This window comes from Mobula hypostoma, chromosome 3, assembly GCF_963921235.1.
Source record: "Mobula hypostoma chromosome 3, sMobHyp1.1, whole genome shotgun sequence".
Taxonomy (NCBI): Eukaryota; Metazoa; Chordata; class Chondrichthyes; order Myliobatiformes; family Myliobatidae; genus Mobula; species Mobula hypostoma.
The window spans coordinates 185,217,909-186,185,697 of record NC_086099.1 but is presented as its reverse complement, the minus strand read 5'-3'; the positions used below and the strand labels follow the sequence as shown (position 1 = coordinate 186,185,697).

General features: G+C 41.8%; 2 protein-coding genes across 14 annotated transcripts; both read right to left on the bottom strand.

Annotated features, from left to right (window-relative positions):
* Positions 1-20,069: 20,069 nt before the first annotated feature.
* Positions 20,070-726,531, bottom strand: LOC134344445 (sickle tail protein-like). 13 transcript variants are annotated; one of them, XM_063044242.1, is made up of 22 exons: positions 389,586-389,844; positions 354,060-354,343; positions 237,619-237,699; positions 232,310-232,505; positions 191,737-191,935; positions 161,405-161,498; positions 117,508-118,325; positions 109,475-109,573; positions 109,134-109,180; positions 106,413-106,570; positions 87,820-87,995; positions 55,020-55,150; positions 53,736-53,883; positions 50,880-51,432; positions 50,570-50,750; positions 49,739-49,896; positions 45,871-46,014; positions 33,961-34,080; positions 26,146-26,220; positions 24,289-26,001; positions 23,673-23,801; positions 20,070-22,977 (listed from the first exon to the last, which is right to left on the bottom strand). In XM_063044242.1, exons 1-22 carry the CDS (start codon positions 389,650-389,652, stop codon positions 22,495-22,497), a joined length of 6,054 nt encoding a protein of 2,017 aa, XP_062900312.1. In that variant the 5' UTR covers positions 389,653-389,844; the 3' UTR covers positions 20,070-22,494. The 13 variants fall into 13 exon arrangements, with proteins under 13 accessions (XP_062900312.1, XP_062900313.1, XP_062900314.1 ...); XM_063044243.1 differs by lacking the exons at positions 237,619-237,699; positions 389,586-389,844 and adding an exon at positions 726,306-726,531 and having other exon boundaries at positions 20,071-22,977; XM_063044244.1 differs by lacking the exons at positions 354,060-354,343; positions 389,586-389,844 and adding an exon at positions 331,351-331,578 and having other exon boundaries at positions 20,071-22,977.
* Positions 726,532-942,718: 216,187 nt separating this feature from the next.
* LOC134343631 (OTU domain-containing protein 1) lies at positions 942,719-946,471 on the bottom strand. The gene has a single exon (XM_063042396.1). The coding sequence runs from the start codon at positions 944,618-944,620 to the stop codon at positions 943,511-943,513; it is 1,110 nt and encodes a 369-aa protein (XP_062898466.1). The 5' UTR covers positions 944,621-946,471; the 3' UTR covers positions 942,719-943,510.
* Positions 946,472-967,789: the final 21,318 nt, after the last annotated feature.

Sequence of the window (967,789 nt, the reverse complement as noted above, 5' to 3'; positions counted from 1 at the left end):
CTTCAATTTTCAGTTCATCATGATAGAACTTTGTTTGTTTCATGATCAGTATATCGTTAAACAGCATATGCTTACTCCAATGAATCCTCTCTTTTCATTATATGTAGTGTTTTTCTATATTTTCATTAACTTCTGATCATAACGTATGTGAATTCACTTTTCAGAACCGTCTGGTTCACAGAGACCTACACATTAGCTGAGAACTTTCCGGGTATCTTGTGGAATTTTACATTAGTGACATCATGTCAACACTCAAAGAATTTCAGATTTCAGAGGTTTTTGGATTTTGTAATTTCAGATAAGGGGTACTTAACCTGTATATACACTACATGATTTTATAAACCTCTGTAAGGTCACCCCTCAGCCTCATAAGGGCCAGGGGGAAAAGTTCTAGCCTACCAACCTCTCTTTAAAACCAACGCCCCCCAAAATGCCAAACACATCTTTGTAAATCTACTTTGAAATCTGTCCAGATTACTGACATCTTTCCAAGAGTAGGTGGCCAGAACTTTAATGCAGTATTCCAAATGCAGCCTTAGCAACATCTTGCACAGATGCTATTCCAAATACTGGAATTCCAAATATGTGTGACCCAGTGTAATTTAACATAGATTCCCAATACATTCAGTGGGGGAATAACCTTGACCTATGACCTAGATATTTTATCTTATTCTATACCATAAATTCTCTAGTCCTTTCAACATTGGATAGGTTTCAATGAGATTCCCCCCTGCCCCCGCATTCTTCTAAATTCCAGTGAGTACAGTCACTTATCACATTTCCTTCTGGGCCAAAATTGAACTTTTGGCCTGCTATTCTTGCAAATCAATACCTCATGCACATTCTCATTCAAAATTCCTGCTAATGTTGCAGAATCAGGTCAACTCCTTCCCCACGCCCTCAATAAGTTCATACTCAACTTACCTACAATTCCAGGTCTGTCGGTCAAAGCATTCAACATCAGAATGTCACAAATAACTTATACTTTCTTGCCCTTGTCAAATTGTCTTCGGTTTTTGTTAATCATACCTGTACTCTCCACATCATAACTTGCTAGAAAGGGCGATATTTTTCCTTAATCCAGTTGTAGTAAGGAATCACCAGTAACACCTGGGTTTTGTTCTAATAGCCTGTATGAGGGAGAAATTTACAAAATCCTGGCATTTCTTGTCCATCCCCACTCTCCAAGGAACTTAAGATCCACTAAAGGATCAGTGACATTGGTGGGTTCAGAGTCACACATGGGCACGCTTTAAAGAACATAAGATAAGTTTTTACAGCCATCCAGTTTACTAGTTACTACCTATTCCTGGTTATTGTTAAATTCTCCAATTGACAGTCTGGTATTCAAACTTATGTCCAGATCAATGGCTCAGAAATATAACCACTAGCCATGATCAAAGATCACTGACCTGGAACGTGAACTGTTCCTCTTCCACAGATGTTTGTTGGTCTGCTGGATTTTTCCAACATGTTTTCTAACCAAAAATTCAGCGATTTTACAGGATGCAGTTGTACTCTATTCCTGTGTTTACAAATTATTTTTTAAGTTTTCCAAATACTATTCACCAGCTTTCTTCTATTTCTCTTCAAATGCTCAAAAGTCAATACCAAAGCCTATTACATTATTTTATATAAATTTTATCTGCCCGATCTGATCCCTTCAATGTCAAATTGTTTGATAACATACATATTTGTTCCTGTACTCACTGGAATTTTTATAGAAACATAGAAAGCATTCTTCTAGGGTGCATCACAACCTGGTATGGAAGTTGTCCTGTCCAAAACCAGAAGAAGCTGCAGAAGATTGTGAACACAGCACAGCACATCACACAAACCAATCTTCTGTCCTTGGACTCACTTTACACCACATGCTGTCAGAGTAGTGCTGCCAGGATAATCAAGGACACGACCCACCCAGCCAGCACACATTTCGTCCCTCTTCCCTGCGGGAGAAGGCTCAGGAGCTTGAAGACTTGTACGGCCAGATTTGGGAACAGCTTCTTTCCAACTGTGATAAGACTGCTGAACGGATCCTGACCCAGATCTGGGCGTACCCTCCAAATATCCGGACCTGCCTCTCGGTTTTTTTGCACTACCTTACTTTCCATTTTTCTGTTTATGGTTTATAATTTAAATTTTTAATATTTACTATTGATTTGTAATCCAGGGAGTGGGAAGTGCAGAATCAAATATTGCTGTGATGATTGTACATTCTAGTATCAATTGTTTGGTGACAATATAGTATAAAGTATTAAAAAAAATTTAGAAGATTGTGGGGGGGAATCTCATCAAAACCTACCAAATATTGAAAGAACTAGAGGATGTTTCCTATGGTGGGTGAATCCAGAACTAAAGGGCACAGCCTGAAGATTGAAGGGTGACCCTTTAGGATAGAATTAAGTAGGAATTTTTTTAGCCAGTGAGTGGTAAATCTGTAGAATACTCTGACACAGACAGCTGTGGAGTCCAACACTGGATATTTTTAAAGCAAAAATTCATAGTTTCCTGGTTGGTCAGGACATCAAAGATTATGGTGAGAAGGCAGGTCTATGGGGTTGAGTGGGATCTGAGATCAGCCATATTGGAATGGCAGAGCAAACTCGATGGGCTGAATGGCCTTATGCTGATTCTATGTTTTAATGGTCTTAATTTTATGAGCATCATATTTTCTAATTAAGATATGGAAGAACTAAAAACATTTGACTTTGATCACCACATCAATTATCATATGGGAAAATTATACGGTTGTCTTCTCAGAAACATAATTGAAAGAGCAGAACTGACAACTTTTCATGTGGTGGGATTTGCAAAATTGGTAATTGAGGATATAAGATCATAAGACAAAGGAGCAGACTTGGGCCATTGAACAACGCTCAAACATGGCTGATCCATCTCTCTCTCAATCTCATTCTCGTGCCACCTCCCCTTAACCTTTGTCACCCTTACTAACCAAGAACCTGTCAACCTCTGCTTTAAGTACATTGAAAGACTTGGCCTCCACAGCCATCTTTGGCAATGAATTCCACAGATTCACCACCCTCTGGCTAAAGAAATTCCTCCTCATCTCTGTTGTAAATGGATGTCCTTCTATCCTGAGGCTGTGCCCTCTGGTCCTAGACTTCTCTTCCCCACCCCCATGAGAAACATCCTCTCCACATCCACTCCATCTAGGTCTTTCAATATTCCATAGGTTTCAATAAGATTTCCTGCCCCCACCCCCAAACCACCATTTCTAAAATCCAGCGAGTACAGGCCCAGAGCCTTCAAACACTCCTCATATTTTAACCCTGTCATTCTCATGAACCTCCCCCACTTCCTGTCCAATGCCAGCACATTAGATTCCTTCCTTAGATTAGGGGCCCAAAAGAAGACTCTTCAAATGAGGCATATGGCTAGAGCTTAAGAACAAAAGAGACATGACGTTGTTGAGTTTACATTACAAACATAACAGGAGACAGGAGAGCAGATAGACAAATCAGAGAGGCAAGAGTAATAGAGTTACAGTAGTAAAAGTTCTTCAGTATTAAAGGGTGACATTTTAAACTGTGCTCAGAAGAGCTTTTTCAGCAACTTCACAGATATTCCTTCTCAAGAAGAAGCAGTACTGGACCTGGTGTTAGGGAATGTTGTTAAACAAGTAGTTAACGTGTTAGAAGGAACACATTTTGAAATGGTGACTAATTACAATTTATTCAAAATCAGTTTACATTTACCATCTACAAGTTTCAATGTAACTTAGGAAAGGGATAAAAACTGGGAATTAAAGTCCAGAATTTAGGGGTGGGAGAATGGGGTTAGACGACTGTTAATATTTTAAGAAATGATCTGACAAAAGTGGCCATTTTTAAGCAATTCTATGTCAATGTTTCACAGTTAATGAATGTATTCCTGTAGAGTGCGAGTTAAAATTAGAAAATCCAAGGAACCATGAATGTCAAAGGATATTGAGGGCTGTGGAAAGAGAAAATGGAAAGCACAGGGAGGTTGTGTGAATTGTAAACAGGTTTCAGGAGTAAACAGGACTTTCAGGAGTATAGAACTTGTAGAGGCGTTCATAAAAATAAATTAGGAAAGCCAAGTGGGGCATGAAATATCATCAGTGACCAAGATTAAGGAACATCCCAAATACACTTTATGAATATATTGAGGGCAGCAGAGTGGGAACTAAAGTAGCAATCTGTGTGGAACCAGATTTCATAGGTGAGGTCTTAAATTAATATTGCCCATCTGTATTCACCAAGGAGAAATGCATTGTAATTGGATAACTTGGGTAGATGCCAGGTGGAATTCTTGAGCATTTTAACATTAAAAAAGAAGTACTGGGTGTCTTGGTTGAATGAAAGACAGGTAAATGCGCACAGCCTTGATCAGATAGTATTCCAGGCTGATATGGAAGACAACTGAGGAAAGTGATGGACAGAGATTTTCAAACTTTTGCTGATTTTAAACCTTGGCGGACAGGATTAAGGAAAATCCCAAGGCATTCTACAAGTATTTGAAGAGCAAGAGGATAAGACATGAGGGAATAGGACCAATCAAGTGTGACAGTGGGAAAGTATGTATGGAACCGGAGGAGGTAGCGAAGGTACTTAATGAATACTTAAGATGGAGTTCAACCCGGATAAGTCTGAAGTGGTTCATATTGGTAGGTCAAATATGATGGCAGAATATAGCACTAATGGTAAGACTCTTGACAGTGTGGAGGATCAGAGGGATCTTGGGGTCTGAGTCCATAGGACATTCAAAGCGTTATATATGGTGCATTGGCCTTCATCAATCGTGGGATTGAGTTTGAAATCTGAGAGGTAATGTTACAGGTAATGACCCTGGTCAGATCCCACTTGGAGTACTGTCGCCTCACTACAGGAAGGACATGGAAACTATAAAAAGGATGCAGAGGAGATTTACAAGAATGTTGCCTGGTTTGGGGAGCATGCCTTATGAGAATAGGTTGAGTGAACTCGGCCTTTTCTGCTTGGAGTGACGGAGGATGAGAGGTGACCTGATAGAGGTGTATAAGATGATGAGAAGCATTGATTGTGTGGATAGTCAGAGGTTTTTCCTCGGGGCTGAAATGGCTAGCATGAGAGGGCATAGTTTTAAGGTGCTTCGAAGTAGGTACAGAGGAGATGTCGGGGTAAGTTTTTTACGCAGAGAGTGGTGAGTGCATGGAATGGGCTGCTGGCAGCGGTGGTGGAGGCGGAAATGATAGGATCTTTTAAGAGACTCCGGGATGGCTACATGGGGCTTAGAAAAAGAGAGGGCTATGTGAAAAGTCTAGGTAGTTCTAAGGTAGGGACATGTTCAGCGCAGCTTTGTGGGCCAAAGGGCCTGTATTGTGCTGTAGGTTTTTTTATGTTTCTATGAGGTGCCAGGTGACTGGCGAACAACGAATGCACTTCGAGATGTAAGTACCCTAAACAGAGCTGGAGGTCACGGAGTGAGTTGGAGACAGTTCCTTGTGGACTTTACATGCCTGTTTTTAAAAACGAGCAGGGCCTATTGGAATGGAGTTTCTAGGATACATTTGGTAGGTGGAGTATAGATATATCCCAAAGAAGTAGTATTCTAAAGGCAGGGTGACACAACTGTGACTAACAAGGGAAGTCAAAACTAACATAAAAGCAAAGGAGCGCATATGATAGAGCCAAAAATAGTGGGAAGTTGGAGGATTGAGAAACTTTTAAAAACCAAAAGAAGACAACAAAAAAAGCCATAAGGAGGAAAAATATGAAATATGGATGTAAGTTAGCTAATAATATCAAAGGGGATACTGAAAGTTTTTCACATATATAGAGTAAAAGGTGAGAGTAGATATTGAACTGCTCGAAAATGATGCTAAAGAGGTGGTAATGGGGTACAAGGAAATCGCAGAGGAAGAATAAGTATTTGGCATCAGTCTTCACTGTGGAAGGCACTAGCAGTATGCCGGAAGTTTGAGAGTATCAGGACAGAAATAAGTGCAGTTGCTATTAGCAGGGAGAAGGTGCTTAGGAAACTGAAAGGTCTGAAACTAGGTAAGTCACCCGAACCAGGTGGATTCCACCTCGGTGTTCTGAAAGAGGTTGCTAAAGAGATTGCGGAGGCATTAACAACTGGTGGATGTTGAGTACTTGTATTTCCAGGAGGCCTTTGACAAGGGGCTGCACATGAGGTTGCTTAACAAGAGCCCATAGTATTACAGCTAAGATACAGGCATGGATAGAGCATTGGCTGATTGGCTGTTGGTGACTAGTGGTGGTCCACAGGGGTCTTTCACATACCTTTATCAAATCTCCCCTCATCTTATACTTTCCAGGCAATAAAGTTCTAAACTATTCACTTAATCTTTCCTTATAATTAAGGTCCACAAATTTGCTGATCCAGTTAACTACATTATCTTCCAGATGGTTGACATAGGTGACAAACAACAATGGATCCAGCACCGATCCCCGTGGCACCCCATTAGTCACAGGCCTCCAGTCAGAGAGGCAACCATCTACTGTCATTCTATAGCTCCTCCTGAAAAGCCAATGTCTAATCCAATTTACTACCTCATCTTGACTGCCAAATGACTGAACCTTCATGACCAACTTCCTATGTGGGGCCTTGTCAGGTACCTTGCTGAAGCCCATGTAGACAACATCCACTGGCTTAGCTTCATCAACTTTCCTGGTAATTTCTCCAAAAACTCTATAATATTGGTTAGGTATGACCCATCATGCTCAAAGCCACACTGACTATCCTTAATCAGTCCCTGTCTATCTACTCATAAATTTGATCCCTTCAAATAACTTCCAATGACTTTCCCACTGACATCATGCTCACCAGTCTATAGTTTCCTGGTTTATTCTTAGAGCCTTTCTTAAACAGAGGCACCTCACCTATTGCTAAGGATGATTTAAATATCTCAGCTAGGGCCCCTGCAGTTTCTGCACTTGCTTCCCACAAGGTCCAAGGGAACACCTTGTCAGACCCTGATGGTTTGTCCACCCTGATTTTCCTCAAGACAGCAAACATCTCCTCCTCTGTAACCTTTATAGGTCCATGACTTCACTGCTGCTTTACCTTACTTCTAGAGACTCTGTGTCCATCTCCCAATTAAACACAGAAGCAAAAATGTCCATTTTCGATCTTCCCCATCTCCTTTGGCTTCATTCATAGATTACCATCCTTATCTTCTAGAGAACCAATTTTGTCCCTTGTAGTTCTTTTGCTCTCAACATACCGTAGAACCCCTCAGGATTGTCCATCCTGTCTGCTATAGCAACCTCATGCCTTTTCTGAGCCCTCCTGGTTTCTTTCTTAGGTGTTCTCTTGCATTTCTTACACTCCTCAAGTACTTCATTTGTTCCTGCCTTGTGAGTATTGTGAGCAGTTTTTGGCCCCTTATTTAATGAAAGGAGGGTTTAGAAGAGGTTCATGAGAACAATTCCAGAAATGAAAGTCTTATCATATGAAGAGCAATTGATACCTCTGGGCCTTTACTCGCTTGAATTTAGAAGGCTGAGGGGGGATCTTATTGAACCCCTACCGTATGTTGAAAGGCCTAGATACAGTGGATGTGGAGAGGATGTTCCCTATGGTGGAAGAATCTAGGACTAGATGGCATAGCCTCAAAATAGAGAGATGTCCATTTGGAACAGAGATGAGGAGGAATTTCTTTAGCTAGAGAGCAGCGAATCTGTGGAATTTAGTGCTACAGGTGGCTGTGGAAGTGGTCATTGGATGTACTTAAGGTGGAGATTGATAGATTTTTGGTTAGTCGGTGAAAAAAGATATCAGAAGGCAGGAGAATGGGGTCGAGATGGAAATGGAACAGCATTGATGAAATGGCAGAGCAGACTCAATAGCTGAATGGCCTAATTCTGCTCCTATGTTTGAAGGTCTATGATCTTGTCTGCAGAGTGGGACATTGTTTGGGTTAATAAACAGGGGCAATAAGCAAGGGTTTGGGCAGAGCAGCCATTGTGTGAGCGGACAGTGTTAAGAGTGGTCAGGCTTTGACTCAACAGTCTTGAGCGAGAAAAGGTGCAGGCTAGAAATTTAAGTTTGAGAATTTAGAAACATAACAAGCGTAGGCAGGATGGAAGTTCAGGCAGTGGAATGCCTCTCCTCTGAGATGTGGCAATTTAAGGTACCTAGAAGTGAACCCAACTTCACCTCTTGGCTGACAAGGTCAAGGAAATGGAGATGGAGCTGGAGCTGGAGCTGAATGCACTCAGGACCATCAGGAGTCTGAAGACCATAGATGAGGTGGCCACACCCAGAGTGCAAGGTTCAGATAGTAGATAGGTGACCACCATGAGAAGTAAGGGGAGTAAGCTGTCAATGCAGCATTCCCCTGTGGCCATTCATCTCAGCGACAAGTATACCCTTTGGATACCGCTGGTGGGAATGGTGGTGGGGCATGATCTACCAGGGCCCAGAGGCACTGTGGTTGGCTCTGAGGTTCAGCAGGGAAGGATAAAGTCAAGCAGAGCGGTAGTGGTAGGAAACTCGATAGTTAGGAGGATGAGCAATATATTCTGTGGCCGTGAAAGAGAAGCCAGGGTGATGTATTGCCTCCCAGATGCTGGGGCCCAGGATGTCTCAGAGTGGCTGCAGAAGATACTCAAGAGGGAGGGTGAGCAAAAAGTGGTCACAGTGCACCTTGGCACCAGTGACATACTATAGGTAGAAAGGAGGAAGAGGTCCTGCGTGGCGAGTATGGGAAGTCATGGAAAAGATAGTAATCTCTGGATTATTCCCAGTGCCATATGCATTGGGAACAGAGTGATGGTACGAATGAGTGGCTGAGGAACTGGTGCAGGAGAAAGGGTTTCAGATTTCTAGATCACTGTGATCCCCTCTAGTAAAGGTATGACCTGTAGAAAAAGGGTGGGTTACACCTGAACACAAGAGGGACCAATGTCCTTGCAGGCAGGTTTGCTGGAGCTGCTGGGGAGAGTTTAAACTAAGTTGGCAGGGGATGAGAACCGGAGTGCTAGGGCTGAGAGTGCAGTAATTGGTATACAGATCAATGCAGTAAGATTGTGAGAATGGACGGGCAGATGATAGTGCAAAATTGCAGGCAGTGGGATGAGCTGAAGTGTAACATGGGGGCAAAAATCAAAAAGGGTGATCAATTCAGGACTGAAGGTGTTATACTTGAATGCACACAGTATGTGGTAAAGGCTGACGATTTGTGCACAGTTAGTGATTGGCAGGTATGACACTATGTATATCACTGAGATTTGGCTGAAAGAAGATCGTAATGAGAGCCTAACATCTAAGGATACATAGTGTATCAAAAGGACAGACAGAGGGGGTGGCTATTTTGGTAAAAAATGAAATGAAGTCCTTAGAAAGAGGTGACATAGGATTTGAATATGTAGAATGTTTGTGGGTAAAGTTATGAAACTGCAAAGGTAAAATGATTCTGACAGGAGTTACATACAGGCCTCTGAATAGTTGCCAGATTGTGGGATATAAATTACAATGGGAGATAGAAAAGGCATGTAATAAAGGCAATGTTACAATAGTCATAGGAGATTTCAATATGCAAGTAGATTGGGAAATTCAGGCTGGTGCTGGATCTCAAGAGAGGGAATTTGTAGAATGGCTATGAGGTGACCTTTTTAAGATCAGCTTGTGGTTGAGCCCACTAGGAAATAAATTCTGGATTGTGTTGTATAATGAACCAGATTTGATTAGGGAGCTTACGCTGAAGGAACTCTTGGGAGACAGTGATCCTAATATGATAAAATTTACTTCAGTCTAAGAGGGAGAAGATAAAGTCGGGTGTGTCAGTATTACAATGGAGTAAAAGGGAATTACAAAGGCATGAGAGAGGAGCTATCCAAGGAAGGGGACACTAGCAGGGATGACAGCAGAACAGTAAAGGCTGCAGTTTCTGGGGGCAATTGGGAATGTGTAAGATAGATATACTCCAAAGATGAAGGGAGGATATAGCTACCATGGCTGACAAGGGGAGTCAAAGACAGCATGAAAGCAAGAGGGGTGTATAGTATAGCAAAAATTAGTGGGAAGTGAGAGGATTTGAAAGTCACTTTTAAAATCCAACAAAAGGCAACTAAGAAAAATAAGGAGGGTAAAAGTAAAATATGTAGGTAAGCAAGCCAAAAACAACAGAGAATACCAAAAGTTATTTTTCAGATATACATGTCAGAGAGAGATAGAGAGAAAAGACAAGGGTGGATATTGGACCACTGGATAATAATGCCACAGATGTAGTAATGGGGGACAAAGAAATGGCAGATGAACCGAATAAGTATTTTAGGTCAGTCTTCGCTGTGGAAGACAACTAGCAATTTGCCAAAAAATTGAGCGCATCAGGGGGCAGAAGTGATGGTGGTTGCCATTATTAAGGAGAAGGTGCTTGGGAAGCTGAAAAGATAGAATACTCACCTGGACCAGATGGGCTACATGCCAGCGTTCTGAAAGAGGTAGCTGAACTGATTGAGGGGCCATTAGTAGTGATCTTTCAACAATTACTAGATTCTGGAATGGTTCTGAATGACCGGAGATTGCAAATTTTACTCCACTTTTTAAGAAGGGAGTGAGGCAGAAGAAAGGAAATTATAGGCCAGTTAGTCTGTCTTCAGTGGTTGGGAAGATAATGGATACACTTTTGAAGATGAGGTTTCAGGGTACTTGGAGGCACATGATAAAACTAGGCCAAGGTCAACATGGTTTCCTTAAGGGGATATCTTGCCTCACAAATCTGTTAGAATTCTTTCAGGAAATAACAGGTAGGATAGACAAAGGAGAGTCAGTGGATGTTGTTTACTTAAATTTTCAGGATACCTTTGACAAGGTGCTGCACACAAGGCTGCTTAATAAGAACCCATGGTATTACAGGAAAGATACTAGCATGGGTAGAAGATTGGCTGACTGGCAGGAGACAAAGAATTGGAATATAAAGGGGGTGTATTCTGTATGGGTCCTCCAAGAAGACCACAACCTTGTTGTAGAGTTGGAGGCTTGTCTACCTCAATGACCCAGAGAGCTATATTAGCTGGAATCAGGGCCTTGTGCTTTAACTCTTGGTAGGATCACTCATGCCAAACACTCAAAGGGTAGAGGCCAAACTAAGAGTGGTCCACCAGTCCTCCAGGTTTGAAGATACAGCTCAAGGCTAACAACCCTGAATGGTCAAAAAACCTGTATGTGTGTGTGATGGTATTCCTGAGGCTCCACCCAGGATTTGCATAACTGACAGTAGTGAAAACCGAGAGGAAGCTACTGACATGATGAAGGAAGCCCTGAGCACCACCAAGATCAAGACCAAAGTTGTTTTTTGGAATGTACAAACCACGTACAACACCAGCAAGATAACACAAATAACTGCAGAAATGTGTCATTATGACCTACATATATTGAGTATCAGTAAAAGCAAGTGGGCAGGGTCTGGCAGACTAAAGGCAGCATGATGGATGGAGTTCTTCAGAGAATTAAAAAATAGACCACTGCCTAATGAAGAACCTGACATACAAGAGGCAGCAGAAGCCCTCGACATCAGTGCATATCCACCCAAGCAAGAAGAAATTGTTGCTGCAATTAAATCATTAAATAGCAAAGCTCCAGGACATGACAATTCAAAAGATGCAGCAGCCATCCTGTAACCACTGTCTACTCTAATCTGGGAATGGAGACAAGTACTGTACCCAAGAACTAGACAAAGGGAGTTATTGTTATGATCCCTAAGAAAGGAGCACTAAGTGATTGCAACAACTGGTTTAGCATCAGTGCCCAACAAGATTCTGGCTAAAGTCATTGTCCAATGGATTATAGATGCCGTTGATATGTGCTTGAGGAACGAGCAAGCTGGCTTCAGGAGAAACAGAGGCTGTGTCGACCAGATCTTCACACTATGTATCATAGAACAGTGCACAGAGTGGCAAAGACAACTGTGTGTGAATTTTGTGGACTTCGAAAAGGCTTTTATTAGCATCTACAGGGAGGGCCTCTGGTGAATTCTCAGATCATACAGAATCCCTTCCAAAATTGTCCAGCTTATACAGAGTATCTATGCTAATTTCACCTGCACAGATGGGTACTGCAATTTGAGCTTTTAAGTCAAGACAGGAGCTAGGCAAGGCTGTGTGATGTTGGCGATGTTATTTAACCAGGTGATTGACTGGGATATGAGGCAACAAAAGATAAGCAGGGCAGCATTAGGTGGACTCTATTCTCTGCTTTAGAAGACCTTGACTGCGCCAATGACCTCGCATTACTGTCACATACTGTATATACCAGCACATGCACAAAAAAACTCAGCACTTGTGGACCTTTGGTGGACAGGCTGGACTCTGAATCAGCCAGAGAAAGATTAAGACCATGACCCTCGATGTAGAGTCTCCGAGAATCAGTTGATGTTGTGTACTTGGATTTTCAAAAGGCCTCACATGAAGCTTCTTAACAAACTATGAGCCTGTGGTATTACAGGAAAGATTCTAGCATGGATAAAGCAGTGGCTGATTGGAAGGAGGCAATAAGTGGGAATAAAAGGAGCCTTTTCTGGTTGGCTGCCAGTTGGTACCAATTCTTTTTACATTATATGTCAATGATTTGGATGATGGAATTGATGGTTTTGTTGCAAAATTTGCAGATGATACGAAGATAGGTGGAGGGGCAGGTAGTTTTGAGGAAGTTGAGAGGCTACAGAAGGACTTCGACAGATTAAGAGAATGGGCAAAGAAATGGTGGATGGAATACAGTGCTGGGAAGTGTATGGTCACGCACTTTGGTAGAAGAAATGAAAACTTGACTGTTTGTTCATTTTCAAAGATGCTGCCTGATCTGATGAGCTCCTCCAGCATTTTGTGTGTGTTAGCCTGAAAAGGAGAAACCTGTGCACATCTATATATACACACATCAGATTTTTTTTAAACAACACACATCAAAGTTGCTGGTGAACGCAGCAGGCCAAGCAGCATCTATAGGAAGAGGTGCAGTCGACGTTTCAGGCCGAGACCCTTCGTCAGGACGAACTGAAGGAAGAGTGAGTAAGGGATTTGAAAGTTGGAGGGGGAGGCGGAGATGCAAAATGATAGGAGAAGACAGGAGGGGGAGGGATAGAGCCGAGAGCTGGACAGGTGATAGGCAAAAGGGGATACGAGAGGATCATGGGACAGGAGGTCCGGGAAGAAAGACGGCGGGGGGGGTGACCCAGAGGATGGGCAAGAGGTATATTCAGAGGGACAGAGGGAGAAAAAGGAGAGTGAGAGAAAGAATGTGTGCATAGAAATGAGTAACAGATGGGGTACGAGAGGGAGGTGGGGCCTTAGCGGAAGTTAGAGAAGTCGATGTTCATGCCATCAGGTTGGAGGCTACCCAGAGGGAATATAAGGTGTTGTTCCTCCAACCTGAGTGTGGCTTCATCTTTACAGTAGAGGAGGCTGTGGATAGACATGTCAGAATGGGAATGGGATGTGGAATTAAAATGTGTGGCCACTGGGAGATCCTGCTTTCTCTGGCGGACAGAGCGTAGATGTTCAGCAAAGCGGTCTCCCAGTCTGCGTCGGGTCTCACCAATATATAAAAGGCCACATCGGGAGCACCGGACGCAGTATATCACCCCAGTCGACTCACAGGTGAAGTGATGCCTCACCTGGAAGGACTGTTTGGGGCCCTGAATGGTGGTAAGGGAGGAAGTGTAAGGGCATGTGTAGCACTTGTTCCGCTTACACGGATAAGTGCCAGGAGGGAGATCAGTGGGGAGGGATGGGGGGGACAAATGGACAAGGGAGTTGTGTAGGGAGCGATCCCTGCGGAATGCAGGGGTGGGGGGGGGGAAAAGATGTGCTTAGTGGTGGGATCCCGTTGGAGGTGGCGGAGAATAATATGTTGGACCCGGAGGCTGGTGGGGTGGTAGGTGAGGACCAGGGGAACCCTATTCCTAGTGGGGTGGTGGGAGGATGGAGTGAGAGCAGATGTACGTGAAATGGGGGAGATGCGTTTAAGAGCAGAGTTTACGTGAAATGGGGGAGATGCATTTTTTTTAAAACTCCCTTTACGTTAAACTAAATTCCTTTTAACTAGCCCAATCTTCTGATATTTGTTAGAGTGAGGTGTAGACAGAGGAAAATTTCTAATACATCAAATAGTGGTCTTAACGACTCGCAGACTTTGCTTCCGTTTACAAAACTTCACTCCTCATTATACTGCAGAAAGCTCAGAAGACCACAAGAGGGTGCATGTGCTTCACAGCTGAAAATTCCACTTCTTTTTGACAGACAACATACCAATTGAGGTAATTGGAGTCAAAACCAGCATAAACCTGCACCTTATATTATATCATTACCTAAAAGGCATTATAGGCCAACTGATCATTTTTCATATGTTCAGTGTATTTACCTGCTCTATCACTCAACAGTTTCACTCATCCATTTTTCTTTCTTCATTCTTCACTAATATTTCCATCAATCATGAACCATTATTGAGCAAAAACTTAAAACAACATATCTTTTTCCTCTACCATCGCACCCCAAAACCCCTTTAAAGTAATAACAAGAGACTGGGATGATTGAATTCTTGAAAGATCAGACGTGGATCACAACATACCATGGCAGTGGCCAAATTCAAAACACCCAGTCCAGCTGCACATCCATTAATCTCCCAGCAGAAAGAAACCAACTCTATGAATGGTTGATAGTTTAACACAACTCCAGAGAAGAGAATCTTTTAAAATAATATGTAGTAAAATTCCCATCAAGCAACTGAAATAACTAGAATCACAATGTGACAAAATCATCTATAGGACAGCATACAAAACTCTTGTACTGTAATTCAGAACATGTGATGATAATAAACCAAAGATAATTTACCAATTAACTATCTAAATAACAGCAATAACATGTATAATTGACTAGTAGGGTGTGTCCATCATCAATACACCCACTCCATTCAATTAATTTGACCATAACGCATTCCAAAGCTTTTCAGATCTCCAAAAAGCTTAGGTGGACAATGTGTCATGGATAACAATCCCACCCAGGAAACAATTTTGATATCCATTCAATCATTCTGCAGAAATCAAAGGGGATTCCATACCACTCTGTTCAGAACGTGGGTCATCCACTGTGGAAAGAGAGTTGGTGGGAAGGGCTATCAGAAAGGGAATAACAATCTCCCACCCTCACAATCACTTTGTGGTCTATCAACTGAAACTCAAACACAAGAAAATCTACAGATGCTGGAAATCCAAGCACCACAAAATGCTGGCAGAACTCAGCAGGCCAGACATCATCTATGGAAAAGAGTAAAGAGTGGATATTTTGGGCTGAGACCTTTCATCAGCAGTGGAGAAAAAAAATGAGAAGTCAGAGCAAGAAGGTGGAGGGGAGATAGGAGGAAGTAGTACGAGGTGGTAGGTGAAACTGGGAGAGAGGGAGGGGTGAAGATAAGAGTTGGAACATTGATTAGGGAAAGAGATGAAGGACTGGAGGAGGAGGAATCTGATAGGAGAGGGCAGAAGACCATGGAAAAAAGGGAAGGGGTGGAGCACAGAAGGGATGTGATGAGTAGGTAAGGAGATCAGGTGAGAGAGGGAAACGGGAATGGTAGAATGATGAAGGCGGGGAGGCAATTACCGGAAGTTTGAGAAATCGATGTTGATGCCATAAGGTTGGAGGCTACCCGGATGGAATATAAGGTGCTGCTCCTCCAACCTGAGTGCGGCCACATTGTGGCAGTAAACGAGGCCTTGGACTGACGTGTCATAATGGGAATGGGAAACAGCACTGAAATGGGTGGCCACGGAGAGATCCCAGTTTTTCCAGCAGATGGAACGCAGGTGCTCAGCGAATCATTCTCCCAATCTACGTCGGGTCTTACCGATATACAGGAGGCTACACTGGGTATAGTAGATGACCCCAACAGACTCACAGATGAAGTGTCGCCTCGCTTCTTTTCCAGCACTGCCACTTTGTTTAGTTTTCATGTTTGGTCATCAGGTACATGGGGTTTCCAGCTTGTCCCCAGGACTGGATATGGTGGAGTCCTGGAATACTTCAACATTTCCCTCCAACCACAGCCATGAAATGGGTCTTGTCAAACTCACCATGACTTTTATGCATCCTTCAGCACAACAAATTAGCCCACCTCATTTTTCTCCACTTGTCTTCATGCGTCCTTTGACATGGTTGATCACAGCATTTTCTTCCTACACCTCCTTCTCCAATGGCCAACAAGATAGGTTGGTCCTCACCCTGCTTCCATGCTGTCTGCATCATCACAGCCACAACCTCTCTTATTACACAATTACCTCTGGAGTCCCAAAGATCCCTCCTACATCTCAGTTAACTAGCATCGATCAATACCTCAAAACCTACCATGCACATTAAGGATTCCTCCATTGCTTCTAACTTCTTACCCTACATGAACAAATGCCGCATCAAGAAAATAGACACCAACTCAGATTAAACATTGGGAAGATTAAAGCCATAACCACCAACCCCACCTCAAACTCCATCCCCAAATGTCAGTTGCCTGACCATTGTATGGACCTGAACCGGGCTGCTCACAACGTTACTGTTATATTTGGTCTGTCGTAAGTTTTTGACTCTGCATCTCCTGGACCAAGATGGTTTGCTTCCACAATAATGCTCCAGCTCTGATTAAAGTTCTGTCAAATTTGAGCAGAGGCAATGTGATTAATGTAGATAGGAACTGTTGAACTTGGAGGTAACAATATTCTTCTGGACAGTTATCCACTACCCTCATATCCATCCAAAGCTGGAGTGCAGACAAAACTACCAGTATTCTAACAATGACCTTTTTATCCGATAACCCTGTGCTTCCTCCCATACTCCCTTAAGATGGAGCTCAGTCCAACAATACCATCATTTCCAAATCCGTCTCATTGTGTTCACATCTGTCCATGACCCCAGCCCTCCTGGTCTCTTTAATCTCTAAAATAGAAACAATCGGATGAAGCCACACTCAGGTTGGAGGAACAACACCTTATATTCCGTCTGGGTAGCCTCCAACCTGATGGCATGAACATCGACTTCTCTAACTTCCACTAAGGCCCCACCTCCCCCTCGTACCCCATCTGTTACTTATTTTTATGCACACGTTCTTTCTCTCACTCTCCTTTTTCTCCCTCTGTCCCTCTGAATATACCTCTTGCCCATCCTCTGGGTCCCCCCTCCCTCCTTGTCTTTCTTCCCGGACCTCCTGTCCCATGATCCTCTCATATCTCCTTTTGCCTATCACCTGTCCAGCTCTTGGCTCCATCCCTCCCCCTCCTGTCTTCTCCTATCATTTTGGATCTCCCCCTCCCACTTTCAAATCCCTTACTCACTCTTCCTTCAGTTAGTCCTGACGAAGGGTCTCGGCCTGAAACATCGACTGCACCTCTTCCTACAGATGCTGCCTGGCCTGCTGCGTTCACCAGCAACTTTGATGTGTGTTGCTTGAATTTCCAGTATCTGCAGAATTCCTGTTGTTTGCCAGGAAAGGTTATTCGCTTTTTCAATTTATGGAGCCATCAAGAGCTTTGCAAGCCCTTCAGCCCATTCCATTCATTCTCAATCCATTTATATTAATCCCAATCTCTTTTTTAAATACTCCCGACATTTCCTCCAACAGCACCCAGTACCTACCTCTCACTGACACACAAGGAATAATTTACCTTTCACGAGGAATGCCTTACCTCCTGTACCACCAGATTTTACTTTTCCCGATGACTTTGTTGCAATCCCTTATCAATGCTTTCAGGGAGCTGAATTGCATAAAGCACCAGTTCCTCTTTATCCACAACCCACATTACTTCAAATAACTCCAATACAATGTTCAAACTTAAGATCCCTTTCACAAAACAATGTTGAACCTCCCTTGAATTTTTTTGGTACCCTGCCATACATCTTTAAACATTTATGTTTTTATTATTGCGAGTACAGTTTCAGATGATTTACCCATGATATACCAAGCTAAATGGCCAAGAGTTTCTTGCATTGTTTTGTTTTCTGCCCTTTTTGAACAAATCAGTTATATTTACTATTTTCCAATCTATCTGAACCTTCCCAAAATCCAGGGAATTTTGCAGTAGTAAAACCTGTAATTAGCCACTTCTTTTAAGGTCCCTGAATGAAGTCCATCAGAACCTGGGCAATTGTCAGCAGTGGGAGCAATGACAACATTTTTAAATCCCTAACTTTGCAATAAGCTTTGCAATAAGATTACTGACTGAAAGAAGCTACTACATTCATTTTCCATAATAATATTCAGGGAATATTTAATTACTCAATAAGTATGTAACCCAGAAGAGCATCTGGTGAGTTGTATGAAACTTTGAATTTGTGAGTGCAGTACCTGATGCTTTCTACAGAGGGGCCAAAATCCACATTAGAGTTGGATGCCATGAATCAGATTGAATAAAATTGTGGTTGACCTTGGTAAAGGGCACTTAGTTCTGCCACACAGACAAGCAGAAATGGACTTTTGCATTTATGGGTAATGCACGATCAAAAGGAAAACCTGGAGTTATGACGTACTGCTGCTGATTTCAGTAAACCAGTTTCCCATGTTTACACTTCAAGGCAGTTGCAAGATGGAAGCTTCTAGATTCACTAAATAAACATGGGAATCTGATTCATCGGTGGGAGGCTCAAGAATACAAACTTAAAATGTACATACCAAAAACTAGCAAACGACCATAACATTTAAGATGAAGGGCCTTTGACTTGAAATATTAATACAGAATCAATGTCAAGACCTCTGTTAATTGATTTACAAATCAAGATGGCGCTGAGATGTCATCTCCATCGAGGTTTAGCTGTGTTTTTTTAGTTGCTTCTTTAGGTTCAAAGGAATGGTTTTGAGACAGAGGGAGGGTTAGGGGCCAGGCTGGAGTCTAAGCCATTCTGCGTTCAAAGGCCACTGACATGGATGTGAGACACCTGTGGTCAGCCATCAGGCCAAGGGCTGGTGTACCTTCTCACACCTCCACCCCCCTGCCCCCCAGGGTCAGTGAGGTTCCGCAGTTGGAGTTCTGTACAAGCAGGAAGGACGAGGTCCATTGATCCCCAGGATATACAAGTTGAGTATCCAGTTCAAGGTCTAATGTTTGGTGATCACTGGGTCTTGGGGTTGATACTGCAGATTGAGGCCTGAAGGTTGAACAGAAGCCCAGAAGTCAAAGCCCGATGGCCAGAGCCCCAAGTCTGTGAATCACCGTGAATCCACTGGGGAAGCTGAAGCCCAATGTCTGTGAGGCCGAGTCTGAGTCCGCTAGAGGCTGAAGACGGCCTGTCCGGGGTTGGAGGACTATGTATGTGCATGGGTGGGTAGGAGGGAGGGGCGGACAAATGGGGGTTGTTTGTTGTGTACTGTGTTGTCGTGCTGAGCTTTGTGGGCATGCTTCGTTGATGTGTGGCAAGACTTACAAGCTGCTTCCAGCACTGCCTAAAGTGTGTTCATTGTTATCACAAACAACACATTTCACTATATGTTTTGGTGTAAATGTCATAAATAAATAAAGATCTTTATGTTGTAAATAGTAAGGAAGGTTGGCAATAGATGCAGCACGATAGTGATCAGATGGAAATGTGTGAGCAGAAAAGTATGTGGTGATGCATTTTGGAAGTTAAATGAAAGAAGAAAGTATACAGTATACAGTCAGAGCCCTGAGGAGCTTTGACATGCTGAGGGATCTTGGGCTGCCAATCCATAGCTCCCTTAAAGTGGTGACACAGGAGGATGGGTTGGTAAAGGAGGAGTACAATGTGCTTGCCTTCATCTGTCGGGACACTGAGCGTAACAGTTGGCAAGTCATGTTACAGTGGAATAAAACTTTAGATAGACACACTTGAAGTACTGCATGCAGTTCTGATCACCACACTATAGGAAGGAAGTGGAAGCTCTGAAGAAGCTCTCCTGGATTGGAGTGTATGAGCTGTAAAGAGAAACTGTACAAACTTGGGAGTGTCGGAGTCCGAGAGGCAACCTCAGATGTATATAGAATTATAAGAGGCTACATAGTCAGGAGTCTTTTTTCCAAAGCTGGAAATATCAAATACTACACAGCACAGGCTGAAGGTGAGAGGAAAATGTTTAATGACAATGCAGTACCTTCAACAAAAAAATGCAGAGAACAGTAAGTGTCTGGAACGTGCTGCCTGGGAAAGTGATAAAAGTAGATCTGTTTAAGCAGCATTTAGACAGATGAGTGAATAGACTGGAACAGAGGCACATGGACCAAATGCAGGCAATGGGCCTATTTTTGTACTGTATTGTACTATGTTCTGCTTTTCTTTCCATTGTGCAGCTTACCATACTGAGTGTTTCCAGTATTTTCTGTTTGCATTAACTATTGTTAATAGCTGAATCTGGTGAAAGGTAATTGTTGTCTCCGTTTATTTCTCTGCAGACGCTACCTGCCCTTCAGAGTATTTCCAACAATTTCTGCTTTATTTCCAATGTCCAATATCCGCAGCAGTTTGACTCATTGCTGCACTTCTTCAGCAGCACTGGGACTCCTAGTCTTCATTTAAAGTGCTCTGGAATATAAACGTGACATGCAACAAATAAAGGCAAAACAGATTCAGCTGTTGTTTGAATTGAAATTTATGATTTGCGACCTCTTTCAAAATGTCAACTTTATTAAATATAGCACAGGATTCTGTTGAAGCTTTTTAAACACTGGAATATGCAGGGTAACAGCTGGTGGCAGGGTGATGTTCCATCCAGGATTGGTTCTCTTCATTTATGATTGGAAATATTGATTTCCCAATGTGCCAAACACAACCTCCCTGAATAGCTGATCCAGCGGGTTATCTGTAGTAAAGTGCAGCCTCCTCAGTCGATTCCCAAAGGAGTACCAACCTTCTGCTGTCATTGATGAAGTATCTTTATATATTGATTATTTTAACAACTGGAAACTAAGTACAGAGACAGGTAGACCCAGAGAGTGTAAGAGAAGGGTGGGAAATGGACTCTTGATATTCCTCAGGTGAATTATACTGATCAACATACCATTACTCAAATGACAAAAGATAGAACTACAAGCATGCGGCCCTTTATTTCCATTGCTTCTTCACAAGGCTAGAGTTTGCAGTTCACCACAATGCCGTATTTTACAATATAATATGTTTTACAAATAACAAAACTATGTACAAAAAAAACCTCTGGATGTGCAAACATGCCCCATCTTATAGATCACATATACCCATCTGTTTCTTAAAATATATCTTATAATAAAAAGACATGCAAATAAACAAACTTTGGTACTAGAGTGAAAACTATAAGCATCCCTGCAGATTCATAAGCAGATATTGTGTATAACTTCATATACACACAAAACATATAGGTTTGCCAGTTTTACAAGTCTCTTAATGTAGGTTAACATTTTTTAGTAGGTAACCGCAACTAGATTTCACTTTCTTGAAACTAGGCTTAAAATTAGTTTTAAAAAAACAATTTTTATAATGATATCTTAAGGACTGTTAAATGGAAGTACAAAGTTTGCAGCAAATAGAAAGAATAATCACCTTTACATTAAAACTGATGCAAAATAGGAAACAGAATTTCATCCATCACGCCAAAAAAACAATACTTATATAGTTTTATTATTGAGAGAATGGCAGTACAGCATAGATAGTATATCTACAACATTACACCAGTCTCGCACTCATCCAAACAATGTATTTGATTGGCATCATCATGTCCCTTTTACATCATCATGTGAAGCACTATTATTGATAAGAACTCTCAATATGGAAACAGAGACGTAATTCGGAGTATTGATTACTTGTTCCTTTAATGAAATATGCAGCTCGTTATGGTCAATAAACACGCAACAGATCATCTCCTTAAGCTACAGGTAGTTGTCCATGACTTAGCATTATTAGCTGCAGGTAAAATCCACTTGCTAGAATTTAGAAACAAGCATTAAATAAAGCACTTGTCATACTCTTACTATAGCAGTCTAATAACAAATATACTGAATAGGTTTAATTCAGTGCAAGCTGTGTGTGTAGTTACCTTGTTACTGTTTTACCTTTGACCTTATGTTCATGACTCTGTTAAAGTTTGCCAGTCCCCCCCCACCCCTTATTGTGATGATTTAGTATAGAATAATTTATGCTTTAGCTTTAAAATCATTATCCCAGTGTCTGTTATTCAAACTTTACAATAGTTAAAGCAATGCTAACTGCACAATGTGAAAATATACTCTGTCTACAAAACAATGTGCTTGAAAAAAAGGTTGTCAGCAGGTGAATGTCTTTGCTACTATGTTCATTATACCTCAACATCTATTCTTTTATTATACCACCTGATTTTGAATCTGCTCAACTCAAATAATTATTTACAGGAGAAACACTACAAGTTACTTCACATTTCCATTGAAACCACAAAAGGATTCAGTGTCCGCAGGTTCACAACAGTCTGTTAATTCTGGCTGCACACAATGTGAGAAACTTTACAAAATCATAATGAAATGAAAAGCATTCTAATGCAATCTTTTTGAAAAGAAATTAAAGATGGAATGGATCCAACATGTCTCTATGCCGTTTCTTTGACAGCAGATTTGCTGGGGTTGATGTTCTGTTGCTTGTAGCTGGCAAAACTAGCAGTATGGATTGTCCGGATGCTCTTCGCCCCTTGAGTCAGTGAGGTTGGAGAAACCGGGGATGAGCAAGAGGATGAGGAAGATGAAGAGGGTCTGCCATTTTGAAAAGAAAGAGGCTGCCCTCTGCCCGTTATGGCGGGGTTATGAGCATGAAGCTTAAGCGAGCCATTAGAGGTAGAAGGAATATGGGACCCAGATGGAACTTGGGCATTGCGCCCTGAAGTTGGAGCAAGGGAATTAGCAGTGGATAAGGGATGTTTGCTGGAAGTACTGGGATGGTTAGTGTTTTCATTGCTAGAACCAGACACAGAGCTACTCTTCCCAGAGCTAGGAGAAAGGGCTGGGATCTTAGAAGCAGGTAAAGTAGGGGAAGTAGCCTTACTCTCCCCACCAGGTTTCTTAGCACTTCCATTAGCCTGCAAACAAAGATGGCAGGATATAAAGTTTGTCAGAGAGCCACCAACATTTTAGCCATGGGACCTGCCAGAACAGTCCCAGGCGGACAAGAGAATTAACAGTGCAGAACCTTATTATCCTGGTGAGCCTTGCAGGAGTTTAACGGACCTGGTAAATCCCACAACATATAAATGTGGAAAGAAAGAAAATAAAAGAAAACAGTATGAATATTGAGATTATTAGAACCATGCATTTCTACTATTAGAATGCAAGCTTGGAAATTAAACTAACTAGTCATTCATATTCCAAACTATTAATTATTATGGTAGTTAGTTAAGATGTATAGGTTAAATCTGGTTATTTTAGCCATTCAAGTCACACACTATAAATTCTGATGGAAAATGGAAAACAAATCAGTAGCAAGTTACTTGTTAATCGGTTACTGCACAAGGTGATACAGATGTTCAACAAGAGGTTACTGATAGAGAAATGGGAAAATACTTGAAGAGGATTACAGCAAAGACAAAAGTTATTTCACAGTTCATCAGCAATTACGAGCCGATACCAGGTCCGATTCAGAAATTAATTGAGTAATTAAAATCAGATACTGCAACATTTACATATAATCCATTTCATTAAGAAAAAAAGACTTTAAAATTCACAAATAATTTAATTTTCTTCTTAATTTTCTGGCCAGAGTCTAGAACAAAACTACCTGTCGGAACTGTCGCTGGGTGTCCTGAAGCTTCTGTTTTGTCACTTTTTCTGTACTGCCTTGTTGCTGCCGTAATTTTGATCCTACAGAGACTGGCATTCTGCTGGTTGGGGACATCACACTTGAACCCTACAAGAAAATCAAATCATTGCACTTAAAACAAAGCACAGAAAATCTTCATTCCTGTGAATAGGTCTAAATCACAATGTGGATTAGCAAATCTCCAAAAGATCAGAAAAGAAACAGCCTCCTTGTGGATCACCATTGCCCTAAACATCACAGAAATCCATTTACCTTCACATGCACAGGGAACAGAAATGTGGTCCCCATTTCAACCAGATTCAAGCTTGATTAGAAGTGCAGAGGTGGAAAATAAAAAAAAAGTTATTTTAGAAGCAGCTTACATTACCTGAAGATCAAACACCCAGTTAGACCAAAGCATCATTACAGTTTCAATCAACAAAGATCAAATTAGCTTTCAGATTAATAAACATTAGCTTTGCCCAACACCAGTGCTCACCAAACCAGTAACCAGTTATGCATCAGGTGTTAGAAACCAGAAAGAAGAATCACTTCACCCACATGTAGCAGATTAAAAAAAAATACAACAGGACACCTGCTGTTCACTTGATTTTGTGGAGATTTTTGGAAGGAGGGGTGGTTTGGTCTTGGTGGTTTGAGTTGCCTTTGTAGTGGAATGCAACAGATAATCAGTAGATTTGCCTTCATCCCATGATACAGGTCCTTGAGTTAATTCACTGATCTTCGAAGGGCACGTTGTGTACTTCTCCTCTCCCACCTTCGGGTTCATTTCACTAATAGTTGATTCTAGCTGTTTGATAGTTTGCTCAAGGCTATTCAAGGTCTGGTAAGTATTTTTTCGAATCAGGTCAGTTCTAGATGGATTAGATGTTGCGTCAGTAAAGTTAAATTGCCTTGGTTCTGGGGCTTCATCTTTGCATTTGGATTGTTCAATTTCAAATCTTTTAGCTTCCTTATGCTGTTTCACTGTTCCATCAAGTTCTTCCTCATCTTCATAAACAACAACCTGCAATGTTTTCTTGCCAGTCTTTGAGCCTGTTTTAATAGCTTGAGTCAGAGCTGCAAATTGTTTCTTGGGAAATTTAAATTTAAACTTTTTCTTGCTGTCTGGCTTGTTGGAAAATGGGCCCCCTTCTACACAATCTGATTTTGAGTCCTCACATTCCGGCTCATCAAATTTACTTTCTGTTGGTGCACTGATTTCAGTGGAACCAAAGTATAACAGGCTACTAGTTTTATCACTGGGTACTGAACCCCTGGGAGGAGAAATGCTTTTCATTTGCACTTCATCACTAATCTTTGTGGGTTTATCTAACGTTTCTACAGGGATGGACCCTTCAGGTTCTTCGTTCTCTTCTTCAATTTTATCTTCAGCCATTATCTTTTCTAATTCTTCATCACATTCTTCAAACACTGTTGACAATCTCTTGTATGCTGATCGGATGTCCATTGGCTCATCGAAGATGATAATGACTGGTTTTCTATCCATGAAGAGCACTGGGTCTTCCTGACCAGCCTCTTGATAACTATCTCGATGTGCCGTCATTTCTTGATTTGCATCTACGTTCACTGTCTGGATGTATTCGCCTTTCTTGTTCACAATTTCACTGACCTCCCCACTGGACAGCGCCTGGACTTCAGTGTTTGTGATCATGAATGCAATGTTATCACTTGTTCGGGACTCTTCATCAGAAGAGCTTGAAGATTCAACATCATCCTGATATTTAATGGTAATGTTTTGGAGGGGTTTCTGTCTCAATACCACCTGCTGGCTATAGTTGTCTTTCTGTCTATGCATCTCAGCTGATGGCATTTCTTGCTCAAGGAGCTCAAACTTGTTAATAAATGAGTCGTGCTGCTCTGGAGCTTTAGTGGACTGTAGCAGGGACATTGCTATACTCGTTTGCTTCGGCTTGGGGTGAAGACTCTGACCAACAACCTCCTCAAATATGGAAATATTTGTACAAACTGACTTGTCTGCTCCACGCAATGAGTCAAAATCCTGCAGGCCATTTTTTGTATCAAGCTTCACATTTAATTCATCAGTTTCTATTGTCAGCATAAACTCTTTCTCTGGAAGGACATCTTTCCTATCTTCAGCTGAATGAATGGCAACATGCGTCTGATTGAGCACAGATATCCGTTCTTCACTCAAGCATTTTGCAGTGTTCTGCGGCAGTGTTGAAGGTAAGGGGTTATCATTCTGTGACTGAAGCTCCACTTGAGTAAGTGCTGGCTGATCATAGAATTCAAACACATTGGAGGCCAGTGTAGTGTCACAAGAAACCTAGGGGAAAAAAAGAGAAATCTACAAATAAAAAAAGTATTCTGCAATACAATTTCTTTGAATCAAAATGACCTTTTAATAATATGGTATTAATAATTTGTAACAGAAAGCAGCTCTCAGATGCTGCCATTTCAGATTACTTACCACTTCAGAGTCCAGCACAGCCTTGGCTTCATTCTCTGTGCATATAACCTGTTCGCCAAAAGTGTCTGGTCTCTGCTAGGATAGTTGATTATGAAAAGTTATTGCACAAGAAATGGTCTGGAAATCAGGAACTACATTTAAGCAGAGCAGCGTAATCCTAAGGTCTGCAAAATACATTGCAGTCACCTTTTTGCAGTGCAGTGTATCACAGGCATAATGCAACCAAAAATATTCGAAGTGAGTCAACAAAAATATTAGCTTGGAGCTTTACAAATCTTAATTACTGCACATTAAACATTCACCAAGTTAAAAACTGACCACACAAAACAGGAGCAAATCCCCACAAATAACTCAAAGATTGAATAGCATAAGTTGCAGATTGGACAAGGTGTTGGTCAGTCACCATACATCAAAATACAAACAGCCTTAGCATCAGATCTCAAAAGAAACACCGGCAGCATCTAGCCTAACCAAAGCTCCAAAATAAAAAAAAGACAACAATAAAGTTTGAGATATTCAACAAGCAAGCCCAAAGAAGATGATACAAATAAAGAAACATTCAAAGCATTAATGCCTTTGAATAAATTTAATTCACACCATACACAGCAAACAAGTATTGATTCAAATTTGAGATTGAAGGACATCTGCGATTTCAGTGTTTATGAAATCTTCAGTCACCCAGTCTGCAAATCTTTTGTTTATTGTTGGAATAGAAGTTTTCTCCCCCAATTCAGATTCCCTGTTACTAAAAATCCAGACACAAATCACCATTAGTAACTGACTGAAAATGCAGCAAATAATTATCCAAATGGTGTTTAAATGGAATGCTCTGCAACAAAAAAATGAATAAAATCTGGCTGATATGCACAGAAGTCTCTTCCATGCAACTTTTAGCGGGAGCTGGTGGTTGCCGCAGCAATGACCGAAGCATCAATTCAGTCTGCACAGAAAAGTATTTTATGACAATAAAAATTAAAATACTGTTTCAGCTTGGGTTCTACTTGAAAGCTGCTAAAAAGTGAAAATAAAGAAGTTTAAAAATAGATTGCAAATAAAATAGAAACTCTGCATTGCAATCAAAGAGCTCATTAGCTTCTATTATATGAATCAATTAGGAAACAAAGTCAGGACTTCCTTTAAAAGTGAAAGAAGTCTTCAGAAAAAGAAAAGAACCTTGAATTTTTAATACTGCCCAATCCAGTAGCACCAAGCAAATTCAGGCAATAGGAGCTGTGCTTTATTAGTGACTGTGGTTTTTGCAATTTGTGAGAAAATCTATAAGCTTTGGGCCGCTCATCTAAGGAAGGATGAGCTGGCATCAGCCAGAGACCAGAGAAAAATCATCCCAGTGCTGAAAGGGTTAACACATGAGGAGTGTTTGAAAGTTCTGGGTCTGTACTCATTGCAGTTGAGAAGAAAGAGGCAATCTCATTGAAACCTATCGAATACTGAAAGGCCTAAATAGAGTGGACATGCAGAGGATGTTTCCTGTTGTGGCTGAGTCCAGGATGAAGGGTACAGCCTCAGAATACAAGGACATCCCATTAGAACGGAGATGTGAAGGAATTTCATCAGCTAGAGACTGGTGAATATGTATAATTCATTGCCACAGACTGCTTTGGAGGTCAAGTCACTGGGTCTATTTAAAGCAGAGTTGATAGGTTCTTGATTAGTAAGGGTGTCAAAAGTTATGGTGAGAAGGCAGGAAAATGGGGTAGAGAGGGATAATAAATCAGCCATGATGAAATGGTGGAGCAAACACAATGGGCCAAATGGCAAATTTTGCTCCTAAAGTTTTATGGTCTTACAGACATTATAGTCTAAAAATTTATATTTTTTAATTATTGTACCATTATAAATAGTATGCACAGATTTCTCACTATAGGTTATTTACTGATTTATTGAACTAATTTGCTATTTTGCATATGAACCTTATGTCAGCCCAATAAGAGGTTTTCCGTCTTTGGTAGTTGTCTGGACTGGATCTACTGGATGAAATGATCAGCATTTCCATTAATGTAGACCCTTCAACTTTGATAATGTTACCCACCACCCAATGATTCGTGGACAGGCATTTAGTATTGCAGAATATACACTAAGCAATTTGAGTAGAAAACCAGTTTTTATGCATTTTTTCGTCAACAATCAAAGTCACATTAAATGCTGCACCAGTCCCCTTAATTTTTATCATCACAAAATACATTTCCTGATAAACATAATCAATACAAAGTTTGGGTTAAACCAGTAAGGAAGCAGAGCAAAGTTAAAGAGGTGAGAGTAAAATGAGACTTTCTGCTGCTAAGAAATGGGCTATGGACATAGATCACTCCATCAACCAGGAAAACAAAGGTTGATTGCAATATATTATCAATATCACTCTGTTTAGATTCAAGCAAAATCACATAGAAGGCTTTAGCAAGTTAACAGCCTGAGGATTTACTTCAAATGCACAGTAGTATTGAGCTAAAATTCTGAGACGTTAGAAAACTGAACCAAGTCTTAGGACCAGCAGTAGCTGGTAGCTCTGAACTCCATGCTTGCAGTCCGGTTGATTCTCAGTAAGTAAACCAAAAGGAAGACTGAGGTTGTTCTCAGCACTGACTACCTTTTGATTTTAGAGAGCTAGAAAGGGGATGTTTTACATGCAAAGCTCCACCAACCAAAGTGTCTTGAACATCCATAACGATTTTATCAACTTTTTTAAAATGGAATTTTGGAAATAGCCATAAATTACACAACCATATAATGTTTGCCACTGATGTGGTTTATAAAGTAGCTATATTGATGGCTAATATACAGTATCTGTGAAGGTTTTTTTTAAGCATGACACCACTTTATACCTAAGCAAACATAGTGTTGTGTGATCAGTTTCAGTTATGGCTTCTTCCGAGTTTAATTTTGGCAGAACCAGGTTATCAATCCTCAAGACAGGAATGGGGATTGAAAATATCCAAATTCTCCAGATGTTACAATTTACTTTGTCTTTTGCTTTTCACTAAACTTATGGGAATTAGAGCAGAGGGCGAGCACAACAGTGCTATGTGATTAAATTTTACAATCTGACAAGAATCAGATGAGTGCAAATAAAATGGATTACCATCTACTGGCAATAACATCTTGCAAACTTAAAAAAAAGTTTTGATCTCTATCAAATCAAATTAGTATAAACTATTATGGGAGACTTGCAAATTGCATAGCACTTTTTAAAGGGGGAAGTTCTGAAATAGATTCTTGTTTGGCATTTTTGTCAGATGGCTTTCTATTAACTTTGAACAAGGCATTTAATTGAATGTGGAAACACTTTGTTTTACCAGTTACTGAAATATAATGTTATTATTTAATCAGATGAGACACACAGAATACATCAAAGCCTTCCAATTTTTAACATGTGTTCTATTTTATGAACATAAATGCATTATTCATGGTTCTGTTTTTTTCTATTCAAAAGTATGGTTCAATGAAGGAACCAAATGCAAGACTGTGTTCAGTAATGCTGGACAGTTAATGGATCTGACAAATACTTGCATGTTCTATTTGCATCAAGTTCCTTTCCTAATGAAAGTGGGAGTCAGAGAGAAAATATAATGGGATAGAAGTAGTGTTACAATCACATCGCAAAGAAAACTAATCGGCGCTAGGTGCCAGTGAGGGTAGGAATAGGATGCTCTGGAGGATGAACAAGTGGCTGAGGAACTGGTGCAGGGGGCAGGGTTTCAGATTTCAGGATCATTGGGACCTCTTCTGGGGCAGGTGGGACCTGTACAAGAGGGACGGGTTACACTTGAACTACAGGGGGACCAATATCCTTTCAGGGAGGTTTGTTAGTGCTATTGGGGAGGCTTTAAACTAGATTTGCAGGGGGATGGGAACCAGAGTGCCAGAGCTGACAGTGTGGCTGGGGTGAAAATAAATGATGTTGAAAGTTTAAGCAAATCCGCTGATAGAAAGGTTGTGAGTGGTGGCAAAAATCTTCTGAGGTGTATATATTTCAATGCTAGGAGTATTGCGGGGAAGGCGGATGAGTTGAGGGCGTGGATTAACACGTGGAATTATGATGTTATAGCAATTAGTGAAACTTGGCTACAGGAGGGGCAGGACTGGCAGCTTAATATTCCGGGGTTCCGATGTTTCAGATATGATCGAGGCAGAGGAATGAAAGGTGGGGGAGTAGCATTGCTTGTTAGGGAAAATATTACAGCAGTGCTCAGGCAGGACAGATTAGAGGGCTTGTCTACTGAGTCCTTATGGGTGGAGCTGAGAAACAGGAAAGGTATGGCCACATTAGTGGGATTGTATTACAGACCACCCAATAGTCAACGAGACTTGGAAGAGCAAATCTGCAGAGAGATAGCAGGCAACTGCAGGAAACATAAAGTTGTGGTGGTAGGGGATTTTAATTTTCCATACATTGATTGGGACTCCCATACTGTTAGGGGTCTAGATGGTTTAGAGTTTGTAAAATGTGTTCAGGAAAGTTTTCTAAATCAATATATAGAGGGACCAACTAGAGGGGATGCAATATTGGATCTTCTGTTAGGAAACAAATTAGGGCAAGCGACAGAAGTCTGTGTAGGGGAGCACTTTGGTTCCAGTGATCATAACACCATTAGTTTCAATTTGATCATGGACAAGGATAGATCTGGTCCTAGTGTTGAGGTTCTGAACTGGAAGAAGGCCAAATTTGAAGAAATGAGAAAGGATCTAAAATGTGTGGATTGGGACAGGTTGTTCTCTGGCAAAGATGTGTTTGGTAGGTGGGAAGCCTTCAAAGGGGAAATTTTGAGAGTGCAGAGTTTTTATGTTGCCGTCAGGATTAAAGGCAAATTGAATAGGAATAAGGAACCTTGGTTCTCAAGGGATATTGCAACTCTGATAAAGAAGAGGGAGTTGTATGAGATGTATAGGAAACAGGGAGTAAATCAGGTGCTTGAGGAGTATAAGAAGTGCAAGAAAATACTTAAGAAAGAAATCAGGAGGGCTAAGAGAAGACATGAGGTTGCCTTGGCAGTCAAAGTGAAGGATAATCCAAAGAGCTTTTACAAGTATATTAAGAGCAAAAGGATTGTAAGGGATAAAATTGGTCCTCTTGAAGATGAGAGTGGTCGGCTATGTGCGGAACCAAAGGAAATGGGGGAGATCTTAAATAGGTTTTTTGCGTCTGTATTTACTAAGGAAACTGGCATGAAGTCTATGGAATTGAGGGAATCAAGTAGTGAGATCATGGAAACTGTACAGATTGAAAAGGAGGAGGTGCTTGCTGTCTTGAGGAAAATTAAAGTGGATAAACCCCTGGGACCTGACAGAGTGTTCCCTCGGACCTTAAAGGAGACTAGTGTTGAAATTGCGGGGGCCCTGGCAGAAATATTTAAAATGTCGCTGTCTACGGGTGAAGTGCCGGAGGATTGGAGAGTGGCTCATGTTGTTCCGTTGTTTAAAAAAGGATCGAAAAGTAATCCGGGAAATTATAGGCCGGTGAGTTTAACGTCAGTAGTAGGTAAGTTATTGGAGGGAGTACTAAGAGACAGAACCTACAAGCATTTGGATAGACAGGGACTTATTAGGGAGAGTCAACGTGGCTTTGTGCGTGGTAGGTCATGTTTGAGCAACCTATTGGAGTTTTTCGAGGAGGTTACCAGGAAAGTGGATGAAGGGAAGGCAGTGGATATTGTCTACATGGACTTCAGTAAGGCCTTTGACAAGGTCCCGCATGGGAGGTTAGTTAGGAAAATTCAGTCGCTAGGTATACATGGAGAGGTGGTAAATTGGATTAGACATTGGCTCGATGGAAGAAGCCAGAGAGTGGTGGTAGAGAATTGCTTCTCTGAGTGGAGACCTGTGACTAGTGGTGTGCCACAGGGATCAGTGCTGGGTCCATTATTATTTGTCATCTATATCAATGATCTGGATGATAATGTGGTAAATTGGATCAGCAAGTTCGCTGATGATACATAGATTGGAGATGTAGTAGACAGTGAGGAAGGTTTTCAGAGCCTGCAGAGGGACTTGGACCAGCTGGAAAAATGGGCTGAAAAATGGCAGATGGAAGTTAATACTGACAAGTGTGAGGTATTGCACGTTGGACGGACAAACCAATGAAGAACATACAGGGTTAATGGTAAGGCACTGAGGAGTGCAGTAGAACAGGGGGATCTGGGAATACAGATACAAAATTCCCTAAAAGTGTCATCACAGGTAGATAGGGTCGTAAAGAGAGCTTTTGGTACATTAGCCTTTATTAATCAAAGTACTGAGTATAAGAGCTGGAATGTTATGATGAGGTTGTATAAGGCATTGGTGAGGCCGAATCTGGAGTATTGTGTTCAGTTTTGGTCACCAAATTACAGGAAGGATATAAATAAGGTTGAAAGAGTGCAGAGAAGGTTTACAAGGATGTTGCCGGGACTTGAGAAACTCAGTTACAGAGAAAGGTTGAATAGGTTAGGACTTTATTCCCTGGAGCGTAGAAGAATGAGGGGAGATCTCATAGAGGTATATAAAATTAGACAGAGTGAATGCAAGCAGGCTTTTTCCACTGAGGCAAGGGGAGAAAAAAACCAGAGGACATGGGTTAAGGGTGAGGGGGGAAAAGTTCACACAGAGAGTGGTGGGAGTATGGAATGAGCTGCCAGAAGAGGTAGTAAATGCGGGTTCTTTTTTAACATTTAAGAATAAATTGGACAGATACATGGAGGGATATGGTTCGTGTGTAGGTCAGTGGGACTAGGCAGAAAATGGTTCGGCATAGCCAAGAAGGACCCAAAGGCCTGTTTCTGTGCTGTAGTTTCTATGGTTCTATGGTTCTATGGTTCTATGAAGTGATGTCGTTGAAAGAAGTGAAGGGAAAATCACTGAATTTTGAGGATGGGGTTTGTTTGGATTCTCCAAGTACTGGGTCAATGAACCAAGTTACCAGCTCACACCCTGTATCACCCTACAGCACTGATATGTTACCACCCAGCCTTCAAAGCCAGTAGACCAGGAGTTCCCAATCTTTTTTTATGTCATGAACCCCGACCATTAACTGAGGGGTCCAATGGCTTGTCATAGGAAGAGCATTTGATGGCTCTGGGTCTGTATTCACTGGAATTCAGAAGAATGAAGGGTGACCTAATTGAAACCGATTGAATGTTGAAAGCCCTTGATAGAGTGGATGTGGAAAGGATGTTTCCTATGGTGGGAGTGAGTGTCTATGACAGAGGACACAACCTCAAAACACAGGTGTGTCCTTTTAGAACAGAGATGAGGGGGAATTTCTTCAGCCAGAGTGGTGAATGTGTGGAATCTGTTGCCACATGAACTATGGAGCCCAAGTCTTCATGCATATTTAAGGCAGAGGTTGAGAGATTCTTGAATAGTTCGGGCATGAATGGATACAGGGGGAGGGGAGATGGAAGCCAGGAGATTGGGGCTGAAAGGGAAAATGGATCAGCTGCGATGAAATGGTGGAGCAGACTCAACGGGCCAAATGGCCTAATTCTGCTCCTATACCTTATGGCGTTATGGGTCCATGGACCCGAGGCTGGGAAACCCTGCTTTAGAGTATAATAATGTAATTCATTTCTAAGTTACAAGAAGGAGTAGGTTATAAGAAGGAACATGTCCCCCTACAAATCAATAGCTTTAGAAGTTAATGCCCGGTAAAAGTTACATGGCAACTGATCATTTGTAGGTGCAAAGTCACTGTAGGAATCTTATAAGACACTTTGGTTGCAGAGCTTTCAGAGTAAAGGCTTCAGCAGGGAAGAGATCTGGTTAGTACTAAAGAAGGAATGAGTAGAGCATAGCAAGCTCATATTCTGATGCCACACATGTTACCTTTTTTTCTTTGGGGGATGATAAAGTTGTGGACCTTACATCTCTGGCTTGTAATTCAACTTTCGGATGTTCAGCAACTGTTTTGGAACCTACATCCATAACTGAACATTTCTGGAAAGCCTGAGAGATTAAAGTACAGGATGTTAGCCAGAGATTTATCACCCACTTACCACCTTACACAGAGTCCAGGAACTCAGTTAAGAGAGCTATCATTGTGCACAACGCAGTCCAGCCCTTGTGGTTAGAGACAATCAAAAGTACTTTGTACTCAACAGTTACATCATTAAATTAAAATGGCAATAAAATATCCTCCTTCAGCAAGCCACTCACTGACGTATGCTTCAAAGAACTTGCATGCAAACTAGACACCAACAAACTCCATTGATATTTCTGTTTATTTGGCCAAGCACAAACCCAACAGCTCTTGGGATGACTTTCATGCCTGTCAATTAAGAAAGCTCTGTGCTGAAGCTTGACTTGAGCATAAAGATCATACTGCCACTCAAGGAAAGCTTTCCTATAGTGTCTGGAGCAGGATGTATTGCTGAACCAGCGATATTAAAAGAGATTACACAATCATTATCAGAAAACTGCACTGTCTGGATTTTCACTTCATTTCCTTTATTATAACATGAAGCACTTCAAAAACTTCACACGGCACTTTGACATGTCCTGAAATCATAAAATTCACTTTGTGAATTGAAGTAATTTTTTAAACCACAGGTCAGCCTTAATTTACAGCAGCTGATGATTTACTAGTCGTAAATATGTTAGCCTTACTGTGATCACACAACTGGGTGTTTTCCGATTCTTGTCGGAGAGGAAGGTCAATTAGATTATAGTTTTTAAAAATATGTAGATAAATTAAATTCTCAAACAAAGTTTATTGAATTTCATGTGTTGATAAGTTCAATTGTTCACCATCCACCCTCACCATCTAGAACATGTCCTCTTCTCATTACTACCGTCAGGGAGGAGTTACAGGTGTCTGAGGACACACACTCAGTGTTTTAGGAACAGGTTCCTTCCAGCCCCCATCAAAGTTCTGAACAAACCAAGAACCCACGAACACTAGCTCACTATTTCACTCTCTTCCTGCACCATTTATTTTACATGTTTCTTAATGTAACTTATGGTAATTTTAATGTAACGCACTGTACAACTGCTGCAAAACAAATTTCTCTATATACGTCTATGATAATAAACCTGATTCTGATCATTCTGAAATGTTAAGCCCATTGAATATTGCATCAAACTATAAGCATGTACAAAATGAAGACCTGTCATCAACTTCACCAAAGTTTTCTTTAAATTTGTGTAACAACATTTTATTCTGGTGGTCTGCAAAATTCAATCTGTATCATTAAATTCAATATCTTATACAATATCAACTTCCCACTTCATAAAAGCACCACAATTAAACCCTACAACACACAGCTAAAATATTTGTTGATTTAAAAAAAGAATATTATTATAAAACAGAATGTCATCTCATTCAGTGACAAACATTTTATTTTAGAGATACATCACAGAAACACACCCTTCCACCGCAACGAGCCCAATTACACCCATGTGACCAATTAATATACTAACCCGCACACCTTTGGAATGTGGGAGAAAGCCAGGGCACCTACATGGTCACAGGGAGAACATACAAACTCCTTGCAGAGAGTGGCAGAACTGAACCTGGGTGCTGCTGTGTAATAGTTTTACACTGACTACTACACTATCATGCCATACTTTTAGAGGAAGTGGCAGACTACATGGTCAAGCAGGGTCAAGTGAACAGCTACATCGAGAGAGTAACTGGGCAAGGGTGGATGTGACCAGTATGTTTGATTAAATCGGAACCTGTCAAGTCTGGCACAAGCTGAGTCACAGATTTTACTTTACTTTGAAAAGAATTTATTGTTAACTGTTAAGACTAGATAACATTTCAGCATTAGTTAAAAAAAAATTGGCTTTAACTGATAACTGTACACCCAACCTCAGCTTGTCAGATTTGCTCACAAAAATTCAGCAAATTTCCCTATGGACCACATACTATAAACACCTCACACTGCAAACGCAGCAGGGGTAGGGCACTGAAGTGCTTTGCTCACATTAATCACTGTCTTGAGGCCTAAAATTTCTTGTGTTTCCTCCTGTGCTTAAGTAAGTGCAGCCTCCTGCAGTGTAGTGGAAAGAAATAGGCTGAAAAGTCTTAGAATTAACTGAACAAAACTGACAAAAAAAACTCACACTTTTTGAAAACAAATGAGAAAACTACTGATGCAGTAAACAGTATTAAAATGGGCTTATCAAAAAAAAAACAGATCCATTTGCTTTGCTTTTGTGGCATGGAGAAAAACGTGAATTAATGTGGACTGCATCCACAGACAGGCTTGAGGGACTGTGGGTTCCAATTCACTGCGTGATATTAGTCAGGTTATGTAAACTTAAATGTTCATGCATTCATTAACCTTTATCAAAACATTCCAGCTAAAACATTACAACAGTATAAAATTATAATTTTGTAAGGTGGTAGATTGTTCTGCAGATATTTTTATTCATGAAAGAATGTTTTCATCCACAGAGATGCAATTATTCACTAGGTTAAAAGGAAAAATATTGTCCCAACATGATGAAATGGGCTGTTCTGTAGAAAATACATATGATGCAACCATGGCAAGATCTTGAATAAAGTGTGTGATCACATATCGAGCAGACAAGGAAAATGGTACATTACTGCAGAGAGGTTCAACCTCAGAGTGCAATGGGTCATATTCAGACCAGCCCACTTCCTGTGCTTAAACCCGCGAACTGCTCATCCCACGCCCAACTTCTCAGCTATTAATGCAGCCACACATTGTACTGGCCTGGAGGTCCAAGGCCTTGCTGCTGTTCCCTCCCTGTGAAGTGCAACAGTCATTAGGCTTCAGGCAAACGATCCTGAAGTCCCATACCTGGAGTAAGCTTTTTACTGTCAAAGACCTCTGAAGTTCAGAGACATTTTAAAACATGCAGTGGAAAAAAAAATCAAATAAATACTATTATATGTAACCAGGTGACCAACGATTCTTATTCATTATCGTTTACAGTGTACTTAGGCACCCATCCGGGTAATGCTAGAATAGCTGTCTGTGCCTTAAGTGGAGACGGTGATGTCATTATGCACGTGCAGGATAGTGGGGAGACCATTTTTGATTTTGGCAGAAGAAGCTGGTAGGACTTTGGGATTAAGTTCCTCCCAGAGATACTGGGCATGGTGAGGAATGGTGAGTATTAATTGACAATATCCATGTGAATTCATTTATGCTTGTTGGCAAATCTAGAATATCGGTAATTTGACATGTTTTACATGTGGATGCTTTAGATTTTCACGAGTGAAGGCATCGGCGCTGGATAGCGTGGCTTGTGCAAAGTTCCTTACCGGCCAAGTAGGTCAGTCTTCCTGTAATTTAACTACCAGGCAATATCTTGTGAAAGTTGTGCCAAAGTGTACTTTTTGTCTAACTTTATTGTATCATGCTGGCATTTATAGCGAGAGGATTCGAGTACGGGAGCAGGGAGGTACTACTGCAGTTGTACAAGGCCTTGGTGAGACCACACCTGAAGTATTGTGTGCAGTTTTGGTCCCCTAATCTGAGGAAAGACATCCTTGCCATAGAAGGAGTACAAAAAAGGTTCACCAGCTTGATTCCTGGGATGGCAGGACTTTCATATGAAGAAAGACTGGATGAACTGGGCTTGTACTCGTTGGAATTTAGAAGATTGAGGGGGGATCTGATTGAAACGTATAAAATCCTAAAGGGATTGGACAGGCTAGATGCAGGAAGATTGTTCCCGATGTTGGGGAAGTCCAGAACAAGGGGTCACAGTTTGAGGATAAAGGGGAAGCCTTTTAGGACCGAGATTAGGAAAAACTTCTTCACACAGAGAGTGGTGAATCTGTGGAATTCTCTGCCACAGGAAACAGTTGAGGCCAGTTCATTGGCTATATTTAAGAGGGAGTTAGATATGGCCCTTGTGGCTATGGGGGTCAGAGAGTATGGAGGGAAGGCTGGGGCGGGGTTCTGAGTTGGATGATCAGCTATGATCATAATAAATGGCGGTGCAGGTTCGAAGGGCCGAATGGCCTACTCCTGCACCTATTTTCTATGTTTTTATGTTTCTATGACTGATTGTGAATGTAACAGTGTAACGTGAATGTTTAGTCTCTGTTTGGAAGTTTAGCACGTGTGTACTAAAAGGGAGTAGACGTCTTAGATGAGATGTATTCACTTACATTTTCGCTGCTATGTATAAGGTACAGGGTTGGTGGGATTCTAATGTTGTTTGTATTGTGTTCCTTCAGAATTGCCACTACCATATTAGTTTTGTGCGGTTTGCTTTATGTATTTTTATACTGCATACGCAATTCTTCGATACACAAGGGTGTGGATCGAAAGTTAAACTGAGATTGTAACAGCAAGAACTGGTTGTAAATTCGTTCGTTTTGTTTTGAGACCATCTTCCGGCACTAAAACATCTAAAACAGATAAAAGAATTAAAACCCGAAAAAGTATTTGTTGTCCTGAGGGTGTACTTTTCCCCAGTAAACAATATATAAATAAATAATGAATGTGCTCAAGACACAAGGGATTTAGATTACTTTAAAATAATTAAAACATAAAACGACCATTACAATCAAGGTTGCCAATCACATTGAGATGAAAGGAGCCATGCTACATATTGAAAGCCTGGTACGTCTGCACTCTGGCCACGGACTCAGTGGCACAGTAGGAGGAAAGAGGTGCGATTTAACTCCTGCTGCTCTCGCCCTTTCAGCCAGCAGTCTCATTGCAGAACTGGAAAAGGCAATGAAGGTTTCATAAACACACAGCCCTGTCTACCTTGACTATCTTCATTGCATTAGCAATGTTCACAAAATTATCGAGGTAAGGGTCCTATTTTCGAGAGGTTTACTTTCAACTGGAACCTTTGCTCCACCTCCAAACTGTTAAGACGTCACTCATGAATGCCATTATTTTCCCCACCATTTTGAATAAAAGCAGCCATTATTACAAATAATAGTTTGCCTTCTTTTTTGAAGTAATTTTTAATATTCCGACATCATTGCGCTGTGATTCTTCTGTTTCTCCAGTTCAGAAAGCACCCCACGAAGCAAAAGCTGAAAAGGCAGCTGAATGGCCAGGCTTTGTGAACTGTCCAGAGCTCATCACAAATTAGTGCTTAGGTTTGGCTCTCCAAGGTAAAATAAATTTTTGTCCACTCATTGCCATCAACCTGAAGAGACTGTGGTAGAAAAACTAACCCTGTCTATCAGCAGGAATTGCATCACTGTACCTGAACTTGAATTTATTTCTTATCATTTGCACCTTCTCCAAAATTTGACTGAAAGAAAAATTCATGTAGATTCCTTCCAGTAAGGTAGGCTTGGGAAAACCATGGGCTCCCCCAAACCATGGACTGTGTCTCTTATAACTTGCCTTGAAGTCTAAATCTTAAAACGATGTCTTGACAGGGTAGGTGAAACAACAGGTGTGAATCAAAGTGCTCCACTTCATTGACTAGCAGCAATATTTTGAACTGCCCTCAGTTGCATGTAGAATTCTATGTCAACCTATTTCCCCATAGTTCTGCGGGCTGCCTCTGATGCATTCACTATGCAATACAACTGACTTCCATGATAATTATGCCATTTTAAAGGGTCAAGTCAGAAACACCTCAAAAAACTAGAATGCATAATTGATTTAATTTTAGTGTTCCTCCGTGTCCAAACCACCAGCAAAATTATACACCTGTAGTTTTTAAGAGAACTTCTTATGAACATAACTTAAAATAGAATAAAGGAGATTTCTCAATGACATATTAAAGAGTGTTTCAGATTCAGAGTGAATATGTTAGTTTGACATCTGAAACTTGCTGGTATCCCCACTGATAAATTAGATGTTTAACTTTTCAAATTAGGGCATAGAAATGGACAGATTGGAGAGAAGATAGAAAATTGACAAAAAAAAAATCAAGCTTCAAATGTAAGACTATTTAATAACAACATTTGCTGATTTAATTATTGCTGGATTGAACAGGGAAAAGAACACTGCAATTAATTGGTGGTTCTTTCTAATCTTCGGGGTGTTTCTCCTTTGACCTTTTAATTGACATAATTATCAGTGACTGCACGAAAGTCAATTTTATTTCACAGCAAATACATCAGACGCAGCCCAAAAGAATTACGGACAAATAAGCTGACAAAGAACTCAATAAAGCCTGCAAAATCACCATCAATTTTTCCCAAATTCTACATGTTCTTTGCTGATCTGTGGACTTCATTATAGATGGTCCAGTTCATTTTTCTTCTCAGCAGCTGATTGTCAGGTTTGGCATTACTGATAATCATACCACTTAAGGAGTCAGGTCAGAATCTCCCTGAATATTAGAAAACATCAATTAATTTCAACACTCTTCTCTCCCAACCTTCCCAGTAATCATTTAATCAGCAAATGCCTCAGAATAAGCAGCCTCACACTTGGAGTCTGTTTTTTTCTTGTCTATTTTTTGGTTTAAGTTTATTTTGTTGGTTTCTAGCTGTAACATGTTACATGTTTGCATTTAAGTGAGGATAACAGTTACATTACAGGCACAAACACTGACAATTGATTTAGAAAATGCTACCACAACTCCGACATAGATCATGTTCTCCAGTCATTCAAGTAATATACTTTTTCTTATGCTGAAATAACAAGGTATACTTCTATGTTTGCTCCATCTGTTGATCTTAATTATATAATCCTCACATTAACTGATATTTATAACATGTGGCTTGTCGTCACTTGATATTTGTGCCATATATGGAAACGAGCCACACTATGCTAATGAATTGTTGCTGGGTCATTTGTGAGATTAACTCAACCATAAGCATTCACCGCAGTTTCTTCATACACATTACAAAACAGACTGTTGAGACTATTCAAACTAAAATTTGGCTTTCTTCACAAAAGTATTATGTACCTAACACACTCAGATCCAAAATACTCATCAGGGAGACAAGCATAATAATTCTGTCATCAAAGTAAAGAAAGGGACACAACACAACAGGTGCTGCAGATCTCTTATTCACATTGGTCAATTCACCATAGCCCACTGCAGGTAAATTGGGTTGACAAGCATTTCACAATACTGCATTCAAATAGAGGTCCCAGCTTTCCTTGTGATGTTAAGCAGCTAATGTCACTTGTCAACGAAATGGCAGCCCATGTGCCAGGAAGAATAACAAAGTGCAAAAAAAAAGGTTCCCTTAAAACATGTATGAATAATTCATGAAGAATTTGCGATAAGTGTGATCAAATAAACCAGCTGACAAGCACGTCGTGATGTGGCCATCCTTTCAATAGCTCGGCCACTGCAATCACCCCACTCCAAAATCAGACTGCACCAAAACCAGCTACTCAATCCATTGTCACTTTTTTCCAAGCACATTACAACAACTCCATTCATTGTTCACTAACCGGTTGGCTTTCTCAATTTATCAACTGAAAGTCTGGTTAACTAAAGCCAGACAGTGAACAATGTTGCTTTACAGAACAGATTCAGCAGGGTGTGTTATTTCTTTCCATGATTTCCCATTGCCAGTATTAGACCAAGTCTCCATTTTTATCCCTAAGCTCTCTCTAATGGAAGTCATCCAGAATATAGACCTACTCCTTTACTGCAAGGTTGCAAACCTAACAAACAGTGACTAATATCGAAGGAAAGCTCAGACAGGCTATGCATGGATCTGCTGGTGACTTGATAGAAGTGTGTAAAATGCAGAGGGTCTTGACAAGGGTGGGTGTGGAGGATGTTTCCTCTAATGGCAAACCTGGAGCGAGGTGTAATTATTTAGAAATAAATGGTCTTCCACTTAACATGGAGATAAGTTGAATTGTTTTCCTTCAAAGGCTGAAGGATTTGGAACGCTCTTCCTCAAAGGACAGTGGAAACAGATTCTTCATCCGAGGTAGATAGATTTTTGACATGAGGTTTGAAAGCTTACTGTGAGTGCAAACCTGTGATCACACTTAAATCAGCCACAATCTCCAGTAAATACTGTAGGTTAAGGACCAAGGAATATTCTTGCTTCTAAAGCATGTGGACATTCACCTTAACTGTGCCTGGATTTAACCAACAAGTTTGTATGTTTCATGCAAAGCTGACATTAACTTCTCAAATGTTCTCCAGACATCATAGAAACCAGAGAAACCATAGAAAAACTACAGCACAGAAACAGGCCTTTTGGCCCTGCTTAGCTGTGCCAAACCATTTTCTGCCTAGTCCCACTGACCTGCACACGGACCATATCCCTCCATACACCTCCCATCCATGTATCTGTCCAATTTATTCTTAAATGTTAAAAAAGAACCTGCATTTACCACCTCCTCTGGCAGCTCATTCCATACTCCCATCACTCTCTGTGTGAAGAAGCACCCCCTAATGTTCCCTTTAAACTTTTCCCCCTTCACCCTTAACCCATGTCCTCTGGTTTTTTTCTCCCCTTGCCTCAGTGGAAAAAGCCTGCTTGCATTCACTCTATCTATACCCATCATAATTTTATATACCCCTATCAAATCTCCCCTCATTCTTCTATGCTCCAGGGAATAAAGTCCTAACCTATTCAACCTTTCTCTGTAACTGAGTTTCTCAAGTCCTGGCAACATCCTTGTAAACCTTCTCTGCACTCTTTCAACCTTATTAATATCCTTCCTGTAATTTGGTGACCCAAACTGAACACAATACTCCAGATCCGGTCTCACCAATGCCTTATACAACCTCATCATAACATTCCAACTCTTATACTCAATACTTCGATTAATAAAGGCCAATGTACCAAAAGCTCTCTTTACGACTCTATCTACCTGCGACGCCACTTTTAGGGAATTTTGTATCTGTATTCCCAGATCCCTCTGTTCTACTGCACTCCTCAGTGCCTTACCATTTACCCTGTATGTTCTACCTTGGTTTGTCCTTCCAACATGCAATACCTCACACTTGTCAGTATTAAACTCCATCTGCCATTTTTCAACCCATTTTTCCAGCTGGTCCAAATCCCTCTGGAAGCTTTGAAAACCTTCCTCACTGTCCACTACACCTCCAATCTTTGTATCATCAGCAAACTTGCTGATCCAATTTACCACATTATCGTCCAGATCATTGATATAGATGACAAATAATAATGGACCCAGCACTGATCCCTGTGGCACACCACTAGTCACAGGCCTCCACTCTGAGAAGCAATCCTCTACTGCCACTCTTTGGCTTCTTCCATTGAGCCAATGTCTAATCCAATTCACCACCTCTCCATGTATACCTAGCGACTGAATTTTCCTAACTAACCTCCCATGCGGGACCTTGTCAAAGGCCTTACTGAAATCCATGTAGACAATATCCATTGCCTTCCCTTCATCCACTTTCCTGGTAACCTCCTCGAAAAACTCCGATAGATTGGTCAAACATGACCTACCACGCACAAAGCCATGTTGACTCTCCCTAATTAGTCCCTGTCTAACCAAACGCTTGTAGATTCTGTCTCTTAGTAGTCCCTCCAATAACCTACCCACTACCAAAGTCAAATTTACCGGCCTATAATTTCCTGGATTACTTTTCGATCCTTTTTTAAACAACGGAACAACATGAGCCATTCTCCAATCCTCCGGCACCTCACATCAGTGACGTGATGGCAAAGGACAGCAATGCAACCAGTCTACAGTCATTCCCACCTGGCACAACCAGCATTGGAGGTGGCTGGTTTAATACCGGTTCAGCTAAGCAGCTAATCATTAGCAGTGCCCGAAGAAGCACACGCTCAAGGAGCTTATTGATGCTTTTCAACAGCCCTGTTTTGGTCCATTTATCACACGGCTTTACTGAAAGGAGTATTAAACTACTGAACATGATTTGCTTCATTATTTTAGTTGTTTCCTATTCTGAACCATGTTTGGAGATCTCAAAATCAATCCTTTGCGATCACTACTAAAATCTGACAAGAATGCACAATAGCACAAGAAGTGACATGAGACGACGAGGTGTTAATGGTAACAAATATCACTTCACCTGGCATCATTCTAATGTGTGTTCACACTGTTTTACTGCTTGCTTTATTATTCCCAGAACAGCCCATATTTGAACTGCAAAGCAGCAAAATAAGTGAGTGTGGTGAAATTGTTCCAAAAGAGCTGTGGACCCAAGTGAAGGCAGTGACATATAATGATCACTGGCTGCAAAGGCAGTCATGTTTACTACCTACCAGTCATTTAAGACCATAAAACGCGTAAGATACAGGAGCAGAGTTAGGCCACCTGCCACATCGAGTCTGCTCTGCTATTCAATCGTGGCTGATCCTTTTTTTAAAATCTCCTTTTCAACCCTAGTTCCTGGCCTTCTCTCTGTAACCTTTGATGCCACATCCATTCAAGAACCTATGAATCTCTGCCTTAAATACACCCAACGACCTGGCCTCCACAGCTGCACGGGGCAACAAATTCCACAAATTCACCACCTTTTGGCTAAAGAAATTTCTCAGCATCTGTTTCAAAAGGGCGCCCCTCTATTCTGAGGCTGTGCCCTCTTGTCCTAGACTCTTCCACCATGGAAAACATCCTTTCCACATCTACTCTGTCTAGGCCTTTCAACATATGAAAGTTTTCAATGAGATCCACCGCCCCCCCACCCCCAATCCTTCTGAATTCCAGTGAGTACAGAACCAGAGCCATCAAATGCTCCTCATATGATAACCCTTTCATTCCTGGAATCATCCTTGTGAACCTCCTCCGGACTCTCTCCAACATCTTCTCTAAGATGAGGGGCCCAAAACTGTTCACAACACTCAAGGTGAAGCCTCACCAGTACTTGATAAAGCCTCAGCATCACATCCTCGCTCTTGTATTCTAGACCTCTTGAAATGAATGCTAACATGGCATTTGCCTTCCTCACCACCCACTCTTCCTGCAAGTTAACCAAACAGGGTGTTCTGCACAAGGACTCCCAAGTCCCTCTGCATCTCAGATTCCTGGATTTTCTTCCCATTTAGAAAATAGTTGAGCACTTGCAGAGCTCAACCTTCCCGTAATGGGCATTAATACAATTTTTTTACCAGGCATCCACTGAGGAATGCCCAAAAGCCCCAAAAATGTTTGCTGCAGTCAATTTCAGAATAAATGAGGATGTGCAACCATATCTTGGTGTAATGGAAGCAGAAACGTTGCTTTCTTTGGCAACCTAATTGCTATGGATTCTTTTGTACATTATAAAAGAGGCTTGTTTTAACGAAAGATGAACCGAGGAAGTCTAGAGCTCCTATAACACATTACAGCCTGTTGGAAAAAGAGTGTTATTTTTAGTCTTCCAAAAACCCAATCTGCATCCCTACACTGCAATGAAAAATCAGCATATTCAGCTTTGTTTGCCAAATGCAACTATAAAAGCTTTCTGCTACTGTTATTTTATGGTTGACTTCCCTTTATTTTTCCTCACTCTGCCTTGTCAAGCCATGGACTAACAGACCGATCACTTCTCAGTCTTCTGTCAACACCATTTTAAATTACCCTGCAAATGTTGTTGGAGCAGAACTTCAAGGCAAGGTTGCCTTATTTTCTTCAGCCACACTCTTCTCATTTCTTATGCTTGATTCAGCCCACAGAGAGCTGACAGTGGGAATTTAGTGGCCCCAGGCTTTCAATCTATACCATAATTAAACAGATTTAGAAACATCCTTTGCAAAGCTGGTCTAATCATCAAAAATTTAAAAAGCTAAAACCTTAGAATTATTTTACTAAATCTTTGATGGAAGAAATGCAGCCACATTAAATTAACTTTATGGATGTGAGAACATGTGCACACTGCTCTACAGTTAACAGTTTGTTTCATTAAATCATTTACTACCATGCCATTTACCTGTAGCTCTGCCATTAGTCGGTTGCCCTCATCTTCATCGTCTTTGACGGCAGTAGCTGCTATTGGTGCAGGGGTCAACGTCAGATCCTTCACTTCCACAGGACTTCGTGGAGATTTGAGTAGCACTGGGCTATTCTCCTCAGACTGTTAAAAATAACAAGTATACTTTTTAAATCTGTAACACAACACCATTTCTTATTCATTAATCTGTGAAGCCAAGGGTGGCCAGTGTGGGGAAGTTATGCTATTTCCTTGGTGCAGTGGAATTGAATCTTCTGGGATTGAATGAGGCACATGACCAGATGGAGAGGTTTATACATCTTAAAATACAGTGGATTCTGGACAATAGGGACACATCGGGACCAATGCATTCTGACCCAATTAAGCACCTGCCCCATGAAGGTTCATGGAAATGGTTAAAAAGGTATGAATGTCAAACTGAGTAACAAATTATGTATTTAACTGAAATACAGAACAAATTAGAACACTACCAAAACCATTTAAAAACTGTTCCCTCTAAGCACGGTGTAGCTTCTAACGGCCACACAAGTGTGCACAACAGATGCCAGTTAGTACCTACTCTGCAACAGTCTCCTGCCCCAATTAAGCAGCATTGTCCCAAATAAACAAAGAAATGTGTGGCAATTTTCTCAATTAGTTTTTTGTTAAGTATTGTTACTCTTTTAAGTAAGTAAACTATGGCCCAATTAACTGGAGTCCGTTGTACATCATTGTAGCTGTTAATAATTAATGTTCCCGTTTGAAATTTGTCTTATTGAGTCTAAAATTCACTCAAGAAATTGTAAACGTATTTTGTTACTGAAAATGTTGATGTATATTTCCACACAATGCCTCAACACTGCCTCATTTACAAATCCTAAACAACACAGACAAAATGCTGGGGGATCTCAGCCGGCCTGGCAGCATATATGGAAAACAGTACAGTCGAAGTTTCGAGCCGAGACCCTTTGGCAAGACTGGAGAAAAAAATGATGAGAAGTTGGAGTTAGGTGGTGGGGTGGGGGGGAGGGAGAAACACAAAATAATAGGTGAAACTGGGAGGTGGGCATTGATCCACAGGCATTGATCATGTAGATAGTCAGAGGCTTTTTCCCAGGGCTGAAATGGTTGCCACAAGAGGGCACAGGTTTAAGGTGCTGGGGAGTAGGTACAGAGGAGATGTCAGGGGTAAGTTTTTTAAGCAGAGAGTGGTGAGTGCGTGGAATGGGCTTCCGGCAACGGTGGTGGAGGTGGATACGATAGGGTCTTGGGGTCTTGGACTCCTGGATAGGTACATGGAGCTTAGAAAAATAGAGGGCTATAGGTAAGCCTAGTAATTTCTAAGGTAGGGACATGTTCGGCACAGCTTTGTGGGCCAAAGGGCCTGTATTGTGCTGTAGGTTTTCTATGTTTCTATGTGGGAGGAGGGGTGAAGTAAAGAGTTTCGAAGTTGATTGATGAAAGGGATACAGGGCTGAAGAAGGGGGAAGCTAATAGGACAGGACAGAAGGCCATGGAATAAAGAAAAAGGGGAAGAGCACCAGAGGGAAGTGATGGGCAGGCAAGGAGATAAGGTGAGAGAGGGAAAAGGGGATGGAGAATGGCAAGGGGGGGGTGGTATTACTGGAAGTTTGAGAATCGACATTCACGCCATCAGGTTGGAGGCTACCCAAATGGTGTTGTGCTTCAAGTTGCTTCACTCAGCTTGGAGGAACACCACCCGTTGGACAAATTTGTCACCACATTACAGGAAAGACATAATTAAACTGGAAAGTTACAGAGAAGATCTAGGAGGATGCTGTTAGTACACAAGGGCCTGAGCTATTGGGAAAGGCTGGACAGGCTAGGACATTATTCCCTGAAGTAGCAGATTGAGGGATGACCTTATACAGGTGTAATATCATGAAGGGTACAGATAGGATGAATGCACATAATCTTTTCCTGACTGAAAGGAAACTAAGAACTCGAGGGCAAGCGTGTCAGGTGAGAGGTAAAAGGAATATGAAGGGTAACCTCTTTACAGACAGGGTAGTTGTATACAGAATGAACTGTCAAGGAGCATGGTTGAGGCAGGCATAATAACAGCAGTGAAGAGGCACTTGGATAAGTACATGGATAAGACAGATATGGGCCTTACCCAGCTAAGTTGATCTAGCTTGATGGACACCTGTCAGCAGAAATGAGATGGGCCAAAGGGCTGTATCGCTCCATGATGTACAAAGTCAGGATAATCCTGGCTTGCTGGAGCTGAGGGGCAGTAGCACTAACTGCTGCACAGAGTTTAGTGTTTGTTGAAACAAGGCAATTAGCCTGATCACAGCGGAAAGACCTAAGACTTCTCTCTGGAGCACACTTTAACAGTCTAACATGCTGATGACAATGTTCTGTTGCATTATTAATTATTTAGTTTTACATAAAAGCACAAGGAGATTATCATGATTTATTTGTTTGGTAATTGGAGATTCAAAGAAAAATTATCCATATTGTCATCATGTGGGCAATGGGAAATACTAGCCATGTTAATGCTCCACATGAGGCTTTAAGAATGTAAGAGTGGCTATTGCTGAACGTAATACTCTCTGTAAAAGTCAATTCAGCACATACACAATCTTGAAAAATCCCCTGGAATAAGCACCCCATTGTCACTTCTTAAAATGATTAGTAAACTCAAAATTAAAATGTTAACTTTATTAACACCACTCTTCATATATTTGACTATCACTGAGAATACACTGTCCTCAATATTTTGCTTGCAAGAATGCAAGTAACAGAACAGAGTGAAATTGCTGAAAGCCATGTTTCTTCTTAAGACAACTGTTTGGGAAACCCAAGGTACCAACAAATTTGTCTGACAGATATATGCACACACTAATAAAGCAGAATATACTGCACAACTACTCCCACATCTATCTGGGAATGGCAGGATGTACTTTTGCACTCATATTATGCCATGAGTTTTAAAGGCCCTTAGATAGAGAATATTCAGGGAACGAAGAAGTATGGGCCACGTACAGGCAGAAGGGATGAAGTGCCATTGGCTTAATTAATTTGGCACAATATCATGAGCCAAAGGGGCTGTTCCTGTGCTTTAATGTTCTGTGTTCCATGAGCTCTCAAGCTCAGCTTAAAAAAATGTTTCCTAAGGCAACAGAAAATCAGGATTGTGTTTTTGCTCTCCCCATTTTAAAGAGGGCCTTAATATTAGCTATGTTTCTCTTTTCACAGGAAATGAATGTGCTCCCCAAGATGGCTGCTCACCTCTTTGTGGACTGTGGGTTTGGGAAGAGGGTGTGCAGGAAGATGCAGGGGCCCTTGTCATAGTTCCTCTCAAGCAGCTGCGTGACTCTGATCTACAGGCAGCTCCCAGGGACACACGGGGGGGAGATGGCAGATCATCGATTCGGTGAAAGACGCCCTTTGCTCTGCCCGAAACTTGTTGGTCTGGCAGCACACTGACTGGACGATTCCAGGCTACAGGGGCACACGCTGAGGGATGCACAGAAGGGCTCTGTAGAGAAGGACCACAGTGTAGAGTGGTCAGGTTGGGTGTGGAAGCCCTCAATTATTGTACTAGTCTCTCTTGGCCACTCAGGAGCAAGCTTAGAGAAGGGTGGGACCTGCAAATACTAAGTGTGGAAGGCAGAATCAAATGCAGAAACAAAACCCCTTAACAAAGTGCCTTGACTGGGCTGAAGAGAGGTAGCTCTGGCTCATTATTGAACTATCTGCAAAATGAATGCTTATCATTTACTGAAATACACTGAACCAATGCAAACACCTGCATGGAACAAGACGACTTGTGCACTTGCTAACACTGTACAATAATTAGCTTCACACAATCAATTGCTATCCCGAAGCAAAGACTTACTGCAACAGGACTGCTCTCTTTCATGGCAGCAAGTATCACTTCCCCAGACCTCGCCGTAGTCAAACCAGAACCGGGTGGATAGGATCTGCGTGGAGGTGGTGGTGGCGGTGGAGATTTCATCGGCTTCTCATTTCCTGCTTCCAACAATGGCACCTCCTCTGCAAGATACCAAGAGGCATGCATCACTCTGCCAAAGTTAAGGCCCATGCTTTTTGATATTGGGAAGGAGGGTGTGATAGGGGAAGTGAAGCGAGAGGTCACAATCTGCAGTTCAAAGAACTGAGTGACAAATATAACCTTCACTTTCAACCTGTTAATTGCTCATACCTCACAGGTCATCGGCAACACTTTGAGTTTACTCAATGTGAGTTGGGCAGCAACAGGGTGTAGCGGATAGCGCTATCGCTTTACAGTACCAATGATCGCCAACTGGGGTTCGATTTGCGTCACTGTCTGTAAGGGGTTCGTATGTTCTCCACAGGACCGAGTGCTCTGGTTTCCTCTCATATTCCAAAGGCACACGTTTACAGTTAGGGGGATTAAGTTGTGGGCACGCTGTGTTGGCACTAGAAGCACGGCAACACCTGCGGACAGCCCCCATCACATTACTCACAGACTTGACTTGACGTAAACAACACATTTTATTAAAAGGTTTGATGTGCATGTGACAAAGCTGATCTTTTTTAAATCAAAACTCAATTCAAATTTATCGAAGCTGGAGTGAAAGGAAAACAAAATGTAATCCACATTGAGTTTGAATGTTGGAAAATCATGTCCTTTTACCCTCTCACACTAACTTTTCTCCTTGCTACAAAAGATTATGTTGCATACCTAATTGTTTGATCCCATCCACGTCCTCTGGCTTTGCAGCTGGTTTCTGTTCAGGTTCCACTTCCAGGCTCGGAATTCCCTTCATCATATTTGCTTGGGCTTCCTCCAGAAGTCGCTCAAACTCCCTCTCATCATACTGATTCATGTTCTGTCTCTTTTCCTCCCATTCCTTCTCCGCTGCCTGGAATCAAAGCAAAACAGATTCTCAGGTTTAAATGCATTTAAGCACAGTTCCCAATGTCCCTGCACACACTTGAAACCGTCAGCAACACCGCCAATCAAATTGACCCCACAAGTGTAAGAGGCATACCTCAATGGTCATTTTTCGGTGAATGCCTTTTTTGGTACTTGTTGCAGCATGGATTTCTTCGAAGAAGAGGTTCTGACCAGGAGGAACCTGCGCGCTCGATGGTGAGATCTGAAACTGATGAACTGCGGCACTTTGGGTCTGAAATACTCCATCTGCCGGCTCCTGAGGTGGTTTGACCACAGCTGCACTGATCTGAGGTGGCGGCTGAACACCGGATAATGCACTGTGTGGCTGTTTGGACATGACCAGGGGACTCTGGGTAGAGTGAGCTAAAGCTGAGGAGTGGTGGGATTGGTGAATTAGGACGGGAGAACTTTGAACATGGTGGACGACCATATGCGACTCTGATTTCACCAGGGAGTTCTGAGCCTCAGTGAGTGTACCCAAACTGCTCAGAGGGTGCGTTGCTTGTGCAGTATGGACAGGCTCCTGAGTTTGCAAAGGAGAATCTTTGGCCACTTCAGTCTCAGCAGTTGTGACAATAGTTTCTGTATTGCTTGTCTGTGATGGACGAGGGGACTCTGCTCCTCTCAAAAGGTCTTCGGTTACATGCCTGAGTAGAAAAAAAAATGAAGCATTTTAAAGATTTTCTGCGGTGAGATTTGAATGAAACACATTTATGGAATACACTTTGTTTAATCAGACTATGTTTCTTTATACAACTTTATCCACAATACTGTGCAAAAGTCTTAGGCATGTAAAAAATTCTGTAAAGATGCCTTAAGAAATAGTCATAGTCATACTTTATTGATCCCGAGGGAAATTGTGTTTCGTTACAGTTGCAACAACCAAGAATAGAGTATAGTTATAGCAATATAAAAAAACATAAATAATTAAATAATAATGTCAATTATGCCAGGAAATAAGTCCTGGACCAGCCTATTGGCTCAGGGTGTCTGACCCTCCAAGGGAGGAGTTGTAAAGTTTGAGGGCCACAGGCAGGAATAAATTCCTATGACGCTCAGTGTTGCATCTCAGTGGAATGAGTCTTGGTGGAATCATGAAATTTCTAAATATATAAAGAAAATTATTATAAAGAGATAAAGAGCAGTAAACAGTAAAAACACTAAACCAAAAGAATATTTGGTCTGACTACCCTTTGCCTTTAAAACTCTTATCAATTCTCTTAGGAACATTGTCATGCAGTTTTATAAGGAAGTTGGCTGGCAGGTTGTTCCAAGCATCTTGGAGAACTTGCCACAGTTCTTCTGCAGACTTGATTCTGTCTGTTTTAGTAATCCCAGTCAGCCTCGATGATGTCAGGGCTCTGTGAAGGCCATCTGAAAACTTATAAAAAATCTGGAGTGCCTAAGAATTTTGCACAGTATTGTACATCAGGCAAATTCCACAGTCTGACAAATTCCACAGGTAGACACACGCCGAGAAGAATTAGCTTGCTAATAACGCAAGGTGAGGTGGCCCACACAGATAATGTTTTCCAAATGCATCTTTGATCTTGCAAAACTAGTATCCTGATAGCAATATTGAGCAAACAAGTCAACAAAGCATTTGAAGATTAAAGAGATAAAGCCACAGAACTTCCAGGCTATTCCTGGCGAATTGTATGCATTCTTCTGCAGACTGGGCAAAAGGAAACTTTGTTTATTCAATACTCACGGCTAATCTATTCCATCAGTCTTATTGACAGTAAGACTAGCAGTTTTTTTACACTGACTGAGGGCAGAAAACCCAAAGTATTGTAACTGGTGTAGTTGTAGAGCAAGCTCACAAGTTTATTTGGTTACATTGTGGTGTACTGTAGATGTTAAGAGCACTCCAGGACATAGGAGCAGAATCATACCTTTCAACCCACATTAATCTGCTCTGCCATTCAATTATGGCTAATTTTTTTTCATTCCATTTTCCACCTTCTCCCTAGAACTCTTGACCCCTTTACCAATCCAGAACCTATCAATCTCTACCTTAAATACACCCGATGACTTGATCTCCACAGACCTCTATGACAATGAATTCCCCAGATTCACCACCCTCTGAAGAAATTCCTCATCATAGTTTTAAAGGAATGCCCCATTATTTGAGGCTGTGCCCTCAAATCCCAGACTCTCATACTAATGGAAAAATCCTCTCCACATTCACTCTAACCAGGCCTTTCAGTAGCCAGTAGATTTCAATAAAATTACACTCCCCCGCCTCCTCCCCAATCCTGTTGAACGCCATCAGCTCCATCAAGCACAGACCCAGGGACATCAAGCCTTTCAGTCCTGGAATCATTCAACATTTGTGTTCAGATGTCCAGCCTGATCTTTTGTCTGAACTCCATACCCTCCCTCTCAGTAGTGGCTCACTATGTCTGATCAGTACATCAGGTTCTTCTCACTGCTACTCCCCAACTGCATTCCAAGTCAGCAGTGGAAACAGGCACCGTGTCAAAGGATTGATAGCCAAGCAAATGTCCGGACGAGCTACCGTGACATTTTACAAATGTTCCACAGTTGAATTTTAAAGTTGCAAAAAGTTCATAATAAAATCACCATTACTGAACTTTTGACCATGAAGAAGATAGGAACTTCTGAATAACTTGACAGTTAATCATAGCTTTCCCAATTATAAACTGTGCTGGGCTGTAGGGAACTCTTAGAACCTGGACCGGAGATGGGTGCGTTAGAATGAAGACAGAAGGGGGTTTTAATATTTTAACCAACTCCAAACCCTATCCAATGGAATAGAAAGACACTCAGTCTTTTAACTTCACCTCTGTTATTTTTGTCTAAGCTTTCACCTGAAAATGATTAAAGCAGTTTTAGTTCAAATAGCATTTCTTACACAAAAACAAAAGCCTGTTGTAAAAAGCAGAGCTAATTCCCTGATAGTGCACATGAACAAATCAGATGTTACCTCCGTAAATTTGTGAGCACTTCCGTCATACTCTTGACTCTCTTTAGTAGACTCTCCAACTTATGGGGCTCCTCCTTGAGGAACTTCACTGCTTCTACCTCCACTCGCAGAACTGCCCGCATTTTATTCTGCAAGGTGGGGAACTCAACTGGAATTGAAACAAAGAGATCAGCATGAAAAGGACTTTAGCACCTCAATATCTATTCTCCTATCTGGACAAAGGATAAAGAATTAATAATTCTTATTTACAGCAGACTTTCAGTTTCCTCCCCTTTAGAGGAATTTATTTTCCCAGTTACCCTACCAAATTAATCTTATGAGTGCTGGAAATATTGGGAAATAAAATTGGACTGCAGTTTTCTGTAATGAACTGTGATGCCATTAGAACAGCAGAAAAGCTGGTCTCCACTTACTTTTGCAAAAATGCTGTTTAACTAACTGCACAGCAGTTAAAAACCGCAGATGTGAAGTTAAAACATTCCCATCATTTTTACCTAACATTTTCCAGCATAAAAATTAGATGGCAACATAAGCAAGAACCTCGTAAATGCACAAGTCAGAAGGAATAGGAAAACCAGGTGACATTGGCCCAGTATTTACAACTCTAGTGTTTTGGGAGCACAGGCATTTCCATCTTGCTTTTATGCATTGCCTCTTCCATACAAAAATGTCACATTCTGTTTCACAAAGATGAACACGGGTAAAACCAATTGGTGAAGTTGTGTTTCAAGGAACATATGAACTCTCCCCCACCCTCATCTTCTTACTCTTGTAAAACTTGCGTATAATTTGTGTTGTTGTGAATGCTGTTTATCCAATGGACACAAGTTTTCCATTGTACCTGTGCACAATTATCGATTTGACAATGACTTTGACTTTGAAGGAGAGCAGAAAGAATGCAAGGGCTGAATCCAAGGAACCTGAAGGCACAAACACCAAGCAGTGATGGGATTGGTGCAGCAATGGGCAGCAAGCTGGAGTCAGAGGACCAGAGGACCCCCGTCTGGCTGTAAGACTACAGGTCACAATGCTTCCCCTCTGCTCAGATTCTAAAAGGTCTATGAACACCACCTCACTACTTTTTATAAATAGCACTGTACTGTTGCCACAAAACAGCAAATTTCATGAAAAGCCAGTGATAATAAACCTGACTCTAACAGGCAAGGCCAGAAGCCAAGTTACGACCACAAAGCTTGCCATAACAGGTGAAGTTCATTTCCTGTGATAGGCCGTTTCTGCTACAACTCAAGAAGTTAAGGAATGTTGAGAATAAATTGCCTTTACCTTTTAGACCTGCCAGTGATTCACCCACATGGCGTAATGCGACTGCACCCTCCTCCACATCCTTCAAGGTGACTACTTGCTGGGCGGAAGAAGCATCCTTGTTCAGACCATCTATGGATTTTTCCAATCCACTGTAGATTAAAAACAAAATCAAATTAGGGCACTGTGCCACTTTAGCTCTTGTTAGCAAGTCTCTCTCATCCACCTTCTTTGCCCAGAGCGCTTCATCACCAGTCACTTGTCTCAAATTGCTGGAGCTCCACATACCGAGCAGAGATCAGAGCAGAGGAATAGGCTCTTTGGTGCACGATATTCATGCTGACCTTAATGTCAGTTTAAACTGGCTAGAGATGATCTACACCCCTGCAGATGTCTGAATGCTCCACTCTAAACGCTGCCATTCTGTGTGCTTCCACCACCTCCACCACAGGTCACTGGGAGAAGGCAGGAGAATGGGTTCGAGAGTGAAATGGATCAGCCATGATGAATTAGTGGGATGAACGGCCTAATTCTGTTTCTATCTCCTATGGTTTCCCCTGGCAGCATGTTCCAAGCATCTACCACTCTTTGTGTAAAAAAACCTACCTCATAAATCTCGTTTACATTCCATCCCCTCACATTAAATTTATGCCCTCTTGTTCTCTCTGAAGATGCAGCTTGACTATCTAGATGTGAATTTTTTTTTAACTTTGGGTTAGATTTTGTCTTCGGCTTGCAGTATGTTACTTCATTGAGTTTATATGTACAACACAAGTATCTCATCTCGGATTTGTGCATGGGCATGGTACAAACAGGACTCTGGTGCCAATTAGAACAAACTAATAAACTCAGTTCATCCTCCTCCCAGCCACTCACCTGGTCTCACCTGTTGAGGCTCTGTAAGGCACTTGTGAGACCACACTTGGAGTATTGTGTGCAGCTTTGGGCTCCTTAGAAAGGATATACTGACATTGGAGAGGGTTCAGAGAAGATTCACGAGAATGATTCCAGGAATGAAAGGGTTACCGTATGAGGAATGTCTGGCAGCTCTTGGGCTGTATTCCCTGCAGTTCAGGAGAATAAGGGAGGATCTCATTGAAACATTCTGAACGTTAAAAGGCCTGAACAGATTAGATATGGCAAAGTTATTTCCCACGGTAGGGGACTCTTAGACAAGAGGGCACAAATTCAGGATTGAAGGACGTCCATTCAGAACTGAGGTGTGGAGACATTGCTTTAGTCAGAGGGTGGTGAATCTGTGGAGGCCAAGTCATTGGGTGTATTTAAGGCAGAGAGAGATAGGTTCTTGATTAGCCGGGGCATCAAAGGGTATGGGGTGAAAGCAGGGGAGTGGGGGTGACTGGAAGAATTGGATCAGCCGATGATCGAATGGAGGAGCAGACTCGATGGGCTGAATGGCCTACTTCTGTTCCTATATCTTATGGTGTTATGACCTGCCAGCTTGCACTCCTTCCCTCCCCAGCACCTTCTTATTCTAGCTTCTGCTCCTTTCCTTTCCACTCTTGAAGAAGGGTCTCGGCCTGAGGCATCCACAGTTCAATTTCTTCCCCCCACCATAGATGCTGCCTGACATGCTGAGTTGCTCCAGCAGTTTGCGTCTGAGAGAAATGAGGAGGTGGAGGAAATATTCCTAACACTAGAGGGCAGCACTTGATCAGAAACCAAACCAAATTCTGATCACATTTTTCAGACCTGGAGCAACACAACCTATTCATAGTTACACATATACAGAATGATTTCTTCAGCCTCAGTACCATTTTTCAATGTATTCACTGACATTTCTCAGCAAGAAACAACTAGTATTTTCATAGTTCAGTGCCCCATAGTATTTCAGAAGAAATTAAGGAACAAGAGTGATATTGAAGCATGTGAGGAGATATTACTATAGATAACTATGAGCTCAGCCAGTTTTTAAGCAGTACCTGAGAGCAGAGAAAGGAGCTAGAAAGTGAGGGGCAGATATTCGTGGTTTGAGTCAGGGCTAAGGCCTGGTGAAGACTACAGGCACGGGAAGGCATCTGAACCAAACAAAAAAAGCAGTAAACTTAGACCTGCCAAAGGTTCCCCCAGTACTTTGTCTGTGTTGCTTAGAAACTGAGGCACAATTTAGCCAGTGAAGGACAGTGATAACACAGGTGACAGATGAGCTTTGCTCTTGGCGTCCACTGTGATTTTCAATCGAGCTCAATTTTGCAGCGTTTACAACTCTTCAGGTTTGGTACACAGTAATGGCAGGTGAGTAAAGAGAAGTGTATTTCTCTCCGGCAGCCATTTCATTTGTCTGCTTTTACAAAGCACCATTCTGCACATTTTCCTGTTACATTTCAACAGCATTGATTTCTTCTGGGAGAGAAATGTTCTCTCTGTAAGCGTAGTTGTCCCTAATGTAAATCTGCCTCCACCTTTCATGTCAGTTGAGCTTAATTAAAACTCTCCTCAGTTAGGAACCGCTTCTAGCAAGGTTACTACCTGCCTTCATGTAAGACACACCTGTTCTTTTAGGGAACTATTATAGGATGTTTGCAATTGACAATTGTTTTTCTCCTCTGCCTACACTTAAATAATTATACCTTTATGCTTTATCATTGCATAAAATCATTTTTAAGGTGAATTATGGAATCCTATCCATTTTTACTGAAAACAAACCTAAGCAGCCTTGACTGGCCAGTGAGCATAACAAGAGAGAAGCAAAAATTAATGCCATATTAATCATGTTTGATCTCCAACCTGTTTCCACCAAATAGGAAGTGAGGTAAAAGATTTTACTTCAGCTGCTCTTCTCCTATCAGAGAGGAGGAGAGAGGAGAGGGGGGAGGGGGGAGAGGGGGGGAGAGAGGGTAGAGGGGGTAAAGGGGGAGAGAGGGGAGAGAGGGGAGAGAGGGGAGAGAGAGGGGGAGGGGGGGAGAGAGGGGGGAGAGAGGGGGGAGAGAGGGGGGAGAGAGGGGGGAGAGGGGTGGGAGGTAGAGGGGGAGAGGAGGGGAGAGAGAGGGGAAGAGCGGGGAGGGAAGAAAGGGGGAGAGCAGGGAGGGGAGAAATGGGGAGAGGGGGAGGGGAGGAGGTGGAGGAGGGTAGAGTGGGGGGAGCGGGGAGGGGGAAGAGAGGGGGAAGAAGGGGAAAGGGAAGGAGGAGAGAAGGGGAAGAGGGGAGGGGAAGAGGGGAAGAGGGGGAAGGGGGAGGGGAAGGGGGGAGGGGGAAGGGGGAGGGGGAAGGGGGAGGGGGAGGGGGGAAGAGAGGGGGAAGGGGAAAGGGGAAGGGGAAGGGGGGAAGGGGAAGGGGGGAAGGGGAAGGGGAGTGGGGGCAGAGGGCAGGGGAGGGAGAGAGGGGAGGGGGGAGAGAGGGGGGAGAGAGAGGGGAGAGAGAGAGGGGAGAGAGGGGAGGGAAGAAAGGGGGAGAGAGGGGAGGGAAGAAAGGGGGAGAGCGGGGAGGGGAGAAAGGGGGAGAGGAGAGAGTGGGGAGAGAGGGGGAGGGGAGGAGGTGGAGGAGGGTAGAGTGGTGGGAGCAGGGAGGGGGAAGAGAGGAGGAAGAGAGGGGGAAGAGGGGGAAGAGGGGGAAGGGGGAGAGGGGGGAGTGGGGAGAGGGGGGAGTGGGAGGAGGGGGAGAGGGGGGAGTGGGGGGAGGGGGAGAGTGGGAGGGGGAGGGGGGAGAGGGGGAGGAGAGGGGGAGGAGAGGGGGAGGAGAGGGGGAGGAGAGGGGGAGGAGAGGGGGAGGAGAGGGGGAGGAGAGGGGGAGGAGAGGGGGAGGAGAGGGGGAGGAGAGGGGGAGGAGAGGGGAGAGAGGAGGAGAAGGGAGAGGGGAGGGGGAGGGGGAGACAGGGGTTGGGGAGGGAGGGAGATGGGGGACAGGGAGAGGGGGAGGATGGGGGGACAGGGAGAGGGGGAGGATGGGGGGACAGGGAGAGGGGGACAGGGAGGGGGGGACAAAGAGAGGGGGGTGGGTCTGGGAGGGGGCGGGGAGGGAGGGACTGGGAGGCGTTAGGGAGGGAGGGGCCTTCAACTGGACAGTCAGTATCATACAGGTCATCAGTATGATACTGACTGTCCAGTTGAAGGTGAATGGTATTTTCTGTTCCCTTTTAAAGAGTCTCACACACTTTGGTACATTTGTGTTCTAGACAGCAGCAGGGTACCCTGATGTCTGGAGAGGAACTGTCTCTTTTAGCCAATTTATTTTGCTATTCATGTGCTGGGCTGGTGCGGACAGAGAACAAGAACTATTCACGCACATTGAGCACCAAATGGTTCGCCCACACAGCAGCTCCAGGTAATTGAAACTAAACACAGAGGCCATTGCAAGGTTGTACTAAAACCTGGCTTCAGATCTGCTTGGAAGCCTGTGTTACTATGGGCAGAGAGGGTGGTACACTGACAGCAGTGTAGCAGATTGTGCATTTTTGTATTTCAGAGATCAAAAGCAAATTTATTATCCAAGTACATTTGTGTTACCAGATACCACCTTGAGATTCATTATTCATCGCAAAGAGTCCTTGCAAGTGAGTTTAAGGTCACAGAATCAGCTCAGAGTGGTTGTGATTGAAGTTATTCACACTGGTTCATATGCCTGATGCTGTGGAGTAATAAGTGTTCCTGAACCTGGTGGTGTGGGACCCAAGGATTGCAGTGGTGAGAGGAGGGCATGGCCTGAGTGGTGGGGGTCTTCAATAACAGAGGCTGCTTTCCTGTGGCAGCTCTTTAAGTAAATGTACTCAATTATTTCATCTGACACAACAAGTAATTGTAAACTGAAAGAATTGTAGCCAAGATATATTAGCTTGTAATAGACTGTTGCGTTAAAAAAAACTGGGGATTCTGAATGCATACTCAAGAATAAAAGATGCTAACGTTTAAAGTTGCAAGGCAAGAAAAAAAAAGAAATACCCACAATATTTTCCCATGGAATCAAATCATTGAGCCAAGCCCAGTGTCCCCAGCCATCACTAATCAGGGTCTTACATTGGCAAACACCACGTGACCTTGATCGGGCAAATTCACTATACAAAATTAAGGCGTTGTTCACTCTTAACAGGGACCCAGAAACTATTTGCTTTGCATCTCCATTTGATTGAAAACATTAAGGGAACAAACTAACGCTCTTGACTTTTGTGGATATTAAATATTGCCAGGGTGATAAATCTTACATTCTACTGCATTGATTTAAATGAGGGAATCAAAGTAACTTGGATTTCTGAAACCAGGATTCAAGGGCTCATTTTTTCCCCCCAAATAAAACCAAAATAAGAAACAAGTTCACACAGATTCATTCCGCAGCCCAAGATCACCTTAAGATCAGCCGAGCACTCTCATCAATGTTCAGGTAACCAGAGCAACCCCAAGACTGGAGTTCACTCCATCTCTTCAACCAAAAAGCCTTACTTGAATTGTGAGTTAAACTTCAAAAGATTGTGGCTGCCTTGAGGACAATGCAGACAAAAATTAAAAGGAGTCGTTACTTGTTACTTGTATTAATAGCAATAATTTGCAAGAGTCAAATGACATAGTCATTCCTGAGAAGAAAATAGCTTAAATTACATAAATATTCTAAATGTTTCTGCCATTAAGATATGTCTGTGGAGCCTTTTACCTTTGTCACTTTTGTAGTTTATTTTCCCGATACAAACCCTTGGCGCACCACAGTTGATCACTTCAATTCAGGGCCGTGGCTGGTTTGATTTGCAGGGTCTTTCACAGGGAACGGTCAGTCTGTGGTCTGGTACTGGGCAGAATGCAAACCCAGGAGTGGCTATAGAGAACTCGAGTGAACAAGTGGGAAGGCAGAGATGCAACAGCCAGCCGAGATGGCCTCTAAAGATCCCTAGAGCAGGCAACTTGGAAGCCTGATACCCCAGGAGCAGGTAACATGGAAGGAGCTGGTCAGATGGTCTGACATATTGTCATAGGGCACATCTATGACATTGTTAGATCCAAGATTTCTGTAGTGACTGAAGTCTGGGAAAACCCTTACTCGTTATCTGTATGAGGTCTCCAGCAAGTAATAGGGCCACTAATTCCTAATTCACATCTATATACACAGGTTTCCTGAGCAGACTACTGTACTGATGCATTCGGAGTTTAGCAATAGTCCCGATGAAGGCCCTTAATCCGAAACTCTGCCTGCCCATTTCCCTCCACGGATGGTGCCTGACCCATTAAGCTCCTCCAGAGCTTCTGTGTATTGCTTGTGCTGAGATGACCCAGCACAGAATGATACAGCAACTAACAGAAACAGTAATTTCATCATTTCCCACCTTAGCAACATTACGGAGCCAGAATGAACAGCACTTGAAACTGCCTGGCAAGTCTTGGCAGCATCCTCTGCCATTAAAACATCCACAGGAACAGCTTTTGCTGCCTGGGCTGAACACAGGGCACAGTCCAATGCCTGCCACACCCATAGTATTATGCTGACAGAAAACATAACTGTTAATCTATAAAAAGCTTTCAAGCTATTAACCAAGCAAGCATGCCAAGATTATACTTAAATCTCAGTTTCTTGACTTGGAAGCAATCCATCTGCTCTATTCAATTTGCTGGAAAAGTATGAATGAAACAGAAGGAAATGTTAAAAATAAGCTGACATGCAGAACCGTGCTTAAAAGATTCTCAGAACAATTCATTTACTTATAAATCATGGCTTGGCTTCGCGAACGAAGATTTAGGAAGGGGGCTGCCCACGTCTGCTGCAGGCTCGCTGGTGGCTGACGAGGCCAATACGGGACAGGCAGGTCCAACCACAGTGGCTGCAAGGGAAATTCTGTTCTGGGTTTGGTGCTGCTGTGTCATGGTTCTTCCTATTTCTCCTTTTGTCCTCAATGCCAGCCCTGCGTGCGTTCTCGAAGGAGGAGACAGACTGGTAAATGGTGTGTCACCAGGTCTCGCGATCGGAGGCTAGATTAGACCACTGGCAATGGTCAACGTGACAAGCACCAAGGGATTTCTTCAGAGAGTCCTTGTACCTCTTCTTCAGTGCCCCTCCGTCACAGTGGCCAGTGGAGAGTTCGCCATACAGCGCAACCTTGGGCAGGCGATGATCCTCCATCCTGGAGACATGCCCTGCCCAGCGCAGCTGCGCCTTCAACAGCATGACCTCGATGCTGGTGACCTCCGTCTGTTCAAGGATTTCGAAGTTAGTGACGAAGTCACTCCAGTGGATGTTGAGGATGGTGCGGAAGCAGCACTGGTGGAAATGCTTAAGGAGTCGTAGGTGGTGATGGTAGGTGACCCAAGACTCGGAGCCGTACAGGAGAGTGGTCAGTACAACGGCTCTGTACAGACTGATCTTTGTGCCTTTTTTCAAGTGCTTATTGTTCCAGACTCTTTTGTACAGCCTGCTGAATGCGCTGTTTGCCTTTGCCAGTCTGTTTGTCAATCTCTTTGTCGATCTTGGCATCTGACGAGATGGTGCACCCCAGGTAGCTGAACTGGTGGACTATTTTCAGCTCTACCTCACCGATGGTGATGCAGGGAGGGTGGTAATCTTCCTGAGACGTGGGCTGATGGAGAACTTCTGTCTTCTTCAAGCTGACTTCCAGTCTGAACAGCTCAGCAGCCTCTGCGAAGCAGGATGTTTTACGCTGCGGGGCTGTCTCTGTGTGGGCAACAAGGGCAGCATTATCTGCGAACAGTAGCTCTCGGATGAGTTGCTCCAATGTCTTGGTGTGGAACTGTAGTCGCCTCAGGTTGAACAGGCTGCCATTGGTGTGGTATCAGATGTAGACACCATCTTCATCATCAAGGTATTCTGTGGCCCTTTCGAGCGTCATGCTGAAGAACGTGGTGAAGAGAGTCGGCCCGAGGACGCAGCCTTGCCTTACTCCGTTGCCTATTGAGAAGGGTTCTGAGAGGTCTTTGTTGTGTCTGACTTGGCCACTCTGATCTTCATGTAGCTGGATGACCATGCTGAGGAACTTTGGGGGAGTATCCCAGTCATTCCATGATTTGCCACAGACCTTCCCTGCTCACAGTGTTGTGAACACTCTGGTAAGGTCGATAAACATCACGTACAATCCCTTGTTTTGTTCCCTACATTTCTCTTGAAGCTGTCTGAGAACAAATACCATGTCGGTGGTGCTCTCTGGGAGGTGTTCTTTTGCAGTGATGGGCACCAATCTGTTCAGCAGTATTCTTGCGAGGATTTTTCCAGCGATAGAGAGCAGAGTTATCCCCCGGTAGTTGGAGCAGTCGGACCTTTCCCCCTTGTTCTTACACAGGGCGATGATGACTGCATCATGGAGGTCCTGTGGTAGTTTACCTTGTTCCCAGCAGCAGACAAAGAACTCATAGAGTTTGGTGTGTAACGCTGGGCTCTCATGCTTCCAAATCTCAGATGGGATTCCATCAACTCCTGCTGCCTTGTCACTTTTCAGCTGCTCTATGGCCTTGACTGTCTCTTCTAGGGTTGGAATCTTGTCCAGTTCTGTTTTCTCCGGTTGTTGTGGGATGCGATGAATTGCTGAGTCTTGGACCTTGCGGTTGGCGCTGAAGAGAGTCTGGAAATATTCCGACCACCGGTTCAGGGTGGACGCCTTGTCTGTGAAGAGCGCCTGACCGTTTGCACTGCGCAAGGGACTCTGGTCCTGGTGCGAAGGGCCGTACACCGCTCTCAGGGCTTCATAAAACCCTCTGTAGTCACCAGTGTCTGCACAAAGCTGAGTTCTCTTTGCGAGGTTGGTCCACCACACATTCTGAGTCTCTCGAAACTTGCGCTGGAGGTTGCTGCATACAAGGTGGAAGGCTGCTTTCTTATCATACAAGACGGCTGAGCAAGGTGCGCCTGGTGGCGGATCTCTTCTTCGCCAGCAATTCTTGGATCTCCTGGTTGTTTTCATCGAACCAGTCCTTGTTCTCCTTTGTGGAAAACCCTAGGACTTCTTCAGAGGTTTGCAGGAAGGTGGTTTTTAGGTGTTCCCAAAGCACTTCTGGAGAGGAGTCTGTAGGGAAACTGGGATCCTGAAGCTTCGACTGAAGATTCGTCTGAAAGTCAGCTTTCACTTCAGCTGACTGGAGGCTGCCAACCTGAAACTTCTTCCTTGGAGCGCCTCCTCTCTCTGGCTTGGGTTTGAAATGGAGACTGAGTTTGCAGTGGACAAGACGATGGTCCATATGACACTCTGCGCTGGGCATCACTCGGGTGAGTAAGGTCTCTCTGGCACACCAAGATGTAGTCTATGAGGTGCCAATGCTTGGACCGAGGATGCATCCAGGTCGTCTTCAGGCTGTCTTTCTGCTGGAAAATGGTGTTAGTGATGGTGAGTTCCTGCTCCATGCAAAACTCTAACAGAAGGCGCCCATTGTCATTGCAGTTTCCAATGCCATGTTTGCCAAATACTCCTTTCCAGGCTTCTGAATCTTGGCCTACTCTGGCATTGAAGTCGCCAAGGATGAAGACCTTGTCAAATGCAGAGGCATTCCATACGAGGTTGCGCAGATCAGTGTAAAACTTGCCTTTTCTGCAGGATCCGCTTGAAGAGTTTGAAGTGGGAGGCACATGGAGATGATGTGGTCAGAGTGACCTGTTGGCAATTTTTCAAGTTTGGAGACAGTGGAGTACCTGACCATAAAGCCAACGCCAGAAAGGCGTCTCTCAGTCTCTGGCTTGCCTGACCAGTAGAGGGTGTAGCGGGCACCATATTCTTGAAGGTTGCCTTCCTCTGGAAAGCGGACTTCACTGAGAGCAGCGAGGTCGACATTCAGTCTTGAAAGTTCTTGCGCAACTAGAGCGGATCGTCGTTCTGGGCGATCACTGTCTGCTGTATTGAGCATGGTTCTGATGCTCCAGCATGGAGCTTTAGTCCTGGCACTCCTTGTGAGACAGGTGTGCACCTTTTCTCTTTTATTGTTGTTTGATTGCATTTGAGGATGCCCGTTGACCGTGGCTAGCCAACTGGGGGAAATGGAAACGAGCTTTGGTTAGGCCACCTTTTCTAGGCCCCTGTCCGTGTGGAGCAAGCAGTGCTGTCCCTGGAGAAGGCTGCTTGGTCGTTCAGGGTGCTGCCGAGTGATATCATTGTCTCCGGGATCAACATCAGACGACCCATACACCTGAACCGCCTGCATGCAGGATTGGAACTGCGGCTTCCAGTATCGTCTTCCACCTGCCGTTTTCGTCCCTTTCCCATCACTGCAGGGCTTGATGAATGGTCGGGGAGGATGGTCGTAGATGTGGGTGTGTCCTTTGGCCTGCGCAATGGTATTTTAGGTGGAGTGCCATGTGCGCTGTACTGGCCCCACCCTTTACACCCGGGGTTCATCTGCCATAGCCTACCAAGCTGGGACGGTGACAGTGAGGTCCTCGGGTTGTAGGAGTTATGTCGGAGTGTCCTCCTCCAAGGTGGATGGCCTGACAAGGCTAACGAGCCCCACCTGCCCAGGTTTGGATTCAGAGCTGTCCATCTCTTAGGCTGGCTGCCAACCAAGCCTACCCATCCAGTTATACCGCCGGACACTCGGTCACGCCATGACACAGCAAACTCGGTGGAAACAGGGGGCACTGGTGAGAAGGTGTTGCTACTGACACAGTAATGTAGGAGAGGCCATTTGCAGTGGCCTCCTGGCTAGCAGACCAGACAGTGACCACGCGGCAATCTGGGCCTGATGTCCCACTCACCCGGGGAAAGCGTACGCGCAATACATCGCCTCTCTTTTCCCAGCGTAGTGATTGCTGTGTGGTCACTAATAAATAACTTTAAAATAAACCAGTGAAGACTGAGGAACAGCAATGGTTCAGTGACGCAGAGAGTAAAGTTGCTGTCTCATGGCTCCGTGGACCCAGATACAATCCTGTTCTCCAGTACTGTCTCCACAGATCCAGATACAATCCTGTTCTCCAGTACCGTCTCCACGGACCCAGATACAATCCTGTTCTCCAGTACTGTCTCCACAGATCCAGATACAATCCTGTTCTCCAGTACTGTCTCCACGGACCCAGATACAATCCTGTTCTCCAGTACTGTCTCCACAGATCCAGATTCAATCCTGTTCTCCAGTACTATCTCCACAGATCCAGATTCAATCCTCTTCTCCGGTACGGTCTCTGTGGACCCAGATTCAATCCTGTTCTCCAGTACTGTCTCCACGAACCCAGATTCAATCCCATTCCGGTACTGACGGTATGGACCCAGATTCCAATCCTGTTCTCCGGTATTGTCCCCATTGAGTTCACATGTTTACTCCATGGCTGTGTGGGTTTCATAGAGCATAGAAAATAGAACATAGAGCAGTATAGTTCAACACAGGCCCTTCAGCCCGCAATGTTATGCTGACCTTTTAATCTACCTCAAGATCAATCTAACTCTTCACTCCAAGATAGAGCTATTTTTTCATCATTGTACTTCTCTAAGTGCCTCCTAAATGTATCTATCTCCACCAACCCAAGCAGTGCTTTTCACACACGTACCACTCTCCGTGTAAAAAGCAACTACCTCTGACAAATCTCCTGTATTTACCTCCAATCACCTTAAAATTATGCCCCTCATATTAGCCATTACAATTCTGGGAAAAAGATGCTGTTTTTCTGCTCTATATATACCGCTTATCATAGAACATAGAATAGTACAGCACAGTACAGGTTCTTCAGCCCACAATGTTGTGCCGACCCTCAAACCCAGCCTCTCATTTAACCCCCCACCTTAAATTCCTCCATATACCTGTCTAGTCGTCTCTTAAACTTCACTAGTGTATCTGCCTCCACCACTGACTCAGGCAGTGCATTCCATGCACCAACCACTCTCTGAGTAAAAAACCTTCCTCTAATATCCCCCCTGAACTTCCCACCCCTTAACTTAAAGCCATGTCCTCTTATATTGAGCAGTGGTGCCCTGGGGAAGAGGCGCTGGCTGTCCACTCTATCTATTCCTCTTATTATCTTGTACACCTCTATCATGTCTCCTCTCATCCTCCTTCTCTCCAAAGAGTAAAGCCCCAGCTCCCTTAATCTCTGATCATAATGCATACTCTCTAAACCATGCAACATCCTGGTAAATTTCCTCTGTACCCTTTCCAAGGCTTCCACATCCTTCCTATAGTGAGGCGACCAGAACTGGACACAATACTCCAAGTGTGGCCTAACCAGAAATTTATAGAGCCGCATTATTACCCCGCGACTCTTAAACTCTATCCCTTGACTTATGAAAGCTAACACTCCATAAGCTTTCTTAACTGCCCTATCTGCAGGTGGAGAAGATGGCGGCACAACGCAGCGCGCGCGGCCTCTCTGGTGATGAATATCTGTTATCTGTCAAGTAGGAGGCCGTGCACAATTCTGATTTGGTGGAGGCAGACACGCGAGCACAGAGGAACATCTGGTGAAACTTCTGAAATGCCTGTTTCACTGCCACTACTACTGTGTGATCCGAAATCTCTGGAGGGGAAGGCCCCGAATCCTTGGCTTTGCCTGTTGCTTGGCGGCCAGAGCCAGGGTTGAAGCACTCGGCAGAGATGGTGCTCGGTGTCGGAGGGCTGGTCAGAGGCTCGAAGTTTTCGGACGGACTCAGAGTCGGACGGTGGTCAGGTGCTTCCAGGATGCTGCATCAGCAAATTTGCAGCGCTGGAAGCTCATGGCAGGGAGAGTTTCTCCCTTCCACCGTCTGCTTGAGATGTTGGGGCTATCAGGACTTTGAGACTTTTTTTTTACCGTACCCATGGTCTGCTCTTATCAAATTACAGTATTGCTTTGCACTGTCGTAACTATATGTTATAATTATGTGGTTTTTGTCAGTTTTAGTCTTGGTCTGTCTTGTGTTTCTGTGATATCATACTGGAGGAACGCTGTATCATTTTTTAATGCATGCATTTCTAAATGACAATAAATGAGGACTGAGTGTCCTCATAATCTAATCTACCTGTGAGGCAACTTTCAGGGATCTGTGGATATGTACCCCCAGATCCCTCTGCTCCTCCACAGTACCAAGTATCCTGCCATTTACTTTGTACTCTGCCTTGGAGTTTGTCCTTCCAAAGTGTACCACCTCACACTTCTCTAGGTTGAACTCCATCTGCCACTTCTCAGCCCACTTCTGCATCCTATCAATGTCTTTCTGCAATCTTCGACAATCCTCTACACTATCTACAACACCATCAACCTTTGTGTTGTCTGCAAACTTGCCAACCCACCCTTCTACCCCACATAGAACCATAGAAACTACAGCACAGAAACAGGCCCTTTGGCCCTTCTTGGCTGTGCTGAACCATTTTCTGCCTAGTCCCACTGACCTGCACACGGACCATATCCCTCCATACACCTCCCATCCATGTATCTGTCCAATTTATTCTTAAATGTTAAAAAAGAACCCGCATTTACCACCTCGTCTGGCAGCTCATTCCATACTCCCACCACTCTCTGTGTGAAGAAGCCCCCCCCTAATGTTCCTTTAAACTTTTCTCCCCTCACCCTTAACCCATGTCCTCTGGTTTTTTTCTCCCCTTGCCTCAGTGGAAAAAGCCTGCTTGCATTCACTCTATCTATACCCATCATAATTTTATATACCTCTATCAAATCTCCCCTCATTCTTCTACGCTCCAGGGAATAAAGTCCTAACCTATTCAACCTTTCTCTGTAACTCAGTTTCTCAAGTCCCGGCAACATCCTTGTAAACCTTCTCTGCACTCTTTCAACCTTACTTATATCCTTCCTGTAATTTGGTGACCCAAACTGAACACCATACTCCAGATTCGGCCTCACCAATGCCTTATACAACCTCATCATAACATTCCAGCTCTTATAATACTTTGATTAATAAAGGCCAATGTACCAAAAGCTCTCTTTACGACCCTATCTACCTGTGACGACACTTTTAGGGAATTCTGTATCTGTATTCCCAGATCCCTCTGTTCCACTGCACTCCTCAGTACCTTACCATTAACCCTGTACGTTCTACGTTGGTTTGTCCTTCCAACGTGCAATACCTCACACTTGTCAGTATTAAACTCCATCTGCCATTTTTCAGCCCATTTTTGCAGCTCGTCCAAGTCCCTCTGCAGGCTCTGAAAACCTTCCTCACTGTCTACTACACCTCCAATCTTTGTATCATCAGCAAACTTGCTGATCCAATTTACCACATTATCATCCAGATCATTGACATAGATGACAAATAACAATGGACCCAGCACTGATCCCTGTGGCACACCACTAGTCACAGGCCTCCACTCAGAGAAGCAATTCTCTACCACCAGTCTCTGGCTTCTTCCATCGAGCCAATGTCTAATCCAATTTACCACCTCTCCATGTATACCTAGCCACTGAATTTTCCTAACTAACTTCCCATGCGGGACCTTGTCAAAGGCCTTACTGAAGTCCATGTAGACAATGTCCACTGCCTTCCCTTCATCCACTTTCCTGGTAACCTCCTCAAAAAACTCCAACAGATTGGTCAAACATGACCTACCACGCACAAAGCCATGTTGACTCTCCCTAATAAGCACCTGTCTATCCAAATGCGTGTAGATTCTGTCTCTTAGTACTCCCTCCAATAACTTACCTACTACCAACGTTAAACTCACCGGCCTATAATTTCCCGGATTACTTTTCGATCCTTTTTTAAACAACGGAACAACATGAGCCACTCTCCAATCCTCCGGCACTTCACCCATAGACAGCGACATTTTAAATATTTCTGCCAGGGCCCCCGCAATTTCAACACTAGTCTCCTTCAAGGTCAGAGGGAACACTCTGTCAAGTCCCGGGAATTTATCCACTTTAATTTTCCTCAAGACAGCAAGCACCTCCTCCTTTTCAATCTGTACAGTTTCCATCATCTCACTACTTGATTCCCTCAATTCCATAGACTTCATGCCAGTTTCCTTAGTAAATACAGACGCAAAAAACCTATTTAAGATCTCCCCCATTTCCTTTGGTTCCGCACAAAGCCGACCACTCTGATCTTCAAGAGGACAAATTTTATCCCTTACAATCCTTTTGCTCTTAAGATACTTGTAGAGACTTCCGGTAGCGCTCATGGAGTGAAGTCGCGTTCTTGACTCGCTCCATTACCTCTGAGTTTTTTTTCTCTATGGTCAGCTATACTTTAATTAACCATTAAGGCATCAATTTTTATAATACTTTGAATTAAACTGAATTCTCTGACAATTGGATGATACTTAGATCTGCTATGTCTAAGAACGGGAAAAACGGCAAGGATGGTAAACCTCCGGTTAAACCGAAAGCTACGGATCTCCCCCCGACTGAATCACCGGTGACTTTGAAAGCGATATCGGAGTTAATTCAGAGGGAAATTTCAACCTCTGTTAGGGAGATGATTTGTACGGAAATTGCAGGCTCTGTTAAAGACCTGATTCATACGGAAATCTCAACTAATTTCCAGAAAATTGCCGATTTAATTGATAAGATGCAAACATTTATTGCGGAACATCAGTCGGCTATATCTGATCTTCAAAAATTCGCGCAACAAAGTGAGCTTAAGATGGGGAAAATCGAAGAAACAATTAATGTAATGAAGAAGAAACTGGACTTTTTGACTTTTAAAAACTCTGACTTGGAATCTAGAATGCGACGGCAGAATTTACGAATGATCGGCGTGAGGGAAGCCGTTGAAGCCAACAACCCCATGAAATATTTCTCTCAACTTTTAAAAGATGCATTCCCTACTGTATTTCCTGACCAACCACCGCTACTGGATCGTGTTCACAGAATCCCATCATACTCGTCTAGGTCAGATAGACCTAGGCATGTTATTTTACGTTTTCATTATTTTCAAGACAAGGAGAGACTGTTTCGATTCGCTCGATCTAAAGGTTTCATTGATTTTTCGGATCTTAAGTTCCGATTCGTGGAAGATTTCAGTAAACCAATCTGGGACCAACGGGTTCGTTACAGATCCGTGATGTCGGAATTCTATAAGATGGATTTAAGACCAGCGCTGCTGTACCCTGCACGTCTAAGGATTCGCATGTTAGATGAAGCCCTTCGTTTTTTTGATTCTCCATCGGATGCCCAGAGTTATCTGGATCAACTTTCATCTTCAACATCTTAATTGCCTTTTTTTAATTATCTCCGTTGATCGGAGGCTGTGAATTGGTTGGTTTTAACTTTCTGTGCCCTATTTGGGCAGAAAAGTTTACTTTTGATTTCTTAATATGGCTGCTAAACTTTCTTTTTAACTGTGTCATTTCTTTCTTTTCCCAGGGGATTCTGGGTGGTTACTTCCCTTTTGTCATCTTACGTATTTCCTGTGCGGCCTTAAATTTTGTAGTTTTTTTAAAAATTTTATTCTGTTTTGCTTTTTATAATCACTTTATGTTAATAATCCTATTTTTTTTGTTGCTGTGTCTATTCATGAGTTTGAGGTTTATTGTGGTTTTTTTTTAATATATATTTTCCGGCTTTTGTTCTGTTCTGTATGTATCTTAATTGAGCTAACTTTTTTTTACTTATTTTTTTACTGTTTTACAATTAGCTGATCTTTTTCATATTTATACCTTTTTTTTAGGGAGCGTATACCGGAAGTCATGGGGGTAGTTTTAGTGCTTGCTTCTTTCTGGCGGGTCTGCTTTAGATTTTGCCTTGGGGTCTTGGGGTGGGGGGTGGTGGGAGGGGCTTCACGTTTTAGTTTGTTTCTCTTTGGGCTATATACATTATTGAAGTACTGGTTGCGTCCTTTTCCCCGGTATCTTTTGTATGTTCTGTTTCCTCTCCGGGTTTGTGGGTCGCGCCTATTGTCAATCCTCCTTGTTGTGGGTTGACTTTAGGATTTATGGAGTCTATTATTAATTTGATAAGTTAGACTTCCCTCAGATTTCACAGGATATGTCTTCTTTATTAGATACTTCCATTACAATGGATGAGATTAAGAATGTTATTTTTTCTGTGAATCTAGGGAAAGCTCCTGGCCCTGATGGGTTTACCGTTGAATTTTATAAATGTTTTGCTTCTTTATTGATTCCTTGGCTCTATAAGGTTTTTGAGGCTTCTTTGAAACTTGGTAAACTTCCGGAATCTTTTAATAGAGCATCAATTTCTTTAATACTAAAGAAGGATAAAGACCCTGCTCAATGTGCATCTTATAGACCAATATCTTTATTAAATGTTGATTCTAAAGTTTTTTCTAAGTTATTAGCAAATAGACTAGAAAAAGTACTTCCTTCTATTATTTCGGAAGACCAAACGGGTTTTATTAAAGGTCGTTACTCTTTTTATAATATTCGTACATTGTTAAATATCGTTTATACTCCCTCACAAAATGTTCCTGAGTGTGTTATTTCTTTAGATGCCGAGAAAGCTTTTGATAGAGTAGAATGGCCTTATTTATTTAAGGTGCTTGAAATGTTTAATTTTAGCTTGAAATTTATATCCTGGATTAAACTGTTATATTACTCCCCTGTAGCCTCGGTTCGTACTAACTCTTTAAACTCACCTTTTTTTCCTCTCTTTCGTGGTACTCGACAAGGCTGTCCTCTTAGTCCCCTATTATTTGATATTGCATTAGAACCTCTTGCAATTGCTATTCGAGAATCTTCAAATATTACTGGGATAACTCGGGGATTAAAGTCCCATAAATTATCACTCTATGCTGATGATTTACTTTTATATATTTCTAATCCTGAGAGATCCATTCCTGCTGTTTTAGAGTTATTAGCACAATTTGGTCTTTTCTCAGGTTATAAATTAAATCTTAGTAAGAGTGAACTTTTTCCGATTAATAAACATCTTCCCTTATATTATAAATTTCCATTTAAATTGATTAATAATTACTTTTCATATCTTGGGATTAAAATTACTTGTAAACATAAAGATTTATTTAAGACTAACTTTTTACCATTAATAGACCATATTACTCAACTTTCATCTAAATGGTTTCCCTTATATTTAACTTTGATTGGTCGTATTAATGCAGTTAAGATGTTTTTTTTGCCAAAATTTTTATATGTGTTTCAGGCATTACCAATTTTCGTTCCTAAATCTTTTTTTGATAAAGTTGACTCTAAAATTTCTTCATTTATTTGGCAGAATAAGAATCCGAGACTGGGTAAAATACATTTACAGAAAGCTAAGAGAGATGGAGGTTTAGCATTACCTAACTTTAGATTTTATTATTGGGCTATTAATATTCGACATATGAAATTTTGGTTACTTGACCGGGACATACTATCTATTCCTAAATGGGTAGCATTGGAATTACAATCTGTTCAGGGTTATACACTTGGTTCTATTTTAGGTTCCTCTCTTCCTTTTGATTCGAAACGCCTTAAGCAGGTCTCTAACCCGATAGTTAAATATGCTTTGCGCATTTGGTTTCAATTCAGAAAATTTTTTGATCTTAATCAATTCGGGTTAGCGATTCCTATTTTAGGTAACATATTTTTTCCTCCCTCTTTTACGGATCGCGCTTTTCAAACTTGGAAGACTAAGGGTATTTTACGGTTTTTGGATTTATTTTTAGATGGTTCCCTTATGTCTTTTGAACAATTATCTAATAAATATAACTTATCAAGAATACATTTTTTTAGATATTTACAAGTTAGAAATTTCCTAAGTACTATACTTTCTTCCTTTCCAATGCTTCCTCCTATATATATTTTAGATTCGATAATTAACCTTAATCCATGTCAGAAAGGTGCATCGGCTATGATTTATAATATTATTATGAAACTTAGGAAAGCTCCATTTGATAAGATTAGGGTAGATTGGGAACAGGAATTGGGGCTTACCATTTCTGTGGATGATTGGGGGCAGATTTTACAATTAGTTAATACTTCCTCTATTTGTGCTAAACATTCCCTAATTCAATTTAAAGTGGTTCATAGTGCACATATGTCCAAAGATAAGTTAGCGCGTTTTTACTCGCATATTAATCCTTTCTGTGATAGATGTTCGGGGCAGATAGCCTCTTTAACTCATATGTTTTGGTCTTGCCCTACTTTGGAAACTTTTTGGAGAGATATTTTCAATATTATTTCTAAGGTATTAAATATAGATATCTCTCCTCACCCTATTACTGCTATCTTTGGACTACCTAAAATTTCTAGTAATCTTTCCCCTTCAGCCCGTAGAATGATTGCATTTCTTACTTTAATGGCGAAAAGATGTATTTTACAACATTGGAAAGAGCTTAATGCTCCAACTACCTTTTTTTGGTTTTCTCAGACGATTTTATGTTTGAATTTGGAGCAAATTAGAAGTAACCTTTATGATTCTTCATTTAAATTTGAACAGATTTGGGGACCTTTTATTCGATATTTTCATTTAATGTAATATTTACCCTTCTTGTTTTTTTTTCACTGTTTTAATGGAGGTCGGGATTGAGGACGTGATTTTAAGTTTAACTCTGTTTGGTTTCAAGTTAGCCCATTGCTTTGCCTTGCTTTTAGTTAGTTGCACGGTGGGTTTTTTTTGGGGGTTTTTTTTTTTCTTTTTTTCTATTGATATATATAAAATTTAGTATACTATTATGTTATCTTGGTTTCTTATGCTTAAATTACATTGTAGTATTTTCTTTTTGGTATTGTTATCTTTTGGAATTTTATTATACTTTAACATTGTATTAATGTTTATATGGCTTACCTTTTTTGTATACTTACTCAATAAAAAGATTTAAAAAGAAAGGATTCAAAACCCCCAAAAAAAAAAGATACTTGTAAAAGCTCTTTGGATTATCCTTCACTTTGACTGCCAAGGCAACCTCATGTCTTCATTTTGCCCTCCTGATTTCTTTCTTAAGTATTTTCTTGCACTTCTTATACTCCTCAAGCACCTGATTTACCCCCTGTTTCATACAACTCCCTCTTCTTCTTTATCAGAGTTGCAATATCCCTTGAGAACCAAGGTTCCTTATTCCTATTCAATTTGCCTTGAATCCTGACAGGAACATACAAACTCTGCACTCTCAATATTTCCCCTTTGAAGGCTTCCCACCTACCAATCACATCTTTGCCAGAGAACAACCTGTCCCAATCCACGCTTTTTAGATCCTTTCTCATTTCTTCAAATTTGGCCTTCTTCCAGTTCAGAACCTCAACCCTAGGACCAGATCTATCCTTGTCCATGATCAAATTGAAACTAATGGTGTTATGATCACTGGAACCAAAGTGCTCCCCTACACAGACTTCCGTCACTTGCCCTAATTTGTTTCCTAACAGGAGATCCAATATTGCATCCCCTTTAGTTGGTCCCTCTATATACTGATTTAGAAAACTTTCCTGAACACATTTTACAAACTCTAAACCATCTAGACCCCTAACAGTATGGGAGTCCCAATCAATGTATGGAAAATTAAAATCCCCTACCACCACAACTTTATGTTTCCTGCAGTTGCCTGCTATCTCTCTGCAGATTTGCTCTTCCAAGTCTCGTTGACTATTGGGTGGTCTGTAATACAATCCCACTAATGTGGCCATACCTTTCCTGTTTCTCAGCTCCACCCATAAGGACTCAGTAGACAAGCCCTCTAATCTGTCCTGCCTGAGCACTGCTGTAATATTTTCCCTAACAAGCAATGCTACTCCCCCACCTTTCATTCCTCTGCCTCGATCACATCTGAAACATCGGAACCCTGGAATATTAAGCTGCCAGTCCTGCCCTCCTGTAGCCAAGTTTCACTAATTGCTACAACATCATAATTCCACATGTCAATCCACGCCCTCAACTCATCCGCCTTCCCCGCAATACACCTAGCATTGAAATATATACACCTCAGAAGATTTTTGCCACCACTCACGACCTTTCTATCAGCGGATTTGCTTAAACTTTCAACATCATTTATTTTCACCCCAGCCACACTGTCAGCTCTGGCACTCTGGTTCCCATCCCCCTGCAAATCTAGTTTAAAGCCTCCCCAATAGCACTAACAAACCTCCCTGAAAGGATATTGGTCCCCCTGTGGTTCAGGTGTAACCTGTCTCTCTTGTACAGGTCCCACCTGCCCCAGAAGAGGTCCCAATGATCCTGAAATCTGAAACCCTGCCCCCTACACCAGTTCCTCAGCCATTTGTTCCTCCTCCAGAGCATCCTATTCCTACCCTCACTGGCACCTAGCACAGGTAGCAATCCTGAGATTACCACCCTTGAGGTCCTGCTTTTCAACTTCCTACCAAGCTCTCTATACTCACTGTCCAGGACCTCTTCACTCTTCCTTGCTATGTCATTGGTACCGATTTGCACCACGACATCTGGCTGGTCACCCTCCCACTTCAGAATGTCATGCAATCGATCACAGACATCCTTGACCCTGGCACCTGGGAGGCAACAAACCATCCTGGATTCTCTGTCACGACCACAGAACCTTCTATCTGCACCTCTAACTATCGAGTCCCCTATCACTACCGCTCTCCTCTTTTTCCACCCTCCCTTCTGCACTGCAGAGCCAGACCCAGTGCCAGAGATCCGGCTACTGCAGCTAGTCCCAGGTAAGTCATCCCCCCCAACAGTATCCAATGCGGTATACTTGTTGTTGAGGGGAATGGCCACAGGGGAACCCTGCTCTGCCTGCCCTTTCCTCTTCCCTCGCCTGACAGTGACCCAATTTCCTGTCCTCTGCTCCTTTAGCGTAACTACCTCCCTGTAGCTACGATCTATAATCTCCTCATTCTCCTGAATGATCCGCAGGTCATCCAGCTCTTGCTCCAGTTCCCTAACGCAGATTGTTAGGAGCTGCAGCTGGATCCAGGTTGTTAATAAAAATCACGAAAAGTAGAGGTCCCAGAACCGATCCTTTGTGGGTCACCACTAGTCACAACCCTCCAATCCGAATGTACTCCCTCCACCACGACCCTCTGCTTTTTGCAGGCAAGCCAATCTGAATCCACCTGGCCAAACTTCCCTGGATCCCATGCCTTCCATCGTCTTATACCATCAAATCTCTTAAAATTTGGATTTTGAGACTTTCTCACCCAATGCAGCAATTTAAACACACAACTCATTTTCTAAAATCCCTGTAGATGAAAGGCAAAAAAAAGCTTATCACCTGTTGCCTTCCTTTGTGTGCTCTTATATTTTGATTTGCTGTACTCAGTCATGACTCATGCATTATTCAGGCTAGACTCTTGTTAGCATCCTCCACTTGAAGGATCTGCTGTTCCAAGTTTCAGTGATATCTAATTCAAATGATCATAAACTCCACTGAACCCTTTGATCTGTAGCCTTGGCTCCTTCCATCCCAGCTGCACTGCTCAAATCAAACAGTCAAAGCAGTTCGACACTTGAGCATGACTTCTCCACATCAGGGCACTTGCTGAGTCAGAACAGTACTCAAGCCATTCATCGAATAAACTTCACAGTTCAAAGCAAATTTATTACCTAAGAACATATACGTCACCAAATACAACCTTGAGATATATTGTCTTGCAGGCATTCGCAACAGTACAAAAATACAATAAAATCAACAGAAGACCATCCCTAACAGGATGGACAAACTATCATTGTGAAAGAACAACAAACTGTGCAAATACCAAACTCAAATAGGAATAATAATAATAAATAAGCAACAAATACCGAAAACATGAGATGAAGAGTCATTGACAGTGAGCCTATAGGCTGTGGGTGAGTGAAGTTATCACCTCTGGTTCAAGGGCCTGATAGTTGACGATGCTGGTCACCTGGTGCTTAATGACCTCGCTCCCAACTAGTTCTGAAACACTCTCAGCCCTGACTCCCGCTGTTTACCCTCCAACCTGCAAGCGACAAACGCACGTCTAACAGGGGCAAGATAAGGGTTCAAAGCAACTGATTTTCTATCTTTGAGTAACCCATCCAAATCTTCCAACAGACATGGCCACTACAAATTTTGCCCCAGACGCTGCCTGCAGTATTTTCATACAATGTATTCCTTGATTGGAAATATTAAAACCAAACACACTTTTTCATTATTGCCATTTTGTCCAATTAAGTCTAAGATAACTCACACAACAATCCTGTTGCGTCAGTAATTTTCCCTGCAACTGATTCCCAACTCTATCCTGATTCTGCCACTGCACTACACAATAAGGGAATTTACAGGGGTCAATTCATCGACCAAACTGTATGCCTTTGGGAGGAAACTGGAGCATTCAGGGGAAACCTATGCACTCACAGGAACTGCACAGAGTCAGGGTTGAACGCAGGTCACTGGAGCTCTATTAGTTCCAATTATCAACTACACAATCTGCACACATTTAGAATGTGTGCTTAAGAAAAATCTTAAGTTTGTGTAAATCAAGATAGCCACTGGATAAATGCCCAGTGTGATCCAGGAGACTAGACTGGTACCCAGGCTGGTTTTGCCTATGGATTAGCCAAATGCATTTCAACGAGTGCTTCTGAGCGTGAGTTATGTTATTCACTGCCATCAGCCGGAATGTGTTCACGTGGTGTTGGTGAGGGGCTTGGAGAGGAATGTTTACAATTACTCTGCCCAGCGTACCGTGGGCTACCAGCATTGAGAGTCTAGGAAAGCCAGTGAGCTGCCAATTCGGGGTGGGGGGTGGGGGGGTGGGAGAGAAATCAGCAAATCCGTGTCCGAAGAAACAGAAAGAAGAAAATTGTGAGGGAAATTCAATGTGTAGAGAAGGATGAAAAATCACAAACTGGAATTGTAACTTTATGGAGAAACTTCTACAAAGAACCATGCCAGAAGTTGTTGAAACTGAAGATTTAATCAGATCAATGAGCCCAAGCTGTTGTGTAATTATAGCTTCTCGGGTGTTCTGAACATCCCAGAGTCAGACAAGCCAGGATATCAGGAGAAAGACTAATGGTGCAAATTTTAATACTCGTAACTCACTTCAAAGACAGATAGAACAAAACCCACTGGCAACACATAAAACAGTCAGGGAGCCCTTTCAAATCTCCCACATATATCCGCTGAAAGAAAAACTGCTCCTCCCTCAGCTCCTCCATGAGAGTCAGCTGTGACTACAACAGCAACAAGAATATTCTAGAAGTTCTGCCAAGATCCTGCCTCGCCCACAACAAGCAATTTTCATTGTTTTTGGAAAAGGATAATAAATAACAAGATTACCATTCGGAAAGAGGACTGCTTATATCTGGGAAAACATATGGAACTTTCTTTAGTTCCAATGGAGTGCAGTGGCTCGTTGCAAGTTGCACTCTGCACATGAACTGATTATATTTTAATGTAACCTTTTTACTCTTTTAAATCTAAATTCTATGACTCTAAGGCTCACTAATAATGTTCTTTCATAATCTACCTCATTATAGCCTTGCAGTGCACTTTCTCTGAAACTGTATCACTTTATTCTGTTATCACTTTCCCTCAATGCACTGTCACGATGAAACAACATGTACCTTGGTACATGTGACAAGAATGAACCAAGTTAACAATTTACCTTCCCCATGGATACGGCCTCACCCGATGGATGTTTTCCATCATTTAGAGTTTTCACTTCAAGTTTCAGCTATCCACAGGATATGTAATGAATGCCTGACATAATAATCCCTTCCTCAGGGGCCAGCGTCCACCTGCACACCAACATTTTCATCAGAATAACCCACAGTTCTTTGCTGAAGCCCTAAAGATCAATACCACTGCGCCCATAAACCAGCAATGGCGCCTTCTGCCGCTGTGGAGCACCAGTGAACTTGCAATGGAATCCAATGGGGCAACTCAAATTGGGAAAGTGAGCCTGTGCCGGAATAAACACTGACCCACTGAAATCAAGGTGAAGAAACTACTGCTGGGAGAACTGTAAGTTACGCCTTAATATTTCAATTAGTTCGATTAGTTTAATTACATATAAATGTTTGGCATTGAGTGCTGTCTAGTGTTTGAATTTTTTCAACACTATTCTTACTTTTAAGTACTTATCTGGCATTCAAGGCCGATCTCAACAGCAGCTGTGCAAACCATTCTCCGAGCAGAGTCAGCTTCTTGCCCTGCAGGAGTCTCTGTTCTGCACCCCACTGCACTGGTTGGACTCGGGACATGGTTTCTCATGAGGATGGCTACTCAAAGGCCATACTGGAAGAAACAGTAGGCAGCAAAACATATGCCTCCTGTGATTTGCCTATTGCTTAATGGATGACCTAGAACAATCTCAGTACCTGATGTGTTTTTTTAATCTCAAACAACAGGAATTCTGCAGATGCTGGAAATTCAAGCAACACACATCAAAGTTACTGGTGAACGCAGCAGGCCAGGCAGCATCTCTAGGAAGAGGTACAGTCGACATTTCAGGCCGAGACCCTTCGTCAGGTCTCGGAGAGTCTCGGCCTGAAACGTTGACTGTACCTCTTCCTAGAGATGCTGCCTGGCCTGCTGCATTCACCAGCAACTTTGATGTGTGTTGCGTGTGTTTTTATCTGTTCATTTTCTTGGGCAGCACTGTGAAGGTCAATATCTACTGCCTATCCTTGAATTGTTCTTGAAAAGATGGCATCAAATTTGTGTTATATTTCATATAGTTTATGATTTTTGTGAATGTTGTGTCTCTGATACAACGCGCCTGTGCATGTGACAATAAACTCGACTTTGACTTTGAAAGTGCTCACACCTTGCCACTGTGATTAAAGCTTGTCAAACGAAAGCAGCAAGAAGGATAGAACAGTTTGTTTCCCGTGCCCACCACCTGCTAAGTGAGAATATTGGCCGTCACTTACAAGCACAAACAAACTGCTGGAGGAGCTCAGCAGATTAGGCAGCATCTATGGAAGGGAATAAATAGTCAACGTTTTGGGCTGAGACCCTTCTTCAGGATTAGCAGGGAATGGGGTAGAAGCCAGAATAATTTTGGGGGGGGGGTAGGGAAAGGAGTGCACAAGTTGGCAGGTGATGTGAGACAAGGTGGGTCGTTAGGGGAGGGGAGATGAAGTGAGAAGCTAGGAGGTGACATGTTGAGGAGGTATATGACTGAAGATGGAGGAATCTAGTATGAGAGGACAGTGGACATGACCATGGAAGAAACGGATGGAGGATGGGACCAGAGGGAGATAATAGACAGGTGAGGAGAACAGAAAGGGTGAGAGGGTAACCAAAATGGCAAATGGAAAGAGAGAGAAGGAGGGAGGGGGGAGAAATTACCAGAAGCTGGTGAAATTGATGTTCATGCCATCAGACTACCCAGATGGAATGTGAGGTGTTGCTCCATCTCTTGTGTTTCTCCCCCTCTCATTTTAAACCAGTTTTAAGACTTTCCTCTACCTTATCGATGCTTATCATGATTTTGTAAGCATCCATGAGGTCAGTTCTCAGAGCTGAATGTGAGCAATGCAACTTCATTATCTTTTATGTCAGAGACAATGAAACTGATAAATAGGATTAGTACAGCTCGATACCTGGTGATCAGCAGAGGCATGGTGGGCCCAACGGCCTTATGACTCTGAGAGTTAATGATTGGCAGGGCAGTGATGGTGGAGTTCACCTGTGCCTGCTACCCTTGATCATCTTCAGGGAAGAGTTACGGGTTAGGCAGGCGGTGCTGGGTCAATCTAGAGGAATTACTACATCCTATTTTATGGATAGTTGGGCCTCGGGAACTGGCCTGAAGAACCTCTGCAGTGAAGCCCTGAGTTGGGTTTATTGATCTCCAATGACTCCAACTACCTTCCTCTGTGCAGGGAACCCCAGCAAGCACTGTAGCATTTCCATGCCTCATCCAGGGACCGTGAACAGCGCACTATTAGTTGATCTGCACCAATTGAGCTTCTCAGTCAATGCAGCATGATGCAAGTGGTCCACTGTTCTGGAAGTTCGACTGCATTTTTTCATAGGATTTCAGTTCAATGCCAGAAGCGAGACCGGTGCATGACCAGGGGAAGCTAGACTGATGCCATCTTGTTCAAACTCGAAGCATCAATACAGATGATTTGAGAATAGCTGAACAGGTGCAGAGGTGCTTTTAAGCATTAAGTCTAACAAATGTGACTGTGTAAGACGTAGCAGGCATGCAGATTACTCACAGGAAATCCTATAGTCAGACAAATAGACAACGAAACGAGAATGTACACAGGAGTAAATAAAATTTGAGATAATAGACTTAAATGCTAAATACTGTTTGCATTGTGACAAGCTACTGCAAAGCTGATTAGGAAAGCAAAACAGCTCGGCTATCCATGATGTGCAATGTCACACATTTCTGATGCCGAGAGTTTATTCTCTCATCCCACTCAAAAATAAACAGCACAGATTGAACTAGTTGCTTGCAAAACATTATGCAATTTTGAGATATCACTGCTATGTCTCATTTAGTAAAATCACAGATATAAACACGGGGATGTTTTTATGTCCACTTTATAAATGCAGTGGTTCAGGTTTCGTAGCTGAACAGTACTAATGTAATTACTATGTACCAAAGGGCACAGCTTTAAGGTGACTGAGTGTGTGTGTGTGGGGGGCGGGGGTGGTGGGAATTAAAGGAAATCTGTGAGGAAATTATCTGTGCTGTTCTATTACGGAAGAGCCATTTAAGTCATCTCACAACCTCATTTGTTTCAGAGAAAACAATCCAAGTTTGTCCAACTTCTCTTTATAGCTGATACACTCCAATCCCAACAACATCCTGCTGAACTTCTGTACTCCCTCCAAAGCCTTCCTACAACATGACACCAGAAGGAGAACAATACAGCTCAGTGAAATACCGTACAGCCCATAATGTCTGTGCCAATCATGATACTAAATTAAACTACCTTCCGCCTGCATGTGATCGCCACCCCTCAATTCCCTGCATGCTTTTGTATCTGTCCACATATCTCCGAAACGGCACAGGTACGCCTGCTTCCATCACCACCCCGGAAGTGCATTCTAAAGGCACCTAGTACTCACGTATTTCCTTTCAACATAAGACACGCCCCTTACCTAAAAACTATGCTTTCTAGCATATCAACAGATGAGGTTGGAGGATCTGAAGATATGTGGATTTGTCTCTATCTGACCATCATCCCTTCCACATCTGGTTCCACTTATTACATTCCAGAGTTTGCTCTCCCTCCCCACCACTCACCCCCTTTCTCATCTTGCTCAACTTTGCCTTCCATTTCTGTTTTCATTTATTGCCCATAAGCCTCTCCCGTTCGTCTCTCAACTTCTCCCTGCCCATTCCTCTCCCGGCTCCATCTGCCTGCCATCCCCCAACAGTCACCTCCCAGCCCATTTCACCTCTTCCCCTTGTGTTGACACTGGCTTTCTTCCCTCCACACTCAGTTCTGGCATGGGGCCATAACCCGAAACATTGACTCTCTCTTTCCCTCCAGAAACACTGCCCGAACTATTCAGCTCCCCCAGCAGTTCATTTTTTAAGCCAATTTTGTATCCACCTTTACCAACTGTGAACCCTGTGGGACTTAATCTTCTGGACCAGTCAACCATAAGAGACCTTGTCAAGTGCATTATTAAAGTACTCAGAAACAACGTCCACAGACTTAACATCAAACTTCTTTTTCACCTCCTCAAAAAACTCAATCAATGTTTAAGAGACGTGCTCTACACAACACCATGCTTTCCCAAATGCATGCAAATCTTGACATTAAGAATCTTCTCCAATAATTTTCCTACCACTAATGTACACTCTTTGGCCAATAATTTTCAGGATTATCCCAATTTCCCATCTTAAATAGAGGAAAAAAACATTAGTTTTCTGGACTCTTGTCTGTAGCTAAAGAGGATGCAGAGATCTAAGCCAACAATCCAGCAGTCTCCTCCCTTTCCTCCCTCAGTATCCTGAAATAGATTCCATCGGTGCCTTGGCCTTATCCACCTTAATAATTTTCCAAGATATCTAACATCACTTCTTTCTTAATAGTGACATGGCCTAGAATATCTACACACTGCTTTCAGATCTCACCATCACACCTACCCTTTTCCTTGGTGAATACTGCTGCAAAATATTCATTTAGGTCCTTGCCCATTCCCTCTGGCTCCAGGCATAAATTCTCTTCTTTGCCCTTGAGTAAGCTGACTCTTTCTTTATATACACTCTTACTTTCAATAACATGGTACTCCAGAAAGCTGACTTCATTCAAGTCCATCATCGAAACAGATGTTTGTTTTAACATGCACTCTTTTATTAAAAGCACAATAGCTTGGCCGCAGGATGGGTAGGACTAACAACTCAATATTCTGGGGTTCCATTGCTTTAGGTGTGATAGAGCTGGAATGTTTAAAGGGGGGAGGGGTGGCACTACGAGTCTGGAGAATGTCACGGCAGCGCACAGTCAGGACATACTGGGAAACTCATCTAGTGAGGCTTTATGGCTGGAACTCAAGAATAAGAAAAGTATGACCACGTTAGTGGGGCTATATTGTAGACCAGCCAACAGTCTACAGGATTTAGAAGAACAAATTTATAGAGATTGCAGACTGTTGCAAGAAACATAAGGTTGTGATAGCAGGTAATGTTAACTTTTCAGATTTTGACTGGGACTTCCATACTATAAAAGGGCTGGATGGGGAAGAGTTTGTCAACTGTGTTCATGAAGTTTCCCTAATGAGTACACAGAAGTCTCAATGATAGAGTGTGAAATACTTGATCTCCTATTAGGGAATGAGACAGGGCAAGTGACATAAATTTGTGTAGGCAAACACTTTGCATTTAGTGATCATAACGCAATTAGTTTCAAGGTAATTATGGATGAGGACAGGTCTAGTCCTTGGGCTGTGTTTCTAAATTGGAAAAAGACCAACTTTGATGGTAGCAGAAAGGATTTTGTGGGTGTGGATGATTTTGTTTTCTGGCAGAGGTATACTTAGTAAGTGGAGGCCTTCAAAAGTGAAACTTTGAGTGTACAAAGCTTGTATGTGCCTGTCAGAAGAAAAGGCGAGGGTAACAGGTTTAGGGAACCCTGGTTTTCGAGAGATATTGGAATATAGGAGGTGCATAGCAGGTATAGGCAGGCAGAAACAAATGAGGTACTTGAGGAGTATAAAAAAATACAAGACAATACCAGAAAGAAATCTGGAGAGCTAAAAGAATTTGCCATAGCAGACAAGGTGAAGGAGAATCCTAAGGGATTCCACGGGTATGTTAAGAGCAAAAAGACTGCAAGGGACAAAATTAGTCCTCTGGAAGTTCAGCATGGTAATCTACGCATGAAGCCAAAAGAGATGGGGGGGGTGTGGATCTTAAATTGATTTTTCACATTTGTATTTACACGGGAGATGGACACAGAGACTATAGAAGCGAGGCAAAGCAGCAATGAGGTCACAGATCTTATATAGATTACAGAGGAAGAGGTCTTTGCTGATCTGAGACAAATCAGGGTGCATAAATCCCCAGGGCCTGACAAGGTGTTCCCTCTAACCCGGCGGGAGGCAAGTGCAGAAATTGCAAGGGTCCTAGCAGAGATATTTAACTCATCCTTACTACCAGGTGAGATTGGAGGATAGCTAATGTTGTTCCACAGTTTAAAAAAGGCTCTAAGAATAACTCAGGAAATTATAGGCAGGTGAGCCCGACGTCAATAGTGGGAAAGTTATTAGAAGGTATTCTAAGGGACTGGATATATGTGTATTTGGATAGAAAAGGACTGACTGGGGACGGTCAGCACAGCTTTGTGCATGTAGATCCAGACCAGCTAGAGAAATGTGCTAGAAAATGGCAGATGGAATTTAATGCAGACAAGTGTTAGGCATTGTACTTTGGGGGAGCCAGCCAAGGTAAGTCTTACACAGTAGGACACTGATGAGAGCGGTAGAATAAAGGGATTTGAGAATGCAGGTCCATAACTCATTGAAAAAAGCGTCACAGGTAGATAGGATTGTAAAGAAAGCTTTTGGCACATTAGCCTTCATAGATCAAAGTATTGAGTACAGAAGTTGGGATGTTATGTTGGAGTCATATAAGACGTTGCTGAGGCCTAATTTGGAGTATTGTGCCCAGTTTGATCACCCACCTACAGGAACAATGCAAGTAAGAGAAAATTTACAAGGATGTTGTCGGGACTGGAGGACCTGAGTTATCAGGGAAGATTGAATAGGTTAGGACTTTATTCCTTGGAACATAAAAGGCTGAGGGGAGATTTGATAGAAGTATACAAAATTATGAGGAGTATAGATAGAGTAAATGTAAGCAGGCTTTCTCCACCGAGGTAAGGTGGGACTACTGGTGGTCAAGGGTTAAGGGTGAAAGGTGGAATATTTGAGGAGAACATGAGGGGAAACATGAGGTGGAGAGCGTGTGAAATGAGCTGGCAGCATAAGTGGTGGATGTGATTTGGACTTCAACATTTAAGAAAAGTCTGGGCAGGTATGTGCATGGATGGAAGGCTTATGAAGGGGTTTGATCCGGGTGCTGGTCGATGAGATGAGGTAGTTTAAATGATGCAGCACAGACTAGATGGGCTGAAGGGCCTGTTTCTATGACTCTAGTACACTAACAGATGAATGAGATTTGACTGTGTACGGTTTATGGAAGACCAATAAAATTGAGAAATAATCATTGGTGTAAAAATCCTTCTACACCTTGACTTCAGTTTGAAAACATAGACTTATATTGAATTAAATTTATTGAGACTGGTACTTTTTATTGCTTTCCCAGAGCACTGAAAAATAAATAGAACAGTGGTTCACATCTGAGGTACATTACTCCCAACTGAACCTTTAATAATATTGCAGCGATATAGTAAGAACATACACAAAATAAATGAAAGGACATAAAAGTATACATGGCATGATCACCGCTCCAACTAAATGGCAGTTAGCAAACCCGGGCACTAAACCCAACTTGATAAAAGGCCACAATGGAGCAAAGCCAGTAAAGCTTATTTTAATGGGCATGAATGAGTTGATTTTCTCACCTGAAGTCTGAGCAAAATGAAGCAAAGTTATGATACTTCTGCACTGACAGCACCTTTGAATGCAGAATGTTTTGAAAACTTAAATGCACACAAAGCTCATCAATAGTCTGTGATGAGTGTGGGGGGAAGATACTTCCCACCAGCAAATTATGATTGGAGGGAAGTGAAACCATGAAAGATTTGAAAAGAATGCTAAATCATGTGTTGCTTATCCAGGTGTCGAGACAGGTCAATAAGATTAGGCATGTTGGGTGAACGAGGTTATGAGTGAGTTGCAGAATGGGCTGCAGTGCCCTGGAACAATCTGAACTTGAAGGGTGGGTATGTATCAGTCACAATTCCAAATTGATCGGCATTTAGCATCTTCATTACGATCAAGCTGTGCCCTACAAATATCAAATTATATTATTTTCAGTCACAATCAAAGACTCCTGATGTTAAGGTGAGATTCCATTTTTAAAAAATCATGGCTTGTTCAGCTTTGAACTATATATTTATTAGTCACGACAAGATCATTAGTACCTGAAGGGAGAATAAATAACTCACACTAAAAAATTTTGCATGGAAAAGTAGCTACAGCATTATTTGAATACAAAGAAGCTTCACTTTCTTTTACCAATTGGTGCCTACTTTGGTCAATTTTTGATTTCTCATAGGAAGAGGTTACTTGCATGCTGGTACTCTACTACCACATTTGGGTACTGAATTATAAAAAGATCAAAAGGTCAAATAACTCTTCTCATCTGATATTCACAGGCATTTTCAGGAGCCAACACTCAAGTAATACCCTTGATGTCCCTCAGTCTAACTGAGACCAACCAAATCCAGAATCACTGTCAACACCAAACTCAGTTTCTCAGTAAAGCTGAAAGGCAAACTGAAATATTGTGAGATCGCAAAATGAGGACCACATGGATCAGGCACAAGAAGTTGTCACAGTACTATGTTTCAGCATGGCATCCTTGTGTTTTAACAAGGATCAATTCAAAACAAATCACTTAAATTTGCCATCTGAAACACTCAACAACATAAAACCCTAAGGGAAGAAATAAAAAACACTGGGTAAAGTAACAGTTAAGATGATGAGGATGCACTCTTCAGAAAACAAAACAATAGAATGATACATAGCTGGACTTACCATAATTGCTGTATTATCTTCTCCTCATCAGCCAAGTACTTCTGTCTCTCTTCTTCCACTAGGATACGTTGTCTCTGCAGAGGGTCCTCTGTTCTTCTCACTGCTTCGATTACCCTGCTATTGATTTCACACTCTGCTTTCTTCAACATTGCTTTGAGCGTCTCTTGGTTTGTGAGCTGATGGAGGAAAACAATTCCGTTTCAGTTTTCTCGACACAGTTAACGTCTTCAAAAACCAAACTGCCCCACTGTCCTCAGAAACCAATCTATCACCCAGCTTACTCTTACTTTGGCTCACTTTTTATTCGCAAAGATGGCATAGACAAAGTCACAAGTCACAAGGCCATTTAACTAAAGTGAACTGACAGAATGATTGCTACGGTTAGATTACTGGCTGCATTCAATTTGACACCTAGAACTCAATCTATGGAGTCCTGTGTCCTGCTGGTTTGTTGATGACAGAAGGCAATTATTCATCCACAGTCACTGAACTCGAAAGGAATGCAAAAATCAAAATAATTTTAACCAACACCTGCACTTTGTTTTCTCGTGGTAAACAAAACATTGCTCACTTCAAAATCAAGAACACCAATTTGTCACTTATTAGTTAATATAGTTTATCCACAGTGAGTTTCCAAGAATAAATTCCAAAATCTCCAAGACTCCCAAAGACAAATTCCACTCACGCTGGTTTTTCTCTCACCATCTCTCACGCTTATTTCCATTTAATTTTTTTAAAAACATCTTAGTGATCAGTTGCAAATCGTTGCCAAGACCAGCATTCACATTGCTGATTGCTCCCATGATTCACATCAGATATAAATTGCTAGCACTTTTGCAGTCTTACAAAAGATTGACTTCTGAATGCCACTGTAAGAGATACATTTCTCTTATCACTATATACACTATAATGGAACATTAGTGTTTAATTAACATCATTCTCATCATTTGGTTTTGATTATCTTCAATAAATTAATTGTTCATTACTCACCTCAAAAAGCAAATGTCTATACATTTTGCCTGTTAATCTGATGGTATCAGATAATTGGAGGCAATGGAATGCCAGAGAATCATTTTCAGTCTAGAAAAGCTACCCATTGATTTAAATGCCAATTTAAATCCCAAGAACCTAATCCAAAATTACCAAAGCAAGGAAAATTATTGCATCACTTGTGACCAACCTGAATTAGCTGATCAGCAAAACTGCTTATGTGGGAGCTTCCTTTTTGAAAAATTAAGAAACTAGGCAGATTGTCTTATACAGAGATATCTTGCCCACATAAAACAAGATTATGGAAGGCTTTCAAAACTATACTTGAATGTGTGGCCTAGAGGCAAGAAGTTTCAGTATATTACTATTTTTAAGGATTAAAAATGGCAGGATTGATTAAAATAATAACCTGTTTAATTAAGCACAAATTAATTACGTACATATTAATTATTTATGGCAAAGTTGATTGGAAGGGGACACTAGCAGGGGTGATGGCAGACCAGCAATGGCTGGACTCCTGGGGGCAATTCAGAAGGCACAGGACAGACACAACACAAAGATGAAGAAGGATTCCAAAGGATGGATGATGCAACTGTAACGTTCCGTTATATTGGCTCATGTATGTCTAGGGGAAATCCCGCCCAGCACCTGCTTCAACAATCCCCTCAGGGTCAGTCGCAGCCGAAATCAATCCCAAACATCAATCATCAGCCAGCACACTCAGTAAATTTTAACAAATACACTTTATAGATATTACTAATTCTATGACATTAATATGAATTTGATACAGGGAGGAAAGTAATGAAAAAAAAAGGCGCCAACACTTATCAAAGTCCAAGTTCTTCGCGCGCTATCGTTGGAGCTCAATCGATTCCTGATGACCACCCAAATCCTGTCGACTCATGGCTCAGGACCACCTGAAGTGATCGACTGGAGCCTCTCCGCACGTCCACTGTCCTCCCCGTCCCTCCACCGTCCTCCCCGTCTCTCCTCCGACCCCCCGTCTCTCCTCCGACTCCCCGTCTCCCCTCCGACTCCCCGTCAAAAACCCCATCCACCGTCCTCCCCGTCTCTCCTCCGACTCCCCGTCTCTCCTCCGACTCCCCGTCTCTCCTCCGACTCCCCGTCTCCCCACCGTCCTCCCCGTCTCCCCTCCGACTCCCCGTCTCTCCTCCGTCCTCCCCGTCTCTCCCCAGACTCCCCGCCAAAACCCCGTCCACCGTCCTTCCCGTCTCTCCTCTGACTCCCCACCAAAAACCCTGTCCACCATCCTCCTCGTCTCTCCTCTGACTCCCCCCCAAAAACCTCATCCACCGTCCTCCTCGTCTCTCCTCCGACTCCGTCTCTCCTCTGACTCCTCGTCTCTCCTCCGACTCCCCGTCTCTCCTCCGACTCCCCGCCAAAACCCCGTCCACCGTCCTCATCTCTCCTCCGACTCCCCGTCTCTCCATCGTCCTCTCCGTCTCTCCTCCGACTCCCCGTCAAAACCCCGTCCACCGTCCTCCTTGTCTCTCCTCCGACTCCCCGTCTCTCCACCGTCCTCCTCGTCTCTCCTCTGACTCCCCGCCAAAACCCCGTCCACCGTCCTCCTCCGACTCCCCGCCAAAACTCCAGCTACAGTCATATCATACAGCATGGTATCCGAAAACAAAACAATACATAACCACCCATTGGCTAATAGAACACTGCTATCTCACTCTAAAGTAAAACAAACTGCTAGCGCAAACTCTCTTAAACGTTTAACACAACAAAGCCGCATTCCCCAGATTAACATAACAAAGGCGCCATTTTAAATCTAACAAAAAGAAAGACCCCGTACACAACCATGACTGACAAGGGAAGTCAAAGACAGGATAAAAGGAAAAAAGAGGGCATATAACATAGCAAAAATTAGTATTTTGGAAAGTTAGAGGATTGGGAAGCCTTTAAAAACCAACAAAAGGCAATTAAAATCCATAAGGACAGAAAGATGAAACATGAAGGTAAGTTAGCCAAAAATAACAAAGTAGATATCAAATGCTTTTTCAGTTATGTATATGAAGATTAAAAGAGATGCAACAGTGAATATTGGACCACTAGATAATGAAGGTAGTAATGAGGGACAAAGAAATGGTGGACAACTTAATTAATTAGTATCTTTCATCAGTTTTCACAGATGGAAGACATGAACAGAAATTTGAGAGTGGACAGGGAGCAGAAGTAAGTGCAGTTGCTTTTACAAAGGAGAAGGTGTTTGGGAAGCTGAAAGGTCTGAAGGTAGATAAGTCACCTGGGGAAGGTGGACTACACCCCAAGGTTCTGAAAAGATTGTGGAGGCAATAGTAATCACTAGATTCTAGAATGACTCCAGTGGAATGAAAAATGCAAGAAGGGAGCAAGGTAGTGTAACACGCTGTAAGGTTTCACTGCTAATGTAATGGCTTCTCCGTAATGTTCCACTGCTTAGGGTAATGGCTTCTCTGTAGCAGCAATGTGTGGGTTACGACAAGAGATAATAAGGCATGCCAGCCAATGAGTGGGATGTTGTTCTTTTTTGTGTGTCTGGGAGCCGGGAATTCGCGGTCTTCTGCCAGGGAGAGATGAGGAGAGAAGGCACGAATGGAGAGTGTTAGTAGACCTCGGACGGAGTGGACTTGGAGTGAGTGAAGGTCAGCGACGATCGGATGAGGTCGATGGTGGATGAACGGCCTTATCAGTGAGCTCCAATGTTGCGCATTAGACTGTTTCATGAGAATGGGCACTTTTTCTTTTTTTGTTTTCTTTACTAATCATATAGTCAAATTAAGAATTATAAAGCTCAATAGTTTAATTGCATATTGTGTTCTGTTTGTTATTTTGTGGTGCTGATTTGTAACATTGCGCAGCATCCACCCAAACGAGATTTTTTTAAGTTTGGCCGGGCCGGGGGACTATTATCTCCTATATTAAGCTGATAGCCAAAGCGAGAGTTACAGCAGAAGAAATGAAATTATAGGCCAGTTAGCCTGACTTCATTGGTTGGAGTCATGGAATCATAGAACACTACAGCACAAAAACAGGCCCGTTGGCCCACCTAGTCCATGCCAAACAATTAATCTGCCTAGTCCCATCAACCTGCACACAGACCATAGCCCTCCATACCCCTCCATTCCATGTAAGTATCCAAATTTCTCTTAAATGTTGAAATTGACTCTACATCCACAATTTGCACTGGCACTCATTCCACACTCTCATCACCCTCTGAATAACGGAATTCCACCTCATGTTCCCCTTAAACATTTCAACTTTCACCCTTAACACATGACCTCTAGTTCTAGACTCACACAACCTCAGTGGAAAAAGTCTGCTTGCATTTACACTATTGATACCTCTCATAAATGTGTATACCTCTATCAAATCTCCCCTCAATCTTCTATTCTCCAGGGAATAAATTCCTAACCTATTCAACTTTTCCTTATAACTCAGGACCTCAAATTCCAGCAACATTTTTTATAAAATTTCTCTGCATTCTTTCAGTCTTATTCACGTCTTTCCTGTAGGTAGGTGACCAAAACTGCACACAGTATTCCAAATTAGGCCTCACCAAAGCCTTATACAATTTCAACATAACATCCCAACTCCTGTACACATACATTGATTTGAGAAGGTCAATTTGGCCAAAGTTTTCTTTACGACCCCATCTACCTGTGACACCACTGTCAATGAATTATTTACCTGTATTCCCACACCCTGTCCTACACACTCCTCAATGCTCTACCACTCACCATGTAAGACCTACCCTTGTTGGTCCTTCCAAAGTGCAACACTTCGCATTTGTCTGCATTAAATTCTGCATTAAATTCTATCTGCCATTTTTCAGACTATTTCACCAGCTGGTCCCCATCGTTGATACTCTTCATCATCGTTGATACTCTTCTTCATTACCCCAATCTTGGTGTAATTTGCAAATCGGCTCATCCAGTTTACCACATTATCATGCAGATTGTTGATTTGGATGACAAACAACAAAGGACACAGCACCGATCCCTGCGACACTCCACCAGTCACAACCTTCCAATCAGAGAGGCAACAACTATGACCACTCTCCGGCTTCTTCTGCAAAGCCAATGTCTAATCCAATTTCCTATCACATCTTGAATGCCAAGTGACTGCACCTTCTTGACTAACCTCCCATGAGGGACCTTATCAAAGGCCTTGCTAAAGTCCTATAATTTTCTGGCTTATTCTTAGAGCCTTTCTTCAACAATGGAACAACATTAGCTACCCTTCAATGAATTACGGGCAATTTCACTGGTTCTTTTTATCTATTTTGTAGATAAATCTTCCATTGAATGAGTTAGGGACCCATCTGATTAAAATAGTTAGTATTTCAATCCCACAGATTAATCATACACAGGTTTGGATTTTACACAGAAATTGAAAATTGAAATTAATTCTTAATATTTGTAGGTTCAGTCTCTGTAGCCATGCAGATTAATGTAAGTTAGTTTCACTAACATCTACTGCTGGAATCAGATAATAATGGTTGTAAAAGTGAACTTGAGGTACAGAGTCTGTGGAGGAGCAGGTGTGGAGTTGCATCATATTCCATTTATCAGTACTGCTTGCACAATTGTTCCTTATGTTTGCCCCGGAGGCCTGGGGACTACAAATGATTAATTTATGGTGTCCACTGTCAATGTATTAACCTCTGAGCCAAAATAATCGAATCTCCACCACCGATTACAACAAAAAGGTGACGACCTTTCAGTACCCATGCTGTCTATCGTCAGATCCGCCTTCATCTATTTCCAGGCGGTATTTTGCTTTGCACCTCACTCCTCTTTCCAGCTCTGCTTTGAAAACAGTAAACTTTCATTTCCAAGGTAGGGTCCCTGACCCAAAGTGTGAATTACTCTCGCTTTCCACAGATGCTGCTTGACTGGCTGACTTCTTCCAGCATTTCTGGTTTTGATTTAGATTCCAGCATCTGCTGTTTTATTTGCTTGCTGAGCTAATAACCGTAAACTGTAGACAAGAATTCAGATACCAAAATCCTTCAGCTGTTTGACGCTATTTTGTTAAATAAGCACGGTGGTTCACAAGAGGTGCTCAAGTGGGTTGGGTCAATGTAAGACATCATAAAGATGAAACACAAGGCAGGAACTTTATTGCTCTCTAGCAGACCAATCACCAGTTGAACGGTTATTAATATTGCATTAAATGCAGGATAGGCTGTTTTATTTCATCTTGATTGTTGAGAGATACATTATCAGAAGAGGTTAGAAAGGTTCAGACCAGGTTCTATTGCAAGGTGTGGAGTCATTTCAGTGCTTTTGTTCTGTTCACACTGTCTGCACTCCACTGAAGGAATGACCAAGTCAATTTGCAAACCCGTAACAAGGACAGAGGCTGCCAATCTCTGTGGTGTATCAACTCACTTTCCAACATGTAGTCCCACTTTAATTATGCTGCTACAACAGCCATACATAACTCAAATAGTTCATAGTCACTAATTAAGAATTACTGGAGTCATTATTTGCCCCATAATACCCACTGCAAGTAATCTTAGCTTTCAATTATTCTGAAGGGCACTCTACACTTATTACACCAGAGACTAAAACTAATTTCTACACTCAGAAGTTCACAGTGCCAGTCAGTTATTGAATGGCGCTGCAATTTATAGCTCAGGATGCTGCACAAGGTGAAAAGTTCTTAATCCCAATTTTCAGAACATGCATATTACCTTCATAATTAAAATACTAACTATGAAATCCATCTTAAGCCTGCTACAGGCCATAGCTAAAACCATAAAGGGAAAGAGCAGGAAAGTCATGTGCCAAGCCTGAGCAAAACGGGAAGAGATGGCTGGGGAAGGGGGAGGGGGAGGTTGTTAGAATTGTTCTTTGTTTCCCCATTAGTGTTATCTTGTCTTTACACACCAAAACTGCTTACAACAGCACAGCTTTCTACTATTCATATAATAAGGAAGTATTCCTGCTACTTTCAGAGGCATCGTGATCTGAACATCTTTGGGTATCAGATTTTGGAACAGACCTGACTCAAAAACATACAGAAGTTAATTCTTCCATTCAAACTCACTCCTCAGTTGCTTCATCATTAAACAGCAGTTTAAGTGTTATAGCCTCCATCAATTCTATTGATTCTCAAGGTCTACATTGTTACACGCATCCGTTCATCTCATGAGCCTATGGACGCAGGCCTGGGCAAGGTTGTATGGAAGACTGGCAGTTGCCCATGCTGCAAGTCTCCCCTCTCCACGCCACCGATGTTGTCCAAGGGAAGGGCACTAGGGCTGATACAGCTTGGCACCGGTGTCGTCGCAGAACAATGTGTGGTTAAGTGTCTTGCTCAAGGACTCAAAACGCTGCCTCAGTTGAAGCTCGAACTAGCGACCTTCAGATCGCTAGACCAACACCTTAACCACTTGGCCACGCGCCAACATATATTGGTAGGAGGAGATTATTTCATGGTGCCTTGAGAGAAACAACATGGAAAAAATCTCTTCAGCCTACCAACCATACATTAATAATCAAACTCTATTTATATTAATCCTATAATCATTCCTTTTAAAATTACCTCCATATTCTTATCAACTCCCCCCAGATTCCCCCATTCAACTACACACTTGAAGCAATTTAAAATGGCCAATTAGCCTACCAAACCCAGCATCTTTGCGATATGGAAGGAAAGTGGAGTAGCCAGAGGAAACTCGCAGGGTAACCGGGACAGTATGCAAACTCCAGGCCTCTGGCACCACGAGATGAGACAATGTTCCCACTAGCACCATGCCACCCTGAAAACAATATTTTCAGGAGAGCTACTGAAGGAAGAGTAATGTGTGAAAAAAAATGCAAGTGACAAAGGAGAAGCAAAATATAAAGAACATGAGGAGGAAAATGAATAAGTGAGGAAAGTGGAGGGTGAGGCCCTGCTTTCTAGTGAGGGATAAGAAGAGGTAGGGTACAACACATTGAAGACTGGGAGGATGGAAGGAGATCAGTAAACAGCTGTGGAACAGGATAACAGAACGAGAACCATTGTCCCTATGTGAACATGTGAAAGAATATTGGTCCATTTTTGTACTCTCCTGCACACATTGGATTCAGGACAAATCAAGCTTCTGTTCAAACACTCATATAATGATGCGTTCTTTTCTACTTTTTCTTTCCATCGCAGTGGATTTTGTTAAATTTACATTGTAGAATTGTCCGTCATTCTGTGAGATTTCTCTTTAAGCATATTTTGTCCAAACTGAAAAGCTTCAGCTGTCCTAATCTTCATTCACTTGTTCATCACTTCTCACTTGAGAACAAATCTTGCAGCTCATTTCTGAGTATTTCCCAATCAGTGGAATGGCTATCTGTGCTCTGTAAACCCAGACTGTATTCTCCCACAATTACAAAGTACTTAAACAGGCTCTCTAATCTATATCTCTGTAGATCTAATTCTCTGTGCTCCACACACTCTTCCTTCTTCGCCCTGGAAATATATTCCTTTCTCCCATAAGTATTTATCTATGTATTTTCTGCTTAAGTGCATCAATACAAGTCACTTTAATGGTAGCAAGTTTCATGTAGCAACAAAGTTCAAGGTAAAATCATTCTTTGCCTTCACTCCTTCCTATTTCCTTCCCCACATCACAATCTTCAACTTTACATTTCTCCAATCCCAGCCTCAAGTTTAATTTGTTGCTTATTAGGGCAAATAAAAATGAACTTAACATTCTTTAAATCCACCATTTCAACAATTCTTTATCATCATTTGAGTTCAAATCTCCTTTTGTACATCATTGTCAAGTATTGTTGGCACATTCTTGTGAAGTACTTTAGCGTTTCTATCTGAATATTTCTACATAAGTACAATTCGTTGCAATTCATTTGCCACAGGTGATAAGCCCAGCAAATAATTCCTTGGTGAGAATTTTAAAAGATGCTGCTGATCTGCAAGTTCTGGTAAAGGGTCTTCAACCTGCCAGATTAATTTGAGTTTCTTTTGTTTTACAGATGCTTCAAGCATTCTGTGTTTTAATATGTACTGTATTAGCAGACTTAAATGCCAATATAAATCCTACATTCTAATCTTTTAAAATGGTTGAATAGCAAAATATTGCAGATATAAAATATCTGAAAATAACTGATACTAAGATACTGTTCCAAGGTTCTGCTTATGTTGCTGACCTATTAAATATCTACAAGTTTTAATTCAAATTGATTCCATAATAACTGCTAAAATTTTCTCAACCAACTGCAGCAATACAGCAAGCCATCAAAAAAAACCAAGCCACAAGATTAATTTAACTCCCTTCACTACATCTGAGTGAATTCCGCAACAAGCATGTCCAGTTAATTAATGCTTTAATCATAATACATCCTGAGACTTCACACTCGATGTACAGTAAATGGCCTTTTAATTTACCTATACTTTAATGCAGTACTGTGTGCTTCAAGTAGTCTACGATATTCCCCAGAGTACTTTTTCTAAAAATGTTGAAAAGCAACTTGGAGATTGGTCCAAGACCAAGCCTTAATCTTTAGCTTCTCAGCAGTCCCTCAGATTTATCTAAACCACATCCTTTTGCTCATAACCTAATGAAATTCCTCATCTTCATCTTTCAGGTTCTCCATCAATTTAGGGTAAAATAAAACTTATTCATGGGAACAAATATGCTAAAATAGGTATAATATCAAAGTTATTCTGTTCTAATCTATAGCCATTCATTTCTTTCCCAATAACTTTTCCAGCACTTTGATTTCAGTACTCAACATTGTACTCCCACTCACAATTATCCAAGAAAAAACACGGACCCACAGGCACACGTGACTACACTTCAGCCAATTTCAGTCAGAAATCCAACAGAAAGCAGTAAATCTGTCACCATTAAAAAAAAACAACCAGTTGATTAGAGATTATGGCAGTAATTGATTTCCAATATTTTAAGGAGCCAAGAATATCCCAACAGGGTAAAGATCAGCAAGTGTAATTGACTGATAAAAAGAGGAGTATAGATGCAGGAAATTAAACAGAAATCACAAGCCAAACAGAACATTAAAGGTTTAACATTTTAGCCACAAACAATCGGCAGAACATAAAAGGCTTCTTAAACATTCTAAGGCTAAAGGATAAGTTGCACCATTTGAAACTTTAATGCATTGTACTATGTTTCAATTACATTTTCCTAATCTGGTCAATACAGCTCATTCCTGATGTTCTTACTCCATGAAATGCATTAGAGAAGAGAAAAAGAATGTGTAATCACCCACCCACCAGTTAGCAGCAAGAGCCTGCAGTTACAAATCAAGTAAGATATGACTTAATGTCTTTGAATATTAAAATTTCACTGGTTAGGAAGCTGTGCACACTAAATGTGGACACAATTCTCAGAAGGCTGAGTGATGCTTAGCCTATACTATGCAGATTCCACTCTACAAATCTATACTTAGTATCTTGGCTGCAGTATGAAAGCAACATGAAAAGGACACAAGTTTCAGCAAAATTCAACAGCATTTCAACCACCAGGTTCAGAAAGAGTTTTTACCCCTCAACCATCAGGCTCTTGAATCAGAGGGGATAACTTCACTCGCTTTAACACTAAACTATTCCCAACATACCTATGGCCTCACCTTCAAGGACATTTTAGCTCATGTTCTCAATATTTGTTGCTTAATGATTTATTTTTCTTTCCCCTTTTTTATATGCACAGTTTTGTTGTCTGTTGCACATCGGTTGTTTGTCCTGTTTTGTGTGGTCTTTCATTGATTTTATTGTGTTTCTTTTATTTATTGTGAATGCCCAAAAGAAAATAAATCTCATATGGTAACATATACATACTTTTCATTAATGCATTTACTTTCAACTTTGAACTTTGGTAATGGAGTAGATTTTGCTACATTGGAATTAGGTATGTATTGAATCTCCAATCGCTGTTAGCACTGACATTTCTCTTCACCAAGAGAATGGGGAATCTTGAGAGAGATGATGCTAGCCTCCTGAAGGAAGTGAAATAAAAGTGGTAAAAAAAATGTGTTAATATATTTATTGCACAGGCAGAGCAGTGAGAACGGATCCCAGGGTAGTGGTGTGCTCTTCTCACATGGTGCAGAAAATCAGGGTGTCCTCCAGCGTCCCTACAGACTCTACAGACTGTTCATCTGGCTGCTGCTCCTTACAAACTGAGCTAGGGAACTGGAGCAGGAGCTGGATGACTTACTGATCACTCAGGAGCCTAAGGGGTTGATAGACAGATAGATATAGGAAGGCAGTTTCAGGAGGCAGGTCGCTGGGTGACTGTCAGGTGAGGGAAAGGAAGTGGCAGACAGTGCAGAGTACATCTGCAGCCATTTTCCTCAATACAAGCACACCACTTTGGATGCTGCTGGGAGAGGTGGGGGAGGAAAATCTACCAAGGAAAGCAGCAGCAATCAGGTCTCTGGCACAGAGTCCGGGTCTGTGGCTAAGAAAGGAAAGGGGGAGATAGGGAATTCAATACTTAAGGGAACAGACAGGGGATTCTGTGGATGTGAAAGAGACTCCAGGATGGTATGCTGCCTCCCAGGAGCCAAAGTAAGGGATGTCTCAGATCGAGCACAGAGCACTCTAAAGGGGGTAGGCAGAGCAGTCAGAAGTTGTGCTACATATTGACATTAGCGACGTTGGTAGGAAAAGGCAAGAGGTCCTGAACAACAAATTTTGGGAGCTAGGAAGGAAGCTAAGATGCAGGAACTTAAAGGTAGTAATGTGTGAATCGCTGCTTGTGCCACATGGCACTGTGGGGAAGAATAGGATGATAGGACAGGTAAATGTGTTGCTGAAGAAAAGGTGCAGGGGACAAAGTTTCAGATTTGTAGATCATTGGAATCTCTTCTGGGGAAGATATGACCTGTGCAAAAGGGACGGGTTACACCTGAACTCGAGACAGACAAATATCGTTGCAGGCTGGTTTGCTACAGCTGTTGGGGAGGGTTTAAACTAGGCTGGCAGGGGAATGGGATGCAAAATAATAGATCAGAGGATGGAGCTGATGGTTTGAAGGTAGACGCAATGTTTAGAGCGACTGTGAGGAAGGATAGGCAGTGGATAGGGCATTGTTGCAGGGAGTTGGGTGGGTTGAAATGTATTTAATTTAATGTGAGAAATACCAGGAACAAGGTTGGTGAACTTAGAACATAGACCAGTACACTTAACTGCAGAACTACATTGTGGTCATTACATAGACTTGGCTGTCACAGTCTGCCGTACGTGCTAAGGTTCGGGTGTTTCAAAAGGGACGGAAGAAGGTAAAAGTGGGGGCATTGCTAATCAGGAACAGTATCACAACAGCAGAGAGCTAGGCCATCATGAAGCGATTGTCTACTGAGTCAGAAGCAGGAAGGGAACAATCATGCTATTTGAAATATTCTACAGAGACAACAATCACAACAGGGATAATGAGAAGCAGGTTGGAATGCAGACTTTGATAAGGTGCAATAATAACAGGGTTGTTCTCATGGGTGAGTTCTACTTCCCTATTCATTGGCTCCTCTTAAGTTCAAGAGGGTAGTTGGTGCAGAAATTATAGGTGTGTCCAAGAAGGAATCCTGACAGAATATTTGGACAAACCAACTAGCAATGAGCCTGGTCAGGTGACAGATCTCTTGATAGGTGAGCATTTCTGAGACAGCAATCACATCTCTCTGACTTTCAGCACAGCCTAGGCCAAGGATAGGAGCAGATAGCATGGAAATGTATTTCATTAAGGGTGGGCTAATTATAATGTGATTAAATAGGAACTAGGAACAGACATTCTCAGGAAAGTGTACAATGGAAATGTGGAGGTTGCTCAAGGAGTACCTGCTTGGGGTTCTGGTAGGTTTGACCCAATGAGGCAGGGTGAAGAAACCATGGTTGACATGAGATGTGCAACATTTAGTCAAGAGGAAGAAGGAAGCATACTTAAGGTTTAGGAAGCAAAGATCAGACAGGATTCTTGAGAATTACAAGGTAGCCAGGAATGAGCTTAAGAATGGAATTAGGAGAGCTAAAAGAGGACACAAGAAGGCCTTGGCAACTGGGAGTAAGGACAACCCCTAATTATTCTACATGTACATGAAGACCAGGTGAATGACTGGAGTGAGAGTAGAATCAATCAGGGATTTAAAAAAAAAAGGAAGAGGAACAAGGGTGGGGAGATCTTAATAAATACTTTGCTTCAATATTCACCAGTAAGAGGGACCTTGATGAATGTAAGGACAGCGTAGAATATGCTGGAACATGTCGAGGTTAGGAAAAAGGATGTGCTGGAACTTTTGAAAAAAAAATCAGGATAGATAACTCCCCATGGCTTACCAGTACCAGAAGACTGGAGGGTGGTAAATATTACAGTTTTGTTTAGGAAGAGTAATCGGGATAATACTAGGAATTTGGGACAAGTGAGTCTTACTTTAATGGTGGGCAAGCTACTGGAGAACATTCTTAGAGAGCGGATTTATGAGTATTTGGAGAAACGTGGTTTGATTCTGGATAGACAGCACGACTTTGTGGGGGCAGGTGTTGTCTCCTGAGCCTGATTGACTTTTACAAGGAAGTGACAAAACAAATTAATGAAGGTAGAGTGGTGGATATGGTGTGTACGGGTTCACACAAGGCGTTCAACCAAATTTCCCATGATAGTCTTATTCAGAAAGTCAGGAGGCATGGAACACAGGGAAACCTGGCTCGGTGGCTAGAGAGTTGGCTTGCCTATAGAAGGAAGAGGGTGGTAGTAGATGGAGTACATTCTGCAGTAACGAATGATGTTCTGTAGAGATCTATTCTAGGCCCCCTGCTCTTAGGGATTTTTATCAATGACTTCGATGACAAAGTAGAAGGGTGGGTAAGTTTGCAGATGACATGAAGGTTGGTGGTGTTGTGGATCTTGTGCAATGTTAGATAGGCATACAGATGAAAGAAAAATGGAGAGCTACGTGGGTGGAAGGTTTGGATTGATCTTAGAGTAGATTAAAAGGTTGGCACAGCATTGTGTTCTACAGTTCTATATTCTATTTTCTTAAGGCAAAGTCATAAGACTAAGACCAAAAGATATAGGAGCAGAAGTAGGCCATTTGACCCACTGAGTCTGCTCCGCCACTCAATTATGGGCTGATCAAATCCTTCCAGTCATCCCCACTCCCCTGCCTTCTCCCCATACCCTTTGATGCCCTGACTAATCAAGAACCTGTCTATCTCTGCCTTAAATGCACCCAATGACTTAGCCTCCACAGTCGCTCGTGGCAACAAATTCCACAGATTTACCACCCTCTGACTAAAATAATTTCTCTGCATCTCTATTCTAAATGGACATCCTTCAAACCTGAAGTCGTGCCTTCTTGTACTAGACTCCCCTACCATGGGAAATAACTTACCCATATCTAATCTGTTCCTGCCTTTTAACATTCGGAATGTTTCTATGAGGTCCCCCCCCTCATTCTCCTGAACTCCAGGGAATATAGCCCAAGAGCTGCCAAACATTCCTCATACAGTAACCCTTTCATTCCTGGAATCATTCTTGTGAATCTTCTCTGAACCCTCTCCAATGTCAGTATATCTTTTCTAAAATAAGGAGCCCAAAACTGCACACAATGCTCCAAGTGTGGTCTCACGAGTGCCTTATAGAGCCTCAACATCACATCCCTGCTCTTATATTCTATATCTCTTGAAAGGAATGCCAACATTGCGCTCACCTTCTTCACCACCAACTCAACCTGGAGGTTAACCTTTAGGATATCCTGCAAAAGGACTCCCAAGTCCCTTTGCATTTCTTCATTTTGAATTCTCTCCCCATTTAAATCAGACATCCCACCCTGCAAAAACTCATTTCAGGGAGGTAGCATCAGCAATTTGTGGGAGTCTTCCGGGAGAGGTGGGATGTCTGTGGTAGAGTAGCTCCTTAGCAGCTAGCCAGCTAGTTTAAATAACATTAGCTATGCTAATGAACGAATGACACCTGTTAAACTCACCTCAACACGTCTTTTACAGTCTTAACCCACCATGGGCAATAGAAAGTCACTGTTGCAAACAGTGCAGCGAGCAACACTGTCATTATTTTTGACCCCTATTAGGCAGGGGTACACTTTAGTGTAGTCTGGGGTGACGTACGTTTTATATTTTCTTTTTTTCTGTAACACTCTGCCATGGCGTGCTCTCTCTCTCTCTCTCGCGCTCTCTCTCTCATGGTCGCTCGCGCGCTTTCTTGCTCTCTCGCTTGCTTGCTCTCTCTCCCTCGCGCGCTCTCGCTTGCTTTCTCTCTCGCGCTCCCTCTTGCTTTCTCCCGCTAGCTCGCTCTCAAAAAAATTGATTTCTGTGATATTGTATATAATTTGCAGGCATCAGGGAGCCACTATTCATATGCGGGAGACTCCCAGAACTTCCGGGAGAGGTGGGATGTCTGCTAAATAATAGTCTACCCAGTTATTTCTTCCACCAAAGTGCATGACCATACACTTTCCAACATTATATTTCATTTGCCACTTTGCCCATTCCCCTAAACTATCTAAGTCTGCCTGTTTCCTCAACACTACCCACTCCTCCACTTATCTTTGTATCATTGGCAAATTTAGCCACAAATCCATTAATCCCATAATCCAAATCATTGACGTACATTGTTAAAAGCCGTGGTTCCAACACTAATCCTTGTGGAACTCCACTGGTAACCGGCAGCTAGACAGATTAGGATGCCTTTATTCCCACTCTCTGCTTTCTGCTGATCAGCCAATGCCAGTAACTTCCCTGTAATTCCATGGGCTTTTATCTTGCTAAGCAGCCTCATGTGCGGCACCTCGTCAAAGGCCTTCTGAAAATCCAAGTACACCACATCTACTGCATCTCCTTTGTCTACCCAGCTTGTAATTTCCTTAAAGAATTGCAGTAGGTTAGTCAATCAGGAGTTTCCTTTCAGGAAACCATTCTGACTTTCGCCTATCTTGCCACGTGCCTCCAGGTATTCTGTAATCTCATCCATAACAATCTATTCCAACAACTTCCTAACCACTGATATCAGGCAAACAGGTCTATAGTTTCCTTTCTGCTACTTCCCACTCTTCTTCAATAGTGCAGAATCACTTGCAATTTTCCAGTCATCCGGTATGAAGCCACAATCTATCGATTCCTGAAAGACCATTGTTAATGCCTCCGCAATATCTCCAGCTATTTCCTTCAGAACCCGAAGGTGCATTCCATCAGATTGAGGAGATTTATCCAACCTCAGACCATTAAGCTTCCTGAGCACCTTCTCAGTCGTAACTTTCACAGCACATACTTCACTTCCCTGACACTCTTAAATGTCCGGAATACTGTAGACCCTTCCACTGTGAAGACTGATGCAAAATACACATTCAGTTTCTCTGCCATCTCTGCATCTCTCATTCCAATAACTCCAGCGTCATTTTCTATTGGTCCTATATCTACCCTCAACTCTCTTTTACCCTTTATATACTTAAAAAAGCTTTTAGTATCTTCTTAGTCGCCAGCTTCCTCTCATAATTCATCTTTTCCTTCCAAATAACCTTCTTAGTTTCCTTCTGCAAATTTTAAAAGCTTCCCCATCCTCTATCTTCCCACTAGCCTTGGCTTCCTTGTATACCCTCTCTTTTGCTTTTAGTTTGCATCTAGCATCACTTGTTAGCCACGGTAGTGTCCTTCTTCCATTCAAAAATTTCTTCTTATTTGGAATATATCTGTCTTGCACTTCCCTCATTTTTTGCAGAAACTCCAGCCATTGCTGGTCTGCTGTCCTTCCTGCTAGTGTCCCTTTCCAGTCAACTTTGGCGAGTTCCCCTCTCATGCCATTGTAATTTCCTTTATTCCACTGAAATACCAACACATTGGATTTTCATTTCTCCTTCTCAAATTTCAAAATGAATTCAATCATATTGTGATCACTGTTCCCCAAGGCTTCTTTAACCTTAAGCTCTCTTATCACCTCTGGATCATTGCACAGCACCCAATCTAACACAGCCGATCCCCTAGTGGGTCAACAACAAACTGTTCTAAAAAGCCATCCCTTAGACATGTTACAAATCCTCTCTCTTGAGATCCAGTACTGACCTGGTTTTCCCAATCCACTTTCACGTTAAAATCCCCAATGATTATCATGACATTGCCCTTCTCTCACACCTTTTCTGTTACCTGCTGTAATTTGTAGCCCACATCCGGGTTGCTGTTAGGGTCCTTTTACCCTTGCCATTTCTTAACTCAACCCATAGAGACTCTACACCTTCCGATCCTATGTCATCCCTTTCTAACGATTTAATATTATTTCTTATGCACAGGGCCACTCCACCCCCTCTGCCTACTAACCTCTCTTTCCAATACACTGTATATCCTTGGATGTTCAGCGCCCAATGGCAGCCATCCTTTAGCCAAGTTTCAGAGATGGACACGACATCATACTTGCCAATCTGTAGCTGAATTTCAAGATCCACCAGTGGCGTGACAAATTATTCTTCTCAAAGCTACCTTAAAGTTGCATTGAGCAATAGAACTTACACTTTGCGAATACGGAGGTACCTTAACATCAGTTACAACATGTCAAAAAAAACAGCAAAAAGAAAAATCCATCAACCTGTGACCTTTTATGCAGTTCCTTTGCAATGGAGAATGTAATGAATATGCTCCAGCATAAAACAATGGCATCACTAATGCATGTTACTGAGCATTTTTAATTCTAAGTCAAAGGAATATAATAGCTACCAATCTTGCCATTCTTCAGTTCACTGACTTTCTCGCTCTCTGGAAGAGCATAATGAGTAAGTAGAGCAAGGGAAAACTGTGCCTATTCTCCTTTCATGATAATATGCCTTCTTATTTTTGCTGCTGATGTGTCTTTCATTGATGGAAGAAATTTAAGAAGATTCAACTTCCCCACAATCTTCTTCGGACTTATTGCAGCAGTTATTTCATGACTGCTGTAGACAGCTCTAACCCTCACTATTGAGATCAGGCCAACGTAACTTCTTCCAGAAATGATAGCCGACCCAAACTAAAAGTTAACTCAGAAAACCTTTATCTTTTGCCCAACTCCTCATGAAAAGCCTTTTGCCTTGAGGAAGCAGAACACTAACAAAAATGATCCAGATGTCCTGCTAACATCCTTGCAGGAGAAAATAAGTTGAAAATAAAACTATAAGAACCTCTCCTTCACCTTCTGTACGAAAAATCACTTAAAGATCTGTTGGCTTCTGCCTTCTTTATGTTCTCAACTTGAGCCAGAAGCCTTACTATGTGCACATGTATCTTCAACTGAGAAGAGGGCTGAAACGTTACTCCCAACGATTCCTCAAGACTTGCCCAACAGATAATGAGAAGCATAGTTATTTTCTATTTGAAACTACACTATTCAACAAGATGTTTCAGAAATAAATATATCATAAAGTTGACCTGCACTACTGCCTGACAAGGACATGGGTAGCTTGCCTCTGTATCACTGTATGGCAGAATTTAACAGTAGTTACAACCTTTGGCATCTGAGTGAAATACGCAGTGCAGAATTTTAACGATTTCTTGTTTGAATATGAATTTTATCACAATTAATTCAACCCTAGCTCTTAGAGGGGAAATATTTGGATTCTGTGGTAAGGTTATAGTCTTCAGCACGAAATGTGAATAGGTACCTGTGATTGTTTCAACTGTTGAAGCTGCAGGCGCAGGTCATGAATATTCCTTCGTAAATCATATACGTTGCTTTGAATTTGCGGCTGGCAGGAGGTGGAGGGCTGAGCATTCACACCTGAAGATTCAAGAGTAATTCTGGAGATTGTACTTGAAGCACCTGCAGGAACGAATTCCTCCATTATTTATAAGAACAAAATAGAAGCCCTTTTCCAATGAGATCAAAATATCATTGCAATCTATGCTAATCATAATACTTGAGGACGACATGGCCCTTGCCAGTATGCAGATGTTACAGATACCCAAAGATTTCTGATTTAACACTGCAAAACACAATTTGTGTGACTAATGCACAAGCATCTATTTTAATCAACAAAGCTAGATTACACAATAAAATATTTTTCAGCCTGAAACGAGAAACTTGAATTTGGAATTTAATAACACACATTATCAGTGGAAAAGATCGATGTGAGTGGAACTCTACTTGACATTCATATGATTAGACAGAAACACTTCACACTAAAATTAATTTAAAAGGTAAACATGCTAAATTTTATTTTATATATTTTGCATGCATCATCAAATACTGGAAATAGTTTATGTAGTTTTCTGAAATGTAGAAGATTTAACTTTACCTCATTTTGAAAGCAACCACAATTATTATTCTGTATTTTTCACATTTGGATTAAGTATGAAGAATCTGCTACAAGAAGTTTGCAAATGTTCTTCAATCTCTTTTACACATTTTATTTGACTAATCAACTCTGGAACTTAAATTTCAAACTAACCCTTCAGATGGCACGAGTCACCTCTCCATAATCACAGCTAAGATCTGTAAACAAAAAATGTGTCGCTAATCTGCTCCTTGCTGAATTTGAGCCAAGGACTGTGGGATAACCATGATACAATATAATAATGAGCAATCTTATTAGAAATCCATAAGAAAGGTCACAGTAGCAACTTAAAATATCACCATGAAACAATAAAAACGGTAAAGAAATTTAACCAATTTATAGGTCTTTCCTACTCACTTAGGGAAGAGGACGCTCTAAAAATGATGGCAGCCTCTAAATGAGGTAAGCACTCAAAATCTAAAATCATTTCACCCCAGAAAATACAGTACCATTTGATTTTCAAATCCCAAAGTTTGAAACCACAATGTAATTTTTTTGTTCAATCTAGGCATGGAATGTGAAACAGGCCACAGGAACTGGTGCTTTTGCCATTCAGAATCCCCATTGACATTTCTCTCCACATGACTCTTCCACTTTAATCTTAATAGGAAATGGCAATGTTGCTGCCATGATTTCCAAATAAGTCACGATGGAATGGCAGAGCAGACTCGATGGGACAATTAGCCTCATTGTACTCTTATGTTTTATGGCCTTTAATAGTTAAGGTCAAGAGCTTTATGGCAACAGTGATTGGCAATAGTTCCTTCAGGGGAACCTGTGGAACACTCCTCACCACGAGTTTCCTGTTTGTGAAGCTTTGTCACCTCACTGTATCATCACACCTGCTACGTCACTCAATTCGGACCACCCATACGCATGATAGTGCAAATCCACAAACACCACACCTACTTCCAACAAATGAATCCAAGATTGGTCAGGCACAACTTATCTAAACAAACAATTGTCACAAAATACTGCACAATCCTATTTCTATAGCTAGGCACTTTAATCAGTCTCCCACAACAACCGACTGATCCCAATAAGTACTGGTTTCTTTATATGCCGTAATGACTAACTACACCAAAACAAGGCTGCCTGCTCAGTCTTGCATTTCTTGATTCTTGCTGGGTTCTGCACAGAAAAACTGGAGAGCATAGGGGAACAAGTAACAATGTTCAGAACTCAGCTCTTCCTGAGTAACACACTCAGCAGCACATAATATTATATCCACAGAGTTCATCTTTTAAACAAATCAAATTAATTTGCCAAGCATACACATACTTCATTCTGGAATAAATGCAACTTAATGCTCTCAAACGAAATCCACAAAAGAGGCAACACAGGTGGTTGTACTTTATTAAAATATTCTGAAGCTTCTGTTTCTCAAGAAAATGTATTGAGCTGCAGTGTCAGGCAACTGAAATAACCCAAACGTTGCCCAGGTCAGACTGAGTACTTCAATAAAACCTGAAATTAAAATAACAAGCAAAGATTCACATAGAGAATGAAAACCATCTCTGTGTGCACGATATCAAGATCACACAAAGCCTTCAGATTCCTCTCCTATTGACCCTGGTGCAGGGGTTATGAGTTGTTTTTAATATTTTTTGATAAGTTCTGAATCTATTTTTTCAAGATATTCTGAAGCTAATGGAAGTAGCTATCCAATCTGCAGGGTTGTGCTTGTGAATTAAGACATATGTACACCCAGACTGTTCAGTTGATACAATGAGAACTTTCAAGTCAGTAAAAAAACAGTTCAACTTCAGGATTTTAGTTTGACATTTCAGTATAGTATCATATTTTAAGAACTGATTCCCTTTAAGTAAAATTCTAAACTAAAACCCATTCTCCTGAGTTAGCATTTGAGAGGATGAGGCTATTGAATGCCCATTTTCCAAAGAACATGATATTTCCTGCATTAACACTAAAGTTGGAGCTGCCAATTTCCTCTTGTAAAAGGTGTGATGCATAGCAGTCGTATTTACTCACAATGAATATTATGCATAGTATAGCAAATGTTTTCAATAGGGATTGATGAATAATCACCTGGTGCCTCAGTGCTGCTGGCTTGAGCTGTAACTTTCAGCTTCTCACTGAGAAAAGAAAAGAAAAATTAATTGTGTCAAATTTTAATTTCCTGTGTAAATATAGAACTGTTTGTTGTGATTCTTGAAATAGGCCATATAGTGTAATGTGCAATCTCTGCTCAACTATTTCTTTCAAAAACAATACCGGAAATGCTAGAAACAGAGAACAGGCCAGGCATTATCTGCAGGGAGAGAAAAAGAGTAAATGTTTCAAGTCAAAGACTGACTTTGCTCTTCCCACAAAAATGGCCTGCAGAGTATTTCAAACATTTTACATTTCCTCGGTTGCTTTTCTCTTACCTGGAATTTTCTTTGGTACCACTGCCCCCCTTGAACAGTGCAGATTGAACAAGGCCTGTCAAACTAGCAATCTGCTTCTCCATTGCTTTCATTCGTTCCCTAAATTTAAAAAAATGGCATTAATTAGTTAAGTGTATCAGAACATGGATAGGCCTCTCAGCCCCAAAAGCCTCCTCAAGCACTTAGTAAAATCGGATTGCAAATCAACTCCACACTCCTGTCAGTTACCATCCCAACCCCCTTTAAATATTCACAGGAACTGCTTCCACTACCATTTGTGGAAGAGTGTTCCAAGAAGTCCAGGCTCCCTGAGGTATAAAGAAGTTTGCTTCATCTCCATCTGAAAGACGCAACCATTTATTTTTAAACTGTGGCCTCAAGTACCAAACAGATATGTAGAAGAAATATCAAATAATGTCAACATATTTAAGACTCCATCTAAAATCATTCTAAGGAAATGAACTGAATTTCATTATGAAACACATTATATTCCAAGGAGGATCAAATTTCTGGGAAACTCTATTCGTCAAGAGATAAATGTCTAAGACGTACTGATTAGTAAGTGTTAATAAGTTATGAGCATGCTACATTGGTGCCAGAAGTGTGGTAACACTTGCAGGCTGCCCAGCACAATCTCACTGATATGATTTGACACAAATGATGCATTTCACCATATGTCTTGATGTTCATGTGACATATAAAGCTCATAGTTAATTTTTACTCTTTGATCATTATTTTCATTTCCATTCTCAAGCTCTGAGCTACATTGAGCAGATCACAGCAACTAACTATCCATTTCCAATAAAGCTGAGCTGGAGTTGGTGAGATTTCTTTCAGTGATGATGGTGCTAGCAAGGCATTTACCATTCAAAGTCAGCACTGTTCTATAAATCTAACTAGGTAATAAAAACACTGTAGCCCCACTCAGTAAAGGAATTCATTCTATTCACAGTCCACCCACAGCAGGCTGCTCATTACATGAAATACTTCAACAGCAAAAAAATGTGAACTACCAAAGAATGTAGGAGGGCACCTACTTAAGGACCATTTGTAAATAGTATTTATATCCAAAAAAATGTATACATTTGAATTTATTTGAGAAAGTTAATTGTAATAAGCATTGAATATCATTATGCTGGCAGTTAATCTTCAGGATTTAGACCACTTATAAGTAAAATCCTATCACGACCTTCAAATAACAAGCCTTTCATACCTCTGGCACAGACCCCATAAATCAACCATATTCCTGGGAATTCCAATCATGTGAAAATAGCCCACCTGTGGTATGCTGGTCTGATGTGTTTAGCTGGTTTTTAAGTCGAATGCTGGGTCCGTCTGCTTCTCATGAATTATTTTAACATTGGGAAGTGGTTTTCATGGCAGGAGATGAAGAAAATAGTTGGTTCAGTGTGCTCAATTAGAGTAATCAAAGCTAGTGACTTTCAGGCATTTACAGTAATAAATGTTGCATAATAGAAAAGTTTGAACACACATTCTCATTTCAGAAAAATGTCTGAGTTCATCACAATAGACAATCAAAGAAAAACACATAAAAATAAGTTGAAAATTACTTCTAGTCACATTTGCCTATTATCTAAGGCTCAATATTTTTTCACATTGCAAATTCAACGGATTTGCAGAACCAACTGATGCAGAGAAAAGAGCACAAAGTGTAACGCTCAGGAGAGCCACTAGGACAGTTGATGACCTTGATATTTACATCAAGTCTAGGCAGCACCTGATGATCATTTATTTGAATCTTGTACTGGTCCAGACTGCTAAAACAAAACTGTAGACTATGGACTTCAGGGATGGTTCCTTGACAAAAGAGGGTGAAGATTACACGGAAAGAGAACATGATAGCAGTGGGAAGGGTTGTTAGTCGTAACAACGGTCAGTCATTGCAAGAAAATATATAGAACAAACTGGGATGACGTGACATCAGAGCTGGAGTGGAGAGGAAAAGACTACAATCAACACCAGGAGATGATAACATTTTTGGAAGGGATCAGGAAGCACCCCAACTCCCCTTAGTTCATGATCAGTGGCAGAACAGGCAGCTCCCACCTGCCTCATACAGCAGTAGTTAGTGGAGTCTCACTGCCCTTGAGCTGCATTTAAGTGTTAATAAAATGTACTCCCTCATGGTGACAAACTCTGACACCACAAACCTTGTCAACATAAAAGCAGAAGTGTGGATGGACGGCTACTTTGCGCATTTGACTCTTCAACCCAACTCTCTCCTGCTGGTCTTGGAGGGAATAGTATTTAATCTGAACTTTAATGCAAGCGACACAACACTGCACACAATCACTGACAGTGCAGCGCAAAAGTAGGGAAAGGTGCTTCCTGAACCCTCCCCATTGTTAATCATTTTAACTGCCTGTGGATGGTTCTGTTCACGTTTCTTCAAACACCGTTGCTTTAAAAAGAAGCACGCAGTGAAAAATAAAATACAACATAAGATGCAAGAGAGATCAATTTTCTTACATGACGTTTCCTTAAAATCAGCAGAAAACTTTTAGTTATATGACTACACATAAGGGTCATTTACAAATGGCAACCATTACAACTTTCCTTCCTGCAACTGTTACTGGATACAAAAGGAGTGACACTTACAATCTGGTTAATTTTCATTCAGGGCTCAGAGAAGTTTAGTGTTTAGTGTAATGCTTTACAGAACCAGCAATTAGATGATAAGAATTCAATTCTCACTGCTGTCTGTAAGCCATTTCTACATTCTCCCCATGGCAATGGGTTCCCTCCCACATTCCAAAAGACGTAGGAGTTAGGACTAGTAAATTGTGGGCATGCCGTTTTGGCACTGGAAGCATGACAACACTTGTGGGCTGCCCCAGCACATCTTCAGACTGCATCAGTCATGATGAATGGTCTCAACCCGAAACATCAGTCTGTTTATTCATTTCCATCGGTGCTGCCTGACCTTCTGAGTTCCTCCAGCACTTTGTGTCTGTTCCTCCGGATTTCTAGCATCTGCAGAATCTCTTGTGTTCGGACTGTGTTGGCCGTTGACGCAAACAAAGCATTTCACTGTACATTTCGATGTTTCGATGTACATGTGACAAATACAGCTGATCTTTTTTTTTATTTAAACACTCTGTGCTGTGTCTAAGAATTTTAGTCCCATTGCATTGCATTGGATATCTTCCTGTTTTCTGCCCGGTGGCATGGCTTTGGTATCAGTGACAGTCTAGGAGGTCATAGTGATGTATGGAATGAGCCACTGGGCAAGGTGCAGATTATTGTCCTCAGGTGAAGTAGGAAAACTCCAGGAATAACTTAAAGAGAATGCCTGACACAGGGAAAAGTGGGTAGAAAAGAGATGGACAGAGGGGCAGGAATTTTAGTTAATTTAGCTAATTTTAACAGATTTTCTCTTCTCCTGAAGGCGTTCACTCTTCCCTGGGCAAAACACCACCTATTCCATGGTACTTGGCTTAGGTGGTTGTGTGTGCATGAACGTGGACAATGAAGAGTCAGACAATTCAACTACAGAGAGCATCATGACTACATCTGTCCATTCACACCTACATCCAGACTCATAGGACAGTTATCAGAAACAGAAGCCCTGGTTGACCTTTCAAATTCTCTAATACAAAGTTTAGTTATAACATTACTTGAACTGGCAGTTACTAAACACTACTATAACTAGGTTGTATCATTACCACAACCCAATAACAGCTCAATGTGCCCAGTCCATGACGGGGTCTACAGGGAAACTTCCTGGTTTGTATAATTCACTGAGCTTGACACCAGAAAACCTTTACAATCTGGTGCAGTAAATCTAATAGCTCAAACAAATCCAGTTACTGCATTGTTTAAGCAACTTCAGAACTGAATACTTGTACACAGTGTTCCATTTGACCACCCACCCAGGTTAAATATAACCAAGAAAACTTGAAGCACTGCCAAACAAAAATCCTAATAAGACAGTCGCTCATTATTCATTGTGTGTGCGTTTAGTCTTTCACTTTTCTGAAGAATAAAGCAGGCTTCCTAGCAATCTTTTAAAAACATGCAAGTATGATTAGTGCACAAAAAATAAAAATCAGCATTAATAGTGTTGGTATCTGAAACATGGTCTTGTTATTAAGTCTTTCAACCTACACCTCCACAATAAAGGAAGCACAAAAATCTGGTATTTTATAAATCTGCACAGGAATATTTAAACACTCAAGCAACAGCTAATGGCACCTTGACTCAATCCAGTGTTCTGTTTTCTGGAGCCATATAAACAATGCAATTGCAGAAGACAGCAAGGAAAAGAAACATAAATCTGATTTTGCAGCTTTTCTTCAGATGTATGTATAGTAGAACACAATTTGTGTGAAGATAATACCTCTTTGCCGTTGGACACATTAACCATCAGAATGCAGTCTTCATAGAGAGATCAGAAGTGGAAATTCAATTTAGTGGGTGTCAATAAATCTGTGGATCTATCCTGGGCCCAACATATCAATGCAGTTACAAAGAAGGCATGACAGTAGCTATATTTCATTCGGAGTTTGAGGAGATTTGGTATGTCACCAAAGACACTCACAAGTTTCTATAGATGTACCACCTACAGATGATTCTAACTGACCGCATCATCATGTGGTATGGGGGGATGGGCACTGCACAGGATCAAAATAAGCTGCAGAGAGTTGTAAACTCAGTCAGCTCCATCATGGGGAACTGAAGGCTACATGGAGAAATATTTTCTGTTTTATACAGTGAGTTTTTGTGATCTAGAATGCACTGCCAGAAAGTCCAATGGAAGCAAACTGAACCATAACCACCGTTCTATTCGCTTTACACTTATGACTATGTGGCTGAGCACAGATCAAATGCCATATTTCTCTTTGCTGATGACACCATTGTCATAGACTGAATCAAAAGTGGTGAGGAATCAGCAAATAAAAGGGAGATTGAAAATCTGGTGAGTGGTGCCACACAACAACTTCCTACTCAATGTCAGCAAGACCAAGGAGCTGATTATTGACTTCAGGAGGAGGAGATTGGAGGTCCAAGAGCCAGTCCTCACCAGGAGATCAGAGGTGGAGAGGGAAAGCAACTTTAAATTCCTCGGTGTTATCATTTTAAGGACCTGTCCTAGGCCCAGCATGTATGTACAATTAGGAAGAAAGCACATCAGCATCTCTACTTCCTTAGAAATTTGTGAAGATTCAGCATGACATCTAAAACTTTGAAAACTTCTATAGATGTGTGGTGGAAAGTATATTGACCTGCTGCATCACAGCTTGGTATGGAAACACCAATGCACTTGAATAGGAAATCCTACAAAAAGTAATGGATATAGTCCAGTTCATCACAGGTAAAACCCTCCCCACCATTGAGCACATCGACACAGAGCATTGTTGCAGCAAAGCAACATCCATCATCTGGGGACTCTACCACCCAGGTCATGCTCTCTCTCCATGGCTGCCATCAGGGAGCGGGTACAGGAGCCCCAGGACTCACAGCACCAGCTTCAGGAACAGCTATTACCCCTCAAACATCGGGCTCTTGAACCAGAGGGGATGACTTCACTCAAATTCACTCGACCCGTCACTGAACTGATTCCACAACCCATGGACTCGCTTTCAAGGACTCTGTGTCTCATGCCCTCAATACTTATTGTTTATTTATTTGTTATTATTATTATTATTATTATTTCTTTGTATTTGCAGTTTGTTGTCTGCCCTGCTGGTGCAGTGCTTTCAATATGCTCGCAAGAAAATGAACCTCAGTGTTGTATATGATAACATATACACTCGTTGGAAAAACAGCACCAAGACAACACTGGAGGACAGTGCCTTCAAGTGCAGTCGCTGCAGCTGAGATTGTCACTCCCATGTGGGACTCTGCACCAACAACAGACGCTGCTCTAACACAGACTGAAGCAAGACTTTCCAGGCGCAAATCCATGGTCTCGCGAGACTAACGGATGCCACCAGAACCATATGTATTTAGATAACACATTTACTTTGAACTGTTAAACTTTGACAAGAGAACTGGCTACATAAGAAAATTATTTGCAGGGATATGTCAGCAGGAGGTTGAGATGACATAGTGGATCTACCCAAAGGCCAGCATGTAAAACGGTATAAATAGGTCCCTCTATTGCTGTATTTTATCATTGTCATTTCCATAAATGTTTCACACAGTAAATTTACTCTGATAAAATAATCTTCCTTTGCATCATTAAAATGGGGTGAGTTTTGAGACATGGAAATAATATGGATTTTTTTAAATCTCAGTTACACTTTGAGTATTTTAAATATTTGGCATCAAAATGAAGAGGGTGAAATTATTTCAATCAGGGTTTAATACTGCCACTCTCATCTGAGCTGGGACGATGCAATGGGAAAGTAAATAAAACAAAACACTGGCCTTTCTATACTGAAGTCAAAATTACATGAGAAGACATAAGAGCAGAATTAAGCCATTTGGCCCATTGACTCTGCTCTGCTTTCGGTCATGACCAATTTATTTTCCTCTACATTCCCATTCTCCTGCCTTCTCCCCATAACCTTACTAATTACACCCTTACTAATCAAGAACCTATCAACCTCAGCTTTAAATATACTCAAAGGCTTGCTTTCTGAGGCTGCATCTTCTGGTCCTAGAATTTCCCATTATTGGAAACATCTTCTCCACATCTACTAAACCTTAGAAGCCCCCCCCCCAAATTCTTGTAAACTCCAGTGGGTACAGGCTCAGAGCTATCAAACACTCCTCGGACGTTAACCCGTTCATTCCCAGGATTCTTCTCATAAACCTCCACTGCACCCTTTCCAATGGCAGCACACCCTTTCTTAGAAACTGGGCCCAAAACTGCTCACAATACTCCAAGTGCAGCCTGACTCATGTCCTATAAGGTCTAAACATTACATCCTTGATTTTATATTCCAGACCACTGAAAATTAATTCTAACATTTCAAACACCTTAGGCAAATTAGGAAGTATCATGAGAATCTACAAACCTGTTTCTGACAATTAACAAACAAGCATGATCACAAAAGTTTAAGTTGGATCAAAAATATGAGGAACTTCTTTAGAAACGAAATCAGGCTCCAGTTAGCGTTCTTCAGAGTAAAAGCGTGGTGATTCAGTGTATGGTCACTTGCCTGGTTGTAGTCTAACCAATCTGGAACCTACAGTGGCAGACCTGATCAGGATGTATTCAATCATGGAACGTTGAGTGTCACCTCAATGACACATTCCATTGGCTTTTCAATAGATTGGGGCAGAATGTAGCAAGGTTTGTTGTTATACTTATCAACACATTTGTGGTGCTGATGGACCTACAGGGTAATAAAGAGTCACATTGTTCTGTTTTAACAGATGGTTCAAATGACTGCCAGGATCACTACTACCAGAGGTCAGTGAACAGAACATTTTCCTTCTCTGACTCATCTCAAGTTAGGAGTCTAGAGAGACATCAGAGTGAAGAGCACCAGAAGTAAATAATATTTTACAAGCAAATTACAAAATTTAAATATTTTGTTTTGCTCTCAAAGTGATTAAAAGGGCGGCATGAAACAGCCACCGATCTAAAGCAAGAGTTTTACTTTTAAAATAATGTTACTCAGACAACTCTCAGCTTTACTGAGTGTTGTGCTTTGGGTAAAGTTCCTTGGCACTAATTCACATGTTCTGGGTGTTGCTTTGTTATACTCTGGTAAAGATTAATTTAAAATTGAGGATTCAAAGTGCATTCTAGCCTAAGCACAAGGTGATATATATTATGTTTATCCCTTTTGCTGTGAGAATGAGGGCAGTAGGTGTGGAGGAATATCACCATCTCTAAGTGACACTGAGGCATACATTATTACTTCTTCACAATCACTGGCTCCAGATCCTGGAATCTTCGGTAAATATTCACCAAGTGCTACCCACTTACCAGCCCTTTGTTGCACTCAAGCACAATCAACTTAGTCTATTTAACAATTCATATAAAACCTGTTCTGCTTAGTTTTCATTCTTCAACTCCCCATCTCCATTTCCAATCACTTCTCAATCAGGCTTACCTGGTTTCCGGATCGCTCGGTGTCCCCGTGGCCCCACCGTAGCCTGGCATTTGTTTATCAACTGGAAATGGCACAATGTCAGAAACGGGAGGTGAGGAAGCAGCACTGCGTGACTTGGTTACCGCGGTGTCTATAACCAGCTGTGGCCCTGAGTCTTTCCTGAGGGTGTTCCGCATAGAAGCCGATCTGTCGAGCTGCGCAGGGTGAGCCATGTGAGTGCTCTGCCCATGCATGTCTATCATGCGCATTTCACTTATCTTCTGGGGAGAGGGTGGTGGTGTTTTGGAGCTGACCACTGGTCCATAGCCATCTGAGAACTTCCTGGGCTTCGCTCTGTACATTGACTGTTCCATCATATCCACTTGTCCACCCGTGTTTGGGTATAGGTTGCCGGACCTCAGTGTAGACCGGTGGTACAGCATGTGATCGGGTACATCGCTAGCAATTCCAGCGCTGGACGAAGCAATGCTCATTCGTCCGTCGTGATACATGTAAGGATCGGCGTACAAGCCTTCATTCCTGAAGAGGGGCATATTTTTGCCACCCAGATCTTCATCGGGCTTCACATCTCTCCTCTCCAAGATGGCACTCGGGCTGGGGGATATAGACCTTGATGGCTGCACACTGGACAACCTGTCTCGAGGGACAGTAGCACTGCCTGGCATAGGAATGGTCCTTCCTCCATTGTACGGGATCCTGGATGGTGAGGGCGGCATTGACTGAACTATCGGTGGTGAGTTTGGTGGTCCATGAGGAAGAGGACCATGGTGGCGGAAGGAAGGAGGGGCTTCTTTTGTATACACCATCTCCCTCTGCATCTGGAAAAGAGAAGGAAGATTATTTTAGGAGAATGCTTCTGCTTAAGTTATCATGGTCTTGGTCACAGTGTGAGATAAATGGGCTTTCATATAAACCTATGCATTGTACATGTTATGATCATGGCAAACACTTTACTTCACTTCTACACATGCTGCTATATAGTTTTTATTCCCTGGACCACAATCATGATGATAAGCTGAATGACATGATGTGGCACCATATCAAGTGCCTATTGCAAAGCCATATACAGCAGTAGTAGGAATAGTGCGGTCACTTGAGTCACGTACGATATTCTCCCAAGCGGTTGTTCACTTTATGGAGAATGCCTGTGCCAACCTTGTTTAATGTGGGAAGGCTAATGCATGCCAACCACCAGATGGTCCTGTGACAGATTGAGGGGCTGCATCCAGTAGCACGGCATGCTAGATGACTGTAGACCAACCCTTCAGTGCTGTTGTGATGTGTCATTATCTTCTGCCAGCTCCACTGCTGAGAGGCTGGTTGGAGAGAGCTTTGACCTTCCTGCCATGGGTGACCCTACCAGTAGCTAAACTCCAGATGCATTGTTCTCAGGAACTCACAAACCTCTCCAACATGACAAGTTGCAGCAGCAGTACTCTCAATGGATACGATTAAATATTCCCCTTTCAGCCTGATACAGCTAAAAAGCACAACTGCTTCCAAGATCAGTATAGTCAGTAAAGATGTCTTAATGTGTTTAAACAAACTATCACTGCTTAAAACAGATGGAAACAACACCAAGTGCGGTCAGAAGCGCCCATGTAGGACACCTTGGAGGAAACGCGTTCAGAGTGGAGTTACAAGTGAGTTTAAGGAAACGGGGTTTTAAACTCCCTATACTGACCATCTTGATGGCAAACGTGCAGTCTCTGGTGAATAAAATCGATTATCTTAGAGTCAGGGTGCTGAATCAGAGAGACATAGGACCACGTGTGTCCTTTGTTTCATGGAATCCTGGTTAACCCCTTCCGTACCAGATGCAGCGATTCAGATTGACGGGTTTACTATACACCGCCAGGATAGATCTATAGAGTCTCTCAAAAGCAGAGGTGGAGGAGTATGCCTCATGATCAACTCTTTTTGGTGTACAAATATATCAGTGCTGTCCCAATTCTGCTCACCAGACCTGGAATATCTAGCAGTTAAGTGTCGTCCTTTTTACCTACCATGGGAGTTCTCTGAGGTCATTTTGGTAGCAGTTTACATTTTACCTCAGGCCAATGTCAAATAATCTGAGTAATGGGATCAACATGCATGAAACAGCACACCCTAACACCTTCACCATCGTTTTGGGAGATTTTACCCAGGCCAGTCTGAAAAAGCAACTACCACCAACAGATCACTTGCAATACTAGAGGAAACAACACACTGGACCATTGCTACACCACTATCAAGAATGCCTACTGTGCTATTCCACGCCCTCACTTCGGGAAGTCTGATCACCTAGCTGTACTTCTACCCTGAGTATAGGCAGAGACTAAAGACTGCAGGACCAGCAGTGAGGATCAAGAAGGGTTGGACAAGGAAAGCACAGGAGTGCATACAGGACTGCTTTGAATCGATGGACTGGACTGTATTCAGGGATACATCTTCGAACCTGGATGAGTATGCTGCAGTTGTTAGCGACTTCATTCAAATCTATGTGAATGAGCGTGTGCCCACAAAGACTTACTGTACATTCCCAACCCAAAAGCTGTGGATGAACCAGGAGGTACGTCATCTGCTGAAGGCTAGGTCTGTGGCATTCAAGTCTGGTGACCCAGGCCTGTACCAAAAAACCAGGTATGATTTGCAGAGGGCTATTTCAAGGGCGATGAGACAATTTCGAACGAGGTTGGGGGTGACATCAGATGCACGGCAACTCTGGCAGGGTCTGCAAGACATTACTTCCTACAAAGTGAAGCCCAATAGCATGAATGGCAGTGATGCTTCACTATCAGATGAACTCAACACCTTCTATTCATGCTTTGAAAGGGAGAACATAACTACAGCTGTGAAGATCCCTGCTGCACCCGGTGACCCTGTGACCTCCAACTCAGAGGCCGATGTAGGCTGTCTTTAAAAAGAGTGAACCCTCGCATGGTGGAAGGTCCCGATGGAATACCTGGTAAGGCTCTGAAAACCTGTGCCAACCAACTACCGGGAGTATTCAAGGACATTTTCAACCTCTCACTGCTATGGGCAGAAGTTCCCACTTGCTTCAAAAAGGCAACAATTATACCAGTGCTGAAGAAGAATAATGTGGGCTGCCTTAATGACTATCATCTGGTAGCACTCACATCGACATGCTTTGAGGGGTTGGTCATGACTACACTGAACTCCTGCCTCAGCAACGACCTGGACCCATTACAATTTGCCTATCACCACAATAGGTCAATGACAGATGCAATCTCAATGGTTCTCCACACGGCTTTAGACCACCTGGACAACACAAACACCTACGTCAGGATGCTGTTCATCGACTATAGCTCAGCATTCAATACCATCATTCCCACAATCCTGACTGAGAAGTTGCAGAACCTGGGCCTCTGTACCTCCCTCTGCAATTGGATCCTCGACTTCCTAACCAGAAGACCACAATCTGTGCAGATTGGTGATAACATATCCTCCTCGTTGACGATCAACACTGTTGCACCTCAGGGTTGTGTACTTAGCCCACTGCTCTACTCTCTGTATACACATGACTGTGTGGCTAGGCATAGCTCAAATAGCATCTATAAATTTGCTGACAATACAACCTCAGATGGTGATGAGAAGGCGTACAGGAGTGAGATATGCCAACTAGTGGAGTGGTGTCGCAGCAACAACCTGGCACTCAACATCAGTAAGACGAAAGAGCTGATTGTGGACCTCAGGAAGGGTGAGATGAAGGAACACATACCAATCCTCATAGAGGGATCAGAAGTGCAGAGAGTGAGCAGCTTCAAGTTCCTGGGTGTCAAGATCTCTGAGGATCTAACCTGGTCCCAACATATTGATATAGTTATAAAGAAGGCAAGACAGTGGCTATTATTAAGGACCTCCAGCACCCAGGGCATGCCTTTTTCTCACTGTTACCATCAGGTAGAAGGTACAGAAGCTTGAAGGCACACACTCAATGATTCAGGAACAGCTTCTTCCCCTCTGCCATTTGATTCCTAAGTGAACATTGAACCCTTGAACACTACCTCACTTTTTTTTAAAGATACAATATTTCTGTTTTTGCACATTTTTGTAATCTATTCAATATACATAATTGGTTTACTTGTTTATTTATTATTGTTATTATTTTTATTTTATTTATTTTTTTCTCCGCTATATTATGTATTGCATTGAACTGCTGCTGCTAAGTTAACAAATTTCACATCACATGCGGGTGAAAATAAACCTGATTCTAATTCTGGTTCCTTGGAGAAGATATACAGTGTGTGATATTAACTCGTGTCTGTCAGTGAAGGTGTTTCAGGGAGCACCAAAAAGTGCTCCATCAAATAACCTAGATATTGTCGCAAGGATATGGGAAGTGGCAACAACTTTATTATGAACAAGCTTAAACTCTGAGTAAGATCACAAGAAAGCCACAAGTAATGCTTCATAATGCTTTGTGCCGCGTACATGTTGGCATCACAGTTGTATTCTACAGATCTGAACACCACACTAAAAGGCCTTTGGCTTCTCATCAAATATTCCAACTCAATTCAGATTTCTTTCATAGTTAATAGACGGGCAAATTTAATGTTTCATTCTTATCCAACTGCAATAAGTCAGGAGAACCAATGAGATGAAATGAGGAAATGAAAACAGCTTTTCAAAATTTACTTCACCTTCAGAATAAACAAGTCTATTTGACCTAAAAAGTTCACTTCCCACAATGCATATTAGAAATGCATATTAGAAAAATGCATATAAGAAATGCATATTAGAAAACAATAATTACTTTTCACACAATATAACAATTGAATTGTCATGCAAATCGAAGTTAATTTATTTGCATTATTACCAAGTCCAAGAAGCTCTCAACTTCTCATATTGTTTTGCTTACAATTAATGTTTCAGCACAACCATTTTAAAAAATTATCCTTATTCTTGGGAGGATGTCTATGAGTACATCTATTATTAACTGCCAATCCCCTGTCATGGCAATGATGAATTTTGTCTTTAAACTATTTCTTCTGGAATTAAATGACTTAGGGATTTTCAAAGAAGAGTGGTTTGGGGGCTGGGTAATGGAAGGCAACACTAATGGTTACTATAAACAGACTTTACATTTATACAGAAAAATTACAAATTATTATTGACTGAAAAATGCACATTTTTCCACAGTTTAGATTCTGAAGTGTATTCTTATTTAAGTACTGTCCATCTTAAATAAAATCATGTAACTTACAATGTCGCTGTGCATTTGATCACAAGATAAGCACTAGACAACATAATGGTCCAAGAGTCAGAGTTGAGGAGACATACAGTACTGAAAGATGTCCTTCAGTCCCCTGTGTCCATGCCAAACATCAAGTGCCCATTCGTAGTCATCCCATTTCCAGTGGTGTTCTATATTTGTCAATTCAAATACTCAGCTAAGTACTTCACCAATATGTAAATGAGAGTACCTGTCTTCACCACCCATTAGGCAATGCATTCCACATTACAACAAACCCCTGCAGGTAAAATTTCTTCCTCAGGATTTTCCTCTAAAGTTATTTTAAACAATTAGTTCTAGATACTTCTGATTTTGCTTCCTAATCTATTTTTCACCCTCATAATTTTGTAATGAAGCTTAATTCAGGTCTTCCTTCAACCTCCTTAGCTCCACGTAAAACAAACCCAGCCTATCCACTTTCTTATAAACAGCAAAATGCAGCACCCCAGTTCATATTCTGAGGAAATATCTTCTGCACCCTCTCCAGTGCAATCATAGTCATAGTCATACTTCATCGATCCCGGAGGAAATTGGTTTTCGTTACAGTTGCACCATAAATAATAAATAGTAATAGTAATAAAACAATAAATAGTTAAATAGTAATATGTAAATTATGCCAGGAAATAAGCCCAGGACCAGGGTGTCCAACCGTCCAAGGGAGGAGTTGTAAAGTTTGATGGCCACAGGCAGGAATGACTTCCTATGACGCTCTGTGCTGCATCTCACTGGAATGAGTCTCTGGCTGAATGTACTCCTGTGCACCTAGTACGTTATGTAGTGGATGGGAGACATTGTCCAAGATGGCTTGCAAATTGGACAGCATCCTCTTTTCAGACACCACCGTCAGAGAGTCCAGTTCCATCTCCACGACATCACTGGCCTTATGAATGAGTTTGTTGATTCTGTTGGTGTCTGCTACCCTCAGCCTGCTGCCCCAGCACACAACAGCAAACATGATAGCATTGGCCACCACAGGCTCGTAGAACATCCTCAGCATCGTCCGGCAGATGTTAAAGGACCTCAGTCTTCTCAGGAATCATGTCCTTCTTCCAATGTGCCAATGAGCACAGTGGGCAGCACCCACATACGAATTAGTGGGAGTTTTGTTGAGTTGTTTTATAACACTCTTTTTGTATTCTCTGCCCAACTAATGAAGGCAAGAATTCTGTATGTCTTTCTCACCACTTATCTACTTGCAATGTCACCTTCACAGATCATTGGACATGTAACAAGACCTTTCTGTTCCTTAGTACTCCCAGGGGTTCTACAGTTCACTGTGCATGTCCTACCCTTCATTAGTCCTTCCAAAGTGCATCACCTCACAGTCGGGATTCAATTTGATCTGCCATTGCTCTGCTTATCTTACAACTGATCAATACCATTCTACAGCCTCCTCATTATCAACAACAATATTTGTAATATCTCCAATCTTATAACCATACCTGCTATATTCACATTCAAAGCATTAATGCATAAGTATTAGTGAGGGTCATAGCATTCATTCATATGGTTCACCATATAGGATTCCAATCACTAGAGCCATTAAATTAGTTTTGCAGAAAATCTACTAGGTAATTCTTGATCTTCTTGACACTAAACGTTTGGACCAGTTTCTCACGTGGGGCATGATCAAAGTTCTTATGGAAGTCCAAGCAGACTGCATTAATTGCTCTGCTCTTGTCAATATGCTATGTTCATATTCAGACAAGTTCTTCCTGTCACCTTCCATTCGCCAGCAAAGATTTAAAATGCTTTTTTAAGAGTCTTGGCATTGTCCTCCTTTGTGATCCATAGAAGCCTCAGCTATCTCTCATCATATCCAGGAATAATCCAACTTCAGATCCACTAGGGTATCTAATACATTACCTTTTTAATAGTTACATGCACAAGAATTTCACTGTCTCCTTCCTGCATTCTCCAACTATGTTGCCCTTCTTCAAAGTGAATATAGATGAGAAGTAAGACCTCACCTATATGCTGTGATCCATTCACAGATCAACTCTATGTCCCTTAATGCACCCCTTCCTCTTTTTCTTGTTACCTCTTGCCCTCGATACATAGATAAAATGCTTTGGCGTTTTTCTTAATTTTGCACGGAAATGATATTTTGAGCTCCCTCTTTGTCCTCTTAATTTCTTCAGCCCTGCCATCACTAAGAGTAGTTATTTTCACCTTCACAACCAGATGAATCCATCCCAGCCTCATTTGCTGATTTACATCTCTGTAACCCCTGGGCTTGACTTCTCCAACACACTCTCCTGCAGCCTTCTGAACACTACCCTTCATAAATCTGACGTAAACCAATTTTACTGCCCACATTCCAAATCTCACCAAGTCACGTTCACCCATCCTGACTGCAACGAGTGACCTACACGAACTCCTAGTTAAGCAATGACTTCATTTTAAACATATTAATTTTGTTCCCATATCTTGTTCCTCTCCATTTCTGCGATTTCTCTTTATCTAAATTTCATTACCTTATCTGTTTCTTCCTCTCTCCTCTCCTGAGTTGCTGCACCCACAGTCACTCTTTCTTCAGCTATACAGTCCCTGGCACTGAAAACCCCCCTCCTTAACTTTCCTTAATATCTGTCTATCCCTAGCTCCTCCCTTAAGGTGCTCTTTCAAAATAACTTCTCATCAGATTATTGTCCAACATTCTGTGACGCACAGTGGTCACATATTTTGGCAGACTCCGGTACAATACTGAGAGATCTGTCTCGTTAAACCTGTTGATGTCTGTCTTTGATTAGACAAAACAACTTCAAAATAAGCCAAAGCAGCCTTTGAATAGAAGTTCCATACCAACATGACGCCCAACATCTTTTTTTTTTAATTGTCAGTGTTTAATGCGAATGCAAAAGCAAATGATTGAAGCCTACACATTTCTAGTTCTTTATATTCAAAATTCCAAAACAATATATTACTCAAAGGTGTAATTAAGCAGCAGCAAACCACAATGTCTTCTAAGAACAGAAGTCAAAAGGAAAATATATTATTATATCAGGACTCAAAATACAGAATTGTTTTCAATCTTTAATGTCAAAAATTATCATAACCACAAATATTTTAATAAGTTTGAGAGGAAAGCAACAATTGATCATTTGTTACCATCTTAGCATAAGGACTGTGTTAATTAACATTAGCTCTTTCATCCAACTTCACCAAGTAGAAGAAAACCTACAGTGTCCAGGCTCCCTACTGGACGCACATCTCGTTACTCAACATACATTTGCAAAACATGTTAAATAATGATTGATGAAGCTTACTGTTCACACAATCATGTAATTGGTATCGACAGCCTAGGAAACTCTCTTACCTGCTCCATTAATCACTCTCAATAAAATGACATGTTCATTTACACAGAAACAAAAACAATCCAAAGGCATGGCAGAGCTTGCCCTGCTGCCTTTCACCACACTCAAACCTGCCTTTATACTGAGCTGCTTGTGCCTGCCAACGATTGGGTGCGAGGGCCAGCACCAAACTGAAATGAAGTACCTCCCACAAAAAAATATAATTTGAAATTTGAGTACATCACTGGGTCAAAGTTACCATGGAGCAATCTGTCACATCTTTCAGCTGGTGTTTACAGAGTCTCATTGGTTGCCCCAACCTTTGAGTCAGAGCTAAATAAATAAAATCTGCAGTTAACAGCTGTGTAGGGCTAATCGCTCATAATCATTACAATAGGTTCATGGACAAGGCTGATGCCCATGGATGTTGGTAAATATAGTGGTGGATGGCCACACATCACAGAAGAGAGATCAATGATTGGGCAGGCAGTTAAGCCCTGAAGAAACATTCCTGCCCTTCCTGTGCTACACCAGGTACTTCCCTCAAAGATTTGGCCCATCTTATCTTCTTTCATCTTCCAAATTCCTCCATGACCTGTCATTATAAAGAGGGCAACTACTCAAAGGTAGGCAGAAAGTCAACAACCTGAGAGTCATAGAGCCATACAGCAGAGAAACAGACCCTTACACCAAACTGGTCCATGTCAACCATCAAAGCGAATCCCATTTACCCGTTTGGTCGATATCTCTCTTGACCTTTCCTAGCCATGTTGTCTAAGTGTCTTTTAAATGTTGCTATTGAACCTGCCTCAACTACTTCTTCTGGCAGCTTGCCTCATATATATGTAGCCCTCTGTGTGAAGAAGTTGTCTCTCATGTCCCTTTTAAATTTTTTCCTTCTCGACTTAATCCTAGTTCTTGATTCCAGAGCCATGGGAAGAAAGCTGATTGCATTCACCCTGCCTATGACCCTCATGATTTTATACACCTCTATAAAATCATCTCTCTGTCTCTGCACTCCAAGGAATAAAATCCTGGCCTGCCCAACGTCTCCCCAAATCCCAGTCCCTTGAAACCTGGAACGTCCCTATAATTTTTTTCTGCACTCTTTCCAGTTTATTGTCATTTTTTTTACACCAGGGTGACCAACACTGAACACAAAAAATTATAGTTTTGCCAACATTTTATACAACTGTTCAGTGAATTTATTATCAAAGTACACATGTCACCATATACAATCCTGAGATTCATTTTCTTGTGAGCACACTCAATAAATCTAACAACCATAATAGAAACAATAAAAGAGCACACCGACTGGGTGATCACTGTAATCGATACAGAGCATCCTGATGTATGCATCTGTTCTGTCCAGGTATTCCAAGGTTGACTGAAGAGCTAATGAGACCTGTTGTGCTGGTAGTCAAAGTGAAGCGAATCCAAGTCGTTTTCTCAGGCCGGAGTTAATACGTTTTATCACCAACCTCTCAAGCCACTCCATCACTGTCTATATAAGCACTACTGGATGATAGTCATTGAGGCAGGATACCATGTTCTTAGGTATCAACGTAATTGAAGCCTGTTTGAAGCAAGTGAGTACCTCAGACTGCCAAAGCAAGAGGTTAAGGATCTCAATGAACAGTCCAGCCAATTGAACGGCACAGGTTTTTAATACTTAGTCAGGTTCCCCATCTGGGCCGGATGCTTTCCATGGGTTCACCCTCCTGAAGGTTGCTCGCACATCAGCCTCAGCGACTAAAATCACAGGATCATTGCGGGCTCTGGGAGTTCACGATGGTTCCTCCACGTTTTGACAGTCAAAGCGAGTATTGAAGGCATTGCGTTTATCTGGAAGCCAAGCCTTGTTGTCGCTTATGTCCTTTGATTTTACTTTATACGAGGTGATAGTACACATTTTCTGACACAACTATCAAGCATCCTTCATTGATTCAAGTTTAGTCGGAATTGCCACCTCACCCATGAGATGGCTTTCAGGAGATCATCCCTGTACTTCTTGTAACTTTCTTGGTCACCAGACTTGAATGCCTCTGATGTAGCCCTCAGCAGATTGTGGATCTCATGGTTCACCAAGGGCTTCTAGTTGGGGAAGACTGAATGATTTTGTGGGGACACACTTGTCTACAACTGTTTTTATGAAGTCCGTGACAACTATGTTGTATTCAATCGGATCCACAGATGAGTCCTTGAACACGGCCCAGTCCACCAACTCGAAGCAATCCTGCAGCTGCTCCTCTGCTTCCCACAGTCATCTCTTTGTTGTCCTAATCCCTGGATGTTGTCCTTGCTCTTTAATCTCTGCCGCTAAGAGGACAGCCAAGTGATCACATTCACAAAATGTAGTCTGGGCATGGAACAGTAGGTATTCCTTATTTTAGTATAGCAGTGGTCTAATGTGTTGGGACTTCTGGTGCTACAGCTTATATACTGATGGTAAATGGGCAGGGGTTTCTTCAAACAAGTCTGATTGAAATCCTCAACTATGATATGAAATGGATCGGGATGGATTGTTTCTAGTTTGGTGCAGTATCTCAAGCACTTGATTATGGGCGGCCGCTGGTGGTATGTAAAGTGCGGTCAGAATCATGGACGAGAACTGCCTTGGAAAATAAAATGGATGGAATTTGACTGTTAGGTGTTCAAGGCCAGGGGGAGCACAAGTTCGTCAAAACCGCCACATCGGAGCACCACAGAGAGTTTATCATGAAATGCCCAACCACCATTGCCCTTTTCCAAATCCAGCAGTTTGGTTCATCCTGTGCACTGAGAAGTCAACGGGTCTGATTATCATATCTGGCATGCTGGGAGAAGCTATGTCTCAGTAAATCACTGAATACTACAATCTCTCATTTCCCTTTGATACATCGATCTTCCCTTCAGGCCCTCAATTTTACTCTCCAGTGACTGCATATTTGCTAACAAGATGGTGGGTAGAGGGGAGTCTTATTCCTTTTGTTTCAGCCTGTCCTGGAGCTCCCCCACCACTCCTCCTGTCTTGCTTCCAGTTATGGCAATGAATCTTTATCTGCTTAAAGGTGCTTGTTTGAGAGTTAAGTCTGATGAGTCCTTCAGAAGGTCATGAAATCTGTAGATCATTAAATCAATTTAAAAGTATATTGCTTAAAGGGAAATTACATGCTGCAGATTGCAGAGGGAGTAATTCAAAAGAGGTATATTTAGAAGTATTGTATGTAGGCTGTAGAACATCCCCATGGTTCACCAGTGCCATCTTGTAGAACTGCAGCATAACATCCCAACTCAGGGCCCTGATTGAAGGCTAGTATGCCAAGAGCATTCTGCCCCAACTTGCCAACAGTTTCTTGACTAATCGTTCATTGTTTAATCAAAAGTCTTTAAGATCAGAAGTGGATGGGTTTGAGATTGGTTTACTTTGAGATTTTCTTTTTGCATTTCACCTCTGCTGGAATTACACTTTTTTTGGGAAGAAAGATTCAGCCGTTTGAAGCTGCAGTAGGTCCAGTCTTGTGATCAAGCATCCTGTTGATTCCTAGTATGCAGAACTAAATGGTTTTGCAATGCACTCATTTCCGAGGATATAAAGGTTTCCTTAGACCTAGGGGCAAGACCAATTTTATACATAGATGAACTAACCAGATTGCTTTAATCAAAAATTGAGCAGAATTATATGCCAGCATTCTATTCTCAGTGGGGAAAATAAAACTAACAATGCTGTGACTGATCACCAACAAGAAATATGTGCAAGGATAACGTGCAGGGCTTCTTTCTGCGTCAGATAAGCAAAGAAAGCTTGCTTTGACCAAGTTACCAACAGGAAGTGGACTTGTTTTGAACAAGTTGCAAAGACAGTGGACTCGCTCTGACTAAGCTGCCACAGCAGCAAATCGGATCTGATCAGCAGGGCCCACAATGTTTACCTCACTATTCATTTTTAAAACTGAGATTATCACAAGAAAACATATACAAAAGCTCAAAGTAAAGTAAATAAATACACTTATTGAAGGATAATGTTTTATTATTCTAGGGCAAGGGTTCCCACCCAGGGGTTAATGGTAAGGCTCTATGGCATAAAAAAGATTGGGAACCCCTGGTCTGCGGTAACAGTGAAAGCATAATGTTAAAATGATTGATGAGGTAAATAAAAGAAATAATTGTGAAATGACATGAGGAAATTGGTGAAGGCACTTTCCTCCTTCAGGAATATTTGAGTGGACTGAAAACATCTGTAGTTGGGGCTGTGTTTGAGAAATGGCTTCCAATAATAGACAGTGACAAGAGCCTCGTATCTTCTTTGGGATCTAGCATGTGGGGCAAGAAGTGAAGAAGATAACGTAGTTCAAAGAGAAAGTACAGATTTACACTTTCTCATAATGCCACCATACCCACTTCCCAGCCACACATGCCTGAGCTTCCAGTTATGATTGGTGGGTCAGACTGGTGAAGGGAGACTCTAGGAAAATGCAGACATATACAGTACAGCAATCTCAGTACAGTACCTACTATAAACATGCAGACATATACAGCGATCTCAGTATAGTACCTACTATAAACATCCAGCTCCAGTTATGAATCCTCAGGAAGACCTGGAATTTGATGGGATGCAACAGGACGTGAAGATCTCTTTTCTTTTTTCCCTGCCCCATGCCTGGGTAAAATGAAATTGCAAAGCACAGAGGAAAGCCTGCCCCTAAAACATACAATTTCTTTCTGATACAGAAATGCTTAATGGTAGAATTATTGAATGGCTACAGCAAAGAAGAAAACCACTTGTCCATGCCAGCTCTCTATCAGTGCAAATTATCAACTACCTCCCCCCCACTCCCAGCTGCTTGACTGCTATCTTGCAAATTCTCACCAAATATTTATCCAATGGCCTACAGAAGGCTGCAATAGAACCTGTGCTTTGACATCTGCAGGCAGCATATTCCAGATTCCAATAATAAAACATTGCTCTATTTTTCACTGTGACCTCCAGTCCTCAGATCATCCGTCAACGAGAATGGCACTAACCATCCAATCTGGCCAGGCTCCACATCAATTTATATTCTTCTGTTAGGCCCCCCTCAGCCTTCTCTTCTTGAAAGTAAACAGTTCCAGCCTCTCTATCTCTGTAATGAAAGTTCCCAATCCCAGTAGCCAGTCCTGTAAATCTGTTCTCGATTCTCCTTAATACCTGTAGAACTTATACAAGATCATATGGAGAATTGAACATAATATTCCAGTTGCAGCCTGAGCAGAATTTTATAAAAGTTCATCATTACTTTGATTTTTTTTTATGCCATTAGTGATAAAGTTCAAAGCTGTGAGTGAAGAAATCAAGGATCCAATTGATCAAGGAGGTATTGAGGACCAGGTTTGAAGGTTATTGATTAGCTTTTAAAGAGATAGTATTGAATGCCAAGCTGCAGTTGATAAACAGCATCCTGATGCATGCACCTCCGCTGTACAAATGTTCCAGAGATGAGTGAAGCACTAATGAGATGGCATCTACTGTGGATCTACTGTGCCGATGGGCAAATTGGAGCAAATCCAATTTGCCTCTCACGTAGGAGTTGATAATTTGCATCTCCAACCTTTCAAAACAATTCATCTCAGTGGATGTAAGTGCTACTGGATGATAATCATTGAGGCAGGCTATCACATTTTTTTTTTAGCCACCTGTATAATTGAAGCCTGCTTGAACCACGTTGCTACCTTATACTGCTGAAGCAAGAGGTTAAAGACTTCAGTGAACACTCCACACAGCTGATCAGCAAAGGTCTTTAGTACTCGGCCAGGACCCCATCGGGGCCAGGTGGTTTCCATGGGTTCACCTTCCTGAAAGACGCTCTCAGTTTGGCCTTAGTGACTGAAATCACAGGAATGTGGAACTATGTGAAGATTCCTCCATGTTTTGATGGTCAGAGTGAGCATTGAAGGCATTGAGCTCATCTGGAAGCCCTTTTGTCCTGATGTCCCTTGATTTCACTTTGGAAGAGGTTATGACATTCAAGCCCTGTCACAGCAGTCAAGCATTCTTTGATGATTCAAGTTTAGTCTGGAATTGCCACTTCACCTGCGAGATTGCTTTCCAGAGAGCAAAGCTGGACTTCTTGTAACTTCCTTGCTTGCCAGACTTGAACACCTCTGATCTGGCCTTCAGCAGATTGCAGATGTCATGGTTCAGCCAGGGCTTAGTAAATATTATTTTATTTAATATTATTACCTTATTCAATATGGAAATTAGGAACTAGATAAATTGCCTTTCTGCTATTCCTCACCTCATACACACAGATTTTTAACATCTAAAAGTTAACCATAAATATAACAAGCATAAAATTACAAAAAGAAACATCAGAAAATATAATTTTCTCAGTAGTGAAAACTGTTTTAAATTACATGCACACACCACTAAAAGTAATATTGCATCTTTTAAAGTTTACAGGTGATCACATATTTACAGTTGTTTCATAAAGACGACAAAAAAAGCAGCTCGTTTTTCTTGGAATCATTCCAAAATTTCTCTGTCTAATTCAATTTGAACATTGAGATACTCATCCTTACAGCTACTAGGGAACAATTCACCTAATATATTACAGAAGACCCATTATGTTAGAAGATGAAACTGTCACTTAAAGTAATGATGATTTAGTGAGATAATATAATATCTTTGCACCTGGGAATTTATGCTCTCATTTATATGTTAATGTACACCAGTGAAAGGTCTCGAGACTCATCGTGGACAGCTGACGCTTTCCAAAAGGAAAATAACCTATATTTCATTTTGTATGGCCTAAACACAACAATGGATTTGTTGGTTGGACCCACACCAGCACATCATAATACTAAGCAGATTTTTATCACCTCAGTTTTATTTATGACCTCTCTACTATCTCTAAATTGTCAAACTGCTTGTTTGATATCCAAAATGATCAGGCAGAAATCTCCTCTGATAAAGTATTAGCAAAATCGAGGGCATTTCCATCAATCACTGCCACAAACTCCATTTTTCTATGCTGACTCTTTTCTACATCATTCTCCCTGGCAATTGACTGAGGATGAACCAAACTGTTCACAATTTTGGTGTAATACTAAATACTAAGATAAGCTACAAACCAGAAATTCACCTTATCACCTAGATAACATCATACCTTCTCCATTAAACTGAATGATTCTACAACTGTCTCCATTAATCTGTTATTGAAATTCTCAATGTCTGTCTGACTAATGGACTAGAACACTTCAACCTCCATCATTTCATGCTTAGTCATCCAACACCAGAATTTGTGGAGAGAATGGAAAGCAATTTCAGCTTTGCTGCCCAAAGTTCTTATACTGGTTTACAAATCTCTCTTTGGTGTCACCCCCTCCCTCTGTTGTCTCTTCCAGCCTCACAACTGACAGAAAGAAGAAAATGACATCAAAGGGGAGTTTAAATAAATGCAAGGTGCAATCTAGGCTGCCCAGAATAAAGGTGCTGCTTTGCCTAGAAACTAATTGAAAAGAAGGGTTTCTGGTCCAAGTGGAATTTTCACTTCCTGAAATATTCGCATGTTGCACGTCAAAAAGTAAAAATCAGATTTTTGAGATGTTTGATTACAGATTGAAGCAATTCTGTGCAAACATGAATCAATTGGAATTGAATTGTTGCAGATACTAGTTGAACAGCAGAGAAACGAGTCCTTCAGCCCACAATGTCCGCGCTGATCTTTCTGCCTTTCCACGCAAATCCTATTTTCTAGTATTAGGTCCATATCGTTTTGCACAACTGCGCTTATCCCATTTTCCTTTTAGGCCTGTAGCGACTGTCATAATGTCTCCCATATGCTGTGATTGGATGAACGTTTGATGGATCTGGGCCTGCACTTGCTGGAGTTTAGGAGAAGGGGGGGGGGGGAAATCTCATTCAAACCTATCGAATATTGAAAGGCCTAGATAGAGTGAATGTACAGAGGATGCTTCCAATAGTGTAGGAGTCTAGAACCTAGAGGGTACAGCCTTAGAATATAAGGATGTCACCTTAGAAGACAGATGAGGAGGAATTTATTTAGCCAGAGAGTGGTGCATCTGTGGAATTCATTGCCACAGACAACTATGAAGGCCAAGTCATTGGGTATGTTTAAAATTAAGGTTGACAGGTTCTTGATTCGTAAGGGTGTCAAAGGTTATGGAGCGAAGGTGGAAGAATGGGGTTGAGAGGGATAACTAATCAGCCATGATTGAATAGTGGTGCAGATTCAATGGGTCGAATGGTATAATTCTGTACTTTGTCGTATGGTCTTATGGTATCCAATTACCACCATCTCAGGCAGCAAGTTCCAGATATCAAACACTGTCTGTGTAAAATGTTTTCCATTCATATCCCCTTCAAAACTCCTTTCTCACGTCTTAAACCTATGCCCACTTGATTTATTAGTTGGCAAGAGTATTTTTTCAAGGAGCTGAAGAATTAAGAGAAGGCCTAAGAGAACTCTATAGTCAATTCGATGCAATAATCTGGGCAGAAATTCATATTTTCCAAATACTTCCAGCAATGCTAGGTGTTAATTTATGTTTTATAGCTAGACTACAAGTTGCCAAGAATCTACAATAAGCTCTGAAATCCAATGCTATCCACATCAATTGCAGTTTTCAATTAAAGCTTTTAATTTAGAAGCATACTTCCCTCACTAATCGCAGTCTAAACCCAGCATCCGTGCTCTGTGCTCTTCCTCTCATTGTGTGACCTTCAGTGTAATAATCTGCACTGCAGAGTACAACATAATGAAGTGACTAAATCACACATTTAACACTAAAAAATGGGGATGGCATGATCCATTTCGAGGCATTCTCCAAAGAATAATAGTATAAAAATTAATTCTAAAAAATAATCTTTATCCCAGAATCTAACGTTAAGTATTATTTCTACATTCAAGGCTTATTATTTCACAGTTCCAAATCTATCCCATTCTTAGTAGAATAAAGAATATACTCAGTGAAAAATCAGTTCTTGATTTTTCTCTAGTTAGAGCTACGTATTATGCTTTGTAGACACATACAGTAGCTTGAACAAAAGAAAGTGAATTACCCAAAAAAAATGTTAAGGATTTTGACACGGATTTTAACACTAGTGATGGTGGAACTTGTTGAGAAGCAGTGCAGTTCCATAATGAACCAGAAACATTCCTTCTAAGTCCCAAAATTGTTGGCCGATCATTACTGCCGTTAACTCAAGGCAGACTCCTCATAGAAAATCTGCTCGCTGAGCTATACCACACAATCTTTTCCACTGGAGAGGAAAAGATACTTGGGAGATGAGTGCTAATACTTTTCAAAGTACTCAGGTGCCATGGTAACGTAGTGGTTAGTGCGATGCCATTACAGTTTGGGGCGTTGGAGATCAGAGCTCAATTCTAGTGTCCTCTGTAAGGAGTTTGTACACCCTTCCCATGGAATGCAATGCATGGGTTTTCCCACAGTCCAAAGACATCCCAGTTAGTAGATTAGTTACTCATTATAAATTGTCCTATGATTAGGCGAGGGTTGAATCGGGGGAAGCTGGGCAGTGCAGCTCAAAGGCCAGAAGGGCTATTCTGCCCTGTATCGCTAAAGAAATAAAGTTTATTTAAAGTTTTTTTTTTCAGTGATTTAAAATGTTGTAATTTAATACTCTTTCTTTTTAACTGTCAAATTAATTTTCATAGTTTTGTAATTTAATCAGACTGATTGATGATGAATCCCCCAAGATCTGATTCTCTGTATCTCAAAGGTGACAATGGAGTTTGGAAGGTAACAAATATACCCCGACTACTTAAGGAAGGATTGAGAAAGAAAATATTAAACTACAGATCTGCAATTGGACAATTGCTAGAATCTATGATTAATGAAATTAATAATAGGATTGGGGAGAGTCTACATCAAAAGACAAATCTGTTCAGAGTTTTGTGAAATTGTAACTACCAGAATAAGGGGGAAAACAATTACATTTTTGGAACGTAAACACGAGGAATTCTGCAGATGCTGGAAATTCAAGCAACACACATCAAAGTTACTGGTGAACGCAGCAGGCCAGGCAGCATCTCTTTTTGGAAGATGTTTGTAGGACAGTACTAAACAAAGTTAAATTGGATGAGATTGAGTATTTTCTGGACCTTTACATATCAGTGTGGTTTGGGGATTGGCAGAATAAAGAGATCGTCTTTGGGGTGAAAGCCAGTGAGTAGTGAAATGCCACTCAGCTCAGTGTCAGGACACCAGCTATCCACAATATGTAAATGTAATCCATGTTTGCTGATGATTTTGAGTGCCAGGGAGGTTTGCAATGAGGAAGCAAAAGGGGGCATAATGAGGCTAAGTAAATGGGTGAGGACATGACAGAGGAATGTGGGAATATGTGAAGTCACCCTCTTTGGTAGAAAAATGAAAAGTTTATTTTGAAGTAATGCCCATTCATACTGAAGTGCGTCCCTGCACACAGATAGCCAAACTTTTAGGAAGGGAAAAGTATTTTCATTCCAAGCGCTCTAAGTAAAATTGTCTAGTGTGATCAGAAGACAGCAACAGGAATATGGTGAATATCTAGTGTCATTACCTAAGGAAGGATGTTAATGCAATAGGTGTGTCATAAAGATTCACCAGACTGATTTCTGGATTTATCCTATGAAGAGAAATTACATGGATTGGGCCTGAACTTTTGAGAATTTAGAAGAGACAAGATGACCTCAAAGGAACATGTCAAATTCTTACAATACTTGGCAGGTTAAAAGCAGTGCTCTCACTGCCTGGAGTGCACAGAACAAGGAGTCATAGTTACCAGCAGTCAGGAATTAGATGAGAGGAAATTTCTTAATCCATGAATTTTCAAATTCCGTACCTGAGACATGGATAGAATTTTAAATATTAGGGGATATTTTGTTCCTCTCTGCACCTTGTGATACATCAGGCAGTAACCTTGCTGTTTATTTAGCATCTATCTTATTCTTCCCCGAGGCCAAGTTTTTCCCAATCCAGCATGAATTAAAAGTGTACAAGGAGATGGACGGATTCGAACCCGGGACCACTCGCTGCAAAGTCCTGTGTTGATATCACTGGTTGACTGATATTAGGGGAAATTGAGGGAATCTTCATGAAGGGAAAAGATTAGCTGTAACCTTCTTCATTAGCGGAACAGGCATGAGGAGCCAAACAGCCAAGCTCATTTCTATTTCTTATTAGCTTCTTAATGTTTCAGAAATCTGGAAAGATTCTAAGCCCCTTGGTAGGTTTGATAGTTGGCAGAGACTGGATTGCCAAGTTGTCAAACTTTTGTCTGCAGTTTTGTGGGGTGGAGACTCCTGTCTCATAGTGTGTCACCACAAAGAACCTCAGCATTACAATTTGGATCAATTACTAACGGATAAGTAGAAGATAAGCTTGCACTTACCTCAAAGTCACACTTGGGTGACTCACAGATGGCAGTAAATGCAAACCTTTTGCTTGCGTCCAACCTTCTCATAAGGCAATGTTGCCTTAAATGTTATTTTCACTTTCCAGTACACACCGTCCTTTTGATTTCAAAACAAGTTTGATGACTAAATGGAGCATCAGAAATGTTTCTTCACTGGTGCGCTCTCAAGGAAGCCAGGGAATCCAAGAAGGCCAAACTAAGGCTAATGCTGAGATGGTGAAGGTTTGGAAGCCCAGTGTGGGAGTTAGACATTTCAGAAGAAATTTCAAACAAGAGATGTGGATTTTGGCAATGATTTTGTTTCTCCAAAAGGAGAAATCTTGGCAACAGTTGACAGAGGGAGACAGTAAGATGACAGGAACCCATCCAAGGTGTGGTGGTAAAACAGTCATCTGCGCACTATAGAATCTGTGGCAGCCCAGAGTCCTGAACTGGGGAATTTAAAGAGCACCTTGACCATCTGAGCTATGAGCTAAACATTTAACTGTGAGGAAGAAATCTCAATAGGGCTTAACAGAACTTCTGCACTTACTCTCAACGTTAAATGATTAATGTTGCTTATGTTGGATGAAAATACAACTCATCATCTGATTGCAAACATATGAACTATCCATTTGTAATGGATTTCCATTCTCAGCATCAAGAAAGTTTCACAGCAGTAAAAATATACGGAATGGAAGCGATCACAAGGCTCAGTAAATCTGAACATTCAGCATTTCAAAACATCCATCAGAATTTTAAGTGAAGTTTCTCGATAATGTTGCCCTTGATGTGAGTGAAACCTGTAAAAATGAAAATAAGAGAGAAAGGAAACTGACTGAATACATAAAGGGAAAGTGTACATGACAGCGATGGAGAGTGAGGGAGAGACAGCAGAATGAGGGTGAGAGGGAAGAGGGAGTGTAAGGATATGATCAGGGTGACAGTGAGAGTGAGAGAGGCTCAGGAAAAAGGCGAGAGTATGCACAGAGAGACCAGAGGGAGATTACAGGGTGACATTGAGGGAGAATGCAGAGGGAGTCTGTGAGTGTAACAACAGAGAAAATTGTTCAGAAAGAGCAGAAATGTTTAAGAAAGAAGGCAGAGAAAGGGGTGGAAGGGTAGAGGGAATGTGGGTGGGGGGGGGCAAGGAGACATGATGCTCTGTATTTATGGTTATTTCCAATGCCCTCGCTGCAGGACGACAGACTTCACCAGCTGGCAGAAGACACAACAGGCATACTGCGAGGTTTTGAAAATCCTGTCTAGGTTGGTCACCAGCACCATGCAGCTACACTAACACAAACTAATATCTTTTGGTGCTACTGATCTAATTGGCCATTTTTCTTAAAGGGAGCTGGGTCCAATCAATGCAACCATACAGCATTAGAACCCCCTTACTCCACTTTAACAGACTTTCTTATCCCCAACAGTGTCAACAATCTTTTACACTGGGTGTAAAAAAAAGCAAACATTATCATTGACCTTAATTTACTCCATTTTCCATCATAAATATCATCAGAAATATGGCTGTCAGAATCCTCAGACTGTGATGTGGTGCATTCAAGGTCCAATTGCTGTTATTGGACCAACAAAACCACCACGTAGATCCTGGGCCACTGGAAAGGAGGCAGGTGGAATCCACAAGAAACATTTCTGCAAAATGGTAAAACATATTCAAGTCTCGGAAAGGATTATTTTGAACAAGGAAGCATTCAGAGAGCTGGCAGTATTACCCCGGGAAAAAATGGCCAATGGTGGAGGAAGGGCTTTCACATTTCCAACATTTTCATCTTTGTTTCAAATACAGATAGAAATTCTAATCTGGCATCTTGGGGACCTGAATGGCAACACCCTAGAAATTGCCCCCCATCACCTTACTCTGGCCGGGAACACTTTTCTTTTTAAGTATAGGTACTGCCCGGTCAACTTGGGTTTCTGACAACTGTCGGTTGAGATCACAAATATAAACTAGTAGATTAATAGCAGGTGAGTACAGATCTCAGACCTTAATTAGAATGAATTGATTAATATAGATCAGTACGACAGATTCAAAACAATACTGGACCATGGGAGATGTCCACAGAATGCCACCCTAGAAAGTTTCAAGCTGCACTAACTACATCATATTTTAATCATACCATAACTTTTCATACTGTTGGATCCAGCCAGCAAACATAGTGCAAATCTTTTTCTGAGATTACTTGACCTAACCTGAGCTGGGAAAAACATATTAAGAACTCTCAAGGTTCATCTCAGGAACGTTCAATGAAATTTAACTAAAAGCACTTTAAGGGCACAGTATGGGCCAAGAAGAAAGACCTTACGAAGGGATTTAGAAGAAGCAAGTAAAATGTGTAGGGAAAAATATTCCAGAGCTTAGGACCTTAGCAGCTGGAGGTACACCACCTACACTGGAGCAATTCAAAAGGTAATTATAAAAGGCTACTCTGTAATGAAGCAAGAGAAAAAACTACATCTATTAAAAGGGAAACATTATTTCAATTATGATGTTATAAAAATAAGAGTGCATAGGTTTGTGAGAGGAAGGAGTTGTCTGAAGCCCAAGTTTATTTTAAAACTGGAATGCGCTGTCAAAGGTGGTGGGGGAATCAGATACAATTACAAGCTTTAAGAGGCATCTGGACAGGCACTTATTTAGGCAAGGCATGGAATGATGTGGTTGTAATGTGGAACGTGGGATGGGCGCAGCTGGTGAAAAAGGCTCAGCATGGATATAGAGTTATGGAGCACTACAGCACAGAAACAGGTCCTTCAATCCAACTGGTTCATAGTGAATTGTTATTATGCCTTGTCCCATTGACCTGCACCGAGACCATAGCCCTCCACACCCTACCCATCATGTGCTTATTCAAGCCTCTGTTGCAATGTTATATGTTGCAATCCAACCTGCTGGTAGCTCATTTCAGTACATTCACACCACCCTCTGCGTGAAGATCATCCCCTTTAGGTTCCCCTTCAATGTTTCACCTTTCACCATTAACCTATGACCTCTAGTTCTAGTCTCTCCCAACCTCAGGAAAAAGCCTGCTTGCATTTACCCTCCTTAGAGCCCACATTATTTTGTATGCCTCTATCAAATCTCCCCTCATTGTCCTCGTTGAACCAGAAGGCCTGTTTCTGTGCTGTATCACACCAGTCTTTAAAAAATTATCATCAAATTGAAATGCGGGTTCTGAATAGTTCTCTGGAATGCCAAGAAAACACCTAATAGCTTTTGCTGTTTATAAAAAGAGAGGTAATTCCTAATATTCACCTACCAGCCCAGTCTTACCCCCCGCCCCCATCTCACTTCCATATACCGGTTATTTTCCCTCCACACTCTTGGATGCAGGGTTACTGCCCAAAACACTGACTGGCCTTTTGTCTCCACACGTTATCCTGAATTATGGAATTTTTACAGTATCTACTCTCTGTTCCAGTTTCTTGCTGCAGATCCCAGCATCTGCAATCTCTAAGTGTCTCCATAATTACTGAGCAGCTTGTAATTTACACCACATTGCTACTTTGCATTCTAGCACTTGTTCAGCAATGGAGCTATGGAGAACCAGCAGTTAAGACTCAAGTGGATACAGGCTCTGTCTCATAATTTAATGTTCTACTACTTTACAATACTCTCCTTTGCTAATATTTTGGAAGCACTCATGGAAAGGTGTTATTGGACTAAATATGTCAATGCAGTGCACTAAATGTGAGCGTGTCAAACTTCCCAGTGGTGAAATGTGTTTATCAGCTACTGCCTTTATTTGAACCTTAGAGTATTGGATTTGCAAGTCCGCAACATTTCTTTTAATACAGTTTTTTAAATATATAAATACCAAATGGTGGCCAAAAGTGGTCTGATACTCTGAGATCATATACTTTCTGTATTCTGGAATGTGCTTATTCAGATTTGTTGATTTCTTATTTCTGAAAATTTCTAAAGAAACATTTGGAAAATATTTAACTATGTAAATGTAATTTTGGATCAAAATGTTATGATTAATTGCTCCAACAATGCTTTCCCATTTTCCTCTACTGAATTTCAAAGGTACTTGCCAGTAAAATGTTAACAACGGTTTGATCTAAGTACACCTGAAGTATGGACTCTGATGTCCTGCTTCCTCATCACCACCCAGAAACAATACTGGTAAGTATAGCAAGTATAAATGATATTTTCCACCTAAAATCAGGGCTATGAAGGTCAAATGGAGTGTCTTGTTTGCAGTTAGTTAAGCAAGTGTAACCCTCAGGCTCGCCCAGCTCACGTTCATCTAGGGAATCAGCCTTTGGCCCCGCCAAACTGGGTAATCACATTTGTGTAGATGCTGTGTAATGTACTCCCAGTTACAAACCCACAACACAGTACACCATATGCAATTAAATGATAGAACTTTATGAATCTTAATCTGACTATAGGGTTAGTAATGAAAATAAACAAAACAAAAAAAAGGGCATAGGTCAAAGTCAAAGTTCCAGTTCGAGCTCACTCAGTAGTCATTCTTCCACCACCGATCTCCTCCGAACGTCCCCGACCTTCGGACCCTCAGATCCCAGTCCACTCCATCCAGTGGTCTACCAGCTTTCCCAACTCGCATCTTCCCTCTTCATCTCTCCTCGACAAAACCCGGCTCCCAGACACACAAGAAAGAACAGCATGTCCTGATTGGCTAACCCCATGCATACCAAACTCCATTATCTCCTAGCCATAACCCAAACGTTGCAGCTGCAGAGAAACCATTACATTAGCATTAGCAGTGAAACATTAATGCAAACTTAGCAGAGACCAAAATTCAGTTTTAACATTTTCTGAGTTAAAACGATTTTGCAATGCATCACCCATCAGCCACATTCAAAACTACAATAATAGTTCTTGGAAAAACTCTTCAAGTAAACTCTTTACTAAGGCACTCATCATAAAACTGCAAACACAAGGAATTCTGCAGATGCTGGATATTCAAGCAACACACATAAAAACTGCTGGTGGAATGCAGCAGGCCAGGCAGCATGTATAGGAAGAGGTACAGTCGACGTTTCGGGCTGAGACCCTTCGTCAGGACTAACTGAAAGAAGAGATAGTAAGAGACTATCTCTTCCTATAGATGCTGCTTGACCTGCTGCGTTCCACCAGCATTTTTTATGTGTGTTGCAACATAAAACTGTATTGTTTAAATTAAATTTTCCACTGGTGTATTTGGAACTCTGGCGTATGGGTTGCTAAGCAGGTTCAGTTCGGTTTAGTATTCGAGCACTCAGGAAAAACTGTTTTTCATTAATGCATTCATTTTGAGATGAGAGCAATTTTAAGAACTTGCGCTTCTGGTGTGACTTTCTGCATGTCAGGAATGAATGTTGGAAACTTAAGGGCGTGCTCCACTGATTTTCTATCTGTTAAAAATAATGGCAAATCCCTGCTGCAGGAGCACTAATTTGTAAACATAACCTCTAAAGTTTTCTGTAAAATAGGAACACACCCATGTTCAGTAAAATTTATGATAGCTTTGAACAAATGTTGAGGGAGAGAAAAACCACTCCAGAACCTTGTGTTGCCATGAAACAAATATACCTGCAAAATAATTGGAACAATTGGCAATCGCTTTAACGGGCTCATCAGCTGCACTATTCAAAAGTTCTTTAGCATAAGAGGCAGTGCCACACAAAGTCCAATGAACAGAAATTCATTACACCAGAAAACGTTCAGCATGGCTAACCCTTCCTTATAATAAACACAGCATAATGATTTGAAATGAATTGATTTGGCATTTTGAAGTTACATAACGAGCAGATTTCAAGTGTCAAAGTCAAAGTGAATTTATTGTCAAAGGACGTACATCCCTAGCAAGGATATGAAAGCATCAGGGTAACCCATTTCTTGTTTTTTTCAAATCATGGCACTCAATACATCCGACCACAAAACCTTCTGCATCTTTACAGTATCTTTTAAGTGATGCTTTACAAAGTTTTTATGGGCAAGGATATGCCTTTTTTTTAAAGCAAGGGCTTCTTCCTTGCCACTCTTCCATAAATACCCTTTTTGTGCAAGACCTTAGAAATTGTGGAGCCATGAACTTCATCTCCAGTTGCAGGCCCTGACTTCTGCAGCTCACTCCGTTACTGTTGGCATCACAGGAGCCTGTCTTACAAATACCATTCTTCTCTGGCGAACAAGTTTAGAGGGGTGACCTGACCTAGACAGTGGTTATATAATTTTTTCCAGATTTTCACGATGGACTGCACTGAGCTCCAACGCATGATCAGTGCCTCTGAGGTGGTCTTTGTATCCTTCCCCAGATTTGTGCTTCTCTATTATCATTTCACTGACTTCTCTTAAACGCTCTTTTATCTTCACTTTGGTTTGGTCTGATGAAAATCTTCAATACTGTTGGACATTACAGAGAGAGGGGGTATTTATTCTTTTGAATTAATTGAAAACATGTGATCCTCCAATGTTCTACATCAACAAATTGGGCGAGTTGGTAAGGTAACATATTACTCCTGGGGTAAGTTAACACAGAAATTAAAAAAGGGGTGAATACTTTTTCAGCCTCTCATTTTTGGTTTCGAGTAATTATTGACAGGTTTTCAAATTTTTCTTTTGACGTGATGTCCAATGTTTTGTAGATTAGCTCAACAATTCTACATCAAGATATTTTAAATTTAGAAAACGAGACAGTAAAATGTGAATATAGTTGTGGGAGCTGAGTACATTTTCAAGGCACTGTATATAAATGCATAGAACAACACCCAACCGTGGGCTCCATGTACCCTTCTCATTTTTCAGTTTTATCTCTGTATCCTTGGCCATTTGACGTGATCAGTGCAGCTCCCTTTACTCCAGTGAATTCACCATTTTTTAAATAACATGTATCATCCTTTCTCTTCCCTCATGCCATTGAAATCCATTAATTCTGCACCGAAGACAGAAGTGCTGGAAAAACATATGCAGCTGCCAGGCAATCAGCATCTGCAGTTCCATTTCCTTTCCAATCATAATTAGCAAATTTATTTGTATCTTGTAATTTGTTTCAGTTGGCAGCTTCAAGTTTCAGTTGCCTTGCACGAAGTGGAGTGAACGGCAAATGAGGCTCCAAGGTTGAGGGTTCTCTTGTTCCCATCCATACTCCCCTGGATTGATCTTCCTTTGTGCATTCTAACCGGCTGCATCACTACCTGGTATGAAGGCACCGACGCACAGGATGAGAAAAGCAGCAGAGGGTTGTAAACTCAGCCAGCTCCATCATGGGCTCTGGCATTAAGAACACCTTCAAAAGGTGATGCCTACCCCAACAGTGTCAACAATCTTTTACACTGGGTGTAAAAAAAAGCAAACATTATCATTGACCTTAATTTACCCCACTACTTTGCTCGCTTTTTGCACTACAGTACTTATTTATTTATTTTTTTACATATTTCTTATCGTAACTTCTGGGATTTACTTAATGTATTACACTGTGCTGCTGTGGCAGCCAACAAATTTCATGAAAAATGTCAGTGATGATTCTACATTGTCAAGCTACTCAAAGATAACAGTAGGAGCAACTGAGACTCATATAATTCTTTGTCCATTTGGAATCTTCCATTTCAGCCATGGGATGTTACCATAAACCTTCAAGAGTAGTAATCTCAGCTGACTTCTCTTTTCCCTCTCTCCCCTAATACATATATCTGCATCTTAACTTGTTCTTCTGTTTGAAATATGATTTGGACCATGGAAGATCCCTTTCAAATCAACCTACAAAGAAAGGTGAGTTGTAGAAATGCAGAAAATAGATCTGACAAAACTAAACCAAAACACACACTCTAATTAAAACAACACACATCAAAGTTTGCTGGTGAACGCAGCAGGCCTTGATGTGTGTTGCTTGAATTTCCAGCATCTGCAGAATTCCTCGTGTCTGCGTCTCTAATTAAAACGATGGGATTCAGGTCCAACAATCAAAAGTGAGTTTAGGGAATTCTGTTTGGTTCAGGTGGATTTTTAGGACATGGCCGAGCTTCTTTCGGCATACTTGACAAAACTTTGACCCAGACATGCCATTGATTTGATAGTTGTCATTGGCTAGGCTTGCTCTTTGGATCAGTAAGTCCAACCTCCCGCATCCTGAGAAGGCAAGTTGTAGAGGAATGTGGGTGCAAGGTTGCGTCTGTAAAATTCAGTCTGGTTACTACTGATGTGGAAGTACTGCTTGGATAGGTTAAGGAAGCAGATTCATTAAAAAGTTTCAAAAGAAAGTTAGTCAAATATCTGAAGAGGTAAAGATGATCGACCATGAGAAAAGAGCTGAGTTATGAAATTGAATGTTTTAGCTCTTCAATGGGAATAATGCACTCCCGCTCCGCCGTGTCCATTTGCTTCACTGTTAAGATGTTCTCCGCACAGCACCAGATTCAACTCTGAAATGTTGCCAAAGTTAAGAAGTCAGCAGTCACACCCATAGTAAGAAAGGTCAAACTGAATTAGAGAGAAATCATACACTGTGTGATTAATGAGTGGAACTTTTCTGTCTGGCTCACATCTGCTCTCAATGTCCTTACCTGAACCTCCGTGCAGCACCAGTTAGGTCTATGGACCCAGTTATAATCAGCTCAATGAAATGCAGAGCAGCGCAATCCCTCTGCACGTGGCAAGCACTGCTTCCAGAATTACCTGAAGCTTCACTGTCTCACTTGTACAGCTGCTCCTCCCTGCCGAAGCAAATGGAGAGGTAACTTCTGGGTAACTGAAAGAAGGTGGAACTCTGCCCCTGGACACTATGAGAAGTCAGATGCCTATGGCAGTCAGAACAGCAACAATAGGACACCTTTAACTGTGTGCGTGGCCCCCAAAAATAATTCACATTTTTCACCAAGTCCTCTCACAAAAAAGCTGGACACCACTGAATTTATGTGACATATATGTTTGTGTTAGCCAATTGAGTTGTGAATGCCCAACTCTCTTGACATGGGATGCCCAAACCATTTTCCGTCAGTATAATTTGCATTTGAAACCAGGACCTACAGGCCCTTGTTTCAAATACCTAAGACTACTTTTGCACAGTGCAGTACTTGTGACAAGTAAATGAATCTGAATTGGATAGTCAACATGGCTATATTCATGGGAAACTATCAATTTGATTGAGAAAAGCTTTTGACAAGATTTTGCACAGTTGGCTGCTCTGGCAGATTAGATCACATGGAATCAAGAGTGAGCTAGCCAACTGAATACAAATTTGGCTTGGTGGTAAAAATCACAGGATGATAATGGTGAGGGGGGGGGGGTTCAAATGGAGGCATGTAAACTGTAGTGTGTTTTAGAGATCAGTACTTAGTCCACTGTTGTTTGCCTTCTATGTTAAGAATTTGGATAAGAATGTAGGAGAGTGGACCATAGAAGACAGGGAAGGAGGAAGGGAACCAGAGGGAGGTGACTTGCAGGTGAGAGGAAGAAGTTTTTTTGGTACTTACAGGGCATGTGTGTGGTACATGGGCCAAGAGAAGTGGCTGAATCAGATATCATAGCAACATTTAGACAAACACGTGAACGAACTGGGAAAGGAAGAATATATATCTTGAGCAGGCAGAAAGAATTAGTGTAAATGGGCATCATAGTTGGCAAGATATTATCAGCTGGAGGGCCTTTTCCTGTGCTGTACTATTTTATTTTCTATGTTCAGTTTTGACCTCGATATACAATAGTGCCTACACTTCAATTATCACTAATTGCTTCTAAGGAGCTCTGAAACTCCCTGGAGAAAAGCTAAATAATCATATAAATGCAAATTCTTTCCTTTCCAAGCAATGCACACAGGCCAGGCGGCATCTATGGAAAAAAAGTAAACAGTCAACATTTTGAGGCGAGACCCGTCTTCAGGACTGGGGAGAAAATATAAGAAGTTAGAGCAAGAAGCTGGGGGAGGGGAGGAAGAAGCACAAGGTGGTAGGTGATAGATGAAACTGGGAGAGCGGGAGGGTGAAGTGAAGAGCTGGTAATCTGATAGGAGAGAATAGAAGACCACGGAAGAAAGAACGGGGGAGGAGCACCAGAGGGAGGTGATGAACAGATAAGGTGATGAGGTGAAAGAGGAAGACAGGTATGGAAATGGTGAAGGGGTTGGGGGGGGGGGGGGGGAGTTACCGAAAGTTCAAGAAATTGACGTTCGTGCCATTAGGTCGGAGGCTACCCAGCCAGAATACAAGGTGTTGCTTCAATACAAGTTGTGGCCTCATCACAACAGTAGAGGAGCCACCAACTGACATGTCAGAATGGGAATGGACAGTAGAATTGAAGTGGGTGGCCACCAGAATCCCACCACCAAGCACATCTCTCCCCCCCACCCCACATTCCGCTTTCCATAGGGATCACTTCCTATGTGACCTCCTTGTCCATTCGTCCCTCCCCACTGATCTCCCTCCTGGTACTTATCCTTGCAAGCGGAACAAGTGCCATACCTGCCCCTACACCTTCTCCCTCACTACCATCCAGGGCCCAACAGTCCTTCCAGGTCCTGTGAGTCTTTTGGGGTCATCTTCTGTGTGCAGTGGTCCTGGTGTGGTCTCTTGTGTATCAATGAGAACTGATGTAGATGGGGAGACTGCTTCGCCAAGCACCTACTGCCAGAGAAAGCGGGATCTCCCGGTGGCCACCCACTTCAATTCTACTTCCCATTGCGACATGCCAATCCACGGCTTCCTCTACTGCCATGATGAGGCCACACAGGCTGGAGAAGCAACACCTTATATTCCATCTAGGTAGCCTCCAACTTGATGGCATGAACAATGATTTCTCAAAATTCCAGTAATTTCCCCCCTCTTCACCATTCTCTCACTTTACCTCCTCGCCTGCCCATCGCCTCTGTCTGGTGCTCCACTCCACTTTTCTTTCTTCCATAGCCTTCTATGATCCCCTATCAGATTTCCCCCTTCTCCAGTGCTTTTCTCTTCCTCTTTCCCAGCTCTTTACTTCACTCCTCCCCCTCCCGATTTCATCTATCACCTTGTGGTAAACCATATATATGTTGTAACTGGGTTACCTGTCTGGACATGCCCCTCTGCTGACTGCCCCTGTGGCTCCTCCCACTGAGCCCTGAATAAAGGTGATTTTGCCTTGCCCCTCCCCCTCAGTCCGGGGGCAGACACTCACCATGGAGGTCGTATTGTACAGCGAATAAAATCCAGCAGGATCACGACAACAACCTCCAAAAATTTCTCCAAGCGGCCAAAGCTTTCAATCTCACCTATGACAAGGACAAGTGTGTATTCGGGACCACCCAACGTGCTATCCTTGGGTGTGTCATGGAGAATGGAGTCATTGGCCCTGACCCCGACCGTATGCGCCCCCTGTTGGAACTCCCTCTTCCCAACACCCTCAGAGCCCTCAAAAGGTGCCTGGGCTTCTTTTCATATTACACCCAATGGGTCTCTAACTACGCAGACAAGGCCCGCCCCCGGTCAAGTCCACCACATTCCCCCTCTCAGCCGAGGCCCGTGCGGCCTTCAGCCGCATAAAAGGGGACATTGCCAAAGCAGCAATGCATGCGGTGGATGAGGCCATTCCCTTCCAAGTTGAGAGTGACGCCTCCGACTTTGCGCTGGCTGCTACCCTCAACCAGGCGAGAGGACCAGTGGCGTTCTTCTCCTGTACCCTTCAAGGCCCTGAAATTCGGCACTCCGCGGTGGAGAAAGAGGGCCAGGCCATTGTGGAAGCTATTAGGCACTGGAGGCACTATCTCGCCAGCAAAAGGTTCACTCTGCTAACTGACCAGCGCTCAGTCGCATTCATGTTTAATAACCAACAGCGGGGCAAAATCAAAAATGATAAAATTCTGAGGTGGAGAATCGAACTCTCCACCTACAACTATGACATCATGTACAGGCCTGGGAAGCTCAATGAGCCTCCGATGCCCTATCCCGGGGAACATGCACCAGCGCGCAGATCGACCGGCTATACGCCCTACATGTAGATCTTTGCCACCCAGGGGTCACCCGGCTTTTCCACTTCGTGAAAGCCCGGAACCTGCCTTACTCCCTTGAGGAGATCAGAACGATGACCAGGGACTGCCAAGTCTGCGCAGAGTGCAAACCGCACTTCTACCGACCCGAAAAGGCACGACTAATCAAGGCCACCCGCCCCTTTGAGTGACTGAGTGCTGACTTTAAGGGCCCCCTTCCCTCCACCGACCGCAATGTGTACTTTCTTAACGTTATCGACGAGTATTCGCGGTTCCCCTTCGCCATCCTCTGCCCCGACACCACCACCACGTCAGTTATAAAAGCCCTGCGCAAGCTCTTCACTCTGTTCGGATACCCATGCTATATCCACAGTGACAAAGCGTCCTCGTTTATGAGTGACGAGCTGCGCCAATACCTACTGGCTAGGGGAATTGCAACCAGTAGGACCACGAGCTATAATCCCCGGGGGAATGGACAGGTGGAGAAGGAGAATGCCATGGTGTGGAAAGCCACACTCTTAGCCCTCAGGTCAAAGGGACTGCCGGTCTCCCACTGGCAGGAGGTCCTTCCCGAGGCACTCCACTCCAACCGTTCCCTGTTATGCACAGCCACTAATGCCACCCCTCATGAGTGGCTCTTTTCTTTACCCAGAGAGTCGACCACTGGGACCACCTTGCCAACTTGGCTGACGTCCCCAGGGCCAGTACTGCTCCGGAAACATGCGAGGAGCAATAAATACTCCCTGATGGTCGAGAGGGTTCACTTACTTCATGCGAACCCCCAGTATGCGTATGTGGTTTTACCTGATGGGCGGGAGGACACGGTCTCCATCCGTGACCTGGCGCCCGCAGGAGAACCGGGCCCCTACCCTGAACACTCCGTGGTGACTATTGACCTCATACCCACCGATATATGTACCCACGAGACACCGCGTACTCTATGCCATACACACAGACACCACACGACACTCCCATACCAGGCGTGACGCACACGCACGAGGGATTACCAATGCCTAACGTGCTGGCACCTCAAGTCAGGCCAGAGCTAGCACAACCGCCATCGCCGGTGCAATCTACGTAGATCACAGCGACGGACTCGACCACCTGATAGACTTGACCTGTAAATATACCTGTTTAAATATTCAGTCACTTCACTCCGCGGGACTCTTTTTTTAAAAAAGGAGGGGTGAATGTGGTAAACCATATATGTGTTGTAACTGGGTTAACCGTCTGGACATGCCTCTCTACTGACTACCCCTGTGGCTGCTCCCATAGATTCCTGAATAAAGGTGATTTTGCCTTGCCCTTCCCCCTCAGTCCAGGGGCAGACACTCAGCATGGACGTCGTATTGTACAGCGAATAAAAGCCTTTCAGTATTTTACCCGACTTCAGTCTTTTGCAGTAATTGAAGATGCTTCACACCTACCACCTTGTAATTCATTCTCCCCTCCCCCACCTTCTTGCTCTAACATTTCATCTTCCTTTCCAGTCCTGATGAAGTATCTCACCCGACGCATCGATAGTTTACTCTTTTCCACAGATGCTGCCTGGCCTGCTGAGTTCCTCCAGCATTTTGCGTGTATTGCTTGGATTTCCAGCATCTGCAGATTTTCTTGTTTTTCTTTTCCATGCTATTTTGTGCAAGTCCAGAATGCCAAATTTATTAAAATTAGATCATATAGTCCACTTGTTGTTATAAAAGCCCTTCAAAAGCAATTTTCTTTTGGGATAAAGTATTCCACCAGTTGCAATGAGTTTCTTACAAACTAATCTCTTGCTTGGATGTGAATGGCTGCATTGTGATTGCCCTAGTAAGTGAAAAGTCATATTCCAAAGATTTGTGCTTTTTCATAGACCATAAAACCATATGACATAGGAGCAGAATTAGGCCATTCAGCCCATTGATTCTGCTCCACTATTCCATTCTGGCAAATTTATTATCCTTCCCAACCCCATTCTCCTGCCTTCTTCCTGTAACCTTTGATGCCCTGACTAATCAAGAACCTATCAACTCGTGCTTTAAATATTCCCAGTGACATGGCCTTCACAGTTGTCAGTGTCAATGAATTTCACAGATTCATTACCCTCTGGCTAAAGAAATTCCTGCTTATCACTGTTCTAAATAAACGTCTCAGTTTTCTGAGGGTGTGGCTTCTGGCCCTAGACTCACCCACTATAGGAAACTTCCTCTCCAAAGCCACTCTATCTAGGCCTTTCAACATACGATAGATTTCAAAGAGAATCCCCCTCATTTTTCTAAACTTGAGCGAGTACAAGCCCGCAGCATCAAACTCTCCCCATGTGTTAACCTTTTCATTTCCAGAATCACTCACATGAACCTCCTCTGTTCCTTCTCCTATGTCAGCACATCTTTTCTTCCATAAATGGCCCAAACTGCTCACAATACTCCAAACGCAGTCTGACCAATGACTTATAAAGCCTTAGAACTACATCCTTGTTCTTATATTCTAGTCCTCTTGAAATGAATGTTAACATTGTATTTGCCTTCCTTACCAACTGACTCAATAACCAAGTTAACCTCTAGGGAATCCTGCACGAGGACTCCCAAGTCCCTTTGCACCTCTGATTTTTGTATTTCCTCCCCATTTAGACAATAGTCTACACCTTTAGTCCTACCAAAGTACATGACCATACACTTAGTTACACGATATTCCATCTGCCACTTGTTTGTCCATTCTCTCAATCTGTCCAAGTCCTTCTGCATAGTTCCTGCTTCCTCAACACTACCTGCCCCATCCACCAATCTTTGTATAATAAAAACATAAGAACATAAGAAGTAGGAGCAGGAGTAGGCCATCTGGCCTGTCAAAACTTCTCCACCATTCAATAAGATCGTGGCTGATTTGGTAATGGACCCTTCTCCACCCACCTGCCATTTCCCCATAACCCTTAATTCCCCTACTATGCAAAAATCTTCCAACCTTGTCTTAAATATATTTACTGAGGTAGCCTCCATTGCTTCATTGGGCAAAGAATTCCACGGATTCACCACTCTCTGGGAAAAGCAGTTCCTCCTCCTCTCCGTCCTAAATCTATTCCCTCGAATCTTGAGGCTATGCCCCCTAGTTCTAGGGCAAACTGCAAACATGGTCACAAAGCCATCAATTCTGTCATTCAAATCATTGACATATAACATGAAAGCAAGTGGTCCTAAAACCAACCCCTGCAGAACACCACTAGTCACTGGCAGCCAGCCAGAAAATGCCCTCTTTAGTCCCACTGTTTGCCGTTTGCTAATCACCCAATTTTCTACCTTAGGCTATTACTTTGCTAAGCAGCTTCATGTGCGGCACCTTGTCAAAGGCCTTCTGAAAATCCAAGTAAACAACAACCACTATACCTCCTTTGTCTCTGCTGCTTGTCATTTCCTAAGAGTTCCAACAGATATGTCTTTAAGAAAACTATATCAACTACTTTATCACATGCTTCCAAGTACTCCAAAACCTCATCCTTATTAATGGATTCCAACATTTTCGCAACCACTGAAGTCAGGCCACTGGCAATTAAATTCTGTCTCCCCCCTTTTAAAGAGTGGAGTAACACTTGCAATTTTCCAGCCCTATTGAACCGTTCCAGAATCCAGAACCTAGTGATTCTTGAAAGATCATTACGAATGTTTCCATAATCTCTTCAGCTTCTTCTTTCAGAACCCTTGGGTGTAGTCCATCTCGTCCAAGTGACTTACCAATTGCCTACCTTCAGACCCCTTACCTTTCCAAGCACCTTCTCCTTAGTAATTGCAACTAACTCACTTCTGCCCCCAGCACTGTCAACTTTTCTGGCACACTGATAGTGCTTTCCACAGTGAAGATTGATACCAAATACTCACTAAGTTTGACCACCATATCTTTGTCCCCCATAACAACCTTTCCAATGTCAGTTGCTAGCAGTCCGATATACACTCTCGCCCCTCTTTTAGTCTTTATATATCTTAAAATCTTTATGTATCCTCTTTAATTAATGGTTAGATTACCTTCATATTTCATCTTTTCTCTTTTTATGGTTTTTTAGTTGTCTTCTGTTGGTTTTTAAAAGCATCCCAATCCTCCAACTTACCAGTAATTTTTGTGATATTATATGCCCTCTCTTTTCCTTTCATGCTGTCTTTGATTCCCCTGTCAGCCATGGTTGCCACATCCTCCCTTTAGAATACTTCTTCATCTTTAGGATATATCTGCCTGTCCTTTCAATACAATGTGCATCCTTGAATGTTAAGCTCTGAACTATGATCTTCTTTCAGTCATGAATCAGTGATGCACACGTCATACCTGCCAATCTCTAATTGTGTTACAAGATCAACTACCTTATTCCATATATTGTGTGCATTCAAATACTGTATAACACCTTCAGTCCTGTATCATCACCCTTTTCAATTCCGCTACTATGCTACACTTCAAGTCATCCCACTGACTGCAATTTTGCCCTATTATCTGCCCGTCCACCCTCACAGTCTCACTACTTATCTACTTGAATACTAACTGCTCCATCCTCAGCTCAATCATTCCAGCTCCCAACCCCCTGCCAATTTATTTCAAACCCTCACCAACAACTGTAGCAAACCTGCTGCAAGGATATTGATCCCTCCCAAGTTCAAGTGTCACCCACCATTTTTGTACGTGTCATGCCTTCCCCAGAACTCTGTCATTGATGGTCCCAAGCCCAACCGTGAAAGGAGGAGGGTCGGGTATGGGTTTAGCAACCACATCCCATAAAAATCCAGTACTGTAGAAAGACTTGAAAGACTGGTCCACGGCAGAGGTCTCCAGTGAGCTGTTCTTGGTGGCTTACACCCCACTACCTGTAATGGGCTTAAGGAAAGTAAGTAACATTTTCTCTAGAAGAGTTCCCAATGATCTAGAAATCTGAAACCCTTCCCGCTGCACAAGCAGCTCAGCTACACAATCATCTACTAGATCATCCTATTCTTACCCTCACTGGCACGTGACACAGGTAGCAATCCAGAGATTACTGCCCTGCAGGTCCTGCTCTTCAGGTTTCTACCTAACTCCCTAAGCTTTTTTCTTCAGGACCTCCTTCCTTTTCTCATCTATATCATTGGTACCAATATGTACGACAACTTCTGGCTGCTCATCTTCCCCCATTCGAATGCTGTGGCCCCCATCAGAGACATTCCTGACCCTGGCACCTGGAAGGCAACATACTATCTGGATGTCTCTTTCATGCCCACAGAATCTGCAGTTTGCTTCCCTAACTATAGAATCCCCTATCTTACTGCATTCCTCTGCTACCCAACCCCCAGAGACCTGATGTGCTTTTCTCTGCTCTGTCACCCCCAACAGTAACCAACGCAGTATACCTGTTGTTGTGGGCAATAGCCTCAGGTATTCTGCACTGGCTGCCTTTCCTCCTCCTGATGGTCACATAATTCTACACCTTGGGTGTAACTACCTCCCTGTATATCTTGTCTATCAACTCAGCAGCCTCCCGAATGATCTGGAGTTCATCCACCTCCAGTTCCAACTCCTTAACACGGTCTGTTAGAAGCTGCAGCTGGATGCAGGTGTAGTCGTCAGGGACGATGGAGGTCAGAACAGAGAACAACTTCGAGATGCTCACCTGCCGACTATGCTGTTAGAATCTGGGATTGTTACAGTACAGGATGCAGCCAATCCCCTGTACGTTTCCATAAATAAAATGAAGTGAGGCAATTTATGCTTAAGGAAAACCCCAACGGATTTTATTAAACTCCAAAACCTGAACACAAAAGCATGCTAAAAAATCATTTACGTCATTACATCAGAACAGGCTCTTAAAGTGAAGTGCCATCTCAGTGTCAGTGGTTGTGAATTATATATGTTTCCACCAATTACGTTACCCTTCAAACCCATAAGTTCTTTGTGTTACATGAATCTAGCTTGTCTTATGCTTTGGCTTTTTCCCCCATGACTCTTTATTTTGCTTTCTGCATGAACTGAATTTATTGCAAATTTTCAGTATCTGCTGCTTCTCTAACGTAGGTAAAAATGCATTTGGGTAGTATAACATACTGGGCAATTATGTAAAGTAATATTCATTGTTTCCTTGGCCAAAAGTTTTATTGAGTTATAGTAACATCCACCAAGACTATACTCCTATAACGAAAGTAAATATAGTCTGACTGAAAGGCAGTTGCAGACATTGTTAAGAGACTCAGACTCAGACAGAATTCCAGTATAATCTAAGGCCACAGGTATGTGACCTTCAGAAAAAACTACATCATTACACTTTGCAAATACATGGACCTTTTTCCCTCAACGTGGCTGTGGATTTGTCTGGGAAGAACTAGTGATGCCCTGCTGCGTCAAGTTTGTAGCCAATTAGAGCCAAAAAAAAATTAAGCTTCCATATTTATTGCCCAGAACTTGTGAATATTTCTGATCAAATCAGTGCACTGCGATCAAAGGTGGCTCTGTTAGAGCAAAAACTTGCTCTGGTTTACTAAATTCCAAAGCAGTTGAACATTAACACAGAAGCCTGAATACCAGAGTGATTGCAAGAGGTAGATTCCAGGCATTTACTGTGGCATTTCTGAAACTGCACACTGCTCCCTCAATCTTTCTTCCAAATGAAAGTTAGAGATATCTTTTTAACCTAAAACTGGTCAAAGTGATCAAATAGATTATGCAATCATCTTGAAGACCATTTCAAGATCAAGATTCAGTGTATACTTCAGGATTGAAATTAGCTAATGAAAAAAATAACTCCTTTTAGGGAAAAAAGTTTCAAATTACGAGGGTAGGTATAGGTGGGAGAAAGTGAAGAAGGATGAGAGGGAAAGAGGGAACATTAACATGGGCCACAAATATGTACACTATTTTTGTCATGATAACATGATACTCATGCAGAGTGGTGATTGCTTAATTTCCATATATATCTCATCTTCACCAGCATTTAATAAAATTGATTGCCAAGCACATTCATGGAAAAAGTCTTTGAAAGACGTTAACACAAGGGCAGCCTAGAATAATCAGTGATGCCCGACCAGTCTTTGGTTCAGCATGTGTCTTCCTAACACTGTTTGCTTAAATGCCCTCTTTGTTCTCAAAGCTTTAAGGAAATGTGGCTCAACGACAAAAACTACATAACCCAACACTTCCATTAAATGTTCACATAACAACAGATATTCACTGGAGCAAATGAAATACTGCCCCACATGGAATAATTTTAAGCACAAAGCATGGCCAATACAGTTCTACAAATTTCACCTTCACAAATGGAATTTGCTTAACTTGCAGAGTCACTCTGCAATAGAGGGCAGAGCATTAAAAGCAGCTGGGCTTTGGAGCTTTGGTGAGAAGTGGGGTGAAATGTGACAGCAACATAATGCATACCATAAACGATGAAAAAAAACCTTTCTTTGGTTGGGGGGTGCTGAGTCAGCACAAGCACTGGTCTCATACTCCCACATCCATTTCCAGTGAAGTGAATTGAAACATATTGTTTTAGGATGAATTTGGTTGGGAGAAGTGGGGGGGGGGGCGGCAGTGGGGGAAGGAGAGTAAAGTAACAAACAAATTGGAGAGTATATTGGTTAGCTGCATCACAGCCTAGTATGGAAATACCAATGCCCTTGAATGGAAAATCCTACAAAGCGTGGTGGATATGGTACAGTCCATCACAGGTAAAGCCCTCCTCACCATTCAGCACACTTACACAAAGCATTGTCGCAGGAAAGCAGTATCCATTATCAGGGACACCCAGCACCCAGGACATGCACTCATCTTGCTGCTGCCGTCAGGAAGAAGGCACGGGAGCTTTAGGACTCCCACCACCCAGGTTCGGAAACTGTTCTTACCCCTCAACCATTATGCTCTTGGACCAAAGGGGATAACATCACTCCACTTCACTTGCCCCATTCATTGAAATGTTCCCACAACCTATGGACTCGGCTTCAAGGACACTTCATCCATATTCTCGATACAGTATTTATTGCTTATTTGTTTATTATTATTTCTTTCATTTTGTATTTGCACAGATTGCACACCGGCTGAACACCCAAGATGGAATGATCTTTCATTTATTCTATGACGACTATTATTATATTATTGAGTATGCCTGCAAAAAAAAGAATTTCCGGTTGGTATATGGAGACATATATGTACTTTGATAATAAATTTACTTTGAACGTTGGAATCAGAATGAAAGCTATCTCCCAATAACTGTCCAAAATAAACTGCTGTAAACTAGAAGATAGAAATCTGCAGCACATTACAGGCCCTTCAGCCCACAATGTTGTGCCGACCATGCGACCTACTCTAGAAGCTGCCTAGCATTTACCTAGCTCATAGCCCTCTATTTCTTTAAGTTCCATGTACCTATCTAAGAGTGTCTTAAAAGACTCTAATGTATCCACTTCCACCACTGTCACCGGCAGCCCATTCCACGCACCCACCACTCTCTGTGTGAAAAACGTACCCCTGACATCCCCTCGGTACCTACTTCCAAGCACATTAAAACTGTGCCCCCTCATTTCAGCCCTGGGTAAAAGCTTCTGGCTATCCACACAATCAATGTTCCTCATCATCTTATACACCTCTATCAGGTCACCTCTCATCCTCCGTTACTCCAAGGACAAAAGGCCAAGCTCACTCAACCTATTCTCATAAGGTACACCCTCCAATCCAGGCAACATCCTTGTAAATCTCCTCTGCACTCTCTCTATAGTATCCACATCCTTCCTGTAGTGAGGTGATCAGAACTGAACAGAGTACTCCAAGTGGGGTCTGACCAAGATCTTATATAGCTGTAACATTAACTAGCGGTTCTTGAACTCAATCAGCACACTATCTGTGTCCTCTGGTCCTAGACTCCCCCCTGTAGGAAACATCCTCTCCACATTAACTCTATGTATCCTCTGTTCCTAATGTACTAGAGATGCACTGGAGGTACCTAATAAAATGGCCATTGAAGGCATGTTCATGATCTTTAGCTGCTGTCGCCCAACCACTTCAAGGTTCAGAGATGCACTTTTGCACACCACTGTTGTTATGCGTAGATCTTTGAGTTACTGCTGCCTTCCTGTCAGCTTGAACGAGTCTGGCCATTTTCCTCTGACCTCTCATTCACAGAACTGCCACTCACTGGATGTGCTTTGTTCTTTTTCACACCATTTTCTGTAAATTTTAGTGGCTGTTTCGTGTGTAAATCCCAGGAGATCAGCAGTTTCTGAGATACTCAAACCACCCCATTTGGCACCAATAATCATACCACCATCAAAGTCCTTAGATCACATTTCTTCCCTCTGTGATGTTTGGTCTGAACGACAACTGAACCTCTTGGCCATGTCAGTATGTTTTTATGCATTGAGTAGCTGCCACGTGATTGGCTGTTCAAATATTTGCATTAACCAAGTGTACCTAACAAATGGCCATTGCGTGTATATACAGAGCTATAGAACAGGGACTGGGAGATAGGAACCATCCCTAGTCTGTGATGGCATAGCTTGAATCTGATTTTTGTCTTAAAAATAGAAGCACAGTGACAGGTTTGAAAATAACCCTGGCCAGGCAGGATAACATTTTTTGACCTTCAACAATGACTCAGCAAATCTATCAAATGTACAGGAGACCCACAGAGACAAGGAAGGCTTTAGCTTTGATCTGAGCTGAGCCAGTGGAACCTCTCCACTGCAGTTCAGCTCAGTACCACCTCATAGTATTACAGTTTATTTAATTATGTTCATAAGATCCATATTTCATTGTGTTATTCTGTTTTGGACATCAATAAATATGAGTAATCAGGAACACATTTTGCAATGCGGGGGGGGGGGGAGAAAAGACTATATGACAACACTGCTGATAAACCTGTGGTGATTGTTCAAGGGAGTAATTGTGTTTAATGGTGATCTCCAGTGGTTGAACAGCTGGTTAAGTTTCAATGGCAAAACCCAGGCTTAAATGACGCCACGCCAGGGAAATCAATACTGAGATTCAGAACAAATGATAGTCACATTAGAAAAGCACCTGAGTAAAACCTTTGCCTCTCCACTAAAGTGTTTGTGACAGCAGAAATTTGAAAGTCGTCCAGCAGGGGACTGGGGGAAGCAAGTTTAGAAGACAAAGAGAGGGAGAGACATTAATCTCATCATTTTAACACTTAGGTTTACCAACGCAGAATTCCTGTCAACACCACAAAATTTTAGATAAATTGGGTCCTCACTCAATGCTCGGCAGAGAGCAGCGACATCACAGCAACCCAGAATGCTTTCACTTTCTCATTCAGTGTGTTGTGAATGAAAGTTCATCCATCAATTCAGCATATAATCCTTTAATTCTATATTCTTTCTGCCATTTGTTCAAATGTCACTGCTCACCAACAATTGTTCACTATTTCTCACAGAGCTACAGATCGACAGCAAAACAATCTTTTCTGTTTATGTCTGAGTTATTGGTTCATATCTTGTTGCTAGAAAACTGCATACCTCCTTGGAACACCAGATGACAGAATTGATTATTGGAGAGGCAATTTAGAAGAAATTACATTAAACCAGATCAGAGATCTTCATGCTAACTATAATTTATTTTCAGGTCACAGTGATTTCCCATGCAGCTTCTGAGAAAATCTGCCCTACCACTGTGCCTGTCTGAACACAGAATGCAATTTAACTACACTTATTTAACTTCCCCACCCCTTGGGCACAACACTTTACAGCCCTCTTGTTAGCAACAACTCGGTGTAAGTTTATAACCACACGTACCTTCACCAACCGACATCTGACTAAATCTTCATTTTAAATAGACTGCAGATGTTTGTTTTAAAGCATTTGTTCTCTCAGAGCAGGGCGGCGTATGAGTAGGTTCCAAAAATACATTCTGGAATGTTCCTTCAGAAAAACACTGATCTAGGCTGAGGAGAGTATGCAGAAAACTCACCTCTGAGGCTGGAAGATGGAAGCACTTCACTGCTGCTTATCGCAAAAGCAAACAAGCACAGAGGAGGGAGGAATGATGTGATTACAGCCTGGAAAGAGCTGCAAGACCACACCTAAAAATCCATTGCTGAACTCATTTAAAAACACAGCCAACCAGCTCAGACTGCTCCACATGTTTCTATCTGGCAAGAAGTACCAATGCAAGCAGTATCTGAGAACACAAGAGCATTTGTGAACTCAATACATATTGATGTAATCACTTTGGATTTTAATGGAAAGAAAACCTGTGTGGACTACTGCTGGGTGTACTAAAGGAACCTCCAATCCAGTACAATCACCAAGAACAGTGTAGTGACTCATCCTCAACTGAGTTTTAGTAGGCATTTCTTTTTGAAATAGTGAAACTGCTAACTGTACATTTTAACACAGTTATGACATTGCTGCATTTAGCTGAGTTCCCACATAGCTTAGATTAAATACAACAAATTAAAAGAATTCAGCAAGGCTAAATAATGCACTCCAGCAGCTATTACACTGCTTTGTATCTTGGGTGGCATTGCAACCCATAAACAACTTACTGCAAATGCATCTACTGAAATTTCACCAACTTGACAGGTATAGTTAGTAAAAATTCTACTTGAGATTACTATTACATTTTTGGTGGCTAATCTCATAATTGCTGCAGTTACAGCAGAACTAGATACACGGCTAACAATGTTTTTTAAATGAGAGAATTAGAACCAATTTTAAATAATTAGTATCAAAAACAAAAAATAATAATCCCATGAAATCAGTATTCACTTAGAAAAGGCAAAAGCAAGTTTCAAAACTGTACTACCTCTGCGCAATAGCTTCCTAGTTTTTTTTTAAAGTTATACAACCCAGTGAGTTACTCACAAAAGACCTGCTATCATTATCACAAAAGTGGAACCATGTGCTGAGGGGCTGATTTACACACTATCTGCAGGATGGAGAAAGATCAAAGACTCAAGGTACATTTTTACATTGTTCAGTCAGCCATTTACACTTAAATTCATTTTTGTGGAAGTCCACAGCCAATTAAAAGATCACACTACCATCATTTGATCAGTTAATGTTGAACTAAGGATAACAAATACTTCAAATACACACACATACATATAAAATCTTATATGTACATTTGTACTTACTCTTACATCGCCATTTAAAGTCCTTGAATGGCTTAACGAGATATGAGCAGGATCCTTGTGGTAAACCTTCAATAGTGCACGGTCTTGAATGTTCCTAGAATCAAAGACATCACTTATTACAGAAGAAGACAACAGCACAATTTCTACTTTTTTCTCTGATGACATACCAGATCAGCATCTCAAAGGTGATACAACCTTTCTGTCACAAAGATAACTTGCCACCAGAAAAGGTTTTATTAGATATCAATAATTCTGTGGCTGTGAAAACTCAATTCAAAATAATTTTTCACCCAATCAATTGTGTAATCTAATTAGATCTACCTGATGTCAATGCCTACAATAAGCAGACTGCAATTATTGGCAGGCAGTTAATAAACAACACAAATAAAACACTTAGCAGTAATTGGGAGGCATAAACTACTGCTTACATCAACACAAACCTGTGAAACTTCTGAGACCTCCACAACCTAATGATGTGAAGAAGCACCAGAATACATATTGTTAAAATTCCAGCAGGAGGAAGCACATGAAGCTCCTAAATTTCGATTGCAGAAGGACAGCTAATCTGACACAGTGCCAGAGTGACCCATTGTATTTTGATCGTATTGAGTAAATCTGCCAATTAAGGAAATTGGAAGAAAACATATGAAATGTATATTTTTAATATTGTAAGAAGCACCCTGTGTAAAAGAATTGAAATTTAAGAGAGAATGATGGCTGGAAGTGCAAATTTGAGTGGCCCCCCAACATCGCACAATGCCACATTGTCTTTAGTTTCTTCACTGCTGTGCTCAAGCAAGCATCAATTTCTGAGGCTGCTACACACATAATCCTACTAAAAGTCACACCACACAGATTCAAGGTCCCATATTCACACATTAACAATGTTGCCATTGCACTAAGAATTACTACAAAATTAATTATTTGAGAGACAAGGAACTATTATCAAATACACAATAGTTACAAAAAAAGTCACATTTTGTTTAAAAATACTAATTTTCCTCACAGACAATGATGTTCACATTCTGTACCACGAAAAGAACATTATAAGTAACAATGTTTCATTCTAGCCATAAAGTTGGAAAATGCCTCGTTTGGTATTTTGGTATAAAGTATTCACCAGATCTTGAAACTTATCCACTGTTTGGAAACAGCCTCGTTATTCTATACGTAGTTACTAATTACATACGAGTGCTTCTATTTTAAACAGCAACCCAAGAGCATTTTAGTTGCATTTAAATTCACCAGATTTGCCACAGCCAACACTAGCAATCATCTGGGAACTCCTTTAAGAATCTGTCTTGAAGACAAACGTATTTCCATCTACTTTAACCACAGTGCCTGATTTAAACTTATAAGCAAGTGAATCCCTGATAAAAAAAAAGTGGGTTAAAATGTCCACAATGATCACTTAGTAAGTAAATTAACTGTAAAATTATAGGTTTAGCCTGCACATTCCTCCTTGAGCATACATGTTGAATTAGAGGATTGCAGTCAATTATCTCCCAGTCAGTACAAGCAGTTACCTACGCTAAAGCTCTAGTGAAAAACCCAATTCTACAAAATACATCAAACACACAAACACAACCACATCCTGGTACTGAATCAAAGGCAGATGCCCCTTTTGAAAAATTGTTATGGAATAGACAAAATAATTCCATAAAACTCCGAACAAAAGATGTGGTAAATGGAAACCATTAAGCATTAAGGGCTGAATAAAAGTCTTCTTCAAACCTTGCAGGCAGAAATGCAACTTCACTGTATTTTTGAATTCAGCTACATGGCATGAGCTATCTGCTATTGACCGCCCCCATGCCCAAACATCAGGACGTGGTTGCCCCATTTCAAAGCATATAGAGTATGTCATGTGATGGATATTCATGAAAGTGGGTAGGCGCAGCTGATATCCCTTATTTATAGGATAATCAATGAATCAAGTAAGTCTTTATATCTGGTAGTTTCATGCTCATTATTATTGAGGCTAGTTTAGAATTATAAATCAGGCTGTGGCTGTGAAATACTGAATAAGTCTAACACAATTTGTACAACAATAAAGCTACTTAAGTCCGCAGTAAAAAAAAGCTTCTAATTCAGCTACCTTTAGAAGCTTTTCAATTTATACCTATTACCAAGTCTAGCCCAGTAACTCGCCAGGTTGTTACCCATCTTCTCTACTACTTACTTTAACTCTGCGAGATCTGAACTTTTATCCAAGTAGAATCAGAATCACCATTACTGACATGTCGTTTTGCAGCAACAGTGCAAAGATATAAATTACTATAAAGAAATAAATATTGAAAAAACAATAATGAGGTAGTGTTCATAGACCATTCAGTTACATGATGGTGGAGGGGAAGAAGTTATTTCTGAATTGTTTATTGTGGGTCTTCAGGCTGCTGTACCTTTTCCCCGATGGTAGTAATGAAAAGAGGTTGTGTCCCAATGGTGAAGATCTTTAGTGATGAATGTCACTTAGTGATCCAAGTAATTGCTACTGCCCGGGTTCAACGATCCTTATGTTTTCCTGCTGAGCCTCTCATTTTTCATGCTCCACAAAATTACCATAGCAACTTTGCTGCCCATACCCAAATCGACACTAAATCCTGTTCACCAACTACACTCATACTTGCTGACCTGAATTGTCCTAGGCTCCTGAATGACTGCTAAATTGTCATCAACAAATTCAGCTCCAGCTTTACCCTCCATGAACTTTCTAGATATTTGCCCTTCCAACTCTAAAATCACACTTTCATTATTGTCTCAGTCAAATACCTTACTGCTGTTACTGACAGCAGTACCTGCAAATTTGTAATGCTCTCTGCTTTTACTTCTGGTAAGGTGGTTGTGCACTCAGATGCAGCAACTTCTATGGGGCCCTAAAAAAGTTATTGTCTTTTTTAAACATATTTTTTAAGATTGCAAGCCTCTGCAGGATAGTAAGAACTTAGGACATTAAGGACATTAAGTACTGCAGGTCGACCCCGTCAGCGAGTTGCCCATTAGAGGAGAAACTGAAGGAGCTGTACTTGATGTGGACTATGCTGCTGCCCGCCTCACAGAGGTGTCGGTGCGTGAAGGCAGTGTGCAGGCTAACAGTAAGTGATTGTCTTAGTTGTTTTTCTTGCGATCACAAGACCCTATGGGACACTGGTAGTGTGAAATGTTGCAAGTCACTAGTTTATTGGTGAGACAGACTGCAGAGAAGTCGCGTGGCCTCAGTTGTGGTGAGGACTGGGCCTTAAGGCGCCGTGTCATATGGTTGCAGCCATCCAGGGGAGTCTGTGCTGGAGCATCATGGCTGGCAGTGATGTTGTTCTCCAGTGTTCACTCAGTGGAAGACAAGCTGTATTGTGTTCAAATGTAGACTGCTGCAACATTCATAAACTCAGGGACGTGGACGTTGTATTTTTTTTGCTGACTGTATGTTCACTGCTTATGTGTGCTGTATGTGCCTTGTGCTGTGTATGACTGTTGGTAATGTATTTTGCACCTTGGCCCCAGAGTAAGGCTGTTTCACTTGGCTATATTCATGGGTATTCATGTATGGTTGAATGACTTGAACTTCAACTTGGAATATCTCCTGAATTCCTTTGCCTGTTTCCCCTTATTTAATAATGACCTCACAACCTAATCTCAGGACAAAGCTTTTGAGGACAATCCCAATGCCACCTTCTTTACCCCTTATCTAACTACATCCTTGGAAGAGATCTCAAATGTTTTTCCATCTTAAGAACTGCTAACCAAATCTAAGTCACTGTATGTCTTTGTATCTAGTTACAGCATTAGAAGTGTGTTGGGATGTTTTCTTATGCTAAAAGGTGTTAATAAATCCAAAAGGATATCTGACAACCCACGGCCAACCATTGCAATCAGAGATGAAGTTGTTAAGTATACAGGAAATACATTGTGTAACTGGTGAAGTACCTTTCACTCAGGTTTTGCTTTTTCATCTCTTATGAAATTTTGCTGGTAATCTGAATAAAGAAAAACAAATTTCTTGTTCCCTGTATGTTATTCTGGGGCTTGCAGTTTCTTTAGGAGTTCAATTCTCCAAACCATTCTTGCACAGCAAGTTTTAGACAAAGTTACGGTTATCAGTCTGGGAATGGCAGTGGATAAAGACAGGAAACAAGCTGCCACAGCAAGAGATTTGAAACATGCAACTAAGAGAATCAGCCTGCTGCGGATTTAGATTGGAAGTAGGCCAGACAGCAAGTAGTAGTGAGTGAATTATACTGTTCCAAGAGGGTAGAACAGTTCCAAGGAGAGTAGAGAGGCACCAAGATGCAAATAGGAAGGCAAGTGTTTATATCTTGATTAATACGATTGGCAAGTAGTTTGTTAGCCCAAAGCTGAGTGGCGGTGAGAGAGGAGGTACAGGGCCAGGTGTAGCACTTGTCCCACTTGCAAGGATTGGTGCCAGGAGGGAGATCAGTGGGGACAACAGAGTGGACAGGGGAGTCACACAGAGACCAATCACTATGGAAGGTAGAGAGTGGGGTGCGGGGGGTGAGGAGAGGACAGAGAGGGTGAGAACAATGTGCTCAGTTATAGAATCCTGTTGTAGATGGGGGAAGTTACAGAGAATGGTGTGTTGGATACGGAAGATCATGGGGTGGTAGGTAAGGACAAGGGAAACCCTATTCCCATTATCCTGGCAGGAGAATGGGGTGAGGGCAGATGTGCGGAAAATAGAAGAGATGCTGATGAAGGCAGTATCAGTGGTGGTGGAATGGAAACCCTGCTCTTTGATCAAAGAGGACATCTGGAAGAAAATGATGCCAACGAACAACGCACCCAGGAGTGACATCCTCCAAACAGTTCATGAAACTAGCTCTTTCACATCATCTTTTTCTTCCAAATGTGGTTCTGCTACTGCTGGAGCCTGTGATCTACATTTTACTGGTGTGTTTTCAGGCTGATTGAGCAGTCTGGCACTTTGCCACCACCACGATGTTCAGTGAGGTCTCGAGTGAAGTGTGCGTCCTTGAGGTCAAGAAGCGAGCCCATGATCAACTCCATTTCTCGCCGATTAAAGCATCAAGGAGATTGAAATTGAGGCAAGAGCGGAAGGCGAGCTGGTGTTCAGCGCCGTATACCAGCGTCTTGCTCGCTGCTGCCGGCAGAAGGTGTCTGCGTGTAACGGTTTCTCTCTCCCTCCCACTTCTCTCCCAGAGGAAGGTCCCTGCATTCAAATGATCTCTCTCTCTCTCTCCTTCTTGCTCTATGTTTTTGGAGTATGGTGCTGGAGTTCTGGGTCCTGGGCAGGATTTAATCAATGCAGTTTGTGGATTGGATGCTGTAGTTCACCTATGATGTGTTTCTGGTTTCTGGTCGCTCCTTTTTTTTGTTGTTATTTTGGGCGATTTTGATTGGGACTGCCTGTAGGTAACGAACGACACAGCACTAGATCGAACTGAACTAAGCTGAACTGAATATGCCTGGACTCTTTCAATTTTGTGTTTTATATTCTGTGTTTTTCACTTTTTTGCGGTTTGTGCAACTTTTTTATTGTGAGTGTTGGGGGGGCGGGGGGAGAGGAGGCCTAATGTTCTTTTTCTCTGATTTTCTTTGTTTCTTGGCCGTCTGTGGGAAGAAACATCTCAGGTTGTATACTGCATACAGACTTGGACAGTAAATGGACTTGGAAGCTTCGCATCTCAGATGTTCTAGAATCCTAAGAACAAATGCAGCACAGACACTGGAGCCGAGAAAAGGGAATAGTGGGAAGAGCTCTAATCAAGTTAACTACAAGATGTCAATGAATAGTCAGTCTCCAGAGATGAAATCCATCGTCATCTTTTACAAACCTATTGACATTCACAGTTACCTTGACTATACCTCCTCCTACCCTGTCATTTGTAATGGATCTCACCACCATTTCAGGCACCAAACAGTCCTTCCAGGTGAGGCAGCGTATCACCTGTGAATTTGTTAGGGTTATCTACTCTACATGGTCTTCTACATCGGTGACACTTGACGTAGATGGGGGACTGCTTTGCCAAGCACCTTTGGGCTCTGTCCACCAGAAGAAAGCAGGATCTCCAAATGGCTACCTATTTTAATTTGACTTCCCGTTCTGACATGTCTATCCATGGCCTCCTCTACTGCCATGATAAAACCACACTCAGGTGAAGGAGCAACACCTCATTCCATCCTGGTAGCCTCCAACCTGATTTCTCTAACTTCCAGTAATTTCTCCAAACAACCCTGACAATGCCCAGCTAACTTTTTTTCTGTTCCCCATTCTGGTTATTTTCTTACCATTTCTCTTCTTCTCACCTCCCTCTGGTGCCTTTCCAGCTTCCTTTTCTTTCATGGTCCACTGTTCTCTCCTATCAGATTCCTTCACTTTCAGCCTCTTCCACCTATCACCTCCAAGTTTCTTACTTCATTCTCTTCCCCCCCACCCAGCCACCTTCTACCTCACCTGGTTTCCCTATCACCTACAAGTTTGTACTCCTTTCCTTCCCCTCCCCCCATCCCCACCTTCTTTCTTGTTTCTGCCCCATCCTCTCCAGTCATGAAGTCTAAAATAGAGACCGCTCATTCCCCTCCAGATATACTTTCTAACTTACTGAGCTACTCCAGCATTTTCTATGTGTTGATCAAGATTTTCGGCATTTGCAAAATCTCATGTTTGTTGACACTTAAAGGTTTTAAAGCTTAACCGAATAAACATTATTTATAATATGTTCAATGCTAACAGAAAATTGAAGGTGTAATGTGAGAAAATTTCTGAACAAACGTAAAATTTTGAGTTGAGTTAAGAAATGCAAAGTACGAAATGTTAGATGCAAATTCCAAAAGAAAACTTTTCCACAGAGAGTCAGGCTAAAGCATGAGAGGTAGCTGTTTCACACTGCTAGATGATACTATTTTTATTCAGTTACTTTGGCTACAAAGTATTTCTTGCAAGTGTAAATAGAGTATTGTAGGAGTTAAATACTAGATCAATATCAAAGGAAAGTCATAGTGCCAAATAAAAAAATCAATTGTTATTCTATTATTTCTAATCTTTTGAAGGTCAAACATGTGTTTCTCATTTATAAAATAATGCAATTGAATTATGGAAAAGCTTTCATATGTAAACATGTAACTAAAATAAATTGAAATCAGGAATGGGATTTCACTGAAATAAAATTAAATTCTTTGAACGTTAGGCAACAGAACAAGCAACTAACACTCAACAATGTCATTGAGTGAATGATTTATTTCAGTGAAAGTTAAAATTAAAATGGAAAATATTGCACATTACGTCAAACTAACACAAACTGACTGCGGCTCAACACTTGGATTTAGGGATTCTAATAACAATTTTGTCAAAAATTAAAAAGTAAACTTTACAAATCTGAGACTGCAAGAATTCACAATGCAGCATATGAATTAGAATCAGATTATTTATCACTGACATATGTCGTGAAATTTGTTTTGCACCAGCAGTTATTTCAGTACATTAAAAAAATTACTATGTTACAATAAGAAATCAATCAACATAATTGGATTAATCAGTGCAGCCGTTTCTTTGTGACAGCGTTTAAAGAACAAAAATTAATCAAGAAAATAGTTGGAATTCCCTTTATTTGTTTGGCCACCATGGTTGCATAGCGATAAGCACGATACTATTACAGCTTGAGGCACGAGAGTCCAGAGTTCACTTCTGGTGTCCTCTGGAAGGAGTTTGTCCCCATGGAATGTGTGGGATTTTACTGGGTGCTCTCGTTTCCTCCTACAGTCCAAAGACATACCGGGTAGGTTAACTGGTCATTATAGATTGTCCCGTGATTAGGCTGTGGTTAGGTCGGGGTTGTCAGGAGTTGTTGGGGTGGTGTGGCTCAAAGGGCTGGAAGGGCCTACACAGCTGCATTGCTAAAATAAAATAATATTGGGACACTTTTCCACTTAGCTGGGACACGAGGCTGCTGCCAAATAGTTTCCTACTAGCATCAGTCACGTGCACATCTGTGGCCATTAGACACACTCAGAGTGAACAGTTTTTAAATAGTGACAACTGCGTGTGCTTGTGTTATGTTATCCATTTGGGCTGACGGACGCCAATGACAAACACTTGATAGCTCTGGTTCTGTACTTGCTGGAATTTAGGAGGATAAGGAGGGGTCTCATTGAAACCTTTCGAAGGTTGAAACGCCTAGACAGAGGAGATGTGGAAAGGATGCTTCACATGGTGGGGGAGTCAAGGACAAGAGGGCATTGCCTCAGGATAGAGGAGCATCTATTTAAAACAGAGATGCTGAGAAATTTCTTTAGCCGGAGGGTGGTGAATCTGTGGAATTTATTACCACAGGCAGCTGTGGAGACCAGGTCATTGGGTGTATTTAAGGCACAGCTTGATAGGTTCTTGATTGGATAGGACATCAAAGGTTACGGGGAGAATGCCAGGGAGTGGGGGTGAGGAGGGGAAAAAAGGATCAGCCATGATTGACTGGCTGAGCAGACTCGATGGGCCAAATGGCCTAATTCTGCTTTATCTTATGGTCTTGTGGTCTAACTCAAAAAGTACTGATTTTAGATCATTTTGTTTTTATTTTGACTTTTAAAAAGTTCAAAACCTTGTCAAGATTCAGGAAGGCAATGAAGGCAGTCCATTAGTAGCATACACCAGATGAATTCCTCCGTCAGTAACTATTAGGAAGCAACACACAGTTTTATAGTACTTTAGTAGCATTGGTAGTGTTCTACTTTATTCTGTATTTTATTTAAATACATAATTTATTACTCAGTGAAGTGGAAGTTTGTTTTTTATATATATAACCTCAGTTAATTGGGACAGCAACTTAACTGGGTCAAAATACACTGGTCTGCATGTGTCCCAATTTTTATAGTATAGTCATACTTTATTGATCCCGGGGTAAACTGGTTTTTGTTACAGTTGCACCATAAACAATAAATAGTAATAGAACTATAAATAGTTAAATAGTAATGTGTAAATTATGCCAGTAAATTATGAAATAAGTCCAGGACCAGCCTATTGGCTCAGGGCGTCTGACCCTCCAAGGGAGGAGTTGTAAAGTTTGATGGCTACAGGCAGGAATGACTTCCTATGACGCTCTGTGCTGCATCTCGGAGGAATGAGTCTCTGGATGAATGTACTCCTGTGCCCAACCAGTCCATTATGTAGTGGATGGGAGACATTGACCAAGATGGCATGCAACTTGGACAGCATCCTCTTTTCAGACACCACCCTGAGAGAGTCCAGTTCCATCCCCACAACATCACTGGCCTTACGAATGAGTTTGTTGATTCTGTTGGTGTCTGCTACCCTCAGCCTGCTGCCCCAGCACACAACAGCAAATATGATAGCACTGGCCACCACAGACTCATAGAACATCCTCAGCATCGTCTGGCAGATGTTAAAGGACCTCAGTCTCCTCAGGAAATAGAGACGGCTCTGACACTTCTTGTAGACAGCCTCGGTGTTCTTTGACCAGTCCAGTTTATTGTCAATTCGTATCCCCAGGTATTTGTAATCCTCCACCATGTCCACACTGACCCCCTGGAGGGAAACAGGGGTCACCGGTACCTTAGCTCTCCTCAGGTCTACCACCAGTTCCTTAGTCTTTTTCACATTAAGCTGCAGATAATTCTGCTCACACCATGTGACAAAGTTTCCTACCGTAGCCCTGTACTCAGCCTCTTCTCCCTTGCTGATGCATCCAACTATGGCAGAGACATCTGAAAACTTCTGAAGATGACAAGACTCTGTGCAGTAGTTGAAGTCCGAGGTGTAAATGGTGAAGAGAAAGGGAGACAAGACAGTCCCCTGTGGAGCCCCAGTGCTGCTGATCACTCTGTCGGACACACAGTGTTGCAAGCACACGTACTGTGGTCTGCCAGTCAGGTAATCAAGAATCCATGATACCAGGGAAGCATCCACCTGCATCGCTGTCAGCTTCTCCCCCAGCAGAGCAGGGCGGATGGTGTTGAACGCACTGGAGAAGTCAAAAAACATGACCCTCACAGTGCTCACTGGCTTGTCCAGGTGGGCGTAGACACTGTTCAGCAGGTAGACGATGGCATTCTCAACTCCTAGTCGAGGCTGGTAGGCGAACTGGAGGGGATCTAAGTGTGGCCTGACCATAGGCTGGAGCAGCTCCAGACCAAGTCTCTCCAGGGTCTTCATGATGTGGGAGGTCAATGCCACCGGTCTGTAGTCATTGAGGTCGCTGGGGCGCGGCGTCTTTGACACAGGGACGAGGCAGGACGTCTTCCACAGCACAGGAACCCTCCGGAGCCTCAGGCTCAGGTTGAAGACATGGCGAAGTACTCCAGATAGCCGAGGTGCACAGGCTTTGAGCACTCTGCTACTGACACCATCTGGTCCTGCAGCCTTGCTTGGGTTGAGACGTTTCAGCTGTCTTCTCACCTGTTCAGCTGTGAAGCCCACCGTGGTGGTTTCATGTGGGGAAGGGGTATAGTCATGAGAGCAGGGTGGGGGCCTGTGAGGAAGGGTAGGAGGGGAGAGTGGAATATGTGTTGGTTGGGGGCCGACAACAGATGGCTCATGTGGGGGATGGGCAGGGGCCACAATGTCAAATCTGTTAAAGAACAGGTTAAGTTCGTTGGCCCTGTCCACACTACCTTCCGCTCCTCTGTTGCAAGTTTGCCAGAACCCAGTGATGGTCCTCATCCCCCTCCAGACCTCTCTCATGTTGTTCTGCTGGAGTTTCCCTCAAGCTTCCTCCTGTACTTTTAGGATTTCAGAATCCACTGTCTGTATGAGTAAGTCCATAAATAAATTAAGTACAAAAGTAAGTAAAAATAGTGAGGTAGTGCTCATTGTCTGTTCGAGAATCTGATTGTGGAGTGAAAGGAGCTGTCCCTAAACATGAGTGTCTATTTTCAGGTAATATGAATTGGACGATGAGACAGAATTCTATAACAAAGCTTGTTAAAGCAGTAATGATGGCCAACACTGCATATAGACTCACTAATCTTGACTGAGTAACTAAGCAAAATGATTGCAAATGGAATTCAATGCAGAGAAATGAGCAGCACAGAGTGTCCAAAACTCTGATGTTACTGGTGATAGCCTTGGAGGACTAAACTTAATATGCATTTTGATCTGTCTGCTGTTCTGTACAACAAAATGCACGTGGGCCATTATAAATGAGGGAGCATAAAACTATTGGCAAAAAAAAATCAAAAGGAAAATGAGAGGAACTTTAAAAAAAGAAATAAGCCATCATGATGTTGAAACTGTAGTGCGGAAGATTAAATTGCATGGGCACCATGCAATTGGCTAAATGGCCTCTTCTTGCGTTGCAAATTTTCCACAATCTTCTGATTGTCATGTGCTTAAGAGAATTGCATTTTTTTTGGAATGGGAAGTCTGCAGAGTGGGTGGCATTGCTTTCATAGGGCTGCTACAGTTGGTCATACAGACTCCTTCTGTACTTTTGATAGTCATAGTCATACTTTATTGATCCCGGAGGAAATTGGTTTTCGTTACAGTTGCACCATAAATAATTAAATAGTAATAAAACCATAAATAGTTAAATAGTAATATGTAGATTATGCCAGGAAATAAGTCCAGGGCCAGCCTATCGGCTCAGGGTGTCTGACCCTCCAAGGGAGGAGTTGTAAAGTTTGATGGCCACAGGCAGGAATGGCTTCCTATGATGCTCTGTATTGCATCTCGGTGGAATGAGTCTCTGGCTGAATGTACTCCTGTGCCCAACCAGTACATTATGTAGTGGATGGGAGACATTGTCCAAGATAGCATGCAACTTGGACAGCATCCTCTTTTCAGACACCACCATCAGAGAGGTGACAGCATTCTTTGAAGGGGTGTGTCAACTAAAGATAACATTTAGTAAACAGGAAGATTAATATTTTAATTACAGTACAAAAGGATGACTAAATGTCAGAGCTGATCAGAACTCTACATTATATTTTCTCAGCTACTATATTTGTCTGCTTACTGAAATTCAGAGACAGAGACACAGCCCAGAAACAGGACCTTTAGCCCACTGGGTCCATGCCATCTATCAATATTCCCATTTACCCCTATCTGACATTACTTCCATAACTTTCCCCTCTGCCCACCCCTATCTTTATTTCTCATTGTTGTAGCACTTCAGCTTTGACATTTTATCTCCTGGGGCCCATTCCACCACTTTGACATATCCAATATAATTTGGCCCTTGTAACTTGCCAATTAAATCCTTAGCATGCAGTGAGCCCAATCTTCTCACTTTGATTTACAGCCAATTATGTTCAAACAATACAATCAAAGGTACAGGAATGTGGAATTTACTAAGTAAAATAATAGAGGAAATTAAGATTAATCTGTTCAGAACCTTGGTTAGGCTGTTCCTTGAATACAATTTCCTGCTCTTGTTCCTGAGACACAAGGAAAGCATTCAAGTAAGGAAGGCAGTGTTGCAAAGAATCACAGTGTTGGAGGATAGTATCAGAGACTGGTGAATGAAAACTAGATTGGTAAAACATGGGTTTCTGGGCCTGTTTAAGAGATGAAAGCGAGACAAGGAAATTGAAGGGTAAAGAGTTTTAATTTTCTTGGTGTAGGGCAGAGACTGGATAATCAAACCAGTGATGGGAAAATTTAACACTGATTTCAGACAAATCAGCAGATACAACAAACATCCATGTAAATTAGAAAACCTTGAGGATTGACTGGATTCTATATCAGCAATGAATGAAAAGTATTTACAGATTAATGGATTTAGATGAAACAACTAGTAGTTCCCTGATATGGGCATCATGCAAAGAAAACAATTATACACAAATAAAGATTAAAGATTAGCTTTATTTGTCATGTGTACATCAAAACATACAATGAAATGCATCATTTGCATCATTGCGTGAGATGTTTCTGGGGACAGCTTGCAAGTGTCACCATTCTTCCAGTATCAACATAGCATGTCCACATACTCACTAACTCTAACCGCATGACTTTGGAATGTGGGAGGAAACCCACGTGGTCACATGGAGAATGTACAAACTCCTGATTAGAGAGCAGTAGGAATCAAACTCCAAACAATGATTGCTGCTGTTGTAAAGTGATTGCACTAACTACTATGCATTAAATAATTCAATACAATATTTTCTTCAATGTTCAAGATCAGAGAGCATTCAAAGTGAAATACCAATAAATTCTTCGAGAAAATTGATGGACAAAAGAGACTGCGTATGCTGGAATTTGGAACAAAAAACAAAACACTCGAAGAACTCTGTTGTCAAGCAAATTCCGTGGAGACAAGTCGATGTCCTGGGTCAAGATCCAACAGCTATGAGAAGCCTATGGTTAAAGCTGGTATATTCTGAGCATCGGAAATTCAGTATGATACAATTCAGGACGTAGATGATACAGATTCATGTTCAGATGAGATCATAGAGCAAGGAATAGATCAGTTTTCCTGCAGTGCGACTGGAGATCATAAGCACGCTCTACTCCTCATAACTAAATGTATTTATGGACCTGCCTCGAGCAGGATGAAGAGATTCTATGGTAAACATTTGAAAAGAAAAGTTCAAACACTTTTTTTTAGCAAGTGTAGAATTAACAAGTCATGTTTAGCTGGGACTGCTTAAGTTGAGAGTTCTCTGAATGTACGAAAGAACAGCAGAATAGAATGATAGCGAACAATCTGATGTCAGTGAAGTGGCATTTGACCATCTTAATAGTTGAAGAGTTCATTGAGATGCTGCTGAAGATTAGAATCAGATTTATTTTCACTAACATGTGAGTGAAATTTGTTGCTTTGCAGTGCTATAAGTTACAATAAGAAATATTAAAAATCAATAAGCAATAAAATTTTGATATGCTGGCATCAGTGGGGTAGGCGGAGAGGAATAGGTAGAAAGCAAGGGTGAAAAAAAGAGTAAAAGTTGAATGAATATTTCATATTTTCTCTCAATTCCAACAATAGTTGATTTTCTTGCTTACATTAAAAACAGTTTGTCAAGCAGCAGCGTACCTCTGGCAACCATTAGAACTTTTCTATTTCCTTCAATGGATACTTCTACCTGACTTTCAACAAAGTGCATAAAAAGAACTTAGGAATACAACTCTTTAAGAAGAGGGAATGAGAACACAGAACAGTACAGCACAGGAATAGGCCCTTCGGCCTACAACATTGTGCCTAACCAAATAAATTAGAAATCAATTGGCTAGCTAAAATAATCCTCTCCGCTTACACAATCCATATCCTCACATTTTCCACACATCCATGTACCTACCTAAACATCTCTTACAAATCTCTAATGTACATATCTGCCTCTACCACACCCCAAACAGCACATCCTAGGCACCCACCACTCTCCTTTGAAATTACCCCCTCTCACCTTGAATGCATGCCCTCTGGTATTAGACATTTCAACCCTGGGGAAAAAGACACTGTTCTATCTAATCTACCTATGCCTCTCATAGTCTTATAAACCTTGATCAGATCTCCCCTTAGCCTTTGCAGCTCCAGAGAAAACAACCCAAAATTTCTCCAACCTCTCATGACAGCACATGCCTTCTTACCCAGGCAGCATCCTCGTAAGCCTCTTCTGCACCGTCTCCAAAGCCTTGACATACTTCCTATAATGGCGTGACCAGAACAGCATGCAATACTTCAGGTGCAGCCTAACTAGATTTTAATAGGGTTGCAACATAACTTCCTGACTATTGAAATCAATGCCTCAACTAATAAAGGCAAGCATGCTTAGACACCCTATCAACCTGTGTAGCCACTTCCAGGGTGATATGAACTTGAACCTCAACGTTCACCAGCAACTTTGATGTGTGTTGTTTGAATTTCCAGCATCTGCAGAATTCCTCATGTTGAACCTCAAGATCCTGCTGATCATCAACACTTAAGGATCTTGCCTCTAACATGTGACTAGCATGGCTAAACTCCATCTTCAATTTCTCCGCCCATATATGCAACTGATCTATATCCCACTGTATTATTTGCCAGTTTTCTATGGTATCGACAACACCACCAACCTTTATATCATCTGCAAACTTACTAACCTACCCATCTACATTTTCATCCATGTCATCTGGGATTTTCATCTGGGAGTAGAAGATGGCGACGCGACGCAGCTTGCAGCAGCCACGCCAGTGAATGATATCTGTTACTTGTCAAGTAGGATGCCGTGCACAATCCTGATTTGATGGAGGCAGATGTGAGAGCACGGAGGAACATCTGGAGAAACTTCTGAAATGCCTGCTGCTACTGTGTGATCCAGAATCTCTGGAAGGGAAGGCCCCAAGTCCTCAGTTTTGTTTGTTGTGCTCAGCAGAGATGGTGCTTGGTGCTCAGTGTCGGAGGGCTGGTCGGAAGCTCAAAGTTTTTGGACGGATTCAGAGTTGGCTGCGGTAGGGTGCTCCAATGCATTGTTTGATTCTAGCTTCCTAGGCTTTACATATTTTCCTTTTCCTTCATGACTAAATTTCTCACATCTCTTAATATCCAACGTTCTCTTACCTTGCTATCCTTGTCCTTCCTTCTTACTGGAATGTACCTGCCCTGTACTCTGAGCAATTGATCTTTAAACACCCTCCACGTGTCAGATGTGGACTTACCTAAAAACAGGTGTTCCTAATTAACTTTCTCTAGCTCCTGCATAAAGCTCTTGCAATTTGTCCTGCACCAATTTAATACATTCCCACAAGGTCCATACTTATCCTTATCATTTGCCACCTTAAGTGTTAAAGAGTTGTGATCACTGTTCCCTAACTGGTCATCCACTGTAAGCTTGGTCACCTGGCCAGGCTCATTAGCCAACATCAAGTCCAGTACAGCCCCTCCCCTTGTTAAACTATCTACATATTGATTTAAAAACCCGCCTAGATGCACCTAACAAATTCTGCCCCATCTAAGTAAGTCCCAATTTATATTAGGAACGTTGAATTCCCCATGACAACAACCCTATTAACTTTTTAAATCTACTCATCACCTTTTTATTCCTCCAGTCCTGTTGAAGGGTCTTGGCCCGAAACATCAACTGTACTTTTTTCCACAGATGCTGCCTGGCCTTCTGAGTTCTTCCAGCATTTTGTGCATGATGCTTGGATTTCCAGCAACTGCAGATTTTCTCTTGTTTGTGATTTAAATCCTGTTGTTTTTACAGCTTTCCTTAATCTGGCTGCACACCTGTTCCTCAATGTCCTAGAAGCTATTGGGAAGTCCGTAGTACATAGGAAGAAGCTACTGTGCAGGCAGAAATACAAAAGAAGAGTTTAGGAGCACATGCTGGGTTTCTCTGATATGAAGAATTCTACATCATGAGCACTGAGTACAATGTGTTAACTTGGAAGAGGAAATTAATTGCTGCTTCATGTGGAAAGTGCAGGGGAATCCTTTGTAGGTGGGAAGGGAAGGCTCTTTGTTTCTTGTGTTCATATGGAATGTGCAGTGGGAAAGAATGCACGTACTAATGGAGATGGAGGAAGACAGGGAAAGATCAAGTCATAAAACATGCAATCATTCCAGTCCAGGCTGATCATCAAGTGCACGTGCCTGACGGTGCATCATAGTTTGTAATGAATGACATGGTAGCGTGATGATACACCCCCCCCCCACACACACACACACACACACACACACACACACACAACACAATACCATATAATACAACTACTATATGGACACCTACAGAATAGTAAATTTTAAATTACCCACTCAGGTCTAAAGATGTAATCGTTGTGGAAGATTTCTTACTCTTGCAGGATAATGCCTTTTCTGATAGGTGGGGGAGTCACTCTCAGCAGGTGAGACTTGTGGCTGTGAAACAATGTCAGGATGTGGGGCCTCCCCCGTAGTGTTTGTCAGAGTTGACTCTGAGACTGCAGGAAGAGGTTCTGATGGCTCTGGACACCTTTCTTCTCCTTCTCTTGGCTTTTCTCTCAGGATCTACTTTGATCCTTGTTTCTCGCCTAGTCCCGACTTATTTCTCTCTCTTTATCCTGCTCTTGCTCCCTTTCCTTATCCTTAGTTCTCTCATGATCCCAATCATGGTCTTGCTCACGATCTTGATTCCACTCATGTGCTTCTTCTCTATCTCTTCTCTCCTTTTCAACTTCGTCTTTCTTTTTCTCACCTTCTTGTTCTTCTAGTTTCTTGCGAGTAACTCTAAATTTACTGATTTTTTGAGACATTATGCCTCTTTTATCTTCGCATTTCCAGAGCACTTATGGAAATAACACTTATACCTCCTCTTCCTTTTTGTCTTGGTAAGGTGCATTTAGATCACTGGAGAATTATTCATCCTTCTAATGATCCCTTTGGGTTCAGTCATTCCTTGCCCTCGGACTTGGGCCCTGCTACTTCAGTGTTCTCTAGGGCCCAGGTCCTGTCGCTTCGATATGCTCTCAGGCCTGAGCCCTGCGGGCTCAATTTGGCCTGCACCTGACATTTCCAATCTGGCCCGGTGCTTAAGTTGATCCAACATCGGCTTTTCTCCTTGTTCTAAGGCCCAGGCTCCGCCATATCAACTCTGCCTAGCCTCAGTTCTGCTCCTTCAAATCACCACCCAATCCAAACCAGACATTGGCTCATTCCCCCACTCTCGGACTCAGACCCCAGATCCTCAATTCGGCTGGCACTCGATGTGCCACAATCATCCTGCACCTTTGAGACTTTAGTTCACACTGTAACAATGCCAGGTCGTACAGGCAATTCAAAGGCTCAGCTCTGAAAGGGAAGTTACAAGCTATTGATTTCAGTGATCGCTGTAGAGAAAAAGTGTGATTAATAGTTAGTGATTGTTTGCTGCCAGCAAGTCATTGCTGTGCTCCCCCAGCACCATCTTGAACCAGTTGTATTTTACCATTACAAATGTCATTCCCACAGGAGTTATCTTTTCTCTAGTACAAGTTCTTACTTGGACATCTGCAGGCTTCAGTTTAGTATCCCTGAAATGCTATTCAAACTCATTCTGTGGAATGACTGAAACAGAAGAGCCAGTGTCCAATTCAATATTAATTAATTTGCCATTCACTTCTGGTGTAAGCCATATTGCTTGTCTATTGTTAGTTTTCACACTGTATATCTCAAGACTTCTCGGTCTTTTCACTCACATCATCATCAGAGTTTTTGTCAACAGCATTGGAAAGGGTACAGAGGAGATTTACCAGGATGCTGCCTGGTTTAGAGAGTATGGATTATAATCAGAGATTAAGGGAGCTAGGGCTTTACACTTTGGAGAGAAGGAGAATGAGAGGAGACATGATAGAGGTACACAAGATATTAAGAGGAATAGATAGAGTGGATAGCCAGCGTCTCTTCCCCAGGGCACCACTGCTCAATACAAGAGGGCATGGACAAGGGGTGGGAAGTTCAAGGGGGATATTAGAGGAAGGATTTTTACTCGGAGAGTGGTTGGTGCATGGAATGCACTGCCTGAGTCAGTGGTGGAGGCAGATACACTAGTGAAATTTAAGAGACTACTAGATTAGATTATGAGGACATTCAGTCCTCATTTATTGTCATTTAGAAATGCATGCATGCATTAAGAAATGATACAATGTTCCTCCAGAGTGATATCACAAAAAAAACAAGACAAACCAAAGACTAACACTGACAAGGCCACATAATTATAACATATAGTTATAGCAGTGCAAAGCAATACCATAATTTGATAAAGAGCAGGCCAGGGAACAGTAAAAAAAGTCTCAAAGTTCCGATCGACTCCCGATAGTCCCCGATAGCAGGCGGCAGAAGGGGAGAAACTCTCTCTGCCATAAATCTCCACACACCGACATCTGTCGATGCATTGGAAGCACCCGACCACAGCTGACTCTGAGTCCGTCCGAAAACTTCAAGCCTCCGACCAGCCCTTCGACACCGAGCACCGTCTCTGCCGAGTGCTTCGACTCCATTCCGGCCGCTGAGCAACAAGCAAGGCCAAGGATTTGGGGCCTTCCCCTCTGGAGATTCTGGATCACACAGTAACAGCGGCAGTGAAAAAGGCATTTCAGAAGTTTATCCAGATGTTCCTTCATTCTCTCACATCTGTCTCCATCAAATCAGGATTGTGCACAGCACCCTACTTGACAGATTACAGATATCATTCACCGGAGTGGCCGCACACTAGACAGGTATATGGAGGAATTTAAGGTGGGGGGTTATATGGGAGGCAGGGTTTGAGGGTAGGCTCAACGTTGTGGGCCGAAGGGCCTGTACTGTGCTGTACTATTCTATGTTTTATGTTCTAAGCATGCAGATTAGTGCTCTTTTTGAAACTGCAACTTGACTTATCTTTTTCTCTTCACTGTGCAGTCCATTTATTTTTGCCTGCATGACATGCTGTTCCTATATGCCCTACTTTGTTGCATTTCCTGCAAGTTTTGACTTTAAATCTGCATTGGTCTGGTGTATGTGAGCCTCTGCCACAAAGGTAACACGATTTGTTCAGCAAGGCAGGTTTCTCCTTAGACGTTGCGATTTTGTTTGTGCTCAGTTTCTTTACCGACTGCAACTCAATAATGTCTCTGTCTGCTGTTTCTGTTGACACAGCTACTTCTACTGCTAATTTAAATCTAAGATGTGCCTTAGTTAGGAGCTGCTTTTGAATGTTTTCTTTTAAGATTCCACAAACTAACCAATCTCTCAGTGCGCCATTATGCCCATCATTGATCTGACAATGCTCAGACAATCTCTTTAATTCAGTCATGTAAGCTGAAGCGGACTTGCCTTCCTTTTGATTGTGGTTATGAAATATACAGTGTTCTGTGTTGGTTCTAAATGTTCATGCATTACTTCCATGATGTCAGCAAAGCTCATTTCAGCTGGTTTGAATGGAGCAGTCTATTCCAAAGTAAACTATATGCTTTTTCACCCAATGCACTTAACAAAATTGTTACTTGTTTATCATTGGTTATTTCATTTGCTTTAATATACTGCTCAATCCACTCCATATATAATATCCAGTTACCTGTTGTGTAATCAAATGTGTCGATCTTTCTGATGCAGCCAGCCATTTCTGCTCTTTTCATTAAATAATGAATATCACCCAGTACTCGCTGTGTATGAACCTGTAAGTTTGTCCATTTTCTGCCATTTTTTTAAAAAAACACGAGCATATTCTTCCTTTATGGAGAAGCATGTGCTGTGTTGCGTTTTGTTTTACTTGACTGTTACTCGCTGTGCTTTTTTAAAAACTTAAATGTTTCAGCTGCACTTCAACAGATAGGTAACCATCTCGAGTTTGATTAAAGCTTCCTTATTGCTACTATTATGCCTTTTAACTCCAAAACATCAAGCTAATTGAAAGGGAAAGACTGGAGCTCAGCAGAGAATGGGTCTTGGTTTGTTCTTTACATCAGCAAGATGCATAGTTTGATATGGTAGCATGATGATATATGCCATTCACGTACTTTGTATGTTATATAAACAAACAAAAATGCTTAATCAAACAACATATTTACAACATTACTCAAATATTACTGAAATATTAAATACACAGCAGCAGATAATGTCTCCAAGAGGTATTAGTCACTCTGGTCAATATTAGACAGTGGGTTCCTTAGATAAGAAGCCATCACCTTACAAATAACACTAGACAGCAAATTGTTTCGAAAGTGTCTGAATTTTTTGTGGTTATAGTAGACCACTTGAAGCTGGACACAAATGTAATTTTAGACTACTTATCACATGGGAATCTGGAGAGAAGAAGTAATGAACTTCTATTGAATATAGTGCATTAAACTGCATAACGGTGCTGATGCTTTGCAATAGTTAAACTAAGCTAAAAATGTTTTTGTTAATGATTTTCATTTGTACTTGGTGTCTGAGGCTTCTCGCTTAAGTGTCCAACAATAATTAGCCAACATTGATAGATTCCAGTTGCCCTGCTACCATTTCTCCATGACCACAATGTCCTGGTGAAATCTTTCACCAACTTGTCAATGACAACACCAAGGTTTGCAAGGAAATAATCTAAATGGGAATGTAGAAAATGAATCTTTGGTGACAGGTTAAGATTCATTGTTTTCTATGCTTGAAGCATATTGTCAACCAGCTGCACCTAGTCTGGTGCTTTGTAGTTGCCGAGAAAATTTTCAACAACATCCTTGAATGCCTTCCATGTGATTTTCTCTAGTCCCACTTGAAGTTCTTCAAATTGCCTGTCATTGATGACCTGTTTGATTTGTGGACCAACAAAAATGCCTTCCTTAATCTTGGTAGCAGTTATTTTGGGAAGCATTTGTCTCAAATGTCAAATCCTTCACAGAAGTCTTTGTGCTTAGTGACAGCAGATTCTATCATTGCAGTCTTGAACTCAGTAATTCTGTTTTTGCATTTGGCAAACCAAAGTCTCTGACCAGGTCATTTAACTCTGATTGAGTTATCAGATGAGGCTGACTTAACCTAAAGGGTTCAAAATGTGTATCAGTATCATTGTTATTTTCCGCTCCTGGCTCAGGCATCATAGCCTGTTCTTCCGCTTTCTCTAGACTCCATGTCTCTGGTGGTTTAGGTCATGTGGCACAGGTCTCATGGCTGAAGGGAGATTGGGGTTTTCAACAGATTTCTTGTTTCAGTGGGGAAACCAGGCACACTGATCATACAGAAATAGCAGTCTTTCTGCTTTTGCTACATCTTCTGGACAGTGAACGGCATTGACATCAGAGTACCTCTGAGCCAAGCTCTAAGATCGACAGTGCATGTTGCGCAACAAATGTCAGGAGGCCAGGCTTTGTCTTGGTCTCCAATTTTACACCCAAAGTAGAGCTTATCAGCTTTCTTAATAAAAAGAGCCATGCTCAGTCTTTGAGATTTAAGCGTATATTTGCCACAAATATAATAATATCACAGCTGTTGCAACATTGGTGAGACACTTTCCTATCACAACTACTCCTGAAAATACAATTGCTTTATTATAATGAGTACACACAATATACTATGCATGTAGAGCATGATCGCAAATGGATATACATGTAAACGCAATGCATGGAACAGTGTGTGTATGATTCTTTTAAAGCCTTTAAAAACTCTCCTGCCATGCAGCATCCACCCTGCCAAAGTATGCCCAGGTCTGCCTGGGCAACATAGAAAACCTTACAGTTTACATTGTGGGCAACACTTTAATTGACTTAAATTATGAATTGAAATTACAAATATAGAAGATTTTTTTTTTTAAAAAGTGTGTGAGATAGGAAAAGTTCATGGTGATTTTCATGATCAGCAGCCCAAAATCCATAAGATAAACCCCAAAACATTCAGGAAGCAAGATCTTTGTTGTCCAGTGTAATCAATCCTGGAATCTTTCCCTGAAGCTCACAAGCAATTTAATGTGTTTTTTACTCTGTGTGCTGATGTAGCTGAAATAGTAATACTCAGAGAATGATAAACAAAACACACCCATTGCTTTTTGCAAACTAATAATTTGTAGAACTGTCAAAGTTCATTTAAATCTACAGCTCAAACTCTCCTTACAGTACCATGTTGAATGAACTATGCATAACACATTCTTCTAAATCATAAATTTAACTCGTGCCTCTTAATCAGTGCTTTTGCTGCCAGCAAAATAAAAGCCAACTGCTAGAGGAACTCAGCATCTCAACCCTAAATGTCAACAGTCCATTTCCCTCCTCAGATGCTGCCTGACCCACTGAGTTCCTCGAGCTTCGTTTGTGTTACACCAGATTCCAGCATCTGCGCTCTCTTGTGCCCCCATTTTGCAAGAGAAACTCATTGGTCAGGCACTACCAGCGGAGGCAAAGAAATGATTCCAATTTCAGGTTGAGACCTCCTATCAGGACTTGAATTGAAATGTCATTCATTTCTTTGCCTCTGTCATTTTCTGACCTGCTGAGTTTTGCTAGCAGTTTGCCTTTTTGCTCCAGATCCCAACAACTGCAGTCACTTGCATCTTCACCTTCACTGTCATCCTAGCTGTGGTAAGCAAATAAAAACAATGGGCTGCAAGTGCAACAGTACTCGCCTGTGTAATTCTATATTTCATTCAGTATATTTACTTGGACAGCAATCAGGGAACAGAAAAATCTAAACCTAAGCATTCATGTATTTGGTTCCATGATGCAACTTTTTAATAGGAGACAATAGGTGGCAGTACTGTCTTGGTCAGCTATATTTCTGAAGAAGCACTTGGAAATAACTGAAGTGGGTGGTTCTGCTTTGTATACTCACACCTGCGTCTAAGCAAGTTCCAGTAAAAGTTGTCAACCATTTTCACACATGGAAGACACCTCGAAGTTGCCAATAAAGCATGTTGTATTTTGCCATCTTTGAATACTCTGTCAAAGAAGAGCAAGTAAATATTCACAAAATAGCTTCCTGCAAAAGAAGAAATATTTATAACCTACTTTGAGAGGAACAGCAACATCAGTATGAGTGGCTTGTTATTGAAAGTACAAACCACATTCACAACTGCTCAAAAACAGGGGCTGCGCTGCACTGAAGACCTAATATCACAGCTGGAATTCCTGTTGTTTGCCCAAATTCCAGGGCCATCTGGAAGTGATGTTTGAAAAGGTTTCTACTTAAAACAAACTGTTGAATCAGATGAATACAAAAAGGCTGAGAGTGCAAAGTATGTGGACTCTAGGGTGAATCGCGAGTTTCTGATTTCCATTTGTTTACATGAGGCTTTATTCTGGAGTTCACGATAGTGCAAGTGAATTCATCAACAGAAAGCCCCATTTACACAGGGCTTTGGTCTTAAACAACTCTAGCTGAAAACATTTAGTGGAACAGAGAGAAGGCCAAAGAAAATTATAAGGCACTTCTACTGCAACTATTTGCATTTACATTCTGCTTTTCTTATTAAAAAGATGTCCCTAATTTTTTAATTAAGTTCACAAAGAAATCAATGTGAAAAATTGTATTAAGGGTGAAGTGAAAATGTATATTTTGTAAAACATTTGGAAAGAAAGTATAGTGAATGAGCAAAAATTTGATTGGAAACCTAGGGATGATCTTTGCGCTCGATGAGGAAATGGAAATAATAGAGAAGAAGTGTCAAATCTTAACTTTGAAGGGAAAGGCATGCTGGCTGCTTGCTGTGCAGAACATTCTCTCTCCTTGGCAGTACGGGGGCAGCTAAGAAAAGAACCACACCAGGACTGTCACAGAGACTGCTGAGTGAGCCTCCAGATGGCTATGGATCAAGAGGTGCGACCCTAATGCTCCTGGACACAAGCCAGGGTCTGATCAACACTGGCTGGGTCGCTTGGGCTTAGAGTGTCTGATGTTGAAAGGCCTGAAATACCCGATGATCCCAGGATACATCACTAATGATATGTCACAGCGCATCCTAGGATGTATCTCTGCATCGATGACCTGATAATGGCTGACCAGGTAGTGCAAAAGCAGTACTTTGACAGATTAAAAATATACTGTACATACAAGTATTTTAATCTATTACTGGGAGGATCTCTGGGAAACCACTGCCCAAGTCAAACCTTTAGCTAATGGATTCTGTTATATTATTATTCGATGGAATAATTGAGTTTGCACACAAGAAAATTAATCTCAGTGTTGTATATGATGAGATATATGTACTTTGATAATAAATTTACTTTGAACATACATTAGAATCTTGAGGAGAATGGCCCATTGCAAACCGCAAAACATGACAGTCTGGGTATGCAACACACATGAGAAGCAAAGAATTGTTCATAATCCAATAAAATGTCTCAGTTTCACCCCACCAAGCACAGGGTAACTTGTGTAACCAAACAAAGAAACAGTGAGGAGTTGGCAGAGGTTCAGTTTCAATGAATTGCAAAGATTTACTTGCTAAGAGTAATGCAACATCCATACAAATAAAACAAAGTTTATTTTTTGAATTCACAGTGCTCTATTTCCACAGAACTATAAATATACAGCATTGGAAAGAGCAATTTATGCGATTGCTTAATGAAGAATGTTGACAAGTACATAGAAACACACATATTTTTGTGTTCTCAATTCATACTTTTTCCAACAGATGAGTTACTATTATAAAGCCTTTACCAACCTCTCTCAGTCAACACCAATCCGTCATCGATTTTCTCTTGGCTAGTACCCTATTACAGACATTACCTTTGTTGTCCCCACCCATCTACCCCTCTCTGCAATGGAAAAAGAAACCATTTTTTTTCCTAAATTTCCTCAGCTCTAATCAAGGATTGTCAGGACGAACGCAGCTTCTCCCTCTACAGATGTTCCCTGACCTGCAGAACATCTCCAACATCACATTTTCATTTCAGGTGCACAAAGGGTATTGAGCACAAAAAACCAAAGCTGATGTCTCAGCTAATGGAGAACAGAAGAACCGATGAATTTAGAGCTACCACCCTTATAGTAATGCTGAAAACTGAAAATAAGTACTCAACCACCAAAGCTCCTTTGCCACTGCAGCACAGACACCAAAGCTCTTTCATCACTGCAGCAACAAGCAATGAGCACTGGTGGAAGAAAAAAAAATCGTTCATATTTCGGGTCAAAACAGTGACAATTTCTTCCTTCCCACAGATGCTAGTGGACCTGCTGAGTCCTTCCATCACATCGTTTGTTGCTCCAGATTCCAACTTCTGCAGTCACCTCAGCCACTGGGCTGGATCAGGTGAGATCCAGAAGTGACAGAACATGGCTGTTATGTGTATCATTCCATTTATCACTGGGGCTGCTGACTTCATAAGTAAATTCACCGCGCTGTGCCTTTGGAACACGTTTCGTTGCTTGGTGGTCGTCAATTTGCTGAAGGTCACAAGACTGGCCTCCATGTTGCTGGTCTATAATACTTCATACTTCTGGGTGACCGACATGGAAAACCTAAGTAACAATTTTCAGGTGAGTCCTTTCTTGAGGATTCACCTGACAATTGCTCACCAGCTCCTCCTCATCCTAAGTGCTGAATCCAATGTTTTCCATGTTATTACCTAAGAGGGAGGGGATATTTAAAAACAAGTATAAACACCATACAGCGTACTTTATCCTTTCACCCAATATCCCTCTATCTTTGAGAGTCACAGTTATACAGCATAGAAACAGGCCCAGTGCATCTTTGCTAACCGTAAGAGATTTGCAGAAGCTAGAAATCTTCAGCAACTCACACAAAATGTTGGAGGAACTCAGTAAGTCAGGCAGCGGTTATAGTGGCGAATAAATAATCAACATTTTGGGCCGAAACCCTTCATCCGTACTAAGATGTCTATCCCAGCTATTCGTATTTGGAGGAATACAATGCCATGAGTTAAAAACGGCTGAAAAATTCCTGAGAGGGAGGGCTGGGGTGGTCTGGGATGGAGATTGTCTTGGAGGGTGTTGTCTGGGAAAGGGAGTGGAGCTGTTTCAGGAGAGAGTAATGTTTTGAATTTCAGAAACAAAGTCAGAATACGGTACCCCATCCGTTAATCATTTATATACCCATATTCTTTTTTTCTCTCTCTCCTTTTTCTCCCCCTGTCCCTCTCACTATACCCCTTGCCCATCCTCCGGGTCCCCTCCCCCACTTTTCTTTCTCCCCGGGCCTCCTGTCCCATGATCCTCTCATATCCCTTTTGCCAATCACCTGTCCAGCTCTTGGCTCCATCCCTCCCCCTCCTGTCTTCTCCTATCATTTTGGATCTCCCCCTCTCCCTCCCACTTCCACTTCCAAATCTCTTACTAGCTCTTCTTTCAGTTAGTCCTGACGAAGGGCCTCGGCCCGAAACTTCGACTGTACCTCTTCCTAGAGATGCTGCCTGGCCTGCTGCGTTCACCAGCAACTTTGATGTGTGTTGTCAGAATACGGTTTATTATTATTGGCATGTGTGAAAGAAGCTCCAGAAAGCTGAAAAATTACTCAGCTCCATTTTGGGTACTAGCCTCTGTAGTATCCAAGACATCTTCAAGAAGCAGTGTCTCAGAAAGGTGACATCCATTATGAAGGACACCCATTGCCCAGGCATGCCCTCTTCTCACTGTTACCATCAGGAAGGAGGTACATAAGCCTAAAGGCACACACTCAATGATTCAGGAACAGCTTCTTCCCCTCTGCACTACGATTCCTAAATAGACATTGAACCTACAAACACTACCTCACTTTTTAAAAAAAATATATATTATTTCTGTTTTTGCACGTCTTTAAATCAATTTAATATACATACATACTTACTGTAATTGATTTACTTTTTTCTTTCTGTATTATCCTGTATTACATTGTACTGCTGTTGCCAAGTTACCAAATTTCACAACACATGCCAGTCATAATAAACCTGATTCTGAAATTCAGAACATTACTCTCTCCAATCAACTCCACTCCCATTCCCAGACAACACCCTCCGAGATAATCTCCATCCCAGACCACCCCAGCTTTCCCAGTCTGGAATTTCTGCACTCATCCTCTGCTCTCAAACAAATCTCAGAATGAACCAGTGATGCTGCTGTTTTCAGGTTCTCATTCATTTAAAGCCACCGTGTGACTAAATCACCCAGGTGTGCTGAAAACTCTCAGCTGACACTGGATTGGGAAAAGGGGAATTCACCCGTTGATGCACAAACCCTGGGGTTGATCTCCCAGCAGCATGCAGTTGAAGCGTCGAAGCACCCAACTCATTAGCATGAGGGAGCTTGGGAGGTGAGACGGTCAGGAATCACTAAAGAACCTCAATAGCCCAGCAAGCTAATTGCAGGCAGTTAGACCATAAGATATAGGAGCAGAATTAGGCCATTTGGCCCATTGAATCTGGTGCGCCATCTCATCATGACTGATCCATTTTTCCTCTCAGCTCAAATCTTCTGCCTTGTCTCCATATCCCTTTATACCCTGATGAACCACGAATGTATCAGCCTCTGCTTAAGTATACATGAATACTTGGCCTCCACAGCTGTCTGTGGCAAAGGATTCCACAGATTCGCCACTAAAGGACACCTCTCTATTCTGAGGCTGTGTCCTCTGGTCTTAGGCCCTCCCACCATAGGAAACATCACATCCACTCTATCAAAGCGTTCCACCATTCGATAGGTTTCATTGAGGTCTCCCTCATTCTTCTGAATTCCAGTGAATACAGGCCCAGAGCCAGAAAATGCTCTTCATATGACAAGCCATTCAACCCTGGAATCATTTTCCCGAGCCTCGTTTTTGAACCCTCTCCAGTTTCAGCACATCCTTTCTAAGATAAGCAGCTAAACATGCTCACAATACTCCAAGTGAGACCTCACCAGTGCTATGGAAAGTTTCAACATTACATCCTTGCTTTTATATTCTAGTCCTCTTGAAATGAATGCAAACATTGCATTCACCTTTCTCACCTTCAAATTAACCTTTAGGGAATCCAGCACAAAGATTCACACGTCCCTTTGCCCTATTTTTTGTACTCTGTCTCCATTTAGAAAGTAGTCAACCCTTTTATTTCTTCTACCAAAGTGCATGATCGTACACTACCCAATGATGTATTCCATCTGCTATTTCATTGCCCTTTCTCCTAATCTGACTGAGTCCTTCTGAAGCCTCTCTCCTTCCTCAAAACTACAGGCCCCTTCACCTGTCATCACATCATCCGCAAACTTTGCAACATAGTCATCAATACCATCATCCATATCATTGATATATAATGTAAAACTAATCGGTCCCAACACAAACCCTTGTGGAACACCACTGGTCACCGGGAGCCAGCTAGAAAAAGCTCCTTTTATTCCCACTTGTTGCCTCCTGCCAACCAGCATTGCTTTATCCATGCTAGAATCTTTCCTGTAATGCCACAGGCTCACAGCTTGTTAAGCAGCTTCATGTGTGGCACCATGTCAAAGGCCTTCTGAAAATCCAAGTACACAACATCAACCAATTCTCCTTTGCTTATTCTGCTTGTTATTTCTTCAAAGACCTCCAACAGATTTGTCAGGCAAGACTTTCCCTTGAGGAAATCATGATGACTACGGTCTATTTTATCATGTGCCTCCAAGTACCGAGACCTCATCCTTAATAATTGATTCCAACATATCCCCAACTACTGCAGTCAGATTAACTGGCCTACCGTTTCCTCTCTTCTGCCTCTCTCCCTTCTTGAAGAATGCAGTGACATTTGCAATTTTCCAGTCTTCTGGAACTATTTCAGAATCTAGTGATTCTTGAAAGATCATTACTATTGCCTCCACAATCTCTTCAGCCACCTCTCTCAGAAACCTAGGGTGTACACCATTTGGTCCAATTGACTTATCTACCTTCAGACCTTTCAGTTTCCCAAGAACCTTCTTTTTAGTTATGGTAACTTCACACACTTCATGCCCCCTGACGCTTCGAACTTCCATCATATTGCTATTGTCTTCCACAGAAAAGAATGATGCAAAATACTTATTCAGTTTGTCTGGCCTCCATTACTCCCTTTCCAGTGGTCCGATATCCACTCTTGCCTCTCTTTTACATTTTATGTATCTGAAGAAATTTTTGGGATCCTCTTATTATTGGCTAGCCTACTTTTGCATTCCATCTGTACCCTCATAATGACATTTTTAGTTGCCTTCTGTTGGCTTTTAAAAACTTCCCATTCCTCTAACTTGCTACTAATGTTTGCTCTATTATATGCCCTCTCTTAGGCTTTTATGTTGGCTTTGACTTCTCTTGTTAGCCACAGTTGTGTCATTCTTCCTTTAAAATACGTCTTCCTCTTTGGGTTGTATGTATCCTGTGCCTTCTGAACTGCTTCTGGAAATTCTAGCCATTACTGCTCTGCCATCATCTCTGCCAATGTTCTTCTCCAATCAGTTCTGGACAACTCCTTTATCATGCCTCTGTAATATCGATACATCTGACTTTAGCTTCTCCTCAAATTTCAGGGTGAATTTGATCATATTATGATCATCTTCCCCAAAGGGTTCTTTTACCTTAAGCTTTCCAATCAATTCTGGTTCATTGCACAATGAACCTGTAACACAGTGCTCCTGTAACAGCTGGTGTCAGACACAACCTGGAGTTTTGTGAAACAGTTTTCAGATCTGACCCAGAACATAACATTTTACATATTTGTCTCCCTATCAGATTTTGCCAACTTCTGCTGGTTGTATTAGTATTAGTTGAGAGAGCGGAAACAACAGGTTATCATATAAAAATGTTTTAACACAAAGCAAAGGCATATAATGGTTTAGCACAGCAGGAGTATATTGCCACAATTAAAAATGGATAAATTTCCATTTTACTTGCTCAGCTATATTAGTTCAACTCAAGTGAAGTTTTTAACCAGTTTGAGAGTATATTTAAATTTATCCATTGAAACGTATTTACAAAAGCAAATCTTAACTTTTGCAATGCCTGGCAAATTCATTCAAATCTAATGACATTGGACAATTTTTTTTGAAAGAAATGAAGTCTTTAGAAACAAAGTCATCCTGTATCCAGTTATGTATGATTTGACAATGAGAACATCAGCCTACCTCAAGTCATTTAGCTCGTAGAATACATTCCTGGCTTCATCCTTAATGTATACAGCTACATTTTGAGACTCCAGCATCTTCATTGTGAGCTGTTTGGGGAAGGCACGTACAAAGAGTGCATGAACTGTATCCATTGATGTGATTTCATTTGGCATTGCAAATTGTGTCATTTCATCTCCATACTGAAGATACAGTACACCTAGAAACAAAAATATAGAATTAAAGATACACAGAGAAAACTAAATTAACTTTAACCATGCAACTCCAGTAGTATAAACATTATAAGCACATAAGAAATAACAGCAGAAGTGGAGAATTCAGCCCGTTAACCTTCTCCTGCAACATATTAAAAACTAAAAAATATACTGCGCTACCTATTATTCAACAGACAGGAAATATTGAACTATTTCACCCAAAAAGAGGTCAAAATTCTATACCTGATTTTACTTCTCTCATCAGGAATATATTTCCTTAATGCCCTCATGTCAAGAAAGTAGTAAGATAAAATTTGCCTAACTTGTGAGAGCTGCCCAAATAGTTTGAGGATGTGAGGCAACAACAAATTAATGCCATATGAACATTTCTAGGGCCTCAGACAGCAGCAGGTTGTCACGATTTTCAAAAAAGATGACATTTATAACTGTGCTTGAGATGCATTCTGCAAACACTGAGTTCTCAAGAACTTAAAGAAAGGAAATAAATCCTGAAATAATTTCTGGAACCAAGTTTGTTGTTTAAGAGGGCAAAATGTCGAAAGGGCAATGTTATGATAGTCATGGGGGATTTAAATATGCAGGCTGATTGGGAAAATCTGCTTGGTACTGGATCCCAAGAAAGAGAATTTATAGAATGCCTACAAGATAGCTTTTTCGAGTAGCTTGTGGTCAAGCCCACTGGGAGAAAGACTATTCTTGAATGGGTGATGTGTAATGAACTAGATTTTTATTAGGGAGCTTAAGTTAAAGGAACCCAACCTAATATGATGGACTTCATCTTGCAAATTGCGAGAGGGGAGCTGAAGTCAGATATATCAGTATTCCAGTGGAGTAAAGGGAATTATAGTGGCATCAGAGAGGAGCTGACCAAAGTTGATGGAAGTGGGCGCTAGCAGGGACGATGGCTGAAGCTTCTGGAAACAATTCGAAGGTGCAGCACAGATACATCCCTAAGAGGCAGTGGTATTCTGATGTAACTGTAGCTGACAAGGGAAGTCATAAATAGCATTGAAGCCAAAGAGAGGACATGTAATAAAGCAAAAATTATTGGGAAGATAAAGGATCAGGAAGGTTTTAAAAACCAACAGATGGCAACTAAAAAAAGCCATAACGGGAGAAAGAGATTTAATATGAAAGTAAGCTAGCCAATAATATCAAAGAGGACATCAATTTTTTTCATATATACAAAGAGTAGAAGAGAAGCGAGATTAGATATCAGACCACCGGAAAATGATGCTGGAGAGGTAGTAACGGGGGACAAGGACATGGCAGATGATCTGATGAAGTATTTTGCATCATCTTCACCATGGAAGACACTAACAATATGCCCTAAATTCAAGAGTGTTAGGGGGTAGAAGTGAGTGGAATTGCTATTACTAGGAAGAAGGTGCTTGGGAAGCTGATTGTGGAGGCATTGGTAATGATCATTCAAGAATCCACTAGATTCATTCATGTCCCAGAGGACTGGAAAATTTCAAATGTAATTCCACTGTTCAAGAAGGGACGGAGACAGAAGAAAGGAACTTATAGGCCAATTAGCCTGACCTCAGTGGTTGGGAAGATATTGGAGTCAATTATTAAGGATATGGTCTCAGGGAACTTGGAGGCACATGATAAAATAGGCCAAAGTTAGCTTGGTTTCCTTAAGGGAAAATCTTGCTTCACAAATCTGTTGGAATTCTTTGAGGAAGTAACACGCAGGATAGACAAAGGAGATATTGTAGATGTTATGTACTTGGATTTTCAGAAGGCCTTTGACAAGGTGCTGCACATGAGGCTACTGAACAAGGTAAGAGCCAATAGAGGATTAGCTGAATGGCAGGAGGCAAATAGTGGGAATAAAGAGAGACGTTTCTGCTTGGCTGCTGGGTGAGTCGTGGTATTCCACAGGGGTCAGTGTTGGGTCCCCTTCTTCATATATTATAAGTCAATCATTTGGATGACCGAATATACGACTATACAAAGATAGGTAGAGGGGAACGAAGTGTTGAGGAAGCAGGGAGGCTGCAGAAAGGCTTAGACAGATTACGAAGAAATGGAAAATGGAATACAGTGTCAGGAAGTGTACGGCCATGCACTTTGGTAGAAAGAACAAAAGTGTAGACTATTGTTTAAACAGGCAGAAAATTCAAAAGTCGGAGGTGCAATAGGACTTGGGGGTCCTCTTGCAGGACTCCCTAAAGATTAACTTGCAGGTTGAGTTGTGGTGAGGAAGGCAAATTTGATAGGACTAGAACATAAAAGCAAGAATACAATGCTGAGGCTTTATAAGGCACTGGTCAGGCCACACTTGGAATATTGTGAACAGCTCTTATCTAAGGAATGTTGTGCTGACATTAGAGAGGGCTCAGAGAAGGTTCACAAGAACGATTCTGGAAATGAACTGGTTATCATGAGGAGCGTTTGACAACTCTGTGTCCATACTTGTAGGAATTTAGAAGAATGAGTGGGGTAGCTCATTGAAAACAATTGAATGTTGGAAGACCCAGAGAGAGTGGATGTGGAGAGGATGTTTCCTATAGTTTCCAACACAGCCCTTGTGGAGTATAGGACCAGAAGTCACAGCCTCAGTATAGAGATAACCATTTAGAAAAGAGATGAGAAGGAATTTCTTTGGCCAAGAGGATAGTGAATCTGTGGAATTCATTGCCACAGGTGGCTGTGAGGCCAGGACATTGGGTGTCTTTAAGGTTCTTGATTACTCATGGTGTGAAAGGTTACAGGGAGAAGGCCTGAGTATGTGGATGAGAGGGAAAATGGATCAACCACGATGAAATGTTAGAGCAAACTGTAAGGGCTGAATGTTCTAATTCTACTACTAATTCTTATGCTCTATGCTCTTAACTCAGCTACAATGTCAACTGTTTTTTTCTGGTCTTGTGGCATCGCATAATTTTCTCGGAAAATGGACATTATCCTTTATGATTAGTGTATCCACCTTGTATTTTATGATTCTGAAGCCTGGAAGAAGATAGCACTAGCAAAGAATGCAACCACGGGTGACATTCTCCAGATAGATTACAAAACAACTACTTCCACTTCTATTACATCCTCTTTTTCTTTCAAATGTGGCTCTGCTGCTGTTGGAGTCTGTGATCTACATTTTGGTGGTGTGTTTTTGGGTGAATTGAATGACCTTGCGCTTTGCTGCCTCAGAGGGTGTATGGTGACAATTTGAGCAAAGCATGCAGCTTCGAGACCGGGCGAGTCGATGATTGAACTCATTTCTAGCCGATCTTGCCAATTAAAGCACCAAGAAAGATTGAAATCAGTGAGAGAGGTGCGGAGAGTGAGCAGGTGTTCAGCACTGTCTACCAGCCTCTCACTCGCTGCAGCCAGAGGAAGGTGCCAGCAGTTGGTAGTCTCTCTCCTCCTCTTACTCAATGCTGTCAGAGGATTGTGCTGGAGTCCTGGGGCTTGGGCAAGGGTCAATCGATGCAGTTTGTCGATTGGACTCTGTAGCTCATCTTATGATGCCTAGACACTCTCGACTTTGTGTTTTTATATTCTGTGTTTTGTTGGTCATTTTTGTCGTTTGTGAGATTTGTTTTTTTTTGCAAGTTGGGGGGACAGGGTTGTTGTTTTTTCTTTGAATGGGTTTCCATGGTTTTCTTTCTATCATGGCTGACTGTGGGAAGATGAATCTCAGAGTTGTATACTGTACACATTCTTTGATATTGAATGTACTTTGAAACCTTGTGAAGGTGCAAATGAAGGCACAGGATTCAATTCCTCCATAATGGCAACATTTTTAGTCTTATAAGCAACATAATGCATTCCATGTTTAGAGGCAGTATGCAGCTGCCTTTCATCCGTCATGACACTGTGATTTCGCTGTATCAGTCAGTGTAACAGACTTCTGTGCACTCATATTCCCAGGTCCCTCTGTTCCACAACCAGTGTCAGTACCCTGCCCTGGTCTGATTGTTCAAAATGCATCACCTCATTATTACCCAAGCTAAAATCCATTTGCCATTCCTCACCTCAACTCCCTACCTGATCAAAATCCCTTTGCAATTCATGGTACCCTGCTTCACTATCAACAAGACCTTCTTCATTCCTGAAGAGGCTGAGTTTATCATCGAAACGTTAACTATAATCGATACCTGTACCCAGCTGGAAGCCCAAGAAGAGATTATTCATTCAAGACCTCTAAATTTATTCTTATCAGCAAACTTGACAATCATTCCATATGCACTGAGATCTAAATTATTCACTTAAATAATGAATAACAGAGTATCCAGCACTAGCCCATGAGATACGCTACAAGTCACAGGCCGCCATTCAGAGAATCAACACTCAACCATCACACTTTGCTTTCTGACAACAAGCTAATCCTGAATCCACCTCACAGGTCAGTCTGCATGGAGGAACTTGTCAAGACCTTACTAAAGTGTGGGTGGGAATAGAGGATTTGTGGAACAAGATCAGGATTTTTGTTGAGTAGCTTGTTGTGTATTTAATATTTCAGTAGGTTTTGAGTAATGTTGTAAATATATCGCTTGATTAAGCATTCTTGTTCATTTAAATAATTCATTATGGGTTATATGGAAAATTAAGTGAATTAAGGAGGTTATGATACTACCACATCATATGTACATGCCTCACTTAAAGTTAAAAATGAAACACATACATTTGTTCCTGGCTCTGTGTTTTCTTTAAATTAGTTTTTATGTTTGGGAGTCACACAACATTACAGTGACAATAAGCAAGTTCTAAACAAACCCAAGATAATTACCTACAAGTTGCAGCACAGCAAGGCTTTTGAGTTTTTAAAAAAAGTGCGGCAAGAAACAATCAAGTAAAAAAAAGATGCAGCACATGCTTCTTCAGAAAAGATGACGTTCAAGTTTTTTTTAAAAAAAGGGGGAAAAACAGACTGGGTGATAAAATAATAAATAAAAAAGCAAGCATAAATGGCTAGCTACGTTGCAAAGAGACAGGTTTGAATGTACAATGGTTAACTGGATTTGTGTCCTGAGTGAATTGAGCAGTATTTTAAAGCAAATGAAATAGCCAATGAAAGAATTCCAATTTTGCTGAGTGCAATTGGATTTAAAGGCATACAGTTTGCTTAGAAGTTTGACTGCTCCAACCAAACCAGTTAAAATGAGTTTTGCTGTAATCATGAAAGTAACAGAGGAACATTTAGAACCAAAACCATGGTTGACTGCAGAACCTTTAAGTTTCATAAGTGGAATCAAAATGAAGGGGGTCCATTTCTGCACATATAGCTCAATCGTAGAAGTTGTCTGAACCATTGTCAGTTCAGTAATAGGCTTAGTGGCGCACTAAGAGATCATTTAATTTGTGAAATCTTACAAGAAAGCATTCAAAATGACCCCTAGCTGAAGAACAACTATATTTAAAAGAGCAGTTGAAATTGCTGTATCAATGGAAAATGCAGACAAAGGCGGAAGGGAGTCAGGAATGAACGTGAGTGTGAACAAAGTTGCAACGTTTAAGCAGAAACCGGCCTGGCCGAACAAATTGTATTACCATTGTGGCAGGGGGTCAGATACACCAGACCAATTCAGATTTAAAGACTTGCAGGAAATGCAAAAAAATAGGACACATACAAAGAGCATGTCCAGCAGACAAAAATAAATGGACTGCACAGGGAAGAGTGAAAGATAAAAAGTCAAGTTTCAGTCTCAAAAAGAGCCCTAATCTGCATGCTGCTGATCAAAAATCTGATAATGGTGAGAGTGAAACTGGACCAGGTAGCCTTGAGATTTATTGTGTGAAAATTAACAACAGACAAGCAATATAGTTTACATCAGAAATTAACAGCATTTTAACTAAAAAGGAACTGGACACTGGCTCGGCTGTTTCAGTAATTCCACAAAATGTGTTTGAACAGCATACACTAGAGAAAAGATAACTCCCGTGGGAATGACATTCGTAACAATGAAATACAACAACCAACAAGCCACATGGTACTTGTTTGTGGTAAAAACAGGGGACTTGAGTGGCTGAGACAACTACAACTTGATTGGAGATTCATCCACCATCCGTATGCCATTATCACAGCAATAGAGTCAACTGCAAGCAAATTAAGAAAGGTACTAGATGATTCCACAGCATTGTTCAGGGGTGGCATTGGAAAACTCAAACAGATCAAGGGCAGAGTAGTATTAAATGAAAATGCCATACCCATATTTTACAAAGCCCGTCCAGTTCCTTATACCATCCATGATAAAGTAGCCAGTGAGCTAGATCACGCAGAAGCTAAAGAAATTCTTTCTCAGGTTGAGTGAAGCCAATGGGCAATACCAGTAGTCCCAGTAGCAAAGAAGAATGGGTCTGTCAGGACCTGTGGTGATTTTAAGGTCACCAACTCAGCACTGAAGGTAGACTGATACCCTCTGCCCAGGATAACAAACCTTTCTGGAAGGAAGCACTTCAGCAAGGTGGACTTAGCTGAGGCCTTCCTAGAGATGGAGATGGAAGAAGAGTCCAAAGTATTTTCCACCATAAACTCACACAACGGGCTTTATCACTATAATAGGTTTATTTTTGGACGAGCATCTGCACCTGCACTTTGGCAGAATGCCATGGACCAGGTGCTGCATGGCTGCCCGGGCACTCAGTGTTACCTAGGAAACACTGAATGCAATCCTATAAATCGGGAAGAAATGGCAGCAAAGCTGCGTGAGGTGACTTTCCAAAATGTAAAGGAAATGGCAATGTCAGACACTGTACTCACACATTATGATCAAAATTATCCAGTGAACCTTGCCATGCACTGTTCGAGTTACCAACACCTCCAGAAGAAAGGTATCTAGAGGTGTCAGAACCACTTCCTGCAATCTCAGAATGTAGTCCAACAACCACCGCAGAGGAGGCCCCAGAACCTGAGATTGTTTCACAGCCCCAAGTGTCACCTGCCAAGCAGAGTGACCACACCCCCGCCCCACTGCTCAGGAAAGACATTATCCCACAAGAGTAAGAAATCCTCCACCGCAATTAAATCTTTAGGCCAGAATGAGACAATTTAAAATTTACTATGCTTTGGATGTCTGTTTAGCAGTTGTATTATATAGTATACAGTGTATATAGTTGAGATGCATTCCACAGAGTTGGAGTTTATAGCTAAGCACGGAGGAGTGTTGTGTGTTTAATATTTCAGCAGAACTTGAGTAATATTGTCAACATATTATTTGATTAAGAATTCTTGTTGGTTTAAATAATTAATGACAGGTTATATATAAATATAAGTGACTTGTATATGTTATGACACTACCACATCATACGTACGTTCCTCGCTTGAAGTAAAATATGAAACGTATACATTTATTCCCAGTTCTGTGTTTCCTTTCAATTAGTTTTTATGTTTTGGAGTTACAAAACATAACAGGGCTACAGCAAGCTCAAGAAGTCAGATACTTTGCAACAGATTCTAACAAGGGAATGATAACAAGGGTTATTCGGTTAGTTTTCTGTGATCTGAACCATGAATCTGCAGAGACAATTGAAATTCTACCTGAGCAGCAGAGAAATAAAAACTCCTATGATTAGACAAATCTAAGCAAAAAGCAAGCATCAGCAATAGCAAACATGAAAAGACTGTTGAAAACATCTATCAAATCCACTTAAGATGATCGGAGAAGGAAACCTGCCACCTTTACCAGGCCTAATTGTGACTCCAGGCTCAGCAACATAATTGACTACTAATTGCCTCCCTGGTTCAGGGTCAGTTAAAAATGAACTGTAAGTGTTGGCATTGCCAGTGACATGACCAGCAATATAAATAAAAAAGTGCACTCAGTTCCTCGTTCCCTGATTGCTCAGAGAGCTGTCACCTTGGATTTGGATGAACCACTACTGACAGAGCCTTGCAGGTCTTGTGCAGCCTGTTCCTGGACCAAAGGTCTATAGGCTCATTCAAGAGAAATCTCCTGGCTGTTTAGGAGTCTCTTCATTTCATGCCTTCCAATACAGCCCTTGTGTAAGCCACAGAGCCAGAATGTGGCAACATCATGTACAGTCTACAGTATAATTGTTAAGGGTCATGTGATTTTGATAGCCAAAAGACCAGAGCATTCAAGAAGTTCAAGTCGCCATAGCTGGAGGTAATGGAGCTCAGCAACTACACCTCATACTTGCTCTGTCAAAAGACTGACGGAGATAGGAGCAGAATTAGGCCATACAGCCCATCGAGTCTGCTCTGCCATTTTATCATGGCTAATCCCACTCAACCCCATACACCTGCCTTCTTGCCATATCCTTTGATGCCCTGACCAATCAGGAAACATCAACTTCCGCCCTAGATATATCCACACTTGGCCTCCACTGCAGTCTGTGGCAGAGCATTCCACAGATTCACTACTCTTTCCTAACCTTTGTTCTAAAAGGTCACCCCTCAATTCTGAGGCTGTGCCCTTGAGCTCTGGATACCCCTAGCACAGGACACATCCTCTCCACATCCACCTTATCTAGTCCTTTCAACATTCGATAGGTTTCAATTAAAGCCCCCGCATTTTTCTAAATTCCAGCAAGTACAGGCCCAAAGCTGCCCAACGCTGCTCATATGTTAACCCCTTCATTCCCAGAATAGTTCCTCGGTTATGTTAATCCACCTAAATACCCGTATCTGATCTGAACTCCTTTTCACTCCCCTTTGTCCATTTTGTTGCAGCTGCCCCTGTTTTCTGCTGTCTGCTTTGCTGCTCTTCTTCCTCCACTGAGCCTGAAGACAGCTTCACAGGACCACCCACAAATGCAGTCGGCCATCACCATGACAATAGCAAATGCCAACTCAGTGAACACAGAAATGAACCTACCCTCAGTATACAACGCTCAGCTGAGAAACACCCAAACTTAAGTGGCAGTCTGAAATTACAAACCAGTAATTAAGCTGCTTATGTCACAGAATCAATTTAAATAGCTCTGCTCACCACTTAGTTCTTTCAGATACACACTCCTCATTATTGGGGAAGTTCAGGATGTGGTGAGATAGGCAGTAGCTGAAGATTGGGAGGGGAAGGTACATCAAAAACACACAGGTCCTTTGCATGGAACACTGGAAATAGTAAATGTTTTGAATATTTGCTATGCACTAGTGAAGAAAGGGGAAAGGTTTGAAGGGAAAGATTTAAAAAGGATATGAAGGGCCGGTTTCCTACACAGAAGGTGGTGGGTATATGGAAAGAGCGGGCTAAGGAAGAGATAGAGGCATGATCAATTATAGCAAGTAAAGGCATTTGGACAAATAAATCCATAGGAAAGATTCAGAGGGACATGGCCAACTGCAAGCAAATGGGACCAACTCAGTTGGACACTTTGGTCAGCATGGATGAGCTGAGCTGAGCTGAGCTGAGGGGCCAGTTCCCAAGCAGGTATGATTTAATAAATCATTGAATCATCTTACTCATAATCACATGCAACAAGTCGACCTTGACGCAAGTGCAAGATTCTTCTTCACTAGAGTGCTCTTCTGAGCACTTAAAACAAAATGGTGACCTATTATATGTGTAGGTCATTATATCTCTTTTCTGGGCAGCAACAATATTAGGCTCTTAAGATTTGTTGTTAAATGTTTATCTTTGGCATACAGAGGAATCCACTGATGAGAATCCCTCATCAAATGAATCAAGTACAGCTGCCATTCTGTTAGAAGATGTTAGGGGGTGGGGTGAATCTTAAAGCAGGATGCAGAAATTTAACTTATAATTATAAGTTAAACGATAACTATTATAATGGCTTTCACCCATAGCCTACCCCCAGCCAGATTTGCTCTTGAATATAAACATATATAATTTTAACAAAAAATGTCAAACAATTCCTCCCTCTCTCTCAATATGACAAACTTACTTTGTGAACAAGTGTACATCAGCTGTGTGGTCTTAAAAGCAGTTAGTTTGTTTAATAATATGAGCCTCACAACATTGAAGGTAAATATTAAACATGAGGAATAACCTTCGGTATTTGTTTACTTATGCAGAAAGTAAGTTTGCATCACATTTTATAAATATACCCAGTTTCCTCTTCATTTCCATATTTAAAATCTAATTCCAAATGCCGATCATACACTGCATAAAAAATTAATACCAGCCCAAGCTTAACCTTCCAGTAACCTGAATCACTTATTTTCTTACATATTTATTAGAATCACAGAGTGAGAGAACTCTACAGCACAGAAACAGGCCCTTTGGCCCATCTAGTCCTTACCAAACCATTAATCTGTCTAGTGCCACCAACCTGCACCCAGACCATGGCCTTCTCCACCCCTCTCATCCATATACCCATTCAAATTTCTCTTAAATATTCAAATTGGCCCTACACTCACCAGTTGCACTGGCAACTCATTTGACACTCACATTATCCTCTGAGTAAAGAAGTTCCTTCTCTTGCTCCCCTCCAACTTTTCACCTTTCACACTTAACTCATGACCTCTAGCTGTAGTCTCACTCAACCTCAGTGGAAAAAGTCTACTTACGTTTACCCTATCTATACCCCTGAAAACTTTCTATACTTCTACCATGTCTCTGCTCAGTCTTTTACACTCCAGGGAATAAAGTCTTCATCTATTCAACTTTTCCCTATAACTCAGGTCCTCAAATTTCAGCAGCATCTTTGTCAATTTTCTCTGCACTTTTTCAACCTTAATTAAGTTTTTTCTGTGGGTAGGTGACAAAACTGCACACAATACTCCAAATTCAGCCTCACCAACAAGTTACACAACATCAAAATAACATCTCATCTCCTGTACTCTGTACTTTGATTCAAGAAGGCCAATGTGCCAAATGCTTTCCTTACGTTCCTATCTACTATTATTTAAGAAGGGGGCAAGGAAGCAAAAAGGAAATTATAGACATCGGTGGTTGGGAAGTTGTTGGAGTCGATTGTCAAGGATGAGGTTACAGAGTACCTGGAGGCATATGACAAGATAGACAGAACTCAGCATGGATTCCTTAAAGGAAAATCCTGCCTGACAAACCTATTACAATTTTTTGAGGACATTACCTGTAGGCTGGACAAGGGAGATGCAGTGGATGTTGTATATTTGGATTTTCAGAAGGCCTTTGACAAGGTACCACACATGAGGCTACTTAACAAGCTAAGAGCCCATAGAATTATGGGGATGTTACATATGTGGATAGAGCGTTGGCTGATTGGCATGATACAGAGAGTGGGAATAAAGGGATCCTATTCTGGTTGGCTGCTGGTTACCAGTGGTGTTCCACAGGGGTCTGTGTTGGGGCCGCTTCTTTTTACATTGTACATCAACGATTTGGATTATGGAATAGATGGCTTTGTGGCTAAGTTTGCTGACGATATGAAGATAGGTGGAGGGGCCAGTAGTGCTAAGGAAACGGAGAGTCTGCAGAGAGACTTGGATAGATTGGAAGAATGGGCAAAGAAGTGGCAAATGAAATATAATGTTGGAAAGTGTATGGTTATGCACTTTGGCAGAAGAAATAAATGGGCAGACTATTATTTAAATGGAGAAAGAATTCAAAGTTCTGTGATGCAACGGGACTTGGGAGACCTCATACAGGATACCCCTAAGGTTAACCTCCAGGTTGAGTCAGTAGTGAAGAAGGCGAATACAATGTTGGCATTCATTTCTAGAGGAATAGAGTATAGGAACAGGGATGTGATGTTGAGGCTCTATAAGGCGCTGGTGAGACCTCACTTGGAGTACTGTGGGCAGTTTCTGTCTCCTTATTTAAGAAAGGATGTGCTGACATTGGAGAGGGTACAGAGAAGATTCACTAGAATGTTTCCCGGAATAAGAGGGTTAACATATGAGGAACGTTTGTTTGCTCTTGGACTGTATTCCTTGGAGTTTAGAAGAATGAGGGGAGACCTCATAGAAACATTTGGAATGTTGAAAGGTATGGACAGAGTGGATGTGGCAAAGTTGTTTCCCATGGGGGAGTCTAGTACAAGAGGGCACGACTTAAGGATTGAAGGGCGCCCATTCAGAACAGAAATGTGAAGACATTTTTTTAGTCAGAGGGTGGTGAATCTATGGAATTTGTTGCCACGGGCAGCAGTGGAGGCCAAGTCATTGGGTGTATTTAAGGCAGAGATTGATAGGTATCTGAGTAGCCAGGGCATCAAAGGTTATGGTGAGAAGGCAGGGGAGTGGGACTAAATGGGAGAATGGATCAGCTGATGATAAAATGGCGGAGCAGACTCGATGGGCCGAATGACCGACTTCTGCTCCTTTCTCTTATGGTCTACCTGTGATGCCACTTTAAAGAAATTATGGAAACACATTCCCAAATCCCTCTGCGCTATTACACGCCTCAGTGTCCTGCTGCTCACCGTGTGAGAGTTATCCTGGTTGGTCCTCCCAAAGTGCAACGCCTCACAATTGTTTGCATTAAATTCCAAATGCCATTTTTCAGCCCTTTTTTCCAGTTGGTCAAGATACCACTGGAAGCTTTGATAGTCTTTCTCACTGTCTACTACACCCCCAATCTTGGTGTCATCTGCAAATTTGCTGATCCACTTTACCACATTATTATCTACATCGTTGATACTGATGACAAGCGACAACAGACCCAGCATCAATCCCTGCTGCATACCACCAGTCACAGGTGTCCAGTCAGAAATGAGCTCTCCAGCCTACCCTAACTGAGCACTGCCATGACATTTTCCCTGTCCAGTAATGCCACTCTTCCCCCTTTAATCTGTCCCACCCTATCACGTCTAAAGCAACAGAACCCCAGATCACTGAGCTGCCAGTCCTGCCATCAAATCTCACTAATGGTTATAATGTCATGACACCAGGTGCAGATACATGCCCTGAGTTCATTCGCCTTGCCTGCAATACTCCTTGCATTGAAATATATGCAGCTGAGAACGTTAGTCCCAGCATGCTGAACCTTTTGATTCCTGATCTTGGGATGTAGGCTTAGCAATGCCTTTCTCCACAACCACTGCACTATCTGTTCTGGTACACTGACTGCCATCTAGTTTAATCCCCCACCATGCAGAATTAACAAACCCTTCTGCCAGGATGTTAGACTCTCCGTTCAAGCGCAAACTGTCCCTTCTGTACAGGCCCTTCCTTCGCTGGAAGACAGCCCCAAGATCCAAAAATTTAAAGCCCTCACTCCTGCACCAGCTCCTTGGCCATGTCTTTAAATGTATGATCTTCCTATATCTGGCCTCACTCGCACATGGCATGTGTAGCAATCCCAAGATCAGAACACTGGAGCTCCTGTCATTTTATTTAGCAGCTAACTCCCTGAACTCACTTTGCAGGACCTCACCACCATGGCATTTCCACAACCTCTGGCTGCTCACCTTCCCGCTTAGGAATGCTGTGGACTCGATCTGAGATGTCCTTGGCCCTGGCAACAAACCATCCGAGAAATTCGTTCTCATCCACAGAACGTCTTTTCTGTTCCCCTACCAACAAATCACCACAGCTCGCCACTTCTCCACCCTTCCTTTCTGAGCCACAGAGCCAGACTCAGTGCCAGAGACTCAACTGTGGCTTTCCTCTGCTAGGCCATTTTCCCCAGATAGTATCCAATGCATTAAAATTGTTGTTAAGGGGAATGACCAGAGGGCTACTCTGCACCAGTTGTTTATCCACTTTCCCCGTCCCCCTTCCTGATGGTCAACCAATTACCTGTGTCCTGTATGTTGGTTGTAACTACCTCCCTGTATGTTATGTCTATCACCCCTAAGCCTCCTGAATGACCCAGAGTTCATCCAGTTCCAGCTCCAACTCCTTATCATGGCCAGTGAGAAGCTGCAGTTGGATGTCTTTCTTGCAGATGTAGTAGTCAGGGACACTGAAGGTCTCCCTGCCTTCACACATGCTGCAAGAGGAACATTCCAGTATACTGTTGGGCAGCTCTAAATGTCCAATAAGAAAGAAAGATTAAATAATGAAAAAAAGTCTACTTACAGCCAAGCCTCTCCTCATTGATGGCCTGAAGCCTAAACTCTTCACTCCAGCACTGGCCTACTCACACAATGGCCGCTCCACTTTAACCTAACATTTTTTTGGTCCTTGTCAAGTACCAACTGCCCCCGCTCACTTCTTTTAAAATCTCTCTCCCTCTACACAATACAATGACTACTCGATACTCTGGTGCACAAAATGCTCTGCAGTAAATTCTTGATTTACATTTTCTTATTTATAATCATGTATTGCACTCCTCAGACAATTTTCCAGATTAAAATGCCAGCTTCTGAAGCATGTCATTTATGTGCAAGCCCAAACTAGCGATTAGCTTTACCTCAGCCCTGAGTTGCCTTCAGTACATTCTTGTCTCCCTTATGATTTGGAAATCACAACTGGAAGCAGCACTAGAGATATGGCCCAACCAGAACACTGAGCATTTGTTTCAAAACTCCTCTGACCTGCATTCAACTGTTCTATCTCTGTGGTTTAGAATTCCATCAGATGAGTTAACTGCTGCTACTAAAGCTTTGCTCAACATTTTCCATGGCACACCATCCTGAGATTGTGAAAGGTTCTAAACAGATAGAAATAAATATATATTATTTACACCAGAAGCTATTTTCATCTACCCATATTAAATCTTGCTTGCCGTTTATCAACTAACATACTTAAGCAGTAGAAATCCAGAGCATTCTTACTTGTCTAGTTCTACTGAACCAACAGGTTTAATATCAGCAAACCTGATCACCTTATAGCATTCAAGTCATTTAGGTAAATCAGAAGTAGTAGTAGCTAATATGTGAAGTAAAAGACATCTAAGTCAAGTCTTGCCTCATTCTAAATCAATGGCTAGGATTTTATAGTGTTAATGATGGCGAACAACAGCAGTCTCCATCAATACACCTTAAAGATTCAAAGTACATTTATTATCAAAGTATGTATGCAGTGTAAAGCCCTGAGATTTGCCTTCCTGACAGACAGCCATAAAAAAAAGAAAACCATGGAACCCATTAAAGAAAAACATCACAACGGCAACAAAAAAAAAGTGAAAAACACAGAATAAAAAACACAAGATCAAAAGTCCCCAGACATATTCAGTTCAGCCCAGTGATCATTGTCTGCAGACTGCCCCAATCAAAATTACAACAAAAAAAGGAGCAAACAGAAACACATCATAGGTGAACTCCAGAGTCCAATCCACAAACTGCATCGATTAAATCCTGCCCAAGACCCAGAACAGACAGAGAGAGACAGAGAGAGAGAGAGAGAGCAACAGAGCGAGACAGAGACAGAGCGACAGAGACAGAGACAGAGGTGGGGGGGGGAGAGAGAGAGAGAGAGAGAGAGAGAGAGACACAGACAGCGACAGAGAGAGAGACATGCAGACACCTTCCTCTGGCAACAGTGATTGAGAGGCTGGTAGATGGTGCTGAACACCTATTCGCCCTCTGCGCTCGCCTCAATGATTTCAATCTTCCTCGACACTTTAATTGGCAAGATCAGTGAGAATAGAGTTGATCATGGACTCCTGCCCCATCTCCAGGCTTCTTGGCTTCAAGGCTGCATGCTTCACTTGGTCTCACAGAACTCTCTCAGAGATAGCAAAGCACCAGGTTACTCAATCAGCCCGAAAACACACGACCAAAATGTAGATCACAGGCTCCAACAGTAGCAGAACCACATTTGAAAGAAAAAGGCAGCATGAAAGAAGTGAAAGAAATAGTTTTGTGATCCATCTTCTCGGTGCAATTTTGAGAGTTCTGTGAATGCATAGCATAATACAGCAAATCCTGAAGCTTCATAAACCTTGAAGTTTTCTGGTTGAATACAGTATTACAAATTAAAATATTAAAATAAAAGTTTTATTTCCATACAGACATTCTGTTTGAAAGATCATTAGAAAATAATTCCAGTGTGGATGATTGCAATCTAGAATTCACTGCCCGAGTGGGAGGTGGAGGCAGGTACTCTCAGAACATTCGAGAAGTTTATGGACGAGCATTTGAAACATCAAGGCATAGATAGCTACATAGAAATGCTGGTAAATGGGAATACGAGATTCTGCAGATGCTGGAAATCGAGAGCAACACACACAAAATGCTGGAGAAGCTAAGCGGGTCAGGCTGCATGAATATACTGTTGACGTTTCAGACGAGATCCTGAAGACTGTCCTGATGAAGGGTCTCAGCTTGAAACATCAACTTGGTAAATGGGGCTATTGTGGATGCGTACTTGATCTTTGGCAGAGTCACAATTGTCCAAATGGACTACTTTTGTGCTTATGATTCCACGACATATTTATCAAATTTCTTTCAAGTGAGTCCCTATTCAAACAGTTTCATGTTAAAACTGTCATTAAGAGTTATAAATCTGCTGAAGTTATACAAAACTGTAGCAGGGACCACAAACAAGAAGTTTTACTAGAGAGAGTACTACACCTACCTCTCATCATCCTCCCTTCCCAATTAACAAGAAGCACCCTTGATTCATCATTGACCATAAAGTCTGTGCCAACAATAACTTCTCCAATATGTACTTTTCATGAGAAAAAATGATCTAAAAATAAACCACAAAATTATAGGCTGGTGAGCCTGACATCAGTAGTGGGAAAGTTATTGAAAGGTACTTCGAGGGACTGGATATATAAGTATTTGGACAGAAAGGGCCTGATTAGGAATAGTCCACATGGTTTTGTGTGTAGCATGCCATGTCCAACCAATCTTATAAAGTTTTTCAAGGAAGCCACTCGGATAGTTGATGAAGGCAAGGCAGTGAATGTTACCTGCATGGATTTAAATAAGGCATTTAACAAGGTCCCGGAAGGGAGGTTGTTCAAAAAGATTCAGTCGCTCGGCATTCATATCAGGTAGTAAATTGGATTAGACATTAGTTTCGTGGGAGAAGCTAGGGAGTGGCAGTAGATGGTTAGAGGAACTCAGCAGGTCGGGCAGCATCCGTGGAAACGTTGACTGATCATTTCCATGGATGCTGCCCGACCTGCTGAGTTCCTCCAGCGTGTTGTGAGTGTTGCTTTGACCCCAGCATCTGCAGAGTATTTTGTGGTAGTAAATGGTTGCCTCCCTGACTGGAGGCCTGCCACTGGTGGAGTACTACAGGGATCGGAGCTGAGTCCATTGTTGTTTGGCATCTATATCAATGATCTGTATGATAACATGGTCAACTGGACCAGCAAATCTGCGGATGATGCTAAGATTGGGGGCGTAGGGGACAGCGAGGAAGGCTATGACTTGCAGCAGGATCTGGATCAGCTGTAAAAACAGGCTGAAAAATGGCAGATGGAATTTAATGCAGACAAGTGCAATGTGTTCCACTTGGGCAGGACCAACCAAGGTAAGTATTACACAGTGAATGGTAGGGCACTGAGGAGTGAGGTAGAACAGAGGGACCTGGGAGTACAGATTCATAATTAATTGAAAGTGGCATCGCGGGTAGATAGAATCGTAAAGAAAACATTTGACACATTGGCCTTCATTAATCAATGTATTGAGTACCAGAGATAGGATGGTAAGTTGAAGTTGTATAAGATCATGGTAAGGCCTAATTTGAAGTGTTGTTTACAGTTTTGTTACCTACCTACAGGAAAGATATAAATAAGTTTGAAAGAGTACAAAGAAAATTTACAAGGATGTTGTCAGGTCTGGAGGACCTAAGTTATAAGGAAAGATTGAGTAGATTAGGACTTCATTCATTGGAATGTAGAAGACTGAGAGGAGATTTGATAGAGGTATACAAAATTATGAGGGGTATAGATATGGTAAATGCAAGCAGGCTCTTTCCAGTGGGGATGGTGGGACTTCACAGAGGACATGGGTTAAGGGTGAAAGTTGAAAGGTTTAAGGGGAACATGAGGGGAAACTTCTTCACTCAGAGGGTCATGAGAGTGTGGAATGAGCTGCCAGCACAAGTGGTGCATGCGAGTTTGATTTCAACGTTTAAGGTAAGTTTAGATAGGTACATGGATGGTAGGGGTATGGAAGGTTATGGCACCGGTGCAGCTCGATGGGAAGACAGCTTTAAATGGACAAAGTGAGCCAAAAGACCTGTTTATGTGGAATACCTTTTTTATGATTTTATGACTCTAAAAAGTGAAAATCTTTATTTTATTTCATTCATATAGTATATTTAAGCTGAAAGTCTGGGTTTGCCATGAATAACCGGTCATGCGGCACTTTTAGAGAGTGCATAACACATTCAGGCTAATTCCTTTGATGAAATTATTTGGTGCGATCAGAGTGACTGACAGCCAGCCTAAAGCCCCCTTCAGAGAGCACATGAATGATACGTTTCAGCTCGTTACGTGATATAACTCCAAACTCTTCCTGCTCCTAATTCCTGCCACAGAAACACAAGAATGAAACCATTCTGATAATGAAATTGAAATTTATCAACTCCATTCAAGGGAATAACACATGTAATGTTAATAAGTTTATTCATATAATTACCATATCACTTCGAAGAAGTTTGAGACATTTTGACTTAATACAGTATGCACTGAGATGACTTACAAGATGATTCTTACTTTCTTTATTTATTCAGAGACGGAGCATGGAACAGGCCTTTCAAACCAAACAGGTCGCAACACGCAGCAGCCCACCTATTTAACACTAGCCTAATCACAGGGCAGGGACATGCTTGTCCTAACATGTGAAGGCAGCTCTAGCAGACCTGGTGGATTAGATCAACAGTAACATACAGCTGCCGGGAGGGTGGTACTGCAAAGCTTTGAGGACAGCAAACACCATGACAGGACACAGAAGTAGTCTCAGTCATCTACTGCAACCATGGAAGACCCAGTTTCTGATGAATACTCATACCATTGGACCCGGACTTCTGAGGTCAAGAGAGCGAAAATGCCCCAGTACAATGGGTTTTCCACATTAAAACACTCCCACACAGGGCTCCTGTCATTGTTGGATATGACGGAAAATCAACCGATCATAGGACAATTTAAAATGAGCAATTAACCTACTACCGGGTACCTCTTTGGACTGTGGGAGGAAACTAGAAGACTCATGCAGTCATGGAGAGAACGTACAAGTTCCTTACAGGTGGTGCTGGAATTGAACTCCAAACACTGACTGTCCTGAGTTGTAAAAGCGTCATGCTAACTGTTATGCTACCATGGTGTCCCTGACAGAGTGTGAGTGTGTGTCTGCATCAAAGTGATATTTGCCACTTTCACAGAACATCACAACACAGGGACAGGCTCTTTGTGGTGAACCAATTAAATTAGTAATCAAATGTCTAACTAATCCCTTCTGCCTACACAATGTCCATATCCTTCCACTTTCCTCATATCTATGTGCTTATCTAAACATCTCTTAAATGTCTCTCATATTTCTGCCTCTACCACCATCCCAGTCGGCGCATTCCAGATACCCATTGATCTCTATTAAAAAATAACTTGCCCGTCACATCTCCTTTGAAATTAGCCCCCCTCACCTTAAAATGCATGCCTTTTGGTATTAGGCATTTCAATCATGGGAAAAAGATATTGTCTGTCCACTCTATGCCTCTCATAAACCTCGATCTGATCTCCCCTCAGCCTCCGCCGCTCCAGAGAAAACAAGTTTATCCAACCTCTCATTACCACACATGCCTTCTAATCCAGGTAACGTTCTTCTGCACCCTCGGCATCCTTCCTATAATGGGGCAACCAGAATTAAATGCAATACTCCAGATGCAGCCTGAAGGCTTATAAAGCTGCAACATATCTTCTTGACTTTTGAGCTCAGTGCATTGCCTAATAAAGGAAAGCATGTCATATGCCTTCTCAACACTTTATCAACCTGTGCTGACACATTCAGGGAGCTATAAATTTGCACCCAAAGATCCCTGTTCTCATCAACACTGTTAAGGAACTTGCCCTTTGCATTTGACCTACCAAGGTGCAATATTTCACGTTTGGCCAGGTGAGACTCCATCAACCATTTCTCCACCCACATTGGCAACTGATCTATATCCTATTGTATTCGTTTGCAGTCTTCTACACTATCCAAAACACACCAATCTTCATATTTTCTGTAAATGTATTAATCAACCCATCTACTTTTTCAGCTGGGTCATTTATGTACATCACAAACAAACACCACTAATCATAGACCCCTTCAGCTAGAACAAGTCCCTTAAACCACAACACTCTGTCTTCAATGGGCAAACCAATTCTGAATCCAAAGGGCCAATTCACCATAGATCCCATGCATCTTCATCTTCTGATGACTCCTCCATGAGGCACTTGTCAAATGTCTTACTAAAATCCACGTGGACAACATCCACAGAATCAGAATCAGGTTTATTATCACTGGCATGTGATGTGAAATTTGTTAACTTAGCAGCAGCAGTTCAATGCAATACATAATAAAGAAGAGAAAAAAATAATAAAAATAATAATAATGTAAATCAATTACAGTATAAGTATATTGAATAGATTTTAAAATGTGCAAAAATCAGTGATACTGTATATAAAAAAAAGTTGAGGTAGTGTCCAAGGGTTCAATGTCCATTTAGGAATCAGATGGCAGAGGGGAAGAAGCTGTTTCTAAATCACTGAGTGTGTGCTTTCAGGTTTCTGTACCTCCTACCTGATGGTAACAGTGAGAAAAGGGCATGCCCTGGGTGCTGGAGGTCCTTAATAATGGACGCTGCCTTTCTGAGACACCGCTCGCTAAAGATGTCCTGGGTACTTTGTAGGCTAGTACCCACGATGGAGCTGACTAGATTTACAACCTTCTGCAGCTTCTTTCGGTCCTGTGCAGTAGCTCCTCTATACCAGACAGTGACGCAGCCTGTCAGAATGCTCTCCACGGTACAACTATAAAAGTTTTTGAGTGTATTTGTTGACATGCCAAATCTCTTCAAACTCCTAATGAAGTATAGCTGCTGTCTTGCTTTCTTTATAACTACATTGATTGGACCATGTTAGGTCCTCAGAGATCTTGACACCCAGGAACTTGAAACTGCTCACTCTCTCCACTTCTGATCCCTCTGTGAGGATTGGTACGTGTTCCTTCGTCTTACCCTTCCTGAAGTCCACAATCAGCTCTTTCGTCTGACTGACGTTGAGTGCCATGTTGTTGCTGCGGCACCACTCCACTGGTTGGCATATCTCACTTCTGTACACCCTCTCGTCACCACCTGAGATTCTACCAACAATGGTTGTATTGTCATCAAATTTATAGATGGTATTTGAGCTGCGCCTAGCCACACAGTCATGTGTATACAGAGAGAGTAGAGCAGTGGGCTAAGCACACACTCCTGAGGTGCGCCAGTTTTGATCGTCAGCGAGGAGGATATATTATCACCAATCCACACAGACTGTGGTGTTCTAGTTAGGAAGTTGAGGATCCAATTGCAGAGGGAGGTACAGAGGCCTGGGTTCTGCAACTTCTCAATCAGGATTGTGGGAATGTTGGTATTAAATGCTGAGCTACAGTCGATGAACAGCATTCTGACGTAGGTGTTTATGTTGTCCAGGTGGTCTAGAGCCATGTGAGATTGCGTCTGCCCTTGACCTATTGTGGCGATAGGCAAATTGCAATGGGTCCAGGTCCTTGCTGAGGCAGGAGTTCAGTCTAATCATGAACAACCTCTCAAAGCATTTCATCACTGTCGATGTGAGTGCTACCAGCCGATAGTCATTTAGGCAGCTCACATTATTCTTCTTCATCACTGGAATAACTATTGCCTTTTTGAAGCAAGTGGGAACTTCTGCCCGTAGCAGTGAGAGGTTGAAAATGTCCTTGAATACTCCCGCTAGTTGGTTGGCACAGGTTTTCAGAGCCTTACCAGGTATTACACAGCTCCATCTTCATCAGTCACTCTTGTCATAGAACAGAGAACATAGAAATCTACAGTACATTACAGGCCCTTCAGCCCACAATGTTGTGCGACCATGTAACCTACTCCAGAAACTGCTTAGAATAGCCCTCTATTTTTCTAAGCTTGATGTACTTATCTAACAGTCTCTTAAAAGACCCAGTTGTATTCACCTCTACTACCATCGCTGGCAATGCATTCCACACAGCAATCAAATTAGTAAGATATGACTTGCCCCGCACAAAGCCAAGCAGGCTGTCCCTAATTTGGCTGTGTTTTTCAAAATGTTCATAAATCCTATCCCTAAGAATTATTTCCAGTAACGTCCCTACCTGGCACAAGACTCACCAGTCTATAGTTCCCAGGATCACCCTAGTTCCCTTCTTGAATAATTGAACTACATTAACTACCACCAGTCCTCCAAGATACCACCTATGGCTAGAGAGGACATGAAGACATTGGTCAAGGCCCCAGTAATCTCTTCTCCTGCTTCTCTCATTATCCCAACAGGCCCTGGGGACTTGTCCACATTAATGCTCTTTAAGAGACCCTGCTCTGTCTCATCCTTTACCTCAAAATGTCCTACCACACCAATATGCTTGGCATGAATCTCACTATTTTCCACGACCTTTTCCTTGGTAACTTCTCATTACGGATCTCATCCACATAATCCACATCCAAGCTATTGTTCCTGCCTTTATCCTTGAGTGGTCCTACCCTCCCCCTCCTTCCTGCTCTTGATTATAGAATGCCTTGGGATTTTCTTTAATCCTACTTGCCAAGGACTTTTCGTGGCCCCTCTCGGCATTCCTATTTCCCTTCTTGAGTTTTTTTCTGGCTTCTTTATAATCTTCAAGGCTCTGTTTGTTCTAGCTGCTGAAGCTTTACTTGTTTTTCCTTTTTCTCCTTGACTAAGTTCATCACCTCCCTCGACATCCAACGTTCTCTCACCTTGCAATCCTCGCCCTTCCTTCTTATTAGAATATACCTGTCCTGTACTCTGTGCAGTTGTTCTTTAAACACCCTCCACAGGTCAGATGTAGACTTGCCCAAAAATAGCTATTCCCAATTAGCTCCCCCTAATTCCAGCCTAATATGCTCATCCGTTGTCCTGCGCCAATTTAATACTTTCCTGCGAGATCTATGTTTATCCTTATCTATATCTACCTTAAAAAGTAAGGAGTTGTGGTCACTGTCCCCTGTCTGTTCATCCACTGAAATGTTGATCACCTGGTTGGGCTAATTACCCAACATCAGCTCCAGTCCTTTTGTTAGACTATTGATATATTGATTAAAGAAACCCACCTGGATGCACCTGAAAAATTCTGTCGCATCTAAACCTCTTGCACTAAGAAGGGCCCAGTTTATATTTGGGAAGTTTAAGTCCCTTATGACAACAATCCTATTGTTTTACATTTTTCCTTAATCTGATTGCATATCTGTTCCTCAGTGTCCTGGTGGCTACTGGGGGTCTGTAGTACAATCCCAGAGTGTACTACAGACCTTCCTATTTTTGAGTTCCACTCATATAGGCTCAGTGGACGAGCTCTCCATTATATCCCCTCCGAGTGTAACTATGATATTGTCCTAGATTAGGACTGCAACTCTCCTACCTCTCTTACCTCATTCTGTATCTTTTCTAAAACATCGAACCCTTGGGATATTAAGTACCATTGCTGTCCCTCTCTCAACCAAGTCTCTGTAATGTACTAATCCATGCTCTAGGTTCATCACCTTTACCCATAATACTCCTGGCATTAAAGTGAACGCACTTCACACTATCTGTTCCATTATATCTATTACTTTGCTCCTGCTTATTTTTCCTGGCCATGATATCTACCTTCATCTCCATCCTCCACTTTCTGACCTGGTGCTCTCATTCCTACCCCTCTGTCAAACTAGTTTACTCCCTCCTAAGTAACACGAGCAAACCTTCTGGCAAGGATATTGGTTCCCCTCCAGTTTAGGTGCAATCTGCCCCCCTTGTACAGATCACCCCCTGCCCCAGAAAAGGTTCCAATGATCCGAGGACCAGAACCCTGCCCCCCTGCACTAGTTCCTCAGCTAGTCAGACATTTGTACTATCATCCCGTTCCTGCCCTGCCCAGCACGTGGCACTGCATGGATTACACCCAGTCTAATCCAGAGGTTACTAGCTTGGAGGTCTCAGTTTTCAGCCCCTTTCCTAACTCCTTATATTCACTGCTCAGGACCTCTTCCCCATTTCTACCGATGTATTTGGTACCAATATACACCATGATCTTTGGCTGCTCTCCCCTTCTCTTGAGAATATTTAGCAGCTGCTTTGGACCCTAGCACCTGGGAGGCAACACACCATCCTGACATCTGTTTTGCAACCACAGAGTCTCCTATCTGTCCCCCTAACTATAACGTCTCGTATCATGATCGCTCTGCCTGATTCTATCCTTCCCTACTGAGCCTCAGAGCCAGCCACTGTGCCATGAGCCTGGCTGCTACTGCTGTGGCCCGATGGGCCATTCCCAACCCCCTACCCAGCAGTATCCAAAGGGGTGTACTTGTTGCTGAAGGGAATGGCCACAGAGAAACCCTGCACTGACTACTGACTCCCCTAACTTCTTGTGATGGTCACCCATCCACTATCTGAAGATTGCATTCTTGGTATGACCTCCTAAGTAAAAGCTTTATCTGTGAGAGTTTCAGCCTCCTGGATGGTCCTGACTGCATCTAGTTCCAGCTATGGTTCCTTGGCCTTGTCAATGAGGAGAGTAATTGGGTGCACTTCCTGCTGATGCTGTCATCAGGGAGACTGTTAGGTAACCTGTAATCCCACATTTTACAAGAGGAGCGTTCCACTGCCTTAACCACCATCCTGCCTGTGCTATTATCCATTTGGCTCCAACTTCTTAAGCATAAGTTCTACAACCAAATAAATTACTCCAAAGGACTCAGCACCTGTTCTTGCCGAAGCCTGTTGAGCCAAAGCCTCACACTCTATCTCTTACCCACTACAACAATGGCCATTCCCTTACACCTCATTTCTTTTTATTGGCCCTTGATAAATTACTAATAACCTAAGCAATCTCTTGCTTCACAGACAAGTCCCTATCTGGTGGAGCCATTAATAAATGGATTTACTAAGCACTCCTGCAGACTCCTACCAGAAATTAGTTGACTTCTTAAATTCCGCCACATATTTGTCAACAATCTGAAAACACATCAAGACCAGAGAAACTCTTGTATCAAAGACCTCTGGTATAAGAATCAATGCAGAGTGCCATGGGGGTTAGCTATCTGTCCTCTTTTGGACTTCAGAAATCAAACTGCAGATGCTGGAAATTCTCAGCCTGACTGGCAGTATCTGTGGAGAGAGAATCAGTGAATCCTTCAGGTTAAATACCTTTACTCCCTTTGACAAATGCTGTTCAGCCTGTACCCATACAAAGCTCGGAAACTGCGTGACTTTCCTAACCTCCTCCATCCACCCTGCTCTCATGTTCACATAATCCACTTCTGACAGCTTCCTTTCCTGATCGCTCAGTCTCCATCTCAGGAATACAAGCATCCTTTACAAGTCTCCAGACTCCCACCGTTACCCTAAAGATTATTTCTCCTACCGTACCTGCTGTAAGGTCTCCAGTCCATTCTCTTTGTTGCTTGTATTTGTTCTAATGATGAGATTCTTCACTTAAGTGCTCTGAAAAGTTGTCCTTTTTTCTTAATCAGGCCTTCCCTATTACATTAACAGATAGAGCCTAAGACCACATCCAAGCTATCCAATCTATTTCTTGCTCTTGTGCTCTCAAACACTCTGCTCCTAGTCAAAGCAAGGTTAGAAATCCTCTAGTCCACCCCTCCAATTTCAGCAATCAATGGTTAATTTCATAATTTCCACAGCTCTGACAAGATTCTACTGTGAGACAAAACTTCCCGCCTCACACTTCCATGAGCAAATCCTGACCTATTATCCTTCTCTCTTTGAACTATCACCTCTAACTGCCCTATTAACATATTTGACTGGAGAATCACTGCAATTTGTCCCCGTGGCAACACCATCCTCTTAACCAAAGATATCCTCTTAACCAACCCCTCCTGCCCCCCCCACCCAACTTCGTGGAAAATTAAAACTAAACTGCTTTCTCTTTCTTTGATGAAGGAAGTCCAAACTGAAGCGTTAACTCTGTTTCACTTTCCCACAGGTATTGCCTAATTTGTTGAGTGTCTCTAGCACTTTCTGTTTTCCATATTATACATGAAACATTTACTGAATCAGAAATCATTGACACGGTTTTAGCATCATATACCTGCATGGACCAATAATTTATAACCTGATTTCATTCCCTCATATTTACACTGGATGAGGAACTGAAGCATTTTGCTGACTTAGACAGGGTCCAGTGTCGACATATTTGAATATTTTGCAGAAATAAATCAATATTCTCCATTTCATAGTTGGAACAAAACCAATAGATACAAGCTCCGTAAAGGCCACATGGCCTTGCTTCAGAGAACTCAGGTCTGTCCAGAAACAGGGCAGAATTTTGCAAAAGCGTTAACATAGACCTGTGCAACAAGATGATTTATTCTTCATTGAATCAGGCTAATTGTACTGCCCATCTCCTCATGCATGACAATCAGCTGTGGCAGCACCAATCAGTTACTTCAGTGAGCAAAGTCAGCTACACAGTGCCTTATCACTGAGCAGTTCACAATAGTAAAATGTACCAAGACCAAGCTGGGCAATGAAACAGACCCAAGTGTTGTCACAAGCAAGATAATGAACACCAATTACCACACAGGCTAGCTGACAATAACTGAGTACTGAGAGTAGAACAGAAAGCGAGTCAAACATGATGGCATATATAAATAAAGCACAAGAAAGGAAATTGAAGCTGAAAAAAAAATCAAAGGTTATAGAATTGGTTTTGCGCTCTGATTGTTATCATGGCACACAGAGAAAAAAAAACAGGAATGTGAGCACTTCATTCTGTTCAATGCAAGTTATTTGTTGATTCTAGAAGTTGCGATAATAGAAAGCAGAAACAGCTGAAATCATAAAGATAAATAGACACCTTGCCTGTAAGCCATTAAAATCAGCGTGACACTCGATCAGGCCCACTTTAAACAACCTTTCTAGCCTTGTAACAAGCTTTCTTTCACCAGAGAACATGGACTATTGCATTGTTGTTTGTTTAACCCATGCTTCCACTGAAGCTTTGATGTTGTATAATGAAGCCAGACAGGAAATCAATGCCATGGTCATTTGTTCTGGTACAGATTTGGGTTTATTCAAGCTTCTAACACAAAAGAAAAAAGCTATGAGCTCATTTTGCTAGCCGCAAGACTATTTTAGAGCTCTATTCTTCTTTGAAATTACTGAGTGATTATATTTTCCTTCCTCTGCATTAACGGTGTGGACTTTCAACTAAAAACTTAGAAATGGTTAAAAATCAACTTCACGATCATTGACTGAGCATTGCAAATATTCACATTGCCCACAATTCAAAGGCAATTTTCTTATTAGCCAGTACAGAGTCATTACTCTATTATCCATGGTATGGAGGGTTCACCTCTATGGCTAAATGAACCTAATCCCAAGGCAACTTTCTACCTATGATGACTATAGGAGTCACATGGGTGTTGCATCCACTGTAGTACGTCCTAAGCAGCCAGAGTAAAATTTTCGTCTCTATAAAAAGAATGCAGATAGCTTTAAATCACGCTCCTGCTTTATTCACTTCTTAAATTTTATGGAAGGCATCCAAATGGCTTTCACCATGTCTCTCTTGTATACTTTTACACGGCTGTAGCATTCTCTTACAAATTTCTTCAGTTGTACAATGCAGAGTGTTCTAACCGGTTGTATCACAGTGTGGTGCGGAGACTCCAGGTCACAGCTTTAAAAGTGTCTGCAGAGGGCTGTAGACTGAGCTAGCTCGATCACGTGCACTACCCTTCCCACCATCGAGGACATCTTCCAGCGGCAGCACCTCAAGGTGGCAGCATCCATCATTCCGTATGTCAACATCCAGGACATGCCCCTTTCCATCACTACTGGCAGGGAGGTGGTACAGACCCACAAACAAAATTCAGGAACACCTACTTCCCTTCTGTCATCATGTTTCTAAATTTCCCATGAACCCTTGACCATTGCCCAGTGGCATTTACATCCATAGTGATGAAATGTTCTGAGAGGCTGATGTTGAAGTATATCAGCCCCTGTCTGAATGGCAACTTGGATCCACTCCAATTCGCCTACCGAAGCAACGGGTCTACAGCAGATGCTACCTCGTTGGCTCTTCACATAACTCTGAAACATCTGGATGGCAAAGGTGCATACATCAGGATGCTCTTCATTGATTACAGCTTGGCATTTAACACCATCATCTGCTCAAAACTAATCAGTAAACTCTAAGTCTTGGGCTTCAATACCCCCTTGTGTAATTGGATGCTGGATTTTCTCACTTGTAGGCCCCAGTCAGCTTGGATTGGCAAAAACATCTCTTCCACAATCTCCATCAGCACAGCAGCACCACAGGGCTGTGTTCTTAGCTCCCTGCTCTACTCGCTTTGCACCTATGACTGTGTGACTAAATACAGCTCCAACACCATATACAAGTTTGCTGATGACACCACTGTTGTGGACTGTATCAAAGGTGGTGATGAATCAGCATACAGAAGGGAGGTTGAAAACTTGGCTGAGTGGTGTAATAACAACAATCTCTCACTCAATGTCAATAAGACTAAGGAACTGATTGTAGACTTCAGGAGAGGGAAACCAGAGATCCATGAGCCAGTAATCATCAGAGGATCAGAGGTGGAGAGGGTCAGTAACTTCAAATTCCTGGGTGTCATTATCTCAGAGGACCTGTCCTGGACCCATCATATAAATATAGTTGTGTAGAAGACATGACAGTGTCTCTACTTCCTCAGGAGTCTGCGGAGGTCGGCATGTCATCAAAAACCTTGGCAAACTTCTACAGATGTGTGGTGGAAAGTGTGCTGACTGGCTGCATTACGGCCTGATATGGGAACACCAATACCTTTGAGGGAAAATCCTACAAAAGGTAATGGATTCGGCCCAGTATATCACAGGTAAAATCCTCCCAACTATTGAGCACATCTATGTGAAACGTTACCATAGAAAAGCAGCATTCTTCATTCAAGGCCTTTACTACACAAGCCAAGCTCTTTTCTCACTGCTGCCATCAGGTAGAAGGTACAGGTGCCTCACGACTCGCACCTCAACGTTCAAGAACAGTTACTACCCCATAACCATCAGGCTCTTGAACAAAAGGGGATAGCTGCACTCATTAAGTACTCTATTATCTTGCTATTTCATGCTCATTAATTATTGCTATTTATTTCTGCATTGCACTGTTTGCAGTTTATAGCTCCTGATGTTTATAGCTTACGATCACGTTTCTGTAGATTTGCTAAGTTTGCCTGTGGAAAAGAATCTCAGGGGTGTATGTGGACTATGTAGTCTGATAATAAATTTTACTTTGAACTTTGAATTTTTACTCATTATTCTGTTTATTTTGCACAATTTATTTATTTTGTAATTTTTATTACTTTCATGTCTTTGCACTAAACAGCTGCCACAAAACAATAAATTTCATGTGACATAAGACAATGATAATAAATCTGATTCTGAATCTGTGGTACTGTGCTTTAAGGCAGAGTTGAAGATCCCCAATCAACAACCAGTCCCACCCAATACAGAATCACGGGCCCTGCTGTGAGTGCGAGTGTCAAGGGCTCTAAGAGAAGGATATGTCCTTGGGGTTTCACAAAAACATTAGCATGAGAGAAGGGGGATCCTGCTTTGAGGGAACCAAGAACAAGAATAGTAATGGTTCTGCTAGAGGATCATTCAAGTAAAGAGAAAAAGTACCAAAGTGAGGATCTCTGGATTATTATGTGAACCACATACACATTGGCAATGGGTCGATAACGACAGACAGTTGAACACTTGTCACAAAGATTGGTGTGGGAGAAATGGGTTTCAATTCAGTGGGAATGAAAAAATTATTCCATTGCAAACAGCTCCCCTTAAATGAAGTTGTGACAGATTTCTTAGTGAATCAAATAACCATGGCTGTAAATAAGAGTTTGAACCATCACAGGGGATGGATGAGGATTCTGGTAAGGGACAATGTAAAGTGATATAATGGACAAAGATATAGTGCACAGTTGCAAATAGCTAACGATAGTTAAGACAAACAAGAGAAAATCTGCAGATGCTGAAAACTCAAGCAACACACACAAAATGTTGGAAGAACTCAGCAGGCCGGGCAGCGTCTGTGGAAAAGAGTCCGATCGACATTTCGGGCAAAGACCCTTCATCAGGACTTGGGTCTCAGCCCGAAAAGTCAACGGTTTGCTCTTTTCCATAGATGCTGCCTGGCCCGCTGAGATTCTCCAGAATTTTGTGTAAAATGATAGTTAAGAGTCTGTTGGAAGGAACAGAATATGCAAACATCAACAGTATTTAGAGTCAGAGAAGCAAAAAAAAAGGATCTTTAATGAAGTGAACATCTGTAATAAGATAGATAAATTAAAGACACAAACTGAAATAGAACTCTCCAGAAATATCCATTATAGAGGAAGAATTGCAAAGCGACCAAGTTCTAAAATTAAATATTCCAAGATAACTAACTGTTAGAAATGAGAAAAGGTTTGCCTGGATACAGGTATAGTCAGTCTGGGTGGAGTAAGGAAACAGCAGTGACTGGGATTGGAAACTGGAACATCCGTTGAAGACCTCAGTGGTCATAGGGAGGACAGATAAACTCCAAGCAGTCAGTACCCAAACAGTCAGTACATGGCCTCGTCTACTGCCACAATGAGGCCACACTCAGGTTGGAGGAGCAACACCTTATATTCCACCCAAGTAACCTCCAACATGATGGCATGAACATCTATTTCTCAAAATTCCAGTAATTGTCCCCCCTACCCCTTCACAATTCCCATTCCTGTCTACCTCTCTCACCTTATCTCCTTACCTGCCCATCACCTCCCTCTGGTGCTGCTCCCCCTTCCCTTTCTTCCATGGTCTTCTGTCCTCTCCTATCAGATCCCCCCCCCCACCACTTCTCCAACCCTTTATCTCTTTCACCAATCAACTTCCCAGCTTTTTACTTCACCTCTTCCCCCTCTCCCAGTTGCACCCATCACCTGCCAGCCTTGTACCTCTTCCTGCCCTCTCCCCACCTTCATAGTATGACTCGTTCTCTCTTCCTTTCCAGTCTTGATGAAGGGTCTCGGTCCAAAATGTCGACTGTTTACTCTCTTTTTTTTTATGGATGCTGCCTGGCCTGCAGAGTTCCTCCAGCATTTTGTGTGTGTTGCTTTTGATCTCCAGCATCTGCAGATTTTCGCGTTTGAGAGTACCAAAGATCAGTCTCGTTCATGAGTTACTGGACATGTGAGACAAATGTACTACCTTGAAGAGATATTGAAGATGATTTACCTACAGTGCTCCTGTGCTACCTGTTTCCATGCCCGGACACTTTTTCCACTTAGTTTTGTACTTTAGAGTGACACTGTAAAGTACACGGGTGTTTTTTTTTTAGATATTTTAACTAATGTATGTTTCATACCTTCATACTTTATCTTTGTCTAGATTTAAGTTACTGATTTCACCTTGAATTTGGTCATGTTCAATCCTGATTGATCGCAAGAACACACATTATCGAGGGGTCAGCAGTGGAAGGAGTGAGCAGCTTCAAGTTTCTGAATGTGAACATCTCAATTGCCACTATCCTGGGTCCAACTTATTGATGCAATCACAAAGGCGGCATATACGGCCGTATATAAAGTGGCTATATTTCATTCAAAGTTTGAAGACATTTGATACATCAGCAAAAACTACAGCAAATTTCTGCAGATGTACCGTGGAGAGTGTTCAGACTGGTTGTATCACTGCCTGGAATGAAGTTACAATGCAGAGTCGAGAAAAGTTGCAGAAGGTAGTAGACTCAGCTTGTTCCACCATGGGCACAAGCCTCCCACCATCGTGGACACCTTCAGAAGGTGAGCATCCATCATTAAGGACCTTCACAATCTTGCACATGCCTTCCTCTCATTAGTACCATTCGGTGGGTGGCACATAGCCTGGAAACGTACACTCAGCATTTGAGGGACAGCGTCTTTCCCTCCACCACTTGTTTTCTGATTGTTCCATGAACGCTACCTTACTTTTTCACTCTCATTTTGCACTTATAAAAATATTTCTGATTGTAACTTAACAGTAATTTTTTTATGAATTGCATCTGCAAAACAACAAATTTCAAAACATTTGTCAGTGATAATAAACTTGATCCTATTATAAAATTCTCATGCATCGATCACCTCCCTCAGGGCGAGCTATCCTTTGCTCAGATAGTTACACAAAAATGGTGTGTTACTTGTAGATTTTTCAACATGCTGATCTAGTAATCCACTTCTTCATGCAATTATTTTATCCTCTGGACTTTTATTGCTAATTTGTTTTGTCCAGTATATACATAGACTAAAGTCAAATGTGATTCCTGCTTTACCCTTTTAACATGCACTTCTAATTTCCAGATTTGTATCATATCTTACATTACGGTGACTCATGTGCAGGGGAGGGCCTATAAACAACTCCCAACCACTGGTTAATTGCCACTGAGAATTACTCCTTGTTGAAGTAGTTCAGACAGAATCAGAGCGTTGTTAATGTCTATGAGAGATAGAACATGTAACAGAAAAAGAAGTGGAATTACTGGATGGCTCTGAGAGCCAGCCAAGACTCAATGAGCCAGATGGTCTCCTTTATCACAATGATGAGGGAAAACCAATACCAGAATGCAGAATAAAGTAATAGGAAGAAATACCAATATATCCCCAGGACTAAATGCTCTGCATTCCAAGGTTTTGGATATGGAGATTATGAATCCACTGATTATTATCTTCTAAAATTCCATGGATTCGGGAATGATTATCCCAGTCTGTAAGATAGCAAATATAACCCACATTTTAAGGTAGGGAGAGAGTAAACTAGGAACTGCCAGTTCATTCGTCTGACATTAGCAGCAGCAAAAATATTGAAATCCATTATTAACTTTGTAGCACCAGGGCACTTAGGAAAGAAATAGAAGGGCTGGGCAGAGCCAACAGGAATTTATTTTGGAAAATTATATTTTACTATTCTTTTTTTAGATTTGAGGGTAGTTGATATGACAACAAGCAAGCTGCTTTCGCCCGGATTATGTCAAGTTTTGTGAGAATTATTACAGCTACATTCATGCGGGCAAGTGGAGAGTTTACCATCACATTCTTGATTTATGCCTTGGAAAGGACTTGAATTATTGAGAGGAGCAAAATAACCATTAATATTTGATTGCAGAAGAAACTTCTTCATCCAGAGAGTGAAGAAGATTTGGAATTTAGTGCTCAAGAGGCCTGCAATTGCTGTGTAAGTTTAATGGAACAGTACAGCACAGGACAGGCTCCTCAGCCCACAACATTGTGCAACCTAAACCAATTCCACCATCAACTTAATCCTTCCCTCCAAGACAAACCATCCCCTCAATTTTTTCTTGCATCCATGTGCTTATCCAAGAGTATTTTAAAAGTCTTATTGTATCAGCCTCTATCACCACCCCCGGGTGGTGCGTTTCAGACACCCACAACTCTCTGTGTACAATACCTACCTCTGAACTTTCCCCAACTCATTTTAAATGCATGCCTTTGGCATTGACCATTACTGCCTGGGAAAAAAAGGTGCTGGCTCTCCGTTCTATCTATATCTGTCATAATCTTATACACCTCAGTCAAGTCACCTCTCATCCTCCGTTGCTCCAAAACCAAAAGTCCCATCTCCCTCAACTTTTGCACAGAAGAAATGTTCTCCAATCCGGACAGCATCCCAGTAAATCACCTCTGAACCATTTCTAAAGCTTCCATATCCGTCTTATAATGAAGCAATCAAAACTAAGCACAATACTCCATGTATGGTCTAACCAGAGTTTTACAGAGCTGCACATGACCACACAATTTTGGAACTCAATTCCCACACCAATGAAGGCCAAAACTCGATACACCCTATCAACTTGCATGACAACTTTGCAGAATCAATGGATGTGAACCAATGATCTCTATTTTCCTTCAAACTGCTAAGAATCCTGCCATTAACCGTATTGATCACCTTGGGTTTTCCTTAATCTGACTTGCCAAGGCATTCTCATGTCCCATTCTAGTTCTTCTAAGTCCTTTCTTAAATGCTCTTCTGGATACCCAATTATTCACAATGGCCCTGTCTGATTTTTGCTTCTTAAAACTTTAAGAATGCTTAATCTTGACAAAATGGTCCATCCCTCTTTTCAACCCTCTTCTCTACCATCCTTTCTCAGTCTTAATGGGACAAACCTATCCAGAATCCTATGCATGTGGTCCCTAAGCAACCTCCACATTTCTGCCCATCATTTCATTGTGAAGATCTGTTCTCAATTTACACACACAGGTTTCTGCCTAATAACAACGTAATTAGCCCTTTCACCAATTATATACTTTCCCATGTCGTCTGCTCTTGCCCTGGTCCACGGCGATGTTCAAGGAGCTGTGGTTGCTATCTCCAAATGCTCATCCACCGAGAGGTCTGTTGCCTGACCGGATTTATTGCCTAGCACAAGATCCACCAGGGCCCTCCTCGAGTTGATACGCCCACATACTGTGTTAGCAACCCTTCCTCAATGCACCTAACAAATTCTGCCCCATCTAAAGCTCTTGCACGAAGGAGGTGTCAATCAATATTAGAAAACGTGAAGTTTCCCAGGAGAAAAACCCTGTTGCTTTTGCACCTTTCCAAATCCTGCCTTCCGATCTGCTTCTCAGTGTCCTAACGGTTACTGGGGTGGGGACAGGGGACTACATAATACTCCCAATAGGGTAACTGCTCCCCATCCTGTTTCTGACCTCCCCCAATGACTCAGTAGATATTCCCTCCATGATATCCTCCCTTTCTGCAGCTGTAATATTATCCCTCATGAGCAATGCAACTTCCCATCTCCCCCACCTTTCCCCTTTACCTCCCTCCCTTATCCTTTTGGAAACATATACACCCCAGAACATCAAGCAAGCAATCCTGACCTTGCAATAGCCCAGTTTCTCTAATGGCCACAGCATCATAATTCCATGCACAGATCCATGCTCCAAGTTCATCCCTCTTATTGTTAATACTTTTTACATTTCAATCCATCCAATTGACTTAATTGAAGGATCCTGATGAAGGGTCTCGGCCCAAAATATTGACTGTACACTTTTCCATAGATGTTGCCCGGCCTGCTGAGTTCCTTCAGCTCTCTGTGTGTGTTGCTTGGATTTCCAGCATATGCAGATTTTCTCTTGTTTGCAGGAAGTTGTTTATGTCCTACCCACTGCATATCCTTCCTCACAATCTCTCTGCACATTGCATCTACTTTTATGACAAATGCTCCATCCTTTGTCCTAACAATCTCGTTCCCATCCCCCGCCACCTAGTTTGAAACCTCTCCCACAGCTCTAGCAAATATGCCCACAAAGACATTGACCCCACTCGACAGAAGTCAACAGATTTTTAATATTCAGAGCAGCAAGAGATAAGAGGATACTGCAGGAATAGGATATAGAGGGAAAAGATGCCACAATGTTATTGAAAGGCAAAGCAGGCACGAGAGGCCTACACCTGTTTATTGCATTCAAAATGTATCTAAATCCCGTAATTTTGCTTGGAAGCCTGTGATGCTTAAAGTTTGCAAAAACCCTCTTTCATTTCTTATCATTTGGAAATTGGCAAGCCAGACCAATATCCAACTGCAAATACCTGTCAAGCTAATGAACAACAAGTCATCTTTGCTATAGAAATTGGTTTCAATAAATGTACACGTCCTTGGTCTTCAAAGAACTGGGCTGATAAGGAGTTAATGTGATGAGGCCAGATGTGAATCATAATGCAGGTTCAATTACAGTCAAGAATTGAAAGTCAAGAGTAATAGCTGTTCAGAGTCTTCCCTTCTCAAAGAAATCATCAAGATATCGCTTCAGCACAAAGTCACATTTTTTTTGAATAATCGTATTATTGAATTGAGGCAAGTCCAGCTTACCAACTGGCTCAGAACCTGAGGGAAACTGAATACCTAGCCCAGCCAACAAATCTGAAACTCATACAAATCTCTACCCACAACTACTAACCACCATCATTTCCAAGAGGCACAGAATCATCTCAGTGTAAACAGTCTCTTCCAAGAACAGCAACAATGCTGACAGCATTCAAAATATTTTCCACACTATGTCAAAAAATTAGGCAACAGATGGACTTTATAAACTCGAAAAAGCTTGTTGAGTTAAAAATATCTTCTTAATACCCGTCAATCCAAGAACTTCTGTGCAGGGGTGCGGTGGTAGCCAGAGCGCACCCAGCACATCTTTAAGAAGAAAGCCAAAATAAACAAGCTAATTAATTAGGTGCCACCTGGCACGTAAATGTCGGCCCAGATCAGAGGCGATTGCCGATTTCACTTGCCCTACGCGATGTTCACTCCTCTTTCCAGGGCGCTGGAGCCTTTAGCTGTTCCATTGTTTGGTCAATTTAAACGCCAGCCCAGACAGTCTGAAAAGACAGGGCTGTCAGGATCGAGGTGACATGTTGAATCTGCACAAACTTCTAATAAAGTATAGGCGCTGCCGTGCTTTCTTTGTAATGACAATTACGTGCTGGTCCCAGGACAGATCCTCTGACACTTTTCAGAGAGAGAAATGTCGATCCTTAGTGCTGAAGAATTTAAAGTTATTGACCCTCTCCACCTCAGTTCCTCTAATGAAGACTGGCTTCTGGGCGGCACCTAATTAACTAGCTTGTTTATTTTGGCTTTTTTCTTTAAGATGTGCTGGGTGCACTCTGGCTACCGCTGCACCCCTGCTTGTGTGGAAAATGTTGAAACATAGAAATAACCTACATACACAAAACGCTGGAGGAACTGAGCAGGTCAGGCAGCACCAATAGAGAGAAACAAATTGTCAATATTTCAGCCTGAGACCCATCATCACAAATTCTTCATCCTGATGAAATGGTCTCAACCCAAAACATCGACTGTTTATTCCTCTCCATGTATGCTCTTGACCTGCTGAGTTCCTCCGCATTTGGTGTGTGTTGCTCTGGATTTCCAGAATCTGTGGAATCTCTTCTGTTTATAGAAGTTATCGCTTAAGCAGATCATATGGGCCCATGAGCCTGTTGTTTTTTAATAAGATCATGGCTGCTCTAAGTTTGAAATTGACTCTACTTTCCCTCCTATTCTTGTGACTTTCAAGTTCCTAATGAATCGTAAGGTCCATTCATATGGCTCTAAGTATATTCAATAAACACAGAAATATATAAATCTACAGCACATTACAAGCCCTTTGGCCCACAATGTGCCGACCTTGTAACCTACTCTAGAAACTGCCTAGAATTTCCCTACCACATAGCCCTCTAGTTTTCTAAGCTCTCTGTACTTATTTAAGAGTCTCTTAAAAGACTCTATTGTACCTGTCTCCACCACTGTCACCAGCAGTGCATTCCACGCACCCACCACTCTCTGTGTGAAAAACTTACCTCTGACATTCCCTTTGTACCTACTTCCAAGCACCTTAAAACTATGCCCCCTCATGTTAGCCATTTCGGCCCTGGGAAAAAGCCTCTGACTATCCACATGATCAATGCCTTTCATCTTATACACCTCTATCAGGTCACCTCTCATCCTCTATTACTCCAAGGAGAAAAGGCCAAATTCACTCAACCTGTTCTCATAAGTCATACTCTCCAATCCAGGCAACATCTTTTCAAATCTCTTACTAGCTCTTCTTAGTCCTGATGAAGGGTCTCGGCCCGAAACCTCGACTGTACCTCTTCCTAGAGATGCTGCCTGGCCTGCTGCGTTCACCAGCAACTTTGATGTGTGTTGCTTGAGCATCTGCATCTCCAGCATCTGCAGATTTCCTCGTGTTAACATCCTTGTAAATCTCTTCTGCACTGTCTCTATAGTATCCACATTCTTCCTGTAATAAGGTGACCAGAACGGAACACAGTATTCCAAATGGGGTCTAACTAAGGTGTAGCGTTACCGCACGGCTCTTGAACTCAAGGCCAACACACTATGCACCTTCATAACAACAATGTCGACCTGAGCAGCAACTTTGAGTGTCCTATGGACATGGACTCCAAGGTCTCACTGATCCTCCACACCGCCATAGAGTCTTACCATTAATATTATATTCTGTCTTTAAATTTGACCTACCGAAATGAAACACTTCACACTTATCTGGATTGAACTCCATCTGCCACTTCTCAGACCAGTTCTGCGTCCTATCGATGTCGCGCTGTAACCTCTGACAACTTTCCAGACTATCCACAACACCCCCAACTTTTGTGTCATCAGCAAATTTACTAACCTACATTTTTACTTCCACATTCTGGTCGTTTATAAAAAATCACAGAGGAAGGTTCCCAAATCAGATCCCTGTGGAACACCACTGATCATTGTCCTCCATGCAGAATGCCAACAATCCTCAACCGTCCTTTGCCTTCTGTGGGAAAGCCAATTCTGGATCCACAAAGCAAGATCTCCTGTCATCCCATACCTTCTTACTTTCTGAATGAGCCTCACATGGGGAACCTCATCAAATGCCTTACTGAAATCCATATACACTACATCCACTGCTCTGCCTTCATCAATGAGTTTTATTATATCTGCAGAGTACTCTAGAACTATGAACCTCTAAGAGTTAAAATTCTTAGGGAATAAATTCTTCCTGCTATCTCCCTTAACAGAGTGACCCATTTTATGAAACTAGGATTTAGCTTCTATACTACCCTGCCTTCTCGCCATACCTATGATGCCCTGACTGATCAGGAAAATATCAACTTCCGCCTTGAATGTACGCATGGACTTGGTCTCCACCGCAGTCTGTGGCAGAGCAATAGAGGACTCAGCACCGATCCCTGCAGCACCCCACTAGTCACTGGCCTCCTGTCAGAGAGGCAACCGTCTACTACAACTTTCTGGCTTCTCACGCAAAGCCGAGGTCAAATCCAATTTACTTCCTTATCTTGAATGCCGAGTGACTGAACCTCCTTGCAGAACCTTGTCAAAGGCCTTGCTAATGCCCATTCTGACAACATCCACTGCCTTGCTTTTTGACTTTCCTGGTATCTTCCTCAAAAATATCTATAAGATTGGTTAGACACAACCTACCAAGCACAAAGCAATGTTGACTATTGCTAATGAGTCTCTGTCTATCCATGTACTCATATATCCCGTCCCTTAGAGTACCTTCCACTGACTTCCCCACAACTGATGTCAGCCTCGCTGAAGCATCAAAACTTCAACTCACCACTTTAACACTGGCCCACTCACACAATGGCCACTCCTCTTAAACCTAAATTCTTTTCATTGGATCTTGCCAAGTGATTATGTGCAATCCAATGTCTCCTCAGGAACTGTGGCATTTCTTCTTAATTTTGCGATTCACACTCTAAAACACCAAAATACCTCTGTATTTCAGTCATTTCATTTTGATTATAATCTACCTTTTGAATATTATACCTTATATACTCATCCTTTCCCACATTAAACTTCATTTACCAACCTTACAACCCTTCCTCAATGTGTCAATATCCTACCGCAGAGTCACAAAAACCCTTCCATCATTGTCCTTCCATCTACACTTGTGTCACCAGCAGACGTGGAACCCTTATATTCTGCACTCTCCTCCAGTCCAGAGAAAACTGCGATTGTTTCCTTCAGAGGAAAGGAGATTGAGGAGAGAATTAATTAAGATGCTTTGCTGTGAAAAGTCTAAACTAAGTCAATAGAAAGGCCCATTTGGTTTGGCTGAGAAGCTGACATCTGGTATCCATGGACTTGTTAGTTCACAGGAGGACTGGATGGGAAGAAAACTAAAATGTAGTTTGCTCAAGGAGTTGTGGGGATCTGGCCTTGTCTGAAAGAGAGAGGGAGACATTTAGAGATACACAGGTGAACAAATGAAAAACCAAAAACTACAAGGTTAATTACAGGGAAGGAATTACAGAGTGTAAACAGTTTAATTTTGCTGGCCTGGATATGATGGGACAAATGGCCTCCTACTGTGCTGTAAATTTCATTGAGCTTGTGAACTGCTTGTACACCTGCCAGTAAGGATATTCTCAAATGATTCATATCTATATAAAACCAAATAAAATGTTATGAACTGCTGCAATCACAGCTCTTCGAAACACAATTGCAAGTAGAATTCACTTTCAGCAACCTTGTTAACTTTCAAAGTGCACAAAAAATGAAATTCTTTGGCATTTCTATTTACAATCTATTATAAAGCAGAATTGCAGACTTTACAGAATTTCTCAGTTGGTGGTGAAGCAACAATGTTGTTCTGGCACTCGCTCTGTAGAGAAATTGGAATCTGAATTACATAAGGGGATAAAAGAACATTTTCTTCAGTTTATTTAGCATTAGCCTAGGATGTATGTAACAGAGAGAATGAAATATTCAAAACAAGATTCTCAGCTGCCAAGACCAACTCAGGGATCTGGCTGACTCTTCTGTAGTGGATAATTCATCATGGGTGAAAAGGTAAATGAAAATGAGAGTGCAATACAGTGGAAGTGCAAGGTCTATCTTACCCAATGATCGGTCCTTTGTCTGATTGGTTGATCGAACAACTGGGAGGCTGGCACGCAAGCGGGTTCCTCGGTTAAAAAGATGCGATGCTTCCGGCTCTGCCATTGCGTCAAAGGAATCCGCAGATGCAACTGAGAGGTGCTCAGCCTGCTCCCCGACACCAGGCTGGGAAGTTCTTAAATGCTTTGGGCTTCTGCTCTGCAAGAAGGAATACAGGATTCTTCTTTAAAATTAGGACAAGTTAGTTCATTAAAGATACTTCTGTAACCATAAGACAAACTTGGAAGCTAAGCAAGCACAATCTGTTTACACCATGCATTCTCAGAAGGTGCAGCACATTGCGTTAATTTACTTGCAGCAAAACTCATTCCAGTGGAGGTTAACCTCTGGCTTTGCACAATAATAATCTGCATGATAAACTGCAGAAGTACTACAGCCACCTGATGAGCAAAGGTACATATTGTGTCTGTAAAAAGATCTTTAGGCTTTAATCACATAATCAATTAGTCACTGATGTTGAATTTTTCACTGTTTTGGATGAATTGTATTAGCCATAAAAGAATCTCAAATTCATGCAAAGAACAGGACAAAATGATGTACAATATCCCTAAGCAACTCTGGGCTATTCTTTCACGCAGAATGATCAGCTACATTACATTCAGGCATCTCATAAGAAAACCTGGTAAAAAGGAGGCTTGCAAGTTGTACAACAGACTGTAATTATTTCTTACTTTTCCATCACCTTTCGGCTTCTCATCTGCCTCAGGTAAGTTAGGCAACATGGAAAAGATTACAACAGGAATATTTTCCAACTATAGCGAAGAACATGGAAATGAAGGGATGTGGGAGCAGGATCAGTACATGTTCCTAAATTCCTCTGTCTCCATTTGAAATGGAAAGAGACATCCAGATGGTATGTTGTGGACATCACTGAGTCATGGCTGAAAGGAGATCATAGTTGGAGCTTAACATCCAAGGATACATATTGTAGCAAAAGGACAGGCAGGTAGGCAGAGGGGGAAGGGTGGCTCTGTTGGTAAAAATGAAAAAAAAAACTTAAAGAAATGACAGAATTGGAAGATGTAGAACCCTTGTAGGTAGTGTTAAGAAACTACAAGGGTAAAATACCTTGATAGGAGTTATATACAGGCTTCTGAACAGTAGCCTGGATGTAGGCTACAAATTAAAATGGGAGATAGAAAAAACATATCAAAATGACAATATTAAAATGATAATGGGAGATTTCAATATGCAGGTTGATTGGGAAAATTAGGTTGGTGCTGGATTCCAAGAGAGAATTTGTAGAATGCCTACAAGATGGCTTTTTTCAGAGCAGCTTGTGGTTGAGCCCACTAAGGAAAAGGCTATACTGAAATGGGTGTGGTATAATGAACCATATTTTATTAGGGAGCTTAAGGTAAAGGAAACCTTAGGAGACAGTGATCATAATATGAGGGACTTCACCCTGCAATTTGAGAGGGAGAAGCTAAAGTCAGATGTATCCGTATTACAATGGACAAAAGAGAATTATGGAGGCATGAGAGAGGAGCTGGCCAAAGTTGATGAGGAAAAGACACTAGCAAGAATGATAGCAAAACAGCAATGGCTGGAATTTCTGGGAAAAATTCAGAAGAAACAGGATAGATACATCGCAAGGAAGAATTCGTAATGCAACAGTAGCTGACAAGGGAAGTCAAAAACAGCATAAAAGTAGAAGAGTATCATAGAGCAAAAAATAGTGGGAAGTTAGAGCATTGAGAAACTATAAAAGCCATAAGGGGTGAAAAGATTAAATATGAATGTAAGCTAGCCAATAATATCAAAGAAGACTCCAAAAGTTTTTTCAGATATATAAAGATTTAAATAGAGGCATGAGTGGATATCAGACTGCTGGAAAATGATGCTGGAGAGGTACTAATGGGGGACAAGGAAATGGGGGATAAACTAAATGAGTATTTTTCATCCTCTTTGACTGTGGAAGACACGAGCAGTATGCTAGAAGTTTGAGTGTGTCAGAGGGCAGAAGTGAGTGCATTTGCTATTACCAGGGAGAAGGTACTTGGCAAGCTGATAGGTCTGAAGGTAGGGAAGTTACTTGCACCAGATGGACTACACCCCATGGTTCTGAAAAAGGTAGCTGAAGAGACTGTAGAGACATTGGTAATAATCTTAGAAGAATCACTAGATTCTGGGATGGTTCCAGAGGACTGGAAAACTGCAAATGCCACTCTACTTTTCAAGAAGGCAGAGAGGCAGAAGAAAGAAAATTTTAGGCTAGTTAGCCTGACCTCAGTGGTTGGGAAGATGTTGGAATCGATTGATAAGGATGAGATATCAGGGTACTAGGAGGTACATGATAAAATAGGCCAAAGTCCACATAGTTTCTTTAAAGGAAAATGTAGCCTTATAAATCTGTTGGAATTCTTGAGGAAATAACAAGCAGAATAGACAAAGTAGAGTCAGTAGTCGTTGTTTACTTGGATTTTCAGAAGGCCTTTAACAAGATCCCGCACATGAGGCTGCAAACAAGATAAGAGACCATGGTATTACAGGAAAGATACTAGCATCGACAGAACACTGGCTGATTGACAGGAGGCCAAGAGTAGGAATAAAGCAAGATTTTTCGCCAGTCCTGACGAAGGGTCTCGGCCTGAAACATCGACTGCGCCTCTTCCTATAGATGCTGCCTGGCCTGCTGCGTTCACCAGCAACTTTGATGTATGTTGCTTGAATTTCCAGCATCTGCAGAATTCCTGTTGTTCAAGATTTTTCTTGTTGGTTGCCAGTGACTAGCGGATGCTCCATACGAGCCGATATTGAGACTGCTTGTTTTTAAGTTATATGTCAGTGACTTGGACGATGATTTCGTAACTTTGTGACCAAGTATGCGGATGATATGAAGATAGGTGGAGGGGGAGGTAGTGTTGAGGAAGCAAGGAGGCTGCAGAAGTATGGAGACAGATTAGGAGATTGGGCAAAGTGTTGGGAAGTGTATGAGCATGCACATTGGTAGAAGGAACAAAAGCTGTCAGAACAGTCAAAAAATTCAAACTCAGAGGTGCAAAGGGACTTGCGAGTCCTCGTGCAGGAGTCCCTAAAGGTTAACCTGGAGGTTGAGTCGGTGGTGAGGAAGGCAAATGCACTAGTAGCATTCATTTCGAGGGGCCTAGAATATAAAAGCAAGGACGTAATCTTGAGTCTTTGTAAGGCACTGGTGATTCCGCACTTGGGAGTATTGTGAGTAGTTTTGGGCCCCTTTCCCAAGAAAGGATGTGCTGACATTGGAGATAGTTCAGACTAGGTTCACAAAAATGATTCTGGGAATGAAACTGTGATCATTTGAGGATCATTTCAAGTGCCTGTACTCGCTGGAATTTAGAAGAATGGAGAAGATCTCATTGAAATCTATTGAATGTTTGAAAGCTCTACAGTCAATGTGGAAAGGGTGTTTGCTCAAGTGGGGGGGGGTGTCTAGGACCAGATGGCACAGCCTCAGAATAGATGGAAATCGACTTAGAATGTAGTTAAGGAGGAATTTCTTTAGCCAGAGGGTGGTGAACATGTGGAATTCTTTGCCACTGGTGGCTGTGGAGACCAGGTCATTGGGTATATTTAAAGCAGAGGTTGATAGGTTCTTGATTAGTCAAGGCATGAAAGGTTATGGGTAGAAGGCAGGAAAATGAGGTTAAGATGGAAAATGGATCAACCAGAATGACATGTTGGAACAGTCTCAATGGGCCAATTGTCCTAAATCTGCTACTATATCTTATGGTCCTATGGGTTTTTGGAATATATACGGTAGGACTTACTAGTCAAGAGCCCTGCTTCTACAAACCTCCGGTTGAGGAGTACCAATATATCTACAACATACTGTATATGTTTCACATTTTATATTTCCTTTATACTATAAATAACTATTACCATATGTGGGCAGGTGATCTTGGAAAGCAATATTTTATTAGATTACTGTGCAGATACCCTGCTCATTTTTACCTGGACCTTTAATTGTCTAATGACATTTTAATTAATCAACTGAATTGTATTAATCAACTTCTTGTTATTGTTGCACAGACCAGCATTTCGGACTCAAACCTGTTTTTCAGATTTATCATACAGAAACTGATTTTTATCTATCTCTTGCAATAACTTCATTCAAAACTACGCAGAAATGGCACGAACAGTGTTAATGACGTTTCATCAGGGTTTCAAAACAATATCAAGAGAACTCCCATGGAAATTCCAGGCAAGACCATTTATCTCACTGTGGATAAGATTCCTAATTTTCATTCAGGTCAGAAGCTAGATTTATTTATTACACCTAATTTAAGCCAAAGATTAGTGGCGTATTTTATAACTGACGCGTCATTGCTGTAAACATCAGGAACTCATGAATCCAATTATAAATTTCTTTTCTAACACTTGACAAAATGTTAATCAATCAAATTTTTTCTGCGGTCATCTGAGTCCAAGAGGTTAAATCAAAATGTCTATGAAATAAAATGCAGTAGTTCAAAATCAGAATTGCAGATTGCAAATATGGGTTTCAATTGCAATAAGGATTTGAAGGTGGCTGTGTGATAATTAAATTGACTTTTTGAATAGTTACTTTTTAAATACTATGAGGGACAAATAACCGAAGAACATTGAGATATTTTAAAATCATTGCAAAAATACTGCTGCTAAGAGAAGCGAATATCCTCAAAGAGCTCACATGCTCCTCAACAGTTTGAGAATTGTTACAAAAAGAGCCTTTTGGAATACTTGAGCCACACTTGTCATTGAGTCACACCATTCCAGTTAGTAAATGAATAAATGCCAAAACAGAGAGCAGAATAATCTTCACAAGCATTCAATCATAAACTGAACTATCTCAAATCCATTTTATGATAGATAAGGGTATACTGACAAGATATTGTACAGGTGTGGTGAAGATCACCTGTATCTTTGGTACTAGTACCTAATTAACAGGAATCATCCTGGAAAATTTCTACGTTGACAAATGCTCAGACCCCATTTGGAACAGTTGTTCAAGACATCACAGATACAAACCAAAATTTTCAAACCAGTGCAGGTTAGGGTAACAATACATGCCATGCCATTGTTTTAAAATCAGTTTTAAAAATCAAGGGTTCCAATTTATTTCAACAATTAGCAGTTATCAACAGATCCACTCAGGCAAGTAGAGCCAGTTCCAGTGCAAAATGTGCCAGTCAAACTTGCATTAGTTGAGAAGCTGCACAAAGCTCTGGCCTATCAATCAAGAAGAATAAGCACAGTTCACTGTGGAAAAGAAAGAGATCAAGGTACTAACTCTCTGAGACAATTCAATTTTCATCAAGAACCTTTGCATGTCAAGCTCAGACTGAAGGGACTCCAACATGCATTGCAAAGTCTGTGATTGGCAGAAAAAAAAAGAAAGTGAAGATAATTCAGAAAAATATGTTCCACCTGAACTAGGAAATCTGTAATAGATGAAAAACAAATGTGAAATCATCAATGCAAACAACTGTTCTACAATGGCTTTGAGATTATACATATCAGTTATCCACTATCTAAGTTATTCTAAATATTTGCATTTGCGCAATGGCTCAATATGTTAAATTCTCCGCATACCATGGGTACATTGTTCATTAATTCAGCAAAGATACCAATAAAATCACAAGCATTCATAAAAGTATAAAATCGAACAAAGTAATGCAAATGCAAATGGTTCTCAAATGGTAATGCTACAGGCTGTGAGCAGATCATTCCCTGAGGTACATTCATACACACTATAAGAAATAGTTCAAAGCAAATGAGAATCAATAAATGCAAACACGAGGAATTCTGCAGATGCTGGAAATTCAATCAACACACATCAAAGTTGCTGGTGAATGCAGCAGGCCAGGCAGCATCTCTAGGAAGAGGTACAGTCGACGTTTCAGGCTGAGACCCTTCGTTAGGACTAACTGAAAGAAGAGCTAGTAAGAGATTTGAAGGTGGGAGGGGGAGGGGGAGATCCAAAATGATAGGAGAAGACGGGGGGGGGTGGAGGGGGATGGAGCCGACAGCTGGACAGAGTTGATTGGCAAAAGGGATATGAGAGGATCATGGGACAGGAGGCCCAGGGAGAAGGAAAAGGGGGAGGGGGGAACCCAGAGCATGCGCAAGGGGTGTAGTCAGAGGGAGAAAAAGGAGTGAGGGAGAAAGAAAGTGTGTATATAAATAAATAATGGATGGGGTGCGAGGGGGAGATGGGGCATTAGCAGAAGTTAGAGAAGTCAATGTTCATGCCATCAGGTTGGAGGCTACCCAGACGGAATACAAGGTGTTGTTCCTCCAACCTGAGTGTGGCTTCATCTTTGCAGTAGAGGAGGCCGTGGATAGACATATCAGAATGAGAAAGGGATGTGACCACACGTTTTAATTCCACATCCCATTCCCATTCTGATATGTCTCTCCACGGTCTCCTCTACTGTAAAGATGAAGCCACACTCGGGTTGGAGGAACAACACCTTATATTCCATCTGGGTAGCCTCCAACTTGATGGCATGAACATCGACTTCTCTAACTTCCGCTAATGCCCCACCTCCCCCTCGTACCCCATCTGTTACTTATTTTTATACACACATTCTTTCTCTCATTCTCCTTTTTCTCCCTCTGTCCCTCTGACTATACACCTTGCCCATCCGCTGGGTTCCCCCCCCCTCCCTTTTCCTTCTCCCTGGACCTCTCATATCCCTTTTGCCAATCACCTGTCCAGCTCTTGTCTCCATCCCTCCCCCTCCCATCTTCTCCTATCATTTTGGATCTCCCCCTCCCCCTTTCAAATCTCTTACTAGCTCTTCCTTCAGTCAGTCCTGACGAAGGGTCTCGGCCCGAAACGTCGACTGCACCTCTCCTAGAGATGCTGCCTGGCCTGCTGCGTCCACCAGCAACTTTGATGTGTGTTGCGAGAATCAATAAAACCAGATTCATCATTTAACCAAGTAATGATATCATCAGGCAGAAAGGGCAAAGAGATACACAGACCTTTGCACTATACTTAAGAGGCCCTCCATTGGTCGAGGCCAACCATGGATGTTGCATTCTAGCCGTACACGTGACACACAAGTCAGGGCACTACAATATAGAGAGCAAGCTACTGCCCCTCTCAGCACAGCTGATGAATCCAAAGGAACGGCAGAGACCAATAGAGTTTGGCAGCAGCAACGGCACAAGAGCTGCCAGTCAGCATTGAACTCAACATAGGACTGCCTTAGGGGCTCTAGCTCTGGATTTTTCCTCTGGGTCTACTCCTGAAGCTTTCCCCAAGGCAGTGGAGGTTTTGATATCGGAGTTTTCCTTCTCTTGGATGAGCTAACCACGGCTGACGAGCCCCATTTTCCTGAAGCAACTAGTTTTAAGGTGCAAGGAACATGGATTGCCCCTTCTCCTGTCAGTAGAATCGGCTTCGCCTGGCTTAGGAGCCAAGTCACATGTGAAGGCCAGGAGCTGGACTTGGTTGTCACGGGCTATTTAAGTCTCACACCATTGGGAGCATTTAATAGGTAGTGTGAGTTTATCCCCACTACGCCCCCCTCACCCAGCTCTGACATCCTTAAGGTTCCTGTACAGTACTGTTAAGGGAAATTTAATAAAGCTGAATAAGAAATTTTAGACAGATGTGCCTCTGCCTTCAGGAAGACTTTGCCGCACTACGGTAATAATGTTCTTCATAAAAACAAAAGACCATTCGCTTTCAAAAAAATAAATTTTACTTCATCATAGATTAATTAAAATTAAGATTTTGAAAGCACAAATAGAGTTTGTGTTAAAGTTTGCATGGAACTCCACAAAAGTCTATAATCTATCACATTGCAACATCACCCTTTGCAACGAGGGAAAGGCATCCAGTTCTGAATAACAGTGGTTATAACAAATAATTTACTCAACAGTAATTTACCTAAACCACACTGACGAGCTTTCATTGCTTAAGCCATGGTTTTATTGCTGATCCTCATGCCCTGAGTGAATAACGTTAGTTTATTGAAGAATAAAGAGTTAACTACATTAGTGTGAGAATGATGTCACAATTAAACCTATTTAAGAGGTGTTCACTCCTTAATGCCTTTACCTGCTAACTGCACTTAAGCATTTAAACTATTCCAAAAACAAATACCGGAAACACTCAAATTAGACAACACCTATAGAGACAGAAAAAGTGTTAACTATTCCTGATTAGTTGATCTCAGGACCAGGAAAAGTTAGCAATAAAGCAACTGTTAAGATGCATTGAAGACTGACGGTGGTTGGAGGAGAGGGGGGAGACAAAAGGAAAAAGTCAAGGGTATATGATAGGGCAGAAGGCAGGAGAGATTAAAATGACCAAAGGGGTGATGATATCGAATGCACAGTATAAAGGATTAATTATTTGCAACAAGGTAAGTATGGTGAAGTATTCGTTAATATAAACACTGAATGCTCAAAATAGGGCAGTTGGCATTGAGCATGCTTACATCTTTACTGTAAAAATTGACAACTTGGATAATGAAGAAATTGGGTCAATTACTTTATCTGCTGATCAGATGGTGCTGGCAAGGTATGGTGACACTTTGCAGACCAAACAAAGCTACCAACAATTCTACCAATTCCACTTTTTCTAGAATATGATCACTGCAATCCGTAGCCTGTAATTTGTTTTTGGGGGTTGTGCTTTTGAAGCGTCTGTACGACCTGGAGGATTTGCCGAACTGGACTTTCAAGATTGCAGGTACAGCTGCGGCAGCCATTGCTGAACTGGATGTTGGGCTGGATTGAAGCAGTGGGGCCCAGGCCCAAGGGCAAAAACTGAACTGATATTTAGCCAATTTAAGCACTGAGCCAGATTTAAAACATCAAGCATCAAGCTCAAGGGCGAAGGACGAACCAGTGTTCAGCTCACTGCTCGGTGAGCTAGGGCTTTACTCTTTGGAAAGGAGGAGGATGAGAAGAGACATGATAGAGGTGTACAAGATAATAAGAGGAATAGATAGAGTGGATAGCCAGCACCTCTTCCCCAGGGCACCACTGCTCAATACAAGAGGACATGGCTTTAAGGTAAGGGGTGGCAAGTTCAAGGGAGATATTAGAGGAAGGTTTTTTACTCAGAGAGTGGTTGGTGCATGGAATGCACTGCCTGAGTCAGTGGTGGAGGCAGATACACTAGTGAAGTTTAAGAGACTACTAGACCGGTATATGGAGGAATTTAAGGTGGGAGGGTTATATGGGAGGCAGGGTTTGAGGGTCGGCACAACACTGTGGGCCAAAGGGCCTGCAACGTGCTGTACTGTTCTATGTTCCATGAGGCTTTACTCACCTTAGCGCTGAACTGGCTTTGTGGCTGTCACCTGAAACCATTAGCACTTGCCTTAGTGCTGAACTGACACTGCAGTTGTGGCCTGCAACCATTGGCACTTGTCAGCGCTGAACTGGCTCTGTGGCTGTGGCCTGCACCTATTCGCACATTGGATCAGCTGCAGCGCTGAACTAGCTCCCTGTTTGTAGACTCACTTTCAGAGATTCTTCGGTTCATGTTCTGTGTGCTTTTTTGGTTCGCTTTTTCTCAATTGCTTACACAATTTGTTCTTTGTATTGCACAGTCGATGTTTAACAGAATTTGTTGTGTGGGTTCTATGGTGTTTCTTTGTTTTGTGGCTGTCTGCAAGAAGATGAATCTCGAGGTTGCATATTGTATGCATACTTTGATAATAAATGTACTTTGAACTTCGAACAATCCTTCAGATGCTGCAGCAATTAATCTGTCTTCCAGGCATGTTCTTACATCAAGAGATCACAACTTATTGAAGTGCGTAAAGTGTAACGGTGGGTCTGCACCATGAAAGACTGATCAAACAAAATCAATAATAGGGGCTACAGACTGTTAAGAAGTTCCTGTACCGAACAAATGCCTGATGTCTGGACCAAGACCGGAATAATTGGAAAGACTGAAAACTACTGTGAAAGCACTCAAATGATGTAGAATGTGCATTATTACAATATCAGTGACCAATAAAATATTCTATCAGAAAACTAAAGCATTAATTTTTCCCTATTCTTTTTATTCAAATCATTAAGGTATAAATAATACATACATTTGGAAAAAAAAGAAAAATGATCATTTCTAAAACTGTTGAGTTTGCACTACAACAGATGTGCATTTATTAACGTCAAATTGATATTGATGAATAAACAAACAACTTCACACTGAGATTGCAAATTCATTATTTCAAACTGGCAAGCTGCCAACTCAGAGAAGCCTTCGCAGTCAATGGGAATGCTAACGAATACAAATGCAGTAACTACAGAAGCGAAATCAGAACACAGCCTGGAGATTTACAATAGGTTCTCCGCAGTCTGGAAGGCATAAAAATGGATTGAGTAAGCGCTGAGAGGTTTGAGTAGCGGTGGGGGGGGGGCTGCAGGGGGAACTGGAGCATTTTCAGCTTCTGCCTAAGAAGGGCATAAAGGCAGCACCAGGAAGCATGAATTATTTTCAGGTTCTGGTAACCAGCTAACGTGAACGGTAATGAGCTCATAAGAGGCAGCTCATCATAATCATGGGCTAGAAATGTCAGGCCAGTAAGTTACAATTACGAGGATGGATTAGGGAAAATGCTGAAGTTGTTGCTTCTGGCTTCTAAAATTTCACCATCATAGCATCATCTCTCCAAAACAATAAATAAATCTATGTTTTGTTTTATTTGTAGCATTCTTTGGTGGTGCTTTTAGAACGATTTATTATTTAATGCAGATAGGCAGATTATGCAAGGTGGAATCTACCCCAATGGCCTTGAAAATTAAAAATCATTCCAAAAACATACAACACTCCAATCTGAATACACAAGCTTGCCATTTTTGTACACAAGTACATACATGTGATGTAATGAGACCATGGTGCATGTGAAATGTTTGTTACTCTTTTTATATTTTCTCCTTCTGGTAAACAAATTTCTCTGCCCTCCCCTTCCTCTATTCCCCATTCTGACCTTTTACTTCTTCTTACCTGCCTATTACTTTCCCCCAGGTCCCCTCCTCCCTCCCTTTCTCCTGTGGTCCACCCTCCTCTCCTATCAGATTCTTTCATGACCTTTCCCCTCCCACTCAGCTTCACCTATCACCTTCCAGGTAGCCGTTCCCCTCCCCCCACCATTTTATTCTGGCATCTTCCCCCTTCCTTCTCGGTCCTGAAGAAGGGTCTCGGCCCAAAACATCAACTGTTCATTCTTTTCCATAGATACTGTCTGACCTGCTGAGTTCCTCCAGCATTTTGTGTGTGTGTGTTGCATCTGCAGACTTTCTTGTGTTAGTCTTTTAGAGTATTTCCCATGTTTTTAAATTCCATGTCAGCTCAGATTTATCTACTGCAGTACTCACCGGGTCAACAATAATTATATACGCACTATTTCACAATACATTACTATTGGCCACGAGGTTAGTAAAGAACAGGAGAAAATGAACAAATAAAATGTAGCAACGCCTGAAGAAAAAGAAAACGCATGATTTAGAAGTGACCGGGACTACAAAATTCCAAAGACGATGTCAAGTTATATTGCTGGAAAATCAGAACTCTACATTCAGAGAAGATAAAATGCACCCACATGATGGTGATTCAGAAGCCCTGTGTCTAAACACTTTGCAACAGCAACATAAAAGGCAAATGCAGATGGAGGTAGTGCGAAAACCAGATGTTTATAACTGGAGAAAGCACAGGAGAGTTTGATGCAGCAGAGCCATAGTGCAGAAGCAAATCATAAAACACAAGAGATTCTGCAGAGGCGGGAAATCCAGAGCAACACGCACAAAATGTGTCTATGGAGAGGAATAAACCATTGACATTCCAGGCCGAGACCCTTCATCAGGACTGGAATAAAGTGGGGGGAAGGGAAGGCATACAAGATGGCAGGTGATAGATGAAACCAGGTGGATGGGGCGGTGGGTGGGTGGGAGAGGGAATGAAGTAAGAAACTGGGAGGTGATAGGAAGAAGAAGTAAAGGGCTGAAGAAGGAGGAATCTGATAGGAGAGGAGTGTAGATCGTGCGAGAAAGGGAGGAAAGAGCTGCACGAGAGGGAGGTGAATAGGCAGGTGTGGAAAAGCGAAGGGGTAAAAGGAGAGCCAAATGCTCTGGTTTGCCTTCTGCAACACCAAGATGTGAGGGTTCATCAGTTAATGGGCCATGGTAAATTGCCTCTATTCGGAGTAGGTGAGTGGTAGATTGTGGCTATAGAGTAGATAGGGTGTTGATGGGAATGTGGAGAGAATAAAATGGGAACAACAGGAATTCTGCAGATGCTGGAAATTCAAGCAACATACATCAAAGTTACTGGTGAACGCAGCAGGCCAAGCAGCATCTATAGGAAGAGGTGCAGTCGACGTTTCAGGCCGAGACCCTTCCTCAGGACTAACTGAAGGAAGAGTGAGTAAGGGATTTGAAAGCTGGAGGGGGAGGGGGAGATGCAAAATGATAGGAGAAGACAGGAGGGGGAGGGATAGAGCCGAGAGCTGGACAGGTGATAGGCAAAAGGGGATACGAGAGGATCATGGGACAGGAGGTCCGGGAAGAAAGACAGGGGGGGGTGACCCAGAGGATGGGCAAGAGGTATATTCAGAGGGACAGAGGGAGAAAAAGGAGAGTGAGAGAAAGAATGTGTGCATAAAAATGAGTAACAGATGGGGTACGAGGGGGAGGTGGGGCCTTAGCGGAAGTTACAGAAGTCGATGTTCATGCCATCAGGTTGGAGGCTACCCAGACGGAATATAAGGTGTTGTTCCTCCAACCTGAGTGTGGCTTCATCTTTACAGTAGAGGAGGCCATGGATAGACATGTCAGAATGGGAATGGGATGTGGAATTAAAATGTGTGGCCACTGGGAGATCCTGCTTTCTCTGGCGGACAGAGCGTAGATGTTCAGCAAAGCGGTCTCCCAGTCTGCGTCGGGTCTCACCAATATATAAAAGGCCACATCGGGAGCACCGGACGCAGTATATCACCCCATTCGACTCACAGGTGAAGTGATGCCTCACCTGGAAGGACTGTTTGGGGCCCTGAATTGTGGTAAGGGAGGAAGTGTAAGGGCATGTGTAGCACTTGTTTCGCTTACACGGATAAGTGCCAGGAGGGAGATCAGTGGGGAGGGATGGGGGGGACGAATGGACAAGGGAGTTGTGTAGGGAGCGATCCCTGCGGAATGCAGAGAGAGGAGGGGAGGGAAAGATGTGCTTAGTGGTGGGATCCCGTTGGAGGTGGCGGAAGTTACGGAGAATAATATGTTGGACCCGGAGGCTGGTGGGGTGGTAGGTGAGGACCAGGGGAACCCTATTCCTAGTGGGGTGGTGGGAGGATGGAGTGAGAGCAGATGTACGTGAAATGGGGGAGATGCGTTTAAGAGCAGAGTTGATAGTGGAGGAAGGGAAGCCCCTTTCTTTAAAAAATGAAGACATCTCCCTCGTCCTAGAATGAAAAGCCTCATCCTGAGAGCAGATGCGGCGGAGACGGAGGAATTGCGAGAAGTGGATGGCATTTTTGCAAGAGACAGGGTGAGAAGAGGAATAGTCCAGATAGCTGTGAGAGTCAGTAGGCTTATAGTAGACATCAGTGGATAAGCTGTCTCCAGAGACAGAGACAGAAAGATCTAGAAAGGGGAGGGAGGTGTCGGAAATGGACCAGGTAAACTTGAGGGCAGGGTGAAAGTTGGAGGCAAAGTTAATAAAGTCAATGAGTTCTGCATGCGTGCAGGAAGCAGCGCCAATGCAGTCGTCGATGTAGCGAAGGAAAAGTGGGGGACAGATACCAGAATAGGCACGGAACATGGATTGTTCCACAAACCCAACAAAAAGGCAGGCATAGCTAGGACCCATACGGGTGCCCATAGCTACAGCTTTAGTTTGGAGGAAATGGGAGGAGCAAAAGGAGAAATTATTAAGAGTAAGGACTAATTCCGCTAGACGGAGCAGAGTGGTGGTAGAGGGGAACTGATTAGGTCTGGAATCCAAAAAGAAGCGTAGAGCTTTGAGACCTTCCTGATGGGGGATGGAAGTATATAAGGACTGGACATCCATGGTGAAAATAAAGCGGTGGGGGCCAGGGAACTTAAAATCATCAAAAAGTTTAAGAGCGTGAGAAGTGTCACGAACATAGGTCGGAAGGGATTGAACAAGGGGTGATAAAACAGTGTCGAGGTATGCAGAAACGAGTTTGGTGGGGCAGGAGCAAGCTGAGACAATAGGTCGGCCAGGACAGGCAGGTTTGTGGATCTTGGATAGGAGGTAGAAACGGGAAGTGCGGGGTGTGGGAACTATAAGGTTGGTAGCAGTGGATGGGAGATCCCCTGAGCGGATAAAGTCGGTGATAGTGTGGGAGACAATGGCCTGGTGCTCCTTAGTGGGGTCACGATCGAGGGGTAAATAAGAGGAGGCATCCGCGAGTTGTCGCTGTGCCTCAGCAAGGTAGAGGTCAGTACGCCAGACTACAACAGCACCCCCCTTATCAACGGGTTTAATAATAAGGTTAGGATTAGTGCGGAGGGAGTGGAGAGCAGAGCGTTCCGAAGGAGTGAGGTTGGAATGGGGACAAGGTGCGGTGAAGTCGAGACGGTTGATGTCCCGTCGGCAGTTGGCAATAAAGAGATCCAGAGCAGGCAGAAGACCAGAGCGGGGTGTCCATGAAGAAGAGGATAAAATGGGACTAGTTTAAGGCTGGTAAAAATGGGTATTGATGGTTGACACAGACTCAGTGGTCTGAAGTGACTTTTTCTGTTCTGTATGACCCTGAGAATCCAATGGAAGTTCAGTTATTGAGTGTATTTAAAACAGAGATCATCATGAATCAAGCAATGAGTAAGGTAGGGAAATGGTAGTGAGGATAAGATCAGCCATGATCTAGTTGAATTGTAAAATAGGCTCAAAGGCCTTTTTGATGTCCCTTTTGATGAAGTTTTTAAAATTCAGTATTAAAGGACAACTCCAACTGTTGTAGTACCCAAGGCTGACCAGAGAGGTAAGTTTTGTAAAGACTTTCAAGTGAGCTACAAACAGGTAGCCAATTACAAACAGTACCCATTAGTGACATTGCAAGATATTTATGCAGAATTGGTGACAGCCAAGGTTTTACAATTGTAATGTGACGATACTCTATAAAACATTACTTCTTCATAAAAATATGACCTCGTTTATTGTTGTATCACCTACAGAGTTAATATGTCAGGAAAAAAATGTTATTCTCAATAATGGACAAGATCCTGAGAAAAAGAGATCCCTTGTCTATGTAACTAGGATGATACTCATATTGCCACTTTCACTGAGGAAAGAACTCTTACATCTTAAAGCAGAAAACAGAATGCTGGAAGAACTCGTTGGGTCAAGCAGCACTTGCTTGACCCCTCGAGTTCTTCCAGCATTGTCTTTGCTTCAAATTTAACCATCTGAAATCGCTCTTGCTTCAGTCTGCTTCCAACCAAGGTCTTAAATGATGACATCACTATACTGCAAAACCCAACGAGAAATTCTCTGCCTGGGACTAAAAATATACACCAACGCTTAACAAATTGTCAGGGTCATGGTAAAAGCTGCTGCAAAAGTAAAGTGACCAAAGTATCCTTCTGGGGTGAGGAAACACCCTGCAACTCAGGTCACATCTGTGCAAGGAAAAACAGAACTACGTTTCAGACTCAATTCCCTTCAGCAGAACCAAGAGAGAACAGAAGCTCAATAAATTGTAGGGAGGGTAAGGGAGTGGTTTGTCTCAAATGGCATTGAGTTGAGTTGACCTCAGCAACCCAGAAGATAAAGGAGATTGTAGATGCTGGAACCTGGAACGAAACACAGAATGCTGGGAAAACTCAAGAGTGTCGGTCAGTATCTGAGGAGGAAACATTGAAGCCAGGTCTCACCTTTTGGGTTACTTTGTAAGTCACTTGAAATTGAGGAAAAACAAATAAGCTGAGTAACCATTATATATGGACAACTGATAGGGGCAGAAATTGAATTACCTGAAGTTGCAGAGTTCAGATGGCTAGAATGTGTCCAGGTAGAAGGTGAGAGGCTGTCCCTCAAGCTTGCGTTTGGCCTCATTGCAACAATGCAGGTCACAAATAGAAAGGTCAGAACGGGTGTGGGATGGGGAGTTAAGCTGGTAGGTCACAGGAAGCACAGCATCTCCCTTGAGGACGTAGTACTAGTGAAGCCTAAACTGGTTGCTCAATCTGCAGTTGGTTTACCCAGCGTAAAACAAACTACATTACGAGCATGGAGTGCAGTGCAGCGGAATGGATGATGTACAAGTGAATTGCTGCTTCACCTACAAAGACTGTTTGTGCCCTTGGATGGAGGAAAGAAGTGAAAGGTTTAAGTGTCACATCACCCAATGGAAAGCCGCAAGGGAAAGTGGTTCTTGGAACTGGAAGGGAATGAATGGCAGGGATGGGTGGTCGGCTCTGAGGAAGGACGTGTCAAGCAGAGTGATAGTGATAGCGGACCCGATAGGAAGACGGAGAGCGGATCCTCTGGCTGCGAAAGAGAAGCCAGGTTGCCTCCCAGGTGCTAAGGTCCAGGATGTCTCAGAGTGGCTGCAAGAGACTCTCAAGAGGGAGGGGGAAGCAGCCAGTGGTCATGGTGCACATTGGCACCAATGACAAATATGTAGAAAGGGGGAAGAGGTCCTGGGCACTGAGTATAGGGAATTAGGGTATAGAGATAACGTAGTAATCTCTGGATTAATCCCAGTACAACAACCTCGTCAAAGCAGGAATAGGATGATAGTACAGATGAATGAGTGGCTGACGAAGTGGTGCAGTGGGCAGCGTTTCTGATTTCTGGGTCATTGGGATCTCTCCTGGGAAATGTACAACCTGTACAAAAAGGACAGGGACCACTGTCCTTGCGGGTAGGTTTGCTGGAACAATTGTGGAGGGTTTAAACTCATTCTCTTTTCTCCCCCTCTGAAAGTGGAGGAAAAGCCCAGCCTGCTCTGTTGGGAATATTCTGCATTTTACAATTCCTACATTGTTTTGTCTATGTTCTCAATTCCTACTGCTTCCATTCATTTTTTTAACCAAATACCTTCTTTACAGCTAATCCCCATCAGTGACATTCCTCCTCTCACTCTCCACGCATCTTAATCATTTCTTTTGTATCTTTCCATTTCTGATGATTGCATCTGCATCCTGTAACGTTACTTCTATTCCTCATCCCACACATATGGTGGACTTGAAGACTATTTCTGGTATTTTCTATGTTTAACTTGGATTTCCAGCATTTGATTTTCTTTTTAAGTTATGATAGAGTCTAATGCCACATTTTTTTTACCAGATTTAGCAATGCAGTGAACCTTATTGTTCCAGCTGCCCGATAATAATGTAAAATAGAGCTGGAACAAGATCCAACAGAACACATATGATTTGTGTAAACTTAACAAAAGCAGGAACTATTATTAGCATATTACGACACAAGAATATTGAAGCTCATATATTGATGCCTTTTAGTATGGTTATCAGCCACACCTTAGGTCATGGCCAGGAGAAATTTGCATCCTGCATTCAAACAAAAGGGAATGAAATTATACACAGGCAGAAGTAGAACAATCAATTACTTTTCAGGTAAAGACATTTCATCATTCTATATGAGGAAGATCATTTAGTCTAGTTACAGAACACAAACTCCTCATAGAGGCTGTATGTTTGAAATAGACAAAGATCTGGTATCAGATAAGAGGCTTTCATTCTGTTCATACCTATTGGAATGCACTTTGAGAAGTAACAGTATCAATCACTCATTCATTCCTCATACCATCTGGCCTCTAATGGCACATATGAGATAGCCACATGGGCTCTCATGGAATCTTTGATGAAACAAGTTTTGCAAGGTTGTTAAAATTTAACTATGAATCATTGTTCAGTTCATTATTTAATTAAGTATCATACAATGTCATATTCCAACAAAGTTCACCCTGGCAGAGCAGTTGATGTGCGCAGAACTGTAATAGACATGAACTCACTACAAAGCCCAGCCTGGTGGGCAAGAAAGGAGAGAGAGTAACCAAGGAAAAAGCAAAATCGTAATTTATTATGCTAACAATTCCCTCGAAAGAGGCAAAGTGAGGTTGATCAAACAGCACGAGGGAGTCAAAGTACTAAGGCTGATGAGGTACAACAATATTAAGTACCTTACGCAAATCAGAGGAGAAATGAGAAGTTTCAGCATTTATCGTCAGAAATATGGAGAACAATGTGAAAAGAAATTTACTTCAGAACTGAACACAGAACCAATCATTGAAGGCACAAATTATCCAGTAATTGAGTTAGGATGTCACAATGTCACATGTTCCTCAGATCATAAAAATTTTAGGGAGGGAATGGGACAGGAGATTAATGAATCCACTGCTATACTAATAGGGGAGAGTTAACGCACTTTCTCAGAACAACCACTAAGAAGTACACTAAGTACCATCAGGTTTCTCGTGTTGCAATCAATTAAATATGGAAATCCACTGCTGCTAAAATTTGAATGACATTGATTTACAATCTGAAATCTGAAAACAGTCCGTAACGATTGTGCAAACACAAGGTTAGTCCTGACGAAGGGTCTCGGCCCAAAACGTCGACTGCACCTCTTCCTAGAGATGCTGCCTGGCCTGCTGCGTTCACCAGCAACTTTTATGTGTGTTGCTTAACAATAGTGCAGTGGGATTAATTATGAAAGTTGCATTGTACAGCCCATAAGCAAGCTAACATGGAAAAACTATGTGATTGAACACCAGACAGGTTTCACTTCTGCCTTATTTCTGAACTGAAATATTGAAAGCTGAACAACCATACAATATCAAATTATACTTAAAGTACCAGCCTTTGTAAATACCTGAAATGTTAACTGCCTCCCTTTTCACAGTAGTTCTTTGCTGGTTCAGTGTCTTCAGTATATTCTATTTACATTTCAAATTTCTAGCATTTGCAGTTTTTTCGAGGTTCAATTTATACTAAATGGTTTTGCACTAAAAATGGCAGGAATCACAGAATTAAACACTAAGAAATATAACATAGTAATTTAATTGTGGCAAATAATGAAATGTACTTTGGACAAGAAACATTGCTGCTTTTATGGAAGATGTTTAAGTGTCTTCAATGCTTTACTTACTAACAAAGCCAACTTTTACAGATGCAATACAAATAGTTCCGCAATCTGTCATTTAAGGTCCATTTGGGGGTGCGGTTTTAAGAGCAATTAGGAGGATCCGAGCAGACAGCTACAGCTACATGAGATGGGCTCTGTGGGGTGGAGTTGGCAAGAGCCTGTGGGTGTACTCATGTCACGAACTGTGATAACAAGCCGTCATTGCCCAGTGAAAACTCATAAGATAATCTGCTCTTTTAAAAAATCAAATGCTGGTCCAGGAGGATGCTTCAAAGTTGGTTTAAAAAACTGGAAAACTGTTATTGGATATGCAATAATTTAACAATGCTTCAATCATCTCTTCGCTTTTGCAAGTGCTAGCTTGCAAACAGACAATGTTTAAAATCACTTGTTAACTAGACTGGAGCACACAAATTAAACCATTAAGTATTATTTTACCAAAATATGTCAGTACATTTAAATTAAACCATCAAAATACATTGTAGAAATGACATTTTTAGATATCCACTGCCCTACCTTACTTTATGCATAAGTACTTGAAAAATGCCCAAGGTCTAATAAAGCACTATACAGTTCCATTGTAGACAGGTACTCCTTCAGTAAGAACATTCCTTTACTTAAAAAATCAAGTTTATAACTGCTAAAAGTTAGAATCTCTCATGTAAAAGGAAGTGTCAATGCACAAGAAAAACACTCATGATACACTGAAACGTAATTGGAGACGTAATGACAGTCATGAAAAGTAATGCTTAGTCAAAATTTAGGGAGCAGAAGTATAGATTCGAAAATCCAAGAAGGTCTCTCTGAAAACAAAATCTCCTTTTATGGTTTGATACCCAGTCAGCTTAGTGATCGAATCACCAACAAGAACAATTCATGAGCAAAGCTGTCTGAAGTCATGTGGCAAGTCTGAACACTACTGGGGAAGACAGTGGATTGCCGTATGCAAATTTTGTGTTGGACTGTCAGACATCAGGAGTGCTGCTTGTTTGTTGACGGCATTTGCATTTAGGGGTTTAAAATTACAGTGAAACATGAAACAAAAACATCTATTCTTTTGACAGAAGTTTTTTTTTCAGGACTCATAATTGTTCCAAGAAAGATCATTGCTTGAAACCAAGCTTCTTCCAGAGTTATTATGCTTTGGTACCGGTATTGTGAAGCCTTTCTTTCTTAATTATTTTAATCTCTATCTCCACATGCTCACCTTTGTTTCTGATTTCACCATCCTGCAAAACAGTTAAATTCTTTTCCCCAAATGAGTTACACATATTTCCCATTCACCTCGTCTCCTTCATTTCCCGCACATCAACCCTTGTCCTTTTCCTCACCCCCCACCTTGACATAACAGGGATAGGATTCAACTTGCGCTCACCCCACAACCCTCTATATCCAGCACATCATTCTCCACAAATTCTTCCATCTCCAATGGGATCCTACCACCAGGCAGATCTTCCCCTCTCCCCATTACCACCTTCTGCACTTTTCTATAGGACTTCCTTGTGATCTTGCCCCTCCATGCAGATCTCCCTCCAGCACTTATCCCTGCAACTGTGGTAAGTGGGACATCCCCCCCCCCCTCACCATCATTCATTCCCCTAAACAATCCTTCCAGGGGAGGCAATGCTTCTCCTACAAGTCTGCTGGGGTTGCTCCTACCGTATCTGGTGCTCCCTCTGTGGCCACTTCTACATCAGTGAGATCTGACACAGATTGGGTGACTGCTTCATCGAGTAGCTTTGCTCTGTCCTCTGCAACAGCCAGGATCTCCTGATGGCTACGAATTTCAATTTGACTTCCTGTTCCTATACCTGCCCACCACCTTGCTTCAGTTCTGCACTCTCCTCTCCTATCAGATTCCCTCTTTATCAGCCCTTTACCTCTTCTATCTATCCCAACCTCAGAAAGTTATGACTGGAGTTACACCTTGTATAAAGGAAGCATCATTGTGTTGCTGAATAACAATCATCCCTGTTCCAAGACATTAGCCTGTGTGTTCCTCAGGGCAGTATCAAACCCAACCATCTTCCTTCCATTATAAGGTTAGAAGTGAGAAATTCACTGATGGTTAAAATTAAAAATTGGTTTATTACTGTCACATGCACCATAGTACAGTGAAAATCTTAGTTTTGAATGTCATCTATACAGATCATTTCATTAGAACAGTGCATTGAGGTAGTACAAGGGGAAACAGCAACAGAATAATGTGTTACAGTCACAGAGGAAGTGTAATGCAGACAGACAATAAGGTTCAAGGCCATAACAAGGTCAGTTGTCAGGTTGAGTCTATAATATCGTACCAGGAAATTGTTCAGTCACCTTATTACAATAGAAGCTGACCTTGACCCTTTGGTAGGTGCTTTTAGATTTTTATATCTGCCACCTGATGGGCAGGGTGAAACCGAGAGTGTCCAAGGTAGTTGGGGTCTTTGACTTTGCTAGCTATTTTACCAAGGCAGTGAGAAGTATGATTCTGATAATCTACTATCCAGCTGTTCGGAAATCCCAATGGTTTAGCTTCTGGCTCAGCCGGGGTTGATTCCATAGCCCCTTTCAGTTGCCAGGACTCCAATTCCTGTGCTCCTCTTAACTCACCTGCTTCTGCATCCTGTACATCCTTGGAAACCACCAGGTGCCAATTTCCACTCTCCATTGAAAATTGCCACATTTTACTGATCACCCTTGAAACTTCCTGGGCTCACTGGAAAATGTAATGTAGTGCAATCACTCGAGTCGAGGAGGATGTTGTCCTTGGGGGCTTTCTGTCGGTAGGTCATCGTCTGGCTGTAGAGGCTGATCTGGTATCCACATGACAAGGATGCTAGGGTGGATTCCCTTAACAGAGGATGCTTGTGCGTGACTTAGTTTAACGTGGGGAGGCTGGTGCATGGGCAGCCACCACATGGTCCTTGAAAGATGGGTGTCATGGTCCAGTGGTACGGAGTGCAAGACGACGGGGAAACCTTCCCCACTGCAGCCTCTCTCCACCTTTACTGCCATTGTGACGCATCTTCCTCTTCCACCAACTCCACCATACAGTGGGTTGGATTGCTGTTTGTGTGGAAACCTCTCCCTTGACCTTACCCCCACTAATGACCCTACAAGTAGCTAAGCACCAGATGGCTAAACTCCATCACAATTGGGATCTCAGGAACTCTCAAGCCTCTCCATCACAACAAGGTGATGATTCCTCGGAGAATGAAAAATGTATAATGCTACTGTGTAACAGCTAAAAAGTGAATTAAAGGTATGTTGGAGTAGTAATACAGATAACATCTGATTGTCTGGAAGATCTGCTCATTTGGCACAAAAGTCCCAAATCTGCTGGATTAATGGAGGTTGATTGCACAATGTTCAACTCCATTTGCAAGTGCTTAGTGACTGAAAGAATCCAAACTTGCATACAGCATGACAACATGTAAGCATATACAACGACAGGGAGTCTAATCGCTTAACTTTGATATTCAATAGCATTACTGTTGGCAAGTTCTCCACTGTCAGTATACTACTGATCAGTATTGACCAGACAGTCAGCTGAATCCGCCACATAACTACTGTGGCTGCTTAAGTATTGTGTCGGAAAAAGCAAGTGAAAAGTTGGGTAGCCTGTGAGATGCCAATGTTTTTCCTCTGGAATCAAGGTGGAAGTCAGAGGTGTGATGGAATACTCACAGTCCGACGACACTCAGTGGGAATTCACTATTCGGGAGCACGCAACACCTTTTGACTGGATATTCCCTCCACCACTAGTGCTCTTTGACTATCCTATACAATCTATAAAAAGTTACTCACCTTGGCTATTCCACAACCAGTAATAATGAAGTTGACAAGGACCTCACATGCATGAGAACATCACTATCCACAGGTTCTACTCCAACTCTACCCCAACTTGCAAAATGTTATCATTCGATTGTTGCTAGTTGCAAGTCCTGAATCACCCTACCACCTGCATTGTGGGTGTAGCTGCATGAGGATATTGCTGTTCCCCACCTTCTAAAGATTTATTAGGGTTGGTCAATAAATGCTGGGCTTGCCAGTGTCATCCACATCCCAAAAGGTGATTTTTAAAATATTCTTTTGTCAAATCTTCAAACTCTCTCCACATAAACTCTGCACAGTCACAGATCACCACATCCCCAAACTGGTCTTCTTGAAAAGAGTAACATTTAATCACTCCCTTTGCAATATTACCATCACCACCAGACTCATTTTCTCCTCAGCCCCAAAGTTAAATTGCTTATAACAGATATTTGAAACCTCCATGAGGTCCGATTGTTAATTCACCACTTGGCCCAGTACTTCCTCATTGTCAATCAGCTCTTGCACTTGCCTCTGAAGCCCTTGTCTTCAAGAAAATTCTTGCCCTTTCCTACGCCATCTACTTTCAACATCGTCAAAAATCCAAATAATACAGACCTGAGTATGATCAGTAGAATTAAATACGACCCCATTTATTTGGCCCACATCAGGCTCCATTGAACCTTGCTGCCTTCTACAAGCTCACATGCACAGTCAAAAACATTTGGATTCATTGATTCAATGCTGAACTTTACTTGGCTCCCATAATCACCTACAAAAGTACCAGAACCTTAGAGGATTCATTGCCATCAAGAACAAAATCATCCATTTAGTTTCCTCAAATCTGCTACAATATTTTTATAATAATTTCCATTGCGTGTCCCTTTTTCTTCATTTGCTTTTGGAGTCAAAGAATCATAACCATATAACAATTACAGCACGGAAACAGGCCATCTTGGCCTTCTAGTCCATGCCGAATAGTCATACAGCTAAGGAAAGGTCCTTTGGACCGTCACACCAATTCTGGCCACAAAGTGCATAATCTACCAAGCTCTGGCAATTCAAGTGCCTATCTATATATACTTAAATGCCTCTATCATCTTCTTGGCCAGTGCGTTTCAGATCACAACTATCCTTTGTGTGAAGAAAACTCTTCCTCAAGTGCCCTCTAAAGCTCTTCTTTCCTCACTATAGACCTGTGCCCTCTGGCCTTAGAAACCTCTGCAATGGGATGAGTTTCTTACTATCTTATCTGTGCCCCCTCATAGTTTTGTATTCCTCCATCAGGTTGTCTCTCAGTCTCCTTTGCTCCAGAAAAACTAGCCCAAGCTATCCACACAGTCTTCATATGTTTCAATCCAAGCAAATCCACTCTGCTTGAGAAGTTTGTCCATACTAAAAAGTGCATCTAAGTCCATGTTTTTTTCAGAATTCAGAAATGTTCCTCATTCACTACCTTATCAGTAAGTTATATCATGGGAAGGTTATAATCTCATTTGTATCTTAAAGCCAATCAACTAGTTTTAATGCTGGTCTAAAATTGTATCAGGAGCTATGCATTTTTTAACAAATAAGGTGACTTTTAAAAGAAATGAGACAATCACTCCATTAATGCACATAAATAAATGTCACACACATTTATTTTTGTGACAACTGGATAGCTTGTCTGTGGAAAGCAATAAAACTGTTTGGCACACATTAAGTCATCAGAGCAAAATGTTAGGGCCCATTCCTTGTTTTACACTTCAACCTATTATGCAAATCCATTACTTAAATCTCAAATTTCTACTCTGAGAGAACAAATTCGATTATGGAGAACATCAAAAGTAATTCCATTACTTAAAGAGAGAGAGCAAGAGGGGGCGAGAACCACCACCCAAAGCAGGAAATTATAGACATGTAGATCTAACATCTGTTATGAAGATATTGTAATCTATAATTAGGAAGGAATAAACGTGCACCTAGAAATTTGAACAGCAAGGAGAGACTTGGATTTATAAAGGATAGGTCATAGCTACATGCCTAAATGGATTTTTGTGGTAGTAATTGAAAGAGATAGAAAAAGTCATTGGAAGTAGTTAATTTGGGCTTCATGATGACATTTAGTAAACCTCCAGCATAGAACTGAGTATTAGCTAAAATTAGAACTCTCAAAATTTAAGTCAAATTATTAAAAGCATAGTCAGGAGATAACATTGTTAGAATACTGGCTAAGTAATAGAAAGTAATGGGTATTTACTCAAATTGGAGAGTTGTGACTTGTGGTGTCCCTCAAATACATACATTGGGACCTTAGCTAATCAATATATTTAGTAACTTGAATAAGACAATTCATGTTTTTATAGCAAAGTCTGCTGATGACACAATGTTTACTGGTTGCAACAAGTGATGTCAAAGTTACAGAGATACTGAAATATTACTTTCCTGGCTAATTTTTGGCAGATGAACTGACTCTAATAAGTGAGAGGTCACCCATTTTGGATGAAGTATTGATCCAATTGCTAATTAAATGGTAATACACTTTCAATACTGCAGGTCTAAAGATCCCTTTTCTACTGACAAATAAAACCTAATTTGTCAGATACTAAAAGAATAATCAAAAAAGTCAATGGATCACATGACTTTACAAGAAAGAAAGGAAGTTTTTCAGTTGCCATACAAAATCTACCATTTCTATTCCGATGTGCTGTACTGTGCATTCTTCAGTCTCAATGACTGACATCATTCAATCATCACAATGTTGTTTCCTATGCTTACATGTAGTGTGTTATGTTGGATTAGAGATGGACACAAAACAGGATACCAAATATAAACATGACAATATCTGCAGATGCTGGAGATTCAAAGCAACACACACAAAATGTTGGAGGAACTCAGCAGGCCAGGCAGCATCAATGGAAAAGAGTAAACGTTTGATGTTTCCGGTGGAGACCCTTCTTCAGAACTGGAAAGGAAGAGGAGAAGTCAGAGTAAGAAGGTGGGGAGGGTTGATGGAGGTAGTACAAGGTGGCAGGTGGCAGGTAATAGGTGAAACCAGGAGAGGGGGAGGGTGTGAAATAAAGAGCTGGGAAGTTGACTGATGAAAGAGATAAAGGCCTGGAGAAGGGGGAATCTGATAGGTGAGGACAGAAGGCCATGGAAGAAAGGAAAGGGGGAGGAGCACTAGAGAAAGGTTATGGGCAGGTAAGGAGATAAGGTAAGAGGGGGAAACAGGAATGGGGAATGGTGCAGGTGGGGTGTGGGGGTAATTACCAGAAATTCGAGAAATCAATGTTCATGCAATCAGGTTGGAGGCAACCCAGACAGAATGTAAGCTAAACAAAACTTTTTCATCATGTTCAGAGTTACAAAACTGCTCAACTTATCATTATGCAACCAGAACATTTGGAAATTAAAATGGTACATCTTTCTTAATTCTGAATCCTACTTAGTTGTTTTTATGGATGGGAATGCATATAGTTTAGTTTGCAGGTCTTAATTCAAATCAAATGAAAGCTGATCTCAGTATCATAAAATCCTATTTCTTCATGACAAGATTACATTCATTAGCCACCTCTAAAGACGTGGGCAGCCCAGTTACTTTCACTCTCAGTAACTTCTGTCTTTTTGCTTCATTATTTGAGACTAACCTCATTTTATCTGGCACATATTCTAATAAGATTACAAAATTACTTGCATCAAAACATACAAGTTGAAACAAAATCAGACTTCAAATGCACAAAGGATTGTTTACATTGATTTTCAATGTAAAATTATCCAAAGTTCATGTTAACCAATAGATACTGGAAGAAAATACGACAATTCATTTTGCTTCACTTCAACTTTAATCAGACAGAACACAGCTGATACAACACAACTGAAGGTTCAATATAAAGTGAAAAATGTTTTGTGGTATGAGCAAATGATCAAAACCTTATTTTATTGGGAGAGTGATATACTTAATAGAAATCTGGAATTAATATAATGCATCTTCAAAGTAGAAGAGTCAAATTAAAATTCACTTCAGCAGAGAGAATTTTTCAGTTTAGCCATAGTTTCATAATAAGATTATGAAAAACTACTGAAAGTCTCTTAAGTATGGCTAAATTTGGGCATTTCAAGGTGCTGGGCTCCATTATTGCTTTGCTAGACTATACAGTCCTTATACAATGCAGATGATGTATGAACGCAGACAGCTAAACCAAACACAAGGCGGGCAAGTTCAGTTTCCAGTTCAAAGCATTTAGGATGCACACAAGTTTCACATTAGCAAGGGTCATGCTTTCAAAGGCATTGAATGCCACATTTTTTAAACCTGCACCCAGAAAGAAATGGTACTACCTGCAGTTTATTATTCATTTGGTGCATAGTTCAGTCAAACGAGGCAGTTCAGTAAATGAAGCACAAGTAAATAAATAATATCAATCCTTTTTGATGAGAAATCAGATACTGCAAAGGGAAAAATGGTAAAACTTGTACTACAGGGAATGAGAGAGTTTAACAATCTAATCCTATAATAATACTAATTCTGTCCACTTTTTAAATGAAGCTCAAAATGATTTTTAGTTTGGTGTACACTCCTGAAGCCTTGTAACAGACTAAAGGAAAACCATAGTTCAAATAATTGCAAGTGCTGTTATTGTGCACGCACATGTTTCAAGAAACCTGGAGACATGTACAAGAACAAAAGTATCACAGCTGTCAGCTAAATCACACATCAGCTTAAGGCTCCACCCAGGAAATACCAGACTCAACTTTTTACCAGAATCTGAGGTCACTATGAGCAAATGAACAAATAACATTCAGGAATTGGAAGTTGCAAAGGTTTCTCCTAAAACACACAGAATGAACATAATACACAGTAGCCATTTATTTAATAGACTTATTACAAGATTTGTAACTTCAAAGGACTCGGCCAGTCAATGCAGAATAACCACCAAATTTTAGAAGAACCACCCTTACTTACTTACACCATGATTCTGGAAATATTTCTTTAACAAGTGCTGTAAATATCTGGCTAATTATAGTGATTAGGATGACACAGTATCAAAACTTAACAGTAGATGCCTGCATACAGAAGGTTGCAAGCTCAGAGCGTTTTAAAAAGATGGCGCTCAAACATTTAAACTGGCTCAACAGAGCAGTACCATGGGAGTGCAATACTGTCAGATATGTTGGTTTTTCAATAAGCATTTAAATCTTTCTTTTCCCTGTCATCTTAAATTGATGTCCTCTAGTTGCTAACACTTCCAACAGTAGAAACAATTTCTCTTTAGTTACCAAACTCCTTTGGTAGGACATAGTGATGGAAAATAACAGTAATATAGATAAGCACTTGATCATAAGACATAGGAACAGAATTAGGCCATTTGGCCCATCAAGTAAACTCTGTCATTCCATCATGGCTGATCTCTTTTCCTTCTCAACCCCATTCTTATGCCTTCTCCTCATAGCCTTTGACGTCCTTACTAATAAAGAAGCAATCACCCTGCTTTAAATATAGCCAATGACTTGGCCTCCACGGCCATCTGTGGCAACGAATTCCACAGATTCACCACCCACGAGTTAAAAAACTTACTCCTCATTGCTGTTCTAAAGGGACGTCCTACTTTGAGGCTATGCCCTCTACGCCCTAGACTCACGCACTATTGGCAACATCTTCTCCAAGTCCTCTCTATCTTGCTGTTATCCTCCTTGTTCAATCCCAACCTTGTGGGATTTGTACCTTCTTCCTATGACCAAATTGTTTATTTAAATGGACTAATGGAGCATTAGAGTAAATGGGTGTTTGATGAACAGTATATACTTAATGGGCCAAAGGGTCTGTATCTCTAGTATAAAATGACTCTTAAGAGTATTCATACTGGCTGAGATACTGAGGAGCCATTTCCTATGTGCATGACAGTGAATTTCTTCATCTTTGTGTGAGAAGAGGAATCTAATTTTTCTGGTTTCCACATGACTTAAGTCCCACATTCTTGGCACCACCATGGTAAATCACTGCATGCTCCACACGGCCTTAAATCCTTCCTAAAGTGTGGTGTCTACATAACTTCCTTTCTTTCAGACTCCATGCCTCTGACTCTAAAGCTATTGACCCCATACGGTCTTTTAATAGCTCTTATGCTGCTAATTTCAGGAGGTATTAATTTTCAGCACCCTTTAACAACTTTAAAATTAAATGACATATTGTCTTCCCATGTGTTTACAAAACTGCAGTAATTCACAGTGAGAATCAGAGAGTCATAGAACATGACAGCACAGAAACAAGCCCTTCAGCCCATCTAATCCATACTGTACTATTAATCTGCCTAGTCCCATCGACCTGTACCTGAACCATAGCTGTCTACACCTCTCCCATTTGTGTACTTACCAACTTTCTCTTAAATGTTGAAATCAATCCAGCATCCCCCACTTCCACTGGCAGTTCGTCCGCACCCTCGTCACCATCTGAGTGAATAAGTTCCCCTCATGTTCCCCTTAAACATTTTACCTTTCATCCCTAGTTCTTGTCTCACCCAACCCCAGTGGAAAAAGCATGCTTATATTCACTCTATCTACAGTATACCCCTCATAATTGTGTAAGCCTCCCTTATCCTCCTAATAAAGTTATGACTTCTTTAACCTTTCCATATCACCTAGGGTCTTCAAGTCCTGGCAGTATCCTTGAAAATTTTCTCTGCACTCTTCCAATCTTTTTGATAATTTTAATGTTGGTAGGTGACCAGAACTGCCCATGTAGGCTAACATAATTGGTGGAAATGTACATAATTCACATTCAGTTAGGGTTTCATTTTAAGCGGCTGGTCTAACATGATGACATAATTACATTAAATGTTTTTTGCATGCATTGTGTTGAGAATTTTTGGTGTTCAATAAATTAGTTGCTAGGCTTTCTGGAACTTAGGGCACCATTGCCATTTTATTTGTAAAAACTTACACTGGTGACACCGATGCTCTAGGACAATTGAAGAGTTATTAAACATGTCGGCCAACACAGCTGCTTTGAAACTGCCAGAGTTTTGGGAGCAGAATGTCACGCTTTGGTTTGTACAAGCTGAGGACTAGTTTGCTCTGTGAGAAATTGCCACCAACGACACCGGATTCTACCGCGTGGTAGTGTCGCTCAGCACTTCCAACAGCTGCAAGAGTGGTGAGTCTGCTTGAACACCTGCCTGAACACAATAAATACCGAACTTAAACCTTTTGCAAACCTATGGACTATTGTAGTCTGAGCACGCCAAACAGTTGCTCTCCTTACCCAGTGTCGACAATGCTAGGCCTTTGGAGCTAATGAACGACATGCTGTCCCTCCTGGGAAATCACCATCCTTGTTTAACTTTTAAAGGACTCCTCATGCAGCCAATGCCTGATCAAGTTCGCACAGACCTCGCTAATGCACCATGAAGGACTATAGGGAGTTTGCTAAAATGGCTGATAATCTACACTCATTTAGTCAGTGGTACCTCATTCCTCCACTTTTCTCTACCTCAATAAGCCCAGTCAGCAAGGCTCCCAACATAAGGACGCCCGCGCCTGAGAAACAGATGATGCCAGGGCTGTGTTTTTACCACGCTTGTTTTAGTAAGAACACTAGGAAGTGCCAACCGCCTTGCAGCTTCAACAGGGCCAGCACATCAGGACATCAGAGGTCTGTGAGTACCATGGGTTCCAGCTGCCATGTGTTGTGTTCTTTATATTCATACGTACCATGGGTTACTAATAAAGAACCATCTTCTGGAAGAAATAGAACTTTTATTTAACAACAATCACAACGTTTTTACAATACCATGTTTCTATATCTTTCTATCATTCCTGCACATGCTCAGAACTCTCTCCAATCACGTTCTTACAGGTCATATCACCACATCTTCCTTTCCTTAAAAAGAAAAACAATTAGCAACATTGACCAGAGCAAATACATAATTTAACATGTCTCTATCATCTCTCTGAGGGTTTATGAACACGAGTAGACTTTCTAAGTGGTTCACACAGTTCTTGTGTTTCGTTGTTATTTCCATGTTTTGTCTGTCTGCGTTAGTTAACTGAAACTCTGAAGTTGGCTCTTTCTTGAGGTCTTTGTGATTTCTTCTTAACATTGCTCCTTCTGTTTGGACCATGTACGATCTGGCTTGTACTTCTTCAAGTACTGTAGCTTTCTGCGTCCATGTGTTCATTTTGTCTTGTATCCTCATTTCATCTCCTTGGTGCAGTTCAGGTAATGGACGAGAACATCTGTCAAAGTATGTTTTCTGCTTTGCTTTGTGTTCATCTTTCCATCTTTTCACTCGTTCACCTCCCTCTGTTCTCAGAAGGCTCTCATCTATTGGCAGATTGGATCTCAAATGGCATCCCATCAAGAGCTGAGCAGGTGAAAATCCACATTCAAGTGGAGTATGATGATAGGCTAACAAAGTTTTATAAAAATCAGCTCCACTATCTTTTGCTTTGTGCATCAGTTTCTTGATAATTCCTACCGACTTCTCAACTAATCCATTGGACTGAGGGAAAAATGGACTAGATGTTGTATGAACAAAGCCCCATTCATGAGCAATATGTCTCATACATTCACCATTGAATTGTGTACCATTGTCTGTGAAAACTTCATCAGGTACACCATGTCTGGAAAAAAACTGATTTCATGCATGTAATTACATTCTCTGCTGTTGTTCTGCTCAGACCACACACTTCAGGATACAATGAGTAGTAATCTGTTATTAATAGATAATCTTTGTTGTCAGTTACAAAGAGATCAACGCCTACCTTCTGATAAGGTCTCTGAGGACTAGGATGTGGATGCAATGGCTCCTTAGGGTTGCTAGGTTGGTATTTAAGTCATATTTGACAAGAAGACACAAATTCTGCAATTTCTTGGTTCGTCCTGGACCAAAACATCACTTCCCGTGCCCTTCTCTTATGTTTTTCAATACCTAGGTGGCCTTCTTGAATTTTCCCAAGCATTTCCTTTTGGAGACTTTTAGGAATCACAATTCTGCTACCTTTGTACAATATCCCATCCACAACAGAAAGTTCTGATCTGTGGTTTCAATATTCTTGTACTTCTGAGGTACAATCATGCCTATTATCTGGCCATCCATCCATCACCACTTGTATTACCTGACTGAGAATTTTGTCCTTCTCTGTCTCATGACGCAGCAGTTCCAACTTCTCGGGAGCAACAGGTACAGTCTGTATGATCATATCAACAAATGCCTGAACATCAACAGCGTCCCTGTGACTGTCTTTTGTTGTTGGATCCACAGCTCTGGAAAGTGTGTCAGCTGTGTACATGAATTTTTCAGGTGTGTATGACACATTCAACGCATATCTTTGCAACTTGATCATCATTCGCTGAATTCCCAAAGGACAATCACTTAAAGGTTTGTGAAACAATGCAATCAGAGGCTTATAATCAGTTTCAACATCAATAGATTGCCCTGACACAAACTGATGAAATCTCTCGCAAGCAAATATAATGCTGAGCAATTCTTCTTCAATTTGGGCATTCCTTGTTTCTGCATCGGATAATGCACGAGATGCATATGCGACTGGTAGCCATTCCTGATCATGTTTCTGGAGTAATACTGCCCCTAAGCCTGCTTGAGATGAATCACATGAGATTTTGATGGGTCTCTCAGCATCATAGAATTTCAACACAGGTTTTTTGGTGAGCACTTTCTTGAGATTTTGCCATGCCTTCTTCTGTTCATGACTCCAGCTCCATTCATTTTACTTTTCTGTTAACTGCCTCAATGGAGCAAGCTGTTCCAAAAGATTGGGTATGAATCTTCCCACGTAGTTGACCGTTCCCATGATCCTTTGAACATCCTTTTTACATTGCAGTCTTGGCATGTTCTCAATTGCAGAAACCTTCAATGGATCAGGACGCACACCCTCATTGCTGATGATATCACCCACAAATGTAAGTTCAGTCAATCCTAGCTGACATTTGTCTTTATTCAACCTCATCTGCCTTGTGTGTTGCCTCAAAGACTTGTCCGAGTCTGGTGTTATGCTCTTGTTTAGATGATCCCCAAACAATAATATCGTCCGTGGAAGTATCTACGCCCTCAATGTGCTCATATAGCATGTGAATGGTTTTATGGTACACTTCAGGAGCTGATGAAATTCCAAACAGAAGCTGAAGAAAACAACATCTGGCAAAAGGAGTGTTAAAGGTACACAACTTTGAACACAGTTCATCAAGTTTAAGTTGCCAGAATCCAGAGGATGCATCTAACTTACCAAAGTACTTTGCATTAGCAAACTGTGACATAATTTCTTCACGAGTAGGCAATTTGAAATGCTCTCTTTTACTGGTTCAGGTCTCTCGGATCTAAGCAAATCCTCAGATTTCCATTTTTCCTATCAACAATGACGAGCGAATTGACCCATTCAGTCTGTTCATCAATTTTTTTTTATGACTCCTCGCCGTTCTATTCTGTCAAGTTCTGTTTTCAGTTGATGACGTAATGCAAAAGGCACTTTTCTACATGGATGTACTACGGGTGGCACTGTGTTGTTAATTTTAATCGTGTGCTCTCCTGGAAGACAACCGAGCCCTTTGAACAAGTCCTCATACTCTTTCATCAAGTCACTGTATTCTGACTCTGCGTCACTCTCCAGGACTAAGACTCTTTTCACCAAATTCAATCTCTCACAAGCAGATAAACCCAGTATCGACTGTAGATTCCTTGGAACCACCACAAATGAAAGTGTGTGCACAATATTTTTGTGTGACACTTTTGCCACACATGTTCCTTTAACTGGAATGTCTGTACCTGAATACCCAATCACTTTTATATTTGTCTTATGTAACTTTGGTCTTGGCTTTAATGCATTAAACTTAGATTCTGCAAGAACGTTTACTTGTGCTCCAGTATCAAGTTTAAACAGAATATTGTTTTGGTTCACTTGCAATGGAATAGTCCAGTCATTCTTACTTTGTTTGTTTTCGCAAAGAACATCTATATAAAACTCAAGTTCATTTTCAAGCACTGCATTTACATGTTTTATTTTCTTTCTACTTCTGCAACAGCGTGAAAAATGATTACTCTTACCGCAGTCGTTGCACATTTTCCCCTACGCTGGACACTGTTTTGGCCGATGCTGCCGACCACAGTGATCACACAGCTTTTTTCTCTCAGATGACATCTTGCTCTCAGTCAGTTTTGTTGTCATTGTATTATCTTTTCTAATGTGTTCACGCTTCCTCACAGCATCTACGTTGCAGCTCTCAATGAAAAGCTCTTTAGCCTCTGACGTCACGGTTTCTGAAGCTTTGCAGAGCATCAAAGCTTTTTCCAAGTCTAAGTCTTGTTCTCTCTGCAGTTTTTCTCTCAGACCATTATCTAGAATGCCACAAACAATTCTGTCTTTAATGAAAGAGTCTATCAATTCTCCAAACTCGCATGTTTTACTCCGGTGTCTCAACTCAGTAACATATTTATCAATAGTTTCACCAGCTCTCTGCTTACATGTAAAAAATCTGTGCCGCTTGTAGGTCACATTACGCTTCGGTATACAAAGTGCTTCAAATTTGTCCATTATCGATTTTAACTTTAAATTATCTCCATTTTCAAGAATAAAATGATTATAAACCTCAATTGGGTTGTCACCTATTACGTGGAGTAGAAGCACAGCTTTCGTTTTTTCCAGTTTTCGATCCAAATCCATCGCTGATAAATACAGTTCAAAACGTTGCTTAAATTTTCTCCAGTTCTCAGCTACATTCCCAGACAATTGAAGTGTCGATGGAGGCTGCAAACCTTCCATTTGTAAAACTGTTTGCAACACCAAAACAGTTCGAACTCATTTTTCAGAAAATTATCTTCGATTCTCCTGTGTTAGGAAATGTATTATTCTTCCAGACCGACTTCTGACACCATGTTGTGTTCTTTATATTCATATGTACTGTGGGTTATTAATAAAGAACCATCTTCTGGAAGAAATAGAACTTTTATTTAACAACCACAACATTTTTACAATACCATGTTTCTCAATCTTTCTATCATTCCTGTGCATGCTCAGAACTCTCTCCAATCACGTTCTTACATGTCATATCACCACACCAGGGACATCGGCTGTTCATTGTGGACATCCTTTCAGGGCGACACTTCTTGTGTAACATGAGTGCTCATGTGAGTGTGGCATCATCTACTGATGAGAAGGCAAGAGCGATGAAATCTCATTGGAGATCGCCAAAGGCAGAATAATCCAGATTTATGGGAGAAGACGGGTGATGCTCTGCTTCACTGGGTGACATTACACATGGGACTTCATCCTGGCTGAAGTGGCTATTCCTCTGCTCACTGCAGATTTCCTGTGCGCCCAAGGACTGTTAGTCAATCTTAAGAACTGCTGACTTGAGAATATCAATGACTTCGGGTTGTTACCCTGCTCCCCTCGTAAATTCCCTCGACTACGTCAAACGCATGCACCACTGCACGAGTTGACTGCTGGGCGAATTCCCAAACCTCTCTAAGCTCAATTTCTCCACTACAGTCGCAAAACAAGGGGTCGAGCATCATATTCCTACAACTGGCCTGCCAATCCATGCCTGCGCATAGACTGGACCCAGTAAAGCTGACAACCGCGAAGGCTGAGTTTGTCAACATGGAAAGACTTGGCACTGAATGCTGATCAAATAGCCGCTGGACTTTGCTCCTCCATATGGTCCCCAAGTCCTGCAATGGCTGTTGGCCATATGGTGATTACCGACGCTGTAACGAGACACTACCCCCCAATCATTACCCAGTCCCACACAACCAAGATTTTTTGGCATGTTTAGATAGTAAATTAATTTTTTCTCAAAGTCGATCTAGTTACGAGCTACCATCTGGTGCCTGCGTGCCCGAAGGACACTCTCAAAACAGCTGTGATAACTGTATTTGGCCTTTTTGAGTTTCTGCGTGTGCTGTTTGGACTGAAAAATGCACCACAGGCTGACGGACTCTGTATTAAAAGACTTTGATTTTCTTGTTGTCTACCCAGATGGCACTTGCAGCTTAGTGTGTCAGAATCTGAACATTATCTCACATCCATACACTTTTTTGAGCGCTTAAACCTACACAGGTTGATTACAAACCCTCTTAAATACCAATTTGGGTAGTCAACCATAGACTTTCTCTGCCATCACATCTCTGCAGAAGGTGTGAAACCCCTACCATCAAAAGTAGCCACTATTATGGATATCCCACCACCCTGCATTACTAAAAAAGTTCAGGAGTTTTTAGATATGGTAAATGTGTATCACCGCTTCATTCTGCAAGCTGATGAACTTGTGCTCCCCCTATATAGTGCGCTTAAAGGCAATACCCTTAATCAAATGCATGACTAGTCAGTGGATGTGACCAGGACATTTGATCATACCAAATGAGCTCTTTCAAACACAACCCAACTGGCACACCTGCACCCCAACCATGACTACTAACGCTTCAGACTATGCACGAACAATTGTTCGGAGGTGGGCGATAGTCGCTTCAGCTGGCAGCTCTGTCCCCCGGAAAGGAAGTACCGCAAGTTTGACAATGAGTTTCTCCATCTGTATCTGGCTGATGGTCATTTTTGTTTTCATCTCAAGGGTTGCCATTACACACTGTTCGGTGACCACAAACCAGTCTTGCATGTGATGGCCAAAATATCAGACCCTTGGTCTGCATGGCAGCAATGCCACCTGGCCTACACATCAGAGTTCACAACTGATATACAACATATCAAGAGGAAAAACAATGCCGTGACCGATAGCCTCTCACAGCCAGCCGTACACATAGGAGTTGACTATCCCAGCATGGCAGCCAACTAAGTTACTGACCCAGTGGTCCAGGCTTAGCAAACATCAGGAACAGGCCTGGTTGGCTGACATTAAGTTCAAGGAAGCTGTGGTTTCTCTCCTGTGAGATGTCTCAAGACGTCACCCTCACCCCATCGTGCCTGCAAACTGGAAAGGTAATGTTTTCGACTCCAAACATGACCTCTGGCATCTGGACCGGAAGGCCTCACAGAAATTGGTTGCAGTAAAGCTTGTCTGGCACGGCCTCAGAAAGAACATGCACGATTGGACTACAGCCTGTATGGAGGGCCAGCGAGTAAAAATTAACTGTCATGTTCAAGCGCCATTGGCAAATTTTGAAGTCCCTGAGTGATGGTTTGACCATGTCAATGTGGACCTTGTTGGTCCTCTTTCTCCTCCCCATGCAGTTTCACACATCTTCTTATCAAGGTGAACCACACCACAAGGTGGTCAGAGGTTGTCCCTCTATCATCAACAACGTATGTAGGCAATCATCAGCACCTGGACTGCTTGGGCTGGCACCCCATCTGATACTTCCTCTGATCACGGTCACCAATTAACTTCTGACCTCTCTGATGTGATTGCCCAGAACCTCAGTATTAGGCTACATCACTCAGTATCCAATGCCCCGAGTGAATGGTTTCACTGCTCCTTAAAGGCTGCTCCAAGGGCTTCCTTGATCAATGAATGCCAGCATGATCATCTCCCATGGGACCTGCTGTGGCTCAGAACAGCTCCAAAAGAGGACCTGCAGTCGTCCGCGGCTGAGTTAGTATACGGGCAGCCATAATGAACGCCAGGTAATTTCATTCCTGATGCCACAACCTCCTGGTTGGCCTCGCAACAGTGTTCCACTCTCCTCAGTAAATTCAATTCCTATCTCCCATCATGGCGTACAACACTCATGGGTTCCTGTTGACTTACATTCTGCCTCATTAGTTTTCATCCACCATGATACACACCAGCATTCCCTTGGGCCTCCTTATGGTGACATTTTGGAATCGGGGGAAAAGACTTTTATCATAGATAAATCTGAACGTATTCCAGTAGATCACGTTAAACCAGCCCACCCAGACATGGAGGATTCCTCTACCATGCCCCTGCCATCACAACATAAACCATGAGCGTGTCAACACCCCTCTGGATGAGGCAGAGGCATCTGGTTTTCACCCATCCTTGGAACATAGGACCCAAGCGCTGGGCAGCTCTTCTGAGCAGCAGACAGGCTCACAATGCCAGTTTCAGTGGATTCATGGGGGAGGTGGGGGGGGTGCCTGGGTAGGGTAACGTAACTGATGAAAACGTACATGATGCACAGCCACCGACATTGAGTTGGCACTTTCACGACAAGAGGCTGGTCAGACGTGATGACATAATTATGTAAAGTGTTTTTAGCACGCTTTGTGTTGAGTTTTTTTGGTGTACAATAAAAGAGTTGCTACAGATTTTCTGGAACATAAAATGCCTTCATCATTTTATTTGTGAAAACCTACACCCACAATACTCCAAACTAGGCCTCACAAACATCTTATGTAAAACTTCATCATAACATCCCACCTTCTGTACTCAATACATTGATTCATGAAGGCCATAGTGCCAAGAGTTCTCTTTATGACCCTATCTACCTGTGACACCATTTTTGGATCTGTATTCCTAGATCCCTCTGTTCTACTGCTCACCGAATAAGTCCTACCCTGGTTTGTCCTCCCAAAGTGCAACACCTCACACTTGACTGCATTGAATTCTGTTGTAATGTGAGTATTATTAAAAGTAAGTTAATACTTTTTAGGATAATTGGGGGTTTTACTGCCGTTCTTTTTTACTTCTGGTGTGCTTTGTATATAGTGTTCCTGCTATGCCGTACGGGTTGTGAAAGCCTCCGTATATACATAACGGTTTTGACGTTTGAGATAAAGTTGTTTCTTTGGGCATGAAGTTGTCGAGTGTGCCTTTTTCAAAGTAGAAGTTACCACAAATTCCACCTGCCATTTTTTTAGCCCAATTTTACTGCTGGTCCAGATTCCTCTGCAAGCCATAATAGCCTTCCTTGCTGTCCACTGCACTGTCAATCTTGGTGTCATCTGCAAACCTGCTTATCCAGTTTACTACATTATCATCCAGATTGTTGAAACAGATGGCAAACAACAATAGACCCAGCACTGATCCCTGTGGCACACCACTAGTCACAGGCCTCCAGTCAGAGAGGCAAATATCTACTGCCACTGTCCATCCTTTCCCATGAAGCTAAGGTCTAGTCCAATTTACTACCTCATTCTGACTTCCAAAACATCTTGCCTAACTTCACATGTGGGACCTTGTCAAAGGCCTTGCTGAAGTCCATGCAGACAACATCCATTACCTGGCCTTCATCAATTTTCCTTGTAACTCCCTCAAAAAAACTATAAGATTGGTTAGACATGACCTACTACATGAACAAAGCCACACTCATGGACTATCCTTAATCAGTCTCTGTCTATCCAAATACTTATATATCCAATCCCTTAGAATTGCTTCCAATAACTTTCCCACTACTGATGTCCGGCTCACCAGCCTATAATTTCCTGTTTTATTCTTAGATCCTTTCTCAAACAATGGAACAACATTAGCTATCCCCCAATCCTCCAACTCCTCACCGGTTGCTAAGCACGTTTGAAATATCTCAGCTAGGGACCCTGCAATCTCTGCAACAGCAAGGTTTGAGGGAATACCTTGTCAGGCCCTGGAGATTTATTCACTCTTGATGTTTGCCTCAGGACAGAAAACACCTCCTCCTCTTCAATCCATATATGGGTCCGTGACCTCACTGCCGTTTTGCCTCACTTCTATAGACTCTACGTCTGTCTCCCAAATAAAAAAAAATGCAAAAAGCCCATTTAAGATCTCCCCCATCTTCGACATCAAATTTCTACTTTACTTCTCGACATGAAATTTTTCCTGTCATTGTCTACTCATTTCTCCAACGTATATAATGCTGAAATCTGCAGCTATCATCAATCTGTCATCAGCATACTCTGAAATTGTGCCAGGAACCATTTCCAAAGCATTAACATATAGGTATGAAATAGAGCAGTGATCCTGCACCACCCCCCTGCTGAACACCAACACATAGCTTACATAGCTCCATTTGATTTGGGAAAAAATACTACTCTCTGCTTTCTCTCATTGTTGTCAGTGCTCTTTTAATCTATTAAATTTAATTTTTCAAACCAGCCAATTGTGTACCTGTAAAGCCTTTTGGTTATTTGGTCTGTACAACAAACTTGCGCATTATTTCAAAACCTTTTGAAGCACCTTCAATAACTCCAAAAGACTGAGGTTTGGTAAAATACTGAAAGGCTTTTATTCGCTGTACAATACGATCTCTTCGGTGAGTGTCTGCCCCTGGACTGAGAGGGAGGGGCAAGGCGAAATCACCTTTATTCAGGAATCTGTGGGAGCAGCCACAGGGACAGTCAGCAGAGAGGCGTGTCCAGACAGTTAACTCAGTTACAGCATATATATGGTTTACCACACCTTCATTCGAGTCATTTAGGTCTGGACTTTGACACTGGTATGTTCTGTGTCAACCTTCCAAGCAACAGTTAAATCAGTTTGGATGTTTCTTTGTGAAAGACTCAAATAAAAATTATTCTTTGTTTGGTGATACAATTAACACCTTGTCTGAAAGTGATGGGGAAACAATATTTTAAACAATACCTCAGGCTATCTGCAACACAGTGTTTACAGCAGGTTGAAATGTATGGTCTATAATCAACATATCATACACAAAAGGATTCCGGTTGGTAATTGAACATATGGATGGTAACTTTGACAAACAAGGGGTTAACTGGAGCCACCAACAGGTGATGTGAACACGGGGTGGAAATTACCACTGCCAATTCGGGTGGGGAAACACTTTACAAGAATATGCCTTGGAAGTACAGAGAGCATGGATGTGTAGTTCCACATGCTCTGTTTCAGTAGATGGGTGGGGATATCAGAGGCAGCATGACTGATTTCCCAAGTTACAATAAGCTGTCAGCTTGATAATGCGACAGCTTACACTATGCAAGCACCAGTTGGTGGAAACAACCTATCATACAAAGATCATTGAACAGTTATTTCAGTTGAATGCAGACTTTATAACATTATGGTTTAAAATAATGTGCTTGAAATGATACAGTAAGAGCCACAGTTTCTTTAACTGAAAATGACCGGATACAACTTCACTGCAAATCAGTAGCACCATAGTTGCTTCAACAAATGGCAGTCTGTCTACAGAATTCACACACACACAAACTCAGCAGTCAGGCATCATCCATGGAAGGAAAAGGAAATTTAGTCGACGTTTCGAGCTAAAAATTTGACTGTTCATTTCCAAAATATCAAAACTCATTCTACTGACTTCACATAAAGAAATCTTCTGCTGGAATGATTTTTAGCACTGCCCCTACTTTAAGGTAAACATCATCTTATGAATGACATCTTGTCTGACTGCTTCTCTGAGGCTATCATTCAATCACTCTTTGGAGCTGTGACTGTTTTTTCACATAATTTGGAAGCGTGCAAGACACGGTGAACTTGGCAAATTGACAACTGTTGGCAGGTCCCAATCACCGAAAGGGTTTCATGTTTCATCTGGGTAATTACAATAAGTTTTGTGACGTACTTTTGCTGCTGGTGCAGAAATTACCAGCTTGATTTGAACTTCCAAAAGCTTTAGCAACTGAACCATGATACCCTATCCACGGTGGGAAGATGCAAGTGCGAGCACACTTTCAATGCAGTTCTGACCTCAGCTACGTCACTGAAATGAAATCCCCATAACAAGGCAGGTAGAAAGGAAAGCAAAATTCACTCTACCATAAGTGACACTCAGTCTTCACATTGATTGCAACAATAGAACAGGTCATGCTCTTTAAATCTCAACAGCAGCTATTTTGGAAAGACAGAGAGGGGAAAGAAGAGGTATAAAGTACAGGTTGAGCACCCCTTATCTGAAATTCCAAAATCTGAAAACCCCTGAAATCCAAATTTATTTTAGCACTTACAAGAAGCCACAAATGGAAAATTACACAGGACGCTGGGAAGCTTTCCAGGCTACATGCAAATCTTTGCACGCTACAGACAGTTCTGAGTAGTGGCCTCACAAATGTAATGAACAGAAGTTAATGAAAAATAGAAAAACACTGCATAAAGCAAAAAAAAATCCCAATCATATATTGAAAGAGTGGATTTGTCAGCAGAGTGAACATATGCTGCGTAACTGTATTCTGATCATAAAACAAGCAAAGACATATAACGACAAACTGAAAATTGACAGTAATTGTGAATATTCAGCAAGCTGGTTGCAGAAATTTAAAAGACATGGCATTAAATTTGTAAAGATTTGTGGTGATAAAGCATCTGCTGATCACCAAACAGAAGTTTTCTGATGAGGTTGCCAAGATTGTTGTTGATGATAATCTAACATGCTGAGCGGCTGCAACAGTACAGGTACGTGCTGAACAAGTGTAAGACAAAGATTGCTTACTGGTAGCACCTAAGTTCAGAGTCCAGGATGATGTTGATGCCTAACAGCCACTGACTGTCCATCTGGGCAGCTGAGGTAGTGGTAGCTTACCTTTCTAATAGTTCAATGTACACAGCATTGGTTCATGTACAAAATTATTAAAAATATTATATAAAACTTCCTTCAGGGTGTGTGTGTATGTATGTGTATATAAGCTGTATAGGCAAGGTAAATTGATTTTGTGCTTAGACTTGGGTCCTATCCCCTAGCTATCTCATGATATAGATGCAAATATTCCAAAATCCAAATAAATTCAAAATCCAAAACACTTCTGTCCCCAGGCATTCCAGATAAGGGGTGCCCAATGTGTACTAACATTTTAAAGTAGCAGTTAAGTATCCCTGTCTAAAGTAAAACAGCATTACAGAACTATAAAAGGCACAGTGAAAGAAAAGCTATAAACATTCAACAAGATGTTCCCTTTTAATTTACACATGACATTAACGAATGCTTTATGTTTTGATACAGATTTTATTTTACTCAAAGAACTTTAAATAAAGATTATGAAACTAAATAAATGCAACCATTTTTCAATTTCTACAGGGCAGGATCACGTGACCAGAACTTACCTGCAGAGGATTTGACTCATTTCTCCCGGAAACTTTCACTTCAGGATGGAAAAGACCTTACTACTCTTGCATTTTCAAAGTGAAAGTTTAAACCATTGATAAATCAGTTCTGGGAAAGAAATAAAGTAGGAAACCTTTACACCTATTTTCTTCCGTGCTATTTTTTTTCAACGAAACTACCTTCTAAACTAGTTCCTGAAGCAGCTGGAAAGCTTCACATCATCGGAACAAAGAGATCTATTGTAACAAGTTTTTTTTTCCTTCTGGGGAACAGACAGAGCACATCAGGTGACAATGAATAAATTATTATGTATGAGCATGTTTGATCCAGTCAGGAGACTCCAATTATCAGCATAGTTGGCTGCTCATCAAATGAATCCAGTCACAGCTAAGTCATTAATACTAGTTATTACTCTGCACTATAACAAGGGGAGCAAAGGGGCTCATTTGAAGCTACCGGAAGGTCATTTTCCCATATTAAAATACTGATGAATCAGCTTCCTCTCACATAAGTGTACAAGATGATGAGAGGCATTGATCATGTGGATAGTCAGAGGCTTTTCCCAGGGCTGAAATGGTTGCCACAAGACACAGGTTTAGGGTGCTTGGAAGTAGGTACAGAGTAGATGTCAGGGGTAAGTTTTTTTACGCAGAGTGGTGAGTGTGTGGAATGGGCTGCCGGCAATGGTGGTAGAGGCAGATATGATAGGGTCTTTTAAGAGACTTTTGGATAGGTGCATGGAGCTTAGAAAAATAGAGGGCTATAGGTAAGCCTAGTAATTTCTAAGGTAGGGACATGTTCGGCACAACTTTGTGGGCCGAAGGGCCTGTATTGTGCTGTAGGTTTTCTTTGTTTCTAAGTGAACAATTCAATCCTGATTGTTGTGACATTCAACAATGTAGTAAACAATATCAACCTATTTGTGGAAATCAAGTGTTACTTTGTATTCCTCAGTATCTGAACTGGAATATTCAATATTATTATTACACTAATATATACCTAAATTCTTTAATGATGCATCAACAATACAGAAAGTTTAAATAAACACAGGCAACTAAAATTAATAAACTTAGGAAAACTTCCACTGACAAATACCAATTGCGGGTAAAATATTTTCTGTACCTCTCAGTGCCAGATGGAAGATGGTGTCGGGGAGTGCATAGTCAGAAATGCACTTAAAGCCTGTTGTGAACATCTGACCCATGACTGCTCAAAGTGGAGAAGCCTTCAGGATGGACTTGATAACAGAACATTGAGCCAGTGTACCCAGAGCACACAGAGGTATTGTACGGTACAGATGGCAGCAGGCGCACTCACTACTCACCCAGTCGCCACGTGGGGCAGCACTGCCCCTTCCTTGGTCCCATTTACCACCTCAGAACCCACAGAACTTAAGCATAAACAAGTCATGCTTGATCCTGAGGGGCTGCCAAAGGAATATTGAGAAAGATGGCAAGTTGAGGAACAAGACCACTTAAATGGAAATCTTGAGAATCTTTGAGCAAAGGATTGCACTGATTATGGTAATAAGTCAAACATATCAGTTCAGAAGATGTCCACTATCTTACAGACCGCATGAGATTTTAGTTTTTGTTGGTGCCTGCCATATGGAGACAAAACAGCATAAAACAACCTGCAATCATTTAATATAATGAAAAGCTTTGAAGTATTTCACTGTAGTAAAACCAGACACCTGAGATCTGATGGCTTGTAGGATTGCAGGTAATCATGGAATGAAAGTAAAGTAATGGTGTATAGAGGCAACGTTCTGGATGCCTTGAGCTACATCTCAAATATGATTGAGCTCCAGCTCAGGACTGAAGACCACATTCGGCTTCTCCAAACCAAATAAAATGAATTCACATGAGATGCTTCAATTTGCCTTTTGTGGCAACAATGCACTTTTATAAAAACTCAATCCATTTCATCTAAGCTGATAACAATTTTGGATATACTCTTAGTGGCCACTTTATTATGTACAGAAGTGGAACACTGTGTGACTTCGACTGCTGTAGCCCATTCACTTCAGGGTTCAATGTTTTGTGCATTTTGCTCCTCTGCATACCACTATTGTAACCTATGATCGTTTGAGTTACTGTCACCTTCCTGTCGGCTTGAATCAGTCTGGCTATTCTTCCCTGATTGCTCTCATTAACAAGTTGTTTTTGCTCACAGAACTGCCTCTCACTGGATGTTACTTTGTTCTGTGCACCATTCTCCTGAATCTCTCAACTGCTGCGCATGACAATTCCAGGAGATCCGCAGCTTATGAGATACTCAAACCACCCCATCTGGCACCAAGAATCACTTCAACGTCAAAATCACATAGCACACATTTATTCCCCACTCGAATTTTAATCTGATCCACAACTGAGCCGCTTGGCCCTGTCTGTATGCATTTGAGTTGCTGCCACATGATTGGCTAAGTGTTTACATTAACAGGCAGGTGTACCTAATAAAGTGAAAAGATCCAAAACTGCAGGCTCTCAAGTAAGCTTAAGAATACAGCAGACAAATTTGCCCCATGGGTTTCACTGTTTTGGAACAGTTGTTGGATAAATATCAGGTACTAAATTGTGCATAACAATGAAACCAAAGTTAACAATACAATTGTTAGAGAGCAGCTTCCATTTGAGAGTTCCCTTCCCCCCACCCCCCTCCCAACGGTAGGTACAAAATTTGTCAGCTTGCTCTCTATCGAAGTACTTAAGTATGAAACAGTTAAAATCAAAGTAAGTTTTTAATAGAGTTGTCTGCACTCAAAGGCTTTTTTCTTTGCACAGTCTAGACAACCTATAAATTGTGGTGGGACAAATATACTTCTGCACTGGTGCTTAACAACCAGCTGTGTACAAAGCTACAGACATTAAACAATACATGCAATATGGCCGTATTGTATAAATTCTTTTCTCGAAACTTAAAAGTCAAAGATATCAGCAAATGCATGAATGTTTTTCACAACTATTATTCCCAAGGGACCATGAAATACCATTTCTAACAGCTCGCTCTACATATCTGTTTCAGAAAAACTTTTTGTTTGGTCAACAAATTCTTTTTGACAACGTGAAGGCAGCAACTCTCTGGAGCAGCAGCTGGATCACCTTCAGCTTGTACGGGAGAGTGAGGAGATCATACATCGGAGTTACAGGGAAGTAGTCACCACTAAGTTGCAAGAGGTGGGTAACTGGGTGACTGCCAGGGGCAGAAATGGCAAGGTGAGTAGGCAGTTAGCACAGAGCACCCCTGTGGCAATTCCCCTCATTAATGAGTATACTGTTTTGGATACAGTTGTGGAGGATGAGCTCCCAGGGGAATGCCACAGAGACCAGGTTACAGGCACTGAGCACAGGTCCTTGGTGCAGACGGGAAAGAGGGAGAAGAGGGGAGCAAAAGTGATAGGGGACTCAAGAGTCAGAGGAATAGACAGGAGACTCTGTGGATGTGAACGGGACACCCAGATGGTATGTTGCCTCCCAGATGCCAGAGTCAGGGACGTCTCAGATCGCAACCACAGCATTTTGGAGAGGGAGGGAGAGCGGCCAGATGTCTTGGTACATATTGGTACCAATGACATAGGAAGGAAAAGCAAAGAGGTCCCGGAGAGAGGATTAAGAGAACTAGGAAGAAAGCTGAGAAGCAGGACCTCCCACGTGGTAATTTCTGGGTTGTTACCTGTACCACACGCCAGTGAGGGTAGAAACAAATTAATGCCTTGCTGAGAAGCTGTTGCAGGAGGCAGGGCTTCAGCTTCTTGGATCACTGGGGGCGATATGACCTATACAAAAGGAACAGGTTGCACCTGAACCGAGGGGGGACCAAAACTTCTTGCAGGCAGGTTTGTTAGAGCTGTTCGGGAGGGTTTAAACTAATTGGGCAGGGGAATGGGAACCGAAGTGAAGGGACTCAGGATAGGACAGATGGTTAAAAAAAAACGAAGATAGGGTGTAGTCAGACTGTCAGGAAGAGCAAGTAGAGGATAGGACAAAATTGCAGCCAGCAGGGTGAGTATCAGTGCATTAGGGATGCAGAATCATAAAAGGTAGCAAATACAGTACCCAAAGTGTTATATTATTGCACAGAATGTAAGAAATAATATTACAATGCAATATTGCAATATTACAGATTGCCAGGTATAATGTTGCGGCCATTGCTGAATCGTGGCTAAAGGATGGTTTAGTTGGGAGCTAAATGTCCAAGGTTACACATTGTATCGGAAAGATAGGAAGGCAGGCAGAGGGGGTGGAATGGCTCTGCTGGTAAAGAATGGCATCAAATCATTAGAAAGAAATGACATAGGATTGGAAGATGTTGAATCCTTGTAGGTTGAGTTAATAAATTGCAAGGGTAAAAGGACACTGAAGGCAGTTATATACAGGCCTCCAAACAGTAGCTGGGATGTGGACTACAAGTTACAAAGGGAAAGAAAAGGCATGTCAGAAGGGCAATGTTATGATCATCATGGGAGATTGTAACATAGATTGGGAAAATCAGATTGGTAATGGATCCCAAGGGAGTGAATTGTTAAATACCTACGAGAAGGCTTTTTAGAGCAGTTTGTCATTGATGCCTGGGCAGAATAGATGTGGAAATGATGGTGGGGGAGTCTAGGATAAGAGGGCACAGCCTCAAGATAGATTGACATCCATTTATAACAGAAATGCGGAGAAATTTCTTTCACCAGAGGCTAGTGAATTTGTGGAATTTATTACTGCAGGCAGCTGTAGAGGCCAGGTTGTTCAGTGTTTAAGGCAGAGATTGAAATAGCCAGGGCATCAAAGATTACGGGGAGAAGGCCAGGAAGTGAGGCTGAGGAGGGAAAAAAAGAAAATGAACAGCTATGATTGAATGACAGAGCAGAGTCAATGCACCAAATGGCCTAGTTCTACTCCTACCTCTTATGGTCTTATGACTGACAACCAGGAGATGCCAGAGAGCTGCCCAGTATATTGCCAGTCATTTTTCCTCTCTTGAGAGGAAAGCACTTGGACAGTAGAGTAAAAACTAGCATCTAATTCAGAATCAAAATCAAGTTTATTATCACTGGTATATGTCATGAAGTACACTGCAATACACAAAAAAACTAAATTACAATGAGATATATATATAAATAAAAGTAAATAGGTATTGCAAATGAAAGCAAAAAACAAGAAAAAAACAGTGAAGCAGTGTGCATGGAATCATTGTCCATCAGAAATCTGATGTTGGTGAGGAAGAAGCTGTTCTTAAAACATTGAGTGTACATCTTCAGGCTGCTGTACCCCCTCCTTTATGGCAGCAAGGAGAAGAGGGCATGTGCTGGGTGATGGGGATCCTTAATGATGGATGAAGCCTTTTTGAGGCATCACCTACTGAAGATATCTTCGATAATGGGAAGGCTGGTGCCCATGATCAAGTTGGCTTAGCTTGCAATTTTCTGATCCTGTGCGTGCATAGGCCCTCCATACCATACGGTGATGCAACCAGTCAGAATGCTCTCTGCAGTACATCTGTAGAAACTTGCGTGAGTCTTTGGTAACGTATCAAGTCTCCTCATACTCCTACTGTCGTGCCATCTTTGTAATTGCATCAATATGTTGGGCCTACATGGATCTTCAATTCCCAGCATTGACACCCCAAAACTTGAAACTGTACTGCTGAAATCTCGATGAGGACTGATTTGTGTTGCCTCGATTTCCTCTTCCTAAAGTCCACAATCAATTTCTTGGTCTTACTGATGTTGAGAACAAGGGTATTGTTGCACCACCACTCAACCAGCTGATCTGCCAACAACAGTCACATCATCAGCAAATTTATAGATCGTTTATGAGCTGTGCCTAGCCACCGAGTCGTTGGTGTAGAGAGTAGAGTGGTGGGCTAAGCACACAACCTTGAGATGCACCAGTGTTGACTGTCAGTGAGGAAGTCAAGGATCCATTTGCAGAGGGAGGTACAGAGGCCCAGGTTTTGGAGCTTGTTGATTACTACAGAGTGTATGATGATGCTGAATGCTGAGCTGTAGTCAATAAACAGCAGCCAGATATCAGTATTGCTGTTGTCCAGGCTATCCAAGGCCAAACGGAGAGCCAGTGAGATTGCATTCATTGTAGAGGTACTTTGGCGATAGGCAAATTGCATCAGGTCCTAGGGCAGGAGTTGATTCTGGCCGTGACCAGCCTTTCACAGCACTTTACTGAGGCAGTTACCTTGCTCTTCTTGGGCATTGGCATGACTGTCGCCCTACTGAAGCAGGTGGGAACCTCCGACTGCACCGACAGAGATCGAAGATGGCCTTGAAGACTCCCATCCATTAGTTGGCACAGGTTTTCAGTGCCACGCCATCACAGCCTGATGCCTTATAAGGGCTCACCATCATGAAAGATGTTCTGGGACTGAGATTACAAGGTCACCGGAAGCTGCAGGGACTCACACTGATGCGCTTTTATTCTCCATTTCAAAGTGTGCATAAAAGGCATTTTGCTCATCTGGGAGTGAAGCATCACAGCTGTCATACAGAGGAAATAATTCTGCAAATCCACAGCTGAACACCACATTGCACTCTACTTCAGAAGTGTGTTGTGGTACTTTGTGCAAGCGTTTGTGAGAACTGAAAACAGCCACACCAACTAATTGCTGGTTTTGACTGATTATGTATTCTGCCTGTCAGAAATTCTGCATTCAAAAGGTAAGCTATAAATGGGTGCGTAAGAAATTTCAGTTTCTTTCTGATAAGGTCGCATTGCTAACATTACTGTTTGAATCAATCTGTACTGATTTTGTCACCACTTTCTTAACAGTATACGTCACCAACATACCTTCATCTCTGGGCACAAGTACTGAGCTTATAGCTTTGAAAGCTGAGATGTGTGTACAGTTAGGAGTCCAGAAGTGCTTTACAGCTTCAGTCTCCTTAAATCTATTGCATTGGCCAGATTTACAATACATAATTACAATTATGCAAATTTTACCTCATTCCATTTCAAGCCCAATGTCTCACCCACTGTTGGATATTGATAATGTACATAGTATACTGCAAGTCTGGTTCTCTGGCTCATTGTTGTGACCGACAGCAGGAGAGCTGTGTTGCCTCAGTTGTGGAGAGGCCTAGGCTGCGGAGTTGCCTGAGACGCAGCAGCCCATTGCAATTGCCTGGAGAGGAGAACCGAGATGGTGCAGAAGAGAGCAGGGGCCTCCACTGGGCGCGCTGGAATCTGGACCTGGGTTGAGAGTTGGCCCCTCTTGTTAGTGCTGCCCTCTGGTGTTCACTGGGTAGAAGAACAAGTTGGACAAGGACAATGTGTAGTCATGCCACTCAGTGACTTGGGCTAAATTATTTTTTTCTTTGTTTTCCTGAATTTATAACCATTTTAGCTAATTGTGCTATGTGCACCTCAGCCTCAGAGGAATGCTGTTTCATTTGACTCTATTCATGTACAGTTGAATTAGAAGTAAACTTAAACTTATGTTACCATACACTACCTTGAAATTCATTTTCCTGCAGGCACTTCTATAGGAAAAATAGTGTTTATAAAAAAAACTATACATAGACAAAGACTGACAAAATACCAATGTACAAAAGAAGACAAGCTGTGCAAATAAAAAATATAATACTGATAACATGAATTGAAAGGAGTCTTTGAAAGTGAGTCTGTAGGTCATAGAGTCAGTTCAGGGTAGTGGCGATTGAAGTTATTCTGCCAACTCAGGAGCCTTAGGGTAATAACTGTTCATGAATCTGGTGGCATGGGAACTAAAACTTCTGTACCTCGTACCCGATGGTAATAATGAGAAAAGAGCGTGGCTGGGATGGTGGTGTCTTTGACAATGAACACTGCTTTCTTGTGGCAGCACTCCATGCAAATATATTCAATGGTGGGAAGGACTTTGTCTGTGATGGTGTCCAACCAGTTTCTGTTGCCTTTTTTCATTCCTGGGCATTAAATTTTCTATACAAGCCGTAATACAACCAGTTCGGATATACTTCACTGTGCATCAATCAAGTTTGTCAAAGCTTCTGGTGACATGTTGAATCAACAACAAACTTCTAAAAGACAGACAAGCCTAATTAGGAAGAATGGAAGGAGACAAATCAAGTTTCTATGCTTAATAGTATAATTCTATTGGATGACACCCCAACCCAGAGTCATAACTTGCAAAATGTCTCATAATATTCCCATATTCCTCCTGCACAGAAAAACATTCAGTATAGAATTTCATGCTCATTCAAAACAGTAGTAATTTTGGCATTGAGAAGTGCACAAAGACAGATTACCAAAGGAGAAATTGTTTCAAACACATTACTTCCAGTGAACAGTAATATCTAAGATGTTAATCCACCTTTTCAAGCAAATTGGCTCTCTACTTCTGCAGATTCTATTTTTGTCAGGATATCCTTGAACTACAAACAACTGCACTGCATCAAAAATAACCCACCAACATCATTTTTTGGATGGGCGTAAAATTACTCGTGCTCAGAAAAGTAATTTTTCATCACGCTTCCCTTCTTTCTCTGGGTTTAACTACCTTGATCAAAAATGTAAGAAGTTCATTTCTGTCCTTCACTGGCAGAAATGAACGCTGTAGTGGTGAGCTCAAATTCACTGAAGTTTTTTTTAAATTGCTGTGTCATCTCCATCATCCTCATGCTGAAGGAACAGAAATATACTTAATATCACTTGTCAGTTACACATCAAGATGCCTTGGTCCCTCTCACCAACCATGTTGAAAGGAACAGAAATATACTTGTCAGTCACACATCAACATATCTTGGTCTGGTGCAGCATGGCTGTGGAATGAATAAATAATTTATGAACTAAACTGCAGATAGTTAGGCGATTATGAATCTACAACAACTATATTAGAGCTTTCACTTTTCCTGATACCAGAATTAACAGAAAATGAAAATCCCTTATTAAACTACACTTTGCTTTTTATGCGCTGGTTCAATTAAAACATCAGTCATTCTAAACAGAGCTGTGCCCATGTTACTGTAACACATGAAGATGGAAGTGACAGATATCTGCAGAACAGATGACTCTCTTCTACCCAAAGTGCAAAGAGTTCTGTTAATCCCAAGCACCAGAATTTCGAATTATACACAGCCTTGATTTTTGCTACAGAAAACTGGCTGGAAGTTCCCTTACTGTATTCCATTCCAATTGAACTTTTCAATTATCAGCTCTCTATGGGGAAAAAAATGAGTTTTGTTCCTTCAACTTCTCAATTCACACCTCTGACACAAAGGACTAAGCTGCCGGATGTGGAATTTCTCTGCTGTGGCCTCATACTCAGTAAATTCCCACTGAAGCTGTGACTCTTTCTACAACTCCACGAACATGAACCACTCTACATGCAGGGATTACTTCTGCCGACAGAGGGACTGAACCTGCCTGCTCCACTGCAGTTCTTGCTGATGCTCAGTGACGCTGCTAAGGGTAGCACACATCTCCGCAGAGGAGAAGGATGATTATCTTTTCGAACTGAGGAGCTGAAATACAATGGGCAGAGCTCAGCTATATCGAAAGCTGGTGCTGGCTTTAGTCTCACCCATGTAACTGCCTCACAGTAGATGGGAAAACCTATTGACCTGCAGGGCCCGGGAGCAAGAGTTGAATTTCAGTGGGCTTTAGTTAACTCAAATATACATACTTTTTCATCAGAATGCTTCCTTACCAAATGCCCCACCATCCAGCCATTCATTGGTTCCATCTGGAAATTGGCTCAGGACACTGTAGACACAAACCTCACAGTCAACAACAGCTTTCTCCCCCTCCGCCGTGAGGTTCTTCAACAGACCTAAAAAAAACTCCACTTCTATCGAAGTTTATATTTCCCTCATCATGTACTAATAAGGCCGTATGACATAAGAGTAGAATTAGGCCAAATTAAATTCAGCAATTTACATTTTTATACCATAAAAGAAACATTGAGCACATGGAAATGAAGTCAATTGAGTAAAGGACAACAGAGTGCCCTGGCTCTTCAGACAGGAAGAACAGCATTTCCTAGGGATTAAATTTTTTAGACCATAACACAAAACAGTAGAGCTAGGCCATTCAGCCCCTTGAGTCTGCTGTACCACATGGCTTATATACAGTATATCCTTCTCAACATTTTCTATTGCCTTCTCCCCGTAATCTTTGATGCTCATACTAATCAAGAATCTATCAACGTCAGCTTTAATATACTCAATGACTTGGCTTCCACAGCTGTCTGTGGCATGAATTCCACAGAGTCACCACCCTCTGGCGAAATAAATTCCTCTTCATCTCTATTCTACAGCAATATCCTTCTGAGTCCATGCTCTCTGGTCCTAGACACTTATTATTGGAAAAATCCTCTCTACATCCCTCCATCAACAGCTAACTTCCACCTGGGAAAGACAACATTAACGTAACTGTATGGGTTTCCTCCAACATTCCGAAGACATACGGTTAGGGTTAGGGCTAGTTACTTGTGGGCACTTGAAGACTGTTGACACTTGCGGACTGCCTCCAGCACAATCCCAGACTGTGCTGGTCATTTTTGTGAAAGGGCACATTTCACTGCATGCTTCAATCCTTCAATGCACAGATGACAAAAGAAGCTAATTTTATTTTATAATTTGTTCAGCCTTTCCTGATAAGGAATTTCATCCATTCCAGACACAAGTCCCAGTAAACCATTCAACTATTTCCAAACTATTAATATCCTTCCTGAAATAAGAGGATGAAAATTGTTGCCAATACTCCAATGCCACAGAGTCCTCCCTTTTGTATTCAATTTATCTAACAATGAGCAAGAGCATCATTAGCTTTCCTAATACTCACTTCCGCTGCATCTTCTGAATTATGCATTAGAATAAACTAATCTCGCTGCAATCTCTCACCCTTTAGGTAACATGCCTTTTTTTTATTTTTGCTGTCAAAATGGACAAATTTGCTTTTTCTCATATTATACTTCAGTTGGCAGTTGTTTTCCCACTGAATTAACCATATAACAATTACAGCCATGGAAACAGGCCATCTCGGCCCCCCTAGTCCCTACCAAGCTCTTACTCTCACCTCGTCCCACTGACCTGCACTCAGCCCATAACCCTCCATTCCTTTCCTGTCCATCTAGCTGTCCAATTTAACTTTAAACGACAACATCGAACCTGCCTCTACCACTTCTGCTGGAAGCTCGTTCCACACAGCTACCACTCTCTGAGTAAAGTTGTTCCTACCTACCTATATCTTATAAAACCATACAACCATAAGATACAGGAGCAGGATTAGGCCATTTGGTCCATCGAGTCTGCTCTGCCATTTCATCATTTTCTTCTCAGCCCCAGTCTGCTGTTTTCTGCATGTACTCTTCATACCCTGACCAAACAAGAATCTATCAGCCTCTGCCTTAAATATACCCAATGACTTGGCCTCCCCAGCCACCTCAGGCAACGCATTCCACTGATTCACCACTGTCTGGCTAAAGAAATTCCTCCTCATCTCTGTTTCAAAAAGATGTCCTCTATTCTGAGGCTGGTTTACTTCTCCCCCCACCCCCCCGCCATAGAAAACACCCTCTCCACATCCACTTTATTAAGGCCTTTCAACATTCGAGAGGTTTCAATGAGGTCACCCCTCATTCTTCTGAATTTCAGTGAGTACGGTCCCAGAACTCATCATGTGATAAGCCTTTCAATCCCAGCCTCCTTCATGAACTTCCTTTAAACCCTCACTGACAGCATATCCTTTCTTAGATAAGGGGCCCTAAACTGCTCACAGTGAGGCCGTGAGGCCTCACCAGTCCTTTATGCAGCCTCAACATCATATCCTTGCTTTTACATTCTAGTCCTCACAAAATGAATGCTAACATTGCATTTGCCTTCCTCACCACCAACTCAACCTACAAATTAACCTTTAGGGAATTCTGCATAAGGACTCCCAAATTCCTTTGTCCCTCAGATTTCTGAACTTTTTCTCCATTAAGAAAATAATCTATGCTTTTATTTCTTCTACCAAAGTCCATGACCATACTTGTCCTGACATTATATTCCATCTGCCACTTCTTTGCCCATTCTCCTGTTCGAAGTCCTTCTGTAGCCCCTGCCCACAACACTACCTGCCCCTCCACCTGTATTCATATTGTCCCCAAACATGGCCACAAAGCCAACAATTCCATCGTCAAAATCATTGATATATAACATAAACAGAGGCGATTCCAACACAGCTGCCTGTGGATCATCACAGGCCATCATCCTTTGGCAGGATTGGAAGCATCCTTTGCTGCTGTCTCCATTGGCATTGCAATGGTCAATGCCCATTCTAAGGTTAGGTCTCTTTCTGACAGTAGTCTCTTTTGAATGCTTTGACTATGCATGCCACATACAAACCTATCTTTTAATGCATCAGAAAACCCATCTCCAAAGTCACAGTATTGGGAAAGTTTGCGGAGTTTTGCAATGTATCCAGAAATACTTTCATCCTTTGGTTCAATTTGTGAAATTTAAATCACTCAGCTAATACTATTGGTTTTGGGCTCAAGCGATTTTATAAAATTATAACACTTTTGTTGAACATTTTGCTTACTGGCTTTTCAAGAGTTACTAAGTTGCATAAGAAACTGTACATCTTAGCACCCATTAAGAAAGTGGAGACTTTCTTTCCCTCATCCATACTGTTAGCAATACAACACAGTTCAACCTTCTCAATATACAATTCTCAGTACTCATTAGCACGATCAAATTTATTAACTTTCCCAGCTAAGGCAATCATCATGTTATTTTCACTTTGGTTTTGCTGGTTGTGCATCTCTCACTGAGTACCATGCACTGTCACTCACACATCCCTGTGCTAGCAAGCATGACTGCCTTCTCTGCACTAGTTCATTCCTTCCTCTTGCTGCCTCTCTCCTTACCTCTGAGTTCTGTCATGTCGTAACTGTCTGTGAGGTTGCTGATACTCATTGATATTCAGACTTGTACTCTTGGCCAATTTGTTGTGTCTGTACAATGGCATGTCAAGTAAATAAAGACATACACTCGGAGGTGAAGTTAACTTGTACAGTTACTTTGCAGAGAAAGCAACAAATCAATGCACATGCATAAGTAATAAGTCAATAATTAATGCTAAGGGGAGTCATTGCACTAAAAAAAATCCGTTATGCTCCCTGCTATAATCATCTTCCAGCCACCATTCACTGAGCCCACAATGTCATACATGTAATTCTATAATACATGTGATTCTGTAACTGTGCTACAAGTTCATCTAACTTATTCTGTGTGCTTTCAAATACAACACCTTCAGTATTCATCACCCATTTCAATTTTGTCCCCCTTTGACATTGCAACATACTGTTGACTGCAATTTTGCCCCATCATCAGCCTCTCCTTGCTAGCAGTCTGAATATAAACTGCCAAAACTACCCCATCCCTCAGCCCTATCACTCTGGTTCCCATCCAATCCCTGCCAAGTTAGTTTAAACCCTCCCAAACAGCTCGAGCAAACCTGCCCACAAGGATATTGGTACCCCTTGGGTTCAGATGTAACCCATCCCTTTTGTCTAGGTCTTACCTTCCCCAGAAGAGATCACAATGATCCAGAAATCTGAACCCCTGCCCCTGCACCACTTCCTCAGCCACAAACCATCCTATTCCTACCCTCACTGGCATGCGAAACAGGCAGCAATCCAGACATTACTGCCCTGTAGGTCCTGCTTTTCAACTTTCTACCGAGCATCCCAAAATCTCTCTTCAGGAACACCTCATCTTTCCTGCCTATGTCATTGGTGTCAAGACTTCTGGCTGCTCACCTTCCCCCTTTAGAATGTGATGGACCCAATCCGAGACATCCCTGACCCTGGTAGCTGGACAGCAACATACCATTCAGGTGTCTATATCGCATTCACAGAATCTCATCTCTATTGCTCTGTCTATGGAATCTCATATCACTACTGCAGTCCTCTTCACCTCCCTTCTTTTCTGAGTCACAGTGCCAGACTCAGCATCTTCATAGCTTGATTTCCCACCTATCTTTGTACTTATTGTTTCCTTCATGTTGTCATGGCCAGGGTGGTAATGGGGATAAGCTCCCACTACCTACTAAATGCTCTCAATAGCATGCATCTCAAATAACCTCTGACAACCAAGCCCAGCTCCTGGTCTTCCCAGGTGACTTAGCTAGCAAGCCCAGTGGAACTGTTTCACATGATAGACTAATCTTCTGCAGGAGAAGGGGCAAAGGCAGGTTACTGGTGCCTTAAAACCACAGTCACTTCAAGCAGACGGGGCTTGTCAGCCGTGGTTGACAGCTCACCGAGGAGAAGGAAAACTCTGATCTTAAACTTCCACTGCCTTGTGGCTATACCCATTTATGGGGAAGGTTTTGGGAGTAAGCCCCAAGGAAAAAAAATCTGGAGCTGGAGTCTCTAACGCAGTTCTACATTCAGTTCAACGCTGACTGACAACCCCTGCAATGCTGCTGGTGCCAAACACTATAGTCTCTGTTGTTCCTTTGGAATCATCAGTTCTGTGGAAAGTGGGAAGTTTGCTACATGGGCAACAGCTTACTCTCCATATTGTACTGTCCTGGCTTGCATATCTAGACAGTCAGGATATAATATCGATGGATGACCCTGACCAACTGAGGCCTGTGTTCATCTTTGTATCATCAGACTAATTCCTTGTATGTTTACATATAAATTGCTTTTCAGGTCACAGGTGTTGCTGCCAACTAGGGATACATAGAGGTTAGTTACAAATTAACCATATAGAGTACAGTATAACTGAAATCAGATCAGAGACACAAGTGAGATGTCAGATCAGCTTCTTCAAAGTTGTTTCTGAACCATATGAAGTTCAAGTCTTTGACTACACAAATCTTTTTTTTGCAACTAATTAAGTTTGCCAGCAACTTTGATGTAAATTGCCACTTCCATATTTCACATGATAGATTAATTTTATTTTTTGTGCAGATCCTGCTTGAAGATACTAATGATTTGCCACTTATCTACACAGAGTTTACTTCCTCTGTACTTATCCCTGTTGTGAGTCTGTGATTCTCTACAGCAGTAAAGAGAAATCTTCTTCAATGATACTAATAGTAGGCTACCTCAGTTACTTCTGAACAATCTGAAGTACAAACGTATAAAACAAAGGACGAGCACCCCCTCCCCCTTCTTTCCATTCCCCATTCTGGCTCCTCTCTTACCCCTTCTCTTCTTCTCACCTGCACATCACCTTCATCTGTTGCCCTTTCTCCTTCCCTTTTTTCCATTATCCACTGTCCTCTCCTACCTGATTCCTCGATTTTCAGCCCTTTACTTCTTCAGCCTATCACCTCCCAGCTTCTTACTTCATCCTGCTTCCTCACCAACGTTTCCTCTTCACCTGGTCTCAACCATCACTTGGCATTTTGTACTCCTTCCCCTCCACCACCTTCTTATTCTGGCTTCTTCCCCCTTCCCCTCCAGCCCTGATTAATAGTCTTGCCCCATGACATCAACTGTTTATTCTTCTCCAAAGATGCTGCCTGACCTGTTATAAAGTTGCTCTCTATTTCCAGCATCTGTACATTTCTCCTGTGCTTAAGAGGCACTCTTAAATAAGCAACTTTCTTTTTCTACAATTTTACAATTTAGCAAAAATTAATGCTTCTTGTTGATAAATTAACATGAGAGCATTGTACTCTTTTATGAGTAACAGATGGGGCTCCAGTGCTAACAGCTGGCATTATGTTAAAAAATACATTTTCCAAATGGTTACACCTTGAATCAAGAATGATTGAAATAGTCTGGAAACATCATTTGGCCCTTGCATTGTAAATAAATAATACACACAGGCTTGCAAATGAAAACCTGTATTTCTCATCATTAATCACAGTAAAGTAATTTTATCGAGTATGCTGTTGCACTGTATTTCTGAATGATATGTTATCAGGAAGGCAAGAACCAGCAACACAGAGGTAAACTTTATTTGTAAACAAGTTGCATTGTAGAAGGCCTTCCACAATTAAACATCAAAGGAAGGCAGCTGGCATTATTCTGGATAAATGGGGTAATTTTAAAGCCCAACTAAGAACAACAATTCTTGGGCATTTGATCTTCAGGAAGTTTTATAGGTCAGTGGAAAACAGACACCCTTTAACACTCTGTGTCAGTTATAATTATTTCTACATTCCAACCATAACTTATTTGGCAGCATTCTTAGTGCTGGCAGATCCACGTTCAAATCCTACTCAAATAATTTGTGCGAAACAAACTACATTTGTAGATTGGAAAACCACTGACGTACAGAGATAGATTAAAATGGAGATTCCAATTTTAATTTTTTTGATTGGCAATAAATACTCAATGGTAAACAAGAGGAATTCTGCTGATGCTGGAAATTCAAGCAACACACATCAAAGTTGCTGGTGAACGCAGCAGGCCAGGCAGCATCTCTAGGAAGAGGTACAGTCGACGTTTCAGGCCAAGACCCTTCGTCAGGACTAACTGAAGGAAGAGCTAGTAAGAGATTTGAAAGTGGGAGGGGGAGGGGGAGATCCAAAATGATAGGAGAAGACAGAAGGGGGAGGGATGGAGCCAAGAGCTGGACAGGTGATTGGCAAAAGGGATATGAGAGGATCATGGGACAGGAGGTCCAGGGAGAAGGAAAGGGGGGAGGGGGAAAAAACCCAGAGGATGGGCAAGGGGTATAGTCAGAGGGCCAGTGGGAGAAAAAGGAGAGAGAGAGAGAAAGAATATGTGTATATAAATAAATAACGGATGGGTTACGAGGGGGAGGTGGGGCATTAGCGGAAGTTAGAGAAGTCAATGTTCATGCCATCAGGTTGGAGGCTACACAGAAGGAATATAAGGTGTTGTTCCTCCAACCTGAGTGTGGCTTCATCTTTACAGTAGAGGAGGCCGTGGATAGACATATCAGAATGGGAATGGGATGTGGAATTAAAATGTGTGGCCACTGGGAGATCCTGCTTTCTCTCAATGGTATTATTTTTTCAAGAGGAGGAAAATTTTTTCTGGTTGTCAGTCTAATACTCATCCCTCACTCTGTTATTAAAACTGATAACTGTTTATTTTGTACTGTTGTTTGCGTTTGTTGTGCAGAATTTGGTACATGCTTCCTACATTACAACAATCTATATTGTTGAAAAGTATTCAACAACATTCTGAATTGGATGTGGAAGAAACTACACATGCTTTAGAGGAAATCAAGACATGGCCTCCATGAAGCTATAAGGGAGGCTACGGGACATCAATCAAAGTCAAGTCCCAGACCAGCCATCAGTTGTTGCAGGGCTACAAAGTCGGAAAGAATTGCCACAATGATGCATCTCTTCACGATGAGCTTAACACATTCTGTCCACATTTTGAACAGAAGGGCATTGAACAGCCTGTAATGAAGCCAAAACCACGGCCACTGTTGCGGAATAACATCAGTATTCCCGAGAGTGACTCCACAGAAAGTATCTATTCTGGACAGTGTCCAAAGCTGTGTCCTTAAATCCTGTACAGATCAGCTGGTGGGGGTATTTGCAAATGTATTTAAACTCTTCTGCTTCAGCCTGAGATTCCCACTTGCTTTCAGAAGACTACTATCATCTTGGCACCTAGGAAAAAAAATACATAATGTTCGGCAATGACTACCATCTGTTGGCTCTGACATCTGCCAACTTGAAGTTCTTTGAGAGGCTGGTCAATGCACACATTAACTTTGATATCCCAGGCAGTCTCAACCCATTGCATTTCACCTACCACTGATGCAGGTCTACAGCAGATGTCACAACCCTCATTTCTGGAGCATCTGGACAGTGAAGTCATCCAGATTAGACTATTCCTTATTGACTACAGCTCTGCCAGTACTATAATTCCAAGCAAACTCATCTCCAAATTCCTCAACCTGCCACTCAACATCTCCCTTTGCTGCTGGATCCTTGACTTCCTGGCCAACAGTCCACATTCCATAATAACAGACAGCAACACAGACATCCCACCTCTCCCGGAAGTTCCAGGAATCTCCCGCATATTAATAGTGGCTCCCTGATGCCCGCAAATTATATACAATGTCCCGGAAATTGATTTTTTTTGAGAGCAAGCGTGAGAGAAAGCGCGAGAAAGAGCGAGAGAGCGAGCGCAAGAGCGAGAAAGCGCGAGTGAGCGACCACGAGAGAGAGAGAGAGCGCAAGAGCGAGAGTGTTCCAAAAAAAGAAAATATGAAACGTACGTCACCCCAGACTACACTAAAGTGTACCCCTGCCTAATAGGGGTCAAAAATAATGACAGTGTTGCTCGCTGCACTGTTTGCAACAGTGAATTTTCTATTGCCCATGGTGGGTTAAGACTGTAAAAGACATGTTGAGGTGAGTTTAACAGGTGTCATTCGTTCATTAGCATAGCTAACGTTATTTAAACTGGCTGGCTAGCTGCTAAGGAGCTACTCTATTGCAGACATCCCACCTCTCCCGGAAGTCTCCCGCAAATTGATGGTGCTACCTCCCTGAAATGAGTTTTTGCAGGGTGGGATGTCTGGCAACACCTCCACCATGATTATCAACACTAGTGTCCCACAAGGCTGCATCCTACTCTACTTCCTGAACATTCATGATGGTGTGGCCAGATTCTGCTGCAACTTCACCTACAAGTTGCAAATGACACCTCCACAGTGAGCCCAGTCTCAACTAATGAAGAGTTGGAGAGGAGAAAGGTGATAGAGAGCCAAATAACAAAGTGCTCTGATAACAACCTTTTCCTCAACCTCAACAAAGCAAAAGAGCTAGTCACTGAGTTCAGAAAGGGGGACATGTTCCTGCTCACATCAATGGTGCTGGTCAAGAGGGGTGAGAGCTTTAAGTTCATAGGAGTGAACATCACCAGCAGCATTTCCTCATCCGACAACATTGATGTCACAGCCAAGAAATCTCTACTTCCTCACGAGGCTTAGGGAAATTGGAAAGTCCCCTTTGACTTCTATACAGATGTGCCACAGAAAGCGTGCTATCCAGATGCATAATTACTGCCTTGCCTGTGACTACAAGAAAGTGCAGATAATTGTGGACATAGCCTCCTCTCCATGGACTCTATCCACACTGCTTGCTGCCTCAGTAAAGAAGCCAACATAATCAAAACCCCCACCAACCTGCTCATTCTCTCTTCTACTCCTGCCCCTCACCATCAGGCTCAAAAATGGCTTCCATCCTGCTGTTTTAAGACAACTGAACAGTTCCCTAATACAATAAGGTGAACTCTTACTATGACCTTTCATCTTATTGTCTACTGTACCTGCACCATTTTATTCTACTCTGTTATCATTTTCACTTGTATTACCTCAATGCACTGTTGTAATGAATTGAATGCCATGTAAAACAAGTTTCTCCCTCTACCTCAGTAGATGCAATCTTAGTTGTAATTGAACACAGCACAGAAACAGGTTCTTCAACACTGTACTCAACTAAACTAGTAAATCCTAATTAAATTAAACTGTTCTGTGTGCATATAATCCTTATCTCTCTGTATTCATGTCTTTCTAAGAGCCCTTTAAATACCTTTACTGCCCCTGCAGTGAGTTAGACATTTTCTCAAAAATCAACTGAGACAGAAGCTTTATTCAGGGTTGTTAATGAGATCTGACTTGTAAAAAGTTACTGCTCTTTCAAGGGCAAACAAAGAGAGGATAGAGATGGATGTCTTCCCACTGTGTACTTCAAACTTGAATCCCAATTAATCCGCACAGGAGATGGTGTCAAAAAGCAGCTTATGTACAGGGGTTATGTCCATACAAAACAAACTTAACCTCTAGAGGCCAGAACAACACCTCTATCCTATCTCCCTCCACCACCATCCATGGCAGCTCAATTCCAGATGCCCACCACTTCAGTGTGTAAACATTTTGTCCCACAAATCTTCTTTGAATCTAGCCTCTCTTGCCTTAAATTCATGCCCTGCATAATTAGGCATGTTGACTCTAGGGGAAAGGTACTGTCAATCTCCGCCTTTCATGATTTTTTAAACTTCTATCAGGTCTCCCCTCAGCCTCCGCTGCTTGAGAGAAAACAGACCTAGTTTGTCCAATCTCTCTTTACAAGCACATGCTCAATAATCCAAGCAGCCTGCTCTAAAGTCTTCACATCCTTGTCATAATGCGTTGACCGGAACTGAGTGAAATACTCTAAATATAGACTTACCCAGGTTTTATAAAACTACAACATAACTTGCTGACTCTTCAAGTGCAATGTCTTGACTTATAAAGGCAAGTATGCCATATCCTTCTTTAACATCCTATCAACTTGTGTGACCACTTTTAGTAAGCTAAGACTCCAAGATCCTTTTGCATATTAATGCTGTTAAGGGTCCTGCCACGAACTGTATATTGCCCCTTCACATTTGATTACTAAAAGTGCAACAAATCCCACTTGGTTGAATTAAATTCCATCCGCCATTTCTCCACACTTACTGCATCTGATCTATATCTTGCTGTATCCTTTGGCTATTTTCTACACTATCCACAACACCACTAAACTATGTGTCATCTGCAAACATACTAACCCAATCATCCACATTTTCATCCAAGTCATTTATATTACATGCATCACAGATAGCAGAGGTACCGGTAGGATCCCAGGGAACAAGAGTAAGAATAAGGTCCATTGACCACTACCCTCTGTCTTCTATATATAAACCAAGTAAGAATCCAAAAGTCCAAGTCACCATGAATCTCAAGCTTCTTAGCTGGATATGCAAGGTTAAGGTTTAACATCAACCTGTTTTAGCACATGCAATTTATAATATTCTGAAATTAATCTTCTACCAAAAAGTCTGCCATTGGAAAGGTCTTTTTTCCCCCATGTTTATTTCTCATAACAAGGTTGCATTAGTTATATTACGTTCACATTCCAGTGAAATTTCATCAGCAACAAAATGAAGCTCAGAACCTTTCCTATTACTTATCTGATTCACAGAGTGCTGCTTGCACAGCTTTTAACTTGAGGAATGAAACAGAGCCTGGGCACATAATGTGTGTTTACTGAAACAGGGAAAGAATAATCTTTGAAGGCTAATGATGGGTACAGCTGACAAACTATTTTTTTTCAAACCATGTATATCAATACAAGCAAGGACACTCCATGCAGTTTATCACAAAACATTTAGTCAAAATAGGAACATTTAGTCAAATTCGGAGTCATATAGAAGAGAAACACGTCCTTCGCCCCACCATGTCCATGCCAACCATCAAGAACCCATCTACACCAATCCCATTTATTAGACACTGAACTGTGCCATAAGTGCCAAAGTGATTCAGATGCTCCTCAAGCATACTTCTTCATTGTTGTCGAAGTTTCTGTCTCCAGCACCTCTTAAAGCAGTAAATTCCAGACTGCGACCAGCCACTGGTCCTGGCATTTTGACAAAATCTGACCACATCTTTCCTGATGCCTCCTCTTTGCTTTATATCCAATTCGCTATTCATTAAGAACAGTTAATGCAGCTTGCTTTAAGTTTGCACAGATACCATTGGAATAAAGGCAAAATCCCAGTTTTTACATGAAGCACAGTAGTATTAACAATGTGAATATGAATGATAATGGCAACTTTACATGCTTCCCAAATATTAACCTTATCTGCCCAAAATACCAATAAACTAGGTAAACTGGCATGTAGCTGGGTTGATGAATAACAACAGCTTGTGGCAGTTGGCAGTACAAACTGGAACCCAACACCAATGCCAAGGGATTAAGTAGCCAAGGAATCATACACTAAAGATGGGTGTGATGGAACAGCTGACTTATCAGCTGAAACTGCACAAAGTAACTGGACATTAAACACGCATTTACAGTTCCTTTAAAAAGTATTCACCCTCCTTGGAAGTTTTCATGTTTTATTGTTTTACAACATTGAATCCCAGTGGTTTTAATCTGGCTTCTTTGACACCGATCAACAGAAAAAGACTCTTTTGTGCCAAAGTGAAAATAGATCTCGACAAAGTGATCTAAATTAATTACAAATATAAAACACAAAATAATTGATTATGTAAGTATTCACCCCCTTTAATATGACACACCAAATCATCACTGGTTTTAGAAGTCACAAAATTAGTTAAACGGAGATCTGTGTGCAGTCAAGGTGTTCCAATTGTTTGTAGTAAAAATACATCTGTACCTGGAAGGTCCAACTGCTGGTTAGTCAATAGTCTGGCAAAAACTACACTATGAAGACAAAAGAACACTCCAAGCAGCTCTGCAAAAAGGTTATTGAAAAGCATGGCAAGAGATAGATACAAGAAAAATTCCAACTCACTGAATATCCCTTGGAGTACAGTTAAGCCAATCATCGAGAAATGGAAAGAATATGGCACAGCTGTAAATCTGCCTAGAGCAGGCCATCCTCAAAAACAGAGTGACCATGCAAGAAGTGAACTAGTGAGGGAGGCCACCAAGAGACCTATGACAACTCCGGAGGAGTTACAAGCTTCAGTGGCTGAGATGGGAGAGACTGCATACAACAACTGTTGTCTGGGTGCTTCACCACTCATAGTTTTATGGGAGAGTGGCAAAGAGAAAGCCAGTGTTGAAAAAAAAACTCACATAAAATCTTGGCTAGAGTTTGCTAGAAGGCATGTGGGAGACTCTGAAATCAGCTGAGAGAAGCTTCTATGGTCCAATGAAACCAAAATTAAGCTTTTTCGCCATCAGACTAAATGCTAGGTTTGGCATAAGCCAAACACCCCACATCATCAAAAACATGCCATCCCTACCATGAAGCATGGTGGCGGCTGCATCATGCTGTGGGGATGTTTCACTATAACAGGCCCTGGAAGGCTTGTGAAGGCAGAAGGTTAAATGAATGCAGCAAAATGTATGGAAATCCTAGAGGAAAACCTGGTGCAATCTGCAAGAGAATTGCAACTTAGGAGATTTGTTTTCCCCCAAGACAATGACCCCAAGCATAAGCCAAAGCTATACAGAAATGACATAAAAACAACAAAGTTAATGTTCTGGAGTGGCCGATCAAAGTCCAGACCTCAATCCAATTGAGAATTTGTGGCTGGACTTGAAAAGGGCTGTTCATTCACGATCCTCCTGGAATCTGACAGAGCTTGAGCATTTTTAGTAAAGAAGAACGGGGAAAGATTGCAATAACCAGATGTGCAAACTGATAGAGACTGATCCACACAGACTCAAGGCTGTAATTACTGCCAAAGGTGCATCTACTAAATACTGACTTGTAGGGGGCGAATACTTATGCAATCAATTATTTTGTGTTTTATATTTGTAATTAATTTAGATCACTTTGACACGAAAGAGTCTTTCTGTTGAACAGTGTAGAAAAAAAGCCAATTGAAATCTTAAATCCAATGTGATTCAATGTCGTAAAACAATAAAAGATGAAAACTTCCAAGGGGGGGGGGGTGAATACTTTTTATAGGCACTGTATCATGTCTTTATCATGGATACAGAGAAAAATGACAATCTTCCTGGCATAATTACTAAGAAGCACCATTACCAATGGTGGTAAGAATTTACTGACTTGAGACATGTCAGAGAACCACCTGCTCCTTTTATTTTTAGGGCCCTATTTTTAATATTCACATCCCATCGTGAAGTGTGAACACTAACCTAAAGCTGGAATAGAAGCAGTAATTTATCCTTCCCTCCCCTCCTTTACACTTATGACTGTGTGGCTAAGCACGGCTCCTCCAGTGCCACTTTCAAGTTTGCTGATGAAACAATTCTTATTCTGTTTGCTGTACACCGAATCAAAGGTGGTGATGAATCAGCATAGAGGAGGGAGACTGACAATCTGACTGAGTGGTGCCACAACAACAACCTCTCACTCAGTGTCAGCAAGACCAAGGAGCTGATTATTGACTTGGAAACCAGAGGTCCATGAGCCAGTCCTCATCAGAAGATGAGAGGTGGAGCAGGTCAACAACTTTAATTTCCTCAGTGTTATTTCAGAGGATCTGCCCTGGGCCCAGCATGCAAGTGCAAATATGAAGAAAGCACAGCTTCGCCTCTGCTTCTTTAGGAGTTTACCGAGATTCAGCAAGACATCTAAAATTTTGATAAACTTCTTATAGATGTGAGGTGGAGAGTATATTGACTAGCTGAATCACAGCCTTATATGGAAACACTGACATCCTTGAATGGAAAATTCTACAAAAAGTACTGGATACTGCCAAGTCCACCATGGTAAAGCCCTCACAACCATTGAACACATCTACACAAAACGATGTCATGGGAAAGCAGAATCCGTCATCAGGTACCCCAACTAACCAGGTCTCTTCTCACCACTGCCATCAGGAAGGTGGTACAAGATCCTTAAGTCCCACACCAGCAAACTCAGGAACTGTTACTACCCCTCAAACATGAGGCTCTTAAACCAGAGTGGATAACTTCAATCACCCCAACAATGAACTAATTCCAGAAACTATAGACACACTTTCAAGAACTCTACAATTCATGTTCACAATATTTATTACTTACTTATTTGTGTAATTTGTTGTCTTTTGCACATTGGCCATCTTTGTTGTGTGCAGTTTCAACTGATTCTGTTGTGTTTCTTTGTATTTACTATGAACATGTGCAAGAAAATGAGTCCCAGTTTATTATATAGTTACATTAATGTATTTTCACAATAAATTTACTTTGAGCTTTTCCACGGACTGCAATAGTTGGATTCTAACCAAAAGAACATCATTGGGCATTGAAGATTGCTCTCAGAACAACATTCCTTGAGCTTGTACAATAAACATTTTGGAAGAACTTGTCAAACTTGTTGCTACAATAAATCCCAATATTGTCCTGGATAATGAGCATTCAGTGGTTTCAAAATAGATGGAATAATCAAAGTCAGCAACAAAAATGCACATGTGTCTTTTTTCAATCACGGCATGCATCAATGACCCTGACTTTGAGATCTGGGATAAATGTTCTTCCCTATTGTTTCCAAGTAATCCTTTTCTGATCCCAAATTTACATTGCTTCCTTGTTGCAATGCAATGGAGTGTCACCCTTCCAACATTGCGAACAAAAGAGCTCAGCACAGGGACAGGCCCTTCAGCTATAATCTTGTGCCAAACTAACTGGTAATTAAATGCCTAAACTAACCCCTTTTGTCTACACAATATTAATATCCCTCCATTCCCTGCATATTCATATGCCTATGTAAGGAGCATCTTAAATGCTTCTTTTGTATTTGTCTCCACCATTTCAGACACCACCAGATATGGCAAACTAAATCTGCAAGATTCATGTGGCATCCACTGAATGAATATTATTTTTAACCCATCACTTGTTTAATCTCAACGGACCAGTCCCGATGAATGCTCTCAAATATCAACTGCCCATTTTCCTCTGCGGAGGCTGTCTGACCCACTGAGTTCCTCTACCAGCTTATTGTTTCCACTCATTTAATGCATTAGGAACTGCTGCAAAGCGTCTGCAGTAAATGAAGCTGTAACCATGATAATTATCGAAACACCTTTTTCAGATAACTAAATGGGTGACTTTGATCAAATGTTTGCTATTCCATCTGAATGTTCTGTAGCAAAGTGTCAGGGTTTACCCAATAACTTCCAGTAAAAAAGATTTTTGGAAATAGCAACAATTATACCAGTGCCCAAGAAGAATAATGTGAACTGCCTTAACGATTATCACATAGCACTCACATCGACAGTGATGAAATGATTTGAGAGGTTGGTCATGGCTAGACTGAACCTTTGCCTCAGCATGGACCTGGACCCATAGCAATCTGCCTTTCGCCACAATAGGTCAATGGCAGACGCAGTCTCAGTGGCTCTCTACATGGCTTTAGACCACCTGGACAACACAAACACCTATGTCAGGATGCTGTTCATCCACTATAGCTCAGCATTTAATACCATCATTCCCACAATCCTGATTGAGAAGTTGCAAAACCTGGGCCTCTGTACCTCCATCTGCAACTGGATCCTTGACTTCCTAACCGGAAGACCACAATCTGTGCGGATTGGTGATAATATCTCCTTGCTGACGATCAGCACTGGTGCACCTCAGGGGTGTGAGCTTAGCCCACTGCTCTACTGTCTGTATACCCATGGCTGTGTGGCAAGGCATAGCTCAAATACCATCTATAAATTTACTGACGATTATTGGTAGAATCTCAGGTGGTGATGAGAAGGCATACAGAGTGAGATATACCAACTAGAGTGGTGCTGCAGCAACAACCTGGCACTCAACATCAGTAAGATGAAAGAGCTGATATTGAACTTCAGGAAGGGCAAGACGAAGGAACACATACCAATCCTCATAGAGGGATCAGAAGTGGAGAGAGTGAACAGTTTCAGGTTCCTGGGTGTCAAGATCTCTGAGGATCTAACCTGGTCCCAACATATCAATGTAGTTATAAAGAAAGCAAGGCAGCAGTTATACTTCATCAGGAGTTTGAAGAGATTTGGCATGTCAACAAATACACTCAAAAACTTCTATAGTTGTACCATGGAGAGCATTCTGACAGGCTGCATCACTGTCTGGTATGGAGGGGCTACTGCACTGGGCCAAAAGAAGCTGCAGAAGGTTGTAAATCTAGTCAGCTCCATCTTGGGTACTAGCCTACAAAGTACCCAGGATATCTTTAGCGAGCGGTGTCTCAGAAAGGCAGCGTCCATTATTAAGGACCTCCAGCAGCCAGGGCATACCCCTTTCCCACTGATACCATCAAGTAGGAGGTACAGAAGCCTGAAGGCACACACTCAGCAATTCAGGAACAGCTTCTTCCCCTCTGCCATCCGATTCCTAAATGGACATTGAACCCTTGGACACCACCTCACTTTTTTTTAAAATATACAGTGTTTCCGATTTTTGCCTGTTTTTAACCTATTCAATATACGTATATGGTAATTGATTTACTTACTTTTTTTATTTTATTTGTTATTTTTTTTCTCTTCTATATTATGTCTTGCATTGAACTGCTGGTGCTAAGTTAACAAATTTCACATCATATGCCAGTGATAATAAACCTGATTCTGATTTCGGTAAGCATAAAAACAAAAAGGTTCTAGCAAGAACACAAATCTCAGGGCAGATGGGATGGCTGTGCAGAAATTCACCACTGAACTCATAAGAGGACATTGACTTTGCCTTGCTGACTGGCTGAAGAAAATAAAACTTCCATCTCAAAACTGATTAAATACATCATTGGATCAGAATTGATACTTTCTAAAAGACAGGAATGGGGCAGGGCAAAGTACAATTTCCAAATCTACGCTCACCAAAACAGTTTGAAGAATGTTTAGTTTTGGTGTGGGTACAACTCCCAATGGACTCCAATGGGAACCTAACCTACAGATCTGGCTCAGGCCCCACTCAACAGAGTTCAATGCATTCCAACAATAGTACGTACATTAAAGGAGTTTCATATCTTGAATAAAGCACACAAAGTGCTGGAGGGACTCGGCAAATCATGCAGCATCTATGGAGGGGAGTAAACAGTTGACTTTTTGGTCTGAGATCTTTCATCAGGATGAGAAAAGAAGGGGCAGAAGTCAGAAAAAGTAGTAAAAGCTGGCAGGTGATGAGACCCAGTGAGGAGGAAGGTGGGCCTGTGGTGGAGGAAGGATGAAGTAAGAAGCTGGGATGGGGTAGGTGGAAGAGGTAAAGGAGGACTCTAATAGGAGAGGATAGTGGTACATAGAAAAATGGGAGGGAGGACAGGAACCATAGGGAGGTGACGGGCAGGGGAGAAGAGAAGGAGAAACCAAACCCAGATATGTTGAACAATTGGCCGAAATGAATTCTGAAGTTTTCAGGAGAATGGAGTCTTCAATAATTTAAGTTGTGAGATGTCCCTGAATTTAAAAAAAAACAATTTCTTCAAAAGCATAATTTATGGGGTAATTCACATACCCCCTTCACAGTTAGATTCTATAATGTTACAAACACACCCACAATGACTAGAATTTGTTATTGGCAATTGATGGTACACACCTGCACAGTCATGCTTGCTTCCAGGAGCAACAATCTTACACCACTGCTTCGTTATCCCTTCACCATTTCCGACGGACATGCACAAACAGTTACAAGTTTCATGACTAACTACAGTCATGGTTAACTGGAAATTTGAGTAAATAAATGTGGTTGAGAGTTAAACTTTTTGAATTTAGAGAAAAATAGAAGGACATGCACTAATACACCTTTTTTTTGAAAGAAAGAGCTGGTGTACATCATTTACAGAGTCAGCACTTAATGCATGAAAAATTTTGTCTTCTCCTTCAGGCAATGAACTGACCTGCACCAATGGTATGCAACAGAAATGTTCACTATATCTTGTTATATTGACAATAATAAACCAATCGACCAAGTTATTATCAGTTTCTGTTTCCTATCGAGTAAGTTATACACAGAATAGCTGCAAGCTTCTGTTTGCTCAGTAGGCAGTGAAATAAGGTTCCATCTGCAGCAAATGAGGCATAGTAAATCTCTAATAATCCAGTCCCTTTTCAACCTCTGTTTCACTAGCGGTTTTCCTGGACAACTGGACGTTACTCCTATTAATACCTAGAGCACATTTTTATTTCACTGTTTTTATCTGATATTCAATGTCACAATATTTTTTCTGTAAACTCTGTGCGTTTAAAATGGACCAGGAAATAAGTGAACACCCTGGTGATGAGGAGAGGTGCAAGGGTCAGATCAATCAGCTGGTTAAGTGGCGTCATGAAAACAACCTCTCACTCATCGTCAGTAAGACAAGGAGGTGATTGTGGAGTTCAGGAAGAGGAAGTCAGGAGAATAAACACTTGTCCTCATTAGGGGGTCAGCAATGGAAAAGGTGAGCCCTTCAAATTCTTGGGCATCAACATCTCCGAGGATCTATCCCTGGCTCATCATATTGATGCAACCATGAAGGTGGTAAAGTCATCACCCTCTTATGAACTCAGTAGTGAAGTTCTGCACAACCATTCCCATCTGTCTTAAGATTTGTGCTGTTGCTATGACTATTTAGTTTTAGTGCTTACCGAAAGGAGATTCAGTAGGAGTTTCAAGACATTTAGGATGCCACCAAAGATTAAAGCAAATTTCTACAGATCTGCGCTGGAGAGCATTCTGACTAGATTTATCAAGGACTTTCTGGAAGCTTCCTACGCAGGACCAGAAGAGATTGCATCGGGTTGTAGACTCAGCCAGTTCCATGATGGACACAGCCCTCCTTGCCATGGAGGAAGCAGTGCCTCAGAAACGTGGCCTCCATCACCATCCAGATACATCCTCTTCTCATCTCTACCATCAGCAAGGTGGTCTGGGAGCCTGAAGACTCACACTCAATGTTTTAAGAACAGCTTCTTAGATTCCTGAATGGTCCATGAACCCATGAACAGCACCTCACTATTTATTTACTTTCTGTAACCTTTAAGAAGTTTTATGTCTTGCACTGCACTGCTGCTGTAAGAATATTAAAAATTACAACATATTTTAGTAATAACAAACTGATTCTGATTCTGAACCCCAGCCAGCCACAAAGTTATCCATCAAAGTTATCCAACTTATGAAAGTTATTTCATACACCTGGGTGTTCTGGACTTAACTCCAGCTCTCATTCCAGTTCTGTGAGTGAACCAGATGCCAGACCATCAGAATTTCCAAAGAATCAGATGCTGGGTTCTCTGTGCTTTATAGTAACCCTTTGTGCTCCATTTAGTCCATGGCAATTCTTCATCAGAGCTGCATCTGCATTGTAACTACCACTGAAGAGTCAACCTCGAAAGAAATTATGGGCCAGAATAAACGGAAACCGAACTCTGCCAGTAGTCGTGTCTCTCCACCCTTCTTATCCTTTGTCACACCTCAATCCTTTGCCCAAGCTAACTTTATACAAAGAACTTCTTCCCTGGGTTTTTAAGGTGTCTTCCAATCAAGACTTCCTGCTGACTACATCACCACTTCTGCTGGATTGCAGTGGGAGGATGCCCAAAGTTACTTAACTTTGGGCCAGGAATAAAAACAGTTTGGTTTTCATGTTGAGCTCCCTCAGGGCCTTCCTTCCCACCCGTCAAAACTGGCCCCCAGTAAAAAGAACCTATTGTTTATATTTTGTGTGATTAATCATTTTTCTCATAAATGAGCATTCCTAAATAAAAATGAAACTAGTTCCTACCCTGTAATTACATTGCTCAGCAGGACAGGAGAGAGGGAGAAAGATGTTGCTTAAACTGTCTGAAAAATTAATATCCGGAACAAAAATACTTTTGTTCACACAAACACCACTGAAGGCTATTAATTACAAATTAAGCATGTTTTCTTGGCAAATAATAGTTAAGTCTACCCCAAAATTGCAGAAGTATCTCAGTGGAAAAAGACCAAAATTTCAAATTGACATTACTGTATAGCAAACCATGCCACTCAAGTAGATGTGGAGTAGTTATGTTTAAATGGATTATACTAGACATGACATGATACTTGAAGAACTATCAGCTAGACTGATCAGGAATCATGAACAATAGGCAGTGACAATCAGAGTATTTCAACAGGATTTCACTGCACGTGCCCCATTTTGCCATTATGTAAGGGATACCAGGAGAGAGAGTGCTATGTGATTGCAGTCACGCAGTATGTCCTTTGTGGTCAGTGATCCAGAAAAGGCAAAAGCCTGATTGGAGAGGTATAAATTTGGAGCACTGATTGATGCAGATTGGGAAGCCGCAGCACATTTGGGGGCTTTGGAGATAAAGGGCAAACTTGCCAGGAGAGAGAGATCAACAGTGTTTTGTTTTAGAAATGACAACCTGGTTTTAAAAGAATAGTTTAGAAGCAAAATCCACTCATTTTCAGTTAGTAGGGAGAGCAGGAATGGAACTTGGTTGATCAGCATTCTTGTTGGTAATGGAAACATTTCATATTATTAATAATGTATAGAATTAGATTTAATATTAAATCCAATTTAATGCAAAAGCATTTGATCCCAAGCTACAGTCAAAATGAAGGTTATATCACAAATCTTATAAAAATTCATACAAGTTATCACTTCATGCAGACAGACTTTGATAAAAAAAAGAACATTTAAAACACACTTGGGTATCTACAGTACATGAATAAGAAAGGTTTAAAGGGATATGGGCCAAATGGCAGTAGATTCGGTGGGCACCTTGATCAGCTGAAGGGGCTGTATCCACATTGTGTTACTCTATGACCTTAGTAGCTCAGTCCTTGGGTCAGTAATTGGTGATAACAAAGTTCACTAGTAGAGATAAGGATCCTCTTCCCTTGCCCAGCTCCTATTGTTGCTGGAGTTACTCAGGGGCCTTTAAGTAGGAAATCTTGCAAGAACACCAACCTGTTTTATGCATCAGAGTGAATCAATTCCTGCTAAGTGGAAGCTGTATTGGAATAAACAAGAAAGGGAAACGAATGTTAATGAAGGGCAGAAAAACAGAAGAGAAGCAGAGAATTATGCTTTGTGTAGGAAACAGGAAAGTATCTGGAAATGCTAATCTACTGCAATATTACCTAGCAGTTAGTAGAAAAGGACTGCTTGTTTGAATGGAAGTGTGGATAAAGAGATTGAAAAGAGGTTGGAAGATGAGAGCCAGACAAATCTGCTTGAGGAACAAAGAGAGCCAAGTTAAGCAGAAGGGAAGTGGGAGAAGAGTATGAAGAGGAAGATCAGTGGAGCAGGGGTGCCCATGTTTCAATGGGATACACTGCTGGGTAGTTCAGTGCGGAGAAAGCTGAGCTGACATAGTGGGAGGCTTGCTTTAGTTTGAAATGGACATAGATTTTGGAAATGTACAACTGGCTATTCTGTTGCAAATCCAAATTTCACTTCACTATTGTCTCTGTTATCTTCAAGCACTCGAAATCTACCAAGCATGAAGGAGCCTAAAATTATTCAGAGCATACCCTGGAACTCCAGAAATAAACCACAACTTTTATTTTGTGCTTCAACATTTGGATTTGCTGCTCCACCCCACCCTTGTTTCTCATCTCTTTGCCCACCATTTTCCGGGAGAACCAGGTTGGGTATACACAGAGGTTTACTTCTAATTTAACTAGTTATAAGCCACATTCATAAAAATGTGAAGTCATTTACGTCCATATAAGTGCTGTAAAAAGCCATAGAAAACAAGGAATTCAATAAAATCGGACAATCAATTGTTCATTACATTGATAACATTTACAATATAAAGAGTTACATATCATGGAAACTCTTCAGCATGACTGATCTATGCTGACCAAGATGTCTGCCTCAGCTAGTCCCATTTGTCTCCACTTGGCCTATATCCTTAAACCTTTTCTATCCAAGTGCCTGTCAAAATGTTTTTTTTAAACATAACAGTTGTACCCACCTCTATGCCTTCTTTTGTCATCTTGTTCCCTGTTCCACCCTCTCTGCGGAAAAGTTACCCTATGGTCCTTTTTAAAATATTTCCCCTCTCACCTTAAATCTATTTCCTTTAGTGTTAGTCTCTCCAACTTGTGCCCATCCACCTTATCGCCTCGTAATTGTACATACCTTCATAAGGTCAGCCCTCTGCCTCCCATGGTCCAGGGAAAGAAAGTGCCAACCTACCCATCCTCATAACTCAAGCCCTGCTGGTGACATTATTATGAATCCTTTCTGTACCCTTTCCAGTTTAATGACATTCTTTCTTTAGCTGGGCGAGCAGATCTACACACTGTGCTGCAAGGGTGATCTCACTTATTACTTGTACAGATGCAACATAATGTCTCAAATCTGCCCACTTTTGATGCTCGATGTTAGTTTACTCTCATTGCCTAGCATTGGTCAGTGACAAGAGGAACGTATGCAGAAGTCAGATGATCCAAAGAGACTACTGAAAAAGTAGAATGGAAGATAAATACCATTGTGCAGCTCAAACCCAAGCACTTTGCCTCTGAATCTACAAGTTTTGGGCTCACATACATTGGAGGTTTAAGTACAATATTCAAGAAGGACGTTCTGGTGTAGTACTGAGGGTGACAAATTCTGTAGGGGATGTCATCGTTTGAATAAGACATTAAATCAAAAACTTAGTGACAAAAGAGACTGCAGATGATGCAATGTGGAGCAAAAGTACAAACTGCTGGAAGAACTAAGATGGTCGAGTAATACCTGTGGAGGCAGAGGGATGATTGATGTTTTGGGTTGATCATCTTTCTACCTGATTAAAATTCCTGGTGCAGTGTCTCAACCCAAAACTTTAACCATCCCTCTCCCTTCACAGATGCTGTTCAAGTGACTCAGTTCCTCCAACAGTTTTTTTTGCTTCAACTCAAGAACCCATCTGCTCTGTGAAGTGAACATGAAAACAGACCCTAGCACTGTTTTGAATGATGTACCGATATATGAAATGATCTGTCCGGATTACATGCAAACAAAAGCTTTTCACTGTATCTCAATTCTTGTGGAAATAATGAATTGATTTCAAAACTACTCACAAGGGAGTTTTATTACTGATGTTCTGCCCAATAATCATTCTTAAATTTACATTTCCATACAGATTGCAAGTTCATTATCAGGAATCTTTCTGCGGCATAAATTTTCAACATCACAATGTGAATGCACTTCAAAAATACTTGCTTGGCTGAAAAGTACTTTGAGAATTTCTGAAAGAGATGTCAAAGGAGCTATCTCATTGTTTGCAATCCTTTATTCTTTTTTTTTGCTTCTTTTTGAATGAAAATGAAAATTTCAAGGTTGCTAATTATCCTGCAGACAGCATATGCAAAGAAAAACTTCAAAAAATTAACACAACAAATCCATATTCCAGAAAATAATCCACCTCAGAGAGGAAGAGAGGACTAAGGCAAGAGTTGGTAAAAGCAGATGCAGAGGCATGTACTCTGAGAATCAATAAGCTATGAAAAGGTAACTTAAATCGGTCTTTTTAAAAACATACAAGTTTAAACAAACCTGCCAATCTATAGAAATACTTAACCACTATGCAGTAACAAAAAATAATTACAGAGCTATGAAAAATTACAGAATATTTGTGTCCAATGCTATCCCAAGACAAGAGCAAACTTGAAGAAACATTTTTGCCACACAGTTAAACAAAAAGTAACTCACAGGACAACTCTGCCTATGTCTCCTCATTAATCTTGATACAGACACACCCAGAAGCGAGTGCTTCCTAAGTGAACTATGAGCATGCACTGGACTACGCAAACTAATTAGGAAAGCTGTGGCTCATTGCTGACTAAACAGAACGCCACCTTGATAGAGGGTTCAATGAAATTCTGCCTACAGCCAAAGCAACTTGCGGCAAAAGTGAAGTGATTTTATTTTTCAACAGCACTTGGCGGGCAGCTTAATATGTAAAGCAGCCAACTGCCCAGCAGGCACAAACACAGAAAATTATTCAATATTCAGTAAATCACAGTGATTTGTTTTCATTACTTCTCGGAGTAAACAGAAGGCAAGCAAAGGAAACCAATCCTTGTAAACACATTCTTTCTGGCAAGTGTGTGTGCTTTTGCAAGTCCCAATTTCCTGTCACTGAACTCGTTTCACAATTAAGGTCACACCATCCAGATAGATGCAAGACCAGTGGGAATTCAAATGAATCTGGTAAACCCTTGCAGCACCAAAGGGCTATAGTGTGCTTGGTTTAATCAAACCTGTCATGTGTTGCTTTCTTTCAGGGGGGAAAAAAGCAGATTAAAATGAATAGTGCTCTATTAGGACTTCTTTGTGAAAATAAGAATCATTGCTGATGTTACAAAAGAATTTAAAGTTATATTTGTTTGTACTAAATTTCAAGCAGATGGTAATTTCCTACCATCCTCTGGAGCATCAGTGCAACAGATTAATTAGTGTAACCACTTAGTTGGGTACTATGTTGACCCTAGCTTTGGAGATTTCTCAAGCCCCACTATGAAATGTTAATCTGCCATTCACTGCCAAGGGGTCATTCATTATCAAGGGGTCCAGTAAGGAAGTACAATAGTTAGTTAATTGTAGGGCAGATATTGATGTCCAATGTATGTACAAAAACAATGACTGTGGTATATCTCAGTTCTGTGACACATTGGCGATTTATACTCAGGATACATTTTTGATCCAGGCTGTTTATATATTTTTAAAAAATCTGCCATAAACATTTAAAGTCAGGATAGAATTAAATGGACTGAAATTATAGATTAATTGCTACCATGAAGTAGTACTGGAGCATTGGAGGGTGGCAAATGTTACTCTTTCATTCAAGGAAGGTAATAGGGGACACTTAAGTGGCTCGTAATATAGGCAAACAACACACACACACACAAAATGCTGGAGGAACTCAGCAGCTCAGGCAGCATCTATGGAAAAGAGTACAGTCAATGTTTCAGGCCGAGACCCTTCAGCAGGACTGGAGAGGAAAAAAAGATGAGGAGTCAGAGTTAGGTAGCGGGGGGGGCGTGGGAGAGGAAGAAACACAAAGTGTAAGTGAAGCTGGGTGGGAGGGGAAGGGGTGAAGTAAAGAGCTGGGAAGTTGATTGGTGAAAGAGGCACAGGGCTGGAGAACAGGGAATCTGAAAGGAGAGGACAGAAGGAAATGGAAGAAAGAAAAGGGGGAGGAACACCAGAGGGAGGTGATGGGCAATTGAGGAGATATGGTGAGAGAGGGAAATGGGAATGGGGAATGGTGAAGGAGAGAGAGGGGGACGTAATCAGAAGTTCGAGAAATCGATGTGCATGTCCTCAGCTTGGCGGCAGCTCAGACCAAATACAAGGTGTTGCTCCTCCAACCTGAGTGTGACATCATTGCGACAGTGGAGGCCACGGACTGACATATTGGAATGGGAATGCGAAGTGGAATTGAAAAGGATGGCCACTGAGAGATCCTGCTTTTTCTAGCAGTTGGAGCATAGGTGCTCGGTGAAGTGGTCTCCCGATCTACATTGGGTCTCACCGACATACAAGTGGCCAGACCAGGAACACCAGATAGAATATATGACTCACAGGTGAAGAGTCGCCTCACCTGGAAGGACTGTTTAGGGCCCTGAATGGTAGTGATGGTGGAGGTGTAGCACTTGTTCCACTTGCAAGGATAAGTACCAGGGGAGAGATCAGTGGGGAGGGACAAATGGACAAGGGAGTTGCACAGGAAGCGATCCCTGTGGAAAGCAGAAAAAGGGGGAGGGTGGAAAGATGTGCTTGGTGGTGGGATCCTATTGGAGATGGCAGAAATTGTGGCGAATTTTGTGCTGGACGTGGAGGTAGGTGGGATCGAAGGTGAGGACAAGATGAACCCTATCGCTGTTGGGGTCACATAAGGATGGGGTGAGGGCAGATGCACAAGATGGAACGGTAGCGTTGATGGTGGAGGAAGGAGGACATCTTCTTCATTCTGGAATGAAAAGCCTCATCCTGAGAGCAGATGCAGTAGAGATGGAGGAATTGAGAAAAGAGTATGGCATTTTTACAAGTAACCGGGTGGGAAGAGGTATAGCCCAGGTAGCTGTGAGAGTCAGTGGGTTTATAATAGACATCAATAGATAAGCTTTCTCCAGAGACAGAGACAGAGAGATCGAGAAAGGGGAGGGAGGTATCAGAAATGGACCAAGTAATTTTGAGGGCAGAATGGAAGTTGGAGGCAAAGCTGATGAGGTTGACAAGCTCAGCATGGGTGCAGGAGGCAGCACCAATGCAGTGGTCGATGTAGTGTAGGAAAAATTGGGGACTGATACCTGTGTAAGCTCAGAACATAGACTGTTCCAGATAGCCAACAAAAAGGCAGGTAAAGCTGGAATTAATGCAAGTGCCCACGGCTACACCTTTTGTTTGAAGGAAGTGGGAGGATCACAAGGAGAAATTATTGAGAGTGAATGGATGATAGGCAAATGGATGACAGAAAAATGGAGGGCAATACAGGCAGGAAGCATTAGATTGACCTTAGAGCAAGTTGAAAGGTCGGCACAACATTGTGAGTCGAAGATCTTTAAGTGTGCTGTACTTATTTAATGATGCTAAATACTTTTATTAAAATTTAATTTCAGTAGATTTCTGCTTTTGCCACTGTACTCCTTGCACAATTACTAATTGAATAATTGACTAGCTGCACTCTGTAAGCCACTAAGACTTTCTGGTTTCAAGTGTCTATTTTCAGATCAGAAATCTCAGATTGCTGAGAAGATGACTGAGGAATGTTTTTGCTCTGTCTATGAATTTAAATAGGCAAATGTGCCAGGATTACCAGTTCTGAAGGCCCCTTTTGACTGTAAGAACTGGAATGCCACATTCTTAAGATATTCCATTGATTAATTTAAAATATCATCAGCATAAATCTGCTAATGTGATGAACAAGCATCTGTCTGGGAAACCCATTATCAAGTATTAAAAATAGAGCAAAAGAAAACAAAGTCAAGGCTGGTCTTTACTTCCAGTCTTTGTAATTAGGAAATAGGAGGAGATGATAAAGATCATTGCGCCTACTTCACCATTCAATAATTTCATGGCCAATCTGATCATCCAACTGCACTTTCCTGTCTGAGCTGATAGCCTTGAAGTCCTTTGTATTTTAAAAGTCCTTCGACCTCAGCCCTAAATATATGGAGCAACTCCGCAACCTTAATTCTCAGGGTTAGCAAAACCTAATTATTCATAAACTTTAAGGAAGAAATTCTTTCCTTTTTGCAGCCTCAAATGAGTATCCCTTTACTGGTTGATTTATGAAAAATAGCTATCACACATATTGTTCAGCAAATAGCTCATCATCTTGCAGAAGGAACCCAATAGGTCAAGCAGGAACTGATGTAGCGTTTCCACCAGAAATACTAACCACCTCCTTGCCTCTGCCTGCCAAGTTACTTCACCAGTTTGCTTTTTAGCTCTGGCTTTCAGCATCTGCAATCTCTTTGTAGCCCAACATCTTTCCTTCCTTCCTCTTTCCAATTTTACCATTCAGGCATTGAACTCCATAATCTTTTTGTGTGCTGGCAGTTATGGAATTGAATCGATGTGTTCTTCACTAAGTCCTATGAATCAAATCAATCTAACGATTGCCCTGGGAACTGCGCTATATGAAGGTATGAAGATGGTATGTGAATACATGTAAAATACACATAGGTAATTGAAGCCAGGAATACAATATCAGAGGGAACAAAGACGTACTCCAGAAAGTTAACACTTTTATTCAGACAGAATGGATAAAATAAAATAAAATAATACCACTTAGATAAAGTAGTAGAGAACATAAGGTTTCTAATTTAGCAAACAGAAGAAAATTGGCTAGGAGTATTGCGGGGAAGGCAGATGAGTTGAGGGCGTGGATTGACATGTGGAATTATGATGTTGTAGCAATTAGTGAAACTTGGCTACAGGAGGGGCAGGACTGGCAGCTTAATATTCCAGGATTCCGATGTTTCAGATGTGATCGAGGCAGAGGAATGAAAGGTGGGGGAGTGGCATTGCTTGTTAGGGAAAATATTACAGCAGTGCTCAGGCAGGACAGATTAGAGGGCTTGTCTACTGAGTCCTTATGGGTGGAGCTGAGAAACAGGAAAGGTATGGCCACATTAGTGGGATTGTATTACAGACCACCCAATAGTCAACGAGACTTGGAAGAGCAAATCTGCAGAGAGATAGCAGACAACTGCAGGAAACATAAAGTTGTGGTGGTAGGGGATTTTAATTTTCCATACATTGATTGGGACTCTCATACTGTTAGGGGTCTAGATGGTTTAGAGTTTGTAAAATGTGTTCAGGAAAGTTTTCTAAATCAGTATATAGAGGGACCAACTAGAGGGGATGCAATATTGGATCTCCTGTTAGGAAACGAATTAGGGCAAGTGACGGAAGTCTGTGTAGGGGAGCACTTTGGTTCCAGTGATCATAACGCCATTAGTTTCAATTTGATCATGGACAAGGATAGATCTGGTCCTAGGGTTGAGGTTCTGAACTGGAAGAAGGCCAAATTTGAAGAAATGAGGAAGGATCTAAAAAGCGTGGATTGGGACAGGTTGTTCTCTGGCAAAGATGTGATTGGTAGGTGGGAAGCCTTCAAAGGGGAAATTTTGAGAGTGCAGAGTTTGTATGTTCCTGTCAGGATTCAAGGCAAATTGAATAGGAATAAGGAACCTTGGTTCTCAAGGGATATTGCAACTCTGATAAAGAAGAAGAGGGAGTTGTATGAAACAGGGGGTAAATCAGGTGCTTGAGGAGTATAAGAAGTGCAAGAAAATACTTAAGAAAGAAATCAGGAGGGCAAAAAGAAGACATGAGGTTGCCTTGGCAGTCAAAGTGAAGGATAATCCAAAGAGCTTTTACAAGTATAATTAAGAGCAAAAGGATTGTAAGGGATAAAATTGGTCCTCTTGAAGATCAGAGTGGTAGGCTTTGTGCAGAACCAAAGGAAATGGGGGAGATCTTAAATAGGTTTTTTGCATCTGTATTTACTAAGGAAGCTGGCATGAAATCTATGGAATTGAGGGAATCAAGTAGTGAGACCATGGCAACTGTACAGATTGAAAAGGAGGAGGTGCTTGCTGTCTTGAGGAAAATTAAAGTGGATAAATCACTGGGACCTGACAGGGTGTTCCCTTGGACCTTGAAGGAGACTAGTGTTGAAATTGCGGGGGCCCTGGCAGAAATATTTAAAATGTCGCTGTCTACGGGTGAAGTGCCGGAGGATTGGAGAGTGGCTCATGTTGTTCCGTTGTTTAAAAAAGGATCGAAAAGTAATCCGGGAAATTACAGGCCGGTGAGTTTAACGTCAGTAGTAGGTAAGTTATTGGAGGGAGTACTAAGAGACAGAATCTACAAGCATTTGGATAGACAGGGGCTTATTAGGGAGAGTCAACATGGCTTTGTGCGTGGTAGGTCATGTTTGACCAATCTGTTGGAGTTTTTTGAGGAGGTTACCAGGAAAGTGGATGAAGGGAAGGCAGTGGATATTGTCTACATGGACTTCAGTAAGGCCTTTGACAAGGTCCCGCATGGGAGGTTAGTTAGGAAAATTCAGTCGCTAGGTATACATGGAGAGGTGGTAAATTGGATTGGACATTGGCTCGATGGAAGAAGCCAGAGAGTGGTGGTAGAAAATTGCTTCTCTGAGTGGAGGCCTGTGACTAGTGGTGTGCCACAGGGATCAGTGCTGGGTCCATTGTTATTTGTCATCTATATCAATGATCTGGATGATAATGTGGTAAATTGGATCAGCAAGTTTGCTGATGATACAAAGATTGGAGGTGTAGTAGACAGTGAAGAAGGTTTTCAGAGCCTGCAGAGGGACTTGGACCAGCTGGACAAAATGGGCTGAAAAATGGCAGATGGAGTTTAATACTGACAAGTGTGAGGTATTGCACGTTGGAAGGACAAGCCAACGTAGAACATACAGGGTAAATGGTAAGGCACTGAGGAGTGCAGTGGAACAGAGGGATCTGGGAATACAGATACAAAATTCCCTAAAAGTGTCGTCACAGGTAGATAGGGTCGTAAAGAGAGCTTTTGGTACATTGGCCTTTATTAATCAAAGTATTGAGTATAAGAGCTGGAATGTTATGATGAGGTTGTATAAGGCATTGGTGAGGCCGAATCTGGAGTACTGTGTTCAGTTTTGGTCACCAAATTACAGGAAGGATATAAATAAGGTTGAAAGAGTGCAGAGGTGGTTTACAAGGATGCTGCCGGGACTTGAGAAACTCAGTTACAGAGAAAGGTTGAATAGGTTAGGACTTTATTCCCTGGAGCATAGAAGAATGAGGGGAGATTTGATAGAGGTATATAAAATTATGATGGGTATAGATAGAGTGAATGCAAGCAGGCTTTTTCCACTGAGGCAAGGGGAGAAAAAAACCAGAGGACATGGGTTAAGGGTGAGGGGGGAAAAGTTTAAAGGGAACATTAGGGGGGACTTCTTCACACAGAGAATGGTGGGAGTATGGAATGAGCTGCCAGACGAGGTGGTAAATGCAGGTTCTTTTTTAAAATTTAAGACTAAATTGGACAGATATATGGATGGGAGGTGTATGGAGGGAAATGGTCCGTGTGCAGGTCAGTGGGACTAGGCAGAAAATGGTTCGGCACAGCCAAGAAGGGCCAAAGGGCCTGTTTCTGTGCTGTAGTTTCTATGGTTCTATGGTTCTTGAAGCTAAAGAATCATTTAATAGCATGACCTGCCTGTCACATTCAAAACTAGTTGCACCTGTTTGATCTGTTTACCTTTGATGTAAACAGATATATTTGATAACAAAATACAAAAAAGGGAGAAGAATATAAATGTCTCCTATACACCATTGGTATAAAACATTTCATACTCGACAAGGTGTCTTTGGCTCAATTTTTAGATACACTACTTTAAGAGATGCTGTAGATTATTGGGCTATAATACCATAAAAGATGCATCTGGATATAGAAAGACTTTTTTTTAATTAATTAAATTGCTTAGGGATTACGAACAAAAGCAGGCATATAACACTGCTGTCATGATGTCATCCAGACAGGTTTTAATGCAATAAAAGATTTCCAAAAGATTTCTGGCAGACATATTGTTTTTACGTGATCAGAAAATTTAAAGTCAAATACATATGGCTAGATTTCTATCTTCGGTTTTATAGACAGCTGCCAGGTGGATCAACTATGTAGTGCACAAACCCACAACCACTCTCTTGCTTCAAATACTGTATTTCAATTTTGCTTTGCTGGACGAAAGACCCTGATTTGGAAAGCAGGAGGCAAAGCACTGGAAATCCTGGAAACCTAAAATAACAACAAACACTGGAAATACTCAATGGATTAGACAGCATCTAAAATATTTGTGCTCTATAGATGCTGCCTGACCTGGTAGGTATTTCTACCGCTTTCTGTTTTTATTGGCCTGCTGCAGAAAACAAAGAGGCATTCCGTTTGATTAACAGAATAAGATCCCCATACCCCCTTCCTGCATCTCTGGATGTGCACATTCTGTTTGGAGAACATTCACACTACAGAGATGCACAAAAGGAGGCAGGAAAAACAGGGGCACAGAATGGGCACTCATGTCAAATTAAACCAAGTTTGGAGTTTATTCTGCCACATTAATTTTAGCACAAGATTGGCTGGAAACTAATTGGATTATTATTGTCAGTGATACAGTGAGAAGCTTGTCTTGGATACCGTTTGTACAGATAAAATCATGACACAATCCATTTCACTAGAATAAGGTAAAACAATAACAATGCAGAATAAAGAGTAAAAGCTACTGTAAAAGGCAGTGCAGGTAGCCGAAGTACAACATCATAACAAGATAAATGTGAGGCCAGGCATTTATCTTATCATATAAAAGACTCTGGTAATAGTAGAGTAAAAGCTGTCCTCGAGCCTGGTGGTACGTGCTTTCTGGTGTTTGTACCTTCTGCCCAATGGGAGAGGTAAGGGTGGGTGAGATTTTCGATTATGTTGACTGCTTAACTGGGACAAAGATATGTGTAGATAGGCCATAGTGCGGAGGTGGGTTCCTGTCATGTGCCGAGCTCAGTCCACACGCAACTGCTCAGTTCCTCGTGGTTACAAACAGAACAGTTGCCATGCCGGGCCTTTAGGAATCCAGACAAAATGCTTAATGCCCACTTAAGGAATGGGAGTACTTGTATTCCTTTAGCACATCTCATGTTCCAGGGAATCACAATCACAATCAACAAAATATTTCTGTAATGTAGGCAGAGTAGTAACAAAACCTGCTTTAAGAACAGTAAGGGCCTAAAAACAGTCATGACATAAAGACCAGATGATCTGTTTTGCATGGATACGTGAGGAATAAACTTTGGCTCACAGAGCAGAATAGCCAAGAAGTATCACATGGGGTCCTCTATAATTACCCACGGCAACTGATTCTCCATTCACTGCACCACATCCCTGATAGTGCAATACGCCCCAGCTGTAGTGTCAGCTCATATTATCTCTGGAGTAGAAATTAAACCCATAGCTTCTGATTTACAAGAACATGTGCTACTGTGACGCATGGTTGAAAGGAAAAGGTGACCATAAAATTGATCAGTGCTGTGCTCCAGGAGAAGGCTCAGGCGATGTTGATGAGAACTGGCCCCCAATTTTTTGCAGGTGGTGGGTGGAATGGCTACTGTTTCTAACCACATTATAAAATGAAATTACTTCCTCCCAAAAAGTCATTTCACTTGATAAATGTCTGGACAAATGTTATGAACAACAAATAGATCACAGCATCATAAGTCAAATGATGTTTGCTTGATGCAAAAACAAATGATATGAAGGGTATGCATGATTCATCCCAGCAGTACTGAGGGATTATTCATAATGTTCTGAGGTTTAGCTATGTCTCAAACTTCTTCTAATCTCAAAATAACAATTTTACATTTCAGATTTAGCAGAAAGAGAAATAAACTTTTCATCTTTATGAATGTGCTTTTGTTTTATTTTGACATATATGTCAACCAATAAAACCATCAGAGAAACTACTAGATTCACAGTGTTCTAGAATTCTAGGTTCTTCGAAACTATGGATTTGTTCTGTTTTGTTAGCCTTTTCTAAGTCTAAGCAATATGAAAAGAGCCCTATGCCAGGAGAAAAGGTTCACAGTAAAGGTATGGCCATCTTCCTGTTTTTTTTAAATGTACAATTCAAAAATGAGTCAAGGAATGTGCTTTGTGTCATGAACGAAGATTTCCAGGGGATAGAAATACATTCTCACTCATGGACATACCAGAAATATACCACAAACAAAAGAAAATCTGCAGATGCTGGAAATCCGAGCAACACACACAAGTCCTGCCGAAGGGTTTCGGCCTGAAACATTGACTGTACTTTTTTTCCATAGATGCTGCCTGGCCCGCTGAGTTCCTCCAGTATTTTATTTGTGTGTTGCCAGCAATATAGCAGCAGCTATGTGTGGTACACAGCATTTGAATTTCAGTTCTCAATGGACACCTCAGAAGCTGAGCTTAACATGAAAGCACAACTGTATCATGTACACAGCAGAACTAATTGGTGACAAATTCTAACCCTCAACCCCAAGTGTTAACAAACAGTTAATTTTCAAATTTCACTTTAATGTCTGTGCCAAAGCAAAGTGCAACTGATACTGGAAATGAAGTAAAAACAAACATTCAAGAAAAACTCAAGTGACCAAGCAACTGCTATGGAGGCAGGGCACATCTTCCCTGTATAAGGTGTATAAGATGATGAGAGGCATTGATCGTGTGGATAGTCAGAGGCTTATTCCCAGGGCTGAAATGGCTGGCATGGGAGGGCACAGTTTTAAGGTGCTTGGAAGCAGGTACAGAGGAGATATCAGGGCCAAGTTTTTTTATGCAGAGAGCGGTGAGTGCGTGGAATGGGCTGCCGGTGATGGTGGTGGAGGCAGATACGATAGGGTCTTTTAAGAGACTCCTGGACAGGTATATGGAGCTCAGAAAAATAGAGGGCTATGGGTAACCCTAGGTATTTTATCAGGTAAGGACATGTCCAGCACAGCTTTGTGAGCCAAAGGGCCTGTATTGTGCTGTAGCTTTTCTACGTTGCTATGTTTCTATGAAAGGTATCTCACCTTGTAAAATACATGCAGTGGCCACTTTATCAGGAAACTCCTATAAAGTTCATGGTCTTATACTGTCGTAGCTCATCCACTTCAGGTTCCACATGCTGTGTATTCAGAGATGCTCTTCTGCACATTATCATTTTGTTTTTTCCATCATCCTCTGTAAACGCTAAAGACTGTTGTGTACAAAAATCCCAGGAGATCAGCAATTTTGGAGATATTCAGACCACCCATCCGGCACCAATGATCATTCCACGGTCAAAGTAATTTAGAACACATTTGTTCCCCACTCTGATGTTTGGTCTGAACAACAACTGAACCTCTTGACCATGCTTTAATGCATTCAGTTGCTGCCACATGATAGGCTGATTAGGTATATGCATTAATGAGCAGGTGTACAAGCGTACTTAATAAAGTGACCACTGAGTTTAAATCCCTATGGGTTCCAATTCATCGAGGAATAACTTGCAGCAACTGCAAAGTAATTGATGAGAAACATGAAGAGTTCCATGAGGCATGTCTGGTTTAGTAGATGCTTCTGCCAGGCTACTCACACATAACAAATCCATCTAGAAGACACTGCCTGAAAGGCCAGTGGAGGCAGAGCCAAGTGCTGTAAATTGGGATTAGTGAGGGTGAGCACTTGATGGGTGCCACATACACAGTAATATAGCACCAGTATTTTATTTTTGAAGTTTATATGATTTTTTTCCATTTATGTTACTGTTCTGGATTTACCAATGTTGATTCTATACCCTTGACCTTACTGATAGAGCATTCTTCACTGAGTTCAGTGAAAATATCTCTTCTTGTCTCCCATGTCAACTCTCTTCCAATAGTCACAGGACTGATTTCAGGACTATAGTCAAACTCATAACCTTTCTCACTATTTCCCCGAGTATCTTCTTGTTTCAGATATCACAGCTTCTCATCTCCAATCTGCTTTTTGATGTCAGTACAGAGTCTATCATGCAACCTGAACCGTACCCCTTCAATGCATCTTTTCCGAGGATAGTCACTTTGTCCTCATGGAGAAGCGAACTGAGTTCTTGAGATCCTGACAGTGATGCTGTCTGCTGCTTAGCATGGCAGGAAGGTTAAGAGGGAGGAGCGAGACAAAGAGCGATCCAACCAAGACCTGAGTGGCAGAGCTGGCAGAAGATGATGACACATCGCAGTGGCAGTGAAGGTGGTGGGAGGCTGCAGCTGTGAAGCATTCACTGCCACTGCACCCTGACCCCGATCTGTCAAGGACCCCACATGCAGCACTCTCCATTAAGAGAACAACCCTTTAGGAGAGCACCGTACTCAATTCGATTGATAGCACTGCTACTTCCCTTTAAAGCATGCATCATGGCACTTACTTTGTTTTTCCTGGTTTTCTTCCACCTTCCCATTCTGACTCTGTGTATCAGTATCTCGACAGGACCCAAGAAGCTTATGAAGGAATGGAGGCCACCTGCTGCTCAGTTGAATCTTCGTTGTGAGACCTGAGCTGTCGTACATATATTGCTTGTGTAATACATACACAGTACACCTTCAACACTTGAAGCTCCATGATACAGAAGATGTGAAGCAATGTTTGAAATGGCTTCTTCCGCTCTACCATCTGATGGTCCATGAACACCATCTCAGTATTCCTCTTCTGCACTTTTTTTTTGTAACTTACAGTAATTTGTTAAGCCCGCACTGTACTGCTGCCACAAAAAAACAAATTTCATGACTAATGTCAGTAACAATAATCTTGATACTGATTCTGCCACAGTTGATTTCACAACCTGTTCAAATGAATGGAATGAGGTTCCAAACAAAGGTTTGAAGGGTTTTACCTGTGATGGACTGGGTCACATCCACATTTTGTACGAGTTTTCATTCAAGGGCATTGCTGTTTCCATACCAGGCTGTGATGCAGCCAGTCAATATGTTCTCCACCGCACATCTATAGAAGCTAGTCAAAGTCCTAGATGTCATGCTGAATCTTCATAAACACCTGAGAAGTAGAGGTGCTGCTGTACTTTCTTAGTATTTGCACTTCAGGCTGGGCCCAGGACAGGTCCCCCGAAATGATAACACTGATGCATTTAAAGTTGCAGATCCTCTCTACCTCTGATCCTCTGATGAAAACTGGCTCATGGACCGCTGATTTCCTCCGCCTGAAATCAATAATCAGCTCTTTGCTCTTGCTGACAATGAGTAAAAGGTTATTGTCGTGACAGCAATCAGCCAGATTTTCAGTCTTCTCCCGTATGCTGATTCATCACCACCTGCATATCATTTTAGTTTTTACTTGCTAAAACGATATGCCCTCTCATGTTAAAGTACTTCACAGCTCTAACAGACAGGTCTGCAAGGTGGTCAAAGCTAAGAAATAAATATTTAAGGACTTTTGACATTTCAGAAAGACAGGAAGAAAGCAAAAGGAGATGAAGGAGCTTTCTTACAAAATGGTGAGATCCCAGTAGTAAATGACGTTGGCTCAGAAGTTCAAAACATAGAAGAAATAGTATGGTCAGGAACTCATTGGTGGGAGGAACATACAATCCCTCCAGCAGTACCTATACCATATGGCAGAGTATAAATTAAGAAATATTGCAAGCTTTAAGGAAGATATCATGGAGACACAAGAGATTGCAGATGGTGGACATTTTCACCCAGAGGCTGCATGACACATTAATGTCCTCCAGCAAATTCTTTGTTGCTTAAGAAAGTTGTAATCGGCCATAATTTTACTTGATTTTAATTGCCACATAATTTGAACAAATCAAATTGTCAAGGGCAGTCTTGAGGTTAAATGTTAAACCCGCAAAAGTGTTGAATTAAGTCCCACTATATAATTCTGGTTTTAATCTGTTAATTCATAGAATATGAGTGTTATTGGCTATGTTACTATCTGTTTGCCATTCCTGATTGTTTTTGAAGACGGAACTGCAATCGGGCTCGATGGATCACTCCAGAGGTTGACAGCAGAAAGCCTAGAGTTAAACACAGGGCATACTTTCATGCTTTCTCCCTGAAGAATGCTAGTGAACCACATGTAACTGTTTCAACTACCTTGCACTGTCACTGAAACGATGCATTTTTTTTAACATCCAGGATTATTTAAATTAACAAGTTAAAATAGGATTTGAACTCCAGAACTTCCATCATCAGAGTAGACCTCCAGATATTAGTCTGACAAGTGAACCACTCTGCTACTGTAAAACTAAATCTAGGCTCTGTCCGTCCACTTAGGACACTGAAGGTCTCACAGAATTATTTTGGAAAAGGTAGGCAAGATCTCTTTGTAATATGACAAATATTTAGCATTCAACTAATTCTACTTTCACAGATTATCTAGTCATTATCACATTGATATCTGTGGGAGTGTGAAGACTTGCTGTCACATTTCTTACATTACAAGACTACACTTCTGAAAATATTCCAAAGTACTACAGGAAATTTTCTGAGGTCATGAAAGGCTTTTTTTCCTTTCCCAATGTACTAGCCAGCAATTCTATTTTTGGCAATTTATGTAATTTTTTTTCAAGATTCAAGATTGTTTCATGTCTTTTCCAGTATACAAGTGTAAAGGAGAACAAAATAATCGTTACTCCAGATCTGATGTAGCACAAAAAAACATGAAGATAAAGAGCACAATAACAAGCAAACCACATAAACAAACACACAAGTTAGCTTATATACATCGAATGATTGTATGTCCATGAAGTGATGCTAGGCACAGTAGTGTCTGTACATAAGGTGACTCTGACAGGAAATGATAAAGATGTGGTGGTTGAGGGGGTGGAGTGGTGGGTTAGTGGGTGGAGGTGTTGATCAGCCTTACTGCTTGGGGAAAGAAAATGTTTTGAGTCTTGTGGTCCCGGCATGTATGCTACGTAGCCTCCTCCCTGATGGGAGTTGGACGAACAGTCTATGAGCAGTGTAGGTGGGGTCCTGCATGATGTTACTGGCCCTTTTTCGGCACTTTTCTATAAATATGTCCTTGATGGCATGTAGGCTGGTGCTGGTTATGCAATGGGCAGCTTTGACTATTGCTGGAGAGCCTTCCTGTCCACCGCATGCTTTTTCCATACCATGCAGTGGTGCTCTCTCCTCCACATCTGCACAATGATGTGACTGTATGTGTGCATAGCTCAGCTCCCTTCCGCCTCCTCAGAAAGCAGAGGCGGTGGTGAGTTTTACTGATAGTGTAGGATGTGTTCTTGGACCATGAGAAGTTGTGCCAGATGTGCACTCCCAAGGGTTTGCCAGATGGTATGAGTTACTATTTCTATCTTTTAAAAATGATGCTTGCAGCAACTGGATTAAAATTTGTGAATATGTACTGTGGGTAGAATGAACTGCTTGCAGAAACCAGGGATGATAAAAATACAATTTTCATGCTGTCAATGCACAAGAAAAATTACATTGAGATGCAGAATGGATTAAAGCTTCAGCCCCGTGCACTTTCGGACATTTGCAGCCAAAGTCCTCTGATCAGAACAGAGCTCCAGTTTGCAATTTGATTTACTAGCATAATCATACAACCCACAATTGGGAAAGATATTCTTGAATCATACAACTCTATAGAATGGAAGGAGGCCAATTATTCAACATGTCAATATTAGCCAAAAAATTGCTAAACTTTTTTTTAATTTCCTTTGTCTACAAAAGTTCAAGTGCTTATCCTTGTAGCTTTCAAAAATTTGCAAACTTTATCATCCTTTTGGTGAAGATATTATTCCACAAATTTTTCTACCATTATCCCACATTTCATCTCTAGTTATCTATCCCTTTGCTGGTGTAAAGACGTCATAGTTATCCAAATCATTTTAGTTCCTTTAACTCTCTTTTAATTAATAAAACTATTTCCCAGCTTAGAATATAGCATTTTTAATAAACATGTTCAGTTCCTACCTGCAAGTTGCCAATATTTACAAACACAGAAGATTGCCATTAAGTGACCCACAAAGTGCTGGTGGTACTCAGGCAGCATCTATAGAGGGAAATAAACAACTGACATTTTGGGTCAAGACAGTCCTGACGAAGGATATCAGTCCAAAACATTGACTGCTTATTCCCCTCCCTCCATAGATGTTGCCTGACTTGCTGAGTCCCTCCAGTATTTTGTGTGTGTTGCAGAAGATTTCCAGAACCTGAAGAACCTTTTGTGCTTACCATTAAATGTCACTTTGAATTGCTCAGAATTGGATTAATATCAAACAAATTAACTTGCCAAGAATATTTGATAATGTGGAAATTGTGCAAATTTTGGAAAAACAAGCAAAGAAATAACTACTAGAAGAACTGATCAGGTCAGGTAGTATCTGTGGAGGTAAGGGTTGTCCAATATCTTGGGTCAAGAACCTGCATCAGGACTGAGAGAAAGATTTGAGAGAAAATAGCCAATATATAGAAGGGAGTGGTTGGGGTGAGATGGAGTCTGGTAGATGAGAGGTAGGGTAGATGGGCAGATGAGGGAAGGAAGGATGGAGATTGTGATAGAGGCTGGGAAGAGATACATAGAGACAACAGAAATTAAAATACTAATTATGGATTCTGATAAGAAAGGCAGTGGATGAAGGGGAGGAGATTGAACATTAGAGCAACCAAATAGATTACAGAAAATTACATTGAACCAGTTTTGGAAGTCAAAGCTCCCTAATGTCTTAGATGGTCTGCCAAATGTCTCTAATCCAACAGGTGTAAATAGGAGGAAGCTCTTCTACGCAGAGCTGGTAGCATTTACATAGGTATATTCAATCTGAGCTGCTCTGTAGCTCAACATGTCTCTATTTCCCCACACGTCTATAATTGTGACGTGGTCCAAGGTCCAATAGCTGAAAGTCAATAGCCAAGCAAACAAAGAAAAAACATGTGGATTGCAGATCTAGTTTGAGTTGTAGGAATCCTGGGGTATTTCCAGTACTTTGTTAAGTTAACATTTCAGAATGAATGACCATTTAGCAGAACTTCGACAGATTATCAGCCTGAAATGTTAACTCTAATTCTGCCAACACTCTGCGTATTTCCATTATCTACAGTCCGAACTTGTAGACTTTGAAAGATACTCAGCAACTCCCCAATTTTCTTTTGCTGACCATTTCCTTGAAGCTGTATCACAGAGTTCACACAAATGTTGAGAGTTTTTTGCCCCTGGTCTTTTACTTATTAAAAAAATCAATATTTATCAGATGGTAAAGTCACTATTAACATTAATGGTCCTTAATGTAAATTTACATTAGTCAAACTGCAAGCTCTTTTTCCAGCCTGCTAGTTACAAAATAGAAGACTTAAATAATTCTTGTTGAAAGAAATTAAATTTGTAAGAAAAATCAAATATCTAATTTAAATCACAATTAAGTGCTGTATTTGCATGACTTGATGGAAAATTGATGCGTCTAGTTATCTTAAAATGGGAGTTTCTGATTTCTCAATTTGTTACATGAAATCACAAGAAATGCTAAATAAGGAGTTACCTTCCCGCTAACTGAAGCAGAGGAATGATTACATCCTCAATTACCTGCTTCAAATACAGAAAAAAAGATGCCACTTTATTCACCCTTTTAAATTCAAGGATCATTTCTTTCCTGGGTCACAGACAAGTATGGTTGAGATTATAGGAAAGCACCTTGCTCCTAATCTGAGCAGACCCATTGCCAACTGACTTCTGGGACCCAAACAAGCTTACAGTGTTCCAAATGAAAAGAACAGGGGAAGACAAATTCATTGTTCATACATATAATGTTTATATTTCACGTGCTTTATCACTACTTAATTGGTTAATGATATGAGAATTTAGACCATAGATGTGCTTTCTGAACAGATAAAAACTCAATTGCTCAATTATAGAACCTCTTATTTTGAAATCACCATCTCAAGTCATCACACCACTTCAACATAATTGCTTTGCATGTCAATATTATGGTGCCTGATGTGTACCTCATCGTTGCACTACCGCAACAATTTCCACATCAAAATGCTTCATCAACCAGGAATCGGTTGGTTTACAGGCTTAAGTTGAGACTTACTTTATTGCTTCTGTGACCAAAAACCCACAAAACTGATCCATCCATAGGCTAAGAGAACAACCAATTGCTTTCAGGCACAGCCTTACAAAGGCACCTACTTCATTTCAGGGATATCTCCAGCTATGAGATACAGCAAGTTTTATTAATTCACTGTAGCATTACACCAGCTAACTTAAATCCAGACACTAGCAAATATGTGAGTTTAAGATGGCACTACTGAAGGCGTGCAGCAGCTTACTGGTAGTTCAAAAGGCAAGAAACTTGACTAAAAACATTATTAATAACTCCTTTACTGAAATAAATTGTGCTAAGCTATCACCACAAACAATGAAGAGGCGAGCGAAGGCAAAGCAAATTCAAGGGATGAACTGTGCTGCTGTGTTGCAAGATTGACACAGATGGAGTTGGAGTGAGTGATTCGGAGAGGGGTCGTCGAGGCAGAGGAGTTTCCATACCCATCTAACTAACCAGGGCACGAGGTTGGATCTCTCTAAGTGCCGTCGAGTTGGAGAGGTCGAGGACGGCTTCGGGCTGGGCAGAGTGTTCTAGGCCCCAGCAATAGGGCCTGGGGCCTAATGCAGGACGTGTTACACTGTTTGGACAATTTCAACACTGGCCTAGATAGACCGGAAAGGCAGAGTGTCAGGACTGGAGGTGAGAGCCGTGCCAGTTTCACTCTGAAGCTGTGGGACTCTCCCCAGCTGCTGTGTTTTGTGTCTGCGAGCTTCGCAGCAAGCCGCCCCACTAATGTGATGAACTGAGACTGAGGCTGCCCTGTGGATTCAGATCTAAGCACTCAATCCGGTTCAGAATGCTGTTGCTTGCATGATTTGTGTGCTTTTTCTCCTCTTTCTCTGCATTTTGGGTGTTGGTCTTCAGCCTTTCTATGAAGTTCTTTTGGGTTTCTTGCTTTGTGGCTGTCTATAAGCAGGCAAATCTCAAGGTTGTATAATTTTTACATTCTTTGATATTAACTGTACTTCGAACTTCTGAATCTTGAATCTATTTTAGAAAAATGAAAACACTGAAGTCACATACCTACTGAGTAGAAAATTGAAAGTCACACAGCTCGTTAGGAGCTTCCCCAACCAGCAGCCCTGGATGAACCATGAGATCTGCAATCTGCATTCTGGTTAGGCAACAAAGAATGATACAAGATGTCCAGGTATGGTCACAGGAAAGCCATCTCACATGCAAAGAAGCAATTCCAGATCAAACTTAAGTCACTGACGAATGTTCACCAGCTGTGGCAGGGCTTGAATGCTGTTACCCATTACAAAGTGAAATGAAGGGAAATTGCTCACAAGGCTTCGCTCCCAGATGAGCTCAACGCCTTCTCGGCCTGCTTTGACCATCAAAGCACAGGCGAACCTTCACAAACTCCCATAACCTGTGATTTCGTCTCTGAGGCTGATGTGAGAGCATCCTTCAGGTGGGTGAACTCACCGAAAGCATCCGACCTAGATGGGGTACCTGGTTAAGTATTAAAAACCTGTGCTCTTCAATTGGCTGGACTGTTCACTGAGGTCCTTAACCTCTCATTTCAGCAGTCCTAGGTACCCACCTTCTTCAAGCAGGCTTCAATTATACTGGTGCCTAAGAAGAGCATGGTAATCCACCGTGATAAAATTTATTGAGAGGTTTGTGATGAAACATCTCAATTCCTGCCTGAGAAATGACTTGGATTCACTCCAATTTGCCTACTGGAGCAACAGGTCGACAGCAGACACCATTTCATTAACCCTCCACTCAACCCTGGAACACCTGGACAGCAAAGATGTCAGGATGCATCAGGATGCTCTTCATCACTCGGATTTAACACTATCATGCCTTCAATACTAATCAATAAACTTCAAGACCTTGGCCTCAATACCCCTTTATGCAATTGGATCCTTGATTTCCCCATCTGCAGACCCCAGTCAGTTCGGAAGGGCAATCAAATCTCTTCCACAATCTCCATCAGCAGAGGTGCACCACTGCACAATGTACTTAGTCCCCAGCTCCAGTCGCTTTATACACATGACTAGCACTATTCTAAAACTATATTTAAGTTTGCTGATGACACCACTGTTAGTGGCTGAATCAAATATGTTGACAAATCAGCATATAGGAGGGAGATTGAAAATCTGGCTGACTGGTGCCATAACAACAACCTCTAACTCGATATCAGCAAGACCAAGGTGCTGATTATCGACTTCAGGAGAAGGAAACTGGAGGTCCATGAGCCAGCCCTCATTGGGGAACCAGAGGTAGAGAGGGTCAGCAACTTTAAATTGCTCAGTGTTATCATTTCAGAGGATCCGTCCTGGGTTGAGCATGCAAGTTCAATTACGAAGAAAGCACAGCAGCATCTCTACTGCCTTAGGAGTTTGCGAAGATTTGGCATGGCATCTAAACTTTGACAAACTTCTATAGATGTGAAATGGAGAGTGTATTGACTGGCTGCATCGCAGCCTGGTATGAAAACATCAATGCCCTTGAATGGAAAATTCCACAAAACGTAGTGGATACAGCCTAGTCCATCACAGGCAAAGCCCTCCTCACCATTGAGACATCTGCACAAAAATGTGTCACAGGAAAGCAGCATCCATCAACAAGGACCCCTACCACCCATGTCATGCTCTCTTCTCATTGCTGCCCAGGAAGGTGGTACAGAAGCCGCAGGACCCACACCACCAGGATCAGGAACAGTTATTACCCCTCAACCATTAGGCTCTTAATCCAAAGGGGATGATTTCACTCACCCCATCACTGAACTGTTCCCACAACCTATCGACCCACTTTCAAGGATTCGTCATCTCATGTTCTTGATATTTATTACTTGTATATTATTATTTCTTTCTTTGTATTTTGTATTTTCAGTTTGCTGTTCTTTGTACATTGGTTGTTTGTCCATCCGGTCGGATGCAGTCTTTCATTGATTCTATTGTGTTTCTTGGATTTACTGTGTATGTCCACAAGAAAATGAATCTCAGGGTTGTATATGGTGACATATGTACTTTGATAATAAATTTACTCAGTACTCAAAACATCTGGCAGTGATCTCCCATTGCATTAGAAACTATTTACTTATTTTCATGATATTTATCACATATTTAATCACAGGAACACATGAAAAGAAAGAGCAGGGAATCCAGAATGTTCTCTTTGCCAACTAACTCATGAAGATCATATTTTACCTCTATCTACCAGAGAAACAAATCTGCCCCCCAATCTAATCATTAACAACCAAACGATTATATGTCTAGCAACACACATCAAAGTTGCTGGTGAACGCAGCAGGCCAGGCAGCATCTGTAGGAAGAGGTGCAGTCGACGTTTCAGGCCGAGACCCTTCGTCAGGACTAACTGAAGGAAGAGTGAGTAAGGGATTTGAAAGTTGGAGGGGGAGAGGGAGGGGGAGATCCAAAATGATAGGAGAAGACAGGAGGGGGAGGGTAGACTCCCCCTCCTGTCTTCTCCTATCATTTTGGATCTCCCCCTCCCCCTCCAACTTTCAAATCCCTTACTCACTCTTCCTTCAGTTAGTCCTGACGAAGGGTCTCGGCCTGAAACGTCGACTGCACCTCTTCCTACAGATGCTGCCTGGCCTGCTGCGTTCACCAGCAACTTTGATGTGTGTTGCTTGAATTTCCAGCATCTGCAGAATTCCTGTTGTTTGATTATATGTCTACTTTCTTTGAATTAATAAATTCAATGATAAAATATGCATGTATGAGGGAGAAAAGATAATTGCACTCATCCCGTGCAAAATGAAAATAATTAGATATTATAGATTAAAATTAGGCACTAACATTTTGATATCATTAATATTGCAAGTTTGAGGAATATTTCAACAACTTCAATTATAAGAAATGAGTACAAATCAACGTGAATTCTGTAAAAAAAACTATTATCTGAACTAAATCTGTAAATTAGCAAGAGCTCACAGACTATACACTGTAGGGAATAATTTAGCAGTTCAATATGAAGTATATTAGAAACCTGGCTGATTTGAAATACAAGCAGAACTGCAGCTGTTGAGCCTGTCAGTCACTGCACACACCCGTTCCGTGATCAAACCCTATAAATTACAAGGAAACCTGTGTTTACTCATATAATCACAAAAGATGGCACCACTCTCGATCTTTTTACCAGAGCCAAACTTCAAAACAAAGTCAAAGACAGCTGCCACTGTGAACTTTAACACCACAAAAATGTTACTTCTGACCATTACTATCACTATCGGCTATTCATCAAAAGGCACTTCAACCAAATCTAAATGAAGTTAAAATGTCTAAAAAAAATGTGGCTTCATTCCAGGCACTTTGCTCAGGGAGTATGCCTATAGTTGATCAAATTTCCGCTCAATATTTGCACTCCACAGGTGTCTGTAAACTGACTTGCTTAGTCCAGATCCTTGGTCATCTCTTGTTCCATCCTAATTACTTAAACTCCTCAGATTGAGCCTTGAGCAAACAGTTTAACTGACTGGAAGAGCAACCCTGGGTGCAGAACAGGGCTGCACCACTTGAGTGAGGTTGATTGCTTGTTGCGAAAGTTGAGAGGCAGATAAAAAGCACAAAAAGGCGGCAGCTTCACTTCACTGGCTCTTACTTCACTGCAAAAGGCTGCTTTTCCTGCCTGTTGTGTCACTTCAGTATCAAATGCTTTTCGTAACCATAAATTGACTCATATGTCTGTGATAATAAACATGATTCAGATTCTAACTTAGAAAAAAAAGATGTGGAATGCCTGATCCTATCAATTTGACTCGACTATGAAGTCAGCTAACACATTGAAAATCAAGGCACCTCTGAAAAAGTGACCAGAACACTTAAAACAAGAAATAAAATTATGCTACAATACCTCACTGTACCTATAGTTCCTCTATGTCATTGGTGTAATTATTTCATCCGTCTTCAAACTCTTCAGAATGCTTCCACTTCTACTTCAGGGTAATCCTAATATGGGCAGAAGTTTCACCTCCTTTGTGCATCGAGTGAATTAGCTTCTTTGGCAACATGATAACCAACTATTCGTGTGAGCCTCCCTCCCAGCCTGGAGGCCTTTCTCACAGCCACATGTGAAGTGAGCTGCAACAACATGCACTTTCAACCATGACATCAGCAGAAACCATGGTTACCAGCACTCCTCCGAAATACCTGTGTGCATGCCAAAACCTTACCTGTCAGACCTGCCTCACCACTTGGAATGGAAAATCAAACTGTGTTTCTTTTAAAGTTGTTATTCCTTTCCTCTGCTGTCCCCTTGAAGTTGAAGTGAGATCAAAGAGCAGCACCTCATCTTAAAATAAAACTGTTCAAATTCAGCAGAGTTCAACAATTTCAGACCATAATTGCACTTCCCTGACAGCAAACATTGATTCTGCTCTCCTCTCACCATATGTTGCTGTGTTATTCTTTTACCAACTCCTTCTGCATTTCACCCTCATGCGATCTCACTTTAACATAAACCTTTCTTGTTATTCTCCTCCTTTCTTTCTCCACTTGCTTAATTCCAGCTGAATACTACTCCAATTCTCTGACGGGATACATTAACTTAAACTCTCTACACAGATACTGCCTGACCTGTTGAGTATTTTTGGTAATTTTGGTTTTATTTTGGATTCCCAGCATCGTTAACAAATTTCCTTCTGTACTTACTATTAAAAATATCTATTAAAAGATGGCCTCTCTCTTTTGAACACAGAACAGTGCAGTACAAGCCCTTCAGCTCACAATGTTGTGCCGACCTTTTAACCTTCTCTAAGATCTATCTAACCCTTCCCTCTCACCTTATCATCAGAAATTCCAATCAAACACAAAGGTCCTGCAGAGTATGTGCAAGCAGACTCGCAGTATCACTATGCAAAGCCCTTGAGCTGGCTGTGGTGTGAGCAAGACCCATCATCTGTCAGTTTCTGGAACGTGCATTTCCCAAGAGATTGAGAAAGCGATGTGGTCTTTGTCCAGGTTCAGCTTGAAAGTTTGAGTAACGAAGATGTCTGCTTACAATTGGCAGCGACACACCAATATAATCATAATTGGTGTTGGACAATTCTCCTCCTGCTCTTTTTCCATTAGGGGGCAGTGGTTGGGCACTCTTCTGATCATGACAAACTTTGTAGCACACAGCAGGAAGATCTGCATCCCCGAGGCCGTCTTCTCCAAAGTGGCAAAGAATTTGTGAAGTTATGACTTAAGTTCTTCACCAAATACACTTTGCACCCAAGATATTTATTATTTTTGAGTTGGTGTCTGACCCTCCCACTTCTTTTCTGATCAGGAGTGGTGGCTAGGTTAAGCCAAACAAGCTTTTGGACAATGGAGTCAAGGCTGCTCATGTTAAGGATAGAGTCACAGAAGCAGTGGCCTATCAACTGTACTTTAGATGACACGAGACCGCTAGACAAACACAATTAATTGGTCAGGCACAACACTTAGAGGCAGAGAGATGATCAACATTCTAAGTACAGGAGAAATAGAAGTTACGTATTCCACTGTATGAACATTGAATTTCCTAATTTCAGGTAACGAACACCCCCTCCCCCCACCCGTGTCCCTTTCTATCTACTTCCGATTGACCTATATTTTCTCATCTCCCCCTCCCAGCCTTCTTTCCTACCCCTCCCCCCACACAGCACCCTGCTACTAAGTTTCTTACCATTACCTCTCCTAGTTCCAGTTACTTATCTCTGTTACTCCTCATACTTTATGCACTGAGTCTCCTACCCACCTGAGTATCCAGTTCCACTTATCACCCTCCTTACTGAGGCTCCAAAAGGTGAAACCCTTTGTTTCCTTCGCATCATTTTCTAGCATCTGTCTATACCTCCATCCTCCTATCTCCGGACCCTACTCCATCTACCCATCATTTCCCATATCGCCTGCTCCATCTATCGCTCCCCACACCTCTTTACATATTGCCCATCTTTCTTCTGCACCCTCAGATACAGGGTTCTGACCAGGAATGTAGACCATCCCTTTCCTCCACATGACCTGCTGAGTTACTGCAGCAGTTCGTTTATTGTATTCTTCAGGAAAGACATTCTTGCCATTGAGGGGGTACAAAGAAGGTTCACCAGATTGATTCCTAGGATGGTAGGACTTTCATATGATGAAAGACTGGATCGGCTAGGCTTATACTCATTGGAATTTAGAAGATTGAGGGGGCATCTTATTGAAACGTATAAAGTCCTAAAGGGATTGGACAGGCTAGCCGCAGGAAGATTGCTCCCGATGTTGGGGAAGTCCAGAACGAGGGGTCACAGTTTGAGGATAAAGGGGAAGCCTTTTAAGACCGAGATTAGGAAAAACTTCTTCACACAGAGAGTGGTGAATCTGTGGAATTCTCTGCCACAGGAAACAGTTGAGGCCAGTTCATTGGCTATACTTAAGAGGGAGTCAGATATGGCCCTTGTGGCTAAAGGGATCGGGGGTATGGAGGGAAAGCTGGTACAGGGTTCTGAGTTGGATGATCAGCCATGATCATACTGAATGGCGGTGTAGGCTCGAAGGGCCGAATGGCCTACTCCTGCACCTATTTTATATGTTTCTATTGCTCCAGATTCCAGCATCTGCAGTCTCTCAGTCTGCACATGTTGGATCCGTGGCTTCAGGAGGATGTAGGGCTGTTTCATTTCCCTTTAAGGATGGTGGAATGTCTAACTAATTCCACAAAAGATGCCCAAATCTCGCTGATCTTTCAGTATAAAGAGCTGCCTGTGAGCAAAAGTTCTTCACAGGTGCATTCCACTGTCCCGGTCCAGTGCTTCAGGATACACAGTAATTTAGTGTGGTAGCCGCAAGGTCTCCATGGAGAAAGCAACAGTCTAAGGATCAGCCACCATCATACATAAAGGGCTGTAAACCCACGTTCAGAAGAAATATTTCAAATTCACGTACAGGAAAACTGATGTCATGCTGACATAGTGTAAATGGCACGATTCAGCGTGTGCTGACAATATAAACGCTTTGTATTACAAATTAGCAGATTTTACAAGAACATTTGTTTTTAAATTAACATTGGCAGTGACCTGTCCTGACACAGAATTTTGACCTGATGACTTCCGCCATCACTCTGCCTCCACAGATGTTGCTTGAACTGCTGAAACGCTCCAGCAGCTTGTTTTGCAAACAGCGATGAAAGTTGCAAAACAAAAAGAAATAAACAATTCAGTCTTTAATAAGTCAAAAAATACACATTCTTTTGTTCATTTTCCAGGTCTTAATTATCATCCATCTAGGCAACAGCCAATAAAGTTTTAGATTCCTGTATTTTTTAAGTAATGAAAATCATAAAATCCGCATACGGCAATTCCATATTTTCTTCAACCCATTATTATTCTGTTGCTGAGCAACTGGTGTTGCATTAATTATTTCTCACATTAGGCTTTGAATGCTCCGGCATTATTAGTCTAAACAGAACCTGGCCTAAAACTCCACCAGGAATTAATTCTTGGATCTGGAATTGGAAACTGCATGGAAGGATTACTTCCACAAATCTGCTTCTTTGTTTAAAAGTTCCACTCATTCTAAATGTTTTTGATTTTATCACTAACAAAGATGGTTGCCAAAAAATAGAACTTTCTAAACTGGTAAATCTATATACTCATCAGAACAATAAAAAAAACTTCAAAGTTAGATCATTGCACAATTCAGATCCATGACTTACTTTATAAATGAATTCCTCATTATAATAGAGCAGTTCTCCGAGTACATCATGACATTTATTGGCGGCATGATTCACTGAGCTTTGTCTCAGAATAATGCTTGCAGCTAGACAGGAAGACAAATATTTTAAGTATTGCCCAATGTATGACACTTGAATGAAGATTGACTTTCTCTATTCTCCTATCTGTATTAGGGACTTGTATAAGCTTACATGTTATGACATTGAGAATACTGTTCAGTCAATTTCAAGATTGGCAAAATGGGTCCTAAAATGTGCAATTATAAATAATCATACTTACATGATATTAATACTGTGAGAAGTCTCTGACCTTCATCAACAAAATGAGATTGATTATATTGTTCCCCACAATATTTTCCTACCTTACATTTTCAAAGTTTGGCTGCAGCAATCTATTTCTCTGGGATGGCAAAATGGGGCTTTGGTTAAAACTTGTCAGAAATTCTTATCTTAAATGGAAACTCCCTGCAAGTCTGAATTAATGAACACCTTGAGTTCTGTTTTTTTTTTTAAATGACTGTGCTAGACTGATCACGCTCCAATAACCCTAGCAGCAGCAGTCGTGGTGCCTATTGTAAGGTTTTTTGCTTTGTTTTCTCTCTCTTAATGCAGCTATATAAATATATACACACACACACAAACGCACGCACACACACACAAACACACACACGCACGCACATCTGCACTAACTGCAGTCCATTTCTTCAGTGGTATGCAGAGAACTACTGACTTAAATGCATTGTTTTTCTCTCCAAAGACCCTGTGTGGTCTGTTGAAGAGTTTCATCATTTGATGTTTTGATTTTCAGCATTAACAAGACTTCGTTTTACGTTGTTAACCAATTTGAGTCGCTATCTGCTACAGAGTTGGTGCTCTATTTCTTGAGCGTAGGAAACTCAGTGACCCCACATAGCTGCATTCAAAATCTTCACAAAACACATCATCCCAAATGGAATATTACAAGTTATTAATTCTTTACTTCCTTTTCAAAGAATGAAAAGAAGTTCAAACCAAAGTACAGACTAGATGAGGACAACGCTCAGTGCTTTAACTTCCCTAATATTGATTGGCACCTGATTAGTTCCAATGGTTTAGATGGGGCAGAGTTTGTTAAGTGTGTCCAGGACGGATTCCTGTCACAGCATGTGGACAGGCCAACTAGGGGGAATGCCATACTAGATCTAGTACTAGGTAATGAACCGGATCAAGTCACAGATCTCTCAGTGGGTGAGCATCTGAGGGACAGCGACCACCGCTCCCTGGCCTTTAACATTATCATGGAAAAGGACAGAATCAGAGAGGACAGGAAAATATTTAACTGGGGAGGGGCAAATTATGAGGCTATAGGGCTGGAACTTGCGGGTGTGAATTGGGATGATGTTTTTGCAGGAAAATGTACTATGGACATGTGGTCAATGTTTAGAGATCTCTTGCAGGATGTTAGGGATAAATTTGTCCCGGTGAGGAAAATAAAGAATGGTAGGGTGAAGGAACCATGGGTGACAAGTGAGATGGAAAATCTAGTCAGGTGGAAGAAGGCAGGATACATGAGGTTTAGGAAGCAAGGATCAGGTGGGTCTATTGAGGAATATAGGGAAGCAAGAAAGGAGCTTAAGAAGGGGCTAAGAAGAGCAAGACGGGGGCATGAGAAGGCCTTGGAGAGTAGGGTAAAGGAAAACCCCAAGGCATTCTTCAATTATTTGAAGAAAAAAAGGATGACAGGAGTGAAAGTAGGACCGATTAGAGATAAAGGTGGGAAGATGTGCCTGGAGGCTGTGGAAGTGAGCGAGGTCCTCAATGAATACTTCTCTTCAGTATTCACCAATGAGAGGGAACTTGATGATGGTGAGGACAATATGAGTGAGGTTGCTGTTCTGGAGCATATTGATATTAAGGGAGAGGAGGTGTAGGAGTTATTACAATATATTAGGACAGATAAGTCCCCGAGGCCTGACGGAATATTCCCCAGGCTGCTCCACGAGGTGAGAGAAGAGATTGCTGAGCATCTGGCTAGGATCTTTATGTCTTCGTTGTCCACGGGAATGGTACCAGAGGACCGGAGGGAGGTGAATGTTGTCCCCTTGTTCAAAAAGGTAGTAGGGATAGTCCAGGTAATTACAGACCAGTGAGCCTTACGTCTGTGGCGGGAAAGCTGTTGGAAAAGATTCTTAGAGATAGGATCTATGGGCATTTAGAGAATCATGGTCTGATCAGGGACAGTCAGCATGGCTTTGTGAAAGGCAGATCGTGTCTAACAAGCCTGATAGAGTTCTTTGAGGAGGTGAACAGGCATATAGATGAGGGTAGTGCAATGGATGTGATCGATATGGATTTTAGTAAGGCATTTGACAAGGTTCCACACGGTAGGCTTATTCAGAAAGTCAGAAGGCATGGGATCCAGGGAAGTTTGGCCAGGTGGATTCAGAATTGACTTGCCTGCAGAAGGCAGAGGGTGGTGGTGGAGGGAGTACATTCAGATTGGGTGATTGTGACTAGTGATGTCCCACAAGGATCTGTTCTGGGACCTCTACTTTTTGTGATTTTTATTAATGACCTGGATGTGGGGGTAGAAGGGTGGGTTGGCAAGTTTGTAGACAACACAAAGGTTGGTGGTGTTGTAGATAGTGTAGAGGATTGTCGAAGATTGCAGAGAGACATTGACAGGATGCAGAAGTGGGCTGAGAAGTGGCAGATAGAGTTCAACCCGGAGAAGTGTGAAGTGGTTTACTTTGGAAGGACAAACTCCAAGGCAGAGTACAAAGTAAATGGTAGGATACTTGGTAGTGTGGAGGAGCAGAGGGATCTGGGGTTACATGTCCATAGATCCCTGAAAGTTGCCTCACAGGTGGATAGGGTAGTTAAGAAAGCTTATGGGCTGTTAGCTTTCATAAGTCAAGCGATAGAATTTAAGAGTCGCGATATAATGATGCAGCTCTGTAAAACTCTGGTTAGGCCACACTTGGAGTACAGTGTCCAGTTCTGGTCGCCTTACTATAGGAAGTATGTGGAAGCATTGGAAAGGGTACGGAGGAGATTTACCAAGATGCTGCCTGGTTTAGAGAGCATGCATTATGATCAGAGTTTAAGGGAGCTAGGGCTTTACTCTTTGGAGAGGAGGAGGATGAGAGGAGACATGATAGTGGTGTACAAGATAATAAGAGGAATAGATAGGGTGGACAGCCAGCACCTCTTCCCCAGGGCACCACTGCTCAATACAAGCCGACATGGCTTTAAGGTAAGGGGTGGGAAGTTCAAGGGGGATATTAGAGGAAGGTTTTTTACTCAGAGAGTGGTTGGTGTGTGGAATGCACTGCCTGAGTCAGTGGTGGAGGCAGATACACTGGTGAAGTTTAAGAGACTACTAGACAGGTATATGGAGGAATTAAGGTGGAGGGTTATATGGGAGGCAGGGCTTGAGGGTCGGCACAACATTGTGGGCCGAAGAGCCTGTACTGTGCTGTACTATTCTATGTTTAGTTGAGGCACGTAACCCAGACGTCTAGGGTCAGATGGGACACAACCTAAGCTTTTGAAGGACACAGGGGAGGACGGTTGCCAAGTTGTTGTCTGGGGGCCAGTGAGTGAGAAATGAGGAGTACGGATTATCATACAAAACACAGTCCAAATGCTTTACTCTCCAATGGAACAACATTGATTCAGGACAAATGTAAAACGCACCTGGAAGAAAATAGATTACTTAAGGCAAATCAAAATGCATCTGTATAAAGTAATGTGTGTTTAATCAATTTGGTAGAATTTTTGGAAGAGTTACTGATCATAGTTATGCAGGTGATGTTATTCCAGAAGGCTTTTGATGAGTTTCACACACAGGTTTATCCACAAAGTTGAAGAAGATAGCATGAAAGAATTTCAGTTCAACTCCGTTCACTTTCTCCATATAAAAATTCCAGGCCCTGCCAACCCGATCTTCTTGTGGAATATATGATACAGTTTCATGACTTCCTTCCTCAACACTTTTTGTCCCATATATTGAGAAATGTGTTGGTGTTACTTCTTGCACTCATACAGAACTCAAAATCTTCATTACTTTGTTTCTCACCTGAACAAGGCCTTTCTCTGATTTTTTTTTTCTTTTCCCTTTTAGTATTTCTCTGTCTTGATCCCAGGTGATAGATTTGCCACAAACAACTGTAACATATCTCTGGACACCCACAAATATCGCAGGTATACTTCTGTCTAACCTTTCTGGATTTCATTCTCTAAGATTCTCTCTCCATTGTTTCTGCACCTGTCTGAGACCTCTCAACTTTCCCTCTACCAAAGCGGGTGGAGCCACATCTCAATAATTTCCTTCACTTCTGTTCTCATTTCCTTTTGTTCTGGAGAAAGCAAGAACAGAGTCCTCATGTTCCTCGCTCTCTACCCCATCAGTGCCCACTTTCAAGAGTTTATCCTTTGCATCTTCCTACAGCTTTAAGGAGATTCCACAGTGGGCACACTGTTTTACCTCCACTTCCAGCATTTTGAAGAGACTGTCTCTCCAGTCCACTCTTCAGTCTCCTCTTCTTTCGGAATTTGCAACACTTTCCTGTACATCTTCCTGCTCTCCAAGAATCCAGATAATCCTCCCAGGAGAACTAGTGCTGGCACCTCTTCAAATATAGTGCTCTGTGTTCAATGCTCACAACATGGGCTCTTCTATACAGATTGAGCATCTGCTTTGTGAAGCACTTTGGTTCAATCCCCAGAGGTGACACTGAACTTCCTGTTATTCCCACTTTAATTCTCAGTCACACTCTCACTTTGACACATCAGTCCTGCACTATTACCATGAGGCCAAATGCAAGCTAGGGGAACAACACTTCATCTACAACCTGGACACAATAAAACCTATAGGACTCAGTACTGAATTCCACATCTTCAGGTAACTTGTTTTCTCTGTATCAGAACTAACCATTCCAACAATACTGGCTCAGATTATTCTTTTTTCTCTCTCTTCCTCTATGTCCCATCCAGAACATGCCCTCTTTCTCATTTCTGCCATCAGTGAGGAGGTACACGAGTTCTCCACCATAATCGTTTGCAGTTTACATATTGCCAAAAGCAGATGTCAAGCAAGCACTCGATGCATCAAGTGTCACAATAAACAAAAATGAAATGGCCTACCCTTATACCTTTCACATCCTTGTCAGGGACTTTAATCAGACCAGTTTGAGGAAACTACTGTTACACTACAATAGAATCTGTTGTTCCATCCCTCAACCACACTTTGGGGAAGATTAATATCTGGCTATTTTCCTCCTACCTGGAGATTAGCAATATCAAAATAAACCAAAAATTTGTCTTAATGATATTTGGCTTTTACCAAAACATAACATTGTGACATGGTTCAAGTAAGTAAAGACCTTAACTTTAAAATTTACATGTATACATCATTTTCACTTTTGTCATAGTAAGAAAATGGGCATCCCAATGTGATATGGAACTACAAAGATCATGAAGTGTCAAGTGCAATTCACAGACTAATCACAACTCAGACCATACCGCTGCTACAAACTCAAGCCACACACAGAAGTACAACTACGTTAAAAGTTGGCACAGGTCCATGGCAGGGAAGATGACAAATGCAACAAATTTCAGCAAAAAAGATCAAAGCAGGACAACAAATTTCTCAAAGGAGCTCTTTCCAGAGCACAGAAACTAGCCTGCTAAATACCCAGCCTTTGACATATTCCCATGTCACAGAAGGCGCTGAGAGACAGGGAGCCAATGTATGTCGCAGAAGGTGGTTTGGGATGACAGAAGGCAGAAGAATATAAGGTTAGTTCTGAGTCATGCAGGATTCTAAGATGTCCTTCTGAGAACTACAATGGCCTCATGTAGGTGGGAGAAGTGCGGGTTTTGACAGCAAATGAGCTGAGCCAGAGATGGGTAAAATTTCTAAAGCAGAATGGAGAGGGTATGTGGAAGAAATGAATGAGAATAAAGTTTGGTTCAATCCAATAGGCATACAGCTGAAATTCAGAAGTAAAATGAGATTAAATTAATGCAATGTTTAACCACGCTTGCCACTGAGAAACATCAATATAATAGTTCAAAGTCTCTTCACAAGTTTGCTGGAGGTCAATTTTTGTAATATAGGTGTTGGAGTTCTCCTGGCACTGTCTTGGGGACCTGAACGTCTACTTGTGTTTTATCAATGATGTTCTATCTATGATTTGGTCAGAAATGGGAATGCTCTCTTCTGGTGATAGGGATCATTTCTGTTGATAACTCTTCCAGTAAAAGCCTTGGCTTCCTGCTTAAAATCTGGAAGTTCACTGTTCTAGGAGTACCATCAAGCATGTGGACTGCAGGGCTCACCTTTTCAACTATCATAGGGGCAGTTAGGTACAGTCAATATATTCCAGATAATAAATGGTACAAACCATGCCATATAGCAGCTGTAGCTTTTCTAAACAACTCCTTAATTAAACAATGTAAGTTAATGGACCAGACAGCACTGGGCTTTGCTGACATATCTGATCAGAGCTGCCAGTTTTCAGCCGCATGTGCTGTGAAATGTGGAAGTAGGGACCTATTAATGGATTTAAACTGCTGAATCTGGCACTACAAGCAGGCTTTAATTATCCTTGCCTTTGATGAGATATCCCTTCTACCACGGGACCTGAGCTTGCATGGTCGAGTTGTACTCTCTTCAATGATGTACCACCGGACCCTCGTGGTTTAAAAGAAACAGGACTGCCCATCAGATATGCAATTTTTTTGCCATCTGACTTTCCACAGTACATGTTTCTTCAACACACTTGTTCTATGGAGTGACAGCCACTGTTTCCCACTCCATGCTGCGAGTCTGGATGAAGACGTTGCTGAGGGGGGCCAAATATTTCAGCCACCCACAGAGAGGAATGGAAAACGGCACTGCAAATCTTACCCTTGGCTGCACCAGAGGTGCTTTTCATATTGGACCATTTAATTAGATTACCTAAGTTTTGCATTTGGGAGACAGCTCCAGCATTAATGCTGCAATCTCGTTACTCACTCTAGATTCCAAGGTTGTTAATTGCTTCAAGGCTTCCCTCATGCTTGGAAACAGATCATAGATTGTTTAGTCCTCTTCATCTATTTCAGCCCGCACCAAAGAAGCAGGATGTGAAATACATTGCACCCTGCCACTTCCTGTGACCCACCTATGCCACATGTACTGAGGGCCTCTTGCTGGGTTTCTTTGTTCTCGACCACAGTGGCAAAGTCTACATGATGGATAATTCCAAGCCAGCACAATGAGGTGGACCAGAGGCACAAGAGCCTGCAGATGCCAGAATCTGGAGCAAAAGCCAAACTGCTGGAAGAACTTGAGCAGCAGCTGTGGAGGTAAAGGGATGGTTTTGGAACAGCTTCTCATATTCTGCTTGGATAGCCTACAACTTAATAACATGATCACTGAATTCTCCAGTTTTTAAGTAACCCACATCTTGTGTCTGTTTCCCACTCTTAATAGCCCACCTAGATTCAATATCTCTCGGTTCACCTTTTCCAACCCTCAGCCATCCTCCCCCACAATCCCTCCTGACCTGGCTCGATCTGCCCATCGCTAATAAACATATTTACCTGAGATTCTTCCCCCTTAGCCTATCTTTATTCTCTTCCCCCATCTGGTTTCATCTGTCCACCATCTCTCCCTAATCTCATTCCATATATCACCATTAACACAACAGATTCTACAGGTAGTGGAAGTCCAGAGTGACAGACACTAAATGCTAGAAAGACTCAGCAGGTCAGGCAGCATCTACGGAGAGGACTATAGAACTGACGCTTTGGTCCGAGACCCTTCATGAGGACCACGTAACATCATCCAACCTCTGTCTTTACCTTGCACCTTCCCTGCCTCCAACTGGCTCCACCTATCTGATCTTTTCTCTTTAAACTTTTTCTATCACCAGATTTTTATTTTCCTCAATTTTCCTTTCTTCCCCCTCTTGGCTCCATGTCCCTCTTCCTATCACTATCCCTTAGCTCACCTTGTTCTACCTACAGTATTACCTACTTTCTTTCCCCTCCTTATCATTTTTCTTTTACACTGGCTCTCCTCTCTCTTCACTCTTAGTCCTGGTGCAGGGTCTCATCCTGAAATGTCAACTATCCCTTTGACCCAACAAATGCTATGTTTGTTCCTTGACCAGAAGAGGTCTAGAAATAAGTCTTCCTGCAGTTCAAATCTTCTTAAGAACTCCTGCTCCTTTCACATAATATGCAAAATTTGGGTTAAAATCTCACAGATGCAGATAAAATTCAACTGGTTTTGTTTTAGTCAGTTAGCAGAGACACAAAAGCCTGCAACCAGCATATTAAAAAGCGTTTTCATAGACTTCACTCCCCGTTGAGTAATCAACAGCTGCCATTTATGCCTTTTGGTTTTTGAAGTTTGTTTGATCAGTGGATTAACAAGCATTACATGTCCAGGGGGTGGAAGAGAAATTCTGTCAAAATCTAGAGTTTCTGAGCAGAAGGTCAGAAGATGGGAGAAAAGGTCTAGAGTTAGTCAAATAGGAAATGCAGAAAGCAGGGACGGCCAGTCATACGCCTGTTAGTAATAACCATGTTTGTGATATGCTGGCTTCAGATTTGGTTTTTGGAAGCCATCCTGATGACCTGAATATTGCTGTAAGAATAATGTTAATGTTATCAGGATTACAGGGTTCATCTTACTGCATAGCTATACTCACATAATTATACTTGGAAATCCCCAATTTGATGCAGTGATATACTGCTTATCCATACGTGATGTGGGATAGTACTCACTAACAAAATGAGTTTAGGATACATAAAAGGGTGGATCAACATCATAAAACGGCTTAAAGCAAAACTAAGGATGGCACATTCAGCTGCACTTATTGAAGTGCCTGCAAAGTATTAAATATTCTGAATAACTTCTCAGATGCTTAAAAATGACTCCATATATGTAAAATCTTATCCTCTAAGAAAAAAAATCAAGATCCAAGTAACTTGTTTAAAACTTCCCCCCCCCCATCCCAAAACTTCACATATCTTCTCCTCATCACCCAGGGCATGTCCTCTTCTCATTGTTACCATCAAGAAGGCGGCACACACTCAGTGATTCAGGAGCAACTGCTTCCCCTCTGCCGCACGATTCCTAAATGGATATTGAACCCATGAACACAACTTCACCTTTTTTAAAAAAAAATTCTGTTTTTGCACTTTCTTAATCTAGTCAATGTATTTACCAATATTTATTTCTATATTATCCTGTACTACATTGAACTGCTGCTGCTACGTTAACAAATTTCACGACGCAGGCCGGTGATAATAAAACTGATTCTGATCTCCATTTCTACTCCTCAACTTTTGTTTTCTATGCATCATGAAACTTCTCATTTTGGTTTGGACTCCATGCAGCTCAGTAATGCTTCTTCAGTCCCACCCTGCTCTCACCCATCTCAGATCATAGGCAAAGTCCACCACACTCAAGAAGATACATGATTTAGAATATTTCCACTGGGACATTTGGAGCACAAAGCAAAACCATGGGGAAAATGTGCACACTTTATATTACAGACTACACCCAAGGTCAAGGTCAAGTCAAATCAGGACTGCTGGAGTTGCAAATCTCTACTTCCGTGCAAAAACCTCAAATCTTGGTTCTTGTGGTTAATTGACCAGAAATTATTCTTGTTCAGGAATCTATCTAACTTTTCTAAGTATTGCTAATACTAAAGCTAAGACAGACAATTTTTGTTTTGGCTAACATATTCTGTTCTGGCCTCCATTTTGCATGCAATTCATATGAACATCACTTCCTGTATGTAAGCTGTTTTTCATACCATTTCCTACACGACTTAATTTGGATTGAACTTGAAACACAGAGGAAAGATATCTGTTGTGTATTTAACATTTCAGTAATATTTGAGCAATATTGTAAACACAGGACTGGCGAAGGGTCTCGGCCCAAAACATCGACTGTACTCTTTTCTATAGATGCGAACTGACCTGTTGAGTTCCTCTAGAATTTTGTGTGTGTTGCTTGGATTTCCAGCATCTGTAGATTTTCTCTTGACAGGGTGATGAGGATGTTTTAAACGAACTTGAGTCAAGATGCTTGAGTTTAAAAATTGGCAGAAAACTGATGAGTGCACAGGTTCATAAACAGTAAGTATCATATGATAATCATAAATTTTAAAAAAGAGCAGAAATAGCTGGCTACAGAAAGATAGACATGTTTGATTTCTGAAGAGATAACTGGATGTTGTTTTCTGAGCGAAATGAGCAGTATTTTTAAGCAAATGGATTTGTATGTAGTAAAAACAGGAGGGAACGTGAGTGGCTGAGACAACTACAACTTGATTGGAGATCCATACACTACTTGCATGCCACATGCCCTGCATTAGAGTTAACTGTAACTGAATTAAGAAAGGTACTGGATCTTGCAGTGTTCAAGGATAGCATTGGGAAAACTCAAACATACTGTATCAATGGTAAACTAATATTAAATGAAATTGCCACTCCCAAGTTTTACAAAGCCTGTCCAGTTCCTTATACCATGGGTGATAAAGTAGCCAGTGAGCTCGATCGCTTGGAGACTGAAGGAGTTTTTTCCAAGGTTAAGTTGAGCCCATGGACAATGCCAGTGGTCCCGGTAGCCAAGAAGAATGGGTCTGTTACAATCTGTGGTGATTTTAAGGTCACCATCAATCAAGAACTGAAAATAGATCAACATTCTCCGTCCAGGATAGAGGATATCTTTGCAAACCTTTCTGGATGAAAACACTTCAGAAAAGTGGCCTACCAACAGTTGGATATGGAAGAAGAGTCCAAAATGTTTCTCACCATAAACACTCACAAAGGGCTTTACATACAATAAGCATATTTTTAGAGAAGCACCTGCGCCAGCAGAGAGCTATGGACCAGGTACTGCAAGGCTACCCAGGCACACAGTGTTATCTGGATGACATCTTTGTTTCCAGTCAGGATTACGAGGAACAGCTCCAAAATCTCAAGGCTGTGTTAAAAAGATTAAAAGATTATGAACTTAGAGCATGATGCAACACACATAAATTCTTTAAACCAAGCATCATTTACTGTGGTCATACCATTGACACACAAGAATTTCACAAGTGTGCTGAGAAAATTCAAGCAGTGGTGGATGCCCCAAGGCCAAAGGGTCTGTCACAGTTGCTGTCTTTTTCTCTATTATAATAACAGTTTCCTGCCACACCAGGGTGCTGTGCTCCAAACCTTGAACTCATTAATGCAGATTGAGAAGAAATGGCGACGGACAAAGCAGTGTGAGGTGGCTTTGCAAAAAGTAAAGGAAAAGGTAACATCAGACATTGTACTCGCACATTATGATCCACATCATCCAGTGAAGCTTGCCTATGATGCCTCACCTGATGGCATATGTGTAGTCACATCACATGTTAGAACTTTCATTTCTATCACGTTCCCTTACAGACAACTTGCAGAAAACTTACACACAGATTGACAGAGAGGCCTTGAGTCTGGTTTGGGGTGTAAAACATTTCAACCAGTAACTATGGAAGAGGGTTTACCCTCATTACTCACCATCGACCACTACAGCCCATTTCCATTCAACAGAAGGGTGTTCCACTAACCAGCAGCGGCAGAAATGCAGAGATGGGCTGTTTCATCTGGGCACAACTACATGATCAAATTCAAGAAGGCAACTAATCATGGAAATGCTGTTTGATTGCCCAATTTATCCTTGGAGAAAGATTTACAAAAGAGGACACTCCTCCTGACATATTCTACCTAATACAAATTGAAAGTCTCCCTATTATGGCAGAGATGATGAAAGGAAAAACCAGAAAAGACCCCACACTGTCTCAGATCTACATGGTAGCCCAAAATGGCTGGAATGTGCAGCAGAGACTCCAGTTTCCTCATTCCAATCAGCATTGTGTTGAACTTGCCCTTGACAGGGTTGCCTTTGGTGGGGATTGAGCATTGCTATATCATCCAAGCTGAGAGCCAAAGTGTTGGAGGAGCTACTGTACGTGCCGGTCATTTAGGTATGGTCAAAATAAAAGCTTTGCATCCCAGGCCACCAGACACCAACTGATCAAGTAGGTTGCCATGCACTGTTCGGAATGCCAGAACTTCCAGAAGATAAGAGCAGAGCCTCTCTTTCCCTGGGAACGGTCTGCATTATCCTGACAGAATTCACATGGATTTTGCTGGACCCTTCATGGGCACAGATTTCCTGGTAGTAACCAATGCCGCTATAAAGAGACCAGAAATGTTCCCAATAGCCTCCACAACTGCCTCACACACTGCTGATCTGTTGAGAAGCCTTTTCTCAAGGACTGGTGTTCAAGAACAATTAGTCAGTGACAATGGACCACAGTTTGTTGTGAAAAATTGTCGATCATTCCTGAAAATGAATGGAATAAGACATATTAAATCAGCACCCACCAGCTGGCTGCAAATGGTTTGACAGAAAGGCGTGTCCAGAATCTAAAGAATGCACTGTGAGCAATGTCAGCGGACACACTGCCATAACACTGAATTAGAAGCTCACCAATTTCCTTCTTGCGTATCACAATGCACTACACTCCACAACCAACAACTCACCAGCTCTGCAGGGTCGTCCATTGCGCTCACGCTTGGGTCTGCTCAAACTCATCCCCAGAAGGAGTCTGCACGACAAACAGCTGAGACAAATTGAGGGCTCCTCAGACAAGGAGGTTCGACACTTCACTCCAGGACAAGCAGTCCAGGTAAGGGACTACAGAGGTGATCAAAAGTAGGTAGTTGGCAAGATTAAGGACAGAACTGGATCACTCTCCTCCTGAGTGGAGATTGCATCTGATGTCACGGGGAGATGACACATCGTTCAGTTGAAGAGCAGAGTCAATTGTTGGAGGAGGACGGTGTCCAGAGCTGTCAGAACCACTTACTGCAGCCCCAGAGTCAGCTCCTGCAACCAACACGGAGGAGGTCCCAGAACCTGAGATTGTCTCCCAGCCACAAATCTCACGTGCCATACAGAGTAACTTCCCTGGTCAGGAAGAACATTATCCCGCAAGCATAAGAAACCCGCCATAGTGATTAAATGTTTAGGCCTGAATGGGCCATTTGGAAATTGACTATGCTGTGGGCGTCTATGTGTGTGTGTGTGTGTGTGTGTGTGTGTGTGTGTGTGTGTGTATGTATGTGTATATATATATATATATATATATATATATATATACATACATACATACATACACACAGATACATATGCACACATACAGTAAGTTGAGATACATTCTGTATTGAGATAGAGTTTATTACTAAGCAGGGGAAAGTGTGTATTTTATATTTCAGTAATATTTGAATAATATGGCATATATATTTGTCAGAGTAAACATTCTTTGTTGTTTACATAATTCATTAGAGTGAAAGTACATGAATGGCATACATCATTGTGCTATCGCATTTAAAGTAAGATGAAAGTAAGCACAAGCATCTCCTGGCTCCATGTTTTCCTCCAATTAGTTTTATGTTTTGGAGTTACAAAACATAACAATATCCATTTCTATCCACTCTTAATTTGCCCTTAAGACAGCAATATACGTGAGTCATAAGTTTTGTTATATCATTAAACATTTCGGAGATATACTTTGAAGTATTATGTTTATCAGTTATTTTTATGCCACAATTTTACTCTTACTAATATGGCATAGTTATGCAGTGTGGCATGTATGTATTACCTTGCTTAACACTGATTGTGAGAATAATCGACAATAGTATATTCAGACATGTGACGATTGTGCATCGAAGTTAGTACATATTGAACTTATCTTTCTGCAGTTTCACAAGCATTATAAACTTTGAAGGAAGCTTCTTTCCCAGGTGATTTTTGAGAAGGTGTTTAACTCACTGCATAGCTTTGTACTGTATATGCACACTGCAAGAGCAGTAGATATTCAGTGAAGGGAAAAGAAAATTAAACCTCAATATTTGTACTCAAACCACCTAAACTAAAAAATTATTCTATTTTATATTCACACCATTTTAAACTTGGCTTGGATTTGAGCACTTTTGCAAATGTTGATTTTGGAATGGAAAACAGGGAAGTAAATAGCATTTCTAAAGGGCAAGAAGTGTAGCCTTTATGCTGTAGAATTCACACAGAAGAATCATTGCTGGGTCAGGATTCATCAGAGATGAAGAAACAATTCAAGCCAACATGCTTGAACTAGCTAATGTCCGGGAATTCAGAACAAATGCAGTTCTGAATCCATGGTCTTATCCTTCCCCCACTGCAAATATTTATGTAGTGATTCCTAAAGTATCCAGCTCAAATAACAAAACCTTCTCCACATCAAAGTATGGACAGATTTACAGTGGCATGCAAAAGTTTGGGCACCCCTGGTCAAAATTTCTGTTTCTGTTAAGTGAGTAGAAGATGAACTGATCTCTAAAAGTCATAAAGTTAAAGATGAAACATTCTTTTCAACATTTTAAGCAAGATTAGTGTATTATTTTTGCTTTGTACAATTTTAGAGTGAAAAAAAGGAAAGGAGCACCATGCAAAAGTTTGGACACCCCAAGAGATTTGAGCTCTCAGATAACTTAACTCTTAGACCTTAATTAGCTTGTTAGGGCTATGGCTTCTTCACAATCATCGTTAGGAAAGGACAGGTGATGCAAATTTCAAAGCTTTATAAATACCCTGACTCCTCAAACCTTGTACCAACAACCAGCAGTCATGGGCTCCTCTAAGCAGCTGCTTAGCACTTGAAAATTAAAATAAATGATCCCCTCAAAGCAGGAGAAGACTATAAGAAGATAGCAAAGTGTTTTCAGGTAGCTGTTTCCTCAGTTTGTAATGTAATTAAGAAATAGCAGTTAACAGGAACAGTGGAGGTCAAGTTGAGGTCTGGAAGACCAAGAAAACTTTCCAAGAGAACTGCTCATAGGATTGCTAGAAAGGCAAATCAAAACCCCCGTTTGACTGCAAAAGACCTTCTGGAAGATTTGGCAGACTCTGGAGTGGTGGTGCACTGTTCTACTGTATAGCGACACCTGCACAAATATGACCTTCATGGAAGAGTCATCAGAAGAAAATGTTTCTTGTGTCCTCACCACAAAATTCAGCATCAGAAGTTTGCAAAGGAACATCTAAACAAGCCTGATGCATTTTGGAAACAAGTCCTGTGGACTGATGAAGTTAAAATAGAACTTTTTGGCCGCAATGAGTAACGGTATGTTTGGAGACAAAGGGGTGCAGAATTTCATGAAAAGAACTCCTCTCCAACTGTTAAGTACGGGGGTGGATTGATCATGCTTTGGGCTTGTGTTGCAGCCAGTGGCACAGGTAGAGGGAAGAATGAATTCAATTAAATACCAGCAAATTCTGGAAACAAACATCATACCGTCTGTAAAAAAGCTGAAGGTGAAAACAGGATGGCTTCTACAACAGGAACACACCTCAAAATCCATAATGGACTACCTCAAGAGGCGCGAGCTGAAGGTTTTGCCATGGCCCTCATAGTCCCCCAACCTAAACATCATCGAAACTCCGTGGATAGACCTCAAAAGAGCAGTACATGCAAGATGGCCCAAGAATCTCACAAAACTAGAAGCCTTTTGCAAGGAAGAATGGGCAAAAATCCCCCAAACAATTGAAAGACTCTTAGCTGGCTACAGAAAGCATTTACAAGCTGTGATACTTGCCAAAGGGGGTGTTACTAAGTACTGACCATGAAGGGTGCCCAAACTTTTGCTTTGGGCCCTTTTCCTTTTTAGTTATTTTGAAACCGTAAAAGATGGAAATAAAAAAAGTAATCTTGCTTAAAATATTAAAGAAATGTGTCATCTTTAACTTTATGCCTTTTGGAAATCAGTTCATCTTTTACTCACTTGGCTATTCACAGTAACAGAAATTTTGACCAGGGGTGCCCAAACTTTGCATGCCACCGTATCTACACTACAATAGTACAGTCATGAAATACCAATAGTTTCAAAGCAGAATGAGCAGCCTCTGAAAAGACATTTTGTTAACAAGGATATAATTATAGGAGAACCATTATCACTTATTAAAGCTTCTCATCTGTTCTGTCTTGGATACGAGTTTACCCTCCATACTTCAGAACTTACTGCATCCTTTTCTCCCTATCAGAAGGCAAAGGAACATATGTAGAGAAGAAAGCTGTTTGCCCAACAAGACATTCCACCCTTCCCTATATTTCTTAATATAACAGGAATACTGCACGGAAACAAGCTGAAAGTCAGACCATATGGAATCCATGCTGATCCAACAGCTGGACATGAAATTGGCTTGGTGGTGGGAGACAGAGTGTGGCAGTGGTAGGTTATTTTTTTTTTAAGATTTGAGGCCTGTAGCTAAGATGTGCTGTCGGGATCGGTACTGGGTCCTCTGTTACTTGTGATTATTAATCAATATTTTGGATGAGAATGTGACTAGTAAAGTATCCAGATAACACCAAAGTTGGTGATAAAATGGACAATGTAGAAGGTTTCAAGATTACAACTAGGAAAGTAATAAGGGAATGGCAGGTAGAATCTAATAAATATAACTGTGAGATTATGCATTTTGGGAAGTTAAACCAAGGCAGGATACACAATGTGAATGAGAGGCCCTGCGGAAGTGCTGTTGACAGTCAACCCACAGGATACAAGTATATAGTTCCCTGAAAATGAGAATATAGACAGATGTAAATGAAACATTGGTTGGCCTGCACTTGGAATATTGTGTGCATATCTGATCAACCACACTTTAGGAAAGAAGTGGGTGCCATAAAGATTCACAAGGCGTTGCTGGGACTGGAGGCCTTTAGTCATCAGGAGAGAATGGATTGTTTTCCCTGGGGTGAAGGAAGCTGAGAGGTGAGATGATAAAGGCATATAAAATTATGAGAGACACAGGTGGGTAGATAGCCAGTGCTTGTTTCTCATGGTAGAGGTGTCTAAAACTACAGGGCACAGACTTAAGATGAGAGGGAGGAGGTTTAAAGAAGGTCTGAGGGGTAAATAGTAGTTTGTACATGAACTGAGCTACTAAAGGAAATAGTAGGGGCTGAAACAGTATCGACATTTAAGAGATTTCTTGATAGATACTTGAACACGCAAAGCTGAGACGTGGGATATGGAATTAATGCAGGTACGTAGATCAGTATAGAGAAGTGTCATGGTCAGCAGAGACATGACATTTCTAAGGGCCTGTTTCTACGCTGTACCACACTGTGACTCCATTTTGCAACCCTCACTGGCCTGCAGAGGGTGGTAGCAAGACATCTTCGAGAACTGCTGCTCTTCTTCTGATGAATGTTGCTTAAACTGAAGGTCCAGAAGTTAGGCCTTGAGCAAAACAAAGTAAGGTGATATAATTGGAGGTCAGGAAAGTGTGCAACTTGAAGCAGGACCACAGAGGGTAGTATTGAAATGCACATATTGTTCTTGTTCTTCCTGAGGAGTTGTGTGTGAGGATCTGTCTAAGCAACTTGTAGATGGCACACACTGCAGTACAGGGTAGCAGTGAAGGAGGTTATTAATATCTCAGTTAGTGTACAGAGTGCCAAAAGGATAAGCTGCTTTGTTCCAGATGGGTTGAGCTTATTTAGTGTTTTTGGATTTGCACTAATCGAGGCAACTCAAGGATTTCCATCATGCTCTTAACATGTACCTTGTGGAAAGGTTTTGGGGTTTGGGAAGCGAGTCGCTCACAGATCGGTACTCTGCCTCTGACTTTCTGTTGTCACCATGGTATTAACATGGCTGGCCTTCTTTTATTTCCTGGTAATGGTAACCCAAGGATACTGAAAATTATGGGCTTGATCATCATAATGCCATCAGCTATCAGGGTGCAGGGTGAACTGGAGAAGGACATCTTAACACAATTGGTTCCCTTGTTACTAGAGGCAGAGCTGAGAAGAACTGGTCCTTGTCTTTCCAGGAAGCAGCTAGAAAATCAATCAAAAATGATATGAGCTATGGGAAGGAAATTTTCAGTGATCACCCAGTTTGCTCAATGGCATTAGCCCCACAATCTGTTGGTGAGTGCAAACTAAAATATTGTGTGGAGCAGCAAAGGCTGAGAGGTGAAGTAATACAAGATTAAGAGAGAGTCGATGATAAAAGTTCCCTTTTCCCATAATAAGGGTGCCTTCAACCAGAATATTGGTTTAAGATGAGAGAGAGGAAGTTTGGAGGGAATAGGAGGAAATTTTATTCTCACAGCCGGAGAATAATTCAAGCTGGAATGCTCTGATGAAGGGTCTTCAATCTGAAACATTTACTGGTTTCTCTGTCCACACAAGCAGCTTGACTGGCTGTCTTCTTTCAGCCTTTCAATGAAAACCTAAGGAAGTGGTGGGGGTAGGCACTCTCAACATTTAGAGTCACAGAATTTTACAGTACTGAAATGGGCTCTTTGGCTCATCACACCCATGTTGACCCTTTTTCCTATCTACACTCATCCCACTTGCCTAATCTAGGTCAATATACTTCTATGCCTTGCCTATTTAAATGTCTGTCTAAATGCCTTTAAACATGGCATCTATCTGAATCCATCAACCCCTCTGATAGCAGGTATCAAACACCTTCTATGCAGAAAAATGAAATTCCTCTCAAGTCTCCATCATTGTGTGTTATTTACCTCTCAGCTTTAAGTTGAACTGGCCACCATGTAGTGGGTTATCTGATTTTAAATACTGTGAACACCCACATTATTTGGATATTGGACTGTGACTTTGGGGCTTTCTGCTGAAAAATTTACTTGGTAAGCAGGCAGCTGTCATTCTCTCCCCCGCCCCCACGTGACAGAAAGACCATAACTGTTGAGAGAAATAGCATCATACACCAGCAGGCAATGCCTTCTGGAAGAGAGCTGAAGAAAGTCAATTCAGTAAGTGACAAGGCTTGGGTCAAGGCTCTCATACCTGATCTTTGAGTCGTTCCTGTTGCCCCATAATGGCAGTTGCATGATGGGGATATTTCTGCTTCAGGTGTTCCAAGAAAGCCTCTCTTTTCCTGTCCATTTCCGATGGCTGCATTCCCAATATTTCTTTAGAGCTACGAGCTCCACCTACGGTGTGCCGTCGTGGGATGTTCCGAGCAACTTTAGTATTTGAGGCCCGATTATTTCCATTGGGAAGCGTTTCCTTTGGTTTAATGCGCTCAGCATCATCTGATGAGGTTACACGCAAGTTTGATTTCCCATGATCTAAAAAAAGTAAACAGAATACAAACATAAAAGAATATTCCGGGCTTTCTCTCCAAACCTGCCTGAATATAATTGCTATTTATTTCTTTTGCATTTGGGCATCATATGTATTTCTTTCACAAGTTTCCATTCTAGGTCCCATTCTTTTCTCTATATACATGCTTCCCCTCAGCCAAATCATTCAAAACCATGACATTTCCTTCTATTGTTATGCTGATAACACACAGCTTTATCCCCCCTTGAAACCAAACAACCAGTCAAATATAGTCAGCCTCATGAACTGCCTTGAGGACATAAAGTGTTGGATGGCACAAAACTGCCTACTGCCGAATGAAGGCAAGTCTGAAGTTGTCCTATTTGGCCCCCCTGACTCCATCAAAGTGATTACCAACAGTCTTGGTAACCTGTCCACCTTTGTCAAACCCCATGTCAAAAACCTTGGTGTCATATTTGATTCCACCTTTAAGTTTGTCAAGCAAGTTAATGCAGTAGTAAATAGCAAGTTTTTTCCAGCTTCGTACTATTACCAAAATCAAGTTGTTTCTCTCTTTCAAAGATTTTGAGAAAGTCATCCACGCCCTTATATCCTCCCGCTTGGATTACTCCAACTCCCTGTAGACTAGGATTAGTCAGTCGTCCCTGTCCCGCCTGCAACTGGTCCAGAACGCTGCAGCCAGGCTCCTGACAGGTGCCTGGAAGAGGGGCCATATTACTTCTATCCTGGCCTCTCTCCACTGGCTACCAGTACAGTTTAGAATTGATTTTAAGGTTCTCCTGTTTGTTTATAAATCCCTAATTGGGCTGGCCCCCTCCTATATCGCAGACCTTCTAACCCCTTATTCTACTTCCAGGTCCCTCAGGTCGGCTGACTTGGGGCTCTGGGCTGTCCCGCAATCTAAATTTAAGTTCAGGGGTGACCGTGTCTTTGCTGTTGCAGCCCCTAGACCGTGGAACAGCATTCCCCTCCCTATCAGATCTGAACCCTCCATTGACTCTTTTAAGTCCAGGCTCAAAACTTACCTTTATTCACTAGCGTTTGAATCTTCCTGATGTGGCTGATTTTTGGCTTGTCCCTAGGCTCATGTGTTGTTTATTTTGTGCCTACAAGCTGTGTGCCTTGTTGTTTATCCTGGCTTTATAAGCCTCTGGCTAGGATCTTTATGTCCTCGTTGTCCACAGGATTGGTACCAGAGGATTGGACAGAGGCCAATGTTGTCCCCTTGTTCAAAAAAGGTAGTAGGGGTAGTCCGGGTAATTATAGACCAGTGAGCCTTACGTCTGTGGTGGGAAAACTGTTGGAAAAGATTCTTAGAGATAGGATCTCTGGGCATTTAGAGAATCATGGTCTGAACAGGGACAGTCAACATGGCTTTGTGAAGGGCAGATCGTGTCTAACAAGCCTGATAGAGTTCTTTGAGGAGGTGACCAGGCATATAGATGAGGGTAGCGCAGTTGATGTGATCTACATCGATTTTAGTAAGGCATTTGACAAGGTTCCACATGGTAGGTTTATTCAGAAAGTCAGAATGCATGGGATCCAGGGAAGTTTGGCCAGGTGGATTCAGAATTGGTTTGCCTGCAGAAGGCAGAGGGTGGTGGAGGGAGTACATTTGGATTGGAGGGTTGTGACTAGTGGTGTCCCACAAGGATTGGTTCTGGGACCTCTACTTTTCGTGATTTTTATTAATGACCTGGATGTGAGGGTAGAAGAGTGGGTTGGTAAGTTTTCAGACAACACAAAGGTTGGTGGTGTTATGGATAGTGTAGAGGATTGTCGAAGATTGTAGAGAGACATTGATAAGATGCAGAAGTGGACTGAGAAGTGACAGATGGAGTTCAACCCGGAGAAGTGTGAGGTGGTACACTTTGGAAGGACAAACTCCAAGGCAGAGCACAAAGTAAATGGCAGGATACTTGGAAGTGTGGAGGAGCAGAGGGATCTGGGGGTACATGAAAGTTGCCTCACAGCTTTCCCACCACAGGGTAGTTAAGAAAGTTTATGGAGTGTTAGCTTTCATAAGTCGAGGGATAGAGTTTAAGAGTCGCGGGGTAATGATGCAGCTCTATAAAACTCTGGTTAGGCCACACTTGCAGTACTGTGTCCAGTTCTGGTCACCTCACTATAGGATGTGGAAGCATTGGAAAGGGTACAGAGGAGATTTACCAGGATGCTGACTGGTTTAGAGAGTATGCATTATAATCAGAGATTGAGGGAGCTAGGGCTTTACTCTCTGGAGAGGAGGAGGATGAGAGGAGACATGATAGAGGTATACAAGATATTAAGAGGAATAGATAGAGAGGACAGCCAGCGCCTCTTCCCCAGGGCACCACTGCTCAATACAAGGGGACATGGCTTTAAGGTAAGGGGTGGGAAGTTCAAGGGGATATTAGAGGAAAGTTTTTTACTCAGAGAGTAGTTGGTGCGTGGAATGCACTGCCTGATTCAGTGGTGGAGGCAGATACACTAGTGAAATTTAAGAGACTACTAGACAGGTATATGGAGGAATTTAAGGTGGGGGATTATATGGGAGGCAAGGTTTAAGGGTCGGCACAACATTGTGGGCCGAAGAGCCTGTATGGTGCTGTACTGTTCTATGTTCTATGCTTATATCTGTGTTTCTTGTATTTGTGATTTTGGCTACCTGTTATGGTTTGTACAGCACTTTGGTCAACATGGGTTGTTATTAAATGTGTTTTATAAATAAATTTGACTTGACTTGATCAATTTTTTGTCAAACTATGCTCAGCCCCTTCCTGTGGAACTGTAATAATACACACCTACCCTAGACCACCTCCTTCCCCTCCATTCCCAGTGCTCCAACACAACTTCACAGATGACTTCCTTAAGCTTTTTTTTGCCAATTTGAAGGTGTTATGCCTTTGTTGCCAGTGATGTAGTCCCCTCCATTGAAATACAAACTTGGTAATCATCCTCCTAAATACATCCCAATCTTCAGGTCCCATGCTGAACTTGCAGCCAACCAAACGTTTCAAATTCTCTGTCCCACTTCCACCATGGAGTCTTAGACCTCTGCTTCATATACTCAAAGCAAACTGGATACATTTCTGTGTTTGTAGAAAAGCATTTTACAGTCTTCCATGATCATTATGTCATGCAACAATTTCAGTTTTTAACCCCTACTCCCATCTCTATTCAGAAAGAAAATGTTCTTAGAACTTTAAGAGGCCATTTCTGCCTTCTGTCCTAACGTAAAAGTTCCCTAACTCCATTTTTGGTCCCTATAACTTGTTTGAGGTTATTAATGTGCGACGTTTTCCTTTCCTGGGGAAAAGCCATGGATAGACATAAGTTGCTCTTGTGAAGAACTCTCTTCTAATGTTGGAATGAGGGTCATTATTCTAGCAGAATACAAGTAATCTAACTTAACCAGCAGCGTTTGTGCCTTGCACTTGGAAGATCAAGTAGATATATTCCCACTTGAAATGTCCATTACAACCCACATCATCTGTATCGCAAGTGTTTGCATTCCAAGTCAGGAATTACAGGGTCAAAATCCACTTCAAAGTTTCAACAAGTACTCCAGAATGTCAGATCCGGACCCCTCTGAGAAAGTACTGCACCATTTCCGATCCTGCCTTTCAACTGAAATATGAACCAGAAACTTGTTAAGATATGTAAAATCCTGTGGGGCTATCTGAAATTATTCACCTATAAGCCAATACAAAAAAGCGATAAAACCATTAAAAAAACAGGTCATCCAGCCGCTAAAGCTGTTCCACTATTCAAAAAGGTCATAGCTGATCCAATTTTCCTTGAATCCACATTCCTACTCTTGTCCCACAATTATTCATTTACCGATGAAAGATCTATCAATTTCAGCTTTGAGTATGTTCAAGGACTCAGCCTCCATTGTTCCAAACTGGACAAACTCCACTCATTAGAGATCTACAGTTCATTGCTACTTCTAGTATTCAGGAAAACAAAGGAACATAAACAACAGAAGAAGCAGCAGAGAATGAAACCCCTCTTGCCTGCTCTACCACTTAATAAGATCATTCATGGGTGGTCTTTTAGATCAACAGCACTTTCCTGCAATAACCCTATAAGCTTCCATTCCCTTGCTATCTTAATATCAAGCCTCCTTTCAATCAGATCATTAAATTAGATTTCATTCTCTTTAAACTCAACAGAGTACAGATCCAACCTGCTTATCTCTCCCAATACAACGCCACCATCCTGGCAATCAGTCTGGCAAAACTTTGCTGCACTCCCTCTGTTGCCACCATGTGCTTCCTGGATAGGCTCTGGACCATTTGTTTCCTCTCACTTAAATCAGAGCTATGGATTGTGAAGAGTTCTGCTGGATTATTCTCAGAGTTACAGCCTCCCATTCTGAAAATGATCCATTTCTTCTTTCTTTCAGTTGTGAACAAAACCTCAATTCATCGTGACGAATTATGCTGAATATCATGTGCTACTATTTTGTGTAGCATCTAATAAAGTCCACATACGTAACATCAGCTGGTTTACCCACATCATTTCTGCTAACTACAAGCGGAAAAATTCCCAGTGATTTAACCAAACATGATATTCCTTTTGTAAATTCATACTGATTCAACCAACTCTACTATTCTTTTTTCAGTGTTCTTTTACTTAATAATAGATTCCAGCACCTTCTCTACTGTTGAAATCGGGTGAGCTGGTCTATTGTTCCCTCTTTTATTTAAATCTCCCCTTCTTAAACTAGAAATACGGGATAAATGGACAAGAAGAAAAATAAGCACAATTTCCTTCCACTCTTAGTTCTCAAAATCACACTTGACTATGTCAGTCTCCACCTGAAAAAGCTCATTATAATTTAGAATAGAGACATCCCACACTGTCAGATCTATAAAACTGAGAAAGCAAGCTAACCATTCCGAAAAATTGCTTGTCCAGCAGGTTCTGTAATGGACACTTATTCAGACTTGCACTGTAACGTGATTTGGTAATTCAACAGTCTCATCACAAAATAGTTACATCTTCTGATTGGCAGCCCCCTACTGCCAGATTATGATTCTGAGTGTGTTAGTTTGAGAGATCAAGGTATAAGGGCAAGAATCAAAACACAAAGCAGCTTTGCATTTGATAAAACCAAATAAAAGAATAGATCAGGAAGCAATAACAAAAGGATAAGTTTGTGTTTTAAAATTCTGTAGGTTATTATAAGCAAACAAGAACTGAGGAATATGAAATAATAAATCTTGATTTCAGCTCAGTGAGGGAATAAGGGTTAGAAAAGAATACAAAGAAAACATTAAAAAATCATGAGAGAAATTCAGAGAAGTCCTGACCTTGAATTAATGAGATAAAAGATAAAAGAAAAATGTAAAATGCAGTTTGCAAGAGGAGTTCGTCAGTTTCATTCTGCTACTTAGGGGTTTAAAGGAACTTTTGGAAGAGTTGGTCTTTTAGAACCTGACTCTTGGTTCTCTGTGTTTGCCTCAACCATTGCCTGTCAATCTGCACTAGTCACATCAGTCTATACCGAGTGCATATTCCTCTATTCCCTGCCTGCTCATATGTCTTTTTAAATGTTGCTATTGCATCTGCTTCAACAAACTCCACTAGCAGCACATTCCAGGTACCTACCATTATGTTTAAAAATAAATTGCTCTGTAAATCTTCTTTAAACTCTTCCACCCTCACCTTAAACCTCTGCCCTCCACTATTTCATATTTCCACCTTAGGAAAAAGACTATCTACCCCATCTATGTGTCTTATAATTTTATACACTTCAACAAATATCATGACATTTGTTAGTGATAATAAACCTGATTCTGGTTCTGGACCATAGACCACTGTCAAGTTAAAACCAACGAACGAACGTTAGTCCTGACGAAGGGTCTCGGCCTGAAACGTCGACTGCACCTCTTCCTATAGATGCTGCTTGGCCTGCTGCGTTCACCAGCAACTTTGATGTATGTTGCTTGAATTTCCAGCATCTGCAGAATTCCTGTTGGTTGTGAACGGGTATTGGCTTCAGCAGCAAGAGAAAAACAGCAGTTCGAAAAAGCTCTTCAAAGCACCTGTGAGTTGCTGATTGATGGCACTGACCATAGGAGCTGAAGACTTCACAGACTCTAACTCCAGGACACCATCTACAAACAGAAGACTTCACTGTCAGTGAAAGTAATTGACATCAGGTATCAAGAGACTTTCTGGCTATACATCAAGTAGACAAGTCTGAGCAGATCGCGACAAGTGATGGAAAAGAAGAAAATGGCAGCCCTAAACACGGAACACAGGAACATTAAAGAGGGTCAGATGAGGGAGCTGAGGGTAGAGAAACTCTCAAAGTACAGCATCACCATTTTAGCAAGAAATGGGATAAAACTGCTCTTCAACTACTAACAGGGTAAACAGAGAATCATGGTGCATATATCTGAGCACAATAATCTTTCACATGAAAGCTCAAAGTAAATTTATTACAAAATTACATATATGTCACCATATACAACCCCGAGATTCATTTTCTTGCTGGCATACTCAGTGAATCCAATAACCATTTTGAATCAATGAAAGACCGGACCAACAGGGTAGCCAACCAATGTGTAAAAGACAATAAACTGTGCAAATATAATTAAAAAAAGAAAATAATTATAATAAATTAGAAATAAATATCTAGAACAATGAAGATTCCTTGAAAATGAGTTGATAAGTTGTAGGAACAGTTCAGTGATGGGGCAAGTGAAGTTGAGTGAAGATTTTCCCCTCTGGATCAGCAGCCTGCTGGTTGAGGGTTAATAACTGTTCCTGAACCTGGTAGTGAGAGTCCTGAGGCCCCTGTATCTTCTTCCTGATGGCAGCAGTGTAAAGAGAGCATGACCTGGGTGGTGGGGGACCCAGATGATGAATGCTGCTTTTCTGTAACAACGCTCCATGCAGATACGCTCAGTAATGGGGAGGGCTTTACCCATTGATAGACTTGGACATATCCACTACTAATATAGTTTTCTCCTGCACTTACAAGCAGCGATGTAGTTACCACGGCACAATTACAACTTTTGACGTTCAACCTCGGCGTCCGCTCCAAGGAGTCTCTGGACATCCTCCCCATGGAATGTGTGGGACTTTTCCAGGTCCTCAAAAGTTTCTACCCACGGTCCAAATACATACCAGGCAGGTTAATTGGTCATTATAAATTGTCCCGAGATTAGGTTAGGTTAAATCAGGGTTCTCGGGGATTGCTGGGCAGTGCAGCTCAGAGGGCCAGAAAGACCTATTCTGCACTTTATCTTCAATTGAAGGACATTTTTAAGAAGAATAGAAATACTCTTTGCAGCTAAAGAAACTGCCAATGAGGAGGATAATGTCGAACATTCAGAAGCACCAAATAGTAGAGAACAACAGTACTACTAACAGAGAAAAGCTCTGAAGTCGTGCATACTTACTGATCTAGAGCTCCGTAGAAAACCAGAAGATATTCATGGAAGTAGCATAGAAATTGGAAAATTATTTCCATTTGAGATAGCACAGAGTTATAAATTCATCAAAATATCAATGCACTCCAATAATTGAGATTTGGACCTGTATAGAATCACACTGGTGGGGGATGTGGCAGGAAGCAGCAAAAAGTCAAGATAACACCACATAAGTGTATCATCAGAGCACTAGATTACTTCAGCATTAGAAGAGATATCTACTATATTATGTGCTTTAGAGCTCTCTGTGCCTTCTGGAGATTGAATTACTATAGATAGTATTTTCCAGCACACAGACCACTTACAGATAAACTACAGTGATAACAATACCTATATACAAAGAGAGGAGAGAGGAAAACAATGGTCCAGAAACCATCCCAGGACACTTGATCAGCGCCCCAACTTCAAAGAGAATTTATTATCAAAGTACATATAAAAGATACTACCTTCAGTTTCATTTTCTTGCAGACATTTACTGGAAAATAAAGAAATACAATAGAATTTATGAAAATCTATAAATAACAAAGGCTGACCAATGTGCAAAAGAAGATAAATTGTGCAAATAATAAAAAAGTCTTTAAAATATTACTGAGAACAGGAGCTGCAGAGCCCCTGCAAGTGAGTCTATTGGTTGTGGAGTCTGTTCAGCACTGTGATGAGTGAAGTTATCCTTGCTGGTTCAGGAGCCTAATGGTTGTAGGGACTCAAGGTTAAAGCAAATTTCAATTCATTAAGATTTAGATATTCAGACAACTTCCAAGCATAACAGTTTTTGGGGGCATATTTGTACGTGAAATTTGTCTGTCTGGCTCTAAGACCAAACAATTACAGTTTTAGTCTCCTTACTCAATAAAGGATGTATTTATTGCAGAGGGAATGCAATAAAGATACATCACATTGATTCCAGAGGCAGTAGGCCTGAGGGGTGAGGAGGGATCGAGTGGTCTATGCCTGTGTTCTCAAGAGTTTAGAAAATGAAGGGTGACCATGTTAAGACATAAAAACTATCAAAAATTCTGACAGAGTCTTTGACCTCTGAAGTGTTTCTTTTCCTAAAGGTGCAGTCTCATCTGCTAAGTTTTCACTGCATTTTGTTTTTATATTTTACATTTTGCACAGTTTTTTTTATATTTTCATAGATATTTCCTCATGGACTAGCCGGAGTAAATGCCCAGGTAGTCTAGAACTAGGATATTCAAACTGAGAATAGAGGAAGACCATTTAGGATTGAATGAGGAGAAATTATTTCATTCAAAGTGTGATGAACCTCGGAATTCTCTACACTGATAGAATACTTGTTTACTGCGTACAAACTAGAGGTTAATTTATTGTGGTATATGAAAGGAATCTAATGATAGGCAGGAAAAAAAAATGTTGGGGAAGATCAGCCATGGATCTACTTGACTGGCAGAGCTAGCTTCAGGAGCTGAATGTCCTAATCCTATTTCTTGTGTTATTATTTTTGTGCTTTGTTAAACATTTAATGGATAAATTGCATTGAGTTACAGACAGAGGTTCCAAAGACAAGCTTCAGTAATCAGTTCAGCAATCCATGAAGACCTCACGACTCTGCTCTCTGTTTTTGCACTTCATTTTTATATATTTTTATATTTCATCCTTAACAAGTATTTATACAGACATATTAACAAGTTAAAGAAGGACAGAATCCTAATATAAGCAAATAAAATTAGTCTAGGTGGCAGGGGGATCTCATTGAAACCTACTGAATGTTGAAAGGACTAGATAAGGTGGATGTGGAGAGGATGTTTCCTCTGGTGGAGGTATCTAGAACTAGAGGAAACAGCCTCAAAACTGAGGGGTGACTTTTTAGAATAGAAGTAAAGGTGGCTTTTTTGTTAAGTCAAAGAATAGTGGATCTGTGGAATGCTCTGCCACAGACTGCAGTGGTGGCCAAGTCCGTGGGTATATTTAAGACGGAAGTTGGTAGTTTCCTGATCAGTCAGGGTATCAAAGAATATGGCAAAAAGTCAGATGTATGGGGTTGAGTGGGATCTGGGATCAGCCGTGATGAAATGGTAGAGCAGACTCGATGGGCTGAATGGCCTAATTCTGCTCCTATGTCTTATGGTCTTTAAACCTGACTACAGTAGCTTATTCATTGTCTGCTTGCTGAACGCAAGATGAAAGGTAAATGTGCATCCACACCATGTCAGTAATGTACAGCAAACTGAGATGAATTCTCACCACTTCCCCCAAAATCGCGGATTAGATACATACCAAAAGTAAATATGCGTAAAGGCATACAACATCACTGAAGAGATAAGGTGGGTATGATAAACTGCATGATTTTACTGTTTCCATGCTATAGTATGCAAATTCAGGAATCACTGAACTGGAATTTTGTTCAATTCATCTTGAAGCATGCAATGAAGAAATCGAGCATTTCCTCAGGACACAGCTGCTTTGAGGTACAGGCCAAGTACCACATGCAATCTGCAAAACAGCAGGTCTTCTATCATTGAAAATCAAAAAGAAACTGTAAGAAATCTTTTATCAGAGATAATATTTTGTCCCATCTATCTCCCTCTGCAACCTAAAGTAAACATGTTTACTCTCGGACCCAGTTCTGAAGCCGAGTCTTTGACTTGAAATAACTGTGTTCTTCCTCTCAAAGTCTTTGATGAAAATGGAATGGATTTCAAAGGCAGAATAAGACACAGCAAATTAAGTCTGGGGCTCCCCAGTGGAAGTTACTTCCTAGGAATATATTCCTGCAGCAAAGATTCACAAGACACATTTCTAAGGTGAGGAGAAAGCCTTATGGGAAGATGTTGCATCGTTTCAGCCCAGTAACGGATTTAGAACTAGGAATCAGACTCAAATTTAAGATTTATTTATTTTTCACACATACATTGAAATGCGTCCTTTGCATCAATAACCAACACAACCTGAAGATGTGCTGGGGGAAACCCACAAGTGTCACCACACATTCCAAATCAGAATCAGGTTTATTCTTACCGGCATGTGTCATGAAATTTGCTAACTTAGCAGCAGCAATTTAACGCAATACATAATATAGAAGAAAAAGAACAAAACAAAATAATAATAATAAGTAAATTATTTATAAATTAATAATAAGTAATAAAGTGGTAAAGTAATTACAGTATACATATATTGAATAGGTTAAAAATTGTGCAAAGAGCAGAAATGATATATTAAGAAAGTGAGGTAGTGTCCAAGGGTTCAATGTCCATTTAGGAATCGGATAGCAGAGGGGAAGAAGCTGTTCCGGAATCACTGAGTGTGTGCCTTCAGGCCTCTGGACCTCCTACCTGATGGTAACAGTGAGAAAAAGGCATGCCCTGGGTGCTGGAGGGCCTTAATAATGGACGCTGCCTTTCTCGGATGCTGGCTTTCTCAGACACCGCTCCCTAAAGATGTCTTAGGTACTTTGTAGGCTAGTACCCAAGATGGAGCCGACTAAATTTACAACCCTCTGCAGCTTCTTTCGATCCTGTGCAGTAGCCCCCTCCCAATACCAGACAGTGATGCAGCCTGTCAGAATGCTCTCCATGGTACATCTATAGAGGTTTTTGAGTGCACTTGTTGACATACCAAATCTCTTCAAACTCCTAATGAAGTATAGTCGCCGTCTTGCCTTCCTTATAACTGCATCGATATGTTTGGACCAGGTTAGGTCCTCAGAGATCTTGACACCCAGGAACCTGAAACTGCTCACTCTCTCTGCTTTGGATCCCTCTAAGAGGATTGTTATGTGTTCCTTCGTCTTACCCTTCCTGAAGTCCACAATCAGCTCTTTCGTCGTACTGATGTTGAGTGCCAGGTTGTTCCAGTGCCGACACAACTTGCCCACAATGCTCATCAGAACAACAAGCAGGAAAAACAGCAGCAAAGCAAGCCTATTTTTCCTCTTTCCTACACCCACACACTCAGACAGTCCTTCAACCTCAGGATAGGGTTTTAGGCTTTGTCTCCAGTTTCTAGCCATCAGTCTTCACCTTCTGGACTTCCCAATAATCCTTTGGGATTTGACCACCAGATTAGCCGATGACAGAACCCCAAATTCCAGGCTCACTGCCTCACCTGCCCTTGAGTCACTTGGTCACAAGGACATCCAATCTTTGGACCCAGCAAAATGAGACTTCATGACATCCACAGATGTCCTTCATCACCCATCTACGTTTGACAGCCTTTGAGCATGGAGCAGAGGTCTAGATTCTGGATCTTCTTCATCACCTACCTACGTCAATGGCCTTGGCCTTTGAACAGAGACTTGACCTCCAGATGTCCTTCGCCCCATGTCCACATAAGTGACCTTTAAATGCAGAGCACAGGCCTAGGCTCTGGATGTCCTTTGTCCCATGTCCACATCACTGGCCTTCCAGGGTGGAGCGGAGGCCAAGGCTCTAGATATCCTTGGTTGCCCCTCTACGTCGCTGACCTTTGAGTATGGAGCAGAGGCCTAGACTCTGGTCTGACATTTAACATGCCACATTCCTGTCCAGAAACACCAACATGACCCCTAACCCACCTCTCTCCCGCCAAAAAAATCATCCCTATGAACTTAAAAAACAACTAAGTGTGGGCCACTAACTCAACCCCTTTTTTTTTATATATATTTCCTGTAAAAGCTAAATATAATACAGTGGATTCTGGTTAATTGGGACATATTGGGTTCAGTACATTTAGGCCCAATGAAGTGGCTGCCCCAGTTAGTCAAAGTTTAAAAGGCATTAAAAAAGACAAACTACCATTTAACTGAATAACAAATTATGAATTTAAACGAAATACAGAACAAACTAGAATACTACCAGAGTACTATAAAACTATGCATTAGTTCCTAATAGTCATCGATGGAGGAATTCATCCAATGTACATGGCTGTGTTCTTTTGACCGTAAATAAACAAAATCAGCAGAGACACCTAGTTCAGATAATGGACTGCCTTCATACAATGCTTTTGATGATCACATCCTCCAAATCTTCATTTTCATTTAACATTCAAGATGATTGTTGATACATTCAAGTTCTTTATAGTCCCTAACCTGCTGAAGTAGTGAAATCATTTCATTTTTACCGCTAGCCATTTACACAACAGACAATAGGTGCAGGAGTAGGCCATTCAGCCCTTCGAGCCAGCACCACCATTCACTGTGATCATGGCTGATCATCTACAATCAATATCCAGTTCCTGCCTTCTCCCCATATCCCTTCACTCCGCTATCTTTAAGAGTTCTATCTATATATAAGAGCTCTATTTCTGTCATCTCTAATCCTGAATGCTAGAAATCGAAGTGAGCAAAGCAGATCTGAATTGTCTTATTTATTTCTCGCTAACTATCGGTGACAAAAATCACTGCTTTTTGAACATGTGCACTCGCAACTGACACTATTTAAAAAGTGCTTGCTCCAACAACAGTGCAGTGTCTATGGTTACACAAGTGCGTGAGACTTAGAAATTTTTCTGCAACAGGCTCCTGTCCCAATTAAGCGACAAAGTGCCCCAAATAAACAAAGGGATTCTTGGCTATTTTCTCAATTAGTTTTTGTTATTTAGAGTTGTCCCAAATAAATCGGGCTACCCCAATTAACCAGAATCCACTGCATTAAAAACATCTGAATGATGGAATAGTCTAGTGTTGTCCATAGAAGCTTGCACAGCGGTATTTCATCTCAAATTTCCAGTCTGTGAAACAGAAGTATCATGGAATCCCCAAAGATATTCAGCAATGGGATAAAAACATTTTAAAAAGCCCTTGATAATGGATGGTTCTGACACCTGTATGCAGCTGTGCACCTAGACAAAGGGGAAGGAAAATAATATAGAAACAAATATTACTGTGTGGATGAAAAGAATCGGCTAAGGGGGCAAAGAATGTTCAGCAGCAAGCTATGGAATCCTTTAAAGATATTATTATATTATTTACAGATACAGCACAGAACAGGCCCTTCTGGCCCCAGTGAGCTGCACTGCCCAACGGCCCAACCATTTAAAACTTGCCTAATCATGGGAAAATTTACAATGGCCAATTATCCTACTAACTGGCATATCTTTGGACTGTGTGCGGAAACCCACACGGCTCACGAGGAGAATGTACGAACTCTTGACAGACGGCACTGGAATTCAACTCCAAACTCCTGAACACTCCAAGCTGACTAACTGCTACATTGTGCATCCGATCACTGAGCAAATGTAACGAACTTCACAAAACTGGATTTGCAACATTGCAAGATAAAATCTATTGGTATTACTTGGCCAAATAAGTTAAAAGTATCAACAATTTTTTCAGTGCTTTTAAATATAAATACAGAGTGGCTTCAATATCATGCTAATTGCACTAGGTGAGTAAAATCCAATGCAACGTCCAACGCAAGGAGGAGGAGAAGATGGTGGCGCGACGGCAGCGCGCGTGGCCACTTCTGTAGTGATGTCTGTTATCTGTCAAGTAGGGGACCGTACGCAATTCTGATTTGATGGAGATGGACGTAAGAGTACAGAGGAACATCTAGAAAACTTCTGAAATGCCCGCTTCGCTGCCGCTGCTACTGTGTGGTAACCGGAATCTACGGAGCAGAAGGCCCCAAAATTCTCGGCTTTGCGTGTTTCAGCGGCCGGGGTGAGGTGGAAGGCGCTCAGCAGAGGATGACGCTCGGGAGGCTGTATCGGAGAGGCTGGTCGGAAGCTTGAAGTTTTCAGACGGATGGACTCAGTGTCGGCTGCGGTCGGCTGCTTCCAAGGCATCGGCAAGTTGACGGTGCCTGGAGGTTTATGGCAGGGAGTTTCTCCCTTTTGCCACCTGCTATCAGGTACTTGGGAGTCAATCAACTCGGGGACTTTTGAGACTTTATTTACTGTGTCCATGGTTTGTTCTTCAGCAAATTAAGGTATTGCTTTGCACTGCTGTAACTATATGTTATGATTATGCGGTTCTGTCAGTGTTAGTCATTGGTTTGTCCTGTTTTCTGTGATATCACTCTGGAGAAACATTGCATCATTTCTTAATGCATGTATGCACTTCTAAATGACAGTAAAAAGAGGACTGACTATTCTCATTATCTAAATCTAAAATATTCCCTGAAGTAATATTTATATACGGTATCTTCAGTAATCATTAACTTCCAGATACAACTCCACGCACACGGAACTGCTAACTCAAAAAGCAGGAATAGACTTTTTGCATACAGGTCCTTGTGTACCAAGTAAATCATGTGTTTGTCATGTGCTGTGTTGTATGGCATAAGAAAGTATGATCTTTCCATGACTGGTCTTGGCAAATTTTTCTACAGGGTGATTTACCATTGCCTTCTTCTGGGCACAAATATCATGCCTTAAAAAAACCAAGAAACTTCGACACACATCTGCAAATATAAGTTACACCTTTGAATTTCCTTATTTCTTTACAATAATAGAAACATAGAAAACCTACAGCACAATACAGGCCCTTCAGCCCTCAAAGCTGTGCCGAACATGTCCCTACCTTAGAAATCACCAGGGTTACCCATTGCCATCTATTTTTCAAAGCTCCCATGTACCTATCCAAAAGTCTGTTAAAAGACCCTATTGTATCCGCCTCCACCACTGTTGCCGGCAGCCCATTCCACGCACTCACCACTTTCTGTGTAAAAACTTACCCGACATCTCCTCTGTACCCATTCTCGAGCACCTTAAAGCTGTGTCCTCTTGTGGCAACCATTTCAGCCCTGGGGAAAAGGCCTCTGACTATCCTCATGATCAATGCCCCTCATCATCTTATACACCTCTATCAGATCACCTCTCATACTCCTTCGCTCCGAGGAGAAAAGGTCGAGCTCACTCAACCTGTCTTCATAAGGCATTCTCCCCAATCCAGACAACATCCTTGTAAATCTCCTCTGCACCCTTTCTATGGTTTATATCGAAATATATCAAAATTGTGTGCCATTAAATTTCAATACAATGTAATAGCTACAGCCCACATGCTAAAGTGTTAAGCACCCAAAGTTTTTGTAATTGTATTGGTTTAAGTATAGTTTTACATACAAAGTTTCAAATACAATATTAAATAATTTTTCCAGACTTCATTATTTTTACCTAATTTTAATTTAACCTTAATTACACCAAACTGTATTTCCCAAGTATTCAAATGTTAGTTTTAGGGCATCAATATATAGAGCCCGAGTCATTCGGTGACTTGTCTTGTTTTGTAACCTGATGGTACATGGGTGTTATCAGCAAAAACATGTAGTTCTCAGCAGTTCATCGACGAATTTATCACACTCAATCAGGTTTGTCTTCCATCAAGCGAACACTGGAGGCAGCACCAATGGGAGGGACCAAACCCCACTCCAGCACGAACGCTGGGCCACAATGCTTCCAGCGTCTCCCTTCTTGGACTGCTGTAACAGGCCAGCCCGTGGCATGACGTCTAGTCTTCACTACAACTGAGGCTACGCAGCTCCCTCACCGTCAGTGTGGCCAATAAACCAGTGAACCAGACTTGCAATATGCTGCATTACCAACGTGCAACATGGTCATGCAATTGTAACAACAACATCCAAGACAATCACTCGCTTTTAGACTGCACAACACCTTTGCTCACTGACTCGGATGTCTTTCTGTAGCAGGCAGCAACATAGCCTGCATCATGTCCAGCTCCTCTGCCAATGTGCAACTCATCTTGCAATCATAAAAGAGACATTTTAAAAAAAAACAAAAACATCTTTGGTTGGCCTCAGAGAAGCTGCTGCATCAGAGGACACTGCTAACTTACTGAGGAGGGCTGGAAAAGTGGTGGATATAGCCCAGTCCATCACAAAGGCCTCCCCACTACTTAACACATCTACAAGGAGCCGTGCCACAAGAAAGAAGCATCCATCAAGGATCCACACCATGCAGGCCATGCTCTCTGCTTGCACCTGCCATCTGGAAGGACTTGGGTTCTACACGACATGTTCAGGAACAGTTATTACCCTTCAACCAGCAGGCTCCTGAACCTGCATGGATAATTGTCATAGTCATACTTTATTGATCCTGGGGGAAATTGGTTTTTGTTAAAGTTGCACCATAAATAATTAAATAGTAATATGTAAATTATGCCAGGAAATAAGTCCAGGACCAGGCTATTGGTTCAGAGTCTCTGACCCTCCAAGGAAGGAGTTGTAAAGTTTGATGGCCACAGGCAGGAATGACTTCCTATGACGCTCTGTGCTGCATCTCGGTGGAATGAGTCTCTGGCTGAATGTATTCCTGTGCCCAACCAGTACATTATGTAGTGGATGGGAGACATTGTCCAAGATGGCATGCAACTTAGACAGCATCTTCTTTCAGACACCACCGTGAGAGAGTCCAGTTCCATCCCCACAACATCACTGGCCTTACGAATGAGTTTGTTAACTTCACTCACATCAACACTGAGCTGATTCCACGACCTATGAACTCGCTTTCAAAGACTCTACAACTCATGTTCTCCACATAATTCAATTATATATACATTTGAGCTCTTTATTTATTTGTTTATATATTTACTTCCATTTTATTTATTAATTCCATACATTTTATTCATATTTGTATTTGCACTGTTCGTCTTCTTTTGCACATTGGTCATTTGTCAGCCTGTTTTGTGTAGTTTTTCACTGATTTTATTGTATTTCTTCATGGTAACGTGAATGCCCGCAGGAAAATGAATTGTAAAGTAGTACATGGTGATATATACTTACATCGATAATAAACTTACTTTGAACTTTGAGATGTGTGTTTGATGGTTTTCCCAAATCCAATAGTTCATACCGATTACACCAATACTTTTGCATTGACACACCATAAGACATAGGAGCAGAATTAGGCCATTTGGCCCATCGAGTCTGCTCCACCATTTAATCATGGCTGACCCTTTTCTTTTCTCCTCCTCAACCCCAGTTCCTGGCCTTCTCCCCGTAACCTTTGATACCGTGTCCAATCAAGAACCTATCTATCTCTGCCTTAAATACACCAAACAACCTGGCCTCAACAGCTGCACGTGGCAACAAATTCCACAAATTTACCACCCTTTGGCTAAAGAAATTTCTCCACATCTCTGTTATCCATGAATGCTCTCCTATCCTTTGTCCCTCTTGTCCTAGACTCTCCCACCGTAGGAAATATCCTTTCTACATCTAGTCTGTCTAGTCATTTCAACTTCCAAAAAGTTTCAATGAGATTACCCTCCCGCCCCCCATCCTTCTAAATTCCATCAAGCACAAACCCAGAGCCATCAAACCTTCCTCGTATGATAACCCTTTCATTCCTGGAATCATCCTTGTGAACCTCCTCTGGACCCTCTTCAATGCCAGCACATCTCTTGTAATACGAAGAGCCCAAAACTGTACACAGTACTCAAGGTGAGGCCTCACCAGTGCCACAGCATCACATCCCTGCTTTCATATACGAGACATCTTGAAATGAATGTTAACATGGTGTTTGCCTTCCTCAACACTGACTCAAACTGCAAGTTAACCTTTAAGGTGTTCTACACGAGGGCTCCAAAGTCCCTTTACATCTCAGATTTTTGGATTTTCTCCCTGTTTAGAAAATAGTTTGCACATTTATTTCTACTACCAAAGTGCATGACCAAGCATTTTCCAGCATTGTATTTCATTTGCCAGGCTGGCTGGTGGCGCAGTGAGATCAGCTCCGGACCCCGGAGTGAAGGTTCCCGAGTTCGAATCCAGGTCGGGCCACCCCGAGCACGCTTTCCATCCGTGCCGGGTTGAGCGTCGAGCTAGCCACTCGGCCTCGTAAGAAATACAAGGGTCGAGTCAGAAACGTTCATAACCTGACCCAGTTAATCCTGACACCACGTGCCAGACAAGAATGGCCGAATGTCTGGTATGACATGCTGGGGAAAAAAAAATTTCATTTGCCACTTTCTTTCCCATTCTCCTAATCTGTCGAAGTCCTTCTGTATTCCAGTTTCATCCAACAAACATACTGGCTAGTAGATTTATTTGCTATTGTACATTAACCCTGGAAGCAGGAGAATAAGGGAGGAGTTGATGCAAGAGAAAGTAGGTTTCAGTAAGGTAAATAGGGAATGAGACTGACAGAATTGCTCTTAGAATGAGCAGTTTCAATTGTCCAAATGATATTCTTCTGTGCTATAAGAAAATATGAATAAGCCTTCCTGTATCCTTCTCAAAGCCCATTGTCTTGTATTACCAGCAAATAATATGCTTCATTTCCTTATCTGAATCATTGATATACTATAGACAGTGAACTTGTTGACTTCTACAACTACACTCCTCCCAAATGAGACAATGACTTGACTTTTCTTTCAGAAATCAAAGCTGACTCTGCCCAATCCTGTGTTAATTTTCCAAGCCCATATGACCTCTTATTCTTCAATAATACTGTATATCCCAGCATGCAGAAAAAGGGGAGAAGGTGAGATAGAGACAGAAGTGTGATCCCAGCAACTCATCCAGATTTTTTCCAATCTTGTACACTACATTCAGTGCTCCCAGTGCATTCTCCTACACACTGATTAAACCAAGCACAGACTTAGTGACTGCTTTACAGAGCATTTCTTCTGGTCTTCAAGATTAACTCTGAGCTGCTGGTTGTTCATCATTTTGATTCTCCATTCCATTCCAACTCTAACTTCTCTGCCTCTGGCCTCTAACATTTGTCCAAATGAACCCCAATATTAGTTCAAAGTTCAGATCTCGTATTCTGAGCAGGCATGTAACAACCCTCAAGATTCAACACTCAATTCAACAGCTTTAGGTACCCAAACTTTCCAGCTTGTGTGCTGGTCAGTTCTGATCAAGGGTCAAGTTGTCATATTAGTTCATTTATTATAGCTTTTCACACGTTGTCTGGCTCGCTGAGAATTTCCAGCATTGTCTTTTCTTTCAGATTCCCAACAAAAATTGTGTTTTCCAATGCTTTATCTTTCCTTTTATCTCCTCCAAATAAAAGCTAAATTTAATAGGCCTTAAGACTGTTTCTCAACCAGCTCCAACACTGTTTGCTGTCATTCACACTCTCTTGATCTCCACCATTCCCAGACATTTCCACTGTTCTCTCCATCCTTCTCCCTTCTCTGCAATTTAAAACATGTTTGACTCCTGGCTCTGACATATCAGGCCTTCATTGTGTAACGTTAACTGTTTCACTCTGCACAGGTGCTTCTTGACCTGCTGAATATTTTCAGCATTTTTTTATGTTTAATTCACGTTTGTGGCTTTTCAAAATACACGTGGTAATGTGAATTTAGAATTGACTTTGAATTCCTGCCGGACCCTTGTTCACTCGCCTCTCTGGGATCCAACTGCTAGCCAAATATATTGCGCAAATGACCTCTAGCTTCTTCCAAAATAAAACCTGAACTTGCAGTTCCTGGCTTCACTTGATGAATTCTTCAGGCTGTTGAAGAACTTTCTTCTTTGCCCAGCTAATTGAAAACAAATGCACCAGAGCCATGCTTACACTGACTTGCAACATGAAAGCTTTCATTAGAGGAGAACAGGCTTCCCTTGACTGGATACAACATTTAAATGGCAGAAGGACACAATTAGGAGTTTGTTAATTGTAGCTTATGGGTATAATTTTATTCCTCTAGCCCTGGAAACTGCAGGTAAAAGGACACTCATGTAATTTGCATCCCCTCTGGCAACTACTCATTCTCTTTACAATTTAAAACTAATTTGTGTGTGTGTTTTTTTTTACAAATTCTGTTAAAGCATTTTTAATCTGAAACACTGAGTCGGTTTCTCTTCATAAACGCTGCCCGACTTGCTGCAAATTTCAGCAATTTCTGATTTTATTTCAGATTTTCAGCATCTGCATTTTATTTTGATTTTTATTTAATTGCAAGTGCATGTAATGAAATGAACTAAACTTAGACATCATAAAACTTGCATATCAGGAACATTTTCAGACCAAGTAATTACTCAATAAACTGATTAGAAAGGCTGGCACTGTTATAGGAGTCAAACTGGACACACTGGAGGCTCTGGTATAACAAAGGACCCGACGGAAAACCCTGGCCATTCTGTACAATGTTTCTCACCCTCCGTATGCCACCTTGGCTGAACAGAGGAACATTTCTTTGTAATTGACTAAGACAACAGCACTGCTCTAAAGAGCGCCATATGAGGTCATTCTTACCCTCGGCCAGTGGGCTCTATAGTGAGTCATGCTGTAACCAGGGAAGTGATAACCCCCTCCCATTAGACTGTTTGAGGTAACATTTTTTATTCTTTCTTACTTCTCTTCTAATATTTGTACATTTGTATATCTGTGCACATATAATGTTACTCTGACACTGTAAATTTGTACTTCAGAATTCCCAAAGTATAGAAGTGTTTCTGCGAAATCACACATTTTGGATTTAACTGCTCTGAAAAAACAAATGATTGAATACGAGTAAGAACATCAATTACACTTTCTCCACACCCATTCTATTAATGTGTAGATTAAAACTCAGTGAAAGATGATACATTTACACAGTTCACTTCATTTAAACAGCAACTAAGGCTTCAGGCAATCTGAAATGTCTATTTTTGGTACCAAGTTTGAACATCAAGATCCCATTTCAGTACAGAATGATCAGACAAAATGAACCTATTAAATGTGGAGTGGTGCTCCACCTACTGGATTGCTGCAATGCTTGCTTCCAAGACAGAACAATATTTAAAAGTAACATAGAACGTGTTGGATCTCTATCTTTTGTTTGAGATATCACAGTAGAAAATGATTGTACATTTACAGTGCTTCAGGAAAAGGCAGAGGAAAGACTAACTGGATTGCTTTTGCATAAGAGCCTCTCCTCTCCCCACAATGTAACCAACGTTGTCTGTGGCCCAAAGTCCAAAGTTGAAAGTCACCATATACTACATTGAGTTTCATTTTCTTGCGGACATTCACAGTAGAATGGAGAAATGCAATAGAATGAATGAAAAATTACACCCAAAGACTGACAAACAAAATCAGTTCAGAGTTAAGGTGAGTAAAGTTATCCACACTGGATCAGGAGCCTAATGGCTGAAGAGTAATAATTATTCCTGAACCCGGTGGTGTGGGACCCAAGAGCTCCTGTACCTCCTTCCCAATGGTAGCAGAGAAAAGAAAGCATGACCTCAAACATCCTGGGCACAAATTAGCTTCTGGCCTGATGAAGCTCTCAGCTCCACTTTCAAGAATCATAGATTTGAACGGACATTGTGGACAATTGGTTTAGCAAAATCAGGCAGACCTGGCTGGATCACACTGTGCACTGTTGTGCAGCTCCTGACTTCAAAAACTGTTCACCTAAAACCCAGCTTTTTTCTCGACATGACCACCTTAAACTTTGCACTGAACTCATCTAGCCCCTATAACAAATGGAAGGAGCTAGTGTACATATTTGTCATTCGGATTGAGATCATTTTACTAGCTACCTCCTTCCAAGCCCATCAGGCCAAAGTTCCTTGAAAATTCCACTGCTCAAACGTCTTTCTCTAATCTCTCCCCTCATACCATCTTTATGCCCAGCCTGTCCATGAAGCACATCAAGTGCTGCCACAGGTTTGTTCTCATTACACTCTGATCTTCCAGCACCTCATCCTGGAGCGTCTGTGGCTGATGCTTCTCACTCCTTTGCTGCCTTTCCAGCTCTTTTTAAATCTATCTTCAACACTTACCCCACACCACCAATCACCTACTGTCCTTTCTTAAAAAAATAAATTGCCAAATCTCAGATATCTTTTTCCTTCCTCTTCTTGAACACACTGCCCCATCTCTTGCTTATCTTCCTCAAAACAACAAGTTTGAAGTTCTTCAATCAGATTTCTAACTTAACAATTGTACATTTGTACCAGTGACAAAGATAAGTGTCCCTCATTCTCCTGCTCATCCCGTCCTGAACTTTGTACACAATCAACCACACCATCCTACAAGGTCAGAGGGTCCCATTCTTATCAAGCAAGAGGCATATGAAGCAGGTCAGTATAGCTGATGACAAGACAAGACAGTTGCTGAGCAGAGGAATCTTGCAGTCCAAGTTCAGAGCTCCCTGAAAGTGGCAACAGAAGCTGACAGGGCATACGATATACTTGCTTTTATTAGTCGAGCAATTGAGTTCAGAAGTCAGGAAGTTACATTGCAGCTTTCCGTCGTCATGGCTATCCCTCGAGGTCGTGGATGATGGTCTTCATTCTGTTGATCTGCTTATGGGCTCTCAAGTGGTTTATGAGTCCAATCTTGGCTTTGAAAGTTCTTCCGCATTCAGGACAGGTAGTTCCAGATGGCAGATCGGGCTTTAGTTGTTGCTGCCTCTCTTTCCATTTTCTTCTCTTTTCTTCTAATTCTGCACATCTGTTGGCTTTGAAAGTTGCTGTTCCTTCTCGGATGATGGTTTGCCAGATTTTCCTGTCCTTGGCATTGGTTTCCGAATTGTTGATGTCGAGGTTACATTTCTTCATGTTGGCTTTTAAAACGTCTTTGAATCTCTTCTGTTATCTGCCTCTTTTACGTTTGCCTTCTTTAAGCTGGGAGTAGAAAATTTGTTTCAGCAGACGTTCGTCTTTCATCCGAACAACATGACCGCTCCATCTTAGTTGGTTCTTGATGACGTAGGCTTCAATGATTGTTGTTTTTGCTTCATTTAGCACACTGACGTTGGTTCTTCTATCTTCCCAGCTGATATTTAAGATGTTTCGAAGACAGCGTTGATGGAACTTTTCAGATGTCGTCGGTATGTTGTCCAGGTTTCTGATGCATACAGGAGCATTGGGATTACCACCGCTTTGTACACTAACATTTTAGTGTCTGTTTGGATGTCACGATCATGAAAGACTCTTGTTCCGGAACATCCAAAAGCTGTTCCAGCTCATCTAAGACAATGTTGGATCTCGTCATTAAGGTCGACATTGGAGGAGAGGTGACTTCCAAGATACAGAAAGTGGTCCACGTTTTCCAGGGTTGTTTCACCAAGTTGAAATGATAGTTCTATCCGATTTGTCTCAATTGGTGACGGTTGATAGATGATCTGAGTCTTCTTGGAATTGATGGTAATTCCAAGTTTCGTGTATGCACGGTTGAAGGCAGTCAGAATCTGTTGTCGGTGGTTTTCTGAAAGAGCTGCAACACTGTTGTCATCTGCGTATTGGAACTCGATGGGGGAATTTGTGGATGTCTTCGTTTTGGATTTGAGACGGGCAAGATTGAAAAGTCTGCTTGTTAGGTTGCCTCTGTAGTATTGTATGCAGTCTTGATTGCCCCATTATAAGAAGAATGTTAAGGTTTTAGAAAGGGTGCAGAAGAGGATTACCAAAATGCTGTCTGGATTAAAGTGCACGTGTTATAACGAGAGGTTGGACAAAGTTGGTTGTTTACATAGAACATAGAAATTTACAGCCCACAATATTATACCGACCATGTAACCAACTCTAGGGACTGCCAAGAATTTCCCTAGCGTATAACCCTCTATTTTTCTAAGCTCCATGTACCTATCTAACAGTCTCTTAAAAGTCCCTATTGTATCCTCCTCCACCACCGCTGCCGGCAGCCCATTCCACACACTCACCACTGTGTGTGTGAAGAATTTACCCCTGACATTCCCTCAGTACTTATTTCCAAGCACCTTAAAACTATGCCCCCTCATGTTAGCCATTTCAGTCCCGGGGAAAAAGCCTCTGGCTATCCACATGATCAATGCCTCTCATTATCTGATACACCTCCATCAGGTCACCCCTCATCCTCCATCACTCCAAGGAGAACAGGCCAAGTTCACTCAACCTCAACCTATTCTCATAAGGTATGCCCTCCAATCCAAGCAACATCCTTGTAAATCTCCTCTGCACTCTTTCTATAGCATCTACATCCTTCCTGTAGTGAGGTGACCAGAAATGAACACAGTACTCCAAGTGAGGTCTGATCAAGGTCTTGTGTAGCTGGAACATTACCTCACAGCTCTTGAGCTCAATCCCTCGGCTGATGAATGTCAACACACCATACGCTTTCATAACAACACTGCCAACCTTCGCAGCAGCTTCGAGTGTCCTATCGACATGGACCCCAAGATCTCTCAGATTCTCCACACTGCCAAGAGTCTTACCATTTATATTATATTCTGTCTTCAAATTGGACCTACCAAAATGAACCATTTCACAATTATCTGGGTTGAAGTCCATCTGCCGCTTCTCTGCCGAGTTCTGCATCCCATCAATTTTCCACCGTAACCTCTAACAACCTTTCAGACTATGCACAACACCCCCAACCAGTGTATCATCAGCAAACTTACTGGCCCACCCTCTTACTTCCTCATTCAGGTCATTTATAAAAATCACAAACAGGAGGGGTCCCAGAACAGATAACTGCGGAAAGCCACTAGTCACTGACCTCCATGCAGAATACGAACCATCCACAACCACCCTTTCCCTTCTGTGGGAAAGCTAATTCTGGATCCACAAAGCAAGGTCTCCTTGGATCCCATGCCTCATTACTTTCTGAAGGAGCCTTGCATGGGGAACTTTACTTTGGAGTGACGGAGGCTAAGGGCAGATCAAAGGTGGTGATGAATCAGCATATAGGAGGAAGACTGAAAATCTGGCTGAGTGGTGCCACAACAACCACCTCTTACTCAGTGTCAGCAAGAACAAGGAGCTGATCATTGACTTCAGGAGGAGGAAACTGGAGATCCATGCATGAGGCAATCCTCAGTGGAGGATCAGAGGTGGAGGTGGGCAGCAACTTTAAATTCCTCAGTGTTGTTATTTCAGAGGATCAGTCTTGGGCCCAGCACATAAATGCAATTATGAAGAGAGCACAGCCGCACCTCTACTTCCTTAGGAGCTTGTGAAGATCCAGCATGCCACCTATGACGTTGACTAACTTCTATAGGTGTGTGGTGGAGAGTATATTGACTGACTGCATCACAGCCTGGTATGGAAACACCAATGCTCCCAAATGGAAAACCTACAAAAAGTAGTGGATATGGCCCAGTGCATCACAGGGAAAGCCCTCCCCACCATTGAGCAAAATCTACATAGATGCTGGCACAAGTAAGTAGCATGCATCATCAGGACAAGCTCTCTTCTCACTGCTGCCATCAGGAAGGTGGTACAGGAGCCTCAGGACTCACACCACCAGGTTCAGGAATGATTATTACCCCTCAGTCATCAGGCCCCTGAACCAGAGGGGATAACTTCATTCCCCATCACTGAACCTATGTACCTACAACCTATGGACTCACATTCGTAGACTCTTCATCTCATATCTTGATATTTACTGCTTATTTATTTGTTAGCATTTATTTTTTTCTCTTTCTTTTTGTATTTGCACAGTTTGTTGTCTTTTGCACACTGGTTTTATGTCCTATTGGTTAGTTTTTCATTGATTCTGTTAAGGCTATTGGATTTACTGAGTATGCTTGCAAGAACGTGGATCTCAGGTTTGTATATGGTGACATATACATTGATATTAAATTTACTTTGAACTTTGAACTGAGAATGCTTGACCCTGACCTTTCTCATTGTTGCCAAACCCCTTGCCTATCGTTACCTCTGGGTTTAACTACTGCAACATATTCCTTGTCAACTACCCTTATTCTATCCTCTTTTAAAAAAACATATTATCCAGATGTTGGCTGACAAGGTACACGTCACGTCCCCTTCATCCATCACCAGCCTGCTCAGTGATTTACAAAGTCTATGGGTCAAACATTATTTCAGATTTAAAATTTGCATTCTCATGCCCTCATCCTTGCCCTACCTTAAAAAAAATCTCTCACCCACCCCCTTTTCTTTCTTCCATGGCCTTCTGTCCCTTTCACCAATCAGCTTCCCAGTTCTTTGCTTCTTCCCTCCCCCTCCAAATTTCACCTATCATTGGCATTTTTCTCTCCCCTCCCCCACCTTTCAAATCTACTCCTCAGCTATTTTTCTCCAGTTCTGCCAAAGGGTTTCAGCTCAAAACGACAACTGTACTTTTTTCCATAGATGCTGCCTAGCCTGCTGAGTTCCTCCAGCATTTTGTGTGTTGCTTGGATTTCTAGCATCTGCAGATTCTCTCTTGTTTAAAAAAAAACTTCCTCATCTCCATAAAGCACTGAAATATTTGTGCTCCCTTAATTAAGGGCTCTTGAGCATCCCAAAATTAAACCACTCCATCATCAGCAAAGCCCTCAGTTGCCTGCACATCGAGCTTTGGAATTCTATTGCTAAACTGTTGCGTCTCTCTTTAAACTGATTTTAACAAGCTTTGATCAAATATCCCAATAATGTCTGGAGGGTCAGCAACAGATTTGTATGAATGTGTTCTATTAAAGGCACTTTTGTTGCTGTTATATTTTCTTCATCACAAAGCACATGTATAAAACAATAATACCTCATGTGAGATGAAACATTTTTGCTAAGCTTTGAAGTGGGGTGAATCAATCCTAAGTGTTTTTTTTTAGTTTCAGAAGCTGTAAAGCCTCCAATGCTGAATAATACAGACAAAAATGAATACTGTCAGTTCTTCATTAAGTAAAACATTTTGCATAATGTAAATGATAAATCCTTTCACTCACTTGTGGAAAATTGCTCATTTGCAAAGCTTGCCTGAAGGGGATGTCCTTCCTTTGCCTTTTTTGACTGTCACATAAATATATGGTTAATCACCAACCGTCTAATAGTGTACCACTTAACCAGATTGCAACAAGCACACTATAGTCCGACAAGCAAATTCATGTTTGGCAACATAAAATGGAGAGAAATGTGTTCATTAAAATAAGCAAAATATTACTTAAATTGTTGAAAACACACGAAGTCAAACATTTGGTCCCTTGAGGATAAGAGTACTAATCTAAGTTTTCAAGGGATTGGAGATTTTAGCTTCACGTGGAGTGCAGGTCTTGGTCTTTTCAGCACAGTCTGGTTTCAATTAAAATGAACTTTGCTTGGAGGTCATCATTTGACCCAACGATGACTAGAGGAATGTTCTGGTGTTTGGTAAATTTACGTTATGTTAACAATACCCTCTGGCAGAGAAACATAAAATCACTCACAGCAGGATACCAGCGACATAGTGAAGATTACCAGTGAGTGAGAAAAATATGCAAAGCTGGAGGTAGAAGAGTATGCAATATAATTTCATGAAGTAGTACAAAATAGTCAGAAAGATAGCAACCAGATATCAGATTGCTGGAAAATAAGGACCGATTACAGCATCTTCAGCAAACTGGAATGCAATGCCTGAGGGGAGGGGGGTGAAGGAACAGACGCTCACAACATTTAAGTATTCTAGTAGTTGGATTGCTAAAGTGTAGAAGGCCATGGACTGAGTACTGGTGAATGGGGTTACTATAAAATGAGTACTTAATAGTTGACGTGGATATATATAGTGGATCACTCTACGACAACATGATTGCATAAAATTGAGGTGAATGTCTTTCGGCAGCCAAATTTGAAAAGAATGCTTCACTGTCAACTAATGGATCCCAGGCTTAGAGTGTTTTAAAAATAGTCATGTGCAGCTTGTCTTGACATGAATTACTTGAAGGAGTTACTACCATGGTTCTCTCTGCAAAATCCTCCAAATCCAGGGGAAGGACAAATGAACCAACATCAATATCCTCTGCAAAGCTAATCTCTCCAGCATCAAAGGCCTTATTACACACAGTCAGCTCCACTGAGAAGGCCACATTTCTGACATGCCCAATATCTGATTCCTGAAACAGACACTTGATTCTGAACTCCATTACAGCAAGAAACTACCAGGTGGACAGAGAAACAATTCTAAGATGCTCACAAAGTCTTCTCAATAAGTGCAAAGTCCCAGATTCCCTGGATTATGACCAATTAAAATGGATGATGATGAATAATTGGGATGGAATTGAAAACCTGGAGTCCCTTCACCAGCAGTACATGGAAATGCTGTGTAATTAGCAGAAGGAACATTTTTGTCACCCGAACTAGCCATCTACTCATCTATGGTATCAAGCACTTCCAACCCCACTTGCAGCAGTACCTGCAAGTCCCATTTTGGCTTTATCAGCCAATTAGAAATTCACTGAGCTGGGCTAAAAGTAAATCATCCTCAACCCCAAGGGATTGCCCAAGAATTAAAATGAATATGGTTTCTCAAAATTGAGTGTCTTTAAAGTACAGCTGTTTTGCATTAATCTACTTTCTTTGCAAATTGGTAACATCTAAATTGATATCACCATATTTTTAATCATACTTCGTTGGCATTTAAAATGTACCAGTCTATCAACATCTGCAGTGAGCCTACCCCAATCGGTCTCAGAGATACTATATGATTGAATCCTGAAGCAAGTATCATAAGATGTGATTATAAATACCAACTCACCTTATTTAGTGTTTAATAAATTTGGGAAATTGATTGTCAACATTTAGGACTTTTCAGATTCACATCTGCTAACCAAAGAACTCTGAATATTTCAGGAATGTTTTCCTAGCTTGGATGGCCACTAAAAGTCTTAAACTACTGAAAGAAAAAACTGAAATGAAAATGAAACAAAGTGTTTTTGCTGCACACAGAGCTTATAGTTTCTCCAAGTTGTCACAGCCATTGAGTGAACTGCAGTGCAAGTTCTCATTAGCAGGCTTTTCCCAAAACTGAACCGATACAACTCAAGTCAGTGAGCACAGATAGATTACTTACAACACACATAAAAGTTGCTGGTGAATGCAGCAGGCCAGACAGCCAGAGACGCTGCCCGGCCTGCTGCGTTCACCAGCAACTTTTATGTGTGTTGCTTGAAATTCCAGTATCTGCAGATTTCCTCGTGTTTGCGTTGATAGATTACTTATCCATGTTAATAACATTTTATTTCTTCTGCCTCTTTTTTTAAACGAATAATTCATTTCTGACCATTTCCTTCGCCCAGAAGCCAGAAAGATTAAACAACAATCAAATAGCTCAATTTGAATTTTTCAGATTTCTCCAGTTTATTGGGCAAATTCTACTTACTGTGAAAATGATATCTTCTACATTGCTTCTATTGTGTGTTTTCAAGTCTTTATAAAGACAGCACTTAAAGCTGTAAGTGCACACTTGAATACAAATTTAAATCAATCCAAAGTAAGTTTTACTGCTTCAATATGATCTTGCCATCTTTTATTGAAATTTACTTTTCAAAAACACACAGGGTAGCCACTGTAATCCTAGAACAAATAAGATTCATGCTCAGGTACCCAGCAAAGCTGAGCCTGGAGGTCACTCTGAGCTGGAATACTTAGCTGGAAACAGACACAGTGAATGTAATCTGGGGTATTTGAATGACAAAGGAGCATGCAACATTAAAAATTCACCATCTCAGTCAAAAGCATGCACAATTTCAGATAATAGGGCACTGAGGTATAACATTCAAAGATGTCACTTGGAAAAACAACATCTTCCTTTAAAATCTAAATAAAGGAGCATTCATGGTCAAAGTCAAATTCAAGGAGGAGCTATCATTATCTAAGGTCTGAGATACAGATGTTTATGGATGCTGATTAAGAGATGGATGCACTTTGCTGTGTTCATTTTATTTTAAATTTTCAGATTTTGATTTGTACAATGAAGTTTTATGTGTACATATACTGAATACTACGCAATGTGGTCATTCTGGGTAATTCTATGATGGCCTCAGAAAGTTATAGAGTAGATTCAAAGTCAAAACACGTCTTGAATATGGTCCAAATGGTGGCTATGGGAGCAAGGGTGCAGCTGGAGGGAGAGAGAACATGAAAGGATAAATGAATGACCTTTGATAGAGTCCTGGTGAAGTAAATGGGAGAAATATAATGGAGTATCAAGAATGTCATTAAAATTGGAGAGACAACATTCAAGGAGAGAAGCATGCCAAGCACAGTGCTAACAGTAATTGGGACGACCATTAGGCATGTGAGAGTCAAAATGAGGGCTAAAGATGGAAGACAGAAAAGCACAAAATGAAATTAAAGGCTGCAGGTGGATATGAAGACATGTTCAAGGGCACCGAGCTGGTACTGTATGTCAAGTGGCAATATTAGAACAAGGTAGGGTTATGAAAGACAAAGACAAGGAAGTCAGAGAGAACATTCGTGTAAGCATCGCCTGAAGATGTAAAGAGCTGATAAAGTGTTTAGAGGCAAGGGCTGAGGCAGACCGTGTTGATAACATGCATGGAATATTGGAGGTTGAAGTTCAGGTGTGTATTCAATCATGAGATTTTAATCAGGCACAGTTCAGGTAGCCAAGAGTTTGAAATCAAGCATAGTGGTAACTAAAACTGATAGTTTCTGTATTCTTAGCATCATGCTGGAGGAAATGGCAAGCAAATAATCCAATAAAAGAAATGGTTATGGATAAAAAGAGAAGCAGAGTGCTAAAGATGGGTGATATCCAGATATTCAAGTAGAAGCTAATACTGTTCCTGCAAATGATAGCAACGAACTGTAACAAGAAACCAGAAGGAGACAGTTACCAATAATAGATCCTGGGAGAGCTCCATGGGTAACTTTCTAAGTGTGGGTGAAGTACAGAGATTGTTACTGGACCAGAAGGCCAAAGCTATCCCACAAAATTGGAAAACAGCAGGGAAAAACAAAGATGCAGATGTAGACTGTGTTAAACTTACAAGAGATTGAAAAGAGGAGCAATAAGGTCTCTGAATGATCCTCAGCGATGGTAGTTAAAATGTGGCTGGAGCAAAAAAAGCTCAGATACTGTTCTTTGTACAGACCTCAAAACTTTCATGACCTTTGTCGCCAATATCCACACTGCTTTTACTTCTACACAGCCGATATTTGATTCTTGCCTTTTTTGATATTTTTAGCACCAGAATAGGTTAGGTTTCAATATTCTTTAAAAACCCAATAATCCCCAAGCTATCTTAGCTACAACTCCATCCATCTGTTCCTTTCATCCTGTCCCTCTATATTCTTTGGATCAGCCATAATTCAAAGTTTTTCCACACCAATGTATCTGTTAGCTGGTTTCTATTTTGCTTAACAATGGCTTCCATTATACTCTAGTTGACAATTTCATCTCCTCTTCTCCCAGTCTTGCCTTCCCCTTGTGACTTATTAATCTCCACATTCAATAAGCTATCCCTCATAATTTCTGACATCTTTAACAGAATCCACCACTAGATGTATATTTTCTCCTGTCCTCTCTTTTCAGCATTCAAAAAGATCACTCCCCTGTGATTTCCTGGCTCACTCTTCTGTTCACACCAACCATTCCCCTTCTAGCAGCACTTTCTCTTGTGCTGCACTCATGGCCATGGCGTGGTGAATTTTGCAATGGAGAAGCTGGATGATTATTTTGCAGAGCATCACTTTTCAGTCCTCAGTGATGACCCCAAGTTTCCAGTGATTATAACCAAACAAAGCAGTGTTCCTCCAGGCCAAGGTGCAAATGACACCAATGTGGTGGAATGATCCGTCTGGATGCATGCAAAACAAGGTTTTTCACTGCAAGTTGGTATATGTGACAATATGAAATCAATTTACCAATTATTGTAACCTCACCTTCCATCTAGAGCCATTGCAGCCTCAGTTGTAACAAGTTAACAATTTGCTTAACACCAGTTTATCAACTTGAGTTAAACATTCAATTTAACAAAATCACATAACCACTCTCTTTATTCATCTCTCCCCATAGTTGTCGGTGAACTTTTTAATTTCAATTAGTTTGTTTTTTCTCTCATGTCTCCAATTGCCAGCTTTTAGAGTAATTGTTTCCTCAAAACATAGGCCTGAACCCCCTCTTTGATATTCTTTTCTGTTTTCCTCGCTTTCCCTTCTTCCAAAACAAAAAAAAATACAATTGTCTTCTTACTTTAGCAATACTAACAAAGGGAACTTGGCATGAAATTTCACTATCTGTTTCTTGCCCTGTGGCTAGAACTTGGCAAGCTGGAAGCTTCCACATATGTGGCCAAGATGTCTTCCATGCTGTGAGCGAGTGCTGCATTGAAATTACTCAGGCAGTCACTGGGAAGAGATTGAGGTTGGGTGGCATTATGGAAGTCTGTGAGGAAAAGGAGATCGAAAATGGAGCAGTAGTTAGTGACAATAGATGGTAAATCTTTTGAGGCCGAAGCAATACAGTCAATTCAGAGCAGTTTTGTTACAGATGTCCAGAACACAGTCAAATGCACAGGACATTTTACCAGGAGAGTGTCAAACTCCCTCTGAACTCCTTCCTATGTTTTGTGAGCAATTTTGAGCTCCATATCTAAGGAAAGATGATCCTGGTGGGTGTTCGGGGGATGTTTACAAGAATGATCCTGGGATTGAAAGGCAAGCGTTTGATGGCTCTGGCCGAGTTCCCGAGTTCAGAAGGGCGGCGGCGGCGGGGGTGGGGGGGCGGTGGTGATCTAATTAAAATCTACTCAGTACTGATAGCAACACACACAAAATGCTGGTGGAACGCAGCAGGCCAGACAGCATCTATAGGAAGAGGTACAGGCGACATTTCAGGCCGAGACCCTAATGTTAACACTCTGTTGGAAGGCCCTGTGCATGTCTCATTGACTCAATATAGTAGCACTGCAGCTGTCTAGAAGAAAAATTGGAACTTCATGGAGTTCACTATTTTCATTTCTATATGATTTTTCTTTGGAAATTAATTATGTTGCACCCAAAAACCTGATGTGACAAAACTTTAAAGGGAAGTGTCCAGAAATTAAGAAGTTTCCAGAACTTATCATTTGTATGTAAAATGTGGAAGGGAACAAGTGAGGGATCAGAATATCATAACATATATTTGCAGAATTAGTCCATTTGGTCCATGGAGTCTGTTTCACTATTCAATCATGGCTGACTAGTCCTGATGAAGGGTCTTGGCCCCAAACGTCGCCTGTACCTCTTCCTATAGATGCTGCCCGGCCTGCTGCGTTCCACCAGCATTTTGTGTGTATTGCTTGAATTCCCAGCATCTGCAGATTTCCTCCTGTTTCAGTATTAATAGAGTTGAGGAACAGCCTAAGATCTGAAAGCACAGCCTCAGAGTAAAGGAGACATCCCTTTAGAACTGAAATGAGGAGGACTTTCTTAGCCAGAGGGTGGTGACCGTGTGTGGTTTATTGCCAGAGGACGTGGAGGCCAAATCTTTTGATATTTAAGACAGAAATTGATAGGTTTTTGATTGGTAAGTGGGTTACGGGTTATGGGAAGGAGGTGAGAGAATGGGTTTGAGAAAACATTTAAAAATCAGCCATGATTGAATAGTGAAACAGACTCCATGGACCAAATGGCCTAATTCTGCAAATATATCTTATGATATTCTGATCCTTCGCTTGTTCCCTTCCATACTTCACATACAAATGATAAGATCTGGAAACTTCTTTGACGAAGGGTCTCAGCCTGAAACGTCGACTGCGCCTCTTCCTATAGATGCTGCTTGGCCTGCTGCGTTCACCAGCAACTTTGATGTGTGTTTCTTTATTTCTGGACACTTCCCTTTAAAGTTTTGTCACATCAAGTTTTTGGGTGCAACATAATCCATTTCCAAAGAAAAATCATACAGAAAGGAAAACAGTGAACTCCATGAAGTTCCAATTTTCCTTCTGGACAGCTGCAGCGCTACTATATTGAGTCAGTGAGACATGCACAGGGCCTTCCAACAGAGTGTTAACATCAGAAAATATTTTTCTCCTTGAAGCATCAGTGCAAAAGTAGCTTCTTGCATTTTTCTAATAGGCGTAAGTGCATTACTTTCCCACTATGTAAGCAAATTACTATCCTACTTATGCTTAGTGTAATGTTATAAGTAGATGTGAAACCACATTCTCTAAGCACAAGATTGATAAAATGTGAACTGATACTGCCCATAATGATACATTCTGATTCCATACCTCTGTTGCATTATTTGTAATCAACTATAGACATACTGCGGATAAAGTGGGACAAGTGTCTTGAGCTAATGTGGATTGGAAGTAGGGAGGAGAGGGGTAGAGGGACGAGTGGGAGAGGAAGGGGTGGATGGGAAGGGAAGGGTCGGGTATAGGTTTGGGAGGGACAGGGAATGGAAAACAGAAATTGGACAGGCTTCTCTAACTACTGCTGGCATTTACGGGGACCACCGGAACTGGCTGTGATTCTCTCAATGACCCCCATGACAAACTATCTGAATAAGTTTTTAGTTGAAGGATGATCCAAAAAGAGGATTTAGTGATGGGTAACCAAGCCCAACCGGGATGCCTTGTGTAACTACGTTAAATAAAGGTGGTTACGTTGATCACTTGATTCAAGAGTCAAAGAATGTTACTACACACAAAGCTCATTCAAAATAGAAAATGATAACCAAAATATATTGGAAACATTTGCTAAGAAAAGTAAACGTTTCCTCAGAATGAAAGTGAAAAAAAAGATTTAATCAAATTCATCATTATGTTATGATTCCAAAACCAGATTAGTGGAGAACGTCTCAGCTGTTTCACCTTAAAAATATACCAGCAAATTCTGGGCACTTATCCAAATACACCTCAGTCTTTTCCACTTGAGCTGAAACTCGTCCTTCATGATTTTGTAAGCCTTTAAGTGCATTGGAGTACTGGCTACTGCACACTGTAACCTCACTTCATCTTTACAAAACGTGCATGATGCTGTGAAACAATTAACAGACTTCAACCATTCACTTTTCCTTGTTTAGAGAGTAGAAACTCTGCTCAACGCCTTGGTTACTGACAGCCATTTCTCGATTTATACTCTGACATCAGCATGAGAAAGCCGTACACTAGTCAGGCTATTTTGAGACAGCTTCCTGCAAAACAAACAAACAGGGGCTCAGAACCAGAGCCCGTAATCAGCAAACTACTAGTACTTTTCACGGCCATTTCTTATTTATGCAATGGAGTTCTGATGCTTAGAAGAGCTCATATATGTAAGGTAATCCATCTATTCAATGATTGGTGACTTACCCACAACAGGCCTGCTGTCAGCCTCTTTCAGACACTTCTCAACCTCATGGTTTGAATTCGCTTCCATTTTTTCAGACTGGGACAAATGTTTTATAGTTACCTACACTTCAGAAATACAGCTTACTTTTCTCAAGCACTTTATAAACACAGTACTTCTGCAAACAATGCATGTAGGTTATAACATAAGGAGACTTTCAGCAGCAATAGGTTTCCTTTTTTTTTACACTAATGGCCCTCAGTGGAATAGTGAGCAGCAGTATTCGTGAAAGAAGCTACTGGTCGATTAATCCCTGCGTCGCTCTCTGTTAGGGGCCCAACAGGTGTCTCTATTTTTCAACACGCATGACTTCCCAAGTTTTCCCATAACAGTATTGCTTAATCCAACAATTATGCCTTACAATTTGAAGAGCAAAATTAAAGTTTTCATTTAAAATGTTTTATTAAACAAAGCTCATTCAATTCAAGGTAGAAAAAAAGACAAACGAAGCAATTTAAGATGAGCTTGGCACGTTTTGAATAAAAAGCATACTGCATACTTAAGTGAAAGAAAAACATCTCTAAGTGATATTGACACACATTTCTTGCACAACAATGCTTTGTGTGAACTGTAGACATTAAATAATTAACTATTAATCATTTGTAAAACTAATTACACTCATATTTTGAAGTATTCATATTTTTTTTTTTACAAAGTCTGAGGATTTATTTGAGCAATGATGAAATATGCAAAATAGTTCTGGATCCCATTTTACACATTTGACATGAGAATACTTAAATAAAACTAAAACATAATTCCATAAAGACTTGATGATAAGGATCATTTGCATGACTAAGTTCAATGCAAATTGTTTCAAGGAATGTGCATCACCTTGTATGAACAAATGACTTTGACTGCCTACTTTTGACCATTTGGAACTAATACTACTGGCATAAGTGCACATCACAGAATATTTCTGTGTGCATTATGTGCAGCTAAGCTGCAAATAGCTTTAAAGTTGTAAGCTCGTTGCACACCATTTCCCCCACTGTTCAGACACTTCTTAAATAAAGGCCTTACTGATACATCAGTGGGATCAAAAGCAGAAAATACAATTCCTATTCATTTTCTAACGGAGCTAAATACTAGCAATTGAATTTTACACAAATTTAAGTCCCTACTCAAAGCCAAATCACTTTGGTCAGCAATAAAAGTTTCCTTAAACTTAAGTTTGGATTTTTCTTTTCCTCTAGCATAGTGGTTTCCTCACAGAAAATGTAAACAATATCTGGTTTTATAATTAAAGCCCACTTTTGACTTTACTGCGCACTGCAAACTACCTATTTGGTTTGTCTTTAGTCCCAAAGCAGTAATTAAACTTTAATGGATCAAGTAGCATTCACGTTGTATACTAGTTTATTGTCCGCTAAGTTTGTAAGATACCCAGTACATGCACAATTCCATCAGTTGCTTTCCATCATACATTCTGAATAGCTTCCCTACTCTTCAACTGGGAGACAACAATACTCTCTATCATAACCAGAGGCAACAGAAAATGTCATAAACATCCCATCTGATGATCTTGAAAAACCCGGATTTTCCCAAACAGGTTCAGTTACACATCTAATTCAGCAATCACAAGGCATTCCACACCACACAAGAGGGGCTCATTAGTTCTGCCTGAAGCAAACATCATCTACAATCCACTGGATTCATTCAATCAGGGTGTACACATGTTAAGAAAGCTGCTTTCCTAGGTTCAGGAATAGGATTAATACTCAATGGTCATGATGTGCAATATATAAAAGAATTTATTAAAGCTTTGCAAAGACAACAGAATTGATAGAGTGAATATTATGTTTGCAATATATCACTATTTTTAAATCAAGATCAGACAATTTTGGATGCTTCTCTCCCCAAAAATTAGCTACTCAGTAGCAACAGAGCGGGATGATGTAGAACACCTATGCTTTATGCCAACTGTTGGAACGCATCATGTGTCACCATTTTCCTACACAACAGCAAACTGAGAATGCACACATGCAAGGCTGGGATTCAAGAGGTGCAAGATGGAATTGAGAAATGTTACAATTACATCAATCATGTCAATGAACTGTAAAGACGATAGTAAAGAGCCACATAGTACTATGATTTATTTGATGCTTGAATTGATAAGTTGTCATTTGCTGTCTCTCTACATAGCCTACAAAAACTGCAGTCTGGGCTAAATACAAACCTCTGTTAAGTTTTAGAGAAACACAATGCAAGAGGCAACTGACTCCAGCGATTTTCAATGGGTAATCAATTTTTTGACATAGGCAATGAATTGGTGTCTCTCCTCACTTTCCCTGCCCCCATTCCCATCAAATTTGATGTAAGTGCATTCACTGGGAACTCAATCTATAACACGTGTTTTCAGAGAAGTCCAGCTTCAAGGCTCACTGACCTTCATGAAATATTGGCCCAGAAAATTTGCTGGGTTAGCATCTTGGGAAATCCCCATTAATTAAATTTTTTAAATCGCATCCTGCAATTCAAAAATATTTTTCACTATGAATTGCCAGAAAAGCAAAAAGGGACACACGCATGTCAACTCTAAAGACCTTATCTCCTTAACCAATTAAATTAAAGACTCAAGAAACAGAAAACTGACAGGACTTAGCATAATTAAAGCCTACAAAAAGAGAAACTAAGACAAAAACATTAAAATTTTAAAATGTCACTGATGACAGAATATTTTCAATTCAATGGTTCCCTTTCTAAGCTGAGGAACAGCATGCTCATTACAGAAGCATGTGTTCCATTAATGCAAAAGCAATTACATTGTTAAATGCCAATCCTACCTTTCTGTGTTGAGCTAAAGGAGAAGTTCATACAGAGTAGAACCTTGAATGCCTTACAGACTAGCACATGAACAGTGTATTGACACAAATCACTGATATTGAGAGAAACTAAAAGCTTCACCTTTTCCCTCCAACAGAACCACTTTAGGTCTGTTTCCTTATAAACTTAGGTTTAGAGAACGATCTTGTACACCAAATTTGCTATTATTTTGCCCACAAATTCTGGCCTAATAAAAGTATGTATTAGATAATTAAACCTAAACATTTCTATTGTCATCCTCTGGTTTTTTTTTTGGAATTTAGCCTTGTAAAAAGTGAAGTAATCCATTTTGGGAGGTGAAATAAGGATAGGATATACACAGTGGATGGCAGGGTCCTAAGGACTACTGAGCAATTGAGAGACTTTTGTATACGAGTCCAAATATTGTGAAAGCACCACAAGCAATAGGATGGTTAAAAAAAAACACAAGGGATGACAGCTTTTGTTAGCCAGAGCACAGAACACAAGTCCAGGAAAGTTGTGGTACAGCTTTATAAAATACTGGCAAATCCACATCTTGACTACACAGTACAGTTTTGATTACAACTGTATAGAAAGGATATGATTGCTTTATGTGTGATGTATAGGAGATTCATCAGGATGTTGCTTGCAGTTATGAGAACCTGAATAGGCTTGTTTTATTTTGTTCAGGTCAGATGTGGCTGACCAAGGACCTGATATAGATGTATAGTTATGAGGACACAGATACTGTAGACTGTCATAAACTTTTCCCCACAGCAGACATGAACATTTTTAAGGGGTGGGTTTCAGGCAGTGAGTAAGAGGTTCAGATCAGATACAAACATGAGACTATATCGCCCAGAAGTGACTGGTGTTTGGAATACACTCTGCGAGGTCCGTAGAGGCAAGCACTTTCACAACCTTAAAAAAGTACACTTGCCGTTGAGTGACTAAGGCAAAGAAGACTGCAGACCAAGTGGCAGCAATCGGATTAGTACAGATCAATATTAAATGGTTGACATGGCGTAGGAGAGCCAAGGGGCCTGTTTCAGTATTGGAGACTCTATTACAATTTTTAAACCTGTGAGCAAAAGATAAAGATTTGCTCATTGTCTGTAATCTCCATTATCGACTATCTTCTTGATTGGCATGAACATCAATTTTCTAACTCCTGATAATTTTGCGCCCCCCCCCCCCGCCACTTCCCCTTCTCACTTTTACCATTCCAGGTCCCTGTTATCCCTTCTCTGCGGCCCATCACCTCCCTCTAGTGCCCTTCCTCTTACCATTTTTCCTGTGGTCCACTCTTCTCCTATCAGATTCCTTCTTCTTCAGCCCTTTACCTCTTCTATGTATTACCTCCCAGCTTCTCCCTTCATCCCCTCTCTTCACCCACCTACCTTCCCACTCACTCGATTTCTCCTGCCACTCGCCAGCTTGACTTCCCTTCTCTCACTGCCCCCCCCCACCCCCACACCTTTTACTCTGGCTTCTTCTTTCCAGTCCTGATGAAGGGCCTCAGCTCAAAATATTGAATGTTTATTATCGTCCGTAGATGCTGTCTGATCCAAATTCTTCCAGTATATTGTGTTTGTTATGTCCTCTTTCTCCTGCTCTTAAATGCCCTAAAAGATCAACTCGCTTCCTCTCCAGCTCGCTGTATGCTGATTTGGCAGATAAGGCTATAAACCTATAAACTCTGCCACACTGGGGAACAAATGGGGCTCATGGAGCAGCAGACAGGCTGTTTGGAATTCTGCATCTCGCCACCTTTTGCATTTGCCAAGGACACAGAAGCAGAACAGAAACTGCCCTGAAGCTTCCTCCTCATTTTTGTCATGAAGGGCCAGCAATTCACATGAATCAGATAGCGTGTTACATTCCCATCCCCAGATTTCTTATTTTAATAGCTGTAGCTAAATAATCAGCAAATTTTATGGAAGCATATAATCTTCCCTTCGAGCTGACTTTTATTTTTAATTCCTTTACAGGACATAGCAATGCATTTCACTGCATGTTTTGATGTCATGTGATAAATAAATGAATCTGACATGAATATTAAACTAAATCTGGAAGTTGTTGACAATATCAGCATTTATTACTCATTTCTAATTGCTCCTGAATTGAGGATTAAGATTGGAGTTGACCACACTAGGTTTTTCAGACTAAACATGAACCAGATGGTTGTTATAACAATCCAGTGGATCATTGTTGCCATCACTAAAATTGCAATTATTTTTAATTTCCAGATTTATACAATTACTTGAATTTAAATTCCCCAATTGCCATAGTGAAATTTTATCTCATGAGTGGATCAACAACACATAATTTATCTGGGAGTCAGTTATTTAACTACAATGCTTCCATGCCCACTAAAATGTTGTACCCTCTAAACAGATTACAGGAATCTTTCATACTAATATGAGAATGTGATCCACCCTCATCCCACTTCTATTGGGTAATATCCAAAATCGCCCCTTCCCAATATCTTGTCCAGACAAATTTACTTGAATTCCTTATCCCTCTTTCCCTCACTTCCCCCCAACCACCTTCCTCTTTAAGGAGGTTAACTGTTGCAAGCCCTACCCTTGGCTTAATTCACCAACTGGAATTCAACAATTTGTAAGGAAACAGACTTGAAATGCTTCAGTTGAAACAGTTGAAACCCTCCATTACCAAGGAGGAATGGAAAACTGTAGTCAAAACCTTCAGAACATTCATCATTTCTCTCAGCAACCTGCATATATCCAATCACAAAGCCTTTCTGTTTTACTATGAGCTAGACCAATCTTTTATATATAGGTCTTCATCCTGAAATGTTAGCTGTTTCTCTTCCCACATATGTGACCTAACATTCTGAGAATTTCCATTATCTTCTGCCCCTAGTTTAGATTATTAGCATTTGCATTTGTTTTCATTTTATCTTGCTAAAAATTCACCCAGTTTTCCATTAAATCATATGCAATTTCACTACAATCTGATGAAGGGCATCTGACTCGAAACACTAAATTAGTTTCTCTTTAGACAGTTGATAACTGATCCACCAAACATTTCCAGCTTCTTCTTCTTCTCTGCAACTTCCTCATTTTAGTATCCAAAAAAAAGGAACAGAACTAGTATAAAATCCTATAGATCATTAAACTTTAATGCTCATCTACAGAGAGGATCAATTGGGATTTCCCTACGCAGAAAGATTATGACATAATTCACACTTTATGATCTGGAATAATACCATTACAGCAATAAAGCTGCTCAAATTCAAGGACAAAGTAATTATACTATTATTAGATGTACAATTTAATGACAACTGCTCACAGATTCTTGCTTCTGTTATTGTTCTTAACTATTTTAATTATTTAAAATTAAGAGATTGCCACTTCAAGAAAGAGATGAGGCAGTTGATTTTCTTTGAAGATCACTACACTTTGAATTCTTCTCCTCACAGAGCAATAGAAACAAAACAATTTTAGCTTTGAATTGAAGGCTTGCGACCAATGGTGTGTCACAGGGAGCAGTGTTTTTTTTGCCCCCCGTTTCCCTTGTATATTGATGACTTGGATGAGAATGGAGTTTGCATGAAGGCAAAATTCAGGGATGACACCAAAATTGGTGGTTGAGTGGATAACGAAGAAGCTTATCTTAGGTTACAAGGATAAAATAGGAAAGTGGGCAAAGGAATGGTAAATGGGACAAGAGTGAAGTAATGCATTTTGGGAAGTTAAAGCAAGCCAGGACATACACAGTCGATGGTAGAGCCCCGAGGAGTGCTGAAGTTCAGTGAGACCTCGGGGCACAGGTACATACAGTGGCTCCCATCTAGATATGGTGGTGAAAAAGGCTATGATATGCTAATCTTTGTCAGCCAGGACACTGAGTGCAAGATCGTGGCATACTCTACTTGAAGTACTGTATGCAGTTCTGATCACCGTACTACAGGAAGAATGTGATGAAGCTAGAAACAATGCAGAAAATATTCTCAAGGACACAGATGAGCTGGGAAAATGATGACCCTCTCCTGTTAGACTCTTTGAGGCAACTTGTTTTTTTAATTCTTTGTTACTTCTTTTCTAATATTTATATATTTGCATATCTGTGCACTTATGCTACTGTGACTCTGTAATTTCCTTTGAGATCAATAAAGTGCCTAAGACTGGAGGGCTTGAATAACAAGGGGAGACTGGACAGGCTTGGACCATTTTCCCTGAAGCAAAGGAGGCTCGGGGGTGTTTTTAAAGAGGCTTATACAATCATAAAGATAAGGTCACAGTCTTTTCCCTTGGGTAGGAGAGTCTGAAGCTAGAGAGCAGAGATTGAAGATGAGAAGAGAAAGGGGAACTGAGAGGCAAGTTCCCCTCCATAGAGGGTGGTGAGAATATGGAACGAGCTGCCAGGTGAAGTGGTAGAGGCAGACTTAACTGCAACTTTTAAAAGACATTTGAAAAGGTTTGGAGGAACATGGGCCAAGTACATGTAAATGGCACGAGCTCAGGCAGGCACCTTGATCAGCATGAATGAGTTAGCTGTAAGAGATTGGTTTCATGCTGTGTAACTCCATGGTTTCGTGTTTAAAGCAATTGACATATACATGATAAGCAAGTGGGTGAAAGATTATTGTGATTAACAGGAGTATGGACTTGAGGTCACAGACCAGAATTTAAAATTCTAAGAGGCAAAGACATAGATAATCAGAATCTTTTTTTTCCATGACAACAGCATCAAAAACAAGAAAGCATATGCTTCAGATGTGAGAATGAGTTTTAAAGACTGAAGGGGCAAGTTGTTTCTTTAACAGCAAGTATTTGGTATATAGAACTTTCTTCCCAAGGAGATGGTGGAGTCAAACACAATCAATACTTTGAAGAGACATTTAGACAGGCACGCGGATAGACACGACATAGGACATGGGCCAATTCTGGCAAATGTGATTAGTAGTCCAAATAAGCAAAAGGTTAGTTTGGCCATGATGGGCCAAAGGGCCTTTTCCTGTGCTGTACAACCCGACAACTGTTAATAACAAATTCATTCATGACAATTTGGGCATGTGGGACCAAATGATCTATACTTTCTCCTAATTCAAATATTTCTGTCTTTAATTATACTTCTTTCACTAATTCCTTCATCCCAAATCTAATCCTCCATGCTTTTCAATTTATATTTAAACCAATTATGCTTATTCATTCTGCTTCTTCTATTTCTGCACATTTTACTAAATTATGTAGATAGATACTTTAGTGATCCCAAAGGGAATTACAGTGTCACAGTGCCACTACAAGTACACAGATATAAATATTAGAAGGGAAATAGGAAGAATAAAAATAAGTTACCACAAACCGTCTAACAGGAAGGGGTCATCACTTCCCCGGCTGTAGGTTGACTCATTATAGAGCCAAATGGTGGAGCGTAAGAACAACCTCATATAGCACTCTCTGGAGCAGTGCAGCTGTCTAAGTCTATTACCGTACTAAAAGTACTCCTCTGTTCAACCAAGGTGGCATGCAGAGGGTGAGAAACATTGTCCAGAATTGCCAGGATTTTCCATACGGTCCTTTCTTCTACCACAGTCTCCGGTGTGCCCTGTTTGACTCCTATAACAGAGCTAACCTTTTGAATCAGTTTATTGAGCCCATTGGCATCACCTCCATTGATGCCATTGTCCCAGCACACCACACATAGAGGATTGTACTGGTGACAACAGGCTGGTAGAACATGTGAAGGAGAGGCCTGCATACTCCAAAGGACATCAGTCTCCTCAGGAAGTAGAGGTGACTCTGGCCCTTCTTGTACACAGATCGTGTTGGTCCTCCACTCAATACTGTCATCCAGGTGCACTCCCAGGAACTTGTAGGTCCTCACCACATCCATACTCAGCATCAATAGCAATAGAGAGCAAAGCAGGCTTCATCTTCCTGAGGTCCATTACCATCTCCTTTTCCTTACTAATGTTGAGCTTTAGATGATTCAGATTGCACCATTTGACAAAGTCAGCCACCAGGGCCCTGTATTCATCCTCCTGTCCTCCTTTTATACACTCAACTATTGACAGAAGTACTCAGCAGGTTAGGAAACACTGGCAAAGAAAGAAATGGTGTTTACATGTTACATACATCAAAGTTGCTGGTGAACGCAGCAGGCCAAGCAGCATCTATAGGAAGAGGCACAGTCGACGTTTCAGGCCGAGACCCTTCGTCAGGACTAACTGAAGGAAGAGTGAGTAAGGGATTTGAAAGCTGGAGGGGGAGGGGGAGATGCAAAATGATAGGAGAAGACAGGAGGGGGAGGGATAGAGCCGAGAGCTGGACAGGTGATAGGCAAAAGGGGATACGAGAGGATCATGGGACAGGAGGTCCGGGAAGAAAGACAAGGGGGGGGGGGGTGACCCAGAGGATGGGCAAGAGGTATATTCAGAGGGACAGAGGGAGAAAAAGGAGAGTGAGAGAAAGAATGTGTGCATAAAAATGAGTAACAGTTGGGGTACGAGGGGGAGGTGGGGCCTTAGCGGAAGTTAGAGAAGTCGATGTTCATGCCATCAGGTTGGAGGCTACCCAGACGGAATATAAGGTGTTGTTCCTCCAACCTGAGTGTGGCTTCATCTTTACAGTAGAGGAGGCCGTGGATAGACATGTCAGAATGGGAATGGGATGTGGAATTAAAATGTGTGGCCACTGCGAGATCCTGCTTTCTCTGGTGGACAGAGCGTACATGTTCAGCACAGCGGTCTCCCAGTCTGCGTCGGGTCTCACCAATAAAATTTCCAGCATCTGCAGAATTCCTGTTGTTTGTGTTTACATGTTGTTCAAATAACATCCATCAGACATTACTGCATATTGGATCATTTGGATTGTGTCATCAATGGTTTGGATTTATCCATCTGCAACCTGTCAATTTAACCCATGGTTTATCACATTCCTCAATAGAAACCAATAGCATCATTGAAAAAAGCATACTTATTAATCTGGGAGAAAATTCACAGGCATCAAATGCTCCATTTTTTCCCTGATTGTGTGATGACATTACAGTAGACATTTACAAATTGTGATAGAGAAAATTTTAATTTTATCACATCCATTTCTCACACAGTCACCAAGCTAGTCTTGAACGGAACAGATACATCAGATTTAAATCAACGAATTAAGTATCTCAAAGAAGTGCTACAGATATTGCTATCAACAAAACAAATCCCACTTTGCACAATCTTTTCTGTATGGAGGCAAATCGACTGAGGTAAAGCTTGCAATTTGAACACAATCAATAATCCAGGCACATGAAATGCTTGTAATTGCACCAATTTTCTAAAGTGAAGTTATAAATTAAATTTCTGTTTCACCATAATGAAATGATGTTTTCCATGATCTAGGACAAGAGGGCAGCATTTTAAAACTTAATAGCTTACAACTCCCATCAATTCCATTTCAATGAAAAATGCATTTGAATGTGGTATCCTGCTGCATTCTTTTTAACACATGCTCTTAAAGAAAATAACCCACATGCTTCAAAATGCGAAAGGTAGTTTCATAGTTCATAACGTCTACACTCATTAATGGTCCTTCACTGTACTATATTCAAATATAAATACATAAAATTATTTCATATTAAATTAAAATTGAGTTTATTCACTAAAAAATGCAAATGCCTTATTATCTGATTTTAAATCTTTTAGACTGAATTAAATACCAGAATCATTGCTGGTTAAATGGTGCTTCGATGAGGAGTTCATAAATTAAGGGCTTAGCGGACAGGATTAAGGAAATCCCCAAGGCATTCTACAAGTATGTGAAGAGCAAGAGGGTAAGACGTGAGAGAATAGGACCAATCAAGTGTGACAATGGAAAAGTGTGTATGGAACCAGAGGAAATAGCAGAGGTACTTAATGAATACTATGCTTCAGTATTCACTACGGACAAGGATTTTGGCGATTGTAGGGATGACTTGTAGTGGACTGAAAAGCTTGAGAATGTAGATATTAAGAAAGGGAATGTGCTGAAGCTTTTGGAAAGCATCAAATTGGATAAGTCACGAGGACTGGATAGGATATACCCCAGGCTACTGTGGGAAGCAAGGCAGGAGATTGCTAAGCCTCTGGCAATGACCTTTGTATCATTAATGAGGACGGGAGATGTTCTGGAGGATTGGAGGGTTGTGGATGTTGTTCCGTTATTCAAAAAAGGGAGTAGAGATATCCCAGGAAATTATAGGCCAGTGAGTCTTACTTCAGTGGTTGGTAAGTTGATGGAGAGTATTCTGAGAAGCAGGATTTATGAACATTTGGAGAGGCATAATACGATTAGGAATAGTTGGTATGGCTTTGTCAAAGGCAACTCGTGCCTTACGAGCCTGATTGAATTTTTTGAGGATGTGACTAAGCACATTGATGAAGGTAGAGCCATAGATGTAGTGTATATGGATTTTAGCAAGGCATTTGACAAGGTACCCCATGCATTGACAAATTAAGGAGGCATGGGATCCAAGAGGACTTTGTTTTGTGGAGCCAGAGCTGGCTTGCTCACAGAAGGCAAAGTGTGGTTGTAGACAGGTCATATTCTGTATGGAGGCCAGTGACCAGTGGTGTGCCTCAGGGATCTGTTCTAGGACCCCTACTCTTTGTGATTTTTATAAATGACCTGGATGAGGAAGTGGAGGGATGGGTTAGTAAATTTGCTGATGACACAAAGGTTGGGGGTGTTGTGGATAGTGTGGAGGGCTGTCAGAGGTTACAACGGGACATTGATAGGATGCAAAACTGGGCTGAGAAGTGGCAGATGGAGTTCAACCCAGATAAGTGTGGGGTGGTTTATTTTGGCAGGTCAAATATTTTGGCAGAATATAGTATTAATGTTAAGACTCTTGGCAGTGTGGAGGATCAAAGCGATCTTGGGGTCCGAGTCCATAGGACACTCAAAACTGCTGAGCAGGTTGACTCTGTGGTTAAGAAGGCATACGGTGCATTGGCCTTCATCAATTTAAGAGCCGAGAGGTAATATTGCAGCTACATAGGACCCTGGTCAGACCCCACTTGGAGTACTGTGCTCATTTCTGGTTGCCTCACTATAGGAAGGACGTGGAAACCACAGAAAGGATGCAGAGGAGATTTACAAGGATGTTGCCTGGATTGGGGAGCATGCCTTATCAGAATAGGTTGAGTGAACTCGGCCTTTTTCCTTGGAGCGACAGAGGATAAGAGGTGACTTGATAGAGGTGTACAAGATACTGAGAGGCATTGATCGTGTGGATAGTCGGAGGCTTTTCCCCATAGCTGAATTGGCTAGCACGAGGGGACATAATTTTAAGATGCTTGGAAGTAGGTACAGAGGGGATGTCAGGAGATGTTTTTTAAGCAAAGAGTGGTGAGTGCGTGGAATGGGCTGCGGGCAGCGGTGGTGGAGGCGGAAACGATAGGGTCTTTTAAGAGACTTCTGGATGGCTACATGGAGCTTAGAAAAATAGAGGGCTATGGTTAAAGCGCAGGTAGTTCTAAGGTAGGGACATGTTTGGCACAGCTTTGTGGGACGAAGGGCCTGTATTGTGCTATAGGTTTTCTATGTTTCAGTTTATTAAAATAGCACATTCCACAACTATTATGGAACAGTCCATATTAGACCTAATATTACGCAATGAAACAGGATTAATTAATGACCATCATGAAGGTGCTGCAGGAGGGAGCGACTGAAACAAGATCAAATTTTACATTCAGTCTGATGGAGAGAAGAATGAGACCAAAGCCAGTATTTCAGTCTTAAATGAGGGCAGAGCTAGCTAAAGTTAACTGGCATATTAAGTTAAGGGATCATTAAAGCAGTAGACATCTAAAGAGATCTTTAAGAATACACAGAATAAATACATTTAAATGAGGGAAAAAAATCCAAGTGAAGTAACCTTAAACTACGTTCAACCTCAAAGCTTAAAGAGGGCATCAAACTCGTAGACATAGAAGTGCATAAAGATCTAGGTGACATGTCAGAAAACTGGTCAAAACATTAAAAACAATAGATAATGGTGGAAAGAACTATAAGGAAATTGGAGTATGAGATAAATCTGTCCAGAAAGATGTATTTTTTTAAAAATGGTATCTCAGTTGATATTTTCAGAAATGATAAAAATCTGAGCATTAGTCCTACAGAAAGGGCAACTTGCACGTTAATAATAGAAAACCAGTGAATGACAGATGACGTAACCAGGTATTTTGCATCAGTATTTCTAAATAGCATAGCAGGCTAAAAGTGGCCAATTTCTGCTCCTAATTTACATGTTATTTTTGTAAATAACTTCACATCATTTTATGAAAATAACAGAACAAATTACTAACTTTATTAGTGCAGTGTTCAGTTTTTATTAGATACATTCAAAACTTTTAAAACACACCCAGAGGCAACCCCAGCTTTTGTATGGGCTCCATTTCTGAGAAATGTCCATAAGGTGATTTCTCCACAAATCAGAAACGTAGTTTCGCTTTGCTATAATGTTTCAATTGCATAATCACTGAAACATCACCCATAATTAAAGTTCTGTATTCCATTAATAAAAACATAAAAATTGTAACCCTCAGGCTCGCTCAGCTCCTGTTCGTCTAGGGGTGCTGTGTAATGTACCCCCAGTTACAAACCCACAATGCAAAATATCAGACAGTACACCATATGCAATTAAATGATTGAACTTTATGAATCTTAATCTTAATATAGGGTTAGTAATGAAAATACACAAAAAAAGGGCCCAAAGTCAAGTCAAAGTCACGTTGGAGCTCACTCGGTAGTCATTCTTCCACCATCGGGCTCCTCTGAACGTCGCCAACCTTCGGACCCTCCACTCCATCCGGTGGTCTACCAGCTCTCTCCACACGTGTCTTCCCTTTTCCTCTCTCCTCGACAAAAGACCGCTAAGAAACATCTTTCCAGACTCACAAGACACAGCAATAATCTCTTATCAGCTAACATGCATCCTGTTATCTCTCGCCATAACCCAAACATTGCTGCTACAGAGAAACTGTTACCTCAGCAGTCAACATTACAAAGAAGCCACTACATTAGAAGTGAAACCTTACAGCATGTTACACTTTTCCCCCCACCAAATTTAGTCATGTCCTCATGACATTGAGATAATTCACCATCCCTTCCTGCAAAACACAAAGCCCAATCCAGGTGCAAAAGGCAGTGACATAGTTCCCTAAAACAGTAGAGATCACGCCCAGTTTCCCAAGTGCTACATAGGCCAACCTATTTAGTGGTCTCCTAATTCTCTGAGACCTCCGTACCTCCTCACCTAACTCTTCAGGCTCAGACGCTACTGAGGATACTTCAGTCTACTTGGCGAGTGCTTCCTCGATCTATCACTCATGCCCTCCTGCAACTTGGAGCCCTCTGTCCCGTGTCCAGGCCCCACTTCCTCTCTTTCAGGGTCCTGCTGTAACCCAGGCTGCCCACAGACTTCAACCTCCGACTTCATTCAGGGCCAGTAAAACCGGTCTCTGAGCAATCCATAGGTCTTTTCCACCCCCAAATGTCCAGAATCATCATGAAGTGACTTCAACGCAATCCTCCGATACTTCTCTGGCAGAACCATCTGGCAACACCGAGGTTGGTCTGGGGGTGATGTGACCCAGTATAAGATCTGGTTCTTCAACTTCAACCGAGGCCATTCTTTCAGAAATGGAGGCACCGAAGCATGTTTCGTCTTCTCCGCCTGAGCCATGTCTCCCTTTACAGCCATGGAACAAATAGTGCCAATGCCCAGATCATCGCGCTGAGCAGCTGCCACTTTCCCAGAACTCAATTCCGGTGGTCAGGTTACAGTAAACTTGGGTATGACATCATCAGAAGCCCTCAATTGATCCACTGCGCGATCCTGCCTCTGCTTTTCCTCTGCCTTCACGGTGATGGCAAACTGACCCCAGGGTCAAGAACGCTCTCCCACTTCTCGTCCATGTCCAGTCCCTCATGCACCCACCGGGACAAAGCATCTGCATCAATGTTCCAGCTCCCAAGCCGGTACTTCAGGCCAAAATCATAGGCAGACAATGCTGCCAAGCACCGACGCCCTGTGGTATCCAGTTTTGCTGAGGTCAGGATATATGTTGTCCGTCCTCACCTCAAACTTGGCCCTATAGTCACTCAGTTTAACCACCACCGCCCATTTCAACGCCAGGAATTCCAACTTGTGCGTGGGATAGTTTCTCTTGGAGGGCGACAAACTCTGGCTGACAAACACCACGGGCCTCAACCCAGTGCCCTGATCCTGATACAGGACCCTCTCGGCTGGCATCTGTGTGCAGTACATATGGCAATTGTGGGTCCACAAAAGCCAGCATCGGAGGAGACTCCATTTTGTAGCGAATGTAGTGAGACACGTTTTTCACCGCGGCTCTACGTTTTATACCTTACATTCCACTGATAGATCCATTTTAAGTTTGAAGATTCACTATTTTGTTGAAGGATTTATGACTTAACTACGAATGCAGGAAGTCGATCCGGTATTGAACTGAAAGACCGCAAGACTCTTCCCGAAACGGAACAAAAAATCGGAGGAACTTTCTACTTTAGAAAGAATACTCTCTTCAATACAAGATATGAAACTTGAATTCGGTTTGCTTAACACTAAGATTGATAAACTAACGGATGGTAACGGAAAGCTTGAAAAATCCATCTCTACTGTTCAAGAATCTTTGAAGAATTTGGAATTTCAATTTCAGATGCTCAAACAGACTACTCATCGAATTGAGAGGGAACAGGAGTTATTGAGGCAAACTATTAATGAGCAAGAATTGAAGATGTGATCAATGGAAAAGAAAATTAATGAAGTTACTTTGGAACTATCAAGAACAAAGAAAAAAACGATTGATTTAGATAGCAGAATTCACAGGCAGAATCTATGCATATTGGGTTTGCCTGAAAATATTGAAACCGGTGACCTGTTAAAGTTCTTTTCAGATATGCTATATTCACTTTTTGCGAGATTCTTGAAGTGAACCCTGTACTCAATAGAGCTCATCGAATCCCACGTTCTAAGTCCTCACCTAAATTACGTCCATGACCACTGATATTATGCCAGCACTATTTTACAACCAAAGTTAGCTATACTCCGAGAGGCAAGCAAAAGGGGTAAGCTAATCTCCAATGCAACAGAAATTCGTAGAGTGGAAGATTTTGCTCCGGAGATTTTTGCCGAATGAAGGAAATACCAGGAAGTGATGGTTGAATTATGTAAAATAAAATGTCACTCGTCACTCCGTTATCCGGCACATTTGATCATTTTTCCGCCAGACTCTCAGCCACAAAAGATTAACTCTCGAGATGAAGGTTGGGAATTTTTTTTAAGGGGTTTAAGTCTATGCTGAAAGCAACTTGAATGGGAAATCCTGAGCTGAGAGATGTTTATAGATGCCTTGAGGAAAGTCTGTTCTACGTTTTACGGATGTCCGTACAGGACCTGGTTGATTTATTTGTTTTTTATTTGTTAATAGTTAATATATATCTAAAGTTGCTTTGAAGAAAGTCTGTTCCACATTTTATGGACTTGATTGATTTAATTCTTTTCTTGCTTGCCTTAATATTAACATAATTCTGGGTTTGATACGTATTTACTTATTTTTCTATGATTTGTTAGTTTTATTATTTCAGTTGTAATAATATTTGGTTGGATTTATCCTTTTTTGAATACATGATTAATGTACTTTAGATGAATCTAAGATGGCTGTCGTCAACTACATTTTAACTATCGTTAGACATAACATGACAATATTTGAAATTTGCTCATCTCTTTTATTATGTCTACGATCACTGGTGTAAATACATATCTTTGTTAATATAGCTGGCAAAGTGGAAATTGGGGTTAGGGTCATAGGTTAGCATGCTATCCATCTATTGGATGGATTCTAGGTCTTTGGGGGACAGGGGTGGGGCTATTAGAGCAATTTTTTCTCCACTGGGCAGTTCTGAGAGGTTATACCCAGTATCAATCATATCGTCCCTTCTGGTCAAGTCAGTGCTGTTTTTTCCCTTTGGATCTAGTTTGCACTTGCGCAATATCTTTATAAAATTTAAAATTAAACATTAAACATGGATGCTAATAAAATTAATATAATTTCTTGGAAGTTGAACGGCATGAATCATCCCATTAAGCGTAAAAAGATTTTTAAGAAATTAAAAACATTTCATGTGGATATTATTTTTGCGCAAGAAACTCATGTACGGAGACAGGATGAAAATCGCATTTTTAAATTCTGGAAGGGACCTTTATATCATTCTTTATCAATAAATAAAATTAGAGGGGTATCTATTTTTGTTAACTCTAAAGTCCCTTCTATACATTTTAATACTGTTACTGATTTGATTGGAAGATACTTAATTGTCATTGGTTTGTTATCTGGTCAAAAGGTGGCTTTGGTTTGTCTATGCACCTAATCTAGACAGTCCTGAATTTTTTAAGCAGCTATTTTCCACGCTCCCGAATCTAAATGAATATAAGTTGATTATGGACGGTGATTTTAACTGTTGTCTTAACCCATCAATTGACAGGTCGCCAACCAATGCGTTGCTTCCGAATAAAGTGGCGAACTGTATTAATTCTTTTCTAATAGAATATGGTTTGGTTGACATTTGGAGATATAAGCACCCTAATGATAAAGACTTTTCTTTTTTTCCAAATGTACATCATAAATATTCAAGAATTGATTTTTTTTTCTCAATATACGATTGCTGACTTCCGTTGCCGATTGCACGTATGACGTTATTGCGTTGTCAGATCATGCACCTATGAAATTAACTTTGAGGCTTCTGATACTATTTTGAAAATGTCACAGTGGAGACTGAATCCCATATTGTTACAAGATCCAACTTTTGTTAGTTTTATTAAGGAGCAAGTTTCTTTATTTTTTGAATTTAATACAACGGAAGGTATATCAAATTTGATTATATGGGATACGATGAAATCCTTTCTTAGGGGACAGATAATTTCATATTCAGCAGGCTTAAGAAGGAAAACCAAAGCGGAGCTTTTAGTGCATTTGGTGTCTCTGGCTGTACTTGCTGGAGTTTAGAATCCTTACTCATTCGTAAGGCCAGTGCTGTTGTGGCGATGGAACTGGACTCTCTGATGGTGGTGTCTGAAAAGAGGATGCTGTCTAAGTTGCATGCCATCTTGGACAATGTCTCCCATCCACTACATAATGTACTGGTTGGGCACAGGAGTACATTCAGCCAGAGACTCATTCCACCGAGACGCAACACAGAGCGTCATAGGAAGTCATTCCTGCCTGTGGCCATCAAACTTTACAACTCCTCCCTTGGAGAGTCAGACACCCTGAGCCAATAGGCTGGTCCTGGGCTTATTTCCTGGCATAATTTACATATTACTATTTAACTATTTATGGTTTTATTACTGTTTATTTATTTATGGTGCAACTGTAACAAAAACCAATTTCCCCCGGGATCAATAAAGTATGACTATGACTGAAAAAAGAGGAGAGATCTCATTGAGACCTATTAAATATTAAACGGCCTACGACTGCAGTGAATTTGTGGAACTTATTGCGACAGATGGCTGTGAAGGCCAAGTCATTGGGGAAGTTTAAAGTGGAGGTTGAAGGAATCTTGATAGGTCAAGGCGTCTAACGTTATGGGGTGAAGGGAGGAGATTGGGGTTAAGAGGATTAATAAATCAGCTATGATGGACTGGTGGAGCAGAATCGATAGACTGAATTGCGTAAATCCAATCGTATGTATTATAGTCTTACTTGTATCCAATTACTGAATTATAGAAATAATTCCTATTTAAATGATAATTCATGCAGCTTCACCATACGTTTTAAGCATGAGCTTTGATACTATATGAACAGAACATGGGACTTCTCTCAGTGTTTACCAGCTTAGCGTTTGCATTAAGGTTGTTATAGCTGGGGATGGTACAGGTTCTAAGCTCCCACTACCTATTAAATGCTCCCAATGGTGTGTGCCTCAAATAGCCTCTGACAACCAAGTCGAGCTCCTGGCCTTTACGTGTGGCACAGTTACTAAGTTCAGGAGAAGAAGCAAAGGCAGGTTTCTGGTAACTTTGGGCAGATAGGGCTCGTCAGCTGTGGTTGGTAGTTCATCAGGAGAAGGAAAGCTCTAATCTCAGACCTCCACTGCCTTATGGCAATACCCACTCATTGGGAAGGCTTCAGGAGTAAACCCCCGAGGGGAAAATTCGCGGCCGGAGTCCCTAAGGCAGTCCTGTTGTGAAGTGAACAAAGTCACTGGAGAGACTCTGAAGCTGGTGAATATAGAAGCTTATTCAGCACAAGGAGCAGCTATTCGAGACACTCATGGAAGGAGAGGTTACAGAATTTCTTAAAATACACAAACACACTCGCAAATGTGTCTGCAACTATACAGTTCCCTGAACGAGTATACACGCACCCTACCAGGGTCCCAAATGGTCAGTAACCACACTTCGCAACTGGTAACCCTGTCTCACTAAATTAACACAAAAATGTCTAGTTTCCTACATAAATACACACATTAATTTTTTATCTACAAGTTCAGCTCTCCGCAATGTTCAAAATACTTTGTGATCCCATAATCACTGACCTAAGTGTGAGTACTAATGCTTAACAAATAAGACAAGACAAGACAAGACCATAAGACGAAGGAGCAGAGGTCGGCCATTCAGCCCATTGAGTCTGCTCCACCATTTTATCATGAGCTGATCCATTCTCCCGCTTGGTCCCACTCCCCCGCCTTCTCACCATGACCTTTGATGATCTGGCTACTCAGATACCTATCAATCTCTGCCTTAAATACACCCAATGAATTGGCCTCCGCTGCCGCCCATGGCAACAAATTCCATAGATTCACCATCCTCTGGCTAAAAAAATATACTCACTGACTCAGACTGCTGAGATCACTGGCGAGACGTTGGGATAAGAATGCATCCTGTGCGAGCCCCCAAATGTTGCGACGTAAACAAAGTCACCGGTGAAGCACTGTGCGAGTGGATACAGAAGTTTATTCTGCACAATTCGCCTCAGGAGATTAGTGTGCAAACCTAAAGCACATGGTACTGGGGGTAAGGTATTGATGTGGATAGAGAATTGGTGGCAGACAGGAAGCAAAAAGTGGGAATAAACGGGACCTTTTCAGAATGGCAGGCAGTGACTAGTGGGGTACTGCAAGGCTCAGTGCTGGGACCCCAGTTGTTTACAATATATATTAATGACTTAGACGAGGGAATTAAATGCAGCATCTCCAAGTTTGCGGATGACACGAAGCTGGGCGGCAGTGTTAGCTGTGAGGAGGATGCTAAGAGGATGCAGGGTGACTTGTATAGGTTAGGTGAGTGGGCAAATTCATGGCAGATGCAATTTAATGTGGATAAATGTGAGGTTATCCACTTTGGAGGCAAAAACAGGAAAACAGATTATTATCAGAATGGTGGACGATTAGGAAAAGGGGAGGAGCAATGAGACCTGTGTGTCATTGTACACCAGCCATTGAAAGTGGGCATGCAGGTACAGTAGACAGTGAAAAAGGCAAATGATATGCTGGCATTCATAGCAAGAGGATTTGAGTATAGGAGCAGGGAGGTTCTACTGCAGTTGTACAAGGCCTTGGTGAGACCACACCGAGAGTATTGTGTGCAGTTTTGGTCCCCTAATCTGAGGAAAGACATTCTTGCCATAGAGGGAGTACAAAGAAGGTTCGCCAGATTGATTCCTGGGATGGTAGGACTTTCATATGAAGAAAGTCTGCATTGGCTAGGCTTATACTCGCTGGAATTTAGAAGATTGAGGGGGGATCTTATTGAAACGTATAAAATTCTAACTGGATTGGACAGGCTAGATGCAGGAAGATTGTTCCCAATGTTGGGGAAGTCCAGAATGAAGGGTCACAGTTTAAGGATAAAGGGGAAGCCTTTTAGGACCAAGATGAGGAAAAACTTCTTCACGCAGAGAGTGGTGAATCTCTGGAATTCTCTGCCACAGGAAACAGTTGAGGCCAGTTCATTGGCTATATTTAAGAGGGAGTTAGATATGGTCCTTGTGTCTAAAGGGATCAGGGGGTATGGAGAGAAGGTAGGTACAGGTTTCTGAGTTGGATGATCAGCCATGATCATACTGAATGGCGGTGCAGGCTCGAAGGGCCGAATGGCCTACTCCTGAACCTATTTTCTATGTTTCTATGATTACTAATAAAATTAAAGAGATAGATAAAGCGTATTCAGTAAGACCTAGTGAAGATCTATGTAAGGAAAGGGTTGAACTCCAAACACAGCATGACCTTCCCCATTGAGCAGCAACTTTTTAAAACCAAAAGTCAATTTTATATACATGGTAATAAATCAGGTAAATTGCTGGCTGGTCAGTTGAAGGCAAATATGGTCAGAAGACAGATTTTGAAAATACGTAGACCAGATAGAACTGAAACATTAGATTCTCATGAAATTAGTAAGACATGTATGGAGTTCTATTCTAATCTTTATAAATCTGAATTCTCTGATAATACTATCTTTATAAATAGATTTTTGCAAAAATTAAATCTACCTAAAATTTCTATTCAAGATATTAACACATTAGATGTGCCTATTAAACAAGAGGAAATAGCTAGGGGCTATATCCTCTACACAACTAGGGATAGCTACTGGACCAGATGGATATACAGTGGAATTTTATAAGACTTTTACTGAAACACTTATATCACATCTATGTCAAACTTTCACTGATTCTATATCCTCTGGGAATCTCCCAAAAACTTTTTACGAGGCAATCTCATTGATTCCTAAAAAAAGGACAAGATCTATCAGAGTGTGCCTCCTATAGACCAATTTCCTTATTGAATGTGGACTTTAAAATTCTCTCTAAGATTTTGGCTAAAAGGCTTAAGAATATTTTGCCTACTGTTATTTCAAATGATCAAACTGGATTTATTAAAAATAGATATCCACATTTTAATATTTGAAGATAGTTAAACATTATTTATTCTCCCTCATTTAAAGAATCTGAATGTATTGTCTCTCTTGATGCAGAGAAAGCCTTTGATAGGGTGGAATGGCCTTATTTATTTCAGGTTTTGGAGAGATTTAATTTTGGTCCGGGATTTATTTCCTGGATCAAACTGATCCGTCAAGCCCCGATGGCTGCGGTTATAACTAACAATCAAAAATCTCCTTATTTTGGACTATATAGAGGAACCCCGTCAGGGTTGTCCTCTTAGTCCTTTATTATTTAATTTGGCTTTAGAACCACTTGCTATCAGCTCTTAGAGATTCCAACTCTGTTCAGAGTATTAAGAGAGGGGATAAAGTACATGAAGTTTCGTTGTATGCAGATGACTTATTAGTTTACATTTCAGACGCTAGGAAATCTATTCCTTCTATGTTATCCATATTTACTGAATTCAGCACTTTCTCTGGATATGAGTTAAACTTACATAAAAGTCAATCATTTCCTATTAATAATTATTCAGATCAATATGATCAAATACCTTTTAATATTGCTAAAAATTATTTTACCTATCTTGATATTAAAATCACTAAAAATTTTAAAGACATATAATTTTCTTACTTTAATTGAATACACACAACAAACACTTTCCAAATGGTCGCCTATAACGATGTTGTTATTTGGTCAAATAAATGCTATAAAAATGAGAATTTTACCAAAATTTTTATACACATTTCAAGCCGTTCCATCCTTTGTCCCGAAAACATTTCTTGATAGAATAGATTCTATAATCTGAACATATATCTGGAATAATAAAAGCTCTAGATTGAGTAAACCTCTACTGCAAAAATTAAAAAAAGATGATTGCTTGGCTTTACCAAACTTTAGGTTCTATTACTGGGCAATTAATATTCATTATATTACTTTTTGGATTCACTGTATAGATATACAGGACTGTCTTTCATGGTTGGACTTGGAGGAGAACTTGGTAAAGGGGTTCTCTTTGGCTTCTTTACTGGGAGCCCCTCTTCCCTTTGTTTTCTAAGACTGGTAGACAAGATCTTAGTCCCATGTTAGACATACATTAAAAATTTGGTTTCAGATTCGCAGATCTTTTGACTTAAATAATTTTGTTCTTTCTAGTAATATCCATTTTAATTATTTTTTTAAACCATCAATTTTAGATAAGGCCTTTTTAACATGGAAAACTAAGGGAATAATAACTTCTCTAGATTTGTTTTTAGAGGATTGTTTAATGTCTTTTTCACAGTTAGTGGACAAATATGATTTATCTAATGCACAATTTTTTTAGATATTTACAAGTTAGGAATTTTTTATGCGGTTTGTTAGCGAATTACCCATTTTCTCATTTACGAAATATGATAGATGTTATCTGGTTTTATAATTTAATAATAGAAAACCAGTGAATGACAGATGACGTAACCAGGTATTTTGCATCAGTATTTCTAAATAGCATAGCAGGCTAAAAGTGGCCAATTTCTGCTCCTAATTTACATGTTATTTTTGTAAATAACTTCACATCATTTTATGAAAATAACAGAACAAATTACTAACTTTATTAGTGCAGTGTTCAGTTTTTATTAGATACATTCAAAACTTTTAAAACACACCCAGAGGCAACCCCAGCTTTTGTATGGGCTCCATTTCTGAGAAATGTCCATAAGGTGATTTCTCCACAAATCAGAAACGTAGTTTCGCTTTGCTATAATGTTTCAATTGCATAATCACTGAAACATCACCCATAATTAAAGTTCTGTATTCCATTAATAAAAACATAAAAATTGTAACCCTCAGGCTCGCTCAGCTCCTGTTCGTCTAGGGGTGCTGTGTAATGTACCCCCAGTTACAAACCCACAATGCAAAATATCAGACAGTACACCATATGCAATTAAATGATTGAACTTTATGAATCTTAATCTTAATATAGGGTTAGTAATGAAAATACACAAAAAAAGGGCCCAAAGTCAAGTCAAAGTCACGTTGGAGCTCACTCGGTAGTCATTCTTCCACCATCGGGCTCCTCTGAACGTCGCCAACCTTCGGACCCTCCACTCCATCCGGTGGTCTACCAGCTCTCTCCACACGTGTCTTCCCTTTTCCTCTCTCCTCGACAAAAGACCGCAAAGAAACATCTTTCCAGACTCACAAGACACAGCAATAATCTCTTATTGGCTAACTTGCATCCTGTTATCTCCAGCCATAACCCAAACATTGCTGCTGCAGAGAAACCGTTACCTCAGCAGTGAACATTACGGAGAAGCCATTACATTAACAGTGAAACCTTACTGCACATTATAATTATCATATTGAAAAATATTTTTAAATATATTAGAGAATTTGTATAAATTCAAATTTTCGTAAATTGGGTCACTTATAATCTGGAGACCCCCTCTTTATGCTAAAATACTACAGATTTTAAAATCCCCTATGGCAGATGTAAATGATGAAAAGGTGTTATATTGAATCAGATTTATTATCCCCAGCATGTGACGTGCAATTCGTTAACTGAGCAGTAGCAGTTCAATGCAATACATAATCTCACAGAGAAAAGATAATAATAATAAAATTAAAATAATAGTAATAATAAATAAACAAGTAAATCAATTACGTACATTGAATAGATTTTTTAAAAACGTACAAAAACAGAAATACTGTGTATTAAAAAGTGAGGCAGTGTCCAAAGATTCAAAGTCCATTTAGGAATCCGATGGCAGAGGGGAAGAAGCTGTTCCTGAATCGCTGAGTGTGTGCCTTCAGGCTTCTGTACCTTCTACCTGATAGTAACAGTGAGAAAAGGGCATGCCCTGGGTGTTGGAGGTCCTTAATAACTGACGATGCCTTTCTGAAACACCACTCCCTAAAGATGTCCTGGATACTTTGTAGACTAGTGCCCAAGATGGGGCTGACTAGATTTACAACCTTCTGCAGCTTCTTTCGGTCTTGTGCAGTCATCCCTCCATACCAGACAGTGATGCAGCCTGTCAGAATGCTCTCCACGGTACAACTATAGAAGTTTTTGAGCGTATTTGCTGACATGCCAAATCTTTTCAAACTCCTAATAAAGTATAGCTGCTGTCTTGCCTTCTTTATAACTATATCGATATATTGGGATCATATAAACATCAAGATTAGGGCTGTACTGGACATCCAAGAAGACTATCAAAGCTTGCAGCAGGATCTAGAACAGCAATAAAACTAGGCTGAGAAATGGCAGATGGAACTTAATGCAGAATAGTGTGAGGTGTTGCACTTTGGGAGGACCAACCAGGGTAGGTCTTACAAAGGGAGCAGTAGGGCACTGCGGAGTGTGGTAGAACCAAGGGATCTGGGAATGCAGGTCCATAATTCATGAACATGGTGCCAAAGGTAGATAAGGTCATTAAGAAAAGCTTTAGGCACACTGGTCGTAATAGATCAAAGTACTGAATACAGGAGTTGGGATGTTACGTTTAAGTTTTATAAGACATTGGTGAGGCCCAATTTGGAGTATTGTGTGCAGCTTTGGATACCAACCTATAGGAAAGATTTAACTAAGATTGAAAGTGTACAAAAAAAATTACAAAAATGTTGCTGGGACTGGAGGACCTGAATAATAAGGAAAAATTGAGTAGGTTAGAAATTCATTCCCTAGAGTGCAGAAGAATGTGAGGAGATTTGATGGAGGTGTACAAAATTATGAAGAGTATAGACAGGATAAATGCAAACAGGCTTTTTCCACTGAAGTTGGGTGAGAATACAATCAGAGGTCATGGGTTAAGGATGAAAGGTGAAATGTATAAGGGGAACATAAGGTGAAACTCCTTCACTCAGAGGGTGGTGATAGTGTGGAACAATCTGCCAGTGCAAGTAGTGATGCGATTTCCAGTTGAGCATTTAAGGGAGGTTTAGATTGGTACTTGGGTAGGAGGGGTACGGGCCAGGTACAGGTCGATGGGATGAGGCAGTTTAAATGTTTAGGTATGTACTCAATGGGCCTAAGGGCCTGTTTCTGTGCTGTCATTTTCTATGACCATCATTAATTCAATTTTTCAGGTGGTGTTAGTTTTGTGCATGGGAACTGTTTCCACAAGGATGGGGGTTTTCAGACCTGCATCAAAGGCTTCAATACTCAACTTTTTGAAGTAGGAACATGAACTTTGAAGCTTGACCACACTTAACACTGATTTCACCATTTTCCACTGAATTGTGTTGTAGTTTCACTCTAACAGATGCTTCCTATCAATACATACCTGTGTCTCTGAAGCAGATTACTCGCAGGAAATGCATGAAATGTTAAAAAGCAGGTATTGTTATGATTTGTATTCCAAAATATGAAACTAATCAAAAGAAAAATATGGGAGTCTGGAATCAGTGTCTCAGCTTTGTCTTTACTATAAGTGAGGCACGCATGCATGATGTGGTAGCGTGATGACGTATACCATTCACATACTTTTACATATAACCCATAATGAATTATTTAAATGAACAAGACTGCTAATCAAACAATATATTTACAATATTACTGAGACATTAAATACACAACAGATATCACTTCAGAATTTCCTCAGGGTGCAAATCATGTCACAAGTGTACGGCAATTGCTTAAATAACACAGATGCACCCATATCACAGCACTCCCATTTTGGAAACACATTTCCATACACAATTATTTCAGATGTGTTCCTTCTTCACCACAAAATCCAGTTTAAAAAAAAACACACATGATGGATACTTGCTGAATTTGCTCATCTATTCCTCTTACTGCCAATGCAGGTTTCTCAATTAACTTCCCCATTGTATTGAACAGTATGCATATAATAGAGGTATTGTAAATTCACTATGATAGATTGTCACTTCTGCTGCATGTGCAGCTTTTGATGAATTTCTACTGTTATGCTGACCCTCTCTGTTCAATTATGCTAAACCATGAAGCTGACCTCAGCATTTGGCTTCTCCTTTGTTGCTCCAAAGCCACATTCCTTTTCCATTAGTAAGCTGACTGAATTTCAAGAACATTCAGATTTTTTTTTTAATTGTGTGAAGCCCAATAGCATTCAGCGTTATCCATCATTGCACATGACAGCAACTTCCAGATTTTGTGTTTCCATATAGTTTAATCCTGAAATTGGTCACAAGACCCTGTTGGACATTGGTAATGTAGAATACTGCAAGCCTGGTTCACTGGCTCATTGGCGAGACTGATAGAGGGGGAGCCGTGAGGGCTCAGCTGTTGCAAGGATAAAGTCCTCAAGCCGCAGGGTTGCCTGCTGCAGCCGCCTAGGGAGGAAACACCGGAGGCAGTGTAGCGTGGCAGGCATCCATGCTGGGTTGGGTGGTGGCCTTCAGCATTTGTTCGGAAGTAAACAAGCTAGATTGCCTTTTATTTGCAGCTGCATTAACTCATGATAAGGACTGCTTTGGACTTGTTCTTGTAGAAACACGAGTCCAGGACAACATCTCCATGCACCATCAATCTACAGGCCGTGACACTCAAGAACCTAGGCTTTATGTGAGACTGCATGTTTAACAGTTATTGTAATTACATATGCTGTATGTGCTTTGTGCTGTGTGTGATTGTTGGTATTGTGTTTTGGACCTTGGCCCTGGAGGAATACTGCTTTGTTTGGCTGTATTCATGTGTATGGTTGAACTTGATAGTGATACGCCTTAATGGCTTTCTCACCTGCAAATAAACCAACATGAACTCTGGGTACTCAAAGTAGCCCCACATTAAAATAAAACGTCCTGCTGAAGGATCTCAGCCTGAAATGTCGACTGTACTCTTTTCCACAGATGCTGCCTGGCCTGCTGAGTTCCTCCAGTATTTTGTGTGTATTGCCCATGTTAGAATATTTCAGTTATGTGCATTTTTAATAGTTTGCTATTGTTAGTATCAAATACTAAAAATTATAGTGTGTTATTGAGCAATAAGAACCAATTTGTGCTATGCAATTTTCTGGTATGACTTTTTCCCCCATGTACATCCTCTGGGGTTTATCAACCATCTGAGCAAGTTCATAGTCTGCTTGACTGAAATGTGTGCAACAATCAGTCAGCTGAACAAAGGAGAGGGGAAAGGGGATTTTAGTTGGACAAGGCTGTGAAGCCATCTAAGGTGACAATAATAACCTTCAGTAATTCTCATCAGCTTATTATTTCCTCCTGCACACGTCAGATTGCACCACAACCTTTATTCGGTTGTGTAAGTGTTGTGCTTATTGTTGTAATGCCAACAATCCACAGCAATTTCCCAAAACATGTAAATATATATGGTAAATAAAGTTGATCCTTATAAGTGTACGTATTAAGACCACAGGATATAGGAGCAGAATTAGGCCATTTGGCCCATCGAGTCTGCTTCACCATTTCATCATGGCTGATCCAATTTTTCCTCTCAGCCACAGTCTCCTGCCTTCTCCCCATATCATGCCCTAACCAATCAAGAATCTATCAGCCTCTGCCTCAAATATACAGAAAGACTTGGCCTCCACAGCTGCCTGTGGCAATAAATTCCACAGATTCACCATTCCCCGGCTAAAGAAACTCCTCATCTCCATTCTAAAAGGATGACCCTCTATTTTAAGTCTGTGACCTCTGGTCTTAGACTCTCCCACCATAAGAAACATCCTCTCCACATCCACTCTATCAAGGCCTTTCACCATTCAATAGGTTTTAATGAGGTTACCCTTCATCCTTCTGAATCCCAGTGAATACAGGCCCATGATGTCCTGTTTACTCCGTGGAATTTCAACCCACTAATCTGAGTCTGTATATGTACAGATATCATGAACCATTCTAGATCAATGCTGTTAAATAAGAGGTTGCAGGTAGTGACCGTGATGACACAGATGGAGAATACAAAGGTTTGGTATCCTTGAGGTCAGAATATGCCATCAGCTGCTACATTTGACCAATCTCATCTTGTGGACACAAGGAATGTGAAGGACAATGTGCTTGGTGCAGTCAATCTGGCAAGACTCACTCCAGTTGTCATCGACTAATATAAGAGATGGAAGAGACAGCCAGACAAGATGACATGATATAGCCCACAGTAAGTGTATTAGTCAGGATAGAAAAAGACATTGTGACATTGAACATTTTCTCAGACCATTTCTCTTTGTAACAGACAACTAGGCACTCAAGTAACCTCATGCACAGATGTGCAGGAAGAATCATTCACTATCTATGAGAGAACATGATAAAGTTCTGCATATCCAGTGAGTGAATGATCATTTTCACTGAGTGAAAGTCATCAGCAGCCAGAAATGAATGGAGAAATTGGAGATTTGCAAAAATGCAGGACCTTTTGACTTCTAGAAAGAAACAAGCAAGGAACTGCTTTATCCTAATCAAGAATCCCTGAACAACAGGCCAGTCAGATCTAATTCACCAAAATAACAAAGTGTATCAGCAGAGAGCTTTACAGATTTCTGTGGGAAAGACTTATAAATCACCTGCCAGCTTGAAGGATGGTTTGCCAGATATGGCAGCCATGAAGCAGAGATTACAGATAATAAGCCATTGATCATAGAGGTAACTTGTGAGGTTGTCTACTGATTAACAGTTTGATCATCGGACAACATCACCTCCCTCTCTACAACGATGGAAATTTAGAAAACACTGAAGGTGGTCAAGGATCTGTTGAAGGTATTAAATCCTTGTAGTTAGACCCCTACTGGAGCATCCAAGCCTTTTCCATTCCCCAACCCAAGAAGCAATGAGATACCCTGCCAGAGATGTGTAGACATCCTACTAGGGAAAGGCTGCTAGAAATAAAAGAGCAAAAGGTATAGGAGGACAACAGAAGATGGCCAGCCAGAAGTCAGGTTCATGGCTGCCACTGAGGTGACACATACACCAGGTATGCAGAAAGCAGGGGAGATCAAACACCTCAGATCATACAAGTTTCAAAAGAGAAGGATGTCCCACTCCAGCTAAACTGTCACCATATCAAGACCACCACAAAAAGAAGCTTCTATGAGAGAAACAGTTACAGAGGGTGCATAAGTAACACACTGGAGTCCAGTAACAAGCTCTGGGATAACTGCATCTACTTTGGAGGACAGGGAAGGCTGTATGTTGGTCCAACATTTCAAGGGCTAATTGTCAAAGGATAAAGTGACCAGACAATTATTTTGATGTACTGTTGCTTTTCTGTTTTTAAAAAAAGGATGTAACATGATTATCATTAATAAGCTTGGTACATGGGCAATAATTGCTCCTTGAATGCTATCACACCTTTAATTATTGATCCACCACCAGCTGTATGGTGCAACAAGACTTGGGGGAAAAGAAGCCAGCTGTGAGTATGCTGCCAAGTCCATGAGGTTCCTGGCGAAGAAGCACTCTGCTGCTGGGTATTCTGTCTTACACTTACAGTATTAAACAAGGCATCCGCTTCACTTCAATGCCAAGATGTAGAGAAGTTATTGCAGGTTTTCTGGCCAATACCTATCAATATTACTAAGAACAGATTATCACATTCCTGTTTGTGGAATCTTGCCACTACTCTTATAGCAATAAATGCATTTCAAAATTACTTTGTTGTATTTAAAGTGTTTAAGGAACGACCAAGGTTGTTAAAAGTGCCACAGAGAAGTGCAAGAAGAAAGTATTTTGGGTCATCCTTCATTGCTGTGAAATTCACTTGCCAGAGTTGCATTCATTCAAGTATTTAGTGCATCCCTTCTATTTAATGCTTCCATCCACACTGTTTCCAATAGCACCCAGCTTTGCAGCTTTGGTAAACTTGCTTTTGCTTTCTGGATAATTGGGACCTTTTCTGGGGCAGGTGCAAGCTGCACAAAAGGGGCTGGTTGTACTTCAATCCAAGGGGAACCAATAGTCTTGTGGGCAGGTGTACTGGTGCTGTTGGGAGCAGTCTAAACTAATATTGTCAGAGTGATGGGAACCAGCATAATAGAGCTGAGGATGAGCCAGTAGGTTTACAAGTAGGATGTAACATGAATGTAAGGAAGGACAACCCAATGATTGGGTATAAATGCAGATAGCGCAAGGAGTTAAATTGTTCCACGGAAGCAGAATGCAAAAGGATGAAGAATGCAGGACTGAAGGTGTTGTATTTAAATGTGTGTAGCATTCGGAATAAGGTAGATAAATTCGTGGTGCAGTTGGAGATTGGTCGGTATGACATTGTGGGATCACAGAGTCGTGGCTGAAAGAAGGCCATAGTTTGGAGCTTAGCGTCAAAGTTATATTTTGTATTGAAAGGACAGGCAGGAAGGCAAAGGCAGTGGCGTGGCTCTGTTGGTAAAACACACCATTACATCTTCAGAAAGAGGTGACATAGGGTCAGAGAATGCCACATCTTTGTGGGTGGAGTTAAGAAACTGCAAGGGTGGAAAAAAAAACACATTATGGAAATCATATACAGGCCTCCAAACAGTAGCCAAGATGTGGGGTTGAGATTGAAAAGGGAGCCAGAAAAGGCATGTAGTAAGAGTAATGTCACAATTCTAATAGGAGAGGGAATATGCAAGGGAATTGGGTAAATCAGGTTAGTGTCAGATTACAAGAGAGGGAATTTGTTGAAACCCTACAAGAGGGCTTTTTGGAGCAGATTGTGCTTGAGCCTACTCAAGGAAAGGCTATCAAGATTAGGTGCTGTGTAATAACCCAGATTTTATTAGGGAGCTTAATGTATAGGAACCCTTACAGCCAGTGATCACAATATGATTGAATTCATACTGCAATTTGAGAGGGAGAAGCATAACTCACATCTATCAGTATCACAATGGAATAAAGGGAATTACAGAGCCATTAAAGAGGAGCTGCCCAGCTGAATTGGAGGAAGATACTGGTGGGGTTAACAGCAGAGCAGAGGTGGCTGAAGTTTCTGGGAATCGTTCACAAGGCGCAGGATAGGTATGTCCCACAGAAGTTGTTCTCCTCAAATGGCAGGGCTGGGCAACTGTGCCTGACAAGGGAACTTAAGGACTGTATAAAAGCCAAAGAAAGGACATGTAAGGTAGGAAAAGTGAGCGGGAAGATGGACGATTGGGAAGCGTTTAAAATCCAACAAAAGATAACTAAGCAAGTTATAAGAAGAAAAAAGATGAAATATGAGGGCAGACCAGCCAATACTATAAAGCAGGATACTTAAAGATTTTTCAGTTACATAAAGAGTAAAAGGGAGGTGAGAATTGATATGGGACCACTGGAAAATGATGTTGGTGAGGTAGTAATGGGGGACAAAGAAATAGCAGATGAACTTAATAGGTATTTTGCATCAATCATCACTGTGGAAGACACTACCAGTGTGCCAGAAGTTTGGGAGTCAGTGAGCAGGAGTGAGTGCCATTGCTTTTACAAAGGAAAAAGTGCTTGGCAAACTGAAAGGTCTTGAGGTGGATAAGTCACCCAGACCAGATAGACTACATCCCAGAGTCCTGAAAGAGGTTGCTGAAGAGATAACAGATGCATTGGTCATAATCTTTCAAGAATCACTTACTTCTGGCATGGTTCCAGGGAAATGGAAGACTGCAAATGTCACTCCACTCTTTTAAGAAGTGAGGAAGACAAAAGGAAGGAAATTATAGGCCAGTTACCCTAACCTCAGTGGTTGGGAAAGTATTGGAGTCTATTACTAAGGATGAGTAATGATAAAATAAGTCAAAGCCAGCATGGTTTCTGTCATGGAAAACCTTACCTGACAAATCTGTTAGAGTTCTTTGAGGAAGTAACAAGCAGGGTGAACAAAGGAGAGGCAGTGGATGTCATTTACTTGGTTTTTAGAAGACATTTGATAAAGTGCCACACATGAGGCTCGTTAACAAGGTAAAATCCTGTAGCATTCCAGGAAAGATACAGGCATGGATAGAGGAATGGTTGACATGCAGGAGGCAGGGAGTGTGAATAAAGGAGGTCTTTTCTGGTCGACTGCTAGTGACTAGTGATGTTCCTCGGAGGTCAGTATTGGGACCGCTACTTTTCATATTGTTTGTCAATGATTTGGGTAATGGAATTGATGGCTTTGTGGCAAAGTTTGCAGATGATACAAAGATAGGTAGAGGGGCAAGTAGCACTGAGGAAGAAATGTGATTGCACAGCAGGACAGACAAATTAGAAGAATGGGCAAAAAATTGGCAGACAGAATACAGTGTTGGAAAATGTATGATCATGCATTTTGGTAAAAGGAACAATAGTGCAGACTATTATCTAAGTGGGGAGAAGGTTCAAACATCAGGGGTGTAGAGGGACTTAGGAGTCCTTGTGCAAGACTCCCAGAAGTTTAATTTACTGGTTGAGTATGTGGTGAAGAAGGCAAATGCAATGTTGGCATTTATTTCAAGGGGAATAGAATACAAAAGCAAGGAGATAATGCTGAGCCTTTATCTCCTAGACATTAGTCAGGTCACACTTGCAGTATTGTCAACAGTTTTGGGTCCCACATCTCAGAAAGTACGTGTTGTCGTTGGAGAGAGTTTAGAAAAGAACAATTCCACATTGAAGGGGGTTAACATGTGAGGAGCATTTGATAGCTTTAGGCCTGTACTCACCAGAATGTAGGAGAATGCAGGGAATCTCATTGAAACCTACCAAATGTTGAAAGGACTAGATGGGCTGGATGTGGAGAGGATGTTTCCTATGGTATGGGTATCCAGAACTATAGGGCACAGCCTCAATGTTGATGGGTGACCTTTTAGAACAGAGGTAAGGAAGAATTTTTTTAGCCACAGTGTAGTGAATCTGTGGCATGCTCTGCCAAGTCTGTGGGTGTACTTAAGGTGGAAGTTGACATTTTCCTGATCAGTCAGGGGATCAAAGGATGTGGCAAGCAGGCAGATGCATAGGGTTGAGTGGGATCCAGAATCAGCCATGATAGAATGGCAGAGCAGACTTGATGGGCTGAATGGCCTAATTTTACTCTGCTGTCTTTTGGTCTATTCCATCAGCTCAGTTATTTAAAGTATGGTCCCTGGCATAGATTTTGCCTTTTATCCCCATTCTTAATTTCCTGCCATTGCATCCTATTTCCTCACAAAGGCAATAAATTCCCTCAAATTCCACAATTTCATCCTTATTAACTATCTCACATGAAAGGATTTTATTATGCCTCTGGGACTCCATGTAACTAACACTGTGAGGTGTTATCCTCTTTAAAAGTTCCATCAGTTTCATTTGACATGACCTAACAAATTAGATTTCTCATTCTCCCAAGTGCTGAATGGTTAATTGCAATAATTAGATAAAACAAATGGTGATTGTTAATTTGCTGAATGATTTACTTCCACTTCTGCACCTTTTACAGCTGTTTGATAAAATGTGGGTATATCAGTCTTTTTCTGCAGGCATACTTAGCAAACCTATAGAAGAGTAACTGTAAACTAACCATCAGGAACTGTAAACAAACTGTCACATGTTAGTGTCATCTTTAATGCATTAAACTATTGGTATGTCTGGATAAAGAAAAATTATAAATTAGCGAAAAAGTAGGATATGTTTCTCATTAATATTTTCAGATGATTAAATGAAGAAGGGTTTAAATGGTTTAAACTTTATGATCTGAAAATACTTCAAGAAGCAGGGACTGTTCAAATGTGGAGGGTTAAAATATCAATGGTGGAGAGATATTAATTGTTTTTCTTCCAACCTCACCATTACTTTCAACTCATTAAAGTGATGCAGGCTTCACAGGTTGAGCCAGAATGTAATTACTCAACCCATGTTGCTTTTGAGAAAGTGGCAATGGGCTGACTTCCTCAACTACTGCAGTCTTTCAAGTGTTGTTGCACCACAATCCTGTTACAGAGACTGTTTCAGATTTTGACCCAATCATGGTGAAGGAACAGTGATACAGGTGTCCCCTGCTTTTCGAAAGTTCGCTTTACGAAACCTCACTGTTACGAAAGACCTACATTAGTTACCTGTTTCTGCTAACAGAAGGTGTTTTCACTGTTACGAAAAAAAGGCAACGCATGCCCCAAGCAGCCAAGCTCCTCCCCCGGATTCGGAACTGCATTCTAGCCGGCACTGCTTAAACACGTGCCTGTGAGCAGCCGTTAGCAAGATGAGTTCTAAGGTATCAGAAAAGCCTCAAAGAGCTCATCAGGGTGCTACATTTGGTGTAAAGCTAGACATAATTAAGTGTTTCGATCATGGTGAACGAAGTAAGGACAAAGTGAGTTTGGCTTGTGGAAGTTGACAAAGATGATGTTGAAGAGGTTTTGGCATCCCATGACCAAGAACTCATAGATGAAGAGCTGATGCAATTGGAAGAGGAAAGGATAACAATCGAAACCGAATGCAGCAGCGAATGGACCGAAAGTGAGATCGCCCAGGAACTGAACGTGAAGCAACTGCATGAGATTTTCGCTGAAATGATTGCAGAAAAGTACGACTTTAATCTTGAAAGGGTACATAGCTTTTGGGCATATTTGCAGGACGGTTTGAGTGCTTACAAAGAACTGTATGATAGAAAAATGCACGAGGCTGAGCAGTCAAGCATACTGTCATTTTTCAAGCCTTCCACAGCAGACGACAAACCTCGACCTTCGACATCGAGGCAGGCAGACATAGAAGAAGATGACCTGCCTGCCCTGATGGAAACAGATGACGATAAGATGACACCCCAGTGTCCCACCACCCCAAACCCCTGGCCGCATTGCCGCGGAGAATGCAGCAGTAGCCGGGATGCACCCAACACATCTTTAACAAAAAAGCTGAAATAAACAAGCTAATTAATTAGGTGCCACCTGGCACGTAAATGTCGGCCCAGATCAGAGGCGTTTGCCGATTGCGTTGCTTCTGTTTTTTGGGTCTGCGAACGCTCACAAATTTTTCCCATATAAATAAATGGTAATTGCTTTATCACCTTACGACATTCCGGCTTACAAACTGTTTCACAGGTACACTCTACCTTCGGATGGCGGGGGAAAACTGTACACTTCAAAGTCGGAATGGTGTGTGGCTTGGAGGGCAGCATTCAGGTTTTATGTGTACGTACATCAACTTATCAATAAATTCTACCATACAATTGCTAAAGGAGGAACAATGAAAATAGTTCAAATAATGTATTCACTGGGCTTATAGCATCAGCCAAGTTAAACAAAACCAGAAAATTTGAAAATTTAACCCACTGTTAAATGTTCAAAGGTTCAGCTCTGAGATTCATCTTCTTCAGATAGCCACAAATCAAAAACCATGAGAGTGCACAGAAAAACATCCACCCCACCCCCACAAAAAAGCAGTTACAAATCACCCCAAATTACATCCCCCACCCCACGCAGAAAAACAAATTGGGTGAACTACGAGGATATCAAACCACCCCATTCCCCTCACTCGGCACAAAAATAAATTTACAGATCACACCAAACTAAATTGCTCAGAAAACAAGAGCATCAACCCATTCCCCACATCCCCCCATGCAGTAATACAAATCGGGCGAACTGCTAGTTTATCAGCCCCCCACCTCTTTCCAAAAAGAACTTGCAGTTCAAACCAAAATGGATTTGCTCAGAAGACAACAAGAATGGGTGAAATCACAGAACATAACAGACATAAAACCGAAGAGAGTCCAGTCCAATCTATAAATTACAGAACTACGGTAACATGCATACCCTCTGACAGCTCCTCGAACGTAGAGGCAGAGCAGTGAGGGAGATAGGACCTCACACAGAGACACGTTATCTGATAGCAATGAGCGATCATCAATGCAATGACAATGAAATTTATCCAGTGAACCCCACAATATTATTCATCGAAGAATAATCTGATTCTATACAATGTGGAAACATGAACAATCTTCTACCCATACTGAAGAATACCTCTAGGTGGTGTTCCAGAGCAGCAACACTTCCCAGGAAACAAACCCAGTTCTGCCCTTGTTCAAAAGATAACATATCAACTTATTTTACTCCCCACATTGCAAGTTGCATCAGACAATCATATTCAGCAGATAGAAATAGGCCCAGTTGGTGTTATCAATGGATAGCATTTCTAGTTAGTGGCCAATAAACCTCAGTGTTGTTTGACTATAAAACCAGGACATCAAAAACTCCAGCTCTGACCTTGGAAATCCAAAGTCATTAGCCAATTGTAAGGAATGTGTCAGCAATAGAATTTTACATCCTGAAGCTCTGAAACCTTTTAAAGTTTCCCCATTTAAGTTAAATAATGAGCAGTAGGAGTAAACTGTAACACATCTCTGACATCGGAGGGATAAAAGAGGTGGAGACAGAGATAGTCGATTTTAATCTTGCATGATCACTTAAATTTCAGAATGCGCTCAACAAATTGAAAGGGGGCAAATCTAAGGCTATGAATGGAGGCGGAGAACACCGACTAAATACAGTGGATTCCAGTTAATTGGGACAGCTTGGGACCAGTATATTTTGGCCCAATTAAGTAGCTGCCCCTATTAGCTGAAGTTTCATGGAAATAGTCAAAAGGTATTAAAAAGATGAACTGAGTGATAATTTAAGTATTTAAATGAAATATGGAACAAAATAGAATACTACCAACACCTCTACAGTACTATAAAACTCTTTTTTATCTTCTAATAGCTATCGATGGAGGAAGTCATCTGCCACATTGTTTTTTGCAAATACAAGGAAATCTGCAGATGCTGGAATTCCAAGCAACACACAAAGTTGCTGGTGAACGCAGCAGGCCAGGCAGCATCTCTAGGAAGAGGTACAGTCGACGTTTCAGGCCGAGACCCTTTGTCAGGACTAACTGAAGGAAGAGTTAGTAAGAGATTTGAAAGTGGGAGGGGGAGAGGGGGAGATCCAAAATGATAGGAGAAGACAGGAGGGGGAAGAATGGAGCCAAGAGCTGGACGGGTGACTGGCAAAGGGGATATGAGAGGATCACCTGTCCAGCTCTTGGCTCCATCCCTCCCCCTCCTGTCTTCTCCCATCATTTTGGATCTCCCCCTCCCCCTCCCCCTCTCAAATCTCTTACTCGCTCTTCCTTCAGTTAGTCCTGACGAGGGGTCTTGGCCTGAAACATCGACTGTACCTCTTCCTAGAGATGCTGCCTGGCCTGCTGCGTTCACCAGCAACTTTGATGTGTGTTGCCATATTGTTTTGATTGACTATCGATGAACAAAATAAGCACAGACACCTAGTGGAAATAATCAACTGCATTCATCAACTGCTTTAGGCAGTTGCATTCTTCTAACCTTCATTTTCATTGTAGCATTCAAAATGATTGTTGACACCTTCATAATTCCTAACTTGTTGAAGCAGTAAAATCATTTCATTTTTACTCGTTGCCATTTCTGGCATTTTTAAGCCTGAATGCTTGAAACCACAGTGAGTATAACGGTTCTAATTTGTCTCACTGTTTATTTCTCAGCAACCACCCATGACAAAACTGAGCAGTCTACACATGGTGTATTGTCTAATGGCCCTGCAAGTGCAAATGACTGACATGAGTTAGAGACTGTTTAGCAACAGTCTCCTAGCCCAATTAAACAGCACAGTGTCCCAAATAAACAAAGGGAATCCCGGCTATTTTCTTGATTCAGATTTTGTTGAATTGTCCCAAACAAACAGCTGTCCCAATTTAACCAACGGCCCAATTAACTTGACTAGCTGATATATGAAGTATGAAGCAGGAAATTGTGAAGTCATGTTCAGGCTTTAGGGTAAGGGCCTAATAACAGCTACTAAAAATTAAGATGTGATTGGGCAGCATAATTCATTTAAAGGAAATTTACATTTCAAAATTCTTCGACCATTGGAGTTGAATTTGCAGGTGAAAGGGAAAAACCAATGAATGACCTTCATACAGCCTTATTTTAATGCTATGCAAGATATTATATGAAAGCAAGGGTTAATGTATTTGCGTGATTGGGAGCTAGTTCACAGATCTGAAATAGGGAGGGTCACTTGTGATGGATGGGCTTCAGTATTTGCCAATTTATTCTCTGACAAAAACACCAGCATCAAAAGCATTTTGCTCTTGAAGTCTATTTGCTGATTCAGATAACAAGAATGCATGTAGCATATCAAAGTTTGGGACTAATGCAAAACTACAGGAATATAGCAGTGACGAGGAACCAAGGTGGTTAACAAAGGGCAAGGTAAAGTGATCAGACAAAAATGTAACTGCTGCAACATGTGGAAAAGTGTGAAATTTTCTAGTTGGTTTGAAAAGGTAGAATGCATTTTTTTAAATTTGCAAATGCAGAAACCTGCAAAATGTTCATAAGACATAGGAGCAGAATTAGGCCATTCAGCCCATCGAGACTGCTCCGCCATTCCAAAGTGGCTGATCCTGGATTCCACTCAACCCCATACACCTGCCTTCTTGCTATATCCTTTGATGCCCTGACCAATCAGGAAACTATCAACTTCCAGTTTAAATATACCCACCACAGTTTATGGCAGAGCATTCCACAGAAACACTACTCTGTGGTTAAAAAAAAATTCCTCCTTACCTCTTTTCTAAAAGGTCACCCCTCAACTTCTGAGGCTGAATCCTCTAGTTCTAGATACCCCCACAAAGGAAACATTCTCTCCACATCCACCCTATCTAGTGCTTTCAACATTCGGTAGGTTTCAATAAAATTCCCTGCATTCTTCTAAATTCCAGGTGAGTACAGGCCCAAAGCTGCCAAATGCTTCTCATATGTTAAGCCCTTCCCTCTTGGAATCATCCTCATGAACCTCCTCTGGAATCTCTCCAATGACACATCCTTGCTGAGGAATGGGGCCCAAAACTGTTGACAATAATCCAAGTGCCGCCTGACTAGTGTCTTATAAAGCCTTGGCATCATCTCCTTGCTTTTATATTCTATTCCCTTTGAAATAAATTCCAAAATTGCAGTTGCCTTCTTTACCACAGACTCAACCTGTGAATTAAACTTCTGGGAGTCTTACATGAGGACTCCTAAGTCCCTCTGCACCTCTGACGTTTGAACCTTCCCCACATTTGGATAATAGTCTGCACCATTGTTCCTTTTACCAAAAGGTATTATCATACATTTTCTATCACTGTATTCTATTTGGCACTTTTTTGGCCATTCTTCCAATTTATCTGAGTCCTGCTGTAATCGCATTGCTTCCTCAGCACTAACTACCCCTCCACCTATCTTCATATCATCTGCAAACTTTGCCACAAAGCCATCAATTCCACTATCCAATTCATTGACAACAATGTGAAAAGTAGCAGTCCCAATACTGACCCCCGAAGACACCACTAGTCACTGTCAGCCAACCAGAAAAGGCCCCTTATTCCCACTCGCTGCTTTCTGCCTGTTCACCATTCCTCTATCCAAGCCAATATCTTTCCTGGAATGCTACAGGATCTTGCCTTGTTAACGAGCCTCATATGTGGCACCTTATCAAATGCCTTCTAAAAATCCAAGTAAATGACATCCACTGCCTCTCCTTTGTCCACCCTGCTTGTTACTTCCTCAAAGAACACTAACAGATTTGTCAGGCAAGATTTCCCTTTATAGAAACCATGCTGCATTTGACTTATTTTATCATTAGTCTCCAAGTACCTTGAAATCTCATCCTTAATAATACACTCCAACACTTTCCCAACCACTGAGGTTAGGCTGACTGGTCTATAATTTCCTTCCTTTTGCCTTCCTCCCTTCTTAAAGAGTGGAGTGACATTTGCAATCTTCCAATCCCCTGGAACCATGCCAGAATCAAATGATTTTTGAAAGATTATGACCATTGCATCCGTTATCTCTTCAGCAACCTCTCTCAGGACTCTGGGATGTAGTCCATCTGAACCAGGTGACTTATTCACCTTAAGAACTTTGAGTTTGCCTCGCACTTTTTCCTCTGTAATAGCATCGGCATTCATTCCTGCTCCAACACTCAAGGGCCTCTGGCGCACTGAAGTGTCTTCCGCAGTGAGGACTAATGCAAAATACTCATTAAGTTCATCTGCGATTTCTTTTCCCCCATTACTACCTCACCAGCATCATTTTCCAGTGGTCCAATATCAACTCTCACCTCCCTTTTATTCTTTATATAATTGAAAAATCTTTTGGTATCCTACTTTATATCATTGGCTAGTTTGCCCTCATATTTCATCTTTTCTCTTCTCATATCTTTTTTATTTGCCTTTTGATGGATTTTAAAAGCTTCCTAATCATCCAACTTCCCACATACTTCTGCTACCTTGTATGTCCTTTCCTTGGTATTTATGCAGTCCTGAACTTCCTTTGCCAGCCACGGTTGCCAGGCCCTGACATTTGAGAAGCATTTCTTCTGGGGGACATATCTATCCCACACCTTGTGAAGTATTCCCAGACCCCTCAGCCACCTCTGCTCTGCCGTCATCCCCACCAGTATCCTTCTCCAATCCACCTGGGCAAGCCCCTCTCATGCTTCTGTAATTCCCTTAATCCATTGTGATAGTAATACATGTCACTTATGCTTCTCCCTGTCAAATTGCAATATGAATCCAATCACATTATGATCACTGCTTTCTTAGGGTCCCTTTACATTAAGCGATCTAATAAGATCTTGGTTATTACACAACACCCAATCTAAGATAACCCTTCCCCGAGGAGGGTCAAGCACAAGCTGCTCTAAAAAGCCATCTCATACGCATTCAACAAATACCCACTCTTGCATTCTGACACCAACCTGATTTTCTCTATCTCCTTGCATACTACAATAGTGACATTACCCTTGTTGCATGACCTTTGCAGTTCCCTGTGCAATCTCAACTCCACATCTTGGCTACTACTTGGAGGCCTTTATATGATTCCCATAATGATTTTTTAACCCTTGCAGTTTCTTAACTCCACCCACAAAGATTCAACATTCTCTGACCCTATGACACATCTTTATAAAGATGTAATTCCATCTCTTATCAACAGATCCACACCACCGCCTATACCTTCCTGCCTACCCTTTCAATACAAAGTCTATCCTTTGACATTAAGCTCCCAACTATGGCCTTCTTTCAGTCATGACTCAGGATGCTCACTATGTCATACCAACCAATCTCAAATTGTGTCACGAGTTCAACAGGAACATTTGAAAAGTCAATCCCAGCCAACAACCTGTAATGCACTATATTAGTGGTTTAGGACAGGACCCAAATGCTACACTAGAAGTTCAGCACTCCCAAGAGAGAGTGAAATTCTAGGCAAAAATTCTCATTTCGAAGGAAGTGCAACAAAGTCCCTTGGGATGAGTCACATTCTGTGCGGGAAGCGATTAAATATTTTAGGTCTATATTCTCTTGAGCTTAGATGGTAAATGAATTACGGAGCAACACACAAAATGAAAGACTGTCCATATTTTAATACATATTTTTTAAATTTTAAAAATAAGATATATAGTGGAGGAAGCTTCCATCACTTGGGACTAGGAACGAGATTCTTGAATCCTGGAATAGCAATGTAGAAACCTTTCTTCACTTAAACCGGTTGCAAGTATGTTTAATTTGAATCATAAGCAGCTATACTCAGATAACAAGCACATTCAAAACAGAGACTCATGAATTTTTAGATATGAAAGGAATCAGGAATATATGAGCTGTGAAGAAACAAGTTAAGGTAGAGGAATCTATTGTATGTGTAATATTTCAGTCATATTCATAAATAAAATAATGCTGGCTACATCAGAATGGACATGTTCGATTGCACACCAGATACCCATTTATGGTATGAGTGAAAAGAGCTGTATTCTGAATAGACTAGCCAATGAGAAATAAGTATCAGTTTTGCTGAGTGCATTGGGGTTAAAGGCATTCATTTTGCTTCTTTAAGTTTAACTACTCCAACCAACCCAACCACCTACACACCAAGCAGCACACATAAAAGTTGCTGGTGAACGCAGCAGGCCAGGCAAAAGAAGAGCTAGTAAGAGATTTGAAAATTGGAGGGGGAGGGGGAGGGGGAGATCCTCATTTTGGATCTCCCCCTCTCCCTCCCACTTTTAAATCTCTTACTAGCTCTTCTTTTAGTTAGTTCTGACGAAGGGTCTCAGCCCGAAATGTCGACTGTACCTCTTCCTAGAGATGCTGCCTGGCCTGCTGCGTTCACCAGTGAAGCACCTTCAATTACTCCAAAAGACTGAGGTTTGGTAAAATACTGAAAGGCTTTTATTCGCTGTACAATACGACCTCCACAGTGAGTGTCTGCCCCCGGACTGAGGGGGAGGGGCAAGGCGAACACCTTTATACAGGATTCTGTGGGAGGAGCCACAGGGGCAGTCAGCAGAGGGCCGTGTCCAGACAGGTAATCGAGTTACAACATATATACATGGTTTACCACATTCACCCCTCTTTTTTTTAAAAAGAGTCCCGCGGGGTGAAGTGACTGACAATATTTACAACAAGTATATTTACAGGTTAAGTCTATCAGGCGGTTGAGTCCGTCGCTGTGATCTACGTAGCACCGGCGGTGATTGCACCGGCGATGGCGGTTGTGCTGGCTCCGGCCTGACTTCAGGTGCCAGCACGTTAGGCGTCGGTAATCCCTCGGGCGTGTGCGTCGCGCCCGGTATCGGAGTGTCGTGTGGTGTCTGCATAGGGTTTGGGGTGCACGGTGTCTCGTAGGTACATACATTGGTGGGTACGGGGTCAATAGTCACCACGGAGTGTTCAGGGTAGGGGCCTGGAGCGCCTGCGGGCGCCAGGTCGCGGATGGAGACCGTGTCCTCCTGCCCATCAGGTAAAACCACGTAGGCATACTGGGGGTTCGCATGAAGTAAGTGAAACCTCTCGACTACCGGGGAGTATTTATTGCTCCTCGCATGTTTCCAGAGCAGCACTGGCCCCGGGGACGTCAGCCAAGATGATAGGGTGGTTCCAGTGGTCGATTTTCTGGGAAAAGAAAAGAGCCGCTCATGAGGGGTGGCATTGGTGGCTGTGCATAACAGGGAGCTGATGGAGTGGAGTGCCTCGGGAAGGACCTCCTGCCAGCGGGAGACCGGCAGTCCCTTTGACCTGAGGGCTAAGAGTGTGGCTTTCCACACCGTGGCATTCTCCTTCTCCACCTGTCCATTCCCCCGGGGATTATAGCTCGTGGTCCTACTGGTTACAATTCCCCTAGCCAGTGGCGCAGCTCATCACTCATAAACGAGGACCCTCTGTCACTGTGGATATAGCATGGGTATCCGAACAGAGTGAAGAGCTTGCGCAGGGCTTTTATAACTGACGTGGTAGTGGTGTCGGGGGCAGGGGATGGCGAAGGGGAACCGCGAGTACTCGTCAATTACGTTAAGAAAGTACACATTGCGGTCGGTGGAGGGAAGGGGGCCCTTAAAGTCAACACTCAGTCGCTCAAAGGGACGGGTGGCCTTGATGAGTGGTGCCCTTTCGGGTCGGTAGAAGTGCGGTTTGCCATCTGCGCAGACTTGGCAGTCCCTGGTCATCATCCTGATCTCCTCAAGGGAGTAAGGCAGGTTCCGGGCTTTCACGAAGTGGAAAAGCCGGGTGACTCCCGGGTGGCAAAGGTCTACATGTAGGGCGTATAGCCGGTCGATCTGCGTGCTGGCGCATGTTCCCCGGGATAGGGCATTGGAGGGCTTGTTGAGCTTCCCAGGCCTGTACATGATGTCATAGTTGTAGGTGGAGAGTTCGATTCTCCACCTCAGAATTTTATCATTTTTGATTTTGCCCCGCTGTTGGTTATTAAACATGAATGCGACTGAGCACTGGTCAGTTAGCAGAGTGAACCTTTTGCTGGCGAGATAGTGCCTCCAGTGCCTAATAGCTTCCACTATGGCCTGGGCCTCTTTCTCTACCGCAGAGTGCCGAATTTCAGGGCCTTGAAGGGTACAGGAGAAGAACGCCACTGGTCCTCTCGCCTGGTTGAGGGTAGCAGCCAGCGCAAAGTCGGAGGCGTCACTCTCTACTTGGAAGGGAATGGCCTCATCCACTGCATGCATTGCTGCTTTGGCAATGTCCCCTTTTATGCGGTTGAAGGCCGCACGGGCCTCGGCTGAGAGGGGAAATGTGGTGGACTTGACCGGGGGTGGGCCTTGTCTGCATAGTTAGAGACCCATTGGGCGTAATATGAAAAGAAGCCCAGGCACCTTTTGAGGGCTTTGAGGGTATTGGGAAGAGGGAGTTCCAACAGGGGCACATACGGTCGGGGTCAGGGCCAATGACTCCATTCTCCACAACACACCCAAGGATAGCAAGTCGGGTGGTCTCAAATACACACTTGTCCTTGTTATAGGTGAGGTTGAAAGATTTGGCCGCTTGGAGAAATTTTTGGAGGTTGTTGTCGTGATCCTGCTGGTCGTGACCACAGATGGTGATGTTATCCAGATACGGGAACGTGGCCTTCAGTTGGCACTGATCCACCATCCGGTCCATTTCCCTCTGGAAGACAGATACACCATTCGTGACACCAAAGGGGACGCGCAGGAAGTGATAAAGCCTGCCATCCGCCTCGAAGGCAGTGTAAGGGCGGTCCTCCCGGCGGATGGGGAGCTGATGGTAAGCGGATTTTAGGTGCATGGTCGAGTACACCTTGTACCGTGCTATCTGATTGACCATATCCGCAATGTGGGGTAGAGGGTACGCGTCGAGCTGTGTGAACCTATTGATGGTCTGGCTATAGTCCACGACCATCCTATTCTTCTCCCCGTTCCGAACAACGACCACCTGCGCCCTCCAAGGACTTGTGCTTGCCTCAATGACCCCCTCCCTGAGCAGCCGCTGCACCTCCGACTTAATGATGGCTCTGTCCCCCGTGCTGTACCTCCTGCTTTTAGTTGCCACAGGTTTACAGTCGGGGGTCAGGTTGGTGAACAGCGGTGGGGGAGGGATCCTGAGGGTGGAGAGGCCGCAAGTGGCGTTGGTAGTGTGGCAGTTGGCATGGTGTTGGGTGGGATGTGTGGGTCGGTGTGTGTGGTCAGTAGCGGGGTATGTGACATATCTCTACAAAACAGGGGATTTATGACAGTAATTGGCAGGAGGGGCCCATCACACTTCATTGTCACGCTTTTCAGGTGGCTCTGGAAGTTCAACCCCAACAGCACAGGGGCACACAGTTGAGGCAAGACCAGTAACATAAAGTCCCGATATTCTGTGTCCTGCACCACTAGTGTCGCTACACAACCCCCCCGGATGTCTGTTGTATGAGACCTGGAGGCCATGGTGACCCTCCGACTTACTGGCCGTATCATGAGTCCACAATGCTGCACCGTGGCTGGGTGGATAAAACTCTCCATGCTGCCTGTGTCAAACAGGCAGCTTGTCCTGTGCCCCTCCACCAGGATGTCCATCATTGACCTTGTGAGCTGGTGGGGAGCACTTTGGTCGAGGGTCACAGAAGCCAGGGTGGGGTCACTGTCTTGGTCCGGCATGGTGGGGTGCCCCGTGAGCACCCGTTGGTCGTAGGCGGTGGGAGGTGGCGCCCACCAAGATGGCCGCTCCCCCATGTCTCGCACGTGGTGGTGGCATGCAGGGAAGATGGCAGCCCCCATGTCTCGCACGTGGTGGCATTGTGCAGGGAAGATGGCAACCCCCACGTCTCGCATGCAGCGCTGCTCGATCCCGCTCGCGGTTTTGACTTACAGACCTTGGCAAAGTGGCCCTTCTTTCCGCAGCTGGAGCAGGTAGCTTGTCGGGCCGGGCAGCATTTCTGGGGGTGCTTCTCCAGTCCGCAGAAGTAGCACTTCATGGACTCACGACTGGCGGCAGCCAGGGTCGATTCGCGGGCAGGTTGCGGGGTCTGCGGCACCCACGAGGCCATCGGGGGATTGCGTGCCTGGAGAGCCTCGGAATTATGCAGAGCGGCCTCCAACGTATCAGCCAGCTCCATCGCTGAATTTAGGGTAAGATCGGCTTTTTCCAGCAGCCGCTGGCGCACGTACACTGACCTGGTCCCCGTGACGAGGGTGTCTCTCACTAGGAGTTCTGCATGCTGCACCGCCGTCATCTCCTGGCAATTGCAGGCTCGCAAGAGTGTCCGTAGGGCCCGGACAAACTCAGCACTCGATTCCCCAGGGCGTTGTTGCCGTGTCGCTAAACGGTGCCGAGCATAGACGCTGTTTATCCGCCGCAGGTATTGTCTTTTGAGTGCATTCATTGCGCTGTCGTAGTTCGGCTGGTCTCTGATCAGCGAATAGACCCATGGACTGACCCTGGAGAGTAGAAATCTGCGCTTCGCTACGGGGTCGGTCGCTTTAATCTCCTCTAGATACGCTTTGAAGCAGGCCAGCTAGAGTTCGAAAGCATTTCCAGCTTCAGGTGTTTGCGGATTGAGGTCTAATTTTTCTGGTCTCAGAGCCTGTTCCATGTTTTAAAACGTACAGCGAATAAAATTGAAGCACCTTCAATTACTCCAAAAGACTGAGGTTTGGTAAAATACTGAAAGGCTTTTATTCGCTGTACAATACGACCTCCACAGTGAGTGTCTGCCCCCGGACTGAGGGGGAGGGGCAAGGCGAACACCTTTATACAGGACTCTGTGGGAGGGGCCACAGGAGCAGTCAGCAGAGGGGTGTGTCCAGACAGGTAACCGAGTTACAACATATATACATGGTTTACCACAACCGCTGTGTGTGTTGCTTGAAATTCCAGCATCTGCAGATTTCCTCGTGTTTGTGTTTTTAAATTACCTACACTCCAAAATAGCTTCGCTGATATTGTGAAAGTAATGCAGGAACATATAGAACGAAATCCATTGTTGATTGCAGAACACTTTAGGTTTCATAAGCAGAATCAAAAGAAAGAAGAGTCCATTTCAGCTTACGTGACTGAATTGAAGAAACTGCCCAACCATTACCAGCTCAGTGATGGGCTTAATGATGTACTGGGAGTTTGTTTAGATTGTGGAATCTTTTAGGAAAACATTCAAAAACAGCTCCTAACTGAAGCACAACTTACATTTAAAAGACCAGTTGAAATTGCTGTATCTATGGAAACAGCAGACAGAGACAGAATTGAGTTGTCGTTACGAATGAAAGTTAGATTGAATAAAATGGCAGTGTCTAGACCACGAGTTCCCAACTGTTTTTGTGCCATGGAACAATACCATTAAACAAGGGTCCATGGACCTCAGGCTGGAGGACCCTGCTCTAGACAAAGGCCTACCTGGCTGAACAAATTGTGTTACCGTTGTGGCAGGGGCTCACATTATCCAAACAAATGCACGGTTATAGGCAAAACTTGCAGAAAATGTAACAAAGTAATACACTTACAAAGACTGTGCCAAGCAGGTAAAATGTCAAGATGCAGCTTCTAAAAGAGCACTAAACTACACACTGTTGATGAAAAATCTGATAATGATGAGAGGTGACATGGGACTGAGTAACCTTGAGATTGAGCAGGTGAAAACTAACAACAGATGGAAAATATGGCTCACACCAGGAGTGAACAGCAAATTAATTTAAAACTGAATTGGACACTGGCTCAACTGTTTCAGTCCTTCCACAAAAATAAACTGAAGATACTGAACTGAAACCTAAGAACTTGTACTGGAAAAAGGTAAGTCCTGTGAGGAATGACATTCATATCAGTGAAATACAACAACCAACAAGCCATATTAGGTTTGGATATGGCTAAAAAGGGAGGGCCAGCATTGTGTCAATGTGAGTGGCTGAGACAACTGCAACTTGATTGAGATCCATCCACCAACTTGATTGGATATGCCACATCCCTTCAATAGAGTCAACTGAAAATGAATTTATTTAAGTACTAGATAATGCCACAGCAATGCTCAAGGATGGTACTTCAAAATAAAACATATCAAGGGTAAAATAGTGTTAAATGAGAAAGCTAAATCCAACTTTTACAAAACCCGCCTGGATCCTTATACCATTCGCGATAAAGTAGCCAGTGTGCTAGATGGCATGGAATCCTTTCCAAGAATGAGTGAAGCCCGTGGCAACGCCTCCAGTAGCCAAGAAGAATGGATTTTGTCAGAATCTGTGGTGATTTTAAGGTGCCATCAACTCAATACTGAAAGTAGATCCATACCCTCTGCCCAGGATAGAGGATATCTCTGCAAACCTTTCTGGAGGAAAACACTTCAGCAAAGTGGCCATACCTACAAATGGAAGTAAAAGAAGAGTCCAAAGGGTTTCTTCACCATGAACACTCACAAAGGACTTTATCACTATAATACACTTATTTTTGGAGTAGCATCTGCACCTGCACTCTGGCAAAAAGCCATGGACCATGTTCTGCAAGGCTGCCCGGACACTCAGTGTTACCGGTTAGGATTACAAGGAAGAAAATCTCAAAACAGTGTGAAAAGACTTTTGGTTTCAAAATGGCTGGAATATGCAATAGAAATTCCAGTTCCCACATTTTTACCTGTGCCAGGATGAACTTGTCCTTGGCAGAGGCTGACCTATGTGGAGATTGAGGGTTGTTGTAACATCCAGGCTGAGAGCTAGAGTGCTGGAAGAGCAACATGCTAATCATCTAGGCTCAAAGCTGTGTCTTGTGGCCTAGGATAGCTCAGCAGATCAAACAGCTTGCCATGCACTGTTCAGGATGCCAGGTGTCCAGAGCTGTTAGAACCACTACCTACAGTACCAGTCAACTCCTACAATCACCACGGAGGAGGCCCCAGAACCTGAGATCGTTTCACAGCCATAGGTCTCACCTACCAAGCAGAGTGACACCCTCCCCACACCCCAGTCAAGAAAAATGTTATCCCACAAGAATAAGAAATCCACAGTGTAATTAAACCTTTAGGCCTGAATAGGTAAATTAAAAATTTGCTATGCTGTGGATATATATATAATGGTTGCATTATACACATGGGGGAGGGGGAGAGGTTTTGTTTGAGTTGCATTCTATATTGAGTTGGAGTTTATAGCATTTAATATTTCAGTAATATTTGAGTAATATTGTAAAATATTGTTTGATTAAACATTTTTTGGTGAAATAATTCATTGAGGGTTATATGTAAAAGTACGTCATTGTGCCACGATATCGTATGCTTGCAAGCCTTGCTGAAATAAAAAGGAAACTAAGACAGGCATCTCCCAGCTCTGTGTTTTGGAGTTACAAAACACAACAGAGTTGCTATGGTCTTATGAATGAAACACTATGGTCCCACAGGAAAATGGCCCATTCCCACTCTTTTCTAATGTTATATTACTAAAGATAAATCTTCAGGGAATTAAGGACACTACTAATTACAAATAAATTACCCCGATTTTCAAACTTAAGTAATTCCCTTGATACTTCCCCATTTCATCTGGCCATGAAACTGCTTATACTTTAATGAACTGAGTTTTCATGAAAGGTCACTGACTTGAAACTTGAACTGTTGCTCCCTTCATAGATGCCACTATTTTGCTGAGCATTTTCAGCTATTTCCAAAAACCTGCATCTGCAGGTTCCTGTTTTGAATGACTCATACCATCTGTTTCTGTTTTAATTTTCGATTAATTCATTCCACATCGAAAGCCCTTGCATAATGTAGTATTCTTAAATATCATCTTATTTCTGGGATTTAAACCTTTCACCAAAACAAGCCATTTCACAATTACCAGTTTCTCTCTTCATCGTTTTGAAAACAGATAAAAAGCTTCCAAAAACATCTTTTTTTTTCCCTGCAATGTCCTGACACAAAGAACTGACCTATCTCTCGTCCATTGCAAGGACAATCTCATGAGTTCCTACCAATGACCAAAACTGAATAATTCCTCAGGTTTTCAATGCTGCTGAGGGGTAGTGAAGCTACGGTCATGTGACTACTGGTCACAATCCTAAAGCTCAAAGAAAGCATAGAATGTAACGTAAAATGGACGCACGACTTGTCCTCATTTCCTTTGCATCTCCTTGTTCAGAGAATAAAACACTTTAGCAGGGAACTTTAGATCTTGAACCACTAATATTTTCTTTAATACATATGTGTGTTTTTGCTTTAAATGGCATGACTAGGATTGACAATTACCTTACATTGTGATATGTCCAGCTGGAAATCATTTGAGGTATTAAGTATATCCCCCTTATTCTTTTTCAATAAGCCAAATGCTGCACCATTAGATTAAAGCATCAAGGTTAAAATAGCTTCATTTACAAACTGAACACACATGCATATACATTTCTTTTTAAATATTACATATATTAACCACTGAACATGAAAAGCAATGGACTTTTCAGGATGGAACACTTTTTGTAGATTTGAACCCCACAAAACTAAGTGAATAATTCACATTTCACATGGAGTCAAAATCTCAAGACAGAACTTAAACCAAGCAGCTAGAGCAATGATTTATTGCAATTGAAACCCTTTCAAATTAAAACCCTGCTAAAGACGGCCTTAGAGCAAACCAGTATTCACAGAATCAAAATGATGCACACAGACAGAAGCCATTCACCCCACCATGCCTGGGGAAGCTCAGGAACAAAGCTTTTCATTTGATTCCCCGTAACAGTGTAGCATTTTCTCTTCAAATTTATTTTCAGCTCGCAGATCACTAAATCCTTTCCCAAAACATTACTGACTACTGGCCACTCTCTCAGAATGCCTACACTCCGACCAAGCTGCTTGCTACCTGTCCATGACTCAATGACAAACTTTACTTGAACGCTGATTGTTCATATCTAATTTTTTTTTAAAGTTACTATTGAATCAGTTTCCCATCCCAGTTTTTTTAACCTGTCAGTGGGTGCATTCTCTATGTTTCTAAGCTATTCTAGTTGAAATAGCATATTAGAAATGTAAACAAAATATATCCTTAGGAAGTAAGATCATATATTTTGGGTATATACCTGTGTTGGTGTGTGGCCAAGTGGTTAAGGCGTTCGTCTAGTGATTCAAAGGTCGCGAGTGCAAGCCTTGGCTGAGGCAGCGTGTGTGTCCTTGAGCAAGGCACTTTACCACACATTGCTCTGTGACGACACCAGTGCCAAGCCATATGGGTCATAATGCCCTTCCCTTGGACAACATCGGTGGTGTGGAGAGGGGAGACTTGCAGCATGGGCAACTGCTGGTCTTCCATACAACTTTGCCCAGGCCTGTGCCCTGGAAACCTTCCAAGGCGCAAATCCATGGTCTCATGAGACTAACGGATGCCTATAGAATTCCTCAAGAATGGTTGAAAAGAGATAAATATTTAATGAATATTTATTATTGGCAAGCTGGTGGCTGGTAAAAAGACCCTTACCAGGAAATGGTTATCACAGGAGAGCCCAACTTTAAATGTATGGATAGAAATTACAATGGACATTTACAAAATGGAGAAGGTAACAGCTTCTGTTAATCGTAAGTTGGAACAATTTGATTCATACTGGGAAAAATGGTTTAACTACATAACACCCCATAGGCCTGATTTTATTCTCACAAGTCAATGTTGTTAAAAAATAATCGCTCCCTACTTTGTACATAGTTTTCTTCTTTTGATTATTCTTTCTTTCCTATCCTTTCTATAACTGTATACCTCAGATAAGTATGTGGAAATTTGTGACAAATATGACTATATGATATATATGTACAGTATCTGAAATACATCCCGTGGAAAGTTTTGTTTGATGATGAACTCCAATAAAAAAAATCAACTACAAAAAAAAGGAAATGTATACAAAACTATGAACTTGATCTTTGCACAACTCAAAACTCAACAACTATCAACATTGTTCTGCATGGAAAGAGCTATGTAGCCACCCCAAAACTCACAAAGAGTCAACTTATTGCTTTGCTCAAAAAGAATATTAAGCAGTCTTTTATTGCACGAAGAAATCCTGACATAATTTTTAAAAACAAAGTTGGTGAAACAAAGGTCTTGCCAATGATCCCCACTGGTACTTAAATTCTGTTGGAGATTCTTGCAAGAGAATGTTGCATTTTGGCTTGCACGTCCTTTGTGAGGGAAGATGAGAAAATCTGCAGAGGCTGGAAATCCAAGCAACACACACAAAATGCTGGAGGAACCCAGCTGGGCAGGCAGCCTCTATGGAAAAGAGTACAGTCAATAGTTCAGGCTGAGAACCTTCAACCTTGACCCAGGACTGGAAAAAAGATAAGTTAGAGCAAGAAGGTGTTAGGGAGGGGAGGAAGAAATACAAGGTGGTAGGTGATAGGTGAAACCAGGAGAGGGAGGGGTGAAGTAAAGAGCTGGAACGTAGACAGGTGAAAGATGAAGGAGAGACAAGGAGCTGGATAAAGGGGAATCTGATAGGAGGGTAAAAGACCATGAAAGAAAGGGAGGGAAAGGAGCACCGGGGGGTGGGGGGAAGATGGGTTGGTAATGAGATAAGGTGAGAGAGGTAAACAGTAATGGAAGTGGTGAAAGGTGGGAAAATTACTGAAAGTTGCAGAAATCAATGTTCATGCCATCAGATTGGAGACTACCCAGATGGAATACAAGATGTTCTCCTCCGAGTGCAGCTTCATCGCAGCAGTAGAGCTGGCCATGGACTGACACGTCAGATTGGGAATAGGAAGTGGATTTGAAATGGGTGACCACCAGGAAATCCAGCTTTTTCTGGTGGATGGAGCATAGGTGCTCGGCAAAGCAATCTCCCAATCTACTTTGCATCTTATTGATATACAGAAGGCCACACCGGGAGCACCGGACACAGTATATGACCTCAACAGACTCACAGGTGAAGTGTCACCTCATCTGGAAGGACTGTTGAGCCCTGAGTGGTAGTGAGGGAGGAGGTGTAGGGACAGGTATGGCACTTGTTCTGATTGCAAGGATAAGTACCTGTAGAGAGATCAGTGGGGACCAGTGGGGAGGGGCGAATAGGCAAGTGAGTCATGTAGGGAGTGATCCCTGTGGAAAGTGGTTGGGGGGAGTGAGGGGAGGGAAAGGTGTGCTTGGTGGTGGCATCCCATTGGAGATGATGGAAGTTACAAAGAATGACGTGCTGGATGTGGAGGCTGGTGGGGTGGCAGGTGAGGACAAGAGGAACCCCATCCCTGGCGGGGTGGTGGTAGGACGTGGTGAGGATAGGCGTGCATGAAATGAAAGAGATACGGTGAGGGCAGCTTTGACGGTGGGAGAAGGAAAACCCCTTTCTTTGAACGAGGACATCTCATTAGTTCTGGAATGGAAAACCTCATCTGAGAGCAGATGCGGCAGAGACAGAGGAACTGAGAGAAGGGGATGGCATTTTAACAAGTGAGAGGCTGGAAAGAGGTATAGACCAGGTAGCTGGGTTTATAAAAAAAAAATCAGGATATAGACTGTCTCTAGAGATGGAGACAGATCAAGAAAAGGGAGGAAGGTGGTGAAAATGGATCGGGTAAATTTGAGGGCAGGGTGGAAGTTGGAGGCAAAGTTGATGAAGTTGATGAGCCCAGTACGAGCGCAGAAATCAGCACCAATGCAATCGTCGATGTAGCGAAGGAAAAGTTGGAAAGTTTATGAGGGAAACCAGCTTGTATCTGCATACTGCTACAAAGGAGCACAAGAATAGTATTAGCATTCAATTTATCGATCCTCCCTCAGGAATACGTATATCAACTGCTTAAGAGCTAGGATGTTTATCTAACTACATATAATCACTGTTTATTTAAGAGTTTAATTTCCTATATAGACTGATGCTGTAAATTAATTGAATATTTTTCACTTGTCAAATCCCGGCTCTGTGCTGCATTTAACCCTCTCTGGACCACATGAGAGCCCAGGAGAATCACAGCCAGTAAAGGCAACCATCTGGCCCATCAAGGCAATCATTGATCCCTATGCTCTGTTGAAACAGAACATACAGACATGATGGCACGATGGTGCAGCTGATGGAGGAACTATGTGGCAACACCCAAGACCAGGGTTCAATCCTGACCCCAGGCGCATTTATGTAGAGTTTCTATCTGTGTGGCCTGGTTTCTTCCCACTTGCTAAGAACAAGCAGGTTGGCAGGCTAACTGTACTCTGAGCATGTGTCCATGAGTGGCAGAGCCCAGGCAAGTTGACCAGAACATTGGGAGAATAAAATAGCAATAAGTAGGATACTGGATGGTTGATGGTCAGTGCAGACTGGGTGGACCAGCAAGCTCATTTCCAAGCTGGACCTCTCCAATGACATCACTGTGTGGACCAGATGGCCTGACCACTGTTATCAGACCGCTGACCGACAACGTGGTGCAAAAGAATCTGACACAGGACATTCTTGAGTGTTATGTTATTCAACATCTACAGATTTATAATTGTATACATAATCAGAAAAAATTAATCCCTTTTACAGCATAGATTGAAACAGTGGTCCCTGCAGGTCAAAGGTAATGAACCCAAAATAAGTGTTTCTTCTAATCGCAAACCTCTGATGGGAACATTTATATTTACGCCTGTTCAATGGACTATATCAGTTGTTCTATCACGAGGTGTGTGACTCATCACGCTACATTACAGTTTACAACATATACACAGGGCTTTAATAGAATTGAAGTAATTAAGTTAGGAAGTTCACAAACATGGTAAAAGTAAATTGTGTGATGGATATTCACTATCAAGTATCTGGAAGATTTTTTTAAAAAAACGAAACTCAGCTTTTTAGCGTAGCAGAAGAAACTGTCGAAGGTCGAGATGTTAACTCTTTTGAAAAACTTATTCTCTTGAGAAAGAGGTTCAGGTAGGCTATTGTTGACTTAACTAAGACTGCAAGCTAATTAGAAGAAACAACATTGTCAACATTGGCTCCTGCCATCTGACCTGATCACATTGCAGATGAGGCTGGCACAAGATGTCTGGCAAAATAAAGACAAATATTAGAAGGCAGTATGAGTTGGGAGGAGTTACAAAGATGAAGACAGAGCTCTTCCCTCAGCCTCAACTGAGAAGCATCCCTTCCCAGAGCTTCTTTTCTATGACAGATAATCTGTTTGTCTGCAACTCACTGGTAAGTGTTTCTAATTCGTAAGAATTGCACAAGCTTGGAAACCCTTTGTAGAATTGTATTCTCTTAAAATTGCACTTCAAAATAAATGTGCTCCAGATCAATTGAAATAATTGTGTTTAATGTGTTTCATTAGTTGGAACTCCTCTTAGGTTTGGAGGGGAGATTCACCACTCAAAATAGTGATTGATTATTGATTGATAGTGTTTAATATCCTGTGTTATTTTCTCACTTTTTGCTGTTTGTGTGCTTTGTTCTTTTCTCACATATTAGATGTTTGATGTTATCTTTAAATGGGTTCCATGGTGTTTCTTTGTTTCCTGGCTGTCTGCAGGAGGCCGAATATCAGGGTTGTATACTGTACAAATGCACTTTGAAACACTGAAATTTTATTGAGAGCTAAACCCCTTCAGACAACGGAAGAACATAGTTAAAAAGTCTTTGCATTATAGGTTGCTACAGTATAATGTGCCAGAAGTGAGGGAGTCTTGGCTTAAGTTTAAGACATTTAAACATGTACACTCAATATCAGAGTGGAAATAAACCTTGCTCCTTCACTGTCCTGGCCTCAAAAGTTGTTGGCAATCCTCAGCTCCACAAAAAAGCAGATTATGTTATAGGATGTTAATGGTGGGGAAAAGCCATATATTTTACCAAGTGCAAACAAGTGCAGCTTTCATTCTCGAAGGTTGGGAAACACTGGACCATAGAATTGAAATTGCAGTCATGAAATGTCTTCCATAACATGCTGTGGAAAAAAAAAGTGCTTTGAGCTGATCAGTGTTTACGGATACTCCACAATGTTTCTATAGCTTCCACAGCTTCTCCCTCAGACGAAGTTTGTATCAGCTCATTGACAATAAAAACAGAAGCCTAATTGTTTATTAAATTCAAGGAATTCAACCTAATAAGACATCGGAGCAGAACTACACCACTCAACTCCGAGTCTGTTCCGCCATTCCATCATAGCTGAATTATTATCCCTCTCCACCCCATTCTACTGCCTTCTACCTGTAACCTTCGACACCCTTACTACTCAAGAATCTACCGACCTCCACTTTAAATATACCCAATGACTTGGCCTCCACAACCATCTGTGGCAATAAATTCCACGGACTTACTATCATGTCTAAAGAAATTCTTCCTCATCTTTATTCTAAATGGATGCCCCTCTAGTCTGAAACTGTACCCTCTGGTCCTCGACTACCCCACAATCAGAAACATCTTCTTTACATCCACTCTGTCAAGGCCTTTCATTATTTAATAGGTTTCAATGAGATCCCTCTCCAACCTTCAAAACTCCAGTGAGTACAGGCTGCTCCTCAAACATTAATCTTTCATTCCTGGGATCATTCTTGTAAACTTCCTCTGGTCCTGGCATTGGAGATGATCATCATTTCTTAGACAAGGGGCCCAAAACTGCTCACAATACTCCAAGTGCAGCTTGACCAGTGCCTTATAAAGCCTCAGCATCACATCCTTCCTTTTATATTCTAGGCCTCACAAAATGAATACTTACAATGTATTTGCCCTCATTATCACTGATTCAACCTACAAGTTAACTTTTAGGGAACCCTGCATGACGACTCTCAAGTCACTATGCACCTTCGGTTCTTGACCTGTCCCTGTATTGAAAATAGTCTACAACTTTATTACTTCTACCAATTTGTACGATATTCCATCTCCCACTTCTTTGCCCATTCTCCTAATCTGTACAAGTCCTTCTGCAGACTTCCTGCTTCCTCAGCACTACCTGCTCCTCCACCTATCTTTGTATCGTTGGCAAACTTGGTCACAAAGCCATCGATTCTGTCATCCAAATCACTGGCAGAAACATGAAAAGAAATTGTTCCCAACACCGACCCTGTGGAACACCACTAGTCACTGACAGCCAATCGGAAAGGCTCGCCTTATTCCCACTCTTTGCCTCAGCCAATCTTCTATCTATGCTAGGACCTTTCCTGTAATACCATGAACTCTTAACTTGTGAGGCAGCCTCATTTGTGGTACCTTGTCAAAGGCCTTCTGAAAATCCAAATAAACAACATCCACTGACTCGCTTTTGTCTATCCTGCCCGTTATTTCCTCAAAGAATTCTAACAGATTTGTCAGGCAAAACTTCCTCTGAAGAAAACTATGCTGACTTTGACCTATTTTTTCATGTGCCTCCAAGTAAAACAAAACCTCATCCTTAATAATGGACTCCAACAATTTCCCAACCCCTGAAGTCAGGCTAACTAGCATATAATTTCCTTTCTTCTGCTTGCCTCCCTTCATATAGAGTGGAGTGACATTTGCAGTGTTCCAGTCCACCAGAAGCAATTGCAGAATCCAGTGATTCTTGAAAGATAATGACTAATGCCTCAACAATCTCTTCAGCTACCTCTTTCAGACCCCTGGGATGTAGTCCATCTGGGTGCAGGTGATTTATCTACCTTCAGATATTTCAGCACCCTCAGTAACAGCAACTACACTCACTTCTGCCCCCCCACCCCACTGATATTCTCGAATTTCTGGCATATTGCCGTATGAAGACTGACGCAACATCTGCCACTTCTTTATCCCTCATTACCATCTCTCTAGCATCATTTTCTACTCTTACATCTCTTTTACACACACACGTATATGAAAGAAAACTTTTTGTATCCTCTGGCAGACCACTGTTTGTGTAACTTCAGAGCTGTGTGTCTGACACTGCAATAAGCAGCACTGGGGCCCCACAGGGGACTGTATTGGCTCCCTTCCTGTTTACCCTGTATACCTCTGACTTTAGATACAACACTGAGTCATGTCATCTGCAGAAATTGTTCCAATTGTTGGGTGTAGAAAGGGAGGGCAGGAGGCCGGGGACACTTGCAGAAATGTTGACACAGCTGCAATGGCTGCAGTTTCTGGAAGCAATTTGAAAGGTGCAGGATAGATACATCGCAAAGTCGTAGTAGTATCATAGAGGTCGGATGGTGCAACCACAGCAGACAAGGGAAGTTAAAGACAACATAAAAGCAAAACTGAAGGCATATACAGTAATATAGCAAAAAATTAGTGAGAAGTTTGGGAAGATTGAGAAGTTAGGGGATTAAAAAGTCAAAAGAGAAAAAATTAAATATGAAAGTAAGCTTACCAATAATATAAAAGATAGATACTTTATTAATCCCAAAGGAAATTAGTGTCACAGTAACATTACAAGCGCACAGATATAAGTACTGTATTAGAAGAGAAGTAGAGAGAATAAAAAATAAGTTACCACAAACAGTCTAACAGGAGGGGATCATCACTTCCCCTGCTATAGGTTGACTCATTATAGAGCCTAATGGCCAAGGGTAGGAATTACTTCATATCGCGCTCTTTGGAGCAGCACAGTTGTCTTAGTCTATTATTAAAAGTACTCCTCTGTTCAATGTGGCATGCAGAGGGTGAGAAATATTGTCCAGAATTGCCAGTATTTTCTGTAGGGTCCTTTGTTCTACCACAGCCTCCAGTGTGTCCAGTTTGACTCCTATAACAGAGCCAGCTTTTCTAATCAGTTTATTGAGCCTGTTGGCATCACCTGGGTTTATCCATTGCCCCAGCACACCACTGCATAGAAGATCGTACTGGTGACAACAGACTGGTAAAATATGTGAAGAAGAGGCCTGCATACTCCAAAGGACCTCACTCTCCTCAAGAAATAGAGGTGACTTAGGCCCTTCTTGTACTCAGCCTCTGTGTTGGTGCTCCACTCAAGCCTGTCATCCAGGTGCACAGCCAGGTACTTGTAGGTCCTCACCATCAATAGTAATAGAGAGCAGTGCAGGTTTAATCTTCCTAAAGTCCATCACCATCTCCTTTGTCTTACTAATGCTGAGCTTCTGATGATTCAGCTTGCACCATTTGACAAAGTCCTCCAAGGTGCTGTAAGCCAAGTAGTACTACTCCTTTGGGATGTATCTATCCTGCACCTTTCAAATTGCTGCCAGAAACTACAGCCATTGCAGCTCTGTCAACATCCCTATGTGTCCCCTTCCCATCAACATTGGCCAGTTCATCTCTCATGCTTCTGTAATTCCCTTTACTTGACTGTGATACTGATACATTTGACTTTAGCCTCCCCCTCCCAAACTGCGGTGAATTTCATCATGATTAGTGCCTCTGAAGGGTGCCTTTATCTTTAGCTTCCTAATCAGATCTGGTTCATTACACAACACCCAGTCCAGACAACACACATCAAAGTTGCTGGTGAACGCAGCAGGCCAGGCAGCATCTCTAGGAAGCGGTACAGTCGACGTTTCGGGCCGAGACCCTTCCCCAGTCCAGAATTGCCTTTCCTCTAGTAGGCTCAACCACAAGCCGTTCTAAAAAGCCATCTCATAGATAATCTACAAATTCCCTCGCTTGGGATCCAGCCCCAACCCAATTTTCCCAATCTACCTGCATATTGAAATCCCCCATGACTACTCCAACACTGTCCTTTTTATATGACTTTTCTAGCTCCTGTTGTAATTTGTAGCCTGTGACTTGGCTACTGTTCAGAGGTCAGGAAACAGCTCCCATCAGGGTGTTTTTAGCCTTGCAGTTTCTTAACTCTACCCACAAGGATTCTGTAATCTGCTCCTATGTCACCTCTTCATAAGGGTTTAATTTCAGTTTTTTTTAAACCAACAGAGCTAGCCCAACCCCTCTGTCTACCTGCCCTGTCGATACAATGTATATCCTCAGGTGTTAAGCTCCCAACTATCATCTTCTTTCAGCCATCTCTCAGTGATACCCACAATGTCATACCTGCCAATCTCTAACTGTGATACAAGTTCATCCAACTTATTCTGTATACTTCATGCATTCAAGTATATCACCCTTTTCGATTTTGGCCCCCCGTTACACTGCAACTCGTCCCACTGACTAATTTTGCCCTATCACCCGCCCATCCTTATGGTCTTACCACACTCTGTATCTACCAGCTCTCCCCCAACCCCCAGCTGTAAAACTCCATCCCCATCACTTTGCCAAATTAGCTTAAACCCTTCCCAACAGCTTGAGCATACCTGCCCACAAGGATATTGGTCCACCGAATTCCAGTGTAACCCATCTTTGTGTAAAGGTCATACCTTCCCCGAAAGAGAGCACAATGATCCAGAAATCTGAAACCCTGACCCACCCCTCGCACCACTTCCTCAGCCACAAATTCATCTGCCCAATCATCCTATTCATGCTTTCACTGGTGCGTGGCACAGGCAGCAATCCAGAGATTACTACTCAGAAGGTCCTGCTTTTCACCTTTCTTCCTAACTTCCTATATATTCACTCTTCAGTACCTCCTCCCTCTTCCTACCCATGTCACTGGCATATATATCACAACTACCAGCTGTTCAACCTCCCCTGCTAGAAGGCTTTGTGCAATGGCAAAATCATTTATCAGCAATGGCTAATTGGTGTCCATGGGAAGAGCCAATTCATATGCAACCAAACCTAAACCCAGAGAGAGTCAACCCCTATGAGAGGCCAAAGAAATTTTACTTGAGAGTGGAGTGTGGACATGTGCAAGAGAGAAGAGATTTACACTTCCTTCTGCCACAGCTTCTCCCTCAGACGAAGTTTGTATCAGCTCATTGAGAATAAAAACAGAACCCTAATTGTTTAATAAATTCAAGGGATTCAACCTAATAAGACATCGGAGCAGAACTGCACCACTCAGCTCATCAAGTCTGTTCCGCCATTCTCAAAATTACCCATCATAGCTTCAGGGCAGTTAATAATGCGCATGGGGAGAACCAATCATGAATTAGAAATGAAATTACAAAATCTGTTGTCAGTGGTATAAAGCTTTTTGCACTTGCACTCTGCTGGTCTCCTGAGACACACACACACAAAAGGGATGGCTCAATGCTCGGCTTTGTTTTGTGACAGGACTGCCCTCTGAAAGTTAGAGGCAAAGTGCTAGGGCATGGAAACAGACCAAGGTGCCTAGATAAGCGAGACCTGTCTGTCAGCATTTGGCCCATACTCCTCCAAACATTTCCTAAACATGTAACTGTCAAGAACCCCACAACCTGCAGATTCTCCTCCACATCTCATATTGACTTGGAAATATATTGGCAGTGCTTCATATCGCTGGATCTAAACTCCAGAACCACCTGCCTAACAGCACTATGAAATTGACTTCCCAGTAGGACTACAGCAGTTCGCGATGGCTCAACACCACCAACTAACATCATCACAAATAAAAGTTTTTTGGGCCTTCATGTCTGTACCTTACTAAAGTCATGACTGATCTATCACCTCAGTGCCACTTTCCTGAATAGATGGCATATCAATTCTACCCCCAAAACCACAAATTCTACCAATCTCTGTTCTGGAAAGACTGAGTAACTGAGCCCTTAAAGCCTTCGGATAAAAAGTTTTCATGATTCACTATTTTCTCAAAGATAAATGGTAAACCGCTTATTTTTGAGACAATGAAAGCCAATTCTCAAAGACAATTAATGATAGTCAATAGCTGCTGTCCTCTCTATTGAAGCACAATTCCATTCTGCATGTGGAAGATAACACCAATAAAGTTCTGTCATTTCTATCATATAGTACTACTCAGACAGAAGATAAAACATGTAGAAACATTCATAATCTGTATTTAATATACAAAATATCAATCAGATCTGGAGATGTGATACGATCAAAATGTACAAAGAATAGCCATATCAATTGAAACAAATGCTTGATAAATGTTTCAGAGACTATTTGTGAAGAACTCAGACCACTTGTTAACCACCTTTTGTGGACACCCCCACAGAGATTTGGTCTTTGGTCACCTGAAATAGATTGACTACAGGAAATCTGACAGAATCATACATCAGCTGATCAATATCATACATCAGGCTGATAAGTCACCTTGATATATTCTGACACTCATGTACAAAAAATGACCTCAACAGGTTAATTAGTCAAACTGCCCACTGTATTTTAAAAAAAAGTTACAATGAAATGCAAATTCTGCTGCAACACCTCCTAAAGATACAACCGGTTCGAGTCGCTGCCCTTGGAGGGGGCCACAGGGTTTGAGTCGCTGTCAGAGGGGCTGTTGGGTTCGAGATGCTGCCCTCGAAGGGGCTGCTTGGTTCGAGTTGCTGCCCCTCGGAGGGGCTGCTGGGTTCGAGTTGAGGCCCTCAGAGGGGCTGCTGGGTTCGAGTTGAGGCCCTCAGAGGGGCTGCTGGGTTCGTGTTGCTGCCCTGAGAGGGGCTGCTGAGTTTGAGTTGCTGCCCTCAGAGGGGCTGCTGGGTTCGTGTTGCTGCCCTGAGAGGGGCTGCTGGGATCGTGTTGCTGCCCTGAGAGGGGCTGCTGGGTTCGATGCTCTCGGAGATGTTATTGTAATTCTGAGATTTATGGATTGGACTGTAGTTCATATTGGCCTCATTCAGTTCTATTTTTTTTTCATGTTCTCACCCCTTTTTTCTTGTTCTAGGTTGACAGGCTGGGGGTTTGGGCGATCTGTTAGTTTTTGTGCGAGAGAGGGTTTGGGGGTCTTTGGGGTTTGAGAGTTTTTATTTTTCATTCCATGCGGGGGGAGCGATGGGGGAATCGACGTCTTTCTTTCAACTACTTGTATGTTTTTCTGTATTCTATGGCTATCTGGAGAAGAGACAAATCTCAGAGTTGCAGGTACGTACTTTGATAAAATGAACCTTCGAACTTCCTGCAAGTTCAGCTCCTTTCAGAAAGATACCAAGAATATCTCCTCTTTACTCTCATATATTTCTAAATCCATTTGAAAATAATTTGACCAGAAAAATCATGCATTCATAAATATATTTATGCATCGGTGAAAAGGATTTTATAATCACAATGAATATGCGGTGCAGAGAAGCAAAAAAGTCTTTTTCTTTGGAGAAAAATGTCTTCAGTTAATTTCACAAATTAATAATCACGTTCTCAAGGGCAGATGCAGTTTAAAAAAAAACAATTTTCTGCCTTCATCTCTCCTTCTCTGCTGATTCCATCTAATTTCATTCTGAATTGAGTGCTTTATACTCCTAATGGTCTTTGCACCCCTTGGTGAGTAGTCTTCAGTTCAATTAGTTAGAGGCTCACTGTTGCTTTTAATATTCACAGATTACACCAACTCTCTCATGTTATGATGTCGAAGCAAGACAGTAGGAGACATCAATCGCATGACCCAAAATATCAATGGACTGCTGTACACAAGATAAAGAGCAAAGGCAGCTTCTTTACCACCAAGTTGAAATTCTGATCCCTTATTACACCCATTGTTTGCCAAACATATCACAATGGTTTCATGGCTGTCATTTGGGTCCATGCAATGCACCCATGCTGAATTGTCATGAAGCTATGGATTATATTACAAGAAATACTCTCCTCCAGTTAGCATCAGTCACAGGAGAGGGTCATTTTGACGATGGAGGGCATAGTCGAAATATTAATTAGCAGTGAGAAATATTACTTGAGATGTGATATAAAAAAGCCAAGTTACAATTTTATATGAAATTTTAAAATTGTATGAATATATGGAAATATGTAGAAGCCTTTGACATTCAAAAATATCACAAGCTTTTACACTTAGATGCAAGACAAATTAATTGTCTTCACTTCAGCTATAACTACCAGGCAAAGTTGATGTCTCAGCAGGGAACCTCTTGACCTCTTGTAGAAACCTCACAGAACCAAAGATCAGGTTAATAGTTCCACATGACCTCTTCACAAAAGGTTGTGACCTTGCACTCTACTCAGCTCTCAACTTCATGCAATGCAAAAGTCTGAAAATTTCTGTTACTGCGTTGATTGGGTTGAAATAAGTTATCTTTTGAAATCTATGGTAAGGAATTCAACAATTTTATATGCTAAACCAATCCAATATTTTAAACACAAGACTATTTCTTTCCTGTTTAAGTTGAATATTTATTCAGTTCAACTTTGAATTCCTGCAGAAACCCTGAATGCCTTTTTGAAATTCTAAACAGTCGTGTCTCATTTTTAAAAAATCTCTGAAATCACACAAGCCCTACCTCCCATATACGTGTTCTTAAAAACAAGCCCAGAACTTGTACAACGTCTGTTGAGGCAATGTAAGAAAGCAGTTGGCAGAGAAACATGTAAGGGTTTCTTCTTTCATGTTACTTGCTAAGGCTAATAATGAAATGGCTTCTCTGTAATGTTAACTGATGAGGTAATGTTCCCTGTAGCCGCATGTTTGGGTTATAATTAGTGATAACGGGACTTGTATTCATTTGCTAACCAATTGGGATAGATGTTATTCTTTCTGTCTGTGTGAAAGCTGTCAGTTTGTGCAGGCTTGGGGAAGAAGGCGCGAAGAGGATGAAGAGAGAAGACATGGCTTGAGGAGATAGTTGCCGGACCCGCTGGGCCTGGGCTCGGGGCAGGAGCCCAGGGGTCGACGACGAGCGAAGGAGGATTGGCGAAAGGAAATCTGTGAGCTCCAACGTTTGTGCACTGGACATGTTTATGAGATTATTAGCACCTTTTATTTGTTTTCCTTTTCTTTTGTTTCTCTACTAACCCCATATTTAAATATAAAATCTTAATCGTTTAACCGCACATTGTGGACTGAATGTTATTTCGGGGTACTGACGTTACACAGGGGACACAACACGCAGCATCCACCCAAACAAGAGTGCTAAAGTTTGGTCGGGGAGGGGGCACCACCGAGATCCTGCCACTAGATGCAATAAGTGTTACAAACAATTGGCAAGCTTTTGAGGGCCCAGTACCACAAAATTCTGTTATGCAACACTGTCTACCCCAGAAAAGGCCTTCCATTCTCAAAGGCCTTTCCTGCACACGTTGCACAATGGCACAACAATCGTTTTAGTGGCTTGATGCAGTGTGGGCTTTATAATGCATCATGACAGTTCTCAGGTTACGACAGGGCTCTGTTCCCAAGAGCTACTCGTAACCTGAACAGTTCACAAGCTGGAAATGAACAAAAAATAACTCTACGTGGTGGAGAATTTCAGAAGCAGCTGTGACGAGAGAGTGAGCAGGTGGGCTAAGGATACCCACCACCCCACCCCCCCCCCCCGCCCCCGGCCGGCCTCACTTTCCCAAGTGAGCGAGTGAACCTGCTGAGCTCTCGTCAACTCCACCCAGCCCTGGACTGTAGCAGCTCAGGGCAGAAGTGGGGCAGGGAGGAGCAGGCGAAGGAAAGCCTAGTTCTGACCCAGAAGAGGACAGCTGCAGCAGCCATCAAATCCATGCTTATTCTTCCCGCTAGTCTCCCAAATGCATGTGTGTGTGTACAAGGTGACTATAAATCAAGCATTTATAAGCTGCAGAGGACCTACTACATCATTATAACAAACGGTCTGAGTTTATTCTCACATTCTGAAGTAGTCAAAAGATGTAGTTAGATTATTATTTATACAACAAAAGGCAATGAATAGCATGGCTGCACAAAGTAATAAGCACCAATAATGCTTTGCATCTTGAGCAACACACACACAATGAAAGAACTCAGCAAGCCAGACAGCATCTATGGAGGGGAAAAAACAGCCCATGTTTCGGGCCAGGAGTCAAGAGTGTTTAATGTCATTTAATTGATTGTCATTTCGGATCCAATGCAGCAGGAATGAAAACATACAATTAGATAAAGAGCACAATAACACAAAAACAATAAATATAAATACACAAGATATTGATTGTCTGTCCATAAAGCGACACTAGGCACAGGAGTATTTGGACGACTGACAGAATATGATAAAGTAGTGGTGGTTGGGGGTATGGAGGGTTGAGCTCGTGGGTGAATTTGATCAGCTTTACTGCTTGGGGAAGGTAACTGTTTTTGAGTCTGGTGATCCTGGAAAAGTGTGAGTGCTGTGAGTAGCAAGTTGGCAGATGAATGAAGAAGCCAGGTGAGTAGGGAAGGTAGGTGGGTGAGGGGAGGTGAGAATGAAGTGAGAAGTTAGGAGGTGATAGGTTGAAGAGGTGAAGGGCTGAAGATGGATTCTGTTAGAAGATGACCACGGAAAGAAGGGAAAGAGGAGGGGTACCAAAGGGAGGTGATAGGCAAGTGAAGAGAAGGGGTGAGAGGGGATTGAGAATGGAGAAAATAGGAAATAAGAGAAGGGGGAAGATTGAGAAAGAGATGTTCATGGCATCAGGCTGGAGCTACCCAGACTGAATATGAAGTGTTGTTCCTCCTAACAGAGTGTGGCCTCATCGTGGCAGTGGAGTAAACCATGCACCAACAAGTCAGAAAGGTAATAGGAAGTTGGACCGAAATGGGTGGACACCAGAAAATCATGCTTTTTGTGGTGGTTAGAAAAGGTGCTCGAAGAAAGCAGCCCCGCCCCCATCTACCCTTTCCATATATTACCTTGCAGCTTCATACTGCATCCCCTCTTCCCCTTCACCTGGTACTCTTTTCACTCCCCCCACACTTCCTTTTCTAGCTTCTGCTCACTTCCTTTCCAGTCCTGAGGAAGGAGCTTGACCCAAAATATTGACTGTTTATTCCCCTCCATAGATGCTGCCCGACCTGCTGAGATCATACAGCATTTTGTGTTTTGCTCAAGACTTCCAACACCTGCAGAATCTCCAGAATCTCCTGTGTTTATACTTTGTATCTTATTCTGTGCAAATAGCTAATTTCTTACTTTTTAACAAACCATCTTCTCATTTTGAATCCATTTGGCATTAGTTGCACCTTCCAGGGTTCACTCAGTGGTAATCGAAGGCAATGAAAACCCCAATACTGGAGATGACTTCCGGGTCATCAAGGGAATGGCGGCGTAAGGAAAAGGTCTCTCGACAAAAAAGAAGGTAAACTGCCCCAAAATTGAATTTAGACAAATACTTAATATTGCATAACTATATTAATAAAAGGGGCAAGGATGATGTCTAAGAACAAGAATAAAAAGTCCGCTCCGAAGGCTGATAAACATAAAGAGATGCAGCAAGGCGAAGGGCCGAGCTCTCCCACGGCAAGCCAGGACGGAGATAATGAGGGGGAATCGGTGACTTTGTCTTTGATTCTCGGAGAGATTCGCGAGTTCCGACAAGATAACAGCAAACAGCTGGAAGATATTAAAGGAGAAATAGTAAAAACTAACTCGCGGATAGATGAAGCCGAAGCGAGGATTGTTGGAATTGAAGAGAAGCTACAAAATGCAGAGGAAGTGATAGCAGAAATGCTGAAGCTACAAGACCAACTCCAGTGGAAACTAATAGATCAAGAAGGCCGCTCGAGAAGGGAAAATGTGAGGATCTACGGAGTTCCCGAAGGAACCGAAGGTAAACCCGGATTGATGATTCCCTTCGTGGAGAAGCTGCTTAGAGAGAACCTTGATATACCAACCGCAAAAGACCTACAGATAGAAAGGGCTCACCGCGCGTTGGCACCACAGCCTCCGGCAGGCGCCCAGCCCAGATCGATTCTGATCAGATTTCTCAGTTACAGAACGAAGGAAGGGGTGCTTAAAAGAGCAAGGCAAAATAAAGGTTTCATGTGGAACAACTGTAAAATCAGTTTAGACCACGACTACGCACCGGGGATTCTTGCCAGACGGAAGGAATATACGGAAACACGGAGAGTCCTGAAGGAAAACAACATCAGATTCCAGACCCTGTATCCAGCTCGGCTGAGAGTCTTTTACGACGAAGGGACAAAAACTTACGCTACGGTGGAGGAGGCAACGTCGGACCTGGCGGACCGGGGACTACCTATTAAAGTTATCACCCAACCGGAGTCGCTACTGGAGAGGATTCGGCAGAAGTCGTGGCAGTTAGTGGGGCGAGGACGCTCCACTCGAACCAGAGTGTCAAACTACAAGGAAAAGCTGCAAATATTCAGACACGAATGTACAGAGAATACAGATTAATTAAGAGAAATGACTGAAAAGAGTAAATCGGACTTAAAAGTAAAATGAAAACTGGTAACTGAAAATAATCTAGGCGGAATAACTTGAATGATAGCAATATGGTCGAGACATAAATAGGAGAAAATTCTCTATGATTATTCAAATTGCTGAGGGCCCTCTAACACAGGGTGAAGATAGAGGTTATCCCTCTGAACTGAGGCGGGTCGGTGCTCAGGCCTCACTGTGGGAAGTCGGGGAAAATTTTCAAATGTTATACGTTCAGAAATGTCTAGGGTGTGGTTATATGTCTTGGTTTACTGTTGAGAAGGGATTGCTTACTGTTTGGTTAGAAAAGGAGAGTGCTTTTTCTCTACTAGAGAAAAATGCAAACTGAATTGGTAAAAATAATTTCCTATAATGTTAATGGGGTTTTGAATCCAATTAAAAGAAATAAGATTATGTCTAAATTGAAAAAAGAGAGGGCACAAATAGCTTTCCTCCAGGAAACACATATGAGCCAATCTGAACATGGAAAATTAAAAAGAATGGGCTTTAAGCATGTATTTTATTCATCATATAAATTGAGTCACAAAAGAGGGGTAGCTACTTTAATATCAAGTACTCTTAATTATGAACATATTTCAGAGACTAGAGACAAAGAAGGACGGTTTGTAAAAATCACAGGAAGAATAGAAGGTACAGAAATAACATTGCTGAATGTTTATGCTCCTCCAGGTAGTGAATGGTCATTTTATAGACACATTTTTGACCTAATGGTCAGTTCTCGAGGGGTAGCAATTTGTGGAGGGGATTTTAATATTAGATTAAATCCTATATTAGATTCTTCAAGAATAGTTACTCAGAATAAACCTCTGACTCGGAAAGTGAATTCATTGATGGAGGAGTTGGGAATTATAGATGTCTGGAGGGAATTACACCCTACTAGTAAAGATTATACATATTACTCTTTCCCTCATTCAGCCTATTCAAGGATAGACTATTTCTTTATCTTTAATACAGATAGACTCAGGATAAAAAACTGTAATATTGCAACAATTGATCTGTCGGATCATAGCCCAGTCTCTATGTCTCTAATCCTGGAAAGGAAAATGAGGAAAACACTATGGAGGCTAAACTCACATATACTTAATAACCCAAAAGTAATGGAGAGATTAAGGGCAGAAATCAAAGAATATCTAGACCTTAATGACACGGGAGAAACATCACCAGTGATTTTATGGGATACATTGAAAGCTGTACTGAGAGGGAAAATTATTTCCATTACTACTCACATGAAAAAAATCAATGCACAAAAATTAGCAGACCTTCAAGGAAAATTAAAACAACTTCAAGTTGGAGATAGCAACAAAAGTAATTCAAATCGAAAACAGGAAATTAGGAAATTGCAAAGTGAAATTGATGATATTTATATGTTGGAAACTCAAAGAAATTTTCTTTACCTGAGACAAAAGAATTATGAAGTAGGAGGTAAATCAGCTAGATTATTAGCATATAAATTACGAAAACAACAAGCAGACAATACAATTCATAAAATAAAGAATCCAAAGACAAAGCTTGTGGAGAGTACAATAGGGAAAATTCAAGAGAGTTTTGAAACGTATTATCGAGAGCTGTACTCCCAACCCCGGGCCCCCAATGAGCCCTATATAGACAGTGTATTGAATTTTTTAGATCTACCTAAACTTACAGATTTACAAAATGAAAGTTTATTAGAACCAGTAACTGTCAAAGAACTGAACGTGGCCATCTCTAGGTTAAAGGCTGGAAAGTCCCCGGGTTCTGATGGGTTTACCTCAGAGTGGTACAAGTCCCTGAAGACACAGTTAGCCCCATTACTACTTAACACCTTTAATTGGATCTTGCAGAGAAGAGAAACTCCACCTTCCTGGAGAGAAGCGATTATTTCAGTTATTCCTAAAGAGGGTAAAGATAAACTAGAATGTGGCAATTATCGGCCAATTAGTGTTCTTCATTTAGATTACAAACTATTTACATCTATATTAGCGCGCAGATTGGAAAAGCTTTTACCTGGCCTAATCCATTTAGACCAGACTGGATTTATTCAACAAAGACAAACACAGGACAACATAAGGAGAACTCTGCACATATTAGAACAGGTTAATAAGAACGAGACAGAGACAATGGTAGTAGGATTGGACGCTGAGAAAGCTTTTGATTCGGTTAGTTGGGCATTCCTATACAGAGTGTTAGGAAGATTCGGCTTTCAAGAAAGGTTTATTAAAGTAATTCAGACTCTGTATGACAGCCCAACAGCCCGAATTAAGATAAATGGGGACCTCTCTGACTCCTTCATTTTAGAGAGAGGCACTAGACAGGGATGCCCAATTTCTCCTCTCCTTTTTGCGCTATATATTGAACCACTTGCCCAACTAATAAGACAGAGCGAAATCGTAAAAGGTATCAAGGTGGCAGGGATTGAACAGAAAGTGGCGTTATTCGCAGATGATGTTTTGGTCTATCTGAGTGAACCAGAAAAATCATTTATAGGATTGTTTACACTGTTGGATGACTTTGGGAAAATATCAGGTTATAAAATAAATGTAAAGAAAACGCAGGTTATGTCCCTAAATTATACACCATCCAAAAAATTGCAGGATACATACGATCTTAAGTGGGAAGCTAAATCATTAAAATATTTAGGAATAACCCTGCCGAAGGATCTTTCAACACTGTCACAGGTAAATTATGGGCCATTAATCTCAGAGATAAAAGCAGATATGCATAGATGGAATCTTATCCCCTTTTTAAGTTTAAATTCAAGGATAAATACTATAAAAATGAATATTCTTCCTCGGTTATTATATCTTTTCCGTACTTTACCAGTGGAGGTGGATGATAATCAATTCAGGGAATGGGACAAATGGATTTCCCGCTTCATTTGGCAAGGAAGGAAACCTAGAATTCGATATAACACCTTACAGTTAGGGAAGGAAAGAGGAGGTATGGTTCTTCCTTGCCTGAGAAATTATTTTTATGCCTCAGAGATAACCCCTCTGTTATATTGGTGTAATAGGGAATATAAGGCTAGATGGAAGGAAATAGAATTTGGATTAGTTGACAGTTTTCCTCTTCAGGCCTCAATAGCTGACAAAGGATTGATGGCCCAGTTGGAAAAATTTAATAATGTTGGATAAATCTTACATTAAAAGTATGGCAGAAGGTGGTTAATTCATGTGGAATTAATAACATGCTAAAACTCTTTAGATGGTGTGCATATGATACCGAATTCCTTCCCAACAGAGGAGATAAAAGATTTGAGCTATGGATAAAGAAAGGTCTTACAACCTACCTCTCATTTATAGATAAAAGAGTATTACAAAGTTTCCAAATCCTGCAGGACAAACATGGCCTAGAACATAATGACTTTTTTAGGTACCTTCAAATACGAAACTATGTTAACCAGAGTTGTAGATATACAGACGTATCAACAGTAGAATTAGAATTTTTCAAGATTCTGAATTCGGCTTGCAGTTCAATACCTAGTAAATCAGTTTCTCACCTATATAATGCACTCTCCCATGCTAAAAATGTAAATACACTGTATATTAAAGAGAAGTGGGAGAAAGAAGCGGGGTTGGTACTTTCAGAGGAGGCTTGGGGGAAAATCTGCAGCTTTCAATGGTCCTCGACTAATTCTTTGACTTGGAGAGAACATTGTTGGAAAAACATTATAAGATACTTCAAGACCCCATATCAGGAAAAATATAAAGATACAAATGTGATGTGTTGGAGAAGGTGCGGCTCCAAGGAGGCAAATCATTTTCATATTTTCTGGGATTGCCCTAAATTAAGTCTATTTTGGGAAGGTATTCATAGAACATTAGTTAAGGTACTTAGGTCCCAGATACCTCTGAACTTTGAGACGCTCTATTTGGGGCATGTATTGTTCCTTGAACAGAAGGAAGATATAAAGTTGCTGCAGGCCCTCTTAGCGGCAAGTAAGAAATCAATCACTAGAAAATGGTTAAATCCAATACCACCTACATTAGAAGATTGGTACGAAATTATCTTGGAAATATTTAAAATGGAAAAGTTGACCTACTCCCTGAGAACTCAAAAAGAAACATTTTATCAAATCTGGAATAAATGGATTGAATATATAACCCCAATGCGAGCAGACTTTAGATGACTCTCCTAATGATTTATATTGCTCTTCTCTTCAACACAGTAATATTGCTAACGTAAGCACCCCTAGTCTAAATGTTTGTTGTTTTTTTTTGGAAAATAGAGAATTAACACAAGTAAAGGGAAAGATTTGGGAAAGGGATAAAAAAAATGAAAAAATTAAGTAAATAAGTACATAGGGATTGGATAATTATGTCTGCGGGCAGGAACAAGCACGAACAAATTGGGATATAAACACCTACAATGGTTGGTATATAGGCTTGTATACAACATTTTGGACCAGTGGAAATGGTCCAGAAGGGTTGTATGGAAACTATTATTACCATTTTTCTTAACAACTAATTTCATTACTTAGCCTAATAGGTTAGATTTACCACAGTACATAACTATCTATTTAAATGTTTATTTTGCTTTTATATCATCTCAATGTGTACTTAAGAATGTATAAATAATTGTAGTTTTATACATATAAAAAAATGGAAAAGGTTATATGTGTGAAAAAAGTACATGATAATTGTGAACTCCTTATCCAAATAAAAATAAAATGAAAAAGAAAGAAAACCCCAATACTGTCCTGTTTACAGGGGTTGCCATCCTATCCAAAATTCAGTTCTTTCATCTCATTCTGTCCCTGCCTTTCATTTCCTCCTCCTCATTAAACTGAGCCCCAATCTGACATGCCAATTAACATTTGGATCAGCTGAGTTTTCCTGCTCTCTGAACAGCACTTATCTATTAATCAGTACCACAAAAGGTTACCTTGTTTATCTTGCTTCTGTTTGTAAACTGTGGCCAAGTGTTGCATTTTCATATGGAGTAGTGAAGATAATTCATTTCAAAAATTAATAAAAAAGGTTTGGAGAATTCTCAGAACATGAAAGACTTTCCAGGAAAGCACAATTCTTTTCACTGAGATGCTACAAAGCGGTGTGAGGTGATATAATGAAATGTTGCATTAATTAAGAAAAGCTATTCTGTTGGGAAAGTACTAGAAGTCATTTTTCAGTAATTAACTCTTATTATCCTTGCAGGTGCTTCTTTCCAAATAATTCCAGCAGTAAAATAAATCATTAGACACAAGCTACAAGGGTGCCGTTATTCAGCTTTTTATCTTGCACATTACATTGGCCTTAAATCGAAAACATTAAACTTAAAATCAAGATGTTCTATTGCCCTCAGAAGAAAATTAACATATTGTTGCATCCAAGTTTTCTCAGCTAATAACTACTTCTGTATCTGGGACATTTCCTCAGGTAGTGGAGACCTTGTTCTGCTCCAGTTCCGTGGTTTCTGAGGTGGCTGATGGGGAGATAGGCAGCTTGGGAGGACACGAGTGACCTCTGCCAGCTGCAGTGTACTTGTGCTGACACCTGACCAATGGACAGAGGTTCTGCACTTGCTGGAAATCCAGAACAACACACATAAAATTCTAGGGGAGCTCAGCAGGTCAGGCAGCCTCTCTGGAGGGAAATGAGCAGTTGATGTTTTGGGCCAAGACCCTTCATTGGGACTGAACCATTTTCCATTCACCCTGTAGTTTAGCTCACACCCAATAGGAAACTCATTGGAGACCATGTGCAGTTCTGCAGCAAAGAAAATATGGAGAAATATCTATACCGAGACTGAGTCTGTTGCAGACCCATTAATTATAGTTGGGCTTTTCAGCTGAACATTTGCCTTCAGATGTAAAAAAAATTAATTTTACTTGAATTGTGGTGAACCTTCTAATCTTAGCACCCCTTGCTTATCTTTTGTATCCTATTTCCTTATGACTTTGGAGACATTCAGCCTATTGAAGCCAGCTTTCAGGTAATTCCCATCAATTCCATTCAGCCACTTATGGGCCTAGAATCTACTGTCCCTCACCCACCTTGAATCTCCTACCAGCCAGCTGCACCAAGGGTAATCAAAAGTAGCCAACTATTCTATCAGCAGCTCTTTGTAATGCAAGGAGAAACACGTGCATTCACAGGGTGAACATGCAAATCTACTTGTATAACACTGGAAAATTAGAAACAAGCCCAGATAGACCCAATGGTGTTACAGGGACTCTACCTCCTGTACCACTTGCTGCCCTGAAAATGATTTTTAAAACATACATTTGCAGTTGTATATATTGCTAACATTCATAGAATGCTGCTGCAATCAAGTTGCTGTAGAACCAACAAGTGATCACTCAAAGCTTCTTAGTCACAACGATTCCAATGGCAAGGCTGAGATCAAGAACTAGGTTGGTAGCGGCACAGTTTCAACAGTTGCCTTAGCTGTTGTCTAAGGGGAGTTTACGTTTTCTCTCTGTAGCTTTCTCACAGGACCTATGATTTCCTTCAACATAACAAAGATATACAGGTTGGTAGATAAAATAGCTATGGTAGACTGCCCTGAATGTGTGGGTGGTAGGATAATATAAGATTGGGTGGGGGGGGGTGGAAGTGGAGGGCAAGATTTGGTTGGAATATCAGAGTAAACTGGGATTGGTGTGAGTGGTTAGTGTGGACCCATGGCCTGCTTTCCATGCTATCTCTCTGACTGCAAGAACACACTCTACGGAACAGCAGAACATGCTCTTTTAAATGAGAGATTCGCTTTATTTATCACATGTACATCGAAACATTGAACTAACAGGGAAATGCGCTATTTCCAGCAAATCACATCAGTGAGGATCATGCTTGGCAGCCCAGAGGCACTGCTATGCTTCCAGTGACAATACAGCATGCTCACAACTCACTGACCCCTCCTCCCCTCCCCATTGTGCATCTCTGGAATATGGGAGGAAACCAGAGAACCCAAAGCAATTCCATGCGGTCATGGGGGGAACATAACAAACTCGTTGCAGGCAGCAGCAGACACTGAACCCCAATCAGTGATCAATGCGCTGACTACTGGGTTTCCATGTTCAACTGGGCAGTGCTGGAAGTTGTTGAGTTTGCCATTAGTACTGCAGATATTTCATCCAATATCTAACTCACAATAGAAATTAGGCGTACGTCTAACAACAATTATTTCATGAGTTTAGGATGTAATTAATTTTTGCAAAATCTTCCTCCCAGAAACACAAATCTCATTAGGGAATAGAGTTATACCAACAATTTGCATGAGCGTCTGTGGTTCCTGCTGACCTTCTCTTTTAGCTTTGGCAGCTGACAAGAAAATGTCAAAAAAAAATTGTCAGCATGAAACTCGGTAAAAATGCAATGCTGTCATGCCAAACTGATTTTCTCCATGGACCTAAACATTGTTTATGAACTCCCCTGCCATGCGAGATGAATGAATTACTGTTTTTCTCTTTGAAAATCAATAGTCATACGCAATCAACCAAATATCTTGCTATCTCAATCTGAAAGTATTAAAATATATTACTAAGCAAGCTATAAAACAAATTGCTGGAGGAATCAGTGGGTTGGTCAATGTTTGTGGAGGTAAGGAGATTGCCAGTGTTTCAGATCCGACAGTGTAGAGGGGAAATGGCCAGTGGAAAGAGCTGACGGGGAGGTAAGAGGCAGGGGCTAGCAGGGGAGGAGTGATTGATGGACAGAAAGAACCAGGGGAGGAAGTAGGAAGGGTGGGGTTGGAAGATGGAGACCAGTGGGTTACAAGTGAAAACAAAGATAGAGAAGTCCTTCAGTTTTTAGTGGAGAGAGTGGAGGTGGAATCAAAGACTGGTAAGTGAAAACACAAGAGGCAGCAGATTTTCGATGTCACCGAGGAATTTAATTAGCCAAAGATTGGCGAATCTGGGGAATTTGTTACCATGGATGGCCGTGAGAGTCAAATTACTGGATATATTTAAGGTGGAGGCTGATAGGTTCTTGATTAGTAAGAATGTGAAAGATTACAGGAAGAAAGCAGGAAAATGGGTAGAGAAGGGAAAATAAATCAGCTATCATCAAATGGCAGGGCAGACACAAAGAGGAGACTGACCTCATTCTGCTCCAGTGGTCTCATGGAATCTGATAAGCAAGGACGTAAGTAGAATCCGTTGTTTAAGAGAGATCTTGAAAAGGAAGAGAGGTGCCGGAAATGGTCCACGTGAATTTGAAAATGCAAATTCATAGTGAGGGTACTAAAATTGGTGTGTCTTGCATGAATGCAGGAAGACAGTTGGGGAAACAGCAGAGAAAGACTGGAGTTGTGCTCAGATTGAGGTTTAGAACACAGATAACAAAAAGACAAGCATTGCTGGGACCGATGCAGGTGATCGTGGTTACACCTCTAATTGTGGAACTTGAGAGGAATCAAAAGACAGGCTGTTTAGGCAAACAATAAATTGTGCCTGGTGGACAAGAGTGTTTCGGGGAGGAGGAGGCAGTAGCTGGATGGATCTTAGTTCCAGAAGGAAACAGCAGGTCTTGAGATCCTCCTGATGGGGGACAGAGGTGTATAAGGACTGGACATCCATGGAGAAGTTGGGACGGTGGCAGTGGGCTGGGGAAGTGGAAGATATCGAAGCGCAAGATGTCCTGGATGTAGGTGGGAAGGCACTGGACAAAAGTGGAGACATGATGAAGGTATGAAGAGAAGTTCAGTGGACCAAGACAAGGCAGAAGCAATAATAGGGCAATTCTGTTTGTGGTTCTTGCATTAGAGAAAGAAGCAAGCAGTGTTGGGTTGGACCATTATCAGGAGAGAGACTTTGGACAGCAGATCTCAAGTGATGAGACTTGATGGTCTGGGAAACAGTGGCTCAGCGTTGACTGGTGTGAGTCATGGTCCAAGGCCAGAGTTTACTCCTCTGGTAGTAACTATAATGAATGTGGTATCAAGGTATCGTTCAGATTTACAGCTGTATAATTGTAAAACATTTTACCTAAATTCTATGAATCTTTCAATTTCATTTGATTTTCATTTAAGAGAAATTCACACAGCACACACTGAGTGACATTTGTTAAGAAGAGTGACTGAACTCTTCGACATGTTGTTAAAAATGAAAATTGAATTACACATACCAATATTCAGCTTTCCTACTCAACAAAAACTATAAATTACTCAGACAATCACCCAATGAACTTAGCAGAATTATAACTGGAGTTCATACCCAGTGTATTCACATACACAATAGGATAATTTTGGACAATATGTAAGAGACTCAAAATATACATCAGATCACCTGTCTTTTCCTCTTCTCCAAAACAATAGCAAACACAATAAATTCATAAAGTATTCTCTCAAGTATTGGTCTTTATGGCCAGTTTCTGGATCAGGTCGAAAGCCAATGAATTCCTACTTCTAAATACAAACTCAGTAGCAAGAAGTTAAACAACTGAACTAAATGTACATGTCTCATGAATGTGTAATACTTTAGACCCAAAGATGGATCAAGTTAACACTGGATAAAATATTTTCCTCATTTCTTTTTTTATCTTGCTCAATACTAGAAATGCTGAAGGATTGTCAAAACTGGGATAATTGCCATATCAGTCATAAAAAAATTATTGTGTATGTTGATATTTAATACATATTTCCCTGTTCTCTCATTCAAGAACTGGCAAGATAAATGGAGGCATGTGAGATCAAGGTTTCATTACGTTTTTGCAGATTTCACCTTAAAGGTGCAACAAGGTCAATTTTTCCACTTGGACAATGTTCTGTGAAGTCTTCCAAATCAAACCCAACTGTATTAAAAAGTTCATGTAAAAAGTTTAAGTATTTGAACTGTCAGTGGCAATTCATCCACATTCAGATCTCATTAGAGAAAGGGCAAGTTACACCGGAAACTCAGCTCCCAGGGTTTGTAAATTTATAAGATGAACGGAAGAACTAGGTTGTGCAAAAAGAAAAAGCACAAGGGAAATGGCATCCAAGAATTTGCCAAGCCAGTCTACTTTGAATAAATTGGTTGAAATGTCAATCAAAATCTTGGTGCGTTCAGATCCAAAACACAGCTTGTTATATTGTCTGGCAAATTAGCAGAAATGAAAACACTAATTACAATCATCTAAGGCTTCTGTTAGCACATTGTCAAGCATCATAAGATGTTAAAGAAATTATTCCACAGCAAAAAGCAATGTCAAATACTAGGTTTAAAATGCTTTTAAAAAGAAAGATAGTTCAGCTCAGTGTTACATTTGCTAACATATTCCAAAACAAATCTCATTGCTAACTCTAGTTGGCTTAACAAGTTAGCATCAATCTGGACATTGATCAAATGCTCTAAATTCCCATTGGTGCAGGAATTACATCACAAACACAGAGTGGCACCACAATGGTGTTCACACTAGACAGCAACCCAGAGGTCACACTTGGAATATTGTGCTCAGTTCTGGTCATCTCATTACAAGGAGGATGTGGAAGCTTCAGAGGGTGCAGAGTAGATTTATGGAGGTGCAGTAAGGAGGAACAGAGGAATCTTCCACAGATCCCTCAAAGTTTGCCATGCGAGTTGATATGGTGGTTAAGAAGACATATACTACATTGGCCTTCATTAGATGGGGGAGCTCAAGAGCCACAAGGTAATGTTGCAGCTCTATAAAACATTGGTCAGACCACACTTGGAATATTGCGTTCATTTCCGGTCGTCTCATTATAGGAAGGATGAGGAAGCTTTAGAGAAGGTACAGAGATTTACCAGAATGCTGCCTGGATTGTGGACTATGCCTTATGACCATAGGTTGAGCAAGTAAGGACTTTTCTCTTTGGAGTGAAGGAGGATGAGCGACTTGGAAGTGTACAAAGTGATAAGAGGCAAAGATCAAGTGAAGAGAGACATTTTCTCGGGGCGGAAATGGCTAATACAAGAAGGCATAATTTTAAGGTGATTGGAGGGAAGTACGGGCGGGGGTTGTCAGGGACACACTGCCAGGAGTAATGTAGAGGCAGGCAAGTTAGAAATATTTTAAATAATCATAATGGATGAAAGAAAAATGGAGGGCTATGTAGGAGGGAAGAGTTAGGTTGATCTTTGAGTTGGTTAAAAGGTCGGTACAATATCGTGGGCTGAAGGGCCTGTATTGCTCTATGTTCTATGTTAATCAAACATGCCCATGAGCATCACCAGACTCATAAAATCAGACTTTTAATTGCCCTCTGAAATGGCATAGCAAAAACACTCAGTGCAATGCAAAGATGGACTGAAAATAAAGCAAGCCTTATCAGGACATCCAGGTCACAAAAATACCTACAGATATAAACAAATGCAGTATCATCTCACGAGTTTCTGGTTTATTTCGGACGCCAGTGGAAGGAAGTACTGAGGCACTCATGGAATGTTGGGTAATGACCATTTCTATCAGCCTGCTCTACCAGATATTTAATTTGTTTTACAATCGCTTTTTGAGGCAAGGCAGGCACATCAAAGCAATCAGAGGGAGCTGTTTTTAGACAACTTAACCTATATTTTTTAAATATATCATTGATAGGAATATGTAGCTGATCTGTAACATCTCAAACAATTTTTCCATTCTCACCTTACATTTGAACCTCGCTTTAAACTTCCTCTGGAGGAAATTACTCTTTTTAGTAGGCCATCCATCAAACCCACGCGCCCTTAAACACAGATGGAATATACCACATAACCAGCTGTCAAGTACTGCAAAACCCGGGAGAAGGGGGAGAAAAAAAACTATCATCACAAAATTCCTCTGTACTGATCAACTGACCCATAACGTTCACAGTAGAGATCAACATTTCCTCTTCCCACAGGTCATCCAGTTCTCTTGTGAAGGAGTGCATTAAACAGGCTCATTACATGCTTCAATAATCTACTGAAAATTAAACCAAATATTTGCCGAAGGATCTTATATCCTAGTCCAACCACCTTTTACATGTTTAGTCACCAACTGAGACTATATTTAATTCCTTAATTTTTAGCAGTTCCATCATACAGTCTTCTAGTGTGCCCTTTTCCAACTGAATTAACTTCCATACTTTAAACTGCTCCTTAGCCTCACTACAGGGACTAACTTGACTGACCTGATCCTTGGCATTCCAGGCCTAAGAGACCAATATCAAATCCAGCACACAAAGTATCACTACCAATGCCTGAATATAGAACCGTACAGTACAATGAACGGAACCATGTTGTGTCAATCACTCTAAACCTACTCCACATCTAACCTTCCCTCCTATAGATGCTGCTAAACCCAAGTTGCTCCATTCCCATCATCTGTACAGGTCCTTGTGTGCATTTTCTCTCCACTGATGCAGACTTTCCTGCTAAGGTTTCTCAATTTTTTTTTTTCATTTTAATTTCTAATTTTATATTGTTTAGCTCTTGCAACACGTCCTAGAATCCTTTTGCCAACTGAAAGCTCTTGCCATGAAAACCAAGAACAAAAAAAATTCACAACAAATGAGTGTATTACCGGCTTGCTTTCCTTTCTTCAGTCTGCAGCTACAGAGCAACAGAGACTGGGGCAGATGGCGAACTGCTGGCTAGCACGAGCTAATCTTACTGTCGCCTGCCAGAAACAACTGTGTCCTTTACTCATCCCTTCTCGGTGAAGCCACAGTCCTTTCCTGCAAAACCCAATTTGTCACTTCCAAGGACTTCCAATGTGAATAAGTCATAGTGAGACTTAAGCGAAATATTAAAGAATAATGCAAGAACTTGACCAAATTCCGATTCCAATGCAAGGGCATTTCAGTGTGTGCATGCACTACAAACACTCACATTTACTATTTATACTCAGAGGCTAAAATTTGTCTTTTTGTACATTCTCAGGATGTCATTGAGTTTTCAAGAACAGGTTGCCAATGGTCCTTCCCCTTGTAGGTGACCTGGCAGCATGGGTGGTATGATAGTATAATTGTTAACGTATTGCTTTACTGTGATCACAGATCGGGTTTTACTTCCTGACACTGCCTGTAAGGAGTTTGTAGGCCCTCCACGGAACCGCTCCAGTTTCCTCCGGGTGCTCCAGTTTATTCCAAAGACAAACAGTTAGGATTAATGAGTTATGGGCACATTAGGTTGAATTTAGGAAGTATTCAAAGAAGGGAAATATACAGGCGGAGACCCTTCATGATGACTGAAAGGAAGGGGACAGATTCTGCTGCCAGGCCTGCTGAGTACCTCCAGCACTTTGTGTGTGTTTTCACTGAGAAGATTTTAGCGGAGCAGTTCAAATCTCTTTCCCTGAATGCACTCCTAGCCTCACAATTGATCAAGATCTGTTCTAATTCCAAGAGGAGCTTTTAAGTATGTTCACACACACTAGGTCTCGCTCAAAAGGCACAAGCTCAGCGTCACCAGGCAGACAATGTAAAAGGTACACATTGTCGCTGGAATTTAGAAGATTGAGGGGGGATCTTATTGAAATGTATAAAATTCTAAAGGGATTGGACGGGAAGATTGTTCCCGATATTGGGGAAGTCCAGAACAAAGAACAGAATGTTGGGTCACAGTTTGCGGAAAAAGGGGAAGCCTTTTAGGACCGAGATGAGGGAAAAGCTTCTTCACACAGAGAGTGGTGAATCTATGGAATTCTCTGCCACAGGAAACAGTTGAGGCCAGTACATTGGCTATATTTAAGACGGAGTTAGATATGGCCCTTGTGGCTAAAGGGATCAGGGGGTATGGAGAGAAGGCAGGTACAGGGTTCTGAGTTGGAAGATCAGCCATGATCATACTGAATGGCGGTGCAGGCTCGAAGGGCTGAATGGCCTACTCCTGCACCTATTTTCTATGTTTCTATGTTCACGCTCATTGGGGACACAAGGGAACATTCCCACAAACTCTCTGGAATCCCTGGCCCAGGACCACTCAATGTTCTTTTGAAGCATGGTAACCTAGTGCACCATTGACCCAGGTTCAATTCTGCCACTGTCAATAAGGAGATTATACATTTCCCCCGTGACCACGTGGGTTTCCTCCAGGTACTCTGGTTTCCTCCCGCATTCCAAAGGTGAGTCTGTAATTAGGCTATTTGGTAACATTGGTGTAATTGGGTGATGTGTGTTCATTGGGCCAGAAGGGCCTGTTACCTGTTGTGTATTCAAATAAAATTAAACGTAGACAAAAAGCATTTGAACTAGTATTAGGAATCTCAGGTCCACACGTTAGGCGCAGACAGAAGTCCCAGAAGTCAACAGAACAAAGATATGATTAACTCTATGCTGTCTGATGGCTGGGCGTGGTCACCTCTTGGGAATAGGTGAGATTCTGCAGTTTCCGCAAATCAGGTGTGGTGATTGTATGCATTTGCTCAATTTGGTCTTCCGCCTTTCCCCAGTCATTACCAGGGCAACGCCCTTGCCAGAGGAAGCACAAGGGGATGAAGAAGAGGGTACCCCTGAGAGGCTGAGCGCAGACTGCCAGCACACAGCATTCTCAATTGATTCTCGGGAGCAAAGGACCAAAGGGAGGGGACAACCACTCACTTGGAGGATTCTTGGCTTCCTATAAGCTTCCTTTTCCTTCTTGGCATTAATTGTCTCAATCAAGAAAGCCTCACATCTTCCAGAAAACCTTGCTGCAGATTGCACAATGTCTCCGGCTTCTGAGTTTCATATCATTGCAGCAATTTATTTGCTAATGTTGCTGCAGTCTCTTCAAGAGCTAAACCCATGCCCCTCATCCATTCCAGTTGCAGCTGGTGGGGCCGTGTTGGAACCGTGGAGCTGTTTCTTCGTGTAACTCAGCACATAGAGCAGCATTTGACAACGCAAATGCAACTGCATGATTTGTTAATAATGGCAATTCAATGTCACAAAGGAAGCAAGACTTCCATATCAACATTAAACACACTTGGATGTTTCAATATTGTTTTTCAGTTTCATGCAATATCCAAGTCAAAAGATTTACTTTAAAACACATCCAATATAGGGAAAGTGGTGAATACAGATATGACAGAGGCATTTAGACAGACATATACACATGAAGGGAATGGAAAGATATGGACCATGCAGATAGGATTAGCAGACATCCCACCCTGCAAAAACTCATTTCAGGGAGGTAGCATCATCAATTTGCGGGAGACTCCTGGAACTTCTGGGAGAGGTGGGATGTCTGGATTAGTTTGATTGGGTATCATAGCTGGAGCAGACATTGTGGGCCAAGGGGCCCATTCCTGTCCTGTACTGTTGTAAGTATATTACCTGATGTGCAGAAATAGTGCAAGGTCAATTCTTGTTGCTCATATTTAGATTTCATTTCCAATCTGTGGACAGCTTTGTATTAATTATATAGAAATGAAGTCATTACAGAGCAGAGGTGTCAAATGCACATTGCAGGATTATTTGGGAACAGAAATATGCAGCATAGAGATTTGAATGCAACAGAGAAATACTGTAGCTTTAGTTCACTTGACAAACCTATACGTGTCCTACCTTTACGGTATTTGCTTCCAGTAACCACCAATATGAAAAATATGTTTGAGAAATGATGGGTCAATAGCACCGAAAATTGGCCTGCACATTTAAAACGGAAATAAGTCAGATTGTACAAATGAACAACTCACTTCCTGGTAACAAGCTGCATCCAGCTGGGTGAAGTATCATGTAAACAGAAAGTAGGATATCCTTGAACTCAACGTATTTTTTTAAATGACATTTTGGACATCAATGCCAAATTGGACAATTACAGCACACAATCAACTATTGCAGTAATGCTCAGTTTCTAAAGTTTTTTTCTTAAAGATGGAATACCTTAACATATTAACATAGAGCTGCTTAAGGTATTGCATAAAAATATTTTGGTAGGCTTTTACGAAATGTATATTTTTCCATATAATTCTTCTCCCAATTATATCATTAGAGTACGGCTTTATATCCAGCACGGAGTAAAAACTGATGCAATGTCGACTGTGCAGTTAACCAAGTAAAACAAGAACAAAGGAATGGCAATGCTTACCCAACACTGGAAAACCAAATCTAGACAACGTCTCCTAATAAAGAATTTCCAATTCCAGCTTGAGCTTTTCTGAAACCACCAGACATCATCTGTGAAATATTAAAATCTAAGAGTTCCTGATTTTATACAATATTTTTTTCTTAACTGAACTGGAGATAGCACAGTGTGAAGTTACATGAGCTTTGCTTGCACAGTTCCAAAACACATTATGTGGAGCTATCAAATTTTTTTTAAATTGATGCTTCAGTATCACTATCTCTGGCAAGGGATGTACAGGTGTCCCCCGCTTTTCGAATGTTCGCTTTACGAAACCTCACTGTTACGAAAGACCGACATTAGTACTCTGTTTTCGCTTTCAGAAGGTGTTTTCACTGTTACGAAAAAAATTCAGCGCGCAATAAAAAGCAGCGGGCGCCCTGAGCAGCCGCTCTTCCCGGATTCGGAACTGCATTCTCGCCAGCATTGCTTTAACACGAGCCTGTGAGCAGCCATTTGCAAGGTGAGTTCTATGGTGTCAGAAAAGCCTGAAAGAGCTCGTAAGGGTGTTACACTTAGCGTAAAACTAGACATAATTAAGCGGTTCAATCGTGGTGAACGAAGCAAGGACAAAATGAGTTTGGCTTGTGGAAGCTGACGAAGATGATGTTGAAGAGGTTTTGGCATCCCATGACCAAGAACTGATAGATGAAGAGCTGATGCAATTGGAAAAGGAAAGGATAACAATCGAAACTGAATGACTAATGATAAAGTACGACTTTATTTTTGAAAGAGTACATAGGTTTAGTGGATATTTGCAAGATTCTTTGAGTCTTTACAAAGAACTGTGTGATAGAAAAATGCAGGAGGCTCAGCAGTCAAGCAAGCCTTCCACATCAGCCACAGCAGACAACGAACCTCAACTTTCGACATCGAGGCGGGCAGTCATAGGAGAAGATGAGCTGCCTGCTCTAATGGAAATAGACGACGAGATGACACCACCATGTCCCACTACCCCAACACCTGGGCCCCGAACAGATACTGTACCGATTTGTGGAGAATGCAGCAGTAGCCGGGAGGCACACAGCACATCTTTAAGAAAAAAGCTGAAATAAACATGCTAATTAATTAGGTGCCGCCCCACACATAATTAATTAGCATGTTTATTTCAGCTTTTTTCTTAAAGATGTGCTGGGTGCGTCCCAGCTACCGCTGGACCCCTGCGTTCTTCGCGACAATGTATCGGTTGGTGGCCCAGAGGGTGGGGGCCACTGCACCACCCAAACTCCGACTCAGCCTAACACACCATCATCAGTGTGCTCGGCACTGAACCAATTCCGGTAAGTGATACTACACTGTACATACATTATTTCTACTTTATCAGCTGTGTATTTTTACTTGTTATTTGGTGTGATTTGGCAGCTTCAACGTTTAAACATTACTGGAGAGCGCTTGCGCCGTGTTTTTGCCAACAGCGCTTGTGTGAGATTTTCTGCCGACGGCACTTGTGGGAAATTTTCGCTATGGAGATCTGTGCCAGCAATGATTGCGGAAAAGTATTTCTACTTTATATAGGCTGTGTATTTATCATATCATTCCTGCTTTTACTATATGTTACTGTTATTTTAGGTTTTATGTGTTGTTTGGTATGATTTGGTAGGTATTTTTGGGTCTGCGAACGCTCACAAAATTTTCCCATATAAATAAATGGTAATTGCTTCTTCGCTTTATGACATTTCGGCTTACGTACCATTTCATAGGAAAGCTCTACCTTCGGATGGCAGGGGAAACCTGTATTGAGTACACTTAACTATTTCATCTTTTGAGAACAGTGACTAGGCTACCAGTAAAGGCAGAGCCATTACCTACCCTTGCTTCACATTCAGGACATTATCATTACAGAAATCCCACCATCTACACCAGTGAACGACCATTTATCAGAAACTCAACTAAACCAGCCTTGTAAATACTGTTGAGACAAAAGTCTGAAGATTTTGGGTTCTAAAGCAAAAAGTAAATAAAATGCTAGAGAAATTCATGTCAGATAGCTTATGTGGAAATAAAGAGATATTCAATGTCTTAGGTGGAGACCATGCATCTGGACTGAGTGTAGAGGAGAGTCAGCTGGTGGAAAAGTGTGAGGAGAGGAGGATGCACAAGCTATAGGTGGGCAAGGGAGGAAGGATTGATGAGACATGTGAAGTCAGCTGGGGGTAGGAGGGGTGGAGACAGCGACAGAGGCTAAGACATGCCTCATAGTGACAAAGATAGGCTACAGGTGATGCAGTCTGATGCAGATGATTAAGGATGGCTGCTGAGCAGATGGGAACAGTAGGGGAGAGGAGGGAATAGGGGACCAAGTGGGTTGAGTGTATAGGTATTGGACTTATGCAACAAGGTGGGGGATGAGAGATAAATTGAGTAAGGGGGTGGGGTGCGGGAGGTGCTTTGGAAAGAAGAGGGAGTATGGAGAGGACCTGGATGGACCAGAAGGAAAGAGCAAGGCAATGTAGCTTATTAAAAGCATGGATATTCTATCATGAGTGACTGATACTCTGAAGCCTTTCCACCATTGATCGGGCTCAAGTCAGAAGGATGATGGAAGCCCATATAACGTGATGAATTCAGCTCCAGCAACACTCATGAAACTCAACAGAACTGTATACAAAAGTTTGCTTGACTGGCACCATATCCACCACAGTCATTCCCCTCAACGGTATCATCAGCAAAATGCACAGTGGGTTTAGGAGGTGCTGTTGGAACAGCCTCAGCAAAGGCAGCAGGTGCATTGGAATACCACCTCTGACCTGTTTCCCATCCAAGTTGCTCACCATCCTCACCAGAAAATACACTTTGTTGATTGCTGGTCATTAAGCATCACAGGGCCAATAACAATGCAGTTCTCCCCCCACAACCCCCTCCCCACACTCCCTGCCAACAGTAACAAGGAAAAAACTCCACCAGAACTACTGCAGCAACTCTGCACCACTTTCACAAAGGCAATTGAGGATGGGCAATAAACTCTGGCCTGGACATAAAACTGACATGAATAACCATTCGGCACATTATTTAAGAAATCGTTCAACATGGTTAGTTTCTGAACCAAGCAGTAATTTCTAAATTTTACCTTACTTGGTAACAGTTTGAACAACATGCAGCATAATAATCTTCCAGGCAGCAGAATATACTCAGAAACACAAGTGTTTCCGTAGTTCTCCAGAGGTACACATGCAAAAATGCTGGAGGAAGGTCAAGCAGCATCTATGGAAAGGAATAAACTGTTGACCTTGTGGGCAGACAGCCTTCATCAGCATGGGAAAGGAAGTGGAAAGCAGCCAGAATCAGAAGGGAGGAGGGGGGAGAGGGGGGGAGAGGGGGGGAGAGGGGGGGAGTGCGGGGGGAGAGGGGGGGAGAGGGGGGGGGGGGGGGGGGGGAGGGGGGGGGGGGGGGGGGGGGGGGGGGGAGGGGGAGGGGGAGGGGGATGGGGAGGGGGAGAGAGGGGAGGGGGAGAGAGGGGAGGGGGGGAGAGGGGAGGGGGGAGAGGGGAGGGGGGAGAGGGGAAGGGGGGAGAGGGGAAGGGGGGGAGAGGGGAAGGGGGGAGAGGGGAAGGGGGGGAGAGGGGGGAGGGGAAGGGGGGAGAGGGGGGAGGGGAAGGGGGAGAGGGGGGAGGGGAAGGGGAGAGGGGGAGGGGAAGGGGGAGAGGGGGGAGGGGGAGGGGAGGGGGAGGAGGAGGACGACGACAACAAGCTGGAAGTGAAAGGTGAAGCCAGGGGAGGGGGAATGCCGGAGGGTGGGATGGAAGGATGAAGCGAGAAGCTTGGAGGTGCTGGCTGGAAAAGATAAAGGGGAAAAGAGAAAATGAGAGAAGCCCAAAGGGAAATTGTTAAGTACGAGGACCATTTTCCCAGATGGAGCAGAGTGGTGGTGGCAGAGAACTGGTTAGGTCTTTTGTCGGGAAGCAAGTGGAGAGCTTGAAGGCATACTCAGCCACACTGAGAATATACACAGTCCAGCTTCCTTTAGTGTGCGAATGGTTGGATACATTCTTCTGAAAAAGACCTTTGACTTACTAATGTTATCTTTTTTCACTGCTAGCAATAAGCCCTACTAGACTATATATTTGCCTCTTAAATTAATGGCTGCAAACAAATTCAGTTGTATGACCTTCGATTCACTCCCTAGCTAACAGTCCAATATGGTACAGAAGATTAAAGTGACTACTGCCCTCCTGGGAATGGATTTCTTCTCCCATTCAACTTGCTTGCAAAAGTGCTATTTGAAATATCCCTTAGCATTTCACACGCACAACCTCCTAACCCCTTTCTTCTTCTGAAGTGATCACAATGTGTTATTGATTTGTCAAAAGGCCACGTGGGTAACAGTTGTGATAGCTCACCCACATCACTCCATAGTGTCTAGAGATTGGCTGCTGGCTAGTTCCCTATTGTCCTCATGATTCCTGGATTTAATTCTGTCTTTTAAAAAAAATACGGGTTCTTTTTGAATTCCACTTAGAAATCTTCAATGTTATCCAAGCACATATTTGAAAAAAGAATCCACATTAAAAAAGCAATAAGTGTCAAGAGTGATAAGTAGCATACATTTACCCTAAATCCAGAATAAAATGCAGCTTTCAATGATTCTCCATTAATTACCACAACAACTGATTGCTATCAACTGCAATTATCATGTCAAGGACTCTGTGGTACATAACACAGAAATATTTAGGGGTTTTTTTTGCATCAATGTTCAGCAAAATCATTGCTTCATGTGGAAATAATTGGCTGGAGAAAGTTAAGAATCTGTATAAATTTAATCAAGCAAGACAACCATGCAAGGGGATTACTGGAACAAACTATCAGCTGTCAAACCTTACAAATTCCTTCTACCATGTCCTAACCATCTGGAAGACACTGCTTGTTAGTGGATTTACAGAAGACTAATTTTAACAAATACTGTTTTATGCATCAAGCATAATGGTAATGCAAAATCCTGAGGAAATTCTATTTTTCAAAGACATATATAACAATTATTTCAAAAGGATCAAAAGGCAGAGTTCCTGGCAAAATATAACAACTAAACCTACTTTTAAGTATATAGCACATCAAGCCATCAGAAATTGCCATTCACAGATTACAAATTGCTACATGTTGCTGATGCAACAGCAGAGTTTAATTTGAAACCTCAGAGCACAATTTCCTACAGCAGAATGGACTTGAGGCTTCTAATGCTAATATGATTAGAAACAAACAGTAGCAAAGTTGTAAATATGTAGCTAAAGGTTGACCAAAATATGTATCAAAATCTGTAACAAATCCATTCTTCATTTGAGCGCAAGGTCAGGCATCAGTTGATTACTTGGGTCCCACAGCAGACGCAATCATGAAGAAACAAAACGTAAGCGAAAGTTACATCTCATCTACCTCCTTCAGATTCCTTTAGGTAATAGTATTTCAATGATCTGACTGCATGTAACACCACTGCAGTCATTTTGTGCATCTTGTCAGGAGGTTTTCTACTTATAGAGGAGATTCTTCTGCATAAGTAGGTACATTCCTTTAATGTAATCTAAGGCACTCTAATAAATTCTAGTGAGTCTTCAAAAGGGGGAAATAAATCAACATTATCAGACTTCTAAACTGATCAGTGAATGCAACACATTCATAGAGTAATAGAAGATGGAACAAGCTTTTGTATTCGAGTTTCCTGACAGAATAGGAAGGCATGTATTTGCTGAGAGGTGAAAATTAAATTGTGATGTATAATGTCAGTATGCAGCAATTACCAGCACTCCTCCCAATCTCATTAAAAGTGGACAATTTTGTATTACAATACTTAAAATACATATGAACATCTACTCAGCTAAAGCCAGAAACCAGTCAGAAACATATTGTCAATCCTAATAAGTAGGATACACACGTCATTGGTGTACAGGCCCACTAACTATGTCAAGTAGAATGTAATGAGGAATAACTCTTGACAATGCTTGAGATTGCTACTACTATGACTTCTGACATGGGTAAAGAAAATCAGAGTATTCATGGAAAAAAAAAATCCCCGTTTGAGCTTTTACAGATCTATGTTGCTCTTTGGACATTGTCAAAGAAATTTATGCTGTTGCACTGGAAGCAAAGGCATTGGAATCTTTTTTTAACCCCACCCCTCAGTACCAAAATATTCACCAGCATTAAAGTTGTGCATCTGATCTAGTCTCTGCAGTACATACTGATGCTGCTGATTTTACTTCGTACTGCTTCCTTATGAACATGGTTTTATATACAATAAGTTAGTAGAGTCACATAATAAATGCATACACAGAATTAAAACAGACAAAATAATATAATCAAGAGAAAATCTGCAGATACTGGAAATCCGAGCAACACACACACAAAATGCTGCAGGAGCTCAGCAGGTCAGGCAGCATCTATGGCAAAAAATACAGTTGACATTTCGGTCCGAAACGTTGACTACTTTTTTCCATAGATGCTGCCTGACCTGCTGAATTCCTCCAGCACTTTGTGTGTGTTGCTAAGATAAGACAATCACTCTGAAAACATCATCGAGTTTGAAATCCTCGTAAGCCTGAGCCTGCAAGAGCAGTTGTCTGAATTCTCAAAAAGTATACAATCACTCTTAAAGAAAATTAACTGACAGTGGCAAACAAGTTCCATTTTGAAAAGGTGATTAAATGCTGAATTCTAGCAGCGTATGATATTAAATCATACACAAGAGATTCTGCAGATCCAGAGCAACACACACACACACAAGATGCTGGAGGAACTCAGCAGGTCAGGTAATATCTATGAAAATGAAAAAAACAGTAGTCGTTTCCAGCTGAGAACCTTCATCAGCACGGAAAGGAAGGGGGAAGGACACCTGAATAAAAATGTGGGGGGAGGGAAGAAGGACAAGCAAGCTGGGGATAGATAAAGCTAGGTGAGTAGATAAAGAACTGCAGAAGAAAGAGTCTGATAGGAGATAAAACAGGAGGGGCATGTGAGAAGTGAGAAGTAGTAAGGGGTGGGCGGGGGGTGACAGCTGGAGATGAGGAAAAGAATATAAAGAGCAAGAAAAAAATTACCAGGAGAAATTGATGTTCTTGCCATTAGGTTGGAAGCTACCTAGATAAAACACGAGGTGTTGCTTCTCCACCAAAAGTAGCCTCATTGTGGCAGAAGAGGTGGATATGGAACAAAATGCCAAAATGGTAATGGGGATACATTGACCATTGGAAAATACTCTATATGTAGCCAAAACAAACTTTTATAAAGCTGCAACATTACTTCACGGCATGACATATGCCCATTTTATCACCCTACTATTTTGTGCAACCACTTTCAGGGAACTATGGACTTGGGCCTCAAGATCTTTCTGTACATCCTATTATTATCTGTACACTGTCCTCTTACACTTGATCTCCCACTGTGCAATGGTTCATACTTGGCCTGATTTATTCCATCCAGCATTTCTGCACTCTTCTGTGCAACTGGGAAGGAGGCAGAAATAAGGGAAATTTTAGGCTGGTTAGCCTGACTTTAGTGGGTGGGATGATGTTGAAATCTAGTATTAAGGATGAATTTTTGGGGTATTTAGAGGCTCTTGATAAAATAGGCCAAAGTCAATTTGGTTTCCTTAAGGGGAAATCTTGCCTGCCAAATCTGTTGGAATTCTTTCAGGAAATAACAAGCAGGACAGACAAAGAGTCAGTGGATGTTGTTTGCTTGTTTTTTTCAGAAGGTCTTTGACAAGGTGCTGCACATTAGGCTGCTTAACAGGATAAGAGCCCAGGGAATTATAGGAAAGATACTAGCATAGAAAGAAGATTGGCTGATTAGCAGAAGGCCAAGAATGGAAATAAAAGGGGCCTTTTCTGATTGGCTTCCAGTGACAGGCGGTGTTCCACAGGATTTGGTGCTGGGACTACTTTTCCCACATTATATGTTAATTTGAATGATGAATTTGATGGCTTTGTGGCCATTTTGCAGATGATAAGAAGTAAGGTGGAGGGGCAGGTAGTCTGGAGAAGGGCTTAATCAGGTTAGGAAAATGGGCAAAGAAGTGCCAGAGGAAATATAGTGTAGGGAAGCGTAAGGTCATGCAATTTGGTCGAAGGAATAAAGGCACAGACCATTTACTAACCTGGGAGAAAATTTAAAAATCAGAGGTGCTGAGTCCTTGTGTAGGAATCCCTAACGGTTAACTTCCAAGTTGAGTCAGTGGTAAGAAAGGCAAATGCACTGTTAGCATTCATTTCAAGAGGACTAGAATGTGAGAGCAAGAATGTGATTCTGAGGCTTTATAAGGCATTGATCAGACCCCACTTAGAGTTTTATGAGCAGCTTTGGGCACTTCATCATTCTTTTTCTTTTGCAATCTTTTTATTAGTTTCATAAAATATAAACATGACATAATAGTAGTACAAAGTTATTGGGAATACATTGTTATAATTAACATGAATAATTATAAAGCCAAATAATACTTAATTGACAAAACTCTCAATCAAATAGGATACCAATGAATAATATAGAAGAAAAATATCTAGACAAAAATCATGAAAAAGCAAAAAAAATACATAATAATTCCCCCCTCCCGCAAAAAAAAACTAAACAGAGCACTTTATCTAACATGTGCTGGCTCTGAAGGAGGTCCGGAGGAGCTTCATGAGAATGATTCAGGGAATGAAAGGGTTAACGTATGAGGAGCATTTGATGGCTTTGGGCCGATACTCATTGGAGTTTAGAATAGGTGGGGGAAATCTTACTGAAATCTATCAAATATTGAAATACCTAGATGGAGTGGATGTGGAGAGAATGCTTCCTTTGGTGGTAGAGTCTAGGAGCACGGGGCACAGCCTCAGAATAGAACATTTTTTTCATGCTATGGAGCTCTGGTTAAGAAACCCTGGAATAGAGTTATGCTCATTTAGAACAGATGTGGTGGGATTTCTCCAGCCAGAGGGTGGTGATTCTGGGCAATTCATTGCCACAGATGGCTGTGGAGACCAAATCTTTAAGTATATTTAAAGCAGACGTTGATAAGCTCCTGATTAGTCAGTGTCAAACATTATGAGAAGGCGGCAGGAGAATGGGGTTGAGAAGGATAATAAATCAGATGTCGTGGCATGGTGGAGCAGACTCAATGGCCTAATTTTGCTCCTGCACCTCATGATCTATTTGACATGCTCAACGGAATAACTGCTCATTCTCCTGAACTCCAGAGGAACATGGTGCAGCTAAACATGATACAGATGGAAAAGCCACTGCTTCATATATCCAGCAACCCTGGTTCAATCTCGACTCTGGTACTCTGTGTGGAGATTGTATATTTTCTGTGGCTGCCTAGGTTTCTCTGAGTGCTCTGCTTTCCTCCCACATTCCAAAGTTATGGGAGTTAGGAGGTCACTTGTTTACCATACATTACCTTTGAGGTGTTGGTGAGTTTCAGAATCTCGGGCTGCCTGTTCCTGTATTGTATGATTCAAAGAGGCCTAATTTACCAGTGCTTAGTCCTATAGCTAACTCATCACTCCAGAAAAATAGTCCGGTAAACCTTCACTGCACTCCCTCTACAGCAAGTACATCCTTTAACTGAGGAGACCAAACCTGCACATAATGCTCGAGATGCAGCCTTATCCATGTTCAAATCGTTTGAAACATCATTTGCATTTGTAATTGCCAGCTGCACTTGTATGCTGGCTTTCAAAGACTCCAAGTTCTCTTCAAACATCGACTTTTCTTACTGTTCACAATTTCAAAAAATACTTAGCACTTGTTTTTGTTGTATTGAAGTGGACTTTCTCACAATTTTCCACACTGTAGTCCATTTGTCATGTTGTTGCTCAGTTACTGATTGAAATAAGTGTTGAATTTTCTTCACCACTCCATTCATTTAGTTTTATCTCATCAGCAAACTTGGAAGTAACTTTGGTCCCTTCAGCTAAATTATCAGTGGAGATAATGACCACTGGAATCCCAAGCTCTGGTTTCTACATTACCCCACTCATCACATCTCAGGATATACTTATTCCGACTCTCTGTCCGTACCAAGGCATTAATCCAGTTCCTTGTCACCTAGCCTTCCCAATTTCACACCTGGAATTATTCACAGCTTCCGAAAATCCAAATACACCACATCTGGGAGATTAATCATGTTGTGTTTTCTTCTGTGAGAACAGAAAAAAGTGTTTATTTTCTCAATACCCATTACAGGTTCTCCCATCTCTACTTGTAAGGGACTCCTATTGCCCTCAGTAAAACACACACAAAATACTGGGGGAAAATCAGCAGGTCAGTCAGCATCTATGGGAAAGAGTAAACAGTTGATGTATTAGGCTGAGACTCTTCATCAGGACTCTGGTATCCCAGGTACCTCCTACTGGACCTCTCAAGCTTTTCCTTTTAACTGCCATGATGAGGCTAAACTCAGGTTGGAGAAGCAACACCTGATATACCGTCTAGGTAGTCTCCAGCCCCTTAATATGAACATTGAATTCTCCAACTTCCAGTAATTCCCTCCCCCTCCCTTCCCCATCCCAGTTTCACTCTGCCCCCTCCCCCAGCTGCCTACTACCTCCCTCATGGTTCCGCCTCCTTCTACTACCCATTGTGCTTTCCCCTATTCCTTCTTCACCTTTCCTACCTATCCCCTCCCTGCTTCCCCTCCCCCATCCCTTTGTCTTTCCCCTTACTGGATTTTCACCTGGAACCTACCAGCCTTCTCCTTCCCACCCTCCCCCGCACCTTCTTTATAGGGGCTCTACCCCTTCCCTCTTCAGTCCTGACGAAGGGTTCCGGCCCGAAACGTTGACTGATTGTTTCCACGGATGCTGCCCGACCTGCTGAGTTCCTCCAGCGTGTTGTGAGTGTTGCTTTTCCTTTTAACATACTGATAGAAGATATTACAGCTGATTTGTTTCAGTTTCTTACTAGTTTACTCTCATATCCCATTTTCCCTTTCGTAGCAATTCCTTGGTCTTTAACTTGTGAAGCATAATTGCTGGCACACACCAGATAGGCCAAATAGCTATTTCTCTGGTGAATTTCAGTGCAATTTTTTTGCAAATCCCATCTGTAACAATTGATAAAAGTGGTATTGTCTGGAACAAAAACAACATCCCCCCCACTCAGAGTCAACAAACATGTCATGCTAATTAGTGAAGAGCCTGAAGCCAAACTCTGTTCCTGCAGGCCTGTTAACATTTCGTCAATTAACTAGAAGCCTCACATGTTGGCTGGAAAACGGTTTTATCTACCTGTGGCCTATAATATCGAATGTTACACATGTTGCAAAATGTCATATTGGCTATGATATTAATGCTATATTTTACAGCCAATATTTTCAATTCTCTTGCCCCTGTACAGCAATAAAATCTTGTTAAATAGACAATAATTTGGAAACAACTCAAGTAAAATAAAATCTCAAAATATTACTACTCGGTGAAGATTAAACATACTTTTAAAATGTCATTGAAAATAGATGAGAAAAGATGAAAAATAAATTAAACTGAGATTTTGTAATTGATGCTTAATAGACAGAACATGAATTTTGCTTAATATTATACATTACAATATGCGAGCAGCATGACTGGTTTCCATTATTAAATCAACAAATCAGTGTTGTGAAGTCAGAGGAGTTAGAAGATGGAAAACAGGTAAAGGAGTAACTTTATATTCTGAAACGTCTACTTTTCAAACGCCATACTTAGCCCAATCGCCAGACTTCATTTTCTCAAAAACACTTGTTATAAACCGGATCTAAAATACGCGTTTATTCAGTAAGACGATGTTGCAGGGAAATCTAGAGTTCCACTCAGCAAGTGGAAATACAAGCAATTTATGCAATATTTATTTTCCCACTCCAACTAATAATCAAGCATAATACAAGATAACTGAACTATGCTATGCTACAAATAATATGGCTTTACTGAAACAAACTGACATTTGTTTGGAACACAAGGAGGTGAACACAGCAGAAACAAGTACAAAAAAATTTGGCCTGGATTGATTAACCAAAATATCTGTGGCTCATTCTAACAAGACAATTTACTACCCTTGTTCAACATAACTAGAAGCAACTCTATTTATGCAATCTTACCAAAATAAAAGTACTGCCGGTAAACCAGATTCCAAACTCATTCCACAACTTTCAATGCAAACACAGAACAGGATGAGAGAACAGCTTGACAGTTACCAGAGGAAACAGCACTCAAAATGACAATACTATTATTATACAGGCAGCCAGTGTATTCTGGTATTCCTTTTCCCCCCAAAAGGGTGGATATTGCATACACTGTCTGGTTGACAGACGTGTCCCAAACACAGGAAATTTCCTTCCTCTTAAAATTTGGCTGGCAAAGAATTTTTGTGTTCTCTAATAAATCCTGTGTACATGAGGTCACCAAGACCCCATTGCTGTATTAGTGAGATGGAAAATGACTCAAAGGACATCAATTAGATACGATTTCCTTCTACAACATTCATGAGCCTTTTCTAAAATAATGTTACTACACAGTATACAATGCTCAAATACTCAAGCATTCCTGTTCATGAAACCATTTCTATCAACATAGGGTTTTTTAAAAATCTGTGTGATGTATTAAAATGATGGACTGGTTACTACTTCATGCTTTTATGTAGTTGCTTTTTTAAGCAGCCCTTTGGGATTGGGGGTGATTTGCTCCAACTCCAGTTCTGTGATTGCTAACGTAATTCAAATGGGGCCCACACATTTTGCCACTGGCAGGTTTGGTAAGTGCTTAATAAGTTGATTTAGGAAGTGATAGGCCTTTTTCCTGTTGGCTCTGTGGAGAAGGGACTTCCTGAACGTTCCTTCCTTACTTTGGGTGCTCATGGGAAAGGGGTTCCCACGACTTGGTGTGAATTCTGTCCATCTGGTGTCCTTGACAGAGCCTCAGAATGCCCGTCTTAGAAATACAACAGACGATGGAAGCTGTTACCTGCTCTGGAAGTCTGGTGCCAGACATGTGAATGAAGTGGCCTACCAAAAGCCAAAATACGAAGTTGAATTCAGGCCACAGTGCTGGGGATGTTAACATTAAAGAGGACATGAATGCTGGTGCGCATCTGCAAATAAATTTGGAGCACTGTGCTGAGATAGCATCGATAGTATCCCTTTACAGTAGACAGTACAAATCAACCGTCTTCGTGGAAATTAAATCACATACAAGTCAGGATAAGGCTTGCAGATGTTTTCCCTCCTTCACAAAAGGACACCAGACATCAGACAGAATTTATTTTACGATACCCGGTAGATTCAAGAGCAGGGAGGTCAAGCTGCACCTGTACAGGGAACAGGTGAGGCCACACCTGGAGTACTGCATGCAGTTCTGGTCTCCATACTTGAGGAAGGATATACTGGCTTTGGAAGCAGTGCAGAGGAGGTTCACCAGGTTGATTCCAGGGATAAAGGGGTTAACCTATGAGGAGAGATTGAATCGCCTGGGACTATAGTCTCTGGAGTTCAGAAGAATGAGAGGGAATCTTGTAGAAACATACAAAGTTTTGAAAGGGATAGATAAGATAGAAGTAGCAAAGTTGTTTCCATTGGTAGGTGAGACTAGAACTAGGGGACATTGCCTCAAGATTCAGGGGAGAAGATTAAGGACAGAGATGAGGAGAAACTGTTTTCCCAGAGAGTGGTGAATCTATGGAATTCTCTGCCCAGGGAAGCAGCTGAGACTTCTTCACTAAGTATATTTAAGATACAGTCAGAAAGATGTTTACATAGTAGGGGAATTAAGGGTTATGGGGAAAAGGAGCTGAGTTTACAGGCATAAACAGGAATTCTGCAGATGCTGGAAATTCAAGCAACACATATCAAAGTTGCTGGTAAATGCAGCAGGCCAGGCTGCATCTCTAGGAAGAGGTACAGTCGACGTTTCAGGCTGAGACCCTTCGTCAGGACTAACTGAAGGAAGAGCTAGTAAGAGATTTGAAAGTCATTTGATGTGTGTTGCTTGAGTTTACGGACAGATCAACCATGATCTTATTGAATGGCAGGGCAGGCTCGATGGGCCGGATGGCCTACTCCTGCTCCTATTTCTTATGTTATTATGACTATACAAGTGATACAACAATGTGTAGTTATGTAATATTGGGCAAGCTCCCCTTTAAGAGTGTGGCCCACGACCAATGGCTCTCTTCCGTTAAACCAGTTAGAACTGGTTTTCCTATTTGGAACTAGGCCACAGAATGGATGCAGTCCCCAAATTGGAGTTTTGTCTAAAGACCATAAGACACTGGAGCAGAATTAGGTCATTCAGCCCATCAAACTTGCTCTGCCATTCCAGCATGGCTGATTTATTATCCCTCAATCCCATTGTCCCGCTTTCTCCCCGTAGCTTTTGATGCCGTTATTGATCAAGAACTTTGTAAACTCTGCTTTATATATACCCAATGACTTGGTCTGTGGCAATGAAGTCCACAGATTCACCATTTCTGGCTAAAGAAATTTCTGCTCATCTCTGTTCTGAAGGAACATCCTCGTATCCTGAAACTGAGCCCTCTCCATCCTAGATTCCCCCACTACATGTAGGAAACATCCTCTCCACGTCCATTCTATCTAAACCTTGCTATATTGAGTAGGGTTTCAATGAGATTTCCCATCTGACTTTTTCTCAACTCCAGCAAGTACAGGCCCAGAGCCATCAAGCGGTCCTTCATTTGTGAACACGCACAAGATGCTGGAGGAACTCAGCAGGCCAGCCAGCACCTATGGAAAAGAGTTCAGTTGACATTTCAGGTAGAGACCCTTCATCAATCCTGTTGCCTGGCCTGCTGAGTTCCTCCTGTTTGTTACGTGTTAACCCTTTCATTCTTGAGATCATTCAAATGAAATAACCCTTATGTTAATTTGAGTCAGACTATTTGCAAATATCTCAGGGACAGATAGAGTCGCAAGTACTAGTTGATTCAATGATGAGATTTAGACCCAATAGCTCAATTGGGATACCAAAAGTTAGGTAAGGTAACAGACAATCTATTAAAACTCAGTATGTTGAGAAATTCAACTGCAGTAGTACATTATAGAGTAAACAAGTTTGCACACATTACATGATTTACAGGTAAATTATGTATCTAAAGATACCAGAGAGAAAGCTTTACATTACATATCGATTTGGCTGTGGCAGTTAAACCAAACCAAAGGACAATTAAGCATCTTATTGGCCGCAAGGGGAGAAAATTATATGATGTTATAGAGCCTCAAACTGGCTCGAGAGAATGGATTTGATTCATTGCAAGCACATTGAAGATATACAAATGAAACCATTACCAGACTTTTTACTCACAGCTAGCAGCAGGAAGAATCCTTTGGCATTTTCTTAATGGAGCCAAAACCGTTAGCTTATTTGAATGACTCATCCATCAGAGGTTGGATTGTTTACTGAACCTAGACATTCTGTAAATATTGTATGACTTCAAGTTAACTTGAGAATAATGCATATGGATATGTAAAGCTTTTAAGAGTTGGCAAGACCAGATCATAAATGTTGGATGGCTACCATTGGAAGTAGTGCATTCAGCAACACACCTGTTTGAAGAAATGCCTGCCCTAATACAGGGGAAATGAGTGGGCAAAATGGACTGGAAATGAAATCATGTTGACAAGCTATATACAAACTAGACAAAATTGCAAGCCATAGAGTAAGCGCTCCTGATGAAGGGTCTTGGCCCGAAATGTCAACTGTACCTCTTCCTAGAGATGTTGCCTGGCCTGCTGCGTTCACCAGCAACTTTGATGTATGCTGCTTGAATTTCCAGCATCCGCGGAATTCCTCGTGTTTACATTATCCAAAAACCGGGACAGAGCTAGATTCAGAATACTAGTTAAAACCAATCTATCCAGCAGCAGAGGAACTCGGTTCAGTGGAAGGAGCACCATTAGGTGTGCCTATGCCAAGATGCTGATGCAAGGACAATTTGTTTCAGCAGCAATGTGCAACATTCTCCTGATGCAAGTCTTCAGCATGAAAGCGAAGATAAACCCATAATACTAGACTGAAACCGGCTAACAGATGCTTGTTGAAGGTGCCAAAACCAATGAATCAAGAGAAATGTGGATTCCCTTGTAGTAGACTTGAAGGATTTCACCCCTATAAACAGGAGGTAGTGCAGCTTAACATACAGGAACAGCAGCTCACCACAATAGGACTGTAAAGATAGCAGCAATGCAAATAATCACTTCAATTGCACATTCACACATGAACACAATCCTTCTTCAGTTATCTGAGAAAGAGATTAGCTGTGTTTTTTTTTAAATTACAGTCTTATTTAATTCTTTGAAATTAAATGCTCCATCTGCTAGGCAGGTTTCAATAATATTTCTTAATTAACAGTCCAGAATTTTGGATGCTGGTATCAGCTCTCAATAGCTATACCCAATCAATTAATCTTTCAAACCTTTCAAAGAAAGAACAAGTAAGGACATTAAACAGGCAAATTGAGATGATGTTGGCAAAATCTTTGCTTATTGGCTACAAGTCACAAATTACATTTAACCAGGCAAGCACGTGCAGGAGGAACTGCAATCGAGCTGTAAAATTTAAGTCCTTTTCAAATCTTTTTATCTTTTCCGTCTATTAATCTACAAGCTAGGCATCAACAAGCCAATCATTTTTACCCAGCCAAAAAGGTGGAGAGGTGTTCCACCTACGCACTTTTATCCTCTTGTTGATGTGCGAGTCATGCATATCGCACCTCACCACAGTTTTCCTTACCTCCATGTAAATTTGGAGTTTCCTTACCCCTCTTGCTCGAGATGTAACAAAACTACTTCATAAAGTGTTTGACTTCTGTGCACAAAGTGCTTGGCAGAAATTTTCTCCAGTAACCTGTATTATCCCAAGCCTAAACTTGTACCTTTACAAAAGAAAGGAATGTCTAAATTTAAACCACTCAAAAACCAACAATAAATATATCAATGTCCTTCTACTCAGAACAATCCCACATTCCCTCCAATCAGTACATTCTCAGCCACTACAACACCTGGTGGACAGAGGGAAAAGGTTCACGGATGCCTTCAAGACTCCTTGAAAAATTGTTATGATCCAACTGCCTCCTCGAAATCCCTGGCCCAAATATGCTCAGTTTGGAGAAAGAACACTTAAAATGGAATCCCTTAACAGGAAGCCTGGGACAAATGGTGGAAGGAACACACCATTATCAAACTGTCACTGCACCTCCTCCAAGCATCTCCTATGCAATGTTCCTCTATTTTGTAATGACCAGTGGACTCAGTAATCTTGTGCAATTTTTTGCCCAGTGACACAGAAATTTTTAAGAGGATGTAAAACTGAAGCTGTTTAAGGGATAATAAGCTATCAAGTCCAGTTTGTGGTTCATTGTTAAAAAAAATAAAATAATATACATCAATGAGCCTTATTTTTCATGTACAGGTTTCCTCCGCCATCCAAAGGTAGAACGTTCCTATGGAACGGTTCGTAAGCCGGAATGTCGTAAAGCGAAGAAGCAATTACCGTTTATTTATATCGGAAAATTTTGTGAGCATTCGCAGACCCAAAAATAACCTACTAAATCATGCCAAATAACACACAAAACCTAAAATAACAGTAACATATAGTAAAAGCAGGAATGATATGATAAATACAGAGCCTATATAAAGTAGAAATACTTTTCCACAATCATTGTCGGCACTGTTCTCCGTAGCGAAAATCTCACGCAAGCGCCATTGGCAGAAACACTCTCTCCAGTAAACGTTAAGCTATGAAGCTGCCAAATCATACCAAATAACATGTAAAAATACACAGCCGATATAAAGTAGAAATAATGTATGTACAGTGTAGTATCACTTACCGGAATTGGGAAAGCGCGGAGCACACTGATGGTGGTGTGTTAGACTGAGTCGTCGGAGTCTGGGTGGTGCAGTGGACCCCACCCTCCAGGCCGCGAACCAATACCAATCCGCGAAGAATGCAGGGGTACAGTGGTAGCCGGGAGGCTCACAGCACATCTTCAAGAGCCGAAATAAACAAACAAGCTAATTAATTAGGTGCTGCCCGGCACGTAAATGTTGGCCCAGATCAGAGGCGACGCAATCGGCAATCGCCTCTGATCTGGGCCGACAATTACGTGCCAGGCGGCACCTAATTAATTAGCATATTTATTTCAGCTTTTTTCTTAAAGATGTGCTGTGAGCCTCCCGGCTACCGCTGCATTCTCCGCGGATAAGTATCTGTCCGCGGCCTGGGGTTTGGGGTGGTGGGACACTGAGGTTTCAATTGTTATCCTTTCCTCTTCCAATTGCATCAGCTCTTCATCTATCAGTTCTTGGTCATGGGATGCCAAAACCTCTTCAACATTATTTTCGTCAACTTCCACAGGCCAAATTCACTTTGTCCTTACTTTGTTCACCACGATCGAAACGCTTAATTATGTCTAGTTTTACACTAAGTGCAACACCCTTACGAGCTCTTTTAGGCTTTTCCAATACCTTAGAACTCATCTTGCTAACGGCTGCTCACAGCCACGTGTTTGAAGCAATGCCGGCTAGATGCCGTTTCGAACCCAGGGGAGTGTGGCTGCTCGGGGCACGCGCTGCCTTTTATTGGGCGCTGATTTTTTATCGCGTGCTGCTTTTTTTTCGCACGCTGCCTTTCTTCGAAGCAGTGAAAACACCTTCTGTTAGCGAAAACAGGTAACTAATGTAGGTCTTTTGTAACAGTGAGGTTTTGTAAAGCGAATGTTCGAAAAGCGGGGGACACCTGTACTATACAACAGAATGTAATAGTATCAATCTTTTCACATGCCAACAAAGTAGAGGGTGACAACCTTTTGTGTGCAGTTTATGTGTGCTAGTAGCAAAAGATTGGAAATACAAACATCAAAGTCAACAGATTCAAATATCTTGGCAGCCTAACAAGTAATGGCATGTGCGACACAGATATCAAATACAGAATAGCAATGGTGAAAGAAGCTTTCCAAAAAATTAAGACCATATTAACAGACAGAAACATGAGCACATACACTAAAACCAGAATACTGCAGTGCTACATTTATTCTATCCTGACTTATGGAAGTGAATGCTGGACCATTTCTCCAGCAATGGAAAAGAGACTGGAAGCAGCTGAATTATGGTTCTACAGGAGAATGTTGAAAATATCATGGACCACACACACATCAAATGAAGAAGTTCTCAGAAGAGCCCAAGCAGTTCGGTCACTCATACCAACAATAAGAGAAAGACAACTCAGATTCCTAGGACACATCATGCGGACAGATGAACTAGAAAAACTCATACTCTCTGGAAAGATTGAGGGGAGTAAACCTAGAGGAAGACCTTGGGTTATGTACATCAAAAGCATAGCCAGGTGGCTACACATCAAGGAAATGGAAGTCACCCAAAAAACGAAGGATAGATCTATTTGCAATGGATATAGTACCTAGACAGACAGACAGACAGACAGTAACAAAAGATGTGTGAGCACGTACACCTCAGAGGGAACATTGCTCCTACGCCTCCTATGGCAGAGTCGACAGGTCCCATATTGGCTTCATTGGCCTTGGAATAGAAGTGTCAGCTTTGAGGTATTGCCAGCAATGAACTGTGTCAACATGTTAACACTGGTTTAACACAAGTAGGTTCTCAGTGGTGGGGGAAATAAAAGAAATCAGCAGTTGAATCTATTATGTTTTTCCTTTAAAGGAAATATTCTCAACTGCCACAGTTTGCCAACTGCAAATGGAGTAGAAAGAATCTTATCAACAAGGCACAAATTTTCAAAATTATTTTCGCAAAATAAGGAGGTTCACAACAATAAAGTGCAATTTATTCCACAAACCCCACTTCAGGGCTTGTGTTTAGTTAACCTATGTATATTCCACCCACATCACGTTACACCTTACCTTCACAGAAGAAAGATTATAAAATATCAAGCTGTGTTATTCTAAAACCCTCAATTTTCACCTTTCCAAACATATACTTGCAGCTTACTTTTACTTAATCATAATTGTTACCTTTTCATTAGTTTGTTACATACTTCACTAACTAAAAGTGAAAGAACAATATCAATGCTTTCTATTCCATCCAAGAACTTGATTCTGGAAAGCAAATATATTTTCATTCTCCTTATCCAAGCCTTTTATCATCTTAAACACTTGTAGGAGTTTTTGCCCTTCCTTTGTTCCTTGAAATAAATTGAATACGGAAGATAATCTTTATTAACCAGATATACTTCTTTTCACTTCATATGATAGATGCTGTAATCAAGGGCTCTGATTTGGGGGTTGAGTGGGAGAGGTGCAAAGAGGGGTGTTGGAGACTCATTGGTGAAAATAAAATGGATTTCAGAGTAGTTTTGTCAAAGTTCCCTTCTGCAGGTCAAATGAAAGGCTACTATTGGTTCAGAATAAAAATGAGTATTTGCCCTATGCTCCATAATCACTCTCCTGGCATTGGTAATGCACGGCATTAGTACTTGAACTAAAACAAACATCTGATCCTTCACCTTCCCAGGGCCTTCTGAGCATTAGGTAATCATAGGCAATTTAGGAATAAAGAAGTGAATTGTTAATTGGTTTCTTTTTAATGATACTACTGAGGACCAAATGTTGGCACAGACACCAAAACGACATTTTACTCTTCTTAAAATGGCACATTGAGAACCTCAGTGTCCTGTCGAGTCAGTTAATAAGTTAAACCATGTTTTGCAGTAGTAATGACACCAGGTGCTGTTAGTGTTGGCCATTATCACACTGTAAAATTTGATATGAATCTCCAGATTTGCACGCGATTAGTTTAACAAGGAAATCCCAAACTTCTGCCAGTGATTCAACTCTCCATTACAAGTGGCGCTTTTTGCAGCCTTCAACATTAAAGCAGCTCACTCGCATCGATAACAGCTTAGAACTATTCCCCATTTAGTTTCACTCTGGGTATTCTGAAAATCTTTACAATATCAAGATTGAGTGAAATTGCAGATTACGTTTTTAAAAATTACTAATGAACAAGTACTTTGACTCTGGAAGACCAATTTTTTATAAACTCAGGGATATACAGGCTTCACAGCCCAACTCATCCATGCAAACCCAGGTACCTTCCTGAGCTAGTCCTATTTGCCTCCATTTGGTCATAAAACCCGAAACTTTGCCTATCCGTGAATCTGTCCAATCGCCTTTTATACTCTGTAATTATACCTTTCTCTACCACTACCTCTGGTTGTTTGTTCCATATATCCACATCCCTTCTAAATGAAAAAAATTGCTTCCCTCTCTTCTAAATATAAAAATTTGCTTTTCGGGTCCCCTATAAACCCTTCCCTTCTTACCTTAAACTTATGCCCTCTGGCTTCAGACTATTCTACCCGGGGGAGATAAAAAGACCGACCTTATCACGACCCCTCTTGACATAGAACAATACAGCGAAGGAAAAGGCCTTCCAGTCTACAATGTCTGTGCCAAACAAGATGCTAAATTAAACTACATATAAAATGCTGGAAGAATTGAGGTCAGGCAGCATCTAAGGGAGGAAATAAACGGTTAATCTTTTGGGCAGAGATCCTTCAAAAGGACCAGAAATGAAGGGGGGAGAAGCCAGAATAAAGTGGTGGTGGGAGAGGGAGGAGTACAAGCAGGTAGGTGATTGCCAAAACCAGGTGGGGGGGGGAGGTGTGTGGGTGAGGGATTGGAGGGGGAGAGGGGAGATGGTACAAGGGGTGAAGGAGGTAAAGGGGTGCAGGGGGAGGAATCTAGTGTAAGAGGACAGTAGACCATGGAAGAAAAAGAAAGAGTGAAACAAAGGGAGGGAAAGGCGGGCTCTCTGGGGACCACCTATTACAATTCAATTTCCCATTCCCATTGATACATGTCTGTCTTTGATGAGGCCAAATTCAGGTTGCAGGAGCAACACTTCATATTCTCCCCTAGGTGGCCTCTAACCTGATAGCAAGAACATTAATTTCTCCAACTTCCAGTAATTTCTACACCCCCCCCCATCCCTCCTCCTCTTTTTCCATTCCCCATTGCGGTTACCCGCTCACCCCCTTGTCTTCTCCTCTCCTGCCCTCCCAGTCATTCCCCTCCTCCATCCCTTTCTTCCATGGCCTATTCTCAAGTAACAAACAGAGGTTTCAGCGCGGATCCCTGCAGAACACCGCTGGTCACAGATCTTCAGCCAGTATATCACCCTTCCACCACTATCCTGGTTTCTATAGTCAAGCTAATTCTTGATCCAAATGACCAAATCACGATGGATGGATGGATATATATCATGCACTGTGATCATTTGGATCATAACCTTCCGGTTAATTTTCTAAATATTGTACATCTATATGGTTACTCCTCAACCTCCTTCGCTCCAGGGAAAACAGTCCCTGTCTGTCCAGTCTCTTCCCCTAACTCACCTTTGACTTTTTTTCTGCACCCTCCTTAGCTTATCATGTTCTTCCTACAGTATGCCAATCAGAACAATACTCCAGATGGGGTTTCACCAATGTCCTGCACCCTTAACCAGTCCTTTACGCATATTTATGATAATTTCCTCATACATATGTATGAGGTTTTAAAGTACTTAGGGAAGTTTATTCAAGTTCTCTCATCTACATTACTTTCATGACCATTTTTCTGATCTTCATTTTGTGTGCATTAAAGTACTTGAAAAGCTGATTAAAAATGTACCTCATCCTCCACGGTTTGCTGTTTGTGTCATTTTTATTTAATCCACTTGGCTTGTTCACCACTTTGACACCACAGCTGAGATTTGACTGCAATGAACATTCACCGAGAAGAAATCACATCACAGAGATCAAAGGACTTTTCTGCTGAGCTTTATTCAACAAACATGCTTTGCTCACTGCAAATTCCAGACATCTCACCTGAAGAACAGATTAATATTGTATTGTTAGAGATGTTATCAGTCTGTATTGTGTCTATGTTTAAAAAAGGGGGAATTTAGTAAAGGATGACACTTATGAGTCTATTAGTATGTATTGATAAATACCAGGTTAACAACAAGCAAAAGGAAGGGTTGAATTCATAGGGCTTGTGTAAAACCATCTTATTCTGCACTTGAATTTCTAAGGCTCTGTTTACTGACTCTGAGCTCATATAGCAGGATGGATTGTAATTCTAAAAGCAAACACAGGAATCATTCTACATTAGAATACCAAGCAAATCAGGTTTGAATGCATTGTCAATTATTTTTAAAAATGTAAACCATATTAATTTAAAAATCCTTAAATGGAGAATCAGAGGTCCTTCCCCCACCGCCCCCGCCACCTTTTCCTCCTTGTTCACAGTGAAATTCTCCAAAATCCAAGTCAGTCAACGTAGACTTGCAGTTCTGATCTTAGCCAACTTTCGCATCGTAGCTGATGCACCAAGGATCAGGAGAACACTCCAAGCAGTGTTAACTTTCAACAGTTCATATAAGGTTAATTTCCAATCAGAGAGCTGGGAATCGTTAAATCAGACTAATCCAGTAAAGTATAGACTTTCCTCCTCAGAATCAGCCCACAAATTCGAACTAATCAACAAAAAGAGCAGGTCAGAACTTGCCGAGCCACACTACCACCTGTGCGAACTGCTTTCCGGGATGGAGCTGTGATGAGTGCAGTCAATCTTGATATCTCTACACAGTCTCGAGCCGGGTGGAAAAGTACGAAGGAAGGATGACAAAGCCATGACTAGTGTCGTATGGAACTATCCTCAGAATACTCCTGACAGCAAAAAGCTTGAGGCTGAGAGCTGCTTTCCGTCAGGACCACCAGGGTGTTTTCTTTTTAGCAATAACATTTTAAAAATTGAATACTTACAAAATATGAAAATAAGTGTTAATTAAAAAATAGATAAGAACAAGGAAATAAATCAATATTAAACGAAAGTACTTTTTAAAATATCACAAACTTCATTTTTACTTTGACCTACAGATTGGGAACTCAGTTCAAAAATTAGCGGGTCTTAGACTCTGCATCAGATCCAACTTGCTGAGAGGCAATTTCCCAGTGGGAAATTCCAGGAAGATTGGAGTTCAGCGAAAGACTGCAGCAACAGAGTCATACTGCCTCCTCTAAACCCATTCTGCCAGTTAGCCCCAGTCCACAGCAGATACGGACACAAAACATTGACTCACCCATTAGCTCCACAGATAGTGCTTGACCCACTAAGTTCCTCCAGCAGTTTGCTTTTTATCTGAGATGCAAGTCTGAATGGCTGAACACTTGTTTTCCCCTTAGAACCACCAGTCACCGGCAGCATGATTTGACCTATTAATTTTCTCTGCTTGCAACATTACTGACACTATGTACTTACAATATAACATGCAAAAGGGATCATACATCGGCAATGAATCCCAGAATGTGAAATGTGCTGACGGCTACATTTTGCTCAGTTCTACCGCTACTCATTGTAGATCAACCTCGTTTCCTAACAGTGCAGCACAGTCATCGGTCAGCTAAAAAGGTAAAGTAAATGGGGCAGTACAGTAGCATAGCAGTTTGTGTAATGCTATTAAGGCACCAATAACTCGGGTTCATTTCCCACCATGGTTTGTAAGGGGTTTGTATGTTTTCCCTGTAACCACGTGGGTTTCCCCTGGTGCTCCAGTTTCCTTCCACATTCCAACGATGGATGGGTCAGTAGGTTAATTGGTACATGGGTGCAATTGAGCGGTGTGGGCTCATGGGCCAGAAGGGCCCAAGACCATGTCGTTTCTCTAAATTTTAAAAAAACTGAGTTCCAAGTACAGTGGAGGACAAGATAGTTTAAGACTGAGGGTCATATCTCTCCACTTGCTGCCTGCCAGGTTTTCTCTGGTGATCCAATCATTCTGCTCACTCTCCCATGAGTCATCACCCACCTTCTCAGGGAATGTGCCAGTATACCTCATTTCTAAATCCCATGCTACACTGGTGTATTTCAGTGGCTGGCTCTTCTGTGCACTGAAAATGTATTTTTCAAGTGTCACCTTTCAAGTCACAAAAATTGACTCATGTAAACCAGTTTTCAAAATTTCATTTTAATTTAAGGTGTAATCCACACAGGAGCCTCATAATACATCAACTAGAGGAACTAACAGGTCACTTTGTAGATGAATAAATAATATTTTACACACTCAGCAGCTGTTACATTCTAGCTCTGTGATGCTTGTAATTATATAGCTGTTAAATTGGGAATGCACTGTCCATGTCATCACTGAGACTACACGTAACCTTAGAATGATTTATCAGCAGGTCATCATATTACTACTCCCAAAAAAAAGTGTGCATCAAGAAGAAATAATGACATAAGGCTGACAACCAACATTATTAATATTTGCTGAACTAATACCTGAAATGGGTGGCATTTTTCATGGGGAGAGATTGCATGGGCTAGGCTTGCTTCTGTTAGACTTTTAAGAGTGAAAAAGTTCTTCATTTCGATATAAAGTAGTAATCCAGATCCAATGGGCCAAATGGTTTCTTCCAGTGTCATAAGATAATTTGTAGTGACTGGTTATCTACTAATGCATTGGTAAATTATACTAAACCACCTGGTACATTGCAAGTTCAGTTGTTAAGCGCATGTTAATGTCTTGTCACAGTTTAATTGCTTGAATGGTCATTTGGCTTGAGGTGGAAGAGGTTTTGCTGTATAATTATTTCCATTCAATATTTGGCTCCATTCTAAGCATCTGCATACTTTTGCTGTAGCTCAAATGCACATCCATCTAATTGTTTCCTGTCAAATGCCAATTCACTTCCCCTAGCCTACCCTCCACATTCATCATGTCCCAAACTGAGCCAAAGAAGTCAGACCTTCCTAGACTCTAAGACAGGTGATGACCACCCTCCATTCAACAGACCAAGATGTTGAACAATTTTGCCACTCTCTATAGCATAGACCATCTGCTGACCCTGAATCTGCCAGACTCCAAGCTCTACTGTGGCTCAGCAATATGGCAAAGGACCGGTTTCAAGAATGCACTGGGCAGTCTGAAAGTTCAAGGCTCAGTGACTGGAGTGTCAGATAATGTAATTGGTGGGAGTAAACATAAATCAAAACGACCGACATCGAGTTGGGTTTTCACCTGAACAGGCTGGTCTAACGCAATGAAGTAATTACATAAAGAGCTTTTAAAGCACACTTCGGTGTTCATGTTTTGGAGTTCAATAAAATGTGTTATGGTTTTTCTTGAATATAAAATGCCTCACTTTGTTTTATCTGCAAAAACCTACAGAGGCACCTCCTCACCCAAAGATTAAGCAACATCTGGGGGACAAGTAAGCCACCTTCTTACGAGAGAAGCTGCCATGTAGGGTCAGAAGATGTGCAAAAGGAAAGAGAATAGAAAAATAATGGACAACAAAGTTCAGGAGGAAGGAAAAGGAAGCTGAATGGTCAAATGATAGCATTTTCCAACATCTTTGCATTCTATTCCACTCCTAAAAGAAATGGTTCATTTAAAGGGACAGGGCCACATATGCCTTGTGGGTTCCAGGTCCTCTTAGGAATATCTCGTGGTAGTCAGGAACTGCAAATAGTTTGAGATATTTCTGAGGGTAATTTGGTGGAAAAAAAATATAGAAACATCACAAAAATTTGCTTGTGTTTCTCTCTTACCACTCTTCACTATTTTTACAATTCAAACTTATCTAAGATGAGGAAAGGTCTGTTGGAAAAGGTAAATCATATGATGAAGACCCTCCAGATATATCCAGTCAGTCAGTGTCTGCGAGCTGTGGTCAGAGCTCAGACAGCAAGCTTCAGTCAGCTACAAGGGAACAAGAAATACATCACACCTTATCATGTGCAAAGGTAATTTCCGACACGGGTCACAGATCTGATGGATGACACTGGCCTCAACTCCAATGTATTGTACGCGACTATTGTGCAGAATCTATTAGCCTGACGACCATCAACAGCTCAACTATAACAACCTAGCAAAGCAACGCAACTTGGTATCCATCAGTCAGCACCACAATACAAGGCATATTTATCCAATAGGCCACTGAAACCACGTTGGAAACCAAGTTGATAGATTTTGGATCCTTTACAGGTTATATGGCAGTCAAGAGGAGAACCTAAACAAAGCCAATCAATTGAGGTTTTCCTTCTTCATTTTCAAGGGTCAGCTTTCTTCACTATATACATTCACATGTATTAGGAAATTACTGTGGTGTGTTGGTGCTGCATGCAATAAGCAGCAGCAAATTTCAACAATTGTACAGAATAACAAATAAGATAAAAATAAAGTTAGCAGAGCAGATATGGAATACAATTTGAATAAATACATAAATATGAGCATGTATTTACAATGTAAACAGTATTATGAAAAGTGGTTTAAAATGTTTACAGTGCAGTGCTGTGATGGGGTGGGGGTGAGGGGCTAACTTCCTTCTCTTCTCCTTGACATCACTGTAGTACATTTTCGCACAGCACCCTAGCAAACTCAGCTAACCTGAAGCAGCAAATCAATTTGACAAGGCCATCAAAATTCAAATTGAGGAAATTAACCACATTGAGGAAACAGATACTTCACCACCAGACCACAATGCCACCCAAGAAATTCTACCAATACTGCTCCGTTCCTTTTGAGGCACAGTCCCAATAGATACTCTGTACGCAGAATTTCAATGTTCCCAAGTTTACCCTCTGCCCACCCCCCAATAAGTAATGTCATTTACAGCACTATCAATTTACTAGCAAATAAGACACAGGAGCCCATCGACTCTGCTCCGAATTTAGTGCTTTCCCAAAGTATACTTAGTTACACTATCAAACCACAGAAAAATAAGGATATAAAACTTTTAAAAATGTACAATGAGGTTACTGTTATGTTTGTGCTTGATATAAAACAACCTTGCATGGGTAAAACTAACACATTTATTTACAGTAAATAGCTTCAGCTCAATGTCAGCACATGCACTCAGCTTCCCCATGTCACTTCCAGTTCCGGGTGAACCACCCGCATTGCGCACTAAGAACTGCAGTTCTTTATTATGTACACACATAGCAACATATCCTTTCTATTTAAAGACAAAACAAACTCAATGTTATGTCCTTATAAACTGGCAAGAAATAATGTTTTCCAAAGATATTTACATTAACTTCAATTGTAATGAGTAAATCTAGTCCTTTATTCACTCATCAACTCTCCATAAGTCTCTGAAGTGGTTTGATGCTTTTTGATCTGCTATTTATCTCCACAGATGTATTACTTTCACTTGCTGCATTAATATTAGTGCCTTTGAGAACTCTGATCAAGTTTATTTTATTTTTTAAAAAACATATCATTCTGCCAAGATCCTGACTGTTCATCTCTCTTCTTGTTCTTGCTGTGTGACCATAATTCACTCCACGTGCTTCATAATGGAGCCCTAGACTACACCCATGTGATCAGCGAGTCTTTGTACACGTTCCAATTGATTCAGTCTCAATTCATGGAGCTCCTTCAGTTGGCTGTGTGTCATAGGGAGAAACTCCTCATTTTGGTTTATGTTGAACTGTTGCTGTTGTTCTAACCCTCAGGTCTGTGTGGTCTCTCCATCTTCATTTTTATTTTTCATCTTCAACTTCGGAGAGGATCATGGGGATATTTTTGAGTTCTAGTCTTTAACTGGAAGTCGATGACAGATTTTGAACCAAAGCTGCATGATTTGGAAACAAGACTGGCGACTTCTTCATCATGATCACTCTGTTCAGCACCGGTATCCTGACGGTCATGCTGGTGTAGATTGTACAGATGGCCCTGGAAGGTGGAGTTCTTGTGCTTCTCTTTCATAACCTCTCTGGATCTCTCATGGATGCTGTTACGAGTTTCTTAAGTTACAACAGGTACGCATCTGAGCCCCTCAAAGACATCTGTGTACTCTTTCATGTGTGAAATGTGGTCATCTTTGGTCTGTGAAGCCACTACAAAAACTCTTTCCACCAGGTTGAGCCTTTCATATGCAGTCAGACGTAATACTGACTCTATTTGCTTTTCAACAATCAGTAGCTGTTCCTTTAGATGCTGCCTCTTGTGCTTGAAAGTCACCATACAGCTTCCTTTTAGTGGAACATTCTCTCCAGTATAGCCTGTCACTTTTAACTTAACTGGGTAAATCTTGCTCTTTACATTGAGTCTTGTAATCATCAATGGATAACAGATTTGCCTGAGCTCTGATGTCAAACTTGAATGAAATCACTGTCTCATTCACAGTCACTAAAACAATCCATTCTGTCTTACCAGTACCGGCATTCTGCAGTGAATCTGCAAAGACTTCCTCCATTTCCTCAGTAACTGTGTATACCTTTCTCTCAGTGCCCGGATGAAGGGTTTCTGCCCAAATTGTCAACTGTTTACTTTTTTTTCCATAGATGCTGCCAAGCCTGCTGAGTTCTGGTAGGGGGTGGGGTGTGTGTGTGTGTGTGTGTGTGTGTGTGTGTGTGAGACCTTTCTCTCAGTAGCCCCAGCTTTACAGCACTTTGCAAAATGATTCCTCTTCCCACAATTATTGCAGGACTTTTCATAAGCAAGACACATCTTTGGGATGTCTCTACCTCCACATTTGTTGTTTGAGCGTACCTCTTTGTTATGCTATTGCTTTGGGAAAGACCTTGTACTCTGCCCATCTGTTTTCACAACATGCACTATTGTTTTTGCACTGCGCAGCTCCTTAGCATGAGATCATGTGGTCTCTGTAGCCCTACACATATTTATAGCCTTTTCCAGCATTATATGTTTTTCATGGAGTAATCTTTTTCTGAGAACATCATCAGGGATTCCGCAAAGTATTTTGTCTCCAACTAATGAGTCTCTCAAATTCCAAACTCACAGAACTTACTCAGTGCGTGAAGCTCAGCTAAGTATTGGTCAAAGCTAAACACCTTGTTTCCAGTCTCAGGAAAGGAACTTGTATATGATGTTTTTGCTTGGTACAAAATACTCCTCGGATGTTGTCAGTGTCCAATGCCAATCAATTTGAAAGCTGTTATAGATCTCCAAAGCATCTTCATCAATTACATGTAAAAAGAGAGATGGCAACCATTTTTCCTCCACCCTTCTGCCTCTGCTCACCGCTAAATATATATTGAATTGCTATTTGAAGCGTTTTCAGTTGTCAGATTGCCGGTAAACTGCGTAGGTGCGGGAGGACTTAGACTATCCATTACAGGGATTTTTGGCATTTCTCACCTTAATATTCCTTTGTGAATTTGATGAACAGTAGCAGCTTCAGGATGCAACATGCTCTCTGGCCAGCAACTACTCCCCATTGGAACCTAGCATCTCTCTCAGTAGCACACATTATATTACAAAATTAACTGTATGTTTCTCAGCTTCATTGGTCCTCACACTGATTTTTAAGACCATGTTATGTTCTTGATAAAAGACAAACTTGCGTGGAAAAAATTATCATTTATTTCCTGTAAATGGCTTCGGCTCCATCTTATCGCATGCACCCATCTCCTCTACATCTCTTTCCAGAGATGCTGCCTGGCCTGCTGCGTTCACCAGCAACTTTGATGTGTGTTGCTTGAATTTCCAGCATCTGCAGAATTCCTGTTGTTTGCCTCTACATCACGTCCAGTTCCAGGTGAACCACCCACATTACACACGAGGAAGTGGAGTTCTTTATTATTTACACACATAATAACAATTACTTATTACTTTGGATACCACACTGGCCAAAATACAAGAAAATTAGAATTCTGGGACTTGAGAATGAATGGGCAGCACTAAGAAACGTCGACTGTACCTCTTTCCAGAGATGCTGCCTGGCCTGCTGCGTTCACCAGCAACTTTGATGTGTGTTGCTTGAATTTCCAGCATCTGCAGAATTCCTGTTGTTAGCACGAAGACCAGGTGATAACCTATCACAAGGAATCCGGTCAATGTTTCCATCGGCTTATACCATGATGGAAGCTTAGTCAACACATAACTTGTAACAATTACCAATAAAGGCCAACAGATTTCTCTCATAAAAATTACAAATACAGAAATTTAATTTGAAGTTTCAAAATCTCAATTGCTTTTCAGATTAATTACCTTTTCAGATCTAAACTTAAATCAAATGACCTGCACTGCTTAATTATTGTTTTAATAAGAATATGGCAGTTTTACTTGAGCTACACTATAATTATTCAGAAGGAATACAGTTCTATTTGCACTTATATCTGCTCAAGTTTAATAATTAGTTGGGCAATGACTAAAATATTGAGGAAATATTGGGAACAATTTTAGAAATTCAAGCATTATTTAAATTCAGTACTTCAGCAATATTAACTCTATTTTTCTAATTAAAGCACATTTTTTTTGCTGAAATACATTTCAGTACTTAATTAACTTTCAAGGGAGGCAGCATTGCTGATTCCGTTGAAGGTCTCATCTTTCTCACTTTGGCAACAAATAACCGCAAAACATACAGTAAGCTGCTTCAAAATTACAATTACCAATGGCACTGGCATTGGGTCCACAGTGGATCCCATCAGAGCAAACTCATTCCCCATCCCTTCCCTGCAGCCTACTCTCACACATCTGCCCATCAATTCCCCACACATTGGACATACGTCAAAACAGGAGCTGCTTAACTGCATTTTCTAGGTGTAGAACGAGGCAACCTTCTACCTCATTTCTATGTCATTAATAATAAATACACGCTTTCTTACAGGATCTGCAAGGAAGAAGCAGTTAAAATGGCATTTTATGAAAGAGCAGAAACTAGCCTGTGTGGGTACATCAGAAGTAACCAAAAACTTAAATCTTTAATATTTGAGTAATATTGTAAATATATTACTTGGTTAAGTATTCTTTGATGTTTACATAATTCATTAAGAGTTCAATGTAAAAGTAAATGAATAGCATAAATCACTATGCCACCATGTCATATGTGTGCATCATTATACCGCATCATAAGTGCGTGCTCACTAAAAGTAAAAATAAAGAGTACATGTTTATCCTGGTCTACCTGTGCTTTCCTTTCGTTAAAACATAACAGTGGTGACAAGCAGGATTTAAAATGAACCCAAGATGACTATCTACCTGTTGAAGCACAGCATGCCTTTCCTTTGCAAAGCAAAATGCAACGGTCAAATTTTAAAGAGTCCTGCGAGATGCAAGAGTTTTTAAAAAAAGTGCACCACATCGTTTCTAAGGAAAAGATGATGATTAAGTTTAAAAAGGCAGTAAACAGACAAAATTCACAGGATTATAAACAGTGAATACCGGGTGAAAATAATTATAAATTTAAAAAAAAGAAAATGCTGGCTACATTGGAAAGATAGATGCATTCGATTGCACAACAGATAACTGGATATTGGATACTGAGTGAATTGAGCAGTATTTTGAAGCAAATTAAATAGTCAATACAAAGTGAGGGTCAATTTTACTGAGTGTAATAAGAGGACAAGCATACAGTTCACTTGGAAGTTTCACTACCCCATCCAAACCTGCAGAAATGAGCTTTGCTGATATTGTGAAAGTAATGTAGGCACATTTAGAAGCCAAACCATTGTTGATTGCGTAACACTTAGGTTTCAGAAGTGGAATCAAAAGGAAAGGGAATCTATTTCAGCATATGTGGCTGAACTGAAGAGGTTCTATGAACACATCAGTTCAGTGATAGGCTTAACGATACACTGAGGGATCAGTTAGTTTGTGAAATCTTACAAGACAGCGCTCAAAAATGGCTCTTAACAGAGGCACAACTCACATTTAAAAGAACAGATGAAATTACTGTCTCAATGGAAACAACAGCCAGAGATGCAACTGGGTTGCAGTCAGAAATTAAAGTGAATGTGAACAAAACTGTACTGTCTAGACAGAAACCTGCCTGGCCAAACAATTGTGTTACTTTGCCCTGAACAACAATGCAGGTTTAAAGATGAAACTTGCAGAAAATCCAAAATAGGACACATACAAAGAACATGCTGGGCGGACAAAAATAAATACACATGCATACAGAAGCACCAACATACTAGAATACTGTATAATATATATACATACATTCATTCATACATATACACATACACATATATATACACACACATACACATACATACATATACATACACATATATATATATATATATATAACTGAGATGCATACTATATTGAATTGGAGCATTGTGTATTTCATATTTGAGTAATATTGTAAATATATTGTTTGATTAAGCATTCTTTGTTGTTGTTTACGCTACCATGTCATAAGTGTGCACCTCGCTAAAAGTAAAAATGAAGAATACACTTTTATCCTGTTTCTTTCGATTAATTTATAGAGTTACAAAATTTAACACCAACCAGGGATGAGATTCTAGGGCTAAAAATTGAGCAAGTAGAGATGAGAAGTACCTTTAGAGGTGACTTCTGAAGAAAATCTGAAAGTGTTATTTGTAAATAAGATTTAACACTTAGCCATTGGTACAGAAACTGTGAACCAATTGATTCAGCCCAAGCAAACAGTAAGGTTGGGAGTGTAATCTTATGCAGGATGCAGTTACCAGCTGGGGCCAAAAGAAATGCTATACAGTACTAGCATTCTTGTTAACCACAGAGATGGGAGATTTCAGGATACAATACGTAGAGTCATACAGCACAGGAGCAAGTCTATACTGACCTTTTTGCTGCTCCACATTTACCCAAATTAGGACGACATCCTTCCACCCACTACATGTTTAAGCATGTCTAAATGCTCTAAAGTTAATTGTATTGATTCCACCATCTCATCTGCAGAGAATTTCAGATATGAGTAACTTTATACTTTATAGTCGCCAAACAATTGATACCAGAATGTATGATCATCACAGCGATATTTGATTCTGCGCTTCCCGCTCCCTGGATTACAAATCGATAGTAAATAATAAAAATTTAAATTATAAATCATAAATAGAAAATAGAAAAATGAAAAGTAAGGTAGTGCAAAAGAACTGAGAGGCAGGTCCAGATACTTGGAGGGTACGGCCCAGATCCGGGTCAGGATCCGTTCAGCAGTCTTATCACAGTTGGAAGAAGCTGTTCCCAAACCTGGTTGTATGAGTCTTCAAGCCCCTGAGTCTCCTCCCGGAGGGAAGAGGGACAAAAAGTGTGTTGGCTGGGTGGGTCGTGTCTTAACTCTGCCTAAAAAGAAAATTTACTCCTTTAAAGTTGCTTCTTCTTGCCTTAATCCGTCCCTCTTGTTTTTGATATCACACCATGGAGGTAAAGGTTTTAACCACTTACCCGATTTATGCATTTATCTTTTGATCAGTACACCCTCAGCCTCTTTTCTCCAAGGAAAACAAACCACCAGCAACTTTGATGTGTGTTGCCCTATTAATCTAATCTTTCTGTGACATTAGTCCTCTAATTCAGGTACATCCTGTTGACTCTCCTTTACACTCTCTTCATTGTAATTGCATCCTTCCTATTGTGGACCAGAACTGCATACAATACTTTTAACACATGGTTGAAGTAGTGTTTAGATATCCCCAACTTTTTGTATTCGGTACCCTGGCCTCTGAAGGCATGCATGCCAAATTCCTTCTTTATGACCCTATTAACCCATGTTTCATTTTCATGGAGCTGTGGCCATGACCTCCTCTGTTCATTAACATTCCTTAGTGCCCTATCACTAACGAAAGATGTCCTGACCCTATTTAACTTATTAAGGTGCATCACCTCACCCTTGTCAGGATTATGGACAGCCTTAGCAAGCAGTGGATCCAAAGAAACACTCTTATTACCATATTACTGCCTGCATCTCTCCCAGCTCTGGCTTTCCTTCTCATTTGTCTTTTCTAGCTGGAAAAGCTTCTGCACTCTGGCCAGTCATATCGTTAGAAAATGTTAGAGACTGATGGCATTATCGACGACATATTTAAGCTTGTCTGATTTTGGTGTATATCCTTACCTCTCACTTACAGCAACAGATTAAAATAGAGGAGGAATGTTCTGGGGAATCAATGGCAAGTACACCCCAGCATTTAATTGCATGCTTTGTTTTATCTGGACAGTGTGATTAAAATCATGATTATAACCAGAACCTGAACAGGGAATGGGGAGGATCTGTAAGATAAGAGACAAGTAATAGGGGTCCCAGTCGAGTGCAACATCAATAACATCTAGTTGTACTCGAACAAATGAACAGGCTCCCTTGGGACAAGACTGATGAATTACTCTAAATGTGCATTGCACACTAATTGATACGCCCTCTTGTCAGCCACACAAGCACAACTCATGCCAGGAAAAACCCAGAAAATTTTCCTGAATGATGGGGTATTTTGTGTATCTCACTCCAGGGAAATTCCATTTACAAGTGCCTAGCTCTGAAATAAACAACAACACCCTATCAGATCCTTAATTCAGACTCTTCAGAACTACTGTTATTCATCTTGGGATCCTTAAAGCAAAAATACCAACAAAATTTAAGGCTTGTCCTTTGGTATTTGTCAGCTTTCAGCAAGTTCATCATCATATTTGCATTTACTAAAACCCATGACTGTTCTTTTCAATGACTGTTAAAGAACTCCAATTCGAAACTTACTACTTCCGTTAAGTGTCTGGGAACTGGAAACAGAGACTATACCACAAGCAATAAATGGGAGGAGCAGGCATCTGTTGCAACTGAAGAACTTCAGCATCGTATTTTTATATTGGAATTTTGAAAGGAGCCATATAGATTATCAGCTAACAAATGCAGATAATGTTAAATTAAATGCAGCTGTCACACTGGGAGGCAAACATTCCCAGAGCTCCCTTCCCTATAATCCCTCTGTAAACCACTTGAAAAAATGAATTCCATTGATTTGTATGACTGGTAATCCTAGCTGATGGTTGTTAACACTTCATGACACGTCTTTGTACACCGTGGGGAAATATGGACCATATTTCCATCATGTAGCAATGCAATTCAGACAAGTGATTTTGCTGGCAAACATTTAACTCTTTGTTTAAAGATTTTTATATAATTTCTTTTGTTCTATGACTATTGCCCAAATGCCTGATAAGAAACACCTTTCTCAACCATGGTATTCTACCTGACTCAGCACTGACATTCCAAATATGTCAAGGTGAAGTGAAGTTTATTGTCATATGTACAAATGCAATAAAATCAAACTTACAGCAGCATAAGCACATGGGATCATATAAGCAGCATTGACTGGAAAAAGATAAATGAAGCATAATTAGTTGCCAAGGTAGCATATCCATTAGCTCAACACTAGCTATAAGATCAAAGTTCCTGCTGCTGTCTGTAATGAGTTTGCACGTTCTTCCCCCATGACTGCATAGAGTGCAGAGTTTGTATGTTCCTGTCAGGATTAAAGGCAAATTGAACAGGAATAAGGAACCTTGGTTCTCAAGGGATATTGCAACTCTGATAAAGAAGAAGGAGTTGTTTGAAATGTATAGGAAACAGGGAGTAAATCAGGTGCTTGAGGAGTATAAGAAGTGCAAAAAAAATACTTAAGAAAGAAATCAGGAGGGCTAAAAGAGGACAGGAGGTTGTCTTGGCAGTCAAAGTGAAGGATAATCCAAAGAGCTTTTACAGGTATATTAAGAGCAAAAGGATTGTAAGGGATAAAATTGGTCCTCTTGAAGATCAGAGTGGTCGGCTATGTGTGGAACCAAAGGAAATGGGGGAGATCTTAAATAGGTTTTTTGCGTCTGTATTTACTAAGGAAACTGGTATGAAGTCTATGGAATTGAGGGAATCAAGTAGTGAGACCATGGCAACTGTACAGATTGAAAAGGAGGAGGTGCTTGCTGTCTTGAGGAAAATTAAAGTGGATAAATCCCCGGGACCTGACAGAGTGTTCCCTCGGACCCTGAAGGAGACTAGTGTTGAAATTGCGGGGGCCCTGGCAGAAATATTTAAAATGTCGCTGTCTACGGGCAAGGTGCCGGAGGATTGGAGAGTGGCTCATGTTCTTCCGTTGTTTAAAAAAGGATTGAAAAGTAATCCGGGAAGTTATAGGCCGGTAGTTTAACGTCGGTAGTAGGTAAGTTATAGAAGGGAGTACTAAGAGACAGAATCTACAAGCATTTGGATAGACAGGGACTTATTAGGGAGAGTCAACATGGCTTTGTGCGTGGTAGGTCATGTTTGACCAATCTATTGGGAGTTTTTCGAGGAGGTTACCAGGAAAGTGGATGAAGGGAAGGCAGTGGATATTGTCTACATGGATTTCAGTAAGGCCTTTGACAAGGTCCCGCATGGGAGGTTAGTTAGGAAAATTCAGTCGCTAGGTATACATGGAGAGGTGGTAGTGCTGGGTCCATTGTTATTTGTTATCTATATCAATGATCTGGATGATAATGTGTTAAATTGGATCAGCAAATTTGCTGATGATACAAAGATTGGAGGTGTAGTAGACAGCGAGGAAGGTTTTCAGAGCCTGCAGAGGGACTTGGACCAGCTGGAAAAATGGGCGGAAAAATGGCAGATGGAGTTTAATACAGGCAAGTGTGAGGTATTGCACATTGGAAGGACAAACCAAGGTAGAACATACAGGGTTATTGGTAAGGCACTGGGGAGTGCAGTGGAACAGAGGGATCTGGGAATACAGATACAAAATTCCCTAAAAGTGGTGGCACAAGTAGGTAGGGTCGTAAAGAGAGCTTTTGGTACATTGGCATTTATTAATCAAAGTATTGAGTATAAAAGCTGGAATGTTATGATGAGGTTGTATAAGGCATTGGTGAGGCCGAATCTGGAGTATTGTGTTCAGTTTTGGTCACCAAATTACAGGAAGGATAAAAATAAGGTTGAAAGAGTGCAGAGAAGGTTTACAAGGATGTTGCCAGGACTTGAGAAACTCAGTTACAGAGAAAGGTTGAATAGGTTAGGACTTTATTCCCTGGAGCGTAGAAGAATGAGGGGAGATTTGATAGAGGTATATAAAATTATGATGGGTATAGATAGAGTGAATGCAAGCAGGCTTTTTCCACTGAGGCAAGGGGAGAAAAAAACCAGAGGACATGGGTTAAGGGTGAGGGGAGAAAAGTTTAAAAGGAACATTAGAGGGGGCTTCTTCACACAGAGAGTGGTGGGAGCATGGAATGAGCCGCCAGACAAGGTGGTCAGTGCGGGTTCTTTATTAACATTTAAGAATAAATTGGACAGATACATAGATGGGAGGTGTATGGAGGGATATGGTCCGTGTGCAGGTCAGCGGGACTAGGCAGAAAATGGTTTGGCACAGCCAAGAAGAGCCAAAAGGCCTGTTTCTGTGCTGTAGTTTCTATGGTTCTATGGTTACCTCCGGACACACCGGTTCCCTCTCACATTCATGCTACGTTGGTGCCAGAAGCACAGTGATGTCCAGCACCTTCTCAACTCCAACACCTTTCACTGTATGTTTTGATTGCACGTAATAAGTAAAGCTCATCTTTAAATTATACCTAATTTTTTAAGGAAAGAACACAATTACATCAGAAAAGACATTCTGGTGCAAAATCAAATGGTTATAGTGTTGCTGAACTGTGTTTGTTTAAACATGCCAACTTCCAATTCTGCAAGATGTTCTTGTTTATCTGGTGCAAACTCACTTAGCTGTGTCAATGTTAGAGTGGTACCCTTTCATTCGAATATTCCTTTGATGAACATCTCAATTTCAAATTCCATAAACCCAAGGTCACCCAAAACACTCCTACTCTCCAACAAAGACTGAATCCTATGTCGATGCCATTGCTGAATCACCCATTACTGGAGATCACCATTGCCCAAAAGTTTAACTACATCTGCTATAAAAAGAGAGTGACTACAGACTATGTTAGGGCTAGCTTTTAGCATTATAGTTCAACAATATCCAGAACAAAGCAAACCACCTGAAGGGCAAACAGTTCACCTGATTAAATATTCATTCTATGTGATGGAGTATACTATACCATGTGCAATATTTACTTCTGCAACTCATTCTTGCTTCTTCCACAGCAGCTTCCAATAATGTGACATTATCTCTCTGAAGCACAAATTCAAGGTGTATAGGTGCAATATCAGTTGCAAGTTCCAGCAAGTTTTCCATTGCCTGGACTTCTGAAATGCATGATCTCCCGTCTAAACAATTTAACGAGGTCACCACAAGGATGGCACCAGTTTATGCCTACCTTGTCAAATATTGCGCAATAATCACAACTGTGCATTTTTTTTTGCCACAATTCACATTGCAATGTGTATTAAGTAAATGCAGTTACTTTGTTTTCATCACTGCACTTCACCTTGTTCAATAGCCCAGCGCTTCCTCCTGGCTGGTTCCCGGTTTGCAATAATCCTGCAGCAAACCACTCTCAAACTGTGGTGTCAACTTCTCAACTAAATTGATAACTCCCCAGTTCATTGTTACCATCATTCTCCCCCATAATCCTATTTCCCATTTCTGACAGGAGCCAAATAAATTGGTACTAGTATGTTATTCAGAGATGCTGCCTCTGTTTACCGCATCCATTATTTTCTGAAGAAAAACATAGGGTTGTAAGCACACCAGTGCACCAATATGTACAAAATATCAGGAAGGTCCTTTAAACTTAAAATTCCAACAAAGCCTTCTCTGTTTCGAATGATGTGAATGATTGCAGATAATAATTGTGAAACTTAAAGAACCCTGTTGAAGGTAACTTAAAAAACAGAATTAATTCAAGACCTTCTTAAGCAAGCACATTGTGCATTGTCCAGAATTAAGCTGCTCATATATTCAGTAAATCCTACATCTTGTGAGTTTTTCAGCATGGCTGTGACCTGCAGGAGAGAACAACACTCGGAGGTTTGGTGCAAATGCCGCCACCTATTCTGGTCTCATTTCAACTAAAATATAATGCTATTAGTGCAAACCACGTTGATGTACTGGAAAACAAGGCAAGTATAAAATAACACACACAAAATGCCAAAGGAACTAATCAGCTCAGGCATCATCTATGGAGAGGAATAAACATTTTGGGCTGAGACCCTTCATCAGAACTGGAAAGGAAGGGGAAAAATGCTAGAATAAGGTGGGGAAGGGGAAGGAGTACAAGCTAGAAGCTGAAAGGTGAAATCAGATGGGTGGGGAGCAGGGTGAAGTAAAAACCTGGGAGGAGATTGATGGAAAGGGTAAAGGGCTAGAGAAGAAGAAATTGTAGAGGAGAGGAGACTATGGGAGAGAGAGGAGGGGCACCAGGGGACACTGATATGTAGGTGAGAATAAAAGGTAATGGGAGGCCAGAGTGGGAAATTGAAGAGGAGGGAATGGGAGGGGGAGAAAATTACTGGAAGTTGGAGAAATCAATGTTATTGCAATCAGGTTGGAGATTATTTAGATGGAACATAGGGAGCTGCCCCTCCAACCCAAGAGTGGCATCATTGTGGCAGAAGAGGATAGACCGACATGTTGGAATGGGAATGGGAAATGGAATTAAAACGGGGGCCACCAGGAAATCCTGTTTTTTGCAAGTGGAACGAAGGAGCTTGACAAAGCAGTCTCCCAATGAATTGGGTCTCATCAGTGTAGAGGAGGCCACATGGAATACAGTTGGCCACATGGTCAAGTGTTGCTTCACCTGGAAGGACTGTTTGAGGCCCTGAATAGAGGCAAGGGAGGAGGTGATTGGGCAGGTGTGAATCTATCCATTTGCAGGGATAAGTACAAGGGGGGAGAATAGCAGAGAGGGACAAATGGAAAAGGGAATCACGGAGGGAGTGATCCCTGCGGAAAGCAGAGAATGGTGGTAAGGTCCTGTCGAAGATGGCTGATGTCATGGAAAATGATATGCTGGATCCCACTACCTCTTCCCACCCCGTCTCCTGTAAAAAAGATCCTATTCCCTTCTCTCAATTCCTTTGTCTTTGCCACATCTGTTCCCTGAATGAGACTTTCCTTTCCAGGACACTGGTCCTCTTGCTGCTGCCCTCACCCACATCTCCATTCCCTGAACACCCATGCTCACCCCATCTTCCTGCCACCTCAACAGGGGATAGTTCCTCTTGTCCTCAACAACCACCCCATGAGCCTCCACATCCAACACATCATTCTCCACAACTTCTGCCATCTTCAATGGGATCCTCATAAACAAACACATCTTCACCTCTCCACTCTCTAAATCCACAGAGATCGTTCTTTCCATTATTCACTTATCCTTTCATTCCTCCCCACTAATCTCCCTCCTGGCAAGCAGAAGTACTATGCCTGCCCATTCATCTCCTCCCTCACCTCAATTCAGTACTCCAAACAGTCTTTCCAGGTGAGGCAACACTTCACCTGCAAATTTGTTGGGGTCATCTTCTACTGTATACAGTGGTCCTGATGCAGCCTCTTCTACCACTGGCAAGACACAACATAGATTGGAGGGGACCTCTTTGTCAAGCACCTTCATTCCATCTGCAAAAAGCAGAATATCCAAGTGGCCAATCATTCTGACATGTTAGATTAGATTAGATTAGATTACCAGGAAATGTAGTCCACTTTTATTGTCATTTAGTAATGCATGCATTAAGAAATGATACAATGTTCCTCCAGAAAGATATCACAGAAACACAAGACAAACCAAGACTAAAAAACTGACAAAAACCACATAATTATAACATATAGTTACAACACTGCAAAGCAATACCGTAATTTGATAAAGAACAGACCATGGGCACGGTAAAAAGTCTCAAAGTCTCTCGGAAGTCCCATCATCTCACGCAAATGGTAGAAGGAAGAGAAACTCTCTTCCTGCCATGAACCTCCAGCACTACAAACTTGCCGATGCAGCACCCGACCACAGCCGACTCTTGAGTCTGTCTGAAAACTTCGAGCCTCCGACACTGAGCACCATCTCTGCCGAGCGTTTCAACACCGGCCCCGGCAACAGGCAGTAGGCAAAGCCGAGGACATGGGGCCTTCCCCTCCGGAGATTCTCGATCGCATAGTAGCAACGGCAGCAAAGCAGGCATTTCAGAAGTTTCTCCAGATGTTCCTTCATGCTTCTCACGTCTGTCTCCATCAAATCAGGATTGTCCCCTACTTAACAAATACGATACAATTTCGGCGCGGCTGCGCGCACTGCGTCGTGCCGCCATCTTCTCCTCCCCTCCTCCCATGTTGGTTCAGGTCCTCTTTTGCCACGATGAGGCCACTCACAGGTTGGAGGAGCAACACCTTGTATTTCATCTAGGTATCCTTCATCCTGATGGCATGAATATTGATATCTCCAACTTCTAGTAAATTTTCTCCTCTCTTCCTTCTTCAATTCTCCACTCTGGACCCCTCTTACTTCTTCTCGTTACCCGTCTATCATCTCCCCGCTGGTGCTCCACTCTTTCCATTTCTCCCATAGTCTATTCTCCTCTATCAAATCCCTTCTTCTCCAGCCCTTTACCTTTTCCACCAATCACCTCCCAGCTTCCTCCTCCCCACCCACCTGGTTTCTAGCTTGTATTCTTTCTCTCACCCCTTCTTATTCTGTCATTGCCCCCCCCCCACCTTCATTTCCAATCCTGATGAAGGATCTCAGGCCAAAACACTGACTGTTTCTCCAATTCCTCTCCATAGATGCTGATTGACCTGCTGAGTTCCTTCAGCATTTTGTGTATACTGCTCTGGATTTCCAGCATCTGCAGAATCTCTGGTGTTCAAGCATAAATAAGTATGGTTCTGGTATAGAACAACAGCAATATCACATTTATATGTCATCAGACACCAAATTTAGAAATTGTGCAACTTTAGGAGCTCCAGTGATTTAACCACACAAAGGAAGCTTAAATGCCATTAATCTACCACTACAATCAAATATTACAAATGTGCAATCTGTACTGGAGAAGCAGAGGTGTTAGCACAGTCAAAAAGTCATCTGAACAATTCTAAACTCCGCATACAAATTCAAGCCAGTGAACTGCCATGATTCTAAAATGGGTTTAAGATAGCAGAATAGTTTCAGTCTTCTCAAAGGCTCATGAGAGTTGCTGACTCAGATCAGTTTGAGACTCTCTGGTTTACTGAGTGCTTATCAACAGGAAGCAACAAGATGCTTCCCTCCTATAATGGAGGGAAGAAAGAAAATGAATGCCCACAGCCAATTTCAAAACTTCCTTTAAAGCCTGATGAATACTTTTACAAAACCATCGCAAATGTTAGTTCAGCCCCTGAACTTCCTCCCTCACCACCATTCAGGAACGTAACCAGCCCTTGCAGGCGAGGTGCTCATCACACATGAACCTATCAGGGTTATTTATTGCATCCAGTGAAGGTCAAAGTTCAAAGTACATTTATTATCAAACTACGTGCATCACCTACAACTTTGAGATTCACTTTCTTGCAGACAGCCACAAAGGAAACACAATAGAACCTATTAGACCACAGTACGTGTGCTTGCAACACTGTGTGTCCGACAGAGTGATCAGCAGCACTGGGACTCCACGGGGATTGTCTCGTCTCCCTTTCTCTTCACCATTTACACCTCGGACTTCAACTACCGCAAAGAGTCTTGTCATCTTCAGAAGTTTTCGGATATCTCTGCCGTAGTTGGATGCATCAGCAAGGGAGAAGAGGCTGAGTACAGGGCTATGGTAGGAAACTTTGTCACATGGTGTGAGCAGAATTATCTGCAGCTTAATGTGAAAAAGACTAAGGAGCTGGTGGTAGCCCTGAGGAGAGCTAAGGTACCGGTGACCCCTGTTTCCATCCAGGGGGTCAGGGTGGACATGGTGGAGGATTACAAATACCTGGGGATACGAATTGACAATAAACTGGACTGGTCAAAGAACACTGAGGCTGTCTCCATGAAGGGTCAGAGCTGTCTCTATTTCCTGAGGAGACTGTGGTCCTTTAACATCTGTCGGACGATACTGAAGATGTTCTACGAGTCTGTGGTGGCCAGTGCTATCATGTTTGCTGTTGTGTGCTGGGGCAGCAGGCTGAGGGTAGCAGACACCAACAGAATCAACAAACTCATTCGTAAGGCCAGTGATGTTGTGGGGATGGAACTGGACTCTCTGATGGTGGTGTCTGAAAAGAGGATGCTGTCCAAGTTGCATGCCATCTTGGACAATGTCTCCCATCCACTACATAATGTACTGGTTGGGCACAGGAGTAAATTCAGCCAGAGACTCATTTCACCGAGATGCAACACAAAGCATCACAGGAAGTCATTCCTGCCTGTGGCCATCAAACTTTACAACTCCTCCCTTGGAGGGTCAGACACCCTGAGCCAATAGGCTGGTCCTGGACTTATTTCCTGGCATAATTTACATATTACTATTTAACTATTTATGGTGCAACTGTAACAAAAACCAATTTCCCTCGGGATCAATAAAGTATGACTATGACTAAAAACAACCCATACAACAGAGACTGTCAAACACCAAGGAGTGGCGGGGGGGGGAGGGCGGGAGAACAAATGTGCAAAAAGTGAACAAATAACACAGAAAACATGAACTGCAAACACACCAAAATGAGTCCACAGGTACAAAGCCAGTTCAGCACTGTAGCCAGTCCAGGAGCTCGATGGACTCCTCTAAATTGGTGAGACTTGACACAGATCGGGAAATTGCTTTGTTGTGTCCCATTGTTCCGTCCACTGTACAACCATCATCTTGCCAGTGGCTAGCCATTTTAAAATCACCTTTCAGACTGTTGAAGCTAGATGCAGAATAGAGGAACAACATCTCATATTCTGTTTTGGCAGTCTCCAACCAGACAGCATCAATACTGATTCTTCAAAGAATATTACTCCTGGTAACACCTTCCTTCTGCATTCATGCCCTCCCCCCAACCTCTAAGCCTTTGTTTTACTTTTTCCACTGGTCCCATTAACCCCTTTCTCTTTCCCCTCCCCAACCCTCATGACCTGCACATCACCCACACCTCCCCACCTCCTTGCCTTTCTTCCTTGATCCACTGTCCTATCAGATTGTGTTTCAGTCTGTGCCTCTTCCATATGCATCACCTCTCAGTTTTCACATCGTTCCAATTTCTCCCTTCCCCCACCTACCCATGTCCCCAGCTTACCCATCACTCACCAGCTCACGTTCCTGGCCTCACCCAGTTGTTCTAGCTTCTGCCCTCTTTCCGACTCCTGGTATCAGGTCTCTTCCTGAAACGCTGATTGTTCATTTCCTTCCACAGATGCAGCCCGACCTGCTGAGCTCCTCCAGCATTACTTTGGCATCAACCAAAATGAGGTTCGCTTTCCACAGATGCTGTCCACCCTTCAGAGTATCCCTGACTAGTTACTAGCTGTCTTGCTGTATCTGGCAAACAACCCCTCTTCCTCAACAAAAAGATGCAATCTTTTATGACACTGCAAGTGAAAATATAGAAATAACAGGTTATTTCTATATTTTCATTTATGGTGTCATAAATATAACACTTGTATTTATTGTAGAGAGAATAATACCTTAATTAGCTACATACTAGTACTATCAGAAAGCATTTTGTAAAGACCTTCATTGTTGCTATTGAGTACCGTAGAGCCCTCATTACCTCATGGCGACCCTATAGATAGTGTAGTTGTCCATAGGGTTTTTGTGGCAAGATACAGAAGTAGATCGCCAGGCCTTTCTCCCAACACAGATACTGCTGCTGCCCAAGTTGGGACCGGGCCAGATTCGAACTCAGGATCGTCTGCCTCGAAGTCCAGTCCTGATGCCACTACACCACCGGCTGACCCAAAAGACCTTCATAAAGGGCTATTAACTAAAGTGCATTAATGACTTAGACAATGGCTCAGAAAGTATATTGCATCAAGATAACCTTTGTTGGAGCATTGTATCCAATGAATGAACGTATTGGTCTTGGAATGAGCGAAAGCCAGATTTTCTGAAATGATATGTGCAAGTCATATGAGAGGTCATGTTAAAGATTTCCTGGAAATTAGATTAGAACAATTTGATTAAAGCAAACAAAATGCTGGGCGGGGTGGAATTTATGTGCATTTGTTAGAAAACTTAGGACGAGCTCAATCATGAATGTTGGATCTGAGATGACTATATTTGTACTAAGTACAAGTTAGAAGTGACATTGGAAAACCAGGAATCTGGAGTTTGGAATTTGATTTTAAAGCTGCCAAGATCTCAAAAAAGTTGCAGAGCAGGCTTGTTTTTCTGGGGGAGGGGAGATGAATGGTTTATTTGTTCTGGTGTTCCAAAGATTATCAACAAATTAAACTCCTTGCACTGTGCTAAATGGATTAAATTAAAACCTTTATAAAATAACATGAAGCAGTGGAGATTTATCTAGCCAACAGAACTGAATATATCATTGAACCTTACAGCACTAAAAGAGAACATTCAGCCACTTATCACTGCGTCACCAACTTTTCCTCATGACCACAGTAAATATCATTTAATGAGATTAAATTTATTAAAATGGTGGACTCCCACAAAGATCCAAATCTCAGCCAAATGTGATAATCCAGATGTAAAGGCGATAATCCAGATGCACATTCTCTATACTTCCATTATTCATCAATTTGCCCACTGAATTCTATGCAAACTGCAAATTGAGAGATAAATCAGTTCAATTCAACATGGCATAAGACCACTGACTTCACATACAATCCGGAAAGCTCACCAACACCTGTATTTTCTGAGGAGGCTGGAGCGAGCTGGACTATGCACATCAATACTCACAACTTCTACAGATGTGCAGTAGAGAGCATCCCAACATGGTGCATCATAACATGGTACAGAAACAGCACTGTGGACAGGAAGGCTCTACAACAGGTAGTCAAAACTCTCAATGCATTATAGGCACCATCCCGTCCACCCTCAAGACATGTACACTGATAGGTATATATACCAGTTGCTAGACAAATGCCAGAAATATCATGAACAATCCAACCCACCCTGCTCATAGACCGTTTGTCATAGAAAGGTCATAAAAAGGTCATAAAAACAGCAAAAGGACATTTGGCTCATTTAGTCCACGCTGAACCATTTAAGCCACATAGTCCCATCGACCTACACCTGGACCATGGCCCTCCATACACTTGCCAACCATTTACCTATCCAAACTTCTCAAACTTTGACAATTGAGCTTGCACTAACAACTCATTCCCCACTGAGAGTAGTTTCCCTTCCTGTTCCCCAAAAAACTTTTCATCTTTCACCCTGAACCCATGAGCTCTAGTTGTAGTCTGACCCAGTGGAAAAAGCCTGCATTTACCCCATCTATACCCTTCATAATTTGGCTTTCCTCTATCGAATCTCCATTCAATCATCTACGTTCGAAGCAATAAAGTCTTAACCTATTCAATCTTTCCTTATAACACAGGTCTTCCAGTCACGGCAACATCCTTGTATATTTTCTCTGTACACTTTCAATCTTGTTTACACCTTTTCTGTAGGTAGGTGACCTAAGCTGCACACAATACTCCAAATTGAGTCTCACCAACATCTTACACAAGTTCAACATAACATCTCATTTCCTGCATTCAATAATACAAAATACTGGCGGAACTCAGCAGGCCAGGCAGCTTCGATGGAAAAGAGTACCATCAACATTTCAGCTGAGACCCTTCGGCAGGACCGGAGAAAAAAGCTGAGGAGTAGATTTACTCAGTACATTGATTTATGAAGACCAACGTGCCAAAAGCTTTCTTTACAAACCCATCTACCTGCACCAACAATTTCAATGAATTATGGACCTATATTCCCAGATCCCTTTGTTCGGCTATACTCCTCAGTGTCCTCCAGTTAACGATGTGAGACCTACCCAAATTAGTCCTACCAAAGTGCACACCTGACACTTGTCTGCATTAACTTCCATCTGCTATTTCTCAGCCCATTTTTCCAGCTGGTCTAGGTTCTGCAGCAAGCTCTAATAGTCTTGCTCACTGTCCACAACACCCACAATCATGGCGTCATCTGCAAATTTGCTGATCCAGTTACCCACATTGCCATCCAGATGATTGATATACAGATGTCAGACAGCTACAGACCCAGCACCAACCCTGGTGGCACACCACAGTCACAGGCCTTCAGTCAGAGAGGCAACTATCTATGACCATTCTCCAGCTTCTCACACAAAACCTATGTCTAATCCAATTTACAACCCTATTTTGAATGCTGAGTGACCAACTTCCCATGCATGGCCTTCTCAAATGCCTTGCTGAAATCCATGAAGACAACACCCACTGCCTTGACTTCATCAATTTTCCTGGTAACTTCCTTGAAAAACTCAAGATTGATTAGACACAGGCTACCACGAACAGAGCTATGTTGACTATCCATAAACAGTCTCTATCTAAATATTCAAATCCTGTCTATTAGAATACCTTCCAATATCTTTCCCACTACTGATGTCAGGCTCACCAGCCTATAATGTTCTGGTTTATTCTTTTAGTCTGTCTCAAAAAGTGGAACAACATCAACTATCCTCCAAATCTCTGGTACCTTACCTGTCACGAAGGATGATTTAAATATCTCTGCAAGGACCCCTGCAATTTCTGCACTTGCTTCCCACAGGGTAAAAGGGAATACCTCGTCAGTCCCTGGGGATTCATCTACCCTAATTTGCCTCAATACATCAAACACCTCCACCTCTATAATCTGTATAGGGTTCATGACCTCGCTGCTGCTTTGCCTCACATCGATAGACTCTTCTGTCCATTCCCCCAGTAAACACAGATGCCAAAATAAAAACCCACTTCAGATCTCCCCCATTGCTTTTACCTTCACGGATAGATTGCCATCCTGATTTTTCAAAGGACCAATTTTGTCCCTTGCAATCCTTTCACTCTTTACATACCTGTAGAATCCTTTAGGATTCTCCTTCATCTTGTCTGCTAGGGCAATGTCATGCCTTTTCTTGTGCTCCTGATTTATTTCTTAAGTGTACTCTTGCATTTCTTATATTCCTCATTTGTTCCTACTTATCTATACAGGCTATGCATCTCCTTTTCTTAACCAAGGCCTCAAAATCTCTTGAAAACCAAGGTTCACTAAACCTGTTATCTTTACCTTTTACTCTGACAGGTATATACAAGCTTCGTACTCTCAAAATTTCACTTTTGACGGCCTCCCACTTACCAAGTACACCTTTACCAGAAAACAGCTTGTCCCAATCCACACTTACCAGAGGATCCTTTGAGATCCAATTCAGAATCTCAACCCGTGCAACAGATCTATCCTTCCCCACATCTACGTTGAAACTGATGGCATCGCTGGATGCAAAGTGTTCCCCTACACATACTTGTGTCATCTGCCCTGTATCTGCCATTCGGCCCTTCAAGCCAGCACTACCATTCACTGTGATCATGGCTGATCATCCACAATCAGTATCCAGTTCCTGCCTTATCCCCATAACCTTTGATTCCGCTATCTTTAAGAGCTCTATCCATCTCTTTCTTGAAAACATCCAGAAGCTTGGCCTCCACTGCCTTCTGGGGCAGAGCATTCCACATATCCACCACTCTCTGGGTGAAAAAGTTTTTCCTTAACTCCATTCAAAACGGCCTACCCCTTATTCTTAAACTGTGGCCTTTGGTTCTGGACTCACCCATCAGCGGGAACATGCTTCCTGCCTCCAGCGTGTCCAATCCCTTAAAAGTCTTTTATGTTTCAATCAGATCCCCTCTCATCCTTCTAAATTCCAGTGTATACAAGCCCAGTCACTCCAATCTTTCAACACATGACAGTCCCGCCATCCTGGGAATTAACCTTGTGAACTTACGCAGCACTCCCTCAATAGCAAGAATGTCCTTCCTCAAATTTGGAGACCAAAACTGCACACAATACTCCAGGTGTGGTCTCACCAGGGCCCTGTACAGCTGCAGAAGGACCTCTTTGCTCCTGTACTCAATTCCCCTTGTTATGAAGGCCAGCATGCCATTAGCTTTCTTCACTGCCTGCTGTACCTGCATGCTTGCTTTGAGTGACTGATGTACAAGAACACCTAGATCTCGTTGTACTGCCCCTTTTCCTAACTTGACTCCATTTAGATAATAATCTGCCTTCCTGTTCTTACCACCAAATTGGATAACCTCACATTTATCCACATTAAACTGCATCTGCCGTGCATCCGCCCACTCACCCAGCCTGTCCAAGTCACCCTGCGTTCTCATAACATCCTCCTCACATTTCACACTGCCACCCAGCTTTGTGTCATCTGCAAATTTGCTAATGTTACTTTTAATCCCTTCATCTAAATCATGTATATTGTAAACAGCTGCTGTCCCAGCACTGAACCCCGCAGTACCCCACTGGTCACCGCCTGCCATTCCGAAAGGGACCCGTTAATCGCTACTCTTTGTTTCCTGTCAGCCAGCCAATTTTCAAGCCAAGTCAGTACTCTGCCCCCATGTGCCCTAATTTTGCCCACTAATCTCCTTTGTGGGACTTTATCAAAGGCTTTCTGTAAGTCCAGGTACACTATACCCACTGGCTCTCCCTTGTCTATTTTCATAGTTACATCCTCAAAAAATTCCAGAAGATTAGTCAAGCACGATTTCCCCTTCATAAATCCATGCTGACTCGGACCTGTCCTGTTACTGCCATCCAAATGTGTCGTAATTTCATCTTTTATAATTGACTCCAGCATCTTTCCCACCATTGACATCAGGCTAACCAGTCTATAATTCCCTGTTTTCTCTCTCCCTCCATTCTTGAAGAGAGGGACAACATTAGCCACTCTCCAATCCACAGGAACTGATCCTGAATCTATAGAACATTGGAAAATGATTACCAATGCATCCACGATTTCTAAAGCCGCCTCCTTAAGTACCCTGGGATGCAAACCATCAGGTCCCGGGGACTTATCAGCCTTCAGACCCAACAGCCTATCCAACACCATTTCCTGCCTAATATAAATTTTCTTCAGTTCATCCATTACCCTAGGACCTTTGGCCACTATTATATCTGGGAGATTGTTTGTGTCTTCCCTAGTGAAGACAGATCCAAAGTACCTGTTCAACTCATCTGCCATTTCCTTGCTCCCCATAATAAATTCACCCCTTTCTGTCTTCAAGGGCCCAGTTTTGGTCTTAACTTTTTTTTCCCCTTATCACATACCTAAAGAAGCTTTTACTATCCTCTTTTATATTCTTGGCTAGATTACCTTCGTACCTCATTTTTTCTCCGCGTATTACCTTTTTAGTTATCTTCTGTTACTCTTTAAATTTTTCCAATCCTCCGGCTTCCCACTCATCTACGTTATGTTATACTTCTTCTCATTTATTTTTATACTGTCCATTACTTCCCTTGTCAGCCACGGCCTCCCCTTACTCCCCTTAGAATCTTCCTTCCTCTTTGGAATGAGCTGACCCTGCATCTTCCGCATTATTCCCAGAAACACTTGCCATTGCTGTTCCACTGTCATCCCTGCTAGGGTATTGTTCCATTGAACTTTGGCCAGCTCCTCCCTCACAGCACCATAGATCCCTTTGTTCGGCTGTAATACTGACACTTCTGAGTTTCCCTTCTCCCTCTCAATTTGTAGATTAAAACTTATCATATTATGGTCACTACTTCCTAATGGCTCCTTTACCTCAAGGTCCCTGATCAAATCCGGTTCATTGCACAACACAATCTAGAATTGCCTTCTCCCTGGTAGGCTCCAGTACAAGCTGTTCTAAGAATCCATCTCAGAGGCACTCCACAAACTCCCTTCCTTGGGGTCCAGTACCAGCCTGATTCTTCCAGTCTACCTGCATGTTGAAATCCTCCATAACAACTGTAGCATTACCTTTGCTACATGCCAATTTTACCTCTTGATTCAACTTACACTCTACATCCAGACCTACTGTTTGGAGTCCTGTATATAACTCCCATTAGGGTCTTTCTACCCTTAGAATTTCTCAGTTCTACCCATACTGACTCTACGTCTCCTGATTCTATGTCCCCCCTCGCAAGGGACTGAATATCATTCCTTACCAACAGAGCCACCCCACCCCCTCTGCCCATCAGTCTGTCCTTTCGATGGAGGAATATTCATTTCCTAGGCCCTGTGCACTTGAAGCCATGTCTCTGTTATTCCCACAATATCATACTTGCCAATTTCCAACTGTGCCTCAAGCTTATCTACTTTATTTCTTATACTTTGTGCATTCATGTATAATACTTTTAATTCATTACTCCCTTCAGCTTTCATATCAATTCCCATTTCACTTGGCCATAATGTACGATCCCTTCTTGAGCTTTCTACTCTGTTGATTCTGTTGTCTTTCTTAACTTGTGCTTCTTGCAATAGTATGCAATCTCTCTACAAATTTGTTCCTCTAAATCCCACAGACTGTTGGATGGTGTATAGCATAGCCACATTAATGTGGCCATACCTTTCTTATTCCTTAGTTCCACCCACAAAGCCTCACTAGACTGTTCTGTCTGAGCACTGACATGACATTTCTCTGGCTAGTAACGCCACTCCTGCCCTTTTAATCCCTCCTACTCTGTCATGTCTGAAACAACAGAACCTTGGAATATTGAACTGCCAGTCCCGATCCTCCTGCGACCAAGCTTACTAATAGCTACAATATCATAATTCCATGATAACGCCCCAAGCTCACCTGCCATTCCTAAAATACTTCCTGCATTGAAATATACGAGGCTCAGGACACTCGTCATACCATGCTCAACATTCCTGGCTTTGACTGAGGCCTTAACAACATGTCTCCACAACTTCTGCAGTACTGTCCTGGCACTCTGGTTCCCATCCCCTACAACTCTAATTTAAACTCCCTCGTGTAGCATCAGCAAACCTTCCAGCCAGGATATTAGCTCCCCTCCAGTTCAGGTGCAAACTTTCTCTTCCTCACAGGACTCACCTTCCCTGGAAGGGAGCCCAATGATCTAAAAATTTGACACCCTCTCTCCTACACCAACTCTTTAGACATGTGTTAAACTGCATGATCTTTGCATTTCTGGCCTCACTAGCACGTGGCATGAGTAGCAATCCTAAGCTCACAACCCTGGAAGCCCTAACTTTAACTTTGTACCTAACTCCTTGAACTCACTTTGCAGAACATTATCACTTTTCTGACCCATGTCATTGTTCCCCACATGGACCATGACTTCTGGCTGCTCACCCTCCCACTTAAGAATGAGGAGGACTCGATCTAACATGTTCCAGACCCTGACACCCAGGAAAAAAACATAACATTCAGGAATCTCTCATCTACAGAACATTTCTGTTCCCCTAATTAACAAATCCTCTATTACCACAGCTCACCTTTTCTCTCTCTGCTCCCCCCACCCCTTTCGGAGTCATGGAGTCAGACTCAGTGCTAGAGACCTGATAATGGTGACTTTCCTCTGTTCTGCCAACCCCCCCCCCCCCACAAACAGTATCCAAAGTGGGAAACCTATTGTTGAGGGGGGATGGCCAATTGGGTGCTCCACAATGACGGTTCAGCCCCCTTCCCCTTCCTGCCTGCTATCCAGTTTCCTGTCTCCTGCACCTTGGGTGTAACTACCTCTCTAAATATCCTATTTGTCACCCCTTTGGCCTCTCAAATGATCCAGACTTCTTCCTGCTCCAACTTCATAACACGGAGTGTTAGAAGCTTCAGCTGGACGCATGTCTTGCAGGTAAAGTCATCAGGGACACTGGCGGTCTCCCTGCCTTCCCACATCTCCTGGAGCATTCCACTGTCCTACCTGGCAGCCCAACTGCTCTAACTGTGCAAATATAATGAAGAAAACAATAAATAAACTGGTGAAGGAAATAAATAAACTGGTGAAGAGAACAATAAATAAATCGGTGAAGAAACACTACATACTGAGTTTTTTGTCTTCTCTCACTCAAACCTCTTCCTCATTGAAACCTCAAAGAGTTAAAGCCTCAGATATCTACTCTAGCACTGTCCACTACAACAAAGGCCACTCCACTTGCCTCTGCCCTATTTATATTTATTCTTGCCAATCGCTTCCAATCGCCGATTGGCCGCTGCTCAAAACACCAAACTAACGTTAATCAATGCCTTAAGTGCTCAGTCAGCAAACCCGTGTGAGCTATGTCTTCTCACGCTTCCAATCACTGATTGGCTGCTGCTCAAAAAATTGTCCTACTCCCATCAGGGAAGAGGCTACATAGCATCCATGCCAGACAACCAGACTCAAAAACAGTTATTTCCCCCAAGCAGTAAGGCTAATCAACAGCTCCAGCCATTAATCTAGCCTTCCACACCTGCAACCACCACTACTTGATCATTTCCTGTCAGTCTTCTTATGTACAGAAACTCCTGTGCGTTGTGTCACTTTTGGACAGACAATCCATGCATGTATGCTATCTTAATGTATGGATTTACACTTATTGTGGTTTTATTACTGTGTTGTTATCAATCAGTTTTTTGTGCTGCATCGGGTCCAGGCTAACTATTTTGTTCTCCTTTACATTTGTTTACTGGAAATGACATTAAACAATCTTGAATTAATTAATAAATAACAATATAAAGCTTAATAAATGGTAACTAGCTAATTTATAACAAATTTGTAATAAATATGAGAATAATGGAATAACCACCTTTGGTAAATGATGCTTATGACTTAGCGGGAGACATTTACAAGGATGTTGCTGGGACTTGAAGAACTGAGTTATAGGGAAAGTTGGACAGGTTACAACTTTATTCCCTGGATTGCAAGAGAATGAGGGGAGATTTGATAGAGGTATACAAAATCATTTGGAATATAGATAAATGCAAACAATCTTTTTCCAGAGTCTGGGTGAGTCAAGAACAAGAGGTCATTGGTTAAGGGTGAAAGATGAAATGCTGGAGGAATATGAGGGGAAACTTCTTCACACAGTGGGTGGTGAGTAAGAGGAATGAAGTGGTGAATGTGGGTCCAATTTCAACATTTAAGAGAAATTTGGTTAGGAATGGAAATTTGGTTCCATTCCTAACCAAATTTCTCTTGGTTCCATTCCTTGGATGGAAGGGGTATGGAAGGTGCAGGTCGATGGGACTAGGCAGAAAAATAGCTTAGCACAGACTAAATGGGCCAATGGGCCTGTTTCTGTTCTGTAGTGCTCTGTAGGAAAATCTTGTAGCACAGTTGATATTCTACATTTAATTCAGATCTTAACTTCAACATAATCTTCAATGAAGAGTCATTCAAGACAACCACAATTCACAAAATCTTCCCGTCAAAACAATTTTAAACTAGATTGGTATCCAAACCAACACCCTTAAGATATTTCCTTTTTCATATCAAGCAATATTTCATACGACTTAAATGCAGACAAGAATATATCCAACATGTTTTAAAACATTAAATATATTGTCAAAATTTTAGTACAAAAGGGGTGCATGATTCTTCTGAGTGCAATAACTAATTCAGATGCACAGTCAAATTAAGTTGTTAGTTAATTAGATTAAAGCTGCCACAAAGAAATGATCCTATGTTGCAGGAAATTACTGCTTAAATCAAAGAGGCCATCTGCAATTTAAATCAACAAACCAATCTGTTGTGACATCAAAAATAATCTTTGAAGTTAAATTCCAGTTAAAGACAAACTATTCAGAATCAAACAGCAAGCTGTCAACATTTCTGTACATCAGTGAAGTTCATGTAATCAACTAAAAACCATTATCGGCAAATGCTTGTTCTCTCTCTCTCCATTAGTTATTCTAGCCTTTTTCTGTGCATTTCATGCCATGGAAAAAAGATAGCAAAATATTTTCTACATTACTTGGCCTCTTTTTTTCTTGAACTACAGCCTTACTATATTTAACACAGCCCTTAGAGTGCTTCTCAATTGTTACCGATATCTCTGCTCTCACCCTGTCCCCTCCCAGATCAGCAATGATACAACTCTTCTGGGTTACAGTACAGCACAGCAACAGGGCCTTCAGCCCTTAATGCACATGTTGATCATGATGCCAGAACAAATTAAACCAATCTGCCTGTACATGATCTGTATCCCTCCATTCCCTGTCTGTTCTTATCCGTCTGAATTCCTGCGAAATGTTGCTCTCATTTCTGCTTGAACCACCATCCCTCACAGCACATTCCAGTCATCTAGTATTCTCTTCCTAAAAATTATTTGGTTCATAAATCTCCTTTAAACTTTTCTCCTCTCACCTTAAAACCATAATCTAATATTTAACATTACCCCTGAGGGGGAAAAGAAAACTATGAATACTTACTCTATATGCCCCATAATTTTATATACTTGTCAGCCTCTGACACTTAAGAAAACAATCGGGGATTGTCCAACCTCTCCTTATAGCTAATTCTCTTTAACCCAGGTAACATCCTCATGAACCTCTTTTGCCACCTCTCCAAAGCCTCCAAATGCTTCCTGTAATATGGTGACAAGAATACTCTAGAGATGAAGGGTCTTGGCCCAAAACATCAACTGTTTTTTCCTCTCCATAGATACTGTCTGGCCTTCTGAGTTCAGCTTGCACTTTGTGTGTGCTGGCCAAACCAAAATTTTAACCAGCTGCAGCAAGATTTCCCTACATGAGCTGTGTGTGTTTCCACCGTTTTGTACATTAATCTTCTACGTCGCTTTAGCTTTCTGTGTACAATGCTTTAAGATATTACAAATCAGGATTATAATCCAACAGCTCTTTTTCCCCCGATCTATTCTACTCCACTAGATAGAATAATCCTCCAGGAGGACCACAACCTTGTTGCAGGGTTTGTAGGCTTACACTCCTCAATGACCCAGAGAGCGACGTTGGCTGAGGTCAGGGCCTTGTGCTTTAATTCTTGGTGGAGTCACCCATGCCAAACAGGTCAAAGGGCAGAGGCCAGACTAAGAGCGGGCCACTGGTTCTCCAGGATCAGGGGTCAGCTCAGGACTAACAAACCTGACTGGTCAAAAAAAATTGTTACGGCAACAGCAATGAAGATGGAGGACCTTCAATATTGCCCTAACAGGCAGTAAGAAAGAAAGATAGAATAATGCAGTTATAAATAATGGGTCACTGGCTGATTTGGCACTCTTAATTTTAAAGAAAATTCTGCAAGTGCAATAAATCACATCCAATTTCGAGTAATAAAATTAAGCTGAGTATGGGATAAGTTGGATACAAAATAGGAAACTGCATGCATCATAAATCATCTTTTTGTAGACCCTGTCAAGAGCACAAACGTATTTCCATTGCCACCTCCTCCTTAAACAGCCCATGGGATTGAGGATGACTTGCTTCCACTCTGGCTCTTTGGTTTCCGGGATGATAGTTGAGGCCAATGCCGACTGGTGGCTGGACTCCCGTCAACTGACTCTGCAGTGGCTCAACTTTCTCAAAACCATTGTGAGGGCTCCTTCTCCTTTGAATGAGTCATAGGCCAGAGCTTTTCAGCTGTCAGTGCCAGGTTGTTCACTTTTTCAATTCTTTTCTTTTAACTGTCTAGTAATCTCCCCATTATCAAATGTGTGCTGAATATTGCTGAAGATGCACTTAAAAGCCTCTTCTGGAGTTTCATCTGTGCTGAACATCTGACAGAGCTCCAACTAGAGTGACTGTTTTATGAGTGTGAAATTGGAGAAGCAAATGATGTTGCCAGCTCAACGTAGCAATGGGAACAGAATTCGAAACAAATCTGTGGAGCATCTCCCCAATGCCTGGGACACTGCCCTGGGAGCAAGCACTTAGTTCACTTATTTATCCCCCCATTGAATGCATGGAGATGTTGGTGGTATTCTCAAAGAGCTTTGCACTGTTAGCTGCAGGTATCCAAGTCTCAGTGAAATATAGGAGGGCAGAGATCTGCTATCCAGTGGACCATGAGTTTTGTGCCAGGTCTGAAGTCTTGGTTTACCAATATCCTTTTTCATAATTGGCCAGAGGCTCTGCTGGCACTTTACCATGCAATTCAGCATCACAGGTCTGCATTGCTGAAAGGTGTATCCCGAGTTTTGTTACAAATTTTTATTGCAGGAGAAGAGTGTGCTGCAAATTGGTAGAAATTACCTGACCTTTTGCGTGCTAGAGTCAATGAGTCAGTCAAATACAGTATAGCTTGTCACTCATCCACAGATGTATGCAAATATATCAATTTCTGCATACAACAGCTTGACAACTGAGCTTCAAGTGATCTTGGTTGTGGAATGTATTCACCATAATACATAAGTACTCAAAAGGAAAATTTGCTTTGGTGTACAATAGATCGAAACACATTCTTTTGTTTAATTTCAACATTCCTTTACTGAATTAGCTGCTAGATTTTTTAAAAATACAATTTACCTTCAGACTAAAATTCCTGAGTAACACACACAAAAAAATGCTGGAGGAACTGACCAGGTCAGGCAGCATCCATGGAAAGCAATAAAAAGTCAACTTTTCAAGCTGAGACTCTTGTGCTTATAAAATTCTACCTTTTTAGATAATCCCTTCAGATTAAAAGAGACTTTTTCCACTCCATTTCTGTGCATTCCGGGGTCTATTAATAAGCCCAGTGGGAGATCTGCAGACTGCTGCACATAGGGAAGTGAAGTGTTTTCCATAAGGCAGGCTGGTGTGTTTGTTTGTGGATCAGAGAATATCTATACATTAATAGGCCAATATGCATTAATTATTGTGAGCATTCTGACCGGTTACATCACCATCTGGTACGGAGACACCAGTGCACAGGATCAAAATAAACTGCAGACAGTTGAAGCCAAGCCAACCCCATTGTGGGCACTAGCTCCCCCACCTTCGACGCCATCTTCAAAATGCAATGCCTCAAGTTGGTGGCATCCATCATTAAAGATCATCACCATCCAGGACATGTTCTTGTCATTAACATCAGGGAGGAGGTACAGGAGCCCATATATATACACCATCAGTTTTCTGAATAGCCAATGAACCCATAAACACTGCCTCACTATTTGGCTCTTTTTTGTACTATTATATTTTCTTATTGTGATTTATCATTTTTAGAGTGAATTACGCAAGCCGCTAGCTCGTAGGGTGGCACCTAGCGCAACAATTTACAGCACCTGCAACCAGGGTTCAATTGCTGCCTTTGCCTACAAGTTCTCCCCATGACTGCTCAAGTTTTCTCCCAGTGCTCCAGTTTCTTCCCAAGATGTGCGGGTTAGTAAATTGTGGGCATGCTCTGTTGATGCAGATGGTATAGAGATGGGTGAAGGTGCAGGTAGTGTTGGGGAAGCAGGTAGAGTGCATGCAGTAGGACTTAGATTGGAAGAATGAGCAAAGTGGAGATGGAAAACAGTGTAGAAAAGTGTATGGTCATGCACTTTACTAGAAGGAATAAAGGCGTAGGCTGTTTTCTAAATGGGGAGCAAATTCATAAATCAGAGGCCAAAAGAACTTGGGAGTCCTTGTGCAAGATTCTCTAAAGTTAACTTGCATACTGAATCGGTAGTATGGAATACAAATGCAATATTGGCATTCATTTCAAAGGGACAATATAAAAGAAAAGAGGCTTTATAAGGTATTGGTCAGACTGAATCTGGAGTATTGTAAGCGGCTTTGAGCCCCTTATCTAAGAAAGAATATGCTGGCATTAGAGAGGGCCCCGAGGTGGCTTTGGAGAATGATTCCAGGAGTGAAAGGGTTAATGTATGATGGCCCTGGCCTTTACTTACTGGAGTTTAAAAAAAAATGAAAGGGAATCTAATTGAAACCTACTAAATATTGAAAGGCATAGATAGAGCGGCTGTGGAGAGAATGTTTCCAATAGTGGGGAGGCTGGGACCAGAGGGCACAGCCTCAAAACAGAAGGAAATCCATTTAGAACAGAGATGAGGAGGAACTTCTTTAGCCAGGGGGTAGTGAGTCTGTGTAATTTATTACAACAGGATGCCTGTGGAAGCTAAGTCAGAGAGTATATTCAAAACGGAGGATTGTACTTAATTATAGGGGCATCAAAGAATTTGGGAAAACGCCTGAATTTGGGGTTGAGAGGGGAAATAAATCAGCCATGATCAAATGTGAGAGCAGATCTGATGGGAGGAATGGCCTAATTTTGCTCCTGTCTTTGATCTTATTATAAGACAAGGCACTCTTATTAGGGGAAGAGTATTCCACGGAAGGATCCAAATTATTTTCTCATATTTACTGTGTTCATTTACATTTAACATCTACGCTCACAAATCTACACATTTTCTTAAGGGAGAAGTCATCCCACTTCCTGCAGCTGAAGTGAATGATTATTAACATCTACTGTATATTATTTGAATTTAATTCTTTTTCAACATTTTGTTTCTTGAGGGGGGAAAATTTAAGTATTCTGAAGCAGAAACAGTGTTTTGCTTTTTTTCTACATCATCTGCAATTTTTTAAAAAGCATAACTGCTTTAATCAATATGTCCTATTGTACTAGCATTTGCCATAGCATTTATATTGTTTCTGGCTTTTAAAGAATGTTGATCAATTCACACCAAAGAAAACCACATATTGCAGAACAATTGAGTTTTGGATGACATTAGTTCTGAAGCCAATACCTTCACAATCTTGACATCATAGTGCTGCAGTTCACATGTCATACAACATAGAGAAAAGGCTCTTCAGACCAACTGGTCCACACTGACCAAGATGCCCCATTCAAGTTAGTCCCTTTTGACAGTGTTTGGCCCAAAAATATCTCAATCTCTTTTATCTACAAGACTTGGGAGCAGAATTAGGCCATTCAGCCCATCGAGTCTGCTTCACCATTCCATCATGGTTGGTCTCAGATCCAACTTAATCCCATATACCTTCCTCCTCACCATAGCCTTTGATGACCTGCCTGATAAGGAAACTATGATTTTTCGCTTTAATAGTCTTGGCCTCTACCGCAGTCTGTGGAAGAGCATTCCATAGACTCCCTGCTCTCTGGCTAAAATCAAATATTCCTCCTTACCTCTGTGCTAAAAGGGTCACCCCTCCAATCTGAGGCTGTGCCCTCTCGTTCTGGACAACACCACCAAAGGAAACATCCTCTCCACATCCACCTTATCTAGACCTTTCAACATTCAGTAGGTTTCAGTGAGATTCTCCCCACCCCCACCAAATTCTTCTAATTTCCAGTGAGTACAGGCCCAAAGCTACCAAATGCTCCTCATATGTTAACTCCTTCATTGCTGGAATCAACATTGTGAAACCCCTCTGGACTCTCCAATGACAACGCATCCTTTCTAAGATACGGGCCCAAAAGTGTTGATAATACTCCAAGTACAGCCTGACTAGTGTCTTATAGAGCTTCAGCATTATCTCCTTGTTTTTATATTCTATTGTCCTTGAAATGAATGCCAACATTGCATTGCCTTCTTCACCACAGACTCAACCTGTAAACTAACCTTCTGGGAGTCTTACACAAGGACTCCCAAGTCCCTCTGCACCTCTGTCATTTGAATTTTCTTTCCATTTAGGTAATGGTCTGCACATCTTTTCCTTTTACCAAAATGCATTATCATACATTTCCCCACACTGTATTCCATCTGCCACTTTTTTGCCCAGTCATCCAATTTGTCTAAGTCCTGTTGCAATCACATTGCTTCCTCAGCGCGACCTATCCCTCCACCTATCTTCGCATCATCCGCAAACTTTGCCACAAAGCCACCAATTCCATCATCTAAATCACTGATGAACAATGTGAAAAGTAGCCATCCCAAACCCAACCCCTGAGGAACACCACTAGTCACTGGTAGCCAGCCAGAAATGGCCCCCTTTATTCCCACTCACTGCCTCTTGTCTGTCAGCTATTGCTCTATCCGTGATAGTATCTTTCCAGTAAAGCCATAGGATTTTATTTTGTTAAGCAGCCTCATGTAAGGCACTTTATCAAATGCCCTCTGAAAATCCAAGTAAATGACATCCACTGCCTCTCCTTGGTCCACCTGCTTGTTACTTCCTCAAAGAACTAACAGACTTATTAGACAAGATTTCTCTTTACAGAAACCATGTGGACTTTGACTCATTTTATCATTAGTCTCCAAGTACCCCAAAATAATAGACTCTAACACTTTCCGAACCAGAGGGTAGACTAACTGGCCTATAATTTCCTCTTTTGCCTTCCTCCCTTCTTAAGGAGTGGAGTGACATTTGCAATTTTCCAGTCCTCCAGGACCATACCAGAATCAAGCAATCCTTCAAAAATCATATCCAATGCATCCATTATCTCCTCGGCAACCCCTTTCAGAACTCCGGGATGTAGTCCATCTGGTCCAAGGGACTTGTCCACCTTAAGACCTTTTGAGTTTGCTTAGCACTTTTTCCTTTGTAATAGCAATGGCACTCCTGCTCCTTGAGACCTCTGGCACAACTCTAGTGTCTTCCACAGTCAAAACTGATGCAAAGTTCTTATTCAGTTCACCCACCACTTCTTTGTCCCCCATTACTACCTCAACAGCATCATTTTCCAGTGGTCCAATATCAACTCTCACCTCCCTTTTACTCTTATTATAGCTGCAAACACTTTTAGCATCCTGCTTTATCTTATTGGCTAGTTTGCTCCCATATTTCATCTTTTCCCTTCTTATGGCTTTTTAAAAAATTTTGCCTTTTGTTGAATTTTAAGTTTCTCAATAATCCAACTTCCCACGCACTTTTGCTACCTTATATGCATTTTCCTTGGCTTTCATGCAGCCCTTAACTTCCTGTGTCAGCCACGGTTGCCTAGCCCTGCCTTTTGAGAACTTCTACTTCTGTGGGATACACCTATCCTGCGCCTTCTGAACTATTCCCAGAAACTTCAACCATCTCTGCTCTGCTGCCACCCCCTTCCAATCCACCTGGGCAAGCTCCTTTCTCATGCTTAAGAACATAAGCCATTGTGTGTGATTGTGTGTGAATTCATACTGCAACTTGTGCTTCTCCCTCACAAATTGTGGTATGAATTCAATTACATGATGATCACTGCCTCCTAAGTGTTCCTTTACATTAAGCTCCTTAATAAATTCTGGATTATTACACAACAGTCAATGTAAGATAGCCTTTCCCCGAGTAGGCTCAAGCACAAGCTGCTCTAAAAGGCCATCTTGTAGGCATTCAACAAGTTCCCTTCCTTGCAATCTACACCAAACTGATTTTCCCAAACCCCTGGCATATTGAAGTCCCTCATTACAATCGTGACATTACCCTTATTACATGCCCTTTCCAGCTCCCTTTGCAATCTCATCCTCACATCTTGGCAACTATTTGGAAGCCCATATGATTCCAATAGTTTTTTTTATCTTTACAGTTTCTTAACTCCACCCACAAAGATTTGACATACTGACCCCTATGTCACCAGCCGCCAATGCCTTTCTGTCTGTCCTTTAGATTTAAAGGTATACCCTTTGATGTTTAGCTCCCAACTATGGCTTTCTTTCAGCCATGACGCAGTGATGCCACAAGGTCATACTGAACAATCTCTAATTGCACGAGTTCATCCACCTTATTCCGAATACTACGTGAATTTACTAAGTGTACAGTACATGGCCAACTGTCTTTTAAAAGTGGTTGTTGTGCTTGCTTCAACCACTTCCTCTGGCACCTTATTCCACATAATAACCATGCTTTGTGTAAAGTAGTCCCTCCTAAAGTTCCTATTTAATAATTACCCTCTCATCTTAAACTAATGCCTTCAAGTTCCCAATTCTCCAACTTTAGTAAAAAAAAATGAGTGCAGTCATCCTATCTATGCCCTTCATTATTTTTACACTTCTGTAAGATCACCTTTCACTCTTCTATGCTTTAAGGAATCAAGTCCAAGCCTGTCCAACCTATCCCTCAAAGTCAGTCTCTTAAGTTCTGGCAACATCCTTACGAACCTTTTCTGTATTCTTTTTAGTGTTACCTTTCCTAAAGGAGGTCGACCAAAACTGAACACAAGACTCCAAACACAGCATCTTGTACAATCATACAATGCCCTTCCAACTCCTGACTCAATGCCCTAACTAATGAAGACCAAAATGCCAAAGCCACCTTCATCACCCTACCTGCGATTCCACTTTCAGAAAACCATGTACTTGCACTCCAATGTCTCCCCATTCTGTATCACTCTGGAAGACCCCGCCTTTTACCTGAAAGCCCTACCGAGATTTAACATTCAAATTTGCAGCATCTCCAAATAGCCAATTCCCCCAAAATAACCATTTCATGAAACACTTATACCACTGCAATCATTTAAAGTAACATTTGCTATTAACAATACAGCTCCTGATGCCTAGTTCAGACAATTTTTCAATTGCAGAGATATCCAGAATAGTAACAACTGGAGTTGGAGTCATACAGGGCCTTCAATCCACATCTTGACCAACCCTTTTGTCTAACTATTCCATTTGCCCATTCCTCCCGAGACTCCAGCACAACTGGAGCCCTGGAAAATGATTTTAAGGACATCTTCTCTAAAGAAATTCAGCACACATTTGTCAATTAGGCTATAAACCTATTAAGGTTTTATTGTCCACTAGCCAAAGACACAACATCAAAGTACTTCACAAAAATTTAAAACTCCAGTAAGAGCTGAAGTTGAAACATTATTCCATTCATGAATAAAACAACAGCCATCATTACATTTACAATGGGGACTGATGTCATTTTAATTGATTTTACCCAAGGGCTTTCTGACCTATACTGGCTCTCCAATAAACAATAGCTCACTTTAAAAATTCACATTTGTTTTCGAACATCTTCATAGTTTCCCTCATCCTATTTCCTGTCAGCTCTGCCAAATGTTATAATCTTCTGATATTTGTGTTCTTCCAACTGAGGTCTCTTTCACATGCCTGAATTTAAAAGTTTCACCTCAGTCGATGAATTCCCTCCAGCAAGCTCCTTGTTTTACTTCAGGACCTTCACTGAAGCATCAACTAACTACGCTTTCAGTCCAGATGAATGTTCTTGACCCAAACATTGAGTGTCCATTTCCGTCTACTGGCAATTCCTAACCCAGCAAGTTCCTCCAGCTTTTTTCCCTCCAGATTTTAGCTTTTGCAGATCTGTGTCTTGAAGGGTCAATATTTCTTCAGTAACACCCATACATGGTACTCTTGGATGGCATACAAATGGAAATAGTTATACACCCTTAAGGGAACTAACTGCAAATCTTTGAGGGAAAAAATTCTCATTTATACTTACTTTATCTTCAAGCTACAAACTTTTCCTCCAAATTCCACATCGTTTTCAGGCCAATTTACAACTTAACCAAGTCTATTGTTTGTTTCTACTTAGAGGCAGGCAAAGCCATTCATTGAGAAACTACAAAGTTGAAACCAGCATGATCTTTTGCCCAGAGGCTCACTGACTGGGTAGTGCATCAGCTTTGAGATGCATCTTCATTCAAAAGAGAACAATGGTATCAAGAAGTGACCTTTCCATTCCTTGCAAAGTCAGACTCTGAACACAGACACACACACCAAAAAGAGATGTAGGCACTACAAACTGAAAGGATTTTTTGACCTTAGAATTATAGAAGAGTACGGTACAGAAACACATCCTTACAGAACATCTTGTCTTTGCATATTTACACTAATGTAATTTGCTCGTATTAAGTCTACTTCCTTCTGATCCAGCTACTCATCCAAATAACTTTTAAACATTGTAATAGTATCTGCCTCCACTACCTCTTCTGGCAGCTTGTTTCAAATATTCAACACCTTTTATGTAAAAAACATATGGTACCCTTTAAACCTCATCCTCCCTACCACCACCACCACCACCCCCCCCCGCACTTTCGGCCTGGAAAATGATTCCGATTATCTAACTTATCTATGCCCCTTATTGCATTATAATGCTGTTAATGTTACAAAAGTACTTAAATATTAATACAGATGATTTGCAAGAGTTGAAAGTTAGGAAGTTTAATGCGTGTACAGATCAAAATATTTCTTAACTAGCTAACAAGTCAATGGCAACTTTTCACATACATTTAAGTTTACTCGAATATGCTTTCAGCTTCTAATGCCCAAATCTGAGCTAATGCTTTAGAAGTTAATTGTAAATTCCACACATGTAATAAATATGCTGAGAATTTGTCCTTACTGTGATTAACGCCTTCCTCTTCTGCTATGACATGCTCCGAGTTCCTCCCCCACCCCCCGAACACACATACATGCACACCCGCACAGAGCAGTCTTTACGTCCTCACAGACAGAAATTCTACTCCATTACCTCAGGAGACTTAACACTCATTAAGCTTAGCATTCCAAGGATTTCCGTTGTCAGCAAATGAAAATGGAATGTGTTAAAACTTTAGGTATTTCCAGAGGGAAAAAAAACCCAGTCGGTAATTTTAGAACTACTTTGCATCTCTATTCCTCACAGTAACCAGTTACAATACAGAAGACTGCAGAATAATAAGATTTCCTATTGTGCATGAGAACTAAATTTAATGTGTTACATCCTTTATCATCACTGAAAATAGAAGGACGCAGTGCGAATTTCACGTTCCATGTTCTAAATAATGCTTTGTCAAATTAGTAGATCTGTCAGTATTACACTTTCCACCCTGAAACAATACGCTTTTAGATTTCTCAGTTTTACCAGCTAGATGAAGTACCAATCTTTTTGACTTTGTACTGGTAGTGAAAGATTACTTACTCATTATATCTGCAGAATGTGCTTTATGCTCCAGTTTGCAGTCCAGCTCCAGTCACTGTGGATTTACAAGCTGTACTTACGCTATTGCTGAGGAAGTCAGATGAAATTGCCAGAAAAAGCAAGTTTCAAGGAGGTGAATTCCTATCTTACACAACACTGGTGTTCTGTCTTTAACTGGCAAAGGAGTATTCACTATTTCAAAAACATGACTAAAACTTTTAACCCACATGAATTTAATCTCACCACTGAGTTGAGCTACACTTATGTTTGAGTTTACACCAGAGGTGCCATTAACTTGGTTTGCCAAATGACTTACTGACATTAATAACATTTACCAAATTCTTATGGACAAGATATTCCTAACTAGAGGTGGCTTGTATGTTAATGAAACAAATCTAAGTAAAATGGTAGACCTAGCTTTTCACAGACAGCTTTAGGTTCCATTTCCCTTAAAAAGGCCAGCCCTCCCAGAAATGTTTCTCCCAAAAGTAATGCCAGTCAGTTCTGTTTAAAAGCTTGGACAATTGAGACAGGAAGTAAGACTTTCTTTTGGTTAACTTGCATTTCTGGTATTGCAGAGTCCCGTCTCATTTAAAAATCTGAGTAAATCCAGATGATGTATACAATTGTGAGCCACTTCCTTTGTGAAGCATCACCAGAAAAAATTCAGCCTCTTTGATTATTGTTTCAGTTCAAAAGTACAACTTTACACATCTCTTTAAGATTAAAACTGTGAAGCAAACTAATTACATACCCTCATGGAAATTTAACAATACTGGCTTCAAGTGCACATTCAGCTGACTGGGTTTTTAAATCCAAATCGCTCCCTACACTTAATACTTCTGGTCTGAAGCAGCATTCATTTAGTGTGAAGCAGTCTGCTGAAACAAACTTTTCATTGAATATGTCACCAAGCCTTCTTGAAAAACTTCTTTTCGCAATGTGTTGTATCATCGTCCAGATGATGTTATTTCATGGCCCCGGAGAGGGAACAAAAAAATGTCCTTACAAACTCAGGTTAGCAGGAAAGCATTTGGTGGATTCCCTGCAGTGTTCTCCCATGGAGCACAAATTGGAAGGGGTGGAACATGTGTGCAAAGTTCCTGTATCTATTGGTTGTAAACAGCTCAGAATAGGACCAGCTTTAGCTGAATGGGCTGATTACTGCTGGTCAGACTGCTAGCCTCATCTACCATGAAATAATTGCTGATCAAAGATGGACTCTTGAAACTACAAATCTGACAGGAAGCAGGATGACAGCACCTATTGTTACCATGGCTTTGAGGTTGAAGCTTGAAACTCTATTTAAATCAGAATCCAGTCAGTCAGCAATTAAAGAGGCACCACCCAAGTCACAGAAGAGCAGTTCAGAAAGTCAGTCACATATTTTTGTCATGGTATTTCAGATATAGCACTATTTTTCCCAATTGATTGTTGCCGAGCTTACACTTGTACAGAAAACAATGGTTCGCTTAATTAGAACAAAAAAAGTTACTACATTTTATTTTAGGCAGAAGCCAAGGTCAATGAAGAAACATTTCTTTTCATTCATTATAAAAGTGACAAGCAATTTAACAAAATGGTTCACACAGATCAGTTTTACACTCCATAACTGATGCAAATACAATCAAGTGATCCAACTCAGTAGAAAGTTGGCAAATAAACACAAGCTACCTTATCAACAAATTGTCAGAAATATCAACAACAGTAAATAACTTCATAAGCTTTCAATAATTTTTCCAAACAGAGAGTCTTCAAGAATCAGATGGCTCATAATTTTAGTGTTCAACTTCCCAAGATATACTTACATCTTCACTGCGGATGGCTTCTCTACCCCTCGGGGCAGCACGGTAGTGTAGTGGTGAGCACAATGTTTTACAGTATCAGTGACCTAGGTTCAATTTCCGCTGCTGCCTGGAAGGAGTACATACGTCTTCCCCATGACAGCGTGGGTTTCTTCCTGGTGCTCTGGTTTCCTCCCAGAGTCCAAAGACAGACTGGTTGGTTGGTTAATTGATCATTGTAAATTGTCCCATGATTACACTCCGGTTAAATTCGGGGATGCTGGGCAGCACGAAGGGCCTACATGCACTGTATCTCAATAAATAAGAGAATCAGATTTATAATCACTGATACATGACATGAAAATTGTTGTTTTGCAGTAACAGTACAATGCAAAGGAACAAATCTATGAATTACACAAATAAGTTGTGCAAGAGGAAAACAAAGTTTACGTTCATAGATTCGCGGACCATTTAGAAACTGATGGCGGAGGGGAAGAAGCTGTTCCTGAATCACTGAGTGTGTCTCTTCAGGTTCCTGTATCTCCTCTCCAATGGCAGTAACGAGAAGCAGGCAGGTCCCAGATGCTGTGCTCTCAGATACAGCCTGATGTCCTCAGCAGTGGGAAGGGTTGTGCCGGTGATAGAGCTGGCTAAGTTTATAATCTCTTGCAGCCTCTTGCAATTCTCTGCAATGAAGGTTCTCTACCAGGCTGTGTTGGATCTAGTCAGAATGCCCTCTGTCATACATCTGAAGAGATTTTGGAAATATATCAAATAGCCTCAGGCTCCTAATGAGGCAGAGCAGCTGGGAAGCCTTCTGCGTGATTGCATCAACGTATTGGGCTCTGTGAGATGGCGATGCCCAGGAACTGCTCATCCTTTCCTCTGCTGAAATCCGTTCCATCTTCCCTTTCCTGAAGTCCACAACCAGTTCCTTGATCCTACTGACACTGCATGAGGTTGTTGCTGCGACACCACTCAACCAGTCCATTTATCTCATTCCTGTAAACCCCATCTATGCCATCCAAGATTCCACCAGTGGTCTCAATGGCACTTGATCTGGGCTTGGCCACACATTCATGAGTGTAGAGAGTGTAGAGAAATGGGTGAAGCACACATTCTGAGGTGCACCTGTGTTGAGTCAACAAGGGGGAGATTTTATTACCATTCATCACAGCCTATAAACTCCCAATAAAGAAATTGAGGATCCAATTGCAGAGGGAGGTACAGGGGCCTAGGTTTTGAAGCTTGCTTATTGGTATTGAGGGAACAATGGGGTTGAACTCCAAAATATAATTGATTATCAGTAGCCTGATATGTCTTGTGGTTGCTTAGGTGCTCCAAAGCAGAGTGGAGAGCAAGTGAGATTACATCTGCTGTAGATGTGTTCTGGTAGAAGGCAAATTACAGCGGATCCTGGTCCTTGATCAGGCAGGAATTAATTCTAACCATCAGTGACATTTCAAAGTACTTCATTATCATTGCAGTGAGTACTGCAGTCATTGAGGTAGTTCACCTTGCTCTTTTTGAGCACTGGAGTAATTGCTGCCCTTATGAAGGTGGTGGGAACCTCAGACCACAGCAGTGAAGGTTTAAGATGTGCTTGAACACTCCAGCCAGTTGGTCATCACAAGCTTTCAGTACACTATTGGAGTTTGCTGCCTTGCGAGGTTTGTTACCAGAGTCTCACCCTTCCTTAGTTTATCTGCTGATTACAGCCCAATCTGTTTCTTTTCACATGTAGTCTTTACAATTCCAGAATACTCCTCACTGGCCTTACAAGGTTGAAGTCAATTTAATTGCCATATGTCAAAGCACATCTAGATAAAGGTACAATGCAGCAGAATCACATGTATCATATAAGCAGCATTCACAAGAAAAACAAACCTAAATATAAATTACACACAATTTTTATAAGAATCTACTTTCCACTTTATATTCTCTTCAACTCAAAGTCATTGAAAACCTTTCCACCTGTATCCTGACTCCCAGCATCCCATTCATCCATCACATGTGCAATAAGCCACACCCTCCCCTGGTTAAGCAATACTTCAATCTTCAAATCCTCATCCTTGCGTAGATCTCTACGTCATTGATCCTCAATGTCTCTAATATCTTCCAGTGGTACAAATCTCCATAATCTCTGCATTACTCAGTCCTGAGTGTGCAGCCAAATGAATTACATCTAGTCACTGGGCTGCATCAACATTTACCGAAATAAAACAATATGAAAAAAAACAAATGCAAGTAGATGGGATATGATGTTTGCCCCTGCAGAAGAGGCAGGTATATAGAAATGGGCATCCTAAAAGGGAGAAAGTTGTGATGGTCAGAGATTCTGTCATGGGGGGGGGGGGAAGAGAGAAAAGAACAAGCACTAGAATGACAATCATTCCTTCAAGACTTCAGAACTTGGATCTCCCACCAGTTGTGTCATGTCCCAAAAGTTTTATCCAGATGTGAAATCTAAATACCAATTATTTTTATCATGCCCAGAGAAGAGAAGATCCCAATGTCAATTTGTTGGAATGAGTGACATATGGTAATAGTGATCATCAGTTCATACTTAAACTATTTAAAATAATTGGCTATTTAAATAATTAGCATTTCATCAAAATATCATACCTGGGGTACTACCTCCTCCTTCCTCTATGACCCAGTTCCATTACATTTTACACTTGTTCTCATTCTGCTCGACACCCTCTCACTGCTGCCAGACTTTCCCATTCGTGCTAATCCCCCAAAAGAATGAGTGGCCTTTGGCAGAGACCCAACTACTGCGCACCCTCGTTTTCAAATCCATTCACAGAATGATGTTCGATCCTTTTGGTCTATCCCAACACTTCCTTGAGAATCGACTTCCTGGTTTTCCCACATTCAGGAATTTCTAAATGATCAAAATTGTACAGTGTATATACAATTTATGACAAACTATGTTTGATAAAGACTGATCCAAAGTGCAAAAGATGACAAATCATGCAAATATTAATTAATTTAAAAAGTAAATAAATAATACTGAGTTACTGAGTCCTTGAAAGTGAGTCTACAAGTGGTGGAGTCATTCAGCATTGGAGTGAGTGAAACAATCCATGCTGCTTCAGGAGTCTGATGACTGTAGGGTAATAGTTGTTCCTGAAGCGAGAAGAAAGCACAGCCTTGACGATGGGGGTCCTTGATGATAGATGCTGCTTTCTTGTGGCATTACTGTTTGTAAATGAGCTCATGGTGGGGAGGGTTTTGCCTTTGATGGACTGGGCTCTAACACCACTTTCCATACTGTGCATTGGTGTTTTCCTACCAGGCTGTAATGCAACCAGATTTATATCACCCCTCCCACCAGCTGCAGTATACCCACCTTCCAGTTATTCGTGGCACCACCTCAGAATACATGTTTCAGCTCCCCCAAGCCTTTTGACTACTTCTACCAATCCAGGCTCACAATCATTCCCTCATCTTCAATGGTATAAACATTGAATTCTCCAACTTCCGGTAATTCCCACCCCTTCCTTCCCCCATCCCAGTTTCACTCTGCCCTCTCCCCCAACTGCCTATTACCTCCCTCATGGTTCCGCCTCCTTCTACTACCCATTGTGCTTTCCTCTATTCCTTCTTCACCTTTCCTGCCTATCACCTCCCCCACCCCTTTATCTTTCCCCTTACTAGTTTTTCACCTGGAACCTACCAGCCTTCTCCTTCCCACTCACACCCCACCTTCTTTATAGGGCCTCTGCCCCTTCCCTCTTCAGTCCTGATGAAGGGTTCCAGCCCGAAACGTTGACTGATTGTTTCCACAGACGCTGCCTGACCTGCTGAGCTCCTCCAGTGTGTTGCGAGTGTTCCCATTCCCTCATCTTGCCTCCAAATGATCCAAAATTCCTTCCGCTCCCAAATCACAGAGACCATGTTCCAATGTAGTAATAAACATAGACTTCCATTACAAAATGATTGAACAACCTTTACATTACTGAAAACATGCAACAGCTTCCTCAGCCATTTTCTACCACAACTGACTTTTAAAAAGAAAGTGAAAAACAAAACTAAGCACATTGACCGAGGTACCAAGTAGCAAAGTCATGGACATGATTTTCAGCCATGATTAATATATCAAGCCCTATATATCACCATCATCTCCACTGCATTGCTGCTATGGTAAATGTACAAGAACTCTGTACAATCATTTTCTGCTTTGGCAGTGTGTGGGATTGTGGATCATTGACAAACATGCCTCCACTCTTGTCTTAGAGGATCAGAAGTGGCTGATGAAGCCAGTGTGGGAACTACAGACTCTTCCACAGATGGAAATGGAGGTGACTGATGAGGTGGTCCATGTACTCTTATCATCATTTATACAAGGATTCTGTGCACTTCCTGGCACATGGAGCTATCATCCTGCAGGCTTCGTCCCCACGTTGAGCGGTCGGTGGGGATGCTTCACTTCTTTAAGGATGTTTTGAGCACATTATTGCAACATTTATTGCTTCATTCTGCCCATCAATGTCCTTCCATGACAAACTTTGGAATAATTTCACCTGTTTTGGGAGTCTGGTGTCAAGCCTGCCCAATGTAGCCAACTGCACAAACCCCTCAGAGCTGAGAATGTTGAGCTGGGAAATTTTGGCTCGCTTATCCTGAGAGTGAACATGGAGGATTTCCCAGAAACTGTTTAGGTGCGTTTTTTGTAGTGCATTGAGAAGTCTGCAGCAGCTAGACCAGGGCACAGACAGGTAGACCTGATAGCATACTGCACATTGTAGTACAAAACAACAATGACACAGGGAGATGGATGTGGTATTGAAAGGAAAACCAATTATATTGGAAACTAGAATGTGCAATTTTCTGTCACTCTTGCTGTATTAAAATGATGGGCATTGCAGAACTAAACTGAAAAAAAAACAAAGAAAATTACAATTCAGTTGAATGCACCAAGTGAAGCTGCATGATTCATTGTGAGGGCTTTTGGATGAGACATTAAAATGAAGTGCTGTCTGGTCTTACAGTTAGGCACAAAGCACCTCAAGGTATCATTTCAAAGAGAAGAGAAATTACCCATTGTCCTAGTCAGTATTTATCCTTCATAAAGGTTTTCTAAAACTGAGTAACAGTAGTATCACATGTTTGAGAGTTTCCTGCATAACTTCAGTTATTTCATTTCCCACATAACCTTAAACAATATCTACACACCAAAGAATTCAATAACTGTAAAGCACAGAGATTTTCTGAAGCAGTGTGAAAGATACTATGTAAATGCAAGTTTTGCTCATAACAATTATAAAATTCGTTAGCTAAACAGGCAATTTAATTACAGCTGCCTCTGGATTTGTTCACTTCAAAATAGATCTTTAAACTTTAAAATGGCAGAGAGTATTTTACCCACAGCTCCTTTATAAGGGCATCAACCTTTTGCCTTATGTACTGTAATGCTTCTGTCACAAAATAACTCAGTTAGATTTACTGTACTGTGCAGTGCCACAAAACACATTGACTACACTACATAAATTATGATGCGCACATCATAACTCAGCCGTCGTATACTCTCACTTGGAAATTTATGCTTCTTGCATGAAAATAGATATGGAAAGATAGAGGAAAAGGTTACTAGCTGCAATGTAGCAGCAGTATAGTGCAATACTAAAATATCATCCCCTCAGGAAATATGTCATCAACTTCAGAAATATCAAAGAGAACTATATTCTAAAAAGTCTGATCTAAGAGAAACAGCTTTTAACCAATGGAAGCTAGGTAAAAACATTTTTCATTAAGGTGACACACTAAATTACAGAATACTGCTTGCATATTATGCAGTATAATGGTCCTTTTGTTATGAAAGCTGCCATGATGAAATGCAGTAAGTGGATTTACTACACACTAATTTAAGATTAATGAGGAAGTATAACAACAGCTTTTCACTTCCAAAAGAACTGGTACCAGCTACCTGTGGTTCATTTTACCAATATTAACTTGATCCAGAGAACTGCATTTAATCAATATACCTATGTGAGAGAAGGAACTCAATAGATGTTAAGTACAAGATCAGAAGCCAACACAAACAACCAACACCTGAGAATTTTTAAATGTAGGTTTTATAGGGCAAGGAGCCAAACTAAATTGATGAGCTCAGATTTTGAGGCCAGACAAAAATTTATTGGTGACCACCCCTTTGCAGCCTCCAACCTAATTGCTCCCAACCTCACACTACCATTTTACTATCTCCCACCCAAGATTCACAAACCAAACTGCCCCAGTAAGCCCATTGTTCCTGCCTGCTCCTGCCCAACTGTACTCTTATTGAGTATCTAGACTTCATCTTCCAATCTCCATCTGTGACACCTCACATGCTCTCCACCACTTCAACAACTTCCCTGGCCCTGACTGCTTCATTTCCACCATGGATGCCAAATCCTTGTACACTTCTCTTCCCCCAACAGGAAGGCCTTAGAACTCTGTTCTATTCTGGATAGCAAACCCAACCAGTTCCCTCCACCACCACGCTTGATCTGGCAGAACTGGTGATAATCCTCAACAATTTTTCCTTCAGCTCCTCCCACTTACTTCAGACCAGGGGTGTCAACATGAGCACTCGTGTGGACCCTTTCCGCAGCTTTCTCGAGCAATCCTTGTCCCAAACCTCCACCAGAAGAGCCATCTCTTTATCCACTACAATGACTACATTTATGCCGTTTCCTACAGCCATGCCGAGCTTGTCAATTTTATCAACTTTTTCATTGACTTCCATCCCACCCTGAGATTCACTTGATCCATCTTCTGACACAATTTTCCCCTTTCTGGATCTCTGTTTCCATCTACATTAACAGATTATCCACCAACATCATCTACAAATCCACTGACTCCCATGATTACATTGACTACACCTCATTCTATCAAATTACTTGCAAGGATGTGATTCTCTTCTCAGTACCTCCATCTCTGCTGCATCTGTTCTTTGATAGCCTTTCCACTTGAGGACATCAGATGTCCTCCTTTTCAGAAAATGGAAAATCTGTCCCTTTTACGCTGTCGATGGAACCCACACCTACATCACTTATTTCTCCGTGCATATATCCTCACTCCAACTTGTCTTCCCAAAATCACAGGATAGAGCTCTGAATCCACAGCTCCATCCCAGTGAGCCTAGATGTCCAATATATCATTCTCCATAGCTTCCACTGTCTCTAACAGGATCCTACCACCAGGCACATCGTCCCCTCCCCTCTCAGCTGGGATTGCTCTCTCCGGGACTCACTGTTTTGTTCTGCCCTTCCCACAAACCCTTTCAGGCCCTCATACATGCAGCCATGCTAATTGTTGCACTTGAACCTGCCCCTATACCACCATTCAGGGCCTTAAACTGTCCTTCCAGATGAGGTAGCACTTCACACCTGAAACCATCTGTGTCACTTACTGCATCTGGTGTGGTCTCCTCCACATCGGTAAGACCCTACACAGGTTGTGGTAAAGCACTTCACCCAGTACCTTTGCTCCATCCGCTATACCAGCTGGAAGCACCTGATGGCTGCCATATTAATTCCACTTCCCATTTGTACACTGATATGCCTGTCCCCAGCCTCCTCTCCTGCCAAGTTGAGGCTAGACACAGACTAGAACAGCACCTCATATTCCACCTTGGCTTCTCTAACTTCTGGCACCACTCATGTGTCCCTTCCATTTCTCTTCCCTTATCCCACAGGTCCCAGCAGCCCAACTACTTCCATTCCCCCACTCTTCTTTCTGCGAATTATCCCACATTCCTCCCACTGGTTCCCCTTCCCACTTCCTTCCCTTTATTCCATGGTGCACCGGTCTCCTCCATTAGATTCCATCTTCTGTCACCTTCACCTATCACCTCCAGGCTTCAGGTGTCATTCCCACTCTTCCCCTCACTGATTCACCTACTATTTCTCCCGCTTCCTGGATCCACCCATCACCTACCAGCTCCTGCTCCACCCTTTCCTCCACCTTTTATACTAACTATCTCTTCTCTTCATTTCCTATCTTGTTGAAGGATTTTGACCCAAAGCGTCAGCTGTCCACTGCCCTCTATAGTAACACATACAAATTGCTGGAGGAACTCAGCAGGTCAGACAGCATTCCTGGGAAGGAATACAGTGAACATTTCCTGTTGAGACCTTCATCTGGACTATTCATCACTTCCCTCCATAGCAGTTACCTTGCCTACTGAGTTCCTCTGGCTTTCTCTGTTCCTCCAGATTTCCAGCACCTGCAGTCTCGTCTCCAGAAGAATAACAGGCCTTCATGGCTAGAAGTAATAAAGGTCCGGCTGAAAATTTTGTTCAATGAAATAGAACATCTTTGCTGCATGAAGGCCTGAACAATATGATGTAAATGGGAAATAGTGCGATGGCCAATCTCCCCAAAATACACCAACTGCTGATGTGAAGCATCAACTCCTGAAACAATTGACACATTTTGCCTGCAGGAGACCAATGCCAAATAAAGGTCCATAGCTGATTTATTTTACATTTTTTTTTAAACCTGAAAAGGCTCTAATAGCACAAATCTCAAATGATTGAAATTTAAAATGATTTGCTTTTCTGTCTTTGTGGCCAAGCCTCTCAATCCTCTGTCAATGCCATTGCACATTGTTTCCCTACAGCACAAGACTTCTCTTAGATTCAAGACTTGTATTTAAGATAATTTCTCATATAAGCATCCAAAAGGATACAGATTTTTGATTACAACAGGAATTCTGCAGATGCTGGAAATTCAAGCAACACACATCAAAGTTGCTGGTGAACGCAGCAGGCCAGGCAGCATCTCTAGGAAGAGGTACAGTCGACGTTTCAGGCCAAGACCCTTCGTCAGGACTAACTGAAGGAAGAGTGAGTAAGGGATTTGAAAGTTGGAGGGGGAGGGGGAGATCCAAAATGATAGGAGAAGATAGGAGGGGGAGGGATGGAGCCAAGAGCTGGACAGGTGATTGGCAAAGGGGATACAAGAGGATCATGGGTGATTGACAAAGGGGATACAGAGCATTGTCCGCCGGAGAAAGCAGGATCTCCCAGTGGCCACACATTTTAATTCCACATCCCATTCCCACTCCGACATGTCTATCCACGGACTCCTCTACTGTAAAGATGAAGCCACACTCAGGTTGGAGGAACAACACCTTATATTCCGTCTGGGTAACCTCCAACCTGATGGCATGAACATCGACTTCTCTAACTTCCGCTAATGCCCCACCTCCCCATCATACCTCATCTGTTATTTATTTTTATACACACATTCCTTCTCTCACTCTCCGTTTTCTCCCTCTGTCCCTCTGACCACACCCCTTGCCCATCCTCTGGTTCCCCCCCCTTCTCTTTCTTCCCGGACCTCCTGTCCCATGATCCTCTCGTATCCCCTTTGCCAATCACCTGTCCAGCTCTTGGCTCCATCCCTCCCCCTCCTGTCTTCTCCTATCATTTTGGATCTCCCCCTCCCCCTCTCAAATCTCTTACTAACTCTTCCTTCAGTTAGTCCTGACAAAGGGTCTTGGCCTGAAACGTCGACTGCACCTTTTCCTAGAGATGCTGCCTGGCCTGCTGAGTTCACCAGCAACTTTGACGGATTTTTGATTACTTTAGTTCAAAGCTCAGTAAATTTATTATCAAGGTCATATATGCCACATTATTCAACCCTGAGATTCACTTTCTTGCGGGCATACACAGCACATCCAAGAAACATAATAGAATTAATGGAATACCGTACCCAAAAGGACAATCAGAAAGACGACAAATTGTGCAAATACAAAAAATATGAATAATAAATAAGCAATAAATATCAAGAACATGAGATGAAGAGGCCTTGAAAGTGAGTTCATGGGTTGTGGGAACAGTTCAGTAATGAGCTGAATGAAGTTATCCCCTCTGGTCTAAGAGCTTGACGATTGAGGAGTAATAACTGTTCCTGAAGAGGTGGTATGATTCCTGAGCTCCTGTATCTTCTTCCTGATGGCAGCACTGAGAAGACAGTATGCCCTGGATAGTGGGGGTCCTTGATGACGGATGTTTCTTTCCTGCAACAGCGTTCTGTGTCGATGTGCTCAATGGAGAGGGATTTACCTGTGATGGACTAGGCTGTATCCACTATTTTTTGTAGGATTTGTCATTCAATGGCAGCGGTGTTTCCATACCAGGCTATGATGCAACCAGTCAATATACTTTCCACCACATATCCACAGAGGTTTCTCAAGGTTTTGCATGTCATGCCGAATCGTCACAAACTTCTAGGGAAGTAAAGGTGCTGCTATGCCTTCTTCATAATTGCACTTGTGTGCTGGACCCACGGCAAGTCCTCTGAAATGATAACTGAGAAATTTAAAGTTGCTAAACCTCTCCAACTCAATTTCTAACTCAACGTCATTGCAATTTAGCCCTAGATTTTGTGGTGAATTGTAATGAACTCACGACAATCTCTGGGCAAAATTATGCACACAGATGATATTGTTGCCATTTATTGACAGTAGTTACATCCAAATTTTCAGACAAGTTTCTAAAGAAACAATACGATCACAATCCAAATTATCACTGTGAATTGCTCCTCTAGAAAATCATGTAAATCACAAGGATCATTACAAACAATTATAGAACAACCAACATAATTGGAACGTCCTAGCTGTTCTTTTTGTCTGCACAGTTCCATTTTCATTAGGTTTCCATGGAGATGTCATTAAATGCACCATCAGAAGGATGCTGTACTGAATCAAACAGCAAGTGAAAATAGACTGAAGTCTGCAGTAATTACCTCTAATATGAAGAACTGGAAACAAATTGGCATCTTACATGGGGGCATTAGAACTACTGTTCAATGTTAAGCAGCACAAAGCACATTGTTCAAACAAAACATGCGTAACGTGACATACTGTAACTCAAAGCAAACTAATCTTAATACAAAAGATGGAGATAAGGGAGCCATTATCAATGAATGTGGCAAAAAGAACATGATGGGAAGTGGCACTAGCACCCATAAATAGATTGTTCTACAGGCATGCTTCTCATTTCTTTGGCCAAGCTCCATCTTGATTTTGAAGCTTTATGTAGCTCAGTACAAACCACAGATAACCAGTTCCTTCCCAGAGGGTGCACATCCTTCATCGTCCTTGCATCTTTCCATTGCATGATAGGATACAAAGGACATGGTAAATTGCATTCTGCCAGATATTGTTCAGGCGCTGAAATTTTTCAGCCATCTCCTAAATCAAGAAGGGCAGTATGGGGTACAAGTGCCTTCAAATTCCTTGCAATTCAGGGCACTATCCTCCTATTTGAGAAATCTTGCACTGTTTGAAAAATCTTCCATTTTTTCCTCTGCTTCTTTTGCCCTTCACGAAGGAAATTTCCCACCTACATCACCAGATACATGCTGACATCCTGTCTCCTCTATCCAGTGCATGCTCCTTTCTCCACTAATACCAATTTACTCTTCTATCCATACCTTCCTGCTAAGTGTCCATTTTCATTTCCATGTCTAAAGATTAAAGATTTGCTTTATTTGTTACATGTACGCACAAAATACGCAGGAAATATTTCATTTGAGTCAGATCAGTGAGGGTTTGGCCAAGCAGCCCAAGTGTCTGCACACTTCCGGCACAAACACAGCATAACCACAACTAACTAACTAACCCTTATCGTAAGCCTTCGGAGTGTGGGAGGAAACAAGAGCACCAAGGTGACATGGGGGAATGTACAAACTCCTCATTGACAGTGGCAGGAATCGAACTCTCATCTCTTTCTCATCACCAAGCAACACTTGCCTTCTTTTACCACTTCCTTTCGTTACATATTACTTCATTGGCATTTGTTTACCCTCATCACATCCACTCCCACCCCCCATGTCAGCCACACCCACTGTTTAGCGTCATTAAGCAATTTCCCTCTTGCCCGGCTGCTTGCCAAGAAACAGTTGATGTACCAGATTTTCCTGTCTTCATATCACTACTCCCAGCAGTCTGAGGGAACATTCAGTGGTCACAATGTGACCAACAGTAAATGAAATTGAGTGAATGGAGGGACTGTGATCCAACGCACACATGATCGAGGAAGGTCAGCTTCGCAAAGGCTGCCCACTGCTCTGTTCTAACAGTCATTAACTTCACTTCCAAATATCAACATGCTACTGGTTGACAGACACCTGTTGCACCAACATTATACAAACTATTTCTGCTGTTGGAATAATGCTCTGTGTTTTGGTGCCAACTTCTGCATTGCTCACGTTGCTACTGAAAACCTTTGAAATGCATTTACACTCATGATAACAACCATCCACTGGAGCAGGGGTCGCACAGACCCCTCGCTTCAATATATTGGTCCAAGGTTTGGAACCCCTGCACTGGAATATCACACATTAAATGTCAATGTCACAAGATATACTCAGACCCCACTGTCACACTGATACAGCCAAGACTGATGGCTGTTGTCAAGTAAATCTTGGATAGCATGCCTATTAATATCTAAAAGGAGGAAGACAGGTTAATCCACCACATGTGGACCTTCATTATATAATATAAATGAACTGCTTTTCTTTAGTGTTTACTAATTTCAGATTTACAATTCACTAGAAATTATCTAAACATTCTAATACTGTATTGTTAGAGTTACAAAATACACATGGACTAAGATGTTAACGGTCCTGTGCTATCACCAGTGGGATCATCAGTTGATCTGCCACCTGTCTTCAGGAGTTTTGGCCCGCTTATGATCAAGACTCCCTCGAGGTGGTGGGCCAGCAGTGCTAAAGCACTACCTCCCACTGGTGAGCTTAAAAACTTGGCATCTGCCTCTATCTGAGATGTTGGTCACTTCCAACCAACAGATAGTCTGCTCTTCAGGTGTCTATGCAACTACTGAATGGTTTGCAAGATATGTATACATTGTCTGACTATCTGCCCCTCTGGACATACTTGGTCCACACCCATGCTGATCCTTTCTCTGCTGCCTCAGCTACAGCGCTGCTAGTTGACTTGATCTCTCTTCTAGTGAAGCCAAGGTCATGCAGCCACTGCTGGAGAGTGAATGCAATAAACCCATGGCAGCCTACTTCGAATGGATAGCATGAGACCTTCCACCCTCTGTCTCTGCACTCTGATCTTCGTTCTGCATACTTGATTAACTTGCACTCATAGGTTTCATTGATGTTGTCTTCCCAGGGGACTGTGAGTTCACCAATAACTACTTCTCTACTGGTGTCAGACCATACGATTATATCTGGACACAATGTGGTGAAAGCTATTTGCTCTGGTAAACTGCCTTTCCCGTCCAGGTCAGCCTTGACACACCAACCATTGGCTGAAGAAACTATGCCTGCACTGTACACCCTCGACTTGGAGCCTTCTTTCACAAATGATCTGTGATGTTCTGTGCAGCATGGGGCACGAGATAAGTTGTGCTGCAGGACTCTCTGCTCAGCTGCTTCTGTTACAACTTTGAGAACGTTGTTATGTCTCCAAGTGTACATGCCGCTGGAAAGATTGACTCTGCATGCACTCAAAATATGTTGAAGTGTTCCCTTCTCGCCACAAGCAGCACACCTGTCTGTCTTATCTTCATACCAGGTGCTGAGGTTGGCAGGTGTTGGGAGCAGATCGTATGCTGCTCTGCATAGAAAAGAAATGCGGAGCGGCTCCATCTGCCACAGAACATTCCAAGATAGATGTCGTTGTTCAACACCTTCCCACCGGGTCCAAGCCCCTTGTTTGGCCAGGCCAGCTGTTTTAGCTAACCTCTTCTCCTGCACATAAAACTATTTGCTTCATAGATGTTTCAAACAGACTTTAAGGATGTCATATTGTGATGTATTTATTTGTGTTGTCATAGAGTATTATTGGTTTTGTCAAGTATCGACTAAGATCTCTCCCTATTGACGAACAGCACAATAGCAGTTCCGCTCTGGTTCAGACTTCCATCATCAAGTGGTTAGAGTACAAGAACAGACATTGTTAACTTCCAATCCACAAAAGGCCTATTAAAATATAATATGAAAGGAGCAGAAAGGTACAAAGTTGAAAGTTAGCCGATTATCATAGTACATACAGTATGCCCCCATATACTACCTGGAAATACATTTTCTTGCAGGCATTCACAGTAGATACAAAGAAACGTAATGGAATCCATGTAAAACTACAACCAATTTGCATAAGATGAACTGTGCAATTACAAATAAAACAAATAACAAATAAATACTACAAGAACCTAAGTAGTAGAGTCCTTGAAAGTAAGTCCATAGGCTGCTGAATAGTTGAGTATTGAGGTGATTTTCGTTATCCATGCTGGTTTGGAGTCTGATGGTTGAAGGATAATAACTGATCCTGAACCTGCAGGTGTGAGACCCAAGGCTCCTGTGCCTCTTTCCTGGTGGCAGAAGTGAGAAGAGATCATGGCCTTGATGGTGGGGTGTCCTGGATGATGGATGCTGCTTTCTTGTGGCAGCACTCCTTGTAGATGTACTCAATGCCGGGAAGGGCTTTTCCTGTGACGGACTGAACCAAATTCACTTTTTGTAGGCTTTTCCATTCGCGGGCACTGGTGTTTTCATACTACGTAATGGTGCAAGCAGTCAGGATATTCTCCACCAGAGCTAAAGCTGAAAAGTTACTTGGTCCATTTATTGAAACAGGTCAAATGAAAGGATTTAGAACAATGCATATAAATAAATAAATAACAACAACATTCTAACAAAATAGGACAAATGTTGAGAAGCAAAGTAACGCATTAGGGAAACTTTTTCTAATTCTGTCTATTGCTGTAATATATTACTTCACATTTATGATCAGCAAAGCAAACTCTGATTCTGCAGAACCACATCCCATTTAGAATTTCACAAAACTGGCTTTTCTTTCATATCACAAATTCTATACATACTAAATCATAACTGTAACAATCTTACCCAAATATACTGCTTGACTGCCACAGTGAAAGGTATATAGAACTTTTACATTTTAATCCTCTTAGACAGGGGTCCCCAACCTTTCTCGCACTGCGGACTGGTTTCATATTGACAGTATTCTTGCCGACCGGCCGACTGGAGGGGGGGGGTGGAGTGGGTAGGGTTGTCAATGGACAAGAGTAGCAGTCAAATACGCTGGGTTTTCCCCCGAGAAAGACTACAATGACCATGAAGCCTTCCGCGGGCACCAGTGCACATGCGCGTACGATTTCTTTCTACAAATCATTTTTGGCGATTCTGTTCGTGGGGGCGGTGGTGTTAATCACGACCGGAATATAGATACACTCAATTTCATTTCTAAAAGGGTTTATCTAACGAATTTAATAGTAAACACACAGCGCATATTTTCCTCGCATGAATATAGTGATAAGTCAATTATCAGGGGAGGACAGGGGAGCTTGAAGTAAGTATTGAACGAACTTCCAGTAGAAATGGTAGAGGCAGGTTCGATATTATCATTTAAAGAAAAATTGGATAGGTATATGGACAGAAAAGGAATGGAGGGTTATGGGCTGAGTGCAGGTTGGTGGGATTTGGTGAGAGTAGCGTTCGGCATGGACTAGAAGGGCAGAGATGGCCTGTTTCCGTGCTGTAATTGTTATGTGTCAATAGCATCATAACATTTTAAGTATCGTTTGGATATTAAACACGCAGCACATATTTTCCCTGTATGAACATATAAGATCATTGCAACACACCAATATCGCTGAATCAGTGGGAGCCCTGGGCTTGTCTTCCTGCAACTAGACGGTCTTATCGAGGGGTGACGAGAGACATCGATACTCGAAGGGGGTTCCTAATGTCCAGTCTATTCCGCAATTTAGTTTTCGTTGCATTCATTGCAGAGATACGTTGGAAATGGACGCAACGTTTTCAGTGCTTTCGTGGCTATCTCAGGATATTTAGCCTTGACTTTGATCCATAATACTGGCAGAGATGTTATGTCAAACATACTTAGCAGCCCGCCGTCATTTGCAAGCTCGAGTTGATCTTCTTCCCGCGCTGACATGGATGACGCGCGGGTAATGACTGCGCATGTGTAATGGGTCAACAGTGGGCGTGACAGGGAATGAGGAAAGGTGCAGTTGACTCCTATTGCCAAATCATATCGTTTCCTCACGGCCCGATAGAGCATGCTCTGCGGCCCAGTGGTTGGGGACCGCTGCTCTTAGACACTCCACCAGTTACTCACCCACTAGTACGTCCCTAGTTTCATTCAGAGAATTGTGGTTTCATCAGTACCAGCAATTGTTCCATTAATACTAAACCTGACTGGCAATCATTGAATTACACTCAAGCTCATCTCTAGACCACTCCACTGGTGGGAGAAAAGTTGCGGAGCCAGTCTTTGAAGAGGAAAATTAATTTCTTAAGTTATATCAAGAAATTTTAAAAATAGGTTTGAATCAGAGTTGTACAACATCGAAATTAGCCCCTAAACTTATTACATCTATGCTGACCTTTTTGCCACCCATCTATAAAATCTCATTTACCAATGGTAGTATTGTCTCCTCCCTTACCTATCTGTTAAAATAACTACCTGCTGTTATAAAAGTAATGAATGCTTCCCTAGTACAATAAGATGGACTCTCTACTCCAATATAGCCCTTGCATTACACCTTGTTTACCTGCACTGTACTTTCTCCTGTAGCTGTTACACTTTACTCTGTGTGCTGTTATTGTTTTACCTTGCAGTGGTGTGATCTGTGTGACCAGTACGGAAGACAAGCATTTTACTATATCTCAGTACTTGTGACAACAATAAACAATTTAAATGTTTGGCTAAATGCAGCAAGTGTATCCAACTCCACCATCACATTGGCAGCACATTCTGTTCTCTCAAGGGAAAAAAATCTCTCGAATCCCCTCTGAAAGTCTTTCCCCTCAGCTTAACGTATGCCCCCACGAGGTATCAAATGCAGGTTAGGTAAAAATCATCTCCCAATATAGGTGAAAAAATTTAATCACCTTTTTATCAGCACTCCGGCCTTTAAAGCAGGGGTCCCCAACCATTTTTGCAACGCGGACTTTGGGGGGGGGTGGGGGTGGGTGTAGGGTTGCCAACGGACAAGAGTAGCAGTCAAATACGTTGGGTACACTGGGTTTACCCCGAGAAAGACTACAATGATCATGAAGCCTTGCATGGGCACCAGTGCGCATGCGTGTACATACTGATTTTTTTTCTACAAATTGTTTTTGGCGATTCTGTTGGTGGGGGTGGGGGGAGTGTTAATCATGACCGGAATATAGGTGATAAGTGGTTAATACGCTCAATTTTCTAAAAGGGTTTATCTAACGAATTTAATATTAAACACACAGCGCATATTTTCCTCACAAGAATATAGCGATAAGTTAATTATCAGGGGAGGACAGGGGAGCTTAAAGTAAGTGTTGAACGAACTTCCAGTAGAAGTGGTAGAGGCAGGTTCGATATTATCATTTAAAGAAAAATTGGATAGCTATGTGGACAGGAAAGGAATGAAGGGTTATGGGCTGAGTGCAGGTCAGTGGGACTAGGTGAGAGTAGCGTTCGGCACGGACTAGAAGGGCAGAGATGGCCTGTTTCCGTGCTGTAATTGTTATATGGTTATATAAGTCAACAGCATCATAACATTTTAAGTAACGTTTGCATATTAAACACACAGCACATATTTTCCCCATATGGACATATAAAATCATTGCAACACACTAATTCGCTGAATCAGTGGGGCCCTGGGCTTGTTTCCCTGCAACAAGACGGTGCCATCGAGGGGTGATGGGAGACAGTGATACTCAAACGGGGTTCCTTATGTCCAATCTATTCCGCAATTTAATTTTCGTTGCATTCATTGCAGAGATATGTTGGAAATGGAAGCAACATTTTCAGTGCTTTCATGGCTATCTCAGGATATTTAGCCTTGACTTTGATTCAGAATGCCGGCAGAGATGTTATGTCAAACATACTTTTCAGCCCACCGTCATTTGCAAGCTCGAGGAGTTGATCTCCTTCCCGCGCTGACATGGATGACGCGTGTAATGACCTCGCGTGCGTTCGAGCTCAACAGTGGGCGTGACAGGGAATGAGAAAAGGTGCAGCTGACTCATATCGCCAAATCATATCGTTTCCTTGCTGCCCGGTAGCGCATGCTTTGCGGCCCGGCACCGGTCCGCGGCCTGGTGGTTGGGGACCGCTGCTTTAGAGCACATGCCTCATCCCCTCTCCCACACCCACCTTTCAATACCTTGGCAGCTAACATTACTGAGAAACTACTTATAAAATTTAGATTAAAGCCATGAAATAGAACTGCCATTTCAAAATCCCAATAGTCTAGATTCAGTCCTAATCTCTTGTGCCATCTACGTGGAGTTTTCCCACATCCCAAAATTGTGCAGGAAGTTGTGTGTAATTTCCTGTGTAATTTTCCCCTAAGGTCTAGCAGGGTCGGAGAGGGTGAGTTGATAAGTCTCTAGAGAAAAGAATAGAATCATACAATAGAGAAATGGGCCCTTTTAGCCCACATCATACATGCCAACTGTAATACGACCCTCTCCCCCACGTCTTTCCCGAGTACCTGCCCAAATATCTAATTGAAAATTACACCTTCACACCTTCAACCCATGCCTTTGAGTTCCTGAATCCCCTGACCTGGAGAAAAAATGACTATGCTCTCTATCCTCCTTAATTTTACAAACCTTTTACATTCCAGTGAGAATTAATCCAGGCTATCCAACTGCAGCTTAGAACGACTGCTAAACACTGGCTGTGAAACACTTCTGCATACATTCTATTGATAGAGCATCTTTCCAGTACTACAGCGACCAGCACCTTACCCAAAACTCCAAATGCAATCTAGCCAATGTTTTGTGCAGATGCAACAACTCCTTTCCCAGTGCCTCTGCCTTTGAAAACGAGCATACCAAATGCCTTCTTCACTACTCTACCTGAGCCTCAGTACTCAGTGTCTCCATTCCAAATGGACTGAATTTGCACCTGAATGTCTGTGTTACTCAATATGGATTCCAGAATCTTCCCTGTGACAAAGATATTGGTAATTTATTTTTAAAGAGTCTAGTCAATGCTGTACTATGTTTTTTAAAAAATTGATCATAAACAGTTCTTTTGGATCCCCTGCATGTTCTTTTTTAGAAAGGATGAATATGCAGGGGATCTCCTCGAAGAACGTGCCCAGCTTCTTGAATCTATTCACAGCAAGTCATGCATAACTGGAATCATTTTAGTAATTGTTTCTATACTGTAGGGCATTTAGATTGTTTTCCTTAATAGTGGTATGTTGGAAACTGGAATTGGTTGATCAGTAACCAGTGGGATGTTACAGGGATCAGTACTAGAACTTTAATTATTTATAATCTATATTTGGATGAGAGTATCAAAAGGCATGCAGTCAAATTTGCTAAAGACACAAAAGGTACATGACATGGGTGTCATGAGGAGTAGATTAAAGTGTCTGCAAAAGGTTTACAGATACAGAGAATAAGAAAATGGTATATATTATCGGAAAATATGAAGTTATCTGCTTTACTATTTTTAAAAATTCCTTTTCTCCTTCCATATTTAAATATGATGAGATCTGGAGTCCTAGTACATGAAACATTTAAGAGTTGGCATGTAGTTGGAATTTGGAAGGATGAGGAGTGCTCTTATTGAAACATACAAAATGTTGAAGGGAATTCTATGGAGAATGCTGAGAGGATGTTTGGTTGTAACCCAAGGCATGGGTTCAGGATAAGGAGTCAGCTGTTTCAGATCAAGAAGAGGAGCAAGTTCTTCTTCCAGAGAATCAGAACTCACCGGAATTATCCCCTCCCCCGGATTTGTGAAGGCAGAGTTAGAGATCTGAAGTTTAAATTATACAGGAGACAGAGTATTGGAAGTGATGGGAATGGTAATGTGGTGTTCAGCCAAGATGGGATCATCCATCAATGGTGGAATAAGTTTGAGGAGCTGATTAGCTGGCCCTGCGCCTGTTTCTTATATTCCAATAATCTGGATTGAATGAAACTTTTTCTATTTGAAAATGACAGTACCAACATAAATGACAAAGGAATAAAGTACTTTGCAGAACAAGTTACAAAGCTCAGGAATGCACTGTCACTAGTACAGGCAGGTTTAAACTATGGTGTTCCAGAGGGAACTGACGAGCCATCTGAAGGGTCAATACTCATGGGGCTACATAGACAGGATCAGCAAGGGTGCGGGAAGAGCGGACAAGATGGCCAGCTTTTACACACAGCAAGGTGGACTCAGCAGACTGCCTAGTCTCCATCAATGCTGCAAATTAATAAACCTTCAAACAATCATGCAGATGTTCTCCTAATTGTTCTACCTGTTTTCTCCATGTAAACTACACCTTTCCCACCAAAACAGCATATTCTGCTTCATTATTAATCTGAACCTTGTGATACTCTGATCACTGTTCCCTAAGAATTCTACGATTGCCCCCCTGACCCACTTATATCCAGGAATGGCTCCTTTCTCACTGGGTTATTGTTTTCTTTATCTCAGCTGCTACTTATCAATAAAGGCAGACGTGTGTGGGGCGGGGGGGGGGGGAGAATGAAATTCTCCACAGCTTCTACTGCATCAGCACAGCCTTTAGCTACTTTATGGAACAGTGTGCTTGAAAACCAAAACCAGCTCAACGCTTGGTCTGAGAGAAGCCATGACCCCACGGACCCCGAGATATGGGCTACCTGCAAACTATCTGATAGCACTGAAAAAAGTAAAGCCAACCATTTTAATTCCTCTCACCATTCCCATTTTGACACGTCAGTCCACGATAAGGCCACTCTCAGGATGGAGGAGTAGCACATCATATTCCATCTCACTCGCCTCCAGCCTGATGGCATGAACATTGATTCCCCTTTCCAGTAATTTTTTTCCCCTTTTCTTTTCTCCCCCACTTCTTCTTTTCCACACTCTAGCCTCTTACCTCTTCTGCTCACCTGCCCATCACCTCCCCCTCGTGCCCTTCCTCCTCCCCTTTCGCCTATGGTCCACTTTAATCTCGTATCAGATTCCTCCTTCTCTAGTCCTTTACCTTTCCCACCCACCTAGCTTCACCTATCTCCTACTAGCTTGTCCATCTACCCTTCTTATTGTGGGGTCTTCTCCCTTTCTTTACAGCCCTGATGAAGGGTCTCAGCCTGAAGTGTCAATTGTTTATTCATTTTCACAGATGCTGCCTGAGCTCATCTCCTTCAGCATTTTGCATGTGTTACAACACGCTCTCTACAATCCCCTACAGGTTCCCTGGCGCAAGTGAAACATCATCGTCTGGCACCAAGACGCTCATGACAGTTGGCCAGCTCCAATGAGTGGGCCAAGTTTTTCATCTGTTTGGCAGCAGACTCCTGATATCAAGCCCTGTCACTGCAAGCAATTAGCAAATGAATAGAGGAAATGGTTCAAGGACATTCTCAAAGTTTTCCTTGAAGAAGTGCAATATCTGCATTGCCTTGTGGGAATTCCTAGCAGATGACTGCTCAAAATGAAGTAACAGTCAGGAAAACATTGCAGACGTCGAGCCTGTTTGCTGGAAGCAGATAGAAGCCCAGTAAGTGTTCACCACTTCTTCAACTTTCTCCAGCCCCACCCTCTGCAGCGTCTGTGGGCCCCATATTAGCCTCATCAGCCATCTCAGAGACCAGAAAACAGGAATGGAAGTTATTCTTAGTCCAAGGGCCTGCCTAAGAAAACAGTCTACCGGGCCCACCTCCATCTCCTGTATGAGACCAGTCCACGTCGAATTAAGTTCATTGATCAGGCATTTATTCTGAACTCAATTCAGGTGACTGAAGGCTTGCCAAGGTTGACTCTTCTTAGCAGTACCCCTCATGCACTGCTACTGCAAGACAGAAACAAAGAAATCAATATACTAGGAGGGAGGTGTTCCTCCACAGACCACTGTTGGGAACTGCAGTAGAATGAATGCTGAAATCAGTGGTTTCCTCAAAGCCTGCCGTGGCACTGTAACAGAACTGTTGGCGTGATGCTTTACAGCACTAGTTGCAAGATTGGGGTTCAGTTCCTGTCATTGTCTGCAAGGGGTTTGTACGTTCTCCTTCTGATCGCATGGGTTTCCTCCCACATTCCAAAGACGTGGGTTGGGTTTAGTAAGATGCGGGCATGCTACGTCAGCACTGGAAGTATGGTCCCACATTGCGCACCACCTCCAGCACACCTCTGATGGTGCAAGCACCAACTTTCAATGTTTCAATGTCTCTCTCAATCTACATTTGACAACTCAAGGTATTCTTACCTTATCACGATAGATAAGTGCACCAAAATAACTTAAAACCAGTGATCAATATTTTATGCTGTAGCTATTTGTGCAGATTTGGTTTCATAGTGAGTGATCACCTCTACGATAAGAAAATACAACATTTGCATATTATTTTTGGAACTCACAGATGATAGTTGCTCAAGGATAAATTTATTCTGACGGGGGGTGTGCAGTCTCAGGGCTTGTCTCTATTATTCCCCAGTTCTGATGCACTCACTGCCTTTGTCTGGTAACTGGGGAGCCCAGCCCTCCCCAGCTCCCCAGTGTCTGCTAAAGACACTGATTACATTCCAAGGGGCAGTCAGTGACAATCTTAATCACAGTGGAGCAGACCATAACTGAAAGTTGGCGGTCAGAAAATCCAGAATCAAAATAATTTGCAGGAGAAAAATTAACAGCCGCTACCAGAGTCGGCAGGGAGCAGGTCTTTTTCAGGAAGCTGCAGCTGTTTGTAACCATCTGACAACAGCCCAGATTTCATCAAAACGGCTGCTTAGAGACATCAAGCAAACCTGACCACTTTCACTGCAATAAGAGCCTGTGCTGTCCAGCTGCAGATCTTGCATAACAGCTGTAGCAGTGATGATTTAACTAATGCAGAGACTTGTCCCGATCACGCCCAGACGAATGCAAGTCAGAAAATTTCCAGAATATGTAAAGTGAGTTCTCAAAGTGAATACAGATTTACCCACTATTTGCCAAGTACATACACCTACTCAGCGGAATATGGATCAACATTTCAGTGCTTTAATCATCTCTCCCAACTATGTCACTTGCAATGGCACATTTCAGAGGAAGACTGTGGAACCTGTGGACAAGTGGGTTGTAATCTCACTCCAATTTAGGGATTGCTAATATTCAATGTGCCAGCCCGTGCCTTGTCCACAACCAACCAAAGCCCCGCAGCTGGCAGGATGGAGCCAACAGTCACATTCTCGGCTCCCCCACCCTATCCCAAGTTAACATCTCACCACATCCAAGCTAACACACCTCGAACAGTAGAACTCCTCCTACGACCTGTGCACCAACTTCATCAGCTGCACCCTGCCCACACAGAGACTTCATTCACTCCTTTTTAGGCTTGATATGGAAAGTTAACAGCCCACATATTGAATTAGGATAAGCAAGTGAATAAATTAAGTTTTGACATTACATCTTGACGGAATCATATCAAAAAAATTTGAATACTTTCATCACATGGTTGACATTTGAAATCAAAGAAAGTTGTGCTCAAAATGCTCAGTGCTCCAGTCAGATCATATCTGGAGTCATCTGGAGACATTCAACTTGTGAAAACTCAAGTCCAGTTTAACTTCCAACAGGAAGAGGAGAACAGAATAGACCATTTATTCCCACCGTCTGCACTGCCAATGAAGCCATAGCTGATCAATAACTCAACAACACGTTCCTGCCTTAGCCGCATATACTGAAATAGCTACTGTTGAAAAGCTTACAGTAAAAAGCCAGCAATTACCATTTGTGGAGGAGTTGGATCTATTACCACCCAAATGGTATTTATTCATTTCTGAACCACTTCTGAAAAGCCAAGCTGAAATTTCAGGACAATGGATCCAAGACCTACACACCCCAACTTGTCAAAAGTCCTTTGATCCAAACCATTCCCACGAATACTTTGAAATTTCCTGGGCACTCGTCCTGAAGTTAAAGATAAATTTAGAACTGATGTTAGGAATTGTTTAAACAAAAATGATGAACACCTTAGAAAGGAGACAACACATGATTTTAACCTCACGATAGTCCTTGTACCTTATTGTCTACCTAAACTGCACTTTCTCTATAAGACTATATTCTACATTTTGTCATTGCTCTCCCCTTGTATGACCTCAATATACTTAACATTTTCAAATTATCTGTATAGACAGTTTGCACAACTAAGTTTTTGTTGTATCTCTGTACATGTGACAATAAACCATTCCAATGATTTTTAAAAAAAAGCTGCTTGGAAGGAAGAACATCATGATCTTTCTGCATTTGACAACCGTAAGCCTACAAAGACCCACATAATCGCTCCTAGATTTACACAATCAGAAATTAGCTTTTAAAGACATTATAAACAAACACCAAGTATAAAGGTTTTGCCAAAGTTGCACATTTAATTGTTGCTATTAATTGTTCCTTAAGAATTTCAGTTTAACTGATGTACACTGTCTGAATGTTACAAGAATTTTCAGGATCAGAAATGGTATCACTATAATCTACACTGTTATGACTTGTGAAGTGATTCAAGTACAAGTATACTCAACAAGTTATGGTGCAGAGCATTCCATCATAAATACTTGGTTTATTGGAAACATCTGCTGCGCATTTTGGCAGAATTTCACAGCCCTGTTCTAACAATAGAACGTTTCGGAAAAGTGTTCAAAGCTGAAGCTGTTGGGTCTATTTTTAATCCAAAACGTAGTGCCTCACTGTTGGTTCTATTACCTGTGGGACCCGAGTTGAGTGAGTCAGCCTCAGCCCCAAGTGCAGTTCTATCAGGATATCAAAACAGACTGGTGTCAGCAAGCAGAAGTCTCGTAAGTATTGCAAGATGTCGCTCCAGTAACCAGCCGTGATCTGCTGTGTTAAGGATTGCTGTAGTTCGTGCTTTTTGATATTCCTGCTACCAAAAGTTTAATTCAATATGGAATTATGGATGTAATTAAAGGCACACTCTGGGGATCAGCTTTGTTAGATAATTAGTCTGGTAACATCCCAGTGATCTAGTTACCAAGAAGCTGGATTAACAAGCTTCACGTGCGGCTTGAAGTTCAGGTGAAGTTCAAGTCACTGGGTGCATTTAAGGCAGAGGGAGATAGGTTCTATCAAAGGGTATGTGGAGAAGGCAGGAAGAGTGGGGATAACTGGAAGAATTGAATCAGCCATGATTGAATGGCGGAGCAGACTCGATGGGGCGAATGGTCTATTTCTGCTCCCGTATCTTATGGTCTTATTATTCACCAGGGAAAAGGACCTTTGCAATTGTGGGATGACTTGCAGCTGGCTGAAATGCTCGAGCATGTAGACATTAAGAAAGAGGATGTGCTGGAGCTTTTGAAAAGCATCAAGTTAGTTAAGTCACCAGGTCTTTAAAAGCACACTCAAACACCATTCTGGGGATTATTAGGCACACAAACCATCAAAACATATTGCCAGCATTTCACAACAGAACAGTGAAGTGTTTGTCATTTCTGAAAGCTTTCACAAAGTGACTGAAAATAAGCCAAGTTCTTATTTTCTTTAGCAGTGAATTCTCCTCAAATGTTCAAGGAACCTGGACGGTTTCATTGCCTCATTTGAGAAAACTCCCCCCCACAAACAGACACATTGTCTGCTCTTGGTTACTTGGTGCTGGTACAAGTCCATATTTCAGATGAGCCACACTACACTGTCTACACTTCTTTCTCATTTGGTCTGCTTCTGCCTTTTTCGTTATGGATTAACGACCATGGTGAATCACCGATTAAGTCCAACTTCAAGCACTTCAATCAATAAAGGGGAAAGACTATGATGTTATCATAGCTGAGGCAAAACATAATTATGTCTGGATAAACAAAGTGGGGCAGCAATATCTCAGTTGGGCCATGGACTAGAGAAATGTGGTCAAGAGCATTCAAAAGGGCAGATTCCAAACTTCACTCCATTGACTGTCGTACCCTAATTCACAGGAATAGAATCACTGTGTGATTAGCGTATACTACCATAGTGAACAGCAATAATACGCAGGCCAGGCCAAGAAAAAACACTTTCTTCTGTCCAGATTTCTCATGAAATGCCAAATACAGAAGAGACACGTTGCTTTTCAACAACTTTAAGCAAATGCGAAGAGAACAGTGGGTTAACAGAAGAGACGATTACATGATTACTGTAAGCAATTATTAGTCACTGAGGCTCAAATGCTTATAATAAGTAATCCATTCTTTAAATTAAACCCATGATCCTTCAGCCATCCCCCTTGCTACCAAGGAGCCCCTCACCTCAACATTCCCTTTATCTTTATCACCCACTTAGAAACTCTCACAGCCCCCATGGGGCCAATATCGCCTTCTCTCAGAACCACTGGTCGAGAGTCATATATACGCGAAACCAGCTAAAGTACGATGGTTCTCCTTCCCCCAAAGGCATTAATGAACCAGCTTTTTCTTTTTAAAGTGGTTATTTGAGACCATCCTAAACTTATTTACTTACTTGAAATAAACTCCTCAGCTGCCACGGTGAGACTTCAACTCACCCTCTGTATCAGTGATCCTGCGGCTCCAGTAACGGTACTGACAGACGCCATACTATATAATAGCTGTACTTCACATTTCCCAACGATAGGTAGAAATGCATGTATGGAGCAGGGGGAAGTATTCCAAAGCACACTGTACACTTGATTATATTTTACTTTGACACCTTCGGTCACCTACCTATATTATAAACTGGAAACAATGATACTGACAGGTCAACCAGAGCATGTAATTACAATCCAAGAAACCATCATTGCAGGAATGATAAATCTGAACATCTACAGCAAAAGCAGAAAATAAAATGAGATTGACTTATACATTCAATTACAGTCAATGCCTGTTTTTGTTAATTCATCAGGAATAGTAAAATATTTTCCATTTCTGGATATTCCCAAGAATTCCATTTTTCCACTATAAGGTTTGCAGCTGGTGCAAAACTATTTTAACATTTGAAAAGAAGGTGAAATAATGAGCTTCTGTTGCCCATTTCAAAAGAAGATTTTCCCTTTTGTCTTTTTCCTTCCCTTTCAGAATGAAATGTACAGGCATTGAAATAGGTTGACTAAAGTTAAAACAGTAAGTAGATGAACTAGAAATATGTGCAAAGGAATGACAGATGGAATTTACCTCAAAAGTGCAAAGAGGATTTTGGGAAGATAAACCAAGAGTTTGGTCTGGCTAATGTTGTAGAACTGTCACTTAAGAATGAGAAAACAAATTTCTCAACAATGATAACACAGGTGGACAAGGTGGCAATGGAAGTTACACTGATTACATGACATGACAAATTGTTTCAACTGTATGTTTTACTTGTACGTGATGTTGGCGAGACTGCACTTAAGACTACTATATGCACTCTTGAAAAGATGCAATTGAGCCGGAAAGGGTACAGAAATGCTTCACAAGGATGTTGTCAGGACTGGACAGGAGATACGAGATAGGTTTGGACCATTTTCCTTGGAGTGAATGAGGTTCCGGGATAACTTACGACAGGCTTATCACCATATGTGGGGGCATAGATAAGATCAATCTTTACACCAGGGCAGAGGCGTCGGCACTGGGGAAAAAAAAAGAGTATACAGAGGCGAGCAGGGATACAAGATGAGCTTCCAAAGGAAGTGATGCAGGTAGGTACAATTACAGCATCTTAAAGGTTTTTAGACAGGGTCATGGATAGGAAATGCTTAGAGTGACACTGACCAACTACAGGTAAATGGGTCTAGTTTAAGAAGACATCTGGGTTAGCATCGATGAGCTGGGCTGAAGGGCCTGCTCCTGTGCAATAGAACTCCAGAACTCTAGACTAATTTAATAAATATGAAAAGATTTACTTGAATTTCGTACAAGGTTTGGAAGAGATTTTAGCAAACTTGGTTCCTTTCCAACTCTCAAAGTACTTTACTTTTATTTTCTATCCAAAAACACAATATTATAGTGCACGAATGCCTCATGATAGATTTAGGATCAAAAGCTGATCATAAAATCATCCTTAAAATAAACTAAGAAAACCTATGACTACATTGCAAAACCATTCAAAGACGAGAAGATCAAAGCTGACTCAAGCAGAGAAGCCTTTTATAACTGAAGCTAAATATCAGATGAATCAGTATTACAGTAGAGAAAAGGGAATTACAGAGGTATCAGAGAGGAGATTGACAGAGTTAATTAGAAAAGAACACTGGCAGGGATGATGGCAGAGCAGCAATTGCTGGAGTTTCTGTAAGTAATTTGGAAGGGACAGGATACATACATCCCAAAGGGGAAGAAGTATTCTAAAGGAAAGATAACACAACCGTGGCTAAAAAGAGAAGTCAAAGCCAACATAAAAGCCAAAGAGAGGGCATATAACAGAGCAAAAATTAGTAGGAAGTTAGAGGATTGGGAAGGTTCCAAAAAACAACAGAAGGCAATTCTAAAGAGTCATTAAGGCAAGGATGGTTTACAAAAGTAAGCTAGCCAATAATATTAAAAAGGATACCAAAAGCTTATTCAAATACATGAAGTGTGAAAGAAAGGAGAGAATAGATATCGGATCGCTGTAAAATGATGCTGGAGAAGTGGTAATGGGGGACAATGAAATGGCAGATAAATTGAGTAAGTATTTTGCATCATCCTACACTGTGGAAGACACTAGCAGGATGGTCGAAGTTCCAGGTGTCAAGGGGCATGAAGTGTGTGAAGTTACCATAACTAGAGAAAAGGGGATTCTTGGGAACCTGAAAGGCCTGAAGGTAGATAAATCACCTGGGCCAGATGGCACACACCACAGAGTTCTGAAAGAGGTGGCTGAAGAGATCATAGAAGCAGTCGTAATGATATTTCGAGAATCACAAGATTCTGGATGTCTCTGGAAGACTGGAAAATTTCAAATGTCACTCTACTTTTCAAGAAGGGAGAAAGGCAGAAGAAATGAAACTACAGGCCAGTTAGTCTGACCTCAATGGTTGGGAAGATGTTGCAGTCGATCATTAAGGATGAGGTCTCAGGGTATTTGCAGGCACTTGATAAAACAGGCTGTAGTCAGCATAGTTTCCTCAAGAACAAATCTTACCTGGTAAATCGGTGGAATTATTTGAAGAAATCGCAAGCAGGATCTACAAAAGAAGAATTAGCTGATATTGTGTACTTGGATTTTCAGAAGACCTTTGACAAGCTGCAACACACGAGCTGCTTACGAGTCCATGGTATCACAGAAAAGATTCCATCCTGGATAAAACAGTGGTTGATTGGCAAGAGGCAAAGAGTGGGAATAAAGTAAGAGTTTTCTGGTTGGCTGCAGGTGACTCATGGTGTTCTACAGGGTCTGTGTTGGGACAGATTCTTTTTATGTTATATGACAACGATCTGTACGATGGATTTGATGGCTTTGCTGCAAACTTTGCAGGCGATATGAAGATGGGTGGAGGGGCAGGTAGTTTTGAGGAAGTAGAGACTACAGAAGAAGTTAGATTAGGAGAATGGGCGAAGAAACGGTAGATGGAATACAGTGCGGGAAGTGTATGTTTAGGCACTTTGGTATAAGAAATGGAAAGGCTGACTAATTTCTAAATGGAGAAAAAATACTAAAAACTGAGTTGCAAAAGGGACTTGGGAGTCCTTGCGGAGAATTCACTAAAGGTTGGACTGAAATACTATGCAGATGCAGCAGAAGTTTTCCCACTTGTCGGAAGAGTCTTAAAAACCCAGTCTCCATAAAAGACTCCATCTAGCAGAGCAGTCATCCAGGAAGCGGTCGTCAGAGTGGTCTGAGTCTGAGTGGTGAGGCTTTGGCTGAATGGGGCTTCAGTGAGAACTGGAGGACGCAAGGTAAAGTAGGTAAGTTCATTCCTCATTTTTTTTTCTTATTTAACTCTTGAGAGTATAGGGGGTATGTCTACAGAGCCAATGTTCTGTTCAGGATGTGAGATGTGGGATTTCCAGGAGATTACCAGTCTCCCTGATGGCCACATCTGTATCAAGTACATCAAGGTGCAGCTCCTTGTAGACCCTGGTAGGGAACTGGAGCTGCAGCTCGATGACCTTCAGCTTGTTAGGGAAAGTGAGGAGGTAATAGACAGAAGCTACAGGGAGGTAGTCACCCTAAGGCTACAGGAGACAGATAAATGGGTGACTGTCAGGAGAAGGAAGGTAGAACATGAGATAGTGGAGAGCACCCATGTGGGCGTCCCCTCAACAATAAGTATTCCTGTTTGAGTACTGTTGGGGGAGACGACCTACCTGGGGGAAACAACAGTGGCCATGCCTCCAGCACTGAGTCTGGCCCTGTGGCTCAGAAGGGTAGGGAAAGGAAGATGGTAGCAGTAATAGAGGAGTCTATAGTTATGGAGACAGACAGGCGATTCTGTGGACGAGAAAAAGAAACACAAATGGTAGCTTGCCTCCCAGGTGCCAAGGTCTGTGATGTTTCTGAACAATATCCTGAAAAGGGAGCATGAGCAGCCAGAAGTTGTGGTACACATTGGCACCAACAACATAATTTACAAAAAAAGGTAGAGAACATGAAAACAGAATAAAGGGAGACTTGGAGAAAGCTGAGAAGCAGGGCCTCAAGGGTAGTCTTTGAGATTGCTGCCTGTGCCATGCGATATTGAGGACAGGAATAGAATGAGGTGGCAGATAAATGCTTGGTTGAAGAGTAGCAGCAGAGGGCAGGGATTCAGATTTCTGGACAATTGGGACCTCTTCTGGGGCAGGTGGGACCTGAACAAAATGGACGGATTACCCTTGTATCCAAGGAGGACCAATATTCTAATGGCAGATTTACTAGAGTTGTTAGGAGTGGTTTAAACAAAATTGGCAGGGAAATGGGAAGCAGCATGATAGAGCTGAGGATGACCCAGCAGGTTTACAAGTAGATGATGGGTGTAACATGAATGTAAGGAAGGACAAGTCAATGACTGGGTACAAATGCAGACAGAGCAAAGAGTTAAATTGTACCACAGAAGCAAAATTCAAAAGGGTAATCCTATAAAGGCCTCCAAATAGTAGCCAAGATGTGGAGTTGAGATTGCAAAGTGAGTTGGAAAGGGGTATGTAATAAGTGTAATCTCAGAATTGTAATGGGGGACTTCAATCGGGGAAATCAAGCTGATGTCGAATTGCAAGAGAGAGAATTTTTTGAATGCCTACAAGATGGTTTTTTAGAGCAGTTTGTGCTTGAGCATAGTAGGGGAAAGGCCATCTTACACTGGGTGTTGTGTAATAACCCAAATTCTTGATAGAGAGCTTAATGTAAAGGGACTCTTAGGAGATAGTGATCATGATATGATTGAATTCATACTGCAATTTGTGAGAGAGAAGCACAAGATACATGTATCAGTATCACAATGCTTATGTTCTTAAACAGGCATGAGAAAGGAGCTTGCCCAGGTGGAGGGGGTGACAGCAGAGCAGAGATGGCTGAAGTTTCTGGGAATAGTTCACAAGGCGCAGGATAGATATGTCCCATAGAGGAAGTTGTTCTCAAATGGCAGGGCTCGGCAACCGTGGCTGACAAAGGATGTTAAGAACTGTATAAATGCCAAGGAAAGAGCATACAAGGAAGCAAAAGTAAGTGGAAAGATGGATGATTGGGAACATTTTAAAATCCAACAAAAGGCAACTAAAAAAGCTATTAGGGAAAAAATTAAATATGAGCGCAAACTAGCCAATAACAAAGCAGAATGTGAAAAGTTTTTTTTTCAGATGCATAAAGGGTAAAAGGATGGTGGGAGTTGATACTGGACCTCCGGAAAATTATGCTGGTAAAGTAGTAACGGGAGACAAAGAAATGGCAGATGAACTTAATGGGTACTTTGCATCAGTCTTCACTGTGGAAGACACTAGAGTTGTGCCAGAGGTCTGTGAGTGTCAGGGAGCTGGAATGAATCCCAATGCTATTACAAAGGAAAAAGTGCTAGGCAAACTCAGAAGATCTTAAGGTGGACAAGTCCCTTGGACCAGATGGACTACACCTCAGAGTTCTGAAAGAGGTTGCCGAGGAGATAATGGATGCATTGGATATGATCTTTGAAGAATTGCTTGATTCTGGCATGGTCCCAGAGGACTGGAAAATTGCAAATGTCACTCCACTCCTTAAGAAGGGAGGAAGGCAAAAGAGAGGAAATTATAAGCCAGTAGCCTACCCTTAGTGGTTGGGAAAGTGTTAGAGTCTATTATGTTGGGGTACTTAGAGACTAATGATAAAATGAGTCAAAGTCAGCATGGTTTCTGTAAAGAGAAATCTTGCCTGACAAATCTGTTGGTGTTCGTTGAGGAAGTAACACACAGGGTGGATAAAGGAGAGGCAGTGGATGTCATTTACTTGGATTTTCAGAGGGCATTTGATAAAGTGCCTCACACGAGGCTGCTTAACAAAATAAAATCATACAGTGTTACAGGAAAGATACTGCCATGGATAGCAGAATGGCTGACAGGCAGGAGGCAGCAAGTGGGAAAAAAAGGGGCCTTTTCTGGTTGGCTGCCAGTGTCTAGTTGTGTTCCTCAGGGGTCAGTATTGGGACGGCTGCTTTTCACACTATTTGTCAATGATTTAGATAATGGAATTGATGGCTTTGTGGCAAAGTTTGAAGATGATACAAAGATAGGTGGAGTGGTAGATAGTGCTGAGGAAGCAATGCAATTGCAGCAAGACTTAGACAAGTTGGATGAATGGGCAAAAAAGTGGCAGATGGCATGCAGTGTTGTGAAATGTATGATAATGCATTTTGGTAAAAGGAAAAATAGTGCAGTCTACTATCTAACTGGGGAGAAGGTTCAAACATCAGAGGTGCAGAGGGGCCTAGGAGTCCTCGTGCAAGACTCCCAGAAGGTTAATTTACAGGTTGAGTCTGTGGTACAGAAGGCAAAAGCAATGTTGACATTTATTTCAAGGGGAATGTAATAAAAAAGCAAGGAGATAATGCTGAGGCTTTGTAAGACACTAGTCAGGCCTCACTTAGTGTATTGTCAACAGTTTTGGGCCCCATATCTCAGAAAGGATGTGCTGTCATTAGAGAGATCCAGAGGAGGTTCACAAGGATAATTCTGCAAATGAAGGGGTTAACATAAGAGGAGCATTTGGCAGATTTGGGCCTGTACTCACTGGATTTCAGAAGACTGCATGGGAATCTCATTAAAACTTACCAAATGTTGAAAGGACTAGATAAGGTGGATATGAAGACAATGTTTCCTATGATGGGGGTATCCAGAACTAGAGGGCACAGCCTCAAAATTAAGGGGCAACCCTTTAGAACAGAGGTAAGGAGTAATTTTTTTTTAAATCCAGAGAGTAGTGAATCTGTGCAAAGCTCTGCCACAGACTCTTGTGGAGGCCAAGTCTGTGGGTGTATTTAAAGCTAAAGTTGGTAGCTTCCTGATTGGTCAGGACATCAAAGGATATGGCTAGAAGGTAGGTGTGTGGGATCTAGAATCAGCCATGATGGAATGGCAGAGCAGACTCGTTGGCTGAATGGCCTAATTCTGCTCCTATGATTTATGGTCTCTTAAGCTGCAGGTTAAATCTGTGGCAAGGAAGGCAAATGCAACGTTAGCATTTATTTCAAGAGGACTAGAATATAAAAGGAAGGATGTAATGTTGAGACTTTATAAAGCACTGGTGAGGCCTCACTTGGAGCATTGTGAGCAATTCTGGGCCCTTATGTTAGAAAGGATGTGCTGAAACTGGAGAGGGTTCAAAGGAGGTTCATGAAAATGATTCCAGGATTGAATGGCTTGTCACATAAAGAGCATTTGATGGCTCTGGTACTGTATTCACTTGAATTCAGGAGAATGAGGGGTGACCTCATTGAAACCTATCAAATACTGAAAGGCCTTGATCGAGTGGATGTGGAGAAGATGTTTCCTCTGATGGGAGAGTCTTGGACCAGAGGACACAGCCTTAGAGTCAAGGGGTGTCCTTTTGGAACAGAGATGAGGAGGAATTTCTTTAGCCAGAGAGTGGTGAAGTTATGGAATTCTTTGTCACAGGCAGCTTGTGAGGCCAAATCTTTAAGTATATTTAAGGCAGAGGTTAATAGATTCTGGATTGGTCAGGGCATAAAGGGATATGGGAAGAAGGCAGGAAAATTGGATCAGACATGATGAAATGGTGGGTCAGACCCAATGGGCCAAATGGCCTAATCTGCTCCTATATCTTGTGGTCTCATTATAGTGAGCATGGTACTGAAAACCAACAACATTTCTGTTAAGATGTGACCAAAAGCTCATCTCAATGATGCCGTACCAAATCACCATACAGTAGGCTGGCAGATGAGTGGACGCTGATCCATAGACAACCCCGTATTATATCTGTTAAATTACTAAATGCAAACAGATATCTCTCGTTGGAATTATTTCAACAAGATGCAGAACCAGTAATGACTGCTGTTTCTTTGCCCTAGCAGTGCACAGACGTTGCAGTTCTCCCAGTACTGCTCAAATGACGTGGAACATCTAGTGGTCAGCTGTCGCCCACATCATCTGCCGAGGGAGTTATCCCACTCTCGTCCAGGTAATGATGTACATTCCAACTCAGGGCAATGTTTGACAGCTCTGGAGGAGCTGAGCACTGCGATCAGCAGTCATGAGACAGCGCACTGGGATGCCTTCCCTATCACTGCGGGGAATTTCAACCAGACCGGCCGGAAGTAGTCTGAACAACTGCTGTCATCTGTGGAACCAGAGGAGCCACACTTGACCACTGCTATGCAACCCTCAAGGCAGCTTACTGTGCCATCCCTTGCCCACACTTTGGAAAGTCCAATCACCTGGCTATCCTTCTACTCCCAGTATATAGGAAAAGTTTTGAGACCCCAGCACCAGTGGTGAAGACCAAAAAAGTATGGTCAAGGTAGGAAGAGGAGCACTCAGAATTGCTTTGAGTCAGTGGACGAGACCATATTCAGGGATTCATTTTCAGATCTGGATGAATATGCCACAGACACCACTAACTTCATTACGACCTGTGGGGGATGAGTGTGTGCTTTCAAAAACATACCGGGCAGACCCAAATCAAAAGCCATGGATGAACCATGAAATTTGTAGTCTGCTGGGGGCCAGATCAGTGGAATTCTAGACCAGCGATCCAGAATTGTACAGGTAGTCCAGGTATGACCTGCGGAAGGCTATTTTAAAGGTGAATAAACAATTTGGTTTGAAGTTAGAGATGGAGTCTGATGCATGTCAACTCTGGTAAGGTTTGCACAACTTCCTACAAGGGGAAACCTCACATGCTTCACTCCCAGGATGAACTCAGAGTCTTTTACGCACACTTTGAAAGTGAGAATAAAGCCACACCTGTATGAATCTCTGCAGCATCTGGTGACCCTGTGATTTCTGTCTCAGAGGCTGACGTCAGAACATCTCTCATGAGGGTGAACTCTTGCAATGCATCAGGCCCCGACAGTGTAATTCGTAAGGCATTGAAAATCTGTGCTGACCAACTGGCCGGGGTGTTCAAGGACATCTTCAATCTCTTACTGCTACAGTCAGAGATTCACCTGCTTCAAAGGGGTGACAATCATACCAGGACCAAGAAAAGTAGAATGAGCTGCCTCAACAACTATCATCCAATGGTACTAACATGTACTGTGATGAAGTGCTTTGAGAGATTGGTCATGGCCAAAATCAACCTGCCTAAGGACCTGGGCCCTCTGCAACCTACCCATCACTACAATAGGTCTACAAAAGACATACTCTCACTGGCTCTCCACTTGGCCTTGGTTTTGCTGAACAATGGTAATACAGTCATCCCTTGGTATCCATGGGGGATTGGTTCCAGGACCCCATGCGGATGGGTATAAATCGCCTTAATTCACTTGATGATGCCTTGATCAAGTGGCTGCAGCAGTGACGTAGTGTTAGAAGGCAGGATCATCACTTCCACGTTATCGTCGGCGAGGCAGAGAGATCAGGGATAGCCGGGAGCATTGTCAATTATGAAGAGGACCTTCTCTTCGAGGTATTTCTTCACTTCAGGAATGAAGCACTGGTGGAACCATTCCAAGAACAAGATGGCCATTACCCAAGCCTTCTTGTTGTGTTGCCAAAACACAGGCAGGCAATTTTTGTTTGTGTTCTTTAGGGCCCAGGGATTGTTTGCTCGGTAGACGAAGCCTGGCTTGATCATGTGACCTGCTGCGTTGCCACACAGCACAGGAGTAAGGCAACCTTTCCAGGCCTTGAACCCCGGGGCCTGCTTGGCACTCTTATGGATGTAGGTACAATTGGGCACCTTCTTCCAGAACAAGCCTGTTTCATCACAATTGAAGACTTGCTCTGGAAGGTAACTTTTCTCTTCTGAGTTTCTTGAGCTCCTCTGGGAACACTGATGCTGCCTCGGCATCAGCTGATGCCAATTCCCCCGTGATCTTTAAGTTCTTGAAGCTGTAGCATTTTACATAGCTAGCCAGCCATCCCTTACTAGCCTTAAACTCCTTCCTCTCGCTCTCCTCAACCCCCTCACAATAGTGCTCAGAGAGGCCAAGTGCTCTTTCACACATAATTTTGCCATCAACAGGGATATGCTTCTGTGACATGTCTTTTAGCCACACACTTAATGCTTTCTCAGTCTTTGCAAGCACTTTATCACGAACCAGAGAGACTACTTTTGCTGTTATAGTGGCAGCGCTAACATTTCCATGAATTTCAGTTTCTTTCTGCTTTATTGTGCGAATGCTCGATTCATTCTTACCGATCTTACGGGTCACTTCCGCAAGCCACATGCCACTTTTCAAAAGATCTAAGATTTTTATTTTCTCAGCAAGAGATAGCACTTTACGCTCTCTCTCAGCCTTTGAGGAATTGCTTTGACCACTTAATTGCTTTTTAGGAGCCATTTTTTCACAGAAACAAAGGTGCCCACAACACAAGTAGCGACCGAATGAGACGCGAGGTGAACAGTGCTCAAACAACGTGTGCTGGAGAGAGACTGAGGATCTGTAAAATGGCGGGAGGCTACAGCAGGATATGCCTGCACATCACTTCGTTTGCGTGAATTCAGCGTAGTGCTCGGCGCGCAGCAAATTCAAGTTTTGCTTTTTGGAACTTGCTGGAATTTTTTCCGAATATTTTCGATCCACAGCTGGTTGAATCCGTGGATACGGAGGGCTGACCGTACCTACATCAGGCTATTTATTAATTACAGCCCAGCATACAACACAATCATATCCTCATTTCTAATCAACAGGCTCCAAAACTTGGGCTTCTGAACCTCCCTCTGCAACTGGATCGTTGACTTCCTCATCAGGAGATCTGAGTCAGTGCAGATCAGAAATAACATGTACTCCTCAGTGAGAATCAATACTGGCGCACCTCAAGGATGCACTGCTCTGCTCTCTCTACAATCATGATTGTGTGGCTCGGCACAGCTCAAATGCCATCAATAAATTTGTTGATAACGACTATTGTCAGCAGAATTTCACATGGTGATGGGGAGGCATACAGGACCAAGATAGATAGCTGGTTGAGTGGTGTCACCTCAGTAATCTTGTACTCAATGTCAGTAAGACCGAGGAATTGATCGAGGACTTCAGGAAGACAAAATCAAATCCTCAGCGAGGGATCAGCAGTTGAAAGGGGGAGCAGTTTCAAGTTCCTCAGTGTCAACATCTCTAAAGATTTATCCTGCATCCAACATATTGATGCAATTACACAGAAGACACAACAGTAGCTATACTTCAATTAGGAGTTTAAGGAGATTTGGTATGTCTTCAAAGATTCTCACAAATTGACATGTAATGTAGAGAGCATTCCAACTGGTTGCATCCTTGTCTGGTACGCAGGGACCACTGCACAAGATCAAAAAAAGCTCCAATAAGTTGTAAACACAGCCAGCTCCAGCATAGGCACTGACCTCCTCAGCATCCAGGATACATTAAAAAATATGAAATAAAAATATATAAATAAATGCCTCAAGAAAGGACCCTGATCAGACCCCACTTGGAGTACTGTGCTCAGTTCTGGTTGCCTCACTACAGGAAGGATGTGGAAGCCATAGAAAGGGTGCAGAGGAGATTTACAAGGATGTTGCCTGAAGTGGGGAGCATGCCTTATGAGAATAGGTTGAGTGAACTCGGCCTTTTCTCCTTGGAGTGACGGAGGATGAGAGGTGACCTGATAGAGGTGTACAAGATGATGAGAGGCATTGATCGTGTGGATAGTCTGAGGCTTTTTCCCCTGGGCTGAAATGGTTGCCACAGGAGGACACAGGTTTAAGATGCTGGGCAGTAGGTACAGAGGAGATGTCAGGGGCAAGTTTTTTTACTCAGAGAGTGGTGAGTGCGTGGAATGGGCTGCCGGCAATGGTGGTTGAGGCGGATACGATAGGGTCTTTTAAGAGACTTTTCGATAGGTACGTGGAACTTAGTAAAATAGAGGGCTATAGGTAAGCCTAGTAGTTTCTAAGGTAGGGACATGTTCAGCACAACTCTGTGGGCCAAAGGGTCTGTATTGTGCTGTAGGTTTTCTACGTTTCTAAAGCAGCATCCTTCATTCAGGAACCCCATCACCCAGGACATGCTCTCTTCTTGTCATTTATAGATTTTTTTTAAAATTATATATTCCAATGTATTGCTGCCACAAAACAACAAATTTCATGACATATACTAGTGATCTAAATTGTGAATCAAGACTGGCTGTCTAAATCTAATTAGCAACTCCTCAGGTTTAGGTCAATTGGAGCTTTGATCCTCAAAAATAAAAGACTATTAAATCAGCTTAAAATTTCTTTATTTTTGAGCAATAACAAAACAGGGCCCAAATTCTGTTCTCCTCTTGATAACTTAGCATTTTGTGCATTGATACTATACCTTATTGTCACCAAACAATTGATACAGAACGTACAATCGTCACAGCGATATTCGATTCTGCGCTTCCCGCTCCCTGGATTACAAATCGATAGTAAATATTAAAAATTTAAATTATAAATCATAAATAGAAAATAGAAAAATGGAATGTAAGGTAGTGCAAAAAACCAAGAGGCAGGTCCGGATATTTGGAGAGTACGGCCCAGATCCGGGTCAGGATCCGTTCAGCAGTCTTATCACAGTTGGAAAAAAGCTGTTCCCAATTCTGGCCATACGAGTGTTCAAGCTCCTGAGCCTTCTCCCAGAGGGAAGAGGGAGGAAAAGTGTCTTGGCCGGGTGGGTCGTGTCCTTGATTATCCTGGCAGCACTGCTCTGACAGCGTGCGGTGTAAAGTGAGTCCAAGGACGGAAGATTGGTTTGTGTGATGTGCTGCGCCATGTTCACGATCTCCTGCAGCTTCTTTCGGTCTTGGACAGGACAACTTCCATACCAAGTTGTGATGCACCCCAGAAGAATGCTTTCTATGGTGCATCTATAAAAATTAGTGAGGGTTTTAGGGGACAGGCCAAATTTCTTTAGTTTTCTCAGGAAGTAAGCCTTCTTGGCAGTGAACTCTGTTTGGTTGGACTAAGTCAGGTCATTTGTGATATTGACCCCGAGGAACTTAAAGCTTTTGACCTGTTCCACTTGCGCACCACCGATGTAAATTGGGTCGTGCGGTCCGCTACTCCTAAATAGATTTATTGTCATTCAACAGGATGGACTATGTTATAGGACGTCCTTTCCTTCAGGTTATTCGAAGCATCCCATAGGAAAATGCAGCAACTCTCACATCCATATTCAAGGTATTAAATGTAACCATGTTAAGATTGCAAAGTGAAATTACAGTGGGATGCATTTTAACCATTGTGCGCAATTAAGCAATTACCTAACACAATGAGTGCTGCAATCTTAACAATTTAATTACTTATTGCTGCAGCCAACATCAGCCGGATTAAATAAATCAGGTTGATGAGGTGGGTTATGTCATTAATAAGAGGTTAATACCTATTTTTAACCATATTTTGGCACAGACATGGTGTCAGGATTTAATTACCATCCAGTTTAATATTCTTCCACCATATGGAGAGCATCAACATAACAGAGTCACAACAGGTAGCCATTAATATAACTGTCAGGGTATTCTCCACATGACGTGTTGCAATGGTGGTTCTTCCATTTAGATCTGACTGAAAAGGTCTGTCAAAAGCACCAGAGCGAGGCAACTATCAGTAGGGTATCAAAAATAGCGTTTCAGGAAACCATCTTTTTGATGAAATGTAAAATCAAGGGTCTCTTTGCCCTCTCAGTTCACATAGAAAGGTCCCAAGGCACTTTAAATAATCACAGAGAAGTGCTCAAGCCCCAACGTTTATCCTTCAGATGGCATCAAATCCACATGATCTGGTTGTGCTGCATTAGTGTTCGCAGAAGCTTGCTGTGTGAAAATTGGCTACTACTGAGATTCACTAAAATAGTAAACATTGCTATGGAGTAACTCAGAGAGCAGAGAACCCAGCTTGTCCTGGGGCTGCAAATGTTCTTTTTAAATGAAACTCACTGAGGAATAATGCACAACTACAACTCCGCAAGTCATGGAATCCATTTAAAAGGTGCTACATTTCTCCAACTAATAACATCAAAAATCTTTCTGTGAGAAATACAGAAATCACCCTTTGAGACATAATACTCATGAACAGATATAAAAAAAATTCAAATTAAATCACTTGAAAATCTGTTTTTAGAGATAAACTTTAATAAAGTAATAAAACAGAATTTCTGGAAGTAATCCACAAAACAAGCAGCGTCTGACGGAAGAACTTAATGTTTCGGGCAGAAGACTGCTCATCAGAACCCTTATTTCAGATTTCTAGCATATGCAGTTTTCGTCTAAATCTCCAGCATAAAAGGACCTGGATTTGTACAATAAATGAATAAAATATTACATGAAAGATCAAAAATGAAGGATTTGAGAGCATTTCCTTTTTTTTGGGAGGTGAGGAGAGGGAGGGATATGTCTTCAATTGAGTTTACAGTAACTGTTAACAAGTGTAGATAGTTCCAAGTGTCTTTTTGGCCAAGAATGTGTGATCAGCAGCCAGTCATCCTTGCTGGCTGTTGGCCTGCAAGAAGAGATCACATTTAAGAGATTCACATGAGGCTTTTGTTTTGAGTTAAGCAGCAAGTCCCTCTGCACCTTCTGCTCCTGACCTGCCCACATGAGAGGATTGGGGTGGGGTGTGTGGCATGGGGAGGGGAAGAGGAGAGGACGAAGGAGAGAAGAAGTGTATACCCACTTAACAGCTGAGAACACAGAGGGCTAATAAACATACCCTGGCTTAACTATTGTTAAAGCAATGAATTATTTTGAACACTACTGCCATTTATAACTTTTAAAGTCTATTATAAATGAACCAAGCTAATAAAAATTGGAAGTTTGGAGAATTTTCTGATTTTTATTTTGACAATTATCTCTTGTGAAATTAAAAATCTAAAAGATTACATCTCAAAATATCTTCACTTCTGGCAACTACATTCACTACGCTCCTTCACTAAGCTAACCTGACGCAGGTTGTTTAAGATTCCCTACTAAACTATGGAGAATTGCTGGCCAACAGACAATCAAGAGGACTGCTCGAGTACAGCAGTGTTCCAAGTGTCCCAGAATTGCAAACTTTCAGTGATCAACTGCCAGAAAGTGTGGGACTTTGCATTATCACACGGGTTATCAGAAATTCTAAATTTACTCAGAAGAGGAATTGCCAGAAACCACAGCTGTTTTACAACAAAAAATACTTGTAACATATATAAAAATAAATTTCAGTGTACTTTGATGTACATGACAGTAAATTGATCTTAGAAGATATTAAAAAATTGTAAATTGTCAGTGAAGTGATAAATTAACTTTAACTTCTAGATGCAAGATTGAACAGTGACATAAACAGCAGCATCAATTAAACCTTAGAATAGCAGAAATAAATGAGATGAAAGTAAAAGATTTTGGTGGTCTAATCTTCAGAGCAATATTACAGAACAAATCAAATATTAAACTTTTGTCTGCAAATATATAATTCAAACCAATTAAACAGCATTAAATGTACTCAACCCTGCCAAGACCACATTCAGAAATATCATGCAGAGTTCTGAACAATGTACCAAAATGGTCTCAGAAACACTGCAGAATAAAGTGCAAAAACGTCACACGGATGGTACCTGAAGTGACAGAAACTGAACTGGTTGGAGTTTCTTTTTATGAAATTAATACTAGGAGGCAGTAGGTCTTTAAAGTGTTTGTTAGACAATTAAACTAAAGCCCAGAACATCCATGTATCATTAGTGTCATGGAGTCCAGTACAGCCGAGTTTCATTACCATTTACAATGGTGAATTAGCTTCGAGATTTGTAATGTCATTTATTTCATTGGCAAGGGTGCTGATCAAAGGCGAAAAGGGAGGTGTATTTTATCTTTCTAAAATCATCCTTGTTTGGTTTTCGTATTTTTCATATACATTGAAGACTTTTTCCTCATTTTTAAAAAACATTATTATTCCCTCAATTTTAATAATTTCATTAAGTCATAAGTTCAGCAGAGTGGGAACTAGGGGCTTTGCCAGTTCTCAAAACTTTCAGGGTATTCTAGGGACCAGGCTTCTTCTGCGTCACGAGAAACTGAGCAACATTCAGTCTGTAACACTGGAGTGCTCAGGTCAGCAAGTTAGATTACCCCTCTCCTGACCGCCACAACAAAACCAATACCCAGAGCAGGCATTACAGCTATCAGGAGCCTACGTGTAGTAACTCCAGGTAGGTGGCGTGGCACCATGTGTTGGTTAACTGCTTATTCGTGGAGAAAATTTTATGACTTGCAAAATTCAAAATGAAAGGGCAACAAATACCAGATTATTACTAATAAACCTGACAGTGAAATAAGGAGAAATTTTGTTAACTAGTCAATAGTTAGAATATGGAGCTCACTGCCAAAGGAAGGAGTGGAAACCTGTGAATTTATCTTCAAAAGAAAACCTGAGAAAAGTGTACGGGTAGATGTAATGCAAGACAAACATACAGTGGAAAGAATGGATGGAGTGTCATTGGATTACAAACATTAGCAAAGACCAGCATAGCAAAATGACTTCCATATTCTCATATCACTGGTGATAGCTAACATAGACAGAATTAAGACAAAAGTGTATTTGGATAATGGTGATCACAGGAATGAAATGAGGAGCAAATGCTCAGAGATGATAAATGGACTTCCCATTCCCACAAAAACACATCTATTCATCTACTACTGATAAATACAAAATAGTTTAATTGGGATACTGTCATAAAATTGTTGAAAATCGAAGGTAATGATTGGCGCTTCCATTTCTTCCTATTCAAAGTTATGCCATCTTAAGCAGAGGGCAAGAAACTTTACTGCATAACTTGCAGACATATTTAGAGAAGCATTTTTCAATGATTTCAGTACATGGAGAATGCGAGTGGAAGAAAATTCTGTGCAGATGAAACCTGAGCCTGAACGTCACATTAGATTAGCAGCGATGACTGGTAAGCTTTTTTGAAGTCTCACAATATTACAAACGTATATTTGACATGCAGTAAAGCATGGCTTTTACAGTATATATTGATTGGCACCTGATTAGTTCCAAGGGCTTGGACAGGGCAGAGTTTGTTAAGTGTGTCCAGGATGAATTCCTGTTACGGTATGTTGACAGGCCGACTAGGGGGAATGCCATACTAGATCTAGTACTAGGTAATGAACCGGGTCAGGTCACAGATCTCTCAGTGGGTGAGCATCTGGGGGATAGTGACAACTGCTCCCTGGCCTTCAGCATTATCATGGAAAAGGATAGAATCAAAGAGGACAGGAAAATTTTTAATTGAGGAAGGGCAAATTATGAGGCTATAAGGCTAGAACTTGCAGGTATGAATTGGGATGATGTTTTTGCAGGAAAATGCACTATGGACATGTGGTCGATGTTTAGGGATCTCTTGCAGGATGTTAGGGATAAACTTGTCCTGGTGAGGAAGATAAAGAATGGTAGGGTAAAGGAACCATGGGTGACAAGTGAGGTGGAAAATCTAGTCAGGTGGAAGAAGGCAGCATACATGAGGTTTAGGAAGCAAGGATCAGATGGGTCTATTGAGGAATATAGGGAAGCAAGAAAGGAGCTTAAGAAGGGGCTGAGGAGAGCAAGAAGGCGGCATGAGAAGGCCTTGGCGAGTAGGGTAAAGGAAAACCCCAAGGCATTCTTCAATTATGTGAAGAAAAAAAGGATGACAGGAGTGAAGGTAGGACCGATTAGAGATAAAGGTGGGAAGATGTGCTTGGAGGCTATGGAAGTGAGTGAGGTCCTCAATGAATACTTCTCTTCAGTATTCACCAATGAGAGGGAACTTGATGACGGTGAGGACAATATGAATAAGGTTGATGTTCTGGAGCATGTTGATATTAAGGGAGAGAAGGTGTTGGAGTTGTTAAAATACATTAGGACGGATAGGTCCCCGGGGCCTGATGGAATATTCCACAGGCTGCTCCACGAGGTGAGGGAAGAGATTGCTGAGCCTCTGGCTAGGATCTGTATGTCCTCGTTGTCTACGGAAATGGTACCGGAGGATTGGAGGGAGGCGAATGTTGTCCCCTTGTTCAAAAAAGGTAGTAGGGATAGTCCAGGTAATTATAGACCAGTGAGCCTTACGTCTGTGGTGGGAAAGCTGTTGGAAAAGATTCTTAGAGATAGGATCTATGGGCATTTAGAGAATCATGGTCTGATCAGGGACAGTCAGCATGGCTTTGTGAAGTTCAGATCATGTCTAACAAGCCTGATAGAGTTCTTTGAGGAAGTGACCAGGCATATAGATGAGGGTAGTGCAGTGGATGTGACCTACATGGATTTTAGTAAGGCATTTGACAAGGTCCCACACAGTAGGCTTATTCAGAAAGTCAGAAGGCATGGGATCCAGGGAAGTTTGGCCAGGTGGATTCAGAATTGGCTTGCCTGCAGAAAGCAGAGGGTCATGGTGGAGGGAGTACATTCAGAGTGGAGGGTTGTGACTAGTGGTGTCCCACAAGGATTGGTTCTGGGACCTCTACTTTTCATGATTTTTATTAACAACCTCGATGTTGGGGTAGAAGGGTTGGTTGGCAAGTTTGCAGACGACACAAAGGTTGGCGGTGTTGTAGATAGTGTAGAGGATTGTCAAAGGTTGCAGACAGACATTGATAGGATGCAGAAGTGGGCTGAGAAGTGGCAGATGGAGTTCAACCTGGAGAAGTGTGAGGTGGTACACTTTGGAAGGACAAACTCCAAGGCAGAGTACAAAGTAAATGGCAGGATACTTGGTAGTGTGGAGGAGCAGAGGGATCTGGGGGTACATGTCCACTGATCCCTGAAAGTTGCCTCACAGGTAGATAGGGTAGTTAAGAAAGCTTATGGGGTGTTAGCTTTCATAAATTGAGGGACAGAGTTTAAGAGTCGCGAGGTAATGATGCAGCTCTATAAAACTCTGGTTAGGCCACTCTTGGAGTACTGTGTCCAGTTCTGGTCGCCTCACTATAGGAAGGATGTGGAAGCATTGAAAAGGGTACAGAGGAGATTTACCAGGATGCTGCCCGGTTTAGAGAGTATGGATTATGATCAGAGATTAACGGAGCTAGGGCTTTACTCTTTGGAGAGGAGGAGGAGGAGAGGAGACATGATGGAGGTGTACAACATATTAAGAGGAATAGATAGAGTGGATAGCCAGCGCCTCTTCCCCAGGGCACCACTGCCCAATACAAGAGGACATGGCTTTAAGGTAAGGGGTGGGAAGTTCAAGGGGGACATTAGAGGAAGGTTTTTTATTCAGAGAGTGTTTGGTGCGTGGAACACACTGCCTGAGTCAGTGGTGGAGGCAGATACACTAGTGAAATTTAAGAGATTACTAGACAGGTATATGAAGGAATTTAAGGTGGGGAGTTATATGGGAGGCAGGGTTTGAGGGTCAGCACAACATTGTGGGCCGAAGGGCCTGTACTGTGATGTACTATTCTATATTCTATGTATTCTCATTGGCAAAGCAATAAAAAGGTAATATACAAAAAACAATAAAAAGTAAAGCATATGCTTAGGTGACCAATGACAACCTTGAAAAATTAGAAAACAACAGGAATTCTGCAGATGCTGGAAATTCAAGCAACACACATCAAAGTTGCTGGTGAACACAGCAGGCCAGGCAGCATCTCTAGGAAGAGGTACAGTCGACATTTCAGGCCGAGACCCTTCGTCAGGGTGTTTATCAAACAGATTGTATTCCCCACTTCATTTGGACAATAAGAACAGAAGTCTACATAATTTAATTCATTTGTACATTTTTATAGGCATCAAAAGAATGGCCATATTCTAATTAGCATCGGAACACCAGCAGTTAGCTATGTCAATAAGGTACTTTGACTTCAAGCATTCTTTTTCAAATACCTCTCTCGATATTGTATCGTTTACAGTTTCAAAACTATTAAACACTCCAATATTGACAGGTTGGCCCAATTTTAAAATTGCTTCTCATCAAATTGTTACCCAGAGGTACACACATGTAGTTCTGGGAAATTTTCTCTTTACACAACTTGACCTGAAGTTCAAATTTCAGCAACAAAAGTATTCTGCATAAGGCAAATTTCCATAGGATTTAGCCATTAAATGTTAGACTTTACAAATTAGTGAATCCCTATAACACAGGTTTGCCAGTAAAATGTATGAATAAATAAGGGATACAAGTTAGTCCACACATCAATAAAAGAGGCACGATTACATTTAAGTACACTTTTTGCTTGAAACATTTTTAGTGCACAACTGATATCTTGTAGTCACAGCTATAAGAATGCATGATGTACCGATTCACACACTATATCCTGCAGAGAAATAAAGCCCAGTCACTTAAAGAAACATCAATAAAAGATGAATTTCTGAAACTCTCGTTTTGAACCATGACCGTGCCTAGCCTCCAAATGAAATGCAATTTTCCTGATAAAAATGGATTTCTTGTCCTGATACAATGCAAAATGCATCAGTGGAGCTTGAAAATTAAACACACAATGGATGTATTTAGAATAAAAGATTTCATTGTGCGAACTCAAGAGTGAGATAGAAAGCAATTTGATCGAGACAATATTGATTTTATACAAGCATTCACATAAATTTGAAATATATGTTACAAGAATTGCATACAAATTCCCAACAATGCAGGAGGGAATCTAGAATAAGATTTAAAGACAATAATGACCATGCATGCTTTCAGATATAAAGAAAGAAGCTTTGAAAGTTGATGGGAAAAAACTTCATTCATCCATGGAGTTCATCCCATCCCTAAATTTTCTGTACTGCATGTGACATTTACCCAGTTCTTATCCTAGAAGCATTATTGCCAGGAACAAAATGAAAGAAACATTGAGCGGATATAACATGTCCCCTTCCACCAATTATCACAACATGTACTCATTTGCTGCACATCACACATCGATGTGCACTGTGTTACCTTCTCCTTTTTAAAAGGGAAATGATTAATGTGCTTTTTGTTTACATATTTAAGTTATTCTGACAATTTTGAAAGTGTTTGTCATTGACTTTGTATCCATCTATTTACTGACAATGTTACTGACTCAGACTATAACTCAATTCTTTAATAGTACATTGCTGTTCCTGTCCGTGCCTTGGGCAGCAACCTTGGCCGTTTCCTTAGCAGTTGTCCGCTTTTAGCTGGTTGCCAGTTGCTAGCTCAATGCTCAACCCAGCACGATGGAACATGTGCAAGGAGACAGCCAGATTCGAACCTGCAACCACTCGCCTCGAAGTCTGGTGTGGATGCCACTGCACCACCAGCCAGCTTCTCAATAGTACATGGTTATACTTTAATCCATGTGAAGCAACTACGAGTACCAAGTTATCAGCTCTTTCTCTCAGTAAACAATGCATATTCATTGGAAAGGTCTCATTTTCTACTTCCAACTGTGTAAATATACCTTTATTGACATAGCTCTGCAATCTTGACAGATAACACTAGGAAAGCAAAACTGGTCAATGTTCTGGTCAACACGCACAAAATGCTGGAGGAACTCGGCAGGCCAAACATCGTCTATTGAAAAAGTGTTTTCCAGAACCCAATGTTCTGGATCTTTGACTTCAAGTCAGAACTGGAAAAGAGAGAGTTACAAGTTTATTTTTACAGGAGAGGGGAGAATATGTGAAAAGACATGTGGAACAAAGGGAATGTTTGTGATAAAGCAAGTTAGAATGGCTCAGTGGGGTCAGATACCAACACATTAAGCTTCTTTGTCATTAATGACACATTACACCAAGATGGCCAAGTGGAACTGGCCCAATGGACAAGACTTTCATATGAAAGTTAAGAAAAACCGAGCCAACATGATATGAAAACAATAAACATAGGAAATATTCATCAGGTGATACTGCATCTATAGAAACAGTTACAACAGAAGTTGATAAATTCTTGGATATCAGGGGAAATTATGCTGAATAAATGACAGATCATGAGATTATTGATCAACAGAGAGCACACAAAGCAAAATAATGTAATCTGGCTTCTGTTTCTTATGTATAATAGATATTATCCACTTACTCATGCTTCTCTTTTCTAGAATTATATTTTCAAATTTAGCTTCTCAATGTACTGTATATTAGACACCACAAGGCTAATGATAACATAGTTTTATACCTGGTTTGCTACATATGACCACTATAACCAATGTCGGCATTTTGGATTATTTCTCCATACTTTCCCAATAATAGGCCTATACGATCTTAAAGCATCTCTGCTGAATACCTCTTCTCAGTTCTGCCTTAATTCTCTTGCCCAATCAATTCCCATCAACGTTAGTCGATTTATGAAAGCAGCTGATCACTGAGACACAAACACTCCAACCTGCCTCAGGGTCACCAATTTTACAGGCTCAAGAACAACTACTTCCCTTCATTTGGTTCTTTTTTCCCCAACTGGGAAAAAAGCTCATCACACTACAGTTTAGCACCACTATGACTTCTTCAATCTCTCTGCACTGAAATAGCTTTGTGTTTCCTTGTAAAAATTGTGATTTATGATATATAATTTATGAATCTTGATGAAGGGTGTCATCCCGAAACGCCGACTGTTTATTCCCTTCCAAAGATGCTAACCTGACTTGCTGAATTCCTCCAACATTTTGCGTGCATCGCTCAAGGCTCCCAGCACCTTGTATGTGTAATTTGTTTTTCTTATGAATACTACTCAAATGTTGGTACATGCCTAGAATGCTGCTGCAAGTGAGATTTTCATTGCATCTGTGTATACAGATAATGCACTTGTGTACATGACAAACTCAGCCTTGACTTTGACCTTAATATATTTTCACATTTGCCATACTTTTCACCAGGGTACCCAGTTCCATGATGTGCATCAGTTGCTATTAAAACAATATACGATGACTATTTAACCATGCTTTTGCCATGAAGGCATTCTCCTTTCCAATAGTAGAACACTTGGTTTAAATGCTGTGTCAGCCCAACCTTCCTTTTTTCTCTCACTGTAGAGATCGTTCACTCTAGATGTTTGTTAAAACTTCCCATCTGTGAACAAATCAGATTGCTCAATATTTTTGACAAACTGTCTTTACTGTAGACACGCCAATACAGATATCCCACCTCTCCCGGAAGTTCCGGGAGTCTCCTGCATATGAATAGTGGCTCCCTGATGCCCGCAAATTATATACAATATCACGGAAATCAATTATTTTGAGAGTGAGCGAGCGAGAGAAAGCAAGCGAGAGCACGATCGAGAAAGCGAGAGCGAGAAAGCGAAACCGCAAGAGAGAAAGCAAGTGAGAGCGCAAGAGAGAAAGCAAGCGAGAGAGAGAGAGAGCACGAGCAAGAGCACGTCATGGCAGAGTGTTCCAAAAAAAATATAAAACGTACTTCACCCCAGACTACACTAAAGTGTACCCCTGCCTAACAGGGGTCAAAAATAATGACAGTGTTGCTCGCTGCACTGTTTGCAACAGTGACTTTTCTACTGCCCATGATGTTAAGACTGTAAAAGACATGTTGAGGTGAGTTTAACAGGTGTCATTTGTTCTTTAGCATAGCTAACGTTATTTAAACGAGCTGGCCAGCTGCTAAGGAGCTACTCTATTGCAGACATCCCACCTCTCCCGGAAGTCTCTCACAAATTGATGGTGCTCCCTCCCTGAAATCAGTTTTTGTAGGATGGCATGTCTGTCAATGCAATAATGTTTGCGTATTTTTCTGAAAGTCAAAATACTCTGCAACTTTGAATTGGCAAGTATTGAGTAGATTTCTTCCAATACATCTTTAATAGTGATACGTTAATCTCAACAAGGAATCCAGATGTCTGTTTCCAAAACGAGCCCCTATTATCACACAAAGACCGCCATCAACAATTGTATTCATAACATGCTTTGGACCAATTTCTTCAATATTCCTCATTGCCTCTCATACATCACAGTTTTACATGCAGGATCAAAACTGGAGATTTCATGGGTTTAAGGCACATGACAAATTTGCTTGTTCATTAAACCACAAATTTGTCAGGCAGTGAGAAGTATGACAAAGTGCCAAAACTGCAAATTTAGGATTGGCCCATCAGACATAATCACTCAAATCTCACCAGATTTTCAATTCTTGGTTCCAAATTTGTGGCTCTCCACAATTTGACAAATTTGAGTTAAAGCCATTACACAATGTTTACACTACTTCATTAAGGTTGTCTGCTCATCATACTACTTGTCAACTATATTTTTAACTGCAGTTTGTCTGAAGGCACACACTCAACAATACATGAACAGCGACTTCCCCTCTATCATCGGATTTCTGAATGAACGTTGAACCATGAACACTATCTCTCTACTTTTTTTGTACTTAATGTAACAATTTCAGATGTTTATATTCACTGTAATTCAGTTTTTATATGCACTGAAATGCACTGCTGCAGCAAAAACAAATTTCATGACATAAGTCGGCAATATTAAACCTGATTCTCATTCTTTTGCACATTGGTTGTTTGTCATTTTAAGTATGGTTTTTAAAAATTATACTATATTTATTTTTCCCCCAGTAAATACCCACAGGAAAATGAATTCCAAGAAAGTATTTTGATAACATATGTAATTTGATAATCAACCTGCCTTGAGCTTTGAATCTACCCAACATTTCAGAACCCATTTAAGATATTAGCCTCCTTGCTCTTCTGCATAGCAGGTAGATTTTCCCTTTAGTGTTAACTTGCACAATGTTATTTGTTCTAAAAATAAACTTTCACAGTGAACCAACTGTGAATATGTAATAACTGAATGTTTCACATGCCTGTCCCTATTCACTGCTCATATTACCAGCTGTCTGTGCAGCCATTTTGTCCTCATCTCTTTCTAATGACTTACTGCCAAGGTGGAAGACATGAAATTCTTTGCAAATTAAGACTTTTTTCATTTTAATTTCCTCAGAACTGATGCCCCACAAGGTTACATCATCAGTCTGTTACTGCTGATAAAATCATGACTAAGTGGCAAGACTCTGCTCAACTCCATCTACAAGCTTGCAGATGGCACCAGCAACGTATGCCAGATCTCAAATAACAAAACAATGGAGTGCAGAAAGGAAGTAGAAAGTCTACTTGTATGGTATCGAGTCAACAACGTCAGCAAAACAAAAGAGCTTGTCACTGACTTCAGCTTGCAAGTATAAGTGGTGCTGAGGAGATGGTTGAGAACTTCAAGTTCTTAAGTTTAAATATCACCAACAGCTTGTTCTCAATGAACCACATTGATACTCTGGCCTAGAAAGCCTCTAATTCCTCAAAAGACTAAGGAACATTTTCCCATTGACCCTTGCCAATCTTCATCAATGCTCCCTAAAAAGATCCTGTTTGGATGCATCACAGCTTGGTATGGCAACTGCTCTGCCCATGACTGCAAGAAAAAGAGGAGAATTGTGGACACAGCTCAACCACGCAAAAACCATCCTCCTGCCTCCATTTCCCACACTGACCCTGTCCACACCTCCCACTGCCTCTAGTTAGCAGCCAACATAATCAAAGTTTAAGGTTCATCAGATACAAATCCGATTTCTTGCTGAATGTACACAAGTTTACAATATCATTGAAAATGGAATCTTGATTCCTTCAGCATGGTTTTCAAGGCACAGCATTCAGAGAGCAGCTCCTCATTATAAGTGTCGATGAGTTGCAGCAAGATAAAGAAATAGTGAAGAAACACATTAATTGATGTCCCAATTTGTCTTTCTGTACTTGTGATACTTGTACTTGAAAATACATGTGCAGTTGTCCTGTAATGGTAAAATGCCATAGAGCAAATGCTGGCCCGACTCCCCAGAGGCCCACTTGGCTTTGAAATTACTATGTTACTCACACTATTAAAATCAAAGCAATTTTCCAATTACTTGGACAGCACAGTTGTGCAATTAGTAAAACTACCGCCTCGTAGTTCCCGCAACCCAGGTTTGATCCTGACCTCCAACCACAACCTAAGTGGAGCTTACATATTCTCCCTGTAACTGTGGGGTTCCTCTAGATACCCTGGTTTCTCCCATATCCCAGAGACATGCATGTTTATTAGTTCCATTGGTTGCTATTTACTGACCCTTGATGTATAGGTTAGTGGGAGGATTTGCTATGTGGGGGACAGGGGAGATGATGGTATTATGGCGGGAATAAAATCATGAGCAGGTTTTTCCCCCACTGAGGTTGGGTTAAGGGTGAAAGGGGAACACAAAGGGGGAAACTTCTTCACTCAGAGGGTTCAGAGAGAGTGGGACAAACTGCTGGCACACGTGGTGCATGTGAGCCAGATTTCAATGTTTAAGAGAAGTTTGGATAGATACATGGATGACAGGGGTATGGAGCGCTATGGTCTGGGTGCAGGTTGATGGAAGTAGGCAATTTAAATGGCTCAGCATAGACTAGATATGCCAAAGGGTCTGTTCCTGTGCTGTACTTTTCTATGACTCTACACTTCTATGAGACCAGCCTTTATTGGAATAATGTGATGGATATTCACTTTCCAGGGCCTGAGAGTCTTGCTGCTAACCTCAGCTTTCTGTTTGTGATAAAGATAAACTTTTAACAAATCTACTTTGCTCAGCTTCTTGATGTAAACAAGAACCAGTCTCCAGTTCTTAATGTAAATTGCAAGCACCAATCAGTTTGAAGTTAGAAGCCACAGGCTGATAGCCTACAAGAAACCTCTTGTCTGCATTAACTAAATGCAAGATCATGGGGATATGTCACTTAGCACATACGAGGGGTGATTGATAAGTTCGTGGCCCAAGACAGAAGGAGTCAATTTTAGAAAACCTAGTACCTTTATTTTTCAACATGGTCCCCTCCTACATTTACATACTTAGTCCAGCTGTCGTGGAGCATACGGATCTTGGACCTCCAGAAAATGTCCACAGCAGGGGTGATTGATAAGTTCGTGGCCTAAGGTAGAAGGAAATGAGTTATACAGCTCTCATTATATGCACGTGCAGTTCAACTCTTTGAATGATTATGCAGAAAGTTTGAAGTTAATAATGCATCTCCTTCTACCTCAGGCCACGAACTTATCAATCGCCCCTGATGAGTTATTAGAAGGGGACTATGTTGAAAAATAAATGTGCTAGGTTTTCTAAAATTGACCCCTTCTACCTTAGGCCATGAACTTATCAATCACCCCTCATAAAATGTGGTTACAAGTTGGGATGTTTGTGTACTCAGAGGGTCAGTTCTCACAGAATTAATTGTGGATGTTTGGGATCTCTATCTGCAGAATCTTTTCAGACCATCTGTATGAATTACTTTGTCCCAGCAAAGATATCTGGAAAACATCAAATGCAGATAATGAGGTCATCTAGTAAAAAAAATAGTATAAGTATCAGAAGTATTGTGGATTATTAGGAATAACAAGAAGAATGGCAGAAAGAAGAAGTAGAATTTATTCCTGAACCTTTGATTTCTGCAACAGACGACTCATTCATCTGCAATTCCACGGTACATTCTTTTGGCTTGTAAAAATTGCACCTGTGTTTGGAAATACTTTCTAGTTTTTAATATTTTAAAACAGAAATCTTTTACAAATCAGAACTCCTCTGAGTGTTAAATGTGTGTCAAGAATTATTTGTCTAATTTTAAAGCTCTACCGTTAAAACTAAAATCAACAGCATTTAAACTATATTGTTAGTTGGAAGTATCTCCTCGTTGGTAGAGAGCAGGAACCCCCAATCAAGCAGAGGGTATGGGTAGTTAAACTTTGTCACAGAGACTGGATGGGGAAGTAAGCTAATTCTTGAAGAGTAGGTGGATACAGCATAACATCCCTATTATAAGAGTACCTGTAGATATCTATATCTGCTGTAATAGGGCTTAAAATTTCCTTTTGAATTCAGGGCTTTGCATACAGGGAACTCAATATCATCACAGTACACACAGTCTGTTTCAACAGTCCTCATATGACAATCCCACTATCAAAGGAATCAATCTGATGAACTTCCACTGCACCCACTCTATTTTGAGGATACTAAGACCAGATCTGTACACAGTAATTCTCTGCTCTTGCACCCCAAGCCAATTGCAAAGGACCAACTAGTATTTGCCCTTTTGATTGTTGTCGCTTATGGTTACTCCTTTGTAATACAACATTTTCCACTTCAGCATTATCTGAATATTCTGCAACTGCCTGAATTTAATCACTTTAATCCCATTTCTTACACATCAATGACACTCTTGTCAAATCTCTAATTCTAATTAATGCCTGAAACCATGGCAACAAAACACTGCAGCGAGATGCAAGATAGGATGTAAAAGTAATCCTTTATTTGTGACTTTTTGCCTGGTTAGGCAAAAGCTGGTTGACTGAAGACAATTTAATTGGAACTATATCAAAATAATTTTAATTATTCCTGGAAGTTCCATCATTACACAGCTCTATCTATTCTCATATATCAAGGATATTTTTCCAAAATATAAATTTGGTTAACTGTTTCTGATATGTGAAGAAAAGGAAGAATCAAGTACCTTTGCTCAAGAATTATGATAGTGGCTTTCTATTAAAATAAGCTTCAGCCAAATACTAACTAATCCAGTCTTTGTATGAACTTGTTTGGGCCAACACAATTCACCATTGCCAGAAAACTTTTCATTGCAATTAATCTTCCAGAATTTAATTACTAAAAAAGGTCTTAATCATTTTCCTCCATTTAATTGTGTTTACAAAAGAGTGCAAGTGGAGATTTTTAAACATTAGATTCTGCAGATTCTGGATATCCAAAGTGATCAACATCCATTTCTCCAACTTCCAGAAATTTCTCCCCCTCCCGTTCGCCCTTTTTCCTTTCACCATTATAGATCACTCTCTCTTTCTCTTCTCCGCACCTGCTTATCACCTCCATCTGCTGTCCCTTCTCCCACCGTCCCCTCTACTATCCTATCAGATTCCTTCCTTTTTAGCCCTTTATCTCTTCCACCTATCACCTCCCAGCTCTCACTTCATCATCCCATCAGGTACCTACCCCCTCACCGGCCTTCATCTATCATCTACCAGCTGTGACAAAGGTAAGAGCCAAATCAAAACTGGAGAGTTGGGAAGAGGGGCAGCTGACATCCAATGACTTGGTGAACCAGAAATTTTTCCCTCTTTCTCTGCATAGCAAATGCATAAAAGACCAATTATGTGTATTGGAATGTGGAAACAGAATTCAGATCTTTCGTTCTGAATTTGCAGAAGAGACACAGTTAGAAATTAATTAAAACTGGTCTGGAGTGGGGCAACTTCACAGGATCGAAGCAAACTGCAGAGGGTTGTAAACATATCTATCATGAGCAGTAGCCTCTGATGTACAAGATCATGAGACATTGGAGCAGAATTAGGCCATTTGGCCCACTGAGTCTGCTCTGCCATTTCATCATGACTGATCCATTTTTCCTCTCAGCTCAAGTCTTCTGCCTTCTCCCCTATCCCTTCATGCCCTGACCAATCATGAATCTATTAACCTCTGCCTTAAATATACATAAAGATGTGGTCTCTGCAGCTCTGTGGCAATGAATTCTACAGATTCACCACTCTCTGGCTAAAAATTTCCTCTTCATCTCTGTTCTAAAAGGACACCCCTATAGTCTGAGGCCGTGTCCTCTGGTCCTAGTTTCTCCCACCATAGGAAAGGTATCCAGGACATCTTCAAGAAGCAGTGCCTCAAAAAGGCAGCGTCCATCATCAAGGACCCCCATTGCCCAGGTCATGCTTTGTTCTCATTGCTGCCATCAGGAAGGAGGTACAGAAACATGAAGGCACAAACTCAATGATTCAGGGACAGCTTCTTCCCCCTGCCATCCAATTTCTGAAAGGACATTGAACCCATGAACACCATCTCACTTTTTAACAAATTTCTATCTTTGCACTATTTAAATATATATATAGACACACACACACACACACACACACACACACACACACACACACGTAAGGGGGTTTCGTCTTTTATGTTACTGTGTAGGCTAATTAAAATGGCTTCTTTGTTATGTTAAACGCTGAGAAAGTCCTTCCCGCTAGTAGTTTGTTTTGTATTATCTATTGATATGAGGACGAATGAACCAATTGGGATAGTTGTTATGTTTTGGTGTATTTGAAGAAACTGTATGCGCGGGGTTTTGGGGCAGAAGGCGGGAGAGAGAGACAGAGAATGGACCAGGTGCTGTGAGTCCGCTAACGGGGTCGGATCCCAAGCGGGGCATTCGGCGATGAGGGGAGACGGGAACGGACTCGTGTGGAGCATCTGGTTGACCACCGTTGTTGGTCCCAGGCGGTCCGAGGGGTCGCAGAGTGAAGAAGGGTCCTGAGCTCCAACTTTTTTTGTGCACGAAGAGATTGAACTTTGATAAGTGTGGCGCCTTTTATTTTCCTTTCATATTTTATTCTCTATTAATTATATAGTTCCAGTAATATCTATAAACTGCAAATCATTTAATTGTATCTGGTGTATTGTCTGTTATTTGGGTGGGGTCGGGTACATCAGACAGCATCCACACAAACTAATTACCCAGTTTGGCGGGGCCGAGGGCTGTTTCCCTAGATGACAGCGAGCTGAGCGACCCTGAGGCTGGCCAGGGGGGCCCCCACACACACACTTACTGTAATTCACAGTTTTTCTTTTTCTCTCTTTTATCACGTATTGCATTGTACTGCTGCTGCAAAGTTAGCAAATTTCACAACATATGCCAGTCATATTAACCTGATTCTGATCTGTCTTGTGTGGAGGAGTAACCTGTTGTGCCTGTGTATTGTATTCTGCTTTCAGAAACCCATTTCCACTGCAGTGTCAGATGCAGAGTGCAGCGTGCAGCATGCATTTTGGGCAATGGACAGAGAATAAATCTGTACTCCAATGAATTAAGGGCATTTGAATCGAGGTTTTAAAGTAGAAGATGATGGAACACAACTGGATAGGTGATGACATGGAGTGATCGAAGGATCAAACATCTCCTGATACAATTAGTTGCAAGGCAAGTGTATATAGAGTTGATGTCCTATTTTTATCCTTAAGATGCAAATACAAATGCCAGAGGACAGCACACACTCCGAAAATAGTCTCAACCCCCACCTCTGATTGCAAGGCTATTAACACACACTCAGCCATTTGTTAGTGGGAGCACTTCAAAAGCATAGTTGGCAGCAGACTGAATAATTGCCATCTAGGCCGGCAAGAATATTTAACTATTGCTGACCTAAATGGACCAGTTCCAAACACTAGAAGAGGTTATGGCATCAGTGAAACAATTGTTCATAACTACTTTGAGACAACTCTGCCTGTACACGCTTATACATGTTGAATGTTAAAAGTCAGGCTAGGTGCTGTAAAAAGCACCCTATTATAGATAAGCAGAAGAGATTCTGCAGATGCTGGGAATCCAGAACAACAAACAAAATGCTGGAGGAACTCAGCAGGTCAGGCACCATCTATGGAAATGAATAAGTAGTCGACACTTTGGCCTGACCTGCTGAGTTTTTTAAATTTTTATTTAACAATACAGCGGAGTAGGCCCTTCTCACCACACCACCCCAGTAACTCCACAATGCTGATTAACCCTAACCTAATCACGGGACGATTTACAATCACCAATTAACCTACCTGGTATGTCTTTGGACTGTGGGAGGAAACCGGAGGACCCAGAGGATTCCACAGGGAGGATTCCTCACAGAATGGCACTGGATTTGAACACTAGACTCCAGAATGCCCGAGCTGTAATAGCATTACGATAACCACGACACTACCATGGTTTTTCTAGTTCAATAGGTACTGCAAGTGGCTGTCCAGAACAAAAGCATTAAGTGGCTGAAGCTTTCTTCAGTTCTTTACTATAACCCTGATGATGGGTCCCAGACCGAAACATCGACTGTTTATTCCTTGCTGCCTGATCTGCTGATTTCCTCTAGAATTTTGTGTGTGTTATTCTGGAATTCCAGCATCTGCAGTGTCTTGTTTTTATAGTTGTCAATTTTTCTTGTCTGCTATTTCAAACAATAAAAACGCTGGGCATTTTTCTTTTCTAGAAAAACAACAGAACTCGGTCACTTTCTTGCTATAGTTGACGTACTCCACCATGGATGGTCCCAATCCCAGCAGCAAAAGGAGGAAGGCTGGGCATGGGGTCAGCAACCACATCCTGTAAAAACCCAGAGCTACAGAAATGCTAACTGAAGCTCCAAGGACCTCATCCCTAGGAAAGGAAGGATACCAAGATGATGGGTTACACGAGGGAACAATTTGAAAACCTGGTGCAGGATAGAGGACAATGGCAAACTGCTGTTACCAGAGTCACCAGTAAGGGTTGATGAGCTTAAATAATAGTTCATGTCATTTTCATAGTATTCAGAATCGGTCACTGAACCAAAGGAACCTTATCAGTTCACTTGCATTGCAAAGCAATAGAAAGGTTCTGACAGTTTTGCAACTGGAAGCATACCAGAACAAGTGTTCTCTTCAGCCCAGTTGATCCAAAATGAAGCATTGCATCATAGCAAACCATGAGCAATACTATTTTCTAGAATTAAATTTGTCAGAATGGAATGTTCAACATCCATTGGAGATTATCCATTATGTTTTTATTTCACATTTCACAAAAGGCTCACATTATACTCATTTATATCCAAATGTGGTTTGGTAATTAAAAGGGATTATTTGCCATTAAACTAAATAGCTTAATTCTTTAGTTTTGAAATGCACCAATTAGATTTGGCTAATTAACAAAAACACCCAAATTTAAAAAAAACAATAAAATGTGAAACAAAGCCATTCTCTGAGAATTGTAAAAGGGTTTTCAGTTGATTGAAACCAACTCTTTAGCCCAGTTACTCTAAACGGAGGCATTGCGTCAGAGCAAACTATGAACAATAAACAAACTTTCACAAACTTTCTGAAGTTTAACCTATTATATCCGAATGTACACTTACTATCCGAATGTACACTTTTTGCTGTCAATGGAACTGACTCAGGCAACTCGAACAGCTTATTCCTTTTGCTCCAGATTCTAGTGTCTTCAGTCACTGTAGAATTGACTGCTAGGCTGAGTATTATCTATTTTAAGTCTGTTGTGCTCCAGCTGGTTCCTCAACCAGAATTCATAATACTAAAGTTTCTGGTCTAGACTTCAATATTCCACCACTATTTTGTCAAAAAAATGTTAAGGTTACCTCCTCTGGAATGCTCCCCACCCCACCCCAACACAAGGTCAATTATTGCCATTTCCCTCATTATCCATCTACATACTGTGCTTGAAACTCTGTTGGCAAGTTTGTAATACACCTCCAAAGTGATAACACTGTTGACCTCTTAATCTCTACCCACATGGGCCCACTGAAGGAGCTGCTGAGGATATCTTCCCTCAGTATTGCCCTCCCTGACTAACCAAGCAATGCCACCTCCTCTGTCTTGACTAAAAATTCTGTACCCCATTGCAAGACTTGCCCAACCTTCAGGCATATCTCACTGATACACATGTTAACTAAAGTTCTGAATCCATCTACCTTACTAGTTAAGCTCCTTGCATTAAAACAAGTCCGAGTTAGATTTGTATTCCACTCTTCAGCCTATTGCACTCACTAACTTTTACCCCTACGAGTGGTGATACCCCCTCCCCTCCATCAGAACATTTACTCTGAGTTCTTTCTCCTGTCAACTTACTTTAAACCTCAATAGCACTAGTAAGTTTCCACCTTCCCCGAAAATAGTCTCAATGACCCACTTCCTTTATTAATTAGGGCACAGGTTATGGGGAGAAGCAGGACAATGAAGTTGTGAGGTATCATAAATCAGCTATGATGGAATGACAAAGCAGACTCAATGGGCTGAATGGCCTAATTCTGCTCCTGTGTCTTAGGGAAGGTTTAAGACCATACAACCTATTCCCTAAGAAATAGAGACCCAAGATTAATTTGCCAGTATTACTTGTCAGAAACTCAAGCATACAATTTGCATTTCCATGCCCATTACTTTTTAAATAATTTCATAATTTGGGGCAGCTTGTTCATAATGTTTTACGTCCCGGCACTGAAAACCAATACCTTCAATTAAAAGCCTGTCAAGTAAGTAAAGGAGAAATTAAGGCAGTGATGTCATGTTAACCAAAATTTAAAAGCACATTCCAATCCACTAAAGTCCTCATGAACTGAGATTGACCTCAAGCTTGCATTCCCTTTCTCCTTACAGTAATTAGACACAGTGGCACAAAAGGGCCAGGCAAAGGTAATCAAATTTCTACCTTGTAATAGTATTACGAGTAGGTAAACCACATTTCATTTAACACTCCGTGAGCAAAGCCAAAAATGATGAACAGGAATGCAACAAAATTGAAAAAATACTTTGAAGATCAAACAAAAAGATAACAAATATTACAAAGTACATAAATGGTTCTCAAACTGATTTGGACATGATGTGGCTTATCTTACAGAAAAGGATAATAAAGGCATCCGATCTTAAGGAAGCATATGTGTTCAAAGCAGCCATAGCAGCCTATTACTCCAAGGAATCTGTTTGCTTGCACTTTATATGAGATTACATTTGTACTAAAAGAATTACAACTTATCACAATCCATATTTTTTAAGTTCTTTAATAGTTGGTATTGGTGACAAGGGTATTATTTAAGCTGCTTTTCTTGAAACTGAACAGTCAAAGTGGTCAAGGTTGCTGGTACATGCTTATAATTGTTTCCAACAGTCTCATGCCAGTAAATGACAGAACAATGACATTATAAAATGTGCGTTATCACCTAGGCCACACACAGATGGACTGCACGATTTCTCCCCGAAGTACATTAGTGAGAACACTTATATTATAATAACCGCATGGTCTCCAAAAACCTGAAAATGGGACTTAAGTACAAAAACTTTGTATGGGGCTTAAACAACTATTCACTGCCTCTAGATAAGCAGTCGCACTACTGAACCCTGATTGATTCTTCTCCATAATTGCTTGAACTTCCAAATTAAATCCTCTTATTAATTCCCATCCGTCCTCATTATCTGAAAGGAACTTGGGAGGTCAGGGAAATAATTAGAGGACCTGAAAAAAAGATTAGTGGAAAGTTGGAGGTGGAGGGCGGGGTCAGTGGATGAGACGGAAGCAGGACTGGAGTTCAGAGCAATTTTTCCATGGAGGATAGTGGAGAGGAGGGTAGGGGAATCTGTTCAAGGGCTATCCAAGTTACTTTGCAATTTAATTTCTAAACTGGAGTACTGCATTCAAATTTTAGCCTCTGCACCGAGAGATGAAACCAAGGTAGACATCCCACCTCTCCTGGAACTTCTGGGAGTCTCCCGCATATTAATAGTGGCTCCCTGATGCCCGCAAATTACATACAATATCACGGAAATCAATTTTTTTGAGAGCAAGCAGGAGAAAAGCAAGAGAGAGCGCGAGCGAGGGCGAGAGAGCTTGAGAGTACGCGAGCGACCACGAGAGAGAGAGAACGCGCGTGAGAGTGCGCCATGGCAGAGTGTTCCAATAAAAATAAAACATACGTCACCCCAGACTACACTAAAGTGTACCCCTGCCTAATAGGGGTCAAAATAATGACAGTGTTTCTATCGCCCATGGTGGGTTAAGACTGTAAAAGACGTGTTGAGGTCAGTTTAACAGGTGTCATTTGTTCATTAGCATAGCTAACGTTATTTAAACTAGCTGGCCAGCTGCAAAGGAGCTACTCTATTGCAGACATCCCACCTCTCCCGGGAGTCTCCGGCAAATTGATGGTGCTACCTCCCTGAAATCAGTTTTTGCAGGGTGGGATGTCTGCCAAGGGCTTGCGAGAGGTTGCAGAAAGCTATTCATGATAGGTCCCAGAGTGGAAACTCCAGTTCCATGTGTAAGTAAGTGACAGTTGTACTGCAGATGATTAGAAGATGCCTTCGAAATCAGAGAGTTAGAACAGAGTGAAGAGAGGAAATTATTCCCATCGGTAGAATGCTTCTGAACCAAAGACCATCGATATAATGTGATTGGCAAAGGAGCCAGAGGTAACTCAAAGAAAAGTTTTTATCTGTATATTGAGTGACTCAGTCAAAACTCACCATCATAAAGTGATGGTGCGCATACAGAAACTGATGTTTCCAAAGGAGAGATTCAGGTACTCACTCCATATACACACACGATCAGGGTAACATTTCTGTGCTACATTTAGGAACTTCTGGGCCAGAATATGTTCAAAAGCCTCCAAGGTATAACACCCCTATTGTATATGGTTTCTGTTACTTTTCCTTTCATTTTCGCTCCATCATCCAATGAAAGTAATTCCTGCAAATAATTCACAAACCGATAACTCTGAACAGTTCACTGGACTTGCATTCAAACCATGCAAAAATAAAGGCTTTTCAATTAATTACAAAATAAAGACTACAACTATGATTCCATCTTGGTAGAGACACAGCATTGTAGAACGGAATTATAGTGTAACCATATACCAGGCTATCTCTGCCTTGATGCAAAATCCAATGGTTAAAATATTAATGCTGTTTGATCAGTTATCCTGCAACACATTCAACCCATTTCAACAAAATTCTTCTAAGGTTATTAATACTCAAATTCATATGGCTATATTTAAAATGTAATGCTGGGTACAGGATCACAAGCAACCCTTGTCATTTAAAGATCATACCTTTTGAAGTGCAACTTTTCTTCTGTGCAGTGAGTGGTACTACTTGCACTGGCTGTATTTTACTCAAGGTCCCTTCACTTCCAGTCCTCTTTAGCTTTTGACCCAAGCCAATAGTCTTGGATTTGTGGCTGGAATCTTCCTTCCTTTCTGTACAGAGCTTCGAGGCAGCACTGACTGACGAGGGTCTGGCCAGTCGCGAGGGCTTGGACATTTTTCTGCACTTTTCCTTCTTGCTACAATATTCTCCGTTCACAGGCTCCACAACCAAAACAAAAAGTCCTGCAGGCATATTCTAGATACAAATGATCAGAGGGGAGTGCATGGTTCAACTGAACTGAAATTCAGTGAAACAGTAGAAGATCACTGATAGAAACAAAAAGGCACTGTGTGATTTCACAGACAGTTTATCAGACCTGTGGAATGTAGATGTGTTGGGATGAATTCTATGACTAGTCTGCTACTGGTGGGTCTCACAGTGTACTGGGAACAGATGCTCTGTCAGATATTATTAAACCCCAAAACAAGCAGAGACTAGACACAGATCAGCACCAAAGCATACCAGGAATTTCACCTTCACTGGCCTCCTCAGGTATGACAGGAAAAAATAAACCAGATGTAAAGTTAGAAAGCAATGAATCATCATTTATTGCACCAGTCCAGCTGCCACAAATCAACTACAAAGTTGTTCTTTCAACATCTTCTGTTACTGCACTCAACAAAATTCAGATTTACTCTGTAATTATCAAATGCTTGCTTCTGCCAACATTAAGCTGTGCACAGCTACGGTCATAAAACCATGCAACTGGATACAATCACGCTGGAAATTTCAGATTTACAGAAAGGCTATGTTTGAAAAACAGTGTCTATATGGATTTTAATCTTTTAAAAAAATCCAGATTGGTCCATTGATCGTGCTGATATTCCTTAACATTTTGTCACATAATTAAACAGCTCACTGAAAGCCAAGAAAAACTAACATCCAGGATTTTGCTACAAGAAGCATCAAACCTTAAGTTAATGATTTTTAGAAATTAAAATTACTCAAAATACAAAGGCGTTCTCAATGAGATTCATTGCCTCTTTGTAATGAAAGTGAATTGCTGTAAATATTTGACAAGTTAAATATTTAGTGGCAACATTGACATTTCATATGTTCACTCTGAAAAGATATAGTTAACAGTAAATTCAATCGGCTTTTAACTTTATCCTTGATTTCTTTTGAAAAAGCAGAGTACTTCCTTGTTAGTGGGAAGGTTTGTTTTTAAACCAATAATTAAGGTTTCAGATTTGCCCATTAATGTCACTAGAAAAGCTCATTTGTTCCTCAGACACCTTTTGAAATCATACCAACCTTACGGCAATGATTGCGGTAGTTTTTTCATTAACTTTTTAAGGTCTGATGCTCCTCGTATCAAAACCCTGGATATTAGTGGCTTATTTTGTATTCAGAGAACAGTTTAATCTTTAGAACATGTTGCAATTAAGGAAATATCGGCATGATCAATTAACCCATTTGTATTTTTCTTGCCATCAAAAGCTGCATTATTTTTTTAAAAAAAATCCTTTCTGTAAATCTAAAATTACCAGCATGTCGTCACCCGTAACAAATTTGAAATACACACTTGGGGTGACAGGGTATCAAAGTCCAATAGCAAGGGAGAAAAACTAATGCACAGCATGCTTTTGAAATGCATGGGACCAGAGTCAGATGAAATCAAAGGGTCAGCATAGCAAGGAAAGTGTACCAGTGACCAGAAAGAAAACTAATTTAGTGAGCAATCTGACAAGGTAGACTAAAAAGCCTTTTTTGTGAAAATTATATTATCGTGACGGGTTTGGGGTCGAAAGAGGAAGGCAAGAATAAATTCTACCTCTGTGCTCATTACAAATAATTCAAAGTGGCACATACCAATCCTCAGAGGGATCAGAAGTGGAGAGAGAGTGAGCAGTTTCAAGTTCCTGGGTGTCAAGATCTCTGAGGATCTAACCTGGTCCCAACATATTGATTTAGTTACAGTATAAAGAAGGCAAGACAGCAGGTATATGTTATTAGAAGTTTGAAGAGATTTGGCATGTGAACAAATACACTCAAAAATTTCTATATTTGTACCGTGGAGAGCATTCTGACAGGGTGCATCACTGTCTGGTATGGAGGAGCTACTGAACAGGACCGAAAGAAGCTGCAGAAGGTTGTAAATCTAGTCAGCTCCATCTTGGGTACTAACCTACAAAGTACCCAGGACATCTTTAGGGAGCGGTGTCTCAGAAAGGCAGCATCCATTATTAAAGACGTCCAGCACCCAGGGCATGCCCTTTTCTCACTGTTACCATCAGGTAGGAGATACAGAAGCCTGAAGGCACACACTCAGTGATTCAGGAACAGCTTCTTCCCCTCTGCCACCCGATTCCTGAATGGACTTTGAAGCTTTGGACACTACCTCACTTTTAAAAAAAATGTACAGTATTTCTTTTTGCACATTTTTAAATAATCTATTCAATATGTGTAATTTACTTGTTTATTATGTTTTATTTTATTTATTATTACCTTTTTTCCCCGTCTCTGCTAGATTATGTATTGCATTGAATTGCTGCAGCTGCTAAGTTAACAAATTTTACATCACATGCCGATGATAATAAACCTGATTCTGAAATATGACTTTATTGAGCACATTTAACTGAATTACCAGGATGGCTTGCAGAGCCAGACCATGTCCTGCCTGAGGTAGAAGACCATAAGATATAGGAGCAGAATTAGGCCATTTGGCCCATCGAGTCGACTCCCATTCAATCATGGCTGATCCTTTTTTTTCCCTCCTCTCCTCAACCCCAGTTCCTGCCCTTCTCCCCATAACCTTTAATGCCATGTCCAATCAAGAACCTATCAATCTCTGCCTTAAATACACCCAACGACCTGGCCTCCACAGCTGCATGTGGCAAACATATTCCATAAATTCACCACCCTTTGGCTAAAGAAATTTCTCTGCATCTCTGTTTCGAAAGGGGGCTCCTCTGATGCAAGGCTGTGCCCTCTTGTCCTAGATTCTCCCACCATGGGAAACGTCCTTTCCACATCTACAGTCTAGACCTTTCAACAATAGAAAGGTTTTGATGAGATACCCCTCATCCTTCTGAATTCCAGAAAATAGACACAGAGCCATCAAATATTCCTCATATGATAACCCTTTCATTCCCCAAATCATCCTCCTCTGAACCCTCTCCAATGCCAGCACATCTTTTCTAATAAACTGTTCACAATCTTAAGGTGAGGCCTCACCAGCACCTTATAAAGCTTCAGCATCACATCGTTGCTCTTGTATTCTAGACCTCTTGAAATTAATACTAACATAGCATTTGCCATCCTCACTACTGAATCTACCTGCAAGTTAATCTTCAGGGTGTTCTGCACAAGGACTTCCAAGTCCCTCTGCATCTCAGATTCCTGGGATTTTCTCCCAGTTTAGAAAATAGTCCACACATTTACTTCTACTACCAAAGTGCATGACCATGCATTTTCTAACATTGTATTTCATTAGCCACTTTCTTGCCCATTGTCCTAATCAGTCCAAGTCCTTCTGCATCCTACTCATTTCCTCAACACTACCTGCCCCTCCATCAATATTCATATCATCTACAAACTTGGCAACAAAGCCATCTATTCCAACATCTAAGTCATTTATATGGAGCTTAAAAAGAAGTGGTCCCAACAACGACCCCTGCAAAACACACTAGTCACTGGCAGCCAACCAGAAAAGGATCGTTTCATAAACATTTCCAAAAATTTTCTAGATATCAGGTGAATAGTTTACGGGAACTGATCCTTTTCCAGCAAAAGGTCCGGGAAATAAACGTTGCCAAACAGAAAATAACCAATTAATACTTTTAAGAACAAGGATGTAGAAAATCATTTGGTATAGAGTGGAACAGAGTTAAAGCTTAGCCTGACTGTTTAGCACATTCTTAAAAAGCCTAATTATGGGCCGGCTAGTGGCACAATGACATCAGCGCCGGACTCTGGAATGGAGGTTCCCGGGTTTGAACCCAGCTGGGTCCACTTCCAAGTACGCTTTCCATCCGTGCTGGGTTGAGTGCCGAGGTCACGACTCGACCTCATAAAATAAAGGGAAAAATACTGCGAAATGTCTATGTGAGGAGTGACGCACCACACAGTCTCTCTCTCTCTCTCGCTCTGCGCCTTGTAAAGGCATGAAAAAGACATCGTCCCTCCAACATCGCACACGCACAGACGCATGCACGCAGACGCACACACGCGCCAAAAAAAAGCCTAATTTTTTTTTTATTATGATTCTGATCAATGAGGCAGCACTGATGCAGCAGGTAGTGCTGGAGCCAGACAACTTCAGTCACCTGGGTTTGATCCTAACTGCAGGAGTTGCTCATGGGGGTTTATGGCTAAACCCTTGTGTCTGCATAGGTTGTCTCCTGTCTGCACTTCTTTGTGTGTTTCAATTCCTTTTCAGTTACCAAATATGTGCTGCCTATCACTGCGAATTGCCCCTTGTGACTAGGTGGGTGACTAGCAAAATGGAGGAGTTGATGAACAAATGAAAGAGAATAGGTTATTTGGAGAAAAGTGGGGAAATGGGACTGATGGGAGTGCTCTGAGAGCCAACACAACCCAATGGGCCAAATAGCCTCATACATTGTTAAAAAAAAGTTTAAAGTGTATTTATTATCAAAGTATGTCTACTATATACAACCTTGAGATTTGTCTTGCAGGCAAATAAAACAAAGAACCCCAATAGAATCCATTAAAGACAGTCAAACTTCCAACGTGCAGAAAAAAAATCGTGCAAACAAGTAACATTCAGAAATAAAGTTCACAAAAGTGAGTCCTCAGCCAGGAAGTCAGTCATCACTGCAGCCAATTCAGGAGCCCATTAGTTGCAGGCCATAGGCTCAGTTCAGCGCAGAGATGAGTAAAACTTGCAGAACAGCGAGCTGAATATCGGCCCATACCTTGCCTCCAGCACTGACACCGTGACCTTTTCAATCTGGCTTGGCACTCAAATTGGCCAAAACTGGAGTCATTCCTCAATCTCAGGTCTGGGTCTAACCACTTCAATACACTCTTGAGCCTGGGCCCTGCCATCTTGATTCAGCCTGTACCAAATTTTCCAATTCAGTCCAGCGCTTAAACTGGTCGAACCTTGGTTCTCTCCTCAGTCTCGGGCCCAGGCCATGTCCCCTCTGTTCTACCACTCTGAATTGCCTCCAGTCCTGGTCCAACAATGGCCAAACACTGGCTCAATCAGCTCTCTCAGGCCCGAGGCCTCGTTGCCTCAATTCAGCCCATGCATACCACGCCACAATCATCCTGCACCTTCTAGACTTAAGTATGCCAAGTATGAAAAACATTACATTTATTAGCAAGTACAAAATATTCTTAGAGAGATTTTGTTTGTAAATTAAAGAACTTTTTTTAACTACAATAACTTGTTTTAATCAACAGTCTTAAGGACTGTCAGGACTTTATATAACCATGGATGAACCAATAATCTGTACTGTTGTGTATCAAGTACACAAGAGAAATCTGGATGAAGATCCGTTATTTCTTTGATTTTAATCAAGAATCAGAAGAGAACAGGAGTCAACAATGTGATTACAGGTGACAAACCTTTGTTTTGCTCCATCTGAAAGACAGATAGTTCATTCATCCCAAATGAAAATTACAACATCACAGTAGCATTACAACTGCACAGATATACAAGAGAAAAAAGAATTAAAAAAAATAAGCTGCCTTAAACAGTCTAACAGGAGGGGTCGTCACTTCCTCGGCTAAAGGTTGACTTATTATAGAGCCTAATGGCTGAGGGGAAGAATGACCTCATATAGCGCTCTTTGGAGCGGCGCAGTTGGAGTACAGTGTCTCCAAATTAAATTGTGGGTTAAAAAGAACCATCCCAAATAAGGCCTTTTAGATTAAGGAATGATGTCATCTCGCCCACTTCAAAGGAGTGTTAGTTAATGGATGATGCGCAGCCAGGGGAAAATCCATCTATTCAATAGAAGCCAAGTATTCAACATCTACTCAATTACTGCAATTAGCTCAAACTAGGTTTTAAAACCTTAACTGAAAGCTTAGTCGAAGTTCAAGTAAACACCAAAATATTTTTAAAGTACAACGATAACTTAAAACCCACATTCATTACAAAATTACCAACTTGAACCATTTGAACACCAAGCAGCAATTCTCAGTGATATGCAAATCATTCATTACCAAGGTTATAGAATTCTGTAGCAGGATCCAGACCTGAAACAGCAACATCTTTTTCCCCTCCACAGATGCTGCCTGACCGACTCAGTTCCTCCAGCAGTTTGCTCTTGTAGCATTGGATGGGAAAATCTAATGCTGACTTAGTTCCAAAGCTGATTTACTTCCATTTAAAAGGTTGTTCCCAGAAATGTCATATCACAGCAAAGTTAAAAAAGCAAAAGAATCTATCTTATTTTTTAATGAGTACTATTATTATTGTGTTTGTGCACAGGCTTAACCTGGTTTGTTAAAAATACACCTTTTGGCTACGGTGCTACTAGATGAAGAACAAAACTATAATTAAAATAACGGAACACAACTTGGTCATATAAGGAACACAGTGTGTCAAGACTGTGGCTGGTATGAAATGAAAAAGTAATGATGTTCTACTCATAACCTTCCTACAGGCTACATATAGATCCCCACGGGTTATGTTTCTCCTAATAGCCCTGCAGACAGATTAATGCAAGGGAAATCTTTCTTCGCCCTCAGTTAGCCTCGCAGAAGTAATTGCACACACCAAGACTAAATAACAAGTTTAGAATCATTTTGCTTTGGTAGAACCTGACAAAACACAAAGCTACTCTGAGTAAATATACCCACGCAGCAGGATTTTAAAAAAATTCCAAACCAGCAGATATTATTTTAGATGAATAAACCTTATTGGATGGACTAGATGAGAAACAAAATGCCCATTTTCCAGCGACATTGAACACAAATTCAGAAAAATGCACCCAACTTCACTCAGCAAATTTTATATTTAACAATCTTCCAACCCTACCTAATCAGACCCATGAAGAGAGCCCGCATCTCATTCATAAAATGAAAGTCAACATGAGCCTCCACTGCTAATTTCTAAATCTCAAACAATGCTGTTGCTGAATAAGAGTTCAGAATAAAAATCTTAATTAAAATCACAATGCTGCCTTGCTCTGCATGCATCAATAGCTTGTCAGTGCAATGTTATTATCTTTATCATGCATTGCATCAGAATTTACTGCTTCAAATGTCACATTGTCCAGATGCACAGCAAACTCTCTGAGAAGTTAATAGTCTAGATTTTTTCTTCAAGTTGAGGCAAGGCACCCATGTTACTTGACACCATTCAAGGTCAAGCAAAAATGAAAAAATTCACAATGTTTTCGAAGAGAGGAATTAACAGAAAAATAACTGAAAGACAAATCAGCAGACTTTCGGAGAATGTATAAATTCTATAGCAATTCTTTAAAAAAGGCTGCAAGCAGGTACAGCCCATTGCACAGACAATATACACAGCAGCCATCTGTCAGCAATTGCTCTCAAGGTTCATTCATGAAGAAAAGCTATTTGGATGAGGAAATACAGCATCCAACCAAATCCACTTCTGTTTACCGGATACAGCGTATACGCTGAAAATCACCAAAGGGAAACTGAGGACCAACATGTTCATCCTTCACAAAAATCAAAAGGTAACCAAACAATTAGAGCCTTACAATGACCCCACCATACACAATTTTCCAATTCTAATTAACTGTCTATTTTATAGGTTAAAATGAAGTCCTTTTTTTTTTAATAAGTCACTGTCAAGTTTTCTCAGGTCAAGTACAGCATGACTGTTTAAAATACAGCCTGTTAATCTGTTATTCAAGTTGCAAACCTGCTGTATTTATGCTCCAGTTATAAGTCTAGCTTCAAGTCAACTCTATTTGAAGAGCTGGGTATACAAGTTTTTGTGCAGTTACTCTCAGTAAGCTTGTCAGACAGGCCTACAAGAATGAATTGTTGCATTAATTACCTGGCTTTCAGGGTTTTGAAACTTATCCATTATGTTCAGCACAACTTCTTAAAAAATGTCTACACATTTCTATTGCTTTGTCTTTAACAGTAAAAGATCAGTTTGTTAAATGTATGACAAACCATTTTTAAATTGCATTATGAATGAATGGATACCGATTCTAGAATAAATGTTTTTCAATCCTGTGGTGAAGTTTGTATATTCTCTACCCGCTTGGTTGAGCTTGAACCCATCAGATCCTCAAGCGCACCGCCACCTCCTAGTCAGCACTTTAGTGTCATTCCCTATCATTGCCATCCTTCGATCATCTGCACAACGGGATCCCTGTTCCACCCCAAAAGTCTCCTGCCTTTAAAAAATTCTCTTCCAGCCAATTACAGTTACTGTCAGCAAAACTCTCAAATCCAATGCAGGCACCCTGCACCACTTATTGAGTTTGTTCACTTTGCAATTTCGAGCCAATAAATTTCATCAATTAGATTTAAACATCCATCGTCAAAACTACATTCCGGTTGTGATCTTCAATTATCTCGCAAACTAAGTCAATTTCAAATCAATTGATAGCTTAAAACACGAACACACCTCTTGACATATGCAAACAGACCCAATAGAGGCTGTACCCAGTTGTAAAACAGCTTTCTTTTACCCCCTTAAAATAAATGGTAAATATTGTTTGTAACCACATCTCAATGGAATCTGGAATCATCTTGAACTTAGAAGCCACAAGCACATGTCAATTGCAATATTATAACTGTCATTTACTAATAAAGCAATCCTGCAAGGACACTGTCTTTTCCTCACTCAACATCCCCAAAAAGATTACCAAGTTTCGTTGTATTCATGGGCATTCATGTAGGGTTGAGTGACAATTAAACTTGAATTGAAGTTATTGGTTTGCACTGTTGGCAGGTCTCTTTCCTTATACTGAACAACACTGAACTTCAGATGTTGCGTATCACAGGCAAGTGTTTTTTGGCCAAAGAGGTATATCTGAAGGTAAGAAAGATTCAACATAAATAATGTTCTTTTTACCATCACACTGATTCACAGCAGTGAAGCTCATTGTGAATGAACAGGGGTAGGGAGCAGATGAAAAGGGCAAGCATTAGAACACAAATTCAAATGATTAGAGATGGCACATCAATTCCCCACACTACAATTTTATTACAGACACATGGAAAGTTTCCACCAGGCTACTTTTGCGCAGGTTTTGTGATTGCACAGGGGAGGTCAACAGCTCAGACTTAGTGACATGTGGGCTCTGCAAAGGCAGCGAGAATGAAATGAGATAAGTCCTGCCAGGCATTGGCATTTCCAGGAATACGATGGATCACTAACTGATGGAGTAAGAACGGCCCAAAAATCAATGGAACTGAATGTTTCTACGTACTCCACGTGGTAACTTTCCTTCCTTGTGAACAATTCTTGATGCTAACAATCAAAATCTACAAGTTTGAAAAACAAAATGATGAAAGTCTCCAACCCTAAGCAGGCAGAGAACTACTTGTCTATAAAGGGTCACATTTAAAATATAACATTTTAAATGACTTTCACCAAAATTCCTACAGCAATGTAAAAAAAATCTTCTAAACACCAAATGTAGTCTAAATTTAACAATTTGCATGAAGCGGTGTTAACAAGTGATTAGATAACCATCTGTGCCCATCAGTAGATCAATAAAACTTCATACAAGATCTCTCTGGAAGATTCAAGTGCAATAAATTTTAGAAGTTGCTATTTTTAAAACTAAATTACTACAAAAGAAAGAAAATGTTCCGGCACTTTCAAATAATATTCCAGGCAAGCTCAAAGAAAGTGAACCTTTAAACAATTATGGTAGTTTTTTGCAACCCTACTCCGACATCTTCCAAGGTTAATGGTGTATAATGCCACAATAAATCCACCAGGGGATGTATTGTACAATTCCAAGGAACAGGGCAAATATAGCCGACACCTTTGAAATTTGCAAGGCTAAATTTCTATGATTTCACATTTTAACAATCCTTGAATTTAGAACACTGCAGTAAAGTGGATACAATAGGATTACATAGTGGTCAGATTACCTGCCCAAATCCAGAAGCATGAGTTTAAGTTCTGCAATATCAGTCTGGATATTTAAAAAGGCGTAATTCATTGAAAAATTAGGTCCTTTTGTGTAAAAGAACTCTGCCATCCTTGCATGGCTTGGCCTAGAGGTGATTCCAAACTGACTAAGATAGTTAAATATTAACTACCTCAATTTAAAAGCATTAGAACATAACAAATAGGAGCAGGAGTAAGCCATCTGGCTCAGCGAACCTGCTCAGCCATTCAATAAGATAATGGACTCATTTTCATCTACCTGCCTTTTCCCCACAGACTTGAATTCCACTATGTAAAGATCTATTTAAAGTGCCGATAAAAAGGATTCATGTTTTATTGTTTTACAACATTGAGTCACAGTGGATTTAATTTGGCTTTTTTGACAATGATCAACAAAAGACTCTTTCATGTCAAAGTGAAAATTTTTCTACAAATGAGTCTAAATTTATTAAAGCTTAGAAATAAAATAAATGATTGCATAATTACTCACCCTCTTCAAGTTGGTATTCAGTAGATGCACCTTTGGCAGCAATTACAGCCTTGAGTCTGTGTATATAGGTCTCTGTCAGCTTTGCACATCAGGGCACTGCAATTATTCCCCATTCTTCTTTACAAAACTGCTCAAGCTCTGTCAGATGGCATGGGGATTGTGAGTGAACACCCCCTTTTAAGTCCAGCCACAAATTCTCAATTGGATTGAGGTCTGGACTCTGACTTGGCCACTCTAGGACATTAACTTTGTTGTTTTTCAAACCATTCCTATGTAGATTTGATTATATGCTTGGGGCCATTGTCTTGCTGGGGGGAAAATAAATTTCTCCCAAGGCACAGCTCTCATGCAGACTCCAAGATTTCCCTGTATGTTGCTGCATTTATTTTACCCTCTACCTTCACAAGTATCCCCACAGCATGATGCAGCTACCACCATGCTTCACGGTAGAGATGGTGCGTTTTTGATGATGTGCATAGCGGTTAGTCTGATGGCCAAAATGCTCAATTCTGACCATAGAACCTTCTTCCAGCTGACTTCAGAGTCTCCCATATGCCTTCTGGAAAACTAGCTGAGATTTCATGTGAGTTTTCTTCAATGGTGGCATTCCCTTTGCCACTCTCCCATAAAGCTACAACTGGTAAAGCACCTGGGCAACAGCTGTCTACACAGTTTCTCCAATCTCAGTCACTGAAGCTTCCAACTCCTCCGGAGTGGTCATAGATCTAGTGGCCTCCCTCACTGGCCCCCTTCTTGCACGGTCACTCAGTTTTTGAGGATGGCCTGCTCTAGGCCAGATTTACAGCTGTGCCATATTCTTTCCATTTCTTGATGACTGACTGAAATGTACTCCAAGGGATATTCAGTCACTTGGAAATTTTTTTTGTATCCATCTCCTGACTTATGCTTTTCAATAACCGTTTTGCGGTGTTACTTTAGAGTGTTGTCTTCATGATGTAGTTTTTGCCAGGATACTGGCTCACCAGTAGTTGGACCTTCCAGATACAGGTGTATTTTTACCACAATCAATCGAAACATCTTGACTGCACACAGGTGATAACCATTTAATTAATTTTATGACTTCTAAAAACAATTGGCTGCACCAGTGATGACTTTGTGTGTCATTTTAAAAGGGGTGAACGCTTCTGCAAAAATTTTGTCTTTTATAATTGTAATTAAGTTAGATCATTTTGTAGAGATCTGGTTTCATAAGAGTCTTTTTCTGTTGATTAGTGTTAAAAAAAAGCCAAATTAAATACTCAGTGATCCAACGTTGTAAAACAATAAATCATGAAAACTTCCAAGGGGGTGGACAGTTTTTATAGGCACTGTAACTGTGTCCGAAATATATTAAGGAGGTTGCCTCCATTGCATCCCTAGGCGAAGAATTCCATAGATTTACTACTTTCTGGGAAAGGCAGTTTCTCCTCATCTCCACCTTGAATCCATTCACCCAACTGTGTCACCTGTTCTAGCTCACTTACCAGTGGAAACCACTTTACTGCCTCTATCTTATCTACCCCATTCATAATTTTATGTTTCTACATTGTATCGTCCTTGGCGACTCATTCTCTCCTCACTCTAAATCCCGCATCACCAAAATCAACCTGATGAACCACATCTCTATTGCCTCCAAAACAGGGGTATCTTTTTGCAAGTAAGAACACCAGAAAGGCATGCAGTACTCCATGTGTGGCCGCACCAGTACCCCTGTACATTTGCAGCATAATCTCAGTCTTAAATTCAATTTCTCTGGCAATAAAGGCCAACAGTCAATTTGCCTTCTTGATAATCTGATAGTGCTGGCAACATACAGTAATATTTTGCGGGCAGCTCACAAAACTGCTAGATACACTTCTGAATTACGACCACTGAGATCCACACCCTGTAATTTCCCTTTAAGAAATGTATGTACCTTTGAACTGCCTAAAGTTTAGGCCCTAAATGAAGTAGATATTTTCTGATCTCGAGGGACTCGACAAACTTGATTCTCAAGAATGCAGGTACAGCTATCGCTGGGGCAGCCATTGCTGGAGGCAGACACTTCACTGTGTCCGGGGAATAGAAAGTGAACCCATGCTCAGCTCCATGACTCCAAACCGATTAGAACATCAAGTCAGTTTAAAATCATTGAGGGCAAGAGCGAAAGACAAACAGTTATTCAGCACCGTCTGCCTGTGTTTGACCTGTCTCCCTCTCTTTCTGCTGCTACCATCGGGCGGGAAATGCAGGAGTCTTGGGTCCCACGCCACCAGGTTCAGGAGCAGCTGTTGCCCTGCAGCCGTACAGCTCCTGAACCGGCTTCACACTCCTCAGCATGAACTTTCTGTCTGGTTTTCAGGGACTCTGCAGCACTTGTGCTACTTGCTATGTTTCTTTTAAACTTAGTGTTTACTACTTGCGTGATTTGTTCTCTGCATTTTGGATGCTTGGTACTGTAGTCTTTGTGGGTATTTTTTTGTGGATTCTATTGTGCTTCTTTGTTTTGTGGATGCTTGCAAGATGAGTCTCAAGGCTGTAATATACTAAACATACTTTGATAATAAACTTGAACTTTGACCTTATTTATACTTGCAAAGCAACCTTTTGCAATTCATGCACAAGCAAGTCCCCTGCAGAAAAGCATATTCCAATCTTCCAAGCTGATAGGATGGATAATAAGTTCTAGCATGACAAGGATCAGCAGCTGCAACAAATAATAAAATGGATTTTGCAGATAAATGCCAAGAAACAGTCAGCATATCTGGCCACATCATGGACCTTCAAATGCAGAAGCCCAATGTTGAACAAGCTGAACACTCCCAGCCAGGTTCCCTTCTGCCACCTGTGCCCAACGTTGGAACGGAGATTAAATTGCAGCAAATCCATTCAAATTCCATTCCATTCACATAACCTGTGTCATGTTTAAGAGCAGATGCTTGCAAGGGTCGAAGTATTAGTTAGTTTTCATTGACTGAAGTAACTGTGCTTAATTAATTGATTTTAAAGTGTTCCATGCTTTATGACAAAACTTATTTTAAAATAATGGATTTTGTATTTGATAGTGTTTAATTGTCTTTGAAGCCCAAAGATTTTCATAGGCATTGACAGCCAGTTACACGAGGGGACAGCCTGGCTGGCCACGCAATCTGTTGAATGGTTTTGTCAGCAGGACTTACTCCAGTACTTCCATCGACTGCATTTATGTGTCCAATACGTTATTACGCCGCAAAGTCTTTGAGAACTAGGCCAGTATTTTACAGAAAGTTAATATTAGCAACCCTAAAAAGCAAGTTTGAACTTACCACAACAAATTGATACAAGTCTGACCATTCATATTGTCAGAAAAGAAACTTTTGGTGTATTGAGCAAAGTTGGCTGTTGATAGAAAATGATTGAAATAAACCGATATTTACATTTATTTATCATAGATCCAGTGTTTCAATTAATACTTCTAAATTCACTACAGTAAAATGATAATAACTTGGATGCAAACTTCTTTGCAAGCATCTGGGTATTGGGTCACGGAGGGAGAGGCAGTAGGAAATCTAATCCTTAATCTCCATAAACTCGATGGATGTTGCTAGTTCATTTTATATTTCTTGTTCTACATTTCTGATAGTCTGTTCACTGAAGGAATTGTAATGGCCCAACTGATCTCAGCTTTAAGGACTATACTGAATTTGCATTCACTGAAGCAACTGTACTCTAATCTTCTGTTCTCTCATCTACATTGCTTTTTTAAGAAGATCCATATTATGTATTAGGAAAGACAAAATAGTGGCTATATACAGCAAAGACATTGGGCACAAGTCATAAAATGTTTTATTGCCACCTCCAAAGATAATGTTTTTATATTCCTGCAGTAAATTAACAAGGCTTCCATTTTCATTCTTGGAATGAATTACTTTGCTTTTCTATTTTAGTCATACAAAATAACCAGTCAGGGTATAAAACCAGGAATTACCTTCCATTTTCTTTTGGTTTCCAGAGAGATTAACATCAGTTCTATAAGAATAAAATTCTTGCAATTGGGGTTAAAAAATCAAGAGTAGAAGTAGCCCTTTAGTTCACACTGACCAACGTATGTGAATCCCATTTTTTTAGGATTGAGTCCATAGCCTTCAATGCCTTGCGGACGATTCAAGTATTCGCCTAAATACTTAAATCCTTGAGATTCACTTACTCCATCAGGAGATCCATTTCAGATTCCAGCCACCCTTTCGTTGAAAAAAATCTTCTTCAGATCCTTTTCACACCTCCAATAGTTATATCTAATCCTTTGGCTAGATACACATCTGCTCCAGGGTGTGTCCTCAGCCTCCATGCAAAGTATTTTCCATTTGGTTTCTAAAAGCATCCGTACTTTCCATAGCTACACTCTTGCCATCAGGATACTTATAAAATTGCTTTGGATTTTCCCATTTTCTTCTCTGCCACTGATATTGCACCTGGTTTGCCATCCTAATTACTTTTCTCTTTTAGCATTTCCTGGCACTTTTTAATGTTATCAAGTCATCCACATTTCCACTTCTCTATGGCTGCTAAATGCTTCCCCTTTCATCCATTTTTTTTATTTAGCCTTCAATACCCCTTGACATTCAGGGTTCCTCAGAATTCTTGGCCTTTCCTTTCACCCTTACAGGAACATGCTGGCCCTGAACTCTCACTATTTCATTTATCAGCTACTCCCACTTGTCAGACGCAGAGTTCCCTGCATTTTAATGCTCCTGGACTACTCTGCTAGATCTTGTCCATGATATTGAAAATATTTAAAGATGTAATGTCCACCATCTTCAAGATGTTCTTACACTAACAGTCTTTCCACTTGCCCAGCAGTATTCCCACGTTAGGTCTGCGATTGTTATTTCTCTGCCAGGATTGACACAAGAAGTTCTCCTGCATGCACTTAAAAATACATCCCTTCTCAATCTTTCACTCTGAAGTGACCCCAATTAATATTGGGGATGTTGAAAACATTTATTGTATCCTTACTTCATGCTTAAATTGTACATAAAAGCCTTTTCTGCTGTTTGTCTGATCTGCAGAAGTGCTTCCCATTGGGAAAGTGAACCAGGAACACTAGTTCCACCCAATACAAGTGCTATTTCCTTGTTGTACAACTGGCACTTTGTTCTCCAACCGTAACAAAAAAAAAGTAGATCAGAGAGAAAACAAAATGAGGAATACAACATGAACTTAAGGATGCTGTGTGGCTGCCAATGAGCTGTGAATTAATACCATCTGGGAATGAACAAGTTGAGTTGGAGAAAACTATGACTAATTTCTTAGAGAAAGGATGTTCCTCTTTTAGCATAGGACATATATATAGTGAAATCCAATTTGTAGGCTTATAGGTTTATGTACACTTAGATTACATTACTGGTTTAAGCAATGAACATTCTGCAAATGATTAAAACAGGTTTTCTTCAATGAAACGCAAACACTGCAAAAAAAAAAAAAAAATTTCACCAAATCTTCCAAGCACAGTTCTGTGGCAATTTTATAAATATACCAGATTTTGTAAAGATTTCTATTATTAAATACTAGCTCAATATTGGAAAATAAGTTGGATATCACATGGCAGTTTTCCTACTACAGACTAAAATTTACCTCTGTCAGTTCAGAATTGGTATGGCCCAGCTTTCACTCAAGATGGTGCCAGTGACCAACATAACTAATGGTAACATCCTACAGACGTTTCACAAAACGACATCTTCACTTCTTTTAAATTTACTTCTACCACTAATCTGTGTGCAATTGGAGAATGTAATTTACATTTTGATAAGGTGCTTTTGGGCTGACTGAGCAATCTGGCACTTTTGCCGTCCGAAGGAATTCATCATGATTGACAACGTGAGAACAGTGTGTGTGGCCTAATGGTGGAATGCAAACCCACGATCAGCTCCAATTCTGGACCAACTCACCGTCTGAAGCGTCAAGCAAGATTGAAATAGACAAGAACGAGAGTGGAGGGTAAGCAGGTGCTCTGCACCATCTGCCTGTGTTTGACCTGTCTCCCTCTCCCTCTCTGCTGCCAAAGGAAGGTGCAGGAGTCTTGAGTCTTAGGCCAGGCTTGAATGACATGGTTTGTGGACTGGACACATTTTTAGAGGACTCCGCAGTTCATGTTATGTGTTTCCGGTTACTCCTTTTATTTTATTGCTGTTTTGCGTGATTTTGATCAAGGCAGACTAGTTTTGTAACCTGCAGTCCAGAAATGACAGTGCTAAATTGAACTGAACATTTCTAGACTCTTTTAAGTAGTCTAAGGTTTGATGTTTAATATTCTGCATGTTATTCGCTCATTTGTTGCCATTTCTGCAATTTGCTCTTTTGTTGCGCGTTACGTGTTTGATATTTTCTTTGAACAATCTCCATGATGTTTCGTGGCTTGCTGTAGGAAGATGATTCTCTGGGTTCTATAATCGCTACATACTTTGATAATAAATGCACTTTGAATCTTTGAATCACTTTCAACAGTTCAAGGACTACATAGTACAGATCTGCTGTTTTACAGACCTTATGAATTATCCATTGTTAGAAAAATGAAAAAGGGAATATCCTTCCCCCATGTAATTAGTAGAAATATTCCTCCCAACTATCCACCAAAAGAGATATCTTCATCCTTCAGGAAATCCCTTGAGATAAACGAAAGATCCCTGATCTTTGCTGAAGACATCCTCTCAGAACTTTTATTGCAAAGGACCCATATCATATTTACATTGTTCTTCCTCAAGGAATCTCAATGGAATCCTCAACTCCTAGTTATTTCTTTTAAACATCCTACAGAGTCAGACAGGATTTTTTCCTTTCTGGATGGAGTTAGTTACAGTCATTGAAGCACAGGGCTATTAATGTATATAACCATATAACAATTACAGCACGGAAACAGGCCATCTCGGCCCTTCTAGTCCGTGCCGAACTCTTACTCTCACCTAGTCCCCCGACCTGCACTCAGCCCATAACCCTCCATTCCTTTCCTGTCCATATAGCTATCCAGTTTAACATTAAATGACAACATCGAACCTGCCTCAACCACTTCTGTTGGAAGCTCATTCCACACAGCTACCACTCTCCGAGTAAAGAAGTTGCCCCTCATGTTACCCCTAAACTTTTGCCCTTTAACTCTCAACTCATGTCCTCTTGTTTAAATCTCCCCCACTCTCAATGGAAAAAGCCTATCCACATCAACTCCACCTATCCCCCTCATAATTTTAAATACCTCTATCAAGTCCCCCATCAACCTTCTATGCTCCAAAGAATAAAGACCCAACTTGTTCAACCTTTGTCTGTAACTTAGGAAATGAAACCCAGGTAACATTCTAGTAAATCTTCTCTTTACTCTCTCTATTTTGTTGACATCTTTCCTATATTTTGGTGACCAGACTGTACACAATACTCCAAATTTGGCCTTACCAATGCCTTGTACAATTTCAACATTACATCCCAACTCCTATACTCAATGCTCTGAGTTATAAAGGCCAGCATACCAAAAGCTTTCTTCACCACCCTATCCACATGAGATTCCACCTTCAGGGAACTATGCACCATTATTCCTAGATCCCTCTGTTCTACTGCATTCTTCAATGCCCAACCATTTACCATTTTGATTAGTCCTACCAAAATGTAGCACCTCACATTTATCAGCATTAAACTCCATTTGCCATCTTTCAGCCCTCTCTTCTAACTGGGCTAAATCTCTCTGCAAGCTTTGAAAACCTACTTCATTATCCACAACTCCACCTATCTTAGTATCATCTGCATACTTACTAATCCAATTTACCACCCCATCATAGTTTCCATAACTACCCTACTTGTTTCCCCTACCTTATACAATGCAATATCCTTCTCCTTAGTGAATACCGAAGAAAAGAAATTGTTCAATATCTCCCCCATCTCTTTTGGCTCCACACATAGCCATCCACTCTGATTCGCTAAGGGACCAATTTTATCCCTCACTATCCTTTTGCTATTAATATAACTGTAGAAACCCTTTGGATTTATTTTCACCCTACTTGCCAAAGCAACCTCATATCTTATTTTAGCTTTTCTAATTTCTTTCTTAAGACTCTTTTTACATTCTTTATATTCCTCGAGCACCTCATTTACTCCAAGCTGCCTATATTTACTTACAATAATAAATTATTGTAACCAGCAATAATTTGTGCTGTATTCTAAGACAAACAAATTACTTCAGAATAATGGAGAGAATGGAAGATAATGAGCATCCAATTCATCTGGTGAAATGTTGCCACAAAAACAACCACCCTCACAATGTCAGCAAAACAAAAGAACTGTTGTTTGAATCCAGGAGGAAACAGGGGGAGTCCATGAGCCAGTCCTCATCAGGGGATCAGAGGTGGAGAGAGAAGGTAACTACATTTGTTGTTGTTACCTTAGCGGATCAGTCCTGGGCCAAGCACAAAAATACCATTTCAAAAAAAACCACACACAGCAGCACTTCTACTTTCTGAGAAGTTTGCGTAGATCAGCGTGTCATCTAAAACTTTGCATGACACACCTCTGGACGTTTGTCAGAGTATCTTGACTGGTTGCTGCACAGCATAGTATGGAATTGCCAATGCCCTTCAATGGAAAGCCTACAAAAAGTAGTGGACACAACCCAGTCCATCACAGGAAAAGCCCTTCCCACCATTCAGCACATCTACAAGGAGTGCTGCCACAAGAAAGCAGCATCCATAAAGCACCAGTTTCAGGAACAGTTAGTACCCAAATATCAGGCTCCTGAACCTTCACGGATAATTTCACTCAGCTCAACCCTAAACTGATTCCCCACCCTATCAACTCGCTTTCAAGGACTCTACATCTCATGTTCTCAATATCATTTTTTAAATTATTTTATTTTATTCATTTTCACAGTTTGACTTCTTTTGCACGTTGGTTGTTTATCCGTCTCTGTGTGTAGTTTTTCCACAGCTTCTATTGTATCTACTGAGAATGCCTGCAAAATATGAATTTCAGACTAGTATATGGTGACATATGTACATTGATAATAAATATATTTAATTTACATTAAACTTAGCCGCAAAGACCCATGTCAACAATAATATCTCTAAGAACGATTGCTACAATCAAAGAAATCCACATTCTGACAAAAATATTTATAGAAAAAATTAAAAAATAATCAGCAGGCATCAAAAAGTTTCCTCCATAAAAGGATATCACAGTTACCAAGGCTAATTGAAACTACAACTATGAACTGAAGTTTAATAACTACATTGAGCCAAGGGAATTTGATATACTACTCTCATATCAGTAGAAAGACGAGTGTTTGATATAGAGGCTGACATCAAAATGCAAATACAGCGTTGCCCAAATTCATGAGTTTATTATTTTTAATATTAAACCAAGTCATTCAGCAGAATTGCTATGTACATTCATAAATTATGGCTGTTATTGTCAGACACTGTCTGAGGAGTGGATGGGAGCTTTCATTCTTGTAGTTATTTATTAGAAGTAACAATTCTGTTCAAACCTCAAGGTAATGCCTTCAAAAAAAATGGAAAGATAAATTTCATCTTTCTTACCAATCAAGAATGACCAAGAATTAGTTTATCCTTAAAGTGTTTGCATGCAGTCCTTCTTATTCTTCAGCAAAGCAGCAACTGTTAGCAGATCACTATCGGTTCACTCTTAAGGAACACTACTACTCCTGATTAACTGGCAGTAACTTGGTGCTTTAAAAATGCAGAGTGAGATCATGGATTGCAAGAATCTTGTCTCCAAGAGTTCCCATTGTGCATGCACACCATCCTACAGCTGTAATTCTCTTTCCAGGTCACATCTAACTGCAATCATTATCTCTTTAAGTGATTAGTGGAAATCTGATGCCACATTTCGTAAGGGGCAGCACATTTAAGGCCAAGTTTTGAACAGGGATGAAATTCTTCAGTTATAAATCATGCTTGCAAACCACTGCATCTCAGATTTCCACACAGGCATGCATCAGCCTTAGCTAGTGCAGAAGAAAACCTTCCCAGATGATCAGACCAACTTTATACCGGAAAAGTGGAAAGCAAACCAAATCAGAAGACTTCAAGGTGCGATGCAGAATCTCGGTCTATTGCATTGTGTACAGTGATAGAGACCAATGCAATTTTGAAGAGTCAGCCACAAAAGTGCTCGACTTACAATCCCTGGAATCAACATGTGAGACTGCTATGCATTTGTGGCACAAATTGCCAGTATTGTACTCTTTTCAGCAGGAGTTGGAGTAACACTGACAGGTTTGTTACATTTTTTAGATGAGTTTGAGTGACCTTGGAATTCTTTCTCCTCATTCACCATATCTCATGCTTTGAAAACTTAAAATCATCCATAAATATTTTCAATAATTTTTGTTTTATAATACAGGCTACGAGTAACAAGCAGGTTCTATTTTTATAAAAGTCCACAAGTTTATTTTGTCCAAAGAATGAACATTAATATGTTGGACATTTCAACGTATAATATTATGGGCGAATGTTCATAGTAATCTAGCGTACTGACCTCTACCTTGCCGAGGCCCTGTGCTAACTCTCAGATGACACCGCTTGCTTGCCCCTTGAACAAGACACCAGGCCATTGTCTTTCACACCATCACCAACCTTATTGACTCTGGGGATCTCCCATCCACTACCACCAACCTCACAGTTCTTGCACCCCGCACTTCCCGTTTCTACCTCCTACCCAAGATTCATAAACCCGCTTGTCCAAGTAGACCCATTGTTTCAGCTTGTTCCTGCCCACTGAACTCATACCTGCATACCTCGACTCTGTTTTATTACCAAGTTCAGTCCGTTCCTACACAAGACACATCCATGTCACATCACACATTCTTGAGCTTTTCAAGAATTTCACTTCCCTGGCCCTCATCATCTTATTTTTACTAAGAATATTCAGTCTCTATACACCTCCATCACCCACCAGGAAGGCCTCAAAGCTCTGTTTTATTCTGGACACCAGACCTAACCATTTCCCCTCCACCACCATTCTCCTCCGCCTAGCGGAACTTGTCCTCACTCTCAATAATTTCTCTTTTGGCTACTCCCACTTCCTTCAAACATGGGTCCCAGCTATGCCTGCCTTTTTGTCGGTTACATGGAACAATCTATGTTCCAAGCCCACACTGATGTCCGTCCCCCACTTTTCCTACGCTACATCCACAAATTCATCAGTGCTGCTTCCTGCACCCATGCAGAACCCTTTGACTTCATCCACTTTGCCCGCAACTTCCACCCTGCCCTCAAATTCACCTGGTCCATTTCCAATACCTCCTTCCCTTTCTCGATCTCACTGTCCATCTCTGGAAACAGCCAATCCAGTGTTTATTACAAACCTACAGACTTTCACAGCTACCTGGACTATACTTCGACCCACCCTACTACTTGTAAAAATGCCATCCCCTTTTCCCAATTCCTCCACCTCAGCAGCATCTGCTCTCAGGATGAGGCTTTTCATTCTAGAACAAAGGAGATGTCCTCCTTTTTCAAAGAAAGGGGCTTCTCTTCTTCTACCATCAATGCTGCCCTCAACCGCATCTCTTGCATTTCATGCATGTCTGCTCTTATCCCATCCTCCCGCCACCCTACCAGGGATAGGGTTCCTCTTGTCTCACCTACAACCCCAGCAGCCTCCATGTCCAGCATATAACTCTCTGAAACTTCTGCCAGCTCCAACAGGGTCCCACCACCAAACACATCTTTCCCTCCCCCCACCACCACCCCCACTTTCTGCTTTCCACAGGGATGGCTCCCTATGCGACCCCCTTGTCCATACGATCCTCCCCACCGATATCCCTCCTGGCACTTATCCATGCAAGCGGAACAAGTGCTACACCTACCCCTACACCTCCTCCCTCCCTACCATTCAGGGCCCCAAACAATCCTTCCAGGTGAGGTGACACTTCAACTGAGAGTCTGTGGAGTCTGTGTCCGGTGCGGCCTCCTGTATGAGACCCGACAAAAATTGGGAGACCGCTTCGCCAAGCATCCACTCTCCATCCGCCAGAACAAGCTGGATCTCCCAGTGGCCACCTATTTTAATTACACTTCCCATTCTGATATGTCTATCCATGGCTTCCTCCACTGTTGTGATGAGGCCATATTTAGGTTGGAGGAACAACACCTTATATTCCCGTTTGGGTAGCTTCCAACCTGATGGCATGAACATAGATTTCTCAAACATCCGGTAATGTCTCTCAACACTCGCACCCCCCCCCACTTCTCCATTTCCCATCCCCTTTTCCCTCTCTGACCTCATCTCCTTGCCCACCCATCGACCCCCTCTAGTGCTTCTCCCCCCCTTTTTCCTTCTTCCATGGCCTTCTTTACCAACCAATTTCCCAGCTCTTTAATTCATCCCTCTCCCTCCAGGTTTCACCTACCTATCACCTGGTATTTCACTTTTCCCTCCCCCCACCTTTTTAATCTACTCCTCTGCTTTTTCTCCCCCCCTCCAGTCCTGCCAAAGGATTTCCACCCAAATCATCAACTGTACATTTTTTTCCCATGGATGCTGTTTGACCTGAATTCCTCCAGCGTTCTGTGTGTGTTGCTCGAATTTCCAGCAACTGCAGATTTTCTCTTGTTTGTGATTGTTCGTATGCATTGGTCTGCACAAGTCAGATATTCACTACTCAGGGATGGCCTGCATTCAGTTTTCAGGAACCGAGCATCATTGTATGTGGAACCAAGCCACCACCCCACTTGCTGCAATCCTTCAAATCAGGGTACTCTAACAACGCCGTTGGGGATAGAACTAGAAGTTAGACCCAATAAAGACAGGTTTCATACAGGCTGGTGTGTCAATTGGAGGACAGTCTGCAGATGCTGGTGTTTCCAAACACCCGAAAACCCTAGTCCTCTGCTCTTGTAGAGTTGTGGGCTTGGATATGGAAGGTGCTGTTGCAATAGGTGGCCCACTGTAATTTAAAGATCGTGTCTCATGCAGACAGTACAGAGTAGTAGAACATATAGTGTTATGGGTGGGGTAGTAACCAAGGCGGCAGTTTTGTCATAGATTTATCAAGTTTCTCAGGCACTGGAGACTAACTCAGCCAGATAGTTACACAGTATCCAGCTACATTCCTGATTTGAATTTTGCAGACAGTGGAAATGTTTAGACCCGTCAGTAAGTAGCTCACCAAAGATCCCCTTCTTCCTGCATTATGTAGGTGACCATTGTATCTCCGTGGCTGGTTCATGTGAATTTTTTTAATCAACTGTACTTCTCTCTTGCCCTCATCACCCTCTGATGACGTGGGGAACTTAATGACAGTAATACCATTAAATGCCAAGGGCAGCTGGTTCAACTTTCTCAGTAAAGAGCAGGAATAAGCAAAGATAAGAAAATCTGCAGATTCTAGATATCCAAGTGCAGCCCCCGATAAGCCTCAGACTCGCTCAACTCGCTTTGGTCTAGGGGGAGCAGCCTTCGGCCCCACCAAACTGGGTAATTCAGTTTGTGTGGATGCTGTGTGATGTACCCCACCCACGACAGACAATACACCATATACGATTAAATGATTACAATTTATAGATATTACTGGAACTATAATTACTATTAATTAGAGATAAAATATAAAAGTAAAATGCGCCAAATTTATCAAAGTTCAACCTCTTCGTGCACAAACAGTTGGAGCTCTAGTAACGATCCTCTTTTCACCATTCGATCCTTCTGACCACCTCGACCCCGCCGCCTGGGACCAACCACGGTGGTCAACCAGACGCTCTACATGAGTCTGTCTTCGTCTCCTCTCCTCGCCAAGGACCCTGGATCTCGAACTCCAGCTTGGGGTCCGTCCCGTCGGCCACTCTCTCTCTCCATCGTGCCTTCTGCCCCAAAACCCGCGCATCACAATAGCTTACAGACACACAGGAAAGAATAACATCTATCCCAATTGGTTAGCAACTGAATACAACTCCCTCTATAACCCAAATGAGCTGCTAGCAAGAGAACTTTCTCAGCAGTTAACATAACAAAGAAGCCATTTTGATTAGCCTACACAGTAACATAGAACATAGAACAGTATAGCACAGTACAGGCCCATAACATAAAAGAAGAAACCCCTTACACAAGCAACGCACACAAAATACTGAAGGAACTCATCAGGCCAGGCAGCATCTATGGAAAGGAGTACAGTAGAGATGTTTCGGGCAGAAACCCTTCATCAGGACTCAGCCCGAATAAACAACTCTTTTTCTGAGTGGCAGGCAATGAAATACCAGAGATCATACCCTAGGGTCCTAAAACTTCTCAATACATATTAATGATTTGTAATTAACTGTTATCTTCCAAATTGGCAGAGAACTGAAACTGAAGGGGAAGGCGAGCCTTGCAGAGGAAGTAGAGAAGCTCCAGTTTATTTTTGAAGTTGCAAATGAAATTGTACATTGTGTCTTGATCCACAAACACCTGCACTTCTGACCTAATGATGCAAACAGAATCTGTGACAAAGGAACTGAAGCAGGTTATGCCTGAAGCATGGCCGTAAAGAACTCCGACAACAATGTCAAGACATGATTTCCCACGAACAACCTTAATCATCTTCCTTTGTGCAACGCATGACCCCAACCATTGGAATGTTTTCTCCTTGATACACATGAACTTCACCTTCATCACCTCTCGATGAAATCATACTTGATCAAATGTTGACTGAATTTAAGGGCACTCACTTGCACTTTGCTTCTGGAATTCAATTCTGTAGTTCATCTTTCGAGCAAGATTGTAAAAGAAAAAGCCCGAGGCAAATGGTACATTATACGAGTGTAATTCTTGCACAGTTGTTTGCTCTGTATTTTTGCTCAGACTTTAATTTATAAAACACTCATGGTCCTGAAGTTTATTCCTCTGCTTAAAGGGATTAAAAGCCTCCTCCTTTCATCAATTGCTTTCTTCAAACACTTCAGATCAACCTTCCTTTTAAGCATTTTTTGTGGAATACATACAGGGCAAGAATTTTGGTTCTACAATTGTCTTTTCACCATCTACCTATCTCATCTCACCATTCACCACTATGAAAGTTCACTGCCTTAATTGCCAAAGGATAATTATCTATGGCAAGTTTATTCATTGTCACATGTACCGAGACACAGAAGAAAGATATTTTGCATGCCATCCATACAGGTCACTTCAGTGCATTGAGGTAGTAACAAGGGAAAAAGAGTAGCAGAATACAGAATAAAGTATGAGAGTTAAAAAGAAAGTGCAGTGCAGGTAGACATTTAGGTGCAAAGCCAGAATAAGGTAGTTTGTAAGGTCAAGAGTCCATCTGATCATACTAGGGTACTGTTCAATAGCCTGTAACAGCAGAATAGAAGCCGTCCTTGAGCCTGCTGATTTGTGCTTTGAGCCTTTTGAACCTGATGGGAGGGGGGAGAAGAGGGAACATCCTGGGTGTGTAAAATCTTTGATCATGTCATCTCCTTAACGAAGGCAGTGAGAAATGCAGAGTCCACAGAGTGGAGACTGATGTCTGTGATATGCTAAATTGTGATCAGGACAATTTTCTTTGTGGTGTCATTCAGATTAGTTGTTATACAAACTGTGATGTGACTGAATAGAATTTTTTTCAATAGTACATCAATAAAAATTGGCCAAGATCAAAGGGGTCATGCCAGATTTTCCTGTCCATTGCATCTACATAATTGGACCAGGGACAGACTATTGGTGATGTTCACTCCCAGGAACGTGAAGCTTTCAACCCTCCTGCCATCAGCACAACTGATGAAAACAGGAGCATGTGCATTATTCTCGCCCACTTCCTGTCATAAATGATCAGCTCTTTTGTTTTGCTGACATTCGGGAAAGGTCACATTTATGACACCATGTCACTAGGTTCTGTCTCCTTCCTTTACTCCAACACTTCATTGTGATTCGGACTGCCGCACAGTGATGTGATCTGCAAATGCATAGACTGAGTTACAGCAGACGCTGGCCATGCAGTCATGAGTGTATAGGGAGATGAGAAAAGGCAGAGGAGAGTATTGTGGGGCACCAGTGTTAAGGATAATCATGGCACAGGTATTACTGCCTATTTTTCTGACCGCACTCTGTCGGAACTGACCAACACACCATCAAGGATCATATTAACACAAGACCATAAGGCATATGCAAAGAATTAGGCCATTTGGCCCTCATGGCTGATTCAATTTTCCTTAGCCCCAATTTCCTGCCTTCTCCCACCCCCCGCCCCACATATCCCTTCATGCCCTGACCAATCAAGAATCCATCAGCCTCTGCCTTAAATAGACATATGAACCTCTGCCTTAAATAGACATACGATTTGGTCACCACAGCTGCCTGTGGAAAGAGTCCCACAGATTCACCACTCTCTGGCTAAAGAAATTCCCCATCTCCATTCTTTAAGGATGCCCCTCTATTCTGAGGCTGTGTCTTCTGGTCCTAGACTCTCCCATTATAGGAAACATTCTCTCCACATTGCTCAAGATTGTATTGAAGCATGTAGTGTATTATTAGGGAAGACTGCTAGGAAACTCTGTCTAATGGACACCAAAAGTGAAGATGGATTTAGAATACATTGAGAACATGAAGGTGTTGGATTTATAACAATAGCTCAAGCAGGAGAGAATGATACATCTGTTCCACTGGACCACTTTTGCCATGAGTGGAAAAGTTAATAGAAACCATAAAATTATTGTCGGAACAAAGGCCAAAATGGAAAAAAAATGATCCTCAATCTTAAGGCAAACAAATTTAAAGGGTAAAGAAAAAAAATGTGGGTTGCTCACAGAATACTGAGGTTTTCAAGTTCTGATTGAAGGAAGGTCCTCAATTGAAGACAACAATTAATCCAGTAGATCTTTATTAATCTTTCACCTCTGAAAACACAGGTAAATTTAAATGATACAGTCTTATACACTACATATTGCATGTCACACAAATAATTTAATAGGAGCACATTATATACTAGTTCTATCTTCAACATCTAGGAAGGCTACGGATGATGAAGATACTGCAGTTTGACAGGGAGAAGCACAAGTCACAATGGAATAAAGTGAATCACAGAGGCATTGGACAGTAGCTTGCCCAGGTGGATTGGAGGAGACTGACAGCAGAGCAGAGGTGGCCAAGGTTTCTGGAGTAGTTCACAAGACACAGAATAGATATGTCCTACAGTGGAAGAAGTTCTCAAATGGCAAGGGTAGGCAACCGCGACTGATAAAGGACTGAATTAAAGTCAAGGAAAGGGCATACAAGGTAGCAAAAGTGAGTGGGAGGTTGGATGATTGGGAAGCATAAAATCCAACAACAGGCAACTAAAGAGGCTATAAAGGAAAAGATTAAATATGAGGACATTCTAGCCAATAACATAAAGCAGGATATCAAAGGTTTATTTCAGTCGTATAACGAGTAAAGGGAGCAGAATGAGTGCCACTGCTATCACAAAGGAAAAAGTGCGAGGCAAACTCAAAGGTCTAAAGATCGATAAGTCACCTGGGCCAGATGGACTATGTCCCAGAGTCCTGAGAGAGTTTGCTGAAGAGATAGTAGATGCATTGGTCACGATCTTTCAAGAATCACTTGATTCTGGCATGGTCCTGGAGGATTGAAAGAGTACAAATGTCACTTCACTCTTTAAGAAGGGAGGAAGGCAAAAGAAAGGAAATTATAGGCCAGTTAGTCCAACCTCAGCGGTTGGGAGATTGTTGGAGTCCATTACTAAGGATGAGGTTGTGGGGTACTTGGAGACTAATGACAAGTCAAAGTCCACATGGTTTCTGTAAAGAGAAATCTTGCCTGAGAAAGCTGTTAGTTCTCTGAGGAAGTAACAAGCAGGGTGGACAAAGGAGAGGCAGTGGATGTCATTTACTTGGATTTTCAGAAGGCTTTTGATAAGGTGACACGAGAGACTGCTTAAGATAAAATTTTATGGTGTTACAGGAAAGATACTGACATGGATAGCAGAATGGCTGACAGGTAGGAGGCAGCAAGTGGGATTAAAAGGGGTCTTTCAGGTTGGCTACTGGTGACGAGTGGTGTTCCTCAGGGGTCAGTGTTGGAACTGCTGCTTTTCACATTGTTTGTCAATGATTAAGATCAGGGGTCGGCAACCTTTTTGTCTCTGTGGGCCAGATCGTGTATTAATAAGTGGACGGTGGGCCAGATAAATGCCATAAAAACTTAAAATACGGGAATTATCCATTTGAATACATCTAGTTGTGTTTTGTCTCAAATTAATGAATAACGCATGCTAGAAAATCATTTGTGCTTAAGGTTGCCTACTCCTGATTTGGATAATGGAATTGATGAATTTATGGCAAAGTTTGAAGATGATATGAAGATAGGTGGAGGGGTAGGCAAGACTGTGGAAGCAATTGCAGTAGGGCGTAGACAAATTGGAAGAATGGGCAAAAAAGTGGCAGACGAAATACAGTGCTAGGAAATATATGATATGCATTTTGGTAAAAGGAACAATAGTGGGGACTATTAACTAAATGGGGAGAAGGTTCAACATCAGAGGTGCAGAGGGACTTGGGAGTCCTTGTGCAAGTCTCCCAGAAGGCTAGTTTACAGGTTGAGTCTGTGATAAAGGCAGCAAATGCAATATTGCATTTATTTCAAGGGGAATAGAATATAAAAGGAAGGGGGTAACACTAAGCCTTTATAAGACACTAGTCAGGGCAAACTTGAAGTATTGTCAACAATTTTGGGCCCCATATCTTAGAAAGGAGGTGACGTCATTGAAGGGAGTCCAGGAGGTTCACAAGGATTATTCCAGGAATGAAGGGGTTAACATTTGTGTAGCGTTTGGCAGCTTTGGGCCTGTACTCACTGGAATTTAGAAGAATGCATGGGGACCTCATTGAAACCTACTGAATGTTGAAAGGACAAGATAGGGTGGATGTAGACAGGATGTTTCCTATGGTGGGAGTATCCAGAACTAGAGGGCACAGCTTCAAAACTGAGGGGCGACCCTTTAGAACAGAGGTAAGGAGGAATTTTTTTTTTTAAGCCAGAGAGTAGTGAATCGGTAGAATGCATTGCCCTAGATTGCAGTGGAGGTCAAGTCTGTGACTATATCTAAGGTGGAAGTTAGTAGTTCTCTGATCGGTCAGGGCAAAGGATATAGCGAAAAGGCAGGTGTATGGGGTTGAGTGGGATCCCGGATCAGCCATGATGAAATGGCAGAGCAGACTCAATGGGCTGAATGGCCTAATTCTGCTCCTATGTCTTATGGTCTTACTTACAAAGTTTAATGACCTTCTGGTTGAAAAAAATCCTTTTTATCCCATTGCTGAGTAGCTGACCTGTTCTGTAAAACTGTGACCTTGGCTGTTCACAGTGCTGTCAATGTCAAAGCATGGCTTGCTTGCATCAGTAGTATCATACACAAGCAAATTGATTTACAGGCAGAACGTAGTCACATGATGACCTAATTATATATGCACAAATTAAGTGTCCTGTCACAACCCGCTGATTTTAGTCTCTCTCCAACCAAATATATTTGCTATAGTTAAGAAAAAAAAAAATCAGTCTTCCTGCCGTAAATTAATTTCCCATTTCCCAAGACTTAATGAACACTGACTGCCAAGACAGTTCTTCCTCTTGACTGGCCAGTTGGACACAATAACTGAGGATCAGTACTGTGGTCATTATCTGGCTTCTAGTTTAACTTTCATTTTAAATTGTTGCCCACAGCCAGCACAACACCAAAATTCATAAAGCATTAATCTTTTCAGGAAACAGTTCATATGATCCATTTAATACATCGATTAATTCAGTCAAACTTGTTTGGGTGTATTTCTGAAAGAAAAAAAAATTTGAAATCTCAAAGTTAAACACTTAGTTATTTTAGTTATTTCCTGCATCCATCCATCATACTTTATAGCAGCCCCCCCGCCCCCAGTTAGATTTGGTTAATCTTGTATTTAATTTTAACATTGATTGCTTCACATTATTGATAGAATTAATCAAAAGGTCAATCTTGTCAGTTATTTCAAAGCTCAGTCTTTGATCAGACAGAATTTACACAAATATAGCACTTTTCTTTAGCATCACAATGATTACAGTTTTTGATCCACTTTAAAGTTGAAATTGTTTGATGAACATTGAAAAAAATTACTGAACAATGAATGACCTCAAAGTACCACGGGTTCGTTTTCTTCTCAGGCTGCTCCTTGGGATCAAGAATGATTAACTTGCTCTGACTGAGAATTCCGAGGTGGCTGAGGAGTCCAGTATGGAAACAGTAGATTCTTCACAGAGGGAGCAGGGTCAGCTAGTAATGAGTAGGTTGAGAGACATTTTGCAAAGTGTGCTACCTGCCCCTGCTGACACAAGCATTTCAGTGTTTCTGATGTACGGTCTTGGGGTTCTCATTAGCATCCCGATTGTTCAAAGCTGGAAAGGAGCAATCAAGAGCTCCCAAACTTTTTTTTATGCTGCAGAGCCCTACCATTAACCAAGAGGTCCGTGGACCCCAAATTGGGAGTCCCTGGGTGAGAGACACCTTAGTGTTGGTGGGGACATTGCACTTCCTGGAAGCTTTGAGCACATCCTTCAATATTGTCCTGTCCATCAGATGTTATTGCTTGGATTCATACACAAACACAGCAAGGAAATAGGTCCTTCCAGCCCACCAAGTCCAAACAGACCATCAAGCACCCAATTACACTCATTCTATATTGATCTTAACATAGAACATAGAAATTTACAGCACATTACAGGCCTTTTGGCCCATAATGTTGTGCCGAACATGTAACCACTATCGCTGGCAGTGCATTCCACTGTGTGAAAAACTTACCCCTGACATCTCCTCTGTACCGACTTCCAAGCACCTTAAAACTATGCCCCCTCATGTTAGCCATTTCAGCCCTGGGAAAAAGCCTCTGGCTATCCACACAATCAATGCCATCATGATCTTATACACCTATCAGGTCAGCTCTCATCTTCTGTCACTACAAGGAGAAAAGACCAAGTTCACTCAACCTATTCTCATAAGGTACGCCCTCCAATCCAGGCAACATCCTTGTAAATCTCCTCTGCACTCTCTCTATAGTATCCATATCTTTCCTGCAGTGAGGTGATTAGAATTGAATAGTACTCCAAGTGGGGTCTGACCAAGGTCTTATATAGCAGTAACATTACCTCACGACTCTTGAACTTAGTCCCATGGTTGATGAATGCCAACACACCATATGCCTTCTTAACACTCAACTTGCGCAGCCGCTTTTAGTGTCCTATTGACACGGGCCCCAAGATCTCTCAGATCCTCCACATTGCCAAGAGTCTTACCATTTATATTATGTTCTGTCTTCAAATTGGACCCATCAAAATGAACCACTTCACACTTATCTGGATTGAAGTCCATCTGTCACTTCTCAGTCCAGTTCTGCATCCTATCGATGTCACGCCGTAACCTCTGATAACCCTCCAGACTACCCGTAACACCCCCCAACTTTTGTGTCATCAGCAAACGTACTAACCTTCCCTCTTACCTTTTCACCCAAGTCATTTATATTAATAATAAAAAAAATCACAAAGAGGGGTCCCAGAACAGATCCCTGCGGAACACCACTGGTCACCAACCTCCATGCAGAATATAAACCACCTAAAACTACCCTTTGCCTTCTATGGGCAAGCAAATTCTGGATCCACAAAGCAAGGTCTCCTTGGATCCCATGCCTCCTTACTTTCTGAAGGAGCCTTGTATGGGGAACCTTAACAAATATCTTACTGAAATCCATATACACTACATCCACTGCTCTACCTTCAGTGTGTTTTGTTACATCCTCAAAGAATTCAATCAAGCTTGTAAGGCACGACTTGCCCTTGACAAAGTCATGCTAACTATCCCTAAGCAGATTATGTCTCTCCAAATGCTCATACATCCTGTTTCTCAGGATTTTCTCCAACAACTTGTCGACCACTGAAGTCAGACTCACTGGTCTATAATTTCCTGAGTTATTTCTACTCCCTTTCTTGAACAAGGAACAACATTTGCAACCCTCCAATCCTCCAGTACTTCTCCCGTCCCTATTGATGATGCAAAGGTCTTCGCAAGAGGCTCAACAAACTCCGCCCTTGCTTCCCACAGTAGCATGGGGTATATCTCATCCAGTCCCGGTGATTTATCTAACTTAATGCTTTTCAAAAGCTCTAGCATGTCCTCTTTCTTAATGTCTATATGCCCAAGCATTTTTTTAATGTCTATATGCCCAAGTGTTTTAGTCCGCTGTTAGTCATCCCCACAATCGTCAAGGTCTTTCTCCCTGGTGACTATGAAGCAAAGTATTCATTAAGTACCTCCGCTACCTCCTCCAACTCCACGCACACATTTCCACTATTGCACCTGATTGGTCCTATTCTCACATGGCTCATCCTCTTACTCTTCACATACTTGTAGAATGCCTTGGGGTTTTCTGTAATCCTGATCACCAAGGTCTTCTCATGGCCCCTTCTGGCTCTCCTAATTTCATTCTTAAGCTCCTTCCTAGCAACTTTGTAATTTTCCAGAGCTCTAACAGGACCTAGTTTCTTGAACCTTTCGTAAGCTTTTCTTTTCTCAACTAGATTTTTGACATACTTTGTACACCATGGTTCTTTAACTCTACCATCCTTTCCCTGCTTCAATGGAACATACCTATGCAGAACTCCATGCAAATGTTCCCTGAACATTTGCCACATTTCTGCTATGCATTTCCCTGAGAACATCTGCTCCCAATTTATGATCTGATTTTTATTCTCCCCATCAACTCTCCCCAACTTCTACCACTCACCTACAAAAGGGGTAGGTAACAGCAGTCAACAAATCTACCAAACCATACATCTTCAGAATATGAGAGGAATCTGGAGCACCTCGAAGGAATCCACAGGTCACTTGGGACATTGTGCCAACTCTACAAAGGAAGGGATCAGCATTAAACCCAGGTCACTGGACCTGAGGGGCAGCAGCTTTGATGGCTGCACCATTCTGATATCCTGTGACAGGGTTTGAAATAGATTGTCAGCTTAGAGTTTGCAGTCAGACTTGCAAGCAATGTAGCCAGGCCATTGCAACCGAGTAACCAGAGCCCAACACTACAGGTGTTGATCTGGCAGTGGGCACTGGTTCACTTGCCTTTCCAGTGAAGTATTAGTTCAAAGCTTATCGACCTACATGAGAATTGTTGCTCAGACCATTTTATGAAGTACAGTTGAGCAGAAAAAGTGCAGCAATGTCAATTTATGCACAACCACTGACAACGGTCACTAATTTTGGGAAATAAAATGATGCAAAGACACCATTAATTTTTCCTCACTTCTACAGTGTCCATTGTGTTTATATTATGACTGATTAGCACCTAGTTTGGCAGCAGGATGGGAACCAGAGCATCAGGTCAGAAAGTGGAAGGATGGACAGGAAAGATGACGTGAGGGCTAGTAAAAACAGGAGCAAAGTATTAGATACGATGGGATGTGTAGTTTGAAGTGCGTGCATTTTAATACTAGGGTTATTATGGGCAAAGGTGGAGAACTTAGTTCTATGCTCCATGATGTAGTGGCCATCATACAGAGTTGGTTGAGAGGGGGGACAGGAATGGGTGCTTAATGTCCCAATGTTTTGACGTTTTAGAAAAGATAGAGGGAGGCAAGGAAGTTGCCCTACTAATCAGGGACAATATCACAGCTACACTCAGTGGGGACACAATGGAAGGTTTGTCCACTGTGTCTGCAGGGGCAGAACTGAAATACAGGAAGGGTGCATCACTCTGATGGTATTATACTACAGACTTCACAATGGCCAATGGGATATTGAGGAACAGGTATGCAGGCAGATTAAAGAAAAATTTAAAAATAGGATTTTGTTATTGGGGAAACTTCAACTTCCCCAATATAAACCGGGACCTTCTGAGTGCAAGCGGTTTAGATGGTACAGAGTGTGTCAGGTACATCCAGGAGGGCTTCTTAAATCAATATGTAGATTGTCCAAAAAGAGGTGTAGATATCCAGGATGCCAAAGACTTTTACACTGTCACAGTACTGCATTTGTCAACTTGGGGAGGAGAGCAAGTTTGTAAATCTTGTGGGAGCAAAGAATGTTGGGTGGAGCTCCGCAGGTGGGTTGTGGGGCAGATGGCAGAGGAGTGGACGGGGGTGGCAGAGGGGGTGGCATGGGTGCAGATACACTCAGCACTGAGACACCAGGTGAAGTCATTTGATTCCAAACTATTGATAATGAATTATTATATAATAAATTATATAATAAGTATAATTTATCTATATACTACTAAAACTCTCATGCTCTGTTTGTGACCTCCAATTAGCGCAAACGGTGCATTACAGCAGCACTTTTTTTGGCTGAATTGAATTAAAATGCACTAATTTACAGAATGCAGGCAAAGTTCAGGGTTATATATTCATATAAAATTGCTCATTTGCCAAAAATCAGCAGACTGGCTTTCACCGAGACCTGATCGGCCATCATGGAAATTTGGACGTGACAGCCCAATGCATGCGCACGGCCAGCCTCAGCAGCAACACTTACCAGAGCAAAAGGGCAGGGCAGCTCAGTTGGAAATTGGCAAGTATGATGTTGTAGGAATAACAGAGACATGGCTGCAAGAGGACCAGGGCTGGGAAATTAATATTCAGGGATATAAATCCTATCGAAAGGACAGACAGGTTGGCAGAGTGGGTGGGGTGGCTCTGTTGGTGAGGAATGAAATTCAGTCCCTTGCGAGTGGGGACATAGAATCAGGAGATGTAGAGTCAGTATGGATAGAACTGAGAAACTGTAAGGGCAAAAAGACCCTAATGGGAGTTATCTACAGGCCCCCCAAACAGAAGCCTGGATATAGGGTGCAAGTTAAATCAAGAGTTAAAATTGGCATGTCGCAAAGGTAATACTACGCTTGTTATGGGGGATTTCAACATGCTGGTAGACTGGGAAAATCAGGTTGGTACTGGACCCCAAGAAAGGGAGTTTGTGGAATGCCTCTGAGATGGATTCTTAGAGCAGCTTGTACTAGAGCCTATCAGTGAGAAGGCAATTCTGGATTTAGTGTTGTGCAATGAACCGGATTTGATCAGGGACCTCAAGGTAAAGGAGCCATTAGGAGGTAGCGACCATAATATGATAAATTTTAATCTACAATTTGAGAGGGAGAAGGGAAAATCAGAAGTGTCAGTATTACAGTTAAACAAAGGGGACTATGGACCCATGAGGGAGGAGCTGGCCAAAGTTGACTGGAAAGATACCCTAGCAGGGATGACAGTGGAACAACAATGGCAGGTATTTCTGGGAATAAGACTGAAAGTGCAGGATCAGTTCATTCCAAAGAGGAAGAAAGATTCTAAGGGGAGTAAGGGGTGACCATGGATGACAAGGGAAGTCAAGGACAGCATAAAAATAAAAGAAAGGAAGTATAACATAGCAAGGATGAATGGGAAGCCAGAGGATTGGGAGACTTTTAAGGAGCAAAAGAAGATAACTAAAAAGGCAATACAGGGGGAAAAGATAAGGTACGAAGGTAAGCTAGCCAAGAATATAAAGGAGGATAGTAAAAGCTTCTTTAGGTATGTGAAGAGGAAAAAAAATTAGTTAAGACCAAAGCTGGGCCATTGAAGACAGAAACGGGTGAAATTATTATGGGGAACAAGGAAATGGCAGATGAATTGAACAGGTACTTTGGATCTGGCTTCACTAGGGAAGACACAAACAATCTCCCAGATGTAATAGTGGCCAGAGGACCTAGGGTAACGGAGGAACTGAAGGAAATTCGCATTAGGCAGAAAATGGTGTTGGGTAAACTGATGGGACTGAAGGGTGATAAAACCCCAGGGCCTGATGGTCTGCACCCCAGGGTACTTAAGGAGGTGGCTCTAGAAATCGTGGACGCATTGTTAATCATTTTCCAATGTTCTATAGATTCAGGATCAGTTCCTGCGGATTGGAGGGTAGCTAATGTTATCCTACTTTTTAAGAAAGGAGGGACAGAGAAAACAGGCAATTATAGACCAGTAAGTCTGACATCAGTGGTGGGAAAGATGCTGGAGTCAATTATAAAGGATGAAATAGTGGCATATTTGGATAGCATAGCAGGATCAGTCCGAGTCATCATGGATTTACGAAGGGGAAATCATGCTCGACTAATCTTCTGGAATTTTTTGAGGATGTAACTATGGAAATGGACATGGGAAAGCCAGTGGATGTAGTGTACCTGGACTTTCAGAAAGCCTTTGATAAGGTCCCACATAGGAGGTTAGTGGGCAAAATTAGAGCACATGGTATTGGGGGTAGGGTACCGACATGGATAGAAAATTGGTTGGCAGACAGGAAACAAAGAGTAGGGATTAATGGGTCCTTTTCAGAATGGCAGGCAGTGACTAGTAGGGTATCGCAGGGTTCAGTGCTGGGACCACAGCTGTTTACAATATACATTAATGATTTAGATGAAGGGATTAAAAGTAACAATAGCAAATTTGCAGATGACACAAAACTAGGTGGCAGTGTGAAATGTGAGGAGGATGTTATGAGAATACAGGGTGACTTGGACAGGTTGGGTGAGTGGGCAGATGCAGTTTAATGTGGATAAATGTGAGGTTATCCACTTTGGTGGTAAGAACAGGAAGGCAGATTACTATCTGAATGGTGTCAAGTTAGGAAAAGGGGAAGTACAATGAGATCTGGGTGTCCTTGTTCATCAGTCACTGAAAGTAAGCATACAAGTACAGCAGGCAGTGAAGAAAGCTAATGGCATGTTGGCCTTCATAACAAGGGGAGTTGAGTATAGGAGCAAAGAGGTCTTTCTGCAGTTGTACAAGGCCCTGGTGAGACCCCACCTGGAGCATTGTGTGCAATTTTGGTCTCCAAATTTGAGAAAGGACATTCCTGCTATGGAGGGAGTGCAGCGAAGGTTCATTGGGTTAATTCCAGGGATGGCGGGAATGCCATATGTTGAAATATTGAAGCGACTGTGCTTGTATACACTGGAATTTAGAAGGATGAGAGGGGATCTGATTGAAACATATAAGATTATTAAGGGATTGGACGATTGAAACATGTTCCCAATGTTGGGGCAGTCCAGAACCACAGACCACGGTTTAAGAATAAGGGGTAGACCATTTAGAACGGAGTTGAGGAAAAACTTTTTCACACAGAGGGTTGTGGATCTGTGGAATGCTCTGTCTCAGAAGGCAGTGAAGGCCAATTCTCTGGATTCTTTCACAAAGATTTAGATAGAGCTCTGGAGAAGATGGTTTCGCGACGCAGCGTGCAGCAGCCACTCTGGTGAATGATATCCGTTATCTGTCAAGTAGGGTGCCGTGCACAATCCTGATTTGACGGAGACAGACATGAGAGCACGGAGGAACATCTGGTGAAACTTCTGAAATGCCTTCTTCGTTGCCGCTGCTACTGTGTGATCCAGAGTCTCCGGAGAAGGCCCCGAGTCCTTGGCTTTGCTTGTCGCCAGGTGGGGTCGAAGCGCTCAGCAGAGATGGTGCTCGGTGTTGGAGGGCTGGTCAGAGGCTCGAAGTTTTCGGACGGACTCAGAGTCAGCTGTAGTTGGGTGCTTCCAATGCATTGGCAGTTGTCGGCGCCTGGAGGTTTATGGCAGGGAGAGTTTCTCCCTTTTGCCGCCTGCTATCGGGACTATCTGGAGTCGATCGGAACTTTGAGACTTTTTTTTAAACCGTGCCCATGGTCTGCTCTTTATCAAATTATGGTATTGCTTTGCACTGCTGTAACTATATGTTATAATTATGTGGTCTTGTCAGTGTTAGTCTTTGGTCTGTCCTTTTTTTTTGTGATATCACTCTGGAGGAACATTGTATCATTTCTTAATGCATGCATTTCTAAATGACAATAAACGAGGACTGAATGTCCTCAATCTAATAACCTAATCTAAAGATAGCGGAGTCAAGGGATATGGGGAGAAGGCAGGAACAGGGTACTAATTGTGGATGATCAGCCATGATCTTAGTGAATGGCAGCGCAGGCTCGAAGGGCCGAATGGCCTACTCCTGCACCTATTGTCCATTGAGCATTAGATAATGTCTCTCTGGTGCTTCCTGCTCCCTCCACCTTCCTTCCTCCCCCACCCCCCGCCACCATGATTTGCCTCTACCTGTCCCCTTCCCACTCCCCGTTTATAAGAGACCCATATCAGAATCAGGTTTATCATCACAAGTGTCAAAGTGTGTTTATTTTGTGGCAGCACAGCAGTGCAGTGCAATATGCCAAATCAGTACTGTACTATGCAAGTCTTAGGCACCCTAGCTATATAAATGTTTCTAATACTTTTGCACAGTAGTGTATGCCAGTGATATTAAACCCGATTCTGATACAAAGGTCGGGGGTGTGGATAGTGTACAAGACTGACAAAGAGTACAATGAATTATAGATCAATTGCAGATACAGGCGTAGAAGAGGCAGAAGGAGTTTAACCCGGCCAAAATTGAGGTGTTGCACCTTGATAGGTCAAATGTGAAGAGACAGTACACTGTTATGGGCAATTCTCTTAACTGCTGATAAGCAGAAGGACATTGATGTTCAAGGTCATAGGTCCCTGAAAGTGCCTACACAGGTTGACAGAGTAGTTAAGGCAGCATATGGCGTGCTTGCCTTTATTAGTTGAAGTACTGAGTTCACAAGTCAGGAAGTTACGTTGCAGCTTTATAAAACTCTAGTTGGGCCGCATATGGAGTATTGCAAATTCTGGTTGCCCAATTATAGGGAGAATGTGGGGGACCTGGAGACAGCTGGATTTGGATGCTGCCCAGAGTAGAGGGCAGGTGGTATAATAACTTGAACAACTTTGGGCTGTTTTCTCTGGGGCAGCAGAGGCCAAGGGGAATCTTAGAGGTTTAAGATTACGGGGTGGGGGGGGCATAGATTGAGTAGACAACATATTTTTCCAAAGGTTGAAATATCTAATAAGGGCATGCATTTAAGATGAGAGGGGAAAGATTTCAACAGAGATGGGAGGGGCAATTTAAAATCAATAGAAAAATACACACACACACACACAGTGATAGGTGCCTGGGGTGGTGGTAGAGGGAGAAACATTAGAGACTTGAGACATTTAGATTGACACAAGAATGTGAGTGTAGAATAAATTGGATAGTGTAGGCAGAATAGATTAGTTAGCCATTTGATTACTAATTTTATTGGCTCGGCATAATACTGTGGGCTAAAGGACCTGCTCCTATGCCGTACTGTTCTATGGACCTCAGCTGCAGATCAGGTGTTGAGCTGAAACTGGAGGAAAGTGTACCACCTAAAAATGGATTTAGACAACAGGTCACAAAGTGCCTGTTGAATGATATTGAAGTAGGAAAATTAGCATTGCTATTGTGCATTGTCTGTGAATATCAAATACGAAAGGATATACCTTGAGAAAATTTAGGATAAAGGTAAATTGATTTAATTTTGTCACATGCTCTGTAATACAGTGAAAAGATCATCTTGTATATGGTACCATTCACACATTGATTCATTACAGCAGTGCATTGAGGGAATAGAAGGTAAAACAATAAGAATGCAGAGTAAAGTGTTATAGTAATAGAGAAAATACAATCCAGGTAGACACAAGGTGGTCATTGACTTCATGAAAAGGGCTTCATAAAAGGTCATAACAATCAAAAAGCTTCAAGACCTTGACCTCAATATCCCCTTGTGTAATTGGATCCTCAGTTTCATTACTTGCAGACCCAGTCAGTTCGGACTAGCAAAAGCATCTCCTCAATCTTCATCAGCATAGGTGCACAAGGCTGTGCGCTTTTACCCCTGCTCTACTTGCTTTACGCTTATGACTGCGAGGCTAAGCACAACTCCAATACCATGTTCAAGTTGGCTGACAACATACCACTGTCATTGGCCAAATCAAAAGGTGGTGACGAATCAGTATTATAGGAGGGATATTGAAAATCTGGCTGAGTGGTGCTACGGCAACAACCTTTTACTCAATGTCAGCAGGATCAAGGTGATGATTATTGGCTTCAGGAGGAAACCAAAGGTCCAAGAGCCAGTCTTTAGAGGATCAGAGGTGGAGGGGTCAGCAACTTTAAATTCCTCTGTTACCATTTCAGATCATTTATCCTGGGTCCAGCACGTAAGTGTCATTATGAAGAAAACACGATAGCACCTCTACTTTCTTAGAAGTTTGCGAAGATTTGGCATGACATCCAGAACTTTGACAAACATCTATAGATGTGTGGTGGGGAGTACATTGACAAACTGCATCACAGTCTGGTTTGGAAACACCGATGCCCTTGAACGGAAAATCCTATTAAAAGTAGTGATATGTCCCAGTCCAACATGGGTACATAGAAACATAGAAAATAGGTGGAGTAGGCCATTCGGCCCTTCGAGCCTGCACCGCCATTCAGTATGATCATGGCTGATCATCCAACTCAGAACCCTGCACCAGCCTTCCCTCCATACCCCCTGATCCCTTTAGCCACAAGGGCCATATCTAACTCTCTCTTAAATATAGCCAATGAACTGGCCTCAACTGTTTCCTGTGGCAGAGAATTCCACAGATTCACCACTCTCTGTGTGAAGAGGTTTTTCCTAATCTCGGTCCTAAAAGGCTTCCCCTTTATCCTCAAACTGTGACCCCTCGTTCTGGACTTCCCCAACATCGGGAACAATCTTCCTGCATCCAGCCTGTCCAATCCCTTCAGGATTTTATACGTTTCAATCAGATCCCCTCTCAATCTTCTAAATTCCAACGAGTATAAGCCTAGTTCATCCAGTCTTTCATCATATGAAAGTCCTGCCATCCCAGGAATCAATCTGGTGAACCTTCTTTATACTCCCTCTATGGCAAGGATGTCTTTCCTCAGATTGGGGGACCAAAACTGCACACAATACTCCAGGTGTGGTCTCACCAAGGCCTTGTACAACTTCAGTAGTACCTCCCTGCTCCTGTACTCGAATCCTCTTGCTATAAATGCCAGCATACCATTCGCCTTTTTCACCGCCTGCTGTACCTGCACGCCCACTTTCAATGACTGGTGTATAATGACACCCAGGTCTCATTGCACCTCCCCTTCTCCTAATCAGCCACCATTCAGATAATAATCTGTTTTCCTGTTTTTGCCACCAAAGTGGATAACTTCACATTTATCCACATTAAATTGCATCTGCCATGAATTTGCCCACTCACCTAACCGATCCAAGTCACCCTGCATCCTCTTAGCATCCTCCTCACAGCTAACACTGCCGCCCAGCTTCGTGTCATCCACAAACTTGGAGATGCTGCATTTAATTCCCTCATCCAAGTCATTAATATATATTGTAAACAACTGGCGTCCCAGCACTGAGCCTTGCAGTACCCCACTAGTCACTGCCTGCCATTCTGAAAAGGTCCCGTTTATTCCCACTCTTTGCTTCCTGTCTGCTAACCAATTCTCTATCCACATCAATACCTCACCCCCAATACCGTGTGCTTTAAGTTTGCACACTAATCTCCTGTGTGGGACCTTGTCAAAAGCCTTTTGAAAATCCAAATATACCACATCCACTGGTTCCCCACTATCCACTCTACTAGTTACATCCTCAAAAAATTCTATGAGATTCGTCAGACATGATTTTCCTTTCACAAATCCATGCTGACTTTGTCCGATGATTTCACCGCTTTCCAAATGTGCTGTTATCACATCTTTGATAACTGACTCTAGCAGTTTCCCCACCACCGATGTTAGGCTAACCGGTCTATAATTCCCTGGTTTCTCTCTCCCTCCTTTTTTAAAAAGTGGGGTTACATTAGCCACCCTCCAATCCTCAGGAACTAGTCCAGAATCTAAAGAGTTTTGAAAAATTATCACTAATACGTCCATTATTTCTTGGGCTACTTCCTTAAGTACTCTGGGATGCAGACCATCTGGCCCTGGGGATTTATCTGCCTTTAATCCCTTCAATTTACCTAACACCACTTCCCTACTAACATGTATTTCCCTCAGTTCCTCCATCTCACTGGACCCTCTGTCCCCTACTATTTCTGGAAGATTATTTATGTCCTCCTTAGTGAAGACAGAACCAAAGTAATTATTCAATTGGTCTGCCATGTCCTTGCTCCCCATAATCACCTGTTTCTGTCTGTAGGGGACCTACATTTGTCTTAACCAATCTTTTTCTTTTCACACATCTATAAAAACTTTTACAGTCAGTTTTTATGTTCCCTGCCAGTTTTCTCTCATAATCTTTTTTCCCCTTCCTAATTAAGCCCTTTGTCCTCCTCTGCTGAACTCTGAATTTCTCCCAGTCCTCAGCTGAGCCACTTTTTCTGGCTAATTTGTATGCTTCTTCTTTGGAATTGATACTATCCCTAATTTCCCTTGTCAGCCACGGGTGCACTACCTTCCTTGATTTATTCTTTTGCCAAACTGGGATGAACAATTGTTGTAGTTCATCCATGCGATCTTTAAATGCTTGCCATTGCATATCCACCCTCAACCCTGTAAGTGTCATTTGCCAGTCTATCTTAGCTAATTCACATCTCATACCTTCAAAGTTACCCTTCTTTAAGTTCAGAACCGTTGTTTCTGAATTAACTATGTCACTCTCCATCTTAATGAAGAATTCCACTATATTATGGTCACTTTTACCCAAGGGGCCTCTCACGACAAGATTGCTAATTAACCCTTCCTCATTGCTCAAAACCCAGTCCAGAATAGCCTGCTCTCTAGCTGGTTCCTCGACATGTTGGTTCAAAAAACCATCCCGCATACATTCCAAGAAATCCTCTTCCTCAGCACCCTTACCAACTTGGTTCACCCAATCTACATGCAGATTGAAGTCACCCATTATAACTGCTGTTCCTTTATTGCACACATTTCTAATTTCCTGTTTAATACCATCCCCAACCCCACTACTATGTTAGGTGGCCTGTACACAACTCCCACCAGCGTTTTCTGCCCCTTAGTGTCATGCAGCTCTACCCATATCGATTCCACATCCTCCTGGCTAATGTCCTTCCTTTCTATTGTGTTAATCTCCTCTCTAACCAGCAACGCCACCCCACCTCCTTTTCTTTCATGTCTATCCCTCCTGAATATTGAATATCCCTGAATGCTGAGCTCCCATCCTTGGTCACCCTGGAGCCATGTCTCTGTGATCCCAACTATATCATATTCATTAATAACAATCTGCACTTTCAATTCATCCACCTTGTTAGGAATGCTCCTTGCATTGACACACAAAGCCTTCAGGCGCGCTTTTACAACACTCTTAGCCCTTATACAATTATGTTGAAAAGTGGCCCTTTTTGATGCTTGCCCTGGATTTGTCGGCCTGCCACTTTTACTTTTCACCTTACTACTTTTTGCTTCTACCCTCATTTTACACCCCTCTGTCTCTCTGCACTGGTTCCCATCGCCCTGTTGTGAACTAACCTCCTCTTGCCTAGCCTCTTTAATTTGATTCCCACCCCCCCAACCATTCTAGTTTAAAGTCACCTCAGTAGCCCTCGCTAATCTCCCTGCCAGGATATTGGTCCCCCTAGGATTCAAGTGTAACCCGTCCTTTTTGTACAGGTCACACCTGCGCCAAAAGAGGTCCCAATGATCCAAAAACTTGAATCCCTGCCCCTTGCTCCAATCCCTCAGCCACACATTTATCCTCCACCTCATTGCATTCCTACTCTCACTGTCGCGTGGCACAGGCAGTAATCCCGAGATTATTACCTTTGCGGTCCTTTTTCTCAACTCCCTTCCTAACTCCCTATATTCTCCTTTCAGGACCTCTTCCTTTTTCCTACCTATGTCATTGGTACCTATATATGTACCACGACCTCTGGCTCCTCACTCTCCCCTCCTCACCCTCCCACTTCAGGATATCTTGGACACGATCAGAACCCTGGCACCAGGGAGGCAAACTACCATCCGGGTCTCTGGACTGCATCCACAGAATCACCTATCTGACCCCCTTACTATCGAGTCCCCTATTACAACTGCCCTCCTCTTCCTTTCCCTACCCTTCTGAGCTACAGGGCCGGACTCTGTGCCGGAGGCATGTCCACTGTTGCTTCCCCCAGGTAAGATGTCCCCCCCCCAACAGTACTCAAACAGGAGTACCTATTGTCAAGGGGCACAGCCACCGGGGTACTCTCTATTACCTGACTCTTCCCCTTCCCCCTCCTAACCGTGACCCACTGGTCTGCCTCCCGTGGCCCCGGTGTGACCACCTGCCTGTAACTCCTCTCTATCAACTCCTCACTCTCCCTGACCAGACGAAGGACATCGAGCTGCAGCTCCAGTTCCCTAACGCGGTCCCTTAGGAGCTGCATCTCGGCGCACCTGGCGCAGATGTGGACGTCCAGGAGGCTCGGAGACTCCAGGGCCTCCCACATCCGGCACCGAGAACAACAAGCTGCCCTCACACTCATACTGCCCCTCTCCTCAAATAACAACAAAAAATGAATACCAAACCTTCCTCGCCTCGCCCGTTTCCGCCTAAGCCCGGTGAGCCGAAGCTCTTAAGCCTTCACTCTGCTCCCGGCTCACTCCGCAGCCCGCAAACTACGCTGCCCGCTGTATGAGGCTCTGTTCCTTTTAAATCTTCTGCACTTCACTGCCCGACGTCACACGCCTGCGCAGTCCCGCCTCTCTGAATGCCGATGGAAAAAAAACCGAAAAATTCAAAAATGTCTTCCTCCGCACTCCCGCTCTGACTCTCAGACTTCCTTCTTTGAATCAAATCCGAAGCAGGATTTCTGCCCTTTTAAATCTTCCGCGCTTCACAGTAAAGCTTGGGTAAACAGTAAAGATGGGTAAAGCTTTTCCCATCACTGAGCACATCTACAGAGTGCTGTCACAAGAAGGCAGCATCCGTCAAGGACCCCCACTATCTAGGCCATACTGTCTTTTCTCTGTTGCCATCAGGAAGGTGGTAGGACTCTCACTACCAAGATCAGGAATAGTTATTACCCCTCAACCGTCACGCTCCTGAACCGTCATTGAAAAATTCCCACAACCTAAGGATTCACTTTCAAGTTTTCTTCATCTCACATTCTCAATATTCATTATTATATTTTTCTTCTGTATTTGCAGCATTTGTTGTATTTTGCATATTGGTTGTTTGTCCATCCTGTTGGGTGTGGTCCTTCAGCGATCCTATTGTGTTTCTTGGATCTACTGTGTGTACTCTCGAGAAAACAAATCTCAGGGTTGTAATGGTGACATACATGTACTTTGATAATAAATTTACTTTGAAATTTGACTTTAACGAGGTAGATTTACAGGCCAAGAATTCTACTACAGAACCATTCAAAAATCATACAAGAGCAGGATGGAAGTGTCTGAGCCTGGTAATAAACGCTTTCAGGCTTTTCTACCTTCTGCTTGATTGGGGGAAGGAAGGAGAAGGAAGATAGAACATTCAGGAGGGGAATGAGGATAGTCGTCTTTGATTACGCTGGCTGTTTTACAGAGGAAACAATTGTCAGGAGTCCATGGAAGAGAGGGGCGGTTGGTTTCCACGATGAGCTGTGCCCACAACCCTCCCCGGTTGCTTGCAGAGCTGTTGTCATGTCAAAATGTGATGCATCCTGATAGGATGCTTTCAGTAATGCATAGAAAAACAAATTGGTAAGGGTCAACAGGGCAAGAAACACTTCATTAGCCTCCTGGGGAAGTAGAACATGCTGCTGAGTATTCTTGGCCACAGTCCATCATCTACAGGATAGACTATTGGTGATATTCACTCCGAGGAACTTGAAGTTCTCAACCTTCTCCACTTCAGCACTGTTGATGTAAACAGGATCACGTGCACTGCCTCTTCCTAAAGGGAATGAACAATCTTGTTTTGCTGACATTGATGTAAATGTTATTGTCACAACACCATGTTAATGAGCTCTCCACTCTCCATCTCCTTCCTGTACTCAAATCATCGGTATTTAAGAACAGTACGACCTTCTACAGCGATGTCATCTACAAGCATACAGAACGTTAGAGCAGAATTGGCTCACATATTCGTGTGAACAGGAATTAGAGTAGGTGGTTAAGGATGCACCCTTGTGGTATACCTGTGGTGAGGGTGATCGTGCTGGAGGTGTTACTGCCTATACTTACAGATTGCGGTATGTTGATTAGGAAGTCAAGAATCCAATGCAAAGCTTTACTGGTGGGGGGGGGGGCGCGGAGGCGGAACAAACAGGAGGTCAAGAACAGGTTGCAAGAGTCTCTAGAAAAATCGATCAGACAAAATCATTGCAGGATATTTGCCTGTTAATACTGGAGTGGTGACAGTACAACTCAGTGAGAGCAGTCACACTTGAAAGGACATCATGCAAAGATTTCCAAAGGAATTCAGAATACCTACTATCCTCTTAACCCATATGTTTGACTTAAGATGCACTTCAGAAAATGACAATAAATCCTGGTAGTCCTGCTAACATACCAGCAGACAGCAGTGTACTTGATAGACACTCCCAACCATTCGCTACCACAGGTACACAATGGCAGAAGTTTGTACCGGGATACATGACAACAACTCACCACAACATTTTCCAAATCCATGACAACTATCAGCTAGATTCAAGGACAAGAGGAGAAAAAGCATTGGGACTCTGCTGTCTGGAAGTTGCCCAACCCATGCGCCATTCTGATTTGGAAATATATACTGATGGGATGGTGGACCATAGGTGGATCAATATCCCAGAATTCCCTCCAACAGCTTTGTAGATATGGCCACACCCCAGGGACTGCAGTCGTTCAAGACTGCTCACCACTACTTTCAAGGGCAATTTGGATGGGTCATTAAATGCTGGCTCAAGGTACAAGCTAATATCCCTTGAATGAATACAAAAAGCTAACGGTCAAAACCCAGACATTGCATGAAGTTTAATAATAAATTTATCTGGACAAAATTTTTGGGAAAATGCACATTGTTCCTAACAAAAGCACTAATCATTTGGTAATACAGTACTACTAAATACCAACATACAATATTAAATATCAGATCACATGCCAACAATTATATTCCAAATATTCTTTGATTCAGGACATTGGTATCAGCAATAAAAATAGGAAATGCTGGAAATACTCAGCAGGCGGGGCTGCATTGTTCAAAGGTAAAAAGACCTAATATTTCAAAGGGTCTTCAAGCTGAAAGGCTAGGTCTGTTTACCTTCCTAAAATGCAGTCTGACCTGCTGACCATTTCGAGCATTTGGTTTTTATTTCAGATTTCCAACACCTGCAGTTTTTCCCCCTTTGGACTTTCATCTAATTCAGTCATCTTGATCAGCTCCTGGGCAAGCCCTTGGTTCTGACAAGCTCAAATAGTGTACATAGATGCCAAACAGTAAACCCTCACGCCCACCTTCTGGTTTTGAGTTTCTACAACATCAAAAGATTGCTAAACAAACATCTGTGCAGCATATGGTTTAGTGTATGACACTAGAAAATTTGATAACCAGTAAATATACAATATGCAGAGGCAATGACACACATGGTTTTGTGTAGCTAAAGGCAACTATATCTTCCTGGGAAAGTATGTGAAAGATAAGCTTTCAAGGTACAACACTATTTAGGTTCTTAAAACCAGAAACTTGACACAAATAAAACCATGGTCAGAAAGTAAAACCCAAAATTATTATTCACCTCAGACTTCATACTTTTGTCAAAAGCAGATCTTCCTTCAGTAGGATCTGGAAAATTCTGATTCAGGCACCCATGAACGAGAATTTTTTTTTCCCAATTTTAAGTCCCTGAACAGAAAATACATCCATGCCTTTCTGCAAAGCAAATTATATTTAGGTTTGGGTTTTTACAACTAATGCAGCACATTTCATGTGGTCCTGTGCATTCCAATTTAAAACAGTGAAAATATTGTTATAATCCTTTTCAATACTTGAAATGAAAGATTTTGCAATGCGGTTTAAATTGGCTTTTACTGGTCCACGTACATCATTACTCTTCTGCTCCATGATCAGTTCATGGGCTTAAATGAACTAAATTCTTCCCTGTTCAAACAGTTTTGTTTTAAATGTATGCTTGTTGACTTATTTACACATTATTGTTCAAAAGGACAAATTCTACTGAACCAATTCGTATTGGTTTTCTCTGCAGACGACATAATGATCAGGGTGACCTCACTAATCAGAGGTAGCAAAACACTGCTGAAACCAACAAATAAAACTGGCTTTCAAGAAAAGCATGAATTTATAGTGACTCTTACTTGTTTGTGCAGAGCATGATAAATCTACTTGTTGACAATGATCTCGCACTCTGTACTTTCAGTATAAACTTGGAAGAAACTCGGATCAAAAGAATTTTTACCTGCAGAAGCTCTAGTTCTGTACTGGAAATGCAGCTCCATCTAGTGTAGTAAGAAAGCCCATCTTCCTTACTAGAAATTATTGCATGAACAATTTCCAAGTTACTCCAGACAATTTGATTTCCTATAAAGTTCCAAGCTACATTTTAAACAAGCCCAATAAAGGGAACTCAGGGAATCTCAATTCTGTATAGCCAGACTTTAAAATCAAAATTTCCTCATGAAAATAATATTCTAAATAATAGCTGATGCATTGAGACCATCGCACAAAGAATTCTGTTCAAGATCAAGTTAAATTGTAGTTTATGCCAGTGGTTCTTCGCCCTTTCTTGCTTGTGGCCCACTTGTGACTTTCATTTACCTCTGTGGCCCCCACCCTCTCCAATAGTTGCTAAGGTTTTTTGGCAACTCCAGATTATTCTAATACACAGTCAATATTTGTTTTAACAGGTAATACATGTTAAGTATGTTACAGGTGTTTTCATATTACTTCAAAGCTCTGAATAGGATACTTTATTTATAATGTATATAATATTCTTCCAGCCAGCAATGGAAAAAAAAAGCTTAATATTATCACTTCAGGTATTTAGTGAGATCCTTGCAACTAATGAAACTAGCAAGCTTTTGAACATCTGATTGCACCTTGGTTAAAGATAATCGAAGATTACCTCTTTTCACAACATCGAGCTTTTAATAGAAGGTGAACATCTTAACTAAAACCACAATCAACGAGGTAAGAGGTGGGAAATCAAATTTTAAAACACCTTTGTTTTCTCCCAGAGCTGCAGAAACTTATTTTGAATATCACTCGTTGTCCAGAAATTTTGCTTGCTGAATTTGAATTTTCCTTAAGCTGTTACGTCACTCTGCAGCTCAGTAAGACATTGTTGTAATGTGATGTTAACATCATTTATATTCACCCCAAATGGATCCCCCAGCCAATCTGGAACATGCATCTCCAGCCAGTCTCTGAAATGAAATTCCATATCAGTAGGGCAGGCTAGGCACACACAGGCTCGTTTGCATCCAGCATATTTTCCAGTCCATTTCATTCAGGATTCCAAATAAATTACATTCTGTTTTTTCATTTCTTTAAAACAGTAAACTTATCATAGCCAATTTAGAAACTTGTGGCCCCAGTTTTTTTGTGTTTTTTTAAAAAAACTTGCGGCCTCTACAAAATCCGGCATGACCACCTCGGGCGGGGTGGGGGGGGGGCGGATATGGTGCATGTTGAGATGCACAGCTTTATGCCATTGAAACAAATAATTACATTTAAATGCAAGATCTAAAGCCGATTTAAAATGAATGTTTACAAAATGGTTTCAAGAACTGGCAATTAAAATTTGCACGAAATGATGAACTAATTCTGACCACAGAATTAGATCACAAACCTCTTGTTTTCAATAGCACAAACTTCCTTCTCTTCCCCAAACTCGGTCATTCTGCAACTGAGACTTAACCATTTACCTGCCTGCACAACAAACTGGTGAGCTCTCAAAAGTTCTGCCTTCTTGGTCAAATATGCATATCAAATTCAAACAAACTATTCCTGGCACTGAAGCATCCAGGGCAGTATCAGGCATGTTCTGTGGAGGGGAATAATAACCAGATGAAACTTCACTCAAAAAACATTAACTGTTCTTTTGTTCAAAGATGCTCTCTGCCTGTTGAGTTCTTCTAGCATTTTCAGTTTCTCCAAATCATACGAGATGCCCAAGCATCAATATCACTGTGTGACATGCTATAGCTTGGCTTGAAATGGCTATCAAAATGAAACCTAATTTTGCACACATATAGTTGATCAGTTATCATTGGAGCTCAAAGTTAAATGATCATATACCAGGAGGAGATGATTATGTTTCCAATTTGAAGATTTCTAAACCACGGTAAATCTGGAAACTTGCAGCTGTATCACATTTTTTGGAGAAGAAAATTTCAGCCTTCCATTTAAAAGCAATGCAATTTGATTGTGGAAACAAAAACAAATAACAAGGAAAATACCAAGTTCAAAGATGTGCTGGAACTCTGACAGCCATTACATTGCCTTAGAAGTTGAACTGAAGAACTGTCAAATTGCTAAAGTTGGAAACCAATGCTGATTTTTGCTTTGTACTTAACTCACTGCTTCATAAACACAAGGGCTTGCTGATTACTGGTATAATTTGGATGAGGAAGTATAGTTCTTTTTGGGGAGGTTGCATCAGCCAGAGGTCACTCCCCATGGGAGGCTGTGTCAGGCCGGATGAAGGCCCCATGGAAGGATAGAGTTCAAGCTGTTCCTCTCCTTGATGCTGATGGGGATGTTTTCGGAATTCCGAGACACGTGATCATTGGTGTGGACTGTAGTTTATATTGGTTTCCTTCAGTTTTTTTTTCCCCTGTGTTTTCTTTCTTGCTGCCAGTTGGGGGCAGAGCAATATGTTACTTTTTTGGGTGAGGGAGGGGTTGGGTGTTTGATGTTATTGCCACTGTTTTTTGTGTGGGAGGAGCTTGGGGTTTGATGTTTTAGCTGTCGTGTCTGGGTGGATGACCTATTAGTTTTTGTGTAAGTGAGAGGTTGGGGGGAGGGGATTGGGAGCTTTGATTCTTTTTCTTTTCTTGCGGGAGGGGGGCCCCAATGACCTCCAAGATTTTCCTGTATTTTATGGCTATCTGGAGAAGACAAATCTCAGTTGTATTTTGCAAACTTACTTTGATAATAAAATGAACCTTTGAACTTTTTGAATAAAACTGGGAGGAAATAGAACATAGAATAGTCCAGGCCCTTCAGCCCATAATGTTTTCAATCAAGTCCTAAATCAATGTAACCCTTGCCTCTCACATTGCCCCATTTTTCTTCCATTCACATGCCTATACAAGAGTCTCCTAGAAATCCCTAATGTCTCTACAGCCACCCCATCAGTGCATTCTATGTCTTCCTCTCTTCACAAAAAAACTGACATCCTCCCTATACTTTCATCCAATCACTTTAAAAGTATGTCCTCTCATTTTAATGATTGACACCTTGGAAAATGGTGCTGGCTGTCTACTCTCATCTTATACACCTCTATCACGTCTCATCCTCATTCACTCCAAAGAGAAAAGCTCTAGCTCATTCAACCTTCCCTCAAAACGCACCTGCTACTGCAGGGAGCATCCTAGTAACTCCCTCTGCATACACTCAAAAGTTTCCACTGCCCCCTATGTATAAGCTAACGTTGATGGTTAGAGGAGGCTTGAGAATGATTCCATAAAACAAAGGAATAATGCATGATGGCATGACCACATACTGTGTCAATATTCCTCCCTGCAACACCCAACACATTTTGCCAAATCTAAACCTTTGGCATGAAGGAGGTGTCAATCAATTTTAGGGAAGTTGAAGAACACATGATAGTCACCTGGTTAGATTTGCACCTTTTGCAAAATCTGCCTACTGTTTTGCTCCTCAGTGTCCCTGCACTATTGAGGCCCTATAGAATACATCCAATAGAGTGATGGCTCCTTTCCTGTTACTGACTTCCACCCACAGTGATTCCTCTACAATGACTTCCTTCTCTGTACTATCCTGATTAGCAATATCACTCTCCCACCTCTTGCATCCCTCCCTGTCCCTTTTAAACACCCTACAACATCCAGCACCATTCATGCCCTTATGACAATCAAATCTCCATTATGCTCACAACATTGTAGATCCATACTCTAAGTTCATCACCTTTGTTCCTAACAATTCTTGCATTAAAGTAGACCATTTTAACCCATCCAAGTGGACTGCATTGATGCTTTATCCACTGCCCATCTCTCTACGCAATACATCTACCTTTACATCAACTGCTCCATCATCTGACCTATCACTTCAATTCTCATTCTCTTTTCAACCAAGTTAAAACCCTCCTGAACAGCTTTAGCAACCGTGCCCACAGGAGATTGGACTTAAGCAAAGGAAAGCAGTTGACAAAAATTGCAGTATAGCTAGACAAGTTCTAGCTCACCCAAATATCAAAAAACCCCAAAAGATACCAATGAAACATTCCCATTGCAGAGAACATCTCTGGCCTTAGCCCCAGTTCTTATTTTAAATCTATGGTGTGGCTTACCATCTGATACATGATAAATTTGGATTTAAATAGCAAATTGATCTCTTTTCTTAGTAGACGAAACATGATAAGGTTCTTTCTCTTCTGGTATCCATTAACTACTTCATTGATGTGGAAAGCAATACATTATGAAGGTTAACATCCATGAAGATTAATGTTTAATTTGTGTAATAATTGTTCCAGACCAGTGGCATTACCAAACTCTAAATTCAATTAGTAATTTAGTTCCATTTTCTGTACCAGAAATTCCCTTTGAGCAATCAATTAGCTTCTAGTTATATTACATATCCCTTGTATCTTTGAGATAATCTGCAACTAAATAGAAAACCTGGGATTCAAATAAAATAAAAATGTATTCTGCCAGTCAGTGAGAGGAAAAACAATAGCCAAAAGTTTATTAAGGTTTCTTTACTATCTCCAAAATGAATTGGTACAGAGATATTGGTGATAACACCGAAACAACATTTAGTTGGATTCTGCCACTTGAGATTCAGGTGTTTCCCTTCCCTATCTCAAAAAATCTATTTAAAAACAAAGAATTTATTTTCAGGGAGGCATAACACATCAGAAGATAGTTCCAAATTACTGTCACAAGTTCAAATATAAAAAGACGCAACTATAAAATTAAATATGTTCCTGTTGCTTATTCCTCCTCCCATTTCTTTCATTTTCTTGGGCATTAACGCAAAAGGGAAATAATATCAAAATTAGAGAGAATATTAAATTTAGAAGCATAGCAGGTACTTCAGGTTGATAGATCCTGGGATGCAGATGAAGTTCCATGCAAAGGGATGTAATGGTGTAATCAGAGTAATTTCAAGTGCAGGTATTTAAGTAAATAATACTTCAAAGTTTTGAATAGCTGCAACTCACAATGAAGATTTTCATCAAGAACTTGTTTTATCAGCAATATTATAATTGTGATGCAATACCTTTACCTGTATAGCATGTCCTTCAATTGTACAGACAAGGGCAAAACCTTCGATAAGCATTAAACTGTTGCATTAGATCTTAAAACTACTTCACTCCTTCCAATTCTCTTTCTATCACGGGAAAAGAATTTTCCACCCAGATGGACCTGGTGCTCCAATCTCTGCCTGTGGAGACCTGTCCTGCCTTAAGATCAAGCAAGGTCAGTTATAACCAGAAGGTTTTGTTTATGAAATCTGGTCATAGTATACCATAGCATAATAACTTGATGTTCCACTGTAGTTTTGCTAACTTTTGCCTACTTTATAATAAACTTTTATACAGCAAACATTCAGCACAACCAGTTCAAGCTGTTGATCTACTCAAGCCATTATCAAAAGCTGTCAGTATGACCCTCTGTTCCTTTCTCTTTTATGTTTGACTAGCTTCCTCTTAAATGATGCAGTACTATTTACATACTTCACCCACTGCCCAGAGAAGTTCCACATCCACACAACACCTTTAGATAAAGGCATTTCTTCCAATTTCCCAACTGGATTTCTGAGCACCTTTCTAGCTTTTGTCCTTCTTACAAGCAGGAACTTTCTCTGTACCCAAATTTAAGATCAAACAAATCTAGTCTGCTCATCTGTTCATGCAGCATACTTAAAAAAAATTACACAGAAATTCTTAGAAAATTAGATTTAGAATTCTAACAAGATCCACACAGGAATCTGGAGCACTATCTATAGCACACCATCTTGCTGAACCAGATTTTCTAATGAGAAATCGAATCCTGAAATTTGCAGCTTTATAATATTTTGAAAGTACTCACTTTTATGTCCAAGGAATTCCCACAAGTGATGCTGGCCATGAACTAGACTTCCATAGCTTAGGAACAAGCAGGGAATTTTTTTTTCTTCACTTCCTTTACTGTTAAGAATTAGCCAAGTGAAATTGTATTCGAGTCAAATAATTAATAACTGGCAATTCAAGGTTAAAAAAATGATCTGGAGAAGCAAGAAAAATCTGAAGTTGATACCATGTCCATGTATCAGTACCACCGAGCCAAAGTAATGCAATCTAATCCCGATATACTTTTATAATCTTCCCATGGAAGCACATGAGCAATTGCCTGCTCCAACTCCACTGTAGACTTCACCCCAGTAAATTACCTTCAGTAGAGAATTTTACCCTTTTGTAACCCACAATCAAAATAAAGCCATTAATACCTTTTCATTATTCTGACATGCAAAGCCTTAGCAGGTGCACATTTGTTACTCATCCAGCCAGTGGAAGATATTCATTTTAATTGCAAGTGAATCTAATAGAGATCCTGCAATCATTCCCCCAGCCTACAAATCACAATTAATACCAAGATCCAGTCTCCATCCTTACCCACTCTTATTGCCATTTACCATCTCTGCTTCTTTCTACTGGTCTGAAGTTTAAGGCATACCAAGGGAAATATGACTGGATTGAACCTCAGGGAAAACAAAGCCCAGGTAAGGCTTTATGTTCAGATACGATTTGCAATATATTTATCTTGAACAAATTGGTGGGTTAATAATTATGGCATGAAATGCATTAATTAATAACTTCATTTACTAGTGTGGCGACCATCTTTCAAAATGATTTAACACTCAGTACTACAAGCCTGTTGATTTCTGGCATTGGCAAGAAAGTTTATACATTTGCCTTTAAAAGGGTAAGTGCATTATTTTGCAGGGTGTTCTTGAAAATAACAGCCATTGCAGTTGAAGGATGAAATTTCTTTGTTTGGTTAGCATTTGTTGTCATCGCTGTCTATTCAACTCATAACCAAAAGGAACAAAATTATGTGTTTTGCTTCATAAAGTCACGGAGCAATAAAGCATGGATACAGGCCCAACAAGTCCATGTCAATCACAGTGCCCACCCAGCTAATCCTAATTTCCTGTGCTCAACCCACATCCTGCTAAGCTTTGTCCTTCCATGTACCCAAGTGTTTACGTGATACTATTACACCTGCTTCAACCACTTCCTCCATATAATCACCACACTCTGCATCAAAAAACTGCACCTCAGCTCCCTTTTAAACTATCCTCCTCTCATCTGAAACCTCTGCCCCCTAGTTTTGGACACCACTATTCTAGGGAAGAAAGATTATTACCATCCATCTCCTCTATGCACCTCAAAATTAAACACCAAGATCACCCCTCATTTTCCTGTGCTCCAAGGAACAAAGACATAGCCTAACCAACCTCTCCCTATAACCGAGGCTCTCAAATCTTGGCAACATCTCTATAAATCTTTTCTGCACTTTCCAGTTTAACCACATCTTTCCTAAAACAGTGACCAAAACTGGACAGAATTCTCCAAATGCAGCCTCAATGACTTGAACAATAGCTACTTAGGGTTCCAAATTCTGAACTGAGTACCCTGACTGATCAAGCCTAGTGCACTAAACACTTTTTCCACTATCCTGTCCACCTGTGAAGCCACTTTCAGCAAACTATGCACTTGAAATCCTAGTTCCCCATTTCATTACACCCCCCTCATACCCAATCATTAAGAGCACAAGTCCCATTTTGGTTTGCCTTTACAAAGTGCATCACAATACCCATAGCTGTATTGAAATCCATCTGCCACTCATTGCCCTCTTCAGATCAAGATCTCCCTGTAATCTCTGACAATCCTCCATCAACAACAACTCAATTTCATGTCATTCACAAACTTATAGATAAAACCTTGTGTATTCACATCCAAATCTTTTATACAGGTGCACATTCCTTTATCCGAAATTCTGAAATCCAAGAAGCTCCGAAAACCGAAGTTTTTTCGCCAGCAGCTGACGTCACGCAGGTGTGACATGGCAGCACTAGCAGAGATCACCAGACATCAGTTGTGGCTCAGCGCTCGTATTGGGTACACGTGCGTTTGCTGTTCGCTGATGTTTTGTGTTTACTGTTGTCTTTGTGTTCAATTTCACTGTGAAAATGTCAAAAAGAGCTGCAGATACCCCTATAGGTAACAATGAGAAAAAGAGAAGGAAGCATCTATCATTATCAATAACGCAGAAAGTGGAGTTACTGCAGAACCTTGATCGTGGTGTGTCTGTGCGGCGTCTTACTGAAGGAACTACCACTGTATATGATTTAAATAAACAGAAAGACAACAGACTATAAAGACGGAAGTTTTATAGTGACAGTGACGTTCTACATTTATTCTAATAAGTCGTTTACCACGTGTTTGTGAACGCAGCAGGCCAGGCAGCATCTCTAGGAAGAGGTATAGTTGACGTTTTGGGCCGAGACCCTTCATCAGGACTGACTGAAGGAAGAGTTAGTAAGAGGTTTGAAAGTGGGAAGGGGAGGGGGAGATCCAAAATGATAGGAGAAGACAGGAGGGGGAGGGATGGAGCCAAGAGCTGGACAGGTGATTGGCAAAGGGGATATGAGAGGATCATGGGACAGGAGGCAAAATGTGGTTGAAAAGTTGAAGAGCCGAAGAAATTACAGATGGGGAGCGGTGAGAGATGGTTTCACTGAACTCTCGTCGAAGAGAGGATCTAAACTTCTTCAGTGTAGGCATCACTGGAAGAGGCTTCACAGTAGTGAATTTTAAAAACGCAAACAGGAATTCTGCAGATGCTGAAAATTCAAGCAACACACATCAAAGTTGCTGGTGAACGCAGCAGGCCAGGCAGCATCTCTCGCCTGGTCTGCTGCATTCACCAGCAACTTTGATGTGTGTTGCTTGAATTTCCAGCATCTGCAGAATTCCTGTTGTTTACCATGTGTTTGATTTGGTTTGTTTGAAGCTGTATATTTTTATGTTTTATTGAATGTTTTTGTTGGAAATAATTTTTTTTCTTGTCATTATTCCCTAAACAATACAGTATAACAAGTATTTACATAGCGTTTACATTGTATTAGGTATTATAAGTAATCTAGAGATGATTTAAAGTATACGGGAGGATGTACGTAGGTTTGGTGCACCGCCAGGTCCTAAAGTCCACCACACTGAGTCAGATTAACTAAGGGGCTTGAGCTTTGTGTTTTGGTATTTGGGGGGGCGGGGGTCTGAAATCCAAAAAATTCTGAATTCCAAAATGCAACTGGCCCCAAGGATTTCGGATAAGGGATTGTGGACCTGTATAAATAAAGGTCCCACACCAACCCATGGCAAAGCAGTATTCACCACCATCCATTCTGAGAAACTAGCTTCAAACACCATGCTCTGCTTCCTGCCACTGAGCCCATCTAACTAGCTCTCTGGGTTTCAAAGGACCCAACATTCCAAACCAGCCTACAATGCAGGACTTAAATCCTTTTAAAATCCAAAAGGCAATACATGCTGCCCTACCCTCACCTAACCTATCAGTTACCTCCTTAAAAGACCAAGATTTGCCAAGAAAAACTTCCCATTCACAAGACATGCTGACTCCCCCTAATCGGACTTTGTCTATCCAAACCTGGCAGATCCAAGTACTCTAGTGGGGAAAGAGGACGGTATGATCTTCAGACTTTCACAGACATTGTGAGCTTCTAAGAAACTGAGGTCATTGGACTCAAAATAAAAAGCATTATTTTTTGCCACTGACCAACTGAAGATTCTGTGGGAACTTCCAGTGAAAGGTTTTCACCTATTCGGCCCCAAAGTGCTTGGTGTCCTTTCGGCCTTCTGCTGATATCATTTTTATGGCAGGAAACTTGTCCATGCATTGATTGCATTCCTTCTGTTCGTGAATAATTTCACTGCATAATAAGGTTTCCAACAGCTTTAAGGTGAAATTAAATCAAAGACTCAAAAGGAGAAATGAAGGATGAAAGTTGACTACCTTTTTGCCTGCAATATTTACCCTTTTACAAGGTCAGTTTAAATCTCAACCTCTTCTGTTCAGATTTTCAACTCTGAACATTTGAAAACATGGACATTTTTGTGCAGGACGCTTAATTTCAAAGATCCATTTTGATGTCCATCACAACAGAAGCCATTTGGAAAAGAACCGCAATTCTCCCCATTTTAAATGATAAAATGGTAGGTTCATGGTGAGAATTCAGGGGGAAAAAACTAGAATATATAGAACAGAGCAGAAAACCTCAGCATATAAGGGGGAGACCACAGCTTTATTGATACTATTTGTTATGCAAACTACATGCAGTTTCTATAACTGCAGGTACAAAGTGTAGATTATACTATGATTTATTCTTATTGTGGTTTCTTTTTCAACAAAAAAAATGCTTACAAGAATCATAAAGCAGCAGTTTATGTCCCAGAAGGGTAGTAAAAATGTAAATTACTTCAGTGTGAATAAGCCATTGCTATGCAGTAATTATTTGTATGCATTACTCAACGAATGGAACATTTGCATCACTTAATATCTGAAACAGCTTTAAATAAATTGCAGCATTCTGATATTAATTTCTAGTCACAGTTGAAGCTTTGAAGTGTTTTTTAAAAAATTACCATTATGGGTTGTTAGGATTCAATTCATGATTTGCAAAGTACAGAAATCAAGTCCTCCTGGGCCTCAAACAGAGGGCATGACAAACAACAGGTCCCACTGTACACCTTACAGTTACTAGCAGAGAAACTTAATAATTCCTGATCCCACTTACAGGGAAATGTGGAGAGAATCAAAAGTAATTAAGGGAATTCTCATCTTAAGTGTTGGCCATTTTTGATAAATGAATAAAACTGTAGCTTGCTCTCTAGGAGTTTGAGTGGCATTAATGCAGTTTTGGAATGCAGGTTTAATACAACCGGTACTCTAAAATTAATGTTGCAGTTAACATTGCACATGGGAAAGAGGCTGATATGATTAACTGAAATTAAGTGTTCCTAAAGAAACATAATTAAAAGCAATTCAGTCCTCAATTCAATCAACCATACTTCACTTAGAACAACTAATATTCCCAGACAAGAAACAAAGAGGCAATAAATTCACATGGCCCATTAAAAGCAGGCCAATACCTGTGCCCTAACCCTAGAAAACTCGAGCATGGCATTGTACCCCAGTGTGGTGTTCTTTACTGATCCACCTTCTGAAATGGCCTGACAAGCCACTCAATTTGTGAGCATTAAAGTGACATTCAGTCTTTACAATTGAGACAATTCAAGGTTTATCCCATTAGTTCATACAAAGGACAAGGAGCTTGGGGCAAATTTGTTTTTCTTTGAGACACTGGTAGTTGCCTGGCATGTGCTACCTTGTGTGGTAGTGGAGGTAAACACAAGTTGTCAAGAGGCTCATGGATTGGCACATGGAGAGGATATGGACAGTCTATAAGCAGAAGGGACTAGCTTGGTACACCGCGATAGCACAAAGTTCCTAAGGCAGCACCTTCCAGAACCACGACCACTACCATCTAGAAGGATGTGAACAGCAGATACCTGGGAACACCACCACTTGGAAATCCCCCTCCAAGTCACTCACCATCCTGACTTGGAAACATTTTGCCATTCCTTCATTGTCACTGGGTCAAAAATCATGGAATTCCCTTCCGAACAGCACTGTGGGTGTACCTACACCTCAGGGACCGCAGCGGTTCAAGGCGGCAGCTCATCACCACCTTCTCAAGGGCAACTAGGGATGGGCAATAAATGCTGGCTTAGCTGGTGACACCCACATCCCGTAAATGAATAAAGAAAAAAAAACAACTTACTTTAGCATTTAATTATTAGTTTGGCACAATACCATGGGCAGCAGATCACAGACAACAGCAGCATTCACAAGAAAAAAAAACTTAAAAATTACACACAACTTTTAAGAACAAACATGATTGGAACAAAAAAAATCCACCAAGATCACCATCATCCTGGTATCCAAGAAAAGCAAAGCTAACACGCCATAATGACAGCCAACCAGAGGCTCTGTGACCTACTATCATTGAGTACTTCTATAGGCTATCTTGGCTCACCAACTCCAGCCTTCCAGACAACCTCAGACCACTGCAACCTGTCAGAACAGGTCTATGCGAATGCCATCTCCCTGGCCCTACATTAATCTCTGGAGCATCTGGACAGGAAAGGCACCTAGGAGGTAAGTGATTATGGAACCTATTATTGATACACAGATTAGGTAATAAAATGGATGGTGTTAGGGACCTGGGAGCCTTTCCTCATTTCATTGGCATGTCTTTGACTAGGCTAACAAAGTCATGGATATCCAGGACTCCATGGGGATTTGGTTTTTTGGACATTGGTGAGACACAAGCATTTGTCACTGATGCCCAAGTGACAGAATGGCAAGGGGTTCGCTTCCTAACCACAATAGTGCAGAACTGCAAGTGAGAGAACTCTAGCACTTCAACGGTGGAGGTAGATGGACACATTTTGTGCAAGTAATTTCTAATACACTTCTAAGCACCCCGGAATCCACATCGGCACATGGCAAAGTAGCCCTCATCATTCATTGTGGTGCAGGTCAACACCTCTTCTTGTTGTGTGAGGAAGTTCTCAGAATCAATCAAGACCATTTGCATCTTGCCAGTCTTAACTCAATGCTGGACTGCAGTAAAAACTCTGGTAAGTTCATGGGAGTGTGCTGGTTTGCACTGAATTAATATCATTTCCATGTCTGGAGCTCCATAGTATCTCATCCAATCCCAAGTTTCACAAGAGAATAAATGGGGTATTCTTCATTCTGACAAATACAGTCTTTGATATGGTTCATCAGCTTCAGTATTCAGGCTCACTGCAATGGTCATACACAGGAAATTGAGGGTGGGTTTGAATGGTTATCAGCAACATGTTGAATGTGGACGCGAATTGGAGGATGATGTTGACGAAGTTTACCATGCAGTCACATGAGCCACTGGCAACACCACATTTTAATGCAAGTCAAAATGGTGGCAAAGCCTTACTAAGGTCAGGCAAGGATTCTTTCTCTGCACCAAGCTGGTGGCATGGATTCCTCATGCAGATTTTAGAGGGTTGCCTATTCTCTACCACCCTTTCTCTAGTTGACCTCTCCAAAGTCTCTGCAGGGACTCCAAGTTGTATGCAGAAGAATTAAATATCTAGGACTGTATGGATACTCTTACAAGTTTTTAATAGCCTGTTACAATTTTAATCAGGCTTTCCAGAATAGCCATGGGGCTGAAGTTAAAGCGAGACATGACAACTTTATTCTAGTTCAGAATAAAGTCATCATAGAAGTTTCCTGAGATGTTTGATCTTGTTCAGAAGGATCGTTACCTAACGATCATACACTCTCTGGGTGATCAGACAGTGAAACTCCATATTCATGGAAGTCCAGATTGATTTGCAGAGGCATAAGTACCTCTGAGTGGTCCTGGGTTCAAATCTGCTGGCTTCTTGCGTGATTTCCATCCGTGCTGGGATGAGTGTCAAGCTAGCACTTGGCCTCAAAAAAGCAGACAGAAATGCTAAAGAAATGGCAAGGTTGCCATCCAAGGCGCCACAAGGCACAGAAAGGAACAGCAAGAGATTGTGTCAATTGGTGTATCTTAAATAAATTAGTGTAGAATACTCCAACCATGGGAATAGGATAATTACAGCAATTAAATGGATCTACATGTAGCTCATGAAAGCAATGACTTGTGTGCCCTTGTTTACCACCCACTTCTAAAGCGGTTGTAAACATCAAATTTAAGTGTAACAATAGGGATGCAATTACAATAGATTCAAAGAAGGAACAGTTAATTGAAAGCCAAAATGAATAACACATTTTGAAATTCTCTACAACTGTTATAATGTCTCTCTTCTCTACATTTATAAAGTAGCATAACGACCAAAGCATTGTGACTATGTGTGTGAAAGTCTTGGGAATAGCTGTGACATTAGACTCTCCTGGAACAACTTACCTTAGTTTAATGTTCTATAAATCATGATTACATTCTCTTACCCACACTGTTCTTCGCTTCTCATTCATACATCTTGAGAACCGATCCCCAGTTTTCCCTGAATTACACGTTATTCAATGTACTTTTGCCATGACCTGCTTTATCAGTTCAAAGAGACAGCATTTCAATTTCAATCCATATGCAAAAACCACTATTTCCGAGAATGCATATAACCAGCTTTCAGTTTTTCATAGGCCATTAAAACTTTAAGCAATTTTCAATGATTTTTTTTTGGCATGAACTCTCCAGAATTGATTAAAAATGAAGCTCTAAATCATAGTGCTGAACTGCTGTCATGAATTTAAATGTCTGGATCTGGAAATTTTCAAAAGTGAACTTCATAAAATTAAAGGACAGAATCATAAAGGGTTCACAGAGAAAATTTCCTCTATTCAACTCAATCAGAATCCAACTCTCAGGTTTGAAAACAAACATGACATTTATGTGACCCTATTTGGAAAATGGTACAATAATTGTCTATTCAAAACTATCACATGATCATTAACAATACAAAATTTACAGCACTAAACCTTATTTCTGTACAGTAACTGGGCAGTGAAGCATTACCACAAGTTGGAGGATGGTAGGAAAACCAAATTAAAAGTGAACAAATGCACACCAGGTAGTGCAGATGGCTCACAGCTCTGGTGAGCCAAGTTCAATTCTGACTTCTAGTACAGTTAATGTCAATTCTCCCTACGATTGTGTACGTTTTCCCTAAGTATTGTACTTTCCTCCCAGAAACAATTTGAATTGCCTTTCACCTGTAACTAAACAGTGCACACTTCCAGTTCTGTAAATGCCCAAAACACACAAAATGCTGGAGGAACTCAGCACTTCTGGAAAAGAGTACAGTCGATGTTTCAGGTCGAAACACTTCAGTGCGCCCAACTTCCATGATGCCACTGGTTTTTGTTAGAGTCATGGCTCCAAAAAGTGCATTCTTGGGGAACTGAGCCCTTGGATCACTGACACCCATTTCAAAAGTTAGAAACAGAAAACCTACAAAGATGTGCCAAACATGTCCTTATCTTAGAAATTACCCAGGGTTACCCACAGCCCTCTATTTTCCTAAGCACAATGTACCTATCCAGCAGTCTCTTAAAAGACCCCATCATATCTGCCTCCACCACCGTCGCCGGCAGCCCATTCTATGCACTCACCACTCTCTATCAGGTCACCTGTCACCCACTGTCACTCCAAGGAGAAAAGGGCAAGTTCACTCAACCTATTTTCATAAGGCATGCTCCCCAATCCAGGCAACATCCTTGTAAATCTCCTCTGCACCCTTTCTACAGTTTCCACATTCTTCCTATAGTAAGGCAACCAGAACTGAGCACAGTACTCGCAAGTGGGGTCTGATCAGGGTCCTACATTTCTGCAACATTACCTCTCGGCTCTTGAACTCTTTCTTTCCTTTCTTTTTAAATCTTTTTATTGAATACAAAAAGGTAAGCCATATAGGCACTAATACACTGTTAGAATATAATAAAATCACAGGAGATATTAATACAGAAAAAAAAGTGATACAAACAATGTAATTTAAACATAACATACTAAGGTAACATAATAGTATACTAATTTTTATATATATCAATAGAGAAAAGGAAAAAAAAAAACCACCGTGCAACTAAACGAAAAGCAAAGCAATGGGCTAACTTGGAACCAAGTAGAGTTAAAGAACTTAAAATCACGTCCTCAAACCCGACCTCCATTAAAAACAGTAAAAAAAAACAAGAAGGGTATATAAATATGGAGCAAAAAGAGAAGAAAAAAAATTACATTAAACGAAAATATTGAATAAAAGATCTCCAGGTCTGTTCAAATTTAAGTGAGGAATCATAAAGATTGCTTCTAATTTTCTCCAAATTCAAGCATAATATCGTCTGAGAAAACCAAAAAAAGGTGGTTGGAGCATTAAGCTCTTTCCAATGTTGTAAGATGCATCTTTTCCCCATTAAAGTAAGAAATGCAATCATTCTACGGGCTGAAGGAGGAAGATTACTGGAAATTTTAGGTAGTCCAAAGATAGCAGTAATAGGGTGAGGAGAGATATCTATATTCAATACCTTTGAGATAATATTAAAAATGTCTCTCCAAAACGTTTCCAGAGTAGGACAAGACCAAAATATATGAGTTAAAGAGGCTATCTGCCCCAGACATCTATCACAAAAAGGATTAATATGAGAATAAAAGCGAGCTAATTTATCTTTGGACATATGTGCTCTATGAACAACTTTAAATTGAATTAGGGAATGTTTAGCACAGATAGAGGAAGTATTGACTAATTGTAAAATCTGCCCCCAGTCATCCACGGAAATGATAGACCCCAATTCCTATTCCCAATCTACCCTAATCTTATCAAATGGAGCTTTTCTAAGTTGCATAATAATATTATAAATCATAGCCGATGCACCTTCCTGACATGGATTAAGGTTGATTATAGTATCTAAAATGTATGTAGGAGGAAGCATTGGAAAGGAAGAAAGTATAGTACTTGGGAAATTTCTAACTTGTAGATATCTAAAAAAATGTATTCTTGATAAATTAAATTTATTAGATAATTGTTCAAAAGACATAAGGGAACCATCTAAAAATAAATCCAAAAAGGCTCTTGAACTTAATCCCACAATTGATGAAGGCCAATGCACCGTATGCCACAGAATCAACTTGCGTAGAAGCTTTGAGTGTCCTATGGATTCGGATCCCTCTGATTCTCCACACTGCCAAGAGTCTTACTATATTCTACCATCATATTTGACCTACCAAAATGAACTGCCTCCCAAATTATCTGAGTTGAACTTAATCTGCCACTTCTCAACCCAGTTTTACATCCTATCAATGTCCCACTGTAAGCTCTGACAGTCCTACACACTATCCACAACACCTCCAACCCTTGTGTCATCAGCAAACTTACTAACCCATCCCTCCACTTCCTCATCCAGGTCATTTATAAAAATCACAAAGAGTAAGGGTGCCAGAACAGATCTCTGAGGCACACCACTGGTCACCGACCTCCATGCAGAATTTGACCTGTCTACAACCACTCTTTGCCTTCTGTGGGCAAGCCAGTTTTGGATCCACAAAGCAATGTCCCCTTGGATCCCATGCCTCTTTACTTTCTAAATAAGCCTTGCATGGGGTACCTTGTCAAATCCCTTGCTGAAATCCATATACACAATTTCTACTGCTCTACCTTCAATGTGTTTAGTCACATCCTCAAATAAATTCAATCAAGCTCATAAGGCATGACCTACCCTTGACAAAGCCATGCTGACTATCCCTAATTATATTATGCCTCTCCAAATGTTCATAAATCCTGCCTCTCGGGATCTTCTCCATCAACTTACCAACCACTGAAGTAAGACTCACTGGGCTATAATTTCCTGGACTATCCCTACTTCCCTTCTTGAATAAGGGAACAACATCTGAAACCCTCCAATCCTCCAGAACCTCTCCCGTCCCCACTGATGATGCAAAGATCATCACCAGAGTTCTCAGCAATCTCCTCCCTCGCCTCCCACAGTAGACTGGGGTACATCTTGACCTGTCCCAGTGACTTATCCAACTTGATGCTTTCCAAAAGCTCCAGCACATCCTCTTACTCAATATCTACATGCTCAAGCTTTTCAGTCCACTGTAAGTCATCCCTACAATCACCAAGGTCCTTTTCCATATGAATATTGAAGCAAAGTACTCATTTAGTACTCCTGCTATCTCCTCCAGTTCCATACACACTTTTCCACTGTCACACTTGATTGGTCCTATTCTCTCACGTCTTACCCTCTTGCTCTTCACATCCCTGTAGAATGCCTTGGGGTTTTCCTTAATCCTGTCTACCAAGGCCTTCTCATGGCCCCTTCTGGTTCTCCTAATTTCATTCTTAAGCTCCTTCTGCTCGCCTTATAATCTTCTAGATCTCTATCATTACCACGTTTTTTTTTTAACCTTTCACAAGCTCTTCTTTTCTTCTCAACTGGAAGAAAACAGCCTGTGTACACCAGGGTTCCTGTCCCTTACCATCCTTTCCCTGTCTCATTGGAACGTACCTAAACAGAACTCCACGCAAATATCCCCTGAAGATTTGTCACATTTCTTCCATACATTTCCCCGAGAACATCTGTTTCCAATTTATGCTTCCAAGTTCCTGCCTGATAGCGTCATAGTTCCCCTTACTCCAATTAAACACTTTCCAAACTTGTCTGATCCTATCTCTCTCCATGCTATGGCAAAGGAGATTGAATTGTGATCATTATCTCCAAAATGCTCTCCCAGTGAGAGATCTGACACCTGACCAGGTTCATTTCCCAATACCAGATCAAGTACAGCCTCTCCTCTTGTAGGCTTATCTACGTATTGTGTCAAGAAAGCTTCCTGAACACACCTAACAAACTCTACCCTATCTAAACCCTTCACTCTAGGGCAATGCCATTCGATATTTGGGATAATAAAATCTCCCACCACAACAGCCCTGTTATTATTACACCTTTTCAGAATCTGTCTCCCTATCTGCTCCTCAATGTCCCTGTTACTATTGGGTGGTCTATAAAAAACACCAAGTAGAGTTACTGACCCCGTCCTTTTCTTAACTTCCACCCACAGAGACTCCGTAGACAATTCCTCCATGTCTTCTTCCTTTTCTGCAGCCTTGACACTATCTCTGATCAACAGTGCCACGCCCTCACCTCTTTTGCCTCCCTCCCGGTCCTTTCTGAAACATCTGAAGCCTGGCACTTGAAGTAACCATTCCTGCCTCTGAACCATCCAAGTCTCTGTAATGGCCACAATATCATAGCTCCAAGTACTGATCCACACTCTAAGCTCATCCTCTTTGTTCATAATACCCCTTGCATTAAAGTAAACACATCTCAAGCCATCAGTCTGAGCGCGTCCCTTCTCTATCATCTGCCTATCCTCCCTCTCGCACTGTCTCCAATCTTTCTCTATTTGTGAGCCAACCTGCTCTTCCTCCGTCACTTCAGTTCAGTTTCCACCCTCTGGCTGTTCTAGTTTAAACTCTCCCCAATAGCCTTTGCAAACCTCCCCATCAGATACTGGTCCCCCTGGGATTCAAGTGCAACCTGTCCTTTGTGTGCAGGTCACGTCTGCCCCAAAAGAGGTCCCAATGATCCAGAAATCTGAATCCCTGCTCCCGCTCCAATCCCTCAGCTACGTATTTATCCTCCATCTCATTCTATTCCTATTCCAAGTTTTTCCAACTTGGGTCTGAAATTGAGTGGGATGCAGGAGAAGGGGCTTAAAGTGACTGACTCATGAGAAGAGGATTCAAGATGGGAAGAAAAGGAGATTAAATGGACCTAAAGATGAATGCTTATTGAGAGGCATGGAAATTTGCAGCTGTGGGACTCAACTGATGTTGGGAGAGGAGGGAGGAGGTCAAGGATCCACTTGTAGACCATTTAAATACCGTGTGTGTGCAAGTTTGTGTTATAAAAAAGTTATTTTTGTCACTGAAAATAAGCAATAAGACAATGTTGAACTGTTTTGCACACTGTGGTTTCAAGTATTCAGGCTTGGAGATGTTAGAAATGGCCAGGAGTGAAAATGAAACGATTTCCCTACTTCAAGTTAGGCACTACAAAGAACTTGAAGGTATTGACAATCATTTTGAATGTTACAATGAAAATGAAGATTTGGAGGATACAATTGTCAAAACAATTCCAGAAAAGCAGTCTGTTGTCTGCACTAGGTGTGTGTGCTGATTTTATTTATTTACAATCAAAAGAACGTAGCAGTGTACACTGGATGAATTCTTCCATCAACAACTATTACAAAGTCATACACAATTTTATAGTTTAAGTAAAAATCTGACTGTCCTAGCATGTGAAGTCACCTCTGGTAGATGTGATCAATATTGAGAACCAACAGCCAGGAGGGCTGTTCTGCAACACTTTGTGGAGAGCGGAGTGCATGACAAGGCATAGAAGGAGACGTGGTCATCTACTACAACCAAGACAGACCCCAATTGAGAGAGAAATCGTACCACTGAACCTGTACTTTTGAGGTTGAGAGAAAGAAACTGCCCAGTGGAATGGCTTTTCCACTTTAAAAACTCCCCCCCCCCACAGGTTTCCTGTCATTGTTGGATATGATGGACTACCAACAGTATTGGTAGCATTTTAATGTGCTGTGTATTCCATTTAAATACATAATTTGTGACTCAGTTAAATGGTTGCTTGTAATTTTTATATTTTCTTTTTATTAACTATTTCCATGAAACTTCAGTTGTTCAATTGGGCCCAAGTGCAGTGATTCCAATGTGCCCCAGTTAACCAGAACCCACGGTATTTAGCAGGGCTGCAGATGTCAAAAAAAAACCAACTGCGAAACTGAGTTTATTTTCACCCAAGGTGAAAAGCTGAGGCCTTAACACCTACCATAGGGATGATCATTTATCAGTATGAGAGATTCTCTGAATAATCATCTTTTCAGCCAAACATCCTATATTCTATATTAAAATTTTCTTAGCTATTTGAAGAAACTGCTACTAATTCCAGTGACCACAATTAGGTTAAGCAGAAACATATCAAATGCCTTCTTGAAGTTCAAAAATAGCTCACCCAATTACCCTCTGTCCATCATCTTAACATTTGTCAAACTCCCCAAAGCATTTTCTTGTAAAAATACACAAACCATTGATGAGATGACTCTGCCTGAACAGTTTATACTTTCCAAACAGATGAAGGATGAGATTTTAAATAGTTCTGATACAGACAAAAAAAAGATTTGAGTGTTGCCTGGGATCGATTTAGTCTTCTTATAAATATGACAAGAGGAAATGCTAGACACAGGAAGATCAGTTCTCTAATATCTACCTTCTGTCTTCCTAGAAGATATGAAATACTGTATAGGAACTGGGCTTGAATCCATTCAAATGTTCAATTACACTTTAACTCAGTTGCACCTCATCTTTGCTCAAGTTGTGACAATAGGTTGAGTGAACTTGGCCTTTTCTCCTTGGAGTGATGGAGGATGAGAGGTGACCTGATAGAGATGTATAAGATGAGAGGCATTGATCGTGTGGAGAGCGAGAGGCTTCTTCCCAGGGCTGAATGGCTAACACAAGGGGGCATAGTTTTAAGGTGTTTGGAAGTAGGTACAGAGGAGACGTCAGGGGTAAGTTTTTTTTATGCAGAGAGTGGTGAGTGCGTGGAATGGGCTGCCAGCAATGGTGGTGGAGGTGGATACTTTTAAGAGGCTCCTGGATAGGTATATGGAGCTGAGAAAAATAGAGAGCTACGGGTAACCCCAGGTGATTTCTAAAGTAAGCATATGTTTGGCACAGCATTGTGGGCTAAAGGGCCTGTATTGTGCTGCAGGTTTTTTTATGTTTCTAATCCCAACTGATCCATCAATCAATGGAGCAGCAAGAATTGGATTTCCACTTCTTGGGGTGAGGGGGTGGGGGGTTGGCAGTGCTTTCCTGTTTCACTTCTAAAATAGTCCACATCCAAAATTGATTGATCAGCAGAAGAAAAAAAAAGATCTTTTTCCCTATCTCAACACATCAGACATGGCCCTAGGGAACCTTGGAAATCATTAACATCCATCTGCCGAGGACAGAAATTTGAGAGCTGAGGATAGCGGAAAAGGGAAGATTAAGTAGAATTAAGGGGAAGGATCCAAGGGAGGGACAGAATTTAAATGCCTCAACTATAGGTGCTCCCAATTAATGCAAACCTCCTACAATATGCATACTTCAAGTGGCTACATCGTTGGTGCATATGCTTTGTTTGAATGTAGGTCAGGAAATGTACAACAGCCAATACTTCACACAAGGTCCATACGAGTGAAACATGTTCCTTTTGTGAATTCCAAATTGATGAGATCAAGAACACTAATGAGCTATTTGATTACTATTTATATGCATCGTTTTAACAAACTGTGCTCATGGATACTCAAACCCTAATGCTCCTTTGCTGTTGATCACATACCATGGGGAATACATACAAATTCATCCTTCTCAGTTCCAAAATCTGAGTTCACACTAAGCTTGATCTGCCAGTTTTACTCTTTCACATTGTCTTTTCTTGTTTCTTTGTCATTACTGCTGTCATTATTAACTTGATGTGATCTTAGTGTCATCTGTCAACTTTGATATACAAATCTCCGTTCATGAATGCAAGTTATAAGCCATTCCTGGTGAACACAAGACGACTGAGTATACAGCCCTGGAGAATCACTCTTTAGTTAATGAATGGACCGTTTAGTCTCATGTTCAGTCTCCCAAGCTAGTTACGGCAAAAGTAATCCCCAATTCTCAATTTGGCTACTAAAAGGTCTTTACACAAGCTAAACAAATTCCATCTAGATGTTTTCACTCAAATGGGAATCATGAATTAATTACCATTCAGGGCCCCAAACAGTCCTTCCAGGTGAGGCATCACTTCACATGTGAGTCGACTGGGGTGATATACTGCATCCGGTGCTCCCGATGTGGCCTTTTATATATTGGTGAGACCCGACGCAGACTGGGAGACCGCTTTGCTGAACATCTACGCTCTGTCCGCCAGAGAAAGCAGGATCTCCCAGTGGCCACACATTTTAATTCCACATCCCATTCCCATTCTGACATGTCTATCCACGGCCTCCTCTACTGTAAAGATGAAGCCACACTCAGGTTGGAGGAACAACACCTTATATTCCGTATGGGTAGCCTCCAACCTGATGGCATGAACATTGACTTCTCTAACTTCCGCTAGGCCCCACCTCCCCCTCGTACCCCATCTGTTACTCTTTTTTATGCACACATTCTTTCTCTCACTCTCCTTTTTCTCCCTCTGTCCCTCTGAATATACCTCTTGCCCATCCTCTGGGTCACCCCCCCCCTTGTCTTTCTTCCCGGACCTCCTGTCCCATGATCCTCTCGTATCCCCTTCTGCCTATCACCTGTCCAGCTCTCGGGCTCTATCCCTCCCCCTCCTGTCTTCTCCTATCATTTTGCATCTCCCCCTCCCCCTCCAGCTTTCAAATCCCTTACTCACTCTTCCTTCAGTTAGTCCTGACGAAGGGTCTCGGCCTGAAACGTCGACTGCGCCTCTTCCTATAGATGCTGCCTGGCCTGCTGCGTTCACCAGCAACTTTGATGTGTGTTGCTTGAATTTCCAGCATCTGCAGAATTCCTGTTGTTTGCGTTAAAATGACACATCTATTAATTTGTTTACAATTGGTATTGAAATTATGGCTACTCGGTTTCAAGTCTACCTTTCTTAAGTAATAGTGACCCCTGCAACAAATAGCTTGGAAAATGATCATCATACCTTCAATATCCTGAAGGTAGAAATAATCGGATCTTGGAAACTTCTCTCAAATCCATTTGTTTTATTAATATCTTTGTAGAAATAGTTGGAGCCACAGAGAAAGTTCCAAAAACAAACACTCCACCGAAAGCCATAACATTCTACAAAAATGAAGCATTCCTCTTCAAGTTCCAAGGTTAATCTTTTGCTTCTTTCAGGTTAGCTTTGGATCTTCTGGAACTTTACACTTCAGGACCATATTCTTTGCTGAATTCCCTGATGTCACAATTTGTCCCTCTCCCTCAATGACCATCTGCGCTGCACAGGCTCCTGCTCTTTCAGATGGCCCTTCTAACAGTATTTGTCTGTCTACTGTATTGTACACTAATGCCATCACTCCAGCTGTCTACATAGTGGAATGGGAAGTAAATCAGCTGCTTTATTTGTGACCCAATTTGCTGTTGTCCCTTACACAGTTGTCAAGAACAGATTCTTAGTCTGCTCCAGAAACCAGGCCACCAAACCTGAGCACTCCCAGACCACTTTCTCTCCATTTCAAAACGGGAAATAATAATGGAACACTAAAACAATCATGGGCCTTCCATAAACTGCCATGCAGAGAGACCTTCAAAATAAACTATCTTCAGCCAATCAATAACAATCTTTCTGACAATTTCTGCTGTGACGCAAATACAATCATTCATATCAAACAAGACTTAGATTTATTTTTTTTAAAAAAAGCAAATTAAAGTTAACTGCTGGAAGTTGAAACTAAAATAACGTCAAAAAATCATTTGTCAAAATCTTCAAATGCCAAGGCAGGGCTTTGCATGTTATCCATCACTTAACCTATCAAGATGCCTGCTTCATGCATAATAATCACAACTGCAACCTGCCCCACCCCAAGTGTCACTGACTGAACTGCTTCCTAATCAGGCACAGTGGTGCTGCCTCAGAGCGCTGGAGACCCCGGTTCAATCCTGCATTCTCTAATGATCCATGTGTGGAGTATACACATTCCCCTCTGACGATGGTCCAACTGCATGCTGGTTTGCTTAATGCCATTACAGCGTCTGCGATCACCAATTGGGGTTCAATTCTCACCACTGTCGGTAAAGAGTTTGTACGTCCTCCCTGTGACCGTGTTAGCTTTTTGCGTGTACTCTAGTTTCCTACCACATTCCAAAGAGATGTGGTTAGCGTTAGAAGCATGGCAACACATGCAGAACACCCAGCACAATCCACTGATTTGACATATTTCGCTGTATTCTTCAGTGTACGTGACAAAAGCTAAACTCTCTCTAATCTCTCTTTAAACAGAGCCATTCCATCCATATGATTTCACACTTTCCCATACCAGTCTTGGATTATGCAGTTGTAATGAGGGTAAAACTACAGTGTAACAACGGAAAGCTCTGTTAATTAATTAAAATTGCAAAAACTGCTCATTTCAAAAATTCCCCAGTGTTGAGTGATTTGCTGGCCCACCACAGGCGGTGTTGTTTAGCCTTCTCCACCGCAGCTAAATGGAATTGCTAAAATTCCAGGTATTTACAAGCTAGTCTCATTATTAGCTACAATTGAAATCCTTTATTGCATGAGGTCATGATGGATCATAATTATTGCTGAACAGACTGCCTCTAAAAACTTCTGTATACTAATTGAAATATTCATGAACTGGAATTGTAAAACAGGACTGTGAATATTTTTACGTTTGTTCATGCTACAACAGCTTTTATTTTATTACTTGGAAGTTCCAGTCTCTATTTAGTACACTTTCAGCGAAAGATTCTTCTTGGTTTGCATTATGGGAGAATTATTTCAATTTAATTTTCTGCTTAGCCATCTCAATGAATCACCATTGCTGAAAATTTGGGATTCCCAAAGCACAACTTTCCACATTCAAGGCAAAAGTCAAGAATGCAATAGGATATATTCCACTTGCCCAGACAAGTGCAACTTCAGCAAATCATATGCTGCTCAAAAACCATCCAGGACAAAAGATGCTGCTTAGCTGACATCCCCATCCACTGCCCTGAAGCACTCATTCTATCTACCACAGGTGTGTAGTGGCTGATGTAGGTACCATCCACAAAATACCTTGCAGCTTCTTACCCAGATTACCTGAGCCACACTTCCCTACCTTGCAACCTCTGCCACCAGCAGCAGCAACACCACGAACTTCACGTTCTCCTTCAAGTTGCAAAAATACTCTGACTGGGAACATCTTGGTCCTTGGAACTCCCTGCCTCATTGGAATGTGGAAGACTGCTGTTCAAGTTTGCCACCAATTCTCAGAAGCAATTATGCCTGGGTAATAAGTACCAGCCTTGCAGAAGATTGCTGGCCACCTGGAAGAGCGATGAAATCAAAATAGAACCAAGATTGGGAAAGGGCACAGAGAACAGATGCTCTTTCCATTGACGATGTCCAACCTCCTGATTGTTTCCAGAATTGATTTTATTTCAGTATTTTAGTAGTTGCAGCTATCTTTTGATCCCCCCCCCCCCCGCAATAAAAGCACTTCTCATTCTCCTTGTTTTTACCCAGGGTGTGGGAGCCAAGGACCAAACACAAACAAGTGGGACTAGCTTTAATGAAAACCTTGGTAGGCATGGATACGTTGGACTGAAGGGCTATTTCCATGCGAACAACTTCATAACCTAACCTCCAGATGTTGAGAACCAATCACTTACAACTAATAGAAACCAGAATGTCTGAAGTTAGGGAGTTGAGAAAAAGGACCGCAAAGGTAGTAATCTCGGGATTACTACCTGTGCCATGTGACAGTGACAGTAGGAATGCAATGAGGTGGAGGATAAATGTGTGGCTGAAGGATTGGAGCAGGGGGCAGGGATTCAAGTTTTTGGATCACTGGGACCTCTTTTGGCGCAGGTGTGACCTGTACAAAAAGGACGGGTTACACTTGAATCCTAGGGGGACCAATATCCTGGCAGGGAGATTAGCAAGGGCTACTGAGGTGACTTTAAACTAGAATGGTTGGGGGGTGGGAATCAAATTAAAGAGCCTAGGCGAGAGGAGGTTAGTTCACAACAGGGGGATAGGAACCAGTGCAGAGAGACAGAGGGGTGTAAAATGAGGGTAGAAGCAAAAAGTAGTAAGGTGAAAAGTAAAAGTGGCAGACCGGCAAATCCAGGGCAAAAATCAAAAAGGGCCACTTTTCAACATAATTTCATAAGGGCTAAGAGTGTTGTAAAAGCGCGCCTGAAGGCTTTGTGTGTCAATGCAAGGAGCATTCCTAACAAGGTGGATGAATTAAAAGTGCAGATTGTTATTAATGAATATGATATAGTTGGGATTACAGAGACATGGCTCCAGGAAGACCAAGGATGGGAGCTCACCATTCAGGGATATTCAATATTCAGGAGGGATAGACATGAAAGAAAAGGAGGTGGGGTGGCGTTGCTGGTTAGAGAGGAGATTAATGCAATAGAAAGGAAGGACATTAGCCAGGAGGATGTGGAATCGATATGGGTAGAGCTCCATAACACTATGGGGCAGAAAACGCTGGTGGGAGTTGTGTACAGGCCGCCTAACAGTAGTAGTGAGGTTGGGGATGGTATTAAACAGGAAATTAGAAATGTGTGCAATAAAGGAACAGCAGTTATAATGGGTGACTTCAATCTACATGTAGATTGGGTGAACCAAATTGGTAAGGGTGCTGAGGAAGAGGATTTCTTGGAATGTATGTGGGATGGTTTTTTGAACCAACATGTCAAGGAACCAACTAGAGAGCAGGCTATTCTGGACTGGGTATTGAGCAATAAGGAAGGGTTAATTAGCAATCTTGTCGTGAGAGGCCCCTTGGGTAAGAGTGACCATAATATGGTAGAATTCTTCATTAAGATGGAGAGTGACATAGTTAATTCAGAAACAAAGGTTCTGAACTTAAAGAAGGGTAACTTTGAAGGTATGAGACGTGAATTAGCTAAGATAGACTGGCAAATGACACTTAAAGGGTTGACGGTGGATATGCAATGGCAAGCATTTAAAGATCGCATGGATGAACTACAACAATTGTTCATCCCAGTTTGGCAAAAGAATAAATCAAGGAAGGTAGTGCACCCGTGGCTGACAAGGGAAATTAGGGATAGTATCAATTCCAAAGAAGAAGCATACAAATTAGCCAGAAAAAGTGGCTCACCTGAGGACTGGGAGAAATTCAGAGTTCAGCAGAGGAGGACAAAGGGCTCAATTAGGAAGGGGAAAAAAGATTATGAGAGAAAACTGGTAGGGAACATAAAAACTGACTGTAAAAGCTTTTATAGATGTGTGAAAAGAAAAAGATTGGTTAAGACAAATGTAGGTCCCCTACAGACAGAAACAGGTGATTATGGGGAGCAAGGACATGGCAGACCAATTGAATAATTACTTTGGTTCTGTCTTCACTAAGGAGGACATAAATAATCTTCCGGAAATAGTAGGGGACAGAGGGTCCAGTGAGATGGAGGAACTGAGGGAAATACATGTTAGTAGGGAAGTGGTGTTAGGTAAATTGAAGGGATTAAAGGCAGATAAATCCCCAGGGCCAGATGGTCTGCATCCCAGAGTGCTTAAGGAGGTAGCCCAAGAAATAGTGGATGCATTAGTGATAATTTTTCAAAACTCTTTAGATTCTGGACTATTTCCTGAGGATTGGAGGGTGGCTAATGTAACCCCACTTTTTAAAAAAGGAGGGAGAGAGAAACCAGGGAATTATAGACCGGTTAGCCTAACATCGGTGGTGGGGAAACTGCTAGAGTCAGTTATCAAAGATGTGATAACAGCACATTTGGAAAGCGGTGAAATCATCGGACAAAGTCAGCATGGATTTGTGAAAGGAAAATCATGTCTGACGAATCTCATAAAATTTTTTGAGGATGTAACTAGTAGAGTGGATAGGGGAGAACCAGTGGATATGGTATATTTGGATTTTCAAAAGGCTTTTGACAAGGTCCCACACAGGAGATTAGTGTGCAAACTTAAAGCACACGGTATTGGGGGTAAGGTATTGATGTGGATAGAGAGTTGGTTGGCAGACAGCAAAGAGTGGGAATAAACGGGACCTTTTCAGAATGGCAGGCAGTGACTAGTGGGGTACCGCAAGGCTCAGTGCTGGGACCCCAGTTGTTTACAATATATGTTAATGACTTGGATGAGGGAATTAAATGCAGCATCTCAAAGTTTGCGGATGACACGAAGCTGGGCGGCAGTGTTAGCTGTGAGGAGGATGCTAAGAGGATGCAGGGTGACTTGGATAGTTTAGGTGAGTGGGCAAATTCATGGCAGATGCAATTTAATGTGGATAAATGTGAAGTTATCCACTTTGGTGACAAAAACAGGAAAACAGATTATCTAAACGGAGGCCGATTAGGAAAAGGGGAGGTGCAACGAGACCTGGGTGTCATTATACACCAGTCATTGAAAGTGGGCATGCAGGTACAGCAGGCGGTGAAAAAGGCGAATGGTATGCTGGCATTTATAGCAAGAGGATTCGAGTACAGGAACAGGGAGGTACTACTGCAGTTGTACAAGGCCTTGGTGAGACCACACCTGGAGTACTGTGTGCAATTTTGGTCCCCTAATCTGAGGAAAGACATTCTTGCCATAGAGAGAGTACAAAGAAGGTTCACCAGATTGATTCCTGGGATGGTAGGACTTTCATATGATGAAAGACTGGATGAATTGGGCTTATACTCGTTGGAATTTAGAAGATTGATGGGGGATCTGATTGAAACGTATAAAATCCTAAAGGGATTGGACAGGCTAGATGCAGGAAGATTGTTCCCAATGTTGGGGAAGTCCAGAACGAGGGGTCACAGTTTGAGGATAAAGGGGAAGCCTTTTAGGACCGAGATTAGGAAAAACTTCTTCACACAGAGAGTGGTGAATCTGTGGAATTCTCTGCCACAGGAAACAGTTGAGGCCAGTTCATTGGCTATATTTAAGAGGGAGTTAGATATGGCCCTTGTGGCTAAAGGGATAAGGGGGTATGGAGGGAAGGCTGGTGCAGGGTTCTGAGTTGGATGATCAGCCATGATCATACTGAATGGCGGTGCAGACTCGAAGGGCCGAATGGCCGATTCCTGCACCTATTTTCTATGTTTCTATGTTTCTACACCAGTACCTTACTACCTAAAGAATGCTATGTGTGAATTCTGAAATAATTTAGTGCAGGTATGAAACGTACAATATAGGAGGAAAATTTGGCTCCTTGCCCCAGAGTCTGGTCCGCTATTCAATCATGGCAGATTTATTGTTCCCTTTCACCCCATTCTCATGCCTTCACACCCTAACCTTTGACACAATTGAAGACAGAGAGGAGAGTTGGCAAGACCAAAGATCATGGCATAGAGTTTGGGGTCCTGTTGTTAGAATCCTGGAATTAATAGCAAAGATCAAAGTTTGATGGCCAAGGCCAGACATCTGCGAGTCCTGGGGTGGGTGGATGTGTGCGTGTGCGCGTGCTGTGCTGTGCGTGCACGCGTTTTGTGTGCGTGTGTATGTACGTGTACGTACACAGATAGGTGGAAGGGAGGAAAGTGGCTTGTTTTGCAGTTATTGTCTGTTGCTGCTTTCCTTGTGTGGTGGCTGTTGCTTGTGCTCTTCGGCCAAGCATCGTGGGCACGCTATACTTGGCACCAGAACGCAACAGCACTCGCAGACTGCCCCTAGCGCAGCCTCGGGTTGTGTTGATTGTTAACACAGGTGACACATTTCATTATGTTTCCATGTACATGTGATAAATAAATGAATCTGAAATTATTAATATCTGGTTTAAGTATACCCAATCATTTGGCCTCCACAGGCATCTGTAGCAATGAATTCCACAGATTTACCATCCTCTGGCTAAAGATATTCCTCATCTCTTTTCTAAAGGGACATCCTTTTATTCTGAGGCTGTGCCCACTGGCCATAGACTCTCCTGCTACTAAAAACATCCTCTGCATCCACTCCATCCAGGTCATTCAATATTCAGGAGGTTTCAATTAGATTCCCAGTCATCCTTACACATTTTAGCAAGTACAGGATGAGAGCCGAACACTCTCCATACAATAACCCTTTCATTTCCAGTATCATTCTCTAAAACCTCCACAGGCCCCTCACCAATACCACCACATTCTTCCCTTGATATGGGGCCTAGAATTGCTTACAATACTCTAAATGTGCTCTGACCAATGCTTCATAAAGTCTCAGCATTACATCTTTGCTTTTATACCCTGGTCCTCTCAAAACAAAAGCAAGTATTACATTTGCCTTCCTTACTACAAACTCAACCTGCAAGTTCACCTGCACTCAAACGCCCAAGGCACTCTGCGCCTCAATTTGCAAATTTTCTTCTCAGAAAGGAAGCCTTTGTTTCTTCTACTAACCAAAGTGCATGACCATACATTTTCATTGCCTCTCTGCCTGTTCTCCCAACCTACACAAATCTTTCTGCAGAATTTCCCGCTTCCTCCTTGTTGCCTGCCCATCCACCCATCTTTCTATCATGTGCAAACTTGGCCACAAAGCCATCAATTCCATCATCCAGATGAAAAGTAGCAGACCCAGCACTAACCCCTGCAAAACAGCACTCATCACTGGCAAGCCAAACATAAAAGGCCCCTTTTATTCCTACTCCTTGCCTTCTGCTAGTCAGCCAAAGTATTCCATGCCATGGGATCCAATCTGGTTTACCAGCCTCAGGTGTGGCAGCTTGTCACAAGCCTGATGAAAATCAAGCATACAATATCCACTGAATTTGTCTACCATGCTTGTTGCTTCCTCAAAATAATCCAGGATTTGTCAAGCAAGATTTCTCCTTAAGGAAACCACACTGACTTCAGCCTATTTTATTGTGTTTTCAAGTACTCAGTGAAGACTGGCATAAAATACTCAGCTTGTCCACTATTTCTTCATTCCACATTACTTCTGCAGCATCAACTTCCAATATCCACTCTTGCCTCTTTTGCATCAAAAGAAGCATTTCGAATACTCATGACTGGCTAGCTTACCTTCATATTTCATCTGCCTCCTAAGGAATCCTTTACATTAAGCTCCCTAATCAAATCTGTTTCATTGCACAACACCAAGTCCGGAAGTGTTTTTCCCCCTAGTGGGTTCGACCACAAACTGCTCTAAACGTCGATCTCGTAGGCATTTTACAAACTCCTTTTCTTGGGATCCAGTGCCAACCTGACTCTACCTGCACATTGAAGTGTTCCCTGAACATCATAACATTGTTTTTTTTCTTTTAAATATTGAACATGCCTTTTCTACCTCATGTAATCTGTACCCCGCACCTGGCAGCCATTTGGAGACCTGTACACAACTCCCATCAGTATCTAGTTTTCCGTGCAGTTTCTTAACTCTACCCACAAGTGTTCTACATCTTCGTATCCTATCAACTTCTTGCTTAGGATCTGATTTTGTCTTTTTTTTTTAAACTGCAGAGCTACCCCACCCCTCTACCCACCTGTCTGGATGTTTAGCACCCAGCGATGATATTTTCAGCCATGACTGATGCCAACAATGTTGTACCTGCCGATTTCTAACTGCACTATAAACTTGTCTTGTTTCACATTGTGTACATTCAAATGCAGTACCTTCATCCTGTATTCACCATCCCATATTTGTTTCCATGTTACCTGAAGTTAAATTCTTATCGCTTTCTAAACTTTGTCCTATTCTTTATTCTGGAGGTTTCTGTAACCTATTCTGCTCTTTCCTTCCCTTATACTTTATCGATACCTTTCCAATCTATCAAATCCACCGTCCTATTTTTTGCTAAAAGCCCAATCCACACCCCTAGTTATGCAAACAGCTGAGACCCTGGATGGTTTAGGCAGAGTAATCTCCTTCCAAGATACTTGTCTCACAAATTCAAACCCACTTCTCCCACACCAATCATTGAGCCACACATTTCTCTCTCTAATCTTATTGATCCTGTGCCAATGTGTGTGAGGCTCATGTAGCAAACCAGAGATTACCATTTAAAAAAAAATTCATCTGCTCATCTGCCCTCAGCAAAACCCCTCTCCTTGTTCTACCTGCATCATTGGTACCCACATGAAACATGGAAAACTGGATCTTTCCCCTCACACTCCCAGTTCCTCTGAAGGTCAGATATCCTGAACCCACATGGGTGACAAACATTTTAAATCAATGTCTGCATGCTTTTATGCTTTAAGTTTCTACACATAATTCACTGCTCATGCGCATATTTGCATTAATGAGCTGATGTGCGGGTGTACCTATTCAAGTACCTACTGTATGTATATTCTTGCATGGAACAGATGTCCATAAATGCCTGTAAGTGTTTTAATAGTTGAGTAAGTTTTGTTGCAATTATAGATCAAAGCAACATGTTGAACTCTAAGAATGAGTGACTGGTATGCTGTAACTGAACTACACAAATAGTGATAGGCAGAATGAAGTTACATAGTACAGTACTTAAGATAGCCTTTCAGCAACACTGCTGATGAGAATAGAAGATGCCAGACCAGAAATATCAGTAAACTTATTGCACTGTTTTCTGTAATGCCATTTTTCACAGCTTCAACATTGTGTTGTTTATTTTTACCTGGTATTGCCTTACAATTTCTATCTGACTTCTTGCTCTTTAAGCCACATCATTTACAACCAATACAACTCAAACTAAATTTATCATCATTTCCCATTCCTTCACCTGCTTCTCACTAATATCAGCAGCACACCCACTTTTCAAGAAAGCCATCATCAGCAGCTTCCTCAAAAACTGCAACCTTATTTTATGTCAGCCTTTCCAATGGAGTCTACATTGGCTCCAACAACTACAATTTATATAGTTCTTTTCAGTGAGGTTGAATAGTATAAGTAGAAAAAGCACAAGAGATGGCTTTAGTTTTTTGGCTCACACCACACAGCCCAAACTACTTAACTCAGCCAGATACCTAGTAACCTCAACTGTTCAGTGACAAATCCAGGATAACTGGCATAACAAACATTACTGGAAAAGCTCAGCAGGTCAGGCAGCGTTCGCCTTGTGCACAAGTAAATAAAGTGTGGTTAAGGAGCTAGTGCAAGTTTTCAGAGACCAGTTAATTGGCGATGACAGCAGCATTCTGGAAAAGAGTTTACATTTCAGGTCAAAGACCTTTCATCTGTCATTCCAAGCACAAGTGTAGCTTCAATCACAAAGCTCCAAACTCAAATTTCATCCCTCAAATTAGACAACTCACTTTTGACCATAACTTTGATCACCTTGAAGCGTTTCACAGTGGACAAGCCAGAATCAAAGAGGGTAGGAGTGCGAAAAAGATATACAATGATAGCGAAATGATTTTTTTCAAAATGGTTTATACCCTTTCTCTCTTATAACACAAAACAGCAGAGTGAGGGCAATTAGTAAAATAACAGATGCGTGCAAATGATAGAATGCAAATGTGGTAATATATTTGAGCATTTTTTTTAAAAAATCCTACTATGAAATACCTTTGGGCTTTTTCTTTTTTTTAAAAAAGGTGCTCAGACAAACTGTTGTGCACACCTGTGGACTTCATCCTTAATCAGTATTATATCACTGACCTTTGATGTGAAAAGTTGTCTTGTGGTAGCAGTACGGTGTAAAGACAGTAGTGCAAAGGAATAGCAAAACAGTGTTCATGGACTTACCTGAAATCTGATGGAGCAGAAGAAATTGAATCTAAATCATGTGAGTGTTGGTTTTCAGGCTTCTGTACCTCCAGCCAATGGTAGTAATGAAGGCATGTTCTGGAGGGTGAGGGTCCTTAATGATGGATGCTGCCTTCCATTATTAAGATGTCCCCAGTGGTGGAGAGAGTTGGGCCCCATGATGGAGCTCACTGAATCTGCAACCTTCTGCAGCCCCTTGCAATCCTGTGTAATGGAGCCCCCATATCAGGCTGTGATGCAACCAGTCAGAATGCTCCACACCATATGTCTATACAAATTTGCAAGAGTTTTCAGCACTAAATCTTCTCAAACTAATGAAGCAGAGATTGCACCCAGATCAAATCAAAGAAAGGGCATACAACAAAGCAAAAATTAGTGGGAAGATAGAGGATTGGAAAGTTTTTAAGAATCTACAAAGAGCAACTAAAAAAATACTTTTTCGAGTATGTTAAAAATAAAAAGAAATGAGAGTGCGCATCAGACTGCTAGAAAACAAGAAATAATAATAATGGGGGACAAGGAGATGACTGATAAACTAAATGAGTATTATGCATCAGTCTTCACTATGGAAGACACGGGCAATATACCTGATGTAGTAGTGTGTGAAGGGAGAGAAGTGGGTGTTACAAGAGAGAAGGTGCTCAAAAAGCTGAAAGACCTAAAAGTGCATAAGTCATCCAGACCAGATGAACTGCACCCTAGGGTTCTGAAAAAGGTGGCGTTAAAGATTGTGGCCGCTTTAGAAATGATCTTCCAAAAATCATTGGAGTCTGGCATGCTGCCAGAAGACTAAAGAAACTGCAAATGTCACTCCACTCTTTAAGAATGGAGGAAGGCAGAAGAAAGGAAATTAAAGACCAGTTAGTCTGACCTCAGTGAATGGGAAGTTGTTGCAGGCAATTGTTAAGGATGAAGTGATGGGGTACTTGGTGACACAGGACAAGATAGTACAAAGTCAGCATGGTTTCCTTCAGGGATAATCCTGCCCGACGAACCTGTTGGAATTATTTGAGGAGACTACAAGAAGGATAGACAAAGGGGACACAATGGGTGTTGTATATTTGGACTTTCAGAAGGCATTTGACAAGGTGCCACACACAAGGCTGCTCACCAAGTTAAGAGCCCATGGTATTACAAGAAAGTTACTGACATGGTTAGAGCATTGGTTGATTGGTAAGCGGCAACAAGTGGTAATAAATGGATCCTTTTCTGGTTGGCTGCCAGTGACTAGTGGTGTTCCGCAGGGGTCGGTGTTGGGACCACTTCTTTTTATGCTTTATGCAAATCATTTAGATGAAGGAATAGATGGCTTTGTTGACAAGTTTGCAGATGATACAAAGATTGGCAGAGGGGCAGGTAGTGTTGAGGAAATGGGTAGGATACAAAGGGACTTAGCCAGTCTAGGAGAATGGGCAAGAAAGTGGCAAATGAAATACAATGGTGGAATATGCATGGTTATGCACTTTGGTAGTAGCAGTCAATGTGTGGACTATTTTCTGAATGCGGAGAAAATCCAAAAATCTGAGATGCAGAGGAACTTAGGAGTCCTTGTGCAGAAGACTCTGAAGGTTAACCTGCAGTTTGAGTCAGTGGTGAGGAAGGCAAATGCCATGTTAGCATTCATTTCAAGAGGTCTAGAATACAAGAGCAAGGATGTGATGCTGAGGACTTAAGGCACTGTTGAGGCCTCATGTTGAGTATTGTGAACAGTTTTGAGCCCCTCATCTTAGAAAGGATGTGCTGGCATTGAAGAGGGTCCAGAGGAGGTTCACAGGGATAATTTCAGGAATGAAAGGTTTGTCATACAAGAACATTTGATGGCTCTGGGTCCATACTCAGTGGAATTTAGAAGGATGAGGGCGGATTCAAAAAACTAGGTAATGATAGGAATCTAAAAGATTACAAGACTAGCAGGAAGGAGCTTAAGAATGATATTAGGAGAGCCAGAAGGGGCCATGAGAAGACCTTGGCAGACAGGATTAAGGAAAACCCCAAGGCATTCTACAAGTATGTGAAGAGCAAGAGGATAAGATGTGAGAGAATAGGACCAATCAAGTGTGACAGTGGGAAAGTGCATATGGAACTGGAGGAAATAACAGAGGTACTTAATGAATACTTTGCTTCAGTATTCACTATGGAAAAGGATCTCGGCGATTGTAGGGATGACTTGCAGCGGACTGAAAAGCTTGAGAATGTAGATATTAAAGAAGAGGATGTGCTGGAGCTTTTGGAAAGCATCAAGTTGGAAAGTCACTGGGACCAGACGTGATGTACTCCAGGCTACTGTGGGAGGCGAGGGAGGAGATTGTTGAAGCTCTGGTGATGATCTTTGCATCATCAATTAGGATGGGAGATGTTCCGGAGGATTGGAGGGTTGTGGATTTTGTTCCCTTATTCAAGAAGGGGAGTAGGGATAGCCTAGGAAATTATAGACCAGTGAGTCTTACTTCAGTGGCTGGTAAGTTGATGGAGAAGATCCTGGGAGGCAGGATTTATGAACATTTGGAAAGGCATAATATGATTAGGGATACTCAGCATGGCTTTGTCAAAGGCTGGATCTGCCTTACGAGCCTGATTGAATTTTTTTGAGGACGTGACTAAACATATTGATGAAGGTAGAGCCGTAGATATACTGTATATGGATTTTAGCAAGGCAGTTGATAAGGTACCCCATGCAAAGCTTATTGAGAAAGTAAAGAGGCATGGGATCCAAGGAGACATTGCTTTGTGGATCCAGAACTGGCTTGCCCACAGAAGGCAAAGAGTGGTTGTAGATGGGTCATATTCTGCATGGAGCCCGGTGACCAGTGGTGTACCTCAGGGATCTGTTCTGGGATCCCTACTGTTTGTGATTTTTATAAATGACCTGGATGAGGAAGTGGAGGGATGGGTTAGTAAATTTGCTGATGACACAAAGGTTGGGGGTGTTGTGGAGAGTGTAGAGGGCTGTCAGAGGTTACAACGGGACATTGATAAGATGTAAAACTGGGCTGAGAAGTGGCAGATGGAGCTCAACCCAGATAAGTGTGAGGTGGTTCATTTTGGTAGGTCAAATATGATGGCAGAATATAGTATTAATGGTAAGACTCTTGGCAGTGTGGAGAATCAGAGGGATCTTGGGGTCCGAGTCCATAGGACACTCAAAGCTACTACGCAGGTTGACTCTGTGGTTAAGAAGGCATACGGTGCATTGGCCTTCATCAACCGTGGGATTGAGTTTAAGAGCCAAGAGGTAACGTTGCAGCTATATAGGACCCTGGTCAGACTCCACTTGGAGTACTGTGCTCAATTCTGGTTGCCTCACTATAGGAAGGATGTGGAAACCATAGGAAGGGTGCAGAGGAGATTTACAAGGAGGTTGCCTGGAATGGGGAGCATGCCTTATGAGAATAGGTTGAGTGAACTCGGCCTTGGAGTGACAGAGGATGAGAGGTGACCTGATAGAGGTGTACAAGGTATTGACAGGCATTGATGGTGTGGATAGTCAGAGGCTTTTCCCCAGGGCTGAAATGACTAGCATGAGAAGGCATAGTTTTAAGGTGCTCGGAAGTAGGTACAGAGGAGATGCCAGGGGTAAGTTGTTGTTGTTGTTGTTTTTAAAAAAAAAACGCAGAGAGTGGCGAGTACATGGAATGGGCTGCCGACGGCGTGTGGTGGAGGCAGAAACGATTACATCTGTTAAGAGGCTCCTGGATGGCTACATGGAGTTTAGAAAAATAGAGGGCTGTGGGTAAAGCCTAGGTAGGTCTAAGGTAGGGACATGTTCAGCACAGCTTTGTGGGCTGAAGGGCTTGTATTGCGCTGTAAGTTTCTATCTCATTGAGACCTTTCAAATGTTGAAAGGTCTAGACAGAATAGATGTGGAAAGGACGTTTCCCATGGTGGGGGAGTTTGGGACAAAAGGGAACAGCCTCAGGATAGAGGGGCGCCCTTTCAAAATAGAGGATTTTTTCTTTAGCTAAAGGGTGGTAAATTTGTGGAATTTGTTGCCACGTGCAGCTGTGGAGGCCAGGTCGTTGGGTGTATTTAAGGCAGAGATTGATGGGTTCTTGATTGGGCATGGCATCAAAGGTTATGGGGAGAAGTCCGGGAATTGGGATTGAGGAGGAGAGAAGGAAAAGGGATCAGCCATGATTGAATAGCAGAGCAAACTTAATGGGCCAGAAGGCCTAATTCTGCTCCTACATCTTATGGTCTAAATTCAAAAACACTGAAAAGAAAGTTCTCAGTAGAACAATTAGCTTCACTGTATCTCAAACCATCTCATTTTGTCCTGTTCAAATAAAGTAATACATGCTTCAATAAAAACATCACTGTTCTCCTGAGTATTCCACAGCCTTCTGGCCTTATTAACTTCAAACCCTAGCTATAGCAACATTCACCTGACACTGCCGATGCATATGATTTATGGAAGGCCTACGGCTGGGAACGGAGGTTGATACTTTGGCTCACTCCTTTCTGTTAAAGCACATTACTGGCTGCTTTCCAAATCCAGGGTAAAATGATCATTTCCTTTGTGTGACAGCCAAATCAAGGATATTTCTGCTGGCATTTTCTATCAAGTTCATCAATGCTTCAGATATTTACACTTCTATGCTGGCTTTGACTGTCAAAATGTGGAGGAACCATCACAAACTCCCACAGCTCCTGATGATCCTGTGATTTCAGTCTCCGAGGTTGATGTACAAGCAGCCTTCAAGAGGGTTAACCAACAAAAGCATTTGGCCCTGACGAGGTATCTGGCCCAAAACTAAATACCTGTGCTGATCAACAGGCTGGAGTGCTCACTGATATCTAACCTCTTGCGTTGGCAGTCTGAGGTACCCACCAGCTTCAATTATTCCGGTGCCCAAAAAGAGCACAGTGAGCTGCCTCAATGACCATCATCCAGTAGCACTTACAGCCATAGTGATGAAGTGTTTTGAGAGGTTAGTCATGAAGCACATTAACTCCTGCCTCAGAAGTGACTTAGATCCACTCCAAATTGCCTAAAGGAGCGACAGGTCCACAGCAGACACCATCTCATTGGCTCTCCACTCAACCCTGGAACATCTGGACAGTAAAAGCTGCATACATTAGGTAGCTTTTTATCAACTACAGCTCAGTATTCAATACCATCATCCCTTCAAAACTTACCAACAAGCTCCAAAACCTTGCCCTCAGTACCTCCTTGTGCAATTGGATCCTGCATTTCCTCACGTGCAGAACCCAATCAGTTCAGATTGGCAACATCGCCACAATCACCATCAGCACAAGTGCACCACAACGCTGTGTGCTTAGTCCCCTGCTCCACTGGCTTTACACTTACGACTGTGTGGCTAAGCACAGCTCCGATGTCATATTCAAGTTCTCTGACAACACTGTCATAGGCCAATTCATAGTTGGAAAAAAAAAATCAGCATTTCGCAGGGAGATTGAAAATCTGGCTGAGTGGTACCACAACAACAACCTCTTACTCAATGTCAGCAAGAGCAAGGAGCTGGTTATTGACTTCAGGAGAAGTATACCAGAGGTCCAAGAGCCTGTCCTCAGAGGATCAGAAAAGGAGAGGGTCAGCAACTTTAAACTCCTCAGTGTTATTTTTTTCCATAGGACCTGTTCTGGGCCTAGCACAAAGGGCAATCACAAAGAAAACACAACAGCGCCTCTGCTTCCTTAGGAGTATTAGATACGGCCCAGTCCGTCATGGGTAAAGCCATCCCCACCATCGAGCACGTCTACATGAAGCACAGTCGCAGGAAGACAGCATCTATCATCAAGGACCCCCACCATCCAGCACCAGCTCTCTTCTCACTGCTGCCATCAGGAAGGTACAGGAGCCTCAAGAGTTTCAACATCAAGTTCAGGAACAGTTACTCCTCCTCAATAAGCAGGCTTTTGAACCAAAGGGATAGATTCACTCAATTTACTTTGCCCCATCACTGAAATGCTCCCACAACCAATGGACACACTTTCAAGGACTCTTCATCTCATGTTCTTAATGCTTATTGCTCAGTTATTTATTATTACGTGCTTTTTGTATTTTCACAGTTTGTTGTCATCTGTGCTCTGGTTGCACACCCAAGTGGGACTGTCTTTCATTCTGTTATGGTTGTTATTCTATAGGTTTATTTCCAACCCAAGACACGCGACATGAAGACAGAATGGCTGACCCTATAATGGAGGCAACTGGTGCAACTCTCATCTGTAGTACCCCACAACCCAAAGGCGGATTGCGGTATCCAAACTGAACTCAAAGTTTAGAGTATGCCCGCAAGACAATGAATCTCAGGGTTAATAATAAATTTACTTTATTTCCCATGTCCTTACATATATGAAGTTTGCCTGTGCATCTTGAACCATCTCTCAACATTCACAATCTTGTCCTTCGCATCCATTATTTTACTATTTATTCTTGCCTTCTGCCATTTGGCATTATTGGTGAGAAAAGGCTCCAAACCATCTTACATCAACAAGTTCAGTGTTGCTGGTACTTCCCTGCTCACTTCACCCCTCTTTCCTATTGCTAATTCCGATCAACCTACGATACAGGCCCTTAATTTTTACCTAATGTAATGGTGACCCAAGAGGGGAAAATAAAACACAACAATAATGCCTCACAGTGTGACATCTTGGGAGTGATAAGCGAGAAAGTAATAGGTTAATTCATTTATATCTGAAGTGTAGGTAGATTTCAAAGGGGGAATCCATGGATTCGCAGGAATAAAAAAGGAAATAACTAATTACTGAGTTAAAATTTCATAGTGATTCAAACAAAAGGTTTGAATGTTATTACGATGGCTGCCAATCAAGAAGAATAATACTTTGTGTTGAAAAATATATTAGTTTATTGGTACCTACCACCCCCCCCCAAAAAAAAGTGTAATACTTAAAACTATGCTATCTAGAACTTCAGTCCATCATGCTTAAATCTGTCATTCATTATGGTTCCTGATGTTTCTTGGGAAGTTCCCTTTTACAATAAGAATCTCAATTTTCAAAGCTTGATCTGAAGCATGGTCCGCCACATTTTATGCTTCAAAAACCCCAATTTCCACTAGGTTCTATTCTATGCAGCAAGGATGCTACTCAGGGGAATAACCATGATTTAAGTGAATGGATAAAGTCAGGGCAGATGGAATTATATTGTGGAAAAGTATTAGAAAACCATATGGCCTGTATTGTAAAAAGTACATAATAGTCAAGATACCTTAAGAAAACTATGTGTCTTGGCCAATTTCACTGTATATTATGCACAGATCCACTCTCCTTACCCAATGAAGTTAAAAGAAATACTACACCGTGCACCATGACTGAATATTATGTTAAAGCAGTCTTGGTCAACTGGTCCAGGCATTCACAAGTACGAAGGCTCTTGCACTTTAAGAGAGACATGCATTCAGCCTCTGCACTGCTGTGTTAAGAGTCTAGGTGCTAGAAACCTGCCGGCACTCCCCCAGCAGTGCACACTGGCACTGGATGGGTGGAGTCACACCACACTCAGGGCTGCACACTGGCTGACACACGAAGTGATGTCCAATGCTGTGGACTAGCAGCACCTGTTCCATGTGTCTACAGACCACTCGAATCTGAAGGTTTCTAGAAATACTACCTCTTGGACATCAACAAGGCAGAATGAGAGCGCAAGTGTTAGACTGACAAGAATTGAGCCTACTTCAATAAAATACATTTGGGGAGATGATGGTGAGGGGATGTAATGAAAGGAACAATCAACCAACAATTCTTCACAACTCTAGCCTGTGGGTGTGCAATTTTCATGGAATTTAGTTCAGATGTTTCAGTAATATAAAAACCACAAAATCCATATACAAATTAATTGTTTAACAAGAAACTGTATAGATTTCACAAGTTATTGACAATGGTTGTATTTATATAGTTCTAACCAAGTTGCCTATAGGTCCCATTAGAACAGAATATCCATATTGACTTAATACAGTAAAAACACTAACCATTTCCAGATAAACATGAATTTTCATCAATACTAATTGTTCAATGCCTGCAATTGATAAATTCAAAACAGAAATTTCCTTTGATCCCACACACATAACTACAAAGCAAAAGGAATGCTCAGAATAAACCCCATGTGCAGTGGAGACCGGAAATTTGAAATTAAGCTGGAAGGACTAAGGAGGTGAGACAGCATCCGTGGAGGAAAAACAACACTAATATTTCAAGGTTATTGATCTTTGTCAGAACTGAGATATACCAGTTTTAGAAATAAAATATGAGCAAAACTGAGCAGGTGGGGGAGAAATGAGAGAGACTATAAGGGAACAGATTGCAAAATTAAGGAAAAAAATTAGAAAATAGATTAGGGAGAGAATAATGACAGAAGTGCGTGATGGCACATGGCAAAAAAATGGATAGTAATAGGACAGAGAAAAAAAACTGGTGATGTAAAAGGAAACAGCAGAATTATAAGCAAAACTGTGTCTGGAAAATAGCAGGACCACATTAACTCAATCTGGAGTCTGCGTTTATACAATATAGTCATTTACATTGAAGATAAAGCACTCATCTTGTCCCACAATAGTTTACCAGTTCAAATAATTGTCAAAACTGTGGCAATGTCTATAACTAAGCATTGTTCCCTGAAATGTTTCTGTGGCCACAAATTTAAACAGACTAACTGAATATGTAATAAGCTTACTCTATTAAAATTTGCTTCAGATTTACATTCAGACCCATGATTGGCATCCCTTCAAGGCAGTCGCTAGAAAATGTGGATCAATCCACAAATTAATGATACAAAGCAAAGAGAAAAGTCAGCGTGTTTTAAAACAGCGCTCGCTTTTAAAAAATAATTTCTGTGAACATTCAATTATTCAAAAATAATCAGAAATTAGAAATTAAAATGTACAACATTTGCTATTGGCACTTCAATACAATAGTTGTCCCTGTGCCAAACTTCAGCTGGAGAAATTTCCCCCATCTCCCCAGATAGTTCAGTCTGTTTATCTCATGAACAGTTAAGCCTTAGAGACAAGATGGTCCCTGGTTCAATTCAAGCTCTGTTTGCTGATCTCATTTCAGCTGGTAAGTCATAGGGATATTAAAGTCAGCAGTAGCTCCCTTAGCTTAAGGAGGAAGAAAACAAAAATCAGTACTCATACTCCTGATATTTTTCCAGTGTGCTTTCAGAGAGGCATGTCTGTGTGGCTGCTGGGCAGGGAAAAGACTGCACTGGATTCTCTCATCATCAACTGTGCTGCCAAGCATCCACAAATAGCCAATTCTGCAAGGTAACATTTACCATAATCAGTTGACTTCCTACCCAATTCAGAGTCAATATTTTAAAGACTGTGAAAGCTGAAAATAGAAAGAAAATAGCCGAGAGCCATACTCCAAAATCTGTCAATGTTCTAAATGATAATATCTGTGTATTCTACAAATGTGCAACTTTGAGCAACATCTTAGATATCCCAATCACCATTCCATAGCGACACAGCAGAAAATGTTAGTAAAGTTAGAAATTGCAGTTAGTTCTGCATTGTTCTGCGTAGTGTTCCATTGTTTCTACATTGTTAAATCCTCTGTGTAAATGGAAAAACCACATTGCTTTCTTCGAAAATGTAACCAAACAAATGATTCACAGCCTTGTAGTTTTTCTTCAGTTTCAAGCTCTCCAGGGATGAATTAGAAAGCAGCTGCTTAACATTAGAGGCTCCCAAAGAAGAAAACAGTTTCTGAATTGGCATCAGCAAGCCAAATTTATAAATAGTTGGCGAGTATTCCAAATAGTGAGAAAATAGACAAACTACAATTCATCAGCAAAATACCTTAAGGATATCTGATCTTAGTACTTGGGAGATACCAGACCACAGAACGTTAACAGTCCAAGCCTTCCAAAACCACTATCAGGAAATTAATAAATTTGTACATATCCAAATTGGGATACTTCTGGATGTTAAGGTCATTACCTCTTCAGATGGGAGTAGGAGGCTAATACAATGCATCGTTCTGATTACTAGACCAGAGATGGAGGCATTGGATGAGTTGTGAATAAGCTGACCATTTTGCCTGGATAATGTAAAGTGTGAGCTGCCAAGCATTCTAATCACACATCTGACAGGACAGTCATTTGCCACGGACTCCTCAACCTCCAACCTAGTCAGGCAATGCAAAGGATTCCTTTGGCTATTTAAACTGACAATATTGATGGTGGGAGCTCTCTATTGTTCCAAGTGGTGATTTGCTGATACTTTAACAAACTTGAACTATCAGAGGGAAGCACACTCATTTGTATATTCTTTCTTGCATAGTTTCTTTTTATGGATATTGTGTATCTGATGTTGTGCCTGCAATACTTTCGTAATATTTTCCATGGCACCTGTGATCCTTGTCCTTCTGCACAGACAATGAATTTGACCCAAGAGATCCAACAGAGAAATGGGCTCTTCAGCCCATCAAGACTGAGCTGACCATCAGCCCCCCCCCACCCCCAATTTACACTAATCCCATTTTATTGTCCCCACATCCCCATCAGCTCCTCATTTTCTATCCTCACTTACACACTGGGGATAATTTACCAACATCTTTGTGGTGTGGGAGGAACCTGGGGTAAACTCACACAAGAGAACATGTGAGGGAGAACGTGCAAACTCCACACAGACAGTGCCCAAGGTCAGGATCACTGCCAGGTCCATGGCACCGAGTTCTTGGCTTTACCTGCTGCGCCATGGTGGCATCCAAAGTAGATCCCATTTTGTATGACTCCTTTGCCTTGTATCACCACAGCATAAAGATGGTCAATTCCCACGTCGCCTACACAGTCTGTATGACTTAGCTTCCTCTGTCCTCGCACTGTGGGAGTCCTAATTATATACACCACACACATTGACTATTATATACAGTCAATTTTACTCCTTCACCCTTTTCAAACTCACGAACCTTTTATAATGTAGTGCAATCAATGAGCATTTTCATTGTGTGGGGAACTAGATCAATTTGCATACAGGACAAGCTCCCCGAGTAGTCACAATTCACTGACAGTAGAAATGTGACCATGGCCATCACCCACCTCAAATAAAAAAGGGATCCAGAAAAAAAACCCAGCAAGCACTGCAACAAAGTTCCTATTCCCACCCCACCCCCCAGCCATTGTGTCGAGGGCAGGGGTTCCCCATCAAGTCTGGAGTCAGGCAGGGCAGCCCTCGCTCGTCTTGTTTGTATGCTGCATAGAGCCCTTTGCCAAAGCCATCAGGAAGGATGAGGGCATAAGAGGGGTGATGCTGCCAGGCAGCAGAGGGTCCCAAGTGTAAACCTCTCTGTACATGGAGGACATCACCATCTTCTGCTCAGATCCGAGGTCAGTTCGCAGGCTGATTAGCATCTGTGACCAGTTTGAGCTGGCGTCAGGGGCCAGGGTCAACTGCACGAAGAGCAAGGTCACCTTCACCAGCAGGTCGGATTACATGAAGGTGTCGGGGATCTGGTTCGGAGGAGCCGAGGCGAGCAATAAGAATTGGCTGGAGCAGACTGCCAAGGTGAAACAGAAACTGGAACTGTGGGGAGGGCGCTCCCTGTCGATAACGGGGAAGAACCTGGTCATCAGGTGTGAGTTGCTCTCAGGGCTGCTGTATTTAGTGCAGGTGTGGCCCATCCTCCGCTCCCGCAGCTCAGAAATCACCCGAGCTGTATTCAGGTTCATACGGGGATCAAACATAAAGTGGGGCAGGCGGGGCACCACGCACAAGTCCTTGGACAAGTCCCTGGACAATGGGGGCAAAAACATCCCCAGTGTCGCCCTCACCCTGATGGCCAGCTTCGTGTGTGGCTGCATCAGGTTGTGTGTGGAACCCAAATCTGTGGCACCAAGTACCACTACGTGCCCAGGTTCTACCTGTCGCCCTGGTTACGAAGGATGGGTCTGGCCCCACTCCCGCGCAACGCCCCAGTCAGCTGGTCATTGCCACCATACCTGTCCTTTGTGGAGAAGTTCTTCCAGGTCAACGTCTTTGACCACAGGGCCATCAGGCAGTGGTCGGCACGTAATGTCCTGCAGACACTACAGGAGAAGGGCGTGATGGACACGGCGGGGTGGTTCCCTGAGCAGACCGTCCAGTTCAACTGGCAAAATGCCTCATCGCCAGACCTCACCAACAGGCACCAAGACCTTGCCTGGCTGGCGGTGAGAGGGGCCGTCCCAGTCAGAGCCCTCCTGTACGCCCGGAACGTCGTCTCCGCACCCCACTGCCCACGGGAGGACTGCAGTGAGGCGGAGTCAGTGACCCGCCTCTTTGGACACTGTGGGTTTGCGGAGAAGGATGGACGGGCTGGTGCCACGCTTCATCCCCATCAGCTGCGTAACAGAGGACTTTCTGATCTACGGGCTGTTCCCGGGGACGCACACGGAGACCAACATCCGGTGCTGCTGGCAGATCATCAACTCGGTGAAAGACGCTCTTTGGTCGGCTCGAAACTTGATGGTCTACTAGCACATGGAGATGTCCGTGGGAGAATGCTGCCGACTGGCACATTCTCAGCTGCAGGAGTACGTGCTGAAGGACCCACTGAAACTCGGTGCAGCCACCACAAGGGCCCGATGGGGAAGGACCACTGTTTAGCGTTCTTCTCCCACGGGAGTGGGAGGGGTTGGGAGGCGGGGTGTATACCCCCCAAATGGTTGTACAACATGAACCAGCAGAGTGCCACGTGTGTGGCTGAAATTGTTAAACTGTACAGAATGTAATGGTAATGTCTGTAAAGTATTCAGTTATTGAATGGTTTATTGTAAATAATATTATTGTGGATAAAGTATATTTTATTAATAAAAGGAAAGGTACGTCGCATCCGGAGTTTCTCTGGTTAGCGGGCAATTTTCCTCCACGCCTCTCTGACGTAGTGGGGAACCACGTATGAGGCAAGTTACAGCAGTGGTTTGCCATTGGCTTCTGCTGGGCGAGTTTCCAAAGAGATCACCAGTTCGTAACCCAGCACAGATGGAAAGCATGCAGGGGAGCTGGCTGGATTCGAACTCGGAACGTTTCGTACCAAAGTCTGGCACTGTTGCCACTACGCCACCAGCATAAAAAATTTTAAAAAGACCCCTTGCTTAATGATATTGGTCCATGACATATATTTAAATAATGTGTGGAATGCCTGGTCTGGGGCAACCCCAATGTCTTGCAACTGTGATTTCAGTAAGGTGGCCAGCCAATTACACTGAAGAATTTCCTCAGGCAACAAATAGTAGCAAAAAGTACAACTTTTTAAAAGACATTTTTTTGAGGATGAAAGAGATTAGAGCAAGTGTACAAGGCAAGCCAGAAGTGATAGTATTTTCAAGGCATTTTGCTAATTTTTAAATTCCAGTCAGTTTTTTTGAAATTAAATAAATTACAATATACACACACACACAGAATTACCGAGATATAGAATTTGCATTAGGGAATGAAACTGCTATTCTGCAAAAATAGCATACAAATTTTACAATGAAAGCAAAAATTCTTCTCTGCCCCTTGCTAATCAGATGTCAGCCTACAGTAAAAATAATGTGCATGCATCTTAAATTCTCACCCAATCAATAATCCATAAAGATTGGAAAACAATTTAAAATAGTGTCCTTGTAGAGCAACTGGGAAACCTCTGGTTTCCTGCATATCACTGCACATCTGGAAACTTTTGACGATGCTGTCAGTTTCATTGTGCAATGCCAGGGAATGACACCGATTTCAAATCTGCCATTACAAATCCAAACACTTAGTCAGTACAGGTAAACTGCAAACCACCATCCCCCCACAGATAGAGGGATTATAACCATTCAAATCATTATTTTCCATAATGTGAACCCCTCATTCCCCAATGAATCCCATGTTATGAGCAAAGATGCTTTCCTACAGGATGTTCTTCCTTTCGCTTTAAGCCATTTTACCTATGAGAAAGTGACTCTCTGCTGTTATTTAAGCATCAGGGTCAATATGGCACTCAGGATGGTGGGGTAGGGGTGGACGAAGCCCATGCAATAACTAATTTTGGCAATTTTTAAAGAATTATTTAAGTCATGCAGTATTGTGGGGTAATAACCAAGTCAGCCTTCACTGCACCCGCTCCAATCCAAGGACACGTGAAGAGATATCCCAAGTGCAGTGATGCCATTTTCTTCATCATCAAGCTATTTTTGCTGGCTTGCTGCATCGTGAGAAGCCACTGTAGCCACGGCTAGTTCCTTAAAATAATCACACAGCCTTTAATCCACTCCCAGTAGGTCAGCGTGCTTCAGTCTTCCAAACTCTTACACAATGTCGGGGGAACTCAGCAAGGCAGGCAGCATCTATGTTTCAGGCCAAGACCCTTCATCAGGTTCTTCCAGAATTTTATGTGCATTGCCCAAGATATCCAGCATTTGATAAATTCATTTCCATCAAAATCACCTTTACAATCAAAATCCCTTCCCTTTCCCTGATATCCCACCTCCTAAATCCTTTCACAATGCACAGATCTTGTGCCAGAAAAAAAAAGCTTCACAGATGAGGAGTGCAGCAGTACAGTACAGTTCACATGTCCTCAGAGGGTGTGGCAAAGGAGCGGTTCAGATGCAACTGCCAACCCAATCGACGAGGTGATGTCAAAACCAAATCTTATTTCTCCATGCACTGAATGAAATAAACTTTGTTTCCTTCACATTACACCACTTACATCCCCTATGAGTGAAGTTTATGCCATATCAAATTTTGGGTAGTGATGTCTGAGTTCCACAAGGGCAAATTTCCACAACAAATAGCTGTAAAGTTGGGGGGGGCGGGGTGGTTGTCAGGGAGGGAAGGGATCACCCTGTAATGGAACAAGTGATTTATAGTTTAGACAAAAAGAAAACAAATTTGGAACTACTCAGCAGGTCAAATTTTAGCTGTGGGAAAAGAAACAGGTCAGAAATCCTTTGTTAACAGCAGGTCACCGACCCAAAGCTTTGACTGATGCTTCTTCCACGGATATAACCTGACCTGCTGACAATTTCCAACATTTTCAGTTTCAATTTTCCAGCATCCACTGGTTTTTCTGATTTTCAATCATCTATATTGGTTAAAGGGCAAGGGGGTAAGAGTTGGCCAGGAGAGTAGAAAAACACCCTGCTTTCTGTAGAACCAGAAGACTTTTGTATCCTCTCAGCAAGGCAGACGAAGTCTTTGATCCAGCTCCATGTTCAGAAGATGAGGGTGGGGTGGGGGGGGGGGAAGAGAACGTCATACAACAATTTCACATTACACAGAAATATTAGCCAAGATGGCCTGTATTCAGCCTTGGATATCCACAATCATCTGATTTGGCAGCAAGAGCTACCACTTGGCCAACTTATAAGGGTAACACACACAAAACTCAAGGATTAAACTACTTCTAATTCATTAACTAAGAGTTATTTCATGACTTCTGAAATATACTTCAGTCACTTAATTAAAAAAAAACAAATAGGTTGCTGTTTCAGTAGCAGGCAAATTCTGATGTTCAATTTGAGTTGTCGTTCAACCATAAACATGTATACAGCTAAATGAACAGCATGCCTCTGGGGCCAAGGTGCAAAACACAGTACAGTACATACAATCACACACTGCACATACAGTTATGATAGCACATAGTCACAACAAATGACATTAGCACAAGTCCCCACGTGGCATGGCCTGAAGACTGATGGTGTATGGGATTAAAAATTTCTAGACAGAAGATTTTATAGCCAAATGCTTCAATGGCACATACAGCTGACAAATACATCAATGAGTTCAATATCACTCCCCAGCAGGGGAAGACAAAAATATTGGCAAATTTACAAAAGCAAAGTAGTTAGTGATAGTCCACCCACAATGATATGACAGGAATCCACAGCTATTGAGTCCAAGACATCCTCGTTCTGTGCATTTGGCTTTGCAGTTGGTATTTCTTGAAAAAAAAAATCCAATAAAATACATTTTAAAAACCCACATCAACAAAATAATATGCATCTTAAATACAAGACTCAGCCAGTATTAGATTAACAAAACACTTGCAATGGATATATTTCAGATCCATTAATAATTTTATTTTCTACCATCTCTGCTTACATTTCTAAATGATACAAACCATTGCAACCTACAATTTTCTTGAAGTTAACGTTGATGTAGCCCCATTTGAAAAACATTTGCACCTGCAGGTGGAGTTATTTGCATGGATTTATGGGATGGCTTATTTGAATCCCTTTGCTACAGTCATCTGCTTTAAACTCGCGTTAAACTGGTACTAGTATGCCGAGATAAATGGAAATTCCAGTGCAATCAAAATAATTCACCCTGCTCATCGATTGCAGACGGCAAATAGATTTAAGAATATATGAGAAAAAACTGGAGTAACTCAGTAGGTCAAGCAAAATCTATGGAGGCAAAGTGAAGGTCAATGTTTCAGGTCAAAACCCTGCATCAGTTCTGAGTACTGAGGGAGGTCAGCTGGCATACAGAAGTGAGAGGGGTGGATAAGTCAGAGGCAGGCGAGGGAGGGAGGAGCAGATGGAATCAGGTTGGAGAGGGGAGAGAAAGAGAACCACCAGAGACATATAGGTTCATGGTGACGGGCAGATAGAACCGGGTGGTGTGGGGAGGATGGGGAAGAAAAGGCTGTAAAAGGCGAACATAGGTAGAGAGACCCTGGGTGGACTGGTGGAAGTGGGAAAAGAGCACAGGGAGAGTGGAACACACTAAATGCTGGAGGAACTCAGCAAGTCAGTCAATATCTATGGAGAGGAATAAATAGTCAAGGTTTCAGACCAAGACATCATCAGGACTGGAAAGGAGGAAGCAACAAAAAAAAAACAAAAAATGGGGGGGGGGGTAGGGGGAAGGAATGCAAACTGGCAAGTGACATCAGCTACTGAGAGCAATGTGAGGCACTCACAGGACTTTACAACTCATGTTCTCAGTATTTTTTTTTAAATTTGCCCAAGCTGACTTTTGCACATTGGTTGTTTGTTAGTATTTGTGTGTATTTTATATAAATTCTATTGTATTTCTTTACTTTCCTGTAAATACCTGCAGGAAAATGAAATTCAAGGCAGTATATTACATATACTTTCATAATAAATTTATTTTGACTCACTTGACTACTTGCAAATTGACTCATTGAATTCCCAGTAGTCTATTTCAGCAAGAGGCAAGTGGCCACCATCACTTAATTGTGGTACCATCTTTGCCACTGCAGTTGTACTTAATCACAGTATTTCAAGCCTGATCAATCTTGCATAATTGGACAACATCCAGTAAATTGCACAAAATATTAAAATATTTGCACAGATGAAACATCTGACCACAAGTCTATCAGATGATGCTGAACATGGACCACTTGTAAGTCCAATGGGAGAAGGGCATCATGGATCCAAGCAGACTGTCAAAATCATTTGGGCCGAAGCCTGCACAAGCAGAATTCACAAGCAAGCACCAAAGACTTCCTTGGGAGGCAGGCCATCTGATCCATCCTGCACCAGAGGACTCTCAAAGAACCAGCACACAGCCTTCAAGATGGTTGTGTGCACGAGATGACCTTTCATCTCTTCATGGACAAGATTTGGAGAACATCTTTGTCAGGGTTCACCCGAAACAGTTGCACAACATGAGTCCGACTACCCACATTACAGTCTAGGGATCTTCCACCACAGGCATGGCCTTGTATAGCAAGATCGAACACTTCATGAGGTAAGACTGCTTAAAGAGCAACATTCCCAGAAGCACAGCATCGTGATACCAGAGACGCAAGTTCAATCCTGATTACAGTGCTGTCTGTGTGGAGTTTTCATGCTCTGTGAACCTGCTCCAGTTTCCTCCCACATTCCCAAAGACATATGGGTTGGTTGGTTTAATTGTCTATTGCAAATTGCTCTGGCTGAATGTTAAAGACGTAGGAGATGAGACTGCAGAGAAAAAAAAGAAGTGGAATTAATACAAGGTTAGTGTAAAAGAGTGTGGACACAGTGAGCCAAAGGACCTGTTTGTGCTAATTAGAATTCTATAAATAGCACCAGGCATTGTAATAGAATAATGGTGCAATTAAAGGAGAGTAAGACTTAATTAATCAGAAAGTATATAGGAGATGGTATATTTGAGATAGTCTTATTTTTAAAACCACAGTATAGGAGTCTAAAACTAGAGGGCACAGATATAAAGAGAAAAGGGCAAGATTTAAATGGAGGCCTGAGAGAGGCTGGTATGCGGAATGAGCTGGCAGAGATACACATACAATTCCAACGTTTAAGCAGGTACATGAATAGGAAAAATTTAAAGGGTGATACAGGTTAAAAGTAACTAGCTCAAGTAGGCAAAATGGTCAGCAGGAGCCAACTGGGCTGAAAGGCCCATTTCTGTGTTGTACAACACTATGACTATAAAGTTCTCAAAAATGGCTATTTATTTAAATTTCACATTTCCTTGCTGACATCAAATATTCATTAATAGCAGCTAATAAACTTTAAATTATTTTTCACTTTTTCAAAGAAAATTTGAGACAAGGTTCATTTATCCAGAAATGGATATTCTTTAACATAACAAGAGGCACATATGATTTGACTGAAGGGCCAAGCACCTTCTAGAGTATTCTACTGAAAGCGTGATCTTGGACTTCCTGTAAATTGTTGCTACAACTGGAAAATATCCATTTTTTAAAATAGGATGTAGCATTCATACAAATGGTAAAAGGTAGAGACAATAGAAGAAATAGGCAATATTCTTATTAATGTTGTATCAATGCCAGTAGTGGGGAATCATTCCAACATGTCATTGTATTGGAACATAATGACACGTCTCATAGTGGGAAGCCATCTGTTCTGAGCCCTGTGTATGTTGTCCCTGCTCCTCTTTAACTGAAAATGATACCACAGATAAAACATAGCAAGCTATTTTGATCATCAGGTCTGTCATGCCAGTCATGATGCAATTTTAATCCACTTGCATTCAACTCCAGTGATGTTTCTAGTACTGTATCGAAAATATCTACTGCTCCCTTAAATACACTTAACAGCCTTATCCTCTGGGCTGGAGAATTGTAAAGACATGCAACTGAGTAAGTATTGAGCAAAGAGATTCCACATCTCTGTCCTAAATACAAACATCATGCAGAGAAAGTTCCTGCCACTTCAAGACCCTTCAGCCCCAACAAAAATTCTTTAGATCAAACCTTGAGATCATTTCTCATTCTAGGTTCTACCACAGTGGATTCTGCTCAATTGGGTCACCTTGGAACCAGACCATTTTGGCCCAATTAACCAGCTGCCTCAATTAGTTAAAGTTACATGGAAACAGTTAAAAAGATATTAAGAAAATTAAACAGTAGTTAGCCTGAGTACCAAATTATGTATTTAAATGAAATGTGGAATAAATTAGAACATTATCAATACTACAGTACTATAAAACTGTATTAGTTCCTAACAGTTATCAGAGGAATTCATCCAGAGTACACCGCCACATTCTTTAGATTGACTGCAAATAAACAAAATTAGCGCACGTACCTACAGCAGATAATGGGCTGCCTTCATACAAAGCTCTCGATGATTGCATCTTCCAAATCTTCATGTTCACAACATTCAAGATAATTGTCAATACCTTCAAATTCTTCGTAGTTCCTAACGAAGTAGTGATATCATTTTATTTTCACTCCTGACCATTTTTGGCATCTCCAAGCCTGAATGAGCACTTGAAACCTGTGAGCAAAACAGTTCTGAATTGTTTTGCGGCTTATTTCCCGCCAACTATCAGTGAGAAAAATCACTGCTTTTTGAACACAAACACAAGCAACTGATACTATTTAAAAGCTGTTCACTCCAAGGACGATGAAGTGCCTAACGTTCAAGCAACTGATGCTAGTTAGAAACTATTTGGCAATGGTTCCAATCTCAATTTAGCAGCAGTTTCTCAAATAAACAAAGGAATACGGGGGCAATTTTCTCCATTAGTTTTTGTTCTTTGTGATTTTGACCCAAATACGTTGCTGTCCCAATTAATGGTTGGCCCTAACGGATGGACCAATTAATGGGAATCTACTGCATTGGCATAATCTACTCAATTTCAGTGATTTATTCCCATTTCTGGATCCCAGAATTCAGTCAATTGCACTCTAAGGAAAGAGAATTCTTCCCTTGGCAAGAAGATCAAACCTGTGTCTATGTACAATCACCAGGTCCCACTGAATCCCAACTCTTCACCAGTGATTCATTTATGAATTTTTAAATCAAAGGTAAGGCAGGACCGTATTCATCTTCCCAAACTCATAGGCATCACTTAACCCCTCAATACTCTTTACGGATTCTCATTATTTCTGGCTTTCCTATATGGTTTGTGAATCTAGGTACACTGTATTCAATCTCCTCATCCAAGACACTGACAGGGGGAATACAAGTAGCCGAGGGCAAACAACTGATACCTACAATACCCCAGTTACTACAGTGTGACAACCCAAAAACAACTGGCTTATTCCTGCACCATTCCTAACGTGTAACGTACGGGAGGTGATTGATAAGTTTGTGGCCCAGGGTAGAAGGAGTCAATTTTAGAAAACCTAGCACATTTATTTTTCAACATAGTCCCCTCCTACATTTACACACTTAGTTCAGCAGTCATGGAGCATATGGATCCCTTCTTTGTAGAAGTCAGCATCTTGGACCTCCAGAAAGTGGTCCACAGCAGGGGTGATTGATAAGTTCACAGCCTAAGGTAGAGGGAGATGAGTTATACAGCTCTCGTTACATACACGTGCAGTTCAACTCTGAGTGATTATGCAGAAAGTTTAAAGTTAATAACTCATCTCCTTCTACCTTAAGGCCATGAACAGACCAATCACCCTGCTGTGGACCACTTTCTGGAGGTCCAAGACGCCGACTTCTACAAAGAAGGGATCCGTATGCTCCAAGACTGCTGGACTAAGTGTGTAAATGTAGAAGGGGACTATGTTGAAAAATAAATGTGCTAGCTTTTCTAAAATTGACTCCTTCTACCTTAGGCCACAAACCTATCAATCAACCCTCATACATCTAGTGGCCACTTTATTAGGTACACCTATACATTAATGCCAAGATTTAATCAGCCAATCATGTGGCAGTGACTCAATGCATAAAATCATGCAGACATGGTCAAAAAATTCAGCTGTTGTTCAGACCAAACACCAGAATGGGGAAGAAGTGTGATCTAAGTGGAATGATTGTTGTACCAGACAGGGTGGTTTCAGCATCTCAGAAACTGTTGATCTTCTGTGCATGGAAATCCCAGTCTCCAGAGTTTAGAGAGAATGATCCAAGAACAAAACAAAAAACATCCAGTCAGTGGCAGTCTGTGGGCAAAAATGCCTTGTTAATGAAGGAGTTCAGAGGAAAATGGCCAGACTGGTTCAAGATGACAGGAAGATGACAGCAACTCAAATGACTATGTGTTACAACAGTGGCAGGCAGTAAAGCACATCTGAATGTACATGTCCAACCTTGAAGTGGATGGGCTACAGCAGCAGAAAACCACACTAAGTTCCACATCTGTACCTAATAAAAACTGCCTATTGATCGTATATTCACACACAAGAGAAAATCTACAGAGGAAATTTTTTTAGCCAGAGGGTCGTGGATTTGCGGAATTCGTTGCCACATACAGCTGTGGAGGCCCGATCATTGAGGGTGTTTAAGGAGGAGATTGACAGGTATCTAATTAGTCAGGGTATCAAGGGATATGGGGAAAAAGCCAGAAATTGGAACTAGATGGGTGAATAGTTTAGCTCATGGGGGAGCTGTGGAGCAGACTCAATGGGCCGAATGGCCTACTTCTGCTCCTTCGTCTTGTGATCTTGTGAGATGCTGGAAGCCTCAGCAAAAGGAACTCAGCAGGCCAGGCAGCATTCATGGGAGTGGGGTGGGGGGGAGAAGTACGGTCAACATTTCAGGCCGAAACCCTTCGGCAGGACTGAAGAAAAAAAACTGAGGAGTAGATTTAAAAGGTGGGGGGAGGGGATAATATATTGATTGTATATTACCCGTATCAATGAGTCTAAAATTTAAAATGCAAGGCATATTGTTGAATGCTTCTTCAAAAGCCAAATGCAGTTCCACAGGACTCCTGATGAATGGCCTCAGCCCAAAATATCAAATGTTCTTTAGTTTCCATTGATGCTGCTTGACCTGCTGAATTCCTCCAGCATTTTATGCGTGTTACTCTGGATTTACAACCTCTGCAGAATCTTGAAAGTCTGATCCACTGATTCCTCACATTTATTCTGCAAGGATCAGCTTAGTAAAGTACTTGAGGAATTAGTGATAGATCACAGAAACAGGCTTTTCATCCACCAAGTGTGCAGCAACTACACTGGACAAGACAAATCTTTTCAAAAGTGTGGCTTCCTCAAAAAATTTATGATAGACTGTCTCAAGCTGAACACAAATATAATTTCAGACTACTTTATTACATAGGAATTTGGAAAAACAAATCAACTTTTATTGAATATAATGCATTTAATTGCATAATGGTGCTGACACTTTGTTGACGAGTTTCATTTGTAATCAGTATCTGAAGCTTCTTGCTTAAGTGTCCAACAATAATTAGCCAACACTGATGGCTTCCAGTTGCCCTGGTACCATTTCTCCATGATCACAACGTCCTGGTGAAACCTTTCACCATGCTAGACACTGACTGTGCCAAGATTTGCAGGGAAGTCAAAATGGGAATGCAGAAAATGAATCTTTAGTGGCATGTTGCACTTCATGGTTTTTGTAGTAACTTCTACTTTGAAAAAGGCACACTCAACAACTTCATGCCCAAGAACAACTTTATCTCGAACTTCAAAACCGTTATATACAGAGGCTTTCACAACCCGTACGGCATGGCAGGCACACTATATACCAAGCACACCAGAAGTTAAAAAAAAAGTTAAACCCCCCCACTTCCTAATTAGTATTAACTTACTTTTAATAATGCTCACATTACAACAGTTTTGTATGCTTGAAACATGTTATCAACCAGCTGAATGCAGTTTGGTGTCCTGTAGTTCAAGAAATTTTCAACATCCTTGAATGACTTCTATGTGATTTTCTCCGGTTCCACTGCAAGTTCTTTGAATTGCCCATCACTGATGGCCTGTTTGATTTGTAGACCAACAAAAATACCTTCCTTAATCTTGCCATCAATTATTCTGACTTGAATTATGAATTGAAAGAACAAATACAGGCGATTTTTAAAAAATGGTACATGATAGGGAAATTTCATGGCTATTTTCATGATCAGCAACCCAAAATCCACAAGACACAACCAAAAGTATTCAGTAAGCAAAAATCTTACTGATTTTGCTTAGTCAAATCTAGTATAGTATTCAGTAAGCAAAGTCCAGAGCTATCGGCACTCACCTCACCCACACAAGGCCAAGAGTTCCTTCTAATCAGCAAGTTCCATCCTCTGTAGAGTGCACAAAGCTCAAAATGAATGAACCGATATTTGAAGGATTTTCCATTAGGATAAAATCCCCACATTCAAGCTAATTACTCGCACTAGGTTTGTCATTCTCAATAGATTACGTTGTCCCTTTGGCGGACAAAGGGCTTTGACATGAAGGCACCTACAGAAAATTGTTTAATGTCTCTACCATTTGAGTCCCATTAATCTTTGGTGAGTTATTGGAGTTGTAATTTTTTTTTTAAATTCCTCTTACTGGTTTGCTCTCATGTCCATTTTCTCCCTTCTCATTAATTTCAGTCATCATTTGCAGGATTCTGAAATCCTCAGGTCATCGCTTTCTTCAACTTGCTTTAAGCCAACAGTATCTTTACTTCTCATTAGCTTACATTGGAATAGTCACTCCCACTGCTTAAGGTTTTCCAAGACGGTGTCAGAGCGTGGCTTCTCCATGTGAGCTGGCTTCAGCAGATCCTTTTGTTACATTACGATTTGTGAATAGAACAATATAATTATAAAGGTGAACTACCACTTCCTTTGTAAATGCAACACCATATTCTGCATTCTGTAGACTACCATGATGCAATTATGTACAGCATGATGTTTGAATGGCATGCAAATAAAAAGCTCATCATTGTATAGCAGTAGATGTGACAATAAACCAATACCAATTATGTACTGTTTCGTTAAATAGTTGGAATAGCTGATCTGCTGTTTGCTCATCAATTTCAGCCAAGTCAGACCTGACAGTTACATTGTTTCACAGAACTTGTTTTGTTCTGATTTAAGACTACTACCAAACTTAATAACATCCCTCTCAAATTTAATATAAAATTCTGTTTTACCATCATATGCACTCCTTTGCCAAGATTATTAATTAAACCCCATTTTAGTACAGAATATTACATTTAAAATTACCCATCTTTTGGTTCCTATTTTAATTCAACATGAAATTGAACTGCATGTACCAATGGAAATATGGTTTGTTCATATACAGAGATGCATTGCACAAATTAATCCCTTTAGATCCCTGTTTGAACTGCCAGATGACAGTTCTACCATTCTCTTTTACTTCAGCAACTGTGTTCTCCATCTCAGTTTCAGAATATTATCTTTCATTGCTGCCATTAATCATCTGCTACTGTTTAAACACTCCTCCAGACAGATTATGCACTAAATTCAATTGTGTAACCCAAACAATACCGGCCTTCATCCTATCACAGATTCCTTGGTTCATCCCACACCTCACTTTACAAATTTAGGTTTTCTAACTTTGCAGTTCTGATTAAGGGCCATCTCATAGATATTAATTCCGTGCCCACCTCCAAAGATGCTTCCCAAATGATCACTCCAGTCCTGCAGGAAATGAACAGGATTTATCTAATCCTAACACACTGTAGCATGGAAGGATAAATTTACTGATGTCGCAAACCACATTTTTAGCATATACTGTACACAATAATGCATCATATCAGTGGTGCATATTTTGCTTTGTGCCTTTTGCTCCCTTCAGAAATATTCTCAGATAATCAACATATTTCACGTTCAGCATTTTGACCCTTTGTTTGGAAGCACCTTTTGATTCAACACCTTAATGTTTACAGGCAAAGTTGCTTTCTCCTGACCATCCCTGTGCCATCCATCTACTCTAATTTGTCCCCTTCTTCTAAATGCCAAGAATCCTAGAATGCAATTTCCAACAATCTTACATTCATGCCTTAGTGTTAGATAAAATTAAATATCAAATCAAAACTATCAATAATGGTTTTCTTACTCAAAACTGGGATGTCTTCAGTTTAGCTTTTCGATATTTCCTTTACATAGAAGCAATTAACAGAAGGATGATCAGTCCAGCAAATCTGTGCCACCATTTAATAAGATCTGATTATTATTTCAACTTCACATCTACAAGCACCTTTCAAATTACCTTTCTCATTCAAAGACTTCTTAAAACAAGGTGGAACATTCCTCGTCTCCAGTAACATACCATAAATGTTAGATATTGAACCGTTATAAAAAGATGTCAAATTAAAAATTATGTCTAGTAAGTTCTTATTTAAGCTTATAGGCAATGTGCATAATTGAGATCTTAGAAAGTCTGATTTGTAGGTATCTAAAAAAGTGAGTTTTGGGTAAGCTATACAGTATTTAGCTGACAATTGCTCAAATGAAAAAAGAATTCCTCCAACAAACAAATCCCAAAAACATTTAATACCCAACCTGACCCATTCTTTAAAAACTAAATCAGTCATGGAGGGTTTAAAAATTCTAAATTTTTTTAAAATGGGACTAGAAAGGGAAAATCTCAATAAATGAAAATGTTTTCTAAATTGTATCCAGATCCTCAGAGTATGTTCAACTATTAAATTACCAGTTAGTTTACTTACAAATAAAGTGAGGATCCAAGAAGAGAAATAATAGAAAATTTATTAACAGAGTTAGCTTCTAAAGAAACCCATACCGACAGTCCACATGATTAATATAATATAGCCAAAACATAAGGTATCGTATATTAACTGCCCAGTAATAAAACCTAAAATTAGGTAAGGCAGTTTTGTCAGATTTTCAGTCTTGGTCTGTCCTGTGTTTCTGTGATATCACACGGGAGGAATATTGTATCATTTCTTAATGCATGCATTACTAAATGACAATTAAAAAGGACTGTGTGTCCTCATAATCTAATCTAATCTAAACCTCCAGACTTCTTAGATTTTTGAACATGAACTTTATTTAAACGAGGACGTTTATTTTTCTATAAATAGGAGGATAAAATAGATACAAGAGAATCAAAAAAGGATTTAGGAATAAAAACGGGCAAAGCCTGAAAAAGATATATAAATTTAGGTAGAATAATCATTTTAATAGAATTAATTCATCCAATCAACGATATCGAAAAAAGGTGACCAATTTAATAATATCCTTTTTACATGGTTCAATAAAGTAAATAAGTTTTCTTTAAACAGGTGTTTATAATTCTTAGCGACTGTTACACCCAAATAAGTAAATTGATTCCTTACAGTTTTAAAAGGTAGATTAGGATTAATTAATACCAAATTATTTAATAATTCACCCTTATGTAGGTTCAATTTATATCCTGAAAGCTGGCTGAAATGGGAGAGTAAAGAAAGTACACAAGGTAATGAGGTCTCAACATTAATTTTGTTCCTTTAGACAAAATTAAGAATCTTCTGGGAACAAGATTTACAGACATCAATATCTGAGGAAACTTGGAATGAAATGTCTAAACGGGTTATCACTTCATCGCTATGTGCTCGCCATACCCTCATACAATATAAGGTGGTACATTGAGTGCATTTGACTAAAGATAAGCTTTCTCGTTTTTATTTGGATATATCTCCCTACTGTGACAGATGTAATAATAGAGAAGCTTCATTAATTTATGTCTTTTGGACTTATGTCTTGAAAAATATTGGAAGTTTTTCAAACTTTCTCTCTACTTTTCAAAGTCAATTTTAAGCCTAATCCTCTGACGGCCCCATTCGGTATTGTTGCAGGACAAGATATCAAGCTGAAGACATCAGATTTACATATTTTGGTCTTTAGCTCTCTTACAGCTAGGAGGGAGCTTTTGTTTAAATGGAAAGATATTTTTTCCTCCTACTCATGCTCAATGGTTATGCAACATTATGTCATGCTTAGATTTAGAGAAGATGCGTTGTTCAATTTCTGAATCTCATCAAGACTTTCAAACATCATGGGGACCTTTTCTGAATTATTTTCAAAACTTCCAAAACCTTCAATTCGTTGTTTAAATTCAGATGTTGGCTATTATTAATTTTTATTATATGAGAAGGCATTTTACCTTTTTTTCTCCTTAATAAACAGCTTCGGTCTTGGTAGGGGTTAGACCCTTTTTTGTAATAAGTATATTTCAGTATAACTTACATGAATACAGGGTAATGAGATTGTTATTACGAATAGATATAATGTAATTGGTCATTTTTAAAATCTTCTTTGACCTTTTATATATACTTTCTTGTACTCTGTATTCTTCTATGTAGAAACTAATAAAAATATTGGAAAGAAAAAACAAACTGGAAATATTCACAACCTTTGGGGGGGGGAAGAGGGAGGGAAGGGAAATTACCTTATGTGAAATAGATCACGTTAACTTTTTAAAACCTAACCTGTAGCTCTAGCTTCTCCACAAAAGGAAACATTCTCCCCATATGCTCTGTAAAACAGTTAGACTATTTTGAACACCCGAACTCCAGCTAATCAAGCCCATCTGACCTTTGGTTTCATTTTCACATATTGTATCTGCCCAAATAGCTTGAATTTTTAAGTGCCCTGTTATAATATATTTAATAATGGCTTCTAAAACTTCTATGACAGTTATAAACTGGCTTGTAGCTTCCTGATTTATAAGAACATAAGATATAGGAGCAGCATTAGACCACTGGGCCCATCGAGTCTGCTCTGCCATTTCATCATGGCTGATCTCATTTTCCTCTCAGCCCCAGTCTCCTGCCTTCGCCCCATAACCCTTCATGCCCTGACCAGTCAAGAATTCATCAACCTCTGCCTTAAATATACTGTACATAAAGACTTGGCCTCCACATCTGCCCGTGGCCAAGAATACCACAGATGCACTATTCTCTAAAGAAAGAAATTCCTCCTCGAATCGCTTCTAAAAGGATGCCTCTCTATCTTGAGGCTGTGTCTACTGGTCTTAGACACTCCCACCATTGGAAACATCCTCTGCACATCCACTATACCAAGGCCTTTCACCATCCAATAGCGTTCAATTAGATCACTCATCATTCTTCTAAATTCCAGTGAATGCAGGCCAAGGGCCATCAAATGCTCTTCATATGGCAAGCCCTTCAATCCTGGAATCATCCCTGCTTTTATATTCTAATTCTCTTGAATTCAATGCTAACATCACATTTGCCTTCTTCTCCACAGAGTCGACCTACACGTTAACCTTAAGGAAGGACTCAAGTCCCTTTACACCTCAGATTTTTATATTTTCTCTCCATTTAGAAAATAATCAACCCTTTCACTTCTTCTACCAAAGTGCATGATCATACATATCCCAACACTGTATTCCATCTGCCATTTCTTTACCTGTTCTCCTAATCTGTCCAAGTCCTTCTGTAGACTTTCCACTTCCTCAAAACTACCTGCCCCTCCACCCATCTTCATATCGTCTGCAAACTTTGCAACAACAGCATCAATTCCATCATCCAAATCATTGATATTAATGTAAAAAGTTTTCCCAACACAGACCCACTAGTCATGAGCAGCCAACCAGAAAAGGTTCCCTTTATTCCCACTCTTTGCCTCCTACCATCAGCCAATGCTGTATCTATACTATAATCTTTCCTGTAGCTTGTTAAGCAGCCTCATGTGTGACACCTTGTCAAAGGCCTTCTGAAAAACCATCCACACATCAAGCAATTCTCCTTTTTCTATCCTACTTATTACTTCTTCAAAGATTTCCAACTGATCTGTCAGGCAAGATTTTCCCTTGAGGAAACCATGCTGACTATGGCCTATTTTATCGTGTGCCTCCGAGGACCCCGAGACCTCATTCTTAATATTTAACTCCAACATTTTCCCAACCACTGAGGTCAGATTAACTGGCCTATAATATCCTTTCTTCTGCCTCTCTTCCTTCTTGAGGAGTCGAGTGACATTTGCAATTTTCCTGTCTTCCGGAACATTTCAGAAACTAGTGATTTTTGAAAGATCATTACAAATGCCTCCACAATCTCTCCAACCATCTCTGTCAGAACTCTGGGGTGTACACCATCTGGTCCTGGCAACTTATCTCCCTTCAGACCTTTCAGTTTCCTAAGAAACTTCTCTCTAATTATGGTAACTTCACACACTGCATGACCCCTGACACCTGGAACTTCCACCATGCTGCTGGTGTTTTCCACAGTGCAGACTGATTCAAAATACTTCAGTTTGTTCGCTACAGATGTCCCCCGCTTTTCAAACATTTGCTTTACGAAACCTCACTGTTACGAAAGACCTATACTAGTACCTTGTTTTCGCTTTCAGAAGGTGTTTTAGGAAAAAAAGCAGCGCGCGATAAAAGGCAGCGTGTGCCCTGAGCAGCCACTCTCCCCTGGATTCGGAATGGCATTGCTTAAACACATGCCTGTGAGCAGCCATTTGCAAGATGAGTTCTATGGTGTCGGAAAAGCCTTAAAGAGCTCATAAGGGTGTTACACTTAGCGTAAAACTAGACATAATTAAGCATTTCAATCATGGTGAACGAAGTAAGAACTAAGTGCGTTTGGCTTGTGGAAACTAGTGAAGATGATGTTGAAGAGGTTTTGGCATCCCATGACCAAGAACTGATAGCTGAAGAGCTGATGCAATTGGAAGAGGAAAGGATAACAATCGAAACCGAATGCAGTAGCGAAAGTCAAGCAACTACGTGAGATTTTCGCTGTAATGATAAAGCACGACTTTAATTTTGAAAAGGTACGTAGGTTTAGGGGATATTTGCAGGATGGTTTGACTGCTTACAAAGAACTGTGTGATAGAAAAATGTGTGAGGCTCAGCAATCAAGCAAGCCTTCCACATCAGCCACAGCAGACGACGAACCTTGACTTTCAACATCGAGGCAGGCAGTCATAGGAGAAGATGAGCTGCCTGCTCTAATATAAACAGACGATGAGATGACACCCCAGTGTCCCACCACCCCAACACCCAGGCCGCGGACAGATACTGTACCGATTCGCGGAGAATGCAGCAGTAGCCGGGAGGCACACAGCACATCTTTAAGAAAAAAGCTGAAATAAACATGCTAATTAATTAGCTGCCATCCAACACGTAAACGTCGGCCCAGATCAGAGGTGATGCAATCAGCAATCGGCACTGATCTGAGCCGACAATTACATGCCCGGCAGCACCTAATTAATTAGCATGTTTATTTCTGCTTTTTTCTTAAAGATGTGCTGGATGCCTCCCGGCTACCGCTGTACCCCTGCGTGCTTCGCGGCAATGTATCAGTCAGCAGCCTGGAGGGTGGGGGCCACTGCACCACCCCAACCTGTGACGATTCAGTCTAACACACCATCATCAGTGTGCTCAGCGCTGTCTTCCCAATTCCGGTAAGTGATACTACACTGTACATACATAATTTCTACTTTATATAGGCTGTGTATTTTTACGTGTTATTTGGTATGATTTGGCAGGTTACTGGAGAGCGCTTGCGCCATGTTTTTGCCAACAGCGCTTACGTGAGATTTTCTGCCGACGGCGCTCGCGTGAGATTTCTGCTATGGAGAACAGTTCAGTAATGATTGTGGAAAAGTATTTCTACTTTATATAGGCTGTGTATTTATCACATCATTCCTGCTTTTACTATGTGTTACTGTTATTTTCGGTTTTGTGTGTTATTTGGCATGATTTGGTAGGTTATTTTTGGGTCTGCGAATGCTCACAAATTTTTCCCATATAAATAAATGGTAATTGCTTCTTCGCTTTACGACATTTCGGCTTACGAACTGTTTCATAGGAATGCTCTACCTTCGGATGGCGGGGGAAATCTGTATTTATTTCTCCCCCATTACCACCTCTCCAGAATCACCTTTCAGCAGTTTGATATCTACTTTCACCTCTCTTTTACACTTTATGTATCTGAAATTAGCCAAGCAAAGGAAGATGTGAAAAATAGAAAAAAACTGATTTTATTTTCTAATAAGTGTCATAGCACAATGATAACTTTGCAAAGAGTAAGGCACCTTAATGACCAAAGGCAATTCTTGGTTGAGGCACAGGACATGTGCAAGTTCTTAATGGCTATTTTACACTGTCATCATTGAAGAAGGGGAAGCCATCAATGTTATAGTTAAGGAAGACCAATATGACATAACAAACAAGATGAGTAAAGCAAGCAGCATTTGGAGGCTTGACATTTATGAAAATGTTTAAATTGCTGAGGTCACATAAAATATATCCCAGGTGACTGAAAGTAGCAAGAGCAGTGACTATGGTATTTGACTGCAATTTTCCATTCCTTCCAGACTAAAGGAATAGAGCTGAAGATTGCTACTATTTTTGATATGCAAAATAAATACATAAATTATAACCCACCCATCTTAACTTTAAATTATTAGAATTAACCTAAGGGGAAACATATACTTTATTTAGAAAGGTACAGATTACTCAGACTGAGCAGGTTTATTAAGACCATATACAGCTGTGGATGGTATTTATTTGAGAAATTAATAAGAAACACTCAATGAGGGCATTTCAGTTAACGGCAGGCTGGTTGAAAAAGTAAAATACCAAAGGTTTCAAGGGCAAGTGGATCTGACATTGGCACAGGAGTGGAAGTAAAAGGTACTTCTGTTACCAGTGGGGGTCTACAAGGATCATCAATTGATATTTTGTTGTTTGGAATACATATTCATAATTTAGACCAATGTAGTAATGAGAAAGTCATTTGCAACTGTTTAAAAGAAATGGTTTTTTGGTGGCATGATAGAGGAAATCTCTGGACTGCATGCAAATAGAGATAATTACAATGTTTAAAATACATTTAGACAGGTACATGGATAGCAAAAGCTTGATGAAATTTGAACCAAATAAAGAAATAGGACTAGTTCAAATAAACAATTTGGTCAGTACAAAAGTCCCATTTCCATGCTATACAACTCCAAATGCAATGCAATCCATTTGGGGGAAAACAAGAAAATATACAGAAGGGACCTTGAGTATTTCCACAAATGCTAAAAGTAGAAATCAGTAAAATGTTGAACAAGGATTACAGAATGCTGTCCTTTACCATCTGATGCACAAAGTGAGAGTAGGGAGGTTAACACATACAGTTCTGGTTCTCACATAACAGAACAGTGTGATACACTGAAGATTTTGAGATATTGCAAAGACTGCAAAATTGCAGATAAAAAAGGGAAAAGATAGTTATTTTATTTGGAACAGAATACCCTGGGGCACATTCAATTGAGATGTATAGTTTTATAAGGATGATGAATCAAATAAATAGAAATTGTCTCATCACCTTCAGCAGGAATATCAAAAGCAAATGGACAAAGACTAGCAAAATGTTTGAGGATAAAAGGGCAGGAAGTTGAGAACTTGATGCTCCCCCCTCAAAAGGTAGAGGCAGAAGCCCTCACCACAGTTACAAAGTTCTTTGGTATGCAGTTTATGAACAGTGATCTGCTGAGACACAGTCCTAATGTCAGACGTTGAAATTAGGCAAAGGAATGACTGGCATGGACAACAGACAAATGGCTCTTTCTGTGTCACATACTTCCCTATGCTTCTGCAGCAACATTTTTGATTTCAGTGGGATTCTGCATTCCAATTTAAACACTAGCTCTTCAAACTTGCTGATTTCCAACTTGTTCTATGCTGCAGGTTCTACATGAGCCACAGCAATCTGCTTCTCCCCTTTCCCATTCCAAATTCTTTGCCCAACCTGGGTGGGTAGTCAACAAACAATCTTCCCAAGTCTCATCCTCTGCACCCATGGCTATCACCCGATTACTCTGGCTGCACCATCTCCTAGCAGTACCACATGACTTCACTGTGAACTAAATGGTTACTTACTTCTTGGCAATCCACCTTTCAAAGTCTGTACAATCATGAAAGAAGATACCCATTTTGAATGGTAGCAGACATTTAGAGTAGGTGAAGTGCAAGAGGAGAATTAGATTAAATGTGTCATGCCTCACAACACATCGATTTTTCATTCCATTTCAAAAAGCCACAAAAACAAAAGCTGCCTACAGACGGACACAAGTTGATAAAGTTTTCTGAAGAAATAAATAATCAAGGAATCTGATTTGGTCCAAAATTTAATCAAGCTATTTCTTCACTTGCTGTAAAGTGGAATTCACACAAGTTTTTACAAATACATTTTCAGATAATATCAGATTATTCATTAATAGCTTTCCAACTTGAAAAGGGTCAGGTTTTACAACCAGCTGCCAATTCAAAAGTAAAAAATTGTCTACTGATTTACCTCCACATCTTTAAGAATTAAAAAACGCACAAATGTTAATTAAATGCTATGTACAATCAACTCTAATGGATATGGATGCTTAGACAAAAACTCAATGCACTAATTGAATGTAGCAAAATAAAATGTTGCCTATTTTCTTGGCTGAGCTATTGGACATCCACCAGTATATCTGTATTAAAAGCCCATCAATAGTGCAAAATACACAAGTTCACAAAAATGTTGTGAATATCCCCAATTCCCCAGTAATATTTGCTACACACCTACACCTTCCAATATTGCTATAAATTGCCCAAATATAGGCAATGCTGATTAAAGCTAAGCTTTGAGACCCATTTTCAGATTATTATAGGAAGGATGTCAAAGCTTTGGAGAGGGTGCAAAAAAGGTTTACCAGGATGCTGCCTAGACTGGAGGGCATATGCTAAAACAAGAGTTTGAACAAACTTGGGCTGTTTTCTCTGGAGCAGCAGAGACTGAGGGATGATCTGATAGATGTTTATAAGATTATGAGAGGCATAGACAGACTGGACAGTATCTTTCTCACCTCCCCGCCGCCAATTTGAAATGTCTAGTATCAGAGTGCATGCATTTAAGCAGAGATGGGATGATTTCAAAGGAGATGCGAGGAGTGCTTGCTGGCGTGATATAGAACATGACTTTTAAGAGATATTTAGATAGGCACACCTATGTGAGGAAAGTGGAAGGATATGGATATTATGTAGCAGAAGGGGATTAGTTTAGTTATTTGGCCATTTGATTACTAATTTATTTGGTTCTGCACAACATTGTGGGCCGAAAGACGCACAGTTAAGGTTAGGGTCAGTCAGTTGTGGGCATGCTATGTTTGCATAGGAAACATGGTGACACTTACAGGCAGCCCCCAGCACAATCTTCACCTCATTTGATTTCATGCAAATTATGCCTTTCATTGTGTTTCAATATTTCAATGTACATGTGACAAATAAAGCTATTTTTTATCTTCCTAATGATCTGAAGTAGCTATTAGAATTTTGACTGAATGACAAATAAAGTGATATTGTTTGGGAGTCATATCTTGCAGAAGTATACTGATGAACCAATCTTTTACAATTCTTTACTACCAGACTACACAATTGATAAGCTGATTGTCAATTTCCCAGCCTGTATTAAAGTCTTGCATTGCAAAACTCTGAGGAAAATATAAATACAATTAACACTTTACAACCTACAAAACTGAGAACAGACATCCCACCCTGCAAAATTCATTTCAGGGAGGTAGCACCATCAATTTGCGGGAGACTTCCAGGAGAGGTGGGATGTCCGCAATAGAGTAGCTCCTTAGCAGCTAGCCAGCTAGTTTGAATAACGTTAGCTATGCTAATGAACGAATGACACCTGTTAAACTCACCTCAACATGTCTTTTACAGTCTTAACCCATCATGGGCAATAGAAAAGTCACTGTTGCAAACAGTGCAGCGAGCAACACTGTCATTATTTTGACCCTTATTAGGCAGAGGTACACTTTAGTGTAGTCTGGGGGTGACATACGTTTTATATATTTTTTTGGAACACTCTGCCATGGCACGCTTTCGCTCTCTCTCCCTCTCGTGGTCGCTCACGCGCTCTCAAGGGCTCTCGCTTGCTTTCTCTCTTGCTCTCTCTCGTGCTCTCGCCTGCTTTCGCTCCTGCTTGCTTTCTCTCTCGCTCATGCGCTCTCGCTCGCTTGCTCTCACTCTCTCGCGCGCACTCTCTCTCTCATGGTCACCCTCGCGCTCTCTTGCTTTTCTCTCGCTCTCAAAAAAATTGATTTCCATGATATTGTATATAATTTGCAGGCATCAGGGAGCCACTATTAATATGCAGGAGACTCCAGGAACTTCCAGGAGAAGTGGGATGTGAGCTACAAAGACTTATGGATTGATTATTCAGCAAATTGTCCAAATCCAAGATTCAGTCTTATTTGGTTTTGCTGTACCAACATTTTGAAAAATAAGTAAATACGGTCAGGAATTTCCTGAAAACCTATACTTTAGTAAAGGCACATTACGCTGCTGTCAGACCATATGGTGTGTGCATATGACGGTGCAAGTAACTCAGGTCATTGGTTATGCAATGCCAAAATTTTGTACAGCCTGTGATCCTTGATGGTACAGTGACAAAAGCTAATATTATATCTCTGCTTTGCTCTGCAAAGCTACAGAGCAGTGATCCAGTGTAAAATTGCCCTCTTGTGTCTGAGCTAGAACATTGTGGATTTATTTAACTGCAGCTAAATGTTCATTAAACAAATAGTACCCAAATATTAACATTTAAAAGTTACTATTAATAAAACATAAAATGCTGGAGGAATTAGCAGTTAGGCAACATCTATTAAGGGGAATAAGCAGTGAACATTTCAGGCCAAGACCCTTCAGCAGGACAACTGACAGCTGTCACTTCTGCTGAAGGGTCTCAGCCCCGAATGTCGACGTTTATTCCTCTCCATTAATGCAGCCTGACCTGCTGAGTTCCTTCAGCATTTTGTGTGTTTGTTACTCTGGATTTCTAGTACCTGCAGAATCTTACAAAGGTAGTTGGGCAGGTTCATGACGAGGAATGTTTTGGAGGGATAGAGCCCAAATGCAGACAAACAAGAGTTGTTCAGATGGAAATTTTGGTTGGCATGGACTAGTTCGGCTGAAGCAGTTTTCTGTGCTCTTGGACTATTGCACTGTTTTATGTACTTTCTTTTGAATGAATTATGAAACCAAGATAAAGACGAAATGTAAACCAAGATCGCAAGTAAACATGAAAAGGACTAAAATATTATTTTGAAGAACTGGGGACTTCTTCCTCAACCAATATCTATCCCTCAGTCAACACCGAAACAGAAGTATAGGAATACCTGGTCATTGTTGTACTCTCATTTGTGGCAGTTTGCTGTGTGTTATTTCAGTTATCAGACTTCACCAAGTACTCATGTGACATCGTATCATAGCACCTTTCATGACCCAGAAATCCAACAAAAGAGCAAGGTTCTTTTAAATCTCAAAATATGCAACCGAGTTGCCACTTGTTAGGCATCAACTGCATGGTCCAAGGTAGGTCATCGAAGAACCTCAACAAATCTGAGAGGCTGAAATAAAACCAGAAACTGCGAGAAACACTTAGCAAAGCAGATAGTATCCTTGGAAATTTTGAAAAGACATTGGCTTTACTAAGTGTATATTCACTCTGTCATGAAAGATTGCAAGGCAAACAGAAAATGATGCAAGAATGTGCTCAAGGCTTCCTTGAAGAAATGCAACATTCCCATTAGTTATGGATAATTGCTGGTTTTAGACTACTCAAAATGGAGAAGTAACATTTGAGATGATATTGAGAACCAAGATCATGAACAAGGAGCACACAGAAGCCCTGAATATATTGAGCGTAGCATCTCAAACTGCTCTGCCTGCCCAATCAGCCACCTCCTGCCCCACCTGGGCAACATCTATTATCTCCACAGTTGGACATTATCTATTCCAGAACCCACAAAACCAGAGTGGAACCAAGTTATGCTCAATCTTGGTGAGCTGCCAAAGATGATAAATACATTTCATTTTAATTGAGCAGATGACTGAGGCAAGGCACACCATTCAGTTAACACCAAATCCAAATGGCTGACCTAAAGAAAACGTTACTTTAGCAACACAATGACTTCAAGGCTTTTGACATTGTAGCAATTTTAGTTCAACAGTTAATTCACCTCATCTTGTGACACAAGGTTGACATGAGGTCAGCTATGATTGAATAACAGAGCAGACTTGATGGATCGAATGTCCTAATTCTGTTCCTATGTCTTATGGTCCACATATCTGCTACCTCCTGTATAATTCATCATTTTCCTTTTCTTTTGGAGTCTACAGTGAACAATTATTCACCATGAAACAAGAGGGCAATTATTTCAGCTGAATGTTATATACTTTATTCATACATATGACTCATCATATTTTCTTTATAATTCACTCAATATAGCATGGATTTACTTCAAGGCAGTGACACCTTTTTGGGACATTAGTGTTACTGAACCAAATCACTAACATTGCCATTTCCAAATCTATCAAATGGTCTACTGGAGGACCAAAATAGTCCACTTAAATTATAACACTTCATAATAAACTACATTATTGCACATCCCATACATTGAATGTACAGAGAATAGAAATTTACAACCAAACCAAATTTTTGGTCATCTAATCAAATTGGATGCAATGAAGAGCTTAGGCATTCTGGTCGATGTCAGCAAAACAACCCAAGTAGTCATTTGTGCGAAACTGCAATGTGAAAATTTACTGCTCTATTGAATTACATGTCAAAAGAGACAACACTTCAAAGCAATCAATAGTTTTAAAAACCTTGGAATATCCCAATAACATGAAAAATGTGATATTATCTGCAATTGGATTATATTACTTTATCTAATAAAGGAAGCCACTTGCATGTGCAATTGATCCCACTGCGTCTTTTCTCCGAATTCCATTCATTAAAAACAGCTGGCATTCCAATCACAGGTAACATTTATTCTCTTCAGCTGGGCAGAAGAAATTACAACAGTCTTTTGAATGTTTGATGCATAATTAGAAGTACTCTAGCTATACATTTGTTCAGTGACTACTTTCACCTTCACATTCTGGAGACATTATAAAAAGGAAGAGGTGCATCTAGTTTTAAAGGCATAGGACAATATAAAGTCAAGACTGAAGATCCCTGCTGATTGAGGACATTAAAGAGGACTCACATTTCTGAACAACCTCAGTGCTGTCTTATCCAAATATTATACCACACTTAGAATGAGTATATGCAAATGACTTACATACCTGCTGGAAATGAACCACATAACTACAAGGGACATGAATTCTTACAGTACCTTAAACGTGGCAGTCAAACACTGGCTAAAACAAGTTTACCTAAACGATTATGAAAATAAACAGGATCTAACTACACCTGCAAGACCAATTTAATTTTGTATTTGAGCAAAACTGCTTTGCTGTAAACCGAGCAAAAATTAATCTGCAAATGAAATAGACCAATCTCACAAACAGTGATAAACTCCACACAAAATCAGTTCAAACATACAAAATTCTCTTCCTGGACTTCAGCATACAGATACGATTAGTAAAAGTGAAATGTCACATTAAAGCACAATTAGTAAACGAGAACAATGGCTGTCAACGGTCAGATATGCTTGTTAAAAATATTTTCTATTACCCATTTCACGTATCACTTGGACCATCCACAAAAAAAAGGATAAAAGCCCTGGACATCTATTAAATATGAAAAATATGCTCACATTTCCATGAATGTGAAACGGTAATGTATGATTTGCTTAATACATCACAGGTTAATCTAGGTGTTAAATACAGTGATATTCAACATATTTTTTTTAAAACAACCGGAATGTTACTAGCTTCAATCCATTCGCTGTCAAGGAACGAAAGTTAAGTTGGAAGGAGCAAGCTGTCGATTTCGTGTGTACAAATCCACGTAAAACTCAGCACGCTGAGTACCATGACTACTTCGCCGTACACTCTAACGCGAATGACAGGTCACAGACACAATTAACGTATTTACTTTCTTCCAACAGCACGCGACTAAGCTAAGAATAAGTGAAAACTTTCCTTAAAAATAAACACCTACGTCCTACTTTGTGGCGTTCCTTCACATCTCCCGGGGGCGGTAGTCCTGCGAATTGCACCCGGTTTCCAGACATTTACTGTCGTTTTATTTTCTCTCTCTCTCTTCCTTCTGGAGAAGATTATAGTTGTTCTTTGCTGCCCGAATAACTGGCGAGGTGAGGGTTCCCGTGGAGCGCCAGCAGGGACCGAGTTGATCGTCAATGCAGAGCTGTGTGGAACCGCAGCTCAGATACGCTGTGCTCCCGGCTCATCCACTCTGCCTACTGTCAGAGTGCAGCGCTCTCCAAGCCAGCACTGCGGTAGCGGGTCCGCCCCTTGCGCTCGCCGCTCGCCGCTGGCCGGAAGCTGCCTGCATCCACCTGGCCAGCTGCTCGGGGGGCGAGTGAGGCGAAGCAGTGGGCGAAGGGGACCGAGTCGAAACGCCATTCACGGCTGAATCCTGTCGACAATTACATATAACCATGATTGCAGCTTGACTGCGTCATCTTTAAGTCAGTTGCTGCAAGGTTGATATACGTAAAAAGAAAAATATATATATAGCTAACTGTGTATTTAAATTGTGAATACAGGGCGTGGATCTTTTATTAAATTGGACAAATGTACCACAGGTATATTAAATGTGTGTTTTCTCAGTTTCCAGCAAGGCAAGATACTTGTTTATTTTTTAACTGAAAATAAATTACTGTTTTATTCACTTTGAATTGGAAGGTTTGTTTTGGATTTCAAAGTGTCTGGGCTAAGGTGCAACGGTCTGATTCAGAATTCAGTGGTTTTAGAAACATTGTGCAAATATATATATACTACGTAAATCAACCAATTTGAAATAAACTGATTACCTTATTAAAATCCCCAGCGTATTTTAAAGCGCGCCTCTCTTGCCCCTGCTGGCTGAGTTTACCGAACTTTATTTCGGAAAAGATTTTAAATGTCATCTCGGTGAACCCATTGTTCAACATGAAAAGAAGAGCAATAGAATAGTAATAGAACATCAATACTTTATAAAATGGAATGAAACTGTTGGAGGAAAGTAAGCAAAATAAACTGAGTAAAATAAATTATAACTGTCCTTTAAATAAACCTACTGCTTAATTTTCTGTTGTGCAATTTAACTAACTTTTGTTTCCATCTCAATAGCATTAGTTAATATTTATCATAAGCTAGATCGATCATCGAGATAGTGTTAAAATTATTTTAACATCGGTAGAAGCCAACACTAACTGAATTTGGTGAAGAACATTATTGAAGTTGAGATTTATATTTACTTTTTTATATTTATTTATTATATTTGCACATTTCTCTTATGCTTTCATCATTCAAAGATTAATTTTATAATTTTCTCTTGAAAGCAATTAAAATAACTATCTTATAAAAGTTGTGTTTGCTGAACAATTTATTTTTACTGTGGTGCAGTCTTTATTAATGTTTCACCAAAATTCCTTTAGGCAATCATCAACCATTGGTTGATTCAATCATTATAACATAAACATTGCATTTCAACTTTCTGTTATGGCTCATTGTTGAGTTGCGTTTGTGTGATTTTTGTACCAGGATATAAGGTACCAACTCTCAAATACCCTTAGAATCAAAAAGTGTAAGTGATTCAAGGACTTCTTTGTCAGGCTAGTTTTCTTGACATGCTTCGTTGGAATTTTGAGTCAGCACTATAACAGTGCAGGTGATTTTGGAACCACCAAAATGTTGGAGTAAGTGATCTGTATCGTGGAATAGGCCCAGTGGTGCAACTAGTAGAGCCATCGCTGTACGATCGATTGATAAAAGTATCTTGTGACTAAACCTATTTGACCTTATATTACCAATCTACCTACAACAATCCTGATGTCCGTGCTGTCTGGGTGGAGATTTAATATTCGCCCTTTCATTGCATGGGTTTTATCCAAGTGTTCTGGTATCTCCCTGCATCCCAAAGACAATGCCGGTTGATAGGTTAATTGGTCACTGTAAATTCACCTTAGTTTGTTGGTGAGTGGTAGGATCTGAAGGAACTGATGGAAACTGGACAAATGAAATGGGACCCTTGTAGAACCAGTGTGATTTGGTGTTGGTGGTTTAGGATGAAGTGTCTTATTTCCATATTGTGTTTCTCTATAACTCCACAAACAATTGAGAACAGAGGATATAGCAAAGACCTGAGCTTCTAGACTTAGCCGCACCATTAGCCAGGCTGTTCCAGTGCAGTTAAAACTTTGACACCTTTTCACAATGTAGCTAGATTACCCTGGTAAATCCTGTTACGAAAAAACTGGACAAGTCCAATCCCACTGATTACCACCACGTCAGTCTACCCTCAATCATCAACAAAGTGAAGGAGGGTGACAGTGACAATGCTGTCAATGCTGCCACTCGCTCACCAATGCCAGATTCGAGCTTTGTTTGGACAACTTGTCTCCAGGTCTCATCACAACCTTAGGCGAAACCTAGAATGAGATTCAGAATCAGAATCAGGTTTAATATCACTGGCATATGTTGTGAAACTTGTTAACTTAGCAGCAGCAGTACAATGCAATAATGATGATATAGAAAAAAAAGTAAATCGATTACAGTAAGTATATATATTAAATAGTTAAATTAAAAATAGTGCAAAAACAGAAATAATAAAAGTGAAGTAGTGTTCATGGGTTCAATGTCCATTTAGGAACCTAAATCAAAAGGGGTGATACCCAGATGTGAGTTGCAAGTGATTGCACTTGAAATCAGGCAGGATTAATTAATTTCCTTTCCTCCACTACTGATACTGTCCTCAGCTGCATCTCCTCTACTTCCTGAACATTCACACTCACCCCATCTTCCCACCACCCTAACAATGATAGAGCTCCCCTTGTCCTTACTTGGACCTCCAGATCCAACATGTCATCCTCCACAACTTCTGTCATCTCCAAAGGGATCCTACCACCAAGCATAACTTTACCTCTTTCACCACCCTCCCCCTGCTTTCTGCAGGGATTGCTCCCTGGGTGATTCCCCTGTCCATTCACTCCTCCCCACTAATCTCCCTCCAGGCATTTATCGCTGCAAGCAGCTAAAGTGTTACGCCTGCCCATTCACCTCCTCTCTCACCTCCACTCAGATCCCCAAACAGTCCTTCCTGGTGAGGCAATACTTTACCTGTGAATCTGCTGGGATCGCCTATTGTGTCGGCTGCTCCTGATGCAGCCTCCTCCACATTGGTGAGACCTGTCGTAAATTGGAGGACCACTTCATCGAGCACCTCTGCTCCATCCACCAAAAGCGGGACCTCCTGGTGGCCAAACATTTTAATTGCGACTCCTATTCATGTTCTGACATGTTGATCCATGGCCTCCTCTTGTACCACGATGAGGCCACCCTCAGGGCAGAAGAGCCATACCTTATATTCCTTCAGGGTTTCCTCCAACCTGATGGCATGAATATTGATTATTCAGTCTTCCTTTTTCCTATTTTCCCCACTCTGGCCTCTTACCTCTTCCCTCCTAGGTCACCTCTTGCTTCCCTTTCTCCTATGGTCCAATTTCCAGTCCTATCAGATTCCTTCCTCTCCAACCCTTTATCTTCCCAAACTACTTGACTTCACCTATCACCTTCTAGCTATTCTCATTCTAGGTTTTGCCTAAGGTTGTGATGAGATCTGGAGCAAAATTGGAGATTGGGAAAATCAGATTGGTGCCAGATTACAATAGAGGGAATTTGTTGAACACCTATATGATGGCTTTTTAGAGCAGCTTGTGCTCGAGCCCATGAAGAGAAAGGCTATCTTAGATTAGGTTAGCCAGCTTAATGTAAGGGAACCCTTAGGAGGCAGTGATCATAATATGATTGAATTCGTACTGTAATTTGAGAGGGAGAAGCATAAGTCACATGTATCAGTATTGCAATGGAATAAAGGGAATTATAAAGGCATGAGAAAGGAGCTTGCCCAGGTGGATTGGAGAGGGGTATACTGGTGGGGATGAAGTTTCTGGGAATAGTTCACAAGGCACAGGATAAACAGCTCCCACAGAAGAAGTTCTCTGATGGCAGATGCAGGCAATTGTGACTGTCAAGGCAAGTTAAGGACAGCAGAAAAGCCCAGGAAAGGGCATAGAAGGTAGCAAACGTGAGTGTAAAGTTGGATGATTGTGAACCTTTTAAAATCCAACAAAAGGCAACGAAAAAAGCTATAAGGAGGGTAAAGAAGAATTATGAGGGCAAACGAGCTGATAATATAAAGCAGGATACCAAAATAATTTTCAGAATAATTTAAAGAATAAAAGATAAACTTCAAAAGTGCTTTGCTTCAGTCTTTACTGTGGAAGACACCAGTTGTATGCCAGAGGTCTATGAGTGTCAGGGAGCAGGAGTGAGTGCCATTGCTATTACAAAGGAAAAAGTGCTAGGCAAACTCAAAGGTCTTGAGATGGATAAGTCACCTGGACCAGATGGACTACATCCCAGAGCCCAGAGAGAGGTTGCTGAAGAGATAATGGATGCATTGGTCATGATCTTTCAAGAAACACTTGATTCTGGCATGGTCCCGGAGGACTGGAAAATTGCAAACGTCACTCCACTCTTTAAGATGGAGGAAGGCAAAAGAAAGGAAATTATCAGCCAGTTAGCCTAATCTCAGTGGTTGGGAAAATATTGGATTCTATTATTAAGGATGAGCTTTCAGGGTACTTGGAGACTAATGATAAAGTAAGTCAAAGTCAGCATGGTCCCTGTAAAGGAAAATCTTGCCTGACAAATCTGTTAGAGTTCTTCGAGGAAGTAACAAGCAGGATGGACAAAGGAGAAGCAATGGATGTCATATACTTAGATTTTCAGAAGGCATTTGATAAGGTGCATTACATGAGGCTGCTTAACAAGACAAAAACTGATAGTGTTACAGGAAAGATACTGGCATGGATAGAGAAATAGCTGACAGGCAGAAGGCAGCGAGTGGGAATAAAGAGGACCTTTTCTTGTTGGTTGCCAGTGACTAGTGGTGTTCCTCAGGGGTCAGTATTGGGACCGCTACTTTTCACATTGTTTGTCAATGATTTAGATAGTGGAATTGATGGCCTTGTAGCAAAGTTTGCAGATGCGAAGATAGGTGAAGGGGTAGGTAATGCTGAGGAAGCAATGTGATTGCAGCAGGACTAGACAAATTGGAAGAATGGGCAAAAAAGCGGCAGATGGAATACAGTGTTGGGAAATGTATGATAATGCATTTTGGTAAAAGAATCAATAAAAATTCAAATATCAGAGATGCAAAAGGACTTAGGAGTCATCGTGCAAGACTCTCAGAAGGTTAATTCACAGGTTGAGTCTGTGGTAAAGAAGGCAAATGTAATGTTGGCATTTATTTTGAGGGAAATAGAATATAAAATCAAGGAGATAATGATGAAGCTTTAGACACTAGTCAGGCTGCACTTGGAGTATTGTCAACAGTTTTGGGCCCCTTATCTCAGAAAGGATGTATTGATATTGGAGAGAGTCCAGAGGAGGTTCATGAGGATGATTCCAGGAATGGAGGGGTTAACATATGAGGAGCATTTGGCAACTTTGGGCCTGGACTCACTGGAATTTAGAAGAATGTGGGGGTGGGGGCGGATCTCATTGAAACCTACCGACTGTTGAAAGGACTAGATAAGGTGGATGTGGGGTGGATGTTTCCTTTGGTGGTGGTATCCAGAACTAGAGGGCACAGTCTCAAAATTATGGGGTGACCTTTTAGAACAGAGGTAAGGGGGATTATTTTTAGCCAAAGAGTGGTGAATCTGTGGAATGCTCCGCCAAGGTGGAGGTCAAATCCATGGGTATAATTTAAGCGGAAGTTGATAGATTTCTGATTGGTCAGGGCATCAAGGGATATGGTGAGAGGGCAGGTGTATGGGGTTGAATGGGATCCGGGATCAGCCATGACGAAATGGTGGAGCAGACTCAATGGACTGAATGGCCTAATTCTCCTCCTATATCTTATGGTCTTCCTTTCCAGTCCTGAAATGGGCCCCGGGCTGAAATGTTAACTGTTTATTCATTTCCAAAGATGCTGCCTGACCTCCTAAGTTCCTCCAGCATTGTTTGTGAGTAGCATTAATAGAAGATCACATCAAAGGCCCTGACAGAACTGAGGTCAGTGGCCATCAGGGATAAAACACTCCTGTGATGCACTTCAGTAATGTCTCAGACAAAGGCTGTGGTTGTTGAAGGGTAAATCATCTCAACCTAAAGGTAAAACTGAAATCAAGGAGAATGCACTCAGTCACACGTCACAAAAAAGATGGTAAAGGTTTCTGGAGATCAATCAGCCTAGCCCCAGGATATCATTGCGGGTCAGTATCATAAGCCCAGGTGCCTTCTCAGCCCAGCCAGACCTGCAGAGACCGACGTGCTGAGGCCAGTCAGAGCAAGGTAGTCACAGAGTTATAATTTTCATCCGAAGTTGTAGAGTTCTGCATTGTTTTTCCTGGGTATGGACACACCAAACCCATCTAGCATGTTAACACCATGTTATACTGGTGAAAATGAGAGGTCACGGAAGAATGGATACCGGGCAGGGGATAAAGACGTGTAGAGCCTTTAGGCTGAAAGTGGCTTGGTTACACCAGTGACAGAGAGGTAGCCAAGATCTGAATGAAATGGTTGCCAGATTGACAGTGTAATCATGAAGAAATCACGGTAGTCACTGTCCTACATAGCCAATTCTCATCAAACCATTTTCCTCTGATGCAACATATAATGGTACTATAGCTAAGAGTAACCACTGCACTATGCTAATTGAAATTCTATCCGGTTTTCAAACAAGACATCTGCTTCGGCATGTGATGTCGCACAATTATCATGAGAAATGATAAACTCTGAACAGATTCAGCTGGTCAAAACAAGATAACTATTGTCAAGAGTCATCAGCAGCAGACAAATCTTCGATGCATTTTGTAAAGTCAAGCTAGCCTAGGACCTGTACTATTAATGGTAGGGCACTCGGAGTATGTGGAAGAGAGGGACCTTGTTGAACACAGCATCACTGGAGAAAGGGTCGTGAAAAATGTGTTTAGCACTCTAGTCTTCACCAGTCAAGGCACGGAGTGTAGGAGTTGGGACATTATTTTGCAGTTGTATAAAACGGTGGTGACATCATACTTGGAGTACTGTGTACAGCTTTGGTTATGCTATTGTGGAAAAGACGTAGTTAAACTGGAAAGAATGCAGAGGAGATTTATGAGAATGTAGCCAAGACTAGAAGACCTGATTACAGGGAGAGGTTGGCCAGGCTCGGTCTTTATTTCATAAGCCATAGGAGCAGACTTAGGCTATTCCCCAGGGTAAGGGAGTCCACAACTAGGTGGCATAGGTTCCGGTTGAGAGGGGAAAGATTTAAAAAGGGATCTGAGGAGCAATATTTTCATAGAGAGTGGTGGGTACATGGAATGAATCACCAAAGGAAGTGGTTGAGGCAGGTACAATTGAATAATTTAAGAAACACTTTGGATGGTATGTGATGGGTTGGGGTTTGGAGGGATATGGGCTGAACACAGGAAATTGGGACCAGGTGGGTAAACATTGGTCAGCAGGGACTCCTAGAGACAAAGGACCTGTGTCCATTCTGTATTGCCCTGTGCCTCAATCACCAAAGTCCAAAGTAAACTTATTAAGTAAGTACAAATATGTCACCATATACTACCCTGAGATTCATTTTCTTGTGGGCATTCACAGTAACTACACACAACAAAGACAAATAAACAACCAATGTGCAAAAGACAGCAAACTGAAAGAGAAAAAACAAAATAATAATAAATAAGCTATAAATATCGAGAACATGAGTTGTAGACTTCTTGAAACTGAGTCCTTAAGTTGTGGAACCAGTTCAGTATTTGGATGAGTGAAGTGGAACGAAGTTATCCTCTCTGGTTCACGAGATTGATGGCTGATAGGTAATAACTGTTCCAGAACCTGGTAATGTGGAACCTAAGGCTCCTCCACCTACTTCCTGATGGCAGCAGCGAGAAGAGAGCATGACCTAGATGGTGGGGGTCCTTGCTGGTAGATGGTGCTTTCCTGCGACAGCACTCCTTATAGATGTGCTCAATGGTGGGGAGGGCATGACCCATGATGGACTGGGCTGTATCCACTACTTATCCGTTCAAGGGTATTGGTGTTGAGTCAGTACCCCGGTTGTGAGTCAGTATACTCTCCACCACGCATCTATAGAAGTTTGTCAAACATTAAGATGACATGTCAAATATTCACAAACTTTTAAGAGAGTAGAAGCACTGCCCTGCCATCTTTGTAAAAGCAGTTATGTGCAATTTACCGAACTGGTAAATTGGTGCATTGTTGTCACATGTAACGTACACACAGATGATTTCATCACATTGAGCCAGTGCAGAAGAAAACAATAACAGAATGCAGATGTAATGTTACAGTTATTGAGTAAGTGCAGTGTAGAGAGACATTGAAGTACAAAGATATAAGATTGTAAAGGCCCATCAAACCTATTGTAAAAGAGATCTGTTATATCATCTCATAACAGATTTATTGAGATTTATTTTTGAGATACAACACTGAATAGGCCCTTCCAGCCCTTGGAGCCACGCTGCCCAGCTATCCCCCAATTTAACCCAAGCCTAATCACAGGACAATTTACATGACCAATTAACCTTCCAACAGGTATTGCTTGGGACTGAGTGAGGAAACCGGAGCACCCGGAGGAAACCCACTTGGTCACGGAGAGAACGTACAAACTCCTTACAGTCAGTGGTGGGAATTGAGCCCAGATCACCTGTACTGTAAAACGTTATGCTAACCATTACGCTACTGTGCGGCCAGGATACAAGCTGTCCTTGAGCCTGGTGGGAGGGGGAAAAATAGACAGGGTGCAGGGTGGGAGGGATCTTTGATTATGTTTGTCTGCTTTATGGATCATGCTGTAACTTCACATATTCAGTACTCTTGCCTTACCCTGAGCAGTAGTAGAATTGCCTTAATGAACTCATGAAATCACAATCTACCTTACACCTTATTGGCTATCTACAATGCACTTTCTCTGTGGCTGCTCCACTTTATTTTACTCATTGTTATTGTTTCGCATTAGTCTATCTCAATGTGAGGAGTAGAGGTGGGAGCCGAGAATGTGATCTTGTGAAGAGCCAGTGTTTAAAATAAACATGGTGAAAGTGTTGCTGCCTATCCTCACTGACTGTGGTCTGTTGGTCAAAAAGTCAAGGATCCAATTGCAGAGAGAGGCATTAACTCTTAGAGTCCGGAGTTTGGTGATGAGTTTTCTTGGAATAATAGTATTTGAAGGCAGATCTGTAGTTAGTAAACAATAGTCTGGTATCTCTAATCAGAGAAGGTATCTTTACTTCCAGATGTTCCAGGGATGAGTGTAGGTCCAGGAGTTGGTGTCCATAATGCAGCGGTTTCAACGGTAGGCAAGTTGCATTTTATTAAATGTAATTGAAGGAAATATACAGAATTCACAACCACTGATATCGAGTTGGGGTTTCATTTTAATAGGCAAGTCTGACGTGATGATGTTATTCTGTATTTAGCGCACTTTGATGTTCAGGTTATGGAGCAATAAAACTTGTTACAGGTTTCATTAAATATAAAACACCTCAGTTTGTTTTATTTGTGAAATCCTACATCGGTGACCGTAATGCTCTAGGACAATTCCAGAGTTATTGAACGTGTCGGCCAATGCAGTTGCTTTGAAACTGGCAGAGTCTTGGGAGCAAAATGCCATCACTTGATTCGTACAAGCTGAGGCCCAGTTCGCTCTGCGAGAAATCACAGCTGATAAACACAGAATTCGACTGTGTTGTAGCATCACACAGCAAATCCACGGCTGCAAGTGTGGAGAGTCTGCTCGAACACCCACCTGTATATAATAAATACCGATTGCTGAAAGCTTACCTTTTACAGACTTTTGGACGATTGTTGTCCAAGTGTGCCAAACAGTCCTTCTCCTTACCCAGTCTTGGCGACGCTAAGCTGTTGGAGCCAATGTACCAATGCTGTCTCTCATGGGAAATCAGGAGCCTAGTTTTATCTTTAAAGTACTCTTCATGCAGCAACTGCTTGAGCAAGTTCACATAGACCTTGCTAATGCACCTGCAAAGGACTATAGGGAGCTTGCTAAAATGGTTAATAGTCTACACCCAGTGAGGCTACAGGGCATTATTCCTCCTCCTTCCCCCACCTCAATAAGCCCGATAGCTAGATCCCCAACATAAGGATCTACAAAACAGATGATGCCGGGTCTGTGTTTTCACAATACTCTCTTTGGGAGGAACCCGAGGAAGTGCTGACCACCTTGCAGCTTCAACAGGACCAGCACATCAGGACATCAGATGTCTGTGAACACTGTGGGTTCCAGCTGCCAGGGACGTTGACTGTTCAATATGGACACCCTTTCAGGGCAACACTTCCTGCGTGACACAGGTGCTCAGGTGAGGGTGATGCCAGCATCGCCTACTGATGAGAAGGCAAAGAGTGACAAATCCTCACTGGAGGCCACCAACAGCAGCAAGATTCAGACTTTGGGGACACAACGGGTGATGCTCTGTTTCAGTGGGCAACATTACACATGGGACTTTGTCCTGGCTAAAGTGGCTAGGCCTCTGCTCAGTGCCGATTTCCTGTGCGCCCAAGGACTGTTAGCCGATCTTAAGAACCGTCAGCTTGTGAATGTCAAAAACCTTGGGTCGTTACCCTGCTCCTCCAGAAGGTTCTGTACAACCACTCTGTCAAGTACATGCACCACCAGCTTATTCGACTGCTGGGCAAATTCCCAGACATCACCAAGCCCACATTCTCCACTACAGTCACAAAACATGGGGTTGAGCACCACATTCCCACAACTGACCAGTCATCATGTTCAGACGCCATTGGCACCTCTTGAGATCCCTGAATGATGGTTTGACCATGTCAACGTGGACCCTGTTCGTCCTGTTCTCCCCTCCTGTGGTTTCACGCGCCTCCTTACCATGGTGGGCCATGCTTTTAGGTGGCCAGAGGTCGTCCCACTAATATCGACGACGGCCACAAATGTGGCCATGGCGTTCATCAGCACCTGGGTCACTGGCTTTGGCTCTCCATCTGATATTTCCTCTGATCATGGTCCCCAATTCATTTCAGACCTCTGGGCTGCGATAGCCCAGAACCTCAGCATCAGGCTACATCACATCATGGCATATCACCCACAGTCCAATGACCTACGCAAGCTGTTTCACCGCTTCCTGAAAGCTACTCTGAGGGCTTCCTGACCAATGAGTGTTGGCATGGCATCTCCCATGGGTCCTGCTGGGGCTCAGAACAGCTCCAAAGGAGGACCTGCAGTCGTCCGTGGCAGAGCTGGTATACGGGCAGCCGTTACGAGTGCCAGGTGATTTCATTCCTGATGCTGCGACCACCTGGTCTACCTCACAACAGTGTTCCTCCCTCCTCTGTGAATTCAACTCCCTTTCACCTGTTCCAACCTCCCATCATGGCGTACAGCACTCTTGGATTCCTGTTGACCTACATTTCACCTTGTTTGTTTTTGTCTGTCATGATGTACACCAACAACCCCTCAGGCCCCTTCTGATGGCCCGCTCTGTGTTTTGGAATGGGGAGATAAGAGGGGTAAACCTGAACATATTTTGGTAGATTGCCTTAAACCGGCCTACCAAGATTTGGCCTCTGGTGTCACAACATGACCACAAGCATGTCAGCACACCTCTGGATGAGTCAGAAGCGCCTGCTGTTTCTCCACCGATGGAACACAGGACCCAAGCCGGGCAGCTCATCAGAGCTCCAGAATGCTGGTTTTAGTGAATTCTGGGGAGGCCTGTACAGGGTAATGTAACTGGGGGAAATGTACATAATTCACAACCACCAGCATTAAGGTTGGGTTTCACTTTCACAATATAATAACGTTATTACATAAAGATTTTTAGTGCACTTTGCTGTTTTGGTCTTGAGTTCAATAAAATATGTTACCAGTTTCATTAAACATAAAACATCTCACTTTGTTTTATTTGCCGAAATCCTACAGTAATTATCATTACTAAGGCCAGTTTTAATCGAACTCTGTTCACTCCAGGTATTAGGAAGAAATGTCTAAGTTGTGGCTACAACAAAGGCAACAGTTCCAACAACTTCTCAGCAACAGTGCTAAAGACTCTCTTCATCATCTTTCAATCAAACTCCGAAAAATTCCTCCCAAAGAGCACTTTGCCACATTGCCTGCTGGCTTTTCAGGAAGATTGCCACTAGCTTTTCAAACAAATTGAGTTGGACGACAAGTGCTGCCCTTCTCATGAAGGAAAGAAATGTCATGGGAACATTGTCGAAAGTTAATAAAAGTTAGGAGGTGCTTGGGGAGAAGAGGACAAAGAGAAATATGATGAAAGTGATGGCAACAGTGCTAATTCAGTTGGACAAACCTGGACGCATTGCAAAAGCTTATACTGTTCAGTTTGTTCAGTGCTGAGGGTCACGTCACATTAACATGGAAAGTTAGGGCTGCAGGTGGAAAATAAACATTTGTGTGAAGTATTCTAGATCTGGACAAAGCACACTGATATCAATGGTACACTGAGATTGTGGACTTCAGGAAAGGGAAGTCGAGGGAATAATGCCAGTTCTCATCAAGGGATCAGCAATGGAAAGGGTGAGCAGTTTCAAGTTTCTGGGTGTCAACATCTCTGAAGATCTATCCTGTGCCCAACATATTTAGGCAGTTTCAAAGAAGGCACACCAGCAGCAATATTTCATTCGGAGTTTGAGGAGACTCTAGCTAATTTCTACAGTTGTACCAGGCAGAGCATTTTAACTGTTGGATCACATTCCGGCACGGAGGGACCACTGCGCAGGATCGGAAGAAGCTGTAAAGGGTTATAAACTTATCCAGCTCCATCATGGGCACTAGCCTCTCCAGCACAGAAACATAGAAAATAGGTGCAGGAGTAGGCCATTCAGCCCTTCGAGTCTGCACTGCCATTCAGTATGATCATGGCTGGTCATCCAACTCAGAACCCTGTACCAGCCTTCCCTCCATACCCCCTGACCCCTTTAGCCACAAAGGTCATATCTAACTCCCTCTTAAATATAGCCAATGAACTGGCCTCAACCGTTTCCTGTGGCGGAGAATTCCACAGATTCACTACACTCTGTGTGAAGAAGTTTTTCCTCATCTCGGTCCTAAAAGGCTTCCCCTTTATCCTCAAACTGTGACCCCTCATTCTGGACTTCCCCAACATCGGGAACAATCTTCCTGCATCTAGCCTGTCCAATCCCTTTAGGATTTTATACATTTCAGTAAGATCCCCCCTCAATCTTCTAAGTTCCAACGAGTATAAGCCTAGTCAATCCAGTCTTTCATCATATGAAAGTCCTGCCATCCCAGGAATCAATCTGGTGAGCCTTCTTTGCACTCCCTCTATGGCAAGAATCTCTTTCCTCAGATTAGGGGACAAAAACTGCACACAATACTCCAGGTGTGGTCTCACCAAGCCCTTGTACAACTGCAGTAGTACCTCCCTGCTCCTGTACTCGAATCCTCTTGCTATGAATGCCAGCATACCATTCGCCTTTTTCACTGCCTGCTGTACCTGCATGCCCACTTTCAATGACTGGTGTATAATGACACACAGGTCTCGTTGCACCTCCCCTTTTCCTAGTCGGCCACCATTCAAATAATAATCTGTTTTCCTGTTTTTGCCACCAAAGTGGATAACCTCACATTTATCCACATTAAATTGCATCTGCCATGAATTTGCCCACTCACCTAACCTATCCAAGTCACCCTGCATCCTCTTAGCATCCTCCTCACAGCTAACACTGCAGCCCAGCTTTGTGTCATCCGCAAACTTGGAGATGCTGCATTTAATTCCCTCATCTAAGTCATTAATATATATCGTAAACAACTGGGGTCCCAGCACTGAGCCTTGCGGTACCCCACTAGTCACTGCCTGCCATTCTGTAAAGGTCCTGTTTATTCCCACTCTTTGCTTCCTGCCTGCCAACCAATTCTCCACCCACACCAATACCTTACCCCCAATACTGTGTGCTTTAAGTTTGCACACTAATCTCCTGTGTGGGACCTTGTCAAAAGCCTTTTGAAAATCCAAATATACTACATCCACTGGTTCTCCCCTATCCACTCTACTAGTTACATCCTCAAAAAATTCTATGAGATTTGTCAGACATGATTTTCCTTTCACAAATCCATGCTGACTTTGTCCGATGATTTCACCGCTTTCCAAATGTGCTGTTATCACATCTTTGACAACTGACTCTAGCATTTTCCCCACCACCGATGTTAGGCTAACCGGTCTATAATTCCCCGGTTTCTCTCTCCCTCCCTTTTTAAAAAGCGGGGTTACATTAGCCACCCTCCAATCCTCAGGAACTAGTCCAGAATCTAACGAGTTTTGAAAAATTATCACTAATGCATCCACTATTTCTTGCATCAAGGACATATTCAAAAAGCAATGCCTCAAAATAGTGACATCCATCATTAAAGACCCCAATCACACAGAACACACCTTCTTCTCATTATTACCATCAAGGGGGAGGCACAGGAGCCTGAAGACAGACACTCAACATTTTAGAAACAGCTTCTTCTTCTTGTCATCAGATTTCTGAACAGACAATGAACCAACCCATGAACACCACCTCACTAATTTTGCTCTCTAATTGCACTACCTATTTAATTTACTTTTATATATTATTATATTATATTTATATCGAGTATGGTGGAAAAGTCTGAGAGATATATATAGCTAGGGTACCCAAGACCTTTGCACTGTACTGTATTTGTCAATGTGGAGCAAAGATCAAGTTTGTAAATCTGGCAAGAGCAAAGGATGTTGAGAATGGCGGGGTTGTAGTACCGCGGGAGGACGTTGAGAATGGCGGGGTTGTAGTGCCGCGGGAGGAAGTTGAGAATGGCGGGGTTGTAGTGCCGCGGGAGGACGTTGAGAATGGCGGGGTTGTAGTGCCGCGGGAGGACGTTGAGAATGGCGGGGTTGTAGTGCCGCGGGAGGACGTTGAGAATGGCGAGTTTGGAGTGCCGCGGGAGGAAGTTGAGAATGGCGGGGTTGTAGTGCCGTGGGAGGACGTTGAGAATGGCGGGGTTGTAGTGCCGTGGGAGGACGTTGAGAATGGCGGGGTTGTAGTGCCGCGGGAGGAAGTTGAGAATGGCGGGGTTGTAGTGCCGCGGGAGGAAGTTGAGAATGGCGGGGGTTGTAGTGCCGTGGGAGGACGTTGAGAATGGCGGGGTTGTAGTGCCGCGGGAGGACGTTGAGAATGGCGGGGTTGTAGTGCCGCGGGAGGAAGTTGAGAATGGCGGGGTTGTAGTGTCGCGGGAGGAAGTTGAGAATGGCGGGGTTGTAGTGCCGCGGGAGGAAGTTGAGAATGGCGGGGTTGTAGTGCCGCGGGAGGACGTTGAGAATGGCGAGTTTGGAGTGCCGCGGGAGGACGTTGAGAATGGCAGGGTTGTAGTGCCGCGGGAGGACGTTGAGAATGGCGGGGTTGTAGTGCCGCGGGAGGAAGTTGAGAATGGCGGGGTTGTAGTGCCGCGGGAGGAAGTTGAGAATGGCGGGGTTGTAGTGCCGCGGGAGGACGTTGAGAATGGCGAGTTTGGAGTGCCGCGGGAGAACGTTGAGAATGGCGGGGTTGTAGTGCCGCGGGAGGACGTTGAGAATGGCGGGGCTGTAGTGCCGCGGGAGGACGTTAAGAATGGCGGGGTTGTAGTGCCGCGGGAGGACGTTGAGACTGGCGGGGTTGGAGTGCCGCGGGAGGACGTTGAGAATGGCGGGGTTGTAGTGCCGCGGGAGGACGTTGAGAATGGCGAGTTTGTAGTGCCGCGGGAGGATGTTGAGAATGGCGGGGTTGTAGTGCCGCGGGAGGACGTTGAGAATGGCGGGGTTGGAGTGCCGCGGGAGGACGTTGAGAATGGCGGGGTTGTAGTGCCGCGGGAGGACATTGAAAATGGCGGGGTTGTAGTGCCGCGGGAGGACGTTGAGAATGGCGGGGTTGTAGTGCCGCGGGAGGACGTTGAGAATGGCGGGGTTGTGCCGCGGGAGGACGTTGAGAATGGCGGGGTTGTAGTGCCGCGGGAGGACGTTAAGAATGGCGGGGTTGTAGTTCCGCGGGAGGGCGTTGAGAATGGTGGGGTTGTAGTGCCGCGGGAGGACGTTAAGAATGGTGGGGTCGCGGGAGGACGTTGAGAATGGTGGGGTTGTAGTGCCGCGGGAGGACGTTAAGAATGGTGGGGTTGTAGTGCCACGGGAGGACGTTAAGAATGGTGGGGTTGTAGTGCCACGGGAGGACGTTAAGAATGGTGGGGTGGCGGGAGGAAGTTAAGAATGGCGGGGTTGCAGTGCCGCTGGAGGACGTTGAGAATGGCGGGGTTGTAGTGCCGCGGGAGGACGTTGAGAATGGCGGGGTTGTAGTGCCACGGGAGGACGTTAAGAATGGTGGGGTTGTAGTGCCGCGGGAGGACGTTGAGAATGGCGGGGTTGGAGTGCCGCGGGAGGACGTTGAGAATGGCGGGGTTGTAGTGCCGCGGGAGGACGTTGAGAATGGCGGGGTTGTAGTGCCGCGGGAGGACGTTGAGAATGGCGGGGTTGTAGTGCCACGGGAGGAAGTTAAGAATGGCGGGGTTGTAGTGCCGCGGGAGGACGTTGAGAATGGCAGGGTTGTAGTGCCGCGGGAGGAAGTTGAGAATGGCGGGGTTGTATAGCCGCGGGAGGACGTTGAAAATGGCGGGGTTGTAGTGCCGCGGGAGGACGTTGAGAATGGCAGGGTTGTAGTGCCGCGGGAGGACGTTGAGAATGGCTAGTTTGGAGTGCCGCGGGAGGACGTTGAGAATGGCGGGGTTGTAGTGCCGCGGGAGGACGTTGAGAATGGCGGGGTTGTAGTGCCGCGGGAGGACGTTAAGAATGGCGGGGTTGTAGTGCCGCGGGAGGACGTTGAAAATGGCGGGGTTGTAGTGCCGCGGGAGGACGTTGAAAATGGCGGGGTTGTTGTGCCGCGGGAGGACGTTGAAAATGGCGGGGTTGTAGTGCCGCGGGAGGACGTTAAGAATGGCGGGGTTGTAGTGCCGTGGGAGGAAGTTGAGAATGGCGGGGTTGTAGTGCCGTGGGAGGATGTTAAGAATGGCGGGGTTGTAGTGCCGCGGGAGGAAGTTGAGAATGGCGGGGTTGTAGTGCCGCGGGAGGAAGTTGAGAATGGCGGGGTTGTAGTGCCGTGGGAGGACGTTAAGAATGGCGGAGTTGGAGTGCCGCGGGAGGACGTTAAGAATGGAGGGGGTTGTAGTGCCGCGGGAGGACGTTGAGAATGGCGGGGTTGTAGTGTCGCGGGAGGACGTTGAGAATGGCGGGGTTGTAGTGCCGCGGGAGGAAGTTGAGAATCGCGGGGTTGTAGTGTCGCGGGAGGAAGTTGAGAATGGCGGGGTTGTAGTGCCGCGGGAGGACGTTGAGAATGGCGAGTTTGGAGTGCCGCGGGAGGACGTTGAGAATGGCTGGGTTGTAGTGTCGCGGGAGGAAGTTGAGAATGGCGGGGTTGTAGTGCCGCGGGAGGAAGTTGAGAATGGCGGGGTTGTGGTGTCGCGGGAGGAAGTTGAGAATGGCGGGGTTGTAGTGCCGCGGGAGGACGTTGAGAATGGCGAGTTTGGAGTGCCGCGGGAGAACGTTGAGAATGGCGGGGTTGTAGTGTCGCGGGAGGATGTTGAGAATGGCGGGGTTGTAGTGCCGCGGGAGGACGTTGAGAATGGCGGGGTTGGAGTGCCGCGGGAGGACGTTGAGAATGGCGGGGTTGTAGTGCCGCGGGAGGACATTGAAAATGGCGGGGTTGTAGTGCCGCGGGAGGACGTTGAGAATGGCGGGGTTGTAGTGCCGCGGGAGGACGTTGAGAATGGCGGGGTTGTGCCGCGGGAGGACGTTGAGAATGGCGGGGTTGTAGTGCCGCGGGAGGACGTTAAGAATGGCGGGGTTGTAGTTCCGCGGGAGGGCGTTGAGAATGGTGGGGTTGTAGTGCCGCGGGAGGACGTTAAGAATGGTGGGGTCGCGGGAGGATGTTGAGAATGGTGGGGTTGTAGTGCCGCGGGAGGACGTTAAGAATGGTGGGGTTGTAGTGCCACGGGAGGACGTTAAGAATGGTGGGGTTGTAGTGCCACGGGAGGACGTTAAGAATGGTGGGGTGGCGGGAGGAAGTTAAGAATGGCGGGGTTGCAGTGCCGCTGGAGGACGTTGAGAATGGCGGGGTTGTAGTGCCGCGGGAGGACGTTGAGAATGGCGGGGTTGTAGTGCCACGGGAGGACGTTAAGAATGGTGGGGTTGTAGTGCCGCGGGAGGACGTTGAGAATGGCGGGGTTGGAGTGCCGCGGGAGGACGTTGAGAATGGCGGGGTTGTAGTGCCGCGGGAGGACGTTAAGAATGGCGGGGTTGTAGTGCCGCGGGAGGACGTTGAGAATGGCGGGGTTGTAGTGCCACGGGAGGAAGTTAAGAATGGCGGGGTTGTAGTGCCGCGGGAGGACGTTGAGAATGGCAGGGTTGTAGTGCCGCGGGAGGAAGTTGAGAATGGCGGGGTTGTATAGCCGCGGGAGGACGTTGAAAATGGCGGGGTTGTAGTGCCGCGGGAGGACGTTGAGAATGGCAGGGTTGTAGTGCCGCGGGAGGACGTTGAGAATGGCAAGTTTGGAGTGCCGCGGGAGGACGTTGAGAATGGCGGGGTTGTAGTGCCGCGGGAGGACGTTGAGAATGGCGGGGTTGTAGTGCCGCGGGAGGACGTTAAGAATGGCGGGGTTGTAGTGCCGCGGGAGGACGTTGAAAATGGCGGGGTTGTAGTGCCGCGGGAGGACGTTGAAAATGGCGGGGTTGTTGTGCCGCGGGAGGACGTTGAAAATGGCGGGGTTGTAGTGCCGCGGGAGGACGTTAAGAATGGCGGGGTTGTAGTGCCGTGGGAGGAAGTTGAGAATGGCGGGGTTGTAGTGCCGTGGGAGGACGTTAAGAATGGCGGGGTTGTAGTGCCGCGGGAGGAAGTTGAGAATGGCGGGGTTGTAGTGCCGCGGGAGGACGTTAAGAATGGCGGGGTTGTAGTGCCACGGGAGGACGTTGAAAATGGCGGGGTTGTAGTGCCGCGGGAGGACGTTGAGAATGGCGGGGTTGTAGTGCCGCGGGAGGACGTTGAGAATGGCGGGGTTGTAGTGCCGCGGGAGGACGTTGAGAATGGCGGGGTTGTAGTGCCGCGGGAGGACGTTGAGAATGGCGGGGTTGTAGTGCCGCGGGAGGACGTTGCGAATGGCGGGGTTGTAGTGCCGCGGGAGGACGTTAAGAATGGCGGGGTTGTAGTTCCGCGGGAGGGCGTTGAGAATGGTGGGGTTGTAGTGCCGCGGGAGGACGTTGAGAATGGCGGGGTTGTAGTGCCGCGGGAGGAAGTTGAGAATGGCAGAGTTGTAGTGCCGCGGTAGGAAGTTGAGAATGGCGGGGTTGTAGTGCCTCGGGAGGACGTTGAAAATGGCGGGGTTGTAGTGCCGCGGGAGGACGTTAAGAATGGCGGGGTTATAGTGCCGCGGGAGGACGTTGAGAATGGCGGGGTTGTAGTGCCGCGGGAGGAAGTTGAGAATGGCGGGGTTGTAGTGCCGCGGGAGGACGTTGAGAATGGCGGGGTTGTAGTGCCGCGGGAGGACGTTGAGAATGGCGGGGTTGGAGTGCCGCGGGAGGACGTTGAGAATGGCGGGGTTGTAGTGCCGCGGGAGGACGTTGAGAATGGCGGGGTTGGAGTGCCACGGGAGGACGTTGAGAATGGCGGGGTTGTAGTGCCGCGGGAGGACGTTGAGAATGGCGGGGTTGTAGTGCCGCGGGAGGACGTTGAGAATGGCGGGGTTGTAGTGCCGCGGGAGGACGTTGAAAATGGCGGGGTTGTAGTGCCGCGGGAGGAAGTTAAGAATGGCGGGGTTGTAGTGCCGCGGGAGGACGCTGAGAATGGCAGGGTTAGAGTGCCGCGGGAGGAAGTTGAGAATGGCGGGGTTGTAGTGCCGCGGGAGGAAGTTGAGAATGGCAGGGTTGTAGTGCCGCGGGAGGACGTTGAAAATGGCGGGGTTGTAGTGCCGCGGGAGGAAGTTGAGAATGGCGGGGTTGTAGTGCCGCGGGAGGAAGTTGAGAATGGCGGGGTTGTAGTGCCGCGGGAGGACGTTGAGAATGGCGGGGTTGTAGTGCCGCGGGAGGACGCTGAGAATGGCGGGGTTGGAGTGCCGCGGGAGGACGTTGAGAATGGCGGGGTTGTAGTGCCGCGGGAGGACGTTGAGAATGGCAAGTTTGGAGTGCCGCGGGAGGACGTTGAAAATGGCGGGGTTGTAGTGCCGCGGGAGGACGTTGAAAATGGCGGGGCTGTAGTGCCGCGGGAGGACGTTGAAAATGGCGGGGTTGTAGTGCCGCGGGAGGACGTTAAGAATGGTGGGGTTGTAGTGCCGCGGGAGGACGTTGAGAATGGTGGGGTTGTAGTACCGCGGGAGGACGTTGAGAATGGCGGGGTTGTTGTACCGCGGGAGGACGTTGAGAATGGCGGGGTTGTAGTGCCGCGGGAGGACGTTGAGAATGGCGGGGTTGTAGTGCCGCGGGAGGACGTTGAGAATGGCGGGGCTGTAGTGCCGCGGGAGGACGTTGAGAATGGTGGGGTTGTAGTGCCGCGGGAGGACGTTGAGAATGGCGGGGTTGTAGTGCCGCGGGAGGACGTTAAGAATGGCGGGGTTGTAGTGCCGCGGGAGGACGTTAAGAATGGCGGGGTTGTAGTGCCGCGGGAGGACGTTGAGAATGGCGAGTTTGGAGTGCCGCGGGAGGACGTTAAGAATGGCGGGGTTGTAGTGCCGCGGGAGGAAGTTGAGAATAGCGGGGTTGTAGTGCCGCGGGAGGACGTTGAGAATGGCGGGGTTGTAGTGCCGCGGGAGGAGGTTGAGAATGGCGGGGTTGTAGTGCCGCGGGAGGACGTTAAGAATGGCTGGGTTGTAGTGCCGCGGGAGGACGTTGAGAATGGTGGGGTTGTAGTGCCGCGGGAGGACGTTAAGAATGGCGGGGTTGTAGTGCCGCGGGAGGACGTTAAGAATGGCGGGGTTGTAGTGCCGTGGGAGGAAGTTGACAATGGCAGGGTTGTAGTGCCACGGGAGGACGTTGAAAATGGCGGGGTTGTAGTGCCGCGGGAGGACGTTAAGAATGGCGGGGTTGTAGTGCTGTGGGAGGACGTTAAGAATGGCGGGGTTGTAGTGCCGCGGGAGGAAGTTGAGAATGGCGGGGTTGTAGTGCCGCGGGAGGACGTTGAGAATGGCGGGGTTGTAGTGCCGAGGGAGGACGTTAAGAATGGCGGGGTTGTAGTGCCGCGGGAGGAAGTTGAGAATGGCGGGGTTGTAGTGCCGCGGGAGGACGTTGAGAATGGGGGGGTTGTAGTGCCGCGGGAGGACGTTGAGAATGGCGGGGTTGTAGTGCCACGGGAGGACGTTGAGAATGGCGGGGTTGTAGTGCCGCGGGAGGACGTTGAGAATGGCGGGTTTGTAGTGCCGCGGGAGGGAAGTTGAGAATGGCGGGGTTGTAGTGCCGCGGGAGGACGTTGAGAATGGCGGGGTTGTAGTGCCGCGGGAGGACGTTGAGAATGGTGGGGTTGTAGTGCCGCGGGAGGAAGTTGAGAATGGCAGGGTTGTAGTGCCGTGGGAGGACGTTGATAATGGCGGGGTTGTAGTGCCGTGGGAGGACGTTGAGAATGGCGGGGTTGTAGTGCCGCGGGAGCCAGTTGAGAATGGCGGGGTTGTAGTGCCGCGGTAGGACGTTGAGAATGGCGGGGTTGTAGTGCCGCGGGAGGACGTTGAGAATGGCGCGGTTGTAGTGCCGCGGGAGGAAGTTAAGAATGGTGGGGTTGTAGTGCCGCGGGAGGACGTTGAGAATGGCGGGGTTGTAGTGCCGCGGGAGGAAGTTGAGAATGGCGGGGTTGTAGTGCCGCGGGAGGACGTTGAGAATGGCGGGGTTGTAGTGCCGCGGGAGGACGTTGAGAATGGCGGGGTTGGAGTGCCGCGGGAGGACGTTGAGAATGGCGGGGTTGTAGTGCCGCGGGAGGACGTTGAGAATGGCGGGGTTGGAGTGCCACGGGAGGACGTTGAGAATGGCGGGGTTGTAGTGCCGCGGGAGGAAGTTGAGAATGGCGGGGTTGTAGTGCCGCGGGAGGACGTTGAGAATGGCGGGGTTGTAGTGCCGCGGGAGGACGTTGAGAATGGCGGGGTTGTAGTGCCGCGGGAGGAAGTTAAGAATGGCGGGGTTGTAGTGCCGCGGGAGGACGCTGAGAATGGCAGGGTTAGAGTGCCGCGGGAGGAAGTTGAGAATGGCGGGGTTGTAGTGCCGCGGGAGGAAGTTGAGAATGGCAGGGTTGTAGTGCCGCGGGAGGACGTTGAAAATGGCGGGGTTGTAGTGCCGCGGGAGGAAGTTGAGAATGGCGGGGTTGTAGTGCCGCGGGAGGAAGTTGAGAATGGCGGGGTTGTAGTGCCGCGGGAGGACGTTGAGAATGGCGGGGTTGTAGTGCCGCGGGAGGACGCTGAGAATGGCGGGGTTGGAGTGCCGAGGGAGGACGTTGAGAATGGCGGGGTTGTAGTGCCGCGGGAGGACGTTGAGAATGGCAAGTTTGGAGTGCCGCGGGAGGACGTTGAAAATGGCGGGGTTGTAGTGCCGCGGGAGGACGTTGATAATGGCGGGGCTGTAGTGCCGCGGGAGGACGTTGAAAATGGCGGGGTTGTAGTGCCGCGGGAGGACGTTAAGAATGGTGGGGTTGTAGTGCCGCGGGAGGACGTTGAGAATGGCGGGGTTGTAGTACCGCGGGAGGACGTTGAGAATGGCGGGGTTGTAGTGCCGCGGGAGGACGTTGAGAATGGCGGGGTTGTAGTGCCGCGGGAGGACGTTGAGAATGGCGGGGTTGTAGTGCCGCGGGAGGACGTTGAGAATGGCGGGGCTGTAGTGCCGCGGGAGGACGTTGAGAATGGTGGGGCTGTAGTGCCGCGGGAGGACGTTGAGAATGGCGGGGTTGTAGTGCCGCGGGAGGACGTTGAGAATGGCGGGGTTGTAGTGCCGCGGGAGGACGTTAAGAATGGCGGGGTTGTAGTGCCGCGGGAGGACGTTAAGAATGGCGGGGTTGTAGTGCCGCGGGAGGACGTTGAGAATGGCGAGTTTGGAGTGCCGCGGGAGGACGTTAAGAATGGCGGGGTTGTAGTGCCGCGGGAGGACGTTGAGAATAGCGGGGTTGTAGTGCCGCGGGAGGACGTTGAGAATGGCGGGGTTGTAGTGCCGCGGGAGGAGGTTGAGAATGGCGGGGTTGTAGTGCCGCGGGAGGACGTTAAGAATGGCTGGGTTGTAGTGCCGCGGGAGGACGTTGAGAATGGCGGGGTTGTAGTGCCGCGGGAGGACGTTAAGAATGGCGGGGTTGTAGTGCCGCGGGAGGACGTTAAGAATGGCGGGGTTGTAGTGCCGTGGGAGGAAGTTGACAATGGCAGGGTTGTAGTGCCACGGGAGGACGTTGAAAATGGCGGGGTTGTAGTGCCGCGGGAGGACGTTAAGAATGGCGGGGTTGTAGTGCCGTGGGAGGACGTTAAGAATGGCGGGGTTGTAGTGCCGCGGGAGGAAGTTGAGAATGGCGGGGTTGTAGTGCCGCGGGAGGACGTTGAGAATGGCGGGGTTGTAGTGCCGAGGGAGGACGTTAAGAATGGCGGGGTTGTAGTGCCGCGGGAGGAAGTTGAGAATGGCGGGGTTGTAGTGCCGCGGGAGGACGTTGAGAATGGTGGGGTTGTAGTGCCGCGGGAGGACGTTGAGAATGGCGGGGTTGTAGTGCCACGGGAGGACGTTGAGAATGGCGGGGTTGTAGTGCCGCGGGAGGACGTTGAGAATGGCGGGTTTGTAGTGCCGCGGGAGGGAAGTTGAGAATGGCGGGGTTGTAGTGCCGCGGGAGGACGTTGAGAATGGCGGGGTTGTAGTGCCGCGGGAGGACGTTGAGAATGGTGGGGTTGTAGTGCCGCGGGAGGAAGTTGAGAATGGCAGGGTTGTAGTGCCGTGGGAGGACGTTGATAATGGCGGGGTTGTAGTGCCGTGGGAGGACGTTGAGAATGGCGGGGTTGTAGTGCCGCGGGAGCCAGTTGAGAATGGCGGGGTTGTAGTGCCGCGGTAGGACGTTGAGAATGGCGGGGTTGTAGTGCCGCGGGAGGACGTTGAGAATGGCGCGGTTGTAGTGCCGCGGGAGGAAGTTAAGAATGGTGGGGTTGTAGTGCCGCGGGAGGACGTTGAGAATGGCGGGGTTGTAGTGCCGCGGGAGGAAGTTAAGAATGGCGGGGTTGTATGCCGCGGGAGGACGTTGAGAATGGCGGGGTTGTAGTGCCGCGGGAGGACGTTAAGAATGGCGGGGTTGTAGTGCCGCGGGAGGACGTTGAGAATGGCGGGGTTGTAGTGCCGCGGGAGGACGTTGAGAATGGCGGGGTTGTAGTGCCGCGGGAGGACGTTGAGAATGGCGGGGTTGTAGTGCCGCGGGAGGACGTTGAGAATGGCGGGGTTGTAGTGCCGCGGGAGGACGTTGAGAATGGCGGGGTTGTAGTGCCGCGGGAGGACGTTAAGAATGGCGTGTTTGGAGTGCCGTGGGAGGACGTTAAGAATGGCGGGGTTGTAGTGCCGCGGGAGGACGTTGAGAATGGCGGGGTTGTAGTGCCGCGGGAGGACGTTGAGAATGGCCCGGTTGTAGTGCCGCGGGAGGAAGTTGAGAATGGCGGGGTTGTAGTGCCGCGGGAGGAAGTTGAGAATGGCAGGGTTGTAGTGCCACGGGAGGACGTTGAAAATGGCGGGGTTGTAGTGCCGCGGGAGGACGTTGAGAATGGCGGGGTTGTAGTGCCGTGGGAGGACGTTAACAATGGCGGGGTTGGAGTGCCGCGGGAGGACGTTGAGAATGGCGGGGTTGTAGTGCCGCGGGAGGACGTTGAGAATGGCGGGGTTGTAGTGCCGCGGGAGGACGTTGAGAATGGTGGGGTTGTAGTGCCGCGGGAGGACGTTGAGAATGGCGGGGTTGTAGTGCCGCGGGAGGACGTTGAGAATGGTGGGGTTGTCGTGCCGTGGGAGAACGTTAATAATGGCGGGGTTGTAGTGCCGCGGGAGGACGTTGAGAATGGCGAGTTTGGAGTGCCGTGGGAGGACGTTAAGAATGGCGGGGTTGTAGTGCCGCGGGAGGAAGTTGAGAATGGCGGGGTTGTAGTGCCGCGGGAGGAAGTTGAGAATAGCGGGGTTGTAGTGCCGCGGGAGGACGTTGAGAATGGCGGGGTTGTAGTGCCGCGGGAGGAGGTTGAGAATGGCGGGGTTGTAGTGCCGCGGGAGGACGTTAAGAATGGCGGGGTTGTAGTGCCGCGGGAGGACGTTGAGAATGGTGGGGCTGTAGTGCCGCGGGAGGACGTTAAGAATGGCGGGGTTGTAGTGCCGCGGGAGGACGTTAAGAATGGCGGGGTTGTAGTGCCGTGGGAGGAAGTTGACAATGGCAGGGTTGTAGTGCCACGGGAGGACGTTGAAAATGGCGGGGTTGTAGTGCCGCGGGAGGACGTTAAGAATGGCGGGGTTGTAGTGCCGCGGGAGGAAGTTGAGAATGGCGGGGTTGTAGTGCCGCGGGAGGAAGTTGAGAATGGCGGGGTTGTAGTGCCGCGGGAGGACGTTGAGAATGGCGGGGTTGTAGTACCGAGGGAGGACGATGAGAATGGCGGGGTTGTAGTGCCGCGGGAGGAAGTTGAGAATGGCGGGGTTGTAGTGCCGCGGGAGGACGTTGAGAATGGTGGGGTTGTAGTGCCGCGGGAGGAAGTTGAGAATGGCGGGGTTGTAGTGCCACGGGAGGACGTTGAGAATGGCGGGGTTGTAGTGCCGCGGGAGGACGTTGAGAATGGCGGGGTTGTATGCCGCGGGAGGAAGTTGAGAATGGCGGGGTTGTAGTGCCGTGGGAGGACGTTGAGAATGGCGGGGTTGTAGTGCCGCGGGAGGACGTTGAGAATGGTGGGGTTGTAGTGCCGCGGGAGGACGTTGAGAATGGCGGGGTTGTAGTGCCGAGGGAGGACGTTCAGAATGGCGGGGTTGTAGTGCCGCGGGAGGACGTTGAGAATGGCGGGGTTGTAGTGCCGCGGGAGGACGTTGAGAATGGCGGGGTTGTAGTGCCGCGGGAGGACGTTAAGAATGGCGGGGTTGTAGTGCCGCGGGAGGACGTTGAGAATGGCGGGGTTGTAGTGCCGCGGGAGGACGTTGAGAATGGCGAGTTTGGAGTGCCGTGGGAGGACGTTAAGAATGGCGGGGTTGTAGTGCCGCGGGAGGACGTTGAGAATGGCGAGTTTGGAGTGCCGTGGGAGGACGTTAAGAATGGCGGGGTTGTAATGCCGTGGGAGGACGTTGAGAATGGCGGGGTTGTAGTGCCGCGGGAGGACGTTAAGAATGGCGAGTTTGGAGTGCCGTGGGAGGACGTTAAGAATGGCGGGGTTGTAGTGCCGCGGGAGGACGTTGAGAATGGCGGGGTTGTAGTGCCGCGGGAGGACGTTGAGAATGGCGGGGTTGTAGTGCCGCGGGAGGAAGTTGAGAATGGCGGGGTTGTAGTGCCGCGGGAGGAAGTTGAGAATGGCGGGGTTGTAGTGCCGCGGGAGGAAGTTGAGAATGGCAGGGTTGTAGTGCCGCGGGAGGACGTTAAGAATGGCGGGGTTGTAGTGCCGCGGGAGGACGTTGAGAATGGCGGGGTTGTAGTGCCGCGGGAGGACGTTAAGAATGGCGGGGTTGTAGTGCCGCGGGAGGACGTTGAGAATGGTGGGGTTGTAGTGCCGCGGGAGGACGTTAAGAATGGCGGGGTTGTAGTGCCGCGGGAGGACGTTAAGAATGGCGGGGTTGTAGTGCCGTGGGAGGAAGTTGAGAATGGCAGGGTTGTAGTGCCACGGGAGGACGTTGAAAATGGCGGGGTTGTAGTGCCGCGGGAGGACGTTAAGAATGGCGGGGTTGTAGTGCCGTGGGAGGATGTTAAGAATGGCGGGGTTGTAGTGCCGCGGGAGGAAGTTGGGAATGGCGGGGTTGTAGTGCCGCGGGAGGACGTTGAGAATGGCGGGGTTGTAGTGCCGTCTGAGGACGTTAAGAATGGCGGGGTTGTAGTGCCGCGGGAGGAAGTTGAGAATGGCGGGGCTGTAGTGCCGCGGGAGGACGTTGAGAATGGTGGGGTTGTAGTGCCGCGGGAGGAAGTTGAGAATGGCGGGGTTGTAGTGCCGCGGGAGGACGTTGAGAATGGCGGGGTTGTAGTGCCGCGGGAGGACGTTGAGAATGGCGGGGTTGTAGTGCCGCGGGAGGAAGTTGAGAATGGCGGGGTTGTAGTGCCGCGGGAGGACGTTGAGAATGGCGGGGTTGTAGTGCCGCGGGAGGACGTTGAGAATGGTGGGGTTGTAGTGCCGCGGGAGGAAGTTGAGAATGGCGGGGTTGTAGTGCCGTGGGAGGACGTTGAGAATGGCGGGGTTGTAGTGCCGTGGGAGGACGTTGAGAATGGCGGGGTTGTAGTGCCGCGGGAGGCAGTTGAGAATGGCGGGGTTGTAGTGCCGCGGTAGGACGTTGAGAATGGCGGGGTTGTAGTGCCGCGGGAGGACTTTGAGAATGGCGGGGTTGTAGTGCCGCGGGAGGAAGTTAAGAATGGTGGGGTTGTAGTGCCGCGGGAGGACGTTGAGAATGGCGGGGTTGTAGTGCCGCGGGAGGAAGTTAAGAATGGTGGGGTTGTAGTGCCGCGGGAGGACGTTAAGAATGGCGGGGTTGTAGTGCCGCGGGAGGACGTTAAGAATGGCGGGGTTGTAGTGCCGCGGGAGGAGGTTGAGAATGGCGGGGTTGTAGTGCCGCGGGAGGACGTTAAGAATGGCGGGGTTGTAGTGCCGCGGGAGGACGTTGAGAATGGTGGGGTTGTAGTGCCGCGGGAGGACGTTAAGAATGGCGGGGTTGTAGTGCCGCGGGAGGACGTTAAGAATGGCGGGGTTGTAGTGCCGTGGGAGGAAGTTGAGAATGGCAGGGTTGTAGTGCCGCGGGAGGACGTTGAGAATGGCGGGGTTGTAGTGCCGCGGGAGGACGTTAAGAATGGCGGGGTTGTAGTGCCGTGGGAGGACGTTAAGAATGGCGGGGTTGTAGTGCCGCGGGAGGAAGTTGGGAATGGCGGGGTTGTAGTGCCGCGGGAGGACGTTGAGAATGGCGGGGTTGTAGTGCCGTCTGAGGACGTTAAGAATGGCGGGGTTGTAGTGCCGCGGGAGGAAGTTGAGAATGGCGGGGCTGTAGTGACGCGGGAGGACGTTGAGAATGGTGGGGTTGTAGTGCCGCGGGAGGAAGTTCAGAATGGCGGGGTTGTAGTGCCGCGGGAGGACGTTGAGAATGGCGGGGTTGTAGTGCCGCGGGAGGACGTTGAGAATGGCGGGGTTGTAGTGCCGCGGGAGGACGTTGAGAATGGTGGGGTTGTAGTGCCGCAGGAGGAAGTTGAGAATGGCGGGGTTGTAGTGCCGTGGGAGGACGTTGAGAATGGCGGGGTTGTAGTGCCGTGGGAGGACGTTGAGAATGGCGGGGTTGTAGTGCCGCGGGAGGCAGTTGAGAATGGCGGGGTTGTAGTGCCGCGGTAGGACGTTGAGAATGGCGGGGTTGTAGTGCCGCGGGAGGACGTTGAGAATGGCGGGGTTGTAGTGCCGCGGGAGGACGTTGAGAATGGCGGGGTTGTAGTGCCGCGGGAGGAAGTTAAGAATGGTGGGGTTGTAGTGCCGCGGGAGGACGTTGAGAATGGCGGGGTTGTAGTGCTGCGGGAGGAAGTTAAGAATGGTGGGGTTGTAGTGCCGCGGGAGGACGTTGAGATTGGCGGGGTTGTAGTGCCGCGGGAGGAAGTTAAGAATGGCGAGTTTGGAGTGCCGCGGGAGGACGTTGAAAATGGCGGGGTTGTAGTGCCGCGGGAGGACGTTGAGAATGGCGGGGTTGTAGTGCCGCGGGAGGACGTTGAGAATGGCGGGGTTGTAGTGCCGCGGGAGGACGTTGAGAATGGCGGGGTTGTAGTGCCGCGGGAGGACGTTAAGAATGGCGGGGTTGTAGTGCCGCGGGAGGACGTTGAGAATGGCGGGGTTGTAGTGCCGCGGGAGGACGTTGAGAATGGCGGGGTTGTAGTGCCGCGGGAGGACGTTGAGAATGGCGGGGTTGTAGTGCCGCGGGAGGACGTTAAGAATGGCGGGGTTGTAGTGCCGCGGGAGGACGTTGAGAATGGCAGGGTTGTAGTGCCGCGGGAGGAAGTTGAGAATGGCGGGGTTGTAGTGCCGCGGGAGGACGTTGAGAATGGCGGGGTTGTAGTGCCGCGGGAGGACGTTGAGAATGGCGGGGTTGTAGTGCCGCGGGAGGACGTTGAGAATGGCGGGGTTGTAGTGCCGCGGGAGGACGTTGAGAATGGCGGGGTTGTAGTGCCGCGGGAGGACGTTGAGAATGGCGGGGTTGCAGTGCCGCGGGAGGACGTTGAGAATGGCGGGGTTGCAGTGCCGCGGGAGGACGTTGAGAATGGCGGGGTTGCAGTGCTGCTGGAGGACGTTGAGAATGGTGGGGTTGTCGTGCCGTGGGAGAACGTTAATAATGGCGGGGTTGTAGTGCCGCGGGAGGACGTTGAGAATGGCGAGTTTGGAGTGCCGTGGGAGGACGTTAAGAATGGCGTGGTTGTAATGCCGCGGGAGGACGTTGAGAATGGCGGGGTTGTAGTGCCGCGGGAGGACGTTAAGAATGGCGAGTTTGGAGTGCCGTGGGAGGACGTTAAGAATGGCGGGGTTGTAGTGCCGCGGGAGGACGTTGAGAATGGCGGGGTTGTAGTGCCGCGGGAGGACGTTAAGAATGGCGGGGTTGTAGTGCCGCGGGAGGACGTTGAGAATAGCGGGGTTGTAGTGCCGCGGGAGGACGTTGAGAATGGCGGGGTTGTAGTGCCGCGGGAGGACGTTGAGAATGGCGGGGTTGTATGCCGCGGGAGGAAGTTGAGAATGGCGGGGTTGTAGTGCCGCGGGAGGACGTTGAGAATGGCGGGGTTGTAGTGCCGCGGGAGGACGTTGAGAATGGTGGGGTTGTAGTGCCGCGGGAGGACGTTGAGAATGGCGGGGTTGTAGTGCCGTGGGAGGACGTTCAGAATGGCGGGGTTGTAGTGCCGCGGGAGGACGTTGAGAATGGCGGGGTTGTAGTGCCGCGGGAGGACGTTGAGAATGGCGGGGTTGTAGTGCCGCGGGAGGACGTTGAGAATGGCGGGGTTGTAGTGCCGCGGGAGGACGTTGAGAATGGCGAGTTTGGAGTGCCGTGGGAGGACGTTCAGAATGGCGGGGTTGTAGTGCCGCGGGAGGACGTTGAGAATGGCGAGTTTGGAGTGCCGTGGGAGGACGTTAAGAATGGCGGGGTTGTAATGCCGCGGGAGGACGTTAAGAATGGCGGGGTTGTAGTGCCGCGGGAGGACGTTGAGAATGGTGGGGTTGTAGTGCCGCGGGAGGACGTTAAGAATGGCGGGGTTGTAGTGCCGCGGGAGGACGTTAAGAATGGTGGGGTTGTAGTGCCGTGGGAGGAAGTTGACAATGGCAGGGTTGTAGTGCCACGGGAGGACGTTGAAAATGGCGGGGTTGTAGTGCCGCGGGAGGACGTTAAGAATGGCGGGGTTGTAGTGCCGCGGGAGGAAGTTGAAAATGGCGGGGTTGTAGTGCCGCGGGAGGAAGTTGAGAATGGCGGGGTTGTAGTGCCGCGGGAGGACGTTGAGAATGGCGGGGTTGTAGTGCCGAGGGAGGACGTTGAGAATGGCGGGGTTGTAGTACCGCGGGAGGAAGTTGAGAATGGCGGGGTTGTAGTGCCGCGGGAGGACGTTGAGAATGGTGGGGTTGTAGTGCCGCGGGAGGAAGTTGAGAATGGCGGGGTTGTAGTGCCACGGGATGACGTTGAGAATGGCGGGGTTGTAGTGCCGCGGGAGGACGTTGAGAATGGCGGGGTTGTATGCCGCGGGAGGAAGTTGAGAATGGCGGGGTTGTAGTGCCGCGGGAGGACGTTGAGAATGGCGGGGTTGTAGTGCCGCGGGAGGACGTTGAGAATGGTGGGGTTGTAGTGCCGCGGGAGGACGTTGAGAATGGCGGGGTTGTAGTGCCGTGGGAGGACGTTCAGAATGGCGGGGTTGTAGTGCCGCGGGAGGACGTTGAGAATGGCGGGGTTGTAGTGCCGCGGGAGGACGTTGAGAATGGCGGGGTTGTAGTGCCGCGGGAGGAAGTTGAGAATGGCGGGGTTGTAGTGCCGCGGGAGGAAGTTGAGAATGGCGGGGTTGTAGTGCCGCGGGAGGACGTTAAGAATGGCGGGGTTGTAGTGCCGCGGGAGGACGTTGAGAATGGCGGGGTTGTAGTGCCGCGGGAGGACGTTGAGAATGGCGGGGTTGTAGTGCCGCGGGAGGACGTTGAGAATGGCGGGGTTGTAGTGCCGCGGGAGGACGTTGAGAATGGCGGGGTTGTAGTGCCGCGGGAGGACGTTGAGAATGGCGGGGTTGTAGTGCCGCGGGAGGACGTTAAGAATGGCGGGGTTGTAGTGCCGCGGGAGGACGTTGAGAATGGCGGGGTTGTAGTGCCGCGGGAGGAAGTTGGGAATGGCGGGGTTGTAGTGCCGCGGGAGGACGTTGAGAATGGCGGGGTTGTAGTGCCGTCTGAGGACGTTAAGAATGGCGGGGTTGTAGTGCCGCGGGAGGAAGTTGAGAATGGCGGGGTTGTAGTGCCGCGGGAGGACGTTGAGAATGGCGGGGTTGTAGTGCCGCGGGAGGAAGTTGAGAATGGCGGGGTTGTAGTGCCGCGGGAGGACGTTGAGAATGGCGGGGTTGTAGTGCCGCGGGAGGACGTTGAGAATGGCGGGGTTGTAGTGCCGCGGGAGGAAGTTGAGAATGGCGGGGTTGTAGTGCCGCGGGAGGACGTTGAGAATGGCGGGGTTGTAGTGCCGCGGGAGGACGTTGAGAATGGTGGGGTTGTAGTGCCGCGGGAGGAAGTTGGGAATGGCGGGGTTGTAGTGCCGCGGGAGGAAGTTGGGAATGGCGGGGTTGTAGTGCCGCGGGAGGACGTTGAGAATGGCGGGGTTGTAGTGCCGTCTGAGGACGTTGAGAATGGCGGGGTTGTAGTGCCGCGGGAGGAAGTTGAGAATGGCGGGGCTGTAGTGCCGCGGGAGGACGTTGAGAATGGTGGGGTTGTAGTGCCGCGGGAGGAAGTTGAGAATGGCGGGGTTGTAGTGCCGCGGGAGGACGTTGAGAATGGCGGGGTTGTAGTGCCGCGGGAGGACGTTGAGAATGGCGGGGTTGTAGTGCCGCGGGAGGAAGTTGAGAATGGCGGGGTTGTAGTGCCGCGGGAGGACGTTGAGAATGGCGGGGTTGTAGTGCCGCGGGAGGACGTTGAGAATGGTGGGGTTGTAGTGCCGCGGGAGGAAGTTGAGAATGGCGGGGTTGTAGTGCCGTGGGAGGACGTTGAGAATGGCGGGGTTGTAGTGCCGTGGGAGGACGTTGAGAATGGCGGGGTTGTAGTGCCGCGGGAGGCAGTTGAGAATGGCGGGGTTGTAGTGCCGCGGGAGGACGTTGAGAATGGCGGGGTTGTAGTGCCGCGGGAGGACGTTGAGAATGGCGGGGTTGTAGTGCCGCGGGAGGAAGTTAAGAATGGTGGGGTTGTAGTGCCGCGGGAGGACGTTAAGAATGGCGGGGTTGTAGTGCCGCGGGAGGACGTTGAGAATGGCGGGGTTGTAGTGCCGCGGGAGGAGGTTGAGAATGGCGGGGTTGTAGTGCCGCGGGAGGACGTTGAGAATGGCGGGGTTGTAGTGCCGCGGGAGGACGTTGAGAATGGTGGGGTTGTAGTGCCGCGGGAGGACGGACGTTGAGAATGGCGGGGTTGTAGTGCCGCGGGAGGACGTTCAGAATGGCGGGGTTGTAGTGCCGTGGGAGGAAGTTGAGAATGGCAGGGTTGTAGTGCCGCGGGAGGACGTTGAGAATGGCGGGGTTGTAGTGCCGCGGGAGGACGTTAAGAATGGCGGGGTTGTACTGCCGTGGGAGGACGTTAAGAATGGCGGGGTTGTAGTGCCGCGGGAGGAAGTTGGGAATGGCGGGGTTGTAGTGCCGCGGGAGGACGTTGAGAATGGCGGGGTTGTAGTGCCGTCTGAGGACGTTAAGAATGGCGGGGTTGTAGTGCCGCGGGAGGAAGTTGAGAATGGCGGGGTTGTAGTGCCGCGGGAGGACGTTGAGAATGGTGGGGTTGTAGTGCCGCGGGAGGAAGTTGAGAATGGCGGGGTTGTAGTGCCGCGGGAGGACGTTGAGAATGGCGGGGTTGTAGTGCCGCGGGAGGACGTTGAGAATGGCGGGGTTGTAGTGCCGCGGGAGGACGTTAAGAATGGCGGGGTTGTAGTGCCGCGGGAGGACGTTAAGAATGGCGGGGTTGTAGTGCCGCGGGAGGACGTTAAGAATGGCGGGGTTGTAGTGCCGCGGGAGGACGTTGAGAATGGCGGGGTTGTAGTGCCGGGAGGACGTTGAGAATGGCGGGGTTGTAGTGCCGTCTGAGGACGTTAAGAATGGCGGGGTTGTAGTGCCGCGGGAGGAAGTTGAGAATGGCGGGGCTGTAGTGACGCGGGAGGACGTTGAGAATGGTGGGGTTGTAGTGCCGCGGGAGGAAGTTGAGAATGGCGGGGTTGTAGTGCCGCGGGAGGACGTTGAGAATGGCGGGGTTGTAGTGCCGCGGGAGGACGTTGAGAATGGCGGGGTTGTAGTGCCGCGGGAGGACGTTGAGAATGGCGGGGTTGTAGTGCCGCGGGAGGAAGTTGAGAATGGCGGGGTTGTAGTGCCGTGGGAGGACGTTGAGAATGGCGGGGTTGTAGTGCCGTGGGAGGACGTTGAGAATGGCGGGGTTGTAGTGCCGCGGGAGGCAGTTGAGAATGGCGGGGTTGTAGTGCCGCGGTAGGACGTTGAGAATGGCGGGGTTGTAGTGCCGCGGGAGGACGTTGAGAATGGCGGGGTTGTAGTGCCGCGGGAGGAAGTTAAGAATGGTGGGGTTGTAGTGCCGCGGGAGGACGTTGAGAATGGCGGGGTTGTAGTGCCGCGGGAGGAAGTTAAGAATGGCGGGGTTGTAGTGCCGCGGGAGGACGTTGAGATTGGCGGGGTTGTAGTGCCGCGGGAGGAAGTTAAGAATGGCGAGTTTGGAGTGCCGCGGGAGGACGTTGAAAATGGCGGGGTTGTAGTGCCGCGGGAGGACGTTGAGAATGGCGGGGTTGTAGTGCCGCGGGAGGACGTTAAGAATGGCGGGGTTGTAGTGCCGCGGGAGGACGTTGAGAATGGCGGGGTTGTAGTGCCGCGGGAGGACGTTGAGAATGGCGGGGTTGTAGTGCCGCGGGAGGACGTTAAGAATGGCGGGGTTGTAGTGCCGCGGGAGGACGTTGAGAATGGCGGGGTTGTAGTGCCGCGGGAGGACGTTGAGAATGGCGGGGTTGTAGTGCCGCGGGAGGAAGTTAAGAATGGCGGGGTTGTAGTGCCGCGGGAGGACGTTGAGAATGGCGGGGTTGTAGTGCCGCGGGAGGACGTTAAGAATGGCGGGGTTGTAGTGCCGCGGGAGGACGTTGAGAATGGCAGGGTTGTAGTGCCGCGGGAGGAAGTTGAGAATGGCGGGGTTGTAGTGCCGCGGGAGGACGTTGAGAATGGCGGGGTTGTAGTGCCTCGGGAGGACGTTGAGAATGGCGGGGTTGTAGTGCCGCGGGAGGACGTTGAGAATGGCGGGGTTGTAGTGCCGCGGGAGGACGTTGAGAATGGCGGGGTTGTAGTGCCGCGGGAGGACGTTGAGAATGGCGGGGTTGCAGTGCCGCGGGAGGACGTTGAGAATGGCGGGGTTGCAGTGCCGCGGGAGGACGTTGAGAATGGCGGGGTTGCAGTGCCGCTGGAGGACGTTGAGAATGGCGGGGTTGTAGTGCCGCGGGAGGACGTTGAGAATGGCGGGGTTGTAGTGCCGCGGGAGGACGTTGAGAATGGCGGGGTTGTAGTGCCGCGGGAGGAAGTTAAGAATGGTGGGGTTGTAGTGCCGCGGGAGGACGTTGAGAATGGTGGGGTTGTAGTGCCGCGGGAGGAAGTTAAGAATGGTGGGGTTGTAGTGCCGCGGGAGGAAGTTGAGAATCGCGGGGTTGTAGTGCCGCGGGAGGACGTTGAGAATGGCAGGGTTGTAGTGCCGCGGGAGGAAGTTAAGAATGGTGGGGTTGTAGTGCCGCGGGAGTACGTTGAGAATGGCGGGGTTGTAGTGCCGCGGGAGGAAGTTAAGAATGGTGGGGTTGTAGTGCCGCGGGAGGACGTTGAGAATGGTGGGGTTGTAGTGCCGCGGGAGGAAGTTGAGAATGGCGGGGTTGTATGCCGCGGGAGGACGTTGAGAATGGCGGGGTTGTAGTGCCGCGGGAGGACGTTAAGAATGGCGGGGTTGTAGTGCCGCGGGAGGACGTTGAGAATGGCGGGGTTGTAGTGCCGCGGGAGGACGTTGAGAATGGCGGGGTTGTAGTGCCGCGGGAGGAAGATGAGAATGGCGGGGTTGTAGTGCCGCGGGAGGACGTTGAGAATGGCGGGGTTGTAGTGCCGCGGGAGGACGTTGAGAATGGCGGGGTTGTAGTGTCGCGGGAGGAAGTTAAGAATGGTGGGGTTGTAGTGTCGCGGGAGGAAGTTAAGAATGGCGGGGTTGTAGTGCCGCGGGAGGACGTTCAGAATGGCGGGGTTGTAGTGCCGCGGGAGGACGTTGAGAATGGCGGGGTTGTAGTGCCGCGGGAGGACGTTAAGAATGGTGGGGTTGTAGTGTCGCGGGAGGAAGTTAAGAATGGTGGGGTTGTAGTGCCGCGGGAGGACGTTGAGAATGGCGGGGTTGTAGTGCCGCGGGAGGACGTTAAGAATGGCGGGGTTGTAGTGCCGCGGGAGGACGTTGAGAATGGCGGGGTTGTAGTGCCGCGGGAGGACGTTAAGAATGGTGGGGTTGTAGTGTCGCGGGAGGACGTTGAGAATGGCGGGGTTGTAGTGCCGCGGGAGGACGTTGAGAATGGCGGGGCTGTAGTGCCGCGGGAGGACATTGAGAATGGCGGGGTTGTAGTGCCGCGGGAGGAAGTTGAGAATGGCGGGGTTGTAGTGCCGCGGGAGGACGTTGAGAATGGCGGGGTTGTAGTGCCGCGGGAGGACGTTGAGAATGGCGGGGTTGTAGTGCCGCGGGAGGACGTTGAGAATGGCGGGGTTGTAGTGCCGCGGGAGGACGTTGAGAATGGCGGGGTTGTAGTGCCGCGGGAGGACGTTGAGAATGGCGGGGTTGTAGTGCCGCGGGAGGACGTTGAGAATGGCGGGGCTGTAGTGCCGCGGGAGGACGTTGAGAATGGCGGGGTTGTAGTGCCGCGGGAGGACGTTGAGAATGGCGGGGTTGTAGTGCCGCGGGAGGACGTTGAGAATGGCGGGGTTGTAGTGCCGCGGGAGGACGTTGAGAATGGCGGGGTTGTAGTGCCGCGGGAGGACGTTGAGAATGGCGGGGTTGTAGTGCCGCGGGAGGACGTTGAGAATTGCGGGGCTGTAGTGCCGCGGGAGGACGTTGAGAATGGCGAGTTTGGAGTGCCGCGGGAGGACGTTGAGAATGGCGGGGTTGTAGTGCCGCGGGAGGACGTTGAGAATGGCGGGGTTGTAGTGCCGCGGGAGGACGTTGAGAATGGCGGGGTTGTAGTGCCGCGGGAGGACGTTGAGAATGGCGAGTTTGGAGTGCCGCGGGAGGAAGTTAAGAATGGTGGGGTTGTAGTGCCGCGGGAGGAAGTTGAGAATGGCGGGGTTGTAGTGCCGCGGGAGGACGTTGAGAATGGCGGGGTTGTAGTGCCGCGGGAGGACGTTAAGAATGGTGGGGTTGTAGTGTCGCGGGAGGACGTTGAGAATGGCGGGGTTGTAGTGCTGCGGGAGGACGTTGAGAATGGCGGGGCTGTAGTGCCGCGGGAGGACATTGAGAATGGCGGGGTTGTAGTGCCGCGGGAGGAAGTTGAGAATGGCGGGGTTGTAGTGCCGCGGGAGGACGTTGAGAATGGCGGGGTTGTAGTGCCGCGGGAGGACGTTGAGAATGGCGGGGTTGTAGTGCCGCGGGAGGACGTTGAGAATGGCGGGGTTGTAGTGCCGCGGGAGGACGTTGAGAATGGCGGGGTTGTAGTGCCGCGGGAGGACGTTGAGAATGGCGGGGTTGTAGTGTCGCGGGAGGAAGTTGAGAATGGCGGGGTTGTAGTGCCGCGGGAGGACGTTGAGAATGGCGGGGCTGTAGTGCCGCGGGAGGACGTTGAGAATGGCGGGGTTGTAGTGCCGCTGGAGGACGTTGAGAATGGCGGGGTTGTAGTGCCGCGGGAGGACGTTGAGAATGGCGGGGTTGTAGTGCCGCGGGAGGACGTTGAGAATGGCGGGGTTGTAGTGCCGCGGGAGGACGTTGAGAATTGCGGGGCTGTAGTGCCGCGGGAGGACGTTGAGAATGGCGAGTTTGGAGTGCCGCGGGAGGACGTTGAGAATGGCGGGGTTGTAGTGCCGCGGGAGGACGTTGAGAATGGCGGGGTTGTAGTGCCGCGGGAGGACGTTGAGAATGGCGGGGTTGTAGTGCCGCGGGAGGACGTTGAGAATGGCGAGTTTGGAGTGCCGCGGGAGGAAGTTAAGAATGGTGGGGTTGTAGTGCCGCGGGAGGAAGTTGAGAATGGCGGGGTTGTAGTGCCGCGGGAGGACGTTGAGAATGGCGGGGTTGTAGTGCCGCGGGAGGACGTTGAGAATGGCGAGTTTGGAGTTCCGCGGGAGGACGTTGAGAATGGCGGGGTTGTAGTGCCGCGGGAGGAGGTTGGAGCAGTGTTCCGTCCTTGCTTCACAGGATTCCAACATTTGCATATTTACCAGAAGGCTTCGATACTTGGTTATGAAAAGCACAACTTCTGGCATTAATTTGCAGAATTTTGCTTTTGGTGAACTGACATTCGAAATGAAAATCTGCCTGGGCCAATTAATTCAGCACAAACCATGGTACTTTGGGACTAATGTGATCTCAATGGCTGAATACCATGCAGGAAGGGTATATTTATCAACTGAGCCACTGGATGAGTAACCAGACGAGAGCCTTGAATTGCACTATTCATTCTGCTTAAGTTTCAGGAGAAATATTCCAAATGCAAATTAGAAAATATTTGGTTTCAGGTTAGGCACCATGCCTGAATGATTAGTGAAATATAATTTTGTTTTAATAGATTTTAAACCCTGTTTTATGTCTCACTTTCCACTAATCTTATCCTAAATGCATTGTCTTGGCATGAATTTCCACAAGCAAGAATGATTCTTCAGCACTCTCTCAGGTGGCCATTTGTCAGATGACTACATGGACAAGAAGTGCTGGTACACTTAAAGGATCTTTTGACATGAAAAGTATGACAGGAATATTAAATGGAGATCACAATGACTTGTCACTGTGACTGAGCATCTAGTTGGTTTATTTATCTCATGAAGCTATTGCCAGATTTAGCTCCTATTCCCAATATTATGTAAGCTGTCACAAGAAAAATATCTGATACTTAATATTTCTTTCAGGATCTTGGCTTGTCGACTGCCCACCTCCCTTGAATTGAAAGGTTTGCTCTGTCATTTCAGACAACCACAGTAGTTGCTCAGGAGTCGCATAGAGAACAGACTGAGCAGTATGATTAAGTGCAGAAAGACTGAAGACCATAAGACACAGGAGCATAATTAGGCCATTCAGCCCACAAATTCTTCTCCACCATTCCATCATGGATGATTTATTCTCCCTCTCAAACCCATTCTCCCACCTTCTCCCCGCAACCTTTGACATCCTTACAAATCAAGAACTTGTCAACCTCTGCTTTGAATATACCCAATGACTTGGCCTCCACAGCTGCCTGTTTCAATGAACTCCACAGATTCACCATCCTCTGGCAAAATAAATTCCTCCTCATATGTGTTCTAAAGGGACATCCTTCATTTCCTAGGCTGTACCATCTAATCCAGGATTCCCCCACTAGAGGAAACATCTTCTCCATATCCACTCTATCTAGCCCTTTCAATATTCAATAGGTTTCAATGAGATCCAACCTCATTCTTTTGAACTCTAGAGAGTACAGGCCCAGAGCCATCAATTGCACCTCATATGATAACCCTTGCATACCCAGAATCATTTTTATAAACCTCCTCTGGACCCTCTCCATTGCCAGCACATCCTGTCTTAGATACTTCCTGAGGAGACTGAGGTCCTTTGGAATATGCAGGCCTCTCCTTCACATGTTCTACCAGCCTATTATTGCCAGTACAATCTTCTCTGCAGTGGTGTGCTGGGACAATGGCATCAACATGGGTGATACCAACAGGCTCAGTAAACTGATTAGAAAGTCTAGTTCTGTTATAGAAGTCAAACTGGACACAATGGAGGCTGTTGAAGAACAAAGGACCCTTTGGAAGATCCTGGCAATTCTGGGCAATGTTTCTCACCCTCTGCATGCCACCTTGACGGAACTGAGGAGTACTTTTAGTAACAGACTAAGACAACTGTTCTGCTCCAAAGAGTGCTATACAATGCCATTCTTACCCTTGGCAAGTAGGCTCTATAATGAGTCAACTTATAGCTGGGGCAGTGATGATCCCCTTGTGTTAGACTCTTTGAGGTAACTTATTCTTTTAATTCTTTCTTACTGCTCTTCCAATAATTGTATATTTGTGCACATGTCATGCTACTGCGACACTGTAATTTCCTTTGAGATCAATAAAGTATTTATCTTTCTATATATAAAGGGCCTAAAATGGGTCACAATGCTTCAAGTTCGGTCTGACCAGTGCCTTATAAAGCCACAGCATTTATCCTTGCTTTTATGTTCTAGTCCTCTCAAAATGAAAGCTAACATTGCACTTGCCTTCCTTACCATCGACTCAGCTTGCAAGTTAACCTTCAAGGAATCCCAAATACCTTTACACCACTGATTTCTGAATTTGCTTCCTGTTTAGAAAATGATCTATGCCTTTAATCTTTCCACCAGAGTACACGATCTACACTATATTCCATCTGCCACTTCTTTGCCTATTCTCATAATCTGTCTGTCTTTCTGCAGACTCCCTGATTCCTCAACACTATCTGCCCTTCCATCTATTTTCGTATCATCTGCAAACCTGGCCACAAAGCCATTAATTTTGTCATCCAAATCATTGACATATAACATGCAAAGAAGCAATCCCAACAGTGACCCCTGTGGAACACCGCCAGCCACCGGCAAAAATGCAGAAAGGGCCCCCTTTATTCCCACAATTTGCCTCCTGCCAGCCAGTCAAAGTTATCTGAAAAAAACTTTTGGTATCCTCATTTATATTATGGCTATACCTTCATATTTCATCTTTTCACTCCTTATTGCTGTTTCTGATGCCTTCCATGGGTTTTTAAAGGCTTCCCAATTCTTTAGCTTCCCACTAAATTTGCTGTACTATACGCTCCCTCTTTTGCTTTTATGCTGTCTTTGACTTAGACCACCAGAGCATAAGGCATAGGAGCAGAAGTAGGCAATTCAGCCCATTGAGTCTGCTCCGCCATTCCATCATGGCTGACCTCCCTTGTTCCCACATCCTCCCTTTAGCATACTTCTTCTTTGGGATATAATTGTATTGCACCTTCTGAATTGCTCCCAGAAAGCCCAGTCCTTGCTGTTCTGCCTTTATCCCTGCTAGAGTCCCCTTCCAATTAGCTTTGGCCAGCTCCTTTCTCATGCCTCTGAAATTCCCTTTTCTCCACCGTAATACTGATACACCTGAGTTTAGCTCCTCCTTCTCAAAATGCAGGGTGAATTCTATCAAGAGTAAACTAATTTCATTTTGCAGCGGAGCAACTGCCTGATCTGGCAATAGTTTCACCAGAGCCCAGCCGTCTCACAGCTCCAATGTCCAGGTTCGATTCTGAACTCTGGGCTATCACCATGGACTTTGCATATTCATGGGTATGTGTGACAGAATATTATAGAGGAAAAGAAGTTGGGACGTATGGGTTTGATGGGAATGCATGATAGCCCACATTGACTTGAAAGACTTGATTTATTTTTAATTTGTATTATTTTTATATATGTTTTCTTATCTCAAAAAGCATAGGAGGCTTATTTCTGCATTACATCGATCAATGACTCTTGTCAATCAACTTACTGTTCTATTGAGCAATAATTTGACTTTTAATAATGCAGAAATTAAATTTATGTGAGCATTATAGTAAAAATATAAAATTGGTATAAGTATTTATAGAAATAAACTGAGTAGCAGGTAGAAATGGTATTGTTAAAAATTATTATTCCAAATAATAACTTATCACATTCAACAAGATCTTCTGGTCCATCTGCTCTTTTTCCTGCATTCTTTATTGATTGCAAAATGTTGCCATATAAATGATATCCAATATTTCTGCTGTAGAACCATCATTTTGTTTGGGCTTTTTTAGTAAACAGGAAACTGTCATATTCATTAACGGAGTGTGACATCCTAGGCAGCAAAGGGGATGCCAGTCCTCAATGGGAACATTCAGAAAGGTGAATGTGATGGAGATGTGCAATGTTTTGCAAGTTGAACTTAAGAAGAATGAAGCAATAATGCACCAGATCTTCTGCAGATGACTCACAGCCTAGAGTCACCACCCCACAACCCATCGACTGTGCTCAACTTGGCTTTGCAGCCAGCAGCCAGGCAGCTGTCTCAGCAATGACGAGGTCTCAAGTAACATATGACAGAGGCGCCAAGAGGGACATGACAATCTTTGTGAAGTAGTGTTAACAGATACTAAATATCTTGAGACCAACATATCCTCTAAGGTTTGCTATCAATAGATGAATGCAGAATTTAACGGAATAAAGCAACGTGGGCTATTAACTTGAATGTTTAGCTGAACCAAGGACAGAAATGAAATGTGTGCACTACCCCGAATGAAAACAGAAAACCGTAAGAACTTGGTGTTTGTGGAGGCAAAAGGTGTAAGTTGACATTCTGGGCTGAGACCATGCATCAGAATAAAAAAGAAAGTGGACATTTTGCCAGGATATAGCAGTATTTGGTTTAAACTGAAAGAACAAAATCTTATGTTCTGTTTGGAAAGCTTATAACCCAAGGGCATGAACACTGACTTTTACAATTTCAGGTAACCCACACTACTGGTGTTTTCCTCTCACATAAGCACTCAACTGTCCTCTTATTTTCTTCTCCATTTGTTCTCCTCCCCCACCTGATTCCATCTGCCTATCACCCCCTCCTCAGCTGGCTCCACCCTTCCTCAAACAACCTTTGTCCTATCCCTTCCTCAAACTGATATGTTCTGACAATCTTCCCTCTTGCCTCTCTGCCCTAGTGGAGGGTCTTGAACTGAACTATCACAAGGCACCACTTGTCGCCACGTATGCTGCTTGATCCACTGAGTTCTTCCAGCTTTCTTTTATTTGTTCCAGATTCCAGCATCAATGATCTAATTTTTCTACATAACCTACTGTTGATACAACTGTAGGAAATGGACTTTTCCACTGCAGTAACCCAGAGTTCAATCTGGAGTCCCGGGAATCTCTGGAATTTTCATAACCTCAATAATGACTTTGAAAAATTGCCAATGATTGCTGGCTCAAGTTCAGCTCGTCTGCAGCTCATCTGATCATTTCCACTTTCCAATCAGATCTTCAAAATCATTCATTCCCCACTGTGTAAAATTCTACTTCTGGATATATTCAGTTATGCAACACTCACTTTCCTCTGGGTCACTGAATTTCAGAAATTCACAATGCTCTCACAGAAGGAATTCTTCCTCCCCTCCCATAAGTGAGAGTGCATAGGTCATGAAACAGAACTCCTGGTAGCAGAAGAGCTCAGAAATTCTGATGGAAAGAAGGAGTCACTGTTGAATACAGCAGTAAGAGCAGTGGGATTTGTGGTGAGAGTGAGAATGCTCTCAGGAATTCTCCAGCAACAGGCAATGTGCCATTGCTATGGTGCGAATCTTTCTCGTTGCATGAAAGCGGAAGTGATATCACCCCTCAGCTGAGAAATGTTATAGTTCGGAGGATAAAATGATCTCTGGACTAAACATTAGGGAAAAAAGTATACTGTTATCTTGGAGACTGAAAACAATATAAGAAATTCCTGGGGAAGGAATGTACAAGGATTTTTATAGTTTAGTAATCTTTTGCAGGTATTATGTTGAAAAGTAAACCTGGAACCCTTTAGTTCCTTTTTTATTTTTTGTGCAGATTTCAAGGACTCCTTACCACTCATGTTCTCAGTATTATTTCTATTTGCACATTTGTTTGTCAGTCTTTGTCTGTTTATGTTTTTTTTTGGTAAAATTCTATTGTATTTCTTTTCCCCTGTATATGCCAGCAATAAAATGAATCTCCTATAGTAACATATACCATACGTACTTCAGTAACAAATTTACTTTGAAGCCACCTCCCATAAACTTGTGTAGCACTACAGTTGTGCTGCATGGGATAGACCCCAAATAGATCTCGTAATTTAAACCACACATCCATGAGGGGCTGAGGACCATTATCAGTACCAGAAATTTCCACCATCATAACCTGTAAACTCATGGCATTAATACCCTTAATTCTGCCATTTCTATTAAGCCAGAGAATGAACCTTGGTTCAATCAGTAGAAGGACATACCCGGATCAACTTATAAATGAGGTGCCAACAGAACCTGTGGTCTCACAACCAAAGGATCAAATTACATCTCTGTGGTTTGTGATGTATATGTGACCTAGTGGATGAAAATGTTGATGGGTGGGTTAGTAAGGATGATACGAAGATTGGTGGTGCTGTAGATTGCATAGAAGATTGGCAAAAATACAGCAGGATATAAATCAGTTGCAGATATCAGCAGAGAAATGGCAGATGGCATTTAACTCAGCCAAATGTGAAGTGTTGCACCTTGGTAGGTCAAAATGTAACTCTGACGGTGGTGTCAAATGTAAAGAGACAGACGAGTGGAGCAACTTTGGGGTCTAAGTTCATGCTCCTTGAAAGTGTCTACACAAGTTGATGAGGTGGTTAAGAAGGCTTATGGCATGCTTGCCTTTATTAGTTGAGGCATTGAATTCAAAAGTCAGGAGGTTATGTTGCAGCTTTACAAAACTCTAGTTCTGCTGCATCTGGAATATTGCATACATATCTGGTGACCCTACTATAGGAAGGGTGTCAAGGCTTTGGAAGGGTTGCAGAAGAGGCTTACCAGGATGCTTCTTGGATTAGAGGGCAAATTTGGTTTGATTTCTCTGTGCGATGGAGACTGAGAGGAAATCTTAGAGAAATACTGGACTCTCTGACGGTAGTGTCTGAAAAGAGGATGCTGTCCAAGTTGCATGCCATCTTGGACAATGTCTCCCATCCACTACATAATGTACTGGGTGGGCACAGGAGTACATTCAGCCAGAGACTCATTCCACCGAGATGCAACACTGAGCGTCATAGGAAGTCATTCCTGCCTGTGACCATCAAACTTTACAACTCCTCCCTTGGAGGGTCAGACATCCTGAGCCAATAGGCTGGTCCTGGATTTATTTCCTGGCATAATTTACATATTACTATTTAATTATTTATGGTTTTATTACTATTAATTATTTATGGTGCAACTGTAATGAAAACCAATTTCCTTCGGGATCAATAAAGTATGACTATGACTATAATATAAAAGATTATGGGTGACATAGATGGAGTAGACAGTCAGCACCTTTTCTCCAGGGTGGAAATATCTAATACCAGAGGGCATGCATTTAAGGCGAGAGGGAGTAATTTTAGAGGAGAAGTGAGGGGCAACTTTTTTTACAAAGAGAGTGGTGGGTGCCAGGAATGCACTGCCTGGGGTTGTGGTGGAGGCAGATACAGTAGGGACTTTTAAGAAACGTTCAGTTAGACACATAAATAAGGAATCAAGAAGGATATGGACATTGTGTAGGCATAAGAGATTAGTTTAGTTGGCCATTTGACAACCAATTTATTTGGTTAGGCACAACATTGTGAGCCGAAGGGCCTGTTCCTCTGCTGAACTGTTTCACGTTCCAGTCCTGCCACATCTAATCATGAAGGGAGAAGGACAATTCAACAACTAATGCAAGATGAGCCTCTGAGAATTTCCACAGCCTTCACGTTGGTGGCTCAGGTTTGTGACAGTTAATAAGGCTGCCAAGCACATATAACTATGTTCAGCCAGATGTGGAAAAAGTTGAGAATGGCATCCCACCTCCTATCAGAACCACCATCTTAGAAGCCTGAATTCTGCCTGCTTTATAATAAACTCATCATGGTGCTTGTATATGATAACTTTGTCCCATTCCTGCTCGCCTGAAACATCTGGCATCTAAATAGTGACTGTTATATATACTGAAGTTCTCCACCGTCATCCTGACTGCAGTCTACATTTCACCTCAGGCACACCTCAAGCTAGAAATTGAGAAACTTAGCAACATGATCAAGAAGCAGGAAAACCATATGACCATAATACATAGGAGCAGAATTAGGCCATCTGCTCCCCTACTCAATCATGGCTGATCCTTTTTTTTTCTCTCCTCAACCCCAATTCCCGGCCTTCTCCCCATAACCTTTGATGCCATGTCCAAATCAAGAACCTATCGATTTCTGCCTTAAATACACCCAACGACCTGGACTCCACAGCTGAATGTGGCAACAAATTCCACAAATTCACAACCCTTTGGCTAAAAAATTTTCTCCACATCTCTGTTTTGAACAGGCACCCCTCTATCCTGAGGCTGTGCACTCTTGTCCTAGACTCTCCCACCATGGAGAACATTCTTTCCACATCTACTTTGCCTAGGCCTTTCAACATTCAAAAGTTTTCAAAGAGATCCCCCCTCATCCTTTTGAATTCCAGTGAGTACAGACTCAGAGCCATCAAACATTCCTCATATGATAACACTTTCATTCTTGGAATCATCCTTGTGAACCTCCTCTGGACCCTCACCAATGCCATCACATCTCTTCTAAGATGAGGGGCCCAAAACTGTCCACAATACTCAAGATGAGGCTTCACCAGTGCCTTAGAAAGCCCCAGCATCACATAGTTGCTCTTGTATTCTAGACCTCTTGAAATGAATGCTAACATGGTATTTGCATTCCTCACCACCAACTCAACCTGCAAGTTAACCTTCAGGATGTTCTACACAAGGACTCCCAAGTCCCTCTGCATCTCAGATTCCTGGATTTTCTCCCTGTTAAGAAAATAGTCCACACATTTATTTCTACTACCCAAGTGTATGACCATGCATTTTCCAACATTGTATTTCATTTGCCGCTTTCTTACCCATTCTCCTAATCTGTCTAAGTCCTTCTGCATCCTACCTGTTTCCTCAACACTACTTGTCCATCCACCAATATTCATATCATCTGCAAACTTGGCAATGAAGCCATCTATTTCATCATCTAAATCATTTATATACGGCTTAAAAAGAAGTGGTCTCAACACTGATCCCTGCGGAACACCACTAGTCACTGGCAGCCAACCAGAAAAAGATCTTTTTGTTCCCACTCACTGCCTCCTACCAATCAGCCAAAGCTCTAACCATGTTAGTAACTTTCCTGTAATACCATGGGCTCTTAGCTTGGTCAGCAGCCTCATGTGTGGCACCTTGTCAAAGGCCTTCTGAAAGTCCAAATATACAACATCCACTGCATCCCCTTTATCTATCCTTCTTGTAATCCCCTCAAAGAATTCCAACAGGTTTGTCAGGTAGGATTTTCCCTGAAATGGGGACCTTGATGCTTTCCATTTTAATGGGGTTCAACCAAACAAGCTTGAAGAAGTCTCTGCTTAACCACACTAACGTATCACCTTCAGCACCAGAGGATCAAGCAAACACAATCACTACTCTGCCACCATCGGGAATGCCTACTGCTCCATCCCTCACTACACTTTAACAACTCTGACCACCCAGCTGTGCTGCTTCTTTCCGCATACAAGCAGGGACGGAAGGGCATGGCTTTCATGGAGAGGACTTTGAAGATTTGGTCATGGAAGGCAGAAGAGTGAAGGCTTTTAGGATGGCATCTGGAGTCCAAGTATGACTTCCAGAAGGCCGTCATGAGGACAAAGAGACAGTCGCAGACCAAGTTGGAGTCACAGACGGGCACTTGGAAGTTGTTTCACCAGGGTCATTGGGTCAAAACATAGGCAAAGAGCTGAATTCTGAATCAAGGATGAGAGCCAGTGTCCTGGAGATCAAAACAGCATTAACTGAGGATGATACCAAGGAACCCCGGCAGAACTGAAGTCAGAGGCTATCAGGAAGAAAATACTCTTGTGTTTGAAGTTATATCTTGAACAAAGGAAAATGGTTGTGGTCGTTGAAGGGTATTCCTCTCAGCCTGGGAAATCCCTGCAGGAGTTCTTTGGGTTAATGTCCTGGGCCAACTATTTTTACTAGCTTTGTTAACAAACTTTCATTTTAAGAATATGTGGGAAATTCACTGAAGACTGCATCATGGTCAATTCCATTCAAAGCTCCTCAGCAAGTGAAGCAGACAGAGCTGACATGCAGGAAGACCTAGAAAACATTCAGCCAGTGCAAACTTACCAAACCAAGTGTATCTAACTATCCACATATTAAATGATTGATATTACATAGCATTACCATCAAAACATCCTTCAGCATCAAGGGCGTCACTGCTGACTAGAAACAGGATCAACCTCAGGAATACTGTGGCTACAAGAACAAGTCTAAGGTTAGTTATGCTGTGTAAATATATCATCTGATGTTTCAGATTCAGAATCAGAATCAGGTTCATTTACATGGATGTACACGGTGAAATTTGTTACAGTGCATACATACAAAATTGCTAAGAGTTACAATGTATTTAAAAAAATGATGTAATACAAAATAATGAGGTAGTGTCCCAGGGTCCAAGGACTGTTTAGAAATCTGATGCCAGAGGGGAATGCCAGCCAAGGGGTCTCGGCCCGAAATGTCGACTGTTCTCTTTCTACAAATGCTGCCTGGCCTGCTGAGCTCCCCCAGCATTTTTTGTATGTTGCTTGTATTTCCAGCATCTGCAGATTTTCTCTTGTTTGCCAGAGGAGAAGAAACTGTTCCTAAAATATATGTCTTCAGGCCCCTGCACCCCTTCCCTGATGGTAGTAATGAGAAGAGGGCATGTCCTGTCTAGCGAGGGTCCTTAATGCTGGAAGCCACTTACTTGAGGCATCGCCTTTTGACCATGTTCTCGATGGTGGGAAGGCTTCAAAGATTTCTAAGTTTTTTCCACCATCTACATGGCTCAGGTGTAAAATACGATGGTACACTCTGCTCTGGTAGCTCCAACAACACGTAGGGAAAGTGTCATTGTCCAGAGCAAAGCATCCCATCCACCTTCCTAATCATTATGTTAACAGTGAACAGCAGCTGCATTTTGTACATCTAGAAAATGTATTTGTAAACACTTTATTTACCTGCAAAAGCCACTCCATCAGCAGCTCATCCACCATCAATTGCAAATTCGCCTCCAAGTCGCACACACCTGACTTGGAAATATAGCATTGTTCCTCTAGTCATTGGGCCAAAACCCTGGAGCTCCCTGGCCAAAAACACAGTGGGAGTACCTTGACCAGAATGCCTGCACTGGTTCAAGAAGGCAGCTCTCCACCACCTTCTCAAAGGCTGTTCAATATATGCTTGCCTTGCCAGCAAAGCCCAGATCCTAAAAATGAATTTTAAAAATGAATATTATGCAATAAAATCAAATCCCTTTTAGTTATTCCTAGCTTTGTTCATTTGCGTTCATTCCAAACATTGATGGGAATTGTTTCTTCCAGCTGTCACAAATGCAACTGATGTTCAAATACTCCTGTCAAAATTTTGTTGCCGTTCCTCAAAACATTTAAATCAGCATCTGCTGTTTGGCAACCTATCAAACTTGTCTAGAGATTTCTCTCTGGCTTTATCTACTGCAGAGTGTGCACATGAGAACAGGTGGCTTTCACGCCTTTATTGGAAATCTGGCAGTTGCCCATGGAAAGGAAAGCAGAAAAATCCTAAATGTTAGAAATCAGAAGCAAGAACAGAAAAATGCCAGATAAGAAAGGTCATCGACCTGAAACCTTAACTCAATTTTCCTTTCTCCTCACATGTTGCCTGGCCTGTTGAGTGCTTCTGGTATTTTATGTTTTCACTTCACATGGATAGATTTCTGCTAGTACGTGTGTCTTTAATTTTTCAATATACTATATGGGAGAGCCAAACAGAGAGGGCAAAAATCTATTGCATGAAATGTAAGCACAACAATTTACTGTACAGTGCTACTGTGCACTGCCTTAAGGCTCCTTGAAAGCATTGAGCTTGAAAAGAGTATTTTACTTGGAGATTTAATTTCTATTTTTAAATGAAAAAATATTTTAAAATATGGCTCTGCTGTAGTACACTGAAAACCCATCCAATTTTGGCACTGGTCTTTTTCCAGTTCCAGTCCAAAGAATCGTGAGGAAATTCATTTGAGGAAGTGCAATAAGGCAAAGGAATAAGTTGAAAGATGAGACTAAAATTGAATATCAAAGTTTATTGTTGTATGCAAAAGTACCGTAGACACAACAAAGAAAAACTTACTTGCAGTATCTTCACAAGCACACAGCATCATATACTGCAAACAGCATTTTCAAAAAAAAACATAAATTATGCACAATTTTTTTAAGAAGAAAACACAATTAGAACAAAAAAGTCCATTTTTAATACAAAATGGTCAAAGAGATCATTGTGTTACTAAACTGTAGTGATTAGTGTTTTGCTGAATGGTTGAAGGGAGGTAGCTGTTTTTGAACCTGGAGGTGTGGGACTTCATGATTCTGTACCTTTGACCAATAATAGCTGCAAATGATGTCATGGCTCAAAGGTGGGGATCTTTGATGATAGATGTTTCCTTCTTGAGGCAACACCCCCTGTTGATGTTACCAATGGTGAGGTGGGATGTGCCTGTGATGTATTGGGTAGAATCCACTACAATCTGCAGCTTCTAACATTCCTGCACATTGGATTACTCTACCAGAGCGTGACGCAATCAGTCAGAATACTTTCAACAGTACATCTGTAGCAGTTTACTCGAACATGCAGTGACTAGTTGAACTCCCAAACTTCAACTAGAAAATAAAAGCAATGGTTCACTCCCCTTATGATTGTATCTATGTTATGGGTCCCAGACAAGTCATTCGATATGTTAACACCCAGGAATTTAAAGATGCTGATTCCTGCAACGGCCCATTACTCAATGTAGACTTGCGCATGTTCTCCCCCCTTCCCCTGCCTGAAGTCAATAATCAGCTCTTTACTTTTGCTGATGTTGAGCGAGAGATTACTTTTGAGTTGGGAACACAACTCAACCAAATGATATAACTTGCTCTGGTAAGCTGACTAATCACCACCTGTGAATCATCCAGCAAAATCAGTGTCATCAGCGAATTTGAAGTTGGTGTTGGAGCTGTGCTTAGCCACACAGTCATTTGTGTATAGAGTAGAGCAAGGAGCTAAGAGTGCAGTCTTGAGGCATACCTGTGTTGATGGCCTATGGCAAGGAGAAGTTGTTATCAATCCTTCCTGTTTGAAGTCTGTCAATAAAGAACTTCAGTATCCAGTTACAGAGGGAGATACAAAGGCCCAGATCTTGAAGCTTGTTGATTGGTTTGGATGGGACGATTGTGTGGAACACTGAGGTGTAGTCGATGAACAGCAGTCTGATGTACAAGTTCCTGTTGTCCATATGGTTTATAGCAGAGTGAAAAGTCAGAGATATCTCAACTGCTGTCAACCTGTTGTGGTGGTAAGCAAATTGGAGTGGATCCAGGTCATCTCTGAGGCAGGAGTTGACTTGGCCCATAATCAACCTCTCAAAGCATTTAATTATAGTTGAATGAAGCACGATCAGATATTAGGCATTGAAATAAGCACTACCAGAGGCAGGTCACCACACTTTTCTTGGGCACCAGAACAACAGGTGCCTTTTTGAAGCAAGTGAGAACATCAAATTGCAGAAGTGAGAGGTTGAATATATCTGTAAATACTGCAGCCAGTTGGTTCACAGGTCAGTCTCAGAGACTGAAATGACAGGTTCATCTGGACATGCAGGGGCTCGTATTGGTGTGTCATAGTTTTTCCTATCAAAATAGACATAAAAGGTATTGAAATCATCAGGAGTGATGGGCTGTTGCCATTTATGCCAACTGATCTCATTTTGGTGGTAGTTACATTATAAAAGCCAGACCATAGCTGTTGAGTGTCCATCTGGGGTTGGATTCCAGTTTAGTCCAAAATTGCCTCTTTGTGCTTGCAATGGCCTTCCAGAGGTCATACATGGACTTCCTACATCACTTTGGATCTCCAGTTGCTGATCTACCCTTGAGCAGATTATATCTCTCCTGGTTCTAGAAGAATGGCAACGTTTTTGTGAGTACACAGTTGTCCACACATGAATATTAACGTTCTTTCAATATGGAGGAACTAAGGGACCTTGGACCGTTTGTCCACAGATCCTTAAAACAGCAGCACAGACCAATAATGTGATAAAAAAAAACGTGGTATGCTTTTGTTTTTTAGACCAAATGTAGAAAAAAAAGAATAGAAAATTATCCCTGCGCTCTATACGCCACCAGTTAGGCTGCAGCCTGCATACCAGGTACAGTTCTAGTCATCACATTAAGGGAAAGATGTCATAGGACTAGAATGGTTGTAATTGAGATTTATGATGTCATCAGATCGGGAAAACTGTGACTGTGAAGGTATGGATCAGCTATGGTTGATTTCTTTGGAACAGAGGAAACTGAGGAGAGACTTAATTGACGTATATCGCATTATGAGGATCCTAGATAAAACTAATAGAAAGGACCCATTTCTCTTTTATACCCAGAAACTGAGGTCTGGAACTCACTAGGCAAAACACTTTTAATTAATTGGACCAGGTACAAGAAAGTAGAATTAGGCAGAGGATTTTATTTGTGTGTGATGTACAGTAGACAGGCCCACTGCCCCATCCCCTTCTATCTCACGTATTCCTATGGTTCTATGGTCTGATCAAGATTGATCGTTTTCCCTCTATTTCTAATCTCCAAACCTCTGACACAAATAGACATGTGAATGGGATTATATTCAAATCTCATCTTTGACGAGACCACTGCTGGCAGCCGATGGGGTAACATTTTTTTGAACTGGCTCCTACCTTACCTACAACGCACATAAAAGTTGCTGGTGAACGCAGCAGGCCAGGCAGCATCTCTAGGAAGAGGTGCAGTCGACGTTTCAGGCCGAGACCCTTCGTCAGGACTAACTGAAGGAAGAGTGAGTAAGGGATTTGAAATTGAGAGCCAAAATGATAGGAGAAGACAGGAGGGGGAGGGATGGAGCCAAGAGCTGGACAGGTGATAGGCAAAAGGGATACAAGAGGATCATGGGACAGGAGGTCCGGGAAGAAAGACAAGGAGGCGGGGGGGAACCCAGAGGATGGGCAAGGGGTATATTCAGAGGGACAGAGGGAGAAAAAGGAGAGTGAGAGAAAGAATGTGTGTATAAAAATAAGTAACAGATGGGGTACGAGGGGGAGGTGGGGCATTAGCGGAAGTTAGAGAAGTCGATGTTCATGCCATCAGGTTGGAGGCTACCCAGACGGAGTTGGAGGCTACCCAGACGGAATATAAGATGTTGTTCCTCCAACCTGAGTGTGGCTTCATCTTTACAGTAGAGGAGGCCGTGGATAGACATGTCAGAATGGGAATGGGATGTGGAATTAAAATGTGTGGCCACTGGGAGATCCTGCTTTCTCTGGCGGACAGAGCGTAGATGTTCAGCAAAGCGGTCTCCCAGTCTGCGTCGGGTCTCACCAATATATAAAAGGCCACATCGGGAGCACCGGACGCAGTATATCACCCCAGTCGACTCACAGGTGAAGTGTTGCCTCACCTGGAAGGACTGTTTGGGGCCCTGAATGGTGGTAAGGGAGGAAGTGTAAGGGCATGTGTAGCACTTGTTCCGCTTACATGGATAAGTGCCAGGAGGGAGATCAGTGGGGAGGGATGGGGGGGACGAATGGACAAGGGAGTCGCGTAGGGAGCGATCCCTGCGGAATGCAGAGAGAGGAGGGGAGGGAAAGATGTGCTTAGTGGTGGGATCCTGTTGGAGGTGGCGGAAGTTACGGAGAATAATATGTTGGACCCGGAGGCTGGTGGGGTGGTTGGTGAGGACCAGGGGAACCCTATTCCTAGTGGGGTGGCAGGAGGATAGAGTGAGAGCAGATGTACGTGAAATGAGGGAGATGCGTTTAAGTGCAGAGCTGATAGTGGAGGAAGGGAAGCCCCTTTCTTTAAAAAAGGAAGACATCTCCCTCGTCCTAGAATGAAAAGCCTCATCCTGAGAGCAGATGCGGCGGAGACGGAGGAATTGCGAGAAGGGGATGGCGTTTTTGCAAGAGACAGGGTGAGAAGAGGAATAGTCCAGATAGCTGTGAGAGTCAGTAGGCTTCTAGTAGACATCAGTGGATAAGCTGTCTCCAGAGACAGAGACAGAAAGATCTAGAAAGGGGAGGGAGGTGTCGGAAATGGACCAGGTAAACTTGAGGGCAGGGTGAAAGTTGGAGGCAAAGTTAATAAAGTCAATGAGTTCTGCATGCATGCAGGAAGCAGCGCCAATGCAGTCGTCGATGTAGCGAAGGAAAAGTGGGGGACAGATACCAGAATAGGCACGGAACATAGATTGTTCCACAAAGCCAACAAAAAGGCAGGCATACGGGTGCCCATAGCTACACCTTTACTGTAATTCCTACCTTACCTATCTTCTTGTTTCCTACCAGTTTTTTGAAACCTTATTATAAATCTCAATATTGCCCTATTATGTCTTTGAGAAAGACTAAATCCTCTGCAAAAGAAAAAGAATATGATTCTCCAACCACTTTGGAATCAAATGGAGATTTTCTTAAAAAGCAAAGAACAGAACTTTCTGACAAATTTCAACAGCTTAACGTCAAGTTAGAAGGCATGGGATCAAGGGAAGTTTGGCCAGGTGGATTCAGAATTGGCTTGCCTGCAGAAAGCAGAGGCTTATGGTGGAGGGAGTATACTTGGATTGGAGGGTTGTGACTAGTGGTGTCCGACAAGGATTGGTTCTAGGACCTCTACTTTTCGTGATTTTTATTAACAACCTGGATGTGGGGATAGAAGGGTGGGTTGGCAAGTTTGCAGACGAAACAAAGGTTGGGGGTGTTGTGGATAGTGTAGAGGATTGTCAAAGATTGCAGAGAGACATTGAGAGGATGCAGAAGTGGGCTGAGAAGCGTCAGATGGAGTTCAACCTGGAGAAGTGTGAGGAGGTACACTTTGGAAGGATAAACTCCAAGGCAGAGTACAAAGTAAATGGCAGGATACTTGGTAGTATGGAGGAGCAGAGGGATCTGGGGATACATGTCCACAGATCCCTGAAAGTTGCCTCACAGGTAGATAGGGTAGTTAAGAAAGCTTATGGGGTGTTAGCTTTCATAAGTCGAGGGACAGAGTTTAAGAGTTGTGAGGTAATGATGCAGCTCTGTAAAACACTGGTTAGGCCACACTTAGGGTACTGTGTCCAGTTCTGGTCGCCTCACTATAGGAAGGATGTGGAAGCATTGGAAAGGGTACAGAGGAGATTTACCAGGATGCTGCCTGGTTTAGAGAGTATGCATTATGATCAGAGATTAAGGGAGCTAGGACTTTACTCTTTGGAGAGAAGGAGGATGAGAGGAGACATGATAGAGGTATACAAGATATTAACAGGAATAGATAGAGTGGACAGCCAGTGCCTCTTCCCCAGGGCACCACTGCTCAGTACAAGAGGACATGGCTTTAAGGTAAGGGGTGGGAAGTTCAAGGGGGATATTAGAGGACGGTTTTTTACTCAGAGTGGTTGGTGTGTGGAATGCAATGCCTGAGTCAGATACACTTGCGAAATTTAAGAGACTACTAGACAGTTATATGGAGGAATTTAAGGTGGGGGGTTATATGGGAGGCAGGGTTTAAGGGTTGGCGCATTGTGGGCCGAAGGGCCTGTACTGTGCTATATTCTATTCTATGGACACTATTCAACAAACTCTAATCGAATTAAGGAGAATAAAGAAACTGTCAATACTGGAAGCGGACTTAGAAGACATGAGGAAGCTCTGCAAAAAATTATCATTATCTAATGAAAAATTAATGAAGAAGATTGCCAACCTGGAAAGCAGAGGCAGAAGGAACAATCTACGTATTCTGGGTCTTGAAGAATCAATTAAAGGTGCCCAGCCCACGGAGTTCTTTGCAAGCTTTCTGAAGCAGCTATTCCCTGATTTATTGCCGCCTGTGCCTAAGTTGGACCGCGCCCACCGGTCAATGGCCCCAAAGCCAAAGTCGGGGGAGCGATCTAGGTCAGTTATTCTGTGTTTTCATGAATTTCATACTAAGGAGCTTTTAATCGTCACGCCCGTCGAATAGGAATGATCGATTACAATGAGAAAATTATCAAATTTGTGGAAGATTATACATCGGAGGTTATGGTTGAACGTGTCAAATATAAAGAGGTTATGTCACTGCTTTATAACAAAGGGTTTAAAGCCCTCCCTTTGCTTCCCCGCACATCTTAGAATCGTTCAGAAAATTGCTGTGCGGAACTGGCTGGGATCGGTTGAAGATGCACAGAAGTTTTTGAAAGCAGAAGATTAATAGTGTTATATCTCTTACAAGAGCAATTACCTTTTTAATTTTGGACAGAATAAGGTTTTAATAAACTTATGTTTTGACCCTTTATAGATCTTGCTTTTTGATATTTTCTTTGATATTTTTTATTGCTTTACTCTTTTTTCTTAAGTTTTTCTATATATATATATATTTTGAAATTGTTAAAATGAATCCTCTTAAGTTTTGGATTTCTGATCTAAGTTTATTTTGTCTTCTTTCTCTTGGTAGGAACATAATATCCTTCAATGATTGGAGTTTTGCCAGCAGGGTTTCTTTGGGAGGGCTGTCTTTAGGGTTTAGCATGCCGTCTGTTCTGTGGCCGGCTTTTTTTTTTGGCTTTGGGAGGTGGGATGGGGTTTCTTTTTTCTCTGGAAGCTGGGTTGGGCTATTATCCAAATTTTCTGTTTGAGTACCTTATTTTATGCTTCGTTCTCTGGTTCTAATAATTCCTGGTCAGATCTTTTAACTCTTCTGTTAATTAGTATTTAAAATGGATCGAAATATTAATTTACTTAGTTTTAATGTGAAAGGGTTAAATCATCCTGTAAAACGGAATAAGGTTTTTGCTTATATTAAAAAGTTAACGGCCCCCATTATTTTTCTACAAGAAATGCATGTACATAGTTGTCACAACGCACGCCTTTTTAATCAGTGGAGGGGTTTACAATTTCATTCTTCATTTAGAGCAAAATCTCGAGGAGTCTCGATTTTTATAGACAATACAATTTCTTTTGTTCAACGTTAAGTTGTCTCTGTCCCTAATGGGCGATTTGTCATAGTGTCAGGGAAACTAGATAATAAATTAATTGTATTTGCTAATGTGTACACCCCCAATATGGATGACCCAGGATTTTTTGAGCGTTTCTTTTCATTCCTCCCAGATTTGAGTCTTTATTCTTTCGTGATGGGAGGAGATTTTAATTGTTGTCTAGACCAGTATTAGATCATTCTTCTCCTAAATCAGCCACACCTAATAAATCAGCTTTATTTATTCAATCCTTTCTAATGAAATGTGATATTGTTGATGTCTGGCATTTCTTTCACCCAGCAGAACGGGAGTATTCATTCTTCTCTCATGTCCATCATTCCTATACCAGGATTGATTTTTTTTTTATTGATAGTCAAATGATTCCATTAGTTTGATCTATTGAATATAAAGAAATAGCTGTATCCGACCATTCTCCTGTATTTCTATCTTTAAATCTTCCTGGTTTCACTCATATGAACAGATCCTGGCGTTTTAATTTAACTTTGTTATCTGATTAGGACTTTCTAAAATTACTGGAGAATCAATTTACTCTTTTTTTTTGAAGAAAATACATTGGAAGAGACTTCTAGTCTTATCATTTGGGATGCTTTTAAGGCATATGTTTGAGAACAAATTATCTCCTACACTGCATATATTAAGAAAAAAGCTAATAAAGAGAGAACTGACAGTTAATCTATTAAAACAATTAGACCAGAAATATGCTTTGGCACCAGACCCTGAAATGTACAAAAGACGTTTTGAAATTAAAACTAAATATGAACTTCTTGTAACATATCCAATTGGAAGCCAACTTTTAAAAGATAGAAGCCAATTCTATATACATGGAGAAAAAACCGGTAAACTATTGGTTAATCAATTGAAGACCTTTATAGCTAAACAGCAAATTAAAACCAATGGTGATTTGACAACTGATTTTGAAATAAATGACACTTTTAGAGAATTTTATTCTAAACTGTATAGTTCTGATTTTGTTAAAGATAATACTGTGATGAACAATTTTTTAGACCAATTAAATATTCCTGGACTTTTGGTTGATAATCGAAAGCAGTTGGATCAACCTATTTCTCAGGAGGAAATCACTGAGGCTATATGTTCATTGCATTCTGGGAAATCTCCAGGACCTGACAGATTCTCTGGAGAATTTTATAAGGCTTTTTCTTCATTGCTTATACCCCATTTATGTTCTACCCGTACTGATTCTTTCAAGGTGGGTAGGTTGCCACAGTATGTTACGAAGCTTCCATTTCACTTATTCTTAAAAAGAATAAGAATCCCACTGAATGTTCTTCATATAGACCAATTTCTTTACTTAGTGTTGATGCTAAGATCCTATCTAAAGTTTTGACCCGTAGACTCGAGAATATTATACCTTCTATAATAATTGATGATCAGACAGGATTTATTAAAAATTGATATTCCCATTTTAATATATGGCAATTGTTAAATGTTATGCATTCTCCATCTAAGGAAATATTGGAATGTGTGATTTCACTGGATGTGGAGAAGGCTTTTGACCAAGTTGAATGGAATTACCTATTTAAAACCTTAGTAAAAATTAATTTTGGGCCCAATTTTATTTTTGGATTAAATTACTTTACTTATCTCCCTCCGCTTGGGTCCTTACTAACTTTCAGAATTCTAAACCAATTAAACTCCAACGTGAGTCCCGACGAAGGGTTCTGGCCCAAAACGTTGACTGTTCTTTTCCACGGATGCTGCTCAACCTGTTGAGTTCCTCCAGTGTGTTGTGAGTGTTGCTTTGACTCCAGCATCTGCAGATTATTTTGTATTTACGAAACTCCAACGTGGAAGTGGACAAGGATGTCCATTGAGCCCTTTGCTTTTTGATTTGGTATTAGAAACTTTAGCAATTGCCTTTTGAGAGTCTAAAGATATCACTAGTGTCTTAAGGAAAGGTACTAGTCATAAAGTTTCACTTTATGCTGATGACTTATTGCTTTTTATATCTAATGTTACAACTTCTTTACCCTCTATGTTTCTTCTACTGACTAATTTTAGTCAGTTTTCAGGATATAAATTGAATTTACATAAGAGTGAATTGTTTCCTTCAAACAATTTGATACTATCCGATATTAACCTTCCTTTTAAAATTGTAAGAAAACAATTTACATATTTGGGTGTAACAATCACTAAGAATTATAAAGATCTATTCAAAGAAAATTTTCGAACCTTAATGAATTATGTGAAAAAGACACTTTCTAATTGATCGCCTCTCTCTTTATCATTGATTGGTCGAATTAATTCTATTAAAATGAATATTTTACCTAAATTTATATACCTTCTTCAAGCCGTACCTGTTTTTATTCTTAAGTCTTTTTTGGATTCTTTAGATTTGATTCTTTCTTCCTATATATGGAAGAACAGAAAACCCCAATTAAATAAAGCCCACCTTCAAAAAATTAAAAAGAATGGAGGCCTTGCTCTACACAATTTTAGATTATATTATTGAGCAATTAACATACGAAATCTCATGTTCTGTTTATATTATATTAATCGTGAGGATTGTCCAATATGGGTTTTTTTGGAAGCCAACTCTGTTACGAAATTTTCTATTATTTCTCTTCTCGGATCCTCTCTTCCTTTATCTTTAAATAAATTAACTGACAGTTTGGTGGTTAAACACACTTTGAGGAACTGGCTACACTTTAGAAAGCATTTTGGTTTATTGAGATTTTCTCTTTCTAGTCCTATTTTTAAAATTTTTTTTTTAAACCAACTACGCCTGATCTGTTTTTTAGAAAATGGGATAGATTAGGCATTAAACGATTTCAGGATCTGTTTGTTGGAGGGATTCTTTCTTCTGTTGAGCAGCTCTCAGTGAAATATAATTTATCAAATACCCACTTTTTTGATATCTACAGATTAGAGATTTTTTAAGATCTAAACTGCATATATTTCCTACCAGCCTGTTAAAGAGCATAATAGATGTAATTTTTAATTTGAAATCTTTTGATAATGGTTTAATATCTTATATTTATGGTCTGTTGTTGGGACTGAGAATGTCTCATTTAGATAAAATTAAAAAAGATTGGGAAAAGGATTTACAGACTTCATTATCTGAGTGAGACCTGGAGGGCTATTTTCAAAATGGTTAATTCTTCATCATTATGAGCTCGTCTTTCCCTCCTACAATTTAAAGTGGTACAGAGGGCTCATATGTCTAAAGACAAGCTCTCTCTTTTTTTTGCAGATATATCTCCTTATTGTGACAGATGTAATAATGGAGAGGCTTCATTAATTCATATGTTTTGGTCATGTTCGAGCCTTGAAAAATATTGGAAAGATGTATTCCAAACTTTTTCTAGACTATTTAAAGTTAATTTTAAGCCCAATCCTTTGACTGCCTTATTTGGTATTGTTGAGGAAAGAGCTATAATTTTGGAGCCTTCTCATTTGCGGGTACTGGCTTTTATTTCTCTTATGGCTAGGAGGGCAACCTTGCTTAAATGGAAGGAGGTTGACCTCCCTACACATGCTTAATGGTTATGCGATGTTATGTCATGTTTAAATTTAGAGAAGATTCGTTGTTCGATTTCTGATTCCAATCAAGGTTTTCAAACATTATGGGGACCCTTTCTGAACTATTTTGAAAATCTTTGATTTGTTATTGTTGTTAAAATATAGATCTGGGCTATTATTATACAACACTATATGGTAAAGTACTCTTTTTTTGTATTTTTTTACCATCCAGCTTTGTCTTGATAGTGGGTGTAGATTTTTTTTTACAATATAGTCAACCATATTATTGTATTTCATAATTCAATTTATTTTATTTGATTGATCATGAATATGGGATACCATGATTGTATCAGTGTGATTTATATATAGCGCATTATGTGCTACCTTATTTTGATTTATAGTAAGTATCCTTATGAATTCTGTATTTATGTATATGAAATGTAATAAATTTAATAAAAATATTGGAAAAAAAAAGAAAGAACCTTTCACCATCATTGAGTTAAACATTGATTAATCATCGATCACACTATGTTGATATTTTTATTCTAAACTTTAATTTCTGGGACACTTGATTGTCAAATTTAGCTCCAGCAATGGAGATCACAGACCAAATAACATTATGGATGGTGGTAGAAGAGAGCTCAGACCTGGAGTCCAAGTGGATTCCTCAAGTTAGGGGCTGTTTATTTTGCGAAGTTGGAGGAAAGAAGCCCAAATTACCCTTAACTTAATTTGGGTTATGTTCAACTTCATCAGTCTACATCTTTATAGCTCATTTGCACTTTCAGGCAAATCACCAACGCTTTCCCTGCCCATTATGTGCCTCGGATGCAAAAGAGGCTGGAATCTGGAGCAACAAACAATCCGTTGGAAGAACTCAATGGGTCAAGCAGTCCTGGTGCATGGTTTCAAACTGAAACATTGATAACTCTCTTCTTCCACAGTTCCCAGATGCTGCTCAATCTGATGAGTTCCTCCAGTAGAAAGTTTGATGATCATCACTACCCTTGGATTCACTTCTATCACTGCTTAAAACACCCAGCCGAAAGGCTGACATAATGAATATCGATTTCAACAAGCACAGCGACTTCCCAAAATTAATTTTGTCATTGCAGCTAATATGCACAAAATATCTTTCGTCCTCAAGCAGTTCCTGCCTCAGAAGGGGAAAATGTGTAAAAACTATGAACTGGTACCAAAATGGAATAAGTGATAGGACAAGCAGGGACTGCAGAAAATCAGGAAGATTCATTTACTCAGATTCATATACCAGCCATGTTTAAATCATAGGAAAGAAGAAAAATGTAAATATTATGACCCAGTAAGAAAACTGATATATCCTTTGATTTTCCACTTTCTTTAAATATCCCATCAGTTGATGCCCATAAAATGAAAACCAGTGGCATTCAGCCATTTGAACATCAGTAAGTCCTGGACTGCCACATAGGTGCTGTGAACTGTAGAAGTTCTAGATTCACTGTCAATTTTGGAAAGCCAAACATATTATTTTGTTTCACCCACCAGAATGAGAACCTGGGTTCAATGGAATAGTTTATTATATTAAGGAATCACTTTTCATTTCTTGCGTTGGCTTATTCCTGGCACAATATCGAAGACCACACTGATTTCATGAAGAATAGGTTTGGAAAGGATTCAGGGGAAAAAGGTGGCAAGTTAACCTTTATTCATTATTTCATTTTATTGTAATATCTCCACTGATTTATATCTTTTAAACATTTAAAGTTTCCTAAGTTTTAAATTAAGTCAATTTTGATAGTTTTGTCATGAATATGAGATATTTTAAAGTACTGTCAAAAACCAGTTCCAGCTTTGGCACTCGCTGTAGCTCTGCTCCCAAGCTTTGCTAACTGGTTGTCTGTTGGGGACATATCTGGCGTACGGCCTCTACGGGCATTGCTGGAAATATTATAGCCTGCTCATGTTTGAAAATACGGTTAAAATCCCAATTGTACAGGCCTAGATTTTCATGATGGCTTGAAATCAAAGTAAAAGAAAAATGAAAGCAATTTAAATCTAATTTCTCTGACACAAAGTATTTAACTTCTTATTTAAAATTTCATATTGAACTTCAGATGTTGCACTTGCTGTAAAATGGCTGCCATAATTATTTTCAAAAATATTATAATTCAGTAGAACAACAAAAGGTAGTCATAAAGATTTTAAGAATGGTGCTCAAGACTTTGAACCTGGTTAGATTGCTAAATGTGTTAAGTAGTTGCAATGGTTTGTTATGCTCTGCCTTTGAAATTCAGTTCCAAGGACTTCAGTAAAATTTTAAATTTGGAGGCAGAGTTCAACACCCTGCTGCAACAATATAGCTTTTTGTGTTATGCTGCTTGGAAATGAAATTCTATGGAACACTTCCACTAAAATTGGTACATTGGTTTATTATTTGTACTGAGGTACAGTGAAAATCTTTGCTTTGCATGCCATCCATACAGAAGGGAAAAGCAAATACAGAATGCAGAATATAATGTTACCGTTACAGGGAATGTGCATGCAGGCAGATAATAAGGTAGAAGCCCATAACAACATAAGTTGTCTGATCAAGAGTCCAGCTTATTGTATAAGAGGCCTCATTATACAAAAGATGGTATGAAGGGAAGTTGAGCAATTAAATGATGTGATTGGTATAAATTTGTTGATCTTGGACAGATAGATTCTTGAAGCCTGTATTCTAAAGATCACACTAGTCATTAAAATTTAAAACAAGGAACTAAGGAATCTTCAACAGGACATATTTTCTAGCAAGGTTGCACTTTCCCTCATTATACTCCATCTGCCAAAATCATCTTATCCACCACTCAACCCATCTCCGACCCCCGGAGGATCTTTGCATCCTTCTCACAACTCACCTGCTGCCTCATACCTTCAATGACCTGACGTCTAGTAATCAATATTTATGTGTGTGTGTGTGTGTGTGTGTGTGTCTCTGTCTGTCTGTCTGTCTGTAAACACAAAATACTCTGCAGATGCTGGGGTCAAAGCAACACTCACAACACACTGGAGGAACTCAGCAGGTCGGGCAGCATCCATGGAAAAGATCGGTTGACGTTTCGGGCCGCAACACTTCGTCAGGACTGTAGAGAGAAGGGGCAGAGGCCCTATAAAGAAGGTGGGGGGAGGGTGGGAAGGAGAAGGCTGGTAGGTTCCGGGTGAAAAACCAGTAAACGGAAAGATAAAGGGATGGGGGAAGGGAGGCGGGGAGGTGATAGGCAGGAAAGGTGAAGAAGAAATAGGGGAAAACACAATGGGTAGTAGAAGGAGGCGGAACCATGAGGGAGGTGATAGGCAACTGGGGGAGGGGGCACAGTGACATAGGGATAGAGGAAGGGAGGGGGAGGGAACTACCAGAAGTTGGAGAATTCTACGTTCATACCAAGGGGCTGGAGACTACCTAGACGGTATATGCTGACGGTAGAAAAGAAATGTGGGCATAGGGCTGAGAAGGAGTCGAAAGAAAGAGAGAAAGAGTGAAGACTGCAGACCTCGAGCTATCCGGGAACAGCTCACGAATGAGAGGGGTAAAGTCTAATGCTTACCCATACCGAAAGGATTGGGTTAATCAGCGGCACATTGTGTATTGTGGAGATATGCCTGTCCTTTATATGATCCACGGCTGTGGATTTTGTGACAGTCACGTTGTGAAATCGCTCTTCATGGACTTCGGAACAGTATTCCTCAGCTGGGATCTTCGGTAACTCTTTCTTCGTTCGCTAGCTGTGGAATCTTTGGAATTCGTCGTGATTGCCTCGTCGCTGCACTGTGAATCCACAAGTCTCTCCTCTCACCTATTTCGTGAATTACTGGGACTCTCTGAACTGCCACCTAAAGACTGTGCTTGAGTAAGATTTGTTAAGAACGGGTTCTAAGGTTGACTAAGGGAGCTATAGACGCATAACACTGTTTACTTCTGTTTAAGAAAGCAGTTTATTTAATTTTCTATATTTTTGAGTAGATGTAAATAAATATAGTGGTTTTAATATTAAAACCCGACTCAATTTGTCATCTCTTGCTGCTGGTACGTTACGAAATCATAACAGTAGTGTAAGAGGTTACATGTGCCACAAAGGGTAATAGTGGAGGTGGAGCCACAGATTTTTACAGTTTATATTATTGTCTTTAATAAAGGAACAAAAGATACAATTGCTAGGTTTACTGATGACACAGAAGTATGTAGGAAAGTAGGAAATAAAGAGGTTACAAAGTGAAATAGAACGAATACGTGAGTGGGCAAAGTGCTGTCAAATTTTATTCAAGTAATGAGAGATTGTGGAGGTCTAAGAAGTATCTGAGCCCCAAATCATGATTCACAAAAGACTGGTAAGCATCAGATCAAGTAACGCTAAAGGAACAAAATGTTAAAATTTATTGCTCGAGGAATTGACTACAAAGTGGGGAGATAATAGGACTTTGGTGACATCACTCTGGAGCACTTGTGGACAATATTGAGGAAGGATGCTAATGTTTGGAAGCAGTTGAGTAATGGTTACTTGATCATTGCCTGGAGTGATATGATTTCTCTACCTATGAGGAAAGATTAGACAGACTAGGCTTATATCTCCTGGAGTTTACAAGAATGAAAGGCAATCTGACTGACTCAATGGAATTCTCTTGCTCGAGGAACAATCGAAGTTAATCTCTGCATAATTGTAATGAAGGGATCAATAGATTCTTCGTCATCACGGTATATGTGAATGCACTGTTGAGTTTTTGACCTTATTAAGTGGAGAAGTCCGTCTGAAGATCTGCATGACCTGTTCCTCTGCCTAATTCAAGATTCCAGATTGTTTATTGTCATTCTTCAGTACATGAGAGTTAATGGGAACAAAATGATTGTTACTCTGGATCCAATGCAACATAAAAGAAACACAAAAAGCATAAAGAACACAATAAATATAAACACACAAGTTTAGTTTATATACATAGACTAATTGCATATACTGTAGATAAAGTCACAGTAGGTATAGGAGTATCTGTACATAAGGCAACTGACCTTGTGTGTGTGTGTATGTGTGTGTGTGTGTGTGTGTGTGTGTGTGTGTGTGTGTATAATATCAGTTCAGCTACATTGAAGTAGAGAATAATAATCAAAGGCTAACACTGAATGCTGAACATTCTGTCCATTGATGTCAAATAAAGCAAAATCTATGTGCAATGGTGCAAAGTTGAACGGTCTTAAAGCAACAAATCTGCATTTCTCAGGCAAGTCCAAATACAAGAGAAACATTTATAAATATCCTTAGGCATGAGTTGATAGATGGCAATTAACATGTGCACCTTAAGAGGTCCAAGCAGTAGTCTTCTTCGTCAAACAGAATTCTAAACACCTACCTAAGGACATTCAATGGCCTTATCAAACCTGAATCTTTCTCCATTAACATCATTAATTAATTAGAAACTCAACTGTGCCAACCAAAAAAAAAATACAGTGGCTACAAAGCAGGTCAGAAAGTGGGAATCATGTGGAGGAGAGAGTGATTTAGTTTTTAACACCTGAAAGTCTTTCCATAATTTACAAGCAAGATGTCAGGGACATGATGGAGCACTCTCCATCTAATTGGATGAGTGTACCTTGAACAACAGTCAGGAATCTCAGGCCCAGGCAGGACGAGGCAGCCCATCTGACAGGTACCACCTTAAACATTCCTTCAGTAGCATTGCACAGTACTCCAAATTCATTTCCTAAACTCATCATCTTTATCACCAAAATTGACAAGGGCAGAAGGTTTATGGCAACAATATTACTTGTATTCTCCCATCTGATTCACATGCCAGGCTGATTCCATCAATCCTAATGAACAGCATTATGAGAGTACCTTCCGCTGAAGAACTGCAATGATTCAAGGTGGCTCACCACACTCTTCTTAAGGGAAATTAGGGATGAATACACAATGCACGCCTTGCTAACATGACATTCTGAAAAAGGAATTAAACAATTGTAATGTTACTGTCTAGAAATATCCAATTTCATCAATGCTGTCAAGTACCAAAGAAAGTCAAGCTACCAGCTTCCCTTTGTCCATGTGTTGCCTCAGCTACTGTTACTGATTGGTGAGAGATTCTGGCCAATTTTACATTTCAATCTGCATCAATAAAAAAAAATCTACCTATTGAAACCTAGGTGTGTGAAAGTAGTTCTCTGCAAAATTTCCTACATTGTAACAGGAACTACATCTGAAAAGCATCCCACTGATTGAAGAATTTGATAAATCTCAATGAGACTATCCGAGGTGTTAAAGGTGAATTGAATATTGTCTGTCTTGTACAATAGCATGAGATTCTGTTGGCTATCTCTGGACAACTGCTAGTACCAGTTCCTGCCCAAAATATCTGACAGACTTGAAAGTCATTGGCAGCAATTTTGCATTTAACTATAATGGAAAATGCTTAATAGTATTAGACAATTGCCATTTCAAACCATGGGAGAATTAGAGGGAGGGATTGTACAGAAGTGTTTCACTTTTAAATGTACAGTGTCATTATTTGTTCTCTCTTGTTTTCTGTATCAGAAGAATCTGTGTTGTGTATGTGGCCTGGTTAAACAACAATGCTATTAATAAAAATGCTGGAGACGGGAGCTAAGGTTCATGGTTCTTTACTGGCAGAAACCGAACTCAGCACACACATACAGATCAATACGTGCCTAGTAGCGCAAGCTCAATATGCGCCTAATAGCGCATTCAACGTCTTTTACACTAATCGTGCATTGCTCTGAATTCTCCCCAGTTTCTACCATCCACCTGCATGAGGGAAATTTTATTGTGGCCAATTAACCTACTAGACTGTATGGTTTTGGAATGTGGGAGGAAATTGGACACACTTAGGGAAATCCAAGTGATCAGAAGGAGAACATGTAAACTACTCACACACGCAGACACACACACACACACACACACACACAAATATAAGTTACTAGACTTCGGGTTTCAACCTGGGTCATTGAAGGTATGAGTTGTGAGAAGGATGCAAAGACCTTCCGGGGGACAGAGATGGGTTGAGTGGTGGGTAAGATTTTGGCAGATGGACTATAATGAGGGAAAATGCAACCTTGCTAGAAAATATGTCCTGTTGAAGATTCCTTAGTTCCTTGTTTTAAATTTTAATGACTAGTGTGATCTTTAGAATACAGGCTTCAAGAATCTGTCTGTCCAAGATCAACAAATTCATACCAATCACATCATTTAATTGCTCAACTTCCCTTCATACCATCTTTTGTATAATGAGGCTTCTTATACAATAAGCTGGACTCTTGATCAGACAACTTATGTTGTTATGGGCTTCTACCTTATTATCTGCCTGCATGCACATTCCCTGTAACGGTAACGTTATATTCTGCATTCTGTATTTGCTTTTCCCTTCTATATGGATGGCATGCAAAGCAAAGATTTTCACTGTACCTCAGTACAAATAATAAACCAATGTCCCTTATTATACTGTAGGCCATATGGTACACTCCTCCCCTTTTATTTTAATAGTGTATCAACTGTTTTTTTTACTGGGGCACTATGCTAAACAAATATGTTTACTTTTAACAAATAAAAGCCTACCATTTGTTTACTTAGTAACTTCATAATATCAAATTATAACAAAGTAACATAATAATATCAAATTATAACAAGCCTTTTTTTTTACTTTTGGTCTAAGGCCCATTTTCTGGTCTTCAAGACTCAAGTCTCTGCTGGGGGGGGGTCTTCTCTGCCTCTCCAGGTAATGTCTGTCAATAAACTTGTTTGTTTTAATACAGATTTCCATATAAGAGTCATGAACAGTTGACCTCTGAGCATAGGGAGTTGAGAAGATGTGCGCCTCCAACTTGCTAAGAGTTCTGGGCAGCAGATCGCCTTCGTATAATGAAGACTCCTCTGTGTAGCTGTCCTAGATATATACACATCTTTGTGTTATCACTTGTCTTCCTTACCCATATCTCATTTGTTCCAACTGAGTTAATTACACAGCCAATCTGTATTCTCCTGAGATTCCAAATAGATAGCCTGACATTTATGATACCATCTCTTATTGTTATATAACTTTCCGTCTTCTATTCGTGCTTCATATCTTTGTGCTGGTGATTCAGCAGGAGTGCTGGGAAGATGCTCAGGAGAAGATGGAGATGCTGGTCTTATTGGAGATTTAAGCTTATTGAGAGCTCGCAGATCTTCCATTATCTGTTCATCTGTCAACAAGTAATTTAACTGTGCAGATGCAGGTTTTCCTCCTTTGTCTATAATTGGAACAGGGTCATTAGGTCTCCTCCTTAGTTTCCTAGTCATTATTGGCTTTACCTCCATAGAATCTCCTGTGAGTTCCATTGTTAGCCTCTATTTCTCAATCATCTTTTTCTTTTCTTCTAACTCAATCTTTTTATCTTCAAATTCCTTCACTGCTGCTTTCTTCTCTTTAATCTAATTCCTTTCCATTTGTTCTACCTCCAGTTGCAGAAAAAGCTCTGCATTTCGTATTCTTTCCCTGTATTGTTGATCTAGTTTCTTCATCCTTATCTGATACTCCTGCAAAGTGCCTTCCTGTAACTGCTGTAGCTGTCTTTTGAGAGATGTCAATTTCTCCTGGTACATCTGCTCTTTTACTTCCAGGTAGTCTTCATCATCCTGCTTATTGGCAATATCTGTCTCCCTTGCATCCTCTGTATCTTCATCCAAATCGCGGCCACGGAGACTGCATTTGTCCCCATCGTTGACGCTGTCTAGCTCCTCTTCATCATTGTAATAGTCAACAATGGGTGAGAGGAGGGCTGCCGACATCTTCCCCGCCGAGCTGTCCTCCTTTGTTGACACATCTAGTGCCTTGATGGTGTACCAATCCAACTGGATTTTCCTGAGCCATTCACATCCCAGCAATGGTGGTCCTCCATTTTTCAGTACATAGAGGTTCAGCTGCTGTGTTTTGTCTCCGTAGGTCACTGTCACTTTAATTTTACCTTTGGGACACACTTTCTGTCCTGTGTAAGTCTTTAGCAGTAGTTTAGTTCGTTTCAGAGGTATATGAGGAAACAGTCATTTGTAGTCATGTACAGAGATCATTGTTAAAGCTGAGCCTGTGTCCAACTCCACTTTCAGTCTCACACCTGCCACTTGTGGAGTGATCCATATTACTCTTCGATCGTCTCTCTCTTTCATGCTGTGAAGTTGCAGACAAGACAATTCACTTTCATCTGAGTCATTTTCATCAGAACTGCTTTCTTCCATTTTGTGTACATTGTTGTGTTTTCCTTTCTGGAGTTTCTTCTTTCTCTGTATTTTGTCCTTCTTCTGCTGTTTACTAGCTTTGCATACACTGCCAATGTGGCCCTGTTTGCCACAGTTTCTGCATTCTTTGTCTTTAAACCAACAGTCATCAGGGTCATGTGACATGTTCCCACAATGGTAACATTTCTTTCCTTCATTTCTGCTCAGTGACATTTTATTCGTAGCATATTCCAGAGTTTGTTGTATCTCTGAAGCACCCCGTGCTGCTGTTTCTAATGATATTGCAATGTTTAGCGCTTTCTCTAATGTAAGGTCTCTTTCACCCAGGAGCTTCTTCTGTGTGGTTTCACAATGCGTACCACACACTAACCTGTCCCTCAATGCGTCCGATAGTCCAGCTCCAAATTGACAATGTTCTGATAATTTGCACAATTCAGCACAATATTCAGAGATGCTTTCATTTTTTCTCTGATTCCGTTAGTGAAATTTAAATCTTTCAGCAATGACCAGTGGTTTGGGATTCAAATGCTGTTGGAGAGTGTCTACTATTTGCTTGAACGTTTTGTCAGCTGGCTTTTCAGGGGTTAACGAGCTCCGCAGCAGCCCGTATTTTTTTGTTTCCATAATACGGAGTAAGATGCTGGCTTTCTTTTCACCCTTAACACCGCTAGCCTCACGATATAACTCCACTCTTTCAATGTGAGTTGCCCAGTCTTCAATGCCACTATCAAATGCTGTAATGGTTCCAATCATCACCATCTTTGTTATGTTAATTAAGCCCTGTTTTCCCCTTGTTTTCTTTTTGCCTCGCATGTCCTTTCTGCTAGCACCATGAGTGCACTCCGTCTAGATGTGTGTGTGTCACTCCTTTTTATCCCCCTTCTGGGGCAGGCAGACCCTCAGTCCCCTGGGGGTCAGCACTGGCTGTGGTCTTGGCTAGACATGCTGCGGCTCCGACTGTGTCTCTTTGTCTCCCATTGTTCCCAACCCTGGCTGTGCTCTGGCTTCCTTTCAGACTCGCGGCCTTGCTCTGCCTCCTTCTCCCATTCCTTGGCTCGTTCCTTGCGCTCTTCTTCCAAGTGTCATCAATTAAAACACGGCATTCCACTATCATTATCATTATCATTATTCATATGGCCTGGTTACACAACAATGCTATTAATAAAAACGCTGGAGATGGGAGCTAAGGTTCATGGTTCTTTTCTGGCAGAAACTGAACTCGGCACACACGTACAGATCAATACGCGTCTAATAGTGCATGCTCAATATGTGCCTAATAGCACATTCAACGACGTGTTACTAAAACATAAAGTAGTCCCTTATTATACAGTCGGCTATACGGTACAATCTGAATTAGGTTTATTATCACAGTTATAAAATGGGTTATGACTGAAGAAAAAAAACTGACTGGGGTCCCTTAGGGCATTAGTGCAAGGGTGTTTATTTGGTGCGTCAAAAATCAAACTTACAAAAATTAGTGAAAATAGTGAAAAGAAAAATGCCAATATTTACAAAAAGGTATCTACAAGTAAACATAATAACAACTCCGTACTTATTCTTGTCCAGTGTGAACTCCCAGCAACTCCTATCTCTTTCAAATACCGAGAGCGATGAGCTCCTTTTTATTTGAACTAGGATATACAATACCATCTTTAATTACACACAAAGTTAACTTAAGCGTACACATTAATTAGAATATGATGCACCCCACAATATAGTTCCAATCATTTTACAAAATAAACTTTAAATACGGTATACAAAAACATATGCACATTTACATTATCCCTGTTAATAATTAAATAGAATATTTCACTGTGTATGGCAGGAAAGGTATCATAAATGCAAACCCAGGTACATCAGCTGGACTTAGGACCCAGTGGACAGCACAGGACTGCCAGGAGACGACAGCATGAAACAGCAGAACACTCAACACAATTGCACACTACAGTTAAAGAATAAACTTAAGCTAAACATTGGTGTCTGACTATGAATCTGTGCAGCAATGCAGAGGGAAACCAGTAGGTCAAATATGAGAATAAACTGGGATGACATTGAAGTGTGTGCACTCATAGGAAGCGCAGCAGAATGACAAGACAATATTTGTGTATGTGAATGTGTGTGTGTAAGGAGTGTGTTTACCAAGTGCTCTCTGTCACGTATATATGTCATGAAATTTGTTGTTTTGAGGCAACAGTACAATGTAAGACAACAAAAATTATTATGTTACAGTGCAAAAGAGGAATAATGAGGTAGTGCTCACAGGTTCATGGATCAAGCAGAAATCTGAGGGCAGAGGGGAGGGAAGAAGCTGTTCCTAAAACACGAAGTGTGGGTTTTTAAGCTCTTGTACCTCCTCGCCAATGATAGCAATGAGAAGAGGGTATGTCCCAGATGGTAAGGGTCCTTAATAATGGATGCCACCTTCATGAGACATGGGGCCCGCCTTCAGGATTTTGAAGATGTCCTCAACGGCAGGGAGACTTGTGCCTGTGGATGGAGCTGGCTGAATCTACAATCCTCTTCAGCCTCTTTTGATTCTGCACATTGGAGCTTCCATATCAGGCAGAGATGCAAGCAGTCAGAACACACCCCATACATCTGTAGAAATTTGCTTGAGTCTTTGGTGACATTGCTAATGTCATTAAATTGCAAATAAAGTATACCCACTTCTTCATTATTGCATCAATATGTTGGGCCCTGGAAAGATCCTTTGAGATGCTGAAATCCAGGAACTTGAAGTTGCTCACCTTTTCCACTGCTGACTCCACAGTAAGACTTGTGTGTTATCCCGACTTCCCCTTCCTGAAGTTCATGATTAAATCCTTGGTCTTCTTGATGTCAAACACAAGGCTATTTATGTGATGCCACTTAACAAGCTGAGCGATCTTGCTGGTGTACGCTTCCTCATTGCCATCTGAGAATCTACTAATAACAGCAGTCCCATTAGCAAATTTATAGATGGTTGTGTTGCCCTTGAGACATTTGTTTAGCTTTGCAATTTTTCCGCTTTAAATAATTTATTTGTAACTATTTTCTAGTTAAAGTTAAAGATATAATTTATTGTCTATGGTATATCGCGGCATGTGATGACGTCACCTCCGGTTTCGCCGCGTCTTGCGGGTAACTTCTGGTTCGGAGAAAGGGAAAAGGTGGGGTCCCGCGCGTGCAGCATGAACGTGAAAAGTTCTGTTTCTACCCACAAAGAAACATCATAGAAGCAATGCATATGACAGTAGACATGTTAAAGAAAAAATATTAATCTGGATTCTTTTAAAGGAAGCGGCGGTTGGAGCGGCTTTTCAATTTCAAACAAGGGGTCGGTGGCCGTTTGACGCGACCACCCCTCCCTATTCTGGGTGGTTGTAGACACTTGCTAAAAGAAAAGAGCACGGGTGGTCTCAAGAATGAAACAGACGCTGTATATGTTTGAATTTTTTTTTATCAACAGTTTTCACCATACGATGTTAATGTGGAAGAGTGAACAGTAAATGGTTAACCTTACTGTGACTCTGTCTTCATTGGCTCCGGTTTAACTTGGTGTTTAGTCAGAGTTTCAACACACTGCACGAGAACACTACAATGGTACTTGAGCTGTTCAAAGCCACAGTCAAGTGCATAGAGAAAGCAGAGCAGTGGGCTAAGCATGCAACCTTGAGGTGTATTTGTGTTGATAGTTAGCAACAAGGTGATCTGTGGTCTCCTGAGAAGGAAATCAAGAAAACATTTGCAGAAAAAGATACAGATTCCCACGAAATGCTGGAGGAACTCAGTAGGCCAAGCAACATCTATGGTAAAAAATATGATTGACGTTTTTAGACTGAAACCCTTCGGCCGTCAACTGTGCTCTTTTCCACAGATGGTGCCTGGCCTGCTGTTGTCTGGTTACTCCAAAGCTGAGTAGAAAAATGGTGAGATTGTATCAGCTGTAGACCTGTTGTGGTGGTAGGCAAGTTACAGTGGGTCTAGATCCTCGCTCAGACAGGAAGTAATCTAGCCATAACCAATCTTTCAGGGCCCTTTCTCATGTGCTTGTGATCAAATTATCCTTATTAAAAGAACTTATACTTGAGTGGAAGATGCGTGATAAGGGGTTCCCTTGCTAAAATGTCCTGAACATAGGTAAAACTTTATTCTGTATCTATTTCCTAGCAAAGTTTACAATGAAGACAATGCATACACCTCATGTCCAAGGAATGAAGGAAATTTGCATTACTGAGAACAAATTTATAAACAACAGATGAAGAGTGTTACTGGGAAATTGTACTGTCTGGACTGCAAGCCTCCTGCAATTTTAGTTTATTGAAAGACCTATTGAAAGGCCTGTTAAGAGATAGAAATTGGTACTCCATCGCATGTTAAATCAAATGTAAAATATTACTGTTTTATTTTCTACAGTAAAAATGTTTCCAATTATTTTTCAATCTAAATTTTGCTCTACATTGAATTACATTGCTTTTGAAGAACGGCATAATGTTGCTTTGGGTGATGTGTATAATTAACATGGATGAGAAGAAGTTGGTCTCCGTAGGGTTTTTATTCATCTAGGACTTTTAACAATTAATCCACTTGCTCCTCAGTAACTAAAACCTTTGTGGATCATATTTTAAGTTTTTTGTATTCCCATTCTCCACCTTCCGAAGCATTTGATATTTCTATCATATTGGTTTACATACATACCCCACCAAAGACTATGTCAATGTTAGAAAATTCAAATTACCTATTTGCCTCAGCTTTTAAAAATCAAAAAGCAAATCTTATTTTCCAAAGAATTTCAGAGTCTCCTGAAGCACCTAATTCTTGATTGTCTGGTCTGTCAACTCTTTATCTCCTCAGATCTGATTATTTTGTTACTAGGATTTTCTCTTTCTGCTGCCATTTCAGTTTTGGTGTGTCACAATCTATTTAAAAAGCATGGGGATAAGAAATCTACTGTGAGATATGGTCCCGCTCTTTTCCTGCCTCCCTTTTCTATCACACTGAGTTTAACAATCATAGATTGTATATGATTTATCTGATCCCATCTAACCCTTAATGTTATCACAGTAATGCATAGCTTACCATTTTGTTACTGCAAATATGCGCTTGTGAATTAATAAATCTGCTCTCTGCTTCAGTACAGGAACAAATCTAAGGAAAACTCAGAAAAATACTTACCAAAGTGCTGTATGACTCTAGGAATCTAAATCCAACTGCCTTCGAATGTGAGCACAAAACAATTGCTGGTGCTACTTGAAGAACGGTTACTGACAACATTTTTCCCTCTTGGGGTGGCACAGTACTTAGTGGTCAGCACATGGGTTTACAGCGCCAGCTGTAAGATCAGGGTTCAATTCCTGCCACTGCCTGTAAGAAGTGTGTATGTTCTCCCTATGACCACATAGGCTTCCTTCCAATATTCCCAAGATATACATTTAGGGTTAATGAATTGTGCGTGTGCTGTCATGGTGCCAGAAGCATGGTGACACTTGCAGGCTGCCCAGCCCAATCCTCACTGATTTGATTTAATGCAAATGACTCATTTCACTCTATGTTTCGATGCGCATGTGACAAATAAATCTTTCATTTTTTTTTTGCATTATGACTTAGAAAAATCTGGTAATTATCACTAACGTTTAGGAATGTTAGCTCCGCTGAAGTGTAATGAAATGGGAGACAGTGATACAAGATTAAATATTCATGATGTAGAAAACAAGGAAGGACAAACAGGGAAGGTTGTGTAAATTCAATTCCAAGATTAAATGAGACAAAAAAATAACATGTCTTCATTCAAATTAACATTGGAATATGTCACTGAAGGGAGAGGTATGAAGTTAGCAGGGTAGGTAAGTGAGATGAGTTAGGTCACTTGCATGGAAGATAAACACCAACGTGACCCACGGCCGTGCTATCTTCTGTATATACATCTATCTGTAACAGAAAAATTCAATGGAGGATATTTTTATGATAGGGAAAAATGAGTTAAAAGGTAACAGCTAAAAGTAATAAAATATATCATGGAGTCACACAGCACTACAGCAAAGAAACTGGCCCATCAGTCCCTCTAATCCATGCCGAAACATTAATCTGCTTAGTACCATTGATCTGTACCCTGGATCATAGCCATCCATACCCCTCCAATTCATGTAACTATACAAATTTCTCTGAAATGTTGAAATCAACCTCACATCCACCACTTGCACTGACACATTCTCACCCGCTCTGAGTGAAGAAGTTCCCTCTTAAGTTTGCCTTAAACATTTCACCTTTCACCCTTAATCTATGACCTCTAGTTCCAGTCTCATTCAACCTCAGTTGAAGCCTGCTTGCATTTATCCTGTTTATACCCCTCATAATTTTGTATACCCCTATCAACCTCCCCTCAATCTTCTTCGTTCTATGGAATAAAGTCTGAACCTATTCAACGTTTCCCTATAACTCAGGTCCTCAAGTCCCTGAAACATTCTTCTAAATTCTCTCTGTACTATTTAAATCTTATTTACATTTTTCCCGTAGGTAGATGACCAAAACTGGACACAATACTCCAAATTAGGCCTCACCAACATCTTGTATGACTTCAACATAACATCCCAACTCCTGTACTCAGTACATTGAATTATGAAGGCCAATGTGCCAAAAGCTTTCTTTACTTATCTACCTGTGAAGTCAGTTACAAGGAATTATGGAACTGTATTCCCAGACCTCTCTGTCCTACCACACTCCTCAGTGCCCTTCCTCCTACTGTGTTGGTCCTCCTACAGTGCAACACCTCACACTTGTCTGCATTAAGTTCATCTGCCAGTTTTCAGCCCGTTTCACCAGCTGGTCCAGATCCCGCTGCAAGCTTTGATAGTCTTCCTCACTGTCTGCTACACCTCCAATCTTGATTTTATCCACAAATTTGCTGATAGAGTTTACCACATTATCATCTAGATCATTGATATAGATGGCAAACAACAGTGGATCTCTGTGGCATACCACTAGTCACAGGCTTCCAGTCAGAGAGGCAAATAGCTACAACTGCCCTCTGGCTTCTTCCATGAAGCCAATGTCCAAACAAATTAACTATCTTATCTTGAATGCCAAGCAACTGAACTCTCTTGACTAATATCCCACGTGGGACCTTGTCAAAGGCCTCGTTAAAGGCCATGTAGACAACTTCCACTGCCTTGCCTTCAACAACTTTCCTCAAAAAAACCCTATACCTGCTATACACCTCTTTTTTTCTCAACCAAGGCCTCAATATCTTTCAAAAACCAAGGTTCCCTAAACCTGTTATACTGGACTTCTATTCTCAAAGGAACATGGAAACTCTGTACTCTCAAAATTTTACTTTTGAAGGCCTCCTGCTTAACAAGTACACGTTTGCCAGAAAACAGCCTGTCCTAATTCACACTTGGCAGATCGTTTCTGATAGAATCAGAATTGGTCTTTCTCCAATTTAGAATCTCTGCCTGAAGACCAGACCTGTCCTTTTCCATTAATTACCTTGAAACTAATGGCATTATGATCATTAGATGCAAAGTATTCTCCTACTCAAACTTCTATCACCTGTCCTGTCTCATTCTGTAATAGGAGATTAGCATCTCACTCTCTCTAGTTGGGATTTCTATGTACAAATTAAGGAAATGTTCGTGAACAAATCTGACAAACTCTTTCCCATTCAGCCCCTTTACAGCATGGGAGTCCCAGTCAATATGTGGAAAATTGAAGCCAACTACCATCATAACCTTATATTTTTTGCAACACCCTGCGATCTCTCTGCAAATTTGCTCCTCTAAAGTGCTATACATCTTTCTCCTTCTATTAGTGACCAAGAATAAAGGACTTTTTTTTAACACTTATCAAAATACTCTGGAGTATTTTGCCTAGTTTTTCATCATAATTCTGGAACTGTAAATGGAGACACTGGAAACAATTCAATGAAATGAGTAAAGGACTCATTATTGTTTGTTGCACTGAAGAGATTAGTTATGAATCACGGTGACCTCTGGGATAATCCTGGAGAGTTGACAACCCAACTCTTGGATCTGTTATTTTAACATATTCTTATTCATTCATGGGATGTGGTCATCAGAAGCAAGACCAAATTGCCCAAGAACTGAGTGGCTTGAACGGCCATTTCACAGAGCAGCTAAAGGTCAACCACATTACCTAGTCTGGACCCACATAGAGACTGGAATGGACAAGGATGAAAGAATGCCTCCTACGGTTCCTTTAGAGAAATTGTTTCAACTGCATTATCCAGCCGACAATGTGAGGGTGGAGAGGGAATGGTTGGGGTTTGAAAGTAAGAGAAGTTGGAAATGAAAAGAAATTCTTTGAGCAGAATCTCTCCATTTCATTACCCTCCCACTCAGTTAGCACGCTGAATAGCCCTTAAGGTTTCCAAAACAGCATTATATTGTAGTTTATTAAACTCATTTGAGTTAAATTTTACTTAGATCACCATGGCAGCAACATACTTCTCCATGTCGCATGTTATTACATTGAAAAGAATGAAGGAGTTACTGGCCTGCAATGCTGCTGTGCCTCAAACTTTATTGAATGTACATTTTTATATGCTTCTGGGTTTTTAGCTTACACACTGAATATCTTTGCCAGCCTACAATGTCGATATTTAAAACCAGCAACAAAATGGATACAATCTACATTCACAAACAAAGTAGTGTTTACTGGAATTGCAGCTGTACTTGACACTAGCACTTAGATAAATGGTGCCTCATTCAAAGTTGTGGTTTAAAAGACAACGACTTTGTTCTTTTTTTAAAGGAGCCAATGTTCCTCGGCATTAATCTCATTCGCAGATGATGCAGTGATGTTTCTTTCACAAGTCTTGCTCAGTGAAAGACTAACAAACAATTATCATGCTATTACTCAAAGCATCAGTCATTTTGGAGCAGATATCTTTCTTTAGGTGTTTACTATGTTACAGTAGAGATAAAGTTACTTCTAATTTGTGATTAAACGGAGCCTAAAGGATATATGAGTAGCTGATAAACACAGCTTTTAATATCTCAGAAATATAAGAAGATTGTAATGTTGGTAATCCAACATTAGAAAAATATTGGAAACCCTCAGGCTAAGCAATTTAGAATATTCTGACATGAGGCATTCTCTGAAGTTTTTTAATCCTGTTTTCTATTTTGTTTCCTCAGTATTTTTGGTATCTTGTGTTACTATACCTCCCTGTATCAATTCCATCTGAATATTGCAATTCTTTTAAGTGAATAAACTAATGGTAATGAAATTGCTGTTTATAATGAACAGTGAATACAAAATGAAGGGCTATGTGGGAGGGAAGGTTAGATTGACTTTAGGAAGGGAAAGGTACGTCGCATCCAGAGTTTCTCCAGTTAGCGGATGATTTCCCTCCATGCCTCTGATTTCGCTTTGCTTACGAGGCAAATTACAGCAGTGGTTTGCCATTGCCTTCTGCCGGGTGAGCTTCCAAAGAGATCACCAGTTCGTAACCCAGCACGGGTGGAAAGCGTACAGGGGAGCCAGCTGGCTGGATTCGAATCTGGGACCTTTCGTCCCGAAGTCCGATGCTGATGCCACTACGCCACCAGCCGGGTCAGATTGATTTTAAAGTAGGTTAAAAGGTTGGCTTGAAATCATGGCCCAAAGGGCTTGTACTGTGCTGTAGTGTTCTATGCTCTAAGTTCTGGATGTGATGTTTGAATATATTAGTCGGGTTTGGGAACCTTCCTAGGGATCTTATTCTTTCATCAAATATTACTGGCATTTACTTCACATCACAAGTGCTTTTGAGAAAATGGCGGTGAGCTCCCAGCTTTTCACATTGCAATTTGTTTTCCTCTATCACCGTTCAAAAAGGAGTACAGAATTATAAACCAGTAGCAATGAAGAATTGTCATGTTTTAGCAAACCAAGTTGATGTGTGACTCAGAGGAGAGCTTTCAGGAAGCATTATTCTAATGTACCCGTTGCCTTGTCATTTTCATTGATTGAGGGTGCAGGAGTTACTGTCAGAGAACTCATGTGAGAATTACAGCATTCAAATGTCTGGGGTCTCCTTGAAAAGAGAAAGAATACTTGCTTCTGCATGGAGAAAAGCACGTGCACACTCAGTTAGTTCCACGTTTCAAAACTTTGTTTTTGCTTAGTTTCAGTGCCTAGAAAATTCTTAACAAGTAGGTAATGGATCTGTATGATATAGAACCAGAACAGGTGTGAGAGTAGCGTAGTGGTTAGCGAGGCACTGTTAGAGTTTGGGGCGTCAGAGTTTAGAGTTTAATTCCAACATTGGTTTCCTCCAGATGCTCCGGTTTCCTCCCACATTCCAAAGATATATTGTTTAGTAAGTGAATTGGTCATTGTATATTGTCCTGTGGTTCGACTGGGGTTTATTAAGTTTAGTAAGTGATTTGGTCATTGTATACTGCCCTGTGATTCGACTGGGGTTTAATAAGTTTAGTAAGTGATTTGGTCATTGTATACTGCCCTGTGATTCGACTGGGGTTTAATAAGTTTAGTAAGTGATTTGGTCATTGTATACTGTCCTGTGATTCGACTGGGGTTTAATAAGGTTCAGTAGGTGGGTTGCCAGGTGGTGCAGCTCGTTGGACCAGAAGGACCAGTTCTGCACTGTATCTCTAAATAAAGTAAAATAAACAGTGGTTTTGTACTGGTTCTTTCATTAGATTGTGAGTGTAATAAGAACTAATTTGTGCAGGTGAACTGTCAATTGATGTTTAAGATGGTGTAGTAGAAAGCAGCAAATAATGAGAAGGAAATTACATTTTCATGGGTTAATGACAAGCAGGTTTGTATGTTTATTACTTGTTTACTGGCAGTATCAAAATTAGTGTGAACAAGAACACTAATACTGGTGTTGATATTGTCAGCTAAACAACAAGGAATACAAACTATGCAGCTGACTCGATCATTGATGGAATTTAAGGTGCATTAATGGTACATGATAACGACATTTGGTGCAAGAAATGTTGATTGTGTCCTCAAGCCCTTTGTTAACTGTGAGCGGCTGATGTAAATGGAGTGCATCCTGTGAGCACATGGTACTATCATAGTGCAATTTAAACTGAGCAATGCTTTCTCCTTTGATAATCTTCAAAATATTACTATGCATTCCTCCCCACTATCTCAAACAGTACAGTTATCAACAACTGTACTTGTCCACTCTGCTCTCCCATTCACACCTCTGACTCGTCCTTTCCCTTATTGTATCTCCCTGTCTCTATCTCAGGGACATCTTAGCCACAGGCATTCACCACTAACTCACACATACACAATTTACTTCCTCCCTCCCCCACTACCCCCACCACCACCTCCTGTAAGCACATCATTCTAGCCTCTTCATTCCCCTGTCCCCATCACATTTTCTCTGAAGACGAGACATTCCACACAGCTACCTCTGAAGTATCTTCCTTCTTCCTGAACCATGGCTCACGTGACCAATTGAGCCCTGAATGGTTTTGTGGAAAGCCAACGTTCAATCCGTAGAAGCAGCCCTGAAGGGTCTGCCTGCTGACATTTTAAATCACCATCATATCCCCATTCTGATATTTCTCAATAAGAGCCAATACAAGCTTCAGTATCATCTTTTATCTGGGCACATTGCAGCCTTTTGGACTCAGTATTGATATTTTCATCTTTATTTAACTCACTCTTTCGTTAGGTTAGAATGGACATTTCTGCCTGTCCATTCTGAATGATTCTGGCTCTTTCATCATCTGTTACTCTAGTCTGGCTTCTACATATGCCTCACAACTCTGCCATTAGGAAATTATAATTCAAAGAATCATAATCTGATTCTCATTGTTTCTCTGACTGCTACGTTAACTCATTTAATCTCACCCAATTAGAAATGTTGCTTTGCTCTACTCAACACCATCTCTGCTACTGACAATTGATTTGCCCCTTCTCTCTTTTTCGATTCTCCATTCTGGCTCCCCTCTTACCCATACTCTTCACCTCACCAGCCCATCACCTCCCTCTGGTGCCCCTCCACTTTCCCTTTCTCCCATGGTACTCTCCTATCCGGTTTCTTCTTTAACAGCCATTTATCTTTTCCACCAATCACCTGTCAGCTTCTCACCTCAATACCTCTCCTCCACTCAACTTCCCCTCACCTAGTTTCACCAATTACCTGCCAGTTTGACCTCCTTCCTCTTCCCCCATCTGCTTATTCTGGCTTCTTTCCCCATGCATTCTGGTCCCGATGAAGAGTCTCAGCTCAAGATGTCACAAGCAATTCACAAAGTGTTTATTCCTGCAGATGCTGGAAATCCATGCAACACACATACATACTGTAATATGCTGGAGGCACCTAGCAGGCCAGGCAGAACTATGGAAAAAGACTATAGTCGGCGTTTCAGGCTGAGACCCTTCATCAAGACTGGAGAGAAAAAGATGAGAAGTCAGAGTAAGAAAGTGGGGTGAAGTGTGGGGGGGGGTGAACGCAAAGTGTTAGGTGAAACAGGGAGGAGAAGGGGTGAAGTAAAGAGCTGGAAAGTTGATTGGAGAAAGATATAAGGGTCTGGAGAAGGGGGAAGGCCATGGATGAAAGAAAAGTGCGCAGAAGCACCAGAGGGAGGCGAAGAGCAGGCGAGGAAATAGGGTGAGAGAGGGAAAAGGGGATGGGGACTGGTGAGGGGTGGGGAGGGGGGAACATTACCAGAACTTCGAGAAATCGATGTTCATGCCATCAGGTTGGAGGCTACTCAGGCGAAATATAAGGTATTGTTCCTCCAACCTGAGTGTGGCCTCATCACAATACCAGAGGCGGCCATGGCTAGACATCGGAATGGGAATGGGAAGTGGAATTAAAATGGGTGGCCACTGGGAGATCCTGCTTTTTCTGGCGAGTAGAGCACAGATGCTCGGCAAAGCAGTCTCCAAATCTGCGTCGGGTCTTACCGATATACAGGAGGCCACACTGGGGAGCACCAGACAGAGTACATGACCCCAACAGGCTCACAGGTGAAGTGTCGCCTCACCTGGAAGGACTGTTTGCGCCTTGAATGGTAGTGAGGGAGGAGGTGTAGGGGCAAGTGTAGCATTTGTTCTGCTTGCAAGGATGTGCCAGGAAAGAGATCAGTGGGGAGGGATGAATGGACAAGGAAGTCATGTAGGGAGTGATCCCTGCAGAAAACAGAAAGTGGAAAACAGGGAAAGATGCACTTGGTGGTGGGATCCCGTTGGAGATGGTAGAAGTTCCGGAGAATTATGTACTGGATGCAGAAGCTGGTGGGGTGGTAGGTGAGGACAAGAGGAACCCTATCCCTGGTAGCATGGTGGGAGGATGGGGAAGAGCAGACATGCATGAAATGGAAGAGATGTGGTTGAGGACAGCATTGATGGTGGAGGAAGGGACGGCCCTTTCTTTGAAGAAGGAGGACATCTCCTTTATTTTGGTATGAAAAGCCTCATCCTGAAAGCAGATGTGGTAGAGATGGAGGAATTGAGAGAAGGGGATGGTGTTTTTGCAAGTAACAGGGTGGGAAGAGGTATAGTCCAAGTAACTATCAGACTCGGTGGGTTTATGACAGACATTAGTAGATCAGTGTCTATCAGTAGCTGTCTCCAGAGATAGAGAAAGAGAGATCAAGAAAGGGGAGAGGAGCATCAGAAATAGACCACGTAAATTTGAGGGCAGAGTGGAAGTTGGAGGTAAAGTGCTCCAAGCAGAACAAGTGCTACACCTCCTCCCTCACTACCATTCAAACAGCCCCTACACCTCCTCCCTCACTACCATTCAAACAGCATCTACACCTACTCCCTCACTACCATTCAAACAGCATCTACACCTCCTCCCTCACTACCATTCAAACAGCATCTACACCTTCTCCCTCATTACCAAACAGCCTCTACACCTCCTCCCTCACTAACATTCAAACAGCCCCTACACCTCCTCCCTCACTAACATTCAAACAGCCCTTACACCTCCTCCCTCACTACCACTCAAACAGCATCTACACCTCCTCCCTCACTACCATTCAAACAGCATCTACACCTCCTCCCTCACTACCATTCAAACAGCATCTACACCTCCTCCCTCACTACCATTCAAACAGCATCTACACCTTCTCCCTCACTAACATTCAAACAGCCCCTACACCTCCTCCCTCACTACCACTCAAAGCCACAAACAGTCCTTCCAGGTGAGGTGACACTTCACCTGTTGGAGTCATTTCCTGCGTTCGGTGCTCCCAGTGCAGCCTCCTGTATATCGGCGAGACCCGATGTAGACTGCGAGACCGCTTCACCGAGCACCTGCACTCCACCTGGAGGAAGAAGCAGGATCTCCCAGTGGTGACCCATTTCAATTCCACTTCCCATTCTGATTAAGTCTATCCATGGCCTCCTCTACTGTCGTGATGAGGCCACACACAAGTTGGAGGAACAACACCTTATATTCCGTCTGGGTAGCCTCCAACTTGATGGCATGAACATCGATTTCTCGAACTACCAGTAATGCCCCCTCCCCCGCTTCACCATTCCCATCCCCTTTTCCCTCTCTCACCTTATCTCCTTGCCTGCCCATCACTTCCCTCTGGTGCTCTTGCCCCTTTTCTTCCTTTTGTCCTCTCCTATTAGGTTTTCCCTTCTTCAGCCCTGTATCTCTTTCACCAATCTACTTCCCAGCTCTTCACTTCACCCCTCCCCCTTCCTGGTTTCACCTATCACCTTGTGTTTCTCTCCCCACCCCACCCCCACTTTCTCACTCAGACTTCTCATCTTTTTTTCCTCCAGTCCTAAGAAGGATCTCAGCCCGAAATGTTGACTGTACTCTTTCCCATGGACGCCGTCTGACCTGCTGAGTTCCTACAGCATTTTGTGTGTGTTACTCTGGATTTCCAGCATCTGCAGAACTTCTTAAGCTTCTGTTTTGACCCCCCCACCCCCAGTTCTAACAAAGGGCTTGAAATGTTAACTGGCCTTGGTGTGGACCTGCAGGATCTAAAGGATAACATTACAAGCTACTTTGTTTTTCTCCCCTTTCTTTTCTGCCTATCTGACATATTTGAGTTCTCACCACACCATTTGTTCTTAGCTGCCTAATATACTTGAGTGAAATAATTCTGCTTTTCTGATATTGTTGTGTTTATCTTCCTCAGTTATCAGTGATATGCTTTCAAATATTTTCCAAGACACCCTGTGCTCTACATTTCATTTGGAGTATTGTTGCTCACAAAATAAACATATGCATCTTTTTTAAGGAGCATCATTATTCCAATATGCTGAAGCAGTTGCATTAAATTTGACACAAGTGTCAAAATAATGCTTTCCACCACCAGCTTTTGAATTTAAAACAAATGCCTTCGCTCCATTTGTATGCAATTGTCATTTACAGCCAGTGTTGAAATGTCAGAATAGCAGTTCAGAAAAAAGAAATCGAAAGACCTTCGCCATTTCCAGTCTGGAAGTAAAATGCCTGAAATTCAGAGAAGAAAGAATGGTCATGTTTTCCTTTATAGATTTTTCATTGTCTTTAGAGGCATCCTGTTCCGAGTGTTTAATCCTTTGTATTCTAGGAGCTGTGGCAAATTTTCAAGTGCTTGTAATTTATTTATTTGGTGATCCATCATGGAGTAAGCCCTTCCAGCCCTTTGAGCCATACCACCCAACAAGCCTGATTAACCCGAGCCTAATCACGGAGCAATTTACAACCACCAATTCACCTAGCCAGTACGTCTTTAGACTGTGGGAGGAAACCAGAGCACCCATGGAAAACCCATTCACTCCACAGAGAGGATGTACAGACTCCTTACAAATGATGTCAGAATTGAACTCCGAGCTCCAAGTCCCTGAGCTGTAATAGTGTTGCACTAACCGCCGCGAGACCATGGTACCCAAATATGAATGTGGATAGACGCAGATATCTGATCCATTGTCAGTTCTTACCCATATTCCGCTTGTTTCCAAGGTTTTCATTTTTGAACTGTAGTTGTGGGGGATCTTCATTGATAAGACCAAATTAATCAGAGCACTGATTGCCCTTGCAAATATCATTAATTTGCTGTGATTACTTTGCTGTTAATGAACAACCAAGATCATTTAAATTACAGATTGGATATAAATAGTCATGATGTCTTTCTGGTTGCTACAACTAAAACGCTGACTAGACCCAATGAATTATATGCTACCTACTGTATAATTTGTTTTGATATGACCTGAGGACACGGTTGTATGCATTTTCCTCAGAGCAACAAACAGACAAACAGTCCCTGGTGTATGCAAGATTGCATCTTCCACTGGCATTAGTACACTGATTTTTTGACTGCCAACCATTGAAAATACTTTACCCCCTCTATCGGTCAAAGGGACTTACACGGCTGCATTCCAATGTGAACAAGGAGAACAGCTCTTAATCAGTGCTATAGAAAATAGTTAATTAGGAAGATAATTTAGAAAGTGAAAGTGCCAGACTGGTGAATTAGATGAAAGCAAATACCAGGAAAGAAAGATTGAATTAAGAGAAACGTAAGAAAGGGGGGAAACGCAATACACACAACACACAGGATGCTGAAGGAACTCAGCAAGTCAGGCAGCATCTATGGAAAAGAGTACAGTCGACGTTTCGGGCCGAGACCCTTCGGCAGTAGTTCACCCCTCCCCTCCTCTCGGTTTCACCTATCACTTTGTGCTTTTCTCTCCTCTCCCGCACTTTAAATCTACTCCTCTTCTTTTTTTTCTCCAGTCCTGCTGAAGGGTTTCAGCCCGAAACATCTACTGTACTCTTTCCCATAGATGCTTGGATCTTCAGCATCAGCAGGTTTTCTCTTGTTTGTGAAGGAGAGGAGGGGGGGGATAAAGGGCAGTTTCTAGAGACAAATCGTTTGAAACTTTCCTCCTGAAGGAGTTCATGCCACATGCTGGATTGCCTGTTCGACAGTAATTTAAGTGTGCCATGCTGTTAAAAGGTTACAAGAGTGGATTAACTTTAAACTTTTGTTTTGAGACTTAGGTCTGTAACTGTGTGATAAATGTGGGATATCTATGCTTCTGAAATGCATTTAGATAGTGAGGCAGGTGGCAAGATACAATGTTGTCAGAGCTTTTGGGGGAACAATAAATCCACAATAACACCTGCATTTTTGTGTTTAACTGCAGATGTGTGTCTAGAAGTTTGATTCCACTCATACAGATGTAACAATGATTGCAGGCTCCATTCATATTACAGCATGTCCTGACATCACCTTCACAACAGGGCAGGGGTTCCCAACCTGGGGTCTGAAAACCCCTCAGTTAATGGTAGGGAGTCTATATCTTTTGGTCTTATGGTCCAAACATAGACAGATAGATTACAAACTAAAGAATAGGTTACCCCTGCATTCATTAAAGTGAGTCAAGTCTTAAATTAATATCCTTGTAACATCAGTTCGGCTGTAGTTCAATTCAGTCATCTGGCATTTTCGAAAGTAGCTGAAATCACAATTGACTTATTATACCACGCACCATAAGGAAACACAAAGACTGTAGGATTCAATTGGCAACAAGAGCTAAAACAAAGACTGGGAACTGCTGTACCAGAGAAAGCTGGACTATGACTGGCAAGTCCATTTATTTGAATGAGGCTGCCAACCCTGTGAATTATCGTGCTTTACTTTAAGTACTGATCAGCATGTTAAGGTTTGTATCACATTTATTTTATTGTCTTTTAATTATTTAATATATGAATATCTGATAATTCCTCTATTGGAGAAGTTATGAAAACTTCCAGGAGCCTTTGACAGCAGCAGGGTGCTCTGGAGACAGGGCCTCACTTGTTTCCCACCACAGGCGTGACTGTCACTCATCAGACACCTCTTTGGTGTGAAGGGTCAGGTGATACGATCCTCTGCATCTAGAGAAGTCAAGTCCAGATAGGTGGGCAGAGCAGCAGGTGATCTGGGGGAGCAGGCTGCATCCTGCACAGTCTGGCTAAGAATGTTTGTGACTACAGTTCAACACATTCAAGCACTGTCAACGTATGAATATTTTACTTTCCATCATCTTCTCCGTAGGTTCATACTACGTGCTTTTTCTGCACATTAAATACCTTAGAAAAATGAAAGGGTTGACTATTTTCTAAATAGAGAGACAATACAAAAAAACTGAGGATCGAAGGAACTTGAGAGTCCTTGTGTAGGATTCCCGAAAGATTAACTTGCAGGTTGAGTCTGTGGTGAGAAAGGCAAATGCAATCCCAGCATTCATTTCAAGAGGACTAGAATATAAAAGCAAGGATGTAATGTTGAGACTTTGTAAACCATTGCTGAGGCCTCACTTGGAATATTGTGAAAAGTTTTGGGCCCCTTATCTTAGAAAGGATTTGCTGAAACTGGAGAGGGTTCAAAGGAGGTTCACGAAAATGATTCCAGGATTGAATACTTGTCATATGAAGAGTGTTTGATGGCTCTGGGCATCTATTCACTGGAATTCAGAAGAATGAAGGGTGACCTCATTGAAACCTATCAAAAGGTGAAAGGCCATGATAGAGTGGATATGGAGAGGGTGTTTCCTATGGTGGGAGAGTCTAAGACCAGAAGACACAGCCTCAGAATAGAGGGCCGTCCTTTTAGAATGGAGATGAGGAGGAATTTCTTCAGCCAGAGAGTGGTGAATCTGTGGAATTCTTTGCCACAGGCAGCTGTGGAAGTCATCTTTATGTATATTTAAGGCAGAGGTTGAAAGATTCTTGATTGGTCAGGGCATGAAAGGATATGGGGAGAAGGCAGGAGATTGAGGCCGAGAGGAAAATTGGATCAGCCATGATGAAATGGCGGAGCAGACTCGATGGGCCAAATGGCCTAATTCTGGCCTAATTCTGATCTTATACCTTCTGGTCTTATCAGGAGGGACTGACTACAGATTGACAATATGAGGAATTCTGATTGTGTAAAGATGAGACTTTCTCTGGAACAGATTGGTATTCCTTTAAATTATACTAAGAAACAATCTGTGACACACTAACCATTAAACTTCTAAATTAAGGTCACACAGAAATCTCTTCATTTCAAACCTCAGTCATTTAGGTTATCTTTCCTGCAACTTCCACATTTGCTAGACTTGTTATTTTGTATGTATCTTCAACAGTTGGTTATGTGTGCTCTTGTTGCCAATTGAATCCTACAGTCTTTTTGTTTTCTTATGGTGTGTGGTATAATAAGTCAACTGTGATATCAGCTACTTTCGAAAATGCCAGATGACTGAATTGAACTGCAGCTGAACTGATGTTACAAAGATACTAATTTAAGACTTGACTCACTTTAATGAATGCAGGAGTAACCTATTCTTTAGTTTGTAATCTATCTGTCTGAGGCATTTCTATGTTTGGATCATAAGACCAAAGGATATAGGGTATTCAGCCCATCAAGTCTGTTCTACCATTTTATCATGGCTGATCACAGATCCATTTCAACCCCATACACCTGCCCTCTCACTGTATCCCTTAATGGCCCAACCAACCAGGAATCCATCAGCTTATACTTTGAATATACCTATGGACTTGGCCTCCAATCCAGTCTGTGGCAGAGCATTCTACAGATTCACCACTCTTTGGCTAAAAAAAATTCCTCCTTACTTCTGTACTAAAAGGTCGCCCCTTAATTTTGAGGCTGTGCCCTCTAGTTCTAGATACCCCCAGCAGAGGAAACATCTTCTCCACATCCAAGTTCTCTAGTCCGTTTAACAGTCAGTAGGTTTCAATGAAATTCCACCCACATTCTTCTAAATTTCAGTGAGTCCAGGCCCAAAGTTGCCAAATGCTCCTCATATGTTAACCCCTTCATTCCTGGAATAATCCTGTGAACCTCCTCTGGACTCTCTCCAAAGACAATACACCCTTTCTGAGATAAGGGGCCCAAAACTGTTCACAATACTCCAAGTGCGGTCTGACTAGTGTCTTATAAAGCTTCAGCATTATCTCACTATCTCCTTGTTTTTATATTCTATACCACTTGAAATAAATGTCAACATTGCATTTGCTTTCTTCACCATAGATACAACCTGCAAATTACCCTTCTGGGAGTTTTGCACAAGGACTCCTAAGTCCCTTTGCACCTCTGATGTTTGAACTTTCTCCCCATTTAGATAATAGTCTGCACTATTGTTCCTTTTACCAAAGTGCATTATCATACATTTCCTATAATTTCCTTTCTTTTGCCTTCCTTCCTTCTTAACGAGTGAAGTGACATTTGCAGTTTTCCAGTCTTCTAGCAGCATGCCAGAATCAAGTGATTCTTGACAGATCATGATCAATGCATCCATTATCTGTTTAGCAATCTCTGTCAGGACTCTGGGATGTAGTCCATCTGGTCCAGGTGACTTATCCACCTTTCAGTGACCTTTCAGTTTGCCAAGCACTTTTTCCTTTGTAATATCAATGGCACTCACTCCTGCTCCCTGACACTCATGGACTTCTGGCATACATCTCGTGTCTTCCACAGTAAAGACTGAAGCAAAGTACTTATTAAGTTCATCTGCTAATTCTTTGTCCCCATTACTACCTCACCAGCATCATTTTCCAGTGGTCCAATATCAATTCTCACCTCCCTTTTACTCTTTATATAACCAAAAAAACATTTGGTATCCTGCTTTATATTATTGGTAAGTCTGTCCTCATGTTTTATCTTTTCTCTTCTTATAGCTTTTTTTGGTCGTCCTTTGTTGGATTTTAAAAGCTCCCCAATCATCCAATTTCCCACTGATTATTGCTACCATATATGCCCTTTCCTTGGCTCTTATGCAGTCCTTGTCAGCCTTGGGTGCTAAGTCCTGCCAGTTGAGAACAACTTCTTCTGTGGGACATATCTATTCTGCACTTTGTGAACTATTCCCAGAAGCTTCAGCCACCTCTGTTCTGCCATCATTCCCACCAGTATCCTCCTCCAATCCACTTGGGTAAGCTCCTCTCTCATGCCTCTGTAATTCCATTTATTCCATTGCGATACTGATACATGTGATTTATGCTTCTCCCTCTCAAATTGGAGTATGAATTCAATCATATTATGATCACTGCCTCCTAAGGATTCCTTTACGTTAAGCCGACTAATAAAAATCTAGATTATTTCACAACACCCAATCTAAGATAGCCCTTCCCCTCGTAGGCCTGAGCACAAGCTGCTCTAAAAATCCATCTTGTAGGCATTCAACAAATTCCCTCTCTTGCAGTCCAGTACCAACCAGGATTTTCCTAATCCCCTTGCATATTGAAGACCCCATTACATTTGTGGCATTAGCCTTATTACGTGCCCTTTCCAGTTCCCTTTGCAATCTCAACTCCATATATTGGCTACTATTTGGAGGCCTATATATGATTCCCATAATGGATTTTTTACCCTTGCAATTTCTTAACTCCACCGACAAAGATTCGAAATATTCTCTGACGCTGTGTTACCTCTTTCTTAAGATGTAATTCCATCTCTTACCAACCAAGCCACACCACCGTCTGTGCCTTCCTGCCTGTCCTTTCGATACAAAGTATATCCTCTGATGTTCAGCTCCCAACTATGGCCTTCTTTCAGCCATGACTCAGTGATGCCCACAACGTTATAGCAACCAATCTCTAATTGCGCCGCGAGTTCATCCACCTTTTTCCGAATGCTACATGCATTTAAATGCAGCACTTTCAGTCCTATGTTCTTCACCCTTTTGAATTTTGCCTCTGTGGTACAACTTAACTCTTTGCCCTGTCTGCATCTGTACCCAATCATTGGCTTGTCGTTCCTTACATTCATGTTACACCCATCATCTACTTGTAACACTACTGGCTCATCCTCAGCTTTATCAGACTGGTTCCCAACCCCCTGCCATAATAGCATAAACCTCTGTCAACAGCTCTGGCAAACTGCCTGCAAGCATATTGGTCCCCCTCGGATTCAAGTTCAACCCGTCCCTGTTGTACAGGTCACACCTGCCCCACAACAGGTCCCAATGATCCAGAAATCTAAATCCCTGCCCCCTGCTCGAATTCTTCAGCCATCTCATTCTATTCCTATCCTCACTGTCACGTGGCACAGGCAGCAATCGTGAGATTACTACCCTCGAGGTCCTGCTTCTTAGCTTCCTTCCTAACTTCTGTTTTCAAGACCTCCTCCCTTTTTCTACTCATGTTCTTGGTACCAATATGTACCATGACTTCTGGCTGCTCACCCTCCCTTTTCAGGATATTGTGGACGTGTTCGAACACTGGAACCTGAGAGGCAAACTACCATCCGTTTTTCCTTTTGCATCCACAGAATAAGTCTGTGCACTTGTTTAATAAGTCTGTTTATTGCTGCTCACAGACCCTCCTACCTTACCAGCGTAACTCGCTAATGTTCTTTACTGCGCTGGCACAGATGCAATCACAATTAGCTTCGTAACATGTCTGCTGTTTTTTTATTTCCCTTGAAGGCTAAATATTCTAACAGACTTGCTCAGAATGGGCTAACATTAATCTAAGGAATTTTAACATACCACAAGTATATTTTTTAAATATAGTTCTCCAGCAGGACTATAAAATAATCCAGTGTTCTATAACTTCAGAATGGCAACTGAATGCATCCAGGATAATATACAATATATTCTCGTTCTCTTCTTTCAGCTCAAGCTACACACCAGGGGACAAATGGGTCACTGCAAGAGGAAAGAAGTCAAGTAATTACCTACATTGTATAAGTTTGAAAATCAAGTACCCTGTTAAAACTATGATTTTCTTTAAAGAATATACTTGACAGCAGTTTTTAAAAGCCAAGAACAGTACCACTTTAGGCATAATAAATGGTCCCCTTCTGTTATCTGTTTCCAGGCTACAATTTGCAATTTGTTGTAAATGAAAACAAACATTAATGGTGTTAAGACTTTGACTTACTCTTTTAAACAATATTACCTTCTGCTCTTCAGAGGAATTTCTGATGATAAAATCAGTTATTCTAAAGTTGTTGCCAGAAAGATAATATTAGAAACAGAAAAATAAGGGCAGGGGTCGACTACTTGGCTTTTCTAGCTTGTCCCACTCTTCCTTACAATCTGATTGTCTGTCTCAATAATATATCCCGCTCTCTCCCTATACATCTTGATGCTATTTGTACTTAAAAAGATGTACAGCCCTCTTGTAAGTATTTCAGCAAAATGACTTCCAGTGCCTTCTGTAGTAAAGAATTCCATAGGTTCACTATCGTCTGAATGAAGAAATTTCTCCCTACTGTACCTCCATACTTTACATCCTACGCAGTCTCCTAAAACTCTGGTTTCTGGTTTGGGACTTTCCCCAACCAGAGAAAGCATTTTCCCAACATCTGGCATGTCAAGACCTGTCAGAACTTTGTATGTTTTAATTAAATCACCTATGAATCTTCTAAATTCAAGTGAATTGGGATCCGGTTAACCTAATTTCTCTTTATGTACTGTACCTATCCCACCATCCCACAAATCAGCTTAGTAAATCTTCATTGAGAGTCCTTCCACATCCCTTATTAGAGAAGGCGGCAAAAATTGCACATAATGCCCTGTACTCTGACTAATTCCCTGTATAATTGCAGTAAGGTATCAATACTCCTCAACTTAAGATCTCTTGAATTGTATATTGGCTTTCATTGCATCTACTTGCTGCTTATGGTATGTGAGTGTGTTTTCAGTGACTGTTGTATATGAATACTTTGGTTCTTTTGCTCATCCACATTTCCCAATCTATCACTATTTTAAAAAAAAATTTGATTTTTTTTCTTAATGAACATTTATCCACATTTTACTGTACCTGCCCACTCACTCAACTTGTCTAAATCCTGAACTCATTGCGTCCAACTCAATTCACAATCCCACCTCATTTCATTGTGCAGCTGATGCTATGTTGTAAAGTCTCTGAAGAATATGTGAGCATTTTCACATAAGGGCCAAATGGCCTAATCCTGCTCGTATACCTTATGATCTTATGGTCTTATAAGTATTGGTCTTTTTGCAGGAAGAGGATAGTCAGTAGATAGATAGATAGTTTATTGTCCCAAAGGAAATTACAGTGTCACAGAGTGACTTCAGCGATTAAGAGTCAGATTTTCTAACTCTGAATATAATTTTCAGAGGACTCTAAATTAATAGTTAAAGTTGGTTACCCGAATAAACTGGCAAATATTTTTATATCATATCATTTTATGTCAGTACCTCCAGTTGAATGTTGTCTTTTTGTGTGTTTTCCCCCTAGCCGTCATTCTGTGGTTTTGTACTGTCTTGTGCTCTTGTTTGTTTTCGTGCCCCATGTGCTCCTATCCCCACTCCTGCTCTACTCCAGCCCCTGTATTGCTGAATACTCCGCCTCTCACCTGTTTCTCATTATTACTTGTTTTGCTCCCCCTTTTGTCTCATTGTCCTCCTCCTATCATCTGCCTCTCTGTTTATTGCTCAGTGTATTTCAGTCCTATGTTTTCACTTGTTCGTTGCTAGATTGTGCCAGTGAATTTTCCTGAGTCTTTCCAGCATTTGTATCTGTACTCTGCCTGTCTGAATATTGACTCTGCCTGATTCTGGTTTTTGGATTTCTCTGGATGTTTTGATCTCTGCTTGAACTTTGATTGCACCTTGGGATTTGTTACTTAGTTAATATCACTGCGTGCACAGTAGTGTGTCTGCCATTGGATCCCTGCTCCAGCATCCTGACAATTTTATGACATGAAATGAGGTCACTTGGCTCATTGACTCTAGGCCAAATCTCAGAAAATTCCCATCCCCTACTTAATCCTCTGTAGCCTTTTCACTTATGTGCCTACCAACTCTCTCTGATCCCACATCTTGTTGGGATAATTTACAGTTGCCAAATAACTTGGCACATATATTTGGGATGTGGGGTGAGGAGAAACTGAAGCACCTGGTAGAAAACCCACAGTCACAGCCAGAGCCAGAACATTCAAACTCCACTCAAACAGTTTTAAGGTCAAGATCAACAAGGCCATTGGTGTTGTGCAGCAGCAGCACCAGGTGCTGCTCTGTGGTTGTGTATTTCTTTCCTCTATTTTGCAAATTACATTTCTTAAATAAGGTGATCCAAAGAGAAAAGAAAAGTGTCAACTCACAAGTGTTTAAACTCAAGTCCTAGAGAATAATACAAGTATCAAGCAAAGATGTACAAGCCTAGGGCAGAATTCTGATAAAGACCTCTGCAAATGGGAGCAGACACTATTTAGCCACCTTATTAGGTACACCTGTACATCTGCTTGTTAATTTAATTGTCTAATCAGCCAGTCAGGTGGTTAAAATGCATAAAAGCATACAAACATGGTCAAGCCTGTGCCCCTCAGCTATGTGGAGTACTTTGCCATGTATTCAACATGAGCCTGAGGCTCCGGAGGGTTCCTGTGCTGTGGAAGACGTCCTGCCTCGTCCCTGTGCCGAAGATGCTGCGCCCCAGTGGCCTCAATGACTGCAGGACGGTGGCATTGACCTCCCACATCATGAAAACCCTGGAGAGACTTGTTCTAGAGCTGCTCCGGCCTATGGTCAGGCCACACTTAGATCCCCTCCAGTTTGCCTACCAGCCCCGACTAAGAGTTGAGGATGCCATCGTCTACCTGCTGAACCGTGTCTATGCCCACCTGGACAAGCCAGCGAGCACTGTGAGGGTCATGTTTTTTGACTTCTCCAGTGTGTTCAACACCATCCACCCTGCTCTGCTGGGGGAGAAGCTGGCAGCGATGCAGGTGGATGCTTCCCTGGTATCATGGATTCTTGATTACCTGACTGGCAGACCACAGTACGTGTGCTTGCAACACTGTGTGTCCGACAGAGTGATCAGCAACACTGGGGCTCCACAGGGGACTGTCTTGTCTCCCTTTCTCTTCACTATATACACCTCGGACTTCAACTACTGCACAGAGTCTTGCCATCTTCAGAAGTTTTCAGATGACTCTGCCATAGTTGGATGCATCAGCAAGGGAGATGAGGTTGAATACAGGGCTACGGTAGGAAACTTTGTCACATGGTGTGAGCAGAATTATCTGCAGCTTAATGTGAAAAAGACTTAGGAGCTGGTGGTAGACTTGAGGAGAGCTAAGGTACCGGTGACCCCTGTTTCCATCCAGGGGGTCAGTGTGGACATGGTGGAGGATTACAAATACCTGGGGATACGAATTGACAATAAACTGGACTGGTCTAAGAACACTGAGGCTGTCTACAAGAAGGGTCAGACCCATCTCTATTTCCTGAGGAGACTGAGGTCCTTTAACATCTGCCAGACGATGCTGAGGATGTTCTATGAGTCTGTGGTGGCCAGTGCTATCATGTTTGCTGTTGTGTGCTGGGGCAACAGGCTGAAGGTAGCAGACACCAACAGAATCAACAAACTCATTCATAAGGCCAGTGATGTTGTGGGGATGGAACTGGACACTCTGATGGTGGTGTCTGAAAAGAGGATGCTGTCTAAGTTGCATGTCATCTTGGTCAATGTCTCCCATCCACTACATAATGTACTGGGTGGGCACAGGAGTACATTCAGCCAGAGACTCATTCCACCGAGATGCAGCACAGAGCGTCATAGGAAGTCATTCCTGCCTGTGGCCATCAAACTTTACAACTCCTCCCTTGGAGGGTCAGACACCCTGAGCCGATAGGCTGGTCCTGGATTTATTTCGTAATTTACTGGCATAATTTACATATTACTATTTAACTGTTTAATACTATTTTTCTATTACTATTCATTATTTTTATGACTATTACTATTTCTATTACTATTTATTATTTATGGTGCAACTGTAAAGAAAACCAGTTTCCCCCGGAATCAATAAAGTATGACTATGACTAAGAGGTGCAGTTGGTGGGAATGAAAAAGGAGCAGAGATTGTAGGCGGAGGCTCTGAGTACTTAAAGCACCAAAGCAAAGGCTGTGCTGAGGGTGAATTGTGGAGTACCGAGCCTGCATGCTGCGGGTAGCGAGGAACGGAGGGCGACAATGTCGCTTGTTTTCATCACTGATTCGAGCCAGACTGCAGTGCCGATCATGGCCGGAACTGCTGAAAAGGAGGCGAGTAGGGAGGCTACAACTGCTGAGTTGATAAAAAGAACATCCCGCAGGATGAACTGCTGGTCGATGGATAGTGGAAGTGAGTTAGAGATGGACGTTGGCAAGAAAGAGGAATGGAGGGGAAAGAGTAAGAAAAGAAAACAGAGCTATGAGATGTCAAACTCTGAGGAGTCAGGGGACAAACAAAATAGGATAGCAAAACAACGGAAAGAAGATGAGATTAAAGCAATTATAAAACTGAGCAAAGATGGAGTGTCTTTTGGTGATTGGAACCCGATTCATTTGACGAAGATAATCAACAAACTTATAGGTGAAGTCAAAAGAGCAAAGATTTTACGAAATGGATTGCTATTAGTGATTTGTCAGGATAGTGCTCAACAAGGCAAAGTGATCAGATTAAATAAAATAAATGGCAGAAAATACAATGCTCAGTACCCAACAATAGAAAGTGGACTAGAGGTGTTATTTCGGGGATACCAACAGAAGTTACTATGGATGAGATTAAACAGAACATAAAAGGAGCAAAAATTATTGAGGCCAAATGTTTGAAAGCTACAAGAAATGGGGGAAAAAGTGTGATAGTTTATCGGTTATGATTAACTTTGATGGAGAGATTGCCGACTAAAGTTTATTTAGGGTATATGTGTTATGAGATCAGAATATATATACCACCATCTTTAAGATGCTTTAAATGTCAGAAATTCGGGCATATTGCGACGGTCTGCAGAGGGAAACAAAGATGTGGAAGATGCACTGGAGTACACGAATACGGGAAATGTGAGGACGGAGCTCGGCTGAAATGCTACAATTGTGGCAAGGAACACAATGCAGCTTATCAAGGGTGCATTATTAGCAAGAAAGAAGCTGAGATACAATATGTAAAAGTAACTCAAGGGATCAGTTACGTAGAGGTAGTGAAATCATTTGCTGGAAAAGAGAAGGCTATCAAGCAAACAAATACAGGGAATAATAAACCGGTGAATTGTGAGGGCTGTAATATGATAAATAAAGATACACTAATTATGAGTAAGAAAGATTTCATACTGTTTATGGTAGATGCAATTAACTGTTCAGCGCAAACAGTCAAAAGAACTGAAAAAATTAAAATTATAGTCAAGTTTGCAGAAAAGTATCTTGGTAATACCGGGCTTAGGTGGGAAGCAAAGATACGCTGAATGGAGGATCAAACAGTTCCCTGGCAGGAAAGGTGGGAAATTAATGGCTGTACATATATATAGCACAAAGGAATGCAAGGAGTCTTATCGCAAATGATCAAGAATTTATGAAGTATGTATCAGAATTTAAGGAAAAATCCTCAGATTTTATGTTTACAAGAAACATGATTGAAACCCAGGGTAAATGTGCAGAACTCCATCAACAAATAGAAGTACTCAATAAGAACAACGGTGAGTTGGAAAGAGATTGGACGAAACAGTACTGCATTTAAAGGAGGCGGTTTCTGAAAAAGATGCTTGTTGTCAAAAACTCAGTGACATGGAAACAGATTAAAAATGGAGGAACTTATTCCAAAGTTACAAAAAGAAAAGGGAATTTGTTGCAAAGTGAATTATCTACATTCGGATTATAAAATGGAAACATGGAAATGACTGAGGAAGAACTTCAAGATCTCAATAAACAACTACAGGCTTTGATTCAAGAAAAGGAAAACTTGGAAATAGCAGATAGATGTGGAAAGCAGCAATTTTAAATGTTAAGCATGCGATAATGAATATTCTCAAACAAGAAGCTTCTAGTTTTACAAATGATTCAAATGGACAATGCAATTATTTGGAAAGCACATGACAGTTTATACGTGAGACTAGGTTATATTCGAGAATTTGAGTTCCTTGAAATTCTATAATTAATTATACATCCTGCGGAGGGCAGTAATACGCCTAGATGCGTCTAAACTGCCAGAAATAGAAGAAAAAGAAGAAGAGGTTCATTGTTCAGACTGAGCATCAGAAAGGGGAAGATCTAACTGACTTTGACTGTGGAATTATTGTTGGTGCTAGATGGTATAGTTTGAGTATCTCTGAAACTGATGATCTCCTGGGATTTTCACACATCAGTCTTTAGAATTTACAGAGAATGGTGCAAAACGCTAAAAACATACAGTGAGTGGCAGTTCTTTTGTCAAAAATCCCTTGTTAATGTGAGAGGTTAGATGGGAATAGCTAGACTGGTTCAACCTGACAGGAAGGTGACAGTAACTTGTAGTAACCACATGTTCCAACAGTGATGTTCAGAAGAGCATCTCTGAATGAACAATATGTTGAACTTTAAAGTGAATGGACGAGAGCAGCAGAAGACCTAATACAGAGGTACCTAATAAAGTGGCCACTGACCATATAGAACCTTTCTTTTAATCTTTTCAACATGGTCTTGGGAAGTCTAAAGAATCTGAGCTCTTGATTTCAAAAGATAAATGTGGAGTTAGGAGTTAAATACTAGTAAATCTTTGTACTTAGCTATGATCCCTATGGAGGACAGGAAGCCTAGTCCCATCATTCTTGTACTTAATAGACATTATTACACTTAATAGCCTTTGGCATTGAATGGGCATCCTTATTCACAAATTAATCTGCAAGAGCTTCAAGTGTTCCAAACACTGGATTAGATGTTGGTTTTCTCTGCTGCTTTCTTGATAATCTTTCTTACTAGTTTGCCCAAATTATACCCCAGAATTGATCTATCTTAGCCACATCATTGCTAATTATATCTTGAATAGGAGCAACGTTGACTAGTTACTGTTAATGCAAAAAATTGATTCCAGCAGTCTATCATAGCCTTATGTTGCATCTTATCTTATAAAAAATGAAAATTCAGCTGTGAGAATAAATTCTTTAGCAGCTGTTGATGTAAAAGAACCACTGAGAGCAGAGTGAGTAATAGAAATGAGAATATTACACCAGAACATGTTCCATTTCTTTTCCAATCTATGCTTTTTTTTTTCTCCTGAGAACAAAGTAACCCTTCCATGTCCTAATCGGTAGCCATTCCTTTTTTTTCAAAAATATCTGGCTTTACAAAACCATGTGGGATTGTGAATACAGAGGAGGATGTAAAGGGGCTTCAAAGAGACATAGGCAAACTGAATGAGTGGTCGAGTACATGGTAGATAGAATAAAACGTAGGATAATGTGAGACATTTTGGTACATATAAGTGAAACAAAAATGTATTAAATGGTGATAGATTCAACAGGTCAATGTTCAAAGGGATCTAGATGTACTTGTAAACATGCATATCAAAGCAATTAAGAGGGCAGATGATATGTTAGCCTTCATCGATTCCTGGGATGGCAGGACTTTCATATGATGAAAGACTGGATGAACTAGGCTTATACTCGTTGGAATTTAGAAGATTGAGGGGGGATCTGATTGAAACGTATAAAATCCTAAAGGGATTGGACAGGCTAGATGCAGGAAGATTGTTCCCAATGTTGGGGAAGTCCAGAACGAGGGGTCACAGTTTGAGGATAAAGGGGAAGCCTTTTAGGACCGAGATTAGGAAAAACTTCTTCACACAGAGAGTGGTGAATCTGTGGAATTCTCTGCCACAGCAAACTGTTGAGGCCAGTTCATTGGCTATATTTAAGAGGGAGTTAGATATGGCCCTTGTGGCTAAAGGGATAAGGGGGTATGCAGGGAAGGCTGGTGCAGGGTTCTGAGTTGGATGATCAGCCGTGATCATACTGAATGGCGGTGCAGGCTCGAAGGGCCGAATGGCCTACTCCTGCACCTATTTTCTATGTTTCTATCATGAGCGAATTTAAATACAGGACCAAGGAAATCTCATTGCAATTGTATAGGGTTTTGATGAGGCTATACATGAAGTATTTTATGAAAATTTGGTCTGCTCACCTAAGAAATAATGTACTTTCCATTGAGGGAGTGCAATAATGACTCACTAAACTGGTTCCAAGGGACCAGCTTTGATATGTGAGGAGAGATCGAGTAGACTGGCAATTTAGAAGAATGAGAAGAAATATCATTGAAACATCAAACATTTCTTAAATGGCTTGGAATGCCAGATGCAGTGAAGAAGATTCTCTTGGTGAAGAGTTGAGCTTCAGGGGGCACAGGTTGAGGAAATAAGAGGTCGGCTGTTAAAGCTTGATTGTGCGCAGAGAGTGATGAACCTTTGAAATTCTTAACTCCAGAGGGTTGTGGAAGCTCAGCTGTGTTTATTCAAAGCTGAGAATAATAAATTGGTGAATATTAAGTCAACTGAAGGATTTGGGGAACAGTGAAAAGATGCTAATGAATGACCAGCCATGATCTTAATGATGTTACTGGTTTGAAGCACTGACCTTCCTGCTATATCTTACTTTTCTGTAGCAGTTGTTATTAGGAGGCCACTTTAGGAGCTTTCTGGCTACATTGTCAATAATTACTACACTTCAAAAGCAGTTTAAACATTCCCCAAGTTAATAAATGGTACTACACTGAGGGTGCAAATAGAATACAGAACATAGAAAGGTACAGCACATTATGGACCCTTCAGCCAACAATGTTGAGCCAACTTGATAAACCTACTCTAAATCAATCTAACTCTTCCCTCTGAAAAAGCCCATAACCCTCCAATTTTCTTACACCCATGTGCTGCTCTAAGAGTCAACTAAATGCTTCTATAGTAACAGCTATCCCAAGCAATGCATTCCAGGCACCCAACATGCTTTGTGTGTGTTTAGATATGAAAAAAAACTACCCCTCAATTTTGCTCCATTCACATTAAACAGATGTCCTCAGGCATTTGCCATTGCTGCCCTGGGGAGAAAGGTGCTGGCTGTTTTCTCTAATACCTCTCAGAATTTATACACCACTATCAAGAGAAAAGCCCTAGCTTGCTCAGCCTTTCCTTACAAGATGTCTTCTCTAATCCAGGCAGCATCCTAGTAAATTTCCTCTGCACCCTCATTAAAACTGCCACATCCTCCCTATAATGAGACGACCAGAACTGAACACAATATTTCAAGTGTGGCCTAACCAGGGTTTTCTAAGGCTGCAATCTAACCTCCCAGCTCTTGCACTCAGTCCTCCAACTAATGAAAGCCAATGCACCATTTTTAAAAACAGTATCAACTTGCGTGGCAGCTTTGATGAATATATAGATATGGATCCCAAGATCCAACCATTTCTCGCACTGCTAGGAATTGGCCATTAACCATATACTTTGCCTTCATGTTCAATCTTTCAGAGTATCACATCACACTTTTCCAGATTAAACTCCATCTTCCATTTCTCTGCCCTGCTCTGCATCTTATCTATATCCCTTTGTAACCTATGACACCTTCCACACCATCCATAACACCAGCAACCTACATGTTATCTGCAAACTTACTAAACTACCCTTCCACTTCCTCATCCAAATCATTTATCACAAAGAGTAGGGATCCCAATAGTGATCCCTGTAGAACACCACTGGTCACCAACTTCCAGGGAGAATACAGTCCACCTACTACCACCATCTGCTTTCAGTGGGCAAGCTAATTACAAATCTACACAGTCAACATTCCCTGGATCCCATGCCTCATGATGAGCCTACCATGAGGAAACTTGACAAATTCTTTACGAAAATCCATATACACCACATCCACCACTCTACCTTCATTAATTTGCTTTACTGCCATGAAAAAATTAATCAAGCTCATGTGACACAACATGTCCCTCACAAAACCATACTAACCATCCCTCATCAGACTATGCTTCTCCAAATGCTTATAAATCCTATCCCTAAGAATCCTCTCCATTGGTTTGCCCATCACTGACTTAAGAATCACTGATTTAGATGGCTGAAAATATTGTGGAGAAATTACTAATGATCTTTCAAGAATCACTAGATTCTGGCAAGGTTCCATAAGAATGGAAAATTGCCAATATCACTCCATTCTTCAAGAAGGGGGAGAGGCAGAAGAAAGGAAATTATAGGCCAGTTAGTCAGACCTCAGTGGTTGGAGTCAATTGTTAAGGATGTGGTTTCGGGGTACTTGATAGCACATGATAAAATAGGCTGTGATCAGCATGGTTTCTTTAAGGGAAAATCGTGCCTGACAGATCTATTGGAATTCTTTGAAAAAATAACAAGCAGGATAGACAAAGGAGAATTGGTTGACGTAGTGCCTTTGATTTTCAGAAGGTCTTTACAAGGTGCCACACATGAGGCTGCATAACAAGGTACGAGCCCAAGGTATTACAGGAAAGATTCTGGCATGGATAAAGCAGTGGCTGATTGGTAGGTGGCAAAGAGTAGGAATGAAGGGAGCCTTTTCTGGTTGGCTGCTGGTAACTAGTGGCGTTCCACAGGAGTCTGTGTTGGGACTGATTCTTTTTATGTTATATGTCAATGATTTGAATGATGGAATTGATGGCATTGTTGCAAAGTTTGCAGATGATATGAAGATAGGTGGAGGGGCAGGTAGTTGTGAGGAAATAGGGACGCTACAAAAGGACATTGATTAGGGCAGAGAAGTGACAGATGGAATACAATATCAGGAAGTATATGCACTTTGGTAGAAAAAAATGAAAGGGTTGACTGTGTTCTAAATGAAAAGAAAATACAAAAATCTGAGGTGTAAAAGGATTTGGCAGTCCTTGTGAAGGATTCTCTAAAGGTTAATTTGCAGGTTGAGTCTGTGATGAGGAAGGCAAATGCAATATTAGCATTCATTTCAAGCGGATGAGAATATAAAGGCAAGGATGGAATGTTAAGATTTTATAAAGCATGAGTGAGGCCTCACTTGGAGTGTCGTGAGCAGTTTTGGGCCCTTTCTTTTAGAAAGGATGTGTTAAAACTGGAGAAGGTTCAAAGGAGGTTGATGGAAATAATTCCAGGATTAAATGGCTTTTCATATGAAAAGTGTTGATGGCTCTGGGCCTGTATTCACTGGAATTTAGTAGAATGAGGGGTGACCTAATTGAAAACTATTGAATGGTGAAGGGCCTTGATAGAGTAAATGTAGAAAGGATGTTTCCAATGGTGGGTGTGTCTAAGACCAGGAGACACAGTCTCAAAATTGAGAGGCATCCTTTTAGAATGGAGATGAGGAGGAATTTCTTTAGTTGGAGAGTGGCGAATCTGGAATTCTTTGTCACAGGCAGCTGTGCAGGCCAAGTCATTATATACTGTATATCTGAGGCAGAAGTTGATAGATTCTTGATTGGTCAGGGCATGAAAGGATACGTGGGGGGGGGGGTGGAGGGAGATGGTAGGGCAGGCGGATGGGGCTGAGAGGGAAAAATGGATCAGTCTTGGTGAAATGGTAGAGCAGTCTTGATGGGCCAAATGGCCTGATTCTGCTGCTATATTTTATGATCTTATGACCTATAATTCCCAGGATTATCCCTTTCACCTCTCTTGAACAACAGAACAATACATGCCATCCTCTAATCCCTTGGTACTACTCCTGAAGCCAAATGCACAACAATCTCTTCCCTTGCTTCCAGTTGTAACCTGGGGTATATCCTGTCCACTTCCAGTGACTGATCTTTCCTTTCACTTTCAAAAGTTCCCATGCTGCCTCTTTCTCTTAGTCTTTTCTACGCTGACCTCACAACCATCAAAGTCTCCCTCCCTGGTGAACACTGAAGCAAAGGATACACGGAGGACCTCCCCTGCCTCTTCTACCTCCAGGGACATCTTTGCCTCTTTAACCCTGAGAGGTCCATTCCTCACTCTTGTCATCCTCCCGTTCCTTGCAGATGTGTAGAATGCCTTCAAAGTACAAAGTAAATTTATTATCAGAGTACATACTGTACATGTCACCATATACAACTGCGACATTCATTTTCTTGTGGGCATTCACAGTAAATACATGAAACACAATAGAATCAATGAAAGACTGCACCCAGCAGGACAAACAACCAATGTGCAAAAGACAACAAACTCTACAAACACACAAGTAAATAGTAATAATAAATAACTCAATAAGCAATAAATATCAAGACCATTTAATGAAGGCTCTTTAAAAGTGTGTCCATAGGTTGTGGAAACAGTTCAGTGATGGGGCAATTGAAGTTATCCCCTCTGGTTAGAGAGGCTGATGGTTGAGGGATAATAACTGTTCCTCAGCCTGGGGGTGTAGGGGTCTGAGACTCCTGATGGCAGTAATGAGAAGACAGATTGGCTGGGATGGTTTGGGTCCTTAATGGTGGATGCTGCTTTCCTGCAACCTCATTCTACGGAGATGTGCTTAACGGTGGAAAAGCTTTACATGCAGTGGGTCCAGGTCCTTGCTGGGGCAGCAGTTCATTCTAGCTGTGACCAACCTATCAAAGCATTTCATCACGATAGATGTGAGTGCCACTGGATGATTGTCATTAAGGCAGCTCATGCTACTCTTGGGTACTGGTATGATTGTTGCTCTTTTGAAGCAGGTAGGAACTTCTAACTGTAGCAATAAGAGACTGAAAATATCTTTGAGCACACCCACCAGTTGGTTGGCACCGGTTTTCAGAGCCCTACCAGGTACTCCATTGGGGCCTGTTGCCTCGCAAGGGTTCACCCTCTTGAAAGACAATCTGATGTTGGCCTCCGAGACAGAGATCACTGGATCACTGGAAGCTGCAGGGATTGTCATAGCTGTAGTTTTATTCTCCCTTTCAAAGCAAGCATAAAAGGTGTTGAGCTCCTATGGGAGTTGTTACAACCTTGGCTCTCAGGAATCAAGCCACCACAGGATTTACAAACAAAAGATATTAAATGAAAGTTAAGATAAAGGGGAGAAAGGTGATGTGGGGTGTGCTAGTGCTGGCTGCCAAATGGGGGGGGGGAGAGGTAGGGGTGGGGGGGGGAGAGAGAGAGAGAGAGAAAGAAAGAAAATGAATGGGAATGGCCTTGTTTTTACTTGGCAATGGAAAGGTAATGGCCAGTGTCCCGGGGAAATGCTACACAGGTTAAAGGGAAATGTAGAGGATAACACCCCACCCTTAAAAAGATTGCTCTGGGGCAACCTAAAGCCACCCCAATAATGCATACAGTATGTTCAATAAAAGATATAGGGCATAAGCAGAAGCCAGATACACTTACGACCTTGAAAGGGCACCTGCTAGCACGATGTCCCTTCCACAGATATGGCAAAGCTTCAGGTCATACCCCTGCAGGAATAAAATCCACTGCATTAAATGCTGGTTAGAATTTCTCATGCTTGCGAAAGTCTGTGCAAAACCCTACTAAAGCTCTGGTTTAGCAACAAAAGATAAAGGGCTTGAGCTGGGTTCGGCTCTGCCATGTTCCAACGTGTAGTTTAATTCCTTATGCAGAAGCTGACACTTAACAGGGTTTACTCTGTACGGATGTTGTTTGATAGGGGCAGCATTACCTACATCAATGTCGTGCTTCAGTACATTCGTACAGGATGGAACACGAGAGAAGAGGGCCAAATTCTGATCGATTACCTGAATGTCAGAGCACTCAGGAGAGTTTAGGTGAGACAGATGAGTGTTCAAATCAGCCAGGATTTTGGAATTTGGCAACCCTGAGGAATCATTGCAGATGGAGGCTTCAACACAGTCACAGGCTTAACCTGTGCAGACGGTGTGTTTCCGGCCATTGTAAGGTTTCAAAATTTTAATGTGGCACAGGCACATCTTGCGTTTATGATCTGAAGTCGTTACCAATTAGTCACACTGATCCACTCTGTGATCAATCACTGTACTGAGCCTGCCATGCGGAGCTAGGCAGTGGAAACAGGACAAGCACTTAATCCCCTGGAGAAAACCCTCCTATCATACTGGGTGGCAGTGTTAGCAGTGAGGAGGATGCTAAGAGGATGCAGGGTGACTTGGATAGGTTGGGTGAGTGGGCAAACTCATGGCAGATGCAATTTAATGTGGATAAATGTGAAGTTATCCACTTTGGTGGCAAAAATAGGAAAACAGATTATTATCTGAATGGTGGCCGATTAGGAAAAGGGGAGGTGCAACGAGACCTGGGTGTCATTATACACCAGTCATTGAAAGTGGGCATGCAGGTACAGCAGGCGGTGAAAAAGGCGAACGGTATGCTGGCATTTATAGCGAGAGGACTCGAGTACAGGAGCAGGGAGGTACTACTGCAGTTGTACAAGGCCTTGGTGAGACCACACCTGGAGTATTGTGTGCAGTTTTGGTCCCCTAATCTGAGGAAAGACATCTTTGCCATAGAGGGAGTACAAAGAAGGTTCACCAGATTGATTCCTGGGATGGCAGGTCTTTCATATGAAGAAAGACTGGATGAACTGGGCTTGTACTCGTTGGAATTTAGAAGATTGAGGGGGGATCTGATTGAAACGTATAAGATCCTAAAGGGATTGGACAGGCTAGATGCGGGAAGATTGTTCCCGATGTTGGGGAGGTCTAGAACGAGGGGTCACAGTTTGAGGATAGAGGGGAAGCCTTTTAGGACCGAGGTTAGGAAAAACTTCTTCACACAGAGAGTGGTGAATCTGTGGAATTCTCTGCCACAGCAAACTGTTGAGGCCAGTTCATTAGCTATGTTTAAAAGGAAGTTAGATATGGCCCTTGTGGCTACAGGGGTCAGGGGGTATGGAGGGAAGGCTGGGTTCTGAGTTGGATGATCAGCCATGATCATAATAAATGGCGGTGCAGGCTCGAAGGGCCGAATGGCCTACTCCTGCACCTATTTTCTATGTTTCTATGTTTCTATGTATGATCTATTTTTGATTATCATGGGTGAGAAGCACTAGGATGGCCTTATTTCAGAGCATTGTGTAAGAAGACCATGAAACATTTCTTCACAAAGAAGAAGGAAATTGGAGCTGAAGGACAGAAGAGACAAAAGTTGGAGACGGAGGAAGCCAAGAGGTCGAGCAAGTTCTTCATGCCCTTCCTTGAAAAGCCCAGAACAAGTAGTTCGACACGTTCCATGGAGTCACCAGCACCTGCTACAAGTTTGTTCAAATCTGAAGGTGGATCAAGTACAAATGTGTCACAAACTGAGGAGGAAGTCAAGTCAGATAAATCCGAGTATGACGGGATTAAGAGTGAGGCTGCTGCAGAGAACGTGGACATGACAGGAGGGGCAGACGATGGTGGCGGTGGTGATGTTGAGTTTATTGACAAGATTTTACCTGACGACCCTGAACCTAGTGAACTGGGCGGTGTGAAAGAGCCTCGAACTGTCATACCAGAAGTGATTGAACAGCATGACATTGGACTTCTGAAGTTCCACAAGGATACTGGAAAAGCAATTCTGCCTGACACGTTGAGAACAGAAATAATAAAGCTGGGTTCGAAGTATTTCCAGAACAGTGAGGGGCCTTTCCTACCAACAAATAACTGCTCAATGATAAAAACTTGGTTCAAGAGGAAATGGTCGTGGTGCGGAAGTGACTCGCTCATGGCTGGTCTATTCCACTTCTAAAAAGTCTACATTTTGTATCTGTTGTCTTCTCTATTCCCGGTCGGACCATCAATCCTCATTGGAGCAGGAAAGCGGATTCAACCAGTGGAAAGCACCTGAAAGGATTAGTGTTCATGAAAATGCTAAGAATCATTGGGAATGCTTCACACAATGGAAAGAAATGGAAAGAAATTTAGCTGGAAACAGAGGAGTTATTGATGCAGTATTTCAGTCACAGATTGAGAAGGAAAAGCAGAAGTGGTGTGATATCTTGACGAGAATCCTTTACTGCATAAAATTCCTTGCGACTCAGAACCTAGCTTTGCAAGGACACAGGGAGTCACTTCAGCTAGACGATGACTCCAATGTGGGAAATTTCCTTGGCTTACTGAAACTACTAGCCATATTTGACCCTGTCATAAAAGAACACCTCACTCATTTGGAAAGTCATCCTGGATCCACGTCTTATCTTTCACCGGGTGTCTAGAATGAATTCATCCACGTGATGGCATCCACTGTTCGTCAGAGTTTACTGAGAAGCATTCGTAAAGCCAAGTCTCATGTTTGACTCGACTCCTGATCAGGCACACCGTGAGCAGATGTCAGAAGTAGTGAGGTACGTGGAAGTTGATTTTGGGAGGAAAACAGTCCGTGTTAGAGAGTCCTTCCTTGGTTTTATCCAGATAATCCAGAAGGATGCTGAGAGTTTGGTTGAAGACATCTTGAAACAGCTAGAGAAGGACGAAATGGAGCTACAAGATTGTTGATCACAGTGCTATGACGATGCTGCTGTGATAGTTGGACAAAGAAGTGGTGTTCATCAAAGAATAAGTGAGAAAAATGACCTGGCAGTGTTTATGAATTGCGACAATCACTCACTCAACTTGGTGGGTGTACATGCAGCCAAGTAGGATACAATGATGGTCATGTTTTTTGGAAGCATTGAAGCTCTCTTCGTGTTTTTCTCTCGTTCAGCACAGCACTGGGAAAAACTCAAAAACACCATGCCTGTGGTTGTTAAGTCAGAGTCCGAAACCAGGTGGAGTGCAAGGACAGAAGCAGTGAAGTCCGTCAACAAATACCTTGAGGAGATACTTCAAGTTCTCCAGGACATGATAGACAATGAAAACAAGACCAGTGAAACAAGAAGTGATGCATGGCAGCTGTACAACTGCATGCTGAGTTACGATTTTCTGATCTTGCTAGGATTTTGGAACAAAGTACTCATTCATATTGACCGTATTCAAAGGAGGCTGCAGGATCCTAGCATGAACTTTCACGATGCTGCCCTGGATTTGAAAGCCCTCCGAGATCATTTTTATGATGAAAGAGAAGTGTTGGTCAGTGAGTCACTCGAAGAAGGAGTCGGTCTCTGTCAAGAATGGAATATTGAAGTTGAAAGATGTCAGAGATGAAAGAAACGAATGGCTAATGAGAACTCGAGAGACGCTGGGTTAACAGCTAAGGAGGAAATGCAAAGAGTCATGAAGGGAACACTCAACCGTCTTCACAGGGAAATGGACGAAGGGTTCGCTTGTTTGCACGACACTGACACCAAGTTTGGGTTCCTTCTCGATGTTGAGGACAGTGTCACAGCGCCCACAGTAATGACCTAAAGAAGTGCGAAAATTTGGGCGAATTGTACGCTCTGATGTTGACGGACAGCAGCTATATGAAGGAATTTTGGATTGCAGAATGTTGCCATCAGGCAGGTCAACATGAAAATATCAAGACCTGAAGAGCTTCTTGAATTTATTGTTCAGTATGGAGATGAGAGCATCTTCCCCATTGCTATTCAGATAATGCTGACCATTGTAGTTTCCATCGCCAGCGGTGAGAGATCATTCAGCAAGTTAAAACTAATACTTTCATATTTTAGAGCCTCCATAGGTCAAGGCAGACTCTGTGATATTGCTCTGCTGAGTGTAGAAAGAGAAGAAACTGAAAAAACTGACTTTGATCACATCATTGACCAATTTGCATCAGTGAAACAAGGAAGGTGCAGTTGTAATTTTCATGTAGTGCCATAATTTGTTAATTAAAAGATTAATGATCTTGACTTGTATTTTTGAGCTGATATTATGGTAAAGTTATCTAAAAGATGGCTGTCAGATGTTTGGATGGGGGGGGTGCGCAATTTCAGTGCTTGCCATAGGCGCTATTTTCCGTAGATACGCCCTAATCTGAGCTCTTTTCAATGCTTAGAGCAGAGTAGGCTTCCTAAGCCTTACCTTTCAATACACTCTGTAAAAGCAGAGTCCAAATATGTTTAGGCCAATTTGAAGTGGTAGCCACCCGTTCAAAATCAGAGAAGTATTTCTTGACGTCCTTCTCTGCAAAAGGTAGAACTAACTTAATATGGCCACCTACATCAAATACAGAAGGATCACAATTGTGAGCCTCCTTAAACTCTAATTCCTTTAGCAAACGTTCATGTTCTAAATGCAGTTGGTGTTCCCTAAACAATCATTCCTTGTGCCTGTCCTCTAACTGCTCCTCTTGCAGCCCTATCTCCTTTAGCCTCAACTCAAGGCCAGTAGGTTAGGGCACAGGGGAGTGAGCTAACATCAAACCCAGTGGCAATCAACACTTCCCAGATGACCATTTTTACATTCCCTTTTTACAGTTTTTCAGTGCCGGTGAGCTCAATTTTGTAATGAGAAGCCAGCTGAAAAAATTGATCTTTTGCAAACAGCCCGAGGAGCTCCTCAGAAAGTTCTTTAATTAACTCTTCAAGAGATACCATATTTAAAAAGCTTCCCTGCACTAAAGTACTGACAAATACAGAGGTCAGCACAAACACACGAATGGGATGTTTAATACCAAGCAACACTAACCGAGTGTGTACACAACACACAAGAAGGCCCAGCACAGCACACAGCTACATAAGCACAGGATGTGGCAAATTTTGCTCCCTCTACAAAATAGCCACTAAAGCCAAAATTATAAAAATAGAACTGGATGTTACCCCTCAGCTACCAAAGTAGCACAGAATGGATTACCCACCCCAAACAAGCACCACAATTCTCTAATGGAGCTTGCCAGTCATCGTAAACATCAAAACTCGGGATACAGATAAGTTCAAAGCTATAACTTCACACAGAAGCTGATCATGAACCCACCACAAAAGTGCCTAACATTTAGTCACTTTAACTCACCTACCTTAACTAATTCACCAATTCTGTAACTCTCATCACCTCCCCCCCACCCCCACTGCAAAGTGAGTATGGCCACTGAGTGTTAATCTAAGCAATTCACAATAAGTGCAGATCTAAACAGACACACACCCCTGCCCCACCCCCGGATAGCTGCCTAGACTTTGCTCTATCCTACCCATCTTCTGAGGTGTACCGGGCAGGAGGCGACTTTAAAAAGCAGAACTTCAGGAAGCATAGGCCATCAGGCTAATGGTTATGCAGTACTGAAATGCTTACCCCCACCAGAGAACAAGTCTCCACCCAGGATAACCTTGAAAACAATAACAGAAAAATAATTAAGGAAGGAAGAACTGATTACTCAGTCAAGCTGGAGCACTCCCCTTTCTAACAGGGGTTCTCATGAACTAGCTAACTCAACAACACTCAAACCCAGCAGCAGTTGTACCAAAAGGGAGATAAATGGCAAAGCAGCAACACACCACAAGGCAAAGAACAAACACACAAAAGGCCTGGACACTACAAAATCTAGGGGCAAACACAACTTAGGCACATGCTTTCAAAATAAGAAAAATTGGACGAGTCCCCATTATGTTCCAATCCTGGCTCTCAGGAAGTAACATAAAGGAGCCAGGCCACCACAGGAACTACAAACAAAAGATTTAGATTATGAGGACACTCCGTCCTCATTTATTGTCATTTAGAAATGCATGCATGAAAAAATGATACAACATTCCTCCAGAATGATATCACAAGAAAACACAGGACAAACCAAGATTAAAACTGACAAAACCACATAATTATAAAATATAGTTACAACAGTGGCCGCCGAGCAACAAGCAAAGCCGAGGACCTGGGACCTTCCCCTCCGGAGATTCTGGACCACACAGTAGCAGCAGCAGCGAAGCAGGCATTTCAGAAGTTTCACCAGATTTTCCTCCGTGCTCTCATGTCAGTCTCCATCAAATCAGGATTGTGCACAGCACCCTACTTGACAAATAACAGACATCACCACCAGAGTAGCCGCTGCAAGCTGCGTCGCGTCACCATCTTTTCCTCCTGCCTTAAAAGATATTTATTAAATTAAAGTTACAGTAAAGGGGAAAGGGTAATGCGGGATGTAGTAGTGCTGGCTGCAGAATGGGAGAGAGATTGGGAGTGGGAGCGGTCTTGCTTTTAAGCAGTCCCCAGCAAGTGCTGGAAATGGAAGAACAATTGCTAGTGTCCCTGGGAACTGCAACACTGGTTAAAGGGAAGCCACAGGCCAGGAAATGTACACAACATAACAGGGTCCTTGCATAATACCCTTGTAAGTAGCCCTCTTCCAATTAGATACTTCTTCTATATTGCTCATGGCTATGCTAAAGATCAGTGAGTCATGGCCATTGTCTCCTGACCAGGTGGACAGGCAACCATAGTCAGCCTGTCTACATACTGTGTCAGGAATTGTGTCGGCATGCCAAACAAATGCTGGCCCTTCTAAACCTTTTGCACTAAGATGTCAAGCAATATAAGGGAAGTTGAAGTCAGTCATGATGACAACCCTGTTTTTTTTTGCATCTTTCCAAAACCTGTTCTTCTTTACTTAGAAAGACATCCCTTCTACTGGTTCTATTATACTTTGCTTGTGTGAGTTCTAGCAAGCAAACATTCCCTGCTTTATGAAACTTCCCAGCGCCATATTCCCCCTCAAGCAATATTTAGCTCGACTTTTCTCTTTCTGACCCTTTTATTGTGGGTAGTCTCAGGTACGCTTGAATGACATTGCTGACTGCCCTTGCCTTGGAAAATAAATTACCTCTTATTGATCCTGGCTATTCTGGCGAGATCTGTCGAGCAAGAAATTGATAATAACTGTTCTTCACTTTCACTGACAGCCTCTAGAGTTTGTAACAAGAACACATGACTTCCAATGTTAGAACCTGGAGGGATCTGTAAAATGGATACTAGAAGATATAACATTGTGGTATTTATGTCAGATTTATACAAGTCTTCTTTGTTGAGTATCAATTTGGAGACATACATGACAACTAATAAGAAAATGCACACATCAAATTATTAAAAACACAAGAAATTCTGCAGTTGCTGGAAATCCAAAGTGATACAGAATTCAGCAGGTCTATGGAAATAAACAGTTGCCATTTCGGGCTACACTCACAACACACTGGAGGAACTCAGCAGGTTGGGCAGCATCCGTGCAAACGATCAGTCAGCATTTCGGGCCGGAACCCTATAAAGAAGGTGGGGGGGTGGGAAGGAGAAGACTGGTAGGATCTGAGACCCTTCTTCAGGGTAGAAAGCATTGAAAGTATTCAAAGTATCAAATCCAACTAATGTTTAGGCCATCAAGAACAAAGTTGATGAACTAAGAGTGAGACAAAGGGAACTGAAGGACTCTGTGTACAATGCCTAACCACGTGGCTTATATCTGCTTTGCCTGACTGTGCCATGCAGCCTGATGGCTTCTCAATTCACTGGTTGGACTGTATAACATCCTTGGGCAAGGGTAGAGGCAGACGGGTCTGCTTCCTAATGAATACCTCATGGTGCTTCAGTGTGATCATCCCGGCTAATCCCTGCCCACACAGCTGTGACTATCTAACAGTGGCTTATCACCCATATTACCCTGCCACAGGTGTTCACTTCAACTATCCTGGCGTGGTTCACACCCCATCCCAGGTGGATGTGAAGACTGCACACAATGAACTACACACTGTGGTCAACAGCCTTTAAAAGGAATACCCTGAGACCCTCTGCATCATTGTAGGTGACTTCAACCACGCTAACTCAAAGAGTGAGTTACCAAAATACTACTAGCAGGGCCCAAACACCCTTGACCATTGCTACACAGCCATCAAAGATGCCTACCAAGCCATCCCACATCCACACATTGGTAAATCAGACCACCAGGCCCTGCTCCTTCTCCGTGCAGATAAAGAGAAGCTAAAACTGGAGGAGGCAGTGCAGAAGGTTGCACAGTGCAGGTCTAAGGAAATAGGAGAGCTTCTCCACAACTATCTTAAATCATTAGAGTGGTCTGTGCTCAAAGATGAGTACATCATCACTATCATGGACTTTCTCAGCAAATGTGTTGAGGACTGTCTGTCGAAGAGGATAGTCCAGATGTTTTCTAAATAGAAACCATGAATGAACCAAGAGATCCACTCACAACTGAACTCTAGGATGATGGTGTTCAAGTCAGAAGACCCTAACCTTTAAAGAAATTGAGATCCAATATAAGACCTCTGTCAGAGATGCTAAGAGACAATATTAAACCAAAATAGAGTCACAGGCCAGCCAATAGTTTTGGCAGGGTTTGCATGATATAAAGAACAATGAAACAAAGTGAAGCAGCATCGCTGACATTTGCTCATTCCTTTCCAATGAGCTAACTCACTCTAAGCATGCTCTGCGCAGTTTATACATGGGTGGCATGGTAGCTTAACAGTTAGCGTGATTGCTTTACAGTGCCAGGGATCACTGACTGGGGTTCAATTCCCAATCCTGTCTGTTAGCAGTTCATATGTACGCCCCATGATCACGTGGTTTTCCTCTTAATACTTCAGTTTCCTCCCACACTAGTCAGGGAAAATGTCATAGCAGTGCTCAGTCAAGACAGACTGGAGAACTCATCTAGTGAGGCTTTATGGGTGGAACTAAGGAATAAAAAAGTTATGATCACGTTAATGGGGCTATATTATAGATCATCCAAGACTCTGTGGGATTTAGAGGAACAATTTTGTAGAGAGATTGAAAACTTTGCAAGAAACATACGATTGTATTAGTAGGTGATTTTAACTCTTCACATACTGACTGGGACTCCGATACTATAAAAGGACAAGATGGGATAGAGTTTATCAAATGTATTCATAAAAGTTTCCTTAGTCAGTACATAGAAGTCCCAAATACTGGATCTCCTATTCAGGAATGAAACAGGCCAGGTGACAGAAGTTTGCACAGAGGCACACTTAGCATCTTCTGATCCTAATGCCATTAATTTCAAGGTAATTATGAAAAAGGGTAAGTCTTGGGCTGAGAGTCTAAAATGGAGAAAGACCAATTTTGATGGTATCAGAAAGGATCTGCCAAGGGTGGATTGGGACAGGCTGTCTCCTGACAAAGGAGTACTTGGTAAGTGGGAAGCCTTCTAAAGTGACATTTTGAGAGTACAAGGCTGTCAGAATAAAAGGCAAAGATAATAGGTTCAGGGAACCTTGGTTTTTGAGAGATATTGAGACTATGGTTAAGAAAAAAAGAAGGTACATAGCAGGTATACACAGGTAGAAAAAAATGAAATACTTATGAAGGATAAGAAATGCAAGAGAACACTTGAAAAAGAAGTCGGGAGGACTAAAAGAAGGCAGGAGGTTGCTCCAGCAGACAAGCTGACGGAGAATCCTGAGGGATTCTACAGATATATTGAGCAAAAGTATAGCAAGGGACAAAACTGGTCCTCCAGAAGACCAGAATGGTAATCCATGCTCGGAGTCAAAAGGGATGGGGGAATTGTAAATGTTTCTTTTGCATCTGTATTTACTCGGGAGACAGACACTGGGTCTATAGAAGTGAGGCAAAGCAGCAGTGAGGTCATGGACTCTATACAGATTACAGAGGAGAAAATGTTTACTGTCTTGGGGCAAGTTAGGGTGGACAAATCCCCAGGGCCTGACAAGGTGTTCCCTTAGACCCTGTGGGAGGTAAGTGCAGAAATTGCACGGCCCTAGCAGAGATACAAGATAATTAAGGGATTGGACACGCTGGAGGCAGGAAGCATGTTCCCGCTGATGGGTCAGTCCAGAACCAGAGGCCACAGTTTAAGAATAAGGGGTAGGCCATTTAGAACGGAGTTGAGGAAAAACCTTTTCACCCAGAGAGTGGTGGATATGTGGAATGCTCTGCCACAGAAGGCAGTGGAGGCCAAGTCTCTGGATATTTTCAAGAAAGAGATAGATAGAGCTCTTAAAGATAGCAGAATCAAAGGTTATGGGGATAAGGCAGGAACTGGATACTGATTGTGGATGATCAGCCATGATCACAGTGAATGGTAGTGCTGGCTCGAAGGGCCAAATGGCCTACTCCTGCACCTATTGTCTATTATCTATTTAAATCATACTTAGGGACTGGTGATGTATCAGAGGGTTGGAGGATAGCTAATGTTGTTCTGCTGTTTACAAAGGCTCTAAGAATAAACCAGGAAACTATAGGTTGGTGAGTCTGACATCAAGCATGGGAAAGTTACTGGAAGGTATTCTAAAAGACCGGATACAAGTAATTGAGAAGGAGACTGATTAGGTATTGTCAGCATGGCTTCATGTGTGGTAGGTTGTGCTTAATCAATCTTAAAGAGTTTTTTGAGGAATTTACCAGAAAGTTGATGAAGACAAGGAGTGGATGTTGTCTTCATGGACTTTAGCAAGGCATTTGACAAGGTCTCACATGAGAGGTAGGTCAAGAAGGTTCAGATGCTTGGCATTGAAGTGAGGTAGTAAATTGGATTAGACATTGGCTTTGCAGGGGAAGCCAGAGAGTTCAAGTAGATGATTGCCACTCTGACTGGAGGCCTGTTACTGGTGGAGTGCCACAGAGACCGGTGCTAGGTCTGTTGTTGTTTGTTTAGGATCTGACTGATAATAGTTAACTGCATCAGCAAATTTGTGAATGACACCAAGACAGGGGATATAATGGACAGCGAGGAAGATTATCAAAACTTGTAGCGGGAGCTGGACCAGCTGGAAAAATGAGCTGAAAAATGACAGATGGAATTTAATGTAGACAAGTGTGAGATATAGAAACATAGAAACATTGAAAACCTACAGCACAATACAGGCCCTTCGGCCCACAATGCTGTGCCAAACACGTACTTACTTTAGAAATTACCTAGGGTTACCCATAGCCCTCTATTTTTCTAAGCTCCATGAACCTATCCAGGAGTCTCTTAAAATACCCTATCATATCTGCCTCCAACACTGTCGCCAGCAACCCATTCCACGCACTTTGGGAGGGCCAGGCAGGGTAGGTCTTACACAGTGAGCAGTAGGGCACTGAGGAATGTGGGAGAAGAAAGGGATCTGGGAATACTGGTTCATAATTCATTGGAAGTCATGTCACAGGTAGATAGGATTGTAAAGAGAGCTTTTGGCACATTGGCCTTCGTAAATCAATGTATTGAGTACTGGACTCCAATCACAAACAAGAGAAAATCTGCAGATGCTGGAAATCTAAGCAACAAACATAAAATGCTGGAGGAACTCAGCAGGCCAGGCAGCATCTACGGTAAAGAGTACAGTCAACATTTCGGGCAGAGACCCTTCATCTAGACTAAAAAGAAAGAGAAGTCAGAGTAAGAAAGTGGGGGGAGAAAGAAGTGCAAGGTAGTAGGTGATAGGTGAAACCAGGAGAGGGGGCAGTGAAAGAGATAAGGGGCTGTAGAAGTGGAATCTGATAGGAGAAGCCAGAAGACCGTGGAAGAAAGAGGGAAGAGCACCAGAGGGAGGTGATGGGCAGGCAAGGAGCTAAGGGTAGGAGGTACAACATAAACATCAATTTCTCAAGCTTCCAGTAATTGCCCCCCCACCCCCACACCCCATTCATCACCATTCCCCACTCCTGCTTCCCTCTCTCACCTTATCTCGCCAGCTGATTTACTCTTCTCCACCACACTGCCTGGCCAGTTCCGAGTTCCTCCAGCACCCTGCATGCGCCGCTTTGCATTGTCAGCATCTGCAGGTCCTCCCTTAGCACTGCATCGATGTGTCAGAACAGATTAGGTGCTCAAGTCACAGAGCAGGATGAGACTCAGCAAAAAGACTGCAACCAGCTGAAATAAATTAACATTTACAAGGCATATTAACAATCTCCTGGGAGTGATGGCTGGGGTCATAAATTTGCTCAAAATTTACAGCAGGTAACCTTGTCAGATGCTAGCTTTTTCATTACTGCCAGGTATTGGTTAGGGCGTTGGGAGGGGAGTCAGTAATTGGTGGGACAATCAAGATGGAGCTGCCCATCGCCTCCCTCTGATGCTCCTTCCTCTTCCCTTTCTTCCATGGTCTTCTGGCCTCTCTTATCAGATTCCCCCTTCTCCAGCCCTTTATCTCTTTCACCAATCAAATTCCCAGCTCTTTACTTCACCCCCTCTCCCTTTCCCAGTTTCACTTATCACCTAGCACCTTGCACTTCTTCCTTCACTCCCCCCACCTTCTTACTCTGACCTCTTCTCTTTCTTTTCAGTCTTGATGAAGGGTCTTGGCCCAAAACGTTGACTTTACTCTTTTCCATAGATTCTGCCTAGCCCGCTGAGTTTCTCCACCATTTTGTGTGTGTTTATCGAGTGCAGGAGATGGGATGTTATGTTGACGTTGTATAAGATGTTGGCGAGACCTAATTTGGAGTATTGTGTGCAGCTTTGGTCATGTACCCACGGGAAAGATTGTCAATAAGATTGAAAGAGTGCAGGAAATTTGCAAGGATGTTGCCAGGACTGGAGAACAAGGCTTATAATGAAATATTGGATAGATTAGAATTTATTCCCTAGAATTTAGAAGATTGAAGGAAGATTTGATAGAGGTATACAAAATTATGAGGGGTATAGATAGGGTAAATGCAAGCAGGTTGAATAAGGCTACAACTAGAGGTCATTGGTTAAGGGTGAAAGGTGAAATGATTAAGGGGAAAATGACAGGTGGTGAGAGTGCGGAACAAGCTGTCAGCACAAGTGGTGGATGCGAGGTTGACTTCAATATTTAGGAGAAGTTTGGATTGATACATGGATGGAAAGGGTATGGAGGGGCTATGGTCTAGGTGCAAGCTGAAGGAACTCAATAGGTACATTTAATGTCAAAGAAATGCATAAAATCATCCTGAAATTCTTCTTCTTTGCAAACATCCACGAAAGCAGAGGAGTGCCCCAAAGAATGAATGACAGTTAAATGTTAGAACCCCAAAGCAGCCCTCCAGCTCCCCCCTCCCACACATAAGCAGCAGCAAAGCAACAAACCCCCCCACCAGAAAAAAGCATCGGCGCCCCCCACTGAGCACTCAAGCATGCAGCAAAGCATCAATAAAGACTTGCAGTACCGCAAAGACTACTCGTTCACCTGGTAATTCAACATACCACAGGCTCTCTCTCTCTCTCTCCCCCTATTAAAGGAAAAAGAGGTATCCCCACTTCACAGCGAGAGGGGAGAAATAACAAAACAACTCGCTAATTTATGGTGTTTAGAAGTCTGTTGTGTCGCTTATTCTGAGCTCTGTGTCCAAAGAACTCAAGTCTCTGGGCACACAGCCAGCAGCCAGTTCACTGCTTACGATTTTCCATCTCCCATGACACATCAAGCAATGGTGGCACTGGACTTGAATCCGCCCACATCCAGAGCCATGAAGATCTGGCACCCTGAATGCGTGCTAGTCATCCTGGCCACACCCTTGACATATCGAAAAGTGGCCGGTCACGAGGCCCTGAGACCGGGTCCCATTTCCACAAAGAACCGAAGTCAGTGTGTAACTCCAGGTCAGGGTCTTCAAAAGAACCCTGAAAAGGAAAAAAAGAGATATCAGAGAAAGAGGTAGACCTGCTTCCGAAGATGCAAGCAAAGGATTTGCTGTTAGCTGCCATCGTCCTCCAAAGCTCCGCCTATAAAACTTGGCAGTTTAAATGTTAAGGACTAGATGAGCCAAAGGGCCTGTTTCTGTGCTGTAGTTTTCTATGACTCTATGACTCTATGACACTATGACCCTATGACTCTATGACGCTATGACTATGATGCTATGACACTATGACCCTATGACCCTATAACACTATGACGCTATGACTCTATGACTCTATGACGCTATGACTCTATGACCCTATGACCCTATGACGCTATGACTCTATGACTCTATGACACTATGACTCTATATGACGCTATGACTCTATGACTCTATGACTCTATGACACTATGACTCTATGACACTATGACTCTATATGACGCTATGACTCTATGACTCTATGACTCTATGACTCTATGACCCTATGACCCTATGACGCTATGACTCTATGACTCTATGACACTATGACTCTATATGACGCTATGACTCTATGACTCTATGACACTATGACTCTATGACGCTATGACTCTATGACCCTATGACCCTATGACGCTATGACTCTATGACTCTATGACACTATGACTCTATATGACGCTATGACTCTATGACCCTATGACTCTATGACGCTATGACTCTATGACCCTATGACGCTATGACTCTATGACGTTATGACTGGGGTATTGTTGGGCATTGGGCATTGACGCAGAACAATTAATTTCACTGCATGTTTCCATGTATATGTGACAAATAAAGCTAATCTTTGAACAGAAGGGGATTAGAATTTCACAACCTCCTCAACAACTCACAGTCAATATTGCAAATATAAGATCAGTGTTCCAGAGAGAACTCATGGAAAGCAATTCACTCAGATGGTGCCTCGGCTCTATCTTTAGATCCTGTGCAGATCAGCTGGTGGGGTATTAGCAAACACTTTTAGCCTCTCTCTGTTTCATCCTGAGGTTCTCACCTGACTTAAGAAGATCACTATCATCATGGTACCTAATGGCTTCCAGCTACAGGCGCTGACACCCACACCATTAAGTGTTTTGGGAGGCTAGTCATGGCACGTACTAACTCCAGCCTCCTAGAAAACCTCGACTCATTGCAATTTACCTACTACCGAAACAAGTCAATGGCTGATGCCATATCCCTGGCTCTAAACTCATCTCCGGTGCATCTGGACATAAAGAACTTTAGACTATTTGCTGACAGAACTCCACCTTCGCTGATACAACTCCTAACAACTGGATCCTTGACTTTCGGACCAACACACCAAAATCAGTAAGGGTAGGCATAAACAACTCCCCCACAATTATTCTCAACAATGGTGCCCCACCAGGCTGCATCCTCTGTCCCCTGCTCAACTCATGACTGCAAGGCCAGATTCCACTCTAACTCTATCTATGTGTTTGGAGATGATGCCACCATAATATCCTGATGAGTTGGAGTACAAAAAGGAAACATGGAGCCCTGTGACATTGTGTCATGACAACAATTTTTTCCGGCACCAGGGGTGGGTGGCAGCATGTGTGCTCCTGTTTGCATCAAACGTCAAGAGGGCTGAGAATTCCAAGTTTATAGGAGTGAACATAACCAAGAACCTGTCCTGATCCAACCACAAGGACATCATGGCCAAGAAAGCTCACCAGCCCGTTTTACTTTATCAGGAGTTTAAAGAAATTTGACATGTCCCCTTCGATCCTTACCGATTTTTACTGATGCACCATCGAAAGCATCCTATCCTATCTGGAAGCATCACAGCTTGGTATATCAATTGCTCTGCTCATGACCATAAGAAACCGCAGGGAGTTTTAGACACGGCTCAGCACACTACAGAAACCATTGTCAATGAATTTCAAAAAATTTGCTTTTTTACATCAAAGGGTAAACCACTTTTTAGGAATGAGGGAACATCAAATTGTACCGCACATTGAGTATGCGGTGCTATAAACTTCAGCATAACTAATCTATTCAGTAATATTTAAAGGTGGAAAAACAGGCTACACAATGAAGCCTAGATGAAAGATATTTATTGGTGGTTCAGAATGGCATGGAAAAAGCTTGTGCACACAATGAGGAGTCCGTAAGCTAATGTGGAAAAAAGGTTTAGTCTGGTGACACTTAATCTTTCCGGTATTACACTTATTAAAATATAATGTTAAGGCCAGAATCTGCTCAATTAATGAACTGCATGTCCCATTTTGGAAACAGCAATAGGAAATTTGGATTTTGACCAGAAATATATCAACAATTGCATATGCCTGTCATGATAATTAAGTATGGTCTACTCCATTGCCACATCCCTGATACACACACACACACACACACGCACACACACACACAAATGCTTACACATATAGATAGACAATATTAATTGAAATTTACTCAACAAAACACTCTCTAAGCTTATAATATTTTTTCCTAAATTCTAAAAAGAGTTCTCACCCGATTACTATTTATAGTTCTGATATCCTTCACTACCAACAACTCTACAATCAAAAATAATTTGGATTGTATGAAGATTATAATTTGTCATTGAGTATTTGGGAAGTGTACTGTGTTTCAAAGTTAACTTCCTTGAATCATAGAAAACACAAAAATGTAACAGACCATCATCTTCCATCTTCCTTCATCTGCAGGAATAATTTTGGTGAACTGTAAAACAGCTAATGTCACACAGCTTGTTTAAAAAGGGGGAAAAGAAATTGCAGAATAGGTATAGGTCAGTGGGTGAATTTTTGATGTGGGCAAATAATTGGAAAACGTTCTAAAGGACAACTTTGTCATTTACAAAGACAGATACCTGAGTACCTTCAGATTTCATTTCAGATGTCCAGCATTCTGCAGTGTTTTGCTTTTGTATAAATCATTAGCTACATGATAATTAGAGTGCTACACACAGTTCCGATCACCAGCTTTCTGGAAAATTTTGATGACAGAAGGGAGGGTACAAAAGAGATTTTCAGGGTGCCATAGATGAAGAAATTGGTATTGGTATTTTGATATTGGCTTATTATTGTCACATGTACCAAGATACGGTAAAAAGCTCGTCTTGCATCCTGTTCATACAGATCAAATCATTACACAGTGCATTGATGTAGAACAAGATAAAACAATAACAATGCAAAATAAAATCAAACAGCTACAGAGAAAGTGCGGTGCAGGTAAACAATAAACTGCAAGGTTGCTTTGCACTTAGTTGCACATTTTTTGATTACGGGATTTAAACTGGTTTATTATTGTCATGTACTGAGGTACAGTAGAAAACTTGTTTTGCATACTGTCTATACAGATCAATTCATTACAACAATGTGTTGAGGTAGTACACAATGAAGGAGTGCAGAATAAAGCTTCTCAGTACAGAAAAAGTGCAGCTCAGGTAGATGGTAAGGTGCAAGATCACAATGAGGTTGATTCTGAAGTCAAGAGTCCACCTTATAGTCCAAGCGCTCCATTCAAGGGTCTGATCACAACAGGATAGAAGCTTTCCTTGAGCTTGGTGGTACATGCTGTCAGGCGCTTTGTATTTTCTTCCCAAAGGGAGAAAGCAGAAGAGAGAATGCCCAGGGTGGGCAATGAGAAATATAGATAAAGTTGATTTCTTGCAGTCACATGCAGAGTTGCCATACAAGATGTACTGCATCTAAATGGGAGGCTTTCTATAGTGTGTTGATAAAAATAGGTAAGAGTCAATGATAACATGCCAAATTTATTTAGCCTTATAAGAAATTAAAGGCACGAGTGAACTTTCCTGGCTGTGACGTCAAGGTGGTTGAACCAGGATAGGCCATTGGTGATGTTCACTCTTAGGAAATTGAAACCTTCAACCTTCTCGACCACAACACCATTTAAGTAGACAGAAGCATGCGCACTGCTCCCTTTCCTGAAATCAAAGGGAGTTTTGGGTATACTGAAGTTGTCTTCTTTACTCTAGAGAAGGGTCAGATGAAATGTATATATTGTGTGGGACCTTAACAGTGGTTCATAGAGTTAATGGAAAGCAAAACACACAAAATGCCAGAGGAACCCAGCAGGTTAGGCAGCATCTATGGAAATAAATAGATGGTTGATGTTTCAGACCAAGACAAGAGCTATGGATGTTAAATCACCAGGCATTAAACACCACTGTGATCCATAGGTGTTGGTCATTAAGTGATTCGGAGACATGAAGATTGGGCATTCAAATGCGCAAGGCACACGATCGGCCTTGATTCAAATAAATCACAGGGACAGCTCAAATGGCCATATTGCCGAGTTCTATTTCTTGCATTCCAGCTCTTCGGACTCAATTATTTAATTCAATGATTTCAGTTAAGTGGTCTTTTCTCCTTGTGCCAGAAATAACCAATTTGTAAAGTTATCCACCTGTGACATCTTCAATCTTCTCTCAAATGGATCAGGCTCATCATTTTCTCCATGTCCAACCTGCTGAGTGCTTCTAGAATTCTTTATTATTTAAAAATTCCAGCAACTATTGTGTTCTGAAAGTCATGGTTCAGAATTGTTTGTTTTGTTTTATATTAATAATCAATAAATTCAAAACTGTATCAAAAAACTGTTGTAATATTTCTTGCATTCTTACCACAAAGAGATTTTTTTAAAAACTAGAACAACTGAGGCAAGGAAAATTTATTTTTCATCCAAAGGCTGTGAGGTTTCAAAAAGATAACGTGCCTAAAAGGAAAGTGGAGACAGAAAGTAACAATGGATTTGAAATTACTTAGATGAGCTTGAAAATGTCATATCATACAAGGTCACAGACCACGAGCTGAAAAAGTGATCGGACTGAATAGTGCTTTTTTTTGGCCAAGAGTGGATAAAATGGACAAAAATGACCTTCAGCATCTCTCTCTCTCTCTCTCTCTCTCTCTCGCTATCCATCCCATAGGATGATGATGGTTCCTTTCAGTCAGTTAGTGGGGTTTGAAGGATACTCCACTCCTCAGAAAGGAACAGCGTGTGCGTGAATGTATTTTAGGTGAGTAGGGGGTTGCACAGGTCCAGACCCACCATCTTGACATCCCCTCCCAGATGCAGCGGCATGGTGGGGTCCAAGACAGCCGGGGGAAGTTCTGTTGCAGTGAATGGCCAGACCAAGCTTCGATGCAAGGGATGCCCTTTCCGCACTTCAATGCACGTGTCTGCTAGATGGCCATTGAACCTACGAGCGGGTTCATCCACCCTTTGACAGGTTTTGTTTGTCATCCTGCAGGGTGTCTAGCCACCCTCATCACCAGGCGAGCCTAGTGGAGGAGCCGATTTAGTTGCCGACCACCCGACCATGCGACAGGTAGTACTGGGTTACATGGTACCAGTAGCACTCAGACGAGTGAACTGACAGTATACAGCACTATAGATTATATAATTCAATCTGGTTACTTTTTATTTCAATTCCTCTGCAATGTCACCCCTTGCATTACTATTTTTCCATTATAAGTACTTTTCCAATTTCTTTGACATGACGGTATAGCCAGCGTTGTGTAAGTATGTGTTCTAATAATCAATGGTGATTTGTTTTCTTCTGTTTCAATGCTAATTTGCCACCTAGTGGAAAGAATCCTCTGCTATTAACCACTGAGATCCATTTATAACTTAGATGAAATCTCTTACCATTCTTGGGTTCCTGGAAAGTTACTGAACTCCTGATAGCCCAAGGCCCTTTATACCTGTGAGGCACAAATCAGGTGTGTGCTTGAATACTCTATAATCTGTCCAGATGTGTGCACTGCCAAAGTAGCCCATATGACAAATCACTCCATCAGCCATTCTAAATATTTATTCCCTCCACCTTCAGCATAGCATTGCTGCACAGTGTACCATATACAAAATGGGCTACAATTTCTCACCCAGGATACTCTAACAGCTTCTTAGAAATACCTGGAAAGAACAAAGGCAGCAGATGCCCAAAAACTACACCTTTCGGATTGAGAAACATATCACCATCTCCTCATTAATTTTAAATTCTGGAACTTCTACTGACAGCACTGTTGGAATAACTTTGCATAATGGACCGCAATAGTTCAAGCAATTGTTTTATCACCTTAATCTCAAAAGCAATTAAAAAATCCAGTAAATACTGGATTTTCCACAGATATCCAATCCCAAAAATTAATTCTAAAAGAAGGATTGATTGATCATCTCAAATGAATTATGTCCAACAGATTGATTCATGACACTCTTTAATATTCTTTAGCTGCCAACATTTCCATTATATTAGCAACACACATCAAAGTTGCTGGTGAACGCAGCAGGCCAGGCAGCATCTCTAGGAAGAGGTACAGTCGACGTTTCAGGCCTGAAACGTCGACTGTACCTCTTCCTAGAGATGCTGCCTGGCCTGCTGCGTTCACCAGCAACTTTGATGTGTGTTGCTTGAATTTCCAGCATCTGCAGAATTCCTGTTGTTTGCATTTCCATTATATTGTTTGGATTTATCTATTTGTAGGAAAAATTCCTCATGATTGCATCATTTTCTTCTAAGAAAAACTTCCTAGTTCTCACTCTAATATCTGGGTTGATACACAACAATTTTCTGCTCCTCAGACACTTAACGTCTTTTCATTTTAGAGAAGTCCAATTTGTTTAAATGTAACACAGAGACTCCAATACCATACTTTCCTTCAAGTACATCATGGAAGATAGAATATTTGTGACAGTGCTTAACTCTGAATATTGATTGTTCCATCATCTGGAGAATAAAGTACACAAGCCATTAATATGATGTGGTAGCTTTTCATCCCAAGAGATCAACAAAGGGCTTAACTCTAATGTTGGACTTTGTCATCTCTTGCACTGTAGTTTTGACTGTACATACAGCAGATGCAGCCAGCACACAGACATTGTGCTGAGTTTATTGGCTTCCATTTTTTTTCTCAGCCCTCTTCTCCACTTCCTGGTTCTCCTCCCCTCTTCAGATACTCTGCTGAACATTCAGAGTTCCTGATCCCCATTCGTTATCACCCAGTTAGCTTTGTAAATGCCTGCTATCTTTGTGCATTGCTTTCCGTTAGGTAGTGATACAAAGACCAGTTCACCATACAGAAAGTGGAAAACCTGTAGATCTTGGAGAACTGAAATGCCAATGAAACATATGGCAAATATCCAGCAGGTTAGCCAGCAGCTATGGAGAGAAAAGAGTTATTATTTCAGGTCAATAAACTTTCATCTGAACTGCCTTAAGTTTATATTGGGCTTCATTGAAAAGGTCTAAGACATAAGTTAAAGTGGAAGTTAGTAAAGAATTAAAATGACAGGAAAAGGGAAGCGGAAGATTAAAAATCCTTAAGTGGATCAGATCATGCTTGATCCAATTCAATTCCTTCCTTGCATTAGTTGCAAGGAGTGCTTGGATCCTTGGGTTACAGACAGGGAAGAGATTTAAAAAGTGGTAAATATAATTGCAGAAGAAGGTACTATGAGTGTTAATAGAGATAGCAGATAAACCAGAACATTGTGAAGGAAACGGTCCTCGTAAAATGCTAAAAGGGAGAGAGAGGGAAGATATCAGGCCATGTTATTGTTTCTCTATTGTCACTGGGACTAAGTTCTGAAACTCACTCCTCCATTGTATCTTTACATGACAGATTGCTGTAGTCCAAGTTGTTCTCAAGGCCAGGTGTGGGTTATAAATGCCGGCTATGCCTGCAATAAGCTGATCCAGAGATATGAATAAATATGAAGATAGCTTATTCTGATTAGAAATAGAATGCTGAAAGGGAAGTTCAAAGTTCAAATTTGTTATGGAAGTATGTATAATATATGCAACCTTGAAATACACCTTCATACAGGCACCCGTAGAACAAAGATACACAATAGAATCCACGAAAAACCACGCACAACAAAAATCAACAAACATCCAATGTGCAAAAGAGGACAAATCGTGCAAATAGTAAAAAAATGTCAGCAAATAATACATTAAACATGAGCTGCAGAGTCCCTGGAAGTGAGTCCACAGCTGTGGAGTCAGTTCAGTGCTGAGGCGAGTGAAGCCCGTCTGGGAGATCAGTGGCTGAGGAATTGGAATTAAAATGTTATTTCTTATCACTGACATACCGTATATGTGAAATTTGTTGCTTTGCAGCAGTGTGGTGCAAAGGCATAAGACAAAGAGTTAATATAAATTACAGAAATAAATAAATAAATAAATGGTACTAAAGTGGAATAACAACAGTTCATGGACTGTTCATAAATCTGACGGCAGAGGGGAAGAAGCTGTTTCAGAATCATTGAGCATGGATCTTCAATTTCCTGTATGTCTTTCCTTGACGATAGTAATGAGAAGAGAGCAGGTCCTGGGTGGCGGGCCTCTTTAGGGATGGAAGAGACACTGACTCGTGTAGATGTCCTCGATGGTGGTTGGGGGGGGGGTGTACAATTGGCTAAGTATACAACTCTCTGCAGTCTTTGCTCTTGATCAGAATGCTCTCTGATTTGCACTGACTGTAATCTCCTGATAAGGAAGTCAAAGATCCAGTTGCAGGGTTAATGATCACCAGAACACAAAAAAAGAGCAAGAGGATAAGACGTGAAAAAATAGGACCTATCAAGTGTGACAGTGGGAAAGTGTGTATGGAACCGGAGGAAATAGCAGAGGTACTTAATGAATACTTTATTTCAGTATTCACTGTGGAAAAGGATCTTGGTGATTGTAGTGCTGACTTCCAGCAGACTGAAAAGCTTGAGCATGTAGATATTAAGAAAGAGGATGTGCTGGAGCTTTTGGAAAGCATCAAGTTGGATAAGTCGCCGGGACCAGATGAGATGTACCCCATGATACTGTGGGAGGCGAGGGAGGAGATTGCTGAGCCTCTGGCGATGATCTTTCAGTCATCAACGGGGACGGGAGAGGTTCCGGAGGATTGGAGGGTTGCAGATGTTCTTCCCTTATTCAAGAAAGGGAGTAGAGATAGCCCAGGAAATTATAGACCAGTGAGTCTTACTTCAGTGGTTGGTAAGTTGATGGAGAAGATCCTGAGAGGCAGGATTTATGAACATTTGGAGAGGTATAATATGATTAGGAATAGTCAGCATGGCTTTGTCAAGGGCATGTCATGCCTCACGAGCCTGATTGAATTCTTTGAGGATGTGACTAAACACATTGATGAAGGAAGAGCAGTAGATGTAGTGTATATGGATTTCAGCAAGGCATTTGATAAGGTACCCCATGCAAGGCTTATTGAGAAAGTAAGGAAGCATGGGATCCAAGGGGACATTGCTTTGTGGATCCAGACCTGGCTTGCCCACAGAAGGCAAAGAGTGGTTGTAGATGGGTCATATTCCACATGGAGGTTGGTCACCAGTGGAGTGCCTCAGGGATCTGTTCTGGGACCCTTACTCTTCGTAATTTTTATAAATGACCTGGATGAGGAAGTTCAGGGATGGGTTAGTAAGTTTGCGGATGTCACAAAGGTTGGAGGTGTTGTGGATAGTGTGGAGGGCTGTCAGAGGTTACAGCGGGACATTGATAGGATGCAAAACCGGGCTGAGAAGTGGCAGATGGAGTTCAACCTAGATAAGTGTGAAGTTGTTCATTTTGATAGGTCAAATATGATGGCAGAATATAGTATTAATGGTAAGACTCTTGGCAGTGTGGAGAATCAGAGGGATCTTGGGGTTCGAGTCCATAGGACACTCAAAGCAGCTGTACAGGTTGACTCTGTGGTTAAGAAGGCATACAGTGTATTAGCCTTCATCAATTGTGGGATTGAGTTTAGGAGCCAAGAGGTAATGTTGCAGCTATATAGGACCCTGGTCAGACTCCACTTGGAGTACTGTGCTCAGTTCTGGTCGCCTCACTACAGGAAGGATGTGGAAGCCATAGAAAGGGTGCAGAGGAGATTTACAAGGATGTTGTCTGGATTGGAGAGCATGCCTTATGATATGAACGCAGGTTGAGTGAACTCAGCCTTTTCTCCTTGGAGCAACCGAGGATGAGAGGTGACCTGATAGAGGTGTATAAGATGATGAGAGGCATTGGTCATGTGGATAGTCAGAGGCTTTTTCCCAGGGCTGAAATGGTTGCCACAAGAGCACACAGGTTTAAGGTTCTGGGGAATAGGTACAGAGGAGGTGTCAGGGGTAAGCTTTTTACTCAGAGGGTGGTAAATGTGTGGAATGGGCTGCCGGCAACGGTGGTGGAGATGGATATGATAGGGTCTTTTAAGAGGCTTTTGGATAGGTACATGGAGCTTAGAAAAATAGAGGGCTATGGGTAAGCCTAGTAATTTCTAAGGTAGGGACATGTTCGGCACAATTGAGGGCTGAAGGGCCTGTATTGTGCTGTAGGTTTTCTATGTTTCTATGTTATGTTTCTAAAATAAGGAAGAGGAGCAGGAATAAACATACAGCTTGCTCTGCCATCAGTAAGATTACAGCTGATCCGAAAATCTTGCCTCTGTTTCTCTCTCCACTGACCCAAGTTGACCTGTTGAGTATTTCTAACATTTTATGCTTTGATCAGACTTGAGTATCTACAATGTTTTACTCTTTGAAGATTATTTCAGTTAGGCTCCCCTTACATCCTGTCTTCCCTCTTGCACTCTCTTTCTACCTTATGTGAAGCAAATCAAAAATCAAGCCCATGCAGTGTTGTAATACCTTTAGTGGTACACTTGGTTTCCATTTATTCAAATTAATGTGTTGTAAACAAAATTAGACTATTTATTGGATGTGTATAGTAACTTTTCTGGAATGTATGTGTAAACTGGAGTACCTACAGGAAATCCACACTGTCAAAGGTCGAACATTGAAATTCCACACAGAGAACAACTGAAGTTGGGATTGACCCTGAGTCACCAATTTGTGAGGCAACAGTTCTACCAGCTCTGCCATGGTTGAGTCTTGGTGAGGTACTATTGTGTACAAAGTGTATTTCTCTTCATCTGAATTTTGTAGCTCAGAAGAGTCTGTGGGTTGTTTTGTGAACTGGGATGTGAGAGGGATTGGCTATCCACAACCTCTGCACCACCGCTGGTAATGGACCCTCTGGTGGCTCCAACAGAAATATCCGTCCTCTCTCCTCTAGGTCACTGAGATTACAGATGCAATATTGTCTGCTGTCAAATGCTACTGGTGGTGATAGTGCTTCATGTTACCCTGTAAGAAACTGGGCTAAGTATTGCCCTGTGTTTCTGTGTGCTGTAGTTCAACTGGATGAATGCGTTTAATATGTGAGGTGAGAGTTTAACCGTTGTAGGGGAGCTATGTATTAGAATGTGCCTGGACATGTGATTGACTCATGGGAACGGCTATTTAACTCAATTGGCCATTTGAAGCTAATGTTGAGGCAGTGAAATGCTGGAAAAAGCACTGTATTGCAAATGGCAGATGAAAAGATGCTGCAGGATACTACTCAACTACTGCCATCTTTCCTGTGCAACATCTGCCTTTATGTTCATACCTTTATGCTTTACTTTCTGTAGAGAGGGAGGCCATTTCTCTGCTGTCAAGGCTTTGAGCCATCCTGTCAATCCCAGTGCTCAACTAAATTCCCTGCAGCCCATTGTCTACATATACCCGTTAACTCCTGGACGATTCTCCTGTCTCCAACCTACAGGAGAAATCATATTCACTTGCCTGTTAACCTGCCAGCACATCCTTGGGATGTGTGAAGAAACTGGAGCACTATGAAGAAACTCATGTGGTCTGAGAAGATTGTACAGAATCAAACAGACAGCTCCCAACATCAGAATTGAACTCAGGTGATGACTGGTGGATGATATGCTGGAATATTAGAAGAGCCTAGAAGCAAAATCCTGTCAGATCTGTAGGTAGGAACCCTGAAACAACAAGTGCTATTCAGTCAGGGAAAGTCAGAAAGTATGTGAATTTGCTCTATCCATCCTGTGCAACTAGAAAAACAATTCCATTCACTGTATTACAGCAAAAGATGTTGAAACAACAACAAAGGGATAAAGGCAAATCTTCTGTGTCTCACTGCCGTTTAGTCTCCAACACTATGGTTTGCTGATTCTTGGCTCTTTTCCCAAAGTGCCTTTGTTCTTTCATTTACCACGAGAAGAGCAAAATCATAAGTGACCTTTAATGTCTGACAGAGCAGTATAGCAATCCAGTGCCCTTAGGTGTTTTTGAAAAGCTACTGAAATGTAACTAATATTGTGGAGTTTTATTGAACTAGATAAATATGAAGGATCAGAAGCACCTCTATTTGAACAAATTGATTCATCATGCATTGAACTGAGAAACGAATTCTTAAAGTGTGCTGAGATAAAAAAAGGTCATTATTATATAAATTTCTGTGTCTAGCTGATTTATATCAAGCACTTTGATTCAATGTACAATGCAAAATAATGATTACGCCTTTGCCTTTAGTTCCTCCTTCAACAAAACCATTGCATCATTACAAACTACTCAACACAGAGTGAGATTGAGGATGGATGACAAACGTGAGCCTTGCCATTGACATTCACATCCCAGGAACAAATTCATAAAAATAGCTACACCTGCCACCAGCAAAGAGCAGTGTATGTACACCCCCAAGAAGTTCCCCAAGTAGTTCTGCCTTTCTATCTCCTAAACACTGTACCTTACAATTCACTTTGAATTTACTTATTCTTCCAACCAAGATATATCATTCCACGCCAATTTTCATCTGCCATATACTTGCCTTTTTCTTCACTGATCTTGTCATTATTTTTCTCATTATTCTTCAATACATACCCAAGTCATGTATCTTTAGCAAACATTAAAATTAAGCCCTATAACTAGCAAAAGTGGTGTTGCCACGATAACAAATTTAAACTTACCCTCTCTTACATCTTTTTCTAATACATTAGTTACATTGTCAAACCACTTCCTGCTTAAATTCTTGCCAGAATATTCCACGTACTTGACTTCTGATTTCTACTCCATCACTGACCCAGGATACTGAAAACCTGTGTCAACTAACTGGCTGGAGTGTTCAAAGCCATCTTCAGTTAGAAATTTCCACCTACTTTAAAAGGACATCAATCTTACAAGTGCCCAAGAAGAACAGGGTGAGCTGCCTCAAAGACTACCACCCTATAGCATTCACATCTACTGTGATAAAGTGGTTTGAGAGGTTGGTCAAGGCCTGAATTAACTTCTGCCTGATCAAGAACCTGGAACCACTGCAATTTGCCTGCCACCTCAGCAGGTCTAGACAGCAAATTTCTCAGAATTCGATTCAGACTTAGTTTTGTGAATTGACTGGAGAAGCTACTGTAGGATTTTTCAACAAGGAGTAGAGAAAGATGAGAGGAAATTTGGTAGAGGAGATCAAGATCTTAAATGTTGGAAAGAAAGTATATCTAACAGCAGAAGTGTCACGGACCTGAGTTAAGTGATTAGAAAGAAACAGGGGTAATGCAAAGTATATCTTTCCTACTTGAAGAGTTGCCCAAGTTTGTGGTGCACTGTCTCTCTCTCTCTCTCACACACACACACACACACACACACACACACGCACACTTATGGAATATTTAGCCTGGGCTCTTATTTTTTGTCTAAGTCCCAACCATCATTCATTGCACTTGGGCTGGCCACAAGCTGTCAAAGACCAGAATTCTCTGTACTTCATGAAGGTTGATCTGCTGCCTCTCATGGTGCCATGCTGAGTTCACTCCCAAGGTTGGAAGCCTCAAAGTCAGCCTGCACTGGATGAGGTCTTTGCTGACTGCCCCTAAAGTTTTTCGCACTTGACCACAAAAGATTTGTTGTTGCTCTGGCTTGCTGGTAGTGGTTAATTATACCCCGGCTGTAACGTTACAGAAACATTTCTTTTCTTGATGAACTAAATGGTAAACTGGAAAGGCCACTACTAGTCACTTCAAAGGATAAGAGGTTTCAAATGGAATCCTCCAAATGAGGAGGTGGTGGAAAACTGGCTGTATTTGATCTACCTCTGTATTGTTTCTCTTTTCTGGACTGATATTTAAGTTAAATATTCAATCAATAATTCATGGACTTGCATTTCCATCACTAACATCTATTGTGGCAATGGTATCACTGCTGAATTTCTGGCCCTGAAAGTTTTTCGTGTACTTGGAAATTACATCCCTCCCCACTATAGCAGATACTGTCTCAAGAAGGTGGAATCTATCATCAAAGAGCCACACCATCTAGGCCATGCCATCTTTTTGCAGCTGCCACTGGGCAGAGGACACAGAAGCCTAAAGTCCATACGACCAGGTTCGAGAACAGAAACTATCTTTCTGTCACTTGGTTCTGAAAAAACTGACAAAATCCTAATCACTACAGCCTAGCAACACTATGACCAACCTGCACTAAAATGGACTTGGACTTTTTTCTACCTGCGTTTTCTTGGAAAAATGTGCATAATTTATGATTAATTTATGCTTTTTTCTTGTGAATGATGCTCATATGATACGATGTACCTGTGATGCTGCTCCAAGTAGGTGTTTCATTGCACATGACCTTTTTCGTAAGACAATAGTTTGCCTTAATCGTTCCAGCTGTGATTGGTCATTGTAATTTTTGCTTTCCATTTGGGAAATGCAATGATTTTCTGTTTTTTGCAGGCTCAGAGATGGAAAATATGAAAAGTTTGAAAATAGTAACTATGGTATGAAAGAATACTGAAAATTGTTCATTTGACTTGTTTCAGTTTCGTTAATTATTTTGAAGCGATTCAGTGAAAATATTATTATTTTATTCTTAATCAATTCTTTTAGTTTTAGTATTGTTGAATTGTTTAGGCATGTTTTTGAATATAGACCATAAGACATAAGAGCAGAATTAAGCCATTCAGCCCATTGGGTCTGCTCTGCCATTCCACAATAGCTGATTTATTATCCCTATCAACTCTATTCTCCTGCCTTCTTACCATACCTTTGGCTCCCTGATTAATCAAGAACATATCAACCTGCATCTTAAACATACCCAATGACTTGGCCTACACAGCCATCTGTGGCAATGATTCTACAGATTTATTGCACTCTGTCCAAAGCAGTGTTTCAAAATTCTGTTCAAAGTCGTCATCCCTCAGTTCTGAGGCTGTGTTCTTTGGTCCCAGACTCCCCACTACAGGAAGCATCCTCTCCGTATCCATTTTACCCAGACCTTTCAATATTCCATAGGTTGCAGTGAGATTTCCCTTCATTCCTCGAAACTCCAGCAAGTACAGGCCCAGAGCTATCAAATGCTCTTCATATGTTAACCTTTGCATTCCCAGAATCATTCTCATGAACCCTTTCCAATGCCAGCACATCTTTCATAGAAAAGGGGCACAAACCTGCTCTTCAACAAAGTGTGCTCTGACCAATACCTTATAAAGCCTGAGCATTACCACTTTGCATTTGTATTCTAGTCCTCTCAAAACAAAATGCTAATATTGTATTTGCCTTCCTTACCACCAACTCAAACTGCAAGGTAAAATTTAAAGAAACCTGCATGAGGACTCGTAAGTCCCTCTGCACCTCTGATTTTTGAATTTTTTCCCCAATTTGAAAATAGTCCAGCCTTTATTCCTTCTGCCAAAGTACATACCCATGCATTTCACTACATTATATTCCATTTGGCACTTTTTTGCCCATTCCCCCAATCTGTCTAAGTCCTTCTGCAGATGCCCTGCTTCCTCAATAGTACCTGCCACTACATCGTTCTTTGTATTGTCCACAAAGCTTTCAATTCCTTCATCCAAATCATTGACATACACCATGAAAAAAAGCGTTCCCAACACCAAGCCCTACAGCTCACCACTAGTCACCAGCAGCCAACCAGAAAAGGCCCACTTTATTCCTACTCTTTGCCTCCTGCTAGTCAACTAGTCTTCTATCTTATAATATCTCTTCTATAACACCATAATTATGCAGTCTCATATGCAGCACCTTGTCAAAGGCATTTTGATAATCTAAATAAATAACATCCACTAACACTGCTTTCTCTATCCTGTCTGTTATTTCCGCAAAGAATTTCAACAAATTTGTCAGGCAAGATTTCCCCTTTAAAAAACCATGCTGACTTGGGCCTATTTTATCATATGCCTCCGTTACCCTGAAAACTTATCCTTAACAATAGACTCCAGCACCTTTGCAACCTCTGAAGACAGGCTAACGGGCCAATAATTTCCTTTCTCTGCCTCCCTCCGTTCTTAAAGAGTGGAGTGGCTTTTGCAATTTTCAGGAGTCATTTCAGAGTCCTTAGTGATTCTTTAAACATCATTACTCCAGGCACTCCAACAGTTCTATGACAATCCGAACAGCATAACCAAACAATCAATTTATGATGGAGATGGAGAAGAATGGTTGCCTCCCATTCCTGCATATTCTAATACAACGAAAACCGAACGGTAGCCTCAGACATGGCATCTAACAGAAGCTCATTCACAAGGATTATACCTCAACAGTAACAGCCACCATCATGCCTCCCAATGTAGAAAGGTTCTTTCTACTTTGATTAACCATGTGACAACTATTTCAGACCCAGAGAGTCTCCACAAGGAAGTAAGACATTTAGTCACAATCTTCCTACTGAATGGCTACAAAGTGAAGGAAGTCAATCGAATCCTTAAAAGGGCCGATGGAAAAACTAGGAAACCTAACAACAATGAGGAACCCATCGCTAAAGCTTTTCTTTCCTATATTTCCATGGTTTCTGGAAGGATTGCCAGGATCTTGAAGAAATACTGGGTTAATACCATCTACAAACCCCTAAGGAAGCTCAAATCACAGCTTATCTGGGTCAAAGATGACCTGAGATTCAGGACAGCTGGTGTTTACAGGATTCCCTGTGAATGCAGAGCAGCATATATTGGCCAGACAGGAAGCACGGTGGAAACCTGCATCAAGGAGCTCAAGAGGTTTATCCATTTAGGTTACCTAGAGAAATCGGTGGTAGCAGAACATTACACTCACAATGGCCGTAGGACTGACTTTGATGGCACAAAACTTCTGTGCCATGCCAATGGCTTCTGGACTGCCTGGTGAAGGAAGCCATTGAAAAAAAACTAGAGGAAAAGAATTTTAACAAAGTTGAAGATCTCACTCTAGGTAAGAACTGGACTTCCATTGTAAACAATGTGAGGCAGTAGAAACCTGATTGGATGAGGACTAACCAAACAGAAGGGAGGAACAACCAGGTATAAATGCCACCAGACTAGATACCCAGACATCATCCCTGATAAAGATGGAAGAGTTTGTCATCAATACATCAGTTAAAATTGATACCTGTATCTGGCTGGAAGCCCAAGAAGAGTTTATTCATCATATATGCTGAGAAAGCACAAGATCTTTTTTTAAGTCCTGTGAATTTAGAGATTTGAGAGACTCACTAGTTAGAGACAAAACAGTTTGCTGAATTTCAAATAATGGATTTAGCGAAAGGTTACTCTGTGAAAAAGATTTAACACTAGAAAAGGCTGTGAATATGTATGGGACAGCAGACACCACATGATCACAAGCTAAAGAGCTGCACAGGGCAGAAGCTACTGTGCATGCTGTGAAAACAGATGGGCGGAGCACAAGCCGTTTCTCAAACCAACAGCATAGCAAAGAGGTAGGCTCAAACTGCAAATGCAGCAAATGTGGAGGTAGGCACATCCCAAGACGTGTCCTGCTTATGGAAAATCTTGCAATAATTGTTGAAAGCCAAGAATCATTTTACAAAGTGCTGCAGAGCTGGTGCTACCAAGAGACAGGTGCACATGGTTGCTGAGGAAATGGAGGAAGTCTTTGCAGATTCTCTGCAGACTGCTGGTGCTGGTAAGACAGAATGGATTGATCCAGTGACTATGGATGAGACAGTAATTCCATTCAAGCTTGACACATGAGCCCAGGTAAATCTGTTATCCATGGATGATTACGAGACTCTAAAAGTAAAGAGCATTTTTTACCCAGTGAAGTTAAAAGTGACAGGCTATGCTGGGGAGAACTTTCCATTAAAAGGGGGCTGTATAGTGTCCTTCAAGCACAAGGGGCAGCACCTAAAGGCACAACTACTGATTGTTGAAAAGGGAGTACATGTGGTCTGAGTGCATGTGAAAAGCTCAACCTGGTGCAAAGATTTATCGTAGTGGCTTCACAGACCAAAGATGATCAACTGGAAAATTACACAGATTATTTTTGAGGAGCTTGGATGTTTACCTGGTGTACACAAAACTCATGTAGATGAGACAGCAGCTCCCTTTATCTATGCTTTCAGGAAAGTTCCATTTGCAGTTAGAGACAAACCCAAACAAGAAATAGCATTCATGGAACAGATATATTTCATACAGAAAAATGAAGAACCAACAGATTGAGTGAGCTCTCTGGTCAAGAACAGTGTTTCCAGAAGCTGAAAATAATCCTAACTGAAGATTCAGTGCTGAAGTTTTATGATCCAGAATGGTGTACTAGAATCTCAGCTGATGTGTCCCAGTATGATGTTGGAACAGTACTACTGCAGCAGCATGATGACACATGACAACCCGTGGCCTTTGCATCAAGGGCTTTAACAAGTGCGGACCCCAATGATGCACAGACAGAGAAAGAGCTTCTCACCAGAACATATGCATGCAAAAGGTTCTTTTAGTGTATCTATGGACAAAATTTCAAAGTGGAGATGGCCCATAAACCACTGGTCTTGATTATGCCCAAACCACTCAATGACTGTCCTACAAGGATACAGTGCATGTTCATAGGGCTGCAGAAATATGTGAAGATGATCTACACACAGGGAAAATACGTGTCTGCTACTGATGAACCGTCTCGAGCAGTCAACAAGAAAGAAGAGTGACCAAAAGATTAACACTGGTATACAGGCCTCTGCAGACTTGATTGCCACCTCCATTCCAGTATCTCCCGATAGAACAGAGAGGATAGCAGCAGGGACAGATAAAACAATGAAAGATCTCAAAGAGACAATACAGAAAGGATGGCCAGCAACCAAGGATGACTGTGCAATGTGGATTTAGGATTACTGGGCCTGTAGACCTGAACTGTCAGAAGTGAAAGATATGGTCTTCTATGGGAATAGATTTGTGATTCCAGTGTTGCTATGCAAGGAAACGCTCCAGAAGGTACATGAAGGGCATCTTGATGAGGAAAAATGTAAACAAAGAGCTCATGAAATGATGTACAGGCCAGGAATGAACCAGGACATCAGCAAGACTATTGTTTCATGTGAAATATGCCTTACCTATTGACCAAAGCAGCAAGCATAACCGCTTACACCACATCCTGTACCAGACAGGCCATACTTCAAAGTTGGAGTGGATTTGTTTGGCTGTAACAGAAAGAGTCATATTGTTGTAACAGACTACTTTTCAAATTACCCAGAGGTTGCAACACTGCAATCAACATCCAGCAAAGCGCTCATCACCTTCCTGAAAACTGTGTTTGTGAGGCATGGAGTTCCATGTGAGGTGGTATCAGAAAACAGTCCACAATTTCTGAGCTGTGAATTTGAGTCCTTTGCTAATGATTGGGGATTTCAAAATATAGCTTCAAGCCCACCTCAGACAGAAAATGTAATGGCCTAGCAGAGAGTTCAGGCAAGGTAGTGAAGGGCCTCCTGAAGAAGGCACAGGAATGACAAGAGGACTTCCACAGATGTCTAATGATCTGCAGAAGTACCCACTGCAGAATGGCCTCTCACCAGCCCACGTGTTGATGCATACACACTAACCTTCCGGTGTATGAAAACCTTCCGACACCTAAAGGAACACACTAGGTCAAATTGGCTAAAGAGAAAGGGAAAGAAAAACAGAAACAGTATCATGACAAGACTGTGAAAAGCCTACCAGACCTGAAACCTGGAGATCAAGTGCGAATCTAGGCTCACAATTCTGGCACACGGCCCCTGCAAGGCTATGTGCACAAAGAAGTTGTTCCACATTCTTACCAGATCCAGATGGAGTGAGGAACCCTCTGAAAAGGAACCATGAGGATCTATGACTATAAGTTCCAACCCATAGCTATGGCACGTCACCTGTCAGTACAACAAAGGGTCCAGCAGATGAGAAAAATAAATTTGTTGTTCAGAGTTCTCAAAAAGACTGTGGAGACAAATAGCAGACCAAAATGTATCATCAAACCACCTCAGAGACTGACTCCGCATTAATGAGTGAATGAGGGACTGGATTTGCTCATTACAATTGAAGTTAATGTAAATATCTTTGTTGGAAAACTCTTGCATGTTTGTAAGGACATGGTATTGTGTACGTTTTTTTTTCTTTAAAGGGGGAAGATGTGTGTGCACAATAAAAAACTTCAGTTCCCAGTGTGCAATGCAGGCGGTTCACCTGGAACTCGGAAGTGATGTTGGTGAACGGGATACACACACTCCTGGTGGGCAGGAGTGTCAAACTGAAACCATTCTGTAAATAAACAATATGTTAGCTTTTTACTCATGCAAGTTTGTCTTTATTAAGAACAAACACAACAAGGAACAATATGCGCCACTAATTTTGAAAATGTTTGAATTGGGCAATGCATGTCTACTTCTTTTTACTTCTGTGTGGCACACACATACAGTATGAGATACGCCATTCATGAACTTCTTACATATTATCCATAATGCATTATGTAAATAAACAAAGAATACTTAAACAATACGTATATTTACAATATTACTCAAATACTTCTGAGGTATTAAATACACCACAACTACCTCCCTGTAGCTCCCGTCTATCAAATCCTAATTTTCCCATATGGCCCGAAGGTCATTCGGCTTAATGTGATCTCAAAGGAGCTGCAGCTTGATGCACTTCGTGCAGATGTAATTGTTAGGGAGACTGGAGGTCTCCCAAATTTCCCACATCTCACACAAGGAATGGACCTCCAGATCCATTCTCAGTGTATTAGCTATGTACTAACAGAAAAAAAAATTGCTAGAAACTTACTCTCTTACTTGCTTGCAAGCTCTGCCTGTGATTGCCCAAGCCTGTTCAGCCAAAGCCAGACCACTCTAACATTGGCCCACTCCAACAACGGCTGCTCTGTTTACATCTGCTTTCTTTTCATTGACCCCATGCTGATTTTAGGCCTCCAAAAGAAAGCTATAAGCTCCTGAGCTCTTTTTAAACTTTGCACTGTGTCACCATCGAACGACCTCTCATTCTGATTTCAGCCCGACAAAAAATGTAACCATTCAAACTACGTAACAGAACTCATGGGACAAAGCACACGGCATGGCTTTGCTACCTATCAAGTGTGCTTAAAGTTTTACAGTATTTGTATTCAATTTTCCTCTGAGCTTCATTTGAAAAGGAAGGAGATCTAATTATACACTGTTCTGGTATCATCCTTATTAAATCAGCTATGGTTCCTCTTGTTAGAGAAGCCAGGAGCATCTCTCAGGTGCCAATTAAAGTCCTGTTCAGGGTAGCCAATATACTATGGGCACTCTGAGTCTCCAGCTGATTCTGAAGACATTGACTATATATCACTGAAGAATGACAATTCTTTGCTTTTCACATACAATGTCCACAGGAAGCAAAAAATGAAGCCATCTAAAAATTTGTATACAAACAGATTTCTCTGACAAGTCTCTTAAAATATTTTATTATAATTTCTGGTACAAATACTCTTCTAGAATAATTTTATTTGTGCAGCACTAACTTTCTGTTATTTAGTATTATGCAGTGTTTCTTATAACGTTATACTTTATTATCTCGTAAAGTTTTGTTTTCTGATCCTTTCCTTGAAGTTCTTGCAACTCAAATGTCAGGGTCAAGTGTGGAATCTCCTTTCACTGTCATAAATATTATGCCATGCAAAATCATAAAAAAAAATTTGAAGGTGTGTAGGTAATGACCAGGATGTGTGCCGAATGGCTTTATGACGATAAGATTCCTTGACCTCCTGAGATTAGTTAAGGTGTATCAGGGTCTTGTATTTGATTACCATTGACACAGCTACTGGAAATGAAGTTGTGTATAGTGTTTTTGGCTGACCTCTCTGCCACCTCACACAGGCAGTAATTGTAATGCAGTTGTTATCAAATTAATTATTCATTTTTCATCTGGATACAGAGACCATTCAATATAAAGCTGCATCTCAGCACACGTTACAATGTAATTTTGTAAAATGGTTCACTTAAGGTTGTTAACAGTGATCCCATTCAGGTTTCAAATGCAATCATCAGTGTATTTTTAAAAGGTCAAGTTACGGTGAAGAACATTTGTGTTTCGATAACACTTCATTTTTCTTTTAGACATTGCATGGATGAAATGACAGATCATTGATCAAACCAACATGAAAAAAAAATTTAAGAAAGGCTATTGTTCAATAAACTTGTTTAAATTCTATAGGCAAATTTGTGCAGATTTGCAGGTTATTGGAAGAGTGGTTGAGGTATAGTCCTCTGAAGAGCAATGGGTTAATGTGGTGGAGTGGAAACATCACAATGTTTCTGTGATTTGTAATGGGTAGAGGTGTGAATGTAACCCATGTCCAGATAACTAATGGGATGTTTTGATCTCATGTTTGTCCTCCCCCTCCTCCGGGTGCATTCCCAACCCTCAACAGACACAGACACACACACACACACACACACACACACACACACACAGAGACAAAGTACACTTGAAAGGCTGTAGTGATACCCTGCTCACCAGAGATTGCATAGTTAAGGATTAATCCCTTCTACATCATACTCTATTTTAAAATTACAACTCTATTGCCCAGAAAAGATTACTTTGCAGTAGTCTCGGCCTGAAACATCAACTCTTTATTCATTTCCATAGATGCTGCCTGGCCTGCTGAGTTCCTCCAGTATTTTGTGTGTATTGCTTTGGATATCCAGCATCTGCAGCTTTTCTCATGTTTGTGACAATAACATGGTGGCCATTTGGCACCAGCAACCAGGGATTATTTTTTTCCAAGTACATTTTATTTGGATAACTCCTTCCCATAATGCTACTGGCAAAATAATTCCATGCTGAAATAAAAAACTAAAACAAAAACAAAAATGTGCATTAATATTTTATGAATCTAAACCCCCGAGAGATCAAAGGCTTTTTGGCAACAGCCTGTAACCAACAAAAGGAACAATGCACTGGAAAACTATTTCAATTTTAATTTCTGCTAATGTGCCAGAGAGTATTAAAAGTCTGTAATAATTCAAAATATGTTTCATAGTTATTCTATTTCAGTACTTTGACTGAAGAGGCAAGGTAATTTTACAAAGGAATAATATAAAAGTTCTCGGAGTAAATAGATATTGATGCAGCAGTTGGTTCATTGACCACAGAAAATTATTGTAACATCCTGACATTTGATTAGATTCAAAATCGCTCATGACAGCTCAATAGTCACTGTGAACAGCATTAACAGCATTGTGCATCTTGTAGTGATACTGCAGTTAATTTTCAGTCCTGCCAGAAAAGTGATGGCAAAGCCATTAAAACAGAGAGTATTGGCTTAGAGTGTAATTTCCATTGTTGCTATAACAGCAGAACTGTTATCGTGAGCCTTCCACTGGGCGATCAAAGTGCTGGACAAAGTGCTGTTATCATGGCGTTCCACTGGACAACCAGATATACCTGGTGGTATGGCATATTTAAAATACAGATTCAAGTACATGATATGGTCCCTTCATTTACCCTTGTTGGAGTGAACTGGCAGGACAGGAGCATCCCAGGAGAGTTTCTCTATTTGCTTACAACTGGGAGCAGCAGAATTGCAACCCAAGTATCACAAGACTGGGATCGGTTTTTCAACCCTTTGGACAGAAGTTTGACTTCCATCTTAGAAAGCAATAGGCTAGCCGATCGTCAGGCATTTTGGAGAACTAATGGGTATACTTCTCAGCTGAAGAGCGTTTGGCAGATGCCCCACCACTTTCATGCTGATTAGTTGTTGGGATCTCCAGTCTCAGAAGGATGCAGTGCGTAGCAAAAGGTTCAATCTGCAGCTGTGGGTTTCCCTCTCTCCTCTTCCAGGCCACCCAGGCTAATTAGGCACAATATAATCCCCCGTGAATTAACCAATGGGCTTTTGCCTTTTTAAATCAAACAGATTGCAGTGGGGTGGGGAAGGAGGCTGGTGGTGCCTAAAATAATTAACGACAAGAGTAATCTGATAGTAATAGCTAAAGAATCATTTCCAGGCAGCTAATATGAGTCTGCACAGGATTTATATATTGCCCTCGTTGGTCTGTAAAATATCATTGCCAGATCACCTTCACTATATCTTTACTGAGCTGATATGCTGCAGATGGTGCACTAAACCCAGCAATCTGTTGACTGGGATTATAGTATATGTTATTCAATAACAGAAAAGGAATTCTACAATACACTTCATCTTATTCTAATTTGAACTCAATGTCACTGTGTGAACAGATTCTGGTAAGAGGGCATTAGATATAATTCACAAGAATTAAAATGGGTGGCCACTGGGAGATCCCACTTTTTCTGGCGGACGGAGCATAGGTGCTCAGCGAAGCGGTCTCCCAGTCTGCTTTAGATATACAGAAGGCCACACCAGGAGCACCGGATACAGTAGGTGACACCAACAGACTCACATGTGAAGTGTCGCCTCACCTAGGAGGACTGTTTGGGGCCCTGAATGGTAGTGAAGGAGAAAGTGTAGGAGCAGCTGTAGCACTTGAAAAAGCGGGATCTCCCAATGGCCACCCATTTTAATTCCACTTCCCATTTCTGTTCCGATATGTCAGTCCATGGCCTCCTCTTCCATCGCAAAGAGGCCACACTCAGGTTGGAGGAACAATACCTTGTATTCCATCTGGGTAGCCTCCAACCTGATGGCATGAACATTGATTTTTCAAGCTTCCGGTAATGCCCCCCCCCCCTCCACTATTTCTTATTCCCATTTTCCTTTCTCACTTTATCTCCTCAATTGCCTGTCACCTCACTCTGGTGCTCCTACCCCTTTTCTTTGTTCCATGGCCTTCAATCCTCTTCTATCAGATTTCCCCTTCTTCAGTCCTGTGTCTCTTTCACCAGTCAACTTCCCAGCTCTTTACTTCACCTCTCCCCACAAACCCACTGTCACCTGTCACCTTGCGGTTCCTCCCCTCTCCTCCCCTCTCCCCGGTTTCGGCCTGGAACGTCGATTGTACTTTTCCCATAGATGTTGCCTGGCCTCCTGAGTTCCTCTTGCATTTTCTGTGTGTTGCTTGGATTTCCAGCATCTGCAGATTTTCTCTTGTTTGTCATTCTATGTCTTTGCACGATACTGCTGCTGCAAAACAACACATTTCATGTCGTATAACTGAGTGAAAATAAACCTGACTCTCATTGTGATCTGATTCCGAACATCACCCACAGCACCACTACAGTTTGATTTAACATACTGAGAAAAGGAAGAGCCAAATAATATGTCCTCTTACGATTACTAACCAGTGTCCTCCTACCAAAAACTCTCCATGTAGAGAAATAGAGCTCAAATTAAAACAAGATAAAATTCAGTTTGAATTAACATAGTTTGCATACAAAAAGATTACTTGAGATCTAATAAAGTGGCCACTGGATGTACGTTTGTGGTATTCTAGTGTAGTCCATCCATTTCAAGGTTTGGTGTGTTGTGTGTTCAGAGATGTTCTTCAGCACAACACTGTTGTAATATGAGGCTATTTGAGTTACTGTCGTCTGCTTGTCAGCTTGAAATAATGTGGCCATTCTCCTCTGACCTCTCTCATTAACATGGCCTGCAGAACTGCTGCTCAATGGATGTTTTTTTTTGACTATTCTCTGTAAACTCTGGAGAACGTGGACTGTGAAAATGCCAGGAGATCAACAGTTTCTGTGATAAGCTCCATCTTTGGCATCAATAGTCACTCCGCAGTCAAAGTCACTTACTGTAGATCCAATGTCTTCCCTCCTTTGATGTGTGTTCTGAACAACTGATGCTTTTGATTATGTCTGCATGCTTATATGCAAAGAGTTCTTGCCACATAATTAGCTGATTAGATGTTTGCATTAGGAAACAGGTAGGTGTACAGGTGTACCTAATAAAATGGCCACTGAGTGCATATATTCTTCAACTTATTCTTGTCAGAAAGCTTTTGAGTAGTGAAGGAAAGTGAAAAGGCTTCTTAATATTATGGTTATAATAAGAAGCAATGAAACTTCCTAGATACCATGAAATGAAATTGTTAAGCTAAAAGCTCTAGGGCACCTCAGAAATAATCACAATACAAAATAACAGGGAAAAAATTGATTGGATTTTTAACAACATGCCTGTATGTTGATATTTTTTCAAGGCAAGAGTCTCAATTCATTGTTCAACCTGTATAATTACTCTTTCAAGCCATTTGATTTATAAACTGTACAATCAAAATTAGAACATACAAACCAATAAGGATAAGATTGCATATGTGAGATCAGTAATATTTGCAAACAACAGTTGCATGAAAAATTGATTGTTTTGTTGCTGAGAATAGGAAATGTTCTTCAGGAAGGTCATAAGTTTGACACCAAGACATCAGCATACAGGAATGAGATAGCTCATCTGGTTGAGCGGCATTACAACAACAACTTTGCACTCAATGTCAGCAAAACCAAGGAATTGATTGTGGACTTCAGGAAGGAAAGTCAAGGGATCACACACCAGTTCTCATTGAGGGATCATCAGTGGAAATGAAGGTCAGTTTAAGAACCTAGGTGTCATCTTAGTTGAAGACCTATCCTGTGCCCAACATATTAATGCTATTATGAAGAGGGCACACCAGTGGGTATAGTTCATTAGGAGTTTCAGGAGATTTGGTATATCCCCAAAGACTCTAGTAAATTTCTGAAGATGCACTGTGGAGAGCATTCTAACAGGTTGTATCACCGTCTGGTATAGATGGACCATTGCACAGGATCAGAAAAAGCTGCAGAGGGTTGTAAACTCAGCCAGCTCCATCATGGGCTCCAGCCTTCACATATCAAGGGCATTTTCAAAAAATGACTCTTCAAAAAGTGACTCCTCAAAAACACAGCATCCATCATTAAGGACCCCCACCACCCAGGACATGTCCTCTTCTCTTTACTATCATCAGAGAGGAAGTACAGGAGCCTGAAGACACACACTCAATATTTTAGGAACAGCATCTTCCCCTTGCCATCAGAACACCAATGTCTTTGAGTGGAAGATCCTACAAAAGTTAGTGGATTTGGCCCAATATGTTAAGGATAAAATCCTCCCAACTATTGAACACATCTGCATGAAACATTGCTGCAGAAAAGCAGTATCTATCATCAAAGATCCTCACCACCCAGGCCATGCTCTTTTCTCACTGCTGCCATCAGCTAGAAGGTACAAGTGCCTCAGGACTCACAGCACCAGGTTCAAAGTGCAGTTACCACCCCTCAACAATCAGGCTCTTGAACAAAAGGAGATAACTGCACTCATTCTACTTCTGGTGTTTCCACAACCGAGGGTCTCACTTTAAGGACTCTTTATCTTGTTATTTCACACTCAAGTTATTTATCGCTACTTATTTATATCTGTATTTGCACAGTTTGCTGTCTACTGATCCTGTTTACAGTTACAGTCCTATAGATTTGCTAAGTATGCCTGCAGGAAAAGAATCTCAGGTTTGTATATGGGTATATGGTGACCTGCATGTACTCTAACAATAACTTTTACTTTGAACTTTGAACTCCTGAACACTACTTCACTATTTTGCTCTCTTTTTGCACTACTTACTTGTCATACATATATTTTATATATTTCTTATTATAATTTGTAGTATATTTTATGTATTGCAGTGTATTGCTGCCTGAAAACTGCAAATTTCACAACCTAAGTTAGTGATAATAAACCTGATTTTGATTCCGATTCAGCATTGTTGTTATTTTTGTATTTCCTCTGAGCCTTTCTTGACTGTCAAATGCTTGGCATAACTTCTGTTTATATCCTAAACAGGGTTTCACTCACATTCAGCAAAGTTAGGCAAGCAGTTAGAGAGGAGTTGTGGTAAAATACAGGAGCAAACTAAAAGAGAGTTAATTCAGAGAAGAACAGAAACCTTTTTAGTTGTCTTTGTAAATAGCAGGGTTGCAGGTAGGGAAACTATCTCGACATTTGAAATTAGTATGGTGGATGAAGGTAAAGATCATCAAAGAATATAAATGTTAATAAGAAGACTATTTACACCATTGTAGTGTGCCAGAACTGAAAGCCCTGCTTCTGAATTGTAACCTTAGTGTCACCTGCATTCGGAGTAGGTTTATTCATGTGGTCTGGCTGATGGACAGAATAGCCAGTGACACCAATCTTAAGATAAAATGGAGAGCTAAGTACTCTGAGTGTAAAATATCCTTGAAGCTAAATCTCAGATTTCAAATTCTCCACTATTAGCCCTGTTAAGAAGATTGATGTGGTGGGTCAAATGACTTAATTCCATGCATGAAATAGCCCGATTTTGTGCCTCTTCTACCAACTATCTACGCTTCACTTTGTTGTTCTCCCATACCCCACTTTTACCTACATTTTATTTCTTCTTGACCCCCCCAGCCCATTCTATCTCCCTTCCACCTTCTTCTTGCCTAAATGTCTTTTCCCATTTCTGCACCTTGCCTCCTTATCTCCTTCTACACTTGCTCCCATTTGTCCATTTATCACCTTCACCACACCATCTGACCCCACAACCCAATCATCTTCTAATGCTGTTCTTACCAGAAAAGCACCCTCAATGTTAGTTCCTCATGTGTAGTAACATGAAATAAACTATAAATCTAAATAGACTTAGAAGTTGAAAAGAAGGTAACTTAGAAGCAAATAGTGAGACCTTGGTGCCAGTTCAAACCTCCTTAACTATGGAGACCCAGGTGAATAGGTTAGTGAAGAAGACACTAGATTGCTTGCCTTCAGTGGCGGGGTAATGAGTATAAGAAATGAGATATCACGTTGCTCATGGAGACTTCAGCAAGGAGAGACAAAGACTGTAGGTAGATTTTTCTTTCCCTTTAACTTTTCTTTCTTTCTTTCTTTCTTATTGCACAGTTAGACCAGCGGGGATGCCAGGCAGGATCGAGGAATGCTTCTCTTGCGGGATGTGGGAGACCTCCAGTGTCCCTGATGACTTCAGCTGCAAGAAGTGCATCCAACTGCAGACTCTTTCGGATTGTGTTAAGGAATTGGAGCGAGAACTGGATGAACTCCAGATCATTCTGGAGGTTGAGAGGTTCATTGACGGAACATACAGGGAGGTATTACGCCCAAGGTGCAGGACACAGGTTAACTGGGTGATTGTAAGGAGAGGGATGAGGGATAGGCAGCCAGAGCAGAGCATTCCTGTGGCCATTCCCCTCAACAACAGGTAAATCGCTTCGGACATCACGGATTGAATTCACAGCATTCTTAAGTGGGAGGGTGAGCAGCCAGAGGTCATGGTCTTTATTGGTAGAAAGGATGATGAGGTCCTGCAAGGTGAGTTCAAGGAGTTAGTTGCTAAGTTAAAGGAAAGTACCTCCAGGGTTGTGATCTCAGGATTGCTACCCGTGCCACATGCTAATGAGGACAGAAATAGGAAGACCATGCAGTTTAACAAGTAGGTAAGGAGATGGTACAGGAGGGAGGGCTTTAGATATCTTTATCATTGGACTCTCTTGCAGGGAAGGTGGGACTTGTACAGAAGGGACAGTTTGCACCTGAACTAGAGGGGGACTAATAACTTTGTGGGAAGATTTGCTAGTGCTGCATGGTGGGGTTTAAACTAGAACTGCAGGGGAATGGAAACAAGAGCACCAGAACAGATAGTGCAGGGAAACATGTTGTTAAGCCTACGTATAAAATCAGAAATTAAAAGGTTAAACATAGTGAGCATAACGTTCTGAGCAATGTACATTTCAATGCAACGAGTATTGTAGGAAAGGCAGATGAGCTTAAGGCATGTATCAGCATGTAGAATTATGACATTACCGTCATTAGTGAGACTTGGTTGCAAGAGGGACAGAACTGGCAGCTCAGTGTTCCAGGATTCCATTGTTTTAGACATGATAGCGTGGGAGGGATTAAAGAGGGAGGAGTGTCATTACTAGTCAGGGAAAATGTCACAGCAGTGCTGAGTCAGGACAGACTGGGGAGCTCATCTACTGAGGCTATATGGGTGGAACTGGGGAATCAAAAAGGGATGACCAAGTTAACGGGATTATATGATAGATCACCCAGCAGTGTATGGGATTTAAGGAATAAATTTGTAAAGAGATTGCAGACTTTTGCATGAAACATATGTTTGTGATAGTAGGTGATTTAAAATTTCTATATATTAACTGGCACTACCGTACTATAAAAGAGCTGGATGGGATAGTTTGTCAAATGTGTTCAGGAAAGTGTCCTTAATCAATACATAGAAGTCCTAACTAGAGAGAGCACAATACTAGATATCTCATCAGGGAATGAGACAGGGTAGGTGAAAGAAGTTTGTGCTAAGGAACACTTTGCATCTAGTGATCATCATACCATTAGTTTCAAGGTAATTATGGAAAAGGACAGGTGTGATCCTTGGGTTGAGATTCTAAATTGCAGAAAGGCCATTTTTGATGGTATTAGCAAGCATCTGGCAAGTGTAGATTGAGACAAGCTGCTTTTTAGCAAAGGTGTATTTGGTATGTGGGAGGCCTTCAAAACCAAAATCTTGAGAATACAAAGCTTGTATGTTCATGTCACAATAAAAGGCAAGGATAACATGAAAAAGGATCTAGTGCTTTCCCAGCATATATGGCGAGTAAACATGTCCTGGGCTTCCAGCCGGGTACAGGTTGTCCAAGAAGAGTTGATTCATCATATATGCCGGGAAAGCAATAGACCCCTCTTCATTTATGTCTACGGGGAGGAAGTTCACTACAATATTCGTTGCAACCTTTACCCAGCTGTAAGCCTGAGAAGAGTTTATTCATAAGCTGGGAAAGCTTTAGATTCTTTTTCTCTCACGTCTTTGGGGAGGAAGTTCACCGCAATATTCGTTGCAACCTGTACCCAGCTGGAAGCCTAAGAAGAATTTATTTAGCAAGGATAATATGCTTAGGGAACTTTGATTTTTGAGAGATAGTGAGGCCCTGGTTAACAAAAAGAAGGATCTGCAGAGCAGGTAAAAGTAGGAAGGAGCAGATGAGGTACTTGAGGAGTATAACAAAGGCAAGAGAGCACTTAAGAAAATCAGTAGGGTGAAGAGAAGGCATAAGGTTGCTTTAGCAGTCAAGGTGAAGGAGAATCCCAAGACTTCTACACATATATTAAGTGAAAAAGGAAAGCAAGGGACAAAATTGGTCTTCTGCAGGCGTGCAGTGCCAATTTTTTAGGTGCCGGAGCTGTACGAGGGGTAATTGATAAGTTCGTGGCCCAAGGTTATACAGCTCTCGTTACATGCACGTGCAGTTCAACTCTTTGAGTGATTATGCAGAAAGTTTGAAGTTAATAACTTTTATGGTATTTCTGTTTCAGATAATTGAAAATTGCTAGGTTTTCTAAAATTGACATGGGTGCACTCACTAATTATCATAAAATATAATTATCAAGCAAGTAAAGAAAAAGATGTTAATCATGTATTTTACCAATTTAAAAGTAATTACCTACTTACGAAATGCCACCAATGAGAAGTTTCACAATAATTTCCACCAAGGGTCAAGCATAATGTGTGTTCAGGAGTCTGAAGCAACTCTTGTCCTGGTGTCATCTGCTGATCTGCAGTACCGCAGCCATGATGTGACATACGGCTCAGGATTCCACTGAACTAGAGGAGGTCCGCGTAGTTTAACAAACGTAAGTGCTGATACATGATCAATGAGAATCCTTGAGCTTGTTGTTGCTATTATCAAGTTCATGTGACTGAATCTTCTCTCACACTCAGCAGTTCTAATAGGAATATCTTGTGAACAGCTCAGTAAATGAGTGCAACAGTCAATTTTTATTCATTTATTTTTTGTGTTGAAATAAAATTAAATAATGAAACATAGAATTGGGCGTAAATCTTGGGGGATGTGGCATCCACGATCCTCCACATAATCTCTGAAGGCATTTATTACAGAGGAAGAAGAAAGCTTAAACCTCTTACAGAGAGATGATATTGCAGCTTCTCCATAATTAGGTGGTATTTCAGCAGGCCAGTTATCTTTATCGAGGACACACATTTCATTTAGCAGGGATTTATACATACTTTGAGGTTTAGAAGTTTGAGAACCTTTCCAGGATGTTGCCGTGAACATACAGTGCTGCAAATTGTTTATAAGACTAGTAAGAAACTGTAGATAACTAATGGAGACAATTTTGTTGTTGTTTGTTAAGGTAATTTCTCCAAATTTCCCCTTTTTAACTGCCTCTTGAGCTTCTTGAGTTTTTGTAACAGGTTGCTCTTTCAGTCCATGCAGTGATCTTATGCTCCATTGGATCAGTTTGTCTGCATAAACAATCGTAGAACTGTGTTTCTGTAAACACTCTGACAGTAAACCAAGTTCATGCAACGTGCCATACATTAGAGTAGTGGTTGTCAACCGGTTGATCTTTGAGACTTTCCCAGAAGATTCCGAAAAAAATGAAAAATAAATAGACAAATACTGTTGTAATGTGAACATTATAAAAATAAGTAATACTAATTAGGATAATGGTAATATAGCAATACTTCCGCTACTGAAAGCTGTTTGTAAAGAGAGATTGTTTCCGGGTTGTGGGGTTTTAGTTCCATTCTTTCTGCCCAGTGTGCTTGTGTGTAGCTCCCTCGCCATGCACCACGGTAGAAAAGACCGGAAGTAAAACCCCGCAACCCGGAAATACTATCATAATTAGTTTTACTTATTTTTATAATGCTCACATTACAACACCTTTAATTCTATGTTTCATTATTTAATTTTATTTCAACACAAAAAATAAATGAATAAAAATTGACTGTTGCACTCAGTGTGATGACAGGGGCTCATTACTTTCTGCTAGTACCCTGACTCATAACTACAGGCAGCCAGTTTGAGACAGTCTGTGAGGTGTCTGCAGTAAGTAGGGTTGCCAACTGTCCCGTATTAGCCGGGACATCCTGTATATTGGGCTAAATTGGTTTGTCCCTTACAGAACCACCCTTGTCCCATATTTCCCCCTCTAAGGTAGAGCGTTCCGATGAAACCATTTGTAAGCGGAAATGGCATAAAGCAAAGAAGCAATTACCATTAATTTACATGGGAAAAATTTTTGAGCATTCCCAGACCCAAAAAATAACCTACCAAATCATACCAAATAACACATAAAACCTAAAATAACACTAACATATAGTAAAAGCAGGAATGATATGATAAATACACAGCCTATATAAAGTAGAAATAATGTACGTACAGTGTAGTTTCACTTAACAGAATCGGGAAGATTAAGCCAAAACCGATTTGTGGAAAAAAATTGGCACGTACACGCATGTGCACACAGGTGCCCGCACAAGGCTTATGGTCATGGTAGTATTTCTTGTGGTAAACACAAGGGTCCCGTATTTGACTGCTACCTTTGTCCCTTATTTGGGAGTGTGAAAGTTGGCAACCCTACCAGTAAGACAGCTCCTGTACTTAGATTTCACAATTTTCATCTGTTGCAGCACAACGTCCTCGCAAAACTCCTGACAAACTATTTCAATGGACAGTTTCCTTTGTTAGACTGAATGTTGAATCTGCCATGTTTTTCAGGTGATTTGCATTGGTAAACTGTTACTGAGACACTTAGTATAAGTTTCAGAGGTATGCAAGATAATAACACCACTGTTTTTTGTTTCACAGTTCTTTTACACTTGGGAATGTTGGAAATCAAACGGGGAGAAGTGTTGTAATGTGAGCATTATAAAGATAAGTTCATACCAATTAGGATAATGGTAATATAGCAATACTCCCACTATGGAAAGCTGTTTGTAAAAAGAGGTTATTTCTGGGGTTGCGGGGTTTTATTTCCAGTCTGTGTGTATAAGCCCCTCCGCCGCATTGGTTTTGCTGTCCTAGATAAAGTTGTTCCTTTGGACATGAAGTTGTCGAGTGGTCCTTTTTCAAAGTAGAAGTTACTACTTAGAGATATGAAGTATTGTAATATTCTTAAAGAAAGGCAGCTATGGCCTGTTTGATATGCTAGTTACAGTGTTTTCTTCGTTGAATTAATTCGAAAGTTTGACAAAAGCATTTTATGTATTTCAAATACAATTAGCCCAAATAAAAGGCCTCAAGTTGGAAGTACAATCTGAGTTGTTTTTTCTCTAAATGATTTAGTGGGTAGATCTTGCCGTTCACTAAGGCTGAGGTAGGGGATATTGGGCTAAGAAAGGTTGGCAAACACTACATTAGAGCTAAGTCCAATAGAAACTGTTCTGAAGAGAGTCTTTTCAACAGACCTTCATAGGTTTTTCTGTCACTCCCAGATCTTGTTTCATCCTTCATTGCTTTTTCAAAATGAAAACACAGTGTTTCATAATTTTGCCACACTGCTGAAACTGTTCAAAATGAGCTAGCTACCCACCTGGTGCCCAGAACACAGCCTAGTTTGCAAATTTGTTGCTCTAGTTGAGAGGCACCTTCAGACAGTTCCTTTTGATTTAGAGGGGATCTACTGTAAACCGAGTACGATTTGTCCATAAATGATTGAAAATGATTTATTCCATGAACTTCTCTCACCGAATCACCTACTGTAAGTTTTAATCTGTGAGTAAGGCAGTGTCAAATTATCACATCAGGGTAATGTTCCTTGAGAATTGTAGCAACACCAGATTTGACACCAAGCATTACACTCGCCCCATCACTAGCAAGTGCTACAAGGTTCTGTTTCAAATAAGAGTAATCAAACACATGGTTATTGAGACAGTTCAACAGATGCTTAGCAATAGCTGCAGCTTTCTGATCAGGCAGTTCAATTAGAACTAAAAACATAAAAAGGGGATCATCTTCCTTATCACTTTCACATTTCAAATAAACTATTAGGGCAGTCTTAATGCTCAGGCTCGTTGATTCATCAATGAGAATAGAAAATTTGCCATTTATCTGCTTGATATGCTGGCAATTTTTCTTTTTCATAATAATGGCTATGTGATTAATTATCTCTGTAGCACTTAGTGTGGGAACGCAGTCTAATTCCAATGTCAATTCCATTAATTTTTTGAAGTTCCAATAAGCCGAAGTGAACAGAGTATAGTCTGTCATTCTCAGCTAAATAATATGCAGAATGAAAAATTGAACAAGTTGCCCTTAGATGCAAAGCATTCATGGTGTCACATAATTTTCCATGAGCATCTTCACTAGCTATATTTTCAACACTTAGAGCAGCAGTGTGAGCTTTTAATAGTTTGTGATCAACAATTTTTTTTCTGAGAGACTTCAAGTGTGTACTTCGATTGGCTCCATAATAGGATACGTGGTGCATCTGCCATTCATTTGACAGCTTGAAACCCTTAGAAGTGAAAAGTGTCAGATTGCTTTTGTTTGCAATTGCACATACTTTACACCCAAGTTTATCATCCTTGAAGTCTAACCAGGGATAAGTTTCCTTCTTTTCCTTCCATATTTCTTCAGTCCAAACATCTGAACAGGGCTACAAGCCTGACTTTGAAGGGCCATTACTTTCAGAACTGCATTTGGACCCGGTTAGAGAATTTGAACTAGAAGTAGGCGAAACACAGCTTTTGTCACTTTTACTGTTATCAGTCTCTCACACGTTATTCTTGTTACACTCCTCCGCTTGTCCACCAAAGGAAGAAGTTAATATTGTTTGCTTAGAAGCCATAGGGTTGTTAGTGAGAAAAATTTACTTTTGTATTAGCGAGTAATCCATGGACCACCACAGATGTAGCCTTACTAATACGACTGAGTCAGAGCAGACAGCAGGGCCCGCAGCACTTAGCAGTGTTCCTAAGCAGGTATAAAAATAACATAAATAAAGCAAATAAGCTTCTTACACTTTTAGCCACCTAAATTGGAACCAAGTATCAAGTATGAAAAAAGAACGTCTAATCAACTATTGCTAAACCCACGAAAATTGCTGAATATTATTAAAAGCAGTAGGTTGGCAACTCTGCCTTGTACTGTTTCTCTCGCAGAAGTGGTTGGACAGGAAGTGTACCTGTGAGTGTCGATACTCACAATATCCTCACACGTCGGGTATTACATAGTTAGACCAATACACATCCTGCTTAGTCTTTAAATATATAAAAAGTTAAAGAAGCTCAAATCTTTACATAAATTATTATCGTATCTATATGAATAAAAAATATCGTATTTTGGAAGTGACAAATGTTAACGGGGAGGAAAGCAACCATTTGGGAGGTTTAGAAATGCATTTCGTCTCATTCATTGCCTCACTAAATTACTCTTTTTCCTAAAAACACAAGGAGAAAAGGAGCCTCTTTCCAATCAACTATAGTTGGTGGAGCTAGGCCAAAGGGCTGATCAGCTATTAATAATAGTTGAAATTATGCAAAACTAGCTTATAGCCTAGAATTTTTTTTTTCCCTGGCTTGTAAAAAAAAAACTAAATTCACTTTATCCAGGTGTAGAAGAGGATTTTGGATGATTACCTTGAATACTTCATCAAAATCAGGCTGAAGATAAGCGAGCAGTGAATTTTTCTTTCATTATTTTCAACTTTTAACCTTAGGTTTCGATGTTCATTCCTTGCTTAATATAGCTCCTACCTGGAATCCAATGGTACCATTTGGAGAGAGCGGAAAAACGCTCACACTTGTGTACAGTCGTCCCTCGGCTGGAGAGAGACTGAGGATCTGTGAAATGGCGGGAGGCTACAGCAGGGTATGCTGGGAAAACAACGGGTCGAGAGAGGACGAATTTCACAAATACTTAAATAAAAAATAGTAACAGCTCCAGGATTTCACCAAAAGTGATTAAGTATCCTATCCTAATGTTATTAGTGGTATTTTCCCCACCAGCCACCAGTCACCAGCCCCTCTCCCCAACCCCCGCTTCCATAAAATTTGCTCTATTTAACATGCGGCCGCTGTTAAATTCCCCGCTTGTTTACTTTGACTTTTTTTTTACAGAGGTGCCGGAGCAGTGCTCCGGTGAGCTCCGGCAGCACTGCACCCCTGGTCCTCTGGAAGATCAGAGTGGCCATCTATTCATGGAACTGAAAGAGATGGGGGAGAATTTAAATGCATTTTTTGAATCTGTATTTACTCAGGATATGGACACAGGATCTATAGAAGTGAGACAAAGCAGCAGTGAGGTCAAGGATCATATGCAGGTTAGGGTAAATAAATCCCTGGGGTCCAACAATGTGTTTTCTTGGACCCTTTGGGAGGCTAGAACAGACATTGTCAGGGCCCGACCAGAGATATATAAAATGTCCTTAGCTACAAGCAAGGTGCCAGAGGAAGTGTTCTGTTGTTTAAGAAAGGATCTAAGAATAAGCCAGAAAATTATAGCCCGGTGAGCTTGACGTTAGTGGGTATTCTAAGGGGCTGGATACATAAGTATTTGGATAGACATAGATTGATTAGGGATAGACAACATGGCTTTGTGCATGGTAAGTAGTATCTAACCAATCTATTAAAGTTTTTCAAGGAATTTACCAGGAAAATTGATGAAGGCAAGGCAGTAGATGTTGTCTGCAAGAATTTTAGTAAGGCTTTAGACAAGGTCCTGAATGGGAGGATGGTCAGGAAGGTTCAGTCACTTGGCATTCAAGATGAAGTATTAAATTAGATTAGGCTTTGGCCTTGCAGAAGAAACTAGTAAATGGTAGTAGATGATTGCTTCTCTGACTGGAGGCCCATGTCTAATGGTGTGCTGCTGGAGTCGGTGCTGGGTGCCAAACCACTTAAACTGCCTAGTCCCATCAACCTGCACCAGGACTGTAGCCTTCCTTGCCCATATCATCCATATACCTACTCAAACTTCTCTTAAATGTTGAAATCAACCTCAGATGCACCACTTGAGCTGGCAACTTGTTCCACACTCTCATGGCCCTCTGAATGAAGCTCTCATGTCCCCCTTAAACTTTTCACCTTTCACCCTTAATCTATGACCTCTAGTTGTAGTCCAATCCAACCTCAGTGGAAAAATCCTGCTTGCATTTACCCTATCTATACCCTTCATAATTATGTATACCTCTATCAAATCTCCCCTCAATCTTCTATGTTCAAAGGAATAAAGTCCTAACATATTCAATCTTTCCTTAAAACTCTGGTCCTCCAGGCCTGGCAACATCCTTGTGATTTTTCTCTGTATTCTTTAAAACCTTCTTTATAGCTTTCCTATACATGGGTGACCAAAACTGCACACAATACTCCAAATTAGGCCTCAACAATGCCTTATACAACTTCAACATAACATCCCATCTCCTGTACTCAGTACATTGATTTATGAAGGCCAACGTGCCAAAAGCTTTCTTTACAACCCTATCTACCCTCTGCCACCACTTTCAATTGATTATGGTCCTGTATTCCCAGATCCCTCTGTTCTACCGCAATTCTCAGTGCCATTCTGTTCACTGAGTAAGATCTACCCTCAATCTTGGTGTCATCTGCCAATTTGCTGATTCAAATCACCACATTATCATGCAGATCATTGATATAGATAACAAGGAACAACAGACCCAGCACTCCACTAGTCACAGGCCTCAAGTCAGAGCAACAACCATCTACCATTCACTGGGTTCTCCCACAAAGCCAACATCTAAACTAATTTACAACCGCATTTTGCACGCCAAGCCACTGAACCTTCTTAACCAACCTCCCATGTGGGTCCTTATCAAATGCCTTGCTAAAGTCCATGTAGACAACATCCACTGTTTTGCCTTCATCAACTTTGCTGGTAACTTCCAAGCAAAATTCTATAAGGTTGGTTAGACATGACCTACCACACACAAAGCCATGCTGACTATCCCTAATCAGTCCATGTCTAACCAAACATCCATATATCCAGACTCTTAAAATACCTTCCAATAACTTTCCCAGTACTGATGGCGGGCTCACCAGCCTATAATTTCTTGGTTTATTTTTAGATCCTTTCTTAAACAGTGGAACAATACTAGCTATCCTACAATCCTCCAATACCTCTCCTGTCGCTAAGGATGATTTAAATATCTCTGCCCCTGAAAAGGTCCAACTTAACACCTTGTGAGGCCTCAAAACAGCAAACAATTCCTCCTCTGTAATCTGTATAGGGTCCATGACCTCGCTGCTGCTTTGACTCAGTTCTATAGATTCTGTGTCCATCTCCCAAACAAATAGAGATGCAAAAAATCCATTTAATATCTCCCCTATTTCTTTTGGCTCCACGCATAGATTACCATTCTGATGTTCCAGAGGACCAATTTTGGTCCTTGCAATCCTTTTGCTCTTAACATATCTGTAGAATCCCTTAGGATTCTCCTTCACCCTATCTGCTATGGCAACCTCATGCTTTCTTTTAGTCCTCCTGATTTCTTTGTTAAGTGTTCTCTTGCATTTCTTATCCTCCATATTTGTTCCTACCTGCCTGTACATGCCATGCACCTCCTTTTTCAATCTTAACCTAGGCCTCAGAATTTCTTGAAAACCAAGGTTCCCTAAACCTGTTATCTTTAGTTTTTATTCTGACAGACATATACAAAACTTTGTAGTCTCAGAATTTCACTTTTCAAGCCCTCCTACTTACCAACCACACCTTTGTCAGTAAATAGTTTGTCCAAATACACACTTGCCAGATCCTTTTTGATACCATCAAAATTGGCCTTTCTCCAATTTAGAATCTCAACCCATGGACCAGACCTATCTCTTTCCATATTTACTTTGAAAGTAATGGCATTATGATCACTTGATGCAGTGTTCCCGCACACAAACTTTTGTCACCTGCCTTGTCTCATTCCCTAATAGGAGATCAGGTAAATTGGTGATAAACTGCAAAACTGCTAAACTGGATCAACAGATTTGCAAATGACACCATGACCGGGGGTTTAGTGGACGGCGAGGATGACTATCAAAGCTTGCAGCTGAATCTGGACCAGCTGGAAAAATGGGCTGAAAGATATGAAGTTGCGCTTTGGGAGGACAAACCAGGGTAGGACCCTGGGGAGTGCAGTAGATCAGAGGAATCTGTGAATACAGATCTATAATTCCTTGAAATTTGCATCACAGGTAGGTGGGGTTGTAAGGAAACATTCTGGTGCATTGGTTTTCATAAATCAATAAGGCAGGAACTGGATACTGATAGTGGATGATCAGCCATGATAACAGTGAATGGCAGTGCTGGCTCGAAGGGCCGAATGGCCTACTCCTGCACCTATTGTCTATTATCTATGTATTGAGTATAGGAGTTGGAATGTTCTATTGAAGTTATATAATACATTGGTGAGACCTAATTTGCAGTATTGTGTGCAGTTTTGGTCACATATCTGCAGGCAAAAAATGTCAACATGATTGAAAGAGTGCAGAGAAAATTTACAAGGAAGTTGCCACGACTGAAGGACCTGAGTTATAGGGAAAGATGGAATATGGTAGGACTTCACTCCCTACAATGTAGAAGATTTGATGCAAGTAAGTGCAAGCAGGCTTTTTTCACTGAGGTTAGGTGAGACTAGAACTCAAGCTCATGGGTTAAGGGTGAAAGCTAAAAATGTTTAAAGGGAACATGAGAGGGCTTTTTTTCATTTAGAGGGTGGTGAGAGTGTGGAATGAGCTTCCTGTGCAAGTGGTGGATGTAGAGTGAATTTCAACGTTTAAGAGAAATTTGGGTTGATACATGGATGGTAGGTTTATTGAGGGCTATGGTCTGGGTGCAGGTCTATAGTACGAGGCAGAGAAATAGTTTGGAATGCACTAGATTGGGCCAGTTTCTGTGCTGTGGTGTTCTATGACTTTACGTTGCAGGTGTAGAAGTAATTCGTAGGCCATGCCTAGAATATTGTGTACATTTATAGTCATTACGCTATAAAAAAAGATGCTGTTGTGATAGAAAGAGTGCAGAAGAGATTGGCCAGGACATGGCAGGGAATGGAGGCGTTTATTTCCATGGAGGGATTGAATTGGCTGGGATTATTCTCACTAGAATGCAGCAGGCTGAGGGGTGACTTCTTACAAGTTTATAAAATCATGAGGGGCATTGACATGGCAGGTAATCAAAGTCTTTATCCAAGCACAAGGGAGTCTAAAAATAAAAGGCACAGGTTTAAGAATAGAGGGGAAATATTTGAAGAATATCTGAAGGGTAAGCTTTACACTCAGATGGTGGTGGGTATGTGGAACCAGCTGACAAATCATAGGACAGGCAGAGACAATCAGATTATCTAAGAAATATTTGGACAGATACATGAATAGAAGATGAATAGAGGGACATGGCCAAATGCAAGAAAATAGAATTAGCCAAGAAAGACAGCTCAGTTAGCAAGACAAGTTGAACTAAAGAGCCTCTTTCTGTGCTGTATAATTCTCAGAGTCTGCAACTCTATGACCTTTTGAAATAATTATTAAAACAATGTCAAGCTGAAATCTGTCCAGTGTATATTTAATTTTAAAAATCTTTCAAACTTTTCAAAATGTCAAACAAGTTAAGTCGCTACAAAATAGTTTGTTCTTATTTCCAGGGTATAATTGAAATACATTATATCATAAGGCAATAAAGCTGTCAGAAACAATTGCAGTAGTTATTTTGACATTGTGATTCCAAATCAAAATAAGATTTTCATGATCCAGTTGTCAGCTTTCTCTTGGCACATTGATGTCAGAATCAGGTTTATTATCACTGCCATGTGACGTGAAATTTGTTAACTTAGCAGCAGCAGTTCAATACAATACATAATCTAGCAGAGAGGGAAATATAATAATAATAAATAAAATAAAGCATAATAATAAACAAGTAAATTAATTATGTATATTGAATAGACTTTTTTAATGTGCAAAAAACAGAAATACTGTATATTAAAAAAAGTGAGGTAGTGTCCAAAGCTTCAATGTCCATTTAGGAATCGGATGGCATGAGGGGAAGAAGCTGTAAATTCAAAGTTCAAAGTAAATTTTATTATCAAAAGACATATGCGCCACTATGAGATTAATCTTTCTTGTAGGCATTCACAGTAAATATGAAGAAACACAATTGCATCAAAGAAAAACTACAAAGACAAACAACTAAAGTGAAAAATGCAACAAATAATGAAAATAAAAGAAAACAAATTAATGATAAGAAATAAATAGATATTGAGAACATGAGGTGTGAGAGTTCCTGGTGGTGGCTGATGGAGTAACAGCAATCTGCTGTTGCTCCAATTTTAATTATCTTACTTTTTCCAACCTGTCTTGAAACTTCTTTTTTAAGTGTGATATTCTTTCATTATGGCTGGAAGGAGTGTCACAGGTACTAAATCCGATGATTTTCCTGCCTCTTTTGATTCTATTATGGAATTGCTACAAAGTCATACACGAGAAGCCTCTGAGAAGTTTCAACAATTCAGCACTGAATTTAAACAAATTGATGGTAAATTTGACTCTATTCAACAAACTCTTAATGAACACGATAAATGTATCAAGAACAATGAGGAAAATTTGTTGGCTCTGGAAATGGAAGCAGATGAATTGCAGAAGCTTTGTGAAAAGCAATCGAAGTCCAACGAAAAGTTAAGACAGAAGATTGTTGACATAGAAGATAGAAGTAGAAGGAACAATTTATGGGTTCTGGGCCTCGAAGAATTAATCAAAGGTAACCATCCTATGGATTTTTTTGCAAATTTTTTGCAATAATTGTTTCTGGAGATTTTGACATCTGTGCCTATGATCGAATGAGTCCTCTGTTTAGGTCTCCTAACGCTTGGAAACCAAGATCAGTGATAATCTGCTTTCATGAATTTAAAACAAAGGAACTCCTTAATTCACGAATCTTGTCAAAGAGGCATTGACTATAATGGTTGCAAGATTAGAATTGTCGAAGATTATTCGCCTGAGGTTATGCAGGAACGTGTTAAATTCAAAGAAGTTATGTCCGAGTTTCTTTAATATGGGTTTCAAGCCTTCCCTTCGTTACCCAGCCCGACTCAGAATTACACTTAAAAACGGTTCTTTCGAAAGGTTCTGCTCGGCTATTGAAGCACAAAAGTTTTTAAAATCTGAAGGTTAAATCCCAAGGATAACTGTTTCATTTCTCCTTACATGAAGACATAAGATTAAATGAGAAATTTTTAATTCGCAAATCCTGTCGAAGGGGCATGTTTGGTTATAGGATGGAATATTAAGATTCTCGAAGGTTATTCGCTTGAGGTTATGCAGGAGTGTGTTAAGTTTAAACAAGCTCTGTTGGAATTTTTTTTTAACAAGGGTTTTAACCCGTTCCTTGGCTACTCAGTTTGACTGAGAAGTTAATTAAAGATGGATCCTTCGAATGGCTTCGTTTCAATGTTGAAGCACAAAGACTTTTTTAAATTTGAAAGCTAATTGCTCAGTCTGTTTTTTTCTATGAAGACATAAGATTAATGTTCAATGTCTACCTGTATGAATAATTGTATCTTTTACTTTTGGTAAACCTTTGTAACTAATTTCCTTTCGTATTTTTAATACTGTATTTTTGATATACGAGAGCTGAATCTCTTGTTTAGGTTTTGTTTAGTCTAGGTTGGAATATAAATATCCTTGAACTAATTGGAGCAATCGCCAGGTTTTTAGGGGGGCTGTCAGTAGTTTGTATATGCTGACTTTCTATTGGTCGGTTTTCTTTCTTTGGGAGATGGGCGTGGTTATTTTTTTTCCCTAGAAGCTGTTTTCGAATTTTTAGCCAACTTGTTGCTTGGTTACCATTTCTCAAGGCTTATGGCTTGTTTTTTTAACTTACATTTTAACCCTTCCTTTAAATAATATTAAAAATGGAACTATTAATTTACTCAGTTTTAACGTGAAAGGGTTAAATCACCCTGTTAAACATAATAAGCTTTTTGCTTATATTAAGAAATCTAAGGTGCCTATTATTTTTTTACAAGAAACTCACATATGCAAATGTGATAATCTACGGTTTATTATCCATTGGAATGGACTTTGTTTTCACTCTTCTTTTCAGCCCAAATCTAGAGGAATTTCGATTCTTATAGATAATGCACTTTCCTTTGTCCAACATAAAGTAGTGTGATACTAATGGACATTTTGTTATAGAATCAGGAAAACTAGATAATAAGTTAATAGTATTTGTCAATGTGTATGCCCGAAATGTAGTTCACCCAGGATTCTTTGAACTTTTTTTTCCTTTTTTACCAGAACTGAATCTTTATTCTTTGGTGATGGGAGGAGATTTTAACTGTTGGCTAGACCCAGTCTTAGACCGATCATCTTCTAAACCAGCACCCCTTAATAAATCAGCTTTGTTTATTCAATCCTTCTTATTGAAGTGTGGCATTTCCTACATCCCTTAGATAGGGAATATTCATTTCTTTCCCATGTTCATCACACATATTCCAGGACTGATTTTTTTTTATCAATAGTCAAATGATCTCATCACTTAGTTCCTGTGGATATAAAGAGTTTGCTGTTTCAGACCATGTTCCTACATTTTTATCTTTAAAACTCCCTGGTCTTCTTCAAACTAACAGATTCTGGCATTTTAATACAACTTTGTTATTAGATAATAAATTTTAAAAATTTCTAGAGAAGCATATTATTTTGTTGGGAAGACACTTCTAATCTTATTGTATGGGATACTTTCAAGGCCTATATTAGAGGACAAATTATTTCTTATACTGTGAGTGTTAAGAATAAAGCTAACAAAGAAAGAATTGAATTAGCCAATCAATTAAAACAATTAGATCAAAAATATGCTATAGCTCCAGATCCTGTTTTATATAAAAGACGTGTTGAAGTTAAAACTAAATATGATCTTCTGTTAACATATTCAATTGAAACTCAACTTCTTAAAGATAAAACTCAATTTTACATTCACAGAGATAAATCAGGCCAAGTATTGGCCAACCAATTAAAAACATCTGTAGTAAAACAACAAATTAAAGAAATTTGCAAAACTCATGGTGATAGGACAAATGATTACACTGAAATAAATGATACCTTTAGAGAATTCTATACTAAACTTTATAGTTCTGACTCCCCTAAAGATAATACTGTAATGAACAATTTTTTAGATCAATTAAATATCCCTGCACTTTCTGCAGATAATTGCAAACAGATGGATCAACCCATTTCTAATGAGGAAATAACAAGGCTATATGTTCATTACACTCGGGGAAGGCTCTGGGTCCAGATGGATTTTCTGGAGAATTTTATAAGGCTTTTTCTTCATTAATTATACAGCAGTTACACTTAATCTTTTTGGATTCCTTCAAATCGGGTGGTTTGCCTCAATCTTTTTATGAAGCTTCTAGTTCGCTTATCCTAAAAAAGAACAAGGATCCAACTGAACGCGCTTCATATAGGCCAATTTCATTACTTAATGAAGATATGAAAATTCTTTCTAAATTTCTGGCTCATAGGATTGAAAATATTTTACCTTCTATTATTTCTGATGACCAGACTGGATTTATTAAAAACCAACATTCTCCTTTTAATAAACGCCGTGTACTAAATGTTATTTATTCTCCTTCTCAGGAGATATCGGAATGTGTGATATCCTTAGATGCTGAGAAGGCCTTCCATCAGGTTGAATGGAATTATTTATTTAAAACCCTAAAAAAATTTAATTTTGGACCAGATTTTATTCAATGGATTAAATTCCTTTATTGATCTCCTTCTGCTCGAGTTGTTACTAATTTTCAAAATTCCAAACCATTTCAACTTCACCATGGAACTAGACAAGTTTGGCCTTTGGGTCCTTTGCTTTATGATTTAGCTTTAGAACCCCTTGCTATTGCTTTTCGAGAATCTAATGATATCTGTGGTATTTCAAGGAGAGGTATAACTCACAAAATCTCGCTTTATGCTGATGATATGTTGCTTTTTATCTCTAATGTTGAGATTTCATTACCTTGTGTACTTTCTTTACTCTCCCGTTTTGGCCAGTTATCAGGATATAAATTGAATCCACATAAGAGTGAATTATTTCCTTTAAATAATTTGGTATCAATTAATACTAATCTTCCTTTTAAAATTGTAAGGAATCAATTTACTTATTTGGGTGTAACAATCACTAAGAATTACAAATACCTGTTTAAGGAAAACTTTCTTACTTTATTGAACCATGTAAAAAAGATATTATTAATTTGGTCACCTCTTTCAATATCGTTGATCAGACCAATTAATTTTATTAAAATGAATATTCTACCTAAATTTATATATCTTTTTCAGGATTTACCTGTTTTTATTCCTAAATCCTTTTTTGCCTCTCTTGAATCTATTTTATCCTCCTATATATGGAAAAATAAATGTCCTTGTTTAAGTAAAGTTCATCTTCAAAAACCTAAGAAGTCTGGAGGTTTAGCCTTACCTAATTTTAGATTTTATTACTGGGCAGTTACTATACGATATCTTATGTTTTGGCTATATTATATTAATCGTGTAGACTGTCCTGTATGGGTTTCTTTAGAAGCTAATTCTGTTAATAAATTTTCTATAATTTCTCTTCTTAGATCCTTTATTTGTAAGTAAGCTAACTGATAATTTAATAGTTAAACATACTCTGAGGATCTGGATACAATTCAGAAAACATTTTGTTTTATTGAGATTTTCCCTTTCTAGTCCCATTTATTCTATTTTTTTTAAAACCCTCCATGACTGATTTAGTTTTTAAAGAATGGGACAGGTTGGGTATTAAATGTTTTTGGGATCTATTTGTTGGAGGAAATCTTTTTTCATTTGAGCAATTGTCAGCTAAATATAGCCTAACCAAAACTCACTTTTTCAGATATCTATAAATTAGAGACTTTCTAAGATCTCAATTAGGTACGATCCTATAAGCTCAGGTAAGAACTTACTAGATGTAATTTTTAATTTGACACCTTTTCGTAATGGTTCAATATCTAATATTTATGGTATGTTATTGGAGATGAGGAGTGTTCCTTTAGACAAAATTAAGAATCTCTGGAAACAAGATTTACAGACATCAATATCTGAAGAAACGAGGAATGACATTTTTAAACTGGTTAATACGGCATCGCTATGTGCTTGCCATTCCTTCATACAATTTAAGGTGGTACATAGAGTCCATATGACTAAAGATAAGCTATCTCGTTTTTATTCCGATATATCTCCCTACTGAAGGCTAGAACTTGCGGGTGTGAATTGGGATGATGTTTTCACAGGGAAATGTACTATGGACATGTGGTCAACATTTAGAGATCTCTTGTGGGATGTAAGGGATAAATTTGTCCCGGTGAGGAAGATAAAGAATGGTAGGGTGAAGGAACCATGGGTGACAAGTGAGGTGGAAAATCTAGTCAGGTGGAAGAAGGCAGCATACATGAGGTTTAGGAAGCAAGGATCAGCTGGGTCTATTGAGGAATATAGGGAAGCAAGAAAGGAGCTTAAGAAGGGGCTGAGAAGAGTAAGAAGGGGGCATGAGAAGGCCTTGGCGAGTAGTGTAAAGGAAAACCCCAAGGCATTCTTCAATAATGTGACGAAAGAAAGGATGACAGGAGTGAAGGTAGGACCGATTAGAGATAAAGGTGGGAAGATGTGCCTGGAGGTTGTGGAAGTGAGCGAGGTCCTCAATGAATACTTCTCTTCGGTATTCACCAATGAGAGGGAGCTTGATGATGGTGAGGACAATATGAGTGAGGTTGATGTTTTGGCGCATGTTGATATTAAGGGAGAGGAGGTGTTGGAGTTGTTAAAATACATTAAGACAGATAAGTCCCCGGGACCTGACGGAATATTCCCCAGGCTGCTCCATGAAGCGAGAGAAGAGATTGCTGAGCCTCTGGCTAGGATCTTTATGTACTCGTTGTCCATGGGAATGGGACCGGAGGACTGGAGGGAGGCGAATGTTGTCCCCTTGTTCAAAAAAGGTAGTAGGGATAGTCCGGGTATTATAGACCAGTGAGCCTTACGTCTGTGGTGGGAAAGCTGTTGGAAAAGATTCTTAGAGATAGGATCTATAGACATTTAGAGAATCATGGTCTGATCAGGGACAGTCAGCATGGCTTTGTGAAGGGCAGATCGTGTCTAACAAGCCTGATAGAGTTCTTTGACCAGGCACATAGATGAGGGTAGTGTAGTGGATGTGATCTATATGGATTTTAGAAAGGCATTTGACAAAGTTCCATGAGGTAGGCTTATTCAGAAAGTTAGAAGGCATGGGATCCAGGGAAGTTTGGCCAGGTGGATTCAGAATTGGCTTGCCTGCAGAAGGCAGAGGGTGGTGGTGGAGGGAGTACATTCAGATTGGAGGATTGTGACTAGTGGTGTCCCACAAGTATCTGTGAGAAGTGTGAGGTGGTACACTTTGGAAGGACAAACTCCAAGGCAGAGTACAAAGTAAATGGCAGGATACTTGGTAGTGTGGAGGAGCAGAGGGATCTTGGGGTACATGTCCACAGATCCCTGAAAGTTGCCTCACAGGTGGATAGGGTAGTTAAAAAAGCATATGGGGTGTTAGCTTTCATAAGTCGAGGGATAGAGTTTAAGAGTCGCGATGTAATGATGCAGCTCTATAAAACTCTGGTTAGGCCACACTTGGAGTACTGTGTCCATTTCTGGTCACCTCACTATAGGAAGGATGTGGAAGCATTGGAAAGGGTACAGAGGAGATTTACCAGGATGCTGCCTGGTTTAGAAAGTATGCATTATGATCAGAGATTAAGGGAGCTAGGGCTTTACTCTTTGGAGAGAAGGAGGATGAGAGGAGACATGATAGAGGTGTACAAGATAATAAGAGGAATAGATAGAGTGGATAGCCAGCACCTCTTCGCCAGGGCACCACTGCTCAATACAAGAGGACATGGCTTTAAGGTAAGGGGTGGGAAGTTCAAGGGGGATATTAGAGGAAGGTTTTTTACTCAGAGAGTGGTTGGTGCGTGGAATATACTGCCTGAGTCAGTGGTGGAGGCAGATACACTAGTGAAGTTTAAGAAACTACTAGACAGGTATATGGAGGAATTTAAGGTGGGGGCTTATATGGGAGGCAGGGTTTGAGGGTTGGCACAACATTGTGGGCTGAAGGGCCTGTACTATTCTATGTTCTATGTGACAGATGCAATAATGGAGAAGCTTCATTAATTCATATGTTTTGGACTTGTCCATGTCTTGAAAAATATTGGAAGAAAGTTTTTCAAACTTTTTCTTTACCTTTCAAAGTCAATTTTAAGCCTAATCCTCTGACGGCCCCATTCAGCATTGTTGGACAAGATATCAAGTTGAAGACATCAGGTTTACATATTTTGGCCTTTAGCTCTCTTATAGCTAGGAGGGTGCTTTTGTTTAAACAGATAGATGTTTCTCCTCCTACTTATGCTCAATGGTTATACAATGTTATGTCATCCTTAGATTTAGAGAAGGTTCGTTGTTCAATTTCTGAATCTCGTCAAGACTTTCAAACATTGTGGGGACCCTTTCTGAATTATTTTCAAAACTTTCAAAACCCTCATTCGTTGTTTAAATTTAGATGTTGGCTATTACTAATTTTTATTATACGCGAAGGTATTTTATATTTTTTTCTCCTTAATAAACAGCTTCGGTCTTGATAGGTGTTAGATTTTTTTTGTAATAAAATGGTATATTTCAATATAACTTTGACTAACCAACATGAATACAGGGTAATGAGATTGTTATTATGGATAGATATAATGTAATTGGTAGTTGTTTTTTTTTACCTTTACATGTACTTTCTTGTACTCTGTATTCCTTTATGTAGAAACTAATAAAATATTGAGAAGAAAAAAAATGAGAACATGAGGTGTAAAATCCTTGAAAATGAGCCCTTAGATTGTGGAATCAGTTCAGTGTTGGGGGTGAGTGAAGCTACCCATTTTGGTTCAGGAGCCTGATGGTTGAGAGTTAATAACTGTTTCTGAACCTGGTGGTATGGGATCAAAGGCTCCTGTACATCCTTCCTGATGGCAGCAGCAAGAAAAGCAAAAGGACTAGATGGTGGGGCATCATTGATGATGGATGCTACTCTCCTTTGATAACTCTCCTTGTAGATGTGCTCAGTGGTGGGGAGGGCTTTACCTGTGATCTACTGGGCTGTATCCACTACTCTTTGTAGGTTTCTCCATTCAAGAGCATTGGTGCTTCCATACCAGTCTGTGATGCTATTAATCATATGCCTATGGAAGTTTGTCAAAGCTTTAGAAAGCATGCCAAATCTTCGCAAACTTCTAAGAAAGCAGAGGCACTGTCATGCCTTCTTATAATGGCACTTACAAGCTTGGAGTAGGTCAAGTCCAATGAAATGATAACATCAAGGGATTTAAAGTTACTGATCCTCTCCACCCCTGATCCCGTCTTGAGGACTGGCTCATATATCTTTGGTTTCCTCCTCCTATAATCAATAATCAACTGTTTGGTTTTGCTGATATTGAGTTAGAGGTTGTTTTTATGACACCATTCAGCCAGATTTTTAATCTCCCTCTAATGTGCTGATTCGTCCAACAACAGTGGTGTTGTCTTCACACTTAATCCAATGAGTTACACAAAATGTCCAATCAGTTTCCATAGCAAACATGCAAGCTATCAGCACGTATTCTACTTCTAATAGGCATCTTACTAATTAGAAGTTGCAGAATCTAGCAGGGAAGCTGATGGTAATGGATTTCTATTGGCTTAAAGGAGAAGAGTATCCCTGATCTTCTCCACCTTGTGAGGCTCATCTAATCCTAACTAATGCTCTGTTTATCTGTGATTCCCTGTATTCTCCGCCCTCTTTCTCATGCTTGCCTGCCTACCTTAGGTTGTGACTGATGTCTTTCACTGTAAACTACAATTCTTAAAATGTATTCAGTATCTTGAGTAGTCAAAATGCTTTGAGAACAGCACATCACTAGGCAATTAGCTATCCATTGAACTTCAGTTCATCCAAATCTCCATTGTTTGTACCAGATAGTGTATTATATGCTATTCAAATACATTTACACCCTTACCTCGTACTAAAGCATTCTGTAATGACCGATCTATGTGAACAGTGTGCAATATATTTTAAAAAGTGAGGTAGTGTCCAAGGGTTCAATGTCCATTTCGGAATGGGATTGCAGAGGGGAAGACTAAGAGTATTCCACTAGTCCTCCAAGTTTGGTGGTTCAGCTCAGGGTTAACAACACTGACTGATCAAAAAAATTGTTATGGAAACAGCAATGAAGAATCCTTCTATGTCTGTATGCGACTGAGGACCCTGAAATGCACGTGGGGCACAATAGAGAAGATGCCAAGGACAGACAGAGATAGAGGAACTTCATTGCTGCCCTAAATGACTGTGGTGTAATAGATAGCCAGTAAGTAAGTAAGTCTATTCTGATAAATACCTCCTCTGCAACTTCTTCCTCTATAAGATCTCTACACTCCTTCAATTTACTTTACTTTACTTTAATTATAATTGGCAGACATATCTAATTTGCCATAAGAATGCAAGAAATAGAAACAGGCCATTCATGCCTGCCTATTACTTAATGGTTGATTGGCAGAATTTAGGCTTCAAGCTCAGAAATTCTCTCTATAAAAAAGTTACTTGCTTCCTTTCTCTCTTTCACTTTGTTTTTTCCCCTCTCCACTCTGCCTTTTGAGATACTTCTTTAATCCTGAGTCTTTGTCCAAGTTTTTAGTCATCTGTCCTAATATTTCCTTCCATGGTGCAAAGTCAAGCTTTGTTCAATAATCATTTCAGTGCCATCTTGACATGTCTTACTTTATCTGTTGCAACATAATCAAGATGTTGTTGCCAAGGTTCTGGATTATCAAAAAAAAATAACTACACTACTAAGTTAACAAATTTCATGTCACGTGCCAGTGATAATAAACCTGATTCTGATTCTGATTCTGACCTTGATTGCTGGATGTGAGTGGCATAGTAGCATAGTGCTGTTGGGAATTCAGTAACAAACAATGGATAGTGGTTCACAGTTAGACGGAATGTGGCTGAGAAGTCAGCTGAAACAGCAGGTTTTGCTTCATTAATAAATAAGAACGGTGGAGCCAAGGGCAGGTACATGAAAACAGAAATATAGAAGCATAATGGCAGCAGGGAGGTGAGTTGGGAAAAGCAAAAAAACTTCTGAAAAGTGTAAAAAATGTAAATGTTTTAAACCTTGCAATAATTGAAGTCATGTTAAAAATAATGATCAGTAAAGATGGACAATGGCCACAGAAAGTACATCCTAAAGAATCCTGCAACAGGAGAGAAAAGCTGGTGATCCATCCTCCTATGTTTGAATGGATTGGAGCTACATTAAAATGAGACTCTACCACAAAGGAATGGAACAAATCAATAAACTCTCCAGATAAGAAGTGATTCCATACTACTGATGAAGTCACAAAGTTATGGTGACTTCAAACAGGTTGACATTCATTACAAGGCAGGGCTGAAAGTATTCCGTCATGAAGTGCAGTGGGAGAACATGGCACATAGCTGGGTAGGGGGGAAGTGGGTATGGAACGTGTGAATTTGGGTTTTTTCCTGAGGACCAAGCAATGACCTTTTTAAAAAGGGCAGGTGGAATATATATTCAGAAGTGTATGCGAATAGTGCGACAAAGAAAGATTGTCATTCTCTTACTGGAAGGGGAACAGAAAGTATTGAATGTTTGCTGATGACCTTGTAGAAAGTAATTCTGTGAGTGATGGTAATCTCAGAAAACAGACCCAATTGATAATTACATCACTCCACCCCAACATCACCACCGATACACACAACTCCTAATTCCAACCAGCACCACGGGGTAATGATCAAAGGTGGGATATCTAGATAACGTTGCCTTCCTTATCCTTAGGTTGCTGAGCCAATGTGATGAATGAACTGAACTCAACCAGGCAAAGAACCTCACGTCCTTTCATTTTATGCAGTATTCAGCACATCTGATCTCTTCTAAACAACAGTTCAATGCTCTTTGAATCTGCAATAAAATGGTTAAATTCAACTGGTAGTTACGGCAATCATTTTTGCTCAATAAAAAGAAATTTATGTTTCTCAATTAAGTTTATTGTTAGGAACGTTAATGAAATTTTGGCTCTGTTCCCAGAGCAGTTATAGCTTCTGCAGTGACAAAGCCCCAATCAAGAAGATTGCTGACCTCATTTGTGGTGGGAAGTGTCATAATGAGTCCATCAAATATAGAGATTGGAAATGAATTATTAGAATAATCAATTTTCAATTGAAGCCTCATGTGTTGGCAGATATTTTGATTACTTTTTGCTTTGTAAGGCAATGAAAATATGAGTATAAATAATGGCAGTAAAACATCTTAAAGCAGTTTTGGTGCAGCTGAAATAATCAGTACCCTTAACCTATGATGCGTTGTGCTAACTTAGTTACATCCTTGTTGTTTTTTAATTATTAAATTCCATGTTAGATTTTTAATAACAGAGTGAAGTGGCACAGCTAGTAGTGCTGCTGACTCACAGCTCCAATCCAGATTTTCATTTCAGCCTGTTGGAGCTTGCATGTTCTCCCAGTAACTGTGTGTTTTTACTTTTTACGAACTGATGCTCCAATTTCCTCCCACATCCAAATATGTTTTGTTAGGCAGTTTAGTTGGCCACTGTAAATTGCCCCTAGTGCATTGAGGAATGAATTGAATTGAAATGACTTTACTTCTTACATCCTTCACATACATGAGAGGTAAAAATCTTTACGTTACCTCTCCGTCTGAATGTGCAATGTGCAAATTATAGTAATTCATAATAAATAGTATGTACAGTAAGATATACAACAGAACAGTCAATATAGCTTAGAAATACAATTGTGTCAGCTTGAATTAATGAGTCTGATGGTCTGGTGGAAGAAGCTGTCCCAAAGCCTGTTGGTCCTGGCTTTAATGCTGTGGTACCATTTCCCAGATGGTAGCAGCTAGAACAGTTTGTAGTTGGGGTGACTTGGGTCCCCAGTGATTCTTCAGGTACTTTTTACACAACTGTCGCTGTAAATGTCCTGGATAGTGGGAAGTATACATCCACAGATGCGCTGGGCTGTCTGCATCACTCTCTGCAGAGTCCTGCGATTGAGGGAAGTACAGTTCCCCTACCAGGTAGTGATACAGCCAGTCAGGATGCTCTCAATTGTGCCCTTGTAGAAAGTGTTTGGGATTTGGGGACTCATGTCAAACTTCTTCAACCACCTGAGGTAAAAGAGGCGCTGTTGTGCTTTTTTCACCACACAGACCTAGTGAAGTGATAGGCATACAAAAGAACTTGAAGCTGTTCACCCTCTCAACCCTAGATACATCATAATACACAAAAGAAAGAAAAAATTATACAGGGCTTCATAAATAAAACATATGAAATGCACACCTGGAATGATCAAAGAACTGAAAAGTGAAATGGACATTCTAGAGTGTTGAGGAATGTCACAGAAGTGTGTCTCACTACATAGGTTTAAGTCTAGCATCTAGATGGCAGCATTTTTTACTTCCAAAGAGCATCTTGTTGTGCATTCATGGATGTGGTTAAGGTGAAAACAAATCTCTGAGATTTTGCTGTGCAAGCTGAAAAAAAGTTCATCCCATTCATGGTACTAGAAGGCACCATCAAAATAACAGTTATCTTGTACTCCTGTGGTTATAGTTTAATTTTTGTCACTATGCCCATGGGCATCCTCTATGCCTGTTGTGCAGAGCTGGGAGAGGATCTTTTCCACTGGTGAATATCTCAAGAGCCCCCTTTGAACTGTATAAGAACAAATGTATAAAATCAGATGAGGTGAAAAATTACAGGTTAACTAAAAACCTGAATGCTGATAATTAATTTGATTGATACAACTTAAAAATACAGCGATGCTAGTAAAACTACTGTGTGTTGAATTGACTTATTAATTGGGCCAAGTAAGGCAAAACTGATCATATGAGACATACTGAACACCTGCCCCTCAATTAACACATGGTTTCAATCAATGTTGTATTACCCCATCAGATAATCTTATTGTTTCTCATTTCCTATTAATGAACTGTGCAGTCTTGCTGTCAATCATCCAGACAGGAGGAAGTCCCAGATATGCAGGAACAGTGTCTCAATCGATTACTCCATATTTCTATTTCCTTTTTTAACTGGGAGCACTGACATTTTCATCAGCCCTTATCTTGTTAATGGAGGCAATAAGGATTGGAGAATATGAAAGATACTTCACTTCTCACAGGATGGTATAAATTTATGCTTTACATTTTTAAATATTTTAAATGGAACAAAAATAATATATTCCAGGAGTCATGCCTGAATCTACCTTTCAAATTATTATCTTTGATATTATTCCTTGCTTTCTTGTACAAGCCCATGTCCAACTGCTGCCTTTAGTAGGGGAACAATAAACTATTAAAATCAATGGATTCTAGTTAATTGGGACACATCAGGACCAGTTCATTTTAGCCCAATTTGGAGGCCCCCCAATTAGCCGAAGTTTCATGGAAATAGTTAAAAAGCTATTGAAAAAAAAGACAAGTTACTGTTTAACTGAGTAGGCAAGCTATGTATTTAAATAAAATACAGAACAAATTAGAACACTACCAATACTACTACAGTACTATAAAACTGTGTATTAGTTCCTAATAGTTATCAACAGAAAAGTTCATCTGGTATATGTTGCCCTGTATGGGATGTCCAGAGATGGAAGCAGAGGGTGAAAGGGCTTGTTGCATTCATCCTTGAGCGGCTCACTCACCTTTGATCCCCACTGCATGCAACAGTGGCAACACCCTAGTACACCACTTCAGCAGGCTGGCTAAACTAGGTGAGGGTAGCTAGCGGGCCTCATACCCCAGTGAAATAGAGACATGCTTGTCCTAGCATGTGAGGTCAACTCCAACGTCATGGGTGGATGAGATCAACCGTGAAATCCAACAGCCAAGAAGGTGGTTTTGCAGTGCTTCGTGGAGAGCAAAGGCCATGATAAGGCACAGAAGAAGTTATCTGCTGCAACTAAGGAAGACTCAAGTTTGTGACGACTATTTGTACTACTGGACCTGGACTTCCGAGGTCAAGAGAGTGGAACTGTCCCAGTTCAGCGACCTTTCCACTTTAAAAGCTGTCATTGGCGGATTTAACGGACAACAACATGCTGCTGTGTTCTTTCCATTGACTGTAAACGAACAAATTTCATGCAGACACCTAATAGACTACCTTCACACAAAGTTTTTGCTGATTGCATCATCTAAATCTTCATCTTCATTGTAACATTTAAAATGATTGTTGATACCTTCAAATTCTTCATAGTTCCTAACTCAGTGAAGTAGTTAAATTGTTTTAAGTTCACTCCTGGCTGTCCTGGCATCTCCAAGCCTGAAATCTTGAAACCACAGTGAGCAAAATAATTCTAAACTATCTTACTGCTTATTGCTCACAAACAATCAATGACAAAAATCATTGCTTTTTGAACACAAACATATGCAAATCACACCATGTAAAAACTATTCACTCTAAGTACAGTATAGAGTCTAAAAGCCACATCAGTTCACGTGACTAATGCTAGTTAGAAACTGTTCAGCATTAATGTCCCAATTAAGTGGCATAGTGTCCCATATAATCGAAGGCAATCCCAGCTATTTCCTTGATTAGTTTTTGTTCTTTAAGAATTGTACAAAATAAGCAGCTGCTCCAAATAAATGATGGGTGAATTAACCAGAATCCACTGTATATGGAATGAGTGAAGATCATTTAGCATGTTGGCACATTCTAACAGCTAATCTGCAATTACTACGGGCTCCTTGCCTTATTTAGCCTCATTACATGATTTGCAGTTTCTCACTCTTTTTAAGTCATTTTATTTGAAGAAATACAAATAAAAATAAATTTAAATGTAATTACAGAAAATCTAAGTAGCTGCCAAGACTGAAGGTGGCATACGCAAAGCTAAATTTTGCAATGTTTACAATTTATAAATGCAGTATGACTCAGAAAAGCAACTGTGTGATAACTCTGTGCAGGAACGCCAGTCGGATGTCTAATGAAACAGATTCAGAAACTGAGATAGTTCATAGATTGAATACGAGTCATCTCTAATCTGAAGAGCATATACATTTTCTTCCTGTTTAAAAGTAAATGAATTGGAGTAGACTGCAACAAGTCAATCCAGAGTGTACAGAAAATATTTGTGCTCCTCTTGACTTCACAGGATTGAACTTGTTCTTTGCTATTGCTCAATCAGCCAATCAGTAAGGGTTGTAGGACATCTTCAACTTCTCAGTGCTGTGGTCTAAGGCCGTGGTCCCCAACCTCTGGGCTGTGGACCGACACCGGGCCATGAAGCATGCAGGGGTGCAGCAGTAGCCGGGACACAGCCAGCACATCTTTAAGAAAAAAGCCGAAATAAACAAGTTAATTAATTAGGTGCCGCCCATCATGTCAATGTCAGCCCAGATCAGTCTGACATCTACGTGCCAGGCGGCACCTAATTAATTAGCTTGTTTATTTCGGCTTTTTTCTTAAAGATGTGCTGGGTGCATCCCAGCTACCACTGCACCCCTGCATGCTTCACAGATCGGTATCGGTCCGTGGCCCGGAGGTTGGGGACCAGTGGTCTAAGGTTTCCACCTTCTTCAAAAGGGCAGCAATCATACTGGTGCCCAAGAAGAGCAGGACAAGCTGCCTCATTGAGTATCTCCCAGTAGCACTCACACCTAACATGAGGAAGTGCTTTGAGAGGTAGCAAGAACATGGACTGGCTACAATTCATCCATCACTGCAAGAGTTCTACAGTGGATGAAATCTCACTGGCCCTACATTCAGCTTTGGAGTGCCTAAACAACAGCAAAACATACAGCATTGTATGCCTGGCTGCTGTTAATCGACTACAGCTAGGCATTCAACACCATCAACCACTCTGTATTAATCACAAAGCTTCATGACCTGGGCCTCTGAACCTCTCTCTGCAATTAGATCCTCAGCTTCCTAATAGGGAGACCACAGTCACTAGAGATTGTTAATGAAGTCTCATCCTTGTTGATAATCAATACTGGTGCATCTCAAGGATGCACACTTAGCCCAAAGCTCTGCTCTCTCTACACTCATGACTGTGTGACTAGGCACAGCTCAAACACCAGCTATAAATTTTCAGATGAAACCACTGTTGTTGGTAAAATTTCAGATGGCAACAAGAAGATGTACAGGAGTGAGGTAGTTCAGCTGATTGAGTAGTGTTGCAACAACAAACTTGAACTCAAATAAGAGAAAATCTGCAGATACTGGTAATCCAAGCAACACACACAAAATGCTGCAGGAACTCAGCAGGCCAGGCAGCATCTATGGAAAAAAGTACAGTCAACCTTTTGGGCCGAGACCCTTCAGCAGGGCTGGAGAAAAAAAAGCTGAGGAGTAGATTAAAAAGGTGAGGGAGGGGAGAGAGAAACACAAGGTGACAAGTGAAACCGGGAAGGGAAGAATGAAGTAAAGAGCTGGGAAGTTGATTGTTGAAAGAGACACAGGGCTGGAGAAGGGGGAGTCTGATAGGAGAGGACAGAAGGCTGCGGAAGAAAGAAAAGGGGCAAGGAGCACCAGAGGGAGGTGATAGGCAGGCAAGGAGATAATATGAGAGAGGGCAAAGGGGATGGGGAGGGGTGAAGAAGAGGGTGGGGGGCCATTACCAGAAGTTTGAAAAATCGGTGTTCATGCCACCAGGTTGGCGGCTACCCAGACGGATTGTAAGGTGTTGTTCCTCCAGGCTGAGTGTGTCCTCATCACAACAGTAGAGGAGGCCATGGACTGACATATCGGAATTGGAATGGGAAGTGGAAAGACCAAGGAATTAATTGTGGATTTCAGGTAAGGGAAGTTGAGAGACCACACATCAGATCTTTTTGAGGTATCAGCAGTGGAAAGGGTGAGCAACTTCACTGTCCTGGGTGCCAACATCTCCAATGATCGATCCTGGACCCAAAACACTGAACTAACCTCAAAGAAGCCACATCTTCTTTGGCTCGGCTTTGTTAAGAATAAGGGGACACTTGGGTATGTCACCAAAGACTCTTTCAAATTTCTGTAGGTATACAGTGGTGAGGATTTTGACTGGTTGTATCACAAACTGATTTAGAGACTCCAATGGACATGATTGCCAGAAGCTGCAGAAGGGTGTGGAGTCAACCAGCTCCCTTATGGCATAATCCTCCCCATCATCAGGGACATCTTTTGATGGTGCCTCAAAAAGGACCCTCGCCCTCTAAGACATGCCCACTCCTCATTACTATCTTCAGGGAGGAGATACAGGAGCCTGAAGGCCAACACTCAGCAATGTAAGAACAGCTTGTTCCCTTCCCCCAACTGATTTCTGAATGGTCCATGGTCCTCATTATTCCTTTTTTTTGTACCATTTACTTATTAAGTATCTTACAATAATCTCTATATCTTGCACTGTACTGCTAATGGCCAAAGATGGGAGGATAAAGTATAGGTTAGGGTGTGTGTGTGTGTGTGTGTGTGTGTGTGTGTGTGTGTGAGAGAGAGAGAGAGATTGGGTGATTGGGTGAAGGGATTTAGAATGTACGTCTATGGCACACACACTCCAGAGCAGAAGGTGGCAGTAATGCACCATTAAACTGGGTGCCAACCACCGTAAAACAAGACACAGACAGACAGACTGTACTGCTGCCACAAATCTTCAGAAATGACATCATATACTGTAAGTCAGTGATAATAAACGTGGTTCAAATTCCAATTCCTTCTATCGGTTACCTGAGGGTAATGTCAATAAGTCAAGAAACAAGAAATAATCGCTAGAACAAGTTGCAAGCAATTCATTGAATTTATTGAAGTAAGATTTCAGACACAATTTCAGCCCAGCACTGGGCCTCTCAGTTGAGTGATTTGTCCACTTCTTTTCCAGCCCTAATGTAGGGTCTTGGCACTCTATAGCTGCTGCCTGACTTACTGAGTTCCTCAATCATTTTGTTTGTGATGCTCAGGATTTCCAGCATCTGCAGAATCTCTTGTGCTTAAGATTATATTTCTGTATTCAATCCTTTTTAGTACAGCCACAATTTAGAGTAGAACAAAGTGGAAACCTCAAATAGCTTCCAAGCCATTGAATTATAGAAGGAATTAGTTAATCCAAGATGCTGATCCTGATGGCCTTGCCTTAAACCCTGTTGAAAGCGGATGTATGCAGACATCAAGATCAGGATCTGGCACAATGATAGTTCTCCTTGCTCTCTGGAGTCGAAAAGCCTTCACCCCCAAGGCTTATGTTTTAATAATAGCTATTTGAATGAACTAACTTTGCCTTCAGAACAAACAATTTCTGACAAAGAGAGGGCTGGCAGACAGGTAGCTGCAGGTGGAAGATGGACAATGGAGTTCATGACAAATGAAAAAGAACACAAATAGTGACAGGTTCCTTGAACTGTTAACGTGGTTTCCAAGGCTTCCCAGTGTTATTAATCCATGGTGGAAAGATGGTCATTAATATAAAAATGCCTTTATCTGAAAACATTTTTTGCACCTTTAACTTGAGATTGTCTGGGGCCACATTCCCATCACTGAATGTTTATGACCTTACTATAGCAGCAGAACAGTTTCATGGTGCCGAGTTATCTACGTTTGTTCTAATTTTTTCAGTGCGAACTTCAATAAGACCATTGTCACTTTGTTTTACTAATCTAATCTTCAACAGGCCATTCAAGTTTTTTTTCCTTACTCCCCTTGATGAGAACATCCAGCAATAATTAATAAGGGCAAAATCTTCTTGAAACTGTGTTCTATTCTAGATAATGTCCCATCCTTTTCTGATGCATTATATGGCCCTCAGATCTTCAGTACCTTTATTATCCTCTTTGTAACTTTAAGCCAGTTGTTGTTCTATTGAACATGCATAACGTTGGGAGGCAAAGTGAATATGCTTAATTACAGGTAGGAAGAATTCAGTGGGTAGAGCAGCATCTGTGGAAGATTCGTCGTTGCTCCAGATTCCAGCATTTGCACTCTCTTGTATCCCTATGCCCCATTACACATTACTTATTTAGAACATAGAACATAGAATAATACAGCACAGTACAGGCCCTTTGGCCCACAATGTTGTGCCGACCCTCAGACACTGCCTCCCATATAAGCTCCCACCTTAGATTCCTCCATATACCTGTCTAGTAGTCTCTTATACTTCACTAGTGTATCTGCCTCCACCACTGACTCAGGCAGTGCATTCCACGCACCAACCACTCTCTGAGTAAAAAACCTTCCTCTAATATCCCCCTTGAACTTCCCACCCCTTACCTTAAAGCCATGTCCTCTTGTATTGAGCAGTGGTGCCCTGGGGAAGAGGCCCTGGCTATCCACTCTATCTATTCCTCTTATTATCTTGTACACCTCTATCATGTCTCCTCTCATCCTCCTTCTCTCCAAAGAGTAAAGCCCTAGCTCCCTTAATCTCTGATCATAATGCATACTTTCTAAACCAGGCAGCATCCTGGTAAATCTCCTCTGTCCCTTTTCCAATGCTTCCACATCCTTCCTATAGTAAGGTGACCAGAACTGGACACAGTACTCCAAGTGTGGCCTAACCAGAGTTTTATAGTGCTGCATCATTACATCGCGACTCTTAAACTCTATCCCTCGACTTATGAAAGCTAACACTCCATAAGCTTTCTTAACTACCCTATCCACCTGTGAGGCAACTTTCAGGGATCTGTGGACATGTACCCCGAGATCCCTCTGCTCCTCCACACTACCAAGTATCCTGCCATTTACTTTGTACTCTGCCTTGGAGTTTGTCCTTCTAAAGTGTACCACCTCACACTTCTCCGGGTTGAACTCCATCTGCTACTTCTCAGCCCACTTCTGCATCCTATCAATGTCTCTCTGCAATCTTTGACAATCCTCTACACTATCTAAAACACCACCAACCTTTGTGTCGTCTGCAAACTTGCCAACCCTCCCTTCTACCCCCACATCCAGGTCATTAATAAAAATCACGAAAAGTAGAGGTCCCAGAACAGATCCTCATAGGTCACCACTACTCACAATCCTCCAATCTGAATGTACTCCCTCCACCACCACCCTCTGCCTTCTGCAGGCAAGCCAATTCTGAATCCACCTGGCCAAACTTCCCTGGATCCCATGCCTTCTAACTTTCTGAATAAGCCTACTGTGTGGAACCTTGTCAAATGCCTTACTAAAATCCATATAGATCACATCCACTGCACTACCCTCATCTATATGCCTGGTCACTTCCTCAAAGAACTCTATCAGACTTGTTAGACACGATCTGTCCTTCACAAAGCCATGCTGACTGTCCCTGATCAGACCATGATTCTCCAAATGCCTAGAGATCCTATCTCTAAGAATCTTTTCCAACAGCTTTCCCATCACAGACGTAAGGCTCACTGGTCTATAATTACCTGGACTATCCCTACTACCTTTTTTGAACAAGGGAACAACATTCGCCTCCCTCCAATCCTCCGGTACCATTCCAGTGGACAACGAGGACATAAAGATCCTAGCCAGAGGCTCAGCAATCTCTTCTCTCGCCTCGTGGAGCAGCCTGGGGAATATTCCGTCAGGCCCCGGGGACTTATCTGTCCTAATGTATTTTAACACCTCCAACACCTCCTCTCCCTTAATATCAACATGCTCCAGAACATCAACCTCACTCGTATTGTCCTCACCATCATCAAGTTCCCTCTCATTGGTGAATACTGAAGAGAAGTATTCATTGAGGACTTCGCTCACTTCCACAGCCTCCAGGCACATCTTCTCACCTTTATCTCTAATCGGTCCTACCTTCACTCCTGAAATCCTTTTGTTCTTCACATAATTGAAGAATGCCTTGGGGTTTTCCTTTACCCTACTCACCAAGGCCTTCTCATGCCCCCTTCTTGCTCTTCTCAGCCCCTTCTTAAGCTCCTTTTTTGTTTCCCTATATTCCTCAATAGACCCAGCAGATCCTTGCTTCCTAAACCTCATGTATGCTGCCTTCTTCCACCTGACTAGATTTTCCACCTCACTTGTCACCCATGGTTCCTTCACCCTACCATTCTTTATCTTCCTCACCGGGACAAATTTATCCCTTACATCCCGCAAGAGATCTCTAAACATCGACCACATGTCCATAGTACATTTCCCTGCAAAAACATCATCCCAATTCACACCCGCAAGTTCTAGCCTTATAGCCTCATAATTTGCCTTTCCCCAATTAAAAATTTTCCTGTACTCTTTGATTCTATCCTTTTCCATGATAATTATAAAGGCCAGGGAGCAGTGGTCACTGTCCCCCAGATACTCACCCACTGAGAGATCTGTGACCTGACCCGGTTCATTACCTAGTACTAGATCTAGTATGGCATTCCCCCTGGTCGGCCTGTCCACATACTGTGACAGGAATCCATCCTGGACACACTTAACAAATTCTGCCCCATCTAAACCATTGGAACTAATCAGGTGCCAATCAATATTAGGGAAGTTAAAGTCACCCATGATAACAACCCTGTTATTTTTGCACCTTTCCAAAATCTGCCTCCCAATCTGCTCCTCTGTATCTCTGCTGCTACCAGGGGGCCTATAGAATACCCCCAGTAGAGTAACTGCTCCCTTCCTGTTCCTGACTTACACCCATACTGACTCAAAAGTGGATCCTGCTACATTACCCACCCTTTCTGTACCTGTAATAGTATCCCTGACCAGTAATGCCACCCCTCCTCCCCTTTTTCCGCCCTCTCTATCCCTTTTAAAGCACTGAAATCCAGGAATATTGAAAATCCATCCCTGCCCTGGTGCCAGACAAGTCTTTGTAATGGCTACTACATCATAATTCCGTGTATGTATCCAAGCTCTCAGTTCATCACCTTTGTTCCTGATGCTTCTTGCATTGAGGTACACACATTTCAGCCCTTCTACCTTACTGTCTTTACACCGTTTATTCTGCTTCTCTTTCCTCAAAGCCTCTCTGTATGTTAGATCTGGCTTTACTCCATGCACTTCTTTCACTGCTCTATCGCTCTGGGTCCCATCCACCTCGCAAATTAGTTTAAACCCTCCCGAACCATGCTAGCAAACCTACCTGCAAAGATATTGCTCCCCCTCGAGTTCAGGTGCAACCCATCCAATCTGTACAGGTCCCACCTTCCCCAGAAGAGATCCCAGTGATCTAAAAATCTAAAACCCTGCTCCCTGCACCAACCCCTCAGCCACGCATTCAACTGCCATCTCCTCCAATTCTTACCATCTCTGTCACGTAGCACTGGCAGCAATCCTGAGAACATCACCCTTGAGGTCCTGTTCTTCAGCCTTCTGCCTAATTCCCAAAGCACATACTTCAGGACCTCATCCCTCTTCCTGCCTATGTCGTTGGTCCCAACATGTATCACGACTTCTGGTTGCTTTCCCTCTCGTACCAGGATGTCGTGCACCTGGTCAGAGACATCCTGGATCCTGGCACCCAGGAGGCAACAAACCATGTGGGTGTCCTTCTCACGTCCACAAAATCTCCCGTCTGCTCCCCTGACTGCAGAATCTCCAATGACGACATCTCTCCCCTTCTCCGTCCCACCCTTCTGCACCACAGGGTCAGACTCAGTGCCGGAGGCCCTGCCACTGTGGCTCACACCTGGTCGGTCGTTCCCGCCAACAGTATCCAGGATGGTAAACTTATTATTCAGGGGAATGGCTACAGGGGTGCTCTGCACTACAGGTCTGCTCACCTTCACTTTCCCCCCTCTGACTGTCACCCAACGACCTGCTTCTGACAGCCTAGGTGTGACTAGCTCCCTGTAGCTCTCATCTATGACTGCCTCATCCTCCTTTATGAGTCGAAGGTCATCTAGCTCCTGCTCCAGATTCCTTACACGGTCTTCCAGATCGCCCAGCCATATGCACTTCTGGCAGATGTGACTCTGCAGAAGAGGGGCGCTCCCCCAAGACTGCCACATCTCACATGAGAGGCACATCACCGTCTCAGGAGACATTGTAAAAACTAACTGCGAGCTAGCTTGTCCTCCGCCTCTTCTCGTCGAAGCCTCTCGAGTCAAAGCCTCAAAGCTCCACTCCTTCACTGGTTCACTCACGCACTGGCCACTTCGCTTGAGCTATCCCGCTATTTATTTGTTTGAGCTTTTCAAAATGTTTGGTCACCTGACCTCGATTGCCCAATCAGCTGCTTTCTGCTGAGTCTGAGCTTATCAAATCTTGATTTTCAAATCAACGGCTTTCTGCTGATCTATTCAAATCTTGATTGCCTTGATTTGCTTAATGAAGATATTCGTAGAACCTAGAACATTGCAGCATAATACAAATCCTTCAGACCACAATAGTATGCCAATCTTTTAACTCCCTAACTTTCCCTCCATTTTTCTATCATCCATATGTGATGATATTGGGTTTGCTGACTGCAAAGACCTTAAGCCCGATCAGATATAAATATCCATGAGTAGTCTCACTGAAAGGAGATTATATTATAACTACCCAATCTTCAATGACTAGTTCACTTCTCTGTTTACTCTCCACAGTGACTGACTGCTAATACCCTCTATTCGAGTACTGGGTCACTCTCCCTACCAAGGAGAAGATACACCCAGATAAAAAAGTAGTTTAAAACATAGTTCATTTATTTTCAGCGATACATGTTTAAATCCAAACAACATTTTAAAAATACATCTAAGACTCACAGAGAATTTCTATCTTATAAAAGACTTCCAAATTACAAGCCATTTCTAAAACACAAGCACAAATGACAAAAGATTTCCAATATAGGAAAAATTCCTATAAGTTAAAAAAGACATATACCAATGATACAGACAAACAAATTGTCCACTGTGAAAAGCAAAGCCAGAAGAATGGATTCTAGTTTACCATGTGTTTCTTCCACGCTTTTTGATGTTCTTTACCCCATTCCTAATAAACCCGAACTGCTTTCTACATTTATACTGTTTCTCGTCCATTTGAGTGACTTCACACATATATGATAGCACCTCAGATAACCTTTTAACACAAAAGGTCTAAAAGCATTTTGTGGGAGACATAGATCTGGGGGTTTGGGAATGAAAATGATGTGACGGAGGAAGAGGCAGTTGGCTCACAAATAGAGAAAGCTTGGAGACAGAGCGAGAGGGAGGATAGTCAGGTGATAGAGAAGGGACATGCTCAGACCAATGGTTTGAGATGTGTCTATTTTAATGCAAGGAGTATTATGAACAAAGCAGATGAGCTTAGAGTGTGGATCAGTACTTGGAGCTATGATGTTGTGGTCATTACAGAGTCTTGGATGGTGCAGGAGCAGGAATGGTTACTTCGAGTCCCAGGCTTTAAATGTTTCAGAAAGGGCAGGGGAGGAGGCAAAAGAGGTGGGCGTGGCACTGTTGATCAGAGATAGTGTCACAGCTGCAGAAAAGGAGGAAGTCATGGAGGGATTGTCTACGGAGTCTCTGTGGGTGGAAGTTAGGAACAGGATGGGGTCAATAACTCTACTGGTTGTTTTTTATAGACCACCCAATAGTAACAGGGACATCGACGAGCAGATAGGGAGACATATTCTGGAAAGGTGTAATAATAACAGGGCTGTCGTGGTGGGAGATTTTGATGTCCCAAATATCGATTGGTATGTTCCTAGAGCAAGGGGTTTAGATGGGGTGGAGTTTGTTAGGTATGTTCAGGAAAGTTTCTTGACACAATATCTAGATAAGCCTACAAGAGGAGCGGCTGTACTTGATCTGGTATTGGGAAATGAACCTGGTCAGATGTCAGATCTCTCAGTGGGAGGGCATTTTGGAGATAGTGATCTCATCTCTATCTCCTTTACAATAGCATTGGTGAAGGATAGGGATAGGGACATGCAGGAAGGAGCTTAAGAAAGAAATTAGGAGAGCCAGAAAGGGCCATGAGAAGGCCTTGGCAGACAGGATTAAGGAAAACCCCAGGCATTCCACAAGTATGTGAAGAGTAAGAGGATAAGAAGCGAGAGGATAAGAAGCGAGAGGATAGGAACAATCAAGTGTGACAGTGGGAAAGAGCGTATGGAACCGGAGGAGAGAGCAGAGGTAATTAATAAGTACTTTGCGTAAGTATTCACTACAGAAAAGGATCTTGGAGAGTGTAGGGATGACTTACAATGGACTGAAAAGCTTGAGCATGTAGTTATTAAGAAAGAGGATGTGCTGGAGCTTTTAGAAAGCATCAAGTTGGATAAGTCACCGGGACAGGACAAGATGTGCCCCAGGCTACTGTGGGAGGAGAGGGAGGAGAATGCTGAGCCCCTGGCAATGATCTTTGCATCCTCAGTGGGGACGGGAGAGGTTCCGGAGGATTAAAGGGTTGCGGATGTTGGTCCGATATTCAAGAAAGGGAGTAGAGATAGCTCAGGAAATTATAAACCAGTGAGTCTTACTTCAGTGGTTGGTAAGTTGATGGAGAAGATCCTGAGAGGCAGGATTTACGAACATTTGGAGAGGCATAATATGATTAGGAATAGTCAGCAGGGCTTTGTCAAAGGCAGGTCATGCCTTACGAGCCTAAATGAATTCTCTGAGGATGTGACTAAACACACTGATGAAGGTAGAGCAGTACATGTAGTTTATATGGATTTCAGCAAGGCATTTGACAAGGTACCCTATGCAAGACTTATTCAGAAAGTAAGGAGGCATGGGATCCAAGGGGACATTGCTTTGTGGATCCAGACCTGGCTTGCCCACAGAAGGCAAAGAGTGGTTGTAGGTGGGTCATATTCTGCATGGAGGTCGGTCACCACTGGTGTGCCTCAGGGTTCCGTTCTGGGACACCTACTCTTCGTGATTATTATAAGTGACCTGGATGAAGAAGTGGAGGGATGGGTTAGTAAGTTTACTGATGACATAAAGGTTGGGGTGTTGTGGACAGTGTGGAGGGATGTCAGAGGTTACAGCGGGACATTGATAGGATACAAAACTGGGCTGAGAAGTGGCAGATGGAATTCAACCCAGATAAGTGTGAGGTGGTTCATTCTCATAGGTCAAATATGATGGCAGAATATAGTATTAATGGTAAGACTCTTGGCAGTGCGGAGAATCAGAGGGATCTTGGGGTCTGAGTCCATAGAACACTCAAAGCTGCTGTGCAGGTTGACTCTGTGGTTAAGAAGGCATACGGTACATTGGTCTTCATCAGTCATGGGATTGAGTTTAGGAGCCGAGAGGTAATGTTGCAACTATATAGGACCCTGTTCAGACCCCACTTGGAGTACTGTGCTCAGTTCTGGTTGCCTCACTACAAGAAGGACATGGAAACCATAGAAATAGTGCTGAGGTGATTTACAAGGATGTTGCCTGGATTGGGGAGCATGCCTTATGAGAATAGGTTGAGTGAACTCGGCCTTCTTTTCTTGGAGCAACAGAGGATGAGGGGTGACCTGATAGAGATGTATAAGATGATGAGAGGCATTGATCGTGTTAATAGTAAGAGGCTTTTTCCCACGGCTGAAATGGCTAGCACAAGAGGGCGTAATTTTAAGGTGCTTGGAAGTGGGTACAGAGGAGATGTCAGGGGTAAGTTTTTTTACGCAGAGAGTGGTGAGTGCAAGGACTGGGCTGCCAGCAATGGTGGTGGAGGCAGGTACAATACGGGTTTTTTTGTTTGTTTGTTTGTTTGTTATTAATAAAAAAATAAAGATTTTAAAAAAAGAGACTTCTGGACCGGTACATGGAGCACAGAAAAATAGAGGGCTATGGCTAACCCTAAGTAATTTCTAAAATAAGGACATGTTCGGCACAGCTTTGTGGGCTGAAGGGCCTGTATTGTGCTGTGGGTGTTCTATGTTTCTATCTCAGGTACCCCAATTAATGATGTGAAGCTAACTTCCTAGAGTACATAAAAATCCCAACATTAATAGATCAGTTATTTGATAAGCTAAGTGATATTATCCATCTGGTCTGCAAGTTAGTCAGCTTGCTCTGTTTGAAACAAACCAAATTAAATAACCCATTGTCTTATACTACATTCTCAAGCAGTAGTAAACCAGGTATAGTGAGCTAGCACCTGATTTCCACAGAGTGTTTTCAAAGCTGCTCTAAAAGACAATATTTTGTTTTAACTTCAAATTGATTACTACTTGCCATTTACATTTTAAGAACTGAAGACTGACTTCCATTTATGACTAAAAACTAAACAAAGCATTGCTGAAAGTTTACTTTCACCTTACACGTGGCAGCTGCTGTGTTCAGAAGGCAAGCTTTGCAGAACATGAGACTAGCAGCTCAGGACAGTGAATATCCATTACATATGTTCCTGTCTAAGAACCTCATAAATTTCCCAAATGCATCTGCATCTACCACCACCACTGACAGTGTGTTTCATGCACTCATCACTTTCTGTGTAAAAAGACATCCCCCCCGCCCCCGCAATATTTTTCATCCAATCATCTTAAAATTATGTCCCCAAACATTAGCCATTTCTGCTTTGGAAAAATATTTCTGGCTGTCCACTCAAACTATGCCTCTTAATTAAATTTCAAAATAAATGTAAAATTTACTATTAACAATGAACTTTGAAATATTACAGTAAAATCAACAACTTGAAACTGTAGCCATAAAGCATAGTTTCCACTAGAGGTCATTAAAGATCCAGTGCTGCTTTATAATTTTAGGCAGTGAAATAGTTGAACTCCTTTTGCCTAGTGTACATGTCAAAAAGGATAGGAAATTTAAATCTTCTGAATTCTTAATCATGGCAGTATATGCATAAAAACAAAATAGAAAACCTAGTTTTCAAAAGATGATTGAACATCCACTTAATTTTACTCTCCCGTTTTAAATTAGAAAATTAGGTACAACACACCAATAATTACAGAGTGATTTTAATTTCTTTAAATTATGAGTAAAATGACTATGATTTATGACTTACTATGATTTATGAGATTAGAATGTAGGAACAATTATGAAATTAAATGTAAGAAATTTAACTCAGAATGCTTTTTATTCTACTCAGACTTCTGAGGCTCATAGTACCAGATTTAATATCAACAGTTAAGAATAAATTGAGTTGATATCAGAAAAAAAAGGAAAATAAACAGGGCAAACAGCAAGTATATGTAAACCAAATTACAGATTGTTTGGGAAAAAGCACCAATGTGGCTTGTTTAGGTCATTTGTCCAGTTTACGAATCCCTCTGCTCCTTCCCATTTCTGTGGCCCTGCCCAGTCCAACTATACTGTCACCTATCCTCATTCCTTCAATTTTGGCCTTTGTCATTCCTGATTTTAAATGCTCTACCTTTAACATCTATGCTTGCAGTGCCAAAACTATAAATGAGAGAAAATCTGCAGATGCTAGAAATCCGAGCAACACACACAAAATCCTGGAGGAACTCAACAGGCCAAGCAGCATCTATGGAAAAAAAGTACAGTCAACCTTTTGGGCCAAAACCCTTCAGCAGGACTGGAGGGAAAAAGCTGAGGAGTAGATTTAAAAGGTGGGGGTGGGGAGAGAAACACCAAGTGATAGGAGGGGTAGGGATGAAGTAAAGAGCTGGGAAGTTGATCCCATCCTCCCATTACCCTACCAGGAATAGGGTTCTTTTTGTACTTACCTACCACCCCACCAGCTTCCGCGTCCAACACATAATTCTCTGAAACTTCCGCCACCTCCATTGTGACCCCACCACCTCCAATGTGAGCCCCACCACCAAGCTTTTCTTTCCCTCCCCCATACTTTCTGCTTTCTGCAGGGATTGCTCCCTAAGCGACTCCCTTGTCCATTCACCTCTCCCTCCTGGCACTTATCCTTGCAAGCGGAACGAGTGCTACACCTACCCCTACACCTCCTCCATTCAGCGCCTCAAACAGTCTTTCCAGGTGAGGCGACACTTCATCTGTGAGTCTGTTAGGATCATTTACTGTGTTCAGTGCTCCTGGTGTGGCCTCCTGTATATCGGTGAGTCCCAACATAGATTGGGAGACCGCTTCACCGAGCATCTATGCTCTGTCTGTCGGAACAAGATGGATCTCCCAGTGGCCACCCATTTAAATTCCACTTCCCATTCCCATTCCGATATGTCCATCCACGGCCTCCTCCACTGTCTTGATGAGGCCACACTTCGGTTGGAGGAACAACACTTTATATTCCATTTGGATAGCCTCCAACCTGATGACATGAACATCGATTTTTCAAACTTCCAGTAATGCCCCCCACCTCACCATTTCCTATCCCTTTTTCCCTCTCTCACCTTATCTCCTTACCCATCCATTGCCTCCCTCTAGTGCTCCTCCCCCCTTATTGTTTCTTCCATGCCCTTCTGTCTCTTTTACCAATCAACTTCCCAGCTCTTTACTTCATCCCCCCTCCCAGGTTTCACCTATCACCTGGTGTTTCTCTCCCACCTCCCCCCACCTTTTAAATCTACTCCTCAGCTTGGAACGTCGACTGTACTTTTTTTCCAAAGATGCTGCCTGGCCTGCTGATTTCCTCCAGCATTTTGTGTGTGGTGCCAAAACTATAATCACCGGAATTTCCCTCTTAACCCTTTTTGTTGCACTTTGTCTCTTATAACACTCCTTACAACTACCTCTTTCTATTGGTCCTAAAGTTATTTTTTTGGATTTTATGTTCAAGTTTTGTTCCCGTGAAGCATCTTTGACATTTTGCTGTCCCTAGGTTCAGTATTGTAATTGCTATGTGAATTCATGAATGATCTTCCTGTTATAGATATTTGATACAGTGCAGGCATACACTGTTGATTCAATAAAAGCTCTAGAATTGAGAAAGATTTCGATAAAAACTAAAGTGGGAAATACAATCAGTATCAATGGAGCAAACAGATATTTTACAGTATATATTTCATGAATAGACTATTCATTTAAAAAAGCAACAGTCAGAGGAAAATGATTTTAATCATATGTTGATTAACTGGTTAACATGTCATTAACATGCAGATAATGAAGTTATGGAAGTCATTAAGAAAAAAATGAAAGCTGCTCCAAATATAGATAGAGCAGATGAATCTCTGAGGTGCTGTAGTGAACATGTTTCTTTTTAAATATTTTCTGAATATAGTTGTTTTACAAACAGGAAGAAAACACGTTTTGGTCAAAAACAAAGAAAGTGCCAAGACTTAGTGTCAAAATACCTCCATTGATTAAACTACTCAAATTAGAAGAGCAAGAAAACTAGTCCGCGGTGTTTAGATAACAGCATATAGCCACTAGAGGGCTCAAGTGATTGCAAAACAGTGTTGGAACTGAGGCTACTGAAGTGCAAGGTTTGGAAGAATGTAATCAAAGGAATATGATGCTGCAATCACGTGTAAGTAGCTTAACCTTTTGTGCCTTTACCCTATGCACTAAATTGAAAATTCAATTAGCTTTTGTTATTGGGGAAAAAGTTTTACAATTGGTACTTGAAATTGTTTTCAATAATTATATATGCAGTGAAAGTCATTATATTCCACTGGCACGGAATATTGGCAATTTGGAAATTGCAAGCAGCAAACACCACTTAAGTGATTTGGCTGTCAGACTGTATTAGCAAATTTGGTTGTTACATTCAATTACAATCAATGTTCATGCATGTCTCCACTATGTATACACAAATATCCTTTTAAAGGAAGACATTCAAAGATTAAAAGAATAAGTGACCATGACTGACGTTTTCTCATGTTTTCTCAATTAACAAAACTCATTTTGCAATTATCCCTTTAACTCATCACAGATCTTCAATGATCCAACATCAGTCTGATTTGTTTGTCAGTAATGACTGACAATTAAATTTAGTGTGACAGCCACTTAAAGCAACCTTACTGATGCCTAGGATAAAAGGGGCCATAATCCTGAGTGGATTTACTGATCTCCCAGTAAAGGAATGGTCCCAGTCGTTGCTTTAAACACGGCTTTGTCTCTATTGGTATTTTTGTTCATAGCAGAGGCTTTGTGGCCCTGAATGTCTGAGATGTGTTCCTGAAGGTAAAAGTTTACAGACTTTTCCGGTTGCTGGGACTCCTGTTTTGTCTTCAGGAAAGAAGTTTGTATGGGAAAAATGCAATTCCTTGTGTAGCCTATGACCTTCTCTGGCCTCACTTAATAAACTTTCTGTGTGACCATTTGGTTTCCAACAGCCTTAACCTCCATTGAAGTGCTTTGACCTATGAAATTAATCTAACACAAACAGTATGTTTTTCTTGTCTTGAGTTCTTTTATTCCTTTCAATGGGTAGAGTGCAGTACTTGTACCAGATAGGAATATGTAAGCTGAAATAAGAAGTACATTGAAATGTAAACTCCATCGCTATTAAAACATCACATCTGTTGAGGTATTTAATCTGATTAGATAATAATTAAAAGCTATTAGAATTTAAGAATATTTCTATGATGATGTGATGTTACTGCTTAAAAACATTGTATTGTAAATTCTACAAAGTTCATTGAATGCCACCCTATTGACACTTCTGAAATTTAAAATAGAAAAATCTCTCAATTGTTTTCTTTTACAATTTGCATTTGATTTCCATGTCTTATGTCAGATGGTGGGATGCCAGCATGATGCACGGAGCTGGAATATGAGCTCCAAATGCTCACACATAATGCGGAACATTGTTCCTGGCTGCAGATGGCCCATTGTTTGCATGTCGCGGGGGTTCTTTATAAGTAGCCTAAGGGCTTATTCGGATATAGCTTGATGCTGGCACTTATCACTGAAGCTTAAGTGGAACAGGAAAAAAAGGCTAATAAATATTTTAATGAAGTGATAGTAATATACTAAATATCTGCACATTACATTTACACAATCTAAAGAATAATCAAGAAACAAAATACCCTAAGTAATAAATGTAATTGCATTCAGGTTAATAGCATTATTCTGTGACACATTTTAGTGATCTAATTAGTCTAGGGGAACATGCATCCATTGGTATTGTTGATCAACTTGCTATCAAACTAAATTCCCATTTTATAGCCAACTGGCAGCACTTGCTGGGGCTTGCACCTTCTCATACCCAATTTCAGACCCGCATTTTGGCCATTCCCAGGTGCCTTCCGATCTGAGTTCCAGCAACACTGTCCTGAGGATCTATTTATCCACTCAAGCCCTTCAGTCATTTCACCTACTGTATTAGATTAACCTCTATAAATACACAACTGCTGCTACAGTTGAAGGCTAAATTCACATTCACACCAATATTTGAGGCATGTTCCAACTCTCCACTCCCACCTGAGATCAGATCTTAATGCTTCCCTATCCAGAAATAAAAAAAACTTACATCCTTTCTCAAATTATGATTAGATAGAGCACAGGTTGACCATGCTGTTAAGAAGGTCTATGGAGTGTTGGTCTTCATCATGAGATTGACTTCAAGAACAGTGAGGTAACTTAGTTAGACCCCTCTTGGAGTATTGCGTTCAGATCTGGTCACCCTTCTACAGGAAGGATGTGGATACTATAGAAAGGGTGCAGAGGAGATTTACAAGAACTTTGCCTAGATTGGAGAGTGTGCCTTATGATAATAGGTTGAGTGAACTTGGCCTTTTCTCCTTGGAGCGATGGAGGATGAAAGGTAGCCTGATAGAGGTGTATAAGATGATGAGAGGCATTGATCGTGTGGATAGTCAGAAGCTTTTTCCCAGGGTTTAAATGACTAACAAGAGTGGGCATAGTTGTAAGTTGCTTGGAAGTAGGTACAGAGGGGATGTCAGGGGTAAGTTTTTCACACAGAGAGTGGTAGGTGTGTGGAATGGGCTGCCGGTGACGGTGGTAGAGGCAGATACAACAGGGTCTTTAAGAGCCTCTTAGATAGGTACATGGAGCTTAGAAAAATAGAGGGCTATGCGGTAGGGTAACATTAGGCAGTTTCTAGAGTAGGCTCCATGGTCGGCACAACAGTGTGGGCCGAAGGGCCTGTATTGTGCTGTAGATTTCTATGTGCTATGTTCTAAACCTCTCATATGTATGTACCTGTCTAAATACTTTTGAAATATTGCTAATATACCTGCCTGAACCTCTTTTTCTTACAGCTCATTCAATATACTGACCACCCTCATCTCATCTAACCACAGATGAAACTCTCCATCAGCATTAAAGCATATTGGGATGACCTAATGACACTGGGGTTTATCATTACATTTTGGATTTCTGCTTATCTGAATCTGCTTCAAATGCTTCGAACTTCCCTGAGATTAGATGTATCTTGATTCCACATTGGGTTCTCAGTGAGATTTTCATTATAAGAGAGAACTTGCCAGTGTAAAGTCAGATAAATGCCATGATCCAAAGAGATGCTGAGTGCCAAGGAATTGCAGATGCTGGAATCTGCAGTAAAAATAAATATAGAAACATGTGCAGGAACTCAGTGGATCAAACAGCATCTGTGGAAGCAGAGGGATTGCCAATGTTTCAGCTTGTGACCCTGCATCAGGACTTGTTGCCTTTGTACACAATACTTATCCCTTTACTTCCACAGATGATGTGCAATCCACGTGGTTTCTCCTGTAGCTTGCTTCTTTTGCACCAAGTATCAAGATTGACAATTCAACTGAAACCAGAGTTTTCATCAGATAAATATCGAGATTGTAGCAGAGAGAGTGAAGATTGCTACAAAGCCCCCTCAAACCCTTAAAGACCTGTGGTTTTACTGTCACGCTACAAACCTGATACTATTACTGTGAATTTATAATGGCCTCCAACAACCTAGCTGGTAAGGCATAGTCAATAATGGCCCTGGTGGAAATGAGTGAAGGATCAGCAGGTCACATAGCAACTGTGCAGAGAGAAACAGAGTTAACATTCAAGTTTGATGATCTATCAAATGGAGAGAGGAAATCCCAACTGAGCATTGTCCTACTTAATTTGAAGCCATTCTCATTAGGAAGAAAATCTCCAATAATTTGATTTGTAAACTATTACTTATGAAATCAACATGACAAAATATTTTTCCACCATATTTATATTTATATCCCTTATTCTACATGATCAAATAATTATAATCTATTTTGTGCCTTGCAAGATCATTAGGGTCAGCATTTATTGCTACTGAAGGACATGCCCAGTGTGACCTACCAGGCATGTCTTCCTGCTCTGTTTTGTAACTTCTACAGTCTTTTGTCCATATTCTCACTGTCTAACTGCCCCCATTCACTTACTGACCAGATACACCTGTTTGCAAATTATCACTATGGTCATCCCTGTTTTGCTCTATCAGAGATAACTCCCTCCCTCCCAAACCCATACATTATTTGTGTTAAAAATGTAGTTCAGATATATTCATTATTTGCTCTCTGAAATTACAGGAGTAATGGAGACAGGCTAACTCCTATTGACATCAATGGGACTGCAACTGAGAGGGTGAGTAGTTTCAGGTTCCTTGGTGTACACATCACCGAGGATCTCACCTGGACTTTATATACTGGCTATGTGGTGAAAAAAGTCCAACAGCACCTCTTTCACCTCAGATGGCTCAAGAACTCTGGCATGAGTCCTCAGATCCTCAGGACTTTCCACAAGGGCACCATCAAGAAGATTCTGACTGGCTATGTCACCACCTGGTATGGGAACTGTACTACCCTCAATCACAGGGCACTGCAGAGAGTGGTGCAGACAACCCGGCACATCTGTGGATGTGAACTGTACTCTATTCAGGACATTCCCAATAGCAGATGCAGAAAAAGGGCCCGGACGATCTTCAGGGACTCCAGCCACCCCAACCATAAACTGTTCCAGTTGCTTCCATCTGGCAACAGTACCGCAGCATTAAGGCCTGGACCAACAGGCTCCGGGACAGTTTCTTCCACCAGGCCATCAGATTTATCAATACACATTGATCTGATTGCATATCTAACTATATACACGGGTACAGTATACAAAACAATCATGTGTACAATCTTAGTGTTTGGGCAATATCCTCCCACATTTCCCTTCCTTATTGTTTGTACGTAGTGAAGGAGATGCAACAGAAAGGTTTTTAGTCCCTCGTGTTGTGAGATGGATGTACAAAATAAAATTCTAATTCTAATTCAGAATTAGGATCAATGGGCAGTCCAATTTAATGGTGCTGATGTCAAGAGGGTTGAGAGCTTTGTTACTGAATGATCAGTAATAGCTTATCCTGTCCAGCCACATTGATGCCACGGTCAAGAAAGATCACCGGTGCCTCTACTTCCTCAAGAGGCTGAAGAAATTTGACATGCCCCCATTGACACTCACCAATTTTTTATGATGCACCAGAGGAAGCATCCTATATGGTTGCATCACAGCTTGGTCTACCATTTGCTCTGCCCAAGGCTTCAAGCAACTGCAGAAAGTTGTGGATACATCTCAGCATATCGCAGGAGCCACCCTCCCCTCACAGATTCTGTCTATACTTCGGCAAAGCAGCTGGCATAATCAAAGATTCTACCCATCCTGAACATTTTCTCTTCTCCCCCTTCCCATTGGGCAGAGGATACAAAAGCCTGAAAGCTTATTCCACTCAGCTGGAGGACAACTTCCATCCCACTATTATGTAACTATTGAACAATTCCCTAGTATGGTAACATGGACTCTCGACCTCACAGTCTACCTCGTTAGGACCTTATAAAGCCATTGTCTACCTGCACTTTCTCTGTAACTGTAATACTTTATTTTGCATGCTGTTATTGTTTTACCTTGTAAAGCCTCAAAGGACTGTCATGATGAATTCATCTGGACGGACGGTATGCAAGACAAGTTTTCATTGCACCTTAGTACACGTGACAATAATAAATCAATTTTCTAATTCATATTTATCAATAATAAAAATAAAGTGAGAAAACATCTGATATATTCAGTATCTTTTTATGTGCATTACACAAATCCTATCAAAAACGTTATATAGCTCATTAACCAGTTTACAAAGATGTTTGCATGACAGAGCACAACCAAAATTACTGACTATTGCATCAGTACACAAATTGACTCACACTTACTCTCTTCAAACATTCTTGGCATTTCATTATGTGTTACAATTAATTAAATTTGTGTCATAAATTATTTGAAATTAAAAGATCAGGAAGGATGGGCAGTATTCTACATCTTTCCAGGAGTGGCACTAAATCTCAAAACCAACAACTCCATCACTATAATTAGAAGGAAATACTTTCAGTTAATAAATGCCATGATGGTGTGATACCAAATATTTGATACACAAATAAAATGTGAAACCAAACAAAGCATGTTATTTGTCAATGATCCAAGAAGATGTTGTGATTCTTTTACCCGTGTACAACTGCAATGAATAAACACAAGTGATTCTGCAGATGCTGGAAATCCAGAGCAACATACACAAAATGCTGGAGGAACTCAAAGCATCAGGCATCACTATGGAAGTGAAGAAATAGTTGACACTTCACACTGAGACCCTTCATCAGGCAGTCCTCATGAAGAGTCTTGACCCAAAATGTCGACTAATTATTTATTTCCATAGACGCTGCATGACCAGCTGAGTTCCTCCAGCACTTTGTGCGCGTTCAGCTGCAATGAATGGCTATTTCTTAGTGATATGCTATGGAATGAAAGGCTAACAGTTTGTGCTTTGGGGATTCAGTTATACTTGTTTAGCAATTGAAGGTGCAAGAAAGTTATTGCCTGGCATTTTGTTTATCCAGGTCATTGTCTTTGAATGTTCCACATTCAACTTCCACCTTAACAGATCTAGTTAGGCCTCTGTGAAAAGTGAAAGGTGCTCAGGCCAAAATGGTGCAGTACACTGAAGAATTAGACATCCAAGATGAATATGAGCAGGATGGGGCCAGTGAACTGCAAAGTATTAAAGTATGGAAAGCATTAGAACTTGGGAAGTCATGGTAGGAGGCAATAAGTTCTGAGGGATAAGAACGGATTGAACTGACGTGACCAGCAGCTAATCTTGCATGTGAAACTTATAGAGATGGTAGAAGCTGGCTGTACTATGAGGCTGGTGGCTATGGAGGAAAGATCCCCAGTCGATATAAGATCAGTCACTGTTTCAGCAAGAATGCCCCTATTCAATTAGCGTCCCCCACCCCGACCCCAGGAAAGCTGTATGTACACCAGCAATCTTTCCTCCTCGTCAGTCCTGATGCAGATTCTCGGTGTAAAATGTTGACCTACACCTCACAGATGCTGCTTCAGCCACTGCATCCTTCCCTTTTTTTGTTCCATATTGAAGTATCTGCATTCTCCGTTGTTTGCTCTGCTGCTTCACCCCTGCTGCCACATGCCGTAAGACTTATTCAAAGAGTAAGTCTTTGAATACACAGCACTTCCCAGGTCAGAGTTTGGATGTTCACCTGGATTAGTAACACCTCCTCCCCTAGAATTGGACATCCCAGCAGCCTGATTGAATGGATCCACCTATCCAGATCTGTGGCCTGCTGTGGAATGCTCATCTGTAGGCAAAGTCTATTAGTCAGATTATTTCCAGGCAGAGTCCCGCAAGCCCAAACGTTGCTGTTCTGGAGTCAACTGTGTTTTTGGTTTGCTCCCCTCAAAAACTTCTCTTCCATACCACTGCTCCACAATCTACTTCTGTAAGTATTCAGGTCAATATTTTAGTGAACATGTGCTACAATACAAGTTTCTTGGACCGCTGGTGAATAACATTACATTGATTTTTCTCAGGATCAATGTGATGGATTTCTTCTGGGAGATGCAGTTTATAATGTCACGACAACAAACTTTCACTCAATGTCAGCAAAACAAGGAAGAGCTGGTCATTGGTTTCAGGTCGGGGGAAGGATGCACATGCTGACTTCATCAACAGTGCTGAGCTTGAGTGGGTTGAGAGCTTCAAGTTCCTAGGAGTGAACATCAACAGTGGCTTAGTCTGGTAACTGCAAGAAACAAAAAAGAATTGTAGGCACAGCGCATCATAGAAACCAGGCAGCCCTCTATGGACTCTGTCTTTATTTCTCTCTGCCTCAGTAAAGCAGCCAACATAATCAAAGACCCCATCTACCCCAGGCATTCTCGCTTCTCCCCTCTCTCATGGAACAGAAGATACCCCAAGATATGCTTTTCACTATATTGTACCTTGGTATGTGATAATAATAAAACAATTCCAATTTCAATTTTAATGCCAATTATGAGTGATGAGTCAGTTGTATGGTAAATGTTGCATGCTTGGGATTAACAGGTGATTTTGGAACAATGTTTCCTAAAGTTCTCTTCCACTGGATTTTACTAATTAAATATAAACTAATTAATAGGGATTGATTGGCAAGGCTAATCAATAATTACATTATTACTTTACCAAAGAGGGTGGCAGAAAATTATCCCTGGCCATTTCCCCACTAAGTTCCTTGGGGATAAAAGTATAAACGTGGACAAAAACAATAATGTTGATATAAATTCTATTCTGCGCTAATTTAAAATGTATTTCTTTAGTAATTTTTTTTACTAAATTTGTTAGTGCTATGTAAGTACTGAGAATCAGCACTGTCATCAATGGTATTCAGTAGAAACACTCAAGAGAATACCTTCTGTGTATCTAAAAGATGATGTGGCATTTCTCAATTATTCTGGCTCTATATTCTCCCCAGTTATGATTTCATGACAATAGTATATACCACAGTGATATATGCAGCAGGGCCATTGCAATGCAATGCCAGAGATCTAGGTTCATTCCTGACCTCCTGCTCCTCTGTGTGGAGCTTGCACATTCTTCCTGTCACTGCATAGGTTTCCTCTGCTCTGGATTTCAAAGACACTCAAGATACTAAGTTATTTGATCACTGAAAATTGCCCCTCAGTATTTGGGTATATTTGACCATTGGATGATTAAGCAAATCAATTGATAGGTGGATTAAGCAGAAACCAAGATGAATAAATAGATCAGTCATGATCTCAAATCAATAATGGATCGTGCCTAAGAGACCCCATGGCTTATTCCTGCTTTATGTTCTAAACTAACCTAAATTGAATATGAAAAAAATTGCATGTAATCATCCGCTGGTGTTCAAATTTCAAAGTAAATGTATTATCCAAGTACAGATATGTCACCACATACAATGCTGAGATTCATTTTCATGCAGGAATATTCAATAAATCTATAGAATAATAACTATAACAGAATCAATGAATGAGCACACTAATGTGGGCATTCAACCAGTGTGCAAAAGACAGCAAACTGCGCAAGAACAAAAAGAAACAAATAATAATAATAAATAAATAAGCAATAAGTTTCAAGAACATGTGATGAACAGTTCTTGAATGTGAGTCTGTTGGTTATGGAAACATTTCAATGATGGGGCAAGTGAAGTTAATCCCCTTTGGTTCAAGAGCCTGAAGTTTGAGGGGAAGTAATTGTTCCCGAACCTAGTGGTGCTAGTTGTCAGGCTCCTGTACCCGCTTCCTGATGGCAGCAGTGAAAGGAGAGCATGTCTAGGGTGGTGGGGGTCCTTGATAATGGATACTGCTTTCCTGTGACAGCATTTCATGTAGATGTGCTCAATGATGGGGAGAGTTTTACCTGTGATAGAATGGGCCGTATCCACTACTTCTGTAGGATTTTCCATTCAAGGGAATTATTGTTTCCATACCAGGTTGTGATGCAGCTGGTCACTATACTCTCCACCACACATCTATAGAAGTTTATCAGAGTTTTAGATGGCATGCAGAATCTTCACACGCTTTTAAGGAGTAGAGGTGCTACTGTGCTTGCTCTGTAATTGCACTTCCTTGCTGGGCCCAGGACAGGACCTCCAAAATAATAACACCAAGGAATTTAAAGTTGCTGACCCTCTCCACCTCTGATCCTCCAATGAGGACTGGCTCATGGACCTCTGGTTTCCTTTTCCTGAAGTCTATAGAAACATAGAAACATAAAAAATAGGTGCAGGAGTAGGCCATTCGGCCCTTCGAGCTTGCACTGTCATTCAGTATGATCATGGCTGATCATTCAACTCAGAACCCTGCCTTCTCTCCATACCCCCGATCCCTTTAGCCACAAGGGCCATATCTAACTCCCTCTTAAATATAGCCAATGAACTGGCCTCAACTGTTTCCTGTGGCAGAGAATTCCACAGATTCACCACTCTCTGTGTGAAGAACTTTTTCCTCATCTCGGTCCTAAAAGGCTTCCCCTTTATCCTCAAACTGTGACCACTCGTCCTGGACTTCCCCAACATCGGGAACAATCTTCCCACATCTAGCCTGTCCAATCCCTTTAGAATTTTATATGTTTCAATAAGATCCCTCTTCAACCTTTTAAATTCCAGAGCGTATAAGCCTAGTCGATCCAGTCTTTCATCATATAAAAGTCCTGCCATCCCAGGAATCAATCTGGTGAACCTTCTTTGTACTCCCTCTATGGCAAGAATGTCTTTCCTCAGATTAAGGGACCAAAACTGCACACAGTACTCCAGGTGTGGTTTCACCAAGGCCTTGTACAACTGCAGTAGAACCTCCCTGCTCCTGTACTCAAATCCTCTTGCTATGAATGCTAGCATACCATTTGCCTTTTTCACCGCCTGCTGTACCTGCATGCCCACTTTCAATGACTGCTGTGCAATGACACCCAGGTCTCGTTGCACCTCCCCTTTTCCTAATCGGCCACCATTCAGATAATAATCTGTTTTCCTGTTCTTGCCACCAAAGTGGATAACCTCACATTTATCCACATTAAATTGCATCTGCCATGAATTTGCCCACTCACCTAACCTATCCAAGTCACCCTGCATCCTCTTAGCATCCTCCTCACAGCTAACACTGCCACCCAGCTTCGTGTCATCCACAAACTTGGAGATGCTACATTTAATTCCCTCGTCTAAGTCATTAATATATATTGTAAACAACTGGGGTCCCAGCACTGAGCCTTGCGGTACCCCACTAGTCACTGCCTGCCATTCTGAAAAGGTCCCGTTTATTCCCACTCTTTGCTTCCTGTCTGCCAACCAATTCTCTATCCACATCAATACCATACCCTCAATACAGTGTGCTTTAAGTTTGCACACTAATCTCCTGTGTGGGACCTTGTCAAAAGCCTTTTGAAAATCCAAATATACCACATCCACTGGTTCTCCCCTATCCACTCTACTAGTTACATCCTCAAAAAATTCTATGAGATTCGTCAGACATGATTTTCCTTTCACAAATCCGTGCTGACTTTGTCCGATGATTTCACCGCTTTCCAAATGTGCTGTTATCACATCTTTGATAACTGACTCTAGCATTTTCCCCACCACCAATGTTAGGCTTACCAGTCTATAATTCCCCAGTTTCTCTTTCCCTCCTTTTTTAAAAAGCGGGGTTACATTAGCCACCCTCCAATCCTCAGGAACTAATCCAGAATCAGAGTTTTGAAAAATTATCACTAATGCATCCACTATTTCTTGGGCTACTTCCTTAAGCACTCTGGGATGCAGACCATCTGGCCCTGGGGATTTATCAGCCTTTAATCCCTTCAATTTACCTAACACCACTTCCCTACTAATATGTATTTCCCTCAGTTCCTCCATCTCACTGGACCCTCTGTCCCCTAATATTTCCGGAAGTTTATTTATGTCCTCCTTAGTGAAGACAGAACCAAAGTAGTTATTCAGTTGGTCTACCATGTCCTTGTTCCCCATGATCCATTCATCTTTTTCTGACTGTAAGGGACTTACATTTGTCTTAACCAATCTTTTTCTTTTCACATATCTATAAAAGCTTTTACAGTCAGTTTTTATGTTCCCTGTCAGCTTTCTCTCATAATCTTTTTTCCCTTTTTTTTTTAAGCCCTTCGTCCTCCTCTGCTGGACTCTGAATTTCTCCCATTCCTCAGGTGTGCCGCTTTTTCTGGCTAATTTGTATGAAGTATGGATTTGTAATCTCCTGAAGTCAATAATCAGCTCCTTGGTCTTGGTGGCATTGAGTAAGAGGTTGTTGTTATGTCACCACTCAGCTAGATTTCCAATTTCCCTGCTATATGCTGATTCATCACCACTTTTCATTCAGCATAAGACAATGGTGTTATCAGCAAACTTGAGTATGGCATTGGAGCCGTGCTTAGCCACTCAGTCATAAGGTAAAGTGAAAAGAGCAGGGGGATGAGCACACAGCCTCGTGGTGCACCTCTGCTGATGGAGATCATTTAGGAGATGCTAAATGAACTGAGTGGGGTCTGCAAGTGAGGAAATTGAAGACCCATTTGTACAAGGAGTTACTGAGGACAAAGTCTAACAGTTTATTGACAGAATCTGAATAAATGTATAAAATAATACAAATATAAAGTAAATATAATATAATAATAAAGTAAAAGTAACTTCTTAGGAGTTTGTAAATAACTACGAATCGCATGAATATGAAGCAGTAAGTCTTTGTGCCCAAGATATACATACCAACACAATTAAATGGATGTTAACAGATTAAATGCACTTGATATGGAGATGAATATAGCATTGTAGATGCAAACTAATCCAAAAATTGCTCTTTGAAATAATTTAACAGGTACCAAGAGATTATTTTTAAAAAAGAATTGCCTGTCAAAGGATTTGCTATGATCTACATAGGATTTATGCTAACTTTTTAGGACAAACTCAGAACATTTCAATCATATTTTTCAATTAGTATTTTTCAATTATTGTACAATTCCTACACTTCCAAAAATGTGCAAATGTGGGTTAATATGCTATTCCAAACAACTGTGTTATTTCAGGTTAATCTCATTATCTACGACTACATTGCTGAAATACCTCTTACTGATTCTGCTTCCTGATCTGATTTACTTGTTACCCATGACACACACATCAACTGGTCTTTAACAATAAGCTCATGACACAATAATTCAGCAAGACATATGCTAAAGATATGCAGGACATGAAAATATGCAAATATATTTATTTGTAATTATTAATTTTAAATGGGTAAGTTGCCAACTCCAATCCTTCTTACATCAGTTTTGGAAGTAAAGCCCAAAAGTGCAAACTCTGCAAGGTCTGGTGCCAATGCACTTGTCAAATTGCAATTCCCCACTCCTTCTCCATTACCTGGTTCCAAGCCAGCACTGATGAAATTTGGTTCATTTGGCCACTCAGGAAAATAACACAAAACACAACCACTCACCCTTTCCACAGCTCTCTTCTCTTCACAGTGAGTTACCCTCAATATGTCTTATTAACTGATTCAAATCATTGCTATCTACTATCAATCTTTAGTCCTACTAAAACCATATTATGGCAAACAATGTGATCTCTGACAATCGCTGGAGTTTTAAGCTTGAAGAATGAAAGGACAAGAATGAAAAACCTCATTGACATGCAGGATAAAGATGCTAATCAAATACAATCCACATATTGAAGAAAGGGAAACACTCTTTTGATGGTGAGACCTGATAGCACTAAATGACGATTCCTCTGCTTGCATCTTTGAAAACAGCTCTATTTCTATCTTTGATATCTATTTTTTTCCTTTTCAAGGTTCTTTCGAAGACCCTGACCTGTTGTTACACTCTGACTTCAGTTCTTTGCAGGAATGGGACCCACTCTCAGGGCCTCATGACCAGCCGCTTTTTGATATCCCAAGGATGCAGCCTGGATAAGACTATCATGTCTTCAGGATGCCAGAATTTCATGGCTCCGGATGGGCTGATTCTAGGCCAGTGCCCCTGACTGAGGAGTCGTGGGAGAACATGGAACATCGGGAGCAGCAGGTTAGCTGCCATTGGCTGCGTGTCTAGAGACCTGAGCTTTTTTGGGGCCAACTCTCTGGGCACAGAGCTCAGAAAAAAGTGATGCAACAGGCTTTTAACATTGTGTTGGACACGTGGCCAAGTGGTTAAGGCATTCATCTAGTGATCTGAAGATTGCTAGTTCAAGCCTCAGCTGTGGCAGCATTCTTGTGTCCTTGAGCAATGCACTTAACCACACATTGCTATAGTATCTGTGCGAGGCGTGGCACCCCACACAGACTTCCAATCTGCGCCTTGTAAGGCATGAAAATGCCTGACGCAGGCCTCTTATGGTCTGTCGACGTTCCCTCCCTTCCCCTTTAACATTGTAAATTAGCGAGTTGTTTAGTATGTCTCCCCTCTTACTATGAAATGAGGATACCTTTTTCCCTTATTAGGGAGAGGGAGGGAGAGAGGGAGAGGGAGAGGGAGAGGAGAGGAGAGAGAGAGAGAGAGAGAGAGAGAGAGAGAGAGAGAGAGAGAGAGAGAGAGAGAGAGAGAGAGAGAGAGAGAGAGAGAGAGAGAGAGAGAGAGAGAGAGAGAGAGAGAGAGAGAGAGAGAGAGAGAGAGAGAGCGCGAGCGAGCGAGCCAGAGCCAGAGCCAGAGCCAGAGCCTGTGGTATGTCGAATTACCAGGTGAATGAGTAGCCTTTGGGGAACTGCAAGTGTGTGTCTTTGTTGATGCTTTGCTGCGCGCTTGAGTGCTCGATGGGGGGGCACCGATGCTTTTTTTGCTGGCGGGAGAAGGGGGGGTGATCTTTGCTTTACTGCTGCTTATGTGAGGGAGGGGGGAGCTGGAGGGCTGCTTTGGGGTTCTAACATTCAACTGTCATTTATTCTTTGGGGCACTCCTCTGTTTTTGTGGATGCTTGTGAAGAAAAAGAATTTCAGAATGTATATTGTATACATTTCTCTGACATTAAATGTACCTATTGAAACCTATTGATGAGGATCAATATGGCTGTCTTCTGTATTACATCCTGAATACCCTGTAGTCTGGAGAAGACAACAGTTAAGTAAAACACTGCATCATTTCTATTTGCTTGTTCCAAAGCTCTTGAAGGTTAACTAGTTCTTTTACTAAATACTGCATCTGGGATATGGTGAGAAGGCGGGGGAGTGGGACTAAATGGGAGAATGGATCAGCTCACGATAAAATGGCGGAGCAGACTCGATGGGCTGAATGGCCAACTTCTGCTCCTTTGTCTTATGGTGTTATGGTCTTATGGAAATGTGTTAGTATTCGGGTCAGGGACATTGACGCATTTGGCTTGACATTATCCTTTTGTTATAAACCATAATTAGAACTCATTCCCTCAGTCTCCCATCAATTATCTGAATGGACTCTAGATTATATTGGTCTCCTTCAGTTTTCTGCATTTTCTTTCTTTTTGCCGATGGACAAGTTGGGGGTTTGATGTCCCTGTGGGCGCTATGTTAGATTTTGTGCAAGGGAAGGGTTGGGGATTGGGGACTGATATTCTTGCTGATGTTTTCCATGTGGGGATTGGGGGATCTGTTAATTTTTTTCTGTGTGGTGGGGTGGGGGTTGATGTTATTGTACTGATTTTTTTCCCTTGTGGACAATATGTTAGTTTTTTGCGAGGGAAGGGGTTGGGGCATTTGGGGTTTGATGTTCTAGCTGCAATTTTCCAGCTGGGTGATCTATTAATTTTTATGTAAGAGAGGGTTTGGAGGTTTGGGGTTTGTGGATTTTTGTTTCTTTTTCTCTTTCATGCCAGGGGTGGGGAAGGGTTGATGTCTTTCAACGACTTCCATGTTTTTTCTGTATTTCATGGCTATTTGAAGAAGACAAATCTCAGAGCTGCCTTCTGTATACCTACTTTGATAATAACCTTTGAACCTTTGAATTCTTCTCTTTCAACTGCAAAACCTCCTAATAGAGCATAAAGTATGCTGAAAATCTGCTGCTCACTGCAGTATGATAATCCACTTGAATGAACAGCTTTAACCGGTTTGCAACAGTTAATGATATTGCTAATATATTTCTGGAACAAGGTCCCTTGGAGCCAACTGGAAGCTTGGTTCAGTTTTTTACTATTTGGTCCAAACGTTTTAATAAAAATAATTATAATGTATAATAAGAATCAGTAAGGGAATTTCTTTATTTGGTCCAGAGTTAATGAAAGTATGATCTGAACCTTAGTTAACCTGGAGAATCAAAAGTATCAAAGAATTTTTTTCCCCAGCAAACACATCAGGGAATCTGGAGAAAATATTTTTGTAGGACTTGAGTGAAAGTGATTATGGAGCTCATCAGGAACACAAAATGGTTCTAACCAAAACAAACTCATATTCATAATAAAAATTTCATTGCTGTCAGGCAAGAACTAAGTTCTCTAAAACAGAAATGTTAGTAAAAGAGAATAAACAATGGAAGGAAGCTAGGATATTATGATTACAGCTGGAGATTAAATGTGCTGCATCACAAAGATGGGCTATACATTCCAAAGAAAATGCAAACACACTGAATCAAGAAGACATGGAAATTTATCAGCAATAAACAGAATTAATTTTAATACACCAAGTAGGTTAGATGTTGTGACTTTTGTAGCCACTGGCTATTTGACTCCCATTATTAAGTTGTTCTGGGTCAAGTTACAGCTCACTTTACGGATGCCTTTCTTTGTACAGCACAGCTAACACAAGAACTACTCCCCAAAAGCTTTAAAGCAACAGACTTGAGTCTTTTTTTTCTGATGTTGCTTTACAAGTTCAGCTCATGTATGCACTGTACCTCTGGTGTAACCTGATCAGTAACAGTTTCACTTTGTTATTCTTCTTTTCCTTCAGCAAGAAAAAGCTTGAATCCTTTATAATTGAGATAGGGATAAGAAGAAAATGCAGAACCACAATAATTGACAAGAGCTAAATAGTAAGCACTATTACCAAAAAACTTGACCATGTATTTTAAGTTAAAAGTCAGCTTTATAAGCACAAGCCCAGCCCCTTTTTAATCTACATCTTTGTTTCCCTTCTGACTAAGGAAGCTTTTTACTATAGAAGTAAAACCATATGAAAAGTAAGACTATATGTAGCACATTTCATCATACCAGGGCATCCTAAAGCACTTTACAATCAATGAACTATTTTTGAAATATCAGACTCACTGTTGTAATGAAGTAAAAGCAGCAGCTGATTTGTACCGAAGCACCTGCTAAAACTGATGTAATAATGATCAGATAATCTATTTTAGTTGATATTGATAAGAGATGTAAGTATTTACCAGGACACCTGCTATTTAAAACAGAATCATGTAATTGTTTCCATGTTTTCAGTATTGCATCTGACCGAAAGCTCTTTGTCAGTAATACACCAGAACATCAGCCTGGATAATGGAACTTGATTCCAAACGTGCTGTCTCAGTATGTAAAATGATGGGATACTGAAGCCAGTATGATATTACTATTATGTTCCAAAGGATTTTAGGTAAGCATGTTCCCTAAAAGAAAAAAGTGGGACTGCCAAATCAGAAGCCCTTGGAGGGCAAAGTGCATAAATGGTAAGACCTAACAAGAAAAAAAGGCACCTATGAGACAGAGAGCTGCAGAGTATAGGAAGTTTATAAAATGAAATTGAAAACAAATTTAGAAAAGCAAAGGTGTAAAAACTAAAATAAAAGAAAATCAAGTTCTGTTTTAAGTCCCTAAAGTGAATCAGGCACATTAAACGCCAAAAATGTTACTCATGTGAAAATGGAAGATACATGTGAGATTGTACCTCTTGTGAAGAAAGCTGCAAAGTAAAATGGCAATATTGTGGAGTTAAAAACTATGAGAATGAAATATTGTGAATGAGTAAGCATCCTTGAAAATGGCAAATTACTTGGCCAAAATGAAGCATACCTCAAGCTATTAAAAGCACCAAGGAAGGAAATTGTGGAGGCTCTGATTACAATTTTACAATCTTTCTCATCTATAGGAATGCTGCCAGTGGATCACAGAACCGTAAAACACTGTGCCACTGTATAGTAAGAAAGCAATGGATAAATCAATTTTTGGGCAGCACAGTAGTATTACGGTTAGCATAACGCTATTAGTGCTAGCAACCCAGGACAATTCCACCTCTGTCTATAAGAAGTTTGTACGTACTTCTGTGACCACATGGATTTCCTCGAGGTGCTCTGATTTCCTCCCATATTTCAAAGGTTAATTAGTTACATGCGTGTAATTGAATAGTGTGGGCTCATTGGGCTGGAAGGGCCTGTTACCATGCTGCATCTCTACATTTTTAAAAATCAAATGCTTATAAGCTAGTTAGTTTATTGCAGTGATCAAATTATTGGAAGAGATAACAAACCTTCATTTAGAAAGACACAATTTGATCAGGTCAATCACATTGGAATTATTAAGAGAAGGTCATGTCTGATTAATTTGATTTGAATTGATAAGAAGGGTCAATGAGGGTAGTGTATTTGAATGCAGCTTTCATGAATTTTAATAAATCTCTTGGGCACAGTCACAAAGACAGGCTATTCAAAAAAGTAAAATCGCATGGGTCCCAGAGTGGTAAAGTGGAACCAAAATTACCCAAAGGCAGGAAGCAGAGAGTAATGATTGGTTGTTTTTTTATGGCTGAAAATAGGTTCCACAGGTGTCAGTATTCAATTGCTTACTGTTTAAATTTATGTAGAATGAAGTTTTTAGATGATACAAAAATTGGTTACATGGTTTATAGTGTGGAGAAAAGCCTAACCTGCAAAATGTTATAGAAACAACAGGAATTCTGCAGATGCTGGAAATTCAAGCAACATACATCAAAGTTGCTGGTGAACGCAGCAGGCCAAGCAGCATCTATAGGAAGAGGTACAGTCGACGTTTCAGGCCGAGACCCTTCGTCAGGACTAACTGAAGGAAGAGTGAGTAAGGGATTTGAAAGCTGGAGGGGGAGGGGGAGATGCAAAATGATAGGAGAAGACAGGAGGGGGAGGGTTAGAGCCGAGAGCTGGACAGGTGATAGGCAAAAGGGAATACGAGAGGATCATGGGACAGGAGGTCCCATGTTATAGAATGTTATAATGTTATAGAAGGGCTGGTCAGTTTCCATAAATCAATGTTTTTAAATGAATTTGAAGAAATTGAACAAGGTAAACAAAATATACAATCAACACACATAAAAGTTGCTGGTGAACGCAGCAGGCCAAGCAGCATCTATAGGAAGAGGCGCAGTCGACGTTTCAGGCCGAGACCCTTCCTCAGGACTAACTGAAGGAAGAGTGAGTAAGGGATTTGAAAGCTGGAGGGGGAGGGGGAGATGCAAAATGATAGGAGAAGACAGGAGGGGGAGGGATGGAGCCGAGAGCTGGACAGGTGATAGGCAGAAGGGGATACGAGAGGATCATGGGACAGGAGGTAGACGGGGGGGGGTGACCCAGAGGATGGGCAAGAGGTATATTCAGAGGGACAGAGGGAGAAAAAGGAGAGTGAGAGAAAGAATGTGTGCATAAAAAAGAGTAACAGATGGGGTACGAGGGGGAGGTGGGGCCTAGCGGAAGTTAGAGAAGTCAATGTTCATGCCATCAGGTTGGAGGCTACCCATACGGAATATAAGGTGTTGTTCCTCCAACCTGAGTGTGGCTTCATCTTTACAGTAGAGGAGGCCGTGGATAGACATGTCAGAATGGGAATGGGATGTAGAATTAAAATGTGTGGCCACTGGGAGATCCTGCTTTCTCTGGCGGACAGAGCGTAGATGTTCAGCAAAGCGGTCTCCCAGTCTGCGTCGGGTCTCACCAATATATAAAAGGCCACATCGGGAGCACCGGACGCAGTATATCACCCCAGTCGACTCACAGGTGAAGTGATGCCTCACCTGGAAGGACTGTTTGGGGCCCTGAATGGTGGTAAGGGAAGAAGTGTAAGGGCATGTGTAGCACTTGTTCCGCTTACACGGATAAGTGCCAGGAGGGAGATCAGTGGGGAGGGATGGGGGGGACGAATGGACAAGGGAGTTGTGTAGGGAGCGATCCCTGCGGAATGCAGAGAGAGGGGGGGAGGGAAAGATATGCTTAGTGGTGGGATCCCGTTGGAGGTGGCAGAAGTTACGGAGAATAATATGTTGGACCCGGAGGCTGGTGGGGTGGTAGGTGAGGACCAGGGGAACCCTATTCCTAGTGGGGTGGTGGGAGGATGGAGTGAGAGCAGATGTACGTGAAATGGGGGAGATGCGTTTAAGAGCAGAGTTGATAGTGGAGGAAGGGAAGCCCCTTTCTTTAAAAAATGAAGACATCTCCCTCGTCCTAGAATGAAAAGCCTCATCCTGAGAGCAGATGCGGCGGAGATGGAGGAATTGCGAGAAGGGGATGGCAATATACAATACATAGTGGGATACTATATGTTGAGGAATAAAGGTGACTTTTGAGCAATGTACACATATATTTAAAGATATTGGTTCAATAACATAGTTTAAAAAAGCACATGACATAGGAACTTCCACATTAATGCAGAGGCCAGTGCTAAGGTACAAAACGAGTACCTTGCGTCTACCTTCAAGAGGGAGGAGGATGCTTCCAATGTAATAGTGAGGGGACAGTGAAGGCACTCAGTACATTAAAAATTGTTAACATGGAGGAGTCAGAAAAATTGGATGAACTTAAAATGGAAAATAACTAGGACCAGATGGGATACATTCTAGAACTTTGAGGCAAGTACAGGAAAAAACTGAAGGAACACTGATCATAATCTTTCAATGCAAGGATGGTGTCAGAGAACTGGAGAGTTCAAAAAAAAACGATTAGGATACGTCTACTAACTATAGTCCAGTCAGCTTAACCTCAGTAGTGGGAAAGACTCTAGAAGCATTGATCTTGGACAGAATTGTCAACTGCAGGAAAATGGATTAATTAAAACAAGCCAGTAGAGCTATGTTAAGTGCAAATCATGTTTAACCAATTTAGAACATAAAACATTCCAGGAAGGAACAGTCCCTTGGCCCACTGTGTCTGCATTCCCTGCCTATTCAGGTACCTATCCAAATGCCTCTTAAAATATTGCTACCACATGTACTTCCAGCACTTCCATTAATAACACATTCCAGGCATCCAGTATTCTCTATGTTAAAATAGTAAAGTTTTAAGCATCCTTTAAACTTTCCCACTCTCACCTTAAAAACATGCCTTCTTGATAGAACATATTTATGTGGTAAGGATAATGTTGGTGAGAATAAAGCTGTTGTCGTAGTAGTGTACATGGACTTCTAGAAGGCACTCGCTTAGTTGCAGTATTACAAGCTTATCTGCAAAGTGGGTTAACACAGAAGTTGGTCTAAAAAAAGAACAAGCAAAGCTGGGTCCAGCTGAATGGGTTTTCTTTGAATAGGTGAATCCCCCAAGGACCAATGTCAAGGCCATTTTTTTTTTGTAAATCAATATTAGTGACCTATACTTGGAGAGCTTTAAGGAGTGCGGAGAAAATTAACATGAATGTTGCCAGGACATGAGGACCTGAATTACGGGGATATGATGAATAGGTTAGAACTTCTTTCCCGGTGAGGATGAGAATGAGTGGAGATCTTCTAGAGCAGGAGTTCCCAACCTGGGGTCCACAAACCCTTTATTTAATGGAGGGGTCTATGGCATAAAAAAGGCTGAGAACCCGTATTATAGAGGTACACAAAAATATGATGGCAATAGATAAAATGAATGCATGCAGGCTTCTTGCCCTCAGAGTGGGTGAGACTAAATGTAGAGGTTATAAAAGTGAAGGGTAAAATATTTATGGGGAATTGTGGGGGAACTACTTCACTCAGAGGGTGGTGCGAGTGTGGAATGGGCTGCCAGAAGTGATAGGTACAGGTTCAATTGTAATGTTTAAAGGAGTTTAAATAGGTACATAATAAAATATGGAGAATGGCTATAGTCTGGATGCAGGTAGATGGGACCAGGCAGAAAGGGCTTGCTTCTAAGCCATAACATTCTCTAGCCGTATTTCCCAACATTTTTTAGCCCAACACCCCGTAAAACACTTTCATTCTTGCCAATGAAGCACAATATACATTCTGGCATCCTGATAGTGTAAAAACATGTCTACCATGTCGACAAAGAATTACACAATGGATTGCAAACAGACTTGGAATTTCTTTTCTCATAAATGCCACTGAACCAGCATGGCAATCTGTCTTATATGGTGCTCCATTTGTCACACAAGAAATCATGCTCCTGATCGAAATACTTTTATCTTCAATATACAGTACATTTTGAGCTTTTGTAGATTGATTCTGTTATTTGTTTTTAACATTATACAAAAGAGAATCTCTTCATAAATGTTTCCATTTTTGATAAACCATACAGATGCAATTAGCAATATCTCACTGTCTCGTGCAGTTGACTCATCTAGTTGTATCCCAAATTCTGTTTTTTTTGTAGTTCTGTGCAGTTAATACTCAATATCTTCACTCATTACAGCAAGCTACAGAGTTATTACTCAGAGGAAATGATTTTAAAATACTGGTATCTATTTTGAGAACAGTGGTGAGCACTTCTGATACAGCAGGCGTTATTAATCTTTCACCAAATGTATGGGATTGCTATCATTTGGGAAATGTTATAAGAAGCAATGAGATCATTATCAAGATCAATTTTAGATTTCTTGGCAAATGACTCGAGTGTGCATCAGAACTATGATGAAGGGTCTTGGACTGAACCATTGACTGTTTACTCTTTTCCACAGATGCTGCCTGACCTGCTAAGTTCCTTCTGCATTTTGTGTGTGTTGCCTGACCTTTTAGCCCTTCTACATTAATACCATTTGTCCCAATTTGTTCAGTATCCTATGCCCTGCCTGTTTAAATGTTACTTAAATATAATCTCTGAATAAATTCCACCTCCTCTAGCAACATGTTCCAGACCATCACTATGTTAAAAAGAAAACTAGCCTATCAGGTTCAGTTAAGTCCTTTCCACTCACAAACCTGTGCCCTATTGTTTTTAATACCCCTACAATGGGAAAAAGATTTTCACTTAAAAAAAGGGGGACCAATTGTAACATATCAAAGTTTGCTGATGACACTAAAATGAGTGGAAAAGTAAATTGCACAAAGGATCAAAAGGAAATAAATTGGTTAAGTGAGTGGGCAAGAGTCTGACAGATGGAATACAATATTAGAAAATACAAGGACACCCATTTCGGAAGGAAACAGAAGACGAGATTATTCTTTAAATGGTGAAAGACTACAACATTCAGTCACGCAGAGGGATTTCAGAGTGCTTGAGCATGAATCGCAAAAGATTAGTTTGCAGGTGCAACAGATTATCAAGAATGGAACATTGGCCTTCAATGCTATTGAAGTTAAAAGCAGGGAAGTTATGTGGCAACTATATAGGAAGCTGGTGAGGCTGCTGTTGGAGTACTACATACTTTCTGTCCTTATTTGGAGAAAGACATACTGGCATTGGAGGCAGTACAGAGGAGGTTCTCCAGCTTGATCCTGAGATGAAGGCGCTAGCCTATGAAGAGAGATTGCATTGCCTGGGACTATACTTGCTGGAGTTCAAAGAATGAGAGGGTAAGATTATAGAAACCTAAAGTTATGAAAGGGATGGATAAGATAAATGTAAGAAAATTATTTCCACTGGTGAGTGAGACTTGAATTAGGGAACATAGCCTCAATATTCAGGGAAATAGATCAGAACAGAGATAAATAGTGAATCTGTGGAATTCTCTGTCCAGGAAAGCAGTAGAAGCTACTTATTAGATGTATTTAATACAGTTAGGTAACTGTTTTGCATAGTAGGGGCATTATACACATGGCAAAAAGGCAAATAGGTATAACTGACTACACAGCCAGATCAGCTGTAATCTTATTGAATGGCAGAACAGGCTCAACTATCCAGATAGCCTACAACTGTTCTTATTTCTTATATTCTCATTATTATTTATCCCTATTTATGCCTCATACAATTTTATAAACCTCTATCAGGTCACACCTCAGCTCCTTCACTCCTAGGAAACCAAGTCCTGCCTATCCACTCTCTCCTCTTAACAAGTATGCTCCAATCCAGGGAGTATCCAGATGAATATCCTGGTGGAAAATTCTGTACTCCAACACAAACAATTCCTTTCTATAATATGGCAACCAGAAATGGTCAAACCATTGTTTTGTAAAATTGCAACTTAATAACGCAACTTTTATATTCCATTCCTTGACCAATGAATAGAAGTCTTCTTCACCACCCTATCTACCCATGTTGCCATTTCAGAGAACTAGAGTTCAACTCCGAGGTTCCTCTGTTCATCAATATTCCTAGTGTCCCACCATTTACTGTACCATGCCCAACTCTATTTGACTTCCCAAAATGCACCACCTCTCTTAAGGATTAAATTCTATCTGCCAACGTTCTTCTATCAAATCCATATCCTACTGTAGCCTTAAACAACCTTTCTCACCATCTACAGCTTTACCAATTTGTGTCATCCACAAACTTTATCATACCTCCAACATTCAACTCCAAGTCCTTCATGTACAAATGTGAATATGTAGTGACATGAATATATTTTACCCCAGACAGGATTTCAATCCATCAGACTATTGATTTTTGACATATTGACTTGGATCATTCCAGACCTTGAGCAACTGGCCAAGGGGAATTGTTTTGAATTACAAAGCTTTTAGCGATGGATTTATTAGGCAGCACAGTTACACAGCTAGCAGAGCTGCTCCCTCACAGCTCCAATGACCTAGGTCCAATACTGACCAAGTGATGTGTGCGTGGTGGTGACCACACAAGTTTCCCCCAAGTGGGGAGTCAAAAATGGAATGAGTGTAATTGGGTACTTGATTGTAGGCTTGGAATTAGTATGACAATTGTGAGAAAGCAACATTAACCCTGTAATGAGAGATCGCTTCACAATGAGATACCTGATTTTACAAATTCTGTTACAATTCTAAATAATATCATGTTTCAAATTTTCTTTAACTGTTTTAAATATATTTCTGCTTTGCCTTTTCATATTAAACATTTTTTATCTTTGGCACATTTTACTTCTTCCAATTTTGAAACAAACATTATTGAAATTGAATTTATCCTGTCCTACATTAATGAGAAAACATTAAGAGGACTCATAATTAACAAACTTTGGTCACACTATTTAAACTGTGCTTTAATACTCTGTAGGATCAGGGACAAAAAGTTCCCTTTCACAATTAAAAATCATGCCGCATGATTAACACTTGTTGACTTTCCCTTGCTAATTCTTGAAATATCTAAAGATAAAAACTAACATTTTAAAAATCTTAATTATTGCAAAACAATTAGCAGTCCATATGGCTGCAATTTCCCTGAAGCACTGCTAAATGTTTTTCTTTCCAAATTCCCATTTAGAAGTGACAATATGTTTCAACTTCTAATTTATTAATGCAAAATTGCCTAACAAATTACTGCATTAATAAAATTCTCATTTCCTTTGTCCTTTGCGGTTCTTTTCATTGAATCATAGAAACTTGCACCACAGGAGGTTGCCATGTGTCTGTGTGTCTATGCTAGCTAATAAAAAACTATCCCAGCTAATTCCACATTTCAGTTCTTAGTAAATAGGAATATCTCAAGTACTTTTAAATGTGGCAACAGGTTTTTCCCTCTGCAACCCTTGCAAATAAGTTGGTTTCAAGCACCAACCACTGTCTGGTTGAGTTTTAACTTTCACCTTCTCCTTAAAACTGTCAATAGCTTAAGTTTATATTCTGAATTGTCAAATTCTGCTAAGGCACCTCAGATTTTACACACTTCCAGGTTCCTCTTTCTAAAGAAAGCAAACCTAGCATGATTAATCTTTCTCCTCAATGAAAATAATGTGCTTATCAACAAATACCCATGTCATTTTGAATCTTACCATGAATTCCTATTGAAGATGATTCTACAAGACATCAAATGCTTAATTCAAGTAATGACTTGTGAGAAACATTACAACTTTATTCATTCCATGTTGATTAATAATTGTATAATCAAAACAAATACAACAGTTGCAAACTGGTTACAGGTTTGACCTTGCAAACCATTTTAGGAAGTTAGAACTTAATGCACCTTGGACAATGTATAAAAATCAGAAGTGGGGTGGCATGTCACAGAAGGTAATAAAATTAACAACTATAATGAAGCTCCCAAAGATCAGAAAATTCTTATCAAATTATAAAATCAAGGCAGAAATTTAATGGCAACCAGCCACCTGCCAGAATACATGAACTTTTCAGGTAATACAGCAACGAATGATTGCATAAAATGCAACATGAACAAATCCTTCTGTAAAAGTGTTCTCCAAAAGGAAAAAAAACTTTCCAAACCAGACTAAACAAATTAATTTCCAAACATCAGAAATGTAAAATATTACAAAAATATCAATGAAACAGTTCTTTTTCATTTAATTCTGTGGTCTCATAACTCCAGTAAACCCGATTAAAACTCAGGTGTCCTGAAACCTTCATCAGTTAAACATCCATAAATTCACACATTGAATTAAGGCGTTACTTATATAGTTGATTGTAAGATCCATTTAAAGTGCCATTAGCCTGATCAGAATGTGTAAGAATTTAAAACAAAAGTAAAAATCAAAACTATATACCAACAATATTTACAATTCTACTTCAGGCTGCCAGTCTTACTCATTTCGGCTTCACCAGTTCATCAAGGAACCTTAAGTCCTGACAGACACTGTAGTGTGTGGAACGACTCAAAAGCTACCGTTCTGTTCAATGTACATTTTAGAAAGAGAAGCTGCCATGGCTTTAGCCAGTTCTTCGTCTCTTTTCCTCTGAACGTGTGTCTGTGCGCACCATGTTTCGTATTCTGGGTTGGGTAGCGACTGATCAAAAACGGCGTCGTAGTGTCCATTGCTCAACCAACTCAACCATATGCTGGGTTTGGACTGGTCTTCGGGGCCAAGGCAATGCACCATAGTAGACACGGTCGGGCTTTCCATACTACCTCCAGTGGTTAAGTAAATGTTAACCTTCAGCATCTGACTCATAGCCAGTAGCTCCGGGTACCCAGCCCAAGCCCCGTCCTGAGCAGCACTGATCAGGAACTCCCCAACATCACCTTCAATAATGGGATTGAACTCGTCCAGGTGATCCGCGATATGATACACAGTTTGTTCCCTTAGCTCCTTGTGCATGGTCTGGTCGCCATAGACAGCCTTGCTGACCGCCCTGTACAGGCAATTGCCGTCAGGAATGCTGTGAAACCTGTACTTTTGTTTCTCCCTCAAGTAACTGTTTTGCTTTTCCACCTCGGCCAAGTAACGCGCAATCCTGGCGTTTTTCTCCGACCGGTTCTCCACCACCAGATCCACCGTTCTGTAGCCCGCACCGAACTCGAGTTCCGCCGCCTGCAAAGCCGAAACGCGACTAGGGCCAGCTTGCTCAGGGATCTCGGTTCGGCTGCCTACCCGCGTCACCTCTTCTTCTGCCTCCCCAGAGATTCCCTCCAGGCCTTGGCCCCAAACTTCCGCTGGCTTTTCGCTGCCTCGGCCTCGATCTGCGCGTTCGGGAGCGGTGTGAGCCCTCTCGCTCAACACCTGGACGGGCACGCCCCTCTCCAGCGACCGCAGGGGAATCCTGGTGGTCGAGGTGTAGAGGTGCACGGCTGGGCCCGGAGCCGAGGCCGGGGCCTGGGCGAGTGGGTCGTAGCTTGAGAAGGCGGGCATGCTGGCAGGGGGACAGGAGGCCTCACTCTTCACCGCGGCGCTTGGGTTGTCGACTGGCACTTTCTCCTCCGCTTGGATAGAGACGCTGAAGGCTGTTTCAGGATAGCGAGTCAAAACGCTGCTGCGAAAACGCATCCCGGCCTTCTTATAGCCGCCAATCCGGGTCGCCGTCAGAAATAGCCACTGTCATCAGCACTCCCCGCACTTGGACGGCTCGGCGCTGCCTTTAATTCCAGCTACGACACACACAACCCTAACTTTATCCGGATTACCTCAGCCTCGCTCCAATAAGTATAGTGGAGTGCGTCCTCTCGCCTGACCTCAGCGGAGCCGCCCCGCGTCTCCTAAATGGCATCACAGTACACATTCGTCATGAGAGTGAGTATTTTGGAAGTGCCTGGATCCGTCCGTACCTCCCCTTCTGGCCGGGAGGCAGGCAGGCGACCTTGTTTACAACCTAGGCGCTGGCGCGGCCGCCTCAGCGGGCTGGAATGCTGCATCCGGCCGAAAGCGGGCAAGCTGCCATCGAACCTGTACATTGGCACTGCTTCTGCTCATCAAACCTACTGATTGTTCTGTTTTAATTACCCAGCTTTAATAATTTTTTTTGGTTTACCGCAAATACGTTATTTGGTCCAATAATTTCACGCCCTACGAAAGGAAATTCAAAGGTGCGATAAAGGTGTTAGATTGTTTAAAGAAGTACCCTGGTCTCGAGGAATGTCTTTTGTGGAATGTGACGCCCTCCAAGTATTACATTTTAGTTTTTAATATCAAGTGGTTATCTTTAAACTGGCTTACAAAGAACATCAAGTATTAAAATAACCAGATTTGTATAGTAGAAAAATGATTGCAAAATAAATGCCCGGTAACTTACTGAACTAGGGTTTCTCTTACAACATTAGTTTCTTCTTCAAAATTCAAAGTAAAATTTCTTATCAGAGTACATACGGGTCACCACATAAAGCCCTGAGATTCTTAGTAATAAAGAAAGGCAGAAGCTTTTTTTTAAGTAAAACATGAGCTGATAACTACATGGCGCAGAAGCTGGATAATGGAACTACCAAGAGTATCTCCTTAACAAATGGGATTAAAGGATTGAAAAATGCAGGAGAACTGGGAAGGCCGGATTGTAGCAGTGTAAATTCAATGTCAAATCAGACATCGAATGGAACATAGAAGGGGGAAAAGAGTTTGAACGGAGGAGAAGAAAAGTAATAAAAATGCATTCATTTACTTTAGGAATACAGAACGTATAGACATGTTACTAAAATGGGCAGAGAAATTGCATATGGTATTTAATCCTGATCAATAGGCGCATTTGGGGAGTACTAATTAAAACTGGGATATACACAATGAATATAGGACCCTTGGACATAGCATACATGTCTAAGCATCCCTGAAAGTAGCAGTAGAGTGAGATAGGATAAATGGGATCCTTGCCTTCCTTAGATAGGAACAATAATAAGAGCAAAGACATTTATATAAAGCATTAGTTAGGCCACGGCTGAAGTTCAGAGCAGAGTTCTGGTTGTAATAAACTAAGGACAAGATTGTACTGGCACTGACATAGTGGGTCATTGGGTCTATTTCCAAATGTTTTAATATGTTAAATTTTCACTTGCTGGACCAGAGGAGTTAATTGGTAATCATTAATAATTTTCACATTGTTAAAAATATATTTACATTATTGGACAACTTACTGCAGTGGATTTAATATGCAAATATAGCAACTTCATGAAACTCACAAGGAAGTTGAATGTGAGTTGCGTTGGGGAGCTCTAGGCCCCATTCTCAGTGGTTTAAAAGCAACTTCTTCCTCTCCACCATCCAATTTCTGAAATGTCCATGAACACGATCTCTATTTTTCTTTTGCACTATTTATTTATTCTTGTGATTTATGGTAATTTTATGCCTTGCACATACTGCTGCTGCAAAGCAACACATTTCATGACACATGTCAGTGATAATAAACATGGTTCTTAAGCAGATTCTGGTCATTTTGAATTCTCTGTCTTCCTGCAAATCGTGGCTTATTTGCATATCAACAATGGTATGCTTTATGTGAATTCATAACTGGCCTTGGTTGCAGCAAGAAAGGCCATCAAATAAAGTGTTAATAATCATGCCGTTTGGTCCATATGCTATCCTTTGCCTTTTTTGTGTAGCCTATAACAATTTACCATGAATTTCCCAGAAGAAAAACTCAGGAGAAAGAATGCAAATTGGAAGAAACCGACCATTGAGCCCTTTCTCAAGAAATTAAGACCAAGTTACAGAGATTGAGAGAATATTGTAGAAATAGATTGTATGATTGTAGTTTTCAAATTCTTCTTTTCCCGGTTTGGCATTATGTAGAATATAGAACATAGAGCTATCTTATGTAGAACATTGAACAGTACAGCAAAGGAGCAGGCTCTTTGGCCAACAATATCTGCACCAAACATCATGGCCAGAATGTTTTCTAGGAACTGAAATTCCTTTTACATGATTTGAATGAAGATTTAAGGGGAAAAAAATGGATAAACTGGAGAAATAATATTGTCTAGAAACACTCTTTCTCAATGTTAAGTAAACTGTTTTCTACCCTTCCCCATTCCCTAATCACTCCCACTTCTTGAGTGAAAGGTAAAGCACCAATATACTGAGGGTTCCTTAAATCCTTAAATATCCTTAAATCTGCCAGGGCTCCTGATAAAGCCTTCATCTTTAATCCTCTGGCTCCTTCCCCCAATTTGCATTATTACCAAAGTTAATGCAATGCCAACCCACAAATTGAAAAAACAAAGTTTCTGCTCATTATCCCAATTCAAGGGATATAATATCTTCCAGCCCCAATTCTTCTATTCACCCTGCCCCCCCGCAGTTCAAAGTCAGCAATCCAACTTCCTCTGCACCTCCCCCACCTCTCTAATTCACATACTGTTTTGTCAGAATGTGAAGCATAAATTTCAAATACCTTCTGGCCTCTTACAATCTCCCCCTCACCTAACCACCACCAATCATCCCAATCTCCAAAACTAGCTTGCGACCAGACCACCAAACAACATACTTTCGATCGTTGACATCTCACTGTGATGTGCCGTGTAGTACGATCACTAGAGGCTTGAGTGTCTCTGAAAATGGAAAAGCACTGAGACTATGTTTTTTTTAAATGTGTTTTTTTTAAGTAATTATATTCATTTAAATACCCTGCTGCTTTGGTGGGATTCAAGCTCATATATTTACAGTGAAAATACAGCACTCTAGTTGTCAGTTTAGCAACTGAACCAGCGTACTACTATGTCAAATTTAAATTAGATATAAAGTGGAATTTAAACGCAGTGGTGGAATTCTTTATATATGATTTTAGCTTGTTTCTGATGATTGAAATAATTTCTGAATCCAAAAAAAAGAATCATTTGCTAAGCTTCTTATGTAAGCACATGCTTCCTAATCCAGCAGATTCGCCTGAAAACATGATTGAATAGCATGAACTAAATATATGGCGAAAGCTGCGGTTATTATAACTGGACTGACTGTTTCTTTGATTTGATGTCAAGGTATTCTTTTCCCAGTGGACATGCGGGCAAGTTTTCAATCAATTACACTTTCCAACAAAGTGGAGCATAAAATGCCAGCATCTGACTTGTGAATAAGTTTTGAACTTTCTAGCATTTAATGGGTATTACATACAGCTTGCTTCAAAGCAACCATTATGCACCTCTTTTCACAATGAAAATTTTGCATGTATTAACATTTCACAAGACTGAAAAATCTGATCTGTCAATCTTCTGTCTAGAGACCTTTTACTGATAGATACATAATCAAAGCTATCCCATCCTATTTGAATATCAAGGTCAATCCTAGATGACATATTTCTATTTCAAGGCCTTCACTCACTTTTAAAAAACATAATCTTATCAGAAATAGCAGTATGGCTTCTGTATTAAATAAGTTAATACAGAGGAATACCCATCATGCAAATTAGAAAAAAATACAATATCAAGAAACATAATAAATATCAATGTTTGTGGTATCATAGTTGGCTTTTATATCATTAAGATAATAATATTGAATAAAATTCTTAACTTATGCTATAGTTCACTATTTTATCCTTAATACGTAATTATACAGTATGTTTAAAAGTTCCAGCACTAAATGCAGTAACATTTAGTGGTAAACAAATAGATCTAATAAAAGTAAACAAGTATGTATCTAAAGCCTCGTTTTGGTGTTATTTCATTTCAACATTTCCTTTCCACAACTAATTTAATTATTTTTCTGTTACCTAAAATTTTCAACAGGACTTAAAATGTCACTATCTTTAAGCATTATCCTCAATGCCCATTTTAAATTACAAATCAACCTTATATAATTACGCTTACATTTAGCTTTATCTGTATTAATTGGCCTACATACCCACAGATTCCTAATATGGCCTGAAATCAAATCAACTATAAATGATGGATGAGGTTATTTCTGTGCTACGCCTATGCATTTCCTGCCACAGTGGCATTAAAGAAAACATGTAACATTACAATACTTGAGTAATAGTGTAAACACGAGGAATTCTGCAGATGCTGGAAATTCAAGCAACACACATCAAAGTTGCCGGACTGTCGAAGGGTCTCAGCCCGAAACGTCAACTGTACCTCTTGCTAGAGATGCTGCCTGGCCTGCTAGGTTCACCAGCAACTTTGATATGTGTTACTTGACTATTTTCATAAGTTATCCAATAATATATATGCCAAATCCTATTGATTTTTGATAAATCTCAGATTCTGCATGTACATTTTTTCTTCATGTTATAACTTTATTATAACATGATTAATGGAATAAAATATTTTACAAATTCACTCAGGAATCATATACCAGGGTTATTGTCAAAGCGTTTGGAATCAATGGAACTGAATTGTAAATTAAAGTTGATATTTAATCAACAGACTGTGCTTTAACAGCAACACAGATCAAGGTGATGATTTTATACTTCCCTCAGTAACTCTAAATACCCCAAAGGAAGTGCCAATGAAAGTTTAAAAAAAAATGAAGATACTGGATATCTAAAATAAAAACAGAGTTTCAAGAGTCACAAAATGGTCTTATAGCACTTAAAAGAGAATTGACATTTCAAATTGAAAACCACTATTTGGAACTGGGAAAGGGAGAAAACAAGTTAGTTTAGGTTGCAGAGAGCATGGGAAAGGAATAGCTAGGACAAAAGGAATCTCTGGTAGGGTGAAGCCAGGCTGTGAAGATAAGCTATAGATGAAGTCATCTAGTCACAAAGTTGATGAAGACATTTATAGACAGAGAGGAAACATTAACAAAGGAATGTAAAAGCTGTGAAATGCAGAAGTGTTCCCAGCAGATCAAGTGATGCTAGTGGAGAATAAGCCAATATTGCCGATGAATGGTCTTCAGTAGAATTGGCCAGTTCTAATATTTATACAGAAAGTTACAGATCTGGAAAATAGGTAGGATGGAATCTGGAACACCCTGCCCTAGGAGTTGTTGGTGCAGGTATTCTCATATTTAAGTAGCATGCAGACAAACATGGATTGCCTATGCACAAATGTTAGTGGAGCAAATGAGGATAAATGAAGCTAATACAGAAGTACTATGTGGGCATGAACATGGTGAGCTAAAGGTAATGTCTGGTTCTGTGCTGTATTACAATGACTATGTGCAATATGTTGCTTTTGGCACTGTAACTCCCTATCAGATATTTCGTATTTATAGGGTCATCTCCCAGCTTTCTATATTTTTCAAGGGATAAGAAACTTATCCTTATGGATGTGGCCTTGCATATGAGGCCTCCTTAAACATTTCAGTTGTTCCTTGTTTATAATGTGATAACCAAAACATATATACACTTAAATATGACTTACCCAGTGTTAAAATCAAACATAGTAATTTGCTCTACTTTTAAGTGGAGATAAATTCTAATGCTTGTTTTGCTATGTTTACAGCCTGATTAAGCAGTCTTGTCATTTTTGTATAAGCTTCTTTGCGCATTCCCAATTCCTTTGCCAATGCGCATCATGTGTACAATGCCTTCCCACCATCGAAGTCATCTTCAAAAGGCGAGGCTTCCAGAAAGCGGCCTCCATCATTAAAGACCTCATCATCCGGGACGTGCCCTCTTCTAATTATTACCATCAATGAGGAGTCACAGGAGCCTCTAGTCCCACTCCTAATGTTCTTAACGATCCATGGACCCATTGAATACGACCTCATCATTCCTCATTTGCTTTATTTATTTATTTTAAGTTCTTATTGTAACTCAGTTTTTATGTCTTGTAATATATTGCTGCCACAATATAAGAAATTTCACGACAGATGTCAGTGGTGATAAATATTCCTCCATTAAAGGTTATTTTCCAAACAACCTTACTTTTTGTTTACCAATTACAATACCTCACACTATATTTTTTACTCCTTTACAAACGATATAAATATTTTGGCAATTTTATAAACGCGTTCTTGAAATTTACTGGGTTAGGTTGCACTGAATGTCAGCCAGCGTTTCACAGGAGATCGTCTTCCGTGCCAGTACATGGAGTACGGTCCGTGCTGTTAATTAGTTGCCGGCACGTCTAACCACTCTAATCCTGCGCTGAACAACCAGAAGCACTGAGTACTTGACTTCTCATCATTGTGTAGTTGCTGGTGTATCTAACGCAGCCCCAAAATAAAATCTAATTCAGGAAAAAAAGCAAAAGGATCTCGGCAGCACAAAGACACCATTAAAGAAGAAAGGCAGATTAATATGTATGTAAACACGGCAAATTAATGGGACTATAAACCATTAAAATAAAATAATACTCCTCAAAGACATTCAGAGACGGCTAAAAAAACTCCCGGAAAGCCCATGAGCTATCAGATGCCCACCAGGCGCGTCCGGGGCGGAGCCGCAGTTTGTACTGCATCCGTAGCGGATCATAGTGAGCAAGTGATAGCAAATGTCAAACGCCAGCAAGGTGAAGCACCAGAGCTCACCCACAATTTCTATGCTTTCACGTCATCCGCGTATCCAGAATTTGATTTTAATCTGATCAAATCATTACTTTCAGTCATTCTGTAATCTTTTTCCCATTATTTTTACGGTAGCCAGCTGTCAATTTCGTCCCCAGACAAAATTAGTCCGAGTTTATTCTTTAGTGAACCGTGTGGTACTCTTTTCAGCTCCATTTGGAAAACTAGATAGATTATGTTGTTCACTCCTGATCCCTTCAAAGAATTCAATGAGATTTCAATAACTTTTTTTTTGTTTTGACATCCTTATTGATGATTTATTATTAAAAGTTGGATTTATTTATTTATTTGTTTCTTGAGATACAACTTGGAATAGGCCCTTCCAGCCCTTCGAGCTGTGTCGGCCAGCAGCCCCTGATTTAATCCTAGCCCAATCATGGAGCAATTTACAATGACCAATTCACCTCCCAGGTAAGTCTTTGGACAGTGGGATGAAACTGGAGCACCCAGAGGAAACCCACACAGGAAGATATTTCTCTGGAGTTGTTTATGGACCCGGCAGCAGTGGGTGTTTTTGTTTGGGAAGCACTCATTGCTGCCTGGTCCATAAACGACTCCAGAGAAATATTGTCCTTTCTGAATAAAGGTACAATGTTTGTGAGACCATGGATCTGCACCTAGAAGGTCTTCACTCTCCAGGGTGCAGGCCTGGGCAAGGTTGTATGGAAGACCAGCAGTAGAATGTTGTCCAAGGGAAAGGCATTAGGACCTATACAGCTTGGCACCAGTATCGTCGCAGAGCAATGTGTAATTAAGTGCCTTGCTCAAGGTCACAACACGTTGCCTCGTCTGGGGCTCGAACTCACGACCTTCAGGTCACTAGTCCAATGCCTTAACCACTTGGTGACGTGCCCACATGTTGTTTGATGTATGCCAGTACTGAGGTATATATTTTTTGATTATTACATACATATAAAAAGCATCTGATATCTTTCCACGAAGTTCTTGTAAAAGTAACAAATTTCAATGTCAGGAAGAAGAGCTTTGTGTTTTCTTGAACATCTCCATGTTTTGCTTTAAGTTTCTTTCTAATTTCTAGCTTCCCAACAGCATACACAGGAGTTTACCAGGACAAATGTGATGACCAGATCACCACATCTTCCTTTCAGATTCAAAAATATACTCAGTCTTTTTCTTCCTGGAACTAGAAATTAAAGGTGACCTTCCTTTTCTTATGGGGCTGAGATGACTACAATTCCACACAGTTCGATTCCACAGTGTGGGATCTGATCTCTGCTATAGCTGGAGTTTGAATTGTCTGAACTCTTGTACACTGCTTCCATTGTTTGCACAAGGGCTCCACATGTGCCTGTCAAAGTGTTCATTGCTTTTTTCAGAATCCGAAACAGGTTTATTATCACCGGCATGTGACGTGAAATTTGTTAACTTGGCAGCAGCAGTTCAATGCAATACATAATACAGAAGAGAAAAAAATAATAAATAATTTTTTTAAGGTTGATCAATTACAGTATACGTATATTGAATAGATTTAAAAACTGAGCAAAAGCAGAAATAGTGTATATTTTAAACAGTGAGGTGGTGTCCAAGGGTTCAATATCCATTTAGGAATCAGATGGCAGAGGGGAAGAAGCTGTTCCTAAATCGCTGAGTGTGTGCCTTCAGGATTCTGTACCTGCTACCTGATGGTAACAGTGAGAAAAGGGCATGCCCTGGCTGCTGGAGGTCCTTAATAATGGACGCTGCCTTTCTGAGACACCGCTCCCTGAAGATGTTCTGGGTACTTTATAGGCTAGTACCCAAGATGGAGCTGACTAGGTTTACAATCTTCTGCAGCTTCTTTCGGTCCTGAGCAGTAGCTCCCCCCCACCCCCCCACCATACCAGATTGTGATGCAGCCTGTCAGAATTCTCTCAATGGTACATCTATTGAAGTTTGAGTGTATTTGTTGACATGCCAAATCTCTTCAAACTCCTAATGAAGTATAGCCACTGCCTTGCCTTCTTTATAACTACATCGATATGTTGGGACCAGGTTAGGTCCTCAGAGATCTTGACACCCAGGAACTTGAAGCTGCTCACTCTCTCCACTTCCGATGCCTCTATGAGGATTGGCAAGTGCTCCTTCATCTTATCCTTCCTGAAGTCTACAATCAGGACTTTCACCTTACTGACGTTGAGTGCCGTGTTGTTGCTGTGACACCACTCCACTGGTTGGCATATCTCACTCCTGTACACCCTCTCAACACCACCTGAGATTCTTCCAATAATGGTTGTATCGTCAGCAAATTTATAGATGGTGTTTGAGCTATGCCTAGCCACACAGTCATGGGTATATAGAGAGTATAGCAGTGGGCTAAGCACACACCCCTGGGGTGCGCCAGTGTTGACCGTCAGCGAGGAGGATATGTTATCATCAATCCACACGGATTGTGGTCTTCTGGTTAGGAAGTCAAGAATCCAATTGCAGAGGGAGGTACAGAGGCCCAGGTTCTGCAATTTCTCAATCAGGATTCTGGGAATGATGGTATTAAATGCTGAGCTATTGTCGATGAACCGCATCCTGACATAGGTGTTGTGTTGTCCAGGTGGTCTAAAGCCATGTGGAGAGCCATTGAGAGTGCGCCTGCCGTTGACCTATTGTGACAATAGGCAGATTGCAATGGGTCCAGGTCCTTGCTGAGGCAGAAGTTCAGCCTAGTCATGACCAACCTCTCAAAGCATTTCATCACTGTAGATGTGAGTGCTTCTGGGCAATAGTCATTAAGGCAGCTCACATTATTCTTCTTAGGCACTGGAATAATTGTTGCCTTTTTGAAGCAAGTGGGAACTTCTGCCCATAGCAGTGAGAGGTTGTACGCTTCTTTCAACTATTAAGGTATTGAGATGTGGATTCCCTTTCACCAATGAAAGTGCTACATTTCTTTCAAGAAGACAGTGAACACTTTCTTTGTTCTAGCAGTCAGAACGACTGCAGATGCAGGAAACCTGAAATAAAAGTAAATAAATATACATCTTACATCAAAGTTGCTGGTGAACGCAGCAGGCCAAGCAGCATCTATAGGAAGAGGCGCAGTCGACGTTTCAGGCCGAGACCCTTCGTCAGGACTAACTGAAGGAAGAGTGAGTAAGGGGTTTGAAAGCTGGAGGGGGAGGGGGAGATGCAAAATGATAGGAGAAGACAGGAGGGGGAGGGATAGAGCCGAGAGCTGGACAGGTGATAGGCAAAAGGGGATACGAGAGGATCATGGGACAGGAGGTCCGGGAAGAAAGACAAGGGGGGGGTGACCCAGAGGATGGGCAAGAGGTATATTCAGAGGGACAGAGGGAGAAAAAGGAGAGTGAGAGAAAGAATGTGTTCTTAAAAATGAGTAACAAATGGGGTACGAGGGGGAGGTGGGGCCTTAGCGGAAGTTAGAGAAGTCAATGTTCATGCCATCAGGTTGGAGGCTACCCAGATGGAATATAAGGTGTTGTTCCTCCAACCTGAGTGTGGCCTCATCTTTACAGTAGAGGAGGCCGTGGATAGACATGTCAGAATGGGAATGGGATGTGGAATTAAAATGTGTGGCCACTGGGAGATCCTGCTTTCTCTGGCGGACAGAGCGTAGATGTTCAGCAAAGCGGTCTCCCAGTCTGCGTCGGGTCTCACCAATATATAAAAGGCCACATTGGGAGCACCGGACGCAGTATATCACCCCAGTCGACTCACAGGTGAAGTGATGCCTCACCTGGAAGGACTGTTTGGGGCCCTGAATGGTGGTAAGGGAGGAAGTGTAAGGGCATGTGTAGCACTTGTTCCGCTTACACGGATAAGTGCCAGGAGGGAGATCAGTGGGGAGGGATGGGGGGGACGAATGGACAAGGGAGTTGTGTAGGGAGCGATCCCTGCGGAATGCAGAGAGAGGGGGGGAGGGAAAGATATGCTTAGTGGTGGGATCCCGTTGGAGGTGGCGGAAGTTACGGAGAATAATATGTTGGACCCGGAGGCTGGTGGGGTGGTAGGTGAGGACCAGGGGAACCCTATTCCTAGTGGGGTGGTGGGAGGATGGAGTGAGAGCAGATGTACGTGAAATGGGGGAGATGCGTTTAAGAGCAGAGTTGATAGTGGAGGAAGGGAAGCCCCTTTCTTTAAAAAATGAAGACATCTCCCTCGTCCTAGAATGAAAAGCCTCATCCTGAGAGCAGATGCGGCGGAGACAGAGGAATTGCGAGAAGGGGATGGCGTTTTTGCAAGAGACAGGGTGAGAAGAGGACTCTTCCTCTTCTCACCCTGTCTCATGCAAAAACGCCATCCCCTTCTCGCAATTCCTCCTTCTCCGCCGCATCTGCTCTCAGGATGAGGCTTTTCATTCTAGGACGAGGGAGATGTCTTCATTTTTTAAAGAAAGGGGCTTCCCTTCCTCCACTATCAACTCTGCTCTTAAACGCATCTCCCCCATTTCACGTACATCTGCTCTCACTCCATCCTCCCACCACCCCACTAGGAATAGGGTTCCCCTGGTCCTCACCTACCACCCCACCAGCCTCCGGGTCCAACATATTATTCTCCGTAACTTCCGCCACCTCCAACGGGATCCCACCACTAAGCACATCTTTCCCTCCCCCCCTCTCTCTGCATTCCGCAGGGATCGCTCCCTACACAACTCCCTTGTCCATTCGTCCCCCCCATCCCTCCTCACTGATCTCCCTCCTGGCACTTATCCGTGTAAGCGGAACAAGTGCTACACATGCCCTTACACTTCCTCCCTTACCACCATTCAGGGCCCCAAACAGTCCTTCCAGGTGAGGCATCACTTCACCTGTGAGTCGACTGGGGTGATATACTGCGTCCGGTGCTCCCGATGTGGCCTTTTATATATTGGTGAGACCCGACGCAGACTGGGAGACCACTTTGCTGAACATCTATGCTCTGTCCGCCAGAGAAAGCAGGATCTCCCAGTGGCCACACATTTTAATTCCACATCCCATTCCCATTCTGACATGTCTATCCACGGCCTCCTCTGCTGTAAAGATGAAGCCACACTCAGGTTGGAGGAACAACACCTTATATTCCATCTGGGTAGCCTCCAACCTGATGGCATGAACATTGACTTCTCTAACTTCCGCTAAGGCCCCACCTCCCCCTCGTACCCCATCTGTTACTCATTTTTATGCACACATTCTTTCTCTCACTCTCCTTTTTCTCCCTCTGTCCCTCTGAATATACCTCTTGCCCATCCTCTGGGTCACCCCCCCCCTTGTCTTTCTTCCCGGACCTCCTGTCCCATGATCCTCTCGTATCCCCTTCTGCCTATCACCTGTCCAGCTCTCGGCTCTATCCCTCCCCCTCCTGTCTTCTCCTATCATTTTGCATCTCCCCCTCCCCCTCCAGCTTTCAAATCCCTTACTCACTCTTCCTTCAGTTAGTCCTGAGGAAGGGTCTCGGCCTGAAACGTCGACTGCGCCTCTTCCTATAGATGCTGCTTGGCCTGCTGCGTTCACCAGCAACTTTGATGTACGTTGCTTGAATTTCCAGCATCTGCAGAATTCCTGTTGTTTGCGTTTAAATATACATCTTGTTTGGCAAGTAAGGGCATCTATGAGTCCAACAATGATATATTTCCTTTTTTGAGGCTGGAGGCTATGTGAAGAACAAATAGTTGTTGTTATTGCAAGATTTTCTTCCAAACATCATAATCCTCTTCCAAGATCCAAAATATAATTTCAAAAAAAGTTCATGAATAGTCACTGAACTACAAAGTTTACAAAGTTAGGTTCAATCATTAAAATATTTCCTCGATGTTTTGTGAAAAGGGCTTACATAAAAGAAAGCTGCATGACTTATTAATAGATATGCCTATCAGTTCTACAGATCTTTGCATTACCCATGAGACATAGGAGCAGAATTAGGCCATTTGGCTCCTCGAGTCTTCTCCATCATTCCATCATGGGCGACTTATTATCCTTCTCAACCCCATGCTTCTGCCTTCTCCCCATAACCTTTGATGCCCTGACTAATCATGAACCTATTAACCGCTGCTTAATATATATGCAATGACTTGGCCTCCATAGCCATCTGTGGCAATGAATTCCACAGTTTCACTACCCTCTGGCTGAAGAAATTTCTCATCACTGTTCTAAATGGATATTCCGCTATTCTGTGGCTGCACTCAGGTCCTAGACCCACCCACTACAGGAAATATCCTCTTCACATCAACTCCATCTAGGCCTTTCAATATTCAATAGGGTTCAATGAGATCACCTTTTATTCTTCTGAACTCCAGCAAGTACAGGTCCAGAGAAATCTAACAATCCTTCAATATTAACCAGAATAATTCTTGTGAACCTACTCTGGACTTTCTCTAATGCCCACACATCTTGTCTTAGATAAATGGCCCAAAACTGCTTATAATACACCAACTGCAGTCTGACCAATGCCTTATAAAGCCTCAGCATTACATCCTTGTTCGTATATTCTAGTCCTCTTGAACTAACATTGCAGTTGCCTTCCTTATCACTGACTCAACCAGAAAGTTAACCTGTATGGAATCCTGCACAAGGACTCCCAGGTACCTTTGCACCTGTGATTTTTGACTTTTCTCCATTTTAGAAAATAGTGTACACATTAAAGTGCATGACATACACTTCCCTACATTACATTTCATCTGCCTCTCCTTTGCCTATCTTCCCAATCGAGACCACAAGACCATAAAATATAGGAGTAGAATTAGGCCAATTCTCATCCCGTTTTCTCTGCTGTTTCACTATGGCTGATACATTTCTCTCTCAGCCCCAATCTCCTGCCTTCTCCCCATATCCCTTCATGCCCTGAACAATCAAGAATCTATCAACCTTTGCCTTAAATATACCCAATGACTTGGCATCCACAGCTGCCTGTGGCAAAGAATTCCACAGATTCACCACTCTTTGGCGAAAGAAATTCCTCTTCATCTTCATTCTAAATGGACGTCCTCTATCCTGAGGCTGTGTCCTCTGATCTTAGACTCCCCCACCATAGGAAACATTCTCTCCACATCGATCCTATGAAGGCCTTTCAACATTCAATAGATTTCAATGAGAAACCACCCCCCCCCCCATTCTTCTGAATTCCAATGAGTATAGGTCAGAGGTTTCCTGGTGGTGGCTAATGGAGTAACAGCAATCTGCCGTTGCTCCAACTCTAATTATCTTCCTATTTCCACCCTGTCTTGAAATTTCTTTTTTAAGTGTGATATTCTTTCATTATGGCTGGAAGGAGTGTCAGAGGTACTAAATCCGATGATTTTCCTGCCTCTTTTGATTCTATTATGGATTTGCTGCAAAGTCATACACGAGAAGCCTCAGAAGTTTCAACAATTCAGCACTGAATTTAAACAAATAGATGGTAAATTGGACTCTATTCAACAAACTCTTAATGAACACGATAAACGTATTAAAAATAGAGGAAAATTTGTTGGCTCTTGAAACGGAAGTGGATGAATTGCAGAAGCTTTGTGAAAAGTAATTGAAGTCCAACAAAAAGTTAAGACAGAAGATTATCAACCTAGAAAATAGATGTAGAAGGATCAACAATAGAAGTAGGAGGTTATGGGTCTCGAAGAATTAATCAAAAGTAACCATGCTATGGAGTTTTTTGCAAACTTTTTGGAAGAATTATTTCCGGAAATTTTGACGTCTGTGCCTATGATCAATCGAGTTCACAGATCTCCTGTGTTTAGACCTCCTAACGGTCAGAGACCAAGATCAGTAATAATCTGTTTCCAGGAAGTTAAAACAAAGGAAGTCTTAATTCGCGAATCTCGTCGAAGAGGCATGATTGACTATAATGGTCACAAGATTAGAATTGTCAAAGATTATTCGCCTGAGGTTATGCAGGAACGTGTTAAGCTCAAAGAAGTTATGTCCAAGCTTTTTAATAAGGGTTTCAAGCCTTCCCTTCGCTACCCAGCCCGACTCAGAATCACACTTAAAAACGGTTCTTTTGAATGGTTCCGCTCGACTGTTGAAGCGCAAAAATTTTTAAAATCCGAAGGCTAGCTGTTTAGTTTCTCCTTACATGAAGACACAAGATTAAATGAGAAACTTTTAATTTGCAAACCCCGTTGAAGGGGCATGATTGGTTATAGGGTGGAATATTAAGATTCTCGAAGATTATTCATTGAGGTTATGCAGGAATGTGCTAAGTTTAAACAAGCTATGTTGGAATTTTTTTAATAAGGGTTTTAACCCATCCCTTGGCTACCAAGTTTGACTGAGAATCTCATTAAAGATGGATCCTTCGAATGGTCTCGTTTGAATCCTGAAGCGCAATGATTTTTTAAATTTGAAGGCTAACTGCTTAGTCTGTTTTTCCATGAAAATATAAGATTAATGTTTAATGTCTATCTGTATGAATAATTGTACCTTTTACTTTTGGTAAACCTTTGTAACTAATTTCCTTTTGTATTTTTAATACTGTATTTTTGATATACGAGAATTGAATATCTTGTTGGGGGATTGCTTAGTCTAGATTGGAATATAAATATCCTTGAAACTAATTGGAGCGATCACCAGGTTTTTTTTGGGGGGGGTTGTCTGTAGTTCGTAGATGCTGACTTTCTATTGGTCAGTTTTCTTTCTTTGGGAGGTAGGCGGGGGTATGGTTTTTTTCCCCCAGAAGCTGTTTTTGAATTTTTAGCCAACTTGTTGCTTGGTTACCATTTCTCAAGGTTTATGGCTTGGTTTTTAACTTACATTTTAACCCTTCCTTTAAATAATATCAAAAATGGACCAAACTATTAATTTACTCAGTTTTAACGTGAAAGGGTTAAATCACCCTGTTAAATGAAATAAGATTTTTGCTTATATTAAGAAATTTAAGGACCCTATTATATTGTTACACAAAACTCACATACGCAAATGTGATAATCTATGTTTTTTCAGCCGTTGGAATGGACTTTGTTTTCACTCTTCTTTTCAGGCCAAATCTAGAGGAGTTTCGATTCTTATAGATAATACACTTTCCTTTGTCCAACATAAAGTAGTGTCTGATACTAATGGACGTTTTGTTATAGTTTCAGGAAAACTAGATAATAAATTAATAGTATTTGCCAATGTATATGCCCCAAATGTAGATGATCCAGGATTCTTTGAACGTTTTTTTCCGTTTTTACCAGATCTGAATTTCTATTCTTTGATGATGGGAGGAGATTTTAACTGTTGGCTAGACCAATTTTAGACCGATCATCTTCTAAACCAGTGTCTCTTAATAAATCAGCTTTGTTTATTCAATCCTTTTTATTGAAGTGTGGTATAGTTGATGCTTGGCGTTTTTTTGCATCCTTTAGGTAGGGAGTATTCATTTTTTCCCATGTTCATCATACATATTCCAAGATTGATTTTTTTTAATCAATAGTGAAATAATTTCATCAGTTCAATCCTGTGAATATAAGGAGATTGCTGCTTCAGATCATGCTCCTATATTTCTATCTTTAAAACTTCCTGGTCTTCCTCAAACCAACAGATTTTGGTTTTTTAATACAACTTTGTTATCTGATAAGGAATTTTTAAAATTTCCAGAGAAGCATATTATTTTGTTTTTTGAAGAGAATAAAAAGGAAGAGACTTCTAATCTTATTGTATGGACTAGTTTCAAGGCCTATATTAGAAGACAAATTATTTCTTATACTGTGAGTGTTAAGAATAAAGCTAATAAAGAAAGAATTGAATTAGCCAATCAATTAAAACAATTAGATCAAAAATATGCTATAGCTTCAGATCCTGATTTATATAAAAGAGGTGTTGAAGTTAAAACTAAATATGATCTTCTGTTAACATATCTAATTGAAACTCAACTTTTTAAAGATAAAACTCAATTTTACATTCACGGAGGTAAATCAGGCCAAGTATTGGCCAACCAATTAAGAACTTCTTCAGTTAAAGGACAAATTAAAGAAATTTGCAAAACTAATGGTGACAGGACAAATGATTACACTGAAATAAATGATACCTTCAGAGAATTCTATTCTAAACTTCATAATTCTGACTCCCCTAAAGATAATACTGTAATGAATAATTTTCTAGATCAATTAAATATTCCTGCACTTTCTGCAGATAATTGCAAACAGATGGATCAACCCATTTCTTATGAGGAAATCGCCGAGGTTATACGTTCATTACACTCGGGGAAGGCTCTGGGTCCAGATGGATTTTCTGGAGAATTTTATAAGGCTTTTTCTTCATTAATTATATGGCAGTTACACTTAATCTTTTTGGACTCTTTCAAATTGGGTAGTTTGCCTCAATCTTTTTATAAAGCTTCTATTTCGCTTATCCTAAAAACAGAACAAGGATCCAACTGAATGCTCTTCATATAGGCCAATTTCATTACTCAATGTTGATACTAAAACTCTTTCTAAAGTTCTGGCTCATAGGATTGAAAATATTTTACTTTCAATTAATTCTGATGATCAGACTGGATTTATTAAAAACTGACATTCCCATTTTAATATACACTATGTATTAAATGTTACTTACTCTCCTTCTCAGGAGATATCGGAATATGTGATATCCTTAGATGCTGAGAAGGCCTTCGATCGGGTTGAATGGAATTATTTATTTAAAGCCTTAGAAAAATTTAATTTTGGACCAGATTTTATTCAATGGATTAAATTACTTTATTTATCTCCTTCTGCTCAGGTTCTTACTAATTTTCAAAACTCCAAACCATTTAAACTTCACTGCGGAACTAGACAAGGCTGTCCGTTGAGACCTTTGCTTTTTGATCCAGCTTCAGAACCCCTTGCTATTGCTTTTCGAGAATCTAATGATATCTGTGGTATTTTAAGGAGAAGGTATCACCCACAAAATCTCACTTTACACTGATGATATATTGCTTTTTATCTCTAACGTTGAGGCCACGCTACCTTGCGAACTTTCTTTACTCTGCCGTTTTAGCCAGTTTACAGGATATAAACTGAACCTACATAAGAGTAAATTATTTCCTTTAAATTATTTGGTATCAATTAATACTAATCTCCCTTTTAAAATTGTAAGGAATCAATTTACTTTTTTGGGTGTAACAATCACTAAGAATTACAAATACCTGTTTAAAGAAAACTTTCTTACTTTATTGAGCCACGTAAAAAAGATATTATTAAATTGGTCACCTCTTTCAATATCATTGATTGGATGAAATAATTCTATTGAAATGAATATTCTACATAAATTTATTTATCTTTTTCAGGCTTTACCCGTTTTTATTCCGAAATCGTTTTTTGAATTTCTTGAATCAATTTTTTCCTCCTATATATGGAAACATAAACATTCTCGTTTAAATAAAGTTCATCTTCAAAAACCTAAAAAGTCTGGAGGTTTAGCCTTACCTAATTTTAGTTTTTATTACTTGGCAGTTAATATACGATATCTTACGTTTTGGCTATATTATATTAATCGTGTAGACTGTCCAGTATGGGTTTCTTTATACTTTATTGTCGCTAAACAATTGGTACTAGAACGTACAATCATCACAGCGATATTTGATTCTGCACTTCACACTCCCTGGATTACAAATATTAAATATTAAAGATATTAAAAATAGTTAAAATTAGTAAATATTAAAAATTTAAATTATAAATCATAAATAGAAAATAGAAAAATGGGAAGTAAGGTAGTGCAAAAAAAAAACCAAGAGGCAGGTCCGGATATTTGGAGGGTACGGCCCAGATCTGGGTCAGGATCCGTTCAGCAGTCTTATCACAGTTGGAAAGAAGCTGTTCCCATATCAGGCCATACGAGTCTTCAAACTCCTGAGCCTTCTCCCAGAGGGAAGAGGGACGAAAAGTGTGTTGGCTGGGTGGGTCGCGTCCTTGATTATCCTGGCAGCACTGCTCCGACAGCGTGCGGTGTAAAGTATGTCCAAGGACGGAAGATTGGTTTGTGTGATGTGCTGCATCATGTTCACGATCTTCTGCAGCTTCTTTCAGTCTTGGACAGGACAACTCCCATACCAGGTTGTGATGCACCCAAGAAGAACGCTTTCTACAGTGCATCTATAAAAATTAGTGAGGGTTTTAGGGGACAGGCCAAATTTCTTTAGTTTTCTCAGGAAGTAAAGGCGCTGGTGGGCCTTCTTGGCAGTGAACTCTGCTTGGTTGGACCAAGTCAGGTCATTTGTGATATTGACCCCGAGGAACTTAAAGCTTTTGACCTGTTCCACTTGTGCACCACTGATGTAAATTGGGTCGTGCGGTCCGCTACTCCTTCTGAAGTCAACAACCAATTCCTTCGTCTTGCTGACATTGAGGGATAGGTTATTTTCTTCGCACCATGCCACCAGGTTCTTAATTTAGAAGCTAACTCTGTTAATAAATGTTCTATTATTTCTCTTCTTGGATCCTCACTTCCTTTATTTATAAGTAAACTAACTGATAATTTAATAGTTAATCACACTCTGAGGATCTGGATACAATTTAGAAAACATTTTGGTTTATTGAGTTTTTCGCTTTCTAGTCCCATTTATTCAAATTTTTTTTTAAACCCTCCATGACTGATTTAGTTTTTAAAGAATGGGACAGGTTGGGTATTAAATATTTTTGAGATCTGTTTGTTAGAGGATATCTTTTTTTATTTGAGCAATCGTCAGCTCAATATAGCTTACCCAAAACTCACTTTTTGAGATATCTACAAATCAGAGACTAAGATCTCAATTATGCACATTTCCTATAAGCTCAGATAAGAACTTACTAGATGTAATTTTTAATTTGACACCTTTTCATAATGGTTCAATATCTAATATTTATGGTATGTTACTGGAGAGGAGGTATGTTCCTTTAGACAAAATTATGAATCTCTGGGAACAAGATTTACAGACATCAGTATCTGAGGAAACTTGAAATGAAATTTTTAAACTGGTTAATACTTCATCACTATGTGCTCGCCATTCCCTCATACAATTTAAGATGGTACATAGAGTCCATATGACAAAAGTTAAGCTATCTCGTTTTTATTCAGATATATCTCCTTACTGTGACAGATGCAATAATGGAAAAGCTTCATTAATTCATATGTTTTGAACTTGTCCATGTCTTGAAAAATGTTGGAAGGAAGTTTTTCAAACTTTCTTTTTACTTTTCAAAGTCAATTTTAAGCCAAATCCTCTGACAGCCCTATTCGGTATTGTTGCAGGACAAGACATCAAGCTGAAGACATCTGATTTACATAGTTTGGCCTTTAGCTCTCTTATAGCTAGGAAGGCACTTTTGTTTAAATGGAAAGATGTTTCTCCTCCTACTCATGCTCAATGGTTATACAATATTATGTGATGCTTAGATTTAGAGAAGATTCATTGTTCAGTTTCTGAATCTCATCAAGACTTTCAAGCGCAGACACGAGGAAATCTGCAGATGCTGGAAATTCAAGCAACACACACAAAAAATGCTGCTGAACGCAACAGGCCAGGCAGCATCTATAGGAAGAGGTAGTCGGCATTTCGGGCTGGGACCCTTCGTCAGTATCAACTGAAAGAAGAGATAGTAAGAGATTTGAAAGTGGGAGTGGGAGGGGGAGATCCGAAATGATGGGAGAAGACAGGAGGGGAGGGGCGGACCTAAGAGCTGGAGAAGGGAGAGGATCATGGGATGGGAAGCCTGGGGAAAAAGAGAAGGGAGGAGGGGAGCCCGGAGGGTGGAGAGCAGGCAAGGAGTTATAGTGAGAGGGACAGAGGGAGAAAAAAGAGAGAGAAAAAAAGGGGGAAAATATATATAAAAAATATACAAAATAAATAAATAAGGGATGGGGTGTGAAGGGGAGGAGGGGCATTAACAGAAGTTAGAGAAGTCAATATTCATGCCATCAGGTTGGAGGCTACCCAGACGGAATATAAGGTGTTGTTCCTCCAACCTGAGTGTGGCTTCATCTTTACAGTAGAGGAGGCCGTGGATAGACATATCAGAACGGGAATGGGACGTGGAATTAAAATGTGTGGCCACTGGGAGATCTTGCTTTCTCTGGCAGACAGAGTGTGGGTGTTCAGCAAAACGGTCTCCCAGCCTGCGTCGGGTCTCACCAATATATAGAAGGCCGCACTGGGAGCACCGGATGCAGTATATCACCCCAGCCGACTCAGAGGTGAAGTGTCGCCTCACCTGGAAGGACTGTCTGGGTCCAGAATGGTGGCGAGGGAGGAAATGTAAGGGCATGTGTAGCACTTGTTCCACTTACAAGGATAAGTGCCGGGAGGGAGATCAGTGGGAAGGGATGGGGGGGACGACGAATGGACAAGGGAGTCATGTAGGGAGCAATCCCTGTGGAAAGCAAAAAGATGGGGGGAGGGAAAGATTTGCTTGGTGGTGGGATCCTGTTGGAGGTGGTGGAAGTTACGGAGAATTATGTATGTTGGACCCGGAGGCTGGTGGGATGGTAGGTGAGGACAAGGGGAACCTTATTCCTAGTGGAGTGGTGGGAGGATGGGGTGAGAGCAGATGTGCATGAAATGGGAGAGATGCGTTTGAGAGCAGAGTTGATGGTGGAGGAAGGGAAGCCTCATTCTTTAAAAAAGGAAGACATCTCATTTGTCCTGGAATGAAAAGCCTTCTCCTGAGAGCAGATGCAGTGGAGATGGAGGAATTGCGAGAAGCTTTCAAGCATTGTGGGAATCCTTTCTGAATTATTTTCAAAACTTTCAAACCCCTAATTTGTTGTTTAAATTTAGCTGTTGACTACTATTAATTTTTATCATACGAGAAGGTATTTTACCTTTTTTTCTCATTAATAAACAGCTTTAGTCTTGGTAGGGGTTAGACTCTTCTTTTGTAATAAATTGGTATATTTCAATATAACTTTGACTAACCTACATGAATACGGGGTAATGAGTGTTATTATGATTAGATATAAGGCATATAATTATATTATATATATTATTATAAATATAATTAAATATATAATTGTATAAGGCATTGGTGAGGCCAAATTTGGAGTATTGTGTACAGTTCTGGTCACCGAATTATAGGAAAAATGTCAATAAAATTGAGAGAGTACAGAGGAGATTTACTAAAATGTTGCCTGGGTTTCATCTCCTAAGTTGCAGAGAAAGGTTGAACAGGTTAGGTCTTTATTCTTTGGAGCATAGAAGTTTGAGGGGGAACTTGATAGAGCTATTTAAAATTATGAGGGGGGCAGATAGAGTTGACATGGATAGGCTTTTTCCATTGAGAGTGGGACAGATTCAAGCAAGAGGACATGAGTTGAGAGTTAAAGGGCTAAAGTTTAGGGGTAACATGAGGAAGAACTTTTTTACTCAGAGAGTGGTAGCTGTGTGGAACGAGCTTCCAGAAGAAGTGGTTGAGGCAGGTCCGATGTTGTCGTTTAAAGTTAAATTGTTTAGATATATGGACAGGAAAGGAATGGAGGATTATGGGCTGAGTGCAGGTCGGTGGGACTAGGTGAGAGTAAGAGTTCAGCACGGACTAGAAGGGCCGAGATGGCCTGTTTCCGTGCTGTAATTGTTATATGGTTATATAATGTAATTGGTAGTTTTTTTGATGTTTATATATACTTTCTTGTACTCTGTATTCTTCTATGTAGAAACTAATAAAAATATTGAATGAGTATAGGTCCAGATCAATCAAACACTGCTCCTATGATTATCCTTTCAATCCTGGAATCATTTTTGTGAACCTCCTTTGAGCTCTCCCCAATGTCAGCACTTCCTTTCTTTGATAAAGGGCCCAAAACTGCTCACAATACTCCTAGTGAGGCCTAACCAGTACCTTATAAAGCTTCAAGATTACATCTTTGTTTTTATATTTTAAGAGTACAAATGCAGACAGAGCAAAGAGTTAAATAGTATCACACAGGCAAAATTCAAAAGGGTGAAGAATGCAGGACTGAAGGACAGGCAAGGAATGCATGTGGCTCTAATGGTAAGAGATGGAATTACATCTTTAGAAAGAGGAGACATAGGGTCAGAGAATATTGAATATTTGTGGGTGGAGTTAAGAAACTGCAAGGGAAAAAAAACCATTATGGGAATCATATATATATGCCTTCAAATAGTAGCCAAGATGTGGGGCTGAGATTGCAAAGGGAGCTGGAAAAGGCATGTAATAAGAGTAATGACACAATTGTAATGGGGGAATTCAATATGCAAGGGGACTGGAAAAATCAGGTTAGTGTCAAATCGCAAGAGAGGGAATTTGTTGAATGCCTACAAGATGGCTTTTTAGAACAGCTTATACTTAGCCTACTCAGGGAAAGGCTTTCTTAAATTTGGTGTTGTGTAATAACCCAGATCTTATTAGGGACTTTAATATAAACGAACTCTTAGGAGGCAGTGATCATAATATGATTGAATTCATAATGCAATTTGAGA

Coding starts and splice junctions, on each gene's coding strand:
- LOC134343631 (XM_063042396.1), bottom strand. CDS start 944,620: ATGCGTTTTCGCAGCAGCGTTTTGACTCGCTATCCTGAAACAGCCTTC.
- LOC134344445 (XM_063044242.1), bottom strand. CDS start 389,652: ATGGAAGCGAATTCAAACCATGAGGTTGAGAAGTGTCTGAAAGAGGCT. Junction 51,433..53,735: donor GTGCTCACAAATTTACGGAG/GTAACATCTGAT, acceptor TTTTCTACTCAG/GCATGTAACCGAAGACCTTT. Junction 23,802..24,288: donor CAAAATCAAGTGAACAGCAG/GTGTCCTGTTGT, acceptor ATTTTCTTGTAG/GGTTCAAGTGTGATGTCCCC.